The following is a 1,153,433-nucleotide window of genomic DNA, read 5'->3' as shown; positions in this document are numbered from 1 at the left end:
CTGCCTGGAGCTATGGCAGCCTTTTGGTGACAATGAGGAAACTAACTTATGGATAGATGTCAACACTGAAATTGCAGATCAGAAAAAAAAGAACTTGGGTCCCCAGTGTTATAATAAAGTATCTAAACTGAGCCTGGAGTCACTCTACATTTATACTTTATATTATATGGTCTATTACATTTTTCCCTTGCATAATTTATCTTTATTCGCAAATAATGAGCTGATTAAATCTCTAAGTAAACATGTTCATTAAACATTTTTACTACATTTTACTAGTAGTTACAAGCACAAAGGTAATGGATATTTCTTATCTCCTCATGTTTTTAACAGATTCTATCTTGATTGTGCAGATTGTTAATGGTAAACAAACCTGGAATTTATCACTTATGAGACTTGGCCAAATACAAAATGCCATCTCAGTTACATAATTAACAGTATAAAATGAAGAGTTTTATAACCATCACATTGCCCTTTGTGTAAACAAGGCCCCATATACATTGTTAGAGACTTTATATATTAAATCTGGGCTAGGGTAAATATCAATGCTATAAGGAAAGATATACTAATAGAATACTGTGTTATTAGTCCCCAACTTTACCATATTTCACCTCTACTTCCTCTAAACTATTAGAATAATTTGACATAGGGTCACATCTCCAGATTTTGTAAATGTGATTTGACAACTGAACTCTTAGGTGTCTCACTGCCACTGCTTCTAACTTCCACTTTCTAATAAGAAATATCAAAAGGCAACTCAAGCAGGACAATACTATTTTCAGAAGTCTGAACAGCAACACTTGATGTTTTCTCCCTTCTAATTAACTCTGTATGGCTTCTTGCTAACAATAGGCCAGACCCTGAAACTGGCCACAGATAAAATCTTTATTTTAAACTGTGGCTTGAGATCTAAAGAAGAAGACTGTAGAGCTTTTAGAAATCCTTGATTTTGAGCTGAGTTCAGTAAGTAGATCTCTTGTTTGAGGAGGAGGCTGGGGGCAGCCTACTTAAGGAGGAGGGAGAAATACCTGTGTATTTGTATGATTTACTGCACAGACTAACATTTCCCTCTCGAATCCACTTTTTCCTTCTTACATAGTAATAGGATTTTTGTTTAATCACAAAGCCACTCAGTGTAAAACAATGTTCCCCAACTTCCCTCACAGCGAGGCAGGATCTTGTGACTAAGTTCTGGCCAATGAAATATGAATGGTGCTACCGTGGACAATTTGCAAATCACATCCATAAAGGAAAAAATGCAGCCTCTGTTTTCCATCTTTATTCTCCCTTCTTCTGACTAGCAAAACCTATATTATACGATGAGATGGAAGTTGTTTGTTAAAGATGAAAGGGCAACAAAACAGAAGGAGCTTGAATATTGCATATTTGTAGAATTACCATGCTAGCCTGGACCAATTTCCTAAGCATTCACATGAAAGAGAAAAAATTCCGTTTTGATCAAAACACTATTACCTTTGCTCTCTACTACTGAGATGAACCAATATTCAAACTAACGTATTCACTCATCCTCATAAAGAATCAGCATTTGTCCCCTCCCCCCATATATGTATACATATATATACACACACACACATATATATAGTATTTGGTCCTTTAAATAAATAAAACTTTAATTTTATTTTTTGTTCTCTCTTGAAAGATTAATACGGTCATCTAAAAGTGACATCACTAGCAAAAAAGGAAGACTAGATATTGGGGAACAACGAGCAGTTTCTGTCATACTAGATTATTTTGGTAAATGAACAAAATGCAACTTCAGTGGCACATTGGTCTAAAATATTATTTAACAAGTTTATTTCTCAATTATCACCATCCACAGATTTTCCTCACCTGTTATTTTAAGAAAGTGTTAGCATTTGCCCAAAGTTCTCAATATAAACTTTTCTTTGCATCATGAGCCTTCCCAAAATAATCAGGTAGCTTAAAACTTGTTCCTAGAAAATCATTTTGGTTGGAAGGATGTCAATACAGATGCTCCTACATTTCTAAATTTTTAAATTAAGAAGTTTTGTGCATGTACAAAAGCTCCTTCTACAGCAAAGCACCTTAATTCTGGTTTTATAGGCATTTGGAAGGAGGGTGGTATAAGGTCATGTTGTTTTCTTCATTCTATTTTTGGTTTTTGCATTTGTTCCTATTTAGAGTTGGTGTTATGTATTTTGCGAACTTAAGTTCACCAGCACTTCAAAAATGCAAAAGCAGTGAGAATATGAAAAGTTCCAAGTAAAGAAGACTTCTGATTTGGAATGAAAATAGTAATAGTAAATTCAGTAATTTGTGAAAAAAATAATGCGTGTACATAAAGAATAGTAGGGAACATTACTTTAAGGTAAAACAGTGCTCCTGCTGCTGCTGCTAAGTCGCTTCAGTCGTATCTGACTCTGTGCAACCCCATAGACGGCAGCCCACATGGCTCCCCCATCCCTGGGATTCTCCAGGCAAGAACACTGGAGTGGGTTGCCATTTCCTCCTCCCATGCATGAAAGTGAAAAGTGAAAGGGAAGTCGCTGAGTCGTGTCCGACTCTTCACGATCCCATGGACTGCAGCCTACCAGGCTCCTCCATCCATGGGATTTTCCAGGCAAGAGTACTGGAGTGGGGTGCCATCGCCTTCTCCCAAAGTAAAACAGTAAGCCCATGCAATGTGTGGAAAGAGCTGTGGACCTTTGCAATAAGACACAATCATCAGTGATAAGAAAAATGAGTTACAAAAGGGAAACCCAGATCTGTGTCACTGGATCCACAGTCACAGACTGTGCCAGATGCTGGACTCACTGAGAGGCCATTAAAAATCCTGATGTCTACTCACCCCTCCCCAGAGGTTTTAACATAATTGGTCTGTGATGTAGCATGTGGCCTGGAGATCTAGATTTTTTTCAATCTCTCCAAGTGTGCAGCCAAGACTGAGGATCACTGAATTAAGGTAACAGCATCCTTGCCAGATGCCAGCTGTATAATGTTAATGCAGGAGGTTGGGAATTCATTCAAAACCTTAAATTTAAGATACGAGAAGGGTCTGATTATAAAAACATCTCAAGCCACAGAGGGTCAGAGTCTATTACTCCATCTATAATGGAGTAGATCCTAAGATTCTGTAACACTGGCCATGGTACCGGCAATATTCTACATCTGTGGCGAATAAAATAACCACTTGCCACATGTGACTGGAGAGAATTAGAAATGGAGCTAGTATGACTAAGGTCATTTCTGATTATAATAAATTTATAATATTACTTAGCTAATAAATAATATTTTAAAAATCAATATTATCATTAAATGTTAATAAATTAAATAGCTATAAGTGGTAAGTAGCTATCTTCCTGGATAGCACTGACTTAAGATAAAGTGAAAGAACGTCATGTTGGCACATTACCTGATTTCACAGATTTTCAATGTTGATAAAGTGGGTAGCCTACTTTAGATAAAGTTGCCATGTAAAACATGTATTTGCAAGAAATACCATGAATTTTTTTAAAGCTACAGAGAATACAGTTACATTCATACTTGCAGAAGAACTATAACCTTTAATGATCCTTTGCAAATCTTGAATCCCTGAACAAACAGACTTAAAAAGAGACTTTCAGAAGCAAAAACTGGCTGTAAATATGAATTTACATGTGGTTTTAATTTTGACAATGGTTATTAAATCAGCTACCTAATCTACAAGTAGAAAAGTATGTCAATAAGCTTCATGTCTGAAATAAGCCCACGTGAAGGCACACAGAGGTATAAAGTAAGAATCTGTGCCCATAATATAAGCAAGCATCCTTTTTTCTCTCTTTACACGAATAACTAGAATTGTGTGCTTGCTATAGACAAGACCCTGGGCTTACAGCTTCAGATGCATATTCTCACTTTATTCTCATAATCATCTAAGGAGACAGGTACTGTTAGCCACACTGAAAACATGGAGGCTCACAGGAATTTTTTTTTTTTCAAATTCATTCAATTCATGAGTGTTAAAGCTGAATGCTGTGTTGTCTTTATTAATAGTAATAATTGGCAAACCTTCTTATATTTACATAGCGGTTTTAAGAATGTTTTCCTATTGCTATTCAACATTTCAGTACAGAGAATCACTGTCTTCACAAGGTATAATCTGTGTCTATGTGAGAATGCATTTTTGCTCTGTTACTATAACTTTATATTTCTATAGCTCCCAGGGATGGGGGAGCCTGGTAGGCTGCCAACTATGGGGTTGCACAGAGTCGGACACGATTGAAGCGACTTAGCAGCAGCAGCTCTCCAACAGTAGCTTTAACAAAGCCAAATTTTAGAAGCCACAGTAACAAAGACCCATTACTATTCATGCATTAGAACAACTGATTGCTTCCAATTGTCTTCTGTAGTTTTGCCAAGGCAAGAACAAAAGTAGGATAATGACTTTCGCCCATGCCTTTTGCTTTGGAACTACTCATTAAATAAAGATAATTTAGCCAAAATACACTTCAAAAACTCTTGCTGATTTACACATTTCTTACACGGGCATTCAGCAAGTGACAATGGCACTAAGAATCTAAATTTATGGTAAAGAGATATCACAGGGTTTTGAAGTAGAGAGGGCATTTCTAACTGCTGACATTTAAGAATGGAGAGACAAAATAATGAGACTTTGGGAACATGTCTACAAACGTGACACCAATATACTGAACATCCATCTTGAGTTGCCTCCAGAAAGCTTGATGCATGAGGCCGCCATACCAGAGCCTCTGGTATGGTAACCAAATTTTGGTAACCAAAACTGACCACCTGGTTTTGTATATTTTACTCAAGATTCCACTAGAAAGATGTGGAACCAACTGAATTGTCACCAGCAAGTGAGTTCTTGCCAGGATAGTCTCCAGATACCTTGGAAATATCTCCAAAGCCTCATCCAGTAGAGCAATGTTGCCAGTTTCAATCAGGAAATGAGACAGTCCGAAGATGCACATTCCCATATTTTCCAATGCTGCCTCTACTTTTGGCTAACATAAATGTGTATATTCATACTAATATTTCAAAATCTTTTTTTAAAATTTATTTATTTTAATTAGAGGCTATTTACAATATTGTATTGGTTTTTTGATGTATGGCAAAATCAAAATCTTTTTAAAAAATATGGAGTCATCTAAAATAAAATCTAATTTCAAAATCCAATGAAAGCTGCTTATTTTATATATATATATATACATATACATATATATATACACACACACACACACACACACACACACACAAACTATATATGTTCCAGGCACTGTGCTTATTTCATCTCATTTAATCCTCTCAGTGCTATGAAAAAGACATTATTTTCTATAGCTCACCTCTGAGAAACTGAAGCTGAGGGGTAAATGACTTTCCCAAAGTAACATAACCAGTAGGGAGGCATGCCTGGTGTGCCATGCTCTCAACCATTCTCTTTATGCCTAGCTAGGAATATACGTGGAGGTGGTTAAAAGTGTTCTAGTCTTTTCTTGTCTGAAAATAGACTCCATTTTCTTTCACAGAAAACAGCTATTTTGAAAAGAACAGTGTGTGTAGTTTTATAATAGACTTCAAAGATACACTTACTTTCCCACTAGTTATCCAAAAATAATCAACAAGAAATAATTTCTTTCATTTTTTACAGCACGCTGGAGCCTTTTCTTACTTTTCCAATGTTAAATGGATTTAAAAGCATATTTATTAACTGAAGTCCATTTTTTTTACACTATGGATTGACTTCTTTCTTAATAAGAACCTAAATTGAGTCAGAGTATAAATTGCTGCATTGTTACAGACCAATGAAACAGATGGTAACCTAAGTCTAGAAGGGAAAACAAGATCATGTAAATACTAGAAGAAAACATGAGCAAAGTTTTCCAAAGTCTTGAAGCAGAGAAAGCTTCCAAATTAGATAAGTACAACACTGCACACTGATTGTACCCCTGGAGCTCTAAAAACCTTCCAAATTATGACCTCAGTTCCACAAGCCATTGAAAGTTCTGTAAATTCAACTTCTGCAAGATTAAAATCACTCTAAGAAAAGCAAATTACAAACAAACCTAATAAACATCACAGAAAGAATATACAGGAAACTCTAAAAATTAAGTAAAAAACCAAGATTCAATAGAAAAATGGACAAATAATATAAACCAAGTATTTATAGGATAAAAGAAATAAAAGTCTCTTAAAACTATGAAAGCATAATCAATCTCTGTCAGAATAAAAGAACAGCAAACTATACAATGATATAATTTTAACCTATTTAGATATGGCAAAAATCTAAAATTTATAATAAGCTCTGTTAGGTTATTTGAAAGAAAATAATTCCTCTTATACACTACTAGTAGAGTAAAAAATTATGCAATGTCTATGGAGGCCACTGGACAATGATTATTAAAATGAAAATGCATTTACTGTGTGATGCATCTATCTCTAGTTCCAATAATTTGTTTTGCAAATTAACAAGCATATGTATAATATGACAAATCTATAGGGCTAATCAGTGCAATCATTGCAAGATAATCACGATGATATGATCACTCACCTAGAGCCAGACATCCTAGAATGTGAAGTCAAGTGGGCCTTAGAAAGCATCACTATGAACAAGGCTAGCAGAGGTGATGGAATTCCAGTTGAGCTATTTCAAATCCTGAAAGATGATGCTGTGAAAGTGCTGCACTCAATATGACAGCAAATTTGGAAAACTCAGCAGTGGCCACAGGACTGGAGAAGGGCAGTTTTCATTCCAATCCCAAAGAAAGGCAATGCCAAAGAATGCTCAAACTACTGCACAATTGCACTCATCTCACATGCTAGTAAGGTAATGCTCAAAATTCTCCAAGCCAGGCTTCAGCAATACGTGAACCATGAACTTCCAGATGTTCAAACTGGTTTTAGAAAAGGCAGAGGAACCAGAGATCAAATTGCCAACATCCACTGGATCACCAAAAAAGCAAGAGAGTTCCAGGAAAACATCTATTTCTGCTATATTGACTATGCCAAAGCCTTTGACTGTGTGGATCACAATAAACTGTGGAAAATTCTGAAAAGATGGGAATACCAGACCAGCTGACTGGCCTCTTGAGAAACCTATATACAGGTCAGGAAGCAACAGTTAGAAATGGACATGGAACAACAGACTGGTTCCAAATAGGAAAAGGAGTATGTCAAGGCTGTATATTGTCACCCTGCTTATTTAACTTATATGCAGAGTACATCATGAGAAACACTGGGCTGGAAGAAGCACAAGCCAGAATCAAGACTGCCAGGAGAAATATCAATAACCTCAGATATGCAGATGACACCACCCTTATGGCAGAAAGTGAAGAGGAACTAAAAAGCCTCTTGATGAAAGCAAAAGAGGAGAGTGAAAAGGTTGGATTAAAGCTCAACATTCAGAAAACGAAGATCATGGCATCTGGTCCCATAACTTCTTGGGAAATAGATCGGGAAACAGTGTCAGACTTTGTTTTTTGGGCTTCAAAATCACTGTAGATGGTGACTGCAGCCATGAAATTAAAAGACGCTTACTCCTTGGAAGGAAAGTTATGACCAACCTAGATAGCATGTTAAAAACAGAGACATTACTTTGCCAACAAAGGCCCATCTAGTCAAGGCTATGGTTTTTCCAGTGGTCATGTATGGATGTGAGAGCTGGATTGTGAAGAAAGCTGAGTGCTGAAGAATTGATGCTTTTGAACTGTGGTGTTGGAGAAGACTCTTGAGAGTCCTTTGGACTGCAAGGAGATCCAACCAGTCCATTCTAAAGAAAATCAGTCTTGGATGTTCATTGGAAGGACTGATGCTAAAGCTGAATCTCCAATCCTTTGACCACTTCATGCGAAGAGTTGACTCATTGGAAAAGAATCTGATGCTGGGAGGGACTGGGGGCAAGAGGAGAAGGGGACGACAGAGGATGAGATGGCTGGATGGCATCACTGACTCGACGGACATGAGTTTGAGTGAACCGTGGGAGTTGGTGATGGACAGGGAGGCCTGGCGTGCTGCGATTCATGGGGTCGCAGAGAGTCGGACATGACTGAGTGACTGAACTGAACCGAACTGAATCATTGCAATATTTTTCTGTACTTGCAAAAAGCTGAGAAAGTAAAACAACAGAAAACATCTATCAGTTGTGGGAATTCATTGTTAATTCAGTCTCTCCATCATGGCTCACTCTTTGCGACCCCCTGGGCTGCGGTGTGCCAGGCTTCCCTGTCCTTCACTATCTCCTAGAGTTCGCTCAAACTCATGTCCATTGAGTCAATGAGGCCATCCAACCATCTCATCCTCTGTCACCCCCTTCTCCTCCTGCCCTCAATCTTCGCAGCAAGTGGCCAAAGTACTAGAGTGTCAGCTTCAGCATCAGTCCTTCCAAAGAATATTTAGTGCTCATATTTCAGGGAATACAGTAATACATATAATTGGTTTAAACACAACCCTACAGTTGCAAATTTTTTTTCTTGTTTTCAATTTTTCCCCCCATAATTTTACATGTCCCAAGCTTGTCCTAGAAAAGAATTAACACAGACTGGGCTATAATAACATGGAATTCTTGGAGCACATGAGACCCGGATTGAGCATGAGAACAGAACTCACATGATCCCCCTGCTCCAGAGAGAATCCAGCATAGCACAGGCACCAAGCCAGAGGAAGGGAAGAAAACGTGAGCCATGTCCAGGCAGTAATTAGTGAAGAACAGGAGTGAGGTCATGGCATTAGGAGAAGAAAGAGATGAAAGAATCATTTGAACCATATCCAGGTCCTGAGATGATGAGGAAGAAGAGAGAAAAGGTTACATCAGATAATTTTGCTGAAAAGTTTGCTTCAGCAAAAGACTGGGAGTATTTTCAGAGACCTGGGGAGATAAGAAATATCCCATGCAAAAGGTGGTAAAAAAGTAAACAAGCAAATACAACCTTCCTTCTTATACTCAACCATGACAAAACAGATTCACTGAGATGCTGCCAGACTGGACTGCCAGGCCTCATGGTTCTCTCCAGACATCTTTATAGTTGGTCTCAACACTGTGTAGGGACATACTTCAGTGATCTACAGTACCATAAATGCAAGAAACTAGTTAGTGACAATATTTACTCTCAGCAGTAAACCCCAGCATAAAACACTCACTCTTATTCCAATCATTTTGGCATTAGTCTAGACAATAGTCAAAAAATCAAAAAGATGGGGAAACAACTGGAGAGCAGTCATATTCTGGATATTGTAGTGACAGATCTGAATTAAGAATTTTGCTGCAGTTGTCTTAAAGATTACCAAACAAATTTGAAAAAAACCCACTTCAACTGTGCATAAAAGGCAGGTTGAATTTTTCAACGTGTGTACTTCCAGCTATACCCAGAACGTGAAGTTTTTGTCTCCTCTGTGGTTATTTAAAATAGTCTCGCAAGAGCTAAGACTATAATTTCTGAATATATAAAGTTTCAGGGGACCATATTTTAGCTGTAGAAATCTGATTGGCTAAATCACTTAATACATAATTTGAATCTCAATTTCTTAAGACTTTATATACATTGTGACTGCACTAGATAGGAATTAGTAAAATTGGAACTTCAAAATATAAAGGCTTTATCTGTACACACCATAAATACGAACATCTTGACTCAAATGACTATAATCAATTTGTCAATCTGTACAGAAAAAAAAATCAAACTAATTTTGTTTGTGTTTACTAGAACCTTTGTTTTAGAAAAATGATTATTTAAATTAATACTTCACTCAAGAGTATTATGTGAATACTATAGTTTTTTAAAAAATCATTGCATTTTAGAAATACTCAACTGGGATTTAATAATTTAATCTAATATTAAGCATTCATTTTATCTGATAATTAGTGTTTTCTTTGAAAGAATTCCTATTTCCAATTATTATTGTAAGATGGAGTCACAGGGTATATATGTCATTCTGCAAAAAAATACAACACATGATGATGCAGAATGTGATTTATTCTGTTTGAAATAATATCTTCTTAAGGATAAATTACAAGTAATTTTATATAGAAGTATTTTTGAGAGCCTGGTTTGGGGACTAATTATTTAAAAAAGTCTTGCCATGTTTTATAAAGTTATTTGTTACAATGCTTATGGAATTTGAATTGTAAGAAGTGAACTACATAAATCTGATTGACAATGTTATTAGATCATATGAGACCTTTCCAATGTACTGCATATGATGTCAGGATTATTAGATAGAATTTTGTAGAAAATAACCACTTAAACTTTTCCTTAAATTTAAGAAAAAGTTAAATACACACAAGATAAAGAGGATCCATTATAGGGAGACTTCAATAAAGTTCTATGCTTGAGCTTTACTAGATGTTAAGAGAATATGATGACCCAAATGCCTTGTCAACACAAACAGGCGAGTAGAACATAACTGGATTTTAATATTCTACAGTGGTTAGGGGAAGAGTTTCCCCAGGACGAGAAACCTCATAGCAAGAAGACAAACACAGAAACTCAAAACCAAATTCACTCTTTGATCCTATTTTTCACTTACAGAATTTAAGGACTTTTAGGTATTCTCTCAACTACTATAGAGATCAATCCTCAGAGACCAAAAAGACTAAAAACCAAGTAGTCAAAAATGACTAAAAATAATTCCAACTCTGTAACACATTTTATAGACAAAATCAACTCACCCTTTGGACTTCAGGCAAAGTATAACTTAACTTCCCAGCAGCACTGCAGGCTACTTGCTACAAAATTTTTAAGACTGGAAATACTGGTATGCTAATATTTCTTATCTGTGGAAAACTGCTAGCTGTTTCCTAACATCTTTCTCTCCTTCCTCCGTAATAATGACTTCAGCTGACCATACATCTGCCCAGCTAGACAGAATATTTCCAACTCACCTGGCAACTAGATAGGTGATTAAATTCATAATAAAGGCAGTGAACTTAACAGCAAACTTCTCCTCACTTTCCTAATAAACTAATGCCCTTCATTTGGGGTCATCATCTTCCATGGGTGGGCGATGACTCAGCTTCAATCACATAGATAAACATACTACCTCTGAGGGCGGGAGACATGGGGGAAGGACCATTTCCCTAACAACTCTTGAAGCAGGTCAGCTACAGCAGCTGTGTCTGGGTAATTGCATTGTATAGTATTTGAATAACTGTATTCGAGGAGCTTATTGATAGGGCAACTCAGCCTTTACCCTCAGACATACATATATCCTCATCCTGTACGGTGACATTCTCAAAGAACAATGACTTATTTACTTAGTCCAGGGCCTGACTCATACTGACATTCAAGAAATGTATACTGAATAGATGCTGAAGAATTCTAAGACTGACTACTGTTTTTTTAGTCTACCACAGCATCACACCAAAAAACTTCATCTGTTTGAGCACAGTAATCAACTTACTCCCCTCCGGGCTAAATGCCAATTCTTTTAACCTTTCTTTGAAAGACTTACTTTTCAGCACTTTAATCATTATGTCATTGTCACGCTCTTCTGGATTCTGTTCAGTTTCTCAGAATTTCTTTAAAATATAATGATTAAATATGCACATAAGCTGTACAGTGAAGGAGTTTGGAGCATGTCATCACCAAATATCCCACATGGGCATACTGACAATTTTGAGTTAAAGACACTTGAAAAATAGCAAATACAAGAACAATACTTGGATCTTCTTTCCAGGAGATGACATTTCAACATGAAAAATACTGTCTTTTTACCAGGACAGTAGTATTACTAAGGATGAGGGCTTGAGACTTAGGGAATTCTGTACAGACTTTGAGAAAATCATTCTCATATTTCTTTACATTCCCCATATACTTTATCACTTTTCCACAATTTCCTCTCTTTGTTCAAGCTAAGATAAAAGTTAGGTTCTACAATGTCTTCAGGTCTTCAATCCTTATGAAGGTTTCCATGTCATGTAAAACAATATAAATCTGTGTGCTGTTTGCCTGCTAATCTGTCTTACATCAGGCCCAGCTGAAAAACCCTAAGAAGGTTGAAGTAATCCAGGAAGAGTCTGAGTAATGCAAATTCAAATAGTAAGAGTATTCCAATCCCTCCCTGTGACATTCAGGCATATGTTAGTATATTAGTAAGAAGAGGAAGTACTTAGTAAGTAGATTAGTTGTTCACCTCAGAATCATAACAACAATTTATATTTACTTCATGATGCAAAAAAAAAAAAAAGCTCTACTGTTTCTCTAAGCTATGTATTTGCTCCTATAAATCACTGTCCTTACTATTAGTACCTACTTGATGATGTGTCTTCTCCTTTTGAATTCCACTATGTTTTTATGGAATTACATCATTTTTATTATCCACTTATACCATAGATTTTATTTTACTGGGTTCTCATAAAACCATCAAATAACTTTGGAAAGGGCTCTGTGAATTACTGTCTTAAATGTTACTGAGGTTGATCCAGAGCCACTGGTAATTATCAATATTGTGATTTTGCTGGATATCAACAAACGAATTACTTAAGGGACTGCATTCAACTCCAAATGATACAATTTGCTTTAATCAGATAGGTTTATTTCTCTCACCTAAAAATAAGCCGAGGAAGGGAATAAGGGAATCGATTGATTGGCATAGCCATTCCACATGCCAGACTTCTATTCATTTTGTTTGGTTTTGTTTTGCTTTGCCTTGCCATTCTTTGAGTGGGTCCATTACCCTAATTATTGAGAGAAAGCTACCACACACAAAGAACAGGACAAGGGGACATACGAGTGTGTCTACCCCCTTTTATTCAGGATAACAAGGTTTTCCCATGAGCCCCATCCAGTAGATGCCTGCCAGAACTTCATAATAGAGCTACCCATAGCTACATGGAAATTGCAGGAGGCAAAGATCTGAACTGGGCATATTGCTTCCTGGAACAAATTTGGGATATATTAATAAAGAAAAGGGAGAAATTAGCTATGGGTGGTGAATTTGCCATATCTTCAGAGAAGGCAATGGCACCCCACTCCAGTACTCTTGCCTGGAAAATCCCATGGATGGAGGAGCCTGGTAGGCTGTAGTCCATGGGGTCGCTAAGAGTCAAACACTACTGAGCGACTTCCCTTTCACTTTTCACTTTCATGCACTGGAGAAGGAAATGGCAACCCACTCCATGTTCTTGCCTGGAGAATCCCAGGGATGGGGGAGCCTGGTGGGCTTCCATTTATGGGGTCGCACAGAGTCCGACACGACTGAAGCAACTTAGCAGCAGCAGCAGCAGCCATATCTTATTCTGTGAGAGCCCAGATTAGAATTTCTAGGTTACGAATAAGATTTTATCAGTGAGCAGATCAATAATTATATCTTCTTTCCCATTAATAAGCATAACACTGTCCTCAGTAACCATATTCTATATAGCACATTTTAGAGCAAAATTAATGTTTGATTAATTACTTTGATATTTATGCAAGTCTGTAATTTCTGAAATTTCTGGTATGAATTCTTAAAGACTTCAATCATCCCATTTAAACAGCCTTTTAGCAATACAAGGCCCATGTGGTCAAGGAACATTGAGAAAAAATTAAAATCAAATTTTTAAGTTGTTTAGGACCTCACTTCTGAAGTCCCCACTCTGAATGTCCTCCTCCTTCCCCAATGTAGGGAAGTCGTGTGAAGATGACTGAGGTGGATTTACGTGTCTCCATAGATGTGTCTACTTAATGGATCAGGACTGTTCCTTTGGATGCGGGACACATTCAGTATGCAAGAAGCTTCAGAGGCAGGTTCCTTTTATTTGCTTTTCTGCAGGTGATTTACACAGTCATCATTCAAGCCAGAAAGATAAGTCCTCATGATGAATATTTTCTATGTTTTGGTGTGGCTGTTTACTGTTCCCAAATCTAGTGAATTAAGGATGAATTTTAACACCTGCTGCATATTTTCCATTCAGGAAAGAAAGAAAAGTGAAGTCACTCAGTCATGTCTGACTCTTTGCGACCCCATGGACTATAGCCCACCAGGCTCCTCTGTCTATGGAATTTTCCAGGCAAGAGTACTGGAGTGGATTGCCATTTCCTTCTCCAGAGGACCTTCCTGACCCAGGGATCGAACCCGGGTCTCCTGCATTGCAGGCAGACGCTTTACCATCTGAGCCACCAGGGAAGCACCAGGAAAGCACTCCATTCAGGAGCCCTTTGACAATTTAATACCCTCCTAAGTACCATCAGAAAGCAGAGAGATCACTTGGCTGACAAAGATCCATATAGTCAAACCTATGGTTTTTCCAGCAGTCATGCACAGATGTGAAAGTTGGACCACAAAGAAAGCAGAGCACTGAAGAACTGATGCTTTCGAACTGTGGTGCTGGAGAAGACTCTTGAGAGTCCCTTGGACTACAAGGAGATCAAACCAGTCAATCCTAAAGGAAATCAACCCTGAATAGTCATTGGAAGGACTGATGCTGAAGCTCCAATACTTTGGCCACCTGAGGCGAAGAGATGACTCATTGGAAAAGACCCTGATGCTGGGAAAGAGTACAGGGAACCAGAGAAAGGGACAACAGAGGATGAGATGGTTGGATGGCATCACCGACTCAATGGACATTAGTTTGAGCAAACTCTGGGAGATGGAGGATAGGGAAGCCTGGCATGCTGCAGTCAACGGGGTCACAGAGTCAGACAAAACTTAGTGACCAAACAAAAACAATAATTAACATCAGAACTTTCTGGCCATATGGCAGATAAGAGTAGGAAAATGCCCTGACTTTTAGATTAGATATGCTTGAGACTGAATTCTCTCTTTCCTATCATTGGGTGGTCCTCATCAAGTCATTTGAACTCTCAGACCCGGTATCCTTAGCTAGGAATTGGGTTCATATCTCCTTGCAAGACAGGAATTAAAATGGTCTCTTTTTGTTATTGTCAAACTGCCTACTCTACCACAATGACTCACCAGAAGTAGGATTTCACAGCAATTATTTCCAACTTCAGCAAAACTTTACTTCAAGGAACCTAGGAAAAGACATCTTTAGCATGCTTTGAATCTTTGAAAGTTGACAACCTTTAGGAATGGTACCCAAGGGCTATTATTTTTCATCCTGCTGGTGTCTAGAATTATAGATCTATATGTAAAGAGCGGCTTTTGTCATTCTGAAATTTGTATTGAATGTTTTGCTAAAAATAATACACTAAAAGTTGAAACATTGACAGCTAAAATGATATAAGCACAGCACCTACTCATCATCATTCCAAGTGAATCTCTCTGCCTCAGTGGTGTGATGCTATTTTGCCTCTTTGTTTAGCACATATTTCAGATTCTTACTGTCTCTGCAATTATTACATAAGCTGGTACACTTTGGGTGTTTACTAAGTTTAACCATTTAGATAAAGGATTGTTTTAAACTTGTGTAAGGCTTCTATTATAAAGATGGTATACTTAATTTGCATTACCTTGGGGCTATTTTTTAAAGTTTTTAATTCACTTTGTACTACAAAAAGTGTGATGCAATTACTAAAAATGAAACTCTTTCTCAGGTAGTATGGATTATATGCAGTTTGAAAAATTATCCCAGGATGCACATTAGATAGTTATTTGTTAACGAAAAACATTTTAAATAATTCAGTTCAGTTCAGCCACTCCGTCGTCTCCAACTCTTTGCAACCCCATGGACTGCAGCATGCCAGGCCTCCCTGTCCACAAACTCCCAGAGTCTTTCAAACTCATGTCCACTGATTCAGTGATGCCATTCAACCATCTCATCCTCAGTTGTCCCCTTTTCCTCCCACCTTCAATCTTTCCCAGCATCACGGTCTTTTCCAGTGAGTCAGCTCTGCACATCAGGTGGCCAAAGTATTGGAGTTTCAACTTCAATAGAAGTCCTTCCAATGAATATTCAGGACTGATTTCCTTTAGGCTGGACTGGTTGGATCTCCTTGCAGTCCAAGGGACTCTCAAGAGTCTTTACAAACACCATAGTTCAAAAGCATCAATTCTTCAGCACTCAGCTTTCTTTATAGTCCAATTCTCAAATCCATACATGACTACTGGAAAAACCATAGCCTTGACTTGATGGACCTTTGTTGACAAAGTAACGTCTCTGCTTTCTAATATGCTGTCTGGGTTAGTCATAACTTTTCTCCCAAGGAGTAAGTGTCTTTTAATTTCATGGCTGGAGTCAACATCTGCAGTGATTTTGGAGCTCAAAAAAATAAAGTTTGTCACTATTTCCACTGTTTCCCCGTCTATTTGCCATGAAGTGACAGGACGGGATGCCATGATCTTTGTTTTGTGAATGTTGAGCTTTAAGCCAACTTTTCACTCTCCTCTTTCATTTCCATCAAGAAGCTCTTTGGTTCTTCTTCACATTCTGCCATAAGGGTGGTGTCATCTGCACATCTGAGGGTATTGATATTTCTCCCGGCAAACTTGATTCCAGCTTGTGCTTCATCCAGCCCAGCATTTCTCATGATGTACTCTGCTTGTAAGTTAAATAAGCAGGGTGACAGTATACAGCCTTGATGTACTCCTTTCCCTATATGGAATCACTCTGTTGTTCCATGTCCATTTCTAACTGTTGCTTCCTGACCTGCATACAGATTTCTCAAGAGGCAGGTCAGGTGGTCTGGTATTCCCATCTCTTTCAGAACTTTCCACAGTTTACTGTGATCCACACAGGCAAAGGCTTTGACATAGTCAATAAAGCAGAAATAGATGTTCCTCTGAAACTGTCTTGCTTTTTAGATGATCCAGCAGATGTTGGCAAGTTGATGTCTGGTTCCTCTACCTTTTCTATATTTAGCTTGAACATCTGGAAGTACACAGTTCACATATTGCTGAAGCCTGGCTTGGAAGATTTTGAGCATTACTTTACTAGCGTGTGAGATGAACGCAATAGTGTGGTAGTTTGAGCATCTTTGGCATTGCCTTTCTTTGGGATTGGAATGAAAACTGACCTTTTCCAGTCCTGTGCCACTGCTGAGTTTTCCAAATTTGCTGGCATATTGAGTGCAGCACTTTCACAGCATCATCTTTCATGATTTGAAATGGCTCAACTGGAATTCCATCACCTCTACTAGCTTTGTTTATAGTGATGCTTTCTAAGGCCCACTTGACTTCACATTCCAGGATGTCTGGCTCTAGGTGAGTTATCACACCATCGTGTTTGTCTATGTCATGAAGATCTTTTTTGTACAGTTCTTCTATGCATTCTGGCCACCTCTTCGTAATATCTTCTGCTTCTGTTAGGTCCATACAATTTCTGTCCTTTATTGAGCCCATTTTTGTACAAAATGAACTCTTGGTATCTCTAATTCTCCTGAAGAGATCTCTAGTCTTTCCCATTCTATTGTTTTTCTCTATTTCGTTGCACTGATCACTGAGGAAGGCTTTCTTATCTCTCTTTGCTATTCTTTGGGACTCTGCATTCACATGGGTATATCTTTTCTTTACTCCTTTGCTTTTTGCTTCTCTTCTTTTCACAGCTATTTGTAAGGCCTCCTCAGACAGCCATTTTGCTTTTTTTGCATTTCTTTTTCTTGGGGATGGATGGTCTTATTCTTTATCTCCTGTACAATGTCACGGACCTCTGTCCGTAGTTCATTGGGCATGCTGTCTATAAGATTTGTTCCTTAAATCTATTTCTCACTTCCACTATATAATCATAAGGGATTTGATTTAGGTCATACTTGAATGGTCTAGTTTTTTCCTACTTTCTTCAATGTAAGTCTGAATTTGGCAATAAGGAGTTCATGATCTGAGCCACAGTCAGTTCCCGGTCTTGTTTTTGCTGACTGTATAGAGCTTCTTCATCTTTGGCTGCAAAGAATATAATCAATCTGATTTCAGTATTGACCATCTGGTGATATCCATGCGTAGAGTGTTCTCTCGTGTTGTTGAAGAGGGTGTTTGCTATGACCGGTGCGTTCTTGGCAAAACTCAATTAGCCTTTGCCCTGCTTCATTCCGTATTCCAAGGCCAAATTTACCCCTTACTCCAGGTGTTTCTTGACTCCCTACTTTTGCATTCCAGTCCCCTATAATGAAAAGGACATCTTTTTTGGGGTGTTAGTTCTAGAAGGTCCTGTAGGTTCTCATAGAACCCTTCAACGTCAGCTTCTTCAGCATTACTGATGGGGCATAGACTTGGATTACCATGATATTGAATGGTTTGCCTTGGAAACAAACAGAGATCATTCTGTCATTTTTGAGATTGCATCCAACTTCTGCATTTCAGACTCTTCTGTTGACTATGATGGCTACTCCATTTCTTCTAAGGGATTCTTGTCCACAGTAGTAGATATAATGGCCGCCTGAGTTAAATTCACCCATTCCAGTCCATTTTAATTTCCTGATTCCTGAAATGTTGATGTTCACTCTTGCTTTCTCCTGTTTGACCACTTCCAGTTTGCCTTTTTCATGGACCTAACATTCCAGGTTCCTATGCAATATTTGTCTTTACAGCATCAGACTTTGCTTCCATCACCAGTCACATCCATAACTGGGTGTTGTTTTTGCTTTGGCTCCATCTCTTTACTCTTTCTGGAGTTATTTCTCCACTGATCTCCAGTAGCATATTGGGCACCTACCAACCTGGGTAGTTCATCTTTCAGTGTCCTATCTTTTTGCCTTTTCATACTGTTCATGGATTTCTCAAGGCAAGAATACTGAAGTGGTTTGCCATTCCCTTCTCCAGTGGACCACATTCTGTCAGAACTCTCCACCATGACCTAAATTTCCCTCTTAACTCGTGTGCAATAATAGAGCAGCAAAGAGGGAAACGTATGACCTTTTCAGTGACATAAGAGTTACTTTAATCTCTGTTTTCAGGATAAAGGCTGCATCTTGGATATTTCCTGCCATATGGAGGAGCCATTATGGCTCACACTCAGTGCCTCACATGGCCTTTTCTCTGTGCATTGGTATCCTTGGTGTCTCTTTCTCCTTGTATAAGGACACCAGTCATATTGGATTAGGGTTCCATCCTTATGACAACATTTAACCTTAATTGTCTCTTTAAAAGACCCACCTTCAAAAACAGTCACATTGAGGGTTAGCACTTTAGCATACGAATATGAGGGTTAGGGGGAGTGGGGCAGATACACAATTTAGTCCATAACATCTGTGCTGGCTGCAGTACAGGAAGCCCTCTCTCCTCTGCAGTTTCCAACCTGTTTTTTTTTTTTTTTTTTCTGCACTGGGTCTTCCTTGCTTCATGTGGGCTTTCTCTAATTGTTGCAGCAAGCAGGAGCTAGTCTTTGTTGTAGTTCATGGGATTCTTACTGCAGTGGCTTCTGTTGTTGTGGAGCATAGGTTCTAGGCACGTGGGCTCTGATAGTTGCAATGTGCAGGCTTAGTTGCTCTGCAGCATGTGGGATTTTCCTGAGCAGAAATTGAACCCATGCCCCCTGCACTGGCAGACTCATTCTTATCCACTGTACCACCAGGGAAATGCCCAACAAAGATTTACTGGTGGCAGAACAAGAAACGTTTAGGCCTTGGGTAACTATTGATGCATGTTACACATGGGGAAGGGAAGTGAGGTATCATTTGAGCTTTTGCACATTCTATAGGAGATAAACCCTTTCTAATTAGGGTTTTAGCAGATGCTTTCATTCTGGGGAATTATAAAAACTGCTTATTTTCCATAGTAAGGAAGACTGATCACAGGACACATACATGCAGACAACAAACGCATGCTATGTGCTAGCTCTGGTGGACACATCTCTAATTAAAGCTAATTTTTCTATCACTGTTTCTTCCTTAGAATTCTCTGCAACCCCATCTGGAGATCTTCCCCATTCTCAGTCCCCTTATTTAAGCTTCATTTGCAGCTTTAGGGCAGTGGTTCTCAAACATGAATGAATCACCTGGAAGTTTTGTTAATGTACAGATTGCTGGGCCCCACCCCCAGAGATTTTTGATTCTAGAGACATGCCCATGATCTTCATGTCTAACAAGTTCCCAAGAGATTCTGATGCTGTTGTTCTGGGGATCACAGTTTAAGGATTCCATGGCTTATATCAAGAACCAAGTCTAAACTTATCTTCACACTTGTAAGTATATTTTTAATGACTATATGTTTTATGGCCTCTAAAATAAGAGCATAAATTTCAGAAGCTTGGAATTTCCTGCTTCCAGTGAAACTAGACCTATTAGCTTACTTGCCTAAATTATCCAAAGTAACAGGATATCTGAACTGACGTCAGAGATGAGCCTTAATGATGTAATATGCCATCCACATTGAATTGTTTCCCTAGGTATTTTAATCCAAGGAAGAGAAAACAGCTCCTCTGCAACCTCTTTCTCTCCTTGTAGAGTAGATTTTCTGTTTTCTCCCCCATGACACCATCCAGAACACAAATAAATACACTAAGACAACTAAACTCAGGGATCAAAAAGAGAGAAAAAACATTTCTACCAGATTTCTTATTGATTATTATCAATTCAACCTTAAACTCCAGTAAAGTTGTCAGCACTTTTTAAACCACTTATAGTCTGAAATACTGGACAAGTTTTTTAACCTCTCTGAGCTTCCATTACTTTGATGGGGTCTAGGCAGGCTGCTTCAGATTGTGCCACTTTGGAATATGGATTTCTTTGAGCTAAAGATACTCAAGGATCTACAGACTCAAAGAGCTTTTTACCTCCCCCTTAACTGCCCACAGAATTCAGCACTGTTTACAACAGCCTAGACATGGAAGCAACCTAAATGCCCATCAGCCAGAATGGGTAAAGAAGATGTGGTACATTACTGAGCCATTTAAAAGAATGGAGTAATGCCATCTGCAGCAACATGGACACACCTAGAGATTGACATACTGAGTGAAGCAAGTCAGACAGAGAAGAAGTAATATCATATGGCACTCCTTATATGTGAAATCTAAAAAGAAATGATACAGATGAACTTAGAAGACAGAGGCAGACTCACAAGCATGGAGAATGAACTTACGGTTGCTGAGGGGAAGAGACAGTTAAGGAGTTTGGGATGGACATGTGTGCGTCGAGGGCTCAGTCGCTCAGTTGATTCCAATTCTTCATGCCCCTGTGGACGGTAGCTTGCCAGGCTCCTCTGTCCATAGGATTTCCTAGGCAAGAATACTGGAGTGGGTTGCCATTTACTCCTCCAGGGGATCTCCCCAATACAGGAATCGAACCTATGCTTTCTGCATGTCCTGCAAACATTCTCATTTCCCATCTCGCTGTGAATTATCTTCCTTTCCTTTGAGGCCCTGATCCTTACCTTCTTAGCTCAGGATGGCATATAAGTCTCATTTGCCTGACCATCTGGGAGACTCTCAGGTATGGAGGGCTCCTTTATATATGAAATTAAATTTGTTTTCTCCTATAAATCAGTCTTGTGTGCTTAATCACTCAGTACTGTCCGACTGACTGTTTGCGACCCCATGGACTGTAACCTGCCAGGCTCCTCTGTCCATGGGATTTTGTAGGCAAGGATACTGGAGTGGATTGCCACTTCCTTCTCCAGTGGGTCTTCCTGACCCAGGGATCAAACTCAGGCCTCCTGCACTGCAGGCAGACTCTATAGTCTCTGAGCCTCCAAGGAAGCCCAAATCAGTCTTATGTGAATTTAATTAGATCAGTCAAATGAACTCAGAAGTGTTAAGGAAAAAATTTCCTCCCCTACACCTTCACTTATAAATTGAAATAATGGTACTCGTCTCTCGTATTTTCAGAAGAACGAAATCACTAGTGTTTCCCATCACCAAGCCACAAAATACTGCTAATGGCTCTTAATCCTCCCTTCTACCTCTGATTATCTTAATACTTCATAAAAACAAATTATGGGGCAGTGTCGTTTTGCTTTATCATATAGCACCACCGACTCAATGGACATGAATTTGAGTGAACTCCGGAGTATAGTGAAGGACAGAGAAACCTGGCAAGCTTCAGTCCATGGGGTCACAAGGAGTCAAACACGACTAAGTGACTGAACAGCAACAACTTTTATCCTGGAGAACAGTGTAATTGTAAATTCAGGACTTCTGTTGATGAAAATTCTTTAATGTTATTAGCTTTCTAAGCTGACTTTTATTCGGTCCTTATTTTTATTGATTAGATTTTAAATTAAAATTGTCACTTCATGTAAAAATCCACTCTTCCTTTGCATCTTAATCAATTCCTTTTTTCCAGATTTCATTGCTTCCCTATATTACTGTCAAGACCTTGATTGCAGGGCAGGAAATGCTTAACTCATACCAACTTATTACATGTTCCTCTTCATCTTCTCTGGGTTTATACTAAAAAATATAGTAAAGATTTCCAAGGTTTGATACAGAGAAGTAGCAATAAAACACATATTGTGAGCACTTGGTACATAATACCCACTGTTCTAAGTGTTTGCTATGCATGGCCTCCTTTAATTTTCATAACTCTTTCAGGTAGCTATTATAACTATCCCAATCATAATGTGGAAAATGAGGTACGGATAAATTAAGCTTGATAACACACAAGTCTAGGAATATGTTTCAGAGCCAGAATTTTAAGCTATCTAATTCCAAAAATCACAAGTTTAATTATTAGGCAGAGTCCTGTTGAAACGTATAATAGTGCTGGATTAGTAAAATAATTTTCAACTATTATGTAAGACAGCAGTTCCACAATTACCACATCATCGCTAAATGAGATTTTTACCCACTGCCACCAAAGAAAGCATCACATTTTTTCATCAAAATTTTGTCCATTGTTAGCCATTAGGCTCTATGCTCTACACACACAATCAAAGCATGTCTTAGAAAAAAGTCAACTTTATCAGCCACCGCATATTAAAATCTAACCTGTGCCATTAGATTTCTACTTATTAGATGGTGGCAAAGGATAACGCCATGAGAGTTTCTAGCCTTGTCCATCCTTTAAACCATTGCCATTAGAGTAATATCTCTGTCTCCCAGACATGAAAAGAAATGTGAGTAAACAATCCATCTCTTCTAAGTCAATTATTTCATGTAATGTTTGAGAAATTATATTTGTTGCTACTAAGACAAGCTAAGATCTCTTATTATTCTATGATCAGAATCTCTCAACAGCTTTTGACCTAAAATTGCTAGAAAGGAAGAAACTCACTGGTTACTGTTCATTCAGACTGCTATGATTTTTAGGAGGATGGCAGGGCCTAGCCATAAGGGATACTGATAATTACAAGGCGGGGAAAAACCACATGGATCACTAAAATCAGAAGCAAAAGAAGAGACTGCCTTTGGCAGCCAGCCCTTTTCTGTATATTCCATTTGGTTGACATTCCTCTATGATCAGTTCTTAGTTAAACCCAGTATATATATATATATTTTTAGAGAAAAAGCCAGAAGTTGCAAAAGCTGTGATTCAGGAAACAACCTCAAAGGTTTTAAGACATGCAAACAATATTCTATTGGAAGAAACTATAATCTATGGACATAAAACCTAGGATATTGATGTTAAAGAAGGGAAGGCAGAAGGGAGAATATAAATTAGAAGCAAAAACCAAAGATGCTAAAGTTGGTGATTTAGAGTTGGATGATGCATAAGAGCCAAAGAATGTTTGCAGAAGGAAACAGGCATAACTCAAAGCCAAAGCCAAAATGACGGCTTCCTCAGTTTCTAACTGGCTGCTTCTCTCTAGGACTCTGCACTGCCTGAGACAGAGTGAGGTAGAGAGGAAGGCTGCTACCAGAGCAGCGACCATCACAGATGAGTCAGGTCCCACAGTCCTCTGTGTGTCAGTTTCCCGAGGCTGCTGTAACAAATTGCCATAAACTTGTCATCATCAAACAAGACAGACACCTATTCTTTCACAGTTATGGAGGCCAGAAGTCTAAAAGCAAGGGATCAGCAGGATCAGCTTCCCTCCAGAGGCTCTAGGGAAGATGCAGCTCCTTGCCTCTTCCAGCTCCTTGTGGCATCTGGCATTCCTACACTTATGACTGCACCACTCCAGTCTCTACTGATGTGCTCACATCATCTTTTCTGCTGCCTGTCTCAAACCTCCCTCTGTCTTTCTCTGATACAGAGCCTTGTCAGTGGATTTAGGGTTCCCCTAATAATCGAGGATGATCTCATTCCAGATTCTTAATCACATCTGCCAAAGTCATTTTCTTCAAATAAGGTAACATCAAATGGGTCTAAGCATTTAATGTGGAGGCTTATCTTTTGTGGGGAAGGGGAGAGGTACATGTCTACCAACTACACCTTGAATGAATATTCCCCACAAACAGAGTCACTGAAGAGCTGAAACAGTCTGTTTTCCTATTGATAATTGTCTCTTCTTCAGATGACGATGAGCTCAGACTTCTTTTCTTATGATCAGGGGGCAAGGGTAGAGAACGGAATAGAGAGGTGCACTTTGCCCAGACGGGCCTTTTCTCCAGCTGACTTTGCTCACAGCCAGTTCCAGCTCTGTGAAAAAAATTCTAAGGATGCATACCTAATATTATTAAGATATTCCAAACAGATACTTATTCCCCACAGAAAAATTTTTTTTTTTAAAGTTTTCCATTACCAACAGCAATTTTCTTCGGACAAGTTGAAGTTTACACCAAGGCTTTACACTTTCAAGTTACCAGAGATCAATTGAGGGTCTCTGATAGTCATAAATAATCCTAGGCTTGAGTAAACAAAAAGAAAAATGTCCAACACACAGCTGGAGTGAATCATGCCCTTGAACATCTGGCTCGATGGGATATTAAAATGTTATTGTCTGTCTTTCTGCAATAGGCATATTTTATAATCACCAGGGATGTTAGAAGCTCAATTTCCCAACAATAGAAGTGAAGGACGAATTTTTGCTGACCAAACAAAGGGTTGCTTTTTTTTATTCAATACTCCTCACTTTCTTTCTTAAAGCATATGACCCAGGGCTCCAGAAGGAGTTATGAATACTAAAGAATTACAATTAGACCCACAAATTGAGTTTTCTAAAATCAAATTATAAATAATTGAACTGACTTTATAAAAGTCATCATGTTTCTTGGCAAGCTGAAAGTAGATACACAGGCATAAAAATGGCAAGATTTTAACTCCTGTAATCTTTATTACATCCAGGAAGAAGTAAAAAAAAAATCAAACAACAAAAATAAGAACAAAACAAACATCTGAGGTCCACTTGAAAAACCTATGGAATGTCTTTCATCTCGTCTTTTTCATCACCCAAATATGAAGACACTGAGACAAATAATTGGTAACAGGGAAAAAAAAAAAACAAACCAGAACCCACTTGAGTCTAGTTCCTAGTTTTGTTTTTTTTTCTTCTGCAGATGCTTTTCCTTTTTTTCTTCTGCAGATGCTTTTCCTCTCAATTCGGTATCAGCTCCACCACAGAGTGCCTTTTCTATTTCACATTCACTTCATAACCTTCATCTGTATGCCTCTTTAAAAACAAAGCTAACTCACAAAAACAATTTGCTTCACTGGAGGCGATAATACAGGGCAAGCTGATGTGGGAAATTTCCACCTCTAACACTAAGTGGTTAACAGGTGCAAAGACAGTAACAACAACCAGCTCTTTCTCTGTCTCTCTTGCTGTTTGTCTCTCTCCCCTCCCTCCGCCCTCCCTCACTGTCTCCTTCTCACCCTTTGTGATTCCTGCTCCCCTGATTCTCTGTTCCCGGCTTCCGAATGGGAACCCAGCTGTCAGCCTTGTGCTGCAACGCGAGGGGTGTCAAGGGCATTCTGCTAAGCAATGAACAGGACCATTGATCACTGTTTTTCTTCAGTGTTTATGGAGACTCTGGGCATGAGCGGTGTCTTTGCCGTGCAGAAAGCAGTGAGAGTGTTGCAAGGTTTGGCTTTTTGGAGCAACACAATAAGCTTATTAGGTTTGGAATATTCAGGAGGTTAAAATAGCTGTCTGTGTTTCATCATTATTGCCTCAGTGAAAGCATATACGTGCTTACATTCAAAAGCCTAAAGCCAGAGTCTCTGCATGGCAAAGATAGGGAAGAAAATCTTTACCCCCACACTTCTATATTGAAGCCGCGCAAGTGACAAAACAAAACACTCAGGCATAACCATTTTAGTCTGATAACTGCACACTTTAGACACAAAGAGAACAAAAGTAAAGAATACTCAAATTACCATTTGCAAAATAGCCATGAATTTTTAGCATAAGCATGAACCATGGAAGCAATACAAGTTGTTCTTTAAAAGCTTTGGATAAGCTTTTAAAGTTATGGATCTGCAATACAAACAAATTTAAACCTAAGACGACATCCCGTTGCCATGACAATATGATACACCAGCTCCCTGTCTTGATGGATCGTGGGCTTCAGGAATATGATCACACCATAGTACTATCAGGTCTCTCTGATAACAGCATGCTGCTTTTAAATCTTATTAATGTCCTATCAGACATTTGTTTTTGGTCTTAAACATAGATATAATGTCACAAATAACCTAGCATGAATAAAAAAATATTATGTATATTTCTTTCAGAGTATCTTTTTATCTGATGTTCATAGTAACTGTGAATTTGCTCACAAGATCTTTAAATTAGAGGGAGAAAGGAAATCTACTGTTCAAAAATGAGAAGCAGTGTTTGTCAGAATCACTAGCTTTTAATGTCTGCATGAAAAGAAAACTATTTACTAATCTGAAGCCTCAGAAAAACTTATTATATTCACTACACAATGGTGTCTACAAATATACTTTAAAGAAAAAACAGAGGACAGGCCCTAACTTGTCACAAACAACATGAGTCATAAAGAATGTCTTTTGAAGCACACAGCCAACAGCAAAAGAGGTTTCTTCCTGTCAAGGCTGATGGCAGCTTATCACCAGGCCTTGCGTTCTTCCCATTTCCTGAGTTTCCTTGCCTTCTCCTTGCCTTATTATTTTGGAAGTGATAAGAAATGAGACCCAAAACAGCATTACCATTCATTCATTCTCTCATAAACATTTTCAACGAGCATTTTTATTAGGAAAAACAGACCAAAAGCTCAGCCTACTGAGGAACACAAATCTGAAAAAACTAATTTTAAAGGAACCTTCTTAAAGGCTGTAATCCTGACTATAAAGGAGTTCATAAAATCACAAAGGAATGTAGTGATTTTGCACAGGAAAATTCAAGAGAGAAAGTTATGTTTGAGGTGAACATTTTCCCAGGCAATGAGGGATGAAAACGAGAAGGGCCATTTCAAGGAAAGGATGTGTACAAAGGCACAGAATTTTGGAATTCATACTCTATTCCAGAATGTTGGAATTTTGGGAAATCCTATCAGATCTGTTTAGCTGGAGTGAGGTGCATATGGGAACACAGGATGAAAAATGTTTGCGTTAATACAGAGTTTGTACTTTGTCCTGACAGGAACCCATCAAAAACCATGTGGAATTACAAACCATGTGAAAACAAGGTCCACGAAGTACTTGAGAAAACTCATCCAAACAGAGTGTGGAGTATTCGACTGGGTTGAGGTGAGACTGAAGACAGCAAAACTAACTGGCTCTAAACAATCCAAATGAGAGAGACTTGAGCAAAGATAGCATCTGTAGAGAGATCTGGGAAATACATAAGTGGTGAATTTAACAAACCCTGAACAAACCTTGGTAATCTGCTGAATATAGAAGTTAAAGATGAAATATATCTGGGATCAGTGATTGCATGAGTGCTATTACAGTTTTCCACAATGAGAAATATGATTCAGGAGACAGTCATGCCCTAGATGGATTAGTGAATTACAGAAAAATTCCAACCACTAAGGAGTGAAGAGGGCAGATCAAATACCAAAGGATACTAATATCTACACCGCAAGAGACATACAGAGGACGAGGAGACAATAGAAAGAAACCAAAAAGATAGAAATTGGTAGCCTTTTTTTAACAAAGGCATTTCAAGAAGAAAAGAGCCTGCAACTCTGAAATGTATTTAAATGATGTTTTAGTGTGATAAAGATATTTGCTAGTACTAAAGAGTATGTAATATTTTATACTTTATAGTACATCCTTGCACAATATATAAGCATCATTTGATTTCAACCATAAATCTGTACAACTAGATTAGGTATTATCATTTATGTCAGTATTTCATGGAAGAGAAACTGAGAGCTAGAGAGATTAACTCCCTCAGGGTTACACAGCTGGTAACACAAGCTGCTGAATCCATTTTCTCCACATAGTTCATTAAATAATCTAGTTATATCTGAACTGCATGGAGAGGTTTTTTTTTTCATTAAAATATTTAGAAAACTATGTCATTAGCTAAAACCAATCCACATATTCTCAATTATAGAAATTATTTAACTAACTAAACAGACAATATTTGAAGATAACTGCTTTCAGTACAACTATAAACTCATTTTTTTGGTGGAACTTAGATATGACTGTTATAGAGTTTTTTTTTTAAAAGTCTAGAACAAAGTGTCATGAACATTTTCTGTAGAAAGTATTTTTACTCAAGTCAGAGAATCAATGTAATTTTTACTTTCAAGTGAACACTACCAGCCTCAAAATGACAATAATTACCCATTACCTGCTTCAGATATACAAACAGGATATTCAATTTTAGACTCACTAAGTAATGTGGCAACCTATTAACTGAGCCAAAAAAAAATCAATAGAAAGAATAAAACTATTCCAAATAATTCCTTTAAAAACATTCAAAAATAGCACACATAAATCTCTTGCATAGATGCATAAAAGCTAAATTGTAAAATGCTTGGGAAACCTGGCCCTCAAGAAGTGACAGAAAAAATAATGAATGTGCTAGAAGAAGAACTGAAACTAAAGGCATATTTGCACAAACATCTTTCAGAACTGTGAAAGGTTGTGCAAGAGCCATAGAGAAGTCAGCAAGTGCCCTGAGATCAATCCCCAGCTCACTGTGGTCATTAAGCATGTCTCACTCCTATCAATCCTTTGCAATACAGAAAATCATTACTTTTGAAGCTTAACTAGCATTTTATGTAATTATATATATATATATATATATATATAAATTATTTGGTGATAGGAGAGGGGATACTGCTTTCCCAGTCCTCACTGAAGATGAAGAATCACTGGCTGAAGGAGGTTGATACTGGCCTAGTTTTATTAAAAGGAGAAGGAAACAAGCCAGAATGTGAATTCCTATGTTCTGACTCAAATCCTTAGGTCACCACTCTCTGCTCCCTTTAATAAATTTCTAGTTTAACACTCCCATGATAAAGCCCATGAAATGATCTTTCACTAGACAGGAGAAAGTCAAACCATATTGAGATGTCAACTGTCTCTGTTTTATTATGAAGTTACTCATCTTGTCCATAGATGGCTAATTCCTTTTCTTCTCTAAACAAAAAGTATGGTCACAAATAACCAAGTGTGTGTGTCCTAGGTTGTATTAAGCCACTAGTGTGTTACCACAGGACTCAGACACTTTGCATTTTAATTGCATGCATTGATTTCAAAACTCAGTCCCATGGCAAATCACCATAATAAACACTTCAAAAGAAGTCTCATCTCTTTATGCATAATGTGAGCATCAAATACAATGACCTTTCCCATATTTGCACATTAGTCATTTTATTTTACTAAGGGTAATGAATTCCTTTGCTTCTCGATTTGATCCTTGTTTTTGTAAAAAAATATTAATCATCTGTTTTTCAGAAGTCTTTCTTTATAAGTCAAATTTTAAAGTCTTTCTGCTATAACCAAAGATATAAACATGAAGTTCACAGATAATAACCGTGGATTCCCTAAGCCTCATAACAGTATTTCAAGTAGGCCAGTTAAAACATGCCTGCAAATAGAAAGAAAAAAAAAAAAAGTCTACTAAGGCTTTATCCCTAGGACTTTTTTAGGGAGTAAAGCAGTTCTGAAAAAGCATCATTGGGCTTCTTTAGAAAGTCACATAGATTTATGCATAGCATCATCAATGTTAGGCTTCCAGAGTGAAGCAAATATTTCAATTATTGATTTAATTAGATGTGGGCTGTGTTTGTGCAGTGTGTATGTGTTTCTGTACATATGTCTCCCAGAATCAATGAGACCTGAGCTGAAACACTGTCAATGGGTATATTGTCCAAAAAAGGAGTACAGGTTCACACATCATAATTATTACTATAATTATACTTATACTTCATGGGAAATAGATGGGGAAACAGTGTCAGACTTTATTTTGGGGGGCTCCAAAATCACTGCAGATGGTGATTGCAGCCATGAAATTAAAAGATGCTTACTCCTTGGCAAGAAAGTTATGACCAACCTAGATAGCATATTCAAAAGCAGAGTTACTTTGCCAACAAAGGTCCATCTGGTCAAGGCTATGGTTTTTCCTGTGGTCATGTATGGATGTGAGAGTTGGACCGTGAAGACAGCTGAGCACTGAAGAATTGATGCTTTTGAACTGTGGTGTTGGAGAAGACTTTTGAGAGTCCCTTGGACTGCAAGGAGATCTAACCAGTCCATTCTAAAGGAGATCTGCCCTGGGATTTCTTTGGAAGGACTGATGCTAAAGCTGAAACTCCAGTACTTTGGCCACCTCATGCGAAGAGTTGACTCATTGGAAAAGACTCTGATGCTGGGAGGGATTGGTGGCAGGAGGAGAAGGGGACAACAGAGGATGATATGGCTGGATGGCATCACTGACTCGATGGACGTGAGTCTGGTTGAACTCCGGGAGTTGGTGATGGACAGGGAGGCCTGACGTGCTGCGATTCATGGGGTCGCAAAGAGTCGGACACGACTGAGTGACTGTACTGAACTGAACAACTAGTTATTGTTAATTATGTCCCTATTCTTTCAACAATTTTAAGCACCTACTATGTGCTAGGCACTGGAAACACAAGGACAAGAGCTGGAGCCCGATCTCAGGAAGTGACATCGTAAAATATATCTACTAGCAAAATATGTCATTGTCATTATGAAACATATCTTTACATAAATATAATTTTGAGAAAAGTGACTCCACAGTGAAAAACAATTTCCCCACAAGTAAATTAAAATTTTCATCCTGAATTCTCATGATTTTAAGTGCAGGAGAGTGTTCCTACATATTTTCATCTTAGCCTGCTAAATACAGTCTTGCTCCATTAACATTTTGGTGGGAGAGGTCAATCCCTAAGGACCTATATGAGAAAAACAACTCTCAGGCAGGCTCCTAAGTGCAACATTATAGCCAATTGTTAACAGCCCAGTAGGTAAATGACATAGAAAAACATAAAGGAAAACTGCTGGACCATTTGAAGAAGTATGGAGCAAGATATGAGAGGGAGGTGGTAAGGAGGACCATAGAGTATATGAAGAAAAGAAAGAGATAACAAAAATTATTCAAAAGTAGAGAGACAGTCAAGGGATATTCCCAGCCGTGGCACCATAGTCTGTCCCATAGCTAGTCACTGGTAAGATGCCACTTGTGATGTCTCAGTGCTGTTTACACCACATTATTTATATTTAAATAAAACCTTTGTACATCTATTATTCCAAATATAGTTACCTCTAACTCATTTCATGAAAATTTTAATAAGAATAATAATTAGCATTTGTTGGGGATTCCCTGGTGGCTCAGAGGGTAAAGCAACTGCCTGCAACCAGGAGACGGGGTTTGACCCTGAGTTGGATAGATCATCTGGAGAAGGGAATGGCTACCCACTCCAGTATTCTTGCCTGGGAAATCCCATGGACAGAAGAGCATGTATTGCTTTTTGTAGGTGTAGTCAACATGTTAAATGCTTTAGGTACATTACTTATTCTTAATATGCAAAACTCTATGAGATACATACCACTATTATGCCAGTGTGGGGATAAAGAAAGCGTGTGACACAGGTTTACTTTATCATACTCCTTTCCATTTGTCCCTACTCTGCCCCCCCAAAACCTGACATATGTGCCAGAGTCTCAGGGAAGACTCAAACAATTAACTGTGTAATTCTGGGTAAGTTTTATACCTCTCTAAGGTTTAATTCTTCATTTCCAAAAGGGATATATTAAACTCAAGTATATCATATTACAGGCCTTCCCAGGTGGCACAGTGGTAAAGAATCTGCCTGCTAATGCAAGAGACGCAGGCTTGATCCCTCGGTCAGCAAGATTCCGTGGACAAGGGAATGACAACCCACTCTAGTATTTTTGCCTGGGAAATTCCATGGACAGAGGAGCCTGGAGAGCTACAGTCCACAGGTTGGCAAAGAGTTGGACACGACTGAGCATGCATATCATATTATGCTTGGGGAGGACTGAGTAAGATAATTCATATTAAAGTTTTCATTTATAATCGCAACAAAATAAACACTCAATAAGTAAAAGAATTATCAATTACCATCATTATCTATTTTAGGTAGGTGATTAGACAGCAACATAGAGCATCAAAATCTTAGAGTTCCGCTCATACTTAACTGGCAAGTCTATTATAATATACCAGAGTGGATATTGATTTTAAAGTGAAATGCTAGATTTCCATATCGGATTATGGTTTTCTGAAAAAAGGTTTTTTAAATACTGTCTAGAATATCAGCCCCAAACGAATAGCATGAGTTCAATGTAATTAGATGAAAAAACCTAAATACTGTTAATGTTTGCCATTATTGTATATCCCGAGGGTCTCCCTGCATTTCTGCACATGCTACTCATGCCCATGGGATCTGAAAAGTGGTGTAAGCAACACGAGTGTGTTATGATTCCTGTTGCAGCACAGGTGCTAAGTCAAGTCAATCGTGTCTGACTCTCTACGACCCCATGAACTGTAGCCGCCAGGCTCCTCTGTCCGTGGGATTCTCCAGGCAAGAATCCTGGAGTGGGGTGCCATGGCTTCCTCCAGGGATCTTCCTAATCCAGGGACAGAGCCAGTGTCTCTGTGTCTCCTCCACTGGCACACAGGCTCTTTACCACTACCACACCAGGGTCAGCATATAGTTATATCTCTAACGTCTACCGCGTGCGTCATAAGGGGTAGAATACTTCTGAAACAGTAGATGTTCCGCCTTGTTAGTCCCCTCTATTGCCCTCTGCTTGGCCCTGTTTCTTCCCTCATGCACTGCTCTGCCCCCCAACCCCCTTCTATGAACAGTGACTGGGCTATTCGGTGATCACTGTGGACATGGAAAGCAAGGTAAAAAAGGAGCCAGTTAGTGTTGACTTATGAACACTTAGCAGTCATGTTAAGGGGAAAAAATTTAAATATAAACAAAACACTTAAGAAAGACCATTTGAAGAGGTTCCAGAATTTGAAGTAACAAACAGAAACTGGAGGAAGGCGGAACCACGTTTGCAATGGCCATGTAGATGTGAACAAAGCATGTTCTATCAGAGATGAGAGGGGACCAGACAGGATGAAGGTCACCTCAGTGACTGCCTGCACACTCAGGCAACATGCAAGAGCATGTACCCTCCCTTCACAGGGCCTGTCTCATTACCTCGGACTGCTGTAACAAAAACACCATATACTGGATGACCAGTAAGCAAAAGAAAATAAAGAAAGAAAAGAAAAGATTTCCTCACATTTCCGAAGGCCAAGAAGTCCAAAAACAAGGAATAAACAGATTCAGCATCTGGAGAGAGCAGGTTCCTGGTTCAACAACCGGCCGTCTTCTCAGCGTGTCCTCACATGATAGAAGGTACACGGAAGCTCTCTTGAAATCTTTCTCTCTCTCTTTTTAAAAGACATTGGACCCTGGTAGCCAAGTGTGGCTTACAGAGCCCACCTCGCTCTCTTGCCGGTGGCAGGTCCTCTTCCTACACTGCCCGGAATTCGGACGGACCCCGAGGGCCTGAACGATGTCAGCTGCGGCACATGCGCAGACTGCACCCGACAAGGGCCCTAGGACATCAGGCCCAGCTGGCCTGATGGAGAGGGCGTGCTCTACGCTCTGTGCTTTTAAGGAGGTTTGAATCTTTACTGGCCACAGGACTGGAGAAGGTCAGTTTTCATTCCAATCCCAAAGAAAGGCAATGCCAAACAATGCTCAAACTACCGCACAATTGCACTCATCTCACACACTAGTAAAGTAATGCTCAAAATTCTCCAAGCTAGGCTTCAGCAATACATCAACCGTGAACTTTCACATCTTCAAGCTGGTTTTAGAAAAGGCAGAGGAACCAGAGATCAAATTGCCAACATCTGCTGGATCATCAAAAAAGCAAGAGAGTTCCAGAGGAGCATCTATTTCTGCTTTATTGACTATGCCAAAGCTTTTGACTGTGTGGATCACAATAAACTGTGGAAAATTCTTCAAGAGATGGGAATATCAGACCACCTGACCTGCCTCTTGAGAAACCTGTGTGCAGGTCAGGAAGCAACAGTTAGAACTGGACATGGAGCAACAGACTGGTTCCAAATAGGAAAAGGAGTACATCAAGGCTGTATATTGTCACCCTGCTTATTTAACTTAAATGCAGAGTATATCATGAAAAACGCAGGGCTGGAAGAAGCACAAACTGGAATCAAGATTGCCGGGAGAAATATCAATAACCTCAGATATGCAGATGACACCACCCTTATGGCAGAAAGTGAAGAAGAACTAAAGAGCCTCTTTTTTTTTTTTTTCTTTTTTTGATTTTATTTTATTTTTAAACTTTACATAATTGTATTAGTTTTTGCCAAATATCAAAATGAATCCGCCACAGGTATACATGTGTTCCCCATCCTGAACCCCCCTCCCTCCTCCCTCCCCATACCATCCCTCTGGGTCGTCCCAGTACACTAGCCCCAAGCATCCAGTATCATGCATCGAACCTGGACTGGCATCTCGTTTCATACATGATATTTTACATGTTTCAATGCCATTCTCCCAAATCTTCCCACCCTCTCCCTCTCCCATAGAGTCCATAAGACTGTTCTATACATCAGTGTCTCTTTTTGCTGTCTCGTACACAGGGTTATTGTTACCATCTTTCTAAATTCCATATATATGTGTTATTATACTGTATTGGTGTTTTTCCTCTGGCTTACTTCACTCTGTATAATAGGCTCCAGTTTCATCCACCTCATTAGAACTGATTCAAATGTTTTCTTTTTAATGGCTGAGTAATACTCCATTGTGTATATGTACCATAGCTTTCTTATCCATTCATCTGCTGATGGACATCTAGGTTGCTTCCATGTCCTGGCTATTATAAACAGTGCTGCGATGAACATTGGGGTACACGTGTCTCTTTCCCTTCTGGTTTCCTGGTACTGGCACAAAGACAGAAATATAGATCAATGGAACAAAATAGAAAGCCCAGAGATAAATCCACGCACATATGGACACCTTATCTTTGACAAAGAAGGCAAGAATATACAATGGATTAAAGACAATCTCTTTAACAAGTGGTGCTGGGAAATCTGGTCAACCACTTGTAAAAGAATGAAACTAGAACACTTTCTAACACCATATACAAAAATAAACTCAAAATGGATTAAAGATCTAAACGTAAGACCAGAAACTATAAAACTCCTAGAGGAGAACATAGGCAAAACACTCTCTGACATACATCACAGCAGGATCCTCTATGACCCACCTCCCAGAATATTGGAAATAAAAGCAAAAATAAACAAATGGGACCTAATTAACCTTAAAAGCTTCTGCACATCAAAGGAAACTATTAGCAAGGTGAAAAGACAGCCTTCAGAATGGGAGAAAATAATAGCAAATGAAGCAACTGACAAACAACTAATCTCAAAAATATACAAGCAATTCCTACAGCTCAACTCCAGAAAAATAAACGACCCAATCAAAAAATGGGCCAAAGAACTAAATAGACATTTCTCTAAAGAGCCTCTTGATGAAAGTGAAAGAGGAGAGTGAAAAAGTTGGCTTAAAGCTCAACATTCAGAAAACAAAGATCATGGCATAAGGTGCCATCACTTCATGGAAAACAGATGGGGAAACAGTGGAAATGGTGGCTGACTTTATTTTGGGGGGCTCCAAAATCACTGTAGATGGTGACTGCAGCCATGAAATTAAAAGACACTTGCTCCTTGGAATAAAAGTTATGACCAAACTAGACAGCTTATTAAAAAGCAGAAACGTTACTTTGCCAACAAAGGTCTGTCTAGTCAAAGCTATGGTTTTTCCAGTAGTCATGTATGGATGTGAGAGTCAGACTATAAAGAAAGCTGAACACTGAAGAATCTATGCTTTTGAACTGTGGTGTTGGAGAAGACTCTTGAGAGTCTCTTGGACTGCAGGGAGATCCAACCAGTCCATCCTAAAGTAAATCAGTCCTGAATATTCATTGTTGAAGCTGTAACTCCAATACTTTGGCCACCTGCTTCAAAGAACTGACTCATTTGAAAAGGCCCTGATGCTGGGAAAGATTGAAGGTGAGAGGAGAAGGGGACAACAGAGGATGAGATGGCTGGGTGGCATCACCGACTCAATGGACATAAGTTTGAGTAAACTCCAGGAGTTGTTGATGGACAGGGAGGCCTGGTGTGCTGCAGTCCATGAGGTCACAAAGAGTCAGACATGACTGAGTGACTGAAATGACATATCCGAGACCTATCAGTGTGATTCTATAACACATGTGTATTTAAATATGCATATTGAGTTGTCAATCAGTTCGGTTCAGTTGCTCAGTCATGTCCAACTCTTTGCAACCCCATGAATCGCAGCACACCAGGCCTCCTTGTCCATCACCAACACTCGGAGTTCACTCAGACTCACGTCCATCGAGTCAGTGATGCCATCCAGCCATCTCATCCTCCGTCGTCCCCTTCTCCTTCTGCCACCAATCCCTCCCAGCATCAGAGTCTTTTCCAATGAGTCAACTCTTTGCATGAGGTGGCCAAAGTACTGGAGTTTCAGCTTCAGCATCATTCCTTCCAAAGAAATCCCAGGGCTGATCTCCTTCAGAATGGACTGGTTGGATCTCCTTGCAGTCCAAGGGACTCTCAAGAGTCTTCTCCAGCACCACACTTAAAAGCATCAATTCTTTGGCCCTCAGCCTTCTTCACAGTCCAACTCTCACATCCATACATGACCACAGGAAAAACCATAGCCTTGACTAGATGGACTTTTGATGGCAACATAATGTCTCTGCTTTTCAATATGCTATCTAGGTTGGACATAACTTTCCTTCCAAGGAGTAAGTGTCTTTTAATTTCATGGCTGTAGTCACCATCTGCAGTGATTTTGAAGCCCCAAAAAATAAAGTCTAACACTGTTTCCACTGTTTCCCCATCTATTTCCCATGAAGTGATGGGACTGGATGCCATGATTTTTGTTTTCTGAATGTTGAGCTTTAAGCCAACTTTTTCACTCTCCTCTTTCACTTTCATCAAGAGGCTTTTGAGTTCCTCTTCACTTTCTGCCATAAGCGTGGTGTCATCTGCATATCTGAGGTTATTGATATTTCTCCTGGCAATCTTGATTCCAGCTTGTGTTTCTTCCAGTCCAGCGTTTCTCCTGATGTACTCTGCATATAAGTTAAATAAGCAGGGTGACAATATACAGCCTTGATGTACTCCTTTTCCTATTTGGAACCAGTCTGTTGTTCCATGTCCAGTTCTAACTGTTGCTTCCTGACCTGCATACAGATTCCTCAAAAGGCAGGTCAGGTGGTCTGGTATTCCCATCAATGTCAATAGGGCTATAAATTTATGCACTTAATTTCTAGTAAATTCCACTTAGTAAATAATATATATAATTTTTCCCTAGAAATCTGTAAATATCTATAGGCAAGAATGCTGTTTTATTCATCTTTGTATTAGCAGGGCTCTGCTCAATTCCTGAACTTAGTAAATACTTTAATCTTTTAAACGATTAAGTAGTCATTGAATTTAATTAAATGACTACATTCATTTAATGACTACTGTTTAGTAGTCATTTTAATTTCATGTATATGAAATTGACATGATCAGGAAATGTGTTTTGAACAATATTATTTGGCAGCCATGAGTAAGACAGTGTGCACAGTTCATCCAGAAGGCTACTGAAACTCCAAGGAAAAAGGCTGTAAAGACCTGAGCTAGGCTGGTCCACGGAGAACAGAGAGGGGGACACAAATGTAATCACCAAGAGGGAATTGGTCCCACTTGGCAGCAGTTTCCTAAACCAGAACTTGTGTGAAGTTAAGCCTAGAATGGTTTCTACCCTTGGTTAAGTGCTTAGGGATACAAAGTAACTACTAGCTGTCAGAGATTAAAAAGGAACCCACTCCAGCACTCTTGCCTGGAAAATCCCATGGAAGGAGGAGCCTGGTAGGCTGCAGTCCAGTTGGGTTGCTAGGAGTCGGACACGACTGAGCGACTTCACTTTCACCTTTCACTTGCATGTGTTGGAGGAGGAAATGGCAACCCACTCCAGTGTTCTTGCCTGGAGAATCCCAGGGACGGCAGGGCCTGGTGGGCTGCCGTCTATGGGGTTGTACAGAGTTGGACACGACTGAAGTGACTTAGCAGCAGCAGTAGAAAGAGCTTTAGAAGGAATATAGTTTTAGAAAGGAAAGTATTCAAACAGCTCATCCATTTAAATTGTCTGCATTTAAGTGTTCTGTCTAGCTAAAACATGAAACACATCCATCAAGACTGAAAAATACCCTTATGTTCAATATGAGATTGTTAATAGGGCTTCAAGTGCTCAACTTTAACAATAACAGTGAAAGCAATTATTATCAACTTTCAGTTAACAATCACAAGTAAATTCATATGTGAAACACTTGCTGGATTTGATATGTGTATGTATATTCATCTCAAACTGGAATTGGAACTGTTTCCAATTCCACACTTAAAAGAAACAAGTTAGTAAGTACTGTGGTGCCTGGGGTCTTTATTATCTTCAAACAGTGGTGAAATAGAATATAAAGAGAAAGAAAAAGAAGAGATTCATGTCTCCATAGTAATATCATTATAGGCATAATTTACAAGTATAACTTTTTTACATTACAAAAATATGAAGCTATATTCTTAGCATTAGAATTTTACCTATGAAAAATAACGAAAAGTTGTCCAAAGTACCTTGAATATCTACAGAATTTTTTTTTTTGTATCTCACTCTTACTTATTTTTACTTAGTATTTTTTTGAGATACATGCCTATCGAATGTTATATCTCATTTGTCTTTAAATTTTATGCATTATTTTACAAAGTATAATTTAGAAAGATGTGGTAGGAAACTACAACTTTTGACTTTTGGTGAGTTTTTTCAATTTCAGATTTGACTACTGTATTCTTTGACATAAATTCTGTGAGAAACCAATCTCTATTACAGGGAATTTCTTTTGAAGGCATGTTTGTACAACACAGTTTAATCTAATACCAATATTTATTATATATAATAGTGGATGAAAATTATTTGCATGGTTTTTAATTAAAACATTAAGAAATACTCTCAGTGCACACCAAACAGTATTAGTCACATATGCAAACAGGGTCAATCAAACTCTTATTGAAAGAAGGACCTAAAATTCTAAAATTGCAATTACAAAAAAGTAATATACTAATTATTGAAATTAAATGATAGAAATAAACCACAGAGCTCTGTTTAGAATCTTTAACAATTTGCAGGGAAACTATCTCAGAGGTAAGGGAGACCACTGATAAACTGCTGCTGCTGCTGCTGCTAAGTCGCTTCAGTTGTGTCTGACTCTGTGCAACCCCATGGACGGCAGCCCACCAGGCTCCCCTGTCCCTGGGATTCTCCAGGCAAGAACACTGGAGTGGGTTGCCATTTCCTTCTCCAACGCATGAAAGTGAAAAGTGAAAGTGAAGACACTCAGTCATGTCCAACTCTTAGCAACCCCATGGACTACAGCCCACCAAGCTCCTCCATCCATGGAAGAGTTCTGGAGTGGGGTGCCATTGCCTTCTCCTGATAAACTGCTAACTGCTAGTGCCAAAAAAAAAAAAAAAAAAAGAACGTGAATGAAAGGAATGCAACTTGACTTAGGAAAAAGAAGTTAAAATAAAAAAAAAAAAAAAGAAGAAGAAGAAAGAAAATCACTTACCTCTCACTGGGTGCCTCTTCCCAGCCATACTAGTCTCACTAGTCAAGAGGGTCCTGAGGCTGTTAACTTTCATTTCCATAGTATATGTGGTCATTTTGCCACCAAAGATCCATCTAGTCAAAGCTATGGCTTTTTCAGTAGTCACGTATAGCCTCTCAAGTTGGACAAAATAAAGCTGAGTGCTGAAGAATGGGTGCTTTTGAACTGTGGTGTTGAAGACTCTTGAGTGTCCCTTGGACAGCAAGGAGATCCAACCAGTCCATCCTAAAGGAAATCAGTCCTGAATATTCATTGGAAGGACTGATGCTGAAGCTGAAACTTCAATACTTTGGCCACCTGCTTCAAAGAACGGATTCATTTGAAAAGACCCTGATGATGGGAAAGATTGAAGTGGGAGGAGAAGGGGACAACAGAGGATGAGATGGTTGGATGGCATCACCAACTCAATGGACATGAGTTTGGGTAAACTCTGGGAGCTGGTGATGGACAGGGAGGCCTGGCGTGCTGCAGTCCATGGGGTCGCAAAGAGTCGGACGCGACTGAGTGACTGCACTGAACTGAACTGAAGCTTCCTCGTACATGTACCACAAAATCCTGTTCTAAGCAGAGTTTGGTCCTTATTCTTAGTAAACTTTATAAACATTTCATTATTGCATTCTTGAATTATTTCTAGTCTAGGAGGAATGGAAGAAGAAAGAAAGAAAGAAAAAAAAAAAAAAGAACCCAAGTGCCTGCTATGCACACAGGCCATCCTGAGGAAAATATACATGCCCACTGCTGCCTTCTGCTTGGGACAGTGGCATCCAGGACCATGGACAGTTCTGCCCTCCCCTTTGACCAAAGTTAACTGCACCTAACAGGCTCCTTCATTTTCTGACGCACTGAGCATCTTTAAGTATTCTCTGAGGGGCAGGCATCAATCTAGAATTTCTTCAGCTGAATTATATTGAACAGCTAGTGCTCACTGTCCAGTTTTCCACAAGCATGTTGTCTATGCCCCTTGACTTTACCAAAATATAGGATGGTCACCGGTCTCCTGTGACAAAAAGCCCTGCCCAGTGGGCATTCCTTGAACAAGATGGTGAATTTCCAAATGAACCAGATTCTCCTGTAACTCTAAGGCATGCAGAGAGATTCAGATAATGGTTGCAAAAACCTTGAGAAAGCACATGTTATGAAAAAAATCGGCTAGTGTGATGAATTGGAGAAGGCAATAGCAACCCACTCCAGTACTCTTGCCGGGCAAATCCCATGGACGGAGGAGCCTGGTAGGCTGCAGTCCATGGGGTCATGAAGAGTTGGACACGACTGAGTGACTTCACTTTCACTTTTCATTTTCATGCATTGAAGAAGGAAATGGCAACCCACTCCAGTGTTCTTGCCTGGAGAATCCCAGGGACGGGGGAGCCTGGTGGGCTGCCATCTCTGGGGTTGCACAGAGTCAGACATGACTGAAGCAACTTAGCAGCAGTTAGCAGCAGTGTGATGAATAGTGAAAAAGTAATCATAGACCCCAAAATATTAGAGGCAGAGAGATGGAGAGAACAGAAGAAAGTCACCCAAATCATAGAACACTAGTATACTTTGGGGGAAAAAAAAAAAAAGCCTGTTTCTGAGGAATCAGTGAGTTCCTCTGAATAATCTTCCAGCTTCCAAATGTCAAACCAGTCTCTGTAAGGCCTGCCTTAAAGGCAATTGCTGCCTTTCACAAGTTCTAGCTGCTATTTCCTCCTGCATGTTCGTATAATAAACCTCCTTTATGTATCCCTTTTCTTTGCAAACTAAAAGAATCAAACAAAAAAGGGACAAAAGGGACACCCAAGTTTCTGAGTCAGAGAGGAAACTCAACACATCATGTAAAACTTGAACATCTATATTTCTTTCCCAGCTGCCACGTACAAGCCAAGTCCTGCTGCCTGACTGCTGGGCAGGAGAGCTGACTCAGCCCCATGCCATTCTGAGGGTGACTGCTTGCACCTCCAAGGGTTTCTGTGTCCTTGGGGATGTAGAAGGATTGTGGGTATGCCCTGCTTTCTTTCTATTCAGCTCAATTTTACCATCAGGGTGATAAGTACATAATGCCATTTAAATAACCAAGGACCTACTTGAACTATTAATAAAGGACAAAGTATCATTTAAATATTCTTGTTTTGTTTTTTTTTCTTCTGAGAGGAAACTGTCTGAGAAGTTATTTTCTGACCCACAAAGTGTCCTTAAGCATCCTTGGAGGATGAGCAATCAAACTTGCAACACCTTAAGTTGCATCATCTTAAGCAGAGGCAAGTCATGAGCAACCAGTAGCCTGTGATGTCCGTTACGTAAACATTACGTAAGTTTTTGGTGGGCAAGTTTATCACTTCAAGGGTCACTGCGACCTGACTGAACACACACAGGACTCCAATGAAGTTTTATGCTTTTTTTTTTTACTCAAAGACATAAGCAATTTACCTAAGCTGTAGAGGTTTAGCAAGAGGAGGGGTGTAGGATATTACTCCACACCCTGAGCTAGACCCCACTGCCTCACTCCCTCCTTCATCCTGGATTGTCATTTGGGTGTGTTGCTTATTCTGTCTCTGCCCTTTACTTTCAAAAGATCTCTCTAACCCTCATTTTCTTCTTAGATGTTATGATACATTTCTATAGAAAATTAATCAGGTCCTACTTCCTATTGCCTTAAAATTTTTGATTTCAAGTGTTAGGTAAATATTCGCACATAATTTCTGCCATCTCTTATTGACCACTTACTGACCAAAGACGTATATTTTTGTTACCCAAATGATATTGACCAGAGATGTTTCAGTATTCACTTACATAACAAATCACCAGCAATAGGCCTTAGCTTCTGCAAAAATCCCCCAGCAAATTATATGTGAAGACAGAAACAGGCATTCATTTCTCAGTCTTGCTTTGTTCTGTAAGAGAAAGAGAGAAAGCAGTGAATGAATTCTGGTCTAGCTTTTAGGGATGAGAATTATTGACTTTAGTCCTGGCTTTCATTGGTTTTTCTTATTTTATTGTGAAGAACTCTGTTATATCCCCATGGGGAAGATACATTCCTATTAATATGATTTTAAAATAAATTTTAATTTTAGGATAGTTTTGGATGACAGAAAAATTGCAAAGATGGTACAAAGCATTTCCATATACCTCACCCTCAGTTTCCCCATTAGGAACATTAGTATGATACATTTCTTATAATTAATGAATAAATAATGATAGGTTCTTAATAACTAAACTCTCCATTTTTTTTCAGATTTCCTTAGTTGTTCCCAAACGCCTTCTTGTAGCTTCAGGGTTCCACCCAGGACACACATTATATGTAGTTAAGATGTCTCCTTAACTTCTTGATTGTCACAGTTTCTCGGACTTTCCTTATTTTTGATGGCCTGGGTAATTTTGAAGAGTACTGCCAGATTTTTTCATAACACATGCCTTCATTGAGATTTATCTGACCTTGGCTATGGGTTTTGGGGAGAAAGACCAGAGAGGTAATATTTTTTAGAGATCATTGTCATCAGAGTTCATCAAGGGTGTGTACTGTCAATACATCACTGTTGACGTTAGTCTTGATCACCTGACTGAGGTGTTGTTTGTCAGGCTTCTCTATGGTAGAATGGCTCTTTTCCCCTCTTTCCACACTGCCTCTTTGGGATGAAGTCCCTGTGTACAGCTCACACTTAGACAATGGGGAGTTATAATCCACTTCCTTCAGGACAAGATATCTACATAGATTATTCAGATTTTCCTATGTGAGAGATTTGTCTATTCCCCATTTATTTATTTATTCATTTATTTACATAAGTATGAACTCATACATATTAATTAATGATTTGGATGAAAATCCAGAACGGGCTGATCAAATTGCTCCAGCTCTGGCTACTGGGAGCTCTTTAGCTGGCTCCTGTATCATACATTCCATCTGTGGTAGTACTGCTTCTGAAATTAAAGATGCTCCAGGCTCAACTTGTATGTTTATTGACCACGTTCTAGATTTGACCATTTCTTCAAGAATCCTTGGTAACCAAGATCTAGAACCAGTGTGCTCATTATTGTGAAAGTGAAAGTGTTAGTCACCAAGTTTTGTCTGACTGTTTGCGACCCCATGGTCTGTAGCCCACCAGGCTCCTCTGTCCATGGGATTTACCAGGCAAGAATACTGGAGTGGGTTGCCATTTCCTCCTCCAGGGGATCCTCCCAACCCAAGCACTGAACCCAGGTCTCCTGCACTGCAGGCAGATTCTTTACCATCTAAGCCACCAGGTTTACCGAGATGATATTAATGTAATATTTTGACCACAAGTCTCAAGGAGTAACACATCTGGCCTAATGGTAAAAGGCCATCTGCCACCCTTGCTATGTCAGTAAAACCCACTATATCACTAAACTTTCAATCCATTAGAACTAGATTATCCACTAGAATTTATCTATTAGGACTTAGTTTATTCACTTTCAACTAGATACAATGTACAGCAAAGTACTTGATTCAGAGTAAAACCTTGGAAAATGCCTTTGTAACAACCTTTTGAGGAAAGACAAGCACAATCCCATTTACCAGTGAAGAAATAATAATACAGAGAATTATAATAACTTGTGCAAGTCACACAGATTAAAAGTACCTAGGTTAGAGTCTTCTCTTACCACAGCAAATTGCCTCTTGTTTTCTTCCTAAAATAAAAAATCTCACTAGTATCTTCATTCTTAAGGATTCCTCTTATACACCAGCCAGAGAAGCCTGGTTGGTGTAACTTTCCAGAATGTAGAGTGCCAATTGGCAACCTCAACAGAGGGCAAATGTGGGCTATTTTTGCAGATGGCAGATACCACTGATGGAGTTTAGCATTCTGCCAGTGAGCTTGTGCTGGACTTCAGTGTCCTCCTCCTCATAGCTCCAGTAGCCAATAAAGTGTTAGTAATGTCATTCTAATACGATAATTACATGGCTCTGATCAAAGCAAATAATGATTGCTGGTTCCCGTTTAAAGCGCCCATAATGAATGGAGAAGTCAGCCACAAAACATAGACCTTTTGGACCAAGTCAAAATTGCAAAATGTGTGCCACTCCCTGGATGAGGAGTTGGCAATTCAGACCACGCATTTATTTCCCTTCAATATACCGTGACTCTTTTCAACACAGAGAGTAAACAGTTCACTGTCCAAAGTCCTGAGGTTGGGAGTCCGAAGTTATCACTTCTCTAATTTTATTTACACCGCCCCCCCTTTCCCAGTCCCTGGCATAGATACAGTAGATAATCTCTGGTGATGTATTGTACCATGTCAGTAAGAGAATCTGTTCATTTATATAAAGAATGATGCAGGCTTCACCTTTCACAATCTAAACACAATACACGAGAATTTACAGAAGCCTCTACTGAGTAGAAGTTTGGAACTACTTTTCCAAACCCAAAGGCTCCCAAAGGGGGAAGAAAATATTCAGGAAATCTGAATCATATAAATCAAAGTATTAAATAAACAGATTATCTTTTTTTCTGCATTCATCTCAGATAAGGCAAAGCTGGCATTTTTTTATTGTGTAAGTTAAGATCAGGTTTTAGAAACTGGAAGAAACTTAGATGGAGTTAAGGAGGAATAATCGCTTGTCTATGGGAAAATTCTACCTGAAAAGAAATATAAATTAAACACTCAATCAACATTCTTCACATAGGTTTTTCCATGGTTCTGAGAGTGGTTGAAAAAGAAGCTGTACTTTTTATTGCTTTTAGCAAATTTTGATAGCAAGAAACTAACCATAAGAAGAGAATATTTTGAAGTTGAAGGAATTACCAAGTTTTTGTTTCTCTGATTTCGAGTTATATGTTATCTTTATATTTTAAATATTTCTTATTAGATACATCATTTGCAAATATCTTCTCCCATTCAGCAGGAGAACTTTTTGTTTTGTTGATAGTTCCCTTCACTATGAAAACGTTTTTTAAATTTGATGTAGTCCCATTTGTTTATTTTTGCTTTTATTTCCCTTGCCTGAGGAGACAGAGCCAAAAAATATTGCTGAGAGCAATGTCAAAGAGCATATTGCCTAGATTTTCTTCAAGAGTTCTTCCCTGGTGGCTCAGCAGTAAAGAATCTGCCTGCAATGTGGGAGACCCAGGTTCCATCCCTGGATCAGGAAGATCCCCTGGAGAAGGAAATGGCGACCCACTCCAGTATTCTTGCCTGGAGAATCCCATGGACAGAGGAGCCTGGTGGGCTCCAGTCCGTAGGTCACAAAGAGTTGGACACTTACACTTTCACTTTTCTGTGGTTTCAGGTCTTACATTTAAGTCCTTAGTTCAGTTTGAGTTTATTTTTGCATATGGCATAAGAAACTAGTCCAGTTTGATTCTTTTGCATTTAGCTATCCAGTTTTCCCAGCACTAACTGCCAGCATTCATTGTATCTTAGAGAAAGCAAGCGAATTTCAGAAAAGCATCTACTTCTGATTCATTGACTACACTAAACATTTGACTGTGTAGATCACAAAAAGCTGTAGAAAGTTTTAAAGAGACCACCTTACCTGTCTCCTGAGACCCTGTATGCAGGTCAAGAAGCAACAGTTAGAACCGGACATTGGAACAACAGATTGGTTCCAAATTGGGAAAAGGGGTATGACAAGGCTGTATATTGTCACCCTGCTTATTTAACTTATACTCAGAGTACATCATGCAAAATGCTGGGCTGGATGAATCACAAGCTGAAATCAAGATTGCTGGGAGTCAGTCCAGGTTCGATGCACGATACTGGATGCTTGGGGCTAGTGCACTGGGACGACCCAGAGGGATGGTATGGGGAAGGAGGAGGAAGGAGGGTTCAGGATGGGGAACACATGTATGCCTGTGGTGGATTCATTTTGATATTTGGCAAAACTAATACAATTATGTAAAGTTTAAAAATAAAATAAAATTTAAAAAAAAAAGATTGCTGGGAGAAATATCAACAACCTCAGATACGCAGATGATACCACTCTAATGGCAGAAAATGAAGAGGAACTGAAGAGCCTCTTGATGCGGGTGAAAGAGGAGAGTGAAAAAGCTGACTTAAAACTCAACATTCAAAAAAATGGTTAGGTGGTCCACTCCCATCACTGCATGGCAAATAGAAGGGGGAAAACTGGAAACAGTGACAAACTTTATTTTCTTGGGTTCCAAAATCATTGTAGACAATGACTTCAGCCATGACATTAAGATACATTTGCTCTTTGGAAGGAAAGTTATGACAAACCAGGAAAGCTATGATTTCTCTTGTGGCTCAGAAAGTAAAAAATTCACCTGCAGTGCAGGAAACCCAGGCCTGGAAGATCAGGAAGATACCCTGGAGAAGTAAATGGCACCCCACTCCAGTATTCTTGCCTGGAGCATTCCATGGACAGAGGAGCCTGGGAGGCTACAGTCCATGGGTTGCAGAGAGTCTGATACGACTGAGTCACTGACAAACCTAGACAGAGTTTAAAAAGCAGAGACATTACTTTGCTGACAAAGCTCCATATAGTCAAAGCTATGGTTTTTCCAATAGTCAAGTACGTACGTGAGAGAAGGACCATAGAGAAGGCTGAGCACCGAAGAACTGATGCTTTTGAACTGTGGTGCTGGAGAAGACTCTTGAGAGTCCCTTGGACTGCAAGGAGGTTAAACCAGTCGATCCTAAAGGAAATCATCCCTGAATATTCATTGGAATTACTGATGTTGAAGCTGAAGCTCCAGTACTTTGGCCGCTTGTGAAAAGCCGATCCTTTGGAAAAGACCCTGATGCTGGGAAAGACTGAAGCCAGGAGAAGGGGATGACAGAGGATGAGATGGCTGGATAGCATCTCTGATTCAATGGACATGAGTTTGAGCAAACTTTCTAAAATTGGTGTGTTCATATTATGTATTTCTTTCTGATGCAGTCATGGGAGACTGTGCATTTCCAGGAATTTATCCATTGAATTATACATTGAATCCATCTTGGCTATACTTCAAAATATATATTCTTTTGTAAAGTGTCAAAAATCTTGGCTGAACTCTTTTCTGCTGTTGAGTAGAAAGTGGAACTTTAGACAATAAGCTCGGATAATTAGTTGAGGAGATTTCCTAGCAAAATGTTGAAGATGTAACCTGGTTTCTCATTGCTGCTTATAGCAAATGTGAGAGCAGCAGATAAATTTTAAAAGGAACTGTTAAGCAAAAAGGAACTTTGTAATTTGGAAAAATTTCAGCCTGTTCAGATAGTATGATCTGAGACAGGGCCAAAGTCAGACTGTACAAGTTTTTTCTGGAGAGATTAGACATGCAACCCATGGATCCAATCAGTCATTTAAGCAGAACTGCTGCAAGCTTGGACAGAAAGGAGCAGAAATGAGATGAAATAAAGGCGACTGTTGGAATTCCGTGAATATATATAATAGATCCATGAATATATATAATCCTTCACAAAAAAATAAAATAACTCTAAGTGTCACTCAGAGGTCTCGTCAACAATTATGACTATCCTCCTATTTGTGGGTTGCCTACTTAAAAGTGTAGGTCTTGACTATATTACATCCCTGCCCTTCCTACCTATCTAATTGTAGTTCCTTCTTTATATTTCTAGTTACGGAAAATCTTTTCTGCTAGTCCTTAGGTCATTATCATACAGCTATTCTGTAAATAATTGTAATTATGGTGTGCTTATGGGAGGAATTGAGCTTAGGCTCCTCCTATACCAACACCTTGGCCACACAATAAATTCTTAAAAGTAGAATTGTTGTGTCAAATCTTATTTATTTTAAATTTGAATGTACAATGTCAAATTAATTAACAGGAAAACTGGATATAAGTGGTGAAAAAAAAACCCGTTTCACCATAATTTGTTAGACTGTGTGTATGTGTGTGGAAGTTGCTCAGTCATGTCCAACTCTTTGCGATCCTCTGGACCATAGCCCTCCTAGCTCCTCTGTCCATTTAATTCTCCAGGCAAGGATACTGGCGTGGGTTGCCATTCCCTCCTTCAGGGGATCTTCCCAACCCAGAGACTGAACCCAGGTCTCCTGCATTGCAGTCAGATTTTTTACTGTCTGGGCCACCAGGGAACTGTAAATTTCTCAAACTCAGGGACTGTTACTGTCCTGGATTTTACCCTATTCTCAGCATCGTAACTACATCTAGCATGCAGTCAGCACACACTAAATATTACTTGACTAAATTAATAGAGATTATGTGGGATTTAAAGAATTTAATTTGCATCTAATTACTTTTAGATTTGAAACTGAACCCCTTCTCTTCAATATACTCACTGGGAACATTTTGGCTATGAAGTAAGAACAATCCTCTCTCTTGACACTCTACATGAATTATGTACCCATTGTGCTTTGCCGTTTACCAGTTTGCATGACCTTAGGCTAATTGTTTAATATCTTAGAATTTCCAATTTTCCATCTGCAAGATGAGTATAATAAAACCTCACTCTGTCTACCTGTCAGAACTGTTGTGAGATTTAAAGGATATAATGTGAGGTAAAGGGAGTTTGTACAAAATAGAATGGTCTACAAATAAAAGAGATTAACAATTAAAGACAGGTTTAATGTTCTGGAATGCATTATACTTGACTCATATTAACCTGAAAAGATTCCTGCAAACATCCTAAAGCTCCAGGCTCAAAAGCTACCTTTTCTGGTGCTTACCTGAGGATGCCTCGTGATGGTGATTTCTTTTAAGATTGGGAAACAGCATTTTTTTTCCACGTTTATCTGTCATACTTAGTTGAACAAAGTCACTTCCCTTCTCCAAGCACGACATCTGCTATTTTCTCTTTGTAAGCACAGAAATCTAAAAGCAATAACATAAAAAAAATAAATAAATAAAACCCCTGCAGCTTAAGTATTGATTAAAAACAAGCTTGGTTCATTAAAAACACTGCTGGGATTTGAAGCACTTAGAGGTAATTTTATTTTACTTAGCATTAAAAAATACAGTGATTTATAGATCTTAGTGGCTCTGAGAAGGAGTTAGTTGTTATTTAAATAAGTTTTGGATGTAAAAAAAAGATTGTAGAGTAGAGGCCAAATAGCCCCTTATTCCATTTGGTACCTACATATGGGGAAGATAATTTTCTCCTTAAAATAATATTATGCTTCCGCAATATTTGTATAGCACTTTTCTACATAAGGATCTTTCATATAGTGTATCTATCTCTTTGTCTCATCCCGGAATTTCTTGGTCCTCCTCCAACAAAGACAAGGTCAGGAATGTGATGGAGGTGAGCTGAGTAGCCACTAGCTACTGTCTTTAGGGATTCTCCCAGAGAGGGAAAAAAATCTGTGCTCCTGTCAAAAGGAAATATGTGTTCCTATCTCAACCGACCGCATCATGCTCCTTCTTCCACTCAGGTGTCGTCTCGGTTGGAAGGAAGAATGGTGAGTCACAGGGTGACCCAGACCCTTCGCCCTCCTGGCAGGACATTCAGCTAACACCACGCTCCAGACAAAGTGAAATAAAAGCCATTGTGAACTGACATGATTTTTAGACTTGCTTAAAACTCTTTGATAATAAACTCTGTCATGGTTTTACATGCTTAGATTTTTTTTCTAAATATTTTAACACTGTTTTTCCTGAACATCTGTAATCTTCAGGATTGACACACATCCGTCACAGTGTTTGTTATATCCATGTATCACTTATGTTATTAGTGTCTTAATTTCTTTGTTTAAAGTAGATTTTTACTTAACTTTTATTTTAAAGGGAGTTTCAAAACCATCATTCTTTAAAACTATAAATATAAAATGATTATAAATAAAAATGCAACAAAACCAAAAGAGTTATAAAAATTCCACTTTATTATTATTGCATGCCCCAAAACTAGTTTTCTATCTTTTTAAAAGGGGCAGTGGTAGAAAGATGTTATGATAAATAGAGTGTCAACAGTTCTTGGTCTGAGTTGATCAGAGGATTGAGAGAGAGTTGAAAATGGAGCTATGTTCCTCATTGTTATGTAACATCATGTCCATGAACCACCTAAAAAGATCTGTCTGAAATCCAGTGATACTTAACATATCCTTTGGGAAGTACAATAGTGCTATATTTTTTTTCACGATGTATCTTTGAGCGCGTTTTACCTCCAAATCTGGTGCTCCTACTTAAGCAGATAAGGCAGATATGACAGCCATTTTTACTGTACAGACAAATATCCAAAGTGAGTTTTCCAATTTTCATCCAGATTCCTTGATATTTATTACTTAGTTGTAATCTCTGGCTATGACTGAAAAACTGAAACGGAGTCCATAGGAATAAATGGCATTTGGGGCCTATTATCCCAGAATGATCTTCAAAAAGAGCTTGGGGTGCAGAAGCAAGGTGCCAAGTTTCTCAAACTTTCATGTTCATGTACATAGTCTGCAGATGTTTTTAAAATGCAGGTCTAGGCAAGGCCTGAAATTTTATATTTCCCACAACTTTCAAAAGATGTCAGTGAATGTGTCAGAAGTGATAAGCTAATGTACTTCCATGGAGTAGCAAGTGTGTAGTTAAGGGACAGGCTGTGAATTCAAGCTTTGGAGTTTTAATGTCTACTGAATGCCAGATTCAACATTTTCAAATTATGTGAATATGGACAACTTATATAATTTCCTGCAGCCTGTCCTATCTGTTAAGTGGGATAAGAAAGAATGGGGGCTGCTCCACTGGATTGTTATGCCAAACAGATGAGTTTATACACGTAAAACACTTTGAACTATACCTGGCACTTATGAAGCCCTTAATTCACACTAGCTCTTATAACAAAGCCAAAGATGATAAGGAGGTCACATTTTCAGTATATTCTTCCTTGAATAGAAGACTGCTGCCACATGGGCCAAATTCTATTATTAGCACATCTTGGAAAACGCCTGCCATATCCCATCATATCTATGGTCACCCCTTGCTACTCTTCTTTAATAGACTCACTAAGTCTGTGTGATAAATTCTCAATCCCTTGTTTTATGACAAGGTCATAAAACGTAAGCTGGCTTGTGATAATTCCTCTAATGCTAACTTTTAGTTCTCACTCTCAGACATTCTAATCTTTTAGCCAGATCGAACAATTTCATACTAAATAGGCAATGCTTTCTCATATCTCTTTGCCTTCAAGAGATTAGAACTCTGGAAACCTAGCTTGTTTGCCCAGAGAATGTTACCTCCCAGTGGAGAACTAGAGTATCTTCTATGGAATTATACCTTTACCATCTTGGTTTTTTTGTTTGTTTTTCTTTTTTGCTATAGTACTCTTTATTATATGATTTTCTAGAATAGATATTAACTCTATGATTGTTCCATGTGTTAAATACTTGGGAGCAAAAACTACCACCAGCACCAGGTAGTAAAGTGAGAATTGTTATTTCAGCTATTTCAGCATTCATTATACTGGTTGGTGCACTAGTACTACACATGTCTTGAATTAATGAAAATTAGAAACTAAAATGATACACACATATATATGCTTATAGTATCCTCACTCATTCAGACAAATTTTCCTTCACTGGGGGATATAATAATGTTTGACTAGCCACAACTTGATACATATTAAAGGATCATGATTTTAAAGAATCTCTAAAAGGATTCAAAATTGATCCATAACATGTAATCAGTATTTCTCATATCCTTCACAAAAGAACTTTCAGTATGTAGTGTTTAAAAAATCCTGGACCCTATTCCATAATATATGTTTGTATATATATTTTATTTATTTTTTTTTTTGGTATTTTATTTTATTTTTTTTCTTTAATAGAAAATTATTTAATTAGTATACATGTGTTCCCCATCCTGAACCCTTCTCCCTCCTCCCTCCCCACACCATATTTTAAAACACAAAGATTTTACATTAATTATCATTAATTTTTTTAAAAAATTTCATTAGCTAATAATGCTTTTTAGTTCATCATTGTTTGCAAAAAATATGACTGAATTAATAAAACCTACACTATGTATCAGATTTTTATGACAGGCAATTTTTTATTTCTTTGTTTTCCAATATTTTGATATCCCAAGTTTAATTTTAAAAAACCCTTTTTCCTATTTTATGAAACTAAATGTAGTTTTATATTTCCTACAGTTTCATATTATTAACATATTGGCATTTTTTAAATCAGGAGGCATTTTTATATCTTTGATGTGATAATTATAACTCATAGTATCTTTTCAGAAAATTATGATATATAAAATTTTATTCTTTAAAATTAATGTTATCTTAAACACAATAAAATTCAGTATGTGAGGGGAAAAGTGGCTAGAAATTTATATGATCACATAGAAGGGATGCCTAGGGTATGACTGAAAGCATGATATATTGACAACACAGATCACCAATAGTGGACATTTTGATGTACATCTTCTTGTAAGGAGATATGTTACATATTATTGCTATGAGTGTCTAGGAACCACTGATTAGTCATGGAGACTGTCTCACATAAATACTCCTTGAAATCTGAAATGAAGAGGTAAAAGCACCACTTTTAATTCTGGCTATAATGAACTAGTTTGCATCAGACCAGTCCTCTCGCCAGTAACAACAGGAAAAGATGGATAATGCACATTTAAAACACCTTTTTGAAAAAATGAGAGAGCGAATAGAGCACCCAATTTATACCTAAGATCCTGATGAGAAGTGCAGAGGGACAGTCTGTCATTTAGCACATTTTCATCAGTGATGGATGAGCCACTGAGTAGGTTGAGCAGTTTCAAAAGCCTGGAAAGAAAAGAAAAACTAGAGACTATCAATGAGGAGGGAACCTGGTGAAATTCTCAGTTTTTCAGTTGGATTCTTAAATGGCTACACCAAAAATTAATGGAGAATCAGATACAGTCTTCACAGTGACAGAAAGACAATTTAATCTATGATAGGCTTCAGTGATTTTTCCAAATCTAACTCCTGCTACAGGCCAGAGGAAATCCTCAATGAAGAAACATAAGATCTTCAAAAGATCCAATTTGTATCTATAACTTTTCATATATAATTTTCAGCATGCTATCACAAATAATTTGATACAGCAATAGATTACACTGCATTTGACACATGAATTATTACAGTCAAGACTTTTAAAAGTCTACTGGAGATTCTGATCTTAGAGATATCAGACTTTGACTTTGAGATAGTTATAATTAAAATATTTAATAAAATTGGGGGGGTGGTAATATGGTTAATTTTGGCACATAACCAGGATCTCTGAAGAATTACTATGGAAACCATGGAAAACCAAGAGTAAAAGAACACAATAAATATCAAAATAATTCAGTAGGTAGAATTAACAGCAGATTAGACAAACTAAAGAGAAGTGTAGTTGGAGAGAAATAAGTTAGTAGAATATAATAAGATTTTGGATAAGAAAGCTGTAGTACATGTACACAATGGAGTATTACTCAGCCATTAAAAAGAATCCATTCTAATGAGGTGGATGAAACTGGAGCCTATTATACATAGTGAAGTAAGCCAGAAAGAAAAACACCAATATAGTATACTAATGCATATATATGGAATTTAGAAAGATGGTAATGATAACCCTGTATGTGAGACAGCAAAAGAGACACAGATGTATAGAACAGTCTTTTGGACTTTGTGGGAGAGGGTGAAGGTGGGATAATACGGGAGAATGGCACTGAAACATGTATAATATCATATATGAAATGAATCACCAGTCCAGGTTAGATGTATGATACTGGATGCTTGGGGCTGGTGCACTGGGATGACCCAGAGGGATGGTATGGGGAGGGTGGAGGGATGGGGGGTTCAGGATGGGGAACACATGTATACCTGTGGCGGATTCATGTTGATGTATGGCAAAACCAATACAATATTGTAAAGTAATTAACCTTCAATTAAAATAAATAAATTTATATTAAAAAAATAAAAAGATTAAAGTAAGGAGAGTAAAAGAAAGAAAATACAGAAAACTAGTTTATACATAAAACTACAAAATATTATTGAGAGATACTATAGAATGCAAAAAGAGTTGGAGGGATTTTCATAGATTGGAAGACTCAACAATGCAAAAATATCAATTTCCTTCAGATTTATATATAATTTCAATGAAATCAATTAAAATTCTAGACATATTTTTTCTTTTTTTTTTTTTCGTTTCATACATGACATTTCACATGTTTCAATGCCATTCTCCCAAATCTTCCCACCCTCTCTCTCTCCCACAGAGACATATTTTTTCATGACATATGACAAATTGATTTTTAAAATGAAGAGAAGATACAGAGAGGCAGGAATAGTTAGACAATTTTGAAGAAGAAAAGTAAAGAAGATACACAATGATCTTATCTGTATGTGGGTCAGGAAGTGACAGAACTGGACATGGAACAACAGACTGGTTCCAAATAGGAAAAGGAGTACGTCAAGGCTATAATATTGTCACCCTGCTTATTTAACTTATATACTGAGTACATCATGAGAAACGCTGGGCTAGATGAAGCACAAGCTGGAATCAAGACTGTTGGGAGAAATATCAATAATTTCAGATATGCAGATAACACCACCCATAAGGCAGAAAGTGAAGAGGAACTAAAAAGCCTCTTGAGAAAAGTGAAAGAGGAGAGTGAAAAAGTTGGCTTAAAAATCAACATTCAGTACACGAAGATCATGGCATCTTAGTCCCATCACTTCATGGGAAATAGATGGCGAAACAGTGGAAACAGTGACAGACTTTATTTTAGGGGGCTCCAAAATCACTGCAGATGGTGATTGCAGCCACGAAATTAAAAGACGCTTACTCCTTGGAAGAAAAATTATCACCAACCTAGACAGCATATTAAAAAGCAAAGATGTTACTTCGCCAACAGAGGTCCATCTAGTCAAGGCTATGTTTTTCCAGTGGTCATGTATGGATATGAGAATTGGACTGTGAAGAAAGCTGAGCACTGAAGAATTGATGCTTTTGAACTGTGGTGTTGGAGAAGACTCTTGAGAGTTCCTTGGATTGCAAGGAGATCCAACCAGTCCATCCTAAAGGAGATCGGTCCTGGGTGTTCATTGGAAGGACTGATGTTGAAGCTGAAACTAGCAATACTTTGGCCACCTGATGCGAAGAGCTGACTCATTTGAAAAGACCCTGATGCTGGGAAAGACTGAAGGCGGGAGGAGAAGGGGATGACAGAGGATGAGATGGATGGATGGCCTCACCAATTCAATGGACATGGGTTTGAGTAAACTCAGGGAGCTGGTGATGGACAGGGAGGCCTGGCGTGCTGCAGTCCATGGGGTCACAAAGAGTGAGACACGACTGAGTGCCTAAACCGAACTGAAATGAATGATCTTAATGTTAGTTACCATTCCAATCTTTTTTATGCAAATTTGGTCATTTTTTTCAGTAAATAGATTTTTTAAAGAATCAATATCCTCTTTACATGACCTATCTTTTTTCATCATATAATTTATCATCCATCATTCTTTAAATTTTCATGTTTTCACAGATATCATTATAAAATATAAATATATGAAATGGCTAAGTAATTTATATTAATAGTGTAACCCAACTGTAAATAAAGATTCAGAATCACATTTGTAACCACATTTTTTACTACATTTAAATTGTAATTAGATAGCATTGTTTAACAAACACTTTATATTTTTAGTTTTGCTGCTTCTTTTTGTCCATTTCTTTAATAGGTTAATAATAATTACAATAAAAACGACCTAAAAAGGTAGTCTCATATACTAGCCTAGAACTTAACCTTCTTGTGCTGTGCTTAGTTGTTAAGTCCTGCCCGACTGTGTGACCCCATGTACTGTAGCTCGCCAGGCTTTTCTGTCCATGAATTCTCCAGACAACCTGGAGTGGGTTGCCATGCCCTTCTCCAGGGGATCTTCCCAACCCAGGATCAAATCCAGGTATCCCTGCATTGCAGGTGGATTCTTTACTGTCTGAGACACCAGGGAAGCTCTAACCTCTTCTTGCTGCTGCTGCTAAGTCACTTCAGTCATGTCCGACTCTATGTGACCCCATAGATGGCAGCCTACCAGGTTCCTCTGTCCCTGGGACTCTCCAGGCAAGAACACTTGAGTGGGTTGCCATTTCCTTCTCCAACGCATGAAAGTGAAAAGTGAAAGCGAAGTCGCTCAGCCGTGTCCGACTCTTAGCAATCCCATGGACTGCAGCCCACCAGGCTCCCCAAGTCCCTGGGACTCTCCAGGCAAGAACACTGGAGTGCGTTGCCATTTCCTTCTCCAATGCATGAAAGGGAAAAGTCAAAGTGAAGTCGCTCAGCGGTGTCTGACTCTTAGCGACCCCATGGACTGCAGCCTACCAGGCTCCTCCATCCGTGGGATTTTCCAGGCAAGAGTACTGGAGTGGGGTGCCATTGCCTTCTCCGAACCTCTTCTTAGGTAGTTCTAAAACTGACCCTGAAATAAGATTCAAACAATTTTTATTTGTTGGTTTGATCAAGTATTATTTTATTGTATCCTACACACAGCACTTTTCTCATTTACTTTGTAAAATCTTTTAGTGATAATCATTTAAATTCATGATTATGTACACACTATAAAAAAGAGGTGAATTTACACAATTTTTGCTCAGGGGGATGCCATTTCATTTTTTGTGTTCATCGTTTAAACAAGCATTAAGTATATTCTACTCCTTCTTGACTCTTTATCACCACCTACCATCAAGTCACATGTTATAATTAGAATGATGACAGTAACGTCTGTGCTGTTATCTTAATAATTTAATGTTCCTTTGAACCTTTTGATAAATTATTTATTTTAGGAAATCTATTCTCATACTTCTAACATTGTTTAGTTTCTTCATTCCTGAATTATCATTGCAAATTAACACATATTTTCAAAATAAGGTATAGTAAAGTGGTAAACTGGATGCAACGAAATCACACTGAGAAAGTGGAACTAAGCAATACAACAGTAAACGAATGATCTGATCTACAGTAATTGCAGCAGAAAGATGAGCAGATACTTGAGAATCAAGTTTTTCTCTAAGTAATTGAAATAAAAATAAAAATTAGACTGGTTTACAAGGTGATAAAGAAAATAGCCTTGCAATATGACAGATTCAATAAGCAGTTATTATACTATTCTATGGAGAAGGCAATGGCACCCCACTCCAGTACTCTTGCCTGGAAAATCCCATGGAAGGAGGAGCCTGGTGGGCTGCAGTCCATGGGGTCGCTAAGTGTCAGGCACGACTGAGAGACTTCACTTTCACTTTTCACTTTCATGCATTGGAGAAGGAAATGGCAACCCACTCCAGTGTTCTTGCCTGGAGAATCCCAGGGACGGCAGAGCCTGGTGGGCTGCCTTCTATGGGGTCGCACAGAGTCAGACATGACTGAAGTGACTTAGCAGCAGCAGCAGCAGCATAGCTACTCCATCCCATTTGTTGTTGTTGTTCAGTCGCTCAGTCGTGTCCAACTCTTTGCGACCCCATGGACAGCAGCATGCCAGGCTTCCCTGTCCATCACCAACTCCCAGAGTTTTCTCATCATGCAGTCAGTGATGCCATCCAATCATCTCATTCTTTGTCACCCCCTTCTCCTCCTGCCTTCAGTCCCAGCATCAGGGTCTTTCCCAATGAGTTGGCTCTTTGCATCAGGTGGCCTAAGATTGGAGCTTCAGCTCCAGCATCAGTCCCTCCAATTAATATTGGGTTGATTTCCTTTAGGATTGACTAGTTTGATCTTCGTGCAGTCCAAGGGACTCTCAAGAGTCTTCTCCAGCATCACAATCCAAAAGCATCAATTCAGCATCAATTCAATTCAAATAATGCCATAATTACTATGTGTTGCTTATTGTAGAACAGTACACTCTATTCACACTGATACAACTATCCCATGGAATTCCTAGTATTATAAAAGAACCCACTGTCAAATCACATCTATGAAACTGGCTGACATAGTAAAGTGGGATTCTACTGATTTGCATACTGGTTGGCATGCATTAAAATGCCTTTCAAGAGGGTACACACTCAAAAGTCTTTGCCTCTTAATATTCAGGAAAATTTGGCATTGAACTGAAATGTGCTTTGGTTGTCCTACAGTTGTGAAAACTCACTGACATCCTTGTATGATTTGTCATCTGGAAGTACTCTAGTTTGAAATGCAAGATTGCAAGTACTCTGAAGTCTGTTTTTAGATGAATCCAGGTTACTACAGCTGCACGGAATATGTTCCCTTGCTCTGTTTGGTCTCTACTCAAGCTGAGTTTTGTTTTCTTTCTGTGTGTGTGTTTAAGTCTTTTATTTGATGTGAACCATTTAAAAATTCTTTTGAATTTGTTACAATATTGCTTCTTCTTTTTCTTTTCTTTAATGTTTTTTGTCCACAAGGCATGTGGAATCTTAGCTCCCTGACCAGGGATCAAACCCACAGCCTCTGCATTGGAAAGCAAATTCTTAACCAGTGGACTGTGAGGAAATCCCTCAGACTGAGCTTTGGTATGATGCTTTCCCTGAATAGACAGGGAGGGTTTGAGTATACTTTGTGGATGTGTTCTAGCTACTACTTTTTGTTGTCATTTAGTCACTAAGTAACGTTCAACTCTTTTGTGATCCCATGGAATGCAGCCCACTAAGGCTCCTCTATCTGTGGGATTTCCCAGGCAAGAATACTGGAGTGGGTTGTCATTCCTTCTCCAGGGGATCTTCCTGACCCACGGGATCTTCCTGACCCAGGGGATCTTCTCAACTTAGGGATCTCCAATGCAGGCAGATTCTTTACCACTGAGCTACCGTGATATAAAACTTATACTACTTCATAAAAGTTTGTTGCAAGATATGCTGCTGCTGCTGCTAAATCACTTCAGTTGTGTCCAACTCTGTGTAACCCCATAGGCGGCAGCCCACCAGGCTCCCCATCGCTCAGATTCTCCAGGCAAAAACACTGGAGTGGGTTGCCATTTCCTTCTCCAATCCATGAAAGTGAAAAGTGAAAGTGATGTCTCTCAGTCATGTCTGACTCTTAGCGACCGCATGGACTGCAGCCTGCCAGGCTCCTCTGTCCATGGATTTTCCAGGCAAGAGTACTGGCAAGAGTGGGGTATCATTGCCTTCTCCGGTTGGAAGATATACCTGGAGCAATAAGAGAGATGAAATACCAGGGAATCTAACAATAGTAACTGGGAGGTTTTGATGACCAAGAGTGACTTCATTTCTCTATCATTACTCTCTAATCTACCTTACTCTAACCTTAGGCATACAATATGAAATTAGTAGATCAGATATATGTAAAATTAATTCAAAATGTTTAATTTTATAGTTCAGTATAATGACTTTAAAAGCTGGGACTATAAGGCACAGGTATATCAATAAAATATATTTAAAATTCAGTAAGATACTGTTTGGGCTTCCCTGGTGGCTCAGACAATGAAGAATCCGCCTCCAGTGTGGGAGACCTGGGTTCTATCCCTGGGCTGGGAAGATCCACTGGAGAAAGGAACGGCTACCCACTCCAGTATTCCTGCCTGGAGAATTCCATAGTCAGAGGAGCATGGTGAGCTACAGTCCATGGGGTCTCAAAGAGTTGGACAGGATTGAGTGACTAGGCACACACACAAGGTACTGTTTACTTCTTGATGGCTCAGCAGTAAAGAATCCTCCTGCAGTGTAGGAGACAAAAGAGACACGGGTTCAGCCCCTGGGTGGGGAAGATCCTCTAGAGAAGGAAATGGCAACCCACTCCAGTATTCCTGCCTGGGAAATCCCATGGACAGAGGAGCCAGACGGGCTATAGTCCAGACGATCGCAAAAGAGTTGAACATGACTGAGCCACAGAGCACAGAAGATACTGTTTTATTATCTTTGGAAAGATTCTAACAGATAAAAAAGAAAGTACATAGAGCATTCAGAGCTGAATACTTTAGAAAATTCACTAGTTATATGAAACCAGTGGCATAATCACCTTGAGTAAGATTAGACTCTAATCCGAATTTTGGCTGCAATAAGACTCAAACGTTCCTTTTTGTGCTACATAACCAGTGTTCTCTGTAAATTTTGAAGTCTGTGGGCTGTAAGAAGGGTTTCATTAGAGCTGTCAAAAGAAAATTACAAAAAAAACACAAGACCCTCTGGTACTGAACATCTTCAAGTTGTATTCCTGGTTTAAATCTCTGGTCAATAAGTAATATTTGTTATCTAAGAAAGTTACCGTATAAAAACGGTCCATGTGGAGTATTACTCAGCCATTAAAAAGAATACATTTGAATCAGTTCTAATGAGGTGGATGAAACTGGAGCCTATTATACAGAGTGAAGTAAGCCAGAAGGAAAAACATCAATACAGTATACTAACGCATATATATGGAATTTAGAAAGATGGTAACGATAACCCTGTGTACAAGACAGCAAAAGAGACATTGATGTATAGAACAGTCTTATGGAATCTGTTGCAGAGGGAGAGGGTGGGAAGATTTGGGAGAATGGCATTGAAACATGTATAGTATCATGTATGAAACGAGTTGCCAGTCCAGGTTCGATGCACGATGCTGGATGCTTGGGGCTGGTGCACTGGGACGATCCAGGGGGATGGTATGGGGAGGGAGGAGGGAGGGGGGTTCAGGATGGGGAACACATGTATACCTGTGGCAGATTCATTTTGATGTTTGGCAAAACTAATACAATTTGTAAAGTTTAAAAATAAAAATAAAAAAGGTCCATGTGGAGACTCTTAAACTGTAGTGAATTTAAAGACTTATCCATAGGGAACTAAAATACATGAAGATAAAAATTTAATATTGTTAAAGTTTATAATTATAATTTTTACAATAATTCTTAGTTTTTCAAGTTGAGGAAGGAGACTACATATTAATAACAAATCATCTTATAAGTGATTGCTCACATTTGTTAGACTTCCAAACAGAATAGAAATAGTTGTAAAGTAAGCTTAAACGTTTAAGATCCAGCTTCTTTAAGATGAAATATATATTTTAAAAACTAAATTTGACCTCTGAATAATCTTTTGTGTCTGAAAAAGTCATTTTGAATCCATCAAAATTCACTCTACCAATAAGAAACTTCAAAGTTGATAAAATATTTTTTCATTACTATAATCTGCACCTTAGGTAATTTATGATAGCTATTTTCCATCACAGTGTGGGTTTTATTGTGCCTCTATAGAGAAACAAGTTTTCACAAGCAATTGATCAATCAGCATCTTCACTGGATATGGTATGACCTATGAAAACTCATAATGCTAATGAAAAAGGAAATACTTTATCAATATGAAATAAAGTTACCCAATTTGCCTTATAAGTAGATGTCAAGTATTTTCAATAGCATCTTTGTTACCATAATTAAATTTGAAATTTTATATAAAACAGACTCAAATTTTTTTATTTTACTCTTTGTTGAGTTGTATACATGAACATACTGTTCAGGATCAAATGTTTGTGAACTGCACAAGCCCAGGAAATATTTTTCATGTTGCAGTTTATACAAGCCATGGCACCTCAGATTTGCAGCTTGATCCATAGTCATGGAAACTTTTATATGGTAAAGTAAAAATGGTATATTCTTCAAGAAAAATTTAATAAAGTTACTGATTTAAATGTTATTTGCTTCATCTAGTTCGTCTGGAATGTTAATTTGCCCATGTAGCACATCTTACTTATAAGCACAATATTTTTGATCTCCCATAGTGTGCTGTTGTAGCTAGATACATTTTTCTCACAGCAAAGTGAATGTAGGATTATTTAATATTGCTTGGTAATGTTATGAAAGGCATTACAGGCATTGTAGTAATGCACATTACTCCCAAATCTTTCACCTCAATGTGCAGTCAGCCAAATTATATATTTATTAATTTTGTTAAGCTGGCCTCGTGAGTCAATAGAGTCCCTGTTAATTAAGTTTGCTGATGAAATGACTAGAAGCTTGGAGAATAGCTTTGGAATTAAAAATGAGTTTAACCAGCTGGACGGGATTTATGCATTGGATGAGGATTGTACCAGATGACCTCTATGGTCTTTTTCCACTCTGGGATTCTACAAAAAAACTGTGGAATCAATATAACAAAATATATATGAGATGAATTCAATTCAACAAAGGTTAGATGGAATCAATTCATCATACATATGTGTGTATATATATATACACACACACACGTAGTATCAAAATCAGAAATAAATGGTAAGCACAGACATGACTTTGGATTTTAATAGAGAGACAGTCAAGATAAGGCTGATTTAATAATGATACTGAGATGTCTTGCTTTCTAAAACCTTTCTATAGATCACTTTTTAGTATGAGAGACTACCTGGGTGTTCAAACCTGTGGTCTCTACATCCTGTCTAGTCAACAAAATTATAACATCTTACAGTTAATGGAACTCCTGTGGCCAAATTAAATTTTGACCAACACAATATGTGGAGAAGTGACATCAATTTCAGGTCTTCCCAATAAGTGCATATTCATGCAATCCTACTTTCTCTCTCTCTTTTTTATTTTTTTCATCTTTAATTAACTGTCATGGAATGACTTCCAGGGCATTAGTAACCAAGAAAGTGCAAGTTGGAACCTCAATGAGGTATCTCAATGAGATATCTTTATACACTGCCAGAATGGCTATGATTTTAAAATGACTTATAAAATAATAGTGGTAAGATTGTGAAAGAACAGAAATTCTTATACACTGATAATTATGGTATAAATTGAAAAAGAGTTTGATTGATGCTACTGAAACTAATCACGTGTGTGTGATTATAAATATATACTATGATCTAACAATTCTCCTATGTATTTCCCCAACAGAAATGCACACATAGCTTGACCAAACAATTACATAGGGATGCTCAAAACAACTTTATTCATAATAAAATGAAAAAAAATTTATCTACAGTAGAATGGCTAAATTATACTATTTTCATACAACGGAATATGATAGAACCAAAAATGTCTTTAGTCAAAGTGGAATTATGTAATATTGAACAAAAACACCCCAAAACAAAGACCAACATATGTAATTAAGTTTATATTAAGTTCAAACATAGGAAAACAAATTAATATGTATATAAATAAGGTATATAATAATATGTATATAAACAATTATAAAAACTAATTAATAGGTATATAAACACACATTCAGTGTATTTGCGGGGTGGTGGGGAAATACTGAATTGTAAGGGATTGATAAAAGCCTCTGTAATACAGATAATGTGGTATTTCATTTGATTTTGGTTGTAATCCCACTGGTGCATTTATTTGTAAAAATTCATGGAGCTTTACCCTAAAATTTGTTCAATGTAATTTTTTTTTTAATGTTTACAAAAAGTTATAGTCTAATGATTTTAGGTTCTGTGTGTTAGTGGCTCAGTCATGTCAGACTCTGCGGTCCTAATGTCTGTAGCCCGCAAGAATGCTGGAGAGGGTTGCCACACCTTTCTCCAGGGGAATCTTCGAAATTCGGGGATTGAACCCCGGTCTCCTGGATTGTAGGTGGATTCTTTACTGTCTGAGCCACCAGGGAAGCCCAAGAATACTGAATTGGGTAGCCTATCCTTTCCCCCAGGGAACTTCCTGACCCAGGAATCAAACTGGGGTTTCCTGCACTGCAGGCAAATGCTTTACCATCTGAGCTACTAGGGAGGCCCGATTGTAGGTTTATTATGCCAAATATACATCTGAAATATTAAAACAGTAGAAATTCTGTGCAGTTTCCTTTCTCAAAGGAGATTCAGTGATTTAAATGCAATCATGCCCAGAGGCAAGTTGGGAGATTAAATGCCCTTTCTGGGTCCCTGTCAGCCCCAGGATCCTAAGATATTTCATACAATGTGTTGTGTGTGTGTGTGTTTAAACCCTTGATCTGTTTCTCTAATACTGAGCTGTCCAGGGCTGAATTTAAGACCCTAGGGGGTTTCTCACAAGAGCAGCATAAGGAGAGAGCCTGTCACCTCCCTAACAGATAACATGATGGGAGTTGTATCCAGTGGGAAAACTCAGCGGCACTTTGTGCAGTCCTGCGTCAGTTGGATGGATAATGCAAGGTCATATACAATTTTCTCTCTGCTCTCACCTCTGGATATTTTAACATTATTTCTTCACAGGTTTTCCTTCTTGTTGTATGCTTTGCACTAGATTTATTTTTCCCCTCAGAGGTACTAAATTGACTTTCCTTTTGTCAACTTTGGAACAATTTTTTTGAACATTCTAAGTCTGTGAATACCATATGGAATGGAGAATACTAGTGATTTCAGAAATTCTGTGGAAAAAAAATAATTAGTGGATTATTTTTTCATTATGTAAACATGGAGACTAATTGATCAAATATGTTATTTTGCTTTTAAACACATATTAGTGTCATGAGGATGCAATAATCAAAGAGAGAAAGCTGTAAAAAGAGATGGGGAAAAATATGCAAAATGTACTTATCATGACTACAGAGATTTGAGGTTTCACTTATTAAATTTTCTCTTATGGTAATTATAACATTTCCTATCAATGCTACTTGTAAAACCCTTGAATGACTCAACTTCAAATATTTTTAAATTAACTAATTCACACTAAAGAGCATGGCAATGTGAATAAAATTTTAATGCTAAAATAGTGAAACTTGCAAATAAAGTTTAATACTAATTTCCTTCTAGTTTATGAAATGCAGTACATATATTTTGCTTTGGCATTGTTGAATATCCAAAAAAAAAAAAAAAAAAAAACCAATGAAGAATTAGTTAACTTCCTCTCAACGTAGACATTTTAGGAATATTTTTAGTTGGAGAATTCAGTGGGTACTAGAAGCCTAGTATTTCTGGAAGTTTCCCAAGTAAAACATTTACTCTGGAGAATAAAATCCCAGATTTGAAGATATCTACACTAATTGACACTACAGTATTTGTTCCCAGGCTTTTAAGGCTCTCCAAAGGCTGTAATTTCAGGACACTCATTCAAACTTTGTGTCACGGAATTGTTTGGGGCAACTACAGAAACAGCAGTCCACTGGCACTGTGCATCTGTGTGCACAGCGTCTCTAAATGCAGCTGATGGAATCTCAGCAGGAAACCAGAAAAGACTTTTCCAAACTCATTACATTTGCAGGTTACTCTAGTTGAAAAATTGATTTTGCCCTGGAAGGTAAAAACCTAACTTCACAATGTCATCAATCATTAGGAAAACGCAACTGAGGCCTGAATGTAAAACTTAGCTGTTCACAATTCATAGAAAATCATTATGTCATTCAAATATAACTAAAATGTCAATATAATTTGAAATAAAACTTATAGAAATGCATACAGAAAATTAGTATTAAAAATACAGTGTCAATTGCTAGATATTCTAGTCCATGGAAAATTTGTAAGAGGGTGTATAGTAATGAGGATTAGTTTTCAATCAAGGAGAACCTCCTTCTTCATAGGATTAATATCAGAGCAAAGACTCTGAAATTATGCCATCATATCAGCATGTCTAACAGACAAATGAGTAAGTTTCACTTATTCATTCATTCAGTGATTCATTTACCTTTTGTTTTAGATTTAGCTGTGTAAATTTTTCCATAAAAATACAACAGATTTTATAAACCTCATGTTTCTAAAAGTAGAGAACCCAGAAAATAGTTGTAAACACCCAAGGATTTTGTAGACCACTGATTGAAAAACGCTGGTCTGGTTGATTTAAGATAAATAATGATATCCTCTTAAAGAGTTTTGAGAATGTAGACTCTATAACCATGTCCAGAACCCTGTTGTCGCCTGCCAATCACACAGCTACTATTTACGTCAGATAAGAATTTTTCATTAATGCTTCCTGCCATATTTATAGACCTGGTGTCTTGGACATCTTAGACTTTAAACTTATACCTCACCTGTGGGAGGCAGCCTCTAAGATAGGGCCAACATCCTGCTTCCTGATATTCCTGCGCTCTAACCCTTGTGTGTGGGTTAGACTTACTTACTGACTTCTAACTAGTAAAATACAGCAAGAGTAACAAGAATTTCATTTCTGAGATTAGGCTGTAAAAAGGACAGTGGCCTCCACCTTGGGTAACTCTTCTTTTTGGTTCTTTCACTCATTTGCCCACAATGTGTTATACTATGGCAAGCTATACTATGGCGAGAACCACGAGGCAAGGGAATAAAGAAGTTCTCTGGCTGGCAAATGTTAAGGAACTAAATTCTGCCACCTGAAATGAGAAAAGTCTTTGCTAACAAGCCATCAAACAATTGACTTCTGTGGGAAACTTGATCCTATCAACAACCACACTGCTGCTGCTGCTAAGTCGCTTCAATCGTGTCCGACTCTGTGAGACCCCATAGACGGCAGCCCACCAGGCTCCCCCGTCCCTGGGATTCTCCAGGCAAGAACACTGGAGTGGGTTGCCATTTCCTTCTCCAGTATCAACAACCACACTACTGAGCTTCAAAACAAAAAATAAAAAAACCTTTGCCCACTTGAGCCTCCAGATGAGACCACAAATGACAGCTTGACTGAAACATCAGGAGAGAACTAAAAGTACAGGCACCCAACTAAGTTGAGCTCAGAAAATAAATCCAGAGGCACTGTAAGATAATAAATGTTTGCTGTTTTATGCCACAAAGGCTTGAGGCAATTCTTCACACAGCAATATATAGTGAAATTCTTTTTTATATCCATAGCAAAGTGCAATTAATGTGTTTTATTACATCTTATAATTGGCTGAATTTTAATATGCCTAGAAAACATTCATTGTTAAATTTGGGGTATGAGTATACTGGAGTTTATGACAATCTTTACCTTTGTATATTTAAAAAAACATACATAAAAGTTCTTAAAATGCTATATATCATTAGAGAGAATCCACATTTCCCCTTCCCCCTTTTTCCTCAGATGAAACATCATTTCCTCTTACATTTTCTCAAAGGAATTGTTCCTCAACTTCTTAGTTATTTTTTTCCATATATTTCAGGGCAGGGGTCTCAAACCCTTGGGATCTAATGCCTGATATGAGGTGGAACTATATATAATAATAATAGAAATAGGGTACACAATACATGTTATGTGCTTGGATTATCCTAAAACCAACCACCCCGATGGTCCCTGGAGAAATTGTCTTCCACGAAACGGATTCTCGGTGCCAGAAAAGTTGGGGACCACTGGTTTAAAGCATATCGAAATAATTAGATACATCGGCCCAAGAGCAACATAGCATCAAACAACAGCAAAAGCCTTAATAGATTTTTATTAAATGTAGGATTTGTAGGGATGATTTCTAGATCAGAAATCTATGTAGTAAGTATTAACTTTAAAATTAAGCCAGTGTTAGTGTTAGTCACTCAGTCATGTCCAACTCTTTGCAACCCAATGGACTGTAGTCCACCAGGCTTCTCTGTCCATGGAATTTCCCAGGCAAGAATACTGGCATGGGTAGCCATTCCCTTCTCCAGGGGATCTTCCCTACCCAGCGATCAAACATGGGTCTCCTGCATTTCAGGTAGATTCTTTACCATCTGAACCACCAGGAAAGACAATAATTAAGCAAACCTGAGTTTGAAACCACATAAGAACTGGTAATATTACTTACCCTCTTTTTTTTTTTTTTAATCCTTAAAACTGATTTAACAAAACTTGTCCCATTGGCCTATGATAAAGGGTCTTCATGTAATACTAGCTAACACTTGGTGACTACTTATTATGTATTAGACAATTTTCTTCTAGTATTTTTAAAATCTCATATAAACCATAAGAGAACCAATGAGATAGAGACTATTTTTTTTTCTCCTATATATCAAACAGGGAATCTGGGCAGCAAGATATTAAGTAACTGCCAAGGACAAACAGATAGTAAGTGATAAATCTTGGAATTGAACTTTTTAAGACTGTAATCACTGAGCTATTCTATAAATGAGGTAATAAGTGTTATATACCTAAAATAGCATCTAGCACAGCTTAATTTATACCAGCTTAATTTCTTTCTCTTCATCATCCTCACGCAAAGACAGACTTGAGAGAGAGTTAACTATCTGTATTTCTCAGATTTCTGCTGACATATGCTTTATTAGTAGCATCAAATCTCCATGGCTTAAAGCAACAATTTATTTCATGCTTACAGCTCTATAGATGAGCTGGAAAGCTCTATTTCAGATTTAAGATTAGGGTTGGGACCATGTATTTCTCATTCTAGTCTATCAAATACCCAGAGTGAGTGCTTATCATTTATGGGTAGAAGAATCTCCAAGAAGGATGAGAGAAACTAATTAATGTTCCTTGTGGCTTCACCTCAGAGTCCGTACATTCTCACGGAACCATCATCTCACTGCCAAAGGAAGTCAGATGGCCAATCCAAAATCAATGGGCAAGCAAGGACATTAAGATTACCAAGAATCACAACAGGGATGGGGAAGAGATAAACAATAATAAGGCATTTATGGAAATGTTATCAATTAAACACTGAATAAGTAGTTGGAATATTTATACTCTACAATTTTATCATAATTTATAAAATCACCTTAATTTGTCATACTTTAAATCTATAATTTAAAAATTGCTTCCTAGTTAATTAGTCATCCACTGCTTAATGTGTCTATTGGCACAAGCCATCTTTTTATTATTTTTTTAAACCCATCCTTTTCAAAATAAGGAAACCATGGATCTTTAGTCATTCTCTGGAAACTCTTTATTCCATAATTCCCCATTGTAACACCTAACAGTTCTAAATTACAGAAATTACTTTGGAAAATAAGTCTTTCATCACTGTACATTGAAGTGCATAATGTTCTTCAGGTACTCTGAGTGAACGCTTTCACAATTTTAGTTTGATTTACTTGGGTAGAATACGACTGATACTTATTTTAACCAACTCCCTATATCTGACTTCTTTAGAATCAGAACTTAAGGAGCATCCAAAGTCTTGGTGTTCCAATTAAACCCTATGGTTTGTTATCCCTCCTTCAATATCAAGGACACAGAATTGCCACTTTTGTCTTTATCCAGGGATATCCCTCTTAGTGTTTCTACTTTACTCATTGTTTTGTTTGTTTTACAATGAATGGTTTAAATGTCTGTACCCCTCAGTTACATTGTAAATTCCTTCAGAGAAGGGAATGAATCTTATTTATCTTGGTATCATTTGCAGTTGTTGCAGTGCTTAAAACATATTAGGTACCCAAAGGTTGGTTGGTTGGTTAGTCAATAAGTCATGTACTCCTCTTTTATGACCCCATGGACTGTAGCTCGCCAGGCTCCTCAGTCCAAGGGATTTCGAGGCAAGAATAATGGAGTGGGTTGCCATTGCCTTCTCCATGGTATCTTTCTGACTCAGGGATCAAACCCAATACATGCATATTAAATAAAGATTGACTGAGTAAAAATAAATGACATAATTTTTAAATAGCCTCCCCCTCAAAGTTATAGTTGAAAGTTCTACTTTGAAAATAACAGTTGAGTAAGAAATATCTCAATTAGTTCACTTTCTATAGAAAATACATAGCTTGAATTATTAGCAAGTAAGATGAAAAAAGACCATCATTTGTGAAACCAGCAGGCAATGCACACTGCACTCCCAATGATAAAATTAAGGAAATTCAAACATAATTAGCATGAGCCTCTACCAGCTCTAAGCTCAGAGAACAAAGGAAGGAACACTATGCAGAGTATCACATACACCAGCCATGCCCTAGGGCTCACAGCAGCATTTCTGCTTAGATGGAAAATAAAATCCGAAGAGGCATTACTGAGATGAAATTATTATTGTAGAAAAAGACCATCAAAAGTTGTCGAAGCTCCTGCCCCATCAGTTCAGTTCAGTTCAGTCTCTCAGTCATTTCCGACTCTTTGGGACCCCATGAACCGCAGCACGCCAGGCCTCTCTGTCCATCACCAACTCCCAGAGTTCACTCAGACTCATATCCATCGAGTCTGTGATGCCATCCAGCCATCTCATCCTCTGTCGTCCCCTTCTCCTCCTGCCCCCAATCCCTCCCAGCATCAGAGTCTTTTCCAATGAGTCAACTCTTCGCATGAGGTGGCCAAAGTACTGGAGTTTCAGCTTTAGCATCAGTCCTTCCAAAGAAATCCCAGGGCTGATCTCCTTCAGAATGGACTGGTTGGATCTCCTTGCAGTCCAAGGGACTCTCAAGAGTCTTCTCTGACACCACAGTTCAAAAGCATCAATTCTTCTGTGCTCAGGTTTATAGTCCAACTCTCACATCCATACATGACCACTGGAGAAACCATAGCCTTGACTAGAAGGACCTTTGTTGGCAAAGTAATGTCTCTGCTTTTTAATATGCTGTCTAGGTTGGTCATAACTTTCCCTCCAAGGAGTAAGTGTCTTTTAATTTCATGGCTGCAATCACCATCTGCAGTGATTTTTGAGCCCAGAAAAATAAAGTCATCCTCTGTTTCCACTGTTTACCCATCTATTTGCCATGAAGTTATGGGACCAGATGCCATGATCTTAGTTTTCTGAATGTTGAGCTTCAACCCAACTTTTTCACTCTCATCTTTCACCTTCATCAAGAGGCTCTTTAGTTCCTCTTCACTTTCTGCCATAAGGGTGGTGTCATTTGCATATCTGAGGTTATTGATATTTCTCCCAGCAATCTTGATTCCAGCTTGTGCTTTGTCCAGCCCAGGATTTCTCCTGATGTACTCAATATATAAGTTAAATAAGCAGGGTGACAATATACAGCCTTGACCTACTCCTTTTCCTATTTGGAACCAGTCTGTTGTTCCATGTCCAGTTCGAACTGTTACTTCCTGACCTGCATACAGGTTTCTCAAGAGGCAGGTCAGGTGGTCGGGTATTCCCATCTCTTGAAGAATTTTCCACAATTTATTGTGATCCACACAGTCAAAGGGTTTAGCATAGTCATTTTAGTGAATACCAAAATATTTCCTAGAAATTCCATTGAATGTTTACACCAATGTTTATTTCTTCAATACATGCTTACTGAGTGCCTATTTGTGCCATGTATCATCTTATATGAAAGGCAGAAATAGAGGACAGTATAGAGTCCAGGCAAGGGGATATAGAATGATATCTAACATAAGAAGAAGACATTTTAGTACACTCAGTTCTATGAGAACATTGAAGAACTTTCAACCTGGGCATGAGAATTAGGGATAGAGGAGGAAGTAATTTCTAATCTGAGAACAGTAGAATGAATGACAACCAGAAAGTGAAGAACTTTCTAGAAGAAATAAAACCTGGGCTCAATTTATTTTTTTATAAGCTATGTTGTGGAGCTTGTACTGGAGAACCTGAGAACCACTGCTATATGAACATCCTTCTTTTGGTAAAGAGCTCCCCAAAGAAGGCATACAGAGGGCTTCTCTCATGGTTCAGTGGTGAAGAATGCACCTGCCAATACAGGAGACCTGGGCTTGATCTCTGATCCAGGAAGATCCCACATGCTGAGGAACAACTAAGCTCATGTTCCACAGCCCTTGAGCCCCTGCTCTAGAGCCCAGGAGCCCCAGCTACTGATCCCAGGTGCCACAATTACTGAAGCCCATGTACCCTTGAGCCCGTGTCCCACGGCAAGAGAACCCGCCACGGTCAGAAACCCATGCACCTCAACTAGAGAGTAGCCCTCTCTCTCTGCAACCAGAGAAAAGCCTGCACAGCAGTGAAGACCCAGTACAACTAAAACTTAATAACTACTTTAAAAAATACAGCTCCAAGGATGTTCTAGAAAAGAATTTTTCTTTTTTAAAGGGAACACAGACAGACATTTCCTCTCTAAAACTCTGGGGATTTAAGATTCTACAAGGGATCAAAACTTAGTCAACCAGAGCAGACTGTGCCTGTGACATAATCCTGGCTGTATTTTGCCTTTCTTTTGTTCTATTTTCTGAGCATGGATTGTATACAGTTTCCAATATCCTCACAAAATTCCATTTCTGTGTAAGGTAGCCCAAGTTGATTGTTTTATTTACAATCAAATTCGCTGATAATTTAATTAATTCCTTATTGCCAAATTCAGACTTAAGTTGAAGAAATTAGGGCAAACCACTAGACTATTCAGGTACGACCTAAATAAAAGCTCTTATGATTATACAGTGGAAGTTAGAAATAGCTTTAAGGGAATAGATCTGAAGATAGAGTGCCTGATGAATTATGGACGGAGATTCGTGACATTGTACAGGAGACAGGGATCAATGATCCCTATGGAAAAGAAATGCAAAAAGCAAAATGGTTGTCTAGGGAGGCCTTACAAATAGCTGTGAAAAGAAGAGAAGTGAAAAGCAAAGGAGAAAAGGAAAGATATAAGCATCTGAATGCAGAGTTCCAAAGAATAGGAAGGAGAGATAAGAAAGCCTTCCTCAGTGATCAATGTAAAGAAATAGAGGAAAACAACAGAATGGGAAAGACTAGAGATCTCTTCAAGAAAATGAGAGATACCAAGGAAACATTTCAGGCAAAGATGGGCTTGATAAAGGACAGAAATGGTATGGACCTAACAGAAGCAGAAGATATTAAGAAGAGGTGGCAAGAATACACAGGAGAACTGTACAAAAAAGATCTTCATGACTGAGATAATCATGATGGTGTGATCACTCACCTAGGGCCAGACATCTTGGAATGTGAAGTCAAGTGGGCCTTAGACAGCATCACTATGAACAAAGCTAGTGGTGGTGATGGAATTAAAGTTGAGCTCTTTCAAATCCTGAAAGATGATGCTGTGTAAGTGCTGCACTCACTATGCCAGCAAATTTGGAAAACTCAGCAGTGGCCACAGGACTGGAAAAGGTCAGTTTTCATTCCAATCTCAAAGAAAGGCAATGCCAAAGAATGCTCAAACTACCGCAAATTGCACTCATCTCACACACTAGTAAAGTAATGCTCAAAATTCTCCAAGCCTGGCTTTAGCAATACGTGAACCATGAACTTCCAGATGTTCAAGCTGCTTTTAGAAAAGGCAGAGGAACCAGAGGTCAAATTGCCAACATCCGCTGAATCATGGAAAAACCAAGAGAGTTCCAGAAAAACATCTATTTCTGCTTTATTGACTATGCCAAAGCCTTTGACTGTGTGGATCACAATAAACTGTGGAAAATTCTGAAAGAGATGGGCACAACAGACCACCTGACCTGCCTCTTGAGAAACCAGTATGCAGGTCAGGAAGCAACAGTTAGAACTGGACATGGAACAACAGACTGGTTCCAAATAGGAAAAGGAGTATGTCAAGGCTGTATATTGTCACCCTGCTTATTTAACTTATATGCAGAGAACATCATGAGAAACGCTGGGCTGGAAGAAGCACAAGCTGGAATCAAGATTGCCAGGAGAAATATCAATAATCTCAGATATGCAGATGACACCACCCTCATGACAGAAAGTGAAGAGGAAAGTGAAAGAGGAGAGTGAAAAAGTTGGCCTTACGCTCAACATTCAGAAAACGAAGATCATGGCATCTGGTCCCATCACATCATGGGAAATAGATGGGGAAATTGTGTCAACTTTATTTTTGGGGGCTTCAAAATCACTGCAGATGGTGATTGCAGCTGTGAAATTAAAAGACACTTACTCCTTGGAAGGAAAGTCATGACCAAACTAGATAGCATATTCAAAAGTAGAGACATTACTTTGCCAGCAAAGGTCCATCTGGTCAAGGCTATGGTTTTTCCTGTGGTCATGTATGGATGTGAGAGTTGGACCGTGAAGACAGCTGAGCACTGAAGAATTGATGCTTTTGAACTGTGGTGTTGGAGAAGACTTTTGAGAGTCCCTTGGACTGCAAGGAGATCTAACCAGTCCATTCTAAAGGAGATCTGCCCTGGGATTTCTTTGGAAGGACTGATGCTAAAGCTGAAACTCCAGTACTTCGGCCACCTCACGCGAAGAGTTGACTCATTGGAAAAGACTCTGATGCTGGGAGGGACTGGGGGCAGGAGGAGAAGGGGACGCCAGAGGATGAGATTGCTGGGTGCCATCAATTACTCGATTCTTACAGCAGCAGTGGAACAGTTAGAATTTGAATAAGTAAAAGCCTACCTCTTTACCAACTGAGCCACCAGGGTAGCCTAAAACCCTACTTCAAAGTGGCTTAAACTGTGCAGGACTTTTGTTGGAGTTCAGAGGTAGATTGTTGATTTAATCCAGTAGCTAAGATTAACTCTCCCTGAATCATGCTCAACTCTTTCATCATATTTGGGTGCCTTTTCTTATTAGGATAATATGAATGAGGTAGAGCAGTTTGGGGCAACACGTCTGTGCTCGAAAGTGCTCAGAAGGAAGAAATGACTTCTTTTTGTAGCTGTTTCTTAAGGGAAAGAACACATTTTCCAAAAGCTCCAGAAAGCCCGTCCCCCTTTATCATGGGTTATATATCAGAGCATGTGTCTATAGGGGAGCAAAATTTGCCACCCCAAAATATCTCTTTGGAATGGTGATTATTTCCAGATGAAAACAGTCAAGCCCCAGAAGACTGAGGGAATAACTCTGACCATCTCTCTAACTGCCTAAAGGATATAGAGGCCTTAGTCCATGATGGAAATTGTCACCATAGAATCACTGTCATATAAGTTAGGTGTGTAAACACGGAGGAACCCAGCACAGTCTGCTGTTGAAAATTCTTCACTGTGTCCTGTTGTCTCTGCTTGGTCCAGCAAACATTTTTCTACCAAACATTTTGCTTTTCCATTGCCTTCTACCCCTTTGAGTTCCTAAATGACTACCTTCAACATTCCCTTTTGTCCTTAGCTGAAGATGGTATTTAAGGGAAGGATTCAACCATCTTGATGAGTTACTAAGCTTTTCTGAATCTCTCCCATAGATACATGTTATTAAACTTTTGTGTGGTTTTCTATTAATCTGTCTCACATCAGTTTAATACTTAGGCTAGCCAGAAGAACCTAGAAGACTGCTCGAAAATTTCTCCCTCCGCAATATGTCCATTCCTGAAATAATTATTGTGGCTGGGTGAGTTGCATGTGCCACAAGCTTAGACGTGAGTTTTTCTAGCAAGATTGATAAAGTATGTAATAGTAAAAAGAAAACAAAAGAAGCATACAAATAAACAGTATTTCTTACAGGGGCAATATGGTGATAGTACATTAGAGAATGATTTTTGATAAGAGAATATTATAAACCACTTTATGCCAATGTATATAAAAATATAGATGAGCAATCGTGTGTAAAGAATACATTACAGGGGCTTCCCTCGTGGTTCAGTGGGAGGGATCCAGCTGCCAGTGCAGGAGACTTGGTTTTGATTCCTTATTAGAGCAGATTCCAGGTACTGAGGAGCAACTAAGCTGGTTCACCACAACTACTAACCCTGTGCTCTAGAGCCTGGGAGCCCCAACTACTGAGCCCATATGCTGCAGTGACTGAAGCCCACAAGCCCTGGAGACCGTGTTCTGCAGCAAGAGAAGCCACTGCAATGAGAAGCCTACTCACTGAAACCAGAGAGCAGCCCCTGCTAACTGCAGCTAGATAAACCCCCACACAGCAATGAAGCCCCAGCACAGCCAAAAGTAAATTTTAAAATATACAAATAAATAAAAGAATACATTACAAAACTTGATTTAATAAGTAGAAAAGCTGAATAAATCAATAGACATTAAAATTTAATCATGTGAAAAAAAAAAACTTTGTCTAAAATTGTCATTCAATCCAGATCATTGCAGAGTCAAGTTTTACCAGACCTTAAGTATAAGTAATTTCTATATTACTAAAATATTTTAGACTTTAAAAATATATATAAAAAACAATCTTAATCATTTTGTGTATCTAATATAACATATATGGAAATTAGGCAATGGCATAAAAATTAAAGTTCATTTTTAGAGATACATGAAGAAAGTAAAAGAAAACACGGAAATCAAATTCAACCTAATAGAGTATTTAAAAATACCAAGAAATGTTTTTATTCTGGAATGCAAGATTGATACATTTTAAAAATTAGCATGCAAAAAAATTCACAAAATAGTTGTTATTTACACAGAAAATCAAGACAATCCTAGACATTTCTCAGTCTAATAAAGAGTTTAATAAATCTGTCAAATATGAAAAAAAATACTAAAATCATTAGAATTTTTAGAAACAAGCAATAGCAAATTAGAAAATTCTTATGTAAAGTGTAGACATTCGCAAAGCAAAGAAAATTATCTTAGTACCCATTAGGAGTAAGCCTAATAAAAATTGTGTGAGGCCTGCAAAGAAAAAATACAAAATATTAAAGAACACAAAAGATGAATAAGTGAGGAAATACATTATATTCCTATTTAGACAGAAAGCAAAACTTTTAACATGTCAGTATTGGCCAATTTTGTATGGTAGGCACTTGATATTTTTATGGTACTTAGTGTATCTTGTCTTTTTATTCATTTATTTATTTACTTTTCAAAACAAGGACAAATCAGTATAAGAAACTTTATATCTCCACAAAGAAAAATATATTTTACTTCATAAAAAATGGCAGAAATTTCCTACTAAGGCTACTTTAGAAGTAAAATTTGACAGAATTATTATATTCCTTGAACCAAGACAAATATGTTTAATGTGGGGTGTCTGCCTAAAAATATTTGCTGATTGAAATCAGGAAATATTAAAGTTTATTTAAAAGTATGTAAAGAGAATTGAACGGTAGAATTAAAACCTTAGATAAAAACTTCCAAAATTATTTTCTGCTCCCTTTTTTATTAAAATGATTATGTCAATGTATACTATTAAGATGAGCATATGATAAAATTGTGATAATTTTTCACTTCTTCAGAAAAAAACAAATAAGCTAATGTGATTGAAAAGTGTTTATGAAACAAAAGGGAGGTGAGTTTTCAGGAAAATAATATTTTCAAGTTTTATCAATGTATTTCTCTTAACAACCTCTGTCTTACTCATAGGGTTTCTTCTACTACACTGAATTACATATATTTTCTCTCTGAAAGCTGTAGTAACACCTTTCAGAGTCCCCATAAAACAGGATTATTTTTTCCGTGAGAATTAGTGAAGGACTTTTTTTTACATCTTATTTCCAAACATTATTAGATATTTGACACTTTGGATGATTTAAATTACTTTTGATGAGCTAGAGATACAGTTTTATCACATTTTTTGATCAAATCAAGACAAAACAAAATTGCAAACTGGTTTTAATTTCTCACCAAGACTCGATTAAACTAAAATGGGAATAATAGAGTAGATTTTCTTATTTTTTTTAAACCAAAGAATGTATCTCTGGGGGTAAAATATCAACATGTATAGGAATCTTGAATTTAGTTGTTCTCCTCACCAAAGTTGGGAGTTGAGAAGTCACCAGTGGCTAGATACAAGATATCAGATAGCTATATGACAAAGAACTACAAATCCTGAGCATATCCTGCCTAAATGTGTCCTGCTATCGTCTCAATAATCAAAATTCTACGTGTGATTAAACTTTAATTTTAAACTTTATTGTCTCTAAATGTTTTCCCAATTGATTAAAATAAGACATGAATTCTGCCTGAAAGCTAATCTCAGGATTTGTGACAACCATGCTTAGAATCCCACTCTGCTAGATTTGAAGAGAACATTCAGATCATATAGCCAAAGCTTCTTCCCAATGTATAAATGACTTCCTTACACAACAATACCAGCAAATAGGCCAGCTTCTGCTTAAGCACTGCCAAGTGCTTATAAACTTTCACAGATACCCCATATGACCTGATCAGTTCAGTTCAGTCACTCAGTCAAGTCTGATTCTCTGCAACCCCAGGGACTATAGCATGCCAGGGTTCCCTGTCCATCACCAACTCCTGGAGTTTACTCAAATCCATGTCCACTGAATTGGTGATGCTATCCAACCATCTCATCCTCTGTTGTCCCCTGCCCTCAATCTTTCTCAGAATCAGGGTCTTTTCAAATCAGTCAGTTCTTCGCATCAGGTGGCCAAAGTGTTGGAGCTTCAGCTTCAGCATCAGTCCTTCCAGTGAAAAATCAGGACTGATTTCTTTTAGGATTGACTGGTTTGATCTTCTTGCAGTTTAAGGGACTCTCAAGAGTCTTCTCCAGCACCACAGTTCAAAAGCATCAATTCTTCAGTGCTCAGCTTTCTTTATGGTCCAAATCTCACATCTATACATGACTACTAGAAAAACTATAGCTTTGACTAGACGGAACTTTGTTGGCAAAGTAATGTCTCTGCTTTTTAATATGCTGTCTAGGTTGATGACAGCTTTTCTTCCAAGGAGCAAGCTTCTTTTAATTTCATGGCTGTAGTCACCATCTTCAGCGATTTTGGAGGCCCCCCAAAAATAAAGTCTCTCACTGTTTCCATTGTTTCCCCATCTATTTGCCCTGAAGTGATGGGACCAGATGCCATGATCTTAGTTTTCTGAATGTTGACCTAATACCCAATACCAATATTGACCTTTCTCCTTATTCCCTCAAACCAGACAGTGAAGGGTCAAATAGAAACAAATCTGGACTTAGATAACAATAGACGTTATTTAAAAGAAAGACGTTATTTAAAAGAAAGACTATTGCACTAGGGAGAGTTCTTCAATCTTAGAAATCAAAATTTTTAAATCAAATTAAAAAAAAAAAAAGGTTTACTTTATAAGGAGTGGGTAAGCAATAAGTATGCAGAGTTCCAGAGAAGAGCAAAGAGAGAGAGATAAGAAGACCTTCTGAAGTGAGCAATGCAAAGAAATAGAGGAAAACAATAGAATGGTAAAGACTACAGATCTTTTCAATAAAACTGGAGATATCAAGGGAATATTTCATGTAAGGATGGGCATGATAAAAGACAGAAATGGTAAGAACCTAACAGGAACAAAAGAGATTAAGAAGAGATGTCAAAATAGTAAAGATTAATAAAATTAAAAGCCAGTTCTTTGAGAAGATACACAGAATTGACAAGCCTTTAGCCAGACTCATCAAGAAAAAAAGAGAGATGAATCAAGTCAACAAAATTAGAAATGAAAAAGGAGAGGTTACAACAGACAATGCAGAAATACAGAGGATTATAAGAGACTATTATGAACAACTATATGGCAATAAACTGGACAACCTGGAAGAAATGGACTGATTATTAGAAAAGTTCAGTCTTCCAAGACTGTACCAGGAAGAAATAGAAATTATGAACAACCCAGTTACAAGCACCGAAATTGAAGCTGTGATCAAAAATCTCCCAGAAAGCAAAAGCCCAGGACCAGATGGCTTCACAGGAAAATTCTGTCAAACATTTAGAGAATAGCTAATGCTTATCTTTCTAAAACTCTTTCAAAAAATTGCAGAGGAGGGAATATTTCCACGCTCATTCTATGAGGCCACCACCACCCTGATACCAGAACCAGACAAAAACAACACAAAAAAGAAAACTGCAGGCCAATATCACTGATGAACATAGATGCAAAAATCCTCAACAAAACTTTAGCACATTTAAGCAACACATCAAAAAGCTCATATGCCATGATCAAGTTGGGTTTATTCCAGGAATGCAAAGATTCTTCAATATATGTAAATCAGTCAATGTGATACACCATATTAACAAATTGAAAGATTAAAACCATATGATCATCTCATTCGATGCAGAAAAAGCCTTTGACAAAATTAAGCAGCCATTTACGATTAAAACTCTTCAAAAGATGGGCATAGAAGGAACCTACCTCAACATAGTAAAGGCCATATATGATAAGCCTACAGCAAACATTATTCTCAATGGAGAAAAACTGAAAGCATTCCCCCTAAGATCAGGAACAAGACAAGGGTGTCCACTTTCACCACTATTATTCAACATAGTTCTGGAAGTCTTAGCTACAGCAATTATAGAAGGAAAGGAAATAAAAGGAATCCAGATCAGAAAAGAAGAAGTAAAGCTCTCACTGTTTGTAGATGGCATGATACTGTACATATGCTAAGTCACTTCAGTCGTTTCTGACTCTGTGCAACCCCATAGACGGCAGCCCACCAGGCTCCCCCGTCCCTGGGATTCTCCAGGCAAGAACACTGGAGTGGGTTGCCGTTTCCTTCTCCAGTGCAGGAAAGTGAAAAGTGAAAGTGAAGTCGCTCAGTCGTGTCCGACCCTCAGCGACCCCATGGACTGCAGCCTACCAGGCTCCTCCGTCCATGGGATTTTCCAGGCAAGAGTACTGGAGTGGTGTTCCATTGCCTTCTCCGGATACTGTACATAGAAAACCATAAATATAGTACCAGAAAATTACTAGAGCTAATCAGTGAATTTAGCAAAGTTGCAGGACACAAAATCAATACACAGAATTCTCCAACTTGCATTTATATATACTAACAATGAAAAATCAGAAAGGGAAATTAAAGAATCAATCCCATTCACCATTGTAACAAAAAGAATTAAATATCTAGGAATAAACTTACATAAGGAGACAAAAGAACTGTACACAGAAAATTACAAGACACTGGTGAAATAAATCAAAGATGACATAAACAGATGGAGAGTTATTTCATGTTCCTGGATAGGAAGAATTAATATTGTGAAAATGACTATACTACCAAATGCAATCTACAGGGTAATGCAATCCCTATCAAATTACCAATGGCATTTTTCACAGAACTAGAACAAAAAATTTCACAATTCATATGGAAACACAAAAGACCCTGACTAGACAAAACAGTTTTGAGAAAGAATAGAGCTGGAGGAATCAACCTTCCTGACTTCAGATTATACTACAAAGTTACAGTCATCAAGACAGTATGGTACTGGCACAAAAACAGAAATACAGACCAATGGAACAAGATAGAAAGCCCAAAAATAAACTTGTGCACCTATGGGTACCTTATTGTTGACAAAGGGGGCAAGAATGAGGCAAAGATGGCCTTTTCACTAAATGGTGCTGGGAAAACTGGACAGCTACATGTAAAAGAATAAAATTAGAACATTTTATAACACCATGCACAAAGATAAATTCAAAATGGATTAAAGACCTAAATGTAAGACCAGAAACTACAGAACTCTTAGAGGAAAACATAGGCAGAACACTCAGTGACACACAGCACAGCAAGATCCTCTGTGACCCACCTCCCAGCGTAAGGGAGATAAAACCAAAAGTAAACAAGTGGGACCTAAAAAGCTTTTGCACAGCAGAGGAAACTACAAGCAAGGTGAAAAGACAACCCTCAGAATGGGAGAAGATAATAGCAAATGAAACAACTGACAAAGGATTCATTCCCAAAGTATACAAGCAGGTCATACAACTCAATACCAGAAAAACAAACAACCCAATCAAAAAGTGGCAAAGAGACCTAAACAGACATTTCTCCAAAGGAGACGTACAGATGGCTGCTGATGCTGCTGCTGCTAAGTCACATCAGTCGTATCCAACTCTGTGTGACCCCATAGATGGCAGCCCACCAGGGTCCCCCATCCCTGGGATTCTCCAGGCAAGAACACTGGAATGGGTTGCCATTTCCTTTTCCAATGCATGAAAGTGAAAAGTGAAAGTGAAGTCGCTCAGTCGTGTCCGACTCCTAACGACCCCATGGACTGCAGCGCACCAGGCTCCTCCGTCCATGGGATTTTCCAGGCAAGAGTATGAAAAGATGCTCAAAATGGCTCATTATCAGAGAAAGTAAGTAAGGTAAAGTCGCTCAGTCGTGTCCGACTCTTTGAAACCCCATGGACTGTAACCAGGCTCCTCTGTCCATGGGATTTTCCAGGCAAGAGTACTGGAGTGGGTTGCCATTTCCTTCTCCAGGGGATCGTCCCATCCCAGGGATAGAACTCAGGTTTCCAACATTGCAGACAGACGCTTTACCATCTGAGCCACCAGGGAACCCTTAATATTAGAGAAGTGCAAATCAAAACTACAATGAGATATCACCTCACAGTGGTCAGAATGGCCATCACCAAATAGTCTACAAACAATAAATGCTGGAGAGGGTGTGGAGAAAAGGGAACTCTCTTGCACTGTTGGTGGGAATGTAAATTGATACAACCACTATGGAAGATGGTATGGAGATTCCTTAAAAAACTTGGAATAAAACCACCATATGACCCAGCAATCCCACTCCTTGGCATACACCCTGAGGAAACCAAAATTGAAAAAGACACATGTATCCCACTGTTCAGTGCAGCCCTATTTACAATAGCTAGAACACGGAAGTAACCTGGATGTCCATGGACAAATGAATGAATAAAGAAGTTGTGGTACATATACACAATGGAATATTACTCAGCTATAAAAACTAGCACATTTGAGTCAGTTCTGATGAGGTGGATGAACCTAGAACCTATTATACAGAGTGAAGTGAGTCAGAAAGAGAAAGATAAATATCATATTCTAATGCATATATTCAGAATCTAGAAAAATGGTACTGAAGAATTTATTTAAAGGGCAGCAATGGAGAAACAAACATAGAGAATAGACTTACGTACATTGGGAGAGGGGAAGAGAGGGTGATATACATGGAAAGAGTAACATGGAAACTAACATCATCATATGTAAACTAGATAGCCAACAGGAATTTGCTGTATGGCTCAGGAAACTCAAACAGGTGCCCTGTATCAGTCTACAGGGGTGGGATGGGGTGGGAGATGAGAAGAAGGTTCAAAAGGGAGGGGATATATACATACATATATACATATATATATATATATATACACCTATGGCTGATTCATGTTGAGGTTTGACAGAAAACAACAAAATTCTGTAAAGTAATCATCCTTCAATTAAGAAAAAGAAAAAGAAAAAAAAAGAAGAGGCAAGAATACACAGAAGAACTATACAAAGGTCTTAATGAGCCAGATAACCAAGATGGTGGGGTCCAGTCACCTAGAGCTGAACATTCTGGAGTGTGAGATCAAGTGGTACTATAAACAAGCTAGTGGAGGTGATGGATTGCAGCTATTTAAAATCCCAAAAGATGATGCTGTTAAAGGGCTGCATTCAATATGTCAGTAAATTTAGAAAACTCACCAGTGGCACACAGGACTAAAAAAGGTAAGTTTTTATTCAATTACAAAAAAAGAGCAATGCCAAAGAATGCTCAAGCTGCTGCACAACTGTTCTCATTTCACATGCTAGCATTGTTATGCTCAAAATCCTTCAAGTTAGGCTTTAGCAGTACATGAACTGAGAACTTAAAAATGTACAAACTGGATTTAGAAAAGGTAGAGGAACCAGAGATCAAATTGTCAACATTTGTTGGATCATGAAGAAAGCAAGGGGGTTCCAGAGAAACATCTACTTCTGTTTCATTAACTACTCTAAAGCCTTTGACTGTGTGCATCATAAAAAACTGTGGAAAATTCTTAAAGAGATGGAAATACCAGACCACCTAACCTGCCTCCTGAGAAATATGTATGTGGGTAAAGAAGCAACAGAACCAGACATGGGACAAGCGACTGGTTCCAAATTGGGAAAGGAGTATATCACCCTGCTTAATTAACTTCTATGTAGAGTACATCATGTGAAACACCAGACAAATCACAAGCTGGAATCAAAATTGCCAGGAGCTATATTAACAACTTCAGACATGCAGATGATTTCCCTCTAATGGCAGAAAGCAAAAAAGAACTAAAGAACCTCTTGATGAGGGTGAAAGAGGAGAGTGAAAAAGCTGGCTTGAAATTCAACATTAAAATGACTAAGATTATGGCACCCAGTCCCATCACTTCACGGCAAAGACATGAGGGGAAAGTGGAAACAGTGACAGATTTTCCTTTTGTGGGCTCCAAAATCACTGCAGACAGTGACTTCAGCCATAAAATTAAAAGACACTTGCTCCTTGGAAGGAAAGCTATGACAAACCTAGATAGCCTATTAAAAAGAAGTACATCATTTTGCTGACCAAGGTCTGTATGTATAGTCAAAGCCGTATTTTCTCCAGTAGTCACGAATGGATGTGAGAGTTGGACCATAAAGAAGGCTGAGTGCCAAAGAATTGATGCTGTTGAACTGTGGTGCTGTAAAAGGCTCTTAAGAGTCCTTTGGACTTCAAGGAGTTCAAACAAGTCAATCCTAAAGCAAATCAATCCTGAATATTCATTGGAAGGACTGACGCGGAAGCTGAAGCTCCAATACTTGGGCCACTGATGGGAAGATTCAACTCACTAGAAAAGGCCCTGATGCTGGGAAAGACTGAAAGCAAAAGAAGAAGAGGACAGGAGAGGATAAGATGGTTAGAGAGCGTCACCAAGTCAACAGACATGAATTTGGGCATCTCCAAGAGACAGTGGAGGACAGAGGAGCCTGGCATGCTACAGTCCATGGAGTCATAAAGAATCAGACATGCCTTGGTGACCGAATGACAACAAAGCAGTAAGTAAGAGGAAGTCAGCAACAAAAAGGGAGCAAGCACTCTATGTCCTGCAAGGGTGGACAGGGTTGTCTTGTGGTCAGCCGCTTAGCGTATGCTGATAGGTGGGTGTGTTCTGCATTCTAGTGGCAGTTTGTGCTTGGAGGCAAACTGATGTTCTTGGCCTTGAGGGAAAGATATGAGCCAGATAAAGCTTGGTCAAGACAAGGCAGAAGTTTAAACTTGGGAAATTATGAGCACTTGGTGACGGGCGATGATGTGTACTTGGAGGGTGGCTATGTGGTATAGTCTGGATAATAAGATGCAAGCGGAAGTTGACTTCTGCTTTTGTCCTCCTGATAAAAAGGGAGGGACCCATTTAGCTGGCAAACATCTTTTACAGACATGTATCTAGAAATAGACCAACAATGTAAGGAGTACGAGGAAGAAAGATACAAATGCAGGATGAGAAAAGGATTCAGGTCACTATTGGAATCATTGAATCATCATAAATGTCAGGATGACCTTCTTTTGAAAAAAAAAAAAATTAAATGCTGTTACAGTATGTGAACCATGAACTTCCAGATATTCAAGCTGGATTTAGAAAAGCCAGAGGAACCAGGGATCAAATTGCCAACATCCACTGGATCATCAAAAAAGCAAGAGAGTTTGAGAAAAACATCTATTTCTACTTTATTGACTATGCCAAATCCTTTGATTGTATGGATCACAACAAACTGTAGAAAATTCTTCAAGAGATGGGAATACCAGACCACCTGACCTGTCTCCTGAGAAATCTGTATGCAGGTCAAGAAGCAACAGTTAGAACCAGACATGGAAAAACAGACTGGTTCCAAATCAAGAAAGGAGTAGGTCAAATCTGTATACTGTCACCCTGCTTATTTAACTTATATGCAGAGTACATCATGTGAAATGCCAGGCTGGATGAAGCACAAGCTGGAATCAAGATTGATGGGAGAAACAATATTGATGTGTATCAATAACCTCAGATACACAGATGACACCACCCTTAAGGCAGAAAGTGAAGAAGAACTAAAGAGTCTCTTGATGAAAGTGAAAGAGGGGAGTGAAAAAGTTGGCTTAAAGCTCAACATTCAGAAAACGAAGATCATGGTATCTGGTCCCATCACTTCATGGCAAATACATGGGGAAACAGTGGAAACAGTGACAAACTTTATTTTTTGGGCTCCAAAATCACTGCAAATGGTGATTGCAGCCATGAAATTAAAAGACACTTGCTCCTTGGAAGAAAATTTATGACCAATCTAGACAGCTTATTAAAAAGCAGAGACGTTAGTTTGCCAACAAAGGTCTGTCTAGTCAAAACTATGGTTTTTCCAGTAGTCGTGCATGTATGGATATGAAAGTTGGACTATAAAGAAAGCTGACCACCAAAGAATCAATGCTTTTGAACTGTGGTGTTAGAGAAGACTCTTGAGAGTCCCTTGTATTGCAAGGATCCAACCAGTCCATCCTAAAGGAAATCAGTCCTGAATATTCATGGGAAGGAATTATGTAGAAGCTGAAACTCCAATACTTTGGCCACCTAATGCAAAGAACTGGAAAAGACCCTGATGCTGGGAAAGATTGGAGGCAAGAGGAGAAGGGGACAACAGAGGATGAGATGGTTGGATGGCATTACTGACTCAATGGACATGAGTTTGAGTAAACTCCAGGGGTTGGTGCTGGACAGGGAGGCCTGGTGTGCTGCAGTCCATGCGGTTGCAAAAAGTTGGACATGACCGGGCAACTGAACTGAACTGAACTGAACATTAAGTTACAGCAGTCAGAGTTCTGTTATGCAGCCAAACACAATATTAACTGACATAAAAATTTTTTAATAATCTATTGTAGAAAGTTTCCAGAAATAAACATTTATTTATCACATTTTTAAGACTCCTAAAATCTCCCATTGTTTATTCGCTAAATCATGTCTGACTCTTTGCGATACCATAAACTGCGGCATATCAGGCTTCCCAGTCTTTCACTATCTCACAGAGTTTGCTCAAACTTATGTCCATTCTACTTCACTATTTTTGTTAGTTTTCACCCATATATGTCACCAATACTGTGGATTTTCAGTTACTCTTCATTGTTATTTTCAAAGATAAATAATTATTTCCTTCCTTTTCTTATTCCTATGGATCCCTAAGGATATTATCCTTATATTTTGCCTTTCACTTTAATTACTGACACATACATTTTAATATATATTTATTTACTGTTAATAAATATATAGGAAGCCAAATGTTCACTTACTGTTAGTATACATTGTTTATTCTGCATTCTGTCACTGCCTTTCACTTGCTAGATAGTCCATAAATACTTCTGAATAATTTCATGATATTTTTAATTATGAGAAATTATGAACATTGAAGGAACTTGGAAAGCTCTCATTTGGTTGTAATGGTATTTCAAAACATCACCACTGTGCTAATAGCTACATGACAAGAATTAACCAAAACTAAACATGAATATCTTTCTGAAAGTCCTTTTTAAGTTAATTGAATTATTTCAATTGCCTTAGAGAAGTCCAATATTTAAATAAATCCTGAGGTGAAACCTTTTAGAAATGTAATAAGTCTCCCTTTGTTCAACCCATAATTTATCTGCTGGGTTTTCCTATTGCCCTAGGCAGAATTTGGAAGACAAAAGCACTTGCTATAATCAGTTATGTAAGTCTTAACCAGGATGTCAGCAAATAATTTGAATAGTTGTCAGGGAGACGAAGGAGAGACAAAGCGGGGGCTCCAATAAGAAGCCGGAGCTCTTCCAATCAAGAATTCGAGTAAACAAGATGATTTTACCTGGGAGCAGCTTGATTGTACTGGCCGGCTTTGCCTAAAGTCAGGCTACCTGTGTACCACTTCACGGTCGACGCAATGCTCATCCCCTATGTAAATCTGCATCTCTCCTGACTTATTTAATAAAGATTATCCTTGTATCTATGTGGTTTTGAGTTGTTAAGATTAGTTTTTATCAGACTTTTCTTCCATGTACCTCTTGGGGTGATCAGTATGGTAGATAGAAGATATGAATCAAGGCTTGATAGTGTCCAAGATGCAATGAAACGAAATCCAGGCAATATGCCCTATCACTACCGCAGTTAAACCAATTCCCTTAGGGAAGACACACATCAAAATAAGTTTTAAATGTGTCTATAAATATACTTGTTTATTGTTTCCCTGATAGCTCAGTTGGTAAAGAATCTGCCTGCAATGCAGGAAATCCCAGTTGGATTCCTGGCTTGGGAAGATCTGCTGGAGAAGGGATAGGCTATCCACTCTGGTGTTCTTGGGCTTCCCTTGTGGCTCAGCTGGTATAGAACTTGCTTGCAAAGCCAGAGACCTGGGTTTGATCCCTGGGTTGGGATGATCCCCTGGAGAAGAGAAAGGCTACCTACTCCAGTATTATGGCCTGGAGAATTCCATGGACTTGTAAAGAGTCGGACACAAGTGAACAACTTTCACTTTCAATGAAGAAAAAGATTAATCCAAAGAAAGAAAACATTAGAATTTTTTCATAAATCAAAAAGTCATATATTTCAAGCAAAGTGAATATAAAAGGCTAGCATTTTTCCTTATAGGTATATAGGATATATAGAAAAATGTTTTATAATTAGGAATTCAATTATTTATAAGTAAATGAATGCTTCCAAATTTCATATGTCTAAAAACAACATTCATTATTACATTCTAATTCTTTTAAAACATTGTCTTGGCAACTAACTGTGCATAATTCATTTTGTTTAGTGAAGTTTCTAATCATGAAATGCAAAATCAAGCTTCATGTTAGGTACTATATGAAAGACAATATATTCTAAATGAATAAAATTTCCACTTAAATACATGAGTTTTCTATTAGTATATTATACTGCTCTTTACATAAAGTGCTTCCCTGATAGCTCAGTTGGTAAAGAATCCTCCTGCAATGCAGGAGACCCCGGTTCAAACCTGGGTTAGGAAGATTCCCTGGAGAATGTATAGGCTGCTGCTGCTGCTGCTGCTGCTGCTAAGTCGCTTCAGTTGTGTCTGACTCTGTGCGACCCCATAGACGGCAGCCCACCAGGCTCCCCCGTCCCTGGGATTCTCCAGGCAAGAACTCTGGAGTGGGTTGCCATTTCCTTCTTCAATGCATGAAAGTGAAAAGTGAAAGTGAAAGTTGCTCAGTCCAGTCTGACTCTTAGCTACCCTATAGACTGCAGCCTACCAGGCTCCTCCATCCATGGGATTTTCCAGGCAAGAGTACTGCAGTGGGTTGCCACTGCCTTCTCCGAAGGTATAGGTTACCCACTCCAGTATTCTGGCCTGGAGAATTCCATGGACTCTATTGTCCATGGGGTCAGAAAAAGCTGGACACGACTGAGAGACTTTCACTTTCACTTTTTTACATTAACACATAAAATAATTATTGATGAGTAAAATTTTAAAACATAAAAAGTATCACCAAATCCTTTAAATAAACACAAAAATGTCTGATTATAATTTGAAAGGCATTCAGTTCTAGGTACTTATAAATAATTTCCCTGTGAAAGAAGGCGTGTTTATTACAAGACTCTTACAAAGAAAGTGCTAGTTGTTTTTATAAGCAACATTCAACTGTTATATTGATTAAATTACAGTACAATTTGTTATGCATTTATAGCCAGGATTTGTTACTATAAGAACTCTGCAAATCAAGTCTATATAATGTTTATTGCCAAGGCCTGCAGATTGAATTTAGGGAAGAATAAAAGAAAAAGAATTGGAAGGCAACTGAAAAAGAAAAAAACCTGTGGTAAAACAATTGTAATAGTATGTTTAATACTAAACAAGTGAGAATTTTTTTGCCAAACCTGAAATGGTTTTGTAGATCAACTGGCAATTATTTAAGGAGAGGAAACCTTCTTGTACATTTTGATTTAGTCATTATCTCTTCAGTCCATCTCAGCTTTTATTACTTTGAAAAATCTAGAAAAATAGGCCATTTGCATTACATAATTATGTCAGTGGACTTGCAAGTTTCAGCATTGCTTTCTTTGAAATCAGAGGGCATGTCAAGACCAATCGGTTATGGTGACTAATCACCACGGTCCCTGTGCCTGGGCTGGCCGCCCTCAGCTGAAGACCTCTGCCACCTGTCATTATTATGGGCTGTCTACAGGCTGGCTGACCCCAGCTTCCCCCAGCTCCTCCACAGCCCTTTAACACTCAATGATTAATGAACTGTAAAATAACAACCAACCTTTGAGCAACTCAAGATTCCCTTCCATGAATACTGAAAGAAAATGCAAAGTTTCTTCCCTGAAGTTGTCAAGATTTTATGGGCAGACTTTCCTTTTTCATTTCTTTTTTTACCCTCTAGCTCTAGTGAATATTTTGTTGCCAATCAACGTAAGAATAAAAAAGTCAAACCACATATTCAAGACCATTTCTTGTTTTCTATAGTAACCCTAAGGTGCTGCTTATAAGTTTTCATCATTTTATTCCAAACTGTACCAACTACTATGATTCATGGTTTGCTCTTTCAGAACTTCCATCTTGGGGCTGTACTTTGGCACAAGGGACTTTGGGAAAGAGAGATAATTCAGTGGAGCAAATACAATTTGAGAGCTGAGAGCAGGCTGAAATCCCCAAGCTTACATAACCAAGTGAGGAACGTTTAATGCATGTAGCAATGTTTTTTTCTAATAACAATATTGTTTCCTCATAGAACATGCCAATACAGTACAGTGACATTACAAGCTATAGGGGAAAACCACAAGTTCAGGAAAAGAGAAAATAAAACAGAAACCTAAGGAAAGAAAGATGAGAACTGGTTTAATGCTAGCACATTGATTTCTAGACATCTCATCCAAATTGCATTTCCCAGCAAACCTCTGTTGCTTAAGAATTCAATTCCAATTGATTTAAAAGATTATCATGGATCTAGAGTACAAAAAACTAAAAGCCGACTTTAAATTTCAGTAAACTTGGATTTAGCAAATACACTGCAATTAAGTTCTTCTGTAAATGAAATAAATTTCTTCTCTTTTGCAACCATGCTTCTCATCCTTCTTTTTATTACAGAAAAATAGCAAATATGAAATAACACATAATTTCCAATTAAACCCTTTTAATTCTATTACTGATTTATAAAATTGCACTGGTCAAAAACACATTTCTCATTTTTTCTTCTGTATTATATTTTATGGCTTTTGAAACATTTAAAATTCTATGTTCTATTCTTGCTGCTTATATTTCAAGAATAAATATTTTGGTATTCTCCAAACTGAAAATCAAATTCAAAACTCTTCAAATATCTCATGAAAATTTCTTTCTCTTCCTTCCAACACACTGACTAACATACATAGTGCAGATGATGCTTCAACAACACAGGTTTGAAATGCATGGATCCACTTACCAGTGGATTTTTTTGTTGATAATACATACTACAGAATTTCATGAGAGCTTCTCTGGTGGCTCACATGGTCAATAATGGCCTATAAGACAGGAGACCGAGGTTTGATCCCTGGGTCAGCAAGATCCCCTGGAGAAAAGAATGGCAACTCACTCCAATATTCTTGCCTGGAGAGTTCTATGGACAGAGGAGCCTGGTGGGGACAGTCCATGGGGTCTCAGAGAGTCAGGCATGATTGAGCAACTAACACTCACTTCACTTCACAGTATTTCATGACCTGAGGTTGCTTGAAACTTCCACTGATATGGAAATTCGAATAGGGAGAAACCACATATTTACGTATTGTTGTTGTCTAGTCGCTAAGTCATGTCCAACTCTTTTGCAACCCCATGGACTGCAGTCCACCAGCCCCCTCTGTCTATGGAATTTCCCACTCAAGTATAATGAAGTGGGTTGCCATTTCCTTCTCCTGCACATCTTCCTGACCCAGGGATCCACCCTGTATCTCCTGCATTGGCAGGTGGGTTTTTAGCACTGAGCCATCAGGGAAGCCCAGTTCAGTTCAGTTTCTCAGTCGTGTCTGACTCTTTGCGACCCCATGAATTGCAGCACACCAGGCCTCCCTGTCCATCACCAACTCCAGTTCACTCAAATTCATGTCCATCGAGTTGGTGATGCCATCCAGCCATCTCATCCTCTGTCGTTCCCTTCTCTTCCTGCCCCCAATCCCTCCCAGCATCAGAGTCTTTTCCAATGAGTCAACTCTTCCCATGAGGTGGCCAAAGTATTGGAGTTTCAGCTTTAGCATCCTTTAGCTTTAGTTCCTTCCAAAGAACACCCAGCACTGATCTCCTTCAGGATGGACTGGTTGGATCTCCTTGCAGTCCAAGGGACTATCAAGAGTCTTCTCCAACACCACAGTTCAAAAGCATCAATTCTTTGGCACTCAGCTTTCTTCACAGTCCAACTCTCACATCCATACATGACCCCTGGAAAAACCATAGCCTTGACTAGACGGACCTCTGTTGGCAAACTAATGTCTCTGCTTTTGAATATGCTGTCTAGGTTGGTCACAACTTTCCTTCCAAAGAGTAAGCGTCTTTTAATTTCATGGCTACAATCACCATCTCCAGTGATTTTGGAGCCCCCCAAAATAAAGTCTGATACTGTTTCCACTGTTTCCCCATCTATTTCCCATGAAGTGATGGGACCAGATGCCATGATCTTAGTTTGCTGAATGTTGAGCTTTAAGCCAACTTTTTCACTCTCCTCTTTCACTTTCATCAAGAGGCTTTTTAGTTCTTCACTTTCTGCCATAAGGGTGGTGGCATCTGCATATCTGAGGTTACTGATATTTCTCCTGGCAATCTTGATTCCAGCTTGTGCTTCTTCCAGCCCAGCATTTATCATGATATACTCAGCATATAAGTTAAATAAGCAGGGTGACAGTATACAGCTTTGATGTACTCCTTTTCCTATTTGGAGCCAGTCTGTTGTTCCATGTCCAGTTCCAACTGTTGCTTCCTGACCTGCATACAGGTTTCTCAAGTGGCAGGTCAGGTGGTCTGGTATTCCCATCTCTTTCAGAATTTTCCACAGTTTATTGTGATCCACACAGTCAAAGGCTTTGGCATAGTCAATATTGTAAAGTAATTAGCCTATAATTAAAATAAATAAATTTAAATTAAAAAAATAAATAAAGAAGAAATAGATGTTTTTCTGGAACTCTCTTGCTTTTCCGATGATCCAGTGGATGTTGGCAATTTGATCTCTGGTTCCTCTGCCTTTTCTAAAAGCAGCTTGAACATCTGGAAGTTCACGGTTCACGTACTGCTAAAGCCTGGCTTGGAGAATTTTGAGCATTACTCGTGTGTGAGATGAGTGCAATTGTGTGGTAGTTTGAGCATTCTTTGGCATTGCCTTTCTTTGGGATTGGAATGAAAACTGACCTTTTCCAGTCCTGTGGCCACTGCTGAGTTTTCCAAATTTGCTGGCATATTGATGATGCACTTTCACAGCATCATCTTTCAGGATTTGAAATAGCTCAACTGGAATTCCATCACCTCCACCAGCTTTGTTTGTAGTGATGTTTCCTAAGGCCCACTTGACATCACATTCCAGGATGTCTGGCTCTAGGTGAGTGATCACGCCATCATGATTATTTGGGTCGTGAAGATCTTTTTTGTACACTCCTTCTGTGTATTCTGGCCACCTCTTCTTAATATCTTCTGCTTCTGTTAGGTCCATACCATTTCTGTCCTTTATCAAGCCCATCTTTGCATGAAATGTTCCCTTGGTATCTCTAATTTTCTTGAAGAGATCTCTAGTCTTTCCCATTCTGTTGTTTTCCTCTATTTCCTTGCACTGATCACTGAGGAAGGCTTTCTTATCTCTCTTTGCTATTCTTTGGAACTCTTCATTCAGATGCTTATATCTTTCCTTTTCTCCTATGCTTTTCACTTCTTTTCACAGCTATTTGTAAGTCCTCCCAGACAGCCATTTTGCTTTCTTGCATTTCTTTTCCATGGGGATGGCCTTGATCCCTGTCTCCCGTATAATGTCATGAACCTCATTCCATAGTTCATCAGGCACTCTGTCTATCAGATCTAGTCCCTTAAATCTATTTCTCACTTCCACTGTATAATCATAAGGGATTTGATTTAGGTCATACATGAATGGTCTAGTGGTTTTCCCCACTTTCTTCAATTTAAGTCTGAATTTGGCATTAAGGAGTTCATGATCTGAATGACAGTCAGCTCCCAGTCTTGTTTTTGCTGACTGTATAGAGCTTCTCCATCTTTGGTTTCAAAGAATACAATCAATCTGATTTTGGTGTTGACCATCTGGTAATGTCCATGTGTAGAGTCTTCTCTTTTGTGGTTGGAAGAGGGTGTTTGCTATGACCATTGTGTTCTCTTGGCAAAACTCTATTAGCCTTTGCCCTGCTTCATTCCATACTCCAAGACCAAATTTGCCTGTTACCCCAGGTGTTTTTTGACTTCCTACTTTTGCATTCCAGTCCCCTATAATGAAAAGGACATCTTTTTGGGGTGTTAGTTCTAAAAGGTCTTGAAGGTCTTCATAGGACCATTCAACCTCAGCTTCTTCAGCATTACTGGTCGAGGCATAAACTTGGATTTACTGTGATATTGAATGGTTTGCCTTGGAAACGAACAGAGATCATTCTGTCGTTTTGGAGATTGCATCCAAGTACTGCATTTTGGACTCTTTTGTTGACCATGACGGCTACTCCATTTCTTCTAAGGGATTCCTGCCCGCCTTAGTAGATATAATGGTCATCTGAGTTAAATTCACCCATTCCAGTCCATTTTAGTTCGCTGATTCCTAGAATGTGGACATTCACTCTTGCCATCTCTTGTTTGACCACTTCCAATTTGCCTTGATTCATGGACCTGACATTCCAGGTTCCTGTGCAGTATTGCTCTTTACAGCATGGGACCTTGCTTCTATCACCAGTCACATCCACAACTGGGTATTGTTTTTCCTTTGGCTCTATCCCTTCATTCTTTCTGGAGTTATTTCTCCACTGATCTCCAGTAGCATATTGGGCACCTACCAACCTGGGGAGTTCCTCTTTCAGTATCCTATCATTTTGCCTTTTCATACTGTTCATGGGGTTCTCAAGGCAAGAATCCTTAAGTGGTTTTCCATTCCCTTCTCTAATGGACCACATTCTGTCAGACCTCTCCACCATGACCTGCCCGTCTTGGGTGGCCCCACACGGCATGGCTTAGTTTCATTGAGTTAGACAAGGTTGTGGTCCGTGTGATCAGATTGACTAGTTTTCTGTGATTATGGTTTGTGTGTCTGCCCTCTGATGCCATCTCGCAACATCTACCATCTTACTTGGGTTTCTCTTACCTTGGACGTGGGGATCTCTTCAGGGCTGCTCCAGCAAAAACGTAGCCACTGCTCCTTACCTTGAACGAGGGCTATCTCCTCACAGCCGCCCCTCCTGACCTTGAATGTGGAGTAGCTCCTCTCGGCCCTCCTGTGCCCAGGCAGCCACCGCTACTTGGACGTGGGTTTGCTCCTCCCAGCCACCACCCCTGACCTTGGGCATGGGCTAGCTCCTTCTGAATGCTGCTAAGTTGCTTCAGTTGTGTCCGACTCTGTGCGACCCCATAGACGGCAGCCCATCAGGCTCCACCGTCCCTGGGATTCTCCAGGCAAGAACACTGGAGTGGGTTGCCATTTCCTACTCCAGTAGCTCCTCCTGAATGGCTGACTATAAATTATCCAAAGGTTTTCTACTATGTGAAGGGTCACGGAACTACCTCTGCATTTTTCAAGGGTTCAATGTAATAGATTATGTTATTGTAAAGATAGTAATTTTTCTGAGATGTGAATTCACATCACGACATATCAGGATAGCTCAATGTTTTGACAGAGTATAAACATTATTTGTGAGAATTTAGAACAAGCATTATTAGTTACCCAATAGATTTTAGTTAATTGTCTTCAGATATAGTGACTATATATATATATATATATATATATATATAACTACTTTGGGCATCAGAAAACATCTTTAAATTACTACTATTTATGTTTCTTAAAAAATAAGTTTTGTTAAAACAGAAAAAAAAAAAAACTTCCATTTTGTATCCTGATGAAAATATAACTTCAAATAGCTTCTATAGCTTTAGAATCACAATTTTTGTCTCTAACTCCTCAGTACAGAGGAAGCAGCAACATGAAAAACCGATAGTGATTGTGAATTGACCCATTCAGGATCAGTGCAGCTCTTTGGATACTTTAAAACGAATATTTATTATAAAATTAGGTTAAAATGCTAGGTTATTCAAAATTTTCAAATTAATATTTTCCTCAAATGAATCTGATCCTATTGTTATAGAAGCTGGGGTGATCAAAGATATGTAATACAGGCTTAAAAACTCTATTTAAAATTACTAAATTTTTCACAATTGTTTCAAGAAACAAATCACCAGAACAAAATTTTTGAAAGCTGAGACAAGTTTTTCTGTTTGTTTGTTGTTGTTTTTCCTATATTTTTATTCATTCTCTGATAGCCCTCTCAGAGGACAATGCTCTACAGCCACAGAACAGTATAGCGGAGTACCCTAGTGAATCAAGGGAATGTGGTCCCTACAGGAACCATTCTCCTTAGTGGCTATGTGGCATCAGGTTAAGAAAGCAACTCACGGGACAGCCATTGACCCACCCATCTACATCAGTTCAGTTCAGTTCAGTTGCTCAGTCGTGTCCGACTCTTTGAGACCCCATGGCATGCCAGGCCTCCCTGTCCATCACCAACTCCCAGAGGTTACTCAGATTCATGTCCATTGAGTCAGTGATGCCATCCAACCATCTCATCTTCTGTTGTCCCCTTCTCCTGTCCCCAGTCCCTCCCAGCATCAGGGTCTTTTCAAATGAGTCAGTTCTTCACATCAGGTGGCCAAAGCATTGGAGTTTCAGCATCAGTCCTTCCAATGAATACTCAGGACTGATTGTATAACGATTCTTATTTTCTTAAAGATATATTAAAGATTGATTAATTGGTACCAAAATTGGCCAAGGTTTAGGATTTACACCTCTCAGTTCTTCAAAGTGATGGCCTATTTATATATTCATTGATTCATTCACTCATCCAAAAGCTACTGATACATGTTGATTGATAGGCATTCTTCTGATTGCTGAGAATGAAATAGTGTACAGAATCAGAAATATTGCCCAACCCCAAAGAAGTTCCATCTAGTGGAAGAAAACAGAAAATATGTAAGTTGACAAAAAAAAAAAAAAGTTAATTTCATAAGTGCTCTGAATGAAATAAAAGATGCTGCTGCAATACCATGCTTTAAGTAGGAGAGAAACTAATTTTCTGAGTAGTTTAGAATAACTACTCTAGAGCGATGGGTTCCTCTGTCCATGGGGTTTTCAGGCAAGCATACTAGAGTAGGTAGCCATTTCCTTTTCCAGGGGATCTTCCCAACCCAGGGATCAAACCCAGGTCTCCTGCATTGCAGGCAGATTCTTTACCATCTGAGACACTAGGGAAGCCCAGAGTGGTATACTAGAAAGGATTTTCTAAGAAAGTGTCATTTGAGCTGTGACATGAACGGTGTGTAGGAGCTAGTCATGCAGAATTTGAAGCAGTCCATGCAGAAAAGGCCAGGGAGGAAGAAATTTTCCTCTGATTCTATTAATAGGTTCCCCTGGCTGGCCCAAGAATTAAACAACAACAACAAAAAGGGATCTTAGGAGTAGTGGTTTGGGACTTCAAAGGGAAGGAAGGCAATTGACATGGAGATGGAAAAGCAAATGTCTGGTAACCGAATGTTTGCTGGGCCAAGTAGAGACAATGGGACATAGAGAGGAATTTTAAGTAATAGACCTTGCTGGGTTCCTCCTGTTTATACACCTAGTTCATACTGTAATTATCTGTGGTGATGGCTCCCTTCCTGGAACAGGTCTTCTATCTACATTTCTTTAGGCAGCTGCTGCTGCTGCTAAGTCGCTTCAGTCATGTGCGACTCTGTGCAACCCCAGAGACGGCAGCCCACCAGGCCCCGCCGTCCCTGGGACTCTCCAGGTAAGAACACTGGAGTGGGTTGCCATTTCCTCCTCCAATGCATGAAAGTGAAAAGTGAAAGTGAAGTCGCTCATTCGTGTCCGACACTTAGCAACTAGGGTGAAGGTTAACATTTCTTCCTGAGTCTTTTGGGTCTTAAAAATAGTCAGCGTAAATTAATTCTCATGCCAGAGAGGCACATTTTGGGGTGACAAATTTTGATTTCCTAAAAGGCAAGGGGTTGAGATTGAAACAGAATTGAATAGTTCAAAAACTAAAGAATATTTAATATGGTATCATCTTTTCTTTCTTATGTGCCGCAATTTAAATATTTGCAAAGGGAATGAAACTCAGAATGTTCAGAGATTCTGAGGGAACAAGATCCTCACTTTCTTCTTTGAGGAGAGTAGACTATTTTGACATTTGAAACTGGTTTATCGAAAATGTTTGGGAAAAAAAAAAGAAAATGTTTGGGAATTCATCCAATCACTTATTTATCAACCACTATTTTGGAAGTGAGCTTTGGGCTTGGTCTTTAGCTAAGTGATCTGAGCCCAAGTTTACAGGCCACAGAATTACTATTTATTTTAAGTGGTGTTACATGTATAAGCACATGTGAAATTCACAATAAGCCTATGAAGTAGAATTAATTCCATTCAAATTTTGTCACAAAATGTTAGGAGTAGTTCTTAAATACTTGAATCAAGAATACTAAATCCAGAAATATTAAGCTTCTAAAGACCCATTTCTTTGAGTATATTTTTATTCTGTGTTCTCTATTGAATACCTGACTACTTTATTTCTCCTTCAGAATGCCTTGCATCCATCTTTTTTTTTCTAGTCCAACTATTATTCTGATTTTTAATCACCTTATGTTCACTCTTATTTTTTAATGCCTTTTCATCCTTCTCTTTCTGACAAAATCCTACTTATTCTTCCAAAGCCCAGCTTCAAGCTCTCTTTACCTTAATGTTCTTCCAATATCTGGGCCAGAAGGAAGAAGAGTTTATGTCTCTTTGACACTTAGCACTTTAGGTATCAGTTTCCCATCTACATGAGATCGTTCGAGAGCCAAGGAAGCTGAATTTTTTAGCTATGATATCTCTTAGCTCTTGGCAAACTGCCTGCCCAGAATGAACACTAATGGAGAGGGCAGACACAGGGGTGCTGGATTCAATTTTCTGCCTCACACTTTTTCTGCAAAGGGAGGAGAATGAAAACCTGGAGAGAAAAGAGGGGAGGTTCATGGGGGCCTCCCTTTCCTTCTCAAGGAGAGGTGACTTATCTAAGTGGTTAAATAGAGGAAGAACCAGAGCATGAAAATCCCTGCTCCTGTATTTCTTGCCAACAGTTTTGCTTCAAGATGCAGGCTTTCTTTTCTTTTGGAAAGCAGGTGCTGCATCTGTCAAGGGGAGATGACTATATTTCTGAGTGTATGGATTTTATTTTGAAGGAAGAATATTAGGAAGCCTGATTGGAGTTATGAATCTGAAATACAATTTCCAATTTGGTTTGTTAATAATAAAGTTGTAGTAGTATTTTGATCTCTGACTCTTCTTCTATTTTAAAAAGATAAAACAACTTAATAGGGTCTTGATGAAAGAAGGAAGGAATATACACCAAGTAGGTGTTGATAACCTATCCACTTATCTCAGTTTTCCTTTGGGGTTTATTAAGTCAGTACTCTTGTAAGACCCACAAAATAAGACAACAGTCTAAATTAGTATTTTCTGTATAAGAGTGGCATCACCTGACAGCCTAGAGAGCACCACAGTGTGGCACAGTTATGTTTTTATTATTATTATTTTATTTTCCAAATAAAAGACCCTCTCAACTTTAAAAAATAGAGGACTGTGTGCTAAATATCTTTTCAAACAACATTAATGAAAAGTTATATCAAATAAATACTTCATATACAAAAAGAGGCAAGTTTTGTGTATTACTATTTAGCCAGCTGTCCACATTTATTTCAATACAACTTTGGGTGTTAAAGACTGACATTTTTAGAAGGTAGGAACTTTAAATTCTGAAAAAAGTGAAATAATAGTAAGTAGTCCATGATTAAATAATTGTCAATAGGAAATTAATATCTAATATCCTTCCACATAAACCAGAAATGATGCATAACAAATACTTCCCCAGACTCTCATTAGGTTTATGGAAGAGCCCTTCTGTACCATACTTTAACTCATTATGGAAGGCTCACTGGATTTGGAGGAAAAAAGAAAGAAACATTTAACATCATCAAAATTAATTATTGAGGAAAACTCACATAATAATTCTCAACATCAATGCAGCTGTGAAAAATAGCTCTGCTAAGAAAGTTCCCTGCATCTTATCTATGTCTAAACAGTACGTTTCTAAAATAAACCATGAGTCACCCCAAAAAACTAGAAATGTGAATTCAGCAGCAAAGCAAAATCCAAGTGAAAATCACATTGTCTTTTTTTTTTTTTTGACAAGAAGTGACTTTCCAAACTTTTCTTCTAATTCCCCTAAAGATTTGATGTTTTCTAATAATGTTTCTTTTTTAGGGCAACCATGTTTCCCTCTGTAATAAGAACCAGACAATTTCTAGGGAAGCAATATCATTGTTAGAATACAGCAATTACCTAACAATTTCATTCTCTCTGAAAAAAATAAAATAAAAAAATCACTACATACAACACAATATCCTCTTATTTCTTGCAGGACTTTAGGTTTTAATTCATGTATTCCACTCTTTAGAACTTTTCAATTTTACCTCTCCATGAATTTGACATTTCTATTTGGGTTCACTGGAAGAGAAATAAAGCTTAAGCTATTACAGCTGGGGGAAATTCATAGTATTAGCCACCAGTACCCAGGCTCATCTATTAACAATTTCCCACAATGTCTAAGATGGAAACTCCACATCACAGAGGCTGTTCTATTGGAGCCAGGCCTCCTTTAGCTGAGATCTCACCATCTAAACACATTTTTCACAAGTTGTACAAAAAAAGAAAAAGAAAAAAAGGCCCCACTTGTTAGGTAAAAGAAGTACCAAGCTTCTCTAAATCTAAAAATAGCATAATCAAAGAAGAGGAAATTTGTTGGTGAGTTGTTAGCCACTTGCCATTGCATGAATACCACACCATACTGAAATATTACCTCTCAACCAAGAATCAGTGATTCTCCCATACATTTCTACACCATCACATGTTCCTAGTGCAAATCATTACCCGCATCTGTTAGCACCCAGCCCCTGGTGAAGTCTTGGCTTTAGAGGAAATGGATATTTTGTCAACTTTGAGTAAGACAGTGTTGCTCTAAAATTAGTCAAATTTAAATGAAATTCCTAAGGAGGAAAATTCAGAACTAAGACTCTCTCTCCAACTCATGCACCTGTACTTTACTCCACAGGATCTAGGTTTAAGTTTTCCCTTGATCCTGATCATGCAGGAGCTCAGCAGAACTCAAGAATGCACTCTGACCTGCCTCAGCCACTCTGACCCTGTTCACTCTGCTATTAATGACAGTCTTAAGGCTACTATGTTTTGGTGGTGGTTTTTGTAATCTGTCCAAAGTCTACTTAACACTATCATCACTCTTTTTTTTCTGTTCTAAACAGTGATCTACTTTTCCACAAATTGCCTTATCTATAGAAACCATCGATAAACAATGTGTAATAGGAATATAACAGTTTTCTTTGAGCCAAATAGGATGCTATCCCAGAAGACAATGTCTCAGGTAACTCTGAAGAAGTACTCAGGGCAAGTATGGTTTTCAGTACAGTTTTATACCTTGTTAGAACAAATAACATCAAACAAGTCAGGGACGCATCATTTCAAGGTTTTAAAAAACAGATCAGCATGTCCACAACAAGTCAGAGTGGCCTTGATACCTGGGAAGGTAGTCTTCTTATTTAAAGAATACTAGCATTCACATCAGAGAAGGCAATGGCACCCCACTCCAGTACTCTTGCCTGGAGAATCCCAGGGACAGGGGAGCCTGGTGGGCTGCCATCTATGGGGTCACACAGAGTCAGACATGACGGAAGTGACTTAGCAGCAGCAGCAGCAGCAGCAGCATCCACATCCCAGGAAGAGAGGTATTCACTCTTCATTTTTAACATGAATATTTTTACTTCTGGTCTATGTTCTCCTTAATCATTAAAACACATGCACAATATATATTTGACAAGCTGAAAATAGACTGTGTCAGCATCAAATTTGAGTTAGGTCATGTCTAAGCCAGAAGGTTGTTGTTGTTCAGTCGCTCAGCCTTGTCCAACTCTTTGCAACCCCATGGACTGCAGCACGCCAGGCTTCCTTGCCCTTCACCATCTCCTGGAGCTTGCTCAAACTCATGTCCATTGAGTCAGTAATACTATGATATTTTCTGGCAATTACTCATGTCAAGAATATAAGATAAGAGTATTTAGGGAAAAAATATAAGACTAAAACAGAGTAAATAAATGTGCTTTGTGAGTGGCTACTTATTCACTCCCTTGGTGTTTCCTTTCATATGGAAGAGACTCCAGTAAGGTAACATTCCTCGTCTCTGTCTCCTTACTCATTTTTCCCCAGGTATATATGGTGACTTAAAATGATTGGTGATTTTGCAATGAAAAAGTGGAGACTCCCCTTTTCTTCCTCTTTGGAGCCAGCGTGGTTTCAGGAAAAGACATTCTGCTTTGCTTTTATGTGCTCTGACCCAGAGCCAGGCTTGCCTGTGGGTGGGTTTAGATAATTCTGTGGCTCTATGTTAGACATCCCACCTTACTGCAGACATAAGCCACCATTGCATTATCAGTATTACCAATAACGTTGCTTTATTCTTTTGCCTTATATGTCAGTTCAAATCTGCAGGTAGGAAATTGATAATACCGCTTCTTAGGCTTCCCAAGCCCTGCAAGTTTGAAGAAAATATATTTTACTAAATTTGTTTATCACTAAAGAGAATAAATAATGTAAAGATCATTACTATATGTCTATATGTTTGGAACAATCAAGGGACCTGAAAGAAAACCATTCTTTTCTCATGCTTTCTTTCTGACCAGCCAGTCTGTTATATAAGAATTTTAGCATAAAAAAGCAATTATCTGAATAACCTATTCAAAGATACAATAAGACATTAGTATTTGCAGAATTTCATTTTATTAATTCCAGATCAATAATTTAATGTGAGGTAATAGCAGTCAAATGATAATTAATAGCTAAAATTCTTGGGCACTAATAATGATGATAATTCTATGGAAAACATGTTGTCTACTTAATCTTCAAAACAGCCTGACATGAGGTACTATTATTATCTCCACTTAAAAGTTAAAATTCAAGCTTAGAAAATGTGCTTGAGGACATAGAAGAACTCTTTCCCAATTCAAAACCAAGTCTATTTAACCAAAATTTCTAAATCATATTATATATTTAAATATCTCAAAATCATATTTTTTAGCATGCTCTTGCTAAACTAGAGAAATTATTTGGAAAATGAATTCAACTTAATTCAACCTGTACTTGTTGCTTGAATCTCAAAAATATGCAAATACATATTTGCATAGATACATATTAATCAAGGATACAGCACTGAAAAGTTCACAGATTTTTATTAGGAACCTATTGTCTTTAACAAAAGATTTGCCTGGAAAAGGATACGTAAGACTAGGATTCTTAAAGGTTTGAAAGAACGGAGATACCAAGAGATTGTTTTAGTGAGTAGATGTCTATCCTGAGGAACGCCATAGGAAAGTAAGAACTAACGTGTGCACACAGTCAAATTTCATAGAGAAGTGAGATGCTGATTTTACAAACAGCTCCAGCGTCACCTCAATTAACTCAAATATCTTCTGCCCTGACAATGATAACTCCATTTGTTTTTCTCTCTCTCCACATGCTCCCTTTTTTTCCTATTCAGCTCCTGGCTGCCTCATAACTTCTGCTTTCCCGAGACACCAGTTGCCTCATGGCTTTTGTAACAGATAAGCCCATCTTACATCATTGGCTTTCTGACTTGTTCAGAGTCAACCTGTCACAGGTTGATGGATTATTGTCTTCATGCTTTTGACTTCATCCTACCCTAATGTATACATACCAAGCGAATTTTGTTTGTTTCTGAACCAGACTTTCTCTGACTCATCCTGAAACCTTTCCTTTGATGTTTCATCATGCTTGATCCTAATTATTTCAAAGAAAGACAATGCCTTTGATGATACCCCTACTTGCTTTAGAGGCACATAGATTTGCTATAAGACACAGTATGGAGTTGCTTAGTTCTTTTTTCTTTTTAACTTCAGTGTCAGCCCATAAGTTTTTTGTGGTTATGTTTTTAATCATCACTGAGAGGGTTGCCAGTCAACTAGCATAACATGCATTAGGATTAACATCAGCACAATTATGCAGGTGCATATCCCTTTTATTCATTGCTGTATCATAAAATTGGGAGGTACAATTTAAGCCACCTTAATCAAAACTGTAGTTTCTTTTCTCTGTAGACATATTTCCCTCCATCACTTCTAGTAATACATTCTACCTTCCTGTTGTTGAGGAAGGGGACATTTCTCCCTCTTGAGTTATTGTGGCTGGACTAACAATAAAATTGACACGAGACAAATTAATACGAGAAAAAGAAACAAATTTTAATTTAATTAATGTCCCTCAGTAACAGATCCTAAAAAGTTGCCAAAGTAGGCAGTTTTTATGTTTTTCGAAAGAAACAATACATTTGTGAGGAATTACTAGAACAAAGAGATTTAGGTTTTGGATGCCCAATTAGTGAAGAATCTAAACAGTGTAGGTTTCAGGTAGTAAGTTAAAGCAGTAACAAGGTTTGTTTACATAGACCTCTTGGCCCCAAATTCCCTGTATGTGGCAATAAGGTTTCCTTCTACCCCCAGATTCAGGGAGTCCACCCTTCACGTGACATATCTATTTCCTATTCTCAGGAAGACAGAAAGGAGAGTCAGTGTTTCTCATGAGATGGTCATTCTTTAGTCACTTTAATTCAAAATAATCAATACACCACTGAGGCATATTTACAGTGACCTACCCTGGTCTCCAACACTGTCCACAGAGATGGATCTTAACCAGAGTGTCCTTCACCCAAGAGCACACTGAGTGACCCAGGAATGGGTTTATGACCCAAACCGAAGGAATCAGAGTCCTTTCCCAGATTTTATGGAACGAGAAATTCTTCTTTAGAAAAAATTCTCTCATGATGTAATTCCAAAGCTGTTCAGCAATTACTACTTTTACCACAAGGGAAAAGTTTGTCTACCAGGGAAGGAAATAGGACCATAGGGAGATAAACATGCAGAGACAGAGTCACAAGAGTTATGGTTATGGCCAAGCCCCAGCTTTATTCCTCAGGCCCCTAGAACTGTCCAAGTCCTGAAATTGTAACCACAGAACCAGCCCAATCTGGCCCTATCCTGTTTCTAGCAAGAATACTGGAGTGGGTTGTCGTGCCCTTCTCCAGGGGATCTTTCCAACCCAGGGATCAAACCCGTGTCTCTTATGTCTAATCTGTATTGGCAGCTGGATTCTTTACCACAAGCACCATCTGGGAAGCCCTTCTTTTTCAGAGACAACAGAGCACAATTGCAAGTCATACAGTCATGGGCAGAAGAGAACATTTTGACCTCAAATAACACCCAGAACCAAGGTTTCTCCCTTCATGGAATCAAAAGACCAGGGTGCCACTGGAACTGAGTGTCAGATCCTTTCTGAAGTGAAGGGCCTAATGTCCAAGAAGATGCAGTCCGGAAGTCTCTTAACCATACCTTACCATAAAGGGCCACGTTCCAGAGCCCTCCAATCAAAACCTGCCCACCAGCACTTCAGCATAATAATCCTCTTTCCCTGACTCATAAAATTTTGACCAAAGCCAGGTAGGGGAAACAGATTTGGGCCATGCCTCCTGCGCTGCAGTATTCCGGCCTAGAGAATTCCATGGACTGTATAGGCCATGGGGTCACAAAGAGTCGGACACGACTGAGTGACTTACACTTTCACACTTTTCTTGACTGTTGTCTCCTTGACCATTGACGTTGCATTAAAGCCCTTTCTTTTTTCAAAAGTCAGTGCCACTGTACTGGCTTCTAGGTGGTCAGTCAGTGAGTCCTTGCTCCATAGCAAAGCTGTTCCTTCATTGTGTGAGCTCCCCTAGCCCACTTCCAATAAATCTTGATTGCTTAAACTAGTTCAAGTTAGGTTACTATCACTCAAACAACAGAAAGTCATGATATAGCATTCCTCTTAAACTATCACACATTTGTGCTCCTTATTAAGGAAGATGCTGATTGTATCTTTTAAACTCTATCAAGTATGTCAGTGTGTTAGTCACGCAGTCATGTCTGACTCTCTGTGACCCCAGGGACTGCAGCCTGCCACGCTCCTCTGCCCATGGGATTCTCCAGGCAAGAGTACTGGAGTGGCTTGCCATTGCCTTCTCCAATGTGAATTTTAGTAGCAGTAGTGTAGTCGCTAAGTCACGTCCAACTCTTGCGACCCCCAGACTGTAGCCTGTCAGGTTCTCCTGTCCGTGGGGTTCTCCAGGCAAGAATACTGGAGTGGGTTGCCATTGCCTTCTCCACTATCAAGTATAAAGCATCATTTAACAGACTCCTCATCCAAAGCTACTTGAAAGTGCCTCTAGTTCCCCACAGGTAACAAAAGTGCATTCTTTATTCTGCAACTACTTTCCCCAATGTGACTTCCTGTGTGTATCAGCCTTACTGTTTTTCTCAAAGAAGCAAAAAAGATCTTTCCAAAGTCTCTTCTTTCATATTTGTCTCACTTCATTCTCACCCATTTTTGAGGATCTCTCGTATTTCTCCCTTCCTATTTTCTCTAGAATTGTAGTCCAGATTGTTATGCAAATCTATGTATCTGATGTCTATTTCCCATGTTCTTCTTCGTGTCATTTCCACAGTAATCTTTTTAAAGATTAAAAATCTTTTAAAATCCATTTTAAAATGTCATTTTGAGTACCACTGCTCAACAAATTCAGATGAAATTTATCTATAGGATAAGCTAAACTTTTCAACTTGAAATTTAAGGTTACTTTTGTACCCTATTCTAACCATTTTTATCCAAACTTTTATTGCTTTCTTTCAGAAATCCTACAATTTCCCATGTAATATTCCCTAGTCACATATATATATTTCTACCTTGGCACCATTCATTTTGTCTAGAAAGCCTTCCTTATTTCCATCTTATTCTCTAAGCGTTGTCAAGCTCAAACAATTTTCTCTTTGGAGAATGTGTTTGCCTTGAGGCTAAATAAACTAATCAAGAGAAATTGAAACTTAATGTGTGAGGGAGGAGAAAAACATGGAGATAAGTATGTAAATCAATTTACTATGGAAAACAGTAGCTATAACATTGAAAGAAGGAAGACACCGTGGATGGCACCAGGGAGTCATATGAGAAAACAGCCGAGCCTGGTACCAGTCCGTCTAACTCCAAATGCACTCAGAACCTCAAATGCAAATATGTAATGCTAAGCAGGGTCTAAGTACTGTGAATTTTAAACTTTAAGAGAAAAAGCAAAATCAGTTCATGGACTTGGTAGACTTTGGTACAAGGGGAATACCGTGTTAGAAAGGCAAATAGATCTACTAAGGAATGGAAAAGACGTGGCATAATTTTATGTCCATCTAGAAAACCAAGATTCTAAGAGGTAAAGCTTCTTAAGATCTAAAAGGTAATTTTTTATTTTAAAGACCAATCATTAACCCATGAGATTTTGCTATGGGGTTACAGAATGGGTCCTCGTCAGAAGGTTCAGCTGAGGGGTAAAATTAGGATTAGGGCCACTAAATGGGAAAAAAGAAGCTTCCTCAGAAGCAAGATTTAGTACTATATTGAGAGAATCCTTTGACTCAAAACAGAGTGACAAGTTCTGTCTTAGCTTTGCTGAAAATTAAAACTCCCAGAGAGAAGAAGAGTCAACTAAGGGAACTCACTTAGAAGCTAATTTTGACCAATGAGGAGGACTGGATGGTAAAATTAATCGGATGCAAAACTTGAAAAAGGGTATTAAAATACCATGAAAATGTTAACCCAAAGAGAGCTAGCATGACTAAGCACAATATGCTTTAAGGTAAAAAGCACAATTAGAAGAAAAAAAAAATGTTCTCTACATAATGAAAGTAATACTTAATAGAAAAATACCAAAATTTAAAATCATCTTGTATCCAAGAACACATCTCAGAACACAACTGAGGCAATTATTTGGAGAAATTAAAAAACGTACTACCAAAGTGGGACATTTTAAAAAATCACATTTTCTCTAGTAATTGGAATATTCGGCAAATAGTCTATAAGAACATAGGCGATTTGAACATATCAATTAACAAATTTGGCATGAAGACACAGGTATAGAACACTGCATGCCACGATTAAAGACTACACAATGTTTCAAATTCACAAGATAGGTTTACGTAAACATTATCAAGCATCAAATAGTAAAATGAAATAAACACCAAAGGATAGAGGTAACATGTAGAGCACATTCTTAATGATAAAGCATTGCACTTACAGACAATTTTAAAAATAAACAAACACATCTGAAAAGTTTAGAAAGCGTTTCTAAATAACTAAATCAAAAAATAATAGAAGTTAGAATAAATTTCAAATATTCAAATATGAAATTGCCACATGTTAACACATGTATACCTGTGGCAGATTCATTTTGATATATGGCAAAGTCAATACAATATTGTAAAGTTAAATAAAATAAAATTTAAAAAAAAAACTCTGTGAAACAAGCTAAAGCTTTACAAGTTTTACCTCACTACACAAGTTTTCTTGATATGAATATTCAACATGATGAACCACAAATTTTTGCTCAAATTCATTATCTGAATCAAAACTTTCTATTAAAAATCTACATTTATACACCAGGAAAAAAAAATGTTGAATTTGTACACTCCCATGGTCATAGAAAGCAATGTGTCTTCTAAGGATAGTATTTTAATCTCCTATTATTTTAAAAGATTCTGCCTAACCATTACATGTTCCCACATATTCCCTGGGCATTATAGTTTTCTTATGCTAAGCAAATGGATTCTGTTAAAATTAACTTATTATTTCACTATTTTAATATGCTAGAACATATTCTTTGTAATGTACACTTTGCAAGTATCATTTATGTCTGATTAAGAGTCATCACTGCAGAGAAGGCAATGACAACCCACTCCAGTAGTCTTGCCTGGAAAATCCCATGGACGGAGGAGCCTGGTGGGCTGCAGTCCATGGGCTTGCTATGAGTCAGGCACGACTGAGCGACTTCACTTTCACTTTTCACTTTCCTGCATTGGAGAAGGAAAGGGCAACCCACTCCAGTGTTCTTGCCTGGAGAATCCCAGGGACGGGGGAGCCTGGTGGGCTGCCGTCTATGGGGTCACACAGAGTCGGATACAACTGAAGCGACTTAGGAGCAGCAGCATCAAGAGTCATCACTGAATAGTGAAAATAGTGGAATAAATGGTTTCAGATGCTTTCTATTATAGAACAAAATAGCTTAGAATAGAATAGAATAGCTTAGAATCAAGAAAGCTTTAGTGGGACTTCCCTGGTAGTCGAGTGGTGAAGAATCCACCTGCCAGTGCAGGGGACATGGGTGCAACCCCTGTCCAGGAAGATCCCATAAGCTGTGGCAACGTAACCCATGCACCACAGCTACTGAGCTCACACATCCTAGAGCCCATGCTCTGCAACAGGAGAAGCCTGTGCACCGCAGCTGGGAAGGAGACGCCACTCACTGCAACTAGAGAAAGCCTGAACACAGCAACGAAGACCCAACACAGCCACAAATACATTTATAAATAAGATTTTGAAAAAAAGTAAGTTTTAGTGATATGTGAAGCAACTTGAGTGAGAGCTTAGGATGATCCGAGAATGCATTTGAACCATTTAAAAATGGAATATAACACACACATAACATGCAAATATGTTCTGTCCAACATATTTCCAGGTATGTATTAGATATTAATAACAAAGGATGTCTGTATTTGCAATAATTGTATGAGGACAATACAATTTTAACACAAGAGTAGATATGGAAAAACTGAAGAAAACTAATGCAAAATTTATATTCACAGGATTCACATAATAATCCTAAATAAAATATTGGCAAAGACAATGTAGCAATGTACATAAAATTTGGTTTATCTTAGACATGAAAATACTATTTAACATTTGAAAATGTAACTAACCATGCTAAAAGATGAAAGAAAAAAGAAGTATCATTACAATAGATATGGGGAAAAGATTTTTAAAAATTAAAGTTTTTTTTTTTAATCTATTTATTTTAATTAGAGGCTGATTACTTTACAATATTGTATTGGTTTTGCCATACATCAACATGAATCTGCCACAGGTGTACACGTGTTCCCAATCCTGAACCCCCCTCCCACCTCCCTCCCCATACCTTCCCTCTGGGTCATCCCAGTGCACCAGCCCCAAGCTTCCTGTATCCTGCATCGAACCTGGACTGGCGATTCATTTCTTATATGATATTATACATGTTTCAATGCCATTCTCCCAAATCATCCCACCCCCTGCCTCTCCCACAGAGTCCAAAGGACTGTTCTATACATCTGTGTGTCTCTTTTGCTGTCTCGCATACAGGGTTATCTTTACCATCTTTCTAAATTCCATATATATGCGTTAGTATACTATATTGGCGTTTTTCTTTCTGGTTTACTTCACTCTGTATAATCGGCTCCAGTTTCATCTACCTCATTAGAACTGATTCAAATATATTCTTTTTAATGGCTGAGTAATACTCCAATGTATATATGTACCACAGCTTTCTTATCCGTTCATCTGCCAATGAACATCTAGGTTGCTTCCATGTCCTGACTATTGTAAACAGTGCTACAGTGAACATTGGGGTACACGTGTCTCTTTCAATTCAGGTTTCCTTGGTGTGTATGCCCAGCAGTGGGATTGCTGGGTCGTATGGCAGTTCTATTTCCAGTTTTTTAAGGAATCTCCACACTGTTCTCCATAGTGGCTGTACTAGTTTGCATTCCCACCAACAGTGTAAGAGGGTTCCCATTTCTCCACATCCTCTCCAGCAGTTATTGCTTATAGACTTTTGGATAGCAGCCATTCTGACTGGCATGAAATGGTATCTCATTGTGGTTTTGATTTGCATTTCTCTGATAATGAGTGATGCTGACCACCTTTTCGTGTGTTTGTTAGCCATCTGTATGTCTGCTTTGGAGAAATGTCTATTTAGTTCTTTGGCCCATTTTTTGATTGGTATGGTAGTGGCACAAAGACAGAAATATAGATCAATGGAACAAAATAGAAAGCCCAGAGACAAACCCACGCACCTATGGACACCTTGTCTTTGACAAAGGAGGCAAGAATATACAATGGAGAAAAGACAATCTCTTTAACAAGTGGTGCTGGGAAAACTGATCAACCACTTGTAAAAGAATGAAACTAGAACACTTTCTAACACCATACACAAAAATAAACTCAAAATGGATTAAAGATCTAAACATAAGACCAGAAACTATAAAACTCTTAGAGGAGAACATAGGCAAAACACTCTCTGACATACATCACAGCAGGATCCTCTATGACCCACCTCCCATAATATTGGAAATAAAAGCAAAAATAAACAAATGGGACCTAATTAAAATTAAAAGCTTCTGCACAACAAAGGAAACTATAAGCAAGGTGAAAAGACAGCCTTCAGAATGGGAGAAAATAATAGCAAATGAAGCAACTGACAAACAACTAATCTCAAAAATATACAAGCAACTCCTGCAGCTCAATTCCAGAAAAATAAATGAATCAATCAAAAAATGGGCCAAAGAACTAAAGTTTTTGTAAGCTATGGTCTATTGGAAACTGTCTTAACTTGTTAGATGCTACCCGACGAGCATTACAGAAAACACTATGCTTAAGAGGAAAATGCTAGCTGAAAAATGAAATGGCAACCCACTCTAGTGTTCTGGCTTGGGAAATTCCACGGACAGAGGAGCTTGGTGGGCTACAGTCCAAAGAGTCGCAAAGAGTCAGACACAGCTGAGTGACTAAACCACCACCACCACCACCACGTTCGGTGGGGGTGGTGTCTGGCACCACGGTTCCACCTGTGGTTGTTCCCACTTTGAAGATGTTTCCACCAGCTCCTTGTTTTGTGCACTTCTGTCCTTTAAAATTAAGTGGAATTAATACTGAAGGTGTAAACACTGTAAGTATTCAGTAAACCTGTGTGTGTGTGTGTGTGTGTTTAACAAAACCTCCATTTTTTAATGGTTGATACCTCAAGAGAGTTTTGGAAACAAAATTGTTATATTTGTCATCATTATATTTAAAATACTCAGAAGTAAACTAAATTATCATGATTGCTTCTAAAAAGAGAGAGAAAAAACGTTAAACATTAGAAGTATTTTCTTCAAAGTCAGTAAGAGGATCTCACCATTACCATATAGCTCAGGTTTATTGACATTACATTTCAGGGACCTCAAGAGGGGAAAAGAAGAAATTACAGTGTTTCATCAAGTTTGGGCTTTTGAACTAAGACACCATCATATCTATAATACTCCAATAGCTTAAACCATGCCAACAGCTAGGCAGGGGGAAAGTGCAGGGGGAGATTACACAAGAGTATCAGTACAGAGAATGGGGTTCATTGGGGGTAATTTTGGGATAATCTATCACAGATCTTTCAAGTTTGTTTATATATCATATTAATACAAAAATGAGGAGGAGAACGATACTGATGATGATAATGGTGATATGAAAGATTGGAGGGAACCTCATTTAGGAATTATATGACTGCATCTGGAATACCCACACAGTGGAACAGCATATAGCTGTAAAAATTAATAAATTAGAGCTATGATTATAAACACAAATAAGTCTCACAAATATAATGTTTAGAGTGAACAAATAAAAGTCACTTGAGGACTGTATAATTGGATACTAATTATATAATTTTAAGTATTCAAATCAAGCAAAACAACATTTATATATCACTTATATGTGTATATGCATTTAGTGTAACTATTTTTTAATGAATAAAACTAAAAATTTTAGCACAGTAGTTAGTTTAGTTTTAACTATGTTTTTTAAAAAAATGGATACATTTTTCATTCACTTTTTTAATAAATGTTATACTTCCATTACATCCAAAGACTGTACTAGGTGATGGAGAAATAACAGTGGAAAGAAAGGCCTGGTCACTCTTTCATGATACTTAAAAGGAGGACTATATCATCTATGGACAGTTTTAATTTATGTTTTTCTAAATAAAAAAAAATGTATAACTAATGTTTAAAGTGGTAGCTTTTGACAAAATAGAACAAGTCTTATGAGATTAACTATATCTATTTAAGGCTAACTTCTTTTAGTTCTTTTAAGGGTTTCTGTTGTTGTTTTAAAGGCCAAGAGAAATACGCTTGATGTAGTAAATCTAGGAGTTAGCAATTCTGTGACAACATATGAGTTAACTGATATTTATCTAAAGTGGTTGTTTGGGGGAATATTGTGTAGCTTGCTTCTCCATGCTAGATCCTACTTTGATCTTTTAAGAATTTTTTGTTGTTTTGTTTGTTTCTTTCTTAATGGTTTTGGCAAAGCTATTGATGATAGGTTTATGTTTATTTTTCCAAATTAAAATTGAATAAATAGAGCTTAACAATGTACTGGTTAATATTGATATGCTAGTTGTTAATATACTAGGAAAGTGAAAAAGCTGGCTTATACAACATACAAAAAAACTGAGATCATGGCATTGGGCACCATCACTTCATGACAAATAGATGGGGAAAAAATGGAAAGTGTTTGATTTTATTTTCTTGGGCTTCAAAATCACTGCAGGCATTGATTGCAGCCACAAAATTTAAAGATGTTCACTCCTTAGAAGAAAAGCTATGACAAACCTAGACAGCATGCTAAAAAGCAGGGACATCACTTTGCCAACAAAGGTCTGTATAGACAAAGCTATGGCTTTTCTAATAGTCATGTACAGATATGAAAGTTTGACTTTAAAGAAGGCTAAGTGCCAAATAATTAATGCTTTCAAATTGTGATGCTGAAGAAGACTCTTAAGAGTCCCCTGGAGAGCAAGGAGATCAAACCAGTCAATCCTAAAGGAAATCAACCCTGAAAATTCATTGGAAGGACTGATACTGAAGCTGAAGTTCCAATACTTTGACCACCTGATGATGCAAAGAGCTGACTCATTGGAAAAGATTCTGATTGTGGGAAAGATTGAAGGCAGAACAAGAAGGGGACGACCAAGGATGAGATGGTTGGATGACATCACCAACTCAATGGACATGAGTTTTAGCAATCTCTGAGAGATTGTAAAGGACAGGGAGATCTGGCATGCTGCAGTCCGTGGGGTCACAAAGAGTTGGACATGATTTAGCAACTGAAAACAATAGTGATATATATATATATCCCTTCTCTAACCTTGATGGCTATCAATTACACTGGCTTACATGGATTATCTCAATTAGTTATGAGTTAAGTTGAAATTTATATGCCTACAAAATTATAGGTCCCAAGTCTTGAAATGATTTTCTAAAGAACAAAGCAATAGACATAATAAGCCTCTTGAGAGAATAAACAGGTGATTATTACTTCAGAATATACATTGCTGCCACCTTTCATTTTACTTGGCTTCTGGTTACAGCTTCTTGAAACACTTTTTCACAAAAGAGAAAATTCACCTTTTTAGTTACCAAAATTTAATAAAATGAAAGGATACATGCCAGAACATTTTGACAATCCATAAAACTTTAGGACACAATGGAACACTTCCAGATCAACAAAAAGTATAACACAAGTTGGGCTTATTCCATGCCAAATAAAACCTGTCATTTGTTGTCTGCCCCTCTAAGGATTAGCTCACTGGCCACTGCAGTCACTGACCTTCAACAGCCCCCTAAAGGAGTTCCGGGTGGATATCAGGTACTTTTTGCTCAGGGAAAAACTGGCAGAATGGGCCTTCAGATAGTTAAATATCTGGAGAAGATTTCATGAGTCCAAATTCCTGAATCTGCTGCTGCTGCTGCTAAGTCGCTTCAGTCGTGTCTGACTCTATGCGACCCCATAGATGGCAGCCCACCAGGCTTCCCCGACCCTGGGATTCTCCAGGCAAGAACACCAGAGTGGGTTGCCATTGCCGTCTCCAGTGCATGAAAGTGAAAAGTGAAAGTGAAGTCGCTCAGTTGTGTCCGACTCTAGCGACCCCATGGATTGCAGCCTACCAAGTTTCTCTGTCCTGAATCTACTCCTATCTAGAAAAGCACTAAAATCATTAATGGAGACACGACTCACAGCAAGCCTCTGCCAAAATGTGTGCTTGACCACATGTAAGCCCCTTCACTAAAATCAGATATAATACTGACCTTTCCCTTGCCTCTTCTGAGCAGTTCCTCAAAGCGATCTCCTCATTTTGACTCAAATAAATCTTAACTCTCAACTCTCACATTGTGCATTTTACTTTTCAGTTGACACCCAGAAATACAAGGTTAGCTTAGCATTGGGGAATCAATTAATATCATTTACCGTATTTACAGAATAGAAGGGAAAAAACTATGACCATCTCAATCAGTGTAGAAAAAACACTTGAAAATTTAATACTAATTCATGATTAAAATTTCCCACTAAGAGCAGAAGATAATCCCTTTAAATTGATAGAGTATTTAAAAAAAAAAATTAGACCTAGCATCTTGCTTAATAAGGAAAAACAAAAAATATTTTGCCCCAAGGTGGGAGTACCAGAAGACAAAAACAGCCACTTACTACTGCATTAATCTTTGTACTGAAAGTCCTAGCAAGTGCAGTAAACCAAGAAAAAAATATGTACTAGAAAGAAAAAAGTAAATTATCTTTTCCTAGAGGATATTTTTGTACTTATAGAACATCCTTAGGAATCTACAAAAAGCTACTAGAATGAATAAATTATTTTAGTAGGTAGCAGGTAAAAAATGAGTTTTTTGTTTGTATAAATCAGCAATATTTGGAAAATGAAATTTTAAAATTACCATTGACATATATACAAGCAGCCCATGCATCTCAATACCAGAAAAATAAACGACCCAATCAAAAATTGGGCCAGAGAACTAAACAGACAGTTCTCCAAAGAAGACATACAGATGGCTAACAAACACAGGTAAAGATGTGCTCAACATCACTCATTATCAGAGAAATGCAAATCAAAACCACAATGAGATACCATCTCACTCCAGTCAGAATGGCTGTTATCCAAAAGTCTGCAAACAATAAGTGCTGGAGAGGGTGTGGAGAAAAGGGAACCCTCTTACACTGTTGGTGGGAATGCAAACTAGTACAGCCACTATGGAGAACAGTGTGGAGATTCCTTAAAAAACTGGAAATAGAACTGCCACACGACCCAGCAATCCCACTGCTGGGCATACACACCAAGGAAACCAGAATTGAAAGAGAGACGTGTACCCCAATGTTCATTGCAGCACTGTTTATAATAGCCAGGACATGGAAGCAACCTAGATGTCCATTAGCAGATGAATGGATAAGAAATTTGTGGTACATATACACAATGGAATATTACTCAACTATTAAAAAGAATGCATTTGAATCAGTTGTAATGAAGTGGATGAAACTGAAGCCTATTATACAGAGTGAATTAAGTCAGAAAGAAAAACACCAATACAGTATATTGATGCATATATATGGAATTTAGAAAGATGGTGATGATGACCCTACTTGCAAGACAGCAAAAGAGACACAGATATAAAGAACAGACTTTTGGACTCTGTGGGAGAAGGTGAAGGTGGGATGAGTTGAGAGAATAGCATTGAAACATGTATATTACCATATATGAAACAGATCACCAGTCTAGGTTCAAGACATGAAACAGGGCACTCAAAGCTGGTGCACTGGGACAACCCAGAGGGATGGGATGGGGAGGGGGCATTGGGATAGGGGACACTTGTACACCTGTGGCTGATTCATGTCAATGTATGGCAAAAACCACCACAATATTGTAAAGTAATTAGCCTCCAATTAAAATAAATAAATTAAAAAAAAAACTTACAGTAAAAAAAAAAAAAATACCAATGTCAAAGCACCCAAAATATTAAATAACAAGGGGAACATTTAACAAATTATGTGAGAGGGATACACATTAATAAATACAAAGCATCAGTGACAGAACTAGAGAAGACCTAAGTAAACAGAGGGAGGGGCTTCCCTGGTGACTCAGTGATAAGGAATCTGCCTATTAAGCAAGAGACGTGGCTTCGATCCCAGGGTCAGGAAGATCCCCTGGAAAAGGAAGTGGCAACCCACTCCAGTATCCTTACCTGGAAAATCCCATGGACAGAGGAGCCTGGACTATAGTCCACAGAATTGCAAAGAGTTGAACACAACTGAAGCGACTTAGAAGATAAAGAGCCAAAAACATGTTAAAGTCTGGCCAGAATTAGAAGACTTATATTACTAATTTTCAAAACTTATTGTAGAGCTAAAGTTCTCAAGACTGAGTGGTGTTCATGTAAAGAAGATGTGTAGATGATCAACAAAGAGGTCAGAAATAGAAGGGCACAAATACTCTACTGAGGATGCAAAGTAATTCAGTGAGTCTTCTTTCAACATGTTATAAAGAAGAGCTATATATTCACAAGGAAAAAAATGACCATTAACCATAATTTCAACTTGTACACAAAAATTAACTGAAATGGGTTATAGATTAAAAAAAAAAACTATAAGATTATCAGAAGAAAACATAAAAAATATTTGCAACCTAGAAGATAAATAAATATTTCTAAGGATACAAAAGCACTTCCTACAAAGAAAACAAAGCAAAAAAAATCAACAGTCTCATGAATAACAAACTGTTAGAACTTGTACTCAAACTTACTCTGACTCCCAAAATTAAGTCTGCAATATTATACACATTTTCCCTGGTTTTTCTCTTTCTTATTCTTTTTTTCTGTTTCACATGAACTTCAGGACATGCAGAAGACAGGCTATTCTTCATTAGAATAAATAATGACAAAATATTTTTCACTTCTCAAAAAGCCTTCTGATTTCTTTGGATTTCTAGTAAAGGTTTATTTTTATTTGAGTTTCCCATAAATGCCAAACACAGAATTGTTGCCAAATATTTGTGTAAAATAAAATCAGCTTCTCATAATGAGAACTACTTACGAGAACTTACTGTCTACATTCCAAGTGCAATTCCATATGTTCTCTGGGTATTAACTCACTTAAATCCATGAGTTTAGATGTTTTTAACACCTCATTTTTACAGATGAGAAAACATGGAGTACAGAGTGGTAATTTACCCAAGCAGGTTCACAATTTAATGAGACTCCCCAACAGAATTTGAATTCAGGCATTCTAAAACCCACAGTCATACACTCAACCAACCACAGTGCACAGCGTATGTATTTTACAGCTCATTGTTCCCCACACTTAAACAAACAAAACAATAACCAGGAAGTCTTGTTAAAACACATCTTTTGGCCCACCACCAGAGACATTTTAGCTCAGGGAATTTGCATTTCTCACAAAAAAAAAAAAAGAGTTTCAGGTGGAGCTGATCCTTCTAATCTTCATTCCAAACAATAAACCATGTTTGAGGGCAGAGGTGCAGTTAAAATCATTTCACTAAAGATCTTTGCATTTCCCTGGTGGCTCAGATGGTAAAGAATCTGCCTGCAAATGCAGGAGTCCTGGGTTTGATCCCAGGGTTGGGAACATCACTGGGTGAAGGGAAAAAGCTACATCAGTCCAGTGTGGTACCTTCAGTTCATTTGCTCAGTCGTGTCTGACTCTTTGACCCCATGGGCTGCAGCACGCCAGGCTTCCCTGTCCATCACCAACTCCCGGAGATTACTCAAACTCATATCCATCAAGTCACTAATGCCATCCAACCATCTCATCCTCTGTCATCCCCTTCTCCTCCCACCTTCAATCTTTCCCAGTATCAGGGTCTTTTCCAGTGAGTCAGTTCTTCTTATCAGGTGGCCAAAGTATTGGAGTTTCAGCTTCAGTATCAGTCCTTCGAATGAATATTCAGGACTGATCTCCTTTAGGATGGACTTGTTGGATCTCCTTGCAGTCCACGGGACACTCAAGAGTGATGTTCAAAAGCATCAGTTCTTTGGCACTTAGCTTTCTTTATGGTCCAACTCTCACATCCATACATGACTACTGAAAAAACCACAGCTTTGACTAGACAGACCATTGTTGGCAAAGTAATGTCTCTTCTTTTTAATATGCTGTCTAGGTTGGTTATAACTTTTCTTCCAAGGAGTAAACGCCTTTTAATTTCATGGCTGCCGTCATTATCTGCAGTGATTTTGGAGCCCAGAAAAATAAAGTCTGTCACTGTTTCCACTGTTTCTGCATCTATTTGCCACGAAGTGATGGGACTGGACACCATGATCTTCATTTTCTGAATGTTGAGCTTTAAGCCAACTTTTTCACTCTCCTCTTTCACTTTCATCAAGAGGTTCTTTAGTTTTTTGTCACTTTCTGCCATAAGGGTGGTGTCATCTGCATATCTGAGGTTATTTATATTTCTCCTGGAAATCTTGAGTCCACCTTGTGCTTCATCCAGCCCAGCGTTTCTCATGATGTACTCTGCATATAAGTTAAATAAGCAGGGTGACAATGTACAGCCTTGACATACCCCTTTTCCTATTTGGAATCAGTCTGTTGTTCCATGTCCAGTTCGAACTGTTGCTTCCTGATCTGCATACAGGTTTCTCAGGAGGCAGGTCAGGTGGTCTTGTATTTCCATCTCTTGAAGAATTTTCTACAGTTTATTGTGATCCACACAGCCAAAGGCTTTGGCATAGTCAAAAAAGCAGAAACAGGTGTTTTTCTGGAACTCTCTTGCTTTTTCGATGAGCCAGCAGATGTTGGCAATTTGATCTCTGGTTCCTCTGCCTTTTCTAAAACCAGCTTGAACATCTGGAAGTTCATGGTTCCGTATTGCTGAAGCCTGGTTTGGAGAATTTGGGGCATTACTTTACTAGTGTGTGAGATGAGTGCAATCATGTGGTAGTTTGAACAATCTTTGGCATTGCCTTTCTTTGAGATTGGAATGAAAACTGACCTTTTCCAGTCCTGTGACTGTTCCTGAGTTTTCCAAATTTGCTGACATATTGAGTGCAGCACTTTCACAGCATCAACTTTTAGCATTTGAAGTGGCTCAATTGGAATTCCATCACCTCCACTAGTTTTGTTCAAATGTGTACATCTTTCCTTTTCCCCTTTGCCTTTAGCCTCTCTTCTTTTCTCAGCTATTTGTAAGCCCTCCTCAGCCAATAACTTTGTCTTTTTGCATTTCTATTTCTTGGGGATGTTCTTGATCACTGCCTCCTGTACAAAGTCATGAACCTCTGTGCATAGTTCTTCAGGCGCTCTCTCTTTTAACTCTAATCCTTTGAATCTATTTGTCACTTCCACTATATAATCATAAGGGATTTGATTTAGGTCATACCTGAATGGTCTAGTGAGTGGTGTAAGATGGTGGAGTAGAAGGAGGTGCGCTCATTTTCTCCTGCAAGAACTCCAAAACTACAAGTCACTGCTGAACTACCATCAACTGGAGAATGTTGGATCCCACAAACAAAAGATACCCCATGTTCATGGGCAAAGGAGACACCCCAGGAGGATGGAATAAGGGGTGAAACCATATTTGGAATCAAACCCCATACCTGCCAGAGATGCTCAGAGGGCTCAAACAAACCTTGTGCACACCAGGACCCAGAGACCCCACAGAGACTGAGCCAGAACTGTGTTTGAGTGTCTCCTGTGGCGGTACGGGTCAGCAGTGGACTGCTGCAGGGGCAGGGGCTCTGAGTGCAGTAGACATAGGTACGGCATAAGCCCTCGTAGAGGAGGTTGCCATTAACCCACTATAGAGCCACCAGAACTTACACAGGACTGGGGAAACAGACTCCTGAAGGGCACAAACAGAACCTCGTGCACCAGGACCTAGGAGCAAGGAGCAGTGACCCCACAAGAGCCTGACCCAGACTTGCCCATTAGTGTCCAGGAGTCTCTGGCAGAGGAGTGGATTGGCAGTGGCCTGCTGCAGGGTTGGGGCACTGAGTACGGCAGTGTGAGCATGGAGCTTTTGAAGGAGGTCTCTTTTATCCTCATTACTTCCACCATAGTTTGGCCTCAGATCAAACAATAGAGAGAGAACACAGCCCCCATCTTTCAACAGAAAATTGGATTCATGATTTACTGAGCATTTCCTAGCCCATTAGAACAAGACCCAGTTTCCCCCTGAGTCAGGCTCTCACATCAGGAAGCTTCTGTAAGCCTTTTATCCTTCTCCAGCAGAGGGCAGACAGAATGAAAACCACAATCACAGAAAACTAACCAATCAGATCACATGGACCACAGCCTTGTCTAACTAAAAGAAACTGTGAGCCATGTCATGTAGGGCCACTCAAGATGGATGGGTCATGGTGGAGATTTCTGACAAAATGTGGTCCACTGGAGAACGGAATGGCAAACCACTTAGGTATTCTTGCCTTGAGAACCCCATGAACAGCATGAAAAGGCAAAAAGACAGGACATCGAAAGATGAATTCCCCAGGTCAGTAGGTGCCAAATATGCTACTGGAGATCATTGAAGAAATAACTCCAGAAAGAATGAAGAGACGGAGCCAAAGCAAAAACAACACCCAGTTGCGGATGTGACTGGTAATGGAAGAAAGATCCAATGCTGTAAAGAGCAATATTGCATAGGAACCTGGAATGTTGGGTCCATGAATCAAGGTAAATTGGAAGTGGTCAAACAGGAGATGGCAAGAGTGAACATCAACATTTTAGGAATCAGTGAACTAAAATGGCCTGGAATGGGTGAATTTAACTCAGATGACCATTACATCTACTAATTTGGGCAAGAATCCCTTGTAAAAAGTGGAGCAGCCATCATAGTCAACAATAGAGTCCGAAATGCAGTATTTGGATACAGTCTCAAAAATGACAGAATGATCTCTGTTCATTTCCAAGGCAAACCATTCAACATCACAGTAATCCAAGTCTATGCAGTAGATGCTGAAGAAGCTGAAGTTGAATGGTTCTATGAAGACCTATGAGACCTTCTAGAACTAACACCCAAAAAAGATATCCTTTTCATTATAGGGGACTGGAATGCAAAAGTAGGAAGTCAAGAGACACCTGGAGTAACATGCAAATTTGGCCTTGAAATACAAAACAAAGCAGGTCAAAGTTTAACAGAGTTTTGGCAAGAGAATGCACTGGTCACAGCAAACACCCTCTTCCAACAACACAAGAGGAGACTCTATACATCTACATCACCAGACGGTCAACAGTGAAATCAGATTGATTATATTCTTTGCAGCCAAAGATGGAGAAGCTCTATACAGTCAGCAAAAACAAGACCAGGAGCTGACTGTTACTCAGATCATGAACTCCTCATTGCAAAATTCAGTCCAGTACAGTACACTGCCATCTCACTTCAAGACAGTAAGATGGAATAAACCCCTTTAAATTTTATGGTTTGATGAAAATCTTTACCCAATCAACATGGTTTAACGCTTAGAGACAACCAAAACATGGTTTATATAATAACTTAAAAAGTATTCGTTGCCTCTCAAAATGCAGAGAAAAACAGTACATAATAGGATGACGTTGCTCATGGCCATTCCACAGTGAAAAGGAAGGTAAGAAGACAATAAGCATCCACGCTTTTGAAATCTGTTGGGCTTAAGGGCTAAATTCCGTCCCCCATTAGCTTGAGATATAAACTCATGAACTAATATTTCAGTCAGGACTGAATTCAGTTCAGGAAACAAGAAGAGCATTTTATCTTAGAAGCTTCTCATGCATACTTTTGTTTCTAAAAGGGGAAGTTAATTTGGGAGAAACATGCAAATCTTAGCTCCCAGGATAGAGTGGGAGAGACTGCTCAGAACAAAAGCCTGAGCATTCCATTAAGGGAGGTTGTCAGACACAGGCTATCTGTGAAAAGACAGCTGCTTGAACTTAAGCACCAGTTAAAGATGTTACAGGCTTTAGTCACTTTTCTTTCCCAATAACATTCTACTTGTGTATTTCAAAAGTAGATCAACTGAATATTCTATATAAGGTGGCAGGGAGAAGGTATATGCTTTGGGTCCTTTAACTTAAAAAGCAAATATTGGGGGAAATAATTTTCAAATAACCTCTTTACCAAGTCTTAGCTGCATTTGTCCTAAAATGGCCAACTGTCAGACTCCCTGCTGTAAACTATACTTGAGAACTTAAAGGGTCATGCCTTAAAGATATAATTTTCTGGTATCTTTTGTCTTTTTCTTACTGTCATGTCTTGGCACATAGTAATTTCTTAGAAGTTTAAAAGTTTGTTCATTGCTATTTCCACCTTGAGGAAGAACTTCATTCAAGGCCCATATTTCCCATATTTTCAGGTACAGTGAAAAATATTTCTTGATGTTTCTCTGGTTAAAAATTAAACAAAAAATGGGGGGCTGGGAAAAGAACACACAAGCATTAATCCATGCCAGTCATACTATATTTCTAGTATGAATTATTAAAACATTGTTAGTTATTAAACCTGAGGAATAGGCTCTTGCTCTGGAAAACACAATGTAGGCATATACCAAATGCTCATAAGTTATATTAATGAATATTCATTAATACAAGTGCATATCTTATAAGAAGCCTATGGAAAAGTTCATGATAATGGTCAAAGGAACTTAGTGCAGCTTTGGACCTAGAGGCTGTCTGCCAAAGGTCTTCTTCCACTTGATAGCTTAGACAATTCAGAATGTGCCCAGATGAGTCCTTCCACAATCCACTGCCAAGCCCAGGAGGTGCTGTAACACTTCTAGGTTAAATCTGTTTTATTTGTCTTCTGTTACTGAGCATTGAAGCACTAATTGCAGAGGAGAATAAGCCTACTTAAGAAATTATTTGTGCTTACCACTATGTCTTGGAGAAGGCAATGGCACCCACTCCAGTACTCTTGCCTGGAAAATCCCATGGATAGAGGAGCCTGGTAGGCTGCAGTCCATGAGGTCGCTAAGAGTCCGACACGACTGAGCAACTTCACTTTCACTTTTCACTTTCATGCACTGGAGAAGGAAATGGCAACCCACTCCAGTGTTCTTGCCTGGAGAATCCCATGGATGGAGGAGCCTGGTAGGCTGCAGTCCATGGGGTCGCTAAGAGTCAGACACAACTGAGTGACTTCCCTTTCACTTTTCACTTTCATGCATTGGAGAAGGAAATGGCAACCCACTCCAGTGTTCTTCCCAGGGACAGAGGAGCCTAGTTGGAGGCCGTCTATGGGGTCGCACAGAGTCGGACACGACTGAAGCAACTTAGCAGCAGCAGCAGCCACTATGTCTTAATCGTCTTCAAACTGCTATACTAGAAGATGCATTTTGAATCTTTACATCTAGGACTCCAGCAAATAATGTTTTGAGGACTCCTGCAATATTCAGCACAAACTCTTACAGGGAATTCACTGAAGAGCTTTATATCCAAGTGGGAAAGGTTTTAATATGGATTTTGGAGGCCTCCCTGCTTTAAATCATGTTTAAAACATAAATAAATAAACAGCCACATTGATCTATCCAATGGGTTTCCCTGGTGGCTCAGGGGTGAAGAATCTGCCGGCAATGCAGGAGGCACGGGTTCCATCCCCGAGTCAGGAAGATCCCCTGCAGAAGGAAATGGAACACATTCCAGAATCCTTGCCTGGGAAATCTCATGGACAGAGGAGCCTGGGGTCTATAGTCCCTGGGATCACAAAGACACAGACATGACTTATCAACTAAACAACAACAACAATCTATTCAATAAATTTCAAAAACGACTTAAATGAGTACTTCTTGCGTAAGTGTCAGAGAAGAAAATCATAAGAAGTATCTAGAGGTGTTGAAGAAGCACATTTTACCTGTTAAAGACAGAAGGCTTTTCTCAGGAATCAACTATTAATCTCAGTTTTTCTAAGTTACTGTGGATAAGCTAAGGGGGAGACAGGTGGAAAAGATAAAGCAGTAGTAATCCAGCCATATTGCCTGGATTATAATCCAGTCTTTGGTTGTAATGATCAGGGAGAAAGATGCAGTATAAAGAGTTTGAGAAATGGAATAAAAGTCCGTGACTAATGTGGAAAAAGCAAAGGAAGAGAAAAGCATGACAGGAGGCTGGTAGACACTGGAGCAGGCAGAGCTTTGTCAGAGATATTGAGGATTTCAGACGATACTCTAAGACAGAGGGGATCATTGAGGGTTTTAAGCAAGGCTATGCTATTACAGCATCTACCTCTTTAAGAAAATCTCCCTCCATGCTGTATGGAAAATTGGTTGGAGGGGCAAGGGAGGAAGCAGAGACCAGGAAAGAGACTCTTCCTTAGTCCAGGGAGAAGATGATAGAACTGTGCACCAATTTAGTAGGAGTGGAAATGTACAAAAACATTTATTTGTAGAGGAAAAATAGATGGAATTGGAGAATAAGGAAGAATGAGAGTTCAAGGATAATTCCTGTATTTCTGGCTTAAGAAGCAGTGAGTCAGAGAAGTAATAACCTGGACCAAGCCTGGGGTTTATGCATTTATTCAACAAATACATATCGAATACTTGCTATATGCCAAGCACCATTCTAGGTGATTGGATCTGAAATAGAGACATGTATCTGGAATAATAATGCCTGATACTTATGACTCTTTAATGTGTCCCAAGCACTGTAAAAAGGCAAAATGGCTGTCTGAGGAGGCCGTACAAATAACTGTGAAAGAAGAGAAGTGAAAAGCAAAGGAGAAAAGGAAAGATATAAGCATCTGAATGCAGAGTTTCAAAGAATAGCAAGGAGAGATAAGAAAGCCTTCCTTAGTGATCAATGCAAAGAAATAGAGGAAAACAACAGAATGGGAAAGACTAGAGATCTCCTCAAGATAATTAGAGATACCAAGGGAACATTTCATGCAAAGATGAACTCAATAAAGGACAGAAATGATATGGACCTAACAGAAGCAGAAGATATTAAGAAGAGGTGGCCAGAATACACAGAACTGTACAAAAAAAGATCTTCATGACCCAGATAATCACTCACCTATAGCCAGACATCCTGGAATATGAAGTCAAGTGGGCCTTAGTAAGCATCACTATGAACAAAGCTAGTGGAGTTGATGGAAATCCAATTTAGCTATTTCAAATCCTAAAAGATGATGCTGTGAAAGTGCTGCAATCAATATGCCAACAAATTTGGAAAACTCAGCAGTGGCCACAGGACTGGAAAAGGTCAGTTTTCATTCCAATCCCAAAGAAAGGCAATGCCAAAGAATGCTCAAACTACCACACAATTGCACTCATCTCACGTGCTAGTAAAGTAATGCTCAAAATTCTCCAAGCCAGGCTTCAGCAATACGTGAACCAAGAACTTCCAACTGTTCAAGCTGGTTTTAGAAAAGGCAGAGGAACCAGAGATCAAATTGCCAACGTCTGCTGGATCATTGAAAAAGCAAGAGAGTTCCAGAAAAACATCTATTTCTGTTTTATTGACTATGCCAAAGCCTTTGACTGTGTGGATCACAATAAACTGGAAAATTCTTCAAGAGATGCGAATACCAGACCACCTGAACTGCCTCTTGAGAAACCTGTATGCAGGTCAGGAAGCAACAGTTAGAACTGGACATGGAAAATCAGACTGGTTCCAAACAGGAAAAGGAATACATCAAGGCTATATATTGTCACCCTGCTAATTTAACTTATATGCAGAGTACATCATGAAAAATGTAGGGCTGGAAGAAACACAAACTGGAATCAAGATTGCCGGGAGAAATATCAATAACCTCAGATATGCAGCTGACACCACCCTTATGGCAGAAAGTGAAGAACTAAAGAGCCTCTTGATGAAAGTGAAAGAGGAGAGTGAAAACGTTGGCTTAAAGCTCAACATTCAGAAAACTAAAATCATGGCATTTGGTAACATCACTTCATGGCAAATAGATGAGGAAACAGTGGAAACAGTGGCTGAATTTATTTTGGGGGGCTCCAAAATCACTGCAGATGGTGATTGCAGCCATGAAATTAAAAGACGCTTACTCCTTGGAAGAAAAGTTATGACCAACCTAGACAGCATATTAAAAGCAGAGACATTACTTTGTCAACAGAGGTCCGTTTAGTCAAGGCTATGGTTTTTCCAGTAGTCATGTATGGATGTGAGAGTTGGACCATAAAGAAAGCTGAGTGCTGAGGAATTAATGCTTTTGAACTGTGGTGTTGGAGAAGACTCTTGAGAGTCTCTTGGACTGCAAGGAGATCCAACCAGTCCATCCTAAGGGAGATCAGTCCTGGGTATTCATTGGAAGGACTGATGCTGAAGCTAAAACTCCAACACTTTGGCCACCTGATGTAAAGAGCAGATTCACTGGAAAAGACCCTGATGCGGGGAAAGATTGAGAGCAGGAGGAGAAGGGGATGACAGAGGATGAGATGGTTGGATGGCATCACTGACTCAAGACATGAGTTTGGGTGAACTCTGGGAGTTGGTTATGGACAGGGAGGCCTGATGTGCTGAGGTTCATGGGCTCGCAAAGAGTTGGACACAACTGAGCGGCTGAACTGAACTGAACTGAAGCACTGTAATAATTGATAGTGTGTGTGTGTGTGTGTGTGTGTGTGTGTGTGTGTGTGTGCATGTGCCGTTGCTCAGTTTTGTCCGACTCTTTTTGATCCCATGGACTGTAGCCCACCAGGCTCCTCTGTCCATGGGATTCTCCAGGCAGGAATACTGGAGTGGGTTGCCATTTTCTCCTCCAGGCAGTCTTCCCAACCTAGAGACTGAACCCATGTCTCCTGCATTGTCAGGTGGGTTCTTTACCACTGAGCCATCAGGGAAGCCTATATGTATTTACAAACACACACACATACACACACACACACACACATGATTATAAATTCACTTAACCCTTAATAAGTGTTATATAATAGAAACTATTTTGCAGGTGAGAAAAATGAGACATAAAAAACTTAAGAAACACGTAGTAAGTAGTAAAATCAGAACGCTACCTGAGCACTCTGGCTCCAGTGTACACACTTTAAACGCTGCACTATACCACAGAACAGAACGGACCACCACACACATACGTTTTGAGCCATTAGAAGTGGCAAACACTGTTCTGTGCTCTCCAGGTCTAGGTCAAGTAGGAAGAGTTAGTAAGTGTCACAGTTGACATATCTATGGAGACATGCTTGCATAACCTCTCAACGATAATGGAATTTCATTAGACAAATATTTAACTTTTGTAATTTCACTGTATATGATTGACACTAAAAGAGAAGGAGGAAAAACAATACCAAATTCAATAGTGTGGAAGATTTTGGCTGCTGTTTCAATCAGTAGAGATTATCCCTGGGGATAGAATGAAGCGAGAATGATGCATCTCCTGGAAACTCAGTCTCGGTTCCCAACTGCCTTCCCCAAATGTGCACCTCTCCCAGAAGACTGTGTGATTCTTGTGTTAAAACCCATGTCTCCTCTCCTCAAACACAACTACCTCATCAATTGCACATATAGAGAGACCAAGGCTGCTTACATGACCTCTATACTAAGTAATCATATGTATATCAGCACTATGACACCTCCTTAAGAGACAAGTTGCCAGATTATATTGTTGCTCCTATTTGTATGGCAGATTTTAATCTTTTTCTTGTTACTTTCTACACTTGGAAAGGTAGCATTATATGCACCCCCCACCCCGCCCCCCACCCACCGCCACATTGCATGTAACTTTCTTTCATGGTGGAAGACATGTAAATATCTTCTACTGGCATCAACTTTATGCTTGGCCATGTGACTTGCTTGGGCCAGTGGAATGTGAGCAGGAGGGAAAATTTCCTTAACTGCACAGAAACTTAAAGAGCCATCAATCAGTTTTCCCTTTGCACCTCACTATGTACAGCAAAATGAGCTACCTCAATGGCTTAGCGCATAAAGAATCTGCCTGCAACGCAAGAGACACAGGTGATATAGGTTCAATTCCTGGGTCAGGAAGATCCCCTGGAGGAGTAAATGGCAACCCACTTCAGTATTCTTGCCTGAAAAATCCCCAGGACAGAGTAGCCTGGTGGGCAACAGTCCATGGGATCGCAAAGAGTTGGACACGACTGACTAAGCACAGTCTACAGCAAGAATCGGACATCCTGAGAGGAGCATCCACGAAGGCTGGATCGCAGAATGAAGAGAGCATGTGCAGCCAACCTGCAAGTAAATCTAGCCAGTGAACACAAGAAAGAAACAAATCTTGAGTTTAAGCTGCTAAAACTTAGGGACTGTTTATTACTGCAGGGCAACATAGTCCAGGTTGATTAATACTAAAATCCATGATTACTATTGCCTGAATTGGAATATGTGAGAATTCCCCTTGAAATTCTACCTTTAGAACCTAATCAACACAAAGTACAACTCCAGGTACTCGTCAGAGTTTCTATTACCTCTCTTAACTACAGATGGTTTCAGATCTCGTGACTGAGATGACTAATGGAAGACCTATCATTTGATTACCAGCCCAGTCATCTGTACTTCCTTCCCCCTTCCTGATCTTCTGCCTAGAGAGCCAGCAGCTTTTTAAGTTTTACTGTGAAATGTTTTCTGAGGGAAAAGAAAAAGCAGCAATCTCACACACACACACACACACACACTTCTTGTCCATTTGTTCTCCCTGATCTTGATTTCATGAATATCCTGTTCTCACTTTTGTAGACAAATGCCTGGCTGCTTACCAGATTTCTTAGATTGGAAATCTGATTTATGCTTGTATTTTGCGAGGGGTAATGGATGTTTTCTTCATGAAGCCTGTGCTAATACAACACAGACACCTTCATAAACTCAAGGTTCTTACAGAAACTGCTGGGATTTGCTAAGTTTTAGTCTTAGTTGGTGTTAGACACTCAGTCATGTCTGACTCTTTGAGACCCAATGGACTGTAGCCTACTAGGCCCCTCTGTCCATGGGATTCTCCAGGCAAGATACTGGAGTGGATAGCCATTCCCTTTTCTGGGGGATCTTCCCAACCCAGGGATTGAATCTGGGTCTCCTGCACTGATTCTTTATGGTCTGAGCCACCAGGGAAGCACAACTTTTAGCTTTAACACTAACTTCAGCCTTTGTCACTAACTAAATCTCTCTTTTTCTCTCTCTCTCTCTCTCTCACACACACACACACACACACAGCAAGTCCACAGGCCACCTAACATTCAGTATTTCTAAATGTTCTCCTTTGTATATGACGTCTTGTGGTCAACTCCAGTGGAGCATGGGTGGACGAATTCAGACCGTAGCACTTGACAGAAGGTGCTGACAGAAGGTGCTGACAGACGTGCGATCAGGGTAGCCCCCAGAGAGCCTTGGTCCACACCCAGCCAACGTGAACAGCCTGAGGCATGAGAAGAGGACGACAGAGTGAAGAGACTGCGGGATTTTTTTCCTGGTGACTTATAACATACTGTAACAAGATGGCGAGTTGATGGGGCTGGGCACCAATAGTCTCCTCAGCCCTCGATTTTCCTACCACACATCAAGTCACGTGAAGAAACAGCCCAGTAGGTTTACCTAAGGAAGGAGGGAATATATCCCTAACAGTACTTGTGATTTGAAATTTAAGAACCAGTCCTAGGGAAATAATCCCAAATGAAATTTTATCATTTGACTTGAGCTCTGACAAACAGATTTTTGTTCATCACTTTTCTGGATATTGAAGGGAAAGAAAAGTGACTCTTTTCCTTAGCAATTTTCTCTGTATTTGTATGCCAATCTTGCTCATGAGCTGTTTCTTTTTTTTTTTTTTTCCCTTAAAATTTAAACACTCTTTTCCTCCTACCCAGCGGATAGAATGCCAAGTGCTATTCTCCGATCAGCTATTGATGTGGTGCCATCTGCTACCTATGAAGCACGATTTCAAGGAAAGCAATGGTGTGGCATTTCTTAGCTTAAATTGTTCCAGGCAACCCTTTCTTCCAAAGTGCTAGACACAAACCTGTTTGTTCCCTGTCTGCCACCAGAACTTGTTTATGATTTTGTATTATTTATAATTTATATTTAAATGAATTCATAAAATATAATGGAAATTTGCATTTGAGTTGATAGGTTGCATAGAAGGTTTTTAAACCATTATTTTCCTCAATAAGGAGGTTCTCATGGACATGCCAGTCAACCAAATGAGCTTTCTATAAAACATCACTCCCCATAAGTTTTCTCTTCTTATTTAAGTAATGTTAACCCCTTATAGCAAAGAGTTGACTCATTGGAAAAGACCCTGATGCTGGGAGGGATTGGGGGCAGGAGAAGAAGGGGATGACAGAGGATGAGATGGCTGGATGGCATGACTGACTCAATGGACATGAGTTTGAGTGAACTCTGGGAGTTGGTGATGGACAGGGAGGCCTGGCATGCTGTGATTCATGGGGTCTCAAAGAGTTGGACATGACTGAGCGACTGAACTGAACTGAACCCCTTATACCTTCCTTGGGTTAAAAAAAAAAAAAGAAGATGTCAGTGAAGAAAATCTACATAATTCTTCAATTTGAACTTTACCATTTATTAAACTGCTGGTCAAATAGAAGTTTGATGTAATGGTATCACAAGAATCATAATTACCCTCATTTTAAACATAGAGCAATAAATTAACTGAACATGTGCTGTTTTTTCACATGATGCAATGTTTGAATTTCTACTTTCCTACATCTATGGCTTTTTCCCTCTCTGTTTACATAACCATGTATTAAATATACGTTCTCTAATTACATATTCTTTTGTTTTCAAGAAATATAAATGTATGAAGCTAAATAAAGAAAATATGGAGTTATTTTTATCATCATGAGCATTGTAGTTTATTAGTCACTCAGAAATAAAAATCAGTGTACCACTGTATATAATTAGGACCAGGAAAAGAAAGTCAAGGATTAAGATGACTCTTTCTTTCTCTCGGGTCATAGTGTCTACCACACATATATATTGAGTAACCTCTGTGATCCAGGCACTGTCTAGGCAGCAGAAATGAGAAATTGTCTTTGCCCTCTTGACACAGTTTCTTGGAGGTCACGGGCATTAATTAATTATTTAAAATATTTTTTAAATAGTAATATTGTACAAAGAAGAAATATTAGATGCAGAAACCAGCTGATTTTGAGAGGATAGCAAAAACTTCTTAGAAGGGAAGTTGAGATTGAAATTTTAAGAAAAAACAGAAGGCAACCAAATAAGTTGATGCTATGAAGTTTCAATTAGTATAATTGTATATTATCTAAACCCATTCTCTTTATACATCTGCTTTATCCTTCTGTCTATGCAATTTATTTTGCCTATGTATAAGTTTTGCAGAGACCCAAAATATAGATGATTTCAAATCCAGTAATTACATAACCCTTAGGCTGTTACATGGAGAAGGCAATGGCACCCCACTCCAGTACTCTTGCCTGGAAAATCCCATGGACAGAGGAGCCTAGTGGGCCGCAGTCCATGGGGTCGCTAAGAGTCGGACAAGACTCAGCAACTTCACTTTCACTTTTCAGTTTCATGCATTGGAGAAGGAAATGGCAACCCACTCCAGTGTTCTTGCCTGGAGAATCCCAGGGACAGGGAAGCCTGGTGGGCTGCCATCTATGGGGTCGCACAGAGTCGGACATGACTAAAGCGACTTAGCAGCAGCAGCAGTAGGCTGTTACAGGTAGCCTACGGTCTCTGTTGTTAAACTGGGGAATCGGACTGACTTAGCCTCATCCATGGAGGGTTTAGCTAACATTTGGTGCTCCCACTGGTGGAGTCAGCCTCTGGAAGGGGAATAAAGCAGTGTCAGGTCTTGAAGTAAATGGCTGTGGCTGTGATCAGAAAGGACATGCAAGAAGGAAAGTAGAGTGTTGCGGGTAAACTAATCGCCAGCTCTAGAATACAAACACTTTTATGTGCACATGCGTATGCCCTGCCTCACGGATGTACTCTTTGCTGTTTCTCACTGCTGGTAAACAGCTGTACACACCCTAATCCAGCTTACTGTATGATGACTGTAAAGCAGGGGTCAGGAGCTGAGGAGTAGCCAGAATCAGTAGCAAATTGTTGAAAGGAATCTGACTTCCTTGGGAAAGGAATTCATGACCTTGACTTGCTGTGGTCTCTTCTCCTCTATGAATTACTATTTCTGCTTTGAAAAATTGTTGAATGCTATATGACTTGGATGTTCACAGTAAAAATTTCTCTATCAATAGTAAATTGTTGAGTCCTAGAATCAGGCCCCAGTTTGAATCCAATTACTAAAGTTACATAACGTGGCTAAACCATAGGACTCTTCATTCATAAAATTGAGATAATACCTGTGTACCGACTAAGAATTCTGGGGAATAGTATTAAATAGACTATCCAAAATACAGTGACTTAAACACATATGGGGAGAAGGCAATGGCAACCCACTCTAGTACTCTTACCTGGAAAACCCTATGGGCAGAGGAGCCTGGTAGGCTGCAGTCCATGGAGTCGCTAAGAGTTGGACACTACTGAGCTACTTCACTTTCACTTTTCACTTTCATGCATTGGAGAAGGAAATGGCAATCCACTCCAGAGTTCTTGCCTGGAGAATCCCAGGGACGGGGGAGCCTGGTGGGCTGCCGTCTATAGGGTTGCACAGAGTTGGACATGACTGAAGTGACTTAGCAGCAGCAGCAGCAAACACATATGGATTAATCTATCTCATTAAAAAGGTACAGATGCAAGAATCACAAAGCTTATGGTAGCAGGGGCTTCAGGAAGTCATTCAGAACCTAAGATCTTTCTGGCTTTTTGCTCCCCCTTGCTCAGCACAGGCTTCCTTCCTCAGGCTCCCGTAGTCCATGCTGGTTGCTGAGTCACTAGGCATCACACCTGTGTTCCAGAAAGTAAAAAAGGCAAGGTGAAGGTAGAGGGTGGGCTCAAAGGGAAGCTCCTGACAGCCTCAAATCCACACGACAGTTTTGTGCGCCTCTCACTGGACAGAACTCAGTCCCAGGGCCTTGTGAAGCTACCATGTGGGCTTGGAAAGGGAATCTTTTAGCGAACACTTTATCACTTCAGCTAAAGTTTGGGTAGAAGAGAGGAAAAGAAAAATTAGACTGGTAAGTAACCCGCAGTCTCTGCCACGATGTCCCACACAGGATTATAGACAAATTCCATGTGTTAACCCATGTTAACTTCTTAGCACAGAGTCTGATCCTCTGTCAGCACCCAGAAGCTACCATTACTACTATTAGTCAATTACTAGGGACATTGGATTCTACTATGTAAAATTCATTAAAAAGGAAATTACCTATAATTCTGGAGTATGCAGATTTCTTTATTCTATTTGGTACTGATAGAGTTTTAAGGGAAATGAGTTTTAAAAGTCATAAACAAAATGTATAGAAAAAGCAGTTCAAGCCAGTAGTTAAAAATTATACCTTGAAAAGCTTATATGTCAACAAAATTTTATTAAATTGAAGAAATCTAAATACATAGGGGAAGAAAATGGTTTCCTTGAATTCAAGAATAATTTTCATAAAAATCTGAAAAGGAAACAATAATGGACTGTGGGCTCTTTCTCATGCTTCACAGATTTTCACACAGCTCAGCGCAAGTGCTCATGTGGGTGGAGAATGAGGGGAAGCAGCCACGTTCCTGTTCTTCTCAGATGTCTCTAGTCTCTGCTAGCTTGCTTTTTTTTTTCCTGTTTTCGCCAGCTTTTCCTTTTCTCTCTCACTACATCTCCATTTCTTTTCTCCTTTTCTCTGCATTTTCCTCTAGGAATCCTGCAACTTGGCAATCTGTTTGCAGTTTGATGCAAATCGGAACCCATGTTCTTGATTCCTTTTTAGAGGCTGCATCATCCTGAATCACTGTTCCAGGTTGTCCCAATGCTAATTTTCTCTTCTCAGTGCTCTCTCATAACTAAAATGGAAACATTCTGTGAGGAGCACAGTAGCAAAATGGCTTTCAATATCCCATAGGCCAAGGTGGGGGTGCCACCTTACGGGAAGTGGGCTAGCTGCCATCAGCCTCAACTTCCCTACAACTGGTATAATAACAGTATATGTTACATACTGACTTTTGTTAAGGGTTAAACATGGTGATGTATGTAACTTAATAGCCCAATAAGAAAGGTAGAGCCAATGTTAGCTCTGATAATGACAATAATGAAACTAGATACAGAAAAGCCACAGCCACGCTTCCAGTATCTATAAAATATTATTGTTAAATAATTATCTTACTATCTTATTTTTCTAGTTGAGCTATTTCAAATCCTAAAAGATGATGCTGTTAAAGAGTTGCACTCAGTATGCCAACAAATTTGGAAAACTCAGCAGTGGCCACAGGACTGGAAAAGGTCAGTTTCCATTCCAATTCCAAAGAAAGGCAATGTCAAAGAATATTCAAACTACCGCACGATTGCACTCATCTCACACACTAGCAAAGTAATGCTCAAAATTCTCCAAGCCAATCTTTAGCAATACGTGAACCATGAACTTCCAGATGTTCAAGCTGGATTTAGAAAAGGTAGAGGAACCAGAGATCAAATTGCCAACATCCGCTGGATCATCAAAAAAGCAAGAGTTCCAGAAAAACGACTTCTGTTTTATTGACTATGCCAAAGCCTTTGACTGTGTGGATCACAACAAACCATGGAAAATTCTTAAAGAAATGTAAATACCAGACCCGTTACCTGCCTCCTGAGAAATCTGTATGCAGGTCAAGAGGCAACAGTGAGAACAGGACATGGAACAACTGACTGGTTCCAAATTGGGAAAGAAGTATGTCAAGGCTGTACACTGTCACCTTGCTAATTTAACTTATATGCAGAGGACATCATGCAAAATGCCAGGCTGGATGAAGCACAACCTGGAATCAAGATTGTAGGGAGAAATATCAATAACCTCAGATACACAAATGACACCACCCTTATTGTCAGAAAGCAAAGAACTAAAGTGTCTCTTGATGAAGGTGAAAGAGGAGAATGAAAAAGTTGGCTTAAAACTCAACATTCAGAAAACGAAGATCATAGCATCTGGTCCCATCACTTCATGGAAAATAGATGGGTAAACAATGGAAACAATGACAGACTATTTGGGGGGCTCCAAAAGGACTGCAGATGGTGACTGTAGCCATGAAATTAAAAGATGCTTGCCCCTTGGAAGAAAAGTTATAACCAACCCAGACAGCATATTAAAAAGCAGAGACATTACTTTGCTGACAAACGTCCATCTAGTCAAAGCTATAGTTTTTCCAGTAGTCATGTATGGATGTGAGAGTTGGACCATAAAGAAAGCTGAGCACCGAAAAATTGATGTTTTTGAACTGTGGTGTTGGAGAAGACTCTTGAGAGTCCCTTGGACTGCAAGGAGATCCAACAAGTCCATCCTACCTGTGGCGGATTCATTTTGATATTTGGCAAAACTAATACAATTTGTAAAGTTTAAAAATAAAATAAAATTTAAAAAAATAAAAAAAATAAAGGAGATCAGTCCTGAATATTCATTCAAAGGACAGATGCTGAAGCTGAAGCTCCAATACTTTGGCCACCTGATATGAAGAACTGACTCACTGGAAAAGACCCTGATGTTGGGACAGTTTGAAGGTGGGAGGAGAAGGGGATGACAGAGGATGAGATGGTTGGATGGCATCACCAACTCAATGGACATGAGTTTGAGCAAGTGCGGGGGGTTGGTGATGGACAGGGAAGCCTGGCGTGCTGCAGTCTGTGGGGTTATAAAGAGTCAGACATAACTAACTGACTGAACTTATCTTATTTTTATCTTCTAATTATCTCACTATCTTACTATAAGTTCTGTCCACATGGAGCAAAATAAATAAAGAAAACATCAGAAACAAATATGTCATCTTCGATTCACCTATTGGGTACCTGTTATTGCCTGATGGAATACTGCAAATTGGCCAAAGTCTGTCCTTGTGGCTACAGTCCGATAGCCACACATTTTCTGTATATGAATTACAATGTCTTAGTCTCAGCCTTCTACCATTTGGTAACTCAGAAATATATCATCTCTAAATTTTTTCTTGTATCTTAAAATTATTTATTATTCATCATTCTCCTGACAGAATAATCCAGACTTTATAAAGTACTATATACAGTATCAGTCCTCATAGATATATCTTTAGTCTAATTAGAGTGGGTTTGTTTGTTCTTTGCCTGACTATATGAAATAAATGCTCCCACTCATTCTCTTCCTTCCGAAGCACATATTATTGTTTTTCTGTCTAATAGTCCTTTTCCCAAGGCACTGACATATCTTGACAGACTTTGCCTATCTCTGTCAAAAGCATAAGTTCTTAAACTGTTTGGACGGAAGGATGTTTATGAAAATCTGATGAAAAGGATAGATGTTTTACCTGAAAAAAAATGCACACATGTTCCTATGGATTGACTATGTCCTCTCCTAACTTCATACGTTAAAATCTTAAACCCCATGGTGATGGTATTAGGAAGTGGGGCCTTTGGGAGGTGATTAGGTCATGAGGGTGGAGCCTTCATACATGAATTAGTGCCCTCATAAAAGAGACCTGAGAGAGCTCCCTAGAGTCTCCCACTACATACTGCTGAGTCACTTTAGTCATGTCTGACTCTGTGCGACCCCATAGAAGGCAGCCCACCAGGCTGCCCCGTCTCTGGGATTCTCCAGGCAAGAACACTGGAGTGGGTTGCCATTTCCTTCTCCCATGCATGAAAGTGAAAAGTGAAAGTGAAGTCGCTCAGTCCTGCTTGACCCTCAGCGACCCCATGGACTGTAGCCTTCCAGGCTCCTCTGTCCATGGGATTTTCCAGGCAAGAGTGCTGGAGTGGGGGTGCCATTGCCTTCCCCACTACATAAGGATAAAACAATAAAAGGGCCTGGAAGCAGGTCTTCACCAGACCATGCTGGAACCCTGATCTCAAGACTTCCAGCCTTCAGAATGGTAAAAACTAATATATTTTGTTTATAAGTCACAGAGTTTATGGTGTTTTATTATAACAACCCAAACAAACTAATTGCCAACTAGCTCTTCTCCCTTCCTTTTGGCCTTTTTTTTTTCTCTCTCCAGAAGGTAAGCCTTTCAAAAACTGCCTCCTCAAATCCTACATACTTTTAAATTCCTTTCTTTCATCTATGCTCTGATCTACCGGACACATTTAGTATTTCCAGCCTTCTTAAAGGCTTAATCTTTCTGGTGGCAGGTTTGAGTTAACTCTAAGCCAATTCTAGCTCTCACCTTCTCTCTCCCAGAATCATTCCAGCCTCTCTTTGCTTACTGCAAGGTCTTGCTTTCGGAAGTGCTAGAAGGCAGTGGCACCCCACTCCAGTACACTTGCCTGGAAAATCCCATGGATGGAGGAGCCTGGTAGGCTGCTGTCCATAGGGTCGCTAAGAGTCGGACATGACTGAGCCACTTCACTTTCACTTTTCACTTTCATGCATTGGAGAAGGAAACGGCAACCTACTCCAGTGTTCTTGCCTGGAGAATCCCAGGGATGGTGGAGCCTTGTGGGCTGCCATCTATGGGGTCGCACAGAGTTGGACACAACTGAAGCAACTTAGCAGCAGCAGCAGCAGATGAGAGACCTCAGGCTGGATTTTGCTTGTTCAGAATTCTGCCTTAGAATTTGTATGAGTTTTATTATTCCCTGTCTCTAAATTAGGCTGAACATATTGATTTTTCCTCCTTGTTGATCCATATTGTTTGTGGAAGAAATACTAAGAAATATGGACATAGGCAGCCACCATTGTCCTCAACTATCTGGGGTTCCTCAGAGATAATTCTGGTAGCAGTGTGAAGGATGGATTGGAAGAAAGGCTAAAAGGTGGAAAGACTCATTAGAAAGCTATTTTAATAATGTAAATAAAATATGAAGGCCATAATTAACTCTGCAGATGAAGACAATATGGTGGGTTCAGTTGATATTGGGAATTTGGTAAGTGTCAAGCAGTGAAGGAGGGAAGGGTGACCCCTATGTTTCCGGCTTAGCCATTGAGTATCATTATGGTAGGACCATCCGGAAATAAAGAAAATAGGATGAGGGCTGATTTGGGCAGATAGAAAATGCATGTAGAAGGAATTTAATGAATTCAGTTTCAGAACTAGGAATTTGGGATATCTGACATCCAGTTGGATTTTCTCACTAGGGATTTAGAAATAGAGAGCACAAAAAATACTGTAACTAAAGATAGCAATCTGGGAGTCCACAACATAAGGCTGATGGGAAAAGCTCCGTTCACATGTGGGACTTTTCAAGGAAAAGGGAGTAGAAAAGAGAAGAGGAAAGGATGTCAAGATAAAAGCGTCAGTTTGATTGATGGCGTAGGCAAAGGAAGAGACTTGGAAAAGAGAAACCAGTGACACAGGGAGAAAATAGAAGAGGCCATTTTGGAAGCTGATGGTGAAATCAACTCCTTAATGGAAGCGTTTGTCTGCCTTCTCAATATGGAACAGAAAATAAAGAAGGAAGTAAAGGTATGGACATCAGGTTGCTTTGAGGACTTAAGATCTTTTGAAGTTTTTAGGTTTAGGAGGTCATTGATAATGTATGCAAAGCATAGTTCTTAGAAGTTGGTGAGGATGAATATCAGATTACAGTGGGTTGAGGGATGAGTGAGAGGTAAAGAATTGCAGACATAAAGTATAGACCTCTTAAATCTATAGTGCCTCATCCATTTCAATAATAGCAGTAGTGAAAATATACCTAATAATACTCTCATAATATTTAGCACTCCTTATCTGTGGCACTTCTGACTATGTGTATCTTCCTTCTTTCTCCTTTTAAATGGAAAGTTCCTTTATGTAAAGAAACATATCTAAATCGTGTTTGTATTCTGCAGTAGTGAGCAACTATGATGAATTAGTAAGCATCTGTTAGCCCAATGAATGAGCCAATGAAAGACTTAAAAAGCCAAGGCTTACCTTCCACATCCTTGGCATGATACTCAGTCCCTGTTTCCAGGTGCCACTTCCTATTAGAATATTTAGCCTCCAATTTGAAACAATGCAGAGATTCTGACTCTTATTTTATGAGATTGAATATCAGTCCCTGGCAACCACAGCAGAGGAGCCATTAGGGTGTATGGAAGACTCTGACAACCAGCTGGGATCTGTAAAGGGCCATTCTCACAGGCTTCCTCCAAAGTGGGTTTCGGATCCTAATTTATTTCACCATTTATCTGTCCTTGTATAAGTAAAGAAATATTTTTCATATGTAACTACCCACAGGGACTTTTTAATTTTATTACTGCTCTCTACAGTGCTGCCCAAGCAAATATTCTTTGAGCTTGTTTTGATTACTAACACAATTTGCATTTTTTGATTTCCAAGTCCACCTCAAAGTGAGACTCCAGCGGGGACCTCCAGATCTTCTCCACATTGGCTCTGTTTTGAAAGGCTTTGATTGATATAGGTTTCAGAGAACACACCACTGAGCATGAATATGAAAGCAACAGTATGTACACAGAGAAAAGAAGAGAAAACAACCCAGAGCAAATGTGCCAGAGCTTAGTTTTTAAGGAAAAGGAACCAAAGGACAAACGTGGATCAAAATATCCAATGCATGATTTCATACACTTTTGACTGTAACCCCAGGTAGGCCTTCCAATATAGGCCAACAGTTTTTTTTTTTTTTTTTTTTTGAAAACTAAATGAAGACGTACATCAGAAAAGTTTTCTGTTACAGTGTAATCCAAATATCTGAACATATTTAATTTTTCCAGCTGGCTGTGGTGACTATATGAATATTTGCATGAAATTGGCTTGAACTCCTTAAATTCCCAATAATTACTTGGGTAGAGATGTGGTAGGCAAGCCCATGTTTCTCTGTGTCATTTCAGCTTAATTCTTACTCTCTGTCACAAGTGATATCTCCTACATGTTTGTTCTGCACCCCATTGGTCCATTGAAATCACACATATATACCTTTGTTCTCTCAAAAGCCTCCAATCCAAGGTGATGTGTATTTCAGATCTAACTTAAGAGTTTAGAGATAACGAGGAAAAAGGTAGGATTTCTTAGCTGCACAGCAGGACAAATGACTTAACATTGACAATTAGACACCTCGCTTTTTGAACTGACCTAGGGAATTTGTGGTGGCCATTTTTCCTAGTAGGATTCTAACCTTGCATGATGTCACTGTCCATCTTTCTCCTCAAACCAAGCTCACTTATCCATAGCTGCCACCAAGGTTAAGATCATTTCTGTTGCAGAAATGTTTAGCTAACTCTCTGTTTTATCACAAACCATTTGCTCATTCCCAAAGAGCCTGATCCTCATACTTATGACTGAACATGACTCTTCTCTCTCTAGGAGGAGTTCTGTGCCAGACCTCAAAATGATACAACCTTTTTCTTCCTCTACTATTTCAAACTAAAGTTTACCTGGTTGTGCTCTCTGTGACAGAAATCGTGTACATACATCATCACAGTCTCATAAAAAATAAAGATACAGAGGATATATTTTACTTCCTTTACTCTTTCCCCAAAATTACTTATCCCAATTCTCCCCATCTTGAGCTTATCTCTCTTTCAGGAGATCCAATAAAACAGTTAAAGAAGGAAAAATAGTTTTGAGAGCCTTCTCTTGCAGTACCTATCCCCCAAATTGGTTCACTATATCCAGAGTGTTTATTATGCCCCTAGGATGGGTAATTTTATGTATCAACTTGCCAAGGCCATTGATATTGGTCAAACATAATTCTGGATGTGTCTGTGAGGGTGTCTTTGAATGACATTAACACTTGAATCAGTAGATTTAGTAAAGTAAATTGCAGTACATGGAACGACTAGTTCAATTACACCAGCCACCAGAGCAACCTCACGACAGTGCTGTAATTCTTTTTAAACTTTTCTCTTTAGTCCTACCTAAATCATACGTACACATTCAAAAATGTTTCTAGTCTACATTTTCATAATTTAAAGAGCTGGCGTCCCCAGAATGTCTGTTTTCACCTAAAAGCATTAAAAATTCCTGCAATACAGTTGGGGCCCTGGAGAAAGGAAAGACTACCCACTCCAGTATTCTGGTGCGGAGAATCCCATGGACTACACAGTCCATGGGGTCGCAAAGAGTCAGACACAACTGAGTGCCTTTCACTTTCACTTTTCACAGTTGAGAATTTCTCCACTGCTTCATCTCCCTCAAGTAAGGCACCACGGACATTCTCTTTACAGCATGATCAACTCTGGGTTTCATGGCCCACTGCATTCTGTTTTCAAGCATTTGACTTACAAAGGTCCTAGGGACTGAAAAAGGGACTGGGAGAGGGAAGAAAAGGGGAGGGAAGTAGGGCTTATATGAGCCTATTTAAATAGATGTCAGCAAAGTCTCTGAGCACTGGTGGGCATCACCTGGATAAGTTCAGGCAGCAGTTTTTGATGAAAACTCCCTTGGCGTTGACAAGAAGTGCTAATGAGGCTCCCCAGAATCAGGAACACAATGACCTTGCTCAAGTGCTGCCGAGGCCCACACGCCTTGGCTAGTCTCCCTCTCTGCTTCCTGGCACAGGAGACTGAGAGCTTTCAGCAGTCTCTTGGTGCTGACTCTGATTTCTGATGCTCACTGCCAGTCTGGAAGACAAACACTGAAACTTGTCTCTTTTCTTTTGCACTGCTGCCACAACAGTCTTATTCTCCGGGCAACGTGCATACTCTGACTGATTAGGGGAAGAACTGGTTCAAGGAGGTTCACACTCAATATTCCACTGTACTACCTCACTGAATAAAACACCTACACTTCCTATTGCATATATTCCCCAGTAGCTGGGAGCAAGTAAATGACTAAATAAGTGAAACGAAGCAAATATAAAAGCAGGAGAGTTGCCACATAGGTCTGTGTAATTAAGGAGATCCTTAAAAATGGAGAGGGGATAGAAATCTGTAAAATTTATGCTCTTCAACTATTTGGTTATTTCTACCTCCTCCTCCCCAAACATATCTCTGTTCTCTATAGACAAATCCACAGATAATCTTCGATGGCTTTTGCTACAGGGTCTAACCCTCAGGATCTTTTTAAAAGAGTTTCCACTTTGTCCAGTAAATAGTAAAAAAAAAAAAAAAATCTGGTGTGAGTAGACTACAAACCACTTATCTAGTTAGTCTTACCCTCAAGTTTCCCACAGAGCTTTGGTTACCATTTGGCAGGGAGATGTGTGCCTGTTAGGGCAGATGGGATAAAGCTGCAGGGTAGTGGGGAAACAACAACAGCAGCTGGATACTGGGAGAGTAGGAGGCTTGTAAGTGGTGTGCTGGTCAATACAGATATCAACCATCACAAGAACTGCTAGCCTACAATCTGTAGTCTGGTGTCCTAAAGACTGGGTATTTTGCAGTTTCAATGTGGATATGACTCATTCAATAATAATGCAGCAACATTTTTCAATATCTACTATGGTCCCAGCCTCTGTTCCAGATATTGGAGCTCATATTTTAGCGTTTGCAGACCCATATAGAGTGACTCTAGTGTTGTGATTCTTCTATTCTGCACTAATGTGGATGAGGCCATCTTGTTATGCAAGCATTGCTCCCTAGGACTCAGCGATCCTGGATTCTACTTCATGAACTTCCATTCCAACAGGTCTATAGTTTGTTCAGGGCATAAACTCTCAGATTTCTCATATGAAAAATGTGGATGTTAGTTTGGCACCTTAACACTTAAGCCCTTGTAAATGCAAAAATGCTTTAAAATACTCAAGGGAAAATAGACTCAAATGAAAATTTATAGGTACAATCAAGAAATACAGGAAAATAATCAAGAGAATGAAAATGACATAAAGAAAGAAATTAAAAGGAATCAGATGGAAAGCAGTGGAATGGAAGACAGGCAAAGAAAGAATAACAAAAGTATGATCAGAGTCACTGGAGGGAAAAAAAACAAAACAAAACACAGTGGACCAGAGATAATATTCAATACTCTAATCTCAGAAAACTCTCCAAAAATATAAAATGAAACCCAGTTGTACACACTGAAAGAAATTAAAAAATTACCTGGACAAGTTCAGTTCAGTTCAGTTGAGTTCAGTTCAGTCGCTCAGTTGTGTCTGACCCTTTGCGACCCCATGAACCGCAGCACGCCAGGCCTCACCAACTCCCGGAGTTCATTCAGACTCACGTCCATTGAGTCAGTGATGCCATCCAGCCATCTCATCCTCTGTAATCCCCTTTTCCTCCTGCCCCCAATCCCTCCCAGCATCAGAGTCTTTTCTAATGAGTCAGCTCTTTGCACAAGGTGGCCAAAGTACTGGAATTTCAGCTTTAGCATCATTCCTTCCAAAGAAATCCCAGGGCTGATCTCCTTCAGAAAGGACTGGCTGGATCTCCTTGCAGTCCAAGGGACTCTCAAGAGTCTTCTCCAACACCACAGTTCAAAAGCATCAATTCTCCAGTGCTCAGCTGTCTTCACAGTACAACTCTCACATCCATACATGACCACTGGAAAAACCATAGCCTTGACTAGATGGGCCTTTGTTGGCCAAGTAATGTCTCTGCTTTTGAATATGCTATCTAGGTTGGTCATAACTTTCCTTCCAAGGAGTAAGCATCTTTTAATTTCATGGCTGCAGTCACCATCTGCAAGTTAAACCACATCAATCAATTCTGAGACATATCCTAGATAAAACTATTGGATTTCAAAGAGGAAGATCTTCAAGACATACAGGCAAAATGCCATATAAAGATGTCTGACTTTACAAAACACAAAAATCAAGGCAATGGCAGGACTTCCAATTCTTAAAAATTCAATGAAAGAATATATGAACCAAAGATTTTGTAACCAATCTGCCTTTCAAACACCAAGGTTGCAACAAAAGCCAATGAAAAATTTTCAATATACACTTCAGTTCTGTCACTCTGTTGTGTCAGACTCTTTATGACCCCCTGGACTGCAGCACAACAGGCTTCCCTGTCCATCACCAACTCCTGGAGCTTACTCAAATTTAAGGCTATTGAGTTGGTGATGCCATCCAAACATCTCATCCTCTGTTGTCCCCTTCTCCTCCTGCCATCAATCTTTCCCAGCATCAGGGTCTTTTCTAATGAGTCAGTTCTTCATATCAGGTGGCCAAAGTACTGGAGTTTCGGCTTCAGCATTAGTCCTTCGAATGAATATTCAGCACTGATTTCCATTAGGATGGACTGGTTGGATCTCCTTGCAGTCGAAGGGACTCTCAAGAGTCTTCTCCAATACCACAGTTCAAAAGCATCAATTCTTAGGTGCTCAGCTTTCTTTATAGTCCAACTCTCACATCCATACATGACTACTTGAAAAACAATAGCTATGACTAGACAGACCTTTGTTTGCAAAGTAATGTCTCTGCTTTTTAATATGCTGTCTAGGTTGGTTATTGTGATCCACACAATCAAAGGCTTTTGCATAGTCAATAAAGCAGAAATAGATGTTTTTCTGGAATTCTCCTGCTTTTTCGATGATCCAGCAAATGTTGGCAATTTGATCTTTGGTTCCTCTGCCTTTTCTAAAACCAGCTTGAACATCTGGAAGTTCACGGTTCACATATTGCTGAAGCCTGGCTTAGAGAATTTTGAGCATTACTTTACTAGCATGTGAGATGAGTGCAGTTGTGTGGTAGTTTGAGCATTCTTTGGTATTACTTTTCCTTGGGATTGGAATGAAAACTGAACTTTTCCAGTTCTGTGTCCACTGCTGAGTTTTCCAAATGTGCTGGCATAATGAGTACAGCACTTTCACAGCATTATCTTTTTTTTTTTTTTTAAATATTTTATTTCATTTTTTAACTTTACAATATTGTATTGGTTTTGCCATATATCAAAATGAATCCACCACAGGTATACACGTGTTCTCTATCCTGAACCCTCCTCCCTCCTCCCTCCCCATACCAACCCTCTGGGTCATCCCAGTGCACCAGCCCCAAGCATCCAGTATCATGCATCAAACCTGGACTGGCGACTCGAATCATCTTTTAGGATGCGAAATAGCTCAACTGGAACTCCATCACCTCCACTAGCTTTGTTTATATTGATGCTTCCTAAGCCCCACTTGACTTCTCATACCAGGATGTCTGGCTCTAGGTGAGTGATCACACCATCATGGTTATCTGGGACATGAAGATCTTCTTTGTATAGTTATTCTGTGTATTCTTGCCACCTCTTCTTAATATCTTCCACTTCTGTTAGGTCAATACCATTTCTGTCCTTTATTGTTACCATCCTTGCATGAAATGTTCCCTTGGTATCCCTAATTTTCTTGAAGAGATCTCATCTATCCCATTCTATTGTTTTTCTTTATTTCTTTGCATTGATCACCGAGGAAGGCTTTTGTATCCCTCCTTGCTATTCTTTGGAACTCTGTACTCAAATGAGTGTATTTGTCCTTTTCTCCTTTGCCTTTTGCATCTTTTCTTCTTTTAGCTATTTGTAAGGCCTCCTTGGACAATGATGTTGCCTTTTTGCATTTCTTTTTCTTGGGGACGGTCTTGATCATTGCTTCCTGTAAAATGTTACGAATGTCCATCCATAGTTCTAATCCCATGAATCTATTTCTCACTTCCACTGTATAATCATAATGGATTTGGTTTAGGTCATACCTGAATGGTCTAGTGGCTTTCCCTACTTTCTTCAATTTAAGTCTGAATTTGGCAATATGGAGATCATGATCTGAGCCACAGTCAGCTCCTGGTCTTATTTCTGCTGACTTCGTCTGTCTTTGGCTGCAGCTTCTCCATCTTTGGCTGCAAAAAATATAATCAATCTGATATCAATATTGACCATGTGGTGATGTCCATGTGTAGAGACTTCTCTTGTATTGTTGGAAGAGGGTGTTTGCTATGACCAGTGCATTTTCTTGCCAAAACTCTGTTAGCCTTTGACCTGTTTCGTTTTATACTCCAAGGCCAAAATTTGTCTGTTATTCCAGACATCTCTGACTTTTGCTTTCCAGTCTCCTATAATGAAAAGGACATCTTTTTTGGGGTGTTAGTTCTAGAAGGTCTCATAGGTCTTCACAGAACCATTCAACTCAGCTTCTTCAGCTTTACTGCTCAGGGCATAGACTTGGATTACCATGATATTGAATGGTTTGCCTTGGAAATGAACAAAGATCATTCTGTCGTTTTTGAGATTGCATCCAAGTACTGCATTTTGGACTCTTTTGTTGACTATGATGGCTGATCCATTTCTTCCAAGGGATTCTTGCCCACATTAGTAGATGTAGTGATCATCTGAGTTAAATTCACCCATTCCAGGCCATTTTAGTTCACTGATTCCTAAAATGTCTATTTCACTCTTGCCATCTCCTGTTGGATCACTTCCAATTTACCTTGATTCATGGACCTAACATTCCAGGTTCCTATGCAATATTGCTCTTTACAGCATTGGACCTTTCTTCCATCACCAGTCACATCCGCAACTGGGTGTTGTTTTTGCTTTGGCTCCGTCTCTTCATTCTTTCTGGAGTTATTTCTCCACTGATCTCCAGTAGCATATTGGGCACCTATTGACCTGGGGAATTCATCTTTCAGTGTCCTATCTTTTTGCCTTTTCATGCTGTTCATGGGTTTCTCAAGGCAAGAATACTGAAGTGGTTTGTCATTCCCTTCTCCAGTGGACCACATTTTGTCAGAACTCTCCACCATGACACGTCCATCTTGGGTGGCCCTGCATGGCATGGTTCATAGTTTCCTTTAGTTAGACAAGGCTGTGGTCCATGTGATCAGATTGGTTAGTTTTCTGTGATTGTGGTTTTCATTCTGTCTGCCCTGTGCTGGAGAAGGATGAAAGCCTTACAGAGATCAGATTGGTTAGTTTTCTGTGATTGTGGTTTTCATTCTGTCTGCCCTGTGCTGGAGAAGGATGAAAGGCTTACAGAAGCTTCCTGATGGGAGAGACTGACTGAGGGGAAAATGGGTCTTGTTCTGATGGGCAGGGCCATGCTCAGTAAATCATTAATACAATTTTCTGTTGATGGGTGGGGCTGTGTTCCCTCTCTGTTGTTTGATCTGAGGCCAAACTATGGTGGAGGTTATGAAGGCCTCCTTCAAAAGGCCCCATGGATACACTGTTACACTCAGTGCCCCCAACCCTGAAGCAGGCCACCCCTGACCCACGCCTCCACCGGAGACTCTTGGACATTTACCAGCAAGTCTGGATCAGGCTCTTGTGGGGTCACTGCTCCTTTTTCTTGGGTTCTGGTGCACACAGGTTCTGTTTGTGCCCTTCAAGAGTCTGTTTCCCAGTCCTGTGTAAGTTCTGGCTGCTCTATGGTGGGTTAATGGCGACCTCCTCCAAGTGGGCTTATGCCGTACCCAGGTCTGCTGCACCCAGAGCCCCTGCCCTGCAGCAGTCCCCTGCTGACCCGTACCTTCAAAGGAGACACTGAAACACAGCTCTGGCTCAGTCTCTGTGGGGTCTCTGGGTCCTGGTGTGCACAAGGTTTGTTTGAGCCCTCCAAGTGTCTCTGGCAGGTATGAGGTTTGATTCTAAATGTGATTTCACCCCTCCTACCATCTTGCTGGGGCTTCTCCTTCACCCTTGGATGTGGGTTATCTTTTTGGTAGGATCCAACGTTTTCCTATTGATGGTTATTCAGTCACGAGTTGTAATTTTGGAGTTCTCATAGGAGAAAATGGGGCTTCCCCGACAGCTCAGTTGGTAAAGAATCCACCTGCAATGCAGGAGACCCCGGTCTGATTCCTGGGTTGGGACTATCTTCTGGAGAATGGAATTAGATATCTACTCCAGAATTTTGGCCTGGAGAATTCCACAGACTGTATAGTCCACGGGGTCACAATGAGTCAGACAGGACTGAGCGACTTTCACTTTCAACATACAAGAACTTAAGAAATTCTGTATATATCCGTCCTTTTTGAGAAATATCCCAGTGTACTATTTAGCAAACTGTGGTCCAAGGTCCTGTTTGGTAAGTTACAGTCACTCACTCACAGTGCCTATGGTTACCTTCATACTATGACAGAGTTGTGACCGAAACAGTTTGTGTTCTCCTGCTCTACACAGCCCCAAGATTTTACTATCTGGTGCTTTACAGAAAAAGTTTGCTGACCTCGGCCAAGCAGAGCGCGAGCTCTATCCAACCAAATAACGATGAGGAAAACTTTGGCATAAGGACTGAATGTAAGCACTTTAAAATGTAGGAATATACATATAAGACTAAAGCAATGTCAGAGGTGAGAGTGGAATACTAATACCCAGTTGTTATATATCGTGATAAATTATAAATATTGCAGTTGAAAATGGGAAGAGAGGAGGGGAAAAGAGGGAAATATAAAAAGTTTCTTATTGCATAGGCAAAAAGTGGGTGCTAAATAAAATGAAAGTTGAAAAGCTATGTGGTAAAAGGTTAAAAAAAGAACATTCGAAAGAGTAGCATTAGACAAAACAACAGACCTTCCTGTATAGTCCCCCATTTTTTAAAGAAAAGAGCAAACTATACATGCAACTTAAAAAGAAAGAATCTCATAAGGCAACATATGTAATGAGTAAATAATATATGCCACATAGAGACCAAACATACCAGTCACAGAAATTGCTGTGAGTGGGCTTAATTCACTGTGTTAGTTAGCAGGGCTGCCGGAACAAAATACCGCAGACTAGGTGACTTAGACCACAGAAATTTACTTTCTCATTGTCCTGGAGGTTAGAAATCCAAGATGAAAGGGGCCAGGAGGTTGGTTTATTTCGACCTTTGCTTGCAGGTGGCTGCCTTCTCTCTCTATTTTCACATGTCTTTCTTCTGCACGTGCATCCCTGGTATCTTTCTTTGTGTCCCAATCTTTTCTTATGAAGACACTGTCAGATTAGCTGAGGACCCACTCTTGCAGGCACATTTTAACTTAATCTTTCCTTAAAGGCGTTATACTCATATTCATCCCCATTCTATATAATGTAGTTTAGGGCTTCAATAAGAATTTTGTGTGTGTACTAAGTCACTTCAGTTGTGTCTGACTCTTTGCAACCCCATGGACTGTAGACGGCTAGGCTCCTCTGTCTATGAGATTCATCAGGCAAAGATACTGGAGTGGGTTGCCCTTACCTCCTCCAAGGGATCTTCCTGACCCAGGGATTGAACAGGGCATCTCTTAGGTTTCCTGTAAAGGCAGGCAGGTTTTTTACCACTAGCACCACCTGGGAAGCCCTAATATGGATTTTGGAGGAACACAATTCATCCTAAAATGTTCATCTAGTAAAGAAAAAAGATTTTCTGTTTGGCTTAAAAAAATAAAACCCCATTATTGACCTCATTCAAGTATGAAAGTTGAACCAGACACATTTTTAGAAGAAATACAAACAATCCTTAAAACAAACTAATAAAAAAGCCCCACACCTGGAGGTTTTTACAAAGGAGTTTTACCAAATTTCCAAAGACCATATAGTCTTAATACTCTAAAGTTATTACAGAGCACTGAAAAGGAAGAAAGCTTCCTAATTTCCCTTATGAAACAAGATGTTAATCTAATTTAAACCAGAAACAGTACAAAGGAAGAACATTAAAGACTAATTGCACCCATAAATACTGGTAAAAAAATTTTAAACAAAATATTAGTAAGCAAAATACAGCACCATATTAAGAAAATAATGTACCATGACCAAGTAGGATTTGTTCCCAAAATGTAAGATTAGTTTAACACTAGGAGATCTATTAATATCACACACCATACTATTAAATCTAAGGGGAATATTATGATTAATTTCAAAAGTGCTGAAAATAACTTGGACAAAAATTTAACATCCATTATTGCTAAAAAAAAAAAACAAAACTCATGAAAATAAGAATTGAGACATAGATATTTTCTTAACATATGTGTGTATGTGTATACCTTACTCTTTAAACAGTTATCTTATTTAAAGGGGAGATAATTCATTACTTCATGCATTTCTACTATCCATTTTACTTGTTGATATTTTACTAGGATATTAGTAAAATTAGACAAGAGAAGTAAACAAGAGAATAAAAATAGATACAGGAGCAATATTATCTTCATTTGTAAATGGTATGATAGTATACTGGAAAATCACCAGGGAATCAATGATAAATTAACTCAAATAATCAAATAACTCAGTGAAATAACAAACTATAACATTAACATAGGAAAAACAAAAGTCTTCATATAAACATGTAATAAATGGTTAAAGGTCATAAAAGTAGAGAAAAACCCATTTAAAATCTTATTTTTAAAAAAGATAGCATACTTGGGAATATATTTGATATAAAATGTATAAAATCTCTAAGAGGAAAATGGTAAAACAACTCAAAAGTCACAAAAATAGACTTGAAATAACATTCTTTTTCTTGGATAGAAAATCTCAGCATAAAGATGTCAGGTCTCCCTCAGTTAATATATAAAATCAATATAACTCCAATAAAAATGCAAACAAGCTTTTTTTGTAGTTAGAAAAATCACTATTAAAGTTCATATGGGAAAACAAACATACAGGAATTGTACGAAAAAATGGCTAAAGAAAAATTATGAGGTAAGAACTAGCCCTAGTAGGTATTAAAACATACTGTTTAGTGTCTCTGCCAGTACAAGTATAGAGCTGGTGCCTTGAGAGATAAGATGGTTAGTGGATGAGAATAGAAAGTCCATAACTGGATGCAAGTGTACATGGAAGCTGACTATCTGACAAAGACATCATTCTAAATTCCTGGGTAAAGGTGGAGGTTTTCAAATAAATGGTGATGGGTCAACTAAGGAGTCGTTGTTGGGGGGGAGATAAAATTAAACCATATTTCACACCATAAACAAGAATAAACTCCAAATGGATTAGGAACCAAAATGGAAAAAAACCCACAAATGATAAGAGAAAACACAGATGAATTTTTTTAACTTCACAGAGAAAGGTTTTTTTAACTATGACTCAGAATTCAGAGGCAATAACAAAAAGGTAAGTTCGACAATATTTTTTAATTTTCATGAAAAAAAAATCACAATAAACAAAGTCTAAAGGGAACTAGGCTACAGTCCATGGGGTCACAAAGAGTCGGACACAACTGAGTGACTTCACTTTTTCTGTTTAAGTAACATAAGGACCTTTATCTCAGCATGTCTTCTTACTATATTGGTTATTCAGTGATTTCTTTAGCCAGAATAGTAACCTAACAAACTCATTACATTTGAGATAAATTTATGGAAAGTCATCTCTAAAAGTAAAAAAAAATACATATGGAAATAAAGTTATTTTACTAGGAACAGCATGTGCTTAGTATTTCCAGAGTATTCATGCTTTAGGGTTTTATTGACTTATAGTATGACTTCCAAGAATGCAATCTGAGCAAGGCAGGGAATAATGGCCCTCTATAAAGAAAGCTGAGCACAAAGAATTGATGCTTTTGAACTGTGGTGTTGGATAAGACTCTTGAAAGTTCCTCGGACTGCAAGAAGATCCAACCAGTCGGTTCTAAAGGAGATCAGTCCTGGGTGTTCATTGGAAGGACTGATTCTGAAGCTGAAACTCCAGTATTTTGCCCACCTGATGTGAAGAGCTGACTCATTTGAAAAGACCCCAATGCTGAGAAAGACTGAGGGCAGGAGGAGAAGGGGACAACAGAGGATGAGATGGTTGGATGGCATCACCGATTCAATGGACCTGACTTTGGGTGGACTCCAGGAGTTGGTGATCGACAGGGAGGCCTGGTGTGCTGAGGTTCATGGTGCTGCAAAGAGTCGGACACCACTGAGCAACTGAACTGAACTGATAAGTCTTCTCAAATAAGAAGAAAATGTTTAACCTCACTCATAATGAGATAATTGCAAATTAAGATAATGCTAAGATGTCATTTTTGATCTGTTAGAGACTGGAACAGTTTTAAAATACAACAGAACATTCTGTAAGTGAAACAATTGGGGAATAGACACTCTTCTACATTGCTGCTAGAAATGAAAATAGATATATAGCCCTTCTAAAATGAAATTAGCACTGCCTAACACAAGGATATAGCACATATGGCTCAGACCAACAATCATACATTTAGGAATCTACCCTCAAAATACACTTCCAATAATACAGAAATACATATGCATAAGGTCATTCATTGTAGCACTGTTTGTAATTGCTTAATATGGAAACAACCTAAATGTTCATACATAGGAAAGCGGTTGAGTAAACTCTAGCATATCTTATAGAACAGAATCCTACTCAACTGTAATAAAAGAATTAATAATAAGTTCATGACCTGATATGGAATGCTTTCAAAAACACACTGCTAAGTGAAAAAAACAAAGCACAAAACAGTATGCAAACTTTACTTAAGAAAAGGAACATAAGAAAAAACATACGTACCTGTTCATTTGTGCAAACCAAATACTGGGAGGATAAACCAGAAATGAAAACAATGAATTACCTATAAGGACTAGTGAAAGACTGTTGTGAGAAGTGGGAACACGGTAGCAGGGACAGGAGAGAATGATGTTTCTCTGCGTACATAGAGAAGCATGTACTTGTGTGTGTGTGTGTGTGTGTAGCTCTGACCCAAAGACCCATAGTAATGTTTCACATACTCAAAATAGAAAACAACAAAAAACAATAAAAGCAGCCAAAATAGGTAAGAACCCAAAATAGAATACAAACACTAACAAATGAGCATTAAATACACTACAATTGAATAGTAACCACATTCATTCATTCATTTGTGGTAGGGAAGAGAAAAATAAACTTAGATAACTGGAAAACAGTGTCTAAACCAGATACGAAGGAGCTAAGTCGCTTCAGTCATGTCTGACTCTGTGTGACCCCATGGACTGCAGCCCACCAGCCTTCTCAGTCCATGGGATTCTCCAGGCAAGAGTACTGGAGTGGGTCAACATTCCCTTTTCCAGGGGGTCTTCAGATACAGCAAGACCAAAAGACTGTACATAAATGTTGTTATCTAGCTGATAAAATCTTTCTCACAGGGGTATAAGTGAGTTCAAAACCTGTTTATATGTATACTAGATTAGAGCCAAATTGGTAAATGTATAATAGTGAGAGTCTAGTTTCTCTCTGTTGGAGTAAGATGCTCAAAAGAAGAAAAGGAAGAAAGCTAAAAATGAACACTTGTTATCAGACTGGGGTTCAATATTGCAGTGAAAATTTATGGTTCTAATACAAATATGTGGAGTGTGTGCATTCTCAGCCAAGTCAGTATGCAACTCCATGAACCGTAGCTCACCCGGCAACTCTGTCCACAGCATTTTCCAGGCAAGAATACTGGAATGGTGGTGCCGTTTCCTCTAGCAGGGAATCTTCCTGCCTCGGGTATCAAATCAGTCTCTCTTGTGTCTCTTGAAATGGCAGGCAGATTCTTTACCACTGGTACCACCTACGAAGCCTCACTCTTTCCAGTACTTTTGTGGTATTTGGAAGATAAGGCCTATGCTGTGCCACCTACACTGAGAATTTTTGATTATACATAAATATTTGTAGACAAGCCACAAATCTTATTTGGTGAAATCATTTTGGTTTGGTGAGTCTAGTCAAGCAAAGATATTGGATGGTTCCTATGTTTAATTTCCTGTTTTCTCTGATAACACATCTTTCTGTGGTGAAAGCAGAAGAACAGGATATTTATTTATCTATTTCTACTGAGCATAATTTCTACCGAGCATAGTTCACATTGCTCTCAACATGCAGTCTAGAGTTGCCTAAAATCCTTTCCTTGGATCATAACAGTACCTTGAAACCTATAATTTTCTAAGTATTGGTTTTGAATTCATGGATATTTAGCCAAATTAAAGTTGTATCTATTAAACATGATCATAATTGATTAACTTTTAGAATAACAAATTGGGGAGAGTCCTCCTTAGATTATAATTGAGATAAAAAGTTAATTATTGTAGGGGAGGAAAATTTGCCACCCCAAAATGCATCTCTCTTTGGCACATTAATTATTTTAAGCTGATTATTTTTTAAGAAATAGAAGATATGAGAAAAATTCTGAAAACCAAGTAGGAATTACCTTTTTGCAAGAAATATCTATGCTGCTAAGTCACTTCAGTCGTGTCCGACTCTGTGCGACCCCATAGATGGCAGCCCACCAGGCTCCCCTGTCCCTGGGATTCTCCAGGCAAGAACACTGGAGTGGGTTGCCATTTCCTTCTCCAATGCATGAAAGTGAAAAGTGAAAGTGAAGTCGCTCAGTCGTGTCCGACTCCTAGCGACCCCATGGACTGCAGCCTACCAGGCTCCTCCGTCCATGGGATTTGCCAGGCAAAAGTACTGGAGTGGGGTGCCATCACCTTCTCTGAAGAAATATCTACACATAAGGGCAATCTCCATCTGTAAGGGTGTCTCCCTTGCTTTATCAGAAAGAGGAAGATGACCACATGTCTAGAAATTCTTATGAATGGAGAAGTGAAGTGAAAGTCACTCAGTTGTGTTCAACTCTTTGCAACCCCATGGACTACAGAGTCCATGGAATTCTCCAGGCCAGAATACTAGACTGTGTAGCCTTTCCCTTCTCCAAGGGATCTTCCCAACCCAGGGATCGAACACAGGTCTCCTGCATTGCAGGCTGATTCTTTACCAGCTGAGCCACCAGGGAAGCCCGTGAACAGAGAAGGTAAGGACTTAAATCTGCACAACAAACTTATTCTTGTTTACTGTGTTTTCCCCACCGTCACATCCTCTCTTATCTTCAGCTGAGGATAGTATTTAAAGTGAGGGTTGTTGCCATTTGAGTGATTTTTTTTTTTTTTTTTGGTTTTCCTGGGTTTCTTCCATGTATCCATGTTACTAAACTTTGTTTGATTTTCTCCTGTTAACCTGCATCATATCAATTTAATTCTTAGACCAGCCAGAAGAATCTAGAATGTTAGAGGAAAATTTCTTCTTCCTCGACACTCTGCTCTGATTTCTCCATGAATCATTAATCAACTAATCCCTTTGTTTTTTTTTTTTTTTTTTTTTCTTGGGCTCCAATATCACTACAGATGGTGACTGCAGCCATGATATTAAAAGAAGCATGTTTCTTGGAAGAAAATCTATAACCAACATAGATGGTGTATTAAAAAGCAAAGACATCACTTAGCTGACAAAGGTCTGTATGGTCAAAGCTATGCCTTTTCTAGTAGTCATGTATGGATGTGAGAGTTGGACCATAAAGAAAGCTGAGCATCAAGGAACTGGTGCTTTTGAACTGTGATGCAGGAGAAGACTCTTGAGAGTCTCTTGGACTGCAAGAGTCAATCCTAAAGGAAATCAGTCCTGAATATTCATTGGAAGGATTGATGCTGAAGCTGAAGCTCCAGTATTTTGGCCACCTGATGCGAAGAGCCAACTCATTGGAAAAGACCCTGATGCTGGGAAAGACTGAGGGCAGGAGGAGAGGCGGGCGACAGAGAATGAGATGGTTGGATGGCATCACTGACTCGATGGACATGAGTTTGAGCAACCTACAGGAATTGGTGAAAGACAGGGAAGCCTGGTGTGCTGTAGTCCATGGGGTCACAAAGAGTCAGACATGACGAGTGACTGAACAAGACAAGACAAACCCCTTGTTTCTAGTCAGTATACAGGCTAGACCCCATCTGTTTTACAGTCATTATTGCTATTCACCAAATAAGAGAGAAATAAACTTTTGTGCTAATACTCTAAAATTTTGCAGTACTTTTGTCTAAAATGATCCACAATGTGCAAGTTGAGAGTTAAGCTTTATTGAGGGCAAAATGAGGACGGCAGCCCAGGAGACAGCAGCTCATATAGCTCTGAGAGACTGCTCCGAAGAGGCAGTGGGAGAAGCTCAATATACCAGGTTTTGGTGGAGGGGGATTCTGTGCAATCAAGCACTTACTTTACAAAAGTTTTTCTGCTAGTCATGAGGAGCTAATGTCACCATGAAGGGATTTCATGATTTTCTAAATATGAAGAGATGCAAGGATTGGGATCATGAAATCACCTGTCCCACCAGTTTCCCTGGAACACAGAGTGCCTCACTCTCCACCCTGAATTCCCCTCGGGGCTGCTGAAGGTGGGCAGCTGCAGCAGGGCAGGGTTCAATCTCTGCAGAGGCAGATGGCAAATGCCCATGTGGTTGTTGCTCAGTTGCTGGTAAAATTCTTGGCAAGTGCCAATCTGAAGTTGACAGTATTTATTACTGGAGCAAAACTTAGCCTATCTTAATTGGTACACTATTGGACCAACACGATTAAGTATGGTGAACACAATGATTTTCCATCCAGGATCTGAAGGTCTGATGGCAGAAAAGAAGACTAAAGAAACAACCACATCCTGGATGAAAGACACAATCAATCATTATTCACTCAACAAATATTTGAGCACCTACTAGGTACCACTCAGAACAGTGGAGGGCATAAGGGAGGTTGTGGCCCTGGGTTTACTGAGCCTATGTAAAGTGTTATAAAGAAGCCTACGATGGTGCTAAGGTGTGACGTGGTTATGGTGCCAAGAAAATGGGGAAATTTGAACTGGCCAGGGAACTCAAGAGAGGCTACTGGAGAAGGCGGACTTTATCCGAGATACGAGTAGTGAAAATGAATTAACAAGATAGGAAGATGTGAGGAGCATTCTGAACACAAAGTCAGCCCTTGGGAAGGCCTAGGATAGAAAAGAAGTTAAGGAGCAGGAGGAATTTAAGGTCAGTATGATTGAAATGAGTAGGACCTGTGGGGCCCTCCTGGGTAAAAAGCCTTTCTTGTCCCAGATTTCTTCTTGGCAGAATAAAGGCCGTAGCCTCCTAGACCTTCCTAAACACCAAAGAGCAGACTCAAACAGTTGTTAATGAGAGAAGGAAGGGCATGCAGAAACAAAGGAGGAGCAATCAAAAAACAAGCAGTGATAAAGCAGCATCCTGGTTCCTCCTTAGGGGATATACACAACAGTATTTTTGAGATCTTCTGCAGGAACAAAGACACTCCCCATCCAGGTGGAGGGTGGTCACTGCAGGCTAAGCACAAGATTCCTAGAGCACTGCCAAGTTACTTCATCACCAACCAACCAGAAGAAAGTCACGTACCCTGCAGACTTCACCCCAAATTTTGCCTATAAAATCTCCCAGAAAACCATCAAGGAATTCAGGGATTTTGAGCACGAGCCACCCACTCACCTTGCTTGGCCCTGCAATGAAACTCTGCTCCAAACTCTGCCATTTTGGTTTATTTGGCCTCACGACACACACCAGGCACATGAACTTATGTTTGGTAACAGATATACAACATATTTAAGGGCACAGAAGAGTTCATTCAGGGCTACCCAGGTGGCACAGTGGTAAAGAATCTGCCTGTCAATGCAGGAGACACAGGAGACGAGTGTTTGTTTGATCCCCGCGTTGGGAAGATCCCCTGGAGTAGGAAATGTCAACACACTTCAGTATTCTTGTCTGGAAAATTCCATGGACAGGGGCCTGGTGGGTACAGTCCACGGAGTTGCAAACAGCTGGACATGACTGGACATGCACACAAGTAGTACAGGAGTTCATCTGACTGATAAGCAAAGTTCAAGGTGGGGACAAATAGTTTAGGATGATTTGGGGTTAATTACCAGGAGTTAAAAGTTGTCTTATGATAATTTTATGCTGGGTAATTGTGGGGTATTGGAAGGTTGTTAAGAAGGGAGTGTGGATTCATTTTGATATTTGGCAAAACTAATACAATTATGTAAAGTTTAAAAATAAAATAAAATTTAAAAAAAAAGAAGGGAGTGACAAGAGCTTATGTTTATTCTAAAAAAATCAAATAAAATCACAGAGTGACATTTAGATAATGTATTAGAGAGGGGCTAGGGAGAGGAGTCGTCTTTTCCAAATCCATCTTGTCTACAAGCAGATAACTCAGTGCTACTGTGTCTTCTTAAGGAGAGAGAGATAAAAGGTCAATAACATGAGAAACGGGAATTCATTCTTAAAATAAACACAAACAAAACTTATTAGGAAAAAAGTGATGTGATTATAGGCTTCTAAGCCTGTATTGCATTAAAATAAAAAGTCATTTTGCTATAATAAATAAATATAATTGTAACAATGATTTGAGCTCACATGGGAGCTGAGGAACTAATTATTTTCACCTTCTAAAGTGCCTATTGCTGTTTATCAAGTTTGCAAGATAAATGCTTTAATTCATTATAGCTACAAAAATCCCCTTGCAGTAACTTCTTTATCACTGTACTTACAAAATGAATTGATTTTCTAACACTTTCTAACTTTTTTCAATTAGCACATACTCACATTTGCACTTTATTAAATTCAGCTTTCCTTCAGGTAAAGTATATTATCAACTTATCAGCCCCCAAAAGTGTGGATTCCAGAATCAATCAAAATTTGAAAATTTAATTTCCTCCCTTATGAATAGAGTCCACCTCTTTTCACCTTCTGTACAGGGCTCACTGCTTTTATTAAACCAGACTAGTAACTCTGCCCTCAGAAGGTTTAGCTGCATTCTAAGAACTGAAAAATTAAATTGCAGGTTGGTACAAAAGCTCAGTATATCATGAAGAAGATGATTGGAGAAAATTTTTTTCAAAAAGATTAAACTCTCCAGGTATGAATTTTCCTTAGTGTGAATTTGTCTCCTCTTCTTCAGAACACACATTTTAGTAAGATAATTTGTAATACTATGTGCCAATCAAGAAATAAATTTCCATGAACTTCCCTGCTGGTCCAGTGGTCAAGAATCTGCCTTTCAATGCAGGGGACAAATATTTGATCCCTGGTTGGGGAATCAAAATCCTACATGCTGTGGGGCAACTAAGCCTGGATGCCACAACTAGAGGGTCTGCATGTGGCAACCAAGACACAGCATAGCCAAAAATAAATAAATAAATGAATATAAAAAAAAGAAACAAAATTCTACCCTTTATAATGCTCAGAATATCAAGTATCTATATATATTTCTGTTCTTATTACCTTATTTAAGCACCTCCTAGAAGAGGATGAAGTGGCATTTAAGACACGGGAGGAAGAAGCAGAGGATGTAATGGGAATTTTAACTGCATCAGAGATTAGAATAGATCTAAGGTGCTCTATTATACAAATAGCTCTTAGACACCCCAAATATTAGCCTGGACAAAGAATAGCTGTCTCTTCCTAATATTTTCTCCTTCAGTACAGAGTAACTGAGATTTATGGGGTGACTGTTTTTAACCACTTCTGAGGTTTCTCAGTGAAAGCTGTCACTACCCATATGAAGTCTAACCCCTCAGCTTAAGTAAATTTTAAACAGCTTTCTTCTTAACTATTGGCTTATTATATTGCCTTTCTTAGGGCATTTACTTTATACTTTCTCTGGCACTTGGAGATGTAAATCTTCTACAAACCAGATTTTTTTTTCCCTCGGGTATCTATAGAGACTCATTCCTTTGAAATGAAATAATCAAGAAAGATGGAGCCTCACATGAAAAGACGTTCAACATCTTTACTGCTGCTGCTGCTGCTAAGTCGCTTCAGTCGTGTCTGACTCTGTGCAACCCCATAGACGGCAGCAGCCCACCAGGCTTCCCCATCCCTGGGATTCTCCAGGCAAGAACACCGGAGTGGGTTGCCATTTCCTTCTCCAAACATCTTTACTACAGCAATGCAAATCACCTCATACCAGTCAGAATGGCCATCATTAAAAAGTCTACAAATAACAAATGTTGGAGAAAGTGCGGAAAAAAGGGAATTCTCCTACACTGTTGGTGGAAATCTGACCTGGGGCAGCCACTGTGGAAAACAGTAGGAGGCTACTAGGATCCAGCAGTTCTACTCCTGGACATATGTCTGGACAAAACTATAATTTGAAAAGCTACATTTGCCCCTATTTTCATAGCAGCGCTATTTACAATAGCTAAGACATAGAAATAACCTAAATGTCCATCAACAGATGGATAAAGAAGATATGGTATATAGACACAGTGGACTACTACTGAACCATAAAAAATAATGAGATAATGCCATTTGCAGCAACATGGATGGATTAACTTAATATAATCATTATATTAAAGAATGAAGTAAAGTGTGACATAAGTGAAGTCAGAAAGAGAAAGATAAATATCATGTAATATCACTTATATGTGCAATCTAAAATGTGACACATATGAGCTCATCTACAAAATTGAAACAGACTCACTGATACAAAAAGCAGGTTTTTGGTTGCCAAGGTGGAGTGGGGGAGAGGGCTGGGTGTGGGAGGTTGGGGTTAGCAGATGCAAACTACTGTGAACAGAATGGACGAATAACAAGGTCCTACGGTACAGCACAGGGGCTATATTCAGTACCCTGTGAAAGCCATAATGGAGAAGAATAGGAAAAAGAGTGTATATATGCATATATACATATATGGAAGTTGCTCAGTTGTGTCCGACTCTTTTTTCTGACCCTATGAACTATAAAGTTCATGGAATTCTGCAGGCCAGAATATTGGAGTGGGTAGCCTTTCCCTTCTCCAGGGGATCTTCCCAACTCAGGGATCAAACCCAGGTCTCCCGCATTGCAGTGGATTCTTTACCAGCTGAGCCACCAGGGAAGCCCATATTAATGTGTGTGTGTGTGTATATATATGTATATACATATAACTGAATCACTTTGCTATACAGCACAACTTACCACAAGATTGCAAGTCAACTCTACTTTAATAACTTTTTTTAAAGAAAGGTGGAATTATTTGTTCTAGCACATATGGACACCTTATCTTTGACAAAGGAGGCAAGAATACACAATGGATTAAAGACAATCTCTTTAACAAGTGGTGCTGGGAAATCTGGTCAACCACTTGTAAAAGAATGAAACTAGACCACTTTCTAACACCATACACAAAAATAAACTCAAAATGGATTAAAGATCTAAACGTAAGACCAGAAACTATAAAACTCCTAGAGGAGAACATAGGCAAAACACTCTCTGACATACATCACAGCAGGATCCTCTATGACCCACCTCCCAGAATATTGGAAATAAAAGCAAAAATAAACAAATGGGACCTAATTAACCTTAAAAGCTTCTGCACATCAAAGGAAACTATTAGCAAGGTGAAAAGACAGCCTTCAGAATGGGAGAAAATAATAGCAAATGAAGCAACTGACAAACAACTAATCTCAAAAACATACAAGCAACTCCTACAGCTCAACTCCAGAAAAATAAACGACCCAATCAAAAAATGGGCCAAAGAACTAAATAGACATTTCTCCAAAGAAGACATACAGATGGCTAACAAACACATGAAAAGATGCTCAACATCACTCATTATCAGAGAAATGCAAATCAAAACCACTATGAGGTACCATTTCACACCAGTCAGAATGGCTGCCATCCAAAAGTCTACAAATAATAAATGCTGGAGAGGGTGTGGAGAAAAGGGAACCCTCTTACACTGTTGGTGGGAATGCAAACTAGTACAGCCACTATGGAGAACAGTGTGGAGATTCCTTAAAAAACTGGAAATAGAACTGCCTTATGATCCAGCAATCCCACTGCTGGGCATACACACTGAGGAAACCAGAAGGGAAAGAGACATGTGTACCCCAATATTCATCGCAGCACTGTTTATAATAGCCAGGACATGGAAGCAACCTAGATGTCCATCAGCAGATGAATGGATAAAGAAAGCTGTGGTACATATACACAATGGAGTATTACTCAGCCATTAAAAAGAATACATTTGAATCAGTTCTAATGAGGTGGATGAAACTGGAGCCTATTATACAGAGTGAAGTAAGCCAGAAGGAAAAACATAAATACAGTATACTAACGCATATATATGGAATTTAGAAAGATGGTAACAATAACCCGGTGTACGAAACAGCAAAAGAGACACTGATGTATAGAACAGCCTTATGGACTCTGTGGGAGAGGGAGAGCATGGGAAGATTTGGGAGAATGACAATGAAACATGTAAAATATCATGTAAGAGGTGAGTTGCCGGTCCGGGTTCGATGCACGATGCTGGATGCTTGGGGCTGGTGCACTGGGACGACCCAGAGGGATGGTATGGGGAGGGAGGAGGGAGGAGGGTTCGGGATGGGGAGCACATGTATACCTGTGGTGGATTCATTTCGATGTTTGGCAAAACTAATACAATTATGTAAAGTTTGGAAATAAAATAAAATTTTAAAAAAAATTGCCAAACATGTAAATGCAAATCCAAAAACTCTCATTGGCTTTGCAGGTGAGATAAAGGAAGTAAACATGAATATTGAACAATTCATTCAAGCCAACAGTGAATGCCTATTTTCCTTATTCAAATTAATGATTTTGTGACTACTGCATCAGACTGTGTCAGTTAATTGCATTCTGGGAAGACATTCTATTGGAATCAGTGAGTTTCAGGTATGGATAAGGTTTTTTGTTTGCCTGTTTTTTTAATTCTTCCTATTGCTACATTTTAAAATTGTGTTTAAAGATAGGTTTTTACACTTTTATACACTTTACTATAAATACTCAATTTTTAAATCCAATACAGTTTTAGCCTTAGTAATTAAACAAATAAAAAGATGCTAAAGTTTTAAAAGCCAAAAAAAGTAAAATAAAATAAAGAAAGGTGGAGTCTCAATCTCCCAGTCTCTGTGAGAGTATCAGAGCCTACCTTCATGATCAGCACCAACTAGCAACCTCAGATGGCTTAATCTCATAAATGAACCCACCAAAAGTCCTCCTATACTTACCCCCGGCTCATCGCAGTTTTATCACTTTTTGTATCAGTGAAATTTAGTTCATTATCTCTCTTCCTGTAACAGTCTTAATTCCTACTGTAATGGTCTTGAATAAAGTTGTCCTTTCCTGTAACATTAGGAAGAGTTTTACTTGGACAAGTCACATGCTGATGGCCTCCTCTGATGCAGAGGTTAAGGGCACTGTTTGAGCATAGTTTAATGGTTAATGGTAACATTGTACAGGAGACAGGGATCAAGACCATCCCCATGGAAAAGAAATGCAAAAAAGCAAAATGGCTGTCTGAGGAGGGCTTGCAAATAGCTGTGAAAAGAAGAGAAGCGAAAACCAAAGGAGAAAAGGAAAGATATAAGCATCTGAATACAGAGTTCCAAAGAAGAGCAAGGAGAGATAAGAAAGCCTTCCTCAGCGATCAGTGCAAAGAAGTAGAGGAAAACAACAGAACTGGAAAGACTAAAGATCTCTTCAAGAAAATTAGAGATACCAAGGGAACATTTCATGCAAAGATGGGCTCAATAAAGGACAGAAATGGAATGGACCTAACAGAAGAGGTAGATATTAAGAAGAGGTGGCAGGAATACACAGAAGAACTGTACAAAAAAATCTTCACAACCAAGATAATCACAATGGTGTGATCACTCACCTAGGGCCAGACATCCTGGAATATGAAGTCAAGTGAGCCTTAGGAAACATCCTTATGAACAAAGCTAGTGGAGGTGATGGAATTCCAGTTGAGCTGTTTCACATCCTCAAAGATGATGCTGTGAAAGTGCTTCACTCAGTATCCCAGAAAATTTGGAAAACTCAACAGTGGCCACAGGACTGGAAAAGGTCAGTTTTCATTCCAATCCCAAAGAACAGCAATGCCAAAGAATGCTCAAACTACCGCACAATTGGATTCATCTCACACGCTAGTAAAGTAATGCTCAAAATTCTCCAAGCCAGGCTTCAGCAATACGTGAACTGTGAACTTCCAGATGGTCAAGCTGGTTTTAGAAAAGGCAGAGGAACCAGAGATCAAATTGCCAACATCTGCTGGATCATTGAAAAAGCAAGAGAGTTCCAGAAAAACATTTATTTCTGCTTCATTGACTATGCCAAAGCTTTGTGGAAAATTCTTCAAGAGATGGGAATACCAGACCACCTGACCTTCCTCTTGAGAAACCTATATGCAGGTCAGGAAGCAAGAGTTTGAACTGGACATGGAACAACAGACTGGTTCCAAATAGGAAAAGGAGTACGTCAAGGCTGTATATTGTCACCCTGCTTATTTAACTTCTATGCAGAGTACATCATGAGAAACGCTGGGCTGGAAGAAGCACAAGCTGGAATCAAGATTGCCAGGAGAACTATCAATAACCTCAGATATGCAGATGACACCACCCTTATGGCAGAAAGTGAAGAAGAACTAAAGAGCCTCTTGATGAAAGTGAAAGTAGAGAGTGAAAAAGTTGGCTTAAAGCTCAACATTCAGAAAACTAAGATCATGGCATCTGGTCCCATCACTTCATGGGAAATAGATGGGGAAACAGTGGAAACAGTGGCAGACTTTATTTTGGGGGGCTCCAAAATCACTGGAGATGGTGATTGTAGCCATGAAATTAAAAGACGCTTACTCCTTGGAAGGAAAGTTATGACCAACCTAGATAGCATATTCAAAAGCAGAGACATTACTTTGCCAACAAAGCTCCGTCTAGTCAAGGCTATGGTTTTTCCAGTGGTCATGTATGGATGTGAGAGTTGGACTGTGAAGAAGGCTGAGCACCAAAGAATTGATGCTTTTGAACTGTGGTGCTGGAGAAGACTCTTGAGAGTCCCTTGGACTGCAAGGAGATCCAACCAGTCCATTCTGAAGAGATCAGCCCTGGGATTTCTTTGGAAGGAATGATGCTGAAGCTGAAACTCCAGTACTTTGGCCACCTCATGCGAACAGTTGACTCATTGGAAAAGACTCTGATGCTGGGAGGGATTGGGGGCAGGAGAAGGGGATGACAGAGGATGAGATGGTTGGATGGCATCACTGACTCGATGGACATAGGTCTGAGTGAACACCGGGAGTTGGTGATGGACAGGCAGGCCTGGTGTGCTGCATTTCATGGCATCGCAAAGAGTCAGACACGACTGAGTGACTGATCTGAACTGAACTGAACTGAGGAATAACAGCATTTCAAGACTGGAGGTTGTGAGTGTGTGTGTGTACGTCAGCTGGGTGAGTGAAGGCATGTCTTTCTCTTGATCTCACCATCTCATCTCAGTGCTCCAGTAGATGACTCCCTGTTCCAATCCCTCCCCCACAAGAGAAGATGAGTGAATTGTTTACTCAACAACCTTGGAATTTAAAACATCTGCTTGACTATGGGGCAGAGCAGTTTGAGAGAAAGTAAGCACTTTATGTTTATTAAATTAATCAACTGAAAAATAAATAGGTTTCAAACTTGGGCAAGGAGCATTTTGGGAGAAAAAGAATCTGCCAGCAATGCAGGAGACATGAGTTCGACCCCTGGATTCAGATGATCCCCTGGAAAAGGGAATGGCAACCCACTCCGTATTCTTGCCTGGAGAATTCCATGGACAGAGGAGACCCGCAGGCTACAGTCCATGGGGTAACAAAGAGTCGGACACGACTGAGCCACTGACACTTTCACTTCAAGATTTGGTCAGTTCAGTGCTTAAAACCTGAAGATATTAAAATTATAAATTCTGTTTAAAATATTTAAGGGGATTTAATTAACACTATTGCTCAAGGAACTGATTATCTGAGAGCTTAAACCATTAGACTTGATCAAATCAAATTTAATTAAAGAATAAGTAAGGGAGTAGAGGTGACTGTTGGTTCTCAAGTAGAATTTATTAGATGTATAAATGACAAGACAAATTTTGTGAAAAATAGCTTAAAGACCTAGGGAAAACATGATTTTTTAATTTGGAACTCTAATAAACTGATTGTCAATTAACTGCAAAATGTAGAAGTATATTCATTGCCAAAAGGCATTCTAAGAACTCACATTAACTATTAAAATACTTTACTGATATACCTAGCCTTTCAGATATTGTTTTGAAAAGCATGACCACAGATGTGAATGCCACTAAAAGGTTAATAAAAGGACTCTGAACATTAACTATGGTGACCTTCTCTGTACAAACTCTTTTGGATCGTTTATTAAAAAGCAATCAACATTCTAAAAGAAACGGCCCTTCAAAATAAATCTTCTGTAACCTAAAATATCAATAAAGATACTATTTGGTGATTTTAATTGATGTTTATTTTTGCAAGCATACTGTTAAAAAACAAGACAACAGGCGAAAAATGGAGTTGCTTATGCTAAGGCTAATGTCACCAAACTGCCAAAATGAGACTTGACTTAGAGTTTCTGTTCTCTCAGAAATGGAATCTTAAACCAGTCAATTAGGAATAACCTGATCAGCAGTAGTTAGGTAAGCTGCTGGATAGACCCCCCTGCTATTCCGTAAAGCAGGGTTCTCTAGCCACCCCACCTCCCCTGGTTCGAAACCAAGCCATACAGCAGGAGATGAGCAGCAGGCGCAACCAAAACCGTCCCCTTCCCCACCGCACACCCTATCCCGTCAAAAAATTATCTTCCGTGAAATTGGTCCCTGGTTCCAAAATGGTTGGAGGATGTCTGCCCTAAAGGTACAGGACCTTGCAGTAACCAACCTGATTTTTCTTTTGGTATAACATTCTTATTCCCACGTCCTTCTGCCTGTAAAAGTTTTTCACTTTGAGTGGCTCCTCAGAGCTCCTTTCTGTCAGATCGCATGCTGACCAATTCACAAATCATTGAACAAAAAGTAGGTCCTTAAATTGTCTTAGTTGAATTTTTTTTTAAACAATATACAATTTCAATAGATCCTTCACCCCCTAGTGACCCAATTCTACACATGGGTAGAATTTTATTTAATGTAGTTGAACTAGTCACTTAAGTCTGGGACAAAATGGAGTTGGCAATGTATGTGCCTTAAAAAGAAGGAAACATAACTTTACCTAACATAAGTTGGCCAAAGCAGGTGCCCGAAAGAGAATGAAACTTAATTTTACCTAACATAAGTTGCAGGAATTTACAGAACTTCTCAGAAGTCCACAGAGGATGCGAGCCGGTCTCCAAATGCCAGGTGTGTGTATCTCATCTCTGGATTTCCTTACTCCCCTGACTCATCTATCTGCTATCCCAATGAGGACAGAGAGCTCGAGGCAACCAATCAGCTAAAAAAGTTCCACGTGTATCCCATAAAAACTCCTCAGTCTGTGAGCAACTCAGAGCTGTTCCTGTAGCCTTGAATTTCTCAGCTTGCAGGCTGAAGCTTTTGCAATAAACTCATCTTTCTGCTTTTTTCACTCCATGTGCAGAGTTTGGCTGTTGACAATATTTTATGGTATATGAGACATCTTTGTCCTAGAAACAAGCGTGATTCAATTGTGCCTATTTAGAGCATTTCCACATAACTTTACCATTTTAAATTATTATGGAGGTAGAAGGCATTAGGTAAGTACCTGAACCTAATCCACTGTTGCTATTCTAGTTATGAGTGTTGAGACACACATACAAAATCATATTATTTTAAAAACTGAAATCAGAGTGCTAATACCTTATAAGGCACAGTCCTGGTGGCTCAGTTGGTAAAGAGACTGCCTGCAATGCGGGAGACCTGGGTTTGGTCCCTGGGTTGGGAAGATCCCCTGGAGGAGGGCATGGCAACCCGCTCCAGTATTCTGGCCTGGGGAATCCCCATGGACAGAGGCGCCTGGTGGGCTGTAGTCCATGGGGTTGCAAAGAGTTGGACACAACTGAACGACTAAGTACACACAAGATTTTATTTCACTTCATTTCTTACTGGGGTCAGGGGTCTGTAAAGAATCAGGTGTATTTGCGCTAACTCTTATAGAATTGCTAAGAACTTGAATGTGATGCACACGTATTTTATATAACTAAATGTCTGTTATCACCGATGTGAATTCGCCAGTCATAAAATTGTTCTTATGGGAAATATGACACATTTCAAGGAGCCCTGATTTATTCTTTGAGTTTCAAGAGATAATTTTGTGAGAAAATGGGAACTTCCTGCTTTCAGACCTATGAAAGCAGGCCCTGTTCCCTCTTTGAATAAACACATCACAAAGATAACATTACCATATGAATGGATGTCACCAATGAGAAGTCAGCAACACTTAATAAAAAAGCTAATTGCAAAACCTTTGAGAGGAAAAGCCTGGTGAGACTTCTCAGAATGCCAAATGAAAAATAGATGTTGGTTTAAGTGTAATTAAAGAAAGAGAAACTAAGCAAGGATGGAGAATATAGGAACCTGGGGCAGTGACAAGGCAGAGCAGAGGAGACGACGGAAGACTTTTTCTAGTGGATTTGAGGGAGGAGAGGAGGCAAAGAGGAAGCAAGAGCAGTGACACTGACATTGGTATTTACTAAAGGCAGTTTGGTTTCCCCATCAAAAACAGAAAGCAGTTCTCAAGGCCACTGTCCGGCCCAGGAGAAAAGGACCAGAGAAAACAGCGTGGCCCAAGGCCAGCCTGTTTCACCCAGCAAGGACTGACCTAGTTCTGCGAACTGTTGGAAAGGATTGCATGGACAAAGCTGTGGGAGAAATTCAGCACTTTTCATTTTTCATCCAGTTCAAATCAAAACCAGGACACAATCAACATAACAAAAGGTATGCCAATACCTTAATATAATTCTATTGCATTCATCAAAAGCCTTTCTCTCTTTAGAAGCCTATTCTCTGCAAGCAGTTAGATGTCTCACAGAGCTAATGAAATGCATTATCAAAGAAGCACTAGTATTCATGGGCATTTGCAAAAGTATAGGCGTGGCCACCTACTGGATATGCTGTGAAGTGCAAGGAGAGTTTCCCTATTGAAAAATACCTCCCTTCTGGGCTCGGTACTGTGCACAAAAAGGTACCCCCAGCTGGGTCATTCAGACTAAGGAATTGTTTCCTGTGAAGTCAGGTGAAAAGGTAAGGTTAACTGAAAGGAAAACTAGACTTCTTTTACAGGCATGATTCTCATCTCTAATAGCATTGTAGATGGTAACTTGGGGGTATCTCCCCAGCTTTTCTTCTTTGTAAAGTACTCCAATTAAAATGAGTTGGCCTGAGAGAAATATTTATCTGGGGAGATCCTGTCATTCTAATCATAGCTTGCTGGGCAACCAAGGATACATGATTCAAGCTGGGCCAGTCAGGATCTTTTACTCAAGAATTTAAACTTGGATACACAGAAATTAGGAGTTGCAAATTTAGATGAATGAACTCTCTCAGGATTTTTGCTTCTCAAATCTCAGTCATGCAGGTAGACTTTTAAAGGAGGAAAATATTTTGAAATCTTGGTAATATCATAATAATTTTTATATGACAATATTGGATAAGCATAAATGTATTTGCATGTATAGCCACCATCTCTTTACAAGGTCAAAGGTAATTATAAATACAAACAAAATTATAATAATCAATAACAGTTAAATGAAGAAGATAAATTTCATATGTAGAGAATGATGTTTTGTTTAAAGTATATCACTGACTGCTCAGCGTGTTATGTTGAAAAACTGATTTTCCCATGACTAGACTTTCAGTCAGTATGTTTGACACTATGAGCTGTTACAACATTCATCTCAAGTGCCCACTGCTTACGCAGAGACTTTGTTCTTAAATCAACAGCCTTCAGTCTTTAAAGTAGCACTGCTTGGTTGGAACTCCACTATAAATATCCAAATTCAAGGTCTTAAATCATGAACAGAAATCAGTCAGTTAGCAATATTTGGTTTTAAGATAGTTTTCCAAATGATCCAGAATGTGGGTGTGTGTTTTTTTTTTTTAATAATCATCATGCCAAATATATCAAATTTTTAAATCCAAATAAATATCATAAAATGTATCCCTATTTTCCTAAGTCTTTGCAGGTTCCAATTTGAGCCTCATTGCTCTAGAGAAGAGAGAAGGCAACAGCATCCCACTCCAGTACTCTTGCCTGGAAAATCCCATGGACAGAGGAGCCTGGTATGCTCCAGTCCATAGGGTCGCTAAGAGTCAGGCACGGCTGAGCGACTTCACTTTCACTTTTCACTTTCATGCATTGGAGAAGGAAATGGCAACCCACTCCAGTGTTCTTGCCTGGAGAATCCCAGGGACGGGGGAGCCTGGTGGGCTGCCATCTCTGGGGTCGCACAGAGTCAGACACGACTGAAGTGACTTAGCAGCAGCAGCAGCTAAGAGCAGCAGCAGCAGCTAAGAGCAGCAGCTCTAGAGAAACCTTCTCCGAGCAGCAGCTCTAGAGAAACACTAATTGAACTTTCTGCAATAATGAAAATGTTCTATATCTGTTCTATTCAATACAATAGTCCCATGTGGCTATAGGGTTACTTGAAATGTAGCTAATGTGATTGGTCAATTGAATATTAAATTTTATTTAATTTTAACTAATTCAAATTTAAGTAGTCACATCTAGCTAGCAGCTACTGTAATGGCCAGGAGAACAGTACTTTTTTTGAACCTCTGTCAAATGCTGGCTTTCCAAATATTACCAAAACAACTTCTTATATAACAAAAATTACCCACAGAATTTGGGGTCTTCCCAGGTGGCACTGGGAGAAGGCAATGGCAACCCACTCCAGTACTCTTGCCTGGAAAATCCCGTGGGAGGAGCTTCTTAGGCTGCAGTCCATGGGGTCGCTAAGAGTCGGACATGACTGAGCGGCTTCACTTTCACTTTTCACTTTCATGCATTGGAGAAGGAAATGGCAACCCACTCCAGTGTTCCTGCGTGGAGAATCCCAGAGATGGGGGAGCCTGGTGGGCTGCCGTCTGTGGGATCACACAGAGTCGGACACGACTGAAGCGACTTAGCAGCAGGTGGCACTAATGGTAGAGAACTCACTTGCCAATGCAGGGCACTTAAGAGACGAAGGTTTGATCCCTGGGTCAGGAAGATCCCCTGGAGGAGAGCACGGCAACCCACTCCAGTATTCTTGCCTGGAGAATCCCATGGACAGAGGAGCCTGGAGGGCTACAGTCCATAGGGTCGCATGGAGTCAGACATGACTGAAGTGACTTGGCACGTACCCACAGAATTTAGTAATTTAAAACAACACTCTTTCAGTTCACAGTTTCCATGGACCAGGAACTGGGGGGCAGCTTAGCTGGGTGGTTCTGGTTCAAGGCCTCATGGAGCTGTAGTTATGTTTGTGGGGACTGCAGGCATCTGGAAGCTCAGCTGGGCTGAAGATTAACTCTAAAATGGTTCACTCACAGGTTGTTGGCAGAAAGCTTTGTTTCACAGCCAATGGGCTCTTCCTAGGGCTGCTTGCTGTATTCTCACTCATGACAGCTGGGTTTCTCTGGACTATGCAGTCCAGGAGAGCAGGCTGAAGTGCTTTCTGAGATCTACTCTCTAAATCCAAATTCCTCACTTTCTCTTCAATTTATTCGTTAGAAGCAAATCACCACATTCAGTAGAAGCTCAACTGAAAGGGAAGTGGGCTCCAACTCTTGAAGGAAAAAGTATCAAAGACTCTGTATGCATAATTTAAATCCACTATAGACAACTTATTTAAAGCAATGGAACTAATAAGTGGAAAAGCCTGCATTTGAATTTGTTTGGAGAAATGGAAATATTTCCTGCAATATCAGTAAACAAGGATGTCACATGATCAGCAACTGCAGCCTTGCAATGTGAGCCTGTAGCCTGAGGAAACTGAGGGAAGAAAAGAATAACTGCCCTAGCAGCCCTCAGACTGCAGCCCCTCCCTACTCTGATTCCTGAGGAAACTAGAGAGCTGAGGTGCACATCAAAGGATGATTTCAGGGAGTCCAGACTCTGGGAGCTTCCCATATGTAAAAAAGTACCAAATTTCTTAAGTTGGAGTATCTGGTTTTCTTTAATTAACAGTAATCTTTTGATGTGCTGGACTATTCCCTCTGTTGCAAAATCCCTATATACCCTAGCTCCCCTCTTGCCTCCTCTGAGCACTCTTTCAGACCTGAGATGGTATCTCACAGGCTGCAGTCCTCATCTTGCCTCACATAAAGCACTCACGTTGTGCGTTTCTTCCCAACAGTTTCAATCTTTGCCTGGACCAGATGTTTTCATCACAGCTCTCTACTGTCTAGAGCAACCATACATTTGAACACATGATCTCTTGGGAGTACATTTAGAAACCAAATGCAAGTATCTAGCTCAATTTTTGTTGATTTCAAAGGTATTTGAAAAACTTGTTAGTTCCTGAATGCTATATTATAATTTGGCATTTTTTTTAAAGTCCTATATATAAGTCAAGTATATAGACTTATGTCTATAACTTTATGTCTATAAGTCAAATAATTAGACTTATGTTTACAAAAAAGGTACTAGAATCAATGTGGCTTTGGAATCCCAGAATCCACTGTTGTATTGAATAGCCAATTAAACTGCCCTTCCAGGGGTCTCAGAGCGATTCCAACCTCCTCTGCTGGTCCTGTGTATAGTCTCATTTCAACTGTGTCCCACATGGTTAGGCTAGGGAATTTCAGCATCAAAGAAGCACAGTACAAGTGATGTTTCCAACTTATGCCTAATCTCTCAAAGAACAAAAAAGAGGATCCGTGTACATAGTCAATAAGAATTCTTACTAAAATCCCCACTTTTTTTCTATTCTCTAATATCACAGAATACTCCCAAGTCTCGCATTCTGACAGAACTCTTTGCATCCTCTATGCCCTTCTATGCCTTGCTTTCTCCCCTTCTCCCACTCCACCTACAATATGTTGCTTTCACAAGAGCCTTTCTTTGAGTCAGTATCCCCGGAATATATTAGCTATTCTTTCCTCATTATTGTTGAAAAGTTTGGCAGTAAAGCGGCCAAGTTTGCTCCTGTCTTTTCTCTCACAGACTCAATACCACAACCCAAAGCACTAAAGATCTTAAAAGCAGAAGAGACAGCAAAACAATATAGTTATCTGCAACCTACCTTGGAGTAGGCGTAGTAACCTACCATCATGCAGTAGGCGAGACACAAGTTTATAAACGTTTTCTCTGCCAGGCTAGGCACAGCTGAGACAGCCACACTTAATGGTGATTGGAAAAACCACGCACACCCTTTCTTTTCCATTTAAATATGAAACCCTTAGCAGGAAAATAAGTTAGTAGAGAGAACAGAAGCAAAGAGATGAAGAGCTATATGGCAGTAAGCCTTGCATAAACATTAGACCTGAGGCAGAAAGAAGCAAAATAGTTTTAAAATAAAGTCTAATTAACTGAGGAAACTCAAGTGTGCCTCTCCCTGGCAACCCAGAGGAATCTAATATACATATTTAAAGGGATAAAAATTGTGTTCGTTATCTTCCCACAAGTTTTACTTGGGGTTTCTTATTTCTTTTTTTAACCTCAATGTTAGTCTCAACACGGATTGTTAGAGCAATAGTGATGGCTAATATATCCTGCACTGTTAGCATGTATCAGGAACGATGCTAAATATCCTAATACATCACCGTTATTATCTCCATTTCTACATCAAGATTTTAAGACAGAGTACCTCCTGGGTGGCTCAGTCATAAAGAATCCACCTGTCAGTGCAGGAGACACAAGAGAGATGGGCTTATCCCTGGGTTGGGAAGATCCCCTTGAGGAGAAAATGGCAACCGACTCCAGTATTCTTGCTGGAAAATTCCCTGGACAGAAAAGCCTGGCAGGGTACAGTCCATGGGGGTTACAAAGAGTTGGACATGACTGAGTGACTGAGGATGCACATACCTAAAAATAATTAACCCCCCAAGTCATACAGGTGGGAAGTGGCAGAAGTGGGATTTGAGTCTAGATACTCTGGCTCCAAAGGCTGACTTCCAGCCATGGTAGTCTTTTGTTATCCTACATGAGATTCCCTGGATGCCAAAGGATAATTTCTAAATGTCTTATCCTGACAACAAGTAGCACCTTCACTATTTAGCCAACAACCTTTAACTTCAACTCCATCACTTCAAACCTTATCACCTCCAGACTCTCCTCCCACAGTCAACCAAAGCATGCGCCAGCAGGCTCTGCACCACCTTCCTGCACTGCTGTGCTTCCTGAAACCAGAAAGCCTAACTGAGAGAGGGTAAGATCACAGAGAAACCCGCGCAGGAGAAGCATCGGGTCTCCCAACTGCCACGGTTTCAGACATCTGAATTCTGAGGCTGTAGAATCCAACTTTGATGAACAATGCGATCTTTCAGACTATATTATAAGTGTTTATTTAGACTCTCAGATGAAGAACAAGGAAAATGAAATTTAGTCCCGAGCTGTGTGAACATGGTCTGACTCTTGGATGATTTATTTTTTATGACAGATTCCATTTTCTGCTGCTGGCATGATTACACGGGAATACATTTGTCCACTGAGAGTACATTTGTGTCTTTTGCATGGGTTAACTCAGTGGTAGCATTTAATTTGTGCACTATTATTCACTTACCAGACCAAAAGACGGTGCATGCTCAGAATTACTAAGTTTATTCAAATGTTATTACAGGAATCAGTCTTGAGAGGCAAAGGGACATCAGTGCCAGCTTGAGATTCTCTCGTTATCTTCAAAGTGCAGACATCATCGAGATGAGTTTCCTGGATAAATCTAAGTTTGAAGACGTATCAGTATATACTCTGTTAGGAAGCCTGTATTGCAGTATTGTTTGCTCTGTAATGCAGTTGTTGAAAACAGTTATGTAGAGTGAAAGTGGGTGGATGTACGTGAACGGGGACTGGGGAATGCTCTTCCGAAAGAGGCTGTCCTTTGTCAAGTCTAGCCGATTATAATGATGGAATGAGGTCCAAGTTGCTGGACATTCTCATTTTGAGAGAAACCATATTTCTGGATGTCTATATGAATACCCTGATGTTTAAATGTTGGCAAGTATGTAGTAGTAATAGTTGTAATTAGTAGCAGGTAAGTAGGTAAGTAGTAAGTGGTAGGCGTAATTCTAAGTATGACCTTCCACGTCTCATCCTATCCCTTTTGAATGTAAATGGGATCTGTTAATATGACGAGGTATTTGTTCCATGACTTTCATGTTATGGGGCAAAATGTTGATTCTCTAAATTGATCTAATCAATGACATAGCATAAGAGGGGGAAAGCAGGAGAAATTGTAGATATGATAGGCATTTGCTGGCTTTGGTGCTATAATATAGAAGGCCATGACCAAGATCCAGTAAGCCTGCAGAAGCTGAGAGTGGTCCCAGCAGAGAGAAGGAATTTTAGTCCCACAACCACAAGGAACTGAATTTAGCCAATAACCTGAATGGGCTTAGATGCAAATTCTTCCTCAGATCTTTCCAGGAAGAGCTCATCTTAGTCAACACTTTCATCTTGGTCTTGTGAGACCCTGAGCAGAGAGTGCAACTGAGCCCAGTCTGACTTATGACTCACAGACTCTGAGATAATAAACAGATGTTGAAGGAGGAAACAGACAGAGCTGGACTCCATCTGAGGCCAGGCTGAGAACATTAGGCTACACGTATCGTCACCCTCCCAATGGACTCTGAACTTTGTGCCTGGTGTCTATAGAAATGGCATACCAATGGAAAACCAGACCCCCGGATAAAGGAGCCTCAAGACTTGTACTTGGACTCTCCGTTGCCTAAAAGAATATGCTAATTATCTCTGTAACAGAACAAAGTGGTAAATTCCATTATGTTTATCAGGATACGACCACAGGCCTATTGATAAATATCCACTGTTTATCAAGTCTTGTGACACATGAATCATGGATTAACTTTGATCACATCTCTCTTTCACCTTGTCTAGACTAGTTTCAAGGAATTTGGGGAGATGGGTTTGAGGTTTGCAAGTACACTTATTTAAGGTTTGAGCAAGTACACTTACTTATATAAGGTTTTCACAAAAACTGGTCGGGGTCCTTGGCTAAGAGGAGACTCTGCCTTGGGGCCACCAGTGTAATAAACTGCATCTGAGTGAGTTTGTTGCCGGGAACGCGTGGCTACAACAATGTGACTTTAGGTCACTGACTATGTGGATATTTGTTACCCAGCAACAGAAAGCTTAATACCGTAAGCAATTAAAAATTTTTAAAAGTTGTTGGTAGGTCACTTAGTACAAATCAGTCAAGGAAGTATTAGTTTGCAGCTTGGTTTTAACTAGGGCTTCCCAGGTGGCGCTGGTAGATAAGAGCCTGCCTGCCAATGCAGGAGACATAAGAGACACAGTTTTGATCCCTGGGTCCGGAAGATCCCCTTGAGGAGGGCATGGCAACCTACTTCAGCATTCTTGCCTGGACAGAAGAGCCTGGTGGGCTACACTCCATAGGGTCACGAAGAGCTGGACACGACTAAAGCAACTTGGCATGCATGCATGTTATAAATGAGGTGAATGAATTCAGATGGAAGCATTTTTCCATCTTCCAAGGTAACAGACTATTCAATGTACTTCTTATGGTCATCACTTAAAAGCATCCTTAAAAAAATGTTTTGATTTGAAATGCAAATAAAAATTATCCACATTTTAGATAATGGATGAAAGCATAAGGTGATGAAGTACATAAGTGCATTGATTTATCAGCTTTGTGGATGTTTTCTGCATTTGTTACTTTGAGATCATTGAGGTAAATCAAGAAGAAGGAAAATTTCTGTTACTTTTTTCCTAAAAACAAACTGGGAATGATTATTTTCTTAAAACACTTACTGAATGCACCACAGATGTGCTTCATTTATCCTTGATTTTGGGCATATCTTTTAAGACAAGTGGCAATAAAATTTGCATTCCCAAATGGTCTCTAGCTTGAATAGCAAACAGTACATACAGGTAAGTTCAGAAATTCCATATGAGGTAGTTTCTTTTGTGTAAACAAATTTTGGAAGATTATTCCAAGTGGGCCTGGAAATATATTTATGCTCATTTCATGTTCCCAATAATAGCATTCTTTGGCTAAAGTAGTTTTTCAATATACAAATGATTAATTAGCAAATATCTTTTCTTGCGGGCCTTACAAGACTCTACTTATCTATTCAGCATCTTTAACTGAACATCTATTATGTTTAAGGCACTATATCATGAACAGAATTCTAAGAACAAAGACAACTAAAAAGACAGGATAGCTGGCTGGCTTCAAGTTCCTTACTATCTTCCTTTTCTTATTCAATCTTTCTCTTATAGTTAGAAGTGGGCACGTATGGATGCTATTAAAGATGCTATCAATATTTCCTAACTACTGCTGTTCACCATCACACAGATAAGTAACAATTTGAAGACAGTTGGACCCATTCGATTGCAAGTGGAGAAGTTAGGGAACTTCAACATCCTCCCAAAATCTCCTCCCACTGCTTACAGCGACCCTGCCCAGGGGTGCTTACATATAAATGCTGGTGAGCTGGATCTGCACACAAGCAGATCTGAGAGCCTTCTGCCCTCCTTGGCGGATAAATGTGACAGATGCGTGTATTACCATTCACACAAGCACTCCCCATTTGGGCACGTTCAAATCCGGGGTAGAGCTTTTAAGAGCAGGTTAGAGCCCTGGGGTAAACCCGAGGGAACCCTGGCTAATCATTTTTCCTCATGAATTTTACGCACACCTTGTTCAGACTCTGACTCAGCCCCATCACCCTAAGCCTCCTTTCCAGAATGCCAGGCCATTGCCTTACCTTGGGGGGTGGGGCTGGAGAGAGAGTCCGTCAGCAGCTCTTTCCAGGTGAAATTTCTATTCCCTGTGGCCTAAGGCCAAAATGTGAGGAGAGGAGAAATGCGATCCTTTCATTAGCACTTATTATGTCTTTAAAATCAGCCATCTGCATACTCAATAGAGCCATCAGATAATGGATGTTCAATAGATAAAGCAAATGTCTTATCTTTAGGGGCTACAGATGACTTTTGACACCTGTTTAGAAATGCTAAGGCATATGTAAAACATAATAATCACAGTATCACTGTTGCTTCTTTTGGAATTTTCCAATTAGTGTCCCAGACATATTAAACAGGACATCCATTAAACTCTCCCCTATGAACAGTAAGTAGTGTTGATTCTGGTATTCCACTTTTTTTCAGTTCGGGTCCCTTGTTCTATATGAAGAGAAATACAAAGTTACTTAATACATATTTTTGTATACCTTCTAAAAATTGGTTACTGCTACTCCCTAGAGAGATTTCTACGATATTGTTAACATAATATGCTAGAAGTTACAATTGTTTGGCCACAAAATCTTGTTTTTTTCTCTTCAAATTAACATGATAACAATTTAAAATTATTTACAATAAATGGTAATGGTTTAAAATTGTTTTTTTCCTATGACATGTTCAAACTCCTATTCCATTTTTGCCTTAGTAATGTTGAGACTTGATTTGCAACTTGACCTTTCTTTGAAATTAATAGTCACAGAGTAACTGGCTTCCGGCGGTATCAATATTTGCCTGGCTGGTAAAATGTTTTCCTCTGTTTGCACATGATCCACTTTCTAGTTCTCTGGAGGTCCTGGATATTTTCTGCAAATCATTCTGTGAAAAGGAAATTTCCAGAGCATACTGCAAATCCATGGTGTCCCGCAAGGAGTCATGCAGGAATCGCTCTCATGTAGTTAATACACCAGCTGGCTCACTGGAAAACTTTCCTCTACTTCTGTTTTTTTGCTAATGGCATATAGAAATTTTGATTCCAAGTTTGCAATTTAGATAACATTAGCATCAAGTATAATTTTATTTGATAACCCATTCATTTTACTTAAACCCTAAAGTGTGTTTGGGGTATTAATCATTTCCAGTTTCTGAGTATGCCCAATTATAAGACATCCTTTTTTCAAGCTAGCTAATAAAGCTCTTGGTTGGTACTGAAAAAGCAAACAGCTAAAGGGCATACTATTTTTAAAAAAGGCTAATTACTTACTGTGTTATATTAACAAGGGGATGTCTTACAGTGTGCTCTCTATGGTCAGCCCTGTGGCTTCTGCAGATGAACTAAATTTCTAGTACCAAATCTTTAAAAAAATGTATAGTCAAGGAAATGTGAAGTTTCAGATCTTGGAAAGAAATAGTCACTGAATTTTAATATATAAGAGAAAGAAATAAAAAAGCATTAGAGAAATAACTTTATAGGTTTGGGGGTTTCTGGAAAGGCAGACAAACAATTGGAATGTTTGGTAAACAGTGAACATTGGCAAAACCAGTAGGTGGCCAGCCCCCAGGGATATTTTATACAGATCAGGACATGCACGGCTGTAACCTGTTTCTTATATCTCTTGGTTAGCATGTTTGTCCATTTTAGTGTGTTTGTTATTCTACTACCTCCAATCTTAAAAAATATTCTTTTTATATTTACATATGTCAATATTATGTTCAGGTTTGAATGGAAGTTCTGATCTAGCTCTGGGAGTCATTTTGCTACTTAAAATGTCTTTACCTGCTCATTCTTCTTCTTTTTAATCTAGAGAAGAGAATTTTTTCCTGCGGAAAAAGAATTTTTGTCTCTCTCTGAGGAGAGGTCCTTTTTTATCCAAGTGTAGGATGAGTAGACAATTTTTGTTCTGGGATTTAGAAAACATATGGAGATACGTATATGTAAAGATATAAATACATGTAAGTATATACATATAATTATTATATAATTACTCTATGTATACACACATGTGCATGCACATATGTACATATGTGTGTATATTATATGAGATGAGATGTCCAAACAAGAAAGGAACACACTGCGATCTGAGAAGGCTGGTTGCTGGCTGAGGCTAAGGTTGGGCCATCTTATTCAGGAGTGGCCACTGTCCACCTGTGTCCACTTGCAGGCTGTATAGCAATTGAGGAACTCACTTTTTAACTTTAATGTTAATTGTCTAAAATTTAACTTTAAAACTGGTACTCAGTTCATGTTAACTATGTTTGGAACAGCTTACCTAAGTGGATCTTCTTAACTAAGTTTTTGAAATCTGAGTATAGATGAAGTTCTTCTGATGAATATTTAGACTCCAAATTGAACAACACAGGGTGGATTTCAGACAGTACAGAAAAAGAGAGAAAATGCAAACTGTTAAAGATTTTATTAAAACATATTTCAGCTTCTTTTATGTTGAAACAATATTTTGATATGTTGAGATAAGAAAGCGTGTACATTATTATAATTAATTTTACCTGTTTCCTTTTACTTTTAGTAATAATGCTACTAGACAGTTTAAAATGGTATTTGAGGCTCATGTTATATTTCTAGTCGAAGGGCTGTAATTGTCTAAAGAGTATGAAGTCTCATGCATGAGCAGAGTCCAGGTCAATTTCCTTCCCATGAGAAACCACTGCTATTGGCAAAGATTCTATGAAGTGGCCAAACTGGAAGATTTTGCTCCAGCCACCATGAGCCTGACTTCAGCTGCTCATTGTGTTCACTCTTGGCCTCAGAAGTTCAACCTGTACCAGGTTTCTGGGCAGCGCTGCCCCAACACTGTCTGAGTCTCTAGCCCCTCAACTGGCCAAAGAGCCTGCCCCGTCCCTGCATGCCCCCATACCCTGTGTAAGAGCTGGCCTAGGGATGGCAAGCTTACCAGGAGAGCCATTTGCCTGGGACTAGACAGCAGGCCCTCAAAGAGATACTGATGTTAGGCACGCCATCATTCTCCCACGTTCAGAGGGTCTATAGGGAATTTGGTCCCGCTTCTTCACCTTGAATATCATCCTCTACAACCAACTTATACTCAGTTGCCTCCATTCAGAACACCAAGTCAGAACTAAACCAGACTCAGCACAATTACCAAAGATACCTACAAGCACCCAGGCATTCTTAAGCAGGCTATGACCGGACTTCTAGACTTTCTACTATGTCTTGTGAATATGGTTCTCTAGGAACTGACAGATACACATGATTTGTATCACAAATGATGTACAGAGTGACTCCATTTACTGTGGCTGCACTTCATTATTCGATGCCATCTATAGGGTATAAAAATCTAGATTAACACTAACCATGGAGTACTTAATTTTTCCTAGAAAAAAAAAGTCACAAAATGAGATTAGGATATAGATTTTCTGACTTGGAATTCAATGGTTTTAGATTATACTCCTCCTTTATAAGTGTCCCATTAAACAGGCTTAAATATGTTGGTTAAAAACTAAAGCCAATGAACTATTAAAGATGTTCACCACAGTGCTTACTCTCTCTTCTGTTTTATCTATTTGGTCAAGATCTTTCTTGTGCGAGAACTATCCCAAGGTGAAATTCACAGCACTTATCATTTCTTTGCTCAGGATTCCCATTTTGATCTTTCCAGGCTCCACCTATCTTCTAGGCTCTAGCATTAGATTTCCAACTGCTTGGTATATTTTATCTCTTCCTCTAAAAAATCCATATATTTAAATTGCACTATATAACTAAACCATCCTCAAAGGACTTGAAAAGCAGAAAGAAAAAAGAAAATCTGGTCGAAAGTACGTAGTACATTACATCTAAAGGGGGGAAAAATTCCAAGCATGAAGCAGAACTTTGTACTGGAGGACACAAACCCTCAGGTTTCTGTCCTCCTCCTGTGACCACTAAGCAGCACGCTCATTATTCATCTGTCTTTTCGGGGAGCTCCACCTGTGAAAGTGGCTCTTCTCAAATTAAATATTTTTATTTAGCATAAGCTTACATTCAGCTGCTGTCTCCATGTTCAGAAATATTTTTATTTAGTAAATATTTATTGAGCATGCACTATATTCTAGGCCCTAAAACTGAACATAAGTGAGATCACAGTGTATATATATATATGATATGTGTGCTCAGTCATGTCTGACTCTTTGCAAGCCCATGGACTGTAGCCTGCCAGGCTCCTCTGTCCATGGAATTTAATTTTCCAGGCAAGAATACTGGAGTGGGTTGCCATTTCCTCCTCCAGAGGTATATATATATATGTGTGTGTGTGTATGTGTACATAATTTGATTTTATATATAAAAGTAAATAATTCAGAGTCTTGTCTGACTTTGTCTGAGGGATCCAAAAGGCTTGTCTAAGGCATTTGAGAATATATAAGGCCCTTGGGGTAAGAGGACCCACTCCAGTAATCTTGCCTGTAGAATTCCATGGACAGGGGAGCCTGGTGGGCTATGAACCGTGGGATCGCAAAGAGTCGGACACAACTGAGCACACAGCACTGGGCTAAGAGGAAGTAAATTACAGCAAAAGAAATGCTCTTCTAAACCTGGTCTCAGACAAAATATTATTGCTTGATGAACTCCAAAATCTTCTTTGAATAAATTAGAATGGTGATAAACGTTTAGTAGTGTTCAGTATTTGCTTAATTAGTTATGGGATTAATATTTGATTTGGGAAACCCTCCACTTACCCATCCACCTGACAGTTAAGCTGGGAATCTTTAAGTATTTTGTAATCTAACCTACATTTTTAATAAATGTCTCTCTACTAGAAGAGCAACCTTTAAATTGGCCTACTAGAGGGTTGTTGTTTTTTTTTTTTTCCAAAATTATACTAAAGTGTTGACACATGCTCATAGCTAAATTGTCTGGAAAGTTGTTGTTAATGTTTCAACAATTACTTCTTGGTTCTAAAACTAGGGTAATGTAGAGAACAGAATCAAAATAGGGGTAGTGAACAAGGTAAAAAAGGAAATCAAGGGATAAGCGAAATCCAGGTTGAGCAAAGAATTGTCATTTGATATTTGAACCTTATTCCTAAAAACAAAATGCAGAAGAGATGAGGGAGGTGGGTGATCAAATTTCATACAGATCAATCTTTCTATAGTAGTGTTAGTCAATAGGAATAGAAATATCAAGTGAGTCACAAATACAAGCAGTATATTTAATTGTACAATTTGTAGTAGCCACATTAAAAAAAGAAAAATGATCAGGTGAATTTTAATACTACAGTTAATATAATCCAATATACTGAAAATATTTTCATCTCAACATGTAATCACTACAAAAATTACTCAGTTGTACACCAACTTCAACTCTATCATGCTATAATAGAACACTGGCAAACTTTAAAAATTCCAGTGATAAATAAAAGGTTCATGAATGTCTTTACAATTTTATAGAAAGGAACTTGAGAACTTTTTATTTTCCTTTAATAAGATTCTACTTCAGAGTGTACTATGTTTAAATTTATAAATATGTTTTCTAGCAGAACTCCTGGGTAACTAACAGATAATGTATACCTGATGTGCAGAAGAGAGATTACAATGATTATGTATCCAGATCATCTCCTCTGAACTAAAAAGTAATATTAATTCAGTAATGTAATATTGAGTGGACATGAGTTTGAGCAAGGTCTGGGAGTTGGTGATGGACAGGGAAGTGCGGCGTGCTGCAGTCCATGGGGTTGTAAATAGTCGGACACGACTGAATGACTGATCTGATCTGAATGCAGTATTTTAGTTATTCGTTTGTCCTACCCCCAAAGCAAAACACAATTGAAACTTTTTAAACATCTTAACTGATCAAAGACACAGATTTGGACATAGATTTATTTCTTATAAAAGTGTTTTTTCTTTTAACATGAACGTCCAAAAGTCTGAAATAAAGGTATGTGAATTTCTCCAAACTTAAAACATAACCCACTGGTACTGTTGACTCTATCAGTGTCAGAATCTCCTTTGGATACTATTAATTGGGCTTCTCATTGATCATTCTCTTAGAGAACTTAGGTACCCATGAAAATAAGAAGCAGAAACCCAACAGTTCTAACTAGTTCCTTAGGTTTGTGGCCTGAGTCTCAATGATGCCTAAGAAAGTTGCCTGGCACAGATTAGGCATGTAATAAATATTTATTGAACAATATTAATAATAATAGCTAATATATAGCACTTAAGGTGTGACAAACTTTTCTAAGTTCTTCATGATTTTAAAATATTCCATCTTCCCAAAATGCACTTGAAAGCATGTGCAAATTCACTAATTATCAGAGAAAAGCGTAACAAAAGTACAATGAGATATCATCTCACAGCAGTCAGAATGGCTATCATCCAAAAGTCTACACACAAGTAGAAGAGGCCCCAGAGCGTAACTAAAGATTCCGTGTGCTGCAACTAAGACTTGGCACAGCCAAATAAGTAAATAAAATATTTCTAAAAGTCTACACACAACAAATGCTGGCGAAGGTGTGGAGAAACTCGCCTACACTGTTGGTGGGAACATAAATTGGTACAATCACTATGAAGAACAGTGTAAGTGTGTTAGCTGCTCAGTCGTGTCCAACTCTTTGCAACCCCACGGACTGCAGCCCACCAGGCTCCTCTGTCCATGATATTTTCCAGGCAAGGATACTGGAGTGGGTTGCCATTTCTCCAGGGGATCTTCCCAACTCAGGAATCGAACCCGGGTTTCCTGCATTGCAGGCAGATCCTTATAAGGGAAGGAGATTCCTTAAGAAACTATTAAATAAACATAGTGCTATCATATGATCCAGAAATCCCATTCCTGGGCATATATCTGGATAAAATCATACACTGAAAAGACATGCACCCCAATGTTCATTGCTGCACTATTTACAGCCACCAAGACGTGGAAGGAAACTAAATATCCATTGAAAGAAGAATGGATAAAGAAGACGTGGTACATATATACAATGGAATTATTATTCAGCCATTTAAAAAGAATGAAATAATGCCATTTGCAGCAACATGAATAGACCTAAAGATTATTATACTAAGTGAAGTAGGTCAGTCAGATAAAGACAGATATCATATGACGTCATTCATATGTGGAATCTAATTTTTAAAAGATATAAATGAACGTATTTATAAAACAGAAACAGACTCACAGATTTCAAAAACAACCTTATAGTTATTAAAAAGGAAATGTTGGGAGGAGGAAATTAAGTAGTTGGCCTTAGCATACATACACTACTAGGTAGCTGGGCTTAGCATGCATACATTACTATATATAAAACAGATAACCAACAAGGACCTACTTGTATTACACAGGGAGCTCTGCTCAATATTCTGTAACAATCTATATGGTAAATAATCTGAAAAAAAAAGATCAATATATGTATATATATAACAGACTCACTTTGCTGTACACATGAAACTAACACAACACTGAAAATAAATTATACTTAACAAATTAAAATTAAAATGAAAAATAGGAAATAATCAGGTCAGGAAGCAACAGTTAGAACTGGACATGAAACAACAGACTGGTTCCAAATCAGAAAAGGAGTACGTCAAGGCTGTATATTGTCACCCTGCTTATTTACCCTATATGCAGAGTAGTACATCATGAGAAATGCTGGGCTGGAGGAAGCACAAGCTGGAATCAAGACTGCCAAGAGAAATATCAATAACCTCAGATATGCAGATGACACCACCCTTATGACAGAACCAAAGAGCCTCTTGATGAAAGTGAAAGAGGAGAGTGAAAACATGGGCTTAAAGCTCAACATTAGGAAAACAAAGATCATGGCATCTGGTCCCAACACTTCATGGCAAATAGATGGAAAAACAGTGGAAACAGTGACAGACTTTTTTTGAGGGGGGCTCTAAAGTGACTGCAGATGGTGACTGCAGCCATGAAATTAAAAGATGCTTACTCCTTGGAAGGAAAGTTATGACCAACCTAGACAGCATATTAAAAAGCAGAGACATTACTTTGCCAACAAACGTCTATCTAGTCAAAGCTATGGTTTTTCCAGTGGTCATGTATGGATGTGAGAGTTGGACTATACAGAAAGCTAAGCACAGAAGAATTGATGCTTTTGAACTGTGGTGTTGGAGAAGACTCTTGAGAGTCCCTTGGACTGCAAGGAGATCCAACTAGTCCATCCTAAAGGAGATCAGTTCTGGGTGTTCATTGGAAGGACTGATGTTGAAGCTGAAACTCCAATACTTTGGCCACCTCATGCGAAGAGCTGACTCATTTGAAAAGAACCTGATGCTGGGAAAGATTGAGGGCAGGAGGAGAAGGGGACGACAGAGGATAAGATGGTTGAATGGCATCACCAACTCAATGGACATGGGTTTGGGTGGAGTCCGGGAGTTGGTGATGGACAGGGAGGCCTGGTGTGCTGCAGTTCATGGGGTTGCAGAGTTGGACACGACTGAGCGCCTGAACTGAAACTGAAATAAATAAATAAAATATTCCATCTTTAAAGCAATCTTATGAGTAGGAACTAAAACGATCCCATTTTACAGATTGGCAAACTGGATAAAAGACATACTTTTCATAAGACTTTAATATTAACATGAATACATTTACAAATTCAATAATGAGAGTATTTGTTACACTACTGATGTTATTAATGTATTATAATGGCTGTGCTAATATAGTAGCTGGCATTTATTCCATTTCCTGAGTGCCAGGCATCATTTGAAGTACTTTACAGATCTAAATTCAATACTCCCAATAGCCCTATGAGATAGGTACTATTACCTCATGTTATAAATGAGAACACTGAGTTTTAGAAGATGCAGTCTTAAAAAAAAAATACTGTTGATCTTTGAAAACACAGTAATTGTAAGAGCTGGATATTATTCCAGTCATCCAGTTGATAGGTGAGGAAACTAGGCATAAAGAGTGTGAGTAATTGGCCAAGGTTACACAAAGAATGATACTGTTGGGACCCACACTTACACAGCCTGATACCAAAGGTGTGAGAATAATGTTCAAGTTTTATATCAAGTCAGTGTTTACCTGGATAAGATGAATTGTGGAAATTTCCAAATCTCTGAAGGTGTGAATAAAGGAAACATTTATCCATTTTTATCTATTACTGTTCTTCAACTCATTTTAACTAATATATATATATATATTTTTTTTTCTCAACAAGTGTCCTAATTTTCCTGCTTTTAGAATTAAAACCCTACTTAGAGTACCCAAGTAAGCATTCCAATTACTGGTATGAAAGACCAAGGTGCTTTGAAAAAAATTTCTCATTTTAAAGAGGGTTCCTTTTCTTTTTATAATCTCTTAAAAATAAACCATCACCAGAAGAATTCTTCTACGTTAAAAGCATCTTTAGAGCTAAAAGGTCAAAAAAAGTTAATGGAATAAAAACAAAGAAACATTTAATAAGTTGATATAATTAAGTGAATATTAATATTTTATTTTATATTAATGCTTATTTTGTAATCACTTAGGTAGACTAATAATGAGTTTTCTAAAAATATTCACTGAATAAATAACTTTCATTTAAAAAGATATACCTAGTGCCTTCAATATATTTACTCATTTAAAAGCTATGAGGTTCTTTCTATGAGGAATATAAAATTAAAAAATCACATACATCCTACTCATGGCTTATTAATAGTGCAAGCAACATTTTAAAGTTTGATACTTTTGGTGCATAATTATTCAATTCTCTCCACATATAGACACCACACCTTGTTGTCAATAAATAATTCCACTTTAATGTCAAAGTAATAATTTAGACAGATACAGGGTGCACATTTGCAAAAAAATATATGCAAGCTGGTTTACAAGCTAGAGGAACAACCAACCAATAGAAAATACATCACCCAGTTAAGTCCACTGACACCAAGTAGTTGCTGTCGGGGCTTTACAAAGACTACAAAACTTTTCAGATGATTTATTTCACTGTTTCTATTTACACGGTATGTTACATCAAAAATGTACAAAATATAAAATGTATACAGACAAACGTTTCACAAACTAGTTTAAGTTGTGAACTAGGCGGACCTACTGGGATGTATTGCAGGAATTTCTGTTTAATGATCATGTTTGGACTGTGGTTCTCAAAACGGCAGGGAAAGATTAGCAATTTTCTTAGATCACATATTGTACAAGGGCCACCAGTCACTCATCCAGCTACGTACGTCGACGTTTCACTGCAGACGTGATCCACGTTTGAGGCTTCACAGTCAGGGTGCCCTTCCTATGTGCGCACATCCAGTCCCAACTTCCCTTAGGGCGATAGCACCGTGGAGGGCCTGCAGACTGAGCGGCTCTGGCAGCTGCGCCGGTGTCTCGTGTGGTGGTTGTTCTACAGCAGCTGACCCGTGGGCCGTCACAGAGGGTAGCACCAATTGGACGTCCTGAAGTAGCAAATTTTCACACGCATGGACCAAGTCTACACCGTGGCCTAGCCCTTGGGGTGATGAATTTCAAACCTGTCCTCTGTGTGTGGTGGGAACTTCTCCAGTCACTCCCGTCAGCTCTCATATACTCTCTTGAAAGCCTGCCATGACAGATGCACTTTCAGACATTTTTACTTTTCCAAAAATGTATTGGCTTCATGGACAGTTTTGAAGCATGCTCACTCTAGCACTGATAGCTCCTGCATGGTCATCACGACTGTAAATACAGGACAAACACACCAGGTAACAACAGCATTGAGGGTCTGCATTCTGTATTTGTTTGCAACGTACAGGAAATCTCAGCAAGTGAAACATCTCTTAACACCCACAGGATAAAATACAATTTGTGTGTGTGTTTGTTTTGAGTTGTGCAAGTTTTTTAAATGATTATTTACAATACCTACCCAGTAGACTGTGCAAATCTAACCTTCTTTTACAGTATAAATGCCTTCTCATCCACAGTGACTTCACTGCTTCAGTGTTCTCGAATGCTGAATTTCTCATGTACAATAATACCCATCAAAACAACATGCTCAAAACTCATAATAATTAAAAAAAAAAAATAGGAGAGAAAAGCTGAATAGTTGTGCTCATGCTGCATATAGTGCTTCCAGCTCTGCTGGATAAAAATTCACCCTCTCCCGCCTTCTGAAACTCTTTCCCCTAGAACTGGATGGAAGATAGCCACATGGCTTAGCTTTTAAATGACAGTCAAAGAGGGTTTCTGGGTTACTTGAGTCTTTTGGAGGATAGGCAAAGCAATCTATTCTCAAGGTAAAAATACTGATCTTTCTCCTATCCATTTCTTCAAAAACAAACACAAAAATAGAGATGAGGCTACTGTGTTAACTGGTGTTATAAGTGAAGATGGTGGAAATTACCAATGGTTCAGGATTTAAACCAACTGTTAAACTGTTGTAGAAATCGGTTTAAGGCAGTGAGACAGCACCATAAGAAATGTTCCTTCTTTTCACTGACAAGGCTCAAACAAATAAAGCCCTAAAAAAGCCTGTTGTCAGTGTTGACTAATAATTGGTATAAAACTTTTTTTTTTAAAGGGAATGGGCAGGTGGTTTAAAAAGACCACAGTGGGAAAAACAACCTTATCAAACCTGTGACTCAGACACTAAAGCGTGGGTGAAGCAACATCCCGTGCTCACGGCGGTAGAGAATGATGCTGGCACTCCTCCAGCTGGCCACAGCAGTGTTTCCCTGGGGTCGCGCAATTCCATTTGTGCTTGTAGAGGCCTGGCCTCTTCGTTTTGGAACGGGGTGAGCACACAACGCAAACACTACTGGGGCTCCGCGACCAGCACCATGTGGCACAAAGGAGGCTGGACGGGTCAGGAGAGTGGCCCCTGCTCGGGGAGAACCCCTCAGAGGAAACCAAGAGAAGGAACGACAATAACAGAAAAAGAACAAAGAAAAGAAAGAAAAGGTCTGCACTGTAAACTTTTAAAGAGAAAAAACAGAAAGTCCAGTTTGGCTATCCCACACGCAATCTTCAGGTGCCCTGTCGTTAGGGTCCTTTCCAGTTGAGTATTGGAGCCTTACATCACTCCACAGAGATTAAAAAAAAAAATGCCTAGAAAGAAAAGCAAGTTACGCTTCTGTGTCAACTGAGTATCTTGGCGGTTCAGACTTAGTTCTGCTGTCTCCTTAGAGACCACAACTCTGGGTCAGGGCCCTGACAGGATGCTTTCATACTGGCAGTGGTTTAATGAAAATACCTTACTTTTCAAACATTTTTTTTTTTTTAAGCATAGTCTTCTTCCCCTAACTTTTTTTTCACCCTCTAGAGGGTAGATTCAAGAGACGAATCCAAAATGTCTTCATGATGGCTGGTGCTATCACTGTCGCAGCTTTGTGTGCCCGAGTAATTGGCTGCTTCTTGGAGTTTCATTAGCATATTCATCTGAAGAAAGAAAAAGAGACATCGATGGAGGCGATGATGCATGGAAAAAGCCAGGCCCAGAAAATACACGGCCCCGAGCCACACGGGGCACCCATCTCATCCCCTCCAAGGGAAACGGAAAACAATTTTAGACTTTGACTGGTTGCCCCGGCTCCCAGACTGCTTCTCCCACACATGACTACAACGGCAAACCATAAGGACAAAATAGGGCCTCTGGATAAGTCTTTTATTCGCGATTGTAAATGAATACAGCGCCAGCAGGGAGCGCGGAAAGGAAACTGTATCACAGCCGGACATCTGGGCTCGTGGCTGCAGAGGACGCCAAGCTGCCCAGCTTTTTGGCTGTGAGAAGCAGAAAGCGCTGAATGGCAACTGAAAGTCCTGAACGTTCCTACACGCCGACGGGCACACAGGCTTCCGCTCAGGGTCCCTGGAGAGAAGGCGGGGCTGGAGTAGAATGGAACCAGCTGCTTCATACAAGCCCCCCATCTGCTGCTTAAGCGTTGACCTCGAGGGGAGGCGACCGAATGAAGCCGACCATGAGCATTTGAAGAGGGCAAAGGGAAGAATCACCGTCAAGCTTCTGTGGCTGTTGAACACCTGGCTAAAATATGACGGATATCTCACTGAAAAGAAAAACCACCTTCTGGAACAAGAGCAGCTGTCTCAAGTTTCCCAGCCTTTTAGGACAATGGCAACGTTTGTTCTCATAAAAGGGACATGGGCAGGAAAGCAGCTGGGGAGAAAGGCAGCTAGTGTTTCCGGGTATTAGAAAATAAAAGGAGGCCACTTTGCTTGGATTTTGAGAGATCTGCAGATTCAGTGGTAGAGATGGATAAAGAAATCTTGTTCAAAAGCAAATCGTGAATAAATGATTTGACAGTTTTAGAAAGCACAGAAAAATTGGCACATCTTCGGGAGGGTATGGACTTGTTTTCTTATCAAGAGTTTCTGTTAATGGTAATAATCTTTGTATTGTTTAATGCATGCTAACTTTACTATTTATTATGTAATCAAAGATGTTCTTTTTTTCCCCCAACTTAAAATTTAGGGAAACTGATCCAATAGAAAGGCTAAATCAAAAAGGATTCCTTAGTCATATGTTAAGCTCTGCTTGCTGATACATTCAGTGTAAAATGTGTGTTCAATTAAAAAAATGTTTGTGAAATAAAGTGACACACTGGTAATTACCAGTTCCATCAAGAATGCCTTCCTGACAAAGAAGCTATAGTTATAGCATATTTTAAAGTCATTTTAATATTCTTTAGGACAATATTTTTCAACGTAAGTTTCTGTCTAATCCCCTGAATTTATTAAACAAGCTACATAAACATATAAAAGTAGCTGATGATAACCTCTTAAAACTCAGTGAGTCAAAAAGCTAAATGTCTCCATCAACATAGTGTTTCTTTCTCTCCCCCCTTCTCTGTCTCTCTTTTGAACACACACATACACTCCCACCTTCATGCACATTCATATTCCTTTGTCCTTTCTTTTGTTACTGTCTCTAAATAGCTGGCTGTATGTTCAAGCATCTGGGTGAAGATAATTTGTAAAAAACAAAAACAAAAACACTGTGTTTTGAGCACCTTTCAAGAATAGAAATGCTTTCAAGGTTATGCCTTGATCTCAAAAATGCTTTCAAGGTTATGCCTTGATCTCAAATATTTGAAATCACTTGAAAGCTGACTGTTATAAAAGTTTTACGGTATAATAATAGTATTATTAAAGTCTTATGTTTTGAAAATGGTGCCATATAGTAAATATGTTCCATTAAAATAAGTTCCAAGTCTCAGATTCATGGTAAATACATATAAAGGATTTACCGTGCCTTCTCAGAGGGTTGCTTTGTACATTCGAGTCAAAGGAGGTAGGTAAGTTTCACATCAATCAGTAATATGACTGGGTATAATCAGGGTGGATCATTATTATCTACACAAGTATTTCCTTGCACTCTTTTCCCCTGCTTCTTTCCCAGACCCATAGGCATAAACACAGTGCCTATCATTTGTAACACCCTGGTCAGGTCCTTATCATCCCTGGTATTTACACATCTGCCCGTCCTCCAGCCTCTATCCTCTTTCCTTTAACCTGCCCTCTATTCTATTACCAAGGTGATTTTTATAAACTGCAAATCTAGTAAGTCCCTTGCTCAAAAATCTTTGGTTGCTCCCCATTGTGTGGTAAAAATTTAACTTCAAGATAAACAAGGCTTCACATCACTTATCAATTGTAGACTTCTGTAGCTTTAATTCTTTCTGTCCCTTTTATTCTAATTCCACAGATTTGTGTACAGCTCCCTAAACTCATTATTTTTATTGTACTGTTTCATCATGTTTCACTTGCTGTTTTTTAAATTTTGGATCGTCTCTATCCAACCTCATTATGAAATTTTATTCATTCTTCCAGACCTAGCTCAATAATATCCTCCTCTGAGGAGCTTTATCCAACCACTTTCTCAACAGACTCAAAACTTTACCTAGAACATACTTCTATCATTATTGCACTGTAATTTATATATATAGATATCTTTCTCCATGGCTGGATTATGAGCTTCTTAATGTCAGAAATGATATTGATTTTATGATCACCAGGATTTAGCCTGGAGTACATACTTATTATTTACTAATATTTACTGAATTAACGAGTCTATTGATGATGAATACACATTATATTTTCAATACTGTGAGATGTGCCAAAAACTTACATCCTTGTTCAGAGTCAAAAATATATTACTGACACTGAGGTTTTCTCTGAGTACTTCTGATTTAGATTGGACTACAAATATGTTGTTACCTTATGTCAGTCATTATAAAAATATAGAGCAATAAATGCAGAGAGATACTTGCCAATCAGAATGTGCCTGATTCACAGATATCTAGATGAGAAGGTTTTCTCATCTAATATGTCAAACATCATAACCCCTTGTTCTTTAAGATGTTGAGTGAAGCAGAGGGTTAGGAATCAGAGATTTTTTTTTTAACTCAAGTTCTCATTCAGAATGTAGAGATTCTGATCCCTTTTCTAAAGTAGAAGATAAGAACATCTACAGTCAGGGAAAAGAGTGATTAATGGGTTTAGCTCACCAGGACTGTGTGAACTGGGAAAATTTAGGACATCCCCTAAACGTCCCATACTCTATAGTGTAACCCTGAAAACAAACCTTATAAACACCTTACCTGTATCAGGAACTGTATGAGAAACTGCAAAGGGAGAACTGGAAATTATAAAAAATTCAGAAGAAATAACCCATATTTGTACTGTAAGGCTTATTTTTTGTCTATTACATATGGATGTGAGAGTTGGACTATAAAGAAAGCTGAGAGCCAAAGAATTGATGCTTTTGAACTGTGGTGTTGGAGAAGAATCTTATAAAGCCCCTTGGACTGCAAAGAGATACAACCAGTCCATCCTAATGGAAATCAGTTCTGAATATTCATTGGAAGGACTGATGCTGAAGCTGAAACTCCAATACTTTAGTCACCTGATGCAAAGAACTGACTCATTTGAAAAGACCCTGATGCTAGGAAAGATTGTAGGTGGGAATAAAAGGGGATGACAGGATGAGATGGTTGGATGGCATCACTGACTCAATGGACATGAGTTTGAGTAAATTCTGGGAGTTGGTGATGGACAGGGAGGCCTGGGGTGCTGCAGTACTTGGGGTCGCAAAGAGTTGGACATGACTGAGCGACTGAACTGAATTGAACTGATCAGGAATTACTTAGTGTATAGTCACAGATTTGTGGAATTCAAAACAATTTCACCATCACTTTTGTTTAGTTATTTAGCTATGTATGAGCTAAAGGGCCAGACACTTGTTATAAAAATATAAGTTCAGGTCCTCAGGAAGTTTATGAAACTGAAAGTCACTTAGTCATGTCCAACTCTTTGCAAGCCCAAGAGTTGCAAGCCCCAACTCTTTCCAAGCCCTAGTCCATGGAATTCTCCAGGCCAGAATACTGGAGTGGGTAGCCTTTCCCTTCTCCCAGGAATCTTCCCAACCCAGGGATAGAACCCAGGTCTCCTGCATTACAGGCAGATTCTTTACCAGCTGAACCACCAGGGAAGCCAAGAATACTGGAGTGGGTAGACTATCTGTTCTCGAGTGGATCTTCCAGATCCAGGAATTGAAGTGGGGTTTCCTGCATTGCAGGGGGATTCTTTACCAGCTGAGCTACAAGGGAAGCCCCAAGAAGTTTATAGTTTGGATCAAATGTTCTAAATAAGAGATCCCTGGGCTCTAAGTAGATCAATGTATATTTCTTATGACTTTTTGGAACTTTTTGACATAGTATGGAAAATCTTCTGTGTGCATGCATTTTATCAGGAAAAAAGTCATGAAACTTTATCAGATGGTTCACATGTAAATTCCAAGATGTTCAAAATGGTCAACTGAAATGATGAGATGTACATGTGTTGTGGTTATTAGTGTAAGGATATTCCACAAAATATCAACTTATAATTTTATGTCTTTATGTATGGTTGGAGACGGCAATGGCACTCCACTCCAGTTTTCTTGCCTGGAAAATCCCATGGATGGAGGAGGCTGGTAGGCTGTAGTCCATGGGGTTGCTAAGAGTCGGACACGACTGAGCGACTTCACTTTCACTTTTCACTTTCATGCATTGGAGAAGGAAATGGCAACCCACTCCAATGTTCTTGCCTGGAGAATCCCAGGAATGGCTGAGCCTGTTGGGCTGCCGTCTATGGAGTTGCACAGAGTCGGACACGACTGAAGCGACTTAGCAGCAGCAGCAGCAACAGGTATGGTTACAGACTATAATTTAATCATTTCTTTAGATTCCCTGGTGGCTCAGATGGTAAAGCATCTGTCTGCAATGCGGAAGACCGGGGTTTGATCCCCAGGTCGGGAAGATCCCCTGGAGAAGGAAATGGCAACCCACTCCAGTACTCTTGCCTAGAACATTCCATGGATGGAGGAGCCTGGTGGGCTACAGTCCATGGGGTCGCAAAGAGTTGGACACAACTGAGCGACTTCACTTTTTATGTTTAAGTAACATAAGGATCTTTATCTCAGCATGTCTTCTTACTGTATTGGTTATTCAGTGATTTCTTTAGCCAGAATAGTAACCTAAAAAACACATTACATTTGAGACAAATTTATGGCAAGTCATCTCTAAAAATAAAAAAATACATATGAGAATAAAGTTATTTTACTAGGAACAGCATGTGCTTAGTATTTCCAGAATATTCGTGCTTTGGGGTTTTATTGACTTATAGTATGACTTCCAAGAATGCAATCTGAGCAAGGCAGGGAATAATAGCCCTCTATAAAGAAAGCTGAACACCAAAGAATTGGTGCTTATGAACTGTGGTGTTGGAGAAGACTCTTGAGAGTCCCTTGGACTGCAAGGAGATCCAACCAGTCCATCCTAAAGGAGATCAGTCCTGGGTGTTCTTGGAAGGACTGATGTTGAAGCTGAAACTCCAATACTTTGGCCACTTGATGCGAAGAGCTGACTCATTGGAAAAGACCCTGATGCTGGGAAAGATTGAGGACAGGAGGAGAAGGGGACAGCAGAGGATAAGATGGTTGGATGGCATCACTGACTCAATGGACATGGGTTTGGGTGGAGTCCGGGAGTTGGTGACGGGACAGGGAAGCCTGGCGTGCTGAGGTTCATGGGGTCACAAAAAGTTGGACACAACTGAGTGACTGAACTGAACTGAACTGAATTCCAAAGTCAGTTCATTCTTCTCTACTGTTGGCAATGGAGCACTAATCCTAAATTTAGTTAGACAAAATTTTACATGTAAAATGTAAAATTGATACATGTAAAATATTCTTTAGTTTTTCAAGTATAGATTATATTATTTTTTTTGTCATTTTAGAACAAAATTCAGCTTTTTCTTACATACCTAATGAATTGAGTCCTGCAATGTTTGAAGTATATTTATTTATATAATTTTCTGCTTAATAAAAGAAAAATTATGGCCTCAGAGCTCAGCCTGGTTTAAGTGTTTTTGATTATTTTGAAGTATACAAGTTTGGTCTTTTTTAAGAGTTTCACCCAATGAATGTAGGCCAAAGGTAAAAATTTGAAAACTGAGTATCAACATCAGGACAATCTCAAATATTACCCAGGAAAACGAATTAGTGTCTCTGATGCAAATGACTAAATGCTAGTGGCTGCACACTGTAGTCAAGATTAGACAGGAAGAATCAAACATCGGCTTCTTACCAGGGGATCCCCCTCTGTGTCAGCTTGTGGAATGTGCTTTGAGGTTGTAGCTTCCTTCGTGGATATACAGCCCTCATACCCAACATCTTCTGGTCGCAACTGAAGTAATGCTGGGCCTTCCTGAGGCAGAGATGCTGAGCTCCATGGGTATGTATCAAGCACCCACTTGGAGGGATCTTCCCAAGGTGCTCGTTTCCCATACATCTAAAAAGTGATCACATATTTAGCACATATAAAATAAATTCCTTGTGTGTGTGGTTTTTTTTTTTTTTTTTTTTGGCAATGCAGCTTGTAGGATCTTAGTTCCCAGAACAGGGATTGAACCCATGCCCTCAGCAGTGAAAGCCTGGAGTCTTAACCACTGGACCACCAGGGAATTCCCTACATCTCTGTTCAGTACAGAGGTGGCTACTAATTGCACATTGAGTCCCTGTGGGACTTTCAGGGGAATGAAGTGTCCATATGCTATCTCCCAGATTTTAAACTATCTGTATAGTTCACTTTAAATTTGAAGGCTAGACAAAATAAATGGGCAGCATTTGGGGGAGAGTATGAGGGATGTTTATTTTAAATACATAAAGAAATGACTACCCACATTTATCTTTGTTAGTAATTTTACAAACTAAATGAAAGCTCAACATTGAGAAAGGGAAGTTCCAGTAATAGAGAAATAAAAAGATTCATGCTAGACACTAAATACCTTTATTTACTAAAGTGTACTTTGGAAAGATGATGAATACAAGAGATTTCTTTTCTCTACTTCATTCTACTCAGATTTTCCTTGACAATAAGCATTCTTTCCCTGACAACCATTTCCATCAGATTAATTTCCTCTGTAATCTCATTGCTTCCTATTAAAACTTCTTTGAGATATTTGTTTGTAAGACCACTGAAAACTTTGTCAGAACTCCTCTGGAGGAAGAAAGTTGATAAGAAAGAGATTATAAAGCCTGGTTAAAATACAGGTAGTGGAGTAGACAGCAGATGAACACAAGTGACGTTAAAAAAATTTTAAACTGGAAGCAAAGCCAAAACCAAACGAGAAACAGCACACTAAGGAGACACAGGTTGGTGGGCTTGGGGAAAAAAAAAAAGAAAAAGTACAGACCACAAAGGCATAGAAAGAAAGGTTAAAATTAAGAGTAGAGGGTAGTAACATAGGCACACTAGTTCTTTGATGGACTTTCCTACTCTACTGAGGGCAATCCTGGTTATTAGGTGTACATTTGGTCCCAGGAGGCACCGAATACCAGTGTGAAGCGTTTCGTGTGGTTTGCTGTGCTTCAGTGAGACAAAAACAAAATGGCGGATGCTGAGTCCAGGAAAGGCCCACAGTCTGCTTGGAACTGTCTTTGAGCTTCTCCTGGAGAAGTTGCATGGGTTGTGGCAGGCTTGCCTTAAGGAAAAAAAAAGTTCAGGTCTTGATATCTACACATCTAGGGGATAACAGTCAGAGAAGGCAATGGCACCCCACTCCAGTACTCATGCCTGGAAAATCCCATGGACGGAGGAGCCTGGTAGGCTGCAGTCCATGAGGTTGCACAGAGTCAGACATGACTGAAATGACTTAGCAGCAGCAGGGGATAACAGTAGGAGTAGTAATCAGCTTTTTAAAAATAGTTCTGTTATTTTGGAGCAGAAATTGTCTCTCAGTTAAAAATCTACTTAGATTGCTATACAACTTAAACTAATTGAAGGAAAGTATATAAATCTTGGAATGGAAACATTACAAAAAGAATATGAAAATCTAGCAGAATCAATTGATGATGTCCAGAATCATCATGGACAGCAAAATTGGGGGTGACCAATAAAAAGGTAAATAGGCTCAATTCTGTATTTCAGAGTTAAGTAGATGTTATAGAACAAGAAATGAAAGAAGAGACATTTAAATATTCAGAAGGAGATGATCTGACTGCTGACATTTCAAGAAAGACAGAATCATCAGGATAAAAATCAGAATCCAGTGCATCACAGTGTTTTTTCGAACTAGAACATCTGGCAAAGAGTATTTGCCATACGGTCCCCCACCAAAGCATCAGCCTTCATTTGGGGAGAAATTATTCTATTCCTCTCAACTCAGATTTTATCTTTGCAACCATGCTTTATTTTTCCACCTTTTGTTCCAGTTCATGGTTCTTTGTTGCCATTATATCCAAGAAAATAGTTCATGACATGTGTGATTTCTCTTCTTCCTGTTCCTCCAGAAGTCACATATGGACCATCCCAAGAATATCATCTGCCAACAGACTTCCAGTCCAGCATATCCTTCAGTAGTGATAACTCTCTCCTCACCAAAAGGTTTTCCTTTTTTTCTCAAAGTGCTGTATCTGCCTCCTGCATCCTCCGTTCCCCCCAAGCCTCAGCTATTCCCTATGTTGTGATTGATCCAACTTTCACTCTAACCTACTAACAAACATCTAGAACCACAGCAGAAAACTTGAGATATTTTTATTTCTCCTCAAAAAAAATTTTTTGGAGTATCTCTCCAAATCTTTATTTAAAGGGAATTTTTATAGAATGATAAATTCTTAGGATGGTGCTTTATAAATAATGATTTGAACATTAAAAATGCTACATACTTCTAAAAAACGAGATTTAAGGATTTTTAAGGTATTACTGTTTTTGAGTTTTCAAAACCCTTCTAATTCTTCTGATGTATTAGCAAATGAATAAGAAATAAGGAAAATTTAATATATAAAGATTTGGATAATAGTTTACTAATGCTGAAATAGATCTAGAGGAACACATAATTAATTTAAATATTAATTTAAAAATCATGACCTCATGAATATTTTAAATAAAATTTCATACAAATATATGATGTTTTTGGAACAAATAATTGAAACCAAGAGACCCAACTTACTTCTGAGATAGCATAATAGTTTTAGATGAATCTTGACATGTACTAAGTTATACTTGAAAATAAAAACTTTTGGCACAGTCTTTAACTTTGTTGGAGACATTTTCTCAGGCTGGTTTGGCTCATACCATTAAAAATATGAAACTGAGTTATTTAAATCTGAGGTAAAACCAGTTGATAGCATTCTCTAGGATCATTACCTCTGTACGTTCTGAACATCCTCATAATATTCATCACGTTCACCATCCTGTTAGTTCTAAATCACTGCCATGCCTTTCTACAAGGTGAGGAAAGCATAAGGAAGTGAAAGGAAGTGAAATGAAGGAAAATAGACAACCAATTTTTTTTAGACAGTGATATAAAGACTTAACACAGAACTGCAGATGACAAAATGTGAAAAGCATGAAGTATATCTTAGTTCTGGCAGCACTTGTGATAACCAGAAATAGAGATGCCTAAAACTGAGAATAGAGAAAAGCAAAAACTGCCTAAACCTTGGCTGAGTTATTGTAAAGATGACTGGATTTTTCTGCCACAAGTTTGGTGATTATACAACGCGAATCTTAAAAAAAAATTCACACAAGGAAAAATAATCAAGACTTACAGAAAAGGGATGATATATTTTGTTGAAAAGGGGTTTTCTTATTAGGGATGTATTTTGATTTCTTAGTTAAGAGTAAATAGAAGGGGTGGTTGCAGGGCCTTGATGTAAGGTAGAGGAGGGAGGAGCAGAGATGCTGCTAAACCAACCTGTTTTGAAAAATGAAATGCCTTAGATTTAGAGCACCTGTAAAAACAGAAAGGAATTTTGCAAGGGATGTTAAAGGGTTTCAAGCAATGAAACATCCTAAAGCAGGGAATCTATTAATGTAAGCACAAACTACTTGCTACTGATTACATAAGAAGAGAATAAATGGGGAATTTCCTAGAGATCCAGTGCTCCCACTGCAGGTGGCATGGGTTTCACCCCTAGTCAGGGAAGATCTCGAATGCTGTGTGACCTAAGAAAAAAAAAGAAGAGAACAAATGACCACGGTCCATATCAACATGCCTGTTTTATAAGATGCAGAACTGTGCAATTAACTAGCTATCTAATAAGAACAGTTCATAAATACCAATGGCAATAAATTTGGCCTTCAATGTGTTCTTATTGGAATTCTTTCTCCTACATATTTATTCTCAGAAAAAAATGTATTAGAAACTATTTGTTCTTTCAAGCTACCTTTATTTTTCTGCACAAATCAGAGAAATTATTTTTTTTTTGTTTGTTTTTTTGCTTTTAAAGGATGATTTTTTTTTCTATTTCGTTTTTTAAAACAGTTAAGAAAATTGAGTACTATACCTGCAGACCTTCTCTTACTGCCTCCAGAATATAAGGTACCAAAGAATAGTTCCAGAGATCCATGAACCATACTCTAGAACCTTCTACATCCATGGGACAAGGCAGGAAAAGTCGAGGGCCTGAGAAGAAAGAAATAACAAACCATTTATGAGAATCCCTGTATTTAGCAATCTAAAGACATATTTAGACACCGTTCTGGGGGTATTAATATGCTTCTTATAGGATTCTTAGAAAATTATAATCTTGGTCAGCTTAATTATCATCAGTGTTTTACTGAAGATCCATCTTCAGGACCCTCCTTTATTTTTACACTAAAATCTTAGTCTAATACATAACATTTTAGTATTAGGAGAAACCTTAAAGGTCATAATCCAGTCAATCTGCTCCACTTTACAAATGACAAAACTATGATGGAATGAATTGTCAAATATAAAATATGTCATTATTTGCTGGAAGTGGGCCTCTGCAGTGGTCTTCTGATCCCAATTGTAGAATTGTCCTAATTCTTTCTATACTGTGCCTTTAGTGAGTATATCTTTCTGATCCACAAGGATCAGCAAGGAAAAGGGGACTTTTTTTGTGTGCAACTTAAGAAGGAATATAAAAATAAACATCTTTATGCCAACTCAAGACAAATAACTCAAACAATTGTATCTTCATGAAAATATAAAATGCCTAAATTATCTTAAAATCTCTCACAACTATAATTCATATATGCTAAAATTTGTTTTAGCATAAAAATGATACTCTAAAAAGATATGATTTATTTCACATGGCTACCTGACTTTTAGTTGTCTATATTAAACTAATATAGCTGTCTACATTAGTTGATGTTAGCAAAGTTTCATGCTTGTATGCGTGCTAAGTCTTCTCAGTCATGTCTGACTCTTTGCAACCCTAAGAACTGTAGTCTTCCAGGCTCCTCTGTCCATGGGATTTTCCAGGCAAGAATACTGGAGTGGGTTGCTATGCCCTCCTCCAGGGGATCTTCCCATCCCAGGGATTGAACCCACATCTCTTATGTCTCCTGCATGGATAGGCAGGTTCTTTACCAGTAGTGCCACCTGGGAAGCCTTAGTAAACTGTAACAGTCAGATGAAAAGACACAAAGCTTGAAGGCAAACTTTCGGAAGGAGGAAAAAAAAATGAAAACTTAAATTTTTGGAAGCTTCAAAAACATTAGCTTCAGTTGTTATTTTCTACTTCCAATCTGGCTATCTTAACCAAGTACTCTTAGTTCCTGGAAAATGGCATATTGCAATTTTGGAGCTCACCAATTGTAACATCAGAAGAACTGTGTGTTTCTAAAAAACTGTTGAGATGATGCCACGTCTTAGGAATCCAATCTATAATTTTGACTAGGTCATTATTGCGAATGTTCCTTTCAATTTCCATCTCTATCAGTTTCCTTCGAAGGTATCTGCCTAAAAAGCCTTTCACTGGCTCTGTGTGGTTTGCACATAGTACCCACCTATAAAAAGAAAAAAAAATAATCAAAACCAAAACCCAGAAATCCTTATATAAATTAAACTTAAAGTCCACAGTGGTTCTCTCTCCAATATAAAGTAATAATGTTCCTATTTCAGTTGGAGGCCATATGTTAATGATCAAAGAGATGAGACAGTCTATTAACATTAGAGCTAAACTGTATGTAACTTTTCTTTCTGAGCTAAAGAGAAGCTCATGTGCGTCACAGCAGTGAGTGGGAGTGTGCACGCTGAGCACTCTTCTGTAGGAGAATCACAAATCCTGAAATAGTAACTCTCTTCACATTTCTCACATTTAGAAGAAAAGTGTTCTACTTTAGCTGTGACATAGTGAGCAGGAAAAACATTTCTTTTTTCTTCTTTTTTAAAGAAACACTTTTGATTATAGGTCAGGGATCACAAAATGTCTGCTTGAGAAAGAGTGTCAGAAGAAGTGAGAATTATTTCCACACCCCAGGTTACCGATTCGTCAGTGTACAAATGGAAAAAAACAACCACCAAAAGCAAACAGAAAAGAGACAATACAAACAATTCCAACTTATTTTTACCTGAAATTGTGATGTAGCTCTAGATTTGGTGATGAAGAAACTCCCTGATTCATTGTTCCAATAATATATGGACTGGAGACAAAAAGAAAAGAAAATGTATATGCATTAAAGGTAAAAGATATTAATATGTTAAAATTGTCTCAGGAAACAATTTGGATAAACTTGTATTCTTCCCTTTAAAATTATGCTGTAAAGGGGTAATTTTATGACATTTGGCTGGAAAATGACAAAGATCACTGAAGTAGAAATTAAGATTTGGGGCTCAAATGTCAGCTCTGGCATCCTAGGCAAATCATTGTAATCATTTTCCCTCTCTAATCCCATGTTTACTCATATATAAAATAAAGAGATTAAGTAGAATAATCATAGGGATCTCATCCCACTCTAATATCTAATGATTCTTTTGCTTATAATCCAATTAATTAATTTTTCCTTTATTATTTCATATTTCTAGCAGAGATAACTGGGATACTTGCACCATTGAAACTAACATTTATGCAGTTGTTCTTATATGTTCTTTTTTAGAGATCATACTACAGTGAATCTTAACAATCTTTTCAGATTTTTTATACCCTACTTTAACCTTTTCTCTCATGTAAATAGTTAAACATTAGAATCACTAGGGACAAAGGTATATCTGAATGTAATAAATTTACTTCTATAGGAAGGTTGAATTTAAACTTTACTATGGACTAAAAATGAAACAGTTCTATAGCCTTGTTCTAGTTCTTAATTTCCCTGATTCAAACATTCTGTTATTGATAAGAGTCAATAATAGGGCTTCCCTTGTGGCTCAGCTGGTAAAGAATCCACCTGCAATGTGGGAGACCTGGGTTTGATCCCTGGGTTGGGAAGATTTCCTGGAGAAGGGAAAGGCTACCCACTCTAGTATTCTGGCCTGGAGAATTCCATGGACTGCATAGTCCATGGTGTCACAAAGAGTTGAACACAACTGAGCGACTTTCATATCACATCACATAGCCTCGTTCTAGTTCTTAATATTCCTGATTTAAACATTCTCTTATTGACAATAGTCTTCCAGACTTTTAGCATACGCGTGGAAGGTAATATCATCAAGTAAATACCGTTGCTATAAAAGCACCTGGGACACAGTTGTTGAATGAATAAATAGACGTTTGTAAACATGGCATAATAGTAATGAAGGCTTTTCAAATTAACAACATCCACTGCCGCTGCCGCTGCTGCTGAGTCGCTTCAGTCGTGTCCGACTCTGCGACCCCATAGACGGCAGCCCACCAGGCTCCCCCGTCCCTGGGATTCTCCAGGCAAGAACACTGGAGTGGGTTGCCGTTTCCTTCTCCAATGCGTGAAAGTGAAGTTGCTCAATAGTGTCCGACTCTTCACAACCCCATGGACTAAGCCCACCAGGCTCCATCCATGGGATTTTTCAGGCAAGAGCACTGGAGTGGGCTGCCATTGCCTTCTCCGAATGGCATCTACTATAGGTCCTAAAGGGAATAAAGGCACAAGAATGCAAGTTTGATCCCCATTTTTCATATTTCATCATTCAAAATATTTCAAACATACCATTTATTGTATTTACAGTTGAGAAAACCATTGAAGATATCACTCAAAGAGCCCACATGATGAAGATTATCGAGAATTATTACAACTGGAAGCTCTGCACCATTATTATCAGCACTGCATTGTTCAGCCAGGTTAGCTAGATATTGTTGCAATTCCTTTAAAAAATAAAGAAAACAAACACATCAATGATAAATTCATACTAATGGTAAGCAATTCATACTTTAGGAATAATGCATTTTGTCTTCCATCTGAGTTCTGTGATTAAAACTCATAGATCATTCCATTGATATAAAATCTTATTCTACAAAGCAAAAAACATATAATGTTGAAAGTGTACATTTTTAAAGCAAAGAGAAAAGCCAGTACAGAACATCTGAAGCAAATATAAAACTGTAAACACAAGGACATATTTCTCAGTTTGTTCTCTCCCTGGAAGAAAGGCAAAAAAAAAAATGAATTCTTGATATGAGCCCTTATGGTAAACCATAAATATTGAGACTCCATTCTTACTTTTGATATAATTATAAAAATGGATTTTAGCAAGCCTTATAATTTGAGGTATAGACTAAATCCAAAATGATACCCCTAAATTTCCATTTAGACTCTAAACGTCTTAATTATTTTGATGAGGTGCACCTGAAAATACAGCCCTGGGACTCAGATAAAACTGTGGTTGGTTGGTTGTTTGATTGACTTATTTATTATCTGCATGCAACTGTTGTAGTTTAAAACAAAGACAAAAGTTGTTATATTTCATTGGGTCACTTGACATTAGCATTTAGCATTTATTAAGTTTCTTGGTTATTTACAGGTATTTTTCCTTTCTAATAGCTTTTAATCTAAATATGATAACCAGTTCACTGATTGCTGTCACAGATGGGTAGGCCAGAAACATAATTAGGTTTCTTAGAATTATCCTAATCAGTAAGAGCATTTCCATAATATTTGCATATTTACAATGACATTTTCAATTTGTAAATCTTGAGCAGGGTTAAAATCAATTTCATGATGGATCTTGAAAATAATGAATAGAATTCCAAATGATAAGTATGTAGTTTTTTACTCTTTCAACACAGATTTAGCAAGTGCCTACTATGTGCCAGGTACTCTGGCATCAAGGATTTAGAGCTTACTTCTACATTCTAGGCATTATAGTTGACAAACAAAAGAGCAGGCCAACAAGTAAATCACAATGTAGTGTGATAAGTGAAATGCACAAAGCACTATAGAAAAACTAAAGAGAGATATCTAATTCAGATTTAAGGTTCAGAGAAATACGCTATGGGGGTGGGAGGTATAATTGAAGAATAAAGAGTAAAGCATAAGAGCTGGAAGATATGAGTGTGTGATGTGTTTGGAGAAATATTAGTGTTCTGCTTTTGCATAAAATGGTACACGGTAGTAGTGATCTCAATGAGAGAAAACAGAAAAGACTGAATCCATGCAGAGAAATTTGGATTTTACTATATAAACACAAACACCACTCATATGCTGTTGTTGTTTTGACAAGGGTAGAGAATTTATCAAAGAAAACATATATTTGAAGGATTTGTCATTGTTCAGTAGCTCAGTCATGTCTGACTCTTTGTGACCCCATGGACTGTAGCACACCAGGCTTCCCTGTTCTTCACCAACTCTCAGAACTTGTTCGAACTTATGTCCATAGAATTGGTGATGCCATCCAATCATCTCATCCTCTGCTGTCCCCTTCTCTTCCTGCCTTCAATCTTTCCCATCACCAGGATCTTTTCTAATGAGTCAGCTCTTGGCATCAGGTGGCCAAAGTACTGGAGCTTCAGCTTCAGCATCAATTCTTCCAATGAATATTCAGTGTTGATTTCCTTTTGGATTGACTGGTTTGATCTCCTTGCTGTCCAAGGGACTCTTAAGAATCTTCTCCAACACCACAGCTCAAAAGCATCAATTCTTCAGTGCTCAGCCTTCTTTATGGTACAACTCTCACATCCATACATGACTACTGGAAAAACCATAGCTTTGACTATATGGAACTTTGTTAGCAAAGTGATGTCTCTGCTTTTTAATATGCTATGTAGGTGGCATAGCTTTACTTGCAAGGAGCAAGTGTCTTTTAATATAGATGCTTGAAGGACAGGATGATCAATTAGAAATGGAAAAACCAATCAAGATGCTTACTGCCTTGAGTAGGTTAGGCACATACAGTATGCAGATAACTACAATTCATAGTGGAAAATAATACATTACCTCAAAAGAGTATACAACAAAGATTTTGTTCACTGCATATAAAGATTACTTGTGGCTTCTGGGAAAGACTTTCTGGTGGCAGTATTATTTGCTATTAACTTTTTATTCTAAAGATTAGGTGATATTTTGATGCTTAAAAATGGAAGAATAGCTTTCCACATAGAGACAAACAAAGGCAAAACACAAAAATATGAGCTCCATGTAGGAAAGAACCAGTAGTATATGTTTTGTGAAAGAGTTGTAAGTAAATTGGAAAGAAAAGTTTGCAACTTTGAATGATTGGTAAGACTACTGGACTTTTCCTACTGACAGTGAAGAAACATTCACTATTTTGGAGATCTGAGTAATGTAGCCAGAATCATGATTTTTAAGTGGGGTAAATATATTGTTTAACTCTATACTCTGAGCACATCATGAGAAAAGGTGGGCTGAATGAGTTACAAGCTGGAATCAACATAGGTGGGAGAAACAGCCACAACTTCAGATATGCAGATGATACCACCCTAATGGCAGAAAACAAACAGGAACTAAAGAGCCTCTTGATGAGGGTGAAGGAAGAGAGTGAAAGAGCCAGCTTAAAACTAAATACTAAGAAAAAAACTAAGATCATGGCATCCAGCCCCATTATTTCATGGCAAATAGAGGAGGAAAAGGTAGAAGTAGTGTCATATTTCCTCTTCTGTGGCTCTAAAATCACTTCGAATGGTGACTGCAGAAATGAAATCAGGTGTTTGCTTCTTGGCAGCAAAGTTATGACAAACCTAGACAGTATGTTGAAAAGCGGAGACATTACTCTGTCGACAAAGGTCCGTATGGTCAAGGCAATGGTCTTCGAAGTGGTCATGTACAGCTGTGAGAGTTGGACCGTGAAGAAGGTGGGGCAGTGAAGAATTGATGCCTCTGAACTGTGGCGCTGGAGAGTCCCCTGGACAGCAAGGAGATCAAACCATCAACCTTAAGGGGAATCAACTCTGAATATTTGTTGGAAGGACTGATGCCGAACTGAAATTCCAGTATTTTGGTCATCTGATGTGTACAGCTGACTCATTGGAAAAGTCCCTGATCCTGGGAAAGATGCGGGGGGGGGGGGGTGGCGGGCAGAAGGAGAAGAGGGCATCAGAGGATGAGATGGTTGGATGGCACCACCAGTACAAGGGACATGAACTTGGGCAAACTTCAGGAGATGGTGAGGGCAGAGAGGCCTGACCTGCTGCAGTCCATGGGGTTGCAAAGAGTCAGACACAACTGGGCAACTGAACAAGTGTATTGTAAAGGAAGAAGAGAAATCAGTCAAGAGAATACTGAAATTGCTGACGCCAAGACACACTGTGGGACTCGAGGAATAATAGAGGTATGGGAAGATTTTTGACCTAGAGCAGACAGCAATGGGGAGTCACTGCTGAATTTTAAAGTGATCAGCTTTTAATTATGAAAAGACATTCCATTTCCATGAACTGAAAGCAAAAAGAGACACACAGAGAGAATTGGAATTTAATGGAAGTTGTAAATCAAGCAGTTAGTAAGCAACTGCAGTAGCCCAGGTAAGCGATAGAGTGTTCATTTGTTTGGGAGGGTGGTGGTAGCCGAGATGGATAGAAGAAGATGCATTTGTGATACATTTTCAGAGTTGGAATTGGCATTTCTAAATATGTATATTTACTGTACTAATGGAAACATATCTGTAAGCTAACAGAAATGTCTACCATATGGAACACGGGTATGGCTAATAGTGTCCAACTGGAACCGATACAAGTTCAAACAAGGAAGTTATCTGGATGAAAACAGATGTGGAGGAGATCAGAATGTTGAGGAATATTTACATTCACTGGAAGGTGAAGGAAAAACCGTCAGTGAACGACACTAAGAAGGAGCTTACTAGAAGGTAGGAAGGAAACAGGAGAGAATTCCATAATCATGAAAATGAGAACAATTTCTAGATAGGGGGATCAATTATAGTAATCAGGTACACATAAATCAAAAGAGAGAAAAGAGGAGGGAGGAGAGGGGAGAGGAGGAAGAGGAGGAGGTGAAGCAGGGAGGTGGCTGAGGGAGGGAGGTGGAGAAGCTTGACTTGGATTTGGTAAATAAGAAATCACTGGGTGATTCTGAAAAAATACGGCTAGAAGATTCTATTACAGTTCTCTTTTTTCTTGAGACTGGTAGCAGATTCCTTTGGGAATCTAATAAAAGGTATGGACCAGTCAGAAGTAGAAATAAGCAAATACAAGTAATTCAGTCATATAACTTGAGTTTTTTTTTTTTTTTTAACCCCACTTGAAATCATTTCATGAACTTCACCCTAGCTTAACTGGGGTAAAATCTTAGATTGAAGTATTGATATATTAGCATTAGAAGTTTTAGTCCAAGATCTAATAAGGCAGAAAAATAAACAGGTATATCTACCAGATGAATATTGATAATGAGACGAATCCCATACTTTGAAAATACACACAGAACACAGAGGTTGCATAAAAACTATTGATCACTGTTTTCCCTCATTTTGACTCTAGACACACTCAAAATGAATCTGCCAAGTCCAGCTTTCTGATCTTTTCCCACCTAACATTCCAAATGGCTTCAGCTGGCCACATATTCTTTACTGAATCCATCTCCAGCCTTCTGGGCCCACTATATCAAATGTCACAAAGTGTAATTGTTTATGTGTCCTGCTTTCAATCAAAGTATTCCAGCTGGCAGCTCAAGAGAGGGCTTGAAGAATGGGAAGAGGGACAGAATGTAAAATGCAGAGACACCCAAAACATGAAAAGATTTGTTTTCATTTGATGGTTTATTGGTGGACGTTTTTGGAATCACTGAGTACTTTGTGCCTTGTCCCTTCGGAGCTATCAGAGGCACAGCATAAAGCATGTCAGCAGTTACGCAGCTCTGATTCTCAGGGAAGGCGTTTATCTCACACCTTATCCACCCTTTACTGTCGTAACCGACACTTAGCTGTCCCTCCCACAACGCTAGCCTGCCATCCCCAGTTTCCTATACCACTCTCACATACCATCAACTCCCAGAAAATAATCGCAAATTCTCTAAAAATGTGGCAAGAACTGGCCAAATTCTCAGGCCAGGACTTGGTATCCAACATTACTGATGGGTCATTCATATCTTACAACCGTAAAGAAATAATAAACATTTGTTAGTTGGATTTTGTGCTTTCTTGGCGATGAACACTATGTGACTTGTCCACGGATTTCTTCCTATAACTGTTCTCTAGCGTCATCCATTCTGTTCACTTTTGTCATGCTTTATTTATTACTTTATAATAACAAAGATTAAACTGACCTCATAATGGCACAAGTGATTTTATTCAGAAAAAGTAGAAAATAAGAGTGCTGGCTGTATTTGATCAAATTTTAAAGGCCATATAAATTGTTATTGCTTAAAAACATCCCCAAGCACTAAACATTTTTTAACTGAAATAAAAATAACAGATATAACAGTGTCTTATGGAGTGAGGCAAATTTTAGAACTAATGTAAGTTACCCTACTTTATTTTAGCATGTCAAATTATATACTGAGGAAGGATGGTCAACTTGACTCAAAATTTGACTTTAAGTGATTCTCCAACTTTATCAAAGTCCCGTTTCCTCTAATTAATCTCCTATTTTCCAACCAGTTGCTTTTTTTTTTTCTTTTTTTTTCAAAAAAGAAGTACTTCTAAAGAGTTCTTTCACATTAACATTAAGGAAAAATCAAAGAGAACACAGGGTAATTAAGATATGTCAATTCTTTTATCATTTTGGCTGAAAAGAAACAAAATATGTTAAAGCTTTTAAATAAAGCTTGCCAACATCCTCTGGATCATGGAAAAAGCAAGAGAGTTCCAGAAAAACATCTATTTCTGCTTTAATGACTATGCCAAAGCCTTTGACTGTGTGGATCACAATAAACTGTGGAAAATTCTGAAAGAGATGGGAATACCAGACCACCTGATCTGCCTCTTGACAAATTTGTATGCAGGTCAGGAAGCAGCAGTTAGAAGTGGACATGGAACAACAGACTGGTTCCAAATAGGAAAAGGAGTATGTCAAGGCTGTATATTGTCCCCCTGCTTATTTAGCTTATATGCAGAGTACATCATGAGAAACGCTGGACTGGAAGAAGCACAAGCTAGAATCAAGATTGCTGGGAGAAATATCAATAACCTCAGATATGCAGATGACACCACCTTTATGGCAGAAAGTGAAGAGGAACTAAAAAGCCTCTTGATGAAAGTGAAAGAGGAGAGTGAAAAAGTTGGCTTAAAGCTCAACATTCAGAAAATGAAGATCATGGCATCCGGTCCATCACTTCATGGGAAATAGATGGGGAAACAGTGGAAACAGTGTCAGACTTTATTTTGGGGGGCTCCAAAATCACTGCAGATGGTGACTGCAGCCATGAAATTAAAAGACGCTTACTCCTCGGAAGGAAGGTTATGACCAACCTAGATAGCATATCGAAAAGCAGAGACATTACTTTGCCAACAAAGGTCTATCTAGTCAAGGCTATGGTTTTCCTGTGGTCATGTATGGATGTGAGAGTTGGACTGTGAAGAAGGCTGAACGCCGAAGAATTGATGCTTTTGAACTGTAAGGATTGCAAGGAGATCCAACCAGTCCATTCTGAAGGAGATCAGCCCTGGGATTTCTTTGGAAGGAATGATGCTAAAGCTGATACTGCAGTACTTTGGCCACCTCATGCAAAGAGTTGACTCATTGGAAAAGACTCTGATGCTGGGAGGGATTAGGGGCAAGAGGAGAAGGGGATGACAGAGGATGAGATGGCTGGATGGCATCATTGACTCGATGGACATGAGTCTGGTTGAACTCCGGGAGTTGGTGATGGACAGGGAGGCCTGGCGTGCTGCGATTCATGGGGTTGCAAAGAGTCGGACACGACTGAGCGACTGAACTGAACTGAACTGAACTGATGAGGAGACCCAGAATTCATTGGAGGCATTAAACATGTAGGCTGAGGCAAACAAGCAACTGTGTCTTCTGCTTTTACTTAGAGAAGAGTTTAATATTCTGTCTCAGGTGCCATGTCTCTCTCTACTTAAAATGAGAATATTTGGTTCATCAACAATCTGAATAGTGCTGAATTCCAAGGACGTAGTCAGAATTCATGTGCTTTATTGAGTCAACGTGAGGAGATAATATCCTGCATTATACACAACTCTGCTCTCCTTGAAAAATACATATAAGACAATTTGAACAAAGGTCTGTGTGTGTCACAGGGGTGGGTGGTCTGTATGGGTCTGCGTGTATTTGTATAAGAAATCCTCATTGCAGCCAAGAGCTATAATTAGTAACTGTGGGAAACCCTTAGACAGTGCTTGCTATGTGCACTATTCTCTCTCTTCCCGGCTTCTATTTCTCTCTCTCTCTCTCACACACACAGAGTCACTCCTTTAGTCCTTAACACAACTTCACTATTTTCCCCATTTTATGGCTGGGAAAACTGAGGCACAAAGAAATTAAAGAATCAGCCCTAGTTTCCACAGTTGGTTGGTGTCATGAACTTAATGAACTATTCCTTTAAGGCATTTTTGTTCACTAAATTAAACATCTTTCAAGAATTTAGTGGTTTGGGGCTGCTTTGGGGAGTCGTGTTTATTTTCTAAATATTTGTAGGAGGGAGGTTACTGTGAGACTGGGTCAGTTTAGATCATTTAACCAGGTCATTTTTGAAAAAAGTCACAGTGACCCAGTGTCATCTGGGTAACCTTGAGGTATTGCTAATAACAAATGTAGTTTCCTAAGAGAGCCTCAGGCTGCACTGACTGAGAATGTAGTTAGATTAACTATCAGTAAAAGTAGCCCTGTGTTAGCGGTATGTGACGCATCAACTATTTTCTTTTTAAAATTGTTGACTGCTTGGAGTATATGAAAGTACTGGCTGCGTTTTATATCCCTCACGGCTATTTGAGAGCTGAGAGTGTTCAGGATGATAATTCTGGTATGCTAGACCTTAGTATAGACTCATCTCACACACTAGCAAAGTGATGCTCAAAATTCTCCCATCCAGGCTTCAACAGGACAGGAACCATGAACTTCCAGATGTTCAAGCTGGATTTAGAAAAGGCAGAGGAACAAGAGATCAAATTCCCAACATCCACTGGATCATCAAAAAAGCAAGAGAGTCCCAGAAAAAAACATTTACTTCTGTTTTATTGACTACGCCAAAGCCTTTGACTGTGTGGATCACAACAAACTCTGGAAAATTCTTCAAGAGATGGGAATACCAGACCACCTGACCTGCCTCCTGAGAAATGTGTATGCAGGTCAAGAAGCAACAGTTAGAAATGGACATGGAACAACAGACTGGTTCCAAATCGGGAAAAGAGTATGTCAAGGCTATATATTGTCATCCTGCTTATTTAACTTATATGCAAAGTACATCATGTGAAATGCCAGGCTGGATGAAGCACAAGCTGGAATCAAGATTGATGGAAGACATATCAATAACCTCGGATATGCAGATGACACCACCCTTAAGGCAGAAAGGGAAGAAGAACTAAAGAGCCTCTTGATGAAAGCGAAATAGGAGATTGAAAAGTCAACATTCAGAAACCTAAGATCATGGCATCCAGTCCCATCACTTCATGGCAAATACATGGGAAAACAATGGAAACAGTGACAGACTTTATATTTTGGGGCTCTAAAATCACTGCAGATGATGACTTCAGCCAGAAAAATTAAAATATGCTTGCTCCTTGGAAGAAAAGTTATGACCAACCTAGACAGCATATTAAAAAGCAGAGACATTACTTTGTCAACAAAGGTCCATCTAGTCAAAGCTATGGTTTTTCCAGTAGTCATGTATGGATGTGAGAGTTGGACCATAAAGAAAGCTGAGTGCTGAGGAATTAATGCTTTTGAACTGTGGTGTTGGAGAAGACTCTTGAGAGTCCGTTGGACAGCAAGGAGATCCAACCAGTCCATTCTAAAGGAAATCAGTCCTGAATATTCGTTGGAAGGACTGATGCTAAAGCTGAAATTCCAATACTTTGACCACCTAATGCAAATAACTGACTCACTGGAAAAGACCCTGATGCTGGGAAAGATTGAAGGCAGGAGGAGAAGGGGACGACAGAGGATGGGATGGTTGGATGGCATCACCGACTCAATGGGGACAGGGAAGCCTGGCAGTGCTGCAGTCCATGGGATTGCAAAGAATCAGACACAACTGAGCAACTGAACTGAAATGAACTGACTGAGACCTTAGGTGATGGTGAAATGGAATACTATTCAATTTCCTAAGTTTCCTACACAGAAATCTTATAGAAATATGATGTAAACAATTTTCTGCTCCCAGAATTTCTGCTTAGAATATATTAATCATACCCAAATCTCCATTATTACAATATTCCAGTTAATTCCTTATTTATTATGACCCAGACCAGATACTGACTTTTGAAAGCTCTGATTCCTCCAGGAAGAGTTCTAGCCTCTTGCTTCCATATTATTTACTTGGATCTCTTTTTGCTCTAACATTTCCTAAATGGATGTCTAAGAGAAATTAGACAATAGAGACTTTGTTCTTTTCTGCTGTCAATTCCCAATGCTTATGAAGTACTAGATAACTGAATGCCACTGAGCAGTCTTATTCAAATTCACAAATAGGATTTATTCATTCTCCAGATTCCAGCCTTAGCCAATGAGATAGATAAGTTTCCAGGCACAATATGGAAGTTTCATGTAATCTTAATGCTTAGTTGAGTAATACAATTACGGATAAATGGCAGCGGTTGTCTTAGGAGTCTGTGACTTACCTTACTAGACTTGTGATCCACATTAAAAGTGGCGATTGCATCCTCTGTTTTTTTCCTCCCAGATTTGGTTATTACATATTCAGCAAGTTTGTGTGCTAAATAAGTCTTTCCAGTACCACTAGGTCCTGAGAGTATAATTCTGTGATGCTCCATCAACAAGTTAAAGTATCTTTGGGTAATTGGTTTAGGAATCAGAGTATCAAAAACAAAACTGTCCAAACTGTTTTCTTCTACCCCTAAAGGGAGAAACAAAGGGAAGAGAATGGCTTATGGTTCTACATAAGCTAGAATTTAAAACACAGTGTCAACTGGCACCTGGGCTTTGTTAGCCGTAGGAATAACACTCCTTGCAAGAGACTTTCCTTGACATTTCTGTCTCACAAACATGTGTTGCTATTTTAAGACAGAATACATGAGAAATAAGGCAGAGTGAACACAGGAATGAAAGCAAGCCAGTTGCTTTTCCTAAGACTCTCTCCCCTGTCTACTTCATGCTACCCGCTTATGTTTCCACAGAGAAATGGAAGCATTACTATGAATGCTATCAAGAACTATTCTTCTCTTTGAAGGTGGTAATTTTGTTAAGCATAAATATAAAAATTTGTGTTCTTCTCTTTTTCCTCCTCTTTTCTCCTTCTTTGTACTTCCTTCTAGCTCTCATTATACATCCCTGCTATACCATCACTTAAGCTTTTGAAGAATATATATTGTGATATTTGGCAAGGAATTAAGGAGAGCAACAGTATCTCAACTATCTTAATCATAAAATCAAATATTGACAAATCCCTCTATTAATCCATAGTTACCTAGATATGTTCTGAACTCATCAACATATGTGAACAAGAAATTATGGAGACAAGGATACCTGAGATATTCCATTTACCTAGAAATAATCACATTATTCAAAGCAAAAGAATTTCTCATCCCTGATTCTTAACTTCCATTCTCTGTCCCCAGTGGGTATTCACTGAATATGTGCTTAGTCTCTTCACTGCGTCCAACTCTTTGTGACCCCATGGGTTGTACCCTGCCAGGCTCCTCTGTCCATGGGATTCTCCAGGAAAGATCACTTGACTGGGTAGCTATTCCCTTCTCCAAGGGATCTTCCCAACCCAGGGATCAAACTTGGGCCTCCTGCATTGCAGGCAGATTTTTTACCATCTAAGCTACCAGGGAAGCCCTTGCTGAGCATATATATTTTAAAATTGAAGGTATAGGGATGAATATATTACCTTAGACTATGCAATAAACTTTTAGAAATTTCCCCTAAATCAAAGAGGATAATGTAGAAAACCTAGAAATTTGAAATTTGACAAGTCACTTCCTTTATGAGTCCTTGAGAATCTTCAAAATTACATCTCAAAACTCAAAGACTTTAATTTACTTGATTTTTGTTTTTAGTTGGATTTTTGTGTTTTTAATATAAATATGGCTCATCTCATACCCAAAGTATTAAAGTAGTTAGCCTACTTTTCAAATATGAAAATTTGAAGTGAAACTGCAAAAAAAAAAGAAAAGAAACATTGGTAACAATGAAATTGTGGGGTTTTTTTTTCCATTTTTGTTTTTACCTTTCAGGTTCACAGTGATGACGTTATTATCACCCACAAGGTACCCACACGGCAGCAGCTCAGGCACTTCTGGGCCATGGGATCTGGTCACGTCTCCTATACAGTAGCTGGCAATGCAGTCAGAGCTCAGACCAAGGCTAGCGGAGGTATCAATTCTGAACACATACTCCTGAAATTGTATACACAAAGATGCAAAGTCAAAACAGAGGGACCACTCTTCTACCAGTGTAAAATTCACGGGGATATGAAACTAGCTATCATGAATTTTAGAACTGGGTACTACAATAACTATTAATATCACACAGCATAAAGAGAAAGCTTCCTTTAATATTTAAAATGCAGGAGAGGAAAAACAGATATGCACATGCCATTAAAGCTAAGGGAAACATCCAAAATGAAACACGTTTTAAAATTAGTATCAGGATATCTTGTACAACGTACCTTAAAGAGACGTCTAATTACACCATCTAAGACATCCCACTTGGTTTTTCCACTAACACCAATGGATCCTATCAAATATGCCTGAGACTTCTGATCCTAAGTAAGATCAAAATAAAATAAGATAAAACCCAACTGCATCTTGTTTTATTATATCTACTAAAATATTAATATTGGTGGTGATTAACACTAAAATATATATCAAACTTATGGTTTATATAATAGTAGACATACACAGTGGATTATACAAAATACCCCAGCAAACAAAACAACCAAAGTAACTAATTAACTAACAAGCAAAGTAACAGGAATAGCAACAAAACAAGAGAGAAAGAAGTTAGATGAAGTGGTATGGCCAAGGAAAACTGATTCATGACCTGTTCAGTAGAAAGGAAAGGTCCAGGAGAGAACAGCCTTCCATTTTAGTGAGCATGTACATTTCTGAAGAGAATCAGCTTGGTGGGAAGGAGATGGTGATAGAGATGCAACAGAACTATATCTTGAGTTCTAAAATGTCATCTTGACATTTTTGCAATCTAAATGTTAAGTCCAAAACTCAGTTTATTATTTTTTATTTAGATTATCTCTAAGATCGAATCCAAATTTGAAAAATAAGTTATCCATGGCAGTATGGGATTCATATATTCACAACTCAGGCTCTACTTTGAATTTATCAGAAAATTCAATATTTAGAATACTTGCCAGGAAATCCTACAGGATTACAAGGAATCCTTGAAGATTCTTGGAGAATCTTCAAAATTACATTTCAAAACTCAAAGATTTTCATTGACTTGATTTTTTTGTTTTTTGGTAGGGTTTTGGTGTTTTAAATATAAACATGGTTCATTTCATAGCAAAACTATTAAAGTGGTTAGTTTACTTTTCATATATGAAAGTCTAAAGATGAAACTACATCTACATGTAATTAAGAAAAGTGATGTTAGGTCAAGTCACTTAGCTGGCTCTGACCTACATTTCTTCATCTATAGCATTTAACTCTATAAGGGTAAATGATTATCACCACTACTTAGGTATAACCTGAAACTAATATTTGTTTTTAAAAAAAAGTTAGAAATTCATAGCAAAACCACTGTTATTTTTATACCACTGTTATAGACTGAATGTTCTTGTTCCACTCAAATTCATATATTAAACCACAACTCCCAATTGATGGTGTTTGGAAATGGAATCAGCAGGAGGTAATAAGAGTTAAATTAGGCCATGAGAGTGGGTCTGACATCACAGGATCAGTAGCTTTCTAAGTCGGAGAAGGCAATGGCACCCCACTCCAGTACTCTTGCCTGGAAAATCCCATGGACGGAGGAGCCTGGTAGGCTGCAGTCCATGGGGTCGCGAAGAGTCGGACACGACTGAGCGACTTCACTTTCACTTTCATGCATCGGAGAAGGAAATGGCAACCCGCTCCAGTGTTCTTGCCTGGAGAATCCCAGGGATGGTGGAACCTGATGGGCTGCCGTCTGTGGGGTCGCACAGAGTCGGACACGACTGAAGCGACTTAGCAGCAGCAGCAGCAGCCTTATCTAAGTAGGGGAAGTAAGAGAGAGATCTCTCTCTCCCCAAGTACACACACTGAGGAAAGGCCTGTGAGAACATAGCCAAGAAGGTGCCATTTGCAACCCAAAGAGAGAGCCCTTTTCAGGAACCAAACCAGATAGCACCTTGATCTTGGACTTAATAACCAGGAGAAAACAAATTTCCATTGTTTAAGCCATCCAATCTGCAGTATTTTGTTATGGTAACTCAAGAAGACCAAGATATCTTCTTCTTAACATTCAGAAATATTGTCTTTCAGAATTATTTTGAAAAAGAAAACTTGTTTTCTGGTGTTAATGTAACTGAGTCAAAATGGACATGCTTACAGTGCTTTTAAGCCGCTGCTTTTAAATCAGAGATCGTTCAAGCTTCACTGAGACTATTATAGTCTTTTACAAAAAGACCCACATGGGAAATTCAGGCACAGATCTGCAGCTCAAGCAGAAAGCTTATGGCATTATAATTCTTAGAATATATGCTCAATGTAAAAATTCACAATTGCTAGCTCACTTTTCAAACTTAAATACTGCAATTATCTTAAAATTCTAAAGTTCTTTGCTCTTCTGTTTGATACGAAAAAATTGGATACCTACAAATTTGTATTTTTGGCCACTGAAATACAATTTCAACTTGAAAAAAAATATTTTTTGTTTCAAGAAGAGTCTAGGATCAGGATGACACTGCCAATTTGAAGGCAATATTTGATTTCAGAAAAATTAAATATTTGCCTTTTCAGCTAGGGCCTTGCTTAAAAATGATACACAAAAGTAGTATTAATGGACATTGTTATAATGAGTCTAATAAAATATATCTATCTTTCCAGTGTCTAGAATGGCCATATAGCTTATAGTCTCCTCTTTGTGGAAAGACCATCTTGACAGTTCTAGCAACACGGTACCATACATCATAAACATCACCTGTATTTAGTTAGATAAGATGCTATGTCAAAGAAAGCCATGTGTTTCTTTTTAGGTTTTAGGAATGAGGGTGGCTGACAGCCGCTACTATTTTCAGTGAATAAACATGAAGTACGGAGACACATTTCTATCTATAGGATGAGGCCATTTCTTTTTGAGTCCCTAACTTTCATGCTTTTATAAACATATTAAGCCAATGCCAAGACAAACTCTGCTGGTGGTATATTTATCAGGAAAAATACTCATATTTCAATATATTTGACTTGTGGTCATTCACGGTAATAAAGAGCTTAAAATTAAAGAAATACCTTTGCTCGGCCGTAGCCCTTGCTTATGGAGACTATAATTTTCACACTGCGGCCATCCTTGTGTCCAGTTGCATCACCAGGATCATCCAGCAAAATATCTACCAAATTTCCAAAGAAACATACACACACATAACAGAGTCATGTTAGCTCGGATTTGTCTACTGTCATCACTTTCTCCCCCATAGTTTTACGCTTTTCAAGGGGAATATTTACCTTTTCTGCCATGCATTCTAACTTAACACAGGTGAAAAACCTCAGCTTTCAAGAAGATGGGTGGCTGTGGTTGGGTTAAAATTTTCATCTAAGACTTTACTTCTGTTTTCAAAGATCTTCACCCAAGTGTTGGGCCATCGCAATAGATGAGGAAATAAGGGGTTTTTTCCCCTATTATGCACAGGTCTGAGTAATACCTGAGTAATATTTAGTTACCATTATAACTGCAACAAATTGAAAAGCAATCTGATTTTCTATCTAGCTGAAAATATCCAAGCTCAAACCCCACGAAATTATGAATGCAAAGGTGCTGAGATTGACTGTCAACTGAAATTATTTTCAAGCATTTGGTACAAACACAGCTATATGATTACTTTTCCTTATATCTGTAATTTTAGGTAATGTTTTGAATTTCAATGATGGCATTATACTTCCCTGCAAAAATATATTAATTATTGCTCTTCTGTCCTCTTTCTGCTCACAGTTTCAAAACAAAAATGATATTTCTAGTAATCAGCTAAGAGTTACAGAAGCATGATAAAGCTAGTTAACCTTTAAACTACCAACTTTAAATGTGATTAAAGATTAATTTTTTAAATATAGTATATGAGATTAATGTTCAGTTTGGAGAATGAGTAAGGCAAACTATCCCACATATGTTTTCCTTTGAAAATGATGATATTATAGAGGCATATTTAATATGAAGATAGTGTTCTGTGGACAAAGGAAACTTAGCTATATGTTGAAGATCACATGTGCCTGGTGACAAGAGGACTCAATTGCTCACACTGTAAATTCAGAGAGACAAGGACTTTGTATCATTATATAAAAGAAACAATTTCATCAAATGGGTTCTGAAAATAAAATTGTTGTATTACTTTAATAATTGGAATATGCAATTTTGCAAAGAAAGGAGTTTAAAAAATGCCATAATACCGTAACAATGAAAAACAAATTTAGAGTTTAAGGAATATGGAGATTTTTTTGCTAGAAATTTTTAAATTGTCAAAGACAATCTCCCTTGCTGGAATTATTTTTTTTTTTACTAGATGAACATCCTCCTGGTCTCATCTTTTTGCTTATCCTGCTCAAAACTCTTCCTTAAGTGTCATTTTAATTCTCGTTCCTTTTCTCAAAATTTTAAACAGGCTAATTATTCACAACTAAATATCTTATAATTCATGACCAAATCACCTCTTTAGTACTTTGTTCAATTATTCATAATTGTTTATAAATATTCAAAAATAATTATTTAAAATAATAATTTATTAAGCATCAAAGAAATCAGGTACTGTCCTGGGCACTGGAAATGAATACCATGGTGAGAAAGATGAATTCCCTGCTCTATCATTTACTGAACTAATTATAGTAATCACATCCCCAAGTCTTGGTTTCTTCATCTATAAAATGGGTTATAAAACCATCAGCTTGGTAGAGTTATCGAGAGCATAACAGACAATGCTTTTAAAGCACTTTATCCTCAGTATTTAGTAAGTTCACCTGTTCTAACCATTACTCCTTTTCTCTGTGTGTCTATTCTAACTCCTTGTATTAACAGTTGGAGGAGAACACCGTGGCTCACTCTGGGTCTCCCCATTGGTACACCAATGGGATGATCACCGGAGCAAACAACTCTGAGGGAAAACAAACAACAGCCAATTTGAGATTAGGTTCTTTGTTTTTTTTTTTTTTTGTTTATTTATTTATTTGGAAAATAAGTTATGGTTCTCTGTCAACATATTGAAAATAGAATAAAAAGGTTTGCCATTCTGGTTCCAATCAAGTGAAATACTGACAAGAAAAATAAAGGTTTTTTCACACCTCTGTCTTCATTGGATGCATGGAACATGCACTATATTTGAGGAACTGGACCTCTGTCAATTGTCCTCTGTCTACTTCTTTTTTAATTAATCATGTACTCTACAAAGCTTTTCTGTTAAAAAGCCCCAGCATAAAAGCACTTTTAACTGTCAAGTTTGAGCCCACTAACCATGCAGAGTTCCAAAGAATAGCAAGGAGAGATAAGAAAGCCTTCCTCAGCAATCAATGGAAAGAAATAGAGGAAAGCAATAGAATGGGAAAGACTACAGATCTCTTCAAGAAAATCAGAGATACCAAGGGAACATTTCATGCAAAGACGGGCACAATAAAGGACAGAAATGGTATGGAACTAAAAGAAGCAGAAGATATTAAGAAGAGGTGGCAAGAATACACAGAACTGTACAGAAAAGATCTTCATGACCCATATAATCACGATGGTGTGATCACTCACACTGAGCTGGAGCAGACACCCTGGAATGTGAAGTCAAATGGGCCTTAGGAAGCATCACTATGAAAAAAGCTAGTGGAGGTGATGGAATTCCAGTTGAGCTATTTCAAATCTTAAACGATGATGCTGTGAAAGTGCCACACGCAATATGTCAGCAAATTTGGAAAACTCAGCAGTGGCCACAGGACTGGAAAAGGTCAGTGTTCATTCCAATCCCAAAGAAAGGCAATGCCAAAGAATGCTCAAACTACCGCACAATTGCACTCATCTCACACGCTAGTAAAGTAATGCTCAAAATTCTCCAAGCCAGGTTTCAACAGTACATGAACCGTGAACTTCCAGATGTTCAAGCTGGTTTTAGAAAAGGCAAAGGCACCAGAGATCAAATTGCGAACATCCGCTGGATCACTGAAAAAGCAAGAGAGTTTCTGAAAAACATCTATTTCTGCTTTATTGACTATGCCAAAGCCTTTGACTGTGTGGATCACAATAAACTGTGGAAAATTCTGAAGGAGATGGGAATACCAGACCACCTGACCTGCCTCCTGAGAAACCTGTATACAGGTCAGGAAGCAACAGTTAGAACTGGACATGAAACAACAGACTGGTTCCAAATAGGAAAAGGAGTACGTCAAGGCTGTATATTGTCCCCCTGCTTATTTAACTTATATGCAGAGTACATCATGAGAAACGCTGGGCTAGAAGAAGCACAAGCTGGAATCAAGATTGCCAGGAGAAATATCAATAACCTCAGATATGCAGATGACACCACCCTTATGGCAGAAAGTGACAAAGAAGCAAAGAGCTTCTTCATGAAAGTGAAAGAGGAGAGTGAAAAAGTTGGCTTAAAGCTCAACATTCAGAAAACTAAGATCATGGCGTCTGGCCCCATCACTTCATGGGAAATAGATGGGGAAACAGTGGAAACAGTGTCAGACTTTATTTTTGGGGGCTCCAAAATCACTGGAGATGGTGACTGCAGCCATGAAATTAAAAGACATTTACTCCTTGGAAGGAAAGTTATGACCAACCTAGATAGCATATTGAAAAGCAGACATATTACTTTGCCGACAAAGGTTCGTCTAGACAAGGCTATGGTTTTTCCAGTGGTCATATATGGATGTGAGAGTTGGACTGTGTGGAAAGCTGAGTGACGAAGAATCGATGCTTTTGAACTGTGGTGTTGGAGAAGACTCTTGAGAGTCCCTTGGACTGCAAGGAGATCCAACCAGTCCATTCTAAAGGAGATCAGCCCTGGGTGTTCTTTGGAAGGAATGATGCTAAAGCTGAAACTCCAGTACTTTGGCCACCTCATGTGAAGAGTTGACTCATTGGAAAAGACTGATCCTGGGAGGGATTAGGGGCAGGAGGAAAAGGGGATGACAGAGGATGAGATGGCTGGATGGCATCACTGACTCGATGGACGTGAGTTTGAGTGAACTCCGGGAGATGGTGATAGACAGGGAGGCCTGGCGTGCTGCGATTCATGGGGTCGCAAAGAGTCAGACACGACTTAGCGACTGAACTGAACCGAACTAAAATTGCCCAGGAACATGTATATTATTGGTTTTCAAGCGTCATCTAGTGGCTGTGCTTTGTAATCACCACAGGTCCTCCTGTAAATCTTTCTCAACCAAGTCTTTTATGTATACAAAAATGATTAAATGCTGTGTGTGTGCACTCAATTAAAGAAGCAGTTATACTTTATAACTGAATAGTTCATCAGATATTAAGACGTTAGGTTATATGATTCTATTTGCAACTGACTAAAATGCTACCCTTATTCTAAACTCAATACTGGAACCCAGCGTTTCCTTTTTGTCTGTTTGGTGACAGTTTAATAGAGCTGTAGCCCGGTGACAGAGGAGCACTGTATTCTCCCTGGGCTGCAAAATGCAGGATTACTAGTCAAATTTAGGAATAGTGCCTGAAACACCTGTAAATGGGCAAAACGCTATCAAAATGCACGGGGTTCTGATTATACAGTGATGAGTACAAACCATCATCAGAGAATACTACTCCTTCGTCCTATCTGTAATCCTGGAGGAAGTACTTGTCAAGCACAAACAATTGTTTTAAAAAATGATATGAAAACCGTATGTCTAAGTCGTTTCACTCTTACACAGAATGTTCTTTTAAGATGATCATGACTGAGAATGAACTTACAAGGAAAAAGGGCTATCTCTGAGAATTAGGGTGTTAACGCTTTGAAGAGGGAATGGGTGAGGGCAGTGGTGGGCAAGGGTCTCCAAATTCGAGGTGTCCTCGCTTGTGAAGTCCTAGGCATGCTGTGATTAGGCACTGTGCGCGCAAAATCACCTGACGTAACAGACTCCGCGATGTTCAGATTGTTGAGCGAGAGCCCTAAGGACTGGCGCGAGGAGGAGGAGGAGGTGCTGCTCGCGGACTCGGACGGGGGCCGAGCAGGCTTCGCCACGTTCCCCGTCTCCGCCTTCAGCCGGTCATTTTCAGCCTTCAGTATTTCAATCTCGTTCTGTTGTGAAATTGAAAAACATGGCGCTAACTTGAAGAGAAAAGGGTATCAACTCTTTTAGTAGTAGTGTTAATCAGTGGGTTTTTTTTTTTTTTTTAATGTGGTGAGATATTAAAAAACAACTATGAATTATGAAAACAAGATTTCCTTCCAAAGAAGGAAAAGTAAATCTCTTTCTCTGTCTCCCATATATACATATTCAGATATTCACAAATATAGATACACTGACCAGTGGAATTTTTTCACACTTAAAAAAAAATCTATCATATATTTGAGGAGTTTTCCAGGATGTGGTCTCACCTGAATTAAGAATAACATAATTGAAGAGGTCATTCCATTTCTCATTTTAGAATTACACACTACAACATATATAAAAACAGATAACCAACAGAGAGACCTACTATATACTCAATATTTTGTAAAAACCTATAAGGGAAAAGAATTTAAAAAGAATGTATCTATCTATCTATATTCAGGTATATATATATAACTGAATCACTGTGCTGTGCATCTGAAACTTTGTAATACAACATTATAAATCAACTATGCTTTAATAAAATAAAATTTAAAAATTTAATGCAATACTATTAATATCTCATAGAAGAAAATGCCCTTCGTAATATTCTGAATTCAGGAAGAGTTGAAAATCACAGTAAAACAAAAGTTATATAAATGAAGTGATTTAAAATTATCACTTCAGAATCCTAGCTAACGTCTGAAAAAGTTTTTGTTCCTTCGAAACAGAGCACTAAGCTCATAAAAACAACACAAGCCTTTTGATGAATATATCAGTGGTATAGGAATCTGCTTGGCAACGAGCTTTTCCTGTTTCAGTCATCTGCGGTACCAAGTGATTATTGGTTGACAATAATAAAATGAAAGTCTGAGCACAGACTGGTTCTGAATTTAGCCTTCGGATCCTTCCAAGATATACAAAAGCTTTACTTTTACAGATGGCATTCTACATCACTTTTACTTTCATATTTAGAAAGCTTGTGTTATATTTCTGTCCTTTCCTCATTTCATTTGTTTTTCAATAAAAAACAGGTAAAGGTGTTTGAAAGTCAGATTTCAAAATTATAGGAAGAAGTTACCAAAAGGTAAATCACGGGGAAGTCAAGAAGCAAGGGCTGCAGTAGTTTCTCTGAAAACTTAGCTCTCAGCCAGTTCAATCACTAGTAAAGGTGCCTTCAATGGTCCTTGAGTGCAACCAGCCAGTTTGCATTCCCATTTCCAAAGCTGGATTTTACAAAATTCTCCAACCGATATTAGGAAAGGAGTTGCGGAGATTAAATAAAAAGAGTGCATTTCCAAAAGGGATTTAAATGTGAGATTTGCTTTTACAATAACTGAGACAAGAGAATAAGCAGCATTTCAAAGCTCTCCTGTTCACTCCTTGAAGGTGCTTACAGACCAACCTGCATCCGGTTCATGGCTTCCCGGATCTGATCGAGATGATGTGCAGAGCTGAGGGCCTCCAGCCGAATATCTGTTAATTTTAATTCCTTTTCTCTGAGCTCACTCTTCAACTGCAGAATTATCTCTGCCTCAGCCTCTGTGCATTCACAGATCCTGAAGAAAGAAACAAGCACAAAATCAGCAGTTGGGGAAGCCAGAGGATTAGGAAAGGCAATGATTCTTTTAAAAGCTGAACTGCAATAATATCCAGCAGGTACAGAGATTATTTGCTGCTGGCAAAACCTAGAGAAAAGGAAAAAGAGTTTTACAAACAGAAATACATTCATAGGTTCAAAACGGAAAAGAGTAGGCCTTTGTCTCTCTCTCTTTTTTTAATCTCTATTTTTTGAAGTTTAAAAACAACCTATCTTTACTGTATAGAAACTGATACTCAAAATTCCCTTGTTGCTAATATTTGTGGGGCTGAAAGTCAGAGTATTACTATATCTCATTCAACCATTTTTTCAAGGGACTTAACCTTCTATTTGCAACATATTAAATTTGTTTAAAACAAAGTTATTATGTATCAAAATGTTGATTTCTAGTTTTATAAAATTTTGCAAAGAATAATCTTATTTTGCCATAATACTATCTCCCGGTTACCACAAAACTTCAAAATAAATATTGTAGACAATAAATCAGGGAGATTAGTTTTGGACATTTAAATAATGGATGAGTGTTATATAATCCTTCTGGTAGGCTCGGCTGATTTAGGAGGTCAGCTAATGAAACTGAAGCAAGGTTTCAACCCAAACAAGCGGGCTAGTTGGGGCTGCTTGAAGGTCACATACACGACATCCTCACTGCTGTTGTGTTGTTGTTTTGTAGACAGCTTGGGAGGAAATGTGTCAAAAAGAATTTCTGTTGTATTAATGAGTAGCTTTTCTATTTAAAATGTGAGGATTAAGTTGCTGGTCACAAAATGACCGTGCTATGTTCTTCTAAGTAAGGGAATTAAACAGAGTGTGCACGGTCTTAAGTGGTTCTATTTGTGACCTCGTGTATATCACAGCTCCGGGGAGCTGCCGTCACGGGCACACATGGACTCTGAACTGAACAGTGTACAGAACAAAGAGAATTATCAGAGCACATGTTTAACCTTCTACATGTTTTATTCTTTCTTATAACATTCTAGTGGGATACTATAAAAAATGCTATGCTAGATTATCTAACACAATTGAAGAAAAATGGATTGCAGTTTGGCTTAAGGTAACAAAATTTTACTTCCACAACAGGAGGGCAGAGGAGGTAGTCATTGTTGAAACACATGCGAGTGATTTTAGAGAAAGCAGGAGTGAACACTGCTTAGGTTAGAACTGGGATCTGAGCAGTTTTCATGCATCACACTCCATTTTACCGGGATCTATGCTTGTAGATCACAGGGCCATTTTGCCGTTTCTTTGGTGGCCAGACAAGGGGTGACCTGCATTTAATGCACAGTTAGATAGATACAAGGACAAATGCCAGTGAAAATAATAACTTAGAAAAGGGGAGAATGAGATCAAGAATCATTCACGTTCTAATGTATGGAAAACAGAAGAGAAATGAATGCTGTCTGCTATTCTAAGGAAGATCTGGAAATAACGGACACAGAGACGATGCTGCAATTCCATTCAGAACACACACGTGGGCCTGGCCTGAAGTCGTCTTCAATAGATTCTTCCTTGTGCTGCAGAGGGGGTGACTTACGCAGAGGCAGACTGGGAGGGCTTCATGGAGGCTGACCCACAGTCACCCCCGTTGTGGGGCAACTTGGGGGATGCTGGGAGGGACGAATCTGTAAGCTCTTCAATGTCCGAATGTGAGGAAGGGGGCTTGGTGGACTTTTTCTTCCCAAAGGCTTGTTTGAATGAGCTTCTCAGCTGCAAGAAAGGACAGAAATTACCTTCCTTGTCTATTTGCACTGGGGGCATCTCGCTTTGGGCCGTTAGTTTGCAAGTGCCATCCTAGCCACTGCCTGGGGTCAGTATGTATAAGCAAAGGATTAACAGCTGCAGCACGGTATCTCTAATTAAAAAAAAAAAAAAAGATACCGTGTTTTGTGTTTCTGTTTTATTTTTGTATTAATCCAGCACAGCGCAAACATGGAAGGCTTTTAAACAGTGCAGGGACAAGGGCATGGCCATCAGAGCACTCATTTAAAACGAAGTACCTTGAAGGGATCTCCTTTCAGAAGGCTCCTCTCTTCAAGGCAATTTGTTTTAAATGGCCACTTTAGCTCTACTGTCAAGTCAGGGCCTGCTGACAGTACAAACTTAAAAAGCAAAATGAAATCAAATTCACCTAACACTTCATCAATCGTGAGTTTCTATTCAAATTTTCAGTTCCCAGACTATGCAAACCAGAATTGGTACGCCCTACAGCGCTATTTGGAAAGTAGTTTTACTTCTCTTTAAAATTGAAGATTAAAATGAAAAGACACAAAGAAAAGACAAACAAGGTAATCTGTTTTTAAAAGGTATAAAAGCTTCCTGCCAAAATGAATAGCATTCATGCCAAGGGTGGGTGTTTTATAGATGCATGCCAGACTGTCCACGATTTATATTCACCTCACTTCCTCTAGAGTTCACCTTGCAGAAACATGAAAGAGTGCGCAATTACAAACCAAGGGAAGGAAGGCTGATCAGTATTTTAAAATATTACCTGCATCAACATTGTTTTTAAAACAAAAAAGATATTTCTCTCATTATTTACAGAAAGCACTCTAGTAAAATCCTTTCCTAATTTCATTTTGGATTTCATCAAGAGTTCTACTTATTTAAAATTTACTTTTCTTTCATAGCAGTCAAAAAAATCCTTTACTTCATTATTTTTTAAACATTTTGTAGTGGTAGCATCTTCCCCTCAGTTTTTCAGCAATTACTTTATATCATAAATTAGCTAACAAGGGATAGTTCTAGCTAACAAGGGGTAGTTCTGTTAAAGTACATTTTTATATTTCTCCTATGTTCTTTTGGTGAAAATATACAGAGTTGATTTCTGATACAGTGGTACTTTCACACCAGAAGCTCTGTTGATGCAAGGGGTGCAGAAGTTTGCAAGGACTCGTCTTTCTTTTTTACCAATTCTATTTTTTCTCCTCTTCTTCCATCAGCATCTTTACCACCATCACCATCATCACCACTACTAACACCACCACCATCATCACCCTCATCCTTTTCTTCTTCTTCATCTCCACCTTCACAATAAGGTCCTGCTTTGAGCCATTTATTTATAGATGCTACTCTATTTTTCTTTACAATATCCCTGTAAAGTCAGTATAATTATCCAGTTTTTACAAATGAGAAAATTTAGGCTCGCCAAAAGGTGAAGTAACTTGCCTAAGAGCCAAAAAGTAAGCATCAGAGTTGGGATTCAAATCTAAGTTCAGTTAGTCCCAACTCCAAGATGTCTGTTCTTCAGCAACAGGCTGCCCTGAGCTTTTTGATGAGTATAGAATTTGAGGGGTGAGTCACATGAATGAGACACTGTAAACTGCTGTGAATCTCTAAAGCCCAAAAGGAAAAATCCTGCCTCACTGTGCAGTAATAAGTTTGTGAATTAGATGAATGCTAATAGCTTACCCAATTTTTCTTTTTCTTCTTCTTGGAGTCGGCATCGTTACCACTGCCAATGCTGGAATGGCTTGTGGCACTGTTAATACTAGAAACGCTTTCAGAGGAATGCTGTCTTCTGATGCGGAGATCTAGCCACAGACAGAGAGAGCCACATTTACTCAAAAAGACTTGCAATCTGACCAAATAAGAATTTTAGGCTTTCTGAGAGGAAGTTCTCTAAAAATAGTCAACACAGCTTTGTATAGATCATTTCAATGCAGTTTTAGTTTTATAAGCTCAACAAAGTATCATCCTATTTGCTTTAATTAATTAGGTTACCTGTATTAAGATTCAATAGGAATCTCAGGTAAGTCTGTAGCATTGGCAGTTTAATGAATTCTGAGTTTTGTCGCCAAATTAAATGCTATGCTAGTGATTTTTACTGAATACCTAGATTAAACAGCACTTAGAAAATCATTTATCCCAATGATATATTCCATGGAGTAAATGGAAACTCATAATGGCATGAAAATTAATTGTGTCTTTTTAATATTTGTCCTTTGAATAAAGCTACTGAAGCCAGATATACCGGCTTTCCATTTCATAGAAGCATACCTTGTTAGAGCCAAAACAAACCTTGTGAGTCATCTAAGCACTTTATCTCATAGATGAGACAACCTAAATGCAAGGAAGTACCTTGACCACGGTCAAAGAGCCAAAGTCATCAAGAGAGAATCTAGGTAGACTTCATTAGTGAATTAAATAGAAATCATATTTCACTTCAGTTCTGCCGCTCAGTCATGTCCGACTCTTTGCAACCCCATGAATCGCAGCCAGCCAAGCCTCCCTGTCCATCACCAAATCCCGGAGTTCACACAAACTCACGTCCATCGAGTTGGTGATGCCATCCAGCCATCTCATCCTCTGTCGTCCCCTTCTCCTCCTGCTCCCAATCCCTCCCAGCATCAGGGTCTTTTCCATGAGTCAACTCTTCGCATGAGGTGGCCAAAGTATTGGAGTTTCAGCTTCAGCATCAGTCCTTCCAGTGAACACCCAGGACTGATCTCCTTCAGAATGGACTGGTTGGATCTCCTTTCACTCCAAGGGACTCTCAAGAGTCTTCTCCAACACCACAGTTCAAAAGCATCAATTCTTTGGCACTCAGCTTTCTTCACAGTCCAACTCTCACATCCATACATGACCACAGGAAAAACCATAGCCTTGACTAGATGGACCTTTGTTGGCAAAGTAATGTCTCTGCTTTTCAATATGCTGTCTAGGTTGGTCATGATCTTCCTTCCGAGGAGTAAGCATCTTTTAATTTCATGGCTGCAGTCACCATCTGCAGTGATTTTGGAGCCCCCCAAAATAAAGTATGACACTGTTTCCACTGTTTCTCCATCTATTTCCCATGAAGTGATGGGACCAGATGCCATGATCTTAGTTTTCTGAATGTTGAGCTTTAAGCCAACTTTTTCACTCTCCTCTTTCAATTTCATCAAGAGGCTCTTTAGTTCTTCTTCACTTTCTGCCATAAGGGTGGTGTCATCTGCATATATGAGGTTATTGATATTTCTCCTGGCAATCTTGAGTCTAGCTTGTGCTTCTTCTAGTCCAGCGTTTCTCATGATGTACTCTGCGTATAAGTTAAATAAGCAGGGTGACAATATACAGCCTTGATGTAAGTTCACGGTAAGCTCACTGGAAGTTCACGGTTCACGTATTGCTGAAGCCTGGCTTGGAGAATTTTGAGCATTCTTTACTAGCGTGTGAGATGAGTGCAATTGTGCGGTAGTTTGAGCATTCTTTGGCATTGCCTTTCTTTGGGATTGGAATGAAAACTGACCTTTTCCAGTCCTGTGGCCACTGCTGAGTTTTCCAAATTTGCTGGCATATTGAGTGCAGCACTTTCACAGCATCATCTTTTAGGATTTTAAATAGCTCAACTGGAATTCTATCACCTCCACTAACTTTGTTCATAGTGATGCTTTCTAAGGCACACTTGACCTCACATTCCAGGATGTCTGGCTCAAGGTGAGTGATCACACCATCGTGATTATCTGGGTCGTGAAGCTCTTTTTTGTACTGTTCTCCTGTGTATTCTTGCCACCTATTCTTAATATCTTCTGCTCTGTTAGGTCCATACCATTTCTGTCCTTGAATTTAACTCAGATGACAATTTTATCTACTACTGTGGGCAGGAATCCCTTAAAGAAATGGAGTAGCCATCATCGTCAACAAGAGAGTCCAAAATGCAGTACTTGGATGCAATCTCAAAAACGACAGAATGATCTCTGTTTATTTCCAAGGCAAACCATTCAATATCATGGTAATCCTAGCCTATGCCCCAACAATTAATGCTGAATAACCTGAAGTTGAATGGTTCTATGAAGACCTACAAGTCTTTTAGAACTAACACCCAAAAAAGATGTCCTTTTCATTATAGGGGACTGGAATGCAAAAGTAGGAAGTCAAGAAACACCTGGAGTAACAGGCAAATTTGGCCTTTGAGTACGGAATGAAGCAGGGCAAAGGCTAATAGAGTTCTGCCAAGAGAATGCACTAGTCATAGCAAACACCCTCTTCCAACAACACAAGAGAAGACTCTATACATGGACATCACCAGATGGTCAATAGTGAAATCAGATTGATCATATTCTTTGCAGCCAAAGATGGACAAGCTCTATATAGTCAGCAAAAACAAGACCAGGATCTGACTGTGGCTCAGACCATGACCTCCTTATTGCCAAATTCAGACTTAAATTGAATAAAGTAGGGAAACCCACTAGACCATTCAGGTATGACCTAAATCAAATCCCTTATGAATTTACAGTGGAAGTCAGAAATAGGTTTAAGTGACTAGATCTGATAGAGTGCCTGATGAACTATGGACGGAGGTTCATGACATTGTACAGGAGACAGGGATCAAGACCATCCCCATGGAAAAGAAATGCAAAAGAGCAAAATGGCTGTCTGAGGAGGCCTTAAAAATAGCTGTGAAAAGAAGAGAAGTGAAAAGCAAAGGAGAAAAGGAAAGATATAAGCATCTGAATGCAGAGTTCCAAAGAATAGTAAGGAGAGATAAGAAAGCCTTCCTCAGCGATCAGTGCAAAGAAATAGATGAAAACAACAGAATGGGAAAGACTAGAGATCTCTTCAAGAAAATGAGAGATACCAAGGGAACATTTCATGCAAAGATGGGCTCAATAAAGGACAGAAATCATATTTAAGACAGTGTAATTCTCCCATTACACCTAATCCCAGCCCATGACTTGGAAGAGTAATAGTAGTAGCAATAATAACAGGTAATATTAAAGCTAGCTTTTACTACATGCTTACTTTGCTCTGGGAGCAATCTAATTTTACTCTTAAAGCAAACCACTGAAATGAGTGTAATCACTAAAGTTTCCTTGCAGTAACACAGCTGAAAAAGAGGCTTAGATGGATCTTACTGTCTATTGTACTAACTGCCAGGTAATATGACTCGTAAAAAGCATGAACTTCTCTCTAGCTAATAAGATATTTGAAAAGGAGACTATTTGATACTAAATCATTTTTTGAAGGTAGCCACTCCATACAAGCTTATAAGATTTATTTATAATATTAAAATTGAAATTATTTCTACTCATAGTGAACAGACCAAAGAGTTAGTGAAGACACAAGAAATTTATAAAATTATTTTTAAGGTCAAATGTGCTTTTAGGCCATCTCTTACTGTTATATTTAATTGGAATCAATGCAGATTAGCCAAGCAAAAAAAATCTCAGTGGAACTTATCTGAGGTCAGAAATCACAATATAGCTTTCAAAAAGTTCCCATAGAAATAATAGTATATAATCAAAACTATTCAGCAAAGTAATTTGACAATAAAATGACCGATGGAAGTGGAACCTTAACTGGTTACTTTCAAATCGTACAATAAGTATATGTGTGGGTGGGTAATATACATATACATATCTCCATCTTTAATCTCATATACATACCTATCCATAAGTACTTTGACTTTTCCATTAAGAGAATAACCATGCTGAAAAATTTTATAGGAGGGTAAAAATATAATAGCTGTTTTTAAGAATCCCTAGAATTTGGTCTAAAAGTATATATTTTTTAATGACGAAAACATTTACAGTTTTTGCATGCGAAAAGCATTACCAGTGCCAAAACCTAAATCATGGTATTTATGTGTGTTATTTTGCATCAACAATAAAGGAGCACAGTATACCTTATCAACTAATGTGGAAATTATGTGAATAAGCAATAAAAGAACATGTGTAGGTATTTGTGTTTTAAATATCTGCTATATTTGGCTACAAGCTTTTCTGAACAAGATTAGCATTTGCTAGTTTTCTCATCATAACTGACTTTTACAAATAAAGCAGATGTATTAAGAGTTAAAGTATTTCAGAGTTTTTATTATATCCAGAATTAATAAATTATATTTGACTTCAAATAATCCCAAAATGTTTAAAGATAGGTTAAAAAGTAGTCCTTGGAAGTATTAGCTATGTTCAACTATGACCGCATTTCCAATAAGGACTGGCAAGGGTGTAATTTCAATAACATTACAGGATGAAAGGAATGCATTTTACTTTTCTCTGACAATTCTTTTCTAGAGTTAAGTATTTGAGTACATGCAGCATCACAGAGTTCAGTATAAATGGTTGACCAAATGAATACCAACAATCTGAATGAATGGAGAAGCTTATTTTAAACGATATACATTTCAGCTATATGTTTATTCATTCTCCACATTCCACTTCCCATCCATTGTGCTGTCACTGTTCTAGTTGGAGCCATCGCCATCACTTACTTGCTCTAAGAAAGAACAGCCAGCCAAGTCATCTTCAAATCTTTTTAAAGAAAAATCTTTCATGCAATCCCTATCAAGCTACCACAGGTATTTTTCAGAGAACTAGAACAAATAATTTCACAATTTGTATGGAAATACAAAAAACCTCGAATAGCCAAAGTGATCTTGAGAAAGAAGAATGGAACTGGAGGAATCAACCTGCCTGACTTCAGGCTCTACTACAAAGCCACAGTCATCAAGACAGTATGGTACTGGCACAAAGACAGAAATATAGATCAATGGAACAAAATAGAAAGCCCAGAGATAAATCCACACACCTATGGACACCTTATCTTTGACAAAGGAGGCAAGAATATGCAATGGAGAAAAGACAATCTCTTTAACAAGTGGTTCTGGGAAAACTCATCAACCACTTGTAAAAGAATGAAACTAGATCACTTTCTAACACCATACACAAAAATAAACTCAAAATGGATTAAAGATCTAAATGTAAGACCAGAAACTATAAAACTCCTAGAGGAAAACATAGGCAAAACACTCTCTGACATAAACCACAGCAGGATCCTCTATGACCCACCTCCCAGAATATTGGAAATAAAAGCAAAAATAAACAAATGGGACCTAATTAAAATTAAAAGCTTCTGCACAACAAAGGAAACTATAAGCAAGGTGAAAACACAGCCTTCAGAATGGGAGAAAATAATAGCAAACGAAGCAACTGACAAAGAATTAATCTCAAAAATGTACAAGCAAATCCTAAAGCTCAATTCCAGAAAAATAAACGACCCAATCAAAAAGTGGGCCAAAGAACTAAACAGACATTTCTCCAAAGAAGACATACAGATGGCTAACAAACACATGAAAAGATGCTCAACATCACTCATTATCAGAGAAATGCAAATCAAAACCACAATGAGGTACCATTTCACGCCAGTCAGAATGGCTGCTATCCAAAAGTCTATAAGCAATAAATGTTGGAGAGGGTGTGGAGAAAAGGGAACCCTCTTACACTGTTGGTAGGAATACAAACTAGTATAGCCACTATGGAGAACAGTGTGGAGATTCCTTTAAAAACTGGAAATAGAACTGCCTTATGACCCAGCAATCCCACTGCTGGCATACACAGCAATGAAACCAGAATTGAAAGAGACACGTGTACCCCAATGTTCATCACAGCACTGTTTACAATAGCCAGGACATGGAAGCAACCTAGATGTCCATCAGCAGACGAACGGATAAGAAAGCTGTGGTACATATACACAATGGAATATTACTTAGCTATTAAAAAGAATACATTTCAATCAGTTCTAATGAGGTGGATGAAACTGGATCCTATTATACAGAGTGAAGTAAGCCAGAAAGAAAACACCATTAAATAACACATATATATGGAATTTAGAAAGATGGTAATGATAACCCTGTATGCAAGACAGCAAAAGAGACACAGATCTATAGAACAGTCTTTTGGACGCTGTGGGAGAGGGTGGGGGTGGAATGATTTGGGAGAATGGCATTGAAACATGTATATTACCATATGTGAGATAGATTGCCAGTCCAGGTCGATGCATCATACAGGGTGCTCGGGGCTGGTGCACTGGGATGAGCCAGAGGGGTGGTACAGGGAGGGAGGTGGGAGGGGGGTTCAGGATGGGGAGCACATGTACACCCATGGTGGATTCATGTCAATGTATGGCAAAACCAATACAATATTGTAAAGTAAAAAAGTTAATAAATAAATTTAAGTAATAAATTAAAAAAAAAGAAAAATCTTACCATGACTCTCTTATTTAAGACTTCCCAGTAGAATCCAATTTGAGCAAGAATAGAAAACATTCCAACTCTTAAATACGGCCTACAGATTCCTAAGTAATCTGGTCAGTACTCATCTCTCCAAACTGGTTCAGTTTATTTTATCTTTGATCATTATCTTCTTGGGGTCAGTTCCATAAGGGCCTGGATCTCTTTTCTGTCTTAAGACCCTTATGGAATGCTTTTCTGTCAGTATTTACAATCTGTGGTACATATACACAATGGAGTATTACTCAGCCATTAAAAAGAATACATTTGAATCAGTTCTAATGAGGTGGATGAAACTGGAGCCTATTATACAGAGTGAAGTAAGCCAGAAAGAAAAACACCAATACAGTATGCTAATGCATATATATGGAATTTAGAAAGATGGTAACAATAACCCTGTGTACGAGACAGCAAAAGAGACACCGATGTATAGATCAGTCTTATGGACTCTGTGGGAGAGGGAGAGGGTGGGGAGATTTGGGAGAATAGCATTGAAACATGTATAATATCATGTATGAAACAAGTTGCCAGTCCAGGTTCGATGCACGGTACTGGATGCTTGGGGCTGGTGTACTGGGACGACCCAGAGGGAGGGTAGGGGAGGGAGAAGGGTGGAGGGTTCAGGATGGGGAACGCAGGTATACCTGTGGCGGATTCATTTCGATATTTGGCAAAACTAATACAATATTGTAAAGTTTAAAAATAAAATAAAATTAAAAAAAAAACAATTAAAAACTAAAAAAAAAAAAAAAAAATCTGCCTTGACAATTGATCCCTGGGTTTCCCATTATATATTACTATCTGGTAAAGGACTTTCTTGACTCTGTAACCAGAGTAGGTTCTCTGTACCCTTGCTCTCTATGGCACACATTCTTGTCCATTTTAGAACTTATAACTGTTTTACATGCACATTCAGCTACCCTAATCATCACAACAATTCTTTATTTCTGCTTTCCTTTATGATTAAAAGTTAAATGTTGAGAAAGACTATGTTTAGTTGGTCTACCATTATATATTCAGGGCTTTATACAGAGTATATCATATGGTAGGCGATCAGCAAGTAATTGTTGAATAAATATATTTTTATAATTCATTCCGTGTAACACTGAGTTTTAATATTAATCTGAATATCCTATATACATTCAATCCTTTATAACTATTTGTTTTTGTTAGTTTTAAACTTTATAAAACTATCATTTAATCTTTCTTGACCAATTTGTTAGTAACTGTTATCCTTTTGTTCATTTTAGTCTACCCTCTCACAAATCTGAGCAAAGGAATTCCTATTTTTCAATTCCAGTAGACATTAAGCTACCTGTTGCCTGAGATAAAATGAATCTTTCCAGAAAGTTTTACTTCAGTGTCTTGTACCACAGTAAAGAAGGGATTAAGCCTTTTTAAATCCCTTCTGGACCTATTTACAACATGAAGATTTAGAACATAAGCTGCTTTATTATAGCTCTAAGATAAGCTTTAAATATGCAGTAATTTTCCATGCTGCATATAAATTAACTCCCCCACATGGAAAGTTGCTAAATTCTTAACAGCAGTAGCCCCTAGAGAACTAGTTTTTCTTTTAATTTCAGTATATCTCACTTTATATAATTATTTTCCCAAAACTTAAATTTTGTTTTTAAAAATTTATATTAGTATTTTCTATAAAATTTGAATAAGCCCCTTTCATGTACAAGGCATCAACATGGCCAGGATTTAGTATGAAGAAAACAAACCACGCTGCTAACAACCAGGAAAGGTAGACCATAAATAAAAGAAGGCACCAAAGTGTAATGCAATTTTTTTAAGGGAACTACAGTTATTTTCAAAAACATCACAAAGGGACTTCATATAGTTTAAGAGTCAAGGAGGTACGTGAAAGTGAAGTGAAAGTCGCTCAGTTGTGTCCAACTCTTTGCAACCCCATGGACTATACAGTCCATGGAATTCTCTAGGCCAGAATACTGGAGTGGGTAGACTTTCCCTTCTCCAGAAGATCTTCCCAACCCAGGGATTGAAACCAGGTCTCCCGCATTGGAGGTGGATTCTTTACCAGCTGAGTCACCAGGGAAGCCCAGGAATACTGGAGTGGGTAGCCTATCCCTTCTCCAGTAGGTCTTCCCGACCCAGGAATCAAACCAGGGTCTCCTACACTGTAGGCAGATTCTTTACCAACTGAGCTAATAGGGAAGCCCCAAGGAGGTATGTTTAGGCTAACCCTCGCAAGATCTCAGAAAGTTTTTATGCTGAACAAACACTGTAGAAAGTGCCAAGCAGAATAAACAGAATATGTAAAGAACTTTGGAAGAACTGAAAGAAGTTCAGGATAGCTAAAGCATGAAATGACAAAATGCAAGACATAATGTCTAAAAGACTATCTAGAACATAAATGATGATCATTAAACACTTGTTGAACAAACAAAACTGGCAAAGAGAGATTATGTCATGTTACGGAGTCTGCATTTTAACTAAAGGCAATGGGATGCCTGTTAGACATACACTGTTGGGCCACTGCTCTGGTCTCAGGGTGAAGAATGGCACGAAGAGGCGAAAGTCACAGAACAGGAAAGCTCTTGAGGAGCTTGTGGCCGCAGTTCAGGGGGGAGATGAGGACTGGCGATAGGAGGATTGGAGAAATGGAAACAAGAGATGTTTAAGAGGTGGGGTCAGAACCTAGTGATTTGCTGAGTGAGGAGAGGAGGATTGCTGGTAATATGGAAAGATGGTGATGCTTTTGACTGAGAAAGCAGCATTGAAGGCATAAGCAGGTCTAAGAAGGAAGAAGACAAGTTCATATTTAGAGATGCTGAGTTTCAGGTAACAAACACACACCCAGAGATAACCAGGTAGAGTTCCCTCTTTAGCAGCTGGATTTACAGATGTGTGACTCAAGAGATGAGCCTGCCCTGGAGAGATATATTTGACAGTTGTAAACACAAAAACAATAATTATAGAAAGAGTATTAGATGGCCTTGTATAAAAATTCAGATAGGATGAAGAGAATCATAAAATGTATAAAATTATAATGGAAGAGAGCTTAGAACTGGGCTCTAAGAAACATCAATATTTAACAAATGCAATAAGCAAGTGAATCTACAAGAGAAACAGTGAAAGAAACTTTCAAAAAGCATAGAAGAATAAGAATATGCATGTAAAGAGCATCAGAAGAAGTGAATGTTTCAAGTAGGATGGAATGGACATCAGTATCAAATGCCATTTCTATGATAAATATAATAAGAATTTTAAATGTACTGGATTTAGAGTTATATAAGTCCTTATTGATGATGGAGAGAACAGTTTTGGTGGAGTAGTAGAAAGAAAACCACACTCCAGTGTCTGAAGTATGACTGGTTGTTAAAGACACTGAAGAATTCTATCAAACATTCATCTGGAAAAGGGAAGAGAGATGACAGAGCACTCAGGATTTAAGAAAGCATTTTTCAGCTGGTAAGAGTTGAGCATATTGAATGCTACTTAAAAGAGACTAAAAATAAGTAGAACTTATGTAAAGAAAAAAATGACATGACATTATCACAGAGTATTTCTTCAGTGGCAATCAAAGGTGTGGGGGTGGTGGCAAAAAAGATTATTTTATCATTAAGGTTGTCGAAGCATTGTTACTGTTTAGTTACTAGGTTGGGTCTGACTCTTTTTTGACCTCATGGACTGTAGCCTCCCAGGCTCCTATGTCCATGGAATTTCCCAGGCAAGAATTACTGGAGTGGGTTGCCATTTTCTTCTCCAAGGGATATTTCCAACCCAGGCATTGAACCTTTGTCTCCTGCATTGGCAGGTGGATTCTTTACCACTGAGCCACCTTGAAAGCCCTGCTGAAGCAAAGTAATAATTAAAAACACACCAACTTTTAGTCCATTTTCTTCCCGTCTTTAAGTTTTCTACAAAAAATATATTTCTTATTGCCCTCACACAGGAGTTTGGGTAAACTCTGGGAGTTGGTGATGGACAGGGAGGCCTGGCGTGCTGTGGTTCATGGGGTCACAAAGAGTCGGACACGACTGAGAGACTGAACTGAACCGCACAGGACAAGTTGCTCCCAATACCCACTACTTCACCATATTGATTGCTATGTTTTAATGTAAAGATCCAAATTTCCATATTTCTCCTCTGGTTTGTTTTGCTCAATGGCAGATATGAATCTATTACCTAATCTCTCTAGACCCAACTTCACCAAATCAAGAAGAGAGAAGAGTTCGACTGTAGGAGCCAATTCCTAAGGTCAGTTTGATACTGAAGGCTCCTGTTCTTAAATTCTGAGATTCTGAATAATAGCAATTATCAAAGGCAGTGTGACTGAGGAAAAGCAGCTTTGCTCTAATTAATAAAAATAGATGCCTATCAGACTGCATGAAAAAATGGCAAGATTTCTGAATATACCTTTGGGAGGGTGGTCAGGACCATTCAGTGCTCCCTGAATGGCTGCCTGGGCAGCAGAGTTCTGGGCCTTCAGCATTTCAATGGTTTCTCTTAGTTCTATCAGTTCAGACTCCTGTGAAACAAACAGAATTTAGAAGCTTTAATACTTTAGAGAGAAGAACAAACCACTTTTATTCACAGCTCCCTATCTAATGAGCTTGGTTTTATGTAGCACTACTGTCCTGGGAGATCTGGATGCTTGGCTGACCTTCTAAGCTGTATCCTACAATCTTTTACTTGTAAATGTAAGAAGCTAAATCTGATAGAGAATTTAAAAAATGTTTTGGTTACTCTCTTACAAATGTGATCTGAATAGTCTTTATTTCTCTAAAAGGGTACCCCAAACTGAGAGCTTCCAGGGTAAAGAATCCTGGAATCTTGCCAATGCAGAAGACACAGGAGATGCAGGCTCGATCCTTGGGTCAGGAAGGCCCTTGGAGGAGGAAATGATAACCTATTCTAGTATTCTTGCCTGAAGAATCCCATGGACAGAGGAGCCTGGCAGGCTACAGTCCATAGGGTTACAAAGAGTCAGACATGACTGAGCATGCACGCACCCAAAGCTGACCAATGTGACCTAAAACAAGAGAGCACATTGCTCATTTAGATACCAAACTTATTACTACTACCAAAAGTATATCATATTGCATGTACTGTTAACTGGAAACCCTGAGGTTTTGTCAAATGAGTGATTTTAGATTTTCCCATCTGTTTTGCATCTGGGAAATAGTCTTCATATTCAATAACAAAACCTGGAATTCATTCCTAAGTCACTCCTATTAAATGCCATATTATTAAATCTGCTATCATATCAAGGTCATCTTAGATTTTGGCACGTTTTAGGCAATTAAATTCCTAGTATAAAGACCTAGCTTCAGCAAGCCAAAGAAATACAGGAATTTTAAAAAACTGAATAGAAATACATGTAACATATAGTCCTTAAAATAGTCAAATTATTTAAAAAGCTTACAAATAAAAATTTTATGACACTTATTTTCTTATTGGGACTTCCCTCGTAGCTCAGCCAAGGAATCTGCCTGCAAAGTAGGAGATACAGAAGACATGGGTTCGATCCCTGGGTCAGGAAGATCCCCTGGAGAAGGAAATAGCAACCCATTCCAGTACTCTTGCCTGGAGAATCCCATGGACAGAGGAGTCTCTCAAGCTACAGTCCATGGGGTCGCAAGAGTCGGACATGACTTAGCAACTACACCACCACCACCACCACAATTTTCTTATTGAATTTAGGGTAACTTTATGTCTCAATGAAAATTCTTGTCTAAATTTCATAATCCATAGTTATTTAAATGAGTATCTTTACCAGAAATAAAGGACTCACTATTAGGAAGATTAGATAACAGTAGCAACAACAACAACCAGGAACTGGAGTGTTGTTTCAGCGAAAGCAGTGTTTCCATCAGGAGCACAAAAACACGGAGTATCCCTGGCTGTGATAGCAATCCTAAAAATTAGAATCCTGTGGACCTCTTAGGAGGAGAATTCCTCCATAATATATTTGTCATTCATCATTTCTTCCAGTATCTTTGGCAGAAAGCCAAAGAACTGCACTTGAGTCCTTCACTCAGTAGTAAGCAGTTTATCCCTACTTAATGTCTCCCAGTATGTATCAAAAAAAGCAGGGTCATGATAAGTGCCACTGAAGAAAACTGCTTCATGCATGGGAATATCCAATGGCTATTCCAGCCTTCAACACTTTTTAAAAAAAAGATGGATGGTGCTAATTGAAATGATATCCAAGTTCAGAATAGATACTCAGCACCTCATATATCTATTTTCCTTGAGTATCTGGCATATTCCTAAAGACAGGCATTAAAAAAAAAAAAAACAAAAAAAAACCTCTTATAGACTTTTAAGAGCTTATAAATCAAAGAATCTCATAATAGAAAATCGGTAGTGACCTCCTGGATTCACACCTGGATCCTCAAATATTTGACTGTAATTTCACTGGCGTTTATTTGTCATAAAGGAAAAAGAACATGTTTGTGAAAATTACCAATACTGTGACAAAAAATCTATCACAATTTGTCATATTTTTTCAGTCTCTCCAACTTCTATCTATATTTTGCCCCTTGTCCAACTAGTAATAGATTATTTTACCAAAATTTAATATGCTTCCCATTTAAAATAAATCTCCCAAGTGATAAAATATTTACTGGAAATTCATTCTGCTTTTACTAGAAATATATTCACAAAAGAACACCTATAGTGCATATTTAATGAATCACATAATTTAAGTAATTTTACAACTAGCATGGATGTTAAATTTTAATTAAACTCAGATTTTCATACTTGAATTTAAAATCAACAGTGCTAAAACATTTGCCTTTAGGTTAAAAGAGGAAAAAATGAAAATTAAATCTCATGTAAATGTCTAACAATTTAGCTTAATTTTATGGGTTGGTTCACTTATTTCATTTATTTCAAATTTTTTTCTTTTCTAGAGAAGTCTCTTCTAGAAACTATTATTTTTTTAAATTAGAATAGAATGTTCAGGTAATATTGACTTTTTCAGAAAACTGTGTTTAATGAAATAGAATGATCACATTAAAAACAACAGCTATTGGCAGGGTAGTAATCACTCAGGGTGACACAGTAAGCCAAAAGGGAGAATAACTATGTAAGAAATATTTCCATTATATATATGGGAAAATCATATCTATGAAAAAATTAGTTTAGCCAAACTCAGTACTTCCTCAGGAGAACTTTGTAAGTATAAGCAAGTACCTATAAAACGTCACATTGACTTTAAATAAACAAAATAGCTAAATTCTACACTGATAATCTGTTCAAATCTGAACTAGTTATCTCTCCATATCTTCCCAAATCCCTTTTTTCTTTCTTCTGTTAATGAGACCCACCCTCACCATAACTCCAACTAGCACATATTTTTCTCTGAGCCTTTCCACGTGATTTCTTCCTGTGCTTTGAATATCCTTCTTCACCCTTAAGGACTATGGTGAATTATCTTTATACACAATGACATGACATGAATTTTATTTTGAGGAAAAATGAAAAAGTTCCTTCTCTATATGTCCAGACCATTTAATGCATTGAGTGTAGTTAGCTGTTGAAGAGTTTATCTTTTCATCTGACTCAATCATCTGATCTCAATAAATGTTGGAATGATTTTGTTCAAATGTCTGGTCTATATTAAACAGATGTTTCTTCCCTTCAAAGAATGATGAAACAATTCAATTCTATTGCATATTTTAACAAGAGGGTGTCTCATCAAATACATGCCATATACTAAAAATATCAAAACCTTAGCATTCATTATAAAACAAAAGTCTCAATATAGCTAAATCAGTGGAATTACATCCTTTGGATGGGAACAAAGTAAGTTTATTTCTTTCTCTCTTTTTAGTATGTAAATGAATATAAATCATTTCAAAACTTCATTGAGACAGCAATTTTTTAAATAGTTTACTTCTAGGGTTCCTCTTTCCCCTTTATAATTAAATTGATTTTCACATTTTTTTAAGCTACATATTTTCTAAGATGTCATAATTCATGGAACTTGCAACGTTGCCTCTAAGTACAACTATGGTTTCTGTTTTTTTTTTTTTTGGCCATGGTAGGGAGAGAGTGAATCAGAAAAAGAATTAGAAGTGAGTTCCAGCGATATCCAACTATAAAATTCTTTGATAATCTGAAATATATTAACATACTGTTTTCATTTTAAAGGTGACTTAATAGAAGATACTTAAGTTTTGAGGATCCCTTTTAAGCCTTCAGAAAGAACCTGGAAAATGTATGTACCATCAAGAGATGAATCTGAAGTCTATTTCTCCAATTCAGCAGTTTTCTGTTCCACTCCGCTCATTAAGTGCCAAAGAGAAGACTGGGCCTAGACAATTCTGCAGAGGGTCTTGGGAATAAGATGATCAGATAGTATTTTGTTTATACTTCCAACTTTTCAAAACTGATACTTTAAAATGTGAGAACCAAACTAAAATTTTATTTACCTACAATGAGCCTTTCAAGATAATGATGCCTCAAACACAAGCTTGTCATGTAAGATTTCAGTATTCTATGACAGTTTCTTGTGTAAAAGAGGTTAGATGGAGTCAATATCTCTTCTAACTGTTTTGTACACATTTCTGAGGCAAAACAAGTTATCACAGTCAGATTTTAAATGCTTCAAAATAAAATGATCAAATATTGTGTCAGAATACTAGCCTTGCTCGGTGTTTTTCCAACCTAATTTCCTAACTACATCTGACTTCTTTCCAAATTTCTCCTGGACAGGCCTTGTTGAGAATCCCACAGCTTGGCACCAAATCTTTTCAACCAACCGGAACTTCTAGGCAAGGTTATTAAAATTTTTCCACTAAACCTGCCTTTTGCTTCCCCATATTGACGCAATTAATTCCACATTATCGAGCTATTAGAAGACATGTTAGCTATTAGACACGTTCTTTGACAATGTCCCACTTGCCATTCCCTTGTGTGTGTCTTGAAATACCATGAGGTTTTCTACCAAATGAATCTGGCCATTCCTGATTCTAAGTGAACTGAACTCATCAAACCCCAGTAGCATAGGTAACTTGAATCTATAAGTAACTTGTGGATTCAAATTATGCTGCACCCTAAAAGGCTAATGAATGCATTTTCTGAGTCTAGTGATAAATTTTTAAAAAAACATTTCTAGATATAAATATTTTAATGTGAGCTAGGAGGAATTAATGTAAAATACCCAATTCAACTAAAATTTTAGCTTTTATGTTAACCACTTCCAGAGAGTTGTTTCTGAATTTCCTATTTTAGTATTTAATTGTATATTCATCTAGCTATCCAAAAACGTAGTTTGGCAGAGGTGAGAATAAGCAAACCCTAGATATTATATTTAGCACAAAGATCAATATCTGAGCTCCAATACTCATACAAAAATACATTGCTCTGTTGTGCTCTGACCTTGTAACAAGACTAACCTACCACACCTTAATATGTGTTCTAATCAGCTCTGGCACTACATATAAAGAAGTGATTTGGGAGTCTTTTAATTATCAGTGAGTACACAGCTTTAGTAAATTTTCAAGGACAGCAAAACAGCAGTAGCTGTATAAAAATTTCATTCATAAAAATATAGATTTGCAGAATTCTTGCAATTTTGATGACCTTTATTATAGCATAAGAAAATAAAATCCTGAATAATAATTTTAGTGACTTTTTTTTTTTTTTCAATTCTGGCAAGGCTGGTACATTGCTAGTACCACTTTAGATGCAGTGAAAAGATACTGTTTCATCACAATGCTTCAGGGCATTAGATCTCAATTCTTTTAAACAATCTTGGTAGAAAAGTACTAGTCAAGGGACAAGGACCTGGAATCCAGGTAAAATTCTTGATCAAACTATGTTACCATTACAATTTGTTGAGCAGTAAGTATCAGGCAGTACCTAGAAATAATATTGCTGTCCAGGCAAACATTATTGACAATTACCTTAATTACTTCTACTTAGTAATTATGTAGAATGCATGCATGCATCCATTCAAAGTCGCTTCAGTCATGTCCGACTCTTTGTGACCCCAGGGACTATAGCCCACCAGGCTCTTCTGTCCATGGGATTCTCCAGGCACGAAGATTGGAGTGAGTTGCCATTCCCTTTTCCAGGGAATCTGCCCAAACCAGAGATGGAACCCTCATTTCTTACGTCTCCTGCACTGGCAGGCAGGTTTTCGCCACTAGCGCCCCCTGGGACGTCCACTCCTATTTATAGACTTACTCTCCTATAACATGTGAAGCTTGTCTTGTGTTCAGTCGTGTCTGACACTTTTGCAACCCTTTGGACTGCAAGCTGACAGGCTCCTCTGTCCATGGGATATTTCAGGCAAGAATGCTGGGGTGGGTAGCCATTTCCTCCTCCAGGGGATCTTCTCAACCCAGGGTTTGAACCTGTGTCTCCTGCCTTGCAGATGCATTCTCTACCCACTGAACTATCCAGGAAGCTTGATCTTTTGGCAACTACTGGAAATGCTGTTAAACTACTGGGAAATGTAGTCAAGATTTTTACCTCCATTAACTATCTTTCATCCTGTTAGTCTGGTGTCAAAAACCTTTGAATGGCTCCTTGTCTCCAAAGACCAAATTCCTTAGATATCTCTCAGGCCTTGGTTCCACATTTCCCCACACACTCCCTTCCCTTTTCCCTTCATTTCCCTCCTTGCTCTTCTCTCCCATGGTGTTCCTTCCTCTATGACTTGCATCCTTCATCTCTCCTGAGTTTATTTTTCATCCACCCAGAGCCTGACATGTGTCCGGTGTGCCACCTCATTTATAAAACTAGTGTGACCAGGCGACAGACAAGGAAAACACACTTAGGGTTACTAAAGGTGAAAGCACTGTGGGGAAAAATAGGAGTTTGGGATTACCATATACACACTATGTATACAAAACAAATAATCAATCAGGGCCTATATACAGCACAGGGAACTATACTCAGTATTCTGTAGTGACCTCCAGGGGAAAAGAATTCAGAGAAGAATAGATGTAACTTATTACATAGCTATATATAACTGAGTCACTTTGCTCTATACCTGAAACTAATAAAAGATTATAAATCAACTACACTTCAATAAAAAAATAAAAACAGAAGTAAATACATAATATTTACTTACAAACTAAACAAACCAGTATGAAAATGCAATGGTTCTCTGTGAAAACAGTCAGGGCATTATCCTGTTATATTTCTAAGTGTACCTCATAGTTTTCTGTCTCCCGAGTTATTCATTCATGTCTTTTCCTTTTTTTTAACCAGGCTACACATATATAAAAGCAGAGTTTTGACACATACATTTGGCAAGAGCATCAGTGTGACTTGGCACCTGGAAACAAGGAGGAAACTTAGAACACTATTCAAGGGAGCTATTTCTAATTAAAAATTTGATACAGTTTTCAGGATATTGATGCCATATGATTATTAAAAATCCCACACTGAAGCAGGAGTCTTGGATTTGAGTGTTAGTGTAGTTCATCTATTTGTAAACTAGGTAACAAAGCACATGTGACCATCTTGGCCTTTAGTTCTTCATGTGTTAGCATTCCACCTTGCTTCTCAGTACAGCATACTGATTCTCAGCTTTAAAGTTTTTCAGTGGTGCTTGTCTTCGTCTGAAATCATGCATGTTGAAATTATATTTTTATCACAATCTATCATGGACTAGAATTTGAACTCTATTTTATATTATAACCAGTTATTAACTAGGATGTAAGTGTGTGTGTGTGTATGTGTGTTTGTATTTCACTGCTGAATTCTCAGTAGCTAAAATAGTATCTCATACACAATCAAAGTTCAACATAACTTTGGTGAATGACTACATGGACAAAGGAACCCTGGAATTCTAGAAGAGAGTGTCAAAACCTGTGCTCTATATTATCTGTTCTTTTTTCCTCAGGTTTGTCGGATCACCAGAGAGTAATATGCCCTTTTATCTCAGCTCCCTGAAGAAATGGCTTTACTGAAATATGGCTAAATGTTATGCCCTCAGCTTTTAGAGAAATGCCTATTTGAACAGCGGTTTTGTCTTTTGTTATTTCATGACCTCAATTTAAGAAACTTTACAATAAATTTGTCCTTGAATTCAGTGTCTGTAAGTGTGTCTCTTCAATCTAAATTACGCTCTACTGGTCAGAAAATGAAAACTACACATTCTAAGAAATCTCCCTTTGTGCCTTAGCTTCTTTGAGATCAATTCAATTCAGTAAGTCACTACTTTGGAGCAGTAATTACCTAGGCTTAAGCACCTTTTACATACATTCCTCTACTGGTTTTCAATAGATTCTGTCATTGAATTGTGCTATATCATAACCCAATACATTATAAGATTCTTAAAACCACTTTGGAAAAAAAGCAAGTTATAAATCCCAGATTAATAAAGTAAACATTGTTAACAAAGTATAACGCTAATGTTAAAAAACCCAATGTTAATAAAATGAACATTGCTTTGTGGCTATATAGCTTTCAATTAAAAGAGCAATCATTCCATTTTCAGTTAAAAAATGTCAAGGGCAATTGCAGACATTATGATATATTCTAAGAAAGCTTTACAATTTTGGCAATATTACTTCAAGGATAATATGAAAACATATAATTCTTTGTAGTATAGAGATATATTGCAAAATATTTAGAAATTTTTCATAGGTATTATAAAGTAATATACATGTATATATTTCTGATTTCCATGAGAAATTTTGCCTATAAATATAAAAGAGCTGAAGGAAATATGCAGAGGCAAAATATATCAATTTTGACTTCTTAAAGATACTGACACTTAAATATTATCCAGATTTCTAGCAATATGCCTGGCACATAGCCAGCGATGAATTTGGTTTACCTTACATTTTTTTAATGGAAGAAAGAAGAAAAATGTCAAGAAAGGTAACATTTGTTGATTATTCACTGCCTGTGATACATTATAATACCTCCCTTCTTCCTCATAAGGATTTTATCGGGTAGGTATTATAATACCCGCTTTCAAAATTATAAAGTTGAGAGTTAGGAAAGGTAGATTCTACAGCTCTTGGCAGACCTCACCAAGATTTAAACAAGGCTCCTGGACTCTAACATTTATAATCGTTACCACTAAGCTGCCCTAAAAAAGGCCTTGTAATCCTGTTTGCTGAGTCCTTATATTATTTAGTGAAATTGTAAATATGTATCCTCCCAAAAGATTAAGATAAAATTTATATTTACAGTCAAAGCGGTTTGTTATCATCTGTTTTTGAACAGACTTGACAGGGATAGAGGATGTCCTCTTTCATGGGCACGATAGATTATGAAATAGGAGAATGAAAGATAAGGGCAAGCAGAATATAGTTTTATATTCATACCATGCATCTATAGGCATATTTGATTTTCTCTTTTGGTTTAACTGAACTGTTCACCTTTTTTTTTAAACTTTAAAAAAACATGATAAACTGACAAAACTCAGTAACACATGCTAGTTCTTTAAAGCCAGACCAGACTTTATAGAACTGAAGCCAAAACTGAAGCCATCCTCATGGAAAGATACAGGTACTGATTATGAAATTATCCAAAACCTAGGATTATGGATTTCTTTGAAAATTAGAGGAAAACCACGGACATCTGCTCACATTTTACACATATGTGATTTTTAAAAATATTTCTACACTACTTTAGAGACTTTTTAGACACTTATCCAAGAATTCAGATTAGGGTCACCAAATTCATGGCCAGAGCTAAGTTACTGGTCATCATATGGAAAGTGTCCAGATTGTTTCTGTCTAGTACGGACCTTTTTGATATTTCTGCCTTTGTGAACCAACTTCTCTGTTTCTTTCTTTTAAGTACTCCTTCTCCCAATCTGTAAAATCCTTAAGTTTATTTTAAAGCTGTTGCTGCCACTTAGCTTTACTTCAAAAACAGCATCCCCAGATGCCAACACATCCTTGTTATTCCCCAATTACACAGGACTGTGTCTTGTCCCATGGATACTGGAACCTAAGGCTCCTTACTTTAAAAAGACCCTAACCTCCATTTTAGGCCTTTTTCATGAGTATCTCAGACCACAATATGGTCTACAATATAGACCACGAATTTGGGAAAATTCTTGTCAGCGTACAATTCCTGTCAACAGCATTAATAATTATTCCTAGAATATTTTAACTAATCTCTTGTTTCTTAACATTAGATATTCTTTCAATAGTTCCTGTCAGAAGTAAAATAGTAGACTGCCTTTAAAGAATGTGAGTGTGTGTGTGTGTGTACGCGCACACACACTCAAAAAGGTTAATCCGAGTCATAAGTCTTTAAATTAAAATCTGAAAAGAAAAGGGATCCTCTTGTCATAGTCCCAATATACCCGAGGGTGGATCCTTTCAGTATTATTTCTAAGGAGCTGCATCTCAGGTGTTGTTTAAACATCTATGCAACTTGCTGCCTTATTTCAAGTCCCAGTGGCCATTCCTGAACATACCTTCTGTTCCGCTGTCATGGTTAGACTTTGCAGTCGGCCAGTCATATTCCCTAAACTCTTTTCAAAAGCTGCTACGAGGTGAGCCTGTGAACAAAATGAAAGGAACATATCTTAAATGTCAGAACCTTATGTGGATGGATGAAAACCCCTCACTTTACCAAAGTGCTTAATTTCAGGTATTCTTCTTCTTTAAGTACTGTGACTATCATGGCTGGCTTTCAGTGCTGACTTTCCTTTAACACAAATCTTCATCTGTTATTTCCAAACTTCAGCTTAAAAATCAGTGTTTCAGTCCTGACATGTAATGTGAGTTCAACTACTGAAAGGGAATGATATTTTGCAAATAATAACACCTTCTAACTTGCACATCATAGAGCATTTGACACCCGCCAGAAAGTTCTGAGTTGCCAAGTTTTTAGACTCAAAGCCCAAGAGGAACTCACTGCAACAGTTAATGGAAGAACGTTCCTCACATTTTATACCTGCACGATGACCTTTGAAGATATTGTTAGCTCCTCTGTTGAACTGATGCTTCCTCCAAGTGTCAGACATCTGCTGACAGCTCTAACATTATCTTTCCTTTTTTCCTACTTACAGAGAATTCAATCGAAAAGAGTTGTCTTCACCCTCCAAACTCTTTTCAATAAAAAGGGCTTTTATTTTTACTTTATTCCCTCCCACTAAGGAACTGTAGGTAGGCCAGTGAGAGATAATACTCGGTCATATTTTATTTAAGTTTTTGTGGCTCTGGGGTTTTCTTTTAAATCTCAGAGAATTATACACAGTGCAGTGTATAACCATAACTCTCACGATTAAGAGATATTTGACAATCCTATTACAGCTCTAAAATAGGCCAGTTTCTACTGACACACCATTATGCAAAGGCTTGAACCACAGAATACTAAACATGAAGACATGCTTCAACCTCTCACTGTGGCTTGATGTAGAACCACAGATATGTTGTCTCAATGTGATGGAGTTTTATTGAATCCATAAAAGATTCAAGTATAGAATATTTTACAACTTCCACCTATGATAAACTATGTATGGGGGAAATTTAGTAAACGAGAGGTAAAAGAGAAAGGAATGAGAGGGTGCAATTAAAATAAATCGCTTTGTAACCCTACCAGAACTGAAAGGCTGAGGTACCTATTATCAAATGGATCACAGGTGTTCTAAGAGTTAGGGCACCAGAAGTTTATTTCATTATGAGTAACAGCCAGAAGTTTATTCCCTTATTGGTGTTAGAAAGTGTTCTAGTTTCATACAGCTAGAATGTACAAGTTCTTTCCATTAACAGGATGATATTAATATGAAAGTATATTTGTTCTGGCTCTGAGTCTATCCTGGGATGCCTTTCTTTTTCAGACATTGTAATGTATAGAAAAATAATTTGTAGAAAATGCAATTAATCTTCAGTCCATGCGTAAAATTCTATTCTCTTTCCATCTATCTACAAACCAGAAACAGACTCACAGACATAGAAAGCACACGTGTTGCCAAGGTGAGGCGGTGGGAGGAGGGAAGAACTGGGAGTGAGGAATTCGCAGATGTAAACTATTATATATAGTTGATTATATATAGATGGATAAACAATGAGGTCCTACTGCATAGAAGATGAACTATATTCAATATCCTTTAATAAACCATAATGGAAAAATATATAAAAAAGAATGTCTACATATGTAAAACTGAGTCACTTTGCTGTACAGCAGAGATTGGCACAACACTGTAAGTCAACTGTACTTAATACAAAATTTGAAAAATAACCCAAAAACTCCAATCTATTCTTTTCCCACTCCCTTCTCCCTCTCTCCTCTTTTCTCTCTCTTTCAAACACATACACACAACCTTGAGAATGGTACTCCAAGGTGTGTTAGCAGGTTTATTTGGATAAATGATCTTTTTTTTAAAAAAAGAACAGTATCTTATACTTCAAAATGTTTCCAATGACAAGGAAAGTCATTACATCAGACTCATTACCCTCAGAAATTGGCATAAGGTTGTGTTCCACTTTCTCTTGTACTTAACCTTCACACTATGCTAAAAGTGAAAAAAAGGAACTTGTACAGCCCACTGGTTTATCACAGTGAACATTCATGCACTTGGCAGCCAAGTCAAGAAACAGGACATTTGAAGATCTGGAAATTCTCCCTTGTCCCTTTTTCATCTCTGTCCTTTCTGCCTTCCACAAAGATAACCACTATTGTGACTCGTGTGATAATTATGTTCTTGCCTCTATTTTATAGAGTTTGGCCACCTGAACCTGAATCCCTAAACACTATGTTTTAGCTTAGCCTATTTTTAAACTTTCCAAGTGGAATCAAGTGGCATGATATTTTTGGTGATGGCTTGCTTTTGCTTAACATCGTGTTTTCAGATTCACACATGTGGTGTGTTAGCAGGAGTTAGAATGTACTGTAAAGCACTGCTCTATCTGATTTAAAATTTATTTGTCTATAGTGACCATTAGAGCTGATTCCAGTTTAAACTGTTAAAAATAATTCTGCTATGACGATACAGTGGGTTACTAAATCCTAATGATAAAATTCCTTGCTTTCCTTTAAAATAGAAAAGTTTTGTTAATATTCACCAAAAGAAATGCAAGATTCTATATAACATTGAAAAGCTTCAAGTCTCTCAAATAACTGTAAGGTTTAGCTGTTGGACTATGAGTCCTTGAATGTGCCATTTTATAGAAAATTAGTTCATTTTACCATCTGAGCAATATATTGCTTATTGTAGTAGTTGTCAGTAAAGATAAAATGTTCACCATTAGAATGCCAATTTTTAATCTTTAGAACATTGCTCTTTATTATTTATATAATTAATATAAATTAATTAATTTATAATAACTTATAATTGGCTATAAAAGAATATTTTGAGTCATATTGTTCTCAATGAAAAGTATGTTAAAAGTATGTTTATTAAGTGCTGCTTTAAGTTATGTCTCCTTGGCTTAATTTATCACAATAGCTTTGTTACTTTGAATATAATACAAGGTTAAATTTCTCACCAATTAGATTAATAGAAAGGCAGTACAATAAGTAAATAAAGGAAGGAATTTCTACCAGTGATAATCTTTGTCACCTTATTGGAGAGAAAAGAGAATATAAGATCAGATTACACTATAGGAAAATATATCTTATCTGAAAAACTTTATAAAATGATGACTTTAAAAAAACTGTGGATTTTTAGGGGGACTGTTAATCATAGTTTACAGGTTCTGAGTTTTCCCTTAGAAGTTGCATAATTTTCAAGTCAGAGTAAAATTGCATTAGTGTATTAAGGGCACACAGATATGGAAACAGTGACAGACTTTATTTTCTTGGGCTCCAAAATCACTGCAGATGGTGACTGCAGCCATGAAATTAAAAGACTCTTGCTGCTTGGAAGAAAAGCTATGACCAACTTAGTATAATAAAAAGCAGAGACATTACTTTGCCAACAAAGGTCTGTATAGTAAAAGCTATGGTTTCTCCAGTGGACATGTATGGATGCGAGAGTTGGACAATAAAGAAGGCTGAGTGTCAAAGAATTGATCCTTTTGAACTGTGGTGCTGGAGAAGACTCCTGAGAGTCCCATGGACTATAAGGAGATCAAACCTTTCAATCGTAAACAAAATCAGTCCTGAATATTGAATGGAAGAACTGGTGCTGAAGCTGAAGCTCCAATATTTTGGCCACCTGATGTGAAGAACTGACTCATAGAAAAGACCCTGATGCTGGGAAAGACTGAAGGCAGGAGGAGAAGGGGACGACAGAGGATGAGATGGTTAGATAGCATCACTGACTTAATGGACATGAGTTTGAGCAAGCTCCAGGAGTTGGTGATGGACAGGGAAGCCTGGCGTGCTGCAGTCCACAGGGTTGCAAAGTGTTGGACATGACTGAGCAACTGAATTGAACTGAACTGATTAATGAATATTCCCTGCTTGTGTTAGGTAAAGTCTGTCAAGGTAATAAAATAGACAAGACTGAATATTAGTTAAGGGATAAGTTTTTAAAATATACTGTCTTTAGTTTGGGAATCACATAACATAATCTGAATACACATGTAAAGAATTGTGGTACTAAACAATAAGATGGAATACCATTGTGAAAAATGCCTGCAGTTGCATTTGTTCATTCAGAATTCAACAACATCCCATCAATAAAATAAAAAATACTCTTTACATAGATGTATATGGGGATAGATAGATAGGTAGCTAGGTATAGATGATTTTATATACATGACTCTGAAACATCATAAAGATTTCATATATCTATATATCTATATCTATATATATAATTATCCCTACAGTGTTTGTCATTGTTAATTATGTGCAAAATATTTTTTCTTAAGTGAGATGCAGAAAAACAAAAGTAACTGCCTGATTATGTAAAAATACATTTAGTATTTGCTCTTTAGAGCAAAGAAATAGGGCACAATCCTAAGCAAAATAAAACCTGAGAAATGTTTGGTTAAATGACTTACGTGCTGAAAGGCAAAGCACTTTCTTTTGTTACACATTCATTCAGCAATATCTTTGAAAGCTAGTAGTAATAACTAGCCTTTGTGCCCATTTCCAGATTATCTAAGGGCTGACATTTGTAAGAAAATACGTTAAGACACAAATAAATGCATTCCACCTGGCTTGGCTTTAAGCAGTTGTGGGCGAGAGGTCAGGGGTAACTGGCTGTCTGTCTGATATGACCATTCGTTCCTGGGGGCCATGGACTGTGGGGCTCCTGTTCAATGGTTCAATGGTACTCATTCAAAGAAAGCCAGGTGACAGTACTGGCCCACATTGCTCCTCTCCTTTCTACAGACATCCTAATGCACACACCTCTATGAAGAGGCTTCCCAGGGCTTTCTCAGCTCTGCGCAGAGACCTGCACAAATTGCTGGGTAGGCTCAGTGTACCTTCCACTGAACGTGGGTTATACTCTGTCAGGCAAATGAGATGAGATAGCCATATATATTTCTGACTTACCAGTGCCCCTTTTAACAAAGGGGAAAAAGACATTTTAGTAGAGAAGCAGATGTTTCCAATTTAAATATTAAAACACAGATTGCTGTGTGGACTCCATATAAATATAATAATGTCAGGTCCAATCATCTGATACACCAATTACAAAAACCAAAAATACCCCAAATTTAGGAAAAACATTTAAGCCCTGACAGAATTATTTATATATTAAGTAAACTGAATAGATCTTAAAATGACTACTAAATAAACAATAACAGTTAATGATATTTTCTATAGAACCAAACATTGCAACTTATATTTATACTACTACTAAGTCACTTCAGTCCTGTCCGACTCTGTGCGACCCCATAGACGGCAGCCCACCAGGCTCCCCCGTCCCTGGGATTCTCCAGGCAAGAACACTGGAGTGGGTTGCCATTTCCTTCTCCAGGGCATGAAAGTGAAAAGTGAGAGTGAAGTCGCTCAGTTGTGTCCGACCCTCAGCGACCCCATGGACTGCAGCCTACCAGGCTCCTCCATCCATGGGATTTTCCAGGCAAGAGTACTGGAGTAGGGTGCCATTGCCTTCTCCAACTTATATTTATAAACCATGGCTATTACACTTCTATACAACAATGGCCGTTATAGCGATCTCATTTAACCAAAAAGTTAAGTTTACTTGTGGTTTGAATAAAATAATAAAAGACATATCTCTAACTCCAAATAGGAAATGTACAAGAGTAAACATTTTTTGACTTATATTGAAGCAATTTTACAGAAACTTTTTTCAGTCTTATAATTAATTTTTATAAAAGTATATTAAAATATGCGTATATATATTACATACATCAACAGATGCTAACTCAGAGGCAATGAAGTAAAGCACACTCTGGATGAAATTCAAATGCAGCATTTCCTAGAACTGAGGAAAAACCAAGCGTTTTCTCAAGTAAATCCTTTGATGACTCATAATGGTGCACTGAATCTAAAGTGACATTTTAAACTAGATGCTAAAGATAATGAATTCAAGACAGTTTGTACCTTATAAATAATTCAAATTTCTGAATGTGTATAGGAGATTATATCCTTAAAAATACAAAGGGACATAAATATATAAGACTCTACCCCTAGTAATTATGAAACTATTAAATGTTTAAAATAGGATTGGCAATAAAATTATTTTATAAACATTGATGAACTCATCCACTTATACAAGTTCTTCACTACTGCAATAGCTTTAAAGTGAATTTTGATAAACTGTTTTGTAAAAGAGTAGAAGATAATGCATATCTTCATTATCTGAATCTCCTGACTTTTATCTTCTGACAGTTTCAGCAATACATTTATCTGATGGTGAAAAACTTTAACAATGCATATTACCACCAAATAATAAAAGCACTAAATGGTGAAATAAGATAGAAATGTGCAAGAAATTAAAAACTAGACATCTCTTTTAAAAATTGTGATAGATCTTTAGGTGTTTGCTCTTTTAACTTGAAATAATTATACATTCACAAGAAGTTTCAAAGAGAGTACAGAAAGGACTCCTGTACCCCTTTACCCAGCTTGCATCCATGGCTACATTGGAGAAGGAAACGGCAACCCACTCCAGTGTTCTTGCCTGGAGAATCCCAGGGATGGGGAAGCCTCGTGGGCTGCCATCTATGGGGTGGCACAGAGTCGGACACGACTGAAGTGACTTAGCAGCAGTAGCAGCAGCAGTGTAACGTCAAAGCCAGAAGTTCATTATTGGTACACATATGCACATGCACACATGTAAAGAACCACCTTTCATCACCACCAAGCTCTCCCTAGTTTTATACTCACCTCTCAGGAAGGAGGTGACCACCATTCCTAGACCCTGGCAATCAATACAATTTTGTCATTCGAGAATGTTGAACAAATGGAATTCTACAGCATGTGACTTTAAAAGTCAGACTTTTTTCACTCAGCTTAATGCACTTGAGATCCATCCAAGTTGCTGTGTGTATTAATAGCTATTGTCCATGGTATGTATGTATGTATCAGAAGTTGTTTATCCATCAACCTATTAAAACATTTCTGTTATTTCCAATTTTTTCACTATTAAACAAAATAAAGGTTCTATGTGTGGTGTTTTGTGTGGGTCTGAGGTGATCTGAGAATATTTCTAAAATGTATTATGACATAAAACTAGAATAACATACAAAATAGGATTAAGTTCCCAGCCATGTGTAAAATATACTAATACTGATAACACAGACATGGACAGGAAAGGCTGGAGATATTTGGATCATTTTTCCAAGACTAGCACTTTTTAAACAAATTTACGTATTTGCCACCACTTTCTCTAATTTTGTGTTTCTTACTTTTTTTCTTCTTTATTGACCCTTAGGGAGACAATATAGATTTTTTTTTTTCTCTAATTGCCCCCTTCTTCCATGGCCATTTTATTATCACAGATATGATGGATACCTATTTATATTCTCTCTGTATATCTCTGCTTTATGCATAAAAGAACACTTTTTTTTTAACTGTAAGAAGCTATACTCATGGATGAAGGTCATATCAATTGCCAGCTGAGGATTCATACTCCATAGTCATGAAAACAAATCAGTGACCACAGTGTGGCATGCATGACTTGAGAGAAGTGGTAGGTAGCCAATGTCTCACATGTTTTTAAAATGTTTTTAAAATGTTACCCTTTGAAACAGTGGCACTAAGTTGTCCCCCAGGACAGTCCTCCTATGTTAGAACTTGGTTCCTTCCACCGGGGTGTGTGTGTGTGTGTGTGTGTGTGAGCCTTGGCAAGTGTGCACTATATATATATGTATTCATGAGTATATAGAAGAACAATGTTTAAAGGACACAGAAGAAATCAATAACCATGAATGGAATTGGGAGCCTCAGCAGGAAAAACAAATGTATTTTCTTCTTATTAAATGCTTTTTAAATTTTTTATTTAATGCTTTATTTTATTTAATGCTTTATTTTTTATTAAATGCTTTTATTAAATGCTTATTTTAATTTCTGTTTTTCTTTTTAATACAATATACATGTACATTTGTCACTTGGTATCCATGGGAGATTAGTTTCAGGACCAAAGTCCATGAATGCTCACATATCATAGTTGGCCCTCCGCATTTGAATTACACATTCAAGAGGTCAACCAACCATGGATGGTGTAGTTGAGCTCTGAACAACATGGATTTGAACTATGTGGGTCCATTTATATACAGATAATTAATGTGTGAATCCACTTATGTGAGGAGTTTAAAATATCCATGCATAAGCGGACCTGCACAATTCAACCTGTGTTGTTCAAGGGTCAACTGCATTACTTTTTAAATGGAGATGGTATGTATATATCACTGTGTAAAAGCACAAATTCCATTTTGTATAGCAGTAATTTATTAATCCAATAACTGAGTATACAAGTCCATGCAAGAGACATTTACAAAAGAAAAGAAAACTCTGAGTAATCATTCAAGACATTTGTATCTTTACTATCCAGGGCATAGAAGCCTTCCTCATTGCAGACAAACTTCCCGCAAAGTTAAAAAAAGATAAAATCAATTCAAATACAGTGCTAAAATGAACTCCTTGTGAGGGAACGAACTTAAACACTGCAGAAGGAAATTCTCTCTTATTTAAATCATACACAATGGGCCCACACCTGCTCACTTTTGCTATGTCAAGCTTTGTTGAGATGGAAAAACTCCAGGGAGAGAGCAGAGCATGGTAAGGCAGTGAACAGGCCCAAAGCCACCCAGTGGGAGTGAGCAGATTGATGTTGAGCAAAGGTGTCAGGACACATGGCAAAACAGCAGGAGCTTCCTCACCCCTCACTGCTGCTTCGAGACCCTGTTCCTCAGGACCAGGCACAATGCCACATGTCCTCCGGGACGTCTGCATCTACTCTGAGTGCTCCCTGGCACACTGACAGATCTTCAGTAAATGGTAATATCATTGGCAGTCTTTATCACCATCATTTTTGCTATCTTTGGCTCCTTAAACTATGAGAAGGCTACCAAGGTTTTCGACAGAACTATAGCTCCTTTACAATATAGCTAAGATATCCAAATTCAGACCAACCTAATTTTGGAGAATTAATTGGATGCTTCATTAATTGTTCAATAAATTGTGCTGAAGGAGTCTGCGTGCATGAATTTTTTATCTTCCATGGTCAATCACTGTCAACCCCTCACTGTCTTGTGGCTTAAGAAAGTCTTATGTATGAGGAATGATAAAAATAAGAAATAAGAAAAGAAATGACCTTTCTAGATGTTACCAACATTCCAACCTTACAAGAGACAAAAAGCCATTTTAACCACATTCTGATTCCTCATCACCTTGGATTTAGATGTTATGATTCCATGTGCACGTCCCCTGATTTAGAGACTTAAGTCTGTATCATGTGGACATCTAATGTTTGTGAGCCTGTTACTAGAATTATCTCATTTACTATATAAATGTCTGTTTTAATATGTCAAAAAAATTAAAAGTGACTTACATTTGCTGAAAGTTGAGATGTGAGGGTGGCAACTTTTTCTTGTGATGCAACCAGCTCTCTCCGTAGTTTATGGATTTGCTGAATGTAATTAAAAAATCAAATCAATATGGTAGTAGATTTTAACTTAAAACTAAGAACTTAGTCCAAAAAAGCAAACTCTATAATTAGTTCATTCTAATACCACTGTATCAGCACCAATTTCCAAAACTTAAAGAAATGTAAAAACTGGCTGAGTAACAATTAAATGCCACTTATAAGAAGAAAGGCAAGTGCCTGTGTTCACAACTGAAGTTTGAATTGGCACATTAAAGGATGCTTTTTTGTTCATTTGCTGTTTGCTCAATGCTTATTTGCCATTGCTATTTGAATCCAGAATCAGTTCACTTTGTCTATTGGTCCTTCTATCTCTAGAAATTTATGGTAATAAAAGCTTTTCTTTTTAAAAATTAAATACACATATATATTTTCTGAGTCTTTTTCTTTTTCTATCCATTTTTGTATGTTTATTTTTATTTCCTATATTTTGATAAGTACTAATAAGCTGTAGAATATTCCCACAGTCACTGAAAGTTGGCTACAATTCAACATTTAATGATTCTATACTTGAAAATAATTTTATTGGCTGGAGTTTTCATTACTAACACTTAGAGAAGCCTTCTCAAATATTTATTATAATATCATTCATTCAGTGAGTTACTATGAGCTCCAAGCAGAATCGCTTTACAGATTATCCATAGTTTGGAAAAACAGGGGAAAAATCAGTAAAACTGTGTAAATGGCTAGATAAACCAATAACAAAAATATGCTAAAACATTTTCCTTTTTCGGTTCACTCCATACTCAAATAAATTGAACCAAAAAAAGGTGAGAGTATGTATCATTTTTAAGTTTCAGTACTTTCCACAGTTTAATCTGCATGTCTTATGATGCCATGAAAAACAGTGATTAGTAAGGTTAAAATGTTTACAAGAATCTAAGACTAAGTTTACAAGTACACTTTTGGTCTCAAGGGATTTTAATTACTTAGATGCCAAACATTCTACTCTGATGATTCTCATTTCTTCAAAAACAAGTTGCTATTGTTGTAGTTGGACTTTCAAAACACTATCTTAGTTTGAAAGAACATTCTTGGTACAGTTCATTAAGTGCTTATTTTTTCCTACTCATTAGATTTTTGTAGAGAAGAAATGGTGGTCAATATTCAAAGATTCTAAAAAAGAACAAAATTTTAAACTGGGAATAGAGGCAGGGGATATTAATATAATTTCAGCAGATGTGATTCCATTTGACTCCTGTACTTTAAAAAAAAGACACACCGAGATCCAAAGAGAATTTGGGTTCATTCAGATGATAGTGACCACAAATAGTTCTAAGAGGCATCTATTTCATTCTTAAAACAGTACAAAGTCCAAAGAACACTTCTCAAATTTCTATTCTCTATTACATGATTATGTTTCCTTTAAAATTAAGACTACAATAAACCTGAAACTAATGTAAATCATTAAAGAAAATGACCCACTATGGCTATGAATAATTAAAGTGGAGGTGGGTAACTACTAATATGGCAAATAGATGTGGTACTTGTACGCCTTAGTAGCTACACATATTATGATCAATGTAGGAAGCTTTGCCATGTCACCATATATAAATAATTTAAGTTTTTCAAAATCATATTTACTCTTTGGTCTAGCAATTATACAGATAAAATTGGCATAATTTACACTTTCTCAATATTTTTATTGAAAGTGAAGTCGCTCAGTCGTGTCCGACTCTTTGCGACCCCATGGACTAGAGCCTACCAGGCTCCTCTGTCCATGGGATTTTCCAGGCAATAGTATTGGAGTGGACTGTCATTTCCTTCTCCAGGGGAATCTTCCCGACCCAGGGATCGAACCCAGGTCTCCCTCATTATAGACAGATGCTTTGCCACCTGAGCCACCAGGGAAGTCCTAATATATATATAGAAAATAAAATATATTTTAATGTACATATTGTAAAGTAAAATAGTACAAAACTTTAGAAGACGGATAAAATAAAACTTCAAAGGGAATAGTTCCTTTGCAAAGGCTATTGCCAATGCATTTTTCTTTGCTCAGGGTAAAACCAATCAAATAGTCATTAGCACATTGTGAATAAAGGCCTAATTGAAGTCCCTCTGCTCTCCTTGGAAGGACAACTTTCAAACAAAGGGAAAGAAAAAGAATGTTCTCTCCAGGTTGCAATCTGATTCGTATGTGATTATAATGAAATACTTGTGAAGTGTGTGATTAGAATAACATACTGCATTAGCCAAGTGATTAGAAGCAGAAAAGTACTGGGACCAAATAATAGATGGACTGAGATGCTGGTAAACTGCATTGTGGGGGTCTAGGGCCTCAAATGTAATACTTGGCATAATCCTGTGATTAGTCTTACAGCAGTGGGGGAAGAGACCACATATTTATTCATGCATCAAAGATTTTTAAGTGATTACTACTAGAGACAACTTAATAGGTGCTGAGTTAAGACCCCAAGCTAGAATGTGAGAAGAGAGTTTGCTTCTAAAAACTTAAGTTTCACTTTCTTTTAAGAGAAAATATCCAAGACTGTTTATCATTGCTGGGTCACCTCTATCAGCAGTGTTGAGTCATGGGCTGTATCACAGAGCCCTCTGGCGGTAGAACTACTCATTTCATCCTAAATGCAATCGAAAATAGTCAACTAAAAATGCTGCTGGGTTCTTACCTCTGAATGAGCCTTCTCTTCAGCCTGTAAAAGATAAAAGGAAAAGGAATTTAACTGTAAATAATGAGTATTAATTTATTTCACAGTATAAAAGAATACAATAAATATACTGTGTCATTTAAAATGTTATTTTGGTCTAACGTAAGAATAATAAAATATAAGATATTAAATAAATTAATAGTAAAAGCAGGAACTGTAGAACTGCAATGATATTTATTTATATATAGACCATATTGTATTTTGAAAACATAGGTTATTTGACTGATGGATATATATTGTGTCTTAAAATCTTTAAAAGTATAGAATTAAAAGATGGTGCTACCCTAAGATGCAGACAACAAATAACACAAACAAAAGTTATAAAATTATATTTTATAAAAGGTGAGTGCAGAAAAAAGTAATAGAGGGTTTTTTTTTTTTTAATACAGATTTTAGGAAATTTGTGCTCCATGAAATCATAGAGATTTTTAGCCAAGACCTAGGAGTTGGAATTTTATTCTGTGATTTATAAATCATAAAGAATACCAAATACAACTACAGGAAAAACATTTACCTGTACTGACAGCCACAGAAAATCAGCTTATTAGTTACTATTTTGTTTACTTTTTCCTAATGATCATTCGAGAATGCAATGGCACCCCACTCCAGTATTCCTGCCTGGAAAATCCCATAGACCAAGGAGCCTGGTGGGCTGCAGTCCATGGGGTCGCTAAGAGTCGGGTACGGCTGAGCGACTTCACTTTGACTTTTCATTTTTATGCTTTGGAGAAGGAAATGGCAACCCACTCCAGTGTTCTTGCCTGGAGAATCCCAGGGACGGGGAGCCTGGTGGGCTGCCGTCTATGGGGTCGCACAGAGTTGGACACGACTGAAGCGACTTAGCAGCAGCAGCAGCAATGATCATTAAATAAGTTTATTTGGCTGCAAGTCAGCAAAACAGTAAAACACCCAGTTGTGAAGTGGTGAAAAAAGTGGTTGGCAAACACAGGCTCTACAGATGCCAGAAATAAGCACTGCTGTAGGACCTCAAGGGGTGTTTTGGCCTCAGCTGTAGAAAACTCCTAGCTCTGTTTTTCTTCTTCTCACAGGGCTGCAAAAATGCCAATGAGTTACATGTGCCATTATACTTGGGAAGCTCCCTCAACCTGAAAAAAGCTGGAGAATGCATAATATTGCTGAATATTACAAGTCTGTTCACTGCCTCGAGCAGCTCCAAGGCTGAAAAACAATCTCTTACCTCCTATCTCTCTTTTCCGGACACTTCCTGATTAACTGATGCAGAACTACCTGAACCACTTTTTAATTCTTTCATTTCTCCAGAAAACATAAAATGAATCAAAGTAAAATAACTCAGGATTTTTTTTATGCATAAGCACCTCTTTTAAACAGGGTTTTGTTCTTTTATATATTTTCTCTAGTCTTAAAAATATGTATAGTTAGTAAGATACTGGGATAGATAGTAACAAGACTGGGAGATGACTGTGGTTCAGATCATGAACTCCTTATTGCCAAATTCAGACTTAAATTGAAGAAAATAGGGAAAACCATTAGACATTCAGGTATAACTTAAATCAAATCCCTTATGATTATACAGTGGAAGTGACAAATAGATTCAAGGGATTAGATCTGATAGACCAGAGTGCCTGAAGAACTATGGATGGAGGTTTGTGGCATTCTACAGGAAGCAGGGATCAAGACCATCCCCAAGAAAAAGAAAGGCAAAAAGGCAAACAGTTGTCTGAGGGAGCCTTACAAATAGCTGTGAAAAGAAGAGAAGTGAAAAGCAAAGGAGAAAAGGAAAGATATACCCATTTGAATGCAGAGTTCCAAAGAATAACAAGGAGAGATAAGAAAGCCTTCCTCAGTGATCAGTGCAAAGAAATAGAGGAAAACAACAGAATGGGAAAGACTAGAGATGCCGTCAAGAAAATGAGAGATACCAAGGGAATATTTCATGCAAAGGTGGGCATAATAAAGGACAGAAATGGTATGGACCTAATAGAAGCAGAAGATATTAAGAAGAGGTGGCAAGAATACACAGAAGAACTATACACAAAAGATCGTCATGATCCAGATAACCATGGTGGTGTGGTCACTTACCTAGAGCCAGACCTCCTGGAATGAGAACTCAAGTGGGCCTCAGGAAGCATCACTCCAAACAAAACTAGTGAAGGTGATGGAATTCCAGTTGAGCTATTTCAAATCCTAAAAGATGATGCTGTGAAAGTGCTATACTTAATATTCCAGAAAATTTGGAAAACACAGCAGTGGCCACAGGACAGGAAAAGTCAGTTTTCATTCCAGTCCCAAGGAAAGGCAATGCCAAAGAATGCTCACACTACTGCACAATTGCACTCATCTCACACGCTTGTAAAGTAATGCTCAAAATTCTCCAAGCCAGGCTTCAACAGTACATAACCCATGAACTTCCAGATGTTCAGGCTGGATTTAGAAAAGTTAGAGGAACAAGAGATCAAATTGCCAACATCTGTTGGATCATCAAAAAAGTAAGACAGTTATGAGAAGCATCTACTTCTACTTTATTGACTATGCCAAAGCCTTTGACTGTGTGGATCACAAACAAACTGGGAAGTTTTTCAAGAGATGGGGGGAATACCAGACCACCTGACCTGCCTCCTGAGAAATCTGTATGCAGGTAAAGAAGCAACAGTTGCATCTGGACATGGAACAACAGGCTGGTTTCAAATTGGGAAAGGAGTACATCAAGGTTGTATATTGTCACACTGCTTATTTAACTTATATGCAGAGTACATCATGAGAAACACTGGGCCAGATGAAGCACAACCTGGAATCAAGATTGCCAGGAGAAAGATCAATAACCTCAGATATGCAGATGATACTACCCTTATGGCAGAAAGCAAAGAGAAACTAAAAAGCCTCTTGATGAAAGTGAGAGAGGAAAGTGAAAAAGTTGGCTTAAAACTCAACATTTAGAAAACTAAGATCATGGCATCTGGTCCCATCACTTCATGGCAAATAGATGGGGAAACATTGCAAACAGTGACATACTATTTTGGGGGGGCTCCAAAATTACTGAAGATGGTGACTGCAGCCATGAAATTAAAAGTCACTTGCTCCTTGGAAGAAAAGTTATGACCAACCTAGACAGCATATTAAAAAGCAGAGACATTACTTTGTCAACAAAGGTCCATCTAGTCAAAGCTATGGTTTTTCCAGTAGTCATGTATGGATTTGAGAGTTGGACTATAAACACAACTGAGTGCTGAAGAATTGATGCTTTTGAACTGTGTTGGAGAAGACTCTTGAGAGTCCCTTGGACTGCAAGGAGATCCAACCAGTCCATCCTAAAGGAAATCCTGAATATTCATTGGAGGGACTAATACTGAAACTGAAACTTCTGAAACACCAGATGCGAAGAACTGACTCATTGGAAAAGACCCTGATGCTAAGAAAGATTGAAGGCGAGAGGAAAAGGGGATGACAGAGGATGAGATGGTTGGATGGCATCACCGACTCAATGGACATAAGTCTGAGTAAACTCCGGGAGTTGGTAAGGGACAGGGAGGCGTGGCATGCTGCAGTCCACGGGATCACAAAGAGTAGGACACGACTGAGTGACTGAACTGAACTGAATACTTAGTAAGATAGTGGTTATATAAACAGTAGTTACCTAGTAGAATCCCAATAGCCTTTATAGCAAAACTGTTTTAAAAATAAACACTGACATAAAGCTTTAATGTTTTACATCTCAAATTTATTTTAAAGTTAAGTGAATCTTTAAGTAAAAATTCAATATTTTAAAATTATAATAATTTCAAAGTTTCATATAGTTTGATTTTTGAATCAGACATATATTGGAATTTGAAGACAATTTCATAGACAGAAAGAAAGTTGGAAGTTGTTTACCTTAACACATATGGTGTGATTAACCCTATTTGGTTTCCCTGGTATTTTGAATATTTACTGCCAGTTTATTCTGTCCAAATCCTGCTTTTAGGATTGCTAGGATTATACAGAACTGACGCTCAGTAAGTACTTTGCATGTTTAAAAGAGCATTGTATTTTATTTACAAAAATTGTCTAAAAAGAAATCCATCACATTTTTATTATTAATAAAAAACCCTGAATAAGTTACATACACTAACTACATGCATAACTATTACATATTAATTATATATATGTATATGCATACTGTATAGAATCATTTTGTTTGCTGACTTTTCATAACTTTTTCTTTAATCTTTGCTTTCTTTCATACGCTTTGGTTAGCAATACTTGGTAGCTGTTACCATAAAGTGGAAGCAATGAGCCAGATTATTAATATTATATTTCTTTTGGTGGTTTAGGTATAGATTGATGATATATGATGAAACATGATTTACTTCTCAGTGTTAAATAATGGTTTTGAAGCTGGCTCAATGTCCTCAAGGATGGTAAACAGTATAAAACATCTTGCCTAAATAAAATATATATTAGATGTTTCTTTATTCTGTAGGCCTTTCTTGGCCATTCATTCATCCTTTCAAATTTATTAATTAAAAAATATTTGCTTTATTATTAGCTGTGTGTTAGGAAATATGCTGAAGGGATCCACAAAGAACTAACACAGCCCTCACTCTTATTAAATCAATACAAAGTAGATTAAAAGTACAAAACCAGTTCAATACAATTTTTAATGTACAGCCACTCAGAAAACATCTATTGCAAAGATCAAAAATTTAAATACTTAATAGAACTAGACACATAAATAAAAAGTACCCTGGGTATTAAAACACACACACACACACACACACAGCCTTCCTAGGCTATTTCCCCCCACTTTTCATAAAGATATGGATACTACAGAGTTATTTCTTTTCTTCAAGAAATGCAAAAGCACAATAATAACTAACAATGCAAAATCAGCTTCAGTGTCAGCAAGAGAAGAATCGGTGGAGGCTGGGTCTTGTCTGAGATCACACTAACATCTTGTGTGATGAGATCACACACAACATCTTAAAGGGGTGATGCTGTAAACACTAGTGGTAAAGACTTCCTGCCTATGCCTATGGGGGAGACGTAAGAGATGTGAGTTCAATCCTTGGGTCAGGAAGATCCCCTGGAGAAGGAAATGGCAATCCATTCCTGTATCCTTGCCTGGAAAATCCCATGGACAGAAGAGTCTGGCTGGCTACAGTCCATGGAGTCGCAAAGAGTTGGACACGACTGAAACAATTTAGCATGCGTAAACCTGGAAGAATTTCATCTCCATGTTGCTAGATATTCCACTTACTTTCAAAAGGAACTTAGAAATTAGAATTTTCATGTAAAACTCCATATTTCATGGTGTTGGCTTAGAATTAAAAACAAACACACAAACCCAAAGTTTGCCAAGGGTAACAGCTTGGTGGGTCAGATTGAGTCTGTGTTTTTCAACCAGTTTGTAATCTCACTGGATCTTTCTGCTCAAAAATTCTGAAAGATGATTTACTCAGCTTTATAACAAGACACTTTTGAAAATTTCACCAAATTATAATTGGTAGAGACTTCAAAAGCTGTATGTGAAGAAAGAATCCTTTCAGTTGAATTTATTGTACTTGTAACTTGACAGGCAAATGTCATCTTTGTTAGTTTAATATAATCTGATAAATTGTGTAAATGATGGTATCAAAGATTGTTTCTATCCCTGGTTCCTAAGAACAGTGTATTTCCTAATAAAACAAAGTGTCTAACAATCTTCTAAAAAAAATTTTTTTTTCTTTTCTTTATTTTTTTGGTCATATAGCTTGGCTTGCGGGATCTTAGTCCTCCAACCAGGAACTGAACCCAGGCCCCTGGCAGTGCAAGTGTGGAGTCCTAACCACTGGATTGTCAGGGAACTCTTTAATTATTTCATGAAGGAATATCATGCACAACTGTATTACTTGCACTTGGCATAATTTCAAAAGGTGCAATTCACAAAGACTATGATATCAATGGTGCTCCCATGAAGTTTACAGTTTTTTTTGTAATTAATGGTATAGAATGACCCTCTTCTCTAATAATTGCAGAAGTCCCTTGAACAGACCGAATAGATCTGGCTGCTCTTTGCCAACTTATTTTACAGGTATAGTCCAAAGAAATTGAGCAACTTTTCTGATGTCAAAAATGTAAATCAACCGAATCTTTATCCACAATCCTTAAGGAGGCATGGAAAAAAATGATAAACTGATTCTTCACTTCCTGGTTTGAAAAACACTTTCACAGATAGCTTTTCTTTGCCAGTTAAATCTCAGTGCATTGGTAATGGAGCACTGGAGACAGAGTGACTCATCATCTGGAGTTTTCTCTTCATTATTCCACTAAAAATGCATTTATCTGAATTGTCTAAGGTTATCAGTACAAGTATATAATTTCCATCATTTCCAATAAAGCTATTTAAATTTCCTCATTTCTGAATAATATCACCTTCTCATGTTTTGATCACCTAATCCACTATTTTCACACTTAACATGAGCATCTATTTTATCACATAAACATGTGTGTATAGTCTCTTTATTTTTATCTCTTCCTACTTCATATTGTACTCTTAATGCAGTACTTCCCATTATACTTTCTAATTTACCCTTGTTATTTTGACATCTCCTGTAAACCTATAATATCCAATATAGTAGTCACAGGAACATGTGTCTATAAAATTTAAAGTTGTTTTTGTTTAGTCACTAAGTCGTGCCTGACTCTTTTGCAACCCCATGGATTGTATCCTCCCCAGTTCCTCTGTCTGTGGGATTTCCCAGGTAAGAATACTAGAGTGGGTAGCGATTTCCGCCTCCAGAGGAGCTTTCTGAACCAGGGATGGAACCCACGTCTCCTGCATTGACAGGCAGACTCTTTACCATCTGAGCCACCAGGGAAGCCCAAATTTATAGTGCGCAAAATTAAAAATTCAGTTCCTTTGTCATACCACATACACTTCAAATACTCGACAGCCACATGTGACTAGAAGTTACTATATTATCTAGTACAGGTATGGAGTATTTTTATTATCACAGAAAGGCCTATTGGACTTGTGTATACTAATTAGCCATCTGTTTTTCCTCAGCTCATGCTTTTTTTCTTCTTGAATTTTTCTCAGGCTACATGAAGGTGGTTTCTTATCCAAATACTGCTTCTGTATAATTTGAAATATGATGACAATGATGCTGCACCTTTGATCTTATAGAGAGACTTCAACTGCAAGGGTTCAATTCAGAATATACCTCCCCTCAAGCAGTGGTATTGGCCCAACAGGAGGAATACTACATCTGAACATATTTTGTTTGTTTGTTTGTTTGTTTGTTTCCAATGCATTTTAACATGTCTCACTTTTTTCTCCATTTGCCCAAAACAGTAGATTTATCTAAACACTAACAGTAATTTAATTATTCTTAGATCTATTGACAATTTTAGTCATTAAAAGGAGAAATGATAAGAAAAATATTGCCTCTGCCAATGATAGTTTGATCTTGAGGAACTTTCTAAAGCAATAAGTATATAAGAGGGCCATAATATTTGAACTAATGCAAATGAATGAAAAAATCAGTATTGCCCTTAATGCTTAATTACTTGGTGACAGCTGAGGCTTTTGAACTTTTCATGAACTTTTAATATGAATTAGGGGTTAGTCATAATGTTCAAGCCTCAATGAGATTCATCAACTAAAATATACTTAGGATGAAGGAATTTTTTTTGTAAAACATAACTCCCTGTAGGCTAATTTTTAGAAAAGCATGAAATTATAGTAACTGGGCAGAAAACTTACACTTGTAAAAACAAAATATATTTCACACACTGGAAAAATAAGTTGATATACTGGCATTTGTCTCTTAAGAAATTAAGTTTTAAAAATCACCCTCTTTAAGAAGATTTAGTTTAAAAATTCATTAAGCCTTTTAGGCTTTTACCCTTTAATACAATTTTCTCAAAAAATGAACTTAAAAAATAAAAAAAAAGAAAATGAAGAAAATGCCATAAAACAATTACCAGTCAGAGAACCAAACAAAGAAAAGTGAACAGTATGATAAAGTTATGATGGAGAATAGTACATGGTTTTAAGGGTTTTGAGTCATAAACCATCAGATTTTATGAAGTTCAGTTTTTCATCCACTCATTGATTACAAACACAAGTGTGTTATAGAAGAATTGGTAGAGTCCCTGCCTCCTTAGCGGATACGCAAGAGCTTAGAGTACACCTTTATGTCACTGTGAAACTTCTGTGTAAATGTCAACCTATTTAACAAAGATTGGCGAAGGCAAAACGTTTTTTTACAGCCAACACTTACCGTGGAGTACAGAGAAGAAGTGCTGGAGACCAGTGATAATGAAGAGCCATGAACTGAAGAAAGCAAAAAAGAACAAGAGGTAAAATAATGATTTCTGTTCAGAACCCCCAGGCCTTTACTGAAAAATGAAGAATGGGTGGTTAAGGAAATAAAAAATTACGTAAGAATCTGAGGACAAGCCTGCTGTTAATTTTTAGAGATCCAAAGGTTGAGCCATGGAAAGGTTCCATACTTGTCCCCTAAAGTACTTCCTCCATCACGTACAGAGAAGAATTGACAAATGCAAGCCCTTCTAGTATGCCAGGCACATATTGCAAACCAGAGCAAGCTCTCACACAATAATTAATCCGAAAATCAAGGACATCTTAAGTTACTATGAAAGTGTAAACTTATAAAAAAATGTATGTATTTTATTCTATTTCATTTTTTATACAACACAGGTTGATTTTCAGTATTTTTCTCCATATACGTTCAGGGAAATAAGCTATTTCAACATTTTCTGTGATGAGCTTATTATACTCATTTAAATGAAGTATGGTTTCTTCATAATTTTAGTAATAGAAAAGTACTTATTTCAAGGAGGTGTCTCTTAGAAATTAAGAGTGGAAATTTTATACTGTCTTTTGGGGAGGTGTAGAAAAATATCATCTTGATCAGTTAACAGAATGATTTATTACTTCTGCAAGTCCAAGGTGTTAAGCTCAAAGGAGGATACAATTATGCTTAATTATACTTGTAGAAAAGTTCTTCCTCTTTTCATGGGATAATATACAGTTATTTCTGCTTATTCATCCATTAAAGAAACATTAGTTGGGTACACACAATGTGACAGGCACTTGCTAGATGCTGGGACTATAACACTGAATGTCACAATTCTCAGAGCTCAAAAAGAAATAGAAATACATGTGACTAAAAACAAAATCACAATGGGGCCACATAGATACTATCGAGAGCAATGTACTGGGTACTAAGCAAGCCCCAGGGGCGCTCACACCTGGTCTGGAGAGGTCTAGGAGAGCAGGTGGGATGATAATAAAGCGATGAATTTGAGAGCTATAAGGTCAGATTATTTATCCACATAAAGGAAGGCCAGAATTTCCAAGCATATAAACAGTATTCTCTCTGCCAGGGAAACACCATGGAAAGCCATGAGCATGTTTAGTACATCATTTTTCTAGTTTTTTTTTTTTTTTTTATAAAAGGCCTATCTGTGAAGAGAGAGGTAGAACCATTTTAGAAATGCAACGACTTTACATTTCAGATTTGTTAACTTTTGTCTACATCTGCAGCTATCAGGAGGCTCTCAGGGTAGAATTCACTATCTGTCACAGTGAATTCAGTGGTTTGGTTAATATCCCAAAAGGCAGTGGCAACTGCAGTCAACTGATTTAGTAATCACCTGGTAAATAAACATACTACAACGATGACCTGAAGGTCATCAATTTTCACAGCTGCCTCAATTTTAGTCAGAAGATGCTTTAAATAAGAAGGTAGGAAGGGGAAAAATAAAGGAACAGAATTGCTCTTTACTGTGTTTTCATCCTTAGAAATTACAGACGCAGAAATCGGACGTAACAAAGTTATGAAACTTTCTCAAGTTTATACCACAAAGAGACAGATGACCAGTATGTTTCAAGATCGAGTCTTTTCTGTTATAGAAACTTACTAAGCTCAGGATAGTATAGCTGACTGCCTCTGATTTTATTCTAAGGAATTTGGACTTCGATGTTTACCTTTGTTTTATTCTTAACGAAAAGTGCTTTATAAAATGTGTGTCAAAACCAATACAATATTGTAAAGTAATTAACCTCCAATTAAAATAAATAAATTTATATAAAAAATAAAATGGGTGTCACAATTTTACTTTGTGAGCATTTAAAAACAAATTCATTAAATCAAAGAGGAAAATCTCTCAAATATTATTATCAAATTTCACATTTGGGGTTATACAGTTTAGAAAACTATATACATTGGAAAATCAATTAAGCCTCTTGAGCTTTTCAAAGAGTATTTGTTATAAAGTGCTCATGTAGAATTTTACAATGATAAAGACACTTATTAGGTCAGGTGAGAATTTTAATGTGACAGATAAAGGAAATATAACTTATAAAGCAAAATGTAGGTGTATTAGGAATTCGTAAATGAAATGATAATAAAAACTAACACCAGCGGGAGTTTCTGAGAATAAACGTTGGCAGCATGTGGTTGTTTCATATGAGGATTTTTTCTGGTTTATGTATCTTTTGTGGTTTTTAACCAACGTGTCAAATGAAACATTCACTTTGATATTTGGCAAACCAAAGCAAATAGTCTCGAAAATTGCCCAGGTTTGTGTAGGAGGACCCGAGATTTATTCTGAACTGTTCTATAGCCAAGTATTAATCTAAACTATGTCTGTCATATTTCCAAATGCATAACGAAACAGAAGGTAATACAGACTAAAATGTCTTCAAGTTTCAGGGCTCCCGAAATGGAACTAGCCTACTTGATTTACTCTTGAAGGCATCCTTTTGACATGAGTGATATGATAGCTTTCAGGTCTGAGTTAACCAGCTTCATCCTTATTTCCCCCATGCCTACCTTCTTCCATGCTGTCCCTGAATGAGCCTGAATGACTGATGGCCCGTGGCCTCTCCTCCAGAGACGTGGCGCTCCCACAAAGCTGGGAGTCGTCATAGAGATCGAAGGACGAGTCTTGGGCTGGGATGCTGTTTGAGCGCATCATGCTGGGCCCAGGAAGGTTAAACTGAGAAAGATTGGTTGGGCTCACTGGAAAACAAAGTGCACACAGCCCATTATTCCGGGGCTTGGAAGTTTGCTTCTGAAATTTTCAATAGCAGTTACAGTGGAGTCCCTCTTTTCTCTAGCACTTTCATGGGAAGCAGCATGTCAATTTCTAAAGCAATATTAAACAAAACCATCAAGTCACCTCTACTGTTTTTTCCTAGAAATGATATGGTATTTTCTGCTGCCCATTATGAAGAAAAAATTGTCTTCCTAGAGTCTGAACATTCATTTTTCAAGAAAAAGAAATCTAAATTTTCTAGGAAAACGTGTATGAAGCTTCCAACCAAAGACTTTCAGTCAGTTTGAGTTCTAAATTTTTGTCAGTTCATAATCAGAACTATCACTATTGTCAGAGTTAGGTTATAATAAAGAAAAATAAAAATGAAATATAATGTAAGGTACATGGTTATCCACAGCTCATTGTGACGTTAATCACTTAAAACTACTTTCCATTGTATCTAAGATGAGAATGTCACAGTGAGACTGTCAAAAGTCACAAACTTGTATTTCTCAAGCAATACCTTAAGTCTGTAATTTGAAACATGAATTTATTTACCCAGTGCCTACTGCCAAATAGTCCTAATAACATTCAAGTTTTTAGGCCAACTAATTGTCATTAATTTAAAGAAATATGTGGTTGACTGAATTGGAAAACAATATTGCTTTAAATTTGGAATAAAAGCAAAACAGAAAAATTAAGATATATATTTATCATAAATGCTCATAATTAAGAAATACAAGTTGTTATAGACATATGAGGAAGCAGGCAGGAGACATTTAAGATTTGAAAAGAATGGCTGAGTACTTTCAAAATCTTGGAGAATTTATGTCTTTGGCTTAGAACTGGTCTGATAAATTTTCAAAACTTGCTATTTCTTTTCTTTGACATAGGCACTACATTTCTTAATGTAATTGCTGAATCTCAGAACAATGTAAAATATGGGGCAAATATACTATGAGATAACTTTAGAAGACTATCTCTTATTTGCCAGGTACTATGCTGGAAATTTTACAGGTATTAAGGAATCTGATAGAGCTAGTTGTGAACTGAAGTAAAATAAGACCAAGAAAAGTAACTTAAGACTTAGAATTATATCTATGTGTGCATATGTGACATATAATAATGAAAGAAAGAAACTTTGGATTTGCAAAGTCCCCAATCCACTGGAAGAAGGGAAGAAAGGGTGGAAAGTAGGGGGGCAGGGGAGAAAGAAAGGAGAGAGGGAGTAGAAGTTAAAGAAAGATCTTTCAGGTACATTCCTTTAGTCAGCAGTGACAAGTCAGTGGTTGCTAAAGACAACCAACAGATACCCCAAAGGACATTCTAGACTCGAATGTGTGTGTTTAAGGTGTCTGAACGGGAGTAAATCTTACTATCTTAGGTTCACAGTATGAATTGACTTTTTGCTAAATGAATGAGGTACTGAATACATTTGCAAGTGCATCATTTTAATACATATATATATAGAGAGAGAGAGGTTAGAAACACACTTCATTCACTGACTTTGTGCAAATTCTTACAAAATGGTTGCAGATATATCCAGGTAAAGTCTCCTTATATAATTTCAAAACATAACATTTAGCTCATTCAAAATGAAATAGTAATGAGGACTAGGACAGATTTCAAAAGGAATGGTTTGGAGTGAGAAGGATGGGACAAATTGAGAGAGTAGCACTGACATATATACACTACTGCTGCTGCTGCTAAGTCGCTTCCATCGTGTCTGACTCTGTGCGACCCCATGGACTGCAGCCTACCAGGCTCCTCCGTCCATGGGATTTTCCAGGCAAGAGGACTGGAGTGGGGTGCCATTGCCTTCTCCGCATAGATACACTATCATGTGTAAAATAGCTAGCTAGGGGAAAGTTGTTGTAGAGGAGAAGGCTCAGCTCAGTGCTCTATGGTGACCTAGACGGGTGGGATGGGGGTGACTAGGAGGAAGGCTCAAGAGGGAGGGGATGCATGTACACATGTAATCAACTTACTTTGTTGTACAGCAGAAACACAGCGTTATAAAGCAGTTATACTCTGATGTTAAAAATGACATAGGGATAGTAGCTGGCTTTGGGGGAAGCATGGATTGTGGCTGGGTTGCTAGATGGGTGGAAGGGAATTTCTGAGGTGTTGAGAATGTCCCGTCTTGACCAGAATGAGAGCTGCATGCATGTTCACTTGGAAATATTCATTAAACTGTGCTTTATATTTTAAAAATAAAAGGAATATGGGTATTTAGAAGCATTTCTGACAGGTTCTCCATTGGAAATATATTCATTCTATTTAAGAATGTTCAGTTAGTTAAATCTATAGCAGGTTTGCTTTTTTGTTACCATGGTTGAATAGAAAGATCAATATAGCAAGATCTCTGGTTTCAAGGGTGACCTCTAGAGGAGGTGACTGAGAGGTAGACAAATTAACAACATAAAAGAGACAGAGAAAAGCTATGTAATAGGAGACAAAAGTATGATGGACAGAGAATTTCTGTAATGGGACACAAATTAGTACAGGGCATCTAGTGGTAGCTTTGCTTTCTACTTGCTTTAGGCAAATATTTCCATATCTACCCTTCAGTTTCTTCATAAATTAAAAAAAAAATGAAATAAATGGACTCGAAGATCCATTTAAAGCCAGGGAACATGTAAACATTTATAATAAGCAAGATATAGGTGTGACAAGATATTATGGAAAAAGAGGGCTACTGGCTTTGCCTTAAATTATATATCATACTAACATCACTGTTTTTATTAAATTATATGTCGATTAAATTATATGTGATGATCTGAGAACAGGAACTGACAGAAAGATGGAGTGGGTTTTTAAATACAGCAAGTGACTCCAGACTTTGCTGCCGTAGACATGTTAGCCAATGAGTTTATGATATTTTTCTAATAAAAGCTGTCATATGCAACCTACTTTTATTTTTTAAAATCTGGGAATATAACTATGAACTAGGTGGAGATTCAGAAAATGTTTATTTGATCATTTAAAGAACTTTAAAAGTGGAATATATCTAGATATAGGTAGTTTGTCATTGGTGGGTTTAGAGAAGCTAGAGCTGTCACAGGAACCTGCATAACAGATTCAAATTGAATCAGATGTAGGTTTCTTCCAACTGTGAGATCCTACTCTTCCTTGAGTATAGAAGAAAAGGCTTAATCCTGAATGGCTTAAGGGTGAATATGGAGAGGGAGTAGAAGGGCATTCAAGATGTAGGGAGCTTTAGGAGTAAATGCAAAGAAACTTCCCATACAAAGATATTTAAACATCACTCTATGTGAAAGTGAAAGTCACTCAATCCTGTCTGACTCTTTGCGACCCCATGGACAGTAGCCTGCCAGCCTCCTTTGTCCATGGAATTCTCCAGGCCAGAATACTGGTGTGAGTAGCCATTCCTTTCTCCAGGGATTGAAGCCAGGTCTCTCGCATTGCAGATGGATTCTTTACTGTCTGATAGTAATGCTTCTACAGGGTAACCCTTGAGGCAAGGTGAAAAAGAATCTGAGCAACTCATCACCCATGGGACTATGACAATGTCTCACTAGGTTATGGGATGCCTCACAAGGACTGTGACCAATAGTAAATAAAATTGCATCCAATAATAATCTGTTTATGTAAGTTATATTCTGTAATGCTTTCTTGGAGAGGAATGATTTCTATTATAGCTATCATGCCAGAAACCATATACAAACCAGAGCTGACTTCGGCAGTAGCTCACAGTAGTCTACTAATAATGACATAATCGTAGTGACCTTAAATTTCTAATGTTTATTTTTTATATGTGATTTTTACAGTAATATCTCCACAAATTTTATATACAATATTAATATTTTTAGTGGGTAAGAATAAAAAGCATGGTTACTGCAACTCTTAAGTGTTTGTAATAATCACTTATCTTAGTGATTATTCAAAAAAATGATCAAATTGAAAACAAGTGATTACTAAAGTAAAATGTAGAACAATGCTACCCATATTCAAGTTACAGTGTTACATTGGATATATTTTTAAAATTTAATAATAAAGTAATTTTTACTTATGATTGCATTTTAATAGTATCTGCTCTCTTGCCTAATAAATGTGAGTTCCAGTGGTCTGGAAACACAACCAAAAGTCTTCAAAAGCAATTTTCATGGTTTTGAAACTAGTTATTTTGTCTTCTCTTGTAAAATAATACAGCGTATCTGATATGAACCCACATACCCACTTATAAAATACAGGAGGCACATACAAGTGTGTGGATATGTATGGGAAGAACTTCCTTCATAAGTCCCAGTGCGTGAACACTTTGAGAGGTATGAAAGTAGAGATAGTAAGATCTATTTGAAACCTACTGCAATTCTCTGCTAGTGTAAGACATCTCTTTCTAATAAAAACGATGATGTAGCAGAGTCTACCAAGTCTGATACTCTATCTCTCGTCTCTTTGCATATGTTCATCATTCCTTACAATATAACCTAAGTATTATGAATCTATTTAATAGATGAGAAAGTTGAAGTTAAATGACTGCTAATATCAGACACAGTAAGTAGTGAGTTTTTTCCTTCTCAACAAAAAATGGGATTGATTGAATCAAAATAATAACAATGGAAAAATAATGGAGTAAGGATTCACATATTCAGATTAACATCAATTAATGAAAAGATTGACAGGAGGGAGCCGTGAGATACCCAGCAAATTCAGCAAACTAGGTGACATGGGTTTGATTTCAATATTGTGCAATATCAGATTTTGTTTCATATGTCTATGACTCTACAAAAACATTTCCATTTCATTTTTTGAAATCAAAGTTTTAAGCTTCCTGTTGCGTTTTATAAGTACAACTCAGAAGTAAAAGTTTTACCATCCTTCGCCATTATGGGACAAAGAAATCTCATCACTGTGTAGGTTCATCAGTAAAAATTTGGTGTTGGATATACATTCACTAGTATGTATAGAACGATAACCTAAATAACTGTTTTTCATTGTCATAATCTCTATAGCAAAACAGTTATAATAGAAGAGAAATAGCCTTGACTATCCCAGCAGGGGGCAAGTTTGAAAAGTCCAAATTATTAAAGAATTTGGACATTCTCCAAATGTCTATTCTCCAGAATATTGGAGATTCTCCAATAATGGACATTCTCCAGAACGTACTATTCATTCTGTTGGTCTATCATTACACAAAAAACCTCAAGTGAAAAAAATAATGTGACTATTTTATACATGACTTTATAGAAGAGACATCTATTTTTAAAAGCAATGGATCTGTTCAATGATAACTGGCATATTTAGGCTTTCATTATTTTGTCACTTTCCCTTGTGTTTTCTGTGATGTTTGTGCAAATAATTTTATATTTTGTAAAAAGTTATGCTAAACACAAAGTAATCCAGTGGTTCAAATAATCATTTCTTTTCATTGCCTTCATCCAAAAATGTTCACAGGGTATTATCTTAATAGGAATTCTCATATGCATTTTACGGAGAGTTTTAACTTTAAAATGAAGATGTGACTATGGAGTCATGGAATTATATTTTTTCTTCTTCTTAATTATTTCTATTTTCTTTTTCTTCTACAAAATGATAATTAATTTTCTTATAAGAATTAAAAAATTTAAACAGAAAAGAAGGAGGGGTTTTACTGGTTTCTAAGAGGACTCTGAGAAAACTCCTAGGTTTAAGGTCAGGTGTTCTGGCATCAGTTACTATCTCTGCCCCTTAAGATTAGTGATTTTTTTTTTTAAGTCAAAAAAATCTCTTTTTGCCTCTGGATCTTAGGATATAAAATAACAACAGTATTAACTATGTCAACTGGTTGTCATGAGAAATAAACTGTGTAATACTTGGGAATTATTTGGGGGGTTGTAAATGTACAAATAAAAGGCAATGTTAAGGTGTCTATCTCCTTTTTAAATTAGCAATCCTTGTGAACGTATCCCAGGGTTCCTGGGAGAGTAGATGGTAAAAGGAACAAGATGAAATGGATGGTTTAGAAGATTTTACCCAAGTTGGAAAAGTGATATTTTCCTGTTGCAGAAGATGACATGGCAGAAGGGGACACCAGGGGTGACTGGTTGCCAGTATCCTGCAGCCCTCCAGTAGAATGGGAGCGTAACCACTCTTTGCCTTCCTCTTGGTTGGCCTGCCGAGACGATGGGGTGTATCTGCAAAACAGCACAGCTAAGACACTTCAGCACATCTGCAAGGGCAAGGCAATATCAGGATGAGAAAACAACTGAGAGGAGCTTACTATTCAGACTGAACAACATTCGCAAACAGATTGAATTTAATTGTAATTGCTTAGTTCTTCCAGATGATTTGACACCATCTGTTTGAATCTCACAGGAAAAAAAAAATAAAGGATTTTGAAAAGAAAATTATGTTCCTGTGAGATATGTGGTTGAAAATCATAAGCAATGAGCAGACAGCCAGGTTAATTGAGAAGGGCACAAAAGCATGGTGTTTAGAAGGGCGTGAAGAGGGTGAAAACAGAAAGTAAATATGGTAGACAGTAGTTGTCCAGAGCCAAAGGAATTGGAGGGATGGTCACAATAAGACACAGGAAGCAGAACACAAAAGACAGATCTTTTTTAAAGGAAAGGGAAAACATTTATTTGGTTAAAAATGCCACTTGACACCATGTCTGGATTTTTTTTTTTTTTTAATGGAAAGAGAAATAAGCTTCCTTTATTAGAAAATAAATTTCTGGAACAAAATCTTAAAATGGAATATTTACAAACTGTTTGCTCTTGCTAAGAAACTGGAGAGAAGGAAGATAATAGATAAAGATCTAATAGGCCAGTATTCACTTTCGCCAGAGTAAGTAAATTCTTAGTTCCAAATAGCAGTCAACTTATCATGTTCATATAGTGTCATATCTCCAGTAATAGTTCATTCCATATCTTCTCATTAGATAGAAGTGTACAGTAAAAGATAGCCATGCATTAAATTTTCATTTTATATTTTTTATGAACTTAATAATTATTTTGATATTATTATGAAATACTAGCCTAACTTATGTCTGTACTGATTTGACAGATATCAGCACTTCTGAAAAACAGGAAAAAAAGCTCTTCTGAGTTTTTACCAGAAGGATTTCTTAAAAAGTATCCCTTAATTACACTATTTGTCCTCTGATGATGAAAATAACTTTTCTTTGATTCAAATTAGAGCATCCTTCAATCTTTCAACATTCATTTGGCCACATGTGCAGACTATAGGGGTCGAGGCTTTTGTAGGCATATGCCTCCAAGATACAAACATTAGGGAAACTGATTTTATTCTTCAGAAGTGAGCTCTGAATTCTACTAAAATTGCTGCCCCCCAAATAATGTCTTTTACATCACATTTAATTTACTGGGTTTCAGCCTCTACCAAAAACTTCTACCTGAGGGCCATCTCACCAACTCCTCAGGCCAGAGAAAACCTCAGGATTAAGGGTGAGTTGACCCTTGATGTCAGGTGCTTCTTTGCAAAAAAAGAAAGAAAGAGGCAGAGAGACAGCACACAACGTTTACGTAACAACAGAGAAGCAGCGACTGTGCTGAGAGAAATATATACCTTAGTCCCTTTTTGGGTAGTGTATTTCTGTCAAGCTGCATGCTGTTAAAACAAAGAAAACCCCTAAGGACATAATGTAAACAAACCTTCCAAACTATACATCCAACATCAATGACTCTGTTTGAAATCTATTACACAAAATAAGGTTTTCTTTTTTTGTAAAAACATATTTAATGCTTAACTCATTGGAAAAGGCCAACCAAAGATTTCACTGTTGTAACTCATTCAATGATAACTTAGTGACAGGTCTATTTGAAGAATGATTAAGTTATATATTAACATACTTCTCCTCTAGATTCTATTTACCTAGTGCTACGGTAGGTTTTCCTTCCCCATGCAAATGACTAGATTTCTGCTATGATTTCACATGGAAGAGAATCATAGAGGAGGAATGAGAAAGATCTCTGCCTAAGGTAAAGTGGCATGTTCCAACAGACAGAGATGTAATAAATCCCCTTTCAAGACTTATTTTTTGTATTTAAATGATCTTTAGTAAAAATAAAGGCAGATATATTCCTATTCACAGAAAAGAAGAGAAATATATAACTGCTTGAAATGTAATCCTTCTAGCGTCATTTATTTAAATACTTTAATACAATTAAACTATGCTATCTTTTCAAATTATAAATTGGAGGTTTAAAAGGCTATGAGTTTTCAACGTCTATTTTAAAGAATTCTCAATTGGTCCTAAAAAGGGAAGAAAGAATGTGTCTGGAGAAAATGAGAAGTGGCCTCCCTAAAAATAGAGGAAGAGGGTGTCAAGAATTAAGTGGGACGAGTCAAGGAATTTCTGTTATAATCTCCGGCATATGGATAACCAAATAATAAAATTAATTTGGATTTTCAGGATGATATCTGTTTCATTAAACTTCAAATGTCAAAACTGAATACACAGGATATGCACATGAGGATGATATAACATGAATGCCAACACGATGACTTGAAATTTAATCACTAAAAATCAAAGCTAAAATGTTTTCTTCTATGGGTACTCCATTAATTAGCACTGCAATAGAAAGCATCCAAAGGCATTATCTTCTTTTACTTTATGTACTGGGAATGCCCAAATAGGGTAATCGTACAATTATGTAGAGGCCAATTCTAGTGTGTATCTTGACTCTAGGTGTATTCTTAGTACATCTGTATTTTTAGTACAACAGAAAGGAATCATACTGAACAACTACACGGGTACTCTAAATATACACTACAACATGCTGAAGCACTGATAGCGTCGTAAGCTATTTTAAAGATTATCTCTTTCATATGTATGAATTTATTAAATTTTAACATCACAGAGAACAGTGAAAATAGGCATTGTTTTGCCCATGTTATTAACTGTGTAAACATTATGTGTTTGTATTGTACAGAGAATTTAATGAAAGGAAAATCAGAAAATAAGTTTACCAATAAAAGTTAAAATTTCAAGTAGAAATATCTGTTTGAACCTGGATATTAATGATTTTATAAGATAGACACTTATCACAAACGCTGAAAGGCTAAAAACTCTTACGTCTGCAGGAGCCAAGAGGGCAATGGGAATAAATGAAGTAGAAATGTTAACAGTCTGAAGAGGACAGGCAGTGTTTGTCTGAAGCCAGTAAATATGGTACAGGATTTTAAAGGCAGGGTAGCTGGATCTGACAGTAAAAAACAAGCCAGACGTTTTTAAAGTTGGCTACAACTTTAAATTTTTTAAGGTTTGGTTTGGTCACAAAAAACAAAATGTACAAAACAAATGTGAACTAATTATAGCCAACGGCTGCTCTGATCTAGAACAATTAGAGGAGAAAACTGTTATATTTTAAATAATTTGTTTATGATACTTTAATGAGAAATTTAGACCAAAATTAAAATCTATGTGAAAAGCTATTTATTTAATAGTATTAGAATAATAAATACCAATAAAGTCTTCTGAAATTATAGATCAACAGGAAAGTCATTAACTTACATACATCTCTATTGTATCTTTCTAATCACTTTGTCTAAAATATTTAGACTTTGGCACATCTATTTGGCTTCCTTAGTGTTCCCAACATTATGTGGACTATGTAATTAAGCCAGGGTCTCTGATAGGATCTAATTTTCTCTTCGAGGGATCATATAGTTCTTGGGTGTACTTTAAAGGATTAGAATGGATTGCTGGTTCTTGCAATTTTGTTCACAAGAAAAAAAAGTACAACTTCTTATATCAAAAATTATTTCAATCAAGTAATTTATTGGAAGAAACTAGTTAATGTTTATATTGTATACCATAACTATGAAGATAATTTGCTTTTTCACAGTTTAATAGTCATGAATATATCTTACTAAGAATAAAAGGTAAAAATTTCATCTCTTCAAAATTAGTTTTAAAATTTAGTTTAGAAAAATTATTTATCTATTTATACCAGAACACATCCATCCACAAAACTGGTCTATTTGAAGACTGAAAACCAAGTTTAAAAAGATTTGTTTAAAGGGAATAATTAACTGTATATTTGTCAGTGTATTTCCATAGTTAAATATATATATATATATATATATATATATACACACACACTGACTTCTGCTAGAATACAGATCAAAGTAAAATATTAACACCGCATTTATATTGCAGCTATGAAACTCAGCAATATTATCAACTAGATTTGTTTTAGAGTTACTTGGTTACAAATACTTACTTGACCACTTTCCTGTGTTTTAATGTATGAATGCCAAAGAAATGAGTTGATGGCTAAATGGTCAACTTGTGGTCATATTCATGATAAAAATAATCAGTATTTTGGAAGGTGAGTATTGTTAACAAATAACCTGTTTGCAGTGTGCTATGTTTGAGGTGATACGTCATCATCAACAATAGACTGAATAAAAGTTTGTGAAAGTTATCAGGCATTTTCAGTGACCTGTGGCACTTTCACAAATAACACAATTAAGATATACAGCCAAGGGCATTTCTGAAAACTTTAGGTGTGCCAAGAAACAAACAGCATTAAGTTCATCAGGGAAAACCAGGCAGGTTTAAGATACATTCCTGGGGAAAAGAGTCAGTACCAAAATATCTGAGAAAGGATTTTTTTAGGGAGGAGAATCCAGAGTCTTCTTGGCCAACAGAGATGCTTTATCTTAAGTATATTAGGTAAGGAATGCCTTCGTATGGTCATTTTAAGTTTAAAGGAAAACTAATTAATTGAATCAATGAGAAATATCTTGTAATGTAGTTTAAAAAGGGCCTAATAAAAATGTCACTAGAGTTGTAATTTTGTCTAAGAATTCGTATCTGACAACTGATCTTTTTTTTTTTTCCGATTCAACTAGGATTCCTAGCTATCCATTTGCTATTTTTCCAAAGAAATGCTAATAAAGCCACCTGAACATTTCACTCTGAGCATAATTGTAGAATCCATTTAGATTTGATCTTTAAATATGCTTAAATCATCCTAAGAAGCTGTGTTGTCCTGGAGCTCAAGCTAAATCACTGCTGTGTCCTTGAGAAAACATCATTCAATACATAAAAACACGCTTTGAATTTTATTTAAATTGGCTAGTGGGTGTATATGTATGCATCATACCAAGAAACTAACTAATCCATTTTTTATGGATTCTTAATGGTTTTCACCTTCTGCAAATGTGGTAGTAACACCAAATAAAAGGCCCAGTATCAACAATCCGACATCCCTTTGCAAAGTGGCACTCTCACTGAAATTTAAAAAAAAAAAAACAAAACAAAACTGAATGCAGGGTAGGGGTAGGTACAGTGTGGGAAGGAGGGAGGTGAAGACTTCAGCAAGGCCTCCAGGAGAGCTCACCTTTCTGAGAGAGTAGATCTCACACTACCAGTTCTCATGAGCAGGCTCTGCACCTCGTGAGTGCCTGTGGTCAGTCCAGACAGGGAGCCATGGTGGCTGAGGGGGAGGTCAATGGACTCAGAGCTCGTATGGAGGCTAGTCATGGACTGGTAACTTGGAGTGTCCTTGCTGCCAGCAGAGGAACTGCTCAGATTGGCAGCCCACACGAGACCACCTGATGTGAAAGAGTGAACCGATGCTGGGCTGGACGCCAACGAGTGGCTTAAGCTTATAACGTCTGCAGTGAGGTCTGAGGGTTTATTGAAGAGAGGGCTGCTGCTGCCACTGAGCCCACCAGCACTGCCCAGGCTGCCCGTACCAGACGACGGCGACTCCAGACTGCCTTGCCGCGCTAGTGTGGTACTGGGACTGGACATTACAGAGGAGGATTTCACACCCTCAGTATTAGGTGCGGAGGCAGGTTTGCCACCTGCCTTGGCACCAAACAACCTAAAAGAAAAACAAATAACAACTTCAGTTGTTCCGAGAAACTAACATCCACATTGAATACTTAGGGTTATAGTACATAGAGCCAAGCGTGCTCTGGTGGACGGGCCACCGAGCACTTCCTGTCTCTATGTTAATGAACTTGATAAGCTTGAACTTCCTAATCTCTCTCTCATATTGCCATAGGGGTAAACTGGTACTGAGCTGCCATCCCATTTATGGGGGAACGTGGGCCACACAGAAGGAAGGATAAGCCAAACATCAAAGGCCCTGGGGTCCGCAGTTAAGTGATCATGAGAGTTTTTTGCAAAATTAAGTAGTTTGCATATACTTGCTGCCTATTTATAGAACCATTATAATGAAACAACTTCTACGCATTTGGTATATAATATTAAATTATTTTTCTTTTCTTTTTTTTTTTCCTTCATGTTGTCGGCTTATTCAAAATCTAGAAGGAATGCTTAAGGCAAAGTTTAGGAGGCTGTGTTGTATGGCCGGGGGCCTAAGTGACTGTCAGAGAGGAGTTGGTTAGAAACAATATTGGATACTGTCGGCAACATGTCAGTATGTCTGCAGTTTCCCCAAGAAAGGCCAAAGGGTCAGATGTCAGTTGCCAGTGCTATTCCAATACATATTTATAATAGTGATTTGAAACGTGGTTGGTGCTAAATTAGATGTTGGAGTTTCTTCAGAAAACATTTTAGTTTTGTAAATGAAGCAAATGACATAATTGAATTTATGTAAATATGGAAATAAAGTGTGATATGAAAAATGACATAATGATCTCTAATTAAGTTGCAATGAAATCGTTATTTCCTATAGTGAAATATGATGAATAAGAGAAATTGTTTCATAGGTAATGGGCCACTGGAGGGCACTATTGGCTTTTACTTAAGCAACGGAAATATTTACTCTCACTACGAGTGATTACACTTTCCAATGAGAATCAACATTTCAAAACACCACTTCTTCAGGATTAATAAACAATCATGTATCTGAGATTACTGAAATGTAAAAGTAAATGTTTCAAGACACTCTATTTCCCAGATATCAAGGCTCTTGGTTTAGTCAGTATAATAAAAGCAAACATTAAAAACACTAAACATAATCATGTAATGGATTATAAATGGACTATAAATCATATTCTATCATTTCATAGATGAGGAAACAGACCCAGAATAATTTAACTGTATGTCCTAAATCTTTACCTGTATGTATTTTCCTGCCACTTAAAACACATCAGTATTTAAAAACGCTGATATTGGGAAGGAGAACTCCATTTACTGAATATCAAAGACAATCCCCATGCAGAAACCAAGTCCTATAGGTTATGCAAGTCATATCAATGAAAGCTGATGATGAGTTAGAAAACCTAGCACATTTCTTAGTTATAATCCTATACCAAGTATCTAAAGGTTTTCAAATTCTGTCAATCATATCATACCTTGACTTTCATTAAGATTTCAGGATATGGTGCTACATAAATTGGTCTATTGTGATCCAGTACTGTATAAGGAACACAACTTCATCTATGTTCATGATTAGCATCAGCTCATTAAGAGCCAACAAGATAATAAACACTAGAAATGGATACCAATCGTCATAAAGATCTATTTTATTATTAACTGTGTAAAGATGAAAATCTATTACAAGCTACTATTTCATCACTCCCCCTAGGTACTACCATCTGCTTTTACTCACAAATGCTCTTTGTTTTGCTGTGACAATAGTGAACCTGCAAAGTTGGAGCATTTCTCAAAATGAGCAATATTTTTCCACTAGCTATTTATAGCATCGGCTTCTGAAAACCCATTGTACTCAGAAACTGACTAAGTGTAAGTTATATACATCATACACTGAGGCTATATACATATATATAAGCATGGAGGATACACATCTTCTATAGGACAGGCTATGGGACACACAAATATCCTAAGATAAAGCATTATATGTCGTCCCAGCACCATTTTACGCTTTCTTACCTTCGAAATGTTGGTGAGGCAATGTCAGGGTACTTGGACCCTGGCTGCCTGAGCCCTTGTGTCCCACAGGCACTAGCAGATGTGGGGCTGGACTTGGGGGAACCTGACAAAGAAACGCTCTCTGAATCTGAGACTGCAACCTTTTCTTTCTCCTTGTCTGTCTGGTTGACTGTGACGGGACTCGAGCGCCCTGAGCCGATCTTCGTGGGTTCTCTCAGTTTCGAGGTGGTGGCACCAGCTGACTTGCTGCTGACATTGGAATCGATACTGCTGGTGCTGGATCTGTGGCCGCCTCGGCCGGGAATGCCACTGGTGCTGGATTTGGACGGGCGGGGCAAGCTGCGGTACTGCAGGGAGGTTTTGGTGCTAACGTGCAGCCCAACATCGTCCTGATTCTGTGACCCATCCAAGCTGGTTTTCCTCCCTGCGTTTGACTTCCCACCAATGGCAGCAGATTTGGGGATTTTACCCAGTGTGGCTGAGCCGCTTGTTATGGTGGCTCCACTGCTAGTGATCATAGCAGAGGACCCGACTCCACTTGGCTTCTTAAATCCAAAAGAGCCAGTGGCCGTTGATCTTCCAATGCCCGAGGGAGGCTTTTTCCCCTCATCTCCACTGCTCTTTCCTGCATCTGATGGAGATCTCTGTAGAGATGATCCTTTCAGGGGACTTTTTCCTTTCTCAGAAGCTTTGGCATCATCGGTTTTACCTAATGAGTGAGAAATATACACATTTATGTGCCTGCACATTGTGATTTCACAATATTTCTTTAAACAGAGTGCAAAATGTGAATACATCTGTGTGCGTGCTTAGTTGCTCAGTCGTGTCTGACTCTTTGCTACCCCATGGACTGTGGCCCACCAGGCTCCTCTGTCCATGGGATTTCCCAGGCAAGAATACTACAGTGAGTTGCTAGTTCCTACTTCAGGGGATCTTCCTGACCCAGGGGTCAAATTCACATCTGTGTCTCCTGCATTGGCAGGCAGATTCTTTACCACTGTACCACCTGGGAAGCCCAAATATATTTTTTTACTACTTAATTTCCTATTCATTATTTTGGCTCTAAATAGGCATGTATGCAATATATTCAGAAGATTAAGTACAAAGCTATAAAAATATGGCTGTTAGAGGAAAATGACTAGAGATCAAGGAGATAAAGTGAAAATGCCTATTTTGCTATGTATTATTGCCTTATAGTTTGCAATTCTCTTCCTTTATAAAGATAGCACTTAATCTCATCAAACTAAGTGCTTGAAAAAGTTCATCAGATGATTGTATTTGAAGTGTCCTGGTACATTAGTACCTCAGGTGGCACTATTTATATGAGGCACCATTTTAAAAATAGGGAGAGAGTCTTTAAAAAAAAAAAGGATGGTACATTTGCAGAAATCTTTTACTCTATTTTTTCATCAAGTCTAATTTGGAAATAATGTTTCAAATCTCCAGCCTTCCAGCCCATTAGATTAGTGTGACTTTTCTTGCCTCTTAGAAGTGAAACATAGGGGGAGAGGTAACAAAAATATTTCAAATTTTATAGAAAATCATAATGAAAGCTATCTTATGTTTTTTAATAAGTTGGCTTCTTTTATTTCCACATGACCAGAAATGACTGTGGCAAAATAAAACACTCTCCCAACTGTGATGATACCCTCTAGAGGAAGCCTGGAGTGCTGTGTTCATGTGGATGCATACGATAAGGCATGTGAAATTTAGACAGAAAAGTATTTATATGGAGAAGTATAAGTATTATATAAATATAAATAATTGTATTTTTGATATAATTATGAAACACTGCTATTAAAGACAAGAAAGATCAAATGGAAACAATTTAGCTTAACAGCGGCCAGAAGACCAGCCTACCAGGTGTCTTGAGTGCACTGGTCCCAGTTTTCTGCCTGGAAGGCGCTCCTCCTTGGGCTGACATGCCTCTTCTCCAGGAGCCTGTCTGAGAAACAGCCAGGGAGGCTTTCTGCCCCGTCTTCTCAGGGTCTTCAGGAAGCCCAGAGGAAACGCCCTTCCACTTGCCACCCCCATCCCCATGGCTGTCAAAGTCCTCCTCGGGTTTTTTCAGCTCCTCGGTGCTCTCCCAAGGCTCATCTGTTGCAGATCGTTTCTCTGAATCTGTCTTCAGCTGTGAAGAAAATAGGACAGAAGAACTTTGTGCAGAAAAATCTATCAAGTGTGAATTGGGCCCTGGAATGTCCTTTCAGATAATTAGCTTAAAAAAAAAAAAAAAGCAGCAGTGATTTGTATTTCAAAAGAACTCCAAAGATGCCTCTATTTTTATCTCTATGTTCATTTAAGTTTCATTAATTTGAGTCCTATAATTCTCACTTGCACATATTAAAGAATAGCAGAAGAAATGTGTGCAGAAAACTTCAATTAAACACTCCAGAGAGGAAGGCATTTTCTATGTCAAATCTAACAAGGAAATGTAAGACAAGATAAAACTTATTATCTAATATTCATTCTCGATTCACCATTCTCAAGAGATTCAGCGATGCATCTCAGAGGTCAATATAAAATGAATCACGAACTATCCAAAATTAGACAATTTAAATATCATTTTTGGATTCCTAAACAATTATATCAATATTATAAAGAAAGATATGCAATAGAAGGCTTTCTGGGTTAGACTGTAATCAATTGAAAAAATACATATACATACAAGCTGCCTCAGTTTAATGTAATTACTTCAGACTAAGAGGTTGTGCTATATTTTAATGCAATGTAACATAATTTGGGGAAAAATCTGGCAGAAGCACTGGAGAAAGAAAGGAGGCAATTCTTACCTGAGTGTTCTTTCGGGACGGGACAGTGATGTTGGAGTAAGAGCTGACAGAGGACGTGGTGTTCAGGTCATCAGTGCTGATGTTATCCAGGGTGTCGCTGAGACCACTGCTCACGGAACTGCTGTCATCCCAGCTAAAGACAGGCAGTGGCAATGACTAAGCACAGGATGCACAACACAAATCACCCGTATTTCCACTTAACATGTATCACGTATTGGGAAAAGAATTCTTCTTTTTTTAATCTTATGATGAAAAAAACTCACTTTTCATTTTTGGAAAATCATGCTGTTAAGAACTGAGCACAAATCTGAGAATAACCTTATCAAAGGTTTGCTAAGAATCAGTGCCTAGAGCAGATACAGGGGAAATGTTTATAAAACGAGTAAAAATAATGTTGAGAGCCAAAGAATTGATGCCTTTGAACTGTGGTGCTGGAGAAGACTCTTGAGAGTCCCTTGGACAGCAAGGATGTCAAACCAGTCAATCATAAAGGAAATCCACCCCAAATATTCACTGAAAGGACTGATGAAGCTGAAGCTTCAATACTTTGGCCACCTGATTTGAAGAATTGACTCATCGGAAAAGACCCTGATGCTGAGAAAGACTGAAGGCAGAAGGAGAAGGGGATGACAGAGAATGAGATAGTTGGATGGCATCACTGACTCAATGGACATGAGTTTGAGCAACTCCTGGAGACAGTGAAAGACATGGAAGCCAGGCATGCTGAAATCCATGAGGTTGCAACAAGTTGGACATGACTAAGCAACTGAACAACAACAAAAAATATTGCTATTAATACTGCAAAGCATCAGGAAAAAAAATAAACAAAAAACATTATACCCATAACCTTTGTTTTTCCCCGAGAAAGCAATCAGAAGTCATGTGGCATGTAAGAATCCATTCTTTGTGTTAAAAAAATAAGAAGAAACACAAGCACACAAAAACTGTGCTTTAGTCAAGGACCAGAAAATCATTGCTCACTCTTTCTCCTACCAATAACTACTTCCAATGATTTACCAAGTCTTGAAGATTGAGACTTATTTTATCATAGCATTCCTCTTGCAATATTTTAAGATTTCTGACCTGGACAACATACAATATTCTTTCATCTGGCCTTCCTGCCTTCAGTCCTTCTCAACAAACTTCACCTGGTAAACTTGGGTCAACGTTCAGAAGTTCACATCTAGCCATGTCACTCCCTAACTTAATACTCTTCAAAGACTTCTCTTTACCAAAGCTGTAGGTGACACTGTATAAAGCTCCTGCCCTTCAAGGTGCACAAAGTAATCATTTGGGGCATAAGGAAAGTATCTGAAATTCTGAATAAATCTGTTCTCAATTGAAAGAAGAATAAATAAAATAGGCTATATCAATATTCATGTGCAGACTACCATGGGAACCCTCACTCAGTCAACATGTCAGATGATGCAGAAGTCATGCAGGCTGACCAGCATCACCTGATGAGAATGGGAACTCCAGAGAGTAAAGAGGTGAACCACGGCTCTCACTTACTGGCTGGTTTTCAGTCTCCTGTGAAATACTGCTGCTCACCTGCCCTCTATTAATTGATTTGTGTAAACTGGGTACATATATCACATACAAACAAGAGTGAAGTCTCATAAAATAGACAAGTGGCTTTAAAACACCATCTGCAAGTAATCCACACAAAGAAGAGACTATGCATAGTGAAAGGGCAAGCTAACCGCAAAGGAAGGGTAAACTGGTAACTTTTCCTACTCTGCCTCGTGTACTTCCTGAGTCACACCATACATGAAAAATAATAGGGATGGCTTGACATCATAGAGCAAACTGACTAGAAATGTAATTATCAAGAAGAAAATTTGAATTTATAGAAAATATTGTTATTGATGAGCTGTCCCTAGGTGAGCTACTGACAGCATAAAACATGATGACCAAACACATTTATAAATATTATTGCCAATAATAATTATATTTTTAATCACAGCAAAAGGGCATTTGGTTCCACTGTAGGAAATACCTGCCATTTGCGGCTGCTCTAATCTTTTGATTATCTTCCCCACATCTTATTTTGATAATTGCCCACATTAGGAGTCTTAGTTTCTCAAGACAGAATGTAAGAAACTCACATTTCCAGATTTCCTTATAGACAGATATGACACATAACACAGGGCCTACACATGCACCCACAGTCACAAATGAGAAAAGTAATCTTCTGGCAAACACAGTAGTAGTCATTCGATTTTTCTCTTATAAACACTGGCAGATATCTGGTCTCTAGTTCCAGGGTTCAGAGGTTCCTGGTAGAGGAAGATGTGATGCCCTAGATCTATGGTCAGCTAAAAGCCTGCGAAGAGCCTCATTATTCAATCACCTCAATTATTCCAACAGCCTTTTTATATCACTTCATTCCTTAAATTAGATAGAGTCTGTAGTTTGAAACTAAGAACCTCTATCAATAATTCATAATTTTAAAAATAATATTTCTTCTTTCACATATCCTCTAAATTTTTTAATGTTTATAAATGCTATACAATACATATACTGGGTTTCCCAGGTGGTGCCAGTGGTAAAGAACCTACCTGCCAACGCAGGAGACATAAGAGACGCGGGTTTGATCCCTGGGTCAGGAAGATCCCCTGAAGCAGGGCATGACAGCCCACTCCAGTATCTTTGCCTGGAGAATCCCATGGACAGAAGAGCCTAGTGGGCTACGGGCCGTAGGCTCGCAAAGAGTCGGACATGACTGAAGCAATTTAGCATAGCATAATACGTATATTCTCATAGGAATGTGTGCATATAATTATAAAATTTTAAATATACACACTTGAGCAACTTGTCTATTTAAGTAGTTATTTAATTAGATTAAGCAATTACTAGTTGCTATCTAATTAAGCAACTACTTATCAGATTCCTTTAAAAAACATATGGTTTTCCAGATTATATGGCCCTAGACTACTTCTTTGGAGAAGGCAATGGCACTTCACTCCAGCACTCTTGCCTGGAAAATCCCATGGATGGATGAGCCTGGTAGGCTACAGTCCATGGGGTCGCTAAGAGTCGGGCACGACTGACCGACTTCACTTTCACTTCTCACTTTCATGCATTGGAGAAGGAAATGGCAACCCACTCCAGCGTTCTTGCCTGGAGAATCCCAGGGACGGGGGAGCCTGGTGGGCTGCCGTCTATGGGGTCACACAGAGTCGGACACGACTGAAGCGACTTAGCAGCAGCAGCAGCAGACTACTTCTTCAGCTTAAACTCTCCATCCCCTGCCTGACTGTGTGCACTCTGACTTAGAGCTGCATTCAGTTCCTATCACCATCACATTGTTCGCAACTTCTGCCTTTGACCAAGTTACCCTTTGGCCTACGTGACTACCTCATACTTGCCTTATAAAGCAATTCGAGCAACTATCTTCAGGAAAAGCTAGGTAGCTTCCTCTCTGCATTGTCATCATACTGATGCACAGACTTAGAGGACTGGATGCAGCACACTGTTTTACAAATCTACAAAAATGTGTAGAAATGGATTCTTAGCCCATGAGTTTTCTGAGCACAGAACTGTGTGATAGTTTTCTTTGAATTTCTACTATTTGGCAATTTCTACTATATGCCAATGACTGACGTAAATGTTGAATAAATTCTCATGTTTTATTCAGATTAAAAGACAGAAAATTACAAAGATAATCCTTCATACTCATATGAAATGGAGTTTTAAGAAATACTTATCACAATATATTAAGTACTCAAAGAAAATTAAACAAAAAGGAAATTTTACCTGTTTTAAAAATGAATCCTTTTAAGGTAACTATTTCTCTGGCAAGGAAGATAGAATCAATATTTCTAACCATAGCTTTCACCAATGTAAATCCTAGCATTTGCAATTCAAAGTTAAATGTAACAACTCTTAAGGAATTAAAAAAAACACTTGTGTTTTAAAGCCATTTAAAGTCTCAAATGATCACAATGGCTTTGTGGTTAAAATAATATAAAGGAGAGAATCCAAAATAAGATATCAAGTTTCAATCTTGCAACAGAAAAATTAAAAAATATATCAAATTAAGAAATATCATAGACATGAACAATCTGAATTTATCTTGGTGTAATGGAAAGAACAATGGATTTCTAAAATTAAAGTTTTTCACGTGAGCCTTTATTAGAGGCACATAGCTAGTCTTGCTATTCTGATCTCCCTATCTCACAGGGTAGCATGGGAAGAAAATGAATCATTTATATGAACCATTTTATAATATTTTATACTTTACCATCTCCTCAAACTGCTTTACCTCCAAGATTTCAAATGCTGCAGTCTCATTTTTTGATCACAATCTTCCATACTTCTAGCATTCTACAATCTACTGATTCTTAATTTTTAAGACTATTTGATAGCTACTTCCTGTGTGGGCTTCCTTGGTGGCTCAGAGGGTAAACATCTGCCCACAAAGCGGGAGACCTGAGTTCGATCCCTGGGTCAGGAAGATCCCCTGGAGAAGGAAATGGCAACCCACTCCAGTATTCTTGCCTGGAGAATCCCATGGATGGAGGAGCCTGGTATGCTACAGTCCCACGGGGTCGCAAAGAGTCGGACACGACTGAGCAACTTCACTTTCACACTTTCACTTTTCCTGTTGTCTACTTTTAATGGCCTTCTCGTGTTTTTTAAGCCACTGATCTCTTTACTGAATGATGCAGGATCCAAAGATGCTGGAACAAAAGGACTGCTAAAGTGAGAAGTACTCTATTCTAGCTCTTGCCACCATACTGGTCTTCCATACCTGTCTTGACTCTGTTAATTAAACATGTTTTCCCTATTACTACTTTGGAAAATGACAACAAAGTCAATTAATGAGAATGACTAATATAAAAATATTATTATATATTTGTATAATATGTAATAATATAGATTCAAGTTACCTAACCTCAGGTGATTTCTCAGCTGAGGTTAGATTTCTCACTTAGAAATTCTGCCTAATCCAAAAGTGATTTTCTTCAGATTCCAATGATAAAGCTTTGTTTCTCTCTTCTCTGGATCTCAAGATCTTCCTCCTAGTATTTTAGTGAAACTGCTTTCACAAAGGTCAATAAATCCATGGACTGAGTGCTTACTGTGTGTCTTACTCTTCTAAATACTTAATGCTGCTGCTAAGTCGCTTCAGTCGTGTCTGACCCTGTGCAACCCCATAGATGGCAGCCCACCAGGCTCCTCTGTCCCTGGGATTCTCCAGGCAATGACACTGGAGTGGGTTGCTATTTGCTTCTCCAAAATACTTAATATATATTATCTAATCCCCAAATGAAGCCAAAAGACAGACATTATATAGATAAAGGGGTTCAGGTAGTTTGAATGATGGAGCTGGGATGTGAACTCAGGAATTTTGCCCTAAAACTTGGTCAGCACTTCTCTCCCTTGCCTCCCATCTTCTCACCCCTTGTATCTTGAAATACATCAGTGATGAGCCTTTAGAGGCTTTTTGCAAAGTCCCCCAGTCAACAGAACCCTTTACTTTTCTCTTTGTGATTCCTTCAAATTCTTCAAAATTCAGAACTTAATCTTAAATCACCTTAGAGATTCTTTCTTGGAAATTTCTTAGTCTCTCACAACTTCAATATCACCTCCATGATGACGATACTCAAGTTTACATCTCTAATTCAGACTTCTTTCTTGATTAATTGATCAGCCTTTCCAGCCTTCCTCTGAACAGTTTCTCAAGGATGTCCTATTCACATCTCAAATGCAGTCTACCTAGATCCCATCATTTCTCTTTAAAAATTCTTCTCCCTTTCAGTTACTGCCTACCTGTTCATCCTTCTTCAAAATATTACTGCTAGTATCTCTCTTCTCTCACCTGGATTCACTATTAATCAAGTTGTTTCTTATCCTCCAAAGTCTGTCTCAGTTACAGGTGGCATGGCCCTCCCTGCATTCTGTATTACCAGTCTGTATACTCCTTCCATAAGAGCTTTTAGTAAGAATCTGCTCTTATTCATTAAATGATTAATAAATTATAGCTCCTCTCCTTTGAAGAACTCACTGTGTATTGCGAAGGGCAAACATAAACAGACCATTACAATACAAAATGGCAAGGGTTGTAATAGAGATGAATGGTAAATATGTGGCAGAACAACACCCCTACCACTCATTGGAAGAGTTCAAGCATTTCTTCCAGACAGGGATACTGCAGCATGATCAGAGGAAATAAATGTTAATCACTGTATTAAAGCATGTTTCGCTTGTTATGCCACTATTTTGGTGTTTTCCCATCTTCTTGGTCATAATCTGGATTACCTGACGTCAGAGACTGTGTGACATTTATCTTCATAATTCTAGCATATAACATCGTGTCAACCATTGAACAGATGATTAGTTGATGTTTGTTAAATAAATGAAACAGTTTTACTTTTGAAAATACTGCTTCTATCCAATAATGTTAAGTTAGACTAAATGCAATAATAAATGCAGAGTTTGAGAAAAAAAAATGTGTTCAACATATTTCTTTGCTAAGTAATCTTAAAGGAATACCTTTTGATTGATGACAACATGATTTTCCTCATCCTAAGGTTCTGTGTTTTGATTTTCATCTTTGGTTTATTAGAACCAGAATTCTCCCTAGGTAGGATGCAATTAATCTTGTTTATTATGGCATATTTATTTAAGTGAAAAACTCCATAGAAAATAGCCTTTTTTAACTGACAAAAATGTTAATTTACTCAAATAATTAGCTCCAAGTAATATGTCTCAAACTCAATATATTTTCATTATTTCATTTTTAATTTCATTAAGATGTTCTAAGAATTCCTGACTATATTTTTTTTTACAAAAGAGCAAGTCTTATCTCCTCCAAGTTACAGATCTATTGCTCTGCTATGCTTTTCTCAACAAACTAGGACAGTTAAAAAAAATACAAATCTGAGTATCTTATACACATAGTTTGCATTTACACATTGAGTTATTTCCAGTTTTAAAATACTATGAATAAAGCTGTCAAGAACATTCACATACACTCCATTTATGTGACATTCTAGAAAAGGCAAAACTACAGATATGTAGGACAAATCAGTGACTGCCAGTGGATAGGAGTATGGGAAGATCTGTGGTGTCTGTTACCTGACTTGATGCATATGTCAAAATTCTGAACTATATAAAAATATTATTGTATGTAAAGTTTTTAAAAAGTAGCTAATTAATCTGCTGGTAAATCACAATTTGGATATACACTAGATTACTAATCATTCTAAGAAGAAAGTGACTCTTTTGGCATGTCTTTAATATTTATACTTTTAAATTTTATTTATTTATTTGGCTGCTCGCTCTGGGTCTTAGTTGTAGTGTGTGGGATCTAGCTCCCTGACCAGGGACTGAACCTGGGCCCCCTGCACTGGGAGCTCAGAGTCTCAGCCACTGGACCACCAGGGAAGTCCCAATATTTATACTTTTAAAGATTAATTATTGACTATGCCAAAGCCTTTGACTGTGTGGATCACAACAAACTGTGGAACATTCTTAAAGAGATGGGAATACCAGACCACCTGACCTGCCTCTTAAGAAATCTGTATGCAAGTCAAGAAGCAACAGTTAGAAATGGACATGGAACAACAGACTGGTTCCAAAAGGGAAAGGAGTACGTCAAGGCTGTATATTGTCACCCTGCTTATTTAACTTCTATGCAGAGTACATCATGAGAAATGCTGGGCTGGATGAAGGACAAGCTTGAATCAAGATTGCCAGGAGAATATCAATAACCTCAGATATGCAGATGACACCACCCTTATGGCAGAAAGTGAAGAACTAAAGAGCCGCTTGATGAAAGTGAAAGAGGAGAGTGAAAAAGTTGGCTTAAAGCTCAACATTCAGAAAACTAAGATCATGGCATCTGGTCCCATCAGTTCATGGCAAATAGATGGGGAAACACAGGAAACAGTGGCTGACTTTATTTTGGGGGGGCTCCAAAATCAGTGCAGATGGTGACTGCAGCCATGAAATTAAAAGACGCTTGCCCTTTGGGAGAAAAGCTATGATCAACCTAGGCATATTAAAAAGCAGAGACATTACTTTGCCAGCAAAGATCTGTCTAGTCAAAGCTATGGTTCTTCCAGTAGTCATGTATGGATGCGAGAGTTGGACTTTGAAGAAAGCTGAGTGCCGAAGAATTGATGCTTTTGAACTGTGGTGTTGGAGAAGACTCTTGAGAGTCCCTTGGACTGCAAGGAGATCCAATCAGCCCATCCTAAAGGAATCAGTCCTGAATATTCATTGGAAGGACTGATGCTGAAACTCCAATACTTTGCCCACCTGATGTGATGAACTGACTCATTGGAAAAGACCCTGATGCTGGGGAAGATTGAAGGCGGGAGGATAAAGGAACAACAGAGGATGAGATGATAAGATGGCATCACTGACTCAGTGGACATGGGTTTGAGAAACTCCAGGAGTTGGTGATGACAGGGAGGCCTGGTGTGTTGCAGTTCATGGGGTTTCGAAGAGTCGGACACGACTGAGTGACTGAACTGAACTGAACTGAATTGAATAACTCAGTGAAGCTGGGGATCTATTTTATTTATTTGGCTATGCATTTGTGGCTCTGACACTTATGTTCACCCCTGGATTTATACTGAGAAGCAAATATATGTGGTATATATTCATAATCTTTTTTTAGTTTTTGCTTTTTATGTTGAAGAATTCTGAAATATTAAGTAAATAAATTTTAAAGTAATTTTACAGATATAAAACTAATTTCAGGGAAAAATGCTAGTGCTGTTGGTCAGTAATTTTTCAACACACACCTGCATGATAAGCAAATCCATCATTTTTACACATGATTTAAACAAAGTTGCTGCTGCTGCTAAGTCGCTTCAGTCATGTTTGACTCTGTGCGACCCCATAGATGGCAGCCCACCAGGCTCCCCTGTCCCTGGGATTGTCCAGGCAAGAACACTGGAGTGGGTTGCCATCCATTTCCTTCTCTAATGCATGAAAGCGAAAAGTGAAAGTGAAGTCACTCAGTCGTGTCCAACTCTTAGCGACCCCATGGACTGCAGCCTACCAGGCTCCTCCTTCCTGGGATTTTCCAGGCAAGAGTACTGGGGTGCCGTTGCCTTCTCCGGCCATTGGTAAATAACATAGATAACATAATAAAGTGTTCACTCCAGTGCTTGAGTCTGGAGACATCTCACACATACAGTCCAATACACTAGTTGCATTTAGGCTCTGCAGACACAGACAAGTGTGGAGATTCCCATTTATTCCCTGAGTGTCTATTATAAAAAGAGGATTTTTTAGTTATAAGTGAGGTGGCAAAAACAGAAAAAACGTAGAGGCTAGAAGAAAAGGGAAACATTCCATGGGTATGTCAGATGTCCAAGTTAAAAATCTCCTGAAATAGTCATACTGAGAAAAATAGGCTGCTTTCTTCCAACCTAAATATAATATATGATAAAGTACAAATATCTGATATATGAAAAATAATAATATATGATAAAGTACAAGTTTTAAGGATTTTACTATATATTTCTTAAGACAAGTAATTTCTTCATGAAAATAAAAGAGGCGTCTCTGAAGTTATCTGTAAGACAACTGGGTGAAAACTTCTGGATATGCTTTCTGTTTCTAAGGCAAAAGTAAATAAGAAAATAAAGGTACCACTTAAAACTCTATCACATTCTGGGATAGCTTTGTTTTCCACTTTCACTGTTTATGCTAATTTACATAATATACATAAAAAGATAACAGTCATCTCAAAAATATTTAGACACGATGATCTTTGCAATAATAATCTTAAAAATACTGACAATCACCTGTTGAGGCTTTGCAGTTTGGTACTAATACATTAAGTCAATGATCTTTTCCTCAAAACTAAATGTGCATAAAACCACTGAGACCTATTCCATACATTTTCTTTTTTTAAATCAGCAGCACAATGTACTACCTGCCACATTGAGCACTGCAACCACTGAAGTGTAAATTCTACATTACTTCAGGGTCATTGGAAGAAAGCAATGGCATGTATCTCAACAATGATTCATTCAGCATTTCCCCCGAAAAATATTTTATTGCCAAGAAAAAAAGAATGAGGCATTAAAAAAGATTTTATTATTGGAGAAACCTAAGTATATAATAACATCAATATACTAAACACAGTTTTATGTTTAAAGTAGTCCTTTCAACCTATAAAATGAACATGGTCTTCATTGAGTTTTTAAAAAAATGTCCTACTTTCCAAGGTATTCTGTCCTTCCACTGCTCATTAACTCTGCAGTGGAGTATAAGCAACTGGTTTATAATCCAGTTGAAATGTCATTTCCTCTATGAACACTTCTAGGATTTCCAAGGACACATTAACCCTTCCCTGTCTATATTTACTACCAGTGCGCTTCTACGGTCCTGTAATTTATCTGCTTGCAATGTAGGTACAGCCACAGGACTGTGGTTGAGGGCAAAGAGAGTGGCTTTTCTCGTAGTTTCAGTGTTCAGACTGGCATCTGGCCCATGATAGGTTCTTAATGTTTGTGGGATAAATCGTGAGTGAAAAAAAAATGTTGCCAGACACGACTGAACGACTTAGCAGCAGCAGCCCATAGCGGTAAACAAAGAATACTGCAATCATCCGGCCTCTACTGTGAGCCCTGAGGGGACTCCGGAGAGAAACGCCATGCCTTCCATCAAGCCATCAGCCACCTCAGTGACTCCCTGGCAGTGCACCCTGATGAGACTCTGGAGGGAAACACAGGATATGGATCCCAAGTAGCTGAGGTACACATTGAAGAACGGGTTCAAAGAGCCCAGCATTTTGCATTTTCTTATACACAGAAAAGCATTACATTGAGTCACTTGAGATGTCTGGTTTTTCTTTAGTAACAGTAATATTTTGATGTTCTGAATACCTGTGTTTGTTGCAGAAACTCCTGTATATCTTGGCTCCTCCCTTACTTCTTTGGAATAGTTTCTCAAAGCTACTTGACAGTCTGTATCCCAGACTGAAGTCCTCAGTTTTTTTCCGTGAAATAAAACATAATTGTGGTGGCCCAAGGACAAAAGAGCAGATAAAACCAAGGAGGGTCTTGGAATGCAGGAACAGAAAAACCAGACCCCTATCATCCTTCCCTCCCCCATGATGTAACTATTAATGGATTTCAGGTCCTCCTGAGCAGTATAACCTGCCTCCCCTCCTCCCCCATAGGGAGAAGGTATTTGCCTTACTCTTCCTGCACTCCGTATATGTGCCTCATCCAATCAGCAAATGCCTCATCCAATCGGCAAATGACCCGCAAGACCCCTATCCCACTCCTTGTACCCTGGGTATAAAAGGACCCCTGTTCAACATCGGTTTTCCCTTGAGCTGACCTGCTGTTCTAACAGTGTCTCCCACTCTAATAAGCTTTATTTCCCTCTCATTCTGTCTCATGTCTGGAAATTCTTTTCCAACCCGCGCCCAGACCATGACAATAATTTCAATGCTTAGGTTGTGCATCTTTTTCAAATGACACAATAAATCATCTAGTCTTATAGTCATATACTACAACCTTAATCTATGATTCATTTACTCATTCTAACACTTAAATATGCACATCATTATGAATTGTGGTTAAAAAAATCAATGTGATTATACGAGAGAAAAACCATTCAGAAGGATCTATTATGTCAGGTGAATAAAGAACAGCCTCTTTGAGGAGGCAGCTGTAGACAGTCATTAAGTAGATGAGGGAAGGGTAAAGGAAAGCCATCTGTGAAAGGGGTGGAGAAGACAACAACAGGGAGAGGAGAGAGCGAGTGTAAAGACCCAGAAGCAGCAAAGGTCAAGGGGCAGCAGGACCGTGCAGCCCCAAGCAAGGGGGCAAGTGTCAGTTCTGAGACTGGCAAGTAGGCAGGGCCAGGTCTTGAACGATCTTCTAGACAATGTTAGGACATTAGAGTTCCCTGGAAGTATGAAAGACATTCATCAAATAGTTCCAAGCTATGAAATGACATGAGCAGATCTAAGGTAATACTCCAGTGTTATGAGTATATTAGAGGTAAAAAGAAATAGTATTGGGAAGCTCAGTGAAGAGATTTTTGTCAGTTTTTGATGAGAGGGTTAGAAGTAAATTAAAAGAAGGCAGTTTGGGGGTTCCATGGTGCTCCAGTGGCTAAGGCTTTGTGGTTCCAATGCAGGGAACCTGGGTTTGATACCTGGTCAGGGAACTAGAACCCACATGCTGCAAACTAAGACTCAGAGCAGATAAATAAGTAAAATTTTACAAAAGGAAGGCAGTTTCAAGATATATTTGGAGGTAGAAATGACAGGATTTGCTGTTGGCTGGTGTGACACAATAAGCAATATATATTTGGTTTCTATCCCCAGTTCCTTATACAGAGCTCCTAAGAGTTTTGTAATTTTTTTAGGTGATAAGTTTGCCAGGATGACCTTCTGTTCTATTTGGTCTTGGACTTCAGTTTCTAAGGCAGAGCTCCTCAATTCCTTGGAATCTTCTGGGTGATAGGAGCATCTTTTGCCTAATAAGACAATGCTTGGTTGGCTTATTGGTCTTTTTCTTTTAAACCACAATTCAAAATTACTTGCACTTACATATTAGAATGAGTGAATGTATCGCAGATTAAGGCCTTAGTTTGTGACTATGTGAGACTAGATCATTTATTGATGTATCTCACACCTCCATTCTTTGGGAGGGAGAGGGGCTGAAGACTGAGTTAATGTATCATGCCTACATAACAAAGCCTCCATAAAAATCCATAAATTATGAGGTTCAGAGGGCTTCCAGGTGAACATACAGAGGTGCTTAGACAGTAGGTTGCCAAGAGAGAGCTTGGATGTTTCATGTCCCTGCTCTCTACCTTGCCGTATGAAACTCTTCAGTTGGTTATTCATCTAGATCCTTTGTCATATCCTTTATAATAAACCAGCAAATATAAGTAAATGTTTCCCTGAGTTCTGTGAGTCATTCTAGCAAATTATAGAGCCTGAAGAGGGTCATAGGAACCTCCAGTTTATAGCTGGTCAGTCAGAAACAGGAGGCCTGGGCTTGCAACTGGCATCTGAAGTGGGGGCAGTCTTATGGGACTGAGCCTTTAGCTTTGTGGCATCAGATGCAAATTCCAGGTAGATAGGGCCAGACCTGAGCTGAACTGAACACAGGAAACAGAGCTGGTGTCACATAATTGGTTGGTGTGGAAAAAAAGAAAACACCAAACATTTGGTGTCAGAAGTATTTAGTGAGTAAGTTATATAAAAACAGTTTTCGTTTAGTTGGAATATGGTAAGAGAGAGAGAGAGAGAGAGAGAGAGAGAGAGAAAAGACTAGATCTCTTGTAGAGTTTCTACTGGCAATAGAGGCATGAATGGATTTTTAGAAAAGAATCCATCAACAGAACATAAAGCATAATTTCATCTTAAATTTTGTTTGCACTTAGTATTGTTATTTTTATACATCAAGGGAAACTTATATGAGTTTAATATCATAGTTTAAGTGTATAACTCTTGGAAAAACTGGCAATTCACATAAACATGAAGTTAAAATTTCTCCATTTTCACTATTTTCAGTGTGTACAACACGCTATATATTTATCCATGAAATATTTATAGAGACTACCATTATTCTGTGGAGGTTTTGTATAAGGAGAGCATCAATAAACTCTATTCACTGGCCTTTTCATTCCCCTTTCTTTTTTCTAGAAAACAAATAATGAATATTTACAGTTATTCTATTATGGCATCAGATAGGGTAAGATAAACAAAAAAGCTCTTGTTCTTTATAAAAGAAAGCCCTAGGTAGATTTGATTAAATATGATGAATGATGTTAGCTTGAAATGAATCTATGTAATCAGGCAGATTTTAAGAATTAATGGTATCTGAGGCAGATAAGAAACCTCTATTTTTGTTTTTATTATTATACAGGCTGATACCATAAGAGATAAAGTAATCTTATTAAACTTATTTTGCTGAAACACATCACTGGAACAGTGCTTATTATGGTTTTGCTAGTTTATTTCAAAGCCTTCTTTAATGATTCCGTTACATAGTTGAAAAGTATATAAGTTTCTTTAAAGGTTTCCTATTAGTGATAAGCTGAGAATATAACATATAACTCACATGAAAGCTAACTGGGGGTTAAGATCCACTTGGTATCTTTTTATATCCTACATGAATTAAAAAACCAGTATGTACTCATTGTTGCAAACTCGGAAGTCCGGAAATATACAAAAGAGACAAAGCTTTCAATTTATCTGTAATCCCACTAGAAGTACCCACCAACATTTTGTGATTTCTGTCAAGTCATTTTCCGGATGTATAATATATACATATGTAAACTGACCTCATTGAGACATTGCTGATTATACCTGATGGCACGTCTGATTGTAACTTCTTCATTTGTATAACTTTATGACGATTTTTAATATCTTTAAGTTTTCTTTGATATAATTATATCAACTATTATATATTTTACCATTTCCATTTTAGGATATATGAAATACTTTATAAATTTTTTTACTATGTAACTAACACTTCAATGAATATTTGTATGTAACTATTTAGGTTATATTTACAGTTATTTTCTTAGGATAAAGTCCTAGAAAGAGAATTAGTGATTCACAAAATACAAACATTTCAAGCACTGCAGATGCAGCATAATAAGGGAAAAAGACATCATTTTATGCTCCTGCAAGCCATGAGTACCAATCTTACAAAACTCTGGATACTTTCAGGCACGTGGTTTCCTTCAGTGATTCAAAAGTTTTGAGATGTGAAATAGTTGCTTAATGTAGTCTTAATTAAGTTGATCAAATTGTAAGTGGGATTACATTTTCTATAAGTTTATTAGCTAATTTTATATCCATAAATTATCTATGTTTTTGTATATTTTTCCAACAGAGTTTAAATAACAATTAAAAAATCTAATAATGTTTTTATATATTAAAAATGTTTCAAATATTTTCTCAATCTAGTTCATGGTTTTTACTTTTATTTATTACATTTTAATGTATAGAGTTGAAAAAATCCATCTCTGATCTTTTCTCCAATTTCTCCCAGGAAATTTTGCACGTATAATTTGGTTTCTCTGCCTCTTTCTTTTTATATACTATTGTTATGGTAAAGTGAGAAACTACTTTTTTTAAAAAACAGCCAGTGAATTTCACAGACATCATTTATTGACAACTATTCCTTTCTATTTATCATTATAGTTCACTTACCAAGTCTTAATGCATGGTATTTTTAAAAATGATTATCAGATATGTTCCACTGACTTACCTGTTGATTTTTGCAGTAATACATGCTGTTCTAGTATAGTGAGGTACACAGCTGTGGATTTTTTTACACAGTGAAGACTACAACTTCAATATATATATATATATATATGTCTAGATAGATAGATACATATATATATAACTAAGAATTGAAGCCTTTAAAAAACCTTTCTCAAAATTACACCAATTAGCTATTCTTCTAAAAATTATTGTCATTTATAGCCACAAGGGCTTCCCTTGTGGCTTAGCTGGTAAAGAATCTGCCTGCAATGGGGGAGACCTGGGTTCCATCCATGGGTTGGGAAGATCCCCTGGAGAAGGGAAAGGCTACCCATTCCAGTATTCTGGCCTAGAGAATTCCATAGACTGTATAATCCATGGGGTTGCAAAGAGTCTGACACGACTGAGTGACTTTCACTTTCACTTCCATAGCTTTATTCAGTTAGTGCATGACAAGTTAACTGAATGATACCATTATCATAGATACTGAGAATACAGAAATCAATACAATATTATAAAGATACAACTTTTGATCGAATGTAGAAAATGTGCAATTTTCACTTTTGAGAATTCAGACTTTTTTTTGATAACTGAACATTTACTGCTGCTGCTAAGTCACTTCAGTTGTGTCCGACTCTGTGCGACCCCATAGATGGCAGCCCACCAGGCTCCTCTGTCCCTGGGATTCTCCAGGCAAGAATACTGGAGTAGGTTGCCATTTCCTTCTCCAATGCATGAAAGTGAAAAATGAAAGTGAAGTCGCTCAGTCGTGTCCAACTCTTAGAGACCCCATAAACTGGAGCCTACCAAGCTCCTCTGTCCATGGGACTCTCCAGGCAAGAGTACTGCAGTGGGATGCCATTGCCTTCTCCGAACATTTAGTTATAGGCATTTTACTTAATAAGCAGCAATCGCAGCCACTAATCCTCAGATAAGTGTTTCCCTTGTAGCTCAGCTGGTAAAAAATTGCCTAAAATGCAGGAGACCCTGGTTGGATTCCTGGGTCCAGAAGATCCCCTGGAGAAGGGATAGACTAGCCACTCCAGTATTCTTGGGCTTCCCTGGTGGCTCAGACAGTAAAAAGTGTGCCTGCAATGAGGGAGACCTGGGTTCAATTCCTGGGTTGGGAAGATCCCCTCGAGGAGGGCATGGCAACCCACTGCAGTATTCTTGCCTGGAGAATCCTCATGGATAGAGGAGCCTGGTAGGCTACAGTCCATGGGGTCACTAAGAGATGGACACGACTGAGTGACTAGGCACAGGACAGCAATCCTCAGCTAAACTGTCTGCTCTCTCAAAAGCCTCCTTTCCCACTCGAAATATTTTTGGCATTAGCTCTATCTTTCAGAAGAATAGAAGTCCTCAAATTACTATAATTTCAAGATTGAGTGAAGAGAAACATTATGTAGGAATAAAACAACTCAGATAAAACCCGACAACTTATCTACAGATCTATCCACAAAACAAGGTTGAAGATGGAAATCTGTTCAATGTTATCTTACTTGAAATAGCATACATTAAAGTAACAAGATCTCAATAAAGTATTTTTATTTTAAGAGAGAAATATTATTAACAATGAAGAAATATTTTTGCTCTGAAATAATATAAAATAGGTCATATAAAAACATTCCAGATTCTTGTATCTTAAAACATTCTCAAAGCTGCCTTGGTAAAGAACACCCCCTCACAAGCTACTCTAGAGAGTGAATATCTCCAGGAGGAAGCCAAACATAGTTCAGAATTAGAGAGCTGTCTGCCAGGAAATTCACATCCCAGCACTGAAGAACAACAGATGGCAGCAGTAACAATGAAAACTTGCAGCAGATCCTGGCTGGCACACTTTCAAAATGGCCATTTATATTTCCCACCACAGTCAACTGCTGTTTCCTTGTATTGCATGTATGGATATAGAAGAGAAAAAAAAAGTGCAAGAATGACACTGGAATTGCCTTCACAGGGAAATGATTAAACCGTAAAAGCAAGAATGAAGTGATGACATGAACCTTGTCAGGTGTCTGAGTCTCCTGAGACTTACCAGGCATCAACTCACGGCTGATGCTTTGTCTGAACTACCTACATCTGAAATGTTGCCGGCTGCTTCCAAACTACTCTCTCACTTTCCACACCCCAGTCTCTGTGTCTCTGAGCACGGCTTAGAAAATTCTGCTTGATTTCTGTTTTCTTCCAGAGGAAGATTTCATCTATAGATGTCTATTGCTAAACCTGGATCATAATATCTGACCAGATTCATGTTGGGTCCCACCCAGCACGAACAGATGATTCAGAAAAGGTGACACTTTCAAAGATGAGGCAGTGGTTGGTAAACAGACCATCTCTCACCTCAGACAGGCGAAGTGGAATCAGGGCACACCCCAAAAGAAAGAGATAGGGCAGAACACAAACAAGCAAGAGAGAGGTCATTGAGTCCTTGTACAGTTGAGAGCGAGTGGATTTACAGGGGTTGAAAAGGCTCAGAACATAAGCAGGAGAAAAAAAAATGCAATGCTCAGTAACAAAAAAATATTTTGAGAAATGGGTCAGTCTCTTGCTTCAAACAGAGAGCATTTATATCACTCAAGCAGAAATCAATTTCTTAGGATTGGTGAGGGTAAACAGAAGGGTCTGACAGAATGATGTAAAGATTCGGAGAAAAGATGAGAAAAGCATCTCCTTTCCAGTTGGTTTGGGATACAGGTTATAATGTCATTCTTTGGTCCTCTCAAGAGAGGAGAACTGGGTTTCATATTATAAGCTTGGAGGAAGTGAGATAATTGGTTGGGGTGTATCCTATGTGGTGCTGAGTCATGGGATTGATTACGAGAAGTGTATTTCTGTTTTCCACACAGTGGATTTAATACTGTCTTGTCTTAGCTTCAGGCATACGACAGATATATGGAAGCCTCTTCTCAGGCTGATGTGAGTTAAAATGCTAGAATCAGCAAATGAATTTTTTCTGTAGTGTTTAAACCAAATATACTGCATTTCCTATATTTCATCTGAGTTGCTTCTAGGGCTATCAATAGCCTAATGTAGTAAGTATCTTTTACAGTTCCATGGGAGCATGGCTCTGAAAGCAAAATCTCATCTGGAGTTCAGCTCCACAGTCATTCAGCTGTGCATCCTTGAATAGTATGCAACGTGTATGATCATGCATGGCCATCCTGAGTACTGTCATGGAAGCACTCGCCAAGACAAAAACCTAGATTTCTCTCTCTTACACAACCTAAATCCAACTGGTCAACAAGCTCAATTTGCTCTATATTTCCTCTGTTTGCATCTCTTCATCCCCATTGCCGCTGTCTTAAATGATCTCACTACTTCCCAGCAGACTAGTACTGCTATCTCCTAACGGTCATCTCTTCCTCTGGTCTGAGCCATTGGATCCTCCAAAAAGCCAGAACACATTACCAAGAACTCTGCATAGTACAAAGACTCTTTGAAGTCTATTCTTACTGTTTTAACCCAGTTTTCCATGGCTTCCCTATCTATAATCATGTGGAGCCATCTTGTACTTTTTCAAGTGTTCTCTCAATTGCATAAATTCATGCATTCCTTACTGTATTTTTATATGTACATTTAAATATAAAATTTTATATGTACAAAAATATTTTTATGTACATTTCCCCCAGGCTGTTATATAGCTTCGGTTCCTTCTCAGAAAACTTCTCAAACACCTGAGGCTCTCCCTCCTGTGTATACTGTGTGTATCCAATTCAAATATTTATACTCATTATAGCACTTCTCTCATCAAATTTGATATTATTTATTCTACTTATCTGTGTTTTTCATTGGCATGTGATCTGTTTAAACAGAGTTTCTGATTACATATACAATGAATTTTGTAACATGTACAAATACCATAGGTTACATTAACAATAGGTTATATAAGATTGGTAGATTTCATTCTCAGAAAGCTAAAATATTATAATCACCCAATCTCTGCTTGTCTTTTAGACAAAATCTCTGAAAAATAAAATGTAGTAAGTTGGTTAATGTTAACACATTAAAATTTAAATGTTAATACATAAAACACTGGGTTGAGTCCAGTAAGACTTCACGTAAGGTAAAAGAGGCAGATTTTGACATTCCTAAGCCAAAGTGTTTCCACTGATCTTCCTTTCTTATCACTAGTTCCTCCCTAGGTGGTGTCATTACAACATACTGCAATTTCTTCACTTTATCCCAAAATATATGAAAGAAACATGTCTCCAATGCTAGAATCACTGTGTGTCTCACTCTCTAAAGGACAAGTGGAAAGGAGAATAAGGGGACCACAAACAGAAGTCTCCCCATCTGTGCCCACTCTGGAGTCAGGGCTCTTCTAGTGGAGTGGTGAAGTAAGAACTCCAGGAACCCTTCCACTGTGTTTATAAACATATATGCTCATGTTCTTTCTCCCTTTTACCCTTACACTTTCCTTTTTTTAAATTGATTTATTTTTTATTGAAGGATAGTTGCTTCATAGAATTTTGCTGTTTTCTGCCAAACCTCAATGTGAATCAGCCATAGGTATACATATACCCCCTCCCTTTTGAACCTCCCTCCCGTGTCCCTCCCCATCCCACCCCTCTAGGTTGATACAGAGCTCCTGTTTGAGTCTCCTGAGCCATACAGCCAATTCCCATTGGCTCTCTATTTTACATATGGTAATGTACACTTTCTTTAGTAACACACACTTTCTTTAACCCTTGAGTTTGAGATGATTGAGGAAGTGTACAGGAGTCAGTTTTAGTAATTGGAATTCCTTCTTGTGGAGCCTACCTAACCTGCAAAGCCCTCTGGAACTTTTCTTTGAATAAACACCTAGCATGTGTGTGTGTGCATGCATGCTAAGTCGCTTCAGTTACGTCCGACTCTGTATGACCCTATGGACTGTAGCCTGCCAGGCTCCTCTCTCCGAGGGATTCTCTGGGCAACAGTACTGGAGTGGGTTGCCATACCCTCCTCCAGGGGACCTTCCTGATCCAGGGATCAAACCAGTGTCTTCTACGTCTCCTGCACTGGCAGGCCAGTTCTTTACAACCAGCGCCACCTGGGAAGAATAGCAATTATATCTATCATATAAAGAAATATTTTAAAATATCTTTCACATGTAAGACAATATAAATAGAGTTATATGCTTCTGATTTATAAGCTGGTAATTAAGAAAACACTAATTTTATTCTTCATCATATTCTTGAGCATTTTTTTCCAATAATAACTATAATAGAACATATTTATAATTGTGTAGCTACAAAGTATTATAATTATGACCTTAAAAGATCAAACAATCTATCATGTTCATAATGATATGACAGGGTTAATGTCATCTTCCAAGTTCAAATATGTATGTAATCCTTAATCATCTCAGTTACTGTTAATAATTTATCAGGTATAGCTTTTGATTTGGAGAATTATATTCTTCTCATTAAAATGTTGTATCATTACTTCCACTGAGTCATTTTCATTAAATATAAACAAGCCAGGGCTTCCCTGGTGGCTCAGTGGTAAAGAATCTGCCTGTCAGTGCAGGAGACACAGGTTTACCTGTGATCTGGGAAGATCCTACATGTCACAGAGCAACTAAGCCCGTATGCCACAACTACTGAGCCTGTGCCCTAGAGACCAGAGTCGCAACTCCTGGGCCTACAGTCTGCAACTACTGATGCCCGCACACCCCAGAACCTGTGCTTGGCAACAAGAGAGGCCATCTCTATGAGACATCCACACACCTCAACTAGAGGACAGGCCCTGCTGTCCACAGAGTAAAGCCCGTGCAGCAGCGAACAGCAAAAAAAAAATTATTAAAAAAATAAACAGCCCAGAACTTAACAAACTGAACATAATACTATACCTCAGGCATTTGAAAGTTGTATTTTCTAGATTGCTTTTGGGATAAAGAACAAGTCGACTTCATAACTGCCTGTTAGAAGGAAACTCCCACCTGGCTCCAGTCTTTACAAACAATCAGCTTCACAGTGTTTATAGGTGAACTCAAATAAATGGACACAGGGTGAAAGTCTAATCCTCCAATTGTATTCAAATTGGTACTTCACAATCTATCTTTAAAAATATAAATAGTAATAAAATGATTTTTTAAGACATGTTGGTAAACAATAATCGTTTGAATATGCTCTGGAATAAATATATCTATATATCTTCTAATGCAAAAGGAAAGATGGTAGGAAATAACGTTCACTGGGAAAGAAGAAGTTTGTCTGTTTTCCGGTTTAATGTGCCACTGTGTCCTGTTTCGTGTCTGTTAATCCCCAGAGTCCCTGTGCTTTGCCACACTGACACAGAGAGCTTACGGTGTCTTGTCCCTACAGCTCTTCCAGTGCTCTGCAGATCTCTATACTCCAGTGCTGTGTGTTTTATTTCCAAACAGTATTTAGATTTCTTGCATTTATTCCACCACAACTTCATATACCAAGAGATTTAAGGACACTTTCAATTTCCGAACCAAAGCTTAAAATGCCTCCTCTGTTCTTCTATTCCATTCTCGATTTATTGAGCACCTTCTAAATTCCAGGCTCCACACTACTTGCTGTTATAAAATAATGAATGAAAATTAGATTGTGTCTTCAATAAGCAGAGGATGCACAAAAATACAGATGGGTAAATATCTGTAATTGAGGACGTTTATTTCAGCTTGTTTGTAGTCAACAAAGAAAACTACAGAAGCATTATGTAAACCTACCCCTGAATTTGTTGCCACAACAGGCAGTCACAGATTTGGCCACAGAAACTTGAAAATGCTACTCAATGAATCATATTTATTGTTTAGTGAATAATTTCTATTTTTATTTATTCACTCATTCTTCAATGATTTACTAGTTGCTAACTCATGAAAATGAGGGAGACAAAATTCAGCCTCCTAGGGCTTGACCAAATGGGAATTATTGCAGGAAGCAGACATGACTTGGCAAGTTTCTCTGGGTGATTTGATCAACCAACCAAATAACTTAATCATTGTATGAAAGCCAAATACATACCTTACTCTGCCCTATGTAATAGAGAGATACAAATGTCTGTGTCTCCTTAATATGGAATTAGCCTTAGAATTTTGGTTAAGGCCCAAGTGAATACTGATGAAACAGCTGGGAAAATAATAAATACCTTCAAATAAAATGAGTCTTTTTCACAGCATTAGAAAAATAATACTATATTAAGTGTGAACACATCATTACAGATGTATTTATTTAATACATTATAATATTCTATCAATATAAGCCAAGTATTTCATATGGGGCTGACCTCTCCTTGCCTCCTTGACTCCCAATTTACACAGGTACTGATTTGAAATTTTACTTAAAATAACCTTGAACTTGAATGTGAACTTTCCATTAAGTCAAAATTCTGCAAGAATCTAGGCTATATGGAATCTGTACCCTGCATCGCTGTATTCCCACAGTTTTGTATATATTACGTTTGGATATTTGCTAGAATAATAATGAATAAATGTTGTAGGCTGAAAATATCAGAAAAATTAAACTATTATTTTCGCTCTTACTTTTATGACTGTTCTTTTTAACTTAGAGCGAGTGCTATTTTGAGAATGGACTGAGTGTGAAGTAATTTTCTATATTTTGTGTGGGCTTTAAAATGAAACTCAAAAAGGAAGAAAAGAAGGAACAAAAATAAATGTTGCCAATGAATAGATGAATTACTTGCTGGTCCTTGATTAAAACACTGCTTTCACTTAACATTTATTTTGAATAAAGTCTGTAAACTGTTGAACCCACTGACTGAGGGTCATTTCCTAAATTACTAATTTTCAACAATCTAAAAACTGTTAACATTAATCAAAGAACAATGCATTTTAGCAAAAAAGGGCCAATAACACACCTCTAAAGAACTCATCAGAATCCTCTTCTGAAACCATCTTTGTTTACAAAACTAAGGTTATTATTAAATGTTACATCTCCAAATGAACTTTTAAATGTCAAAACATCAGTAAGAATCAGTAGGTATAATTTCTATGATCTTTAACATTTCAGGCACATATCTTAAGGAAGATCTCCTTAATTAGCTAGGTTATTAATCTTTAGTGTTTCAAAAAGGGATTTTAAATTACCAGCTGTACATTTATTTTATTTTATGTCATTTTACAATACTCTAATTACTTGAGTAAAAAGCTAAACCTGTATGTCTTTGGATATGTTCACACTTACACATACACACATGTCCATGTCCACACAAAGCACAGAATTAGCTCTGACACTTTGCAAGATACCATTAACATTTTACTTTTATTGTTAGAGTTTGGAAGGGAAAGCATGGATCCCATGAAGAGGGATTTTCTCATCTTTTTAAGTTTTATTTTAGAAATCAATGGATTTTAGAAATATGAGAGCAACTATTGTAGAATCCTCTTTACCACTTCAAAGATAGATCATAAAGACTGTTGTATGTGGTGTCAACCACAGCAGTTTTTGTTTTAGAGAGAATTTTAAAATACATGTAATGGTAAATTTAAGAACCTATAAAAGCACTGTCCACGGTTACTCAGTAATGAAGTTCACAGTACACCCACAACAAAGCTCTATTTAATGTCAATGGCACCATGATCAGTGGGAAAGTATCCCAAAAAGCCCATTCATCATATACTTTCTATTATCTGTTTGGAAAGACTTAAGGCACAATTTCTATGGTGAAATCTAACAGGCATCTTCAGGCAATGTGGTTAATGTTAGTAGCAGGGGGTCTAAATTCAGACAAGCTGAAATTAGAATCTTAGATAAACTTCTTGACACTTTTGAATTTTCCATAGCTTATACATTTATTTGCAGTACTGGAACCAAAGAAGCATGGACATAGGAATATCTGCAATTTAGTTCAACTTTCAAAACTGTTTTTGGATTCACCTGAAATCAAAGTATGGTTGTCATCGTTTGATGAAGAGGATGATAGCGACATGAGAGAAGAAGAAACTTACATACAATATTAATTCTGCAAAAAGATGATAGAGTTAAATTCATAAAATCAGCAAAGAAAATCATAAAAATCAAGCAGAGCAGAAGAAAGCTTAAGCCAGAGTTTGAGAGAGAGGTCACTTTGAATTAGAAGATGTAGAAGATAGAGCAAAGGCACGAAAGGACTGAAGGTACCAGCCAGGCAGGAAACCAAGGTCAACGCTGAAGAAGAATGGAAGGTGGGGGTACATAGACACCCAGAAGCATCTGGGATCTGAAATTATTTTTTATTCGGTGAGTTAGATATAGTGGAAGAATAAGGAAGGGTTAGCAAGTAGGATAGATATATACTGGTGGCCAAAAGTACCAACTTGCATATGGTGAGGAGGCATAAGGGAACCAACTTCCTATAAAACACCGAGTCTCATCATAACCCCAAGTCCTAATTTCCACTCTTGATCCCATCACTAAGCAGTGCATTCAAACAGGATGAACATTTCAAAAGTCATTTATAATGTTAAACCTAAAAGCCATTATCCAAACTAATAAAATAACTGAAATGAAGTTTGAAAGTGAAAGTGAAGTCGCTCAGTCATGTCCGACTCTGCCACCCCATGGATGATAACCTACCAGGCTCCACTGTCCATGGGATTTTCCAGGCAAGAATACTGGAGTGGGTGCCATTTCCTTCTCCAGGGGATCTTCCCAACCCAGGGATCGAACCTGGGTCTCCTGCATTGCAGACAGACGCCAATGAAGTTTATCTCATCTTAAAAATGAGGGAGGGCTTCCCTGGTGGCTCAGATGGTAAAAATCCGCCTGCAATGTGGGAGACCTGGGTTGGATCCCTGGATTGGGAAGATCCCCTGGAGAAGGGCATGACAACCTACTCCAGTATTCTTGCCTGGAGAATCCCCATGGAGCCTGGTGGGCCACAGTCCAGGGGGTCACAAAGAGGTGGACATGACGGAGTGACTAAGCACAGCACAAAATAGAGGGAAGGAAAAAGAAAACCTCTGGAAAACCAAATGTAGTTGTCTTTGAAAAGGCTAACACTCTGAAGATTTATAGCTTCAGATCAGATCAGATCAGATCAGTCACTCAGTCGTGTCCGACTCTTTGCGACCCCATGAATTGCAGCACAGGCCTCCCTGTCCATCACCAACTCCTGGAGTTCACTCAGACTCATGTCCATCGAGTCGGTAATGCCATCCAGCCATCTCATCCTCTGTCATCCCCTTCTCCTCCTGCCCCCAATCCCTCCCAGCATCACGGTCTTTTCCAATGAGTCAACTCTTCGCATAAGGTGGCCGAAGTACTGGAGTTTCAGCTTTAGCATCATTCCTTCCAAAGAAATCCCAGGGCTGATCTCCTCCAGAATGGACTGGTTGGATCTCCTTGCAGTCCAAGGGACTCTCAAGAGTCTTCTCCAACACCACAGTTCAAAAGCATCAATTCTTTGGCGCTCAGCCTTCTTCACAGTCCAACTCTCACATCCATACATGACCACTGGAAAAACCATAGCCTTGACTAGACGAACCTTTGTTGGCAAAGTAATGTCTCTGCTTTTGAATATGCTATCTAGGTTGGTCATAACTTTCCTTCCAAGGAGTAAGCATCTTTTAATTTCATGGCTGCAGTCACCATCTGTAGTGATTTTGGAGCCTGGAAAAATAAAGTCTGACACTGTTTCCACTGTTTCCCCATCTATTTCCCATGAAGTGGTGGGACCGGATTTATAGCTTACTTTTTAACAAATCAGAAAAACCATGGTATCTACCTAACCAAGGCAAACACGTTGCTTCTTTTACTATGTGAAATAAAATGGAGTTTGTTAGGCATGTTAACATGTTTATCTCAATATTTTATTAACAATTATGGCCTCCTCTCATGGTTTAGCATTTATTTTTCTCATTTGTTTCCCCTGCATTGGCTTAATCTCTCCACTTGAATTAAACCTCACAGAAAACAAATATAAGCTTATACATAGGTGAATTCCATAAGATTTTTTGAGGGGAGGGGAGGGGAGAGAAAGTGCTGGTGGCAGAAAGTAAGTTGGTTGACTAAATCACAGATTTAAATGGCCAGACCTACCATATTTACAAAGAGAGCGCAATACACAATCATGTCTCTCATACTGATTTCAAAATATATGAATAATAGAATCCTTAATACTCTCAAAATCCAAAACACCTAATTTAAATGCCAGTAAGGGATTTGAGAGATTTGTGATGTAATTTCTTTTCTTTTTTTGGCTCCCATCTCTGTACTACAGCCTGCAGTCTTAGATTAATTCTGTAGTAATATGGAACATACAGCCATCTTCCTGCTCATGCTCTTGATTCTGGGTGAGAGATCCCATCTTCAATGTCTCTGGGGACCCCTGTAAAAGCAAGCAGTTGCTGCCTAAGACAACAAGACCTACAGGATTGAAATACTGCAAGGGAAGTAGCATTTAAGCAGAGTTCTGGGTAAGAGTATTTATTTTAGTTGCTTTTCTAAGTTTCTCTCTTGACAGGAGAACAAAAAGAGAAAGAAGCAGGATGAAGAACTTTTTATCTTCTCCTCTAGAGAGGACATCCTTAGCACTTCTTGTAAATTTATGTGACTGCATTTCAACAAAGCAGTGAAAAGTAGAAGTTGCCAAGCTAATTTAATCACTGGGTCTTCCCCCTTTGCTTGCCTAGTTTAGATAGTATTGTTGCAGTGATAATCCATTTACAAATTCTATAACAATAGTATTTTATGTTTTGTTGGAAAGGTGTTTGGAAAGAAAACACAATGTTGAATGAATTTTATATTTTATCCTGTTATATTTTGCTTATAATATGCTACCTCTGGATTTATTTTTCTTCATATGCATTACAGAACAACTATTTGATTTTAATATGTTTTATATATTACATGAATTACATAGCTGTGACAATAAAGATCAATTATAACTATCATCATAAGAAGGGCAAATGAATTACTAGCATATAAAACAATGAAACATACCCTATCATATAATATACAAATATGCATATGAAAAAAGATTGGAAAAGAAAATGGTAACACTAGTTTTGCTTAGACAAGAGGTAGGACATTTTTTTTCTAAGCAGCAAAAGCTCTCTATGATGTTATGTTGCTTTTGCAATAAAAAGATGATAGTTTATATTGATCACATTGATTTATAAGTGAATATTCAAATTAATTTTCTATTAGGAGCTCATCTGCAAAACTAGGGCAAGTAAATAAATCCTTAATTCAATAGAAAGTCTCTGTAAGACTATAAAATTAAGTAGCTGGCCATTTTAATTCTAAAATACTCTTTGCATTATATACAGGGAAAATAGTCAAAAGAGGTCAATTTTAGAGCTTGCATTTTATAAACTATTATTCCTAGAAGCAGACAAGAAGGTTGAGACCTTATACTTTATAAATCTATATGACAATTCTAGATTACTTTACCACCCACTAATAGGGCTTCCTGGGAGGTCAGCTGGTAGAGAATCTGCCTGCAATGCAGAAGTTCAGTTCAGTTCAGTCTCTCAGTCGTGTCTCACTCTTTGTGACCCCACGAACTGCAGCACACCAGGCTTCCCTGTCCATCACCAACTCCTGGAGATTGCTCAAACTCATGTCCATCGAGTCAGTGATGCCATACAACCACCTCATCCTCTGTCATCCCCTTCCCCTCCTGCCTTCAATCTTTTTCAGTATCAAAGTCGTCTCCAGTGAGTCAATTCTTCGCATAAGGTGGCCAAAGTATTGGAGCTTCAGCTTCAGCATCAGTCCTTCCAATCAATATTCAGGACTGATTTCCTTTAGAATTGACTGGTTAGAACTCCTTGCAGTCCAAGGGACTCTCAAGAGTCTTCTCCAGCACCACAGTTCAAAAGCATCAATTCTTCAGCACTCAGCTTTCTTTATAGTACAACTCTCACATCTATACATGACTACTGGAAGATCCATAGCTTTGACCAGATGGACCTTTGTCAGCAAAGTAATGTCTCTGCTTTTTAGTACTGCTGCCTGCAATGCAGAAGACCCTAGTTTAATTCCTGGGTTAGGAAGTTCCCCTGGAGAAGGGATAGGCTACCCACTCTAGTATTCTTGGACTTCCCTGGTGGCTCAGATGGTAAAGAATCTGCCTATAATGCAGGACCTGGGTTTGATCCCTAGGCTGGGAAGATCTCCTGGAGGAGGGTATGGCAATCCACTCCAATATTCTTGCCTGGAGAATCCCCATGGACAGAGGATCCTGGTGGGCCACAGTACATGGGGTCACAAAGAGTCAGACGTGACTGAGTGACTATGCACAGTACAATAAGTCTGTCAATTAATTTTTTTTAAATTTAAACAACATAACTGCATAAAACTGCAGAACTAATCCCATGCAGGTCACCTAGGTCACAACCCCATCTTCTAAACATCCATTTCTTGACTGTGCCTTGCCACTAGGCATGGGAGGGTGGGGAGGTTACAGTGATAATGTATGGATGCTTTTGGACTCTTTCTGAATGTAACAACTTCCAAACTTATCTGCCTAATGCAGGACAAAATACACATATGGATACCAATACAACCTTTAATCTGCCTTGAGCCTGTTGATTTTCAGTTAAAAGTTTGATTTCTAGAATTAGATCATACATGTCAAGGTCTGTTACAAAATCAGCTCTCATAGAAAATGTATATATTTTGGCAGCTTAGCAAAGAAATCCTCAATTTCAGTGAGATCAACAGAACCATTTTTAGAAAATCACTGCCAGACCTAAAGCTAATTTCCTTTCATTTTGCAACATCTGTAAGCCTCGTATGGGAGTCTGGGTTTTAATTAGCACTGCAGGCTAACAAATGGCTAGTGATGTTTAAAAAATAAACACCAAAAACCATTTCACAGGAAAGCCACAAGATAGTGTAAAAAAGCAATATGGGCTATAGGCTCTAGAATACATACTGTTTTACTGACAACGGTTAAGCCTTCATACGCAGTTAATTCAAAAAACAGGAAAAAAGTGTTGGCATCATAAAGGGAATCTTCTTCACCAAAGAGCATTTTTTTTTACTAGAATAAAAGATGGACAGTGAAACCATGATAACCCCAACACAGAGATACACCTCAGTGGAAATCGTATCTCAGTGGAAAGAAGTGATAGTGCAGAATGGGACGTAAAGAGAGCCTTGGCCACCAGTGGGCTACAGAAATTCTGATGCTAAAATGGGTGTATCGTTCCGGGTTTTTAACTCTAGCTGACTGTCACGAGTTGCTTCAGGTCATTCTTCAAGCTGAATGAAATAAATAGCCCTTCAGCAATGTTTCACTCCTTCAAATGTTTCTCATTACTATATAACTTCTTATTAAGCATAAAAACATAAGAAGCTGAAGGTTAATGTATCAATACCATGCAAATAGCCTCTCATAATGTCAGTGTGATAAAAATATTGGTAGCAATAGATGTACATGTTACACAGCCATACTCTTGCAAGGGGCATGAGGTGAGCATTTGGGCACAATGAATCTAAAAATTATAGTTATTAGTCAAAGTGCTGTGTACATATTACAATTGACTTTATTCTTATTTGCATTTTTCACATAATTGGCTAATAATACACATTCCAGGCATTTTTATTAGTTGCCAAAAGAAATTTTAACACATAAAATAAAAAAAAACTTATGTTTCAAGAACCAACTTCAAGAAAAGCAAAGGCAAATAAAACCAGACTTAATGTTTCATTTTTGTTATTTAGTTAGAGCATTAAGTTTAATATTTAAAACAAGCCAAGAAATGTCTGAGCATTTTGCAAAAATAATCTCATTTAAACTTCTCCACAATCCTGTAAGGTAAGTGTTATTATTACTATTTTGCAGAAAAGGAAACAGGTTTAGGGAAGTGAAATAATTTGCCCAAACTGAAAGTGTTACAAAATGCCTAAGTGGTAACTTAAACACACATCTTGGACTCCTGAGTTTATGTTTTAATTTCCATGGCATACTGTCTCTCTGATAAATTCACAAAACTCAGAACCCACTTGCTGAGTACGTCTAGGTGATTTAATAGTGGATCACCAATCCACACTTCTATCAGGATGCATGTTACTTTGAGCTGGATTTTTGTATTGGGAACCAGCTACTCTGTTTCTTAGAGTTAAATCCTTTATTTCTTTTTGCCAAAATGTAGGTGTTTCCAAATGATCTGTTCTTGGCTCTATTCAGAATCGCCAGCCCTGAACTTTTCCCCAAGTGCAGTTTTCCATTTCAATCTGCCTGTCTGACATCTGCTCCTGGATATTCAGCCTACACAAAATATGTTTCTTACTGAATTCATCTTCTTCCTTCTCAAATTTATTCTTTCTACTCAATTTTCTATTTCTGCCTACCCTTTTCACAATCACTTAAGAGGACAGAGCTAGTAGTGTGAATCACCCCTATAGAAAATGGTATTACTGTTCACAAACACCCTACTCTCATCTCTTTTTGTGGCTCATCCATGTCTAACCCACTGACTTTGACCTTGACCTGGTGATGTTTTTTGGTGAAAGGGATATCAGCAAATATGTCACATGCCACATTCTTTAAGGAGCACTGCACTCTTCTGCTGACTTTCTGCTTCTTCCTCTCTTATAATACCCAAACAGGGGCTGCCCCTTCAGCCTGGGTCTGGGAATGAGAAAACAAAGGAAAGCTAAGCAACATCAGGCAAGTTACAATTGTGGCATGTTTTGTAAATAAGGAATAAATACTTGTTATTTAAACCATTGATGTTAATAGGTTATTTCTTGTAACTCCAGCTATACATTTTTGTTTTGCTCTCACTTTGACATCAAATCCACTGCAATTGCTTTTAGTTCTACATTTGTAATGTATCTTCCATCCTTTTACTTTCATACTGCCACTATCCAAATTATGTTGATCATTACCGTTCCTTTGGTAACTGCAATTCCTCATGCCTGTCTTTTTCTCTAGTTTCTATCTAGAGGACTCTTCCTCAAGTGAAATTTGAACATCTCACTTTGAGCATCTCACTATTCAAATACAAATGATTCTCCAAGGGCAAGGAAAAGTCTCACAGAAGACTAAGTAATCCATTTATCAAATAGTGCTGACAGGTCAAGTCAGAGAGGAATGAGAAATGACCACTAAATTTAGCAACATGTATTTGATATCAATGAAAGTCACTGCTAACCCTAATAAGAAAGTCATTCATTACCTCAGGAAGAAAAGATTTGGAAGTGTACAGTCTAGAGACAATAGGAAGAGAGGAAATGGAGACAGCAAGACAATTAAAAAAAAACTTTTCAAGGGTTTTGGTGTAAAGAAAAGCAAAGAAAGAGGGAAGTGGCTCAAGGGCAATATGGACTTTGCCGAGGGGGTTTTGTCGTATTTATTTACAGTGAGAAAGAAATGTCAACATGTGTGTGTGTGCTGATAGGAATAACCAAGTGGGAACAAACAGAAAAAACTGATGATGCGGGCAGCTTAGAAGTAATGAAGCTAAACATTTGATCAGGAGATAGTGGATGGGATCCAGTACTTAACTGGAGTGTTCAGTCTTGTATCAGCAGCTGAGACAGTTCCAATAGAGTAATAGAAGATATAAACTGAGCTGTAAGAAGAGATCTACGGTGGTGACAGTTCTATCTGAATTGCTTCCATTTTCTCAGGGAAGTGGTAAGCATGCTAACTGGGAATGAGAATGGGAAGAGGAGATCAGAAGCATAGGAAAAAGAAGAGGTGTGGATTATCTGTTAAGAAAATGGAAGGATGAGTGAATAAGAGAATGTAGAATTTGGGGGGCAAAGCAGGAGTCCACTTGAGATTAGTAGTCACAAATCAGTCTGCAGGACTTTTGAAATTTTCCAGCCACATTCAGCTGGAGAGATTCAGCTGGGCAGATGAAATGTCGGATTCAACTACAGATTAAAGCTTTGTTAGTCAAGTAAGCAAAGGGACGAGTGGGCAGTGGGATAGAGGGGATTTCTATAGCCAATAAAGGTTTTGTTTTGTTTTGTTTTTAGCAATCATGGAATCTAACTTGCATGAAGGAGACTATGAGGATACAATGAAAGTATGGCATTTTGGCAAGTTTGAAATTAAGGAATAAAAGGTCTTGGTAGAATTATGTGGCTTCTCTGATGACTCAAGGGGTAAAGAATTCTGCAATGCAGGAGACATGGGTTTGATCCCTACGTTGGGCAGATCCCCTGGAGGATGAAATGAAAACCCACTCCAATATTTTTGCCTGGAAAATCCCATGGATAGCGGAGCCTGTCAGGCTATAGTTCATAGGGTTGCAAAGAGTCAGACAGGCTTAAGCAGGCATGCACACACAGCAGAATTATATTATTCTTGGAGCAGGGATACTAAAAGGAGTAAACTGAAAGAATTAGAATGATTATAAAAATATTCAAAATTGTTCCAAAGCGGAGGGCAGAAGCTCTTATTAACAACAAGTTCTAGGATGTGATGGTGGGAGAACGCGGTTCAAGACAGAACAGAAGGCAGGATCATCGCAAGGGATGGTGTCAAGGTCCTGAGAAGATAGGCTCTGGGGAAGTCCGTGTAAACACTGATACCATAATGGGTTATGACAGGAGTTACGTTAGAGGAAGTGACAAAAGCTGAGTTACCATCTTGAGTAACTGAGGGAGAGGAGCCTGAAGTTCTCGGAATGACAACACCAAGAATGGGTAGCAGGAAGTCTACTTTGATGCTAGGGAGGAGCTTCAAAATCGGATGTTGTCAGAAGGGGCGGGGCAGTGGTTAGAAGCAGGACGACTGGTCAGCTGCATCCGGGTGCAGCTGCAGGAGGTCTGTGGGTGACGCCGTGCCGGGAATCAGAAGCCTGCCGGTCGGAGGTGGCTGACTGGGAAAAGTAGATGAAGGGTGCGATTCAGCACGAGAATACTGTTAGAGGCAACTTAGCTGGAGATGGTTTTAACTTCTAAGAAGTGTGGTGAAAAGGCTTCTAATATCTGAAGGTGTGGAAGATGGAATTTGGAAAAGGAGGATTTACCAAACTCTATAGCTTTGGGGGTATAGACATGAGAGAGCAACTTTTAATTATCACATTAAATGTATGTCTTGAAAAGTCTGATGCATGTAACAACACAGTTTGTAAATCAAACTTCTTCTATATAAATGTTAACAGTAGGAGAAATACATCACACATGCTTTTGTTTAATAACAGATGAACAGAAACCACATAGAGAATGTCTAAAACAAAATACCAAAGTGTTCAACATACAACTTCTTACTCTCAAGTTAAATTTTAGCAGAAAAAAGTTAACTAACCTAAAAGACCATGTTTTCCTTGAAACCTTTTACAAAGATATTTTCAAAACATCATTAATCTGACAGAACGATGAAGGCAAGAATAATTCATCAGCTTGTATGTTTATATTGGAAAATGTGCCTATGCCAGGGAATGAGATAAATTAAAGAACACCCAGGGAAATAGTGAGTTAACATTCTTCTCCTTAGGGACTTTTGTATTTTAAAGCGAAAAAGTATCTTTGTGGTATGGTCAGCAGCTGAAACACACGGCACAGGTTACAAAACCCACGGAGCCCATGAATGTAGAGGGTTCAACACTCAGGGTGCCTGGCCCTGTGAGGGTGATGGGCAGCCCTTCTCTGGGGACTGGAAGAAAGGTGATTGTTTCCACTCGGAATGAACACGGTGGGTTTAGTTCCTCAGACAAGCCTCTCTCCCACTTCAGGATGGGTCCTATTAGATTTCCCAGGTGTATAAAAAGGTCTATGACAGGGTTTTAACAGAGAAAGAAGCAAGAGACAAGGAGAGGAAATGATTGTGGACAGCGAGCAAGAGACTGGCAGCAAGACAGCTGACGCAGATGAGAGGAGCAGCGAGGACAGAGAGCGCTTCCCCCATGCAGCTCCTGCCATTCACAGCCTATGAAGGCGGGCACTTGCCACCTTGGGGCCCTTGGCTGTGCTGAGCACCACGCTCTGCGTCTGCACCAGACCCACCATAAGCCTTGTGGAGCTGAACCAACAGGCTCATCACTTGCACCTACACATAAGGGATAATAAAAGGCATGACAGTGTCTGCTGACTCTGACCAAGAGAGAGTCTTTCAAGAAAAGAGCATTCCTGTAGTCTGAAAAATAAACCTCACTCTCTCGTAATGTATTATAGTGTTAAATAGTTTATAAGACATTAGAGATCTTCCAGGCCCAGGATTGAACCTGAGTCTCTTGCGTCTCCTGCATTGACAGGTGGATTCTTTAGCCCTAGAAACACCTGGGAAGTCTATGAGATGCTATAACAATGTAAATAAGTGAATGTTTCAAATATCCTTTGAACAAAGAAAATTTCTAGAGCTTGATAGATTTTTCTTGTAAGGGGGGAAATCAAACTCTAACTTCTCTATCTTGTATCTTATTGCCTTTCTTCTTCATACCTGCTAGCTTGCCACATAGATACAATGTCTAAAATGCACCAGGCCACATTTACAATGACTAAATGGCCTGTGGTTGACAGGACTTTGAATTAGCCTTTTTGTTATTATTGTGTGCATGTGCTCAGCTAAATAAAGTCATAAGACAAACAATTTTGAGATAATCACATGGTGCTGATCCTACCTGGGGTATGCACTTGACTTTCATAATTATTTCTGCATTGAAGACTACCCATACTATTGCATTCTGCAAAACAGAGCATCACAGTCAGGGAAAAACATTTAGAGTCCCTAGTGACCATCAGTATCCATTTGAACACTATTTTCTTACCACGAGTCCAATATCTTGGAAAAACTCCAAGGCGACAGCCAATCAAGAATTATGATCTATTTTAGATAGAAATTAAACCATAATAGGCATAAGTAAAATCTAAAAGTCATAATCAATACTGACACCCACTGTGTTAATGAGCTGCTGTCATTACAATAACAATGGAATCAGAAGGTTAAGAAAAGCATCTCTTCAAAGTGTGGTGATTAAGCCTTTAATTCAAAGAGAACATTTCTGTGGGTGAAAATTTATTTCAAAAGCATGTTGCAAGAGAGAAAACATTTAAAAGTCAATTTGAGGCTCACTCCATATATCACACAGACAACTTAATTTTACAAAAGGGTTCTTATTGATTTTTAGAAAATGAGAGGAGGCCAGCTCTCCTTCTGTGCTTGCTGGCTAAGGGGATGTGACACTCGTCTTTTCTGCTTCCCACTGGTTCTTTGTACTGTTATACTTTAACCCACACCACATGAGTACCCACTAGGCAAGAGACACTTTAAGTTAGAAAAATCTTAACTATATCCAATCTCTAAACTGGAATATCAGTCAAGAAGGCCCAGGCATGTGGATATAGTTTGAGATCTGGCAGTCAACAGAATGTGTGCATGTGTGAGAGAGAGGGGAAGGATCATGTTCATATGGTACTGAAATATAAACAAAATGCATTTGGTATGGTAAATGCACTCACTCTCCCTGCTTTGGTTGCCTCATTTGCAAAATGCAGAATACAGCACTTCGGTTATGAATACAGGTCGCGTGGCATGGCATCTCACCTATAATTAAACAATGTTAAGTCCCCTTCCACTTCTCTACTGCCATACGCAGGGAAAAGGGAGCAAATATCAATTATGCTGCATAGATGTGATAGAAACTCCATTCAGTAGACAGCCCTAATCAGTTCTCCAGTGTTCTCTTTGAAGATGTTTCTGTATGCTTCTATTCTAGAGGTATGATCAGTGTACCAGATATTAGTCATGTTCTAGGTAAGTAAAGAAGTCTTATGTTTGTTTTCTTACTTTTAAAGATGGGAATTTTTTTTTTAATTAACAATTTTTTTCTGTGATGAGAAGGAAAGAGAATTGTGCTTGGCACTGTAAAAGATTACAACTGTCCTATTAAAGCAGACTTGGGATGATGGAGCAGGAATAAGAGCTGAATATCAAACCACACATACCAAAGTATATTGCCTCTTTTTGCTGATAAAAATGTCATCAGTTCTGAGAATAATGCACAGATCCAATGGCAGCCTAATAAGATTTCAAAGAGACAGAACACCATGCTCTATTTTAAAGCATGTTTCTTTCAAAATTGATGACTATGGACTAATTTTTCCAGTTTCAGGTATGTAAGCTACAAATCTAAGCTTTTATATCTAAGAACCTCACACAGTCTTTTCATTTAAGCCTTAAAAAGGAAAAAAAAAAAACCTCTTTAGAATCCCTGTGCTAACCCATCCTTGCCCCGGCTGTTTGACTCAATGGCATCTCAGCTCTGCATGCTGTGACAACTCCAGTTACAAAAAGGTATGATACTTCTTAAGGACAAGGCACATTCACAGCTGGGGACTTCAAATGACAGTTTTATTTTAGAGTCAATGCTGCCTGCTGTTGGACACAGATGGGTATGATTTGTGTATTATTCTTGATATTTTTAGGGAATCGCAGAGTTAAGGATGTTAGCCAGAAGAATATTTGTTAGAAATATGATGAAAATTAGTAATTTTGCTTATAATTAGATTTTTCTAAATATTGCTGCCTGTTTCTTAAAATGGTAAATAGATGATTGATATGATGCCACATTTTCTTCCAGGTGTTTTGTAGGGTTGAAGTAGCAAGTCTTATAGGGTCATCTTTCCATTTTCTTGGTTTAGTTCTATTTTTCTATTATCACCCTGTAGAGTTACTAACAGAGAAGCTATGGCTTGATATTTAGAAGGACAGAAAGAATAAGATACAACTCTCATATCTGTTACTTTACCTCCTGGTAGTTATTGAGTTTGACGTCATACAAAGAGAAGGAGAATGTTATAGCTGAACAGAGTGCCACCATCTTTCTGCTGCTGCTGCTGCTGCTAAGTCGCTTCAGTCATGTCCGACTCTGTGCGACCCCATAGACGGCCTCCAACCAGGCTCCTCTGTCCCTGGGATTCTCCAGGCAAGAACACTGGAGTGGGCTGCCATTTCCTTCTCCAAGGCATGAAAGTGAAAAGTGAAAATGAAGTCACTCAGTCGTGTCCGACTCTCAGCGACCTCATGGACTGCAGCCTACCAGGCTCCTCCATCCATGGGATTTTCTAGGCAAGAGTACTGGAGTGGGGTGCCATTGCCACCATCCTTACCCAGCCCCAAATCACATGGCAGAGTCCTAAACCCCAGCATGTCAGAACGGGACCTTTTTGAAGGTATCGTCTTCCCACAGGTGATTAAGTTAAGGTGAGGTCCTTAGGGTGGGCATAATCCAATATGACTCTCTATGTGACTATAAGAGGGGCCATGTGGATACATACACACAGAGCAAGACAGCATGAAGACATAAAGAGAAGACAGCCATCTACGCAGGCAGAGAGGGACAAGAACAGGTCTTCCTCTCCCGGGCCTCAGCAGGAGCCACACCTGCAGACACCTGCATGTCCTCCTCCTGTCCTCCAGAACCATGACATTGCGTTTCCATTGTTTAAGGTGCCCACTTTGTGGGAGTCTGTTACAGCAGCCCCAGATAACTAATACAGAGAAAAATGTCAGGCCTTAAGAACAGACAGAAGAGGAATCACCAAATCATGATTATGACCCAAATCCAAGTTGTAGACCCCATGAGCTAAGAATGCTCTTTACATTTTTACATGGTTGGAAACATTTGTGGCAATTGTTTTTCTCTGTTATCTAAGCACATGAATAATTTCTTGATTTTGTTTCTTAATGTGCAAAGTCTATAATATTTACTAACTGACCCTTACCAGAAAAATTTTGCTGATCCCTGGTCTTAGATAAGAATCAAGCTGAGTTCAGTTCTGATTGTGACATTTAATAATTGGGAGTACAGTTAAATTTATTGAGCTTTCCTATTTTTATTTGCAGAGTAAGGCTTTATAATATTTTTTTTTAATTTCACAGAATTAGTATCAAGGAGTAAATCAAAAGATGAAGCATGTGAAAACCTTAAGAAATGTTGAAAGGTCTATGAACATATAGTTATGGTTTTCCCCTAGAAATATTAATATAAATTACATAAACAGCAAATATTAGAAGTCTACAGCTTTATTCAATGAATTTTCTAAACTCAGATGAGTTCTGCATTGTTTTAGATGCAATCAAGACATACTTAAAGCAGAATTTCTGATGAAAATTGTCATTAGATATCCTAGTAATATACCTCACTATTTAAGTAAGATGTACAAACTATTAGGTATAAAATCAACTACAGGGATATACCATACAAAATAAGGAATATAGCCAATATATATATAATAACTATAAATGGAATATAACCTTTAAGATTTGCAAATCACTACCCTATATGCCTATAACATATAATAACTTATATAACATTATACAGGAACTATACTTCAATTAAAAAATAAATTTGTGGTTTGAGTGTTTTGGCCAAAATATTTTTAAATGATCACCAGTTAGAGTTAAATCAATACATTTTACACCTTAAATTTACACAATGTTATATGTCAGTCTTATCTCAATTTTAAGAAAAGAAGTGAATAGTAGTATTCTGGATAATAATGACTTTCAAAGACATATCATACATAATAAACTCTTCCATAATGTCTTCAATGTTAACATTATTATCTACATTCATCCTTTTCTACCTACAGTTTTCAAACAAAGTCTCCATAAAAAAAATATTTCATTCATTCATTTAAGAAAACACTAATTGAGTACTAACAGTGTATCAGGCTCTGTGCTAGATACTGAGAATATAAAGTCAGATAAGACATGGAAAAATATTTGTGATACCATGTGGAGAGTATTATATAATATAAGGATATACAAGATGAAATGGGATTTCAGAAAAATAGATATACATAGACAAAAACTGCATTTGAAACTCGGAATAAGGGAACGAATAGGGCACAGCCCCTGTCCTAAGATACAGCATAGGCTTCTGGGGGAGACAGACACATAAAAAGAGCATTCAAAATAATGTGGTGAATTGTAAGATTGAAGTACACCCAGTACACCGAGGAGAAACACTGAGCCTATTAAGGTTTTAAGGAAAGTTCACAGAATAAATAACAACTGAAGTGAGTCTCAGAGAACAAGCAAGAATTATGAAGGAGGTATAAGGTTTGAGTTTGGAATTCCAGGTCTAAGCAAAGACATGGAACAGCTGATTCCAGCATGTGTATATGTATAAGTAAGAATTACTTTCACAAACTCCTTGGATAAGGTTTATCCCATGTGATAGAGGAGCATGCAAACATTAAAAGGCATAGTTTAAAAAATATTTAATGCTATTGGGTAGGTTCCTTATATAAGTGGGTAAAGCAAGTATCATCTATCATATGGATGCAACAGCACAAACTGTATAAGCAGAGTGATTAGCAAGTCTAAGAGGAAATGTATCAAAGCAGTATTCTTGGTTGTTTTGGGGGTTGGAGGATTATGAATTATTTTTAGAATCTTTTTTATACTTTTATTTATTCTGTAAACTTCCCTCAATAATCACAGGAAAGCTTTACAATAACAAAATAACTATTTAATTCAGAAAATAAGCACTCATTTGTAATGAAAGCACTTTCATTTGCAACTTATCTAAAAAAAACATATGGAAGCTCTCTTGATGCTTAAAAAAATCCCAGCTCACTGTGAATAACTTTAACCATTTCAAAGACAAATTAAATCAAGTAAAGAAAAGGAATATAGACAGAGCACATAGGACACTAATAAATCTGTCCACACCACTCACTCAGTGCAACTGGAAAGAGGATACAGAATTTATAGTATCAGCTGCCAGCTGGGAACCCTCAGTTTAATGATCCCAAGTTGAATGTCTCACCCTATTAGTTAGCCTATATAAAAAAAGAATTCATCCACAGCCCTTGAAGGGGAAATAAAAATAACTGTTTCATGTATAGATGCAACTCTTAAATTAAACAATTAAATTCAGTGATAACTCTGTATTGGAAAAAAATCATATAAAAGGCCCACATTGTTTTTCCCCTTATATAAGTACTCTTTTAGTTTTTTTTCCTACATATAAGATGAATCGTATTTCTTCCCTTCCATTTCTATTACCTCATGAGCCTGTTAGAAACAGATATTTCAACAGACATTAGATTTCAAGATTATGATAGATTGACATGTATAAAAAGAAGCAAGACACTGCTGAATTGTTACCAATATTAACAAACTATCAGCCTTCTAGAAGCTCTAATGCATGTGGAAATATTGTTCTGTCAGGTCTGTGTGTGTGTGTGTGTGTGTGTTTGTGTGTGTTGTTTAGTTGCGTCCGACTCTGCAACCCCATAGACTGTAGCCCACCAGGCCCCTCTGTCCATGGGATTCTCCAGGCAAGAACACTGGAGTGGGTTGCCATTTTCTTCTCCAAAAGGAACTATAGAAAGAAAAAAATGAAATAGCTCAGCCGTGTCTGACTCTTTGCGATCCCATGGACTATAGCCTACCAGGCTCTTCCATTCATGGAACTTTCCAGGCAGAAGTACTGGAGTGGGGTGCCATTTCCTTCTCCACCATCAGTTGTGTTTTTACATTTATTGGCAATCTTCAGTAGAAATAGAAAATGATTACATGTACTGAAGGAACGTACCATCACTTATAAAGTTGAAAACAAAGATCTATTCGTATTTCACAGTATGTCTAGACCAAAAAGGATGGCTAAATAATTTAAAAAATCAGATAATGTTATCCAGTCATGATAAAAACCTTATCTAAATTATTAATTTATGAATAACTATAAGAGTACAGGAACTGGATTCAAATCCAGCCACTATCATTTATTAGAAGAGAAGCGAAAGGCAAAGGAAAAAATGAAAGATACACCCATCTGAATGCAAAGTTCCAAAGAACAGCAAGGAGAGATAAGAAAGCCTTCCACAGTGAAAAATGCAAGCGAGTAGAGGAGACAACAGGATAGGAAAATAGAGATCTCCAAGAGAACTAGAGACACCAAGGGAGCGTTTCATGCAAAGATGGGCTCAATAAAGGACAGAAACGGTATGGACCTAACAGAAGCAGAAGAGATTAAAAAGAGGTGGCAAGAATACACAGAAGAACTATACAAAAAAAAAAAAAATCTTAATGACCCAGATAACCACGATGTTGTGATCACTCACCTAGAGCCAGACATTTTGGAGTGTGAAGTCAAGTGGGCCTTAGGAAACATCACTATGAGAAAAGCTCCTGGATGTGATGGAATTCCAGCTGAGCTATTTCAAATCCTAAAAGATGATGCTGTGAAAGTGCTGCATTCAATAAGCCAGCAAATTTGGAAAACTCAGTAGTGGCCATAGGACTGGAAAAGGTCAGTTTTCATTCCAATCCCAAAAGAAGGGCAATACCAAAGAATGTTCAAACATCATACAATTGCACTCATTTCACATGCTAGCAAAGTAATGCTCAAAATTCTCCAAGCCAGGCTTCAACAGTATATGAACTGAGAACTTTTAGATTTTCAAGCTGGATTTAGAAAAGCCAGAGGAACTGGAGATCAAATTTCCAGCATCCATTAGATCATACAGAAAGCAAAAGAATTCTAGAAAAACATCTACTTCTGCTTCATTGACTATGCTATAGCCTTTGACTGTGTGGATCACAACAAACTGTGGAAAATTTTTCAAGAAATAGAAATACTAGACCACTTTTCCTGCATCCTGAGAAATCTGTATGCAGGCTAAGAAGCAATACTTAGAGCAGGACATGGAACAAGGACTGGTTCCAAATTGGGAAAGAAGTACATGAAGGCTGTATATAGTCACCCTGATTATTTAACTTATACGCATATTCAACTTATATGTAGAGTGCATCATGAGAAATGCAAAGCACAAAACGGAATCAAGATTGCCAGGACAAATATCAATAACCTCAGATACGCAGATGACACCACCCTTATGGCAAAAAACTAGGAGGAACTAAAGAGCCTCTTGATGAAGGTGAAAGAGAAGAATGAAAAAGCCAGCTTAAAACTCAACTTTATAAAACAAAGATCATGGCATACAGTCCCATCATTTCATGGCAAATAGATGGGGAAACAATGGAGATAGTGATAGACTTTATTTTTGGGGCTCCAAAATCACTGCAGATGGTGACTGCAGCCATTAAAAGACACTTGCTCCTTGGAAGAAAAGCTATGACAAACCTAGACAGCATATTAAAAAGCAGAGACATTACCTCACCCATAAAGATCTGTATGGTCAAAACTATGGTTTTTCCAGTGAAGTGAAGTGATAATCGTGTCTGACTCTTTGCAACCCCACAGAATTCTCCATGCCAAAATACTTGAGTGGGTAGCCTTTCCGTTCTCCAAGATGATTTTTCCAGTAGTCATGTACAGATATGAGAATTGGACCATAAAGAAGGCTGAGCGCCAAAGAACTGATGCTTTTGAACTGTGGTGTTGGAGAAGACTCTTGAGAGTCCCTTGATAGCAAGATCAAACCAGTCAATCCTAAGGGAAACCAACTCTGCATATTCATTGGAAGGACGGATGCTGAAGCTGAAGCTCCAATGCTTTGGCCACCTGATGTGAAGAGCTGATTCATTAGAAAAGATCTGATGCTGGGAAAGATTGAAGGCATGAGGAGAAGGGGACGACAGAAGACAAGATGGTTGGATGGCATCACTGACTCAATGGATTTGAGTTTGAGCAAGCTCCAGGAGATGGTGAAGGACATGGAAGCCTAGTGTGCCACAGTCCATGGGATTGCAAGGAGTTGTGACACAACTGAGAGACTGAGTAACAACAACCATTCATTAACAAAGTGTCTATAAGCATGTGACTTGATCAAAGGACTGTCTGCCTCACTTATAATAATGACAGTATAAAAATTCCACTTCATAGGGGTGCTATAAAGATAAAATATAATAATGTACTTAAATAATATGGTATGTGGGCTATAATACTAGATCCTCAATATAGACAGATAATATATAATATGGCTATTTTACTATAATAAAGCATGTCCCCTCTTTGTCTTGAACATCATCATCACCATCTTCAAAAGATTTATTAGTAAATTGTTTCTGCAGGAGATAAGTTAAAACTACTGCAGAAGTAAGAGTATTGGGGACCATATCCTCTACTGGGAGATTAATTCTAATATAATGACAAAGGTGAGCCATGGCCAAGTTTAATATCAGGGGCAGTCTTAAAAAGGGTGGTGACATTTACAGCCACACGGTATCTGTTTTAAAATATATTAAAAGGTATGTCAATCAAAACAACTTGGGCTAGTCATGCTGTCCAAGTATCCTTTGAATCTCAGTGGCTTTTAAGGCTTGATTAAGCCAGCCAAAAAGCTCTTCTAGTGTAAGACCTTTGAGTACAGGGTCCCCCAGGATTGAGTACAGAGTTTGACAGAGAGCAGGTTCTCAATACATGTATACAGTGTGAATTAATTCTATGAGGGATATTACTTAAAAGTCTTTAAAGTTTATAAGTTTATTCACAATGAGGTCAGGTAATGCTGAGAATCACGACACAGGAGAGAAGTTAGCAGCAGTTTGTAAGCCTGCATAGATGAGCAAGGTACCAAAGGAAAGTTGAGGAGGCAAATAAAAATTTTCTACTTCTCCAGTGTTTTGCATTGGTCTCTCCCTACTTAAAGAAAGGAGGGAAAATGACAGGCCATTCAATTATAAATGAAATAATTACATTTACTTTTATCTATTTCATCACAGCCTATTAATCTTTTTTGTGTTTGTTTTTAATTACTGTGGAAAACCAGTAAGTTAATGAAGGAAATACTTAAGATATGGGAATATACCAAATCTGTGATTATGTGGGAATGAATCAACAGAGAATAGAAGGAACTGTTGAAATGTACGTAAATTAGTGACAAGCATCATGAGTCCAGACTCCGGAGACATTTGCTTGGCGGCTTAGGAGAAATCTCTGTTGCTTTTGTGAATCTTGTTTGCAGAAGCCATAAAAATACCAAAGGCCTCTGCCCCTTAGAAATGACAGCCCCTTCTGATTTTATAAGACTCTTCCATGAGTCCTTTGCAAAGGCAGTGCAGTTTTCTACACATTGATGAAAACTATGAAGGCATCCAAAATATACCACTGTGAAGAGCTTTTTCTTTCTTTTGAAGTCCCCTCATCTGCCTAAAAGAGTCTCCCCCAAAGAGAGAGAGACTGTCATCAATCTCATCCCAGGGAGCTTCACAATCAGTCAGGACTGACTCCTATCACCAGAGACAGATGGTGCTGAATAAGAGAATGCCTAAATAGACTATGTCACACAACTATCACATCTCCCATCTCCTCTTCTACAGTCCCACTGACTGTTCCTAAAACTCGTTTGTTTTCCCATAGGTATCCTTTTCCTAGTCCCCACTTCCCTATGCAGAGGTCCCATTTCCAATCCCTACTTCCCTATGCAGAGGTCTCAGTTCCAATCATCTCCCTGAGTCACATCTCTCTGTGGTCTTCTGCATACGTATGTGGGTAGGAATGAGGCTCCTGCTTTTCACTCGGTGCAATCTGCAGGCCGCCAACCACTAAACCTAAGAGGGTGGAAAAACAGATTTCTCCTTCTAGTAGGGGACTCAGTATTTGGCACTAGACTTCCCTCAATACAATAAGTTAGAATGACTGACAATCTGACAGGCATGTAATATCATGATAGTCCTTAATGCATTTTGTAAATTTGTCCATCAGTTGTGATTTTAGTTTCTGAATTATAGTATCACAAATGAAATCAGGCTCTCCTTTAATACAGTACAAAAATAATAATTTCTATTATAGATGATGCTTTTATATTTTTTATTAAAAGTCATGATTTAACAGGCAAAAATAAGGAAAAAGATGAATAAATTGTTTAGCTTATAATTGAAATAAACAATCACTGCTGTTAAGAATATAGTGTGTTAGTCGTTTCCGACTGTTTGCAACCCTGTGGTCTGTAGCCCACCAGGCTCCTCCATCCATGGGATTCTCCAGGCAAGAATACTGGAGTGGGTTGTCATTTCCTTCTCCAGGGGACATTCCCAACCCAGAGACTGAACCCAGGTCTCTCACACTGCGGGCAGACTCTTTACCATATGAGTCACCACGGAAGCCCTGCTTTTAAGAGTATAGTTTAGATGAAATGTCTTTTCCTACTGTTCACGGGGTTCTGAATATTCATTGGAAGGACTGATGCTGAAGCTGAAGCTCCAATACTTTGCCCACCTGATGCAAAGAGCCGACTCCTTGGAAAAAGACCCTGATGCTGGGAAAGACTGAGGGCAGGAGGAGAAGGGGATGACAGAGGATGAGTCGGTTAGATGGCATCACCGACTCTATGTACATGAGTCTGAGCAAGCTCCGGGAGTTGGTGATGGACAGGGAAGCCTGGCATGCTGCAGTCCATGGGGTCGCAAACAGCTGGATACAACTGTAGCGAACTTGGATGAAATGTAAGATAATCCAGAAAAGAGCTAGAAAAAGGTATGTTTGTTATTGAAATTTAAGGGATTTTGTTCATATTCAGTAAAGAGTGGTACCTAGAGCTTTGTCTTCCTCTCTTTTGAGACTCATTCTATCATCATCATGAGTTAATAGGCACCTGAATAAATCATCTACATAACTGAATTCTGACTTCTGTGATCATTCTACTTTAGTAACTTAGGTGATGACTTGTGCCTTGTGTAATATCTAGAACTTTAGCTCTCAAATGTTAAACTTCACATTATATTTAATTTTTTTCACAAACCTTCTTGCCCTAACTTCGAATCTCCATGGAATTTGACATTGGTGTCTATTCCCCTTCTCTCTGTTGCAAGAATACCAGCTAACTCAGTCTGTCCTCTGCTTTGTGTTAGAGTTGATTTCTCTGTCTCTTCAATTGCTACTCTTCCTTTATTCTCTTTTTTAAGTATGAAGGGTACATTCTCAAGGCTTGTTTTTTCATTCTACATCACAGATCCAGATGTACTCTTAGCTTGAACAATGTTGATCTGCAGAGTGTTTTAAACAAAATTAATTACAGTTACTTCCATAACAGGCCTCACAGTCTCACCTAAGTGACGCTATGACTGGGATACAGACTTTTTTTTTGTTTTGGTACTATCTTACATAAAAAACTTAAAAATGAACTCAGATGGTTTTGCCACAATTCTTTGTACCTGCTGGGCAGAGTTCTCATGACTGGCAGCATTCTCATTCTGCCTCACAGGTATCACCACTAGTGCATATCTTCAGGAAACTTAAATGGACCTAGGAAGTTTACAAGACCATATAGGAGAATGTTCATGGTCTCTTGCTTTTTATGAACTCCTATGTGATTTCCAAGATTATGTGACATTGAAAAAGTATGTGTATCTTTAATTATCTGTTGGCCTCACAGATCTGCTAAGCTAGTTACCAATACTTAAAAATTGGGAGAGTTCTCAAAAAAGTCCAGACACTTGATTTTTCTTCATGGTTTTCAAAAAAAGGAAATGTTGGGAGGGGTAAATTAGGAGTTTCAGATTAACATATATGCACCGCTATATATTAAATAGATAAGCAACAGGAAGTACTGTACAGCACAGAGAACTCTCTTCAGCATGCTGTAATAACCAATATGAGAAAAGAATCTGAAAAAGACTAGATATATGTAATATATGTATAACTGAATCACGTAGTTTTGTACCTAAAACTAACACATTAAAAACCAACTATACTCTAATATAAACTAAAAATGAAATAATAAATCAAATGGCTTGGTGATTCTCAGCCCTCCTTTCCACAGCTGTGCATTTCCACAGGCAGCACGCTGCGAGAGCTGAGGACAGATGCCTACTTGGACTTGTCATGTTACCATGTCTCTTCTGCTTCACTCTTCATGTGATGCTCCTCATCCCTGTAGGATTTGGGCTTATGATGTGCGTAATACATATACTCACTGTTTCACTCAAGCACCTATAGAATGTCTGAACCTGGGAGTTACACGGTTTTAGGGACTGTATTGTGTCCATGTCATCACCTTCCACACCAGGTTAGCATGGTGGAGTCCTCATTCTCCAGTGTTTCTGAGGTGGGGATTGCACCTTTATGGAGATAATTAAGGTTAAATAAGGTCATAAGGGAGGGTGAGTATTCCAGTTCAACTGGGGTCCCTATCAGAAGACGAACAGGCACTAAAGGTCTCTCTCACTGCAAGAGAGCACAGAGCAAAGGCCGCGTGAGGACATGGTGAGAAGGCGCCTGTGTGAGAGCCAGAAAAACGCCCTCCCAAGAGAATGAATTTTCTGAGCCTGTAATCAGGACTTTAGCTTCTGGAACTGTGGGAACACAGCCATCTATTGCCTAAGCCACCCAGTCTGTGATACTTGCTTAGGGCAGTCTGAGCAGAGCACTATATACAGGCTAAATCCAAGTTTCTCTCCAAATGATGCCCCATTTCTGCTCTTCAGTTAGTGCTCATCTTCCCTCACCTGCACTTTTACAGTTATGTCCTAAGCAGTCTACCTATGTTTGAATCACCCTCTTGAATATTTGCTGTGCAAATGTTCTTTTTAAAAGATAATGATTATAACATGTGTTCTTGCTTTAAAAAAACTAAGTAAAATAGGTAAAATAGCTTCTTATCACTGAGAGATCCAAATACTCCAGAACAGCCATCTGGATCCATTGTCTCCTGTCCACTTTTGCCCACATTCCCAAGACACTAGCAAAATCGCATTACTAATGGCTCGGACAAATACTCTCTCCTTGACAAAACTTTATTGAAGGTCCTCTGAGGTCGCTTCTTAACTCATCCCTGACCTTGGCCCCTTGCTGGGCTGCATAGTCCAGTTTTGTTACAAATCTTGCTAGGTTCTCCATGTAGAAAGAATCCTCCATCCTTGACAGATAATCATGTTCAATATCTGGTCAACTTGTCCATCCTCCACCCTCAGTACCTAAATGGCATGGCCTAGACATTAGCAAGCATCTCACTGAATGGATTTAACAACAATCCCCCTACCCTCTATCTCCTTTCAATAGGCTTTCTTCCCTAACCCTCCTCATTCTGCCTGTTGTCTATGACCCCATTTATTCTTTTTGTTTTCTGAACTGAGCCCAGTTCTGTATGGAGGTCTTCTTTCCCTTACTGCAATAGTTCCTAATGAAATCTGTTTTTACTTCTTTAGCTCCTGTCGGCTTCTGGATTTCTTTAACTCCTTAAACCAAACTCTACCATGCCTCTACACTCTCATTCCCTTATTCCCTTTGATTACTCCCAGGCTGGGCTTCCCTTGTGGCTCAGCTGGTAATTGTTGTTGTTCAGTCACCAAGTCATGTCTGACTCTTTGCAGCCCAGGGACTGTAGCACTCCAGGCCTCCCTGTCCCTCACCATCTCCTGGAGTTTGCCCAAGTTCATGTCCAGTGTTTTATTTATGGCCCCATTTAAATCATATTGCTTTTGGAAGTGTTTTCTTATACTCCCAAGTTTAAATAATTATTTTCCTTTGGTGCTTCTAAGGCACTTTATATACATATCTATTATCACTTGGTCAATTTTCCTATCATTTTATTTTTTGTTCACATTGTTCTTTCTGACCTATAAACTCAGGGTCTTTCACATTTATTATTTTATTTTACTTTTACCCAAGGTGCTATTATGATGTTAGGCCCTTAGGAAAAATTATATATTTATTAACCAAATATTATTAGTGATAGTACAGAAGCCAGTGAGGGCAGCAATAGGAATTAGTAAGTTGAAAAAATAATCATCTCCCACCCTCTCCCCAAAATTAACGTTTAAAAGCTCAATGAAACCATTAAAGTGTATGTGAATTAGGACTGACCTAATTATAACCAGAGCCAAACGGATAGTCTGCACATTCTGTTATGAATTTATTTTTTGAAGCCCTCAGAGAGCCTCCAGCATGTCTACAAGGATTTGTCCCATTCTATAATATTCTCTTAGGTTACTGAGGAAATGGAGCTGGTATTGGACAGATATAACCGCAATCTTTGAGAAACAAAATACTTAAAACACAATACAGGTGGCTGTTGGAAGCCCTCCTCTTTTGGGGCCATTTTAATCTGCTGAGAAGAGGAATTCAGCTGTTCTCTATTGTTCATCACATTTTCTTCAGAAGTTGATCAAAGGGGAGCCTGTAACCATCACTACAGCAACACAAACAATTCAAATCCACCGCCATACTAGCAGCTGGGTACTTTGTCATTATACAAGTGCATTTTTCACTGATACACCTTCCAGAAGACATGAAAAAGTAATAAAACATTGTTGATTTTTTTTTTTTGCTTTTAAACTTTCTTATCAGTGAGTTATTGCAAGTCCTAACATTTTCCAATTTACTAAAATGAACTAATCACAAATTATGTCATAATATTGTTTTTAAAACTTTAATAAAAAATAAAAATTAAACTTAAAAAATCCAGAAAAAAAAAAAAAAGCTTGACAAAGGTAGCTGGGAACCTACAAGTCAAGGAGTTAAAAGATTCAACTCCTTCACTATTATATCCCCTAAATGAGGGATTAGTCTAAATGAGCATTTCTTAAAATATTATATGAGCAAATTATTATAGAGAAAAAGGTGGGGGAATCAGTGATGAGAAAAATTTAAGGAGCAACGAATTAAATGAAGTTAAGCAGGTTTTATTTCAAACTGAAAGACTCCTCAGTACCTTTAGTCATTCTTGTCTCTCCTATTTGGAATAGATATTGGAATTAAGAAAATTTTATGAAACAATAGAAGTTAACACAAGGACTTTCACAACTTTAATATGTAAGATGATGCACTTTAAAACAATATGCCTCTTGAATCACTTTCTGAATATATGCTTTAAAAGAGCTTGAGATTTATCTACAATAGCAGAGAAATTCCTATAGTAGGATTCTCACTATAACCATATTGCTGTTTAATATATAAAAGTGGAAAAAGTTCTTTTGCATTCCTCATATTATATAATTCTTTCAAAAAACTTTTACATAATTTTCAAGATCTGAATCCAACAGAGACAGATACAACACATCATTATCTAATTTAAAAAATGATGACTGCAGCCACGAAATTAAAATATGCTGGCTCCTTGGAAGAACATTTACTCCAGCCTTCTCCGGACCTCCTTCCCAGCCACTCTAGCAAGGCCTTTGCCTCTACTCATGATCACACACTGACTGACACCCGACGGCCAGCGATAGTTTACACATTCACCAAGACCATCAGTGGGACAACCAGGGCACTGGGCATAGAATCCAGCTATGCTGAGTGGCTGCAGTCCCTGCTAGTCAGGGCCTGACACTATGTGGTCCTTTGGAGAAGGGACTGGCAAACCATTTCATTGTTCCTCCCTTGAAAACCTCAGGAAAATCTTGAAAGAAAAGTTATGACAAACCTAAGTAAAGTGAAGTCGCTCAGTCATGTCCGACTCTTTGTGATCCCATGGGCTGTAGCCTACCAGGCTCTTCTGTCCATGGGATTTTCCAGGCAATAGTCCTGGAATGGATTGCCATTTCCTTCTCCATGACAAACCTAGACTGCATATTAAAAATCAGAGACATCACTTTGCCAACAAAGGTCCATATAGTTAAAGCTATGGTTTTTCCAATAGTCATGTTCAGATGTGAGAGTTGGACCATAAAGAAGACTAAGCACTAAAGAATCAATATTTTTGGACAGTGGTGTTGGAAAGACTCTTGTGAGCCCCTTGAACAGCAAGGAGATCAAACCAGTCAATTCTAAAGGAAATCAACCCTGAATATTCATTGGAAGGACTGATGCTGAAGCTGAAGCTCCAATACTTTTGCTACCTGATGCAAAGAGCCGACTCACTGGAAAAGACTCCAACACTGGGAAAGATTGAGGGCAAGAGGAGAAGGGGATGACAGAGGATCAGATGGCTGGATGGCATTACTAACTCAATGAACTTGAGTTTGGGCAAGCTCCAGGAGATGGGGAAGGACAGGAAAGCCTGGTGTGCTGCAGTTCATGGGGTCACAAAGAGTTGAACACAACTTAGTGACTGAACAACAACAACAATAGATTTGTGTCAAAAATACAATAACGATTCATGCCATTGTTATTTTAATAGTCTCTTCCACTTGACAAAGCGCAGTTAATAAAGTAAATATTTCCAAATGTCATTGTTTTATTTTTACATGTTTATGTTCAGTGTTTAGTTTTCATAGGCCTCGCCTCTACTGGTTAATTTTAAGATAGTGGTTCACTAGTTTTAGTGTATATCCGAATCACCTGATTAAAGCTTTGATTGCTGGACCCCAAGTCAGCAAGTCTCCAATGGAGCTGATAATCTGCATTTCTAAAAAGTTCCTAAGTCATGCTGATGCTGCAGATCCAGGTACCACACTTCAAGAATAATGACTTTTGCTGGTTCTAATTTATTAGATGGAGCCCTGCATCTTTCTGTTGGTCTGAGTTTTGTCAGCCAGGCCCCAATCTGAAGGCTTAAGGGAGCAAAGAGAGCTGGTTATCTCATTTGTCTCCAAAATACTTTGCCTTTGTAATAATTCCCAGGTTCTGCTATCATAAATCTCATTCCCAAAGACCAACAGAATTTTTTCCCTTCCTTTAATGCTTTCCACTGTCAGCTAACAATATGTAGGTCATTAGTTTCAAAATGTGGCCCTTTGGATTTCTTTCCCTCTAATCACTACTTTCTATTTCCCAACATAACTCATTCCTGCTCTGATATAATATCCTTACAGTATATTCCCATTCTTACATAATATCCTTGCAGTATCTTGTCTCTTTCCCCAGCCTTATTTGTTTCTTCAACTAACTGGACCCTATCGCTAGCCTATATGAATGTATTGCTGTATTCATTCCTTTCTTCGTTCACTCCAAAAGCGTTTATTAAAAGCTCAACATATCAAAAATGTGACAAAAATGTTTTGCACTCCCGTGCTTACACTGTTGTAAGGGAGATACAAAATAAATGTGTAAACAAATAATTAGGATTGATGTGTACACTAAAGAAAATAATTTAAGATAATGGGAAAGAAAGTGACTGGAAATGAAATGTACCTTAGCTACTCTAAAAACACTTTGTTAAGAAGGTAACATTTAAACTGAAAAGGGCATTCTAGCCAGAGGAAGCATCAGTTTGGAAGCAGAAAGAGGACCATTGTGTTTGAAGTTAGAGTTGATGAGGGAAAACAGTTGAAGAATAGTTCAGGTGGGGGTCAGAGTGAATAAAATGTTTTATAAGCCTGTTGTAAGCACATGCTTCACACAGACACCTTGTATACAGCCTGGGAGACTAGCACTCACACAGGATGGTCTAGGCCAACAAGAGTTAAAGCATCAGCAGCATCTCAGTGAGCAGGAACTGAAGACTATGATCAGGATGCACTGTCCAGCCTTAGGAGTTGGCTGTATTAAAATACACGAGTTATACACAGTTCTTATTTCAGAATGTGGACGCATTAGGTCTTAACATTTTGTCTCCTTCATAAATAGCGAATTAAAGAACTACTCCAGGGATTGATGTACAGTAGTTCTGCTGCTGCTGCTGCTAAGTCACTTCAGTCATGTCCGACTTTGTGCGACCCCCATAGACGGCAGCCCAGCAGGCTCCGCCGTCCCTGGGATTCTCCAGGCAAAAATGCTGGAGTGGGTTGCCATTTCCTTCTCCAATGCATGAAAGTGAAAAGTGAAAGTGAAGTCGCTCAGTCGTGTCCGACTCCTAGCGACCCCATGGACTGCAGCCTACCAGGCTCCTCCATCCATGGGATTTTCCAGGCAAGAGTACTGGAGTGGGGTGCCTACAGTAGTTCTAGAAATAGGCAATCTCTCCTTTCTTAAGAAATCAAACATTCTGAGTGAAGAGGGGGTAAAATCAGGTCAGAGTATGTCTTACAACAACATTTCAGAAAGACAGTATTTTTAAAGAGCAGTGATTCTTATAATATTGGCAAAACAATTCCCATCAAAATAATAACTAGTATATGAAAACACACCAGCCTTTAAGCAATTTGAGATATGAAAGAGGTTAGCCTAAAGCAAAGTTTAGTTGTATGCTTTGAAGAAACCCCTTAAGAAAAGCATCAAGCTCATCTTACAACATAATTAGAATTATGTTTTAATCTTTATATCATTAGCCCCCAGGTAGAACTGAGAGTATCTGAATTGAAAGGAATTTACCATCCAGGGTTCTTTTCAGGGAAGGAGCAAAAGTCTACATTTATAATTTTGCTTTTGTAGATATTAAAATTTTCCACCATGTAACCTAAAATTTATTAAATATTCTCATCAGCAACACAATTCCTTTTAGTATATAGAATGAAAATTCTTATAAGCAAAAGCACCTTAGTTTTCAAAATGTTCAAAAATAATGATTATAGCAGGATAAAAACTTATTTGGTTTACACTGTAAATTCCTAGGATCTCACTTGTGAAACTGCTTCATGCACTCCTCACCATTGAGCACGCTGATGGCATTACCTGTCTGCATCCACGGCCACGTCGTGAAGCCCTCTCTGAATGACGTCCCTGGACGCTGTTGTGTCTGGGGCTCGGTGCAGACTCCTCGTGTACAGGTTGAGCCCTCCATCTGTCATGTAGCTGAAAGTAAGGGCCTAATTAATCAACAAAGAATTGAATGACTGCATCCGTATAATTTAACTTAATATTGTTCACAAATTTCAATATTGTAATTATGAAATATGCTCTATTATAGTTTTTCTATATAAATATCCTACTCACCAGGAAGTATTAGAAAATCTCTTGAAGTTTATTAAGAAATTAATCTTCCTTACTGCAACAAGCAACTAGCCTATTATAAAACTTTCCTTCTTTCTCTCCTTGTTATCAATATTTTGAACAGACTTAACAAAATAAAACCAAGATCATTTCATCTTATAAATACCATTTTGGAAGAACTGAAGGTCCCAGGAGTCATTTTAAAATTTGATTAATTTATTTGATAAATAAAATGTATACCACAATTGACCACTATTATAAAATAACTAAGATGTATTAAACATTTAAGATGTCACCAGAAACTGTTCTAAATGGTTTACTTGCAATAACATTATTATCCCCATGTCAGTGATAAAGAAAATAAGCACAACATGTCTAAGGATTTACACCAAGTCACTCAACCAAGTCACAGGAGTGTTGAGAATAAATCTGGAAAGTCAGCTTCAGAAACCATCATCTTAACCACCACGCACAGCTGTCTGAACCGAAGGACCACACTGCCGCTTCCTGTCTATAAGAACTACTTCTTTGCCATCACAGGACCACTGCCATCAACAGGGCTGGTAGACTTGTCATAGTCACATTGCTTCCTTGGCCATTGGGGTTAGAACAGGTGTTAATCTCCTACCCCATGTGGGGCTAATCAGATGTTTCTTTCTTGAAAACTGGGACTAAGACAGCTCATCAGTCTTTCTATGTGAAAAGTTTATGATAATGAAAACCCAGGACCTGTGGATATTTCTCTTCACTAAATGCAAAGAGGCACAGAGAAAACTGATCAGCAAAGTGGGAAGAATGACCCAGGTGCACAAAAGCACATTTGGTCACTTAGTTTCAGCTCCACAACCTCTTGGGTTCTAAGAGGTACCCTTGCTTCCTTATAATCAGGTCCTCAATTTGCTTAAACAAATTTGAGTTGATTCCACTATTTAGAACAAAAAATTAATCATGATCATATTAAATATTGCTCAAATAGTTAAAACTAGGATTATGAAATTTGCTAATCGCTCACATGATTAATAAATTCTGTCCATTTTAGTTGAAAGATCATAAAGAAATTTCTTAAATTATATCTCAATTTCTGCCTATGAAAATGGGAAGAATAAAATTTACTGAAGATAGATTTTATATAATTGAAGGAAAAATACATAAAACTCTTAAAATGAGAATCCTATAATAGCAACTTGTTATTCACAAAGTCTCTCCAACATGTTAAAAAGGAAATATATAAATTTTATACACAAACAATAAGTCATAGTGTATTATCCTTGTAAGGTACTCTACATGGTTAATTTTCTTGATAACCAAATAATTTAATCCCATCAAAATTAAAACAATGAAAAAGATTATTTTGGTTCCAAAATGTGCTGAAAACTGACATATTCTTTTAAACAGGGAATGTTTTAGACATGACAACTTATTTTGACAACTAATTCATGATTATGAGCATTAACTTCCTATATTATAACAATGATACTAAATGAGACAAAGAGTAAAGGACATTTGTCCTTTGCACTTTTTAATTTTTCAGTTGCCATATTGGGCTGTCAATGTTTTATTGTTTATTCTTACTTCCACATCATTCTCAACCAATTCTATTTTTAATTGTTTTTTTTTTAAGGTGAAATATATGGAATTCCTGATAAAGTAAAAGTGTTTAGAGATAAATAGCTTTCTCATTCACTCTCTTTTTGAAATTGTCTTAAATGTTTGAGAATGGTATAAATTTTCTCTAAGGATAACTGAGATACTTATTAAAAAAAGATCAACATTGTTGATCCTAAATTTAACTTCAGGAGGAAGAAACTCAGCCATTAAAAAGAATACATTTGAATCAGTTCTAATGAGATGGATGAAACTGGAGCCTATTATACAGAGTGAAGTAAGCCAGAAAGAAAAACATCAATACAGTATACTAACGCATATATATGGAATTTAGAAAGATGATAACAATAACCCTGTATACGAGACAGCAAAAGAGACACTGATGTATAGAACAGTCTTTTGGACTCTGTGGGAGAGGGAGAGGGTGGGAAGATTTGGGAGAATGGCATTGAAATACGTATAATATCATATATGGAACGAGTCGTCAGTCCAGGTTTGATGCACGATACTGGATGCTTGGGGCTGGTGCACTGGGACGACCCAGAGGGATGGTATGGGGAGGGAGGAGGGAGGAGGGTTCAGGATGGGGAACACATGTATGCCTGTGATGGATTCATTTCGATGTTTGGCAAAACCAATACAATAGTGCAAAGTTTAAAAATAAAATAAAATTTAAAAAAAAAACAATGTCTGTGTGTTAAGTTTTATAACTCATTGGTCTCTCCTATTCAATGGTAAATATCTAAAAGTGTTTAAGTGTTTTGTGTATAGTTTGGGGTCAATAAATATATATTGTTTGTTCAACTGAATTTGAAAGGCTTCCATACTGTAGGAAGAAACCATGACAGCAGATCTCAGCACTTCATCCACAATGGCAATGCATGTAAACCAGAAATAAGATGGATGACCACTTCTATTAGAAACATAACCTTTCAATTATTCAATGTTTACAGAAGAGTAAGTTCTATAGACAAAGGTTAAATGCCTTGAAAATTCAATTTCCAAAGAAAAAAAAATGCTTGAAAATTTCAATGAATTAAGAAAAAAAGCATTCTTTTTAAGAAGCACTTCAAAGGATACACATTTTGCACTGACCCTTGGATTTTCCAGGTACTATTAAATAGGTTTACATCAGGTATTAACTGTACCAAAAAGTCATTCATGTCTAACTCCTCTGTTTACAGTCACTGTTGCACTGGAATGCCGGCAGGGAATTTTCATAGTCGAACCATGAGTCTGCTATTTGACAATTATATACAGGGTAAAGCACAGGTAAAGCAAATTTCTGATTAAAATTTTTTGCTTGAAAATTCTTCCTTCTTTTCAGTCTTTCTAAAGGATTTAAAATTTTTTTTTAAAAATGAATTTCATAGTTCCTCTAGAAAAATTTGCTACAATCTGGGAACCATAAATGTTAGGAAATCATTTTGAAAGAAAATGTAAAATTTTTAAAAAGATCTCCTTATAATGTTATATGTAAACTTCTCAACCATAAGCTGAGCTTAACAGGTAATAGTCATAAGGAAGACTGGTATAAACAAAAAGTTGCAAAGGAAACTTGTGAAGGTTACTGACAAAAAGAAGAATCTCTAAAAATATGAAAGTCTTAAGACAACTTTAGCCATGTTGAAATTCTGTAAGCTCTAAGATGGTTCACATAAAAACCCAACAGTCTCCAAAAGCATTTCTAATTCTTCTTCCATCCCACTGCTATCTCTTTTCTTCCTTCTGTTACAGAAAAACGTGGCTTACTTTGGCATATTTTCTTTAGCTGTACGTTTTCCTAATTAATATTTCCAGGCCATACTGCTCCACCCTGCACTAGAATGAGATCTCAAACTGCTTCCTGCGCACAGATAACTTGTATTTCCCATTAGCACCTCAAATCCAGCATAAACTGCCCATATATTACCTTCACCACAAAGATAAGTCTCTTTCTGTGTATGCTAATATAGTTACAGGAAAAACACTCCATTCACCTAGTCAACGATCTAGATAGATGATTTTCTACTTGTCACTCAGCAGCCTCAACTATTATAGGATAGTCTACTCAGACCTGTGAATCAGCATCACTGTGTTTTATGTCTCAAAATCACTAAAATAGGAAGAAGTATTCAAATCTTATTTTTGTATGTGATTCAATCTCATTTTCTCAATCAACGTAAATATGTACAACTTTATCTTCACAGCAAATCCATAATTTGTTAAGCATCATAGTTAAATATATCATATTTTGGCAAGAGTATAAAAGTACACATTAAATAATAAGTAAAAAATAATATCAGTTTTCATGTACCCATAACCTGCATTCAGAAAGACAATATTTCCAATCTTCAGTGACCATACAGGCTTTTCCTAACCCTACATTTCCAAACCTCGCTTCCAGAGATATCGACTGTCCTGGATTTTGTATTAAGCATTCCTTTATTTGTCTTTATGATTTTACCACATGGACATACATTCCTAGAAATACATTGCTTAGCATCTCATGAATTTGAACTTTATATAAATTGAACCATATTATATATATTCTTCTGTGACTTGTTTCCTTCATTCAAAATTAAACTTTTGCAAATCGTCTACCTTGATGTGTATCACTGTGTTTTGCATGTTAGAGTTGTGTAGCTTCACTTTACAAAAGCACTACAGGGCTTCCCAGGTAGCGCAGTGATTAAAGAATCCACCTGCAGTGCAGGAGACTCGGGAGATGTGGGTTCAGTCCCTGGGCTGAGAAGATCCCCTGGGGTAGGAAATCACAGCCTACTCCAGTATTATCGCCTGAAAACTTCCATGGACAAAGGGACCCGGCAGGTTGCAGTCCATGGGTCACAAAGAGTCGGACACAACTGAGTACACACACATGGCTTACTTATTAACTCCTGCAGACTTTTGAGCTGTTTTAGGGTTTTTTTGATGTTACAAAAAACTCTACCATGAACATTTATATAAACATAATTCCTTGTGCTCACAAGCAAGTGTTTGTCTAAAGTCTGTATCTAGAAAACGAACCATTGGGTCATAATAGGTACATATACATATTCAAACCTTACTAGTCAGTGCCCAAGAGTTTTGAAAATATTTTCAGAATAAACTTCTTATGAATAAGAAGTTGCTTATAAAGTAAACTTGCTTATGACTAAGAATTTTCATGTTAGCTTTAATTTATAAATTCCAAATTATCAAGCAGGTTTATCATATTTTTACTTTGTTAAAGGCCATTTATGTTTTGCCTGTGAAATGTCTGTTCATGACTTTTCTGTTACAGAAAAAAAAAATCCATTTTTATATTGGATTCTATGTTTTTTCTTTTCTCATTGATATTCATCCTTTATTAGTTGCACATGTTGCATATGTTTGTGGTTTATGTGGGGTTTTTATTTTGACATTTTTATCTTGCTTATTTTTATGTGAAATCAATTATTTGGAATAAAAAGAAACTTGATCTAGATACCTTTCTAACTTCACACAGTAACTGCCTCTATTATTTTTGTGTAGTGTTTTAAAATGCGATAATTAGCTTTCTGAGATTTCTGGACTCTGTCCCCACCCCTCATTTTGATCTGGACCTTCTCTATTGTCACTTTATTGTCACATCCCATTCAGTTTGCTTCTCCTGGAAGTTTCCCCTCAGAGTGGGGCCCTGTCTGGGAAGGAAGTTGTGGCTGGATAGTTTAATGAAGTCATGGGAACAAGAAAACTCCATTCCTTCCAGATAATGACCTTCAGCCCTGACTCTCCCTGCCTGGTCATAACCCTCCCAGCTCCAGCTGCTGCCTTCAGACAGGGCCTGTGTGTATTCTAGTCAGCGTCGCTTGGCTCTTTTGGGGTTATTCTGTTCTCAGTGTGATCAGATGTCCCACTACTACCCTCTGTTTCTTTGTACATGGATGATGGTATCAGTGGTAAAGAATCTGCCTACCAGCACAGGAGACACAGGAGATGTGGGTTCAGTCCCTGAGTCGGAAAGATCCCCTGCAGTAAGAAATGACAACCTGTTCCAGGGTTCTTGCCTGGAAGATTCCATGGACAGAGAAGCCTGGTGGGCTACAGTCCCCAGGGCAGCAAAAAGTTGGACTCAACTGAGCACACAGGCAAGCTAGTATAATTCTGATTCTTTGGCTCTTGACTAATTGTCCCTCATTACTTATACCTGGGGTTTGAGATGATACCTGGTATAAGCTTTTTTAAGTAAACAATGATCATTTTTTATGGCTTAGCTATCTAGTTGTTTTGTCTGTTTCTTGTGGAGATTTGGAAAGATTCAAAACCCATGTCCCTACCAATCTTCCTAGAACTGTTTTTACACTCAATATTTCATATCAGAAACTTAATATAACAATTAGATATTTTCTATGACATGAAAACACAGGGCATCTAAAATTTGTGTTCATGTTTAACTTCCAAGGAACTCTAGTTTAGCATCTAGAACAGAGATGGCGAGCACAGATAATTTTAAGGGTTATCTCCTTGATCAAAGGTGCTAGCTAGGGAAAACTATACTAACAATGAATGATTGCTGTGAAGCTCTTTTATGTTTGTTTGTAAAAGAATAAACTTCTATGAGAGAAATATGGACAAGGAGACATGTAGACAACAGGGTCAGTATGTCAAGATGATTAAGAGTGCAGACTGGAGGCAAATTGTTTTCAAGTTCAAATTCAGCAATGCATGCATCAAGTAAGTTTGTATTTTTTTGGAATGCCAATGAATTAACTTTCTGAGTTCTACCTAAAGCTACTTAATCTATCCGTGCCTCAGGTGTTTCATCTGTAAAATGGAGACAGTAATAATACGCTTACATCTTAATATTATGGTGAGATATAAATTAGTTAATGAGTTAGGAAGCACTGCTGTTAATAAAGCTAGTGGATCTGATGGAATTCCAGTAGAACTATTCAAAACCCTTAAGGATGATGCCATCAAGGTGCTGCATTCAATATGTCAGCAAATCTGGAAGACCCAGCAGTGGCCACTGGAAAGACTGGAAAAGATTAATCCTCATCCCAATTCCCAAGAAAGGTAGTACTAAAGAATGTGCTAACCATCAGACAAGTGCACTCATCTCCTATGCTAGTAAGGTCATGTTTAAAATCTTGCATGCTAGGCCTCAGTCAGCATTATGCGAACCAAGAACTTACAGATGTCCAAGCTGGGTTTAATCCAAGGAAGAGTCAGTCATGTCCGACTCTTTGTGACCCCATGGACACCAGGCTCCTCCGTCCATGGGATTTCCTAGGCAAGAGTGCTGGAGTGGGTTGCCACTTCCTTCTCCAGGGAACTTCCCAACCCAGGGATTGGACCCAGGTCTCCCACATTGTAGACAGACGCTTTACTGTCTGAGCCACCAGGGAAGTCAAAGGAAGAGGAAACAGAGATCAAATTGCCAACATCCGCTAGATCATAGAGAAAGGTAGGGAATTCCAGAAAAACATCTACCTCTGTTTCACAGACTATGCCAAAGCCTTTGACTGTGTGGATCATAATAAACTGTGGAAAGCTTTTAAAGAGATGGAAATACCAGACCATCTTACCTGTCTCATGAGAAACATGTATGCGGGTCAAGAAGCAACAGTTAGTCTTGACCCGCATACATGTTTCTCATGAGACAGGTAAGATGGTCTGGTATTTCCATCTCTTTAAAAGCTTTCCACAGAATCTCCTTTTCATTGTCTTCTTAGGAAGTGAACACCCTGTCACAGCAACAAAAACATTTTTTAGGTATTGCTTGTTAGACTTCAAGCACTGGCTTAACTTTGAGTATGTCCTGAATATTCGGTATACATGGTCAACAAATAAAGCAAAATGTAACACGCATTCCAAATTTTGTCTGCTCTTGTTAAGGATTTAATGGCCGAACTATATGACAAATTACATGATCTTGGCATATGTTAAGTTCAAATTAATGTAAAACAAACTAACAAGAAACTATTTCTATTTAAGTCATGTTTTTTATTATAGCTAGGCCTCAATTATCCTTCAAATGCACACTTACACTGTTATCTGATTGTTTATAATAAAGAATACTGTACCTAAAAAAAAAAGAAGCAACAGTTAGAAGCCTGTATGGAACAACTGATTGGTTCAAGATCGAGAAAGGAGTACGGCAGGGCTGCCTGCTGTCACCCTGTTTGTTTAGCCTATACGCTGAGCACATCATGAGAAATGCCGGGCTGGATGAGCTAAAGCTGGAATCAAGATAGGCAGGAGAAACATCAGCAACCTCAGATATGCAGGCGATACCGCTCTAACAGCAGAAAATGAAGAGGAAATAAAGAGCCTCTTGATGAGGGTGAAGGTACAGAGTAAAAGAGCAGGCTTAAAAGTAAATATTAAACAAACTAAGCTCACGGCATTGGGCCCCATTGCTGCTACTGCTAAGTCACTTCAGTCGTGTCCGACTCTGTGCGACCCCACAGACGGCAGCCTACCAGGCTCCCCCATCACGGGGATTCTCCAGGCAAGAATGGGCCCCATCATTTCATGGCAAATAGAGGAAAAGTGGAAGTAGTGACAGATTTCCTCTTCTTGGGCTCTAAAATCACTGTGGATGGTGACTGCACCCATGAAATCAGAAGATGTTTGCTTCTGGGCAGGAAAGCTACAACAAACCCAGACAGTGTGTTGAAAAGCTGAGATATTCCTCTGCGAACAAAAGTCTATACAGTCAATGCTGGTCTTCCCAGTAGTCATGTATGGTTGTGACAGCTGGACTGTAAAGAAGGCTGAGTGCCGAAGAACTGGCAGAACACCAAAGAATTGATGCCTTCGTACTGTGGTGCTGGAGAAGACTCCTGAAAGTCCCTTCAACAGCAAGGAGATCAAACCAGTCAATGTTAAGAGAGATCAACCCTGAATATTCACTGGAAGGACTGATGTTGAAGCTCCAATATTTTGGTCATCTGATGCAAACAGCTGACTCATTGGAAAAGCCCCTGATGTTGGGAAAGACTGAGGGCAGAAGGAGAAGAAGGCATCAGAGGATGAGATGGCTGATGGCATCACCGATGCAACGCACATGAACTTGGGCAAACTTCGGGAGATGGTGAAGGACAGAGAGGCCTGGCATGCTACAGTCCATGGGATCATGGAGTTGGACACGATCAGGTGACTGAACAACATCAAAATGAGTTAATATATGTAAAATGCATAGAGTATTCAGTTCAGTTCAGTTGCTCAGTCGTGTCCGACGCTTTGCAACCCCATGAATCCCAGCACACTAGGCCTCCCTGTCCATCACCAACTCCTGGAGTTCACTCAGACTCATGTCCATCAAGTCGGTGATGCCATCCAGCCATCTCATCCTCTGTCGTCCCCTTCTCCTCCTGCCCCCAATCCTTCCCAGCATCAGAGTCTTTTCCAATGAGTCAACTCTTCGCATGAGGTGGCCAAAGTACTGGCGTTTCAGCTTTAGCATCATTCCTTCCAAAGAAATCCCAGGGCTGATCTCCTTCAGAATGGACTGCTTGGATCTCCTTGCAGTCCAAGGGACTCTCAAGAGTCTTCTCCAACACCACGGTTCAAAAGCATCAAATCTTTGGCACACAAAATAAGTGCTATGTATATGCTGACTAGCATTACCAGCTATTTGTCCATTAGACTTTCTACATTCACTAAAAATAATTCTCATATCTTGAATATGAAGTAAAGCATTATGATTAGGAATAAGTAGTTTACCGTGTACATCCTTTTAACCCAATTCAGGTAACCCTACCTTTTCCAACGTTATGCATGCTTCAGTCACTCACAAAGTTTACTACAGGAGAAATGAGGAAGGGTCAAAGGAGGAAATGGCAACCCCCTCCAGTGTTCTTACCTGAGAAACCCCATGGACAGAGGAGCCTGGTGGGCTACAGTCCATGAGGTCACCAAGAGTCGGACACGATTCATGCCTGCACGCAGGGGAGAAGCAGGATTAAAGTATCCACCTCCCTTTTAAAAATGTCATTCTCCAGAATTAAATTACTTTGTGTTTGGGCCATTTAAAGTAGAATTTTAGGTTATATTCTTGGTCTAACTATTTATCACTGTGACACCTAGAGATAACTCCAGTTTCCACCCATTTAAAATATGCAATTTCCCCTCCAATTTTCTAGAGTACTCCTTTTTTTTTTTCCTACATGGAGACTTTTTCAAAGATATTCATTATAAGTAAGAGGCCTTCCTCTGAGTAATTCCTAATTACTGGCAGATTCACATCCCCAAGTGTTTAAAGTAATTTTGAGAAGAGAAAAAAAAAGAGATAAGCCTTTGCATGCTTCAAGAAATTTTGAATTCTCAGAATGCCCATTACCTAATTTTCTCAGTTCTACCTGAAGTACATGAAAAAAAAAGAGAAAGTCCATTTCCATTTACTTCATGACATACCTTGCAGTTATATGAAGAGAAAATCCTAAATGAAACATCTTCATTCACTGCTATGCCTTTTGAGCCTTTTTCTGTCCATTTAATCACTAAAACATAGTTCTAAAAATTGGGAACAGACAGTTAACTTTGTGATTCAGTATTTCTTCATGAATTGTAGCACAGACATTTCTATGCCCTTTTTCTTAAGGAAAGTATCAGATTAACATTCCCCTGAGCATGTCTTCCTATCTCTTAGTTTCAGGCTGACACACTGGACCGCACCCTTCCGACTTCGACAGGGGCATAGCATGCTCAGAGCTGAGCGGTGAGGACGCACAGCACACCCTGGGTGCCCCACAACCCCAGCTGCCACTGAACCGGGACCAGCGGCCCCACCTCTGCCATGCTCATCACCCTCCTCTCGGGGTCAGGACTCAGTCACGCATCACATTCCAGTGTCTGCACTCCGCCACGGGAAACAGAGCGTGCATAAGGCCAAGCACATCGACATCATCAGAGGGAGCTTCCAAACAAGCTTTGGGTTGTTTTTACTTTGTTTTTTCTTCATCTTCTACTTTAGTCACTGAATATGGGTGACTTGGGTGGGCAACACAACACATGCAGACCACGAACGTGTACTTATACAGACTCATCTGTGGGAGTGTTCAAGACCTCCTTTGAAAGACCAATAGTGAACAAAACCAGAGAACAGAAGTGAGAAACAGGTTTCCAGTGAGTCAGGAAACAAGCAAGAAGGAAAAGGGATATAACTGTATTTTTAAAATTTCTCATTAGACAGTTCTGCAGAGACTAGTCAGCTCTTATCCAGGCAGCTTCCTCTTCCTTCTGGGCACGCAGCTGAACAGTGGTCCCTGGCTGCACTGACGATCAGATGCGGCCACCTCAGTTCTGCATGAGGGAATGTGCGTAGAAGTCATACCCCCACTTCTGGGCCTCGTGCATATGAAACAGTCTTACACCCTGGTTCTCTATCTGTCATCTGCCTATTGAAATCAACCTCCAGGGTGACACTGGCTATCTGCCTGGGTAATAGCCATGTTATCTATCATCCTAGTCTGAAAGAATGTGTCTTATATACACATTCCCTGACTGATGACCAGAAACGCCAGGAAGGGTTTTATGTGAAGGAGAAATTAACTTCTTTGTGTTAAGTTGCTGAGATTTTGAAATTTCTCTGCTACAGAAGTTACCTAATATAGCTCCTGAGTATGGGTATGCTGGTAAAATATATTACTATAAGCAGAACTCAAGTTTTTTAAAAAAATGCCTTCAAAACCCACTTATCTAAGAATGTATATACACACACTTACATATACATGTACATATATTACTATTCATTTATTGAATAAATGAACACATAAAAATATAAAAAAAAACTAACATGTGAATAATACATGGGCTGGTACTGTGTCCATATGTTCACCACTAAATACACAGTTCCTAGAATGTTGCTTTACACATAGGAAGAACTCAACAAATTTTTCTAATAGGTACATACGTAATTCATCTTATGATCTCTCTTCTCTATTATTTTCCCAGGATTCTTTCTTCATACCTCTCACAATTTCAACTATCTCCTATATGAGATCATACCCTATGATTATTAGGTTATTAATCATCAGGTTAATAATTTTACTGATAAAAATCTAATTGTGATGACACTGATAATTTACTGAACACTTACATTGTGAAAGACTTTGTGCTAAGGACAATTTGTGGGTTTTTCTTCATTCCTAACAATTTAATGAAGATTCTGCAATTTTGTCTTTATTACAGAGAGGAATTTGGATAAATTAAGCTCTCAAGGAGATCACAGACAGCACATGTTAGAAAGAGATTTAATTTAGACACTATGACTCCAGTGGCAACTCAACTACCTCCCACCCTAATTAACAATAACCTGTCTCCCTAATTCTAGCTCCTTACAAGCTCAAAGAAGGTGGCCACCAGGAGTGCACTGGTGGGTATCAGGATATCAAAGCAGAGCTATGAATCTGATCAAAAGTACTTTTGTACTTTTTAAGGTCTTGTCCCCATTCAAACAAGTTTTTCATGAATGAAGTCAGGAAAGGTTACTTGTATAAAGAATGTCTTCTGAGACTAGTCCTCTCAGAAGCATAAGGACAAAGAATAGGTCAAAACCCAGACTCACATGAAAAATATAGATAAAGTTAATTGGAAAGTTTTTCCTTGTATTACAGAGCCTGGGTTTTGAGGTCAGATGTATCTGAGTCCCAATGCCATTTTAGTCTTTCCTTAGCTTTAATACAATTGGGGCCAACTGTGATCAGTTTCCTTATCTGTAAAACAGGTTTAAAAATACACACCACATAAGGGTTGTTAGTGGAGGGCTGGTTAAATGACAACGTCCTTAAAGAACGTGACAAGAGTGAAGTAGGTAATAAGTTTTCCAAGTGGCAACTACAGTCATTAATAGAAGTAGTTTTAATAGACTATTCTATTTCTGCCACTGGGATCACCCTAAGATTGAACTAAATATTCCAAATTGCCAAAATACTTTTTGAGAGTTTTATATCACAATATTTTTTTTTTTGGAATGTAATAGGAAACAGAAGGAAAACAAGCTAAGATGTCAACAAAAAAGAGAATAAACAGATAGAAACTTTCAAATGTAAAAATTAGATCAGAGGTGCATAATTAAGAATACTAGAAAATATGTGTTCCTTAGAGCAGTTACAGGCAGCTTTGACAAGCCCCCCAAAAATCAAGCAGTTCAGCAAAACTCCTCCTGTCTCCTTCCCACGTCCTTCACTACAAAATCTGTGATTTAAGAAGCATGTGAAAATCACTCTGAAAAACATATGGCACATGTGTTTCTCTGAATTAACAATAGAAAAAATTAATGGATTATAATGAAAAGATTTTAGAGAAATTTTGGATATTTTACTGTTCATGAGTGATCAGAAAAGAAGCCTGAAATATCCCAAAATAATCTTAGATTTCTCACATTTTCTAACAACTTTATTAACTGTCCTTATATACTCCCTTCCTGGAGGCTTACCAGGTAGATCAGTGGTACAGAATCTGCCTGGCAATGCAGGAGACACAGTTTCAGTCCCTGGGTTAGAAAGATCCCCTGGAGAAGGGAATGTCAACCCACTTCAGTATTCTTGCCTGGGAAATCTCATGGACAGAGGAGCCTGGTGAGTTACAGTCCATGGAGTTGCAAGAGTCAGATAGGACTTAGCGACTATACAACAACAAATTCCCTTCCCATAGCTAATGCATCTCGGTAGACCACGCTCTTTACACAATTCTGTTGGAGCCCAGGGCCCAGGGCCACTTACCCACTGTTGATGTCATCAGTCCTGAGACTTTTCCCGAGGATATCACCATCGCTCATATATCCACCAACGTCGACTTCAGCAGACATGTCCAGGTCACTGCTTGCTTTCTCACTCATGTCAATCTGTGACATGTTTCCCAGTCGAGAGACAGCAGCTCGACGGAGAGGCGTAGTGTACATGAACCTTGAGGGGTCCGTGTGGATGAATCTCCCAGTACCGCTGCGAGGGTAGCCGGCCCCCAGGGACGGAGCATCTCCAGCCTGAAGTCGAGGGCATGCCTGGCCCAACCTCCAGGTCATGGGGGTGGGTCGACCTGTCAAGTTGGGTATGGTCCTGCCGTTCACTTCCGTTGTTACAGTGCTGTCAAATGTTGTCTCCAGGGTGCTGTCAAATAAAATAGAGAAATCACTAGACACTGGCTCACCTGGGGCCATGAACCCAGAGTGTATGAGCACGGGAAGGCTTATGGTTGAGAGTCATTTCTTGGAGCGATGTCTACTTTCATGGAAGTCAAATTATACATTCATTTTGAGATTTCTAAACACCTCTGTAGGTATCAAAATGTAGGAAAGGGCATTCACCACAGCTTTTTCTTTTTTGCTTTCCAAGAAAGGCCATCATTACATTTTAGGTAAAACAATGTTTCATATTCTCAACTAACCGTTAATTTAACTCACTGTAGCCTTCCTGGAACTTTTCTGGAAGTTAACGACAATTAGTTTGAAAGACTCTCTAACATCCCTCCTCAGATGCATTTTAACTACAACGTCTGCCATTGTTATTTAAGGCAGGCCTGAAAATCTATTTAGCAGTGATGGTGGTAGTTCAGTAGCTAATTCACTCTGAATGGGAAATTATATGAAGAGATGGTTAGGAGTAAAAAACATCACTGGATAGGTGTTGAGAAGTCACCAGTTGATTGTCACATAAAATTTAAGTGAGAAAAGAGTAAAGGGAAACTAAAATCCCTTCTTTATCATTATAAGAAGTTAGGCGCTTGCTGTAATTTTTTCTTTACTGGCCCCCAAACAGGCAGAACTGAAGAAGACCTGTGGCTTATCTGGGTCCCACGAAGACTAGACATCGTCTCTTCTAAATTCTGCCTCAAATCTGCTATGTTTTTAACTGTTCTCATTCTTCTTGTTTCAGGGTCTTCACCTAGGAAAGTAACACAAGAATTTGTTATTCATGTCATTTATTGTGTATATATATATATATATATATATATATGAGTTCCTTTCATCAAAACTTAAAATAATAGGTAGAAAATTCCAAATAACTATATCATCTGAAATTATATTTTTTTTGTTCTACAAACAAAATGCAAATAGAAACAAATATAATGGTAAAAATAATAATTTCAAGTGGTGATAATATAATAATATTTCTTAGGTCTGAAACTCCAGTACTTTGGCTACCTCATGCAAAGAGCTGACTCATTGGAAAAGACTCTGATGCTGGGAGGGATTGGGGGCAGGAGGAGAAGGGGACGACAGAGGATGAGATGGCTGGATGGCCTCACTGATTCTATGGACGTGAGTCTGAGTGAACTTCGGAAGTTGGTGATGGACAGGGAGGCCTGGCGTGCTGTGATTCATGGGGTCGCAAAGAGTCAGACACGACTGAGCGACTGAACTGAACTGAACTGATGAGCTTAATCGTTGCAAAATGAGAGTCACCAGCTCCATGTTTCTGAGCTTAATTTAAAAATCTGCAACTAATTATTTCCATAATCGCCTATTTCAAAGTGTGCTCAGAGTAGCTGAGATAACCTTATTATGTAGCAAGTCTACATTTGGATTTAGGGGAATAAGATGGAGGCCTTTTCTCATAAAGCAATATCTTTTCAAGTCTTTCAACAGACTAATGAACAAAGATTCAGAACTTGATTTGTAATTATTCCTCCACTTTCTACAGGGAACCAGACCACGCACATGTGACACCAAGAGTTGGAACAAAGTCCTAAGCATCTAATCTAGGAACAAGTCTACACATAAACAGCTCTGCTGGGGTGACAAATGCTGGCCTTATACAACCTTAACATATCATTCGGGGGCAGAGGGGGCATTAAGCCAGTTTGTTTATGGCCATGCAATAAAGTCCAGGCCAGTAACCTTTTCAAGCTGGTGAATCTGGAAATAAGGAGAACCTGAAAAGGGAGGAGAGAAATCATAGTCTCCATTTTGTTCAATGTAGCTCAGGAGTATGTCCAATGATCAGGAATTTTAAATAAAAAGAAAGAAGGAATTAAAAAAAAAAGAAAAAAGGTGAGAGGAAGGGGAATGAATGAACTAAGGAGACAGAAGGTATGGGAGGAGAGGGAAGAAGAAGAAGACAAAGGAGGGGATGGCAGGGAAGAGCACCGAAGAATTGATACTTTAGAACTGTGTTTTAGAAGAGTGTTGGAGAAGACTCTTGAGAGTCCCTTGGACTGCAAGGAGATCAAACCAGTCAATCCTAAAGGAAATAATCCTGACTATTCATTGGAAGGACTGATGCTGAAGTTCCAATACTTTGGCCACCTGATGTGAGGAGCCAACTAATTAGAAGAGACCCTGATGCTGGGAAAGACTGAAGGCAAAAGGAGAAGAGGGTGTCAGAGGATGAGATGGTTAAATAGCATCATGACTCAATGTACATGAGTTTGAGCAAACTCTGTAGATAGTGGAGGACAGGGAAGCCTGGTGTGCTGCAGACCATGGGGTTGCAAAGAGTCGGACACGACTGAGTGATTGAACACAACAGAAAAAAATATCATTACAGTCATAGGAAAGGCAGAGGTAAAGAAGGGGTTTTACTAAAAGTGGCAGAAAAAAAGTAATAGTGAAGGACGAGAACAAACTGGAGACACACTAAAGTTAACACTGATGTGGTGGTATATCTAACACGTCACACAGTAGAGAAGCCGATGATTCTAAGTGGTGGTAAGAGAGGAAGAGTCTTAAGAAAGTGTTTCAGAATGGGAGAAAATAATAGCAAATGAAGCAAATGACAAACAACTAATGTCAAAAATATACAAGCAACTCCTACAACTCAATTCCAGAAAAATAAATGACCCAATCAAAAAATGGACCAAAGAACTAAATAGACATTTCTCCAAAGAAGACATCCAGATGGCTAACAAACACATGAAAAGATGCTTAACATCACTCATTATTAGAGAAATGCAAATCAAAACCACTATGAGGTACCATTTCATGCCAGTCAGAATGGCTGCGATCCAAAAGTCTACGAGCAATAAATGCTGGAGAGGGTGTGGAGAAAAGGGAACCCTCTTACACTGTTGGTGGGAATGCAAACTAGTACAGCCACTATGGAGAACAGTGTGGAGATTCCTTAAAAAACTGGAAATAGAACTGCCTTATGACCCAGCAATCCCACTGCTGGGCATACCCACTGAGGAAACCAGAATTGAAAGAGACACATATACCCCAGTGTTCATCGCAGCACTGTTTATAATAGCCAGGACATGGAAGCAACCTAGATGTCCATCAGCAGATGAATGGATAAGAAAGCTATGGTACATATACACAATGGAGTATTACTCAGCCACTAAAAAGAATACATTTGAATCAGTTCTAATGAGGTGGATGAAACTGGAGCCTATTATACAGAGTGAAGTAAGCCAGAAAGAAAAACACCAATACAGTATACTAACGCATATATATGGAATTTAGAAAGATGGTAACACTAACCCTGTATACGAGACAGCAAAAGAGACACTGACGTATAGAGCAGTCTTTTGGACTCTGTGGGAGAGGGAGAGGGAGAGGATGCGATGATTTGAGAGATTGGCATTGAAATGTATAATATCATATATGAAACGAGTTGCCAGTCTAGGTTCGATGCACGATACTGGATGCTTGGGGCTGGTGCGCTGGGATGATCCAGAGGGACGGTATGGGGAGGGAGGAGGGAGGAGGGTTCAGGATGGGGAACACGTGTATACCTGTGGCGGATTCATTTTGATATATGGCAAAACCAATACAATATTGTAAAGTTAAAAAATAAAATAAAAAAAAAAAAAAAAGAAAGTGTTGAGATGACTTTTACTGGAGGGAGTAAAGAAAGAACAATATTGCCCTTGTACAAGTTTCCCAAAATATACCTTTATATGTATCCTGTCACCAAGCCCTTTCCCTCAGGGAGAACTTTCACACTGCAATCAAACTGCATTTCAATCACCTACCTGCCAATTTCTTAATATTAATAACACTGATATTTGAATTACTTTCAACATTTTCTACATAAACTTTAAGAACACTATATTTTCAGACATTCCATTTTCACTCATCATTTTTTTTTAAACACCTTTATCACATTTTAAGTTTCCTTCTTCCAATCCAGCAGGCATCTTAAGTGTTTGGATTCTTCCCACTGAATCCATTGCTTGTTTACACAGCTTCCCTCATGTTTCAAAACCATCACCTCTCTCCCTCCTTTGGTTTTTCTCCTCATGACATCCACTCATGACACTGCACCACTCATAACCATCAGACAAATGGACATTTCCTCCTAGCACTTACTGAGCAGAACATAATCGCTGCCTCATTCACATCAGGAAAGATAATAACCAAATCAAAATTTATTGCAGTAAATGTTCTCAATGACCCACAAAAGGCAAGATAAAGTTAAATGTACTTGCAAACCCCCTAAGGATGGCACGAGCTTGAAACAGCCTGTAAATTTGTATCCAAGTGATGTCTAGAGAAATAGTGGTGGGGAGAGAATGTCAACCTAAAAGGTAAAATATAAAAGCACAAATAATATGAAATATTTAGTTACAAAAGTTAGAAAAAAATGCATTTAGTGAGAAATGTATTTAGTCACAAAAATGTATTCCGTTTCATTTTTATAACCTTAAATCTAGCTATTATTCCTGAAGGAAGCCTCTTAAGTGTCAGACAAAATAGTAAAGGCTTATACACACATTTTCCAGAAGGCCATAGTCTGAAATTCACTTTGAGTTTTCAACATTAGTGTGAACTGTTTTCTCTTGGCTTGTAATATCTCTTCTCTGAGCAGGACACAGAATAACTGGCTTAGTTTGGTGCTTCTGAATCTTTACCTAACGGCAGACAGACCATTTAAACTGTGTGGTCCTGCTCTTATTTTTCAGGCTTTAATTACATGAATTGTACATGAACACTGCCAGTCCTGTTATCTTTTAGGAGGAAAACAAATTATATGTGAATGAACCTTCAGTTCAGTTCAGTTCAGTCACTCAGTCGTGTCCGATTCTTTGCGACCCCATGAATTGCAGCACGCCAGGCCTCCCTGTCCATCACCAACTCCCAGAGTTCACTGAGACTCACGTCCATCGAGTCAGTGATGCCATCCAGCCATCTCATCCTCTGTTGTCCCCTTGTCCTCCTGCCCCCAATCCCTCCCAGCATCAGAGTCTTTTCCAATGAGTCAGCTCTTAATAACCTTATTCACAGAGAATTATATCTTCTACAATAGCCATATTACAAACATTATTTTTTAGAGTTTAGCTGTCTGATTTATTTGGAGAAATCACCTTGGTTTTTGTGGATTACCCCCAACAGGGAGTTGGATACAACATTTTTCAACTCATCAGGGCAAACCAGACACATTAGGGGGCAAAAATAGCAAAATATAACTAGCAGTTTTACTAGTTATCTTTTAAATATTCTCCTATATAGTTATAACACAAACCCTAGTCTATCTGATTTATTAGAATATATAAGAATAAAGAATTGAACTCAGGGATCTCTGCCTAAAAACTAACTTGGAAGAGGCCATTTTGAGTCAGAAGCAGAACCCAGTTAAGCACCTGGCAGAAATCCTGAAATTCCTGTGTGCTATGGGCTCGGATATATTTACCAACTTAAAATGCATCATTATTTAGGGAATTGCCTTGCAATGCTTCATTATCCTGATATGATTATTCATATCAGAGCTGTTTGAATAAACTCTTCCTCTCACTTTCTCATCTGCATTTTTGAATACTGGCATCTGTTGGGGGAGAAAAAAGCCTTACGGAGAACAATCCCATAAATACAATTAGCAGATACTCTGTTTAAGAACCATATACTACACAGACACCTATGGAGAGCTGACCCTCTGACACTAATGCTCCAAGTTATTTATGCACAAAAAGGCATGTGTCATATACACACCCACCCACAGCCTGCTATAATTTAACAGAACAACCAATACACGCTGTCAGAAGACTTCACTCTGGTCGTATCTTTGAAAATACTTACATAAGAGGTACTCAGAACAAGATAAATGCTACCACTTTCGAGGTATGATTTGAATCATATCACAAATGTGATTTGATTCTACCCTTTCAGAGTATCAAGAGAAGAAAAAGGAGTCTTAATTCTTAAGACTCCTTTTCTTGCCTTTTTCTGGATGCAGTTTTTGTTTTGTTTTGTTTGTTTGTTTGTTTTTATGAGAAGCTTTCATCACAGAAATCACACAATGGTGAAGAAGTAAATCTTCAGTGTTTGATCATCTAGGGTATTGAGATTCAGAAATCACCATTCCTTCAACTGCAGAAACATTCTTCTTCTAAAGCTAAACTGACATGCAAAATGGAGCGATATTTGCCTCTGCTGTCTCTCTAAGCTTTCTTCTTCTAAAGCTGATTCACTGAGATTCCAGAAAAATCTCATAAAACCTCTTGTAACAGGAAGGTCTACAAAGAGAATAAAAGCAAACCTATATTTGGCATCAGCTGAATGAATCAGAAACAAAGAGATCACTGGTCTGGTTTAATTCTTGTGATTATAAGGGGTTCTATATGAAGGCCTTTGTGGAAATAAACACACTGATATAAAAGAGGATGTGGTCAATGGTTAAACACTTATGAGTTTTTGAAGAAGGCACCCTATGATATAAATATGTTACAGTAGAGCACTGGATTTAAAGTATCTCACTTCGCTTTCATATAGTTTACCTATTCAGGCAGGTGGCGAACTAAAGAGTTACTTCAGACTTATTCATACCTAGTTAATTGAAGATTATATCAGAAGTTACTCCTAACAACCATGTCATCAAAAAGGCCTAGTTTGTAAAGCATCATAACAGTTCACATTCATCTACATAGTGATTTGAATAGTTACAATGTACACACTCCTAAATATTTTTTGTCCAACACTTTTTAAAAAGTAGTCAAGCTGTCAGAAGAGACTTCTGCATTTCTGGAAGTCTAACTAGAACGCATGGTGCTTGTCACTGAGGTACAAAGCCATCCTTCAGACACCAGGGAGGCAGCAGGAAAAAGTTGACTGCACAAAAAAATTGAGCCACGAGCTCCATCATTCTTCATTTCAAATCTGTGGTGAGGTCACCTTGAGAGAAGTTGAACAAATAGGCCCTACTGATGACTAAGTAAAAAGCACATTTGGAGTTTTAAATCGTGAACACTTAATTATGGCTATCTAGACTCTGAGCCAATAATGCCCAGGGCAGGTGCTTGCTATTCACTTTCTCCATGTAGACTTTACAACTACTTCTCATAGTTTAGTTTGCCAAAGACAATCATTTCAAGACACAAGGAATTTAAAATTCTTTTGAGTCACGGTGGTTTTAAAAAAAAAAAAAAGTCAGTAGGAAGAACAGAAGCTCTATGGCTCATGCAAAAGGGCAGCTCCTTAAAACTCCATCCTCCTTTCAGGAGCAGACCCAACTTACCTAACAAGTCAGTGTAAAGGGCCTCTTCCAGATCGCCCAGCATCGTCAGGATGACATCTTCATCCAGATGGGCTGTGCCTTCCCGCAGGCAGCTTTCTCCCTCCTCCTCAGCCCAGCTCCGGCTGAGGCTGCCAGGCCTGGAGGACACATTTTCATCTTCAGACCGGCTGTCTTCATCGCTCTCACCTTCCAAGCCTCTTCTGGAAGTCCACTCCTCTAAGTTCTCACTGCCTGAGCGGCTGGTGGGCAGAAGGCTCCAGGCCCCAGGGAGGCTTGTGTGGTACAGGGACTGCACAGAGCGGGACGAGCACCTGGAGAGCGAGCGCCTCTCTGCATAGCTGGATTCCCTCTGGCTGGCCTTGGCGGCATTTCCAAACCAGTTGGAAATGCGCACAGCAGGGCGCCTCTCCCCCTCACTGGTGAGGGACAGACTGGTCAGAGATTTCTGCTTCTGAAGACAAGCTCTCTTTGGCCTTATTTCTTTGCTCCGAAACACAGAGAGTTCAGCCGGCCGCTGCATGGCTCTCTTTATTGGCTTCTTTTTCAGTTAGACTTCATATTGTCTTTCTGCACAGAGATGCCAACTGGCCCTTTTGCTTATAATTAACACATGCACTTCAAGAAAAGCCCAGAATCTAACATTCACGTTAGATTCTAGAGCTGTAGCACAATCAATGAGTTGCCCACAATTCAGCTTGCCATGTCATTGCCCTCATCAGCAGTACTCACAAACATTTTGCTTGGACATATCGGAAGCAGAAGAGAGTTCACCAGACACTTCTCCAGCTGCAAAGTAGCACAGGAAGCCAACCACGTTTTCCAATCTTCATCCAATCACATGTCTCAGCAGAGAGATGGGTCCACATTTCCCTCTATCGCTTCTGTATTCCCAAACGCGAGGAAGTGAAGCACAAGCACCCCAGATGTCTCTGACTGTGCTTTTTTTTTTTCCCTGTCTCTCACCAGCCCTTCACTGATCTGGGTCTGCAGCCCTTAACTCTAGAGGAACTGACACGGTGTAGCATGCACAGCCTCCTCATCAGAGCCCTGTAAGAGCAGATTAAGCACCAAAGCCAGCCCTGCACGAGCCTCTCGTGTTTGAGTATTCCACCTGCATTCGCAGATCTACGGCTCTTCCTTGCTGCTGCAGTGGATGCTGCTGGCTGCCATGGCAGCAAACATCCTGCTAAATTAAAGCAGAGGCACGGAAGCGGCTGTCCAGCCTGGCATGCCACAGGTTTCAAAGCCAAGCCTGAATGAGATGCTACACGATTAACCCTCTTCACATTTAAATCACTCTAGGCTACCCCGCCTCAGATACAGAGGCACGCGCGCGCGCGCACGCACACACACACACACACACACACACACACACTTATTCACTCTTACACATAACACACTCCACGACACTGAGAATGACAGACTAATTCTCCATAGCTGCAGGCAGCGGAAGCAGGCAGATCTGTCTTCTGAATGTTGGGATTCGTGCTACAAAAGCACAAATCAAATTCAAGAGTGTAAAGGACCTAAAAAACACTCTCCACCGGCAGGCAGATAATGGTTTAAAGGGAAAGACTTCACCTTCTCTTTTAAAGAGCAAATTCAAGGGCTTTTTATTTTGAGGATATTTAGTATTATACAATCCTACTGTACAATAAAAATCAAGATTTCTTCCTATAAAAATAGCAAAAAATAAAACCTTTAAAAGTTGTTTTTTTTTTTTTTTTAATTTTGAGAAGGGATATTTTTACTCAAAGCATATAATTGAGAGTTAATGGCTAAGTGTGTGGAAGACAGTGACGTGCCAAAAACATAAAATGTATATTATGTTTTCTGACATGGAACATTTTTCCTAGTCTATTCTATAAACCTATCACTTTGTAATCTGTGTAAGATCTTTATTTTTAATCTTTTGATAAAAAGCAGAAAACCTAAAGGGTAAGTTTCTTGTATTTATCTTGCACTGGTTACAATTGCCATCCTGAAATTCTGATTTTAGGAAGACTTTGAAAATACTTATCAAGTGTAGTAGAGACCATGTTCTACTGAGAGTTAATGAGAAGAGTATCAAGGAAAAGCCTATGAGATTGTTTCTGTCCGTAAACATTCCTCTCCAAAAGGGGGAAGCATGGAGAAACAGATTAAAATATTTGTGTCATTCAAAGTGATATAATTCCCTAGCACATAATTTTCTGAGCTAAAATGATCTAATTAATTCTGATTTTTCACCTCATATTGCTAACTTCAACTAGGTGTTGTTGTATTTGCTCGGTCATGTCAGATTCTTTTGCAACCACATGGACTGTAGCCCAGCAGGCTCCTCTGTCCATTGGATTCACCAGGTAAGAATACTGGAGTGGATTGCCATTTCCTTCCCCAGGGGATCTTCCTGACCCAGGGATCGAGCCCTTGTATCCTGCATTAGCAGGTGGATTCTTTACCACTGAACCACCAGGGAAGACCAAAGCTGGGGGTAGGGGGATGCCCGATTTTCTAACTATATAAATTATCATTACAATGTACACTGCCTACACCTTTACATAGATAACAACTTACTTTGCAAAATAATTGTTTCTTACGCTCAAGCTCAAGAGGGACCACGAGTACACAGATACATAAAAGAGAATCAGATGGAAAGAATGGCAATTATTTGTGATAAAAAATTTTGAGACTAAATGAACCTGTGAATTTTAAGTACAGATTCTCAATTCTCCACTCATCAAAAATAAATTATGTTTATATAAAATGTGCTTAAGTCTCCCCTGCTGGCTCAGTGGTAAAGAATCCACCTGCTAATGCTAGAGCCTCAGGTTTAGTCTCTGATGCTGGTAGATCCCACCTGCTGCACGCAGAGCAACTAAGCACCACAACTCTTGACTCTGTGCCTAGAGCCTGGGATTGGCAACTACTGAAGCCCGCCTGCCCCAGAGTCTGTGCTCTGCCACAAGAGGAGCCACCCAACTGGGAGCTCACACACTGAAACTAAAGAGCAGCCCTGCTGGCGGCAGCCAGAGAAAAGCCCGTGCTGCAACAAAGACCTAGCACAGCCAGAGATAAATAAATATATAAATATATCGTGTTTAAATAAAATAAGGGTACAAAGGCTAAATCACAGAAACCGAAAACTGTCCTTCTACGACATCATTTTATAAAGTGTTTTTTTTAAAGATTAGAATGCTACTCCACTTTGGAGTTTTGTTTTGCTTTGTTCTTTCTTCACTTGGAGTTATTGTGATCCAGTGAATCACTAGATTACAAGACCAGAGTAAATTTGCTAAGGTTAGAAAACATTAATTTGTTTGATAGGTATTACGCTGAAGTACACATGTAGCATCTTCTAAAGTCTTACAGATTCACCAAAAATGGAATTCTTATGCTTTAGGCATTAACAGTTGAGCATATATAAGTAAAAGCAATAATGATGCCCTCTCTTTATACAAGGAAACTTGTGTACCAGTCAGCTTAGACCAGCGGTTCTCAAACCTAAATGTTCAGAACCTCTCTGAGGGTTTATTACAACTTAGCTGGCGGTGCCCCATCCCCAGCCCTATTCATTCAGACAGTCTGAAAGGAGCTTGAGACGTTGCATGTCTAACGTATTCCTAGGTGATGTAGTAGATACTGCTGGCTCTGGAACCCCACTTTAAGAACTTATAGGCTGAGACTAGTGGTTTTCAACTGGGTCCTCCTGAGGGGACATTTAGCAGAATTAGGAGACAGTTTTGTTTGTCACAAATGGGGATGTGGTGTTTCTGACACCTTGGAGAAGAGGCCAAAGACGCTGCTACACACACTACAATGACAGGGAACCTCCTCCCACCTGACAAAGAATTATGCAGACTGCATGTCAGTGGTTCGTTCCAAGGCTGAGAAATTCTGGCTTAGATTAAGTTATACTGTATTTATAAATGATTTAGAAATGTCAGTGGCTTACAGTAACAAAGATGCACTTTTGCTCACATTAATGTCCACTCTACGTTGGCTGCAGTTCTGATCCAGGTACCCTTCATACTAAGAGCCATACTAAAAGAACAACTTCCCATAGTTGGGGAGAAGAAGGAAAAAGAGATGAGAAATACCAGATTCTGCTCAAGAATGGCTCATGTCATTTTTCCATTCATAATTACTGGTCAAACGAATCCACATGGTCCATTCTGATTCAGTGGGGCAAAACATATAATCTTCCTGTAGGAGTGAATTTAGAAAGAGGTGGCTAAGTCCACTGGATTAAGTAACGAGAAGCTGGTTATTTTGAAGACATAATCCTAATAGAGAAAAGCATTAAAAGGGCATTTGTGTTTCTTTGTTTAAAGACACTGTCAACTTGTAGTTATAGTAGTTCTTCCTCTGGGAACTATATCCTTAAGTCCTTAAGTCTACCCTGAACAACAGCTGGGAACCTAATTATTGCTTCTCTAGAGGCAGTTATCTCTTCTTGCTTTGGGAGTACATTTAAACATGGGTGTATTCATATATATTTATATTAAACTGTTTAAATGTACGTTACACAAGGTGGAAGAGGAAGCCTCAGGGCATAATAGACAAACACCCCCAATCAATGCTGAAGATGTGAATCACTCTAATTTAGCCAATACCTCACATAAAACATAGCTACTACAATGTTCTGAGAAGGAATGTTTTTGAGCTCTTTAGTAAGCATAATTATAAAGTAACTATTTAAGTAGAAGATCTAAACTGATTTAAAATGACCTGAGCTTGATCATCTTAGTTTTTATAAATGTCCAAGAAAGAGGCAAGATAAATAATCATTTACAAAGATCTTAATATGAAGTATTTCCCATTATTCAATACAAAGTCTGGAAAGTCAGAAAAAGACACATGTAACCATTAGTTTATCTCTCTGTTTAATCTAAATTCTTACTTCCTGAATCCATCCAATTATTTAATTAAGTTTTTACAAATGATATATTAGCTTTGCTGATTCTGTTTCAGTTTGGCATCTACCATCATTTTTTAGTTGAATATAAATTCTAGATAAAGGTGAAAAAGTGGATTAAATAAATGTGATACACATTGGTAGACAGCCTTATGCAAAACAAGGGACATGTGTAGATGTATGTAGTAAAAAATATCTAAAAACTTTCTAAATGATTCCACTGAAATGAAAAGTAAAGCCCACTTAGCATCTGGCAGAATCTCTTGGTACTTGATGAAAGGGATGGGTTCTGCGGCCAAATTCTTTTTGTCAATGAAATAAAGAATAAAACCCAAGCCAAGCAGTAAAATCTAAACCGCTATTTCAGCTGAACTTGTAATACTGAGAGGATGGCATGACTCCTAAAGGACAGGCTGGAAGCAAGAAGCTTACTCACTCTGTGTCACAAATTTCATGAAACGCATCACCTGACTGCAATACTTAATAGAAACATCATCATCAGATTGGGTGAGTATTACTAGTTTGCTCCTCAAGAACATGAGAAACAATAGGAAACTTGAGAGAAATACATAGAGACTTTGGAGGGATATAAGGTTTCCAAACTGTAAAAGTCTTGGGCTTTCTCTAGAAAATGCTATTTTATTGAGTGTCATGCATTTCTGACATTTATATTTACACCTCAATTTAACTACATTTCTAACTTCTGGTACCATTAATCATGAAGACACTGTTCTTATTAACTCACATGAGTTATATAGCAAGCTGAGCTTCCTAGGTAACTTAGGGAATCCCTCTAACAAGTCTGCTTTTCAAAATGAACCATTCAGGTTTGCTCCTTAACAGTATCAGAGAACTTTACAGGTCATGCCTCTCACAGGTCACGCAGTAGAGGTGCTTTTAATGTTTGTTTAAGCAGACGGGGATTTTCTTGGGTAACACAACGTAAAAGTGCAGGGAAGAAGGAAGAGCGAGTTTCTGACATGGCTTGTTCAAGAGCTCGGACATTGAGCTAATTCTCTCCTACTTCAGGTTCTGTTTTCTCTACATTTGTTTCACGGGAGGTGAAGGTAACTGCCAGCACCTCCAAGCTTTCTTTTGATTAACTTTGGATCTAGTGGAAAAACACAGGTCTCTTTCCTAACAGTCAGGTAAAGTTCTGAGACTGATTCTCACTGGTTCCAATTCAACTGACTTGGGTCACATGTCTACCCCTGAAAGAGTCACTGTGGTCAACAGAATGGGTTGTTCTGAAAGGATCTGCTTGGATAAATTTCATCTGAACCATATGAACGAAGGTTGATGAGGCTGTGGTTGGTTCCCAAAAAGAAAATCAAGGCACTGTTTTTAGAAGATATGGCAATGCGGTCAGGTAAGACTGTACCAGGACATCATGTCCACTGTGAAGCCAATGATATTTAATATACAGAGCTTCTAACTTGATTGAGCCCCTTTCTAAATAATGCAATTTTGTATATTTAAAATTATTTTCAGGCTTTTCCAAATTGTATAGCCTCTAAAAATTCACAAAATCTGATCTTATCCAGCCAAGACTAACTGCATCAGAGGAGTTCTATATTATTTACATGTATGAGGTCCCCATAGCAACATTTAGCTGTAAAGGTTCAACAATAACATGAGCATTGAAACTGTGGGTTAAGAAAATCCCAAATGTGCTCAGTTTTACAATAAGAAATAGATGAACATAGTAAGGTAAGTAATTTTTTTTCAAATTTTTTTTTTCATTGAAGTTGCTTTTTCCTGGAATATTATATACTGATTTCTTTATCCATTAGAATTCTACTGTACACATGTGATCTTCTTTTAAGCCCTAAATAAATCTTTACAGCAAAGTTAGTTGTTCCCATAAGTCTAGTAATTCAATTATTCATGGTGTTAAACTTTGTCTCTTATTCCTCTATAGGAGAACTCATGTCTTAGTCATGTTTGTTTTCCTAGTCTTTGGCATGCTTGGCATTTATAAAGTACCAGTGATGATTGTGGAATATAAACCATATCTCACAACAATCCTGTGAGTTTATTAAGCATAATTATAGTCACCTCATAAAAAAAGGGAACCAAGAAACAGTTCAAACCACTAAATAATAGCAGTGCAAAAGCCAGAATTATTTTTTTCTACTTCCTAGAACATTTACCTTCTCATATCTCACACTGTCTTTGAAGAAGTTTTCTACGGGCCAGTCTAAGGTATGGCTTAGCAATAAAATCAAGTGTTTGTGTACTTTGTGGTTTCTGTAGCAATAAGAGAAATCAGAAAGAGAAAGAAAGTGGTGGAAAGGATCGAGAAAAGTTGTTTTTTTATTATGATTGGAAAGAGAGCAGCATCCTGTGGGCTATAGAGTGATTTGGTATAGAGGGAGATATTAAAGAGGTAGAAAAGAAACTAATTCAAGTAAAAGTGGAGTAAACAGATATACAAGCTGACCATTGGAAAAGACCCTGATGCTGGGAAATATTGAAGGCAGGAGGAGAAAGAGACAACAGAGGATGAGATAGTTGGATGGCATCACTCACTCAATGGACATGAATTTGAGCAAGCTCTGGGAGATAAAACAGGGATGCCTGGCGTGCTGCAGTCCATGGGGTCACAAAGAGTTGAACACGACTTAGCAACTGGACAACAACAAATAAGTATAAATGCTGGGCATGGGTAGGTATGGTGGCAGGGGTTTGTGAATTTTTTTTTCTCTGCTTAAGTGGTATTAGAGATTTGAGAAGCAGAGAAAAGGTATAAAATTGTCATCCAAAACCTTGAGATTGTTCTTAGATGACAAAAAACAGTAAATGCACCAGAGAAATATAGAATGATTGCCAGGCAGCATTAATTACTCAGTTGAGGTTGGTGGTCATGAATGTAAAGCCAATCACATCAACATGTCATGTGTTTTTCTCCTGGTTCATTCATTGCTGGTATAGACTAGGTGGAGATTTGAATGTCACTAGGTCAGGAAGCAACAGTTTGAACTGGACATGGAACAACAGACTGGTTCCAAATAGGAAAAGGAGTACGTCAAGGCTGTATATTGTCACCCTGCTTATTTAACTTGTATGCAGAGTACATCAGGAGAAATGCTGGACTGGAAGAAACACAAGCTGGAATCAAGATTGCCAGGAGAAATCTCAATAACCTCAGATATGCAGATGACACCACCCTTATGGCAGAAAGTGAAGAGGAACTCAAAAGCCTCTTGATGAAAGTGAAAGAGGAGAGTGAAAAAGTTGGCTTAAAGCTCAACATTCAGAAAACGAAGATCATGGCATCTGGTCCTATCACTTCATGGGAAATAGATGGGGAAACAGTGGAAAGAGTGTCAGACTTTATTTTTGGGGCTCCAAAACCACTGCAGATGGTGACTGCAGCCATGAAATTAAAAGATGCTTACTCCTTGAAAGGAAAGTTATGACCAACCTAGATAGCATATTCAAAAGCAGAGACATTACTTTGCCAACAAAGGTCCGTCTAGTCAAGGCTATGGTTTTTCCTGTAGTCATGTATGGATGTGAGAGTTGGACTGTGAAGAAGGCTGAACACCGAAGAATCGATGCCTTTGAACTGTGGTGTTGGAGAAGACTCTTGAGAGTCCCTAGGACTGCAAGGAGATCCAACCAGTCCATTCTGAAGGACATCAGCCCTGGGATTTCTTTGGAAGGAATGATGCTGAAGCTGAAACTCCAGTACTTTGACCACCTCATGCAAAGAGTTGACTCATTGGAAAAGACTCTGATGCTGGGAGGGATTGGGGGCAGGAGGAGAAGGGGACGGCAGAGGATGAGATGGCTGGATGGCATCACTGACTCGACGGACGTGAGTCTCAGTGAACTCCGGGAGTTGGTGATGGACAGGGAGGCCTGGCGTGCTGGGATTCATGGGGTCACAGAGAGTCGGACATGACTGAGCAACTGAACTGAACTGAACTGAGGTCTATGTTTCATCCAATGAGTACAATGAAGTAAGAGAGGGGTAAGTGAGTAAAGAGTACTTGCAAAAGTAAAATCATATTCCATCACTATAGGAATTCATCTGATTAAGGAAGGAAGGACATGTAGAGTTTGATGAGGGTAAGTAAAAGGTAGTGGGATCAGCAATTTAGACATCTTAGAATCAGTAGTGTTGTCAGAGAATGAAAGGGAGCGCACTGAAAAGAAAGGAGGTTGTCATGAGCAAGAGTGGGCTGCATGCTAGTGGGATTATAGCTAAGGTGCAGATTCTGATGATGCCCAGATCTAGGGTATGAACAGGAGAGTAAGTAGCTCAAGGAGGGATAAGACAAGATTATCAGAAGAAACGCCAGGGTTTGCCATCTCACTGGTCTACTTCCCTATGACTATCATCCTCTCATCACTGCTCTACCAGTATTCTCCCACCTGGATTTCTCCAATTATGGCACTCCAATGATAGCTTACTGAATATAAGGGAATATCTTTCCTTCATGAAATCTCCAGTTTGCATTGACAGAAATTTCCAATATTCCACCACAGACTCACTTTAAACACATGATCATAAGAATGACACAATCAAATCAGCCTCGTTTAGGCACTTATTTTCCATTTTCTTTCTTTTATTATATTCCTATCTAAATTATAGACTCAAATCTATGATTCTACAACAATAATTATTATAAAAACTAATATTATACCTTCTAATAAATCCATCAGGCTATTGTATAATGTTAAAGTCTAGTTATATTTCACTTTCAAATATTTCATTAAAACCAGAACATTAAATGGAAATTTTTTTTAAAAATTCCAGTTTTACTGAGATACAATTGGCATATAGTACTGTATAAGTTTAAGGCGTAAAACATAATGATTTGACTTACATAAGTAGAAATATTAACTGGAAGTATGAAAAAAATGATCAAATGGTCAAAAGAATAAAGAAACTGAAGAAAGAATCAAACATGCTATTGCTTCAGAGATACTAAGTGATATACTAATTTCAGAAAAACAAGTTTCTTTGTAAAATTCACATAAAAATCTGAAGTCAAAGTGTAATAAATTCATTTTCTGCTACAGATTTGAGTTCTTGTAATTTGTAGGCATACTGATACTATTTGAAGGCATTCATGAATAAAGAAACATGTAAAACATATACATCTCCATACCACACTATGTTTAAATAATATATAGTCACAATACAGATACATATCATCAATCACCATGGGGTTACCTGGAACTATGGGAAACCAACACCTTCTCCTAGTGATTGAAAAAAATCTACAAATTGTTCAAGCAATTCCCCCCATAACATCCCCATAGCTATGCCTTGGCATTACCATTTCAGCCCTTACCCTGCACTGACCCATTTTAATTCCCACTTGAAAACTCTAAAGCCGAATACCATGGATGTTATTTCCAAAAGGAACCCTTGGGATGCTGTGCTGTCATTGTGGTCAGTATCCATGGGTGGATACTGCAATAACGGCTAATGCTTGCTGAAGTGTTTAAAGTCTGATGAAGTGAGGAAGTTTCTTAACTTCCAAATTTGTGATATGGTTAGGCTCATGAGCTTCAGAGCAGTATTTTGAGTCCTTGGAGTACTGTGATAATTAAAAAAATAAAATAAATAGTTCTTTTAGGTTTTTCCTTAGAAATAGACAAGTACTGAGCCAGAGATTTATTGAACTAACAAATATACCTCTATGTCTATGCATTCTTATACTTGGAAACAGATAAAATGTTCTTCAAGCCTCTTCCCCCTTGTTGTTGTTCAGTCGCCCAGTCATGTCCGACTCTTTGTGACCCCATGGACTGCAGCATGCCAAGCTTCCCTGTCCCTCACCATCTCCTGGAGTTTGCCCAAGTTCATGTTCATCACATCAGTGATGCCATCATCAGTGATGCCATTCAGTGATCTCATCCTCTGATTTCTGCCTTCTCCTTCTGCCCTCGATCTTTCCCAGAATCAGGGACATTTTCTCCTTAGGAGCATTGTATTGTGTTAAGAGCCTACTTAGCTCCTTGTGAATATTGAGCTGTATATAATACAATTATACCAAAAGGCTTTGCTATGTGCCTAGGCTTATCCAGATCCTAGGAAAAACAATGCACTAATGCTGAGAATCTGACAAATTGGGTCTGGAATTTGTATATGGCTTTTTTTTTTTTACATTATTTATATAAAATGAAAAAAATTTCCATAATTAGATTTTTCACAGAACACACATTTAGAGCCACTCTGCAGAAATATACAAAATAATACAGAACTGAAGATAAAGTAGGGTTGGATTGACCATGAAAATTTAACATTCCCACCTTGCGGGGAGTCAGCGGGAGGACCTCCACCCGTGGCAAAGGTCATGAGGAAGGAGGCTCGACATACTCAAAGGTGGGATCGAGCCTCAGGAGTCCCCCTGGAAATTCTCGAGCATCTACCCCCATAACCAGAGACTGCCTACTTTACTACTTTGTGCTCTCACCTACACCTCTGCCTTTACGGGGGGCTGTCCCCCACCAACTCTTTCAGAGAAGGAGTTAACTTAGAGCTCCAGTTAATAAAAACTCCTGGGCGTGACAAGAGTGTTTTAACCTACAAACTCCTCTGAAGGTTCTCTAGCCTGCCTGACAGGCTTGTCCGGCCACATGTGATTGCTCACAGCCTCCCAACCATGAGAGGCACAAGATGCTTTAAACCTTCTAAAAACAGGTTCCTTAGAAAAGTTAGAAAACCATTAGTATAAGTATAGTGGGCTGATTAGAAATTGTTTTGGTGACGGGTTTTTCATTTGTTGAGCCAATGTTTGTTGCTAAGTCTCCACATCCCCTGCCCTTACACACATTAATGAATATATGGAAGAAATAAGTATTAACCATTGATATTAATCACGTTAGACCTTAGGCTAAGTAAATTCTTTCCTTAACTAAAACCCACCACATCCTCACCCTATAGGAATGTAACTTTATCTGGTACCTTTGGAAGGTGGACTCTTTTTTAAGAATAATCAACCCTGGAGAAATAAGTGTCCTGGTTGACTGACTGCTGTCACAAGGAAAGGGTCATAAATTGTCAGCAGACCCCCTGGTCAGAAGATGATGTAACACCCCTAAGACCTCTGTATACTGTATATTTGTATGAAGCACCTGACTTTGATAAAAGTCAGGACTGCTGACCCCGCATGACTTTTGCATTACATCTCAGTGTATAAAAGTAGACCATGGAAAATAAAGAATGGGGATCAGTTTCTCGAAATACTGGTCTCCCCATGTCGCTCTCTCTCTCAAACTCTGGCTGAGTCTCCATCTGGAGCACAGAACCCACCAAGCTTACTAATTTTGCCTGGGCTTCTAAGATCCGACCGGGGAGGCCTCAGTGTCTCCTCTCCTTTGGGAGAATGGAAGGATGCCTGCAGCCTACGTAAGTGGTGAAAACTTCTTGTCTTGAAGTTTTATTGGTCTCCCGCGTAAACCAAGCTACTCAGCCTCTTTTCTCCACTGAATTTTCCTACTGAGCTATCCTCATTCTATTACTCTTTACATCTCTAATTAATATCTAATTGAAGCTATTGTATCCTGATCCTCGCCGACGCCGTCCCTGCTTTGAGCTCCCTGGATCAGCCGGGGCTGGACCTCGGCACCACCTGATCATTAATATTTTTTAAATCTGCAAATACATCCAAGGACTGCCTTATTAACAACAGAAGTTTCTCCAGATTGTCTCTGAGAGTATTCAACTTGACTGAGGGCAACAATTACTTAAAATCTCAGCCTCTGAGAGCACTACCCTTCTTTATAGAATTCTTTACAGAACAACAAAGAGATCATTCTAAGCAGAACAGTCAAATACCTAAACATCTCTGAAGCATGAAATGTACACAGTCCATATATGCCTAAGGGAAAACAGTATAGCACAAACATGACTTAATAAAAAAGACTTATGTAGAGAGATTACAAGAATTCTGAGTTTGACCTATGCATCAATCAGGTCACTTACCAGATATCTCCTCTAGGCACTGCTTAGCTGTCTTACTGTATGATAAATCCATCTTGGTAGGGCTGGTGCAGGAGTCGGCAGATGGTAAAGAAGTCCCTTCATTTTCTGGATGAGCTCTGAAATTAACCAAGAAGACAGAAATGCAAATTGCTGTCATCAGTGACTCATCAAAGTTCTCTAACACAGGAAGAAATCAATGTATTAAAAGTTTTCTATTAAGGTGAATGAGCATTTCTTTATGTCTGAGAAATTTCTTTATTTTTCACATAAAACTGAGACACACTGGTTGCAGTGAGATATTAAATCAGATTTCCTTATTTTTCACATACAACCCAAGTTGTAATGAGATGTTAAATCAGATTTCTTAGACTTTTCTAAGTTTGAAAGCTTGTAATTACCAATGTATTCTTTTTTGACAAAAGGTTTGAAAAGATTCTTTTTTTCCTTTTTGCTGTTTTAGATAAAGTCTGGCTAAATTGTGTTCTTCTGAGAATAATAAAAGCATTGAAAATAACTCAAATATTCTTTCCCTGCAAATTCTATAAAATATATCCTAAAATACAAAGTATATATAAAATAAATACTGACTTTGCTATGGGCTATAAATGTCACTATGATGTTTTCATTTCAGAAAAAAAGTCAATCAAAAAGAAATTCTCATTCTGAAAATACCCTTTTTATATTGTTTTATATTTGTCTATATATGTACATGGATATGTATTTGTGTGTGATTAATATGTAAAGATTGGGTCTAATTAAATAAAAAGCTCTCCACAGAGGGACCTCACATGTTTTGATAGTCCAGTCTTCATGCAATGTTTTAAGAGGCTCTCTCTCTCCTTGTTGCTGCTGTTGCTAAGTTGCTTCAGTCGTGTCCGACTCTGTGAGACCCCATAGATGGCCTCCTACCAGGCCCCCTCGTCCCTGGGATTTTCCAGGCAAGAACACTGGAGTGGGTTGCCATTTCCTTCTCCAATGCATGAAAGTGAAAAGTGAAGTGAAGTCACTCAGTCGTGTCCGACTCTTAGCAACCCATGGACTGCAGCCCACCAGGCTCCTCTGTCCATGGATTTTCCAGGCAAGAGTACTGGAGTGGGGTGCCATTGCCTTCTCCATCTCTCTCCTTATGCAGTTTCAAAATCTACAAATATTTGGTCAAGAATACCACATATTTAGAAAGTCCTCACCATGAAGTACAAGAGAAAGAAGGAGACAAGACAATACAGCACTGCACCCTGGACTTTGTTCTTCATAGTTACCTCATTGGTTTGGGGTCCCATTCCTACAGGGTTTGGACCATGGAAAGTAATCACTAAATATTTCTTACTTTTAAAAAAATCTAAAAAGAATATCTATATGTGAAAGAAAAATCAGTATATCTTTAATAAATTTTCACTTAATATCTCACTTTTATGTTAAATCCTGATTTTAAGAGAAAATAAAGTGTAGTCACCGATGTTAGAAATATTTTTTTTAATAAGACATGTCTAGAAAGTCTGAAAAATTCATTAGGATCTTAATAAATCATGGAAAATTAAATGCTGTGTGTATGTATACAGGAATTGATATAATAAAAGAAAGATAGAGGCATGTAAGAGTTCACAGAAAGCTGCACCTTGACCTCCAATGATTTCTAGCAGACATTCCTAATTTTCAGACGAAGTCCCAAATTACAAATACTTATTTCTCTCCTATTTTGACAGCACTTCATACTCTCACAATGTGACATTTGTACAATTATTTGATAAATGTTCATCTCCAAAGTAGAGTCCATTCTCCGTATTTGAGCTACTGTTATACCCCAATGCCTAGCCCCATGTCTAGCATATATATGAATGAGTAAACCTTATCAGTAGTGATTATAAACATAGTGTTCTTGGTGGGTAAAATATATGGAAGGAAGCATGGGATAATGATGCATGCTTTGGGTCTGGTTGGACACTAGGCTCTCTGAGCAGTTATTAACTCATGCGACCTTGCTAAGTTACTTAGTTCCTCTGAACCTCAATTTGCTTCTGTGCAAAAGTAAAGACAAATATGTTCTTCACAAAATAACTGTGCGCTCAAGAGCTATAATTACTAAAGGTCTGGAAAAGCATTCTCTTGAGGCTTGTGGGACTCTGGCCAATGTTAAAATGTGGGGAGTGTATCTGGCTCTCTGTGCTACTTACTTTCTTCTGTGGCCCCCAGGGTCTCCTAGTTCCCCTGTCTATTGCCCACGCCCATTTGCTTCCAAAGTTCATTTTCATCTATTCCTTCACTTGAGCTCTTTACTTGTGAGCCATTGCACCTCCTTGGCCTATTCTTTAGCCTTGTGTCTATGAATGTGGGGGGAAATATTCCTCTGACATTTTCTAAGGATTGTTATTACTTGCAGAAGAATTTTAAATTGATAGTATATAGTGAAATAGGAGACCCCGGGAGAGCATACTGGCTGCCTGCCAAGGAATCTCTGGGAGGAATGGGCAGTTAGGAGAACTGGCTGGGAGCCAGGGTACTCTACAGTCACACAGGTCAGAGACGCTGAGTCACGGAGAGCAGTTCTCTAAGATGGCTGTCTAATGCCCAATGCCAACTGGGTCTTCCTAGGACAAAACCTGAGCTATCTCAGGAATCAGAATACTTGTAGCCATGTTAGTTATAAAGATGCAGAGCATCTCCCGCTAGGAAACTCTCTACAGAGCAAAAGAATATACAAAATATACAAAAACTACAAAATATACAAAATAGAATGTATTTGGGGAGTAGAGTTTTTCCTTGCTGCAAATAAACACAACTTAAAAAGTACTTCTCAGTGTATGGCTATCTTCCTCAGTATATGAAACCTGGTATTAATTCCATTGGCTAAGTCCCCACCCTTAGATAAAAATATTCAAACTTCAGTCTTAGAAACCTTTGTTTTATTTTATTTTTTAATGTGACAGTGAATATTTCTGGCTGATTTGCTCTTTAACTTTTTTTTTCCCCATTTGTTGTTTTTAATTTAGGTCACAAGAGATACTTTTATTTATACCATATTTTCACATTCTTTGGTGTATGTGTCACTCTATTCCCCATCTGAGCTACCTACAATAACAATGGTAGAGTAACAGATTGATTAAGGGAAGGAACATAGATAAGTTAAACTTCAAATAATTATAAAAGACCCCAAGAAATCATTTTTGGTTTGTATTCACATGTATATGGTTCCAGACCTTCTGCTGTACATATGTTACAAGCCATCCATTTCTCCACGATTTGCACCTCATTATTTGTTAAAGTGGGGTCAGATTTTTACTCTAGTCTCTAGAGGGACAATCAATGTTAACTGGTAAAGATTTAACTTTTATACAAATGATCAAAGAAGTTTAGTTTAAACTCTGAATTCTCTCAGCATGTCCTCTATTTTTGTGCATGCTTCATTCCAGTAAAATAAAAGGCTCCAGGGATGATTCATAAAATAACTCACGAAGACTTAAGAATCAATAGCGTTCTCTAATCAAAAGGTACAGTCACAGTGGCATCATTCACTGCTTCTATGTAAATTGATATTGAACTCTCCTCATATTGACTGGGAAAAGGGAAAAAAATGAGTATCATGAGGTTCCTTCAAACTATTCAGAAGACATTATCTTGTGCAGACCATCTGACTGTGCATTTACAACATGGTCAACATTGAAACTGTAAGATAGGGCACGACGAAGACACCATTTAATTTATTTAGAGTTCTAATATTAATATGTTAGTGCTAGCATCTGTTACTAAGTCTTAGTAGGTAAAAGTAGATTTCAGCAATGATTAACATAAAATTCACTTCCCGTTTAAGTGCACTCACTGTGTGCCAAGTGCTATGCCTAGTGTTTTATCCAGGGCATATCAAACTCCACAACAATACTGTCACTCTTTTCTCAGTGTCTGGTTGCTTCCAAAATTCATATGTTGAAACCAATGTGATGATACTAGGAAGTAGAGCCTTTGGGAGGTGATAGGATCATGAGGATGGAGCCCTTCTGTATGGGATCAGTGTCATTATAAAAGAGATCTTGGAGAGGTCCCTCACCCCTTCTACCACATGAGGACAGAATGAGAAGATGGTCATCAAAAACCAGGAACCAGGCTCTCACCAGATTCCGAATCTGCTGGCACTCTGACCTTAGACTTCCCAGCCTCCAGAACTATGAGAAATAAATGTTAGTTGTTTCAGCCACCCAGACTACAGTATTCTTGTTAGAGTAGCCAGAACACTGGTAATGTAGGTGCTGTGGATAAATTAAGGGTTTTAGAGGTGTAACAGTTTGCCCTGTATAACACGCTGGTAGATACTTAAACTGTATTTAAACCTGGCATCTTATAAATATTGTTCTATGAACCACTACCCTACAATTTAACTCCATCCAAGTGTCTCTAGACACTGAGCATGTTAATGTATGTGATGTCTCCCCAGATAACAGATAGCTTAGCCACTAAGTTATTAACTAAGAGTTAATAATGTAACAGTACTTAATGGTCTAACCTTAATTTTACTCTTTACTACTTAAAATTTTTACTTTTAAGAAAAGGAAGCTATTATGCATGCCATCTAAAGGAATTCAGCAATACATCTAGATACTATCAGTGTTCAGATGTTCAATTTCACAAATAGAGGTGTTGCACATTGGTTTATATATATAAAAAAAATCTATCCATATGAACTCATCTTTATATGGATATACCAGTTACAAATGTGGACACAAGCAAAATTGGTTTGAATCAGCAACATTAATAAATGGTCCTATAGTTCCTGCTTTATAAATTCAATATAAAAGAAAAATCAAGGATCTTTCTAAAAGCAGTTATTTCCTTATTGGTGGGCGGCAGTCGGGTGACAGCCGGGCGAAGACCAGCAATCTGTTAGGATGAAGAGCAGGCCAGGGTGGATGGGACATTTGTTAGAACTGTATGTTGCGGCAGGGTGCTGTGCAAATAAGAAGTATACTGAGGACAGCGGGAGCCAGGTTTCTCAGGTAACAAAAGAAGGTGCAAGCATGGGAAGGAGAAAGCAAGACAAAACTGTGCATGCTGATTTGGAGTTGGAGGCATTGTGAATCCTCTAACAGATTCCTCACTGATATTGAGATAAATGCATATGTGTGTTAAGTATACACCTATTTATTTCACCATTTAGGAAACCTAGGAGCAGTGAGATCAGGCTCCTAAATATTATCCTTCACAAAAGAACTCAAGCCACCATAGGTAAAAGCTCAAGTTAAGGCAGTGAGAGTACATGATGAGTCTGGATCAGCTTGAGCCAAAATGAAGCAAAGTTATGAAAGAAAAATGGAGTGAGCGGAAGTCAGTGTGAAGTGCATCCCAGTAGCCTGATTTGAGAAAAATTAAAAAACACAATAAAGAGTCATTATCAACAGATTATAATCCATTGAAGACAAGAGGAGTCCATCAGTCCATAAAATTTAAAGCGAGGGAGAGGGATAGAGTATAGGAGAAGGAAAAAGAAGAGGGGAAAGACGAGAAAAATAAGAAGGGATATCATTTTCTAAAAGTTGAATGGCAAGACATACATACAGATGGAATTAGAAGTCACATGACATCAATTGGAGTAAATGATTAATTTAGGCAAGAAATCTCAATGCATGCTAAAATCCTATGGGGGAAAGTGGATCAAGGAATAGAATTTTTATAGAGTCTCCAGATATCTTCCCATAAAAATATCTGTGAAATAGAAATGGGGCAAAATAACTATAGAGTAGAAAACTAGCAAACAATATCTCAAACAAGTGATCAAATTCAACATCACTAAAAAGAGCCAGACACGACTGAGCGACTGAACTGAACTGAACTGCAAATGAGAAATATTAGTATTATTGATACCTGAAAGGAAGGAAACAGAAAAAAAAAATCCAGCATCATTTCTGTGACATTCTAGACAAAAAGTATATTTGTGGGTCTAATCATGAGAAACTATCAAACAACCCCACACTATGAAATAGTCTATAAAATGCTTGCCTTCAAGGACTTCCCTGGTAGTCCAGGGGTTGAGACTTTGTGCTCCAAATGAAAGTGGCTCCAGTCCAATCCCTGGTGGGGGAAATAAGACCTTACATGCTGTGAAGTAAAAAAAAAAAAAAAAAAAAAAACTTTTCCAAAAAAAGATGAAATATAGGAAAAAGAAACAGTAGTGGTTTGGTTGGGCAATCTGGCACTGAAGCTTGTAAGCTAAATATAGAAAGGGCAGTTTACCAAGCTTCTCTCTGAAGAAATGCCAACTCATAGCCATCTTCCACACAACAGACCCTCTTCTAGCATCGGCTCTGTTTTCCTGCTTAAAATACTGCTGTGTGAGGGAGGTTAAACTGCTACCCTCTACCCTATGCAGATATATATATATCAAATTTAGCAGAGCCAAGTTTGCATGGCAAGCTTTCAATAAGCTTTAGTTTGTGCTGATGACCAATTATGCCCAGTTCCCATAAAACCACAAGTGCAGCGTAATCTGTAATAATAGCTGCAGGGCTCACAAAAGTTTTATCTGCAAGATGGTTAAATGCTTCACATTTCAATTTTTGTAAACTCACAACCTCCTACTCAATATGCTGGTTCAACAAACAAGTTAAACTTAAAACCATATGAGTAAGCATTTTCAAAACGAAGGTTTTGCATTCTTTGCCTTTCAGAACATCGTATATTCAGGTGCCAATTTTCTGTGTCACTTTCTAGGCAAATCTGAGATCTCCAAAATCTTGTTACAACCTAAATCTTTCCCCCAAACCCCTAATGTTGTTGTTCAAGACACATTATATCAAACAAAAGGAAACCTCTAAATTCAGACCTTCTTAACCTGATTTTATAAACCAAGTATGTATAGAAGGCTTCTGCTTATATTTAATAGTTAATCAATGGGTTTAAGAAGCACATTGATTTTTCTCTCAGTTTAACAATGTTTTGCCTTATCTAAAGGTTGAGTTCATTTTTTTTTTCCTTTGTGAAATGTTCCCCCCCGATTCTCTCTCTTTGCCTTCAGATGTTTGCTCTATGTCCAAAACACTCTTTTCTTGACATTTACCACAAATGGTCAGAAAATAACAAAGAGCACATAGACCTCCTCAAACTCATAAGTTATGAATCCGGTTAATAGCTATTTTGAAATTTATTGGGTGCTGTTAAAAATACTGAGGTTTAGAGAAAATGTATAGGTCTTTCATGCCTCCTTGACTAACTTCACTATTCATGTATCTTTACAAGCACAAAACGTATAGCTGTGAAGTAATGAAAGTAAAAGAAATAGAAGAAAAAATGGCACATGGAGAGAGGGGAGACAATTCTGAAGATCCCAAGGAGCTACGGTAACAAGTTTTGAACTCCAGGCAAGGGAAACAAGTTTGAAGACTGTAACATAGAGGGTAGACACCAAGAAAGAAGAGGAACATGGAGAAGTAAGCTTTTCTTAAGTATGTTCTTACTCTTTATCTTTCTTTTCCTCTTATAATCAGTACCTCTAATTCAAGTTTAACAAAGCTGACTCTGAAAGTCAGTAAATGTCTCCTTCATCCAGCCACTGAGCCTGGTATATCCTCCCTGACCTCTCCCACTAACAATTTACTTATACAAGAAGACAAAGTACATTTTAAGATTATGCCACCCACCCATGCACTCAAGTGCTAGACTACACACTCACACAAAGTCTACAGTTTTTGACATTCAAGAGTTTCTACTATAATCAGGCTACAATCAATCTTTGTTTTCTAGGAAAACTGATCTTGCCAACAACCTACATATCTTGTGTTGATCCTGTATATTTGGCTCCTTTAGTCTTACATTTCCTTTTCTGTCCCTCTCATCTCTAAATGTCCAACTCTCACTTCTCTTTCAGAATCCAGCTTAAGTGCTACTTTCTGATTCCAACAACAAGTGGTAATTTTCCATTTTTCAAAATCTTAGTTGCCAAATCTGGTTCACTACTGTTTTTTGTGTTTTTTTTTTTTAATAACATTTCCTGCTTCATTTTGTGGTTATGTTTGAGTCAGTCTCTCTTCTACTACACTGTGGACCATAGAAAGAAAATAACATATGGGATGTGTGATGTTTCACTCTGACCCTGATGCCTTATAAAGTAAAGCTATTTAGCAGGGAGTCAGAAGTGGGGGAGATACATGAACGAATGTCCTGAAGAGTAGATACGGTTTCATTTTGTAAACATTTTAAAGTTGTTTATATTTCAACTAAACTTTACCATTTATAGGAATAAAAGACTTCTGACTTTTTCTTATTCCATTGTACATTTTTGGCAGTGTTTCTATTCTTCTATAGTGGGTGAGTCTAAGCCATGATGATGGTGTTTCACTCAATTTTTATTTGGTTCCTATTGTGGGAGGCTTGTCCTGGGCAATTATGCTATCAAATAAAAATAGACAAGACTTATTTTTCAATGAGTGTATGTTATAGTTGGAGGTGGCTGAATTCACACTTGTTAATAAGTAAACAAACAAACAAAAAAACAGTGGATGGTGATAAACTATGAACAAAACACAAGAGGACAATATAGCATACAATTCTGGCAAGAGGCATTGTGAGTATTCCTTCGGATTAGATAGCTGAAGATAGACTGTGTTAATAAGCATCATGTAAGTAGAGCTCTGATGAAAAGGAACCTGCTCTGATCCAGGAGAAAGTCCTTACATACAGAGAGAATGTCTGACAAAGTCCCCAAAGTAGGACAAGTGAGTTTGCTGAGAACAGAAGGAATGCAGGGATGCAGGGACTGTGGTTTAAGGGCTAGATAGAGGCGAGATAGAGGCCAGATTGTGCAGGAACTTGTAGGGCTTGGTAAGAAGCTTGGGTTTTACTACATGTAATGGAAAGCCAACAGACGGTTTTATGAGTTTAAATGACATAAAATGTATTCTTTTAGAAGATTAGAGTCCCTGTTGTGCGAACGATGTTACTGTAAAGAGCCAACAGGAGATGCTAGAAGACTCACTGGAAACTAGGTGAAAATTGGTGGTACCATGTCTTGGACCAAGGGAAGGAGGGTGGAAATAGAAAGAAATGTACAACTAAGGGATGTTTTAGAGAATGAGACAATAGGACTAGCTGAAAATAAGACGTGTTGGGAGGGAATGATTGAAAGAGAAAAATGAAGTATGGATTCATTCTAAATTTTCTTCCTAGTTTCCCAATGAAGTAATCATGAATTCTAACCTCTAGTTTCTAGCAGTTTTGGTTACTAGCATTTGCATATTACTTAGCAATTTGCCCGTTATTTTTTCCATCATGCTTTGATGTAAAAATGTCAAGTTTGGATGATGCCATAACATTCTTCCTTCCACCTGACAAATTCTAACTCATCTTTTAAGTCTTATCTGTTTTTTCACCTTTTCTTTAATGCATACATTGACTCCACCCTCACACAAGAGTCAGGAAAACTCTTCTACATTATTTGTTGCATACATTTCCATGGGAACAATTATTTTTTTTAAGTTCTTGATTAAATTCTTATCATTATCACCAATATACTGAACCCCCACAGAGCAGAGACGTTTTTGCTCTTTGTAACTGTTATAACACAGTATTTTCAGAATGAGTAATGAGTACATAAAAGAAGAAAAAAAAAAAAAAACCTTTGGTGATTTTCTTTTACTTAAACTATGGAAACTGGTCACTGTATCACTTAAGAATCTTCAGTAGTCACCTTACACTTAAGACAGCTTAATCCATTCATACAGGTCTAAATATTGGAAACTTCTTACAGTGAATTAAAATCTTTTTCAAGTTTCATCTTGATTTTAGTGCTATCCACACATTAAATGGATAAGGTATGCCAAACTCAGAACTACTTTTATCACACTGTAGTGATAAATGAGCTATAGGAACTTAATATAGAATATCCTTGTACTATACAGGAGTAGGTCTAATATAAAATTCATTAACTTCTAAAACTCAACATTATATTTATAGGACATTGAACATTCAATTTGCAGTAAAGACTATTATGAAGCAAATATTAAAGTCCCCAAAGGAATAATTAATAACCAGCATGACCTAGAAGTAGACTGAGAACAAGGAAACATATACATGACCCATCAATCTTCTCATTATATAAAGGTTATTTAATTTTCTTTAAATATCAAACATATGCATGTTATACATATATATATACACACATATGTGTTTTAAATTTTTTCTACTTAAAAGCAGTAAAGTATTTCCCATTATAAATGAATTTTGATGGAGATATCTGCAAATCTGCTATTGACATTTTCCCAGCCAGAATTTCCTTAGTAACAATATCTCCTATTTCTACATGTACAGAAAGAACTGTGAAGCAAAGGAGAGCACACTAGAGATTCGGGCGTATATGGGTTCAAAGGCAAACTCCTGCTAGCCCTGTGACTTAAAGGGATTATCATTATTCTGCCTTGAAATTGCTTCTTCTTCATCCCTGTAAAATGCTGTTATATCCCTTTGTCCTGGGTTTATGACACAGTTTAAATGAAAAAAAATGAATATAAATTTTGTAATAGAGACTTGCATTAAGTAAGCACTCAACAAACATCATTATAAAATAGTACATTATTACTATTATCTTATCAAATGATTAGCAACACTAGGAAAGTCTGTCAGGGATCTTCCAAGAAAATTTTGTAAATGGTGTTGGAGTAGAGTTGAAAAGACACTGGGGTCACAAAAGCCGTATGATGTGACTCTACAACTTTCACTGACCATTACAAAGCTTGAATACTGTCTACTCTAAGATGATTTATATTATCATTACTAAACTATTCTGAATTTATAAAACACTTCAAGCAATCTTTGCTTCATATGTAGAATATGATATGACATTTCTGATTCAATGGTTTTGTTTTCAATTACTTTAAATTATTGAAAATAAAACACAGAATTAATGACATTTATAAGCAATTTATTCTGAATCTGGCTCTGTGCTTAAGTCTTTACACAAGATTGTCCTAATTTAATCTTTAAAACAACCAAATGAGGTAGATATTCAACCACACTTTACAGTTTCTACAGGTTAGAAACTGAAGTCTGGGGAAGGTCATTTACAATGTGGTAGGAATTGTTCTGGGGCTTCCCTGGTGGCTCAGACGGTAAAGCGTCTGCCCGCAATGCGGGAGACCTGGGTTCGATTCCTGGGTCGGGAAGAACCCCTGGAGAAGGAAATGGCAATCCACTCCAGCAGTCTTGCCTGGAAAATCCCATGGACTGAGGAGCCTGATAGCTTGATAGAGTCAGACACGACTGAGCGACTTCACTTTCACTTTCAGGTACTGTTCTTAGCCCTGTATAAGTATCAACTCATTTAACCTTCAAATTACCTTATGAGGAAGCTTCTATTATTGCTACCTCCATTTTACAGATTATAAAAACTGAGGTCCAGCGTCTTTAAATGTATTACACAAAGTCACATGATCAATAAATGATGTCATCAAGATTTCAACCCAGGGACCCTGGCTCTTGGGGCCACTGTCTCAACAATACAAGGTGCTATTTCTGAACCATGGTAGAACACACAGACTCGACAGCCTGAAATCCTAGCTACTTGGCTATACTACCTCACGTTTATAGTCTTCATTTTAAAGAGTGCAAACAGAAACTGAAAGAGGCTGGAAAATTTGGCAAAGTCACACAGCTGATTCACACTTTAACCTCTAAAGTGTGCTGCTTCCTCTTTTAAATTAGCAAAGGCTATACTTTCAAATGGAAATCACTAAATCTGTACCCACTGGATATGTTATTGCAAACAACCCAAAACATCTGCTGCTACTTACAGAAAGAAGCTTGCTAAATTGGTGGGTATGTCCTTTCTGCTTAGATTTATACTTTCTTGTTGAAATTCATCTGTGGTGATTTGAAATGAGGGACGTTTTTTACAGAATATACTTGAGAGCCCCAAGTGTGCCGAGTGTAGCATATTTCAAACTTTATAATTTCTTCTTATATCGTTGAAATGTGGATTATGATTCTAACATCTTAACTTGTTTTTGGTCAGGTAGGGTCTCTGGAGTTAAAGGATCTGCTGACTCCCGCTGTAATGGGGGTGAGGCAGGCATGACCTAGAGCGCTCCCGCTCAGCCACCGGTCTGCAGCCCAGTGTGCCCCTCCCCCAGGCGAGTGGCCCTTAGAGCAACTGTCAGGGAGCAACCGTTAGGGATCCCGCTCACACATTGGCTGGCGCGGCAGTGGGCCCCTCCCCCCACCCCGTATAAACAGAGTCTGAATTCCGACTGAGGGAAGATGGTTTTTGAGACACTAGCCTGCCATCTTCTTGGTCTGCTACCTTTCTGATTAAAGTCATTATTCCTTGACCCAGCGACCCGTCTCTGGGTTTACTGCCCTGCCTTGCAGCCAGCAGAGTGAGCTTGGGCTCCATGACACCGTGCCATTTGAATACAACAGTTTGAAATGGATCATTGCTATAAGTCAGAAGAGCAGACTTAAATAAGGTAAGCTAAGATCTGAATTCGGTAACTAAACATTTGTTTGGATGAGTACATAAAGCCCTGGTTGGGGGTGGGGATGGGGATCACTTAAAGCACTTAGGTTTTTCAGGGAGGGAAAACAAAGCATTATAATTATTTTCTTTACTTAAAAACTCATGTATGCAATACATTTAATAAAATTTGAAACAATATAATCTTGATCATTTCCTATTTGTAGTAAATGCTACATCCTATTTTTCCTATTTTTCCAGTTGTATAGATAAACTATACAACTGCCAAAATCACAGGCATTATTCCTCTCCAGTAACCTCTTCACTGAAAAGACAGGGAATGAATATAGTGACACAGCAGTACTGACATTTCTAACTGATTAAAACTTAACCACAAAACAATAGGCAAAACATATTCTTTTTAGAGCTGTGTAGTAGGATATATATTTGAAAATATAGCATGTGCTATATATTTTAATAAATGAAAACTAAAATATAAATAAAACAAAAAGTTAATAAAGTATAAATATAATAATTACATTGATCATTATTTTTACCTAGAAACACAGGCCTAGCTGTGGAAAGTTAATACACATTTTATGTTGGGAAAACAATGCCTTATAAACAACATATAACAAACATGTACAAGGTGCCGGAATATACAATAAGCATCTTATATGCATTATGCCTGTTATTCTTCCCAACTCAGCAAGTCAGATACTATTCCTCTTTGACACTTGAAAATAACGAGATTAAGGATGTTAAATTCATTGTCCAAAGGCATATAGCTGATCAGTGGCAGACCTGGGTATCAAGTCTACATATGCCTGATTCTAGAACCTGCACCCTTAACCATTAGGGTCTACTTTCTCCCATGGGTGAAATATCCCTAAACTCTGTAAAAACAATAATTATTTTAAATGACTAATAAAATTATTTTGAATGACTAATAGTAAGAGGCCCAAGAAAAAAGTCATGGCACCTGGGTTCTATTTTGCCTTGGACAACGAGTAGGTTCACTTTCAAAGGCCTCCAGTTCTTGAGTAGAGAGGGGAAGAAAAAGGGGAGAGGGGAAGGACAAGAGGACTAGCAGACTGGATACGGGAGCTTTTCTCATAGAATTTTTCACTCTGGGCCTCTAACTTCAGAATGAACCATTGTCCACAACGACTATGTGAAATAGGACTCTGCAACCTTCCTCAGGACACTCTGAGTACACAGACCTGTCACTGTTTAAAGCTGTGGAGAAGAGAGGCCACCTTACCTATAGATGAATGGAGCCACAGTGGCGGTATTTGGGTGGCTGTGTTGCTGCTGCTGAGGGAGCTGGACAGCACCATTTCCCATGCTCTGCCCACTGCCTTGCACCACTAAACCAACAGAGGAACCCGCCAGAGAAGCATGGCTGGTTTCCCTTCCTTCCAAGGGAGCGGGGCAACTGGATGTGCTTGCTTTCTCAGTGGTTATGGGCTTAGGGAAGGACTGGGAAGGGCTTCCCTTGGTAGTCCTGAATTTTTCAGACTCTTTGCTTGCTGAGTTGCCAGGTGAAACAGTCTGCTTTGCTGTTGGCACCTTTGAGCCCGGCTTTGGGATTCCACTGGACGAGGGGATTAAGCTTTCCTTCTTGGCTGCTGTCGTCTTGCTACCCTTTGGGATTAAGCTTGCAATTTTAGAGGTCTTTTTTGGAGCCATCTCCATCATCTGATCTTTCTCGTCCTTGACCAGCTTTTCAGTACAAACTTTACTTTTGTCTCTGTTCTTTTCCTCTTTTTCCTTTGGCTGTAGCAAAGACTTTTTATTGCTGAGATTTTTGCTTCCAGCTTTTGGAGGGGCTAATTTTGGTGACACTTTGGGGCTGCTGTTTGTCGAGCCACCACTATTGAGGCCACTGTTCAAACCTTCCATTTCACCAGATTCAGAAAAGGCATCGTCTTCCTTCACGCCATCACTGGGTCCTGAACTGGCCGACTGTGGAGGGCGTAAAGCAGTCCGGGCATTGACCAGCTTGAATTTCTCAAGCATGGATTTCTGTCCTGAGGGAGCTGTTTTGACCCCTTCTGAGACAGGGGGCTTCAGTCTGTCTGCAGACGGTGTGGGAGAGGTGGTTGGGCTTCCCTGCTTCACGGTGAGCATGGTGGAGGTGGCGCTGTGCTTGGCATTCATGGACTTGCTGCGCCACGGCTTGCTGGTGCTCGGGGAAGGGATGGCTGAGGCAGGGGGCTGCCCTGCAGTTCCAGGAGGCTGCATGTTACCATTTACCCCTGAAGATGGTTGAGGTCCTTTGGAGGAATCTGGACATGGTTAAGAACAAACATTTTTAAAAGGCTGATTAGTTTTTGATCATTTATATCAAGCTACTTTTTGAGGGCTATAAGAAAATAAGGCCTATTGTCATATAAGTACTTACAGTGCACTAGTGTTAACTTATTTTCCACTCAGCAATCTCATTATGATATGAATTTTTATATAACTATTACAACACTGATGAATGCTAGATTAAAAGTCTTAACTAAACCAAAAAAAAAGATGTTATCATATAGAAGAAAAAAAATGAGTTTGGAGTTAAGATATTTCAGCATAAATTTAACTATATAGCATTTGAGAACCATATAATTCTGGTCATGTTATTTACCTGAAGTTTCATCTACCATAAATACCTCCCTCTTCCATCCTTTTTTTCTGAGAAATGGAGTGATAAAAAATTAAATTATCTACTTATGTAAAAAAGGCAACAATGATACTGTTAACATACTAGATATTGTCAAATTAATACAAAGTTGTCTTGATGAAATGTCCAAAGGAAATAGTTTACTAAAGAATCTTTTAATAATATTCCAGAATTGGAGTCTATTAAACCAATTAAATATTAATAAATATAAAATTAAAATGCTTTCACTTTTAAATATTTTATTCAAGGGTATCAAAATGCATGATAAAAACATGTAATTAAGTCAATTGGTATAGAATACTTGTCTTATCTATTTTTCAAAAGAAAAATTTACATAAAAAAGTTAATAAAGAAGTTAGAGACATGAAAAAAGGTTAAATTGCTTATTGAATTTTTGTATGAGTTAGGTTTTCTTTTTTAATAAATGTGCCTAAAATAATATAGTAGATTTGTGAAGTTTATATTAATAAAAACAACTGTATAGACAAACGTGGGCTTCACTGGTGGCTCAGCTATAAAGAATCCACCTGCAATATAGGAGATGCAGCAGGAACCGTAGGTTTGATCCCTGTGTTGGGAAGATCCCCTGGAGAAGGAATCAGCAATCCACTCCTTGCCTGGAAAATCCCATGGACATAGGAGCCTGGTAGGCTATATAGTCCGTGGGGGTCACAAGAGTCGGATATGATTTAGTGAGTAAAACAACAACAAATAGACAACTATTTTATATTGAGTTGGTACACCAACATTGACTTCTAATTCTCACTATGTTTCCTACAATTCCACATTTTAACTATAAAAATTGGTGTAATTCTGTGTTTAAAAATGCTTCACTAAAATGCAGTAGTTCACTGATAACCCAATACGCTTACATGGTATATTTAAATTTGAAAGCATAGGACAATACATTGATTTTTTTTACAGTATTTAAAGTCTGTAATCGTGTCCATTTCTAGAATATTTGTCAGGCTCCATTTGGTTCATACACAAACAGTAAGATGTTCTTATAAACAGTAGTAGTATCTGACTAATTCCAGACAAACAAATCCAAACAAGATTCAAATGTCCAATGTCTCAAATACCTTCAGTCTCTGTGAATGGATTTCAATTCTTTACTTGTATCTGTTTTAAGTATAGGTTATTCCAGATTTACTTCACTTACAGATTCCTTTCAGAAACTGTTAACATTTCATTGTAATCTGAATCATTCTCAGTAGCAGATAGAGTACACTGATTACCTACAGTTAGAAATGCCTATCAAACATTTCTTCAGAACAGCTCCTACTTATTGGTCAGGTCTCACTTTCACCTCACTTCCTCTGCAAAAAAAACCAAAACATCATTTCCACCCTCACCTCTGTTCTCCCTAGCATCAGGTCTGGGTTAGGTGATGACTCTTGCGTGCTCACTCAATCGTATTCAACTCTTTGCCACCCCATGGACTGTAGCCCGCCAAGCTCCTTTATCCATGGAATTTTCCAGGCAAGAATGGAGTCGGTTGCCATTTCTACATGAGGGGATCTTCCCGGCCCAGGTATCGAACCTCCACTTATTGAGTCTCCTGCTTTGGCAGGTGTTTTCTTTACCGCTGCATCACCTGGAAAGCCCCTACCATAGTTTTTTATTTCTTTTATTATAGCCATTATAACTTCACTGTAATTGTCTGTTTCTTCTACTACATCTATATATACAGCAAAGACCATATATTATGGTCTATATTATGCATAGTTCTATACTATGTACACAGTACCTTCTATGTGTAGGACACTAAGTATCTGACATTCATTAATTCAATCTTTCCAACAACTGCATGAAATTTTCATTATTACCCTCATTTTGCATGTGAAGAAACTGAAGCACAATGAGGTTAAATAACTTGGCCAACATTACAAAATTTGTAAGTGACATGTTTGAGAACTGAATTTAGCTTGGAGTTCTAAGTTAATTCTGTCAATGACTATGTCATAATATTTTCAAATGTATATAGTGCTAAATACAATTTTACAGTTTCTGAAAGTGATAAGGAGTAACACTGTTCCTGGACTCTGGAAACACAGAAGATAGTCAATGTCAAACTAACGCCTTGAATAGAATTGCCAAATGAACTTTATTTCTTGATTACCTAGGTTCAACTGCAAACTAAGAATATAATGAATTTTCTCAAGTTCTGTGACTTGTGTACATGCCTGTGAATTTCACAGAGTGAACTTACTATTTCAGTGATTTTTGTCAACATCTATGGCTCTATTTTGACTATCTATAGAAATATTAATCAGTGCTATTTAGTTCCTACGATCTCTGGGACATGAATCTAGGCACAACAGCTGTTAAATTTTACTGAGTAGCTATTTTGTGTAACGTCCTAGACTCCCCGAGACACAATCTGGTCAGAGGAAAGAAATTGGATTCACAAAAGATGAATGGCATATACTAAGTGTTAAATGAGTAGGATGTGGGAAAGAAAATGGAAGAGTTCAGAAGTGCACCAAGGGCTGTACAATATTAAATAAGACCAAGACAAATGAGCTAAGGGAGATACACAGACATTCATGGCAGGAGGAACATAGGATTTTTCCAGGAAACTATGTGAAAATTTATTCTATGTATTTACTTTTAAATAATATGCATATTGGGATTCAGAGTTGGAGAGAAACAAAGTACCCCCAAAATGAAAGCATAGTCTGCTGTATTATTGTTTATAGGAACATAATGGCCTCATATTGAATTTATCTTCACTTTCTTACATTGATCCCAAAAGTTATTTGCAATATTTCTTATTCTAGAATGAAAATATTATTAATGACTATTACAAACATAATAATGCCTACTAGCTACTAACATTTTATTGAAGTTTCTTTATATTTTCTCACATTAGCATTCACAACAACCTGATGAGATGAGAAGGGTTCCTATCTTTTTACCAGCTTTTTTTTTTATATATATATACAATTTTATAATTACTTTGCCTATCTTTTTCTTGGGGAAGGGCTTCTATTTCTAATACACACTTGTGTAAGCCAAGGGTTTGAGGATCTAAACAACTCATTCAATGGAATATAACTAGTTAGGAATTACTGTGTGGCTAGTATTGATCCCACATGTGTGATTCTAGTTCCCAGGTAGTGCTTGTGGTAAAGAACCCACCTGCCAATGCAGGAGATATAAGAGACATGGGTTTGATTTCTGTGTTCAGAAGACCTCCCCAGGAGAAGAGAATGGCAACCCACTCCAGTCAGACAACACTGAAGCGACTTAGTGTGTGTGATTCTAGAGCCCAAGCTCTGTTGTTGCTGTACAATGTGTAACATTCTAAGTGTGTAATGTAAGGGTCTCAGACTTCAGTGTGTGCTTCAGTCACTGGGGATCCTACTGAATACCCATCACTTGTGCTTTAGCAGATCTGCAGGAGGCCCTGAGATCCTGCATTTCTAACAAGCTTCCACGTGATGGCAATGCTGCTGGTACAGACCATGCTTTGAGTAAAAGAGTTTGAACAGATTGGGAAATCAGGGCAACTGCTGAAATTATCAGCTTTAAAGAATTGTTTATTATGATAGTGTTGAAATTAGCTAAATTCATTAAACTTTCCACACCTATGCAACATTAATATTGTTTACTCTGTGAACTTCTGGAACCTTGGCCAGTTCAACCTTCCCCCAGATGCTTGGCAGTTTGTGGTGAGGGACCACTAAAAACAAAAGAAGCCTATCAGGTTTTCCTAATGTCTTTTATTTCATCATTTTAGCACATACTTAGTGTGTATCTTCTGTTTCTGCAATCAGGTTAAGAAGTCAGGGGATTCCTCTGGTGCCTGCCTGGGAGCTTTGGTGAAGATGAGAGGAGAGGGTCAAAAAAGGACGAGTCAGGATGCTCTTTAAGCATGCTGATGTTAGCTAGACAGACTGCTATCACCGTTCAAGTAGAGGGGAAATTCAACACCATAACACTCTAAAATGAGACAGGAGGGACTCCAAATTATGACATCTGTATCCAGCCCACAGTCTCAGTCATACAACAGCTGTACAATTGTCCTCAGATGAGTTTACACAGAGAAGACACTTCTCTGAGCTCAACTCTCAGTCTGCCCCCATCTAGACACAGTCGCAATGAGGTGCTTCAGGTTTCATGAAGAGCACAATTCATAGGTCACTGTGCATCCAGGGAACATTAGAATAATGAGTGTCTCTGGGCTCCTCACAAGAAAGGCTGCAGAACAATAGCCACTGAAATGACAGCCTTTCAGCTCTGACAGAGTAGAGGCCGCCACACATTCTGCTCTCTGTTCCATTTACATCTTCGGTAGTAAGCAGCCTGGTCTCTCAGATACATTTCTGAGTGTTGTTATCTCAGCTGCTATGAATGGTTAGCTGGGTATGGGGAAAAGCACAGCTCTGTACATCTAAAGGCATTCGTGCAACAAACTTGTAGCCTGTGTTTGCAGGGGCCCCTCTCTGCCTATAACTGTTCCTTGTCTCTGATCTCCAAAGAGAAGGGTGCTTGCACTCCTGTTCTTTTCCTCCCCCTTCTCTCCACCACCACCAATTCCATTACAACCAATAACCAATTATTTACTAACGGCTTACTTTTCCCAGATACTTTGATATATGGTATCACCCTGAGAGCTCTAACGACATGCCTCATTTAAATTCATAATAACCTACAATATAATTATGATCTCTACTATTATATATGAGAAAACTGAAGCTCAGAGAAAGCAACTTGCTCCAAATCATACATATGGTAAAATTTAGAAAAGAGACTCAAAATTGGAAACCAGGCTTATGTGACTCCAACATTTGGAAGATTTTGATACTCTCCTCTTTCCATATGTCCGTGGCCCACCCAGAAATTGTGCCAGTACGGTTCTCCAGAAAGTCACGTTTGTCACAACAGTGAAGGCAATCAGATAACTCCCTGAAGTGTGGGTTCCTTCTTCCTCAACAAATTGAGGAGAATATACATGGGGAGGATATTATACAAGATACATTCAGCTAGCCATATACTATCTCCTGGGACATCCTGCTGACACCATCCTTCTGAGCTGATGTTAAAGAAGATTTTAATTCTTGCTCAAAAAACACCTAAATTCACAGAGTTAATTTTTAGTTATTTCATACTGCAAAAAATTAACTTTGATGACCTGGGAAAAATGCCAATCTGTTCTAAAATTACTACACGGAGGTAAATGTGGCAGTCACAACAGACATATGGGAAGTTTAGATAAAGACGATTCTCTGGGGAAATTTGGCAGGTTAGCTTCAGAGCTTAGAGACGTGCTGCCAACAGTGCCACTAGCCTGAGAAGCAGACCAGGGAACACCCTCAGTTATTTATCTCTTATTCCTCACTCAGTAGTATGCTGTTCAGATGCAAACAAACAAGTTTCAACTTACAAAGTAATGACAAAGCGCATGTGTACTCAGTCACTCAGTCGTGTCCGACTCTTTGCGACCCCATGGACTGTAGCCCTGCCAGGCTCCTCTGTCCATGGGATTTTTCAGGCAGGAATACTGAAGTGGGTTGCCATTTCTTCCTCCAGGAGATCTTCCCAACCCAGGGATCAAACCCACATACCTTGCATTGGCAGGTGGGTTCTTCACCAGAGTCATCTTGGAAGCCCAATGACAAAGTAAAAACCACCAAAAATAACAACAGCACCTCCATTTTTAAAGTATTCACTGTCTAGACGGCATTGTGGCCAGTGACATGCACAGTCCCTACTAAATATTCAGCATCACAGATCACTATGGAAGGGAGGAAATGATTGATCAATGTAGTCATGCTAATTAGCATGGTAAATAATTAGATTCTCATTTTATAATAATATACCAAAATACTTTGAACATTTTGAAAGTTAAAAAAAGGAGCATTCAGATTTAAATATGGCTTGTTATCAACTGGTCCTGGTTTACCTCACCACACTGTTTCCCATAAATGATAGTTTTCAAAATGCCTCAATCATCAGTTTTATGACTCAACAGAAACTTGGAATGCTGTTACAGGGATTGTAGAGGCACTGTCCATTCTCTGCGTGTATATATTGTACCGTATGTAAGGTGAGAGTGCTGCTTTGTGGACTACTGTAAGATTTAGGGAAGCTTCAGTTCACCAGCCAGATTCTTGAAACACCTAATTTATGCATAAGCATGTATATATGTGTACACCTCAATATGTGAGCATGTATACATAGAAAACAACATATTGTTTATTTAATCGTATCACTTGATCTATGCACTTAATTACTTTACCTCATAAAAATCCCCAAGATTAACCTGAAGTTATCATATCATTATAGGTTTATATAATAATTAAGGAAATAAAGCAAAAAGTCATGGCAGAATACATAAATCTCCAGTAAAGGGACATAATAAGTAAAATATATTTGCATTGCATTGAAAAAAAAAAGAGTTCATTTTTTGTCTTATAGTAATTTCAGAGTAATTTTTTAAAAATACTTAACTAGATAACTGTTTTAAAAAACCATGAGTAATACAACATTTATATTAAACCGGTAGTTTAAAAAAAAGCAATTTTGCTAAATTCTCTGTATCAAGTCTACCAAATCTATATTGAATGCAAGTGAAAGAAAACACCTCCACACCAGAAGCTACTTCATTAGAATCTAGGAAAACACAAAACAAATCTCTTTTGGAGATGTGCAAGTTCCATGTAAGAATCACATGGGAGAAATATAAAGAGACGGGAGCACGCCCTATGCTGCTGTGGCATGTTTCTTAGCAACACAGAAAAACATCTCTCTGCTAAGAAACTCTGTCAAGTAATATGTGTTCAGGGATCATAATTCAGAAAGTGAATTCCAAATAGAACCAGGAATATTTACATTCATGATAACACTAAACTGTTAAGCTGTTTTCATATTTATCATGTCAATTTTATAAAACAATTATTAAGATAAACTACTTCGGTCATAAAAAATATGTCCAAATGAACCACAGCATTTTTTCCCATAGGATCCCTGCTTTCCACTGAATAGGTATTTGATTTTTCTTTAAAGCATACATTTGTCTAGAGTAGTCTTATAGGCTCCACAAGCAAACTGCTAAATGCTAGTGTCAGAATATATTATTCATTGTCAGTTTCTGAATGGCAGGTCATCAAGGGAAGAAACTTGGACTCCCCAAAGAAATGCTTCTCTACAAACAATGCTGTCTTCATTTCACTGTTTGTTCTGTGAAATTTGTCCCTACTACATTCCATTTCAACAGAATGGTGGATGGCATTGCTTTATATTTTAACAACATTTCTATTTAGCCTTCTCTGCAAGTGATAATTAATCTATGGCCATGTTCACTGATATTTTAATGCATTTAGTGAAAGGAGCACACTATTTTTTGGTTTGTATTATTATTAAGATGATATTAGATGTATCATTTGAAGTGTGGTTTGTGATTCTCTACTGATTTTCCTTTATTAGATAAGTCACAAAATTCCAAATAAGCTATTTTTACCATCCCAAACATGTGAGAAGCTACTGTGCTTTCAAAATTATGTTTTTAAATAAGAAGTGAAATTTCTTTAATTGTGAATAAGTCTTTACTATCTATTACAAATTCTAGAGATTCCCCAATTGATTCATATAACTCATCATTTAAGACTTAAGTAGAAAGTACATTTTTCATATAGAAGCATTCAGGGAGCACATTACAGATAGCATGATTATTTTTTCTAGCAAAATATTTATTAAACATAAATGTTATACTTTCTAATAACTAAAAAGAAAAGGCAATTAGAATACTCAAGTCAGTACTTTCTGAATTCTGTCATTGTAATACTGTAATCTTTGAAAATCTTGTTTAACTTTAACCTTATTTGGACATGCCCAGGATATGTATGCAAACTAGTTGGTCACAGAGATCAACTTATTATCTGATAGAATATTTTTAGATGTTATCCTACCACAAAACATCTCCATGTCAAAAAGGTTAAATAATTCTTATCCAAAAAGATGTACCAAGGAACAGTCTAAAGGATAAATTATGAACTGTTTCATATGCGATGTTTATATTTGCTTGGTTTGCTCTATAGTTTAAGATAATATTTTGACCATATGGCTTCCCCGGTAGCACTAGTGTTAAAGAACCTGCCTGCCAATGCAGAAGACCTAAGAGACACAGGTTCAATCCCTGGATTAGGAAGATTCCTTGGAGGAAGACATGGCAACCCACTCCAGTGCTCTTGCCTAGAGAATCCCATCTCTTGCCTGGCAAAACTCCTGGTGGGCTACAGTCCAGAGGGTTGCACAGAGTTGGGCACAACTGAAATGACAGCACACACACACATTTGGCAATATAAAATAGCATGATACAATGATTAATTTAAAAATGATATTGGAAGTACTGACATGAAGTTGCATCTCCATGTTAATAGAAAATGCCACATAACATATAAAACAAATTCTCCAGGCCAGAATACGGGACTGGGTAGCCTTTCCCTTCTCCAGGGGATCTTCCCAACCTAGAGATCAAACCCAGGTCTCCCACATTGCAGGTGGATTCTTTACCAGCTGAGCCACAAGGGAAACCCAAGAATACTGGAGTGGATAGCCTATCCCTTCTCCAGTGAATCTTTCCATCCCAGGAATCGAACCAGGGTCTCCTGCATTGCAGGTGGATTCTCTACCAACTGAGCTATGAGGAAAGCCCTGTATTATATAATGCAATTTAAGCTTTATTATTGACAGTTTCAGACCATTTAATGCCTACATTTAATATATTATAAATATTTGTGAGTGTGAGATCATCCACTTTAAAGGTTTTAGAATTTTACTTTGTTGGAATTAAAAGTAATGGCTATAATTCACCAGGAAAACTTTTGCTCATGAGACCAACGTAAGGAAATCTGCTTGTGGTCAAAAATCACATAATGTATGTCATCTGTCTCCACCTTGCGGTTATTGTAAATACTGCTACTTCTTAGAGAGGCTGAATGGCTATGGAAAAATAGGAGTGTTTGGCTATCTTTGGATTTTTACTTTTAGATACCAGGAATGTAAAAAAGTATTTCACTTTTAAATGACTGAAAAGTACATTGTTATATCAAAGTGTTAGGTCATCTAAAGCATTTCTAGGTTTCTTTGCCAATGTTACTAGTCATTTCTTACAAAAATATTATGTGACTGTAGTATCATGTAGCTAAATTGGACACCTGAGCATTCCACTCAGCATATATGGTCTAAGCCTGTTTACTTTCCCTTAGAATTTCACAGGCCATTGACACTTCCTAGAAAAGTCACAAAATGAGGGAGATATTTTTGTGATAAGAAATAGTTTTTTTAATATTCTAAAATTGATTGTGGTGATGATTGCTTAACTCTGTGAATATATAAACACCATTAAACTGTACACTTTAAATAAATTGTAAAAAAAAAAAAAAAAGAAATTGTTGTCCAGGAGAAGTATAAGTCTTCAGAAATACTTCTTCTTTGTTCTCAAATCAAAGATTTTATTGTCTATTTTAAAGACAAAATCCTAACTTCCAAATACATACTATTTTCTTCTTTTTCCATTTAACTCAAGAACTGGGGATATTACACTGCTCTGTTTATAGGGGTTTAGAGACTGCCCAGTTGTGTTTTAATAGGTAAGAAATTTTCAGTAAAGTGTATAGATCACCCCTATCAATTCACCTATAGATCACCCATAGATTACCCTTGTCAATTCTGAGTAAAAGAAGTCTCATCAAATCATCCATATGAAACAATTGGAAATGTTCTAATCAGAGCCAAAAAACTTTTAAACTGCTTGAATTAGTCAAACTAAACTTGCCAGCTGTTCTACCACTAAGCATATTTGTCACTATTGAATTTCCTGTTGCATGGAGAGTTAAATACTACAAAGAGAAGTTTTATTGATCAGAAAACACTACCTCAAAATCTTGCAACATGCTCTCATCCCTCACAGGGACGCACTGCTCCCAGCAGCAGAAGTTCTTGGTTTTCTTATGGTTTAGATGTAAATTACACATCCTCTCACTTGGATGCATGATCCATAGGGATATGCATCAAGCCAGAGCCTCTTTAAATACATGCTGCGCACACTACAGAGAACTGTGTATCATATAGTTAATATATAATCTGCCTTTAACACACTTCCAACTGTATCCTTTCTTCCTTATCAGTATGTGGTTGGATATTTCTATCATATACCCTTTCAAGAAAATAAAACAAACCTGAATAATTTGTCTCTTAAAGGAAAAATTAAGGTCATAATATTTATCTGTCCTGCTGCTTCCAAAGACTAAATATCTTCCATAATTATGTCTTAAATTCTGATTGCTTCAAACTCAACTTCCCCAAACACTTAGGGCACTTAATTTAGTTAACTAAAACTAAGGATTCAAAGACATTTTATGTAGGTTTATGATTTCAGAATAAACATTCACAAAACATGAGAAGACAAAAGAAAATGTTATTTACATGCATCCAGGAGGAAATCTTTGAGAAACAGATTTTAAACACGGGGATATCACTAACTGCTTTAATATAAATGACTACATTTCCTTAAAATATTCTCCAGATCAGAAAGGTCCTGAAGAAAGCTGGATGCTTTCTTCAAGAGGATGCACTTACAAAACATAAGAAAGTCCACTGATAACATTTCCACTCCAAATGCTGTAACATTGCTTACACGCTAGATTTAGCATGTAATTTACGAGGCTCATAGGTTACACTTGTGCCTTTATGATGTAAGGGGAGAACACGTACCTTTTTCATTTCCATTTGCATAATTTGGAGGCTTGTTTTTATCAATGCTGTTAAAGCTCTGACTTCTCCTATTTAAATTGGAGGCTCCCTGGACCTTGCTGCTGCTGCCTGCAGCTGGCACCCTAGAGGGACCTGGAAGCCTGAAATAGTACAAGAAAAATTACATCATTATAGTACATTACAAAAAGATAGAGAAAAGGAGGTTCTGAGTAGGGAAGGGTTAATGGGAAAATCATAATTTATGGAGTTCAGCAAAAATTGTTGGTTTAAGTGACAAATTGCTAAATACAACATTTGAGAATCTCCAGAAAAGTCTTGTTTCATATGATTAATCTGCCTCCAAAGTATATCAATAATGCAAGACAATTAGAAATAAAGTAATTCTAACTAAAAAACTCACTCATCACATGCCTGATGAATACAACTTTGATTAAAGGGGCTGTAACAATTATATGAAAAGCAAGGGAAATAATAATATTTTATTATGTTCTCAGGATATTAAGCAGCTGCCTGCAATTATTGTTAAGTTTTTTCAATGTATGGGACATTTGTTTTTATCTTAGGTGGCTGTATCTTAAATGAACTTACACGTTAATAACAAGAAGAATAAAGTTACATAATAAACTGCAAAGAGCAAACACTGAATATCTGAGCTAGTTAATTACTCTAAAACATGGTGTGGAGACCAGGGTCATGAGTTTGTTCAGACTGGACCCACCTGTCTCACATAAAAACTTTCACTTGCTTGCCAAAAGTGAAGACCTGGACTTTACCTGGTTACCCCACAAGTGTGGCTAATAATCACACAAGCCATGTGACAAAAAAGATGCAAGTCTCATAAGAAAAAAAAAAATCTATTAGTAGAATGACAATTTAAAATGCACATACAGTGATAGTTGCTTCAGCTCCTTTTATATGAAGGACAGAGGAAATACATGTAGACTATCTTAACACTAGGGAAAGCTTGACAAGAGTTAATGTACTTAAGTTGTTTTACTTCAACTATAATTAAACATCAGTTTGGATCACTTATTTCACTGTTTAAACAGTTCCTTCCCATATTAAAATTTCAAGTATTCAGTTATTTCAAGGATGGTGCCTAAAATATGCAATTACAATATTTTATTTAGTGTATACTGCATATGTATAATAACCAGTCCACATAAAACTAGAAATTAAGAACTAGTATTCTAGACATATTTAAAACACGATATTAAGCACTGCCAGCATCTTTGCTAGCTTTTGCTGCCCCCATGTGAACGTCACTGTGTACTGCTCTAACAAATTCTATTTTAAAAGAAAAGTAACAAAAAACGTAGAACTTATAAAGGTAGCAATTTATTTTTTTTTTACTGTTATCCTTTAAAAAAGGTTTAAAGTAAAAGAATGTTTATATATGTTATACTGGTACCCAATATATTACAATTTCCCAATCATTTGCTACCATATTCAAAATTTAACTTGCCTTATTACACTACCTGACATACTATCTCCATAGATCCTTAGGAAATCAAACTCTTAAATGTATACTATAAATATTTTACAATAGTAACAGGTATAGCAAAAAGGAATGTACATCAGGAAAACACACACACCAGCCTGAAAACCGAAATGTTGATATCTTGGAATAGTTAATAGCTTCAAAATGTTGACTGTATTTTGGAGTTTAAATACATATGGCTGTTAATAGTTCCTTCAGCTATTTTGCTAATTAGAGGTTGTGTCATACACAAGATTAGAATCTTTCCCAAATGACTCCAGCATTTAACTTTTGCTCAAATGGATCTACAGGGTTTGTAAGTCTAGCACAATAACCAAGACACCAGGAATTTTGGAGACCAGTGATTGCACTATGTAGAAAGAACTCAATTAATTAATTTGGCTAAATGTCCCAATCATAATAAAAATGAGAACTAGTCCTGTAGAGTCAGGCACAGACTTAGAAAGTTCAGTCCAAACTCATATAAACAGATTTTGTTACAAAATTTGCCCTGATTGCAGTGAAACTTGCTATGTTTCTAGAAAGCAATTAAATTGCATTTTAATCATGACTGTGACCCATGGAGCCAAGTGATCTTTAGTTCTCAGAAGAACAAATTAAAACAAATTAAAAAATCCATTTGCTCTTCTCATTACCCTAATTTGACAGTCAGCCAGAGCTCTAGATCATTCATCAAAGTAATAAAAAGAGAAATGAGAATGAAGCCAAAAAAAAGAGATGTTCTATTAAATTGAAGAAGTACTTAAAATACATTTTACATTCATAAGTCTCAGAAGTAGTAATAAAAAAATGCTCACTGAACATGGAAGGTCATTGTTCTTTCCATATCCTAATTTATCTCATTTCTTCTGGTTTTTCATTAAATACCCTCTCAATTTGCCTATCCAGAATCAGTTTAATTACTATGGAAATGAGCATAAGTTAGAAAACCAAGGCAAGGGGAAAATATTTCAAGTCAAGGCACCATCAGCAGTCCTTGTGGTCAAACACTGCATAATATGATTCATTATTAGAGTAGTGACTAGTTAACCACCAGTGAGACACTCTCCCAGTGAGTGAGATGGCACAAATAACTACATGATAATCAGGGGGCAAAACACATTTGCTGTGGCCTCACTTAGCTGTACCATCATTAACGTTAAAAAAAAGATCAATTTTCACACATTTTATATACTATTGATTTTTCAAACAGTACATAATGCACCGTCATTTATTATACTACACTGACTTTAAAATACATATTTCATAAAGATGAAAAAATTTAAAGTGTTAAAAGAATGACCCAGGTTGACCTGGTGCTAATTGCCCCACAAAAATCTGCCAATGTGTCTCAGTGCTGCTTCAAAATGTGCAATAATCAATGCAAGGCCATTTCAAAAAGCAATTATAATCTTGTTTTACTTCCAGAATTTGTGACCTGGAAAGAAGAGGGTCTTCAAAGTAATTGTTTTCCTTGATTTTCTCTAAGCCTAGAACCTAGACTTTAGCCCAGTCATAGCACTATGTGTAACAAAACTAAATTAAAGGAACTCAAGATCCATTTCATAATTTAACACAACAAGCTCATCCTCAAGAAGTCATGTGGAAATCTACTTGGAAAAATTCATTACTCTAACCTTTTCATCCAGAAGTATGTCATTTTTTGAAAAAAAAAATTAGAATGATAGGACAAAATATCACTGGGCATTTACTTTATTATCACTAATAAGTAATAAATTAGAGATATTAACTGACCTAGTAGGCTTTTTTTGACTGGTTGCAATTCCACTGTGATTAGACTGAGTTGCATATCTGGCTGCCAGACTGTATGAGGAGAAACAGAGAAATTGAATTAAAGAGATTCCTTGAACATGGAAAGAAAGTACAAACTTACAAGAAAACTATGAGTTAATGAAATGCAATTGGAACATGTATAAACATGCATAAAGAATAAATTAATTAGAAAATTATGATAATGTAACATACACCATGACCATTGATTATGAACATACTATGAAATAATTAATGCTGTGTACCCCCTTAATAAGTGTGTTGTCAATGACTGTAAAATAATGGCTGTGTGACAATATTAGTGCCTTCTTAAGTAGTAGTATTCCATCTTATAAAGAACTCAACTTTTGTAAATGACAGTGAAAACTTCAGGAAAGCTAAAATTTGACTTATACCATAGCAAGATCTCTTTCTCAAAAAAAGATTCAAATAAAAAAAAGTATGAAATGAGAATCATTATTTTATGAAATCTAATTAGAAAATTTTAACCTGAATACCATTTTGAATACCAAAAGTTAAAATATCTGGTTTCTGTCTAATAAGTTATTGCTGATCTCCAGTCCTGGATACAACATTTTAAGGAAGTGATTAATAAAATCCTTTCCGGAGAAAAAGCTATGCAAAATTTGAGATTAAAATGGAGTCAGATTCTTCAAAAACAGACTGAACAACTGCTGAGGACAATTTCTGGGCATTCTTAAATTACAATTCTTAATGATTTTTTAAATCACAATCTTTGGTCAAAAATACACCAAAGAGCATCATGGAAACTGAGCTTTGAAGAACAGTGGATACTTTATAAACAAAATCAGCATCTGTGCTTCAGTTTGAACTGGTTTCTAAATTACCTAATGGCTCTGAAACTAGAGTTCTGAGGACACAGTAAGACCCAGTGGACCCAGACATTTTCACATGCGCTGTGATGGCCATGGGTTGGTGTGTGAGTAGAGAGTCACTGCTGGTGAATGGTGCCTCTACATGAAGCCAGTTGTACATGCACAGTTTTCAAGGCCTCCAAGGAGACAGGAACAACATGGGGGTGTTGGAATCAGGGTAGAAGGGTTGTGTGGAGCCCTGCTGTTCAGCCAATTGCTTTGCTGCCAAGCAGAGGATATGTAATCAAAATGGTGATTAATGGTATCCTTAAAATGGTGACATGTTTCCTAAGTAAACTCTGACTCCACAGAGGCAGCCTGTGGTGGGAGCATGTAGGTCCTTAGAACTGCCTGGCTAGAGAGGAATAAATATATACTCATATCGAGATAGCTTTTCAGAGCACTTGTTTTCAAGAGGATACCTGATATATTCTCATTTGCAGAGGGTGCATTCTGTATTCCAACAGCACTGGACAGTAACAGCTGGCCACAATGGCCAAACTACACCTCAACTACCAGAACATCAGAGGACAGTTTACAAAACAGAAACAACAGAGCGTCACAGTGGAATGGGACATTCACTCAAAATTTAAATGTAAAAGTACCTGCCGTGAAAAAAGAATCTTCTGTGAATGTGTCAACTGAGAAAAAGAGAACTACCTAAAGGTTTACCCTGATGTCTTCTATCCTGTACCTTCAAATTGAAGACAAATATTAGCAGGACAGATGCCCATAAAAAAAATGCACGTTCCCTAAGGGAGCTGAGGCCACCTCACTGATACTTTCCTCCATGATTTATAAAGTATCATAATTTCTACTATGGAAGTGGAAACCCACAGCAAAATCGAGAGAAGTTAATTGGCCAAAATCAATGTGATTTTATTGCCCATGCATGTTTTCTAATTATCAGAGAATATAGGGTTTCTTAGGTGGCTTAAAAGTAAAGAATCCACCTCCCAAAGAAGGAAACATGGGAGATGCAGGTTTGGTCCCTGGGTCAGGAAGATCCTGTGGAGGAGGAAATGGCAACCCATTCCCGTATTTTAGCCTGGGCAATCCCATGGATAGAGGAGCTGGTGGGCTACAGTCCACTGGGCCACAAAGAGTCGGACACGACTGAGCACACGCACATCAGAGAATACAAGTTGCCTATATTTGTGTACCCTACTCCCATTCTTTAAAACTTGGTTTCTGCTCTATTCTCTCCTTGCAATTGTGAAGCTGTTATTTGAAGAACACAAATAAAAATTTGATTCAGTTCTTAACATATTCTAATGTCTTTGTATTTGACCATATTGTTCCCTCTGCCTTTCTGACTCTCTTTCATAGACCGTCATTTGAAGAACACAAATAAACTCAATCGATCTGCCCACCATCATTCTTGATCATTTTCTCTTTCCTTCACCTCTTCTATTATCCATCTCTTAAAGACATGCTTTTTCATATGCTATCTTTCCTCAAGCACTTGTATGCATTCTTTCATTTGAGTCTTACATAAGATTTCAGGTAAAATCAACTAGAAAGTGAAAGTTAGTCGTTCAGTCGTGTCCGACACTTTATAACCCCCTGGAATGTAGCTCGCTAGGCTCCTCAGTCCATGGCATTCTCCAGGCAAGAATACTGGAGTGAGTAGCCATACTCTTGGGCTTTCCTGGTGGCTCAGTGGTAAAGACTCTGCCTGCAATGCAGGAGACCCAGGTTCTATCCCTGGGTCGGGAAGATCCCCTGGAGTAGGGCATGGCAATCCACTCTAGTACTCTTGCCTAGAGAATCCATGGACAGAGGAGCCTGGCAGGCCATGGGTTGCAAAAACTCAGACATGACTGAAGCAACTAAGCAGCAGCAACCATACCCTTATTCAGGGGATCTTCACCACCCGGGGATTGAGCCCTGGTTCCTGCTGGGGTTAATTAATAATCGAAGGCTAGAGTTAATGTCTGCATCATATTGCCAGTGATTAACATCAGATGAATAAAAGACACCCATTTCCATGACCAAACTCACCATTTTCTTTTTTAACTCCCAAGTTCTAATCAGATCCTTTCATTTCATGATTTCTGTTTACAAGATCACCATTTTATTTAACCCTCTGGGCTTGAAATCTCAGTAGTCAACTCTTCCGTTTTTCCTTCCTTTTAATTACTGTAGATGTGCAATCAATATCCTGACATGCTGATTCGACCTCTACAAATTTATTTGTATCTATGTTCTCCCTCAATTTTCATGTTCCCCATGCTAACTCAAGCCTCAACACTTTCCACAGAGACTCTGCTGCTGCTGCTGCTAAGTCACTTCAGTCGTGTCCGACTCTGTGTGACCCCACAGATGGAAGCCCACCAGGCTGCCCCATCCCTGGGATTCTCCAGGCAAGAACACTGGAGTGGGTTGCCATTTCCTTCTCCAATGCATGAAAGTGAAAAGTGAAAGTGAAGTCACTCAGTTGTGTCCGACTTAGCCGCCCCATGGACTGCAGCCTACCAGGCTCCTCTGTCCATGGGATTTTCCAGGCAAGAGTACTGGAGTGGGGTGCCATTGCCTTCTCTGACACAGACTCTAGTTCCCTTCATTTTTCTTAAATTTTTTTAAACCTGGCTCTGACTCCCTGTGCAGCAGAAACATTTATTTTTTTTCCCACAGTGCTTGTAATACCATTTCCCTAGTTTCATATTTACAAACTGGCTAGTAACAAAGTAGGTGAGTGGATACAGTTAAAACAATTCATTAATGAAATAGACACAAGGGACATGTAGACACAGCTATGAGGCAAGTGGTGGTAGATAAAATGAGTTAGAGCATCAGTCAACTAAGGATTTGCAGACATCTGGATGGAAGATTGTCTTCTTTTCCAGAAATGTTATCAAAGGAAATTTCTTCTAGTTAATAATTTGGATGGCAAAATGTATCAGAAACAAAAGAACAAAAACAAAAAAATATTTAGAAACTCACTGTGGGTCCTATACTAAAAAGCATCTGCTCATCTATATAATAAAGTAGAATATCAACGGAATGCTTTTTATTTCCTCTAACATGGAAGGGAAGAGGAGGAGTTTCCAGATAGCCAATTAAACAAAGGATGAAATTCATCTGGTATTCAAAACACAGAAGGATCCCAACTGCCAGAACCATCTAAAACAGCTTCAGCACAAATCTCCACGTGGAATTACAATACCCACATATTTATAAAGAAAGAATGCTTCTCAAAGTAAACAGATCCTGAATTTTGATTAGCTATTTTTATTAACCACCAGAGTCTCACTACTCAAAGTGTTGTCCATAGATGAACAGAACTGGCATGACATGGACCTTCTTAGAGGTTTCTGTGGTGGCTCATTTGGTAAAGAATCTGCCTGCAATGTGGGAGACCTGGGTTCCATCTCTGGATTGGGAAGATCCCCTGGAGAAGGGAACAGCCCACTCCAGTATTCTGGCCTGGAGAATTCCATGGACTGTATAGTCCATGGGGTCACAAAGAGTCAGATGGACTGGTCTGTTCCCAAATCAACTGACTCAGAATCTGCATTTTAACAGGATTCTTATACATAATTGGGCTTCCCAGGTGGCACTCGTGGTAAGGAACCTAACTGAATGCAGGTTCATCAATGCAGAAGACATAGCCTGTAGCCTGCCTCAGTCCATGGGAGATGGGTTCCATCCCTGGGTCAGGAAGATCCCCTGGAGGAGGGCATGGCAACCTACTCCAGTATTCTTGCCTGGGGAATCCCATGGTCAGAGGAGCCTGGTGGGTTGCAGCCCATAAGGTCGCAGAGAGCTGGACAGGGCTGCAGGAACTAAGCATGTGTCATCTCCCTTAGCTTTCTCAACACAATACTTTCTCTTGAGCTACTCCTCCTCTTCCTTCCCAGACTCAGGGTCATTCACCATACTCATCTTCTGAATTTTGTACTATAACCATGAATATTTTCAAAGCCATAATCCAAGGCATCAGCTAATCTATTCCTCCATTTTATTATATTAAATCTCCATTTCATAATCGAATCTCAATTCTAAACTCAGCCTCTTACTAAAATATTTGATTATCTCCTAGATAAGCTACCTGAATCTATCAGCTACTAATAGATTTCTCCCAGATATTCCCCAAATGTTCAAACCTCAACTCATTATTCTTCTTCCAAATCATCCTCTTTCTCTTTGCTGTTGCTCTTTAAATTTAGTGTCAAATATTTTTTTTCCATTGAACAAAGAACTTCATCTTGATCATGACCCACTCTATTCTTTCCTCTGTGTCATCCTTCTCATGGATTCTAATAATGACTCAGGTGACTTGTTATCAATCCTTGTTATCCTTGTTATCAATCCTTTTTTTAAACAGCTAGTCAAATTCATTCTTCTCAGAGTCAACAGAACTAACTTTACCAAGAAAGAATCAGATCAGATCAGATCAGTCACTCAGTCGTGTCCGACTCTTTGTGACCCCATGAAGCGCAGCACGCCAGGCCTCCCTGTCCATCACCAACTCCCAGAGTTCACTCAAACTCATGTCCATCGAGTCAGTGATGCCATCCAGCCATCTCATCCTCTACCGTCCCCTTCTCCTCCTGCCCCCAATCCCTCCCAGCATCAGAGTCTTTTCCAGTGAGTCAACTCTTCACATGAGGTGGCCAAAATATTGGAGTTTCAGCTTTAGCATCATTCCTTCCAAAGAAATCCCAGGGCTGATGTCCTTCAGAATGGACTGGTTGGATCTCCTTGCAGTCCTAGGGACTCTCAAGAGTCTTCTCCAACACCACAGTTCAAAAGCATCAATTCTTTGGCACTCAGCTTTCTTCACAGTCCAACTCTCACATCCATACATGACCACTGGAAAAACCATAGCCTTAGACGAATCTTTGTTGGCAAAGTAATGTCTCTGCTTTTGAATATGCTATCTAGGTTGGTCATAACTTTTCTTACAAGGAGTAAGGTTTTTTTTTAAATTTCATGGCTGCAATCACCATCTGCAGTGATTTTGGAGCCCAAAAAAATAAAGTCTGACACTGTTTTCACTGTTTCCCCATCTATTTCCCATTAAGTGATGGGACCAGATGCCATGACCTTCGTTTTCTGAATGTTGAGCTTTAGGCCAACTTTTTCACTCTCCTCTTTCACTTTCATCAAGAGGCTCTTGAGTTCTTCTTCACTTTCTGCCATAAGGGTGGTGTCATCTGCATATCTGAGATTATTGATATTTCTCCCGGCAATCTTGATTCCAGCTTGTGCTTCTTCCAGCCCAGCGTTTCTCATGATGTACTCTGCATGTAAGTTAAATAAGCAGGGTGACAGTATACAGCCTTGATGTACTCCTTTTCCTATTTGGAACCAGTCTGTTGTTCCATGTCCAGTTCTAACTTTTGCTTCCTGACCTGCATATAGGTTTCTCAAGAGGCAGGTCAGGTGGTCTGGTATTCCCATCTCTATAAGAATTTTTGCACAGTTTATTGTGATCCACACAGTCAAAGGCTTTGGCATAGTCAATAAAGCAGAAATAGATATTTTTCTGGAACTCTCTTCCTTTTTCCATGATCCAGCTTACTTCTATTTTAAGGTCCTACTCAAATGGCACCTCCTTGTTGAGGCATTTCTCAAGTACTGTAGAGTTAGTTTTGTCCTCCATGAGTCCCCAGGTCTTTACTCATCTCTAAGTGTCTGGTTAATATGAAAATTTATCAGGGTAAATGTCTGTCTCCTGAACAGATGGCATTATTCACCAGGACAAGGGTTATGGTATGTTCATTTCTGCATTCCCAGTTCCTACCATGGGTTTGAAGTGAAGTAAAGTGAGGTCACTCAGTCATGTCTGACTGTTTGCAACCCCATGGACTAGAGCCTACCCGACTCCTCTGTCCACAGGATTCTCCAGGCAAGAATACTGGAGTGGGTTTCCCTTTCCTTCTCCAGGGGATCTTCCCAACCCAGGTTTGAACTGAGGTCTCCCACATTGCAGGCAGACGCTTTACCTTCTGAGCCACCAGGGAAGCCCATCATTGGTTGGCATGTGTTTAATACTAAATAATTGATTGCTATTTACTGGCTGCTGCTGCTGCTGCTAAGTCGCTTCAGTCCTGTCTGACTCTGCACAACCTCAGAGACGGCAGCCCACCAAGCTACCCCGTCCCTGGGATTCTCCAGGTAAGAACACCAGAGTGGGTTGCCACTTCCTTCTCCAACGCATGAAAGTGAAGTTGCTCAGTCATGTCCGACTCTTAGCAACCCCATGGACTTTACCCTACCAGCTCCTCCGTCCAAGGAATTTTCCAGGCAAGAGTATGGGAGTAGTATTATTCAACAATGGGCTTCCCATTTAGCTCTAGTGGTAGAGAACATGCCTGCCAAATGTGGGAGAATAAGAGAAATGTGTTCAATCCCTGGATCAGGAAGATCCCCTGGAGGAGGGCATGGCAACCCATTCCAGTATCCAACAATGGTAATTATATCATCATTTTATAACCAAGTGAAGTTGTTTTAAGAATGGAGTTATCAAAATTATGCTAAAGGAGGGAAAACAACATGTCTTCACTGTGTCCTTATTAAGTGATGTTAGCCTTTATCATTTATTATTCACAATAGTCCTGCAAAGTTAATGCTCTATTCCTCACTGAAACATATGAAATTGATGCCTTTAAACATTAACTCACTTGTACAAGTTATGCATCTTATAAATGATAGTAATGAAATTTAAATGTTTATCTGTTGAATTCTATAAACTATGCTGTATTCTACTATGACATATTATTTCAAATTAAAACTGGCAATATTTTAATGCTTATTTTTCTATGAATTCATTGCCCTTTGGATTTGTGAATAACTTCTTCAGGGTGTTATCTTTTCCAGTGTCAAATACATCTGCTTTCAATAGATACTCTTCAGCATTCAGAGAATGAATATTAGATCATTTCATTCAACAGATTACTTTATGAAGAAATATGAAATAGGCAGTAAAAGAAACTTTCAGTTGTAAAGTATTTTTAGTATCCAGGCAGCTCTCCTAAAAAATCCCCCAATTAAACACTATATTTAAAAATTTTAAGCCACATTTTAGTAAGAACTAGAAAATAAGTTATACTACTTATAACTTGCCACTCTTATGTTCATTACACACATAACTAAGCAAGCAATCACAGAACTTTTAAACTTTTTCTGCTGAGTGCTATGGTAACCTCAAAATCTCTGGCCAGGATTCAAGGAACTCATATTAATTATAAGGCTTGGCATAAGTGTCAAAAACTTCCTTGATTCCGTCTTTTATACTCTCATCCAAATATAAAAAAGATTTTGAGTGGTTCAGCGCAGGACTTCTTAGAAGATTCTATTTCTGTTGTAATTATTCTAACAGTGGACTTCCATGCAGCAATAAAAATTATATAATCTTATTAGCTTTCATCTTCAAAAATCAAAATGGACCCAGATACAAAGGATATGTGCATCTTTGTAAAATCACCAAGGTATACCATCTGAACATCACACATCTATTATTTTTTATCTCCATTGGTTACTATTAAGCTTCTGAATATCTCATTTGTTGTTGTTCAGTGACTCAGTCATGTCTGACTCTGTGACCCCATGAACTGCAGCACTCCAGGCTTCTTCATCCTTCACTATCTCCTGGAGTTTGGTCAAATTCATGTCCATTGAGTTGATGATGCCATCCAATCATCTTATCCTTTGTCATCCCATCCTCCTCCCACCCTCTATCTTTCCCAGCATCAGGGTTTTTTCCAAAGAGTCAGCTTTTCACATCAGTTGGCCAAAGTAGTGGAACTTCAGCTTCAGCATCAGTCTTTCCAATGAATATTCAGGGTTGATTTCTTTTAGGATGGACTGGTCTGATCTCCTTGTAGTCCAAGGGACTCTCAGGAGTCTTCTCCACCACCACAGTCTGAGAGCGTCAATTCTTTGGTGTTCAGCCCAACATTATGGCCCAACATTCACATCCATACATGACTACTGGAAAAACCATATCTTTGACTATACAGACCTTTGTTGGCAAAGTAATATCTCTGCTTTTTAATATGTTGTCTAGGTTTGTCTTAGCTTTTCTTCCAAGGAGCAAATATCTTTTAATTTCATGGCTGCAGTCACCATCCACAGTGATTTTGGAGACAAAGAAAATAAAGTCTGTCACTCTCCATTTTTTTCCGTCTATTTGCCATGAAATAATGGGAACAGATGTCATGATATTCCTTCTTTGAATGCTGAGTTTTAAGCCAGCTTTTTCACTCTCCTCTTTCACCTTCATCAAGAAGCTCTTTAGTTCCTCTTTCCTTTCTACCATTAGGGTGGTATCATCTGCATTTCTGAGGTTATTGATATTTCTCCTGGCAATCTTAATTCCAGCTTGTGATTCATCCAGCCTGGCATTTCTCATGATGTACTCTGCATGGAAGTTGAGTAAGTAGGGTGACAATATATAGCCGTGGCATACACTTTTCTCAATCTGGAACAAGTCTGTTGTTCCATGTCTGATTCTACCTATTGCTTCTTGACACGTGTGCAGGTTTCTCAGAAGGTAGGTAAGGTGGTCTGGTATTCCCATCTCCTTATGAACTTTCCACAGTTGTTGTGATCCACACAGTCAAAGGCTTTAGCATAGTCAATGAAGCAGAAGCAGATGTTTTTCTGGAATTCTGTTGCTTGTTCTATGATCGAACAGATATTGGCAATTTGATTTCTGGTTCCTCTGCCTTGTATAAGTCTCATTGGAGATAGTTAATATTTGAATTGTCTTAATTGGTACTTAATTAGTATGATAATTAAATGCTCAGATGGGAACCTGGAGAGGCACATCAACTTACTAACAAATTGAGACTTTGTTCTGAATATAGCATAGAATACCAAAAAGTTTAAATTGTAGAATAAATAATAAATTTCCACATTAGTGAGATCCTTTTGTTCAATATGTAATGAAGAAATTGGGGGACAAAAGAGGTTGGGATATTTAGTAAGCTTGGAGCCAGACCGCATAAGAAATCACTGCTACTGCTCAGGAAAGATCTGATGAGGGCCTAAATGGAGGCAGAGGCACAGGAAATAAGAAAAAATGATTAATGAGTTAAGTTATAATCATGGACATAGGAACTGAAGGAAAAAATCTAAGACAGCTCCTGGACCTTGACTTGAGCTACGTAGTACAGTTATATAAGAGCAGAGAAAAGAGATGTAATATCCTTGATACAGTGTAAAAAGAAAAAAAAAAGAGAGAGACTCCACTTGTAACTTATGTTACTAGTCAAAGGATGAATAAATAACAGGAAATAATAGAAAGATGGATATTCACAGGTGGGTAAATCCACTTTCACGGCAGAGAGAAAGATCACTTCATGATCTTATTATAATAGCTCTCTTATAAAGCACACAAGACTTTTGGATACTGAGTGAATCAATAAAGAAGACATTGACTTCATACCCCTACGGTATTTAAAGTGGCAGATGCACATAGATATTGAGAAATTTGATTGAGTTTTGTGTTCCACTTATTCTAATAAGCATATATTGATTGATATTATCCACCAATTAATAAATCATTAAAAACACTATTATTGACCACTGACAAAGTATCAGCATTGTTGTGACCACAAAGTTCCAATATGGAAAATTTGGTTTAGGCATGCGGGGATGACCACTTCACTCACATTAGTATAACCCTAAAGACCATGCATTTTAATTCAAAACCCTTCCTAAAAACATGACTTGGTATTTAACAGAAACTGAATTGACTTCAAGCTTGGAAGGAGAAACCCAACAAAACTTAGGCAAGTGTCCAAAAAGTGACACATTCCAATATTTATTCTCTGTGAATTATTAAAATGAAATGCCAGTAGTAAAGATCTATCATAATATACTGGTTAATAGCACAGTCTCTAGAATGCTCTACCTGAATCCTAGCTCAGCTGTTCTCTGTGCCTGTGTCCTTGTGGGTTAAATAAGGATGACAATGTTACCTACCTCATGGTTTTCCTAAGGATTAAATTGTAAATCACTTAGAAAGGTGGCCAGTAGAAATAAGTGTTGGAACAGTTTAAAAGACAACTCAGTGGAATTCAGATGAATGTTTGGAAGTCCCTGGATTCACTAAGTCCCCATGTGAGGTTCTATAAATAGTCTGGTGAATTCAGTACAACATAACTTCCTATGTTCTTATAATCACCCTGCCCTCCTGTGCTTGGCATTATTCTCAACACCACATTCTTTGGTCCCACCTATCACTTTCAATGTTACTACATTCTTACTCTAAGACCAACAAGCATGGATTCCTCAGGGCAGTGCATGAGCTTTAACTCTGGCTCTCAGTCTCCTGGTTTATAATTACTTTGAGACCATGGTTTCTTGTAAGCAAATACAGTTGTCTTAATCCCCTTCAAACCTCCCTGGATACCACTCACTCTTTTTTTCCCCTAAACTCAACAATAGCAGCCCTATAGGTCTTTATAATATTATAAAAAATCATCAGAAATTGTCCCAATAGGTCATCCATGAACCACCATTCCCATCACGACATGCAGAGGGTAAGCCTTCCAGAATCTATAATTCTCAGTGCTGTATATAATCCTCAAAGTATCTCAAATACATGTTTCATAAATTTTTATTTTGTGATATGTCATTAGATGAAAATACAGTTTTGATATGTTTAATGCTATAATACATTTGCTTTAATATTCAACCACAGTTTTGTGTTAGATTTGTACTCAAAATTTCAAAACTGATTAGAAAGACAAAGATAACATGCCTCAGAAATAACAACAAAAATAATTTGCCTTTAAGAAGGTAGCTAATGGGCTCTCATAATTTAAATACTTTGCAAAACAAACAAAAGGAACAATCTCTTGTTTGCTTACTTGACCAATAAACCTTTGCTGTCTCCAGAGTTTGTTCTGAGACCTCATTTTTCTTTACAGAAATGGAAGAGCATGATCCTCTCTTTCTGAGTAATCTCTTCCATTTCTATTGTTTCAACCAACAAACCATTGCTAAGTCAATGTTCCCAGGTCCTTATAGCTGTCCCTGACCTTTCCTCTGGGCTCTAGAGCCTCATATTAGGTATCACCATCTACAAGTCCCAGTGAAATATCAAATTCATAAAGGCCAAAGCTAAACTTCCTTCTCTGCATCTCCTTCTCATGTGTTTCTACCACAGCGTTATTTTTTTTTCCTTATTAAAAGACATCACCACCAATGAGCCAGCAAAACTAGAAACATGATGATTTTTTGGTTATTTTCTTATCTCCAAACAGCCCAAATCCATTTTCCTCATCCTATCCTCATGCCTACTAGCATTAAACTGTTCAAACTCCTCTCCTCAAAGAGTATCTTTTCTCTATGTTGTCATCAAGGTCAAGTTCCCAATTTATAAATAGCATCATCTTTCCTCTGTTATAAAATTTCCAAAGCAACTCCCTTTACCTTGAAGAAAGAACAGTCAGCTCCTAGACAGAGCATCCAGAGACACATAAATTGACCTCTGCCTCGTTCTCTATCCTATCATCAAACCCTGTGACAATTTAAACCCAGAGCTATAATCAATTGCTTGGTACTCCTGTCATTAAGAAGTGGGGTCTTGGGTTCCTCAGGATTCACCGTGAGGGGTGGCAGCATCTGCTGGGTTGCAGTTTTGGGAGCCCTCATTCACATTTGGAGGCCAGAAATCGCTGAGGGCTGTGTCATTTCTTGTTTGTTGATATGGCAGGAGATGGTTTCTTTTCACACAGCAACCATACCTACCAACTATATTTACTGCAGGCAGCCTTAAAAGCCTTGTCTCTCCTGACCTTACTCTTCACCCAGGCTCTACTGTGAAATTTGGGGAGATAAAACATCAGAAAATTAGAAAAGCCAAGCACTGAGGTCCTGCTACTGGCTGTTGGCCCCACTGCTCCTGATAATGTTTGAGACATTGGTTGTCATCTAAACAACAAAGAAAACAAAAATACAAGCCCAGTTATCAGCAGACAGGATTACCACCTCACTCAGCCTTACCCATCAGAGGGGGAAAAAAGAAACTGAGCACAAATCTCACCCTATTCAAAGCTTACACAAACCACTGGACCAACCTTAGGAGGGCAGAAACCAAAAGGAAGAAAGAATTCAACGTTTAAGCCTGGGAAAAGGAAACCTCAAATACAGTAAGTTAAAAAAAATAATGAAAAGGCAGAGAAATGCTACACAAATGAAGGAACAAACTAAAAACACAGAAGTCCAAATAAATAAAGAGGAAATAGGCAAACTACATGAAAAAGAATTCAGAATAATGAGAGTAAAGACGATCAAAAACCTTGAAAACAAAATGCAGAAAATGCAAGAATCAATTAATAAAACCTAGAAGAATTAAAGAATAAACATACAGAGACAAACAACACAATTATTGAAATTAAAAACACTCGAGAAGGAATCAATAGCAGAATATCTGAAGCAGAAGAATGAATCGGTGAGCTGGAAGATAAAATTATAGAAATAACGTCTGAAGAGCAGAATAAAGTAAAAAGAATGAAAAGAACTGAGGATAGTCTCAGAGACCTCTGGAACCATATCAAACACACCAGCATTCGAATTATAGGGTTCCCAGAAGAAGAAGAGAAAAAGAAAGGGTATGAGAAAAATTTTGAAGAGATTATAATTGAAAATTTCCCCAACATGGAAAAGAAAATAGTCAATCAAGTTCAAGAGGCATAAAGAGTACCATACAGGATAAATCCAAGGAGACACACGCCAAGACACATACTAATCAAACTAACAAAGATTAAACACAAAGAATAAATATTAAGAACAGCAAGAGAGAAGCAACAAGCAGCATACAAGGGAAACCCCATAGACTAAACAGCTGATCTTTCATCGGAAATTCTGCAGGCCAGCAGGGAATGGCAGGATATATTTAAAGTACTGAAAGGGGAAAATCTACAACCAAGATTACTGTACCAGGCAAAGATATCATACAAAATTGATGGAGAAATAAAAAGCTTTTCAGACAAGCAAGTTAAGAGAATTCAGTACCACCAACTAGCTATACAACAAGTGTTAAAGGGACTTATATAGTCAAGAAATACAAGAGAAGAAAAAAGATCTACAAAATCATTCCCAAACAATTAAGAAAATGGCAAGAGGAACATATATATCAACAATTACTTTAAATGTAAACGAATTAAATGCTCCAACCAAAAGACACAGACTGACTGAATGGATATGAAAACAAGACCCATATATATGCTGTCTACAAGAAGCCCAATTCAGTCCTAAAGATACATATAGACAGAAAGTAAGAGGATGGAAAAATATATTCCATGCGAATGGGAAGCAAAGAAAGCTGGAGTAGCAATCCTCATATCAGACAAAATAAACCTTAACAAAAAGAAGATCACAAGAGATAAGGAAGGACACTACGTAATGATCATAGGATCAATCCAAGAGGAAGACATAACAATTGTAAATATCTATGAATCCAACATAGGATCAACTCAATGCATAAGACAAACACTAACAGACATAAAAGGAGAAATTGACAGTAACACAATAATAGTAAGAGACTTTAACACCCCACTCACACCCATGGACAGATCATCAAAACATAAAATTAATAAGGAAACACAAGTCTTAAATGATACATTAGATGAGATGGATCTCATTGATATCTTCAGGACATTCCATCCAAATGCAGAAGAATACACCTTCTCAATTGCAGATGGAACATTCTCCAGGATAGGCCACATCTTGGGACACAAATCTAACATCAGTAAATTTAAGAAAACTGAAATCATATCAAGAATCTTTTCTGACCACAATGCTTTGAGACTAGATATCAATTACTGGAAAAGAAAAACTGTAAAAAACACAAACACATGGGGATTAAACAATACATTTCTAAATAACAAACAGGTTATTGAAGAAATCAAAAGGGAAATAAAAAATTTTCTAGAAACAAATGACAATAAAAACATGAAAACTAAAAACCTAAGGGAAGCAGCAAAAGCAGTTCTAAAAGGGACATTTATAGCAATACAATCCCAGCTCAAGAAACAAGAAAAATGTCAAATAGACAACCTAACTTTACATCTAAAACAACTGGAAAAAGAACAAACCCCCCACAAAATTAGTAGAAGGAAAGAAATCATAAAGATCCAAGAAGAAATAAATGAAAAGGAAACAAACAAGAGTAAAGATTAATAAATCTAAAAGCTGGTTCTTTGAGAAGATAAACAAGTGGACACCTTGCTCCCGATCTAAGGGGAAATGCTTCCAGTTTTTCACAATTGAGAATAATGTTTGCTGTAGGCTTATCATATATGGCCTTTATTATGTTGAGGTAGGTTCCTTCTATGCCTATTTTTTGCAGACTTTTCATCATAAAAGGATGCTGAATTTTGTCAGAGGCTTTTTCTGCATCTATTGAGATTATCATATGGTTTTTGTCTTTCAATTTGTTAATATGGTGTATCACATTGATTGATTGTGTATATTGAAGAATCCTGGCATCCTTGGAATAGACTCAACTTGATCATGGTGTATGAGCTTTTTGATGTGTTGCTGAATTCTGTTAAAATTTTGTTGAGGTTTATTGCATCTATGTTCATCAGTGATATTGGCCTGTAGTTTTCTTTTTTTGTGTTATCTTTGTCTGGTTTTGGTATCAGGGTGATGGTGGCCTCATAGAATAAGTTTGGAAGTGTTCCTTCCTCTGAAATTTCTTATAAGAGTTTAGAAGGATAGGCATTAGCTCTTCCCAAGATGTTTGATAGAATTCTCCTGTGAAGCCATCTGGTCCTGGGCTTTTGTTTTGGGGGAGTTTTTTGATCACAGCTTGCAATTCAGTGCTTGCAATTGGGTTGTTCATAATTTCTATTTCTTCCTGGTTCTGTCTTGGAAGATTGAACTTTTCTAAGAATCTGTCCATTTCTTCCAGGTTATCCATTTTATTGCTATATAGTTGTTCATATGAATCAAATCAACAAAATTAGAAATGAAAAAGAAGAGGTTACAACAGACAATGCACAAATACAAATGATTATAAAAGACTATTATGAACAACTATATAGCAATAAAATGGATAACCTGGAAGAAATGGACAGATTCTTAGAAAAGTTCAATCTTCCAAGACAGAACCAGGAAGAAATAGAAATTATGAACAACCCAATTGCAAGCACTGAATTGCAAGCTGTGATCAAAAAACTCCCCCAAAACAAAAGCCCAGGACCAGATGGCTTCACAGGAGAATTCTATCAAACATCTTGGGAAGAGCTAATGCCTATCCTTCTAAACTCTTATAAGAAATTTCAGAGGAAGGAACACTTCCAAACTTATTCTATGAGGCCACCATCACCCTGATACCAAAACCAGACAAAGATAACACAAAAAAAGAAAACTACAGGCCAATATCACTGATGAACATAGATGCAATAAACCTCAACAAAATTTTAACAGAATTCAGCAACACATCAAAAAGCTCATACACCATGATCAAGTTGAGTCTATTCCAAGGATGCCAGGATTCTTCAATATACACAATCAATCAATGTGATACACCATATTAACAAATTGAAAGACAAAAACCATATGATAATCTCAATAGATGCAGAAAAAGCCTCTGACAAAATTCAGCATCCTTTTATGATGAAAAGTCTGCAAAAAATAGGCATAGAAGGAACCTACCTCAACATAATAAAGGCCATATATGATAAGCCTACAGCAAACATTATTCTCAATTGTGAAAAACTGGAAGCATTTCCCCTTAGATCGGGAGCAAGGTGTCCACTGTCACCACTATTATTCAACATAGTTCTGGAAGTCCTAGCTATAGCAGTCAGAGAAGAAAAAGAAATAAAAGGAATCCTGACTGGAAAAGAAGAAGTAAAGCTCTCAGTTTGCAGATGATATGATACTGCACATAGAAAATCCTAAAGGTAGTATCAGGAAATTACTAGAACTAATCAGTGAATTTAGCAAAGTTGCAGGATACAAAATCAATACACAGAAATCACTTGCATATATATATATATATATATATATATATATATATACACACTAACAATGAAAAATCAGAAAGAGAAATTAAGGAATCAATCTGATTCACCATTTAAACAAAAAGAATTAAATATCTAGGAATACACTTACCTAAAGAGACAAAAAAACTATACACAGAAAATTATAAGACATTGGTGAAAGAAATCAAAGATAACATAAACAGATGGAGAGATATTCCATGTTCCTGGGTAGGAAGAATCAATACTGTGAAAATTACTATACTACCAAATGCAATCTACAGATTCAGTGCAATCCCTATCAAATTACCAATGGCATTTTTCACAGAACTAGAACAAAAAATTTCCCTATTCATGGAAAAGCAAAAGATCCTGAATAGCCAAAGCAATCTTGAGAAAGAAGAGTGGATCTGGAAGAATCAAGCTTTCTGACTTCAGATTATACTGCAAAGCTACAGTCATCAAGACAGTATGGTACTGGCACAAAAACAGAAATATAAACCAATGGAACAAGATAGAAAACCCAGAAAAAAACCCATGCACCTATGGGTACCTTATTTTTGACAAAGGAGGCAAGAATATACAATGGGCCAAAGACAGCCTCTTCAATAAATGGTGCTGGGAAAACTGGACAGCTACATGTAAAAGAAGGAAATTAGAACACTTCCTAACACCATACACAAAGATAAACTCAATGGATTAAAGACCTAAATGTAAGACCAGAAACTATAAAACTCTTAGAGGAAAGCATAGGCAGAACACTCGATGACATAAATCAAAGCAAGATCCTCTATGACCCACCTCCTAGAATAACGGAAATAAAAACAAAAGTAAACAAGTGGGACCAGATTAAACTTAAAAGCTTTTGCACAGCAAAGGAAACTATAAGTAAGGTGAAAAGAAACCCTCAGGATGGGAGAAAATAATAGCAGATGAAACAACTGACAAAGGATTAATTTCCAAAATATACAAGCAGCTCATACAACTCAATACCAGAAAAACAATCAAAGCAAAAAACGGGAAAAAGACCCAAACAGACATTTCTCCAAAGAAGACATACAGATGGCTAATCAAACAGATGAAAAGATGCTCAACATCATTCATTATTAGAGAAATGCAAATCAAAACTACAATGAGATATCACCTCACACTGGTCAGAATGGCCATCATCAAAAAATCTACAAACAATAATTGCTGGAGAGGGTGTGGAGAAAAGGGAACCCTCTTGCACTTTTGGTGGGAATGTAAATTGATACAGCCACTATGGAAGACAGTGTGGAGATTCCTTAAAAAACTTGGAATAAAACCACCATATGACCCAGTAATCCCATTCCTAGGCACATACCCCAAGGAAGCCAAAATCGAAAAAGACACATGTATCTCATTGTTCATGGAAGCACTATTTACAATAGTTAGACCATGGAAGCAACCTAGATGTCCAATGACAGATGAATGGATAAAGAAGTTGTGGTACATATATGCAATGGAATATTTTCAGCCATAAAAAGGAATGTCTTTGAGTCAATTCTAATGAGATTGATGAACCTAGAGCCTATTATACAGAGTGAATTAAGTCAGAAAGAGAAAGATAGATGTCATATTCTAACACATAGATACGGAATCTAGAAAAATGCTTCTGAAGAGTTTATTTACAGGGCAGCAATGGAGAAACAGTCATAGAGAATATACTTATGGACATGGAGAGAGGGGAGGAGAGGGTGAGATGTATGGAAAGAGTAACATGGAAATTTACATTACCATATGTAAGATAGATAGCCAACGGGAATTTGCTGTATGGCTCCGGAAACTCAAACAGGGGCTCTGTATCAACCTGGAGGTGTGGGATGGGAAGGGAGATGGGAGGGAGGGTCAAAAGGGAGGGGATATATGTATACCTATGGCTGATTCATGTTGAGGTTTGACGAAAACAACAAAATTCTGTAAAGCAATTATCCTTCAATTAAAAAATAAATTAATTAAAAAAAGTAAAATAAATGATAAAAAAAGAAGTGTGGTCTTTGTTCCACCCACTCTCCCTTTGAAGATGGGTGGTCTTGTCACTCCTTTCGATCAGTAGGTCATCATGTTTGAAGTACAATGTCCCTGAGATGCCCATGCGGGTGAGGATATATGCTGTCACTATTGCAATTAAGCTGCTGGACAAGTGAGTGAAAAAGTCACCTTGGAAGTGATTCTTCAGTCAAAGACGTTTTGCCTCCTACCAGTCTGTGGCATGCCAGCCATTCCACCCTTTCCCGTGAAAGTCCCAGACACAGTGGAGTAGAAAGATTTTCTTGCTGCTCCCAGTCTGACTCCTAAGCTTACATTATCCATGAGTATAAGAAAATCATTATCACTTTGGGCCAAAATATTTTATATAGCAAGAGATACCTAGAACACATTTCTACTTTCACTTCCTCCTAGGCCAAAAAGTGGCAGCTTCCTGAATGTGCCATGGCATCCTTCACCAGTGCCTTTTTTTGGACTCTGGTACTCTGTTGTAGTAGTCTGCATACCTCACCAAACCATCTGTTTAAAGATCTAGGTTCTCTATTAGTTGGTGGGTGATGTGAAAGATTAAAGCATCGGCAGATCTCAGCTGCACATCTAGCATAATTCTTGGTGCATAGAGGGGGCTGAATCTTTATTTGCTGAAAGGTCACATATGAGCTTTCAAATCACCAATAAAAAAGCACATTGTGCTCTAAGGTAATATACGAAAGATCATTAGAACAGTATTGTTTTTCATTAAGCCATATGATATTTTTGGACTGTGCCCAACTGCATAGTGACTAGCTCACCAAAACATAAAAATAAGACATAAAAACAGTAATTTTTAAAATAGATGTACTTAACATAAATAACTGAATAGACTATGTTAACCAGAGCAATTTTCATATCATGTAGGTTTTTACAACTCATCTATATTAAGAAACCTTATACAAAACTATCTTAGAATCAACCATCTTTCCTCCTTTTAGTCTATATAACTTTAGGTTTGGAGTCACACAAATATTATAAGAGTGGAAATCCCTATACAAAATCCCTCTCAGTCAGACCTTTAGTATTCTATTCCCAAAGAAAGGGAAATGATGCTTAATCATAAGATCACATTTTTCTCTTAACAACACTATTCCCAAGGAGCCAAAGAGGGATACAAAGAAACAAATTTTATAACAGGAGGTGAGACATTTCTTGGGCATAAATTTTGGTGGAATTTTTTACCTCCAAATTTTACCTTTCTTTTATAAGACAGTTTTAAGTGAAGAAGATAGGAATTATTTCCTTTCAAATTTACTAAATAAGGCTTGAGAGAAATCAGGTATAAATTACCCAAGATGTACTATAATTAACACATTGCAAGAAAGTTTTAAACTAGGATTTTTATACAAAATAACACTGAAGACAATAGGGCACATTCCCTAAAATTTTTTAAGACCGAGGTAGCTTGAAATACATTTCCTTATATATCCTATGATATAAAAATATAGAAAAATATAGAAATATAAAAATATAGAAATGAAACCAGATCTTGAGAATAAATATTATTTAAACCAAATTCTTCCTTTAGTAGATATAGTTTCCCTTCTGTAGGATCATTGTGCAATGTTATAAAATGATAACTGACAAGGTAATAGCTCTAAAAAAGAAGAAAGTGTTCAGACACTTCTGCAAAATATCTTTTGTACCTTATTCAAAAATATTTAAGACATTTTGTAACAACTACTCACTTCAGAGCATTTTTTAAAATATATTGTCCCTACACATAAATTTTGCTGAGACGTCACTAAAAACAGTTATTGCCTAATCCATAAATGAGTCAGAAACTTAGCCTTCATCCACATGTGTTTCTTTTTAGCAGCTGGGTGGCTGAAATATCATCCTGATTACACATGAGACAGGTTACTGTGATAACTTATCCCATTAGTGAAATATGGTATGTAAATATCTTACAACCTCTGTCTAATCTTAAATCTCAGCTGACAGTTAATAAGGCCACCTGCATGGTCTGCTTTTGTGGGATCTCAAAACAGTAACTACAGAGAGAGATGCCTGGATAAGATATTACTGCATCAAAGTCTCATGCTTTTAGGAATGCAGGACTTCAAGATAAAGGAGAACTCAGGAAACCAGGCTCATATTTCTCTCACAATGTTACCACAAATTAGATTTTCCACACTGCTTTTACTTACATGTAGCTCAAAACACTATGCTGCTGCATGGATCTTTTCCACTTACAACTTTTAGTGTGGAGGAAAATTATATCCCAATGCATTCAGTGCTCCATTCCAAAGGTCCATTTTAATGCAACTACCTCAAAAAAACAAAAACAAAAACTGGACTCTCAATACTTCTAGATAAAACTATTTTTAAAAAATTAATTGTTTTCTGTTGGAGTATAGTGGATTTCATGTTGTCCTAGCTTTAGGGGTAGAGCAAAGTGATTCAGCCATATGTTAATATGTGTAAGTGTGTGTTAGTCATTCAGTCATGTCTGACTGTTTGTGACCCCATGGGCTGTAGCCTGTCAGGCTCCTCTTTTCATGCAATTCTCCAGGCCAGAATAGTAGAGTGGGTAGCCATTCCCTTCTCCAGGGGATCTTCCCAACCCAGGGATCGAACCTGGGTCTCCCATATTGCAGGCAGATTTACTGTCTGAGTCATCAAGGAAGCCCCTTTTATATATATAAATGAATCTGAAAACTAATGTATACATATAGGAAAGACTCTGCAAAGTAATTTTCAGATTATTTTCTATATATATTGGTTATTACTATTTTAAGCAAAAAATAAATAAAATAACAAATGTTGGCAAACTCTACCCTGAGGAGTGAAAAATCTGGATTATTTAATACTTCCGAACACTTAAAAAGAACTGTAGTAAGCACAAAATATGTTAACAAATTATTTTTAGTATACACATTCATGAAAATGACATATAAAATAATTATATAAATGTTTGAAGGTCTGTGAGAAAGTAGATTTCAAGGAGTCCTTGCAATTGAGCTCCTCTCAATTTACTGCAAAGCGAATGTAAGCATCAGTACAGTAAGTCTCACATTGTTAAGGGGTGACTGGGGTCTCAAAACACTTCTGACGGTGGACTCTGATCCAGAGTCCTTCCCGCAGTGCTGTGTTTATACATCTTTTGAGACTGAGAGGTCAACCAGAAAGATGTGGGTGCAGCGGGGTGGCATGGTGTGGGCAATGAGGGTGGCCAGAGGCAGAAGCACAGGGCATGGAATATGAAAAGGAAAACAGTGACAGTGAGCTTCGCAATGAAGAAAGACTCTTGACCCACGGCAAGACTATCTCAGCTGCAGAAACATGCAAGTCTCCCAAGTTCAGTTCTTTGCTTATTTTGTCATCCGCTGATTATAATTTGGCTTTCTCTGTATGCCTTATGACAGGAAAGTATTCAATGGTCATACTGAAATGATTCTGACAGTTGCATTTTTCCACTGTAAGACAATAAGTTGAATCTCTGATACACAGATGTTAGTGCAAAACAGATTAATACATAATCATTGCATATGGTATAAAATTGCAGATATAATTATCAACTCTACATTTGTTCAGTCACTAACTCATATCTGACTCTTTGCAACCCTATGGACTGTAGCGCACCAGGTTCCTATATCCAGGGGACTATCCACACAAGAATACTGGAATGGGTTGTCATTTCCTTCTTCACCTCTACATTACCAATGCCCTAGTCGAGAAGAGAGTGTTCCAGAAATAGCAAAGATTGAATAGAACGAAAAATTTCTAGTGTTTGGGAGACAAAGTTCATACAATACATAAACAGGATATCAAAATGTCCTGGAGTAAAATATTCAAGAAATAAATCACAAGTTAATTATTCTGAGTCATGGCTCTGTGATGATACATGAATATGTTTGGTAGTTATAACACCAAATTATGAAACATTGGTTTATATTGTTTTTATCTAGACATTTATGTCACAAAGAAAACAAGTCTTATATTCTCTAAACTAGGAGTAAGTCTAATAATTTAAAAGATATATTCTCACAGTTCCCTTGGGAAGGTAGAACATAATTGTGATGTTTTCATTTTCTCCCTGGATAAGTTCAGCTAATTGATTTTCATTTATTTAAAGAAAATAATAAAGTTATTAGAATGAAGAATTATTCTGTCAAAGAAAGTGATGCCATAACATGTTGATAAAAAATAATCAAGGTTTAAGCTCATAACATCAAAGGATATCATTACAGATAAAGGGGGCCATCAATGACCAGGAGGCCAAAACAGATTTTGGGCAACTGAAAATAAATGAAGTATTTTTGATGGAGAACACACAGCAGGGGATGCCTCATCCTACTATACACATGGAGGGGGGGTTCAGTCTGTAAGAGTGAGGGGTGCTGTCAGCCCATAAGAGAGAGGGAGGCTGGACTAGGAAACTGCAGATGAGATGAAGGAGGTACAAAAAGAGGGAGATTAATCAAATACCTATGTCAATTACTATTGCTGCTCACTCTATGACCAGACATAAACAAACCAACTAGTTGACCAAACAAGAAACAAGTTTAATTATAACAACTAAATAATTCCAGAGGAAAGATGCCAGCAAAGAGGGGTCCCTCAATTTATAATATCCCTCTAGAGTGACATTAAATGAGCTGTGGCCTGTTCTTTTACTAAAATGTATTACTCAGCCATTAAGAGTAAAATAATGCCATTTGCAGCAACATGGCATATTATAGTTTCCCATCTCTCCTGGAATAAAATCCACAGTTCTTATAATGGCAACGGGGTCATACTACCTGATCTTTCTCTGAAATATATCCTACTCTTCTTCTATGCCCTTCTTCCTGATACAGCCAAATTGGGTTATTTCCTCTTCTTGAAAAAAACAAAAAACAAAAAACAGATAGACTCCTAATTCAAGGTCTTAGCTCTTGTTCTTCTGTCTGCCTGACACTCTCTTCCATAGGATAACTGCAGAGCTAGTTCTGTTTCCCCTTTTGCTCAGTATCATCTGAGTGAGGACTTTCCCAGAAGCCTGTTGAAATGCAGAAAAACATCTTATTTCTCCTGCTCTGATTTATGCTTCTCTACCAACAGCTGCTCAATTACTAGTACATATTTATTTTTTTATTGCTTGTCTATAACTAAATATAAGCTCTAAAAGGGCAAGGATTCTTCCATTTATTTTATCCTCTACTGTATCTCCAATGTTTAGAGGAGTGCCAGGAACACCTAAGTGCTTAATAAACATTTGTTGACTGTATTAATGGGGGATTGGAGAGATGGGAGAGTGCATACATCAGGGGTTGTAGATTTGATCCCTGGTGATTCAGATGGTAAAGAATCTGCCTGCAATGCTAGAGACCTGTGTTCGATCCCTGGGTTGGGAAGATCCCCTGGAGAAGGGAATGACTACCCACTCCAGTGGGCTTCTCTGATAGCTCAGTCGCTCAGCTCTGCCTGCAATGCAGGAGATCCCGGTTCGATTTCTGGTTCGGGAAGATCCGCTAGAAAAGGGATAGGCTACCTACTCCTATATTCTTGGACTTCCCTTGTGGCTCAGCTGGTAAAGAATCTGTCTGCAATGTGGGAGACCTGGGTTTGATCCCTGGGTTGGGAAGAGCCCCTGGAGAAGGGAACAGCTACCCACTCCAGTATTCTGCCCTGGAAAATTCCATGGACTGTATAGTCCATGAGGTTGCACAGAGTGGGACCAGACTGGGCGACTTTCACTTTCACCCTCTCCAGTATTCTTGCCTGGAGAATGTATCTTGGCGTTATATTTTTCCTGTCAAAGGCAGAAGAAGATGGTGACAGAGGATGAGATGGTTGGATGGCATCACAAATTTAATGGACATGAACTTGGGCAAACTCCAGGACATGGTGAGGGACAGGGAGGCCTGGCGTACTGAAGTTCATGGGGTTGCAAAGAGTTGGTCATGACTTGGTGACTGAACAACAACAGTGTGGAGCTAAGATTTCACGTGCCATACAGTGACCAAGCTCACGTGCCGCAACTGGAAGTCTGTGTGCTGCAAGGAGAGACGCAAGTGGGACCTGAGGCAGCCACATAAATAAATAATTTTAAAAAGTGATCAAATTAATGAATAACAATTAGTGGCAGTAGCATTTTATTTATCTATAGGGGACTAATTACTAAAGGAAATACCTAAAATAATGAATGGGGTTACCTCCGTTTAGTTAGATCAGGCCTGGGAGGTCTGAGCACTGGGTCATTATTTTTAAATTGTGAGGATATATTTTGAACTACTTTTATGTAATGCATAATGGGGAACACGTGTATACCTATAATGGATTCATGTTGATGTATGGCAAAACCAATACAATATTGTAAAGTAATTAACCTCCAATTAAAATAAATAAATTTATATTAAAAAAAAGAACCAATCTTCTAGGATGAGACAGAAAGGAATGAACTGCCCTATGAAGAGAGATGAGTGCTTTAGACTTGGTAGAGTCATTATTTACATGCAAATATATCTTTCTAATGCACTTGAAGCTGAGCTAAGTAAATATTCCATTTCCTTGGAGGTGGGGGGGGAAGAAGTGTGATGGACAGAACTGATCAGAGAAAGTGAGAAAGAAAGGAAGAGTGAAGAGGTTGACTTGAGGTATTAACTTTGATCTATAATTTTATTATACATTGGTATGACCTTAAAGTGAGAGGAGGGAAGATGAAAATGGCTGGTTTGAGTGTTTATTACACACTAAGAGTTGTGTTAAGGAGGCACTTTAAATACAAATTATGTCCTGTGGTCTTCTCAATACCCTTCTGAGAAAGTTATCACCATTCCAATATTAGAGGTAGGAACACTGGTATTTGAGCAGGTTAAAATAACTTGCCTCATGCCACATCACTGGGAATTGGTAGGCAGAAGTGAAACCCATGTTTGCCTGATGCTAAAATAACCAAAACTATAGAGATGATACCCCATCATAACAGCAGAACTATGACTAGCTGTCAAGCTTTAAAAACACTGAATAAAAGCATAGAACATAAGCACTGTGTATACACACACTGTTACTATTATACCCTTTCTTGGTTTCCTCAATCAATCAATTAAAGAATAATTTCTTTCCCTTCAATTATTTTTCTCTGGGAATAAAAAAATCGTGATATTAAAAAGGAGATTCATAAATGTCTTTGTTGTTTGTTTCATTTTCTTTAAAGTTTAATTGATTCACCATCATTTTTGAAGAGCACACTATAATCCACAACATAGAGCTGAATTAAGCAACTAATTGAAGCCAGGTTCACGAGGGCTTAAATTACCAGAGCTTTCCTGTCATCTTAAATTAAACTTCCTTCTATACTTCTCAAGATTTATAACCTCAGGCTGAAAAGCTGTAAACTGCCCCAGTTTCACAGTGAATCTCCCAGAAGGAAAGGATGTTTCCTGGAAAAGGGGAAGGCAAATGTCTTTCATGGAAGAGGGTTCCAAGAGCAATGTGTGTGGCAGGGGTCACAGGAACCTTGGCAAGGGGCTGTAAAGAGAGCAGGCAAGTCACTCAAAAAGCATGTGCCCAGAGATTTTGCAATTTGACTTGTGAGTCCTGTAGGAAGGAGCAAGTTCATCTAAATAGCAACTGGACACATTCTTGACTTTCTCCTACAAAATGAAAAGCAGAAGGGACAAATGATCCTCTGTGGGGATCATAATCTCCCAAATTCCCAAAACAGCTCTTAGTTTAGTTCAGAAAGATTTGTTATCACTGCCTCTAATACTCTATCACCTATGTAATTTCTTAGCTACATTTTCACATGCATTTCGTTTCTTTCTCACATGTTTCATGAAAGACCAAAAAGGAATATAGTCAGGGATCAGTGAGGATGAGGCGAATAATTTCATGCATCCAGATAAGGTCTGATGATGGTTCCACTACATACCACTCTGAAACTATCTATAGTTCAATATCATGACCACCTGAGAATCCGAAATACATTTATCTTTAATATAGTATTTTTATAAATATACACAATTTCCATTTTAAATGACCTACCATTGCAAATTCAAATGTTAGTCTTCCTTCTTAAAATTAGAAGCAGCTATAATAGATTCATTCATTTTTACCTTAAATCACTTCAGAAATCATTACTAAGCACCTCCTGTGTATAATGGTCTTGTTTAATCCCTCGAAAAGTATTAAAACATAAAAACACTACTCTCCTCTCAGGGCTTACGATCTGGAGGGGAGGAAGTAGCAATAATAAACAATGACTATAATAAATATGTTTTAGGTTAGAGAGTGATTAGGGCTATGGAAAGGAAGGGAAAGTACAGCAACCAGGATGGGTGGGCAGTCTGTAGTGCTAACAGAGTAGTCAAGGTCACCATCAGTGAGAAGGTGACATGGGAGCAGTGAACCTGAAGGAGTGAGACATTCAGCCAAGTGATTCTCGGAGGAAGAGCACTCTTGCAAAGGAATCAGACACAGCGTGTTTCCTAAGTGGGGAGCAAGCTGAGGCTATTTGATGCCATGTCACGGCTCTGAGCGGAAGAGTGACATCTGCCAGGTGTGTTCAGTGAGTTTTAGATTCTGACCCAATGAACCCCCAGAACAACCTCATGATATTGGTGCCGTCGCCCTTTTAGCAAACGGGAACCTGAAGCACACAGAGATCAGGTAAGTTGTCCACAGTCACACAGCTAGAAAGAGGTAGAATTGGGACCCAGGTACAGGCAGATTCCAGAGGTGAGCTCCCAACAAGAAGATCTGTCCTCGAACAGGACACACACAGGCACCTGTGCCCACATCTACGCGCACAGCACACAACCACACGCACACTCAACAGGAGAGAGGAAGCTGAGAAGTCGCAAGAGGGGAGTTTGCCACCCCCGCTCTATTTCTCTTGGTTCACATTTGATTTTCTGTCTTGTATATTTTACTTGTTAATCTTTAGATCAAAATGCCTATTTGAATGAAAAATGTTCAAATGGAAACATTCAGTGTTATGCTCAAAAGAGCAAAACAAATTAGCAATTCTTAGTGAATAAAATAAATGTTGTGGAAATCTAGGCAGCCAGTTTATTTAATAAACAAAATGAACAAAACAAAAACATTCTCATGAAACAAGGTGCACTAAAATCCTTTCAGGTCTACCAAGAAAAATACAAGAACATTTTCTGGCTAAATATCTAGAATAATATAGGAACCAGTCATTTAAACCGTTCACTTGGAAAGAGCTTTGAAATCAATAGAAAATCTTCATAAATCATGATTTATGACTCACATCTCAAGCAAACAAAGAGAAATGTGTCCCTGGGGTTTTTTTTCACATTTATCACCTTGGTTCTATAGTATGGAGACTTAAACCTTTTCTATGTATACTGTCAATATAGGTTTTGAAAATGCTTAAATATGTCATCACATTTCAGTTCACATAAATTATAATCATATACTATTTCACTATATCAACCTTTAGCAATATTTAAGTAATATTTTAGCAAACTTTAAGCAATATTTCTGTCTCTGTACAACATTGTAAACTCTAATTCCTTTGGCAAATTTTACTCATTGATGAATGATTAATAAAGAAAAATTACAGTTTCACCAAAAAAAAAAAAAAAAACTGAATGTACTAAAAGGCCATGGAATGATAAGGGATATTTGTTTTTACTCAATACTGCAAATGTGCTTCTGTTCTTTAAGCTTGTCTTAGCATTTTGTGATGTGTGAAACTGTACAGGGATCAAAGTGAAAAATATGATCTATAGTGTAAGTTCTTTGAAATTCCTTAAGAATGGAGAAGGAGAAAAATAAAACATACACTTTATTATTAACTTTTGAGGGGTGATTGATAGAAACGTCTAGATTGCTTATCAAGCCCGCTGCTGCTGCTAAGTCACTTCAGTCATGTCTGACTCTGTGCAAGCCCATAGATAGCAGCCCACCAGGCTCCTCCATCCCTGGGATTCTCCAGGCAAGAACACTGGAGTGGGTTGCCATTTCCTTCTCCAATGCATGAAAGTGAAAAGTGAAAGTGAAGTCGCTCAGACATGTCCAACTCTTAGTGACCCCATTGACTGCAGCCTACCAGACTCCTCTATCCATGGGATTTTCCAGGTAAGAGTACTGGAGTGGGGTGCCATTGCCTTCTCCGTTATCAAGCCCACACAAATGGAAATAAGTATTAATATCTGAAATAGAGCATTCTCCAAAACATATAATAAATTCTGTTGAAATGAAGACTTTGAGCTCCTCTTTATCATGAACCTAACTAAGCACTACATTTAGTACAGTAAGTACTCTGATTTGTTAAATTACCAATCCAAAAAGTAATTAAATCCAATTTATCAAAAGAAAAAAATCAGGGTTCCCAGGTCGCACTCATGGTAAAGAACTCCCCTGCTATCCCAGAATTAAAGGACACTAGTGAAAAGAATGGGCTTCCCAATGCTTTTTATAACCTTTCACTGAAAAAAAAATAAGATAGCTCTCTCCAAGACGCTGTAAAATGACCATGCCTATTCTATATATAGTTCTATATTTTAAAATATTATACAGCTTCATAATATCCATGCATATCTAGCAAGAAGAGAAAAAAAACTCCCCCAAAGGGTTATAACCACTGAGGAGTCTGGGGCAAGAAACTCCAATGACAGATAGAGAAGTAGAGTGAGGAAAAGAAGTGACAAATGGTAGCTCATCTCATCTCCAGAGTCAACATTCTTTGCACAATACCATTTTAGTTCCTGTATTTTTCTAGCTACTATTCTTGCTTCTTGTCTATTCAAATGGCTTAAACCAAACTCTAAGAAATATTATTTCTGGCAGGTCTCAAAATCTAGATCTGCTTCTATCAACCATCACCCCCCAATTTAATAAGTCATATGTTTTATTCTTCTCCTCTATTCTTAAGGAAAGCCAAAGAACTTATACTATAGATCTTTTTTTTTTCACTTTGATTCCTGAACAGTTACACACAACAGCACAAAATGCCAAGACAAGTTTAAAAAAGCAGAAGCACATTTGCATTTTTGAGTAAAAACAAACATTCCCTTATCACTCCATGGCCTTTGTAGTACATCCCAAATTTTTTGGTGAAACTATAATTTTTCTTTATTAATAATTCACTAATGAGAAAAATTTGCCAAAAGAAGTAGAGTTTACATGGTTGTACAGAGACAGAAATATTGCTTAATGTGAAGCAAGGGGTGGTTGACAGATGAAAGAGGAGATTTCTGAACTGTTGAGTATCTGACAATAAGTGGGAAGTGGTTTGTGAACATATTTCGGAATTTTATATTAGTTTTTTCAGTCAGTACTAATTGCCAAAAACAAACTACAGGCAAACTGTATTATTAGGTTTTAGGTTTGGCTTCTAAGATGGAAAAAGTTAAATATTTACATATATTTGATACATGTGTATATTTTAGAAGATGGTAAAGAGTATTTTTGTATTGGACATTCTCTCTCCTTAAGAAAAACAATCATAGCTATGTATGCGATAGAACTAAAGAGCTGATAACCCGCACATTGATCAGAAACAAATAAACAATTTGCATGAAACCTGTTAATCTTGTTCAGTGATCATTTTTTGACGTGCCAATTTAGCTAGGTTTATTTAGTCCCACTCAGCACCAATCTGGGTCTTTCTGTGAAAGCCTTCTGTGGATGTGGTCTAAATCCATAGCATTTGACTTAAAGGAGATTATCCTAGATTATCGCTAGGATAGTAGGCCCAATTCACTCCTTGAAAGGTCTTAAAAGCAGGAGTGCGGCCTCCCTGAGAGATGAAATTCCACCTGTTCATAGCGGTTTTGGCTCATGCTCACAGTGTCAACCTGTCCTCTCTGTTGGGCTGCTGTTTGTCTTCACATTCGCCTTGCCAGCCACACAATCACGTGAATCAATTCTTTACAATGAATCTGTTAACTCTATTTTTTTTTTTTTAACTGATTCTGCTTCTCTGCCTGAATCATGACTGATGTAATTCCAAACTGAAAAAAGCAGTAATGAAAGAGTAAAGGATGTTGTAATGGTTTGTCAGCACTGGATCCTGGCTGTGTCTACATGTACCCACAGACTCAAGTAAGACAAACATAACCTGTGTATATAAATACACACATACAATCTCACATCAAAACAGCATGTTCCCAAACACTCAAACTCCTGTGTTTAACAGGCCTAAACTTTTTGACAGATTTAATGATTTAACCAATCAGAAACATCAACAAAAGAAAACTATACAACTGGAGACCAGGACTCCAAAAGTACATTCTAAATAAGAAGAAAGTAACTGTGACACGCAGCTTACAAGAAAGACACTTCACACATTTCGATACAAACCACGATCACCTTTAGAAAACAAACACAAATATTTCACCTAAAAAGTGACAAATGTTGGTTATCCAAGCAAAAGAGGTTTTAAATTCTATAAGATTAGTCAAATAATCGCATCACATGGATACAACTACATAAATATGGTGACCAAACTCACAAACAAAAACTTATAAAAACAAATTGCCAGCATCCCACCCTGGCTGTGTCTACATGCTCCCAAGACTCCCATCAATGTAAATTCATTTTAAACACATCCCCCGCTTCCCTCCCTTACCTGGACTGCATATCTTGCTGGGTTTTGGCCTGGCTGGCTTCTGCTTGAGGGGAGGCGTGGGTGACCCGCTGCTGAAGCTCCACCAAGGACTGGTAATACTGCTGCTGGTGGTGCTGCTGCTGCTTGTAGCGAGACAAACTGAAAAACAGCCCTAGAATGGCTTTTAAGTTTCCATTTCTTATTTCTGTATCAAGCGGAAAATATAAAAACAGTATCATATAAAATTATTTTTTTTAACAAAAGAAATTCTAGAAGCAGTTTGCAAATTGCTTCCAATAGATTCTTAATAGACTAAATCTTTGAAGACAGAAATAAAACTTGGTTTTCTCAGTCACACATTTAAGTAAGTCTGATTTTCTAAAACATGCTAACAGTTTTACTAGTTTGGAAATTTCAGAGAGAGAACAAAGGTTACTCAAGGGATGCTCTTTGCTGACCCTGAACTAAAGTTTTTCTCAAGGTAGCTTCTTCATGCCAATAGATAGGTGCTCTGTTTTGTGTTCCTCATTTGATTTATCATTCTGTTTATCTCTCAAATGGGCTTCCCAGGTGGGTCAGTGGTAAAGAATCTGCCTGCCAGTGCAAGAGATTTAGGAGACACAGGTTTGATCCCTGGGTCAGGAAGATCTCCTGGAGCAGGAAATAGCAATCCACTCCAGTATTCTTGCTTGGGACATCCCTTGGACAGAGGAGTCTGGCGGGCTACAGTTCATTGGGGTCTCAAAAGAGTCTGACATGGCTGAGCACATGCACACACACACATATTTTCCCTCACAAATGCATACAGCTGTTACCAGTGGAGGGATGCCTATGAGCTAGAGAAAGAAAGCTCAGTGGCTTGCATTATAAATACTGATGCTATATCCTGCTGCTGCTGCTGCTGCTGCTAAGTCGCTTCAGTTGTGTCTGACCCTGTGGGACCCCATAGACAGCAGCCCACCAGGCTCCTCTGTCCCTGGGATTCTCCAGGCAAGAACACTGGAGTGGGTTGCCATTTCCTTCTCTAACCCATGAGAGTGAAAAGTGAAAGTGAAGTCACTCAGTCGTGTTCGACTCTTAGTGACCCCATGGACTTTAGCCTACCAGGCTCCTCCATCCATGGGATTTTCCAGACAAGAGTACTGGAGTGGGGTGCCATTTCCTTCTCCACTGATGCTGTATGGGTGTACCTCATAATAACTGTTAGCAATATTCTAAATCACCCACCAAGCGATTTATTAAAAAACTATGTATTTGTCCTCCAAAGAGCAGATGGCACCATAGTTATCCACTTTAATGTTCCAATTCTTTTATTTTTAATTCACATTACATATTAAGAAATGATTAAGATCACTTTATGCATGGCTTTAGATGCATGCTTATTATGCATGCATAATAGTGTAAGTAGAATAAGCATAATAGAATAAGTAGAATTTCTAGTTCTAAACACATGAGGCTCCTGTGTAAGTTTTTCTAACACTGAGGAAAAAATAAAATGCACAAAGTAGGCCATAACACGAGCTAGTTTTTTTCTTCTGGAGTTATAATTTTAGAATTAGAAAAAGAGAGACCACTAAAGCTGGATATAATGCTATGCAACCTATAATCATACTTTAAATGAAACTTGCCATTGACAATAAAATATATCCTCTTGTGAGGTCAAGGTTTTATGCCTCCTTTTCAGAATTTAGAAACATTAATAAACCTACTTAAATTTCTTGCTCTCTGATGGTTTATAATGTCACACACACACTATGCAGTGGAATTTTTCATATAAAATAAGGCTGAGTTATTATAACCCCCAACCTTCCTCACAGGGGCCATAAGTATAGGCTTGATCAGTATAAAGCTACAGTGAGACAGGATAAATTTTCTTGGGTGAACCTGCAAGTATTAAGTTTCTCCTGTGAATCTTATTGAAAGATATTCTTTAAACTTGTTTTATTAGTATTCATGTTTAATAAATACAGAAAATCATTTTGACTATTCATATATTTTTAGGAGATAAATAAAAAGCAACAGGCTTATGTTAATAAAAGATGTCATGTTAAAAGGAAGAGACATAAAACCAACAAATAGTAACATTTCTCACCTACTTTTAACCTCTTAGAAAGTAAAGTATCATCCTGGACAATTTTCTCAAATATTATTCTAAGTAACAGAACCATGCATTAGGTTTGAACCTAAGTTTTGGCCTTTAAGTATATAATTTAATATTAAATATCATGACATAAACATATAAAGGATAGAAGAAATTCAAAATAAAATTTAAACAGTGCAGAAAAATTGAGAAAAGTAAATAATTCTAGTTCATGTTCATAATATTTCAGAAGTCACACAATTCCTATTTTTGCAATGGCAGTAAAACTTGTAAAATTTAGACCTATCTAGTATTTATACTATCTGTGGGAGTCGGGAAGGCTTTGCAGAGTAAATTGACTGTAGTAGAAACATTAAGTAACAAAAATTGCCAAAAGGGATTAATGTAATATAATTAAAATTCTAATTTAAAAATGCTTGTTGCTGATATAGATCTCAAAGGAACTGATATGTCATAACGTTAGCAATTGTTTTTGTTACTATTACTACTTGAAAATTTTGAAAACGTTTCCTAAAAAATATATGTTGAAGAAAAAGAAAGCAGGAAAAAAGTGATAGATTTAGTTGTCTTTTTCCTGGTTTCTGTATTTCAATGTCAGTGATGATCTTTTAAACTTTTAAAAATGTTAAGGCCTTTACATAGAACAGTTACTAATACTAATTATTTAAGAATTCCTGAGGACTTGATTAAACTTACCAAATATTTAGACTTGGACTGCTAACTTGATCAAATTATAGAATTGTTATTGATAAAACAATATTTAAGCATTAATTACACCATTTAACTGTATTTCTGTCCATCTATTACCCAGCATTATCTATCCATCCATCTACTTAATATTCTAAAAGTACTACTTAATCGTTATATCATAAAGATACTTTGTTAATATGCCCCGCTTCCATATACTCAGTAATGTAAAGAACAACTTTGACAAAATCTGGAACATAGCTACATAATGAAAGCATACGTTAACAACCACAGAACTTATGTTTCTATTATTTTGGAAACTTTACTAATTTCCTTTTCTATATTAAGGGCCTATGTACTGTCATTTGACATTTCTAGTGTTATCAAAAGTCTTTTCAAACACAGATGCCATTTGTGACAATTATGCTTTTTCTTACCTTCAGCAGACAGACCTTGAACATTTACTCCTCTGGCTGCTAGAAAACTAAGGCAGACATCAACATTTTCAATCTGCAACATGAAAAGCAGTGAAAAAGTAACTTAGAAGATTATTTTTAAGTACATAAATGAGCTAGAATGAAGCCAGAGAGAAAGATAAAGAAAGAATGAATACTTTACATTCATTTCATACTAGAGATCTTTAACTGGACTATAACTAGAATAATTTTGGCTAATTGCAGGACGAATATAAAGACTGCATTGTCTGATTTGGTACTTACAAACAATTCATAGAGGCCTGATCAAGAATGGCATTCTTACAGATTAGCAACCCACCTACTTAACATAAAACCAGGCTGGTTTTGTGCTTCACAAGTCTCTGAAGCATCCAAACAGGAGATGCTTAGAATACTAGGATGTGGGTAACTGAGATTCGAATAGTAACAGTCAGTAAGTATGCCAAAAGACAAATAAGATGGAAAAGGGGTTGATACACATGAAACAAATGAAGTATATTTTCATTCTAAATCATAGAATTCTTTTAAAAACTGTATTTACTGTTGTTGAAAAACAAAATAAAACAGGAAATTAATGTGTGATATGGTGTTATTAAGTAAAGTACAGATTTGGTTCAAATTTACCAAAATTTTATGCTAGTGTCCATTCTTTGCCAGCTTCAGCTGCATGCAACAAATTCTGGCAAATTCTCTTTTCATTTGTATTTCATTATCAATATTTTCTAATTTTCCTTGCTATGCCTTCTTAGATACATCCATCATTTAAAAGTGGACATTTAATTTTCAAATACATGAGGTTTTTAAAGGATCTTTGGTATTAATTCCTCATCTTGACAGCAATTTCTTTTAAGTGCTTTCATCTCAGCAATCACCCTCTGTGTTTTTTCAGGCTTCTGACTTTACTGAGACTTTGAATGGCTAAGTCAAAGATCTCTCTTGGTAAATGTCACATTGCACTTGAAAATATGTGGGTTATTTTCAAATATCTTTTGATATTGATTTTTAACATAATTCCACAATGATAAGAGAACAGACTCTGTATGATTTCAATACCTTTAGACCGTGAAATTTTACACCTTGTTTTATGTCCCTGGTGTGTTCCAGTGTCTCCAAGTTTATAGTCTATGGGAACGTGAATAGAACTTTGCAACCTACTCTTGTGTGAAAATTGTATAAATCTTAATTATATTAAAATGGTTCATGGTGCTTTTCAGGTCTACTATACCCTTCTACTTTTCTGTATATTCTATTAATTTTGAGAGCTTGATATTGAAATTCCAACAAAAATCTTAATTTATCCACTTAAAAATAATTTTATTATATAATGGGACTATATGACTTTGTTCTATATTTTCTAAGTGTTGTCTTATTTTCATAATTTAGAAATAAAAAGAGAAAAGCTATATTTGTATTCCCATAGTTGAGTAATTCTCTGATTAAATACAGACATCACCTTTGTAATTTAAAAGACTAATGCCACCGCTTTTAAATAGTCCATTTCAGCACAATAACCAGCGAGTGATTAACCATTTGGGGTGAGAACCAAAAAGAAACAGATTAATTTATGTTAATTCATGAGTTGATTTCAGTATTAGTCATGGCAATATGTAGCAAAGTTAAATAACTAAGACTTTTTAAAAGAGTGTAGGAAACTAGAAAGTTCCAGTTCTTTGTGAGTCATCTCCATGGGTTTTTTGGTATTCCATAAATCTTGAAATTCTAAAGTAAATAAGGTTTAAAGTTAATACTTGGCAAGGTACTGTTCTCTGTCTTATTAAATTCTCATCAAAAGCTATGTATGAGGACATACGAAGTTCTGCCAATGTCTTCTCTAGCTAAGCTTCATAGGAAGGTCAAAATGTCTTTTAAAGAAAATAAAAAGAAAAAATACATTCCAGACTTTGTCTTTATAAAATGGACAACTGTTTACATTTCTTTTTAAATGTAATTTTGTGCAAAATTAAAGCAATAATATCCAAATGAGAGGTTTTTTGCTTTAAAATGATTGCTGCCAAGGTATACACATGTGCTTTGAGGAAAAAAAAAAAAGTTTTATATTAATTCATTTCAAAATAAGTTTTACTGAAAGAATTATAGAGTTGAAGACACTAAATATTACATGACCAAGTGGACCTTCTTGTTCTACCTGTTTTACATTGAAATATTCAAAAACCCTATAGTTCTGGAACCTACTTTGAATTCTTTCCTTTCTTCACACTGCATCTTGTTATTAGAAAATGAGACAACATAAGGAAGGAAAAAATATCTTTGCCTTTGTGAGCTTTGTGAGTTTGTAATACAGCTGAAGAGAACGAAAAAAGATTCATAAATCAGCATAACACAAGGCATAGTATTCCAAAAGAGAATTATAAAGAACAGTGTGGCAGTGAAGAGAATGGATTTATCAGCTTTCACTACGGAAGAAGTATCATTTGGACACACAGGATAAGTCTGATTTTGATAAGGTTGGGCAAGCTTCAGAAGGAGGAGCAGGCATGCCCATAAGAGCTACCGAGAGCAATACAATTGCTCACAAGGACATCTGAAAACAGACCGTGCCAGCCTTTCCTCTCTGCAGTCATGCTTACAGAGTAAATCTGGCCTGGAACTGAAAAGGCTCCCAATACCCACTTGGATCCTAAAACCACTGCAATATAAAAGCTAAATAACTGTAAACCAGATAGCAGGCATAATACTTAGAAGACTTGAGTTTTCTCTGCAGACACAAGGCATCCTGGTTAGGGCATGTCTGTAGGTACTGCTGTTATGAATCATACATAGAAAATATGTAGAAGAATATAAACCAAATGTAACTTTTATTCTCTCTGGATGTAAATTCTTTTGTGACTCGTGCTATTTTAAATTAATGATTCTTACCATTTTTCAAGATAAACAAGTATTGCTAATGTCATTGTATAAATTAACTAAATTTTATTTCAACCAAAAAAATAAATAAGATGGCTCAGTTTGAGCAAACTTCTATCATATGGCAAAATACAAATGATTATATAGATTTCAGCCAAAGATTTTATTATAACTCTTTAAAATATAAACACTTAGAAAATTAAAGTAAAATGCAATAATGTTTTTGCATTGGTTAAAACTGTTAAGATGTTTGTTTTCATTCATTCACATAATGATTATTTATTCATTGAGACATGTCCAAGACCTTAAATACATATATAATCTCATAGGAGAGATTATTCCAATGTAATGCAATGAATGTTATAGAGAAACACAGACTGCTAAACAGTCTATTCATAATCAGAGGTAAGAGACTAGGAAATTTATTAGAACTAAGATTATCTATCATGGTTACAAAGATCTCTTCTTCTAAAGTTACCATCAGATCATTCACTAAGTCATGTCCGACTCTTTGCGACCCCATGAATCGCAGCACGCCAGGCCTCCCTGTCCATCACCAACTCCCGGAGTTCACCCAGACTCACGTCTATCGAGTCAGTGATGCCATCCAGCCATCGATTCCTCTGTCATCCCCTTCTCCTCTTGCCCTCAATCCCTCCCAGCATCAGAGTCCTTTCCAATAAGTCAACTCTTCGCATGAGGTGGCCAAAGTACTGGAGCTTCAGCTTTAGCATCATTCCTTCCAAAGAAATCCCAGGGCTGATCTCCTTCAGAATGGACTAGTTGGATCTCCTTGCAGTCCAAGGGACTCTCAAGAGTCTTCTCCAACACCACAGTTCAAAAGCATCAATTCTTTGGCGCTCAACCTTCTTCACAGTTCAACTCTCACATCCATACATGACCACAGGAAAAACCATAGCCTTGACTAGACGGACCTTTGTTGGCAAAGTAATGTCTCTGCTTTTGAATATGCTATCTAGGTTGGTCATAACTTTCCTTCCAAGGAGTAAATGTCTTTTAATTTCATGGCTGCAGTAACCATCTGTAGTGATTTTGGAGCCCAGAAAAATAAAGTCTGACACTGTTTCCACTGTTTCCCCATCTATTTCCCATGAAGTGATGCAACCGGATGCCATGATCTTCGTTTTCTGAATGTTGAACTTTAAGCCAACTTTTTCACTCTCCTCTTTCACTTTCATCAAGAGGCTTTTGAGTTCCTCTTCACTTTCTGCCATAAGGGTGGTGTCATCTGCATATCTGAGGTTATTGAGATTTCTCCTAGCAATCTTGATTCCAGCTTGTGTTTCTTCCAATCCAGCATTTCTCATGATGTACTCTGCATATAAGTTAAATAAGCAGGGTGACAATATACAGCCTTGACATACACCTTTTCCTATTTGGAACCAGTCTGTTGTTCCACGTCCAGTTCTAACTGTTGCTTCCTGACCTGCATACAAATTTCTCAAGAGGCAGATCAGGTGGTCTGGGATTCCCATCTCTTTCAGTATTTTCCACAGTTTATTGTGATCAACACAGTCAAAGGCTTTGGCATAGTCAATAAAGCAGAAATAGATGCTTTTCTGGAACTCTCTTGCTTTTTCCATGATCCAGCAGATGCTGGCAATTTGATCTCTGGTTCCTCTGCCTTTTCTAAAACCAGCTTGAACATCAGGAAGTTCACAGTTCACATATTGCTGAAGCCTGGCTTGGAGAATTTTGAGCATTACTTTACTAGCGTGTGAGATGAGTGCAATTGTGCGGTAGTTTGAGCATTCTTTGGCATTGCCTTTCTTTGGGATTGGAATGAAAACTGACCTTTTCCAGTCCTGTGGCCACTGCTGAGTTTTCCAAATTTGCTGGCATAGTGAGTGCAGCACTTTCACAGCATCATCTTTCAGGATTTGAAATAGCTCAACTGGAATTCTATCACCTCCACTAGCTTTGTTCATAGTGATGCTTTCTAAGGCCCACTTGACTTCACATTCCAGGATGTCTGGCTCTAGGTCAGTGATCACACCATCGTGATTATCTGGGTCACGAAGATCTTTTTTGTACACTTCTTCTGTGTATTCTTGCCATCTCTTTTTAATATCTTCTGCTTCTGTTAGGTCCATACCATTTTGTCCTTTATCGAGCCCATCTTTGCATGAAATATTCCTGTGGTATCTCTGATTTTCTTGAAGAGATCTCTAGTCTTTCCCATTCTGTTGTTTTCCTCTATTTCTTTGCATTGATCGCTGAAGAAGGCCTTCTTATCTCTTCTTGCTATTCTTTGGATTTCTGCATTCAGATGTTTATATCTTTCCTTTTCTCCTTTGCTTTTCGTTTCTCTTCATTTCACAGCTATTTGTAAGGCCTCTCCAGACAGCCATTTTGCTTTTTTGCATTTCTTTTCCATGGGGATGGTCTTGATCACTGTCTCCTGTACAATGTCACGAACTTCATTCCATAGTTCATCAGGCACTCTATCAGATCTAGGCCCTTAAATCTATTTCTCACTTCCACTGTATAATCATAAGGGATTTAATTTAGGTCATACCTGAATGGTCTAGTGGTTTTCCCTACTTTCTTCAATTTAAGTCTGAATTTGGCAATAAGGAGTTCATGATCTGAGCCACAGTCAGCTCCTGGTCTTGTTTTTGCTGACTGTATAGAGCTTCTCCATCTTTGGCCGCAAAGAATATAATTAATCTGATTTCGGTGTTGACCATCTGGTGATGTCCATGTGTAGAGACTTTTTTGTGTTGTTGGAAGAGAGTGTTTGTTATGACCAGTGCATTTTCTTGGCAAAACTCTATTAGTCTTTGCCCTGCTTCATTCTGTATTCCAAGGCCAAATTTACCAAAGTTACCAAAGTTACCATAAGTATAACATTTTTTCCAGGGGTAAGTGTTGATCAGCTAATTAAATTGAGATGCTCAAGGTTACACAGACAGAATATATCAAAACCAGAGTCTGTGTCATTAACTTGACACACACACACACACACACACACACACACATATATTTCTGCTTCAAGGGAAACCTGAACTAGTCCCTGAAAGGTTAGGAAGGGTTAACCAAATAACAGGATGTGGGGTGAAGCGAAGCCAAGGAAGGTACAGTATGTGAACTCTTGAGGGGTGAGAAACACCTTAAGTTAAAGGACTTGCAAGGAATTCAGAATAGCTAGGAATATTAAGAGTTGAACCCTACTTAAAGCTTTTCCCACAACTTCTTTGTTATCAATGTGAAAATAGACCTCTCTGGTGGCCTTCAAAAGGTTTTAAGAAACTGTGTCAGAGGAGCGTTCAGGAAGAAGGGACTCCAAGATCAAGAATCTTGAGATCTGGCAAATCTAATGGCAGAAGATGAATCCATAGAGATAAACAGGCGCTGGATGTGTAACATCTTCCACATCTTGCTAGTGGCTGGGCTTGATCTTAAGGCTCAGGACAGTAATAGTGTATTTGAAGCAAAAGAAATAAATTGTCAGTGTTGCACGGAAGATATCTTCTTTTTTTTTATGATCACACAGTATATACATAGGTTTATAGATAGAAATTAATAAACGTTTCACAAATCAATTTCTACCCATACTATCTGCCATGTGCTTTAATTTTAAAAGTCCATTTTAATGGGTTTACTTTTAATATGTCATTTGTAAAATATTAACTTCACAACAGGCTGCACTGTGAGGAACCTCATACTACATGTGAAGCACAGAAGCAGGGGACATGGGTTAGAAGCCACTTCTTTCTCCATCACTCAAAATCCCAGCACAGGAAGGGAATTCATACACATTAAGCATGTATATTATTTACTCCAAATGCAAAATCCTTATCATTTTCACTATAGAGGCTGGAAAATTTGATATTCTGATCATTCAATAAAGCCTTAGAAATGACATATTTTTATACTGCTACTGTTACTGCTAAGTCACTTCATTCATGTCTGACTCTGTGTGACCCCATAGATAGCAGCCCACCAGGCTCCACCGTCCCTGGGATTCTCCAGGCAAGAACACTGGAGTGGGTTGCCATTTCCTTCCCCAACACATGAAAGTGAAAAGTGAAAGTGAAGTCGCTCAGTTGTGTCCAACTCTTATCGACCCCATGGACTGCAGCCCACCAGACTCCTCTGTCCATGGGATATTCCAGGCAAGAGTACTGAGGTGGGGTGCCATTGCATTCTCTGTACTCTTTATAAGTTTACACAATTGAGTACACAGCAGAACCAGAATTCAAACGCATCCCCATCAGTCTTCAATGAAATAACAATTATTGCCATACTATGCTTCCTACCACTGTAACTGAGGCATTCTGAGTTAAGTCAGTTCTAGCTTTTGACTCAAGGTCTCTACATGATTAACAGACAGCTAGGTAGGATACTGGTCTGGCACAAGATGGCTGAATGTAAGGATGAAATTGTTCAGTGAGAGAGTATGGGCTTTCCTGGTGGCTCAGATTGTAAAGAATATGCCTGCAATGCAGGAGACCTAGGTTTGATTCCTGGGTTGGGAGGAAATGACAACTCACTCCCACTCCAGTATTCTTGCCTGGAGAATCCCATGGACAGAGGAGCCTGGCGGGCTACGATCCACGGGGTCTCAAAGAATCAGACCCAAATGACTGACTAACAAACAAGGACATAAAGAACATGTAAAATCTATGTGCTCCATACAGAGTCTAAGTTTATAAGGTTTAAGTGATTCCAAATTATTTCACAACTATCCAATGCTTTTTATATTCTGGTAGATGAACATATAGAATGATTGATGTGGCCACAAGCCAAGGAATGCTGGCAGTTACCAGCAGCTGGAACAAACAAGGAATAGATTCCCCCTACAGTCCCTGGAGGGAGCACAGGATTGCTGAAGGCTTGATTTTGGCTGTGGGATACTGATGTTATGTGGATCATAACAAACTGTGGAAAATTCTTAAAGAGATGGGAATACCAGACCACCTGACCTGCCTCCTGGGAAATCTGTATGCAGGTCAAGAAGCAACAGTTAGAGCTGGACATGGAACATCAGACTGGTTCCAAATCGGGAAGGGAGTATGTCAAAGCTGTATACTGTCACCCTACTTATTTAATTTATATGCAGAGTACCTCATGTGAAATGCCAGGCTAGATGAAGCACAAACTGGAATCAAGATTGCTGGGAGAAATATCAGTAACTTCAGGTATGCAGATGACACCACCCTTATGGCAGAAAGTGAAGAACTAAAGAGCCTCTTGATGAAAGTGAAAGAGGAGAGTGTAAAAGTTGGCTTAAAGTTCAACATTCAGAAAACTAAGATCATGGCATCTGGTCCCATCACTTCATGGCAAACAGATGGAGAAACAATGGAAACAGTGACAAACTTTATTTTTGGGGGTTCCAAAATCACTGCAGATGGTGACAGCAGCCATGAAATTAAAAGACTTTTGCTCCTGGAAGAAAAGCTATGACCAAATTAGACAGCATATTAAAAAGCAGAGACATTACTTTACCAACAAAGAGCCATCTAGTCAAAGCTGTGCTGTCTGCAGTAATCATGTATGGATGTGAGAGTTGGACTATAAAGAAAGCTGAGCACAAAAGAATTGATGCTTTTGAACTGTGGTGTTGGAGAAGACTGTTGAGAGTTCCTTGGACTGCAAGGAGATCCAACCAGTCAGTCCTAAAGGAAATCAGTCCTGAATATTCATTGGAAGGACTAATGCTGAAGCTGAAACTCCAATACTTTGGCCACCTGATGTGAAGAACTGACTCATTGGAAAAGACCCTGATGCTGGGAAAGATTGAAGGTGGGAGGGGAAGAGGATAACAGAGGATGAGATGGTTGGATGGCATCACCAACTCGATGGACATGAGTTTGAGTAAGCTCTGGGAGTTGGTGATGGACAGAGAAGCCTAGCATGCTGCAGTACATGGGGTTGCAAAGAGTTGGACATGGCTGAGCGACTGAACTGACTGACTGAGTACTGATTTCAGATTTCTTGCATCCAGACAAGTGAGAGATTAAAGTTCTACTGTTTGAAGCCACATTTGTGATAATTTGTTACAGCACAAGAAACTAACACAATTATCTACTTAGCAGAGCAGCAGGGCAAGGGTGAGTCTTTAGCACGTAAGGGTGAGTTGGGGTCTGTGAGCATGCAGATCTCTAGGCCTTGTCCTCTGAGGATTGATTTGCTAATCTATGGGGAGTGCAGATGAAAGATGCAGTTTAACTTGGTACCTCCTGCCACTGTGCCCTATATCCCATGCTTTGTTTTTCTATTTCAAGTTAGTTTGTGCTGTGGGATAGGGAGAGGTAGGAAATAGTAATTCTGTTTGGCTCTTCAGTTTGTTTTTGTGTTAATTTGGTCTGGGGTGAGACACATGATTAAGTACTACAGAATAATAGTTTAAAGTTTGCACTCAAATCTGAGTTTGAATCCTAGTTATGACATTTACACCCTGTAAGAATTCAAAAAAATAAATTGATAAAGTTTTTACTCTCCTGAAGCCTCAGCTAACCTATCTGTGAAATGAGAATGAAAGCAGCTCCCACACAATATATTATGTGAGGAATACAGATGTTTATGAAGAGCTTAGCTCTATACTAGGCATATGTGTGTGTGTATACATGTGTATGTATATATTTTCATACTGCTGCTGCTGCTGCTAAGTCGCTTCAGTCGTGTCCGACTCTGTGTGACCCCACAGACAGAAGCCCACCAGGCTCCCCCGTCCCTGGGATTCTCCAGGCAAGAACACTGGAGTGGGTTGCCATTTCCTTCTCCAATGCATAAAAGTGAAAGTGAAGTCGCTCGGTCGTGTCTGACTCTTAGCGACCCCACGGACTGCAGCCTACCAGGCTCCTCCGCCCATGGGATTTTCCAGGCAAGAGTACTGGAGTGGGGTGCCATTGCCTTCTCCATATTTTCATACTAGAAATGCCCATATAAACACACATATTACAGAATGTGTGTGTATAAGAGCAATTAGATAGATATATAAGGGTACTCAAATGGAAAATTTATTAGGACTTTATCAGATAAAAATTGTTTTTTGTGTAAAATTCTATATTCTGCTTTAACTGACTTGGTGTTAGAGAATGATGAACATCATTTAATATTAGTTACCTATTAAAGATGATATTAAATCTTCATTATAGGCTATAATTGCCAATAGAAAGTGTTATAAATATAAAATTATAAAATACTGCATCAGTACCTATTAACCTGAAAATATATTCTCTGGGTTTTTAGTAAGTTCTTGCTTCTCCGTTTGTTACAGAGAACAAAACAAGGAATTTTTGTTTTTTATTATGAAATTATAAAACTGTTCTAAACTTACATAATATCTATCTATATATATATTACATATAAGGGTAAAGCTACATATAATAATATTTTTCAAATGCATAATTTCACCATAAAATCTATAAATCATTATCCCATATGCCTGTATGCTCTCCCAAACTAACCAAAGCTCCTATTTCTGCTGTAGATGGAATAAACAAGTATTGTATTAAAGAAAAACACTCCTTTATGTTGCAAGTTTGGAGGGAGGGGAGAGAGGAAAAGGATCCAAACACTAAAGAAGAAGGAGGGAGAGGTGGAGGATGAAGAGGTTAAAATTTAAAGACTTGAGTTTCAGACCTTATTTTGTTAAATGCATTTATTAATAAGTTTAAAAGCAATGTGGCCTAGACTCAAATTGTTGTTTTTTTAGTCTTAAATAGACATGAGACAAAAACCGATTCTTCCACTTACTGAAAAGGGACACAAGCAGACTCAATGAGGCAAATTCTTTCGTAGGTTTGCTCTGATGGTGCAGTGAAAATGCAAGCGAAGCGTCTAGTACAGCCCTGGATACAGACGGTTGGCAGTTAGTCTACAAGTGAATCAATAAGCGATACTGGTACTGCCACACTCTCAGGTCCATCTCTAGAGCCTGATGCTTCTGCGATGCAGTTCCATAATGGGCTTCCCAGGTGGCACTAGTGGTAAAGAGCAACCTACAGTGCAGGACATGTAAGAGAAGTGGGTCTGATCCCTGGGTCAGGAAGGTCCCCTGGAGGAAGACATGGGAACCCACTCCAGTATTCTTGTCTGGAGAATCCCTTGCGCAGAGGAGCCTTGTGGGCTACAGTCCACAGGACCATAAAAAATAGGACACGGCTAAAGTGACTTAGGATGCATGCATGGGATGCAATTTCATAATATTTTTTATGTTTGAAACATGACTTATACAAATTAAAGGGCAATACAATGTTTTCAAGTGTAACCTGATACATCATGAATTTTTGTCTATGGCTATCCACACAGGTCAGTTTAATTTAACTCATATAAATTATTTAATAAAGGAGATTTGGTACATCTGCTGATTTTCAAGTAATTTATCTTATCAAATATAAACTTCTCAACTGAACATATTGAGGTCAAATGAAAAAGTTTCTCCCATTTCATTTTGTTTTTCTGCCCGACGGAAGTATTTTTACTTATAGGTTGTTAAGCTATGAATACCACAGGTCATAGTTAAAATGATCTCATATCTTAGTATATTGTTTTCCAAGCTAGGATTTTAAAATTTTCTCTTTTTTCATATTTTTTTTCACTACTGAGTATTGAAAGTGGTAATTATCTATAAATTTTAAAAAGGGAATTGAAAAAGATGGAGCAGTAGGTTCCTTTTAAAAATTAGACCATTTAAGGTGATAAAAGCTAAAGTTATGAAAGGATTGCTACAAAATATGTTTTCTAATATTAGGTGTGACTGTATTTCATGTTAACCGGGATAGTGGCTTATCACTGGGAAATATCGTACAGTATTTTAAGTCAAACTATTAGGGATAAGAACATTCTAAATATTTAAGAAAGTGGTCGATATTCAAATGTACAGCAGAAATACAAAGTACATTTGCAGTTGTTTTCTCCATACAGATATAAAGCTTAATAACTACCTGTAAAAACAGAAATAAGGTACATCCTATCTTCAAAAAGAAAGAAAAAAATTGTATGTGGATATCTGGTATCCAATTCAAAATTAGCTACTTAACTTTAATTTCCATTTGTCCTACTAATGACACAAACCAATTATAATATTGACACTTATAAGAAAAACATTTACACTATTTACTCTATATTATAGTTAATACAGAAAAGCATTCTTATATTTTTAGCATTTACTTGATTTCTGAATGGCAGACTAGGTAACGTTCATAACAGTATTGTTTTTCATTGTAAATTAGACTTAATACATCTTAGGAAATATCTTTTTTACCTTACTATGGATGCTGTTTTAAAAAGTTATAAAGATTGAAAACCCAAGTACATCTCTAAGAAGAAATACTGAACAGAAAGCATGGTCTTTGCTATTTTGTTAAATCAGTATAGCACATCAGCATTCCAACGGATTTCAGAGTTTATCAGTCTGATTTCCTCACTATAGAAATTAGTGAAGACTTTGAATATTTATGGACTTTTTTCCTGACTCCTCTAATCAGAATTAGAACTCCAGTGATCACTGTCCTTTAAACATGACACACTCTCAATGTCCCCATTTTACTTCAATTTTTTCATTCAAACTTTACATATGAGTATACTGAACAACTTCTAGAGACAAACTCAGCTTTAAAAATCATCAGGGTGGTTTATATTAATAATATAAATAAATTGGATCAATAATTTAATATAAATTTCCTAATACTTGTAGTTTATGCTTAATCTTCTGAAGTGTGAGCCTAAATAAAAATAATGAAACTGTTAAGCAAACTACAAAGTAGATATTTAGTTAATGGTTCTTTAGAGATCAGAGCTCTATTTGTAGGAAAACATTTGTCTTCATTAAGCTATCTTTTTCTAGACATTCCAGAAGATGAACAGTTTCAAAATGGCAGGGGGTCATGCGAATGGACTAACTTAGCAATATTCCACTCCTCTGAGTCATAGTGCTAGAATCCTGCAGTGTGCCATTTATAAGATTTTATTAAATCTTTAGAGCATTCCAATATTTTATCTTTTCCCTATTTGGTTAGAAACCTCATCTTATCTTACCTAAATAGATCCTTTAAAAGGGCAGCAATAACAAGCAGTGGCTGGAAGAATTAAAACTTGAAAAGGCAGCATACAGATAAAACAACAGAATAATTTTTCTATCAAGAATAGCTTCCCTGTCTGGATTCCTGTAAACTATAGAAATGGAACAAAGATGCCTGTGAAATACAGTAATTATTGTGGCAGCCACAACTCTGTAGGACATGGATTCACAGAATTAAGGGAAGACTAAAACCTATTATTTCATCTAGGAACAGAGAATTGTAAGAGGCACAAGCGTTACAAAAATCCTCATATCAGCAAGTTTCAAGCAATACAATAAGATAGGAAAGAAGGTAGAAGGTTGTGGCTAAGAAAACAATTGAGCTACTAGAGTGAGGTGAAGGGATGAGCCAGAAAACAGGAAGGACAAGCTGGGAACTGCATTTGCCAGATTCTCAGTTCTGCCCCATAATCTAATTCTTGGTTTGCAACTATTGCACATAATCAAATTTCCTAATCTCTCCATGCATTTATGAAGATTGTTAAATACCATGGTCTATTTTATTAGTGTTCTACTCTAACCAACGGAGCTAACTGGCCAAGTGCTCTAATGGGCTATTTTAAAATAAAGAAAATTTTGTTTTCCAAACAAGTTTTCCCCTATATGTCTTTCATTTTTGTCTACGAACCTTGCACTTGTGCCTCTGCATTTCAAATACATGTTGGGCATTTTTTTTCTGCTATTTTTAATCTGCTGGGCATTCTGGACATTCCTGGTATTTATAGTTGACTAATTTATTTCCTCATGTAATCTCACCAAAGTTGTGGCATGCAGCATATATTTTGAATCCTGATACCACCCACCTAGAAATTACTTAACAGGTGCCATCCATATTAGTAACTTCATCTTTGGATGAGGTTAAATATAGTATTGAATAAGCTTCTGCAAACTTAGCTCTGTTTCCTGCCCCCCGCAGGATGAATTTAGTCTTAAGCTTATTAAAGAAAGATATAGCAATAGATAACAGTTGAAACAATAAATATGAATTGGAACCTCTCAATAATCATGCTAATAAACTGCTGTAAAGATAAGTTCATATTGTCCAAATATCTGCTCTTTAGTCAATGATATTTGAAAGAATTATTGTTGAATTGTATGTTATAAAATACTATAATCAATTTTTTATATTATAGTTAATCATTACAGAATGACATGGAAAAGAGCACATTAATATTATCTAATAATCTGAAATCATTACATTTATTTGAATTTCTTTAATTTCTATGTAATCCACTAACAAATACCTCTTCATGCGATCATATTCCCTTATGACATGACATAAACGAAAATGTATTCCCATTGTTTTCCAACATTAAATCTTCCACCCAGACTTCAAATTTCCTCCTCTGCCACTTCCTTGAGGATCCGGCATGTCCCCGGAATCTCCCTCCCCTCTCCTTCCTGCTTCCTCCTTCTCTACTTCCCCCTTGCAAAAACTCCCCTCACCCTGCCTTCCTCTCAAACCATGTTTCCCCTTCAACAGGAAAATCCTAGAAAATATTAAACACTCAGTGGCTGTCTGCCCCTCTCAGCCACTCCTGAACACATGATCACTCTTACAGAAGATGTTTACTTGGAAGTCATTAATGCCTGTCTAATTACTAGAACTAAGTGTTCACCTTTGGTATACCTACCTATTTTCATGTAGCCCTGGACAGTATCCATCACATTTCCCTCATTTCACTTTTCCCTGTCCCACTAGGCTAACCCAAGTATGCACTATAGCTTAAGCTACCATAGCTACCCTAATGATTAACAATCCACGCATGTTGAGTGACCTCTCAATGACGGGCTCACTTTCTCACCACTCTTTTCACCCTCTTCTGACTCCTACACCTCTCCTCGTCACATACATGCTGGTGTACCGCAAGGTGAGAACCTCAGCTTTCTTCCTATCTGACTCACACAGATCTCCTAGAGATCTCACCCTTGTCCACTTCAATCAGTGCCTACACACAAGTACATTCTCACCAATGCCTTACTTCCGATTTGGAAACACATGCCTAATTGCCTCCAGTCACCTCCACTTCACGTTCCAATGGATACATCAAATTATATTAGCGAAAATCTGAATTTGTCATCTCCCCCCGTTCACCTTTTAACCTGTTTTCTCCCTCCATAATAACCATCTTATTTAATGGTAACTATTTACTCATTCAGGCCAAAAAATTGGGGAGTACTGCATAGTTCCTACATTTTTCATCTCCCACACCCAACTGAAAGTCAACACTTAAGGACTATACAATTCTCAGAAAGCACCTGGGGTGATCTTTTTAAATATTTACATCAGATCATAACATGGTCCAGCTTTAAAAGTTTTCTAAAGGCTCCTCAATCAATAGAGTAACACAGTGGACCTTCCTTTGCTTCCACATAATTAGGCTTCCATCTTCCCCTCTGAACACCTCTCACTGTGCTCAAACCACATGGTCTTCTGTTTCTGGAACACACCAAGCTCACTCCCTCCACATTCCTTTTGTTCTTCCCTATGTAACACTGTCGTTATTACTTATCTGAATATTTGTTTCTGATTCTCAAGTGTCCTTATATCTGGGCCTTATGAGCTCAGTTAATCTCACCCAAATATGAACATCTGGCTGTTCATCGATTTCCTGTAGATTCATACTACAAGAGAACATCTATTCATAAAGGCGTAAAATAATCCAGTAAAGGTCTCCCTTGTGGCTCAGCTGGTAAAGAATCTGCCTGCAATGTGGGGGACCTGGATTAGATTCCTGCGTTGGGAAGATCTCCTGGAGAGGGGAAAGGGTACCCACTCCAGTATTCTGGCCTAGAGAATTTCATGGACTGTATAGTCCGTGGTTTTGCAAGGAGTCAGACATGACTGAGCAACTAACTGTTAAAAAAAAAAAAAAAAGGTTATCAAGTTTAAAATTAAAAAAGAAAAAAAAACCACTTTGTAACTAGAAATAGTAGCAGACCTAGTTTTACCTTACCTTTTGTTATCAAACGTGAATGCCAACCCAAAGGCCATAAGCAATCCTTTATATATATATAAAGAATTGGACAAGTAGTTCTATGAGGAAGAACAGTGCTCACTGTTACTAATGCAGCATTGCTTGGCTGTTACACAAAAAAAGAAGCAGGCCACATCCTGTTTGGGACAGAAATATCAACTTTATAAACCTAGTCACGCTATCATAATTCTATTTCCTCTACTTTCTTATCTCGGCTAAAATCTAGAATTTTATTCATTAATAACATGTTACCAGTGCCAATTTTTAAGAATAGAGGCAAAAATGATTCGACCAAAAAAGTTACATTTGTGTCACATGTATTCTTGTGAATCACCACAGGGAAGCCATGCCAATTTCAGGTTAAAAATTCAACCACAAAAAAATAAAAATGAGGTTACAAGTCATTGTTACTCATATTTCAGTGTAATTCTGACTAAAACTTTTGGCTGGAAAAAAACACCTATTTTATAACATGCATTTCTCAGGTTTTGGTTTTTCTGTGTTCTTTTTTTTCATCAGAAGCAGAAATATCAACATAACATTGTATACTAGATGTTATATGACATTTGAGGGCTAAAGGAGCAGGAAGTAATAAAATTAAGAGAACCTTATGAGATATTTTCATATTTGTAGAATCTTAGGCACAGATGTTTCAGATGAATATCCAAGGACTGCATCTCTGTCTATAGTTATGAGCTTTGGAGGTTCGTTTATTATCTATCATGAAGCAATAGCTTGGCTATTCACTGAACTGTTATCAGAATCAAGTTGGAATGACAGCAGTGAAGATAAGAATTTTAGTATCCAACATCTCTTGATGACTGAAATAAGGAAAGTAAAACCAATAGTGTTGGGTTTGAGAAACATAATGTGATATTCAGGGACTATAGTGCTTTTATAAGAAACCTTACAAAGTTTTTAACGGGTATTAATTAATGAATGTGCCCTTTATAAAGTTAGTAGCAGTACTATTCTGCATTTCCATGTCAGTTTAGGTGGTAAAGAATGTCCACAGTTATATGTTATTATCATGTCATAATTAGGGTTTATTTTACAGATGAGAAAGCAGAAGGTCAGAGAAGTTACATGTCTTTGCCAACATCAAGGAGCTTTCACTGCAGCAGGGCCCAAAGGTATTATAATCACTTCCAGTAAAACTTCAGGAAACAACCATAATTAATTTTTATAGAGTCATCTTTGTGCCCAGAGTAATTAGATCAGGAACTTTCCCTAAAACTAAAGTGTTTTACAGAGAATCTTTCTTTATAGTGATTTTTTTTTTTACAACAGCGACAGAGAGTTCACAACATTGTAATAGGTCCTTAGAGTGCTTAAACACACACACACACCAGACATGCTAGTTAATCACTCTTTAAATTATTTTTTTTATGATTTTGGATTTCAGTTTTCTGACATTACCAATATCAGGTCAGCAGGTCAAAAAGTTTATCATTTCTTTTCATTCTTTGTATTGCTGTCAATTAAGAACTCATTATTTTTATTTTAAAGGTCTATTCTATGCTAAAAAGAGTTTTGGAAAAACCTCATCTTCTGAATTTTGGCTGTCACTCCTAATTATATCTGCTGACGTAACTTCAACTAAGGCATTTTGGCTTCAGGTTGTCCTATAAAATTAAATTGTGGTTATTTAATTAATAAAGGGGTGGGCTTCTAATCTCAGTAGTTTATCAATCTATTGTTTTATTACAAAACTCTACCCTTTACCAACTAGTAAAGATAAGAGAGGGCTGGGTGAGATACAGATCTCTAGATCAGCTACTTTCTGGAAAAAGCTATGAATCATATCCCCTAGTTAGTCCCTGCTCAGCAAAACCAGCAGCCTGCCTTTATAGAGTCATTTCCAAGAGTGCTGAAGAGTCCATATGTTTATACTGGACTTTGTTATGAGCAAAGAAAATACTATTTATATATTTTTAAAATGCACATGACAACTTTTGTTCTTCAAATCAGTTGTTCAGACAAAAAGGCTCCCCTTAAAACTGGAAATGGGATTTCCTGCCACTAGTGAAATTATTCAGACACCAGAACACAAAAAAATGTCAAGGATCTGATAAAACACCTGGAGACTGCTTTTTCAAAAGTCATACATATTCAAACATATTGATGCTATCACTTTTTCCTAAATTGCACCCAAAGAGATATACATACATGATAGAATACAATCAAATGGTTTCTTGAATAAGCAGGAACATATGCAAAAGAAATTTCTAGTCCATTTATAAATGCAGTTAACTCTGGAAGTGAAGACAGGCATTATATTTAGAATAAACATGATTCTTACCATCTGAGACTGACTCCTAGGACATCCATTGATATCTTCAACTTTTTCATTTGCTAAAGCCAAGAAATAAAATAAAAGAGAGAAAAAAAGAACGACATGCTTAAGCCATGAAGTGAAACACACACACAAGAGACTAAGAAAAAAAAAAAAAAAAACCACAAGCAAAACGCTGCTGCTACATTCACTTTGTCTCCTAAGCTGTGTACAGGACACACTTGTTAGCAGCCGCCAAGTCCATATGCAGGAATCAGGCAAAAAAAAAAAAAAAGTGACTGAGAAGGAAGTTGCCGTTAATTCCTCAGCTTGTGCCAAATGACTGCTGACATGAAACCTTTCACAATTGTCCCTGCTGGATCAGGATACAGTTTCAAGGAATCTCAGAGTGTATGAGTTGCTCCAGCTAACGAAAAGCACACATGGGAGACATATGGTTTAATGAAGCGTTCATTTCTGACAATTCAGTGTATGTAAAGATACAGCTCTAGCCATTTACAAGTATGGCCAAACTGCCTTTTTCAAACATCCGCACATAAACATTTTAATTAAATCACAGGGAGAGCTACATTAATCTCACAGACACATGGACCAAGTTTCTAAGCATTCGACTGAAATTGTATTTTACCCAAAGTAGGTGGGGGCAGAGACTTTCAAGTTTTGTTTTGTTTTTCCAGAGGGTAGGTCTTACCAATGATCTGGATGATTTCTGCGAGCAGTACTCCATCTGCAATGTCTTGCTGCAAATCCTTGATCAGCCGCTTGTGGCCCGATTTTGCTAGGTAGTGGTTGGCCCAGTCTGTGTAAATCTGTTGAACAGAGGGAGGGAAGAAGTGAGATGAGATGAGGGAAAAGAGAGGCAATAAAAATGCTCAAGACAAATGTTGGATACAGAGGGATGTTATTCTGGATCACATTCCAGCTTAAGAAGTCATAGCTCAAAAGGAAATAGTTGTAAAATAACTTTTAAGTTCACTCTTTTTCAAAACCAGGGACTAGTCACTTGTGACAGAGCAAAACTCCCTTCCTGGATGACTACTGAGGAAGCTCCTGTTCGCAAATCAGTTTCAGTTTGTACTCTCTTGCCTCTGGTTCCATCATACTGAAAATAATCCTGTCTGTCCTTGTAAAAGGGAGCCACCTGGATTGACTTACACAGGAATCTCACTATAAAAACGTGTGTTTCTCTGAGCAGACTTTATTAAATCTGTCATGTGAGATACTACATGTGATAATATTTTGGCATCATTTTATGAAATAATTGCAGATGCCTAAGCTGTTTTATTTGAATTGTCAAATCCCATTTCAGCTTCTCGTAATGTGTTTTTATAAGAGAATAGAGGAAGTTTAAAAAGCAGCTATTATATAGAAATTGTAATTAATATAGAATTGAGGTACAGATTATGAACTCTAAGCTTGGTTATCTATATAAAGAAGAAGTGTCTCTCCAATAACAGATTATGATAGAGGAAAAAATTGAAACTGTTCAAAAACTTCACAAAAATAATAAAATGTTACTAATCTTTCAAATGTTATAGGCACTTACTGATGTAATATAATCTAATTATAGGGATAAAACTTCAGTTTCATGAGAGACTCACATGGACATATTAGTACACTTACAAGGCAGACCATAACATGATGTGATAGAAGAATGAAAACTTGAAATAAGAATAGAAAAGGACAAATAACCGAGAAATATAAAAATGTGTTATGGAAGAAGCACTGGAAGTAGAACTGGAAACATAAAAGAACCTGAAGAGGGGAAGTGAAGGGAAGGGCTTTCCCCGAGAGGGTACAAGACACAGAGAGGCACAGGAGCAAAGGAATCAAGCGCACAGCTGAAAATCACGTAATTAAGGCAGGATGCCTGAAATTAGGACAAATCAGACTGGAAAGGTAAGTTGTGCCTTGTGGTCACAAGCACTGAGACCCAGGCAAACTGCAGAAAAAGAAAAAAAAATTTCTAACAAAATTAATACACGTTTTTATAAAAATAAAATAAAACAGAAGTGTAAAAACTGGACCAAAACAAGTTTCCCACAACTTGCAACCCCACCCACTTTTGAATAACTTGATATGAATAGTTCTAGAATGTTTTCTACACCCACACACTTCACCACATGACTTCATATTACACATCACACACACACACTCATGACAGAGTGCGTAACCAAATGTAGCTCAGTTTTACCTACCACTCTGCATTTTCAGGTTTTCATGAAACAATATTTTAATAATACTTCTAAAACCTTTTTACAAAAATTTATCACTATTTTTGATGTTATGTTATACATAGTATCAATCCCCCCTAACAAAAGATACTTACTGTGTTTAAAAATATTTCTATTGCTTCTAAATTTGTAAGAGACATCTTATAAATGTGTCTTGGCATATACCTATACTGGTATTTTTTACAGGACCAAAATCTAAAAATGGGGCTGCCAAGTGCTTTATAATGGATCCTAGGTATAAACATTTCAAAATATAACACAAAAGAAAATGTGTGTTTATTTTAGAAAATATAAGGTGGCATCTTAATGCATATGTACTGGTAGAATGTGTTCTGAAAGATATCAGTAATTTGAGGTATATCCTACTGTGTAAGAAAAACATATATAATGGCAACACTACATCTTCTTTCTTCACATTCATTATCTTCTTTATACTGAAGATCATTAGCGTGTAAGAAAAATCACTTGCACAACTGTCTCCTTAATTAGAAAACAAGCACAATTTCTAGATTGACATTTTTATTTGTTGATCATCTTCCTCAATTAAGATTTTATTCTACTTGTGTTATGGCAAAATTTTAATTTTATAAGATTTACACTGTTCATAATCTTAAAAAATTGAGCGCTTTCCCTTCACCTACACATCAATCAAACAATAGCATTAATCACTTGGTGTCTAGTAGAAACTTCAGTGTGAGCCAGACTTTATTTGTGCCTATGCCCGAGGCAGCGAGTTATTTATAAGGACCAGTTAACTGACTCTAAAGGATCCACAATGATGAAGAATATGAGTTCTGGACTCAAGCAGATATAGCTTGGAGGCCCAGCAGACTATTTGCTTCCCCCTGGGACCTTGAACAAATTACTTATATTTTCTAAACCTGATTCCTTATCTGCAAACTAAGGATGATATAATACTTACAGTATTATGTCAGGACTAATAAGATTGAACTTGTAAAGGACCTGTCACAGAGTCCTGAAAAAAAGGCCTACTATTATTATTTTATGGCATCTAAATGTTATTTGCTATGGTGGCTTTCCAACAAATATTTGTTGACGTTATCATTGCTCAAAGGTTAAAAAATGTAGAAGTACTGGCAGTCGAAGACTGGAGAAACCGTATTCCTTGCTTTCTTACACTCGTCACATCTCTGACTCCTGCTGTCTAATTCACTGAGGCCACAGATCTGTCCCCCATCCAAACCCTGAGGAATGTGTCCAATTTTGAGGCTGCAACGTTCTCATCCAGACCTGCAGTGAATGCCTCCATCATTACACCACCTCCAACAAAGCTCATACTGCATGGATTTTTTTTTTTTATGAAGGCATTAAATTACAGAAATTATGCTTATTTAATATTTATTCAAATATATATAAAATGGTACACGTTAAAAGTAAAAACAATAATACTTTTATTCTCCGAATGCATGCTAACAGTGCCTTATCCTCTATCCAAAGCCCTCTAGGACGTAGGTGAGAAAACAGATGGGAAGTCAGCTGGTTGGCTTCAAGACCTTGTTGAGAAAGCCTCTGAGCTCAAGAAACATTTTCTCACTTGGTCCAGGATTTCTTCTAGAGGAATCCCAAGCCCAAGTGCTTTGACTTGTCCAGCATCTCCAACATGTGAAACTTTGCTCAGACAATAACTCTGACTTAGCGGCAATCAGAAAAATATATTCAGACTAAATAAATAAACTTGAAAATTAGTTCCTGTGTATTTTACTTAGTCCTTCTAATAGACGTGTGTAGAGGATACTTGATTCAAATAAATCAGTGTTTTCCAAAGGATTATAATATAGATGATGAAATAGAAACTTCTATACATTTTAAATATTAAATATAAGCTTATAGTTTCTTATCTTTAATAAATAAAAACTTAAATTTAAAAAAGTGGAAATAGGAAGTGTGTCTTTAAGAAGACAATCTTCAAGCAAAGGACATGTGATATATAAATGCATTTGCTGCTGCTGCTGCTAAGTCGCGTCAGTCGTGTCCAACTCTGTGCAACCCCATAGATGGCGGCCCACCAGGCTCCCCCGTCCCTGGGATTCTCCAGGCAAGAACAATAGAGTGGGTTGCTATTTCCTTCTCCAATACATGAAAGTGAAAAGGGAAAGTGAAGTCGCTCAGTCGTGTCTGACTCTTCGAGACCCTATGGACTGTAGCCCACCAGGCTCCTCCATCCACGGGATTTTCCAGGCAAGAGTACTGGAGTGGGGTGCCATTGCCTTCTCCGATAAATGTGTTTAAAAATCATCAATAAACTTATTGTAATAATCTGATGAGAGAAGATACTAACAACCTTGTCAACCATCATTAAAATCTGTTGTTCAAATAAATACAGAATTTATTTGAACAGAATGGTGAAATCATGACCAGATTTTGGATCCGAGCTCCAAAGTTGCCCTTGGTTAATTTCCACTAAAATAATCACATTATTTAACCTTTAACCTCAGTTGAATGAGTAAAATGTGTGGTTACATATTTTGTAGGATTATACTACAAATTAGAGGGTAAGTTTGTGTGTGTGTGAAGAAACCGATATAATTGAAAATAACATCAAATTACTTATAAATCAATATTTTGTATTTTCTATAGCAGGATCACTGAGTATTTAAGTCATCAAGGTTCTGACCAAAACTTTAAATAGCATTTACCTTTAAGCATCTTAAGCCAACTTTCCTCAACCATTTTAACTGCAATGTTATGAATATAAATGTCATCTCATGTAGTAATTATATTTCAGTTAATTCAGAAGAATTAATGAGATTACACTTACCAAAGTGCTACTTAGAAACTCTAGCATATTTGTATGTCTAATTATTCATTCACAGTAAGTTAAAATAATAGAATTAAATGCACCATGGCATATTTTATGCTTTGTATTTATCAGCATGGCCTGTATGCAACAGCAGGTATTCTTTAAGGAACAATCTACAGGGCTGAAATTTCTGCTCTGCCATTTAATATCCATGTGGATACTGACTGAACATTTACTTTCTCTCAGTATCAGATTTTTCTCACCTATAAAATGGTAATAATAGTATTATCTACTAATGGAATTATTGTGAGGATTGAATAAATTTATACTCTTGGAACATGGCCTTTCACTTACTGAATATGTATTAAATATCAAATAGTGTGAGTAGTTCATATTTCAATATAAAATACATTTATGTTAATTGTAATTAGTTTATTAACATAAATCATCAGTATCACTGTCAAATCCTTAAATATTAGCTGTCTATCCAAATGTAGATAACCTAACTAATGAAGGAAAATTGCTGTAAGTTATAATAATCTCTTAAGTATTGATCCTATAATTTTTCTTTTACAGTGTTCTCTTCAGCAGCACATTCACTAAAATATTTCTTTTACAATGCTTGTTTTTAAATTATAAAACAATAGGGTCAGAGAGAAGGCAATATTCCTGATTTCAAACCATACCATAAAGCTATGGTCATCAAAAGAATATGATAGGGGCACAAAAACCAATAAATAGACCAATGGAACAAAACTGAAAACCCAAAAATAACCCAAGCATATACAGTCGAGTAACATTTGACAAAAGGGCTAAGAACACTCAATGGAGAAAAGGCAGTTAGTTCAGTAAATGGTGCTGAGATAATTAGATACTCACATGTGAAAGAATGAAACCACACCCATGTCTTACGCCACTTTACAAAAATTAACTCAAAATGGACTAAGCCTTGAAACCATGAAACTCCTAGAAATAAACACAGGAATCAATTCTTTGACATGGGTCTTGGGAATGAATTTTTGAATATGACATGTAAGGCTCAAAAAATAAAATTAAAAAAAGAACAAATGGGACTGTACCAAACTAAAAAGCTTTGACACAGCAAAAGAAACTATCAATAAAGCGAAAAGACTACCCATAAAATGGGAAAAATATTTGCAAACTACTCATGCGATGATGGAATTAATATCTAAAATACGTTTTTAAAAATCATAAAACACAAAAGGAAAAAATACAAATAATCCAATTAAAAATAGGCAAAAGATCTGAATAGACATTTCTCTAAAGAAAATATACAGAAGGCCAACAGGTATGAGGAAAGATGTTCAGTATCACCAATCATTAGGGAAATGCAAATTAAAACCAAAATGTGATACTACCTCATGCCTGTTAGAATGGCTGTTATCAAAAAGATGAGATAAGAAATGCCGGTGTGAATATGGAGAAAAGGCTTCCTCCTCCCTGCTTTTTTCTTTTTACTCTATGTGAGCAGATGGATGTTACTGAACCTACTGTAATAATAATTTCACAGTGTATGTAAACCAAAGGCTTCCCAGGCAGTGCTAGTGGTAAAGAACTCGCTTGCCAATGCAGGAGACGTGGGTTTCATCCTTGGGTTGGGACGATACCGTGGAGGAGCAGGAGATGGCAACCCACCCAGTATTCTTGTGTGGAGAATCCCATGGACAGAGGAGCCTGGAAGGCTAGTCCACAGAGTCACACAGAGTCGGACATGACTGTAGCTACTTAGCACACACACTGGCATATATAACCGAACTGTCAGGCTGTATGCCTTAGACTTAGAGAGTGATATATATCAATTATTTCTTAACAAAACTGCAAATGGATAAATAAATATGGCAAAACACACAAAACAAACAAAAATAGAAGATAATACATAGATATCACATTGCTTTGGTTCTGTTCCAGTAAAACAACATCACAGGTTCTACTTTGATTCTCCATGGAGTCTTAAACTTTTGCTCATAATGACTTCTTTTTAACTACTGACAACATAATGTACTGCTGTTGTGTATCAGCAATCTATTCCTGAATTTTTTAACCATAATTTCAGAATTTGATGAGTGTATTTTAAGTAACCTGACAGTTAAATAAAATTATTATGACTTTTTATTATTGCATATACTGCACATGTGTCCGTGAGAGACAATAATTTATTTATAATGAGTGCTAAATGATCAAAAGAATGTAGACAAGTAGGTTGGGAAACACAGACTCTTTAGTCAAGAATCTATTTTAATAGAAATACACTAACCTATAACCTAAAGTTCTGAATATTCATTGGAAGGACTGATGCTGAAGCTGAAACTCCAATACTTTGGTCACCTGATGTGAAGAACTGACTCCCTGGAAAAGACCCTGATGCTGGGAAAGATCAAAGGCAGGAGGAGAAGGGGACAACTGAGAGTGAGATGGTTTGATGGCATCACCGACTAAATGGATGTGAGTTTGAGTAAACTCCAGGAGTTGGTGATGGGCAGGGAAGCCTGGCACGCTGCAGTCCATGGGGTCACAAAGAGTCAGTCACAACTGAGTGACTGAACTGATAACTTAATTAGAAAATATTATAAGTGAAGTCTGATAATTTTTAAATATCAGTTGAGCCAGTTTTAACCCTGCATTTACTTATACCATTAGTGTCACCCAACATTCAAGGAGTCGTGACATTCTCATAAGCACTACTCTCCAGTGTCTTCAAATCACTGCCTTTCAGAAGGCAAATAGGCTCCTCTAAATCCACAGCAGATAGAAATCATTTTGAAACCCAAGAATTTCCATGGCAATAAGAGGCTTCTGCATTATGTAAATCAGCAAAGTACCCAGCACATAAAAGATAAGCCATAAACGGTGGACTAGGGAAGTATTTTTACCAGAAAGAGAACTGGTGCTGGCAAGACAAGTGGAAGAAAGGAAAGGTGCTAAGATGTGGCCTAATAGGCTGCTTGTCTGGGTAGAATTTCACAGTCACATGTGGACCCAAGAAGGACTCACAAAGCATAACATGCACCACAAGTCTGTGGGACAGCATCTGCTTTTTTATTTTTGCTTTTTGCCAATTCCTGAAAACAACATGGAATTGTCTAAGGGAAAGCCACTTATCCTAGAGAGTATTTGAAATCAGGACAGGAAGAATGCTGAGAACTGCCACGTGAAAGGACAAAAAGTAAGAAAGATGTGATCACAGGTTATGATCAGTCCAGTCTGACAGGCGTCATAAGTTCCACCATCACCAGGCAGCAGCACGGAGGGGCACTCATGGCCCAGAAGATGTGGCATCACAGAGCCATGGGGACAAGTAACCCTGGGCACCAGCCCTCCCCAGACCACCCTTCAGAAAGAAATGTGCACAGGGAAGGAGAAGACTCGGGAAATGACTGGGCCTTTTCTGGTAATACTGGGCTTTAAACTGGAAGTAACTTTGATTCGGGAAAAATCAATTTTCTCCTGCTGAATAGGAATAGAGACTTAAAAGCTATAATTTTATACACCTCAATATATGACTCAAAAATCTCTGAACAATAGGCAAACTTGGACAAAAGGATTAGAAAAATTACTAAGGATTTAAGATATAAAACATGCTATTTTTAGTCCGCTTGGAATTTTATCCCAGTCTGGATCTTCAGTTGTTATCACAGAACTCATAAGACCAATGATCCATGGAGGTCAATGTCATGGCTCTTGCAGACCTTCTAGAAATCTCAATGCTGAGGGCTATGAGTGAGTGTGCCTGCTCAGTCATGTCCGGCTCTTTGTGACCCCAAGGACTCTAGCCCACCATGCTTCTCTGTCAATGGGATTTTCCAGCCAAGAATATTGGAGTGGGTTGCCATTTCCCTCTCCAAAAGATCTTCCTGACCCAGGGACTGAACCCACATTTCTTGCGTCTCTACATTGGAAGGCAGATTCTTTACCACTGCACCATCTTGGAAGTCCCAAAGAGATACTATTATAAAATGAACACATGCCTCTTGATGAGAGTGAAAGTGGAAAGTGAAAAAGTTGGCGTAAAGCTCAACATTCAGAAAACAAAGATCATGGCATCCAGTCCCATCACTTCATGGGAAATAGATGGGGAAACAGTGCAAACAGTGTCAGACTTTATTTTTGGGGGCTCCAAAATCACTGCAGATGGTGACTGCAGCCATGAAATTAAAAGACGCTTACTCCTTGGAAGGAAAGTTATGACAAACCTAGATAGCATCTTCAAAAGCAGAGACATTACTTTGCCAACAAAGGTCCGTCTAGTCAAGGCTATGGTTTTTCCTGTGGTCATGTATGGATGTGAGAGTTGGACTGTGAAGAAAGCTGAGCGCCGAAGAATTGATGCTTTTGAACTGTGGTGTTGGAGAAGACTCTTGAGAGTCCCTTGGACTGCAAGGAGATCCAACCAGTCCATTCTAAAGGAGATCAGCCCTGGGTGTTCTTTGGAAGGAATGATGCTAAAGCTGAAACTCCAGCATTTTGGCCACCTCATGCGAAGAGTTGACTCATTGGAAAGGACTCTGATGCTGGGAGGGATTTGGGGGCAGGAGGAAGAGGGGATGACAGAGGATGAGATGGTTGGATGGCATCACCGACTCGATGGATGTGAGTTTGAGTGAACTCCAGGAGATGGTGATGGACAGGGAGGCTTGGTGTGCTGGGATTCATGGGGTTGCAAAGAGTCGGACACAACTGAGCGACTGAACTGAACTGAACTGAACTGAAGTGAATTTTGCTTATAGAATTAGCAAAGACTTAAACATGATAATATTTAGTGCTGGCAAGAGTGTGACAGGACATTCTTATAAAGTTCCAGATGAATGTAAGTTGACCAACTTTTCTGAAAAGCTACCTCCCAGATTCAGAAGTAGTGCCTCTCAGCATTTTTGAGGGGGAACTTCATTGCCACTGTATTTCTTTGATGAGTTAACTGTGTATTTGCCCATTTTTTCTTCGAAGAAAGCAATGGCACCCCACTCCAGTACTCTTGCCTGGAGAATCCCATGGATGGAGGAGCCTGGTAGGCTGCAGTCCATGGGGCCGCTAAGAGTCGGATACGACTGAGCGACTTCACTTTCCCTTTTCACTTTCATGCATTGGAGAAGGAATTGGCAACCCACTCCAGTATTCTTGCCTGGAGAATCCCAGGGATAGAGGAGCCTGTTGGGCTGCCGTCTATGGGGTCGCACAGAGTTGGACACCACTGACGCGACAGCAGCAGCAGCAGCAGCCATTTTTTCTTAGCGTGGTCACTTTTTTAATCACGATATGTAAGCCCTTGTATGACTAATTATTTAATTAGTTTTCCCTACTAGAGTGACTTATTTAGTTTTGTTGACCTTATGTCCAAAGTGCCTACTGTATGCCTATTCCCTGGCATACAGTAGTCACTCAGTAAAAACTTGTTGAATAAATTAGTGAGTTGAATAGCATTACTTAATAAAAAATTGTTGAAGCACTTAAAAAATGAATATTAATGAATAAACAATCCAGCAAATCAGAAGAAGGTCTTTGAAAGCAGGTGAATTCTAAAGTAAGCATAAAATAAATTCCAACAATTTCCTTTTACTGTTTTTTCTTTCTCACATCCAATCTCTAATCCAGTTCTGTTAACTCGATCTTCTTCATGCCTCTGACCCTTCAGCTCCATTGCTGATGTAATTGTTCTGGTTTAACTTCTCATCATCTCTCACACAAATTACTTTAAAAGTCCTAGGAATTGTTTCTAAGTTAGGCAGGCTATGTACTAAACTATTCTAAATACTATAGACAGGAACTGCTTTAAAGTGCAAAATTATTAAATTATTAGGTAATTTACCTTCCTACCTAAGAATTATAGGATAGCTCCCACTTGATTTGAGAAGAAAAGTTTCCTTCTAAAGCCAATTTACTCCAGTTTTTAAAAGCAACTTTGGTCAAAGAAAAATGGCAAAAAAGAAAAGATAAAAAAGAAGGCCAAAACTATGAAGGTTCTAGAAGAATGATGGAAGATTGAGGAATGCCATTCAAAAGGATGAGCTTTGACAAGCATAGAGAAGGGAAAAGCACATGCCATATATATGATGAAAGATAGTGAAACATAGTAAGAGGCAGGGGTGTATTTCATATTCTGAATTCTGAATCCATTTGTTCAGAATAATTCCATTTGTTCAGAGCATGGGGAAGAGGCATATTGAAAAGCTAGAGAAAAGATAACAGGAATCAGATAAGGGTCCTGTGCAAAGAAGGCTATGTCAGTACATTAGGTGAAAGCTTATTCTTACGTAGGACACATTAAAACTGACAGACATGACTGTATTTCTAAACTCTAGCTCTGGTACAGCTATGGAGGATCATTTGGAACAGAGAAAAACAATAAAGGGAGATTACTTAAGAGGATTTCACATGCTAGCAAGGTAATACTCAAAATCCTTCAAGCCAGGTTTCAACAGTATGTGAACTGAGAACTTCCAGATGTACAAACTGTATTTAGAAAAGGCAGAGGAACCAGAGATCAAATTGCCAACATCCCTCTGATCACAGAAAAAGCAAGGGAATTCCAGAAAAAAAAAAATATCTGCTTCATTGACTATGCTAAATCCTTTCACAGTGGGGATCACAACAAACTGTGTAAATTACATAGAGATGGGAATACCAGACCACCTTACCTACCTCCTGAGAAACGTATGCAGGTCAAGAAGCAACAGAACTGAACATGGAACAACGGACTGGTTCCAAATTGGGAAAGGAGTATGTCAAGGCTGTATATTGTTACCACGCCTATCTAACTTATATGCAGAGCATGTTATGAGAAATGCCAGGCTGGATGAAGCACAAGCTGGAATCAAGATTGCTGGGAGAAATATCAACAACCTCAGACAGGCAGATGATACCACTCTAATGGCACAAAAGGAAGAGAAACTAAAGAGCCTCTTATTGAGGGTGCAAGAGAAGAGTGAAAAAGCTGGCTTAAAACTCAACATTCATAAAACTAAAACCATAGCTTCCATTCCCATCACTACATTGCAAATAGATGGGGAGACAGTGAGAGACTTTATTTTCTTGGGCTCTAAAAGCACTGCGGACAGGGAGTGCAGGCATGAAATTCAAAGACATTTGCTCCTTGGAAGAAAAGCTATGACAAACCTAGATAGCATATTAAAAAGCAGAGACATCACTTTGCTGACAAAAGTCCATACAGTCAAAGCTATGCTTTTTCCAGTAGTCATGTACAGATGTAGAGTTGGACCATAAAGAAGGCTGAGCACCGAAGAACTGATGCTTTCAAACTGTAGGGCTGGAGAAGACTCTTGAGTGTCCCTTGGACAGCAAAGAGATCAGACCAGTCAATCCTAAAAGAAGTCAACCTTGAATATTCATTGGAAGGACTGATGCTGAAGCTGAAACTTCATTACTCTGGGCACCTGATGTGAAGAACTGACTCCTTGGAAAAGACCCTAATGCTGGAAAGATTGAGTGCGAGACAAGAAGGCGGTGACAGAGGATGAGATGGTTGGATGGCATCACCGACTCAACACACATGAGTTTGTACAAACTCAGAGAGACAGTGAAGGACAAGGGAAGCCTGGAGTGTGTGTACAGTCTAATGGGTCACAAAGAGCTGGACACGACTTAGCAACTGAACAGTAAGTTAAGATGTAAGACTCTTCTTTCTCAAAGTGAAATAAATACTTCACCACCCTGGTATTTTCTAGAAACTCTACCTTAAAATAGCAAGAGCAGAAACCAAAAACTCTAACTCCATGACTATATAATACATGAACATGGAAAGCAGATGAAAGAGTGATACATGACTTAGCAAAGAGAAGTAAAGAAACATCAAACCCACAGGATCTGCAGAGGGAGATACCAAAGCAATACAAGGAAGTTTTCCCATAGAACCCCAGAAGAGCTCAGAAAGTGTGGGCAACAGACCAAATGGAAGATGGGAGGAACCAGAGACAAGACCATACCATCCAAAGCCTGGAAATACAGACCAGAGAAATTCCAGACTGAGAGTTATGAGTCAGGCAGGAGGGTGGAAGCATAAGAATGAAAATGAGAGATAAATATTATGCATCATGAAGTTGAGACTCCAGCAACTGTCTTCCTCAGTTGGCGTTCTTTCTCCTTCAGAAATGCAGGAGTATATTTTCCTCATCCTCATTCCAGAACTGTAAAGTCTTTCTCTGACAACAGTAGTTATCTCTAAGACCAAAGACAGCAAAATTTAAGATACCCAGTGAATCAACCAGCTGGCCAGTGGGGGACCTATAATTAATCCCAGAAGACATTAAGAAATGTGTGGATGTGTGAATTCAGCTTTATAGTATCTCACACTTGGTGCACACAGAGTTGAAGCTTACAATACATTTGATAAAACTCTCTAAAATAAAATACAGACATCAGATGGGCAGATAAAAGAGTCAGAATAAAATACTGTAAAAGACAGGAGTAGACTAAAACTTCAAGGAAGTTATAATATTGGTGTCTACCACTTAGTAGACACCCAAAAGAGTCTGGGTTTCCGTCTTTTGAGCCATCTGTATGCAATCCATATAGATGATATATACATGATGTTTTCATTTTTATATCTTAAGAAAACATAAATATTTCTTAATTGTTTAAAATATCTGATTTTTTGGCTGCAAAGAGGAAAATGCTTTAATGATGATTAGTACACTTCTGGTACATGTCACATATATTACTAATAATATATTCCATGTGAAGGGATTACCAGTCTTAAATAAACATGATTAAAATTCATACACATGCTAAAATATCACTTTCCATTATTACTGCACTTAGTGTTTCAAGTTCTTGGAGAATTATTTCCTATATGAGACTACAGTACACCAAGACCACCTACTGTCTTTTATTTTGAGCATAAGCCGGATGAACCAAATCATCATCAATATTCTCAAATCTCACGCTTGCAACCCTATGGATCCCAGTGACATGTTTTTGGTATGAAGCTGTCAAATGCACCCCTTGACTAAGAAAAGTCTTAGTCTTGACTAAGACTTAGTCAAGGGGTGCATTTTACTGAATTTACTGAAACAAATTATATTGATATTTTCATTTACAACTGGGTTCATCTGCTTAACTTTATACCACAAATTATTAGCTTGGAATCGAATTACCTCTCCCTATAGGCGTACCTCCAAGATATTGTGGGTTCCATTCTAGATTACATCAGTAAAGCAAGTGTCTCAACAAAGCAGGTCAGAGGAATTTTGTTATCCAGTGCATATAAAAGCTACGTTTACACTATGCTGTAGTTTATTAAGTGCAATAGCCATTAAGTGGAAAAAATTTACATACCTTAAACTTTATTGCTAAAAATTCTATCTGAGCCTTCAGTGAGTCACAATCTTTTTCAACAATAACATTGAAAAAAAATCACTGATCACAGATTATCATAACAAATGTAGTAATAATGAAAGAGGCTAAAAGATTGCAAGAAATAACAAAATGTGACACAGAGACATGAAGTGAAAAAATACTACTGGGAAAGCTTGATGCAGGGTTGTTACACACCTACAATTTATTAAAAAAACAATTATTGGTGAAGTGCAATAAAGTGAAACAACAAAACAAGACCTGCCTCATTGATACTGGGAAAAAGAGAATCTCAGATGGGCAGGAACAGACAGAATGTAATGCAAAAGGAAAACCTGGTGACATTGTAGCCACCCGGCTCCTTTGTCCAAATCATCATTTCCCACAATCTTGTGAAGGCTCCCTGGCATCCGTTTGAAGTCATGTGTCACTGATCCATTTCAGCACTGCAAATGCACTGATTGCTTTGGCTTTTGAGTCATACTTTCTCCTTCACTTAAGGTTTTAAGTGTGACCATCATCCTGGGCAATTTCCTCATGAGTGAGTAATCATTAAACACTGCCAGAAATTAAATATATAAATAAGAAGCATCTACCAGGTACAGAAGAACTATATAAAAAAGATCTTCATGACCCAGATAACCATGATGGTGAGATCACTCACCTAGAGCCAGACATCCTGGAATGAGAAGCCAAGTAGGCCTTAGGAAGCATCACTACGAATAAAGCTAGTGGAGGTGATGGAATTCCAGTTGAGCTATTCTAAAAGATGATGCTGTGAAAGTGCTGCACTCAATATGCCAGCTAATTTGGAAAACTCAGCAGTGGCCACAAGATGGGAAAATGTCAGTTTTGATTCCAATCCCAAAGAAAGGCAATGACAAAGAATGCTCAAACTACCACACAGTTGCACGTATCTCACACAGTAGCAAAGTAATGCTCAAAATTCTTCAAGCCAGGCTTCAACAGTACATTAACTGTGAACTTCCAAATGTTCAAGCTGGATTTAGAAAAGGCAGAGGAACCAGAGGTCAAATTGCCAACATCCATTGGATCATCGAAAATGCAATGGAGTTCCAGAAAAAAATCTACTTCTGCTTTATTGACTACGCCAAACCCTTTGACCATGTGGATCACAAAAAAAATCTGTGGAAAATTCTTCACGAGATGGGAATACCAGACCACCTGATGCCTCCTGTGAAATCTGTATGCAGGTCAAAAAGCAACAGCTAGAACTGGACATGGAACAAAAGACTGGTTGGAAATTGGGAAAGGAGTATTCCAAGGCTGTATACTGTCATCCTGTTTATTTAACTTACATGCAGAGTATATCATGAGAAACGCTGGGCTGGAAGAGGCACAAGCTGGAATCAAGATTGCTGGGAGAAATATCAATAACCTCAGATATGCAGGTGACACCGTCCTCATGGCAGAAAGTGAAGAAGAACTAAAGAGTCTCTTGATGAAAGTGAAAGAGAAGAGTGAACAAGTTGGCTTAAAACTCAACATTCAGAAAACTAAGATCATGGCATCTGGTCACATCACTTCATGGCAAATAGATGGGGAAAAAATGGAAACAGTGACAGACTTTATTTTGGGGGGCTCCAAAATCACTGCAGATGGTGACTACAGCCATGAAATTAAAAGACACTTGCTCCTTGGAAGAAAACCTATGTCCAACCTAGATAGCATATTGAAAAGCAGAGACATTACTTTCCTGACAAAGGTCCGTCTAGTCAAAGCTATGGTTTTTTCCAGTAGTCATGTATGGATGTGAGAGTTGGACTATAAAGAAGCCGAGAACTGAGGAATTGATGCTTTTGAATTGTGGTGTTGGAGAAGACTTTTTGAGAGTCCCTTGGACTGCAAGGAGATCCAACCAATCCATCCTAAAGGAAATCAGTCCTGCATATACAATGGAAGGGCTGTTGCTGAAGCTGAAACTTCAATACTTTGGCCACTTGATGTGAAGAATTGACTCACTGGAAAAGTTCTTGATACTGAGAAAGATTCAAGGTGGGAGGAGAAGGGAATGACAGAGGATGAGATGGTTGGTTGGCATCACTGACTCAATGGACATGAGTTTAAGTAAGCTCTGGGAGTTGGTGATGGACAGGGAGGCCTGGCATGCTGCAGTCCATGGGGTTGCAGAGTCCGATTCGACTGAGTGACTGAACTGAACTGAACTGACTCTGTTTTAAATTCACAGTGTTTTTTTATTTAATGATCTTTTCTTCCATAGAAAATATGACATCTTGTAAGTTTTTTTTTTAAAAAAGGAGTTGGATAGTATAATCATACAGTGTAATTCTGGTACTATTTTTTTTTTCACTTAATTTCAATTGTATTTCCAGAGTTACCAGCAGCATGACTAAAAAAAAAGGGCTTTACAGTATTCTTTCTCCAAGATGTAGTATCTACTAATAATATTGTTGAGAGTAAGGCACTGTTTGTACATGTTAAATGGTTTCACTAATCAATCCTCAAAGCTCCCTAACAGGAAGATAATATTATCCCATTGCAGACATGAGGATCTTGAAACAGCTAGGTAAAGTATTTTCCCCAGGTCTCAAGAGTAAGGGTGCCAAATAATGCAGATATTCTGTCTCATAATCTGTACTCTTAGCCCACACAAAAGGAAATATCTCAGTTACGAGCTTTCCTAATTCCGGCCTCCTACAGTTATTTCCATTGCATGTGACATGCATCTCAAAATATGAGGAAAAATCTCCTTTATTTGACTGCTACAACATCTGGCATTTATAGAATGCTCTATGGGGAATCCTAACAGCTTGCAAAATTCTAATAACCCAGGTGGCAACATGAGCTAAAATCTGCATATTAGAACCAGTTAAGGGAACTTTTAGTTCCCATAGTTTTCTAGGGGAAAAAAAGCATTATACTTGAAATTCTCTTACCTTCTTTTTATCTCAGTCTAATAATTGATGCAATTTAAATTCAAGGTAAATATTAGCAACCAGCCTTCAAAGACCAAATAAAATGGCAGAAAAATATGTGTAAGAAAATCATATTAATGAAATACAAAATTAAAAGAGCATAAATCTCTATTAGTCTTAGCAAGTCACAGTTTCTAGGCTTCTGACCTGGATATTTCTCTTCATGTACCTATAATTATCAGTGAAGAATTGACTGATAGAAATATTAAACATAGCCCAGTAATTCTTGAAGTGCTATGATCCCTATGCCAACATTCTCAGGGTCATCTAGGAATTTGCTAGAAGTGAAAATTATCAGTTGTCACTGGAGAGCCACTAACTCACAACTCTGAAGGTAAAGCCTGTAATCTGTGTTTTAACAAACCCCTCAGGTGATTTTAATGTATGCTAACATTTGAGAACCACTGGCATAGAAAATGATGTACACAGATAAAAATGGTTTTATTTCTAATACTTTAAACCATGTTTTAATGTGAAGAGAATGTCATTTCTTTCTAAGTAAATTAAAAATAACAAAAGACTTATGGCTTATATGGTATTTTCCCTTAGCTCCTAAACTACTTCTGCTACCAAAACAACAATAACAACCACAAAAACCTCACAATGAGCCCAGAAAATACTGACTGTAAATGCTCTTTGCAAACCATTCAATTCTATATTAAAATTTTTGCATTTTTAGTAATAAAGGTAGGCATCTATTTCAAAGTTTTTTTCAAGATTAAAAAAAATTATTTAGAAGAAAATGAACAAGAGGTGGTTTGTATTTACTTAGACTAAAAACATAAACTTGGAAGCTGAAAGAGACACTTCCTGCTGTGCTAAAAACCTGCAATGAAAAGTAATGGACATAAAAGTGCATCACCCCAGGGTCCCTAATACAGCCTTTCAGTCACTGCTAGTCTGTAGGAGGGAAATTCCCGGGGGAAAAAAGAGACTTTTGAAAATATTTTTGTTTTGTGCCATTTTGTTTTTTGTTATTATCACATTAATTCTAAGCCAACACAGCACTATTTGGAAGATTTGGGGGCATATGCTATTTTCATAAATATGTGACAATTTTGAAACTATAATCAATTACAATAGCATATACATATATTTGTGTATATATGTGACACATGGTGCGATCTCTCATGTAGTCTGCTGTTTGCTAAGGACACTGCGATAGATTCAGTTTATATTCCAATCAGACAGAATTACTTATTGGCTTCCTGCCGGTGGTTTCTCTCCTGTGACATGCTATAGCTCCGAATCACCACGGGTAGGGGCTAGAGCCACATAACTCCAAGACCATCAGCCAGCATACAGCCACCATACAGCTTTGTCACACTGCAGAGTAACCTGCTCACATCCTGGGACAACCACACTAGTGGTCTGTTGACCCCTAAGAGAACCTCTCAAGGTTTTAGAAGCTATCACATTAACAGTCACCACAAACATCTCCAAATTTCATTAAGAAATCCTTTCATTTACCATGTACCCAACAGGTAGGTTGCTAAGGATTCAATTTAAATCCCTTACAAATTATTGCAATACATTAAGTAAAATGGAAAAAGAACACCAAATAGGCATACTGCTCATTATCTGAATTCACACTGTATTTATATACGAATGCAAGGCAGCAAATAGAAACCAAAGATTCTAATTTGGCCAATATTTCAAGTTCAAGCCTCCAAACCAAATTTTACAATCTGTTTCCTTATGAACCCATCCCAGTGACTGAAGCTGTTCCCCACGAGGTATGTGAAACATGGTCTAGGCCATTCACTCCACATGGATGGACTCTGGAAGCAAAACTTCTCACTAAGCAGGGAAGCTGATCTCAGTAGATGTTGTTTTCTAACTCCCAACCCCTCTGAGAAAAAAAATAAAAATTTTGAAGGGTTTCAGAAGTGGAGCCTGGAGTCAGAAATTCTGGGCTTGTTTCCCAGTCCCACCACTTACTACTGGATCTTGAGTTTCCTCCTCTTTAATGCGGGGATCATATCCTTATCTACCCTGCCTATCTCAGAGGATTATTGTGAGGATTAACCGTAATAGAAAACATTTGGAAAAGCAAAATATATTATCCAAAAATAAGGCATCATTATTATAAGCCATGAAACATGTTACCCATGAATTACATTTAAAAACATATTCCCCCAAAACAAACATACAACCATTTCAAAGAACTATTGTGCATGTCTATGGAGGTCAACTATGTTTTAGTTTTTAACTGCATTAATGAGACACAGAACCTAATTTATTTCCACAAAATATCCTTAACTCAATTTTTTTCTTTGTCCATATCTGATGTATTTCCTAGTCTCTTCCCAAAAAGGTCACACATCAGCTGTGTATGCTGACAATGGATGATTTTTATGCAGAGCTTACCCAAGCAAGGCTGCCCTTCCAGCTGCTCCCCGATTAGAAGTGCCCCCACTCCCACCTCTTGTCAGGGAATCTATTACCCTTTAGCTACTGTTCACCAAAATTGGTTTTGCAGCTTCCATGGATAAGATCTCTTCTAGCAAGCAGCTTCTCACACAGAAACCCCACTTCCAGCTCTCCTCTCCTTGGATTTAGGTAGAAAAATGTGGACTAGTTCTTACCAATGGGATGTGAACTGAAGTAATATTCATCTCTTCCAAGCCTGGCCTATAAAAACATCCCATACCCTGTTCTCTATCCTTTTTTATTTTTTTGGCCTTCAAGGCAGCTAGAAGCTCATATCTAGGTGGAACATGGAAGCCACATGATGAAAATGGCAGAGCTACAATTAGTATTAGTTCTTGAGAGTCCAAAACAGAATATCCTGACTCCACATCCAACAAGCAGAAAACATCTTGGATAGCAGGAGTGAGAAAGAAATGCATACCATGCTAAGCTACTGAAATTAGGTGCTTGTTAGAGACTGATGTTAATTTAAATTAAATCTCCTTGCAGTGAAAGATTCATCACAGAAGAGCTCCCATGCATCCCAGAATTTGATGATGAGGTCAACAGAGGGACACAGGAAATATTCCTATTCTATTTTCTCTTCCAGAGACCATTGCCCTGTACCCACAGTCCTTATCAGGGACTTTCTCCTCTTGATAATCTTTTCATTAATTCATGTCATACGTATCATCTGAACACTTACCACTCCATCACTAGGAATACTTATCTCTTCCTTATGAAGCTCTGAGCTTGGACCCTCAGCAATTCCATTCAACTTGTTGCTACTGGTCCTGGGGTGGGAATATGGGCAGAGATTGGTCAAACTTCCATACCTGATATCCTCAGAAGTTGGTATAACCGTTTTTTGTGCATGTGTGCTTTTTTTTTTTTTTTTAATAAATGGGCTTCCCAGGTAGTTCAGTGATAAAGAAACCTCCTGCAATGCACGAGACTCAGGTTTATTTCTGCTTCAGGAAGATCCCCTGGAGAAAGAAATGGTGAGCCACTCCAGTATTCTTGCTTGGGAAATCCCATGGACAGAGGAGTCTGTTAGGCTATAGTCCACGGGGTCACAAGAGATGGACATAACTTAGTGACTCAACAACAACAACAACAAAATTAAAAACTGAACTATTAAATACATGTAAAATCCTTATCTTGTTTACAATTTACAAATGGTTCATGTCATTTCTTCCTCACAATACTCTTTTGAGTTGAACAAAGTAGCTGTTACGGAATTCCCAGGTGGCACTAGTGGGAAAGAATCTGCCTGCCAACGCAGGAGACTTCCTTGGGTCTGGAAGATCCCCTGGAGAAAGGCATGGCAACCCACTCCAGTATTCCTGCCTGGAGAATTCCACAGACATAGGAGCCTGGTGACTATGGGCCATAGGTTCACGAGTGGGACACAACTGAAGTGTCTTAGCAGCAGCATCGGCAGGAGGTATTATAATCATGGTTCTACTTTACAGACCTATGGAAGGGGTAATACAGTTTTAGGAGGGCTGTTTGGAAAACTTACCCATCATTTATAACACTGTTTCTATGGCAATGGTGGTTCCAAATGTCAATAAAATATGTTTTTAAAAATCTGGAAGATGATCAATTTCTAAATTCATCATTGCTTCCTGTCTATTTTAGTATTGATATGTGTGTCTTGGGACATTAAATTCAATGGCTTATAAACTCTGTTTAAAAAATAAGCATTGGTTTTTAAAATTCAGAATTCTTTACTATCATAATTAGGTGGTAGAATGCTGGAATAGTAGAAAGTCTTTTTTTTTTTTTTTAATATTTCTCAAATTGGCTTTAGGTTTGCCATACACCACTGTAACATTCTGTACTTTTTTTTTCATATGCATTGTGTGCCAAGAAAATGCCACATATATTATGAAAAGGGAGAAGAATTAAATCAACAGAATTAGAAATGAAAATGGAGAAATCACAACAAAAAACATAGTAATACAAAGGATCATAAGAGACTACTATCAGCAACTATATGCCAATAAAATGGACAACTTGGAAGAAATGGACAAATTCTTAGAAAAGTATAACCTTCCAAAACTGAACCAGGAAAAAATAGAAAATCTTAACAGATCTATCACAAGCATGGAAAGCAAAACTGAAATCAGAAATCTTCCAACAAACAAAAGTCCAGGACCAGGTGGCTTCACAGGTGAATTCTACCAAAAATTTAGAGAAGAGCTAACACCTATCCTACTCAAACTCTTACAGAAAACTGCATAAGGAGTTAAACTGCCAAACCATTCTATGAAGTCACCACCACCCTAATACCAAAACCAGGTAAAGATGTCACAGAAAAAGAAAACTACAGGCTAATATCACTAATGAGCATAGATGCAAAAATCCTCAACAAAATTCTAGCAAACAGAATCCATATTAAAAAGATCATACATCATGACCAAGTGGCCTTTACCCCAGGGATGCAAGGATTCTTCAACATTTGCAAACTAATCAGTGTGATACACCGCATTAACAAATTGAAAGATAAAAACTATATGATTATCTTAATAGATTCAGAGAAAGTCTTTGACAAAATTCAACAAAACATTTATGAAAAAAAAACCCTCCAGAAAGCAGGAATAGAAGGAACATACCCCAACATAATAAAAGCCATACACAACAAACATTATTCTCAATGGTGAAAAACTGAAAGCATTTCTCCTAAAGCATGCTTTAGGGTGGCCACTCTTACCACTACTATTCAACATAGTTTTAGAAGTTTTGGCCACAGCAATCAGAAAAGGAAAAGGAATAAAAAGTATCCAGATTGGAAAAGAAGAAGTAAAACCCTCACTGTTTATAGACAACATTATCCTCTACACAGAAAACCCTAAAGACACCACCAGAAAATGACTAGAGCTAATCAATGAATATAGTAAAGTTGTAGGATAGAAAATTAACACACAGAAATCCCTTGCATTCCTATATGCGAACAATGAGAAAACAGAGAAATTAAGGAAACATTTCCATGCACCATTGCAATGAAAAGAATAAAACACTTAGGAATAAATCTACCTAAAGAAAACAAAAGACCTATATATAGAAAACTATAAAACACTGATGAAAGGAATCAAAGATGACACAAATGGAGAAATATACCATGTCCATGGATTGGAAGAATCAATATAGTGAAAATGAGTATACTACCCAAAGCAATCTATAGATTCAATGCAATCCCTATCAAGCTACCAATGGTATTTTTCAGAGAACTGGAACCAATAATTTCACAGTTTGTATGGAAATACAAAAACCCTCGAATAGCCAAAGCAACCTTGAGAAAGAAGAATGGAACTGGAGGAATCAACCTGCCTGACTTCAGACTATACTACAAAGCTACAGTCATCAAGACAGTATGGTACTGGCACAGAGACAAAAGTATAGATCAATGGAACAAAATAGAAAGCCCAGAAAAATCCATGCACCTATGGACACCTTATCTTTGACAAAGGAAGCAAGAATATACAAGGGAGAAAAGACAATCACTTTAACAAGTGGTGCTGGGAAAACTGGTCAACCACTTGTAAAAGAATGAAACTTGAACACTTTCTAACACCATATACAAAAATAAACTCAAAATGGATTAAAGATCTAAATGTAATACCAGAAATTATAAAAATTCTAGAGGAAAACATAGGCAAAACACTCTCTGACATAAATCATAGCAGGATTCTCTATGACCCACCTCCTAGAGTAATGGAAATAAAAGCAAAAATAAACAAATGGGACCTGATTAAACTTAAAAGCTTATGCACAATGAAGAAACTATAAGCAAGGTGAAAAGACATCCTGCAGAATGGGAGAAAATAAAAGCAAATGAAGCAACTGACATAGAATTAATCTCAAAAATATATAAGCAGCTCATGCAGCTCAATTCCAGAAAAATAAATGACCAAATCAAAAAATTTGGGCCAAAGAACTAAATAGACATTTCTCCAAAGAAGACATACAGATGGCTAAAAAACACATATAAAGATACTCAACATCACTCATTATCAGAGAAATGCAAATAAAAACCACAATGAGGTACCGTCTCATGCCAGTCAGAATGGCTGCTATCAAAAAGTCTACAAACAATAAATGCTGGAGAGGGTGTGGAGAAAAGGGAACTCTATTACACTGTTGCTGGGAATGCAAACTAGTACAGCTAATATGGAGAACAAGTGTGGAGATTCCTTAAAAAACTGGAAATAGAACTGCCATATGACCCAGCAATCCCTCTGCTGGGCATACACACCAAGAAAACCAGAACTGAAAGAGACACGTGTACCCCAATGTTCATTATAACACTGTTTATAATAGCAACTGTTATTAATAGCAGAGTACATGGAAGCAACCTAGATGTTCATCAGCAGATGAATGGTTAAGAAAGCTGTGGTACATATACACAATGGATTATTACTCAGCTATTAAAAAGGAATGCATTTGAATCAGTTCTAATGAGGTGGATGAAACTGGAACCTATTATACAGAGTGAAGTAAGTCAGAAAGAAAAACACCCATATAGTATACTAACACATATGTATGGAATTTAGAAAGATGGTAACGATGGCCCTGTATGTGAGATAGCAAAAGAGACGCAGATGTAAAGAAGACTTTGGACTCTGCGGGAGAAGGCGAGGGTGAGATGATTTGAGAGAATAGCATTGAAACATGTATATTACCATATGTGAAATAGATCGCCAGTCCAGGTTCAATGCATGATACAGGGCACTCAGGGCTGGTGCACTGGGATGACCCTGAGGGATAGGGTAGGGAGGGAGGAGGAAGGGAGGTTCAGGATGGGGGACACATGTACACCCATGGCTGATTCATGTCAATGTATGGCAAAACCCACTACAATATTGTAAAGTAACTAGGCTCCAATTAAAATAAATTAATTAATTTTTAAAATATTTCTCAAATTGGTTTTAGTTTTGCCATACACCCCTATAACATTCTGTACTCTTTTTTTAATATGCCTTGTGTGCCAAGAAAATGTCACATATATTATGAAATAGAGTATTTAAAAATAAGTATTAAAATGAATACCCAAGAGGTAAATTATTATTCCTAAATAAGATTCACTCACCCTAGGAAATATTAAGTAGCCATGAAAAATAGAAATAATGATGCTTGTATACCAAAATATGAAAGCATAATGTAAAAAAGTAGAATATAAGGCAATCTTTAGATGTGCCTGTAGAAAATACTGCGAGCAAATGCAAAGTATAACAGTAGTTGTAATGAGCATGACCAGACTTACAGAGTTTTCTCTATATTTAACAAAACTCTATAATATTATATTTCTTAAATAATTAAAACTGATTTCAAAGCATCACCTCACAGGTGCTATAAGAAGATTAGTAAGAGTTCTTTACGAGCACTGTTTGGCCTTTTGGGAAAAAGATGCAGTGAGACTCTGAATTCAAAACAGTTATATGAACACACATTATGATTTATCATGTCTATAGAGAGAACCACAGGTAACCAGAGGGGGTTAGGACCACGTACAGACTGAGGGACACATGCCATAGGGACAAGAGAGAGGACAAATCTGGACAAAGGTATGAGCAAAAGTTGGCATGTGGTCTGAAAGGGCGTAGCACTTTGGGGTGGTCCATTTATGTCTAGAAAGCAAGACCAACACTTGTGCAGGATGAAAACAGAAGGCAGGCACACGGTAACTGGAAAAGTCAGAAGGAACACTGATGACGAAATCTTCCCGGAAGTAGAGGAGTGTAGAAAAGAGATCTAACACATCAAGTGCTCAGACGAAAACCAGGATGTTCATAAAAACCCAGTGGCCAGAAAGGCAATTAGGAGAATTTAAATCACTAGCCCACCAAAGGGAAGAAATCTTAAAAACAAAATCCTCTCTGGTTCACAGCTCAGAGATTTTAAAACATGTGCTAAGTGGCTTCAGTCACGTAGGACTATTTGCGACGCTATGGACCAGAGCCAGCCAGGCTCCTCTGTCCATGGGATTTCCCAGGCAAGAACATTGGTGTGGGTTGCCATACCCTTCTCCAGGGAATCTTCCCAACCCAAGCATTTTACCTGAGTCTCTTACATCTCCTGAACTGGGGAGCAGGTTCTTGACCTCTAGCGTCACCCAAGAGGCCCTTTTAAAACACAGAGACAGGCAACCATCCAAAGGTAGCTATTGTGGCATCTTCAGGGAAGGGAGGTAATTGGAACTGATGGCTGAATTACAGAACGTCTTCAGGGCTGACAGAGGTGGGAGCTTTCTTTAAGCAAATGACCAGAAGCTCTTGGCCTCGAAGTTGACGGACACACAGACTCAGAGAAAGCTCTAATCTCACCTCCACAGTTCCCACTAAGTCACAAAGGATACCTGCTCCAGCACAACATTCACTCCCACGAGCTGGGCACTTCACAAGTGTTATTTCCTGTACCTTCCAAAGGATCCTATGAGATGAGCATTGTTATACTCGGCCCTTGGCATTTGCGAATGTGGAATCTGTAAATGTATGGGGGCTGAATATGCTCTGCCAGTGTATACAAGGTCATGGTGTTTGCAGAGGGTCCTGGAACCAATCCATCATGGAGATCAAAGCGTTGCTGTTCAGTCACTAAGTCATGTCCGACTCTTTGTGACCTCCATGGACTGTAGCACACCGGGCTTCCTCGTCCTTCACTATCTCCGGGAGTTTACTCATATTCATGTCCACTCAGTCAGTGATGCCATCCAACCATCTTATCCTCTGCCGCTTGCTTCTCCTCTTGCCCTCTGCGGGACAACTGTGTTAATTTTACAGAGGAGACAAGTGAGGATCAGACCAGTTTACCAGCCTGCCCAAAGTCAATAGCAAGTCACAGAACCAGACTTGAAACTGTTTCTCTCTGTCCTGTACCCATATGTTTCACTGACACCATACCATCCTCTCTGTTGGCATAAACAAACACAGAAAAAGGGTAATACTAAAAACATTCAAAATATTTGTCTTGGTACTACCTTTATATGACCATAAAACAGCTGTTTTCCTTAAGAAAATATCACTTTAACTCTACATTTTCCAGAAAATTTTTCATATTTTCATATTAGAAGGCTCATGCTAACTCCATGATAAAGAGACTTAGCTATGAGAAAGAACTTACTGTTAGACAATCTCTTCCCAAATCAGTTCCAAGGTGCAGCTATTAAGGGCTCCGTTTTGTTTTTGTTTTTTCTGTAATATATTTGGATTAACAATGCTTACCATTTGTTGATTGCTCCAAACTGTTAATTTCTCTGATGGGGTATATATGGGTAATTCTGGGGTGTAGGATTGTAAGTATATTGTTTCCACATAGCTATAATTTTTCAACACTTTGATCAATAGTAAAAGTGAAATTTGATTATCATCTCTGTGTCTCCATCAAATATTTGCAGTTGATATGAACTTAGCAGAACATTTATTAGTCTCTAAGATTTCAAATTAAAACCTGAATAAAAATTAACCTTTATAGAATTCTATATCTAGAGGACACAGGACCTCAGTTATTAGATTCACAATGACAAAAAAATAAGTACTTTATTAAAAAATAAAATCTTATCAAACTAGGTTAAATTTAAAGTTTAGCCTTTGTCAAAAAATTTGCTGAATATTTCATATAACTCTACTCATAAATTTCAGCTTCTTCACTGGCAGTTGAGTGTCCTTTTCATGTTCTTATGATGGAATAATTAGAAGTGCTTTTTTCTAACCAAAATTCTCTACTCAGAAATGCCTACAGCCTTTCCATTCTCTTTTTTGACAAGGACATAGGCAGAAAACCCAAAAATGACCTTTGAAATTTTAATACTCTACATATTTGCAAGGTAAAACAATTATCAGTGTCACTTGATTCTTTGATAATCTGTCTGTATCAAGACAAGGATAATCTCCTGCAATTCTTTAATATAAGTTTTTATGACAAATATTATTATTAATATTTGAATTTATACTAGCAAATAAAGTAGAAAAAAGTCAAATATTTGGTTACATGAGTGAGGTGTTTGAGCATCAGTACATAAGAGTAAGTTCAAATATTTGTATTTGCCTTTCAGATAGTTCTAATTTTCACAATATATATTTCTCAAAACTTTTATTTTCCACAATACCAAATTAACTATGTTTCCAGGAAAATGCTTAGAAGGAGTTATTTGTCCTGTGAGATTTATAAATAAAAAATCACTTAAGACATTTCATTTTATAGTTTGGGGGCTTTTTTATTGTCTTTTTAAAATTTATCTTTTCCATTTTCTTTATGTAAAATGTTAGCTCATTCTCAAAACGAATCCCAATTTTTTGGAAGAAAACTGTTTGGATTGGATAAAGTAACTGAAAAATTACATATAACATGAAAGTGAAAGTGAAATTGCTCAGTCTTGTCCGAGTCTTTGCGACCCCATGTATTGTAGCCTACCAGGCTCCTCCGTCCATGGGGTTTTCAAGGCAAGAGTACTGGAGTGGGTTGCCATTGATAGAGCAAAGTATTTTCTATTCGAATCTGAATTATGAATTATAGACTGCACAGTAACAGTAATGATAACAGTAAGATGTATGCATCTTTTACCATCCACTAGGCGCTGTGCTATGAGCTACACAGGTACACTTAATGTGACTGTCATGACAGTACATTAAAGACATTATTATTACTATCATTTTACAGATAAGGAAACTAAGGTTTAGAGATGCTAAGCCACTTGCCAAAGTTCACACAGATAGTAAGTGGCTGAGCAGACTCTTGGGCAAGCCAAAAAAAAAACCTTTGAAACTTTTAACATTATATTATATTTTAATGTTACATTTTAAATGCATTTGCTAAATAGTGCCTAAAATGGTAGTAAGTTCTAAACTTGCTATATTTATAGTGTCATTTCCAGAACTGAAATACAAATGATTGTTCAGTCCCCTCTAGAAAAACATTGCTCATTCCCTTCAAATTCTAACCACACGGCCCCAACAATGACAAAAGTTCACCAGACAATCAAGGCTCAATTAGGTTTCCATGAGGCTGAATAAACAGTGGCCCTTTGAGACTTAGAATTCTGTTGATCTGCTCAAACAGAAAGCAAACAACATTTAAATGCCACTGAGAACACTGCCACGCAGTTAAGCTGAACCCCAGTAGCTGAATGAACTCTGAGTTGCCATGTGAATAAGCCTGGACTATTTTGCTGGATAAGGAATAACCACGTAGGGAGAGATTCCAGTCATCCCAGTTTTATCAGATAAGGAGATTGTGGGCTATCTTGAGAAGAGCTAACCAACTCTCAGAAACAATCATCTGTCTGGTAGCTGACCACAAACATGGGTGACCCTTGAAATACAGTTAAACTGCCTGGATGAACCCAAGCCAAATTGTTGACCCACAAAGTTATGAACTAAAAAGTTGTTGTCTTAAGATACGGAGTTTGGGTGGATTTTGCAGCAAAAGCTACCAGATACATTTTCCAATAACTCAAAATAGGTTTGGATGTGTTAAAAGAATCAGTAGCTAACAACTCTGGACTAGTTGATGTAAAAGGTCCCCATAATATACACCATAAACACTCTCAGCCAAACAGTTTGTATTTGTGGATCACTGTCTAACAGAATGTAGATGTCATATGCAAGATGATAGAGTTACTAAAAGAAAACATTCCTGACCATGAAAACTTGTCCAAAGGGAAGGTAACAAAATGGTGCTAACATTTAAGAAGAGCTCTAATAATTAAAGCAAGAGAAATCCCTAGGATTGAGAAAAAAGAGGAAAAAATACCACAATTGACCATTCCATACAGAAAGTCAGAATATTGTTCTTTATGTATAAGTTCAAGTGCTAATGCTTAATTTTGGTTACTTCAATCTGGACTTTATATAGTTTGTTGGCCCTTGTGCTAGGAAAAACATTGCTGCTGACAATGTACAGGTGAATGAAAGTTTTTTCGAAATGCCATCACATGCTTTCCACGTTTAAGAAGAGATACTACAGATTAACAGGATCCATTTGGTCACTGCCTTTGGATGCAAAAATCACAGTATGAGTCAGGATCTATTCATGAAAATAGTAATCACTCTAGAGAAATTGAAGCTTATCTGGATAGCTCAGACTGTAAAAAATCTGCCTGCAATGCAGGAGACGTGGGTTCCATCCGAGTCAGGAAGATCCTCTGGAGAAGGAAATGACAACCCAATCCAGTATTCTTCCCTGAAAATCCCATGGACAGAGGAGCTTGGTGGGCTGGGGTCACAAAGAGTCAGACACAACTGAGCATGCACATATGCTCTACAGTAGTAGAACTGAAGAACTTAATTTCTGGCCACTGAATAGCCATAAAGACAAATAGTGAAGTCGCTCAGTCGTGTCCGACTCTTTGCAGCCCCATGGACTCTAGCCCACCAGACTCCTCCATCTATGGGACTTTCCAGGCAAGAGTATTGCAGTGGATTGCCATTTCCTTCTCCAGGAGATCTGCCCGACCCAGGGATGGAACACAGGTCTCCTGCATTGTAGGCAGAGGCTTTACCATCTGAGCCACCAGGGAAATAAGGAATGCTTAATACTGATCAGTCCTGGGTGTTCATTGAAAGGACTGCTGTTGAAGCTGAAACTCTAATACTTTGGCCACATGATGTGAAGAAGAGCTGACTCATTGGAAAAGACCCTGATGCTGGGAAAGATTGAAGGCAGGAGGAGAAGGGAATGACAGAGGATGAGATGGTTGGATGGCATCACCAACTCAGTGGACATGGGTTTGGGTGGACTCTGGGAGTTGCTGATGGGAGGCCTGGCATGCTGCGGTTCATGCAGTCACAAAGAGTCGGACATGACTGAGTGACTGAACTGAACTGAATCCTGATTTTAAAAGAGCAGGAAGTCATTATCACCTCTACAGCAGAGGGGAAATAGAGTGTGGTATTGCTGACCCTAGAACCTGACTTTGCTAATAAAAGCAAAAAAGTCTCATCTCTCTACAACTGGAGAGAGATGAGACCACAGAAGAGAAGACACATTCAATGCAAAAAATGCCAACCTACTACCCATAGGTGTTAAAAGATGAAAATATATTGAATACAACAGACAGAAAGATATTAGGTAGATTTTGTACTTTAGACTTTTTAAAAAACGCTGACAAAAAATCTATGGAAAACCTGCCTCGCTTGTATAACAATGCCTAATAGCTTTTCTCTGTTACTAATACAATCTTTACACCTTCTGTCCCTTTCCTGCTATGATTAACCATTCCTTCCTCTTTGCTTTGGTACATTTTAGTTGAAGGAACTGGACTCCCACAAAGTACAACCAGAAAGGAGCCTTAGTGTTTCCCTTCAAAACATTTTTCTGGATTTATTCTTTCCTCTTCCTTGAACTAAATATTGGACCAGTAGTACATAATTTCCAATGATTCCCAAATAATAAATAGTCCTTTAGGTGTGCGATTAAATAAAGTGAAAGTGTTAGTCACTCGGTCGTGTCCAGTTCTTTGCAAACCCGTGTAGCTCACCAGGCTCTTTTGTCTATGGGATTTCCCAGGCAAGAATATTTGAGTGGGTAGCCATTCCCTTCTCTAGAGGACCTTTCTCACCCAGGAATCGAATCTGGGTCTCCTGCATTACATGCAGATTCTTTACCACTGAGCCACCAGGGAAGCTGCATCGTTAAATTAAAAATTGGTGCAGTTTAAGTATCCCATACGTCCTATCCAGCTTCAGGACATTGTATCCACTGCTCTTTTGCCTTTATATCAATTAATCATTCATCCACCCAGTCATGTGTTCCCTTAACCATTTCATTCATGTCTATGCTCAAATCATCGTCTCAAACAGACCTTTCTTAAATTTTTTGATAAAATACTCTCACCAGTGCAACTCTGTCATAGCCTAACTACATATATTTTTTTCTCCAAGTACTTAATATCACCTGATACCCTATAGATTTGCCTCCCAGTTACCTCCACGCTCTCATTAGAATGTACGTTTCATGTCATTTAGCGTGGCCTTGTTCACTAATCTATCTCCTGTGGTTTAGACAAGGTCTAGCCTACAGGAAGTCCCTGATAAATATTGATAGGGTAAAATGAATGAATGAGAAATGAATGTGGCCACAGAGTATACATAGCAAACATCTTACCAATTTTACAACTTTGTCTTTATAGCTCTACGGAGAAGATAATGATCCAGTCAATTTAATTATTTCTCAAAGATAAAGTGATAATCTTCAAAGATCAGAGAAAATTTACCCTCTTGGTCTTGAGGAAATGTTATAGATATAAAATGGCAAAAAGAAAAAAAAAATAACATAAAAAGAAGACACTACTCAGTTGAATTACTTGATTCTGGCTGGAAGACCTTTTCTTCCTTTTAACATGAAGAGACCCAGTGGGAAATCCCTGGCTTGCAAATTTTGTAGATATAAAATAGCAAAAAAAAAAAAAAAATGCATAAAAAGAAGACACTGTTCAGTTGAATTACTTGATTCTGGCTGGAAGACCTTTTCTTCCTTTTAACATGAAGAGACCCAGTGGGAAATCCCTGGCTTGCCTGTCTGTTTTTGTCAAACATTCAACAGTAACTGATAATCTCTACATCTGTTATTTATTTGACAAATCTCCAGAGGGCCATACAAGTGGAAATTTCAGAAAAGCCCTAAACAAACTCCACGGCACTATGCAATGCCAGGAAGAATTTTTAGCCATTCTACAAATGTTAGGTTTAATTTAATGTACACACAGATGACTACTTACCTATGCGTTCTTTGGCATAAAGCATATAATGTGAAATTCTTTGATGTGCCCACTATTGTATTTAAAAATAAAAGTTAATTGCACATTGAAATTAAGCCTCTTGACTCAGGGAGGAGGCAAAAGTCAAAGAAAATTTGCAGCTGGTTGGGAAGTAAATCCAGGGTGGAGAAATTTTTGCAGAGCTCAGGAAGAGAGGAGAACTGTAAGGCATGAAGGATGATGTTTAGATTTTTTTATGGTGTTTTCGAGATTCTGACAGCTAGAATCAAAAAGATGCAAGATACCCCTTAAACATACATTGCATAACTAAACTAAATGATCTTCAGAAATTAATGAGCTGCATTTGGCTTGGGTTTTTAAAAGCCATTTAAATGACTTACATTGTAAAATAATACGCATGCTGCAACACACAAACTAGGCATAAAATGGAAAAACACCAGATCCTGAAACAAAGACTAAGCACCTACACGTTTCTTAACTTGGTAACAGGTTTAAGTTTATTGTTCTGAATTTTAAGTATCTGTTTTCTGAATAAAAACAGATATCTGAAAATTTCTTTTTAAAACTATTCAACATCTGTTTCAGTCTACAACAGACTAGGCAAGACTCCATGGATTGTCACTCCATATTTGTGCAAGGACAAGACAACAAAAGCAAGATATTCAGGCTTTCCCATGGGGCACGAGCTAGCCCTTTGAGGGAATATAATCTGTGCCTATGACCGTAATTTATTTTAATGGTATCCCCCAAATGAGAAGTTATTCTTCAAGTATGACTTTTAGATAAAAGCAAAATCATTTATTTTACAATTTCATGACACAGAAACATTTGTAACAAAACACTAGAGAGCACCCCTCACTAAGATATCAAAGTAGCTGCTAAACTCAGAGGCCAGCTGAAGTACAGGCAGTAGAAATCATCTTGTACCTCCTCAAACATCTTACACCTTCCCACATGACTGATGAGTGAATCAAGGATCGAAGTTTCTAATATGAACCAAAGGCATGCTCTCTTCACACGCCAGTAAGACCAATAAGGATTCATCTGCAGAAGAGATCGTTACATGATTCTCTCCTGAAGCAGCTTACAAAGCTGGCATAGCTACAAAATGTGAAAATTATGAGACACATGAACCAGCTAAACATCTGTTGTAATTTTCATTCAATTAACAGCAGAACATCTTAAAATCTTGACTTGGCTTCCTTAAAATGTCATGGCTTAGAGGTAAAGAGCGACCTCTGCACTGGAAATGATTAAGGCCCACAAAGGATTAGGAGAAAAATTAACATTCAATAAATCTGTATTGAATTCTAGACAACGTGCTAAAAAAAAAAGCTGCCTGAGAAATACAAGATCCACATCAGACTTAAAAAGAGTATGCACAACAGACACAAGAGGCACAGAACTAAGAAAATACTTGAAAAATCATCTATAAAAATGTCTGAAGCCCAGCATAAGATGAGAATTGTGCAAACATTTTAAGTAGTTATATTTAAAGATAGAACTTAAGTGAGAGAAGATAAAAAACATGCAAAATCCCAATTTGTTTTCATGAATTGAGAGTCTAATCTCCCAATAAACTACAACCTAAGTCAAATAATCATAACTAAAAAAAAAACAAAGCTAATATTATAATATAAAACTCTTTGAATTAAGCTTAGAACATGGGTAAATACTAGGTAAATGCTAGCTATGATAATTCTCATAATCTTCCCTCTTATTCAAATATGTTAATCTTCTAGTGGTTTATTGGGTGGGACATACAAGCTGCAGGGGCTCTTTAGAGGTTTCTACCCATAACCCAGTCACCACAGTGACTTGAGCTCCATTGGACACAGAGAGGCATGTGGACTTCCCTTCTGTCCCTTCCTTCAGTGTGGCTAAGTGGTTCCAAGTAAAAGTATCCATACATGTACATATGCTAAATAATTGGGCTTCCCTGGTGGTTTAGTCCGTAAAGAATCTGCCTGCAATGTGGGAGACCAGAGTTCAATCCCTAGGTTAGGAAGATCCCCTGCAGAAGGAAATGGCAACCCACTCCAGTATTCTTGCCAGGAAAATCCCATGGACAGAGGAGACTGGCGGGCTACAGTCCACAGGGTCCCAAAGAGTCAGACATGACTTAACGATTAAACCACCACCATCACATGCTAAATAATCTTGTATACCATGTATCAGGGCCAATCAAATTATTTTAAGATTTTTTTATTTCACTAGGCACATTTTTTTCACATCATAATGGAATTTTAAGTTACATTAAACAGAGTGATTCAAATATAACTGGTAATCTGGAAAAGGAAAACATGATTAAGGGTTACAGAAATAACTGAAGATAAAGGAAAATACAGTAAATAAAATTATCTAGGTACTTTAAATATACTTGAAGACTAAACTATTTCCTTATGTTCTTGAAAAAAAATACATCTTTTAAGAACTACAGAGATAATAACAATGATAATCGTGATTGTCATGATCTTTTAAGAAAGAGATTGATCCAATTTTCAAAACTGGGGGAAATATATCTTTGTGGATCACTTGATGCTGATTGATGAAAAAATTCTAGTGTCAATTTCTGAGCAATTGATAACTGAGCATTTACATAGTAAAAGATGTTTCTAGCAATCAGACTATTTACTAGGAACAAATCAATTCAAATTAACACTATATCATTTGTAATAAGGTTACCAGGCATCCTTTGGTTTGTAGGCCCATCACACTCCATGGTTACATGGTGTTTTTCCTATGAATCTGTGATTCATATGAATCACATTCATATGAATCTATGAATCCAGATTTCCCCCTTATCATAAGGACACCAGTGAGTGGAGTAAGGCCCACCCTAATCCTGTATGTGTTTATCTTAACTTGATTATATCGGTAAAGATCCCTTTTCCAAATGAAGTCACATTCACAGGTACAGTAGGTTAAGACTTTTGCAAACATTTTGGGAGGACACAATTCAATCCCCAAGAGTACTTTATTCCAGGCAATGTATATTATGTTGCCTTAGTAAATGGTTGCCATAAACTCAGTAGAGTAGACAACATTCCCTTTTAACTGATGAAAAGAAAGCTCACTAAGGTTAATTTAGTTATGAGGAAGGACACAGCAAGCAAGAAGCAGAGTCTCAAACATGGAACTGACTGATTACAAAGCCTGTGTTTCTGAAACAGGGGTAAGAACATCCTAGAGATACAAAATGTGTGACTAGTGGTATAAGAATCTTTCCGATTAACATGGTCCACCTGCCATGGAAATCAAATTTATCTGATGATGAGTGACTTAAAACATTAATTTTATTTTAAAATCAACATATTTTATAATGGAATGTTATCACATAGGCTGTTAAAAATAATTTTAGTTTCAAAACAAGTTGAGAGAACGGATTTTTGGCAAACCCTTATAAGTAAACACTCACTACATCAGTCTGTAGATGCTTTATTTTTGGAGTTAAAAATAATTAATGAAGTATTGCCAGTGTGATTGTTTGTTTTGTTTTTTTTTTAATATATAAGATGGATCATCATTTGCCAGGATGTTTCAGAAAGTCTTGGATAGGATGTGATTCTTTGAATTGAAATGGATAATAAACTAAAACATCCTTTAATCTGTTCTTATTAATATTGTAACATAAACAAAGATACAGGTTGAGTGAAAAATGTAAAACAATTCTGGTATGATAAATCAAGAGTAATAAATTTTTTGGTAGCAAAGTTGTATGCTCTCACTACTCAAAAAATTGGTTAAGTTTTATGAAAATGCCAGATTCTAATTCCATTCCCTCAAGGAAATTCTAGAATGTCCAAAGGTTAGGATAAACTCCATTTCTAATCTTCTTAAACCTTGAGGGACTTGATCAGTTTTCTCACCAAGATGCTCTTTGGTTTCTCCTCAGAAACTAAACTAAGTAGCAATGTTATTAGTTATTCTATTAATTTCTACTTAGTTCATATCAGATCAGATCAAATCAGTCGCTCAGTCATGTCTGACTCTTTGCGACCCCATGAATCGCAGCATGCCAGGACTCCCTGTCCAACACCAACTTCGGGAGTTCACTCAGACTCACGTCCATTGAGTCAGTGATGCCATCCAGCCATCTCATCCTCTGTCGTCCCCTTCTCCTCTTGCCCCTAATCCCTCCCAGCATCAGAGTCTTTTCCAATGAGTCAACTCTTCGCATGAGGTGGCCAAAGTACTGGAGTTTCAGCTTCAGCATCATTCCTTCCAAAGAAATCCCAGGGCTGATCTCCTTCAGAACGGACTGGTTGGATCTCCTTGCAGTCCAAGGGACTCTCAAGAGTCTTCTCCAACACCACAGTTCAAAAGCATCAATTCTTCTGCACTCAGCCTTCTTCACAGTCCAAATCTCACATCCATACATGACCACAGGAAAAACCATAGCCTTGACTAGATGGACCTTTGTTGGCAAAGTAATGTCTCTGCTTTTGAATATGCTGTCTAGGTTGGTCATAACTTTCCTTCCAAGGAGTAAGCGTCTTTTAATTTCATGGCTGCAGTCACCATCTGCAGTGATTTTGGAGCCCAGAAAAATAAAGTCTGACACTGTTTCCACTGTTTCCCCATCTATTTCCCATGAAGTGATGGGACTGGATGCCATGGTTTTCATTTTCTGAATGTTGAGCTTTAAGCCAACTTTTTCACTCTCCTCTTTCACTTTCATCAAGAGGCTTTTGAGTTCCTCTTCACTTTCTGCCATAAGGGTGGTGTCATCTGCATATCTGAGGTTATTGAGATTTCTGCCGGCAATCTTGATTCCAGCTTGTGTTTCTTCCAGTCCAGTGTTTCTCATGATGTGCTCTGCATATAAGTTAAATAAGCAGGGTGACAATATACAGCCTTGATGTACTCCTTTTCCTATTTGGAACCAGTCTGTTGTTCCATGTCCAGTTCTAACTGTTGCTTCCTGACCTGCATACAAATTTCTCAAGAGGCAGATCAGGTGGTCTGGGATTCCCATCTCTTTCAGAATTTTCCACAGTTTATTGTGATCCACACAGTCAAAGGCTTTGGCATAGTCAATAAAGCAGAAATAGATGTTTTTCTGGAACTCTCTTGCTTTTTCCATGATCCAGCAGATGCTGGCAATTTCATCTCTGGTTCCTCTGCCTTTTCTAAAACCAGCTTGAACATCAGGAAGTTCACAGTTCACATATTGCTGAAGCCTGGCTTGGAGAATTTTGAGCAATACTTTACTAGCGTGTGAGATGAGTGCAATTGTGTGGTAGTTTGAGCATTCTTTGGCATTGCCTTTCTTTGGGATTGGAATGAAAACGGACCTCTTCCAGTCCTGTGGCCACTGCTGAGTTTTCCAAATTTGCTGGCATAGTGAGTGCAGCACTTTCACAGCATCATCTTTCAGGATTTGGAATAGCTCAACTGGAATTTCATCACCTCCACTAGCTTTGCTCGTAGTGATGCTTTCTAAGGCCCACTTGACTTCACATTCCAGGATGTCTGGCTCTAGGTCAGTGATCACACCATCGTGATTATCTGGGTCATGAAGATCTTTTTTGTACAGTTCTTCTGCGTATTCTTGCCATCTCTTCTTAATATCTTCTGCTTCTGTTAGGTCCATACCATTCTGTCCTTTATCGAGCTCATCTTTGCATGAAATGTTCCTTTGGTATCTCTAATTTTCTTGAAGAGATCTCTAGTCTTTCCCATTCTGTTGTTTTCCTCTATTTCTTTGCATTGATCACTGAAGAAGGCTTTCTTATCTCTTCTTGCTATTCTTTGGAACTCTGCATTCAGATGTCTATATCTTTCCTTTTCTTCTTTACTTTTCACTTCTCTTCTTTTCACAGCTATTTGTAAGGCCTCCCCAGACAGCCATTTTAGTTTTTTGCATTTCTTTTCCATGGGGATGGTCTTGATCCCTGTCTCCTGTACAATGTCACAAACCTCATTCCATAGTTCATCAGGCACTCTATCTATCAGATCTAGGCCCTTAAATCTATTTCTCACTTCCACTGTATAATCATAAGGGATTTGATTTAGGTCATACCTGAATGGTCTACTTAGTTACTCTACAGCTAGTATTTGGTTGAAATGACACAATAATTCCCTAAGGTTATTCTCTCTCTTTGTCTCCCCTCAGCCTTTTCTTTCTTTCCTTCTGAATCTCTAAACACTGCTACAGGCTAATGGAAGTATAAAAAGGTGGCCATTCAATTCAGTCCCAAATACAGAAGTTTGGGGAGTTTTCCCTTGGCTCTTCTGTTGTTCAGAGTGACTTTTTGGAACTGCAGTTTCTCAAATATGAAGTTTTAATGCTTATTGTGACTAAATGCTAGCAAATTGCTGAAATTCAGAGCAAACACATTTAGACAAGAGAGAATTTTTAGATTTCTATATCTTATTAGAAGAAATGGAACAGCCCTCATAATCAACAAAAGAGTTCAAAAAAAAAAGTACTTGAATGCAGTCTCAACAGAATGATCTCTGTTCATTGAATGGTTATTCAATATCAGAGTAATCCAAGTTTATGTCCCAACCACTAATGCCAAATAAGCTGAAGTTGAAGGTTTCAGTGAAGACTTACAAGACAACTGAAATGCAAAAGTAGGAAGTCAAGAGTTACCTGGAATAACAGCCACGTTTGGCCTTGGGGAAAAAAAAAAAAGTGAAGCAGGGCAAAGACTAATAGAGTTTTGCCAAGAGAACGTACTGGTCATAGCAAACACCGTGACAGCAACACAACAGATGACTCTACACATGGGCATCACCAGATGGTCAACACAGAAATCAGATTGATTATAGTCTTTGCAGCCAAAGATGGAAAAACCCTACACAGTCAGAAAACACAAGACCAGGGATTTACTGTTGCTCAGATCATGAACCCCTTATGTCAAAATTCAGACTTAAAATTGAAGAAAGTAGGGAAAACCACTAGACCATTCAGGTATGACCTAAATCAAATCCCTTATTGTTATACCGTGGAAGTGACCAATAGATTCAGGAGATTAGATTTGATAGACAGAGTGCCTGAATAACTACGGATGAAGGTTGATAACACTGTACAAGAGGCAGTGAACAAAACCATCCCCAAGAAAAAGAAATGCAAAAAGGCAAAATGATTGTCTGAGGCCTTACAAATGGCTCAGAAAATAAGAGAAGTGAAAGGCAAAGGAGAAAAGGAAAGATATTCCCATTTGAATGCAGAGTTCCAAAGAATACCAAGGAGAGATAGGAAAGCCTTCCTCAGTGATCAATGCAAAGAAATAGAGGAAAACAATAGAATGGGAAACACAGAGATCTCTTCAAGAAAAACAGAGATGCCAAGGGAAATTTTCATGCAAAGATGGACACAATAAAGGACAGAAATGGTGTGAACCTAACAGAGGGAGAAGAGATTAAGAAGAGGTGGCAAGAATACACAGAAGCACTGTACAAAAAAGATGTTAATGACCCGGATAACCACAACAGTGTGATCACTCACCTAGAGCCAGACATCCTGGAATGTGAAGTCAACTGGGCCTTAGGAAGCTTTACTATGAACAAAGCCAGTGGAGGTGATGGAATTCCAGCTGAGCTATTTCAAATCCTAAAAGATGATGCTGTGATGTTCTGCACTCAATATGCCAGCAAATTTGGAAAACTCAGCAGTGGCCAGAGGAATGGAAAAGATCAATTTTCATTCCAATCCCAAAGAAAGGCAATGCCAAATAATATTCAAACTATCACACAATTGCACTCATTTCACATGCTAGCAAGGTAATGCTCAAAATCTTTTAAACAATGCTTCAACAGTACGAGAACTGAGAACTTTCAGATGTTCAGGCTGGATATAGAAAAGGCAGAGGAACCAGAGATCAAATTGCCAACATTTGTTGGATCATGGACAAAGTAAGGGAATTCCATAAAAACATCTACTTCTGCTTCATTGACTACACCAAAGCCTTTGACTGTGTGGATCACAACAAACTGGACAATTCCTAAAAAGATGGGAATACTACACCATCTTACCTGTCTCCTGAGAAACCTGCATGCAGGTCAAGAAGCAATAGGTAGAACCAGACATGGAACAACAGACTGGTTCCAAATTGGGGAAAGAGTACATCAAGGCTGTATCTTGTCACCCTGCATATTTAACTTATATGCAGAGAAAATCATGCGAAATGCTAGACTAGATGACGCTCAAGTTGAAATCAAGATTGCCAGGAGAAATATCAATAACCTTAGATATGCAGATGATACCACCCTAATGGCAGAAAGTGAAGAGGAACTCAAGAGCCTCTTGATGAAGGTCAAAGAGGACAGTGAAATAGCTGGCTTTAAACTCAACATTCAAAAAACAAAGATCATGGCATCCAGTCCAATCACTTCGTGGCAAATAGATGTGGGGAAATGGAAAGGGTGACACACTTTTTCTTGGGCTCCCATATCCCTGCAGATGGTGACTGCAGCCATGAAATTAAATGATACCTGCTCCTTGGCAGAAAAGCTATGACAAACCTAGTCACCTTATTTAAAAGCAGAGACATCACTTTGCTGACAAAGGTTCCTACAGTCAAACCTTCGGTTTTTCCAGTAGTCATGTATGGATGTGAGAGTTGGACCATAAAGCAAGCTGAGTGCCAAAGAACTGATGCTTTTATATTGCAGTGCTTGAGAAGAGTCCTGAGAGTCCTGAGAGTCCCTTGGACAGCAAAGAGATCAGTCAATCCTAAAGGAAATCAACCCTGAATATTCATTGGAAGGACTGATGCTGAAGCTGAAGCTCTATTACTTTTGCCACCTGATGTGAGGAGCTGATTCATTGAAAAAGACCCTGATACTGGGAAAGACTGAAGGCAGGAGGAGATGACAGAGGATGAGATGTTTGAATGGCATCACTGATCCAATAGACATGAATAGCAAACTCCAGGGATAGTGAAGCATAGGGAAGCCCGGTGTGCTGCAGTCCATGGCGTCACCAAGAGTCAGATAAGGCTAAGTGACTTAATAGTAACAACAAGAACAACCTTATTAACAATGTATCAAAGTTAAGAATACTCCAATTCTATTTATTATGAGTATAACCAAACATCTTTTGTTATAAAACATATAACCATGTTTGGTTATACTCATGCTAAATAGAATTGCAGTATTCTTAACTTTGATACATTGCTAATAAGGGCTTTTGTGGTAGTTCAGCTGATAAAGAATCTGCCTGCAATCCTGGGGACTCTGATTTGATCCCTGGGTCGGGAATTTTCCCTGGGTAAGGTATCACTCCAATATTCTTGGGTTCCCTATTGGCTCAGATGGTAGAGAATGTACCTGCACTGTGGGAGACCTGGGTTTGATTCCTGGGTTTGGAAGATCCCCTGGAGAGGGGCATGGCAACCCACTCCAGTATTCTTACCTGGAGAATCCCTATGGAAAGAGGAGCCTACAGTCCATGCTACAGTCCATGGGGTCGCAGGCTACAGTCCATGGGGTCGCAAAGAGTCAGACACGACTGAGTGACTAAGCACATAACCAAACGTAAGACATCCTCTTGAATTGAAATCCCTAAGGGGTATAGTTTAAGAATGCCTTAACAATCATTTAGTGTTATTCTGAAGAAAATTTTAAAATAAAAATAGTAGAAACACTGTACAGATGGCTCAAGAATGGAAATAGTGAAAATAGTCAAATGATAGCTTAATTATAATGATTCATCTTAGTTTCTAAAGGCATCCATACCACCAGGGCAACTGTATACTATATGCATTTGTAGATATTCAATTTTGTGTTTAAAGTAAATTGTGATACCTTTTAAAAATGTACCTTATAACCATAATTCTGATGCCAATTTAATCATTTCAATAGAATCTGTTATAAAGATTGAAGAGATCATTCCACAATACATAAACATTCATGAAGATTATTTGTATAAGAAAACCATAAAATAAAGCCTCCATTTGCATTGTGTCATATTAGATAACGGGTGGCAACTTCATGTTAGTGGCTGATTTTAAAAGGCAAAAGTATTTTGCTCCACTTATGTTCCACTGAAGAACTATTTCTATTTAGAAGAGAATGACCAAGTTGGTTTGCCTTTCCGTCCGTGCCGCCAAGCACTAGCATGTAGTACCACGATCTCTTCGTAACGTTTTTTCTCTTTTAACAGACTTTGAGTTGGCATCTCTTGTGTTCCGTCTTCTTATCGTTGCATTAGCTTAGATCCGAGTGGAACATGGTCTTTATTTGGCTGGAAATGGGCCTAAGTTGCACCACTGTTTCAAGCAATATAAAGACGAAAAATTCCTAAAAATTTCCTAAAAATTTTTCTATCAGATACTCATTCGTATTTCCCATTTTAAAGTTTCTGTTGTCTTTAAAGATCAGATAGCTGTAAAATCCTATACCTACAAATAGAATTCTGATAATAACAGAAGCTGCATTCTGTGTACCATCTACAGGCTAGGACCTATATTAGAGGCTTTATATCCAGAATCTAGTTTAATCCTCACAACAAAACTATAAGGCAAATAACATTAATCCTATTTTGCAGATAAGGAAACTGAGACTGAGAGAAATTAAGTAGCTTGAGCAGCATCAGACATCAAATGGAAGGGTCATGATCTGAATCCAGTCTGCATATTTCGACATCTGTGGTCTGTGTTCTTTTCCCTGAACTATGTATGGTTTGTTTTCATTTCCAACTTCTTTAAATACAAACTATTCAATCTATTTTCACAGGAAAGGATAAAGTGCTGCTATCACACAGAAGGAGCAATCTGATTTATAAATTACGCAAAGAAGAAAAAATATCTGAGGGTGGTATGCCGAATGCTTCTCTGAAATATTGTAAATAGTAAAGCAGTGGGAAAATCCAACTGTTACTCAAGGTATTTTAACTATATCTAAGCCACTTGCCCTGCTTATTGGACCTTTGTCAACAAAGGTCCGTCTAGTCAAAGCTTTGATTTTTCCAGTGGTCATGTATGGATGTGAGAGTTGGACTATAAAGAAAGCTGAGCACCGAAGAATTGATGCTTTTGAACTGTGGTGTTGGAGAAGACTCTTGAGAGTCCCTTGGACTGCAAGGAGATCCAACCAGTCCATCCTAAAGGAGACCAGTCCTGAATATTCATTGGAAGGACTGATGCTGAAGCTGAAACTCCAATACTTTGGCCACCTGATGTGAAGAAGACACTGATGCTGGGAATGACTGAAGGCCAGAGGAGAAGGGGACGACAGAGGGTGAAATGGTTGGATGGCATCACCGACTCAATGGACATGAGTTTGAGTAAGCTCCGGGAGTTGGTGACAGACAGGGAAGCCTGGCGTACTGCAGTCCAAGGCATCACAAAGAGTCGGACACAACTGAGTGACTGAATTGAATTGAAGCTACTCACCAAAGCAAAGTATGCATTTTTTGATGAATATTATTTTCATAAAAATAATTTTAAAAGTCTATATATTATTATAAAATAGAATTCATATGATCATCAAAAACTGTTTAGATATCAGAAGCTAGAGATTAACAAGGATATCTTTTTTTCAAGGCTTCCCAGGTGGCGCTAATGATAAAGAACCTGTCTGACTCCAATATGTAGGAGATGTAAGAAACATGGGTTTGATCCCTTGGCCGGGAAGATCCCCTGGAGAAGGTATGGCAACCTATTCCAATATTCTTTCCTGGTGGGCTGCAGTCCATAGGGTCAGAAAGAGCCAGACACGACTGAAGTGACTTAGCACTAACATTCTTTTTAAATTGTATTTTCTCCCATTTAAAAATATTGGTATCATTGTTTCTTTTTCTTCTAACAAATACATTTGTGGACACTTTGCTAAGTGATGGCCACTTGGAAACCATTTTATAGTTCTAAAATAAATAAAATACATCCAAACTTTCCAGTGAAGTATAATATATTTAGCCCATATGAAGTGATAAACAATATGTCAGCTTCAATACTTTCTAGAAGCATATGTTGTTGATTTTATACTATATTTACAATATGGTGATTTTTACATTTATGTATATTTTCCAATATGTTATTAGTAATCTACATGGAAATAAGCAATTCTGCATACAAATTTGGAATAGCCTGCTGACAAATATATATACATATAATTTGTGATTACTCCTTACAATCAAGATCTCATTATGTTTTAAAATAAGAATATAAGAAAACAAGCTAAAACCCACTGCTAACTCTAATTCTATAGTTTCTGTGTGAGAGTGGTTTGTTTCCAGCTTTCCAGAATATTATGGAAGAAAACGTGTGGTAATCACCATGGATCGTACACAGGCCAGTAACTTTATTCAGCCACTCACACAGTGAAAGAAAAGTTCCTAAACATCCACACTTATGTACAAGTGTGTGGCACATACAGTGTTATTCAGATGTGAAATCTTGCTGTCAGTTATGTTTACTGAGCTGGTTCACTTGCCCAGCATCATGCCTGCATCCAACAGATTGAACATATTAGCTCCCTTTTAGGTGTTTACAATTTTAGGTGCTGAAGTCTTAGCTATGTTAACTGAAGAATCAGGTATGATAACACCTATTGAATTGTGAGGACTCGTATGTATGTAACATGAATAAGATGAATGAATACCATTAAAAGTGTGTGGAGTAAGTCAGAAAGACAAATATTCTATATTAACACATGCATCTGGAATCTGAAACTGTGGTACACATGAAACTATTTTCAGGGCAGCAATGGAGACAGAGACACAGAGACAGACCTGGGGACACGGGCAAGAAGAGGGTGGGACGGACCGAGAAAACAGCATGGCCATATGTACATTACCATATGTAGAAGAGAGAGCTTTGGGAATTTGCTGTGTGACACAGGGAACTCAACCCAGGGCTCTGTGACAACCTAGAGGAGTGGGATGGGGGGGAGGCGGGAGGGAGGCTCAAGAGGGAGGGGACATATGTGTACCTATGGCTGATTCATGTTGATATATGGCAGAAGCCAACACAATATTGTAAAGCAATTAAGCTGAGACATGGATCTTCCCCTCTTTGCACTCCTGGCTCTCAGGTCTTCAGACCTGGACTGGAATCGACCTCATCACCCTGGCTCTTATGCCTTTGAACTACACCAGGTTTCCTGGGTCTCCAGCTTTCAGAGATCAGGTCGTCGGATTTTTCAGCCTTCATAATATTGTAAGCCAATGCCTTATAATAAATAGTAAATCTATTTATATATATATATATATATTTATATATGTAAATACTCTATTTCTCTGGATAACCCTGATAGATATCTCAAACCTAATATTTACAAAATTTAGCCACTGATCCCAACCTCACCCAAACTGGCTCCGCTTGCATTCTTCCCCATTTTACATCCCAGAAATTTTATCCTTCCAACTGGTCATTCTAAAACCTTGGTGTCATCCTTGACTATCCTCTTTCTTTCACATCCTGTGTACCATCTGTCAGCAAGTTCCGATAGTTTTATGCTAATATTTAACTATGTATATGACAAGAAGAAAACATATTCATTCAGTTTGACTAGTTTGATGATAATTGAAATGAGATAAAATGCAAATGGACTAAAGGATATCATGCTTTCCAGAGAATATGGGAGATAACATGATTCCAAAAAAGTACCAAAAGCCAGAGATTCAGTGTTGGTTCCAGTGTGTATGGCTTTAGTCAATTAGCTAATTTCCATAGTCATCGTAGTCTATAAAATGGAAATATAGGAGACACCTAACCTGTAACAGCTACTATAAGAAACAGAGTATAATTTTCAAAAGTAAAGGAAGGCCAATAAAAATAGGTACTTATAACAGAAATTATCGATAAGATGTTCCTGTATTAGGTCAGCTGAACTGTTAACCACTTGGACACAGAGCTCTAAAGAAAAAAAGGGTTGTGAGATTGGACACTGAGCTCAGTGGGTATAGAATCCACAATAACATGTGTACAAAGACTTTCTCTCTTGAGATATTTTTAGAATTACACAGTTCCCAGACCATGTTTAATCTCATGAATGACAAAGAACACAGACATATCATACATACAGACAACGCAACACACCTGCCTATCAGCGACCGGAACATACAGTATGCCAATACAAAAGAAAATCAGGACAAAATAGGAGCTGAAAATTGGCTAGTGGAGACCCCATGTACCATTCATGATGAAAGAAAGAAGAAGAAAGAACCACAGAAGCCAGATCAGTATGAAGCCCAGGACATACAGGCTTGCAATTCAAATTGCAGTTCAAAGTAACTAGAAATTGAAGTTCACAGAGGTGTAACCAAGGTGTAGCTAGGGAAAGACCACATAACTTTCAGGAAAATAAATATGAGAAAGTAGATATAAGGCAGAATAGCAAGAAAGAGCAATAAAGATTGATGTCAGAGCTCCAGGATGACAGACAGAATGCCCATAAATACTCAGATATCCCATTAAGTTAAAGCATGATGTGATGTGACGGTATGTACTAGTCATTTACTGAAACACCCTGTAATCATTTCAGAAGATTTATTTCCATGCAAGTTACAGTGAGCTGCTCTCTAGGAGAGACCAAGAATCAATGCAGATGGCCAGTGGGCATAGGAAAACGAAGGAAAAGGAAAGGATCCTAAATTCAAAGTCAGGACCGAGAGAAAAATCAACCTTTTATTTTCGATGCCTTTCTAGGCCCGAACTGGTCAAATGCTTATGAGCCTAAAAATTACATAAAAGTGTGGAAAGTGAAAGTGTTAGTCGTTCAGTTATGTCCAATTCTTTGTGGACCCATGGGCTGTAACACACCAGGCACCTCTGTCCATGGAATCCTCCAGGCAAGAATACTGGAGTGGGTAGCCACTTCCTTCTCCAGGCGGTCTTTCCGAGGCAAAGATAGAACCGAGCTCTTCTGCACTGCAGGCAGATTCTTTACCACCTGAGCACAGTCACCTGAGACTTAAATATAGATTCCTTTTCAGGAGATCTGGAGCAGAGTCTGAGAGTCTGCGTTTTTAACAAGTTCACAGGCAACGCAGGTGATGAGTCCACCCCTGCACTCTTCAATCAGTGAGGCACTGATACAGAAGCACCTTGAGAGCCTGACACGGGTCTTCTGTGGCTGTTCACAGGCCTCCTGGAGGCCACAATGCACAGCTTCGCTCTGTCTGGCCCACACAATTTTCAAGCCCACAATGAAAAAACAGGAGATTATATGCAAAGATTGGGTTTCTCAGTTCTCTTGAAATCCTAAGACAGCTGGCATCACTGCACCTGTCAACCACCAGTTGACATTAGAGCAGATTGAAAGTTACCCCTCAGGAGAGGTATTTCCCCCAATCCTTAACAGCCTCATTCACTACCAAGTAGCTCCCTGACAGTGGCAGAGACCATTTTTTCATTCATCATGAAAATTTTATGTTGAATTTGTTTGAGAGAGAGAGATTTTTCTATCCCATGTCTGTTAAAACTAAAGGTTTAAACCAGATTGTATCACGCTATATGCTATATCTATATCAATCATTTATATTATATTCCAAGCCCCCTCATGTTTTTAAGTTTGTAATACATGGTTTTATTCACCTATCTAGTTCCAGAACCTAAGACAGAGCCTGGCAAAGAAGACTATGAAATGAATTGCTAATAGAAAACAGAGACTCAGAATCAAAAGCCTGCTTTTGAAATCCTTTAGCAGTACCTGTTCTGTTACATGAGTGTTTCCACTGGTTTCCGTGTGCAGGCAGATCCATGAGCTATAACTGTACCTACCTATGGTCAACCCACAGGTTCATTCAATCTTTTAGATGAATGTTATGTTCTGACAACCTAGAGAATGGGACTACACTTATCCTGAAAAGGATCTTGCTGACTGGAATCAAGTCATACAACTTGACTAAAAATACAGTTTGAAATTTTAAACATACAACTTAAAGCGCTTACTTCATTAATTGTTTGACATTAGCACCAGTTTCTCAGTTTTGCGACAGATTTCCATTGTCCTAAAAACGGCAGTGAAAGAATCTCTTGTTTTGTTTTTACTGGAAATTGAGATCAAAGACAAACTAAATGGCTGCAACAGTTCAGAATAAAATAAAATCTCAGTTTCAGTGGTTATAAATCATAATGTATACTTTTATATGAGCTCTTTGCAAGAGAGTGGGAAATATAACTCCTCTTATCAGATATGTGTATTTTGTTTAAAAGGGAATATTTTCATAAATGTTTCCAGACAGAATTTTTTAAAAATGTGTGTGTATGTATGTATATATGTTGGTATAGGGTGGAGTGACATGGAAAGAAGGCAGATGTGAAAAAGAATCATTATTCTTACTTAGAGTAGACACTTTAATTATTTAGGAAAACATAAAACTTAATATATGTTATACAAAGCTCAGGAGTGCAATTTTGCACTTTGAAGAGCACTGCTGAGAACATTAACAACATAAAGTCAAAGCCAAGTAATAGAAAGGCAGGTTCTAATCAAAATACTTGCCTTGTGTTTGGACAGCATATTAAAAAGCAGAGACATTACTTTGCCAACAAAGGTCCGTTTAGTCAAGGCTATGGTTTTTCCAGTAGTCATATATGGATGTGAGAGTTGGACTATAAAGAAAGCTGAGCACCGAAAAATTGATGGTTTTGAACTGTGGTGTTGGAGAAGACTCTTGAGAGTCCCTTGGACTGCAAGGAGATCCAACCAGTCCATCCTAAAGGAGATCAGTCCTGGGTGTTCATTGGAGGGACTGATGCTGAAGCCGAAACTCCAATACTTCGGCCACCTGATGTGACAAACCGACTCATCTGAAAAGACCCCGATGCTGGGAAAGATTGAGGGCAGCAGGAAAAGGGGATGACAGAGGATGAGATGGTTGGATGGCATCACCGACTCAATGGACATGGGTTTGGGTAAACTCCGGGAGTTGGTGTTGGACAGGGAGGTCTGGCGTGCTGCAGTACATGGGGTCACAAAGAGTCGGATGCGACTGAACTGAATTGAACTGAATCAAAATACTTGCCTTGTATTTGGACAGCATAATCTAAGTTTTATATTCATCAGCATGTCCAAGACTCAAAAAAAGTTCCCTTACTGTTTATCACTAAAGGTTTGACCAGCAAGGCTTGACATTATACTATCCACATCCTACTATCCCCTTCTTTCCTCATTCCCACAAAACACACACACACACACACACACACACAAACACATCCCTTCTTTTCAAAATATGTTTTTAAAATCAGGTCAGTCCCAGATGAACCAGCAAGTCTCTGTTGACTTTCTGTTCCTATTACACTGTTTGCTACTGTTTGACATCCTCAGCTCCCTTCATGAGAGGCCCAGCCATGCAAGGTGGCCATTGGAGGAATCTCAGAAAATAACAGAGTTTTCAAGAAACATTGCTGTCCTTTTCTTATTCTTTTTTCTATGATAAGAACCTGTCACCTCATATCTCTTTCAAATATATCAAGAAAATAGAATACATGATGAATATCTGTCAGGGCAGAAGGAGTCAGTCAACAGGATCAAGCTTTCAAAGATGATTTGTTTGGCAAACACAGTGGTTTAAAAAGATTTTAGATTCCACGTATAAGCAATATCATAGATATCACTGTGTGTGGAATCTACAGAACTGGTACAAATGGACTAATTTACGAAACAGAAATAGAGTCAGAGATGTAGAAAAGAGACTGATGGCAACCAAGGGGAAAGCAGGGGAGAGAGAAGTTGGAATATTGGGATGGACATATATGTACTTCTATATGTAAAACAGATAAGAACTCACTGTGTAGCACAGGGAACTCTACTCAGTACTCTAATGGCCCGCATGGGGGAAAAAACTAGAAAAAGTGTATATATGCATATGTATAACTGACTCACTGCACTATACAGAAGAAAATAACAACACTGTAAATTAAGTACGTGTGTGTGTATGCTCAGTTGCTCAGTCATGTCAGACTCCTTCGACCCCATACACTGTAGTCCACCAGGCACCTCTGTCCATCGGATTTTCTAGGCAAGAATACTAGAGTGGTTTGCTATTTCCTACTCCAGGGGATCTTCCCAACTCAGGGATCGAACCTGCATTTTCTGTGTCTCCTGCATTGACAGGCAGATTCTTTACCAAACTGAGCCACCTGGGAATGCTTTAACAACAAAAAAAATTATAATAATTATAAAAAGATTTTAGCTAGTTTTTAAAACTCAGACTCTCTGAGATTTCTGGCTTCTTCTGAGAAGCGGGAAGATCTGGCAGCACTAGGTCCACACTCTGGCAAGTCAGCAGTGAGTTCTCCCTTTAATATGAAACCTGCACTTCTCTTCTTGACCTGTAGTTTTGTGTCATCAGCCCTTTCCACACATTTACTCTTCTTGTCAGGTCCCCAGAGACATTTCTTTAACTTTACAATTCCTGTACTAGACATCAGCTAGTCCTTTCTAATTCTCCTAGCTACAGTTGGTAGAGTTGGATAAAAATAAAGCGATGCCAAGGATTTTTTTTTTTTTCTGATAATCAACCCTTTTACACTGTCAGTAGGTTACTGCTTTCCAAACCCAAATTACTGAAATGTTTATATTAACATGAAATTGTTGGATGGCATCAGCGAATCAAGGGACATGAGTTTGAACAAATTCCAAGAGATGGTGAAGGACAGGCAAGCCTGGCATGCTGCAGTCCATGGCTTCACAAAAAGTCAGACACAATTAAGCAACTCAACAAGAACACAATCACTTAGAGCAAGATTTAAAGATCTATAATATGTATTTTCTCTAGCTTATATGTTGGCTTAGAAACTAGTCTGAATCTTATTTTAAAAATAGAAATCTTCCTGGGTTACATTTATAATTGTCATGCTGAGAGGGCAGTGACAACACCATGGTGTTAGTCAACTGGAAAAATATCTAGGAACGTGCTGGGCAAAATTCCAGAGTCAACAAAGCAAAGTGAAGCTGGTGTAGTTTCAGGAAGTCAGGAGGTGAGAGGGAAGCCAAAGTTCTAGGACCCAGGATATCAAATTATGCATTTGAAAGGGGAAACAGATAACTGCCAAAAATTAGAAAAGCAACAGCACTGAGGGCAAAAACCAGTTGTCTATGACATCCTGAGTGTTTTCTGCAAAAAACAGATAGCTGTTCATCTACTTTTCAGAATATATTAGTATAACTAGATGGCAACTAGGAAGGCAATATTATAATCATGATTGGAGTTTTCATTCTAATATCAACAGCTAAAAGGAAGTTTATTTGCACACGTGTGCACACACACAATGGAATATTACTCAGCCATAAAAATGAATGAAATGATGCCATTTGCAACAACATGGATGCAGAGATTATCAGAACAAGTAGATTATCAGAACAAGTAGGTCAAATCAGGCAGAGAAAGAGAAATACCATATTGATATCACTTGTATGTGCAATCTGAAAAAAATATACAAGTGAACCTATTTATAAATAGACCCACAGACACAGAAAGCAAATTTATGGTCACCAAGGGAAAGGGGAGTTAGGGATAAATTAGGAGTTTAGTATCAACAGATACATACTACTATGTATAATATAGGAGATTCACTGATGGCTCAGTGGTAAAGAATTCACCTGAAATGCAGGAGACACGGGTTCAATCACTGGGTTGGGAAGATCCCCTGGAGAAGGAAATGGCAACCCACTGCAGTATTCTGGCCTGGGAAATCTCATGGCCACAGTCATGGAGTCGTGGGCTATAGTCCACGGAGTCACAAAAGAGTCAGACATGATTTGGTGACTAAACACACACACACATACATAAAATAGATAACAAGGATCTACTGTATAGCACAGAGAATTATACTCAATATTTTGAAATAACCTATAAAGGAAAAAAAAAATCTTAAAACTGAATCACTGTGCTGTCCACCAGAAACTTGTAAATCAACTCTTCCTCAATAAAAGTAAATATATAAATAAATAACAATTTAAACAATCCTAATTACTCTTCTGAGTTTTATGCTTGAGGGAAAACTTCATATTGAACAGCAGAGAAGTTCGACTTCACAGTAAACTTCTAAGAAAATGTTTTAATTTGGTAGAAGGTGACCTCTATAAACTTTGACATTATAAGATTTGCAGCATGATGTAAGTTGTACTTGGTTATTTAGCTCCTTCCTGAGGTTCTTAAAGATAACAAATTTCTTTCAGTACTTTATGTTCCTTTGAATCCTATTTTATATTGATAAGATCTTTTATACACCATGTAAGGGAAAATGGTACAGTTAGAAATAAAGTTCTTATAACTATGTTAATATTTCTAAGCATTGTTCTTCAGAAAACTAACATCCACTGAGATATTAATAGTTATTACTCAATGGCACAGAATGATTATCATGAAACTCATCACTAAGTCACCTACCAAATAATTATCAAAGTTAGATATCTACCAAATAATCATCACCCCTCCCTTCTTTCTTTTATAATAGCTAACATACATTTATTACTGTGTACCAATTGCTGCATTCCTATTTTCTCATTATTATTCTCATTTTGAAATAAAGAAAATTAGGCTTATCAGGTTTAAATAACTTTCTCAAAATCATGTAGTTGGCCAATGATAAAGCTTAAATTAAATTCAGAGAGTCTGATTCCACAAATTGCCTCCTCTATGAACTTAGGGGAACCTTCAGTGATCATCTGATGAATAAAGAACTAATTTTCCCTGAGCAAGAAGATACAAGGAGCATTCATCAACTCACCTTTGCATTAAATGCTTCTACTCAGTGATTATAGGCTATGACATGGACTTAGAAATTTAGTAGCCTTCACTTCAATTCAGTTCAGTCTCTCAGTCGTATCTGACTCTTTGTGATCGCATGAATTGCAGCACGTCAGGCCTCCCTGTCCATCACCAGCTCCCAGAGTTAACCCAGACTCATGTCCATCAAGTCAGTGATGCCATCCAGCCATCTCATTCTTTGTTGTCCCCTTCTCCTCCTGCCCCAATCCCTCCCAGCATCAGAGTCTTTATTGTGTATTAAATATGCCATGTTTTGATGATTAAGCAATTTATGAGACCACTTTTTGCCTTTTACTTTAATGTTAGTTTGAATTATTCCTCTCTACTATCATGAGTACCTTGTTAATACAGTAATTTTAAAAAATTATAATTATAAAAGTATTCCATGGTCAAAAACATCTGAGAAATATTTGTGTAGGTCAATTCCTCTAAATACCATGAGAATGACAGAGTGGATGAACAGATTCCCAGAGGCTTCTTCTAGACTAGTTCAATTCAGTTCAGTCTCTCAGTCATGTCCTACTCTTTGCGGCCCCATGGACTGCAGCACGCCGGGCCTCCCTGTCCTTCACCAACACCCAGAGCTTATTCAAACTCATGTCCATCAAGTCGGTAATGCCATCCAACCATATCATCCTCTGTCGTCCCCTTCTCCTCCCACCTTCAATCTTTCCCAGCATCAGGGTCTTTTCTAAGTGAGTCAGTTCTTCGCATCAGGTGGCCAAAGTATTGGGTTTCAGCTTCAGCATCAGTCCTTCCAATGAACACTCAGGACTGATTTCCTTTAGGATGGACTGGTTGGATCTCCTTGCAGTCCAACAAACTCTCAGGAGTCTTCTCCAATGCCACAGTTAGAAAGCAATGATTCTTCGGCACCCAGCTTTGTTTATAGTCCAACTCTCACATCCATACATGGTTATGGGAAAAACCATAGCTTTGGACAGACTTTTGTTGCAAAGTAATGTCTCTGCTTTTTAATATGCTGTCTAGGTTGATCACAGCTTTTCTTCCAAGGAGCAAGTGTCTTTTAAGTTCATGGCTGCAGACTAGTAGATGGGGAATTAGACCTGCAAGGCTATTGGTCACAGAGAGGAGAGAAACTGATGGAATCAATAACACAGTTCCTGTGAAAGAAAATAAACAGACAAGGGAACAGCAGCACCTGGAATGAATGGTTTGTCTCTGGAAGGCGGCAGAGTGTTGCAGAAGTATATTAGACTGAAATGCAGGAGTCCAGTGACATCTCTATGGCTACTGGCTTTTGGAGTAGGGCATAAGTACTACGACTCCAATTGTTTCAGTGAAAACGGGTTTGTTAAATTCTAGATGTTTGTGATTTGCATGATACAGTGCATCATATATTAAGTCACTGAACTTAGGCAGTTTCTGTTTCAAACAATGTTATGAGCCACAAATAATACAACTGGAAATCTGTTAAAGACTTCTGGAAATAAATATAGGCATATCACAGTTTATTGTGCTTCTGTTTCATGATGCTTCACAGACACTGTATTTTTAACCGTATGAAGACGTGATGACCCTGTGTTAAGGAAACCTCTGGATGCCATTTCCCACGAGCATTTATTGGCTCACTTTTTGTCCATATGTCACATTTTCATAATTCTCACAAAATTTCAAACATCTTCACTGTCATCGTATCTGCTACGGTGATCTGTGATTGGGGATCTCTGATGTCACTACTGTAAAAAGATGATGACTCACTGAAAGCTCAGATGATGGTTAGAATTTTTAGCCATAAAGCATTTTTTAATTAAGGTAGATGATTTTTTGTTATAACACTTCACTATAATATAGTGTAAACACAACTTTTATATGTCCTGGGAAACCAAAGACTTTGTGACTTGCATTGTCACAGGATTTGCTCTGTTGCGATGGTCTACAGCTGAATCTACTATATTTCAAGTATTCTTGAAATTATTTCCTGCCTGTATCTAGCTTTGAGAGTACAAGAAATGAGATTGCATTTCCCCCAAAAGACACCATATTTACATATTTCTGCCAAGAACACAAACAAACAAGTGACAGACAAAAGTGCTATATGGAATATTTTGAGTTCAACATACTATAAAAACAATGCTTACCACATAAGCATTTACTGAATTATCATGAAAATAATATTTGGTAGTACATTTATCTTGAATCAGAGTATAGATACAGAATAACCTATCTAAATCACTGGAGAAATATACTTGATTAAGTTATTTTGTTATTTCAGTTTGTTTCACTTACCAATTTTTAAAGCAGAAATATCAAGAAAAAGTTCTAATATTTCATTAGGAACACTAAATTTACAAGGACTCTTTGTTATAAAACAGGATAATCTTGCTTAAGAGAAGAAAGGGAGGAAAATATTTGGCTAACCACAGGCTGCTCTGGAGAACTATCTTGGGTCTAAATTATTAAATCATTTATCATATTAGAATACTGGGCATGATTCCCTCCTTTTGATCCATTTTCTGAAACATTATAGGCATTTCAGATGTTGATGTGTCTGACTTGAAGCTACTTTCAGAAGAACTTGAAACGTTTCCACAGAGTTGACAGATAGCTGTTTAAGACATTTGGGGATATATTCACATTGTAGAGTATCTACTTTGTGCATAAAGTCATCTTCATACTTTAAATTCTAATAATATAGCTGTTATATTGAGATTTAGGGATATTTTCCTAAGTCAAAATAGAGCAAGCTATTTACCCTGAGTTGTTTTTTTTTTTAAATAAACATCAAAGCAAAACAGATGTTATCTAAATTAAAAAGGAGAGGTAAAAAATAGACATGTTTTTCTAATTCCAACCATGAGTAACCACATAAGAATTAGATACGAGGTAGGGCTTAAAGATATATGTATTATATTTCTTTACTTTATAATTTCTTTAAAATTAAAGAAATCATAGTATGTTGTAAACAGCAAAGTTCTCAGGAAGGTTATTCATCAAAAAATTTTACCAACAGCTAAATTTTGACTGACTATGGATTACAATTTGCATAGAACAAGAATTTATAATATGAAGGTTTATGAGACTAACATAAAATTCAAATATTAAGTTCACTAGAACATTAGTTCTTAGTTTTTTCTCTTATTCTACCCACCCGCTAAGCTTGATTTCGGTTGTGACTACCTAACTAGGCTAACACAGCTACAGGATAAGAGTGGTAGCTACCACATTCCATAAGCTGGAGTTCAAATTTATAACGGCTATTCTTTGTGTATCTAGAGAAGTTTCAAAATGCAGATAAATGGTATAACTATAGGACTTTTTCTGCATGCTTATGTGAGAACTAGAATGTGCTTCCACTCTAAAAACATGAATTGTATTTAGGAATGATATTAAGAAGAACCCAACGTTATTGGTTCATGTACATCTCTAACAACTGGGTCTCAACCATTCAACAGCCATTAACCCTAAATTGTAACTAACTGATAAACATGGACGATAAGGTCCTTTAAGTTTGATACAAACATGATTTGTTGGGTTTGGTATAATGATAATTATTACAGTGTAAAAGAGTATTTACTGAGTTATCATTGAAATAATTTATGGTAGTTAAAATAGCTGCATTTACCATGGATTGTCCAGCACTTAAGTTTTAACCCTAGATAAATCCACCTGTATTAGTCAGGGGTCTCTAGGGAAACAGAAGGTATACATCTAATGAGATTTATTAAAAGGAAGTGGCTCATGTGACACAAAGACTAAGAATCTCAAGGTGTGCAGTTGGCAAGCTGGAGACTCACAAGAGGGGACTGTGTAGTTCCAACCTGAATCCAAAGGCCTGAGAAGTAGGGGAACCTAAAGGGTGAGTTGTAGCCCAATGGCAGGAAAATACTGATTTCCTGGCTTAAGCCTTTTTGTTCGATTCAGGTCTTCAATTGATTGGACAAAACACATCCACATTAGGGAGGGTATCTTTACTCAGTCTACCAAATCAAATGTCATCTTATCCATAAACACCTGTACAATCATTCCCACAGTGACATTTGTCCAAATGTCTGGGTACTCTCTGACCCAATCAAGTTGAGACAAAAAATTAATGATCATATGACCCAAAAGGTGAGTGTTCTTTTTAAACTTCATCAAATTTTTAAGATAAAATGGAGATGTTTTATTTCTACTAGAGTTTACTGTTTATTTTAAAAATAAATTAAATCATATATGTTACTAGAACACTAAAGAAGATAATTTACAAGTTAGAGAAAATAAATTCACAATTAAAGATCACAAAAGCAGTTTAAATATCTAAATAAACCTATTGGAAAGGAAAATCACATTAACATATGATAACTCCTTTCAATATTTATTGAGTTCCTGTTAAGTTTTGCTAAATGCTAAGTAACGGCTTCCCAAGGGGCTCACCGGTAAATGATTTGCCTACAATGCAAGGAACTCAGGAGACAGGAGACGTGGGTTTGGTCCCTGTGTCGAGGAGATCCCCTGGAAGAGGAAATGGCAACCCATTCTAGTATTTTTGTCTAGAAAATCCCATGGATAGACGAGCCTGGAGGGCTACAGTCCAAAGGGTCGAGAAGAGTCCAACAGGACTAAGCCCTGATCACAAATGCTAATGGGGGCAAGTGTAATGAACAAGGTAGATATAGGCCCTGTTATCAGGGAACTTATAATCTAGTGGAGAAAACAGGTGTCACATAACCACACAAATAAATGCAAGTTTTGATAAAACTTTACTACATCCCTAAACACAGTGTATCACAGTCTTTCCCTGAAACCTGGTTCTGAAGTCACCATAGAAGACACACTTTTCTCACTTTCAAATACTGAAGTTTCCTCTAAAGTAGAGGATGCATAGTCTTAACTTTACAAATCAAATAGTCGTGTAGAAATTGAAACCAAGAAGGGATTCGAGTCCATCTCATGATGGAATGATGAACTAAATTTTCCATGGCATTTAAATTAATTGCTCTCATTACCCAGTCCCAATCACTCTCTCTCTCTCACCAACTCAGATAAATAAAATGTTCTAAATTAAATGCAGCTGTGATAGGACACCACTTAGGAGGCACATCTGTTCCTTGAGAACAGGGTGTTCTTTAAGGCAACATCAAATTTGTATTCTTAGCATCTAACATTGTGGGCTTCCCTGGTGGCTCAGATGGTAAAGCATCTGCCTGCAATGTGGGAGACCTGGGTTCAATCCCTGGGTCAGGAAGATCCCCTGGAGAAGGGAATGGCAACCCATTCCAGTATTCTTGCCTGGAGAATTTCACAGACTGAGGAGCCTGGTGGGCTATAGTCCATGGGGTCACAAAGAGTCAGACATTGTAGCTGGAACCTAATAATTGTTTATTCAATTAGCATGGAAATCCTGTCAAAATTCCATAAGCCTAGAAGAGAACTCTTCTTTCTCAAAAAGCTTGGAATACACAGTATCCTACATGAAGACAACTGACAACTCTTAACACAAAGACATTTTAAATTGATTATGGTGTCTGAAATCAAAGGGTAGAGTTATATATAAATCATGTCAAAAGGCAACATCAGAATAGAACCACAATTATATAGCCCATTTCAGCCTAGTAATTATTTATAGGGAGCTGGCTTTGTGGTAGGACTATTGTAGATATTTATTTAAGAAGGAAAGATTATTTTAAAAGTATCTCCAATTCCAGAAAGATGAAGGAAATAACATTAAATGTATCAAATGTAACGACTTTTGTTCAGCAAGCTACAACAGTTAAAAACAAGAATACCAGAAAAAATTGTAGGATGTCACGATATCTTTGAGAAAGAAGAATTCAGCAATGAGTTATCCAGGGGTGGAAGCAACAAAATGCTTAAACAATATCCAAGTCAGATTTAAGATATTTTCAAATAAAAAGACATTATACCCATTGAAAAAATATGAATAAAAAGCATGCTAACTATACTTGAGGGATTAATAATCTGTGTTAGACTAAGAGAAGGATAATATAAATCAATATAATATGAAAGTCTAAGAGACACATACATTGTAGTGATGGCAGAGGAGATACAAACGTTCAAAGGAGCTGGGGGGAAAACTAAACCACTAAACAGCAGGCTGTGTGAGCAGAAGCCATTTAGTGTTATTAGAGCAAAGACAAGAGGCTAGAAGTGAATGCAGGGAGCAGATCACGGCCGCCCTGTGCAGTACACACGTGTAAGTGGTGTGGCGGAACTGACATTTCTAGCCAACAGTTTAAAGACTGTTTGGGAGACAGACTAACTGGATTGGAACTATCCACAAGGTGCCTTTAGGAAGTACATATGAGAGATTGCAATGGTGGGAACAAGGGTAGTGATAAAAGCGATAAATGGGGAAGGGAGGAGGTTGAAGAACTAGTTAAGACATAAAACGAGCAGTATCTGGTGACTGAATTGATATCAGGAATGAAGAACAGATATTTGGCTTAGACAAAGAGATAAATGATGCCCCTTTTAACCAGGAGAGAGAACTGCCAAAAATAATGTATCATTTGCTTAAACAGAAATATTCTTAAATGGAAAGATTGAGAAGACCAGTTTAATTTAACCTAATGCAGCTCCCATTGTCAAATATGGTGAGAAAGATCATGGAACTACAGCTATGTCTCACTTTGGACTAAAATTAATCTTAAGCAACAGGAGAGTTAAAGAATGACTCAAATTGCAAGCATGTTCTTTGCTTCAGCACTGTTTTTTCAGGAACATGACCACGCCAGTGTATTTAAGAGCACATTAATGACTACTCAACTGAGAAAGTAAGGAGAGGAGACGACCAGAGAGGCGCAGACGTTTAGAATGAATGTCAGAATTCACTTCCAACTTAAGACTGGAGCATATTCTTGCCATTTCCAATTCACAAAAATACTTCTCTGGGGCAGATACACTGGTAAGAAGCAGAGGAACCTTCATACATGAGCAGCATCACTTGCATTTCTATGTAGACACTTATTACACAACAATCTAAAATGCATTTATTGAGCACATGTTCTGTACAAGGTATTGTTGTGTATTGCTATCTTTTTTCTCCCCTAAAAATAAGAGGCACATATATAGTTACAAATACACAAACAATGGTGAAAGCTGTGGCAAACTATGTAATCTCTTTAGGTTGATCATTTATACAAGTAGGTCACTGAATTCTAAGGGCTGTTCAAAATCTGTGACTCTGACATAAATTGAGGAACTGAATCACATTTCACTATAATAAAATGCTCACTCCTAGAAAAAGTTTAACATTTTAATTGCTTTCCCCCCACCGTATTTAATGATAATCTCATGTTTTCAGGAATAACAATGAGTTAATAAAACGGTTAGATTTCTTTACTTTAAAGCAAATGACACAGAATTTAATATGATATACTCTCCATGGTAGATTTATAGTCCCTGGATATAGATCTTTTCCAATAATAAAGATGAGGTTCTAGAAATGCTTCATCCATCCATCATCATAATCCTCATTATTATACTTATGATAAAACACACCTGACATTTCTGAAAAGAGTATATCTAAATAATAATTTGCCATTGTCAGTATTTGTTTCCTTTTTCTAAAGTTTTACTAAATTGACGGTGAACTGAGAATTGCAGAAATAAAGAATCAGAGCTACCATTTGGAGCTGCTTCTAGGTACCAAGCTCAAGGGCCACAGTTATAAAATGAACCAACTAGCTTTAGAAGCCAGCTCTGCCCTTTAGCTGAAAGAGCTATAAAGTTTTAAAGTCATGGTAGGTGCTGGGCCTCCCAAAGAGTTTACTTTTGGCTTTATTTCAAATCACAAGAAGATCACATGGAAAAAAAATATATTTCAGGTGGCCAAATGTAATTTGTACCTTTTGTAAAATGTATCTTTTAAAAAAATACATGGCTTGAATGTATAACCGATCTTTTCTAGGAAAGACTTCCAGATGGACCTGTGATTTTTTATTTCCCTGTGGTATACTGAAAGTTAAAAGAAAGAAATATCAAGTAACTATTGCAAAAACCTAATGCAACAGAGAGCATCTTTGAGGAAAAGAGAAAATATGTTTCTTCACCATGAAACACGCTCGTCAGTGCATCCTCTCTCTTGTACTCTCACTTAGCAAACATGCTAGAAGAAAATAGCTTTTTAACCAAAAATTATATCAAATGATTTTGCTGAGCAGCAGGAAGAGCTGTAAAAGACTAACTGCCATTTTCCATGAATGTTGATAGATGATGAAATCTGATCCTGATATGCAATTCAAGGAAGATTCCAACCCAGCTACTGCTGCTGCTGCTAAGTCACTTTAGTCGTGTCCAACTCTCTGTGACCCCATAGATGGCAGCCTACCAGGCTCCGCCGTCCCTGGGATTCTCCAGGCAAGAACACTGGAGTGGGTTGCCATTGCTTTCTCCAGTGCGTCGAAGTGAAGTCACTCAGTCGAGTCCGACTCCTAGCAACCCCATGGACTGCAGCCCACCAGGCTCCTCTATCCATGGGATTTTCCAGGGAAGAGTACTGAAGTGGGGTGCCACTGCCTTCTCCGAACCCAGCTACTAACCATCGGCAAACACGGTAATGACGTGAGATTTCACCTGACAGACAGCAGAGGCAAGTGTTAGAATAGGGCAGGGGGGAGAGAGAGTCATCTTAGAGCCAGTTCCTAAAGTCAAAAATAGCATGACAAAAAAGCCCTTTACAAACGTTAGGCTGATAGAATAAGTTCACATTTATGTGTGCTCATGTTTGAGAACCACTAAGCTAGCCTGAAGGAAAGCACAGCTATCTAGGCATTCTGCCTCAGAACAACCGTAAAATAGCAGATTATTAATTGGCAGGGGAGGTAGCGGTGGCAACAACACACTGCACAACTCCAGAGCGTGTCATTTACATGCTATGTAGATAACATCTAGCAAAGTTGGAGTGACACAGCACTAAGGCTCTTGACGGAGAAGTTACAAGAAATACTACTTGGGACTCCCCTGATGGCCCAGCAGTTAGGAACCCACCTTGCAATGCAGGGGATGCAGTTTCCATCCCTGGTTAGGGAACTAGAATCCCACGTGCCTCAGAGCAACTAGGCCCACCCGCCACAACTACAGAGCCTGTGCACCATGACTTAGAGTCAATGCAGCCGAATTAATAAATAAGATGTTCTTTAAAAGTACTACTTGCCTGCAGGGTTTATCCTATTTCTAAATACGGAACCTCTGTAAGGAAGAATTAACTGCATGCTAACAGAATTGTCCATTTTCCTGATAATGAAGGGAAGCCACATTTTACATGATGTGACTTCACTATGAGACAAGCCATTTGCCAAACAAAGAATCTGTCCCTCAGGCTTTCTTTTCCTTGAATGAGAAATACAATAAGAGGAATAGAATCATGCCACTCACTGTCTTTTTACTTAGAAATGGAGGTTCAGGCATATTTTCATGAAGAGTCATTGGGCGGCTGGAAAGGCTTAGGGCTTCTACTCACTCTTTCTTACCTAATGTAGAATCAAAACAGGCAAATTCATAGAATAATAACTACTACCATTTATTAGGCACTTAGGATTCACACATTTTTACAAATAATATTACATTACCAAGACTGCTGTAAGGCAGAGATTACGGCTGTTTATGTATTAATGAGGAAAACGAGAATGAAGAACTTAAATCTTTTATCCAAGGTCCTGATGGGTAATTAAAAGGGCCAGCATTTGAACCCACATCTGCGGGACTTCATTATGACCTGCTTTGTACCACAAAAATGATGGAAAAATGGTTGACTTAATGAGAGAAAGTGCTTTCTAAAAAGCTATAGCCAACCAACAAGTGAAACAAATTGGCTTGCAAGGCAGTGAACTCTGATGATTACACATAACAATTATGTATATCCATATGGAGTGCTTTCCACGGTAAAGTGATTATCATATACATGAACTCATTTAGCTCGTATAGTCCTATGGGTCAAACATTTTAATTCCCACTAAATAGGAATTCTGTGAACACGAATCTTGCATTACAAAGAGACATGATTTAGACAGATACTAAAACATTGCTGTCTTAAAACCCTATGGCTCTCTGAAGGTATGCAGGGGAAATTTTTGAGCCTGGGGACTTTTCAGGGTTACTTGCTTAATATAGACTGTGTTGCAACTCTCCCTTACTCACTCATAAGTAGTTCCTCTACATCCACTATATTTAGTGGCACAGAGTGACCAACCTCCCAGTGCTGCCACATTCTACTGCGAGCTGCTTCCTCCCACAAGAGCCATTAAAAACTAAGAAATGGTTGTCTGAGACAAAGTGTGTGCAGACATAGTCACAAATATGCTCAATGGGGAGCTGAATATCTACAAATTCAGGTCTCTCTCCTATAAACAGACTTCCCAGGTGGCTCACTGCATCAAGAGTCTGCCTTCAACACAAGAGATGCAGGAGACACGGGTTCAGTCTCTGGGTGGGAAAGATCCCCCTGGAGGAGGGCATGGCAACCCACACCAGTATTCTTGCCTGGAGAATCCCATGGGCAGAGGGGCCTGGGGGAGCTACAGTCCATGGGGTCGCAAAGAGTCAGACACCACTGAAGCAACTGAGCACTAAGCGCTCCTATAAACACCTTATTGAACTTTACGTGACTGATGTGACCATTAATTTTTCTCACCCATTCTCAGAAAGCAATTCAGGTCAGAGTTTGATGGCCAAAAGCTGCTTATAGAGCAAAGAGTATACATACTGTGAGAACTCTAACAACCCTTATACAATTAAAATAAAACAAATGTAACCAGAATGTCTAAGCTCCCTTTGCCAGAGACCTCTTCATCAGATCGCATTACAGTTTGTTTGTTTTTTAATGGACAGACTTTTTTAGAACAGTTTTTTAGGTTTACAGAACATTGAGAAGACCATATCAAGAGTTCCCATATACCCGGCACCAAATTTCCTCTATTATTAACATCTTATATTACTGTGGTATATTTGTTACAATCAATGAATCAATGTTAATACCTTGTTATTAACTAAACTCCCTATTTCATTCTCATTTCCTTAGTTTTTAACTAAGGTCTTTTATCCCTGTTCCAGGATCCCATTCAGTATCTATCACTTTTAGTTGGCATGTCTGCTTAGGCTCCTCTTGGCTCTGCCAGTTTCTCAGACCATGGCTACAAAACAGTAATAGAAACATTAACCAACTTCATTTCCAAATATATTATTCCAAATATATATATATATATATAAAATTTATTTTAGAATTTTGATGGAAGTAAGAACAATAATAGCACACAGAACCACTGTCACACTACTCTATGCCTTGGAAAGAGACTAAGAACCTGAATTGCTAAGTGCTTCTCCAATACGCTGTATTTTCCTCAAAAGATACAAGGACAAAGAGGAAATTATAATGGATCCCTCTAAGTATTGCCTTTTGATAGAGGAACATACAAATGGAGACAAAGAGTATTATGCAATCTACATACAGCCTAAATACATATAGTCGATAAAATACATCACTCATGTGAGCAGGGATATAATCATACTGTCAATTTAATCAAATTCCATAATCAAATAAGAACTTTTTCTCATTATTGTTGTTGCTATCTAGTCACTCGGTCACATCTGACTCTTCTGCAATCCCATTGACTGTACCCATCAGGCTCCTCTGTCCATGGTATTTTCCAGACAAGATTGCTAGAATAGGTTATCATTTCCTACTCCGGGGAGCTTCCCAGTCCAGGGATCGAACTCAAGTCTCCATGTCTCCGGCATCACAGGAGGATTCTTTTACCACTGAGCCACCAGGGAACCCTTTCTTATTATTGATTCAATTTACGCATTCATTTAATAAATACGTACTGTGGCTGCTCTATATGCTGGGTGACGTTTCAGGAAGTGAGAACACAATAGTGAATACTCCCTATTCCCACAGATCTCACATTCCAATGGGAAGATTAATTGATAACTATAATGTACTGGTAAGTGCTATCACTTACCAAGTAGAACAATCAAACAGGATAAGAAGAACCAACAAGGTGTTTTCTTGAGAAGTATAGTCAGAGAGGATCTTTTTGACAAGGTGCAATTGGAGCAGAAAGTTGTGTAAAATAAGGAAATGAGCTTTGGGTAACCTACGGGTAACAACTATTACAGAGGTCCTGAGGCTCTCATGCATGAAGTGTTTAATAGTGTAAATCAGTAATTTAAATGTTTACAGTCTGCTGGCAGCTTGAAGAAAAAGGGGGCTTTCCCAAAAATACTTCTGGAGAAAATATACATTTAAAGTGTTTCTTCTGTATAAAAAGCAACAAATGACCAAAAAAATGTCTCTTTCACCTCTATCAGTGGCAGCTAAAGTCTTGCCATGAAAAACTTTACTCTTGCCAAACAGCTAGTTATTTATAAAGTTAAAATAAATATGCATTCTTCTTATAACAAAATATAAATTTCTTGTTAATTAACTTTGGTTACTTTCCTCTATATTTTTATACATTCATCACACTGTGTGCTGTGCTTAATTGCTCAGTCGTGTCCGACTCTTTGCGACCCCATGAACTGTAGCCCGCCAGGCTCCTCTGCCCATGGGGATTCTCCAGGCAAGAATGCTGGAGCGGGTAGCCATTCCCTCCTCCAGGGGATCTTCCCAACCCAGGGATTGAACCGAGATCTTCCCCCATTGCAGGCGGATTCTTTAGCATCTGAGCCACCAGGAAGCCCACATTCATCATGGAAACTGTTAATATAAAATTGAGTAACCAAATTTATAGAGTAAGGAGAATGAAATAATCATTTATTGAGAGAGCAGCCCCTTTATGCTTAATTTATTCACTCATTATCATAACATAGTAAGGTAGGTATTACTAAACCCATTTTAGAGACCAAAAATCTAAAGTATCACAGGTTTTTGTAACTTGTTCCAGAAAGGCTTCCAACAGGTAATTATAGTATATAAACCCATTCTGAGAGATCCCAAAGCATTCACTTGGTAACTAATACAATTAATATAGGTTTAGATGTTTTTAAAAGCTACTCAACCTATTTGAAAAGATTAAAAATAATATCAACAACTAGTATTGACTAAGTTATAGAAAAATGGACAATCTTAAAACATTATTATCGAAAGAACTAACTCACAGGGTATTTAGAAAGAGAAACTTCATACAATCTGATTTAACATTCGATAATGTGATTTAAAAAAAAAAAGGTCTTAATGACCCAATAACCATGATGGTGAAACCACTCACCTAGAGCCAGACATCCTGGAGTGTGAAGTCAAGTGGGCCTTAGAAAGCATCACTATGAATAAAGCCAGTGTGATGGAATTCCAGCTGAGGTATTTCAAATTCCAAAAGATAATGCTGTTAAAGTGCTGCACTCAATGTGCCAGCAAACTTGGAAAATTCAGCAGTGGTCACAGGACTGGAAAAGGTCAGTTTTCATTCGAATCCCAAAGAAAGGCAACACCAAAGAATGTTTAAACTACCACACAATTGCACTCATTTCACATGCTAGCAAGGTAATACTCAAAATCCTCCAACTTGGGCTTCAACAGTATGTATCATGATAACTTTTAGATGTAGGAGCTGAATTCAGGAAAGGCAGAGGAATCAGAAATCAAATTGCCAACATCCATTGGATCGTAGGAAAAGCAAAGGAATTCCAGAAAAACACCTACTTCTGCCTCATTGACTGTGCTAAAACCTTTGACTGTGTGGATCACAACAAACCACGGAAAATTCTTAATGAGATGGGAATACCAGACCACCTTACCTGCCTCCTGAGAAACCTGTGTGCAGGTCAAGAAGCAACAGTTAGAACCGGAGATGGAACAAAAGACTGGTTCCAAATTGGGAAAGAAGGATAAGATTGTACACTGTCAACCTGCTTATTTAACTTACATGCAGAATATATTTTATGTTAAACACTAGAAATATATTGGTGCACAAAAGAAATCACAGTTTTGCCCCCATAAAGTTTGTGGCCTACTGGGAGATATATTTAATAAATAATTATACTAATACATGCATTATTAAAAATTGAGATAACGGCTTTGAATGGAAGGAACATGATATTAAGAGAGCATGAAGCAAAGGAAACTAATCTGTTTGGATTGGTGAGGCAGGTGGTCATGGAAGCCAGCCCTGAAGAAGTTAAGTCTGAACTAAAATCTGAAAGTGAGTAAGAGTTAACCAGGTTAAGAGCAAAGAAGAAAGTTCCAAATAGAAACAATACTTTCAAAAATTCTGAGGAGGGAAGGTCATGCCATGTTCAAAATAGCTGACATGGTCAGGACGACATATATTAAAACAAATTTTCATTTACTCAACAAATGATCATAGGCATAATATGTCAGTACCTTATGCGATTTGCTTCATAAAAAATTATCATTACCATTTTTTCAATACAATATTGTTTCTGCTGCTGCTGCTGCTAAGTTGCTTCAGTCGTGTCTGACTCTGTGCGACCCCATGGACTGCAGCCCACCAGGCTCCTCTGTCCATGGGATTTTCCAAGCCAAGAGTACTGGAGTGGGTTGCCACTGCCCTCTCTGCGATATTGTTTCTACTTGACATTTATTTTCCCAAATAGGGTACTTATTATATGACAAGAAATTTATAATTTCATGTAATCCTGTACAGCTGTGAAACTGATGCTTAGAATAGTTAGCTGATTTGCCCAAGGTCACAAGGCTAATAAGAGGAAAACCTAAGAATTGAGTCAGCCCTACTCAAAGCCCAGCTTCTTTCCACTTGACCTCATTTCCACCATATTAATTAAAACTTGCATTCTCCGTTAGTAGAGCAGAGCATTCTCAGTCTTTTTAAATCATCATTTTAAACAGTTTGGACATATCTGTAAGGGTAGGTTTTGCATAGTGATGTTTACGGCTCTCGTACAATTATTTAAATTAACCAGACTTCATGCACGAGTTAAGTTTTTTAGGAGTACCTATTTTTATTCCATAGGAACATATGCCCTGGATCTAGTTCTCCCCACGTTATAATCCAGATATCCCAGCATTCTGTTGATTCTTCTCAAGTTCTTCTGAATATTAATAGTTCTTTGAGTTACAGCCAATGACAAAGTTTGAAGATTAGAAGAAAATGACAAACTTTGGTTTATTACAGAGCCAGCAAACCTACAATGCAGAGTCTGTGCCTAAAATGAAGGAGAGTATCTGGGGTGAGCAGGCTCCACTCTCTAGTCTTCCTCAATGCTTTACCTAAATGCATGCAAACTGGAGTGGCTTCAGCAGCATACGATCTACTAGATCAGTGCAGCCCAGAAATGCAAGCTGGTCACAACAGCACCCTAGGGTTATGCTATTATCGTGAATTTTGCTTTAATTTCACTATACAACAATTTGTTGTTGCTCTTTAGTCACTGAATTGTGTTTGACTCTTTGTGACCTCATGGACTGAAGGCCACCAGGCTTCTCTGTCCTTGGGATTTCCCAGGCAAGAATACTAGATCGGGTTGCCATTTCCTCCTCCAGGAGATCTTTTCCTCCTCCAGGAGATCTTTTCCTCCCAGGGATCAAACCAGCACCTCCTGCCTTGGCAGGTGTATTCTTTATCACTGAACCACCACAGAAGCCCACACAACAATTACTAAAACTAATTAGTGTTTTGTATGTGTTAGTCACTCAGTCATGTCTGACTCTTCGCAACCGCATGGACTGTAGCCCACCAGGCTCCTCTGTCCATGGAATTCTTCAGGCAAGAATACTGGAGTGAGTTGCCATTTCCTTCTGCAGATTAGTATTTAAGCTTTTATTTTTATCTTGGGTCTACTCAACGGTTAAGTGTCACAGCTCTAGGAAGCCCTGTCTGCTATGCTTGGGAATGTTCACACTTTATTCTCATACTCTAGAATTTGCTGCATCTCTGATTCTGTTTGAAAGGACATCATGCATTCCACTCCTTTCCTCACACCCATCTATTCAGTATTTTTTTCAAAGGGCATTCGATATTCATCTTCCTGTTACCATCATGCCTAGCTAAATTTTAATTTCACTGACTGTCAATAGTAACCTTCAGGATTTTATATACTAACCTATATGTTAATAACAATGCTTACATATTTTTCAATGGACTTAAGCTCTGTATATACTTTCATCTTAGAAATGCCAAATATTCTTTTAGAAACAAAGATCAGATAAAATCAATATGTAAAAAGAAATACAACAATCAGGAGGAACAAAGAATAATTATGTATCTTGGACTTCATCCACTTTCAACTTGAATAATTGCATTTATCATGTCTAAATACTGACTTCATTTTAAACTGTTAAATTTAATGCTTGTTTTGACTGTCACATTACTAAATTTAATCCTTGCCATGTGATGTGTATCTTCTAAAGAACAAATGTATATGTTAATAATTTTATTTGGTTACACTGAAGAGGAGGTTAAATATGAACGAGATCTTTATTGGGAATGTATGTTTGTTATTTTAGCTAAAGATCAAAGCTTGATTGGATATTACAAGGATTTCTTTACTTTTACAATTATTAAATGAACTATCCAAATTATTTGCTGAGTTATTCAAGAAGAATATAGATAAAATATGTACCTTCTACACACAAAGTTAGATTTTAAATCTTAATCACACTTTTTATAACTAGCCAACAGTAAATCTGTCTCTAGGCCTTCTCAGAATTTTTCTGTGTTTAAAATTAATCTTCGTTATTGGTCTTTATGTGGGATAAAGAAAATGTTTGCTTCCTGATCCTGTGGTTGCTGGATTTTCTGGCTTTTCTGAATCAAATCAAACTGCTTCTACAATCCCACAGACCAGGAGGCCTATTCCATTTGCATGAGCCTGAAGTCACTTAGGCTAATTTATTTCTGTTTTTAAAAAACTCCCTTCCCTACAAACATCCACTTATAAAATAAATAAATCATGAGCATGTAATGTACACCATGGGAAATAAAACCAATAATATTAATTTGTGAGTGTGTGAAAGTCACTCTGTCATGTCCGACTCTTCTGGACCCCATGGACTGTAGCCCACCAGGCTCCTCTGTCGATGGAATTCTCCAGGCAAGAGTACTGAAGAGGATTGCCATGCCCTCCTCCAGGGGATCTTCCTGACCCAGGGATTAAACTTGGTTCTCCTGTACTGCGAGCAGATTCTTTACAATCCAAACCACCAGGGAAACCCTGTATTAACTTCGTATGGTGACAAATGGTTACTACTGTGGTGATCATTTCACAGTGTATACAAATGTCAAATCACTATGCTGTCTATATGAAATATAATGTATCAAATATACATCAATAAAAATAATAGATAAATAAAATTAAAAAAAAACAACTTTATTCTGCTATGCAGTAGCACTATATAAACCCTCAAAGCCATTCTAACTAAACTGTAAGCCTTTGGACTTCCCTTGTGGTTCAGTGGTTAAGAATCTGCTTGCCAGTACAGATGACACAGGTTTGATCCCTGGTCTGGGAAGATCCCTCATGCCTTGGGGCAACTAAGCTTGTGCCCCACAACTACTGAAGCCTGCGTGCCTAGAGTCCATGCTCTGCAACAAAAGACGACACCTCAATGAGAAACCCACACATGCAACTACAGAGTAGCCCCTGCTGCTGCTTGCTGCTGCTAAGTCGCTTCAGTCATGTCCGACGCTGTGCGACCCCATAGACGGCAGCCCACCAGGCTCCCCCATCCCTGGGATTCTCCAGGCAAGAACACTGGAGTGGGTTGCCATTGCCTTCTCCAATGCATGAAAGTGAAAAGTGAAAGTAAAGTTGCTCAGTCATGTCCGACTGTGTGGAACCCCATGGACTGCAGCCCACCAGGCTCCTCCGTCCATGGGATTTTCCAGGCAAGAGTACTGGAGTGGGGTGCCGTTGCCTTCTCCTGGGTAGCCCCTACTCACCTCAACTAGAGAAAGCCTGTGGGTAGCAATAAAGACCAAACATGGCCAAACATGAACAAAAATTTTTTAAAAACCCTTAAGTCTTACACTTTATTTTATACTTAAGCCTTATATTTATTGTCAATTCTCCAGTAGAATGTAGAAAGACAATATTCTAATATTCTTGTAAGTCCTATACCAATATAATATACATATTTTATCCAAGTTGACCAATCATTCAAGATCAATATAACTGTGTCAAAATCATTTTTTTTTACATTTAGATTTTACTTTATTTAATGTTAAAATCTGGTTTTAAACTATAAGCTTAAATTTTGATTAATTACTCTTCATAAAATGTTTTTGTTTAAAAAAAATACTGGAAAAATGTTATCACACATTGTTTTGGTGGACTTCCCTGGTGGCTCAGATGGTAAAGCGTCTGTCTACAATGCAGGAGACCCCCACACAGTCCTTCCAAAACATTTCCTGGAACATATGTATTTTGAGTCAAATTCTTCATCTGCATGGAACCCAATCCCTCCTTAACTCCCTGTCTCCCATTTTCATTTTCTTTTCATGTTTTCCACCTCCCATGAACAGCAAATTTTTCAAACCATACTCCAGAGCTTAATATACTGCAATGTACTTTACAGTGTGAATGATGGATAACTTTTTGAAATTTACAAGCTATTGTGTTTTATTTCAGAAGCCACTGCCAAAAGTAAAAATCACATTGTTTTGGTGGCAAGCTGACACACTCCTATAGTGTGAAGGCAATGGGAGCACCCCTAAGAGCAGTGGGTTGTCTCTTGATGCATTTTAAAGAAGTGTATACTGAGTATTACCTAGTTGGAGATCCCAAAGTTAGAGAAAAAGGGGGAAATGGGAAAGTCTGTTTTACAGTAGTCACTAAGCAAACAGATTAGGCTGACAAAGCATGCAAGCAGGATACGAGAACATTGGGTTGTTTTATATTGTGAAATAGTTGAGCTTTTGTCCATTTGTTTGTTATTAAATTCATTGTCTTAAAACTTATAAATGTGCCTAAATATTACTCATTATTTCCTTAAATTATAATACATAGACTATTTAGCAAACTAATTTTTTTTAATTACTACTATCAAGAGAAGTGATTTAATACATGTTAATGTATGAGACATTAACTAATGAGTATTTTTCCTATATCTAAAAGATATTCATAGTTCCAAAGAACCTCAAAATATCTCTTGGAAAAATTATTTCTGACAACAGAAGATTGGAAAACAAGGTCTACAATGTTTGAAAAAGGACTTGAAATATTCAGTATCCTTATGGGCATTATAAAAGTAAAGGGAAGCCTTAATCCTTTCTTGTTCAAGAGAAATGTCTCATATCAGTTTTCCCTTCCATTTCAAAGTAAAATAAGATAAAATAGGAAAACATATAGACTCATCTATGTGAACTGTAGAATTCTACATTTGAAGTGTAGAATATACTTCAGTTCAGCCATCAAAAAGGAGCTAATGTAAATAAGCATATCTTACATTTCCTCACCAACTATTCATATTTCATTTAAAGTCATCATCTATTGACAATATAAACACCTTTCTCACAGATTTTATAATAATGCATGCAATAGCCCTAAATCATCAAAATAAATCACAAATGTGCCTGATGCCACCAAGCTAATCCTGCAGAAGAGTAAACACTTTGAACCTCTGAAGGGTTTCTTTCAGTTTAGCTCACTCATTCATTCCTTCATTTATTATTTGAATAGATATTTCCTGAGCACCAATTTTGTGTAAGACTTCTCAAGACACAGAGGGATCTGGGATAAAAAAAAAATATGACAGGCAAGAGCTCTCCCCTCATGGTACATAATTCTGAAACAAATAAAGAAAAGAGAATTACAGACTGAGATACATATCAAGAGAGAAATTTTTAAAAATGGTAACATAACACCTAGTGGTTGGGTAGAGGGAATTTTAGATAGGAAAAAGGCTGCTTAGGCGGTGAGCAGACTCCACTAGAACATAGTTCTAGGGAACATCTACTTCTATTCAGATTAATCTTAAGAGTATCTAAAACCTTTGCTGTCTCAACCATCTCAAAAATCATAACCAACTGCATCAAAACTTTATAAATTCTCACTACAGAGAGTAGCTTTTGTATAGCAAGCCCCCCTACTCTGTCGTGTGTGTGTTTTAGTCACTCAGCCATCCCCATGGACTGCAGCTCACCAAGTTCCTCCATCCATGGGATTTTCCAGGCAAGAATACTGGAGTGGGTTGCCATTACCTTCTCCAGGGGATCTTCCTTTCCCAGGGATCTAACCTGGGTGTCCTGCACTGCAGGCAGATTCTTTACCCACTGAAATACCAGGGAAGCCCCCATTCTATTGCAACAAGGTAATTCTTGCAGTGGACACACACTAGTGGACATGTGATACTTTTAAAGGTAGTTAAAATAAAGATTACTTGCTACGAAAAGGATTCAAAGCCATTTCATAATGAGGTACGTCTAAACAAATTTCACTATTATTCATAGATACATTGGCAAACCACTGGGCCCTACCTCTGAAAACATGATAGACTGATAAGGAAAAGGGAAGTATAACATGGTAGAACCCAGTAAAAGACTGAAAATAGAGAAAGAAGATTAAACCAGGGGTCAATGAGGAAGGTATCACAGGATGGATGTACAAATCAGAGACGCCCTAATCGCAGTGTTTAAATGAATCTTTGTGTTGAGGTATTTTCTAAGATATATCAAAAATGTTCATCAGTCCTGTCCCCACTTTACTATCTGCCACAAGAGGCATTTTCACATTGAAATATATATGTTAGAGAATTTGGGGATGTGTTATTATTAACTTCATTGCCTATATGATTGTTTTAAATGATTTTTGTTTTCTCTTCCTGTCCTATTATTTAAAACCAACAAATAAAAAAAGCAAAAAGACACATAAGACTGAATTGTGAGAAAACTGTCTTTAGGTAAATTTTTAATCTTAGCTCTCAATTTTCTGACTTTGAAAGTTCAATACTCATTGCAGCCTTAAAACATGACTCCAGTTATAGAATTTTTCTCCCTATGTAATCAATTCAAACTTCTCCATACAAAGGGAAGATTTAAGACTAGGCATGTTGCTAATTGGCTGACTCCCACACACATTTATGCCAATGGGAAATGCAAAGAATCATGATAAAAAGAAAACTGAAGAGTTAAACATACAATGACATGAATTGATACATTTTTAAAATATCTTGCTAAGGTGATCAGTAGAGTAACTTATGCTATCATTTACTTTAAAAAATAGATAAAATAATTATGAGAACTTCAAAAAGTTGTCTACCAAATAGTGACTATAAATAAGGAAATGCAAAGTGATAAAAAATATCTGAGTGATTTGTACAAGTTTAACCAAGAGTCAGAGTATCTTCTCAACATGTCTCCTGATATGTACTAAAGAGAATTGAACTTTTATGACTTAAAGTATATATGATTCATTCTGACTCAGATAAATAAGTTAAAAGTTAACTGTCAAACAAGTATGCATTCTGGTCTACCTATCTTCAGCAGAGTTGTTATTTGTTTACACTTTGTTTCTCTAGTATTTGGACAGTTGGCACTCCCAGGCCTTACATTTTAAATATAAACCTGTTTTATTTGGTATGAGCAGTTGCAGATAATTTAACAAAGATTTTCAACATGTCAATTTCTTAAGAATATGCATACAGTTCATCTAGTCACTGGCAAAAGTTTTCATTAACAAAGAACAAAGGAGATTCAGAATGGTAACATGCAGTGTTTAAAATACGATAGCAATAAAGAAAGCTGATACTGTAGTCATGTTTTATTTTTTGTTTTTTTTTTAAGATGAGAGAAAAAAGGCTAAGGTTTCATGACCTTCTAAAATTGAGTGTGACAGTATCCTCCTTCATCCTGTCCCCATTCAAGTCTTAAAATAAATAGTTGCTTCATCCAAGAAACTTCTGCCTGATTAATATGGAAACATTAGATAAACCATCATTTAAACAAATTAATGTTTTTTTAAAAAATCACATATCACTACCAATGAAACAATACTTTCCCTCTGGGGTTTCATTTCTCCAACAAAAGGAGAATAATGATGCTGTCTTTTTAATAATTTTTGTTATGATTTGCTTGGTACACTCATTGGACCTTGCTATGAAGGATTACAGGAAGGATTATGAATTTAATACATGTTTTCACTTTTGGTTCCATCTCAAATAGAACATCAAGCCAAAGGAAACAATCTCAAATTATTCAACAGATTCTACAGGCTGGCCATCGCAGAGTCAGCATCAGTTTCAGTTATCATTCAACTTTCTGCTCACCTACCCCCAAACTCCAGAAAACTGGAAACAAGTCCATCTTGTTGACAAGCAGAATTGACTCGAGGAAGGCAAGATACCACAGTATCTTTGTCATTAACCTTCAGGTAATTAAAACGTCACACCAAATCTTCAAAACGCCCTTCAGGGACAACTGATGAACTACTCTTTTCTATATATGTAACTTGAAAGCATTTAAAAGACATTATTTTAATGATATACAAAATAAAATTAATAGACTGTTACTTTATTCAGTACTCCTACAAAGACCCATAAATAGAAACATAATTCATTTTAATGTGCATCTCACATCTGCAGAAACTGCTGAAGAGCTGCATTTGCCTGTTATTTAAAATAACAATCATAACAATATGATCCACTGGAAAAATTAGAAAACATGTCAGAAATGAGACAGCAGAAAAGTATCTCTTTGTGTGTATGAAATTTGTTCTTGACCTTTCATTGTATATTGTAAAAGCAATTTTAGACAAACACTATTTATATCAATTAATAAAAATGACCAAAATCCTACCTAATGTTTATTCACATTGATATTAGCCTGGGGAGGGAGTGACTATTTTTCTAATGGCTCAAAAAATGAATTTCATTTGTAGAATAATGGAGTTTAGACATAATATATAATAGAATCTAGACTAGTAAACATACTTCAGAAAAATTATTTAAGATCTCAGGACATTTTATTGTGTCCTCTAAGATTTCAGGAGCTTTTTCCATAATCTACTCCCTCCTCAATCCTATCAATTTAAAGTCAAATTAGCTTCCATGACATCTGGCTAAAAGGTAACAGAAACTCTTAGACATCCTATTGCTTATATAGTAAGAAAGAAAGAAAGAAAGTGAAGTCACTCAGTCATGTCTGACTCTTTGCAACCCCATGGACTGTAGCCTACCAGGCTCCTCTGTCCTTGAAATTTTTCAGGCAAGAGTACTGTAGTGGGTTGCCATTTCCTTCTCCAAGGGATCTTCCCAACACAGAGATCAAACCCGGGTCTCCCGCATTGCAGGCAGGCACTTTACCATCTGAGCCACCAGGGAAACCCTGGTTTTCCTTATATAGCAGGTTGCAAATGTCCAGGAGGCCATATTTCATGTTATTTAATGTTATTTTGGGCTTCCCTGATATCTCAGTTGGTAAAGAATCTGCCTGCAATGCAGGAGACCTCTGTTCGATTCCTGGGTCAGGAAGATCCGCTGAAGAAGAGATAGGCTACACACTCCAGTATTCTTGGGCTTCCCTTGTGGCTCAGCTGGTAAACAATCCACCTGTAATGCGGGAAACCTGGGTTTTATCCCTGGATTGGAAAGATCCCCTGGAGAAGGGAAAAGCTACGCACTCCAGTATTCTGGCCTGGAGAATTCCATGACTGTATAGTTCATGGGGTTGCAAAGAGTTGGACACATTTCACATTTCATAGTATTTCACATTATTTTATGAGGATATAGTATGAAACTGGTAGGGGAAACAACAACTGAAAGTGCCCACCATGGCCAGACACCACAGTAACCATTTTGCATGAGTTATTTTATGACAGGAAGTCCTGGTAAGGAACAAGAAAGTAATAAGCTATAACCAACTGGAAGAGTTTGGTAAAGATCAAAAGGAGATGCCACGTGTCCTCCCACCTCCCAGAATCCTCCTCTCTGGCTTCCATCTTGGCTGAGCAGTGTGCGCACCTCCAGGAAGGACCCTGAGTCAGAATGACTGCCAGAGACAACCCGGAAACCAATCCATCACCATAAACCCGAGACTGAGAGCCACACGGCAGAGCAGTCCTCCTGGGTTCCCTGACCTTCTTGCTTTCCACTGGGCCACCCCTTCACAATTAAGTCTATTGCTTTGTCAGCATGGTGTGTCTCTTCAGACAATTTATTTCCAAGTGTTAGATGAGACCCGCCCTTTCAGGCCTTGCTAGGAGTTCTCCTTCCTGAAACAAAACTGTATTTGCAACATTGAAGCATTTCTTAATGTGCTCTCCAGAGAGACATCCAAGCTGGTTTCATGAGAAAATTATTCCAGATTTCTTAGCATTGATCAGAATAAATGCTGTTAATGTAACCCATTACATATGCCTGATAATGACTGATGCTGTATGATAAAGGAAAATTGGACAAAAAGTCTTAAAACTTCTTGCTGGTCTTGGTTAATTAAGAGTGTTTCATGCAGATGACTGTATATAATCATCAATATAAAACAGGAGAGGAAAAAGAAAATGATGTCTTCTTTTTAAGCTAGGAAACATTTTAATCAAGTATGAGCCTGTACATGATGTTGCAATCACTTGCTATCTCTACTACCCAGGAGATAACCATGACTATGATATCAAACTGAAGCACACGAATGGCCACAACAAATGTCTCTATGATCAAGAAAGGAATTAATGGGATTTGAAATTAAAAGACACTTACTCCTTGGAAGGAAAGTTATGACCACCCTAGATAGCATCTTCAAAAGCAGAGACATTACTTTGCCAACAAAGGTCCATCTAGTCAAGGCTATGGTTTTTCCGGTGGTCATGTATGGATGTGAGAATTGGACTGTGAAGAAGGCTGAGCACCGAAGAATTGATGTTTTGAACTGTGGTGTTGGAGAAGACTCCTGAGAGTCCCTTGGACTGCAAGGAGATCCAACCAGTCCATTCTGAAGGAGATCAGCCCTGGGATTTCTTTGGAAGGAATGATGCTAAAGCTGAAACTCCAGTACTTTGGCCACCTCATGAGAAGAGTTGACTCATTGGAAAAGACTGTGATGCTGGGAGTGATTGGGGGGCAGGAGGAGAAGGGGACGACAGAGGATGAGATGGCTGGATGGCATCACTGACTCGATGGACGTGAGTCTCAGTGAACTCCAGGAGTTGGTGATGGACAGGGAGGCCTGGCGTGCTGCGATTCATGGGGTCGCAAAGAGCCGGACACGACTGAGCTACTGATCTGATCTGATCCTATCTGACCAAGGCTCTGCTTTTAAATGGGGGCTTCCCTGGTAGCTCATGACTCTTTGTCATTTCTTCACAAACACATAGCAAATGAATATTTTATTATACAGTTAAATAATTCAGACTAAAATAAATTATTTTTACCCATTCTGTAAAAACAGCTTTGATCCTCGAGTCCCTTTATTTCCCTTTTTACTGTCCAATTAAAACTACTTGACTAAGAATTACTAAAATGCTAAGTTAATTGCCATTTCAAATGGTATGAGACACTGCTAGCATCTGTTTCCATTCCTATATGGAATTCCACTTAAACTTGTAAACCTGACTTTAGGTATTTACATTTGCACTAATATTTTGATGGCACAAATGAACTTTATTCTATTTAAATGTTAAATACAGATGGGATTATTGCATTTTATTCAAATAAAATAACGCCAGTTTATTCCAACCTGAAAGAAATAATGCTTCATTTAATACTTGCAATTTGTGCCCTCTACCCAGAAAACATTTAACAAAAGAGAATTATTTTCTAGCAATTAGAAAAATAATTTTTTGTATACTCATGATTGCTGCTGTATACTCCTACTTTGGAAATGGCTATTTCTAATTCAAGTATAAAAAAGGATTTAACAACTATTTTTTAAATCTCAACAACATTTTAATATTCTTAGATTTTAAATAATGTGTATAATAAAAGTTTAAACAATACAAAGTGTGTATATACATATATATGTGTATGTTTACATGTATAACTTTTATATGTAATAAGTGTGTGTATATATATTTGTATAAATATGTGTGTTGTATATATATATGAATATAATTATGTGTATCCTTTTATATATAAACTATGTATATGACATATAAATGTATATAACAGTATAATGGTATATTATAGTATTATATACAACAATAAAGTAAGACCGCATCTACCCTTGATCCCTAAACGTCTGAGTTTCCTTCCCCTCCCTGGAGGCAATCACTGTTACTATTTTTTTATGTAGTATTTTGGTTCTCCTGGTGGTTCAGTGGTAAAGAACCCTCCTGCCAATGCATGAGACATGTTCGATCCCTGGTTGGGAAGATCCCCTGGAGAAGGAAATGGCAACCAACTCCAGTATTCTTCCCTGGGAAATCATATGGACTGAGGAGCCTGGTGGACTGCAGCCCACAGGGTTGCAAAAGAGTCAGACATGACTTAGTGACTAAACAACAACAATGTGTTATTGCAGAGCCGGCATGTGCATACATAAATACATATGTATGTATACATGCAAATATATTTTGTGTTTATTTGGAAGCATCCTACCCACCATGTTATGTACTCTACTTTTCCAGTTACCATATCTTCAGTCTAATTCATTATCAGTACATGTAGATCAACCACATTTTTTAAGGAACATGGAAATATTTTAAAGGTGCTTTACTTGTTAGCAGGAACTGATTCAACTCATGAAGAAATACAATTAAGCATAAAAATAGTGAAAATAGTGACAGTGTGAGCAATAGGAAAAGAGAAATGCAAGGATGATGAGGCATGTCACAGTTCAAATTCAAGGAAAAGTCATCATTTTAAATACTGTCTTGAATATCAGAAAGATACAGCAAAAAAGGTTATCAATTTAGTTTTTGCCATCACTCAAAAAATTGCTCTTTCAAAAGTCACATCCAATTTTCCTTAAGCCTGAAAAATTATTAGCTCTGTCACAGAACCTTAGCCTTGAGGGCCAAAAGACATATCTCAAGGGACTACATACTTCTCTTAGACAAAACTGAGAAATTCGAAGATTGGAGTTATATTTTAAATTGTTTCTGAAACACATTTGCAATAGTTTCCAGGGACTTATAATTTCTAAAGGTTGCAATTTGGGACTATAACTGCATTCCAAGGAATGTGTAAATTATGATAAAATATGCTAAAAGTTTCATGAACTGAAGATAAATCATAGCTCAACTGAAATTTTATTCTCTTCTGTGAAGAGGTATCTCAATGAGTTCTTTATAACTACTAGTTTTCATTCTTGGATGGGATGACTGAAACTCTTTTATTGTGAATGATACACTCTTACTCATTTAAAAATAGAGGAAGGAGCTACACTTTTTACAGTTGTAATGAAAATAAACTAGGAGAAATGCACGCCAACTTGTAATGCCAGTCAATCAACACAAAAGGTTTACGATCTTAGGCGAGGATAAAGAAGCTCACATCTCCCTCAGTAGGAACCCCTAAACAGAATCATCCAGGGTAACTAACTCCTCTGCTAAGCACTGCACATGGGGTTGTATAGTTAATAAGATTGTAAGATTTATTTGGATTGGTTTGGGTTTGGGTAGAGCAGCTATTGTTATGTGGATAAGCATGCTTATATAGCAGGATTTGCCTTTTAAATATTTTCCTGGGGTTCAGCAGGAACAACATTTTGATTTGTGAGCTTTTTGCTTTCCCTGAAGAAAAGTGGTCGGACAGAAATGAGAGTAGAGAGGCTCCCTCATTCTGGAAGCAGAATTCCCACAGTGCGAAAAACCACAACGAGATAGTGGTAATAAAATACAACTGTGAGTTCCCAATCTGTCTTCAACAAGCTGCTTTCTCACCATTTCTCCTGGTAAATCAACTGTGTATGTAAACAGCTGGAGTCTTGGATATTAACTTTTCACGTGGTGGCTGTATGCATTGTACTTTCTGAGAACCTGAGGTATTGCTGAACCTTTAGAAATCTTAATTAACAACACAGTCCTTCTGAAACATTTCCTGGAACATATGTATTTTGAGTCAAATTCTTCATCTGCATGGAACCCAATCCCTCCTTAACTCCCTGTCTCCCATTTTCATTTTCTTTTCATGTTTTCCACCTCCCATGAACAGCATATTTTTCAAGCCATACTCCAGAGCTTAAAATACTGCAATGTACTTTATAGTGTGAATGACGGATAACTTTTTGAAATATTATAAGCTATTGTGTTTTATTTCAGAAGCCACTGCCAAAAGTAAAAATCACAGGCCAGATTTCTAACTCCCTTGGAACTCTGCCACAGAAGTGACCCCTTGAAATTCTGAAACCCATGAAATAAATATGGATTGTATTTTGTCTCAAATGCAAAATGTCTTTTGGCAAAATGCACAGATAACATTTGGTACCTAATGTGAATTTTTGACTCACATCCTTACAAAGATACTTAAAAAAAAAAAGCAAAGAAAACAAAAACAAAATTCATCAACTTTGTGTCACAAAAATGTAACCAACTCCATGGCATTGTAAATACAAGTTTGTGGGGTGGATCATTTTCCATCTAGATAGTACATCTACATAATACAGATTTTTATTATCCCCAGTTCTAAGATGCGGTTTTATATCTGACCAATTTTTTTTTTGCAAGAACATTTAAATATGATTAATTCCTGTGAGGAAAAGATTATCCAAGACACACATTTTCCAAAATCTTATTTTTTTCTTGCCCTTAAAAAATCCAAGAGATGTCATATTTAACTAAAGATTTAGTTCAAAATTTAGACAAAAGAAACTGTTGGAAATCAAACCGATGATATTTTAAATTCCCCATTACAAGCATTGCTGAATATTTAAAGATAACACAATTGGTTAATTTTTTTTTTGTAGTTGCTGAATTAATGAGACTCGATTTTTTTTTCTTTTTGAAATTTTTTGTTGCAGGCATCTTATTCCATGCAATCATCACATGAAGAATAAAACAGAAATCCCACAATTATATATGATTTCAAAGAAAATTGAAACCAAAATCTTAGAGTATACAACAAGTTATTATTTTTAAAGGCTCAATTTATTCTAGGCAGAGATATATAACTCTTACAAAAATTTCATGAAGGTCATCTTATAATCTCCATTTTAGAGAGAAAGAACATGGAGCACAGAGAGGTTAAACAATATATTCAAGGTTACCCCTTTAAAAGTGGAAGGGCTAGTATTTGTATGTAAAATTGTCTTGTTCCAATTTTCATGCTTGAAATCCTCTCCAAATTTATCAGAAACATGGAGGTTCAAGTTTGCCTTAATCAGTATCTCACTGTTCAGATTATCAAAATGAATGCATTTGTTTAAAACAAAAGTTTAAGATGTATTCTATGCAAAGTCAGAAAAAAAAGAGCTTTAAATATTTGATAATGCTAAATGAAGTCTAAACATTTAGAATTTAATCATTGTTAATCTTTCACTGTTCAAAGAAAGTGTAAAAATTTTAAATCACTTAAAGATTTGTAAAAATCTTACTTTCAGAAACAATCATTTCTTATTTTCAACTCAAACAATTCAAATTTTTAAATGGTTACTTTCACAATGTCTGGGGAAATTGTTTTTTAAAAGCAATTTCCTAATATTCAAATATTTAATGTTATTTTAGAAAAGAAAGTAGATAATAGACTTTATTTTCCTGTTTTCAATTTAACATTTTAATGTCTCTGTATTTCCCTAAATTGTAAAACAATATAATAGTAAGACTTTGACTTTTATTATTTTATTTTTTATTATATCAATTCAACATTCTGTAATATTTTTTCCACTAGAAAATTTTCAGAGAAAGTTTTTCATTTATTTCTACAGTTATGAACTTTAAACACTGAGTTAAACCAACATAGTCTTAAAGTCGTCTAGATTTCCAATGAGTATCTTTATACTTTCGATAAAGACAACAAATTTGGGGTGAACCATCTGTGTGAGAACATAGCCCTTGAGGCCCAGAGAGACCTAGAGACAACTTTCAAATTTTATGAGCAATTTATCAGTATTTTCTCTCAGTTTCACCCTGCCATTATCACTTCATAAACTGGTATTTATTTTGCAGGCTCCAAAATCACCGTGGACAGTGAATGCAGCCATGAAATTAAAAGACACTTGTTTCCTGGAAGGAAAGCTATGACAAATGTAGACTTCATATTAAAAAGCAAAGGCATCATTTTGCTGACAAAGGTCCATATAGTCAAAGTTATGGTTTTTCCAGTAGTCATGTATGGATGTGAGAGTTCGACCAAAAAGAAGGCCGATCATCAAAGAATTGATGCTTTTGAATTGGAGAATACTCTTGAGAGTCCCTTTGACAGCAAGAAGATCAAATCAGTCAATCCTAAAGAAAATCAACCTTGAATATTCACTGGAAGGTCTGACACTGAAGCTGAAGCTCTAATACTTTGGCCACCTGATGCTAAGAGCTGACTCATTGGAAAAAGACCCTGATGCTGGGAAAAATTGAAGGCAAAAGAAGAGGACAGCAGAGGATGAGATGGCTAAACAGTATCACCAACTCAATGGACATGAGTGTGAGCAAACTCTGGGAGACAGTGAAGGACAGGGAAGCTTGGCGTGCTGCAGTCCATGGGTCACAAAGAGCTGGACATGACTGAGCAACTCAACAACAACAAAACTGGTATTTACATTCAGACTTAAACAGCTAAAGGTAACAAGAAAATAATAAGAATGATCTAGTAAACAGAAGCCCAAGATCTACAAGCCCAATGTGTTTCCTAAAAGAGAAGACACTGAAGGGACTTAAAAGATTTTAATGTACATCCACTGGTAAAAAGAATTATAAAGCATTCCCTTGCAATCCATGTGCCAGGATAAAATGAATTTCAGAAAAACTACACCGATGTGAATACCATAATATTTCAAAATGTATAGAGAAAAGAAATGTTAATAATAAACTTACATGGAAATAAACTTTGTAACTATTATGCAAATGTACTCCATATCAGTACTGGTTAGCATCTGCTATAAAATACATTACCGAAAATGTAGTAAATCATCTGTTTAGCTCATGATACTGTGGGTTGACAATGTGGGCTGAGCGCCGCTGAGCAGTTTTCACTTGATCTTGGCTGGTGCCCCTCAAGTAACTACACTGCACTGGTATCGGTGACTGGTATCATAGGACATTTGAGTGAGCATGGCAGTCAGTAGCTGTTGGTGAGGGACCCAAGTCATGTGCCATTCGTTATCCAGTCGCCAACCCAGGCTTATTCACCTAGGGTTCCCAAGAGCAGCAAGGGGGAAAGCTACTACACTCAGAATTCTTACACTGTCTCTTCAGCTGTATTCTATTGCTAGAAGCAAATTTCAAAGTCAACTTGGATTCAAAATGGGGATAGAGTCCTGCACTTCACTTTGATGAGAGGAGCTACAATGTCATGTAGAATTTTTAAAATAGTGATAAATAACACAGTCATTAAACAAAGACTTTATGAGAAAGTAGAAACACATGTAGTGCCCTTTAACACATGTGTTGTCATTTTAGCCATTTCTGATTCTTTGCCTGGGCCCCACCAGGCTGCTCTGTCCATGGGATTCTCCAGGCAAGAATATTGGAGTAGGTTGCCATTCTCTTCTCCAGGGGATCTTCCCAATCCAGGGCTCAAACTTGGGTGTCTTCCCTCTCCTGGATTGGCAGGTGGGTTCTTTACAAGTAGCGCCACCCGGGAAGCCCAGTGCCCTTTAGGGATAGCATGAATCTCTAAAAATAGATTCTATCAAACAACTTTCTTTCATTTCATGGCAGCATTACTTAAGTTGTCAGCCAAGGGAATAACAAAGACATAGATATCTTAATTTGAGCAGATTTTTTAGATAATGACTTCATTAATTTTTTGCAAAAATATACTGACATTCAGGCTATACAACAGAACAGTTGAATAATTTCACATGTATTTAGAAAAATACAATTAAAGAATGATGATTAACAGACCACGGTCTACCTGAATATTCCTATGAATCATAGACAACGATGTATTAACCAGCATTTCTAAGTATGCTAAGTCACTTCAGTCGTGTCTGACTCTTTGCGACCCCATGGACGGCAGCCCACCAGGCTCCCCCGTCCCTGGGATTCTCCAGGCAAGAACACTGGAGTGGGCTGCCATTTCCTTCTCCAATGCATGAAAGTGAAAGTGAAAGTGAAGTCGTGCGGTCGTGTCCGACTGTGTGCAACCCCATGGACTGCAGCCCACCAGGCTCCTCCGTCCATGGGATTTTCCAAGCAAGAGTACTGGAGTGGGGTGCCATTGCCTTCTCCGATTTCTAAGTAATAGACACTTAGATATAAAAGATTTAGATGGTGTTCCTTTATATGTAAAGATTAAGAAAAGATATTAGGAATAGCTAGCATGATTGGTAAGAAAATTAGTGTAGCTGGATTTAAATTCACGTTATTATCCAAAGATACATATAATACACATATATACACAGAGACACACAACTGGATTAAAATCATCACACAACTTTATATCCCAACCTTTTCACTTACCTTTGAAAGTGAAAGTGAAGTCGCTCAGTCGTGTCCGACTCTTTGTGACCCCATGGACTGTAGCTACCAGGCTCCTCTGTCCATGGGATTTTCCAGGCCAGAGTACTGGAGTGGGTTGCCATTTCCTTCTCCAGGGGATATTCCCAACCCAGGGGTCGAACCCGGGTCTCCTGCATTGCAAACAGACGCTTTACCGTCTGAGCCACCGGGGAAGTCTCACTTACCTTTATGTAAAGCTAAATAAAGCTAAAAAAAAGACAAGCAACTGTGGTTTATTCATAAATTAAAATGCTGAGGAGGACATTTTCATTGACAACAATCATATGAACAGATCAATGGGGTTTATTAAGATTTATTCAAATTCAAGTTCAGTATGTGCTTATAATATTAGCACTGCCAAAAATTTACTAAAGATGTTTTACCCTCAAACAACAGACACAAACAACCTTCCATTGTAAGAGTTAAGGAAACCGTAGGCTCTTCATCAGTAATGTTAGGGGAAGCACCCTGACTGAAACCGCCCACCCTGGCCAGGCACCATAGTAACCGTTTGCATGAGTTGTTTTATGACAGGAACTAATAAGCCACCACCAACCAGAAGAGTTCAGGAAAGGTCAAAAGGAGACACCATATGTCTGACCACCTCCCAGAATCCTTCTCTCTGGGTTCCATCTTGGCTGAACAAGACTTGCACCACCAGGAATGGCTCTGAGTCAGAATGATTGGCTAAGGACAACCCAGAAACTAATCTCATCACCATAAAACCAGAGAGTGTGAGCCACATGGTAGAGCTGTTCTCCTGGGTTCCCTTACCCTACTGCTCTCCAGCCGGCTGCCCTTTCCCAATAAAATCTTTTGCTTTGTCAGCACATGTGTCTCCTCGGACAATTCATTTCTGAGTGTTAGACAAGAGCCCAGTTTTGTGCCCTGGAAGGGGTCCCCCTTCCTGCAATAGTAATACACCATGGACCTATCGCTTGCTATTAATTTTAAATGTAAAGATATCATAACTAACTAGGCCATGTATAAAGAAGAATAGCCAAGATGTTAAAGAGTGTAGAATCCATGTCATATGTGGAATAGGCCTCTGCTCAGAAAGGAGAACAACAAGAAGGTTTGCTACATTAAAATGAGAGGTTTCACCATATTACTTAAGAATGAAGTTGAATTCAGAAATAACATGACACAAAACAAAATTGACGCTAATTTTTAAAAATAGATAAGATTATCTGTCTTCTGCACAATGAGCAATTCTGCACATTTTAGTATATGTGTCTATGTATGTGTATTAAAAAGTAGCTACCAAATATATTATACATATTCAATTTTATATCAAATAATGTTTCCATAAACAATTAATTATTATTGGTCTTTCATGACATATATAATAGACATTCAGGCCAGAATTAGAAAATATTCTAAATATTCTAGGAAACAAATACAGTAACTTGTGAATTTTATGATCATAATATATATTCATTATATTTATGTGGAAAGGAGTGTATTTTTGAGTGCAGATGTTTGTCCTTATTTGTCTCTATTTCTTAGTTGACATTTGGCTCCTGGTTCCTCCATCCACTGAAACAATGATATTTATAACTTCAAGAAGACAGAATTCAGCTATAACAAGGAACTCACTGCTCAATTGTATTTCAAATAGTTTTTAAGTGACAAAGTAGTTTTGAAAGTTAGGATTCACTGAATAAGAAAGTATTATCAAGATGGCAAAATTTCCTTTTACCAAGCAAATTGAAAACCTGAGCATAGAGTTCATAAGAAACACAATTCAGAGGATGCAGGAGGTATTTTCAGAGAGACCTATTGTCATGGTGAGAATTTTTAAAAGTTCAAATAGCAGGAAGGAAGCAAGGAGATTCAGAAGGGATATGTCTAAAATAAGACACCAGAAGGATCCACATAGAAGGCCATGACTCCAGACCCTGGAGAGCATTCTCAGGACTGACTGTTGGATAAGAACAGTCCCCAGCCAGGTTGTAGGTTAGAGTGAAAGCTACGAGAAATTGCATCCCACTTCCTATGTGGTAGCTGGAAGGTGGCACTAGTGGTAAAGGATCCGCCTGCCAATACAGTGATGTAAGAGACTTGGCTTTGATCCCTGTGTCCAGAAGATCCCCTGGAAGAGGCCATAACAACTCACTCCAGTATTCTTGCCTGGAGAAGCCCATAGAGAGAGGAGCTTGGAGGGTTATGGTTCATAGGGTTGCAAAGAGTTGGACACCCCTGAAGCAACTTAGCACACATGCACACAGGGCTAAAACGCAGGGTGCTCATGCTCAGTGGCTAAACTGTGCTCGGCTCTTTGCAACCCTGTGACTCCTCTGTCCATGGGATTTCCCAGGCAAGAAAACTGGAATGGGTTGCCATTTGCTCCTCCAGGGGATCTACTGGACCCAGGGATCAAACCTGTGTTTTCTGTGTCTCCTGCATTGGCAGGTGGATTCTTTACCACTGAGCCACCTGGGAAACCCTAAACACAGGTGCCTCTTGCCAAAATCCATACTGAAAATACAGGGGAAAGGGCAATAGGACACAGTTAGGCAGACAGAGTTTGAAACAGCATTCCTCATGTGCACTGAATCCAGAATATCTCCATCCAGTGAGGGTATGTGAAAGTGAGGAGAGGACCATGTCCCCAAAGAGAGCTAGCATTAGGGGAAGGCAGATGCAGGGTCCAGCAACGGTCACTAGCAGTGGGTCTTCACATAGTAGGCAAAGCCCAAGTCTCAGCAGGAAATGGCACAGCAAGCCCAGAGCTGTGTGAGGTCACCACAGCACAGAACAGTAAGGATCCAGATGGTTGCCAGCAAACCTGAGAGCCTTTTCCACTCCCCCTGCTACAACTTGAAGACACACACAGTTTCCTAAATATACTGTGTTTATCTATCAGATGATGCCATTTAATAAATGAGAAAAGGGAGAAACCTCACAGAGAAAGGAAAACAGCATGGATAAGAAGACTGACCTTCCAATTAATAAATAATTACTCTAATGAGGCATTCCTAAACAAACAAAAAAAGGTGGGGGGATCTAATTTAGGTTTCTCCCATCATCATCAATTTCCTTTTCTATCACTAGCAGCAGGAATTGATGTTTGAAAGTAATGTGAGATGTGTTACAGAAAATGCAAAATTATATTTTCTTACACACTGGAGAGTGAAAGTGAAGAGTGAAAAATTGGCTTAAAGCTCAACATTCAGAAAACGAAGATCATGGCATCCGGTCCCATCACTTCATGGGAAATAGATGGGGAAACAGTGCAAACAGTGTCAGACTTTATGTTTCTGGGCTCCAAAATCACTGCAGATGGTGACTGCAGCCATGAAATTAAAAGACGCTTACTCCTTGGAAGGAAAGTTATGACCAACCCAGATAGCATATTGAAAAGCAGAGACATTACTTTGCCAACAAAGGTCCATCTAGTCAAGGCTATGGCTTTTCCTGTGGTCATGTATGGATGTGAGAGTTGGACTGTGAAGAAGGCTGAGCACCGAAGAATTGATGCTTTTGAACTGTGGTGTTGGAGAAGACTCTTGAGAGTCCCTTGGACTGCAAGGAGATCCAACCAATCCATTCTGAAGGAGATCAGCCCTGGAATTTCTTTGGAAGGAATGATGCTAAAGCTGAAACTCCAGTACTTTGGCCACCTCATGCGAAGAGTTGACTCATTGGAAAAGACTCTGATGCTGGGAAGGATTGGAGGCAGGAGGAGAAGGGGACAACAGAGGAATCAATGGCTGGATGGCATCACTGACTCGATGGACGTGAGTCTGGGTGAACTCCGGGAGTTGGTGATGGACAGGGAGGCTTGGCGTGCTGCGATTCATGGGGTCGCAAAGAGTCAGACATGACTGACCGACTGAACTGAACTGAACTGACACATTGGAGAAAGTAATGTATCTTAAAGCCTTGTAAGTCCAACATATAAATTACAATGCACTTGGCTGAATTTACTGCACTACAATGGATGTGATTACTTACAGGACGAACCAGATCATACATCATCCTAGACAAGGAAAACTGTGTTAACATCCATAAGCCTACCCTGGTGATAGAGCATGGACATTGTTGCTAAATAGAGTGATCTCATCAATTATGTTTTAACTGACAAGGAAATCAAAGAATGCCAAGATAATGTGAAGTGTTGGGAGTTTGCTTGGAACATCTCCCATCTCCCTACTGTTCCTCCAGCACAAAGCTATGGCTGGCTTCCTATGAAACAATGAGTCTTGGATTTGACGTTAGAATCATATTCATTTTTCTCAAGCAGGATTCTTAGGGCAACCTAAATAAACGTTAACAACAACTGGGGCACTCAGGTCAAAGATTTGTATATTCACTTTTTAAGACGATATGGCTTTAAGATAGGCCATTTCAATTCACTGGGTCTTGATTTTATCAAGGTACAAAAAACAGATAACTTGTATTAGAAGACCCTCCACTATCCCTTCCACTATTCATATGATGTGTGTATGTTAGTCACTCAGTCATGTCCGACTCTTTGCAACCTCATGGGTTATAGCCTGCCAGGAACCTCTGTCCATGAAATTCTCCAGGCAAGAATACTAGAGTGGAATGCCATTCAATCTCCAGCAGAGTTTCCTGACTCAGGGATTGAACCCAGGTCTCCTGCACGAGGCACATTCTTTACTATCTGAGCCACCAGGAAAGTCCTATTCATATGGTATGTATGATGATATAGAGACTTATGAAACCACCACTGAACTGGGATAGAGTCACTCAAGATGGACTAGAACACTACACAAAAGCCAGAATTAAGAAGATTTTGATCCTCAGTCACTAAAAGAGCAGAAACATACCCAAACAGTAGAGCCAATATTTATACCCAAACAACCATGAATAGGAGAAGGCAATGGCACCCCACTCCAGTACTCTTGCCTGGAAAATCTCAGGGACAGGGAGAGCCTGGTGGGCTGCCGTCTATGGGATCGCAGAGTCAGACATGACTGAAGCCACTTAGCAGCAGCAGCAGCAGCAGCAACAATGAATACTCTACAGTAACTCTCTTTGAAACAAAACCATCACAAGGCAAATGGTAAAAACCATTACTAATTTTTTAACTCAAAAATATGTTCTAAATCTTACTGCATGCAAAATGTTATATTAGGAATCTCAGGGGATATAAACATGAATCAAATAGGACTCTTCTTAAAGTTAGAGTGTAAGTGAGAAATTTCATTTCATTCAGATTTAACTTATATGCAGAGTACATCATGAGAAACGCTGGACTGGAAGAAACACAAGCTGGAATCAAGATTGCCGGGAGAAATCTCAATAACCTCAGATATGCAGATGACACCACCCTTATGGCAGAAAGTGAAGAGGAACTCAAAAGCCTCTTGATGAAAGTGAAAGTGGAAAGTGAAAAAGTTGGCTTAAAGCTCAACATTCAGAAAAAAAAGACCATGGCATCCGGTCCCATCACTTCATGGGAAATAGATGGGGAAACAGTGGAAACAGTGTCAGACTTTATTTTTCTGGGCTCCAAAATCACTGCAGATGGTGACTGCAGCCATGAAATTAAAAGACACTTACTCCTTGGAAGGAAAGTTATGACCAACCTAGATAGCATATTCAAAAGCAGAGACATTACTTTGCCAACAAAGGTCCATCTAGTCAAGGCTATGGCTTTTCTAGTGGTCATGTATGGATGTGAGAGTTGGACTGTGAAGAAGGCTGAGCGCCGAAGAATTGATGCTTTTGAACTGTGGTGTTGGAGAAGACTCTTGAGAGTCCCTTGGACTGCAAGGAGATCCAACCAGTCCATTCTGAAGGAGATCAGCCCTGGGATTTCTTTGGAAGGAATGTTGCTAAAGCTGAAACTCCAGTACTTTGGCCACCTCATGCGAAGAGTTGATTCATTGGAAAAGACTCTGATGTTGGGAGGGATTGGGGGCAAGAGGAGAAGGGGACGACAGAGGAAGAGATGGCTGGATGGCATCACTGACTCGATGGACGTGAGTCTGAGTGAACTCCGGGAGTTGGTGATGGACAGGGAGGCCTGGCGTGCTGTGATTCATGGGTTCGCAAAGAGTTGGACACGACTGAGCGACTGATCTGATCTGATTCAATCTGAAGGGAGAACTTTGAATGAATGCCAAGATTCCCAGATGTGCTATGGAAGATTAATTGGACAACAGCATCTAGGAAGGACTAGTATCACTTTTAGAGTCACAAAAATCACAGAAAATACTGCTATTGTACAGTCATGCCTGAGAGAGTCAAAACTTACGATCTATAAACCTCAGCAAACTGGCAAACATAGCAAGTCTCTTTCTTTGGAACACATATCTAATCGAATGGCATCATGCTGAGAAGACTGATGGTTCAGTCTTTATTACAGAAATTTATCTCTATTTACCTGGGTTCTGCCCTCTGAAATAAAGAACAGCAGTAAAGTTTAAATCATCTAGTGTTCCAGAAGCATATGGCAAAAGTTGCATACATTTTGTTCAATAGATAAGATGATAGGTGCCTTTTTATCCTTTATACCACTGCCAGGATAAACTCTTCCAAGTGTTTAGTAAATTATGTGCTGTATTAAAAATGGTGTGAGCTCATTATTTATTTTTCGTACTGGAGGACAAATTTCCAATATGTCTTCAACTTGACTATTTCTAGCAGAGAAAATTTTCATTTACTTAAACTAAAATACTTGGCATACAATGCAAGGAGGGTAAGGACTTCTCACTGACTTCTCCCATTAAGTATTCTTGGGCAAACCTGAGATATACTCCACAGAATGGATTTTATATTCATTCAGCAGCCCAGCTTTGTAGCTAGTAGCAACATTCATAGGCTTTACTCAGAGCAGTCCTGTTATTTTAACATGGCTGTTTCTATTTATATAGTTACACAATCCAGTTGGTTCCTTCTTCCTCCCTGTCTGAGACACAGTTTACAGAAAGAAACCACAGTTATTACATAATTGCATTGCCAGGAAATCCAAGTGCTGTTTTCTGGTAGAGAGTATAAGACCCGCACCTTGACTTATGGCTTACTCATCTTAAATCACATCTGTTTGGGGGACTTTCTCCTGGCTCAAGTATGTCCTCTGAAGTTTTACTATATTTATTAGAATGCCATTTTTGCTATTATGACTAATTCATGTGGTGGTTTTACAGATGTCCTGTAAATGAAAGCCCACTATACAACAGGAAGTACCCATAGCCAAGTCCTTTGGAGAGTAGCAGCACATTCACCAGCGGATCCAGGTGGTAAGACATGAACAAAAGTTTTACACAACCACACATGAAAAGAAGAAAACAAAAGACAAGGCAGACATTGGGACTCGCTCTAACTCTTTCAACTCAATGGCAGCTGCTCCACTGAATGTGTTCAGACAAGTCACCACTGTGAGGGGGTGGATATAGACAGGAACTATCTTCTGGAAGGCAAAACAAACTATGAATGCAACAGAACAAACACAGGGATATGATGTTTGAGATTTTCTTATAAATCCTCAAAATATTAAATTTAATTAAAAATTTAATGACTGTTTGATCAAGGCTGCAGAAGAGAAAGGGATGTATCAGTGCGTGTGATACCCTTACTCCAAGCAGCATCTTCTCTCAAATCGCACCCAGAATGAGTTGTAGATAGTTGTCGACACCTGGCCCACTCTTGGCCTAAAAGGATTTCTTTCTTGCTGAAACCTCTGCAGTCTTACCTTTCAGTTGGATTTTATCTTCTTGCGTTTTAAATTCTCTCAGCTTGCCTCACACGCACCAGACATAAGAGCTAAACAAAATGTGTTTAGTGCCTGAGGGAATTAATTTTCTGCCTGGGATAACTAGACAAAGTGTGATGCAATTCCTCCCTGAATTTAAAATGCTGTGTTATCTTGAAGCCAATCTTCCTCATCCAATAAAAACAGGGGGTAAACGGGTGACCTTAAAAGACATTTTTCTGAAAACTAAGATTCTCACACACACACACGCACAAATGCTTCTGATAATTCTGGGTGTAGACAGATGCTCTCTTCCTCTCTGTACTTCCCCAAGTTTTTGTCAATGGGCTATTGTTAAAAGTGTGGACTTTCTCCCAGACCACATCCTGTCTGTCTTATGAAGAAAGATACTGCTGAAGTATATTGAAAAGTCCTGTTTTTCTGAGTGTGGAGAGAACACAAATTAACCTCAAGATAGTTCCAAATTCAACTCAGAACTATGGAACTTCTGTTGGAAATCACCTGATGGACGCAGGGAACTATGTTTGTTTCACTGACAACCCTGAGTCTTTCACACAAAATGAAACAACAGGGCATTCAGTATTGCCAGCACTAGAGTCGGACGCGACTGAAGCGACTTAGCAGCAGCAGCGAAATGGCGGAGGTGTGAAGGAGCAGATATAAACACCTGAACTTCAAAACAAGAGAGTCATTCTTCGAACAACTAAAACCTCTACAGAAACGACTTCTAATCTGAATAATTGGCATTCAAGAAAGGACATGGTCTGTCCAACTGAGTCTGACAACGAATCCTTAATTAAATAAGGTGATATTTTAAAATCAATAAATATAAAATACATTTTCAACTACTACCAAATTAGAATTAATAATGAGATAAAAGTGAAATAAAAGTAAAGAGAAAAATAAGAACATTGGATTCAGAATTAGGGTGACCCACCATTCCACTGTGCCCTGGACTGAGAGATTCCCCAAACAAAAACTTTCAGAGCTAAAAATCAGGACAGTTCTGCGAAAACCAATATAGTCACTCACCTATGTGGACTGAAATTTTTTTCATCTTAATGATTCCTTATAGAAGGTAAGGAGAAGGGGAGAAAACAATAAGTAAAATTTGGAATAAAAATGGTATCAGGAAAATTGTTATTTAAATTATACAGTAAGATGTCCCTATGCCCCTACAAAATTTTTCTTGCACACCAAAGAGCAGACAAAGATGTGAATCTCCTAAAGAAATATTAGCTCATGCTTTGGGCATTGATAATAACATCACTTGCTTTAACCTTCACGTATCAGCAGCTCCAAAGCTCAGATCTAAATGTGTAGATGACCTTTAGCAACTATACAAAACATCATGGAATAAATTTTATACACCAGTCTTTCCTCTAGCTTTATCTTATTCTATTGTTCTTTCCTTCTTATGATCCTATGTTTTGAAGTTATGTTGCATTTTTTTTTTCCCAAGAGAGACAGGATTTGCACTGGTGGCACTAAACGGAGGGCAATTTCTCCTACTCCAAGGGGAAACACAATGTCTGGAGACATTTTTTGATTGTCCCAACTGAAGAGAATAAACCTGTTTGAAATTTAAAGAAAAAAAAAAACATACTTCAAATGTATAATAAACACTATGATTATTGGAAACCTGAATTATCAATATAAGTGTTTCTGATATTTCTAAGTAATACCAAAGAAGATTTTAATGTTGCCCTCAATAATAAATATAAATTCCTAAAGACTCAGTTGTTGCTAGCATATTTCCCACAAAGCCCATCATGTTAAAATGAGCTTTCAAACACACACACACTTCCTTTTACATAGTAAGCATAAATAGTTGATGATGGACTAATTAATAGATACAGGAAATAGGATCCATGACACAGACACAGAAGTAGCACTTGGAGGGATTTATTTGTGAAATAGCAACCTTGTTTTAGAATACAATAGATTTAGCTTGAATCAGAGGAAAAGAGCAGAGGGAACGTATTGTTGGAGATGATAACCCTTGTGTTCAGTGGAAGAAGGCAACACACAAGTGTGGATATCAAAAAGCCAGCCAGAGGAAGGAAAAAACAGCTATAAAAAGCAGATGGTTTGATGAGAAAGGAAATGTAAAACAGAATCCAAAAAAGTATATGGGTCAAAATAATAACACAAATGATTCTGGCAAAAATATTGCTCTGCAGAAATGCAACAAATGGCCAAAAACAGAGAGGCACAGCAAGATTAAAAATGTAAGCATTCAGGGGCAATAAAGAGAAATACCTATTACCCGCATATTTTTCAGAGCCTAAAAGCTGAGCAATTTAAATTGATCCATGCTAAAGCTAAACAATAAACACTGATAAAGAGAAGTATAAACCCAAGTGGAGAGTCCCAGATGTACAATTAAATCTAAAGACCAATTAAGTCATTTAGAAATTTATGTTGCATTTGAAAAGAGGTTGTTTTATGCACTGTTCTTTGTATTTGCTCACCAAGGTCTGAAAGGACTGCAATATGAGTTGCTTCTTCCAACGCTAGTGATGGATTTGTCAATGACCCATTCATCCACGGCCACTAGGTCCACTTTGGAGCCAACGTGTAATGTGCCTACAGAGCTAGGTGGTGTCTTCAGGTCGAGAGAGCAGATACTCCCTCACACAACTATGCAGCCACGCATTGGACATCTAGAAGCCACCAAACGCCTCCTTCCTGCTCCTGACTCCTTTCCTGACTCCAGCCCGGCTCTACATTTCACTTCTAGAATTCAGATCTGATGCTCTTTTGGCCCTTCTGGCTCCCAGCTTGATGGAGAGTTTCCAAATCCAGCAAGAGGAAATGCTACAAGCTGAGCAGTAAAGCAAGTAGAAACAAGGGCACAGGATCAAGAGAGTTGCCTTCAGGATGTAAGTTTGGATCAGCTGGTTTGAACAGGAGAAACGAAAGATGGGTAGCAAAATCATCAAGCAGGAAGCAGCCTGCAGAGTGACGATACCGCTGTTATTACTGATATATGATGCATTTGTGTACACGGGCCTGGTCTATTTTTTAAAAGTGGAATTAAATACAAAGTGTTTTCTTTCTGTACATTTAGTAATTTGAATATAATTATGGTCCTCCACCCATTCAATGTTTTGCACTTAAAGACATGTCCTTATATCAAGAACTTTTGGACAATCTGGAAACCACTTCTGGGCACCTGAGAATATTTCTAATATGGCAAATTTTGGCTGATTTTGAACATCTGACTAATTAGGCAGTCATGGGCTAACTAAATTCTTGCTAATAGTTCACCAAACCATTTCCAGATGTGTGGCTAGGCTATATTTCCTGGCCTTTCCAGCACTTAGGTATCCTGCGATAGGGCTCTGGCCAACAGAACTGAGTGGAAGTGAGTTCTGTGGAATTTCTAAGCCTCTTACACAATCCTCTATGTTCTCTCTTTCACTTATGGTTAGCTAAAGGTAGGATGGTACAACCACAAGCTAAAAAAAAAAATCTGATTTCCTGAGTTACCATAAACCTGTGTCAGCAAACTCTCTATAAAGGGCCAGACAGTAAATATTTAAGGCCGTACTATATTACAACTACTCCAGTCTAGTCTCACTGCACAAAAGCAACCATTGACAACATGGAAACAATGTGATAGCTGCATCCCAATAAAACTCTACTTACTAAACTTGGGTGCCAACCCAGACTTGACCTATGTACCACAGTTTGTCAAACCCCAATATTATACAACAACCAAAAGACTGAAAAATAACCTCCTACTGTGTTAAGCCACCGAGCCGTTGAGTTTATCTGTTAGAGAATTTAGCATTACCTTAACTAACCAACGGAGAAGGCAATGGCACCCCACTCCAGTACTCTTGCCTGGAAAATCCCATGGTTGGAGGAGCCTGGTAGGCTGCAGTCCATGGGGTCGCTAAAAGTCAGACACGACTGAGCGACTTCACTTTCACTTTTCACTTTCCTGCACTGGAGAAGAAAATGGCAACCCACTCCAGTGTTCTTGCCTGGAGAATCCCAGGGATGGGGGAACCTGGTGGGCTGCCGTCTCTGGCGTCGCATAGAGTCGGACATGACTGAAGCGACTCAGCAGCAGCAGCAGCAGTAACTAACCAAATGACATTTTGATTGTTTAAAAAATTTAACACATGTCATGATGGGAACCTGTGGGAGTGACACCCCACAGGTTTTTAATTCTACAAGAGTCCTTTAAAACGTCAAAATACAGCAAAAAGAGATGGCCTACTGTTCTTCTTTCTTTGTTTGGTTTTTCTCTTTGATGGAGACTGTATCATCTTATTTTATGGGGAAGCAGGTAAATTTTTGCCACCATCTTCCCAACTCCAGGCAGACTTGTAACACTTTTTAACAGATCATTCCGTTTACTGGGAACAGTGGAAAAATCCTGCCATGCGTTCAATTAATGATCTCTCCCACAGATATTGAATTTCTCTACTGGCTCTAATGACCAGGAATCCAAAGTAAAGTGTTTCTCAGAGCACAAATGGAGCAACAGTGGGAGGACAAAGAGTTTAAAGTGAAAATTGTCAAAACTTAATTCAGCCCTCCTGCAAGAATCACAGTTTTCTATATTTTCCCATTATGTGATTGAAGCAACAAAAAGAAGAAATAATAACTGATTTTGTCTGTGGTTTATAAATTGTTATCAGAGAGAGACAGAGAGGGAGATTGAAAAGTAAGGACTTAAGGGTCATATAGACCTCGGTTGACATTCCTGCTCTATTTTGACACCTCTCTGAGCTCAGTTTCTACATATATTTAATTGTAATAATAATAAATTGGGTATAGCACCCAGCATGTGGTAGGTACTCAGAAAGTATAAATAATTATCATTAGTTTTAACTGGTACTTGCTGCCAAATTCACAAATTATCATTTCTAAATAAACTGGAAATTTTTGTTTGAATTAAAATACTTCACAGAATGTTGTGTTTTGTTGATAATTAGTATGTTAATTCAAAAAGCTATAGCTTATTTCACTAGACTTGTCCCTCTTCCATTACTCTTGAGAGGGTTATTTTAGACAAAAGTTTGCTCCATTACACACTCCTAAACTTCTGTATTTCCAAACTCTCTTTTTACTGGATATTTCCATATTTTATCCTCATCTTTCTAATATATGGACTTAATCATGTCTCTTTGATATCCTCCCCCTATCCTCTACAGAATAAGTACAAATTACTTATTGAGCATTTAATGTCACCTTCCCATTGCCTCATCTCAACTACATCTCTCTTATCCATGTTTTAGGATTGCTGAATAGTCTATAGTTTTCTAACCACAGCACAGTATTTCATACCTTGGTAGATGCTATTCTACCTAAAATGTTCCTTATTCTGTATTTATTTGGCTAAACAAATTCAGTCTTCAAAACATGGTTGAAATGTTACTTTACTCATACATGGAAATTAATCACCATTTCCTTTGTTCTGCTAATAATACTTAATATTGCTAATCTTTATACTAAAGTATTACGTATTTTAGAGTATTATAATAGGTAATAAGTTGACCACCAACTATGTATGGTGACACACAGTTTATAGGCAATAAATATCTCATTTATTCTTCAGAGCAATTTTATGTGGTTAGTTTATATTATTGTCTCCATTTTACAGATGAAGAAGCTGAGGCTTAAGTATTAATTGACTTGCCAGGGTCACTTCGTTAGTGAATATTAGAGTATTCTAAATTGACAATGGTGGTCAGCAGATGTTAAATGGTACAAACAGGATGAAAATAAGAAGTAAATGTGAGCCAAGAAAAGATGTCTTTTTAAAAGCCATTAGTAACTTCTCAGAAAACAAAAGTCAGAAATCAAGAAAAGTAAAGCAAATGTAAAGCTTGGAATAGTGGCAATAAACACAAACTACTCTTTAAAGAAATGTATCTGCAAATAATAATCATTAAATATTAAATGTTAAAATTAATGAATATACTTAACATTTACAAGATTAATAATAATAGTGGTTATTATTATTATATCGTAAAGACCTGAGCATTTTCAGAAGCTGATTCTAAAGCAGTGCTTCTTAACTGATTTTGACTTCACCTTCCCCACAGGCACATTTCACAACATCTGGAGACATTTCTGGTTGTCATAACTGGAGGATCGTACTAGCATGCAGTAGATAAAGGCCTAAATTATGCTAAATGTCCCATGATAGTAAGACTGCTCCCCTGCATCACAGAATCATCAGGTCCAAAATGTGATGAGTTTGAAAAATACTGGTCCAAAAAAATCCATTGAAGAGAAAGATTGAATAAAAAGAGAAATGTGATAACGGATAGGACAAAAATCACGAAGAAGAATAAAAGGAGTACATAATAAAACTATTACCCTTAGAAAAACTTTATCAAGAACTGCTGTCCTCGGTTCTCTTTTATTTTTTACAGATACAGAGATTGAAGTCGAGAGAGTTTAAATAACTTATCCTTTCAAAATCTATCAGAAGTTTAATTCAAATCTTTGAGCTCCTAATTTGATGTTCTTTTATCTATGCCAGCTAGTATTTTAAGTTCAAGATTGAGGGTAATTCCTGGAGACATGATAGCATAAATATCAACTATAGAGCAATTATTTTATTTACAAATTAATGACATACCTATTGATTGTATGTTTCCATAAACAATATATTAAGCACCTTCATTTTTATTACAGGAAAGAAAAAACGTCTATAGCACTGGAAAGGAAGAAGCTAAGAAGAATGCATTTAGCTAACTGGCATCAAGTATTCACTCAATAGTGACAACTGCAGAACAATTTAAAAGTTGTATGAGATTTTGAATTACATTTAATCACATATGTTTAAAACATTACATATAATTCTTTAAAGACTTTGTAAAGTACAAACTAAAATAATGAATTATGGTATTACACTGTCACATTTCTATAAATTGTTACTCAAGGGAAAGAAATGCATGCTACTGAAAATCTGAGTCTTCAGCCAGTAGAGAAAAAGTTAAACTTCAGAGATCATTACAATATTCTTTATACTATTGCTGTCACAAAGACAAAAACAATTAAAGCAACTATTAATGGCTTCACTATAAAACTTGGAGCATGAGCTATAACAAGAAAAATAAATGATCTTGTTTCTTTAAATACAAATAATTAAATGTGCAAGCACAGCAGAACTAGGCAAAGCAGGGGTAACCATCTAGAGAACAGAGGGCTGACCTATGCAGCCGTGGGCCTGGCCAGCCCTGCAAGTGGTGCCGAGTGAGCGAGCCAACAGGAGTGTCCACAGTCCTCAGCAACCAGGCATCCTTGCCATGAAGGAAACAGCTGGAGACCAGGGACCGCCCTCTACTCTACTGACATCTGCTGCTATGTATTTCTATCATGGGGTTTCTTTTATTTACCAATATTTTTGTTTCAAACAATTTGATGGAGACCATGTGTCAACTTAATTGTCTTCTGATCATTCCAAGCACTTAGTCATACCAGTGCAACTCACTAGCAATGCTGGTGGGCTGCAGTCCATGGGGTCGCTGAGCATTGGAGACGACTGGGCAACTTCACTTTCATTTTTCACTTTCATGCATTGGAGAAGGAAATGGCAACCCACTCCAGTGTTCTTGCTTGGAAAATCCCAGGGATGGGGGAGCCTGGTGGGCTGCCATCTATGGGGTCACATAGAGTCGGACACAACTGAAGTGACTTAGCAGCAGCAGCAGCAGCAGCAGCAGCAATGCTAATTAAATACTTAAACCGTACCAATACATATAGAAATTAATACAGCCAATAGCCTTTCTTCTCTTCCCCTGGCACCACAAGGAGTCCTCCTTGCTGAAATGTTGTTTACTGGTAAGAACAGCATCTTCTGAAACCACACAGTCTTAGTCTGAATCCATATTCTGCCACATTGAGATACTGGTAAGCAATTTAATCTCAGTTTCAGTTTATTCATCTGTACAATGGGGATAATAACAGAACTTATATCATAAAGCTATTGCAAGGACCGAATGGAATACTCCATGAAGTGCTCAGTCCAATAAATGGCATCTAGCAAGTCTCTGTAAGCATTAGTTAATATTAGTCCCTTTCCACTCTGATTTCTCTGAAATCTCATTGACAGTGTAATTTTGTCTCATTTTTACATAAGAAGAGACTCCTTCATTGTCTACCAAATGCCTCTATCAGCCTACATCTATAATCGGATCCCCTAAACTTTCTTTTCATTAATAGTCTGCTCAAATTATAATGGCTTTCCAACTTGGTATTCCTCTGTGAAATCCTCTCCTCAAAAGAATGCTTTTTTCTCCTCTACATGGGCATCTTATCTGCCCATTAAATTCCAACTACTTGATGATGAAGTATTTTTTGAATGTCCCAGCCAAATAGGATTTCTATCAAATGTAAAATCTGACAAAATAACTGCCCTCTTTATCAATATTATCCATATATTTTCTTGTCTATGTCACAATTTCTGTTTTTTTTTTTTTTTAGTATACAATTTAATGCTTCTGAGCGTCTTCTGTTTTCAAAGCATTAGCTTTGGGACTATAGGAACAAAATAGTAAGAAGTGATCTCTGCTTTGACTGTTCTTGCAACTAACAGGGTAAGAATATTAATCAAACCTCCACTCTATCATGTACAAGTACTTTCTTTATATCTCCACAACTGAATGTAAACTTTCCTTCCTTTTAACCTGCACAACAATTTATGTATTCTTTTCTTTTACTTTGGAAGTAAGTCTTTAAAAAAAAGGTAAAATTTGGAGAAAAAAGTATAAATAGAATATTGCAAGTATATCATGAAGAGAGAATAAAATGTAAAGGCAAAAAAAAAAAAGTCACTGCAGAGACAAATCTAGATTCAAATTCTGGATTTTGACACTGGTACTTAACTGTTTGATCCCATGCTGGTTTCCCACTCTTATCTAGGCCTCAGTTTAATCCTCTGTAAATGTGGATACAATGCCATCTTTGAAACACTGGGAGACTAAAATGAGAAATTTCCTATAAAGTACAAGATCAGTTAAGTTCTGTTCAGTCACGCAGTTGTGTCTGACTCTTTGTGGTCCCATGGACTGCAGCACACCAGGCCTCCCTGTCCATCATCAACTCTCGGAGTTTACTCAAACTCATGTCCATTGAGTTGGTGATGCCATCCAACATCTCATCTTGCCCTTCTCCTCCCTCCTTCAATCTTCCCCAACATCAGGGTCTTTTCAAATGAGTCAGTTCTTCGCATCAGGTGGTCAAAGTATTGGAGTTTCAGCTTTAGCATCAGTCCTTCCAATGAATATTCAGGACTGATTTCCTCTAGTATGGACTGGTTGGATCTCCTTGCTGTCCAGGGGACTCTCAAGAGTCTTTTCCAACACCACAGTTCAAAAGCATCAATTCTTCGGTGCTCAGCTTTCTTTATAGTCCAACTCTCAAATCCATGTATGACTACTGGAAAAACGATAGCTTTGAATATATGGACCTTTGTTGGGAAAGCAATGACTCTGCGTTTTAATATGCTGTCTAGGTTGGTCATAACTTTTTCTTCCAAGGAGCAACTGTCTTTTAATTTCATGGCTACAGTCACATATGCAGTGTTTTTGGAGCCCCACAAAATAAAGTCTGTCAGTGTTTACACTGTTTCCCCATCTATTTCCCATGAAGTGTTGGGACCAGATGCCATGATCTTATTTTTCTGAATGTTGAGTTTTAAGCCAATTTTTTCCCTCTCCTCTTTCACGTTCATCAAGAGGCTTTTTAGTTCTTCTTCACTTTCTGCCATAAGGGTGGTGTCATCTGCATATCTGAGGTTATTGATATTTCTCCCGGCAATCTTGATTCCAGTTTGTGCTTCTTCCAGCCCAGCGTTTCTCATGATGTACTCTGCATATAAGCTAAAAAAGCAGGGTGACAATATACAGCCTTGACGTACTCCTTTTCCTAATTGGAACCAGTCTGTTGTTCCATGTCCATTTCCAACTGTTGCTTCCTGACCTGCATACAGATTTCTCAAGAGGCAGGTCAGATGGTCGGGTATTCCCATCTCTTTCAGAATTTTCCACAGTTTGTTGTGATCCACACAGTCAAAGGCTTTGGCATAGTCAATAAAGCAGAAATAGATGTTTTTCTGGAACTCTCTTGCTTTTTTGATGATCCAGTGAATGTTGGCAATTTGATCTCTGGTTCCTCTGCCTTTTTGAAATCCACCTTGAACATCAGGAAGTTCACAGTTCACATACTGTTGAAGCCTGGCTTGGAGAATTTTGAGCATTACTTTACTAGCATGTGAGATGAGTGCAATTGTGCGGTAGTTTGAGCATTCTTTGGCATCGCCTTTCTTTGGAATTGGAATGAAAAACTGGCCTTTTCCACTCTTGTGGCCACTGCTGAGTTTTCCAAATTTGCTGGCATATTGAGTGCAGCACTTTCACAGCATCATCTTTTAGGATTTGAAATAGCTCAACTGGAATTCCATCACCTCCACTAGCTTTATTCAGTGATACTTCCAAAGGCCCACTGACTTCTCATTCCGGGATGTGTGGCTCTAGCTGAGTGATCACACCATTGTGATTACAAAGTACAAGGTAGATGCTCAAAAAATTATTTTCTATAATAATATTTAAAAAAACTTTAGTTTGCATATGTAATCTAAGAAAGAAGGGGTCAACAAGCCATGTGTGAAAGAAATTAAAAATGAGAATAGAAGTAATATGTAGGTGACAGATCAAGTGGAAAGGAGGCTGGGCATTTAAAAGTGAAGGCCAGTTTACAGTGGTAGATTGTCTAAGGAACTTTCACGAACAGGGATGTCTAATACTTAATCACACGCTATTTGCTGAAGCATGACAATGTATAATACTCTTCCTTAACCTTAATCTCCAGATTCTTAAGTATGATCTCCTAACCAAAGTGACTCTCTTTCTCATTTGGGTGAACACCTAGGAAGAAAAGAAAAGGAAAGCAAATCCATATGAGAAAAGACACTAGAAAGTTCAAGAAAAGTTGAAAATCAGAACAAAAGGTAGACAGAAAAAAAGTATAAATCCTTGAAATATCATGGTGGAATATGAAATTGGGACATGAAATCTGTAATTAAAGCTATTTATTTTGTAAGACCACAATGAGCTATCACCTCACACCTGTCAGAATGACAATCATCAAAATGAACACAAATAACAAATGCTGGCAAGGATATGAAGAAAAGGGAACCCTTTTACTCTGTTGGTAGGAATGTAAATTGTGGAAATCTGTATTGAGGTTTCTCAAAAAACTAAAAACAAAATTACCGTATGTTCCAGCAATTCCACTCTTGGAAAATCTCCCAAACCCACATTTATAAAGACACATGCACACCGATGTTCATAAAGCATTGTTTACAATAGCCAAGATATGGAAGCAACCTGAGGGTCCATCAATAGATGAGTGGACAATGAAAATGCAGTGTACACACACACACACACACACACACACACACACACACACTACTCCGCCATAAAAAGAGTAGAATTTTGCCATCTGCAGCAACATGGATGTACTTGGAGGTCATTATGCTAAGGAAATAAGTCAGACAAAGACAAATATCCTATGGTATGACTTGTATGTAGAATCTAAAAAGCACACTGAGCCAGTGAATAAAACAAAAAAGAAGCAGACACAGACATAGAGAATAAACTCGCGATTACCAGTGGGCCCGGGAAGGTAGAGAGTATCAGTAGGTATGGTATAGGTATGGGCTTCCCAGTGTTGCTAGGAAGAACCCACCTGTCAACGCAGGAGACATAAGAGATGCAGGTTGCATCCCTGGGTGGGGAAGATCCCCTGGAGAAGGAAATGGCAACCCACTCCAGTATTCTTGCCTGGAGAACCCCATGGACCTAGGAGCCCAGTGGGCTACAGTCCATGGGGTTGCAAAGAGTTGGACATGACTGAAAGTGACTTGGTACTTTAGTACACTTAGCACAGGTATAATACAGTAAGAAATACAAACTATTAGGTATAAGATAAGCTATAAGGATATATTGCACAACATGAGAAAAATAGTCAATATTTTATAATAATTGTAAATGGAGTATAATCTTTAAAAGTTGTAAATCACTATATTGTACACCTGTAACATATAGTATTGTATAGAAACTATACTTCAATTAAAAAAAAAGGAAAAAAAAGGACAGGGAGTCTAATTTGACTGAAAAAGGTTGGGACAAGCAAGCATGAGAAAAAGAGTAGCCAGATGGAGCTAAGATAGAAGTGACACCAATCGGAGGACTGAAATATAAGACAGGAGAAGTAACTAAAGTCTTTTTTTTTTTTTTAATCAGAATGGTAAATGTTTTGAATAGATGTGATAGAGAATCCCTGGGGAAGGGACCAATTTGGAATTATTACAATAACTGACAGAAAACTTAACAAAGGTCAAGCTTGTGCATAAAGGGATCAATGAAGATGTGTGTCAGGGGATAAATACAAGCTGCAGTACAGAAGCAAAATTTCCAATTTCTAGCAAATTATGGAACATGGAATAGCAATGTTTATTATCAGAAGTTAGACTAGGAAATCAAGATTAGATGCCTGGAATGTTGGCATGTACACTAATAAAAAACAAGAATAGGAGAAGGGAGTACTGGATTGAAGATCCGTTTCTGACACTGTCATATCCAGATTTGTTTTCTCTCACCAAACTGTGAGGCTGTTCAGTACAAGGACTGGCCAAATACTCCACATAAATGTTTCTTAATGATAGTCATCTATTGTGGGTACTATCCATGGTCTCTTTTCCTTAGAAATAGAACCCATAATTTTTAGTTGGGCACACGGTTGCTTAGAATAAACTTTACATTTTCCAGTCTCTACTACAACTAGATAAGGCCTTGGAACTACAAAATAGGCCAAATGGATGTGGAAGAATCCTTAATGAAATAGGACATGTATTTTTAATTGAGTGAAAGTCAGTTATCCACTCAAGACTGAGACATGGATGCCAAAATGGTGATGAACAAAAAAGAGACAGCTTGGATCCCTGACAATTTGGTGAAGTCCCCCTGCCAGTCATGGAGTACTTACTTCCAGATAGCCTTTAAATGAAAGAGAAAGAAACCCCTATTTGAATTCTGCTATTGTTGAGTTTTTTTTAAAACAATTTGTAGCCACATCTAATTTTCTCTAATACAGCTACCTTGATCATGTTTGCTGTTTTCTTCAGTTCAATTTTTTCAAAGGTTTATGTAAGTCTTTATTCTTTCCTAACATTTAGAAATATTCTGGAATGCTGACCAGGCATTCTTTACATTTGATTGAAAATTTTTTAATCTGATAAGTGACATGGTAAAAACATCCTTATAAATACAACATTACTTACCACAGAGTCTTATTGGAATATCAGATGTATGACTGATATGTTCACTAACCAAAGAGACCAACCAAAATTCTCTTGTGAACAGTACTTACAGTGGTCGAGTCTTAGGCCAAGATCATTTATCAAAGTACAAGTTGGACTAAACCTGCAGAGATTATAGCCACGGTCAGGGGAGAAAAGTGGTTTCTCTTCCATCTAGATCAGACAAGCCATTGTGGGCACACGGAATTTTAGAAGAGAATGACATCCATTTGCTTTTAATTATTTTCATAAAGTTAAATATTTTTTTAGTCTTTTTTGGTAGTTTACACTTCCCTACTTTCACCTTGAAATGCTTATTTTGGGCTGAGAACACTAAGCCTGAAATTAATTACTTTCTTTTAACTGATTTTTGTTGGGTAGAAGATGTTGTCCTAAAACATAAAAGGAATAATTGTAGAACTAGAAGTACTTTAAAAATCATTCATTCTAAGCCATATGTTTTACAGGCGGATGATCCAAAGAGACTCATGAACATAACTAAATCTTTCTCAGCGTAACTGTCTTTTCATTCAGTGATTCATTCATTCATGTGTTAATCCATTCAATGACTATTTAATTGTTAGGCATAAAGGGACTGAGGAGAGGAAACTGTAACAGAGAATACGGTCCTGGGCTGTATATATTTTCAGTTTAGTGGGGATAGAAATAAATTATCCAGATAATTAAAACTCAATATAGATCAAGATGTTGCAATCATTGCTACAGATAAAGAACAACAGGAGACGGAGGGACAGGAAAGGTAATTAGCAGAGACTTTATGAGGAAAGTCGCGCTTTGCTGTTCCTGAGAAGATATGAACAAGTGAGGATAGAATGGACATTTCAGACAAAAGGGTGACTTTCTTTTTAACTTGTACAGCTGATTTCTGTACAAAGACTTTTTCTTAAATTATTTTTAACATACATTTGGGTGGGAGAGTAAAATCAACTCATCCCAAAGGAGTCAGAGATGAGAGAGGTAACTTTGTAAAGCTGGACATCCTAAGTTAATGCTGCATTAAAAAGTGATGCAAGGTATAAAGGAATTCCTGCGAAGTTCACCAACTAAAGGGTCCTGTTACCCTTCAGCATCTGGAGAAAACGAGTGTAGTATGGTTTAAAACCCAAGAGCTACTGTTCACAAATGTCATAAATTAAATGACTGAAAAAGATGTCAGTAATAAGTAAAACCAGGGTTTCAATTTACAAGTGAAAACCCAGACAAATGTGCAGTATCAAGGAAAATCATATTTCCTTTTCTTCTATATTGTAATGAATTAAGCAGGCTAGGATTCACATATCCAGTTAGAAAGTGTATAAAATGCAAATGATTTAGAGAAAAGTGATGGTGTCTGTATGACTTTTCACAAATAAATCTTATTTTTACTTCATAATGTATATGAAAAATAGCTTCCCTTTACCTCATACTTGTGATCAATTATGATTTTCAGTAAGAGAGATATCTAGGATTTCACAAGGCACTTCATCAATAAGTAGTTCTGATAACACAGGCATATTCAGAGAAGTCTGTTCATCACTTTTACAACAACTGTACATAGGCCTTTTGACTATACAAACTGTTTAACTCTTTTACACCCATATTCCTCTGCTGCTCCCCAATTCACAACATGCTTTATATTCTACCTAACAGGAAATTTGCATTTCAGCTTTAAAGTCTGCAGGTAACCTTTAGTCACTAACCTTGCTGTCTTCTGTCTCCTTAGCTTTTCCTTGGAGGGGTTTCTTCTCTTCAGATTCACAGTTTGATTTGAAGGTGAGCTGACAAGAAAGCATTGAGCTCTCTAATTCAGTTAGTTCCAGAGGTCTCGAAGAAGAGCGTTGTGGCCCCGTGGTGCCAAGACTTGGTATCAGAAGAGCAGTGTGAACAGGCTTTGACCCAACAGCTGGCTGCCTTAGTTTTGAGGCAACCCCAAGTACAGGCATGGCTTCTATAAAAGTATCTTCTTGCTGCCAAAGAAAATGCTTCTAACCTCAGTCTGGTAGACTCCAACTTTAGTATTTCCAGAACAAATACTTTAAACAAAACTAGCAGTCATCGTGATTTAAAAAAACAAAACAAAACAAAAACTAATAATATAACTTGCAGGAAGAGGCAAAACTCCCCTTCATCTTCAGTTAAGTTTCTTTCTTGCTGGCTTGAATTCTCATGTTTTCATTCTCTCATATATTCATTCTCTCTCCTCTGTTCAGTGCGTCACTGCCCATGTAATATTAAATACTCCTTTGGGGAGGAAACTTTTCTTGAAGGTAACTGCTACAGAGCTCTTTCTCTAGGATTAAAGAGCTCCTAGATTTACTCTTTCTTCTCACTAGAGCAGTCTGAGTCTGAGCATTGCGAGTGAAAAAGAACAAAAGGAAAACCCTTCAGTCCAACTGTCAAAGCAGCCAAGAGATCACAATAGTAGAAGGACAGGCATTTTTCCTGACTTCAGAAATAATCAGCCTATATTCTCTTTTTAAAGAAAATTGTATTTCCCCCAGCTTTAAAAAAAAAAAAAGAAAAGAAAAAAAGAATGGACCCGATTAATGGCCAAAACAAACAGCTGTTGGAAGAACTTTTAGCCCGGAAACAATCTCAGCAATGAAGCTGTTTGTCTGATTTCCAGCTATTTTTCACTACTGACAGCCATGAACCATGGTGTTCATTCTGTTTCATCCCATGAAATCAGGTTAAATTCATGCAATTGCAGCAAAAACTGCTAGATCACTCAGCAGATCATGACTGCCTAGGTTATGAAAACATAGTAAATACAAAGAGCAAGACACCAGATATACAGTAATCATTTTAAAATTTAATAATGGTGATACTAATAATATTTAGAGCTAATACATATGGGAAATATACTACATAGTGCTTACTAGGCAAGCACTTCACACATTATCACACTTAACCAATGGGATAACTCAAGAATAGGCGCGTGTATTTTCTCCACTTCCGAGAAAGGCTAACTCAGATTCATTTAAGTAATTTGATGAAAACCATGCAGTTAAAAAGTGAAAGAGCCTATACTATTTAAAGAGTAACTTTAAAAACTGAGAAACAATTTAAAATAAAACTATTATTCAAGCTCATTAAATCTAACTTAAAATTCTAAACTTCTAAAAAGTGTCCACTGATGTTTTAAATGGCTATGAAAAATAATGCTTCTATCCATAAAATGACTTTAATTATCAGATCAAGTTTCATTTCTGGTATAAGCAGACCAGGATCTGTAATAAAAGCAAGGGGTATGTTTTTAAGAAAGCATCTGATGTAGCATACTGTCTTTAAAGTAGTTGGATTTATTTTTTTTATTTGTATAATACCTTTATTGATATATAATTCACATGTTATACAATTAATTCATTTAAAATGTAAATTCAATAACTTTTAGTCTGTTCATAGAGGTATGAAACTATTACCACAATCGATTTTAGAACATTTTCAAGATTTAGATAATGGGTCCCCAGAGAAATTCCCCCACTATTTAGCAAATCCATACTTATATGATGGTCTTGAGACTTCAATAGAAAATGTATACCTAATAACAGGAATTTATTTGATTGTATATCCCTTACGTTGAAGAATTCTGTAAGACATTCACAGATTTTGTTTTAAAAATTTATTTATGTTATAATTATCAACTATATTAAGATTTAGTAATATTCTAAGTAAAGGTCCATAGAAAAATGAATGAACATTTAGTATTCTTTCAAGAACTGGTGGCAAATATGAGAATCATAATCAGTATTGTAGAAAACATCTCTCTATAGTGAAGGAATGATTTTATTTGTCTCCTGTTTCCAAGTCTAAAATTATTATGTACTTTTAATCCAATTTAAACTTGAATTTAATCCAAGAACTAAAGTACTCTTTTTTTGTTGTTCTTTTGATATAAGCATAGAAGAAATTCACATACAAGTTAGAAACCTTGCAAACTTAAAAAGCATCCCAAGTGGGCTTTACACAATGGGATAATAAGAAACAAAGATAACACTAGTAGTCATAAAGAAATAGTTACTTTACTCTACATTTCTAGTGCAAGTCCATTACTGTACATTTATAGACCATTGAACACACTGTCTCTTCCAGAGACTATGAGAAGATACTGCAAACCAGGAGATGTTCAAGTTCCTAAATCAGGTTTTAAATTCTGTGAGAAGATACATGCACCCTGCAATCCTCGCATTGCAGACAAAACGGCATACCTAAAATAATAGTACTGGGAGGGGGAATCAGGTTCTGGGAAGGCCATTCAAAACATAAGCGACTTTGAGAGCGGATCACTAATAAAAAATAATACCAGTACTCCTCCGGAAGATAATTAGGACCACCCAGGCAAGCAGTCAAGCTCAGAGTTAAAAACAAAACAAACAAATAACATATTGAACAGAAGCACTGGAGACATTTTAATTAGAATTGGTAGGAAAAAAATCTAGTTGAAAGGCAAACTTTTGAGTCAAAGGTTTGCCACTGAAATGGGCATATGGGGCAGTACAATTGGCAAATATTTAAAAGTCACACAAGACAGGAGGCCCTGAATAAGGGACTTACTCTTTAAACTGTCTTAAAATTGAGCCAAAAGGGCACCTGTTGAGTGGACAGTATTAAAGCTGAGGACATCTTTTCCTACCCAAGACTATAATTCTAGCTTGTCTTATCCCTCGATCTAGAATGTATGACATATAAAGCTACATTATATCAACATAATTCTGTTTACCAACTGTAAGTAAGCTAATTGGTATTTCAGAAATGTGCTGGAGGAGAACACACTCTATTTCCTGATATAAGCAAATTGAAAACCAATGTTCACATGCAAAAGGTTATCTTTCATTTTGAAGTATCTTTTGCTTATTACACAGTATCATTTCACTAGGACAGAAATATAGAATTGACGATAGTCACTGCTGATAGCCTAGGAAATTACATCAACCACTAAGTACAATAAAAACAAGCTAACTTATTATAGAGAATTTACTGTGTCCCAGGTACCGTCATCCATTTCATCCTAAAAAGAACATTACCTTTGAATAGGAGACAAAGGTGCTGAGAAGTAATGAACTTAAAGTCAGAGAAAATGGGGTTTCTCAAACTGGATTCGACAAACTACCACCAGGAGTGCTCGCTAAAAATACAGATTCTCAAATTCATCCCAAATCTACTAAATAAGAATCATGAGGGAGAAGTTCATGAATTGAATTTAATAAATTGATTCTCTTATCTTACATTTTATTTATTTTTTATTTTTTTAAATCTTATTTAACTTTAGAATATTGTATTGGTTTTGCCATATATCAAAATGAATCCGCCACAGGTATACATGTGTTCCCCATCCTGAACCCTCCTCCCTCCTCCCTCCCCATACCATCCCTCTGAGTCGTCCCAGTGCACCAGCCCCAAGCATCCAGTATCGTGCATCAAACCTGGACTGGCAACTCGTTTCTTACATGATATTTTACATGTTTCAATGCCATTCTCCCAAATCATCCCACCCTCTCCCTCTCCAACAGAGTCCAAAAGACTGTTCTATATATCAGTGTCTCTTTTGCTGTCTCATATACAGGGTTATTGTTACCATCTCTCTAAATTCCATATATATGCGTTAGTATACTGTATTGGTGTTTTTCTTTCTGGCTTACTTCACTCTGTATAATAGGCTCCAATTTCATCCACCTCATTAGAACTGGTTCAAATGTATTCTTTTTAATGGCTGAGTAATACTCCATTGTGTATATGTACCATAGCTTTCTTATCCATTCATCTGTTGATGGACATCTAGGTTGCTTCCATGTCCTGGCTATTATAAACAGTGCTGTGATGAACATTGGGGTACACGTGTCTCTTTCAATTCTGGTTTCCTCAGTGTGTATGCCCAGCAGTGGGATTGCTGGATCATAAGGCAGTTCTATTTCCAGTTTTTTAAGGAATCTCCACACTGTTCTCCATAGAGGCTGCACTAGTTTGCATTCCCACCATTTTATTTGATTTGTAGCTTGACAGTTCAGGGATGGACTTTTTTTTTTTTTTTTATTTTTTTTTTTTTTACTTTTATTTTTAAACTTTACATAATTGTATTAGTTTTAAAAGGCTTGATTGCCTGTAGTCAAATTTTGCTTCTTCACTTACTAGCTGTACGAATCTGGCAGTTGCTATGACTCAGTTTCATCTTCTATAAAATGGGGGAAAAATCTGTAGTTCTTCTACAAGTTACTTGTGAGAATTTAAAAAATGAGATAAACTAAGTCATTTTTCTTATAAATCTGAGGGAAAGCAGCATACATTAAAATAGCACATTATTACATTATTCTAAGACGTCAATTCCTTTTAAAGAAAAACAAAAATGAATAAAAATGCATTTTATGTTTATCCACATAATTTTATTTCCTGTGGTATGTATTCCTTTGTGTAGATGCAAATTTCCATCTGGTATCATTTTCCTTCTCCCTGAACAACCTCAATAACACTGATTTTACTACAGGTTTGCTGGTGATTAACTGTCTCAGCTTGTTTGTCTGTAAAAGGATTTACTTCACATCCATTTTTAAAAGACATTTTTTTCTGAGTACAGAATTCTGAGTTAATTATTTTCCTTCTTTGATACTTTAAAGATGCCACTCTATAGTTCTTCATTTGCATAGTTCCTAAGGAGAAGTCTGTTGTAATTCTGATCTTTGTTCCTCCCTTATCCAGCTTTTGTTATGATTTGCTCATTTTACTCATTTTTAACAATGTGATTGTGTTATGTTTCTTCTGTGTTCTTTAGTATTTAGAGTTCTTCCAAAGCTGGAAAGTTTAGAATAGTTATTTCTTTCTTTTTTTTTTTTTTTTTGCTTCTACTATTACTTATCCTGTTAGTATGCCCATATCTTACAAATCATTTGGAAAATACAAGAACATTGAAGAAAAAAATCTAAGTATTGATACATTCATTTTTCAACTATTCAAATAGAACTTTTTTTTAGCCTGTTCTTTCCTGAGTGCACATATTTTCATTGTTCAACACAATGTAAATGTCATTTTGTATTTGCTAGTTTCTTTTTTTTTAAATTTTTTATTCCTTTATTTCTCATGTGTTCCCCATCCTGAACCCTCCTCCCTTCTCCCTCCCCATACCATCCCTCTGGGTCGTCCCAGTGCACCAGCCCCAAGCATCCAGCATCGTGCATTGAACCCGGACTGGCATCTCGTTTTATACATGACATTTCACATGTTTCAATGCCATTCTCCCAAATCTTCCCACCCTCTCCCTCTAAAAATATTTGTTGCCTCCCTCTTTCCTGCTGGGGCTCCAGGTACACACATGTTGGACCATTGGCTTTTGTACCACAGATTACAAATGCTCTCATTATTCTTCAGGTCTTTTTGTTGTTCAGTCACTCAGTCATGCCCAACTCTTTGCAACTCTATGGACTGCAGCATACCAGGCCTCCCTGTCCTTCACCAACTCCTGGAGCTTGCTCACTCATGTCCATTGAGTCGGTGATTCCATCCAACCATCTCATCCTCTGTCACCCCCTTCTCCTGCCTTCGATCCTTCCCAGCATCAGGGTCTTATCCAATGAGTCATCTCTGCATCGGATGGCCAAAGTACTGGAGCTTCAGCTTCAGCATCAGTTCTTCCAGTGAATATTCAGGGTTGATTTCCTTTAGGATGGACTGGTTTGATCTCCTTACAGTCCAAGGGACTCTCAAGCGTCTTCTCCAACACCATAGTTCAAAGGCATTAGTGCTTCTGTGCTCATCCTTTTATATCCAGCTTTCACATCCATACATGACCACTGGAAAAACCATAGACTTGACTAGACGAACTTTTTTAGGCAAAGTAATATTTCTGCTTTTTAATACGCTGTCTAGGTTGGCCATAGCTTTTCTTCCAAGGAGCAAATATTTTTTAATTTCTTGGCTACAGTCACCATCTGCAGTGATTTTGGAGCCCAATAAAATAAAGTTTCTCACTATTTTCATTGTTTCCCCATCTATTTGCCATGAAGTGATGGGACTGTATGCCATGATCTTAGTTTTCTGAATGTTGAGTTTTAAGCCAGCTTTTACACTCTCCTCTTTTACCTTAATCAAGATGGTCTTTAGCTCCTCTTCACTTTCTGCCATAAGGTCTTTTAACTGTGTTTTGTTTTTTTTTTTTTTTACAATCAGTAAACCTCTATTGCTACATTGTCAAGTTCACCAACCCTTACTTCTATAATATTTAAATATTTTGCACCTAACATTTCTTTTCTCACCATATTGATGTTCTCTTCTACCTTCTGTGTTTATGAGGAATATTTATAATAGCTGTTTAATATTCTTACACATGAATTTCATCCTTTCTGTCATTTTGGATTATGTCCTTCTTACAATTTTTTTTTTTTTCCCTTCCTGGGTATGACTCACTTATACTGCTTTTTACATGTCTGATAATTTTTTCCTGGATGGGAGATGTTTTGAATTATACATTATTGTCTGCTGGATTTCATGTCATGTATGAGTTTGTAATGGCACAATTAAGTTACTTTTGAGAACTTATCACAAGTTATTTTAAAAAAGGTACAGAGCAGCTTGTTGTCTAGAGCCAATTTAACACCACTTCTAAAGAAATACAGATACCTCATCTATTAAGTGGCCTCTCCACTCTAGCTGGGGAGATACCAAGAGTCCCTAGACTTACATGAGTTCTGCGGACTGTTTATCGAACTATGTTTCTGGACCTTTGCTTTTCTCCTTCTCGTACGAGTACAGTGCAGTCCTCTGCCAAACACTGGAGAAAACACCTCTGTACATTTCCAGTGTTCATTCTCATTTTCTCTCTCATTCATTTTCCCCTTCCTTTCTGGTATTCTTAAAAAATTTAGACCTCTAGGTTGTCTAAACTTTGATTTCAGTCTCTACAACTCAGCACAACTGCTGGACTCTACTTGGGTTCTACAGACTCTCTCTGGAATTTGGACATTGCCTCCAGGAAGTAAGGTGGCACAATAATAGAACCAGTTTTTAACTACCCTTCTCCTGGGTATCACAGATTTATGCTGCCTTTTGTCCAAAGACTGAATAATGTCATTTTTTATAACTGTCCCATTTCTAGTTGTTTAAGACAGAAGGTTAAGTCAGATCCCTATTAATCTGTAATGGTAAGAAGTAGAAATAGAGTCAGATCTTAATTTTTTTTTTCCTCCAATCCACCCTAAAAACCACTGACTGTTACTAGTTTTTCACAATACACCTCAAAACCTTTTTTGGTTTGTAAGCCTCTTTCATTTAGCTGAGTACTTCCCTTAAAGCACAGAGAAGAAATAATTTGTACTGACAACTTGCAAACTGTTTGACTGATTGCGTTAGACTGTCTGCCAGATCTAATGAGAACATTTAAATAATAAAACTAACATAAGATACAATGAGCATGAGGTTACAACTAGTCTCCAAACTTGGCTTGAAACACTTAAAACACTGAGATCTGTTTTAGAATGTCTCTTTCCAAATCCCTGTTGGCACCATTTTTTTTTGTTCTACTGATATCTGGGAAATATCTGATGTAGAAGGACGTATTAGCCATATAGTATATCTGAAGGGGCAGAAAGCCAAAATATGCCTTTATTGTGGCATTAGACAGGGAAAAAGAAGGTATACCAGCTGGCTCAAATATAAAGGCAGGTGATGAGTACAAAGGAGCCAATAATAAAACTTAATGAACATTGGGAAATGCACATGATACCCAGTAAAATGAGGAATAAGTCAGGAGAGTTGAAACTAATTATATTTGCTCTATGGCATATATTTAGCATCTTACAGGCTTCCTTACAATATACTACTGATATAGTCAATTGAGCAAATAAAATTCACCAAATTCAGAAGCCTCTTAACCACAAGGTATAATGAAAAGCAAATGTAGTAAGCTCTGAAATGGCACTGCATGTTGATACTCTCCCTTTCAGAATATCATCTTCCAGACTAAAAGACATACACATCCGGAGAAAGGACAGTTATTTTATTAAGACAAAAGTCTCTTTAACAGCTTTGCCAGATAAATTTCAGTGCTCCAATAAGACAGCAGATCTTATTCACAAAGGACATTAGTAACTTCAATAATACACTTTAAAAGACTATTTCTATTGACATATAAGTACATAAACACGCTGTGTTATGAAGGTAAAGAAAGGGAACTAAAACCCAGTCCTAACAGTTTGGTCCTGGAAAATGCAGCCAAATAATTTTAGGCATGCATGAGTACTAAGTTGCTTCAGTCATGTTCGTCTCTGCGATCCTATGGACTCCAACACATCAGACTCCTCTGATCGTAGGATTCTCCAGGCAAGAATACTGGAGTGAGTTGCTATGCCCTCTTCCAGGGCATCTTTCTGACCCAGAGACTGAACCCACGTCTATTACGTCTCCTGTACTGGCAGGTGGGTTCTTTACCACTAAAGCCACCTGGGAAGCCCAATTTTAGACATGACAATATATAAAGTCTATTTTTATAAAAGTATACAGTGGCTTGGAGAAAGAAATGGCACCCCACTCCACTGTTCTTGCCTGGAGAATCCCAGGGACAGCAGAGCCTGGTGGGCTGCCATCTATGGGGTCACACAGAGTCAGACACAACTGAAGTGACTTACAGCATACAGTGGCTCAGACAGAAAAGAATCTGCCCACAATGTGGGAGACCTGGGTTCGATCCCTAAGTCAGGAAGACCCCCAGAGAAGGGAATAGCTAATAGAGAATTTCATGGATAGAGGAGCCTGGCAGGCTACAGTCCATGGTGTAACAAAGGGTCAGACATGACTGAGTGCCTAACACACTTCTTTCACATAACCTTTTTTTTAGTACTGTCGCCACTTTTCATTATTTTCAACTATATGACATAAATAGGAGTTGTTTCAAATAAGAGATAAAGCAATAAAGCATAACTGTTTAAAACGTATCAATAAAATTGTTGTTTGCAAAGGTTGTACTCACTTCTCATGAAGAATTTGTAGGAATATCACTTGAAATATTACACATTCTCACATACTGAGTACCCAATGGCATTATATTTAACCACTGTTCTTATATCTTTCAGAATATTGTTAACTATCCCCTGCTTGGTTTCAGATACATTGAGGGTCCATCAGAATTCTTTGAGTAATTCAGAAGAATTACTTTCATTTCAGAAAAATATTTTCTAAAGTTGTCTTCCTAACTTTATTTTTATCTTTTAACCCCAAAAGTGAGTTAAATTGTTGCCTGTGATCAGGAGGAGATATGTCCCTCAGTTTTAGCAAAGGGATTTCAGACATAACCAACTTTCATCTCCATTATAGGAGACCACCCAGAAAACCCACCCAAATCCATAGCTTCGCAAAGGTGGTCTTTATCAGATCATGTAACATTGTACTAGGAACCCTGGGGATATTTCAAAACAGCTGTTGGGGGGTTGGGGGAGGAGAGGAGAAATACTGAGAGATTTAGCAAGATCACATATTATTCATCCTGCTTGAAGACATGAAAATAGGAAATGAGCAACTAGGAAGAGTGAGGATGAAAACACGTGGTCTAAGGATTACTCTCCTACTATCCCAAGTATTTTATTCAGGTGCTTGAACAGCAACATAAAATTCCATGTACATTAGGGGCATCTGTTTATCCCACTGAACACAAGCGACAATCCAGGGCTACCACCTGTAACTGTAGTGCCTTTCACACCTGGGTTGGTGCAGTGCACAATCTTCTCAGCTGTACGCAACGGCCCCATTCACAACAGCCCAGGGATAAAGTCAGACTAATAAGTGGAAAACCACGGGTTTTGTATCAGGGATATCTAACCCACTGGATTCAAAAATACATAGAAAATATACCATAAAAGATGCAAGCTTCAATATATTCTTTATCAACAAGTCTGAGGGAGCACTTTAAAGTTTTCTTTTTCTTTTTTTATCTACTTTTCACCAAAATGGTTTTCTTTATGTATAGCCTTTTACTGACATAATATTCTCCTGATCTTGACATCTGTTTCCTTTGCCAATCAGTTTTCTTACCAACATATGATATCCAAATATATATCCCCTTCACTTCCACATTATCCACATTTCAAGGATTCCTTTCTTGAAATTTCAAAATGGAAGATGATTTCTGACAGCAACAGAAACTGTTGCCTAACTCTTTCTTACATATTTTTGGTTATTGTGTTTATGAACAACACATATGTTGCCCTGAAAAATCTTCCTCTTTCCTGTTTTAATTCCTTGGACTTTGAAGATGGCTGAATAGAAGAGCATAATGTCGACCAAGTGCAACAGATCTCTAAAGATGACTTTAATTAATTTCAATTAATTTAACAGGAAATTCTTTATCATTATCAATGTAAGATATATATCAGGAGCATCTAATTCTCAAAGCAGAAAATTTAGGCTAAGGCTGAGATGTTTTGTTTTCTTCACTTTATTCCATGTACCTATTATTATCCTCCCTAAAATGCATCCACAAAAACCTTATAAGCTTTATGTGTTCGGCAAGGATGAGAACATGGAAGAAAAAAAAAAAAAAGGAAAACTAAGTTTGGTATCTAAAATACGAGCCTATTTTTCATTTTTCAACAGCTATATTTTGAAGATTTACAATCCACAAATTTAGAAGAAATGAGATTTTCAAAATTTGCTGATAGCATGCTATTTAGTAGCTGGTGATACAGTAGAATGTCATCTACTTAGAGCAAGTTTGACTCTTAGTAACCTCAGCTTAAAATCCTATTTTAGTCAACTCTTGTACTCAGTATGAGTAGCATATTTATACCATGTTTATGTTAATATTCAGTTCAGACAAAAATTAAAAAGAGGGTGAGGGGACAGGGAACCCCCCAAAATATTTATAAGATTCCCACCAGTCTCATAAAAAGTTCACAGAAACATCTACTGCTGCCATGAGTCTTGTCTTGGCCAAGTTCTATAACAGTACGAAGAAGGTTTGGAATCAATCAATTCCACCATCACTGACAGATATCGCTGCGGTCAGTGAAAATGTCTTCAATGGACTTTAAGAACATAGAGAAAATTTGCACAGCCAAAATAAAATGGAATTAAGTACCACTAGACTTGCTGAAAATGGGATGGGCTGAAATCTATCAACAATTGGCACAATACATCCTACATGGGAACTTGGAATACAGAACCAGGGATATGAACAGTTTGCTAACTTTTAAAACAATCTCACTTTTCATTACTTAAACTCTGCTTATATTAAATGCACTCATTTTCATATTCTTTATCATAAGCAAAACAAAATCTCTCACATACATTTCTGGAATTAATACAAAAACTTTCTTCTCGTAGATGCAGGCAGATGAAAGAGGAAATGTTAGAGATGAAAGGTAATTCGTTGTCTCATCTCCTCTAAACCCCATCTGATGGAGACCATCAGATGCTAACCTGAAATCTCACAATGTACTGATTATCTCCAGACTTTCCTAACAGAAGTGTTAACTTTTACACGAGGTCACTGAAAACAAAGGGTTCACATACTCTTAGTCTTGGGGACAACACTGCCAACTTTCCACACTTTTCAACTTTCCACACTTTCTGACAAAAAACAGGCAAACAAAACAAGACCAAACACTTTGAACAAATGGAAAGTTTCATAATTCGAACTGGATGGGACAGAGATTTCTCCCATAAAGCCAATTTCCTTGTTTCTTATGAAACATTAAAATTACTCATTACAAATAGATCATTTTCATAGGATAGTTTTAAAATCCATGCCCCAAAGCATATGCATTCTAGAACTTTTATTTCTGTAATTCTTTCAGCAACATCGGCATATTTGCATTTTCTATTGTACACATCCCAGACTCTCATGTAACAAAATAGTTGGGATTTCTCTAAGAAAAGCATCACGATAAATCAGTCCCATTCAATTGTATGGCTTACTTCAACTTAGCTCCATTATTAAAGTCTCATGTTTTTTAAGCTGTTTTTTGTTGTCTTTAGCAGAAGGAAATCCTTACATGTTCCCTTCCCCAAACACAGAAAGCCTTGCTTCTACATACATTTATTTCACACACCTCAGCTTCTAATTCATCTGCTTACTGTATCTTATCTAAAAAGTGTTATCTCAACATCCCAAAGATATAAAATGATAAGAGCAGGTTCCATAGTTGTAGGCATCTTCCATCTTACTAGAGACAAACCATACAAAAATATTGCCCTATTGCTGAAAGATGCTTAGAAACACATTTACCCAGTTGAATTCACCTTTGAGGGTTAAAAGAAAAATGAGAGACCAGTCGTGATTTTTTTTACCCACCAGCTTGCATCTCTCAGCTGGGTTTTAAAAGCTATTTTACAAAATAAGCATATGGAGACCATAACTGCTATAGTGTACATAAAGAAGGAAAATAATGACAATAACATGCCACGAAAACTATACTGAAGGTGAAGTGACCATTTAATTGCACATCTGGCAATGCTAAGAGCTGAAAAGGAGAAAATATTCAGGAGAGGTTACAGTTGTCTCTGCAGTAAAAAAAAAAAAAAAAGTACAGTGTGGTCTTAAGAGAATCACTGGAAGAACTTTGCAAAGCCTTCTAATCAACAGGCATTGCCATCAAGGAAACTAGTCTAAAGTAAAAAATAAATAAATAAAAATTCAAACTTTTTGTTTGTAAAAAAACAGACTCAGCAGCTTCTCCTCTTGGGTCTTTCTGCAAAGAATCTGACTTAAGCAAAGCATTTCTGGCAAAAAAAAAAAAAAAAATAGGGCTTATTATCCCTACACAGAATAATTAATAAAGACATAAAATTATTAGTAAATCTGAAAGTGGGCACAGCCATTCCAGGCCCACAATTTCAAAATAGTGAGCTCAGTTTAGATAAGCTTTAAAGTTTGGTTATCCACTTTCTTTCTGTCCAGTTTACATCTTATTGGTATATTTTCTTAGCATCAGAGGCCCTATAAGCATGCTCCCAAAATCTTATCACCAGTGTGTACATAGTAAATTGAGATTGTTGTTGTTCAGTTCCTGAGTCCTGTCTGACTCTTTTGCAACCCCATGGACTATAACCTGGCAGGCTCTTCTGTCCAGGGGATTTCCAGGCAAGGAATAGTGGAGTGGGTTGCCATTTTCATCTCCAGGGGATCTTCCAGGGATCGAACCCATGCTTTCTGCATTGGCAGGTGGATTCGCTACCACTGAGCCACCAGGGAGGCCCAAATTGGGATTAAAGGTCAATAAAAAGCCACCCAGAAGATGTAAAGAGTATAATAAATTGGGAAAGAGAATGAAAAAAAAATTGAAATCAATAGGAGCAACTGCAGTTTGACAGAAGCATGTAAAATGCCAGCTGTACAGACACATGGCCACAAAGTTCAGTTTGTCCATCAGCAAGAATTCATAGAGTTGTTAACTAATTGATGGCACTTTATTATTATCTCTGAAATGTTAGCTTTAAATGTTCACTGGAAAAGACCAAACACTCCCTCCATAGGTTATTACAGATCATAAAGATGTTTAGAAGTGAGCTGAAACATAAAGCCCTAAATCTACATTATTCATTTAAAATATTTGCTTACTGATATAAAATTTATTTTTTCTCCAATTTTGGATAGGGAGGTGAGGAGTGGCAAGTAATGAAATAAACATAAAGCTAGCTAGAACAAGATATTGTGTGTATAAGTAATATTCAAAGCCAACTAGGCACAAGGGCTTCCCTGGTGGCTCATCGGGTAAAGAATCCACCTGCAACGTGGGGGACCTTGATTCGATCCCTGGGTTGGGAAGAGCCCCTGGAGAAGGGAAGGGCTACCCACTCCAGTATTCTGGCCTGGAAAATCCCATGGACTGTATAGTCATGGGTCACAAAGAGTCAGACAGGACTGAGTGGCTTTCACGTTTACTTTCAGGCACAAGGAGTGTAGGGTCAACATTCGGGCATCATTTGAGAGGAAGGCAGATAAAAATGCATGTCACATGCTACCTGGCGGCTTCACCCATTTCTTCTAGTTGTTTGTGCTAACATTGGATAAGGAACTTTGAGGTAATCCTGGATGATAAACTCATAGGAAAGGAAGCAAAGGAAAACAAATGTCATTATCTTAGACTCAATTTGAAAATACTGACCCAGTACCAATTCTAAACAGAAAGTGAAACTAGTGGTTTTCCAGTGTGGTTTTCCAGACCTTTCAGACGTCTCTTAAGTTCTGTCTTCCAGTAAAAAATGCACCTTCTTTTCTGACAGAGCTAAAATCATTTCTTTACATATTAATCACATTAGAGGGTACTCACTAAGTCTGAAAATATAGATGAATACTTTAAACAATTCATGGATATTACACTCAAAACATCATAAAATGATAGCTTCGGTTTCCAGACTTCCTGCTTCTAGTATTTCTTAAGTCTTCCTTCTTAACGCTTTCCAATGAATACTGTGTTCATTTCTCCCAAAAATACCTTGTGATTATACACACATCTCCACTAATAAATTCTTAATAACTGTCCCATCAAGCTTCTTCCTGCCTTTGAAATTCTATCTTACACTTCCTCAATATCCCTGCTCTCATTCCCTGTCCTCTCAAATCATTCAATATATGAGGCTAGCTTGACACATAATATAATATATTTCAATTCCCCACTTTCCCTGGTGTATGGTTACATATTAAGAAGTTTCAAAATACCACAAAATATCAATAGAAAATGATCCAGTTTTCTTAGACATCAGATTATTATTTTATTGGAATATCTAAAACTGTTAGGTACCACACCCAAGTTCTCATTCTGAGAGCTCATTCTTGGCAATCTAAAAATTACAGTGTGTGGTTCAGAAAGGATGTGGAGATGAAATGCAGGCGAAAATGATTTGATGAACTATGACATCTCAGGAAGCCATGACCACACTTTATATGAGAACTAAGATGTTCTCATATAAAGTGATAATTTTATGGGACTATGGTGTAATTTTAAAAGCTACAACTTACTGGAGATGATATACATGATAATTTAAAAACCCATTCATCAGGGGGTGTATCAGGATTTTTTAAATGAATTATATTTAACCTATCTACTCATAGTAGAGATATCCTCAGTCTACTGAAATATTTAAAATGAAAGGTCAACATTTACTATGTGCTTCTGAAAAAACATATGCTGTAATTCTGATAATGAGAAAATAGTAGGTTAATAACATAGCAGCATCTTCACAGAACTAGATGTTTCAAATTTCGCCACTTGAATTTTTAAAGTTTAAATTGCATCCCTGCCTATTCTAGTATCCTGTGGATCAAGGCTGATCCTCATTTGCTTCAATATAAACAATATAAGTAACTGTCATGCCATAAATAAAAAACTCACTGAGGAAGTTATGACTAAAACTATTGTCTACAAATTATTTGCTTTTTGTATTATCTATTTATTCAGCCTAAAATTTTACTTTGAAATAACAAAGAACGTCTGACTGGTAGTGAATACGGCCAGGACTAAAATTCAAGAAACATACACCCCACTCCCTTCAATAATCGATGCTCACCACCTTGTCAATTACACTGCCATGCTCTTATGTCCTATCACTCCCCACCCCACCCTTGACAGTCTTCAAGGATCCCTGCCGTTAATAGCGTCAACATAAATTCTAGTAAAATCAGCACATCTTGCAGCACATCTTTGGGAACACGAACAAAAAATACATATATCTCTTCCTCTCCCCAAACTGTGGATTCACATTCCAAACTAACTGATTAATAGCACCAGCAACAGCCACATTCTAATCAGCATTTTGCAACCACGATCAAGCTGAAGACAGTCTTAACTTGTTTTAAACCTTGCACATCCAGTAGTTCACTGTGTTTTGCTGGTTTTTAATCACAGGTGAGTCCCTCAAATGGGCAGTTCCTGTCGTAATTAGGAGGAAAGTAGGCCTGTGCTATTGAGGGGTCCCTTTCTCACTTTACAAACTGCTTTTCCACGGTTCTTTAGTCCTTTCCATAGGATCCAGTGCTTTCCCTGTTTCTACAATTTCCTCTGCTTACCACACATCGGTTGTTTTTATTGGCACCAACCCACTCTTTCCCTTTGAACCCAATCTTCCCTCCTTACTGCTGTTTTCTTGGTATAACATTTCAAATAAAGATTTCCATTGTTTTGTGTTGCTTTATTTCTTTTTTGATTTGCATGGTGTAGAGTTTGGTGGAAGTAGAGTTCAGTGCCAGGCCATGGAAGAGAAGGCAGAATGTCTGATTTGGAGACCACATCTCCCCAAAGGTTTCTTGATAAACTTATCACAGGGCAGAAAATGGTAGGAGACATTGGCATGTTCACCTCAAATCAGTTTTTCCTCAACTGACTGCCATGAAAAGCCATGAGTCTTCTTGGGCATTGATATACTACTTTCTCTGGGAGATTGGACTTGGGAGTGGCCACCAGTCTCTAGCATGATATTCAGTCAGTGGTCCCTTAATGCACATTAGATATGCAGATGGTATCACCCTAATGGCAGAAAGTGAAGAAGAACTAAAGAGCCTCCTGATGAAGGTGAAAGAGGACAGTGAGAAAGCTGGCTTAAAACTCACCATTCAAAAAGCTAAGATCATGGTATCTTGTCTCATCATTTCATGGCAAATAGATGGGGAAAAAATGGAAACAGTGGCAGATTTTCTTTTCTTGGGCTCCAAAATCACTGTGGACAGTAACCGCAGCCATGAAATTAAAAGACACTTGCTCCTTGGAAGGAAAGCCATGACAAACCTAGGCAGCATATTAAAGCAGAGACATCACTTTGTTAACAAAAGGGCATATAGTCAAACCTATGGTTTTTCCAGTAGTCATCTATGGATGTGAGAATTGGACCAGAAAGAAGGCTGAGTGCCGAAGAACCAATGCTTTCAAACTGTGGTGTTGGAGAAGACTCTTGTGAGGCCCTTAAACTGTGAAGAGATCAAACCAGTCCACCCTAAAGGAGATTAGTCCTGGATATTCACCGGAAGAAGCGATGCTGAAGCCGAAGCTCCAATACTTTGGTCACCTGATGCAAAGAGCCAACTAATTGGAACAGACTCTGATGCTAGGAAAGATTGAGGGCAGGGGGATACAGAGGATGAAATGGTTGGATGGCATCACTGACTCAATGGCCATGAGGTTTAGCAAACTCTGGGTGATACTGAAGGATAGGGAAGCCTGACGTGCTGCAATTCATGGTGTCACAAAGAGTTGGACACGCCTAAGCGATTGAAAAACATACACCATCTGAAAAAGATAAACTCAGAATGGCTTAAAAACAAACATAAGACCTGAACATCCTAAATAACTTCATATAGTGACAATACATAGGGTGTTTATTTCATAATGTGTAAGAACATCAAAGCACTGTACTGTACACCTGGATTTCCCATGTAGCTCAGTGGTGAAAGAATTTGCCTGTCAACGCAGGAGACACAGGAGACGTCTTTCCGATCCCTGAGTCAGGAAGATGCCTTGGAGGAGGAAATGGAAACCCACTCCAGAATTCATTCTTGCCTGGAAAATCCCATGGACAGAGGAGCCTGGCAGGCTATAGTCCAAAGTGTCTGTAGAAAGGCGAATCCGACTGAACACACACACACACACACACACACACGCATGCTATACACCTGAAACTGATACAATATACTAAGTCAATTTTACTTCAGTACAAATATTCAAAGAATCAAAAAGCAAACAAATTCTAAAAAATTAAACATGCATTCATGTTCATAGCAACAATACTCGTAATAGGCAAAAGGTGGAAATAGGCCAAAGGCCCCTCAACAGATGAATGGATAAACAAACTGTGGTATATACATACAATGAAAGACTTAGCCTTTAAAAGAAGTAGTGATATGTGCTACAATGTGAAAGAATCTTGAAAACATTGTACTGAATGAAAGAAGCCAGATACAAAGATATCATACAACTCTAATTTCTATGACATATTCAGTATAGGTAAATATATAGAGGTAGAAAGCACACTGGTCGTTTCCAGGGGATGAGCAGAGGGGTAGAAATATGGAGTGACTGCTTATTGAGTATAGGGTTTCCCTTTCAGGTGATGAAGGTTTTGGAAAACTAGATAGAGTTGGTGGTTGCGCAACTGTAAGAGTATACTGCTACTGCTAAGACGCTTCAGTCGTGTCCAACTCTGTGTGACCCCATAGACGGCAGCCCACCAGGCTCCCCCGTCCCTGGGATTCTCCAGGCAAGAACACTGGAGTGGGTTGCCATTGCCTTCTCCAATGCATGAAAGTGAAAAGTGAAAGTGAAGTCACTCAGTCGTGTCCGACTCTTAGTGACCCCATGGACTGCAGCCTACCAGGCTCCTCCATCCATGGGATTCTCCAGGCAAGAGGACTGGAGTGGGCTGCCATTGCCTTCTCAATTTAGAGTGTACTAAATGCCACCAAATCGTTCACTTCAAATGGTTAATTTTGTTTCCTCATCTTATTTTATAGCATTCTCAGTCAATGTCTGTCTTCCTTCTTTCCACCTATGTCCTTCTCAGAAAGGAATTCACATGTCATTTACTTACTAATACCTTCTTTGATAATTCCAACCCCAAGTTAACTTTTATTTATCTGAGTGTTTATGTTGTCCTTCATATTCAGTCATTTGGCCATCAGCTATTCATTAAGAACCCACTCTATGTAAGGCACTGTGTTAAGTTCTGGAAAAGCTTTCACTTGAGACAAATGGGAAGAATTATGTAATCAAACTAAAGAAGGTCTAGATCAAGTCAGTAAATGTGCTTCGATAAAAAGAAACATTTCTCGAGATTATACAACCTAATAATGTGACTGAGACTTGATGATGGAGGTTGTCAGAAGAGAGAATTTAAAATATGTGCTTTATTGTATACTCTCTTAATTATTATTGACTATAATTAGCTCCCCAAATATTAGAAAACAAGACCACATTCTACATAAATTACCATGCTCTTACATGATGCCAAAAGAATGAAAGAATGAATGGCTGGTGAGTACACAGATATTCATGGACCATAGGAGTAGATGGTGAAGAACTTGTGGAAACAAGTTCATTAGTTATTTAGGTAATAACTAATAATTACTATATGAATTAACACTTTTATTCTTTTACATTTTAAAAATTCATCTACTATGCATGTTTACTTGCTATTTGAGAGACATCTTTTCAATTGAAAATATTAAAATTTTTCCCCTTAGGAAATCTAACTGCCTTAAATATTTATTATTCAGTAGTCATATCAGGGGAATGTGATATACAGCTATTTTTTAATCATTCACTGCATATTTTAACATGAGCAAGTAATTCTGAATTAAAATAAAAAAGCAATAAAACTGATTTAACATAAAACTTTTAAGTGGCAATATTTTTTTAAAAAAGGCTTCATTTGAATTTTGGACTACCTTTACTCATAATGGCTTGGCAGAAATATTTAAGTAGTGAAAAGAATTTAAAAATTTGTAAGAAACATATTTGTTGACATTATATATGAAATGGCTCAAAGTGAAGTGAAGTGAAGTGAAAGTCGCTCAGTCGTGTCTGACTCTTTGCGACCCCATGGACTCTGTATAGTCCATGGAATTCTCTAGACCAGAATACTGGAGTGGGTAGCCTTGCCCTTCTCCAGGGGATCTTCCCAACCCAGGGATCAAACCCAGGTCTCCTGCATTGCAGGCAGATTCTTTACCAGTTGAGCTACCAGGGAAGCCCATGAAATGTCTTAGTTCTATTTATTTTAATTAACTGTCCCAAAGTGTTTAATCGTGGGAAGAAAAATTTGTTTAGCCTTGTTGGTCTGCAACATTACTCTAAGTTTAAAAGTATTTTCCGATTTTAAAACAGTTACCAGTCTATAAATGGAATCACATAATATCACTTTAAAACAATTATTCACTAATAAACAGTTATTGATCGATATGGAAACACATAATGGATCTTGTACCAAAAAATATGTAAAATGACTAAGAAGTTTAGAAAACTGACTAACAGAATTTGGAATTAAACAGAAAAAGAAAAGATCCAGGCAAAACCTGGATCAATCCTGAGCAGAACTGTTTGTATAGTCAGGCATTTGAGAATCTGGTTTTAATAGATACTTGAGTTAGTATTTTTATAACAGCAAAGGTGACAAGCCAATAAAAATATTTAGCAATTCAATTTTTGCTGCACTGGAGCAACCAGGAACCCAACCAAAGGCAGATCTGATACACAGGCCACGTATATATCTGCCAAACATTAAAGCCAAATGATTTGTAATTCACCGTGGAGAAAGCCACACAACAGTGGTTTTGCTATGAATTGGAAATTAGCAATTTAACCCAATTTAAAGGACAGAGATCAAATACAAAGAATAAACGACCCACATTCACAAAGTATTTTTCTATTCTGAATTTTTTTCATAACTGAAAAAAAAAAAGGTTAGTAACTCATTCCTCAGTTCATTGGTTAAAATGCAATAGTATAGCAAGGAAGAAAGCGAGACAATGTAACACTGTCATTAAAATATCATCAAATACAGGATGTTGTATAATAAATGTACCCTTTACATTATCAAAAGGAATTTTCAAAGCTAAACAAGAAGAATGTAATGTTTAAAGTTCTTTTGGGCTTCATTAACAGAGTTTAATTGAAACTCATTTCCATTACTCTAGTATCAATTTACAGAAAACAATTATTTGAACCCTCAGGAAAAATTTTGTTTTCCTTTTGAATACCTGAGAATAATACCAAATCCATTTCTTTTATTTCCATCTTTCCTCCTTAAAAATCAGAGATAAGCTTGACTGAGCTACAAAATGTAAACCACAAAGTTAATATAATATGAAATTCATGACATACCTAACTTCTCAATCACTTAGGCCTGGTTTTCCTAGAGTCACTTATCAGGCAAGGATTAATTGTATTTGCTATAAAAAGTCAATGATGTATTTTTAGCTGATTACTATCCAGTATTCCTTTGGTGGCTCAGATGGGAAAGAATCTGCCTGCCAAGCAGGAGTCATGGGTTCAGTCCCTTGGTCAGGAAGATCCCCTGGAGAAGGGAATGGCAACCCAACCCAGTATTCTTGCCTGGGAAATCCCATGGACAGAGGAGCTTACAGGTTACGATGGGGCTGCAAAAGAGTTGAACACAACTTAGTGACTAAACAACAACAACAATCCCCTGAATATCTAGGTTAACTTGGGGAAGGAGAGAATGGGGGTGGGGTGGGGGGTGGGAGGATATATTCTTAAAATATATACCAAGCATCAAAATATACACCAAACCTTCTGAATAAGAATCATTTCTCATATTCCTCAGTTCAGTTCAGTCGCTCGGTTGTGTCCGACTCTTTGCGACCCCATGAATCTCAGTACACTAGGCCTCCCTGTCCATCACCAACTCCCAGAGTTCACTCAAACTCATGTGCATCGAGTTGGTGATGCCATCCAGCCATCTCATCCTCTGGCGTCCCCTTCTCCTCCTGCCCCCAATCCCTCCCAGCATCAGTCTTTTCCAATGAGACAACTCTTGGCATGAGGTGGACAAAGTATTAGAGTTTCAGCTTCAACATCAGTCCTTCCAATGAGCACAAACAGTTGAAGGCCAAAGGTTTCTTTTAAAAGATGGATTACCATGGTTTACCCATTTTTATATTTATATGTACAATTCTAAGATGTTCAACTTGGAGCCCCTGAGAACTAAATGACCATTCATTCATTTATCAAATACTGAGTCAGCAGCAACTATGAGCAAAGACGCTATAAAGACTAGAGACCACCTGAAACTCTCATGACATTGTTAACTGGCTATACTGCAATACAAAATAAAAAATCTAATAAAGAACAAAGAGAGGAGAGAGGCATTAGGCATGTCATCTCTCCCTCAGTAGTTTAACTGAAAAGGAAGCAAAGATAAGGATCTTTTCACTAGAAATCATTAAAGCGTTAAGATGAACATCTCTGATGGGCTAAGAGAGCTACCCGCAAAGGGCTGAGGAATGAGGAAGGTCAGACGTGAGGGGCAGCTCTTAGCTATTCCACACAAGGAACTGAAGTCTTTGGGAGCAAGCCACCACAAGTATCCCAGGTGGTCTTATCATTAAGTACAAAACCCAAGAAAGAAAAATTTAAGCTTTATATACTAAGTTTTCCACTTAGATGGAGCACACTACTTTTTTTAGAGTTTCAGCAAAATCAAATATCCCAAGGACCATTTTTATTCATCAAAGAATGAAATAATGCAAATTAAAAAATATTAATGAACCAGTACTGTAAATACACAGTTTCGAAATAGAAATTCTGAAATCATGGGAAAAACAAATATCCATCTCTTCCTCTGGATGTACGTTTGTGTTCAAGAGATACATATAAATGTCGAGGATATGAATTTTAAAAATAGGAGAAGAAATTATAATCATGTATTATAATTAATTTTTAAGATCCATTATATCTCTAAAACCACTTTTAGTTAATGGTTAGTTTTTGTTCACAATGATAGTATCTTTAATGTATGTGATGTAACGATGTAAATTACATATACAGTATTATATATATATATATATATATATATATATATATATACACATACACACACACATATTCAGTCATTTCAGTCATGTCTGACTCTTGCAACCCTATGGACTATGGCCCACCAAGCTCCTCTGTCCATAGAATTCTCCAGGAAAGAATCCTGGAGTGGGTTGCCATTTCCTCCTCCAATATACACACATATATACATACCTACAGTACACTATGGAATCATGTAAGTGGCGGAAAGGAACTAACAGTTACTGAGTAACATCTATGTGACAGCCACTCTGAAAGTAGCTTACTGAAATCCTAAGCGTTGCACTCCAAGCTAGGTTATCATATCAGCTTTTGTAGTGCAGAGCTAAGACTGTGTGATTCAATATTGTACCCATGATCAATCTGGATGGATTAGAATCTGAATTCCAAAATAGATAATGTTCTTAGATTCTAATGCCCAGGCAGGCAAAGCAAAGAAACACATGATCTTTGGTAAGAAAAGACTTTGTCATATTTTCTCCTAATCGCCTCTTAAACAAAATGACAGAATGCCCTGGGAATAATGAAAAAGTTTTAAGAAAACAACAAGGAATATCCTGGGTGAATAAAAGGATTTAAGAATAAAGAAAAGTCTAATGAATACTAACTTCTACCTTCCCTGAAAAGGAAATATGAATTTACTAGAAATGAATGAGGCTTTCTTTATCATGTGTTTTATCTCACAAAGTTGTGTCCATTAACAAGCAGATCTTAAAAACATTCCTCCGAATTAGTTCTTCACAACTCATTCTGTTATAAAGTCAGATATGTAGGTCACTTATACAGATGCCAAAATATGTTACTACTGTATTTTAAAAGCAAAGCTACATAATCGTGTCCAAATAAAATTTTGGATTGTTCATAGACAATAGTTTTGCCTACTGTACTTAAAAACAACAAAAAGAATGTTTGTTAGTAAGTTAAATATTAGATTACTAAGGATAATATCAAACTGATGACTTTAGGGGCAAATGCACTAGGTATTTTATGAGTAACCATCAAAATATCCACATTCCCTCAAAAAGAATATGAGACCCAAGAACATCAGACCACTGTACACATAATAGAACCCACTGACTTTATACCATGATAACAAGCACTTTTTCTATAAAAACAGCCAGACTCAAGTTTATGTATTTTGTAAATGTGAATACCTCGGTTTATTAGCTATGGGAGTTGAGCTCTATGTTCCATTTCTGCTTTGGGAAGAGTTTCATTTCTAAAGACCACCCACAAATACAAGCCAGTCCCTTCCTTCTTACCTTCTTCCCTTTTGGCCTTTATCAATGCTTTGCTGGCCAAATTGAATCTTTGCAGTGGCTGCCAAGTTCAAGGCCTCAAAAGCCATCTCATGACACTCATGTTGATGTTCCAGGAAAGTCCAACTCTACTATTATTAAGCTATTATTCACCCATGATTTGACATGTCTTCCACTGTTATATGTCTCAGGAAGCAAGGGCATGTCATGGTGAGACTGATGCCTTTTAACACATTATTCTACTTGTGCCGTTGATTTTTTATATCACTGATTCTGAATATTCACTGAGATAACAGTTGAGATACTGGAAGAATCAAATTATAATAGCATTATAACTAAGTACAGATAATATAAAACATCATAACTACATATATTCATTTCATATTTAAAATATATATTACAGGGACTTCTCTGGCTGTCCAGTTCGCCTTCCAGTGCAGAGGGTGTGAGCTCAATTCCTGATCTGGGGGCTAAGATCCCATATGCCTGGTGGCCAGAAAAACCAAAATATAAATCAGGAGCAATATTGAAGTAAATTCAATAAAGGTTTTAATATATACATATACATTATATATACACCAATAAAATTTGTGACACTGTAGAGTATAGTAACCAGAAGTCTGTGTTCTAACATCAGACCAACAAATGTCAATCACCTCTACCACTTACTAGTATGTAACTATGGAAGAGTTCCCTAGCCTCTGAGTATTTCGCCTTCCTATTTGATTTTTTAATAAAAAAATAATTATCTATGACAAGGCTAAAATAGGAGAATATACATAAATAATTTAATAGCATGTGCAATGTACATTAAGATCTCAAAATTAATTTTTAGGTGTTATCACCACTACAAGCATCATCACTGGGGGAGGAATAAACCTTCTTAGTATTTATCGTGAGCCATAGCAACTAAACTTTGGCTCTATCACATTCTGACTTTAAAATTATAACGAGACAATAATTCTTAATAAAGGACTGTGTTGACTAAGGTCTTTAAAATCATGTTCAGTGGTTTACCTGCTTCATTAATTAAGCTAATCAAAGCATTTAATTTTCTATAAATTAAAAGTCCAATAAAGCAAGGGAGGCTCAAAAGTTCTGTATGCAGTAGCCTGTTATAAGAAAGAGCTCCAGTGAATCATGTTGCTTGATCCCAACCCTTGTGTTATCTCTTCTCACACTGACTCCTCCCACATGTGCTCTGGCCAATGGAAAAAGAGCAAACACCATACCAACAGAGGCCTTAATGGAAACTGCACACTGGGGTGTGCCCTATCTCTTGCTCCACAGACAAGCTAGGCTGCTGAGGATGTGTGGTCCAGCTGAGAGCCAGTATCAACTGCCAGATACGTGAGCAGGGCCACGAGGGAGCAGCCAACTCACTGCAGATGCTTGAATGCAGCCAAAACACAGGGAAAAGCCATTCCAGCTCGGCAACACAATGATTTGTTAATAAACGGTGGTCTGGAGGTGTTTTGTTATGTAGCAAAAGCTAACTGATAAGAGTATTTCTCCTCCAATGAAGTAATTCTAAGTTATTCATCTGGGTGAAAATGTGTTTCATTTCATTAATTCGTTTTCATTCATTTATACCTATGTTTGGTACATAACACATTGAAAAACAAAGTCAAATCATATGTGAATCTTGCTCTCCCTTGGATCATTCATACAGACGTGGATGAACCTAGAGACTGCCGTGCCGAGTGTCACACAGAGAGAAAAATATCACGCATGAATGTATAATGTGGAATCTAGAAAAATGATATAGTTGATCTCATTTGCAAAGCACAGAGAACAAACATGCGGACACCAAGGAGGAAAGAGGTAGTGGGAGGAATAAGAAGACGAGTTGACACATGCACACTATTGACCCTATGTACACACCAGATAACTGAGGAGAACATACTGTGAAGCACAGCGAACTCTATTTCGTGCACTGTGGTGACCTGAATGAGAAGGAATTTCAAAAGGGAGCGGATATACATATGTGTAAGGCTCCTTCATTTCACTGAGCAGTAGAAACACTGGAAAGCAGCTATACTCCAAAAAAAGTAAACAAACAAAAAAGACTCTCCTCACAGCAGCAACGTGAAATCAAAGGAAAGGAAGTCCCGCTCAACAATGATCATAGCAAGTATGATATTTTATCATCATTCAAATATTATTAAAAATAAAGATAAAAAATTAATGTTGATGTATTCAAGCACACGATCTCATTTAATCACCACACAACTGATAAAAGAGGTTTCACTTCTATTCTTATCCCTTAGGGGAGAAAAGTAAAGTTCAAGATGTTAAATAATTTGCCCATTACATAGTTATTAGATGGACTATTTTCCCATAATTTCTACAGCTTTACAACTATATACTTACAAAAGTTATGCATTTCTCTATGCTTATAATTTTAAAACAATATTAAAACTAAATGTATTTATATATCACAAAAACAATGAGTTTTAAAAGGGACCACAAAGAAGAACTAAAGAGCCTCTTGATGAAAGTGAAAGAGGAAAGTGAAAAACTTGGCTTAAAACTCAACATTCAGAAAACTAAGATCATGGCATCTGGTCCCATCACTTCATGGGAAATAGATGGGGAAACAATGGAAACACTGATAGGCTTTATTTTTTTGGACTCCAAAATCACTGCAGATGGTGACTGCAGCCATGAAATTAAAAGATGCTTACTTCTTAGAAGAAAAGTTATGAACAACCTAGATAGCATATTAAAAGCAGAGACATTACTTTGCCAACAAAGGTCCATCTAGCCAAAGCTACCATTTTTCCAATAGCCATGTATGGATGTGAGAGTTGGACTATAAAGAAAGCTGAGTGCCAAAGAATTGATGCTTTTGAACTGTGATGTTGGAGAAGACTCTTGAGAGTCCCTAGGACTGCAAGGAGATCCAACCAGTTCATTCTGAAGGAGATCAGCCCTGAATATTCATTGGAAGGACTGATGCTGAAGCTGAAACTCTAATACTTTGGCCACCTGATCTGAAGAACTGACTCATTTGAAAAGACCCTGATGTTGGGGAAGATTGAAGGAGGGAGGAGAAGGGGATGACAGAGGATGAGATGGTTGGATGGCATCACCAACTCAATGGACATGAGTCTGAGTGAACTCTGGGAGTTAGTGATGGACATGGAGGCCTGGCGTGCTGTGATTCATGGGGTCGCAAAGAGTCAGACACAACTGAGTGACTGAACAGAACTGAAAGCAAATTTATTAAACATGCAGTGTGTGTTACCTACCCTGAACTTGGTTACTTCCTCATTTATCAAATGAAAGTATTTGAAAACATGATCTTTAAACTACTTTCTACTTTATACAATTTCTGCATAATCCTTCGACACAAAAAATTAAATCAGGACACATGTTACTGATTTACTTACTCTAAGTACATAATGAAGTGCATTCACAATGTAATTTTTGAATTAGTTTATAATACACAAACACATATATATTGATAACCCACAAATAGTGCTTTTAAAAGAAGGCCACACATAAATAGTAGATTATAGAAAAAAACAAGTATGTCCCAAGACCTTGATTAATACTCTTCTTAGCCTGATACTGACAGTTAATATCTGGGCAAGCTGTGCTCTATGTGCCTCGGTTTTCTAATTCGTAATTTGAGGAAAATAATGCATATTCTGTGAATATTTTGTAAATGAAATAAAAACAAGAGAAACTGTTCATGTGTGCTAGGCATTGTACACACATAATCTCCATTCTGACACACAATATGGAAAAGCACTCTTATTTTCATTTTATAGTAAAAAGAAGTTGAAACCTGAAGCAAGATCATACATATCAGATGAAAACAAACCAGTACTCAAACCTGAGTTTCTCGGGACTTGCTTCATGGTGCTCTGAAAAAGGTTAATGTTAAAAAATATATTTTTATTTAGGTAGATAGCTGGCAAGATCAGTCATCTTGACCAGTAGCTAGGTTGCAGACTGACTACAACTTGAGGACCATAAGAAGTGAAGCGATCTTTAAAACCGCATCATTTAAATAACAACAAGAAAATGGAGTACCTGAGTTTACTTACTTGCCCAAGATTTTACTTGATAGTCTGTAAGGAAGACTCGACGATAAACAGATTCCTGACTCTTCTTCATTTTAAGATGGATGCTACAACTTAACTGCTATAACATCATAAACAGAAGGCATTAAGAAATAATTGTCACTTCTCTTTCAGTCTTAGACAAAATACCACCTTCTCAATGAAACCTTCCTGATTTCAATATAGCATTACCCAGTTCTCTTTACTATACCTCTATTATTTTTTTCCTTCACAAGGTTAACTATCAGATATAATTATTTTACTTATTCCCTCACTCACTTCATTATTGCCTGTGTTTTCTCAGTGAAATTAAGTTCATAGAGGGCAAGCTCACTGGGTGTATGGATGGAGTTGGTTTGGCATCAGCAAAGCCTAAGAAAGTGTTCAGCTTCTTAGGGTGACCAGGCACAGAGAAGGCTGTGACCAGGCTGACCATGGGCAGCCTCTCTGAAGACTCTTGCACTGGAAGTACGGAATGCACCAGCTAAGAGCCAACAGACTTGAAGGGGCACAGTAATACGTCCACAAAGAGACATGCCTCCCGGAGAAGGCGATGGCGCCCCACTCCACTACTCTTGCCTGGAAAACCCCATGTATGGAGGAGCCTGGTGGGCTGCAGTCCATGGGGTCACTAAGAGTCGGACATGACTGAGCGACTTCACTTTCACTTTTCACTTTCATGCATTGGAGAAGGAAATGGCAACCCACTCCAGTGATCTTGCCTGGAGAATCCCAGGGACGGCGGAGCCTGGTGGGCTGCCGTCTATGGGGTCACACAGAGTCAGACACAACTGAAGCGACTTAGCAGCAGTAACAGCAGCAGTAACTGCTGGAAAGTGATGATTTGATGTCCAAATCCCCTACCTGTTAGTAAGGGGTTTGTTTGTTTGTTTTGTTTTAATATTTTTGTTTAGTTAGTTTTGGCTACACGACATGACTTGCGGGATCTCAGTTCCCTGACTGGGGACGTGGGCCATGGCAGTGACATGGCCATATTCTAATCACCTGGCCACCAGAGAACTCCCAGGAAGGAAGTTCTTGGAAACAGACACTAAGACAGGATTAAATGTGCTAAGGTTTTCCTATAGGAAACAGCTATGAAAGAAAATAGACAGGGAGACTTAAAAGGTTGTCAGTGCCTTCATTCAGACTGTACCAGTCTGATCCCAGGGGAGGAAAGAGGGAAGGGCAGTTGAGAGCGAAAGTGCCTCAAGGTGCTCAGCAATCAAAGGACAGCTGAGCAAGGCTGAGGGGAGTCCGTGAACCAGAGCTGACCACCAGAGGAATCCCATGCCTTTCAGCAATCAACCGACCTTAACATCTCTGTTCTGCTTAGCAGCTGGTGGAGAGCAGCCCCAGGAATCCTGTGTCAGTGGGCTGATGGATTCCAGGGCACATCAGCAGGGGTCTCGGTTCAGCGATGCTCCCTGTAGACTGTGGCCATGACCACCATGACCTGCAGCCAGTGCCTTAGCCCTACATGATATATGTGCGCCATGGCAGGTGGTATGTGAGTGGACCTTAAAAAAGGGTGAAGATTAATTTTTTTGTCAGCCTGACAAGAGACAGGTTAAAGTGACAATTGAATTGAATTATGAAACAAAGACTATTTTATTGCTTGGCACCTGCATTGGTGAACTGAGCTTTTCATTTGCTGCATGTTGGAAGATAAAGAATTCTAAACAGAGAGGAAAGCAGATGGTCCGGAGAGGAAAACAACAACAAAAAGACAATTTGGAGGAGCTGAAATAAAGCAAGTTTGGCATTAAGAATGGTACTAGCGTTAGATAATGCTGATGAAAAAATGTAAGACGCTTGGTGCTTAGGTAGATTCTGGAGGAATACATATAGATGTGGGGTCCTGCTGCATGCCTGTGGCTAGCCATGGGCTACTGATAACTTTTTGTGAGTCTTACCTCCTCTTCTCAAAATAGGAGTTATGATAGCATAAGGGAGATATGTGGACTAAATGAGACAATATCTTGAAAGCATCCATACTAAGTTTCTAAGAGCTAAGTCTGTTGCATCTCATCAGAGAGTCTGTTTCATATGCCAGGAAAATGCCCTCCTTTATCATTAGTGCCCATCCTGATGAACATCTCATAGGATGAACCGGAAGGAAGAAATGACAAAATAAAAGGAAACCCTCTTACTGTCCTATAGGCATGAAGAAAATGCCAAACTGAGGTCAAGGGTCTTGCCTTTTTCTCTTCCTCGTTTTTGCCTCCTTTGAAAGAAGATCCCAATATTCATTGCAGCACTGTTTATAATAGCCAGGACATGGAAGCAACCTAGATGTCCATCAGCAGATGAATGGATAAGCAAGCTGTGGTACATATACACAATGGAGTATTACTCAGACATTAAAAAGAATACATTTGAATCAGTTCTAATGAGGTGGATGAAACTGGAGCCTATTATACAGAGTGAAGTAAGCCAGAAGGAAAAACATCAATACAGTATACTAATGCATATATGTGGAATTTAGAAAGATGGTAACAATAACCCGGTGTACGAGACAGCAAAAGAGACACTGATGTATAGAACAGTCTTTTGGACTCTGTGGGAGAGGGAGAGGGTGGGAAGATTTGGGAGAATGACATTGAAACACGTAAAATATCATGTAAGAAACGAGATGCCAGTCCAGGTTCGATGCATGATACTGGATGCTTGGAGCTAGAGCACTGGGACGACCCAGAGGGATGGTATGGGGAGGGAGGAGGGAGGAGGGTCCAGGATGGGGAACACATGTATACCTGTGGCGGATTCATTTTGATATTTGGCAAAACTAATACAATTATATAAAGTTAAAAAAAAAAAAAAGATCCTAAATGGGTATATGGGGAGAAGGGGGTGGTGGAGAGAAATGCCTTAAAAACATAAGGCACATGGAGGAAAGCAGCAAGATAAGAAGGACTTTGCTCTGCAGAAGGTACCTGAGTGGGGTAGTCAGACACAGAGTCTCTGGTTTTCACTCCTGAATGTTCTTACATCACTGGACAGTGAGTTGAGAGTCACTCAAGTAGTAGTGAATCCTCTGAGTAGTGAATCCCATATAGGATAAATATCCAGATCTCAAACCCTACAGAGGATAATGCAGAGCCTCAAAGGCCAGAAAACCTCTAAAACAAGCAACGTCTGGTCAACTGGAGGCAAAGGTGGGCCTTGCTCAAGCCACAAAGCCAGACTGCAAATTATACCAGTAGCTGCTCCCACCCGCCAAGACCAGCACCAGGTGGGCAAGGGTAATCAACCCAGGGGTCAGAGAAAACAGAAGCTCCAGAGCCCAAGAATCTCAACTCTTTACCCACAAGATAATCAAAGTCACTTACTCCTCAATACCTTATATGCAGACCAGTCTAGGAAAGAAACCTAAAATGGGACAGAGGCCTGAACCCAAGGTTGAGTATTTTCTCCTAGGGATGCTAAGCATCACTTAAACAGCCCACTGAATATATCTACTTTACAGTTGCCAGTTGTCTCATTACTTTTTTTCTGGCAAATCAGAAGAGGTGAGCCTGTGTGAAGGCATCAGCCCAGCGCAAGACATCATGAGCTCACTGTGCATCTCAGCTCTAGTGTGAGAAACTTTGCTATCGTTTCTTTTATGGGTGTTTATATGAAAAATGACGGTAGGGGTACCAGAGACAGGCTTGTTACATGTGATGTGAGCTAGCAGGTAGTAAGGGAAGTTTCACAGAGGTAGAATCTGCAGAACAGATTTGCTGAATCTTGAAAGTATCAATACTTACCTGGCAGACACAGGACAGATGAGGGAGAGAAAGGTATTCCAGAAAGTGGGAACAGGAGGATAAAGGTAGGTGGTGGTTACCAGAAAATAGACTAAGGAAAATAAAGCAGTTCAATAAGAGTTAGAGGGTAGGGGGGCAGGAAAAACAGGGACTAATGACTAATAAGCCAAGTAATCATGTATGCATGAGGCAGCTGATGAAGCGCTGATAAGAAACTGCAAAAATTTACTGTGGGAGGAATATGATAATCAGATACACATTTTCATTCCAGGAAATCCCACTTTGGCAGAGAAATGGAAAATTTACTGGAAGGATGTGATATCAGAATGAGGAAAATAGGTGAGCTGGCATGATCCAAGCAAGAAATGATCAGAGCCTGAAACGAGGCAGTGGCAATGGAAAAGGAGCAGATGGACTAGGACATGAGTGAAGCAGAAGAGTCCCGACGTGGTTACTGGATTACTGCGGATGGGGTGCGCCTGTGCGTGCAAACTCAGCCATGTGCGACTTTGACCCCAGGTCTGACTAGTCCGCCAGGCTTCTCTGTCCACAGAATTTTCCAGGCAAGAATACTAGAGTGGGCTATCCTTTCCTTGTCCCAGGGATCTTCCCTACCCAGTGATCAGAACCACGCCTGTTGGGTCTCTTCCATTTGCAGGCGGGTCCTTCACCAGCTGGGCCCCAGAGAAGCCCATGGCTGGGGTAGGAGATAAGGACATGCTTACATGGCTTCCAGTGCTCTGGCTGGGGAAGATGAACCAGAAAGGGACACCCCACACAGGGTAAGAAGATGCAGGGGAGGGACTGAGTTTGAGGAGCCAGGAAATAGAGAAAATGATGGGCTCAGTCAGGAGGCAACATGAAGTTTTGTTGTTGTTGTTATTGTTTTAATCTACTATAAGAGTTAAATCTCAAGAAATCTCAGTTACTGTGTTTTAGGAACAGACATCCTATTACTTACCCATCCTGAGAGCAGTAGTGAGGCCTGGAATCTCTACAAATTCTACATAATAGAAGGGAGAAGAAGGAAAGGGGGGATGGGAAGGAGGAGGAGGAAGAGGAAACACCTGAGAAAGTCAGGTTTTTTTTAAAGGCTAAATGTGTTTAAGAACAGGGCATGTGTGAAATTCATTAAGTCCAAGCATACGAAAAGATTCACAGACCTTTAGAGACGAAAGACATCTTAGAGATCATGTAACCCAAGCTAGCACTTTTCGAGATGAGGCAACAGGGTAGGGAGGGGTTAAGAAATTCAGCCAAGATCACGCACAGGGGCCCATCTCGGGACTGCTCTTCTTGCCAGGCTGCTGCCTCGAGGGATCACATTCAGCACAGCTTAAACTGGAAACACTACCACAGACTCAGAACTGAATGCCTGCTGCATTTCTTTCTAACATTCAGAATTTCTAATTTTACTAGAAATCTCTCAGCATCAGTCTGAATAACTCTAATAACAGTAAGGAATTCACATATATGCATTTAATACACCTCCATAAAATCCACAGTAAAGACATTATTTGGGTCTATTGATATTCACTACAATCCCATGAGGATTAGCTACACTTTATATTAATAAATATAAACTCCAAGATACAGCAGTGTCAAATGTCTGACTCTGGGTCAGAGGATTAATAATCTGTGGAGTTAGGACTGGAACACAAGTAATCTAGCTTCAGCATTTTGAACTCTATAATATACTGTCTCTCAATCATCTCTTTTTTTGTTGTTTGCAAACTAACAGAGCTAATTACACATTGATAATACCAAAATACTTTCAAACAGGTTGCCATTTAAATATAGATCTAATCATTATCAAGATAAGTCCATGAATAATTTTAAAATATGTATATCTGTACAACTACCAAACTGTATCTGTATACTCCATAATAACTTAATGACGATCTACAAAATAGTCTTGGCTTGGTAAACCACATTTACATAAAATGAACAGTTTCCCAAAAAACCTGCTAAATAACAAAGAAGATTATTAAAAAAAAAAACTGTTTAACTTAGTTCAAGGAATCACTACTTTATGGACATTCTTATCTGTAAGACAGTGAATACATCCTAAAGGAAACAATGCCAGTAAAATATGTTGGTCACATCAGTGTTTGTACCTAAGTTACCTTCTGGGTATCTAAGCAAGTGCTGCCAGCCTTAAAGGACAGATGGGGACAGATAAGCCACACAAATAAGAATTCTGTTTCTCCATAGTTGTCTCTGGCAGCCATCACCCTTCAACCTCAGGATGACATTGTCCAATCACATGAGAGGATAAATGAAGTACTCATCAATCAACAAGTAATAAATAGTTCTTAAGCTTCAAAGGTCTTCTTTCTTGAGTGGTGAGTTATAATGGGGAACAAAAGATTGGGAATAAAAGAGCAGAGAAATGGCATAACAGAACTGAAAATAATACGTGCTGAGAGAGGAAAGGCCAAGACATCTTTCAGAAGAACAATGTGATTCTAAGACTTCAATTCCATTGCTGGTAGGATTAGGAAAGAAAGACCCTGGGAAGTCAGAGATGGTAAAAGCTGGAGGTGTGGGGACAGCAAAAAGGCAAGAGTTAAAGATGCAGGGATTTCTCCTATATAGTTCTTGCAACCGTAACCCCATGTCTCAATATCAGTTTTAACATGACCTTTTCCAAGGATCCACCTTATACACTGCCTCCATCTGAACTGCTTCAAAATGTTCAAAGAAATTATGCTTATTATTTAAACTACATGGCTGTTGATATGCTGCCCAAATGAACTAAGATTTTATTTGGCCCATTTTACAAAAAAATAGAATGATGTTTCAAACCATTCTCTTTAAATTATCCTAGTATTACAAAGACAAAAAAAGTCACTTCAGTTTTAACATATGAATAACATTAAAATGACATGTGAAGAATATTAAAATACATGGATAATAGTCACCATTTGGAAATGATAACAGGCAAACGGGTATATGATGAACAATCCAAAAATATAAAGCTTTAACTCAGGAAAACACCCAGATAAAATAGTATCAGTGTTCTCATATTTCACCATAATCAGAATTATCTTATTCTCTATCATATTCTCAAAAAAAAATAGTACCACATAACATTAGCATAACAAAATAGCCATTTTCAATTATTCTTGTGAAATGACTTAAATAGGGATTTTTTTTAAGAGGCATTTTTTTGCAAAAATCTCACTGCAATGATTTTTATTGGAAAGATTTTGTGGGCTCCCACAGCTTAGGTGAGAGAATTTGATCCCAAACCCCAAGCCAAAATTCTTATAAATCTACACTCATCAAAAAAGATCATTCAGCTCCTGCTAAGGCTTGACTTGTTTAAGGTTTAACATGACAAACCTCTCCTCATCTTAATATACACAGGCTCTGTTACTGAGGGATTTGGAAGGATGGATGACTATGCATTTCTTGGGTTTCCAAAGTATATACTGAGCAAATTGTCCCCTTGATAAAAGTCATCTTAAAGCTACTATAGGAGCCCACCATTATTCCTGATGGCATTCAGGGTAGGCTGCCCCAGAATGCCACTTTGAGATATTGATGATTTTGAATTAAAGCTACTTAAGAAACAGCCAGTACAAGAACACGCTGACCCTCCCCTGGCTCCCTGGAAGCAGATGACTGTCCCATGTCAAAGATATCCTTCCTGTACCAGGAGGAAGAGAAAGATCTCTTATCTACCTCCTCAGAGAGAGAGAATTTAGAGAGTTGAGGAGACTGTATAAACACACCTTGCTATTTCGACCCCAAATTGCTTCTCTAAGCCCAAACTTCTTTGTCGTGTCAATTCTTCACAAATGTAGTCTTTCTTTGTCTAAAGCTGCCTCTTCTGGTCACTTCTCTGAGTCTCATATTTCTATGAGCTCCCCATACCTTCAAAATTTAAATGTATGTTGTTTTTTCTTATTAATCTGCTTCATATCAATGTAATTATTAGAACAGCTAAAGGATCTACAAAGAAGGAGAATTTTCCTGTCTTACATTCCTTTCATCAGTAAGACTATGGAGAAAACAGCCCACACATATTCCAGGCCTCCCACTCCAGGAATATTGACCTGCTTACAAACGGCAGAAACGGCCACGAGGCTCTGCCCTTCTAAGCATACACACAGACCTGTTCTGTCGTCTGGAATGTCTTTTGGCTTATTTCTCCTCAATCCTTCAAGGATCAGTTCTGTTTCCATCTTCCCCTTGAATCCATACTTAAAATATCAATGTGCCATCAGTACCGGATGGGTCTTCAGAAGTTGCCCTGCCTTCTTTGTCCCTTCACCTCTTCAGTCCCCTCCCCTCTCCTCCTGCTTCTCCACCTCAGGACCTCCTAGGAACATTACTGTCTAACATGCTAACCCTTTTCAGATTAGCATCCATCTCTGTTTAGGGAATCTTCCCCATCCCCGCCACACTACACTGCACATTGTCTTAGGAAACAGTGACTACTTCTCGCTAAGAAGTCAAAGTAATATATCATCATGACCCTGTTCAGGACAGACAGAAGCCAGGCATGGACAGATTCTAGGTCAATATGAGGCTCTCTGAGGTTTTCAGTGTTGAGTAGATGATACCATAAATTGGGGAGCACTGGAGGTCAGAGTGGAGGCATGGAGACCACGTGGTCTTCACCCTGAGCTGTGCCTATAGCTTCTCTTCATTTTCCAAGTCTGAACCTCCTGCTTCTCACTGGACTCACTGAACTTGCATTATCCTAATTAATATCCATTTCACTTTCATGTGTTGGCTACTGTAGCTTGGTGCTAAGATCCTTGATGGATACATCTCCCAAAGTCAACTGTACCTAAACTGGTTCTCCCAACATATTGCTCCTCCAGCCAAACAAGAAATGGAAAATATAAGATACTAGTTCAACTAACTGCTTCACTGACCAAACTCCCTGACTCCTGCCATAGGTGAAGTTCGACTGCTGACTCTCACTGCACCTCTAACCTTGACATGCCTTTAGCAGGTAATGTTCTATTTTTGATGATGGAATATCAGTTACATTGTCCTTCCTTAGGGTGACACTGTGCTTGTTTCATGTTCCCTGCATGGCCCACCTTCTGACAGTGCTATGTGCTCCACTATCTACATTTTCAGATCCTGACTTCAATCAGAATGCAATCTGAACTCCCATTCATGATGTGTATCTTATGACAATGACAATCAAATGTTCATAGAAGGAATAAAGAACTATTACCCCCTTCTGTCTAGATGAGGGAAATACCATAATAGATTCCTCTTTGAACAACTCATAGTTGCAGGCTCCTAGAAGACTCCTGAGAGTCCCTTGGACTGCAAGGAGATCCAACCAGTCCATCCTAAAGGAGATCAGTCCTGGGTGTTCATTGGAAGGACTGATGCTGAAGCTGAAACCCAATACTTTGGCCACCTGATGCAAAGAGCTGACTCATTGGAAAGGACCCTGATCCTGGGAAAGATTGAGGGCAGGAGGAGAAGGGGATGGCAGAGGATGAGATGGTTGGATGGCATCACCGACTCAACGGACATGGGTTTGGGTAAACTTCGGGATTTGGTGATGGACAGGGAGGCAAGGTGTGCTGTGATTCATGGGGTCACAAAGAGTTGGACACGACTGAGCGACTGAACAGAACTGAACTGAACAAATCTCTCCCAGCCTTAAAACCTCAATGAATTAATTCCAGGCTTAATTTTACCAGCTTCCATCTCCTTTAGTTTCTCTTTGCTTTCTGTTACCTTATCCCGAGATTCTTCCTCTCTTCATTGACTGTTTGACTGCACATTCTTCTATGTAACTTTGGTTTCATGTTCTCTCCATGAGATCACTGGACTCCCACTCAGTCCAGCATTCTCATCCATTTGCAAGAAGCTCAATCCAGCAGGAACAGCTTCAGCTTATGGGAGAGGGATTGTTATATCTCCACTCACAATCAAGAGAATAACTGTGTTGAAATGGGATTTTCATCCTTCTTTTTAGCATGATAATAGCTACTGCTCACAGACTACTGTTATGAGTGGCAGGTACCAGCCTAAGCACTTTACCTAATAATCTTATTTGATCCTCAGAATGCCTTGAAGCAATTAGCATTATTGCTCCTCATTTATTGAGGGGAAAACTGGAGGTGAGAAGCATTATGTACTAAACAAGTTTACACAGTTTGTGGATGACAGAATAAGGATGGAAACCCAAGTTGCTCTGATCCCAAAGTTTGTGGTTTGAATCACTACACTCTAACTCCAATCTGCCCGCAACACACATGGCCATGAAAAAACTCATCAAGCCTTTCCTACCTAACTGAGAGTCTTATGATTTGCTTCTGTTTGCCTTTCCAAAATTCTCTCTCCTTTTGTCCCTCATCCCTCTCTCAGCCACATGGAATCTGAACTCCAGGCAAATCAAAATGCATATATCTACAAATAAGCTCTATGCCTTAAGCCCCAGATGGCCATCCTTTTACTAATATAGTTTCCTATAATATAAAATATTCTTACCCTTATAATCTCCATTTTCTGTCCTATTCATTCCATATGATCCAGATCAAACACGTCCTTTTCCATGAAGCCTGCCCCATCATCCCCCCACTTAAAAAAAAATGAGCCCGTCATTTTAATTCCCATAATACTTAATTTACTCTCTACATAACCCACACCACCTCAACAAGATGCTGAGTTCCTTGGAGGCTCACACTGTGATCTTCTCTTCTACTGCTTGCTCTTTGCACCACTCTCTTTCCTGGTAAGCTCAACTGTTGGACTCACTTAAGTCTTCTGCTTGATCCTATTCCCAGCCTATCTCGAAGGAATGCAATGAGGTTGCCAGACACTGATGATCAGAGGCCACCAAACCTACCCTTGCTTATCTTCCTTCACAATTTTAGGCTCCATGTGCTCCTTCTGGGTGGGTTCTCCCATTAGGCTGGAAAGGTCATGTGCTTACACTTTATAAGTACAAATGAGAAGACTGGTTGCAACAGTCCTAATAAGTAAAACATGAAGTGGGAGCTGGAATCCATAGCTCAAACTGGACTTTAATATAGCATCTTTTAAAATGACAACCTTAATACTATAAATTGAAAATAAATTATCACAATAGAGTCAATGGTGAATGAATATAAAAAAAATATGTTTCAAGGATAACTTGAAATGGGCTGCTTTACAACATAATGAGAAAAACAATTGCTAAGGAACTGATTCTTCCCGTGCTCCTTCCACTTCCACCTCACCTCCAGAGAGTCTGTAAACACAGCCCAGGACACTGCATCAGCAGATGCTCCATTCTCACACCAAGATAGAAAAGAGAACTCTGCAATAAAAAGTGGGGACAAATTAAAGTATGCTCTCGAATGTGCAAAGTGCAACTAAGTAATAAAAGTTTAGAATGAGAGCAACTTGTGACTTCTTCCTTTTTCATCTGGATACTACTTTCAGCTCCACTAGGATTTTCTTATTATCCTATTTCAAGTGGGATAGTTTCTTTGAGAAGGTACAGCTATGAAAGATGCAAAGAAATGCAGAGGATAAAAATGGTGTGAAACTGTGTGGAGAAGTTTGACTGAATTGTTTCTATGTGACTCTGTGTGAAGTAAACCCCCAATTTACAGGCTCTTTGCACAATATAGGGAATCTTTAAAATCTCTCTCGGAGAAGGCAATGGCACCCCACTCCAGTACTTTGCCTGGAAAATCCCATGGATGGAAGAGCCTGGTAGGCTGCAGTCCATGGGGTTGCTAAGAGTCAGACATGACTGAGCGACTTCACTTTCACTTTTCACTTTCACGCATTGGAGAAGGAAATGGCAACCCACTCCAGTGTTCTTGCCTGGAGAATCCCAGGGACAGGGGAGCCTGGTGGCTACCGTCTATGGGGTCACACAGAGTCAGACAAAAATCTCTCTAGGACAAGTCACATAATTATGACTGGTCAAATTCATAACGCTAAGCATTAATTCATGACGTTTTTATTTTAAATTTTATTTGAATCATGGCTTTTCCAGCTAGTGGGGTCAGAAGTATTATCTGGCACAGTGCACTTTTTATTATATTTTGAAGGAAAGAGAAGAATTTCATCAAAAAAGGAAAGAAAAAAGAGAAGAAAGGGAAAAAAAAAAATTTCTCAAGAAACCTCGGCACGCTCTTCAAGGTAAAGTAGATTTAGAGAATCAGAGCTGTATGATATGAGGACAGCACCTTCATCACCAAACTTCTCTAGCAGCAACTTGAGGACTCCTACAGATCTAAGGAAACTGTTATTAGTGAAACTGCTTTAATTTCACAAAATATGCAAATGAAGGATATAGCACATAAGACTGTTTGGGAAGCCTCCTGGTATTTACATCTCTAGGTAAAATTCTTCCATTGCATGTGTGTGGAAAATGTGACTTGATTCTAACCAATAGATGATGGTGAAGATGCTGAGATGATATTTCTAGGATTACACGGTGTTATGCACAACTTTCCTTGCTAGCCAACTTGCCCCGGGATCTCTCTCTCCCCTTTTCTACTTTGAAAAAACAAATGCCATGAATCCTATAGCCAGAGAGTTGAATGTTGGTTATAATCATGCAAGTGGAGGGAGCAGATGCTTTCAAGCTTGAGTGTCTACCAGAAAACATCACTGTGTCAACACACTGATTTCAACAGAGCATAAGCAATCCGTGACCCACAGAAACTGTGAGATAAATAAATGTGTGTTGTTTCAAGCCACCAGGTGTGTGGTAATTGTCATGCCCTACAGAAAACGCATAAAGAGCTAACATCTACAAAATATACAGAAACCAGAGCCAAAGACAAAACCTAACTTCTTAGGTTTAGAATTCTCTACGTTCGTTCTGCCTCCAAGGAAAATGAATGTAACCAAGATGCCCTTAACAGCACGCTCGGCATCACTAAGATTTAGATAAGTTTCTTCCTGACTTTTGGCCCTTGCCTTCTCTTTTCTTAGATTTCTTTCTAAAAACTTGATTTTGTAAATTCTTCCTCTCTTTGAGATATAAATCACTTCCCAGCCTCTGGCTCCTTCTACTACTAGAAAAGTCTTTCTCAGGGACCTGGGAAACATCTCTTTGAAATTTTATCATCAGTAAAGATTTAGCCTTAATTTTCCAGTCTCTGTGGAAGGTAGGAGCCTAAATTAGGTAAATTGCCATATTGCAAACACATTGACTGACCTCCCCACAGTTAGTCCTCAAACTTTTCTACTAGCTCATTACAAGTACTTAAAAATTCTACTGTTTTTTTGGTTCAGCATAATTAAAACAATCTGTTTCCTCTACTGCATAATCTTGAATAATCTCACTACAATAGTCTTGACCCCTATTGCAGCAGACATGAATAGTAAAGTCTTCTTGTCTGTTTAACTTCATCCAGTATTTGTTCAGTTCTAGAAGTTACCTCTCATACTTATTCACATAGAACTTCATGAAGTTGTGCAACACAAGATGTACATATTAGTTCTTTCCAATGAGCAGTTTAAGACTGCTGTTAATTCTCTTTTTCAGCAGTCCTGGATGATCTGAGTATATACAAGCTGCACAGAACTCAACTTCAGAATGCAGGCACCTTAGAGAGATTGCGGATTCAGTTCTGAACCATCACAATAAAGTGAATATGACAATATAATGGCTTGCACAAATATTTTGGTTTTCCAGTGCATATACAAGGCATGCTTATACCATACTGCAGTCTTTAATTGTTCAATAGCATTATGTCTAAAATAACAATGTATACACTTCAATCAAAATATACTTACTGCTAAAAACTGCTATCATCTGAGCCTTCAGGTTGTTATAATCTTTTTGCTATCATAGCACCAAAAATCACTGATTATAGATCACCATAACAAAGAAAATAATAATGAAAAAGTTTGAAATATTGTGAAAGTGAAGTCGCTCAGTCGTGTCCGACTCTGTGACCCCATGGACTATAGCCCACCAGGCTTCTCTGTCCATGGGATTTTCCAGGCAAGAATACTGCAGTGGGTTGCCATTTCCTTCTCCAGGAGATCTTCCTGACCCAGGGATTCAACCCAAGTCTCCCACATTGTAGGCAGACACTTTATTGCCTGAGCCACCAGGGATATTGTGAGAATTAGCTAAATGTTATATGGAGACATGAATGAGGAAATGCTACTGAAAAAATTGTGTCAGCAGACTTGTTCAACACAAAGTTACCATAAATTGCCAGTTTGCAAAATAAAAAAAAGGCAAAGTCTGCAAAGAGTGATAAATGAAGCACAATAAGGCATTGCCTGTATGTCCATCTTATTGGAATGGTTGGTTTTATGCCCACCGAGATATTATTTTAGTGCTGATTTCACTCAACTCATGGGTAGACACCAAACATTTAATTCATACCCTCTGGGTGAGGTTTGTTTCAGTGTGGTGAAAAAATTTCAATTCAAAACCACAAATCTCGGTGGCTTCATAACATTTATCCAAAACTGACACTTGCAGAGGAAATAAGTAATGTGACCAATTGCCACAAAAGTGTCATTACAAAGCAGTACATAAGTACAGATGCCAATAATTTATTCTCATATATACAAAGTGGCTCTGGGTAGTATTAAAAAGGCTTCTATTAAACTTACATTTGTAAAGCCTATTAATGCTTGTTTTTATTAATAATTTGAGAAAATTACAAATTTCAATCCACATTTTAACTTAGTCACGTGAGAGTCATATGAGATAGTCAATCTCCTAATCACTAAATTGATTATTTCTTTGTCCCAAAGATAATAATTGATGTCATCAAATTATATACACATTTATTAATGAAGATGGAGAACTCTGCTTGATGACACGATTTTATGCTTCACTACTATATACAATTTCCTTTCTCCAGCAAACTATTTTTTATAATTTTAAAAGGAACTTTTTTCCCATTTCATTTTAAAATACATGTTCATTAAAATAATACAGAAAATAAAACAGTGTAACGAAAAAGAAAATGATCTATAATTTTATCAGAGAGGATCACTAACACTTTTGGTATAGTATCTTCTAGTCTTTTTTAAATACATTTTAAGGGGAAAGTGTTGCAAATATACTAATGAAACACTTATGTAGTCTATTTTATCATAACAGTATATACCAAGCCTTTTTCCTATGTGGATACTAATTATTTTCAAACATACTTTTAAATGATGATATGATAGTTCAAGCATATGATTAACCATCGAATGAAATCCGAACAATTGGATTACATGGATAAGGAAATCTTCACATTCGTTTCTATTAATCACAGTTTGAATAGTGAAAAACTCTCAGCTCCTGTTTATACTTGTTCAGAGACTATATTTATCAGTGATGCGATCCCAGAAGACGACTTTGATGAGCTTAAGGATTGATGATCTTGAGACACAGGGTCAGAGAAGTGCGGTACCTTCATAAGGAGGTTATCATCATCCTACTGAACAAATGACTGACAATGAATGAGCTCTCCATAACCAATAGTTGGAGTTTGTTTCCAAGTATCTGACAACCTCTAGAAACGGAATTTAAAAAAATATGCCTATGTCTTTGTGTATTTTTCTGTAGAGGGACCAGAGCTTTCATCAGTTTCTCAAGAGGTTTATGACCTATGAAAAAGGGCTTCCCTGGTGGCTCAGAGGTTAGAGTCTGCCTGCAAGGCAGGAGACCTGGGTTTGATCCCTGGGTTAGGAAGATCCCCTGGAGGAGGGCATGGCAACCCACTCCAGTATGCTTGCCTGGAGAATCCCCATGGACAGGGTCTGGCAGGCTACAGTCCATGGGGTTGTAAAGAGTCGGACATGACTCAGTGACTTTTACTTCACTTCAGTTCTACGCTTTTGTGCATTTTTCCGTAGAAGGACTTTAGCTTTCATCAGATTCTCGAGAGGTCTATGACCCACCAAAAAGTACTTAGCTATTAAATGCAGGAAAAGTTCAATACATATCCAAAATATTATTAATCTTTTGTGTGACACATATCTACCCGTTGTCATGTCTTCTTTTTCTGTGATATTAGAACTGCCTGTTTTTGTTCACGTGTTTATAAAATGTCACCAACCTAGAATTTACCCCATCAGGTCCCCAGTCTAGTTTTCCCTGGTTGGACACGTGTGACTGATGAACTTCACATGTAACACAACAGTAAGGTTTCTTGAATGCTCCAGCAGGTTATGTCTTCCCCTATAATAATTCCTGGGCTCAGAGGGATGGGGACTACAAACCTTTCCACATCCTGAGGACAAAAGTGCGTCCCGAACTTGGGTTGTATCATCTGAGAGGACAGAATGTCCCTTTTTTAAATCACAGAAAGGAAGCAAATGGGCCAGTAGCAGTAATGTATACACACAAGTACAAACATCTGTTGACATGCCACTTCCAGCATTAGATGTAAACTTACCTCTCTTATCAAACTTCAGAAAGTGAACAATGGTCTTATTTAAAATTGCATTATACAGACCATCTAGTAATCATCAGTTCATGTCAAATGTAAATAGTTTGGTATTATTGTTTAATTATGCTTGGTAACAGTCACATCAGACTCTTAGTGATCCCATGGACTATATCTCATCAGGCTCCTCTGTTCATTGTATTCTCTAGGCAAGGATACTGGAGTGGGTAGCCATTCCTCATTCCTTTCTCCAGGGGATTTTCCAAACCCAGGTTTTGAACCCAGGTCTCCCACAATGCAGGCAGATTCTTTGCCATCTGATCCACCAAGGAAACCTCAACAAAAATAGGGACATTTGTGTTTGACCTCATAATATACTGGTATGCAATCCTATTGTGGTAAGAAAAATGTCAACCAGTACAGATTCTGTAAACTGGTTATTCATTTATTTATAATCCCACATTTTCCAAAAGTTCTAAGGTGCTCTATATAGTCATATGAACTAAAGCAAAATACAAATTTTTAAATAAATGGATGAGGAAATATATCAGAGGGAAAATAAGAATAAGAAAGATACGATAAAGTCAGGAGTGAAGTTGATAGACAAGTATACCTTGCAAGATGAAATTCACTGGTTAGAGCTTGGTCATGAATTTAAATTAACTTTGCAAGAGACAGCGCAAATTGACAAATAGACTCTTTTAGGTGAAATATCCATGTCTAAAGTCAGGAGCTCCTGGTATAGAATGAAACAAACTTACTTATTTTATTCATAAGGAAAATAACCCATTTGTTCAGAGTAGAAGCTCTGAGCTTCTAAGCTCAACTAATCCTGGTACTAAAAACAGACAGAAATTTCTCCCAAGGATCCTTATAGGATTAATCTGTGATATATAAATAAATAGAACTGCATGCTTCATAATCTTTATTTTTAACTTCCTTAATGTAGACTGTTAGATTCACAATATATTAGAATTCAGAAATATTACATTTTAACACAGATTGGAAAAATGTGGTTTGGGTATCTTAATCAGATACCAGCCTATTTTAATTGAAGGATTAAATGCATGGTTTTAAAGTGGTCATCCGGTTCCAGAAATCAACCTTCAAAACGTGTGCTTTATGGAATGAGGACTAACGTCCCTTAGATGTGCATGTAACCTCCAGGAGGCCATAGGTCACATACTTGCCTTCATTCAATTTTGTTACTTTCTTGGCTTCTCTAGTCCTTTAAGTTTGCAATTATTAGTCTAGAAGGGTAGATGATCTGCACCTCCCTTAAGGAATCTTCCATAAGTACTCCTTTTTTCATTCTACCTTTTGATAAATATTTGGGGCAGTGACGTCAAAATAATATTCTCCAAGAAATGCCTTGAATACACTATTGTACATTGCTGATTGAGCACTGATTATTCAGAAACATAAGACTAGACCAGCATCAACTTATGAAAGCTAATGAAGTCCACTCTACGTCTTCACGGAACTGGGTCAAAGGAGGGCTATGACTGGATACCTGCAGACACTTCCTGCTATGTCTTTCCCAGTATGTGAGAATATAACCATTTGAGCATCTGAGTAGAAGACGACATGCTTATTCTTTCTAGTCTCTAAAACTAGGCAGGCAACTATGCATGTTGTTCACCAGAGCATGAAAATCACACCTGGAAACTGCTATGTAATTCTCAAGAAAATTGTTTCATTCATATTAATTCAGTAATATTAATGTAGAACTGTTGTGTGAATGCAAGCATTTTTAACCCATGACCAATTTCTGATCATGTGCTTAACAGGCAAGTTAAGTACAATAAAAACAGAGTTTTTGGCAACATAATACAAAGTATAATAGTGATTAATTGCAGAATAATCATATCTAATGCCTACAGCTCCCAAGAAAGAAGAGCAGCTTGTGAATCTGCCAAATCCCACTTATTTTCTGTTAATTAACATAACAGCAGGGGTTGGCTGACATAAATACAAAAATACTGTATAGTATAATTACACAATTAAGTAGACGAATATATCAAAGTTACACATTATGTACACGGGGAAAACACCATATAAAGTTGTCAAAAAACACATTTGAGAGTTAATGTTTGATAAGTAATCTATTAAATTGCATCTCCCCGTACTCCCCAACAGCATTCTCTGTCTTTCCCGCCTTGTACTTCTTCATAGCTCTTATCACCATCTAACATTATATAGTTTACTTATGTATCTCATTTATTGTCTGACTCTTCAACTAGGTTTTAAACTCCATTGGGACAATCTATGTTTCCACTTCACAGAGCCAGAGATTATTTATTTCCAACATGTGTAAGGAAGTATGACTTACTAGCACTTTGTATTTGATAAGTAGCTACGAATTAATACACAGAATGACTTAACAGTCAATTTTATTTAAAATTATAGAACACCTTGCAACAACCAAACTAGTAGAGACATCAAATAGAATATTCCAATGGAAGATGCTATTGTTTACATTGCTTTTCTTTTGAAATCTTGGTGGTAACAGTTACAGCCTTTTTGCTGTTGTCTACAATAATTCCAATACTTTTTTTTTTTTTTAAACACTGAGGATGATCACTGGAGAAAACAACAAAAAACTGATGATTTGAGCAAAAGGAGTTCTGATAAGGTGATACAGTAAATAATCAACACTTTGGGGGAAAACAATTTCTGATTATTTATTACTGAATTATATGGCAACCAGACATATATATTCCATAATGATGTCATATCTATGACAGCAGATAGCTTTGTAGCCAATAGGAGAACTCATCTGTTTCTGCCATTTAGGATGATTAAATATTGGAATGAAAGAGTGTCAGAAACAAGCCTATTTTTTCAGCATTACAAATTTTCATGTAACATATCTGCTGTTGAAATGTCCAAATTTATCTGTTGTTCATGAAGAGTCATAATGCAAACAACTATAGAAGGCTGGAACAGCTGGTAGGAAAGATCAGAGATCTGTTTAGTTCATTAAGCTAGGTCTGGGTGCTATCGTGTAACATGCGTGTCCCACAAGCACATTTCGGCCATCAACAGTCACCCTAAACCTCAGTAAGAATTCAACACAGATTCCAACCGCTTGAACCATCAAGGATTTTCCTTTTAAAACAGTTTCTCATGTGACTGTGAGTTTACCCATTGAAATAGAAACTCAGACCGAGAACTGAAATTTAAAAGGATAGCCCCCTCCCCCCCCCAAAAAAAAACCTCAGTTCAGGTTTCAATATGAAAATTGCTAGAATCTCCTTACTGATTTTGCTCAGTGAAGTCAAAATCAGTGTTAACACAATTTATCATTAACCTGAGCAAGGATTTGATTCTGATATTTCCTTATAGAAAGACATATATTCATAAAAGGAGTGACAGGTACAGTCAAAATCAAAGATTCATGAATAAAAACACTTGCTTGGTGGTTAGTGGCTGATTTTTCCTAATTAAAAGATTTCCAACTTTATTTCTTCTATATTTTGAAATCATCTTTGTGTTTCTATCATCTGTTGCTCAGAGTACAAAACATTCAAAGTTTTTGAAAAGGCTTCACAGAATCAGTATAACTTAAGAGATTAGATATACCCAAGCTGGAATACTAGTTTTGCCCCTTGTTATTAGCAATGTCACTTGAAGCAAATGACACAACCTCTCCAAGTCTCAGAATTCTCATCTGTAAATAAAGTTAATGATATCAAATTCAGGGTTGAGGTAAGGTCTAAAGGAGATCATCATGCAAAGCCCTTAGCACAGTGTTTGGTACAACATAAAAGAATGATACTTATTATTAATACGTATTATTAGTAGGCACCAATGTTGAATATATAGTGTTAATTTTTCATACTTTATCATATCCTCAGTTCAGTTCAGTTTAGTCGCTCAGTTGTGTCCGACTCTTTGCAACCCCATGAATCACAGCATGCCAGGCCTCCCTGTCCATCACCAACTCCCAGAGTTCACTCAGACTCACCTCCATCGAGTCAGTGATGCCATCCAACCATCTCATCCTCTGTCGTCCCCTTCTCCTCCTGCCCCCAATCCCTCCCAGCATCAGAGTCTTTTTCCAATGAGTCAACTCTTTGCATGAGGTGGCCAAAATACTAGAGTTTCAGCTTTAGCATCATTCCTTCCAAAGAAATCCCAGGGCTGATCTCCTTCAGAATGAACTGGTTGGATCTCCTTGCAGTCCAAGGGACTCTCAAGAGTCTTCTCCAACACCACAGTTCAAAAGCATCAATTCTTCGGCGCTCAGCCTTCTTCACAGTCCAACTCTCACATCCATACATGACCACTGGAAAAACCATAGCCTTGACTAGACGGACCTTTGTTGGCAAAGTAATGTCTCTGCTTTTGAATATGCTATCTAGGTTGGTCATAACTTTCCTTCCAAGGAGTAAGCGTCTTTTAATTTCATGGCTGCAGTCACCATCTGCAGTGATTTTGGAGCCCAGAAACATAAAGTCTGACACTGTTTCCACTGTTTCCCCGTCTATTTCCCATGAAGTGATGGGACCAGATGCCATGATCTTTGTTTTCTGAATGTTGAGCTTTAAGCCAACTTTTTCACTCTCCACGTTCACTTTCCTCAAGAGGCTTTTGAGTTCCTCTTCACTTTCTGCCATAAGGGTGGTGTCATCTGCATATCTGAGGTTATTGAGATTTCTCCCAGCAATCTTGATTCCAGCTTGTGCTTCTTCCAGTCCAGCGTTTCTCATGATGTACTCTGCATATAAGTTAAATAAGAAGGGTGATAATATACAGCCTTGACGTACTCCTTTTCCTGTTTGGAACCAGTCTGTTGTTCCATGTCCAGTTCTAACTGTTGCTTACTGACCTGCATACAGATTTCTCAAGAGGCAGGTCAGGTGGTCTGGTATTCCCATCTCTTTCAGAATTTTCCACAGTTTATTGTGATCCACACAGTCAAAGGCTTTGGCATAGTCAATAAAGCAGAGATAGATGCTTTTCTGGAACTCTTTTGCTTTTCCATGATCCAGCAGATGTTGGCAATTTGATCTCTGGTTCCTCGGCCTTTTCTAAAACCAGCTTGAACATCAGGAAGTTCACGGTTCACATATTGCTGAAGCCTGGCTTGGAGAATTTTGAGCATTACTTTACTAGCATGTGAGATGAGTGCAATTGTGCCATGGTTTGAGCATTCTTTGGCATTGTCTTTCTTTGGGATTGGAATGAAAACTGCCCTTTTCCAGTCCTGTGGCCACTACTGAGTTTTCCAAATTGGCTGGCATATTGAGTGCAGCACTTTCACAGCATCATCTTTCAGGATTTGGAAAAGCTCAACTGGGATTCCATCACCTCCACTAGCTTTGTTCGTAGTGATGCTGTCTAAGGCCCACTTGACTTCACATTCCAGGATGTCTGGCTCTAGATGAGTGATCACACCATCGTGATTATCTGGGTCATGAAGATCTTTTTTGTACAGTTCTTCTGTGTATTCTTGCCACCTCTTCTTAATATCTTCTGCTTCTGTTAGGTCCATACCATTTCTGTCCTTTATCGAGCCCATCTTTGCATGAAATGTCCCCTGGGTATCTCTAATTTTCTTGAAGAGATCTCTAGTCTTTCCCATTCTGTTGTTCTACTCTATTTCTTTGCGTTGATCGCTGAAGAAGGCTTTCTTATCTCTTCTTGCTATTCTTGGAAACTCTGCATTCAGATGCTTATATCTTTCCTTTTCTCCTTTGCCTTTTGCTTCTCTTCTTTTCACAGCTATTTGTAAGGCCTCCCCAGACAGCCATTTTGCTTTTTTGCATTTCTTTTCCATGGGGATGGTCTTGATCCCTGTCTCCTGTACAATGTCACGAACCTCAGTCCATAGTTCATCAGGCACTCTATCTATCAGACCTAGGCCCTTAAATCTATTTCTCACTTCTACCGTATAATCATAAGGGATTTGATTTAGGTCATACCTGAATGGTCTAGTGGTTTTCCCTACTTTTTTCAATTTCAGTCTGAATTTGGCAATAAGGATTTCATGATCTGAGCCACAGTCAGCTCCTGGTCTTGTTTTGGTTGACTGTATAGAGCTTCTCCATCTTTGGCTGCAAAGAGTATAATCCATCTGATTTCGGTGTTGACCATCTGGTGATGTCCATGTGTAGAGTCTTCTCTTGTATCATATCCTGGGATAACCTAAATCCAATGCTTCATATATAAAAGCAAGGAAGAGTAGACAGGCTCCAGAAGGGGTACAGGTGTGATTGCTAGGCTATCATTAACTACTCAGATCTGAAGCTCTTGGCAACTGTTGAGGCAAGCCACCTCTAAGTTGAATTCAACCTTCTACATCTATTTCTCAAGAGCTCTTGTGTAGTTCAAGGAAGTTCATTACAGTTCAGTAGCTCAGTCACATCCAACTCTGCAATCCCATGGACTGCAGCATGCCAGACTTCCCTGTCCATCACCAACTTCCAGAGCTTGCTCAAACTCATGTCCATCAAATGGGTGATACCATCCAACCATCCCATCCTCCGTTGTCTGCTTCTCCTCCTGCCTTCAATCTTTTCCAGTATCAGGGTCTTTTACAATTCAAAATTCCTACTAAATAACATTCTCTGGTTACTTGGGAGGACAGTTTATTGACTGGCCCACTTCTTTGACATGCTCAATCAATCCCAGTGACATCCAAGTCCAAGGCTACTTCAGCAGAGACCTCACTTCATTCAGAATTGCTCCATCTCTAAGACCGCAAACTGACAATTTACTCTCCTCCTACAGGGATTTAACTTTCTCAATTATGATTTTTCCTCCCCTATAAATGTTGTCCTCAATGCCAATATTCTTTCTTATAAACTAGAGAAAGCCCATTGCTCCCAGGCTCATAATATTTTGATGACAAAGAAAATCTAGAAGTTTGGCATAAGCAACTTTCTTATGTCTTCTCTTTTCATACTCCTACTGGTATTTCTCAATAAAACATACCCAGATTCAAACTTGTCAACTTCTTTTAAAAGACAATTTCTCCTTCTTATTCATTTCTTTAATTTCATTTTTTCAAAAGAAATTTACCTGAATATCCTAGTTATTGGTCAAACATTCATTTCACTAGATGTCCTGATGAGAGGTTACTATCTTGAAACAGGAACTGACAGTTTTTAAATTAATAATATTCACTATCAGGTTGTTTGGGGAAAATCAGTATATGATACACTCAATGTCTTGTAGTCATCATTTTACGTTTTAAAAATCACTTTCTTGTTGAGACATCTAAGTTTCTATAATGGCAGTATATTTCAAACTCTGGCATCAAAGACCTTAATTATAAAAATAAACCATTTCAGTTGGGATTATTACTAAATTATTCTAATGATTCAATGTTTTCCTTTACTAATTTATAAAGTCCAATAATTCGTGTTTATTAACCCATAATCAGAATTGTCTCTTCAAACACTCCTGTTACTTTTCTTTTATGAATATACTGTTTGCTCTTTCAGTCAAGGAAATGTACAGAAAACGTCTCAGATGTTGAAGTAGTTATCTGGCTAACCATACAAAATGGGTCAACATTCCTTCTTTCAAATACAGCAAGTACTGCCCTATCAGAAAATGCTTCTGACAGATGGCATTACTACTCTGAGATGTGTGTTCTTCTGTTAGTTATTAATGACAAACTGGGCATTTTACATATGTCTGCAGTTGTATCAGAAATAAAACTTGAAAGCTTGGAAGCCATTTACTGCTAAGCCTTGTATCAAATTTAGTTTATATCAAAAACATATTTGAAAAGAATTATTTCATAAATAAGCAGCAACTATATGTAGAAGTTTAAAATACAGGTTCTGGAGTTGACTTGACTGGATTTCAATCTGGGCTTAGTTCGTTACTATATGAGTGACCTAGCAAATTATTTAACATCTCTATGCCTGTTTCCTCGACCATGAGATGGTAATGAAAATAATACCTACCTACCTCAAAGAGTTTTTTAAAGAATATTAGATATATTACTTTATGTAAAAGACTTAAAACAATGTATTGCTCACAAGAAATTTTCATTTAATGTCTGCTACTAGTATTTTCTTGAGGAAAAGGCATTGCCATTGAGGAAGAAGAGAATCACAGGTACTCACTAAGCACCCATCACATGCCACAATTGTGCTGGCTTTTTTACCCAGATCATCACATGTGGCTCTCACAACAATCCTGTAGGAAACTACACGTACCCACTATGAAGAGGTCAAAACTGAGTTCAAGAAACTCAGGTAGAGACACAAAGCTACCACACGAGAAGCCAAGATTGGAACCTATCCGTGTAACCCCCAACTTGCCACCAAACTTCCTACTAGTCATTTCATCCTTTTGCATAAAATGATTAATCGCTTAATTTTAGTGTCCTTAAATTTTTATCTGGAATACATCTTAGACAGAAGCTATACAAAGTTATCATTTTTAATCGTAAGAGGAGGCATACCTTATGTCCATCACAAAATTAACTAAAAATGGACCACAGTCATAACTGAAACACAAAACTATAAAATTCCTAGAAGACAACGTAGAAGAAAACCTAGATGACCTAGAGTATGGTGATGCATTTTTTAAGATACAACACCAAAGGCATGACTCATAAATCAATGATAAGCTGGATGTCATGAAAATCAAAGACTAGGCTGTGAAGAAAACAAACCACAGCCAGGGACTGGGGGCAGGAAGTACTGAAAAAGACACACTTGATGAATGACTGCTACCCAAAATATACAAAGAACTCTTAAAACTCAGTAATAAGAAAACCATGCAATTTTTAAAAGTGGATCAAAGTACATAAAGTAGCAGATTGGATTAAAAAACAAGAACCTACAACGTGCTGCCTAAAAGAGACTCACTTCAGGGTGAAAGACACAACTTCAAAGGGAGGGGATAGTAAAAGATTTCATGCAAATAGAAACAACAAGAAAATGAGATTAGCTATACTCATATCAGACAAAATAGACTTTAAAACAAAAGTGATAAAGAAAAAAAAAGGGGGGGGGTAGACCTTAAGAGACACTTCACTAAAGAATATATGGATGACAAATAAGCATATGAGAAGATGCTCCACAAATATGGCATCAGGGCAATGCAAATTAAAACAAGATATTACCACATACCTGTTAGAATGCCCCAAATCTGAAACACTAACACCACCAAATGTTAGGATATGGAGTAACAGAAACTCTCATGCCCTGCTGGTGCAAATACGAAATGGCACAGACACTATGAAAGACAATTTGGCAGTTTTGTAAAATGAAACAAACCAGGTGGGAGGGAGCCTCGAGAGGGAGGGGCTGTATCTTTATTTATGGCTGATTCACGTTGCTGTATGGCAGAAACCAACATAATATTGTACAGCAATTACCCTCCAATTAAATACAACTTTTGAATAAAATAAACATATTATTCCCATGCAATCACCAATCACTCTCCTTGGTATTTACCCAGAGTAGTTGAAAATTTACATCCACTCATAAACTTGCACATGGAGTTTTTGCAAAAGCTTAATTCACAATTGACAAAAGTTGGAAGCAATCAAGATGTACTTCAGCAGATTCATGGATAAACAAACTGTGGTACATTTAGACAATGGAGTATTATTCAGCATTTTAAGAAAATTAGCTATCCTGTGGTGACCTAAAGGGGAAGAAAAATATAAATAGCCTGGGATATATATATATATGTGTGTGTGTGTGTGTGTATGTGTAACTTATTTACTTTGCTGTACAGAAGAAACTAATACAAGATTGTAAAGCAACTATACTTCAATTAAAAAAAAGAAAGAAAAGAAAATGAGCTATCAAGCCATGAAAGACACGAGGGAAACTTAATCAAATATTACTAAGTGAAAGAAGCCCATCTGAGAATGGTATATATTGTATATTTCAACAATAGGACCATCTGGAAAAAGAAAAACTAGATAGAAAGACAACAGAAAGATCAGTGGTTTCATGGAATTAAAGGAAAGGGAGATGAACAGACAAAGCACAGAGGAATTTTAGGGCAATTAATATGCATGATATGATAGTTTAGCAATGAATATATGTCATTATACACTTTTTCAGACCCATTGGACATATGACATCAAGAGTCAACCCTTCAGTAAATTAAGGGCTCTGGGTGATTATGATGTTCTAATGTGGCTTCATCTTTGGTAAAAAGTGTACCATTCTGGTGAGTGATGCTAATAATGAGGGAGACTATGGGTCAGGAGCATAGAGCCAAATTCTGTGCCTGTCCCAACTCTACTGTAAACCTGAAACTTTACTAAAAATATATATTTTTTAAAAAAGCAGGAGGAGACTGAAGCTTAGAACACTTAAGGCATTTGTTCTAAGGCCATGTGGCTATCCTGTTTTTTACTTTCTTTGGTTCTGTCAATATGTTTTTTATACAGAAAACCATTCTCTTTGAATGGTAAAAACATTCTCTTGGCCATTAGCCATTTTAGACAGTGAGCTGATGAATATGTATGAGGCCATGATAACTTGGGAATGAAAGGGCCAGTCACTAACAGAAATGCTGAGCCAGGTTCTGAGATGGAGATAAAAGGAATAGCTTTGTTGGTGGATGAGAGTGGTGCCAAAAGGGGAGTTCAGTTTCACTTGGAAAGGAAATGGAGAAAGAGAAAATGGTGGTGTTGATGTGTAAAAGGAATTGACAGATTTTCCACACCTCCTTTAAAAGTAATTACCATCTCTTCTATTTCCTGTATCTTCACCATCTTCCTTCTTCTAGCTCTTCTCCCTTGTGTGATAAATGTGATCTAAGTTTTTCTATCTAGCAGCAAAAAGTAGCCTGTCTGTATAAGGCTTCAGTTTCCACTACTTTACTCTGTTCTCCTTCAACAAACATCTTTTTCTCACACTGCTTAAATTTCTCAAACTATGGCCATTTCTCCTCAACCAGTCAGCTAAAACAGATCCAGCTTGGACACTCAGAACACACTGTACGTCTCACTGGGTTTCATGTCCTTCCTTCAAAGTTCATCAGTGATTCTTTCCTCTTCCATTACATTTTTTCTCTTATTTCTATGCTACATTCTTCTCCCGGTTCTTCCTCTTCTCTCTTTCTTTGATCTTGGTATCCTCTTCCTAGCTAGTCAGTTTCATCAGAGTTCACTGTTGGCCTTCCTTCTGTTCTCAGTCTGTGTGCCCATCTTGAATTTCCTTTTCTTCCACTGGAATCAGCTCTTCCTTTCTTCCTCTGGTAACCAGTCCTTACCAGCTCTCACATGAACTCTCGGCTCCACCCATACTGCCCTTCCAATATCCTACGTTCTTTCAGAACTGCATGCCTTTGGTCACGTCACTTCTTTTATTTGCATGGCTCTTCTCTTCTTTGCTTCCTGACTTAGCTTAAAGACCATCTTAACTGAATGCCTGAAACACAGTCAGCTGCTGTTGCTTCTAGATTTTTAAAAGTTTCTGTAGCACCTATCACCTTCTTTTGTAACTAGACTTCTCCTGTAGCAGAATGTGATCTTCAAAGGCACCACTTTGAAATGTATTATTTATCTTCATAGCCCAAGTAATTGTCATGATACCTATATACTATAGACCCTTCCACAATTAGTTCTTAACAGTCTGATCAGTGAACAATCTGGAGTCATGGGTGAAGCAGCTGACACTGACATTTAGAGAAGCACAGAGCTCAGGCTAAGGTGGCTGGAAAAGAGATTTGTGGCCGAGGGTCTCAGAAAGGTCAAAGAACCTTGGAGACTAAAGAATTCAGGTCTGGCAGCAAGACTGTTGTCAGAAGTCTTCCTTCAGTTCAGGGTATGAACCTGCTAGGCATTTCCAACAAGATGTGAATAAAGAAGAATGTTTAAAATATTAGGATTTCTGGGGATTTCCACTTTCCAAACACCAGTTTGTTTAATTTAATAGCCTTCATAATGTTTTATGTTCATGAAAACTTTTAAGCAGGTTTCCTAACCTAGCATAATTGAGAACATACCATTAGGAGATTTTACAAGAGGGCATGGGGAGGACTGGCTTGCCGATGCATACCTATGCAAACACTTCCTGGATGTGGTATATTTACACACTCAGGTTACGGGAACTGGGATAGCTTCCAAAACAATGACCCAGACTTGCTTTCACAAATGTCACTTATACACTGACATGAATACGCAGAAATTTATGTACCGACTCATTCCATTTCTAAATGAGAGGTCCATTAGCTAATTCAGAGGTACAGACCTCCTGTAACATGATAAAATAGTTATAGCAGAAGAAAATGCAATAATGCCATGTGGGAGAACAAAATTTGCCACCCGAAAATGTGTCTCTTTGCATGATGATTATTTTGAGCTGAAAATAATCAAGGCCCAAGAGACTCAGGAAGACCCTGTGGCCTTTCCCCTACCTGCCTAAAAGAGTGTACATAAAGAACTTATTCCAGGAAAGGAACTAATACCATAGATAACTAGAGTATGAACTATGTGTGGCAGACCAGGAGGAATCTAGTAAAGTCTGCTTGTTGAAATTCCCCTCTGTGTCCAGTTGTCTCTGCGTGGACCAGCCAACATTTGTTTACCAAACATTTGTTTTTCCATTTCCATATGACCTGCCTTCCTCTTCTTGAAGTCCCAAGCCACAACCCCCAATATTCTCTTCTGGCTTTAGTTGAAATGGCATTTACGGTGAGGGCTTTGGCCATTTCACCTAGTTAGTCTTCCTGGGTCTCTCCCATGTATACACATTATTAAACATTTGATGGATGTTCTCCCATGATCTGTCTCATGTCAATTTAATTTCTAAGCCAGCCAGAAGAACCTAGAAGAGTAGAAGAAAATTTCTTCCTTTCCAACAGCTAACAACACTATTTTATTAGGTTTAAAAACAGTGTAAAACCAATTTAATAAAACTTTTTTTTAATCCCATGAAATGAAGAAAATTAATCTCATTCAAATCAACTAAATAGCAACTTAAATGAAGTTAAATTCTCTTTTGCAACTTGATTAAGGGGACCTTAAAACACCTCAGGATTAAATTTGTCTTTAAATCCCTAAACAGATATGAGAAGTTCATTTCTATCTTCCTTTCGAAATAACCAATGACTGGTCTCAGTAACAAAATGCCCAGGGTCCTCTGGGTGGGTCTTAAAACATATACCAAAATAACAATGATGGCCTATGTGGTAATATTTGCATTTGATGAGGGACAATTGGGGTGATTTTATTGATTTTGAGCAGGCTGTATTACTTAGGGCATGAATGCCAAGCAAATGTGTAAACAATGAAGATGCCAGTATGTACAAGTTAATTAGGAAGGACAGTGCCTGTGTGCAGATGGTCACACATATAAAAGAGCGGCATCTACAATGCTGTTATACTTCAGGAGGCATTCATCCTCTTGTGGGAATATTTGAAGAGATTGTAAAGGACAAGAAAAGATGACTCAGAACTGGGAAGAAAACTCTTTACATGATTAAACAGCTCTAATGGGCAGTACCATCTTTTACAAACAGGCAAGTGAGGACCCCATCCTGGGCCCCAGGATTCAGGGGCTCCCACATCTGAAGTGCCTTGTTTGAAATTTTCCTCTGTTTTTAAAATAATTTTATTGAGGTATAATTGATATACAAAGAAACTATACATACCTAATATACATAGCTTCATGAGCCTGGACATATGAATAAAGCTGGAAAGCCATCACCACAAAGAAATGGATACGTCTGATCCATCACTTCTGAAAGTTTCCTTCCTCTTGTGTGTGTGTGTGTGTGTGTGTGTGTGTGTGTGTGGTAAGAACACTTAAATGTGAGAGCTATCCTCTAGACAAATGTTAAGTGTGCAATACAATATTATTAACTAGAGGTTAATAACATGTTGTATAGCAAATTTCTAGAACTTACTCCTCTTGCATAACTAAACACTGAAATTGTCCTAAAAAGTCCCTCTCTTGTGCCTGGAGCTGGCCAGGGTCTACAGTGCTAGGTAGGTGTGGTACCTCAAACTCAGACCAGAACCTCACGGGCACTATTCCTCTTTCCTCCGTTTGAGGTTTTCTGCCATGCTGTATTGAGGGACCCACACCTATTTCAGGACTTAGTGACCTTGCCCTCATCCCAGGAGAGTAGCCAGGCAAGGACTCCCTCACACTGGTCAGTGCACTATTTCTTTCATAAGGTTGGGCAAGGTTAGGTCATAAGAATTGTGCACACATAACTGGTTTTGAATAGTGTTTACTTATGTTGGATGGAGAAGGCAATGGAACCCCACTCCAGTACTCTTGCCTGGAAAATCCCATGGATGGAGGAGCCTGGTCGGCTGCAGTCCATGGGGTCGCTAAGAGCAGGACATGACTGAGCGACTTCACTTTCACTTTCATGCATTGGAGAAGGAAACGGCAACCCACTTCAGTGTTCTTGCCTGGAGAATCCCAGGGACAGGGAAGCTTGGTGGGCTGCCATCAATGGGATCGCACAGAGTCAGACACGACTGAAGCGACTTAGCAGCAGCAGCATCATGTTGGATAGAGGGCAAATTCAGAATGTGGGCAACCAAAGGTCTAGGCTACTTTGAGCTCGATGGCTCATCCATCAGTTCACCCATGTTCCAACTCTGTGACACTGCTCATCCATGGCACTCAAGGGTAGCAGGGGTGGCAGCTTGCAGTCTTTACTCTGTGGGCTCCTTACCCTCTGCATCCAGGGCTGCCATCAATCCCCATATTCAGGTCCCAGGCTGAACGTTCTCTGCTGCTGCTGTTGCTAAGTCGCTTCAGTCATGTCCGACTCTGTGCGACCCCATAGACGGCAACCCACCAGGCTCCCCCATCCCTGGGATTCTCCAGGCAAGAACATTGAAGTGGGTTGCCATTTCCTTCTCCAATGTTCTCTAGTGGTGATCATATCCATCTTTTCAAAGGCCTTTTTCCCTAACACTCATGAGTCACTGTAATCAATGTCCTCTCTTACTGCCTACTGAGCTGCTTCCCCAGTCCAGTCCTAAGCTGTATGGGCAAAGAAGACGTATTCTTTGTATGAAGAGACACCTTCTCTATCAAAGTTTTCATCATCCCTACCCTAGGGATGGCCTTGTGGATAAGCCAAGGACACAGTCTACCTTAAAAATAATCACAATCTAGAAACACACTGACTATTGTCTAAGGAGTTCATGAAAAGATATAATAAAGATGGATATGTTATTTTCAGCTCACACTCTAGATAGTAAATTTAAATAGTAAATAGGAAACAAATTATGGTTCACATTTTCCTCCATATTCTGAGATGTCTTTTCATGGTTATTAGTGTTTATAACAATAACCTCTGAGGGAGCCACCACAAGTCAGTATTCAGGGAAAGAACAATGGATAATGCAGTAACGTGAATAATCCATTGAGCATTCAATAAATGGCATCATGGAAATACAGAGGCAAGATGCATATTGCTTCAATATGAATAGTTCTAAAGATGTGTGACACTAAAAGTAAAACAGTCATGCCCACAGTGAGCAACAGTCAGTTAGCCAAAAACTGCGCTTTTAAGAATAAAGATCATGGCATCTGGTCCCATCACTTCACGGGAAATAGATGGGGAAACAGTGGAAACAGTGTCAGACTTTATTTTTGGGGCTCCAAAATCACTGCAGATAGTGATTGCAGCCATGAAATTAAAAGATGCTTACTCCTTGGAAGGAAAGTTATGACCAACCTAGGTAGCATATTCAAAAGCAGAGACATTATTTTGCCAACAAAGGTCTGTCTAGTCAAGGATATGGTTTTTCCTGTGGTCATGTATGGATGTGAGAGTTGGACTGTGAAGAAAGCTGAGCGCCAAAGAATTGATGCTTTTGAACTGTGGTGTTGGAGAAGACTCTTGAGAGTCCCTTAGACTGCAATAAAATCCAACCAGTCCATTCTAAAGGAGATCAGTCCTGGGTGTTCATTGGAAGGACTGATGCTGAAGCTGAAACTCCAATACTTTGGCCATCTTATGTGAAAAGTTGACTCATTGGAAAAGATCCTGATGCTGGGAGGCATTGGGGGCAGGAGGAGAAGGGGACGACAGAGGATGAGATAGCTGGATGGCATCACTGACTCAATGAACATGAATTAGGGTAAACTCCGGGAATTGGTGATGGACAGGGAGGCCCGGCGTGCTGCAATTTATGGGATCGCAAAGAGTCAGACACGACTGAGTGACTGAACTGACTGAAGAATAAAGAATTTGAAGAAATGAGTGGGATTTTAAGGAAGGAGAGTTCTGCTGATTAAGAATTTCGTAGCAATTATCCCTGTTTATATGTGGAATAGTCATCTTTTGAACATTTTCCATGATAAGAGAGATCAAAGAACACAGATCGAATGTCAGAAAGGTCAGGAGTTGATAGCTGCAGTGCAGTAGATGGAAACAGATGATCTTTAGGGTGTTGCTGAATTATCACGGTCTTCAATCACTCCTTCTTTGGTGAGAGACACCGGAATTCCCCAAGTGGTATCAAAACAATTTTCTAAGTAATTTCAGGTTTCTGCAAGGTATAGCATAGGGTTTCTTTTTTTTTTTTAAACTTTACAATATTGTATTGGTTTTGCCAAATATTGAAATGAATCCACCACAGGTATACATGTGTTCCCCATCCTGAACCCTTCCCCCTCCTCCCTCCCCATACCATCCCTCTGGGTCGTCCCAGTGCACCAGCCCCAAGTATCCAGTATCGTGCATCGAACCTGGACTGGCAACTCATTTCATATATGATATTATACATGTTTCAATGCCATTCTCCCAAATCATCCCACCCTCTCCCTCTCCCACAGAGTCCAAAAGACTGTTCTATACATCAGTGTCTCTTTTGCTGTCTCGTATACAGGGTTATTGTAACCATCTTTCTAAATTCCATATATATGCATTATTATACTGTATTGGTGTTTTTCCTTCTGGCTTACTTCACTCTGTATAATAGGCTCCAGTTTCATCCACCTCATTAGAACTGATTCAAATGTATTCTTTTTAATGGCTGAGTAATACTCCATTGTGTATATGTACTACAGCTTTCTTATCCATTCATCTGCTGATGGACATCTAGGTTGCTTCCATGTCCTGGCTACTATAAACAGTGCTGCAATGAACATTGGGGTGCACGTGTCTCTTTCAATTCTGGTTTCCTCAGTGTGAATGCCCAGCAGTGGGATTGCTGGATCATAAGGCAGTTCTATTTCCAGTTTTTTAAGGAATCTCCACACTGTTCTCCATAGTGGCTGTACTAGTTTGCATTAAGTTGATATAACTGAGTTTAAAATGTTAATAGGTGCGTAAGCTGCCAATTTTGAAAAACATACCATTGAAACAGAATTTTAAAAAATTTCTAAGATTGTTGTTCTTCCATTGTTCTGTTAATCTGACTAAGCCTCATGACGTTGTGCAATGAATGACTGTGAGTGTTCCTACTAGAGTAAAGGGAAATCGTGCACTGAGGTTTCTAGAATCTGTGGTTTGTTCTATCTCCTTCACTCTTCTCTCCTTTGAATCACCCAGTTCCATCATAACCTTCATGCAATTCCACTATTGTGCAGGGAAAACTGTAAGCATTCTGGACAAAACATCATCATCAATCTAAGATATTTTCAAATACTCCATTTCTTCATTTGAAATATATATATATATATATATTTGATTTAGAAGTGGAATTATTACCGGTGTCACCGTATAATGTTCTCTTAACATACAACAACCTAGCAGAGATCAGTACAGTCAAAGGAAAAACAGTTGACTAGTGAGAGCACTAGGCACTGAACTAACATAATTTCCTATCAGCTTTTTTTTTAAATGGTAAGTTGTTTTGCTTATTCATATTGTTTTAAGGATCTACCTTAGGAGATGATCTATAGACATGCCTGGTATCTGCCTGCTAGATCTAGTACAGCATCAGTGTATTCTTTTTTTTTTTTAATTGAAGACAACAGAAAGAGTTTCTTCCTGTATTACTTTTATTTGTTCACTCCTTTATTTTTGACTGTGCTTGGCCTTTGTTATTCCATGAGGGCTCTAACTGTGGTGCCAGGCTTCTTATTCTGGTGGTTTCTCTTGTTGCAGGGAAGGCTTTTTTGTTGACTCCACAGGCTTAGTAGTTGTGGTGCATGGGTTCAGTTGCCCTGAGGCATGTGGGGTCTTCTCAGGTCAAACCCAGGTACTCTGCGTTGGCAGGAGAACTCCCAGCCACTAGACCACCAGGGAAGTCCCTAGAGTCAGTGTGTTCTTTGTGTCCATGGCAACCAATCACAGCAGGGGTCCCTGCACACACTGACTTTCAGCTTCTGTGCCTGGATCAACCTAGATTTAGATGATCAGTACCCCAGCAGGGCTCTCCTACAGTCCTAGGGTCAACTTCCAAGAGGCGGTGCTCCTCATATCATCTAAGGTCCTGGTTCATCTGCTGCTTTCTTGCATCACCCAACATCCATGCACAGGTAGACATTCTTCCTGATACTCCTGCTGCTGCTGCTGCTGCTAAGTCACGTCAGTCGTGTCTGACTCTGTGTGACCCCATAGACAGCAGCCCACCAGGCTCCCCCGTCCCTGGGATTCTCCAGGCAAGAACACTGGAGTTGGTTGCCATTTCCTTCGCCAATGCATGAAAGTGAAAACTGAAAGTGAAGTCACTCAGTCGTGTCTGACTCTTCGCGACCCCGTGGACTGTAGCCTACCAGGCTCCTCCGTCCATGGGATTTTCCAGGCAAGAGTACTGGAGTGGGGTGCCATTGCCTTCTCCATCCTGATACTCCTACTGCAGCTGAAAAAGACTTGGGCTACTGCCACATTTCCCCTAAAGTTTCCCTGATTCATGACCAGGCCTATGATTTTGAACTCTTCTGGGACAAGGACCCTATTGTGAAATGCATTCGGTGTTGGACACTCAGAAATCCTCTAATATATGTGAAGCACTCTAGCACTTGGCTTTGAATGAGTCCTCCATCCCCGCCCTACGCTGGTAAATACTGGCCACTTCCTGGATACCTATACTTCCTGCTGATATATACTTTCTGCTAACCTTTACTTCAATGGGTGTCAGGGGAGGACTTTTTGTAACGATATTCCTGGGGAAGCCTACAGAATCTGTTGGAGGATACCTCTTCTGGAACTGTCTAGTATCTTCCATTGCTGCTAATGCTTAGGAACCTAACCTGAAACCTGGGGTAAGATTATGGCCTCAGTCAGAGAGACAGCAATAGGAGTCTGGGTTTAGTTTTACTCTTAAAATGGTCAGAGCTTAACATTACTTAATTTTGTTTCCTAGAAATCCACTTGCCTGGAAAAACATTATCACTCAGAGCTAACTCCTAGCATACTCAGGTTCTTATATCACACTTAAGCTTGGTAAAAAATTGTGCCCCCCTAGTGACCCAACACTATGACCTTCTACCTTCGTCTCAGTCTCTCTAAGCTCCATGTTGTCCTGGGTTCATACTTCCAGGGGTTCATCCCATAAGTCGACACTGGAAAAGTTATATGATAATATTTCCCTTGCTTTGACCAAGAATTTCATCTAAAACAGAATTCATTTTCAATGCAACTTCTTCATAATGATAGCTTTGAAGTCCAACTTACTGACAGCTAGAGGAATATTAAAAACAAGGCTACGGATAGCTTTGCAAACTCTCCAACTGCTGCTAGCACAACTGTCACTAAACAATAGCCAAGATCAACAGTAAAGGCTTAGAGATGCTAAGACAGGTTAACATTTCACTTTGAAATTTGCACGTATGGCAAGAACCCCAGAATCCAAAGTAAACTTGCATGCTGTTCTGTGGTTCCCCAGAAATCCATCTGCCCACTCTGATTCCATTCAGGACAGTGGGACCAAGGCCAAGATACTTTCTCAGCATAAAAAATGATCTCCACCTGAAAGTGTAACTAAAATCCTGACAAAAGGAAAATTATTTTGGAACAAGAATCCAAAAAATTTTTCTTTTTTACGTGGCTACTCAATGACTCAAAAGATACTGCTTTCCTCATACACATGGGTATCTCCTGCCATATCTGGATTTAATGTTGTTCTAACAGAAATTCAAAACATTAAACATATTCTACCCCAGAGATCTTCTGATATTCACAATGTTCAACAGTCTAGGATATTCAAATCACCACTAGAAAGGTTCCAGCTTCCTTGGATTTATAACTGATCCTGGGGAAGAGGCACTTCTGCATTAATTATAGACAAACAGGACACTTTCAGTTCACTCTCTGGGCTTCTGTTGCAAACAGGAAACTGCAGCATAGTAAGCATACCTTCAAGCAGAAGTCATGTGACAGTGCTTTAGAACCCAGAAAGAGAGCAGTACAGGGAAGATGGACTACTTTATTAGAAAAAAAGTTGTGGATTCCTCTAGAATCAAACTGGAATATAATCCCAAAATATTTTTTAAATGAGACAGTATTCATCAGTAAACAACCTTACTTTAACTCCTGCATATTTGTTCATAGAGTGGTGGATATCCACAACAGGGTAAAATTAATATTTGTTCATTTGAACATAGTAGATAACCAAAATAATGGCATTTAATCCATTAAGAGCCCATTTCTCAACTTAACTTCAGCTATACTGGCCACCAGGAATGATTTTATTTGACCAGTTACCTAAGAGTCAGAGGAGCACATTTACAGCTTCACACTCATTTCAATTAGCACAGTGTAATTCCCTATGAAATAAATGGCTCCCTGGAAATTGAAGACCACTGGTCCTATATAAATTCCTAGATCAGTCAAAAACTAAGATCTGAGATCACAGCTCTGCCATTTTAAGCTACATGAGTTTTGGCAAATTTTGTAATGCTTCTGGGCCTCCTTTTCTTTTTAATCTATTTTCATTTCTTTGTGTAGAGCTGCTGCTGCTAGGGAGAAGGCAATGGCACCCCAATCCAGTACTCTTGCCTTGAAAATCCCATGGACAGAGGAGCCTGGTGGGCTGCAGTCCATGGGGTCGTTAAGAGGCGGACACAACTGAGCGACTTCACTTTCACTTTTCACTTTCATGCATTGGAGAAGGAAATGGCAACCCACTCCAGTGTTCTTGCCTGGAGAATCCCAGGGACAGGGGAGCCCGGTGGGCTGCCGTCTATGGGGTCGCACAGAGTTGGACACGACTGAAGCAACTTAGCAGCAGCAGCAGCAGCTGCTGCTAGATAACATTTATAAAGCAACTACTATAATCCTAGCATATAGGTGGCTCTCAATGAGTATCACTTATGATAAATACTTCTGCTGATCAAAAATGGGAATTAAAAATGAAAGTGCTTAGAATTATTAACTATGTGGAACATGTAATAGTTACTATTAAATATACATCTCAAAAGTGAATATATGATGTTTTCAAATTAGGGAGAGGAAGGGACATTTCAACATGTAATGATAGCACTACTGATGTAGCGTGGTAGACTATAATTTTGTCTAAACATTCTTGCTACTCTCTTCCCCCACAAACTAGGTCTATTGCTGCAGGGAGCCATACTTTCCATCACATCATTATCAAGCGTGGCCACGTGACTTATGGCTCATGAAACCTGAGTGAGAGAGAGATGAGACACGGGCCTCTTGAAAGCAGAAGAAGTAAGAGCCAGCATGTGGTCTCACAATCTCTTTTGTCCAATCTGCTACCGCATGGCCTAGATAAGGACTGCCCTTCAGCTTGAGTCCCACCAGGACAAAAACATGAAGGGGAGCCTCAGAAAACATTGAATATGAGCAGGGAATAAAGTTTTGACTTCATGGAGATTTCTCTTACTGCAGTGTAAACCAGAAAAGGCTACCTAATTAGATGTTAAGGGTTTGTTGGATGGACTCTAGCCTACTGGATCCTCTGTTCATGGGATTCTCCAGGCAAGAATACTGGAGAGGGTTGCCATTCCCTTCTCCAAGCGATCTTCCAAATACAGGGATCGAACCCATGTCTCCTGCATTACAGGCAGATTCTTTACCATCTGAGTCATCAGGGAGGTCCCTTTCATCTTAAAGTAGTAACTCAAATCTTAAGCTAAGAGTGAAGTTAGCAAGTTAAATGACAAAAGAATCTTTTCAGGCATGAGGTAAATTTACTAAATATATATATATATATATATATATATATATAAATGCAGTTAATACAGTTAAATAGAGTAGCTGAAATGTACCCACTAAAGACAGATGGATAGATTTGGTGGATACTGTGTATCTCAAAGACTTACAAAGTACATCTACATTTTGGTTATTAGGAGCTCTTGACTTTCAAATGAGAAAATAAGAACAACACACACACACACACACACACAAAAACCTGATAATTCAGGACATCACTTTTAAACCATTACTGAAATATTCAATCTCAAAAGAAAGTCAACCAAGAATTTTTATATAACCTCCAGCTATAAAACAGAAAGTTATGGTTATTTCTTTTTTATATGACACTCCAGACTCATAAACTGTACAGCTCCTGAAGGAGCCTGTCTTAATGATATCACAGGATGTAACAAGAGAATGGCAAAGATAATCGAGACATTTCCAAGAATGCCTTTATTCCCATGTCCAGAATAATAAATAGGACAACACACTGTGTGGAAAAATAAAAATACATGCTTCCTGGAGACAGGAGAGGAAATTGAAAGTTTAAAAATAAATCTGACAGTTAAGTAAGCATGGCATGCATAAACTACAAAAGCCATATAAGCCAACATTCTGAAAGATTATTCTATCGTATAGTTTTCTAATTTTTGTAAGGCTACTTAATTTCCATAAAATCTTGTTTTTAATAACTTTGGTAGTAAAAATAGAAGGCAAAAACGCATGAAGAGCCTACTGAACGGCAGTGGTTGGGCACGTTATATCCCATGGTCCTCACACACCCCTGTAAGGTGGGACTTTTATTACCTCTACTTTTTAAAGAAAACAAAATGAGAATGCAAAAAGGCAAGTGTAATTGGTGCCTGCTAAGCAACAGTGCTGGACTCCAAAGGTGGTACCTCTATTCCCAAGGCCATTCTAAGTTAGCACTGTAGGCTTTTTCCTGTGTTTTCCTATAATGTAAGAAGATCATTAAAGTAGTTTTACCCTTTCAGTATGTCTTAAAAAGATTTCTAATTTGTTGTTTCAACACAACTTATTATTTCAACCTATTAATGTTATTATCCAATAGTTTCTGAAAAAGATTACAGCTCCCACCAAAAAAAGGCAGATGGCTTTGCACCCCTCATATGCCCAGCCATAGCTGGTAGACATAGGTGAGCAAAGAGGTCAAAATATATGCAGAATATGTTAAATTAATATATAGATTTTATATATTAATATATATTATATAGAATATATTAATATATATAAATAGAAATATATCTATTTCTGCTTTATTGACTATGCCAAAGCCTTTGACTGTGTGGATCACAATCAACTGTGGAAAATTCTGAAAGAGATGGGAATACCAGACCACCTGATCTGCCTCTTGAGAAATTTGTATGCAGGTCAGGAAGCAACAGTTAGAACTGGACATGGAACAACAGACTGGTTCGAAATAGGAAAAGGAGTTTGTCAAGGCTGTATATTGTCACCCTGTTTATTTAACTTATATGCAGAGTACATCATGAGAAATACTGGACTGGAAGAAACACAAGCTGGAATCAAGATTGCTGGGGGAAATCTCAATAACCTCAGATATGCAGATGACACCACCCTTATGGCAGAAAGTGAAGAGGAACTCAAAAGCCTCTTGAGGAAAGTGAAAGTGGAGAGTGAAAAAGTTGGCTTAAAGCTCAACATTCAGAAAACGAAGATCATGGCATCTGGTCCTATCACTTCATGGGAAAAGATGGGGAAACAGTGGAAACAGTGTCAGACTTTATGTTTCTGGGCTCCAAAATCACTGCAGATGGTGACTGCAGCCATGAAATTAAAAGACACTTACTTCTTGGAAGGAAAGTTATGACCAACCTAGATAGCATATTCAAAAGCAGAGACATTACTTTGCCAACAAAGGTCCGTCTAGTCAAGGCTATGGTTTTTCCAGTAGTCATGTATGGATGTGAGAGTTGGACTGTGAAGAAAGCTGAGTGCCGAAGAATTGATGCTTTTGAACTGTGGTGTTGGAGAAGACTCTTGAGAGTCCCTTGGACTGCAAGGAGATCCAACCAGTCCATTCTGAAGGAGATCAGCCCTGGGATATCTTTGGAAGGAACGATGCTAAAGCTGAAACTCCAGTACTTTGGCCACCTCATGAGAAGAGTTGACTCATTGGAAAAGACTCTGATGCTGGGAGGGATTGGGGGCAGGAGGAGAAGGGGACGACAGAGGATGAGCTGGCTGGATGACATCACTGACTCGATGGATGTGATCTCAGTGAACTCCGGGAGTTGGTGATGGACAGGGAGGCCTGGCGTGCTGCAATTCATGGGGTCACAAAGAGTCGGACAGGACTGAGTTACTGATCTGATCTGATATATCACATATTAATTAACATGTGTTAATATGTGTATTTCATTTTATTTTAGAAGAGCCTTATAAGGAAAACATAAACTGGAAATTATTAATTATGATATAAGATATCTAATTCAACTTCCTAAATCATCTCTTAGGGAAAAAAAGACTGAGTAAAACAAACTTCAGGAAAAAACAGGCTTAGAAATACCAAGATGAGGTGAGGTATGCATCCGTATGAAAAGGTTTATCTGTAGTCCTACCTTCATGGCTAACTGAAAGAAAAGGGAAAATTAAACTATTAGGTTTTTGTTTTCTTTTAATTCAGGAAAGAAACTTGTAATTTAGAATATTATATTTAAATATTTTGATAAAGCATTCTATATCCATGTCAATAATTTTCACCCAACACTACCTGATTATATCTTTGAATTTAGCGCAAAATCAGGAACAAAGTCACAATATACCAAGGAACATGATTCTGGCAACACTTCTTTCCAAGGTAGAGGGAAACAAATCTCATGAGCAATTCAGGCAAAATTTCACATAAACAACTCATTCACTGGAAGCACAGCCAAAAGGAACATTAACATTTTTCTAGGATTTTCATAAAGTAGCTCTAATACTAGTTAATAATTTTGCCTTCCTCCTCTCGTAGTAGCAGCAAGGAACACGAAACCATGATTAAAAAGCTTGTTTTCTGAAGCTATCTAAGTTTTAGTATGTAAAAATTAGATGTTCAGTTAACCTCACAGTCTGGGCTTTACAGACCATGGAAGAGAAAGATAAGATAAAGTAGTTTTTTAAGAGCAATGAAGGTCACCATAATAATCCAATATCAGATCAGATCAGTCACTGAATCGTGTCCGACTCTTTGCGACCCCATGAATCGCAGCACGCCAGGCCCCCCTGTCCATCACCAACTCCCTGAGTTCACTGAGACTCACGTCCATCGAGTCAGTGATGCCATCCAGCCATCTCATCCTCTGTCGTCCCCTTCTCCTCTTGCCCCTAATCCCTCCCAGCATCAGAGTCTTTTCCAATGAGTCAACTCTTCGCATGAGGTGGCCAAAGTACTGGAGTTTCAGCTTCAGCATCATTCCTTCCAAAGAAATCCCAGGGCTGATCTCCTTAAGAATGGACTGGTTGGATCTCCTTGCAGTCCAAGGGACTCTCAAGAGTCTTCTCCAAAACTAATACAATTATGTAAAGTTAAAAAAAAAAAAAAAGAGTCTTCTCCAACACCACAGTTCAAAAGCATCAATTCTTCGGCGCTCAGCCTTCTTCACAGTCCAACTCTCACATCCATACATGGCCACAGGAAAAACCATAGCCTTGACTAGACGAACCTTTGTTGGCAAAGTAATGTCTCTGCTTTTGAATATGCTATCTAATAATCCAATATAGGGAACTGGTAATAGCCTAGCTTCCACTGGAAAGTGAAAGTGTTAGCCGATTAGTGGTGTCTGACTCTTTCTGACCCCATGGACTGTAGTCCACCAGGCTCCTGTGTCCATGGAATTGTCCAGGCAAAATACTGGAGTGGGTAGCTGATTCTTTACCATCTGAGCCACCAGGGAAGCCCAGCTTGTACTGGAGTATAGTTACATATACTGGAGTTATTCCCTTTCCACGTGAGGATAGTGGGGAACTAAGCCAACAGATAATTCAGTTAATGTGTTTGACTCTAGTTCCATGTAACTGAAAGCTTTGGTAATGCTAATCCTACGCCAAGATTCCAGTTGAGGACGTGAAGGACATGAGAGGAAATGTCCAAATAGAAGCTCTAAATGGTAAAAGCTGAGAGAAGCAGGGTGACGTGAAACGATGAGATGCCTACAACATGCTTTTGTAAAAGCTCATTCAGAAATATTTAAAATTTCAGTGATAAACCTAAAAGTATTCATTATTTCAGAAACAAACAAGTGTACTAGCCTCATTTTTTTCCATATATCAAGACTCAAAATAATGGTTAATTATGTGACACTAAAAATGACACATAATTTAATGGCACTAAAAGTGGTTGTCTGACCAATGTGAAAAAACCTGAATCTCATATTAGTGAATAGCATGTAGAATGACAAAACATCTCTCATTTAATTCTTCTTTGGATATAATTTGATGCATTATTACCTTGATAAGCACACATTCTCCTCATCTGTGATAATTTCACTGTAGACAAAAATTTTTATACAATGTTTACAACTTCCACATCGTTTCTTAAAGAGCCATGAGTTCAGTGTTGTAGAACAACAGCAACGGACCACCTCCTCTTCTCTTCCTTTCCTACTGATTTGTGCCAAAGGATAAAAAGGAATCCAACACTTCATTTTTAATGCTGTCATGATTCTCAACATGACCTTACCGGTAAGAACTGCAGAATCAGCAGTCGATGCAGACCTAGGGGTTGTCTTTAAAAAGAGAGAAGAGAGAAGCACACATGAGCGGCGTCCAAGAAGCTGTCATTAGGCCTAGTGCTGAAGCTCACTGTCGGCGACTACAAAGCTCGGCAATCGCTACTTCTCCACTCTGGCTGGGCACATACTCTTAAAAGGAGAGATTTAGAGAATATTTTAGGAGGAATCTTCACTGTGAAAATCTTGGTCATAAACTTCAGTTGAAAAATAAATTTTTTTATTAGGTGCCTACAATGTGCAAGACAGGAAGCTCATGAGAATGATAGGTAGTATTCTCCACAGCGAACGTTCTAGACACTCAATAAATATGAATAAAAGGGTTGATTTGACAGGTAAAGTTTTGTTGGAATTCTTTTACTATTTCTACATGGTTTCATTTTCTAGCCTCACATAGCTCTTACTGAAGATAGTTTGAAAACCTTCCAAAATATAGATGAACTGGGCCTATGAGACCTAAATTACTCATAAAATACAATGGAATTTTGTGGAGTTGTGGCTTCATGGTGCTGGAGCAACTTTGAGGAGATACCCCACACCCAAGGGCAAAGGAGAAGTCTCAGCAAGTTTGTAGAAGGGGTGAAATCACATTTGGAATCAAACCCCATAGCTGCCAGAGATGCTCAGATGGCTCAAACAAACCTTGTGTGCACCAGGACCCAGAGACCCCACAGAGACCCCCAGAACTGTGTCTGAGTGTCTCCTGTGGAAGTACACATCAGCAGTGGACTTCTGCAAGGGCAGGGGCTCTGGGTGCAGTAGATCTGGAAATGGCATAAGCCCTCTCAGAGGAGGTCACCATTAACCTCACCATAGAGCCAACAAAACTTACACAGGACTGGGGAAACAGACTCTTGGAGGGCACAAACAGAACCTTGTGTGCACCAGGACCCATGAGAAAGGAGCAGTGACCCCACAAGAGACTGAGCCAGACTTGCCCAGGAGTGCCCAGGTCTTTCCGGCAGAGGGGTGGGTCAGCGGTGGCCTGCTGTAGGGTTGGGGGCACTGAGTATAGCAGTGCCTGCATGGGACCTTCTGAAGGAGGTCAAGATTATCTTCACTATCTCCACCAAAGTTTGGCCTCAGGTCAAATAACAGGGAGGAAACACAGCTCCATCCATCAACAGAAATTGGATTAAAGATTTACTGACCATGGCCAAGCCCATCAGAACAAGACCAATTTCCTACTCAGTCAGTCTCTCCCATCAGGAGCTTCCATAAACCTCTTATCCTTCTCCATCATAGGGCAGATAGACTGAAAACCACAATCACAAAAAACTAACCAGTCTGATCACATGGACCACAGCCTTGTCTAACTCAATGAAAACTATGAGTCATGCCATGTAGGGCCACCCATAACAGATTGGATCATGGTGGATAGTTCTGACAAAATGTGCTCCACTGGAGAAGGGAATGGCAAGCCACTTCAGTATTCTTGCCTTGAGAACCCCATAAACAGAATGAAAAAGCAGAAAGATAGGATACTGAAAGATGAAATCCCCAGGTTGGTAGGTGCCCAATATGCTACGGGAGATCAGTGGAGAAATAATTCCAGAAAGAATGAACAGACGGAGCCAAAGCAAAAACAACACCCAGTTGCGGATGTGCCTGATGACTGGAAGTAAAGTCCAATGCTGTAAAGAGCAATATTGCATAGGAACCTGGAATGTTAGGTCAATGAATCAAGGCAAATTGGAAGGGGTCAAACAGGAGATGGCAAGAGTAAATGTCAACATTTTAGGAATCAGAAAACTAAAATGGACTAGAATGGGTGAATTTAACTCAGATGAACATTATATCTACTTTGGTGGGCAATAATCCCTTAGAAGAAATGGAGTGGCCATCACAGTCAACAAAACAGTCTGAAATGCAGTACTTGGATGCAATCTCAAAAACGACAGAATGATCTCCGTTCGTTTTCAAGGCAAGCCATTAAATATCACAGTAATCCAAATCTATGCCCCAACCAGTAATGCTGAAGAAGCTGAAGTTGAACGATTCTATGAAGACCTACAAGACCGTCTAGAACTAACACACAAAAAACATGTCCTTTTCATTATAGGGGACTGGAATGCAAAAGTAGGAAGTCAAGAAATACCTGGATAATAGGCAAATTTGACTTTGGAGTACAGAATGAAGCAGGGCAATGGCTAATAGAGTTTTGCCCAAGAATGCACTGGTCAGAGCAAACACCCTCTTCCAACAACACAAGAGAAGATTCTACATACGCACACCACTAGATGGTTGATACTGAAATCAGACTGATTATATACTTTGCAGCCAAAGATGGAGAAGTTCTATACAGTGAGTAGAAACAAGACCAGGAGCTGACTGTGGCTCATATCATGAACTCCTTTTTGCCAAATTCAGACTGAAATTGAAGAAAGTAGGGAAAACCACTAGACCATTCAGGTATGACCTAAATCAAATCCCTTACGATTATACAGTGGAAGTGAAAAATAAATTTAAGGGACTAGATCTGATAGATAGAGTGCCTGATGAACTATGGATGGAGGTTTGTGATGTTATAGAAGAGGCAGTGATCAAGACAATTGCCAAGAAAAAGAAATGCAAAAAGGAAAAATGGTTGTCTGAAGAGCCCTTACACGTAGTTGTGAAAAGAAGAGAAGTGGAAGGCAAAGGAAAAAAGGAAAGATATACCCATTTGAATGCAGAGTTTCAAAGAACAGCAAGGAGAGATAAGAAAGCCTTCCTCAGTGACCAATGCAAAGAAATAGAGGAAAACAATAGAATGGGAAAGACTAGAGATCTCTTCAAGAAAATGAGAGATACCAAGGGAACATTTCTTGCAAAGATGGGCACAAAAAGAACAGAAATAGTAGGGACCTAACAGAACAAAAGAGGTTAAGAAGAGGTGGCAAAAATACACAGAAGAACTATACAAAAGGGATCTTAATGTCCCAGAAAACCACGATGGTGTAATCACTCATGTAGAGCCAGACATCCTAGAATGTAAAGTCAAGTGGGCCTTAGGAAGCATTACTACAAACAAAGCTGGTGGAGATGATGGAATTCCAGTTGAGGTATTTCAAATCCTAAGAGATGATTCTGTGAAAGTGCTGTGCTCAATATGCCAGCAAATTGGGAAAACTCAGCAGTGGCCAAAGGACTGGAAAAGGTCAATTTTCATTCCAATTTCAAAGAAAGGCAATGCTAAAGAATGCTCAAACTACTACACAATTGCACTCCACATGCTAGCAAAGTAATGCTCAAAATTCTCTAAGCCAGGCTTCAACAGTATGTGAACTGTGAACTTCCAGATGTTCAAGCTGGATTTGGAAAAGGGAAAGGGACCAGAGATCAAATTGCCAACATCCGTTGGATCACTGAAAAAGCAAGAGTTCCAGAAAAACATCTACTTTTGCTTTATTGACTATGCCAAAGCCTTTGACTGTGTGGATCACAACAAACTGTGGAAAATTCTTTAAAAGATGGGAATACCAGACCACCTGACCTGCCTCCTGAGAATTCTGTGTGCAGGTCAAGAAGTAACAGTTAGAACTGGACATGGAACAACAGACTGGTTCCAAATCAGGAAAGGAGTAAGTCAAGGCTGTATATTGTCACCCTGCTTATTTAACTTATATGAAGAGAACATCATGAGCAATGCTGGACTGGATGAAGCACAAGCTGGAATCAAGCTTCCCAGGAGTAATATCAATCACCTCAGATATGCAGATGACATCACCCTTATGGCAAAAAGTGAAGAAGAACTAAAGAGCCTCTTGATGAAAGTGAAAGAGAGTGAAAAATGTGGCTTAAAACTCAACATTCAGAAATCTAAGATCATGGCATCCGGTCCCATCACTTCATGGTAAAGAGTGGAAACAAAGACTTTATTTTTCTGGGCTCCAAAATCACTGCAGATGGTGATTGCAGCCATGAAATTAAAAGATGCTTGCTCCTTGGAAGAAAAATTATAACCAACCTAGACAGCTAAAAGCAGAGACATTACTTTGCCAACAAAGTTCCCTCTAGTGAAAGCTATTTTTTTTTTCCAGTAGTCATGTATGGATGTGAGAGTTGGACAATAAAGAAAGCTGAGCACCAAAGAATTGATGCTTTTGAACTGTGGTGTTGGAGAAGACTCTTGAGAGTCCCTCGGACAGCAAGGAGATCCAACCAGTCCATCCTAAAGGAAATCAGTCCTTAATATTCACTGGAAGGACTGATGCTGAAGCTGAAACTCCAATACTTTGGCCACCTCATGTGAAGAGTTGACTCATTGGAAAAGACCCTGATGCTGGGAAAGATTGAAGGTGGGAGGGGAAGGCGATAACAGAGGATGAGATGGTTGGATGGCATCACCAACTCGATGGACATGAGTTTGAGTAAGCTCTAGGAGTTGGTGATGTACAGGGAAGCCTGGCATGCTGCAGTCTATGGGGTCACAAAGAGTCAGACATGACTTAGTGACTGAATTGACCTTCACGATGGAATGGTTCACATCTTAGAACTGTATTAACACCTCCAGGTCACTGCGTTACCATTCACTTCACTAGGGAAGAAGTAAAGACTATGTCACTGACTAGGTGAGTGAGAGCAGGGTGACAGTGAAGCCAGAATGCCCAAAGCTAACCCTTTTTAAAGACCTTAAACCCCATAGTCTTGGCAAAAGGAATTAACTTCTATATTCAATTTTGAGAGATGAAGAGAAGGAGGAGGAGGTGTACTCTGTGTCAATCCCTGTTCAAACTCCCTCAACTTAATCCTTCTAAGACCTCTATGAGGTTGAAACTTTTGATATCTCATTTTAGAGTTGAGAAAACAAAGACTCAGGGAGAGGAAATAACTCTTCTGGGCATATAAGTGATAGAGTCAGAATTCAAACTCAGGCCGTCTGGATCTAAATCCTATCCTGGGCTGTTTGAATGGATTGCTTTGCATTCCATTCAACTGAGACATTTTGGTGTGTCTTTATCTGCTTTTACCTATAAATTGAGAAAAATGGACTTGGCTAGGTTTTTTTTTTTTTTTAATAGCAGTCCAACCCTGAACTTATGGGCACAGGCACATTCAGGTAGCACTTCTAATTAGAACAACACGAACATCCTGTGTATGTAAGACCTTTAGAGAATGTCAAGCAAATAGTTTCCTCCCCAGATTCCAGGTCAAAATGGAGTTTGCTTCATATTTTACACCAAAGACAGGATCTGGGCCAAGTTTAAATTAAGAACAAAAGTCAAAGTAATGGTGCATCAGTTGTGGGTTTGGCAATGGCAAGAAAGATAGCCTCAAAGAAAACTCATACCTTTTATGGAAACCAAATATTGACCACAACTGGCACATAGAAAACTGCACAGACAAACAAAACTGCTGGATAAACAAATCGAAATTACATAGGAAGCTGACACCCATTCTTTACAGTGGAAAACCAAAGATAAAAATGAGTCACAAATTTTATATTCTTGGAAAGGATAAATGTTCACTCATCTGGCAACATGTTTTTAAAAAATTTCCCTGAAGATGTCTAATAGTACCAATGTTTTCTTTAATAACAAACTAAGAATAACTACAATGTGTTAACATTACAGAACAATTGACTATAAACTCAGATGAGAAAGAAAAAGAAATTGAACATTGTGTCCTGTAATAATACAAAGTGTATTCTCAGATTCCTATTACATTTTTAGATTATAAAATGAGTCTACGTATGCATGTGTCTGGGTACTGGATTTGAGGGAGAAATAGAGAGTCGTTTCCAGACTCATTTTTGAAGTAGAGAGGCATTAAAGAGTGTGACGTGTTAGTCATCCTTCTTTTCTCTTTTGTTACCTAATATCTTTACATTTTCTTTCCCCTGACCCACACCAAACTAAACTTTCATACACTTAAAAGATCCTAAAGAAATAAGAAGTTCAGTTTGTTCAAACTAAGATCTACTACATCTTTGTGAAACTCTAAAGAACATAACCCTTTAGCCCATCTCTCTGAAAATAAACAAGGAGAAATAGAAAATTCTTGCAATTAGCCATGAGACTGTAGGAACCATTGACCATATTATAAAGGCAGTCATGTAGCCAAAGGCACCTTTATTTTCAGTTCTAAGTGAAATAGTGTAAGTGAAATCGTGAAAAAAATTAAGTGAAATAGTATAAATAACTAAGGAAAATAATGTGAAAAACTATAATTCTGTTAGTGCATGAAAACCTTCAAAGGAGACAGACTCTCATTTTGTGAGTTTTGTGTTTTGCCTTTTTTATTGTACATCATTGCATTGCTTGATTTGGGAAAAAAATCCACATAGAACTATTTCTGACTTTCCCTTTTTAATGCTAACAGTTACAACGTGTGATATAATCTTTTACCACTCAACACTGTAGCACAATTAAGTCCAATTCAGTATTTAAACAGAGACCCAAGGTCTAAACAATATGATTTAATAGGTGCAGAAGCTAATCAAGGGTGATATCCCCCAGTGAAACCCTAACTTAGCTCTTACCCAGGCTTGTCTTTCTTTTTGCTCTCTCCAATTTTTAATTAATATTAAATAATCATGGTATCTTTGACATTTAAAACAGAGCAGAAGTTATTCCATTTAATCTCTACCAAACCAAAGATTCCTGTTTATTATATCTGTTTGGCAGTGGCCGCCCATGACTTTTACTTGACAGAAAATAATTCTAGCATCTTTTCTATTGGCAAGTTGAACATCTGAGGAAAACTGGTCAGCCTCCAGCTTCATTTGGACCCAGTGTGACATATTAAGCACTCTGTTAAATCATGGCTCACAGAGGGCAGCACAAGCCTCTGGATGTGGCCTGTACATCACAGGGTGCTAAGTGTCTAGCAATACTTTTAAATCTATTTCTTTTTTTGAAGTATAATTTATCTACAATGTTGCATTAGTTTCTGATGTAGAGCAAAGTGATTGAGTTATACAATATGGATAGGTAGATAGATACATTCTTTTTTATATTCTCTTCCATTATGGTTTATTTTTATAAGATATCAAATACAGTTCCGTGCTATCCTTATTTTTTGTCTATTTTCTATACAGTAGTGTTTATCTGCTAACCCCAAACTTCTAATTTATCACCCCCTCACCCCCTTCTCCCCATTGGTAACCATAAGTTTGTTTTCTACATCTGAGAGTCTGTTTCATAAATAAATTCATCTGTGTCATATTTCAGATTGCACACGTAAGTGATACCAGCTGATATTGTCTTTCTCGGACTTCACTGAGTGTGATCATCTCTAGGTCCATCCGTGTTGCTGCATCTGGCATAACTGCACTCTTTTCAATGGCTTAGTAGTATTCTGCTGTGTTTATATATGCATCTTCTTTACCCGTTCATCTATCAGCGGACACTTAACATGCTTTGGCTACTGTGATATAGCGCTTCTATGAACACGGAGGAACATGTAACTTTTTGAATGTGAGTTTTATCCAGATATATGCCCAGGAGTGGGACTGCTGCATACATGGCAACTGCGATTTTAGCTTTCTGAGGAACCTCCCTACTGTCTTCCATAGTGGCTGCAGTTTACACCACCACCAACAGTGTAGGAATCAAAAGATTCTTTTGATCTTTACTACATTTCTCTCTGACTAAGGTTTTTATTTTTAGCAGCTGCTTCATACTACTGGTTTATATTATGGTCATATGAAAATACCCAGCTTAACCTTTTTTTTTTTTTTTTTTTTGTTTTTTTTTTTTTAAATTTTATTTTTAAATTTTACATAATTGTATTAGTTTTGCCAAATATCAAAATGAATCCACCACAGGTATACATGCAGAGGAGTAGGACGGGGAGAACACTTTCTCCCCCACAAATTCATCAAAAGAGGATTTAAACGTCGAGTAAATTCCACAAAACAACTTCTGAATGCCGGCAGAGGACATCAGGCACCCAGAAAAGCAATCCAACTCTTCGAAAGGAGGTAGGAAAAAATATTAAAGACAAAAACCAGCTTAACCTTTTTAAAAAGCATCATTTGCTATCAAGCTGTGGTTCCATTATCTTAAAACTGTCCAAATTGATTTTTTAAATAAATATGTACAGTCAAACTTAACCCCATAATTTGATGATATCCATCAAGTGAAGCTATTAACCTTGTCCATTGATGTTCTCATCCATCATATGAATGCTCCCTCCTGTATTTTTATCTGCAAAAATTATATATCTTTTATGACCTCATTCAAGTTTTAATATTTATAAACACTTTTAAATGTTAAACTCAGTCTCAGGGTTGAATCCTTCATAGTCAAATCCTCAGATATCCTTGAACATAGAATTATTAGAAATGAAAAGCTTTCCCTTTTCCATTTACAATAATATTTCCTTCTCTGTTAATCTGATGCCCATCACCACAGTCTAATTAGAATCACTCTCTTTATAATTGAAGTTCATATCAAATCTTCCTTCATCATGCCTGTCATCATTAAAGAAGAACATCTCTTTTCAATAGTTCTGGGTTGGGAGAATCTATCACACTTTGTCATTGAAAGTTTACTATCAACATTGTGTGATAGTTTAACATTACATACATCTTAAAAGGCCAACTTGAATCTTACCCACCATCTTGAAAACTTACATACAAACTTTTTTGGTCAGCTAGAACAACAGAAATCTTGAATCTGACAATGAGAAAGGCAAACCACAAATGGAAGTTGAGTGATTGTAGCAACCAAATTAGGAGAAGGCAATGGCTCCCCACTCCAGTGCTCTTGCCTGGAAACTCCCATGGACGGAGGAGCCTGGTGGGCTGCAGTCCATGGGGTTGCTAAGAGTCGGACACGACTGAGGGAATTCACTTTCACTTTTCACTTTCATGCATTGGAGAAGGAAATGGCAACCCACTCCAGTGTTCTTGCCTGGAGAATCCCAGGGACGGGGGAGCCTGGTGGGCTGCTGTCTATGGGGTCGAACAGAGTCGGACACGACTGAAGCGACTTAGCAGCAGCAGCAGCAGCAGCAACCAAATTGCTCAGGAAACTTTATAGACACCACCATCATGACACTGAACAACTGATAATACAATTTTCCATCTAGAATCACAGACTGTATTTTATTGTAAAATTACTGGTAGAAAAGTGATAGCACTGGCCCTTTCAACATACTGTTCTGTGATATCAAAAGGGAACACTAATGACTATAGCTGAAATGCTCTACGTTAGAGAAGAGTTCCCTGTTGAACTGTCTCAAATCTCAAGTCCAAAGAGAGAAAAATCTCCCCGCTTGGTGCACAGGCATTCCGCAATCAAAGTCATTAAGTAACATTTTTAACAGTAACTCACGGTCCAATGATATGATATTTTATAATTATTTCCATTCTCCCAATCTTCCTTTTTCCATTTCCTTCTTCAAATAGATATTCATTTCTGGGAAGACAGACTAATTCTTTAAATTTCTATATGTTTCTCACCAGAGACTATAACAGTATTGTGCGTGTTAGTTGCTTAGTTGTGTCCAACTCTTTGCAGTCCCTGCAAAGGTTCCTCTCTCCAAGAGATGCTCCAGGCAAGAGTACTGGAGTGGGTTGTCATTTCCTTCTTCAGGAGATCTTCCTCACCCAGGAATTGAACCCAGGAACCCTGCATTGCAGGCAGAATTTTTACCATCTGAGCTATCAAAGAAGTCATATGTCTCTTTATGATATTATATCCTAAAAACAATAACAGTATTAGGTATATAATATAATGAACAGACATATACACACATATATGTATTTGTGCATATGTGGGAATATACGCACATACATACATACAGCTAGAGATACCTGTAGATAGATTTTTAAAAAGCTCTTTAACATCCAGGAGGCTAGACAGTTTATTTTTACAAGGACTGCAACACTGTTTATAATACTTCTTTATGTTGAATTCTAATGTGGGTTTCACACAAATGCTTCTGGGCAACAACCTATAGTTTACATGTAAAAGCATTTTCATATTGTGTATGGCTGTTTGCTTGCTATGATGGTAGATCTCAGTAGCTGCAATAGAGAATAGGGCCCACAAAGCCAAAAATATATACTATCCAGCCCAGTAAGAAAACATCTGTCAACATCTCATACAAACAAAACACACAACACAGAGTAGCCCTCAACTAACAGGAATAATGGCAGAAGATGGACTAGCCTGATAGATTTTCTTTTGACTGCTTTGAAGAAGGCAAAGGCAACCCACTTCAGTACCCTTGCCTGGAGAATCCCATGGATGGAGAAGCGTGGTAGGCTGCAGTCCATGGGGTCGCTAAGAGTCGGACACGACTGAGCGACTTCACTCTCATGCATTGGAGAAGGAAATGGCAACCCACTCTAGTGTTCTTGCCTGGAGAATCCCAGGAACAGAGGAGCCTGTTGGGTACCGTCTCTGGGGTCACACAGAGTCGGACACGACTGACGTGACTTAGCAGCAGCAGCTGTTGTTATCAGCTTGCCAATTGGGGAACAGGTTACCACTCTTTAGGGCTTCCCTGGTGGCTCAGATGCTAAGGACTCTGCCTACAATGCAAGAAACCCGGGTTTGATCCCAGGGTTGGGAAGATCCCCTGGAGAAGGAAATGGCAATTTCTTGCCTGGAAAATCCCCATGGACAGAGGCTACAGTCTATGGGGTCACAAAGAGTCGGACACGACTGAGCAACTTCACTTTAACTTTTCTTTACCACTCTTTACTAATGGTTCCTAGAATATGTTCCTATATTTTGACCTTAAGTATGACTGAGCAACTGAGCACACACACAGCACATTTAGCTAATCTTGTATAGATTTCTTGTATAGAAATGTATGTATGTATAGATTTCCAGTTTAAGTTTTCAGAATCAGGGCTTCTAAACCCCTGCCCATTTTCCCATTAAATTTCTTGGTATCCTATTCACTTGAGCAGTCACTGTTGTCCCACTTATCCTAGAGTTACTTTCCTTTGTCCCTCTCTGTCAAGAACTACCAGAAAAGCCCATTGTAATTGACCAAGAATACACATATTACCACACCAAGACCTCACTGATGCTCAGTAAGCCTTTGATTCCTTCCTAAAGGATTCCTTATTGCATTCTCCTCCACACTTGACCCCAAACTTTACCATCAGAACTTCTCAGGCTTTTCTTCCCCTTGCTCAATGCCCTCAACTCATTCAATGAGTATTTACTGAGCAGTGGCTCTGCTTCTGAATTTACAAAGACGACAGTCGCTGGAGATGACATCTTGCAGTCTCCTTCCTCTCCACCAGAAGATGAGGCTGACCTCTGCTGCATGCATCCTTTTTCACTGAGTTCCACTTTCCAAGCCTCCTGGACTTATCCCCAGTCTTCTCACAATTTGTTCCATCACACACTTTTGGCTACTTCATCACTGCTTTTGTTTCTCTCACTCTTCTAACTGACTCAAACATTCCCAGCTTTCACAAGAACCAATGATTACTACCTGGCTAAGTAGTCTAAACTCTTAGTAATAAAAGGAAAAGAGATAGCCTCAGTTTCATGCAGAATGAATGATGTAATACTTACTCACCACTAACAAAGTGTTGGTTTTAGATACTATCTCATTTGACAAAGTTTAATGATACTAAAATCAGCAAAAATTGCTGCAACACTAGTTTTTAACCAAAAGACAACACTTCAGCCCAGATTGTCAATTTTTTTCAATAAAAAAGGGAGTTGCTCATTGCATTTAACACGACACTGTCCAAATCAAGACAGAAATATAGTTATTGTTCACCCTTGAAATGCAAACCTTCCGTAGATAGATGGAGCTACTTAGCATCAAAGGATATTCTCATGATCTATTTTAGAAACATACTTTAAAGTTCATATCTATTAAAAAAGCCCATTATGATTTTTATTTTACATAAAAAGAGATAAAATATTTAAATAAATAAAAATACTTAAATAGTTTAACTAATAACAGTAGTTTCCTGACATACCTTCTCCTGACATATTTTTATTAATATACCATGAAAAACACTGAAAAAACTCCCACCACAGTCAAAAACTAAGTATAGTAAAGAGCCTGTCTAGAATCTTAGGAAGTGCCACGCTCCATAAACTCCATGAAATGAGACAGAGGAAAAATAACGTATCCTATATATCCTTCCACGCATTCACAAAGACCTGGACATGACTAAGCGACGGAGCACACACACATATATGCTTCCACTTATTAAACAGAAGTTCTTACACAATACACGAGGCTTCTCACTTGCTCCTGCAGCATGTTGTCTCAGCTCAAAATCAAAGTCTTATGTTTCTGATTCCTAGGGTAAATACCTAGGAGCGAATTGCTGTGTCAGATGAGAGGTATACGCTTAATTTTATAATGATGGTGTATCACTGAACATTGCCTCCAGCAAAAGCAATGTGCTGAGATAAATTATTTCCAACAGGATAGGCTACATATATATACTAACACTGTACCAGCTGAACTAAGGGTACAGCTGATATGCTGGTTAAAACTGTAACACAGATGTCAAACTAGAAAAACTCATGGGCAAAAAAGTGCAACAAGTTCAAATTATGTCAGAAGAAAATTTTTATAGCGATAGCAGAGCAGATCATAATGAAAGATTTTTAGGTATACTGGATGCATAAACCAGAAAATAAGCAATAAGAATCTCAATATATATTGAATAATATGTGGTAATTATGAAAGAAAACTTAGTGAAGCTATATATGAAGATCAAATGAAGTCACTGGATTCTTAACAAATTCAAATTAATTAATAACAGGCTTTTTACCCTCCTGCCTAAGTAGAATCATATATTTAATATTTTTTTGTACAAAGATAAACTGTCAAAAAAGCATGAAGTTAGGAAAATCAGTTATCAATGAAAAAGAAAGACATTGATTTGTTATCACAACCATCTGCAAAACTGAATTCCTATTAAAATATTGATCACTGCCTACAATTTTAATGACCAACCAGTACCTTTATATTTAGCCATATCTTTATTCATATATGAAGCAAGAGAAAGGTATCTCCAGTAACTCAAACTACCTAATTATGAAACAAACAATTTGAATGCATACTCTAGGTGTTTGAGTAATAAATCAAATTTAAGAGATACTGAATAAAGAAGTGGTGGAACAGAATACTGGCAGGGATAACAAAATCAGTTAAATAAAAGTTGTCTAATGGAGAAGGCAATGGCACCCCACTCCAGTACTCTTGCCTGGAAAATCCCATGGACAGAGGAGCCTGGTGGGCTGTAGTCCATGGGGTCGCTAAGAGTCGGACACGACTGAGAGACTTCACTCTCACTTTTCACTTTCCACTTTGATGCATTGGAGAAGGAAATGGCAATCCACTCCAGTGTTCTTGCCTGGAGAATCCCAGGGATAGAGAAGCCTAGTGGGCTGCTGTCTATGGGGTCGCACAGAGTCTGACACGACTGAAGCGACTTAGCAGCAGCAGCAACTATAGTAAATATATTAAAAAACACCCTGAAAGCGATACAAAAATTAAAAGTGCATATTTAAAGGACAGAAATATATAATGTAAAAATTAATAGCTTGTAACAACAACATAATTCCTAAACCTCAGATTATTATACATGCTAAGTCACTTCAGTATCTGACTCTTTGCAGCCCTATGGACTGTATGTAGCCCACCAGGCTCCTCTGTCCCTGAGACAGATGCTTCAGGCAAGAATATCCGGGTGGATTGCCATACCAGGGGATATTTCCTACCCAGGGATTGAATCCCCATCTCCTATAGCTCCTGCACTGCAGATGAATTCTTTACCACTGAGCCACCAGGGAAGACCTAGATTATTATAATACAATGGAAAATAATGACTAAATTAACATAGGCAAGTTAAAAAAAGTGCTAATTGTATCAAATTTTACAAAGATTTAACTTTTTTCTGTCTCTCCTTTTTTATTCTCATTTTTACTATCTTTGCCAACTAAATTTTGCTGTGGTTATTCCTAATATCAAATAATTCTTTACAACCAGTGACAAATGACATTTCAAGAAATACTTTCTCCATAAATTTATTTTTTTAATATTGGACTCTCCTACTCTGATAACATACAATCTACCTGGCAAACTTCTGTGCACTTCGGTTGGTCTGAAAGGCTACGGGTCAGAAGGCTGCTTATAAGTTCCGGTCCCTCTCTCCGAAGGAGGAATCCTCAGTTATCACATCCCTGCCATGTGGTCACCCAGGTTCTACTGAATAAGTCACAGTAAATGACAGTTAACTTCCTGGCTAACGACCTTGCATCGTGGCTGCAATAGTACTAACGGAAAATGATGCTTCTCTTCCAGGAGCCATACTTTACCTCCCAGGAATTTTCACCCATTTGTTCATCTTCTGCCTTCTTGAAGTCTACTGGCAAGACTTCTCCTTTCCACGGAGGAGTAATCATGACAGCCTACCCTCACTGGAAACCATGAAAGACCTCTTACATTCTTGCTCATCCTCTTAGAAAATGACCTTAGAAATGGATTCAGGACTCCAGATGTGGTCTTAACCACAGAATGGCATTCATCAGTCCAGTACCACAGGTGAAACACTCCCTTCACTGGAAATACGCCTTAACTAAATAAACTGAATTATTTAGCATACTGTTTTGAAATTAACTTATAAAAGAATAACTCTCCCCTCATATATCATAAATATCCCCTCTATTTTTTTTTTTTTTTTTGCAAAATCATGTTTCCTCCAACCAAAAATATGTTTTATTGAGTTCTGTAATGGCCCTTATTTTGTTACAGATCATCTTATCACTTTCTAGCTGGTTATTTTCATAGTGTTTAAGGCATTCTGGTTCCGTGTACCAGCTTTCTACATATTAGAAACATCATATTAAAGAAGAAAATGTCCATACATTCAATGAACCATTTTAAGATTTAAATTGAGCACTATATTATTAGTTTTCTTATGCTTACATGTGGATAATAATTACACAGTTTTAATAAAACCTGTAAAATCCACCAAGCATAGGAAACGAAAAACAATTAATATACAATAAGTGGTGATTATTGAAATTATCAGTTCCAATCCAAGAACTGGGAATTAAGAGGCATCTTTTTTCTCTTTACTATATGACTGAAAGAATAGATATTTTTATTAATTAATATGGTTACCATCAACCTAATTTAAAAATAAAGTCTACAACTTTCTTTTAAGGCATTGATGGCATTCTTTTAATTCACACAAATGATAGTTAAACAGATTTTGCACTTAATATTAAAATTTGATTTAAACAATTCAAATGCATAATGAAAAAGGTCACTGAGTGAATCATTATAAAACACTAGCACATTTGTCTTTTAAATTTAAATGTTTAATGCTCCCGAACCATAGCCATTCTCTACTTAGAAGAGATAATTATCCACGTGGATTTGAATTTTCCATCATCTGACATTATTCCAATTTTAATATTACTATAATTTTCTGGGATCTGTAAAGTCGAGTAGAATAGTTGAGGTTAAAATAAAATCTGTTTGCATCTCACAAACTTATTTTCATACCATTTTAAAATTTGCTGTGAAATGAATAATTATGTTTCGGGTAGATTTGCTTTAATCAGTCAGATACAATTTTCACTACTCGTCAGGAATACCCACTTTAATCAGTTTTTACAATAAAAATGTCTTATTTTGATCCAGTGTGACATTCTGGGTCAGTGTTCGATGCATGATGATTTTGATATTAAATGTAGCATCATGCTAAATGCTAGACACACACAGAAGTAACAAAAAATGTTTATAAAACCATATTCTCTGAAAAAAAGGGCACTATTTAAGTAAATATATAGGCTATACAAAGACAAAGATACATACTCTTGAAGTATGTAATGCCATTATTTTAAGAAAATACATTAGCAAGTTAAAAAACAATAGCTAACTTTTATATGCTATTTAAGATGTTCCGAGTACTATTTTAGATCACTTCCTTTAGTCCTCATAACATTTGGTCCTTTCATCCAGATCTAACTAATGAGAAAAGTGAAGTATAAAGGTCAATCTCTTGCCTAAAATCACATAGATAGTTAGTGTTGGAACCAGGCTTTAAGCCAAATCCAGTTCCAGAAGCCACAATCTTAACTGCTCTACTACTCTGCTTCTAATTACACATTTTTCCCTCAAGTAATTCATTGAGGTATGATTTACATCTAGAAAATGTATACATCTTAAGTATAGATCTCAGAAACTTTGACAAATGGTTACGTCTATGTAACCACCACCCAAATCAAATTATGTTTATGTGTGCCTGTGTGCTTATGTGTGTGTATGTGTGTGCACTTGTGCACTTTTGAGTCTGGCTTCCATTAATCATGGGCTTCCCTGGTGGCTCAGCTGGTAAAGAATCTGCCTGCAATGCAACATAGAGCTGGGTTCAATCCCTGGGTTGGGAAGATCTCCTGGAGAAGGGAATGGCTACCCACTCCAGTAGGCCTGGAGAATTCCATGGTCTGTGTAGTCCATAGGGTCACAAAGAGTCAGGACACGACTGAGCAACTTTCACTTTTTCACTTTCCATTAATTATACTTTGCTATAAATTTATTTAGAAAAGCTTATAAACTTTGTGGGAAAAGGAGGTGTCATAAGGAAGTAAAAACAAAACTAACATTTATTGAATACTCACTAAACGGCCACCTCTATACCTGATATTTTATATCTAATGCCTACTATAAGCCTTTGAACTGCCCCATAAGGAAAATACTGCAATTGTCTTCATTTTACAAATTAGAAATTGAAGCGCTAAAAAGGAGGAAGCAGTAAGACCTGGAATTTTCACTCTACTAACTGATCAGTTAAAAAGATAAAGAGATAATAAGATAGACGGATGTTAGGAAATATTTTTAAATACCAAGAAGAAAATTCCATAATTCACATTTACATTTGATTGGCCTTCAGAATCCAAGTAGATGTGGACTAGACTGCATATCTTAGGAGATTCACCATGGAACAACAGAAAGAACCTAAGGTTAAAGTAAACATCCAAGAACCTGAGGAGCAAGAACAAGTTGGATACAGGAAACATCCTTCAAGGATGCTAAAATTAAGATGGATGTGGTGGTACATCAAGGGAAGAAAACAGAGGCTATGAAGCAAGGGATAAGCTACTGAAATTTGCTGTCACCCCAAAAGAGAACTAGAAAAACACAGATAAGCATGTTTGAAAGTTTCTAGATTTCAAATTCAGTCATCAAATCAATGTGAAATACTGGAAACACTTGTATCTCTAGAAAAAGAGCGACTGTTGAATTCTTACAAGACAGAAGGTACACGAGTTGTTAAAGAGCCCCATAAATGACAATGAGTCCTTCAGAGAAATTACATACATGAAGTTATCTTTAAATCTGTGGTAGTTCTTAATATCCTGTAGTTACTATATCTATATCTATATAGATAACACTACCAGCTTTGGCCTGTTCGTTTGAGTTTTATTTATCCTAGATGGAATGCTGGCCCATCTTCCCTTTTCACTTCTCTTCAGTGTTTCTTAATCTTTGGTTTACATCAGAATCTCCTGAAGAACTTTTAAAACAGCATCAATGTCCACATCCCCTGGAAGTGTGTGTGTGTGTGTGTGTGTGTGTGTGTACACGTGCGCGCGCACACACACACACACACACACACACACGGGGTTCGGGGGGTGGTGTTTCAAAGAATACACGCTTGTTTGCTTGCTTGCTTCTCCACCGTTGTGATGCTGGGAGACAAGGCATAAGATTAGAATCCAAAGTTTGCAAATGACCTCTAGAGAATTCTACTATACCCTCCTCCTCTTTATGAAACACTATTCTATGCATTCTTTGGATGAGCTCAATCTCTCCTAAGCCTTCAAAAAACCAGTTGTATGCCAATGACTCCTAAACCTTCTTCTCCATTCTAGATCTCTCTCTCTGTTCCAAACTCACAAACCTTGCAACCAGTACATATTTCTACCTGTATATCCAAAGAAACATCAACATCAACATATCTTATGTAGAGGTTTTGCTGTTGTTCAGTTGCTAAGTCCTGTCTGACTCTTCTGTGACCCCATAGACCGGAGCCCTCTAGGCTTCTCTGTTTATGGATTTCCCAGGCAAGAATACTGGAGTGTGTTGCTATCTCCTTCCCCAGGGCATCCTCCCAAACCAGAGATCAACCCTGAGTCTCTTGCATTGTCAGGTGTGTTCTTAACCACTGAGCCCCCAGGGAGCCTATGTAGTGGTACATGAACTCATTTATTGCTCATGGCACTTCATTTTATGAAAGTCAGTGTTTGGAGTATAACAGCAGATTCAAATGGCAGATATTTCATGCACCATTACTTTAAAGTAATTGTCTTTCCAGGATAAAAATATATTTTTCTATTATAATAATGAAATAATGTCTAACAGGGCAGAAAAATTAAAGGAATATTGGAAATTTTAAAGAAAAACAATTATCACCCTGAATTGTAAGAAGGTCTTTAATCAAGCTAAGAAAAAGAATGGACCTCTGCCAGGGAGCATCTTCTGTTTACAGAAGGTTTAACACATTTTCCCTCTTATCTTTACATCATTCAAATTCACTTAACTGCTGGTGAACTCCTACTGTGAACAGTGATCTGCACTTTCTTTTATGTAAATTCATTTATTATTAACATTTTTGTACATTCTCATTGGTATTGAAATTCAAATCCTCTGTAAGAAAAAATAAAGTGTTTATATTCAAATATAAGTATCATTTTCTAGTGCTCCATTATTAATATTATAAACAATGTTCAGGATACCAATTTTCAATGTGCCTTATAAGACATTAAAAGACTAACAAGATTTGTATGGTTTCACAATTTTCTTTAAAATTTTTTTTGTCTTGTGTCAAAATGTTTGCAATTATGTGAATAATATCATGTTCTTGATATCTGTGCAGAAAAAAAGCCTATATCATTCAAGTGCACATACAGAGTGTATTCACTGATATTTGTATACAATTTACATATTACTAGCTTTTTTGGAGAGAAAATTGATTCAACTTCATCTTGTCCTTAGTAAAACGAGTTACATCTGACTGTTCATGTAAAACATCAAGGCTACCAGGGAATAAAACATACATCAGATTTTCAAAGGCAAATGAAGGAAGTAACCTTATGATTGCCTTCAATGATGATTCTGTTGTTTTTGCTTCATTGCCTTCAATGATAATTCTGTTGTTTTTGCTTCTAAATGTTTCCTTTTACTTACAGGAACTGGTCAAGGTTGTCACATTAGGCGGTCTTGCCTAGCAGAGAATATTTTTAATGGTGATTTGTTGGAGGCATGGCTTCGGGTTCTGCAGTGTCCCTGGAACTGACTGTTTAAAATCCCAGATAGGCTGACTCATCCCTTCCACTCTTAGAGGTTAAAAAAATAAAGAAGGCACATCTTACAATTTACTGCATGCAGATCTTTGAGGCCAGGTTGTAGATCATCGGCTCAGACTGCAAAATTATATCCAAATACGCAAATCAAAAAACCTCAAATTTAGTTGCTGTGACTGACTTCTATAAAAGTCATTTAGCCAAAGCTTCAAAACTCAGTTGTTGCTTATTTTTTTGTTTTGCTTGTTTGATGCTAGGTATTTTTCTCATGTATAGATAAGATATCAGTCAAATTTTCCTTAAATATTATCACATGGCTACCATACATGGTGAATCTGAGAAATTAAAGGACAGAGAGACATAGTCTGTGGTGCCAAGATAAAAAAGTACTGTGATACTGCAATTTGTAAGAATATATATTTGGCCATCTGGATGACTTGAGGATGAGTTTAGTTGCCAGTGAAGCCAAGTATATGATTAGAATGTTGGAACTTTTTGAGTCCCACTCCCTGACTTCTGAAGAGAGGAGAAGACCTAGAGGTTGAATCAACCACCAACAGCCAATGATTTAACCAATCACGTTTATATGATGAAGCCTCCAAAAGCCCCAAAGGATGAGGTTCAGCAAGCTTCTGGACTGGTGAACACTGTTGAGATGGGGGATAGTGTCCACTTGAAAAGGCATGGGAGCTCTGGGTGGGCATTGCCCATACCCTGCCCTAGTCTCTCTCCCATCTAGCTGTTCCAGACTTTTATCCTTTTATAATAAAGTAGTATTCTAGTAAGTAAAATATTTCTCTAAGTTCTATCCGCTGCTCTATCAAATTAATTAAACCCAAGAAGGATGTTATGGGAACCTCTGATTTAGACCCAGTAGCTCAGAAGGAAATGTAACAACCTGGGCATACAACTGGTATCTGAAGTAGGGGCGCAGTCTTGAAGGACTCCAACCTTACACCTGTGGAATCTGATGCTATCTCTGAGTAAACTGTGTCAGAACTGAGTTGAATTCATGGACACCCCGCTGATATCTGGGAATGGCATGTTGGAGTTCAGGGGAATCCCCTCCCACACACAATGGAAATCTAAGTATGCAATTAAGTTACTAAACATCAGAACCAATTTAAATATGCAAATGAAAAATACCACAAATACAACTGGAATTCAGAGAAAGGAAAAATGAGTGGTTCATTGAAGACAGGATAGGATACAAAAAAGTAGAGTCTATCAAGTTGACAGACTGCTAGATTTTGTCTACCAAGTTCTCACTTTCATCCTTTACAGCGTTAGCGAACAAAGATATTTCAATTGTTAGCAAGTCAAATGTCCCTTTTCTACTCTGGATGCCATCCTCCCCATTAATACATTCCCCCATGTATGCATGCTCAGTCATTCAGTCCTGCTAACTCTTTGCATACTATGGACTGTACCCCGCCAGTCTCCTCTGTCCATGGAATTTTCCAGGCAAGAATAATAGCATGGGTTGCCATTTCCTTCTCCAGGGTATTTTCCCAACCCAGGGTTCAAACCCGTGTTTCCCGCATCTCCAGCATTGCCAGACAGGGTTCTTCACCACTGTACCACCTGGGAAGCTTAATATATCCCTCCAGGGTTCCTTTTTTGCTCAGAATCTTCCAATTCATTTTTATTTTCTGAGTCTTTCCCTTGAGTCTCTCTCATCTTAAAAATAAAAAAATCTTTTGACCCTATTTTTTCCTGTTATCTCTTAACTTTGGGAAATGCCTAGTCTACAAAAATTAGATTTACTTCCTCACCTCTCTTTATTTATAAACTGAAAACAAGTTCGTAACCTGAATGCCTCAATGAATCTAATCAAAACAAGTCAATAATGGCTTGCTAAGTGCCAAAGGTTCAGTGGACTCTCAGTAAAACTAGATTACTGTTTCCTTGAAATTCTACTCGCTATTCTCAAGCTTTCATGAAACCATGATTTGTAGGTTTCCCTTAAACTTGGCTCCTCTTCAATCTCCTCTGGGGTCTTTGTTTCTAGCTACCATTTAAATGTGATTTTCCCCCAAAATTATAACCACATTCCTCTTTACCACTTAGTTTATATCTCTCAAATGATCCCAGATGATGTTTTGGAACTTTGCTATACATTCCTGTGACAGTTAAAACCATGGCCAATATGTGCAGGTGACTTATACAGGTAAAACCCAGACTGAAATACATGAGTCTCACATCCATTCATCCACTCATTCATGTCTCCTCTTTCTTTCTCTCTCACACACATATATATATACATGCATGGACACACACATACTTAACACACATACACACTTCAAAATAACCAACACTGAACATTTCCACGTAAAAGCTTTCCAGGTCACAGAGCTGATATGTTGGAAAACTGACGACACATTTTGTCTCTCCAATGCTCGTCTTCATGGTTTTTTCAGATGGGTGAATGGTGCTTCCTCCACCAAGTCTCTCAAGGCAAAATCAAAGGAACTGTATCCATTACTCCCTCTCCTGGCTTTCAATGAGTCTGTCTAACTGTACCCTTTGCCCCTCTCCCTTCTCTCACTGAGTCTGTCTAACTGTACCCTTTACCCCTCTCCTGTCTCTCATGGAGTCTAACTGTACCCTTTACCCCTCTCCCGTCTCTCACTGAGTCTGTCTAACTGTACCCTTTACCCCTCTCCCTCCTCTCACGGAGTCTGTCTAACTGTACCCTTTACCCCTCTCCCGTCTCTCACTGAGTCTGTCTAACTGTACCCTTTACCCCTCTCCCTCCTCTCACGGAGTCTGTGTAACTGTACCCTTTACCCCTCTCCCGTCTCTCACTGAGTCTGTCTAACTGTACCCTTTACCCCTCTCCCTCCTCTCACGGAGTCTGTGTAACTGTACCTTTTACCCCTCTCCCATCTCTCACGGAGTCTGTGTAACTGTACCCTTTACCCTTCTCCCGTCTCTCACTAAGTCTGTCCAACTGTACTTCCATATTGCCTGTCTTATTGGTCCTCTCTTCTCTGTGCCAACTTTTTAGCTCAATCAATGTCAGTTTCTTAAAAGTTTTCAATGCTATATCTCCTCTTCTGACTTTTCAGACAATCTTCTTCTATAATGTCAGAGGGCTCTTTCTAATACAAATGTTATTTTCTTACTTAAAGTTCTTCGATGGCTCCTTTTAACTACCAGGCTAATGCCCAAACAAAGGTCTTGAATATGACAAGAAGGTTCTTCATGAACTAGTTTCTCCAACGTCTACCCATTTTTTCCTACTAGTTCCCCACATGCCCCCTTTATATGTGCATCATGTATTCTATGTTTCGGCTCTGCTTATAACTTTCAGTTGTCCAAATCACTCTTTTTTTTCAACCTGTGCACTCGCTATTCCTATCTACAATTTAGTTACAACTGACATAGGATAATAGCTAACCAGAAAGGAAAGGAGTTGGGCTGCTCAGATTTCAATATCACCTCCTCCATTCACTTGCTTTGTGACGCTTTGCCAATTAAGTGCTGGGTCTCCTGTTTTTCTTTTTTGTAAAATAGGGTAAAAACAACTCTTACCTCATAGAGTTGTGGCAAGGATTAGGTGAGATAATCCATATGAAGCAATGAAAACAGGGCAGCAATAACCTCTCAGTAAGTGTTAGCAGTAAGCACCAAACATATATGCAAGGAGTATCTACAGGAAGTACTAAATTCTAACCCGTCTGAGAAATAGCTCACAAAACTAATCAAGCGGCTAAGATGCAGTCTTGAGGCCCTATAGTTTGGTTCCACTTACCCATGGAAGCGCCTTCAAGAAACAATGAGAAGAGCCTCCTTTCCAATCTCCCTCTGTCAGCTTATGTTCTCTTTCAGTCAAAGTCTTCTCCAGTTCAGTTAATGTTTAACTCCCTTCCTAAACTCTTTCTCATTGGTTCTTCATTTCAACACCATGACCTTTTGGGGGAATTGCTCATCAACTGATAAAAACCTACTTCACTACCCCTGCATATGGGCTGCAAAGTGGGCTATGGAATTTGGGATGGAAAAGCAGTAGGGATGCAGAATGAAGGAGAAGAATGTTAATCCTTTTCTGTGTTAACCCTAATCCTTTTCTGTGGCCTCCACGCAAACTTTACGATTTGAGGGATTTAATTTGTGGGCTCTCATTTTTTGCCTTGTTTTCAAACTTTTTTCTCTCTCCTGTTTCACTCTCTGTATTCCATGACATGACTCAAATTTCTCTCACACAGCTGCTCAATGCAGCAACCATTCCTCAAGTTTCTTCCTTCTGCCCTTCCTAGTTTAATTCTAACCACAATTGTACTACATGTGCAGACTCTTCTTCAAGTATTCCTCTTCTATTTCAGAATAATTTTATATCCAGAATGTTATGTGCAAATTTTAAGTTAAAAAAATATCTTTTTTTTTAAGTTAAAAGATACTGGAAAGAATTTGGAAAAGAACAGGTATGTCTATACATGTAACTGAATCACTTTGCTGTGCTCCTGAAACTAGCACACATTATAAGTCAACCATAGCCTAATATAAATTTTTTTAATTAAAGATTTTAATAAGAAGAGTAGTCCCCTGTGTCAACATGGAATTCAGTTTCTTAAAAAGCAATTATTTTAACTCTTTGAGTTAATTTTCTTAGAATTTATCTCAGAGGTACAAACAATATCTGTGTTATTTCCTATTATTTCAAAGTTCAAGAACCTCTTGAATTTCTACATGGAAGATGAAGATTTTCTTTTTCCTATGAGCTTACTTCCTGAAGCGCTCTTTCCGATCAAAATTTGGATAGAAGTCAATATTCAATGTTTATATTACAGTAACTAAGTAACTTTGTTTACTGCTGGGTCATGTATTGCAGCATAAAATCATTTACTTTATTATACATTTTTTTTTTTGCTTTTCTTGGAATTAAATGCCTTTTTTAAAACATGTGCATTGTTTTCTATGTTCCTGTCACTAAATTATTCTATAAATCTCTATAGTGAAGCATATAGTTAATCCATCATTTTAACTTTTTCTTTGAAAGACCTTCCCCTGGACTCTTTCCTTTTATTTCAATAGTCAGTACTGGTTGCCCTGTAGGTCTGGTATACAGACATCACCCTTGCCTTCAACTTCATTTTTCTGGGAATCACCTTTGCCTCTCTTCTGGGTTAGGTCTCCTTATTCCTGAATCTAACGCTACCTTCATTTTTTATTTAATCCATTTATCTGACGGACCATATGTGATGTAAGTGGTAAAATGTTCAATGCCATGTATTTTCTCAAATACCTTTGTTTTGTTTTTAATCCTCACATTAATCAGAGACTAGCTGAATATCAAAATGTAGATTGGCAACTGTTCTCCTTTGAGGACTTCAGGAATATTCTTTTTTTCTAGCTTCTAGCACCCATTTCTGGAGAAGGCAATGGCACTCCACACCAGTATTCTTGCCTGGAAAATCCCATGAAAGGAGGAGCCTGGTAGGCTGCAGTCCATGGGGTCGCTAAGAGTCAGACATGACTGAGTGACTTCACTTTCACTTTTCACTTTCATGCATTGGAGAAGGAAATGGCAACCCACTTCAGTGTTCTTGCCTGGAGAATCCCAGGGACGGGGGAGCCTGGTGGGCTGCCATCTATGGGGTCGCACAGAGTCAGACACGACTGAAGCGACTTAGCAGCAGCAGCAGCAGCACCCTTTCAAGAACGATTGTCTTCTTTTTTGGAAGTTACCTTCCTTTCTGAAAGCTTTTAAACAATTTTCTCTTTATTCTGACTATGCAAAATCCCATCATAATGTGCCTTTTTAAAAAATTCATTATATCATATAATTCAATGGGCACTTCAGTTTGGAAGCTCAATAATTCAATATTATTTTTGTATTATTTAATTCCTAATTTTTTCACTTGTAACTTCTCAATGGAACATGAAATGTAACTTCTCAATGGACATGGAACAACAGCCTGGTTCCAAATAGGAAAAGGAGTATGTCCAGGTTGTTTATTGTCATCCTGCTTATTTAACTTATATGCAGAGTGCATCATGAGAAACGCTAGGCTGGGTGAAGCACAAGCTGGAATCAAGATTGCCAGGAGAAATATCAATAACCTCAGATATGCAGATGACACCACCCTTATGGCAGAAAGTGAAGAGGAACTAAAGAGCCTCTTGATGAAAGTGAAAGAGGAGAGTGAAAATTTTGGCTTAAAGCTCAACATTCAGAAAACAAAGATCATGGCATCCGGTCCCATCACTTCATGGCAAATAGATGGGGAAACAGTGGAAACAGTGGTTGACTTTATTTTTGGGAGCTCCAAAATCACTGCAGATGGTGATTGCAGCCATGAAATTAAAAGATGCTTATTCCTTGGAAGGGAAGTTATAATCAACCTAGACAGCATATTCAAAAGCAGAGACATTAGTTTTCCAACAAAGGTCCATCTAGTCAAGGCTATGGTTTTTCCAGTAGTCATGTATGGATGTGAGAATTGGACTATAAAGAAAGCTGAGTGCCGAAGAGTTGATGCTTTTGAACTGTGATGTTGGAGAAGACTCTTGAGAGTCCCTTGGACTGCAAGGAGATTCAGCAAGTCCATCCTAAAGGAGATCAGTCCTGGGTGTTCATTGGAAGGACTGATATTGAAACTGAAACTCCAATACTTTGGCCACCTCATGCGAAGAGTTGACTCATTGGAAAAGATCCTGATGCTGGGAAAGATTGAGGGTAGGAGGAGAAGGGGACAACAGAGGATGAGATGGCTGGATGGCATCACTGACTCAATGGACATGGGTTTGGGTGGACTCCAGGAGTTGGTGATGGACAGGGAGGCCTGGCATGCTGCAGTTCATGGGGATGCAAAAGAGTCGGACATGACTGAGTGACTGAACTGAACTGAACTTCTCAATTCTGTCTTTCTAGATCTCGTTATCATAGGATTTTATTTTATCCACTGCATGTTCCCAGCATCTAGAATAATAGATGACATAAAGTACTGCTAATAAAATTTGACTGAAATACTATAATTAGGATATTAGCCCTCTTGGTTTAGTTTCCTGACTTTGCTTTCCTATTATGATTCTCTCATGCCCTTTTTAGCTGTTACTGTCTCCCTGATTTTAACTGTTAAATCTTATTATTTTTTAATTTCTTGGAATCACGCTTTTTCACTTCTAAAAATCTTTTCATTAACTGTTCTTTTTAAAAATCTTATCCTATTCTTCTTTCTTGTATCTTCTATTTTTTTCCTCTGAGCTTATCAATTATTGCTCTTTAACTTTTCTTTTGCTATGTGAATATAAATGTTTTCATTTCATTTGAGTTATTTTTCCTGATTTTTCCTAAGGTTCTTGTCTCACATTAAAGGAATTTCTCATAATGTCTTGTGATCCTTGGAAGTCTATGTATCAACATGAAGCAGATAAAGTAGATTAGAAGATCTTTGTGAATATTTAGAGTTTATGGGTTCATGGGTCTTATCATGGAGTGAGTGGATAGAGTCTGCTTTCAACATAGAAGCTTTCAGATGTCACTATCTACAAAGCCTTCTATTTCCTATTCCCCTTTTTTGAGAAAGACAGCTACCATTCTCTCATCAAGGGAGCTAAAAGCTTGGAGGCAGCATTCTGTTAATATAAAAGGAAGGATTTCATGGTCTATTTATACCTACATTGTCAAGTGTTTTTAGGCCTTTATTGTGTCTGAAATTATTGTATCAGATACAAAACTGTGTCTAATACTATTTCTGGTTCAATTTACTAGTGATTAAACTTTCTGCCTTATTTCTGGATTGAGGAGGAACTGTTACATGGCTCTGGAGGGAATCTGGGAGACTAAGCTTATTTAAATTTCAGCAATCATTCATCTCCCTTTTCAGTGATTCTTGTCACCTCTGATTCCTTAGCCGTTCCAGGGTCTGAGGACAAAACTCCACTTCTCATTGGCTCTTCCTTCTAAAGGTAATTACATTGCAGCTCTACTATATTCTACTGACCATTTTTCCTTTGCACTTCACTCTTGAACAAGCCATACATCTTACTCTTATCCTCTCCCATCACTTTTCCTGGAGTATTTTTTTTTTCCCTTTGCTAACATTTTAGTGAGATTTGAGAGGTAAAAATAAACACATGAACTCAATCTTCCATGTTTCAGTAGAAGAAGACTTCTCTTCCCTTTCCAATTATAAAATCAGGCTTCTAGCCTTTTTAAATTGGGGTTATAATTAACTTTGCAATGTTGCATTCATTCCTGCTGTTACATCAGAGTGAATCAGCTACATGTATACATATATTCCCTCCCTTTTCAATCTCCCTCCTGCCTGCCCCCATCTCACCCATCTAGGTCATCACAGAGCACCAAGGTGGGCTTCCTGTGTAGGCTCCCTCTGGCTATCTACTTGCTGCTAACACTGTTTTAGCCAGGATCAATAAAGACACTTTGCACTCTAAAATCAACATACTGATGATTTCCAAACCTATATATTTGAGCCAAGGCCTCTTCTCCACATGTACAAGTGTGCTCTGGACATCATTTGCAAAATTGAAGCTATTGCTGCATTAAACCATACCACTACTCAACTTACAATTCAAACTAGAGACTTGGACACTTTCTCCCTTCTCCCCATCCTTCTCCATCTAATAAAGAAACAAAATCAGCAAGCATGATTAAATTAATATGTTTTATATAACTATGTCCCCTCTCCTCGGTGCAAATGCTTTAACCCACTTTATAACAACATTTACTGGGGTTATAGAAAGTGTCCAGCTATATTCTTTCTGTCTATAGTCTTGCACTTTCCATGTCATTACAAGGGAGAACTTTACCAGAAACAAATCTACCCATGGCATTGCCTACTGAAAAGTAATAAAACACTTTTGATCATATGCGCTAATAAACGACTCAAATAACCTTAGTAATTTTTTGGTTCATATGACCAGACTTCTGAAAAGGGATGCTTGCCCCCATAGGACTGGAAAGAATCAAGTATTTGAATACCTCCCAAAGACTCACTAGGTCTCTCCTCTGCTTCTCTTGGTGTGTTAGTTTATGAATTCCACTGACTATGCCCACAAGGCTGGAGTCCTAGTCACCTGCAATCTGCAGCACACATTTTAGTGGCTTTGCTACCAGAGAAGTAGGGATTTATTCTTAATTCTGATTTTTAATCCTAAAGAAAGATTCTCATGAGGCCAGTCAGGGCTTCCTGTCTACTCTGATAGCCAATGGGAATGGAGATGATTGACAGAATGAATAGAGGAGCGTTTTCCTACAAAAGGAGGAATAAATAGAAGGATGCTGAGCAACAGCACTGCCCACTACGTAATACAGACTGTCTGGACTCAAATTCCAACACAACTTCCTAGCTGTATAACTAAGGAAAGTAACTTCTCAGTGTCTTTCCTGTCCAAAATATAAAATGAGAATAATGACACTAATTATTTCATAGACTTGTTGATTTAATAAGGATAAAATTCTTATAACAGTCTTAGCTCCATAGTCTGTAATAAACAAACATTAGTCATGTATAAATAAATCAAATTTTTCTTACCGTAACAAAGAAAACCCATTACAACCTGGCCCTTGCTTAATATTTCAGCATAATTTCTTATCCTGTTCCTCATACTCACACTCCTAGACAAAATCTCTCTCCGTGCCTCTTGGCCATGCTGGCACTAATCTCTGTCTCTGGAATGCCCTTCCCTACTTTTGTCTGCCTTTGTCCCAGGGACGGGGGAGCCTGGTGGGCTGCCGTCTGTGGGGTCACACAGAGTCGGACACAACTGAAGTGACTTAGCAGCAGCACTGCAATGTAAATTTCATCTCAATATTAAAATATTTATACTTCAACTTGGTAATGGTACTTCTAGATCATATAAAAAGTAGTCAAAGATTTATGCAACATTTTAATTGCTCCCCTTAAGACCTGAAATAGGAAGGGGTTCCCTTTCTTCCCCCCTCTTTGCTTCCATTCCATGCTTACTGTAGCTTTATATAGACTAAAGATGGCCACAGATATAGATCTAACTCAGACTGAACTCTCAGACTTTGAATAAATTATTAAACTTTCCCCTTGAAGTGTCACACTGATGATGGAAAGGCATCTTAAACTCAACCTACCCAAGCCCAAACTCAATATTCCCACTACGGCTGCTTTCTCTGCCAGTACTTGTTCTTGTAAATGGAGATAACTGTCCAGTGGTTCCTGTCACCCTGACTATTCACTTCACTATCAACCTGCACACACTTCTCAACACAACCCTCCTTTCCCAGTTTCATTCTGCCCCTTTCATTCAGGAATGTCTACAGCCAGATGGATCATTTTAAATGCAACTTCAGTGTATTCCTCCTTAGATTAAAAGTGTTCAATTTGTATGGAAATACAAAAAACCTCAAATAGCCAAATGGGTGATGTTGAGCATCTTTTCATGTGTTTGTTAGCCATCTGTATGTCTTCTTTGGAGAAATGTCTATTTAGTTCTTTGGCCCATTTTTTGATTGGGTCATTTATTTTTCTGGAGTTGAGCTGTAGGAGTTGCTTGTATATTTTTGAGATTAGTTGTTTGTCAGTTGCTTCATTTGCTATTATTTTCTCCCATTCTGAAGGCTGTCTTTTCACCTTGCTAATAGTTTCCTTTGATGTGCAGAAGCTTTTAAGGTTAATTAGGTCCCATTTGTTTATTTTTGCTTTTATTTCCAATATTCTGGGAGGTGGGTCATAGAGGATCCTGCTGTGATGTATGTCAGAGAGTGTTTTGCCTATGTTCTCCTCTAGGAGTTTTATAGTTTCTGGTCTTACGTTTAGATCTTTAATCCATTTTGAGTTTATTTTTGTGTATGGTGTTAGAAAGTGCTCTAGTTTCATTTTTTTACAAGTGGTTGACCATTTTTCCCAGCACCACTTGTTAAAGAGATTGTCTTTAATCCATTGTATATTCTTGCCTCTTTTGTCAAAGATAAGGTGTCCATATGTGCGTGGATTTATCTCTGGGCTTTCTATTTTGTTCCATTGATCTATATTTCTGTCTTTGTGCCAGTACCATACTGTCTTCATAACTGTGGCTTTGTAGTAGAGCCTGAAGTCAGGTAGGTTGATTCCTCCAGTTCCATTCTTCTTTCTCAAGATCGCTTTGGCTATTCGAGGTTTTGATGAAACTGGAGCCTATTATACAGAGTGAAGTAAGCCAGAAGGAAAAACATCAATACAGTATACTAACGCACATATATGGTATTTAGAAAGATGGTAACAATAACCCGGTGTACTAGACAGCAAAAGAGACACTGATGTATAGAACAGTCTTACGGACTCTGTGGGAGAGGGAGAGGGTGGGAAGATTTGGGAGAATGACATTGAAACACATAAAATATCATGTAAGAAACGAGATGCCAGTCCAGGATCGATGCACGATACTGGATGCTTGGGGCTAGAGCACTGGGACGACCCAGAGGGATGGTATGGGGAGGGAGGAGGGAGGAGGGTCCAGGATGGGGAACACATGTATACCTATGGCGGAAAATTTATTAAATTTATTAAAAAAAAAAAAACAAATGGGACCTAATTAAACTTAAAAGCTTCTGCACAACAAAGGAAACTATAAGCAAGGTGAAAAGACAGCCTTCAGAATGGGAGAAAATAATAGCAAATGAAGCAACAGACAAACAATTAATCTCAAAAATATACAAGCAACTCCTATAGCTCAATTCCAGAAAAATAAATGACCCAATCAAAAAATGGGCCAAAGAACTAAATAGACATTTCTCCAAAGAAGACATACAGATGGCTAACAAACACATGAAAAGATGCTCAACATCACTCATTATCAGAGAAATGCAAATCAAAACCACTATGAGGTACCATTTCATGCCAGTCAGAATGGCTGCGATCCAAAAGTCTACAAGCAATAAATGCTGGAGAGGGTGTGGAGAAAAGGGAACCCTCTTACACTGTTGGTGGGAATGCAAACTAGTACAGCCACTATGGAGAAGAGTGTGGAGATTCCTTAAAAAACTGGAAATAGAACTGCCTTATGATCCAGCAATCCCACTGCTGGGCATACACACTGAGGAAACCAGAAGGGAAAGAGACACGTGTACCCCAATGTTCATCGCAGCACTGTTTATAATAGCCAGGACATGGAAGCAACCTAGATGTCCATCAGCAGATGAATGGATAAGAAAGCTATGGTACATATACACAATTGAATATTACTCAGCCATTAAAAAGAATACATTTGAATCAGTTCTAATGAGGTGGATAAAACTGGAGCCTATTATACAGAGTGAAGTAAGCCGGAAAGAAAAACACCAATACAGTATACTAATGCATATATATGGAATTTAGAAAGATGGTAACAATAACCGTGTATATGAGACAGCAAAAGAGACACTGATGTATAGAACAGTCTTATGGATTCTGGCAGAGGGAGAGGGTGGGAAGATTTGGGAGAATGGCATCAAAACGTGTATAGTATCATGTATGAAACGAGTCGCCAGTCCAGGTTCGATGCACGATACTGGATGCTTGAGGCTGGTGCACTGGGATGACCCAGAGGGATGGAGGAGGGGGGAGGGGGAAGGGTTCAGGATGGGGAACACATGTATACCTGTGGCGGATTCATTTCAATATTTGGCAAAACCAATACAATATTGTAAAGATTAAAAATAAAATTAAAAAAAAAAGAATCATTACAATTAAAGGAAAAAAAAAATAGCTTTCCTTTGTCTTTCACACAAAACCCAACATTCTCACCCTGGCATATGAAGTCTTGTAGTATCTAGATTCAGCCCACCTCTCCATCGTTGTCTTAAACCATTCTCCTGCTCACCAAGGAGGAGATTTCTCTTACTTCTGTGTATGTGCTTAGTCACTCAGTCATGTCCAACTCTTTGCGACCCCATGGACTGTAGACCGCTAGGCTCCTTTGTCCATGAGGGTTACTGTCCAGGCAAGAATACTGGAGTGGGTTGACATACCCTCCTCCAGGGGACCTTACCACACCAGGGATCGAAGCCAGGTCTCCCACATTGCAGGTAGATTTTTTACCATCTGAGCTTCCAGAGAAGTTCAAGAATACTGCAGTGTGTAGCCTATCCCTTTTCCAGGGGATCTTCCCGACCCAGGAATCGAACTGGGGTCTCCTGAATTATAGGTGGATTCTTTACCACCTGAACTACCAGGGAAGCTCCTCTGACTTATACAGATTCCTTGAATTTTCTAAGCAACTTCCTGACCTGTGGCCTTTAATTACGCTCTTCTTTTTCCTCAAATACTTCTCCCCACTTCTCAAAGTATATAAATCCATCCATCCTTCTTGTCAGTTTTAATGTCACTTAATCAGGGAAACTGGGCCTAACTAGGAATATTCTCTCCATTTTTATGGTACCCTTGTTTTCATTTTCACACACAAGTCAGAATTTTAATTAATTAATTCTTCAGTTAATCCCTTACATTTCTTTCTTTTCCATTTTCCCGTAAATTCCCCAAAGGCAGAAGCTTTGTCTTACTTACGACTAAAGCCCCATTTCTTTGCAAAATACCTCTAACATAATTGGAACAAAATAAATATTTTTTGAATAAGTGAAATGGCCAATATGAGGTGAGTATAGTAAATTCTTTCAATGTAGTACAGGTGAAAAGACATATACTAAAAACTGCTAGTATGAGAAAATGCTACATACAAGTTACACACATACTATTTCAATTTTGTAAAAAATGCACAGAAGACAGATGTGGTAGGCAGAGAAATAACCCCGTCCCCAAAGATGTTCACATTCTAATCCTTGGAACATTTGAATATGCTGTATTACATGGGAAGGGGTCATGGAAACTGTTAATCAACTGACCTTAAAATAAAGAGAGCTGTGGATTATTTGGTCAGACCCAATGTAATCACAAGGGTCTCTTAAATGTGGAAGATGATGCAGAGGAGCCAAGTAGGATGGAAGAGGAATGTGAACAGCTCCTAGAAACTGAGAAAGGCCAGGAAAATTCTCTCCAGGGCCCCCAGAGAGAACACAGCTTTGCATCCTCAACTTTATCCCAGTAAAACCCCACTGTGGAGCTTCTGACCTCTAGAACTTTAAGATAAAATATTTTAGGATTTTAATCCATCAGTTTGCAATAATCTGTTAAAGCAGAAATAGGAGACAAATACTGTAAAAGGATATATGAGGATAGGAGAGTTGATGAGCTTTTGTTTTCAAAGTTTGCATGTTTTTCATATAAGCTCTCTGTAACTTCTCCTTTCTCTGCTTTTAGCTCAATTTTATCAGCACTGTCCTTATGACTGCCATATTTCCACTCAATCCATAAAATTAAAAAAAAAAAAGTGGAGAAATTATCTGGTTAACACATGCAAGCATTTTTTTGTCCCTAAAAGGACATTACATGAAAATGTAAATGGCAGATATTCAAAGAAATATACAGAGAAATTCCATAGTTTTTCTTGCTAAAATGATGAATGAATAAATTTTCATCAGTTACATTGACATCAGAAAAGGACTTTGGAAAATATATATATAGCTTGATGACTTTTAACACTGAAAGATAGAAAGAGCTCCCGTGATAACATGATTGTCCCTTTACTATTTTATCCTCTTTTTATACCTTTACAGTAGTAATACAGATAAGTACTGGATTTTGGAATCTGAGACGTATGCTGTAATTCCTGAATGGGAAAGAAAAGGGAAATCCTCAATGAAATTTTTTAATGTCAGCATCTTGAAATAAACTATATCAATAAAATACACATGCATACCTGATATTATACCTAGGAAACTTGGAGGACAGCAGAGTCTTTACATTTAACTAATTTACTAACAAGATTAGAAAGTGTGCTCCAGAAGTATGCATTCAACACTACCATTCTCAGCTCTATCTTATTTTGAAATGAGTGTAAATTGACTTTTGAAAGACCTGAAATTTAAATTAGGATAGATCATAAGGTTTCTTTGTATAGTTGACTTAAAAGATGATTTTTTACACAGAAGCATAAAATATTTATCTTCAATTACATGACTATTATGTTCTCAAATAAGTTGTACATTTCCCCCTGCCCCTCCAAGATCTCTTCTAGTTATCTTGATAAATAAACAGATTAAAAATGTGCTTTTGTTTTTGCACATGGCCAAAACCCTGAAATTTTGTATATCTAATATTTAAACCATATGAAAACCTGTCACTGAACAGATGAAATTATTTAGGTGGAGAAAACACCACCAAGCAAATGGAAAAAAGCTAGTGCAAAGCATTCATAGAGCTGGTTTCATTTCCCTCTAGCACCTTCTGGTGGCAAACTTGGTATATTGCTGATTTCTCTAAAATGAATAGGAAGAATTTATTGCAAACATTATTTAATGTTTGAGGTATTACTCAGTATCTTGATTATCCCTCAAAGCAGTCCAAATATATTTTTTCTGTAATTATAGTGATGTGTCCATAAAATTTCCATATCAGAAAAGATAATTTTAAGATTTCTTCCAGACCTTTGAGTTAATTTATTTTCAGGTATGGTGAATTTTTTGAAGGTTTGAACTCAAAAATAAAATTGGATAAGGCAGAATCAAAAATCAGGACTGTAGATAAATATAAAAGTACCCACATATGTGATTTCAGCTTGGATTATATATGAAAGAAGACATTTTAAGAGAAAAGTACCTTTATTTTTATTTTTTAGATTTAGAATGTGATATTATTTAGTGTCAGTAATATCCAACATTTATTGAGATCTTACATGAATGTCTGGGATAACAGTAAAGTATATTATAAATAATTTCATTTGGTTAAACAATAAGCTAATGATGTATGCGTGTGTATGCATGCTATTATCCACATTAATGGATACAGAAAAGTAATAATTCATTGACATATTTTAAAATAATGAATAGAACAACACAACAAATACTCAAATGCACTCTCATATTCAAAGAATAAATGTATGGATAAATGTACTCATTACCTAACACCATGTACATATCAAAGACCAAAATTGGGAAATTTAACACGAAAAAGTGTTAGTGGCTCTGTCATGTCCGACTCTTTGTGCCCTCATGACTGTAGCCCACAAGGCTTCTCTGTCCATGGGATTTCCCAGGCAAGAATACTGGAGTGGGTTGCCTTTCCCTCCTCCAGGGCATCTTCCGACCCAGGGACTGAACTTGTGTTTTCATTGTCTCCTGCATTGCAGGCTGATTCTTTACTGAGCTATAGGGGAAGACTTGTTATGTATATGATATGTACATGTACATGACATAGTATGTACATGATATGTACACGATGTGAATATATGTACATATCAAAGATCAAAATTGGGAATTTAACATGTAAAAGGCTCATTACTACTTTGAAAGCATTCACTGTGTAAGTTGCAGAAGTTATAAGTGAAACAATACCATGGGATACTGTTATAACAGACACATATGTACCAAATGTCAGAAGTGTCAACACAAGTCCCTAAATCTGTATGAAGACACAGAAAGGACAGATTTGGCTAGTGATCAGGATCTCCCATTAATCCTCTATTTCCATGATCATTAAACATCCAAGAATCAAAATTTGGCTTACATCTAGATTTGCTGCAAGGAGAAGATACATAAGCCTGAAGAGCCAAACTTTTCACAGTATTTATCATAACTTAAGTTTTGAAATTTATTTACATTAATCAGGCAAAGATCATCCCTGTGTTGTTCATCACTGACCTCCCAACAGCCACCGTAGTGTTGGTCACAGGGTGAGACATGCTCAATATCTGCTCAATCGTGCCACATGGCCTCTGCAGTCTGCCTGTCTCCTTAATGAACGTCTCATTACAACTCTTCACACAACACCATCCTATGGAAGCAACCTAGATGTCCATCAGCAGATGAATGGATAAGAAAGCTATGGTACATATACATAATGGAGTATTACTCAGCCTTTAAAAAGAATACATTTGAATCAGTTCTAATGAGATGGATAAAACTGGAACCTATTATACAGAGTGAAGTAAGCCAGAAAGAAAAACACCAATACAGTATACTAACACATATATATGGAATTTAGAAAGATGGTAACAATAACCCTGTGTACGAGACAGCAAAAGACACACTGATGTATAGATCAGTCTTATGGACTCTGTGGGAGAGGGAGAGGGTGGGGAGATTTGGGAGAATAGCATTGAAACATGTATAATATCATGTATGAAACGAGTCGCCAGTCCAGGTTTGATGCACGGTACTGGATGCTTGGGGCTGGTGCACTGGGACTACCCAGAGGTAGGGTAGGGGAGGGAGGAGGGAGGAGGGTTCAGGATGGGGAACGCGGGTATACCTGTGGCGGATTCATTTTGATATTTGGCAAAACTAATACAATATTGTAAAGTTTAAAAATAAAACTAAAAAAAAAAAAAACACCATCCTATGAAGCCAAAAATGTCCAATATTTTCCAACAACATTAAGTGTAACAGGTGGTGCAATTCTGCAAAAGTGAAGTGTTAATGCATACAGTCTTTATTGATAGGCACTTCAGTAAATGGCAAGGTTTGAAAAACCAGAGACCAAATTGCCAACATGCGCTGGATCATGGAAAAAGCAAGAGAATTCCAGAAAAACATCTATTTCTGCTTTATTGACTATGCCAAAGCCTTTGACTGTGTGGATCACAATAAACTGTGGAAAATTCTGAAAGAGATGGGAATACCAGACCACCTGACCTGCCTCTTGAGAAATCTGTATGCAGGTCAGGAAGCAGCAGTTAGAACTGGACATGGAACAACAGACTGGTTCCAAATAGGAAAAGGAGTACTTCAAGGCTGTATATTGTCACCCTGTTTATTTAACTTATATGCAGAGTACATCATGAGAAACGCTGGACTGGAAGAAACACAAGCTGGAATCAAGATTGCCGGGAGAAATCTCAGTAACCTCAGATATGCAGATGACACCACCCTTATGGCAGAAAGTGAAGAGGAACTAAAAAGCCTCTTGATGAAAGTGAAAGTGGAGAGTGAAAAAGTTGGCTAAAAGCTCAACATTCAGAAAACAAAGATCATGGCATCCGGTCCCATCACTTCATGGGAAATAGATGGGGAAACAGTGGAAACAGTGTCAGACTTCATCTTTCTGGGCTCCAAAATCACTGCAGATGGTGACTGCAGCCATGAAATTAAAAGACGCTTACTCCTTGGAAGGAAAGTTATAACCAACCTAGATAGCATATTCAAAAGCAGAGACATTACTTTGCCAACAAAGGTTCATCTAGTCAAGGCTATGGTTTTTCCTGTGGTCATGTATGGATGTGAGAGCTGGACTGTGAAGAAGGCTGAGCGCCGAAGAATTGATGCTTTTGAACTGTGGTGTTGGAGAAGACTCTTGAGAGTCCCTTGAACTGCAAGGAGATCCAACCAGTCCATTCTGAAGGAGATCAGCCCTGGGATTTCTTTGGAGGGAATGATGTTGAAGCTGAAACTCCAGTACTTTGGCCACCTCATGCAAAGAGTTGACTCATTGGAAAAAGACTCTGATGCTGGGAGGGATTGGGGTCAGGAGGCGAAGGGGACGACAGAGGATGAGCTGACTGGATGGCATCACTGACTCGATGGACATGAGTCTGAGTGAACTCCGGGAGTTGGTGATGGACAGGGAGGCCTGGCGTGCTGTGATTCACGGGGTTGCAGAGTCAGACACGACTGAGTGACTGGACTGAACTGAACTGAAGTGATAAATGAAAAGGGGCTGAGAAGAGATATTTTCGTAGATCACATAGTCTCCCATGAGGGCAGAGACCACACCACTGCCACTTCTGCATCCTAGTAACCTGCTCAGTGTTTGGGACACAGTAGACAGACAATCAAATATTTGTTGAGGAATGAAGAACAATCAATAAATGAAACAGCTTATATATTTCACAGAGTGAAAGTGAAAGTTGCTCAGTCGTGTCTGACTCTTTGCGACCCCATGGAATTCTCTAGGTCAGAAAACTGGAGTGGATAGCCTTTCCCTTCTCCAGGGGATCTTCCCAACCCAGGGGTCTAACCCAGGTCTCCTGCCTCGCAAGCAGATTCTTTACTAGCTGAGCCACAAAGGAAGCCCGAGAATACTGGAGTGGGTAGCTTATCCCTTCTCCAGGGGTTCTTCCCGCCCCAGGAATCAAACCGGGTCTCCTGCATTGTAGGCAGATTCTTTACCAACTGAGCTATCAGAGAAGTGCAGAGAGTTAATCACAAATCAGAAAAACACGAAGATTCTAAAAGGTAGAAAGATTATTTAGGATCATGAAAGCTTGTCACCCAAGAGCTACAGCGGTACCCCTATGTAGACTCAGAAACAGAAAGTCTGCACACACTCATTTGGACTTAGCCTCATTGAGGCTTATGCCAAATACGTATGGCAAAGAAGGAGAAAAAAGAAATCGTTTGAAAGCTGAACTTCATGAGTAAGGTCTTGGCTCGAAAATTGCTATCCTCGTAAACATTGCATGATTTCCAAGGAACATGACAAAACTTCTATCAATAATGCCACAAGTTAAATATTTGGCCTAATTTAAGAATAGTTCAGATCATTCTTTTATTTAAACCATGTTCCCAAATAAACAAAGCATAGAAACAGCCTGGACACTCTTCAAAAGACTCTAAAAGAACTCAATGACCCATATAATAACATTATTTAACAAAATTTCTCCCAGACGATAGCAGAATATCTTTCATTTTTTTCTATCAGTGCAATTTATGTGTAATTTTAATACTGCCCACTTAAAGAGTTTCATAGCCCTTCAGTAATCAAAACTTATTGTTAAGCAGCATTACTAGCATAATGCTTTGTAGAAACAAAGGTTTAAACATCAAAAAGCTGAAAGCTATCACATACCATATTAAGAACTTTTTTTTATATTACCTGGCACTTTAACATATAAATACACAACATGTACTTCGCTGGAAAGGACACAAGTATATTACTTACAGGAAGTCTTAAATGCTCTTTTTCATGAACAAAGGGTGCTTATAATTCCTATCAAATGAAGTGTCAGTCACAGCCCAGTACACAGTGTCAAAAATACTGCCAAACACAACTGAAATCATTTCCATGTCTTTCATTTTCTAGAGACATCCCACTTACAATAAAACAAGAGAATAAACAAAAAATGTGCATCATGTTGAAAGGCTTGTTTGTGGGCTCCATCACTGTTGTTTTCAATGCAAACATTTGTCCAGCAGAAAATTGAGTTGAGTTTCTGTTCCATTTAAACACAAGGAGCCCACGGTTTATGGCAACTGTTGTTGCCAAATGTGAGTAAAATTCACAATTCTTCCAAGGGTGCTATCCTTAATTTCTCGCCCTCAGAAAACCTAAGAAGTGCAGTGGTTTGCAGACCGGGTTAGGGTTGGCTCTCTGGAGTCAGAAAAGCCTCTTTTCCTTTAATTAAAAGATTTTGAGATTTTTAACCACCGCCCCCCCAACAAATCAGAAAAGTCTTGAATTGCTTTTTTTCTTGAGTAAAAGTGCCTTGTAAATTGCTACATTCTTACACAACAATTTTCTAAAATTTTGGTTGTTTATGTGCTAGTATGACTTTCAGCATTTCAGATCTTGAATGTAACATCTTAATTTCAATATAAAGGATGGTAATAGGATCACTGATTTTAAAAGATAGATGACTAAAGCTTCTCTCTTTACTCTCCATTAAATGCTTCGTATTTTTATACCCATGCTTCTTACTTATAACTAACACTAATTTAAGTATAAAATGCATACCTACACTACTGAATTATAGGATTTCACATATAAGAAATAGATATACATTCACATATGTGAGGGAATTAAAGTGAAAGTGAAAGTGAGAGTCGCTTAGTCATGTCCAACTCTTTGCAACCCCATGGACTGTCCATGGAATTCTCCAGGCCAGAATACTCTTCCCACCTCAGGGATTGAACCCAGGTCGCCCACATTGCAGGCAGATTCTTTACCAGCTGAGCTATAAGGGAAGCCCAAGAACCCTGGAATGGGTAGCCTATCCCTTCTCCAGGGGATCTTCCAGACCCAGGAATTGAACTGGGGTCTCCCACATTGCAGGTGGATTCTTTACCAACTGAGCTATCAGGGAAGCTTGTGAGGGAATAAAGACAAATATAAACAGGTAATTTTAAACATTTAATTACTCAGAATTTGCAGCAGACTCAAATATCTTCATTATGCTAGCACAGGGCCAAGCAGCTACTGTCAAAACGAACCAATTTTATGAGTAGCACATACACAAATAACTGTATTAAAAAGTGGGCAAAGAACTTGATAGATATTTCTCCAAAGAAGACATACAAACAGCCAACATGTAAATGAAAAGATGCTCAACATCACTAATCATCAAGAACATATAAATCAAAATCATTTACAATGAGTGATCACCTCATACCTGTTAGGATGGTCACTAGGGGAGAGAAAAACAGAATATAACGTTGATAAGGATATGGAGAAACTGGAACTTTTGTGCAGTGTTTATGATAATACAAAATGGTAAAATCAGTATGAAAATCAGCAGGCAGTTTCTTCAAAAAATTAAAAGTAGAACTACCATATGACCCAGTAATCCCACTTCTGTGTATTTATAAAAAAGAAAAAAAAAAAACCTGAAAGCACCTCTCAAAAAGATACTTGCATTCCCATGTTTATTACAGCATTACTCACAATAGCAGAGAAGTACAAAAATCTAAATGTTCAGTGATGGATGAACAGATAGACAATTGTACACACATATAATGGAATATCACGGGCCTCCGTGGTGGCTCAGTGGTAAAGAACCCACCTGCCAATGCAGGAGATGCGAGTGTGATCCCTAGGTAGGGAAGATCCCCTGGAAAGGAAATGCAACCCACTCCAGGATTCTTGTCTGGGAAATCCCATGGACAGAGGAGATTGACGGCTATGGTCTATGGAGTTGCAAGAATTGGATAAGTCTTAGCAACTAAACAACAACAACAATGGCATATTATGCTTCCTTTAAAAGGAAGGAAATCTCATATGCTATAATGTGTATGAACCTTTAGGACATTATTCTAAACAAAACAAGGCAGTCACAGAAGGATAAATACTGTATGATTCCCCTGTATGAGGTATCTAAAACAGTCAAATTCAAAGAAGCCAAAAATGGGATGGTGATTGACAGACTGGTGGTGGGGGCAGGAAAATGAGAAGTCGCTACGCAGTGAGTATAGAGTTTCAAGATGAGAAACTTCTAGAGTTCTGCTATACAACAATGTGCATATAGTTAATACTGAACTGTACACCTAAAAATTTGACAATAGACTCCATGTTATGTGTTTTTATTACAATAAAAAAGGATAAAAACCAGAGATATTCAATAATTCCCTATACATACACATATGCACACACTCATGCACAGACATATGTTTAATTTTCAGCAAGCTGCAAAACACAGTTGCTTTACTCTTTTTATTATAGTGCTCCCTTAGAATAAACATTACAAGCAGTTTCCTAAAAACCTTATTCCATAGGATTTCTGCCGTCAATATGAGGTGTCTAATTTCCTTCCTCATCCCATTTAATGGGGTTTGCCTCATCGCATTTAATATTATTCAAAATTTGGTGTGGTGGGAATTGTACCTCCCTTTTGACAGATAAGAAAGTTGAGGCTTATACATGGTAAGAGGGAATAAATAGCATAGTTTAGATTGAAATTAGATATGTGGAGCTCTAGTCCAGGATTCTAACAATTTTTGTCCAAGAAAAAAATTGAGAATTTAGATTTATTCACTGGTAACTTGATTTGTTACTATATGACCTTGAATGATAAATTATTTTAGTTGCTTAGATAAGATGCTTATAAATCTCTATGTCATGACTGAAAAAATGTGCAGGAAAACTAAAGGTCATAATTTCTGCTATTCCTCTAAATGTGGTTGCTCTTGAGGATATTAAAGATGTGTAAAGAAAGGAAAATTACATCATTTCCTTTTGATAAATGAATTAGATTTCTTGAATTCCAAAACTTATTTATTTATTTTTTTTCTAATTTTATTTTATTTTTAAACTTTACATAATTGTATTAGTTTTGCCAAATATCAAAATGAATCCGCCACAGGTATACATGTGTTCCCCATCCTGAACCCCCCTCCCTCCTCCCTCCCCATACCATCCCTCTGGGCCGTCCCAGTGCACCAGCCCCAAGCATCCAGCATCGTGCATCGAACCTGGACTGGCAACTCGTTTCCTACATGATATTTTACATGTTTCATTGCCATTCTCCCAAATCTTCCCACCCTCTCCCTCTCCCACAGAGTCCATAAGACTGTTCTATACATCAGTGTCTCTTTTGCTAAAAAAACAGGTTGAATTTCAAAATTTATTTAAAAAACAAGTATTACAATATTTAATTTAAACTCTTATTTAGGAAAAAACACTGATGTCCTCAAGACTTACACAGATTGGAAAGAAGCTTGAAAAATGAGACAAAATTTCATTGTTAAGAACTTGACAAACTCTAAGAGGTTCAAAGTTACAATTACAGGTTTTGTATATTGTAAATATAACATAAATATATTGTACTTGTGAAGTACAATGATTTTTCTTTTGGCTCTAAATCTTGATAATGGCCTAGGCTCTACAGACTTTTGAAAATTTGCACTGTAGGTATGACATAGCTCATATAGATATATCTAAAGTATAATTTCATAAAGACCTCAAATTCTCAAGATGTAAACAAATGTCCTCCTACAACAATGATTGAAGGCCACCATAACTCTTTTTTTTATCATTCAGCAAACTGGCACACTACACAGAGAAAATACACAAAAAGTAAAAAATGGCCAAGGCAGCAAAGCTTTGCTACTCAGCCCCTAAGTGCCTCCTTAATGAGGCACCCTGAATAGAGTAACAAAAGACACTGAAAAAAGACAGAAGACTTACTTCAGAAATGATCAATGGTTTAAAATATCTAAAACTAGTGTTTTCAGTAATGCACCCACGCTCAGTCGCTCAGTCATGACAGACTCTTTGCGTTAGGATTTAGATCCCCTGGAGAAGGGGGTAGCTACCCACTCCAGTATTCTTGCCTGGAGAATTCTATGGACGGGGGAGCCTGGCAGGCTGTAGTCCATGGGGTCGCAAAGAGTCAGACATGACTGAGTGACTAACACTTTCACTTTCACAGCTTACTTAAAATGGCAGACTCCCAAATTGTAAGGGATACTTTTTAAAGGCATATCTTTGCAAATTTCCTTCCTGATAGCACATAATGAGGTTTGAAAGTAAAATTTTTAGTTACAGAATAAAAAATTGAACTCAATAAGTTGAATCATTTATTATAAATAAAACCATAGATGTTATTGAATCTAATATATTTTAATTTTTCAGGGTTAAATGGGTAGCTGTTTAAGGTAGATACCAGTCACAGAAACCCCTAAAGAAACGAATGTTCTAGGGTGGCCCTGTGTTACTTTCTCAGTCATATCCGACTCCTTGCAACCCTATGTACTGTAACCCTCTAGTCTCCTCTGTCCACGGAATTCTCCAGGCAAGAACACTGCTGCTGCTGCTGCTAAGTCGCTTCCCTCGTGTCCGACTCTGTGTGACCCCATAGATGGCAGCCCATCAGGCTCCCTGTCCCTGGGATTCTCCAGGCAAGAACACTGGAGAGGGTTGCCACTTCCTTCTCCAACGCATGAAAGTGAAAGTGAAGTCGCTCAGTCCTGCCGGACTCTTAGCGACCCCATGGACTGCAGCCCACCAGGCTCCCCTGTCCCTGGGATTCTCCAGGCAAGAATTCTGGAGTGGGTTACCATTTCCTCCTCCAAAGCATGAAAGTGGAAAGTGAAAAGTGAAAGTGAAGTCGTGTCCGACTTGTAGCGACCCCATGGGCTGCAGCCCACCAGGCTCCTCCGTCCATGGGATCTTCCAGGCAAGAGTACTGGAGTGGGGTGCCATTGCCTTCTCCGAGTGAGAGAAATAATATAAGAATGGAATCTCACAGATAGGTGGCGCTGCACATTCAATTCTAAAAAGATCTGATGGGCTGTAGGACACAAAACTGAATAAAATCAAGAAGATCAGAAACTAGGTCTCTTAATCAGAGATTGTGCACAGGGCTCATTACAGTTCAGCATGTAGCTAGTAAACTGAAAACAATAATAAAATAACAGCCTCAGTTGATGAATTTCATAGGATAAATTTGAGTATAAGGTAGAGTTGCATTAGATCTTCTTTTCTATCCATTCATGCAGTATTATTTTGGATATCTCTTCATAGCTTCATTTCCCAAATTTCTAAGTTATACAGATTTGACATCTTTATGCCTTATATCCTCAATCTAGATTTTGAGAAGCAGAGTCTGTAGCAAACTTCTTTGGAATTTCTCCAAATGTCTGTCACAAGCCATGCATTATACATATAATAAATAATATTCCCAGAAGAAAATATGTATCTTTATGATCTCCATAAAATAGTATGATATTTTCTACCATGCAGAAAAAATATTTCCTCAATGTAATAATGTTATATTATACAAATATATAATAATAATATGCTTTGCTATGCTAATAATGTGCTTTAGTCATGTCAAACTCTTTGCAACCGCATGGACTGTAGCCCACCAGGCTCCTCTGTCCATGAGATTTTCCAGTCAAGAATACCGGAGTGGGTTGCCATTTCCTTCTCCAGGGGATCTTCCGCAGGGGCTGAAACTGTATCTCTTGGGTCTCCTGCATTGGCAGGCAGGTTCTTTATCACTAGCTCCATCTGAGAAGTCTTGTAATAGTAATAGTAACAAAAATAACAACTAAGGCTTATGGGGCACCTAATTTTGCTAGGAAATATTATTGGCCCTTTTTAGAAATGATGAGAACACATCTAGGGACTTCTCTGGCAAACCAGTGGTTAAGACCTTGCCTTCCAATGCAGGGGTATGAGTTCCATCCCTGGTCAGGAAGCTAAGATCCCACATTCTCTGTGGCCAAAAAACAAAAGCAATATTATAACAAATTCAATAGAGACTTTAAAAAATGGCCCACATCAAAAAGTCATTAAAAAACCAAAATGAACAATGAATTAATAATGAAAATGAATAATATTAATAAACAATGAATTACTTAGCTGACAGTATCCACTGAACTGGTAAATGTTAGAGCTAGGATTCAGATCCAGACTTTCCGACCATAACAACCATGCCATTACCCACAACGAGATAGTATATACATTGCTGTATTTCCATTTCTGGCTTGCACATTTCCATTATTAATCTTAGATTGGAAAGAGATAAAAAGCAAGGATGCAACAGAGGAAATAAAGACATCAAAAAGTCACATAGTAAAGATCAGAAAGGAAGATTATTAAAGGTACCTTTAAAGCATGATAAAGAGTATAAAATAGAATAAGCAGGGGTGCTTCCAATCAGCATTTTATGAGCTTCATATACTCTATATGTTGCCGAACACCATTTCTACTTTTCGGTTCACTGACTTTCACTTAAATGTGTAATTAAGAACAGGGGTCGCTGAGAGTCGGGCACGACTGAGCGACTTCACTTTCACTTTTCACTTTCATGCATTGGAGAAGGAAATGGCAACCCACTCCAGTGTTCTTGCCTGGAGAATCCCAGGGACGCGGGAGCCTGGTGGGCTGCGGTCTATGGAGTCGCACAGAGTCGGACACAACTGAAGCGACTTAGCAGCAGCAGCAGCATATTACTAAAATCAAGCTTTGGAATACTATTTTACAATGCAAAATTTACTCACTCTGTGAGTTTTAAACAGTATATAAAACTGAATATACATTATAAATCAACTTTTAAAACTATAGGAATAGATAGGTACAGATACATAGCATAGATAATTTCTGAACACAACATATTTTTGTGAGTGAAGATATTTTTATAACTGGATAGAAAACCAAATGCTTGAAGAAATCAGAAACTAATGCATACACACATCAACCTTCCTCTTTCAGATGACTCGATTACTTGCTGTTTTCTTCTATCTAAATGAATATGTGAGCACGCAGAGCTGGCAATGCATAGACATGCTGCTTAAGTCAACTGTAACCAATGGAACGGCCATTTGTGGGCCTTCATACTGCCTCAGCGGAAGAACACTAGGCCTGCACTAGCTTCCATGGTGATGCGAACCCAGGGAGCGGAAGGACAAGCAGTGTCTGACCAGAAGGCATCTGGGCCCACCGCTGCAGTGGCCATGAGCACTGGAACCATCACAAAACAGTCCAACAGGACTGAGCCACATGCCCACTTTGTTGAGAAAACCAGATACAGCTCCAGAGCGTGATTTATGAAATTTAGCTGTATATAATTGTGTTAAGTGATCTCCATCACCTCGCTTGCCTGTTTTTTAATGAGTAATTTGCATGGATGAGTTTGCTTTATTTCTATGCAAACTCTGAAACAGTGGTCGTGTGTGTGTGTGTGTGTGTGTGTGTGTGTGTGTTTAGTCGCTCAGTCATGAACAACCCTTTGTGACCCCATGGGCTGTAGCCCTCCAGGCTCCTCTGTCCATGGAATTTTTCAGGCAAGAATACTTAAGTAGGTTGCCATTTCCAGGGTATCTTTCCAACCCAAGGATGGAACCCACATCTCTTGCGTCTCCTGCAGGCGGATTCTTTACCACTGCACCATTACTTCACTATTATCAGAAAGAAGTTAATTGTTTGGCATTTTATACAAATGAAGCCTCATTTGAAAAGAAATGTCCATAGTTGGGAACTTATAACTATCAGTTATTAAGAATCCAACAGGAAAACTAAGATTGTAAGCACCTTTAGGTCACTGTAAACATATTCTGGCTAGGGCATCAGATTAATACTTTTCTTACTGGAGTCTCAATTCTAATTATCAACAGAAGTGGCCTTTCATTGGAAACACTTTTTGGACCTCAGCATTTGTTGGTCCTGAACTTATCCGAGGCCAGCATCTTCCTGCTTCCTAATATAAAGATAGGGCTTTCAGTGTATTTTACTTTAGAGGGAGCCTGGGTATGTTTAGAATGGTGCTTTCTAGGAACAATGAGTATTCTTACAAGTGGAACAAATTCACAAGGGAAAACATTATATGATAAACATAAAATGGTATCTTCCATCCACTTAAATCTTCCCTTAGTCCAGCATTCATTTTTTCTCTTGGCTTTCCTTTAGTCTCTGCTGCTTATTTTCACAAATCTCTCTCTCTCTCTCTCTCTCTCTCTCTCTCTGAAAAGGAGATTGCAGCTTAAAGGGTGTACCAAAGCTAGGCATGACAAAATGCATTATTAGAAAATAATACAAGACATCTAAACCAGAGTTTGCTTTTACCATGGTCAAATTACAGGTGGTTTAAATGACCTGGAGGTTGAAGAAGAGATGCATATAGTCTTAATTCAAAGAACTAAAAGCTTTTTAATGGAGTTATGGGTTTTGAAAAAATAAAGAGGGAGAGGGAGGGAGAGAGAAAGAGGAGGCAGAATGAGTTCACTGTAAATAGCTCTACAAGTAGACCACCAGAGAAAGGATAAAACCAAATACAGGAGGCAATGAATAAGAAAACAAGAAGATCACACTTGGGGGTAAATAACCTTAGCTCTATTTGTTGGCACAGAGGTTGAGTAGTAGAAGACTAATCAGAAAGTTTCTGAGAGCTGATTTAGTGGTTGCTTAGTGGCCACTGGGGTAGCGGTTTTTATCTACGACCGGAAATGAAGACATCTGTTACCCAAACCTAAAGATTGAAAAGACCTTAGTCCATGACCAGTGTTCAAGATGAGAGCCTAGAATTGATAAAAAGAGGACAGGAGCATCCCCAAGCAGACTGTCAAACACTGCATGACTGCATCTCACTGGATATAACCAAGTAACTACATCTGATAAACTACAAGCAATTATAGCTTCCACTCTACAATTTCCTCCCACTGTGAGAAGAAAGGTTCCAGGACTTACAGGACAGCTTCAGACCCCTGGGAGGGAAAGAGAGAGAGAAGTAACAGACAGGCATCTGGGGCTTAAAAGGATGGCTGCCTTCTTGGGCTCTCAGGGGATGGTAATAAAAAAATTATCACTAGATTCACAGCAATGGGGTTCCAGCTAAAAGCTTTCCAGTCTGTGGATACCTCCTCCCTCAGAGATCCCTTGTCCCACTGGCATCCTGGCTAATCTTCTTCAGGCAGCTTAAGAACAAGACTAACAGGACATCAGGAGTGTCTGCCCTTCGGCCTCCCTTGACACCACACTCCATGCCACAGGCAGAGGTAAGGTCCTGGATGGGATTCCTTCCAGTTTTAAGTTATAATTTCAAGATCAGTTCAAAGTTCTTGCCCCTTGACCTAGATTTTAAAAGCAAAATGAGGAGAAAAGAAAAATAGCCCAATACTCTTCCTATTTTCACTGATTTCCTTAGAGTCAGGGAAAGATGAATTTAACATCGTTACATTAATAGCAAAGACTGGGAATTTCTCATGAGACCAGTTATGTACAGACAACAAAAGTCAGGGCAGAGGCCATAGCCAAAATAAATAAATAAATAAAATATAAATGTAAAAGATAAGCAAAAAAAAAAAAAACATAACAAAACCAACCAATGAACTAACAAACAATCTTCTACGTCAGTCCAGAGGCATGGGGTTAGGTCACACTAACAAGAATGAAGAATACATGAGTCTCTGAGGCTCCCACTGATAATTCTAATGCAAAGTCACAGAGGGTCTGCAGATGACAGTGGGATTCTAAGTGAGTTTGATGTTTCAAAATGCTTTGCATTTTGAGCTTTGTTGCATACTGAGACAGTTTAATTAGCAATTATTTCCACAATGCACAATGTCTAGTGATTTCATTTCTTTGAGAAGTGCAAAGTAACACAGTATTTGACAAGGATTTTTATTCAGTTTGTTGTTTTATAAGGTCATTGGGTTGAAATGGAATCAAGAAATATCATGGTACAAAAGTTCTGATCAACAATTTGAATAACTTCAAAATTCTTAGAAACAACTTCTTAAACTATGTTTAAAGGTAGCTGCCAGAAACAGAAAAGCTGACTCAAAGAAATTTTGCCAAGTGTATTAGATTAGTTCATTTAATCCACTGCCAAGAGCTAGAACAAGGAAAACGCTCAAATCATGTCTAGAAATACAAGTAATGTGAAGTACTATCTTTCTAATATGTTACAGAATTCCACAAAAATTCAAGAGAGCCTGAACAAAGAACACACGTTCTTGTCTATGCGCATGTCAGAGACACTCTACCAGGACTTTGTTCTTGATAACTTTTCTATTAATTTGTTCATTAAACTATGGTTGTGTAATACTGACATATTTCTAAACACTTGTAAGTAATTTCCACTGGTACCTGTGGGGGGCGGGGGGAAGCAAGATAAATCACATTAACATCCATTTACCAGATGTAAAAATTGGTACAAAGAAGACAAGTGAGTTTCAACATCACAAAGAACATTGGCAGATTCAAACTTGAACTCAGTCTTCTACTTCTGCTTTTAATCCTTAAGAGTCGGTAAGCTGTAGGGCATCCAAAATATTATTTATTTGACAAGAGCTCCAAACAGGTAACAGCTGCCCAGAATCAAGTCCAGGAAAGAAACAAGTTTTAGAATCACAAACTAAGTCTATGTTAGATGTAAAATTTTTGCTTCATAATCAAGAGAGTCTGTGCAAAAGCATTTTGTTTCTGAAGTGATTTTAAGTGTTCTGGAGAGAGCTGAATCTTTATTGACTTGAAGTATGCTATAGTTGAAATACATTAGGGTATTTAAAAGAAAAAAGTAAACACTCTAACAAGAATAACCATCCTCTTATTTTTGGGGGGAGGAGGTTATAATCCATTTACTAACTATTGGCTTTCAAAATGCAGCTTTCTAAGACATATACTACTATGAAAAGTTATTATTTTTAAAAAGTACTGTTGAGGTGTATGTATCTTTTCAAATTATGGTTTTCTCCAGATACATGCCCAGGAAAGGGACTGCTGGGTCATATGGTAGTTCTATTTTAGTTTTTAAAGGAATTTGCATGCTATTCTCCATAGTGGCCATACCAATTTATATTTCCAACAACAGTGTAGGAGGGTTAATTGTAGCACTATACAAGATATAGAAGCAACCTAAATGTTCATCAACAGAGGAATGGGTAAAGAAGATGTGGTACATCCATATGATGGAATATTACTCAGCCATAAAAAGAACAAAATAATGTCATTTGTAGCAACATGAATGAACCTAGTGATTTTCATACTGAGTGAAATAAGTCAGATGCAGAAAGACAAATAACATATGATATTGCTTGTATGTGGAATCTAAAAAAAAACAAAAAGTTACAATGAACTTCTTCACAAAATAGAAGTAAAGTCATGGATGTAGAAAACCAGCTCACAGTTATCAGAGGATAAGCAGGAGAAGGGACACCTTGGGAGACTGGGATTGCCATAAACACACTACGTATGAAAGCAGGTCATCAATGAGAACCCACTGTGTAGCACCGGGAACTCGACTCAGTGTTCCTGCACAGGAAAAGAACCTAAACGAGAGAACAGGTATGCGTATATGCAGAACTGATTCACTCTGCTGTATGCTTGAAACTAACACATTATAACTCAACTGTACTCCAATTTTTTTTTTTTAAGTAATGTGAGCTGAGATTTGTCTCTGCTGATGCTCATATGAGGCCCACAGTAGAAGAGCTCAAGATTCCAGATAGTTCTTCTGGGTTGATGTGGTATATCTGGGCCTACTGAATTTGGCTCACTCTTTAACATTAACAAGTTGAACAGAGACAGATTAAAAGATCACTGGAAAATATATATGGAAGGAAAACACACATCTTTTAATTAAGCACACATTTATTGAGTGTGTACTCCATGTCGGGCACAATGCTAATTGCTAGAAATACAAAATCAACATTGAGAAGGTTGCGATTTAACAGGATGGTGTCAAACAAATGCAGCAGAAAGAGTGCTTCTATTCAAAAGTCCTTTGCCAGACTACGACAGTGGCAATACTCAATATCTCAGTTTCTAAATGATCAGGTAGGGATATAACTAACTCATCATTTTGTCGTAATTAAGAAGAAATTGCATATAAAGAATATTTTATACTTTAAAACACTATGTTTGACATACTCCCTTGCTATGCCTATCAAATATGGTACCTAAAATACTTCACTGAATTTATACTTACATTGCTCCCATCCCACTCTATTGCATGGCCCTTTAAGGTAATGGATGTTTACAAACATGATGCCTTGCAGAGCAGACACATAATAGGCAACCAGTCATTATAAATTAAAATGTACAAGAAAAGAAAGTTGAAACTACTTGGTAGTAAGAGAAAAAAGGTAGGATTCTAGCTAGTACCTTGAAAAGAGAAGAGGAACTTAGTAGTTAATTGAAAGCTGGTAAAACGTTTACCAACCTGCAAACTATCAACATGCAAAAAAAAAAAAAAAAAACACACCTTTTTCCTCAGATGTTGTAATCCTGGGTCTGTTCTATCTTTTGATTTCCAGCGTGAGAAGAGTGATCAGGGCCAGGGAAGACAATCGTAATAACTTACCACTTGGCAGGTAATAGAGGGTGAACATTAAAAGGCGAATGCCAAAGAGGTGTCAGGAATGGATGGAGGGCATAGATCAACAGGTCGAGTTTGTCTCTAAAACTTGAGGAAAGTCTCCTTATATGGAAATGAGAAAATGATCTCAAAGTCTTTGAACAACTCTTGGGAAATATAGTATGCACTTGTAGAAGTTCAATTTACTCATTAAAGTTTTAATGTGATTTTTCACCATTCATAATGGAGATCTGTTAATGTTAATTGAGTTCTCCAAAATGATTAACCAGACTTTCTGGAGTAGTTTGCACAGTGATAAGTCCACCTGAAATTTTATTAAGTTTTTATTAAATCGTATCTCTTAGCTACACAACAGGGTAATCTTCTTTGATATAAAGTATGAGTCATAAAAGTTAAAGGTTGTTCAATAATAACTTTCCTGTCTTTATAAAGGAATTGTAAAGTCTCAACTGTAGATATCATACACTGTAAGAATATCCTCTATTCTAATAGCTTTGATGGGAAAACACAATCAAAATGGATAGACACATCAAAGGCATATTCCAATTGAGGAAAGAAGTAAAGTGAAAATATGTAACTTAAAAAATAAGATGGGTATTATAAAATATCTGAAAACTCATATAAGACTAAGAAAAAATACCAAGTGTAATACAGAGATTAAAAATGTTCATTATTAATAACTGACAGTTCTACATCCTCAAACTGTGGCTAGGACATTAAGCTCCTTGAGGGCATAAACTTGGAATGTTTGCAATCAGCATTTAAAACAGTACTTATGATTTCAGTGAATCCTGCTTGAACTTAAGGGAAAAAAATGACCTAGGTGAAACCAACCAAGTACCCTATCTGGTTGGAGCTGCCAATAGCCATATTGTCTCCTTTTTTCCCATGAAACTATGTCCAAGAATGGAACCACATAGAGGAAAGTAATGGACAGATAAGTCTGTGAGTCCCTTTCTGTTTTGTAAATAAAGTTCATTTGTATCTTTTCTTTTTAGATTCCACATATAAGGGATGTCATTAGAGACTGAACTTATAGTTGCAGGGGCAGGGGAAGGCTAAGGGAAGGAATAGTTAGGGAGTTTGGATAGACATGTACACATCGCTATATTTAAAATGGATAGCCAACAGGGACTTACTATACAGTGCAAGGAACTCTGCTCAATGTTACGTGGCAGCCTGGATGGGAGCCGAGTTTGGGGGAGAATGGATACCTGTATATGTATGGCCCTTCACTGTTCCCCTGAAACTGTCACAGTGTTGTTAACCAGCTACACCCCAAAATGAAATAAAAAGTTAAAAATAAATTAATTTTAAAAGGAAAAGGAAAAATAACATTTTAAAATATAATTTTGGGAACTGGGTCTAAAGCCATTTTATAATTTTAAATTTCTGACTTTTGTTAGCCAATAAATTCCCTTTGAATTTCAAGCCAGTTTGAGCTAGTTTACGTCGTTTATTTCACTATCATGAGAGAAAGACTCCTGGTTAATACATATGCAAACGTGATAAATATACAGTCTCCTTTAAGCTAACATAGAAATAAAGTTAGTGTAATATTACAGCAACAATAAGATTTCTCCATTATCCTTTTTACTGTCTCTGGAACCTTAAAAATGACTTACATTATGCTATTAAGTTCCTAAAAAGGTATCATAAAATCTTATAAATATAAAAAATATAAACTAGATTTAAAACTCAAATATCCTAGAAAGAAGTAGTGTTATTATAGAAATTCCCAGATGAGTGGGAAATTCCTAGACACACTAAGGGTCTTTGAGCTGATAGTATAAGTCAGAGAACATACTGAAGAAGGCTGTTTGCAACATGGGAAATAAAAAAACCCCTTACACAATTTCTTTAGTTATTTAGACTTTTTTTTGGAATATACTTTTAGATTACTAAATGTCCAGTTTACTAATGTCCAGTTTGTTACAATGCAGCCCAGTTCACTTTACTTTAGCAAATATTGAGAGCTGGCTTTTTACTATTGTTACCCTTAGCTATTAATGAGTATACAAAAATCCACTGACTCATTAATAGGAGCGTTTTCCCCTGAAAAAAAAAAGCTGGTAATCCTTGCAATTTAAATGGCAGTTTTAATGGCATTACATGAATTCTTTTAAATGATTTAAGAGCAACAATTGTTGGATTATCATGGGATTTCCAGAGAATGTGTACCCAATATTATTCAGGATATCAAATAGGAATCAGAGCGGCTGGACCAAATAGCATTGGGATATGGTAGCCTTTGTTTGTGCTTCAAAGTGTGTAAGCTTTGTTAACAATACCTTGTAAACTCCAAACTGGCACTACTGCTAGTAATCCAATCTATGTGAATCACTTCTCAATTCTGCTTTACTGACTATGCCAAAGCCTTTGACTGTGTGGATCACAATGAACTGTGGAAAATTCTGAAAGAGATGGGAATCCCACACCACCTGACTCTTGATAAATCTGTATGCAGGTCAAGAAGCAACAGTTAGAACTGGACATGAAACAACAAACTGGTTCCAAATAGGAAAAGGAGTACGTCAAGGCTGTATATTGTCACCCTGCTTATTTAACTTATATGCAGAGTACATCATGAGAAACGCTGGACTGGAAGAAGCACAAGCTGGAATCAAGATTGCTAGGAGAAATATCAATAACCTCAGATACGCCGATGACACCACCCTTATGACAGAAAGTGAGGAGGAACTAAAAAGCCTCTTGATGAAAGTGAAAGAGGAGAGTGAAAAAGTTGGCTTAAAGCTTAACACTCAGAAAACGAAGATCATGGCATCTGGTCCCATCACTTCATGGGAAATAGACGGGGAACAGTGGAAACAGTGGCCGACTTTATTTTTGGGGGGCTGCAAAATCACTGCAGATGGTGACTCCAGCCATGAAATTAAAAGACACTTACTCCTTGGAAGGAAAGTTGTGACCAATCTATATAGCATATTGAAAAGCAGAGACATTACTTTGCCAACAAAGGTCCGGCTAGTCAAGGCTATGGTTTTTCCAGTGGTCATGTATGGATGCGAGAGTTGAACTGTGATGAAAGCTGAGCGCCGAAGGATTGATGCTTTTGAACTGTGGTGCTGGAGAAGACTCTTGAGAGTCCCTTGGACTGCAAGGAGATCCAACCAGTCCATTCTAAAGGAGATCAGCCCTGGGATTTCTTTGGAAGGAATGATGCTAAAGCTGAAACTCCAGTACTTTGGCCACCTCATGCAAAGAGTTGACTCATTGGAAAAGACTCTGATGCTGGGAGGGATTGGGGGCAGGAGGAGAAGGGGACGACAGAGGATGAGATGGCTGGATGGCATCACCGACTCAACGGACGTGAGTTTGAGTGAACTCCGGGAGTTGGTAATGGACAGGGAGGCCTGGCGTGCTGCGATTCATGGGGTCTCAAAGAGTCGGACATGACTGAGCAACTGAACTGCACTGAACTGATTCTTGTCTTTCATTTACATATTCCAATATAATCTTTATTTGAGACACAATATTAGGCAAAGAAACTTCCCAACCTGGTTGTGTACTAGAATCCCTGGAGAGAGCTTAATACAAATACAGAGGAATACTCAGCACTGTAGATGAACATTTGGCATCATTGCTAATGGTGATACCATGATGTACAAGGTACAGTCCCTATATTAAATGAACTTAGAGTTTAGTAAGTTAAATATATATGTGTGTGTTTATTAAAATTTGATGTAATAAAGTAATATGGGTAAGACCTTAAGTACTTTGAATTCTGACAGATCTGAGTTCTAATCCCAGATTAGTTACTTTCTAAGCCTCAATGATTTCATCTATAAATGACAATGTAATAACCAACCTCATAGGATTATATCTAATTTTTATTAGCAATCATTCAAATATGGAAACAATAGTAAGATACTGATTAATGTAGGTACTGCATTACATGAAAATTCAAAAAAGGAAAAGCTACATTTATCATTAAGGGTCATTATCATGAATGCCCAGCCATTCATATGAAGTTGTATTAATATTAACAAATTAAAATAAACAAAACACAGAAGTCACAAGACTTTTAGTTAAAAGTATGAGACAAATTTTTTATTTTTTCAAAGAATCACTTTCAGCTTCAGAATAGTACCCAAAATATTCCATCTTACATGTTTTGTGGGGACTTCCGCTCAGGAAATCACACTGTACTACTTTCTATAGAGGTGATACCAGACCCTGCCATCTAAGTTGCCACTGTGATAAGGAAGCTATTAAAGATTCAGATAAACCAAGCAGAAATAAAGGATGCCATTTACAAGGGAATGTCACCCCATAATTGAATTCTAAAGCCATAATTCCTGACAATAACTGAGTTGTTAATGGCTCTAAAAGAACGTGCTCCAGGATGGTCAAGTCGCTCCTGACCAACGTGCCACCTGCTGCCCCATCTTATGATATTTAACCATTTGGTTTTCTCTGCTCCTGCTTTATTTTTACTTCAAAACTGTAACTGCATATTTTAAGTGCTATTTTAAATGCTCTTAATTTTAAAACAAACATGAGAAGAAAGATGTTCACTCATGCGATTCTTATCAGAATAATATTACTTGCTTCCTTTTAGTAGATGCACAACAGCAGCCAACTGTCTCCTCTATTAAATTGAGGTCCTCATTTAATCTCATTCATTTTTCACTTATCAAGGCTTGACTGATTATTCACTCCATGCACTAAGTAATGTTGCAGGTGTTAGGAAAATGAAGAGTAATGGATTGATTCTACTTTAGCTTCCTGAAATGCTATTTCTTCTTTTTAATATAATTGAGATTCAATAATAATTTGCCAATATTATTTCATTTAGGATCTTTTTTCTAATAATCATATTATTAATATAAAAATAATATTAGTTTGGCTCACATCTGGGAGATTAATGTGAGGAAGATAGTGGATATAACTGACAAACTGCATGAAAGAAAACAAATTTAGAACATAATTTATTACTAAGATGTAGATGCAGTTTAAGAGTTTGGTTTTAATTTTAGCAATGTGAACTACTGAAACAAACTCAGAATATCATTCACGCTGAATAAGTGTCCCTTTTTTAATGAGAAAGGGAGGAAAGGGGGGACATTTATAAGTGAATATTACTCTAGGTATCACACACATATTTTATTACTTATTATTCAGAAGCATCCAGGATTGTAATTAAGATAACCTCCACTTTAACAAAGGCGAATAGTAATGTTCTAGAAAAGCAGATAACTTGCCTAATATCCTTCTGTTACATGACAGAGTTGAGAATGGCATGCACAGCCGTCTGGCTGCATAGCCCAGGCTCTTTCCACTCCACCATATTGCCCCATATGCAGCAGAAATGAGATAAGCATGCCTTTGACAACAGAAAGAAATTTTAAAATGTTAAGTTTCAGGAATTTAAAATGTATTTATATTGGAATGATGTTTACAAAGTATAAAACATCTTCCAAGTATTTACTGGTTTTTAATTACAGTGTTAGAAAGGGTAACTAAACATTATCCTTTGCAAGAATGGATTTTCTTATCCTTTACAAGAATGGAGGTAGTTTTCTAGACATTTGAGCAGTGCTTTTTTTGTTTCCAGCCACATATGATCCACACTAAGTCTATCTGCCTCCTTTGGAGTCTCTCATTTGTCAAAGTGACCCAAGACCTCCCTGGGGCATCACACTGAGACAGTCTGCTTCTCAAGTGGTGTCTAGACACCATCTGCATCAGAATCATTGTGAAACTGAAAATAATTCAGCCCCGCTAAATACTTGAGAAAGGGACCTGAAAATCTGCATTTTATCTAGTTCCATAAATTACTCTTATATAGGTGGCTCCTGAAGAACCTGATAGAGCTGAATGTTAATATACCCTGAAGTATGAGAACCACTTGTCTGAGGCAGAGAAAATGGCTCAATGTTAGTGATTATTCAATTTTATTTCAGAATGGCAAGTGGAAAAAAAAAAAAAAAAGGTCCGTCTAGTCAAGGCTATGGTTTTTCCAGTGGTCATGTATGGATGTGAGAGTTGGACTGTGAAGAAAGCTGAGTGCCGAAGAATTGATGCTTTTGAACTGTGGTGTTGGAGAAGACTCTTGAGAGTCCCTTGGACTGCAAGGAGATCCAACCAGTCCATCCTAAAGGAGACCAGTCCTGGGTGTTCATTGGAAGGACTGATGCTGAGGCTGAAACTCCAATGCTTTAGCCACCTCATGTGAATTGACTCATTGGAAAAGACTCTGATTCTGGGAGGGATTGGGGGCAGGAGGAGAAGGGGACGACAGAGGATGAGATGGCTGGATGGCATCATTGACTCAATGGACATGAGTCTGAGTGAACTCCGGGAGTTGGTGATGGACAGGGAGGCCTGGCGTGCTGCGATTCATGGGGTGGCAAAGAGTCAGACACAACTGAGCAACTGAACTGAACTGAAATCTAACAGCTGACATGGCAATAATTAGTCCTACTATGATTTCTGAAAATATTGAAATATTTCACTGCAACATAAAATTTGTGTAGTAAAAAATAGGTGCATTACTTAAAATGTTGACTCCCCATTTTAATTATTACCTTAAATAAAAACAGCTAAAAATGAAGTTCTCCTTTAACTATAGTCATTTGGAAATGTTACCTTTATGATAAACCCTTACCTCAGTTTATGTTCTTATTCATTCTTTACTGCATCGAAGCACGAGGACAGTGTTTCTACAATCAGCTCTCGGAGAAAAACATCTAAGTATAGTACACTGCTACAGTTACTAAGGTAACCACCATCTGCTAGTCCCTTAAAAGTTTGAGTTCACAGACATCTTAACGACGTTCCTGAAACATCCAACATAAAAGCCACTGCCTAGAGAAATTTGGGTTCCATGTATTGGTTATACATCTCAGACTAGAGAATCCGTGGCATCAATAGAGGTTGATATTTTTGGTTTACAATCTTCATTGCACTTCAAACATCAGTAGAAGACTAGCTATGTTCTAAAATGGTTCTCGAATGAGCTCATCTTGATTCATTCAGTAATTTTAGCACTGCTTTGGCTTGAACACTGGTACATAATGTTGAGCTTTCTGAGATTTTTTTTTTTCCTGGCAGCTGATGTTCAAGACATGAGAATAACATATTTTGCTTGGAAAAGCAGCATCAGTTTCAGCAGGAAATGTTATCTTCTTTTAGACTTGTTAATACTTGGAAATAGCCTGCTCAGTGTTGAGATCTTCCATATTTCTACTGATAAGGTCTTTAATAATGTTCTCAACCCTGTTTCCTCCTTAATCCTTCTGCTGTGCTGTGGTAAGCCGCTTCAGTCATTTCTGACTCTTTGTGGTCCTATGGACTGTAGCACACCAGGCTCCTCTGTTTATGAGGAGCTCCAGGCATATTGCTCCTCATGTATTGCTCCAGGCAAGAATACTGAGTGGGCTGCCATGCCCTCCTTCAGGGCATCTTCCCAATCCAGGGATTGAACTCGCATCTCCTATGTCTCCTGCATTGGGATATTCTTTATCATCAGTGTCGCCTGGGAAGCCCACTGCTGTTTCGGTCTTAAATCCTGAACTCCCCCTCTTTTATACTTCTTATTATCTTGGTTTCATCCTAGGCCCTTCCAGAGAAAGTTACAGAACTATGGAACTTCAGCCCACTGATAATTCAGAGTTTCTGATTTTAGTTGGCTTCTTATAATGTCTGAGAAGTCCTTTCATTCACCCCGTATTGCTTACAGAACACACTGTTTAGAGCGGTCAGCCAAACTCTTGCTTCTTTGTCCCCACCCCTATACATCCCAATTTCACCAAATTTCCCTTTTCTTATACTGCTTCTCCTTTTTCATTACCCATCAGTCCTTAAATTCTCTAGAATTTAATGTCCGTTAACTTCCTTCTACTGAAAATTCATTTTCCAAAATCTTGTGTTTGCAATAAACCATTTCTTGTAACAACTGTGCTTTATCTGAACACTGGTTTTTCTAATACTTCACTCTTGTTCTCTCTCAATCTGTCCCCCTCAGTTACTGACTCTTCAATGAAAATTCAACTGAATATTCATTATGAATCTATTATTATCCTGTCACTAGACTAGACCTTAGAGATGAAACAGTGAACGAGATAAGGTCCTTATCCTCAGGGAAGGAAACAATAAAAAGGTAATCAGAGTATTAAGAAAGAAATAGCAGAGACTACAGCGAGCACATACAGTAACCAAATCTAACCTATTCCAGGGGTCAGGAATGGTCTAGAGGAAGAGCCTGAATGGTCCTTAACCAAACAGCATTTGCACCATCTCTTAAGCTAATTGATAAGTGTTTCATGTAAAGTTCCATCACTTATGAAAACGTTAAGTACATTAATATTGTTTTCAACCTTGTGGACCAACAATAATTATGTGGGAGAAGTGAATGGAAAGAAAAATTTCAAGAAGAAAAAATAACTTAAAATTGAGCTTGCAACAAATATACTATTTAAATGGATATCAGTGGGTTTTCATTTGCTATGATATTTATATTTCACTGGATATAATTAAAAGTGTGATATAGCAGTTTTATGTAAAATCCATAGTTATGATATATTGAAAACCTTACCTTTATAAGATACAATGAAAAAGATGTGGACTAGCATACATTTTTTATAAAAATAATTTTGAGAGAATACTCAGTCCAACAGGTTAAAAACACTAAATGACATATTGATGTTTTTACAAGTTGTTACTATGCAATAGGGTAATCGATTCTGTCCTGATCCACAAGTAGCTTATAATCAAGAAAGGCATTACCATCTCTTAATAGAGTTCACGGAACCTACCTAATTCATATTACCATTCAGTGGTTGAGCCTACAAATCCAGGTTTTTGTTCATGATCATCCTAGCATTATGCTAGAATGATTCCATATGCTGTTCTTTTTTTTTTTTTTTTTTTTTGCTCATACTTGGCCTGTGACTGGGCAAATAAATAGTCCATTTAAAGCTCTGGCAGATATAAGCTTGATTAATTAAGTCTCTTTCATTATCTCTAGGCATTTCCTGGGTCAATTTCCCATCTCTTGATTGTCCACAGATTCAGACGTTTTAGGTGTTTTTAGATCTTGGATTCTCAGAAATGAGTTTGGGATGGCCCCAGAAGTGGAAGGATAAAGTGTACACTTTAGGACTGGTTGATAAATATGGGCTCCACAGAGCTTTCTTCCATATGTGCATGCACACACACATCCTTTCTCATATATGAGCATATGATATGTCCAAATAATGAAGAACATCCCTAAAAAAAATCAAATAGCAGACCTAAGATAATAAAATGCACCAGGCCACTTCTTTCAGCTTTTGTAACTGATCATCTGTCATAGGAAAAAAAAGAAAGAAAGAAAAAAACAAAAGGGAGAAAGAACATTGCATATCAATTGCTCATGTTCTTCCAGCCTGGAGGTATAAAATTAGAAGACTGGGTTGACCAGAGATAAGACTCAGAAAATGAAAGAAAAAACAAATTTTGTACACATATGAAGTCATACTGTATATATTAAACTTACACAATGTTATATGTCAATTATATCTCAATAAAACTGGAAAAAATAAAAATTTTAACCAGACTTGTGTGCATATGCAGGAAATTATGGATTCAGTACAAGAAGTACACTGTCCAATGGCTCATAGGATAGTGAAAATGAAAAGGTTGTTATGGAAAAGAGACCCCACTAAGAGGCAGTATTGCCTTTTAGACACGTACACACTATTAATTTTGTTTCTTTTTAATTCTCCTATAACTCTGCTTGTGTATTACAACATAAACTCTAATAAGAAGAGATCTGAGCTTTGAAAATTCATCAGAGCCTTTATGAACACCTATTTTAAGAGAGTATTTGAAATAGAGAAATAGGCAGTAAGGCGTATTAAGAGCTTGTGAAGTGAGATGGACCTGGTTAAAATACTGGCTTCTCTCCACCATGTACTTATTATCTGGGATATGTTATCTCAGCCATCTAAGCACAGTGTCACCATCTATAAATGGGGATAATAATACATGAAATTATATATACGAAGTATTCAGCACTCATGGATACTATGTGTGGACCCATCATTACTTCTGAGGCTTAAAATAGCCTTTGAAATTAAAATCCAGTAATTCAAATATTTGCGCTTGTGTTAGGAATGTGTTAACAACTGAGTTAGAGTACCTGTCACTGATGCACTGAATGAACAAAGAAAGGAAGTTTATCACCTTTAATGCAATTGGAAACAGCAGATGGCACACTTGTCAGGAAACCTGTTTCACAGAAACTAAAGAAGTGCTCAGTTACTTGACATTTTCACGGCAGGTCACACATGGCATCTAGGAAGCACAGTGGGAAGATGCATGCACATTTACATGTTGGGATTCTTCAATAACCCATTCACAAAATAGCCATTTTTCAGTTAAAGCAGAGGAAAAATAGAGGCTCTCAATAAGTACAAAGTAATACTAATTAAGAATTCCAGCTTCAGAAATCTTAAAAAATAATAATAATCATGTTGGAGAATTAACATTAACTGATTTCAGGACTTACTTTAAAGCTAAAGTAATCATAATAGTCTGGAACTGACATAAAGACTAAAAGATCAACGGAATAGAGTCCATAAATGATCCAAATGACTTTTGACAAAGGTATCAATGGAATTCAGTGGGGAAAGGAAAGTTGCTTATTTTTTTTGCTAGAGTATACAAGTGCACATACACTCACACACACACACACACACACACACACACAAGTCTAGATTACAGAAAATGCAAAAACCATACTATGAAGTAAAAATCATACTACAAAGTTCACTGAAGGAAAGATAGGCAATTATATTTGTGATATTATCCCTGTGACCAATTAGGAAAGGATTTCTAAGTAGAACAAAAAAAGAACAAACCATAAAAAATTATAATGAACTTGATTTCACTGGACTTAAAAAGTTTACTCATTGAAAGACACCATTAATAAAATGAGAAATCAAATCAAAAAATGAGAAAATATTGGCAATACATAAATCATATACTTGGATTCAGATTATCTAAACAATGCCTACAAATAAATACTAACATGATTATCAAACAAGTCAGTTTAAAAAGGGCAAAAGACTTGACACTCAGAAAACTGTACATTGGAATCATAACACATGAAAAATGTTCAGCATAACCACCAGGAAAGAGAGATGACGATATCACTTCATACTCATTAGAAGGGCTAAGTTTAAAGTGTGATAGCATTTAATGTGGAAGAGAATACAGAGCAATGGCACATGGAAATATAACATTGCTCTACATCTGTGGAAAATCATGAGGCAGTTTCTTATAAAATTATAAATACAGCTACCTCATGATCCATTAATTCTGCTCCTATGGATTTACCCAAAATAAATAAAACCATGTCTCCCAAAATACTTATATATGAATATTCATGGAAATCTTATTCATAATACCCTAAAACTGTAAACAACCCAGTCATCCATCAATAGGAAAAAGAATATAAAACTGTAACATATTCATACAATGGAGCATTATGCAGCAATAAAGAGTAAACTTCTGATGCAGGGCAAAGGGATGAATCTCAAAAACGTTATTCTTAGGAGAATCCAGACATAAAAACATACCTACTGTATAAGGGCTTCCCTTGTGGCTCAGCTGTTACAGAATCTGCCTGCAATGTGGGTTTGGGAAGATCCCCTGGGGAAGGGCAAGGCTACCCACTCCAGTATTCTGGTCTGGAGAATTCCATGGACTGTATAGTCCATGGGGTCACAAAGAGTTGGACACGGCTGAGCGGCTTTCACTCACTCATTGTATAACAAAATACTGCAGTCTTCAAAAACAAACAAAATCATTCTATGAAGCAAGAAATCAGAGGAACCATTGCCTCTGTGAGAAAGGGGGATAAACTGGAAAGATGACAATGCTGTGTATCCTGATTGAGGTTTCGGTTACATGAGTGCATACACTTATCCAAACTCTGCAAAACACACATAAGATCTGTGACTGTGACTGTTTGAAATTAATGCCAACAAAAAAGGATAAAATATCCAATTTAACAGAATACCTTGCATCAGAACCTACTGACAAAAAAAGTGATCATTTAACATGTTTCACTGCTCTTACCTTTTCTCAACTGCAAATCCCACTCACATGAAGGTATTTCAACACAGGTGAGATTCTTTTTTGAGTTAAAATTTTAAAACAGACATTTCCGTAAGAAAATACGCCTGTATCTTACTGAAAATACCAACTGTCTCCTGTCCTAACGCTTTGTGCTCTTATTTCCTAGGACTCACAGTGTCGGGAGTGTGTGTAATTTCCTGGGTTCTGTCTCACCGCAACAAAGATTTAAAATGGCGGATCAGTGTTATAGCTCAGAGTTTCATTCAGCAAAGTTTAGAGCTTAGAGTTTTATTCAGCAAACAAAGAACAGAACACCCATGAGGCATGAGGGCCTGTGACCTCAAAGGAGAGGCCTGAATCCATCCTGGCTCCCTCTTTCTACAAGCTTCATCTCCTCCCTCCTGAGCATGCCCTATGCAGTTTAGGGCTAGCCCGAAAGGGGGCGTGTTTGTTCCACAGGAAGTTCTCACTCAGGTTGGCAGTTTTTCCTTTGTTCTCTTTTCCCAGGCTTTTCCCTTTGTCCTTTAGCCACCGCCATTTTGGACTCCTATTTCCTATTCCTACCTAACAATAGGAATGTTAGATTTCCTGGGCCAGAATTCCTACTTTCTAAAGGTCTAAAGGTTTGATAGAATTGGCATCACCAACATAAATTACTGTTACCTACCTGTCTTTCAACAAAAAGACATGCAAAGTGTGTTTTTATTATTTGGGTGCTATTTTAACTAGGCTTTCAATTTCATTGTTCTAAAGGGTGACAAAGTAAGTTGAGGAACCCCTGCTTTGGCCTGAAATATTTTCAAAATTAAAAGATAATTAGGATAAAGTACTTGCCTGATAAGCTACCAAGCCATCTTGGAAATAATAGCAATAAAAAATACTATGTATATCTAGGTATGTAACAACAACTTCAAAAAAAAAATTTTTTTAAGATAAAAATCCATTGCCAGAAATCTGACAAAGAATGTGACAAAAATTCTTATAATCTTAGCCAATCTGGATAAAAAACTAAAAAGAAAAGCTATTTTAATAAATTCTTGTCTCCACTAGATGAAAAATGCCAGTCAGTACTTATCCTGCGTGTCCACATTCGATTCATCAGATTTTATTCTGTACCCTGACCCCTTCTCCTAGCATTTACTCTTATCTCCTATCTGAAGGCAAAAGGTCAAGATGCTCTTAACTTTTCATTTGGATACATATGGAGATATTCCATCTTCTGTTGTCAACCATTTTCCACTTAAGAAGAAAAGTTTCCTGAAAATCAATTAAGGGGCACCAAGAATAAAGGTACCTCTTCCTTAGCTGAATTTGGAGCTGATTGAGAAATAAGACAAAAATCAATTAAGTCCAAAATATCATCTTTCTTACTATTGAAGGAAACACTGGAGACAATGACTAAAGCGTAAGGGTTAAATAAAGCTTCTATATATTATCAAAAATAAAAACCAAGCAGTCTTATCAGCCCAATCATAACAATAATAAAAAAAAAAAAAAAAGAGAGAATTCACAACAGGAAGGAAAGAAGAAGAGGAGGCCACAAACACCCATCGTGTCAAATTCACAAATTAAGTAAATTATGTCTCCCTCTTCGCCTAGGGGAGTAGTGGGTAGAAGGTGGAAAGAAGCAGTGTTACCCCAGTAAGTACTCTCTCCCCGTGGAGGAAACAGCACTGGCGGGGATAGTAGCACATGTCTGTTTTCCACCCCACCCCTGCTGTGCCCTTCCCTAATGACATAAAAACAACTGTCCTCAAGTTTTATCTGGGTCAAACGCAAATACAGTAGCTCTAGTACCTTTAGTACCTTTCATTCTCTCTCCCTCTATCAGTAAATCTCTGCTCTCCTTATACCTCCTGGCTTCCTTGCTCCTTCAGTGAATAGTATGCAGTCTCCATTGCTAAAATCCTTTCCCTTCACCACGTGCCCTCTCGCATCTGTAACTGGTCTCCTTGCATCCGCAGTGCAGCTTCTGAGGAACAGATACGTGATGCTTGCCCTCACGCTGCCCGCTGCTTCCCCATCCGCTGTAATCTGGCCTCCCTCCCATCCATCCACTGACAGTTTGGTGCCTCACGTCAACAACTCTCTCTGAGCTACCAAAGCTACTGAGCGTATATCACTCCTGCTCCTACTGAACTTTCCACTGACACTGTTGCCATCCTTTCCTCCTCAAACATCCTCGCTGTCTTTTCAGACGGTGTCTTTTCCGGCTTCCTTCACACCTTTCAGACTGTGGGGCTCTATTTTCCCAGAGGTTCCCCCTCTGCTTCCACTGGCTGGTGCTCCTCCATGTCCCATCTCTAGCTTTCTCTTCTCACACTGTCTCCCTTTGCTCAGTGGTCTCTCTCACCACCGTTGAGTCAACTATTACTTAAAAATGGATAACTCTCAAAAATTTTTTAAATGTCCTTTGAGTCTCTCTTCTGATTCCCAGATTCAAATACTTATTTCCCATCTATAAACATGACAGGGTCTGAAAGAAATGTACCATTCTGTTTACCAATGCTCTATCTTAGTGGATGCCATCAAACTCTACCCGTGCATTTGCAACACTGAACTGCTCATCCATCTCATTATCTTCATTCAGGACCTATCACGCCTCTTCCTAATATTATCCTATGCTTCATGGTTTCCCCAGAGTCTCCATCAGGACCCTGACATTAGCAGAGGCCTCTACCATCTCTTTTTTAGATGGTTTGGATATTCGAGAGCACCACCTCAGTCATACAAACACTGTGCTCAGGACCTAAGTGAAAAAGAGCTAAATATAAAGTCCTGAATTGGGATTAAAAAGAAAGAAAAAGAGCTAGAGCTATTGAACTGCAAATTCAAATGAAGTTACCATTGAATAGTAACTGCTCAGAAGTCTCTATATAGACACAACCATATTTAAGATGCCTTTGGTCACAAGTAAAGGAATGCAAATGCAAACTTTTTATTTTTTTTAAGTTTTGGAGTTATTAAAAAGATAATGGGAGAAGGCAATGGCACCCTACTCCAGTACTGTTGCCTGGAAAATCCCATAGATGGAGCCTGGTAGGCTGCAGTCCATGGGGTCGCTAAGAGTCAGACACGACTGAGCGACTTCACTTTCCCTTTTCACTTTTATGCACCAGAAAAGGAAATGGCAACCCACTCCAGTGTTCTTGCCTGGAGAATCCCAGGGATGGGGGAGCCTGGTGGGCTGCCGTCTATGGGGTCACACAGAGTCAGACACGACTGAAACGACTTAGCAGCAGCAACAGTAGCAAAAGATAATGAGACACTAAAGAATCTCAAAGGAAGCAGGACCTCAGGAGGCTCTAGAAACAGAAGCCAGAAAGCCTTCAGGAAATCTGGGCACGCTCTCTTCAACCCTCGTCTCTTGCCTCTCTATCCTTCTGTTTACTTTCGATTTCTCTGTGACTAGATTCCTCTCCTTCTTAGGGTACCATATGGCATAAGACGGCTGAGGTACTGCTCCTGCATTTTTACAGATCTCTTAATCGAACCACATAGAGGCTGAACAGAATCAAATTATTAAAACTTCCTGAGAAAGGGGAAAGTTACTAGAACAGACATATCCATTAATGGGTTATTTAGAAAACACGGCTTTTGGTAACAAATGAAACAAATGCCAGCTAGCATCATTCAGAAGGTTGGGGAGCTTCCTTGAAGAAATAAAGAAACCCTATGTCCTTTTATTATCTCCAAAGAGAAAACAGTTAAGGCGTGATATTCATATAGTGATGATCTTGAGATACTAATAAAAACTGCTTAGTACACTCTATTTTCTGAATCAAATGCCTGCAATACTTAAGGTTCCCATAGAAATGATAATTTCCACTAAAACATGTTAAAGCAAACATTACAAATTTAAGTGCTTAAATGTCAGTTATAAGTAAAGTTCATTTACCCTTTCCCTTGGCATGCTGATTGGTTGAGGTATTCTGCTTCCAATCTTTTCTCAAATAAGGCTGATTATACATTTTTAAAATACAACATAGCTGTATAATGTCTATTGCTTCCTCCTAATCTTCCATTCCCATTTGCCCACCACCTTCATCCTTTTCTATTTATTAGAATTTATGTGTACTTTATTTATAAATCCATATCAAATATTAAGTCCTTAAAGAAGTTACATTGTCAAAATCCTAACAGCAAATCAGTGCTAATAAGGCATAATATCAGAGCCTACTACTCCTCCTTTAGAAAATTATGCAATTTAGCAATCTTGAAGTTACAAGAAACAAAATATTCCAAATTTGAATCTGTGGGAAACAACAGCAGTCTACTTGCTGTGTGGAAACTAGCCAATGACGAGAGAATAGAGGCTGGCATTGTTAAGGGAATAAGACGAGAATTTTTTAAAAATGATTTTATATCATTATTATTTTAGAATAGTGAAATTTATTTGCTACTTTAGTACATTGTTCGGGCCTGGAAAACAGTTTGGTTCCAAAGCACATTCATTTATGTATTAGTAACAGCAGCAGCAGCAGGTGCCAAGGTTTCCAGCGTGCTTGGTAACTGCCAAGCGAAGCACTAATTACTCCATTCATACACTTCATTTATCTACTCAGCAGGCCTATGCAGACACTGGTATAGCCCCATTTTACAGATAAGACAGTGACGTTCAGAGTAGTTAAGTAACTTGCCTGAGAGCTAGTAAGTAAAACCATGATTAGAAGGCAAATACCATGTGTTCCTGTCTGGCTACACAAATTGTTAGGCCCAGGACAAAACAAAAATGTGAGGACCGTCGTTCAAAAATGATTAGGGATGTTAAGAGGCCCAGAGCAGTGCACTAAGCCAAGCGTGGGCACTTCTCAGCACAACAAGAGTCTGTCCCGCCTCTGCTCCATCATATCACAAAATGTCTGCAATTCTCTCTTTTTTTAACCCACCTAAACTGTATTCTTCAAAGAATAAGTATCTGTAATGGTCAATTAGCCAATTATAAACGAAGACTCAGAATTCATACTATGGGCTGTACCTAGATACACTCAATAGTATTTGTTGAATAAATAAACCTATCTCTTGGCCTCAAACTGAACCCCTCTCTTCAATAACTCATGCTGAAAATGCCTCTGGTTAAACGTGGAGATAGGTTAAGAAAAGAAAAATGGATCATTAGGAATCCATCCGCACCACTGGTGAAACACTGCATGCTCCATTTGTGCCGGTTTGGGAGTTTTTATGACTATAAAGAAGCTTATTTTAAAATCTAATTATCATTTCTATCTAGAGTTGACATTTAAATTCTGGGGCTCTAAGGAAAGCTTAGAGAATGCACTCCTTACTTTCCCACCCCCACCCCCAATACACACCACCCTCATCCCACCCCTTAACTTTCCCTAATAAAAAGTTTACCAGCAGAAGCAAAAAAAAAAAAAAAAAGTCCTCTCTCCTCAACCTGTGCTTACTGAAGGCCAACATACTTGATACTCAAACTCTGCTTTTCAAAAGACATTAAAGGGTCAGGTTTGCAACCCACACAAGAAGAGTTCTGCAAAAATAAAAGAAAGTCCACCCCCTTTCTAGTCCTGGGGGATTGTTAGGAAGGAAAAAATAAAAATGAAAAACTAATGTAATACATCCTTGGTGGCTCTGCTGGGAGAGCACTGGAATCAGAGTATCATTTTTCTGAGAGTCCATGGGAGAATGCCATCTTGTCAGCTCTTATTTGTGAGCCAGGGAGTCAAGATATAGAGGTTAGGTAGCGGATAACCTTAGCGCTAGCATTTGGAAGCTGCTGTGGCTCAGCTGGTAAAGAATCCGCCTTATGATCCAGCAATCCCACTGCTGGGCATACACACTGAGGAAACCAGAAGGGAAAGAGACACGTGTACCCCAATGTTCATCGCAGCACTGTTTATAATAGCCAGGACATGGAAGCAACCTAGATGTCCATCAGCAGATGAATGGATAAGAAAGCTATGGTACATATACACAATGGAGTATTACTCGGCCATTAAAAAGAATTCATTTGAATCAGTTCTAATGAGGTGGATGAAACTGGAGCCTATTATACAGAGTGAAGTAAGCCAGAAGGAAAAACACCAATACAGTATACTAACGCATATGTATGGAATTTAGAAAGATGGTAACAATAACCCGGTGCACGAGACAGCAAAAGAGACACTGATGTATAGAACAGTCTTATGGACTCTGTGGGAGAGGGAGAGGGAGAGGGTGGGAAGATATGGGAGAATGGCATTGAAACATGTAAAATATCATGTAAGAAACGAGTTGCCAGTCCAGGTTCGATGCACGATACTGGATGCTTGGGGCTAGTGCACTGGGACGACCCAGAGGGATGGTATGGGGAGGGAGGAGGGAGGAGGGTTCAGGATGGGGAACACATGTATACCTGTGGCGGATTCATTTTGATATTTGGCAAAACTAATACAATTATGTAAAGTTTAAAAATAAAATTAAATTAAAAAAAAGAATCCGCCTGCAATGCAGGAGACCTGGGTTCAATCCCTAGCTTGGGAAGATTCACTGGAGAAGGGAAAGTCTACCCCCTCCAGTATTCTGGCCTGGAAAATTCAGTCTATACATGACTACACAGTCTATGGGATTGCAAAGAGTCACACAACTGAGTGGCTTTCACTTTCCCATGTCAAAGTTAATGACATGTTGAGAACCAGTGGATTAACCATTGAGCCCTCTTGGTGAGTGAGGGGCTATGAAAACTCCCAGGCCACGGAAGAAAAGGAGGATAAAAGAGAGGTTTGAATGTCTACATGACTAGCCACTGAGGATGTGTCTAGAAACACCAGCCAGGACCAAAATACAAACAGAAGATCATGCATCAATTAAGTATATCAAGTACAAAAACCTGGAGTGTACAAATAGCAGTGAGTGTACACATACACACACACACATACATGGGACAGCATGGGAGAGAGCCCCACATTCTTTCCATGACCCCAGGTCTCATGACGCACAACCTTTCCAGAATACTCACCCTCAGACACCTAGATGATATCGTAGAGAGGGAAGAAGATTGAAAGGGGACTAGTTCAAAGAGCACATTTTTGTCTAAATGACAGGTTGACATTAACCTATAAAGACCATTTAAATGTTCACGTTGGACGAATTTAAATTGTATCAGTGTGATGGTCAGTTTTATGTGTCAACTTGACTAGGCTAGAGTTCCCACTTGTTCAATCAAACACCAACCTGGGTGTTGCTGTGAAGGTACTTTGTGGATATGATTCATATGATTATAATCCATAATCAGTAACCTTTAAGTAAGGAGGACTATCCAAGATATTCTGGGTGGGCCTTTCAGTTGATAGGTCTTCAAAGCAGAACTGAAGGAAATTCTGCCTCAGACAGCAGCTTCAGCTCCAGGCAAGAGTACTAGCCCGCCCTTCTGATGCCAATGGACTTGTCTAGCTTGTTCCCACAACTGTGTGAGCCAATCGCTTACAATAAGTCTCCATACATATTTCCTCCTACTTCTGTTTCTCTGGCTGAACTCGGATTGATGTAATCAAATAAAGCCAAAATAATAATGAAATATGTAAATATTACATTTTTCTTCACTTCTTGGCTTGTGGCATGAGTAATTTAATATATGTAAGTCAGACCAGCATACCTAGAGTATTTCATGCCTACTCCCCTCTTGGCCTGAAATGCACTTCTCCTAGTCTCTATCTTCCTTCTGAAGTCTTAGTCACTCAGTCATGTCTGACTCTTTGCAACCCCCATGGACTGTAGCCCGCCAGGCTCCTCTGTCCATGGGATTTTCCAGGCAAGAATACTGGGGTGGGTTGTCATCCCCTTCTCCAGGGGATCTTCCCGACTCAGAAACTGAACCCAGGTCTCCTGCATTGCAGGCCAGTTCTTTACCATATGAGCCATTCTTTACCAGCTGAGCCACAAGGGAAGCCGATGGAGTGGGTAGCCTATCCCTTCTCCAGCGGATCTTCCTGACCCAGGAATCGAACCAGGGTCTCTGCATTGCAGGCGGATTCTTTACCAGCTGAGCCATCAGGGAAGCCCATCCTCCTTCCAAAGCTTGATCTACAAATCCACTTCCTTGAGGACTGCTTCCTTTGACCACCAGTCAGGTTCAGGTCTGCTGTTAAACATGCTCATGACACCTGTTCTTCTCTTGTAGCACATATTACAATTGAAACGAATGTCTCATTATTTGATACTCATTTGTCTTCCCCCTGAAGTGTAAGCTCTATGAAGATAGACTCAGGTTTGACTTGGCCAGCAATATATCCTCACTATCATGCACACTGTCAAGGACTTACAGCACATGCTAAACAAGTATTAACTGAGTGAATGCATGCACTTAAGTGGGTGTAACATTTAAAACACCCTGCATTTCACATTTGAATATAATCTGAAAATATCTGCTTTTGGTAGTTGATCCTTAGCAATACCTTTCAAGGAACTCTAGTTTACGATTCAGAATGTGGAATTTAGAGGTAAAAATAGCAGGAGTTATTAGCATTGCCTGTGTCAGTCAGTTTGGGCTGCTACAACAAAATCTTTCTAGGGTCTTCCTTTATAAGATCGCTAATTAAGATCCCTTAACCCTTCCATCAAGTGAGGATCCAAGAAATCTGAAACCCAGAGGAGGGTCCTTGCTTAATCACCAGGCACACTTTCCTCAGTCTTCAGCGTCTAGAACTATGAGAAATAAATTTCTACTGTTTATAAATTACCCAGCCTGTGGTATTTTGTTGTAGCAGCCCAAAGTGACCAACAGTGGTATTCAGTGGGCTGTGTACACAGGCAATGCTAATCACTCCTGCCTTTCTTACCTCTAAATTCCACACTCTGAATCCAAACAAGGGCTTCCTGATAGCTCAGTTGGTAAAGAATCTGCCTGCAACGTGGGAGACCTGGGTTTGATCCCTGGGTTGGGAAGATCCTCTGGAGAAGGGAAGGCTACCTACTCCAGTATTCTGGACTAGAGAATTCTATAGTCCCATGGACCATAGAGTCCATGGAGTCACAAAGAGTCAGACACGACTGAGCGACTTTCACTTTCGCTTCACAATCGCATTATGAGGACAGCACCCTCATGACCTAATCACCTGCCAAGCCTCCTCTCTCAATAATATCACCTTGGAGGTTAAGTTTCAACATGAATTTGGGGTAGATACATTCCGACCACAGCAATCATGAAGTTCTTTTTAGTTAATAAAATACAAATCACATGAGCTAAAAATGGCTCAAGCCAGAGCTGTGTGAAGAGGAGCTCATAAACTGGTTTGCCAATTTTACATTTATGCAGAAACAGAGATTTTATGGTTCTCCAAGACAGCTAAATGACACCACATTTTATGACATTCTTAATAGTATTTGAATCCCTTGGAAATAATGATTCATCTCATGACTTGGGATATTAATTTGGAAGTTTAAATTGGGTAATGAGAATTTAGGGAGTTGTAAATATTTTTAACAAAAACCTATGTTCATATTCTAAAGGCAAACCAAATTCTTGGTATTTTGGCACAACCTAAACATTAGACATTGATCATATTAGCAGAAAAGTAGAAATGAAATAGAACCTCCTTATAATTCTATGTTTTCTGCAGTTTAGGAAATGAAATCTTTCATGTTGAAAATCCTTCCCGTGAGAAAAGGATCCTCAACCATCTATTCACTTATTTCTTTTTAAGTGGAGAAATTGTAGAAAAGGCTAAAATCAAACAGTACAAAAACTCAGGAACAACTATTTACTTTCAAATGAATTTGATGCCACTTGTGAATCAGAGAATTACTTGGATGCATGTTCAACAAATTAGTGCATCTTTCATATTCACTAAGATAATTTCACTTGTTCAAGGGAGATCTCATGCTTGAAAGCAGACATAGGAACTTTAAAATGTATATTATGCTTTGGATATACTGCTAAGAGGGAATCTTTTTAACAGTTACATCTAGTATCCACTAGTGCTGCTCAATCAGTAAAGAATCTGCCTGCAACGCAGGAGACCTGGGTTCAATCACAGGGTCAGGAAGATCCCCTGGAGAAGGAAAATGGCAATCCAACCAGTAGTCCTGCCTGGGAAACCTCATGGACAGAGGGGCATAGTAGGCTACTGTCCATGCGGTTACAGGAGTATGACACAACCTAACAAGTAAACTACTACGTTTCCCCGGGGGCTCAGTGGTAAAGAATCTGCCTGCAATGCAGGAGCTGCAGGAGAGGCAGGTTTGATCCTGGGGTCAGGAAGATCCCCTGGAGAAGGGCATGGCTACTCATTCCAGTATTCTTGCCTGGAGAATCCCATGGACAGAGGAGCCTGGAGGGCTATGCAGTCCATGTGGTCGCAAAGGGTCAGACATGACTGAAGCGACTTAGCATGCACGCACCTACACCTTGCAATGAATCAAAAGACATTACTGTTATGGCTATTAAGCTCCATTTAATCATTCATACAGTACGCTGAGTATGAAGGTCTGGCAATGAAGTTTGATTATTAAAGACTTAAAGTTTAAATTCAAATATGTATGAACAGTGAAAACAAAAAATTATTGTCAATGGAGTTTTTAATCAAAATGAAGGACACATCATTCAACAACAACAACAAAATGATGAATAAAAAAAACTGCTATTCCCATAAGTTAATATCCCTGATTTAATGAAAACTTTTGAATTTATATAGCAAACTATACTTGATTACTACCAAATATGAGCAAACACAATAACTAATAATTTCAACAAAAGTATTAATGTGCAAATATATGAGTTATTCAAAGTGGGGGAAAAAATAAAGAACAAAGGTCAAGCACCTTTTACTTGGAAGCCATTAGTTTTTTCTTTTTTATCCTCTTCTCTTATTACCCTTCACAATAGTCAAAAAACATTAGATTCATTTTAACATTGACTAAACTAGCAAGTAGTTCCTTTCCCACAAAATTCCTTGCATTCTCCATTCACATTCTCTGCAATTGGGAATTTATTTTTAGGACTTTGACATGGGACTGATGAATTAAAAAAAAATAAAACCCTTTGACTCTGAAAATTGATTTTCAAGTTATTATTTCTGAATAATAATACACACTCTGTTTCAGATCATATAATCTTTGCTTATTAAACACATCAATATAGGATACCATGATTTTAAAATTTTTGGTTTAAGAAATTAAATATGCAATACCCAGAAATGGGTATTCTGCTTCTGAAAGAAACCTATTATTACCCATCATAATAAACAACATGTAGAAAATGTTCAACAGAAGTATAAGAAATCAAATCAAACTTACCAGAATTTCTTTCAAACAAATTTTATCCTCCTATCTGATGTGGGTATCAAAGCAAAGTTTTAAATCAAATAAAAACACTTAATCCAGATAGAATAAGTTTCAAAGAAGCACAACATACCTTTAAAGAATAGGGTTTAATTCCTCCTTAAATTCCTACAATTTAATACTTGTAGCGGAATATTTAGACTTACTTAGCACAAGTCAGTTGCTCTAAAATCTTTGAATTCATTCTCAAGATATACGAAATTAAAACTATCATTTTCTTATAGAGTATTTTTTCCTAAGAGATATTCAGGAATTCAGCTTCTATTTTAACACATATCCAATTGAACAACTTTATCCCTTTTTTAAGTACTCTAATTTTTTGTAGTCTAGACATTATAAAATTCATTCATTCACACATTACTTCTACAGGTATTTGCTCTTTGCTATACACAATGTGCTTGGTTTAACAGGAGTAGTTATTAAAATAAAAACCAAGGACCACTGTTCTACCAGTAATTTGAAAAGAAATTGTTTATGGAAGATTTGAAAGATTCAAGAGAGGCCTCTCGATAACAAACAAAACAAGCAATTGACTGGAAACACCTGGGGCTGGATTCGTCTACATGAATATACCTGAACAACTTTAATACGGAATTTTATAAAAACAGAGATTAGGAATAAAATTGCACTTAAATTATGATTAATGGCCAATAAACTAATTATATTCATAACTGTATAGGCTCCTCAAGTTTTCTTATTTGTAAAGTAAGGATAGTTAATCCTAAGCACTAGGTAAATACTGAATAATTTAATTAAAATGAAATGTGTAAAGAGTTTCAGAGGTCATGCGATGTGTTTCTTCTCTAATTTGTGTGCTGTGTGCTAAGTCACTTAAGTCGTATCCAATTCTTTGCAACCCTATGGACTGTAGCCACCAGGCTCATGGGATTCTCTAGGCAAGAATACTGGAGTGGGTTGCCATTTTCTTTGTTCAGTTCAGTTCAGTCACTCAGTCGTGTCTGACTCTGCGACCCCATGAATCGCAGCACGCCAGGCCTCCCTGTCCATCACCACCTCCCGGAGTTCACTCAGACTCACGTCCATCGAGTCAGTGATGCCATCCAGCCATCTCATCCTCTGTCGTCCCCTTCTCCTCCTGCCCCCAGTCCTTCCCAGCATTAGAGTCTTTTCCAATGAGTCAACTCTTCGCATGAGGTGGCCAAAGTACTGGAGTTTCAGCTTCAGCATCCATCCTTCCAAAGAAATCCCAGGGCTGATCTCCTTCAGAATGGACTGGTTGGATCTCCTTTTTGAGAAACTATCAAATCAACATTTCCTTGTAACTCTAGGCAAACCATGTTCACTTTCAGTGGAATGGTTACAATTAGAGGCTGAAAGTCAGACAAAGTACCAGGGAATCCCCATCTGTCCTCCAGGAACCACTGACTGAGTGATCCTAAGAAGGTTATTCCCACTCACAGCTACAGTCACTTTAACCATAAAATAGGAATGACCATGTACACTCTTTAACGTTTTAAACATTTAATGTTTAATGTGGTAATGATTTAATGTGTGTATGTCCCCCTGTCTCACCCATACACCCCCAGCCAATTAATATGCCGTGAAGGAGGAGTCTTCATGAATGGGATTAGTACTCTTTTAAAAGAGACTTCGGACAGGAGCCCTGTCCCCCCTTCCGTGCAGGACATGGCAAGAAGATGGCTGTGTATGAACCGGGAAGCTTGTATCCACCAAATACCAAAATCTGCCAGTGCCTTGAACCTGGACTCCCCAGCTTCCAGAACATGAGAAACCAATTTCTGTGCTTCAGCCGCCTAGTCTAGACATTTTTCTTAGAGCAGCCTGAACAGACTGATATAACTTGTAGGTTTTTTATGAAAATGAATGAAATGATGTCACTAAAGTTCCAAATATAAAGCCTGGCCTGTCACAAATGTTTAACAGTCAGTATTTTTATAACTTAATTTCAGAATATAAAATATTTTAAAGCTATTTCAGCTCTACATTGTTTTTGCCTTCCCCACATACTGAGCTACTTGACCAATAATGGAGACTTCCTTACAACTTTCTGAGAGAAAAGAATATCCTCATGAGGACGACCCAGAGGGAGGGTAGGGGAGGGAGGAGGGAGGTGGGTTCAGGATGGGGAACGCAGGTATACCTGTGGCGGATTCATTTCGATATTTGGCAAAACTAATACAATATTGTAAATTTTAAAAATAAAATAAAATTAAAAAAAAAAAAGAAAAACATGATGGAGAGAAAATGTTCATTTTTTTTCATAGTAACTTTTAAAACATTTGTAATCTTTACAAAGGAACCATAATATGAAATAGTGCCACAAGGCCCATAATAATTTCATCCTTAGAACTAAAAATGAAAAACAAAAAGTCAATAGGATTTCTGTGATGCTGACTAAATACAAGAAAGTATGGATTATTAATCATTTCTGATTTACACAGGAATATGAGAGTATGCCAAAGCCTTTGACTGTGTAATTACAACAAACTGGAAAATTCTTCAAAAGATGGGAATACCAGACCACCTGACCTGCCTCTTGAGAAACCTATATGCAGGTCAGGAAGCAACAGTTGGAACTGGACATGGAACAACAGACTGGTTCCAAATAGGAAAAGGAGCACGTCAGGGCTGTATACTGTCACCCTGCTTATTGAACTTCTATGCAAAGTACATCATGAGAAACAGGGCTGGAAGAAGCACAAGCTGGAATCAAGATTGCCAGGAGAAATATCAATAACCTCAGATATGCAGATGACACCACCCTTATGGCAGAAAGTGAAGAGGAACTAAAAAGCCACTTGATGAAAGTAAAAGAGGAAAGTGAAAAAGTTGGCTTAAAGCTCAACATTCAGAAAACTAAGATCATGGCATCTGGTCCCATCACTTCATGGCAAATCGATGGGGAAACAGTGGAAACAGTGTCAGACTTTATTTTTGGGGGCTCCAAAATCACTGCAGATGGTGATTGCAGCCATTCAATTAAAAGACACCTACTCCTTAGAAGGAAAGTTATGACTAACCTAGATAGCATGTTCAAAAGCAGAGACATTACTTTGCCAACAAAGGTCCGTCTAGTCAAGGCTATGGTTTTTCCAGTGGTCATGTATGGATGTGAGAGTTGGACTATGAAGAAAGCTGAGTGCCGAAGAATTGATGCTTTTGAACTGTGGTGTTGGAGAAGACTCTTCAGAGTCCCTTGGACTGCAAGGAGATCCAACCAGTCCATTCTAAAGGAGATCAGTCCCGGGTGTTCTCTGGAAGGAATGATGCTAAAGCTGAAATTCCAGTACTTTGGCCACCTCATGTGAACAGTTGACTCATTGGAAAAGACGCTAATGCTGGGAGGGATTGGGGGCAGGAGGAGAAGGGGACGACAGAGGATGAGATGGCTGGATGGCAACACCAACTCTGTGGACGTGAGTTTGAGTGAACTCCGGGAATTGGTAATGGATGGGGAGGCCTGGCATGCTGTGATTCATGGGGTCGCAAAGAGTCGGACACGACTGAGCGACTGAACTGAACTGAACTGATAAGAGTTATCGGCTTTCCTCATAGCTCAGTCGGTAAAGAATCTGCCTGCAACACAGGAGACCCAGTTTGCTTTCCTGGGTCAGGAAGATGCCCTGGAGAAGGAAATGGCAATCCACTCCAGTATCCTTGCCTAGAATATCTCATGGACAGAGGAACCAGGCGGGCTACAGTCCATGGGGGTCACAAGAGTCAGATACGACTTAGCAACTAAACCACAATCACCACCATAAGAGTTGGGTTTCTTTTAGTACTAAGAGTTACACGATGAATATCTCCTTGATTTAGCTTTAAGAGATCCAGTGACCTAAATAAACTGTATACCAAATTGTATTTGCATAAGTGCCTATATGCTTTTCTAGAGGAAAAGTCTAGGGCTTTCACAGGTTCTTTATAGATTCTCAAAAGGATCCATAAACCAAAGACAAAATGCTCCAAAACTGCCAACATACATCACAACTCTTATGCACTCCAGAGCACTGCAAACTTGTCTACAGGATCTGTCACTCAATATTTATTTTTAGTGTACAAAAACAACAGGCTATCGAGAAAAAAAAAAAAACAGGTTATCAGAGAAGACTCTACATAGATTAACAAGATTATAGCATGCTTTTTCTTTTCTTGTTTTTAATTTAAATAAAACTAAATAAGTGGAGAAGCAGTAAAGATATCACATCTTAACAGACAAGAAATTCTGAACAAAGATTTATAGAGTAATAAGTATTTTACTCTTGAAGTTCAATGGAATTTGTGACTTAGGAATTATAATAGTACTTGGAGATTATCATCTATGACTTTAGCAGGTAGATATTAAAATAATATATTTTCACTAGATCATATTTGTCATTAATAATGATACTGTCAGATTATGTATTTAATATAATTACAAGTACACATTAAAAGTCTCAAAAAGAAAAAGTATTTTAAAATATCCTCAAGCATTGTGAGGAAGCAATGGACATACATCTACTGAATATCAAACCAGCTCCTCTAGGGAAAAGAAAAATAAGATATGTTCAATAGAACTTAATTCTTCATTGAATATGACAATTATTTGGTACAGGATGGAACATTTTTCTGACATGTTTTAAGTAGGATGACCATGGATACTTAAATGTTCAGTTCTCATACTTCTGAAGTAATTTGGATTCAGAATCTAAAATAACTACTAAATATGTTATTAACTCTTCATATATGTACTTTAGCACTGGAACATACCAAAACCTGAATAAATTCATAGTTAATCAATTTTCTTGATAATGAAATTATTTCTTAGCAGTTTTCCTTCATCAAACTTTGTACCACTCTAAAGGGTTAATACTAAAAAATGAAAATACGTATATATAGAGAGATAACAGATAGGAATAGCACTTCCAACACAAAGACGCATAACTACACACATGTATGTGTGTTGGGCGAGTGTTTTCAGTCATCCAGTCCTGCCCAACTCGTTGTGACCCCATGGACTGTAGCCCTCCAGGCTCCTCTGTCCATGGGATTCTCCCTGGCAAGAACACTAGAGTGGGTTGCCATTCTCACATAAATAAATTGCCCATGAGTCCATAGCTAATAAGTGACTAAGCCAAAAATGTGAACCTAGGTAATAGAGTGCAGAGTCCTGGCTCTTGCCCTTTGCTTACAGCCGCCTCCGGGAGCAATGGCAACACACAGACAAGACAGGTAGTGATGACAGATGGATTGTTTGGGAAGCGGCAGCCACATGCAGAGATGCCAGGATGGTGAAAACCTCTTGAGCGTTTATTGATTACTGTATACTTTCCACGTAATATTAATACGTATATGCGACTGAGTGCAGTGGACATACACTCGGGCACACATGCTGCAGGCTGGACTCCACACACTCGCAAGAAATACTGCTTCCCACATAGGATAATCTTTACTTGTAGTGGAAAAAGCTAACTTTGTAGGTTGCATCTTTCTGTTTATGTTTGTTTACATTTTTCTCTGGGTCCTTAATTTCCAAACTCCATAAACCTGTCTTTGGCTTGAAACATTATGTTTTGACACAACTCACACAGTAGTCAGACTGATGTATGTTTGGCATTATATCAATTCATACGTGGGGAAAACAGGTGTTTGTGTTTTATGCAATTAAAATTCCTCACTCAAAAATTATTTAAGGAAAAAAAGATCTTCCCAGTAAAATGTGAGATGTTTAAAATGACACAGATTGCTGGTTAAAAAAAAAAAAAAACTGAAGTGAATAAAAAAGATTTGTACTCAGTGTATACTTAAACAATGCAATTTACAAAATTTAAGTGAAAATTAAATAAATGCCCTGTTGCTATAAATTGCAAATTACAAAATAAACATGATAAGGCATAAGCATTTTTCTTTCATGAAATAAAAACCTGATTGTAAGGAATGCATTCTTAATGCATTTAGTATTGATCACATATTCACCTTGAACTTTGTATCCTTTTGGAAAAAAGAAAAAAGTGAATTTTTTCACCAAAATGCTCTTGGATAAAATAACTCTTATTTTATCACCAACTTGGGTTTTGTTATCACATTGTCTGTATGACCTAGGAATGGAGTGTAAAGCACGAAACATTTGCAATGTATTTGTAACAAAATGTAAATATATAATCAAACCTATTAAAGTTTCATTTTTATGAATTCAAAGTACTTGCAAACTAAAGTTAGGAAAAGCATAATATATTGGAGAAATATATGCAAAAATCCATTCCATCATTCAATAAATATGTATCAAGTATTCATTATGTGCTAAGCATGGTTATCTACTCTCAGGTAGCATACAGACTATTTCTGGGAGACATTCAGAATGAGATACCCTTTAAAAATCAGAGTGAAGTAAGCCAGAAAGAAAAACACCAATACAGTATACTAATGCATATATATGGAATTTCAAAAGATGGTAACGATAACCCTGTATGCGAGACAGCAAAAGAGACACAGATGTATAGAACAGTCTTTTGGACTCTGTGGGAGAGGGAGAGGGTTGGATGATTTGGGAGAATGACATTGAAACATGTATAATATCATAAAAGAAATGAATCGCCAGTCTAGGTTCGATGCAGGATACGGGATGCTTGGGGCTGGTGCACTGGGATGACCCAGAGGGATGGTACAGGGAGGGAGGAGGGAGGAGGGTTCGGGATGGGGAGCACGTGTACACCCGTGGTGGATTCATGTTGATGTACGGCAAAACCAATACAATATTGTAAAGTAATTAACCTCCAATTAAAATAAATAAGTTTATATTAAAAAAATAAAATAAAACTCTCTTAAACATAAAATGTGTTCATAATAAAAATAAATAAAAATCCTAAAAACTTTTTATGAAAGAATGGTTCGTGTACTAGAATTAATAAATGTGTACATGATAAACATAGGATAGGATACAAGATATAAGATATATATAGGATACAAGATAAATATAAAAATTATTTGCATCTGATATAAATAAAATATCTGAAATACAGTTAAAACAAATTTTAACAGTAGCATTAAAAGAATAAAATAGGAATAAATTTAACATAAATCCAAGACCTGCAGACTAAAAACTATAATACATTGCTGAGAAAAACTTTAAAAGACACAAAAAAGGTAAGATATGCCACATTCTTAGATTGGAAGAATATAATTAAGAAAGTAATTCTTCAAGCTGATCTATAAATTCAACAAAATCTCAATTAAAATTCCAAATCTCATTATTATAGAAATTGATAAGCTAATCTTAAATTTTATATAGAAAAGCAAAAGACCTAGAAAAGTTAAGCAATTTTGGAAAAAAAAGCCAAAGTTGAAGGATATATATATATATATACACATACATACATACATACATACACACACACACTCTTTGATTTTAGAGGTTAATATAAAGCTACAGTAATAAAGACAGTATGTTATTTCCATAGACATAAATACCAATGGAATAAAATAAAAACTCCAGAAACATACCTTCTAATTATGTCAACTGATTTTTCATAAATGTGCCAAGGCAACACGAAGAAGAAAGAAAAACTTTTCACTAAATACCATTGGGATGATTGGATATTTATATGACAAAATAATTTTAACATCTAGCCTCACACCATTTACAAAAATAAACACAAAATGAAACAAATATTCAAATGTACAAATTAAAACTACAAACTATCCGGAAGAAACAGGAGAAGACAATAGGAAAAACAGAAGAATACCCTTGACTTGGAAGTTGGGTAAAATTTCCTTGTGTTACTCCAAAGCCATGATCCATTAAAGAAACATTTAAATTTAACTTCAGGAAAATTAGTAACCTTTCTCTTCAAAAAACCACCATTAAGTAAAAAGATAAGCCCCAGACCATGAGAAAACACATGCAACTCACTAAAAAAGGTTTTTCTCTCTACAATTATGAAATGCAAATTAAAACCACAATAAAATACCACTGTTTACACTAGAATGATTAAAATCATAAAGTCTGAAAAATCTGTTTGTTGAGGTTACGGCTAATTAGAACTCGCAATAATCTCTGGTGGGAATGTAAAACTGTGTACCCGTGTTGGATTATATTTGGCCAGGGATGGGAAAAGAATGGACAGCAGGGGCCACAGAGGAATTTTTGGTGAAGACAGACGTCTAAAATTGGACTGAGGCCGTGGTTATAAGATTACACACATTTCCTCAAATATATCAAACTGAAAACTTACAATGGTGAACTTTATTATACATAAATTATACTTTAAAAAATGAAGTACAATTTACATATTACTTTAATTTTTTATTAAAAATAAAGACAATATCTTTAGACAATTCTTGTAGAAACCTTGTGGCATAGACATGAAAAAAAAATCTAATCCCTTTGAAGGTACAGAATTGGCTCATAGAACTAAATCTTTCCGACTTTTCCCAAATTCCCAGCTTTAATAATTTAGCTTAGGATTCCACAATATTTGACTTAAATGTTATAATAAAACAAATACCATTAAAGTAGGAAAATGGGACTAACACCTACTTGCTAAAATTATTCTATTTAATAAACCACATATTTAAACTGATGGTGGTAGCTGAATAAGAACATCATTAGGTTTTGCTCCATCCACCATAAGCAATTTCTGATGTATTTTTATACATATATATATATATATATATTACGTACACATATATAATTACCATAAAGAAAAATGGCTATCTGGTATTTCTCACTTCAGGGCTATCTGAATGTCTTTCTTAATTCAGAAAACTACAATTTTTCCCAATACCCTTCCCACAGAGATACATCTGTGTGTTTGCAATTGTGAAAATAAAGACATATACATACATGTACACAGTGCTTACATGTATACTGGCTTCCCCAGTGGCTCAGTTAGTAAAGAATCTGCCTGCAATACAGGAGACCTGGGTTTGAGCCCTGGGTAGGGAAGATCCCCTGGAGAAGGAAATGGCAACCACTCCAGTATCTTGCCTGCAGAATTCCAAGGACAGAGGAGCCGGACAGGCTGCAGTCTGTGGGATCGCAAAGTGTCGGACACGACTGAGTGATTAACTTTTTTTTTAATAAAGGGATGTAATACATTTATGTATAACATATGTGTGTGTGTGTGTGTGTGTGTGAAAGCTGCTCAGTCATGTCCGACTCTTTGCGACCCCATGGACTATACAGTCCATGGAATTCTCCAGGCCAGAATACTGGAGTGGGTAGTCTTTCCCTTCTCCAGGGGGTCTTCCCAACCCAGGTATCGAACCCAGGTCTCCCGCATTGCGGGAGGATTATTCTTTACTAGCTGAGCCACAAGGGAAGCCCTTAGAAAGTTAAGCGCAGAGAAGTCTGCCCTACTGATGGATCAAATTTCAGAGGGTTTTTTTTTTTTTTTTTTAAGTATTCTAAATCCCTGTGGCTGTTAAGTAATCCACTCCAATCATCATTCATATAAGCAGCAAGAACTAATAAAAAAAAAAAAAAAGCATAGGAAAGATGCTGGTAGTAACAGACTAAGTCACCAACAAAATGGAGAAAATGTAAGAATGGATCATTCAGCGTACATTTGAAAAGACTGAGGGGTCACAGAGGAAAAGCAGTTGAAATTTTACTTCAATGTTTTTAATGTCAGTATAAATATGGTGGGGAATTCCCTTGAGTATAAATGACCAAAATTTTCTAAGGAATTGATTATATTTGCCAAGAAGTAATTATGACTACAGCTGGTCTAAAAAGTAGGAAAGTTGTATGATTAATTTAAATCAAAGGCATTTTGTGTTAAAATGTTATTAGCAGTGTAAAACATATTTGTATTTTGATGAGTCTAAAGGGCTAAGAAGCTAGTTTTAATAATAATATGAGTTCTTGGGATGAATTTACTCTAGATTTAAGAAAGTTGCTAAAAATTAATGAGAAATGGAATTTTCAATTCTCAGTACCCATTCAATAGGATCAAATCACTTGAAAACATGAAAGTTTGAAAACCGTTCCTATATCTATCTATATGTGATATGGCCATATCTATCTAAATGGCTGAAGAGTCATGTCCGACTCTTTGGCCCCCTGTAGACTGCAGCCCGCCAGGCTCCTCATATATCAGCAGCAGCATCTTTAGTTTGATTCTCAATCTTATTGCTGACCTAGTAATAGGTATTATAAAGACCATCTCTATGATCTTTATTAGCCTATTAAATAATATCAAAAGTGGGAAATGTAAGTCATTAACACTAACTAATGTTTTGGAGAAGCAAGGGGCAACTCACTCCAGTATTTTTGCCTGGGAAATCCCATGGATGAGGAGCTGGCAGGCTACAGTCCATGGTCAAAGAGGTGGATATGACTTAGCTACTAACCAGCAAACAATGTTTTCCCAAGACTGGTATCGGGCTCCAAAAACATTTTCAGATTTACTGAACCCGTAAAACAAAGCATCCTTCTACAAATCACAATTCATATAATTTTTAAATTGAAATAATAAACCACACAAAATAACTCAAGTCAAAGAAATACAGAAATATGAAACGGTTCATTGTACATGGCAAAATGTTCATCAGATTTTGCACTTAAGACAAATTCTCTCTTTTCAAATCATGATTAGATTAATTCAGCATATGTAATAACAACGCTTCTTTTCCAGCTGTATCTCTTTGAAACTCGGCATCAAGTGAAATATCTCCTGACAGCAGAGAAGTGGCGACTAGAACTGCTTCTCCTCAAATTCTTCCTTGTTCTCGCCAATGAAGAAGTGCTCAAGTTCAGTTCAGTTCAGTTCACTCACTCAGTCGTGTCTGACTCTTTGTGACCCCATGAATCGCAGCACGCCAGGCCTCCCTGTCCATTACCAACTCCCGGAGTTCACTCAAACTCACGTCCGTTGAGTCGGTGATGCCATCCAGCTATCTCATCCTCTGTCGTCCCCTTCTCCTCCTGCCCCCAGTCCCTCCCAGCATCAGAGTCTTTTCCAATGAGTCAACTCTTCGCAAGAGGTGGCCAAAGTACTGGAGTTTCAGCTTTAGCATCATTCCTTCCAAAGAAATCCCAGGGCTGATCTCCTTCAGAATGGACTGGTTGGATCTCCTTGCAGTCCAAGGGACTCTGAAGAGTCTTCTCCAACACCACAGTTCAAAAGTGTCAATTCTTCGGTGCTCAGCCTTCTTCACAGTCCAACTCTCACATCCATACATGACCACAGGAAAAACCATAGCCTTGACTAGATGGACCTTTGTTGGCAAAGTAATGTCTCTGCTTTTGAATATGCTTTCTAGGATGGTCATAACTTTCCTTCCAAGGAGTAAGTGTCTTTTAATTTCATGGCTGCAGTCACCATCTGCAGTGATTTTGGAGCCCAGAAAAATAAAGTCTGACACTGTTTGCACTGTTTCCCCATCTATTTCCCATGAAGTGATGGGACCGGATGCCATGATCTTCGTTTTCTGAATGTTGAGCTTTAAGCCAACTTTTTCACTCTCCACTTTCACTTTCCTCCAGAGGCTTTTTAGTTCCTCTTCACTTTCTGCCATAAGGGTGGTGTCATCTGCATATCTGAGGTTATTGATATTTCTCCCGGCAATCTTGATTCCAGCTTGTGCTTCTTCCAGTCCAGCGTTTCTCATGATGTACTCTGCATATAAGTTAAATAAACAGGGTGACAATATACAGCCTTGATGAACTCCTTTTGCTATTTGGAACCAGTCTGTTGCTCCATGTCCAGTTGTAACTGTTGCTTCTTTGACTTGCATATAGATTTCTCAGGAGGCAGGTCAGGTGGTCTGGTATTCCCATCTCTTGAAGAATTTTCCACAGTTTATTGTGATCCACACAGTCAAAGGCTTTGGCATAGTCAATAAAGCAGAAATAGATGTTTTTCTGGAACTCTCTTGCTTTTTCCATGATCCAGCAGATGTTGGCAACTTGATCTCTGGTTCCTCTGCCTTTTCTAAAACCAGCTTGAACATCAGGAAATTCATGGTTCACGTATTGCTTAAGCCTGGCTTGGAGAATTTTGAGCATTACTTTAATAGCATGTGAGATGAGTGCAACTGTGTGGTAGTCTGAGCATTCTTTGGCATTGCCTTTCTTTGGGATTAGAATGAAAACTGACCTTTTCCAGAAGCGCTCAAGGATCGTCTTAAATGTCAAGTTCAGGAAGACTTTCTTATTTCACCCCCTCCTCCATAGCCTAGGGTAAGTTCCCCAATTACACCTCTCAATATACCTCATACTTTCCCTTTCAGGACATTAAAAACACAGAATCATTTCAGTGTGTGCGATTGTTTGTTTAAGGAATATTTTTTTATTACTAGCTCGAAGACACATGTGATTAACAGCTTCATCAACTGCATCTTTAGAAGCCAGCACAGAGCCTGGCACCTGCTGCTGCTGCTGCTAAGTCGCTTCAGTTGTGTCCAACTCTGTGTGACCCCACAGACGAAAGCCCACCAGGCTCCCCCATCCCTGGGGTTCTCCAGGCAAGAGCACTGGAGTGGGGTGCCATTGCCTTCTCCGTCTGGCACCTGGGAACTATCTGAAAAAGGAGGGAGAAACAGAAGGCCAGCCAAAAGCCAAAAGTGGAGAAGACAAGCTTAGCAGACACAGAGAAGAGGGGATGGAGGGACATCAGGGCATCACCACTGAAATGAAACAACATAGCTCAACATATCTGATGAGAAAGATCTCTGTTTCAATGTATTCTGACTAAATGACTCATGAAAGGACCTAAACTAAAGTGAAAGAGGAACTCAACATGACCTCGGTAAAGAAAATAAGACTATTGCAAGGAGAAGCAAAAGTGAAGACTGTCATTTGAAAAGAAAGAGCTAGTAAATTATCCCTTTCCAAAGGCACACGTAAAAAAATATTTCATCATACAAAACATAGCAGAGAGCAAGTTTTAATGGCAAAATGATTTTGTATTTGCCATATTACAGAAGACTGCTCAAACTGAATCTATTATAACAAAGTCATTTTTAAGAAGATTAATCAATATAATGGTCACAATGATGTACAGATACAGTGCACATGAATTCTGCTTATACTTTAAAATTCAAATGGAAAGTTTCTTTGTATTTCTGATTTACCAACCCTTGTTTGTATCTTGACTTCACTGTGTGAATCAGAGATAATCCAAGCAGTGAGCTGCGTAATTTGATGCAAACCATATGATGTGCTAATTTATGCCTTTTAATTAAATAAGATAAATTAAAACTTGAAATGAGTGCCAACAGGACAAAAAATAATATAGCACATAGTGAATTACTATCCAGGGGTTACATGTAATGTATTATCTCCATCTCTTGTCACTAATACTCATCATAGAACTTGAAATACACAAATATCATCAGACTTTGAAACATCTAAGGTCACTAACAACCTGCATTTTATTCACTAAGTTATCCTCAGTGCCTGGTAAACTGCCTTCCATATAAGAGGTGCTCAATAAATGTTGGTTGAAAGATGGAATGAATTTTTCATTCCTGGTCTAGGTATATCTATGTTGCAGTGGTCTCTCTGCAGAACCACTGGCTTGAATAAGGTCTAATCCAAATTATATTCTGAAATTTATTTAAGAAGTTGAGAAAGGAACAACCCAGGAAAATCATCTATGGGGATAATGTATGATTACAGCTTATCATCTGAGCCTGATTCTATCTAAACCACCTCCCTAGTCTACTTTCCTAGTTCCCAAATAGCTTACTTTATGATGTGCTGAAAGAATAAGTTACATCAAAAACAATATGGGGTGTAAACAGAGGATTTCCAATGGACTCTGAAAAGGAAAATAAAAAAGACTTATCTTCTCAGTAGATACCTTAACCAATAATATCTGCCAGCAAAAAGTTCAGGAAAGTTCATAGAATACAGAGTTGAAAGAAACTTTAGCAAGCTCCATCAGCTCTACACTTCATACACAAAGCAAAACTGAGATAATTATTAGAGCAAACAGGTGCCAAAAATTTTATGACATATATTAGGGGACCTGCTGTTTGCAGATTTCTTCACAGTTTTTCTCCACAGTTGGATGAACAATAACATTCAGAAGAGAGCTCTTCCACTGACTGCCAAGCTCATAATAAAGAAGCAGAAATACTTGAATAGTCAGTTTGGCCCTGATCCAACTATTACCATTTAATAACCAGTCGGTAATATATTCTAAGACTCTGTAATTTGTGAGATATAAATACTGCTATTAAACTGATCATCTGCAATGTTCACCACCTTTGATGTTTTTGACTTAAAACACCATACATGACAAAGTCTCCAACCAAGAGCCCAATTAATTAAGTAAAATTAAGGGTGTCTGGCTGTACACGTGTGCATGTGTATGTGCTCCTGAAAGATAATAAAGATCAGGTCTCTAACTGTAGCTAAATCATAGCATAATTCAGGATCAGACCTTGTTTGATGATAAATCTCAGCAGCTTCATGGCTTTTATACTCCTCCAAAGTAATTCCTTTGAAACCAGGACTTACTTTTACCGGACAATGCTGCAAGACTCAATTATACTTTGTATATCTTTCCAAATAGGTATGATTTTTCAAACAGGGCAAAATCTCTGTTTGGGCAATGACAGAGGGTGCAACAAGAAGGAAGCGTCAGGATCTGTTTCCTTCTTTGTTGTTTCAGTATTTTTGAACAGCTGCCAGGTTTCTCCTTGGTATTGAGGGCCCGAAATGTAATGTTATTGCATTTCTCCATCTGTTTTAGGAGAAGTTGAGATGTACACTGTAAATTAAGGTACAGAAACCACATTTTTCTTTTATATGGTATAGGAATGGTAGAACTGTGCTTTTAAATCAAGCAATTTCCTGACTGGCAGGCTTTATTCTTCTGTAGTAGTAAAACATAATACAGTAGTAATTTCACTAGAAAGAGTAGTGCATCTATATTACTTCATTCCAAGCCTTAGAGAGGGTTGGCACAGTATAACAACAGTACTGGCTGTAAAATGTTAATAAATCACTTCATTTTATATCAAAAAGAACAGGATCACAAATAGCATTAATCTATCACAAGCAGCGATAGATTCTGATCATATGCCTTTCCAAGTGTTTCTGGAAAGATGGAAGGAGGGTAAAATGGAGGCAAAAAATCTCAAGTCCCAAACTTTCTCAAATTTCTGAGATGAAAGAAAAATGTCTACTCAGTTTCAGCAAAGAAAAATGTGCTACGAGTCTACAGCTGGCTGTGACACAGAGCTGTTTTAGAAGACTAATGACTTGAGCTTACTGTGATTTTAGCTGAAGCACAAACAGAAGAAAGCATAATTTGATGTGCCAGTTAAGACACGTAAAGCCTTTCTAATATACAAGGGAGCTGCTCTCCCCTGACCAAGAAATGTCACCCCCAAGTCATTCTTAATTATAATGAAGTTAAACGCTTTGTTTTTAACTCTTCATTGTATAAATATGCAATGATTTATCCATTCTTTTCTTGAAGGCATTATTTAGTTCATTTCCAATTTTTGCTGCTACAATTGTATTTCTTGCACACATAGACACATGTCTCTAAGAAATATACAGGTAGACCATCTGAAAATGGTGTTTTTGTAGGTCAAAAACAGGTAGGTGTCAGCAATTTCAGACAGTTCAACCTAATAGGAGTGGAATTGCCAGGTCATGTCAGGATTACTAGGTTTTAGCAAATTGCTCTCCAAAGTAGTTTTACAATTTATATTTTCTTTATCAGGAGTATTTTAAAGAAAGTCTTGCTTTTCTGCAGTCTTTTCTGCAAAATGATGACTCATCTCCCACTGAGGAATTGCTTTTTCCAGGGTGTTGCAAGACAAGTCTCTTTCTCTCTGCTCTGCATCTCTGTGATTAGTTTTCCAAATTCATCATCTCTTTTGTACAGTTCCCTCGGCAATTATAATCTTCTACTTCCCTGATACATTTTAATGCCATAAAACTTAGTCAAAGGAAATAAACAGAAGCACATCTAAAGAAGGGGGAAGGTACATGATACAAGACTAATCAACCAGACTTAATCTCTAAGAACTGAATCCAAGAATTAGATGATGGTCAGGAAGATTCTATACAAAAACCTTTGCCATGTGGCTTTCCAGGAGGCTCAGTGGTAAAGAATTTGCCTGCCAAAGCAGGAGACATGTGTTCCATCCCTGGGTCAGAAAGATCCCCTGGAGAAGGAAATAGCAATCCACTCCAGTATTCTTGCCTGGGAAATCCCAGGCACAGATGAGCCTGACAGGCTACAGTCCATGACGTTGCAAAAGAATCAGACATGACGTAATGACTAAACCACCACCACCACCTTTGTCATGGGACCTCTTCTCAGCTTTTTCCGTAACAGTGTACCCCCTTTGAAACTTCAGATCCATTTTCCTCCCTGTCATGTCTCTTCTAGGCCTCCAGTCAGACGTCCCTCTCTGCTGCCTGGATGCCCTAGGAGCAACAGTGCACGCGTAACGTCTCTGTGCGGGCAGCTGTCTGAATGTGGGGCATATGCAGGTGAGGCGGGGACTAACAGTAAGATCCCAGAGTATTGAGTTTTAAGGCTGACGACTGCTCCGTGCAGTCAGACAGCATGTCTTTTAGGAGGCTATTGCTCACCTCTAAAGTCTGCACCTATTAGTCCTGCTCTGTGCTTCTCAAAGTACCTGATTTCTCGGTCTGTCGCTGCATGTCGCCAGCTCTCGGTGGACTGTCTGTTCCCAAACAGACTTTCCTACTCCCTGTGGTTTCCATTCATCTTTTTATACCTGGCAGTAAGCACCCTCTTACTTAGCAGATAAATATAAAATATGTGTCACTTAATTCTTCTCCTTCAACACTGACCTCACAGTAGGAGCCAGCACATGTTCTAGCAGAGGAGTTCCAGCAATGGGCAAAGTAGACAAACCCTTGCCTTCAGACCATTTACATCCTGGTTGGGGGAGACCGCCAACAAATGTATAATGGGGCAAATCACAAAAAGTGCTACAGATAAAGTGTGCTGAATCAGGGAATGAATGAGCCATTCAGTTTCTGCTTCAGGAGTCCTCCACAGACTATACATTGCTCAAGAGTGGACAGCGGGTCTATCCTGCTCATTTCTGAGCCATTTATACTTAGACAAGTGCCTAGCACCTAGATCAGATTGTTACCTGACTAAATTAAGTAATGAAGGAATCTCAAATGTCCTTTATACACAGAAGATGAAGGTCAGTAAAAACTTGCTTATAGATCCTTGATCTGTCAGCAATCTAGACCCAAAAGGAGATGGTCTAGCTACCCCAAACTTTATTTCAATGGGCATTTTCCCCACACCTACCTCAGTGGTTCTAAATCAGGATGCAATGTGTCTATTACCAATTATTTTTCAATGTTTAAAACTTTTGCTGAATATAGATACAGTCACTCCAATGTCCTTTAAATAGAATGTGAAATATATTGAAGGGGAAAAAAAAGTGAAGCATCAGTCCAAATAGATATTCATCCTTCCTAGAGAACATTTAATGGAGAAGGCAATGGCAGCCCACTCCAGTACTCTTGCCTGGAAAACCCCATGGGCAGAGGAGCCTGGTAGGCTGCAGTCCATGGGGTTGCTAAGAGTCAGACATAACTGAATGACTTCACTTTCAATTTTCATTTTCATGCATCAGAGAAGGAAATGACAACCCACTCCAGTGTTCTTGCCTGGAGAATCCCAGGGACGGGGGAGCCTGGTGGGCTGCCGTCTATGGGGTCGCACAGAGTCGGATACGACTGAAGCGACTTAGCAGCAGCAACAGAGAACATTTAAACATTGTCACCTAAGCACATTAGAGAGCAGGTTCAAGGTAATAGTCCTACTCAAATAGAGTAACAAGGTAAGAATAAACAGCTCAGATGATATCTGTCATTTGCACCACTGTGACACAGTGGTGATGTTGCTATGAATATTATGGATTTTATTGCTGTTTGGAGAGTTTTAATCTATTCAAGTATTATGGATGAACTATTCATACATAAAAATGTCACATGTTCAAAAATAGTGTAAAAATCCTCTCTTAAATTGCTCTATTCTCCAATCAGTACTTTCAGAATATCCAGACGATACTTATCAAATAAGAGAACTATAGCTAACACAGTATGACCTATAGATTCCTGTGGAAGATTGTACACCTTCACACCAGAGACCGTGACTTCTCAGAGAAAGCAGACACCTACATTGGATGTGGCAGAAAGGCAAAGGGACGAAGCATAGAAAGAGCAGGAGGTGGCGTACACTGACAAGAAGTACAGAACATGGAATCCCAGTCTTTGAAGAGAATGAAGATGTAGAAGAGCAAACAGTTATCCTTTCTAGGGGCTGGTAAGATCCATTTGGGCTTCCCTGGTGGCTCGGATGGTAAAAATTCCACCTGCAACGTGGGAGACCTGAGTTTGGTCCCTGGGTGGGGAAGATCCCCTGGAGGAGGGCATGGCAATCCACTCCAGTACTCTTGCCTGGAGTATCCCATGGACGGAAGAGCCTGGTGGGCTACAGTCCATTGGGTCTCAAAGAGTCAGACAGGACTAAGCGACTAAGCACAGCAGAAGATACATTAAGAGAAATTCCATGATTTTATCCTTTGTTTTCTAACAAAGCAACAGAAAAAATCCCCCATTATACTCAAGACAGCAGTATAAAGACATTTGGCCATTCATAAAAATCATTCAAAGATCCTATTTTTTTTAATTAATGCATTTAATTGGGACGAGACATTAATTTCTCTCCTAAGACTTAGTTATGCCACATTTTTCAATTAATGATCAATTGCAAAAGAAATCCCTATAGACAAGAAGCATTATGTCCTCTGCTCCACTGCACAGATGAGATGACAAACGGCAGCAGAGCACACACAAAGGTTTCTTCATGATCCATCAAACAGTGTCTGTTGAGAACCTTTGACTCATTAATTAAAATGTCAATTTTAAAAATTTCTATGACAGTAGTCAAATAAGGAAATGCTATTTAAAAACATGACTCTGCCCTATCATAGCACAATTTTAAAAATAATGGAATTCTCTGAAATTACAGCTGCGTGCATCAGCTACTTTGTAGAACACAGAACATGGAAATATAGGCAATATGTTTAAAATAAAGCACTGACTGAACGACTGAAGTATTTGGATGATATGGATGAAAGGCAGCCCTGAGCACAAACTCTGGAATTAGACAGCCTAGATGAAATCTGATGGCCACATTTACTAGCTGTGTAAACATAAGCCAGTGTGTATGCTTCATTTTCTTTACTCTAAGATGGGAATAATAATGTGCCTACCTCCCATGAATATAAGGATTAAGCAAGTTAATATTTATAAAATGCTTAGGGCAATCTCTAGAACAAAGCAGCTACGATGTATCTGTAGGGTAAAAATTTTTTATCAGTATTGGAAATTGCTTCAACTCTTACCTTTAAGGACAAAAACTGTAAAAAGGCTGCAATCTTCCTGATCATGATGCTATTCCCCGCCCCTAAAATTCTAACGAATACTTAACTTTACAATTCTAAGTGCCATAAGTAAATTTTCAATCTCAGTGATGGTTTAAATATTACAAATTCTATGGCAAATTTTTTGTCACAAGCATCGGTAATCACCTTTAGTCAAACATTTATAGTGTTGATTTATTTAACATATTAAATCCATTATGCATCCCTAGATATTTATAATGGAGAAGGCAATGGCACCCCACTCCAGTACTCTTGCCTGGAAAATCCCATGGATGGAGGAGCCTGGCAGGCTGCAGTCCATGGGGTCACTAAGAGTTGGCCACGACTGAGCGACTTCACTTTCACTTTTCACTTTCATGCATTGGAGAAGGAAATGGCAACCCACTCCAATGTTCTTGCCTGGAGAATCCCAGGGACGGGGAGCCTGGTGGGCTGCCGTCTATGGGGTCGCACAGAGTCAGACATGACTGAAGCGACTTAGCAGCCACAGATATTTATAAACTAGCTGAATATTTTTAAAGTAAAATTATTTATTTCAATAAAATCATTATTTATGACGTAATGAGTAGTAGAATTAGAGGATAAGAGGATGACTTTAGAATTTAATTAAGATTTGAGTATTATATCAGCTTTACAGTAATTCTGTAACTTTGGGAAGTTTATTCAATTCTCAGAGCTTTAATTTCCCCAGGAATAATTTCCACAGGGAATATTTTAAGGAAATTTCCAAAATAGAAACAAACAAACAAACAAACCATGATGGCTACCTCAAAGTTTCACACTATGAATGTCACATTTTTCACATTAAAACATATATATTTTTGTGCTTGAGGATGCAAAAATATTGTCATCATCCATTAAAGATGATGACATTGCAAGGAAAAGAGCATCTCTCTTTTCAACATGTTTAATAACTATCTTTAATTAATTAACATTAGTTGTCATCCCAAAGCTAGATTTTCTTGCAGTTGGTCCCTTGTAGTACTGTTTATGGTATGACAGTCTTTAGAACAAAGAAATTATTGCTCATGCTGTTTCACAGAATGAAAAAAATTCTCTGTAAATGCAACAAGCGTGTGATGGCAGAAGCCCAATAAATGATCCGCTGGAGAAGGGAGAGGCTACCCACTCCAGTATTCTTGGGCTTCTCTTGTGGCTCAGCTGGTAAAGAATCTACCCACAATGCAGGGGACCTGGGTTCGATCCCTGGGTTGGGAAGATCCTCTGGAGAAGGGAAAAGCTACCCACTCCAGTATCCTGGCCTAGAGAAACCCATGGACGATTTTGTCTATGGGGTCACAAAGAGTCTGACACGACAGAGCAACTTTCACTGTTCACTGTTCAAAAGTAAAGTGAATGCATTAAACCACCAAAATAGCAGTGCATGCAATCCAACGCTGAAGAGGATGTCCTATAGATAAAAACCATGAAGCCTGAAAGTGTATCCTTAGAAAATGAGAACAGCCACTATTTACTGAGGATTTGCTCTGTGTCAGGCATCATTTAAGCTTGAAAACAACACATCTCATTTCAATCCTCTCAAAACCTCAAAGGATTCTTATAAAAACAGCCTGAATTAAAGAGAAGATTTTTCAAGGTGGCTGGAAACAAAATTAAAATACACATAAAGAAGTGAGACTTCACTTTCATGCACTGGAGAAGGAAATGGCAGCCCACTCCAGTGTTCTTCCCTGGAGAATCCCAGGGACGGGAGCCTGGTGGGCTGCCATCTATGGGGTCGCACAGAGTCAGACACGACTGAAGCGACTTAGCAGCAGCAGCAAAGTGAGAAATAGAACCAGAAAAAATATTCTGTTTACCTTATAAACAAAACTGTTAAATAGCTAGAGATGAATGTAACAGAACAGATCAGGATTTTATGAAGAAAAGATCATGATATCTTTGAATGATATAGAATAAGATCTGAACAATTAAAAACTCATTTTATAGACTGACATGGGAAAATTTATCATAAAGATGTTAGATGTCCCAAGATAAATATATACATTTGATGCAATTCCAAACAGCACTCTAATAATCATGTTTTTCAAACAGAGTAAAATGAGTATTTTTAATTTTACCTAAGTATATTCTTACTCAAAGAAAGAAGTGGCAAATGGAAATAGTTATCTTGCAAACCCCTTCACTGAAACAATGGTGTATAAATATTTTCTGACTATGAACTTCACATTTATAAGACCTCTCAGCACTTTAAAAATAGTAGCCAAATTCTAACCTCACTACTAACATAAAATGTTACTTGGGAATGTATATTGGTTTAGCTTCTCCTTTAAATTTTTTAAGTCAATTATTTAATATTTGGAAAGTGCTTTGAATCTTTTAGCCCTTTTTCTGGCCAATGCTAAGAATAATATCTAGTTTTCTTTGATAAACATCTTTATGAACGCATAAGAATTGTCAACTTTGAAGAAAAATGACTATTATAAAAAAAAAAAAAAGTTCGCTGTGCTGGGTCTCCATTGCTGCGCATGGGCTTTCTCTGGTAGCCAGGAGCAGGGGCTGCTCACCAGCTGCAGTGCTCAGGCGTCTCGCTGCAGTGGCCTCTCTTGTTGAGGAGCATGCATTCTGGAGTGAAGGCTCAGGAGCTGTGGTGCACGGACTTAGGTGCCCCTTGGCATGTGGGGTCTTCTCTGACCAGGGATCAAACCTGTGTCCCCTGCATTGGCATGTGGGCTCTTAACCACTGCACCACCAGAGAAGTCTGAAGGACGACTATTTTAATTATCATTTTAACTTCATTGTGAAAAATTTGTGATAAGGAATGGTGTAGAATAACTTCAGCAAAATACATGTTCTCTTATATTAAGTATGCATTGACTTTAACAATAAGTATTAGAAACACTTTTTAAAAGTCTAAGGACTGTAATGATGACTCATCTTAAATACGCTTCCTTCTGCTTATGGAAAAAAAACGTAATGAAACAGTTACAGATTCATAAAAGTATTAAAGTGATGATGTACACTTAAGATACTAAGGGACACAACAGTGGAACATAACTCATAGGGATATAATGAGCATACAATGAAATAATAATCATATAACATTTCATATGCTGCTGAGCATTTTTTAAAAAATCAATAAAATTCACTTTACAGCTGAATTTATTCTAACAGAAATGTTTTTCCACTTCTCTCTGAATATGAACCTCTTAGTCAAAACTGGAAATATCTATAATATAATTTTGTTTAAATTAGCATCACTATATGAAAAATAAAAGGAAACCAGTTGAAATGACAGCTGGCATTTCTGAGTACTTACTAGGCACAAGGCTAAACATTAGTAAAGATTTTAAATTAGGGGATGTGTATCTGTATATTTTTCTAAGATATTTTCAATATACAGCTATCCAAAAATACCTGTACATACTTTATTCAAAAATCAACATATATGTATGTATATCTTTTACTATATATAGAGAGAGTATCTATAGATATTTATAGGATAGGAAAAAAGGAAACCCCAAACTTGATATATTGCTTTTAAAAGACTTATCATTCCTCATAGCATATGTTATGGACTTTATTTTTTCCCCCCAATTTTATTTATTTTAATTTTTTAATTAAATTTATTTATTTTAATTGGAGGTTAATTACTTTACAATATTGTATTGGTTTTGCCATACATCTACATGAATCTGCCACGGGTGTACACGTGCTCCCCATCCTGAACCCTCCTCGCTCCTCCCTCCCCGTACCATCCCTCTGGGTCATCCCAGTGCACCAGCCCCAAGCATCTTGTGCCCTGCATTGAACCTGGACTGGCGATTCGTTTCTTATATGATATTATACATGTTTCAATGACATTCCCCCAAATCATCCCCCCCTCCCTCTCCCACAGAGTCCAAAAGACTGTTCTATACATCTGTGTCTCTTTTGCTGTCTCGCATATAGGGTTATCATTACCATCTTTTTAAATTCCATATATATGCGTTAGTATACTGTATTGGTGTTTTTCTTTCTGGCTTACTTCACTCTGTATAATAGGCTCCAGTTTCATCCACCTCATTAGAACTGATTCAAATGTATTCTTTTCAATGGCTGAGTAATACTCCATTGTGTATATGTACCACAGCTTTCTTATCCATTCATCTGCTGATGGACATCTAGGTTGCTTCCATGTCCTGGCTATTATAAACAGTGCTGCGATGAACACTGGGGTACACGTGTCTCAATTCTGGTTTCCTCAGTGTGTATGCCCAGCAGTGGGATTGCTGGGTCATAAGGCAGTTCTATTTCCAGTGTTTTAAGGAATCTCCACACTGTTCTCCATAGTGGCTGTACTAGTTTGCATTCCCACTAACAGTGTAAGAGGGTTCCCTTTTCTCCACACCCTCTCCAGCATTGGACTTTAGATTTATTTTCTTTAAAATAGCCAGAAAAGATAACAGAGGTGATATTAAATATTTGGCAGTGATATAAAAATGTATGGTAATATAAACCTATTAGCTTTTTGTTGTTGTTGTTTACAAAGAACATCAAAAGATTGCAACCTCTTTGGAAAAAGTACATCAACATCATCATTCTCATTTTAGATAATAGAGGAGAAGGCAATGGCACCCCACTCCAGTACTCTTGTCTGGAAAATCCCATGGATGGAGAAGCCTGGTAGGCTGCAGTCCATGGGGTCGCTAGGAGTCCGACACGACTGAGCAACTTCACTTTTAATTTTCACTTTCATGCACTGGAGAAGGAAATGACAACCCACTCCAGTGTTCTTGCCTGGAGAATCCCAGGGACGGGGGAGTCTGGTGGGCTGCCGTCTATGGGGTCACACAGAGTTGGACACGACTGAAGTGACTTAGCAACAGCAGCAGCAGAGGAATAATAGTTAAGCTCACCAGGTGTGTGTCTTAGTGGAATGAGTAGGACACAAATCTGATTCCCCACCTGATGTCAACAGCCCAAATCATGCAGGCAAGCACCAGGCTGATGACAACACTGCTCTGGTTGACATTCCACCCACCACCCACCAATCATTAGAAATGGAAAAGGTACTAATGATTCCTGGCTGCTTGCAATGTGTCAGGCTACACAGGTTATTTAGCCAAACAACACATTTTAGTGCTTTAGGAAAATGGACTAGGCCCCAGTGAACTATACTTTCTTTGGTGTCAGAAATGCTTAATGCTAACAATTTAATAAGGTTCCACCAAAGAAAAGAGGAAAACTAATCAAGCTTTACTCACTGTGCCTTGACGTAATCACATAAGAAGGTGATAGAGTAAGATTAAGAATCGACTCAGTATCAAGAGTACTGCTATCACTTTCACGGTGGGGCAAGCTGGTATTTCTAGCCTCAGCCTTAGCGTATTTTGGCTCCAGGATTTGCTCTCTGAATCCAGTCATTGCTCTCTCCTCTGTGGCATGCTGTTGGCCATGGGGTCTGAGACTCTACTGAAAATATCTAAGCTTTTCTCTTCAGAAAAACAAACATAATGTCACTCCTGCTTTCCAGGGATATTTTATAAATTAAAGCAACAATGACTTAATTGCTATGAAATGGCCTTTGTTTTTCTTTCTTTACCCCCATGATGGATGAGTTCCCTGGAGTAGCTACTTGCCAAATGGTACCCTAGTGTCCTGAAAGAGTTAAAGCAGCTTGTTTATTTGCATAATTTACAACCAGGGAGTAGCTGGGGACTGGGAGAATCTGGTTCAGTAGGCCATTTAGAAATTCATTAAAATTTATTCACTCTTTATGGTTTTTCTGGCTATGACCAGTAGTACCTAAAAACATCAAAAATGTGTTTCTAAAAGTAAAGTAGAAAATAAGGTAAAACCAGTATTCTTACATCTGTAACCGTAAACTCTGAAATCACCCCATTGTTTGTTTTTTTTCCTTAAATACAGAAACTTATTCATATATTCACATTAGGCAGTTAATTGAACAGAATAGAGGTTGCTATGGAAACAGTGTGGTATGCCCTAGTACTCATTGAGGAAATGAACACCACTAATTATCACCAAATGTATGATATTTCTGCTTTTGTACTCTATAGTTTTTAATGTACAATCTGTTTAATGAGCAGCAAGTTGTTCACCCAGTGTGCAGAGGGTGAATGAAGTCTAAAAATAGATGATTAAATCTTCAGGTGTGAATCTGCCAATTTATTTAAATAAAGCAATAAATATAAAAGACTTGTCTTTCTCCCATATGCTTTAATAAAAATGGGGGGGGGGTCCTTATTGGAGCCTAAAATCTTAAATATAAGCAGTTAAGAGAATAGGAAGGTGCTGCCAAGAAAAAATAAATCTGATTCTTCCCTCACTTCATTAAAATATTTCACACACCCAACACACTCAAAAAGGTATGTATTGAATTCTTACCAGGTACCAGGGAGGAATGGAGGCCTGGTCTAAAGAAACGTGGTTTTACTCTGTTACAAAGCCAACTCTATTAGGGTCCATTAACGAGTTACAGAAAGCACTAAGAACCTAGAAGAAAAGCAGGTTAAATCCAGCCCAGGAGACTGATGAAAACAGATTTTACCCAATATCCCTGAAGGATGGTGAAACTTCTGGCCCGCTGAGTTGCTCATAGCTGCCAGAAGGAATAACTTGCTCACCTGCAGACATAACCTTGAATTCCACTAGGAAGATGGTACGGACACTGAATCGGGAGACACCACAATGGAGAGCAATCTGCAGTTGATCACCTGCTCGTCACACTCCTATGTCCCCCTACACGACCACTGGTGACCGCTTCTCCTATTGGTGTTCTTTATTTCCTGTAGGTCCTTGTTGGTTATCTATTTAAATACAGCAGTGTGTACAAACTAGAAAAGAAGTGAAACTGTCACTGTTTGTAGATGACATGATACTATACACAGAAAATCCTAAAGATGCTACCAGAAAAGTAGTGGACCTTGCCAATGAACTCAGTAATGTTGCAGGATGCAAAGTTAATACACAGACATCTGTGGCATTTCTTTACACTAACAACAAAAGATCAGAAAGAGAAATAAAAGAAACAATCCCATTTACCATCACATCAAAATAATAAAATACTTAGGAAAAAACATATCTAAGGAGGCAAAAGATCTGTACTCTGAAAATTGTAAGATGCTGATGAAAGAAATCAAAGATGACACAAACAGATGGAAAAAAATATACCATGTTTTTGGATTGGGAGAATCAATATTGTTAAAATGACTAAACTACCCAAGACAAATCCCTATGTTCCAAAGTATTTGAAAGAGAATCTGGCTGCAGCTTTTTCATCTTTGACCCTGGTTAGTTGAATCCTGGAGTTTGCTGTCCAATTTCTGACTGAAATGTTTCTCTCACCTTACTTCCATCATCTCTGGTGCTAAACCTATGGGACCCTCTCCAAGAACTACTTTTGTAACCATTATTGCCATGAGCTGGCCCCAACACAGATTGCTGGATTATGCAATTATGGATATTTTAAGACTACTAAAACCTGGCAAGGAATCATCCATTACATAGGTAGCTTCTCCCATCTTCTCCCAAGCCTACTTGGCTCCTATTTTCAGCATACCAGGAATTCCCAGAACACCCAAGAAGCAGGTAACAAGCAGAATGTCATTTTAAAGAGAGGAGTGTTTTCAATATACAAAAGTTAATATGGCTTACATATATTTAACCAATAAAGCATATCAAGATAGCAAAATAGGATATTACTTCATAAACAGCTTGGAAAGATTTGTTGGTACCACAGTGAAAAGAATATTTAATGTTTTGGATTTTATTCTAGGGGAAAATTAAAGCAAATGGTATTGCAATAGTCCAAAGCAAGAGATAAAAGGAACCAGAAAAGAATCAAATTTATCCACAGCTTTGCAAATGAAATGCCCAAGCTCCAATCACAATGCATGTTAAATAATTGGCACTGGATAAACATTTGTGGATGATCCCATGCTGTCAGGTCAGCTTCAAAATGTCAAACTAAAGGCCACTTATCACAATTACACTTTAAAAGTCAAGTTATTTTGATTCATAGAGCAAACTCAGAATTTCTATTTCACTTCACTTAGCACATGAAATTTATAATTAAACATTGATCAAGCTGCAAATATTTATTGAATACTTACATCCAAGCCAGCTGGAATCCTATTACTAGACTCTAGAAGAAAGACAGTATTTATGGGCTTGTAAATAAGTCAGCCCTCATTTTTTTTTACAACTTTATTATTTCTATGCTAGGAAAAAATTGTTATTAAGTAGTATAGATATTGATCAACAGCTTATAAAACTGTGCCTTTAGGCAATTTTGAGAACTTCTTTCAATATGATAAAATTATTTTCAACTATATGAGCAATTAAGATTTACTTACTGTGTACATTCAATTCAGTACCCTCAATGTGCTTGAGACAGGGAGGCCCGGTGTGCTGTGATTCATGGGATCGCAAAGAGTCAGACAGGACTGAGCGACTGAACTGAACTGAACTGAACTGAATGTGCTTGAGAATGCCATTAAAAATTTTTTTAATTCTGGAAAATGCAGAAAACATATAGAGTCTGGATTTCTCAAAAGCAACTTGCAAACAAAAAAAACAGCAAATGTATACCATAATTATACTTTAATGACACAAATAATAATTGAAAAAGTGTTTCTCTTTTAACAATTTAAAAATAGTTTCTTTTGTTTCTTCTCTCAGGTTACAAATTTAAACATCTTGTTAGGCAAGAATAGTCTGATGTAATTTTTAACTTCTTATACATGAATTTACTGAGTTTCATTTCTTTCCATTAATTTTATGCAGAACTCGCTTTCAATTATTCATTTTGGCTTGTTCAGTTTATGGAATATTCAGGCCTTTTGTTTCTGAACCTGCCTCTTTTTAAATTCAAATCACTACATATCTGTTCTTACTAGCAATGGTATTGATAGACAATAAAAATCAATGCTTATTAAGAACTTATTATGTGCAAGCATTGCTCAGAACATTTGACATACAGTAAACCACTAAATCATCACAATAATCCTCTAAAGTAGGCAATATTCATATTTCTAATTTACACATGAGGGAAAAGAGGGTAGCTAATTGCCTTGAAGTTTCAAAGCTCCTGAGTGGGGATGTCAGTATTTAAACCCAGGCAGTCTACTTTTAGAATTCACACTTTTAACAACTACACTATTATTGATACTTCATTCCTCCAAAAGTATTTCTTATATGTATTTTTAACCTTAAGCTCTAGAGTGACTATTTACAAAACTACAGAAAATCAAAGCCAAAGGTTGGAAAAATCTCCAATCTGCAATAAGCCACTAAAATATCCCTGAGAATTAAGGATGTCTGCCATTAATACCAGAGAAGGCAATGGCACCCCACTCCAGTACTCTTGGCTGGAAAAATCCCACGGACGGAGGAACCTGGCAGGCTTCAGTCCGTGGGGTCGCTAAGAGTCAGGCATGACTGAGCGACTTCACTTTCACTTTTCAGTTTCAAGCATTGGAGAAGGAAATGGCAACCCACTCCAGTGTTCTTGCCTGGAGAATCCCAGGGACGGGGGAGCCTGGTGGGCTGCCGTCTATGGGGTCGCACAGAGTCGGACACGACTGAAGCAACTTAGCAGCAGCAACAGCAGCCATTAATACTAATGCAATATTTGAAAGGACTTAAGGAGGTTAAATCTGATAGATGATGTTGGTTTTAACTTTGCAGTAACATGTTAATTTCTCAAATGAACATCCCAAACATTGAGAGGAGTCATAAACTCTGCAGTCATTCTCGGCTCTTCTCTTTCTCTCCCAGCCTACACGCCATCCCTCAGCATATCCCACCAGCTCTGCCTTCAGCAGCCACTTCCCTATTCTGCCTTTTCGCCGGGCTCAGGTCAACCTCTGCATCCACTCTTGTCAGACTACTGAAGAAGACTGCTGAGCACACAGTGCACCTCTGGAAACACTCGTCAGATTGCGTCTCTTTTGCACTCAGGATCTTCCAGGGGCATTTAAGGCGTCTCGGAACAAAAGCCGTTCCACAGGCTAACGTGGAGCTGCCATTCCTGTGGGCCAACTGGCTGCTTCTCCAACTTGGTTTCTACAACTTTCCTCCTGTTCTCTGGTCTCCTTACAGGTGCTCAACATGACCATTATTCTCAGAGCTTTCACTGGTATCTCTGCTTAATTTCTTACATCTCGCATATTCACATGCTGACGTCACCCTTCATTCCGTTTCTACTCAAAATGCCACTTAAGACAATCTTTCCTTGGCCAGCCCCTTTAAAATAACCCTTTGTCATTTTCTGTCTACTCACCCTGTCTTCCTAGTGCTTCCTGCACTATCTGACCTTACTGATATTCTGCCTTCATTATTATTATGTAAATTCCCTTTAGACATTGCTGTAGGCTTAATTCCTAGAGCAGTGTCTGACCCACAGTGGATGCTGAAAAACATTGGCTGAAAGAAGAGGTGAATTTAGATACAATATTTCTTCTTACAATCATTTCACTAGGACAGCAGTAAATTGAATCTAGTCCTTCATCATCTTATTTTCTTTACGGAGAATGAATCATAAGCTCTTGCCCTGAGTTTCTAACGGATATTTTTATCTACAATTTTCTACTGTAAAATGCTGTTAATAATTTAAAGGTTGAAATATTTATCTTTATATTACTGATAAGAATTATCTTCCTGATCCTCTGCAAGAAAAAATTCAAGGAAAATCCTGGCATTTGAGCATTCTTTAAGACAAGAACAAAAACACAAAGATACCTCCATCTAGAGGACATGCTAGGCCTTAATAATGGTGTGCAGAAGTAAGACAGACTCCCCTGAAGTGTCTCATCCCTTACTATGCTGCCTTTTAGACAGTATCCCCCCAAACTCCCACTGACTGTGTTAGACAATTCACTAAAGGGCTGTCCTACACTTGGGATCAGAAACTCTGCTGTAAAGGTGATCTCTCATAATGTAGGATCTTTCACTCTCCAGATTCCCACCAACTCAACACCACAGACATCCCCAGGGACCTGATAACAACTAAAAAACGTTCCCAAACATTCCTCACCTCCAGTGAAGAACCTGTGATAGGCTAGAAGCCTTTCAGGTTCACTCTTATTCTGTAATATTCTCCTCCAAGTCTGACTTAATTCCTTATTGGCTTATAATCCAGTGATATTATCCTCAGACTAACCTCCTGAAGCCCATCTCTAAACAAGATGCCCCCCACAGCTCTCTGGTTGCCTAAGAGACGATGGGTAAAAAGGGCCTTTAATATCTTTAATTTTAATTAATATTTTATTTTTAGTCTTACAGTATTTTATATTCTTATAAAGGAATCAAGCAATTTTATGTAACAAAAGAATACTATGTTTTAATTGGAAAAGAACATACTTATAGTAAGACAAATGTGTTCTGGCCTCAAAGCCATCCTATACCGAGATATCTAAGCAGACACTTTGGTGAATCATTTCTTTTCCTGCCCTGATATTTGCCAAGGCACATTCCTGTCAACATAAATTGGTACCCATTACTTTCCATTGTGAGACTGTCCAACATAAAGCTGTATTACAAATATCATACACTGAAAATCACTATGTGTATATAACATTCTCCGGGTACACACACGTACGCACTCTCGTACCTTTCTAGATGACGAAAGAAACGGTACATCCGCATCTAACTCTCAGTACATTTCAGATACCAAATGCATTTTTTAAACTATATAAATTATAGATACACATTATAGATACACATGCATACATATTTAATTCAACTTTATGTTTCATAAATTCTCCACATCAAAATTCATTTAGCAAATGGAACAAAATCACTGTGATTGATAGAACACAATGTGTTGAGGCCAGGAACTAAAACACAAGGACTTTATTGCCTTTCTAAATATTTTGGAACAAGTACAACCAGCCTATGCATTGTGTTTTCTCGGTGCCTGCCTAATCATTTCTCCTCCAACTTCCGATGAAAAATTCATAAGGGTGAGCATCATGCAGAACACAATGGCCTTGATCAATGTGGTACGGTAGAGAAACGCTGAAGACTTGAAATTCAGCGCTGTGAGTCTCCTGCTTCCTCTGCTCATTTTCCTCATTTATATACGTAAATAATAATAATGGCTCGGGCAAGCGTTATGCTAGAAAGATAAGGGAGCCAAAACATTCTTGTTGAAAGAATAAGATGTTAAATTTGAACATGTCCAATAATCCCCCCCAGCATCACTGAAGCTTATACACTGTATTCACTCATATATTATTTCTCAGGTTCTAAGACATGAGTGATGTATTAATGGGCAGGAAAATGTTAACCGTGTGATTGTCGGTTGGGGTTGGGGGTTATCTTCTTTTGGTAAGACTTTCTGAGCTCAAAGGTGACATGCAACGGAGCTTTGTGGTTCAAAGAGAGAGTTCAATGATGGTTGTATTAGCTTCTAATTACTTCCTTAGGGTTTAAACAAAGTGATGGATTTTTAAAATTTATTTATTTATTTGTGGGCGCGTGGGTACTGTGCTGGGTCTTCCCTGCTGCGTAGGCTCTTCTCTAGTTGCAGTAAGCAGGGGCTACTCTCTGGCTGTGGTACAAGGTTTCTCACTGCGGTGGCTTAATTGGTTGTGGTTCCCAGGCTCTCGAGCACAGGCGCAACAGCTGTGGTCCAGGGGCTTAGTTGCTCTACGGCATGTGGAACCTTCCTGGACCAGGGATGGAACCTGAGTCTCACGCACTGGCAGGAGGGCGCCTCACCACAGAGCCGCCAGGGAAGCCGCAAAGTGATGATCTGTTTCAGAACCTACAGCATTTCATTCCTCACATGTCCTAGGTTGCTGGGCGCTTTGTTGGGTAGTGTGCCAATGACTATAGTTCCACTATGAAAATAAGGCCCAAAAGTCGTAGGAAGGCTTCCTAACTACCATCCCCTCTGGTTTCACGGTGATTGACCCATAGAATGCAGGGAGAATAGTTTTATAAATGACAAACTTGTAAATGGCAAACAATCGTTTGCTTATCACTTTCAGTACATCTCACAGACTTTCAGAATGGACTCACACACATCAAAAATCCAATCCTTCTTCAAGAATAACTTACTAAAAAATTAAAACTTGAGCCACTTGTTTCACCCCTCCATCAGTTTCTCCAAATTTCCACCACTCGTGCTGCCACACCAACGCCAGTTTCTAGCTTTTGTCATGATGTCATCTAAGTGTATCAACTCTTTGATTCAAGTGTCTTACGACTTGATTTTTGTAAGTTTTAAGCTTTTAACTGTTCATTCAATTCATTCATATAAATGCCAAAATATCTTCTTTCTGTACTCTTTCATCAGCCATTTGGCCTCTTTTTCATAAAACAAATGTTCAAAATCAGACATGTTATTCTGAAGATTGGGCGCAAGCACAGGTAAGTGGTGTGTGAATGGATTCCATTAGGAAGCCTACTTTTTTGTCTCAGCAACACCTGCCAACATCATCATGAGTAGCAAAACTGACATATTTACCAGGTGACTTCTATATGAAGTAGCATGTCATAAGAAGTTTCCATCATCTATTATCTTCAAAAAACCCATTACCAAGATTAGAAAGATGAGGTTCAGGCAGATAAGTTAGTTGCCTAGGATTTCATAGGTAGCAAAGTCAGGCACAGGAGGAGGGGAAGGCTGAATTTCAGGTATGAGACTAGCAACATCACTAGTTTTTCTAAAAATGACACTTATTTTTATGATTTGGTCTAAAAGGTAGTCTCCAAATTAAAAGCATCCTTAATTTTACAATGAACAAAATGTGTCTATTTGGGCAGTAGAAATAAACTCAGAATCATCTTTCATATCATTTTAATAAACCCTTTACCCAAAAGGTGTATAAACATTTGAAAATTTCCAAATCTGGGGTGGGTTTGCGTGTGTGTGCATGAGAGAGACAGAGAGAGAAAAAAAGAAACAGAGAGACCTTCCAAATTTGTGATCTGTCTGTCTTAAAAAACGCTTCCACTCCAAAGTCATTCTGAGGATGGAGTGCCTTCCTGTGTTTATTTTTTTTTTAATACGCATGAAGAAAAATGGTGACTTAAAAACGTGATTCACATGTGACAACTCTACTGACTCATTTTTCTTTCTCACAAGTTCCCTGTGATAGCAAAAGCATTCATTCCTTCAATAGTGCAGACACAATTAATTCCATACATCATGTGTGAGTCCGACTGACAGGACACACCATCTGCAGTGACCACGAAAGGCCTGCTTAGAAGGCTAAGTAATGCAGCCATCAGAGCTCAAGACAAGAAAACATGCTAAGATTCACAGCTACACTTTTAACACACGCATTTTCCTTACCTTACTAATAAAGAAAGTTGTCAAAGTAAGAGGAAATCATCAAAGGCAACTGGCCGGGTCAGAACAAAGGACCAGCAGAAGACTTAACCCAGCCCGATTTCTGGATCTGTCTGATGTGGTTTATGGTCTTAGTCAGCAGAAGCTTATGAAATCTAAAAAATATTATTGATGGGCACACATTCCTTTTAAACATTTCAGGAAGCTTTGTGGCTTTTGACAATATTCATAAACTTAAGTAGGGATAAAGAAGCAGCTTTATATTCTACAGAAGCATGGAAGAACGTGGCTGGCAGTGATCATTATGTTATGCCAACAGAATAAACCACTTCTTCAAAACATGGAGATGGAAAATTCTTTCATGAAGGAAATGTATTGTGTTAAAAGCAAAAGAGGATATACTAAATACTAAATTGAATACTAAAAGCATTTGATACACTACTAACCTGACTTATGAAAATATATTTTCAATGATTATTACAAGATACTCATTTTTTGAGCAAATCTCTTGAGCCATCCTTTACACTCTTAGATTTCAAAGCTACACTTTTTGGTTACACAACACAAAGCTTATCCTGACAATGAAACTAAAAGAAACATAAGCTCCTTGGATACCAGGAGCAAACTCTACCAGGCTACTGGCAATCAATTTAGACGTTGCATGCTTTCAATTCTTGATTTGTAGATGAGGGCAAAAAATATTTATTGCCTTATCATTCTTCCTCTCATCCTTACTTCACCTTCATTGAGTCATTATTAGATCAAATAGTAAATCTTACAAATACTAAGATAAAAGTAATACTCAAGGATTACAACTATTTTTTTATTAAGGGGGAGTCTCTTCAAGCTCTTTTATTAATATTATGAGATATAAATAGGTTAAAACACATTATAACAGTTATGAAGTGAATTCAGTTCAATAGTTTATCACTGCCTAACACTTCAGTTTTATGAATGTTTTCCATTTATTTCCTCCATCTTAAATTAAAAATACTAAATGACTATTGGTAAAATGAATTAAAAGAATCATTTTTAAATATAGTATCGGATGTAGATGAACAAATAAAAGGTGTATTCCATTTTGTAGGCTTCCTTGGTGGCTCAGATAGTAAAGAACCTGTCTGCAATGTTGGAGATCCAGGTTCAATCTCTCGGTGGGGAGACTCCCTGGAGAAGGGAACGGCTACCCACTCTAATACTTTTGCTTGGAGAATTTCATGGACATAAGCAAGCTATAGTCCATGGGGTTGCAAAGAGTCAGACATGACTACAACTAACACTTTCACTTTCCATTTTAAATACACACAAAGAAATGATGAGCACGTCCATTTTAAAAGTGCCCAACTATCAAGAGGTTTAAAATCATTTCAAATAAAGACTACATTTGTTAATTATTGCTCAGTATAACAAATTATCCCCTAACCTAGTGGCTTAAAACAATAAACATTATTTTTTGGTTTACGCAGGTCATGACTTTGGCGGCGGTTTAGTTGTATGGCTCCAGTCCATCTTTCATGATGTTCAGTCAATACAGTGGCAGAGTTTGCAGTCATCTGAAAGCTTGACTGTGGCTGGAGGACTCACCTCCTAGACAGCTTACTCACATAGACTTGAAGGGTCTCCTTGGTTCATCATGTATGTCTCCACAAAGCTGAGCCAAGACGGCTATGTCTTCAGGAGATGGCTGCTAGCTTTCGCCCAGGACAAGGGATCCAAAAGAGCAAGATGGAAGTTGCAATGGGTTTTATGATCTAGTCTTGGGTCTCAGTCTCTGACAGCAGCATCCTTTTACACAAGTCAGCCCTACTACAAGTGGGATGGAACCCAAGGGCATGAATACAAGGGAGTAAGGATCACTGGGGAACATTTGGAAGTTGGCTACTACAACCACCTATCTTGTAAAATGGTCAAAAATAAAGAACTGTGTGATCTACTCTAGAAGAGTCAACAGTCATTCATCCAAAACATTTCCAGTAGGTGTGATACTCAATGAGAAAAACTGTGAATTGCGTCCAAGATAAAGTCATAGAAGGTGTCCTCAGGAAACTCACAAGAATGGGCAAGATAAATGATTATTCAAGAATCATGCTATCAAAAAAAAAAAAAAGAATCATGCAAATACTAAAATGGATTCTAATACATTCTTCTTGAATTATTCAAAAAATCACTAAACCAGTGAAGAGTTAAAATAATCAGTAATTTAAGTCCATTGGCAGAAGCTTAGGATCATAAAATGTAAAAAAATAAAAATAAAGAAGACATACTGAGCTTTTCTGCAGAACATCATCCAACCTTCACAGGTAATAAGAGGTCTCTGAAAAGGAGGTGTATGACAGCATAGGGTCTACTTTAATATATGTTTGTGTTTATATTAGAAATAACAGGCTTTGAAGTCAGGAGAACCTTGTTTCCCTGCCCAGTTCTGATATTTACTGGGTCAATTTAGGCAAGCAACAATACTTCTGACAGCAGTTTCCCAATCTTGAAAATTGTCCTACCTACCCCACTGGTTATTATGTGGGTTCCAGAGACCTGTACATGTGTCAGAAACAGCACCAGGTCTTACATATATTAGGAATGGGTGTGATTTGTTTTTGAATATTATATTTGTATCACCAGGGCAGCTGACTGTTCATCAAGAATTGCCCAAGGATGATTAGATGCCTATTCTCACACAAATAGGATAGCTAACATGGAAATGAAGGACAGGAAAAAAAATCTGGTAAATAATACTTGCCTTTTGACATTATTTGTAAAGAAGCAAAAGGAAATAGGAAATAGCCAGGCTTTCCTGAGTCTGTGATAAGAAGGAATTCTAAAATTAGGTAAGATTATCATATAGCAATGATATCGTTTTCAAGGAAAATATTAGGTTTTCACTGAGAGTCAATACTTCATTAAAATGGATTAAAAATACTCCACGAAAATTCTAATAGCAAAATACACTTTTATAAGGTATAGAGAGTTGTGACCTAAGAAATACAGGTTGAAAGTAAATGTTACATATTAAAATATTTAAATAATGCATTTGTTTCTGTATCACAGATTATACATTTTTTAAAAGGTAATACTTCTGCTGGAATGCCCTACCCTCTTCTTTACCACACGTCCTTTTGGGTGACCTAGTCCTACAGGGCTCAGCTATATGAGAAAGATTTTTGAGGTTACTAGCACCCCTCCACTCAAGAGGAGGCATTGCTCTCCTGATGAGAACAGCATCCTCAGTCATAATGTTGATGTGGATAGTGGTAACATCCACCTCAACTAACATTCTTTAAGCACTTACTATGCACCAATCCAGAGAAGGCAATGGCACCCCACTCCAGTACTCTTGCCTGGAGAATCCCATGGATGGAGGAGCCTGGTAGGCTGCAGTCCATGGGGTCGCTAAGAGTCGGACACGACTGAGCGACTTTGCTTTCACTTTTCAGTTTCATGCATTGGAGAAAGAAATGGTAACCCACTCCAGTGTTCTTGCCTGGAGAATCCCAGGGACGGGGAGCCTGGTGGCTGCCGTCTATGGGGTCACACAGAGTTGGACACGACTGAAGTGACTTAGCATAGCATAGCATATGCACCAATCACTGCATTAAATGCTTTATACATGGTTTTGTTTAACCTTATGAACAAGTGCGTAAAAACAGGCAGTATTGTAACTATTATTTTGATCTGGATTCACTCCTAAAGGAAATCAATCAACCCTGAATATTCATTGGAAGGACTGATGCTGTAGATGAAACTCTAGTTCTTGGCCACCCGACGTGAAGAGCTGGCTCACTAGAAAAGACCCTGACGCTGGGAAAGACTGAAGGCAAAAGGAGAAGGGGACAAAGAATTAAATGGTTAGATAGCATCACCAACTCAATGAACGTGAATTTGAGCAAACTCTGGGAGATAGTGGAGGACAGAGCCTGGCGTGCTGCAGTCCATGGGATCGCAAAGAGTCGGACTCGACTTAGTGACTGAATAGCAACACAACTATCATTTTACATATGATGAAACTGAGGTACTCACTGGTTAAGATCACACAGCCAGAAATGCTGGAACCAGTCTTTGAACTCAGGCAGTCTGACCCTAGGACACAGCCTCTTAACTGCTGAGTGAATACCGCCTCATCTGATTTATTTTAAAATACTCACTATGTAGGACAGTGCCTGGTCCATGTAGGTGCTCAATTTCATTTTTTAAAATATAAATAAGTGATTTAAAAATATAATAGTGATAAATGGAGGAGCCTGGTAGGCTACAGTCCATGGGATTGCTAAGAGTCGGACACGACTGAGCGACTTCACTTTGACTTTTCACTTTCATGCTTTGGAGAAGGAAATGGCAACCCACTCCAGTGTTCTTGCCTGGAGAATCCCAGGGACAGGGGAACCTGGTGGGCTGCCGTCTATGGGGTCGCACAGAGTCGGACACGACTGAAGTGACTTAGCATAGTGATAAATATTTTAAATATTAATTAAAATTTTATTCTATTACGGTCAGACCGAGGACAAAAGGTTACTGGAAAATACAGAATTCTTCCCAAGTGGCTGAGTGGGAAAAGATCATCTTGTCGATGCAGGGCACACCAGAGGTGAGGGTCCAATCCCTGGGTCAGGAAGGTCCCCTGGAGTAGGAAATGGTAACCCACTGCAGTATTCTTGCCTGCAAAATTATAAGGACAGCAGAGTCTGGCGGTCTACAGTGCATGGGGTCACAAAGAATTGGAAAGTGTGCAGCTGAACACGCAAACACACAGAGCCACAATAAAGGGAGGCACTGGCATTATAAAGGCTATATGTTTAAGAGGCATCCCCATGCAGACGTCCTTTCCCTGCAGATCAGCAGTTCTCAATCAGGGGGGATTTTGCCCTCGGGGAGCGTGGGGGGGCCACTGGCTGAAGACAGTTTTGGTTGTCACAACTGAGCGGGTAGTGCTCCTGCCATCTAGTGGTTAGAAGCCAGCGATGCTGCAAAACAGCCTAACCCAGTGGAAAACCACCCCCCACAGCAAAGCCTGGCCTGGCTTCAACCCTCAGCAGCGCTATAGAGCTAGTCTTGAATGTACATTCCCTTCCAAACTCTAATATGCTGATTAATATTTAAGGAATCTCCACTAACCTCCAAATCCCATAATGTCCTAATAATATTCTAAGTAGCAGTAACAAAAAATAATAAAAGCAAACCCACAATTTCAAAGGACAAGAGAGAGAGGCCAATGCTTTGGAAAATAATGACTTCTGGGAAGATGAACACTGACGTCCAAGAATCCTAGAACATCAAAAGCAAAGGCTGACACAGTGGCTAAGGCCATGTGCTTCCACTGCAGGGGGCACAGGTTGATCCCTGGTCGGAGAACTGAGATTCTGCATGTCTCACAGCACGACAAAAATAAAAGTCTTCTAATAATAAATGCTGGAGAGGGTGTGGAGGAAAAGGAGCCCCGCTCCACGGTTGGTAGAAATGTAAATCGGTAAAGCCACTGTGGAAAACAGCATCTTGGTTCCTTAAAAAAATAAAAACAGAGTGGTCCCACTCACGGGCATATATCCAGAGAAAAATCTAATTTGAAAAAATACAAGCACCTCAATGTTCATAGCAGCACCATTTACGCCAGTCAGTACCTGGAAGCCACTTAAACGCTCATCACAAATGAATGGATGGATAAACAAGGCATGGTGGGGGCTGCGGGCTGTGGAGTGCCGGGCAGGCTGCGTGTATGTGATACTCCATGGGGGTGCCCAGCTGGGGTGCATGACCAAAGGACAACGCTGGGCTGGTCCCTGCCGACAATCTGACCCCGCAAAAGGAAGCACTCAGCAGCAAGTTGAAAGAACAAAATTTGTTGTGGATAAACCTTCTAACCTGAAGAAGAGGAGGATATATTGGGTGAGCTGAGGAAAGAATATCAAGGAATAAAAAACTCAGAGAAGAGTAAAATCAAGAAATAGCCAACTTGATTTTACATAGTAATGTGTGTGGTATTTGCTGTGCAATGAATCAGTTGATCTTCTTAATGTGGTTTTCATCACTAAAGAATAGATTGTACCAGCTAGTTTTAACAAAAAGGGAAGAAAACAGAAAAATCATTATGAAATACCCTCTGAGGAATGCTCCAAAAATGTTATTGCTACGAACTGCTGCTGCTAACCCTGGTGAACAATTCAGTGTACCAGATCGCGTCACAGGAAGAGCAGGACTGAAGGAACTACAAGCTGCCAACCCTTCCCGCATTTGGAACTTTGTTGAAATTAATGTTTCTCTAGAATTGCAAAGATTAAGAAGAACTTGAATATCCCACGTAGTTCAGCCCTTGGCTTCAGTACTGAATGACAGCAGTGGCTGCACGGCCTGATTTGCTTCCAGAGGAGTTGATTGGTTAGTGACCCAAGATGAAGCAAACCCATATCAGAGCCATGGGAAGGCAGTTCTTTCTGGAGTTGGTGCAGAGGAGCAGCTTGCAAGTTATTCTCATCATCATGTCCACTTCCAGACACACAGGTTGGAAAGACTGAATAAGGAAATTGAAATGGAACTGGGTCAAATTTCTTCTAGAAATCTTGGTCATGATGATTGAGTTATTGGTGATCATGGAAAAGAAGCAAGATTTCCCTTCCTGAATGAAAATACTGTCTCCTTTCTAAATTTCCTACCAGTCTGGGAAAAGGCAAACTTAACTTTATCTCGTGGAATCGGTGAAAAACGAATTTTGCACCTTGCAGCACTGGAACTTGGTGTAACAGATCTCTGGTCTTCTGCCAAAGCAGGCCAGGCAATTTGGATCCAGAATTGCAAAAATAGAAAAGAATAATGAAAAGCCATCTGATAAATGTGGAAGGCTCCAAGTCATCTCCTTAGAAAACCTTTCTATTGAAAATTAGATTAAAATGTAATATTTCACAGTGTAACAACATTTACTGAACGATGAATTTTTAAAAAGAATAAAATACCCTGCTGCCTTACTGTAAAAAAAAAAGGAAAGACACGGTATATATACATACAATGGAATATTAGCCATAAAAAAGAATGAAATAATGTCATTTACAGCAACATGGATGGATCCAGAGATAATCATATTAAATGAAGTCAGTCAGAAAGAGAAATCACTTATATGTGCAATCTAAAAAAAAAAAAAAAAGATACAAATGAACTTACTTGCAAAACAAACAGACCCACAGACAGAGAAAACAAACTTTTGGTAAGGAAAGAGTAAAAATGGGGAAAGGGATAAACTAGGAAGTTGGGGTTAACATATACTCTGTACTAATACATAAAACAGACAAACAAGGACCTACTGTATAATACAGGGAACTATACGCAATATCTTATTTTATAAATATGTATGTGTATGTGTGTGTGTGTAACTGAATTACTTTGCTGTACACTTGAAATTAACACACTTTAACTATACGTCAATAAAAGTTATACTAAATAAGAAATTTAACATAACAATTTTTTTTTAAAAAGGAATATATAGATAATAGGAAAATAAAAGTAAAGGTTGGTGGGAAGGAGAATTATTCACTAAATACACCTACTTGGTTCAGGCCAAGGGCTAGGCATCTAGAAACATTCCAACACCCTAGATATTTCATTCAAGAAGGGATTGTGTTCTAAAAAGACAAAGTAGCTTTGCTGGGGTCATAGGTTCAATGCAGCAGCAAGGCCCTGACACATAGGTACCTGGTCTAAAGGCCCAAGCTCCCCTTTTCCATGATCATAAACTTAACGTTAGATAGGGGTGCCCAACCAGAAGGCCAGGCAGGCCCCCTGGTACCAAACCAACAAACAGCTGCCAGGCAAGCTTGGCTTGTAGTTATATAAATGGCTTCTTGGAGAAGAACCCTGAAATCTCGAATAGACAAAAAGACAACTCCCCAGAGAAGTGACAAAAGCTCAGTGAGCTGTCATACAAAACACAGAAAACAAACGTCAGTATCATATGTGGATTTGTGCTGTGAAAAGGCCATTTATTCTCCACATACTCCTTCCAGCCTCACCCACAACCACTGAGAACAAAGTCCTCTTCTAAGACACGGGCACAAGTGTTGGAAGAACACGGGCTGCCTTGAATACCAAGACTGTCCCTCTGCTCTTCTCTACAAAGTGAGTACCAAGTAAGGGTGAAAGCAAGCAGAGCGGGAAATGAGGCTGCACACTTCACGGACAGAGGATGCCTGGGTCCCTGGAGCACCGCTTTCATGTAAAAAGGCTGTGTACCGGTCCTGGAGGCTAAAGGTTGCTACCACCACCTCCCAGACCTCTCTTTAGGACAGTGTTCCCAAGTGCTCCCAAATGGTGCACCAGTATAATCAATGCCCTTAGACAGAGAAAACACTGGTAAACAGAAATGAATGTTGTTGGGTTCCTTGGTAAACAAAAAACTTAAAACAGTACAGGATTCATGCGTGCATGAAATCCACTCACTGCCCTATTTAGAATTCTGAAAAAAAAAGTAGGCAAGTAGCTGGCCAATAAACAAATAAAATCTATTCTGCTTCCAGGGCAATATGAATCTAGAACTCAACGAGATTGCAACTGCTGCTAAAGGAGACTCCTTTCCAGTTGAAGGGGTGGCATTTTAAAAGTGAGAAGAAAGAATTTAGGTCACCAAAAATCTTTATGAAAAATTTAATTATATAAAATAATAAAGCAACATTAAAGAAAAATATTTCCTTGCTCCAAAATCTGTTAGGGTGGCTTCCAAATCCACAAGAAGCAGTGATAGGTTCAGATAAACGCACAGCTTCCCAGGTGGCACCAGTGGTAAAGAACCTGCCTGCCAACTCAGGAGACCTAAGAGATAGGGATTCAGTCCCTGGGTTGGGAAGATCCCCTGGAGCAGGGCAATGGCAACCCACTCCAGTACTCTTGCCTGGAGAATCCCATGGACAGAGGAGCCTGTTGGGCTACAGTCCATGGGGTCGCAAAGAGTCGGACACAACTGAAGTAACTTAGCACGCACGCACGTACGCTACCACCACAGAGCATCTTTTCTATTCTGCTGCTTCCTACCTGTGGCACGGGGAAATTATAGGAATCACAGAGTTATCCAACAGTGAAGCAGGTATTTAAGTTTTACTCTATAAAAACTCAAAGTTATGTATTTTCTTCAAGTGTAGATCACCATTTGAAGGTACCTTCCACATGAATGACTGAAGAGTGATTCTTCCACAACCAAGGTCAAATAAAGACTGTGTTTTCACCAAATTCACATATTTCAAATAATATTGTAATACAAAATATTTTTGCTGCAATTACAGTCCTATAAGTCTGTTCACACTATTTACTATGGGATTATGAACTCATAAGGTCTAGTCTTTTCTGGCAAATAATCTAAAATTTAGTTTTGCTAATAGTTTATTAAGAATTTAAACTAGAAATGTACAATAAAATCATAACATTAATACCATCCAAAATGTCTGAGAAGATGTTTCTAGGGTCATTATCTCCTTAGCTCATTAACAGTACTTACAGAATTAAAAAAGGCAATGAGTAGAAGCAAATATAAATGAAAACCAGCTTCCTGTATCAACAATTTAATAATGAAGAGATGCTTATGTGCTTTTGGATAGAGTACTGTTAATCTGCTTCAGGTTTTTTTTCTAAAAAAGGTACACTTGCTAAGCTGTCCTCGATTATTTATTTCTTCTATTTTTATTATAGCACTTTTGCTTCTCATTAAAGTTTGCACTTTTGAAACAAAAATCAAGGCTTTGTAAACTATAGAGAACATGATTCAATTTCTGGTGTGTGTGTGTTATACAAACAGAAAGGATACACAAAAAACTGTTAATGGTGACTGCCTCTGGGAAGGAGAACTGGTAATTCACAGAAAATGTCCTAAAGAATTTTCATTTGGAGCTTTCCCGGTGGCTCAGTGGTAAAGAATCCGCCTGTCAATGCAGGAAACATGGGTTCAATTCCTGATCCTTCAAGACCCCGCATATCATGGAGCAACTAAGCCCCAGGGCCACGACTACCGAGTCCATACCTTGGAGACAATGCTCTGTGATGAGAAACCACTGCAATGAGATGGCCGCATGCCCAACCAGAAAAGCGGCCCCTCTGGCACGAGAGAAAAGCCCTCACGGCGACAAAGACCCAGCACAGCCACAAATAAATAAATAAAATGAGTTTTAAAGAAGAATTTTCCTTTTAACATATTTTATGCAATTTTCTATGTGCACATAGTTCTTTTAAAATTGAGTTTCAACTCTTTCAAAGAGTGTAATATTTAATAGGAGAATAAACAGCTAGTATATATATTTAGCATTTCATCCTTTTGCCCAGTCTCATCAAACTCAACCAAAATTATAATTATTTTTTCCCCAGAAAAGAGAGGCATACAAATCTAGGCATTGCCACTAATATCCTCCAACTCAAAGAAAAAGCTTTCTGACAGGAGGAAAAGATAAACAAAAATGGAACATTAAAAGAAATGGAAAATTAGAAAACAAAATTGCCCTGTCAGGAGAGAGATTTCACTGGGAAGCATTGCCCTGCAGGGTGCCCTGGTTAAAGTGTTTTTATTTTCACTCTCTGATGTGGGTTATTAGGTACAAGACTAAACTGTTCTCATACTAACATTTAAAATGAAAAACTATTATTACAGTCATCAAAATTAGCAAACATGAATATTCCTGTTAAGCAGAGCTAGGGAATATTTTTTAAACAAGACTTTTCAGAATTACTTGAAAACTGGGCATCCTCCATTCTCAAGGGTTTCATTTTCACTTCCCTCTTAGTCTAGTTTCTTGTCTATTTTACTTCTAAAAGTGTACAGATCACACACATCTTGGGTCAGATACGCTTCGGCTCCTAAAATAGCCCACTTTCCAAATAAGAAGGCAGAAAAGAGGCACTTTACGTCTGAGTCCACAGAGACCGCATTCCCATTCTCAGGTCCTTCACAGAACTCGACTCTTGTAGTACTGTCTACAGGTAGGAAGCCCTACAGTTCCAAGCACAAATGAGACATTCTTTGAAATTTTCTTCTGAATCTCAATAAATGAAGCCTGACTGATTCCAGCAAGACTTTTAGGATGAGATCTCAACTACAGAAGCTACTGAGGCATCACCAGTTCCGTCCACGACCAGCACAACTCTTTCAACGTCCTTGACTGTCTCCAGTCCACAGGGATTTCTCCCACGCCACACTGCATGCTACAGAAAACATAGCCAGAATGTTCAAGGAGAAGACTGATAAGACATGACAAATGCTTAGATAAGGAGAATGAAATGGAGAATTCCCAGTTCACTCTGGAATGTGACTGGGAAAATGCTACCACCAGCCTGGATAAATCAAGACAGAGACGTAGAAAAGAGCTTTACTAGAGACAAGAGGCTAAGACCCCGGCTGCATAGCATGCTGAGCCTCAGCCATGCCAAAAGATTCATGGGGTCGCAAAGAGTCGGACACGACTGAGCGACTGAACTGAACTGAATCTTATTAGTATCTTGTTATGGCCCAACTCCACATCTAAAACAAAGCCAATGTTTTGCATATAGGCTCTAACAGTCTGCTTAAATTACATGGAAAGGATAATACTGTCTCAACTGACACTTGTGATTAATTCTAATAGTAACTTGCTTTAGAAAGTTTTTGGCAGAACGTTTGAAACTGACAATTCATAAAGACAAGGATTTCACTGCTTATGACAACAAATATGGAAACAATAATGATACTGTACCATCTCTCCTCATTTCCCTGCATCTGTTTAAGAAGGATGTTTGAATAACACTATAGCATGTCCATATCTTGACATTTTTATGAATTTTATGGAAGTAAGATAAATACAGTGACACACCCATAAAACTTCTTCCTTTATAATCTAGTTGTTTGAAAGTCATTAGAAACCTGGCATCAGAAAGCAGGAAAAATAATTTCAAGTGGTTCTATTCCCTTTGAAAGCCTTTTAACAGTCTTCTTTCTTACTGAATCTTTTTCTTTGCATGGCAATATTTAAATTTTAATCTGAGTTTCTCAAGGAAAAAAAGCTAGGCAAACACTTTCACATCGCTGTAATCCAATTACCTGTGTCCAAATTACTATGAAATAGAACATTTGAACCAATTCTCACAAGCATTTACTCAGCACCAATTATTTACTACACAACTCTCAAAATGCTGAGGTTAATTCCAGAAAAGGACAGGACAAAATTCTTGCTCTCAGGATGTTTACGCTCTATTTAGGGAGACAATATATGTGGATGAAAACAGATATTTTTTTTCCAGAAAACAGATATTTTTTCCAGAAAACAGATGTTAATTCCAGAAAAGGACAGGACAAAATTCTTGCTCTGAGGATGTTTACACTCTATTTAGGGAGACAATATATGTGGAAGAAAACAGTTAAATGATATTTCAGAGCAGTAAGGGGAGTAAGAGAAGGACGGACTAGATAATAGGATTCGTATGGGGTTGAAAGAGAAGAAAGGAGAACTGCCATGGAGGTGAATACTTGATAAACACACATCCTACAAGTTGATGACTTAAGTTTTATATGCAGCACCAACCCCACAATATTGGTTTGGCTTCCTGGCTCCCCTCCTGGCTATTCCTCCCCCATCCTTTAGACACCTTATGCCCTCGTGATGTATATTCTTTCAAAATGGAAATGCTCACACAAAATCAAGTTTGTAAGAAGTCTGAGATCCCTGGGATGGTTCTTGGCAAAACTATGCATCTGCCAAGTTTGTTTCCCTCCCTTTTCCCTTTCCAATGTGTGTTTCCCTTACCTAGTCATTCAGTCATTTCCCTAGTGTCAAAAGGAAAATACATCCCTTGCTGAAGGCTAAAACTCCTCTCAGAGTTAGGAGGGTAGGTTGGTGGAGATGGGGGTGGTAGAAGATTTCTCCTAAATTGCATCATGAATGCAAGTATACACTACAACTTTTGCTAAACTGAGTCTTAGGTTTTAGTTAATTGTGTGCTGCCGGAATCATTACTAATAGATTCAAAACACATGTTTACACACGTGTGTGCCACTGTTTTTGAACTATGATAGACTGAGATAATTCAGACTTAAAAAAACTTTTTCAATGTCCTCAGTTCACTACACTTCATTAAATACAATGCCACAAAAGTTTTGGAATTCCATTCATTAGCCGTAGTAAGTATTTTTTATAGCATCCTTGCATTCATTTGTCTCCTGACTCCAATCCTCTCTTGGCAGACTATAATCCCAGCAAAGTCAGTCTGTAGATTCTATGCCTGACCACAGTCACAGGTTTAAGAACGGCATGTGACTTACAAGAATCCAATTTCTTGGAGTGAGCTCAGGACTCTTTCCAGCAGTGTGGAACACAAATGCTATTCCCTGCCCTAAATCCGTGGAGATACACGTTGCAGCCTGAGGGAAGCATAAGGGTGATGCTTTGACCCGGAGATGGAAAGGGCCAAACAAACTGCAGAGAGATGTGATGAGAGTCTTGATTGAAGTAGACCTGAATTATTAAGTCAGATTCCTTCATTGTTCAAGGCATTTTTAGCAGGCTTTCCCTTAACCTGCAACCAAACACATAATAACTCATGAACTGAGCAAATATATATTGAGCACATGCCATGCGCTAAGTTATAGAAGTGCAGCAAAGAGACATAAATTCTTCCCTGAAGTCGCAAACATTCTAGCAGAAAATTTGAAAAAAATAAAACAACAACACAACCAAACTAATATAGTGTGATAATGAATTAAGAAGGTAAACAGAACAATACAGTGTGATAAATTAGGAAGGTAAAGAGAACAAGAGAAAGTTATGAAGAGGGGGACTTAATCCAGCACTGTTTAAAAAAAATGACTTAAAAATTAACATAAAGACTGAACTACCTCATTATCTTATACACAGTATAACAGTATCAACTAGTTAGCAGCATGGCTATTCCCTATGCATTCAATATGAAATGCCCGCGGTTGAAATGCCAAATACTAATACTCTCACCCAGCACTGAGCCCCTTGAAATCACCAAATCATTCCTGAAATAAACTGTCATTTACTGTGTGGCATGACAAAGACATTCCAGTGAATAAAATGCAAAGTATTAACTCCTAGACCACTATCAAGTAACTTATTTTACCTGAGGGGTTTTTCAGAAGGAATCTCTGAAGACCTGAATTCAACAAATTCAGTGAGGCAGTTTCAAAAAACCACAGTGGTAAAACAGTAGCTGGATGTTAAAATATACTCCTCTACCAGTAAAATGTTTCCCATGGAATCATATGCAATAAAAGATAAGAAAGAAAGTTACAGAGTATAAAGAACTGAAGGCAAATGCTGGTTATTGACACTCTTGAGAGTGAACATTGTTACTATAATCAGAGATGCAGGAAGTATGATTATGCCATGCAGTTACCTCTGATGTCTTTAATCTCAGAGGAAAAAATGAACATGTTAAGGAAGGCCCAATACAAATCACTGTGCCAAAATAAAGACTGATATCTTCACTCTTCTTACTGGGATATGTACAAATAAAACCAGACAGCGTGGTTTGGAGTTTTGTTTCCTTTACTTTTCATCACTGAGGAAGGAATATAGTAAGAGTCAACTGATTAATTGAATCTTCTAATGTAATAGGAAAGTGGGCAAGAAAATGAATGAAGTAGTGAAAGTGTTAGTCATTCAGTCGTGTCTGACTCTTTTCAACCCCTTGGATTGCAACCTGCATGGCTCTCCTGTCTGTGGAATCCTCTAGGCAAGAACACTGGAGTGGGTGTGTGTGCCAACCTGCTTCATTCGTGTCCGACTCTGTGCGACCCTATGAACTATAACCCACCAGGCTCCTCTGTCCACAGGATTCTCCAGGCAAGAACACTGGAGCAGGCTACCGTGCTCTTCTCCAGCCATTCCCTTTGAGGGTAAGTGCTATCAACTTTATTTCATAACTACCTTGTTTGCATAATTACTCCCATTTTACAAAAGAGGAAATTGAGACTCTCAAAGCTTAAATGACTTGACTGAACAAATGCTTGTAAGGTATTTTGTTAAACTTGATTCCAATTTATCTCATAATCATCTTCTTTAGAGTTGCTGTAGCTAACAGGCATTTCTATAGCATAGGAAACTGAGCTGCTTTTGAAATGATCCATCATTAATGCAGCCCCTTCTCTCTTGTTCCCTAAGTATTGAGTCCTCAGTTCATCTTTCATAATATAAGCTATCAGTCAGTCCATCAGTTCTGTTGCTCAGTTGTGTCTGACTCTTTGCAACCCCACGAATCACAGCATGCCAGGCCTCACTGTCCATCACCAACTCCCGGAGTTCACCCAAACTCATGTCCATCGAGTTGGCGATGCCATCCAGCCATCTCATCCTCTGTCGTCTCCTTCTCCTCCTGCCCCCAATCCCTCCCAGCATCAGAGTCTTTTCCAATGAGTCAACACTTCGCATGAGGTGGCCAAAGTATTGGAGTTTCAGCTTCAACATCAGTCCTTCCAATGAACACCCAGGACTGATCTCCTTTAGAATGGACTGGTTGGATCTCCTTGCAGGCCAAGGGACTCTCAAGAGTCTTCTCCAACACCACAGTTCAAAAGCATCAATTCTTCGGCTTTATTAAAAAACCAGGCTCTTAACAAATACTGAATAAAGAAGGGCAACATAAGATCAACTCATACAGCAAACAACCATTCTACAGTATCCCATTTACTTTGTGTTTTTTGTTTTTTTTTAAGCACACCATCTAAAATAGTTAAGTCTTTATTTAGAGTTTAAAGGAACAAGGTTTATTTCTATACATAGTGAAGTGTTAATACAAGAGTCCAATTTTGTGAGAAATGGTGAATAAATCCTCTTAATAAGCTATCTAAACATCCCCAAGATATTTGGAATTTTACCAACTATAAACAAAGTTTATACCTTATATACAAAGCTTAAACCCAACTAAATAAGGGCAAAAGACACAGAAATGAACCAATGACTATATCAGCACAAACTATACAGCCTAGTAGACACTCAAAAGGAAGAAAGTCTCATCAAAGAAAAAGCAATGCAATCCAATCCTCACTTTGCATCTCAGCCACATTCTAGCCAACTATTTTCCCAAAATGTGTCCCCACCCTCGAAAGCCACTTAAGAATAAATGTATGGTTCTTAGAGAATATTTATCTGGGGCTACACTTAGCAGGCATTGTAGATTCTTTACCAACGACTCTGTTCACAGTTTTATTAAGGTATCAGTATGTCTGGCTTAAGTGTTCATCTTTATGAGAATGCTAATCCTCTTCTAATTCTTGATTCATTTCCTCTCTTACTCTTCTCTTGCACCCTAGATAAAAACCTACCCACTACGCATGATGAGTGGTTTCCGACTCCACCTGGGCAATCGGTGCTGTTCTACACTCATCACGTTTGCCCTCAGTGAGCTCCTTGCCATGTCTGCAACTGCAGACATCGTGAAAGTGAAAGTGAAGTCGCTCAGTCGTGTCCGACTCTTTGCGACCCCACGGACTGTAGCCTACCAGGCTCCTCTGTCCATGGGGATTCTCCAGGCAAGAGTACTGGAGTGGGTTGCCATTATACATAGTTGATAAACCAGCTTTTCTTTTTTTTTAAATATTTACTATTTAGTTGCAGCATGTGAGATCTTGTTCCTAGCCAGGGATCAAAACGCCCCCTGCTTTGGGAGCACAGACTCTTCATCACTAGACCACCAGGGAAGTCCTGAAAAACCAGCTTTCTAATTCATAGAGAAAATATCAAACAGGGACTCTACCAATGTGTCTCCTCAAATGTAATCTCTAAAGTTATCCAATACAGAATACTTTCTTATGCCATTTGCTCCTATCTTTCTTATGAAGGATTTCCTCCATACACTAGACTTCTCGCTCCTATGCTTCAAGCAAATTCCTTAATATTGGCTACTTCTTCCGAGATTATAAACACATTTAAAACTTCCATGTAAAAGGAAGGAAGAGAGGGAGAAAATAAGGAGGAAGGAGGGCAGAAGGAAGAATATAACTCATTAGAGATCTGTCTTCCATTCAAGGTTCTATCCTGCTTCCCTTTCCCTTCATCACAATCATGTATCCAGCTTCTGCTCATCAGCAAGAAGTTTTTGAAAGCATCACAGTCTACATTTTCTGTCTTTATTTGCTCAATTTTTGTTAATGAACAGTCCAATGGGCATTACTTAGCAAGTTATGACCCTTCAGCTTCTACTAATACCAATGTACTAAAATGTCTTTTGGGCTTCCCTTGTGGCTCAGTTGGTAAAGAACCCACCTGCAATGCAGGAGACCTGGGTTTGATCCCTGGGTTGGAAGATCCCCTGGAGAAGGGAAAGGCTACCCACTCCAGTATTCTGGCCTGGAATTCTTTTGCTGAAATCACCAAAGAGTTCATTAATGTCAGTTAATATCATTAATGTTCATTCTCAGCTCACTTGATCTCTCTTCAGCACTTGCTATTTCTAAATACGCACTCTGTCGTGGCTTCCACACACCAATGAGCATGGACTGATACGCTTACAGGTGAACCTAAGGGCCACAATCCCATGAGTCAGTTCTAAAGTCTGTTGCCTTAATATCCAACATGGTTCAGCATCAGAAGGTCCAGGATGCCCATAGCTTTGTTTCTACTCTTTCCTTAAGGACAATAAGGTAGGAGATAAATGCTGTTTGTTGCAAGGAATTGAGAGATATAATATTATTCAATTGTCTGAACTGAGGGCTAAGTGTTTCAAAATTTCTTAGACTTCCCTCTTGCACTGGTCTTTGCTTTGCGTGCTTAGACTGAACAGTAGACTGTGTCTGAAGAACAGTAGTCTTCAAACAAGACTGAGGCCTTGTTTGATGGTCATTGTGACTGCGTTCAAGGAATTTGGAAATTGTTTTCTGATAGATAGGAGGCTGCAAAGTGGAATCACTTTGAAGGACATGGTGATATATGCAAGGATGTTACAGACTGCTGCTACAGGAGCAGTGGATTGGGGTACACAACTTCAAAAGAGAACCTTAATGTCAATCTTCCCCATCACTAACATTTCTGACTGCTTTCTGTTCTTCTCTCTAATCCATTCCCTCCAACGTTGCTGTCCTTTAGATTCTGCTATTAATCTTCACTATTAATGCCCTCCTCAGTCCATCTGAAACAGCAGCAAATTTCTGATGACTCAAATTTATCTCTCTCATGACCAAAATCCTTATTACAAACTACCTATCAGACAGTCTCACAGACACTTAAAATTTTAAATATCCAAAACAAAACTCATTATCTCCCCATGTCTTCCTAAATTTGTCCCACCTCCTTCATCTCAGATCTCTATTAATGTGGTCATAAAACATTCTAGAGCTGAACTACTAATTATACCTCAGAATTCACTTTCTCTCCTTTCCGTTAACAACAGAACATCCAAGTTTTAGCTGGATACATGGGCATCCAGAATAAAGACTATAATCCCCAGCCTTCATTACTATTACAAATGGCTATGTGACTAAGTGGTAGCCAGTAAAATGTGAGCAGACTTCCTGACCACGCTTCTTTCTGTCTTCTAGACTGGGAAAGAGATTTCTTCAAACATATGAATGAGGGTATCAGCCTAAGGGAAGGCAGAGCAACAAGAAAAAAATATATACCTGAATTGGTAATACCACAGATTCCCATATCATCACTAGACTGTTGTGCTTGGATGATTTCATTGAAAGAGAAATTAATTTCTGCTATTTTTTAATAACTGACAATTTTAAATTATACACATGTTAGGTATATGACTTGATGATTGGATATATGTATGTATTGTGAAATAATCACTACAGTCAAGCTAATTATCATAGCCATCACCTCACAAGTACCTTTTTCTTCTTTTTTTAACATAGTAACACTTAAGATCTATACTTTCAACAAAGTTCAAGCATAAAATCTTATTAACTATAGCTGCACTGCTGTCATAAATTCATCCTGCACAACTGAAACTTTGTACTCCTTGACCAACATCCCGCATTCCACCTGCTTACTGTATTTGTTCAACTATTCTAGACTCTGGATATAGTTGAGATAATACAGTGTTTGTTTTTCTGCATCTGGCTTATTTTATTTAGCATTATGTCTCTTAGGTTCAAACCATGTTGTCACAAATGGCAGGATTTCTTTCTTTCTTAAAGTTTACTAATATCCCATGTGAATAAATATATAAATATCACATTTCACCTATCAACTTCTGCTTTATTTAAACAAGTGTTGTTAAACTGGATTTGGTACAGAGGACAACCAGGATTCTAAATACTACACAGCATATCTCAAGCTATAAACTTCATAGGTATGTCTCATCAATATATCTCATCTCCTACCTTTACTCATTTAACAAATCTTATTTATTCTGATAAAAAAAAAGTCTCAAGTTCAAAATAGTATGGCTCTGGCACAAAAACACATAGATCACTGGAACAGAAATAAACCCACACACTTATGGTTGATTAGTCTATGACAAAGGAGGCAGGAACATACAATGGAGAAAAGACTATCTTCAATAAGTGGTGCTGAGAAAACTGGATAGCTACTTATACAACAATGAGATTAGAACATTCTTTAACAGCATATACAAAAATAAACTCAAAATGGATAAAAGACCTACATGTAAGACCAGAAACCATAAAATTCCTAGAGGAAAAGAAAACATTCTTTGACTTAAATTGAAGCAACACTTCCTGGATCTATCTTCTAAAGCAAAGGAAATAATAGCAAAAATAAACAAATGGGACCTAATAAAGTGAAAAGCAACTGCAGAGCAAAGGAAACCACTGACAAAACCAAAAGACAACGTACTGAATGGGAGAAAATATTTGCAAATGTACTGACCAATATTGGCTTAATATCCACCATATATAAACAGTGGATAAAACTCAATATCAAAAAAACCCAAACAACACAATTTTTAAAATGGGCAGAAGGACTGAATAGACATTTTCCAATGAGCAAATGAGCTTCCCTGATAGCTCAGTTGGTAAAGAATCTGCCTGCAATGCAGGAGACCCCGGTTCAATTCCTGGGTTGGGAAGATCCCCTGGAGAAGGGAAAGGTTACCCACTCCAGTTTTGCTGGGCTTCCCTCATGGCTCAGCTGGTAAAGAATCTGCCTGCAATGCGGGACACCTGGGTTTGATCCCTGGGTTGGGAGGATCCCCTGGAGAAGGGAAAGGCTACCCACTCCAGTATTCTGGCCTGGAGAATTCCATGGACTGTATAGAGTCCATGGAGTGACAAAGAGTCAGACAAGACTGAGCAACTTTCACTTCAGTGAGCAAAGGCAGATGACCAACAGGCACATGAGAAGATGCTCAAAATCATTACCATCAGGGAAATGCAAATCAAAGCCACAATGAAAGATCACCTTACACCTCGGAGAAATGGCTACCAGCAAAATGAACACAAGTAAAAAGTGTTGCATTGGTGAGGAAGTGGAAAAAAAGGAACCGTGGTACATGGTTGGTGGGAATGTAAATTGGTATCGCCATTGTGGAGAACAATATGGAGGTTTCTCAAAAAAGTAAAAATAGAACTACCAAATGGGCTCAGCGATTGCACCTGGAGATATGGATCCAAATGAACCAAAAACACTAATTCAAAAAAACATACATGTACCGCAAGGATCATAGCAGCATTATTTACAAATGCCAAGATATGGACACAACCTAATTGTCTGTCCATCAACAGTTGAATGAATAAAGAGGACACAGTATATATTCAATGGAATAATACTCTGCCATAAAAAGAACGAAATTTTTCCATTTTCAGCAACATGGAGAGACTTGGAGGGCATTATGAAATATGTAAGACAAAAAAGACAAATACTACATAATATCACTTATAGGTGGAATCTTCAAAATACAACTGGTGAATATAACAAAAAAGAAACAGACTTACAGATGTAGAGAGTAAACTAGTAGTAACCAGCTGGGAGAAAGGAGGGGGAGGGGACAATATAGGGATAGGAGAATAAGAGGCAAAATAAGCCACAAGGATATATTGTACAATGTGGGGAATACAGCCAATATTTTATAATAACTAAAGTGGAGTATAAACTGTAACAATTGTGCACTACATTGCACACCTGTAACATATAATCTTATACATCAAATATACTTAAATTTTAAAAATCTAAAAGAAAAGTTTTTAAAAATCTCCAATTTCTCTTCCCAAGTGCAGGGACACCGTTAGTTCTAGCTGCCAAAACCTTTGGCTTAGAATTTTCTAAGTCTCATATTTGATGCTTCTTTCTATTCTTCAACAGCCTACAGCACAATCTTTCTATCAAATAAACCCTCTGCTATCAGTCTTCAGCAGCAAATCTTCTGAAGGTTCCCAGTATCTACCAAATATAGTTCCAATCCCTTAGTTTTGTGTACCCAGATCTTTGAAATCTTTCTCGCTTCCTATCACCCTCACTATATACCACCTGCTCCTGTCACACAGAAGTTCCCTTTATTTCTGAAATGACCTCAGCTTTCTTAAGACCCTAGGCCTTTGTTTTTGAAGTCTCTTTGATTAAAATATCCCCTTTCCTCTCCTTGGTCATGAAAACATCTACATGAAAAAAACACTTAAGTCCCAGTATAAATGTGATATCATCAATAAAGACACTTAGAAATCTTCCCTTAGAAATCACTGTTCTGTTATCTGTGTCCTATTTATATGATTTTGCTCATATTTTTGTAACTACAATTATAAATCGTACTTTAATGTATCTATTTGCACATCTGACTCAAAGATTTCCAAAGGATAGAAATCATTTTATTATTTATCTTTGTATCTCTATCACCCTGGTATGTAAACGGTAGTAAATATTTTTTGAATGACTACACAAAAGCTCCAAAAGTTTAAGCAAATCTACAAAGATTGATTTAAGGAATGTAAGGAAGCATCCTACCTGTATTAAGATATACAATGGTGACCGTTCTCCCTTATAGTCAGCCTAGTCTCCGCCCCTATCAAGTCACTCTTTTTGGTTACAAAAAGAAAAGTATTAGTTGACATAGTAGCTTAGGAATTGTAAAGTGCATGAGACTTGAAGTCACAGTGGCTGGTTTCAAATCCTAACCCTGCCACCTACCAGTTGTACAACCCTAGGCATGCTACTTACCCTCTGGGCTTCAGTTTTCTCATCTGAAATGAGGAATTATTCTCACCTAATTCAGTGTTTGTGAGGATACTATAACTTCTATGCAGAGTACATCATGAGAAATGCTGGACTGGATGAAGCACAAGTTGGAATCAAGATTGCCGGGTGAAATATCAATAACCTCAGATATGCAGATGACACCACCCTTATGGTAGAAAGTGAAGAACTAAAGAGCCTCTTGATGAAAGTGAAAGAGGAGAGTGAAAAAATTGGCTTAAAACTCAACATTCAGAAAACTAAGATCATGGCATCCAGTCCCATAACTTCACGGCAAATAGATGGGGAAACAATGGAAACAGTGGGAGACTTTATTTTTGGGGGGTTCCAAAATCACTGCAGATGGTGACTACAGCCATGAAATTAAATGATGCTTGCCCCTTGGAAGAAAAGCTATGACCAACCTGCTGCTACTGCTGCTAAGTCGCTTCAGTCGTGTCGGACTCTGTGCGACCCCATAGACGGCAGCTCACCAGGCTCCCCCGTCCCTGCGATTCTCCAGGCAAGAACACTGGAGTGGGCTGCCATTTCCTTCTCCAATGCATGAAAGTGAAAAGTGAAAGTGAAGTCACTCAGTTGTGTCTGACTCTTAGCGACCTCATGGACTGCAGCCCACCAGGCTCCTCCGTCCATGGGATTTTCCAGGCAAGAGTACTGGAGTGGGGTGCCATTGCCTCCTAGGCAGCACATTAAAAAGTAGAGACATTACTTCCCCAACAAAAGTCCGTTTAATCAAAGCTATGATTTTTCCGGTAGTCATGTATGGACGTGAGAGGTGATTATAAAGAAAGCTGAGCACCAAAGAATTGATGCTTTTGAACTGTGGTGTTGGAGAAAACACTTGAAAGTCACTTGGACTGCAAGGAGATCCAACCAGTCCATCCTAAAGGAAATCATTCCTGAATATTCATTGGAAGGACTGATGCTGAAGCTGAAACTCTGATACTTTGGCCACCTGATGCAAAGAACTGACTCATCTGAAAAGACTCTGATGCTGGGAAATATTGAAGGCAGGAGAAGGGGACGACTGAGGATGAGATGGCTGATGGCATCGCCGACTCAACGGACATGAGTTTGAGTAAACTCCAGGAGTTTAATAACACTATTATGTTGAAAGAAATAAGAAAGCCTGAGGAACATACAGGGAAGCCTGGCGTGCTGCAGTCCATGGGGTCGCAAAGAGTCAGACCTGACTGAGTGACTGAACTGAACTGAGGATGTTATAAGTTTGGTTATATAATGAGTTGTAAAAATATAAAAAGTGTAAATGAATTGGATATGTAATGTTTCCATACACAACACTTAAAACAGCAACTGCCACACACTAAGCATTATAGAAAAGTTAGCTGTTCTTATAATTTCAAAATAAAGTGTTACAAGGAAGGCTAAGGAGAGTACTGGGAGATGCCAGTGAACAGTAGGGGTGACTCCTTGTTATCTTTTCTCATTATTATCAGGTAGGGATACATTTCTAAAACTGGCTAATTATTGTATAAATAATTAAAGTTCAAAGGTTACAGGATGCCTGAAAGAAGACTGCCACTTTAAGGCCCAGCACATGAAAAGATACCTGTAGAGAAATCTGCAAAGATACTGGAAGCCAGAGTCCACTGTCTCCTGGACTGGTCCTACACTGGACCTTTATTCCTATCCAATGGTCATCCATCACCACTTGACCTGGCATGATTCCTACTGAAACCTCAGAGACTGAGTATGAAGACTGGACAAGACTTCATGGTGGAAAGATGGGTTAGAGAGAATAGACCATCAGGAGGGCATAGGAACCAGTAAACGTAAGTGAAAAAGAGAGCTAAGATGTACTGGTCAGTAACAAATCACAGACACAGACGCAGTATACAGAATACAGAAAAAACGATGAAAGAATACATGAATGCCAAAGGTATTACTAATGCTTTCCCAATTCTGCCTAGGAACTAAACATTTAAGCGCAAACATCAAAACTCTAGTTTTGCATTCCCTGGAGTAAGCTTACACTCAATGCTGCATTACTTTGACCACATGTATTACACATTTGCTTAAGCATCAATGTTTCTAAATATATTCTGACAGCAAGTACAGCTACAAAGGAGAAGAAAATCTGTGATGTTGTGTAGCTTTTCAAAGAGCTGACAGTCTTCTTTAATAATTAAAAAGCTGCTGCACTGGCCTAATGGCAAAATATTTCTGCAAATTGACTTTCCATTCATAGTGTGAGAGGACTGGACTAAAAGCTAAATAATCGTTAATGTGCCTTCCTGCTCTGTATTTCTTGGGTTTGTGTTTAGATTCTTATGAACTAAAAACTAACCAGATTAAAAATTAACAGTCTCTCAAATGTAAACCACAGTATTTTATTAGAGAAGGAAACCTGATGTGAGTCTTCTTTTAATAACACTATTATGTTGAAAGAAATAAGAAAGCCTGAGGAACATACTTGGAGTTTGTTCATTGTCAAAGTGGACTATGACACTTGATGATAAAAAACAAATGTTTGAAAATTCTTGAATAAATATCCATCACTAAAGAAGTTAAATATTTTAATAGTTCTTTAATAGCTAATCACTACTTCCTCTGTGTTAACTCTCTACATTATTCAAGCTTCTCATTTCATTTTTTAAAATTTTTTTATTATTTTTTTTTACTTTACAATATTGTATTGGTTTCATTGATTAACCTATTAAACTCTCTTTCATTCTTTGTCTCTAAGACGCTGTCATTCACATTGCCTATTCTCAGCACTTAGTGTGCATCTGTAAGGGACTGCTCCAAGACCAGACTGTTGAACAAATCTTTAATTTGAAAGTATAAAGATATGCTAAAATATTCTGACTTACTCTAACTAAAATCTAGGAAACTGGCTGAATATGTGATTATCTGCATACTTTTTTTTTTCTCAGATTTGTTTCAATTTTACTTGATAGCTAAGAAAACTGAACCGCCAATTATATACATTTAATTAGTATCACATTTAAATTTTAGTATTGCATTTAAATACTAGTACTACTATTCAGCCTGGAAGAGGGCATGGCAACCCATTTCAGTATTCTTGCCTGGAGGAGCCCATGGACAGAGGAGCCTGGTGAGTTACAGTCCATGGGGTCTCAAACAGTCAGAGACTACTGAGTGACTAAGCACAAACAGCATTATACTGGGAGTATTACATTTAAATTTTTATTTTACTGGTATTAAAAGGGTAAAATATTTATGTTCCAATGTATTAATGAATAAATACTAAAATAGACTTGATAAAAGTCTAAAGTTTTTCAGATTCTTTTACTGTAAATAACCTATAACATAAAAGAATCTGAAAAAGAACACACATATATATATATATATATATATATATCTAAAACAGAATCACTTCACTGTACACCTGAAACATTGTAAATCAATTATACTTCAATAAAATGGGATACACACACACACACACACACACACACACATATGTATGCCATGTGTTTCGCGACCCCATGGACTGTAGCCCGCCAGGCTCCACTGTCCATGGGATTTCCTAATCAAGAATACTGGAGCAAGTTGCCATTTCCTCCTCCAGAGGATCTTCTTGACCCAGGGATCAAACCTGCATCTCCTGTGTCTCCTGCATTGCAGGTGAATTCTTAACTTGCTGAGCCACTGGAGAAGCCCCCATAAAGGCCAAACAGTGATCAAATCCAGAGTCTGTACAAATAAAACCTGTTAAGTTGATATGCTCAAATAATCAAAAACTACCATTTTCTGAGTTCTTGCCATGTATCTTGCACTCGTAAAGGTTTTAGAATACACTGCAACCGTCCCAGAATACTATTAACATTTCCCTCGAGTACAAGAAATTCAGAGAGATCAACCCATTTGTCCAGGGTCAGACATCCTGGAAAGTGATGGACCTAGGACTGCACTCAGATCTGCCCGCCCCCCAACCTTTGATCACTACTTACATGACTAAACAATGACATGCTGCTCAGAGATGGCCAGAATGGACCCGACAGTTGAATAAAACCTATGCATCCAGTAAATCTCCAATGTTCTTAAGGTAAGTTTCTTCCTACTTGAGATAAACAATTTCACAGTTCAGTGCATTACTTTCTTGTTTATTATGTATCTGCCAGACAAATGTATCTGTCATGAAGCTAATTAGAAGTATGTGAATGTGACAAGTATTCAAGTTAAACATATACATAGCAAAGTAACACTTCACATTTGTATAGGATGGTTTATATCTTCCATAAACTTTTTTGACATGATAAAAGATGTGCTGAAAATAAATATAAATGATAGAGGGATTATTTTTCGATAAGTATTTACTTAATAATCGACTAAAAGTCAGAAACTGAATAGAATATACAAACTGGTCTGATACAGTCTTACCCACACGGCAACCTCAGCCACTTGGCAAGTCTACCTCTATAGGTACAATGAATTAACTGTTGTGATTTGAGGAACACAAATAAGGAGGTCATGCCAACATATCCTACCATTCATGCTTAGCACAATTGACCATTTCCTTGGAAAACTTTTTTTTGTTAGTGTCCCAGAAGAAAATAAGCTACCACAAGATCTTTAGAATTAAATAAACAGCAAAAATATCCACATTTTACATCCTCAGGCACACTTTGTAGCTTATAGCCCACCTAGAGAAATAAGGGTGAGAAAAGAACCCACTGTGTACTTTTCATTGTTGTCCAAATCACACATTCATGAGAAAAGCAATTAAACCATTCAACATACAGATACACATGCTATGCATGTTAGATATGAAATAAGCCCAATGATTGTATTTATCATAACCAGTATTGCATTCCAATCAGTAGGCTCTTACACCACAGATAAACTTCTGCAAGCATTACACTGACAATGAATTCTTTTTTCTTCATAATTGGGTTTTCCTCACCTGGCATTTATTAAAGTAAAACTACATTTAAGGAAAATAATAGGTGATTACAAATCATATGAAGTAAAAACAATGATCCTATTGCATATTGCCTGGTTTCCATTTTGCTCCCCAGGAAGGAGGGCCTGGGAAAAGGTCTTCTAACCTTCAATCCATGTCTAAGTGTCCTGTCTCTTCCTCATTTTCCTTTATGATTCACTTGCCTATTGTCAACTATGTGTTTTATGCCCAAAGAAGCCTGATCTGGCACTTTAGTGCCCTAAAACCCAACAGCAACCTTGCTGTGCTTGGGGAGCATTCCTTCCAAGTAAATATTCAGGCTCTTCTGCCAGATGTTCAACTAACAAAATCAATTACTGCACAATATTCTGTCCAGTCTTGCCACTGGCAGACCATTATGATACACAAGGATCTTTGACAAGTCAGTGGAAACTAGTTAAAATAATTGGGCACTTTTATTTAAACACTGGAAGAAGGGCTAAGCCTTTGTTCTTCTTTTTTTCTTAGCACAGATATATGATTACAAAAGATGCTTGGGTCCTGAGTGACTGTTTTCTTCTCCATGACAGTATTTTCAGGACAGCACACTAGCTACTTCCTCCCATCACCACTTCCCCTGTGGGCAGTAGGAATGATTACATAAAATGTAATTGTAAATGTGTGAGACAGTTCCCACAATTCCTCCGCTAAAAGACATAAAAACTATTAGCAATCTTTTTTGCTGTTCCAACAGCAAAGGGCGTTAGTAAGATTTTCCTTTTAGGGTATTGTTAGTCACTGGCATTAAGTAGATCTGCTGGCTAAAAAAAAGAAGAGATAAAAATCATGTGAAATGTGTTGAAAAATTAGTAAGTGAATATTATGTGACAGAAGTCGTCCCAGCATACATGCAGTTTCATATACTCAAGACTGCAAAAAGGCAGCAGAACCAAGGAAGTTAGAGAAGAGGGGAAATACTGAGAAAAGAGCATGAAGACATCTGACAATGAAACACACTATAAACATCAGCTTTCACTTTCATCTACCCAAAATACTCATCCTCCCCCCCAAAAAAAAAATCACAAAAAATGTGACACTTTGGCTATTTAGGAGACAGCCAGGGAGAGGGAAAGGGGAAGACAAGAGGGTGAGGGCGAAGCGGGGAGAAATTGAGGGGGAGAAATTGAGAGGGAGAGAGAAGTTAAATATGTTAAAATAATATATAATTAGCTTTGTATTATTTAAAATATAAAGGATAAAAATACACACATGCACACACATCCTGCAGAGAGTTAATGAGTGTTACAGTTGGCATAACAGTTACATTCCTTTTCAACAGATTCATTATTTTTCCACTATGATCATTTCTAGGCACCCAAGGGTGATTGGGGTTTCTCTTTTCTCTGGCAGGCCCAGTCTTTTCTGCAAGCTGGCTTCTATCCTTGCTCCAGGCTACAAAAAGCAGGATTGTTTGCACGCCACAGCACTAAGCCCTTTAACTCAGAGACTCATACCATTTAGAAGCTCAGTTTTTAACCACCTCCATCTGCTGCCTAAGAAGAATTAGATCCCAGTTGTCTAGGCCACTGAGAAAGGGTATTTGTAGAATTCCTCTGGCATTTCCTCAGGCTACTGGCCTTTCCATTCAAATGTCAGCATTTTCTTTTCATTCAGTAGACTTTGCTAAACAAAAGTATGACTCTGTGAAATGGTTTGCTACAAGAAGGACGAATTCAGAATACCTAGTATATGGGCAACCTGGATAATCAACTGGCACAGGAGATCATTCAACCAAAATATTCAGAGGAATTTAGAAGAGTTTTACCGGAGAAGGCAATGGCACCCCACTCCAGTACTCTGGCCTGGAAAATCGCATGGATGGAGGAGCCTGGGAGGCTGCAGTCCATGGGTCGCTAAGAGTCAGACACGACTGAGCGACTTCACTTTCACTTTTCACTTTCATGCATTGGAGAAGGAAATGGCAACCCACTCCAGTGTTCTTGCCTGGAGAATCCCAGGGATGGGGGAGCCTGGTGGGCTGCCGTCTATGGGGTCACAGAGTTGGACATGACTGAAGCGACTTAGCAGCGGCACAAGAGTTTTACAACATAGCATATATGAACAAGTACAACATATGTAGCAGCACCAACTAATATATCAGACCAAAGTGTAGGAAGTAAGCTACAGGACATAATGGAGTTATGAAAGTGAAATGCATGAAAGTGAAAAGTGAAAGTGAAGTTGCTCAGTGTGTCCGACTTAGGAACAGCTTAGGAACTAAGCTACAGGACATAATCTGATATCGTCACTAAGGAGGGTCAGAAGATAACTCACCCCTTGAGGTTTACTCTACTGAAACAATTGGGTCGGCTTGGTAAGACTCCTGTCAGAAAGGGAAAGGACAAGCAGCTAAATTTAAGTTTCAGAATAACACCAAAGGGATCTTTATTAGAGCATAATAATTGTTGTTTAGTCACTCAGTCGTGCCCCACTCTTTGCGACCCCATGGACTGTAACCCTCCAGGCTCCTCCGTCCATGGAATTCTCCTCACAACAATACTGGAGTGGGTTGCCATTCCTTTCTGCAGGGGATCTTCCTGACACAGGGATCAAACCCACGTCTCCTGCATCTGCAGGCAGATTCCTTACCACTGAGCCACCAGGGAAGCCCATAATAATGTTTGCATGAGCTCAAAGAATGACAAAAGGCAGGCAACATACATCTACGATAGAACACTCTGAACTGATTTATTACCTCTCGGTGGCTGCTTGTAGAGCAAGAGCATCAGACAACGGGCCGCAAGCAGCATCAGCACAGGCTCGCTCTAAGTGACCCTTTAGCTGAGTGTGGACAGCACCCCAATAGCCCTCAGCCAGCGCCCAACCCCATGTTGACTTTCAATACGCTTCCTGATGACAGGCAGCAGCTGGCCCTCAATTTCCTGATCAGGAAACCTGAGAGGAAAGCCCAGTGAGCCAGGCAGGATCCCAAGCTGGTTTTGGAGCCAGACACTGTGCAAAGCATCTAGTCATTAAGAAGCCCAGTGTACCAACCTACCATTGAAACCTACTTCAGAAGCCTTGCTTCAACAGAAAAGTATATTTTACAGTTTATAAATCATCATGGAAATTCATATTCTTTACATTTTACTAAAAATCACATAGATATTCTGATCAATAATAAAGTAAATATGATACTGTACTTAGCCACACATGTACATATTTGAATATATATGTATTTATATAGAAACACATATATAAACATATTTAACACACATAGATATATAAATCCAAGCTTATATAAATAAATATGTGCATATTAATCTTATATTTAAATATGATTACCTCCTGGTACACTGATTTTTAGATACGTATATCTAGAATATATGCTTAACATTTAAGTGGTTTTGAAATCAAATGATACATCTAAATAAGACTGATCAAAGTATTATGTATAAAGTTTCCTGACCATTCAACTTATCTCTACTGGCTGATTCAAGAAATTAGTAGCACGGGCTTCCTCAGCTTCTTCCATCTGTATAGAGTTGGCATTAATGTCTGTATCTTTTCTAAATTTTCCAGAAATATCTCCAACTTTAAAGTTTGTACAAAATAATTAAATAGGTAACATCACCAGCATGTCCCCCATGCTATAAAATCTCTTACAGCAAATAATCCTAAAAACCTACAAAAGAAATCTGGTGGATAAGATCTATCCAATTAGCCATAAAAGTAAATGAAACAGACAAATATCTTTCAATGTATTTGAAATGAATTTAAGTAACATAATGTTTAAATTAATTACAACTTTCTTTTTAATAAATAAGGTTTCAAAATGACAGATTAAGAAGATATTGGCTTTGGTGAGCAGTGAATTTAGAAAAACAACTAACATATATGAGAAGGCCCCTGCCCCCCTCAATTTTCCAGTTAAATGACTATGAGCAATATTCAGAGAAATCAATTCGATAAGTCACCACTGCTTATCTGATATCATTTCCTCCTCTTCCTCTTTTCCTTGAGCCATTCTTACACAAAGAGCACTTACAATGGAACTTCCATGGCTTATCACCCTTATTATGACAAATACCTAATAAGGTGGATATTATTATGACTCCCATAATTCAGATAAATAAACTGAAGCTAAAAGAGCTATGATCACATAAAGACAAAGAGTAATCTTGGCACTCATACCCAGATCTGTAGGACTCTACAATGTTCTCTGTTAATCATTATAAAATTCTATGTCTATTCACAAATTCCACAAAAGCATCTATGTATATACTCTTGATGACCCATCTCCACGAATGAGTACATTGATGTGAATAATTAAAACTACAAGATGGGGTCTTAACTTCATTCCTCCTACTGAGGAATATGCTATCGAGTCTTCTCATCTTAATTGTGGAGGGAGGGCTTAAGCAAAAGATAGGCCAGGAGCTTAACCCATCACTAATGAGACATTCACAGCCCCAACCCCTGGCTGTCCATGTTTGCCCATCACCGACCTAAAGTGCCCAATGCAGACACAGGTACACCACCTCTTCCCGAAACTGGTACTCTGCCTTTACTTGAAGCTCTAGTATATCACCCATCTGAATAACCTCTTCAGCTCCTCCTAGGTTTTAGTTTGCTGTGCCTAGTCCTAACTTGGGTTTCCCTGGTGGCTCAAACAGTAAAGAATCCACTTGCATTGTGGGAGACCTGGGTTTAATCCCTGGTTTGGGAAGATCCCCTGGAGCAGGGTATGACAACTCACTCCAGTATCTTGCCTGGAGAGTCCCCATGGACACAGAAGCCTGGCAGGCTACAGTCCATGGGGTCACAAAGAGCTGGACATGACTGAGCGACTAAGCACACGTAGTCCTTACCTAAAACTGACTGCTTTCATCTCCTACTGATTAGTATTCATCAAGAACTATAGCACAAGTTGGAACGTGGACACCACTGTCTGAAATTGCCAAGATGACAGTGAAAGATGCTCAATGTAAGTCCTCTAGTGGGTTGTTCCTATCCTATCACTGGTCACACATAACAGTAAACCTGTATTGGCTTATAACATTAAGACAAGATTCTCTATTTTATTTTTTTTTAATTTTGTTTTATTTAACTTTACAATATCGTGTTGGTTTTGCCATATATCAAAATGAATCTGCCACAGGTATACATGTGTTCCCCATCCTGAACCCTCCTCCCTCCTCCCTCCCTATACCATCCCTCTGAGTGGTCCCAGTGCACCAGCCCCAAGCATCCAGTATCGTGCATCGAACCTGGACTGGCGACTCGTTTCATATATGATATTATACATATTTCAATGCCATTCTCCCAATCATCCCACCCTCTCCCTTAGGAATGACTGGTGTATATAAACGTATGTTTAAAAAACATGGGATGATTATAAGTTGTTAAACACTGTAATGGTCGGTCTAATTTTTAAAATCTCCCTGATGGAACTGTAGCTGTTAGTACATATGTGTCTTTGATCACAGATCTGACGCTATGACCTTGGTTATAGAGTTACACAGCCCCTCAATCTCAGATTTCTCACACTCCAAGTGAACTATGTAATCACTAAGATTTTTCTTTTTTTGGTTTTAAAATTCTGTAACTATTACATGAAACACATACTTCAGTCTACTAAGACTTAACATTCTTGGTAAATTAAGTATTCACATATCTTATTTGTATTACTATATAAATTCCATGCAAATCTTTCATTTTTAATGAATATAATGGCTTCACCATGCTTTTCTGAGGTCTGCTCAGTTTTATATTTTGTACCTAAAGTGGTCTGACATTACCTCACTGAAAATGGGATTTCACAATACCTATTTGGATCAATGCTGCCTGGAAAACAAATTTGACTAACGATGCCTTTGCTAACTAGCTAACATTTTACTTGTTTTAGCATTAATAATATTTCTAACAAGAGCTCAGAAAACATACGGCTCTGTTGATCTTATTATTTGGCAAGAAGACAATAAATATAAATGGGCACAATTACGATTTTAAATCACTTGCTAAAATGATGGAAAATATTAGGCAAGTATTTTTGTAAGAATTTTACTATTCTTTTTGACCTCAATATTTTTGCCCCAATACTAATTTGTTGGCTGACTGTATTACGATGTAAGATTCGAAATAGCATTTAGTTCCCTGTGAGATCATGGAAAGCAATTCACTTCAGTGCACTAGTGAAAATTTATGATCAAATAATTTATTATGGATAATCATTTATGATAATTCAACATTTTCCTTATATATAACACAAAGCTGATCATCTCATTCATTGTATGTTGCTTCTTAAGGTAAGGAGCTTGGGTTTTTCCAAGTAAGCAAAAAATAAGAAATATAAATAGCTCAAATATTAATTTGGTAATTGGTCTAACTGATCTTTAAGATTCTTTCAAGCACTTTATTCACTAATTTATAGCAGAAAAAGAGGTAAGTGTCCTCTTTATCATGGAACAATGATGGCCTCCCATTCCAATTTTGTGCACTTAAAAAATTAAAAATACCTTTCATGAATGCTCTTTTTCCTTCCTTTCACTGGTCAAACTCTGACTCTTGCTCCCCTACCATCCCATTATCCAGTGCATTTTAACCGGGATGACATTTCAGCAACGATGTCCAACAGAGCTTTCTGCAGTGATAAAAATGCTGTAAATGTGTCCTGTCCAATGTGGCAGCCAGTAGCCACATGTGATGACTATGCATTTAAAATGTAGCTAGAGCATCTGAAGAACTGATTTGATTTTAATTAATTTAATCATTTTAAATTGACTAGTGAATACAGTATCAAGAAGCACAGATAAAGTATTCAAATTTTTTCTAAGCTCTCATTTCTATTTTGCAATAGTTGTTCTAGTCTTACTTTCTCTTGAAAATAATCCTAAATTTTGTCAGGTGCTCTCTATGACTTTAAAAAAAAAAACTAAATAACACTTCAGTTAATCAGTATTCTATTAGAATCAAGTTCCTCTCTACAAAAAGCCTATTTTTAATTATGTTTGTAAACAAGAGTATGAGAAGTCCATTATCTCTGAGAAAAAAAAAAAAATAAAACAGCAGCATGTGCTAAAGGACCCCTAAATATTGGAAAGAATCTCATCATATAAAACTAGCACATAGAGAGTTGATTACATTTTCTTACCTAGGAAAGTGCTCTCCTAAGTACCAACAATAAAGTCTTTCTTCCAGGAAAGAATATTAATACTTTTGACCAATCAATATCATAAGACTTTACAGAAGAGAATTGATGTAAAAGGAGCTGGTGGTCAATGTAAATGACAAAATAACATTACAGTAAGCTTCTGAGATGGACATGCGTAATATTTCAGAGGTAAAGAAACCAACAAGCCTAATGTGACATCATATATTTCATAAAGCAGTATGACTCCTCAGAGGAATGTTTATTTTTTCATTATGTTTTCTCTTCCCCAGCAAGAGAGTTGCTAGAAATTATCTTAAAGTCGTTGAAATTGATTTTTGTCTAAGGTTCAAGGAAGTTTTACTAGAAGCCCACTACTCAAAAAAAGAGAGTATAATTAAGCACATTGTGTTTGACAGGAGGGGAAAAAACGGTGGCTGATATCTACGTGTAAATGCCTGTAGTGGCGAGACCCTGGAAACAGACGTGATCCAGTGCCCCTGATGCCAGCTGATACCTGGGAAGTGAATACATGTACAGACCCCAAAGTGTGGAACACTGAACACTGTGGCCTGGAGACCAGACTGGAAGAGAGAATGGAAGTCATATCACGCACGGCCCCACGGGCCATGTGAAGGAGTTCAGATTATACTCTGAATGCACTGAAAAGCCACTAAAAGGCTTTACAACGGCAAGGAATAAATCTGGAGGCATAGTGTATTGGGGAAAAAACCCACTGTTAATACCCATGGATACGCTTAGGGTCATCTCTTAGGCTGAACCCACTAATGTAGCACTTGATAATGGCTATGAAAGACATAAGTGGCAAGCGCTATAGAAATATTAAGGCCTGGTTTTTAACATTATTTTGTACATTTCTCTCAGAGCAATGTGGAAATCACTGCATCAGTTCATAATTACATAAAAAAGATTTTACACCACGAACAAGACTAAGACATTTATTACAAAATTCACATTGTTTTTAAAGTTTAACCCTAAACCCTTTCCCACTGTTAGAGATTACATATATATAAAAGGTGTTTATCTGTTATTTGCAAACATTACTATTTGCCAATACTGCTGCTGCTGCTACTAAGTCGCTTCAGTTGTGTCTGACTCTGTGCAACCCCATAGACAGCAGCCCACTAGGCTCCTCTGTCCCTGGGATTCTCTGCTAAAAGCCAGAGGCCTTTCTCACCAAGATAGCATGAGGTGAGACTCCTACCTTGCACTTAACATGGATGTTTCCTCAGGGAGTTTTTCAGGGTTTTGAAGGAGAACATCTAATTTTAATGAAAAATATAAAGTACAAAATTAACTATCAGCAGCAAAATGCAACCAGGAAAATTCATGTGGTTTCTATCACCTTTGCAAGAAGAGGTAGCCTTGAATGAGAACACTTAGATTAGTACCCTATAGCTATTAGTGTTTATGAAAACACAGACATTAGGAAAATGTGATGCTTGTACCCAGAGCACCACTGTAAAATATTATTAAAAAAAAATTTAAAAGAAAAACCCCAGAAAACAAGAAAAATATTATCAGAGTGGAAAATCAAAGGGGCCATTTATCTGGAACCCTATGCTCATCTTCATTTTGCATCAGACAAATCAAACATATGGCAAATTAGGTCCAAAGATAGGCACAAATCCATTTTATGTTTTAATATTCCCTCAAAAATGACGTGGCTGTGCCTGGAAATGGTCAGCCATATTACCTCTGGGACAGGCCCTGCGTCCCACTCATTTCCACCAGGCTGAGCATTCATTCTGAACATGAACGTGATCCAACAGAACATGCTGCCTCGTGACAGGAGGGCAAGGCGGCTCTCATACCTACATGCGCTCACATGTGTCACTGGCACAGCCGGGGGACCTGGGAGCCAAGTTTGTGGGCTATCTGGTGGCTGACGAGCCTGGCAAAACTGAGAAGCTGAGATGGAGCATGGCCCTACCAGTATGGACTGATGATTTTTCTCCATGCAGCCCATCAAATTTAAACGTGACCTGTGTTCCTTACAATGTATTTTCCAACAACTAAATGAAGCTTCCTGATGTGATTTAATGAAATCTGTCACCTTTAATAAGCTAGAGAACCTTGAATCTGGGTCCCCAAATGTGACAAGTCTAATGTGACCAAACCAGGTTGAATGCCAACAAAGAACTGCACTTTCCCAAATCTGAATTCTCATTTTTCACGTATTTCCCAACTCATTTAGGGAGTTGCTTTTGAAAAATATTTGCTCAAAGAATGTATATCATGCTCAGATTCATATGGCAGAAAAGTTGAATAGAAAATTAGAAAGGCTTCTGTAGATGTATATCCTTCAAACAGATTTTAATAAACCATGAATAAATTAAATGGCTTTAAGAAAGAAAAGAAATTATTTGACACATAATTTTCATGTACGCAGAAAACATACTAAACATAGGTAGATAAGAATTTTGAATAAAATCATAGACCACTAAGCACAAAAGACAGATGCAGCCTCGTGAATTCTCTGACCTTGGCCAAGTCCTTCACAAGAAGGGATCCAAAGAATATCTGACCTTCAGCTCCACTGAGATGCAAGGGTAGATACAAATGTGAGGAAAAGTGCTTTGTAAACCACAGGCTGCTATTCAAATATTGGTTAGAAGCCTAACCCCGTTTGTTATTCAAAAGGAAGTGGATGGAGGGATATAAATGGATGAACCCATTAGTAATGCAGTTAACACCATAAAGTGTATTACTGTTACCTACCACAGGGCACTAGAAGGCATTCTATAAATACACGAAAACACATTGAATTCAGCCAAAATACTGTGCCATTTAAATCTGTGTAAATCCACAAATAGATAATTTCCACCTTCAAACAAAATATTATGCTAATACATATATATATATAATACAACTAAAAGAAGCACTACTAGCCTGAATCAACTAATTCTATTTCTGAAACAATCACTTTTCAAAATCTAATTAGCTAATTGGAAGGTAGCAAGTAATATGCAGAGCCCTCTGAATATACTGTGGAAAATTCTTAGGCATGAACTGCATTCACTGGGCACCAAAGAACTCTTTTACCATTATGCAAAAATATTCATAAGAAATAGCTTCAAAAAAGGCAAGTTAATATTGCACGTTTTAATGTACTTTAACCACTGCACTGTCCAGTAAAATATGTGTTAAGGAGCATTTATAAAAGAGCATATTCTGCCAAATATGACAAACTGATCAAAGGACATGATTCCAAAAATGATTAATAGGGATTTTTTTTCTTTTATTGCATTAATGTTTAGAACTGACAACTCAGATTCAAACTGGAGCACAAGAATCATGCCCTTTTACGAAACATACAAATGATCAAATATACAAAACTTATTTTTAAGTCAAGGCAAAAATCGACACATGTGATGGTGTCCTAAAACTGATTTTTAAGAATGTCATTAAAAATTGTGAGTCTATTTCCCATATATATCATGTAAAAAACACTTATAGAGGATCCAAGGAGAACTGAAAAAAACTGCCTAGTTCAGCTTAATAAAACTAGTTATAGTAGTCTCCTTTAACTCCTCTAAAATCCACCAGGCTCTCCGGATCCCCAGGTTACACTGGAGAGAAGGATCAAGCTAGTGGAAGTAAGGCAGAAAAACGGATTTTACATACTGGATTGGCCAAAACGTTTGTTCATTTAAGAAATATGTTGTTCAATAAACTTCTTCGTGAAAATGAAATACGTGTCCTTTATTTTACTTAAAACCAAATGAAATTTTTGGCCAACCCGATACACTGAAAGCAAGCATCACATTTTGTTAACATATTCCCCCATGCTGTTTCATGCATATTTTCAGATATATAAAAAAGTTGAAGTAATTTTACAGTAAACACCTATACACCTAACACTAGAGTCTACAATTAACAATTTTCTATGTCTCCTTTATCATACGTCTTTGTAACACACAATTTTTACACTCTCAGCTTCACTTTGGAAGTGACAGATAAAGCATGAATTACTCGATGTACTGACAATTTTCCCTATATTCAATAATCTTTGCCTCTCTTTGAAATAAAATCCATACTAATGTTTAGAATTTAGAAAATAAAATTTTATTTAAAATGTACCATGTACCACAGCTGTGGTACATATACACAATGGAGTATTACTCAAGCCATTAAAAAGAATACATTTGAATCAGTTCTAATGAAGTGGATGAAACTGGAGCCTATTATACAGAATGAAGTAAGCCAGAAAGAAAAACACCAATACAGTATAATAATGCATATATATGGAATTTAGAAAGATGGTAACAATAACCCTGTGTACGAGACAGCAAAAGAAACACTGAAGTATAGAACAGTCTTTTGGACTCTGTGGGAGAGGGAGAGGGTGGGATGATTTGGGAGAATGGCATTGAAACATGTATAATATCATATATGAAATGAGTCACCAGTCCAGGTTCGATGCACAATACTGGATGCTTGGGGCTGGTGCACTGGGACGACCCAGAGGGATGGTATGGGGAGGGAGGTGGGAGGAGGGTTCAGGATGGGGAACACATGTATACCTGTGGCAGATTCATTTCGATATTTGGCAAAACCAATACAATATTGTAAAGTTTAAAAATAAAATAAAATTTTTTAAAATATATAAAATAAAATAAAAGTTTAAAGGAATAAAAAAATAAAATAAAATAAAATGTACCATGTATTAGAGGGCAAGTGAATATCTTTCAAACCATGTCATGGCCAGAAAGTATTTTGGTTTATCAAATTCACTATTCTAAGGGAAATAAAGACTCTGAACTTACAGACCTTCCTTCTGACCCCCTCTAGGGTTGAGCTCTAGACACACATGGTTGACCCTGATCCATATTTTAAAACAGGAAATACCCTGAGCACCACCTACACTCTCTCTTCAGGAAACAGGCAGACTGAGCCCAGCCTGTCTTAACCACTGGACCACCAGGGAAATCCCTAATAAATGACTTCTGCTGCTGCTGCTGCTGCTGCTGCTGCTGCTAAGTCGCTTCAGCCGTGTCTGACTCTGTGTGACCCCATAGACGGCAGCCCACCAGGCTCCCCCGTCCCTGGGATTCTCCAGGCAAGAACACTGGAGTGGGTTGCCATTGCCTTCTCCAATGCGTGAAAGTGAAAAGTGAAAGTGAAGTCGCTCAGTCACGCTGGACTCTTAGCGACCCCATGGACTGCAGCCTCCCAGGCTCCTCCATCCATGGGATTTTCCAGGCAAGAATGCTGGAGTGGGGTGCCATTGCCTTCTCCGAATAAATGACTTCTAATTGTGTGATTTTTCAGTGAATGGGGTAAAGGCAGGAGATGGAAAGAGGTACTAGCAGAAACTTCAGCAACTGCTTGAAACGTTCCAGTTGCAAGGGCCATCAACAGTGGGTGACAGTGGGAGGAGGCAAGAGCAGTGCTGTGAGTGGTCACCTGTCAGCTGGGAGCATACACGTCCAGGCCAGCCACAGCATACAGGTGCTGATTTATCATCTGTCTGAGTGTGCACTCAGGATGTCTGTGTGTGCACTGGGTGTGCACTTGGGTTGTGTGTGTGTGTGCATGTGTGTTCAGTCATGTCTGACTCTTTGCAACCTCGTGGGCTGTAGCCCGCCAGGCTCCTCTGTCCATGGGATGTCCCAGGCAAGAATACTGGAGTGGGTTGCCATTCCCTCCTCCAGGGGACCTTTCCGAACCAGGATCAAACCTCTATCCCTTGTGTCTCCTGCATTGACAGGTGGATTCTTTACCACTAGCACCACCGGGGAAGCCACACACTTGGGATAGCCAAGAATAAAATACATCTGAATAAAAAAAGATAGAGGAATTCGTGAAAAAAAATTAAATTCTAAGCATTTGCATGAACTTAGAGCTGAACACTAGCCCAGAACTCTCGCTATACAATGTCCTAGTTTAAGTTTCCCCAGAACAGACCAGAAAGAAAGACTCAAATGCAAGTTTTGGATTCGGCTGATGATTCCAGGAAATACTAGGAGGGAAGTCAGAATGGGAGATGAGAACCAGAAGACAGAAAATAAAGGGCATCTTATCACAACAGTAGGTAACCAGAGCTCAATTCCACTGAGGGCCTCTCAGACATGGTTTCCAGGGCAGGGCTTCTCCAATCCCCTCAGGATCTGGCACATGCTGATTCTGCAGATTTAGCCTGATATCTGGGACTTTACATTCCTTACATGCTTCCAGACTAGAAAGATGCTGCTGCTGCTCCTCAGAGCACTTTGAAGAACAAAGATGCTGATACTTAATTCTCATTCAAATTTTCAAAATTTGCATCTAAAATTGACAGAATTTCTCCTGCCAACTGCTTTCATCACCTATCATTAAATCTGCTTCATCTCCTGCAACTCTTATCCCAGGCACTGCACTGTCAGGCTTTCCCAGTCCCTTTACAAACCCAGCCTTAACCAGAAACCAACAATGATCTGAATGACCACTGAAGACAGGTCACAAAAGATTTAGCATTTGCTTAAAAACTTAGGCATTTACTTATTGCCGTGGCAAGTCACTGTGAACCTATAACTGTACCCTGCCAGGCTCCTCTGTCCTTGGGGTTCTCTAGGCAAGAATACTGTAGTGGACTGCTATACCCTTCTCTAGGGGATCTCGACAACCCGTGGATGGAATGCAGTGTCTTACATCTAACCTGGATAGGCAGGCAGTCCTTTACCACTAGCCAACCTGGGAAGCCCCAAAGGTATTTATATATACTAGGCATAAACATATATATATATATATATATATATAATCTAATGATATGTGTATAGAACTGTGAAAGAGAACGATGTATTCACACATTTCAAGTTTTCTACACTGAATATGCACACATTTTTCCCCAGATATTTTAAGGAAAAAATTAGTCTCAGTCATTCTTTCATGAAATGATAAAAGCATGATTACTCCCATGATAATACCAAGACAGAGGAAGGTATTTATGAAAAGACAGAAACTAAAACTTACTAAGTCTTGTATTTAAGTAAGCACTATCACAGATCTAATGACTGATAACCATAAAACAATTTATATATAATGCTGCCTTCAAAAGAGGGCTTCCCTGGTCATTCAGTGGTAAAGAATCGCCCTGCTGATGCAGAAGACACAGGTTTGATCCCTGATCCAGGAAGATCCCACAAGCTGCAGAGCAACTAAGTCCATGCCCCGCAACTACTGAGCCTGTGCTCCAGAGCCTGGAGACCACAACAGCTGAGCCCATGTGCAGGAACTACTGAAGCCCGTGCACCTAGAGCTCGTTTTCGGCAGTAAGAGAAGCCGCCGCAGACAGAAGCCTGCACACTGCAACTAGACAGCAGTCCCTGCTTGCCGAAACTGGAGAAAAGTCCACACAGCAACAAAGACTCAGCACAGGCAAAAATAAATAATGTTCAAAACACGTGCACATCAGTTCAGTTCAGTCGCTCAGTCGTGTCTGACTCTTTGCAACCCCAGCACACCAGGCTTCCCTGACCATCACCAACTCCTGGAGCTTACTCAAACTCATGTCCATTGTTTCGGTGATAACATCCAACCATCTTATCCTCTGTCGTCTCCTTCTTTTCTCCTGCCTTCAATCTTTTCCAGCATCAGGGTCTTCTCCAATGAGTCAGTTCTCCGCATCAGGTGGCCAAAGTATCAGAGTTTCAGCTTCAGCATCAGTCCTTCCAATGAATATTCAGGACTGATTTCCTTTAGGATGGACTGAGTGGATATCCTTGCAGCCCAAGGGATTCTCATAAGTCTTCTCCAACACCACAGTTCAAAAGCATCAATTCTTCGGCACTCAGCATTCTTTATAGTCCAACTCTCACATCCATACATGACTACTGGAAAAACCATAGCTTTGACTAGATGGACATTTGTCAGGAAAGTAATGTGTCTGCTTTTTAACATGTTGTTTAGGTTGGTCGTAGCTTTTCTTCCAAGGAACAAATGTCTTTTAATTTCATGGATGAAGTCACCTTCTGCAGTGATTTTGCAGCCCCCAAAAATAAAGTCTGACATGGTTTCCATTGTTTCCCCATCTATTTGCCGTGAAGTGATGGGACCAGATGTCATGATCTTAGTTTTATGAATGTTGAATTTTAAGCCAACATTTTCCTTCTCCTCTTTTACTTTCATCAAGAGGCTCTTTAGTTCTTCCTTGCTTTCTGCCATAAGGGTGGTGTCATTTGCATATCTGAGGTTACTGATATTTCTACTGGCAATCTTGATACCAGCTTGAGCTTCATCCAGCCCGGCATTTCACATGATGTACTCTGCACATAAGTTAAGTAAGCAGGGTGACAATATACAGCCTTGATAGATTCTTTTCCGAATTTGCAACCAGTCTACTGTTCCATGTGCAGTTCTAACTGTTGCTTCTTGACCTGCACACAGATTTCCCAGGAGGCAAGTCAGGGGGTCTGGTATTCCCATCTCTTTCAGAATTTTCCACAGTGTGTTGTGATGCACACAGTCAAAGGCTTTGGCATAGTCAATAAAGCAAAAGTAGAGGTTTATCTGGAACTCGCTGGCTTTTTGGATGATCCAGTGGATGTTGGCAATTTGAACTCTGGTGCCTCTGCCTTTTCTAAATCCAGCTTGAACATCTGGAAGTTCATATTTCACGTACTGTTGAAGCCTGGCTTAGAAAATTTTAAGTATTTGCTAGCATGTGAGATGAGTGCAATTGTGCAGTAGTTTGAGCATTTTTTGGCATTGCCTTTCTTTAGGATTGGAATGAAAACTGACCTTTTCCAGTCCTGTGGCCACTGCTGAGTTTTCCAAGTTTGCTGACATATTGAGTGCAGTACATTCACAGCATCTTTTAGGATTTGAAATAGTTCAACTGGAATTCTATCACCTCCACTAGCTTTGTTCGTAATGATGCTTCATAATGCCCACTTGACTTCACATTCCAGGATGTCTGGCTCTAGCTGAGTGATCACACCATCATGGTTACCTGGGTCATGAAGATCTTTTTTGTATAGTTTTTCTGGGTATTCTTGCCACCACTTCTTAATTTATAATTCAAATACCATATATTTAAGACTGGTCTATTTATCTATATGCAGATTATATGGTCATTATATCTTCTGACATTTTAAATTCAGCAATCAGGAAAAAGAGCATGGTTTCATTTAGAAAATAAGCAATAGTCCCAAGAAGCATGGTATACAGTGTTTACTTTTACCTATTTCCAGCTCTTTCCATTATCCCAAGTCTGTTTATAGGGCAAATGTATGTTGCCAGAAGCAAAAAGGCCAGTGGCTGTACAAACTTTCAGAAGTCCACTTGAGGAACATGAATGACATGATAAAGGAAGTTTTAAAGGAAATTCTGTGCAATTCAAATCCAAGTTCAGATTGAAAAGAAACATTTCTAGAATCACTTCTGAGCAGAAAAATAACTCACCTTATCTAATTCATCCTTAGAGAACTCCAGGTCAAATGGCTGAGAGACAGCCGTTTTTAGCATCCTTTCGTAAAAGACAGTCGGGCAGAAGAAGAAATTTGGGGCAGTCCTAACTGGCATTATAATGTGTCACAATGCCAGTACTTTTTTGTGACCCTGATATTCATATTTGTATCTACACATGTATTCCAGATTTATACAATAGCAGAAAAAGCCTCTCGATGAAGGTGAAACAGGAGAGTGAAAAAGTTGGCTTAAAGCTCAACATTCAGAAAACCAAGATCATGGCATCCGGTCCCATCACTTCACGGGAAATGGGGAAACAGTGGAAACAGTGTCAGACTTTATTTTTTGAGGCTCCAAAATCACTGCGGATGGTGATAGCAGCCATGAAATTAAAAGACACTTACTTCTTGGAAGGAAAGTTATGACCAACCTAGATAGCATGTTCAAAAGCAGAGACATTACTTTGCCAACAAAGGTCCGTCTAGTCAAGGCTATGGTTTTTCCTGTGGTCATGTATGGATGTGAGAGTTGGACTGTGAAGAAAGCTGAGTGCCAAAGAACTGATGCTTTTGAACTGTGGTGTTGGAGAAGACTCTTGAGAGTCCCCTGGACTGCAAGGAGATCCAACCAGTCCATTCTAAAGGAGATCAGCCCTGGGTGTTCTTTGGAAGGACTGATGCTAAAGCTGAAACTCCAATACTTTCACCACCTCATGCGAAGAGCTGACTCATTGGAAAAGACTCTGATGCTGGGAGGGACTGGGGGCAGGAGGAAAAGGGGGCAACAGAGGATGAGATGGCTGGATGGAATCACCGAGTGGATGCACATGAATTTGGGTGAACTCCGGGAGTTGGTTATGGACAGGGAGGCCTGGCATGCTGCGATTCATGGGGTCGCAAATAGTCGGACATGACTGAGCGACTGAACTGACTGAACTGAGTGCAAAATGGTTGCTTGATGTACATTTGTCCCTTGAACAATGCAAAGGTTAGGGGCATTAATCCTCTTGCAGTCAAAAACCCACATATAATTTTCTACTTGTCTTTTTTAGCCGAGGTTCTGAGTCTCTGGATTCAACCAACCATGGACCGTGTCCTGCAGTACATATTCACTGGGGAAAAAAGTTTGCATATAAGCAGACCCACACAGTTCAAGCCAAGTGTTAATAAAAGGTCAGCAATATTTCAAAAATTAAAATTTTGAGTAACCCATAACAGGATGACTGGTCAGTTTTGTTGAAACCCTTGATAATGCATTCATTAATTAGCTCTCATGCTTCAGAACTTGATGATTAACAAATGATGTGGCTTTGCTTCAGAAACCTCATCCTCCCGCACAGTCCTTTCAACATATATTTACACACTAACATAAAAGAAGTCAGGCAGATTTAGAAAAATAAAGCACCATGAAATGAGTCTAACCTTGAAGAATATCAAAGAATAAAGAGCTGAATCTATCCTAAGCCCCTCTTCTATGGTGATTTATCTTCATACTTTATCTTAAGAGACGACCTTTAATTAGTTTCTAACATAAAGTTTCAACTAGTCTTCAACACCTGTGAGAATAATCCCACACTTCTGTACTCCTGCATGATGCTGTTTTACCATCACTGTAAGAAAATGCAACAAAGGTAGTCTAAATTTAAAATCTCATCACACCAAATAAATAGTAAAGATTATGCTAGTTTTAAACTGATAAAGCAGTTTTACTCTATAAAGCAGTGGCAACCATAAGTGGGCAAGATTTTTCAGTAAAATTATTAGAGCAGCCTAACACAGTCATATTCAGATACATACCTGGGTCACACTTCTGCATGATGTCAACAGGAAAGAAAAAAAAAGAACACAACTAGACCATGGGCAAAGACAATGACGAAGCACTCACTGTCATTTACAGATGATGCTTCCTCTAACCCGCTACTTAAACTTGATTTTAATTCCACAGCATTACAGGGCCTGCCCTTAAAATAACAGGCTTGTTCCAGCCGACTCATTAGAAAAGACTCTGATGCTGGGAAAGATTGAAAGCAGGAGGAGAAGGGAACAACAGAGGATGAGATGGTTGGATGACATCACCGACTCAATGGAGATGAGTTTGAGTAAACTCCAGGAGATGGTGATGGACAGGGAAGCCTGGTGTGCTGTGGTCCATGTGGTCACAAAGAGCTGAATATGACTGAGTGACTGAACAACAATCAGCATATTCTTTTCTATTAATAAATACAATCATTTCTCTCATTTTCCATGATTTTCCACATCTCAGACTCATTCACTACTGAAATAACTGTCAACTCAGAAAGAAAGACATGACGTGTTGGGATTTATCTCGAGTTTTTTGCACTGCACTGTGAAGATAAGGCCGAGCGTGTAAAAGACATAATTTTAAAAGTAACAAACCGAGATGGCATCCGTCTTGGATATGTCCATAAAAGTAAGTACCTCCACATAAATGCAACAATACTGCTCATTCCTTTCTGCTTTAGAGAACAGAGAAACAAAGTAATTCCAACAGGTCACTGGACATTTATTGTATGCCACTGCCACAATTTCAGAATGTGTATCCTGCTACCTTTTTCAGCAGTACCTAGTAAATCACTGACTATGACAAACAGTTTTGTTTAATACACAAAATATTTGTAGAGCAAAAATGCAGTGTTCCAGGGCTGTCTGGTCAGCAAACTGCTACAATTAGACTGACAGTAAAATCATCCGAGCTGTGCTTTTGAGTTCAGGGTCACAAGTAATTACATAGAAGTGACATTTGTACCTATAGGGCTTACACTGTTCTGGGAGCTTTTGCAGAAATAATTCCACAAAGCAATACAATTAGTGGAAAGTAATATACCGACTTCACAGGCATCAATGAGCAAACAAGGTTCAGAAGGTAAAGTTTCCAAAAATACAGACCTCATTAGAGGCATCCAGAAGTTTTGCAATGCCATCATAACTCTGCCATCTGGGACATTTCAGAAGTTGAATGCCAAGAGGAGGATCATGTGCCAATGTTAACTGGAAGTTCTACTGATAATAATCATAGGAATCAAAAAAGACAATGGAATTCCACCTACTCCTACACTAATCCAAGGTGATTTGAAATTCTTAGATGTATTCTCAGTTCCTATAAGATCCACATTTCTGGCTTATCCATAATGAAGAGCACTTTAGTATAGGATTTGTAGACATGATAACTTTCTAACTTTCAAGTATGTTTTCCTCTGTTCAGAGTTAGTGAGATGATGAGGTATTATTTAAAAGAAGCCAAAGAATTCACACACACATACACACACACACACACACACTTTTGAACTATTAGTTTTGAATAATAGTATGTGTATGTATGTATGTATTTGCTGCTGCTGCTGCTGCTGCTGCTAAGTCGCTTCAGTCGTGTCCAACTCTGTGCAACCCCATGGACTGCAGCCTACCAGGCTCCTCCATCCATGGGATTTTCCAGGAAAGAGTACTGGAGTGGGTTGCCATTGCCTTCTCCAATGTATGTGTATATATAAGTGTGTATATATACTTGAGAACTGAGCATTATGTTTATAAGACCAACTATCTTAAAGATGTAAAAAACAGTTTTTATCTTTGTATGAAGGTACATTCTTAATTAATGAGAAAGGACCAAGCATGTGCCAGGTATACAGTAAAGTGAAAGTGAAAGTCACTCAGTCATGTCTGACTCTTTTTGAACCCATACACTACACAGTCCATGGAATTCTCTAGGCCAGAATACTGGAGTGGGTAGCCTAGCCCTTCTCCAGCAGATCTTCCCAACCCAGGAATCAAACCAGGGTCTCCTGCATTACAGACAGATTCTTTACCAACTCAACTATCAGGGAAGTCCCAGGTATATAGTAAGTACTCCACAAATGATCTCTGATATTTACCTACTCATTGCAATAAAACAGACATACTCACAAACTCTCAATACTCTAAAAGTTTCCACTTGGAAGCAGAGAATAAGTACAAATCCACACATTTTAAATTAAGAACAAAAGTTAGTGAGCTATCTAAGGTAAGAAAAAAAGCTAGTGAGCTATTTATTCATAAAACAAGAAATTGGTTGTTCAAAGCTCAAAATAAGAACCTAGACTCAAGCTAGTTCAATGCATCTTGCTTTGAATGTCTACCATGTGTCAAACTATGAAAAGTACAAATTTTTCAGTAATGCCAAAAAAAAGTTTCACCACTGGATTTTCAAGTTGTGAGTTAGAATTAATGAATTTTATTCCACATCTGTGAAACACTGCTCCTGTTTAATGAATTCATCTCAAAGGACTACAAACACTTAGAGTAATTACATGAATGATCTTATAATCTCTCCTGGCAATTGTGTGGTGTCAGAGCTGTGTCCAGAGCTTAATCTATGAAGATTTATGATGCAAAATTTCATTTTTCTCCTTGATACAAACTCACAAAACTTGTTAGAATACATATTCCTGCTGACATGTAACAGATTTCCATCTTATGTACTGATCAATCAACACCTGAGTTCCTGACTTACTCACGGCAAATGCCTGCACCAATTGGGCAGCCAATATCCTTAGAACCCTGTTTTCTGTCTTGATACTGCTTAATGAAAATGTTCATTCCTCCCACATCTCCCTGCCAACTAGAAGGTAAGGCAATAAGGATTCTCTTACAACACAACACCAAGCTGTTCTTTTATGTTGTTTTCCACAAAATCATGGATCCCCGTAATTTGTCCAAATTCTAGTACTATTCTCTATGTGCTAAACAGTCCTCTGTGAATTGGCCTGGGAAACCAAGTATCACTACAGACCATTGTTTAAAGTTCCACTCAAGAAATTTTCAAATGACTTTTAAAATACATCCCATTGCCATTCATTCCATTCTTTAGTTTGCACTCCCTTCCGTGTTTGCAAAAATCTCTTTTATTCAGGAAATGAAAGAATAACACATGCAGCAGTACTTTGTTTGCCTGCGAGAAAACCAGGGCTGCTATCAAAAATCAGAACTCTGTAGCACTACTTGCTTACCTAACCCACTTTCCATGTGTAGAGTCTTCTTTTGTGTTGTTGGAAGAGGGTGTTTGATATGACCAGTGTGTTCTCTTGGCAAAACTCTATTAGCTTTTGACCTGCTCCATTTTGTACGCCAAGGCCAAATTTGCCTGTTACTGTAGCTCTTGACTTCCTACTTTTACTTTCCAGTCCCCTATAATGAAGAGGACATCTGTTTTGGGTGTTAATTCTATAAGGTCTTGTAGGTCTTCATAGAACTGCTCAATTTTAGCTTCTTCTGCATTACTGGTCAGGGCACAGGCTTGGATTACTGTCAATATCCAATTACTTGGAATATTGAATGGTTTGCCTTGGAAAAGAACAGAGATCATTCTGTCGTTTTTGAGATTGCAACCAAGTACTGCAGTTTGGACTCTTTTGTTGACTATGATGGCTACTCCATGTCTTCTAAGGGAGTCTTGCCCACAGGAATAGATATAACGTGGAGGTAATGAAGATAATGGCGACCTCCTTCAAAAGGTCCCATGCTGCACTCAGTACATCCGACCCTGAAGCAAGCCAGTGCCGACCCACGCCTCCACCGGAGACTCCTGGACACTCACGGGTAAGTCTGGGTCAGTCTCTTGTGGTGTCACTGCTCCTTTCTCTAGGGTCCTGGCATCCACAAGCTTTTGTTTGTACCCTCCAAGAGTCTGTTTCCCCAGTTCTGTGTAGTTTGGGTGGTTCTATGATGGGGTTAATGGTGACCTCCTCCAAGAGGGCTTATGCCGTACGTAGGTCTGCAGCACCCAGAGCCCCTGCAGCAGGCCACTGCTAACCCATACATCCACAGGCGACATTCAGACACAGTCTGGCTCAGTATCTGTGGGCTGGGTGTGAATTTTGTGCCCTTCCCATGTCTGAACAGCTCAGGCGACCAGGTGCTTGGTGAACGCAGTGTCCCAGGTGGACTGTGCATCTTCATCACCTCCCTAGTCCCAGCTGCCCAGTTTCCTGGGTGCCCCGCGAGAGCACTGTCTCAGGTGGGTTGTCTGTCTCCACTGGGGAGCTGATCTCAGGTCGTGACCCTCCTGGTGGATGTCAACCATCCAGGATCCCAGGAAGACTTGGTTAGCAACTGGGAGCCTGCTCTCAGTTTGGTGGAGGAAGCCATCTCTGGGGCTAGGATTGCAGTAGCCCCTTGCCTTCTGGCTCTGGCTGTTACAAGCCTGTCTCTCTGCCTCTGGGAGCTGACTGTGACTCAGATCATGAATTTCTTATTGCCAAATTCAGACTTAAATTGAAGAAAGTAAGGAAAACCACTAGACCATTCAGGTATGACCTAAATGAAATCCCTTACGATTATACAGTAGAAGTGACAAATAGACTCAAGGGATTAGATCTGATAAAGTGTCTGAAGAACTATGGACAGAGGTTCATGACACTGTACAGGAGGCAGTGATCAAGACCATCCCCAAGAAAATGAAATACAAAAAGGCAAAATGGTTGTCTGACGAGGCCTGACAAATAGATAAGAAAAGAAGAGAAGTGAAAAGCAAGGGAGAAAAGGAAATGTATACCCATTTGAATGCAGAGTTCCAAAGAATAGCAAGGAGAGATAAGAAAGTCTTCCTCAGCCATCAATGGAAAGAAATAGAGAAAAACAATAGAATAGGAAAAACTAGAGATCTCTTCAAGAAAATTAGAGATACCAAGGGACCATTTCATGCAAAGATAAGCACATTAAAGGACAGAAATGGGGTGGACCTAACAAAAGCAGAAGTTATTAAGAAGAGGTGGCAAGAATACATGGAAGAACTGTACAAAAAAGATTTCATGACCCAGATAAACATGACGGTGTGATCACTCCCCTAAAGCCAGACATCCTGGAATGTGAAGTCAAATGGGCCTTAGGAAGCATCACTATAAACAAAGCTAGTGGAGGTGATGGAATTCCAGTTGAGCTATTTCAAATCCTGAAAGATGATGCTGTGAAAGTGCTGCACTCAATATGCCAGCAAACTTGGAAAACTCAGCAGTGGCCACAGGACTGGAAAAGGTCAGTTTTCATTTCAATCCTAAAGAAAGGCAATGCCAAAGAATGTTCAAACTACCTCACAATTGCACTCATCTCACACACTAGCAAAATAATGCTCAAAATTCTCCAAGCCAGGCTTCAGGTGCACATGAACTGTGAACTTCCAGAGGTTCGAGCTGGATTTAGAAAAGGCAGAGGCACCAGAGTTCAAATTGCCAACATCCACTTGATCATCCAAAAAGCAAGCGAGTTCCAGAGAAACCTCTACTTTTGCTTTATTGACTACGCCAAAGCCTTTCATTGTGTGGATCACAACACACTATGGAAAATTCTAAAAGAGATGGGAATACTAGACCACCTGACCTGCCTCCTGAGAAATCTGTGTGCAGGTCAAGAAGCAACATTTTGAACTGCACATGGAACAACAGACTGTTTCCAAATTGGGAAAGGAGTACGTCAAGGCTGTATATTGTCACCCTGCTTATTTAACTTATATGCAGAGTACATCATGTGAAATACTGGGCTGGATGAAGCACAAGCTGGAATCAAGATTGCTGGGAGAACTATCAATAACCTCAGTTACACAGATGACACCACCCTTATGGCAGAAAGTGAAGAAGACCTAAAGAGCTTCTTGAGGAAAGTGAAAGAGGAGAAGGAAAAAGATGGCTTAATACTCAACATTCAGAAAACTAAGAGAGATCATGGGATCTGGTCCCATCACTTCATGGCAAATAGATGGGGAAACAAAGGAAACAGTGAGAGGCTTTATTTGGGGGGGTTCCAAAATCACTGCAGATGGTGACTGCAGCCATGAAATTAAAAGACACTTGCTCCTTGGAAGAATAGCTATGACCAACCTAGACAGCATATTAAAAAGCAGATGCATTACATTACCAACAAATGTCCATCTAGTCAAAGCTATGGTTTTTCCAGTAGTGGATGTGAGAGTTGGACTGTAAAGAAAGCTGAGCACCAAAGAATTGATGCTTTTGAACTGTGGTGTTGGAGAAGACTCTTGAGAGTCCCTTGGACTACAAGGAGATCCAACCAGTCCATCCTAAAAGAAATCAGTCCTGAATATTTATTGGAAGGACTGATGCTAAAGCTGAAACTCCAATCCTTTGGCCACCTTATGCAAAGAACCGACCCACTGAAAAAGACCCTGATGCTGGGAAAGATTGAAGGTGGGAGGAGAAGGGGATGACAGAGGATGAGATGGTTGGATGGCATCACTGACAAATCAGCATGAGTTTGAGCAAGCTCCAGGAGCTGGTGATGGTCAGGGAAGCCTGGCATGCTGCAGTCCACAGAATTGCAGAGTTGTACATGACTGAGTGACTGAACTGAACTGAACTCATTTTCCTCTAGTCAGATGAAAAATAATTCAAAACCTAAAAGTTGAGACTTACGTTTTATCCGGGCAGACAACACTGAAGGCTTAAGCCCAGGACACACCCTCTCACATAGCTCTGAGTGACTGCTCCAAAGAGCTACCAGAGAAGTCAGAATATGAAGGAGTTTTTGCAACAAAGACCAGGTAGTCAGATATTGGAAAATTATCATTAATTAAAGAAAACTAAATACTGAAGTTAAGGAATTTAGTGCTTTTCTATATATGGGAAAAGGCAAGAGTCTTGGCTCACTGGAATCATTCCTTTGATATGCACCTCAGCTATCTGGGGCCAGTATCCTGTGCTTTTTCATCCTGAGTCTCCTCAGGGTACACACCATCAGGGCTTGCTGTAGTGGCCAATGGTTTGACAGCTGCAACATCCTTTGTCTATTGACATGGCCGGCAGTAGTTGTCATTCACATTCCTCACTGGTCCGATACAGTAGGTAAAATTTTATCATCAGTGTGAAGAACATTTTTAGAAATGTGGATAGAGGAAACAGATTAAATGGTTCCTTTGTAGTTAAGAAATTGAAGAGCATGCTTTAGATAGAAACTTACCTTGCCAACTTTTTCAGATTAACACCCTTACTGCTAAACAGCAAGGAAAAAAAAAAAAAAATGCTGACCATTTAAAACACAAACAGCATTCTTGGTAACACACTTATTTGTGCAGAAATTTATATCCACAATGAATTGAAAACAGATTCCAGCCATTTTGGACTTTACAATACTTAGTGTTTTCTAAGACTTACTTATACTGAAGGTAGATTCCATGAAGGACCCAAATTGGGCATAAATAATCCATCCATTTCTGCCCAAACTGCTGCAAAAAGGATCCCTTAGCCCCCATTCTAGTGGCAATGGTCACAAAATCAGAACAAATTAATAAGCTATTGACTCTTCTTGGCTTCTTCTAAATTTCTTACCTCTAAAACTGTGAAAGAGCTAGTTGCATTCTGGGAGTACAAAGTGAGTGGTAAATAATTTCCGAGACAGATGTAAAAACAAACCTTAATCGTGTCCCTGAGATCCAGCTCTAACTAAAAATCTTTCTGATTTCTCACTATTCCTTGCTTTTGTGCCTTAGCCCCTGGGTGCCCACAAGCCTCTCTGTACTAATGGATTCAATGAAAGGCACCACAAAAGAGAATGCATTTCATTAAGAGTAGGCTTCCTCTCCCGGGGACCATCCCTGACCCTTCCGCTAAGTGCTCTTTAGATGGCTCTCACAACAGTACAACAGTTTAGCAGGTAAGAGTTTCTCAAAAGGTAGAAAAATGAGGTTGAAATGCAACCCTCAGTATTCAATTCCCAGCTTCCCTCTCAGAAGCTCTCTAAGCCCACTTAAAAATATATATATATTAGCACAGTTCTTTCTTGATATTTTCCATTAGTTGCTTGGACATCACACATGAAGAGGCAAACCATAGCTCACAGTTGGCTCATGACTCTCTTTCTTGGCTAGGTGGAAATCTAAGAGGTTGATGTGCCCCGAGGACATGAAATCAGAGAATTTCAAATGCCACCCAAGCCTTCCAGCAGCAATAGCAGCAAGGTAGTTGTTCTCTTTTAGGAGAACTCTGTCTTGCTCCTTGGAGAAGGAAGTGGCAACCCACTCCAGTGTTCTTGCCTGGAGAATCCCAGGGACGGGGGAGCCTGGTGGGCTGCCGTCTATGGGGTCGCACAGAGTCGGACACAAATGAAGCGACTTAGCAGCAGCAGCAGCTGTCGTGCTCCATTACTCCAGAGATGCCCGACTCACACTTCATCTGGATCTCAGAAAACTGTTCATGAGCAGTCAGACCAGCATGTTACTATTAACAGAATCAAGTCAAGGGTGAGCAAACACAGTAGAATCCTTTACAAACCCACTGGATGGATGAATTCAGAAGCCTTTAGAAACTAAACCACTAACTGATGATGAAATCCAGGCCCAGAGCAACACTTGGCTACATGGCAGGATTAATTTTCATGAAATAGCATGTTATTTCTCAGAGCATATTCATTTTCAATTTACAGTCTTCTGTGTAAGCAAAAAAAAAAAAGTGACCAAGCAAAAGGAAATGTATCTGTATTACCTTTTTCTGATCTTCTAGCTTGTGACTCACTGGATTCTTCCCATGTCTGCTCATCTCTGAAGATAAATCCATCACATTAGGTTCTTGCCCTTCACAATAGAATATCTTCAAAAAAGCAGCAAGCTAATCCAAGATGCAATCACTAGGAAAACACTTCCCATCACGCACCATCTCTGAATTTCATCAGCTCCAAGGAATGATTAAAAAATCCATTGATTGAATGGAAAAAGTGGATTTTGTAACTGACTTCCGGGACTTTCCAAATCAACATATCGTTTTTAAATGCAGACTTCTCAAAAGCAAAATATTCATCCAGGAACTTTAACTGCAACTGCTATCTTTTTCTTTCTTCACAGTTTTCCATTTTAACCAATAATTACAGTTCCTGTAAGCCTATAATAATAAAAAAAAAAGCACACAGTTAATTCTACTAGCCCACCATTTATAGTACAATTAATGAAAAATTTTTATCTGAAATGTCAAATGTAGAAAAAAACTGTAGGCATGGATTATATTTCACATAACAGGAATGGAAATAAACGGCATTATTCTTTAACCCTAGGGCCTTTAAAATACCAATTATAATATCTGAACCAAAATAGAATATTAAAACCAGGGATTGACAGTATACTGAAGCAAAAAAAATCAATCAAGAAAACATACACATTCACCAAATGTGTATATGCTCTATGGTCCCACTCATTAATGTCAGCATTCATAGAGCTACAATTTAGAAAAGAGCCTGATAGACAGCATACAAGACTGACACTTTTCATAAACAACTTTATTTAAACTTCCAAATGAATCTATAAAATAGATATTATTATTCCATTTTACAATGAGGAGATTGAGAGGGTAAGTAAGTTTTGTAAGTCTAGTTAAATAAGTGTAACAGGACTAGAATTTCAATTCAGATTACTTTGAATCCAAAACCCATTGTTTGTCCCAGACACAGTGGTCTCAGTTCACAGTATGCATTTTATTGTCCACGAGGAAACCACAAATGAGTTCACTAAGTGCCTTGTTAGACGATGAACACACAAGGCACTCTCCTTATAATCCAGCGGTTTCCAAACCCAGCCAGAAGAGCGAATCAACTGGTAATAATCTTAATCACATGGATTCCTGGGGTCCACCCCACCCTGCCAATTCAGGAGCTACAGGGTAGTGCTCACAAACACTCTGGCTTTTCTCGTTTTTCCATCTTTTCTAAACCCTTCTGATGCAAGAAAACCACTGAGGAGTTGAAACCTCCCTCTAATGCAGAGCACTTTCCAAACTTTTTTCTGCATTTTGGAATTATTTGGGAAGCTTTAGAAACAACTGATTTTTGTGTCTCATCCCCAGAGACTGTGATTTAAGTAGTCTGAGATATGGCCTGAGTCTTGGAACCACTGCTCTAATATATAAATTCCATTTACATAATTGACCAGCCACTGCAAGAATACATCGAACAGGAGGAAACTTAGTGTCTCAGGAGGCAGCTCTTTCCAGATTGGGATAGTTCCAGGCTTTAGATTGTTCTTCCTAATTTGGAAATGAAGTCTACATTCCTGAATGTGTCTGTACATTGTAATTATTCATATCCTTGTAGTGCTCAATGTACACAAAATCTTTTAAATTTCCCTTTTCATCTGACAGTTCTTCAAGTATCACTTTAGCAGGGTTAACTATGCCTTGTGCCTGCAACCGTTCCTCACCGCCCTGGTTATTTACTTAAAAGGCTTTACTTTTGACATGACCCATAAACTGTTCTATCCAGAAATGAGCACAAGAGTCGAACATGGTATGTTCCCTTTAAGAACTCACCTCCAGGTACCACTAAACATGCCAAGCCAAGCATAAAATATATGATAAAGTAGACAGATAATGTTTGAAAAATCAGCTCCTGGACTGTTTCCTGACTAGTCATGCTTTGGCCAACCCTTGCTTGTTCTACAACTCCTCTGCTCTGCAGCATAGGTATTTTTACTATATACAATGTACAAAGTTTCTGTCCTACGTGAAGGTTACCAGCAAAGGAAACTACACAGGCAAAGACTTGGACATGGGAGAAAACGTAGCCTATCTGAGAAATTCAAAGAAATTCAATGAGAAGCCACGACATTTTTAAATAAAGAATGTAACAAAAAAATATATATATTTTTTTTAATTTTAAAAGTCCATCTAACTAAAGTATGGAAAATAGGTGGGAAAGAACAAAACTTGCGGCAGAGAAACTTTATAGGGATCGTTAGAACAATCAAAGAGACAACAGCACTCTGAACAAGTGTAGGAGCTGACAGATGGGAAAAAATGACAAGACTGAGTGCTACGGTGCACAGGCGGAGTCGAGGGAACTGGTAACTGCTTGGACACGAGAATGCATGTGTGAACATCCGTGAGCATCATCCGTGTGTGAACATCATCCTGAGAACAGATGATGATATCACTATCTAAGATAGCAAATCCCATAAGAGAAGCACTTTAGATACAGGGAAGATCACATAATTTGTAAAGCAAACCAAAGATGCTTATTGAAATCCAGAAAATGACAAGCCAATCTCATTGGCAGACATAGAAGCAAAAGTCCTAAAGGCACACGAGCAAGCTGAATCCAGTAAAGTATAAAATGAATCATACATCAATTTCAAGTTGGTATCACCCTGTGAATACAAGACTGGTTTGAGATTTAAAAATCCATCAGTATAATTCACCATATCAACAAGGAAGAAAAATGATGTGCTCATTTCTATTGGTACAGAAATATAATTTGACATAGTTAACATTGATTCATGATCAAAAAAAGCAAAAATATCTGGGCAAATGAGGACCAAAAAGGGATTTTCATAATCACCCTTTATCTGATAAAGTGTATTCATAAAATGTCTATAGCAAACACATACTTTATGGATGAAAAGCTAAAGATTTTCCATTTGCTCAGGAATAGCACATAATGCCTGCTAATGTTATGTCTACTAAATATTGTACCTAAAGTCCTAGTCATGCATTGAGAAAGGAAAATATGAGACAGGCAGAGAGACAGAGGGAAGGAGAGGGAGGAAGGAGACAGAGGCAGGTGAGTGGTATAAAGCATCAAAAAGAAGAAAATATTATTTGCAAATGTCATGATGATGCACGCAGACAACACTAAAAAATCAAGAGATAAATTACTAGAATTAATGTGTTTAGCAATTTTCCTGGATAAAAATATATAACATTCCTTTATATTCTTTATAACAGCAACAAATACTCAGAAAATGAAGCTCTAAAAATATACTATTTAATGGTGTCACAAAAATAACAAATATCTTGGAATGCATCTCATAAAAGATGACAAAAACGTTATGAGAGGGCAATAAAACACCATCAAAAATAAATATCTAAACGAAAGAAGCCTATGCCATATTAATAAATTAAGATTCAGTACTCTAGAAATGCCAGCTCATGCCTAGATTCAGTGCATTACTAATCAAAATCCCATTTTCTTTTTATAACTTTAAAAGATGTTTGTAAAATATATATGCAAATGTAAAAGATCATGAAAATCCAAGACACTCATGAAGAACAAGTTGCAACTATTTGTTTTACCAGATGTGACGACCTATTATCAACCAACAGTAAATAAAAAACTGTTTCACTGGTACAAGGGTAAACAAGTTCAACAATGGAATGCAAAAATCCAAAGGACTCATAACACATATGCAGTTCACAAAGGTGGAACTGCAAAGCCCCGGGGAAAAAGCCTTCAATAAACAGTTCTGGGTCAACTGGATATTTATAAGGAAAACAATAAAACGACCTCAACTTCACACCAGTAATCAGTTTCAGGTGGACTGTACACAAAACAATAAGGCTTATGGGAAAACACCTTCACGATCTGAGGGAAGGGAAATATTTACATAAAATATATATATAAATAAGATTATACTAAAATCAAGAAATTTATTCATTAGATTGTTGTTGCTGTTGTTCAGTCACCCAGTTGTGTCTGACTCTTTGCAACCCAATGGACTACAACACGCCAGCCCTCCCTGTCCCTCACCATCTCCCAGAGTATGCCCAAGTTCATGTTCATTGCATTGGTGATACCATCTAGCCATCTCATACTCTGACACCCTCTTCTCCTTCTGCCCTCAATCTTTCCCAGAATCAGGGACTTTTCCAATGAGTCATCTGTGCACATGAGATGACCAAAATCATCAGATTGTACAAAGAAGAAAATATAAATGCAACCCATAGAGTAGGAAAATGTAGTTACACATAAAATTACATGTAAAAACATCCAAAAATCAAGCAAAGACAGGTAACAATAAAAAAATATTTTAACAGCACTCCAAAAATAATAACAGAGATGAAGAACAGATTAGTGGTTACTATGGGTTGCACATGGACAGAGAAGGTCAGGTTGCCAAAGCATGATACAAAGAAGTCTTGCAGTAAGGAACTAATGTTGAGTCTTGAATGTAGAGGTGGTTGTTTGAAATTATACATGTGAAAAACTCCATGAAACAACACATATACATACACACATACATAAATACATATAAGTCTGGTGAAATATGAATCGATTCTGGTATCTCTGATGCCAATTTCAGGCTTTGACATTGTGCTACAGTTATGCAAGATGTTACCACTGGAGAAAAAGAGGTGGTAACTGGTTCAACCACTTCCTGCAAAGCTGAAATTATTTTTTTTTTAATTTTATAAAAAAAAGAGGATATACAAATGGTCAATAACCAATCTGTACAGTCCTTCTGATGTCTAATATGCTTCATATGAGACTTTGACTATGTCATAAATTGACTACGTCATAATTCACTACATGACTATGCCAAAGTCTTAGACTGTGTGGATCACAACAAACTGGAAAATTCTTCAAGAGATGGGAATACCAGACAACCTGACGTGCCTCCTGAGAAATCTGTATGCAGGTCAAGAAGCAACAGTTAGAACTTCACAATGGAACAACAGACTGGTTCCAAATTGGGAAAGGAGTCCATCAAGGCTGTATATTGTCACCCTGCTTATTTAACTTATATGCAGAGTACGTCATGTGAAATGCCGGGCTGGATGAAGCACAAGCTGGAATCAAGATTGCTGGGAGAACTATCAATAACCTCAGTTACACAGATGACACCACCCTTATGGCAGAAAGTGAAGAAGACCTAAAGAGCTTCTTGAGGAAAGTGAAAGAGGAGAAGGAAAAAGATGGCTTAATACTCAACATTCAGAAAACTAAGATCATGGCATCTGGTCCCATCACTTCATGGCAAATAGATGGGGAAACAAAGGAAACAGTGAGAGACTTTATTTGGGGGGGGAATTCCAAAATGACTGCAGATGGTGACTACAGCCACGAAATTAAAAGACACTTGATCTGTGGAAGAAAAGCTATGACCAACCTAAGCAGCATATTAGAAAGCAGAGATATTACTTTGCTGACAAAGGCCCGTCTAGATAAAGCTATGGTTTTTCCAGTAGTCACATACAGATGTGAGAGTTGGACCATAAAGAAGGCTGAGTGCTGAAGAACTGATGCTTTTGAACTGTGGTGTTGCAGAAGACTCTTGAGAGTCCCTTGGACTGCAAGGAGATCCAACCAGTCAGTCCTAAAGGAAATCAACCTTGAATATTCAATGGCAAGACTGATGCTGAAGCTGATACTCCAATACTTTGGCCATCTGATGCAAAGAGCTAACTCACTGGAAATAAGACCCTGATGCTTGGAAAGACTGAAGGCAAAAGTAGAAGAAGGCACCAAAGAATGAGATGGTTAGATAGCATCACTGACTCAAAGGACATGGATCTGAGCAAACTCTGTGAGTCGGGAAAGCCTGGCATGCTGCAGTCTATGTAGTCACAAAGAGTCAGACACAACTTAGCAAGTGAACAAATTTATATGAGTATAAAATAGAATTTCCAAAGTACCATTAATGCTCTAAATTATTTAAATTTACCAATGTTATCTAATTTACTTTTCATTACAGTGTTAAAAGACATTTAAAACACACAGCACTGAGTGCTTAATATGTACTCACCACCATGCAGGACAAAGGAGTCAAATTTCAAATCTAGTCCTTGTCTTTACAGAGTTTACAGTCCAGTGAGGAGTCAGATTTAACTAAAACCAAGAAGCACCAGAAAACTCTTCAGTTTAGTCTAACATCAAAACCTTGGAATACCTATGAGAAGTTTACACCAATGATAAAAGGGAATTTCAAGTGAATGGAATGAAATGAATATTAAATATATTCCCTGGTGATTCAGACAATAAAGAATCTGCCTGCAATGTGGGAGACCCAGATTAGATCCCTGGGTTGGGAATATTCCCTGGAGAAGGGAATGGAAAGCCACTCCAGTTTTCTTGCCTGGAGAATTCCATGGACAGAGGAGCCTGGCAGGCTAGAGTCTATGGGGTCACAAAGGGTCAGACACAACTAAGCAACTAACACTCAGTTCATTTTAAATGCATAAAGAATCTAACACAACTTATGCTTACTTTCATGGAATAAAAAGCATTTACAATAAAACTAACTGGCTCAAAAAGAATAGGTTATGTATATTGAAAAAATTCTCATAGGTTATTCTCTCATTACGGAGGTAATCCCAAGTATGTCATATCGATTCTCTGCTTCTCTTACTCAATATAATTTAGTGGTCGGGTATGGGAGTAAAATTCACTTTATGCATAAATATAAATAATTTCATTTTTATATAGCTTAAGAGGTTTCCATCTTGCTCAAACTTATCTAAAAGTCCCTCACACAAATGCAGGATGAAAAAGATGAAGACGAAGAGATTTTTGAAAGGGTTTTTGGGTGACTGGGATGTGTGCCACTTCCTGACCTCGCCTTCTCTCAGGGATTTTAAGGGGATCATCAGAGAGCTTCCCTGCATTTGTAGGTCCCCTGCAAGTGAGAAAACCCAGAAGCTCAGAACCTAAGTGTTGTAAGGTGGCCTGTGGCAGCAGGAGAGGGCAAGGCATCTGAGGAATAAATTGTAGTCTTCTCTGACTGTAGATCAGAGATGCATCTGTCTTGGAACAAGAACAGGAATTTGTGGTAGCAATGTTTGCCTGAATCCATATAAAATAGGAAAGGGATCCTGCTCAAAAAAGCAATTTGCCAGGATGGGTAAGGGACTCCTGCAGGAGGCGGCTATAGGGACTGCAGAAAAGAGAAGCCCAGGTAATCTGAAGTGGTCATCTCAAGGAGAGGTCATTTTCCAGATCAAAGGAGGTGAGATCAGAGGGACCCAACAGGGAAGTCCTCAAGCATCTCACATAAATAACCAAGAGTTAGTTTTCATATCCTCCAGTCCTACAGAGAATTAGGCCATTAGGTCACCAAGCCAATACTGGCCATTAAGCCAGGAGCAACCAATAAGAAATGTTCTACCGCTATACCTCCTCTCTCTTCCTCACCTCCCTTACAAAGATCGTAGTGAATGCATGTGGAGGTGAAAAAAGAAGGTTCTTTCCACATGGCTGAAGTGTGGTTAAGGAGGGGAACTGGAACCCAGTCCTGGTTTGGTGGAACAGGAAGAGCTTTGAGTAATGATGTGTTTATAAATGTATTGAAATAAATATTCTAAATTTTAAAATTGAAACTTGTTTTGTGACCTAAGTGATCATAAAGATTATATTATTTAAACGTGAACAAACACATGAAATAAGACAAGTTTCTATCCAGGGACAGAGAAATAATTCTACTCAGAAGTGTGAAGTCCAGGTTCGATGCACGATACTGGATGCTTGGGGCTGGTGCACTGGGACGACCCAGAGGGATGGTATGGGGAGGGAGGAGGGAGGAGGGTTCAGGATGGGGAACACATGTATACCTGTGGCGGATCCATTTCGATATTTGGCAAAACTAATACAATATTGTAAAGTTTAAAAATAAAATAAAATTTAAAAAAAAAAGAAGTGTGAATAAAAAGGAGAGACATTTGGAATAGAGATTTGGATTTAAGAGTCATCAGTCTAAAGAGATAACTCATAGAACTTACATAAATTGAGAAAAGCACCAAAGGCATACCTCCAGGGAAGATCAAAATTGTCTTAGGTTCTACTGCCAAAATTATCTCGAAAAATGCAAACATAATCATGACACTTAGTTAAAATTCTTCAGCAGTTCCCTAACCCCTAAAGCCAAAAGGAAAATCAAAATCAAAATTCCTTAGCATGTCATTCAACATTCTACCCTATTCCTGATCCCTTCTCAACTTTCCAGCTTCATATAGTACTGCTTCTGAGCTTATATTTTTATAAGAAATACAGAGTCCTGAGTACAATGCCTCATTCTACAGCTTGAGCTTTAACATATCCCCTAAGTGCCACACATCTACTTGACAAACTCCTACTTATCGTTAAAATGTCTCCTCAAATCCATCTCCTCTCCAAAGTCTCTACTTTCTTTATGCCCCCAACCCTGCTCCAAGCACACTGACCCCTTCTTTCCTAAGAGTGTACTGGCATTCACAGACTTCCCCCATACCATCACACTTATCTAGCTACTCAGCACCCACTGGACTGTCAGCCCTATATACTTTCTCAGATTCCCCCAAGGCCTGACACAATGCCTTCAGGCTGGTAGCCATTTATAAAGGGATTCATATGATTGTGAAGCAAGCATGTGAAATGCACGCATGCTTACATACATACATGCTCCAACCAATACAGTTGATCTTGACCAAAGGAGCTTTCAGGATCACCAACCATCACACAGTTGAAAATCCACTTTACAGTCAGCCCTCTGCATCCATGGATTCAACCATCCACAGATCATATAAAACTGGAGTACCTACTTGTTGAAAAACACTGCATATAAGTGGACCTGTGCAATTCAAACCTTTGTCATTCAAGAGTCAACTGTAATTTCCTACGAACCTAAAAAGGTTATATCAAAACTGTATTTTATCAAAAACATATAGTTGAGCCCTTTCTGAATTTATTTCAGCCATTCTCTTTTTAATTAAGGCATCGCACACATACAAAGTACAAAAATCTTAAAGGCATAGTTAATTCACTTAGTTAACCACTACCCATATGAAAATACAAAATGTTTCCAAAACTCCTTGAGACTTACTACTTTCCCCTCTCCCACAGCAGTGAGAGTGCATGTGTAAGTGCTCAGCTGTGTCCTACTCTGCAACTCCATGGGCTGCAGCCCACCAGGCTCCTCTGCCCATGGGGTTTTCCAGGTAAGAATACTGGCTTGGGTTGCTGTTTCCTCCTCCAGGGAATCTTCCAGACCCAGGGATCAAACCCGAGTCTCCTGTGTCTCTTGCACTGGCAGGTGGATTCTTTACCACTAAGCCATGTGGAAAAGCCCAAAGTGAAGCTGTGTTCACTCGGTTGGTAACCACTCTTCTGCTTCATCACCTCAGATTTGTTTTCTCTATTCTTAAAACTTCACATTAAGTGGAATCACATAGTATCTCCCTTCTATTTGTTTTCTGCAGCATTCATCTGCATCATTTTTTTGCAGCAGTAGTTCATTACTTTCTTTTGCTCTATAGAGGGGGGACTATGCTTATGCATCCCAATTCATGTACTTGCCCAAAAGAAAGCCTAAATTCATCTGAGATTTTTAACCATCCAGAACTCAATATCCTAATACAGGCTTTCCGGATGCCTTGTGTTTACAAATGAAGAAATAAAGAGGCTCACTTTATTTCACATATTTCCCCCAGGCTCTATGACCTCTATTCAAGGCAAAGAGAATGCAGAAAGAATCAACAGTCTCTGTGTCCATACTGCTGACTGAGTAATAAAACCAGATCCAGAAATCATTAAGAAATGACTGGAAGTTTCTTTTGGAATTTAAACCATTAATCTGAGGTGAAACAGCCATTGTTTACGCTTTGAATTCTGGTAATGAATTGTTAAATACAGTTGCCCTTTGAACAAAGTGGGGGTTTAAGGGAGCCCACGCCTCTGCATAGTAGAAAATCTGAGGATAGCTTCACAGGCCGCCCTCCATAGCCATGGGGCTGCATCCAGACTCAACCAACCTTGGATACTGTACTAACACCACTGCGTATTTAGTAAAATAAGTCCACAGTAAGTGGACATTCACAGTTCACACCCATGTTGCTCAAGGGCCAACTGTCATCTCTATGTAGCTCAGTCAGTATTTCTGAAGCACAAAGGAGCCAAGCCCAACTGGAAAGGGCTAAGAAGTTGCTTCGGTAGAAAATGGCTTTTAGCCAGAAGGTACACTCATCCTCCCGTCAGTGGGTCCCAGACCCATGACTCCAGTGTTCCCTGTAATAAAGGACTCGACCACTGTACAACTATTAGAAAACTACTGGAATAGCATGACTATTCCAGTAAATAAATAAAAGGAAATTACTATTCCAGGAATAGCATGACTGCTGTAAAAGGAAAAAAGTCTACAACTATTTTTGATAAATATGAATACCCATTCATGATTTAAATATAAAAAGAAAATTTTAAATAACAGAAATAAGAATAGAAAGAAGTCAAAAGCTACAGTAGAGAAGACCATATTAATGGTGAACATATAGAATATGATACCAGCAGAAGGGGCTGACAGAGAATGAAATGGTTGGACGGCATTAATGACTCAATGGACATGAGCTTGAGCAAACTCTGGGAGATAGCAAAGGATAGGGAAGCTTGGCATGCTGCAGTCCCACGGGGTCTCAAAGAGTTGGACATGACTTAGTGACTGAACAATATATACAACTAAAACAATGTAAATCATTACTAAGCATCATTTATAAATATATATAAAGTTTAAAATCATGCATGAAATGATAAGTCTCTAAAGGCAGGAATAAGATAAAAATGTCTGTCACCCATTCAATAAACCTTTATACCACAGGCACTTATCACCATGTTGAGACAAAAAATTAAAACAAAGTAATAAGAATAGAAAAGGTAGGAAAAATATCAGCATATAATATTACCAATTATATGGAAAGTTTGAGAAAATTTATCTTGAAATGATTTAGAAGAAATAAAGCTATAATTTACAATACACCAGGAAAATATATACCTTTGTATCAGGAACAACAATAAAAACAGTGAAAGAAAATATAATATTAAAACCAATTCCATTAATAAGAGACACATAGAACACAATATCCTAGAGATACAACTAGAAAAAAGTTTTTTTATAGAATGGTCTCATTTTAAATTGAAATGCATAAAGATTTTCTATATAAATAGAGAGATAACAGGTTCATGAGTAGGAGGCATGAATAGCATAGAGATGTTTTATTAATTATTAATGATTAATGATTAATTAATCATTAATAATAAACTCTGTTAATTACAGTTTCATTCTAATTATTCTGTAAGTTCAATTCAGTGCCAATCAAAATTTCAATGTATAACTTTTATGTATTAATAACTTAAAAGGATTATTAAATTCATATATAAGAAAGGAATGGGCTTCCCTGGTGGCTCAGTGGTAAAGACCATGCCTGCCAATGCCAAGAAACACAGCTTCCATCCCTGATCCAGAAAGATCCCACATGCCACAAAGCAACTATACCCATGTGTCTTAACTACTGATCCTGTGCTACAAGCCCAGAAGCTGTGACTCCGGAGCCTACGCAACTACTGAAGCCCTCACATCCTCAACCTCGGGCTCCGCAATAAGAGAAACCATGGCAGTGAGAAGCCCTTCCACCACAACCAGAGAGGAGCTCCCGCTCACCACAGCTAGAGAAAAGCCCGCGCCACAAGAAGACCTGGGGTGGTCAAAGAAAATAAAAGGAGTAAAGCATAAGGCTAGCCAAGACAATTTTGAAAAATGCACACTTTCATAAATATCAAGATTTATCTAAAACAAAGATATTTAGGTCATAGAGGTAATGGACAAAGGAAAAGATAAATAAATATCAGAATAAAATATATAGCTCAGAAATAGAAATACCACATAAAGATTATTTAATATGCAATCCAATGTGGAAAAAAATGATAATTTTAAAAGCTGAGTTTTGCATAACTGGCTTTTCACCTAGAGAAAATAAGACTAATATAAAAAGATTTTTTGACACAATACAGGAAAACTGCTAACTCTAATAAAAGAGACTGATAAAAATTGGCCTCAGCCATTTGTACAACAAAAAGCATATAACATACAAAAAGTCAGAGGCTGGGAAAATCTGTTTATAGTATACATATACATATGTGTGTGTATATATACTAAAAACAGAAATCTGGCTAAAAAAATCTACAAAGACAAAAGACCCAGTAGAAAAATGGGAAAAATCATGTGAGCAGGCAAGGCCCACAAGAGGAACCATGAATAGCCAATAAACATATGAAAAGTAGTAACTGTGAAAATACAAAGTGTTAAAAACAAACAATGTCCCACACAAAGGACTGTTAATGTTTTTTAATGTTGCCAATGGTAGTAGTTGCAAAAGACAATACTGAAATTTCATGAACTTTCAGTGCACCCTGCAATGCTTTGTTGGTACAGGCAAGCACTATTGAGTAATCTTGCAAAACTTAGTATATTAAATGCCAGCAGAGCCTCACACCCATAAGCTGAATTTCTAGGGATAAATGCATACACTAAAAGATATGTATGAGAACATTCAATATAGCATCCTTGGTACTGAGTTCTAAAAAATTAGATATATTCTAAATATACAAGTATCAGAAATATAGATAAATCAATTGTGGTAGGTATTTGTATTACCCGGTTTATAGCTTTTTAAAATGAATAATCTAAAGCGCCCATATCTCATAGACAAATCTTGAAAACATAATCATGCATCAAGAAGATGCATAAGAATAGGCTGTAATATCATTTATAGTAAGTTTTAAAATATGATGGGGAACACGTGTATACCTGTGGCGGATTCATGTTGATATATGGCAAAACCAATACAATATTGTAAAGTTAAATAATAAAATTAAAAAATAATAAAATAAAATATGTAAATAAATACCAAATACCACTAAAAAATATACAGAAATACAGTAAAAATCATAAAAACACATAAGAAATTAAAAATCTGAAATCAAGACAGCAGTTTTTTTCCTGGGGTAAGGATACAGAAAAGAGACTGAGGAGGACCGCAAAGAAAGCTATAATAATGATGCAGTACCCCATGGCTTCAAAAAATTTAGAAAGCCACATGCTAATATGTGCCAAGGCTAGATGTTGAGTACACATAAGTGTTAATTCTGTATATTATCTATGCTTATTCATTGTGCTTTTCTTAACACTTGAACTAGTTCACAATAAAAATAAGAAATATTAAAAAAAAAAGAATTTACAGAATGTAAAATTATTTGTAAGAGATAAATCAATCAATCAACCAAGAGCTTCCCTGGTGGCTCAGAGGATAAAGTGTCTACCTGCAATGCAGGAGACTCAGGTTCAATCCCTGGGTTGGGAAGATCCCCTGGGGAAGGAAATGGCAACCCACTCCAGTATTGTTGCCTGGAGAATCCCATGGACAGAGGAGCCTGGCGGGCTACAGTCCACGGGGTTGCAAAGAGTCGGACATGACTGAGCGACTTCACTTTCTGACTTCCCTGATGGCTCAGATGGTAAAGTGTCTGTCTACAAGGTGGGAGACCTGGGTTCGAGCCCTGGGTTGGGAAGATCCCCTGGAGAAAGAAATGGCAATCCACTCCAGTATTACTGCCTGGAAAATCCCATGAACAGAGGAGCCTGGTAGGCTACAGTCTATGGGGTCACAAAGAGTTAGGCACGACTGAGCAACTTCACTTCAAATCAACCAACTAACCAACTATGGGACTATAGCAAGTGATTTTCCACAGAGCTAGAACCTCTCTATAAGTGGCATTTTACAATGTACCAGGAGGAGTGGGCTCTTTTTGGTTGTCCCATGAACTGGAGACACTGCTGGCATTTACTGGGAGGGAGCGGGAATATAAACATCTTGCAGTGCAATTTGTACAGTTCAGCACAAAAAATAATTGTCCCTACATCTCGAGAGTCACTATACCAAGCAGCCTGGAACATGTCTGACTTAATCACAATATAAATTCAAGATCCTTGCCTTGAGAAGATGGTGTCTCCCTTGGGATTCTTCCTTTAATATATATATATATATATATATATATATATATATATATAAATTTTTTATTCCTAGAGCCTCCCATGTATCAGAGATTTTTGTAGGGCCAGGAAGAAAGCGGATGCTTAAGGCTCCGTCTTGCCCCTTCCCCATAAGCTGAGTTCCCAACTCATCCTCTCAGGCAAAGACATGATCTCCATCAAGTCAACCCCAGGACACCTTCATGCTCCACTGAACTAGGCTGTATACAATGAAATAGAGCCTTGGTATTATTGATTGCCCCAAAAACGCCCTTGCACACAGAAATGTATACTTTTTTTAGGTGTCACAGAGAACCTGGCAACCAGAAAGTCAACAAAGATATAATGCAAATTTTGTGGGTTTTCAGAAAATTGCAACCCAATTCTCAAAGACAAAACAAATCTTCCTCTTGTATACCACATATTCAGGGAAATTACTTTTAAAAAATACTGCCTGCATCAGGCTTCACAAACTACATTCTCGTACAATCCCATCTTTCCCACTGGTGATACACAGGAGAAATAAAAACAGCAGGGGAAAACATTATGTTCCTTGCAACATGGCTGCTCTGCTCCATTTCTGTAGAAAATGGTATGTTATTTGCTTTATCAGATAAATTGGCTCTGCAGTCCACATTTAAAGAACATACATGGGTTTCCAGCAGGAAGTTTGGACTTGATTAGTTCAAGATAAAAGGATGCAAAGAGGGTTGAATATGATTCTGAGCCAATAACCATATCTGTAATGGAGATGAAACAGTATCAAAGATTCATATTCTTAGGTACTAATGATAAGTCAAAAAAAAGCTTGCATCTTTTAGCTAAATTTGTTCATTGTCTAAAACCTCAAGGTAGTAATTCAATGCCAAGTGACAGGAAATTACGGTTTCCTGGCTGACATCAATTCGATCTTCAATAATAGTTCTGAAATGGAGTTTCTAAGCTCTGAAGAGAGAAGAAAAACACATACATGCATGATATTTCCAATAATTCAGGTCACAACCCAGACAATACAGCACACATTATGTGAAATAAAATTATGATGTGTGCTTATAAACATGCAAGGCCTTATTATGTCATTTTAATCAAACTTTTCATTTGATCAAGTCCTCACATTTAATCTGTACATGAACTTGGTTATTTACAAAATACAGGCTCCCATAAGGGAGATTTGAAACACATGGCTGTTTCTTGTTGCAAAAACAAGTAGACAATCATTTTATTGAGGTAATCATATAAGTTATACTGAAGGCTGATGAGCTAAGAAAAGTTCAAAAATCTCATTTTCTTGCTAAGAAAAGACTGTTAGCTACATAGTTTCTCCTAAGCAGAAGGGGGCTTTTTTCATCTTTTCTACTTATGCTCATTCCCCCATATTACACGTGTGTGTATACCCACACTCATACATATATGTGTGTGTGTGTGTGTGTGTGTGTGTGTGTGTGTATATATATATATATATATATATATTAGTTCAAACTTTTCTGAATGTACAGACTGCTGATTGTCAATATCTGTTCTCTGTCGATCCTCAAGGTTTTATTTACCTAAATACAGGGCCTCAAAATGAAAGGCTACATCCACCAGTTTACCTGGTCACAAAGTCCTGCCCCTTTACAATGCTATGGCCAATGGAATAAGAGCAGAAATCCTTTTCAAATAACTTCAAAAGGCCATTGCTTCTGTGGCAATTTTCTCCCTTCCCCCAATTCCCATGAGTTGGAATGCAACATTGTGCTGGTCAGAAAACTTCAGCCATGTGACGAGGACACCGTCCTATGGGCAATGTCAGGGCATTGAGACGGAAGGAACCTGAGAATCTTGGGTACCACTGGCTCATGAAGGAAGAGGAAATACATGGAGAAAACCTAAATCCAACCCACAGCATTATGGCAAACTCAGTCAAGCCCAGCTTTACCCATCAATGGGAAAATAAATGCTGGCTGTACTTTTTAAAATATATATATTGATTTAGCTAGCTGACCATGCTGAGTCTTAGTTGTGGCATGGGAGATCCTTCTGTTGTGTCTGTGAACTCTTCGTCGCAGCATGTGGGATCTAGTTCCCCGACCAGGGCTGGAACCCAGACCCCCTGCACTGGGAGCATGGAGTAAAACCCATTGGGCTACCAGGGAAGTTCCATATCTGCTGTTCTGAGCTATTGTATTTGGGGGGAAGAGAATAGGGAGAGGTTAGGCAACATTATTGAACTAATATATCATACTGAAAAGACAGAAGATGGGATGATATGTTAAAGAAAACAATTTGTACTTCACGAACTTGGAACTAGAAGTTTTAAAAAATTTTATGTGGTTTCAACTCAATCACTTGATCTTCAAAAACAGAAGGGTTAAGTACGCTATCTTTAAGGATCCCCACAACTTTGATTTTCTAAGACTTTGTAGGCTCTCTAATTTCCACCACTTCCTTAGCCAAGAGTCTTTACTAGTTTGATCAGTGGACTGCAACCTACAGATACTCTGAGTAGAGTAACATTCTCCTTGTTGAGAGATGTTTGCGGCCCTCTGTGATTTCAGATCATCCTCAGTCGTGATTTGTTGACATTTTATAGCCAAATGAGTCTACAGTTTACTTTCTCTTAATATCCAACTTTTGGACATCAGTATGACACAAATAAAGGAGCAAATTATATTATTAAATATCACAAATTCAATGTGAATTAGAGAATCAGAATTCTGGCCAGCATATAAAACTGTGGAAACTTTCTACTAGAGAGGCTAGTAATATATTTGAAGAGAGATCAAAGAAACACCAGCCTTCAGTGGAGGTCATTCTGTTTTGTAATATTTGTTAAAGGATGGGGATACCAGAAGCCCTTCAGGGAAAGTCTGTATTATTTTTGTGTCCAGTAAAAAAAAAAAAAAAAAACTGCTTTGGACATAATTTTTTTTCTTTCTTCAGCAGTTTATTTTTATGTATTACTATCCACAGGTGTATAGGAAACCAGGCCATGTGCTCACCACAGCGTTTTCTCCTCCTGTGCATAAGCAAGACCACAATTCTCAGCCACACGATTAGGAATATGTTGCTTAGTTCTCACCAAAAGCCAAAGTGAGCTGTTACTTCTGGAACTAGATGGTTAAATACAATGAGTGTGAGTCTTTCCCGTCTATGTAGCTAAGAGGGAAACAGTTGGAATTCCTGAGTTACTGTTGAGGGAGTGTCACCCAGGAGAGTGGCCCAACTCACATCAGGAAGTGATACAACTGAGAAATAAACCTGTGCCATATTAATCCACTTACATCTTAAATTTCTTAATACCACGGTTTCCCTCACCCGTACAAGATCACTGGCTCCTATCCCGACACAGCTTTGCACAGTTCTTCTTCTCTACTGGAATGATGCTATCACGCACTGAAAACCGTTTTCCTCTGTTCATCAACGAAACTTGGATAAACCTATGAAGCAGAAATAAAGAAAAACGCCCCTAATTTTTTTTCTGTTTCTATTTCTGCTGACATACACAACGCACCACTGCACAAGAGTACTCTTGGAGTGCTCAAGAAGAGTACTCAGGAAGAAGGAAGGTATGCTTTATATAGTGCTTCAGTTTCCAAATGGACTAGAGTTTTATAGAATCTTAATTTCATTATGGAAAAGTTTTTAATACTTAATTATTTAACCTGCTCATTCATGTTAGGCATTAAGAAATAAAAATGAAATGCAAAGACACGCTCTTTTATGTTTAAACAATCACAATGACTATAAATATCTGAGAAACAGGAAATATAGTCAAATGAGATATAGCCACTCTCGTACCCTTCTAACACAATGTTACTTACGAACAGTTAAGACTATCTTATTTTTATTCTTCAGGAGTAACTTATCTTAGCACAGAGTTTAAGAAATGATTATGGAAATAAGAAAGGAAACAGAAATGAAGAAAGGGAAGAAGGAAGGAAGAATGCAGTAGCCAACCAAAGAAATTTACTACTCAATTATTTTGTAAGGAGAAGGTAATGACACCCCACTCCAGTACTCTTGCCTGGAAAATCCCATGGGCAGAGGAGCCTGGTAGGCTGCAGTCCATGGGGTTGCTAAGAGTTGGACACGACTGAGTGACTTCACTTTTACTTTTCACTTCATTCATTGGAGAAGGAAATGGCAACCCACTCCAGTGTTCTTGCCTGGAGAATCCCAGGGACAGGGGAGCCTGGTGGGCTGCCGTCTATGGGGTCACACAGAGTCGGACATGACTGAAGTGACTTAGCAGTATTTTGTAAAGGATTATTCTATATTTGACTTTCTGAAATTCTGGGTCTGTACATATTATAAAGATATGTATCAAAAAAAGAACTGTTTAATAATGGGAAATATAATCTTTTAAAATATTTCAATCACCAGTGACCCATCACACTAATAATTTATATTAAGAAGTTAGAATTATATTGGACTTAATTTTTCTTTAATGTTAGTTTGAAAGGAGTTTCAGAGCAAATCAACAGTACAAATAGTACTTCAACAAGCACAAGATGCTTCAAAGCACTTCAGCTCTATGTAATTTGTTTACAAGTGATGAATCGGTTAGTTACAAATGGCTCTTATTATTCATAAAAGCAATTCAGGTATTCCTTCATTCAATTACTATGCATCAAGTACCTACTAAATGTCAAGCGTGAACTCTACTTCACTTTACAATAGCACAATAAAGTGATATCTTCTCAAATATATTCTAAAAAACAGACTTTAGAAAATGGCAAACTAATCCTGATTCCAATTATCTATTTTAGTAAAATTTTGGTAAAACTGTTATATTTAAATTTTTGTAGCATGACTTCAAATGAAAAAGGATCATAGGAAGGCATTCATTAAGAATGACAGATCTTCAGCTTCATCTCAAGGAAAGAAAAGGACAGCCTACCTGACCAGAAACCTAGCACCAGAGAGTGTATGTTAGTCATGGGGGTTACATGTGGCTTCGGAGAGGTTTTGGAATTTTTTTCTTGCTGTTGTTTAATTGCTATCATGCATTCTCAATTCCCAACATGTCTGGACACTTGCTATTATCTTAAAACTAGTCACTTCACACATTTATAATAACAACCTAATCCCTAAATATGATTACTCCAAGTACTTCATGTAAGTGGAATCACACGGCATTTGCCTTTTTGTGACTGGTTTATTTCACTTAGTATAATGTCCTCAAGGTTCATTCACGTTTTAGCATATTGCAGATTTTCCTTTCTTTTAAAGGCTGAATAATATTCTGAATAATAATATTCTGTATATTCTGAATAATATACATCACATTTTGTATTTCCATTTATGTGTTAGTGGACACTTGGATTGGTTTCAGGTTTTACCAATTGTGAATAATGCTGCCTTTTTTTTTTTTTTTTACTGTTGCATAGTATTCCACTCAATGACTATACAATAGCTGATTCAACCATTCCTTTGTATGTGGGTATTTGGGTGTTTCCACTATTCTGTAATTCTCATTGAAATTGCACTGCATAAATTTGTATAGGTATTTCCAGAGTACTGTACTTACAGGGGAGATTCCTAAAAGTGCAGCTGCGGGTCAAAAGAGAGTAGCACATGGAATACAGCCAAGTATTGTCCAATTTCCATTCAGAAAGGTTGTAGTGGGTCCATTCCTACCAGCCTATTTCTTTATGGCTTCATCAGTGGGATGTGTTACCACAGTATTTAATTTTCACTAACTTGATAGTTGAGAAAAGGCATCTCAGTACTATTTTTATTAGCATTTACCTAATTATGGGTGAACTTGAACTTTTTTTTCCTCGTGCTCAAGTCCCATTTTTATATCTTTACTTGCAAGTTTGAATTGATAGTTCATAACTTTTCCCATTTATTTTCTTGATGTTTTAGTCTTTTGTTTCTCAGCTTCTCAGAAGTCTTTGTACATTAAGGATGTATTAAGCTTTATGTTTGTGGCATATGTTGCAAATATTTACTACCTGCCGAGGTCCAGCCCCGGCTGATCCAGGGTATTAGAAGGGGAGACGGCGTCGGCAACCTATTTATTTACTTATCCATCAAAGATATAAAGAATAATAGAATGAGGATAGCTCAGTAGGAAAATTCAGTGGAGAAAAGAGGCTGAGTAGCTTGGTTTATGTGGAAGATCAATATAACCTGTGACACCAGGTTAGCTCTGACCACGGAGGCCGCAGGCGCCCTCTCGAATAGCAGAAGGTGCCCCACCTTAGACACCTTCTCGAGTAGGTCTTAGAAGCCCAGGCAAATAAATGGTTGCAGAGTATTTCCACGCTCCAGATGGAGACTCAGCTGGAAACTGAGGGGAAGAATGACATGGGGAGACCAAGCTCTGGTGAGCAACGCCCGTAGCTTTATTTTCAACAGGGGCTTTTACACCCTAAGTTACACATAGAGGATAATAGGGGATGCAAATCAGCAGTCTTTGATCCTTATCAAAAACCAGGGTTTCTATCCTGCAAATTTATCGTATACAAATGGTTTAGGTGATTCACATCATCTTCTGGCCAGAAGGCCTATTAACATTTTATGACTCTTGACAAAGCTTTATTTTCTCTAAGAGTAATTATTTTAAGGTTTGGCGCCATCTTCCGAAGGTGTTAGATAAAATTGCATTCCTATAGGGCGGATGTGTAATGGGTTTACAACAAAGGAAAGAATTTATTACCTTAAGGGTCTAAAGTTGCTAACACTAAGGCCACTACTTATATTTTTTCTATATACCAACTATATTAATTAATACATATTCAAGGATACAATACAGGGGATGTGAAAACTTGGCAACAAGCATTGGCTCATCAATGAAATCTTTTACTAGTTTTATTCTGACAGTTTCTAACTCTCTGAGAGGCTCTAAGCTATTTGAATATCTTAAGCTTCCCATGCCTCTCGAGGCTGGGAGACTGTAAACAATCGTATGCATAGCTGTAGGAGTCAGGGTAAACTTGTCAGGGGAGTTAGAGAGCTATCTGAGGGGTTTGGATTTAAACACTCCTAATTGCCCAGGAACTTTATTAATTCGAGCTGTAAGTTAACTCTTTGACAGAGAGAGCGAGATGGTGGTGGGGGACAGCCCCCAGTAAAGTCAGAGGTGAGAGCACAAAGCAATAAAGTAGGCAGACTCTGGTTTTTGGGGGATAGATGCTCGAGAATATCCAGGGGGACTCCTGAGGCTCGATCCCGCCTTTGCGTATGCCGAGCCTCCTTCCTCGTGATCGTTGTCATGAGTGGAATGCCTCACCGGCTCCAGGCAACTACCGGTTCGTAAGTTGTCTTTGATTTGCTAATGGTGTTTTATCCTATGAGCTATGCGTGTGTGATATCCAAATTATCAATTTTTTTCTTTTATTGACTGGATTTTTTTTTTAATTTTTTTTAAATTTTATTTTATTTTTAAACTTTACAATATTGTATTAGTTTTGCCAAATATCAAAATGAATCCGCCACAGGTATACCCGCGCTCCATTTTTAAACTTTACATAATTGTATTAGTTTTGCCAAATATCAAAATGAATCCATCACAGGTATACATGTGCTCCCCATCCTGAACCCTCCTCCCTCCTCCCTCCCCATACCATCCCTCTGGGTCATCCCAGTGCACTAGCCCCAAGCATCCAGTATCGTGCATTGAACCTGGACTGGCATCTCGCTTCATACATGATAAGTAGACATGTCTTTCCTTATACCAAGGTAAAGAGGAAATCACTTGTTTTCTTTCAGTGTGTGTATGACAACAATTTTTTTAAAATATTTATTTATTTGGCTGTGCCGGGTTTGAGTTATGGTGAGTGGGATCTCAGTTGCAGCATGCAGAATTCTTAGTTCCCTGACCAGGGATCAAACCCAGGCCTCCTGCATGGAGTCTTAGCCACTGAAGCACCAGGGAATTCTCAACATTTTTTTTTTTTACACAAACATATTTCTACAAATTAAATTAGTTAAGTGATATTAACTAAAAAACAACTGAAGAGGAAATTCTTAATTTCTTTAAATAGAAAAAATATTTTTGTGAAAAAGGAAAATCAAAAGTATCTATTTTAATTACTGATTAATTTTTAATAACTTCATCTTATATTTTCTATTTTGTTTGGAAGTCATTATTAAATGATTTGGGACTTGCAGAAACACCTGAGATGAAAGCACAGAAGAAATTTCAAGGAAGTTCCTCAGATCCTTTGCACACACACAACCTAGCCTCCATATACAAAAGGAAAATAAACAGCATGCATAGATGTTTTCTAATCAAAATGAGCATCTTTCAGTGTTCTGGATATACAAATGCTCCTCACTTTCATAGCTGACATGTGAGAAGCAAATACTTTGTTTTCTATAATTAAGTTCTTGTCGACAAAGAACTCAGAACTGAGTAAATAAGTTAAAAGTATAGACAAATATAAAGTAATAATTGGTAGCTATCAGAACAAAAGGATTATAACCCTCCAGGCTCCTCTGTCCATGGGATTTCCCAGGCAAGAATACTGGAGTGGGTTGCTATTTCCTTCTCCAGGGGATCTTCCTGATCCAGGTATCAAATCCGGGTCTCCTGCATTGCAGGCAGATTCTTTACTGCTGCACCACTGGGGGAGCCCCAATAATAAAAGGATGTAGAGTAAACTGCAAGAAGCAAAAGATGGTGATCAGACGAGGTTTGTATCCCCACCCTCCTCTGACAACAGATTTCCTGACCTCATCAGTGAAAAGGAGAAAATAACAACACCCTTCATATCCAAAGGATTAAACAGTATAATGTATATGAAAGCATCTACCCTGGGATATTAACAGAAATACGCAAAAAGATCAAAATATGTTGTTCAAATAAATCAGATACAGACAAGACTTGCTATTCAGGTCAGAGAAAAAAGGCTATACAAGATATGCCATAAATAGCATATCTGCAAAAATGCATAGTATTTGTACCAAATACATTATGGAATGGTTTCCTGCTCTGACTATAATTACAGCAAACTGAGTATGTTTAAACTTTCTCTATAAATTATCTTCCCTATTTATGTGCTTTTCACTGGAGCATGCCAGAACATTTATTTACACACAAGAACAAAATTAACTAAATAAATCCTTTAGTCCATTTAAATCCTTTAGTACATTTAAATAAATCCTTTTGTACATTTAAAGGTACAAAAACTACATTTCTTAGTAAGACAATTTAGCTTGTTCTTTGCTAACTGGAAATATTTCCACCCACTGTAATATCAGACAACACCCAGTCACTTTTAGAACTGCAGTCCTTCGGCTCCTGCCAAGTATAGCAGGTGATAAATTATATTCTTCAGGCCCAATAAGTATCAGAACCAGTAGCTTGGGCTCACCTACTGACTAAACCAGAAGGCACTGGTGGATTAGCATACCCAAAACTTCTGGAAGAGATCACTGGCTTTGCATGAATATGCATCATCTACTTCTTTTAATAGCAAAAATGCCAAATTTAAAATTTTGAATTAAATAGGTAAACAACAGCCTAGCTAGAGATTTTCCAGCCTCTCTTGCATCTAATGTGATCATGACTAATACCCAGCTAATGGAGCCTACAGAGAATTGAAGTGTGGTACTGCCTTAGAAGGAATGGATATATGCTCAGCTGACCTTTCCTCTTCTGATGACCTCAAGTATACATATGATGGCGACACTCTTCTTGAACCATCACATGAAAACTGCCTATTGAGAATAAAGTAACAAGATTGAATGAGCCTCAGTCCCTATGTGAAAAATTACACACTAGACCTGGTCTACCTGTAGAGCACCATGTAAGAATAAAACACACATATGAGCATCCACATGCATCCACATCCCCCCATACATATGCACACACACGCCACACACTCCAAAAACCTTTCTTACTTAAGCTACATTATGAGGGAAAATTACTTGTAATAGCAATTTTAACTGATCATCCAACCAGTCCACCCTAAAGGAGATCAGTCCTGGGTGTTCTTTGGAAGGACTGATGCTGAAGCTGAAACTCCAATACTTTGGCCACCTCATGCGAAGAGCTGACTCATTGGAAAAGACCCTGATGCTGGGAGGGATTGGGGGCAGGAGGAGAAGGGAATGACAGAGGATGAGATGGCTGGATGGCATCACCGACTGATGGACATGCGTTTGGGTAAACTCCGGGAGTTGGTGATGGACTGGGAGGCCTGGTGTGTTGGAGTTCATGGGGTTGCAAAGACTCGGACACGATTGAGCGACTGAACTGAACTGAACTGAACTCCACAGGACAACTGTTCTATTCAGTATCTGGGTCTGCTCTACTCCTACCAGGTTCCACTTCTAGAAAGTTTAGCCTTACCCCTCCTTCCCAGCTGTGCTTAGACTATAAATCTGCTGGCATGACTTGGTCTGACACTCTGCCTCATTGGGTCACCCCTGGACCACGCCGGCTGGCTGTGGCCTGGAAGCACTCAGCAATGTGCCAGACTGAGTCTGGCTGCGAGGCTCTTCTGTCCTTCACCAAAGGAACCAGTTCATCTCACTTTCTAGGTTCTTAAGATCCCATATACTTGTCCTCGTTCTCCTCCCACGGAAGCTTTTTCCTGAGGACACATTTCAAATTACACCAACAGAAGAGGATGACTACATTAAGAGAAGACTCCTGGCAGTCTTCTGTTTAATACTTACAGTTCCATCATTTGATTTTAAAATCTTTCCAGCAACTTAGGATGCCATGGCATTTTTTACTTCTTTTTACTTATTCATTTAGTTGCAGCCTGCAGGATCCTTAGCATGCAAATTGTTATTTGTGGCATGTGAGATCTAGTTCCTTGACCAGAGATTGAGGCCAGGCCCCTTGTACTGGGAGAGTGGAGTCTGAGACACTGGACCAGCAGGGTAGTACCTGGGACATAAATATTTTGATGGTGTTGTTTTTCAGTCACTAAGTTGTGTCTGACTCTGAGACCACCTCAGTCTTCCTGGTCCTTCACTATCTCCTGGAGTTTGCTCAAATTCATGTCCACTGAGTCGGTAATGCCATCTAATTATCTCACCCCTAATCTGGGTTTAGAAAGCTCTATATTTTAAAATACAGATTTATTGTGAATTATACTCTCAAGTTAGTTACTGATTTAGTTTTGCAGATGGAACTATTAAATGATATAGCCACATAACATAATTTATGATTCATGATTTTTTCCATTAATGGCTATTTTAAAAATCCATGTTGATTATAACTAAGGAGTACCTGGCACAACTAAGGAGGGATTTTTAGTTTTTAGTTTTAGTATCTTTATATTCTATCATATTTTACATTGACTTTTGCTGTAATCTTGTGTTTTTCTAATATCAGATGATACCTAAACATTTAGTAAAAGTATTAATATTTCCTCCAAATATCATTTCATAGTAGGTGTTGTGTCTACTTGCATTTTAAGTCTTCAACTCAAACTCTAAGAAACTAGGAAAAATTTTATGTTCTTTGAATTTTCAGTTGTGTTCTAATAAGTTAATTTCTGTTGAAAATTTCCACTAATTCCTGGACCCATGTAAAAATAACAATAAGTTTTTGAAACATATTGCCAAACCAAAGCAAGATCGTCTTTAAGCCAACACTTACGGTCAACAGACCTAGGGCACTTTCAAAATGAAGTTGATAGGTTGCTTCAAGTAATGTTTGATTGAACTATTCCTTAGCAATAAAGGAATCCTGTTATTTCAGAGAGATTAATTTTTAATTAAAGTCAAGTTTGAAAACATCTTTTCTGGATACTTATTTATGTATTTGGCTGCCACTTAGCCATGGCATCTAGTGATCTCTCATTTTAACTTAGTCACCATTGAAACTGCACATTCCAGGACAGGGGGGATAGAAGGAGACAGAGAGGGTAGAGAAAGGGGGGCTTAAAGCAGGAGAGACAGAGGAAGAGAAAGAAGAGAGGAAGGAAAATAAAGGGAGAAGAGAAAAGACAGCAAAGAAGGGAGAAAGGGTGATGAAACAGAGGAGAGGACAGAGAAGGGGTGAGATGAGAGCTCTCAGTTCAAGGCTCTCTGTAGCCTTGAGAATAAACCTCTGTAGCCTTGAGAATAAACCTCTCTGTAGTCTAGAGAATAAACCTAACAAGAAGTGGAAGATGTCTTAAGAGGATAGGTTAACAGTTAAATAAACGTGCACTTCTGCCATCATAGCCAGAAGAGGGATTAATTCAAACATCTCACAAATCCCTACCTTCCCAAAGAAACTCAAAGCAATTTTAAAAAGCAAGGGGTATACCTTCTACATCTTAGAAAAAACCATCTTCCAGTACCTGGTCTGAGCAAATTAAAAAGAAGTGACTTCAAGCAAATTCCTCAGTAAGTGACAGTGTCCAGTTTTCTATAAAAACAATGTTTTATTGATCCAAATATCAGAAAATAATAGTGTTCCCTTGCCAAGATAGAGGAATAAAGGGGTTTATGTCTTTATCATTCTGGCTTGCAAACTAACCCATAATATAGAAACAAACACTTTTTCCCTTGTTAAAGGAAAATCCAATGTCCAATAAAATGGACAACCTGAAAGAAATGGAAAATTCATAGAAAAGTACAACCTTCCAATACTGAACCTGGAAGAAACAGAAAATATGAACAGACCAATCACAAGCACAGAAATCAAACTGTGATAAAAAAAAAAAAATCTTCCAACAACAAAAGCTCAGAGCCAGATAGCTTCACAGGCAAATTCTGTCAAACATTTAGAAGAGAGCTAACACCTACCCCTTCTCAAACTCTTCCCAAAAACAGCAGGGGGAGGAACACTGCCAAGCGCATTCCATGAGACCACCATCACCCAGCTATCCAAACCAGACAAAGATATCACCAAAAAAAAGAAAATTACAGGCCAATATCACTGATGAACATAGATGCAAAAATCCTCAACAAAGTACTAGCAAACAGAAACCAACACATTAAAAGGATCATCAGATCAGACCAGATCAGTTGCTCAGTCATGTCTGACTCTTTGCTACCCCATGAATCGCAGCACGCCAGGCCTCCCTGTCCATCACCAACTCCCGGAGTTCACTCAGACTCACGTCCATCAAGTCAGTGATGCCATCCAGCCATCTCATCCTCTGTCGTCCCTTTCTCCTCCTGCCCCCAATCCCTCCCAGCATCAGAGTCTTTTCCAATGAGTCAACTCTTCGCATGAGGTGGCCAAAGTACTGGAGTTTCAGCACCATGAAAAACTGTTCAAGAATGCCTAGTCATGCAAAGGTAGGCTAGTCCAAGAGACCTGTGCTGCATTAACAAAAGTCTTACAGATCGGCAGCCATTTGCTTCATGAATCGAACTGAACTTTCCATAATCAATGAGATTATTTTCCATAACAGGGTCAACACTTTCCTGTAGTGTTCTGAAAATTACCGTGGATAAGGGCCAAGTACACCAAGAATGCCTCTCACATGCTTTTAGGGTATAATGCCATTCACACAAAGTTGAAGTCATGTGAACTTCTGCTAAAAGCCTAAGCTAAAAGATACCTTTAAAGTAAATAAAGGAACTATAATTAAATCTCTTTAAAGGAACTATCTTTCTAGAAGACTTACCTAGCCACCTGTACAACTCTTTGACTCATGCTACCTAAGGATCTATCCTGGAAATTCTGTTTTTATACCTTTTTTTTTTTATTGCTTGGGGTATGGAAAAAGAACTTGTACATATGAAATGGACACACACTTGGGCTTAGGTATTGACATAGAGGGGCTAGAACCAGTAGAAGCAGATGGCAATCCAACTCTCATTCCTCACTCTGAAATAAACCCTTCTGAGCTTCTGCTCTGTTTTCCCTCCATTTCTTCTTTCAGAGGAAGAGAGAGTAACAATACAAAGGGAGAGAGGAAAGAATGAGGTAGCTTCCCTATTTTTCTATTTTTTTTCTAAATATCAGCCTACAGAAAATATTTAAGCTATGTCCTTTGGACAGCAAGGAGATCAAACCAGTCAATTCTAAAGGAAGTCAACCTGGAATATTCATTGGAAGGACTGATGCTGAAGCTGAAGTTTCAATACTTTGACCATCTAATGGGAAGATCCAACTCATTGGAAAAGACCCTGATGCTGGGAAAGATTGAAGGTGAGAGGAAAAGAGGAAGACAGATGGTTGGATGGCATCAGCAACTCAATGGACACGAGTCTGAGCAAACTCCAGGAGATAATGAAGGACAGGGAAGTCCGGTGCGCTGCAGTCCATGGGGTCACAGAGTCAGACACAACTTAGCGACTGAACACAAGGGCTCTCAGGTGGCTCAGTAGTTAAAAAAAAAAAAAATTGCCTGCCAGTGCAGGAGATACAGGTTCAATTCCTGGGTCAGGAAGATCCCCTGGAGAAGGACCTGGCAACCCACTCCAATATTCTTCCCTGGGAAATCCCATGGACAAAGCTAGCCTGGCAGGCTACACTCCATCGGGTCACAGAGTCGGATATAACTTAGCAACTAAACAACAACAAATACAGCAATTAACTGTGTTTTGGAACTGAAGCCCCCTAAATGAGTTCACACGTAGCTTTACTCACTCACCAAACCTGACCATCCAACAAGTCAACAGATCTTAAATGGTGGCCCTACACAGGAGCCTCCCAGGCATTTGAGAGAACAGCCTGAGTCTACTAAGCTCAGAGTCTCTATTTTAGGGTGGTACAATTTTGCTTAAATTAAAAAACATATATATGAATATGTGTTAAGTGTATTTCTGTGAATCTGTTTTTATAGAGAAGAAGAAATAATTTTCTCTGAGCAATGGGACTAGAGACTTTTATTATTTTAGCTTACAGAAATTATCAAAAGATACAAAAATAAAGTGAACAGCACAATGAACCACTATGTACCCAAAACTTACCAGTGCCAATACAGTTTCATCTAGACCCTCACCTCTTTCTCTATCCAAAATTATTTTGAAGCAAATATCATCATGTATCATTTAATCCTGAATTCTTTTCATTAATTTTTACTGTATATATTTTCTAAATATTTTAACATGACTATTTCTTTTATACTAGAAAAAGACAATATGTTTTCTCAATAAAAATACAGAATCCAAGGCAGGACCAAGAGACTATTAAGTGCTAAATAGACACTATAAACTCGTATTAACAAAGAATAGGTATATAAGAAATACAAAGGATCATAATATGTAGTGACTTGGCATTGAAGACCTCTTATTACCATTTCCTATTTCAATTATCTTTGACTTCTTAATGTTTTCACAATTTTGGAGGATGTACAGGCCTTTAAACCGCTGGGAAACAAAACTTGAAATTAAGATGAATGCTCACAGCAAAGTCACCAATTTCCTCCTCAATACCTCAACGTACACTTTCCTTCTGCCATCTCTGCTCTGTGTTATAATGCATGTTTAACATCTATTTGTACATCCTCTGTATAATTCAAAACTATTCAAATGCTGAATGAGATAAAAACCTAGGATATTTATAATTTTAAAACCTGATGAGAATCAAGCACAAATCATTGTATACCTTCAAAATATATGTTTTATTCTAAAGTGATATTTGGAAACTAAAACATATTAAAAAGATATTATATCATGGCCCTTTAAAAATCATGTTAAATTTGAGCTCTGAAGTTGGAAGTAAGATGAACTTTTATTTAAAACTACTAGCAGACTCCAACATTGGCAACCTTGTTGGAAAATGAAAGGTGATTTGTATTAAGTAGGCTCCCAGAGAGACGCTTCATTACAAATATATCGTCGAAGAGATATGCCTTCACTCTACTTAATCCTGTCCTTCCAGCCGGGGTCAAGGTGTGTCAGGGTTCAAGCATAGAATATAGTAAACTGAGTTCTTAGAAGTGACAGGGAAGGACCAAGTGGGATACTAAGAATAAAAATGAACATACTCTCCCCAGAATGTTGTTAGCTGACAGTAAAAATCTACCCTCTAGTTGAGGCAGTTAATGTTATGCAAGCCACATACCCAGTTCATGCAGCCTTTCTAACTGTGACACCTCCCACTGAGACTGATCTCTATCTATGCAGTTCCCCTAAAGAGCACAGCAGTTTCACAGAGGAATGAATGTCTGGAAACAACCAAAGAGGCTTTCTAGCTCAATCCAAACTTAACTAAAACACTCACAGAAATCCTTCTAGGTACCATTTTTAAAGTGTATCCTCTGGATGAACCTAGAGCCTATTACACAGGGTGAAATAAGGCAGAAAGAGAAAAACAAATAGTGTATGTCAACACATATGGATGGAATCTAGAAAGATGGTACTGATGAGCCTGTTTGCAGGGCAGCAATGCAGAGACGCAGACACGGAGAACAGACTGTGGACACGGTGGGGAAAGGAGAGCGTGGAACGAATTGAGAGAGTAGCATTAAAACATATGCATTACCATATGTAAAATACAGAGCCAGTGGGAATCTGCTGTATGATGCAGGGAGATCAAACCCAGTGCTCTGTGACAACCTAGAGGGGTGGGCTGGGGTGGAAGATGGGAGGGAGGTTCAAGAGGGAGGGGACATATGCATCCTTATGAATGATTCGTGTTGATGTATGGCAGAAACCAGCACAATATTGTAAAGCAACTGTCCTTCAATTAAAAACAAATAAATTAAAAAAATAAAATTATACCCTTTGTCTTCTTATTTTAGGGCTACTAAAACAATCTAAAACTGACAACCCTCGTCCTCCTAACAAAAACCAAAAGGAATCATTGATGAAATATATAAATAACCTTCTCTGGAAAGACCTGTCTGGTCATTTGTTTTCCTGATTGTGGAAATGTAGTAGCTTGTGTCACAACCAGGCTCCCTGCTGAAGCAGACCATGAAACGAGGGTCTTACTTGCAATTCTGCTTCTGGCTGCTGCTGGCCTCACAAGCCCGGCTCCTGATCATTCCGAGGTGGATTCAATCGATCAGTCTCCAGGCACATACAACAGTCAGGGGTCAACGGCCATCATCGCAATCAACCAGAGTCAGTATGAAACGTACACTTCCTTAACACGGCAGTTGGGCAAGGGGCATTCAGCTAGTGACCCCCATCCACCTTTGATGTTACAACCCGAATTAACATCACTCACATAAAGCAATTAAGAAGGCCAGTCCTGACAGCTGTTAGGCAAAACCGCAGAGAAGCCGGAACAGTAGGTTGTGGAAACACCTGGCTTATTTTGAGCCAAACAGATTCTTAGATGGCAACATGGAGAAAAGAGAATGTATTATTTATTGAACACACATACTACAAGAGAGCAAGAGGGCAGGATGATGTCTTAAATGAAATAACGAATCAATAAAAATTCATTCCTTTCTACTTCAAATAAGAATCTCAGAGGATTGTTCCCTGATTCTGTAATAAAGAAGGTATATTGCTCTCCACTAGTATGGCAATAATAGTTCATCTCGTATACTTCTTCCTCTTTCAGGGAAAGGCAAGGGATTCTTAACATTTTAAAGTGAGCTGATTCATGTGGCTTCAGGTGGTCATGCAAACAGTATACTCATATTTCAGTTCATACAGCTCCATATTTTAATATTAATGTACATTAGTCAGATCATATTACTTCTTTGTAGATTTCATAATTCTTCAAATATAATACCCAATGTAACAAAGCCTACTTTTAAAAAGCATTATCAGCACATAAAATTTCCAACTTACCCTTACTAACAGACATAGAAGATTCAGAGAATGTATGATTGTCTGCACACATTATTTTTTTTTTAATTGCTATCTTTGATTCAAAGAATTCACAACCAACAAGTTTGTTTTGGCTAAAGATGCAGACTTCTAAAGGCAAGCTTTACTATGAACACCATGCTTTGAGGGCAGGGTTCAGTTAGCCTTTCCCCAATATGTATGGGTCCATTGACAGGAATTTTACTCTTTCCTTAGGAATAGCAAACGTTTTAAGCTCAGGTGTTCTCAGGTACATCTACAGTTCATCCGCCCTAAAAACCAACACCCAAAAGAATGATACTGTCTGCCTCCACTCACACATGGTTTCTCTCTCCTATCAGGGAAATAACTACATTTCTCTAACACAATATCCTTAAGAAGCTCACACATTTCTACTGTATTCCAGCATTATGCTTTTCATTTACTTCAGTTAAAATTTAAAACTCCCACATATACAAAACCTTATACATACGAGACACTGTGATACAAGCCTTACAAATATTAACTCAACTCATCTTCATAGAAACCCTGTAAGATAGATGATATTATTATCCCCATTTTACAGATGAGGAAATTGAGACAGAAAGCCTAGATTTTCCGAAGGTCACATGGCTGTAAAGTGGCTCAGTGGAGATTAGATTCCAGGAAGCCGACTCCACAAAAAATAATCCTAAGGCTTTCTACTAATCATGCATAATATTGATGGGATGAAACCCCCTCACTTACTTTTTTTTCAGAAATCTTAAGAGGGATAAAATGACCCTAAAATTCACTTGAAGGTTAAATATATACAGATGATTCAAAAAAATCTTAAGAAAAAATAAATGTAATGCTTTTCCCTACCAGCTGGTTAAAAGACATTAGCATTTAGTACACAAAGAGTCAATTCAAATCAGCAATGAGAAGAAATATCCAGCAAGTGGTAGACAGGAGCAACCGGCTAGTATTCAACCTGAGACAGCATTTTAAGATACCTGTAAGTATTTCATACAGTATAAATTGGTATATTAAAATACACTAACTACAAGTAAAACATGATACTTTGATGCTTTGCATTCTAGATTCTACCAAACCAAAGCAAGAGAACAATCATACATCTGAGAAAGTTTTGCACCAAAAACACAGGTAACAATTAGATAGCATCTGCTCTATACACTCAAACAACTTTTTTAAATAACTGGGCTTCCCTGGTGTTCCAGGAATCTGCCTTGTAATGAAGGGGACATCAGTAAGATCCCTGGTCCCCGAAGATCCCACATGCCACAAAGCAGGTAAGCCTGTGTGCCACAACCACTTAGTCCGTAATCTAGAGCCCAGGAACCACAACTACTGAAGCTCGTGTGCCTAGCATCCATGCTCTACAGCAAGACAAGCCACCACAATCACAAACCTGGGTCCCACAACAAAGAATAGCCCCTGCTCTCTGCAGCTAGAGAAAGCCTGGGTGTAGCAACAAAGACCCACAATTGCAAAAAAAAAAAAAAAGATAAATCTTAAAAAGGTAACCACTGATTTCTAGCCCTCACTCATACATGGGTCTCTCTTTCCTCTAGGCACATGAAGTTTTGTGGGCTAAGAGAGGGGCTAATGACTGCTTCTGGCCAGTAAGCCAGAAAAATTAAGTCACAATGTGGTAACTGATAATGTGGCCTGTCCCAAGTGGTGCTGGTAACAGTCAGGCTCCATCAGCTTTGATCACTGAGTGCCTATGTGGAATGGTGCACAGCATCACCATAAGTTATGCAGCACGAGAAGAAATATATTTGCATTTATTCTTGCAACATAGATTATTTCATACCATTTAGCACAAATACTAAGAATAAAATATACTAAGGGGGTTGCACAAAGAATCATAGATCATTTCTAAAGCCATGGTAGAATTCAAAAGAACATTACGTAATAATGTAAAAATCAAATCATAAATTATCATATTTAACAGACTTTCCAAACATGGGAAGGAAGAATACAAAAGTTGACTCCGACAAAGAGAGTTAATAATGAAATTAGATACCTGATTTTCAACTCACGGATAGCAGGTATTTTTTGGAGGAAGAGACTAAGACAAATAGAACAAATATAATAACCCAACGTATTAAAACATTAAAGCTAAATAATAACCTGATGATCAGCTGAGAACACTCAACACATACAGTTTAAAGTGAATAAACAACAGAATAATAGGACCGAATGGGATTTAAAAACATTTTAGTAAGGACACATGCAAGAAAAAAAAAAAAAAGAAATCAGGACACTTTGCTCTGAAATAATACAGTATGAAAGATAAATAAATAAAAAGGATACCAAGTATGACCCTGGAGCTCAAAATTTTAAAGTCAACCTATATACATAATGCAATTCTGTCTAACAATGAATATATAAATAAGATATGTAGAAAGGCAGAATTTAGTTTCTTTCCTCTTATTTATTTGTCAAAAATCTTTAAAGATCCTACACTGGAATCCCAGGTACTTCGTAATGAACGACAACAAAAAGGAGATCCTTTAAGGAAAAAAAAATTGATTGCAAAATGTAAGAAAGCATGAAAGATTCTGAGTGTTTGAGTATTAAATCAGACATGTTTTGCATGTAAGAGCTTGTATATGTAAGACTGTCAGTTCTGTCAACATTTATGCTCAACTAAGAAAAATGTACTGTGGTGTTGGAGAAGACTCTTGAGAGTCCCTTGGACTGCAAGGAGATCCAACCAGTCCATTCTGAAGGAGATCAGCCCTGGGATTTCTTTGGAAGGAATGATGCTAAAGCTGAAACTCCAGTACTTTGGCCACCTCATGCGAAGAGTTGAGTCATTGGAAATGGAGTCATTGGAGACTCTGATGCTGGGAGGGATTGGCGGCAGGAGGAGAAGGGGATGACAGAGGATGAGATGGCTGGACGGCATCACTGACTCGATGGATGTGAGTCTGACTGAACTCTGGGAGTTGGTGAGGGACAGGGAGGCCTGGCGTGCTGCGATTCATGGGGTCGCAAAGAGTCGGACACGACTGAGCGACTGATCTGATCTGAAGAAAAATGTAAGAAATTATCATACATTTCATTTTCTTCATGTAGTTTTTTTGATGATACAGTAACATACTTTCACAGCTGGCAAGGAACTTCAAGCTCACCATGAGCAGTAAGAAACACTTTTGTGAAACAACTCTGATTGGTTTGGATTTATTCATAGAGACCTGATTATATTTTATATCAGAAAGCTCTATGTGTTGCAGTAATCAGAAAATAATTACTGTGCAAAAACTCTTAACAACAAATATTTCATTTATTGGTATTTCATAATTCAAAACTGACATAGCTGTGCAGTATTATAAGTTTAAATGCCAAATGAAAATTAGTCATTTTTAAAGGACCAAAATCAGGAAGACTTCAAGTAAGAGTTGAAAAGATGTGTCTAAATACATTTTTTATGTTTATGGATATTAGTGGTATTGATATAAAACTTAAAATGTAAAACTTAAGAACAAAAGAGCTGATAACATCACACACACACACACGCACACACACACACACATATATATATGGAGAAGTGATATACATATATATCACTTTGTCAGGCCCAAATGTATTCATCATGTTCACGTCCTGGAGATAGTGCGGGCGTTGAAAAGGATGGAGAGGCATCATCCAATTTATGGCCATCACAGTCGCTGGCATTACAAATCACAGTTTTCTAGGTTAGACACCCTGCATCAATCCCCAAACTCCCCTCTTCCTAACCCACTGAAAAAAGTGAGTGTTAGTTACTCAGTCACGTCTGACTCTTTGTGACCCCATAGACTGTAGCCCACCAGGCTCTTCTGTCCATGGAATTCTCCTGGCAAGAATACAGGACTGGGCAGCCATTCCCTTCTCCAAGGGATCTAAATCCTAACCCACGGAAGTCCCTTAAACACAAAGCCCCACTGATTCAACCTGTGAAACACCTCTGCTGCTTCAATCCGACTTTCAGCCTCCCTCATTTCGATCAACCAACACTTCAAATTGTTGAGCTTACCTTCTGAAATCCACTATTCTCAGAGGAAATAGTCACCCCTTGCAGGTATGGATTCAAGAATGGCAATTCCTTCTTTAAATGGCATTCACTGGCTCCCTATTTGCTCCAAGATGAAGTTGCAACTCTAGAGTATATCTTACAAAGGTCCTTAAGAATCTGGCACTGGGAGTCTCTCCACCCACATCCCTGGGTATTCTGCACCGCTCCCCCCCACCAGCCAGCCCTGCTCCAAACACGACATGCTGAACTTGGGGGACACTCAACCAAGCTGTCCTTCCTTGGCTTTCTCTTTCTGGAAACTCTCTGCTACCCCTTTCTACCTTATTACTGTTAAAGATCAAACTCAACTATTACTTCCTCCAGGTGCTTGACACAGCCCTCTCGATCTTGGTTAGATCCTCTCCTAACCCAGGCTTCCATGGCTCCTGGTGTGCCTTCCTGTCACCATACTCACCACGCTGTACTCGGTACAGACTAAACATTTGTGTCCCCTACACCCCGAATTCACATTTTGAAGCCCTGATCACCAATGTGGATGGAGGTAAGACATTTGGCAGATAATCAGGTTTACCTGAGGTCATGAAAGTCGAGCCCCCATGGCGGGATTAATGCCCTTATTAAATATTTTAAGACCCAAGGGACCTCCTTGGTGGTCCAGTGGCAAAGACTCTGTGCCCCCAATGCAGGAGTCCCAGGTTCAATCCCTGATCAGAGAGCTAGATCCTACACGCCTCAGCTAACACCTGACAGAGTCAAATCAGTAAATGAAATAGCATCTGGCCCCATCCCTTCATGGCAAATAGATGGGGAAACAGTGGAAACAGTGGCCGACTTTATTCTTTTGGGCTCCAAAATCACTGTAGATGGTGACTGCAGCCATGAAATTAAAAGACACTTGCTCCTTGGAAGAAAAGTTATGACCAACCTAGATAGCATATTAAAAAGCAGAGGCATTACTTTGCCAACAAAGGTCCATCTAGTCAAGGCTATGGTTTTTCCAGCAGTCATGTATGGATGTGAGAGTTGGACTATGAAGAAAGCTGAGCGCTAAAGAATTGGTGCTTTTGAACTGTGGTGTTGGAGAAGACTCTTGAGAGTCCCTTGAACTGCAAGGAGATCCAACCAGTCCATCCTAAAGGAGATCAGTCCTGGGTGTTCATTGGTAGGACTGATGCTGAAGCTGAAACTCCAGGACTTTGGCCACCTGATGCGAAAAGCTGACTCAGTGGAAAAGACCCTGATGCTGGGAAAGACTGAAGGCAAGAGGAGAAGGGGACGACAAAGGATGAGATGGTTGGATGGCATCACCGACTCAATGGACATGAGTTTGAGTAAGCTCTGGGAGTTGGTGATGGATAGGGAGGCCTGGCGTGCTGCAGTTCATGGGGTCCCAAAGAGTTGGACACAACTGAACTTATTTGAAAACAAATATTTAAAATAAGTATTATTTAAGAAACTGAAAATTAGAAAAGAAATTAACAGACTCAAAGATTTCTCTCCCCTCCCCTCTCTAAGCACCAAGGAAAGGCCATGTGACAACATAATCAAGAAGAGGGTTTTCACCAAGAACCTGACCATGCTGGCAACCTGCTTACAGACTTGCAGGCACCAGAACAGGATTATTTGTTATTTAAGCACTCAGTCTATGATAAGTTACAGCACTCTGAACAGAGACAATATTGTATTCAACCGCATAGACATCCACTGGCACAGAGACTTACCTATCTGGATTCAACACCATATTCTCAGCACTGACATGGTCTCTGACATGGCAGTGTATAGTTAAGAGACTTACTGACAAAAGCAAGCTGATGTGACACAAATGTGACACGTTAATTATATTTCCAAATAGAACCTCAATTAAATAATAATATAAAAACTTGCTCTTTGGTGCTTTCTTTCCCTGCGATATCAGCTATTAAAGAATCCGCCTGTAATGCAGGAGACCCCGGTTCAATTCCTGCATAGGGAAGAGCCACTGGAGAAGGGAGAGGCTACCCACTACAGTATTCTTGGGCTTCCCTGGTGGCTCAGCTGGTAAAGAATCCACCTGCATTGTGGGAGACCTGGGTTTGATCCCTGGGTTGGGAAGATCCCCTGGAGAAGGGAAAGGCTTCCCTTCCCTTCCCCACCACTCCAATATTGTGGCCTGGAGAATTCCATGGACCGTATAGGCCATGGGGTCGCAAAGAGTCAGACATGACTGAGCGACTTTAACTTTTACATATTAAAAACACTTTAAAGTTTGGAGATTACAGTGTTATCCTAAGAGAGGATAAGTCTGCAAGACTGTTAAGCATGTTAAGAAAAGAAAAATAACAGAAAGGCTTTATAGAGAAGCAGTAACACTTTGCATAATTTCGATGAAAAACAGCATTCAAGATAAATGTTTTCTTAAACAAGGCACTGTAGCTTTCAATTTCTACTACATTTATTTCACCTTTGCCCATTCAGTAATAGGCAAGGTAGATCATAAACTTGATTTCAGCTCCAAAAATGAGAATTAGTCTACATCAATCATAGTGATTCTGTTTCCTCTGTCAAAAATTATTTTATGGATGGAACTGTGATCCAATTCTGGTCAATAAGCTAAGAGGTTTCAGGGAATGACTGCCAAACAGAAACAAGGAACATACAGTTCCCGTGGCCAATGTGACCGTCCAGCAACCACAGGAGAAGTGAGCGCAGCGACATGTCACTCAGGGGAAGCAAAGAGCTCAGTAACCGGGAAGAGACAGAGCTGTGTCCTAACTGAGCCAGACCTGAAACCCTTTGCCTCTCAATTTCCTCTTGAAGGAGCCAATACAATTTCTTATTAACACAGTGTGCAGCTGCTTTTTGTTAACTGCAGCCTTTCTGATAGTCACTCTCCCTAGTGCACAGTGTATTGACCTGATAAATAAGTGCGTCAAGTAGACAAAATCTTAAGTTGAAGTAAGCAGACAAAATCTTAAGTTTTCTCAAGCTGGTCCAATAACTACTTGCATCAAAATCACCTGGGGGTACAGTTTAAAAATACCCGTTTAGCGGGCCTCCCATCAGACCAACTGAACCAGATTCTCTGGAGATGTGTACGAACCCCCACTGTAAAGCAATACTCCAGGCAGACAACAAATTTTGAGACTTCACTTGATCCATATTCAGATATGCAAGTGCTTTTAACAGATCTAGGAGCTTTTGGCTTATGTAGCAAAAGCATTTCTCTTAAAATGATTATGATGTATGAATATACATGCAAAAATAATTGATATTTTAAAGAAATTATAGACTGAATAACTCTGATGAAGCAACAGTCAAGCTCCCAAAGGGGCCTTGTAAAATCACTATTCCAAAGCTATCAACATAAAGTGAAATTGGCACTCTCACCTTGGCTAACAGCTATGACAAGAGATCGCTTTATCCCTGTCAGTAGTTTAACTTGTCACTGTCAGGACTAACAGTAGCCTTGGGCGACTCTGGCAAACTTAAAATAGAAAGACTGACTACATCTAACTCATATGATTAATTTTCTCTTTTGTGTTTTTCACAACTCCATAAATAAACATAACACAATGCTAAAAGGAAAGATGAAAGTGTCTAATATGTACTAAAATTCTGCTAAGTGTGTCTGAAGTACAAGGTAATATAGAAAAGTAAATTGGTGGTGGCAGAATAGTGGAATTTCTTATTTCAACATGACTTGTTATTGCTATCATCATTTCAATATATATACATACATAAATATATATATACATTTGAGAAATAAAATGCAAGACCTACAAAGTATTCAACTAAAGTCTAAACTAAGATTTATATTATCAACTAAAATAAACTATTTTTTTAATTTCACACCCCATGCAATTTTTTATTACATAGAATATATTCACAAGATACATTTCTATAATCCTGAAATTCCCAGGCTTCTGAATAAAAACAAGATTCCTTGGTCTTTCTGTTAAACATTTATCAATATTTCTTGAGAAACTTGCAGAACACAGAATAAATAAGATTTCCTTCAAACATAATTTATTTGCACTCAATGTAAAAACATACAAACCAAGACTATCACTTGAATAACCCAGAAATTTCTTTCAGGAACACCTTTTAAACAGATAATTTGGTCTCAAAAACTGTCCACTTCAATTGGTGTAGTAGATATTCAAAGCTAGAGATGGACTGATTCCAGTATCTTATAAAAGCTGTAGCAATTCTGTCTAATTTCAATAGATTGTTCATACCACTGCTGGGAGACTATGTTTCATGAATAGGTTCACATTTCTGCATACTCAGGACTTTCTGGGTAAAAATTACCAGCAACCTGGGATTAAAAGATGACTGAATGGAAGTTAGAGATAGAGAATTTTCCCAGAGAGATCTAAGGGCTTATCTGCCTCAGAGATATTTGCTTACGTGTTAAGGGTAATAAAAATCTCTAGACCTTTCCCTCCCCTCCCCAGACAGAAATTATCTCTCCATGGAGAAAGAGGGGAAAACATGCTTGCTGCCTTATAGAAAACTCTGAGTTTCATAATTTAGGGGTTCCTCTCCCTCAGCGCAGTCTCTGCATGCACAGATGTGTCTAGTCCGCAATGCGTGGCCCCACAAGGAACTGGAACACAGCGGGATTACTGCTTCTGAGATGCTGTGTGAGTAAATGGTCTAAGCTCTGATCTGGAGGTCTCCTCCTTTGTAGTGTTTATATAGGCACACTACAATGGCTGGGGAGCTTTTGGCTTACAAGAAGCTTCTTCTCTTTTTAAAAAAAAAATTTAATTGAAGTAAAACTGATGTCCAATATTATACATTGCAATTTATACAAAATAGTGATTCACAATTTTTAAAGGTATGCTCCATTTACAGTTATTATAAAATGTTGGCAATGTGGCTTCCCTGGTGGCTTAGCTGGTAAAGCACCTGCTTGCCAATGTAAAAGACTCAAAACACACAGGTTTGATCCCTGGGTCAGGAAGATCCCCTGGAGAAGGAAATGGCAACCTGCTTCAGTATTCTTGCCTAGAAACTCCAATGGACAGAGGAAGATGGTGGACTACAGTCCATGGGGTCACAAAGAGTCAGACATGACTGAGGACGCACACGCAGTACAGGCAGTACTGGCTGTATTCCCCGTGTTGTACACTAAATCCTTGTAAGTTACTCTATACATTTATCAGTCTACCACTTAATCCCTACCCCTTACTGCCTCTCCCCTGCTCCTGTTTCTCCTGGTAACTACTAGCTTGATCTCTGTGAGTCTTTTTTGTTACATTCACTAGTGTGTTGAAATTTTTTTTAGGTTCTACCTATAAGTAGTATCATATAGCGTTGTCTTCTCTGTCTGAATTATTTACTTATCATAGTATCATCCATGGTATTGCAAATGGCAGGATTTCCTTCTTTTTTGTGGCTGAGTGGCATGCTATTGAGGGCTTCCCTGGTGGCTCAGATGGTAAAGCATCTGCCTGCAACGCCGGAAACCCTGGTTCGATCCCTGGGTCAGGAAGGTCCCATGGAGAAGGAAATGGCAACTGACTCCAGTATTTTTGCCTGGAAAATCCCATGGACAGAGGAGCCTCGTAGGCTACAGTCCATGGGGTCGCAAAGAGCTGGACATGACTGAGCGACTTCACTTTCACTTCCAGCATGCCATTGTGTTAATGTATGTGTGTGGTGTGTGTGTGTGTGTGTGTCTGTGTGTGTATGCTTATCTTGCTTCCATCTCATGGCTACTATAAACAATGCTGTTATGAACACTGGGGTGCACATATCTTTTCAAATCAGTGTTTTCATTATCTTTGGATATATACCCAGGAATGGAATGGCTGGGTCATATGGTAGTTCTATTTTTAGCTTTTTGAGAAACTTCCTTACTGTTTTTCACAGGGGCTGAACCAATTTACATTCCCATCAATAGTGTACTACGGTTCCCTTTTCTCCATATCCTTGTTACCTTTTGTTATTTGTGTTCTTTTGGATGACAGCCATTCTGATTCCAAGGGGAGGCAGGGTGGGTTCTAGGAGTAAAGATAGGAATCACAGGCAGAGAGAAAGCTTCTTCAGTAACAGACTCAACAATTTCCTACCAATGTTTTTATTTGGATTCAGGATTTTTCACCTGCACTACTGCTGTAGCCTACCTTTTCCTCCAGAGGCTTCCTCCACATTATTTCTACAATATCATCCTTAAACACATCTCGCGTCAATCGATATCTCCTCTCCTTAAAAACTGTTAACAGAAGGCAGTGAAGTACTACATTAAGAGCAAAAGCTTTGGAGTCTGAGCCTGTGTGGCTCCAAATGCAGCTATGCAGGTCACCTACTAGGTCCTCTGGTTAAGTCACTTAACCTCTTAGTTTCCTTATCTACCAATTAGGAAGAAGATAATACATGCAAATAACTTAAGCAACCCACTGCCCACAGTTAGCCCTCAATAAATGGTGGTTGTTATCACTCTTAGCACAGCTCCTCATTACCGAGAATAAAGTATGAACCACATAAAAATTCCCACTGGAGAGCATTAAAATCCGGCTCCAAATGTTCTCACTTCGACAACTCAAACTCCAGACCTGCTTCATTTATCCCCATCCTCAAGGCATGTTCTTCTTCACAACTCCAGAGCTTTAATTGTGCTCCTTCTCATCCCTAAAGGCATTTATCCTCCTTTGTCACGGAAATGACAGTTCATCCCTGATCCAGGTCATCCTCTGTCTGCTTTTGGTTGTCAGTCACTCTGTCCGCTGGGCTCCAATGCCACATCTCTATCTAAGTTCTCCAAGCACTGACTGCAATCATTATTATTCATTTAGACATTTGTTTCCCACACTAGAGAAGCTGTAAGTGTGGTGACAACCTGAATCAAGATGGAGTGGCCCATCCGCTAGGTTGCATTATATAAAATATGGAGTCATGGTAGCTGGAGGCCAAGGTGTGAGAGGGTCAAATTGCTTGAAAAAGGAGGCAAAGCAAGATAGTTTGCACCAAAAGTACCCATAGTACCGGGATCACCATGGAGCTCCAAATTAAAAAATGAATCAGAAAAATGATAAAACAATCCATATCAAAAATAGCAGTGGCATTTCTCAAAGAACTAGAACAAAATTGTTTTTTAACATGTAAGGAAACACAAAGACTCTAGATAGCTAAAACAATCTTTAAAAACAATAGAGCCTGAAGTAGCATATTCCCTGACTTTAGACCATACTACAAAGCTACAGTAATCAAAACACTGCTGCTGGCACAGAAACAGACATATAGAAAAATGGAACCAAACAGAGCCCAGAAATAAACCCACACATGAATTAATCTATTAAAAAAGATGCAAGAAGGCATAACAGACAAAAGAGTCTTTTTAATAAGTGGTGCTGGGAAAACTAGAGAGCCACATGGTAAAAAATGAAGTTAGAACATTTTTAGCACCATATAAAAAATAAACCCAAAATGGATTAAAGACCTAAATATAAGACCAGAAACAATAAAACTTATAGAAGAAAACAAACAGAACATTCTTTGACATTAATCAGAACAATATCTTTTTGGATCTGTCTCTTTAAAAGTATGAACCACAGAAAAATTCCTATTGGAGAAAGCAAAAAAAAAAAAAAGGACCTAATTAAATCGAAATGTTTTTGCAGGGCAAAGGAAATGATTAACAAAATTAAAAGACAACCTACTGAATAGGAGAAAACATTTGAAAATTATATGATCAATAAGGGGTAATATCCAAAACATTCAAATAGCTCATACATACAACTGAACATCAAAAAACAAACAACCTGACTGAAAAATGCACAAAAGATCAAAACAGACATTTTTCCAAGAAAGTCATACAGATGACCAACAGACATATGAAAAGATGCTCAACTTTGTTAGTCATTCAGTTCAGTTCAGTTCAGTCACTCAGTCCTGTCTGACTCTTTGCGACCCCATGGACTGCAGCATGCTAGGCCTCCCTGTCCATCACCAACTCCTGGAGTCCACCCAAACCCATGTCCATTGAGTCAGTGATGGCATCCAACCATCTCATCCTCTGTCATCCCCTTCTCCTCCTGCCCTCAATCTTTCCCAGCATCAGGGTCTTTTCAAATGAGTCAGCTCTTTGCATCAGGTGGCCAAAGTACTGGAGTTTCAGCTTCAGCATCAGTCCTACCAATGAACACCCAGGACTGATCTCTTTTAGGATGGACTGGTTGGATCTCCTTGCAGTCCAAGGGACTCTCAAGAGTCTTCTCCAAGATCACAGTTCAAAAGTAACAATTCTTCGGCACTCAGCTTTCTTTATAGTCCAACTCTCACATCCATACATGACTACTGGAAAAACCATAGCCTTGACTAGACAGACCTTTGTTGGCAAAGTAATGTCTCTGCTTTTCATTAGAGAACTGCAAAATCAGAACCACAATGAGGTATCACATCACACCTGCCAGAATGGCTATCATCAAAAAGAACACAAATAATAAATGTTGGTGAGGGTGTAGAGAAAGGGGAACCCTTGTACATTGTTGGTGGGAATGTATATGGGGGTAGCCACTGTGGAAAACAGTATGGAGGTTTCTCAAAAAATTAAAAATAGAACTATCACATGACTCAGAAATTCCACTCCTGGGTATATATCCAAAGAAACGAATTTAACAGATACATACACCCCAATGTTTATGGCAGCATTATTTATAATAGCTAATATGGAAGTAACCTAAATGTCGATCAACAGATAAATGGATAAAGATGTGATAGACACAGAGGTACGCACACATAATCACACAATGTAATACTACCCTTCCATAGTAAAGAATAAAATAACTCAGTTTGCAGCAATATGGATGGACATGGATGGTATTAAATCTAGCAAAGTAACAAAATGACAAATATTGTACAAAACCACATATCATATGGAATCCAAGAAGGAAAACAAACTAGTGAATATAATAAAAAAGATACAGACATATATCTCACAGATATAGAGAACTGACTAGGGTTCCTAGTGGGAAGAGGGAAGGGGGTAGGGGAATGAGAGATAAAAGCTGCGATGTAAAAATTCAACAGGCTACAAGGAGATACTGCACACAGGGAATATAATCAATATTTCTAATAACTATAAATGGAGTATAACATTCAAAAATAGTGCATCATTATGCTATATACCTGAAACATGTAATACTATAAACTAACTATAATGAAAGAAAAAGAATGCAAATTGAAAGATAAAGTTAAATTTTAAAAAAGATATCAAAACTTATAGTGTTATGTTCAATAAATACATATTAAACTCTGAAACATATTTATTATCAACACGGGACTGGAAAAGGTCAGTTTTCATTCTAATCCCAAAGAAAGGCAATGCCAAAGAATGCTCAAATTACTGCACAATTGCACTCATCACACATGCTAATAAAGTAATGTTCAAAATTCTCCAAGCCAGGCTTCAGCAATATGTGAACCGTGAACTTCCTAATGTTCAAGCTGGTTTTAGAGAAGGCAGAGAAACCAGAGATCAAATTGCCAACATCCGCTGGATCATCGAAAAAGCAAGAGAGTTCCAGAAAAACATCTATTTCTGCTTTATTGACTATGTCAAAGCCTTATGTGTGGATCACAATAAACTGTGGAAAATTCTGAAAGAGATGGGAATACCAGACCACCTGATCTGCCTCTTGAGAAATTTGTATTCAGGTCAGGAAGCAACAGTTAGAACTGGACAGGGAACAACAGACTGGTTCCAAATAGGAAAAGGAGTTTGTCAAGGCTGTATATTGTCACCCTGTTTATTTAACTTATATGCAGAGTACATCATGAGAAATGCTGGACTGGAAGAAACAAAAGCTGGAATCAAGATTACCGGGAGAAATCTCAATAAACTCAGATATGCAGATGACACCACCCTTATGGCAGAAAGTGAAGAGGAACTAAAAAGCCTCTTGATGAAAGTGAAAGTGGAGAGTGAAAAAGTTGGCTTAAAGCTCAACATTCAGAAAACAAAGATCATGGCATCCGGTCCCATCACTTCATGGGAAATAGATGGGGAAACAGTGGAAACAGTGTCAGACTTTATTTTTCTGGGCTCCAAAATCACTGCAGATGGTGACTGCAGCCATGAAATTAAAAGACGCTTACTCCTTGGAAGGAAAGTTATGACCAACCTAGATAGCATATTCAAAAGCAGAGACATTACTTTGCCAACAAAGGTCCGTCTAGTCAAGGCTATGGTTTTTCCTGTGGTCATGTGTGGATATGAGAGTTGGACTGTGAAGAAGGCTGAACGTCGAAGAATTGATGCTTTTGAACTGTGGTGTTGGAGAAGACTCTTGAGAGTCCCTTGGACTGCAAGGAGATCCAACCAGTCCATTCTGAAGGAGATCAGCCCTGGGATTTCTTTGGAAGGAATGATGCTAAAGCTGAAACTCCAGTACTTTGGCCACCTCTTGCGAAGAGTTGACTCACTGGAAAAGATCCTGATGCTGGGAGGGATTGGGGGCAGGAGGAGAAGGGGACGACAGAGGATGAGATGGCTGGATGGCATCACTGACTCGATGGACGTGAGTCTGAGTGAACTCCGGGAGTTGGTGACCGACAGGGAGGCCTGGCGTGCTGCGATTCATGGGGTTGCAAAGAGTCGGACACAACTGAGCAACTCAACTGAACTGAAGTGAACTTAAAATTACTTAGAGTAACATCTACATCCTTGTTCATGTGCAGATATATCAAAGCCTCCTTGAACAGAATATCAAGCATGGAGACTCTGCTATTGGCCAAACCCACCTTTCATGTATTCTCATTAACAAGGGCTAAAACTGTGATGTTAAAAACAAAATTAAAAGTATACTTGATATAACTTTTGTCTATGTAAAAAAATGTGGTAAGTGCCAAATCTATAAGTGAGAATCTGTTATGTATGCATTTCATAACATTTGCTATAAACTACGGAGTTGTGGACACTCCACATATATAACAAAATATCACACAGAAGGAATAGTGAACTAACACCAAGGTCTTCCTTTTAGCACTCTTACCAGATAATCTCTAAAGGATCTTATGCCTCATTATAAAGGCGAAAACATAACAATTTTCTAATATTAGTATAGGACATATCATTGGTATAGCCACAGAAAAAAGGTAAATTTTGTATCTTTGGGTACATTTACATTCTTGGTCAATGAAATTACTAAGATAAAATAGATTTTAGTCATCCTAGATTGTTGCAAAATCTTTTTATTTTTGCCAACAGAATCAGACATGTGATTATATTAAGCAATGAAATTAAGGGTTCATATTTTTCTCAAATAAGACTGCTTATATTCAACATTAGCCATTATACTTAATAGCTTTGTGTGTGTGTGTATGTGTGTGTGTGTGTGTGTTCAGTCACTAGGTCGTGTCCGACTCTGCAGTCCCATGGTCTGTCGCCCACCAGGCTCCTCTGTCCATGGGATTCTCCAGGCAAGAATACTGGAGTAGGGATCTTTCTGACCCAGGAATTCAAACCCTCATCTCCAGTGTTGGCAGGCAGATTCTTTATCGCTAGCACCACCATACAAATAAGAAGTTGCTTTCACGATTATAATATTAAAAAGTGTACTCTTTACCTTTACTAAAAAGTTACTAAATAGTAGATACATAAAATTCAAAACTACCAAATTCAACTAGCAGAAATACTGATAGAAAGCAACTAAGCACATGAAAACACACCAGTGTGCCCCCCAAACCTGTTCTACATTTATCTTAACTCATTCTTCCTACTTTGTCACTAATTCATTTACACTGCTTGCTTTAAACTCCCTTCCTAGACAACTGTATTTTATTTAATGAATACATGTGTCAAAATAATTTACTCACATCTCATTCTTCATCTTTTTTCTGTGTTGAGAATAATCTGTGTATTTTTTCCAAAAAAAATGGAAATAAGATAATAAAAAGCAAACGTGAAGAAAACAGATTTTCTTTTAGCTGAATTAAATTACAAAGCATGATGATATTAATTACTCAAGTAAAACACAACAGAACATTACTATTTTATTCCAAGCATACAATTATCTTTGAACTATTTTAAACATACAGATTAAAAACAGATTTTAACCTTTAATATCATTTAAATACCTAGAAATAATTTCTATTATGAACAAATAAACAATATAACACAATAAATGGTCTTTACTATTTTTGTTGCATTACTGTAAACAGAAAACAAGCTACCAGTTATTGGAGCTTTAAAAAGCATAGCATTAAATCACCAAATTAAGTGAATAAATGTATTCTTAATATTGAAATTAATGGCTGTGCTTTATGCAGTTTATTGTCTCTTTTGAAATGCCATCCAATTTCAATTCAGGACTTTCTCCTCTCCTCTGACCTCTAGCAATTTTGTCAGCAGAGGTGGAAACTAATGCTCTAATTCACGAATAACAAAAATGCCTCAAGTGATCTTTGCCAATTTGTCTAGCACATGGGTTGTCATTCACTAGGTGCCTAATAAATGCTCACTGACTTGAACCAATGAAATTTTTACTAAAGGATAATTTATACTCCCTTCTTTTGGTCACAGCTCCAGAAAGAGAAGGAAGGCCCAGATCTTCCGCCCTGCACCCACAGCCAGTAAAGGGTTAAAGTCACTCTGCATACCAGGAGCACACATCACTCTTGAAAATCAAGACCAAAGATGCACTCCTCTTACAAATACACAGGTACCAAGTCTTGATCCTGACTTCACTATTTTGGGTTTTTTTTGTTTTTGTTTTTTTTTTTTGATCCTTAGTTCACATGACAGTAAATTCATCCTTTTAAAGGATATGGTTAAGAGATTTTTAGAAAAATCATGGAGTTGTACAACAATCAACATGACATAATTTCAGAAAATCTTTTCACTTCAAAAAGAGACCGTATAGTCACTAACAGCCATTCCCCATTTCCTCATCCCTCCAGTCTCTGGAAACCACTAATCTACTTCCATTTCTGGGGATGTGCCTAGTCTGAACATTTCATATAAATAATCATACAATATGTGGCCATTAGTCACTGACTCCTTTCACTAAGCACGTTTTCAAGGTTTATCCGTATTGTAGTATATATCACTACTTCATTCATTTTCATTGCCACACTATCTTCTATGGCATAAATTATTACATTTTATTTACCCACTAATCAACTGATCAATTATTAGGGTTGTTCTGATTTTTTGGCTACTATAAATAATACTGCTACAAACTTATGTATACAAGTCTTCATGAGACATAGGTTTTCATTTCTCTTGGGTGTGGAGTTTTTTAGAAGAATAGCTAAACTATGTCCTTAACATGTGAAGGAACTACTAACCTGCTTGCTAAAGTGACTGCACCATTTTACAATTACAACAACAATTAAGATTCTACTGTCTCCATATCCAAACAACATCTGTTATTGTCTTTCTGATATTAGCCATTCTAGTGGGTATGAAATGGTATCTCAATGTTGTTTTAACTTGCATTTCTCTGATGACTAATAATGTTTTCAGGCACTTAACATTTGTGATATCTTCTTTAGAAAAACATACTCATATATATTTTACCTATTTTTAGTTGAATTGTCTTAACCATTGAATTATAAGAGGTCTTTACATAGTATGGATAGTAATTTCTTATCAGACAAATGAATTTCAAGTATTTTCTCCTATTCTATGGGTTATTGATTCACTTTCTTGATGGTATCCCTTTAAGAACAACAGTTTTTAATATTAATAAAGTCTAATCTTTTTCCTTTCATTGCTTAACTTTTGATGTCATACCATTTCCTAATCCAAGATCATAAAAGTTTACTCCTACATTTTCTTTAAAACAATTTTATAGTTGTAGCTCTTACTTTTATGTCTGTAATCCACTTTGAGTTAACTTTTTATATGGTATGAAGTTTACCAAATCCATTCTTTCACACGTGGTTATCTGGGTCAGGAATATCCCTCAGAGAAGGGAATGGCTACCCACTCCAGTATTCTTGCCTCTGACCAACTGCATGGACAGAGGAGCCTGGCAGGCTACAGTCCACAAGGTTGCAAAGAGGCAGACATAACTGAGTGGCTAACACTTTCACATCCAATTAGTCCAGCACTATCTGTTGAAAAGACTGTTCTTTCCCTATTGAATTATCTTGGCAAGCTTGTTGAATGCTCTGCAGCTTCTTAAAGGCAAATATTTATCTTTTAGACAGTTACAAAATTTTCTAATTGCTCTCCCATTAGATTAAAGGTTGCAGTTCATTTTTATAAGATATTTTTGTAGTTCTATCCTCAAATTCTGTTTAAACTGGTAGCAACCCAATTTTTTTTCATTCCAAAGACAGTACTTGTTTTAATATCTAAACTCTATTTTCTAGGTGTATTGTGCTAAGCATAGTATAGTATCACAGTGAGTCTATAGGACAACATTGTGAAGAAAGTTCCAGAACACATATTTATTTAGTTTTAAGCTATGGTTGTTCACTCTTTTCAGAGAAGGCAATGGCACCCCACTCCAGTACTCTTCCTTGGCAAATCCCACAGATGGAGGAGCCTGGTAGGCTGCAGTCCGTGGGGTCTAAAAGTCGGACACAGCTGAGCGACTTCACTTTCACTTTTTACTTTCATGCATTGGAGAAGGAAATGGCAACCCACTCCAGTGTTCTTGCCTGGAGAATCCCAGGGACGGGGAAGCCTGGAGGGCTGCCGTCTATGGGGTCGCACAGAGTCGGACAGGACTGACGCGACTTAGCAGCAGCAGCAGCAGTTCACACTTTTAAAGAAGAACTGTGAGCAGAAGCAGGACTAATTATGCAAAGCCAAACTGCCCTTAAATTTCCTGAAACGGCCAGTGTAGAGGAGAGCTCTTGCCTTCAAGCTGCCTGATAGACCCCTGCTTTGCTAACAACATCCAGTTTCATTTCAGGAAACAACTTTTCCTTCTCTACAGGGTATCTTGCTGGAGCAGTAAGTCAAGGTGCCACACACTCCCACTACAGACCCTCCCAAGGAAGGTCTCATCATGGGTCTTTTTCTTTTTCCATCCATATAAGGTTAAGCTGTGGGAACAACCTGAAATACAAGCTCTGAGAAATTCAAGAAAGGTAATGCAAGGACAGAGTAAGCATGAGCTCACAAATCCCAGGGAGCTGCCAGAGCAAGATGATTAAAGTGTCTCTACTCCCAAAAGCCATATTAATATTCCCGGTCCCAGTCTATCTGAAGCTTGGCTTGTATTATTCCTTTCAATAATGGAAACTATACCATAAACTTCAAATAAATTCATTTATTGGTTTAAGCCAATCATAATTCACTGATTGAAAGAAAGAACCTTAACTTATACAGTCAATTCCAAAGATATCACTAGAGATTGTAATATTGTTTTCTAATATCATTTCTCCATGAATAAAAACTGATAAGCTTTCTCAGAGAGTCTGTTTAATAGCTGGGTCAACACAAATTACACAATTACTTGACTTAACAAGCTTGTTTGAGCAGGTGGTTTCTGGAATCCTTAATGTTATAGCCTGTCTACTTGTCTTGGAAACACCATCCCACCAACTTGTACACAGCTTTGTGCATGTATATATTCCTTAGATGGTGCTGACTTAAGTTAGCCACGCTGCTTTCCGAGTACTTTTCAAGGCAATGTTAACGAATGAAAGTGAAAGTCGCTCAGTCATGTCTGACTCTTTGTGACTTCATGGACTACACAGTCCATGGAATTCCCCAGGCCAGAATATTGGAGTGGGTAGCCCTTCCCTTTTCCAGGAAGGGAATCTTCCTGAAGATTCCCTGAAGATCCAAGGGATCCTCCCAACCCAGGGATCGAACCCAGATCTCCACAATGCAGGCAGATTCTTTACCAGCTGAGCCACAAGGGAAACCCCAGAGTACTGGAGTGGGTAGCCTATCCCTTCTCCAGCATATCTTTTCAGCCCAGGAATCGAACCGGGGTCTCCTGCATTGCAGGCAGATTCTTCACCAACTGAGCTATCAGAGAATGGCGGATACCAAAAACAGGAAAAGAATTTCGGCACATATTTTTAATTTAAAGATAAGTGGTGAGTTTTAAGATTTTTTTTTCCTGCCAAAATATTATGGATAAAGGTTCAGTATGTGGCAACTTGGAAAAGTTGCATTCTGTTTTGAAGAGGTTTTAGTTAAACTAAAGAAACTTTTTCTACCCGGAGTGTTGTCTGTGTATGTCAATGCAAGTGTGTACCGATAGATCCGTGGACGTTTTACCGTAATGTGACATTCTGCCTTATGAGTAACTTATTTCTGTTTTCTTTCTGCTTCCTTGCAAATTAAATTAAGTTTTGTTGGGCTTCCCTAGCAGCTCAGCTGGTATACGATACTATTTCACCTTACTGGGCTGCCCTATGACTGTTTGTTTGCTACTTGGTCATTTTTTTTTTTTTTGCTTGTTTGTTTTCATTGTTTTGTCTTTTGCTTCTTTTGAGGAATGGTCAGGAGATAGGACCGTATATTTGTTATCCTTTTTTATACTATGTGTAAGGCACATTGAGTCCCAAGTGGCTCAGATGGTAAAGAATTCACCTGCAGTGCAGAAGACCCGGCTTTGATCCCTGGGTTAGGAAGATCCCCTGGAGAAGGAAATGGCAACCCACTCCTGTATTCTTGCCTGGAGGATCCCATGGACAGAGGAGCCGGGTGGACTAGAGTCCATGGGAGTACAAAGAATCAGACACGACTGAGCCACTAAGCACAGCACATGTGGGAACTACTACATTTACTACTGATGAGCTAAATTTCCATGATCTTGAGCTAGACAATGACCTCTCAACACCAAAGGTACTAGTACAATACAGTGACAATAGGAAAAAAAAATCAACTGGACTTCATTAAAAGTAAAGAAGTAGGAAGCCTTCAGAGGATTCCATCCTCTGGCCATTAAAATAGCCCCTGCATGTCTCATCTTTCTAGTTAAGACGTCCAACACCATGGAGCAGAGAAAAACATGCCCACATTTGCATTATGTCCTTTTCAAAATTCTGATCTATGTATTCCATGAGCATACAAATGATGACTGTTTTCTACCACTAAGCTTTGAGGGTATTTTTTTTAATTGTAACAGGAACAGATTTTGATTCCTGTAAGCAGAGTACCACTGTAACAAACCTAAAACATGTAACAATAGATACACAGAACAACAGATATGGTCCCATTCCATCCCATCCCTTACAGTCTTTTAGGACTTCCCTAGTGGTAACCCACTCCAGTGTTCTTGCCTGGAGAATCCCAGGGACGGGGAGCCTGATGGGCTGCCGTCTATGGAGTCACACAGAGTCGGACACGACTGAAGTGACTTAGCAGCAGCAGCAGTGGCTCGGACAGTAAAGAATCTGCCTGCAATGCAGGAGATGCAGGTTCAATCCCTGGGTCAGGAAGATCCCCTGGAGTAGGAAATAGCAACCCACTCCAGTATTCTTGCCTGGAGGATTCTACAGACAGAGGAGCCTGCCGGGTCACAAAGCGTCAGACACAACTGAGCAACTAACACTTTCACTTATAGTCTATTGGGAGGTGTAGAGAAGTAAATGAGCAACAGCAATGAAGAACTAAAAAGCGCCATGAAAAGATGGAATGCCCGCACTGGGATGTTAGCAAGAACACCTCTCCTCGTCTGTGGTTCTCGGGGAAGATGTCCTCCATGTAGCACCACCTAAATTGAGGACAAGAAAGCAAGAAGGCAGCATTTGAAACCAAAGGCAGATCATGCGTGAAGTCTAGGGGGGCCATGTAGCCATGCAAGATTTGAGACCATGCATTAAGCTTCAGAAAGGGAGGAAGTTAAGAAGTGAGTCTGAAGCTGAACAAAGTGGGGCGCGGGGCGGGGCGGGGGTGGCTGGCGTCAAGCCTTGGAACGCTTTTACAACATTCTAAGTAGTTTTGTTCTGACCCTAAGGGCAAGACCACTGGTGCTTTAAGCACAGAGACTGCAGGACAGCACATCCTGCTGACTAACGTGGGAAGGCCGCACTGAGAATAGTGGCAGAGAGAATGCAGAAAGCCACCACGGTCATCCGGGAGATAGTGGGCTGAATTAAGTGGTGGCTCTGGAGATGGGGAATCCTGACCACATTCTAGGATTCGTTCAACGGAGAGAAAGAGAGGGACTTCCCTGGTGGCCCAGTGGCTAAGACTCTTCCCTCCCAATACAGGGAGCCCGGCTTCGATCCCTGAGTGGGGAACTGGATACCAAAGCTTGCAGCTAAGACCAGGTACAGCCAAATAAAGTAAAATGTTTTTTAAATCCTTCTTTAATTTTTTTGGTAGCTAAAATTAAAAACAAACAAAAAGAGAAAAATACAAGTCAAGGATGAAGCCCAGGTTGTTGACTTATACAAGAGATTCAATGGTAGAACCAAAGTCTGTGAAAGGGAAATGAAAAGAAGAACAGCTGGTAGGGGAATATGGTAAATCATAATGAAGTGTTTGGCTCCTTTTAAATATAAAATGAAAAAAATTACACACATGATAAATTGACAGATTTCTCACATATAGGAATATTCCTTCTGGGGTGTTTTTAAAATAGATGCTTAAGGAAAAGAATTTAATAAGCACCAAATATTTGCACATTAAATATTAAAACATTTAGGAAATGATTTTCACTATGTCAGAAAGGGATCAAGCCTCCCTCCCCCAAATCAATAGTTGCTATTCTCAGTTTTAATATTCAGTATATAAATATTCCCATCAGAAGAAAGAAACTACCCTTTAAGAAACTGCCTCTTTAAAAAGAAAAGATACCCAGATTCAGCAATCTTATCTTTCAGAAAATGGGAAATCAATGAGAATGTTCATGCCAGGGTGTTTGGAATTACTTAACAACCCCATCACGTGGTCATTGAGCCAAATTACCTCATATCACAGCCCAGCATCCCTACACTGAGAGGCAGATTAGCTATACTCATCAACTAAAAATAAACACTTCCTTCCCGACCACAATTTGCCTCTGAACTCAGCTGGGTAAAACAACACAGTATTCATTGTGATTGACAGAGTACTTTCAGATCTAATGATAATTTTCACCAATTTTTGAACATGTTGTGTTTTCAGCATGAATTCCAAAACAATTGAATGATTCTCACATCAATATGAATTGAGGGATCTGGTGATAACAAACATCTGTACTGTTGTGCATGCAGATGATACACTGGTAGGATCAGACTTTGTTTATTTTGTAACAGAACAATGTGAATAAGGCCAAGTTCAAGAGCTTAGTCCTTTTGGGGGGAATTCAAAATTGCTTTCTTTCATTCACCCCAACATGGGCTAATGTGCTCATAAACACACACAACTGATTTCAAGGGTATCCTCATATTTAGGCCATATTATGAAAAACCCATTGACACTTCCAGAAAATCAAATTAATGTTATGCCTGGGTGACTGTGTATCAGGAGCTCCCAGATTGGCCCACACACTGTTCAGTCGGTATTATACAAAAATAATGTTCCAACACCTTGGCATTTTTCACAGTCTTACTATTAAAGCATTTACCTTAATATGTTTCCTGCCATACTTCACTATTTCCTACTCCTAATTCTGTAGACTTGTCATGTTCTTATTACGCATCTTACTCATTTTTGCATTTGGAGCTCTACCCTGACCCTGGTTGCTGACAATGAGTACTACCTCTGCAGCTACACCCCTCTGCTTCTGGTAGGATTCAGATCCGCTCACCCCTTGTCCTCCAGCCACCATGACTCCATATTTGGCATAATCCAGGCTAGCAGATGGGCCTCTCTATCCTTGTTTAGAACCCCACGGCATTTCCCTTTAAAGCTCCTCAAGCAAAGGCAGCCAAGATCCCCTTCTAAACTTTGGGGATGACTTGTCAATGGCCTTTGTAATACTGGCACTTGAATGTCTTCCAGGCGTCTTAAATGGAAAACCACATTTGGGCCCTATCTCCCATCTTCCCACCCATCTATCAGTTCCTCCTTGCTTACACCAGAAATGCTGGAAACATTCTTGGGACTCTCCTTTCCCTCACCACACACCAGGGCCTGTCTTATTTTTGTTTTTTTTTGTTGTTGTTGTTGTTGTTTTTTAATTTTATTTTATTTAACTTTACAATATTGTATTGGTTTTGCCATATATCAAAATGAATCCGCCACAGGTATACATGTGTTCCCCATCCTGAACCCTCCTCCCTCCTCCCTCCCCATACCATCCCTCTGGGTCATCCGAGTGCACCAGCCCCAAGCATCCAGTATCGTGCATCGAATCTGGACTGGCGACTCGTTTCATATATGATATTATACATATTTCAATGCCATTCTCCCAAATCATCCCACCCTCTCCCTCTCCCTCAGAGTCCAAAAGACTGTTGTATACATCAATGTCTCTTTTGCTGTCTCGTATACAGGGTTATTGTTACCATCTTTCTAAATTCCATATATATGCGTTAGTATACTGTACTGGTGTTTTTCTTTCTGGCTTACTTCACTCTGTATAATAGGCTCCAGTTTCATCCACCTCATTAGAACTGAGTCAAATGTATTCTTTTTAATGGCTGAGTAATACTCCATTGTGTATATGTACCACGGCTTTCTTATCCATTCATCTGCTGATGGACATCTAGGTTGCTTCCATGTCCTGGCTATTATAAACAGTGCTGCGATGAACATTGGGGTACACATGACCCAGTAAAAGCACTCTAATCTACTCTCCAGTTACCTGGTTGTTAGAGTAACTGATATTTTCACTTCCATAAAAAGACTTGTGACCATGGGACACTGAATGCTTGCAGTCAACACGAGGGTTGCTTCGAGCATCACCCTACACTTCTACTCCCTCCAGTTAAATGGCATCTGTGCCAGAAGTCAGTTGTATTTTTCTCCAAACTTGCTGATACCAGTATGCACTTATTACTGAAATGATATATTTCAATTAAACACTACATAGACTGGGTAATTTTGAATTTTAAAAAAGTTTGGCTTCATAAAAACTAGGTAGAATGTTTGGCAAATCTCCAAGAAAATTTTCTATATGAATTGTTTTTAAAATCCCATAATGGGCAAAACTGGGGGGGAAAAAAGAAACTAGAAAGTTTTGTGATCTCATTCTCATCCCTAATTCATAAAGCCATTTACAGATGTCTTTAAAATTCTTGCTTCATATAAGGGAACCAAAACTGGAAATTGTGGAAGATGAAACTATAGGTACAGTTCACATAAAAGTAAACCAAACAAAATCAGGTCAGAATTGCAGTTCACAAATTCACCCGCAACAAATGGTCCCAAGCTGTATCAAAAGACTGGCAATGAGTGTTTATAGTCTTTAAGTTAAAATAAAATACAGGATCGGAGTACATATTATTTAATATTTCCCTTTAATCAACTTTTCAATTAACTAACCAACTAGTTTATTCTATTGGGTAATACAAATAACAACAGTAGGTAATATTTACTTACGTGAACTCTATACCAAACATGACTACTCCCATTTTTCAGATAATGAAACTGAAGGTTAGGTCTGTATATCCTGACTCTTTCCATCATTTTGACCACTCTTATATTCTTTCAGTATCCTCTTAGCCAGTCTCTACACTTCCACCTTCCATCCTTCACCAAATTTCATTAATCAATGAATAGTAGAAAATATTTTTTAACTCATCTGTAATTATGCCATCATCTACTTAAGACCTTTCAGTGTCATTTCACTTCTGAATGGATTCAAAATCCTTACAAAGCACTTCACGACCTGGCACTGACATATTTATCCATCTTTACCTAACATGTCCATCCTTGCTCATTGCACACCAGTTACCTCGGCCTTCTTTCACTTCTCAGAATATGCCAAGGTCTTTTCCATTTCTAAGAATGTTCCCATGCTGTGTACTCTGTTAAGAGTGTTTTTTTTTGAGTTTCTCTTCATCCTTCAGACCTCAACTTGAGCTCAACTAGTCTTTGAATTCCAATTTAATTATCTCTTTTTCCTAACTCATAGCATTCAATTATTTTCATTCATAAGACGTGACAATTGAAAAATACATATTTCTTTGAAATTATTTTACTCCTGTCTTTCAGAAAGGAAAGGGCCGTATCTATTTCATTCACCTTCATGGTCCCTCCAATAATACCTTTAATTTAGAAGATAAGCTCACAAATAATGAATCAATGAAGCGATCCATCAATGTTTATATCTGAAGTAGAGAAGAGGCAATGCCAAAGAACTTTCAAATGGCCATAAAACACCTGCTACCAAAGGGTTTCCCCAAAATGGGTGAGCCACTCTACAGGGATGCTGTGAAATATCTCCAGGGATGGAGACTTCTCCACCACTTACATTAGATTCTGTTCCCATTCTAACCTTTGGGCTGCCCTCGTAGCTCAGTGGGTAAAGAATCTGCCTGCAAGGAATTTGATTCCTGGGTTGGGAAGATCCCCCGGAGAAGGAAATGGTAACCCATTCCAGTATTCTTGCCTGGAGAATGCCATGGACAGAGGAGCCTGGCAGGCTACAGTCTATGGGGTCGCAAGAGTCAGACATGACTTAGCAACTAAACCACCACCTACTCTAACCATCATTATATTTGAGATGTCTAATTCATGAATTCACAATTCTGTCACTCCTTCTCACAGATTTAGTAAACCAGGCTTCCTTGGTGGCTCAGACAGTAAAGAATCCACCTGCAATGCAGTAGACCAGGGTTCAATCCCTGGGTCTGGAAGATCCCCTGGAGAAGGGAATGGCTACCCACTCCAGTATTCTTGCCTAGAGAATTCCATGGACAGAGGAGCCTAGTGGGCTCCATGGGGTTGCAAATAGTAGGGCATAACTGAGCTAAATAATATCTATATAATGTTAGCATTTGTGCTCGAGTTCTTAAATTAGGCATATATTAAAAATATTAAACATATAGGTCATTTGATTGAATATTAGAAAACAGTGTTCCAGAAATCAAAGTAAGTCCCTAAGGCAGTCTTCAGCCCATCTACAAACACTAACATTTCCCTTATTCCATGAACTGCACTTGAGAAAATATCGTCTTCACACAAGCTCTGGTGTTATTTTAGACACAATCCCAGCAAGCATAGCTTGCAGTCAGAATTAGCAAATAAAGATAAGCTTTCTAAAAGTAGGCACATTGCCAGTGGTGAGAAATAACAGTAGACATGAGAATTCACAACAGGACAGCTGTCTGGATCCATTTAGCACATGGTCAAGAAGGCCTACATATTTTCATACATCTGAGGACAGTATTGTATCACTGAGCAGTTATAATAAAAAATGCCTAATGACGACCTTGTATTATGAAGAAAGCTGATACTATTTTCATTGCGTACTGCATTAAAAGACAAGGAAGAGAGTACCACATCACGGGGAGAAATCACCTGGAAAAAAGTGTATTTATCTAGAATATATCCTTTCCTGACAACATGCTATGAAATCAAGTTATTACCATATCGTAGAGCTTTGCATCCCATGCCTTATTAAAATAAAAATAGGCTCTATAAAGTTTCCAACTTTCCTATTATTTCTGTAAAGAAGGGGCATAACACAAATTACCAAATTAAAAGATTTAATCATTCTACTTCAGTGATTTTATAACTGTGAAGTGCTCATCTTTTGAGAACAAAGCATAGCTTACTAAGGAGCATAAGAAAAGAGTGCAGCATACAGTATTAACAGGAATTTTTCAAAGTACTAAAGCACTTTGTCTTCAAAACAGATAAGCTAGGTAGAAATAGTCTATCATTTACAAAATAATAATACAAAATGATTATATATGTACTTATATATTTAGATTTGATTGCCACTGTACATTATCTTTGGATTCTCTCAAAGAATATTCTTCACAAATTGCTAGAATAGGAACCCACAGTAAATGCAGTAAATGGAACCCTGATTGATCAAGACTCAGGTAGACTAGATCACTAGAAATTTAATTATCAATCAAAATAAAATAGAGATTATAAAACCTCAGAGACAAAAATTATAATATAAATTATGTTTCCTATGTGCCAGATACTGTTCTAAGTAAGCATATTATCAGAAGGATCTCATCCAATCCTTAGTACAAGGCTAGCAAGTAGGTACTATTATAACCCCCAGTTAAAGCTGGCAAACCTAAGGCACAAAGCAGTTTATACATTGCTTTAAAATCTCACAGCTAGGGCTTCCCTGATGGTTCAGGGGTAAAGAATCTTCCTGCCAATACTGGAGACATGGGTTCAATCCCTGAGCTGGGAAGATGCCACATGCTGCAGAGCAACTAAGCCCGTGTGCCACCACGACTGAGCCTGTGCTCTGGAGTCTGGGGAATCCACAACAACCGAGCCCTCGCGCCACAACTGCTGAAGTCCGAGGACACTACCGAGTCTCTGCTCCACACAAGAGGAGCCACCGCAAAGAGAAGCCTGCACACAACAACCAGAGGGAGGGCCGGCTCGCCACAACCAGAGGAAAGCTCGCGGAAACGGAGACCCGGCACAGCCAAATATCACGTCCTCTGAAAACCATGCATCTAGCAAACGAAGTCAGCATATGACTCCTGAAAGTCCATTTGCAGCACATACTTTTAACCGTACCAAAACACTATCAAAGAAGTCTTCAATTATGCCCATAAAAGACATGGCTTTATTTCATGTTTAGATAGATGTTAAGTTAAAGAGGAAGTTAAGTGGAAGAGACATAAAAGTGATGTAAAACAAAATTTTGGAGATTGCTTTTTTCTTCAAATATTTGTTTTACATGCAAAGAAAAGCACAAAGAGCCAATGATTTAATACAAATAGGATGCATGCAACAATCTTCAAAGAATTCTAATTCAACAACCTCAAAATACTTTTATGTTTTATAGGAAGAATGCCAGTATGTTCTTCCTCAAAATGTCTCAAGTCCCAGAAGCCTTTAGTCTATAAACAGTGTACTACTGTATAAATTAACAATATAACATGGTCATAACCAATGTTTTAGAATCAGCAGAGTCAAAAGCATACACTAGTGATATAAATGAGGATGGGAATTCATTTCTTTCAAACTGTCAGATAAATGTATGTAAAAGCACCATTGAATATAGCAGGCATAATTTGTCTAGCAACTAAAATACTGTATTTCCAGCTGAATAACTACAGCCCTCTAATAAACAGGCCATAATATTTGATACACCTTGTTAGTGCTAGAACTCTCACTAGAAGTTTGGAAAAGATTCTGAAATAGCATGTCTTTTGCTAAATAGATCCTTCAAAAGTATTTTGGGAGTTTTGTTGGCTACTTCAATTTTCTTTCCATATGTGATGCTATTTAAATATCCAATAACTCAAAATTCTCTAATGCAGACAAGAATTATTAAACTTTTCGATGATTTACAGCCTTTTATCATCTTCACTCCACTTTCCGGCCAATTCCCTTAGCGATTTCTAGTGAGAAGATACAAAAGGGAAATAAAAGGATCAAAATTTGAAGGTGCCCAAGTGTGATAATGAATCTGTTATTCTCTGCAAAGAATGCCTTTCCTCTGTCCTTGCCCATTTCAGTCTTTTGCTCTGATCTGCCATATTAAAGACCCCTTCTATTCAAGACTCCTCCTATTCCAGCACCTTCCTGGAAATGCATTTAAATAGGCCGCTCTTCTCTGAAATTGACTGTTTTGATTTGTGAGTTCCCCAAGTTTTGACAGTAAATCAGGTTCTGGGCCAGACAAACACAGAACAGAATTACCTAAGTATAATGCATTTGGAAGCTGAGCTCACAAGGCATTTGAATCATTCATTCACACAGACCCATGCTTGGTGACAAAGAGAGTCCTGAGAACCTTTGGTGACAAGCTCTCATGACTTAATGGAGAGGGAAGACTTGGAGACTGACAGCTATACAAGCAGGCTAGTCTCCACAGTGTGGATCCATCTAGAAACCTGATGCCCATTGGCTTTTTCTGATCTCCACAGATGCTATGGAGATGGAGAACAGGGAGCAGTGTTCAAAGTCACCTTCTCCCCAGTAGCAAGTGCAATTCTATTATTTTAACCAAAGGAACAAATTCTCATGAGCAAAGTAGCCTAGGGATGCTGCTGCTGCTAAGTCACTTCAGTCATGCCTGACTCTGTGAGACCCCATAGACGGCAGCCCACCAGGCTCCCCAGTCCTTGGGAGTCTCCAGGCAAGAACACTGGAGTAGGTTGCCATTTCCTTCTCCAATGCATGAAAGTGAAAAGTGAAAAGTGAAAGTGAAGTTGATCAGTCATGTCCGACTCTTAGCGACCCCAAGGACTGCAGCCTACCAGGCTCCTCCGTCCATGGGATTTTCCAGGCAAGAGTACTGGAGTGGGGTGCCATCGCCTTCTCCAGCCTACAGATGGTTGAGTAATAAATTCAAGTAAATAGGGCAACAATTCGTTCACTAAACTCATTATTTTATCATGTCATCCATCCACTTACTAACCACATGGCAGAGTGGAAACATTTACAGCTTTGAAGCTGTATATACTTGAGCTCAAACATGATACTACTGATTACTAGTTAATGACCTTGTAAAAGTTACCTGTTTGTAAGCTTCAGTTTCTCCGTCTATAGAAGAGAAGTAATAACAGATCTGTTCAGGATTGTTCTCAGGATGAGAATGACTCTTTGATTGAACATCAGTTCAGTTCAGTCACTCAGTCGTGTCTGACTCTTTGCAACCCCATGAATCACAGCACGCCAGGCCTCCCTGTCCATCACCAACTCCTGGAGTTCACTCAGACTCACGTCCATCGAGTCAGTGGTACCTTATTTTATCGTGCTTCATTTTACTGCATTTCACAGATAACTGTGTTTTTTAATAAGTTGGTTTGTGGCAGTCCTGAATCAAGCAAGTCTATTGGTGCTATTTCCAATAGAATTTGCTCACTTTGTGTCTCTGTATCCCATTTTGGTAATTCTCACAATATTTCAAACTTGTTCATTATATTGCTATGGTGATCCATGATCAGAGATCTTTGACATCACTATTGCAATTGTTTTGGGGTGTCACAAATTGTACCCACTGAAGATTGTGAACTTGATCAGTAAACACATGTCCCGACTGCTCAGTCAACCTCCCTTCACCCATCTCTCTGTCATCCTGGGCTTCTACACAACGATAGTGACATTAGGCCAATTAATAATTCTGCACTGGCCTTTCAGTGTTCCAGTGAAAAAGAAGAGCTGCAAGTCTCTCGAATTCAAAAAAAAAAAAAAAAACTAGAAATGATTAAGCTTAGTGAGGAAGGAATGTCAAAAGCTGAGACAGGCGGACAGCTACGCCTCTTGTGCCAAATAGTTAGCCAAGTTGTAAATGCAAAGGAAAGGTTCTTGAAAGAAGTTTAAAGTGCTGCTCCAGTGAACACATGAATGATAAGTGTAACAGCCTTATTGCTGATAGGCATAAAGTCTGGATAGAGGATCAAACCAGCCAGAGCATTGCCCTAAGCCAAAGCCTCCCAGAGCAAGGTCCTAACTCTCTTCAGTTTTAAGAAGGCAGAGAGAATTGAGGAAGCTGCAGAAGTTTTTCTAGCTAGCAGAGTTTGAGATGAGATTAACTTCACATTGTACTTTTAAAAACTGGATTAAATTTTTAAATTACTGATGAGATTTAAGAAAAGAAGTCACCTCTGTAACATAAAAGCTCAAAGTTAAGCAGCAACTGCTGATGTAAAAGCTGCAGCGAGTCATTCAGAAGATCTAGCTAAGTTCATTAGTGAAGGTGGTCACACCAAGAAGCAGATTTTCAATGTAGACAAAACAGCTTTCCATCAGAAGAAGACACCATCTAGAATTTTCAAAGCTAGAGAGGAGAAGTCATTGCCTGGGTTCAAAGCATCAAAGGACAGGCTGACGCTTTTGTTAGGGGCTAAGTGTCAGATTTTATTTTGGGGGGCTCCAAAATCACTGCAGATGGTGTCTGCAGCCATGAAATTAAAAGACGCTTACTCCTTGGAAGGAAAGTTATGACCAACCTAGATAGCATATTCAAAAGCAGAGACACTACTTTGCCAAAAAGGTCCATCTAGTCAAGGCTATGGTTTTTCCTGTGGTCATGTATGGATGCGAGAGTTGGACTGTGAAGAAAGCTGAGCGCCGAAGAATTGATGCTTTTGAAATGTGGTGTTGGAGAAGACTCTTGAGAGTCCCTTGGACTGCAAGGAGATACAACCAGTCCATTCTGAAGATCAGCCCTGGGATTTCTTTGGAAGGAATGATGCTGAAGCTGAAACTCCAGTACTTTGGCCACCTCACGCAAAGAGTTGACTCATTGGAAAAGACCCTGATGCTGGGAGGGATTGGGGGCAGGAGGAGAAGGGGACGACAGAGGATGAGATGGCTGGATGGCATCACTGACTCGATGGACGTGAGTCTGAGTGAACTCCGGGAGTTGGTGATGGACAGGGAGGCCTGTAGTGCTGCAATTCATGGGGTTGCAAAGAGTCGGACACGACTGAGCAACTAAACTGAACTGAATGCAGCTGGCACCCTGAAGTTGAAGCCAAAACTCACTTACCATTCCAAACATCCTAGCATAATCCTAGGATTATGCTCAATCTGCTCTGCCTGTACTCTATACACAGAACAACAATGCCTGCATGACAAAACATCTGTTAACAATGTGGTTACTACATATTTTAAGCCCAATGTTGAGACGCGCTGCTCAGAGAAAAAGATTCCTTTCAGAATATCATCAGTCATGAACAATGCACCTGATTACCCAAGAGCTATAATGGAGATGCACAATGAGGGTGATGTTGTTTTCATACTGCTAGCACAACATCCATTGTGCAGCCCGTGGCCATTACAACTTTCCAGTCTTATTATTTAAGAAATACGTTGGGGGGACTTCCTTGGCAGTCCTGTGGTTAAGGCTCTGCACTTCCACCGTAGCAGGCGTGCATTCTAGCCCTGGTCAGCCCTGCAAAACCATATGGCACGACCAAATATTTCAAAGAAAAGAAAAAAAAAAAAACAGACATTTAATATGCTATAGTTTAAAGGCTATTTAAAGGCTATAGTTGCCATAGATAGTGATTCCTCTGAAGAATGTGGGCATCCTTCTAGATGCCATTAAGGGCATTTGTGATTCATGGGAAAAGGTCAAAATATCCACATTAACAAAAGTTTAAAAGAAGTTGGATGACTCTTTTAAAGTCATCATGGATGACTCTGAGGGGCTCAAGACTTCAGTGGAGGAAATAACTGCAATATGGTAAAAAGAAAAAGAAAATTAGAACTAGAGGTGGAAACTTAAGACTGAATTGCTGTAATCTCATGATAAAACCTAAATGGATAAGGAGCTGCTTCTTATGGATAAGCAAAGAAAGTGTTCTCTAGAGATGAAATCTACCCTAAGTTGAAAGGATGACAAAGGATTTAAAATATTACATAAATCTAGCTGTTTTAACAACAGCAGGGTTTGAAAGTAGTGACTTCAATTTTCAAAGAAGTTCTACTCTGCATAAAATGTTATCAAACAGCACTGGTGCTACAGATAAATCATTCTTGAACAGAAGAGTCTATCGATGCAGCAAACCTTACTGGTTTTTTTATTTTAAAAAATTGCTAAAGCCACCCCTCCTTCACCTGGGGTGACGGTGAACCACTACCTTGATGGGTCAGTAGCCATCAAACTTAGGCAAAGCCCGCCACCAGCAAAAAGATTACAGCTTGCTGAAGGCTCAGAGATGGTCAGGATTTCTTTAATAACAAAGCATTTCTAAACTAAGTATGCACATTTTTAGACAATGCTAATGCACATTTGATAGACTAATAAAACTAGCATAAACTAAATATAAACTTATGTTCCCTTCTCTGCATTGAGCTGGAAACCAAACCCTCAATGTCTTAAGGTGTGTGGGTATACACTTATTAACTGCCTTCCACATCACAGTAACTCTGCCAAGGATGGGGATATAGCAGTGAATGAGAGAGACGTGGTTCCTGACGTCACAATATTTGTAAAATGCCTGGACGCCTTTTGTAAGTACATGGCAGGTACTCAATAAATGGTAACGGATACTGTCACTGTTATTAATATTCATAATGGCACCCCACTCCAGTACTCTTGCCTGGAAACTCCCATGGACGGAGGAGCCTGGTAGGCTACAGTCCATGGGGTCGCAAAGAGTCGGACACGACTGAGTGACTTCACTTTCACTTTTCACTTTCATGCATTGGAGAAGGAAATGGCAACCCACTCCAGTGTTCTTGACTGGAGAATCCCAGGGACGGGGAGCCTGGTGGGCTGCCGTCTATGGGGTCGCACAGAGTTGGACACGACTGAAGCGACTTAGCAGCAGCAGCAGCATTACTCTCAATTCAGCAAAATGCTGACAATACTGAGATGAGACCAAGGTACCTTCCCCTAGTAGGAACATCTATACCATTACTCTCTACAATAAAGGAAGCTTAAATGAAGGTATATTTATGAGAGAAGAAAGGGAGAAAACATCTGAGCAGATCCACTGGGACCCAACAAGCACAGACAAAACTCTGCTGTGAAAAGCAGCTTGGCCTTATGTAAGGATGCAGAAGTCTCTTCTGGTTCTGTATTTGAGCCTGGGAAAATATTTCTCAAGGACTGATTAGTGAAACTCTCTCTAGTGTTGCTTAAAAACCACTCTCCTCTGTGGCCGGATACTCATTCTGCTTCTGTAACCAGAGGATAGGGCTCCTCCTTCATTTTTAAGAATTTGTGTCTTTAGTTCAGACGACCAGGTGATCCTTCTCAGGAGAGAGAACATGTAACCCATTCTGGGTAAGGAATGTTTCTCTTCGTCCCATTTTATCTTGTCCAGAACAAGTACAAGTTTTCCTTTGGGAATCCAAAGGGTAGAGTTTTTGGGTAAAAGAAGGTCATGGACTGGCCTGAAACCATTTACTAAAATTATAGAACTAAGTAAAAATGTACAATAATCATCCATATGAACATTACAAAGGCTATTACATTGTCTCACTATACCAGCTATTACTGCTCCATTCAGATTCACAGATATGAACCATACATCCATGGAAGGGAAAAGGCATCAGTTATAATAAAGGAAGCAAATTTAAATTTCACAACACTGTGAAAGGTATTTTTATATATGCCAAAATTTCATTGAGTATTCAAAGTTCTTGCAACATTCAATAAACTGATATTTATTAAATAAACACAGTGTCAGTAATTGTCAAACTCTAGGAGGAGAAAGTCCATTTAATTTGAAATTTAGAGACGATTGGTGACAAAGACAAAACAATTTCATTAGAGAGATATCAGTAGAAATCAGAATGAAACTGGTTTAAAATTGGCAAATGAGGATGCTAAAGAGAAAATGTAATCTCTTCTTTTAAGAGATTTAGGAGAAGAATAGCAGATTTAGAGACACAGACAGACTAAGCTCTTAAGCCTCAAGACACTGTTCTGTGTTTGCCTGAAAGTGCTAGAACATGCATGCATGCGTGCATGTGTGTGTACACGCACACACACATATGGGGGCCTGCACATATGTTCATTTTAAAGCTAAGCCAGTTTATTTCCAGCTCTAGTGAAGAAGCCCATATTAAAGGAGAGGCTGAAAATTAAATCAAAAAGAGGAACTAATTGAAGGAATCAATTCTTGGAGAGGAAAGGAGGTAACGGGACCAAGAGGAATTATTAGCCTTGGATAGGAAAAGTCTTAAATCTTAAAGTCTTAAAGATAATTTTAATCTCTGGAGGAGACGAGGGGGAGGGTGGAAATACAATTCTTGATGTAGAACTTGTAAAGTATGATGGACTAAATAAAAAATACTATTTCCAAGGATAAATAGAACTCCGTAAGTGGAAAGACAAACCCATGAAAAGTACATGTACAAACACAAAATGCACACTTATTTTCCCCACACTCATGAAAGAGTTTTTAATTAGGTTGCCCTAAATATACGTTCCCTTTGATAGGAGAATTTTTCATCTTATATTAACTCTTTCACTGTCACCACCTAACTTACAGTGGAATCTTTGGTGTGTTCTGAAAACCAATTTCACTTAAGAATCATAACAGTATCATTTGAACGTTTTAATGAAAGATAAAAAAGAATCTTCCTACTGCACAGATTTACAAGGTGTATTTGTGTCTAGATAAAACGGAAAAATTAAAATGTAGCTCTTGTTTTATCATATAAAATTATGCTCTCACCTCCAAACAATAGAATACACATGGGGAAAATAGGAACTTTCCAGTCAAGAAATCTAGCAAACACTACCCAAGCTAAGTGATCAAAGTTACACCAGGAGTAAGTGATGTTGATACTCTGTACTCCTGATAGGAGGTGAGAAGGAGGGAATATGGTTTCTGTGATATTCTTTCCCAAGCCTCAAAACTCAAGTCTAATATTTAGTCAAAACTAAGTTGAAGAATTCTTTTCTTTTGTTCACATGTTAAAAATTTCTATTTTTTCTAGAATTTTTTCAATCGGGATATAATTGTTTACAATGTTGTGTTAGTTTCAGCTGTACAATGAAGTGAATCAGTCATAGGTATATATATACCCTCCCTCTTAGACCTCTCACTGACCAGTACCTCTTAAAAAGTGTCAAGGTCGTATGAAAGAAGGCTAAGTAAAACACCAACACAAGTCAGAGGAAACTAAGAAGGCATGATGATTCAGTACAATGTGATAACTTGGACTGAATCACTAAACAGAGAAAGGGACATTAGCAGAAAAACTTAAGAAGTCCAAACAAATTCTGGAACTTTGTAAATATTAATGTGCTAATATAGGTTTCCTAGTTTTGACAAATACCATAGCTAACATTAAGGGGAAATGAGTAAGAGGAGGAAAGAAACTCTCTACCATCTTCACAATTTTTCTACATTAAAAAATAACTTCCCAGAGGGATGGTATGGGGAGGGAGGAGGGAGGAGGGTTCAAAATGGGGAACACATGTATACCTGTGGCGGATTCATTTTGATATTTGGCAAAACTAATACAATTATGTAAAGTTTAAAAATAAAAATAAAATTAAAAAAAAAATTTTCCCCAGAAAAAAAAAAAAGAAAAAAATAACTTCCCAAATACAAAGTTTATTTAAAAATAAATTTATTTTCAAAAAAGAAATTAAATTAAAATCCTGGTATCTATTTCTCTGTGTGTATTAATCACTCAGTCATGTCTGACTCTTTGTGACACCATGAACTGTATGTAGCCCACCAGACTCCTCTGTTTATGGATTCTCCAGGCAAGAATACTGGAGTGGGTTGCCATTCCCTTCTCCAGGGGATCTTCCTGACCCAGGATTCAAACCTGGGTTGCCCCCGTGGCAGGCAGATTCTTTTACCATATGAGCCACCAGGAAAGCCTGGTATCTATTTCTGAATTACTTCAAATTGTAATTAAACTTCTGCAAGAGAAGCAATCATGTCCCCAGTTAAAGCATGAGAAAGGATCAAAGGTTAATTCTGAAGTGTAGTTATAAAAATCTTGAATTAAAATTAGAAACATGAAATCTACTGCCTACATTGTAAAAACTATTCTGTTTATAGTTGCTTTCCTTCTGTTCTTAAACTATTTTGGCCATTTTATTGGACTTAGTTTTAGATGTCTTTCTGAAAAAACCTTTTATATTAATCGGCTATATTCTTATGGATGTACAAACTGCTATGCTGGTTGTGTGCTTCGACATGTGAAGGCACCCAGTGCTACGAGCATAACGTGATAAGTACATATGCACACTACACTGCAAACACAAGGACTGCCACTTGGTTCATCAAAGTATTCTGCTGTTGTTATTTAGACACGAAGTTGTGTTCAATTCTTTTGTGACACTGTGGACTGTAGCCCACCAGGCAGAATTTATTTAATACTTCCACATGATCCTTAAATATATATTTCCTTTTTTAAATAGCCTTATTGAGATATAATTCATACACTCTAAAATTCATCCACTTAAAGTGTACTTGAAAGTGGGTTTTATTATATTACTAGAGTTATGCAACCATCAACATGATCTAACTTTAGAATGTTTTCATCATCTACAACAGAAACTCCAAACACATTAACAGCCCCGCCTCATTCCACACCCTACCCTTAGCCCAGACAGCCACTAATCCACTTTCTAGCTCTATAAATCTGCCTGTTTTGGACATTTCACATCAATGGAATCATGCAACAGGTGGTCCTTTGTGACTGCTTCCAATTAGCATAATGCTCTCAGGATTCATTCATCTTATAATATGTAACAGGACATCCTTCCTTTTTTATGGCCAAATAAGATTCCATTGAGTGAGTATACTATGTTCTGTTGATCCATTTATCAGCTGATAGATTTGGGGGTTCTTGCAAATTAGGAGCTATTAGGAATAGAGCTGCCATGAATATTCATTAACATACAAGTTTTTGTGTGGACATATGTTTTCTTTTTTTTTTTTACTTTATTTTATTTTTAAACTTTACATAATTGTATTAGTTTCGCCAAATATAAAAATGATGCATACCCAGAAGTGGAACTGCTGTATCAAGTGGTAACTTTATGTTCACCATTTTGAACAGTCAACTGTTTCCCAGACTGGCTGCACTATTTTATGTTCCCTTCAGCAATGCACGAGGTTTTCACTTTTTCCACATTCTCACCAACACTTGTCATTGTCTGTCTTAAAACATGTATTTTCAATACTTATAATGTCTCTTGTTCCGTTTACTCCCTGTTAAAACCGCTTGTTGTCTTCTGATCTCCTTTCCAAGGAAACACCAAGTTGCCTAACAACTCTATGAAACAACTTTTAAATGATACAAAATATACTAAAGCCATAATCCATTTTAATCCTATTATTTTCAAAGTGTTTTACTTCATTCCCCTCTGACCTCATCATTACCCTTCTTTCTTTCATTGATAATGACTTTAATTAGACTTTTCAAAATAAAAATTCCCGCTAAAGTAATTCTTACCAAAGCAATTGTGACATGCATTTATATGGGTGTTAGGAGCAAAATTATTAATTTAGCCATGTTCATAGACTTCTCTTTTTCTCTAATCAAAGATAATTATGTGATTCAGTTTCTTATTACTGCCCAGAATCCATTAATGAATCATAAAATTGTAACTGGAAGTTTTAAATAGAGGACAGAGGAGAATAGAGGGGTGAGGAAGGGTGGAGTGGAGCAGAATGGAACAGAATAAAATAGAAATGTTAGAGTCCAATACATTATTTTCTGATACTTTTCACTCATTTTATATGTTCAAGAAAGTTTGAAAGCCACAAATTTGATTATCTCTTACCACTTAAACAGGAATAACTCTTTCCTAAATTAACTGAAAAAGATAGAAAGGGGAATATTATTTATAAAAGACAGATGGTGAAAAAGGAATTTGAAGAATTAATCTGAAGAGAGAAGAGCTGTGAGTTACAAAAGGGAATTTAAAAAACTAGTGATAGCAAGCCACATATTTAGGTTATTTTTATGTCTGTTAAAGGTCAGAGCAAATAAAGAATATATTTTAAGTAATTTTGGACTATAAACTTTGCCTCTTTCATCTCATTCTGCTCGGATGTTAAGAAATGGACTTCTAGGTTATTAAGAACTACATAATATATTCATACTTACAAATATATGCTAATTTATATAAACAGGTATTTATTATGATGGGAAAAGCCTATGGAGAGGGAATTCATCTTTTAAACAGATGACAGTAGTTTACAGTTAAAAGCATAAAGTCTGGAGTCAAGCAGATTTCAGCTAATCCAACTTTTACTTCCAGTTATATATTTTGCCAGATAGACTGGGAAAATGTCTCAACCTATATAAAACTCAGTTTTCTTCAGAAAATCCATGAGTTGCTTTGAAAATCAAATAATAAAAGGCATATTAAAAGAGTACAATATCCTAGAACCCAGCACATAGTATCAGTAAATGGAAGCTATTTTTATTTAAAATTATTTTATAAGTCTTAAAAGTGTTTTAAAGCAGATAATCCAAAGATATAGTCCATTGTAATCAAGAGAAAATAAGTGGATACATTAGAATATGTTGCTCCTGTAAGCAATCAGACAAGGAACAGGATCATTCAATGATTCAGTCTTTATTACCAGTTCATGTGGGCTTCCCTGGTGGCTCAAGTGATAAAAAAAAAAAAAAAAAAATCCACCTGCAATGCAGAAGACCTGGATTTGACCCCTGGATTGGGAAGATACCCTGGAGAAGGGAAAGGCTACCCCACTCCAGAATTCTGGCCTGGAGAATTCTAGAGATTTATAGTCCAAGGGGTCACAAAGAGTCAAACATAACTGAGCAACTTTCACTCACCAGGTCATGTAACTACTATATTCATCATTTTTTTAAATTGACAAATGACAAGCAAAAAACCCAGATTGTTCTATATGTTCCAATTTCCAATAATGAAAGGCAATTGTAACTGAAATCAGCTGTATAACAGTCCACTGACAGCACAGAATGTCTGTGTGCATCAACCAGGTAAAATTATAAGACATCAAGACATATACAGGAATAGGATATTGTAAACTCAGTTATAACTTAGGCTCTTTACATAACCTTGATTAAACTACAGTCACTCTGTTGTGTCAGACTCTTTGCCATCCCATGGACTACACAGTCCACGGAATCCTCCGGGCCAGAATACTGGAGTGAGTAGCCCTTCCTTTCTCCAGGGCATCTTCCCAACCCAGGGATTGAATCCAGGTCTCCCGCATTGCAGGCAGATTCTTTACCAGCTGAGCCACAAAGGAAGCCCAAAAATACTGGAATGGGTAGCCTATCCCTTCTCCAGCAGATCTTCCTGACTCAGGAATCGAATGGAGGTCTCCTGCATTTCAGGCTGATTCTTTACCAGCTCAGCTACCAGGGAAGCCCCTTGATTAAACTACACCACAACTCTAAAAGGTAAGCAGGTTGGCATAAATGCCATTTGCTAAATGTGAAGCAATTAGGTAAAAATGGAGATGCAAAGAGCTGACCAAGAAAGTCTAGGAAATCAATGGCAAATTAAAATATTGCAGGAATTCCTTTAAACTTATGCTCCTGTTATAACGCAGCTGAAGTCCTTTCCAACCAGTTAGTTCACCTAGAAAATGTCACTATCCAAGAACCTCTAACATTTGCTTACACAAGGGAACTGCACACACATCAGAGAGGTTCTACTGTGACCTGTAATCCTCCCAAGCCTGCTGCAAAGAGGAGGCTTGAGACAGCTCTAGACCATCTAGCAAACTGCATATTCCACTAATATCTGGTTCTAATGATAAATAATTCATAGATCTGATGACCAACAGTAAATCTGCTATAAAAATACCTAGTCTGATGTCTTGACACATAGTAGGTCTTTAACAAGTAAGGCAAGACATCCAGAACAGTGAGATCTATTGTCCTAAGTAACAGCCCCTATTTAATTCTCTAAGAGAACTTTTTTCCACATTCTAAAATAAAAATTGCTTCTTTGATTATTAGAAAAAACTATAAACATTCATTGTTTGTGGACAAAGGTTTGTATTAAATATTGGAAGACATCCATTTAAAAGAGGTAATAGATAAAAGGGCCATGCACTCATAACAGGGGGAAAGGAAGAGAAGGGATAAAGGGAAACACAAAATTAAATTCATTGGATTCCACTAAAACATGTTAAGGCACCACTGTATTTCTCCAAAAAATAATGAATAAAGAGAGAAAATAAAATTTATGCTACTATTCCTATTTAAGTTGTATTTCACAGTAAATATAAGGCAAGTTGATAGAGGGAAATCTTACCTAATAAGTGCAAACAGAATGAAATAATCAGACTGCCACCATTTTCCAATATTTAATAAATAACTGATTTGTGCAATCAGTAGCCATTAATGAAGAGTAAAACCAGTAAGTGCAAAGTTGATGGGGAAGTTCAGACTGTCATCTCTCAGCATCTGGACCCAATTTAAATATTGCTCAAACAGATGGGGAAACAGTGGAAACAGTGTCAGACTTTATTTTTGGGGCTCCAAAATCACTGCAGATGGTGACTGCAGCCATGAAATTAAAAGACACTTACTCCTTGGAAGGAAAGTTATGACCAACCTAGAGAGCATGTTCAAAAGCAGAGACATTACTTTGCCAACAAAGGTCCGTCTAGTCAAGGCTATGGTTTTTCCTGTGGTTATGTATGGATGTGAGAATGTGAGAGTTGGACTGTGAAGAAAGCTGAGCACCGAAGAATTGATGCTTTTGAACTATGGTGTTGGAGAAGACTCTTGAGAGTCCCTTGGACTGCAAGGAGATCCAACCAGTCCAATTCCGAAGATCAGCCCTGGGATTTCTTTGGAAGGAATGATGCTAAAGCTGAAACTCCAGTACTTTGGCCACCTCATGCGAAGTGTTGACTCATTGGAAAAGACTCTGATGCTGGGAGGGATTGGGGGCAGGAGGAGAAGGGGACGACAGAGGATGAGATGGCTGGATGGCATCACTGACTCAATGGACATGAGTCTGGGTGAACTCCGGGAGTTGGTGATGGACAGGGAGGCCTGGCATGGGGTCGCAAAGAGTCGACATGACTGAGTGACTGAACTGAACTGAAAACTGAAACCACCAGACACTGTTTACAACTGATATGATGATACATGAAAATACACAGCAGCCCTCATGAATTGTTCTTGCAAAAACACATGTAAATCTAAGTATTTCTATCAACTCCCGTCTGCAGGGAACATGTAGAATAGGGGAATGAGCTAAATGCCTGCACAAAGGAGCAGTCAGAAAACTCTAAACTCCCAAACGTGGGACTTTCTACAGGACCACCGACTGACTGCTTCTACAAAATAACTGAATGGGAGACAGAGAAGATAGAAGAGAGGAAGACTGGGATGGGTGAGATTAAGAAGGCATGAAGGGAGAAAGGAAAGGTGGAGGAATGGAGAGAAAAGGAGGGAGGAAGGGGAGAGGGAGGGGAAGATGGAAGAAGTTGCTTCTTAGATCCCAAAAACCCAAGAGACTTCAAAGAGACTTAAAGAACACAACCACAAACAAGGTATGGATCTTGTCTAGAAGCTGATCTGAAGAAACAAATGCTTAAAACACGCACATATTTTTTAGACAAGTAAATGTGAATTTGATATGAATTGAGAATAACCGTAAGTATTGCTCATTTTCTTTGAAGTGATAATTAAATTGCATTTAGTGGTCTACTAATGATGGAGTGACAGCTTCAAGTGCTATACAGCTCTAAGCTAGCCACAGCAGATGAAGACAGGAACCTCCAAGGGAGGAACCACATTTATTTTACTCTCTGCTGTGCCTTCCACGCCTAACACGGCACCCACACAGCTCACTCAAGGCTTACTGAGTGACTGTATCTAGGATAGTCTAAGAGCACATCTCAGAATCTTGCCTGGGAACTTTAACAGGTAAAATACAGCAAATAACAGAATGCTTTTGAGAACATGCAAACTGTTTAAAGTGGCTGGAATTTTATGCACACTTGGAAGAAAAATGAAAGATGTAGCTGAAGTAGCAAGGAAGCGGCAAATCATAACTATATTTCATATGTGACACTACGAACTTCGTGTTTTACCCTCTTGGTAGAGGGCAGTCACTGAAAAGGACTGACTATACATAAATTTAGAATGAAGTTTTAAGAAGGTCACTCTGGAAGAGTTTTTCTACACCTGCACTGTTGACATTGTGGCCAGGTAATTCTTTGTTGTCTTGCTCAATGCAGAATATTTAGCTGCATCTTTAGTCCCTTCCATATAGATGCCAGTACAACCCACATGTGACAACCAATTAATATCTCCAGACACTGACAAATTTCACCTGGAGGCAGAGAGTAAAATTTCCTCCAGGGAAGAATCACTGCCCTTTAAGTTTTGTGAATCAGAAGGTGAAACTCAAGACAGGGAGATCGATCAGAAGGCTACTCTACAAAGAGTAAGAGCATGAACTAAAGCAGTAGTGTGGAGAATGGAGGGGAAAAAAATAGATTTGGGTGCCACTGGAGAGGCAAACACAGCATCCAATTATGGGTAGTGAATGAGGCTTAACAACGGGCAAAGACAATGCCCAGCTGCCTTAACTGAGCAACTGGATGGTGGGGCTAGTCATTCAAACAGGGACTAAAGATGTACCTGATCACTCTCCAGGGGTGATAAGGTGAACAACAGCAAAAACAATACCCTTCTTCTCCTGAAACTGATTTTCTAAGAGAGGTAGGCAAGGCAACAGACACAGGAATAACCTAACTTCTGAGAGTGATAATTGCTTTATAAGGGGTGATGCTTATGAAAATGTTTAAGGAATCTGAAGCTGGACGTGGAAAGATTTATCACTATCATACAGTTGGTTCTACTACACAGGCTTAGAATCGGGAGATCTGATCTCTGATGACAATTCTGCTATTACTTGGTTGTTACTTAGAAATGTTGGTCAGCCAGTTGAAGTCTCACTACCCCCAACTATGCCATAAGGATAATGAGTATTGAATAGGCTGTTATGAGTTTTAAACAAGAAAGAATATAATTTGTGTGTGCATACCTGTGTGCCCATATATGTGTGTGAGTGTATGTGTAATCTCAGTACGATGTCTGTCACGAAAAAGCACTCAATAATAACCATTATCATACAATTATTCAGTTGTGTTGGAGGAGGGAGAGGGCTGGTGTTTCATAGCTTTTCTCAGAGCCACTCAGCACTTCAGCTTTTCACGCTTTATGCCTTCAGCCAACAAGCTTTCATCACGTGCACACTCTGTGGTTGATACCATTCTAAGAGCCAGGGACCAAGCAGTGAGCAAGAGAGACAAAGTTCCCGGCTCCAGCACTAAAGCTATTCCTGGCAGCCTCATCCTTCTCAGCAGCTGGATCTTTCCACCTCATAGCCTTGTCTGGGCACCTCCTCAACTGAATATCAGCGAAATTCCCACCATGACTTTGTACCAGGCCATTTCAAGGGCAGTATGTAGCAGCTAAAAAGCTTCAGCAGGGTTGGAGGGTGTTTAGAAGATTAAGCAGCTGTTTATCCCTTGCCAATCTATGATGATATTAAGCTGAAAGTTGCTTGAGAGAATAATTGGCTTGGTTCTATAGAAAGCAAATCCAGTCAACGATGGCAGCCAAGCTGGAACCTCGCTTAAACGGCATCCTGGGTCTGTTGCACTCTAAATGATGATGCTCAGATCTCCTAAGCGGGAGCAATAGGAGGACAGCTGAGAATAGATAACAAATCAAAGCTGCAGACTTTCTTGACTCAATGGGTTCCAGGAGTTGGAGGGGTTGCTAACTGCCATCCTACACTGACTTCTGAGAGAGTGCTAGGTAAGGATCTAAGTCAATGGTTCTCAACCTTGGTCGCACTGTAGGGTCACCTGGACAAATCCTAAAAGTAGGCAGGGCTGGGCCTTACCCTCATTTAATTGGATTGGGTGGGGCCTGGGTGTTAGTGTTTTAAAAGTTCTCCAGGTGATTCTAGAGTTTGTCACCTCTTTTGAGATCCACCTGCAATGCGGGAGACCCAGGGGTTCAATCCCTGGGTTGGGAAGATCCCCTGGAGAAGGGAAAGGCTACCCACTCCAGTATTCTGGCCTGGAGAATTCCATGGACTGTATAGTCCACAAGGTCGCAAAGAGTCGGACACGACTGAGCAACTTTCACTTTCACTTTGAGAATCATCAATCAGAGCAAATAATATTCAGTGATTTCAACAGAAACATTTGCAACAAGTGGAAGGTAGAAGAAATTAAAAGAAAAACTGTAACTTATATTTTAATCCACTACTCTCTGGGTCATCCTCAAATTATCATTACTTCTTTTAATCCCAAGTCTCCAAAGAAGAATAGTGGTTATTATTGAACTAACAATCAAGTTAACAATAATTCATGTTAAACTAGTAACTATTTTTAAGAAGCTGCATTTTTATATATAGTTTAAATAAATACAAAGAAAATATGAATCCATTTTTTAATTGCTAAAAATAACTTTAGGCCTCAAAACTTATTTTCTTGATCTCTATCAAATTCCTTTCACACTTTGTTAAACTGAATGTCAGGTTCCAATTTAAAATAAAATAAGAGTTCTGTGTTGGAGGACACTTGTACCCAGAAGCAGCCAATCAAGAAGATACTGTAATCTTATAATAAATGATGAATTGATAGAATTCCTTGAAATGGAAATTTTAAAAATCAGTTATATTTTAAGTGAAACAAAAAATACAATTTCAGAGGCACTATTTTTCTGACAAAATTGCATGAAAAAATTACAAGACACTGTTCATTTCTAATTCACTCAAAAGAAGAGATAATTTTCCAGTGATTGACATTATTTGCATTATATTTCAGCAAGCAACTACTCATTGTGATATCTGATGTCAAGTGTAGGATAAGACGGCTTCATTAAGAGCAGGAGATGTTTGAATGGAGACTACTTTTTGAGGTAAATATCAATAAACCACTTCATGTTATAGCAATTACTTGTCCTACTCAACTTTAAAAAATAGATAATAAGAAGTCTCTATGATAAAATATTATAGAGCAGAATAAACTGACTGGTCACTAAACCCATAGGTGACCAAATTAAGTCAAATATTCAAATGATGACATAAAATGTGATCTTACCCACCAAGTAGCCATCAGCCCTAACAACAACTGATATCAAGGTCCAATACTATTTTGAAAGCAGTTATTGATCTTAAAATAGAATATATGAGATACAAAGGCTTTTGTCTAAGCTAGAAACAATATTCTATCCCAAGTGCTGCCAAATAGAATTAAATAATTATAATGTGTTAATATAATGCTTTCCATAGTGTTTTACTGCCTATATAATATAAAGACATTATTATCCCACTTTATAGATGAGGAAATTGAGGCTCAAAAGTGCTAAGTGACACACCCGAGGATGTTTGGTTAGAAAAGGTAGAGATGAAATACAGAGTCAAATCTTGGCTCCAAAGGTAAAGATTTTGGTGTTCTAAATTGTACTTCCGTGACTTCTAAAGAGTATTTGTAAGTGTTTTGGCAAAAAGGCCAAGAGAAGTACCTTTCTTTATTACTTCTATGGGATGGGAACATCATTCTTTCTAACTTATGGGGCCAGAAAAATGAATTTATTTTTATTTTATTTTCCAGGAGGAAAAAGTGGGCACATATGTCATAAAAATGACTGAATTTGCTAAGAAACACTATTTTTAAGTAATCCCCATTGCTCTTCAGTCATGTCTGTCCATTCAAATCAATACCACAAGGAACTAACTCTACCACAGCACTCAAAGGATCTTCCTCATCATCAAATCTCTATTTCAGCTCCTTTCTACAGTCTGCTTAGACTGAAGCTTACGATTACTCAGTAACTCCCCAAACCCCAGAATACTCACCTAAGTAATGCCCTTTATACATCATTCATGGAACAGTTTACATCAGTGGATGATAATTCCTAAACATCATTCATACTAGGAATTACCATCTACTGTTGCAAAGTACTCCAGGGCCTGGAATGAAGTAGGTACATCTTCATTGAGCTAAGTTGCTATTCTCCTCATGAAGTGCTTTTGTGTATGAGATGCCAATTCACATTTGTGTGAACATTTGACTAATCTAACCTTCCTTTATGCTAGAGACTCATGATGGCAGCTGCTGCTGCTGCTTCTAAGTCACTTCAGTCATGTCCAACTCTGTGAGACCCCTGAGATGGCAGCCCACCAGGCTCCCCCTGGGATTCTCCAGGCAAGAACACTGGAGTGGGTTGCCATTTCCTTCTCCAATGCATGAAAGTGAAAAGTGAAAGGGAAGTCGCTTAGTCATGTCCGACTCTATGCGACCCCATAGACAGCAGCCCACCAGGCTCCCCTGTCCCTGGGGTTCTCCAGGCAAGAACACTGGAGTGGGTTGCCATTTCCTTCTCCAATGCAGGAAAGTGAAAAGTGAAATTGAAGTTGCTCAGTCGTGTCCGACTCCTAGCGACCCCATGGACTGCAGCCAACCAGGCTCCTCTGTCCATGGGATTTTCCAGGCAAGAGTGCTGGAGTGGGGTGCCATTGCCTTCTCCGATGAGGGCAGCACTGTACCTTTTCCTCTATATATTTACACACCCAGAGCAGAGCATGCTGCCTCACATACAGCGGGCCCTTATCCTGTCACGAGGTCTTATATGCAGTCCTTAGAATAATGGAAGACTTTCGCGTCTACAGCAAGCACCCCAAGTGTTTACTGTCATTGTTCGTTCTGAATCAATGAATCCCTGACGACCTTGTCACTACCTGATGAAGCAGATAAGGAAGATTTTACACTCTATATTTTTACCAGATTTTTTAACTTAGAGAAATAACATAAGTTGACCAAAATTACTTGGCAAGAATCTATTTTGCAAAGCCATATCATAAAGATTAAATGAATCCAAGTAAGATCTGATTAAAAGGAAGATATATCTATCTTGGCAGTTCCTAAAATATAAATTGAATCAGAAACTCGAGACCATAAGGAGCAGATAAGCCCATTCCCATGAGTGTATCTCAGTCCTGACTGGCATCCAACTCCTTTATTCAGCGTGGCAGACTGTGTTTTTCAAAGATGGTGGCAATAATATCTCCCTTCCCACATGCTCATCTCCAATGGGACTTACCCACTCCTCAAGTCCTAAGATCACCCCTGAAGGGTCAAATCAACTCCTCTGTCCCTTGACTCTGGTATTTCCTTAGTGATATTTATTGACTCATAGAATATGGCAAAACTGAAGTCATGAGACCAAGAAAGCTAGATAAGGAATCCTACAGCTTTAATTTGGGCTTTCTGGAACCACCTAGATGGAGGCAAACAACTCACAGAATTACAGGAGGTCATTAACAAACTATCAGTAATGTGTTAGTAAGTTTGAGAATGGTTTATTACACAGCAATAGGTAATTTGAAAATTCAGGACAAACACATGAGCCCTAATGAATACGTAGGTACTGAGTTAGCTTGTACTGTGTATCCAAAATTGTCTGGGCTGAGGATGGAATTCAGAATTAGTGTAAGTATCAACTGAAAGTATCTGACAGCCCCAGGTAATCGCATCCTCATATTCTGTCCTCCAGCAACTTAATACATATGTTGCTTACTTTCATGTGACAATTCTATAAACCATCTGCACGTTAGGCCTGGAATGCTCAGCCCATCCCACCTGTTTCATTTAGCTGATCACTACTCAATCTCAGACGTATTAGTTCTCCTTTCTAACACTCATAACACCCTGTACTGTTGGGGGCCAGCGTGAGGCACTCCACCCACGGCAAAGGTTATGAGGAAGGAGGCTCGACATACGCAAAGGCGGGATCGAGCCTCAGGAGTCCCCCTGGAAATCCTCGAGCATCTACCCCCATAACCAGAGCCTGCCTACTTTACTACTTTGTGCTCTCACCTACACCTCTGACTTTATAGGGGGCTGTCCCCCACCACCTCTTTCGGAGAAGGAGTTAACTTAGAGCTCCAGTTAATAATAATTCCTGGGCGTGACAGGAGTGTTTCAACTTACAAACTCCTCTGAAGGTTCTCTAGCCTTCCTGACAGGCTTGTCAGGCCACATGTGATTGCTCACAGCCTCCCAACCGTGAGAGGCACGAGATGCTTTAAACCTTCTAAAAACAGGTTCTTTAGAGAAGTTAGAAAATTATTAGTATAAGTATAGTGGGCTGATTAGAAACTGTATTGGTGAAGGGTTTTTCATTTGTTGAGCCAATGTTTACTGCTAAGTCTCCACATCCCCTGCCCTTATACACATTAATGAATATATAGAAGAAATAAGTATTAACCTTTGATATAAATCACATTAGACCTTAGGCCAAGTAATTCTTTCCTTAACTAAAACCCACTACACCCTCACCCTATAGGAATGTAACTTTATTTGAGTGATGTCTGTTTTAAGAATCATCATCCCTGGAGAAATAAGTGTTGACTGACCACTGTCACAAGGACAGGGTCATAAATTGTCAGCAGGCCCCCTGGCCAGAAGATGATGTAACACCCCTAAGACCTCTGTATACATTTGTATGAAGCACCTGACTTTAATAAAAGTCAGGACTGCTGTCCCCGTGTGACTTTTGTATAACATCTCAGTGTATAAAAACAGACTCTGGAAAATAAAGAATGGGGATCAGTTCCTCGAAATACTGGTCTCCCCGTGTCACTCTCTCTCTCACTCTGGCTGAGTCTCCATCTTGAGCGCAGAACCCACCAAGCTTACTAATTTTGCCTGGGCTTCTAAGATCCGACCAGGGAGGCCTCAGTGTCTCCTCTCCTTCGGGAGAACAGAAGGATGCCTGCGGCCTACGTAAGTGGTGCAAGCTTCTTGTCTTGAAGTTTTATTGGTCTCCCGCGTAAACCAAGCTACTCAGCCTCTTTTCTCCACTGAATTTTCCTACTGAGCTATCCTCATTCTATTACTCTTTATATCTCTAATTAATATTTAAATAGTCGCCGACGCCGTCTCCCCTTCGAATACCCTGGGTCAGCCGGGGCTGGATCCCGGCACTGTACTTCTCTGTTGCAATATTGTTCAGAATTCTAATTAATGAATTATTTGTGTGATTATTGGAGAAGGCAATGGCAACCCACCCCAGTACTCTTGCCTGGAAAATCCCATGGACGGAGGAGCCTGGTGGGCTACAGTCCATGGGGTCCCTAGAAGTTGGACACGACTGAGCGACTTCACTTTCACTTTCATGCATTGGAGAAGGAAATGGCACCCCACTCCAGTACTCTTGCCTGGAAAATCCCATGGACGGAGGAGCCTGGTGGGCTGCAGTCCATGGGGTCCCTAGGAGTTGGACACGACTGAGTGACTTCACTTTCACTTCCATGCATTGGAGAAGGAAATGGCAACCCACTCCAGTATTCTTGCCTGGAGAATCCCAGGGACAGAGGAGCTTGGTGGGCTGCCATCGATGGGGTCGCATAGAGTCAGACACGACTGAAGCGACTTAGCAGTAGCAGCAGCATGCATCTCAAACAATGCACTCTGAGAAATAAGCCCATGTGCTTGTTCATCACTACATTCCTAAGACATTCTAACATGACACATAGTCAAAAAAAAAATGCTTTGTGTCAAATTAACGTATAGATGAGATGTTACACTGAGTGGCCTTGAGTGGGAAAAAGAGGGCTTCCCTCAAATCTGAGGCTTCCTAATCTTGTTCTTGTCAAAGATAACAACTGCAGTGTCAAAGGAGCTCTGAAAGTTCTAGCAAGATGATGGGGCTGGCTCTGGTAGGTAAGTCTTCATGCAGTAAAGTATGGCTGAGTGATGATAAATCAGGAATACAGCCAATATCATCAACTCCCAAGTGACCCCCTTACAAGCTGCCTGAAGACCTCAAATATCCAGCTCAGTAACATAAAGGGGAAAGTGCAGTCTTTGAAATCAGATGGATTGGACAGATATAGTCACAGACTAGTTCCTCAAATTACTAGTTGTGTCATATTGGGCAAGTTTCTTCTCTGAGTCTCATTTTCATAATATATAAAAAATAGAAATAATTTATTTTCATGAAATTATCATGAAAATGAAATAAAATAATGGGTGACCAATGAATGCATTCTTGACATGCAGTAACTCTAGGTTACTGAATGAGGTCAGCTCCCCCTCTTTTGGAACATGTAACCACCATTCTGTACTATTTCCTCATGAAGAACACACATCAATCCTCCATGAAAATACAAGTTAAAACATGCATAAGTGTAAGAATATAGAGCACTGCTGACTGAATGTGGCTCTACAGAACTGTAAGTCGCTTATTAAAATGAAAGAAAACATCTGTAAAGCCCCATTTAAGATGTAGGTTTACTGACATAGAACCCAGCTAGCTAGAGGCTCCCTTCTACAATATTTTCAAGACACACCACCTTTTGCCTATGCATTTTCAGACTGAACCTGGGATTATGCTTCATGTTTGAAACTGCAATTTAGAGAAGCAGTTTATATTCTAGAGGAGAAAGAAATAATACTTTATACTTCACACTGACTACACATCTGAGGAAAAAGAATAACAGCCTGTCAACGTCACAGAACCCGGAATTGACATATATACACTAAGAAGCTAAGTCATCTTCATCTTCCTTGTCTTCCTACCAGTTGGCATGATCATATGAGAAAAATGCAAATAAGGCAGATACAGGAAGTATCAGGAGAAGAAAGTGTATCCCTTTGACTGAAGCATTACTCCTTCTGGATGATCAGTTCTCCAAGCTCATCAAAATGTTGCTCTACGCTCACAGCTCTTGTCACTCAGTATCCCGTATTTTTGACTGTTTACAATGTGTAGTCACCCTAGTGTTTTAAAAAAGAATAGATCTGAAAAGTGTTACAGTAAGAATGTTTAAAACCGAGTAAGAACAGTTAACATACAAATTTCTCAAGAGAGATCAGAAACCATTTAAAGAAAAGGAAGAGAGATCCTAGAAAAATGACATAAAACCATCCTGCAATTGAAGAGTGAATTTAGCACTCAAGTAAATTTTGGGATGGATTTTATAGTTCTCTTTGTGCAAGCAAGCTCATTTGAGAGGCAGATTTTGCTGGCATTAAATCCTGGGAAGAATGCATTCTGTGGATCCTTACAGGCAAAGGAGATACTAGAAATAGGACAGAAACTATCATTTGGACATGGAGTAGCCAAACGATCTTCTTAATATGCAAGCACGCAGGCTCAGCTGCTTCAGTTGAGTCTGACTCTTTGTGACCCTATGGACCGTAGCCCTCCAGGCTCCTCTGTCCACAGGATTGTCCAGGCAAGAACACTGGAATGGGTTGCCATTTCCTCCTCCAGGGGATTCCTCCTCCTGCATTTGCTGCAGCTCCAGGGGATCTTCCCAACCCAGGGATCAAACCTACCTCTCTTACATCTCCTGCACTGCCGGTGGGCTCATTACTAGTGCCACCTGGAGCCCCATCTTCTTAATAGAGAATGGCCTAAGTATAGAGCCATTTCTTATATAACAATCCTTGATGATCCCTTAGAACATAATAGCAGATAATTTCATGAAGCTTAAATAATATGTTGCTTTCTGAAGGTACCTCCCGATGAAAATTTGGGGAAAGCAATGATATAGTCTCATTAGGTACTTTAGACCCATGGTTCCAAGATATTAGGAATTTCTAATGGGTAAAATCAGGGCGCAGGGGAGGAAAAAAACACCAGGACAGGAAGTTGGCATGTGTTATTTTTGTCAGATAAAGATAACTTTATGTCTGTCATTTCAATAACCTCAAAAAGAAAGGCTATTTTAAATGGCAAAATGATATGTTAAAGCATTAGCCCTTTAGTAAATTTTATAAAATGTGTAAGATCACCTCATACATTTTTTTTAAAGATCACCTCATACTTTTAATGTCCTTTTTTTTTTTCACTATTTGCCACCAACAGTGAAAGCTTTGCCACAGAATAGTATCAGAACACAGATATTTGGGAATTACCCCCTCAGACAATTTTCCTAAAATGAAGAGTCAGCCTCACAGGTAAGTGGTCTTTGCAGTCTCCCAGGGCCCAGGACTCAGAAGGGCCTCTCACCTGGGGGGTTAAGGCTCTGTCATTACCTTGAGCTTCTCAAAAATACAAAATGCCTACTGTTATTAGTTTGCCCTGGGCATCCCCAAGGGTTTCCCAGGTGGCTCAGTGATAAAGAAACTGTCTGCCAATGCAGGAGACACAGGTTCAATCCCTGAGTCGGGAAGATCCCCTGGAGAAGGAAATAGCAACCGACTCCAGGGTTCTTGCCTAGGAAACCCCGTAGACACATGAGTCTGGTGGGCTCCAGTCCATGGGGTCACAAAGAGTTGGATACGACTCAGTGACTGAGCACGCACGAACACATCCCCAAATTACGTAGCCAGTCGTAGCCAGTCGTGCCTAAGATATTGTGAGCATCTTGTACATTTTAAAGTAACTTACCCAGCAGTCAATTCACAATTGCATTTCAAGTGAGTGCCCGAAGGACAAACATAATACTGTTCATTGAAAGGAGAACGAAAGCCTTCAGAAACATGAGAGGAAAGTGATGAGCAGACATTGCACAGTGAAAACTGTGGCATCTAATGCCCCCCAGATCAAAGGTTATTTCAGCTCTCAACAGGTTGCAGAGATGCCTTGGGAGAAAAAGCTAACATTTTTATGAAGGAATAAAAGTCGGAATTGCTCAAGTGATAAGACCAGTACTAAGCTGAGACTGCACAGGTCTGTATTGGGGAACATGCAAAAAAATGTTGCATCAGGCCAGGGAAATGTAAATATCTTTTGTTCTCACTCTCCAGCACACAACACTACCTCTTGAAGGGCCTGCCAGAATGAATGAGCCCCAAAAGAGATACTCAAATTGTCTTCCCATCTGTGCCTCTAAGAAATGTTATTTAATCGTATCCATGTGAATTTGGACAATTTATGCCTAAAACAAGCCCCAACAGTTGACACAGTTGAAGTATAAATGTTTTTTCCTGACAACAATTAGCTTAAGTATGAAATGGCAATCCACGCCAGTATTCTTGCCTGGAGAATCCCATGGAGGGAAGAGCCTGGTAGGCTACAATCCATGGGGTCGCAAAGAGTCGGACACGACTGAGCTACTTCACTTTCACTTTCACTTTCATGATACGACTTCGGTGCAAAATCAATAGGTAATTAGGCCCAGTTGTCTGACACTTAAGAGGTGTACCAGCCCGAGCAGGGGTCTTCCTTTACATCCTTAAACCCCACTTTGCTCTGTCTAGTGGTGGTGACTAAGTGGACGTTCTAATACAATGGCTAAAAGCAGGCACTCTAGAGTAATCCTGGCCCTGCCACTTACCGATTATATAATTTCTGTCAAGTCATTTTATCTCTGTGTCTCAGGAGTGCCTACGCATTAGTTTTAAATCCAAAAAGATTGATTAGTTGGGTAGCCACTATAACTCTTACTGACTCCCACTGTACTGGGAGTGCGTCCCAACATTACCTTTGTTCCAAGGCTACAGGGAGACCCATCTGGCTGACTCAAAGCTTGCACTGTTAGCCCTGCTACAGACGCCAAATAACATACCCATATCTTTCGCCCAGTTTCTCATTCTCCAGCATCCAAACAGAAGAACACACACACTGGGGCCACTGACCCCAGACAACTCAATCCACATGCATCCACTCTGATGGAACAGGGTGTCCGTGACTGGGCCTAGGCTGACTGTTGGGTGTGTGTAGCATGTGATGGATTTCAGTTCGTATATTTATAGGTAGAGATTGCTATGCTCTTGGATTTAGGTCACGTTGTATTGAAATTACCCAGGCCTGTCTCCCACTGGAGTGCAAACTCCTGGAGGACGGGGCAGCGGCTCTTTCATGGGCTTTGTCCCACCAGCACTCATCGTGCAGCACACCTACCTCACATGGACTGCAGTTTAAACATCTAAGTGACTAGTAAGATGCTCAGCCCAAAGCAGACTCTCAGTAGCTAACAGTGCTCTTAAATCATGCCTACCTTGTCTTCTCCCCAAAGGAAGTGTCAGGCCATTAATTTTTGTGTTGAAGTATTTCACTTGATACTTAACTCTGTGAACATTGTTAGTATGTTATATGGGATTCCAAGGTGGCTCAGTGGAAAAGAATCCAACAGCAATAAAATGAACATCACAAGAAAGTGAGCCAAATTTTTCAGTTTCCCAGTGCAGAGAAAAGTCAATGTTTACACTATATGCGGGTCTTCTCTAGTAGCTCAGATGATAAAGCATCCATCCGCCTGCAATGCAGGAGACCTGGGTTTGATTCCTATGTTGGAAAGATCTCCTGGAGAAGTAACTGGCAACCCACACCAGTATTCTTGCCTGGAAAATTCCATGGACACAGGAGCCTCATGGCCTACAGTCCATGGGGTCACAAAGACTCAGACACGACTGAGCAACTAACACACACACACACACACACACACGCTATACTTAAGCAATAGCATTATGTCTAAATAAACAATGTGCATAACTGAACAATAAAGTAAATATATTTTATTGTTAAAAACTAACCATCATCTGAGCCTTTGGCAAGCTATGGTATTCTTGCTGCTGGAGGATCTTGCCTCAATGTTGATCACTGCTGACTGAGCAACGTGGTGGTTGCTAAAGGCTGGGGTGGCTATGGCAATTTCTTAAATTATTGTCTTAAGACAACAATCAAGTTTGTCATACTGATTGTTAAAGGCCAATGTAGGGTTATTAACTGGTCTAATTTCAATACTGTTGTTTCTTAGGGAGTAAGGTAGTCTGAGGAGAGGTAGAGAGACGGGGAATGGCCCATCAGGAAAGCAGTCAGAACACACAACATCGATCAATTAAGTATGCTGTCTCATATAAATGTGGTTCGTGGTACCCCGAAACAATTACAGTAACTACACTGAAGATCATTGAGCGCAGATCCCCAAAACAAATATAAAAATCATTTAAAACTTTGAAATGTTTTGAGAATTACCAAAATATGACAGAGACAGACAGTGAGCAAATGCTGTTGCAAAAACGGGACCAGTAGACTTACTTGATTCAAGGTTGCCACAAACGTTCCGTTTTTCAAAAACACAGTATCTGCGTATCTGTGAAGCCCAATAAAGCAAAAGCACAATAAAACAAGCTATTTTCTTGATAAATAACTGCTGGATGAATGAGTGAACAAGTGATTGAGGACCTTGCAATCTGTTCTATCATCTCCTATCCCATTCATTGCAGATGTGGCTAAGAATTTTAACAAGCCAGAAATTCTAAATTCAGAAAGACGAAAGCATACAGACCTGGAGGAAAGGCACGCTTAACTCTAGACTTTATGCACATTCCCACCCTTGCAGGCAAGCGCCATTTGTTTTGCAATAACTCCTTAGAGTAACCAAGCCTGAGAATTCCTCCAGGGCTTATGCAAAATTAAAAGATTCAGCTTCTAAGGTGCAGTTATAAAGGGAACTTCTGGTCTGTAACATGGAGTTAAAAATCTCTGGCACGCCATCATCTTCATTTAAAAGCTCAACTGAACAAATCTTCTATTTGATATATTTCAACTCTAGAAAATTACTATGAGTTTATGAAGTCCTAATAAATGAAGACATCACATATACATGGATAAGAATCGCAAAGGAACTATGTAAAAATATGTTAATGGTTTCTAATTCACTCAGTTTTCCATTGCTTTTCCCCCAGCTTTCAAAAAGTACCAAGTCCCTCAAAATGAAGCTTTGGTTATATAGTGCTTCTCGAACTTCAGTCAGTTCAGAATCACCCAGAGGACTGGCTGAACATACATGACGGGGACTTTCCTGGCTGCCCAGTGGTTAAGATTTTGCCTTCCAAAGCTGGGGGTGAGTTTGATCCCTGGTCCGGGGGCTAAGATCCCACGTGCCTCATAGCCAAAAAAACCAGAATATAAACAATATTCTGCAGAAGCAATATTGTAACAAAGTCAGTAAAGACTTTTAAAAAATGGTCCACATCAAAAAAAAAAAAAAAAAGTTGAAAAAAAAAAAATTTCCTGGCTGGGTTCCAGCATGTGTTTCTCATTCTGTAGATCTGGGGAGGCATCCACATTTCTACAGGTTTTAAAGGGTCCCGATGCTATTGGCCCAGGAATTACCCTTCACAAAGCGCAGGCATAAAGCAGAGGCAGTACTGAGGCTGCTCAGCACAATGGTGAAGAGCACCAGCTTAGGACCAGACATGCAGGTGAGCACTAGGATCTCCCAACCGCATTAAATTTGGCAGATTAGAAACTTTTCCATGTTTGGAGGTATTCCCACGCCCCCATTGTTGATGCTAAACTGCAGCCAGATCCCAGACATAGGACCTGTGCTTCTCTCATCAGCTGCACCCACTGAGCCATCAATTCACAGGCGAGCAACGAGTGGAAACAAGCCTTCCAGGCAGCTTCCATATTGCTGGCACTGGGGATGGTAGGCATTGGTAGGCATCCAGTTTCCTGAGACCTCAGTGGAGGCAAGGTCAAGTTCCTGATGTTCAAGAGGCATCAATACAACAAGTTCAAGTTTCTAGCATTAATGGCTGGGTGCATCAGTTTCCTCAACAGGCCAGCTAAGCAGCTTGACTTGATTCAGTGTCCCAGAAAATTAAGTCCTAAGTCCAAGTACTAACTGCTCAAATGTTCTTTGGGTCACCCAATACCCTGTAGTTAGCTCCTCCCTGCCAAATGCATTTTGAGGTTTATGTAAGAACTCAATAACATCCACATTCTATTACTGTGAACCAATAAATATCAACATGGCCTCAATTTTCTTCATTGTAAAATGAAAATACTACTAAATGGAGAGTGAGTCCAAAAAAATTTACATAGTGTGGATCAAATACATATTCTGAAAGACATTTTTAACTTCAAACACAATGTTTTGTCACAAAACTCTAATTTCATGACACTTAATAATCTTAAAAAATACAGTAATGGGTAACTTTTCACAAACAAAAGATTCCTTTAACTGATGTCAGCTAGCCAGGAAAAAAGAACTTATGTTGAAGTATTTTTTTTTTCTCTCACTTTTCCTCCTCTTAGGATTTTGGATATTTGCAAATGATATATTCAATATATCAAGATGAAAACCAATGATTAGTAAACTGTCTGGGAGAAACAGAAAACAGTATGGGAAGTGATATTTCTAACACAGAGACTTTCCCTAAGCTATGCCGATAAGAGAAACAGAGAGAAACCAAAAATGTGCTTTTCTGCTTCTTCTTTTTCCATAGCCCCAAGAAGACGTCCAGGCAAAGCTGTCACATCTAATCTTATCTTACATTCCTGTGTGCTGTTTACTAACCTCTTATTTATTTTTTTATTCAGCTGACAAGCTGACAAGCACAACTGCAGTTTCTGGTTTTGACTGCATTTTCTTTTTCCTTCCAGTCTCTTCCAATACTACAGATGCTGTTGTCAGATAACCTCCCCACCTGAATCCATGTGACTGATACCTGGCGCAAAGGAGCGGGCTGGACCATACATCCATCAACTATCTTCAGTCCCCTCCCACCTTGTCATTCAAAGGCTAAGTTCCTCAAGGCCATGGCAGTTTCCATCAAGGCCCAGGACACAGAGTTAAATTGTCACAGGCCTATATTTTAAGAACGCCGAAGCTGGGGGAGACTTTTTATACATTTTGCCACAATCACATACCAAGTGATGGCAAGTACTGGAAACAGGATCTGACCTCAGATTTCCCTGACTCAAACAGTCCCAACTATTAACCATTTTATAAGTTTTTTTTTGCAAAGCATGTGAAATAGGAATTATATTTATTCTGAATACCCCTTGAAAGCTAGGCATTAAAATTGCTTTAGAATACAGTAAATATTTACTCAAATAGTAGTCACATCAGTTCAGTCACTCAGTCATTGCCAACTCTTTGCAACCCCATGAACTGCAGCACGTCAGGCTTCCCTGTCCATCACCAACTCCCCAAAACTACTCAAACTCATGTCCATTGAGTTGGTGATGGCATCCAAACATCTCATCCTCTGCCGTCCCCTTCTCCTCCCGCCTTCAATCTTTCCCACCATCAGGGTCTTTTCCAGTGAGTCAGTTCTTCGCATCAGGTGGCCAAAGTACTGGAGTTTCAGCTTCAACATCAGTCCTTCCAATGAATATTCAGGACTTATTTCCTTTAGGATAGACTGGTTGGATCTCCCTGCACTCCAAGAGACTCTCAAGGGTCTTCTCCAACACCACAGTTGAAAAGCATCAATTCTTCGGCACTCAACTTTCTTTGAACTCCAATTCTCACATCCATACATGACTACTGGAAAAACTTTGACTAGCTTGGACTAGATGGACCTTTGTTTGCAAAGTACTATCTCTGCTTTTTAATAAGCTGCTTAGGTTGGTCATAGCTTTTCTTCCAAGGAGCAAGCATCTTTTAATTTCGTGGCTGCAGTCACCATCTGCAGTTATTTTTGAGCCCCCCAAAATTAAGTCTCTCACTGTTTCCATTGTTTCCCCATCTATTTGCCATGAAGTGATGGGACCAGATGCCATGATCTTCGTTTTCTGAATGTTGAGCTTTAAGCCAACTTTTTACCTCTCCTCTTTCACTTTCATCAAGAGGCTCTTTAGTTCTTCTTCGCTTTCTGCCATAAGGGTGGTGTCATCTGCATATTTGACGTTATTGGTATTTCTCCCAGCAAACTTGATTCCAGCTTGTGCTTTATCCAGGCCAGCATTTTGTATGATGTATTCTGCATATGTTAAATAAGCAGAGTGACAATATACAGCCTTGACATATTCCTTTCTCAATTTCAAACCAGTCTGTTGTTCCATGCCCAGTTCTAACTGTTGCTTCCTGACCTGCATACACATTTCTCAGGAGACAGGTCAGGTGGTCTGGTATTCCTGTCTCTTGAAGAACTTTCCACGGTTTGCTGTTATCCACACAGTCAAAGGCTTTGGCGTAGTCAATTAAGCAGAAGTAGATGTAGTCACAAGGCCATCTATTTGAATCCCTGCTTTGACAAGTGGCTAATATCTTAATACTGATTATTTAAAAATCCAAGTCTGAGGCAAATATTATGGGCTGAGGCTTGAATGAAAGGGGCAACTCCAAGGCAGCTATTTTGAGGAGGGATGGGAAAAAGCAGATAAGGAGGGAAAGAAAATACAGGGTGGGGTATTTATGAAGCTTACAAGAAAATAGTCAGTGGCTCAGGTATAGAGAGAGGAGGTCCTCAGAGAGGCCATGGAACCACAGCAGCTCGGGACAAGCAGGAGAGAATTTTATCTACACACTGCTTCCTGTCATATCTTCCTCATTGGTCAGAGTCAGCCTCCTGTTATGTAATCCTCTAATACTTTCTGTTTTCTTTATCCTGCCCTCTATCTCACTAAAGGGACAGAAGCCAGACCCTATGCATCTTGGGACCACACTTCCCCTGAGACAGGAAGCTGTGAGAGGACTCCCGGAGGGAGTCTTGTCAGTCTGGCCCTGGAGGTTGGCCTTGGGTGTGAACCCCTATGGTTGGACCTTGCTCCAGAAGAGCAGTTGTTAGGAGATGCAGTGGTGGCAACGGTGGTGGGGCCATCCATCAGGCAAGTTACCAAGGACGGGGGAGACACAGCTGGGTCTAGAACAGTGGGTTAGACAGAGCTGCTTTTGCTCCTTCCAAATCGAATGGTCTGTGATTCAAAATATTAACAGTGGGGTTAATGATCTGTTGAAGACTGAACAGTAAGTAGGCAGAAGTTTGAAACTTGAAACTCCCAAGAGCTCCTCTGCTATGCTTTCCACCACAGCACAGCTCTTCCTTAAAGCTCCCTAAGAATCCTCTTGAATCCTCAGAGTCCTTCAGACCACAGGGAGCAAACAAATACATAGAAGGTCCAGACAGGTACCACGAACTAGTAAACCATGCCAGTTATTAGCATATTGAACCACAAAAAAACACCTTTTTTTTTTTAAGCATTTTGTCTTTTGTCTTAAGTTTCCAATTTTAATAGAGAAGAGAATTGAGAAATATTTCGATATTTATCATATCTACCATAAGAAAACTAATACAAGTGTGATGATAAATGAAACTGACCATAGTAGGCTAGGACAAGCTCACACCATGCTATCGGAGCATCTTCCCTATTCTGTGTTCAACGACTTCACCAGGTAACCTGAAATTGGCCATGGTGGAAAATCAAATGCTACAGGTCTAGGTTTTTTCACTGTCTGCAGAGCCAAGAAAACACTGCCCAGCGTAACATTGCCCATGACCTCACTTTTAGATGGCAGAAAGTCATGGGGCCTGTAGACTAGGGAACACACACACTCCTTTAAAGATGACAGTGGGATCGACTGAGTCTTAGAAAAATATCACCACATAAGAAGGTAGGCTCAGCATGTATTCCAAGTATTCCCAGAAGTGAAACATTCAAGTATTTAAATTAAAACCTCTTTTTTTTTAATTTTATTTTAAACTTTACAATATTGTATTAGTTTTGCCAAATATCGAAATGAATCCGCCACAGGTATACCTGTGTTCCCCATCCTGAACCCTCCTCCCTCCTCCCTCCCCATACCCTCCCTCTGGGTCATCCCAGTGCACCAGCCAAAAAAATTAATTAATTAATTAAAACCTCTAATTTTTAAATGTCAGCTTACTTCCCGCCCCTCCCCCACTACCCAAACATCTCCCTAAAACAAACTGGGACATTTGGTCTCAAGTGTACAAATTCCAGTTTAAACCATGGATGACCTCGAAGGGCCGCATGCTACACATCTTCAACTAAATACACATCAATATAAAAGATCTGATTTGCATTTTTCTTTTCTCAAAAAAGTAGCAAAAGATGCTCCATGGATTTGTTCCATATCAACTATCCATTTATTTAACATAGCAGCAGCATCATTTGGTATTTATCTGGCTTCCAGAAATGCACTGACCTAACTAGGGGCCCTGTGGAACTAAAATCTTACACCTCCTCTTCTAAATTCCCGTGTTGGGCAAACTTTATCCGTATTACTTAACAGAGTTCCAGATGACTTGCAGGCTGCCTGTTTTAACATTAGCCTTTACTTGGGCAGGTTCCCAGTAGGATAACTGGTGATATATGAAGTAATTTTTTTTTAATCCTGTTTTGCTATCCAAAAATGACAACAGGATAGAAACAGAGGGAAAAACTCTTGTTTCCAAATCCTAATTTTGTTCTATTGGAAATGCCATTGGTTACCAGGATGTAGTGATATCTGAGAATCTCTTACAAAATCCACAGGTACATCTACAGGACAGATACAGGAGGGTGGCCCTAGCTTTGTGGCTGGAGCTGCAATGGGTCTAGTTTGCCACTGTGTGCAGCTTAGTTTAGCAGATTCTATGGTGAACTTTCTTTTGTTTTTTGTTTTAATTTGACCAGAATGAAAGACTGTCCTTTTTAAAAGTAAAAAGGACATGGAAGCAACCTAAATACCCATGAACAGATAAAGAGGATGTGGTACAAATATACAATGGAATATTACTCAGCTATCAAAAAGAATGAAATAATGCCATTTGCAGCAACATGCATAGACCTAGAGATTATCATACTAAGTGAAATAAAAGAGAAGGACAAATATACATCACTTATATGTGGAGTCTAAAAAAAAATGATACAAGTGAACTTATGTATAAAGCAGAAATAGACTAACAGACATAGAGAACAAATTCATAGTTACCAAAGGGGAGGGACAGAGAGTTTCAGATTAACACATGCACAATCCTATATATAAAACAGATCATCAACAAGGACACAGTACAGGGAACTCTACTCAATACTGTGTAATAATTCTGTGATTTTCCATCCGGGAAAAGAATCTGAAAAAGAACAGATAGACGTATATGTATAACTGAATCACTTAGCTGTATAGCTAAAACTAACACACACTGTAAATCAACTATACTTCAGTATAACTGCATACATTTAAGAAGTGCCGTATGAGATTTTGAAAAGGTTACTACAGAACGCCATCTTATATAACTTGTGTGTACGGGTGGGTGGTAAGTACCTGAAATCTACAATCAAGCAAATTTCCAATATTCAGCACAGTATTATTAACTATAGCCAACATGTTGCATATTATAGCTCTAAATTTATTCATCCTACATAACTGGAATTTTGTACCCTTTGGTCATTACCTCCCCATTTCCTCCACCTCCCCACCTCTGGCAACCACCATTCTACTCTCTGCTTCTATGTATTCAACTTACTTAGATTCCGTATCTGAGAACATGCAGTATCTTTAATTATGTGTCTAGCTTATTTTACTCAGTATAATGACCTCCAGGTTCATCCATGTTGTCACAAATGCGGGATTTCCTTTTTAAAGCTAAATAATATTCCAACATATTATAATGATAATGCATCTTATATACATTTATGTGTATATATAATATATATACACACATATATAGTGATATATATGTATATTGTCACAATTTCTCTATTCAATGACAAACATGGGTTTTCACATTTTGACTATTTGGTATAATGCCTCAATATAAATAGAAGTTGTCTTCGCAGGGTGCGTTAGTGCTAAACAACCTTCTTGCCAATGCAGGAGATATAAGAGATGCGAGTTTGATCCCTGGATCGGGAAGATCCCCTGGAAAAGGGCATGGCAACCCACTGCAGTATTCTTGCCTGGAGATTCCCATGGACACAGGCGACTGGCGGCTACAGTCCATAGCGTCACACGGGGTCGGCCATGACTGACGCAATGAAGCGCCCACGCACGCACACACGCAACAATGGGAGTGCAGGTGTCCCTTCAAGACACAGATTTCATGTCCTCTGGGTATATATTCGGAAGAGTTACAAAAAAGTGACTCTATCCCTAGAATTGACCTTTATGGGCAGGCTATGCCTTTAATTTCTGATTCGATTCTTTTTCTGAATTCTCTCTGCTTCCACAAACGCCTCCTGGTGGGAGGTCTTGCTGTCCGGCGTTCCATTTACATACCTGGTTCAGTGGAATTTCTCAAGAAGCACGGCTGAGGGAATCTGGAGGTCTCCCACTGCAGGGAGCTGCATGGTGTTGAGTAGAACACACAGGAAATGTGGACGCAACTGCTTGAGTAGTTGGATGTAGGGGAACCATCTCTCCAAATTCTATGCCAACCTTATAAAACTTGGTTTAGTATAAATCTCAGTTCTCTTCAATACATACTGTCTGCCAGTCCACAATGACTTTGGAGCTAATTTTCTAAATTTATATTTACCTTCACTTGCTACCCAGACGGTAGAATTTGGTAAGATCACTCAACTTTGTAATGTCAAGCAGTGTAGTTGTGTATGTATGTATGTGTACAGACACACACACAGAGTTCTGAAAAGTCTGCAAACATAGGAAAAGCTGACTTGAAAACAGTTTGTTAGTTACATTTTTAAATTGATATCCTCAGTGCATTTTACATCAACTCCTAGAAAACATTTTGGGTCAAGTGTCTCTAAGTTTAAAGCAATGGGTGCAACTGTTAATATACTACAGAGTGAGGAAAAATGTATAAATAGAAATGTAATATTACCTTTTCTAATGAACAGTTATTCAGAGCTTGAGTACAATCAATATGTTTTCTCTCATTCAGTGAAAGAAAAGAAGGATGAAGTGATCATACATTTTTTTGTCTCAATTAGAAGGAAAATGATGCTATTCAAAATTAAATATTTTCAGTTCTTTTTCTACAGTGGGACACACAAAGACAATATGCTTAAAGCACTGCAAAATGGACACAAATTCAACTGGCTTGAGTCAACAACATCCAAAATCTAGCATCACTACTATTTTTCCCTTAAGCTTGTGAGTAACCAGGCACAGACAGGAAGAAATAGGAGACAATAAATAAAGCAAATGAGCTATTTCTCAAATGCAAATATTTTGGCTCAAGTTGAAAGATTATATTGTTTATAGACACACGATACACTAAAACAGCAAAACCAATATTCTTTTAAAATATACCACATGCTGGGCAGAAAATATGTAATCTATTCAAGTATTGAGTAGAAAAATCTTTTCCCATAGCACACGACCATGTGTATGAGGAAGATTAATAAATATTACTTTGAGAAGGCTGCTGGGGAGAAAATTTCCTACTGGGAAATTTTATTATCCAGAGTAAGATACATTGATTACCAACTTTCATTAATCTTATTTATTAAGACTACTTTATATTCTACTCAGGTTCTGTTTACCAAGGAAAATGGAAGGAAGGAAATTCTCATCGCACGGACTTAGACATTACAGACAGCACAAACAGTTTCTGCATTTTGTGGTGTCGATCACCATTTAAACATTATGCACAGGACCCGGTGACAGCAGGCTCTGTGACCAGGGTGGGAAGAAGAGTTTTTCTACTGCTCTTTCAGAGGGCAGTTATTTCTGTGTACCAGTAAATCTGAACTTATTTACCTTTGTTATGATTAACAGAAACACACTTTGTTCTAAAGCTCTTAAAATTTATAGACTTTATTGGCGCACATTTTCTTTCTTGAAATACTAGCAGTAAAAACAACACAGCTTTACCATCCATCGCTGGGTATCATCAGTCAAATATGTAAATAGAGAGTAGGATTACTGATGTATTCATGTCCTATTAGGCAATTCAACAAGTCTTCGTCTCCCAGAAAATGCTGAGTCTCTGGTCGAAGACAGACTTGCAGCTGGAAGCAATGTGTAAACAAATCAAAGAAATAACCCAAATCAAATCATCTCATAGTACACCTTAAACTTATACAATGTTGTATGTCAATTATTTTGCAATAAAGCTGGAAAAAAAGAAAATGAAAGAACCCCAAAGTTAATGATGTACCACCATAAAAATTAGTGGGTATAAATGACTCCAGGAACTTCTGGATATAAGAAGCTGGGTCAATTAATGCTGAAGAGGGCTGTCACAGGTTATACGTAAGAACATTCTTGTTGGGATCTCAGAAGTGTCAAGGGCTAGAGAAGAAACATATGCTCACAGTGCAGAAGGAAAAGTGAACCAAGGTTTTGCTGAGAACCTTCAGGACGGAGTTTCAGAAGAAAGTACCAGATCCCCGATGGATTCTTTTATCAGAAGGAAGCAAACGAGTGTTTGAGGGGCAGGGAGAAGGCAAGTGCAATATTGTTAGGGCTTTTGACAGTAGCCTTCCCTTCTGCCTGCCCCAAAAGCACCACTTTCCTTTCCTGCAGGAACTGTCTCAATTCAGACTTTTCTGGCTGTACTCTATTACAATATTTTCTATAAAAATGAGAGTCCCAACTACTAACCTCCTAATGTATCAATACCCACACAGACTGTCCATCTAAGTATTGCCTTATTTCATACGTAGCTCCCCACTTCCCTTTCCAAGACATTATTTACTTCACACACACACACACACACACACACACACACGCCATACAAAGAGGAGTCAGCAGGAGAGATACTGTGATGGTATCATACTTATTAACCCCATCCCCTTAATAATTATGCCCACCTCAAAGCTAAGTTCCTCTCCATAACCCACATTCCACAAACTAATGATCCACAAGAGCTACAGGAAAGGCCCTGCCACATCGGCTCCTGGACTTCTTTGAAACCTGCAAATTCCAATGTAGCAGCACCGCCATTGTTACGTACTTCAAATCCATTCAGCCCGAGAAGATCTTAGTATTTGTACACTCCCCTGTGTGTGTGTGTGTCTGTGTAGTATAAGGGCTCACAGATGCTTGTTTTTTTTTTTTTTTTTTCTTTTTTGTAATACAAGTGCCTGACTTAAGCTTTGATTGCCCAGGCTTTCATTTCAAGGAGGCATGCACTCCAAAACTGGCTATCTTACAGAAACACACTGCCAGCCACTAGACTAGATAAAGAGCCAGGCCGTCTCCCCATAGCAGGCTCCTTTGTTTTAGACATCTTGGCTGATTTCAACAACTGATTTGGACTATTTGCTTCTTTCCTCTTACCACTCTTTACATTTCTGCTCTATGCTTTAAATTCACCAACAAAGAATGAGCCCTAGAAATCCTAGGCCCTCATCCTCCATCCCAATAAAAGCAGAACCACAGCCCCTGCAGCTTGCTCCCTCCCCAAACTGTGCATTGTAGTTTTATCAGTCTTTTAAGCAATCTATTTTTATCATATTTTTGTGTTCTAACCATCAGGAGAGCATCTCACAATCATAGTAAGAACCACAGGGGCTGGTCCAACTACAACGCTGGGTACTGATAGGATGAGACCAGCACAAAACAGCGTGTCCCTGTGTTCAATGTGATTTTCAAAGTCAGCCCCTTGAATAGGATTATAGGTGCAAATTGCTATACACTGAATGTTTGTGTCCCCCACTAATTCATATGTTGAAACCATATTCTCACTGTGATACTAGAAGGTAGCACCTTTGGGAGGTGATTAGGTGCTAAAGGAAGAGTCCTCTGCACAGGGCTAGTGTCCTGACAAGAGAGACCAGACAGGCTTCCCTGGTGGCTAAGGGCTTAAGAATCTTTCTGCCAGTGCAGGAGACACAGGTTTGATCCCTGATTCAAGAAGATCCCACGTACGGTGGAGCAACTAAGCCCCCGCCTGCACACCACAACGACTGAGCCTGTGCTCTAGAGCTTGGGAGCCCCAGCCAAGGAGCCCGCATGCCCACAACTACTGAGGCCCAACCTAGAGCCTGTGCTGCACAGCAAAAGAAGCCACTGCAATGAGGAGCCCACGTGCTGGCTACAGGCCAGCCGCACTCATGACAACTGAGAGCACCCACGCAGCAAGGGCCAGCATAGCCCAAACAAATAAAGTTATGTAAACTTTTTTTAAAAAGAGACCCAAGAGCGCTCTCTCGCCTTTTGCCACTCAGGGACACAGGGGGTGATGGCATGATTCATGAAGCAGCCACGGAATCTGCTGGAACCTTGGTCTTAGACTTCCCAGACTCCAGAACCAAGTGGAATAAAGTTCTATGGTTTCTAAACCACACAGTCTGTAGCCCAAACAGGCTAAGACACAAATACTCCTTCAAGTCCATTTCTTGTCATCACAACCGAGACGTCAGCTTCAGTTCCTCAGAGAAGACTGGGAGACCCAAGCCACACAGTGAGAACTCCATCCAAAGGTCATGATGGAGCCTGGCTTCAGGAGCACCAGCTTTGCCAGGCTGCACTGAGTACCCATTTCTTGGATTTTCTCTTTTTCATTCCATATAATTTCCCCTGTCTTCTCCATGACAATTATCTTTACTAACTACATTTTAATCCTTTCCAAATGGCTTTGTATTAGATTTGACTTTCACCTTCTGATCCACCAATGAGTTTTTCACTCTCCTCTTATCTCCTATGCTGCCTGTACATAAACCTGGACCTCACCTCACCCACCTGCTCATGTTATCCACCCTTTGAGATCTGCTTTTCATCTCTACTTGTCTGTGAGATGATCCAATTCTATTCTCCCTAAAGCCTTTGTTCTCATTTTGTTATTTTCTAGAGGGAATGTCACCTCTAATCTTATTTTCAGCTCTTCACATAACTCCTATTTTCTTTCATGATTAATTTATGTTAATACTGGGATATATTACAGTTGTCTCCAGCCAAGTCACTAGGGAGTTTGTATAATACACTGGTAATCAATTAATAATTACAAATTGCTAAAAAATGTTTTCCAGTCTCTGCATTTCAAGTGCATTTTTAAATGGAGATTTATTTAGAAAAAGGAAATAAGATTTCACCACCTGATACCTCTTATAAACAAATATGGAACACAGACTTCTTCTCATCCTAAAATACATCAAAGTGGAAATATAATTTTGATCTCTTTAAACAAGGAAAATATCTCATGGAAAACAAAATAACATAGATTTAGGGTATAGATCTCTGAACTAGAGAATTCCATGTAAATGTGAGATTGAAAAATCCTATAGTATAAGCTGCACTAGAAATAAAGCTTCCTGGATAAACTGAAGTTATTCTCACCACACTCTTTGAATAAGTAAACTTGCCAGAAATGTGTCATTGAAGAATAAGACTGTGGAGCCCCCAGACAAGTTATGTTAATTAATGTGTCATTTCCAAGTTCTGTAAATACTTCATTAAAAACCTAAAGGATTAAACAATGACTTGTAATGTTTTGATAATGAATACATTATTATAGAATCTCATAATTTAATTCATACTGTACATCCGAAACACAGATTCCTAATTAGGCATTTGCTATAATGTGTATTTGAACCAACATATTAGGCTTTTTAGCAATTTTAACTACACTTGGGATTTTCACTTCACCAACTTTTTTTTAATATGGGGGCTCTTCACATAAAGGAAATAAACACTGACAACATTTTTACTCTACTTGGGGGACAGGGTACAGATGTCATGACCCCTTGGAGAATGAAATAAAAGGCACACAATCGTACCTATGGCTGATTCTTGTTAATATATGACAGAAAACAACAAAATTCTGTAAAGAAAATATCCTTCAATTAAAAATTACAGTGGCACAAAAAGGAAAAAACGGGCACAGATTCTTCTCCCAGAGAAGTACATGAGAACATGTGCATTTACATATCATATATCTGCACAAACACAGAATTTTAACAATATTCTCGGGTCTCCTGGGCTTCCCTCATCATTCATAGCCAGAGTAAGATCCCAAGGACACAGTGCAACTTTAATAACACTAGGAATATCTTGCTAAATTTTCTAAACCCTATACATGAAAGATTACTTCTAAGATGATAAATGGCAACATACAGATGTGAGAAATGCCCTCAAATTGTGCATGCTTCTCTTTTTAGAAGACAGGAAATAATACTTTTTATTTATTTAAAAAATCCCTAACTTCACTACCCTATACAGTCACTACTGGCTACTAAGCAATGGAAATGTGACTACGAGTCTAAATCAGATTTCTAAAATTTACTACCTACACACACATGTATGTGTTTGTATACACACACATACGCACACACATATATGATGCTCACTAAATTTTCAGTTGATCATAGGATGAAATAAAATTCAATTCTACTGTTGTTCAGTTGTGTCCAACCTTTTGGGATCCCATGGACTGCAGCATGCCTGATTCCCTGTCCACTACCTCCTGGAGTTTGTCCATTGAGTCAGTGATGCCATCCAACTATCTCATCCTCTGTCATCCCCACTTCCTCCTTCCCTTAATCTTTCTCAGCATCAAGGTCTTTTCCAATGAGCCAGCTCTTCACATCAAGTGGCCCAAAGTATTGCAGCTTCAGCTTCAGCATCTGTCCTTTCAATGAATATTCAGGACTGATTTCTTTTAGGATTGACTGGTTTGATGTCCTTGCAATCCAAGGGCCTCTCCAGAGTCTTCTCCAACACCACAATTTGAAAGCATCAATTCTTCAGTGCTCAGCCTTCTTTAATTTTTTTTGAAGAATAATTGCTTTATAATTTTGTTTTCTGTCAAACCTCAACATGAATCAGCCATAGGTATACATATATCCCCTCCCTGTTGAACCTCCCTCCCATCTCCCTCCCTATCTCACCCCTCTAGGTTGATACAGAGCCCCTGTTTGAGTTTCCTAAGACATACAGAAAATTCCCATTGGCTATCTACTTTACATATGACAATGTAAGTTTCCATGTTACTCTTTCCATACATCTCACCCCCTCCTCCCCTCTCCCCATGTCTCTATGATTGTTTCTCCCTTGCTGCCCTGTAAATAAATTCTTCAGAACCATTTTTCTAGATTCTGTATATGTGCATTAGAATATGATATTTATCTTTCTCTTTCTGACTCACTTCACTCTGTATAATAGGTTCTGGATTCATCCACCTCATCAGAACTGACTCAAATGTGTTCCTTTTTATAGCTGAGTAATATTTCAGCCATATTTCAGTGTATATGTACCAACACTTCTTTATCCATTCATCTGTCAGTGGACATCTAGGTTGCTTCCATGTTCTAGCTATTGTAAATAGTGCTGCAATGAACGAAGGGATGCATGTGTCTTTTTCAACTTCGGTTTCCTCAGGGTATATACCTAGGAGTGGGATGGCTGAGTCAAATGGTGGTCTTATTCCTAGTTTTTTAAGGAATCTCCATCCTACCTGCCATAGAGGCTGTATCAACTTACTTTCCCACAGACAGTGCAAGAGGGTTCCCGTTTCTCCACACCCTCTCCAGCATTTATTGTTTGTTGACTTTTTGATGATGGCCATTCTGATCAGTATGAGGTGATATTTCACTGTGGTTTTATTTGCATTTCTCTAATAATAAGCCATGTTGAGCATCTTTTCATGTGTTTGTTAGCCATCTGTGTGTCTTTGGAGAAACATCTGTTTAGGTCTTTTCCCCACTTTTTGATTGGGTTGTTTGTTTTCATGGTATTGAGTTGTATGAGCTGCTTGTATATTTTAGAAACTAATCCTTTTTCAGTTGTTTCATTTGCTATGATTTTTCTCCCATTCTGAGGGTTGTCTTTTCACCTTGCTTATAGTTTCCTTTGTTGTGCAAAAGCTTTTAAGTTTAATCAGGTCCCACTTGTTTACTTTTGTTTTTATTTCCATTCCTTTAGGAGGTGGGTCACAGAGGATCTTGCTTTGATTCATGTCATTGAGTGTTCTGCCTATGCGTTCATCTAAGAGTTTTATAGTTTCTGGTCTTAAATTTAGGTCCTTAATCCATTTTGAGTTTATCTTTGTGTGTGGTATTAGGAAGTGTTCTAATTTCATTCTTTTACATGTAGCTGTCCAGTTTTCCCAGCACCATTTATTGAAGAGGCTGTCTTTGCCCCATTGTATATTCTTGCCTCCTTTGTCAAAAATAAGGTTCCCATAGGTGCATGGGTCTATTTTTGGGCTTTCTGTCTCGTTCCATTGGACTATATTTCTGTTTTGTGCCAGTACCATACAATACCAGACCAGCACTGTCTTGATGACTGTAGCTTTGCAGTATAATCTAAAGTCAGGAAGGTTGATTCCTCCAGCTCCATTCTTCTTTCTAATGACTGCTTTGGCTATTTGGGGTCTTTTGTGTTTCTATATGATTTGTGAAATTTTTTGTTCTAGTTCTGTGGAAAACGCCATAGGTAATTTGATAGGGATTGCATTGAATCTGTAGATTACGCTTGGTAGTATAGTCATTTTCACAATATTGATTCTTCCTACCCAAGAACATGGAATATCTCTCCATCTGTTTATGTCTTCTTTGATTTCTTTCATCAGTGTCTTATAATTTTCTGTGTATAGTTCTTTTGTCTCTTTCGGTAAGTTTATTCCTAGATATTTAATTCTTTTTGCTGCAATGGTAAATGGGATTGATTCCTTAATTTCTATGATTTTTCATTGTTAGTATATATAAATGAAAGTGATTTCTGTGTATTTATTTTGTATCCTGTAACTTTGCTAAATTCACTGATTAGCTCTAATTATTTTCTGATACTATCTTTAGGGTTTTCTTTGTACAGGATCATGTCATCTGCAAACAGCGAGAGCTTTACTTCTTCTCCAGTCTGGATTCCTTTTATTTTTTTTTTTCTTCTCTGATTGCTGTACCTAGGACTTCCAGAACTATGTTGAATAATAGTAGTGAAAGGGGATACCCTTATCTATTCCTGATCTTAGGAGGAATGCTTTCAGTTTTTCAGCATTGAGAATAATGTTTGCTGCAGGCTTATTATATATGGCCTTTATTATGTTGAGGTAGGTTCCTTCTATGCCCATTTTTTATTGAGTTTTCATCATAAATGGGTGAATTCTGTCAAAGGCTTTTTCTGCACCTACTGAGATGATCATATGGTTTTTATCTCTCAATTTGTTAATATGGTGTATTGAAGAATCTTTGCATTCCTGGAATAAATCCAGGAACTTGATCACGGTGTATGAGCTTTTTGATGTACTGCTGAATTCTGTTTGCTAAAATTTTTTTGAGGATTTTTGCATCTATGTTCATAAGTGATATTGGCCTGGAGTGTTCTTTTTTTGTGTTGCCTTTGTCTGGTTTTGGTATCAGGGTGATGGTGGCCTCACAGAATGAGGTTGGAAATGTTCCTTCCTCTGCAATTTTTTGAAAGAGTTTTAGAAGGACAGGCCTTAGCTCTTCTCTAAATATTTGATAAAATTCTCCTGTGAAGACATCTGATCCTGGGCTTTTGTTTTTTGGGGAGTTTTTGATCACAACTACAATTTCAGTGCTTATAACTGGGTTGTTCATAATTTCTATTTCTTCCTGGTTCAGTCTTGGAAGATTGAATTTTTCTAAGAATCTATCCATTTCTTCCAGGTTGTCCATTTTATTGCCATATAGTTGTTCATAATAGTCTCTTATAATCCTTTGTATTTCTGCATTGTCTGTTGTATACCTCTCCTCTTTCATTTCTAATTTTGTTAATTTGATTCTTCTTTTTTTCTTGATGAGTCTGGCTAAAGGATTGTCAATTTGGCTTATCTTCTCAAAGTACCAGCTTTTAGTTTTATTAATCTTTACTATTGTTTCTTTTATTTCTTTTTCATTTATTTCTGCTCAGATCTTTATTACTTCTTTCCTTCTTCTAATTTTGGGGTTTTTCGGTTCTTCCGTTTCCAGTTATTTTAGGTGTAAAGTTAGGCAGTCTATTCGATGTTTTTCTTATTTCTTGAAGTAGGATTGTCTTGCTCTAAACTTCCCTCTTAGAACTGCATTTGCTGCATCCCATAGGTTTTGAGTTGTGTTTTCATTATCATTTGTTTCTAGAAATTTTTTGATTTCCCTTTTGATTTCTTCAGTAACCTATTGGTTTTTTAGAAATGTATTGTTTAATCTCCATGTGTTTGTGTTTCTTACAGTTTTTGTTTTTGTTTTTTTGTTTTTTGTTTTTTTTGTAATTGATATCTAGTCTCATAGCATTGTGGTCAGAGAAGATTCTTCATACGATTTCAATTTTCTTAAGTTTACTGAGGTTTGATTTGTGGCCCAAGATGTGGTCTATCCTGGAGAATGTTCCATGTGCACTAGAGAAGGTGTATTCTTCTGCATTTTGATGGAATGTCCTGAAGATATTAATGAGATCCATCTCATCTAATGTATCATTTAAGACTTGTTTCTTTATTAATTTTCTGTTTTGATGATCTGTTCATTGGTGTGAGTAGGGTGTTAAAGTCTCCTACTACTATTGTGTTACTGTCAATTTCTCCTTTTATGTCTGTTAGTGATTGTCTTATGCATTGAGGTGCTCCTATGTTGAGTGCATAGATATTTACAATTGTTATGCCTTCCTCTTGGATTGATCCCTTGATCATTATTGCTTGTAATATTCTTTATATTAAGGTCTATTTTGTCTGATATGAGGATTGCTATTCCAGCTTTATTTTGCTTCACATTTGCATGGGATATATTTTTCCATCCTCTCACTTTCAGTCTTTATGTGTCTTGAGGTCTGAAGTGGGTTCCTTGTAGACAGCACATATATGGGTCTTATTTTTGTGTTCCTTAAGCCAGTCTGTGTCTTTTGACTGGCTCATTTAATCCTTTTACATTTAAAGTAATTATTGATAATATATGTTCCTATTGCCATGTTCTTAATTGTGGGGTTGATTTTGTAGATCGTTTTTCTTCTCTTGTACTTCTTGATTATATAAGTCCATTTAACATTTGTTGTAAAGCTGGTTTGCTGCTGCTGCTGCTAAGTCGCTTCAGTAGTGTCTGACTCTGTGTGACCCCATAGATGGCAGCCCACTAGGCTCCTCTGTCCCTGGGATTCTCCAGGCAAGAGTACTGGAGTGGGTTGCCATTGCCTGCTACAAAGCTGGTTTGGTGGTACTGAATTCTGTAAACTTTTGCTTGTCTGAAAAGCTTTTGATTTCTCCATCAATTTTGAGTGAGATCCTTGATGGGTACAGTTATTTTGGTTGTAGATTTTTTCCTTTCAGTATTTTAAATATATCCTACCACTCCCTTCTGGCCTGCAGAATTTCTGCTGAAAGATCAGCTATTAAGTGTATGGGATTTCCTTTGTATGTTACTTGTTGCTTCTCCCTTGCTGCTTTTAATATTCCTTCTTTGTGTTTAGTCTTAGTTTAATTAGTATGCGTCTTGGCCTGTTTGTCCTTCGGTTTATCCTGTGAGGAACTCTTTGTGCCTCTTGGAATTGATTGACTATTTTCCATTCCATGTTGGGGAAATTTTCAACTATAATCTCTTCAAAAAACTTCTCATACCCTTTCTTTTTCTCTTCTTCTTCTGGGACTCCTATAATTCAAACGCTGGTGCACTTGATATTGTCCCAGAGGTCTCTGAGACTACCCTCAGTTCTTTTCATTCTTTCTGCTTTATTCTTCAGATGTTATTTCCTCTATTTTATTTTTCAGCTCAGTGATTCGTTCTTCTGCTTCAGATATTCTGCTTTTGATTCCTTCTAGAGTATTTTTAATTTCAGTAATTGTGTTGTTTGTCTCTGCAAGTTTATTCTTTAATTCATCTAGGTCTCTGTTAATTGATTCTTGCACTTTCTCCATTTTGCTTTCAAGGTTTTTGATCATCTTTACTATCATTATTCTGAATTTTTTTCAGGTAGTTTGCCTATTTCCTCTTCATTTATTTGGACTTCTGTTTTGTAGTTTGTTCCTTCATTTGTGTAGTATTTATCTGCCTTTTCATTATTTTTTTTAATTTTATTGTGTTTGAGGTCTCCTTTTTCCAGGCTTCAAGGTTGAAGTCTTTCTTCCTTTTGGTTTCTGCCCTCTGAGTTTGGCTCAGTGGTTTGTGTAAGCTTCTTATAGGGTGAGATTTGTGCTAAGACTTTGTTTTTCCTCTGATGGGCAAGGCTGAGTGAGGTGGTAATCCTGTCTGCTGATGATTGGGTTTGCATTTTTGTTTGCTGTTTAGATGAGGAGTCCTGCAAAGGGTGCTAATGGTGGTTGGGTGATGCCAGGTCTTGTATTACAGTGGTTTTCTTTGTATGAGTTATCACTATTTGATACCCCTTAGGGTTAGCTATCTGGTAGTCCAGGGTCTTAAAGTCAGTGCTCCCACTCAAAAGCTGAGAACTTGATCTCGAGTTTTGAGTGGGTCTATATATTCTTTTTGGCTGGCAACGTACTCCTGTCAGCTCTCAGCTGGTGTTCTGCATGCACTTCTGTGTCTGAACATGTAATCCTGTTGTATCCATGGAGAGATATGTATTCCACGTCAACCTACTCCTCTGCTACCTTGTTCCTCCCACTCAGCCTTCTTTATGGTTCAGCTCTCATATCTGTACATGACTACTGGAAACACCATAGCTTTGACTATATGCACCTTTGTCAGCAAAGTGATTTGTGTCTGCTTTTTCATATGCTGTCTAGGTTTGTCATAGCAATTCTTCCAAGGAGCAAGCATCTTTTCATTTCATGGCTGTTGTCACCAAATGCAGTGATTTTGGAGCCCAAGAAATAAAGTCTTTCACTGTTTCCATTGTTTCCTCATCTGTTTGCATGAAGTGATGATACTGGACACCATGATCTTAGTTTTTTCAATGTTGAGTAAAAGCCAACTTTTTTCACTCTCCTCTTTCCTCTTCATCAAGAGGCTTTTTAGTTCCTCTTCACCTTCTGCCATTAGGGTGGTGTCATATGCACGCTATGATGACAATATTTCCTCTGTTTCTTTTTACTACTGAGATACAGTGACTAGAAAACTTAAAATTGTATATTCAGCTTGTGTTATATTTCTACTGGACAGGGCTGGTATAGAAAATGTAAATCAATATTTCATTATATGCCTAATCCTGCAAGAGTATTAGATTGTTATAATCTTCCACCTAGAGGCAATAATTAAACACCTGACTTATGTAGTGCATTTCTGACTCATTCATGTGAAAAATTACTATCATTCATGCCCTTCTCCCTGTTCCTCGTTACTACCAATAATCATTCTGCTCTTATCTCTGTCCCCTTCTCTTCTTTCATCACTGTCTGCTCCTGGCAGTGTTTCCCATAGGTCCTGGCCAATACTGTCCAGCACTAGAAGACTGGACCATCTCTACAATCAGGGCCATGTGGACTTTTAACATTGCTGGATTTAGAATTCTTTCATTTTGTTTCTTATTTTTTCACAGCATGACACCATTTATACTATGGCACGTTAGCCTCAGAAAAGGTGATAATTCTGAGGGTTTTCTACGTTGCTTGCCTTGAAGAAGTTTACCATTATATATGAGATAAAACATTCAATATAAAACAAAAAAATTAAATGGAAGAATGTAATCAAGTGCTGAGATGTGTGAGATGGAACATAACCACAGCTCATAAAGATTTTCTTTTTTTTTTTAGTTTTTAAGCTGATGTGTTTTTTTGTTTGTTTGTTTTTATTTTTTTTAATTTAATTTTATTTTATTTTTAAACTTTACAATATTGTACTGGTTCTGCCATATATTGAAATGAATCTGCCACAGGCATACACGTGTTCCCCATCCTGAATCCTCCTCCCTCCTCCCTCCCCATACCATCCCTCCAGGTCATCCCAGTGCACCAGCCCCAAGCATCCAGTATCGTGCATCGAACCTGGACTGGTGACTCGTTTCATATATGATATTATACATATTTCAATGCCATTCTCCCAAATCATCTCACCCTCTCCCTCTCCCACAGAGTCCAAAAGACTGTTCTATACATCAGTGTCTCATAAAGATTTTTTAAAAGGAGAAATTATTGCCTAACAAGTTTTCTATCTTAAACATTACTAACTAGGACCACAGAGTTTACAAGATTATATTTTTACATCATTCTAAAGCAAGTGACTAAAATGTGAAACCATGGGAAAATGTTTATTTAGAGGAAAACAAAAGATACTTGATTGAGTTCAACATTTTGATGATTAACAGAAACCATGATTTGAATATTATCTCAGATGTCATATACCCACATATTAAACTCAAGATTTTTTAATCACTTGAAAGCAAATGGAATGTTTACATTTGAAGAACGCAGGTTTCTGAAAACTAAAAGAAAACAATTCTGAGGAAACTCCAAAGCAGGAAACCAGTTTTAATTTGAAATTTAGAAGCCTACAAGCCAGAGCTTCTAGTACTAAGGATGAAATATTATTTTCTCACTGTTTTGTTTGGTATCTTAAAATCAGTAAACTTACATAATTTTGTCAGTGATATGTATCAATCACTAACTATGAGACTGTTTTTTTTTTTAGGTAACAATTTTTTCAACTACCTTATCTATAGTTAAATAATAGCTATATTATCTGAAGGGGACATGTCTGCCTATTACAGCAGATTTTTAATCTTGGTCAAACAAATGCATACTATGTAACAGGGCAAAGTTCACAAGCTCTCCATCTTCAACCTCCATCCTTTCCAAAAAATCCATATGTCATATTACATTCCAAATACAATTCACCTTTCAGCTTAACCTTGGCCTTTTCCCATAATTATTAAAAGGCTCGGATGATGGCAGTAATTCAGTTTGTTCTTGTTTGTGTGGCAGGAAAATCAATACTGTGGCAGCATTTCACACATCACCAGCTATCTTCACTATTTTCACGCTGAAATATCCACAAGAGTCTGAACAGGGTGTGTATCTATGTACTCAGAAGTCAAACAGTAGTTGTCAAGAGACAGATATGCATGCAAAAAAACCTGGAATGAAAGAAACAACGAAATACTCTAAATGCTGCAAGACAAAGGAATAAAAGCATAACAGAGGAAAATAAAAGTACAGGGTAAATTATTTCCAGTTTTTGACATCTATAAATGTTAGATTTGACAGCAATCACATCAATATTCTATATGTATCAGAAAATTGTTGAATAAGAAAATGTTGCTTGTTACTATACACATGGATTCTATATTTACTGCATTCTATATTTGTACTTCTGTATACTAATTCCTGTATTTTTTACTATATTAGAAACTACCTGAAATTACGTTTACTATAGTTGTTGTTCAGTCACTCAGTCGAGTCCAAGTCTTTGTGATGCTGTGGATTGTAGCATGCCAGGCTTCCCTGTCTCCCAGAGTTTGCTCAAACTCATGTCCACTGAGTCGATGATGCCATCCAACCATCTCATCCTCTGTTGCCTCCCTCTCCTCCTGCCCTCCATGTTTTGCAGTATCAGGGTCTTTTCCAGTGTTTACTGTGCTGTATGCCAAATAACTCTAGGATGAACATGTTGCAATGAATTTTCAATAGCCATACTCCATAAACATGGTTTTACATATGTGATACCTAAATAACACAGATATTCAATAACTGTTTTTAGAATGCATCAATAAATGAATACCTAAGTAGAGAATCCTTGATTTTTCATTAATTAGCATTTATTGAAAACTACTAATTAATTGAGCTCTATAGACACAGTGTACCTCCTCATTGGTTCCTTTCCCCCAGATAATGAGGCAGAAATGAGGTAGAGTAATTTCACATTACTGAAAAAGATCAGTTTTCATTCCAATCCCAAAGAGAAGAAAGGCCAAAGAATGCTCAAACTATTGCACAATTGCACTCATTTAACATGCTAGCAAAGTAATGCTCAAAATTCTCCAAGACAGGCTTCAACAGTACATGAACCATGAACTTCCAGATGTTCAAGCTGGTTTTAGAAAAGGCAGAGCAATCAGAGATCAAATTGCTAACAGCCATCAGATCATCAAAGAGCAAGAGAGTTTCAGAAAAATGTCTACTTCTGCTTTATTGACTACACAAAAGCCTTTGACTGTGTGGATCACAACAAACTGTGGAAAATTCTAAAAGAGATGGGAATACCACACCACTTGACCTGTCTCCTGAGAAATCTGCATGCAGGTCAAGAAGCAACAGTTGGAACTGTATATGGAACAACAGACTGGTTCCAAATTGGGAAAGGAGTACATCAAGGCTGTATATTGTCACCCTGCTTATTTAACTTATATGCAGAGTACATCATGAGAAATGCTGGGCTGGAAGAAGCACAAGGTGGAATCAAGATTGCTGGGAGAAATATCAATAACCTCAGATATGCAGATGACACCACCCTTACGGCAGAAGGTGAAGAACTAAAGAGCCTCTTGAAGAAAGTGAAAGAGCAGAGGGGAAAAATTGGCTTAAAATTCAACAGTCAGAAAGCTAAGATCATGGCATCTGGTCCCATAACTCCACGGCAAATAGATGGATAAACAACGGAAACAGTGAGAGACAATTTTGGGGGAACTCCAAAATCAATGCAGATGGTGACAGCCATGAAATTAAAAGACGCTTGCTCCTTGGAAGAAAAGCTATGACCAACCTAGACAGCATAATAAAAAGCAGAGACAGTACTTTTCCAACAAAGGTCTGTCTAGTCAAGGCTATGGTTTTTCCAGTAGTCATGTATGGATGTGAGAGTTGGACTATAAAGAAAGCTGAGCGCCAAAGAATTGATGCTTTTGAACTGCAGTGTTGAAGACTCTTGAGAGTCTCTTGAACTGCAAGGAGATCCAACCAGTTCATCCTGAAGGAAATCAGTCCTGAATATTCATTGGAAGGACTAATGCTGAAGCTGAAACTCCGATACTTTGGCCACTTGATGCGAAGAACTGACTCATTTGAAAAGACCCTGATGCTGGGAAAGATTGAAGGCAGGAGGAGAAGGGGACGACAGAGGATGAGATGGTTGGATGGCATCACTGACTCAATGGACATGAGATTGAGTAATTTCTTGGAGTTGGTGATAGACAGGGAAGCCTTGTGTGCTGCAGTTCTTGGGGTCACAAAGAGTCTGACATGACTGAGCAACTGAACTGAATTTCACAATACATACTCTTCAAGTCTTTATTGAATTGTTACAATATTGCTTCTGTTTTATGTTTTGGTTTTTTTGTCCAGGAGTCATGTGGGATCTTAACTCCCTGACCAACGATGGAGACCGCACCCCTCTGTACTGGAAGCTGACGTCTTAACCACTGGATGACCAGAGAAGTTCCACAATACACCCCTTAATTGAAGATCATGGGTGTGAAGTGAGGTGGAGGCTGGGAGGGTGGAAAATTCAGCAAGTCAGTTTTATAACATCTATTTCCTGCAGCAATAAGCTAGCCAGAAAATAAGATTTGGGTCTGTTGTTTTATATTTTAAAGATTTGGAAGGAAAACAAATTTAGCATGTGATACTTTCTAGATATACTGCTTCCCTAGTGTTGCAGTGGTAAAGAATCTACCTGCCAATGTAGGAACTGCAAGAGGACTGGATTCAATCCCTGGGTCAGAAGGATCTCCTGGAGAAGGAAATGGCACCCCACTCCAATATTCTTGCTTGGAAATCCCACAGACAGAGGAGCTTGGTAGGCTATAGTCCATAGGGTCACAAGAGAGTCAGACACGACTTAGCAACTAAACAATAAGATATATTGCAACCTGCACCCCCCACCTCAGAAGTCACAAAAATGGAAAGGATATAGTCAAATATCAATAGGAAACATAGATACTCCCTCAACTGAACTGTGGTCAAGCAGAATCTAAGACAAACACACACATAAAAGCACACACTTGTACACACTTATGACAGGAAGAGTCAAATTAGAAACAAATACATGTGTGGTCATGGAATAAACTTTCTCCTAATGGTAGCAGAATGTGAAGTCAAGTGGGCCTTAGAAAGCATCACTAAGAACAAAGCTAATGGAGGTGATGGAATTCCAGTTGAGCTATTTCAAATCCTGAAAGATGACGCTGTACTCAATTTGCCAGCAAATTTGGAAAACTCAGCAGTGGCCACAGGACTGGAAAAGGTCAGTTTTCATTCCAATCCCAAAGAATGCTCCAACTGCAGCACAATTGCACTCATCTCACACGCTAGTAATCTCAAAATTCTCCAAGCCAGGCTTCAGCAATACGTGAACCGTGAACTTCCAGATGTTCAAGCTGGATTTAGAAAAGGCAGAGGAACCAGAGATCAAATTGCCAACATCTGCTGGATCATGGAAAATGCAAGAGAGTTCCAGAAAAACATCTATTTCTGCTTTACTGACCATGCCAAAGCCTTTGACTATGTGGATCACAATAAACTGTGGAAAATTCTGAAAGAAATGGGAATACCAGACCACCTGATGATTTTTGAACTGTGGTGTTGGAGAAGACTCTTGAGAGTCCCTTGGACTGCAAGGAGATCCAACCAGTCCATTCTAAAGATCAGCCCTGGGTGTTCTTTGGAAAGAATGATTCAAGAGCCGAAACTCCAGTACTTTGGCCACCTCATACAAAGAGTTGACTCATTAGAAAAAACTCTGATGCTGGGAGGGATTGGAAGCAGAAGGAAAAGGGGACGACAGAGGATGAGATGGCTGGATGGCATCACTGACTCAATGGATGTGAGTTTGAGTGAACTCCGGGAGATGGTGATGGACAGGGAGGCCTGGTGTGCTGCGATTCATGGGGTCGCAAAGAGTCGGACACGACTGAGCAACTGAACTGAACTGAACTGAATGGTAGGTATGGCTCACTGAGGTATTCTGCACAATTTCACTTAATCCACTGTGATATTACATACTTAAGGATATGTCTACAAATATCCAATTGCTAAGAGAGAAGCAGTATTTCTGAAGCATATACACATCCATAAATCGACCAAGCTGAATTTCTTTTTCAAACATAGCTAAGGAAATACACAACAATCCTTTGCAAGCTTTTTTTTTTTCTTTAGATATCCAAAACAAAATCAGGCAGTTATTTCCCAAAGCTTCTGGGATTTTCTGCTGCTAGAAGAAAAGTGGACATTATGTAACACCATGGCCTCAAATAATTTCCAAGTGCTTATTCATTCAAAGAAAATGTGTTCTTGTGACCCTTGCTTTAGAAAATTAAAATGAATAATTGGAGGAATTAGTGTATAACTGAAGGCCATAGCATGTGTATTGGCAGCTTAACAACAGCTAATTTTACCTGCCATGTACACCTCACAAACTCTAATGAACATCACCATCAAATGAATTAAGAAACAATGACACAGGGCTTCCTAATAAGCTCACCAACAGCATTAAGCACTTTGCAGCATAGAAGACAAAATGCACAAGGGAATAATTTGATTATAATGAATCAATGGCTGAATTTCTGGTTGTATCCTCGCTATAGTGAAAATTTTATACAGCCTCAATTTCTTCACTTTTAATTTAGTTATCACCAGGTAAAACAGTTCACAGGGTGATGGCTCTAGCCCTTAACTGAACATTAATGAAGAATATGAATCTCTGAGAGTCTGCTTTTCTATTCCTTCATATTGTTGTAGAATACATAAGACTACCGACATGTATCATGTACCAAGCATCACACTTGTCTTTTTCCTCTTTGTGTATGTCCTCTTCCCATTTTTCCTGCTTCAGTTATTTCATTTTAAATATTATTTTCTTTTTCTGAAGAAAGAAAATACTGATCTCTAGCTCACCAAGACCAATGCTTATAGTTGAAGAGATGAACAAATTAATATTCATAATCAAGTGTAAAGAAAGCAGAAGGAATCAGGACCGTTCTCAGCTACAAGGGGGCAGCAGGTTAGAAGGAGGTGTGGCCTAGGGAATGGGCTTGGTACCCAATTCTGCCTGGGGCTGGCTTAAGTAAATTTCCTTCATGTGGCTCAAAGGCCTTCACCAAATGCCACAGTGAGAAGTAGAGCTGTGGCCTGAAGGACTTGTCAGGATCTTGCCAGGAATATAACTATAAAAAAGATTTACTGGTAATAACAATGGCAACATTCTATTAAGCTCACACACAGTATACTAGCTACATCATATTCATTAAATCAGTAAATCCTAGCTACAACCATATCAAGTAGATACTATTTTCATCCTTGTTTATAGATTGGCAAACAGCCTCAGAGAAATTAAGCAATGTGATTAAAACCACACAACTGGAAGTGGCGTGAGCAAAAAAGAGACCTCTATTTCTTTAGATGCATGAAAGATCATTAAAAACTAAAATTATGCCAATAAAATAGTAGCTGAGGAGATTTAGGAAAAGGGCTGCAGGAAGGAGAGTCCTGCATGGGACCAAGTTATTCTTTGCATATCATTCCAACAATCCCAGGATAAGAATCAGCCATTGAGGTAGATCTGGTCCTGATTCAAGCAAGAGCACTCTTCCCATTCAATACAATGAATAAAATGCATTCTCTGGCATCATATACACCCACGCTTAAGGATTTGGTAGAAAGGGTCAGAAAGTCAATTTCAGACTTCTCAAGAATGAAAACAAACTAGATGTAGTGCAATATTTCAGCAGGAATGCCAAAGAAAGAGACTTTTCTTGAATGAATGACAACAGGAGCTGTGTCTCTAAGGAGCAACACAGGCTGTGAGGCCACTCCCGGGAAAGCAGGCATGGGGCAGCACAACAACTACTACTCATGTTAACATTTATAGGGTGCTGACCACGCGCCTGGCCTCGCGCCAAGAGATTTAAATGAATTAACTCACTTAATCTTCTTAACACCTCTACAGCAGACATGGATATGAGCCCCACTTCTTAAATGAGAAAACTGAGACACAAAGTGGTTGAAAAAGGGTTTAAAACTCAGGTCACCTAGATTCTAAGTGTCTGCTCCAGATTCCAAAGACGATGCCTAAAGAGCAACCCCTCAACCAGATATAATGTTTTGATATTAGGTACTATAGGTATCGGCATAGAACACAGGACTGATCTTTAATCCAGCACCCACTGTAAACTGTATGACGAAGCCAAATCAACCTCTTCCTTTCTAGTGAGTAAATCAATTTCTATGTGTTACTGAAGGCTTCTGATGACGATGATCATCTGAATTATTCCCTGCGTCAAGAAGTACCGTGCCTGAAAGTATGCATTTCAAGCAGACAAAAAAAAAAAAAAAAGAAAGTAGAAATATTACTGCTGCTTTTGCTTTACATTTTAAGAGATCTTTCCCTTCAATTAACTCTAAAATCACTTCTTATGTACATCACCATCTATCCTTTAAAATTGCTGAGGCCAGGGCTTCTCTGATGACTTGGTGGTGAAGAACCTGCCTGGCAATGCAGAAGACTGGGTTCTGATATCTGACCTGGGAATGTCCACAAGCTGTGGAGCAACAAAGCCTGTGGTCCTCACCTACTGAGACTGTGCTCTGGAGCCGGGGAGCCATAACTCCTGAACATGCCCCAGAGCTGACGCTCCGCAACCAGAGAAACCACCGCAGTAAGAAGCACTCACACAGCTAGAGCTGTGCTTGCCGTAGCTAGAGAAAAGTTCATGTAGCAATGAAGATCCAACACAGCCAAAAAAAAAAAATTAAGGGCAAAGGCAAGAGTAAATATAAAGGAATATACACTGAACTACAGAACTAGCAAAAATAACAAAGCAGTTTTATATATATTGAAATTAAATCCAAATTAATTTTAAAGAAAAGTGCATGGGTAGTGTCATATTTGAATACCTTGAGCTGCACTTTTAACCACACCTTTGATTTTTAGAAAACTAAAATGAGTCAATCTATGTGTAGATAACACCACAGAAAGTAGAAGAAAACCAATGAAATCCCTATGACAGAGTTTAGAACTCTTATTACTCAAAGCCACAATCTGAAAAGCATAATGAAGCATTCACATTTCTCCCAGAAGGCGTTAATGGCTCCAACTTAATTAAGTTTAACATTTTTCTAACTCAGATCGCAGCTATGAATCTTGCCACTGATCCCAGCTCAATATTTTCACAGTAGTTCACTGCTAGTCAGGTTTGCACCTGCCTTCTGATTGCCTGCACCCATTTCCAAGTTGAAATCAATGAAACCTATTAGCATGTTCTCTACTCGGCACTTTAATTTTGGATAGCGATGTATTATTAATGTAATCATCCCAGCGCAACCCTAGTTCAGCACAGAAGTAAAATTGAAGGGTTCACAATAGAGAACGTTAATAAGAATGCTTATTAAATTGCACTGAAATCTAAATAATTGAATGCATATTTGATACAAATTTTAAATTGAAATGGATCACACCAAATAGAAGGCTGTGAGTGGAGAACAGAGATCCTTTATACCTTTAAAACACAAAACATGATTCTAACCATGTATTATTGCATTCATGACATATAACCAAGATAACTCATTTCTGCATCTGGAGATGACTGTTTCTTTTTTTACGTCTTTACTAGGCTTGCCACTTTCTATGAAAAAAAAAGTCCTCCTTCTCCAAGTCAGATAAAGAGAAGGCAGTATGACCAGGTGCCAGGTACTGATTTGGTAAATGTACAGACTCTAAAGAGAAAAATTAGTGAAGATGTTGATAAATTAAATGCACGGTCAAAGAAAAGGGGAATTTCAATGTAAAAGAACAATTAAAAGATGGCAATTGGTTAATTTGTTATCTAATTTTTCTCACTAACAATCTTATACGATTTGAAGACTAATATTTACTTTCCTTAGCACTTGCTTTAATAAATATTAATATGGGAACATGATTATCATAATTAAAATAAATTTATTGATTTCCAACATGCACAGGTTGTTTAAGCAAATTTACTTTCTATACTCTGCTGCAGCTAAGTCGCTTCAGTCGTGTCCAACTCTGTGAGACCCCATAGACAGCAGACCGCCAGGCTCCCCCATCCCTGGGATTCTCCAGGCAAGAACACTGGAGTGGGTTGCCATTTCCTTCTCCAATGCATGAAAGTGAGAAGTGAAAGTGAAGTCACTCAGTCGTGTCCGACTCCTAGAGACCCCATGGACTGCAGCCCACCAGGCTCCTCCGTCCTATACTCTAGGCACCTATAATCTAAAGCAGTCAACCAAAATAGACACCACAGAATAGTAGCAAGAGAGGAGTATGAAAACAATAGTTGTCACACACACAGTAGCTTATTATTTAGCCTGAGCATATCATAGAGTAAAGCCAGGGAAAGAACTTTAAGTTCTGTTATAAGAGAAAAATGCTATGAGGTCATATGGGTTCACCCAAATTCTCAGAGAGAATGCACAGGCATTTTGCTGGGTCACGGAATTTGAGAAACCCACCTATCTTCTATTCATGGGCTTCTCGAGGCAAGAATACTGAAGTGGTTTGCCATTCCCTTTGCCAGTGGACCACATTTTGTCAGAACTCTCCACCATGACCTGTCCATCTTGGTGGCCCTACATGGCATGACTCATAGTTTCACTGAGTTAGATGAGGCTGTGGTCCATGTGATCAGATTGCTTAGTTTCTCTAATTATGGTTTTCTTTCTGTCTGCCCTCTGATGGAGAAGGATAAGAGGCTTATGGAAGCCTCCTGATGGGAGAGACTGAGAGGGAAACTGGGTCTTGTTCTGATGAGGGGAGCCATGCTCAGTAAATCTTTAATTCAATTTTCTGTTGATGAGTGGGGTTGTGTTCCCTCCCTGTTACTTGACCTGAGACCAAACTAGAGTGGAGGTAATGAAGATAATGGTGACCTCCTTCAGAAGGTCCCAATCCAGACACTGCTACACTCAGTGCCCCCAACCCTGCAACAGGCCACCATCAACCCACCCCTCTACCAGAGACTCTGGACACTCACGGGCAAGTCTGGGTCAGTCTCTTGTGGGGTCACTGCTCCTTTCTCCTGGGTCCTGGTACACACAAGGTTCTGTTTGTGCCCTTCAAGAGTCTGTTTCCCCAGTCCTGTGTAAGTTCTGGTGGCTCTAGGTGGGCTTAATGGCAGCCTCCTCCAAGAGGGCTTATGCCATACCCAGTTGGCTGCACGCAGAGCCCCTGTCCCTTGGGCAGGCCACTACTGACCTGTACCTCCACAGGAGACACTCAAACACAGTTCTGGCTCATTCTCTGTGGGGCCTCTGGGTCCTGGTGTGCACAAGGTTTGTTTGAGCCCACTGAGGATCTCTGGTGGGTAAGGGGTTTAATTCTAAATACAATTTCACCCCTCCTACTGTCTTGCTGGGGCTTCTCCTTTGCCCTTGGGCATGGGGTATCTTTTTTTGGTGGGATCCAACATTCTCCATACGATTATATGGTGGAAGTGAGAAATAGATTTAAGGGACTAGATCTGATAGAGTGCCTGAAGAATGATGGACGGAGGTTCATGACACTGTACAGGAGACAGAGATCAAGACCATCCCCAAGAAAAAGAAAAGCAAAAAGGCAAAATGGTTGTCTGAGGAGGCCTTACAAATAGCTGAGAAAAGAAGAGAAGCAAAAGGCAAAGGAGAAAAGGAAAGATATATCCATTTGAATGCAGAGTTCCAAAGAATAGCAAGGAGAGATAAGAAAGCCTTCCTCAGTGACCAGTGCAAAGAAACAGAGGAAAACAACAAAATGGGAAAGACTAGAGGTCTCTTCAAGAAAATTAGGGATGCAAAGATGGGCTCAATAAAGGACAGAAATGATATGGACCTAACAGAAGCAGAAGAGATTAAGAAGAGGTGGCAAGAATACACAGAAGAACTGTACAAAAAAGATCTTCATGACCCAGATAACCATGATGGTGTGATCACTGACCTAGAGCCAGACATCCTGGAATGCGAAGTCAAGTGGGCCTTAGGAAGCATCACTATGAACAAAGCTAGTGGAGGTGATGGAATTCCACTTGAGCTATTTCAAATCCTAAAAGATGATGCTGTGAAAGTGCTGCACTCAATATGCCAGCAAATTTGAAAACCTTAGCAGTGGCCACAGGACTGGAAAAGGTCAGTTTTCATTCCAATCCCAAAGAAAGGCAATGCCAAAGAATGCCCGAAGTATTGCACAACTGCACTCATCTCACACGCTATCAAAGTAATGCTCAAAATTCTCCAAGCCAGGCTTCAACAGTACATGAACTGTGAACTTGCAGATGTTCAAGCTGGTTTTAGAAAAGGCAGAGAAACCAGAGATCAAATTGCCAACATGTGCTGGATCATCAAAAAAGCAAGAGAGTTCCAGAAAAACATCTACTTCTGCTTTATTGACTAAGCCAAAGCCTGTGACTGTGTGGTTCACAACAAACTGTGGAAAGTTCTGAAAGAGATGGGAATACCAGACCACCTGAGCTGCCCCTTGAGAAATCTGTATGCAGATCAGGAAGCAGCAGTTAGAACTGGACATGGAACAATAGACTGGTTCCAAATAGGAAAAGGAGTATGTCACAGCTGTATATTGTCACCCTGCGTATTTAACTTATATGCTGACTAATGCTGGGCTGGAAGAAGCACAAGCTGGAATCAAGATTGCCAGGAGAAATATCAGTAACTTCAGATATTCAGATGACACCACCCTTATGGCAGAGAGTGAAGAGGAACTAAAGAGCCTCTTGATGAAAGTGAAGGAGGAGAGTGAAAAAGTTGGCTTAAAACTCAACATTCAGAAACCTAAGATCATGGCATCTGGTGCCATCTCTTTATAGCAAATAGATGGGGAAACAATGGAAACAGTGACAGACTTAAATTTTTTGAGGCTCCAAAATCACTGCAGCCATGAAATAAAAAGACGCTTACTCCTTGGAAGAAAAGCTATGACCAACCTAGACAGCATAATAAAAAGCAGAGACATTACTTTGCCAACAAAGGTCCATCTAATCAAGGCTATGGCTTTCCAGTATTCATGTACAGATGTTGGACTATAAAGAAAGCTGAGCGCCAAACAATTGATGCTTTTGAACTGTGGTGCTGGAGAAGACTCTTGAGAGTCTCTTGGACTGCAAGGAAAATCCAACCAGTCCAACTTAAAGGAAATCAGTCCTGAATATTCATTGGAAAGACTGATGTTGAAGCCGAAACTCCAATACGTTGGCCACCTGATGCAAAGAACTGACTCATTTGAAAAGACCCTGATGCTGGGAAAGATTGAAGGCGGGAGGAGAAGGGGATGACAGAGGGTGAGATGGTTGGATGGCATCACTGACTCATGGACATGAATTTGAGTAAACTCTGGGAGTTGGTGATGGACAGGGAAGCCTGGCATGCTCCAGTCCATGGAGTCACAAAGAGTCAGACATGACTGAGCGACTGAACTGAACTGAACCTATCTTCTAATGGTGTTGGCAGTTTGTACCTAGGGATTAATGATCTGATACAGTAATTCACTCCACACACACACATATATATATATAAGTGCCTTATATATTAAGGCACTTGCTTTATACTAGAATGGTTACTTCTTCACTCTAAGTTATGGCAATGTCTCCTGGTAAGCCTCATGGTTTTGTTTTGTTTTGTTTCCCAAGAGTTTGCCTATATTTCCTCTTCTATATAAACCATCAGTCACCAGAGAATGTGTTTGAGGGGTTGCTAATGGGGAAAATACTTGAAAGTTACAATAATTAGGGTAAAAACTTATAAAAGTTAAAACCAGGTTAGATGCAGTGAGGACAAAAAAGGAAATACTTGAAATACGACTTTGAGATCAAATTGACTAGGACTTCTAATTGATTGCATTTGTACATGAGCAAGAACTTGAAATCAAGTATGAAATCAGGTCTATAGTTTAGGTGAATTAATAGTGAGTACCTCCAGCTGAGATAAAGAAAACAGAAAAAGTAATTGGCTAAGGAGGTGACATATTCATTCAGTCCAGAACTTCATAAGATGCTCAGGAGAATATACAGTAGGAATTTCATATTAGAAATTCCAGTGAGGTTGGTGTGAACCAGAGACAGATTGGGAAACCATCAGCATCTTTTAAAAGTGCTCTCAGAAATATAATGCAATTGGCCTATGAAGTTGAAAATTTTCTAGTAGCTCCATTTAAAAAAAAAAGGAATAAATGAAGTTATATTTTATTTTACAAATGTATCCAAAATATTTTTTCAGCATGTGGCACTAGCCCTGTTCCAAGCTAAGCAGCCATATGCTGTTAGTGGCTACTGCACTGAACACTGAGGGTAGTTGAAGACTTGAGAATGAGTGTATCACATAGAATGGATAAGCAAAATAAGAAGGAACGCCTAAGAATAGAGCCCTGGATTGCATCAGTGGAGATGATGGAAAAATAACCTACATCTGAGATGAAGAGGAACTTAAAAAAACACACAGAAACAAGGAAAAATAAGGACCAAATGAACGATGTTTTCATGGAAAAGAGATTAATAGTTAAGTACAAGAAGTCTACTTAGGCATAACTAAAAGTTAGTGATAATTTTAGCATTAGTATCAACCTGTCAGAGGTGGCCAGCAACAGAAACTGGGACAGATATAGATTTAGGGGGACTTAAAATTTAACCAGTTTTAGAATCCCCTTTAAAAGGACAAAATTATCAATACAAAATTGTGAAGGCCCCTATGGAGGTCTAGGAAAGAGTTCATACAAATAAGAGGCCCTGAAGTTTAAGCCTCAGTAGCTGCACAGAAAATTTGCCTTTAATTGGTACACAATTTCAACAGAAGGTAAGAATATGGAAACACTTTCAGACATGTTTGAAAAAACTTGAAGAGAAGAAACTGCCTAAGATTAAGGTGAAGGTTCAGACAGACTACCAAGCTATATGAAATTGAGCATGAGTTAAAGGTCAGAGGGTAGGAATGCCATAGAGGTAAAAAGGGAGCTAGAGCCGTAGCTCAGTGTCATGGAAAGGCAATCCTCGCTAAAACACCTGCAGACTGGACTCCCTCTTGCATATTGAAAACAAAAGCATTTTAAGAAGTGCTAGCTCCTCTTTCCAAACAATTCAGATCATGCAAAACGTATCTCCCAGTTTCACTAAATTTCTTTAATGTCTGATTCTTTAATAACTCATTTAAAGACTCATTAAAGAAACCATGGGCTTCCCTGGTGCTCCACTGGTTAAGAATCTGCCTGCTGATGCAGGGGACACGGGTTCAATTCCTGGTCCAGGAAAGCCCTGTATGCAGCGGGATAGCTATGGCCCTGTGCTCCACAACTTCCGAGCCTGCAAGCTGCGGCTATTAAACTCAGCCTGCCAAGAGCCTGTGCTCTGTAACAAGAGAAGCCCACACGTCCCAACTAGAGAGTAGCCCCTGCTCCCTGGAACTAGAGAAAGCCCCTGCACAGCAATGAAGGCCTAGCACAGCCAAAAATAAATAAATAAAAAGGAAAAAAAGAAACCAAAAATCTAAAATTCTGTTGGCCCTTATCCCACACTCCTCCTAGTCACTTTTGCTTTTAGTCAGTTTTCAGAGTTCACAAAAACGAGATGAAAATCTTCACTGCCCATGAAACAGTAAATACAGTCTTACATTATGTAACTCCTTGGTGATATTTATTCTTAGGATAAAGCTACATAGCATTATTGTCAAGAATGTAGAAATCTAGCCAGACATAGGCAAAATTTCTGAGTAAAGCTTTTGGTGGCTCACATGACAAGATGAATGAAAACCTAAAAATGAAGCTTCTTTGCAATTTCAAAATTAAAGCTTTCATTTAGAGTGGTCCTGAGTGGTGAGTGGCGGCTACGCGGTGCTGGAGGGGCAAGAGGCTGAGATGAGATACCCCACATCCAAGGTCAGAGAAACCCCAAAAAGAGGGTAGATGTTGAGAAAGGGCATCAGAGGCAGACAGACTGAAACCACAACCACAGAAAACCAATCTAATCACATGGAACACAGCCTTGTCTAACTTAATGAAACTGTGAGCCATGCCGTGTAAGGCCACTCAAGACGGACGAGTAATGGTGGAGAGTTCTGACAGAATGTGGTCCACTGGAGACGGAATGGCAAACCACTTCAGTATTCTTGCCTGGAGAACCCCATGAAGAGTATGAAAAGGCAAAAAGATAGGACACTGAAAGATGAACTCACCAGGTCAATAGGTACGCAATATGCTACTGGAGATCAGTAGAGAAATAACTCCAGACAGAATGAAGAAATGGTGCCAAAGCAAAAACAACACCCAGCTGTGGATGTGACTGGTGATGGAAGCAAGGTCCGATGCTGTAAAGAGCAATATTGCATAGGAAACTGGAATGTTAGGTTCATGAACCAAGGTAAATTGTAAGTGGTCAAACAGGAGATTGCAAGAGTGAACATCAACATTTTAGGAATCAGCGAACTAAAATGGACCAGAATGGGTGAATTTAACTCAGATGACCATTATATCTACTACTGTGGGCAGGAACCCCTTAGAAGAAATGGAGCAGCCATCATGGTCAACAAAAGAGTCCAAAATGCAGTACTTGGATGCAATCTCAAAAATGACAGAGTGATCTGTGTTAGTTTCCAAGGCAAACCATTCAATGTCACAGTAATCCAAGTCTATACCCTAACCAGTAATGCTGAAGAAGCTGAAGTTAAATGGTTCTATGAAGACTTACAAAACCATTTAGAATTAACACCCATAATTGATGTCCTTTTCATTATAGGGAACTGGAATGCAAAAGTAAGAAGCTAAGAAACACCTGAGGTAACAGGCAAAATTGGCCATGGAGTATAGAATGAAGCAGGGCAAAGGCTAATAGAGCTTTGCCAAGAGAACACACTGGTCATAGCAAACACCCTCTTCCAACAACACAAGAGAAGACTCTACACATGGACATCATGGTCAACACCGAAATCAGATTGATTATATTCTTTGCAGCCAAAGATGGAGAAACTCTACATAGTCAACAAAAACAAGACTGGGAACTGACTGTGGCTCAGATCATGAGCTCCTTATTGCCAAATTCAGACTTAAATTGAAGAAAGTAGGGAAAACCACTAGACCATTCAGGTATGACCTAAATCAAATCCCTTACGATTGATTATACAGTGGAAGTGAGAAATAGATTTAAGGGACTAAATCTGATAGAGTGCCTGATGAACTATGGAGGGAGGTTCATGACATTCTACAGGAAACAGAGATCAAGACCATCCCCAAAAAAGAAATGCAAAAAAGCAAAATGGCTGTCTGAGGAGGTCTTACAAAGAATTGTGAAAAGAAGAGAAGCAAAAAGCAAAGGAGAAAAGAAAGATACACCCATTTGAATGCAGAGTTCCAAAGAACAGCAAGGAGAGATAAGAAAGCCTTCCTCAGTGATCAGTGCAAAGAAATAGAGGAAAACAAGATAATGGAAAAGACTAGAGATCTCTTCAAGAAAATTAGAGATACCAAGGGAACATTTCATGCAAAGATGGGCTCAATAAAGGACAGAAATGGTATGGACCTAATAGAAGCTGAAAAGATTAAGAAGAGGTAGCAAAAATACACAGGAGAACTATACAAAAATATCTTCATGACCCAGATAATCACAATGCTGTGATTACTCACCTAGAGCCAGATATCCTGGAATGAGAAGTCAAGTGGGCCTTAGGAAGCATCACTATGAACAAAACCAGTGGAGGTGATGGAATTCTAGTTGAGTTATTTCAAACCCTAAAAGATGATGCTGTGAAAGTGCTGCACTCAGTATGCCAGCAAATTTGAAAAACTCAGCAGTGGCCACAGGAATGGAAAAGGTCAGCTTTCATTCCAATCCCAAAGTAAGGCAATGCCAAAGAATGCTTAAACTACCGCACCATTGCACTCATCTCACACGCTAGCAAAGTAATGCTCAAAATTCTCCATGCCAGGCTTCAACAGTATGTGAACAACGAACTTCCAGATGTTCAAGATGGATTTAGAAAATGCAGATCAAATTGCCAACATCTGCTGGATCATTGAAGAAGCAAGAGAGTTCCAGAAAAATATCTATTTCTGCTTTATTGACTATGCCAAAGCCTTTGACTGTGTGGATCACAATAAATTGTGGAAAATTCTGAAAGAGATGGGATTACCAGATCACCTGATCTACCTCTTGAGAAATCAGTATGCAGGTCAGGAAGCAACAGTTAGAACTGGGCGTGGAACAACAGACTGGTTCCCAAGAGGAACAGGAGTACACCAAGGCTGTATATTGTCACCCTGCTTATTTAACTTATATGCAGAGTACATCATGAGAAATGCTGGGCTGGATGAAGCACAAGCTGGAATCAAGATTGCTAGGAGAAATATAATAACCTCAGATATACAGATGACACCACCCTTATGGCAGAAAATGAAGAACTAAAAAGCCTTTTGATAAAAGTGAAATAGAGAGGGAAAAAGTTGGCTTAAAGGTCAACATTCAGAAAACAAAGAGCATGGCATCTGATCCCATCACTTCATGGCAAATAGATGGGGAAACAGTGGCTGCTTTTATTTTGGGGGGCTCCAAAATCACTGCAGATGGTGACTGCAGCCATGAAATTAAAAGACGCTTGCTCCTTGGAAGGAAAGTTATGACCAACCTAGACTGCATATTAAAAAACAGAAACAGTACTTTGTCAACAAAGGTCCGTCTAGTCAAGGGTATGGTTTTTCCAGTAGTCATGTATGGATATGAGATTTGGAGTATAAAGAAAGCTGAGTGCCGAAGATTTGATGCTTTTGAACTATGGTGTTGGAGAAGACTCTTGAGAGTCCCTTGAACTGCAAGGAGATCAAACCAGTCCATCCTAAAGGAGATCAGTGCTTAGTGTTCATTGGAAGGACTGATGTTGAAGCTGAAACTCCTATACTCTGATGACTCTGATGCGAAGAGCTGATTCATTGAAAAAGACCCTGATGTTGTGAAATACTGAAGGCAGGAAGAGAAGGGGATGACAAAGGATGAGATGGCTGGGTGGCATCACTGAGCGACTGAAGTGAACTGAACTCTGCCATATAGGACCACCTGGCTGCTTAGCGCAAAATCCCATTACCAAGATTCATTCCTGAGCTCAAACTTTCCATAATGTCTTTTGAAATTCTTTTGACACACCCCTTCCTCCAGCCTATTTTTTTACTCGCCCAAATAGCTTGTTAGATCTATATTTTCTAACAAACCATTACTATATCAAAACAGAAAAAGCAATTATCAGATTGTCCTTCAATGAACTAAGAGTAATCAACACACAGAACACACTCTACAAAGCTCCTTCAATTCAATCAGAATGGCAATACATTGCTAAGAAACTGCAGAAGTTATTCAAAGAACTCAAAATTAAAAATATTGGGTTGGCCAAAAAGTTCAGTAACATCTTACAGAAAAACCCAAATGAACTTTCTTGTTGTTGAAGCTGAAGTTCCAATACTTTGGCCACCTTATGCGAAGAGCTGACTCTTTGGAAAAGACCCTGATGCTGAGAAGAACTGAAGGCAAGAGGAGAAGGAAACGAGAGAAGGTAAGATGGTTGGATGGTATCACTGACTCAATGGATATGAGTTTGAGCAAACTCTCAGAGATGGGGAAATACAGGGAGGTCTGGTGTGCATTTTCCAGCTTCCTCACTCACTCCTTTTTAAAACATCCAGGAATTTGGTCTTTAGAATGTTTCAGCTCATTAATGAAGAGTTTCAAAAATCCCAAAAGAATAATTAATGGGATAGGATCCTTAACTATCTCATCTACATTTTTAATTTGACATTCAGTGAACAGTAGAATTACTAGAGCACCACCAGTTATGACATGCAATACCTGTGTAAGCTTAACGAAGAAAAACATATCAAAGTCAGTGCACTGGGTAAATTATAGTATTCAGTCAACAGAGAAGGCCCCACATCAAAGCAAAATTAATTCCACTATCGTGGACTTTTCAAAGTGAAATTAGAAATAAGACATAGGTAACAGTTGAAACAAAGTCAAGAAAATTGCTACAATTAAACAATGTGAATGACACTTATTCTTATCCAAAGGCCAAACACCTCTAAGAACATTTAGAAGTACAGTAATAAAAAAGGGGGAAAAAGAACATTCCTCTAATCAACTGTGCATGAACACCAACAGAAAGTGCTCTTTCTACATCTCTTTCATATTTGTTTATGGTCAATCTGTGTTTCTGGTGTTATAATGATCAAATATTTATAAGCCTTCAGTTCAGTTCAGTTGCTCGGTCGTGTCCAACTCTTAGCGACCCCATGAATCGCAGCACGCCAGGCCTCCCTGTCCATCACCAACTCCTGGAGTTCACCCAAACTCATGTCCATCGAGTCGGTGATGCTATCCAGCCATCTCATCCTCTGTCGTCCCCTTCTCCTCCTGCCCTCAATCCCTCCCAGCATCAGAGTCTTTTCCAATGAGTCAACTCTTTGCATCAGGTGGCCAAAGTATTGCCCTTTTCCAAATCCTCCAAATGGAAGTAACTCCTCCAAGGATGCTATTCCAGAAGAGGCCAGTAGGTGTGCTGTGGGGCCCTCCTCCTATCTCACCACTCAGCTGCTCTATGGTGTGGACCAGGGAGTTGTATGATTCCTATTAGTGAAGGAGGCTAACCAATTTGCATTCTTTAGTTGTTTGTTCATTCATTTTTTTTTTTAAAGATATGGTGGAAAAGTATGGAAGCTATGAAGGCTTCCCTGGTAAAAGACCTGTTTGCTGCTGCTGCGTCGCGTCAGTCATGTCCGACTCTGTGCGACCCCATAGACAGCAACCCACCAGGCTCCTCCGTCCCTGGGACTGTCCAGGCAAGAATACTGGAGTGGGTTGCCATTTCTTTCTCCAGTGCATTCACACATGCATGCCAAGTCCCTTCAGTTGTGTCCGACTCTGTGTGACCATATGGACAGCAGCCCACCAGGCTCCTCTGTCCACAGGATTCTCTAGGCAAGAATACTGGAATGGGTTACCATTTCCTTCTCCAAAAGACCTGTTTAGTAATATACAATAAAATAAGTTCTCGCAGGAAATAGGGCCCTGATGACAACAGCATTTTTCAAGACAGTATGTTGAACCCTGCTCTAAGGAATTATGGGATAACATTTAGTATGATCTCCAACCTACATTGCATGTAGACCCAGACCTTACTCCAAAACGGTTATTTTGTTCTATGAAGTAAATGGATAGAAGTCATGCTGCATGGTAGGATTCATTTTTCAAAAAAGCATTCAAATTTATTGTGACAAAATAATCTCTTGAAACACTAACCTGCCTTCCCTTGTAATTTCTTATTTTGGAGATTTGGACTGGTCCATTGAGAAGAACTGGGCGGGAGGAGGGGGGCAGGCAGGATATCCTGGGACTAGCACAGGGACCGAGGTCTGAGGGCTAGCACCTTGTTCTGCTTTAGGGAGGTAGTCGGGCCAGGAAGGGAAACCACCATGTGGGACACAGAGGGAGAAGAGGTCCTAGCTTCCAGGGCTCCTGGATTCTCAACATCACTTTCGAATCCTGACCCACAATTCTAGTATGGAGTTAAGGGAGTGAGGACCCTAAGGAAACAACTGGGATAGGAATGATGCTGTCCCTATAGTCCCCACCACGACACTGATGACATGCCACGCCTTACTGGGTTGCATATCCCTGGGACCTCTGCACAGCCACGGAGGAAGGAGAGCATATATAATTTTAAAAGAGCTTGGACTTCCCATCATGCCAGCAGGTTCTGCAAAATGGAATTCTGTTAGTTACAGAATGTGAAGTGGTGCAGCATCTTCAGCATACTTAAGTTTATGGAGCGTAATTCAGACTAGCTACCTACTTTGATATTCTACTGAGAGTCGGTCAAAATCAAATGCTTGGTATGCTAAGCCTTCTCGCCATCCTCGCTCCACCAAAGATGAGGGCATTCAATGATTTTGCAGGTCAAATGAAGGACCATTTTTCATTTTGCCTCATTACTCAAAGAAATGACAGACACTGCTAAGAGTTATATACAGCACAAACATGGCAAATGTCTCAACATTGAGATTTGAGGGATTTTTAACAGAATATATTACCTTTGGTTTATATATGTGAAGATCACAGGTAACTTCTTCCTAAAGCCCTTCAGTGAACTAAAATTGCCAGTTATAACAAATGAAAAGAAGCTTTTAGCAAATGAGACACTACCACAAGCCTCAAAAAGAGCCATATTGTGCCAACAGTTGATACATGTAAACAGAAAAATTTTGCCAGTAGACAGAATACAGAAAACACTTGCTTCATATGTCTTGAACAATAACGATTACCATTTGCACCATCCACGAAAGCTTAAGAACATGTAAAGTGTGCATGAGGGGAAAAAAAAAAGAGTTACCTTCAGAGACTCTGTCATTCAATATCACTCATAATGGAATCCCAAAACTATCATAGCACAAACTGCCAAGCATCAATAATTCTTAATTCATATAAAAGCAAAGCTCAGAAACTGTCATAATCCAGAGAAAAATATCTCTGGATCTGAAATACACAGTTAGCTATTAAGAGTTCATATCGCGTGCGTCTTACTCCCAGCTTTGCCACTTACCAGCTAGGTGACCTTTCCAAGTGTTAAGAACCTTTCAGGCGTCCCTAGTGACTCAGATGGTTAAGAATCTGCTCACAATGAGGGAGACCTGGGTTCAATGTCTGGGTTGGGAAGATCGCCTGGAGAAAGGAACGGCAACCCACTCCAGCATTCTTGCCTGGATAATCCCATGGACAGAGCAGCCTGGCAGGCTACAGTCTATGGGGTCACAGAGTCAGACAGGATCTAGCGACTGCACATACATGCACACACTATATCTATATACATATATGTGGAATACATGTATATACAGATATATATTATTATACACATTAATAGAAGCTCAAAGGCAAGCTCCCTCCTTCCAGTGATGAGATGGAGAAAGATAGACAATAAATACACAGACAGAGTGACAGTGTTCTGCTAAAACAGCTGAAGTGACAGCAAGTGATGCTTTAGTTTGCGAACTGGAAAAGAGTCTCTGAAAAGTAAATATTTGAGCTGATTTCTAAACAACAGAAAAGCACCTGCATCGAGAAGATCTGGGTCACAAGCTTCGGGGAAGAGAATATTAAGTTCAGAGGCCCTAAGGCAGAAAGGAGCCTCAGGGGCGCTGGGAAGAGTTGCTCTCCACAATGATCCTAACAGGAGAGTAGCTATCAGTAGAAACTGTTTTGTTAACATGCAGCCTGAGCCTTCGGGGAGCGGTCTCTGCTTCTCTCTACTACGTGGACAGCCACAAGTCTAGGTCAAGAATCTCCATAAATTAGCACAAGCATTCTTTATCTCAGTAGAGTGTACAAAATAGGCCATGGTATTTATTCCATCTCACAACTTTGCAACAACCTCACCTTGTCAAGAGCTGAGAACAAAGAAGCAGTTTATTTAGGGCAGCAGCAAAAGTTATACTCTCTAAGAAGAGTATGGACATCCTCCCAAATGAGAGGTGCCCTGCAGGACTGTTGATCCCCCCTTTTATCTTACTTTTAGCCCTTTGAATGGGTGGGGGTCTTTTTGATTAGGAATGGAATATTCATTGAAGGGAGGAGGGTTGAGGGGTGGCCTGGACTGCCCCAGGTTGCATCAGCTTCTGATACTGTGCATCTGTCTCCTGAAGCTACCCTACATGCACTCTTAAGAGCTGTTTTCCTTTGAATGTTCCCTTACTAGTCGAACGCTATATGCAGAAGGAAGGTTGTTCAGCGTCATCAGCAACCTGTACATTTTCATTGCGCCTCCTCCAAGGTTTTCATGGTCAGAACTTCCTGCTCAGATGCTATAAAATTTCTGTTTCAGATGCCAATTTTCCACCTGTCATGGCCTCAGTAAGTGCAACACAGGAGGTGGCTTTGCATTCTGCCTAATGCCTATCCACATGAGGAGGCTGTCCTTGGGCTGGCCTAGTCCCTCTTGCCTCAATGGGTCTGTTTCCAAGCCAACAATGGGGTGGAGTCAAGTACATTTTCCTCCATGTTGACTGTGAGAGATGGCTGTCAAGACTTCTGGGCTCAACAGCAGGAGTCAACATCGTTAAATTGTCTTCAGGCTCGTTTCTATCTAGACGTTGTTTTCAAAAAGCAAACCAAGACTAATAAAAACACATACCTTCTATTCTACCTGCCCTCTGCCCATTTCTAACCTTGGAGATTAGTTCTTACTCAAGACTACAGAGCTGAACACCAAAAGGTCCCCCTCATTAAGGAGTCACGATGAGCCACTGATAAACGCGAAAGGCGTTCTTTCTAGAGTGATTGCCTACAGGCAGAACCGTTTAAATGCACCACCTCAAAAGTCATCAGGCACTGAGGTTTTACTCCTGTATCTCACCAGAGTCTCAAAGAAAGAAATATTCTCTTCAACCAGTTATGATGTGGAATCAACTGGGGAACCTTACACACAAATTATGTAACACAGAGAAAGTCACAGTAGACCACTGTATTGCTTTTACAAAGAGAAAAGGGGCATTATATATGCTAAGAGAAGACCTTCCTTAATGTCAGTGTTTTCTTGTTGTCTTTTTCCCCACCTATAGTAGTTTACTGAAAGGATTTTGAAGGAATATTAAGCAGATTCATTTTGCCTAAGATAGGAACGGACAGAATGGCAGAAATATCACCCCACTGTTTAAGACCTTTAACCGCCCTGGGGGTTTGTTTTCTTCTGGCTATTTTACTGTTTGTCTTCCTAGTCTTTCTACCCTGGCTTTCCCAATGTAAGAGGATGACAGCCCCACTGACCGAATTCTTTTTTTTTTTTTTTTTTTTTTTAAATAGAAAGGTTCAATCTGCTGTATGGAGTCCAGTTTTCAATATCTCATCCCTTTTCTGACTGTCTCTTACTATCAGCAATCTCAGTATTATAATAGTTCAGAAGTTTCAAAAACAGCATGAGGTGTGTAAATTATTACATAAGTTAAAGAGCAGCTGCAGCATTGAAAATATCCTACTAAACAGTGAGTTAAATAGAGTTAGAGTGAGTATTAGGGAGCCTTAGATTTTGCAAACAAGTCTAGGAGAGAAAACGTAGAAATAGGAAATGATTAATTATCAGATGTCTTCTGATAAACTGGCATTTTGTTTCAAATTATCCCAATTGCATACAAAGATAACATGTTACAGTGTGGCTATAAAGAACCAGGTGAAAGGATGATTTCATAATGGCTGCTGCATGTTTGTACACAAAGCCAGTTAAATTACATCTTGAAATAACTAGATGCCATTGCGGAGATAAGAGCAGCATAAAACATGAAGAGCTTCACAAACGTAAAGTATCATTTCCTCTCCTTTTTTTAAACGACTAAAATAGAGAAACTGAAACTGACAGAGTAGTAAAATGTGGATTTTGACCGGATTCTTTCAAGTATAAAAGGTGAACTTAAAAAAAATTACCTCGTAGTCAAATATATATTTGACACAAAAGTGATCGATTGGGTCTCAGCCTTAGAACAAACACTCATGTAGAAGACTTTTAGGCACATCCTCACCTAATAGCAGTTACAACTGGAGCAAACTGGAGTCACTGCTCTAGGCATCCCTCACGGATGCCCAAATACCCAGGAATCTAGGAGTTAAGAAAGATGCTCCTTCCCCAAAATAAGCATTAAAAAAAAAAAGCAATGTCCTTTTCTGCATGGGGGAAATAGATGATTTTAGACAGGAAACAATAAACACACACACACCCATAAACATATGGGTTTAGTTCCTGTGGAACTAAAACGCCGAACTATCAAAAATAAATCAGACGTGACTCTCCTAAGAAGACTATATTTCATGAGAAATATATTTATCATATGAATTATGGCACCAGATATACGATTGTGATGGTTAATTTCAATTTGTCAATTTGACTGGGCCATAGAGTATCCAAGTATTTGATCAAACATTATTCTGGGTGTTTCTTGAATGAGATTAACATTTAAGTGGGAAGACTTTAATATTCACTATTTTTTCTCAGTTTCTTCACCTTCAAAATGGGGAAAACAATAATACCTGTAGGACATGGGTGGGAATGATAAGTGAAAGAATTAATATTTGTTAAAATTTACAAAAGTACCTGACATATAGTTGTGTTGTGCTGCATTTGCTCATATCATTAACAATACCACTGGCTGTAGTATGTCAACCAACATCCCACAGCTATTACATTATAAATCTGAATTTTGAACTCCACTCTCAAAAATGTCCAGCTCCTAACCACTCGTCTACACTGCTGCTCATCGTAAACAAGGGGGATGATGTTGTACGAAGAGTCCATCAGATGCCATATTTGCCGAAACTTCCTCCACGTGACTTGAGAATGATGAGTTATGATTAATCTTGGGGATGGTACAAACACAAGGAGCTAATTTCTAAGGTGAACAGGCCTACATTACTTAGGACCTGATCGACCAAAGACCAGTTTCCTGAATTGCAGTTGAAAGTAAACTGGCAGCTAGAGCCACGTGAGTCAAGAGTCTTGCTATAATGTGCTCCCTGCGGCTCACTCACTTAGCGCTTTATACCACCAGCGTTTGCTCTATTTGCTTAGTTTAGAAGTCAATAAAACTGCACAGAGCTGCTAAGCACACATAAAACATGAAAGTACAACAGTCAGGAAAAAAATAAATCAAAGAAAAACAGCATCACCCTTCTCTTTGGCTCCTCAGGTTCCAGCCAACATCCAGAAAGGTCCCACAGACAAAAATACGCCCTTGACATCTTACCGGGGGGTAAAAGCTTCGTGCTGATCAACAAGTCCCTGTAAGACAACCTTAGAGTCTGTTGAAACAGCTCCTAGATGTGGTCATTAAATACAGCTGAATAAAGAACTACTTGGAAACCACAGAGAGAGAAGTTACAATACTTCATCTTCTAGCCCTTTTTCAGAAGTTCCTGGCACAGATAATATGAAAGAGTATGACTTACAGGGAAATGTATTCAATCAAACAGGCCTTTAAACCTAATATCATGAATCCTTACACAAGATCACCCAGCAGGCATATTGCAGTTTTTCTGATCTAGATTTACAGCTCTCCAAAAGTGAAAAGGAGAAAACTTAAGGCCTGCAACCAACTCCTGTGCCTCTGGCTCCCAGAGCAGAAGTGCCATAATAGGGGCTAGTATTAACACTAGCACATGTCCCCAAGTGGCAGCAATATTAACATAACCTCATGACCCACATCTGTTTCCACACACATAGAAAGTGAAGTGAAAGTGAAGTCGCTCAGTCGTGTCTGACTCTTTGCGACCCCATGGACTGTAGCCTACCAGGCTCCTCCCTCCATGGGATTCTCCAGGCAAGAATACTGGAGTGGGGTGCCTTTTCCTTCTCCACACACATAACCAACCATCAAAATTTCACATATACTTTTGATAATATTCAAGATAAGCACTTGGTAAGACTCAAAGGTAATCCAGCCAATCACTACAAATAATTTCAGAGTCTTAACTGATTGCAAAGGTCAGGTACAGGAGGAGAATTTAGCTCCATTATGGCTCAGTCTAATGCTTCTACCTCTCAGTGGTTAGTAAGGAAATGTCCTACTTAAGCTGTTACTGTCCTAGTTGTTTTACATGTTCTTATGATCTGGAATGTGCAAGTTATTAAATTGCCTTGAGCCTAACAGAGTTGTAATGCATCTGATAATCCCTCAGGTTTAAAAGCAATAAGGAGGACACTCAGTCTCACTTGCTTCTTACCTTGGGGAATCTAAAACCTTCTTCATCAAATGAATTAAAAATACAGATAATAAAAAAAGACTAAAAATAGGACTTCCCTGGTGGTACAGTGGTTAAGAATCTACCTGCTAAAGCAGGGGACACATGTTCCATCCCTGGTCCAGGAAGATCCCACATACCATGGGGCACCTAAGCCCATGCACCACAACTACTGAGCCCACACTCTACAGCCTGTGGGCAGCAACTACTGAAGCCCATGTGCCCTAGAGCCTGTGTTCTGCAGAGAGAGAGGCCACAGCAATGAGAAGCCCCTGCCCTGCAGCTAGAGAGCAGCTCCCGCTCTCCACAACTAGAGAAAAGCCTGCACAGCAGTGAAGACCCAGGACAGCCATAGATAAATCAATAAAAATTGAAACAAACAAAAAAAAGAATGACTAAAAATAATGCCAAGAACTTCAGTTCAGTTCAGTCGCTCAGTCGTGTCTGACTCTTTGAGACCCCATGGGCTGCAGAATGCCAGGCCTCCCTGTTCATCACCAACTCCCAGAGTTCACTCAAACTCATGTCCATTGAGTCAGTGATGCCATCCAACCATCTCATCCTCTGTTGTCCCCTTCTCCTCCCGCCTTCAATCTTTCCCAGCATCAGGGTCTTTTCAAATGAATCAGATCTTTGCATCAGGTGGCCAAAGTATTGGAGTTTCAGCTTTAGCATCAGTCCTTCCAATGAATATTCAGGACTGATTTCCTTTAGGATGGACTGGTTGGATCTCCTGGCAGTCCAAGAAACTCTCAAGAGTCTTCTCCAACACCACAGTTCAAAAGCATCAAATCTTCGGCACTCAGCTTTCTTTATAGTCCAACTCTCACATCCATACATGACCACTGGAAAAACCGTAGCCTTGACTAGATGGACCTTTGTTGGCAAAGTACTGTCTCTGCTTTTTAATATGCTATCTAGGTTGGTCATAACTTTTCTTCCAAGGAGTAAGCATCTTTTTATTTCATGGCTGCAGTCACCATCTGCAGTGATTTTGGAGCCCCCCAAAATAAAATCTCTCACTGTTTCCACTGTTTCACCGTCTATTTGCCTTGAAGTGATGGGACTGGATGCCATGATCTTAGTTTTCCGAATGTTGACCTTTAAGCTAACTTTTTCACTCTCCTCTTTCATTTTCATCAAGAGGCTTTTTAGTTTCTCTTCACTTTCTGCCATAAGGGTGGTGTCATCTGCATATCTGAGGTTATTGATATTTCTCCTGGCAATCTTGATTCCAGTTTGTGCTTCTTCCAGCCCGGCATTTATCATGATGTACTCTGCATATAAGTTAAATAAGCAGGGTGACAATATACAGCCTTAATGTACTCCTTTTCCTATGTGGAACCAGTCTGTTGTTCCATGTCCAGTTCTAACTGCTGCTTCCTGACCTGCATACAGATTTCTCAAGAGGCAGGTCAGGTGAAATGTGCCAGGTTAAGTGTCAAGAAACTAAAACCCAAATGGATGCCAAACCGACTTGGTCAACTGACTTAGTGTAAGAATTAAGTAACCTTTACTTGGTGAAATAGAGATAATATCTGACCTCTGGAGCATGAGTCTCTTGAGAAATAACTGCTAAAAGCTTATCATACAACTAACAAGTAAGACATACCATATGCGTGCATGCTAAGTCACTTTAGTCATGTCCAACTCTAAGGCATGGATTATTATGCCCTCCTCTAGGAGATCCCCCCGACCCAGGGATCTAATCCACATCTCTTACATCTCCTGCCTTGGCAGGTGGGTTCTTTACCACTGGTGCCACCTGGGAAGCCCAAGATGTACCCATATGTACCATACTAAAAAAAGCTTTAGATTAATTAGAATCTCAAATATGAAGCTGTTTAATGCCTAAACTGGGATCTGTTTAAACCTATAGTTAAACCAAACTAGAATTTAATGAGAAATCAACAGATTTTATAATGAAATATCTCTGAAGTTCTTATAATTTCCAAGACATAAAACAGCTTCAGCAAATTAATGGTGCCTGTTTGGAGGCAGATCCCTTGTTTTCATCATCCTTCCTACTGTTCTTCCAGTTGCCAAAATAAATTTACCCACAGGCAGGACACGATCATATGAGGCAATCTGTGAAAACAAGTGTAAGGAAAATAATAACAATATTAATAAAACTAGAGTAAATGCACTGAAAAATGATACTATTTCAAGCTGCTCATGGATATTTGACAATTAGTAATGAAATCTGTGGCAAGAGAAATATAAGGAGGCCCTCATACATTTTCTAGGCACACAGAAAGATGTTGTCCAGTCTTCTAGCAATCTAGGTGGGGCTATGTGACCATTTTCTGGCTAAGAGAACAGTGATAGAAGGGAATTCCATCCCCCCAATCCAGCTGGTCAGTGAGTAGGGTGAGGGGATGCTGGCCACTGAAATTCCAATTAGAATTCCAAGGATGTTCTAGGCAGCAGCCTCCAACCTGTTTGGCACCAGAGACCAGTTTAATGGAAGACAAGTTTTCTATGGATGGGGTCAGGGGGGTGGCCCAGATGATCCAAGCACATTTCCTATGCACTTTATTTGTATTATTATCACATCACTTTCACCTCAGATCATCAGGCATTAGATCCCGGAGGCTGGGGACCCCTGATTTAGGGCACAGACAGAACCACAAGAAAGAAGGGTTCTGCATCCGTGTGTCTCCACTTGAATGAGAACCGCCCGGGACTGCCTTTTAACTTGCAGTTACCACTAATTACCTCTACTAACAGAGCTGCTCATGTTCCAACTGACTTTAAGGTTCTCAAACTCTATCAAAATGTAGAGTGTGATGTTATATACCTATAAACAAAAGCTAATATTCATTGAGGACTACATACAGACCAGGCACTTCCTAAGTGTTACCTATCCATTATGGCACAGTTCTCACGAGAATGGATTGGCCTATTATCCCCGGGAGGAAGCTGAAGCTAGGGAACACTCAGTAAACACACAAGGTCACACAGCAAGAGGTGGCAGAGCTCGGCTGAATCCAGCAGACTCTCTGCAGCGCTCTCAGGACAAATCTTCAGGGTGCCACTATTTCATACCTCCCAGGCACTGAGCCAGGTAACCGGGATACACAGACCATGTAGGGTTCCTGACTTTGAGAAGTTTTTACAGTCAAGGGGGGAAATGATTGAAAGCGAACACTGAGAGTTTCCACTACCCTAAAAAACACTCTAATAATAAATCACTTTAATAAAAATAAATAAAAGCACAAACAAAATAAAAAGAACGTCCAAGTAAATTTGGTATGGCAGTTTCCCGTTCGTTCCATTTGAACGAACATCTACAACACACGGGCATCACCCCAAGGCCTTCCTCACCCTGAATCCCTGGAGGAAGCAGCTAAGGGACAGAATCAGCTGACATTCACTTCTTTACCCTGGCTCTTAGAAGGACAACTCTATTAAGCCTTCTAAGCAGCCCAGGGTTTAGTTACAGATTATGTCACCGCTTGATTAATTGTTGCCTGACCCTTAGGTGGACTGCTGCTGATTCCAAGGAAGCCAATGTCACATTCTTTGGCCTCAAGGTGTTGTTTTCCTGAATGCTCCAAAAGTCTCTTCGGTCTCCCTTACTGACTGCTAATTACACCCTCCTTTATTTTCCTTGGTATCCTACTACTCGGTCTGATTCTGGTCAATCAAGCTACAGCCAACCACGGTGAGTGGGCCCCGATGAGTGCGAAGTGACTGCCCAAGGTCTTGATGCTAATATTCTAAACTCTTAATTCTAAATGCACTACAAAAGTCCCTCATTTCATAACATTTACTGAATCTCTGACTACCTCCCATAGATTGTGCTAGGCAGGTGCAGGGATACAAAGGTAAGTAAAAACAAATCAAATGCATTACCAGCCATCAGATAACATATGACTTAGCAGTGACCAGACATGGATGAGACTCAAGTAGATGCAGACTACAGGTATGACGAGGGCTATGAAGTGATGCCTAACACACCCAAGGTGTAAGATAAGACTCCCCGAGCAGTCCAGTAGTTAAGACTTTGCCTTCCAGTGGAAGGGTGCAGGTTCCACTCCTGATCCCACATGCCTCACACCCAAAAAACCAAAACAGAAAATAAAAGCAATATTGTAACAAATTCAATGAAGACTTTAAAAATAGTCCACAAGAGCAACAAAAAATATCTTAAAGAAAAAAAAAAGTAGAAGATATAGTATAATAGGATAACGAGCCTAGGAGAGGGTGTTACTGTTGTTCTTTAGTTGCTCAGTCAAGTCTGACTCTCTGCAGCCCCATGAACTGCAGCATGCCAGGCTTCCCTGTCCTTCATTACCTCCCAGAGCTTACTCAAACTCATGTCCATTGAGTCGGTGATGCCATCCAACAACCTTATCCTCTGTCACCCTCTTCTCCTCTTGCCCTCAATCTTTCCCATCATCAGGGTCTTTTCCAATGAGTCAGCTCTTTGCATCACGTAGCCAAAGTACTAGAGCTTCAGCATCAGTCCTTCCAGTGAATATCCAGGGTTGATTTCCTTTAGGGTTGACTGATTTGGTCTCCTTGCTGTCCAAGGGACTCTCAAGAGACTTCTCCAGCCCCATAGTTTGAAAGCATCAATTCTTTGGCACTCAGCCTTCTTTATGGTCCAAACTCTCACATCTATACATGACTACTGGAAAAACGATAGCTTTGACTAGATGGACCTTTGTCAGCAAAGTGATGTCTCTGCTTTTTAATACACTAAGTTTGTCATAGCTTTTATTACAAGGAGCAAGCGTCTCTTAATTTCATGGCTGCAGTCAGCATCTACAGTGATTCTGGAGCCAGCAACATGGAGTGGCTGAAGGACATGTACCTGCTAGTCAGGGCCTGATAAAACGTGGTCCACTGGAGAAGGGAATGGCAAACCACTACAGTATTGTTGTCTGGAGAACCCCATGAATATAATGAAAATGCAAAAGGAGAGGGCAGAGACAACAATGGGTAAGCAGAAATTAATTAGTCAGAGATTGTCAGGAAATGCACTTTATATCGAGGGCCCAGATTATACATGGGCTAAGTGGCAAGAGAGCATGGTAAACAAAAGAGGATTAAAGAATGCAAAGAGGGAGAGGAAGGCTGTGCTTGGTCACTCAGTTGCGTCCTATTTTTTGCGACCCCATGGACCACAGCCCACCGGGCTGCTCTGTTCATGGAATTTTTCACCCAAGAATACTGGAGTGGGTTGCCATTTCCTACTCCAGGGGATCTTCCCAACCCAGGGATCGAACCTTCTTCTCCTACATTGGCAGGCAGATTCTTTACCACTAGCATCACCTAGGATGCTCAAGAAGGCTAGGACAGGATAAAGTTGAAAGGTAGGCAAAGGCCAGATCAGACACACAGGCTCATAGGTTCTGCTAAGGATGAGAAGCCATAGAAGGTTTAAGGAATACTACAACTGCTTCTAGAAATACTACCACTATATCACATAGCTCTCAGAAAACGGCAAAAATCCATAATAAAAAAAAAAGAGGGTTACTTGGGTGAGCTTCCCAGAGTTATAACTGATTTGTTATTTACACACACCCTGTGGGCACTTTTCCCTACAACAGGAGCCATGTAATTAGAAAAGGTGGTGGGAAATTTATCCCTGACTTTAGCTGAAGTGATCAATGACACCACCTAGGCTCTGGAAAGCATTCAGGTCAGCCTCAGTTCACTGGCCAAGGCTATTATGGATGATAAAAATGCACTAATCTACTCATTTTGGGCCAAGGCAGAGTATATACAGTCACCAACATACATTGCTATGGCTGAATTAACGCCTTAGGTCAAGTGGAAAGCTCAATATATAAGCTTACGGAGAAAAAGCACCAGGTTTCCTAAGATTGGCCCTGATGTTTTATGGGATTTGTTCAGTTAGCTAGTTTGGGACCCTGGAGGTTGAGTTTGGCCTCATCATGCTGCTTGGAATCCTGTTGATAGGAGTCTTAATTAAATACTATGTAAGATAAACAGATTTGATACAGTTTCTGTTGGTCAGATTAATTAGCATGGCCAGTGGAGAGGCACACCCATGGGAAAATTCTTCAGAAGTCAAGACAAAATAGAAACAAAAGAAGGGTACTATTAGAGACAATTTTCTATGAGGTCCTCGCATTCACACATATCTTACCCACGCCAGTACTCTTGCCTGGAAAATCCCATGGACAGAGGAGCCTGGTAGGCTGCAGTCCATGGGGTTGCAAAGAGTCGGACACGACTGAGCAACTTCTTTCACTTTCCACTTTCATGCATTGGAGAAGGAAATGGCAAACCATTCCAGCATTCTTGCCTGGAGAATCCCAGGGACAGGGGAGCCTGGTGGGCTGCCGTCTATAGGGTCGCACAGAGTCGGACACGACTGAAGCGACTTAGCAGTAGTAGCAGTACAAGCAGAAGCACAAACAGCCTTTGTTCTGGACTATGTTTTCAAAGATGTCTGTGTAGAAAATATCTTTGGAAGACAGGAACAGTATCTCTCTCTGAAGCAAAGACCAGGTTTATTTTTACTGTCCAGTATAATAAAGACAATGACTCTGTCCAAGGCAAAGGTCAGGCAGGTTTGCTCAGAGGCCAATGTAAAAAATTCAGTTCCCCAGTCCTGGTTTTTGGCATTCCCTTTCTCTAATGTAACCCTCTCAGCATACAGACATTATCAAGCTGTCTTTGAACTGTCCATGGAAACAGGGCTAAGAAAAATAGTGCAAATGTTAATACTTCAGCCATTGCTATTGCGATGAGTAACAAAATCCTTTGTATCTGAATCAGAAGTCTTGTGGCTGTGTCTGCCAGCAAACATGAATTGCAGCAGACTAATATATTATCTTGCAAACAGAGTAAAATCTCAGACGCTCCACATTTCTCAACACTCATAATCTCAGAAGCAGACGTTTTTCAGATGAGTTCTGCCAAGTGTGGTATCCTAAACCACTTAGTATTTTAGATCAATCAAGCTATATCTCAATGATATTAGTCCAGGCATGATATAAGAGGAATTCATGCCCCTAGCATTTACCTTAAATGTTCTTGTCCTCCAGGTACTAATTTTTAATGTGCTAATTTATTCAAAGACAACTGTTTTTATTGATGAGCACTAGCATTGGAGAAGGAAATGGCACACCACTCTAGTGTTCTTGCCTGGAGAATCCCAGGGACGGGGGAGCCTGGTGGGCTGCCATCTATGGGGTTGCACAGAGTCAGACATGACTGAAGCGACTTAGCAGCAGCAGCAGCCCCATTATATATCAATTAGTACATGAGATTTCCTTAGCCAAAGGGTTCAGCATGTGGTCCAAGTTTTTTCAAGTTATGTAAATTCTAAAGCTCCTATTTTAGGGTTTAGAAAGAGTATACTTGGTACCTTTGGATGGCTTGATATAGGGTATAAGGCCTAGAATTAGGGCAGTTACTTTTCCTAAGAGAGACAGTATTCTAAAGAAAAGACAATTCTGAAAGAATTGACATGACCAAGATAATCACAGATAAATGGTGCAGGAGCTGAGATCAAACCACAGCTGAAGAACACATTGCTGGACCTTTGCTTACATAAATCAGAAAAATGCCCTTCATCAAGCCACCTTCCAGTGCATTTTCCAAAACTGGCAACTCTCAGGTTGCTGACTGATCCAGTCCACCTGGCTTTAAAACACAACTTCATAACCACTACACCATACTGGCTCCAACTTTTCCCACTGTCAGACACTCGAACAGCTATTACTTGTAGAAAACTGCAGAATCAAGAACACAGTAAGATTTTTTTTAAGACAATGAGCAGCAAATAATTACCCCAAAGTTTCTACATGGTATAGAAGAAATAGAGTCTCCTCTTGTCCAGGGCTTCTGGCATGAAAGGGATTCAAAGCTAACACACTGACAACCAACTACTCAGAGCAAAGGAAAAAACACTAAAAAAACAAGCACTGAAAGCCATCTAGAGCATTTGACAAAGGAAGGCATGAGCAGTCTCCTACCTGTTTGAAAGCGAAAGTGTTAGTTGCTCAGTCATGTCCAACTCTTTGCGACCCCATGGACTGTGGCCCGCTAGGCTCCTCTGTCCGTGGAATTCTCCAGGCAAGAATACTGGAGTGGGTTGCCATTCCCTTCTCCAGGGGATCTCCCCAACCCAGGAATCAAATTTGGGTCTCCTGCATTGAAGGCAGATTCTTTATCATCTGAGCCACCAGGAAAGCCCCAGTAAGGTTCTCAGACATCCAGAATTAGATATCAGGATTCTATAGCCAGAATTTCAGATTTCGTTTCAACTGGTAAGAGGACAGAATGTTCAAAGAATTTCAAGTAGTAGAATATTTATGCAGGATACAGCAGTAGGAAATTAATCAGGAGAAGCAGTACATAGGGATCAGATAATAAAAGGCATCATGACATTATGTGTGGGCTAATCAGTTTCATCTTTATCCTGAAAGTCAGATGTTTTAATTTGGAAGACACAGACAATAGATGTGGTCACTGAATACTCTGAGACTATAATTACAATGTGGTGTGTGTGTGTGTGTGTGTGTGTGTGTGTGTACGTGAGCAAAAACACACTGGAAAAGGATCTACACCTGTTTTTAAATTCTAAAAGTAGTCCATGAATGAAGAATGGTTATGAAATCTCTTAGGATCACCTGCAGGGAAATTTTCTTCAGGTTATGCATTGGAGAGATGAATCTGGATCAAGGACTGAATATAGATTGGGCAGACAATACACGATACTGAAGAAGGGAAATCAGGTCAGAGACTATAGGAAGTGCCCAGGCTACAAAAAATACAGACAGCACTTAAATCAGGCAGCTCAGAATTTCTATTGAGAACAACCAACAGGCAACAATATTCTTGCTATAATCATGTATACCATAATAAGTCTACAAGTATGTATACATTTTAAATCTCCAAGGATACATTTACCAAGTAGAGCATTACATGCAAGTGGATTTCTGGTAAATCTCTGGATGAATTTCATCCATCTAAATCTGAGAATGGTTTTAATTTACAACTTGATAGTGTCTTTTTCAATTTGCAGGCGATACTAAGTATTTCTGACTAGCAAAATGTCAATCATTGCTAGAATCATTGCTAGAAGATTGCACACAGCTATGTGAGAAGAAATGTGACCAAATATTCCTAGCCAAAATAATCCAAGTTATATTTGTATGACGGTGTGCTCAGTCACTTCAGTCATGCCCGACTCTCTGTGACTCCATAGACCATAGCTCACAAGGCTCCTGCGTCCATGGGATTCTCCAGGCAAGAGTACTGGAGTGGGTTGCCATTTCCTTCTCCATTTTGTATGATGGTACTTACAATGTAATCAGAGAATGATTATGCAAAAGGGAAAAATACAAGTGAAAAGATGATCAACCTTACTAAGTAATGAAAATACAAAATCTTTTATGCCTAAAGTAGCAAAAATAATAAAGTCTGATAGTAAGGAGTATTGACAAGGAAGCTGACCAATTCTTGAAAAACTTGGTAAACAGCTCTGGATGATGAAGTGTTAATACCTAGTAAAGACATATATGCCCACAGTAAGGCAGAAAAATGGCTCTCCAAAGTTGTCTAGGAGATGTTGAGGGCTTCCCTCATAGCTCAGTTGGTAAAGATTCCGCCTGCAAAGCAGGAGATCCTGGTTCAATCCCTGGGTCGGGCGATCCTCTGGAGAAGGAAATGGCAACCTACTTCAGTATTCTTGCCTGGAGAATCCCATGGACAGAGGAGCCTGTCATGCTATATAGTCCATGGGGTCGAAAGAGTAGGACACGACTTAGTGACTCAACCACCACCAAAGATGTCTAACTTTTAATCCCAGAAACCTAATGTTCACATTATATGACTAAGGGATTTTGCAGATTTGAAACGGGGTGAGGGATTATCCAAGTGGATCCAATATAATAGTAAGGGTTCTGATAAGAACAAGCAGGTAGGAAGGTCAAACAAAGCAAATATAGCAATATGTTGAATTTTGATAAAGCTGAGTGGTGACTACAAAGCTATTCATCATTCTCCCTCCTCTACTTATTGATGGCTTCAAGAGTTTCAGGTACAATATTCTACTACAATCTCCCCACTCTGGACTACCACTCCCTAAACCAGTCAAATATCCCTGGACAGGTACAGGAAAACAGAACATTGCTTTTCTGATATTTTTTAGGTCAGAAAACTAAAGAGAAGTTTCAGAAAATAGTTATAAATCCTCTATACCCAAGCACTAAAACTCACAAGAAAAGATTTCAAGGAAATACAAGTTTAGCAGGCTTTGTGAAAGGTATATGAGGTAGGTCTTATCAAATACTGAGGTTTCAGAACCCCTGAAAACCCTTAAAAATTACACAGCAATCTTTTGTTTATATGAGTTGGATCTATCAACATTTACCTGTTAAGAAATACAGACCAATGAAACAAGATAGAAAGCCCAGAAATAACCCCATACACCTATGGGTACCTTATCTTTGACAGAGCAGACAAGAATATGCAGTGGAGCAAAGATAGCCTCTTCAATAAGTGATGCTGGGAAACCTGGAAAGCTACGTGCAAAAGAATGAAATTAGAACACTTCCTAACACCATACACAAAGATAAACTCAAAATGGATTAAAGACCTAAATGTAAGACCAGAAACTACAAAACTCTTAGAGGAAAACATAGGCAGAACACTCGATGACATAAATCAAAGCAAGATCCTCTATGACCCACCTCCTAGAATAATGGAAATAAAAAACAAAAGTAAACAAGTGGGACCTGATCAAACTTAAAAGCTTTTGCACAGCAAACAAGGTGAAAAGACAACCCTCAAAATGGGAGAAAATAATAGCAAATGAAACAACTGACAAAGGATTAATTTCCAAAGTATACAAGCAGCTCATACAATTCAATACCAGGAAAACGAACGACCCAATCAAAAAATGGGAAAAAGACCTAAACTGACATTTCTCCAAAGAAGACACACAGATGGCTAACACACAGGTGAAAAGATGCTCAACATCGCTCATTATTAGAGAAATGCAAATCAAAACCACAATGAGATATCACCTCACACTGGTCAGAATGGCCCTCATCAAAAAGTCTACAAACAATAAATGCTGGAGGAGTGGAGAAAAGGGAACCCTCTTGCACTGTTTGTGGGAATGTAAATTGATACAGCCACTAGGGAAGACGGTATGGAGATTCCTTAAAAAACTAGGGATAAGACCACCATATGACCCAGCAATCCCACTCCTAGGCATATACCCTGAGGAAACCAAAACTGAAAGAGACACATGTATCCCATTGTTCACTGCAGCACTATTTACAATAACTAGGACATGGAAGCAACCTAGATGTCCACTGACAGATGAATGGATAAAGAAGTTGTGATACATATACACAATGGAATATTACTCAGCCATAAAACAGAATGCATTTGAGTCAGTTCTAATGAGGTGGATGAACCCAGAATCTATTATACAGAGTGAAGTAAGTCAGAAAGTAAAAGATAAATACTGTATACTAATGCCTATATACAGAATCTAGAAAGATGGTACTGATGAATTTATTTGCAGGGTAGCAATGGAGAAACAGAAAGAGAATAGACTTATGGCCATGGGGAGAGGGGAGGAGAGGGTGAGATGTATGGAGAGAGTAACATGGAAACTTACATTACCATATGTAAAATAGATAGCCAATGGGAATTTGCTGTATGGCTCAGGAAACTCAAACAGGGGCTCTGTATCAACCTAGAGGGGTGGGATGGGGAGGGATATGGGAGGGAGGTTCGGGAGGGATGGGATATGGGTATACCTATGGCTGATTCATGTTGATATTTGGCAGAAAACAACAAAATTCTGTAAAGCAATTATCCTTCAGTTAAAAGTAAATTAATTAAATTTTTAAAAAATCTACCTGTTATAATTAAAATTCAGTTCAGTTCAGTCACGTCCAACTCTTTGTGACCTCCATGAACTACAGCATGCCAGGCCTCCCTGTCCATCACCAGCTCCCGGAGTTTACTCAAACTCATCTCCATTGAGTTGGTGATGCCATCCAAACATTTCATCCTCCATCGTCCCCTTCTTCTCCTGCCTTCAATCTTTCCCAGCATCAGGGTCTTTTCCAAGGAGTCAGTGCTTTGCATCAGGTGGCCAAAGTATTGGAGTTTCAGCTTCAGTGTCAGTCCTTCCAATGAATATTCAGGACTTATTTCCTTTAGGATGGACTGGTTGGATCTCCCTGCTGTCCGAGGGACTCTCAAGAGTCTTCTCCAACACCACAGTTCAAAAGCATCAATTCTTCAGTGCTCAGCTTTCTTTTAGAATTAAAATTGAGAAGTGTTTAAATAATCGGTTGACCAAGAAATTCATTCAAGTTTAATTTCTTGGCCAACCCAGTATTTCCTAATGCCTTTTAAATAACAACATTGTACCCAATGCCTGTTAAAACATACATATATATCTGTTGTGAAAAATAACTATTTTAACAAAAATAATTAGAAGAGTGGCATTAATCTACTTTTTTGTTAAGCTCTTTACTATCTGGCTTAAATAAAAACAATATGGATTCTATTGAGTATACTGTTTTGGTTGAAGTATGTCAAGATGATCTGCCTCACAGAGATTTGTAGTTGAAAAGAGCTGGTACATCTTGTGGATTCCTGAAAATTGGGGGAGCCTCCAAGGGTCCCCAGGACAAACTTCAAGAACCACTGGTAAAGGGGGTATTCCTTATTTCCAAAAGCTAATGAAGAATATGACCAAAGTACAAAGATGTTATATTAAAAACCTGATATTTTAAACCATCTGGGAATATTAAAAATAATAAAATTACAGAAACCCTAACCTACAACCCTAACCCTAATTTTCCTATAGAAAACAAAAACTATAATTTCTACCCATCCCATATACTCATTTAGAAGCTTAAAAGATAAGTTTTTTGGACACAAACAAGGAAATGATTCTCGTCATTAGGTGATAAACTTGAACAAATAGTAGAATGTGACAAAAACTTCAAAGGAATCAAATAATTTTGATTGAAAGGACTTTGAAATGCTCACAGGCAATAAATTCATAATGGCCAAGAGAAGAGAGTAAAAATTTCCATTCCCATAAGTACTCCACACCCAAAAGAAGTGAAGATGTGATGAATAAGAAATATTTCTTCATGTTACCTACTACTAGTGTTTACTTATAAAAGAGAAAAATAAACCAAGAAAACGAAAGTCAGAATGTCAAATTATTTTTAATGCTATTGTAGAACTTGATGAAAATGAATTACCCGGAAATGGCAACCCACTCCAGTGTTCTTGCCTGGAGAATCCCAGGGACGGGGGAGCCTGGTGGGCTGCCGTCTATGGGGTCTCACAGAGTCGGACACGACTGAAGCGACTTAGAAGCAGCAGCAGCAGCAAGCAATAATAATTTACCACAGTAGATATATTTTAATTTAAGTGAATAGTTGGATATCTAAATAAGCTTATTTGAGTTCAGAAATCAATGAGAGTTATGAAAAACAGCAACAATAGCAGCAATCACCACCACCACCCCTTTGATACTTTGGGGATTACCACAAGCAAAAAACTGCCATCATGGAGAAGCATAAATATAAAACAGCTACAAGTTCACAGTTCATCTTCATCCTCTCAGCATACACCTCAGGGTATCCAAGCAACATAATGGGGCAAGATCCTAAGAACTCCTCTTCTTTAAGAGCCTGAGGCTCATTGCTAAAGTAACTAACCTGGAGCTCAATTGGTAAAACTCCAGAAAGGTTGGAGTGGGGACAGCAAATTTTTAAATATAGGTTGTCCCTTATTCTCAGAGAAGGCAATGGCACCCCACTCCAGTACTCTTGCCTGGAAAATCCCATGAAAGGAGGAGCCTGGTGGGCTGCAGTCCATGAGGTCGCTAAGAGTTGGACACAACTGAGCGACTTCACTTTCACTTTTCACTTTCACACATTGGAGAAGGAAATGGCAACCCACTCCAGTGTTCTTGCCTGGAGAATCCCAGGGATGGGGGAGCCTGGTAGGAGGCCGTCTATGGGGTCGCACAGAGTCAGACTCGACTGAAGCGACTTAACATCAGCAGCAGCAGCAGTCCATTATTCTGGAGATGTTTAACTCTATGTCAACATATTCACAGCTCCAATATACGCGATTCTTGCTTTAAATGTCTGTAACACTACCAGAAAATAAATGCATTCACATTTCTGCAAATTAGCAATTAAAAGTCAGCCATAGGTTTGTTTTTGAATAAGATTTCTTTAGCGTTCTAAAAATCAAGTGAAGAAATTAACCAGATGAAGTGTTAATAGGAGCTATATCCAAAATAAAAGGAAAAGCTCAAGAAAAGAATTATTTTTAGCATCACAAATTAAACAAATTAATAAATTAGCAAGGTTGCTAGATATACACAGTAAATTTTCCCATCACAATTTGTATTCAGAGTAGCTGAAGTCCAGTGCATCTTATGGGAATCCACCACAATTAGCATAATCTCCCAAGTTTCAAATTCATGTGTTGCTATCAACACTGTAAATTTAAATTCTGGAACAATGCCCAGAATTTTTTGTTAACTGAAAACCAAATGAATCCCTGAAAGAAAGAGGTCTCCTCCCTCCGTGGTTCATGCACATTTTGCTTCTCAATAGTCTTGGCAACACATTCTTGGAGACTGTATTTTTCTGGCCAAGCTCTGTGACATCAATTCTCAAAAGTGATGCGTGTTATTAGCACAATGGGTGGGCAATTTTCAAAAGTACTTTAAACAAATCACAGTTAAGTATGATCCATTTTAATTTTCAACAAATATTTGACACCTAGCATCGTGAAGATAGAAATGGCCTTAAAACCAAATGGCCTAGCATAGGAATGCAAGACCGCACCACTCAGGAAGCTGTCTTTTCCAAATGACTGAAGTCAGATTGATACAGAACTCAAAATAATCCAGATTTTAGGAAAGTAATGTGGCGATGTTCCATATGTTACACAACTCTTTCTGGGGAGTTAAGAGTATCATGCTGTCATCAAACACATTAAGAGAAAAAGTGAAAACAATATAATAGAAACAATTAAAATATTTTGAGCAAAACTTAAATGAGGGAGACAAGATTAAATAGAAAAAGTAGGAAAGTTAGAAAGAGTTAAACACTCACTGTGTAAACAACCAGATGGGCCTTTTGTTAAGATTTCATGATCCAACATATTCAACAAGCAAACAGAAAGATCAAGGTCACAAACTGGCTAGTGGGGGAGACTAAAGAGGACTAGGAGAACTCTGGGGTTTGTTTTTATTGTTTTTATTACAATTTCAGTACACAGAATGGCACTCAAAAGACGTCCACATCCTAATCTGTGAATCTGTGGAACCTGTGAATCTGTTACGTGGCAAAGGTGATTTGGAGATGTGATTAAGGTTGCAAACTTTAAAGCAGGGGCATTAGCCTGTACCATCCAGGTTAGCCAAATCATACAAGATCTTAAAGACAGAGCAATTTCTCTCACTGGTGTCAGAGAAACCTAGAGTATAAGAGGGACATGATCTGTTGCTGCTGAGGGTGGAAAGAAGAGACATATGCAAAGCAGAAAGCATGTGAAGGAATGCAACAAGGACTCTGGCAGCAAGGGCCGGCCCCTGGTCAACAGCCTGCAAGGAAAGAGTGGCCTCTGTCCCAAGACTATAAGAAACTGAACTCAGCTATGAGCCAGAATGAGTTTGGAAGTGGATCCATCCCCAGAGAAAGAGACACAGCCCACCTAACAACCTCATACCAGTCTTGTGAGATATAAGCAAAGAACCCAGCTGGGTCACACTGCACCCTGGGTTTCTGACCCACAGATGTGTGAGATAATAAAAGGATAGTGTTTTTTGTGCATGTGTGTTTACGTATTTTTTACTGAAGTATAGTCAATTTACAATGTTGCACCAAACTCTGCTATACAGCAAAATGATTGTTATACACATATATACATTCTTTTTTTATATTCTTTTCCATTATTGTTTATTGAATACAGTTCCTGAGCTATACATTAAGACCTTGTTGTTTATTATAATACTTTGGATCTACCAACCCCAAACTCCCAGTCTAGTCCTCTCCCTCCCCCCTCACTTCTCCTTGGCGACCACAAGTCTGTTCTCAATGTCTGTGGGTCTGTTCTCTTTTGTAGGTATGTTCATCTCTACCGTATTTTAGATTCCCTGAGTAAGTGATATCATGCTATTTGTCATTCTTACTTCACTTAGTATGATCATCTCTAGTTGCATAGGAAAAGATATTGTTTTAAGCCACTAAATCTATTGTAATTTGTTATGGCAGCAATAGAAAACTGAAACAGCCATCACTTTAAAACGTGACGGTGGCCAAATCCAGTTGGTGGTTGGCTAGAGGGAGAAAAGCGTTACAAGTATGGGCTAGTGAAGTTAAACAGGAAAAGGCAACCAGGAAGACTAAATCTGGCTGCAGTGAAATTTAAAGACATCAAAATATTTTTTATTTAGTATCTACTACATGCTGAAAGAAAGTACACTGAAATTTATATAAACAATTATTTGTATTGCTCATGGTCAAAGTTCTACTTTTTTATTATTTACGGTAGCACCATCAATAGGAATTTGAATACCAACAATCTTTGACACAAACTGCCTTTTAAAACTGAAAACATGGGGAGAAAATAATCTCTGAGTGAAAAGCACTGAGCACATATCACAGATAAAGCAAGCTAGTCTAAGGGCAAAGACTCATTCAAACTGACTTAATTTTAGCAAACATTCAAAAACCAATGTATCAAGCGATTATATATGAAAGGCTTATTTATGGAAGATGGAATGTTATTTAAATAAGACACTGAAAATAATTTGGACTTTAATATATAAATAAGTTATCTTGTCTCAACAGGTATGAATTGTCTGAACTTTTGTTTTCTTTTAATGTACCTTCTTTTAATTGAACTAGAGTTGACATACAATATTGGTTTCAGGTGTACAAAAGTAATTCAATATTTACATACATCGCACTCATGCTTAGTCATGTATGACTCTCTCTGACCCCGTGGACTGTAGCCCACCAGGCTCCTCTGCCCACGGAATTTTCCAGGCGAGAATACTGGAGGGGGTGCCGTTTCCTACTCAGGGGATTTTCCCAACCCAGGGATTGAACCCACGTCTCCCACATCTCATGCATTGTAGACAGATTCTTTACCCATTGAGCCACCAGGAAAGCCCTTATACATAAATAAACCATGAGGATGCAATGTACTGCAGAGAAATATGGTCAATAATACTACAATAACTTTGTATAGTGACAGGTGATTAGCAGGCCTATTGTGGTGATTGTAATGTATATAAATGTTCTTTACTCTGAATGTGCGTCTTCATTTTCACTTGATAAATGCCCAGGGGTGGAATTCCTGGACAGGTAATTCTATTTTTAATTTTTTGAGGAGCCTCCACACTGTTTGCCGTAGTGGCTGTACTAATTTGCATTTTCAGCAACAGTGCAGGAGGGTTCTCTTTTCTCCATATCCTCACCACCACTTATTTGTCTTTTTAATAATAGCCATTTTGACAGATGTGGTAATATCTCAAGGTTTTGATTTGCATTCCCCTAATGATTAGTGATGATAAGCATCTTTTCATGTACCTGTTGGCCATTTGTATGTCTTCCTTGGAAAAATGTCTATTCAGGCCCTTTGTACATTTTTTAATTAGATGGGTTTCTCGATATTAAGTTGTGTGAGTTATTTATATATTTTGAATATTAACCTCTTATAAGACATATCATTTGCAAATAGCTTTTCCCATTCAGTAGGTTGTCTTTCCATCTTCCTAATGGTTCCGCTGTGCAAAAAGCTTTTAGTTTGATACAGTTGCACTTGCTTATTTTTGTTTTTGTTGCCCTTGCCTGAGGATACAGACCAAAAATAATAATAATAGTAAGACCAGTGTCAAAGAGCTGCTTATATTTTCTTCTATGATTCTTACGATTTCAGGTCTTACATTTAAGTCTTTATTGATGTGAGAAGTGATTTGTTTTGCCAACACCATTTATTGAAGAGAGTGTCATTTCTCCACTATATAATGTTGGCTCCTTGGCTCATAAATTAATTGATCATATGAGCATGAGTTTATTTCTGGGCTATTCTGCTCCACAGAAAACAGTGGTGCCCACCAGCATACTCAGCACCAGATACAGTTCCACCAGATCCCCACCCCTCTAGCACATGCCCTAAAATCTGTCAGTGAATATCCTTGTATAATTCAGGTATTTGTCAAGCTGCTCCCTTGCCCTGGAATTCAACACCAATGAGTTTGTACACAGGCCCTTCAAGAAAGGAGTTTGCTTCCCATAGCCCTCCAGTGCTCTTAGATGTAAGCCCTGCTGGTTTCGAAGCCTCGTGCCATGAGGATCTCCTCTTCCCAGCGCAGGTCCCCAGGGCTGCAGAGCCCAGCATGGGGCTCGAACGCCTCCCTCCTCTGGGGGGAGCCTCGCTCCCACTGGACCTGTGGGCTGCAACACTGGAGCCAAGGGCTCTGACTGGACTGGGGTTGAGCCCCTCCTCCTCATCTCATCTCCGTTTTCATGTCCGTGGTTGTCTGTTCCGCTAGTCCTCAGGCTGTTCTCGGAGACAGTCATTCAATATGCACTTGTATTTTGGGTATTGCTCTAGGGAGAGAGGAGCTCTGGATCTTCCTACTCTGCCATCTTGAACCAGATACCTTCATTTAACGAATTTTACAAGACACACAGAGGACTATGTGGATACTTATTCATTATCTAATAGCTATGGATCATCTTATCATAATGTAAACCTTACCATCTTACCATACTGTAAACCATACCAGCCAGCCTATTATAAATATTTATATATTAATTATTAATATAAATAAAAAATCTCTCCTATGATTCCAGGTCTTAGAACCCAAAACCAAAGTCAGGAAGAAAAATTCATATGCGTTTGGCTAATTGCTTTTCTAACTAAGGATCCGCAAGCATAAATTAAGCAAGATGAATGTTTTATAATTGAAGTCTACACTCAAGTTCAAGGTTCAAATGCCTAACTTTTATAGAAATGAGCATAAATATTGTAATTAGCCATTTGGGGTACAACATAGCATAAAAATTTCCAAAGTTCACAGAAGTCAAAGAATCCAGTAACCAATTTTGTTACATGTTATTTAACATGAGCTGAGTGCTATATAAGCCATGTTCTATTGTTTTCTCATCAAATCTAGGATCATAAAATTCAAAAAGGAGTCTTCAGCAACATTCTGACAAATATCATCAAAGTGATTTCAGGCTTCTTGAGAATTCTGAAGACTTTTCTAAGGCTTGTTTTAAGTTCTTTTAGTTAAAGATTCCCTTACAGCAAACCTACACTTGCCAAATCAAGCTGTAGTCTTCTTCTTTTTTTTTTTTTGGCTGCACCATGTGGCTTGTGGAATCTTAGTTCCCCAAACCAGGGACTGACTCCAAGCCAAGGCAGTGAAAGCAGAGAGTCCTAACCATTGGGTCGTCAGGGAATTCCCCAAGCTGTAGTATTTTTCAAACAAATTCAAAGTAGGAATAGTCTTCTCAAAACTGGCAATGCAAAATACAAACGCCCTTCTTGAGTGTGCCAAGTAGTATATGCCTATAAATTTCTAACTAGTTACATTTGCTTTTTATCTAACCCATTAACTTAAATTTATTGAACTAGAAAATTAGAAGGTAAAAATAGACAGCAAACAAAATAAAATTTAAGACTAACCATAAATGCTGGGTGCATGTATTAAAATGTATTAGATTCAGAATACGAAAGAAATGTCATCGCCAAACTATTAAGAAAAACACTCAACCAACAACATATTTACATTCAAAGGATATTTAGTAACTACAGCTATGGATTCAGTAAGAAAGGAGTATAATTGATAAAATTCAGGAAGTACCTCATTCTAATAGCTAAATTTAGGCTCAGCCCTGTATTATCTCATGCTAATGTTTGATATTCACAATATATTTCTTCTGAATTGATGCAATAAACCAACAAAATGGTCACCCACCACATCCTATGCTTAAGTCATTTACCAACTGCATTTGTGGTTTTCTTGAGTAAAGTTCCAACCTAAAAGGTTTAAAATATCTCCCTAAGAGTCACATTCTTTTCCCTTAAAGACTAGCTAAATGCAATGAACCTAAAATGGGTTTTATTCCCCTAAAAATAAGCATTGATCCAGAGTATGAATCTGGCCACACTTGAAAGAGCGCCACAGAAAACTGAGAACATGAATAAAAGATGATGACCAAGTGTCCCCAAGCCCAGGAGGCAAAGCACATACCTCAGGACACAGACATTCTCTGCTGGAAGATTTTGAAAAGTACAAAATAAAATTTTTGCAGACTGACCTTTTTGCAGGATTGAATCAGTTTGAAGCAATCTATAAGGTTAGATATTTTCTTGGCCCTCAAGGTGGTTTACAGCGGGAGCAAACATGCGATTTTGCTTAAAGCAAGCAGTAGCCTATCCAGGTAACTGAAAACGTACAGTTTTTCCACTGGGAGAGGTCTGCATCACATTAATCATATTCTGCCCAGATAGTCAGCCCAAAGAGGTACAGCAACATACTTATCAAGCCTGGCACTGAGCCCACTATCAAATGATAACCTGATATTTACCTTCCATTTTTCGCTAGCCCACTAAAGCAACAGACACCTTACATTGTTAGTGATTGTTTTTCTCACATGAGAATGTCTGACAGAGAGATATATGGAACAGCAGCAAAAAGGAACCAGCTTTTTAGCACCTAGAACTCAATGACTCAATGAAAACTAACATTATGTAAGTGAAAAGTAAAAAGCAGGGAAAGCAATGGGAAGATGATTTCAAACGGAGCAGAAGCTAGCCGCTAAATTTCATCATGCGTAGCTCACCAATTTGAAATCTCCTGCAGGTTAGAAGTGGGGGCTGGGGCTGTGATAATTCTCTCTTGGTGAAGCTACTCAGAGTAGAGAAGAGCGGATAAATCCAAGATTCCCATGACCCTGGCAGCATTCTCATCTCATCATCGTGAGGAATGTCCCACTGATGGCTTGGAGCACACCCATCACATCAGTATAGCGTGCCCCTGCTGAAAACCGTGTCTGTGATTTATAGGCATCGGCAGACGTGTTGTGCCCTTTCAGCTCTGCTGGGCGCAACAGGAACGTCCAGACTCATTTCAGTAAAAGAAATTTGTGTTGGCTGCTCGATTCTACCTTTCTGTGAGCTGAATTCTCATTATCTCACACACCTAGCAAGGGTTTGCCTGTAAGGTTTTAAGTACCTTTCAAGACCTCCCTCTTCCCTGCAAGGAGCGCCTAAAAAGCTCGTTAGAAAGTGATTTTGTAATTTCCTGTGTGTAAAAGGTAGCAGTTTGGAGTTTTATTACTGTCAAAGAACTTGGAAAGTCACATCTATTTTATAGATTACCATCTCTGACCTACTTCCACTGGGTACAGGCTCTCCCTCCTGAAACCAAAAGAAAAAAACAGAACTCAACAGCTCCCTAATGTACATAGGATTAAGTTCTAACTCCTTGAATTGACATTTTTGACCTTCCACAATCTACTTCAGGATTTCACTGCCTCAGCACTACTCACATTTGAGACCAGAAGATTATTTATGTGGGACAGTCCTGATTTTTTAGTTTTTGGGGAGCATCCCTGTCCCTACCAACTAGATGCCAGCAATTCCTCCCCAGATGTGACAACCAAAGCCATCTCCAGACATGGCCAAGGATCAGGTCCTATTGAAAATCACTGGAATATTGTTAGGTCCTATTGAAAATCACTGTGAAAATAACACAAGCCACATTTCCAGCAGTTTTTATAACCAAGAGGCCCCCACAGAATGTTTCTAAAACAAAATTTCAGTTCTAGTTTAGAAAATTGTTAGACTTTCTCATTTTCATATTTTTCCAGAATACGCCATCTGTATCTTCTTCAAGATCCACCTTTATTTTCAATTGCCAAAATTTTTTTCTGGCTGTGTCAGTTCGAATGCTAATTTTTGAAAGGTTTCTTTATCATCAGATGATAATCACAGTCATGAAATTAAAAGACGCTTGCTCCTTGGAAGAAAAGCTATGACAAACCTAGACAGCACATTAAAAAGCAGAGACATTACTTTGCCAGCAAAGGTCCATAAGCTATACTTTTTCCAGTGGTCATGTATGGATGTGAGAGTTGGACCATAAAGAAGGCTGAGCACCGAAGAACTGATGTTTTTGAATTGTGGTGCTGGAGAAGACTCTTGAGAGTCCCTTGGATTGCAAGGAGACCAAACCAGTCAACCCTAAAGGAAATCAATCCTGAATATTCATTGGAAGGACTGATGTTGAAGCTTCTATACTTTAGAACTGATCATTAGAAAAGACCCTGATGCTGGGAAAAATGGAAGGCAGGAGAAGAAGAGGACAAGATAGTTGGACTCAAAGAACATGAGTTTGAGCAAGCTCCAGGAGATGGTGAAGGACAGGGAACCCTTGTGTGCTGCGGTCCATGGGGTTGCAGAGTCGGACACGACTGAGCAACTGAACGACAACAACATATAAGGATAACAGTATCTAGCTTTGGACCTGGTCATTGTGCAAAGCTAACATGATGTGGTACATGGAGTACTTTGACAATTGTAAAACACATGTAAAATACTATCAATAAACCATGAAATGCCTTCTGCTCTCTCTCCTTTCACAGTGGTTATTTAGTTCCTACAATGGGATTTATATTTTCACATCCCCATCAAGTCTTCAGTATATGAAGGCAAAGAAGATTCCCAGACTGAGTGTTTTCAACAATGATCAGGACAATGTAATAAATATGTTTAAGCTGTTTCATAAGTTCAACTCTTTAATCAGGGCTATTTCAAGAAAAGGTAATTTATCTTTAGATTCTATAACTTCCTACAGTGAGCAATTCTCCACATCAAAAACAGTTCCACATAGTACACAGGACTGTTTCTACTCCTCCATCATGCCCCTTTGGCCCACTGTTCAACAAAACAAGCTGGTATTTTGTTAGGAAACTTGGGACACATTCTGAGAATTTAGAAAATACCATTGATATATACTTGAAGGAAAAGGGAAAATATTCAGGACTGGAGTTAGGCAGTGAATGCTGATTCAATCTCCCCTTTCTCCCCTACTCAACAAACAGCAAATTTCCACTCTTCTTTGTAAATATTTGCCTCCTTTGGCAAAGCTATTACATTTAATAACAACCCCCAAAGTCATCGATAAGAATGACTCCAAAGCTGAACTATCTGTAGAATCTGCATCACTGTCACACGAATATCTTCATTATTTGAAGAGGGTTTCAATTTTTGGTTATAGCCAAGTCATTCAGACAGAATTTCATGAATGAGGTTGGTGATTTTGGGCAACACTGTGCTTGGAGAGGGGCTTCCCTGATAGCTCAATTGGTAAAGAATCCACCCGCAATGTGAAAGATCTGGATTTGATCCCTGGGTTGGGAAAATCCCCTGGAGAAGGGAAAGGCTACTCACTCCAGTATTCTGGCCTGGAGAATTACATGGACTATACAGTCCATGGAGCCACAAAGAGTCAGCCATGACTGAGCGACTTTCACTTTAAGAAGAAAAACTTAACTCTATAAAGTTAACTTACATGATTCAACCTCTGTAATTCCAGAACAGAAGTGACAAAAATACTTAGGTTCACAGCAACATTTATTGTTTGACCTCCCAGGGGATACTTTTGTATATTTTATTTTTAATAGTTCATTATAAAAACAGACATATTACATAAAGCTAGAGCTCACAGAGGGAAAAGCAACAGGTTATATGCATCATCTTTGAAAGAGAAATAAGCTGCCATGGAATCAATCTAATTGTATGCTGCATTATATGTATAAGTTTGATCCTGAATAAGCTATATTTTACTTTAAATGTTTATAAATATGATTATTAATGCTTTTGAAGGATTTTTTAGTAAATACTATCACAGAACACAGAATCTTTTTTTTTTTTCTAAATTGGACTATTAAAAACCTAAACCTCCATGAGTTAATTCACTCGAAATAGACAGTAACCAATGCAGATTATTGTAAATGGGAAGATTTATTTTTGAATCTTTAGCATCTCTAATGTTGAAATACATTTTTCTAAAATGAAACACACACTCTAAATATGGTGCCTCTATTTCCTGCTGGCATTTAACAATGAATCCTCATTGGTGACCCATTTAAAAAAAGACCATAATTCACAGCAAATTGTACTTCAGTATCATATTGGCAAAGGATGGAGAGCCATCTGAGTTACTGATCAAAACTGTACATAAATATACAGAGATGCTCTTGTGGTTTATAAGTTCTATCTAGGATAAGAGCCTCTTATAAAAAATTTAATATGTTTCCTAATTGATCCACTAGAAGTTTCAATTTGATGGGGAGGGGTAGAGTCAGAAATAATATCTGGTTGATTTTATTCAGCACTTTACAACTGTGGACCATGATTCAGATGTGGTTAGAAAGAAGTCTACTGAGATTTAGAGTTGGATTTTAGAGGCTATTTGATTTCTAAAGCAGCAAACTTGACAGCTAATTGATAACTTGGAATTCTAGATGAATTGTAAAGTTAGGCCAATTTCCCTGGAGTTAAAGAGAGATGCCCTTACAAACTCCAGTCCTCATAATGGGTCAGCATAAATACATTTCAAAACTATCAGGCTATGAGAACCAAGTCATTTAAGTCTGTGTAGATCTAATGAGGGAAGGTACTTATACAGCCTATGAAATCAGTTTTTAAAATATTCAACTAATGGTCTATGGATTCCAAGAAGGTACTATTTATTGCTTCAATGGTATCAAATTTACTAAAGCCAGAAGAATACTTTTCTAATACCTCAATATCAAAAATTAAGAAGATCTGATCATCTACAAGCACTTACCAAAGAAAAGAACAAGTTACTGCACTCTTTCAAAACAAAATTGTTTGAGAAAATAATTTTTAAAAAAACCTCAAACTCCCTTTACATCCAAAGATATATAATCTTAAAGTCTAAATTGGCCATACACTAGTATTATCAAGGGTCTCATCAGCCCATTAGAGACTACCTGTATTCAATATGCCAAGGAAACCTGGTGAAAATAAGGAATATTCTGTCTGTAATTCAGCCTATCTCCTCTAAACATAAAGATCATTGTCTTTTCCAGGAGGCAACTCTAAAGAAAAAGGTTTCTGTTGAAGAAAGGAATCCAAGGTCAAGGGAAATAAACCCAATACAAAAAGCCCGAATTAGTCTAAATAAAATAAGCAGTTGCATTTCCACAGAGCTTTTTGAATATCCAGTATTGTCATAGTTCAGGGAATAAAGGACTATCACTTTAAAAAGCTAACACTAATATGGCTGTTACCATGTATCAGGTTCTTCTCGACCTTGTAATTTACTTCTATTTTACTCTCTCAACAACAGGTAGGTATGATTACAACTTCAAGGTCACATGGCTTATAAACAGAAGAAACAGGACTGACCCATGCTCTTAGCCACTACCGATAACACCTCTGCTAAAACAAGCAACTATACAACCATAAGGAAAGAACAGGGTCTAATCCTTCCTAAACTAGAGAAGACCAGCCATCAAGAGGTTTACACACAAACAACAGATGCAGAAGGGAACTCGTGGGGACTTAGGAAGCAGTCCATTCTCCAGGGACTAAATCTACGGTAATAGTTATCCCTATTCTTCTGTGGAATGGGCAGAAAGTATAACTGATTATTCAAGTATTTAGTGAATGCCTACTAAGTGCCCGGTACCACTAGGGTTGTAGGGAATGAAAACAAAGTCAAAGGCATGTTATGTGCACCATGGGACATTAACAAGGTTTATTCCAAATATCTTACTACATGCAAGAAGAAACAAGGCCAGAAACAATTAAGGAATAAATTCATAGCTAATGACGTGCAAAAAATTACAGCATAAACAGTAAATACCCTTTAAAAAAATCTAGTATACTTTGGGAGAGCACTTCAAAACTGTCAATGTTTCGCTTCACCTATCTGCAATTAACAAGTTCTCACACAGCTGCACTAAGATACCAAAAAATCTACCTGAACAAATATTTGTCCATCGAAGAGAATTACAACTGTAAGAATAAATAGGAAAAGAACATTCTAAGTTTATTTTAAATATGTATTAATGTAAGATTTGAGCAAATTTAATAGTGGTTATTTTCATGGCTTTCTTGGCTTTTTCTCACCTTCTCCACCCGTAGAGTGCAGATGGGCAGTGCAAGGGATAGTAAGTGTAGTTTTAATGAGCTCCTTGCTTCTATAAGGAGTCTGTCTACAAGGAGCTGGAGGAGGTGTTGAAAATAGAACTCCTATTTTTTTTCTTCCATTATGCAGAGAACTTAGATTTTTGCTATAGAGGAACCAGAGAAAAATTATCTTCTGCCTGAAAGCATTTTACTTCCCTCATTGAATACACAAGCCAGAAAACTCCCACTCCATCTCTATTTCTATCTTATTTAACAGCACCCCATCTCTTGTCTTCCTGGGCCCAGAAAAAAGCAGACCCATGGATTCCTCCCATCCAAAATCAATGTTAAATTTAGAGTTCCTAAGCAGAGCAAACTACAGTGCATTGCTGTGGCCCAAGAGCAGAGACGGGGATACAGGAAGCCAGGGAGCTGCATAAACGTGTAATGAATACTATCAGTCCTCAGAGGGCAGAGTTCATTTGAAACCTTCTCAGTATCTTAACATCAAAAATTCAAAATTTTAAAGAAAATGCAGCCACCAACTGCATATGTACTGAGTGAAGTAGCAGACCTATTGCAACCTTTAGGCCATGAATACCATAAAAAGTGAACACCTACAAAATTTTATGATGTTTTCACTCTTTCTTTTTAGACCTACTCTTAGCTCTTAGTGATGACACCAATGTCTCCTTCGGAATGTGTGCCATGTAGAAACTTTTACATTCGCTCTTCATTTATTTACCAAAACAACTGTAGAATATTTTGCCATCAAATGTTACTTCTCAAAAGCTAGGAATGCGAGGAAAAAAATAAGACTCAATCCATTTCTATAGTTTGTATTCAGAGGACCTGTATAGGTGAGCACTCCTTGAACATGATGGATAGGAACACTTTCTTAGTCAAAAACCTTGACCTCTGAGAAGACACTCGAACTTCATCATGAAGAATTGGGGTTTTGCTAAATGCAAGCTCCTTCTCAAGGACAACTGAGATTATTTTCCCAAAGACTCTCTAGTTTTCCTAAAACCTCTCTTCAGACCTGGAACCACACACTCGACGAAAGATCTGAGGATGGAAAGGAACTCAGGTGGGCTGTGCACACCTTGATCCAACGTATCCAAACTTGAATTTTTTTTTAAACCCATATTTGACAGAAACTAACATCTCTGTAGACTGAGTTCAGTCCAGGCGTGCCTCAATTCCTAATTCCTGCTCTAAATATTAGTCCCATCTCACAGCTCCCCACCAAGGACCTCATATGTATTCCTTTTCCCCTCAGACCCTGTATTTCAAAAGAATCTGTGGCAACTTCAACCCAAATTAAAGGACAATTTAAATAGCGTACGCAATAATAATGCTAATTATTAAGGTGTTTCTCATAGAGCTTTTGGAAGATTAAAGATAATTTACAGACTCCACTGTGCATGCTCCACGCTAAGTCACATCAGTCGTGTCCAACTCTGTGAGACCCTATGGACTGTAGCCTGCCAGGCTCCTCTGTCCATGGGATTCTCTAGGCAAGAAGACTCGAGTGGGTCGCCACACCCTCCTCCAGGGAATCTTCCCAACCCAGGGAATAAACCTGCATCTCTTATGTCTCCCGCATTGGCAGGAAGGTTCTTTACCACTTCTGCCACCCGGGAAGCCCACAGTCATTAGAGAGTGGTTAAACGCAGGATCTGGGACCAGAACAATATTGATATGAATCACATTTCAGCCACAGTCATGTACTAGTCAGACAATCTTGAGCTGCTTGTGTAACTACTACATATCTCAGTTTCTTTATTTGTAAAAAGGAGAAGGGAGTGATAGCAGCACCCTCCTCACAGAACTGCTAGTTGGATCAAATGTAAGTACTTGGTACACCCAACACCTGGGCTTCCCAGATAGCTTCTCAGACAGTAAACAATCTGCCTGCATTGCAGGAGACCCGGGTTCAATCCCTGGGTCAGGAAGGTCCCCTGGAGAAGGGAATGGCTAGCCACTCCAGTAATCTGGACAGAGGGGTTGCAAAGAGATGGACATAACTGAGCGACTAACACTTTCAAATCCAACACCTGGTGATTTCCACAAGGACGGACATCCACAAAACCATTTGAACACAACTGATTGCTAAAAGTTTCTAGACTGACCACAGACAAAACACTACCTTGTTATCTTCTTTCAAAACAAGTTCCTTAACAAGAAATTGGATTAAGACATCTTCTACTGGTTTATTATAAAACAAAGTACTTCAGTGGAATAGTGTATTAACAACTGAAAAACTCTTGTGATAAAAGTTCATTTTAATTTATGATACCTAGGCTAATCAGGGTTTTGATGCAATCTGACAGATGTGTCTCCTGTTGACCCTCAGCTTTAATTCTCCATTGGCAATTTTCACTGCTGCTTCTTTATTATTTCATCATGACAACCTGTTTTCAAAGTGTTATACTATCTTAAACCATTTTTATTACTTTATGCGTCCATGTGGAAGTGCCTTGAGTATCATTCTCCTGTGATGTAACATGCACAGCTTCACTAAAATTTCACTTCTGTATCCATATCAGTTCAACAACAGTGAAACAACCTAAAATTTAAAAACTGACCAAAGGTCTTAAAGGACACCACACCGAAGAAGATATAAAAATAGCAAATAAATGTGACAAAATGCTCCACGTTACATGTCATCCAGGAAATGCAAAATAAAACAATCATGAGTGAAGATTACACACCTATCAGAGCAGCCAAAATCCAGACCCTGCTGATACCGAACGCTGGTGAAGTCGTGGAGTAACAGAAACTCACTCACTGGAGGGAAGGTAAAATGGTAACGCTTCTTTGGAAGACAGTTTTATGGGTTTTTTTGTTTGTTTGTTTTGTTTTTAACAAAATTAAACATGCCCCAACCACAAGATCCAACAATCAGGCTCTTTAGTATTTACCAAAACGAGTTGAAAATTTATGTCCACACAAAGAACAGCACACAAATGTTTACATCAGCCTTACTCATAATTGCCAAAAACTGAAAGCATCTAAGATGTCCTTCAATATGTGAACGGATAAACTCTGGCACATCCAGACAATGCTTTTTCGACAGTGCTATAAAGAAATAAACTATTAAGCCATGAAAAGACATGGAGGGAACAAAAATCATAATACTACGTGAAAGAATCCAGTCTGAATAAGCTATACATTGTGTGATTTAAACTATAAGACTTACTGGAAAAGGCAAAATGATAAAGACACTAAAAAAGATCAGTGGTTACAAGGGACTGGAGGAACAGAGGGAAGGATGACGAAGCGAAGCACAAAAGGTTTTCAGGGCAGTGAAACTGCTCTCTCTGATACCATAACAATGAATACATGTCATTATAAATCTGTCCAGACCCACACAATGTGCACCACCAAGAGTGAATCCTAATGTAAACTACAGACTAAGTGATATGATTTGTCAATGCAGGTTCATCAACTGAAATAAATTTACCAGTCTGGCAGGCAATACTGGCAATGGGAGAGACTATGGGTGTGCGGGCTCAGGAGCTACATAGGAAAACTATGTCCCTTCACCTCAATGTTGCTTTGAACGTAAAACTCCCTTATTTTTAAAAGAGGTACATATAGATTGTTTTTTTTTTTGAATGCACAGTCCTCAAGAGCACAGATACATTTTTCTACTGTAGTTCTACTGTGCCTCGTGCACTGTAAATGCTCAGGAAATACTGGTGATGAAAGGCAGTGAGACTCGATAAGAATGAGAAATGTAAATATCAAAACAAAAAAGGTAACTGTGGGTTTTCCTGGTGGCTCAGTGGTAAAGAAGCCACCTGCCAGTGCAGAAGACACGGGGTCCATCATTGATCCAGAAAGATTCCACATGCTGTGGAACAGCTAAGCCCATGCCCCACAACTGCTGGGCCTGAGTGCCGAAACGACTAAAGCCCACACACCTCGAACCAGTGTTCCACAGAGAAGCCACCTCAATAAGAAGCCTGTGCACCACGGCTAGAGAGCGGCCCACATGTAGCAAAAAAGACCTAGTACAGTCAAAAATTATTTTTTTAAAAAAGGTAGCTGTATGCAAGACAGCAAAAGAGACACAGATGTATAGAACAGTCTTTTGGACTCTGTGGGAGAGGGAAGCGGGGTATGATTTGGGAGAATGGCATTAAAACATGTATAATATCATATAAGAAACGAATTGCCAGTCCAGGTTCGATGCAGGATACAGGAAGCTTGGGGCTGGTGCACTGGGATGACCCAGAGGGATGGTATGGGGAGGCAGGTGGGAGGGGGGTTCAGGATGGGCAACATGTGTACACCCATGGCAGATGCATGTTGATGTATGGAAAAACCAATACAATATTGTAAAGTAAAAATAATAATAATAATAATTTAAAAATAAATAAATAAAAGGTAGCCGTTACATTAACATGCATTCGTGTATGTGCATACACACACATGGATATACATGCACGTATGTGCATACACACACATTTTCTATATTCATATATATTCTGTTCGACTAACATAACAAAATAGATTAATAAAGGTCCCTTTGCCTCTGATGATTCTGAGAAAAAACTGAAGATGTTAGAAGGGGGTTTTGGTGGACTGGATTTCTGTTCACCCCATATTCATTCTGTGGCAACCTCCATGATGCCCTTCCCTGCAATTCAGCCAATGAAATGTAGGCAGAAGTGATATATGCCACCTCTGGCTTTGAGAATCAGTGCACTGGATGTTAACTCCCTCTCTGCCACAAGACCAGAAATATTCTATTGCCTTACAGGCATGGAATTGACTGGAGAAAATGTGAAGCAGTGTTGCAGCTGAATCACAATAGAAATGTTTTACGAGTGAGAAACAAACTTTTATTTTGGTAAAGTGCTAAGATTTGGGGATTGTTGTGCAGCATACCCTAGTATATGCTGATACAGGTGTGCCATCAGAGCTTAAAGTTTGGAGGTTAATAAATATACATCTTTTCCATAATCCTGTCACGTGTTCCCCAACTTACATACATGTTCTAAGGCCAGAATACTGTAGCAAAGAAGTATGGCTCTCTGACTCATTCTCTGCCCTTAGGATTTTTTTTTTTAATTTACCCTTCCTAGTTTATATTAATGTTTTTTACTGGGAAGAGCAACAAAGAAAAAACAAATCACTCAAATTTTCACACCTAAAATAATGAAAGTCTCCAAACATTTAAGTCTCCTATTTTAAAAGGATAATCACAACTTAAAATGACAGGATTCATTAAATTATTCTAAGTACTTAAAATAAGCAATCACTTAACTTTTATCACATGTACACTAGAAGCAGGCCTTAACATGGAATCAGAAGACCTGAGTACGAAATTGGGTCCTGCTCTGTAGCAGCAACATTTTGAGACACAAAAATATCCTACCCACACCCTTTATTTGGAAATGACCCAAACTTACCACCCTGTGATAGTACAGTCATCTTTGTCAAAGTGAAAGATTTATCTTTACACCAAGTGACTTCAGACAGCCCCCAGTCTACAAGGTCAGGTCCAAATGAATTTTATATCCAGGTCTTCAACATGTATGAGATTACATTATAACATCTCTTATGTTAGACTGAGAGTACATTTAAAAGAAAGTTGCAATAAAATTTTTGATTAAACATGTGTGCTGTTAGTGAATTACTCGCCGAGACTGAGTCTACTGAGCTACAGAATTTATTAAAACATTCTTGCTCGGCTGTTGGGAAATTCAAATAATGTGAATAAATGCAACTCTGTGGGAATAATCAATCCGAAAAGAAATTTCAGAGGAACAATTCAAATCCTTCCTAAAGTAAACATTCTGCTCAACTCTCAGGTAAAGGAAATTACTGGTAATCAAATATTCATTGTAATAACTCTAACTGGCATGTTTATTTGAACTATGTCAAATTTTATGAGCGTATTTAAAATAAAATGTATTAAAACTCCTTAAATATTTAACAGAAATACAATCTTTTAAGTATTTGAGACCACAGTGAATTTTAGCTGAAATTGTTAATCTTGTTACCTTTACTATTTTGTTACAACTACTTGGTCCTTGTTAAGAAACTCAACATCCTTTGAAAGCACTATTTCTTTGGAAAAGTATAATGAGCTTTAAGTTTCCTGTAGTTGCTTAAAGCAAAAATCTAGAACTGATAGGAACCTACATTTAGGAAAAGAGGAAGAAGTACATTGAGCTTAAGAATACCTTTTAGGTGCTGATGGAATTTTTATTTTTCTTTTTCTGTACACAGTCTAGAGAACAAAGCTTACCAAATGATCACCATTATCATTTCTTTAACCCCACAAACATTATGCTTACTATGTACCATTCCTGTGCAAGTGGTATTTTCTTTGAAGGAAAACACTGACATTTCTCCCCAAATGAAGACATTTAGAGGATATATTCATAAAAATCTATTTTAATATACTAGATAAATTCTAAGTACTTTATGGCTCTGCTTTCTAAAGCAAAACAGGAATACTAACTGCTCACTGAACAGGAACCTCACTTTACACGGGGCTTCCCTGATGGCTCGGACAGTAAAGAATCTGCCTGCAATGCAGGTGATCCAGGTTCCATATTTGGGTTGTGAAGATCCCCTGGAGAAAGGACTGGCAACCCACTCCAGCATTCTTGCCTGGAGAATTCCAAAGACAGAGGAGCCTGGCAGGCTACAGTCCATGAGGTTGCAAAAAGTCTGAGCGACTAACACTTTCACTTCACGTTACATACAATCTTGTTCCCCAAAACCCTTTTTTTCAGGACCCAAAATGCTGTACCAATTGTCTACCATGTTTTGAATTGCTTTGCAAGAGATAGTTTTCAATACAGGACATTATTTTACTGTCTCATACCAGCTTTTTGTGGATCCAAATCTGTAGAGTTATGGGTGGCTCCATAGAGGCCATTTTTAATGAAATACTTTAATCTTACAAATATCTTAAGTTATCTCTTCCTTCTGTGTACCTGAAAATTGCTCGAGAATGTGAAAACTGCTTGGATGTCTCCTCCTGAAAGGACATTTAATATAGCAGCATCAGCATGGTGAAGTTTAATGACTAAAGTGGTGGCAATTCTAGCCTAGCTTGATATATTTCAATCTCAGGCTCATAGGGACAAATAGATAGAAAGCATTTACAGCCATTCTTCGTGCCATTTGCTATGTCTTAAAAGTTATTTAACACATAGTTTTCTCAGTTTCCTTTTCACATTAAAATGCTGAGGTCACTGGAACTTTCCCAGGAGTCAACTTAAGATAATTGAAACTGATACAGTACTGATCAAATGGAACAAATATACGAGGTCATTCAGAAGAAACAAAAATCTTGGGCTCATATTCCAAAAGTTTTAATATATCATGAAGACAAAATTCTGCATTAAATAATCAATATAAATGGCTTCCTATTTCCTTTAGACACCCCAGAAAGTTATTCTACTTGCAAATATAGCAGGCAGTTATAAAGCTCATTAGAATATTTTTAAATCAAAATAAAATTATTTGTGTCATTTTCAAGGCATCTGAAGTTCTAAAGCACTGATTATCATAATAGGGTCAATGAATCACTGATGGTCTATTGATATCCACCAAGTGGATATCAGGTTTATAAATTAGACATGTTAAACTATTCATGTTTTGAGTATATTAATGAGTGTGCTGCATATCTGAGGTTACTGATGTTTCTCCCAGCAATCTTGATTTCAGCTTGTGCTTCTTCCAGCCCAGCGTTTCTCATGATGTACTTTGCATATGAGTTAAATAAGCAGGGTGACAATATACAGCCTTGACGTACTCCTTTTTGCCAGGAGCCAGCGTGAGGAACTCCGCCCGTGGCAAAGGTCATGAGGAAGGAGGCTCAGCATACACAAAGGCGGGATCGAGCCTCAGGAGTTCCCCTGGAAATTCTCGAGCATCTACCCCCAAAACCAGAGTCTGCCTACTTTACTGCTTTGTGCTCTCACCTACATCTCTGACTTTACGGGGGGCTGTCCCCCACCACCTCTCTCAGAGAAGGAGTTAACTTAAAGCTCCAGTTAATAAAGTTCCTGGGCATGACAAGAGTGTTTTAGTTCACAAACTCCTTTGGAAGTTCTCTAGCCTGCCTGAACAGGTTCTTCTGGCCACATGTGATTGTTCACAGCCTCCCAACCGTGAGAGGCACGAGATGTTCTAAACTTTCTAAATACAGATTCCTTTGAGCAGTTAGAAGATTATTAGTATAGTATAGTGGGTTGATTAGAAATTATATTGGTGAAGGGTTTTCATTTATTGGGCCAATATCTGCTGCTAAGTTTCCATATCCCTTACCTACTGCGTCCCTGGGGGTATATTGATTAATATAATTGGTGTAAAGGAATGTAAGTAGTAGCTTTAATGTTTGTAACCTTGGACCCTTGAGTTAATTCTTCTCTTGTTATAGCCCACCACACCTTTGCCCTATAGGAATACAACTTTATCTAATGCTTTCAGAGGGTGGCGCCTGACTTTAGAATAATCACCTTTAGAGAAAAATAAGTTTTCTGAAGAAAGGCCTATTAACATCATAAAATGTTAATAGGCCTCCTGGCCAGAAGATGATGTAAATCACCTAAACTTTTGCATATGATAAGTTTGCAGGAAGAAAGCCTGGCTTCGATAAGGATCAAGGACTGCTGACCCTGCATGGCTCTACCCCTTCCCCCATTATCCTCTATGCACAACTTAAGGTATAAAAACTACTTTGGAAAACAAAGTGTGGGCCTTGCTCACAGAAGCTTGGTCTCCCCATGTCGTTCTTTCTCTCACCTTCTGGCTGAATTCCCATCTAGAGCATGGAGGCTCGCCAAGCCTACGAATTTTGCCTGGGCTTCTAAGATCTGACCGTGGAGGCCTTAGTGTCTCCTCTCCTTGGGGAGAATGGGAGGACACCTGCGGCCTACGTAGGTGGCGCAAATTCCTTGTTTTGGAATTTTATTGGTTTTCCACGTAAACCAAGTTATTCAGCCTCTTTTCTTCACTGAATTTCTTCGCTGAGCTATCCCTATTTAACCACTCTTTATATCTTTAATTCTATCGTATCCTGATCACGGATGCCGTCTCCCCTTCAAATTCCCTGGATCCACTGGGGCTGGACCCCAGTACCTTGTCCTATTTGGAACCAGTCTGTTGTTCCATGTCCAGTTCTAACTGTTGCTTCCTGACCTGCATACAGGTTTCTCAAGAGGCAGGTCAAGTGGTCTGGTACTCCCATCTCTTTCCGAATTTTCCACAGTTTATGGTGATCCACACAGTCAAAGGCTTTGGCATAGTCAATAAAGCAGAAGTAGACATTTTTCTGGAACTGTCTTGCTTTTTTGATGATCCAACGGATGCTGTCAATTTGATCTCTGATTCCTCTGCCTTTTCTAAATCCAGCTTGACCACCTGGGAGTTCACGCTTCATGTACTGCTGAAGCCTGGCTTGGAGAATTTTTTGAGCATTACTTTGATAGCGTGTGAGATGAGTGCAATTGTGCAGTAGTCTGAGCATTCTTTGGCATTGCCTTTCTTTGAGATTAGAATGAAAACTGACCTTTTCCAGGAGAAGTATCAATAACCTCAGATATGCAGATGACATCACCCTTCTGGCAAAAAGTGAAGAACCAAAGAGCCTCTTGATGAAAGTGAAAGAGGAAAGTGAAAAAGTTAGCTTAAAGCTCAACATTCAGAAACGAAGATCATGGCATCCGGTCCCATAACTTCATGGCAAATAGTTGGGGAAACAGTGGCTGACTTTATTTTTCTGGGCTCCAAAATCACTGCAGATGGTGACTGCAGCCATGAAATTAAAAGATGCTTTCTCCTTAGAAGAAAAATTATGACCAACCTAGATAGCATAGTTGGAAAAGGAAATGGCAGCCCACTCCAGTGTTCTTGCCTGGAGAATCCCAGCAATGGGGGAGCCTGGTGGGCTGCCTTCTATGTGGTCGCACAGAGTTGGACATGACTGAGGTAACTTAGCAGCAGCAGCAGCAGACAGCATATTAAAAAGCAGAGACATTACTTTGTCAACAAAGGTCCATCTAGTCAAGGCTATGGTTTTTCCAGTGGTCATGTATGGATGTGAGAGTTGGACTATAAAGAAAGCTGAGCACTGAAGAATTGATGCTTTTGAACTGTGGTGTTGGAGAAGACTCTTGAGAGTCCCTTGGATTACAAGGAGATCCAATCAGTCCATCCTAAATGAGATCAGTCCTGGGTGTTCATTAGAAGGACTGATGTTGAAGCTGAAACTCCAATATTTTGGCCACCTGATGTGAAGAACTGACTCACTGGAAAAGACCCTGATGCTGGAAAGATTGAAGCCGGGAGGAGAAGGGGACGACAGAGTATGAAATGGTTGGATGGCATCACTGACTCAATGGACATGAATCTGAGTAAACTCTGGGAGTTGGTGATGGACAGGGACGCTGGCATGCTGCAGTTCATGGTGTCACAAAGAATCAGACATGACTGAGTGACTGACCTGAAATAAACTGAACTGATGAGTGTGCTAATTAAATTATAATTGCTGCTGATGAGTGCTAAGAAAGAACAATGTCCATCACCCCACTTGTAGTAGTAAGCACCTCTCCCATCTTTGTCTTATTTCAATTACAAGAAGAAATACATGACATGACCCGCTAGTTCTTTTTCCTGGAGTACTGAGTATTGAAAACATTTTAAAAGATCAAATACCAAAGTGTATTTCAAAAAAAGCATCCTTCAATGGAAAGATAATCCTTCAGACTTGTTCTGCTAAAGGAGCAAAGCAAGTTACAGAGCAGTGACTGTGTTTCATAGAGAAGAATGAAGAGCCCTAACTTCCAGCATTCCACAGTGCAGTAAGTAGTGAAGTATGTAGAAAAGCAGGTAAGACAATAAAATGAGAGTTAATGAAGACCAGAGTTTGAACTTTCAGGAAGAGGAAGCAAAGATATTCTGCAATTAGCCTATTAGTTCTAATAAAGACACAACTGGCTTGATGCAGTGCTGTCCAATTCAACTTTCTGTGATGATGGAAAGATTCTGTTCTTTTCTATCCAGTATGTCCATGTGGCTACTGAACTTGAAATACAGTAAGTGAACCTTTAATTTTTTTAATTATTTTTAATTGTATTTTAACTCAAATAGCCACAGGGGGCTAGTGGCTAGCATGTCAGACATTGCAAGTCTAGGAAGCCTTCTCATGGAATGTAGGATAAAATGGTACAGAGAATGACTGAGAAACACAAAGCAGGTAAATAAGGAAAGAAAAGCATCAAGACCAGAGGAACCTAAGTGAGGCCAAGGAGTAGGAAAGGGGCTCCAGTACTTAAGCAGAGGAAGGAGCTAACTATGTCAAAATCAGAGTAATATTTTCATTTTCATTTTCTGCATATGTTTTCACATTTGAGCTATTTAGCTACTTCTTTACCATTCCATGGACTTCCCTGGTGGCTCAGACAGTAAAGCGTCTCTCTACAATGCAGGAGACCCGGGTTCAGTCCCTGGGTCGGGAAGATCTGCTGGAGAAGGAAATAGCAATCCACTCCAGTACTATTGCCTGGAAAATCCCATGGACAGAGGAGCCTGGTAGGCTACAGTCCATGGGGTCGAAAAGCGTCGGACACGACTGAGCAACTTCACTTGCTTGCTTGCTTACCATTCCATACCAAATGGGAGCTTAAATATTTTAGCCACATGTATGAATAAAATGGGAGCTAACCAGGTGGCACAGTGGTAAAGAATCCACCTACCAGTGCAGGAATGCAACAGACATGGGCTCAATTCCTAGGTCGGGGAGATCAGTGGACAGTGAATTGGCAACCCACTCCAGTATTCTTGCCTGGAAAATGTCACAGACAGAGGAGCATGGCAGGCTACAGTCCATGGGGTAGCAAAGAGTCAACAACTGAGCAACTTTCACTTCCACAGGCATCAGTCAATCCTGATATTAATACCAGGGAGCTTGTTGACAACAACAAGAAGACAAATCTACACTGTGGTGCCACTCTGCCCATAGGCTGGCAAAGAGTTGGACATGACTGAGCACGCACGCATACACACAAACACTCATGAATAAAATATGACAGAATACAACATGTAGCACATCTCTTATATATTGTAGGCAGTTGATAAATGTTGACTCCTTTTTCAGTATTAGAATCACTCTTTTAGATATTGTTAAAGAAAGCTACCTGAGATGAAGCCAATTGAAAATTACAATTAGGATTCTATGCAGACTAGGTAAGTAACACTTCTATCGTATTTATAGATACCCATGTGCTCCTGTTTCTATGGGTCACATAATACATTAATTAATTTGAATACTTAAAACTTGTACATAGATTAAACTCATAAATTTGGGGATATTTTTAACACATAATATGGCTTAATGGTTAAGATATTCAGCAGCATTTTAAATGGTAGATATGAGAATTAAATGCCTTATAATATTTCATAAGTCAATATATTCAGAAGGAGAGATTCTTATTAATATTAGTATGGATAAATCTGTAATTGAGCTCTGAAATTCAGATGTATAATTATGAGGGGAAAGTGTACGTTAGAGGGAAATGAAGAACTTTAACCATGAGAACACACAGAGGAGAGTCATTTTCTCTTTTCCTTTTCCATACTTTTACTAACATTTACCTGAAAGAAACAGGAAAACAAATCTTTTGAGCAGCTGCAAATAATTAAATAATTCACATTAATAATGAGTGATACGTATCAAGAGACAAACTATTCACTTCATGTCTAGAGTATCTGACAATGTTTGATCTTTGACTATTACAATATAACAATTTTAATTTGATTTTATGTTAAAGCTGCAAGATATCTTCACTTTTTCATAATGAATTGAGAGAGCATGCTTCATGTTTAGGCTTAAAAATGTTAATTACTCATTATCAAAAGTGATACTTCAAAGAAAGCAAAGGCAAGAGTCTCAGCTTTTTAGACCATGAAAGTATTGAGGGTTGTGAGGTAGAAAAAAAATGATTCACATATAGGAATTCCATAGATCTCAGAGCATCCCACAGTTTTTACAGAAGGCTCAAATCTCTCCAAGCTACAGACTACATTCATTCTAGGGTCTTTTTGTCTCTAAACTTCTTAGGCTTCCCCTGTGGCTCAGACGGTAAAGAATCCGCCTGCAAGGAGGGAGACCTGGGTCCAATCCCTGGGTCAGGAAGATCCCTTGAAGAATGGAATGGCAACCCATTCCAGTATTCTTGACTGGAGAATCCTATGGACAGAGGAGCCTGGAGGGTTACCGTCCACGGGGTCACAAAGAGTCAGACGCTACTGAACGACTAACACAGACACACAAACTTCTTAAGAGATTCTATTTTTGAGAATGTAAAAGAAAGAAAAAAACTGATAAGAGAAAGGCATGAATTCACATCTGAACAATTATACATTTTTCAAGTTGAAGTTTCATTATGGTACTCAGGTTATTTGTTCCACCTTCAATTTTTCATTCTTCATATTTCTGTATGTAAGAGTCCTTTAAATCATAAACAATTAAGAGGATAAAAAAAATTAACAATAATAACCATCTCCAATAAAGCACCCACCATATGCTAAGCACAATGTTAGATGACTTGTGTATATTTTCTCTTAAAACAACCCAGCACAGGCACGTATAGCTATTCCATTTTATGGGCAATGGAACTGCAGGGTTTACAAGGTCAAAGAGTCTGTCCACAGTCATTCAACTGGTAACCAGGAGAGCTAGAAATCAAATCAAAGTTGGCAAAAAGCTCTCACCCAAAGACCAAGGGGTCAGCCAGGCTGTGATATTGGTATAATGAAATGAATAAGGGGATGATGACACAGAGGACAGGTATTTTTTCTTCCTGGCAACACCTCTGTCCTGATGCTAATTCTTCTCCCACAAAAGCATTCTCTACAGCATACTGTAACACAACACCTCTCTAAGGTGACTGCTACAGGCATCAGTCAGGGGCTTCCCTGGTGGCCCAGATCATAAAGAATCTGCCTGTAATTCGGGAGACCCAGGTTCAATCCCTGAGTCGGGAAGATGCCCTGGAGTAGGAAATGGCAACCTGCTCTAGTATTCTTGCCTGGAGAATTCCATGGACAGAGCAGCCTGGCAGGCTACAGTCCATGGGGTCGCAAAGAGTCGGCTACGACTGAACAACTTTACTTTCACAGGCACAGTCAATCTTGGTATTAATACCAGGGAGCTTGCTGACAACAACAACAAAACAAATCTACACTATGGTGTCACTTTGTGTAAGAAATTCAAGTTCAGTTCAATTCAGTTGCTCAGTTGTGTCCAACTTTTCACAATGCCATCAAGAAGTGACGTTAAATCATATGAGACCCTGCTTTTGAAAAAGGAGCTCAATGATCATTAGTATCTCTTAAATAACTGGACAAACAATAAAAAGCCTAAAGACTTTTTTTATAACACAGAATTCTTGGAAATACATGTTTACCAGAATAATCTAGTGATGTGTTAAAATCAACATTTTTTCTTTATAAAAGCAAGCATATATGTATAAGAGTTAAAATATAAGAGCGTTAAGAGGATAAGTGATGGCATATGGTTTTTTTCTTCACAAAAACCAATGTTAATACAAAGACCCAGGCGTTATAAGAAGTCAGGATGGTCCCTGGACACCACCACTGTTCTCTGCTGCTAAGTCACTTCAGTCGTGTCTGACTCTGTGCAACGCCATAGACGGCAGCCCACTAGGCTCCTCTGTCCCTGGGATTCTCCAGGCAAGAACACTGGAGTGGGTTGCCATTTCCTTCTCCAGTGCAGGAAAGTGAAAAGTCAAAGTGAAGTCGCTCAGTTGTGTCCGACTCTTAGCAACCCCATGGACTGCAGCCTACCAGGCTCCTCCGTCCATGGGATTTTCCAGGCAAGAGTACTGGAGTGGGGTGCCATTGCCTTCTCCGACCACTGATCACAGGTGCTCACTAATCCCAGGTGCCAACATGGAGTTCACAAGCATACATCCCAACTCTCAGACAGGCTCCTTTCCCTTAATATTTCCTAAAAAGAAAATCCTTCCCACAACAGCTTTCACACTCTATTATATTTTCATTTTTCAGTTGTCTAAATAGAAGTCAGTAAGGATGCTGAAGTCAAAAACTATAGCAATCCTACCACTTAACATCTTGACATCAAAATCACAAACCGTAAAATTAAAAAATTGATGAACTGGACTTAAAGCTAAAACTTTTCCACATCAAAAGACACCAATAAGAAATTTCTAAGATGAATCAAAGACTAGCAGAAATTACCTGTAAATCATATATCTGATACAGGACTTGTCTGTGAAATACATAAAGAACTCTTAGTGAAGTAGTATAGTGATATAGTGAAGTCGCTCAGTCGTGTCCGACTCTTTGCGACCCCATGGACTGTAGCCTACCAGGCTCCTCTGTCTATAGAACTCTTACGACTAAAAGAACTCTTACGACTCAACAATATGTAGACAAATCAATTTAAAAATTGGCAAAACAATTCAATAGACATTTTATCAAAGAAGAAGAATGGCTAGTAAGCATATGATCAACATCACTATTCTTTAAAGGTGTGTGCACGATCAGTCATGTCTGACTCCTTGTGACACCATGGACTGCCAGGCTCCTCTGTCCCTGGGATTCTCCAGGCAAGAATATTGGAGTGGGGTTCCATTTCCTACTCCAGGGGATCTTCCTGACCCAGGGATCGAACCTGTGTCTCTTGCATCTCCTGCGTTGGCAGGTGGATTCTTTACTACTGTGCCACCTGGGAAGCCCATTATTCATTAGCGGGTGCAAACTAAATCTAAAATGAGATACCTGAAATCAAAGATAAGACCAAATTGGTGAGGACACAGAGAAACTGGATCATTTATACACTTCTGGAGAGAACTGGCTCAGACAGTTTGAAAAAGATATTGGCAGTTTCTTTAAAATTAAACATAAAACACACCATGCTGCTGCTGCTGCTGCTAAGTTGCTTCAGTCGTATCCGACTCTGTGTGACGCCATAGATGGCAGCCCACCAGGCCCCTCCATCCCTGGGATTCTCCAGGGAAGAACACACATCATACAACCCAGCAATTCCACTTCTGGGAATCTAAATTAAAGGGATGAAAACATGTTCACACAAAGACTTGTACACAAACGCTAACAACAATATTATTATTCATATTAGCCAAAAGAATGGAAACAATTCAAATATCCATACATAAATGAGAGTAACATATCCATACAATTGACCACCATTTAGCAATAAAATAGGAATGAACTACTGAAACAACACGGATAAACCTCAAATATTTATGCCAAGTGAAGTAAGTCAGACACAGAAAAACTGTGTATTCTATGGTAACATTTATATGAAATATCCAGAGAGTGTAAATCTATGGGAAAAAATATTAGTGAACCTAGACTGTGACTGCAAAAATGCTCAAAGGAATTTGGGGTTTGATAGAAATCCTGCAACACTGAACTGTACTATATTGTGGCGCAACTCCATAAACTGATTAATAATTACTGAATTATACACTGCAATGAGTGAATTTTAGGATATATGTAGTATACCATAAAAAGTTTTTAAAATAATAATGCCTTACATGAATATATTTCTTTTTGTAATTATCCCATTGGAAAATAAAGTTTAAATATAGAGAAACACAAAAGTTAATATGAGACATATCTTATGTCAGTTACCCAAAAATAAAGCCTATTGACGTGCTTTAAAGTAGAACTGCTATCATCCAAATATTTCAGAAGTAAAAGCAGGCAAAAATAAAGAGAAGTAACTAAGTCCATATACAGTTAGTCAACTAATCAAAATTAAGATAATTTTTAATTTTAATTTGGAATCTTTCCACTTTTCCAAGATTTAGTATTTAAAATTTAAAGATTTAGCATTTAAAATTGACAAGCCAACCAGAATTCATTTCTTCCTATAACTCACAGGTGATTCCAATTAAAGCCTATTAGAAAGTTTATTCTTTTTTACAAAGTATATGGTATCAGTTAGAATGCTGGATTCTTCCTTACAGAGAAATCCCAGTTGCAGCTCTGAGGATACTATGTACTCTCTTTGTTCCTGTTTCTTTTCTTTTATGAAAAATGAAGAGGAAAATGCCTTTTCTCCTTCATGGGGTTGTGACAGCCATCAAGTCAAATTATACTCATACCGTGTAAATCTGTAACAAAGATTTGAAAGTTGTAATAAATCAGATGTAAGATTTCCCTTCACTGGTCATAGAAATAGCCACTCAAAATTATTGAGAATGTTGTTCAAGCTAAACTACAGGAGTCAGGTGATGGTTAAGGTTTGTGATACCAGTTAAAAAGAGGCATGTTCAAGAAACTTACAGCCCAAAGGTGAAAACAAACCATTTCAATGCCATACAATCAGCTCCTTTTTTCTGTCCACCCAATATATTTATAGATTACATTAGAATATATGCTTTTTCTGGTAACAAGTTTCTATATGTGTAAATGGTTCCAGTCCTGCCAAACTAAAGCGCTACATCCCTATTTGATATTACTTAGATTGCTACCTCTGCATGAAAGCAAATCTGGAATGCTACAAGACAGTTTGGATCAGATCAGATCAGATCAGATCAGTCGGTCTGGACTGGGCAGCAAATGTATCAAGTTGCCAACAATAAGGATCTTAATTGGAAGTCCAAAGAAACAACATGCAGTCAGCTGATGACACTGCCTGGGGTAACAATGAGATAAACATACAGAACGGAAGACCTAATACTCCGAAAACAGTTTAAGTATTGGTACTGAAAATTGGGAGTTCCGATGCAAGGGAAAGGGGGCAATTCCAGTCCTCAATGGAATTTCTAATGAAAAGTTTGCTCTAAGCTTAGATGAGCAAACCAAATACATTTCCACAGCTGCTCCAATTAAGTGAGGATAACTTAAGTAAACAAAAACTTCTGCACATGCTCTCAACAAAAACAACCATGTCTTGTGGATTCACACTTAGGACGGAATAAACTGCATGGTTGTTCCTCCCAGGAGTTAAATGCATGCCACAATAGTATTATTTAATACAACCCTCAAATCTGCCTTCAGAACATTAGAGAAATGCCTGTAATCTGTAAAAATATTCCTCCCAGACACTATTGCTTGAACACCAGTCACTGATGTGCATTTCTGAAATGATGAGTTGCATTTCCAGTTATCAGACAGATATTAAGAACATCTGCTGTATGAGCTTAATGGAGGGGAAACATTTGTTGGCCACTGCAAAGAGAAGTTTATATCCATCCCAGAGCTTCCTCTGCTGTCCAATACTCTGCTTTCTCCTCGTAAGCTTAAATGAATAGAAAGTTCTTGGCTTTCTCTCTTTACAGGGAGTAGCCTCAAAGAAGATTATCACCATGAAGAATAATATCATGTGTTACATTTCTCTTTTGCTATTAATCTGAAGACTGAAAAAAATTTTAAGAAACACAGAAGTTTCAACATCCATTTCTGAAAGTGAGCCATTCTTGAGGCAGTAAAGAATATCATCAAGACCTCCAGATTTACTCTGCAATTAAAGAATACCACAGGCTGGATGATTCAACAGAGGCCCCAGAGAGGCAATGGGAGCCACAGTCTAGTGCTGTGGCTTTCCATTTCTGGAGAACATGTAACCTTTCTGACGGCTGTCTGGCTGTACAGAGTACCCACTTAGCTTTCCTATGAGTCTATACATCAGGGACATTTTCAAGCAACTCAACAAATGCTGTACCAGGCACACAGAGTTTTCTGGACACTAAGATGTTAAATGCAAAACCAACGCCAGTGAGACCCGAGCCTCTTTTTTTTTTTTTTTAATAGCAACAACATCTACGAAACTCAAAACAGACACATTTAATGAGATATTTGAGTTTGGAAGTTTGGAAAATCATCAGTCTGGGACCTGCAAGTCAGAGAATTCATGTTTAGTTCTGCACAGTTATTTGACCTGTGGTTAGAGGAAAGCATGCCATCTCTTTTTTTGTGTGTGTGGAACCACTGAGATGGACAGCTAAGCTAGCTCTATCTGTAGGTATGGAATAATGAAGATAAAAAAGATTAGGAGATGGGCTGTAGAATGAAGAAAAGAAACCACATGCAGAACAGTTCAGTGATTCTTGCTGTAACCGTGAAGGAATCTATGGGGCCTTCTTGAGACAGACCTCTACCCTATATTCTCTGCTTTAACTCCTCTCTTAAGTACCCAGATGATAGCATCTGATGCACATTTCCTCAGTTGTTTTACAGATGTGAAAACCCCTAACAAATAGAAGATATTAACTACCTGATGACCAGGAACACATAGCTCCCAGACCTACCAGAACTTAACGACTGAAAATGTTAACCTCTGTGACATCACCCTGTTATCTCACCATCTACCAACCAGAGCACCGTTCAGGGGCTTATCACAGACCCCAAAACCACCATCCCTTCCCTAGGCTTTAAAATGCTTTCCTGAAATGCATGGGGAGTTTGGGCTAGTTTTCGGCACTAACTGTCCAAGACTACTTGTATGGGGCTTTACAATCAATGTTGCACTTTCCTTCACCACAATCCAGTGTCAATAGATTGGCTTTACAAAGCACACGGGTGAGGGGACCTAAGTTTGGTTCAGTAACATCGGTAGCTTCTGTCACTGGAAACTTGTAGGAAACTGACTGCCATTGCCATATCTGGGGAGAGTAAATACGTCTAAAAGTCTCCATAACACCTCAGATTGGCCATGACTTCATGACTGGAAATGGGTTTCCAACAGGTACGGCAAATAATCAGAATAAAACTAGTCTTCTCTGCAAGAGCTAGAACCATCTCAATCCCATATCCCATTGAAAAGGGGAGCCAGGTTACTCATTTAAGTATCTCTTAGCTGATCTGTGGTTCTTAATGTTGTTAAGACCACTGCTCAGTAACCTTATTTTCCAGATTCCCTCATACTGAAGATGGGTTTATATTAACTGTTTCGACTGTAATCTGCTAATACAAATGTAGTCACTAATATTTTTCCTAATTTAGTACATGGCTTCACATTCTAACACAGACAGTAAGTAATGGGGCATTGTCTCAAAAGTACACAGGATATACACATTTTCAAGGTCCAGAATAATAGCTATGTATCACATTTTTCTAACCACACCCATATTGAGATATAAAAATTCCCCAGGTGATATCAGGCAGAGTTCAATATCAGCCATTAAGAATATTTCCTGTGTCTCAAATATGGCAATAAATAGTGTGTGTAAAAAGTAAAGCTTTTTACTTTGCTTCGTTTCAAGAGCAGGTCACTTGCTTTTTATGAATTCAAAAGTAAATCAAATTTGTTGGGTAAAACATAGAATTCAGTCCTCTAATCATAATTCTCTTGCATCTGTCATGAAAGAAATTTGTACTCTTGAGAAAGATTGACTTTATCTACATGACAGTTTTGTAAATTCTGAAAACCTTTAGTCTAACTCCCAAGGCCCATGAATTATTTTTGTACCATTAGATTACTGTAACTCTGTAATGACATTTTAAATAAGATCATATGGTTTGATGCTAAATTATTTTCCAGTGTTGTCCTAGCGAACATAATTCTTGGAGATGATTATAAAAAAGAATCCTGTGGTTGAGTAAGCTGGAAAATATTGTGACCTCTTGCTGGTTGCTCTCAAATCACAACAGCATATTCAAGGCTCTGACAAGTCTTGCAAAGAACAACTTTTTCAACTATTTAACCTAGCATTTTGTACATTTTTTAGCCCTAGAAACCTTTTCTCACATGATTACAGTCTCAAGCGCCAGTGTCCCTAAAACACTGTGCTAACTCTGATGCTGCTTTAATCTATGAGATTCTCTAAACTATTTAAGTAATTAAATAATGAATAACGATAAGAGATTATTCAGAGGTTTGTCTGCTGCTACCTGGCTTATTTGTCTGTATCCTATAACATGACTTCAGTAAACATGTTCTAAATGAATGAATAAACATCCTCCACATTTCAAGCATGAGATGGTATTACGGCTTGACTGGTTTTCTCCAGAGAAGTTATGCTTCAGTCTTAACCTCCAGGACCCAAGGACGTGACCTTATCAGGAAATGGAGTTAAATGAGGTCACTAGTGTACACCATAACTCAGTATTACTGTTGAGCTTATGAAAAAGAGATGTTTGGACAAAGAGAAAGACATGCACAGAGAGAAGACAATGTGACAACACCCACAGAAAAGACGGACACACGACTGGAACGACACCTCTCAAAGCCAGGTAACACCAAGTCTCATGGCAGACCCCAGAAGTTAAATGAAGCAAGGAAGGATTTTCCCCTGCAGCACTTTCTCTCAGACTTCTAGCCTCCAGAATTGAGACAATACACTTATGTTGTTTTAACCATCCAGTTTTGGGTACTGGGTTATGGCGGAGTCCTAGAAAACTAATACAGATGGCACATCTATAGATACTTTATTGTAATTATGTTGTTTAGTCACTAAGTCATGTCTGACTCCTTTGTGACCCTATGGACTGTAGTCCAACAGGCTCCTCTGTCCAGGGAATTTTCCAGGCAAGAACACTGGAGAGGGTTTCCATTGCCTTCTCCAGGGGATCTCCCCAACCCAGGGACTGAACCTGTGTCTCCTACTGGGAAGCCTAGATACTTTATATCTGTTCTTATACATTGACTTAGTATAATTAAGTAGTTCAGTAATAAACTATTTTCTTTAACAGCATCTTTCATAATATATTCATGGACTTGTAATGTATTTACAAGTTAAATTTTATTTTTCATTCAGCAAATCCATATCTATCAGAGAAAGCAAAAGACGCTTACTCCTTGGAAGGAAAGTTATGACCAACCTATATAGCATATTCAAAAGCAGAGACATTACTTTGCCAACAAAGGTTTGTCTAGTCAAGGCTATGGTTTTTCCTTTGGTCATGTATGGATGCGAGAGTTGGACTGTGAAGAAGGCTGAGCACCGAAGAATTGATGCTTTTGAACTGTGGTGTTGGAGAAGACTCTTGAGAATCCCTGGGACTGCAAGGAGATCCAACCAGTCCATTCTGAAGGAGATCAGCCCTGGGATTTCTTTGGAAGGAATGATACTAAAGCTGAAACTCCAGTACTTTGGCCACCTCATGCGAAGAGTTGAGTCATTGGAAAAGACTCTGATGCTGGGAGGGATTGGGGGCAGGAGGAAAAGGGGACGACAGAGGATGAGATGGCTGGATGGCATCACTGACTCAATGGACGTGAGTCTGGGTGAACTTCGGGAGTTGGTGATGGACAGGGAGGCCTGGAGTGCTGCAATTCATGGGGTCGCAAAGAGTCAGACACGACTGAGCGATTGAACCGAACTGAACTGAACTGATGCACTGACTTGGTATAATTAAGTAGGTCAGTAATAAACTATTTTCTTTAACAGCATCTTTCATAATATATTCATGGACTTGTAATGTATTTACAAGTTAAATTTTATTTTTCATTCAGCAAATCCATATCTATTGAAGAAAATCTAAAAGCCAAGAAAAATGAAGGGGGAAAAAGAAAATATTAAACAAAAATAAATCAAGGTCATATGAGCATCACTCTGAAACAGAACAACACTTCAGAGAAGTTCTCATTTCACAACATTCTCAATAATACTCTACATCTGGAAAATTTATGTTCAAGAATTATGTCTTTCCATACAGATGACCAACAAGCCTATGAAAAGATGCTCAATATCACTAATTATTAGAGAAATGCAAATCAAAACTACAATGAGATACCACCTCAGATGATCAGAATGACCATCATTAAAAAGTCCACAAATAACAAATGCTGCTGAGGGTGTGGGGAAAAGGGAACCCTCCTACACTGTTGGTGGGGAGCTAAGTTGGTGCAGCCTTTAGGAAAAACAGTATGGAGGTTCCTCAAAAAACTAAAAATAGAGTTGCCCTATGATTCAGAAATCCCACTCCTAGGCATATAGCTGGACAAAACTATAATTTGAAAAGATACACACATACCCGCCTGTTTATAGCAACACTATTCACAATAGCCAAGACCTGGAAACAACCTAAATGTCCATCTACTGATAAATGTATAAAGAAGATGTGGTGCACACACGTTCACACATACCAGGGAGTACTACCCGGCATAAAAATGAAACGATGCCATTTGAGCAACATGGCTGGATCACACCAAGTGAAGTCCACCAGAAAGAGAAAGACAAATACCATATGATGTCACTTCTATTGGAATCTAAACTATGACACAAATGAACTTCCCTATGCAACAGACGCAGAACAGAGAACAGACTGGTGGTTGCTGAGGGAGTGGAAAAGGAATGGAGTGAGAGTTTGGGGCTAGCAAACATAGACCGGTATATACAGAATGGATAAACAACAAGGGCCTACTTTATAGCACAAGGAACTATATTCAATATCCTGTGATATACCATAATGGAAAAAAGCATAAAAAATCTGTATATATGCCTAACTGAACCACTTTGCTATACAGCAGAAACTAACACAACTGTGTAAATCACGTATACTTCAATAAAAACAAGAACTATGTCTTCCTAGACGTTGCAGTAGACATTTCAGAAAATACAGCTATGCAGAATGCTGGTAGAACTGTCTTTTTTTCAATTCTAGGTCACAATCAGCCTGCTTGAAGCAAACAGGTATTACTGTAAGAGTAACACAATTATGTATTTGAAAGTAAAACTGTCCTTATGTATCTAAAGAGATATTCTATAATGTTGACTGAGCTCTTTTCACTTTCCTAATGCATACCATGAAATTCTTCACAGGAGGAACACAGGAAGAGTTGTTCAGAGCCACTAAAGGTACCTTATAGCTGATAGATCCATGGATCCACATATTCAGTAGTAAAACTGGGTCTACAATTCAGAATTAAAGAGGTCCATAAAAAAGTTCTACCTGAGTTTGGTTTCCTTTCCACGCACTCAGGTATGGTCAACAAGGGCAGCATGTTTTACTAGTCTTATTTCAGAAGTGGCGACCCCCAATCCTAGGGAAGACATCAGTGACTACGGTCCTGCTGGTTGGGGCTATTTAAGGACCATGAACATGATGGCCAGAAAGTAGACAGAGGCCACACATCTGGTAAAGCACGTGTCTATCAGGTTGAGGAACACAGAGGGCAAGTTTCTCTTACACTGTCAAGTATAAATTATACGGAAGTTCACTGTCAGAAGTTAAATGATGAATTTTTTTCCTTCAGGTAGTTCAGTAAAACCAGTTTTCAATATCTATATCCTAACACTTTCAAATTACCATTGCCAATACATATTATAGGTATTATTGTGTGAAAGTACTATATAGACATATAAACATATACAGATACACATCTTACTGTCATGAATATTATATCTCATAAAAAACTAACAACAAACTATATAATCCTTGTTCAATGTTCAAACGTCACTGGGTGGTAGTAGTAAAAAAAAAATTTTTTAATAAATACCCAAAGAATGTGTTTTTTAAAAAGCAGAGATCTAAGGAATAATTATTTGAGTGTTTCAAACGATAAACTTAGCATTTATTAGTAAGAAACAACAGTAAAGAATTATATGTCAAATGATTAATTGATTGTCTTAATATTTACTCTATATCTTTGCACTAAACCACTAGAGTGTGTCTTAATTTGTTCCACAGTGTCTGTTCCAAGGAGAATACACACACACACACACACACACACGGGCTTCCCAGGTGACACAGTAGTAAAGAACCCTCCTGCCAATGCAGGAGACACAAGAGACATGGGCTCAGTCCCTGGGTCAGGAAGATCCCCTGGAGGAGGAAATGGCAACCCACTCCAGTATTCTTGCCTGGAAAATTCCATGGACAGAGGAGATTGGCAGGCTAAAGTCCATAGGGTCGCAAAGAGCTGGACACGACTGAGCGACTGAGCACACACGCATGCGCGCGTGAGCACACACACACACACACACACACACACAAGAACACACACATGTAAGTTTCCCATTTGGACTCATGTCTGTATATCAAAGGGTTCTCCTCTAAGTAGGTGTGATCAGTCTAAACCCAAAGAGGCTGTCAATGATTGAACCATTTTAAGACAGGAACTTCTTACTTTATAAGTATTTGCAAGTCATCAGCTGCATATAGCTATTTCCTAATACACTATGGTTGGGCACAGTCTATATTCAGAACTGTTATAAAGTGAAGACAAACTGCAATACTCCAGATTCAACATCTCATTATTTATTAATCAGGGATGCATATATAGTATCTTGTCACAGCAATCCTCTGAAAATCCACTAAGGCTAATGAAATGATGGCTTAAAAGTGGCGGGTATTTAAAACCTAGCTCTGGAAACCAAATCAGCTCAGTCACTGGCATGATAATGACCTTCTAACCTTGGGCGCAAAACCCTGATTTGTAACAGTTTTCTTAAAGCCAAGAAATCTCAATCCACTTCTCTAATATCACTAAATTTGAAAATAATACAAGAAATAGGAAGTGCCAAAACACTTGGAATTTCATGCTGCTATTGGCTCCTCAGGATATTACCACTTCAGACAAAATCAGGAATGTCTGAGCACAGAGAAATCTTAGTCATCTTTGATGTTCCCTATCAGACAGGGAGATGCTCCAGACTGTCTCCTCAGCAAACATCAAGCTACATGCCCTGGAACAGTGCCAGAGAGAAACAGACATTAATGAGTTATTTTCTATTGTTACTCATTCTATGGCAGTGCCTTATAATTATGCAAAGTACTGAAGGGACAATTTGAAATCTAATCAGGATTAGGAAAAAATCCTTACATTATTGCATTTTTTCATAAGCTGCATTTGTTTTAATATCTACTTAGCTAAGCTCATTCAGAATATGCCCCTCCTATAATAAATCAATTTGCATTTATCTCATCTTTCATGTATCTTTATGCAGTGCAAAAAAAAAAAGAGTTAAAAACTGACCTCCCCCAGAAAGATTAAGTCAGACCTAATGAGTTTATACAAAACTGAGAAGAAACACCATCGAGGACTTTAAGGCAGCACTTCTATCTACGTTAAGCATTTGAATCCTTGTAAGATATTGAATTAAGTTGTTCCCAAAATCCCAATGCAGAACACTAGATTGTTTAAAATGAGATCACCGGAACAATCACTTCTAGACCAAACTTCACATGCTGAATAATCAAATTCAGAATACGCAGGCGTTTGAATTGATTTTGTAGTACGAGTCTGGCAAAACCTCAAAATGACTACACTGTAAGAAGTTGAGCTCCCACCCCTAAATTGTTTTCTGCATCCAAAATTTGAAATAGTTAGCTAAAAGGCAATACACTCCCTATTACAAATATTGATAGAAATACTTTGAAAAAGTAATGCCTGCTCATAACAAAAATTTCAGACAACACAGAAGGTAAAAAATCAAAGGCCTCTTTTCCTCCAGACCCCATTTCTACTTCTCAGGAGCGAACCACTTAATAATTTATTGCATATTCTTTAATACATTTTCTGTACAAAGAAGAGCATCCTGCAACGTTTTTTTTCCCACTTACTATGCCTTAGCTATCTTCCCAAGGATACCTAGGATAGAGATTCTTTGTAATCTCTATCGATCTCACTGCACGGATTTGCCATAATTTAATCAGTTTCTAACTTATGAGCAGTTCAGTTGTCAGCAGTTTTAAATTTTATAAAACAATGCTATCATGAGCCCCCTAGTCCATATATCCTAGGAACATATACTTAGGCTGCCAAAACACAAGAAAGATAGTACAGTTATGCACAGAGACTGTCAAACTGCCTTCTGTAAAGCCTGCCCTTATTAATGCTCTATTAGTTGTGAAAACTCCCATTTCTCCACACCCTCACTCAAAAAAAAGGGTGGATAACTCAGTTCTCTTGGCCCAACTTTATGGAAGAATCTTAAAACATGTTGTTTCATTTATTCCTCTCAACACAATCTTGCAAGTTTTGTATTATCCTCATTTTAACAGATAGGGAAACTCAGATTTAGAAAAGTTGGGTTGAGGCAAAATCAAGATTAAAACCTAGGCTGCCTAGTTCCTAGAGACAAGCTTTTTCCCATCTACTAAGTTCCCATGTGATTCAACAGACTGTGGGCTCATAACTAAAATTCAGGAACTTGCCCCACCAACTGTCTTGAGAAGTTTCACCCACCAAAGCAAGCAGTAGATGACTGAGAAGCAACAGTAACCTCAGAATAGCTATTTAGGTGTGCAGAGTCAATATTCTGATTTTATTTGCCTCACGCATAGGAGTAGAGGGACTTCCCTGGTAATCCAGTAGTTGAAAATCCTCCTTGCAGTGCAGGGGTCTGGGGTTCGAGCCCTGGTCAGGGAACTAAGATTCCACATGCTACGGAGCAACTAGACACACGTGCTCCGACTAGAGAAGACCAGTGACGCAGTTACTAGGCCGACATACTCCAGAGCTTGTGCTGTGTGGCAAGAGAAGGTGGTACTGCAAGTTGTGAAGGCACCCAGCGCCTCAATGGAGAGAAAGCCCTCGGGCTGCAGTGAAGAGCCTGTGCTCCACAACAGACCCGGCACAGCCAAAGAAATAAACTGGGAGAAGTCAGGGGAAAGAACGAAGACAGAAGAGGGAAATATTTCTCGTCCTATCAAAATCACTAACCACAACCCTTAGGAGAAAAAGGCTTCAAAGTACTTGCCCTTCACCATCCTGTGCCATGAGAAATTTTCAATACCACTCTCTCCCAATCTCTGGGTTTCCCAGGTGACTCAGTGGTTAAAAAAAAAAAAAAACCCCACCTGCCAATGCAGGAGACACAGGTTTGATCCCTGGGTCAGGAAGATCCCCTGGAGGAGGAAATGGAAACCCACTCCAGTATTCTTGCCTGGAGAATCCCAGGGACAGAGGAGCTTGGTGGGCTACAGCCCACAGGGTGACAAAGAGTCAAACATGACTGCACAAGTGGGCACACATGCTCTACCTATGACAATAAACTCTGTACGTTCATAATTACCTCAGCACCCTATGGGTGTTTTGTTTTGTTCTCCAAGGACAACAAGGTTCTACATCTCCTGGATACCAGGAATCGATAGTATTTTTTTTTTAATCAAATTGGTCTCATTACATAGAAAAGTATCATGATTTATAATCTGTTTATTTGACAAATTGTTTTCCATTTCCTAAGACTTTTCTCAGCAAATTTGGAAAAAGAATTTCTGGAATAAAGGACATATCTGATTAGTTTTCTTAAAGTGGATTTTAAGTTACAAATTCCAACAAGTGAGAAAGAGACATGGTCAGGACAGTATCACAGAAACAAAGAAACTGTAAAAACTCAAGTCTTGATTATTTATCTATTTACAGTTAATTTTTTTTTCCAGAACAATCTGAAAATAAGCATATACATACTGAAAAAGTAAGCTCTTTAAGAGTTAAATTTCTAAAAATTCTACTTAAAGAGAATCACCAGAAATTGAAAAAAAAAAAAAAAGTCAGGAATTAAAAAGAACATGGTAGCCCAAGGAAGTGCTGTTTCAAGAAAACTACCCACCCTTCAAGTTATGAGCTGGCAATGTAGCTGCTACATATCCGGCCTTCAATAAGTGTTTCCCCCCAACTATAATACTTCTATTTCATAAATATTTGCTAAACACCTACTGTGTGCCCATTCTGCACTGCCCAATATGATAGCCACTGGCCACAAGTAGCCACTGAACACTTGCAATGTGACCAGTATGAACTGAGATGTGCTGTAAGTGTAAACACACACCAAGTTTCAAAAACACAAGAAAAACACAGATTATCTTACCAACACTTCTTAGAGATACGTGGAAATGATCATTGCTTGGGATATACGAGTTAAACAAGATCTATTAAAGTTAATTTCACCTTACTTTTTATGAGTGTATCAAAAAATATGAAGTTACACATGTGGCTTGCATTCTACTTCTACTGGACAGCATGGTTCTATATTCATGTTTCCCAGTTTTCAATGTGCATCAAACTCCCCTGGGATTTTGATAAAATGTAGCTTCATGATCCATCTGGTCTGCGTGAAGACTAACATGCTGCATTCTAACAAACTCCCAGGGAATCTGAGCCCAACGGAAGTGGTCTGCAGACCTCACTTTGGGAATCAAGGCTCTTTACATTGTGCTACCCAAGTGTACCATACAGAGCAGTGCTGTTCCACAAGTATCTATCAGTCTAAAGGAGGCAGGAACAGAAGGGAAAACTGAGAATGAGCTTTGAGAGACTATTACTGTTGTTGCAAAAATCCAACTACATGGTCACTGGACTCATCATATTGAACTGGATACAGGTCAGCTGGAATGTGGGCGGACTCATGTGCTACATACCAGCTGTGTGCTCATCACCACTAGTGACCTATTATGACAGAAGAAATTGTCAAGATGCTTTGTTACTACAATAGTTTCAGAAACACTGCTCTAGAGCTTAGACCATCCAGGCTAAGGAGGGTTCACAGAATATCAGGAAGGAAATGCAAAAACATTCCTGGTTAAGCAAATTTTTAAAACTTTAGTTTAAAAAAGAGAGAAAAGAACTACAAAACAGACTCACATAACTCAAAAACAAATGCATGGTTGTATGTCCACTCAGTCGTTAAGTCATGTCTGACTCTTTTGTGACCCCATGGACTGTAGAGCACCAGGATCCTCTGTCCATGGAATTTTCCAGCAAAGAGTACTGGAGTGGGTTGACATTTCCTCCTCCAGGGGATCTTCCCAACCCAAGGATCAAACCCACATCTCCTACATTGGCAGGCAGATTCTTTACCATCTGAGTCATCTGGGAAGTCCCCAAACCTATGGTCACCAAAGGGGAAAGGTGCAGGGAGAAGGAGGATAAATTAGGAGTTTTTATTAACATATACACACTACTATACATAAACCAGATCATCAACAAGGACATTGTAGCTTAGAGAAGTCTACTCAGTATTCTGTAATAACCTATATGGGAAAAGAATCTGAAAAAGAATGGGTATATGTATATGTTCAGTTCATTCACTCAGTTGTGTCCGACTCTTTGCGACCCCATGGACTGCAGCACACCAGGTCTCCCTGTCCATCACCAATTCCTGGAGCCTACTCAAACACATGTCCATTGCATAGGTGATGCCATCCAACCATCTCATCCTCTGTCGTCCCCTTCTCCTCCTGCCTTCAATCTTTCCCAGCATCAAGGTCTTTTGCAATGAGTCAGCTCTTCACATCAGGTGGCCAAAGTATTGGAGTTGCAGCTTCAGCATCAGTCCTTCCAATGAATATTCAGGACTGATTTCTTTTAGGATTGACTAGTTTGATCTCCTTGCAGTCCAAGGGACTCTCAAGAGTCTTCTCCAACACCACGGTTCAAAAGCATCAATTCTTCAGTGCTCAGCTTTCCTTATGGTCCAACTCTCACAGCCATACATGACTACTGGAAAAACCATAGCTTTGACTAGACAGACCTTTGTCAGCAAAGTAATGTCTGCTTTTTAATATGCGGTCTAGGTTGGTCATAGGTTTTCTTCCAAGGAACAAGTGTCTTAATTTCATGGCTGCAGTCACCATCTACAGTGATTTTGGAGCCCAGGAAAATAAATTCTCTGTTTCCATTGTTTCCCCATCTATTTGCCATGAAGTGATGGAACTGGATGCTGTGATGTTAGTTTGGGGAATATTGAATATTCTCTGGCTTTTTTTAAGCCAGCTTTTTAATTCTCCCCTTTCACTTTCCTCAAAAGGCTCTTTAGTTCCTCTTCGCTTTCTGCCATAAGGGTGGTGTCATCTACACATCTGAAGTTATTGATATTTCTCCCAGAAATCTTGAGTCCAGCTTGTGCTTCATCCAGTTTGGCATTTTGCATGACATACTCTGCTTAAATAAGCAAGGTGACAATATTGGGTTATGTATGTATAACTGAATTATTTTGCTGTACACCTGAAATCAGGCTTCTCTGGTGGATCAAACAGTAAAGAATCTGCCTGTAATGAGAAAGACCTGGGTTTTATCCCTGGGTCGGGAAGATCCCCTGAAGAAGGGAATGGCCCCACTTCAGTATTCTTGCCTGGAGCATTCCATGGACAGAGGAGCCCGGCAGGCTACAGTCCCTGGGGACACAAAGAGTCGGACAGAACTGAGCGACTAACACACACACACAGACACACACACCTCAAATTAATACAACACCGTATATCAACTATTAAATTTTTTAAATTTTTAAAAAAACTTTAGATTAAACAAAGCTGAGCTGGCCTCTTTGTTGCCCAATTTCTCGTAACCTTTAACATGCTTATGTTCTTTTGTATCTCCAAGAGAACACAGCATATAATGTTACCCAACTATTTTTGTTATCAAAACCCCTCACTCTATACTACCACATCTCAAGAAATAATACTGTGTGGAATACCAGTGTATGAAGTCATTCTCTTAAACGATCTAACTGAGGTATCTTGCTTTTGCAACTATTTGAAAAAAGTACTGATTAAGTACTAATTAAAATTAACCTGTGGTATCTTCATTACCACCATCCTGAACAGTTTAAGCCATTTTAATTTGCAAAAAGTTATTTATGTTTTCTTGGTCTATTAACAGCAGAATGGTTGTTTTGGCAGTTAAATACATTACTACAAAACATAATTTAAATTAAAAAAACACAGTGACACAATACCACAGTATTTTAGAGTCTTACAGCATTCCTGTTAACAATTTTCCTAAAAGGCTAATTTGGAATCTAATTTAGATAACAGGTTTGTGATTGTAGAGTCTCTCCCTCTCACCACTAATGAAATCCATAGTGAAATACCACTGCTCCACTTCATATTCAAAGTTACTAATTAGGCTGAGTTCTCTTCTTACAAAAATACACTTTTTTACTTTGTAAGCGATTAGAGACTCTTAAGTATAAACTGCTCCTAAGTTAGAGGAGATAACCTGTATGTAGTACAATCTCTTGACACACTTCACCTTCACACCTAAAGGAAATTCAGGACAAAGGGAATGAGGCTGAAGTCTACAAAAATATTGATTATGAAAAATGGTCCTCAACAAGTTTTCTTTAACCACCACTGTCAGCGAGAATACCCTTGGTGATGAAAAGCACAACTCTGTAAAATATTCATGCTCAGTTTTCAAAGAAAAGTAACAGACTTTTTGTTTGTTCAGTAGGGAATGACTGCTAATAGTTGCACCAAGTTCACTTTGGTTACATGATGTCTAGAGGAATACTGGCTATTATTTCATGACATGTTATTTCACTAAGCATTCAACAACTACGTTTCAATAAGCATGCAGGGCTCTTAAAGGAAAAACATGTTAATTACCAACCTAGTATGCATTTGTAGAGAGATAAAATTTGGAAACAAAAGCAAAACATAATCCTCACAATTTACATTTAACATCCATTTGTACCCTAGTAAATATACTTCAAGACACTTATTTTTTCAACAAACAAGGAATCATACTCCATGCTAATCCTCACTAGTGTCATTGGTATAACATTCAGCTTCATTATGAAAGGCCACATACACAGTCATTTTAGGAAAAAATGAAATTTAAGAAATGCCTCTACTACTGAAGATCTAAATTATTCCTCCTCTGTTACTATTCTGGAGAAAGAAAAGGCACCCCACTCCAGTACTCTTGCCTGGAAAATCCCATGGACGGGGGAGCCTGGTGGGCTGCCGTCTATGGAGTCGCACGGAGTTGGACACGACTGAAGCGACTTAGCAGCAGCAGCAGCAGCAGCTGTTATTGTTCTCCTCTTTAGTCAACTCTCTGTGCACTCCCTAACAGTTTCTTTAGGACATGTTCCGGAAAGGACATGTACATTGTAACACCCTTGTGCACATCCAAACTATCCTTCAGAAAGACTAACTTCTCACAGCACAGCAAGCACAACAGAAGACTCATCTTCAGAATTTTAAGAGTCAGAAGCTATGACTCAAGAACTCCACCATCAACAAATGGCACGCATCAAGAGACTTTTAAAATCTGACCTCTCCTTCAGGAAACCAACCATATAACAATACTATGACGCAATGACTTGTCCTAGGTACACAAGAGGCCAAAAATCCCAGAGCTGAATGCAGAAGAAATAAGTGTGAAAGAAGTAAGAGAATCGAAGAATGAGTTTTATTAAGTAAAATCTAAGTTTTGTAATTCTGTGCCAATGAGAGTATAAGATAATAAATGAGTGAAAAATTACTCATTTATCTCACTCAAAGGAAGTCAAGTTCTATGTACATCTCAAGGAGGTAAAGCAGAGGTGTTCGGGAGAAGGCAAAAAGTTCCAGATTTTCTGAGACAAAGGGGTCCAAGTAACTAGACGTGGGTAAAGCTCTTAGCAAAGAACACAAGAGGATAAACCTAAGAAAAAAGTTATAAACTAGAACACAGGAAAATAAAAAGATAGTAATATCCTATCATTTAATTCTATCACAGTAAACAAAAGGTTCCAAGCCACAAGAAAGTTCAGTAAAAAGAAGATCATCAAAAATTTAAGGCATGAATTGATCGAACAGGTATTGACTGATTCACGTTGATGGACACGACAGTTCTTTGGTGCATGACATGCAGAGTCCCATCTATTTGCAAGTCTTGATTATTGGTCTCCAAGCACCTAACATCAGTCAGCTTATAGAAGAGTCAGCATTAGCTGCCCACCCGACCCCACCGACACACACACACACAACCATCCCACATACCGGATGACCCCAGCCAAAGTTACTGGGGAGCCATGACAATCTGACTTATAAGATCTCTCTACCAGACCAGACTAGGTCTTTACCCTTATTGAAAATACAACCATTAGCTGATTTGGAGGCCACCAAGGTCTAAAGGTAGGGTCTAAGAGGAAGGTGATGAGTTTAGGAACTGGGATTCAATGAAACTTTGGAGGTATTAGTTTGCTTGAACCTCAATGAAAGTCAGAAAAAAGCCGGGGTCGGGGGGGTGGAAGTGAAGTCAATCAGTCGTGTCCGACTCTTTGCAACCCCGTGGACTGTAGCTCGCCAGGCTCCTCCATCCATGGGATTTTCCAGGCAAGAACACTGGAGTGGGTTGCCATTTCCTCCTCCAAGGGGTCTTCCCAACCCAGGGATCAAACCCAGGTCTCCCACATTGCAGGCAGACTCTTTACCATCTGAGCCACCAGGGAATAGGTAAGTTTATTTTTTCATTTTTAAGCCTGATCGTCTTTTCTGCAAGCCATACCTCCTGCATGAGAGAGAATATACCCACTCCTCTGCCACACTGTCTATTGCTCCCAGAGGCTCATTCTGCCACACACCCAATTTTGTGAGGACTCTTGTGTAATGCGACATCTGTAAGAAGTACAATAGTGGCCAATTCCAAAAACTGGGCAGAAAATGGGGAGGAAAATGAAGATCAGGGAAAAAAATATCAGGAAAATAATCTGCTAATGTCTTCATTCACATAAATATTCACAATACCACAGGTTAATTAATACTTAGCTTTCATTTAAACAGTGTATAAAACTTGCATGATGTCAAATCCTTCAAGTATTTTTCAAGACCTGTAGCATATGTTTATTTTCCTTTTACTATAATTGGGCTGTTATTAAAAAAAAAAAAAAAAAGGAATCATGTCTCCATCTTGGTGAAAATTCCCAGTCCTGTGGTTTTAATCAAGGGTGAAATTGCTAATGACATCAAAATCAATGTGAGCACTGAAATTAGAAGGGGGGCCCACTTGACTGCCACCCCCACCTTAACATTTTCTTTTTAGGATAAAGAGAGGCTTCAAGCAATCTGGCCTTTTGGTTGATTTATTTAGAAATCCATGACAGCACTCCGTATTCCACATTCAGTGTTCAAATTTTCCTTCACCTCCACTCCCTTACGCACACACACACACACAAACCCTCAAAAGCTCAAATATCTTCTGACCTCATGATCCAGAAATTAGATATAAATTGGTAGGTCTGATCTAAAACGTGCCAATTTCATTTACCCCAAAACAACTGAATAACCGCAAAGAGCCTTTTCTGAACTTTCTTTTCTAAAAAAACAAATCAAAATATAGGTTTCATGGCCTTTAACAGAGATTAAATTTTGAATTTATATAGTATATGCTTTAACTGACAATTAGTGAAACAGAAAAAAATTATCGGAAAAATGTAAAAATTAAAACTAATAGTTTAGACATCTGGTTACAGGGATAGGAACAGTTACAAAGATGACTGGTTGAGGAAAGTTTCAAGGCTTACTTTAGAGACTAAGTTTCATATTGCACACTATTCTTCTAGGTCCCCGGGGGCTCAGGCGTTAAGGAGTCTGCCTGTAACATGGGAGACCCTGGTTCAATCCCTGGGTCAGGAAGATCCTCTGGAGAAGGAAATGGCAACCCATTCCAGTATTCTTGCCTGGGAAAATACAATGAATGGAGGAGCCTGGCAGGCTACCGTCCATGGGGGTCACAAAGAGTCAGACACGACTGTGACTTCACTTCACTTCTTCTAGATAATAAAAGGATTATTGTCTTTGGCTATTCTGCTACACACTCCTCTTTGCTTTCCATTATCAATTTAGATGCTAGACTGAAAATCCCCATTTCAACAGCAATCTTTTTCTCCCTATTATAAAATGAATTAATTAATGAATTCAATAACTATTTATTGAGCACCATCCTCTATGCCAGGCACCATTCTGGGAATTAGGGAAAATACAGACAAAAAGAGGCAAATAATCTCTGTCCACACACAGCTTTCATTCTTTGACTAAATCTTGACTGAAAACTCACTGTGTGTTCAGACATTGAACTAAACAGCAAATCCATTAACAGTGACGAAAACACAAGCTCGCCCTCAAGAAGTCACAATTTACTTGTTTTATTCCTGCTAACTTTATTTTTGCATTTTCCCTGTTTTTCTTTTTTTTTTACTTCTATAGAAAGTGCATCCTAGAATACTTAGGCCCAAGTTAGCCTAAAAAAATATCTTAATAGATAATAAATTATCAAGTATCAAGCATTTCCATTTATTGGTTTTTTTAAAAAGCGTTCCCTAATCTCATTATGATAAACTTCAAAGTTGTCTACAACAGAAGCAAGTGGTAATGTTGACAAATTTGACTCATTTAGAGCTGTTCATTTCTGGAGACTCACCTGAATGTTTAAACCATTTTTGTCAGTACCTCCAATTTATTTCCCACACCCATCTCCTCATCCAGGATCTACAGGCCAGACCACTTTCTCATTTCTGCTTTTCAATTAGGTGATACCTTGAGTTGAACTGCCTTCTCTACACTAAGGCCCAAAGTATATTTTCTTTAATTCCTACTTAGAAAGCACATTAAAAGATAAGCCTCAGTTAGATTACAGATTCAAAATGATTCAAAAATGAATTTAATTACGTTTTTCAAGTGTAAAAAAAAAGGGGGGTGTACTTAGCATGATGGGATGAAAGAAGAGTTCTAAGCAGAGTTTCACATAATAATGTTAGAAACATTTTGCCATATAAGTGATAATTAAGTCATTTCTGCTGTACTGTCACAGAATTTGAACATGCAAAAGGATCATGTGTACAAAGCACAAAAAATGAAAACAATTACGAAATCTGAATGCATTGTATGAGAAACAGTAAAGAAGATGAAAGCCTGCTAGTATTAGCTGGCTATTATTTTGATGTTAATATCTTAACACTTAACAATATCTGAAGAAAGAAGGGAAGATTTTTCTTTGAAATTTTGTCTAAAAGAGTATAGTAATAAAGAAGCCCGTTATTTATATACCAGCACATGGGAGAAAACTAACAATTAGTTGCAGTTTTAGAGTCAACTGGGATTTCATAATATATAATCAGTTATATAAGAAAAAATATATAGAAATACACATATACACATATGTGTGTGTTTTAATCATAAAGACCTATCTTTAGCTCATGGAACTGTGCAAATTTTATATGCTAGATCTAAACCCAGATGAAAAATTCTGACTGCAAATAGACTATCCAAGAAACCCAAACAATATGCAATCATGACACAATGATCTTAGTTTGCAGATGTGAACATGTCTTTTATTAAAAGGGTTACTCCTCAAGACGGATGCAACAACACCAATTACTCTCCATTCCTGAATCTCCACACGCACAATGAGGGGATCAGGACTTGAAACAGTGCCAGGATAAAAAAGGGAGATGACGGAGGAGAAGAAAGAGGCTTCGGATTAATGAGCTGGCATACACAGTGCGGCCTTAATGGGCAGCCCTGACAGGGTTCAATTACAGTGGAGCGCGCAGCCTCATTACTGCCAGGGGCTGTCACACAGGGCACTGGTGCAGAGGAGAATCCAGCTGACTGCAGACAAAGGGAGAGAAAAGTACATGAAAACAAAAGACAGTTACACAGCATCTTCAGGAGCAAAGATCCTACGCTCACCCGCAACTCACACATAAACACACACACACACCCACACCCCCACACCCATATGCTCCTCAGCTCCACTTACAAATCCAACACACACACAGGCACAAGATCTTTGTACTTACACACAGGGAAGTTTCTTCCAACCTGGCTGGCTCATTGCTTATCACATAGAGGGCTTTTAGATGGAAATTGAATTAAGAGCTAGTGTCAAGGAGGTTTTTACAAATGAGACCTTAAATACTATTCCTCAAAAAAAAATAAAATAAATTCCCATTAAAATTGTTACTCTTCATACTGGGCACCAGTACCTTCTTGTCTGTTGCTCCACGCTGTCTCACAAATGACGATCACCCTTTATGACATAATCTTCAATGACAAAACTATAAATGTAAAAGGAAGTAGTTTAATTCCATGAATAGTTATGTGTAAATTTTCTAGGCTATTTAAACTTCTCTTCATGTCCTGGTGTTTAAATGGAGGGGGCAATGTGCTAAATGGAAATTTGATAAGGCCTGACTAATAAAAGTTCCAACAACATGTGGGATCAAGTCTTGCCACAGAAAATCCATTTCTGAAATGCACTCCATGAATCCACTTATGAAAGACAAAAGGCTGCCTCTTCCCCTTGAAAAATCTTCTGCCTCTAAAAAAACAAGTATACATTTAACTAACTGATTTGCAAACAGGGACTTGACGTGAATATAAAAAAATGATCAAGGCACTAATAGAAAACAATGGTACAAATACTATGCACTTATTCAGAATTAGTCTGTAAATTTTAACACACAATACACACATCTATGCTTGATGTGCAGTGGAATGATAGTTACTTGAACAGTAAACTGTAAGCTGACATTCTTTTTCTCCAAGAAAAACATCTCCAGGTGAATTTTAACAACCCCTGTTTAAATAATTATTGGGTTCCTTTTCAATTATCTATGACCATTCAGAAACAAAATCAATCTTAGGGGAAACAATTCAGAAAATGCTTTAGCGTCTTTTAAAAAGAAAGAAGCAACAGAAAACTCTCAGGATTACTCTGAGGATAGTTTTCAGTCCCCTTTTCTGAACACATCATAAACACCTACAGGTGAAATGGATTTAAGCCTAGGAATACATCCCCCCAAATCAGAAGGGATGTACATAAATGCAGAGCACAGATTACTGAGTCAAATGAGGCTAAAATAGCAAAAAACATGCAAAAGGGAAATATTTCAAATGAATGGACTTTCCTATACCAACAAACCAACTCTTAAAAAAGACCAATATGCGTTTGCATTTTTTTTAAATGGCTAAAAGTAGTCATTTTTCTGCAAGGGATTCATACTAACAACTTTTCTAATACAAGTGGATGCCAAAAAGAAGGAATAGTCATAATTCTGAATAGAAAACACAGCAGAAGCAACAAAAAGATGAACATTTCACTCATCTTTGTATTTCAGCATATATTCTCACTCTATCATTTACAGATAATTGGAGCCCAAACAACATTAACTTACTTGGATAAAGCATCCTTTACCAGGCATGATTACACTCTGGTGGGAATTTCCAACTGAAGTATTAACTTAGACCAAAGGCTTCCTAACCATCCTAGTTACTCACAGTCCAGGAGCTCCTACAGTCGTACGCCACTCATGTCATCGAGACCATGAGGGCCAAGGAGGTGAGCCATCAGCCACCTGATCATAAATGGTTTGTCATCCTCCTGTATCTGGCTGGAGTGCACCCACACCATCTCCTCACTCCACCATATTCACCTCTCACCCAGATGCACCACTCTAGGCAAGTGAAGGACCTCAGTAGTTCTTTCCTTTCCAGCTACAATGTCAAGAAGTTCTACCGTGGGTACCCAACAAAATATTAATACTTATGAACAACGACGAAAACGGGCCACATAACACTCATTGCACCAAGAAGGGCCAGGTCATTGTTTTCAACGGCTCTGCACAGCACCGAGTAACCCCACAAACATGAACAAACACAAGTCACTCCGTCCTCTAAATTTATAGGTGGAGAAATTTAGGCAATCTTTACTGAGTTTGAATAGGCTATAAATACAGAAAGAGTGAGTTTGAATAGGCTATAAATACAGAAAGAGTGAAACATATCTGAAGCATCTCAATGCACAGAGTTTGGCTATTGAAAACCACTGGTTTTCCTCTCCCTACCCTTTACCGTAATGAATGCATGACTTCATTAAGTCTTAAGACCCGTAGCACTTTGTGGCTTATGTCTCATCTCGCATCTGCCAAGCTAAACCACAGAAGGGCAGGACAAGGACCGCCAGAGCTTAAGTGCTGTACAACCACTAAAAATATATTTTATATATACCTCTGATCTCAACTACATAAATGGCACAGACCAAAATACACTGCAAATATATTGCAACTCATCTCCCTCATTTCCTGCCTACGGTGCTAGTAGTTCAAAGAAAGATCTTGTCTTGGTCTTTACTACAATCTTTAAAAGCCCTATACAACTTTTACTCAGAAAATTTGTTACTAAAATATGCTTTGTTCTCTTCTGAAAATTCCAAATGCGATCACAGTAAGATTCTTTTCTTCTCATAAGTGTAAAGTTCTTCTCATAAGAAGTGTAAACCAAGCCATGATATGGTTACCAAGGAAAGAAAAAAGAAATGAAATTAGGAGGGAGTGTATATAAAGAGATACAACCTAAAAATAGTACTGCAGTATAGTATAATTGTTGTTTAGTCCCTAAGTCGTGTCCCACTCTTTTTCGACCCCATGGACTGCAGCCCTCCAAGCTCTTCTGTCCATGGGATTTCTCAGGCAAGAATACTGGAGTGGGTTATCATTCCCTTTTCCAGAGGATCTGCCTGAACCAGGGATCAAACCCATATGTCCTGAATTGGCAGGTGAATTCTATACCACTGAGCCACCAGGGAAGTATAGTATAATATGAATTAATTTAAATTTTTACTCTTTTTTATCTTTTTATATTACTATGTGCAAATTTTTAAAATTTTAAATTAAGTATTGACATGTCCCCAGTTATGAGATGGGTGACTTCTTGTTATTTCCAGTAGACAATGTACGTCTTAATGCTTCTCTTATCTCAACTTTGCAAAACCTCATGCCTTTTTTTTCTTTTTTTTTTTTCCACTAAACTTTGGGCCTGCCCATAAAAACCCACCTCACCAGCATCTGGAGAAAATCCATGCATGCGATAGTTACTCATATGACCTGGAAGACAGACACAGCTAAGCCAGACTCAGCAAACATCCCACCAATAAAATGTCTTTTCTCCTGAGGGCAAGATCTGATTGGATTTCCAATTCCATAAGGCTGAACCACCTTCAGCCAACAACATTCATTTCCCCAGACTTGACTCGGTGGGGGTCTTCCATTCTCCCCAGATATCCAAGTTTCTGATCTGTTCCAATGTTTAAAAGCTGCAAAATTCCACAGTAATCCAGTGTGTGTTCTATCCTCAACTGTAAACAAATTCATCCCATGCACACTCCATAAAACCAAATGCCAAGCTACAACTGTGGCTTTAACTGTGGAAAACACTCGATACCAACCATCTTTTCCCTCACTCCTACCCTCCCATCACTAAAAAGCAAACCCAAACTCATATATTTCCCTTTGATCCTGATTCCCTTGATTTACTTGAGCTTCCCAGGCTCCAGCTCCTTCAACTCTGTGTATTCTAAATTACATTTCAATTTCTGGCCCATTCCATCTTGGGGACTCTGTAGATCAAGTCTTCCTCCAACTTGAATATGCACCCTATTTAGTTTAGGCTGCTGAAACAAATACCATAGGCTGGAAGGCAGATAAACAGAAATGTATTTCTCATGGTTCTGAAGGCTGGGGAGCCCGGCATCCAGGAAGCTGCAGGTTCAGCATTTGGCGAGACCCTGCTTCCTAGAAGGCAGTCTCCCAGGTGTGCCCTCACCTGGCAGAAGGGGCAGGGAGCTCTCTGGGGTCTCCTTTATAAGGGCATTAATCCTAATCCTGAAAGCTCTCTCCCCATGATCCAATCATCCCTCAGAGCCTCCACCTCCAAATACGATCACACTGAGGGTTAGGTTTCAACACATGAATTTTAAGAACACAGCAGTCAGTTTACAGCTCATACGAGCCACCTCAGAGGATTGTGAAAAATGTAGATCTGGAATCAGCTGGTCCAGGGCAGTAACTCAGATTCTGCATTTCTAACAGGCTCCCAGGTCACGCCTAGGCTGCAGGTCTTGCTAATTTGAATAACACATTTCTCTTCATCCCCCTTACTTTCCTGGACCTTACCATTCCTAATTGCTAGTTATCAGTTGTTCTTCCAGTATGCATATTCCTCTTGCTAAACGTGAGGTACCCTGTCCCTTCTCACAAAATCATCAAGAATATCCTAATACAAACAGAAGGCCATGATTATGCAATATCTAGGCAGCTATTCATGGGAAAAGTCAGCTCAGATATTTGAGGTCATGAAATCCTATTTTTTTTTTAAAAAAGCACCCTAATAATCATCATCTATACTCAGGAAAATATTAAATTGCCCAAGGTTTTCCTGTAAGTTTCCAAGCTATAGAGCACTTAGACATCACACATCACCCTATAGGAAACAGCCCAGTCCTACGTTAAGTCTGCTGCTGCTTCTAACAGCTGCATAGGTTATATCTAATAAGATAATCCCATGTATGAGCAAATCACATGCCTCCCTCACAATCCTCTAAGGGCTCTTTCCATGAACATAAAAAATCAGCTCCTTTCAAAGGATTTAAGGGAGGGGAGTGTCAAACAATGTTTAACACCACAGTTAGCAGCTTAGACTGCCCTAAACCCTCTAAGCACACATAAATAAAGCTAGATTTCATTATGGGCTTGACAGCACTGTGTAGCCCTACATTTTTTATTTTATTTCAATCCCAGGAAAAAGCACAGAGGAAGAAAAGAGGTGCTTGTGGACTAAAAGAATGCATCATAAAATATCATTCTAGGAAGTAAAGAAACAAAGAAAAGGGAATGCCAGTGAGTCGAGAAATGCCCTCAACATATTTAGCACTTTCTCAAAAATATATGAAAATCTGATCTAACAGATTGCTCTCACTACATTTTAACTGAAGCCCCTCATTTGGGCCATAGTTTCAGCACTGGAAGTCTGACTACAAAAAAAAAAAATGTACATTTTCCAATAGTGATTTTTAAACCAATGTGTTCGCTTTGCCCACAACTCCTCTCCAAGAAATTATGAATCCCTAGTCACACTCTTTCATGTCTCAGGACATTAGAGACTCCTTCAGGTAAACACAGCTTATCATGGTTTGTCTCTTACCAGAGCACCTCTAATCTACTCAGAATCCAGCAGAGTCTCTAACTCCTGGACTTTGTTTTCTGAAACAACCAATTCCACAGACATCAGTTTGCTTCCAGAAGAATCCGATCAAATCACACTTCTGCAGAAAAACAGATATGAATGTTATGAACTTCAAGAATATGAGTTCATATTTATCACTCCACTGACAAGTGAAAAAAATTACTACAGACTTCAGAAATAATTGTGTCCGGCTCCAAAATCCTCATAGATAGTTAACTATTTGTCCTTTCTCTAACATATTATAGAATCTGCTATCTCCCTGGGCCATGCCTACAAATCTTCAAGTTCTTTCCCAACACAAATTTCTCCTGCTGTTTTATAGGATTTTCTTTAGTTTTGAGAAGAATGGATGACATTTACTGTCCTTCCAACTCCTCTTCATGAACTTGCAACTTGTATTTAAATCACCATATATTTATCTACATATGAAATAATTTCCAATTCTTGTTCACTTTTACTCATAGGTCCTATTTCCCAAAACATTAGTCATGTTCCAGATGTTTCCAACAAAGAATACTGGAGAAGAATTACTGTATGCAGTTTAAACATTCCCTATTTCCAACTTAGTAGAAGTAAAACTGAGTTTAATCAGAGGATACAAGATGTGTGTCTCAGGAATGGTTTCAATCACATTAAATCAGGGAGAACTATGATTTCCAAATATCAATAAATGTTCAAAATTTTTTTTTTTTTTTTTTTTTTTTTAGGTATGGTACCAATCTTTTTTTTTTTTTCTTTTTTTTTTTTTTATTCTTCCAATTTTATTTTATTTTTAAACTTTACATAATTGTATTAGTTTTGCCAAATATCAAAATGAATCTGCCACAGGTATACATGTGTTCCCCATCCCGAACCCTCCTCCCTCCTCCCTCCCCATACCATCCCTCTGGGCCGTCCCAGTGCACCAGCCCCAAGCATCCAGCATCATGCATCGAACCTGAACTGGCAACTCGTTTCCTACATGATATTTTACATGTTTCATTGCCATTCTCCCACATCTTCCCACCCTCTCCCTCTCCCACAGAGTCCATAAGACTGTTCTATACATCAGTGTCTCTTTTGCTGTCTCGTACACAGGGTTATTGTTACCATCTTTCTAAATTCCATATATATGCGTTAGTATACTGTATTTATGTTTTTCCTTCTGGCTTACTTCACTCTGTATAATAGGCTCCAGTTTCATCCACCTCATTAGAACTGATTCAAATGTATTCTTTTTAATGGCTGAGTAATACTCCATTGTGTATATGTACCACAGCTTTCTTATCCATTCATCTGCTGATGGACATCTAGGTTGCTTCCACGTCTTGGCTATTATAAACAGTGCTGCGATGAATAAATGTTCAAAATTTTGATGGCAAGTTAAAAATTTTTTAGAATTAAAAATCGCAACAGGTATACACTGCTCTGAAGAGAATAAATGCAAATGACCTGATTTTAATTGGTTCCTGTGAGTTATATTATAATATTAACTTTCTAAAGGGTTATTATCCCAAAAGGAAATTCCCACACTTCTAATCTAGAATTTGTAAGCATTTTTAATCACTGTTCTGGAAACTCTCATACTTAATATAAATAAATCATTCATGATTCCCTCTAAATACAATAAACACTGGAATTTTCTTTCTAAAAATGATAGCATTGCATTTATTTTTCTAGTAAGACGGAAGGGGGGAAAAACTGTACTGAAAGAAGTTATAAAATTGGATGTAACCCAACAACATGACAGATTAGGTAGGGTAAATCTTACACTCCCTTCATGATTCTGTTCTTGTTTTTATAAATCAAAATCAAGGATGTAAGTGCCAGTCACACACATTTCATCTGGGACCCCTCCTACTTATAACACTGCCACAATAGCAGAAGCTCACGATCACATTTTACATCACTGACAGCTTTGGAGATAATGCGAGGAAAGCGTCCAGCTCTTTCTTTAGATCTGGATTGCTTCTTTGATGTTAACAGCCATGTGTACCTAATTTTATTTTATTTTTCCTACAAAAGAGGTCAGTATGAATCAAACACTATGGCTGATGACAAATTCAGTCAGAATGTACCATTCATACATAATCATTTTTCTGGACATCATGAGGTTTTAATCTCAAACCAGTCCTGCGTTTTCTGAAGCTGGCTACCACTGCCCATTGCTACCCTTTTCCTTCTACACAGAAATACTCTCTGTTGTAAGTTACCCCCTGAATCTCCCAACTCAGAAGCCATGCCCGTTTTCTCTAGATATATGGCAAGAATGATACTGGCAGCCAGAAGCCTGAGGCCCCATGCCTGTGTCCGCTCAGGCAGCAACAACAACCAATCCATTCTCTCCCATTTCATCATCGCTATTCTCCTCTGATGCTGCAGGTCACCCGAAGAACCCATCTTGATCTTGGCAGTAGGACTAAATGGGGCATCTTATTTGGAAGAGGAAGCATGGGTGCTTACTCCTACCCTAAAACGGCTCCCTCTTTAATGCAAAGAAGAGTTTTACAAGCAATTTTGTTAACTAGATAAATTGCTTCAGAATAAATCCTATTCTTAAAAAAAAACACTAGAAATAGCAAGAAGACACACAATTAGAGACAATTTCTGCTTTGATCAATTTTAGAAATTATGGAGTCTAGTTTCTTCATGTGACAGATGTGAAGCAGAGTCCCAACGAATAAACATGACTTGACAGTCACAAAGGGAGCTGAAAGCCAGAGGTGGAATTCAATCTCTTTACCAGTTAGACATTTTACCACAAGGATAACAACTGGTTACATTAAACCGTCATTAACAACCCACTTCTAACCTTCCTGTCCGAGGCTTCTCTCTTTCGAATCTGGGCCATTTAGCAACCCAGAACTTCTTTGAAGGAGACAGAGGTTCAGCCTGAAGGTCCCACAAAAGCACACAGGTGACCCACTTGTAGGTAGGAAGACCCTCCATGAAAGTAGAGCCTGCACCAGAATTTTAACCTGTTTTGGGCCTTTTCCCATAGCCTGGAAAAGACCCAAGAATTGTATGGCCTCTAACTGAAACCTGAACCCAGAATCAATCTTTCAGAAAAACTTAAATGGGGCAGGGTGTACCAAGAATCCATCCAGAACACCAGAAAATGACTCCACAAGAACCACAGCCACTCCCACGCTGGGGTACCTTTCTCCACTTCTCCCCCTGCCTTCAGAAACTTCCTCTGCAGCTGACCCCAGATGTTTAGACATGTCCAGAGTAAAGGGTCCTGGCCATCTGTACTCCGAGCCCGTGGGTCCCTAGTATTGGGTATTGACTCCATGCTAATCACCGCGCCTCTGTGAACTGAGAAGGGCAAACTACAATTTGAAAATGGTTGCTGTTGCGTTTGTTTGTTTCCTCTTTAATAGCCCCAGCATACAGCACAATGCCTCGCATATTGTAGGCACTTAAGAATGGCTTGTTGAAGAATGACTTTTCTAATGTCATGTTCTACTGAGAGGCATTGCTTTGACTGCCTCTGTACTTGCTCTGATGACATGTTTTTAAAGATCGTCCCAGACAAATTTTGGAAATTATGAAAGAAGAAAGTGATTCCACTAAATTATTCTATGATACTTCACAACATCCAGAAAGAAAGCAAGACCTATGAAAGCTAATTAGTCCCATGAGAGCATCTTATTTTTTCATTTGTTCTTATTAGAATATAGTTTATTTACGGTACCACGTAAGTTTCAGGTGGACAGCACAGCAACTCAGTTATACACACACACAGAATAGGTCCTTGTTGTTATTTATTTTATATTACAGTAGTGGGTATACATATAAATCCCAACCTCCTAATTTATCCCTTCCCATGAAAATATGTTAAGTGAAAAATTTATTTTGAATCAAACTCAGATACCTGTAAATCCTAAGCCTGTGAACACAAATACACTCAAGCATAAAAGGAGAGGAAATACGCCCAAGGTTTCTGCCTAAACAACCCTCACAGCCTGTGGTTATTTCCCTGTTACTGACATTCCCTATAATGAAGTACAGAGAAGAAGGTCCTCCTATTGCATTTTTGGTATAAAGAGCAAGCATTCCCACTTTCTCAGCTTCTCAAGAATGTCATCTAGTAATAACAGAGTATTAGACTCAGAGGACAGCAAGCCAATAGTCTCATTTTACAGACAATAAATAAATCCTTACAGAGCTCTTCTATGCAAGCTTTCAAAAGTTCTCCGACAGTCTCTCTAATCTTCCCCCAATCTTCCTCATTAGAGTATCCTCATCTCTGCCACATAGAACATTTTTCTCCAGTTGTCTCTTCTCTTCTAAAGTTATTTAAATCTTCAGAATAAATTAACTCTTTCCCATAACCAGATCTTCAACACCACTTCTCTCCAAAGCCTCCCAGATAACTCATACAATTTTGAAATTTCACTTCCAGCCTCCATCAGCTTGGATCAATGCCCAATCAACTGTCCCACTGCTCAATGTCCTTATCCGCTGGCAGACCATAAATACGGGAAGTCCCATCAATACCAATAACAACAAAATTAGTTTAATTAGAAGAAATGATTATACTTAATAGGGGAAGACTCAAGCCACAAAATGGCAAAAAAAATGAGACAGACTCTATTTTAAAATTCTTGAAATGGATTTTGGTTGTCACTATATAGAAAGAGTAGCTGGCTGGGAGACATGACTTAATAAGTGCAAGGCAGACTCCTCTGTTTAAAAGTATCTCACCCATCTGCTGAAAATGCTTCATTTCATTGTATCAACAGAACAATTCATGAAATTTATTTAAGTTATTAATAGAAAGCTTTACTGTCAACAAAATGCAAATGCTAAGAAGAGCAATATACTGCTTCCCACGAATTATACTTGACCCTTGATCTACCTAAGGGTTAGGGGTACAGATCCTTGAAAATCCATATGTAATTTTACAATCAGGTTTTGCATTTATGGATTCAACTGATCACATGTAGTACTGTAATATGTATTTTTTTAAAACTCTGCATTTAAGTGGACCCACAGAGTTCGAACCTATGCTGGTCAAGGGTCAACTGTATTTCTGATTTCACATAAATCAGATGGATCATCTGGCTCCTCTAATAATTAGCTGAGATCCAATACCTATGGAACTCCTTATAAAGTGAGGACTGACAGTAAAATGTTTTGCATTATAGAGCATAATTAAGGAATAAGTTTGAAGTTTGGGAAAGGAAACATATGGAGATAAAAGAAAGTAGGAAGCATGACAAATGTCACTGTCTCAGAATGTTGACAAAAGCCCATCCTTCCTTCAAAAGTTGAATTTCCTTAATAAATGAGAACAAGAACACTACTTTTACATTCTGCAGATTGTTTTGGCCCTTGAGACTTTTATAATCATTGGATGCTTTTGAAATGGCAGAACGGCACTTTAGTTATTCCCTCAACCTAAGCACATGGGTATCTTCAGAGAGAAAAGGAGGAAGCTGAGAGAATGAAGGACACTGAGAAAGCAAGACATGAGAAAAGCCAGTTATTTGTTAAAAGGAGGCTTTTCTAGCACTTCACAGGCCTGCAGCAGCGGTTCTCAACCAGCGGTGATCCTGGCCCCCAGAAGACACTAGGCCCACCTGGAGACATTTTTAGTTGTCACAACTGGGAGGGAAAGAACACCCCGGCGTCTAGCGGATGGGGTCAGGGGTGATGCTCAACATCTTACAATACATAGGACAGCCCCCACAATAAAGAACCATTCAGCCCATGGACTGACCTGGAGATTATCACAGTGAGTGAGAGAAGTGAGACAGAGAAAAACAAATTTCATGTGATATCATTTATATGTAGAATCTTAACAAATGGTACAAATGAAATAATTTATAAAACAGAAACAGACATAGAAAAAAAAAACCTATGTTCCCCAAAGAGGAAACGGGAGGGGGAGGGTTAAATTAGGAGTTTAGGATTAACAAATACATACTACTATACATAAAACAGGTAAGCCATATATACACACATATAAAACAAAATGAACAATTTATATATATACATATATATACATAAACTGAATAACTTTGCTACACACCAGAAACTAACTCTATATTGTAAATCAACTATACTTCAATTTAAAATTTTTTTAATTAAAAAAAAAAGGATTATCCATCCTAGCCTAGAACACCACTCGTGCTGAGGTTGAGAAACCCTGGTCTAAACCCCTGTAAAACATGAAAAACAATTGCAGGGACAATTAAACACGAGTCTTTTTACCAGGTACAAAAGGTTCACCAGGAAAGATTTCACTTTGCTTGTGCTGATCTGCATAGCCCAGAGGCAGGCCACTGTTTTCTACAAGACTTTAACACAAATGTTGATAGTAATGTGAAAGGGTCTAGCCGCTATCCGACTGACCAAAGAATATGAGCGTGAGTCTAGCTGGCACCCAAATATGCAAAGTGATTCGGTGAGATGAAGAGTTTGGGGTTGGAGAGATACCAAAATCTTAAGCACTGCATCTGTATTTAGAGATGAAACAAAAGTAGACATTATACCCTTGGGATTTTCAGTTCATCCTACGAAACATATGGAAGTTTAAATGAATCCAGATAACGATCATGTTGAAAACAGCAACTAGCATCAGTTCAAAACTCCCTGCATGCCAAATACATGCTGGATTCTTTACAGACACAATATCGTGTGGCTATTATAAACTTTATTTTACATTTTGGAAAACTTAGGCTTTGAGAGATAAGGTAATAATTAGAAAAATGTAGGAATCAAACCTAGATATTCCTGACTCCAGAGTCTAGCTTTAACCACTGTACCATACCAACTTCCTAATGAATGAGAGTATGGATCCAAAAGAAAGAGGCAAAAAACAATGTTCCTTCATTTATCCTTCAATTATCTGAGTGCCTCCTAGGAACTAAGACTACTACAATGAAGAGGACAGACAGATGCCTTGATCTCAGACAACTAACAGAGCAGCAGGGATAGAAATCTCCAGAATGAAACTCTGGGGGTTAGCTGGAGTCTTTGATGATAAAGTCTGTAAGGACAAAGCAGAAGCAGGAGCTTTCTATTTGTTCAAGAAACTCTGACTCCCTTTAACTAGGCCCAGGGCAAAGCACAGCCTAATCATGTACGGAGGCCTCTCCTCCCTTAAAACCCAAAATTAAACTTTGCTTCCCATACAAATAGAGCTCTTTCTCCCCATCAAAGACCATTTGATGCCAAATTCCAAACTATATATATATATATATATACACACACACACATATACACATATATACATAATTTATATATTATATAATATATAATAAATATAATTTATGTGTATATAATTGTACATATTATATATGCATAATTAACACATAATTATGTATTAATATATTAATACATACATGTATTTATACATATTATAATGTGTATATAATAATTATACATGTGCATAAATTATATACATATAAATAATTTGTATATATAATTTGTCCAACAAATGTAGCTCACCAGGCTCCAGGACTGTAGCTCACCAGGCTCCTCTGTCTATGGGATTCTTCAGGCAAGAATACTGGAGTGGGTAGCCATTCCCTTCTCCAGGGGATCTTCCCGACTCAGGGATCAAACCTGGATCTCCCTCACTGCAGGCAGATTCTTTACTGCCTGAGCCACCAGGGAAGCCCATATACATATGGACTTGCCACTTTCTATCCATCCAGCTCTAGAAAAAACTAGGCTTATGGCTTCCTTAAGTATATGAAGTCCTCAGATCCCAGACTGCCAGTCACAAAGAAAATGACGAGAGGCATCAAAATACTATAAAATAATAAAAGAAGCTGCAGAAGCAGTTGTCTGATGAAACAGCTGCCTCCTGCACATGAAACCGTCTCATACATTATGAAGAACACAGGAAAGCAAGAAAATCCCCTGGATTAAGACACACAAGGCTGTTATTTCAAGGCACAGCTTTATCACTTACTGGTTGTGACCCTGGGCAAGTAAATTAACCCTCCCAGAATGCCCATTTCCTCTCCTATTAAATGAGAATAATAGCTTCCCTGTCTACCTTACAAAAATGCAATAAATAACACATACGGAAGGGCACTGTAAACAGTCAATGTTACTTATGACACAGATATCCAATTTTATCCTTCCCTAACTGTTAGAGGTGAAACATTGGTTAGAAATGCTTAGCTGCAAACATGTCGCAACACCCTCATCCGAGTGCCAGCATCACCAAGTGCCACCGGCAGAAGCATGGTCGCAGAAACGGCAGAGCCTGACGGAGGCGGTCTTTCCACGAGATGGCGCTAAAGCTTCCTCGCTTTCCGTTTTCACCTTCAGTATTTTGCTTACAGACACACCTTTCCTGGTGGCTTAGACAGTAAAGAATCCGCCTGCCAATGCAGGAGACAAGGGTTCGATCTCTGGGTGAGGAAGATCCCCTGGAGGAGGGCATGGCAACCCACTCCAGTATTCTTGCCTGGAGAACTCCTACGGGCAGAGGAGCCTGGTGGGCTACAGTCCATGAGTTGCAAAGAGTCGAACATGACTGAGTGACTAAGCTCTACAGCAACAGAAGTAAAAAGTTGATTTATTTACAGTCATGAACTTTTCAGGTTTCATACTTGAGCACATTTCTCATAGGCAGATCGCACAACATCTCCCTTCTCTCACCCCAGTATATAGGAAGGATTCTATAACCTGAAACAGGGTAAGGATCACATTTCTCTTCTCCCCATCTGGGCTACCACAAGGCAAGTTTAGCTAAGGAGAACAAAAGACTAATAATACAGTGTGGATTAAAAAGTTAGCTGACACTTATTAACACAGCACTGAAATATTCTAAATGAATGCCACACATACAGTGTGATGAAGATAACACTCATGTGGCTAAGGGCAAAGTCTTAGAATACTAGTATATCTGATTTGGAAACTATCTAAATGTCATCATCCTTCAGTGACATTTGCCCTCTTCCAGTGTAAGTTCAAGATGTCTATGACAGTGTCTGAAGGAAACGTTTTCAATTATGCAGGAGTGATCAATAGTGCGGGCTCTGGATCAAACCATCCAGAGCCCTATGTGCGTTAGACCATGTGATCTTGAACAAGTACCTGGGTGACTTTGGACAAGCCACTTAACTGTCTCACTCTCAGTCGGCTTCCGTGTAAAATGAAGACAGTAATAGTACCTACTTCCTATGGCCATTGTGGGGATGAAATGAGATAACCCAAGTCAACCTGAATGTTATACTACACATTCAGAAAATGTTAGCAGCTACTTATCACAACTGAATGAGAGAGATGCAAGGGATTAGTAACTTCCAAATAGGTAAATGATTTAAAAGAACTCCTACTCCTCCCCCCCACCTTCATAAGTAAGTAAGTAAGTAAGTGAAGTCGCTCAGTCGTGTCTGACTCTTTGCGGCCCCATGGACTGTAGCCTACCAGGCTCCTCTGTCCATGGGATTTTCCAGGCAATAGTACTGGAGTGGATTGCCATTTTCTTCTCCAGAGAATTCCCGACCCAGGGATCGAACCCGGGTCTCCCACATTGTAGACAGACGCTTTACCGTCTGAGCCACCAGGGAAGTCCTTCCACCTTCATAGGTCCACTTTAATTGCTAAGCAAAGATATAAACAGTGAGCACCTGAGGGTAAATTTTCCAAAAGCACGACATACAGACATACCTGCAGCAACATCTTAGGTGTAAGAGTGACCAGTCCACACAGAAACCAAACTACTGCAAGGGGGCACTCAGTGTAAAGCTGGGAGCACAGGCCTGAGGTCCCAGTGGCCTCACACTGATGCAGAAAAGGCCTGAAAGGAGAGGACGGAGGGCCAAGGAAAAGCTGGGGCTGCTGACAAAAAAGCAGGCCACTCAGGAGCAACCAGGTCAGAAACAGACGGCAGACCACAGGGGAAACTCCTCTGGGATTCAAGGTGGAGTACTGAAGAGAACTGACAAGAGAACCAGGAAGGTCAGGAAAGATCAGACAGACTTGCTAAAGGTTTAAAGAAGTCTTGATGACCTTACTTAATGAAAGAGGGTTAAAAAATGCTGGAGATGAAAATGGAAGCCACGGGCCGGGCCCCAGCCCCCACTATCCTGCCCTCCCCCACCAGATGTGCCTTATCACCCTCCAGTGGCACAAGACAGTCAGTTCTGCTACAGCTCAAGAATGGGTTCCAACACGATCCACTGTATCAGAAAACAATTTAAGCATAAGCAGATCCTGCATTGGCTTAGGTGCAAAGTCATCTTTGGGGAAGACCAGATGAACAAAGAGAACACAGCCGGCTGAACCAAGCCAGGTAGGCATACAAAGGACCTGGCAGACCCCATACCTGAGCATCTACCAGCTCCCTTTGCTGTACTGTGAGCCTCGCCACCAAGGCTGCTGTTACAATTTTCACTCCTATCTCAGATAACCCTCCGGGCAGCACTTTGCAATAATTCACAGGCTACAACCCTTCTTCTGACAGCAGCTTCTACAGGTAAACCTCAGATTCTTGTCAAGGAAATGTGCCACATTTGTTGTGGTATTTCTGTATTTCCTAACACTTAACTTATGTAAAACTGTGATTTCATGTTTATTAGGTTTCTATCTTTTTCCTTGAAAGTCACTTAGGAAGTTTTGAATCAGTTCAATTCAGTTCAGTCACTCAGTCGTGTGTCACTCTTTGCGACCCCATGGACTGCAGCACGCCAGGCCTCCCTGTCCATCTCCAACTCCCGGAGTTTATTCAAACTCATGTCCATTGAGTTGGTGATGCCATCCAACCATCTCATCCTCTGTCATCCCCTTCTCCTCCTGCCCTCAATCTTGCCCAGCATCAGGGTCTTTTCAAGTGAGTCAGTTCTTCGCATCAGGTAGCCAAAGTATTGGAGTTTCAGCTTCAGCATCAGTCCTTACAATGAATATTCAGGACTGGTTTCCTATAGGATGGACTTGTTGGATCTCCTTACTGTCCAAGGGACTCTCAAGAGTCTTCTCCAACACCACAGCTCAAAAGCATCAATTCTTCCACGCTCAGCTTTCTTATAGTCCAACTCTCATATCCATACATGACCACTGGAAAAACCATAGCCTTGACTAGACAGGCCTCTGTTGGCAAAGTAATGTCTCTGCTTTTGAATATGCTATCTAGGTTTGTCATAACTTTTCTTTCAAGGGGAAAGTGTCTTTTAAATTCATGGCTGAAATCACCATCTGCAGTGATTTTGGAGCCCCCCAAAATAGTCTGTCACTATTTGCACTGTTTCCCCATGTATTTGCCATGAAGTGATGGGACCAGATGCCATGATCTTCGTTTTCTGAACGTTGAGTTTTAAGCCAACTTTTTCACTCTCCTCTTTCACTTTCATCAAGAGGCTTTTGAGTTCCTCTTCACTTTCTGCCATAAGGGTGGTGTCATCTGCATATCTGAGGTTATTGATATTTCTCCCAGCAATCTTGATTCCAGCTTGTGCTTCTTCCAGCCCAGCATTTCTCATGATGTACTCTGCATATGAGTTAAATAAGCAGGGTGACAATATACAGCCTTGACGCACTCCTTTTCCTATTTGGAACCAGTGTGTTGTTCCATGTCCTGTTCTAACTGTTGCTTCCTGACCTGCATACAGATTTCTCAAGAGGCAAGTCAGGTGGTCTGGTATTCCTGTCTCTTTCCAAATTTTCCATAGTTTGTTGTGATCCACACAAAGGCTTTGGTATAGTCCATAAAGCAGAAGTAGATATTTTTCTGGAACGCTCTTGCTTTTTCGATGATCCAGCGGATGTAGGCAATTTGATCTCTAGTTCCTCTGCCTTTCCTAAAATCAGCTTGAACATTCAGGTATGACCTAAATCAAATCCCTTACGATTATACAGCTTTTGAATGCTTCGCTCTAATCCCCTTTACCCCATAAGCCAAGTGGTTTTTCATTGTGCAATTCTGCAACAGTGATTTTTAGCAATGCATATGTCACGTTTTAGCAGACCTGACTATATCCTGCAATGACCACATGATTTTGATATTTTACATAACCATGTAAAATTGTTCCCATTGGCTGGAGTGCCACCCTGCATCTGAGGTTTATGCTCACTCTTTCTAATTAAATCCTACTCTCCCTTAAAATTAAGCTCTTCCAGCAAACTTTCCATGGCTGGCCAGCCTGCCTACTTATGTGCTCTTTCTCTGAGCTCTCATGGCACTTTCCATGGGTGCTTCTATCATTACACTTGGCATGACGTACAGAAATGACACCTTTCCAGATATCTTCACCACTGATTTCAATTTCAAAAGCATGTATCCACTGTATACACTTGGGCATCTTCAACATGGCACAGCATAGGCACCTAAGAACTGTTAGCTGAGGTAAATGGAACAAAACAAAGCCACTTTTAAGTTTTACAACCCACTCGGTATCTCATAACTCAACAATATCTACACAGAATCTCAGGAAAGAAAGAAAAACTAGAGGAAACAAGGAGCATTCAAAACAAGCTGAGTGTGTTCAAAGCTGCCAGATCAATAAAAAGGGTGCAAAATTCAGGGGACTCAATAGGAAAAGTCCACACCAAGGGAGACACTGAAGAATATTACATTTATATTTTGAGGAAAAGTATCTGAAAACACTGGGGAAATGTGTTTATAAGTAAATTGTGAGCTTCGGATGTTAAGAAAGAATAAGACTAGCACATACTAGCGACCTTTTACCAAAAATCTAATAGCAGCTGCTAGAGAGTGTTTGGAGAAGGCAATGGCACCCCACTCCAGTACTCTCACCTGGAAAGTCCCATGGGTGGAGGAGCCTGGTGGGCTGCCGTCTATGGGGTCGCACAGAGTCGGACACAACTGAGCGACTTCACTTTCACTTTTCACTTTCATGCATTGGAGAAGGAAATGGCAACCCACTCCAGTGTTCTTGCCTGGAGAATCCCAGGGACGGGGGAGCCTGGTGGGCTGCCGTCTATGGGGTCGCACAGAGTCGGACACGACTGAGGTGACTTAGCAGCAGCAGCAGCAGCAGAGAGTGTTTTCCCCTAAGCGTCCTTTTATCATTTAAGTACAATTTTCCATATATGTTATGGGAAGGGCATTTCTGGAAAGGTTTATTAACTTTGAGATGAGCTATGTTTAAGCCAATTAAAGGGCACATGTCATGGTCTTCCCTGAATAGAGACTGAAGTGAGATATAATAAAAAAGTTCCTTTTCATTTAGGCAACATTTACAATGAGGCAGACTGATGATAAAGCTTTATCACAGATTATGAATCCATATATATAGCAAAGCACTCAGAGAAGAGCCTACCCTAGTGACTTTAAAGGATTTTTGTTGAGAGGAGAACAAGAGTCAAACTTCACCAAATGAAAATTACCCCTTATATTGCTTTTAAAGCTTCACATATGTAGGCTGTGCAACAATTGTCCTTGAACTTGAGATTCACTCACTGCTCTAATGCAAACAGGAATAAGACAATGTGGAAGCTGCATTAAATGCACTTCAAGCCTTTCATTTTATTACTAAATGAAAGAAAAAATTTCCTCAAACTGGTAAGAAATGAAACAGGAAGAAGCAGACAGAAAACATTTCAAAGCAACGTTATAAACAAAGGGAGAAACTCCATTCACAAAACAAAGTTCAAACAAAAAAAGAAAGCACTCCGAAGAAATAACAAGTAAATAAATAACATGAAAGAGTAAAAAAAAAAAAAAAACCCAGACTCTAATAAACAAGCTTTATTTATGAAACTTATTTAAGATGAGACACTTTAAAAAAGGCTGCCAGAGACTACCATTGGACTAGTAACCTCAAGGGTGATTTAAATTAACTTATATGATAACTAACTATGATAAAAGAATGAGATATGTCCGAGGGGACCAAAATTCTCCCTTAGATATGGATCAGGGAGGGCAGAGTAGAAAAATGTCACAATACAGTGAATACAGAAACTGCCAACATATTTCTTTTAATTTATACATGCCACACAAAGCAATCTTCAACGGCTATGCAGATCTTTAACAAAAACCCTAATCAGTTCCTACTTCTGTTATTCTCTGATGCCATATAATTCAGTGTTGTTCATTTTTAATGACTTCCAATAGCACTTCAGTACTTTTCCCACGCCAGGTACTGTTTTAAGTGCTCTATGTATATAAACCTGGGGCCTTCCCAGGTAGCACAGTGGTAAAGAATTCACCTGCCAATGCAGGAGACTCCAGAGACATGGTTCGAATCCTGGGTTGGGAGATTGCCCTGGAACAGGATATGGCAACCCACTCCAGTATTCTTACCTGGAAAAATCCCATGGACAGAAGAGCCTGGTGGGCTATAGTTCATGGGGTTGCAAAGAGAGGACATGACTGAGCACACCCATGCATGCGTGCATGAATATAAATTTATTTAATTCTTACAGAAAGTGATTATTACTGTTCCCATTTTACACGAGACACAAGATTCAGTGACTTAACAAAGTTACATAGAACCAGATTTGAACCCAAACAATCTAGATCTAAAGAGTTTAGGATTAACATACACACTGCTGTTCAGTCGCAGAGTCGTGTCTGACTCTTTGTGAACCCATGAACTGCAGCACGCCAGGCTTCCCTGTCCTTCACTATCTCCCTGAATTCGCCCAAACTCATGCCCACTGAGTCAGTGATGCCATCCAACCTTCTCATCCTCTGTCGTCCCCTTCTCCTCCTGCCCTCAATCTTTCCCAGCATCAGGGTCTTTTCCAATGAGTCAGCTCTTCACATCAGGTGGCCAACATATACACAGTTCTATATATAAAATGAGTAAGCAAGGACCTACTGTACAGCACACGGAACTATATTCAATATCTTGTAATAACCCTTAATGGAAAAGAATATAAGTGTATGTATGTATATATATATATAATATCATAACTGAATAATTTTGCTGTACACTTGAAACTAACACATCGTTAATTAACTATACTTCAATTAAAAAACCTTAAAACCTACACCACCACTGACTATAACAAACAATAAATATATTCTGTTTAAATGTATTCCCCCTCAAAAAAATTACACTCAATCTATTTGTAAAGTGATATATAAGACCAAGAGATATGGGTGGGTTTTTTTTTTTTAATGTGAATTCCTATAGTTGTGTATGTTTCAAAGGGAGAATGTGTAGCCAACGTGGCGCTTGCAGTTACTCAGCCATAACCTGGGGACTGGAGCCAAGACACTCACCCCAATTTGCTGGAAGTTGACAGAGTGTCATTCACCCAGCTGGGAAGAGAAAATACACACAGCTACCAGGACGAGCTCCAAAATGGAAAACAGTATGTTTTAAATTATCATTTCTCTAGCGACAACACTTTTTCCTCTGTTTGAAATTGCTGACAAAAGTTCCCTCTTTTGCCTCTGAGAAATTTAAATAACAATTTGTCAATAGCCAAAGAGTTAGCCAGGCCACACACAACTTCACCTTAACCACCTGCTTCCTCCAGCACTCTTTCTGGCAAACAGCTCTTGGGAAACATGGATGGAAAGACTGTTCTCAGTTGGCCCAAGGATCCAGAGAGGGAGGGGAGAAAGCCCGGGGCCCTGAATAAATGTGCCTTATGGATTTCATCACAGATTCCAAGAAGACTTCTTTGGATGCTTCATGGTGTTAAAGATGTAATGCCAGAAAGAGAAAGGACAGATTGCTTGAGTAGTAAGGTATAGAGTCATAAGGACTGACTTGGAAACCCAGGGGTGAGAGCCAAACACCCGTATCCAAAAGCACAGAAGGATTTTTTATATCCCAGATGATAAATCAATAACATCAACAGCTGAAGTGCTCACTGCCTCCCAGAAACGATTCCTGATTCACCAAGGTTACTGTGCATGCGTGCGTGCTCAGTTGCTTCAGTCGTGTCCAACTCTTTGCAACCCTATGAACTGTAGCCCACCAGGCTTCTCTGTCCACGGGATTCTCCAGGCAATAATACTGGAGTGGGTCACCATGCCCTCCTCCAGGGGATCTTCGAACTTGCGTCTGCCTTCATTCCTGCATTTCAGGCAGATTACCCACTGAGCCACCTGGGAAGCCCAAGGTTACTGTAGATGCCCTCAAAGAACCACGCATTCACTCTTATCCTGGTGCCTTTCACAGCACCGTGATTGGCAGGTGCCTGTTGACTTGGTCCCCACGTGAGGTCCATTAGCGCAGACACTGTGTCTTATCACATGTATACTCCATGTCTGTACTACACCCGGCACATAACAGACACCCGATCATTTTTTTGAATGAATGAATGATACAGGCCAAACCAGCTGTCAGATTCTAAACCCCAACTCATCTTGAGAGCCAGAGATAGCATGTCAGAATTCAGGATCACCTAAAGGCAATTTGAAACTAGAACAAATATTTCATTAAACGGGAAAAGAAAAAGGTGGGTGTTTGCCCCTTGGTGGTGCTTAGGACATAAAAGGATGCTTAGTGATAGGGAAAGATGGAAAACACTGCCAGGGAAAAAAAGGTGAAAGTTACAATGACAATTCTGACGTGTCGGTCCACATTAATGGATTAAGATCCAAAGAGAATACATATAACTGACAATCAAGTGAGATTTTGCCTCACTTTATTTCTATTTTATATTCTGCTGTGCCTATTTGCCTACAGTTATTTCATGGCCTGTTTACTTTAAAGTGAGTACCTATTTGGAAATCGTTAAAATCCAGATTTAACCGAGTTTGGGTACGTCCTAGAGAATTAGGGGGAGAGAAAAAAGCAGAAAGCTCAGGCAATGTTTTTATAGGTGAAAAATTTTATTATCTCAAATGCCCTTCCTCGAAAAACCACTTATGGTATTTTATCATTTTTAATCTGTTTTTACTTTCTAAGAGTGAAGCCAAATGTTTCTCAGAGTTCTTTGACCAATAGCAAAATGATTTCAATCATATATATTAAAGTTTTTATAGACGCAAAATGTAGAACCTTCAAAGGACAGGGAAAGAAATGAAGAAAAAAACAAAGACAAAAAAGCATTTACTTACTGCACAGCACACAACATTACTTAACATAACATACACAAAGACTTACGTTTTGCTGTCATATATCGGAGTCTGAAATAACTGCTCAAGCCACGTGAACCTATATTCATTTTAATCCTGCGAATCAAGAACTGTCATTCATAACGTAGCAGTGCTGAGAGAGCAGTCCACACACAGCACTTCCCACCATCACCAGTAACAGACACACACACGTGGAAACAGACAAGAAAAAGTAAGATGTTCCTCTAAGTCACTGGAACATTAAAAACAAGCAGAAGCAAGAGCATTTCAGAGGAATGCATTTATTACTGTAGATATGCATTAATTCAATTAGCCAGTGTTTCTTAAAGTGCAGGCATGCATGTATTGGGTTCTGGGGATATAAAATAAACACTTTCAGTGTGCATGGCTCATAATCTACTGTAGGGGGGAAATCTATGGAAAATAAATTGAATACAGCTACAACAAGCATATATGCATACATATATACATATATGTATTCCTATGGTGAGCAGATTCCTGGTTATGTCCAAGGGGTCCAGGGGGATGGAAGATAAAGGTTTCTAAAAGATTATGAAGCAACCTCCATTGCTAGGAATGGGGCCCTCTGACACACTGCTGCTGCTACTGCTGAGTCCCTTCAGTCGTGTCCGACTCTGTGCAACCCCATAGACAGCAGCCCATCAGGCTCCCCCGTCCCTGGGATTCTCCAGGCAGGAACACTGGAGTGGGCTGCCATTTCCTTCTCCAATGCATGAAAGTGAAAAGTGAAAGTGAAGTCGCTCAGTCGTGTCCAACTCTTCTTGACCCTGTGGACTGCAGCCCACCAGGCTCCTCCACCCATGGGATTTTCCAGGCGAGAGTACTGGAGTGGGGTGTCATTGCCTTCTCCATGACACACTGCTAGTGGGACAGTACTGGGTTGGCCAAAGAGCCCGTAACATCTTACAGAAAAACTCTTTGATCAACCCTACATGTTGCTAAGATGATGGTGTTATACAATTTTGAATTATGCAGCAAGTCTCTTAAAAACATTCATACCCTTTGACTTGTAATTATGTGTCTGGAAAGATAGCCGAAAGAACAATCTAAAATTAGGGAAGTGTTTATCCACAGAGATGTTAATCACAGCAATTTTATGGGAGCAAATATTTGGCAAAAAAACCATCCAATGACAGAGAGATGCCTGAATAAACGATAGTTTATTTATTCAATTAACTCATAAAATCATTGTAAGTATAATTTTAATAACACAAAACAAGTTTCTTTTGTAATAAGTGAAAAAAAGCTAGATACAAAATTGTATTTGATGTGATCACCACTAAAAACTGTATATTAAAAAGTGAGAATTGAGGACTTCCATGGTGGTCCGAAGAATTGATGCTTTTGAACTGTGGTGTTGGAGAAGACTCTTGAGAGTCCCTTGGACTGCAAGGAGATCCAACTAGTCTATTCTAAAGGAGATCAGTCCTGGGTGTTCTTTGGAAGGAATGATGCTAAAGCTGAAACTCCAGTACTTTGGCCACCTCATGCGAAGAGTTGACTCATTGGAAAAGACTCTGATGCTGGGAGGGATTGGGGGCAGGAGGAGAAGGGGACAACAGAGGATGAGATGGCTGGATGGCATCACTGACTCGATGGACGTGAGTTTGGGTGAACTCCGGGAGTTGGTGATGGACAGGGAGGCCTGGCATGCTGCAATTCATGGGGTCGCAAAGATTTGGAAACGACTGATCAACTGAACTGAACTGAACTGATGGTGGTCCAGTGGTTAAGAACCCGCCTTGCAATGCAGGGGATACAGGTTCAGTCCCTGGTCTGGGAAACGAAATCCCACATGCCATGGAGCAACTCAAGTCTACACTATAACGATTGAGCCCCAATGCTCTGGAGCCCCCAGTCCAAAACTAGAAAGCACTGTAGCAAAAAACCCTTCACAACACAATGAAGACCCTGAGTGTGGCAGTTAAGACTTCACACAGCCAAATTAAAAAAAAAGATGAGAATCGGTATACGTAAAAATGCCTGGAGTACTTAAATTTAAGTTACAGTAACACGGGTAGTTTTCCCTTAATTTTGTATTTCCCAGACTTTCTATAATGTGTATTTTATTATTGGCAAATCAAATAATAATTTTAAAAAACACTATTTTTGTTTATTTATACCACCCCAAGATGGAGAAATACTTTAACATCCTCTTCTGAAAACTCTGGACAAAACACAAAATGCAGCCACTTGAAAACTCTGAGAAATAAACAAGAGCAGGTGATTTAGGGAGGGAAGTAAAACCCTAAAGAACCAGTTCAATGGTGGTTTCTAGATTCTACCCCTCTTCTTTACATTCCTGACTTGACTCAAGGCTGAACCTGACTCCCAGAACTACACGGGAGGCACAAATGGCTACAACAACAACAGACAGAGGACTTGGGAAAGGTACTCCTGCAAACGGGAGTGTATGGAGGGCATCCGTCCTTTTTTCCTCTCCCTGCCCTGCCCAGAAACCAGCTGCAGTCCCAGCCATGCAGTTCTGCCACAGCTATGACTCAAGCATTAAGATCTAGAGAGAAAACCCATCACTTAACTCAAAGGAACTGTGCAAATGAACCCAAGTGGTCTGAAGAATGTGACGGTATCAGCATTTCTCTGTCTCCGTCTTCCCCCAAACCTCCCACTCCACTCAACCCCTATTGCTCTATTCCCTAGGGCAGCCCAAAGGGGCAGAACTATGCAACAGCACAGGGAACTAGCCTTTTTTTTCCCCAATAGAAATAGGAAAACAGACCCCTGTGAGTCAGAGAGTACTGGGGAAATCCAATGAGGAAAGATCTGGAGAAGGAGGTCCTCCAATACTGTGTATAAACCAGTGCCTTCCAACTGTGCACTTTGTGACACAGACACAAAGAAACCCAACACAAGCTTTGAGAATTAGGCTATGACCTAAACCACCACCCGCATCTGAAATGAAACCCAGAGTGAGGAAGGCATGAAGTGGACCCAAAGCAGCAGAGCCAAGGGTTGGAAAACAGGACTGACATTGGGAAAACCACCCACCGAAATGGTACAAACCTAAGTGGGCTGACTGCCTGCCGAAACGAAGAAACGCAACCAGCGTTCTCAAGGGGCCTTTAACAAGACTCAGAGTCTCAGAAAACAATATTCAAAAAGTCCAGGATACAATCCAAACTCATTCCACATACAAAACACTAGGAAATTCTGACCCATTCACAAGGAAAACAGCAAACAATAGGGACCAGTCTAAGATGATCTTAAAATTAATGAAGATTTTTTTAAAGCAATTATAACTGTGGTAAACATGAACACACTCTTGAGTTGAAAGGGAAACGTCTCCATAGAAATCAAGAAATCATAAAAACGAAAGAGTAAGTATTAAATTTTTTTCCCATTTTTATTTTGACGCAAGTGCAAAAAGTTAAAAATTTGTAAAGCACTCACACTAAAATTTTGAAATCTAAAAATTCAGCAGGTTGTCTCGCTAGCAAAACAGAGATGAAGAGGGAAAGTGTCAGTGGACCTGAAGATAAATCAACAGAAATTAACCAGTCTGAAGAAGATTGATTTTTTTTTTTTTTAAAGGAACAGAATTTCAAGGACATGTGGGACAAAACTCAAAAGGTTACACATGTGTATTACTGGATTCCTGGAAGCGGAGGAGAATGATCAGGGTGCAGAAAAAGTATATGAAGGAATAATGGTAGACAGAACCCTAAACCTGGTGGAACACTAATTTACAGATGCTTTAAGCCAAATGAACCTCAAAAAAGATAAACTCAAAATCATATCCAGACACATTGTAATCAAATGGCTGAAAGCAGTCAGAGGGAAAAAAGACATTTAACACAGGAAAGGATCCAAATGACTGTGGATTTCTCATGAGAAACCATGGAGGGCCGAAGACAGTGGAACAACACTGTTAAAGTCCTAAAGGAAAAGAATTAATCAGCCCACGTCTACAGATTCAGTGAAAATACACTTTAGGAATGAAATAAAAATTAAGACATTCTCAGACAAAAGAAAGCAAATAGAATCTGTCGCCAGCAGACTAACAATAAAAGAAATGCTTAAGGGAAGTCCGTCATGTCAAAGGGAAATACCAGGAACGAAGGGCCAAGAGAAATAATAAATAACAGGGTAAATAGATTAGTTTTCATCTCAAAGCTTTTAAAAATACGTATGATACATAAAGCAAAAACTCTAGCACTGTGTAGGTAGGAAGGATAAAGATGTGTAAAGTAGACTGCAAAAGTCAGTTCTGTACACTGTACATTTTTTAAAACCCTATGAATAAAATAGAGTCAAAAAAGCATTTCAACATACTAAAATTTCAAATCATACCAAAAAAAAAAAAAAAAAGGCAGGAAGAGATACCAGAGAAGGGAAAAAACAGAAGATAAAAACAGAAAATAATACAATGGTAGACCTAAATCCAACTATATCAGTAATTATGTTAAGTGAAAATGGTTTAAACACACACACTAAAGGATTAAGTGTGAGGAAATGCAACATTAATACCAAAGACCCAAACTATATTTTGTCTACAAAAAACTCACATTAAATATAAGGATATAGGTGAGTTAAAAGTCAAAAGAAATAAAAACATCATGCAAATTCAAATCAAAAGAAAGCTTGAGTAGCTATATTAGGCAAAGAAGGTATCAGAACCAAAAAAAGAAGGATTAAAAAGGAATGTTTCATGATGACAAAAGCATCAATTCAACAAGGAGACATTTAAAAAAAACTATTTTATTCATCTAACAACAGAATATCAAAATACATAGCAAAAGCTGACAGAACAGAAAAGAGGAAAAATATACCCACAAATACACTGGAAGACTTCAATACTTCTCAGAAACTTATGGAAAAAGTATATGGAAAAACTGATAAAAAAAGTAGAAGTAAATAATACTACCAACCAATTTGACTTGACATTTTTAATATACTCCAGCAACAGCCTATTCTTTCAAGTGAAGGTGGAACATTCATCCTGGGCCACAAAATAAACAAATTTAAAAGAAATGAAAGGCAACAAAGTATGTTTTCTGACCACAGCAGGATTAAACTAAAAACAATAACAGAAAGATAACTGGAAAATGCCCAAATATTTGGAAATTAAACAACACATTTCTAAATAATCCTCAGGTCAAAAAGGAAGTCCCCAGGGAAATTAGAATACATTTTGAATAAATAAAAATAAAATGAAATTACAATACATCGAAATCTGCTGGATTCTGCCAAAGTCCATTGAGGGCAAATGGTATCATTAAAAGCTTATATAAGAAAGTTCAAAATCATTAATATAAGATTCCATCTTGGGCTTCCGTGGTGGCTCAGACAGTAAGGAATCTGCCCGCAATGCCGGAGACCGGGGTTCAAAACCTGACACATTACATCAAAAACAAGCAGAAAAAAGTGAAACAATAAAGGCAAGAGAAAAAATTAATGAAACTGACAACAACACACACACACAAAAATAGCAGAAAAAAATATCAATGAAACAAAAAGCCAACTCTCTGAAAAGACCAATAAAATTGATTTTTATCAGATTTGATCTTTCTCATCAGATAGAGATGTAAATCTCTATGCAGATTTACAAAGAATGAAAGAAAGACACAATTACCAATAATAGGAATGAGATACTATCACTACAAACCCTACTAACATTAAGAGGATAATAAGGGACATTATGAATAGCATTTTTGACAACTTAAATATAAAACAGATAATTCCTTGAAAGACACAAAATATCAAACTGAAACAAACAGATGACCTGAATAGGCCTACAACTAATACCATAAAGTAATTATCCTCCAATTAAAATGAATAATTTTTTAAATTAAATTTACAATTAAAATCCTTCCAACAAAGACAACTCCAGGCTCAGATGGTTTCACTTAGAAATTCTACCAAATACTCAAGGAGGACACTGTATCAGTTTCACAGTAGCTCTTTCAGAAAATGGAAGAGGAAAGAATACATCCAAACTCATTTTGAGTCTCTAGCATTACACTGAGACTAAACCCAAACAGACATACAAGAAAAGTATAAATATCTTCATGAATATAGATTCAAAAATCCTCAAGAAAATACCAGCATACCCTATGTATGTATGTATACACAAACACAGCTTTCCAGGTGGCACAGTGGTTAAGAATCCACCTGCCAATGCAGGAGACGCCAGAGATGCAGCTTCAATCTCTGGGTCGGGAAGATGCCCTGGAGGAGGACACAGCAACCCACTTCAGTGTTCATGCCTGGGAAATTCCATGGACAGAAGAACCTGGCGGGCTATGGTCCATGGAGTAAGAGAGTGGGACACTATTGAGTGACTGAGCACCCACGTACACATAGCATTTGCAAACATTTATTAATTCATACATACCATATACAAACATATATTATTTCATAATTAATTGAGGTTCATTCCAATAATACAAGTCTACTTTAACATTCTAAAAATAAATGTAATTCACTCTAGTAAGAGACTAGTGAAAAATCTGATTATATTAGTAGATGCAGAAAAAAGCACATAACAAAATTCAACACCCATGCATAATTTGTTAAAAGTTATGTCAACAGCAGAAAGAGAATCTTAACCTAGTAAAGGATATCTACAAAAATATCCCTAGCTAAGTCGTTTCAGTCGTGTCCGACTCTGTGCCATCCCATAGATGGCAGCCCACCAGGCTCCCCCGTCCCTGGGATTCTCCAGGCAAGAACACTGGAGTGGGTTGCTGTTTCCTTCTCCAAAAGTATCCCCAGAGCTAACATCAAACTTGATAACAGACTGGATGCTTTCCTCTAAAATTGGGGGTAAATATAAAGCTATCAGGGATCAAGACCATTCCCATAGAAAAGAAATGCAAAAAAGCAAAATGGCTGTCTGGGAAGGCCTTACAAATAGCTATGAAAAGAAGAGAAGCGAAAAGCAAAGGAGAAAAGGAAAGATATAAGCATCTGAATGCAGAGTTCCAAAGAATAGCAAGAAGAGATAAGAAAACCTTCTTCAGCGATCAATGCAAAGAAATAGATGAAAACAAAGAATGGGAAAGACTAGAGATCTCTTCAAGAAAATCAGAGATACCAAAGGAACATTTCATGCAAAGATGAGGTCGATAAAGGACAGAAATGGTATGGACCTAATAGAAGCAGAAGATATTAAGAAGAGATGGCAAGAATACACAGAAGAACTGTACAAAAAAAGATCTTCACGACCCAGATAATCACGATGGTGTGATCACTGACCTAGAGCCAGACATCCTGGAATATGAAGTCAAGTGGGCCCTAGAAAGCATCACTACGAACAAAGCTAGTGGAGGTGATGGAATTCCAGTTGAGCTATTCCAAATCCTGAAAGATGATGCTGTGAAAGTGCTGCACTCAATATGCCAGCCAATTTGGGAAACTCAGCAGTGGCCACAGGACTGGAAAAGGGCAGTTTTCATTCCAATCCCAAAGAAAGGCAATGCCAAAGAATGCTCAAACTACCACACAATTGCACTCATCTCACACGCTAATAAAGTAATGCTCAAAATTCTCCAAGCCAGGCTTCAGCAATATGTGAACCGTGAACTTCCCGATGTTCAAGCTGGTTTTAGAAAAGGCAGAGGAACAAGAGATCAAATTGCCAACATCCACTGGATCATGGAAAAAGCAAGAGAGTTCCAGAAAAACATCTACTTCTGCTTTATTGACTATGCCAAAGCCTTTGACTGTGTGCATCACAATAAACTGTGGAAAATTCTGAAAGAGATGGGAATACCAGAACACCTGATCTGCCTCTTGAGAAATTTGTATGCACGTCAGGAAGCAACAGTTAGAACTGGACATGGAACAACAGACTGGTTCCAAACAGGAAAAGGAGTTCATCAAGGCTGTATATTGTCACCCTGTTTATTTAACTTATATGCAGAGTACATCATGAGAAACGCTGGACTGGAAGAAACACAAACTGGAATCAAGATTGCTGGGAGAAATATCAAGAACCTCAGATATGCAGATGACACCACCCTTATGGCAGAAAGTGAAGAGGAACTCAAGAGCCTCTTGATGAAAGTGAAAGTGGAGAGTGAAAAAGTTGGCTTAAAGCTCAACATTCAGAAAACGAAGATCATGGCATCCGGTCCCACCACTTCATGGGAAATAGAAGGGGAAACAGTGGAAACAGTGTCAGACTTTATTTTTCTGGGCTCCAAAATCACTGCAGATGGTGACTGCAGCCATGAAATTAAAAGACGCTTACTCCTTGGAAGGAAAGTTATGACCAACCTAGATAGCATATTCAAAAGCAGAGACATTACTTTGCCAACAAAGGTTCATCTAGTCAAGGCTATGGTTTTTCCTGTGGTCATGTATGGATGTGAGAGATGGACTGTGAAGACGGCTGAGCGCTGAAGAATTGATGCTTTTGAACTGTGGTGTTGGAGAAGACTCTTGAGAGTCCCTTGGACTGCAAGGAGATCCAACCAGTCCATTCTGAAGGAGATCAGCCCTGGGATTTCTTTGGAAGGAATGATGCTGAAGCTGAAACTCCAGTACTTTGGCCACCTCATGCGAAGAGTTGACTCATTGGAAAAGACTCTGATGCTGGGAGGGATTGGGGGCAAGAGGAGAAGGGGACGACAGAGGATGAGATGGGTGGATGGCATCACTGACTCGATGGACGTGAGTCTGAGTGAACTCCGGGAATTGGTGATGGACAGGGAGGCCTGGTGTGCTGCGATTCATGTGGTCGCAGAGAGTCAGACACAACTGAGCGACTGATCTGATCTGATAAAGCTATCTTCTCTCACCATTTCTTTTTAACATCTCTAAGTTCTAACAGGTACAATAAGATGAAAAAGGAAAAGGCAACAGATTGAAGAGAAGCAGTAAAACTGTTCTTATCTGTAGACAAGATGATTGCCTGAATTAAAAAAAAAAAATCAAGAAATACTCATAGTGAAGTCACTCAGTCGTGTCCGTCTCTGTGACCCCATGGAACTGTAGTCTGCCAGGCTCCTCTATCCATGGGATTTTCCAGGCAAGAGTACTAGAGTGGGTTATCATTTCCTTCTCCAGAGGATCTTCCTAACCCAGGGATTGAACCCAGGTCTCCCCCATTGCAGGCAGACGCTTTACCATCTGAGCCTCCAGGGAAGCCCATACTCATAAGCAGTTCCTAAAACTAGTAAATAAAGTTTACTATGACTATAGGAAACAAGTAGAAATGCAAAACTTAGTATTTCTATAAGTAACAATAAGCAATTAAGATATAAAAAATGTTTTAAACTACCATTTATAACAGCACTCTCTAAAATATTTAGATGATTAATACTTTAAAAATATCCAGTATCTGTATGCTGAAAATTTATAAAACATTGATATAAGAGAAATAAAAAATAAAGGGAGGGATACATCATGTTCATAGATTGAAAGATTCAATATTAAGATGTCAATTACCGCAAATTGATATACAGAAATTGCATTATAGAATCAATACAACTTCTTTAAAAATGCCTAGGAGGAATTTTTGTAGCAATCAAACAAGCTGATTTTAAAATTCATATGGGAAGGCAAAGGAACCAGAAAGCCAAAGCAAATTTGAAAATAAAAAAAGTTTGGGGATTTCCAGGACCTGATTCTGAGGCTTTTTTTTTTTTTATAAAGTTATGGTAATCAGCAAAGTATGGTGTTATCAAAGAATTGACACATATATCAATGGGACAGAAAGGACAGACCAGAAATAAAAGCACACAAATACAATCAATTTGAACGAGGATGTCCAGGTGATTAAATGAAGAATTTTTCCAATAACTGGTACTGGAATAATTGAACATGTATGTTGTCATTGTCATTGTTTAGTCACTAAGTTGTATCCGACTCTTTGGATACTAAGTTGTAGCCCATGGACTGCAGCCTGCCAGGCTCCTCTGTCCACAGAATTTTCCAGGCAAGAATACTGGAATGGACTGCCATTCCCTCTCCAGGGGACCTTCCTGACCCAGGGATCAAATCTGCATCTCCTGCATCGCAGGTGTATTCTTTACCACTGAGCCTGCATAGAAGCCCATAGCTGAACATATATAATGCCCCCTCCCAAAAAAAAAAAAGAAAAAAAGAACTCTTGCCATATATTCTACATCTTATACAAAAATTAACTAATAAATGTAATGCCAAAAAACATAAAACTTTTATGGGAAAACAAGGAAGAAATTTTTTTCCTAACCATGGATGAAGAAAATAGTTCTTAAATACATTAAAAGTATTAAAATACATTATATACATTAAAAGTATGACCCCAAAAAGAAATATGGATAAACTGGACTTAAAATTTAAAATATTTTGTTTTGCAAAGGCCTTTGTCAAAAGGATTAAAAGAGGGACTTCCCTAGTGGTCCAGTGGTTAAGAAGCTATGTTTCCACTGCAGGGCCACGGGTTTGATCCCTCAGCTGGGAACTAAGATCCCACCCACATGCTCTGCAGTCAAAAAAGCTGAATAAATATTTTCCAAAAAAGAGAATTAAAAGACAAGCCACAGAGTGGGGGAAAAAAATTTTTTTTCAAGTCACAAAACTGACAAAGGACTTTTTATCCAGAGTACACAAGGAACACTTAAGAATAAGAAAACACCCTTTTTTTCAATGTGTAAAACATTTGAACACAGAATTCACTGTGGAAGATAGATAGATAAGCACATGAAAAGATGCTCAACATCAGTCATTAGAAAGACATAAAACAGAACTACAATGAGATAATTACACACCTATTAGAACAGCTAAATTTAAAAAAGAGATATCAAGTGCTGACAAAGAAGGAGAGGAACAAAGACACTCATACTTTGCTAGTGGGGAGAGTTCAAAATGTTAGTCACTTTAAAACAAACAGTTTGACAGTTTCTTATAAAGTTAATTATACACTTACCATGGAATTCAACAATCCCAATCCTAGATGTTTATCCAAGAAAGATACTTAAATTCACAAAATTCACATAAAAATTTGTATGCGAATGTTTACAGCAGCCTTATTCATAACTGCCAAAACCTGGAACCAGCCCAGATGTCTCAATTGGAATATGGGTAAGCAAACTATGGTAAATCCACACAATGAATATTACTCAATAAAAAGGAAAAAACTGATACACACAGCTTAGAGAAATCTCAAAAGCAGTATGCATGCAGGCTTGCCAAGTTGCTTTAGTCGAATTCAACTTTTTGTGACACTATGGATCTTAGCCCTCCAGGCTCCCCTGTCCATGCGGTTCTCCAGGCAAGAATACTGAAATGGGTTACCGTGCCCTCCTCCAGGGGGATCTTCCCAACCCGGGGATAGAACCCAAGTCTCTTACATCACCTGCATTTGCGGGTGGGTTCTTTACCATTAGTGCCACCTGGGAAGCTCCCAGATGCACTATACTGAATGGAAGAAGCCCAACATAAAAGGCTACATATTATTCCATTTATATCACATTCTGAAAAAGGTCAAATTATAGGGAAGGAGAACAAATCAGTGGTTGTCAAGGGTCACGGGGCGGTGTTAACTACAAAGAGGCAGAGTGAGGGAATTTTTAAAAGAAAAGGAACAAGGACTTCCCTGGTGGTCCAGCGGCTAAGAAATGCAGGGGGCCAGGGTTTGATTCCTGGTCAGGGAATTAGATTTCGCATGCTGCAACTAAGACTCAGTACAGCTAAATAATACATAAATAAAAAGAAATAAAAGCTAAGGAATAATCTGAACTTTGACTGTGCTAATAGTTATACTATCCCATGCAACTTGCCATAATTCACAGAATTACTCATCAAAAAGTGAGTAAAACTGCTGAAAACTTTTCAACACACAAATGTTATTTTTGAAATTTACCTATATTCACTAAGTCTCTTGTTGCCTTTCATTCAGCTCCCAAATCTTATAAGAAAATGCAGAACTTCTGGAACCAGACAACTGTGCGTGCACATACACATCCAACAATCACAGCAGTTCCTGGTTCGCCAATTATAAGTATTTCCATTTCAACTTCTTAGAAAACAGCGCATTAAAATATATGTGATAGTATGACTAGAATCAAGAATCCTAAATATAAAATCCTGTTTAAACTTAGTCCAACTCTGCACACAGTAATGCTTATTTGTTTACCACTGGAAAAGCAAAGCCAAGATAAATAAAACACTGCAGTAAGAAGGTGAGTTTTCATCTAATAGGAAAAAGAATTTCAAGCTATTGCCTGATATTCAGAATTGAATAGCGATGATAGAGGAAAAGTCACTGCCATCAGAATTTCTATCCAAACATGCCTTACCATGGCCACTCTACTCTAAGTATTACACGAGATAACAAAACCTACAGCATTTTATCTTTTTTCTGCACACATCCATCAGCCTTTGAAATAAAAAGGACACACACAAAAACTTCAAAACACAGACTATCGCCATCAACTGACAGCATTTGACAAGGTTATTACAAAATTGAAACCTTAAATTTTTTTTTAATCTTTTATTGTGAGAAGGATCTTTCAATTAATCAAATAATTACCATCATTTCAAAAGAATGTTAATCAGCCTGGCAATGACAGGAAGTTGTAACTATGACCCTGATGACCCCAGCCAGCCACACTGGCTGCCTCTCTCCACACCAGGGGTGAACTGAGCCTTTATACACTCAGATTTCTCCAGGTATTGGGGCTGCAAAACCAGAAGCCTATTTTTTTTTAAAGATCAACATAACTATAACAACCCAGACGAAACGAAACAACTGCCCACCCTTGGGCAGCAAAGTTTATAATAAAATGTAAGAAGAGGTGAAAAGGATAAAACCTAAGATGTTGCTCTGAAGAATGAGATGACAAATAAAAACAAAGGCAGGCAAGTTAACAGAAGCAGACAGGACCCAATTCCTGGAGGAAGGGTAAGGGTTAGCACGTTAACATTTCCTTCCATATTCTAGTCTGCAGGATTCTCTTCTACACAGGCTCCCCAGGTGGATGCTGCGGGACCCCCAGGGTTCAGCTGCAGACTGAGGCTTGAGGAGAACAGTGTCTCTCTTTTTTCTCTTCCATATTTGCCTCCAGTGGTCAAGATAATAGTTCAGGGTTAAATGTATAAGTGAAGAAAGAACTCTCTAATAAGATATGAGTGCAATATCACTATTATGAATGTAATATACTCTACTGGTAAGTGTATTATACACAATGGAGTTGCATGAAAATGAATGCTGACCCTGATCTAATTAACTTTTTTGGCTTACTGTAACCTAACACTTTGATGAAAGTGAAAGAGGAGAGTGAAAAAGTTGGCTTAAAGCTCAACATTCAGAAAACTAAGATCATGGCATCTGGTCCCATCACTTCACGGGAAATAGATGGGGAAACAGTGGAAACAGTGGCTGACTTTATTTTTCTGGGGTCCAAAATCACTGCAGATGGTGATTGCAGCCATGAAATTAAAAGACGCTTACTCCTTGGAAGGAAAGTTATGACCAACCTAGATAGTATATTAAAAAGCAGAGACATTACTTTGCCAACAAAGGTCCGTCTAGTCAAGGCTATGGTTTTTCCTGTGGTCATGTATGGATGTGAGAGTTGGACTGTGAAGAAAGCTGAGTGCCGAAAGAATTGATGCTTTTGAACTGTGGTGTTGGAGAAGACTCTTGAGAGTCCCTTGGACTGCAAGGGCATCCAACCAGTCCATTCTGAAGGAGATCAGCCCTGGGATTTCTTTGGATGGAATGATGCTAAAGCTGAAACTCCAGTACTTTGGCCACCTCATGCGAAGAGTTGACTCATTGGAAAAGACTCATTGGGGGCAAGAGGAGAAGGGGACGACAGAGGATGAGATGGCTGGATGGCATCACCGACTCGATGGATGTGAGTTTGAGTGAACTCCAGGAGTTGGTGATGCACAGGGAGGCCTGGCGTGCTGCGATTCATGGGGTTGCAAACAGTCGGACACAACTGAGCAACTGAAATGAACTGAACTGAACCGAACCTAACTTTATATTATAATTGGAAGTGTCAGCAAGTAAGAATGGAGAGGAGCAGCACCCAATCCACACCAGGTCATCATCAAATGCCTCACTGAATCCTCACTACAACACAGCAAGGTAAGCATTACCATCGCTCCCCTATAGATGAGGAAAATGGTCCAGAAAGGTAAGCTTGTCAGCCCCAAATTAAAGAGTTAAGTAATACAGGTTAAGGCCTAAAATCAAACCCAAGTATGATTGCTAAAGCATGATTTCTTACCCTAATCTGCCTCCATTAGAGCTAGGGTGCAGGCTCCTCTCTTCCCTATCACCTTCTACCAATGGAAGTATACCATTCCAAGAAGTGGCTTACTTTTCCTTAGTCATCTTTATAGTAACACCAGATGGAATTCCAGAGGTCTGAACTTGCTTATACTCTTCTAGTACCAGGTACAGTGTCTAAAATGTAATTCTAAGAGGGGATGGACTGCACGGGGCTTCCTAGGTGGCATAGTGGTAAAGAACCTGCCTGCCCGTGCAGGAGATGCAAGAGACTCGGGTTCAGTCCCTGGGTTGAGAAGATCCCTGGAGTATGAAATGGCAACCCACTCCAGTATTCCTGCCTGGAAAAATTCCATAAAGGAATCTGGCAGACTACAGTCCATGGGGTTGCAAAGAGTCCAACACCACTGAGCATACACGCAATGACTACACAGTGGAAGAAAATACAAATATCCACCAATGAAACTGAGAGAAGTGTTACCATTTATTCGTGTCTTCTTTGATTTCTTCCATCAATATTAAACAGTTTTCAGTGTATGAGCCTTGCACTTCCTTGGTTAAGTTTATGCTCTAATATTTTATTCTTTTTGACATTATTTTAAATGCGATCGTTTTCTTAATTTCCTTTTTGAAGAGTTCACTGTTAGTATATAGAAAAGTAGTTAATACAATGTTATGCCAATTATATCTCAATTTTAAAAAGAAAACAGAAACTGATTTTAATATGCTGATTTTGTATCTTGCATCTTTTCTGAATTTGTTAATTAGTTCTAATAGTTTTTTGTTGAATCTTTAGGGTTTTGAACACACAAGACCATGTGATCTTTAAACAGATAATTTTACTTCTTCCTTCCCAATATGGATATCTTTTATTTCTCCCATGCTCATGAATTGGAATATTTAATATTGTTAAAATGTCCATACTACCCAAATTGCTCTACAGATTCAACACAAATCTCTATCAAAATCCCAATGGCATGTTCTTACAGAAATGGGAAAAATCTTAAAATTCATATGGAACCTTTTACAAAGAACTCCAAATAGCCAAAACAATCCTGAGAAAGAAGAACAAAGTTGAAAGCATCACATCAAATTTCAGTTACAATGACTCTTGAACAACATGGGTTTAAACTGTACAGGTCCATGAATATGAGGATTTTTTTTTCAATAATAATTATTATAGAGCTACAAAACATGCAGTCAGTTGAATCTGTGGACGTGGAACTATATGTAGTCAGAGGGTCAACTATAAATCATACCCAGAATTTGGACTGCACAGAGGTTCAGCATCCTTAACCCCTGCACTGTTCAATATTCAGGTTTATATTACAAAGCCACAGTAATTAAGACAGTATGGTGCTGGCATAAAAACAGACACACAGACTAACGGACTAGAACAGAAAGCCCAGAAATAAACCCAGGCATGTATATCACCTGCTCTTAGATAAAGGTGCCAAAAACACACAGTGAGAAAAGGACAGTCTATTCACCAAATGGTGTTGGGAAAACTGGATGTCCACAAAAAGAATGAAAAGTGGATCCTTGTATCATGCACAAAAAATAAAAAATGGATTAAATATTCAGACACAAGATCTGAAACTGTAAAATTATTTGAGAAAAACACAGGGAAAAATCTTTGACGTTGGTCAAATGCTTTCTTGGATATTACACCAAAAACACAAGCAATAAAAGCAAAGACATACATGGAACTACATCAGATTTAAAAGTTTCTGCATAGCAAAGGAAACAGTGAAAAGACAATCTGTGGAATGGGAGAAAATAGTTGCAAATCATGTATCTGTTAAGGGGTTAATATCCAAAATATATAAAGAATTCCTACAACTCAATAGCAAAAAAAAAAAAAATCCAATTTAAAATGGGCAAAGGACTTGAACAAATATTTCTCTACAGATAACATACAAATGACAAACAAGTATATGAAAAGATGTTCAGCATCACGATCATGAGGAAAATTCAAGTTTAAACCACAATGAGATATCATCTCCTATCTATTAGAATTTGGTGGCTCTTTAGTCAGTAAGTCATGTTTGCTCTTTGCTATTATAAAAAAAAAAAAGATAACAAGTGTTGGCAAGAATGCAGAGATATAGGATGCTATTGTATGCTACTGGTAGAAATGAAAAATGGTGCAACCATATGGAAAACCATATGGAGTTTCCTCAACAAGTTAAACACAGAACTACCATATGACCCAGAAATCCCACTGCTTGGTATTTATCCAAAGGAATTAAAATCAGGATCTCAAAGAGAAATCTGCCCTCCCTTGTTAAAATTTAACATCAATCATAATAACCAAGACACAGAAGCAACCCGAGTGCCCATGACAGATGAAAGGAGAAGGAAAACGTGATACACACACACACAGGAATATTACTCAGCCTTAAAGATGAAGGAAATCCTGCCATACACAACAACATGGATGAACCTGGAAGATATGCTAAGTGAAATGAGGCAGACCCAGGACAAATACTCCATGATTCCGCTTAGATGAGTTATCCCAAACAGTTAAAATCACAGAAGCAGAAAGTAGAGTGGTGGTTGCCAGGGGATAGGGGTGGGGAAATGGAGAGTTGCTATTCATGGGTATGAAACTTCAGTTACACAGATAAATAAGTTCTAGAGACCTGCTGTATAACATTATGCCTCTGGTTAACATCACTTAAAATTTGCTAAGCAGTGCACTGTTTGTGGGAATGTAAATTGATACAGCCACCATGGAAGACGGTATGGAGATTCCTTAAAAAACTAGGAATAAAACCACCATATGACTCAGCAATACCACTCCTAGGCATACACCCTGAGGAAACCAAAATCAAAAAAGACACATGTATCCCACTGTTCACTGTAGCACTATTTACAATAGCTATGGAAGCAACCTAGATGTCCATGGACAGATAAATGGATAAAGAAGTTGTGGTACATATACACAATGGAATATTACTCAGCCATAAAAAGGAATACATTTGAGTCGGTTCTAATGAGGTGGATGAACACAGAACCTATTATACAGAGCGAAGTGAGTCAGAAAGAGAAAGATAAATACCATATTCTAATGCATATATACGGAATCTAGAAAAATGGTACTGAAGAATTTATTTACAGGGCAGCAATGGAGAAACAGACATAGAGGACAGACTTATGGCCATGGGGAGAGGGGAGGAGAGGGTGAGATGTATGTAAAGAGTAACATGGAAACTTACATCACCATATGTAAAATAGATAGCCAAAGGGAATTTGCTGTATGGCTCAGGAAACTCAAACAGGGGCTCTGCATCAATCTAGAGGGTGGGATGCGGAGGGACATGAGAGGGAGGTTCAAAAGGGAAGGGATATATATATTTCTATGGCTGATTCATATTGAGGTTTGACAGAAAACAATAAAATTCCTGTAAAGCAATTATCCTTCAATAAAAAAATTAATTTAAAAACATTGCTAAGAGGATAGGTCTCAGGTTAAGTATTCCTTACCACAAGAGTAAAAAACAAAAAAGAAACAAGAAGTTATGCCTTCTTGAGCATCATGCACACAGTACAGAAAAAAAATAGAGCACAGACATGGCATCAGAGAGAATTGGGCTGAAAATTCAGCTCAGCCACTTTCTAGGCATTTAAATCTTTCTTAGGCTCAGCCCTCTTATCAGCAATGTGGGAATTCTGAGGATGGTGCTCAGGATTAAAGTATATATGCAAATATTTATCAGAGTACCTAGCAGTGAGTGAGCAGTATTAGCATCCTTCTTTGATTGACAGTGTACAATTATCCTGGACTTCTTCATGGCGTTTTTCTTTACAAAAACACTAGTGCAAGTAATTCTGAATACGAATCTAATGCAATAAGCATACTGGAAACTGAGTCTGAGCAAAGTGAACTGAGTCAGGATAGAAGTGACAGCTAACTGCTGCCTCAAAAGCACTCTTTCAGACAGAGCCCTCAGAAGCTAGCTGGTGGGCCCCAAGTCTTTCCTCTCCAGCCTGCTACTTCAACTCTAGCTCATAAATAGCACAAAGGAGCTCCCCATGTGCCAGCTGCTCAGCCTCCCACATGAGAAGGCGGCACGCACCATCCAGCTCAGACTCAGCTGTGCAGCCCTATCTCTGAGTTCCACTACATTTCAGCACCATCAGGACCCTATTACAGGCTGCCCTTCAAGTGAAAAGAGTGGTGGCAGGGAGAAATTCTTTTTTTTTGAAAACTGCTAAATATGTGCTGTGCCTCTTCCTGTGCAGCTCATGAAATACATTTATATTGATTCCACACTCATGCAGTGTACAAGAGAGGACATGCTAGGTGGCTTCCCTTCTTCCCTCCCACAGCCCTTCGCTCCTTCCTGCCTGCTAACACACTCGGGAAACCAAGGACCATGCTCAGTGCCAGCCTTCCAGGGCATGACGCCTGCCTATCACTGGACAGGAGGTTCTGAAGATGTAACGATGGCTGTGTGCTCACTAATTTAATGTTTGATTCCTCTTTTCAAAGGGCGAGAGGGAAAGGAAGAAAATTCAAATCCTTGGGAGGAATATAGAGACATGACAGCCCTATTATCCTCTTAATGAGTTTTTATCTCGCTTCCAAGGGGATTACCATAGTTACTGCCATTAACGTTTAGTAATGCCCTCCCAGACAGCTGAAAGAAAGATGTTAAAATTCAAAAATAATTATGAAAATACTAACAATTTTATAATAATAATAAATGTGGAGTTTTCCTCCCTGGCTGATGAGTTCTCAATATATGTGATTTAATAAAAGGCCAAATGAGTACATATTAAATGTGTTTGGGGGAACCACCTTCTATTATGAGTAATACAATTGAAATACCACTACTCATGACATTCATATAAGATACACTGGATACACAAATTTTGCTTTTAGGGAACATACTTACCTAAAGTTACTATAATTGTGAGAATTCACAGTTAGTTCTTATAATTAAAAAACACTACCTTTCATAATCATAATCAAATCGAATTGCTTCACAACAAATTCATCAACAATTTTACCAAGATGCTATCTATATCTAACTCTAAATGTCATGCTATAAAATTTCAAAATACAATTATGTGCATGTATTTAAAACCAGAGTTGGAAGAAAGCATTATCTTAAGATCCTTTATTCATAATAATCATAAAGAAATTATGTCAAATATAAGTATTGAATACTAAGTGATTCAATAGCTAAAAGTGACTGTAATCAGTATGGATAAAATTACATATGTCTACATGTATAGCTCAGTATGAAATGCCTCATTAGAAAAAAATGTGTATCTTCACAGTGATGAAAAAACCGGTTTTATCTTTAAAAAGAAAAACTACATGCTACTCTATTGCGCCTATCTATATTGACAAGTTCAAGCCTACATTCATAAAATGTGCCCTTAAATATGATACTATTTTCCTCCAACATGGAGTCTGAGAGCACTCCCTTTCAATCCACAAAGACAATAATATGATCATATCAAATCTATAATGTCAACAGGTTTATGATCACAAACACTTGATGAGCTGAACATTGTACCTACCCTTCAATAATGTTTGCAGTGAGACAGGGCCTGACGGTTACCATAGTGATCATGTGGCAGCTTCTGATTTATTACCTTGTTCCCCGGGACTGTGATGGCTCCTTGGCTATACCTTCAGCAGCTATTTCACATTTGAGAGCTACACTATGATAAATGTCCACTATCTGAAAGATACACTCAGCAGAAGGTAACCTTGGAGAGCAGTGCTTTAAATGCAAATTGCCAGCTTTGCCTTGCTCTTAGAATATGAAAGAATGATTCCAAAGCCATGAAAAGGGGAGACCTCTGGCCCCTGACACGTGAATTCCTCTCCTTAGGGACTGTCATTTTCAGGGATACCACCCAGTGAATAGTTAAGCAGTCTGAAACAGAAAATGAGGCAATAAATTCTGCGGAGGCTAGCCCAAGTAGCACATTGATTACAAAAGCAGGCATGCGTCTAAGCAATTAGTGAGGCATGCAGTTATGTGGCACCAAATGTTCGACGTATTTAGAAAGTTATCACTACCAGTCAATAAATTATGTCATTTCATCTCAACTAACTGACACAGCTAACGCTTTCACACGGAGACCTGAAAAGAGCATTTCAGGGAATAAATCTCCCAGCCGGGTGTCCATTTGCCAATGCTTCCTAGTTATACATGCCAAAGGATGATAAGCTCTTATTAAAAAAAAAAAAAAAAAAAAACAGGAAAAAGAACAGGTTCTATCTGATTTTTGCTTTAGGAAAACATACCATACACAATACCAGTGATTTGTTATAGGAGTTTGTCATGCACTGAGGTAGTACACAGATGTCAGCTGTTGCCACTATGCGTGTGAATTAACATCCTAGGAAGATTATGATATACATCGTTTCATTCCCTTACGTTGTTTCTGTCTGTTCTTTCATTTGACTGCACGGCAATAAAATACTGAGAGAATACAGCCTTTTAAGCTTATCTAGCTCATAAGCACCATACACTAATTTGTGTATTAGCAAGTCTGACACGGAAACCAAGTTATTGATTCTGCCATCTCAATCCCTTGCTTTGACAGAAAGGATATTGCTTTTAGGAAAAATTAGACAATCTCCACAATCGTTTATGTTCCTTTCTTAGAGCTCTGTTTGCAGAAATCCTTCTTAAAGATGAAAATACACAGAGTATTTTCACAGCATAATAGGTCAGCACAAACGGAAACTAATTTACGTTTTCTTTCGCATGACTGATAAGAAAGCCTAACCGTAGCCAGGGACGTGTTCTTCCTGACTCATAAAACCCAGAGGTGAGAAGGTATTTTCCATTTCCTGCTTTGTTGATTCATCAAATCTGTGCAATTCCTGTCTGTGCAGTACATTAATGGGTTCCCCATAAATCAAAACTGACCTAATCAAAGACTTATTTAATACTAAGTCTTATTTTGTTTTATTGGTAGAAAGAGTAGAGAGGAAGATCAAGTCAGTCAGTAGACCTCTCCATTTCAAATAACTGCAATAGACACATATATTCACAGAAGAGTTTTAAGAACTACTTTCAAATTTCAAATCCTATATCCGAGTTTAAGGGTTTGGGGCAGGGGGGATAAGCAGAAATTGATTGCCTTGGATTAGCTATTTGATTTTGTACTGGGTAAAAAAAAAAAACAAACAACAAAAAAACAACTCAGTAGATTACAGAAAGCTCTCCACCCATCCATTCTGCCCCCTTCTCAGTGCTTTTCTGGCAAATGGTTACATGTAAGCAAGCATGTGTGAATCGTGTGAATGCCAAGTCACTTTAGCTGTGTCTGACTCTTTGCAACCCTATTGACTGTAGCCTGCCAGGCTCCTCTGTCTGTGGGCCTCTCCAGGCAAGAATACCATGAAACTGATCTGTCTGTTCCCAAAGCTAGGAATTCACAGGTACCTTGTGTATAAGGCCAGTTTGGGACTAACATCTTTTTCCTGTAAATCAGATATATATAAGAGAGAGACTATACCATATTCTCTCATATTATATACCATATAATAAGGTATTAAGAAGTCATAAGGTATCAGCATCTAGAAGGAAATATTCCTTTAAAAAACTGTATCCATTTATTGGCATTAAGAAGTCCAAAACTTGTAAAGTTTTATATAAATATAAAAATCATAGCAGTTCTACTGTGAACAGCAGTAAATTAAACAAATACATAATTCACAAAACTGGCTTGACCTCCACTGCGCTAACAGTGAACTAGCGTTTCCTATAGGTTTCCTCTCTAGAACCCATAGCAATCGCCCCTACATTCCCAGAAATTCCTCGTCCAAACCCACTTCTCAGGTCCCAGTCCTCGTCAGTACTACAGCAGCCCCACCTCCGCAAGCACAGTCAGAACCCACGCTCTAAGCAACAGAACAAGGAGCACACAACTGGTCTTTACGGCGCCTCTTTAGCTCTCTTTCCCCTCTACCTCTCTAACTCCTTGACTACAGTGAGCACATGTGATTATAAGCAAAATGGAATACAAAACTACCAATCCCTTCTAGTTATCTAATTCTGAACCACTCAGATCAATGCCCATCCAGACCCAGGGCTAGAAAAGAAAGGGGGGGAGCGGGAAAGTGCTGACAGAGGTTCCCAGTCTTCAACGCCTGCTTCAGCAGCTCCTGCAAATTCAATCACTTCACTTCTCTTACCTACAGAGCCCACTAGGAGTTAACCACTGTCAGCCAGGCAAGAGTCATTCTGACCCAGAGGTCAGCAATCTTATTAAATCCCTATGCCACCATTGAGACAAAGTAATGTCCATGCTGCTCAGTGCAAGGCAAAGGGGAAAATGATTGAAGAGAGAAAGAGTTAGACAAGTCAGACGGAAAATTAAAAAAAAAAAAAAAAAGAGTTGGAACTAGATGGGAGCAAGTGGTAGAGAGAAAACCTCCAAAACTGTTCTCAGTTAGTCTGTTCCTACATTTCTTCTTAGAATTCGCCAGTCAACAAAGCATTTGGTGTAATTAAATAACCATTGCAATTGGGAAACTCCTTTAAGAGCACAAGCTTACATTTTTGTAATTGATGTCATTCTACTGTGAATACACAGCCCACACCCAGAAGGACTGGTGTAGTCATCCTTTGGCATTTTGTAGACAAGTGCTAAAATTCTGCAAGTATGAAACATATTGACATTTATTTTTATAATGGCAGTGCTCCAAAAGAGAATGAACCGTCTTTCATTTTAATGAACAAGAATTGGGCTGGAGCAAGTGCAGATGACAGAGCTTCTCATTTCTAATCTCCTTTATGTATGCTAAATACATATTAAACAATCTTTCTAGCCTTAAGTCTCAGCTATGCAATTACAGGTTTATGTCCCTTCTGTTTGTGTTTGTTCATATTTGAGGAAGAACCCATTATCACTGAGCTTGTTGTAAAGATCATAATAGCAGGCACAGAGACCTAGTGACCATTTTCAAACAAACTATAAATTGGAAAAAAGTGATGCCTGCCTCATTTATTAAGATTAAATTTTCACTTCACAATGCACAAAACTTCATTTATTTCAAGAGAAAGCCTCTTTGATTATAGCCCAAAATACAACCTGCTCTATGTTCCTGTTGTCCAAAATCTGTTTTAAAATAGCGTATAGCAAGAAAGACACATCTAACGTAAAGGAAGGAAACGGGAGGTTTCCCTGTTGGTTTAATGGTGAGGAATCTACCTGCCGATGTAAGAGACACAGGTTCAACCCCTGGTCCAGAGCCCAGGAGCCGGAACTACTGAAGCCTGTGTGCCCTAGAGCACATGCTCTGCAGCAAAGAGACGCGACCACAATGAGAAACCCATGCACCGCAATGAGAGCAGCACCCATTTGCCGCAACGGGAGAAAAAAGCCCATGCAGCAAGGAAGACCCAGCACAGCCAAATATAGGTAAATTAATAAAACTATTTTAAAAATAAAGAAATAACGATAGCAGGATAGTAAGGGGAGCGAGCTTCTCACGGCATGTGAGAAGCAGTTCTAGGCTTGGCTGGGGAAGCAGACTGAACCCAAGAAGAGCCACCTATGTGAGAGGGGTCAGACGGGTTCCTGAGGGCACCAACATCGAACTAATAATAGTGCGCAGGAGCTGAAACAAACAAATGACAACTTAAAGGAAACTTCCTATTTTAAAAAATTGGCAAAAATTGATCACCAGTCCAAGTTCTGAGCATCTGCACTTTCACTTTTCACTTTCATGCATTGGAGAAGGAAATGGCAACCCACTCCAGTGTTCTTGCCTGGAGAATCCCAGGGACGGGGGAGCCTGGTGGGCTGCCGTCTATGGGGTCGCACAGAGTCGGACACGATGGAAGTGACTTAGCAGCAGCAGCAGCAGCAGCATGTATGGTACGTGTTAGCTCTTCTGTGGCAGAGAAGCTGGACTATATATAGCTTTAAGTTCCAATCCAAACACAAGAGTGTATAAGCTCATGCAACTTGGAAATTAAAGTTGAATCAAACTGCAAACAACATAATGTATATATGGAATCTAGAAAGATGGTGTTGATGAATCTGTTTGCAGGGCAGCAGTGGAGAGGCAGACACAGAGAACAGAGTCGTGGACATGGAGGGGGGTGGGGAGGAGAGGCTGTACACATGGCGAGAGTAGCATGGAAACACATAGGCTACCATATGTAAAATACATAGCCAGCAGCAATTTTCTCAGGGAGCTCAAATTGGTGTTTGTGACAACCTAGAGGGGTGGGATGGGGTGGGAGGTTGGAGAGATGTTCAAGAGGGAAGGGACGTACGTGTACCTATGGCTGATTCATGTTGATGTATGGCAGAAACCAACACAATATTGTAAAATTATCCTTAGTTAAAAATAAAATTATATATATATATATATATATATATATACACACACACACACACACACACCCTATCTGAAGTCTTTTTCTCCCAAGAAAAGCTGAGCGTGTTAGACTTTTTCACTTTTCAATATTTATTGAGCATCTACCATGTGGTTTGGGTGAACTCCGGGAGTTGGTGATGGACAGGGAGGCCTGGCGTGCTGCGATTCATGGGGTCGCAAAGAGTCAGACACGACTGAGCAACTGAACTAAACTGAACCACGTGCTACACACTGTTCTAGGACCTGGGCATACAGAAATAAACTGACAGAAGCCACTGCCCCCTGAGCTTATATTCTAGTGACACATTCAAACAGTTCTAAAGTACCTGAACTACAAAAAACTCAAACCATTATAAACCTTCATTTATACAGAAAGACTAATGCATAAATCATGCATAAAATATGTACCCATAAATTGAAAAACAGCAAAATTCTAGGTTAATGAGTTAGTAGATTATACACAAGATGGATTAGAGAGATATATAACCAAAGACCCAAAACCTAAAGAGCTTTATTCCAAAGACAAAACACATGAACCTGTAAGGCACAGATTATATGATCAGGGAAAACTTCCTGTGAATGCTTTTCTGTTTATTATGAGCCTTCAATCAGGTACACATTGGGTGCCTAACAGTTATTAGCTCTACTATGTCCATTCATTATGCTTCCTGTGTGCAAGTTATTATGGGAGTATCTAAAAATGAAAGACATGGTCCCATGTTCAAGGGACTTAGAATGTACTAGCCAAGATTAGACAAATATACAAATACAGAAGTCATGATACAGTAACAAAAAAGAATACCATAATATAGGAAGTTTGATATAGTAGTGGATAGTACAAAACTGTTGGAAAAGTTAGAGGTAGATTCTGGAGAGCATGAATGCTAGGCTAAGGCTAAGCTGAGCAGTGTTCAAGGTAGCATCTCCGACGTCTGAATCAGAGCCCAGGGTGGAGAGTAAAAAGAACTGAGGCCAGGACCCAGCCCCTCTCTGCAACAGGCAGAGCCAGGGAATGCCAGCAGAGCGCATAGACTTTCCCCAAAGAAAGGCAGATGGGCCAAAGTGTCTGGCACCAAAGAACAAGTCCAGATATAGCAGATCCAGGCCTTTATCAGAGAGGATGAAGGCAGGCACTGCCTGGGTGCTGGAAGGCCTGGACAGAGGCTCTGACATGCTGAGATAATGCAGACACAGCTACTGATACTAGGTTCAAAGCTTGCTCACAAGAGAACCCAGTGAATGGAACCCAGACTCTGTAAAGAGCAGGACAAGAAGCATGGCTAATTTTATGCTTAGCCAATCAAGATAATTGCCTGGCTTTCTGAAATTCCCTCTGACTAAGAGATCCCCCTTAGAGACAGGGATGAGACTAAGCCTGCAAGCAAGACCTCAGGAGTCTCAGCTACAGAATTCAGAAAACTGCAGGAGGAGGAAGCCAGATGTGTCATTTCAGCTGTCCTCAAAGATCTAATACCCTGAAGGATAAAACTACTATATAATTCATATGGGACATCAGCAAATACAAGAAGATGGAATTTTCCTCCAACATCTATGTGATTCAAATTCATACAAAATTAAGAGAACAACTCCTCAGCATTTTCCTCTAAAATATGCAGCCTTAGAGAGTTACTAAAAGATGTGTGCCCTGGCCTTCTAAGAAAAATATGTGTTTATTTCATGGAGAAATTAAATAAAGAAAAAACAACCTTGAGCAAGTAACTTAACATCACTAAACCTTCTGTAAAGTGAGCATGATAACAGGATCACTGTGAGCATTAAATGAGATAGTACTGTGAGCATTAAACGAGATAGTATGGAAAGAGCTCATGTAGGTACATATTATCATAGCTTTTAATACTGTATCTCATTAAATGTTCTGTGCCATCAGTTGTATACAAGAATAAAATTAACAATATAAAATATACAATAAAAGGGAAGAAAAGAAAAAAACCATCAAGGAACCATAATACATCATTGAGTTTAAGATACATCCTGGCTTTGGAGATTTCTTTCTATAATTTTCTATATTTATGTATGGCTGGGCTGGATCTGCATTGCCCCATGGGTCTGTCTCTAGTTGCAGAGCACAGGCTCAGTAGCTGTGGTGCATGGGCTTAGTTGTCCTGTGGCATGTGGGAATCTTCCCAAATCAGGGATTGAACCTGTGTCTCCTGCGTTGGCAGGCTGATTCTTTACCACGGAGCCACCAGGGAAGCCCTCAGAGATTTTTTTAATGTGGAAAAATGTGTGTTTTAGCATTAGAGAAAAAAATGATACTAACTAAAAGTCATTAAATTAACAGCCTTCCTTTAAATACAGGACCATACCTGAAGGGAAATTATCCATGTTTATAGTGAAGATTAACTCAATCATTAACTTAATCAAAGGACAGAATTTCATCATGATGCAATGTCAATTTCAGCAGCACATCAAGTGTTAAATGGGCCTTGAAAGGAATCTTGGAGAGTAGCCTTTTTGCCAGACCCTGATTCTATACCTTCCAGATTCCCATTCCCTAAGAGACAATTACTCCCATTGTTAGAATCTGCATGTGTTTGTTTTCCCTCTCAGTTAAGAAAGTACAGCTATGCGCCACAAGCTTTTAAAGCACCAAATTGTCTTACTGGCTTCTAAATCCTAGCTCTGTGGCTGTATGATGAGTCAGTTAGTGAATGGCTCTTCAAGATACCTAAAACAACCAGCACAACCAGCTTAAGACAGCTCTGGAAATGGTAAAATGTAAAAGCAGGGCATAAAGGCAGCAAACACCTTAATTCACATTTCTCAATCCCAGTAAGTAAGGCAGAACTGAATCCCCCAAAAACGCTATGCTGAAGCCTTAACCCCCAATGTCAGGGTACTGAAATGGGGCCCTCAATAAGTAATTAGGGTTCAATGAGGGTTCATGAGGGTGAGGCCTTCATGATGGGATTAGTGGTTTTACAAGAAGAGGAAGACACCTTTCTCTCTCTCTCTCTCTCTCTCTCTCTCTCTCTCTCTCTCTCTGCAAGTGAGAACGCTGAGAGAAGGCAGCTGTCTACAAAGCTAGGAAGTCAGCCATCAGCAGGAACAGAATCTTCAGGTACCTCCAACGACTCGGAGGAAAAGCATACTTGCAGAATAAAACCCTAGACAAATAGTCAAATGTGAGTGGTGGGTTGGGGCTTTCTCCCTAATGAGAGCATAAAGGTAAACAGATGTGGTCCCACAACTAAACTGCATTTAAAACATGAGTCAGGTCATTGGATGAGGGTGTGTAAAAATTAAGATACTGTTAACAACTTGAAAATACTTCAATATTACTCTCAGGCCACCATGTAAAGTGAACACAAGATGGCCACAGTTGCTCTAATAAGTAAAATCCAAACGTAGGAAACCTGCTAGAGTGTATATTTGGAGATGGGGTTTTACAGAGGTGAAGTCCCGAGTTACCGTTACTGGGAATCTCCAAGATGTTTCTTATTGTCAACAGGGGTGATAAAAGAACTACAAGTTCTCATTTCCTGTGTGCTCACAATGCACCAGGTACCGCACATTGTGTTAAATACGTAAAACATAGCATCTCATTTAATCCTAAGTCTGTTGCTCCTCATTTCTAATATGTTCATTACCCAAGTGTCGAGGATCCAGGCATCACACTTCCGGCTACCCATTCCTCTTTTCCATTCGCTCTGCCACTACATTATCTTAGGTCCTCAAGGCCTTTAACATAAACCACTGAATGTATTTTCTCACTAAATTCCTACTCTCAAGTCTCAGCCCTCTCCCGACCAATCCCCCACTCCCCTGGAGCATTTATCCTTGGAAGACGCAAGGTCATCACTCTCTCCAGTGCCACGTGTTCTAAACCCACAGCATAGCTCAGAAAATTCCATGTGATACCATCCCTATCTGCCTTTGGACACTTGACAATCGCCCCCTGCCAACCATGCTCTCTAGAGTGCAGCCATGTAGCACTCAGAGTATATTTTCAGAGCCCTACATATGCTGTGCTGATTTACCCCTCCATACCTCCTGCAAACTCTTATAAATCCTCTGAGACTCAATTTAAACATCATCTCCTCCTCTGAAGACTTCTCTTGACATAAATCCTCCCTCTTGCAGCAACTGACACCCATCTCTAGGCTCCCACAGCGCCTGGGCCATTCTCTGGAATGGCTGTTCAGAGTGTGAGGTGCTCAACAGGAGCACCTGGATGCCCACTCAAAGGGCATACTTTGAACTCAGTGAATTTCAGGGGATGGTCCTTCTATAACTCAATTCTATCAGTGACAAACAATGCTGATCAGACTGAAAAGGCTAAACCACACTCACTAACCAATCAAAGACTTAATAATATAAAAGAGAGTCTTCAGCCCAGCAGCTGATCAGAACAAAAAAATTAAGATAAAAATAGAGCATGTGAAATGACAGTGTCAACACATTTCTTGTCTTTATGATATCTGACTTTCACTGGGCTCCAATCCTATTCATGCCCACAGCATGCCTTATTTTTATAGCTTCACTGAAGCAACACAGATGATGTCTTTCTTCCTTTATCCTGCCTTGGGAGATAATTTTCCAAAAGCCCGATCCCTATATTCCTTTTCCTTCTCATTTTAATCATCATAAAGACATACTTTTAGCATATCATGCCAGGAAATGAGTAACTATGTTAACTGCACCTAAGAAAATATGCAAAGTACTAACATTTCTGAAGCCAAGAAGGATTTTTAACACATTGTCTTCATCTGATTTTCCCTCCTAAAAATAAAAATTGAGTGACTACATACCAGGAAATGTATCTTTAGTGGGTAAATATATGTGCCTTATATATGTTCCACTTTACTCCAGCTCTTTCTAATTTCTTCCAAGAAATTATATACTCATATGAAACCAGTTATTATGTTTATTGAAAATAAACAGAGTCAGCATTTTAGCAGTCATACACACACGTGTCTATTTCTTTCCCCTGGGCTGTGTACAATTCCCCAATATTTCCACACATCTTGGGTTATTATCTGCTTATTGCCATTAAGCTCTAATTTCTATCAACAAAAGAGAAAATACTTGAAATTCTTAAGTATACATTTGGGTGCTCCATTATCAAGTTATCCTACCGTACAATTACTTTGGCTAACAATATAGACAGTGCTGGAAAAATCCATTTTTTTTTAACCAGAATGCAAATGTCAATTACATAAAAATGTCATACAATGCTACTGTAGGGGGAAAAAACTTAAAGAAAGAAAGGAAGAGAGAAGCATATTAATTCTAACAAATGGGATACGGGAAAGCTTCATCAGACAGATTAACAAGTGTCTGAAAACCATGGCATGGCATTGTCATTTGGATAATGTTAACCATGAGTAGACAACACAGTACACAAAGGCTGTTCTGAATTTAAAAAGCTACTGACTCTGCTAAATCACACACAATACACTGACCACTAGTTCTCCACGACTGTGGTCAAATAATCCCACAAGACAGCTGGGTTGGGGCTGGATCTGAGAACATCTGGTAAGTCAATAGCAGTCAATGACTTTATTCCTACATAACAAGTTACACAAATATGCTTCCTTCCAACTCTGAGATTGGAAGAAAATCACATAACCCTGGATAATATCTTGAATAAGCATGCATGAAGGCAATTATCTTAAAAATTCTATTCCTTAATATCTTAAACAATCTGCCTTAGAGAGCCAACAAGGACGAGGATCTTTCCAGCTTATCTCTTAAAAAAGGGGCTGCCATCAAGAGGAGTTTAATATCCCTTTCATAAGTATTTCTGCTTCCCTAACTTTATTAAGATTACCAATAACGAAACACAGAAATCCATTTTTAGGGACTTGGGAGATCCAAATTCTAGAGGCGGTTTTCTTAGACATGAGTTTTTTCATCATTAGAGAAAGAGAGGTATAACTAACTTATTCTAAGATTTTCTCCAATGTATACAAAGAGCTTAGAATTTATTATTCAGCACTAGACTTTCATGTTTTCATGAAATGATTAGAATAAAAATAGAGATTTTTGTGGCTGCATTATGGGTTTCCTAGAAGACTGAACTCCAGACATCCCATAAAAAAGATGATCACTACTTATCCTTGGAACTCTTCAAAGGAGATTCCATAATCTTCCATAGCAATAAGCTTACATACTTAGAGAGACAGCAACTAAACAGAATGTTGTACAAAGTGCCCAAAGTCAATGCCAAGATGGAGCCCTGGATGGCACAAATCAAAAGAAATGCCATGCTAACATCTGGGGAGGGAAACAGAGAAAATGTGTCTGCTCACAAAGAAGAATCAAAGTACAGTACTGAACCTGTCCTGTAGCTGAATCACTACAGAGACAGTTAGGAACAGAAGGCGAAATTCTGACTTTGGTTTCCTCGTCATCATTACTGCTAGAAAAGCACCATTTCCCAAACAGTGTTCTATGAGAAATTCACAGATGCTCTGCTAGAAAGGGGGCTCCCATGGCCCCCACGGCTGAGTGAAACAGTTAATTAAATAGGTTTCTCTGCCGCTGGACTCTTCAGAGCCTTGGAATGTGAATATAGATTCTGTATCTCCCAGAGAGGAATAAAGAATGCATCATTACCCAGCCTCTTCCTTCCCTGATCCCCGCTAAGGAAAACCTATTAACCCTTCCTGAATGGGAAGAACACTCTCCTACCTACTAGAATAGATGATGTCTTCCTTCTCTCAAATTCCCACCAACCCAGCTATTTCCCCATGAAAAAATTCAAATTCTACTACAGGTTACTTATCATCAAAGCAACATTGGACATAAATAGTCAGTGCATTTGTAACACTTAAGTGAAAGAAAGGAACCCTCTCTTTGATTGTACTACACACACCTTTTCCAGAGTATGTCAAATTTACTGCATAAAGAATGAGACTGAATTTAATAACATTATTTCAAGCTTCGGGGCAGGGCAGATGACATAAAAACACTACTACAATACTATGATATTCTGCTCCAAGACTTGGATTCAACCATGTACTTATTTCTCTCACGACCCCTGTCCTATTCACACATACACACAATACACACACACTATTTTACAATAAAATAGCTCAGGAACAGAAAAGCAGCAAAACAGCAGTGTGTTACTCCAACCACTTCTCTTTCTACAACCTGCAGCTTACAGGAAGATCAGACATATACAAAAAGTGATGACTTTGAAATGTGTGTCATGAAACAGAGTCATTTATCAACACGCCTGACAAGAAGAAGGTTAGAGTCCATTTCAGCTGGCCAGAATGACTGCTGTACATCACATTTGGAGGCACTAAGCCAAGACAGAATGAGTATTACCAAGTTGTTATGGTAACTAAATTGTGGCTGGTTCCATCAAACATTAGCCTTCCATCGCAGGGATCATGTTTACAATCCACCGTGAGGCAGGGTCTCTGCTCCATATGAGACAACGCTGGCACCTTTACCTACAATACTGCTACTACTGCTAAGTCGATTCAGTCATGTCTGACTCTGTGCGACCCCATAGACGGCAGCCCACCAGGCTCCCCTGTCCCTGGGATTCTCCAGGCAAGAACACTGGAGTGGGTTGCCATTTCCTTCTCCAATGCATGAAAGTGGAAAGTGAAAAGTGAAAGTGAAGTCACTCAGTCGTGTCCGACTCTTAGCGACCCCATGGACTGCAACCTACCAGGCTCCTCCGTTCATGGGATTTTCCAGGCAAGAGTACTGGAGTGGGGTGCCATTGCCTTCTCTGAAGCAGTTGTATATAGGGGATCAATTCATTGTTCATAGGGTGGGCAGAACCCTCTGCCTCCAAACATTTTTTGAGCTAGTTCTACTTTCAGCAAGCCATGCCAAAAACAAACCTCACAGGAGCAGAGTAGCAGCCACCATCCAGGAGAGTTCAGCTGCGGAGCACCGACGGCTTTCACGCACTAACTCTCAGCCCTGTGACACCTCAACCTAAGGGACAACATTCTCCACCTGCCTTCACCAATATATGAAGACCAACCAGAAAGGGAATCAAAGCAAATCAACAAAACAAAGGTCACTGTAACCACAGCCGAAAACAAAAATCTCAGAACAGAGGTCTGGGATCACCAGCACAGGCAGAACAGCATTTCAGCCTGAGGGTTTGCAGTCAGATATTCGATCTGAATACTGACCCAGCTACTGACTACCAACATGACCCAGAGAAAGCACCCTATTTTCACCTAAGCCTCTATGTACTAACAATGCAGTGACTGTCGAACTGCGTAATGGCCACAAACAGCATGGATTGTTATCCTTTGTCTGTGGCCAACTAGCTGTGTGACTTTAGACAGGTTATTTAACTTCTCCAAGCCTCAGTGCTTTCCACTGTAAAATAAGGATAACCTTACCTACCCCCAACAGCTTCCCAGATGGTATGCCATTGGTATGGCATATGGCATCCATTGGTATGCCAATGCAGGAGATGCAAGATATGTGGGTTCAGTCCCTGGGTCTGGAAGATCCCCTGGAGGAGGAAATGGAAACCCACTCCAGTATTCTTGCCTGGAGAATTCCATGGACAGAGAGCCTGGTAGGCTACAGTCCTAGGGCCTGCAAAGAACTGGACACGATTGAGCAACTAAGCACCCCTTACAGTGGCCATGAACACTGAATAAGCCCTGACTGGAACACAGTAGGAACTGAACACGTGTTACGGTTCGGATCACTGCCGTCATTCTGGTGGCAGGAGCTGACTACCTATGGTAGGCGGTACAATGCTCCCCTAAAGGTGGCCGCATCCTAATCCCTGGGACTGAGATGGAGCCAGGCCCTATGGTCCTTGCCTGCCCGCCAAGTCCTCCTGCCTTTTGTCTGCAGTAAAGCTTTAGCCAAAGAGTCAGTTCAATCAGAGCAGTGAGCAAGTGTAGAAACAAAGGAAAGCGGTCAAAAGGGACAAAATGAAATTCACTTAGTCATTAAGCAAAGTCTAGAAACTTTAGTGTCTTAAGATCTATGGATAATATTCTGAGCCATATATTGTGAACTACCTTATATACTAGATACTGAAGCCCCTAACAGGGAGCAGTTAACTGCATGACGACTAGACTGTGGCCCTGACAAAAGCCACTGCAGTTCCAAGAACTGGCCTCAAGGAAATGGCAACAAACTGACTCAGGGACTGCAGATTCACTGTACTTAAAATAATCAAGATGATGCTGGTCAGACCACTGTAAGACCAATTTCAAGATGACGGTCAGAGCTAACTGTACTACGTCTGCATGCAGCCCCCGCCCCTCACATGTGAAAGCTCTTTCACGGTTGGGGCAAGAGGTGGAGGGTGGGGGGGGAGTCAGCCTTTGAACCCAATTCCCCACCCTCACCAGCCCCAGTCGCCTCCTGGTTGCCCACATCCAGAATAAAGCAAACTTTCCTTTCCATTAACATGGTCTCCTTACTGGCTCTAGAGGGGTAAGCAGGCAGACCCCACTTTCAGTTACAGAACCTGTGGATACATACTCTACATGTCAATAGGTAGTTTGTACCTGTGATTATACAAAAGAGTCTTGAGATGGGGAGGTGAGCCTGGATTATCCAGGTACATCTGATGTAATCACAAGGGTGTTTACAAGGAAGAGGGAAGCAGAGGAGCCAGAGACGGAGATGTGAGTATTATGCAAAATGCACCACACATAATAGGCTCTGAATAAATGATGGCTGTTGAATTCTATCTGACAGATGCCAGTGACTAGAGGGACTCAATGTTTCTCAGAAACCTCAGTCATCTAGCTTGCCACTGCAGCTGATGTCTGTTACCTGTAGCAACCTGTATGCCTCCTGCCACATATCAAAGTTATAGATAGACATCATGCTCTAGCCATCCATTCTCAGATAATTGCACCTGAAATAGTCCAGATAACTAAATGAACCAGAAAGGGGGGTACCATCGACCAAGCAGCAGCTGAATTTTGAAGATGAGCAAACCTAGACAGGAATATCATTAGCCCAAGGCAATCTTGTAATTCAAAAGAGAAAAAAACCCACAGTGCTTTGAAAAGAAATAACAAAAAGGATGTCTACTCGCCTCAGGTCAGGTCTAAGACTACCGAGCCTATAAATCGGATGGCATCCATAACAAGGAACCTCCAGATGATCACTGAGAAGGGCTGACACACAAAAATTCAAGAGCCTGCTGCCCCAGTCAATAACGAGGGAAAACACAAAATCAGGAGGTTGCTCCTCTCCCGTTTCACTTAACGTCCGGTGTGGAGGGAGGGCTGCAGTCACTTTTGGCAGCATGTCTGCCGGCACATGGAGGGGCGTGTTGACTTCTTCTACCTCCTCTGCAAGGGGTATGGATTCCTGCCGCTGGGTATTGGAGACAGACACAGTGATTAGGGCGATCTTAGGAATAACACTACCAAATCACGTGTGGGAAGACGGATGGGACATCTGCAATGAAGAGACTGGAAAGGGAGAAGAATACAGCAGAGCAATGTGGGGACAGAAGGACAGGATTAACCGACTCTTCCATCTGTGAAACTCATGGGCAAATCAGGGCTTTATTTTTGTATGTGCCTTCATGTGCTCAGTCACTCAGTCATGTCTGACTCTCTGTGACCCCGTGGACTGCAGCCCGCCAGGCTCCTCTGTCCATAGAATCTTCTAGGCAAGACTACTGGAGCAGGTTGCCATTTCCTACTCCAGGGGATCTTCCCAACCCAGGGATGGAACCTGCGTCTCTGGTATCTCCTGTATTAGCAGCCGGGTTCTTTACCACTGCGCCACCTGGGAAGCTCTATGTGCCTCTATATACAGCCCTAAAAAGAGCCTTATATCTTTCATTATACGTGACCTGGGGCGGCTCTTAGCACTAGGTTCTTCTTGATGATCACAGAGAGTTAGGAAACAACCTGATCACTTTTCCAGACACACAGAATTTCTGTTTTTAAGAGCTTCATCTATATTTTTACCCTTACATTTATATCTGCAGGCTCAGGTCTTTCAAACAAGAAAACAGTAAAAAGGTTAGAAGAAATGAAATCATCCCAAGCTCCTACTCCAGATAGAAAGACAAAATATGAGTTTTTTTTTTTTTAAGGCACAAATAAAAAGATGAAGCCCCCAAGGAACATCCTGGATGAGATTGTGTCCTCCTCCTGCTAGGATGTGTTTGCCTATGATCTTCCGGATACAGAGATGTGGCATGGGATTCCAGCCCAGGGCAAGCAATGGGTGGAATACACTCATGGAATGTCAGAGTTTTCAAACTGTGCTCCAGGGATCTCCTAGGATCTTTGGTTGGGGTGTGTGTGTGGAACGGAGGGTGGGGAACTGGAACTCAGACCCAGTTTATCTGCAAACTGAACTTTCCTTTTATATTTTGGGACTCTTGAAGGAAAAAAGAAAAGAGGTTTAATAACATCTAATTTAATGCAACCATCTAATTTTACCAACAAACATGGAGAACTGGAGAGGATAACAAGTCAGCCCAGGACAGTTGGGTTGATGCCTGATGACCTGCTGTAATTTTGAATAGCAGCTCCATAATGTGACAATAAATTATGTAGTCACCCAAGCACAGTTAAGTTACAGATCTGCCTAAGGTCCCACATTCCTGTGGGGTTCAGCCAGTATCCATTGGCTCAGCAGGTAAAGAATCCCTCTACAATGCAGGAGACACAGGAGACTCAGGTTTGATCCCTGGGTCAGGAAGATCCTCTAGAGAAGTAAATGGCAACTCACTCCAGTATTCTTGCCTGGAAAATCCCATGGACAGAGGAGCCTGGTGGGCTACAGTCCAAAGGGTCACAAAGAGTTGGACATGACTGACTGACTATTGCCTAGCCTCAGCCAGTACCAGATCATGGCTCTTAGGATTATTCCTGCTACTCAGACTTAGCCTCTTATCAGAAAGAATGGTTTTTATTTGCTTTTTGTGTGTGTTTCACTGACAGGGGAAGGAATTCCATTATAACCTAATAGCACCCATAGAAAAAATATAAATGATCACTGGAACGTTTTCCTTATTTTATTCTACATTGCTTCTTTGCTTAGATATTAATCAAACACCATAGAGTCTGTTTGTATTGTCCTTCTGAAAAGTTATGTTAGACTTCTGGATTTTTTTTCAGTGGCCCAGACTTAAATTGAGGTATAAAAACCATCTGGGAATGACCCAGAGATGTGTACTAGAGGGAATTCCCACTATAGACAGGGTCCTTATTTCCAGATTTTCTATTTCACTCATTTTTTAATAATGCAAATAACATAAAAATTAGGAAGCTGAATGAAAAATCTGCATTCATTTTTCATATGAAATGTGAGATTTCAAGTGATTCTCTCGTTTCCACAGACCAGCCCCATGAACCTCAGAGCATGTATTCACTATCTTCCGTCTTCAAGCTGATCAACATTACTGTAAGTGCCTCATGGTAACTATTACAGCCGCCACCCCTGACCTGCCATGGTGGTCACTATCATTGCTTTTCAGGATGTGACCGCATCTGTTTATGGTCTTCCTTATGTTGTGCCTCCCTGAAAAAAAAAGGTATTGCCTCTTCCCTCAACCTTTAGGACCACGTCCCAATCGGGCCATTAACATCCAAACAGGAACTTTCGCTAGCTGGGGGAGAGAGACTGCTGACACTCACTCGAGATGATGCACTGCCCTACAAATGCTGACCCAGAGACATACCTCAGCACAGTCATGCTGCCTCCACACCCAGGGGGAAACACAAATGCAGAGAGAAAAGAGCAGGGGTTATGACAAGCCCCTTACAGTACATGCACTCCCAGTGCTGTATGCCCCCGTTCCCAAGCAAGGTGCTAAGCTGTTTACGTGAGAAAATATTGTCAACCCCCACTACTTGACTGATGCTCATATGAAGCTTTATTGGTGACAGAGGAAACACCATATAGTAGAAGCAGGGAACAGAGCACTGGAACAGCAACAAGAAGAGCTGAAGCACAGCTTCCAACAGTCCCAGGTCGGGAACAGCGCAGCTCTCTCGACTCTCGCAGCCTCAAAAGGTATTTATTGTATGTGAGATACGGCTTCCCACTGTAATTGAGACTGCACTGTAAGTAGAAGGATGAATAGATTATTCCACCTTGGCAACTGTATCACCTCTCAATGTCCTAGTTTAAATGCAAAGATCTGGACGCAAGCAAACCTGCACGCTTGTCTCCACTGCAGGACTCATCTGCTTGTGCAAATCTCTAGCCTCCCTGGGCACCGGCGAGGTGCCCTTTATCCTACTAACTGTGCAAAATGATGTGAGTTGGGGGCTTCTAGTGGCACCCCACTCCAGTACTCTTGCCTGGAAACTCCCATGGATGGAGGAGCCTGGTAGGCTGCAGTCCATGGGGTCACTAAGGGTCGGACACAACTGAGTGACTTTACTTTCACTTTTCACTTTCATGCATTGGAAAAGGAAATGGCAACCCACTCCAGTGTTCTTGCCTGGAGAATCCCAGGGACGGGGGAGCCTGGTGGGCTGCCGTCTATGGGGTCACACAGAGTCGGACACAACTGAAGTGACTTAGCAGCAGCAGCAGCAATATCGAAAGACATATACAACTACCCGGCTGTAAAAGACCACAGAAAGGCTGCAGGGTCTTTTCTGAGGACCAGGAAACCATCGCCATGACAAACGGATGGTGTCGCCATGACAAACGGATGGTGTCACCACACAGACAGCATGTGCTCTGGGGCTTCAGAGCCTCAGGACCCTGAAGACTTGGGGAGAAAAGGTTACTGCACAAAAGGAAACGTGGAGATTCGGGGACTCAGTAGCAGGCACGAGGAAGGAAGGCCAAAAGAATTCTCTTTTCTAAATACAATCAAACATGCCCAAATTCCTCCCCAAGTAACAAGCAACCATTTCAAAATCTGAAATGTATACAACTTTCACCTTGTCTGCATGGTTTCCTCAAAGGACTATTTGTGAGATGAGATCAGATCAGATCAGTCGCTCAGTCGTGTCCGACTCTTTGCGACTCCACGAATCGCAGCACGCCAGGCCTCCCTGTCCATCACCAACTCCCGGAGTTCACTCAGACTCACGTCCATCGAGTCAAGGGGGAAACTCTTCAGGGCTGTACACTTACAGAATTAGTCCTCCCCAGTCATTTGTTTGGCAGGAAAACCTGATCGGCTTTTATGTAATTAGGTGATTAAAAGTGGTGTTTGATTGAACCCTAGCTACACAAAGTGGTCTTGAGCTGATTGAAGGACACATTCAAACGCTTCTATTAACAGTGTTTGTGTTGAACATAATATATCTTTACTCAAGGATGGGATAAGCATTTCTATTTGAACAATTTCAACACCAATGATAATATACTTACTCATTTCAGAGGCGGGTTTTATTAGTCCCTTTCGAGAATGAAAAAAAAAAGAAAACCATGATGATACTTTAAATCAGACACTCCTAAGAAAAAAAAGTGAGTAAATTATCCACAATGATCATTTACAGTGAGAATGGAAACAAAAATTACCATACCTGATTCATTGTGATGTACAGCAGGAGGAGACTACATCATAGAACTATAATTTATCATCACTATAGACTCTGCAGAAGCCTATGTCAAAAGATGAGACACACTGACCCCAAACAGAAGCAGAACTGTTTTGCAAAAGCATGTATTTGTTCCATCCATGCCTCCCTAATAAGCAGATCAAGCTTTTTTTCCTTCAATTTTTATTACTAATTTTAAAATATGCATGCTTCCCCCAATGTTGCAGATATAATTAAAGCCCTATTATGGTTGAGAATGCCCCAGAAGTAATGAGAAAGAGCATCCCTATCCATTGCCTTAGCAACGACATGCCTTTCCTGATTAATTACAGATGCCAATTCAAAAGTCTACACTAGCTGAGCTGGGTTCTAATTCTGCTCTACCACCAAGCATTGTTCTGGATTTGAATAAACCACTGCACTTTATTCCAAATCCCAGTTTAGCTACCTGTACATTGAAGCAAATATATGTACTACATGCCTTCCAAATTTAAAACCATCATATGCTAAAGTACTTCAGAATAAAGCAAAAGGACTTCCTAGAGATTTCCATAAACAATTTGTAGAGAGGAAATGACTTACTGTATTCCATGTACTTTAAATGATACCATTTTAAACTAGTTTTTAACCAAAGTAGAAAACAGAATTTGAGCACTCTGGCGCCAGGCCTCAGGGACTCTTCTATTACCTCTTGGAGATGGTCTGATCCTGGCCATAGGCAATTTTAATTGGAGACTCAGCCCTTGGTCAAATCAATCAGGCCTTGTACAGAATAAAACGACTCTGAAGAGACAGCGAATGAATCTGGTTTAGAAGTCACATAAACTGAGCAAAAAAACAAATAAATAAAAGACAGTAGGCTGTAAGAGCATGGAGCTGCATCTCCTTCTACATAAAGTCAATCAATTAGTGGTAAATTGTTAAAACTTTACCATTTGGTTTGATCCTTTTGCAGCTTCCAAAGCCTCCCCCTGCAGCAGCTGGCTATGAACTGTGTTTCCACTAGAAACAGGCCCTGGCAGTCCAGTGCTTTCCTCCCCCTCTATTTTCTCCTCCCTCGCCCCAGCTAAGCTTTAATACCTGTGTAAAAGCAGACTCTACGCTACTTGGTGACACACACAAGAAATAAGAATCCATATAACTAGGATTCTAACCATAACCCCACTTGCCTACATGGTATTCCCATGATGCCCAAAGACACAGGCATGTTTGGAGGCTGAAATGTAAATGGGATTATTTATTTGTTGAGCATGACAGGAGGAAAAATAAAATGCAGTGCTACAGTCTTCACAATTAGAACTCAGTCAATTTATTGTCCACTGTCAGGGTGCTGAATTTCGATCTATTCTTTCAACATAAAACACACACACACACAAAGACTGAATATGAAGCATACAACAAAATCTATTACACAGAAAGCAAGGAAGACATATAATGAAGTCTTTTCCTGTCTACAAGGTCATCCTTCTAATTCATGGAATTCATTTAATCCTGAGGTCCAATTCAATGTGTCCTCCTCTACAAATAAATCCATACAGGTTCCTAACAAGAGCCCTAATAGTGGGTTCAGAATGCAATGAGAAAAGCAGCCACAATATAGACACGGGGAGATTGTTTGGGGGCACTGTAAGCACCACAAAAGAAGCCATTTTTCTAACTATCTTTTAGAGGACAATAAACTGCTTTACCCAAAAAATTAAACTCTAAGCAAAAAATGAAACTAATAACATGTGCTAGAGGTTAATTTTCAAGGGCTTGGAGCTGTAATTTACCAACCACTTCCTTCATTAGCGGCACCAACTCGTCATTAAAGACTTCTCCAGACTGTGCCTTCCATTGGAACTCGTGATTCACGTGACTGGCAGAGTAACATATATTCATCATTCGATCTATAGTAACCTCAGCATGAAGGACCAAGGCCTGACTTCATTTTGTTTTACCTGTGACAGATTTTATGAGAAGTTACAAATATTTAAAAGTCCTGCTGTTTAACCTGATGAACTAGGGACACCTCAATTTTCCCTGGAAAGTCAGTGAAATAAAAATACTCCCAGAAAAAACAAATATCATATATTAATACATATATATGGATCCTAGAAAAACGGTACTGATGAGCCTGTTTTCAGGAGAGGAATAGAGACACAGACATAGAGAATAAACTTGTACGAGTGGGAGAAGAAGGTGAGGCACACTGAGAGTAGCACGGACATATATACACTGCTGCTGCTGCTGCTGCTGCTAAGTCGCTTCAGTCGTGTCCGACTCTGTGCGACCCCATAGACGGCAGCCCACCAGGCTCCCCCGTCCCGGGGATTCTCCAGGCAAGAACACTGGAGTGGGTTGCCGTTTCCTTCTCTAATGCATGAAAGTGAAAAGTGAAAGTGAAGTCACTCAGTCGTGTCCGACTCTTCTCGATCCCATGGACTGCAGCCCACCAGACTCCTCCGTCCATGGGGTTGTCCAGGCAAGAGGACTGGAGTGGGGTGCCATTGCCTTCTCCAATATATACACTACCATGCGTAAAACAGAGCTCAGCCCAGTGCTCTGTGATGACTTCAAGAGGTGGGATGGGAGAAGAGGGAGGAGAGGGAGGGAAGCAATATATGTATACGTGTAGCTGATTCACTTGGATGTACAGCAGAAACACAACATTATAACACAATCACCTTCCAGTTAAAAAAATAAGTCACACCCCACATTAAAAAAAATTATCATGGTTATTACCTTAAAAGCTTGCTACAGTAAAAGGGAAGCAAAAACACTTTTCAAAACAGCAAAGAAAAATGTAATCATCAATTAATAAAATGCTAGGAAGTCTCAGTCCACCTTTCCATCTCATAAAAACATTTGCTTTTGTTCACTAACAGAAAGACCAACGATATATGTAATATGTCTTGGTATACAGGAGTTCAAGTGTTAGAATGCTTGTGTCTGTGAAGTGCGTTGTGCTAATACTACATACCGGAGAAGGCAATGGCACCCCACTCCAGTACTCTTGCCTGGAAAATCCCATGGACGGAGGGGCCTTGTGGGCTGCAGTCCATGGGGTCGCTAAGAGTCAGACACAACTGAGCGACTTCACTTTCACTTTTCACTTTCATGCACTGGAGAAGGAAATGGCAACCCACTCCAGTGTTCTTGCCTGGAGAATCCCAGGGATGGGGGAGCCTGGTGGGCTGCCGTCTATGGGGTCACACAGAGTCAGACACAACTGAAGCGACTTAGCAGCAGCAGCAGCAGCAATACTACATACATCAGTATATTCACCAGTTGAAGCATTAATCTGTGTCTCATTCTGAGAAAGATTTATTATGTATAAGTGGTTACTATCAGCTGAACTGTGATACCTAAGGATATGTGAGAGATTTTCAAGTGACCATTCAAACACACGTTTCTGTGGTTATCCACATTTCACTGATAATTGCTCGGCCAGGCCAGCAAAGCCATGCCAAACCCTTACATCATTTTGGTGCCCTAGCTTCCGCTCACATTTCTCTGGACCAACTGAGTCACGGCAGGGGCAGCTCTTTCAATCTCCAACATTCCCTGTGTTCTGTCGATTGCATCACATGAAGACACCATCTTTCCTGATATCCCAACACAATGCTGCTGACTGTGGGGTGGGATTTCAAAAGCCTCACCCAAATGTGGCTAATCCCAGTCAAGGCCCCACACACGCTATTTGCCACAGACTGCCTCATTTTTGCTTTCTACCACATCTCATTTTCTTTTTTTTTTTTTTACATCTCATTTTCTTAAGGACCCTTCTTCAAGCAGATAAACATGACCATCTCAGATTTCAAGACATATGTAACATTCAGCCTATGGCTTTGGGCTTTTATTATAAACTTGAAATGGCCTTCCTAGGTGGTGCAGTGGTAAAGAACCTGCCTGCCAATGCAAAAGGCTTAAGAGAGGTGGGTTCAATCCCTGGGTCAGAAAGATGATCCCCTGGAGAAGGAAATGGCAACCCACTCCAGTATTCTTGCCTGGAGAATCCCATGGACAGAGGAGCCTGGGGGGGCTACAGTCCATAGGGTCGCAAAGAGTGGGACACGACTGAAGCAACTTAGCACATAGAACAATATATGCTGCAACTGACTTTTAAGGACTCTTTCAGTTTTCACATCAAGTTCTTGCTGGACATGTAGTCTTTATTCTTAATAAAATCAAAATGCATAGTAAATGTACACTTAATTATTGTGTACTTAGTATAATAGTTGGGTTCTTTAGCAACAGTAAGTCACCAAATTCTCACATCGATTCTGCAACAGGGGTATTATCATGCCCACTAAGCAGATAAAGAAACTGAGATGCAGAGAAGCTACATAATTTGCCCACACTCACACAACCTATAAGAAGTGTCAGCATATTGTGAAGCCTCAACTCTTAGTTGACACATGGTAGGGCTTCCCTGGTGGCTTAGAGGGTAAAGCGCCCACCTGCATTGTGGGAGACCTGGGTTCAATCCCTGAGTCGGGAAGATTGCCTGGAGAAGGAAATGGCAACCTACTCCAGTACTCTTGCCTGGAAAATCCAATGGACGGAGGAACCTGGGAGGCTGCAGACCAGCGGGTCACAAAGAGTCGGACACGACTGAGCGACTTCACTTTCCTTTATTGCTTTTGCACTGAACAATTTTTTTATTAAGATACTATAATCCTGGTATCTGCTTTTGAAGGGAATTAGACATAAGGCTCCCCTGTTTAACATCCTTCCACAACTGATACTTGCAGAATAAAGTACTAACTCCTTGATCTAGAATGTATACACTTTCTCTGCCTGCCCTTCCAGCTTCATCACGATGCACCCACCCCAACACATATTTTGCTGGTGGGGACTGACTGTACTCTAACTTTTCATGTTCCCTTATGGCTTTGCACACTTTCAGAGTCACATCCCAAAACATCCTCCTCCATTGTGTCCATCTGGCAGGTTCCCACTCATCTTCCATGACTCACTTTGAGCCTCTCCTCTCTGGGCATTCATCCCTGAGGCCCCGCCAGCAGGAGGAACGGTCACCCCCACTCCTGCTCTCCCAGGCGTCCTCGTCACATGTCTAGTATGGCTATGGAAGTTTCACATTAAAACTGTTTGTTAGTCTCTCCAGCAGTGAGATCCTTAAGAACAACTATTTTCTCTGTCATCCCTTTAGCAGTACACATGTTTCAAAAAATAACCAAAGATGGCATAAGTGGCATTATTGGAGGTGAACATCACCTACATATAAGCTCGGGAATTCCAGGACCTTGTGGATGGCAAGACTGAAGAACCAGGAAGACGTTATTTACAGAAAGTCACGTCTATGTCTTAAGAGGAGTTTTAAAAATATATATATATATATATATATATATATATACACACTCAACATGGAACTCTCATTGTACAGCAACTAGACCTGTTAGCGTAGGTCCCAAGTGTGAAGGGCACGATGCTTGTAGGATGCTATGAACAGCTCAGTGTGGCTGGAGTGGAAGGTGAAGGTGGCCAGAAGCGAGAGAGGCAGAGCTAGGTCCTGGAGGCCTGTATGCAATGGTACAGATTAAATTTTGCATGAATGGTTTCCTAACCTTAATGGTTCAAATGACACTTCTTCCATCAAGCACACTGTATTCTCCCATCTGGAGGAAGCCTCCCTCCCTCCTTCATCTGCTCTTCTGCACGGACACATGTTAATCGTCCAAAGAACTAGCCACCTACTTCTTCCTTTGTACAAGGCTTACCTTACCTGCTGAGCATAAGCTCCTTAAGGGCAAAGTCTAGATCCTTTTTCAGGCCACTTACAACCCAGAACACAGCCCAAAGCCTAATACATTGTGGTGTGAAGAATAACACATTCCCTAGGTTCTGAAACTACTTCATAGTAAATTCAGTAGAGTCTATAAGCATGAAAACCAATTTATGATTATACATCACTGCTAAATTTTAAGACAGATTTCAAATAAAATTTCTCTCCGGAATTCCCAACAGTCTAGATCTTCATTTGGGCACACAACTTTGCACAACTAGCCATCTTGTTCTTGATGACACACACATGAAGTCTCAACACAGTCTCTCATCTAGGGTACGTTGTAAGGTTGTATTTGATTCACAATAACTTCCATCAGAAGCTTAGAAGAGATTTCAGATGTCTCCTACTGAAGATGTTGGGGAAGAAAAGGGTTGTGTTATGGGTAAGGGTGATGTGCTTGTGGGGACAAAGAGGAGATATAGTCTTCAGTGAGAAAAAACGTTTAAAGTCATGTATTTGGTCATAAACCACAGCTTAAAATCTACCAATTTTCTGGAAGAAAAAAGAAAAACAGTAACACAACCACACACCCACACCACCCGGCACCAGGCAAAGCAACACTCACTCTCCCAGCACATGAGCAAAGGAATCAACAGGGAAATGATGTTCCTGAAGTTTCACTTATAGACCAAGGACAGCGTAAGGTGCAAGCTAGATGTTAGCATTTTAATTTGAATCAGAGCTAGCATCATCATGCTGAAACATTTCACTGAAGGTATAACCTTCAAACGTGTATCAGACAACTACAGTCATTCCAGAATCATGGCATCTACTACAAGGACACAGCCTCACAACAAAATAAAGCAAATATTGCCTCCTGAGCGCGAATTGCTGCCTTGTATTCTAAAGTATGCTTTATACTTTGCAGGTTATTTTCTGGGAAAATTTCAAAATACATAGACTTTGCCCTGGATTCTGCTATGAGAAGGAGCAGAAGATGGACATTTCTTACTCACTTAATTAAATGGTTGAGAATGGGGGTCCGTGGATGAGCCCATGGTATGCAGCCTTTCTGTGCTGAGACGTTCATCCCAGATGCCACGTCCCTTGGAGCCACACCAACACTAGAGACTTGTAATGTAGGGGATGGATTTCTCAGAGGCAGAAGGAAGAAGCAATCCCACAGCCACACTCACAAAATCATCCTGCGGTATGTCTTCCCCTCCAACCCCTCTACAAGGAAGGAGGGACAGGAGGCAGCTGCCCAATAATGAATATCATCATCAAGGACCATGAACATTTACACAGTACTTCAGAGTTTGAGTCCCTCCATATATATTACTGTAATCTAAATCTAGGTGAACCGAGGTCCACGGGGTGAGCTGGCCAGAGCCATCATCACCCAGTGTAAGGTCCGTACAGGCAATGGACACGCATACAAAGAAATCACCAGAGGCTCAAGTATTCAGATGGTAACAACTAAAAGGCTTTCCTCCTACGAACTCTTCATCCCATGATTAATTCAAACACCGTAAAGTCATCCAGTTAAAACATCAAGACTTTCCATTTCTTTTACAGGCTCACAATTCCTAAGTGCAATTCATATTCTAAAAAGCTCTGCAAATCCAAAGGTTTCACATAACTAGACCTGAAGTAAAATAAGGCTGTAGTCATTATCTCACTGCATCCGTGTTAGTGCCGCTCAGCTGCGTCCAACTCTGCGACCCCATGGACTGTAGCCCTCCAGGCTCCTCTGTCCATGGAATCCTCCAGGCAAGAGTACTGGAGCAGGTAGCCATACCCTTCTCCAGGGGATCTCCCCAACCCAGGGATCAAACCTGGGTCTCCTGCAATGCAGGCACCGGAAGCCCGTATTAGTTTTGTACTGCTGCTGTAATAAGTTACCACTGAAGTAGTAGCTTAAAAAATTTACTGTCTTACAGTTCTGGAGTACAGAGGTGCAACAGTGGGCTCACTGAGCCAAAACCAGAGTGTCAGCAGGACGGCATTCCTGTCTGGAGGCTCGAGGTGACAGTGTTTCCTTGTGTTTGCTGACTTCCGGAGGCCACCTGGATTTCTTCACCCCAACCCCCTTCCTCCATTTCCGAAGGCAGCCAGGTAGCATCTTCTGTCTCCATCACCACAGCTCGTCCTCCCACCACAGCCGGGCAAGGTCCCCTGCTTTCAAGGACCCCTGTGATTACACGGGGCCCATCCAGCATCATGGCCTTATCTCACAGTCCTTAAACCTTAACCACAAATTTCAACTCCTCTTTGGCCATGAAAGGTGATGTATTCACGGGTTCTGGGGATTAGAACATGGACATTTTAGGAAGAGGGCATTATTCTGTCCACTATGCTCACTTATTCTGAATATTCAAGGATTTTCTTACAGAAATAGTCATATGTTACGTCTAGAGAAGCTGTCACAGGTCACACTGGGTTTGTTACATGATATATATACATATACATGCACACACACATATACTCCTGTCTTTCTAAAACATGAGAAAGTGCAAATTCTGAAATATTTCTTGCCCCTAGGCTTTCAGATAAGTGACTGTGACCCGTACTATGATGAATCTATCCAGATGGATCTCTCCCTCCTCATCAGGAACTCCTCTGTCCACCCCTGTCAAAGAAGGAATTGCTCTTCTGGTAGGTCAGACACAAAAACAATGACTGGAGTTTAATTATGAGGGAGCAGGGTCACCACACTTTAAAGACAACAAAACCAAGATCTAGTCCCTCTCTCTTTCTACTTTCTAGTTTTACGTGGTTTTTAAGTTGAAATTAGGACCCCTCTTGGGACATGATCATTTCTTTCTCTTCCTGACTTCCTTCCCAAACTATGGCTAGATCAGAGCATATCAAGACTAAATACATATATATCTGGACGCAAGCCAAGAGTACATGCTCCAAACCACTTCTTTCCAAAGAGACCTGCATCAAGGGTAATTGGCCCCAGCTCAAGCAATTAATAAAGTGGTATTCTGATTACCATTTGGCTGCTATTACCTGCATTTATCTTCCCTAGGGGCCCTGAACAGGGACAAAGGTAATTGACAGAACAGATTCAGGTATGTCTGGGATTCTAACATACTACCTAATCCCCACCTCAATTCTTAAAGCATGCAAGTAGCAAGCACAAATATCAGAAAATTTACTTAAACATTCATAAGATGCATTTCAATTCTGGCATATATATATATATAAAATCTCCCAAGTATGATACAGACATTTGCCCTATAGGGAATACACTGAACAGACACAACTAGCTAGTCAGTTAAAAAATAGGTAATGGCAGAATTTCTAATGCAACTTCCTGTGACATTATTGAGAGTTTATCTGCTGTAGGCAGAAAAGCCTTTGTGGTTATTGAGGCCATACATAGGAGACCTTCAAAAGAGTATTAGCATTCATTAACAGTGTAGAACTCAGGATAACTCTCAATTATGGTAACATAATTTAACTGGATTTGTGTTGAGTGCAGCCTAACCCTAACTTGTAAAGTCCACCATAAATAAGCAGCTAAATACTCTGAAAAAAATTTTAAATTAATTAAGCACATCCCAATTTCCTCTAGGGCAAGGACCTTGTCTTATTCATTTCTGTACCCCTGTTATCCTCATCACAGTACAGAAAGTAATTAATATATACCTAAAACTTTCTCTTAAAAATCATGCTTACTTTATAGAGTAAATTAAAGCCACATCAAGTGTGCAAAGAATATAAAACAAGCACATAAGATGAGTCACATTATCCAACAAAAACCTGCTTAGCAGAAGACATTTATGAAAACACTCCCAGACTCTATACACATCTGCCATATAGCCTTTTCACCGGAAATGAATAGTAGTTTAATTTCTACATCTTCAAAGAACAGAAAAACCAGACATGTTGCTTATCCTCAGCTCTAAAGGCAGTTCTTATCACACACTGTGCTCAAACATAAAAATATCAAGAAGAGCTAGTGACTTCATTATTTTTCTCCTGAGGCTTGTGATGCAACTAATGTGTGATGTCTTGAAAACTAATTTCTGAACATCTACTTACTGGTTTTCCTAAGCCATCTCAGGTGATGCTTGTTCAAATAGCAAACGCACATACCAAGGACCAAAAAAAATCAATTTCAATTCCCAGAGAGCATGATATTGGTACAGGTCAGTGAACACCATCACTGTTTTATACTGAGATAAACTTGGATCTGAAAACATTCTCAGAGGCAAAAGAATCCTATTAGTAACCCTACCTGACAAATTAAAAAGCAAATGTACTAAAACCTTAAGCTCCAAAGAATGAGACTAATGGCTCATTTACGAAAATAATATTCACGCCAATATAAAGGCTCAAAAATCTTACTTCTTAGTGTTCTCCAAGTGCCTAATATCCACTTGTATGTGTGTGAGTCACTCAGTCGTGTCCGACTCTTTGTGACCCCATGGACTGTAGCCCACCAGGCTCTTCTGTCCATGGAATTCTCCAGGCGAGAATACTGAAGTGGGCAGCCATTCATTCTCCAGGGGATCTTCCCGACCCAAGGATTGAACCCAGGTCTCCAATTCAGTCACCCTTTAAATGTTTATGGGATGATAATTTATGTAAATAGCATTAAACAGATCCATGAAGTAAAAAGTGACGTTATGGTCTTTTTTTGGTTTTCCAAATCATGTCATTTTGTATGTACCAAAATGTCATAGTTATACAGAATCTTTTATTCCTATTAGATTCCCTTAAACTTATGAGAAAAAAGTTTGATGTGTACAACCCAGAACTATGCTTAAGGAGGGAAGTGAAGTTGCTCAGTCATATCTGACTCTTTGCGACCCCATGGACTCTAGCCCACCAGGCTCCTCCATTCATGGAATTTTCCAGCCAAGAGTACTGGAGTGGGTTCCATTTCCTTCTACAGAGGATCTTCCTGATCCAGGGATCAAACCTGTGTATCCCACACAGCAGACAGACGCTTTACTGTCTGAGTCTAACAATATTCACAAAAGACCAGAAGTGCAGACAAATTCATGAAGAATGGCTACGTTAGGTAACACCACCAGGGCCTCACTGGGGCATATTTTATTTGAGGCACTTTAATCTTGCCTGGTTAAGAAGATAACAGAAGAAAACGTCTATGGCAATGAAAGCCAAAATTTTAAATGTATTCCTGTGTGTCTGAGGGTCAGGGGAACTCTCTGGGGGATAGCCCAAAAGTAAACTGGGGGATCTCAGGTGGCTCGGTGGTACAGAATCTGCCTGCCAGAGCAGGAAACATGGGTTCAATCCCCAGGCTGGAAAGATCCCATAGAGAAGGAAAGGCAACCCACTCCAGTATTCTTGCCAGGAAAATCCCACGGACAGAGGAGCCTGGCAGGCCATAGTCCATGGTGTCACAAAGAGCAGACACAGTTGAGCGCACACACACTCAAAGTAAACTACAATACTAGCTCAAAGTTTACCTGAGCATCAGCTAAAGCACGTCCCAGCCCTCAACCTCCAGCCCCACCCTCTTAAACAGATCCATTGCCAAATGGAAATGCTGAGATTAGGTTCAAGGTGAGCAATTAATGAAAGAAGAGACACCATGCCTTCTGCCCTCATTTAATTATGGATAATGTCCACAGAAGATTCATTCTGAGGAGTTAAAAGTTTAAAAGGAAGCTAGGATGCCAGAAATTCACTGTGCTAAATGCAGATTTAAACAGCAGTCTCACAGCTAGAATTCTACTAACTGACGCTTCTACCTATAGAACAATCATAACTATTTATACGCTAACAATCTTGAGGCAGTTTAAGGTTTTTATAGTGTTGCTGCATAACAAATTACTCCAAAATTTGGCAGTTTCAAACATTTAATAACTCATGCAGTTCCTATGGGTTATGAATTCAGAAGTTGGCTAGCTAGGTGGTTCTGGCTTGTGGTCTCTCAAAAGGATACAATCAGTATGTTACCAAGGACGGCAGTCATCTGAAGATTTTTACCAGGGCTTAAAAACACCCTCTTCCAAGGCTGATGCTCCAAGTGGTTGGTAACCCAGTGCTGGGGGTCAGCAGAAGGCCTCCCAATCTCTATGGCCAGCTTGAGTATCCTCACAACAGGGCAGCCAGCGTCTCCCAGAACGAGTCATCCAAGAGAGCAAGGCACAAGGGGCAATGTCTTTTACAACTTAGCCACACAAGTCACACACCATCACATCCGCCATATTTCACTGGTCACAGAGAAACACCCTGTAAATGTGGGAAAGTAATAAGAGAATGAATAGCAAAAGGCAAGAATCACTGGGGACCATCTTGGAAGCTGGCTTTTACTATCTTAAAATAAGCTTCCAAATGAAAGACAATGCTCAGTAGAGTTTTAGAACAGTTTATCATAGCCCAGTTTTTTTTTTTTTTAATTTTCCTTCGCCACACTGCATGTCTTGTAGGATGTTAGGTTTCCCGAAGGGAGACTGAACATGGGCCCTTGGCAGTGAAAGCAGAGAATTATCCACTGGACCACCAGGGAATTTCATCTCAAATATGGTAATATGGGATCCTACTGGATAACATCTTTGAGTGCATGCTCAGTAATGTATGACTCTTTGCGACCCCATGGATTGTAGCCTGCCAGACTCCTCTGTCCATGGGATTTTCCAGGCTAGAATACTGGAGTGGGGTGCCATTTTCTCCTCCTGGGGATCTTCCCAACCCAGGGATCGAACCACATCTCCTGCATTGGCAGGTGGATTTCTTACCACCATGCCATGTGGGAAGCCCTAACTTCTTTGAGGGAGACATTTAGTAAATGTCTATTGAACCAAACTAATCCCAACACATTGCTCATGTATCATTTTGTTCACCTGCCATTAAATTCTCAGTGTTATAACGCTATCACTTTAGTATCAATATTCCTGACAATAGTGTCAATATTATTTAAAAGCAGATATTCTGGATTCTCAAAACCAGAGGGAATCAGAATTTCCATGGTCAGAGAATCACAGAACTAGAAAGGATCTTAAGAGGTTGTTACCTAATTTGTTGCAGCGGAACGATGGGTCCTTGGAAACCCACTGTACTTGTCTTTTCTACTTTGGTTTTTAATTTTTTTTTCATTATGGAAAGTTTTGGAAAAAAAGAGGTATACTAACCCAATACATTCACTTTGCAGATGAGAACAACCTCAATATGTAAAGAAATTGACCTATTCAATGCAACTGTTTATACTGGAGCTCACAAAGGAAAAAAAGAAGGATGAAACAAACCTCTAAACAACGTTTTCTCATCAATGAGACTTCAAGCAACTTCATAATTATTCGGCAACCTTCTTTAGCAAAAGTCTGTCGCTTTATGATTAGGGTAATAAGAGGCAGGTGTGGCTTGTGAGCAAACAGCACTGAAACACTGAAGCATAATGTAAGTTTTACGTTTGTCATTTTCTAAGCTGATATAATATAGTACTACTGGAGCTAATCCTGATTTCGAGTTTCAATTTATGAATTTAAAAAAAAATTCTATGGATAATGTTGATACTGAATATAAAATAAGCTTTTCTGGAAATAAGGAGAATTAAACCCTTCCAAATAAATGTATTCTTATCACCCAGGCACCTGGTCATTATTTTCACCTTGAAATTGTCAGGAAAAGCTAAGGTGGGAAGTTGGCACGGGGTGGGGGGAGCAAGAAAAGGGCACAGCTCTTATGTGGACAAATATTATAAAGCACATTCAGACTCAGACGGAAAAAACTCAACAGAAAAAGAACAGGACTTCTGGTAATGCTGTTGTTGTCAAAATGGAACAATAATAATGAATGTGTGCTACATGTCAGAAGCAGTCCTCAATATTATTAGCAACAACCTCTTCCAGTTAGTCTTTACAAAAATCCTTCAACAATTGTTTTACAGAGAAGGAAACTAAGACTCAGATTAGGAAAGGTACGAAAAGTAACCTACATAGTAAGCGCCAGAGCTGGGATTCAAATCCCAACGCAGTCTACTCAAGAAGCCACATCTTTAAGCGCTGTGCAATACTGCCTTAAAATGCATCAATATAATCAGGTAGCCATGGTGTCTGATTCCATCTTAATAAGGTGGCCTAAGATGGAGTTCAATAACGTAAATGTTTCTTTTGATTGGGGAAAAAAACTAATGGTTTGATTTTGTGGTCCTGCTTGTAGCTGTAACACAAGCATGTAAAAGGAACCATTTCTTCCTCAACACTATGCATTCAAACCTACCAAAAGCCAAGTGAGACTGGAGATTTCAAAGGTGCTTCCAGTAGAAAAAATAATGAAAGCTGGATATGAGTTCTGCATATAAATAGCTACAAAGAAAGATTTTAAAATACAGAAACTTTTTTTCAAATCTTCTTGACTATATCTGAACTGTTCTCTATCACTTATCAAAAACACTGACTTCCAGTCTTCTCTCTAGAAAACTCTGGCCCTATGTTGCTGGTGGTGCTTCCAGACCTTGATATCTCCAGGCCCCCGTTAATCATAGAAGCACAACCAGCAATGGTCCCAACTGCCACGGCTCTTACGAAAATGCTGCACAGATTTAAAAAAAGAGGAGCCCTGTACAAACACGGTATAATGAACAAGCCGCTTTTAAATTCTCACAGGGACCAAGCTAATTTTAAAAATTATGATGTTTGGAAAAATACAGTAGTAAACAGATATAAAGACCTCAAGCTTAAAAAGAAAAAAAAAAGACCATTGAGTTACATAACCAACTTGAGTGATGCATTGAATTCAGAATCTATGTTACTGAAGTACTTGTCCTGAGACTTCATCTGGGCCAGAGAAGAAACTCCACCACCTGAGGCACATATCACATATTACTGTTGACAGTCAGACTTAGGAGGAAAAAATGAAGTCTGAGCAGAAAGCTCAGGGGATTTTTTCATACCCTGAGGTCCACTTAACCTAACAGAAAATTACTTTTTTGTTACAAAATGGAGGAGGGGAGGAGGAGATCTTAAATGGTTTAAAAAAAAAAAAAAAAGAATGTATTCCTCACTTGCATTCACATAACTAAAAAGGGTGATACCTGCTGGGATTATTCAGCATATTCAATTATAGGATTACTCACTGAGCACTGACTACCCATACCCACAGAACAGAGAGGACTGTATTTGCCTTTTCCTGAATGGAAGGAAATACTCAGCATCATTACACATATCTCAATGGTATAAGGAAACACTTCCTTTCCTGAGACAGAAGTCTTGTCTGCTGCCTCTGAGCATGTGTGTATGTGTTTTAACATCCACCACTTCTACACATGTACATTTGTATGTATGATTATGTCATATTCACATATATTTGAGAATTCAAAAAAACAGGAAAAAGATCACTATGCCCATTTTTCTTCTGGAAGAAAAACAAAGCTAAGTGACATCTGTCAACAAGGAAGCCACTCCAAGAAGCACTCTGTGATACAGTGAGAAGGGAGGATATAACCTTGGCCTCTTGGCTCCTACTTACAAACACACCTCCCCGACTCTCAACATTTTAAAGTTGACAATGCCTCTCATGTTTGATTGGGTGCTATTCTCACCCTAATTATCCTAGCTATGCACAAAGTTAGATGCACTTCTTTATAAACACTTTTAAATTTAAAAGTATAACTCACTTGTTTTCTGAGAATTTTAGAACATTCAAGTGAACGAGGAGCTAAGGGGAATTGCAAAGGGGGGAACTGCTATTCTGACTAAAGTCAAAAAGTTAACGCCAGTCCAAACCAAGGAGGCAGCACACTTTTCCTATCAAGTCCCTGAATGATGACAAAGTGTGGATATGGGTCCACACTTCAGCTTCCACCCAGGAAAACCATTTCCTGTTGCCATGGGTTACAAGGATGAGTCACTTGCAGCCCTCCAGACAACTTGAGAGATGTCTTATACCAATGTCAGAATTAACAAAATACATTCCTGGTAATTAGTAGTGCTCAGCAATACAGTCTATTAAAATATCAAAAATATCTATTAATCCCTTGAGATGAAAATGTGGACTTGAGGTAAGTAAACTTGAGGGATATTTTTCCTATTATAAAACAGATAACATTCCCAACCTTTCATTAAGTGATCCATATAAACATACAATCACAAGGAGGAGAAAACTGTTTTAGGATCAATGTACTATAAATAAGAGTAATTTATGTCTTGTCACTAACATACCTTTTAACCTCAAATCACACTGGCTTAGTCAGAACAGGCTTTATATTAAATCCTTTACACACACACACACACACACACACACACACACACACACACACACACACGCAATCACATCAAAACACTAAATGTCCAGGAGGGCAAGCCATCTCTTAAACTAAAGAACAACAACAAAAATGAACATTTTATTATACACACAATTAATTACACATGCAAGTTCCAAGCAGCGTGCTAGGATCTTGTAAATGTGTCAGGAGCAACCCACCATACCCAAAGAATGCCAAAAATCAGAAGACAGGTGCAAGCAATCACGTAGGACCATTACTCCTATCAGCATTCACTAGAAGAAAATGTTGTAGGGAAAAACATGCTTTTCAGATATCACTGGCAAGGAGATTTAAGTCTTTTGTAAATATTCATCTGAACAGCATAAATACGACCCCAGATCCGAAAAGTATCAGGTACAGATTTAAGCAGAGGAAAATCCATTTAAAACAGCTGCAGCTTCTTAATTGGCTAAAAACAAAGACACTGTGAGGTGGCGTGGCAATATTTATCTTTTCTTGGTTTCGGTATAGTTTCCATTATACCAGTTTCTCTTCTTCCCGACTGATTCTCTCCTCCAAGATCCTTTATTCTATATTAAAAGTTGAATTTAAAAACAAATGTGCAGACAAAGGAAAAGGAGGCAAGGGGGGCTCTCTAAAAACTGAGACCTTTTTCTGTATAAACTATGAACACCGCTGAAACAGTGGAGGAAAATCATTGCTGAATATTGTTTTCACCCCTGAAATATTTTGACCTCAGGAAAACTTGAGAGCATAACAAGTAGATCTTTTGAGAAACAAAGGAAATCCATATAAATCCTATTTCTGGTAAAAATTGAAGTCATCCTTTTCTCCCTTGGTTTTCACATGATACAGACATCTTAAGTTTCAAAGAAAAATAAAACCATGGTGAAAATCACTTCAACATAAACAAGGTTGAATGGGTTCTATACTACATAGGGGCTCTGTTTTCAAGTAAGTTTAACTTATACCTACTCAGTATGGTTATACACATGCTAAGAACCAAAAGCAAAAATCTCATTTTATTGGATTTTCATGTCTTCAGTACTGAAGTCTGAATCTAGCTATGTATTTTACACTAGAGTTGCTACGCCTTTTCTATTCTTTGGCAGGTCCCAATGTCCTGGCCCCCTACTTGATTTTCTTACCCAGCCTGGAGTTTCGGAAGCAAGCCTCTGAACCTTAGTTATGCTCTATCGACTCATTGTAGGGACTAAGAAGCGCAAAACTGAATGAGGTTTAAAGAGGAGATAATTAAGGTAATAGAAGTTGCATGTTCCTAATCAACTGGGAGAAGAAAACACACCTGTCTCTCGGTTCTCCTAAAATTAAATATCAAAGAGGGAAGAGTCTATCAGTCTAAGAGGGAAGTTCCTCGAGAAGAAAACTAGGGGTTTAAAAAAAAAAAAAAAAAGATTTCTTTACACCCATGGCTTATGTGGATTTAAAACATAAGCAGTCCTTACAATACACGTCCTCCTGCGAGCACTGAAGCGAGCTGCAGAACTCTGATTCTGACATACAGACGCCCAGCTCAGAACGCATTTCTGCAGAATCAAGGGAGATCAATAGACTCAGGAAACAAATATGTTGATGGATGAAGACGAGTCGGGAAACGACCAGGTTGAGGTGGCCACGCTGCAGGTTTCACCGCTCTTCCCATGTTGGAAAAACCAAAGGTTACAAACCATTCCCCTTCCTTTTAAGAGGGAAAGGAGAAAGGGAAACGAGAGGAGGGGGGGAAAGAGATAAGGAAGGAAAGATAATGGAGCCAGCGATGAGAAAAGGAAGAAAGAAATGGGAAGAGGGGGAAGAGAAAGAGAGAAACCCGGAGAGGGGCGGGGGAGTAGGAAGGGAAGCTATGATGCATGGACGCTCGCCAGCCACCCAGCCGAGCGCTCCATCGCCCCCCAAGCCTGCGTCCCTCGCTCGCCCGTCTGGAGACGCGGGGCTCCCCGGTACCGCCGCCCTAGGGCTGACAGCCCTCCCCGCGACCCCTGCACGGCGCACCCAGCGCCCAAATGCCCAAAGTAGCCCGCCGGAGCCCAGCCACCCGAGCCCGCCACTCCCTGGACCGCGCTGGCCGCCCACCCCCGCCCCTACTTCTCCCCGCGCCCCCATCACTAGTCTCAGGGAAAAAGCCAGCGAGAGAACAGAGATGGGAAAAATCAAAGAGGAGGTGGGGGGGGCGACCAAGAAAAAATTATATACATATTATACAATTATATGTAATATATATATATATATATATTTAAATAAGGTGCTCGTGGGTCCTGGGGGAGCAGCAGGGGAGGAGACCCGTGGAAGGCACCTGGGAAGGAGCACGCTGTTGCAAATACCCCGGGCTGCGTGGGGCTGGGCGATTGTCCACAAAAGGAAGTTTGGAGGGAGCGCAGCCGTTTGCCAGGGGAGAGGACGAGATCCGAGCGTTACCTGACTGAGGTCAAGCCGGCGGGCCGCGGAGATCCTCAGGTTTGCGATCCTGAGCCACTTGATCAGGTTACTATGGAAATCGTCTTAAGGAGGAGGGCGGGGGGGAAAGCCAGCAGCCAGGCACATCCTCGTCACCCGCGAAGGGAGCCGCCGGGGCCGCCGAGCGCGGACGCGGGACCGGGCGCGGCGCCTCTGCCGGCCCGGCTCGCTCTTTCTTCGCTCCTCGGCCGGGCCGCGCCTCCCCGCCCCGCGCCGCCGCCGCCGAGCAGCCCGCGGGCCGAGCGAGCCCTCCGCGGCGCGCAGCCGGGAGCGGGAGCGCGAGCGAGCCGCCGCCTGCCGGCCTGGGCGCCGGGCGGCGCTGTCTCCCGGCCGCGCAGCTGGAATTTAAAGAGACAGGCGCGGCGCGAGGTCGGGGCCGCGGCCAGCGAGAGCGGCACACCGGGCGCCCGCCGCCTGCGCCCCCGCCCAGCGGCCCGAGCCAGCCCTGCGAGAAAAGTTTTCTGCGGGGACGTCTGGGGGAGCGCCTGAAACCGGCCCCGGCCTCCTCTCCCTAATGCAGAACACAGGCTGCAAGCAGAGTGATAGGGATTTTTTTTTTTTTCCCCTCCCTGGGAGACTAGCGGGGAAATGATTTGTATGCTCAACAAGTCATGCACCTATTTTCAGCAGCGCTCGTTTCTGTCCTTGTGCAGCGACTTTTTTCAATGAAAGCACCAAGAGACAAATGGAGGGGGTCACTCCTCCTTTTATGTCAGACTCTAAGCGGAGCCGCATGGGTTTGGAAGGAAGGTGGTGGCGGGAAGATATAGCTGTCAAATATCTTGAAAAAAAAAATAATTTTTATTTTTCTCCTCCTCTCAGCTAGCGAAGCACCTCCCTTTCCCTTCCCTCCCAGCCGTGGAGAATACGCACGAAGGTAGAATCCAACCTCTGGTCCAGCATTATCCGACAAATTACATTGCTGCTGGCACCTTTTCTCTATAGCGATGGATGTGTCTATCAGAAAGAAACATCTAGTCTGGCTGGCCCTCTTCAATGCCTAGTGGAAAACCAGTTTTCATTGGGCAGTTCTCACACTGCTATTGTAAATAAGGTTCAGATTTGTGCTATTCCCAACATACAGCCCAGGTAGAAGGTGTTTATAAATTAGATGGTGTAATGCCACCATGGATGTACGAGTAGCAGAGAAATTATGATCCAATTTATTTTACTATTCTAACCACTACCCTTCACTGCTTTATATATAGTAAACAGCCATTGTGGTACAGTTCCACAATGGGGAATAAAAAGCATGGGGATAAAAAACAAGGAGACCCTCCCTGTGGTCTTGTCCAAATCAATCAAGCGGATTTCACAGAGTTACCCTTGCAAAGAGTAGCAGATACTCCATAAACAGGGATGGCACTCTATCGGGTTGGAAGAATGTATTGTCAGAAGGACTGAATCCGGTCAGTCTAGATTATCAACAGCTTGTGGGCAGGAGATATGAATCCTTCTCTTAGACCTTACACATTCTCAGAAGCCCAGCACTCAGCAAGGATGCTACATTCTAACTCGAGTCTTAAATTTCTTCCCTGTCTCTCCCTATGGACTTACCTCCAGTACTGACACCTGTTCCGTGCATCCATTATGCTCTTTTACCCTGCTTTCAGAGTGAGCCTGCAAAAAACAGTAGTCTTATCTAAATCCTCCCGTAGTTCCCCATTTCCTTCAGGGGAATAACCAAATTTTTTACTGTGGCATAGTACAGGGCTTCTCAAACTTTATCATGCATCAAAATGATAACCAGAGGCGCTTATTAAACAAAGATTTCTAGGCCCCGTATTCCTGTTCAACTTTTCCTCTTTAATGGGTTTAGGGTGGGGCAGAATAATCTGTAGTCCTGACAAGATCCCAGCTGATGCATCTGGGACTCATCCTTTTAAAACCATCTTTTATGATGTAGCCCCTGCCTGCTCCTCCTGCTTCATCCTTTACACCTACCCTGCATTTGCTAAGTTGGTCAAACTTACTGATGCCATGCTTTCTCAAACATTCGCTGGTTTCTGCCAGGAATTCCTTCCCCCACTTTCCCCACATCCCCCATCACCACATCTGATAACTTGCTCAACCAGAAAACTCAGGTCCTTCAGGATGCCTCCCTAAGCACTCGTGGGTCCCACATCTGAGTTTACACCACTCCTTGTGCTGCCAGTGCCCGCTTTTCACACCTTAGGTATAACAACTGCACGTTTGTCTGCTTCCTCACTAGACTGGCTGTGCTAAGGGCAGGGACGATAGCTTACTTATTACCTCATCCCCAAGTCCTTAGCACACTGGCCAAGATATTGCAGCTCAATAAATGTGGAGGCGGATAGGGAGAGATAAGGAGAGGAAGATGGACACCATTTTTCATTGTGATGATGGTAAAGACAAAAGACCAAGTGACATAAAGGAAGTAGTAATTCCCTGGTTGCTCAGTTGGTAAAGAATCTGCCTGCAATGCAAGAGACCTGGGTTTGATCCCTGGGTCAGGAAGATCCCCTGGAGAAGGGAATGGCAACCCAGTCCAGTATTCTTTCCTGGAGAATTCCATGGGCAGAGGACTCTGGTGACCTACTGTCTGTGGGGTCTCAAAGAGTCAGACACAATTGAGTGACTAACGCACACAATAATATTAGAAAGGCGGGGGTGGGGAGAATATTTCTGAACTTCTAGCATGTATCAGATGCTGGGATAAATACTTTGCATGTCTGCTATCATAAACAATGTTTGTATCTCCCCAAAATTTGTATGTTGAAACCTAATCTGCAGTGTGATGGTATCTGAAGATGACGACTTTGGGGAGGGCATTAGGTCATGAGGATAGTGCCTCAGAAGTGGAATTTAGTGTCTGTGTGAGATTCCAGAGAGTTCCCTCGGCCCTTTCTCCACAGGAGGACACAGTGAGAAGATGGTCATCTGTGACCTAGGAAGTTTGTCCCCACCCAGCACCAAATCTGGCTTCTTGATCTTGGACTCAGCAGCCTCCAGAACTGTGAGAAATGAACATTTGTCATTTAAACAACCTTGGATATTCTTGTTAGAGCAGGCAGATACTCTTACCTCTCCTATTCCTCAAAGCTACCCTGCAAGATAAACATTACCCGAAAGCTCAGGCGAGGAAAAGTGAGGTCACTTGCTTAACATCACACAAATGTTTGGTGGCTCTTGTGGAGCGAAGGGAGGGAGCTTATGCTTCACTGCCAGCACCACAAAGACAGCTTACCACAGGTATGATGTGTTTAATTTATATCTAAATATTCATGGGTTTTTGTTATTTTGATGAATGCCGCTTGATCTCTCACTCCCCTTCCCATCAGAAGGGACTCTGCCTCAAGGGCTGAGGCCTCAAAGGCTTTACTGATCCTCCCGTGACTCAGCGGTCCACTGAGGCGAGGGGCTTCTCTGACTGCTAGATATCATCTCTGTGAGGCCGTACTCAACCTATGTGTGGTATCCTTCATGTTATATAAATTTGTAACCAACCAACCAAACCAGACAGGTAAACATCCATTATGGTGACAGGGCCAGAGTTCTTCACTTGCCGTTCTTTCCACTATACTACATTTTTATTATAATAGAGGTAAACATTAACTAGCAAGGAAATATGTGAATATTAAAGATATGGTAGATAAAATTATTTGTGCTCCCTCTTTTATATTTAACAGAAGTGACATTTTTCAAAAAGTAGATTTTATAGACGTTTGCGATAAGGCTTCAATGAAAAGTTCAGCTAATGTGTTATAAATAAACCAACTCTCAGAGCTCATAAAACGAGTGTAAATTTGGGAACCATACAAGGACAGAATAAATTAGTACCTCTTTATAGGAATGTTCGTTTTCCATGAATGTTGTCCTTTATGTAGGATTATGCTAAAATCATGACATTCTTACAGCTAGACGGTATCTTTAGGGCAGTAGTTCACATGTTAGCTGCATAGTAAAGTCACTTCTGGAGCATTCAAATAACTCAATGCCCATGCTGCATCTGGAAGCAATTGTATCAGAACCTCCAGGATTGGTATCCAGGCATTAAGAGTGCTGAAACCCACCAGGTAATTCTAATGGACAAGCAGGATTGAGGACCACGTCTGAGACGATCTGCAGCAGACTCCAGTCGTGGCCACTCCTTAGAATCCCCTGGGAAATGTTAAAGGCCACCAAGCCCAGACCCACCTGTAGAGACTCTGATTTGGTTTAGCTGGGGCCCAGTCCTTTCTGCAGCTAAAAGCAACCCCAGGGGAGTCTAATGTTGTGCTCTGTTTGAGGATTATGGTCTTATACCAACGGTTCTCAACACAGAATCCTCAGAACAGCACCAGAGGCATCACCTGGAAACCTGCTGGACATGCAGACTCTCACTCCCACCCCAGATCTGTCGAGTCGGAAATGCTCCTGGTGGGATCCAGAATGTGGTCTTTCCACAAGTCCTCCTGGTTACTCTGATGTGCACTAAAGTGTGGGACCACTGCCTTACAACTTGGGCTTCCCTCCTGGCTCAGTGGTAAAGAACCCACCTGCCAATGCAGGAGATGTGGGTTCGATCCCTGAGCTGGGAAGATCCCCCTGGAGAAGCAACCCACTCCAGTATTCTTGCCTGGAGAATTCCAGGGATAGTGGAGCCTGACAGGCTAGATAGAGTCCATGGGGGTCACAAAGAGTTAAAGACAGTTGAGCATGCATGCACGCACCAACATACCTTACAACATGGTATTAAATGCCATCATTCTCCCTTGGAATTAAGAACTCAGCATTACCTTCAGTAAGCATCTATTGAATCCCTACCATGGTGGTTCTAACAAGTTTCCAGGTCATACTGATGTTGTAGGATCAGGGATCACAGTTTGAGAACCACTGTCCTATTATGTCCCCAGCCCTGTAACTAAGCATTAATAATCCTGAGATTTGTTTTCAAAAGGAACCTGTCCCAAAATAAAACCAATGTGTATGGCTCCATCAAGCTTATTATGATTATTCTTGTACTTATTCCCTAAGAATCAATTAAAAAAAAAGTAAGGAAGATCATGTAATACATACTTTTTAACCTACTTTGAATTACCAGATCAGAAAAAACCTTTGGCATTCAGCACTAAAAGCTATGGGCACCATGTTAATGAATGTGATTGGAAAAAGTTCCTGTACTGGATTGCAGAAAAAACCCAGGAAAAAGAAAAGAAAGAAAAGACAGTCCCTGTCTCCTCAAACCAAAGCACCAGGTCCAGGGCATAAGAAAACTGCTGGTGAAAATTTTGCCCTCTCTGGCTACACATATGAGCCGATTTGCCTTCCCAAAGAGGCTACTCTTCTTCCTGTAATTGCTTGAAGAAGAAAGAAAAACCTATTCATTCTCAAAAAGCAAAAAAAAAAAAAAAAAAACTTCTTAGTGCCTTGGTGTAAATGTAGCTGTATAAACTTGGTCCATCCTAATCCACAGCGTTAAAAGAACCCCCATTCCCACAGCCTGGGCTGCTTTCCAGGGAAAAGCATAGAAGTGCAGGTCACTGAAAGCGAGCACTGTGTCACTAATCTTTGCCTCTAGTCAGGCAGCCAAAGAAAACCCCCAACCAGAGCACTCAAAAGAAGACACCCCGGACCATGAAATCTCCTTTCATCCTTTGAGCTGCTTGAATTGATTTCAAGCTACTAACCTGGATCCTTGAGGGAGGATCTTTTGGGGATAAGCTTTTTATTTTTTTATTTTTTAATAGTATGAGACCCTGCTTCTGCTTGGCAATTGCTTTTGAAAATTTCCGAAATAGACTGCTAAACTGCATTTTCTTTCTAAGACTACTTTAGGATCAATGGCATTTCTCTGCTTTAACAGATGAGAGCTCCAGGGAGAAGATCCTGAAAGAGCTCCCAGATGCCTGCCGAAACCTCGGGTGCTGAGTTACTGACAAGAGAAAAGCCTTTCTAAGAGTGAGCTACCAGCCTGTGTTTGCCTGTGCTCTTTCAAATAGCCACATTGTTAATTACTACATCGGCCACTGAACCACTTACTCTCCAAAGGTCTTAAAGTTTGAATGAAGTTTCCTCCTATCAAGGCTGGAGGAAATAATAGTCTCCACCACACAGCAAAATGTCACCTAGATTTCTTTTTTTTAAGGCATATATACTTAAATAAGCAATGCAGCTCTGAGAAATGTAACTAAGTTGCCTAGATGAACAGCAGGAAGTGGCCTTTAGAAATATCATTTGGGAGGGAGGGAAATGTAAGGGAACAAAAAGTAAAAAGATGATGAAAAGAAAGGGCATGTAAGAATAGTTGGGAAGGCAGTTGCTGTGAATGGCAAGACAACCTTCATTGGGAGACTGTCAGTTTCAGAGAAACAGCTGGGATGTTTCATTAGGGAGTAGATCTCTTTGGGAAAAATAATAAAAAGCTACATTTTCAAATCAGAGGACTGTTAAAAATAGATTACTACCTGAATTTGAAAGTAGCTGTGAGGTTACATAAGAGAATATCCCTGTTCTTAGGAGATTTCAGCTGACGTGACACTGAAACAGCTATAAAAATAATAATAAGTGCTTATATAAGAATAAAAATGTTTCTTATTCTTATATAAGAGTATGAATGTCTTATCTTTATATAAGAATAAGAATATGATCATTTAGGAGGATGGGATTAACATATACATACTACTATATATAAAATAGATAACCAGCAAGGACCTACTGTATAGCACAGGGAATTATACTCAATATTTTATAATACCCTACAAGGGAAGAGTCTGAAAAGAAATATATATATGCATATATACATATATCTGAGTCACCATGCCATACATCTGAAATTAGCACAATATTTTAAATCAACTACAACAATACTTCGATTTTAAAAAAGTTTAAGACTTATGTTTTATATACGGAGAAAGAATACAAATGTGATGAACATTAATGAAAGGTGTATGTAGGTGAATCTAAGTAATTTGTAATAGACGTATAACTTCTCTGCAGATTTGCAACTTTTTCAAAACAAAAAGTGTAATTAAAAAAGAAGAGATTAATGAAATTTCTGCAAAGTAAGCGACTCAAAGGAACAATACAAAAAGAGTTTACAATGAGGATGCTGAAAATAGATTCTTAGTCTCTTCTAAACACCATTAGGAGATTGGCAACGTGTTCCCCCTCATAGGACTATTACTGTCATTAGAGATGAGGCAAACACATTTTAGCACATCATATCTTGCAAGTAATCAGAACGCTAGTCTGTACCATGGTGACCTTTGAATATTCTGCAAATTGATTTCCAAGCCATTCCTGTTCCTTCTTGTTTATAGCCTTGGTTACCTAGAAGACAATGAGCAAGACTGACCAGCTGTGAGGCCTGCATTTCCTGGCTCATCAGCACTCAATCACATTTCTCTCTCTCCCAGAGGCCTCATGACAACCCTTATGGTTGATCAGGAGAGCCACAGCCCCGAGAACCTTCAGTACGGTCAGATTTAAGAGCTACAAGCAGTTGAGTGAGCCCCTCAGAGGTACCCACTACAACACCAGGACCAGTAAATTTATACTTTACTGTATTCCAAACTAAGAGTAGAATTCTAAACCTTGCTTCCCAGGTGGCACTAGTGGTAAAGAACCTGCTTGCCAATGCAGGAGCTATAAGAGACCTGGGTTTGATCCCTGGGTCAGGAAGATCCTCTGAAGAAGGAAATGGCAACTCACTCCAGTTTTCTTGCCTGGAAAATCCCATGGACAAAGGAGCCTGGTGGGTTATAGTCCATAGGGTCTCAAAGAGTCAGACACAACTGAAGCAACTTAGCAGACAATGTAAAGTGAACATAACCTTTGAAACCATGATATGTCCAGATTATTCATATATTTTCCTATCATTAAATCATCTTACCTGTTGTTTCCATGAACTTTTAACCCACAAAAATGTCCTTCCATATGCTAAATCTTCATGGATGCTGACCCCAGTGACCCATGCTAAAGTTTCCTTAAAAATTCCTACAAAAAAGCAATCCCAAACCCTGAATCACACCCAGATCATTAAATAAGAAGTCAGCACCTATCTTAAGCTTTATGATTTAGAGTTCCCCAGCAGACACATATTCCTACAAATAACCAACTAAAATGGGATCAAAATAAGCCCTGTATATTCAGTTTCTTCAAAGCAACTTCCCTGTTTCTGTTAGAACAATCCTAATTTTCTAAGTGATGAGGAGGAGATAAGATTTTGATTTCCAGCATTTGGTCCACCCTGATGCATAGATTCCTTAATTTGGCGGGAGGGGGGCGGGGACAGGAAAAAATGGAAGACAAGTTAGTGTGAAAATAAAATGGAAGAGAGAGTGATTGTTTTCCTACATGCCAGAAGATATAGAGAAAAAGTTAGGAAAACTTAATCACTTCTGGCCACACACTGACAACACAAATAAAAATTCAAGATGTGTTTGGTAGGAGAACACAAGGAGAATGTTCTTTTCTTTCAGAAATAAAGAATCAGGTAAGGAAATTTCTATTTGAGTAGCTCAATATATCGGGGAAGGCAATGACACCCCACTCCAGTACTCTTGCCTGGAAAATCCCATGGACAGAGGAGCCTGGTGGGCTGCAGTCCATGGGGTCACTAAGAGTCAGACACGACTGAGCGACTTCACTTTCCCTTCTCACTTTCATGCATTGGAGAAGGAAATGGCAACCCACTCCAGTGTTCTTGCCTGGAGAATCCCAGGGACGGGGGAGCCTGGTGGGTTGCCGTCTATGGGGTCGCATAGAGTCGGACACGACTGAAGTGACTTAGCAGCAGAAGCAGCAGCAGCAGCAGCTCAATATATAGGGAGAACATTCAATTGTCCTCATCAGTAAACACAAAACCACACTTCCACAGAACACTCAGTAAAGTAAAAATAAGTCATAAACAGAAAGCTAGGATCCCCTCTTAGTTATTCATCCCTGTAGAGAGTCTACACTGAATATGTGAAGAGTTCAGACATATAGGAGAGAGAATTTTGTTCCTCGAAGCAATAGATCTTTGTAAAATTTGGCTCCCCTAAGGGAAATCCTGTGTTTTCTACGCATCCAAAGTTGCAAGTGCTAACTGGAAGTTATATGGAACAGGCGGGCAAGAGTACAGTCCTGAACTCTTACAGTAACTGGAGGCGGGTAGGTATTAGTGGAAGTTTACTCATTTATATTACATCAAGCCCGGTACTAGGAGTATACCGTTTTCTCCTACCAAGGGACTGACAAGGGCCAGTTTGGGGAGGAATTTCATTAATTTCCGTTAATGGATTATTGGTTTCTTCTAATGTTTTTAGCAAGCTGCCTTTAGAGACTAAAACACCAGTATAGGCCACTTTATTGATTTGCTTATTCCATTCACAGAATGCCCACCTAACCATAGCTGTTGGGAATTCAAACATAGAAAAGTTAACTTATTACAAATAATGTGGATAATGGATGAATAGCAGATATAAGCCTGAAGCAAAATAACTATTTAAAAATTGCTTGAAGACAGCCTTTTCCCCCATAACTTCATGCAATCCAAATCTACTTCTCACTTCATGCAATCCCCAAATACTCAAGCTACATAGTACATTTATGTTATATATATATATAGATGTATATATAATAAATAGATAAAAATGTGTTTGAACCTACACTGTAAATCTGATTTACTGCATGGAAAACTTAAAACTCAGAGTTCCTAATACATTACATGTAAGGGTTCAGTCTACATGTTTGATGAAAATGAGCTAGCATATTTCCAATTTATGTTTCATTAACATCTACTATTTAAAAGCTTCCTTCAGTTCAGTCACTCAGTCGTGTCCGACTCCTTGTGACCCCATGGAGGCATGCCATGCCTCCCTGTCCATCAACAACTGCCGGATTCTACCCAAACTCGTGTCCATTGAATCGGTGATGCCATCCAACCATCTCATCCTCTGTCGTCCCCTTCTCCTCCTGACCTCAATCTTTCCCAGAATCAGGGTCTTTTCAAATGAGTCAGCTCTTCGCAACAGGTGGCCAAAGTACTGGAGTTTCAGCTTTAGCATCAGTCCTCCCAATGAACACCCAGGGCTGATCTCCTTTAGGATGGACTGGTTGGATATCCTTGCAGTCCAATGGACTCTCAAGAGTCTTCTCCAACACCACAGTTCAAAATCATCAATTCTTCCACACTCAGCTTTCTTTATAGTCCAACTCTCACATCCATACATGACCACTGGAAAAACCATAGCCTTGACTAGACAGACCTTTCCTTATTAGCACCTAAATAGTATCAAAAGCATGGGCTTTGATTTCCTACTCTCGAAAAAGTCTTAAGCAAAATTCTCAAACCTTTCCTATTTCTTAAAAGGAATGTCTTATTTAGCTTAACAAGAACCCCAACACTGTTTATGACAAGCCAAGATACTTCATTTTGAAACCACGTTTTATTCACTGTATAACTCTTCTGTGTAAACACTTGATTCTAGTCACAGTCTGCATTTTGAGAAGCTGAAAGGATGGATAGGACCTGAATCACATGATATGGAAGGTGGAGGCGTATCTCACGTCCTGTAATAACTGTCACAGCAGAGCAGATATGAAATGCTAATGTCTGTCTCCTTGATGTTTTGCAAACTAGTGAGGTTTTCCTGGTAATTTATAAACTTGTTGAAGTCATGAGTGTTATGAAGCCTTTTTTATTTCCAGCTTAATCAGGAGCCTTACCTGAAAGGGCAACACTTACTACTTCTGTCAACAACTGTGTTTGTTCTGTATTGATACCAGTTATCATTAATCCACCTGAGAATCAAAATCTATTTACGTCTCCCCCTCTTTGCAATACACAGTATCCGGTTAGAATGACAGATGCTGCGGCTGGTGAAGATAAATGATAATTTCCTTTACATAAAAATTGCACTAATATCTTTAAAAACACCCAGATAAGAACCATTTCTTTCTTGTTAATACTGCCAAATAGGGTGTGAGTCGGAGAAGGCGATGGCACCCCACTCCAGTACTCTAGCCTGGAAAATCCCATGGATGGAGGAGCCTGGTGGGCTGCAGTCCATGGAGTCGCTAAGAGGCGGACACGACTGAGCGACTTCACTTTCACTTTTCACTTTCAGGCATCGGAGAAGGAAATGGCAACCCACTCCAGTGTTCTTGCCTGGAGAATCCCAGGGATGACGGAGCCTGGTGGGCTGCCGTCTCTGGGGTCGCACAGAGTCGGACACGACTGAAGCGACTTAGCAGGAGCAGCAGGGTGTGAGTGGAGAAATATCATCTGAATGCTAGTCATAAGAACACATGCCCAAAGATTATCTCATTAATTTAAACACTGAAGCAAAACTGAACAAAAAGCTCATAGAGAATCATGCACAGATGATGAGAAAGTATCTGGTCCTTCCAATTTATTTCCTGAACTCTGAGATCTCTAAGAAATGATGAGATTTTCATGAGGAAGTGTTAAAGTGATTGAAGACACAGATTTGTTCCATTGAAGGCAAGTGCAAACCATAGCAGAGCTTGTATTTTGAAACACACACATCCATAAAATTTACTCAGGAGCATCTGACTTCCTTTGGGAGTTTTAAGAGATGACTCAATCAATATAATCATTTGAAAGTGGAGATCCAAAATCCGTACTCAGGATTTATGATCATGTTATTACTTTTTCCCCCAAATTTTCACCGTCATTTCTACAGACTATTATATCCTGCTGTCTGTGGGAGTTTTCCAACTCTGTTTCAAAGTTCGCAAAAGAAGAGAGTTTAGAGCATGTTATTTCTATAGATTGCCTAACTTTTAAATCCTTCAAAACTTTTTAATAGGAACTCTCTGCAAGGATTGTTCTACCCATACAAGTTGATAATATCTGTATCCAACAAATCAATTGAAAACTAAGTTTGGAAGTAATTGTCAGGATTATAACCTGTTATTTTGTGACTGTGAGTTTTCCAGAACACATGTATTGTAATCAAAGCAATAAAACAATAATACATGTTTTCCCTAACCCGGTTTATAAAGTCTCATTCAGATCTATATTATCTTCAAAATAGCAAAGACCTTTACTTCCTACTTTAGCATTGTAATTTAATAATTCAAATATAGCATTTTATTCAGAATACTCAGATTTCCTCACTTTAGTGTATTTTATAATTTTACCTAAAACAATTATTTGTTGCCAAATTGTAAATTTAAATGTACCTCATGAGTTCTCACATGATAAAATGGTAAGTAGCAATCCCTTAAGAATAATTAATCAGCAAATTTAGTGTAGACCTACTAGGCATAGGACAGAGTAACCTCACTATAAGAGATTATACAAAAGCTGTAAGGAACCATTCCTGTACTAAAGAAGCTTTCCATCTACCTGGGATTACAGCTTATGAGAATGAAGCACTTAAACAGTAATATAAGAATATACATTTCAAATGAGTAATTTGTCATTAAGAACAATCAATGACAATTTTCCAGCCCTTTTTAATTTGAATGTCTGAGGAAATGGGGTTAAATTGATCTAGTGACTTTTAATGAGGCCTTACAGAGCCTTGAATACTTAATATGTGATCCAAAGGACCAGTGATAAATGCATCACTGGAAGTTGGTTACAGATACAGAATCTCAGCCCTCAACTCAGATCTGGTAATCAGAATCTTCATTTTCATTCCATTCCTTCTCAAAATCAACCATATGCCCTTTAAATTTGAGACTATTATGGAAGATGTGTCCTTGAACTGAAAGAACAAAATAGCTAAGATGATAGAGATAAACAGAATCAGTGAAGGGCCCCAAAGTTCAACTTAATTCATTTTTCTGTTTGCAGTGATCAAGTATAGAAAGTATTAGAAAACAGCTATAAGGAGAACCGGGCTTCCCAGATAGTGTTAGTGGTAAAGAATTCGACTGCCAATGCAGGAGACAAAAGAGACATGGGTTTGATTCCTGGATCAGGAAGATCCCCTGGAGGAGGGCATGGCAACCTACTCCAGTATTCTTGCCTGGAGAATCCCATGGACAGAGGAGCCTGGCGGGCTATAGTCCACAGGATCACAGAGTCGGACACGACTGAAATGACTTAGCATACATGCACATAAGGAGAACCATGACATCAATTAGGAAAACATAGCTTGAAGAAGACGTACCATGTATTATGACAATTGTCCATGCAAGTTCTTTTCTTCCATAAGGAAAAAGGGCTAAAGGTAACATTTGTACATGTACCCAAAGGAGAGAGAAGTGAATCCAGTTGGTTAGAGCTTGTGATTCATTGAGCTGTGTCTTGCTAGTGGCTCTAAATTCTGTTCCTTGAAAGCATGAATTGGGGGACTTTCGTGGTGGTCCAGTAGTCAGTAATCTGCCTTGCAATGCAGGTTTGATTCCTGGTTGGGGAACTAAGATCCCGCATCCCACATGTCACAGGGCAAGCTCGCACACCACAACTACCGAGCCTATGAGCCACAACAACTGGAGAGCCTGGGTACCACAAGGGAAGATCCCTCATGATGCAGTGAGAAGCCTGCATGCTGCAACTAAGACTCGACGAAGCCAAATAATTAAAAAAAAAAAAAAATGCATGAACTGGCCTTGCTGCCCTTTCACTAGAGAACTATCTTGTACTTCTTGTTCTTGTGGAATAAACATACCAGAGCAGAGTCTGCATATCCTACCCACAGGAGGGTTGGGAAGGTAGGGTATGGCAATGAATCTAAAAACCTGTCCTCCTCTGCTTTTCGTAAAAATGGGCAGGTGAGGCAGCCTCCTGGTCCTTATAAGGAAGCTTGTTGGTTAAGTAGATTCTTGTTGGTGAACTAGTTATCTGTTGACCAAGTAGATTCTTTTTGGGCAAATAGATTCTAAAGATGCAAAATTTTTGTCTGAGGACCAAAGTCCCAAGATCTAGATTCTTTAAGGAAAGTAAAAGGCCCTCCTCAACCCTAAGCCCCAGAATTGGAAGATTATAGAGAGGTTAACAATATACTTTTCAAAGTAGGATAACTTTTATCCTAGGTAAAAGTTAGGTAAAAAGTGAAAATTCCTTAAAACCACACCACAACAACAGATGTAAACTAAGACTCTCCTGAACAAACCTCTGTTACCCTATAAATTACAGTGTGATTGCACGTGAAACTGGTTCAGTCGCTCAGTCATGTCCGACTCTTTGCAACCCCATGAATTCCAGCATGCCAGGCCTCCCTGTCCATCACCAACTCCCGGAGTTCACTCAGACTCACGTCCATCGAGTTGGTGATGCCATCCAGCCATCTCATCCTGTCATCCCCTTTTCCTCCTGCCCCCAGTCCCTCCCACCATCAGAGTCTTTTCCAATGAGTCAACTCTTCACATGAGGTGGCCAAAGTACTGGAGTTTCAGCTTTAGCATCATTCCTTCCAAAGAACACCCAGGACTGATCTCCTTTAGAATGGACTGGTTGGATCTCCTTGCAGTCCTGGTATGCTGCTGCTGCTGCTACTGCCAAGTCACATCAGTCATGTCCAACTCTGTGAGACCCCATAGACGGCAGCCCACCAGGCTCCCCTGTCCCTGGGATTCTCCAGGCAAGAACATTGGAGTGGGTTGCCATTTCCTTCTCCAATGCATAAAAGTGAAAGTGAAGTCCCTCAGTCGAGTGGGGTGCCATTGCCTTCTCCCTGCAGTCTTTGGTATAAAATGCCCTAAAAACTCAGAATGGAGAGACTGTGAAATCTCACTCCCCCAAATACTATCTTGAGCCCCTAATTTCTTTATTAGTAGACAGGCACGTACCTTCTTCTTTAGAACCATCCCTCCATCAACCAAAACCTCCAGTGTTCACAGAGCCCCACCCACATATTCAATCAGGAAGAACGCTGTCATCTGTGCACCACTTCTTTCTGCTATGTGTTTGGCCCTGTTGAAGCTGTGTTCTGCAAAATTCCAGAGTCACTGCCAATCCACCATGGAAATAAGGACTTAAAAATCCAGATCCAGGCTCAGGCCACTGTCATTCTGCAAGGAAGCAGGAGCCCACTTCTTCAGTATAGACAAGAGCAAGGGTGTCTCTCACTTGAGCTGGCAACACTTACAGGTCTTCACTGTGAATGTTTTGGTTGACAAGATGGTTATGGACTGGTTCAGTGTCAGGCAACCACAGCTTCCCTCTCCAGGGTGTTGGACCCCTTGTCGTCTTATAGTCTGCAAACACAATGTGTTACTCTTCTGAGAAGGTAATACTCCGTGACTCAAAGATAATTTACTTTGCTATTGAGGAATTCTTATACGTTTGGAGGAAGATAAAGGTGGATGATACCTCTTATGATTCCAAAACCAAATTATGGCACCTCTATTTAGAGAGATTCTTTTTAAGTTATAAGATAAATAAGTCCTAGGGATGCAATGTTCAGCATGACGACTGTGGCTGATGTGTAATATACCACAAAGTTGTTAAGAGAGTTAATCTGAGCGTTCTTATCACGAGGAGAAAAATTATTTTCTTTTACTCTCTTTTTCTTTCTTTTCCTTTTGTTATAGCTATACAAGAAGATAAAGGTTAGCTGAAGCTGTTGTGGTAATCACTCACAACACATGTAAATCAAACCATCATACTGTATGCCTTAAACTTAGACAGTGATGCATGTCAATTTTTTCTCAGTAAAACTGGAAAACAATTTTTAAAATAACTAGAAAAGCTCTTTTAAGCTCTTTTTTAAAAAGCTTTAAAAATTTCAGAGAAAGACGGTGCGAACATTACTATTTTTATTTTCTCCTTTTTTATGTAATAAAACTACACATTTTGCAAGAAGAAATAGTGCAAAATACATTTTTAAAAAGGTAAACTCTGACAGGATATTCTGCTATGAACAGATTAATAAAATTGGAATATGTCTATTTGCCAAGTGGGTGTCATTGTGATTTAACAAGACCTGGGGGAGAAGGTATTAACGTTGGAGTTGGGGATGGAAATGTTTGAATACCAAGTAGAGCCATTTCCCAAGAAAAACTTTACTGGATTATGCTACGTGAAATAAGTCAGACAGAGAAAGACAAACAATTTATGGTATCACATGTGGAATCTAAAAACTACAGCTACTGGCTATAACAACAAAGAAGCAGACTCACAGATACATAGAGCAAACTAAGTTACCAGCTGGGAGAGGGAAGCAGGGAGGGACAGCATGGTCGCGGGAAAAAGAGGTGCAAACTATTATGTACAAAATAACTAAAAGGACATATTATACAACATAGAGAATGTAGCAAATATTTTATAATAACTGTAAATGGAGTACAGCCTTTAAACATTGTGAATCCCTGTCTGTACACCTGTAACATATATCGACTATGTTTCAGTAAAAAATAAATTTAAAAAATTTAAAGGAATAATTGACTAAAAAACCCCACTTTATTGAACCTAGAGACTGATTGGACTTTTTATTAGACCAAAAAATAAAATATGGAAAGAAAAAAATAAAGTCAAGTGTGATACAAAATTTTAAGGCTGAGTGATGAAAATGAGAAGAAGAAAATAGTACTGATAAAATGAAGAAGTAGAAGTTAAGCAAATGTAGCTGCTTTTGGAGAAGGCGATGGCATCCCACTCCAGTACTCTTGCCTGGAAAATCCCATGGGTGGAGGAGCCTGGTGGGCTGCAGTCCATGGGGTCGCTAAGAGTCGGACACGACTGAGCGACTTCATTTTCACTTTTCACTTTCATGCACTGAAGAAGGAAATGGCACCCCACTCCAGTGTTCTTGCCTGGAGAATCCCAGGGTCAGGGGAGCCTGGTGGGCTGCCATCTATGGGGTCGCACAGAGTCGGACACGACTGAAGCGACTTAGCAGCAGCAGAAGCAGCTGCTTTAAGATAAAAATGACTCATTCACATTGAGAAATATTGGTTTTGTGCTTTTTAAGAGTAGAACATTCAACTACAAATGATTATTAATGGACAATTCGAAATTTTAAAAAATAGAGCATGACCAAAAATTAGAAGTCAATGTACAAAGTTGAGTCTTTTACTTCTCAGAGGATTATAACCTCATGGATCAGCTCATTAAGGGTAAATAAAGAGTGGGGTGAAAAAGATGTGTCATCAAAGAAATCAAAGAAAATATAGGCACCACAGAGATACTGCAGATTCACCATAAAGCAAATATCACAATAAAGCAAGTCACATGAATATTTCTGTTTCCCAGTGCATATAAAGTTATGTTTACATTGTAGTCTCTTATATGTGCAAGAGTATTATTTTTAAAATGTAATGCATGATATCTTGCATTATGATATCACATGTGTTCTCAATTAAAGAACACTCTATTGCTAAAAAAAAAACTAACCATCACCTTAGCCTTCAACAAGCTGTAATCTTTTTGCAGTAGGAACATCAAAGACCACAGATGACCATAACAAATATAGTAATACTTTAAAAGCTTGAAGCAGCCCAAGAATTACCAAATTGAGGCCCAGAGACACAAAGTGGGCAATAAAAATCGCTCACTGCACAGTTGCCACAAACCTTCAAGTTGTCAGAAACAAAAATCTGGGAAGCACAGTAAAGCAAATCACAGTGAAATAAGGTATGCCCGTATGCTCAAAAAGACAGTCCTGTATTGCTGACTTGGAAATGGAAATGAATACCAGGGCAACACCGAAGTTGTAAGGAGTGATAACATGAAAAACCTAAAGAGAAATTCAATGAGATGGAAGTCCACAGTATTAAATGTCACGGAGAGATCAGAGGACACAGAGAGCCTAAAAATAAATCCTTGGACTTTATACAGAGGAAAAGGTAGAAATGTTTACGTGCCAGCTATGTACTGGGCGCTTTCACTTACAGGAGATGTTTAAGAAGAGAAGGTTTATTGTGTCCCTGGATGTTGAGACAGAGAATGGTGGCAGGGACAGAACAGAACTGGTGACTCCAGGGATGAGGAGCCTCAAGCTAGAATCTCTGGCTATCTCTACTTGCTCGCAAGCAGGGACAGAGAAACCTATAGGGAGAGAAATTGGAAGGGGTTGTGATAGAAGCTAAGCGACTGCAATGGTAAATGTTAAAAAGTGCAGTTTTATCATTATTAGCAGTAATCAGTCATTCTATATTCCCTATCAAAGAGATCATTTTGCTTAATTACACACAGAGTGAGTCTGTTTCTATATCAGCTCTCCTTGTCTTCCTGCCCTTTGCTTTTATGGGTTTTCAGTCCACTATACCCTTGAAATTTTGAGTAATCAGCCTAATTATTGACCTGATCTTACATTTATAAATTATATCAAAATATCCACCAGGGAATTGAAAACCTTCCATAAAAATCAACTAGATATTGCTCATATAGCTTATTATAATAAAAAATTTGAAAGTTTTATCTCATAGCAATGATATCCCTGCTTCTCTCAAATCATTTTGCCTCATTAGACATTGATGTATTCTAAAAATTATATAAATGTATCCGTGAAGTTGAATAACTACCAAAAAGCAATTTCATCATTTTTTGCATAACTGAACTCTTCCAAATACTAAGTGTTGTAAGGCAATATTCTAAACTGGCAGTTTTTTCCCTGTGTTCAGAGTATTACTGTCTATCTAAACCAAAAGACATGTTCCTTCTAGTCTTCATCATTCCTCTAAGCACCAGCAACCCAGTTCTCTAGAATTGAGAAGCAGTCTCAGATGCAGCAGCTGTTCCCTTGACATCCCTCAGTTAACCTCCCATGCCTAAATGTCCCTTGGGTAAGTTAAAATTTCAGTGTGATAGGATATCATTTTCTCTTACAATTAAATCCTAGACAGGCAGATACAATAGCAACTTCATCTCCTGCCAAACAGCTAGCCACTTTCGGGTGATGATTACCAAGTTACTTCCCCAGAAATAAGAAGCAGATACTGGCCAATGAATCACACATGAGTATTTCCCTATTACATATGAAAGGAGGTAAGTGGGCTGAACAGAAGAAAAGAAACTGCTATTGATTTCACTGCCACATCAAAGAGAAAGCAGAGCAAAATTCAGTCATCAACAACCACAAACCAATCTTGCCTTGGTTGGGCAATAAAACTAAAAATAACTGAAAATAATAAAATTATTTGAGCAGTGTCAATACACATACATTAAATTTAAATTCATGCTGACTTCTCTGACTTGTAAAAGGTGAAAATACAAGCGAATAATTGTAAAAGTATTTCAGAAGAAATACCCTATAGCTATTTCTTATAAGCTTATTGAAACAATCTCACGAGCTATTGATGAACATGAAACTACTTAGAAAATTATAAAGTGCTATGTAAATGTTAATCTTAGCATTCAAAAATCCAAGATAGTATTTGGTTGTTACTACTAGCCATAATTTATTGGTTGTGAAATCCACTCTAATAAATATTAAAATGTTTGAAGGTGTTAGATTGATATCCATAATGTTTATCTGTAAAATTAATTTCAGAAATCTTCTGTTTAATGCTTAAGGATAAGCAGATGTCAGTTGTGGTATATTACTATTTAGAAACTGATAAATCTAGAAATTTTCTAGGAATACAAATTTCAAGGAAAAGTTTTTCTTCTCATCATTACATAATTATTCATCAAATGTTATGCAATGTCTGAAAAGAAAAAACCCTTTGTTACAATCTCCCTGTTATGTCTTTTCTGAAGTATTAATGTCAAATAATTATAAAGTTCCTTTGTATTCTTCTTCAGCAACACAAATTATAGGCAAAGACTTCAAAATACTTTAAAGAAGTGCTTCTCAGATTTAATGTGCGTACAGATCACCTAGAGATCTTATTAAAATGCAGATCCTGACTCAGTAGGTCTGAACTGAGGCCTGAGGGCTGAGATTCAGCATTTCTAATAAGTTCCCCACTGATGTCAGCGCCGCTGGTTAAGGGCCATGCTTGAAGTCTAAAAAAACTTATCAAGGTTGGGTGCTGTATTAGTTAGGGTTCCACAGAGAATTAGAACCCTGTTATCCTATATACAGATGAGAGAGGGAGGAAGACATTGATTTATTATAAGGAATTGGTTCACTCAATTATAGGGCCTGAGAAGCCTAAGATCTTCAATTAGCAGCTGGAGACCTAGGAGAACCAATGGTTTAGATCCAGCCAGTCCGAAAAGCCTGCATACTGAGACCCAAGAGGCGGCAATGATTCAGGTCAGGTCCAAAATCAGGAAAAAGAGGGAACTGCTCCTGCCTTACTGCTTGAGCTGGTACATCAGTCTTTTTTTTTTTTTTAAATTTTATTTTTAAATTTTACAATATTGTGTATGGCAAAACCAATACAATATTGCAAATTTTAAAAATAAAATAAAATTAAAAAAAAAAAAGACTGATGTACCAGCTCAAGCAGAAAGGCAGGAGCAGTTCCCTCTTACCAGCAGGAGGGTCAGCCTCTTCATTCTATTCAAGATTTCAACTGCTGGAGGAGGGCCAAGCATGGTAGGGAAGGAAAGCTGCTATACTCATTCTACCAACCCAAAAGTTAGACATTCAAAAACACTCTCAGACACACCCAGAACGACGTCTGACCAAATATCTGAGTACCCCACAGGCCAGTCAAGTTGACGTATAAAATGAACCATCTCAAGTGCTATTGCTACTCTAATACACGTTTTTTTTTTTTTATTTCAATCAAATCTTAATAATCTAATTAAAGTAATTCCAAAGAACTTATTTGAAACACCTAACTTATTATGAGCTTGATCCATAATAAGTGGAGACAAGTAGTGTTGGTTGACTGTATAAACTACCTTTAGAGGTAATAACAATAATCCATCTTAATTAAAGAAGGCAACACTTATCTCAAAAAGTAAAGATTGGCCTATATTGCCCGTCTGTCTCAAAACTGTGTTATGCAGAGAGCTCAGCCCAGTGCTCTGGGACAACCTAGAGGGGTAGGATTTGGTGGGAGATGGGAGGGAGGTTCAAGGGGGAGGGAACATATGTGTACCTATGGCTGCTTCATACTGATGTATGGCAGAAACCAGCGCAATATTGTAAAGCAATTGTCCTTCAATAAAGAATTTTGAAAACTGTGTTATGGATAACTCTGCTGAATGTTGTGTGGCAACCTGGACAGGAGAGGAGCGTGGGGGACAATGTGTGCCTGTACAGCCATCAGCCCCTGCTGCCCACCTGAAACTATCACAGCGTTGTTAATCTGCTACATGTGTATGTACGTGCTTAGTCACCCGGTCATGTCTGACTCTGAGACCCGTGAACCGTAACCCACCAGGCTCCTCTGTCCATGGGCTTCTCCAGGCAAGAATACTGGAGTGGGTTGCCATGCCCTCCTCCAAGGGATCTTCCCAACCCAGGGATCGAACCCAGGTCTCCCGCATTGCAGGTGGATTCTTCACTGTCTGAGCCACCAGGGAAGCTATACTCCAGTATGAAAAATACTAAATTAAGTAATCCTAAACATACTAAGTTTCATAGGAAAAGGGAAGGGTTATCATAAATTGTATGCAAAAATTAAACCACCTCCTTTAAAACTTCTTAGAGTCTTTAAAAGGCTAATTACTGGCATCTGCATGCCAATAGGCAGTATATTATATATCCCCCTATATAGGCCAAAACGGAAATGTGTCATATTTCATCATCTAAAATGGCATTCTAATGTTAAGACATATCAATTTAGGTACCACTAAAGAGGAAATAATGACACAAATTTAGTATGACACAGTGTTTTGTGAGTCACCTGATTTTTTAGATACTTACGGACTGAGCTCTTGTAGATATACCTAACTTTAATCACACACCTACATATATAAAAAGGAACATATAAGTAAAGAACATCTATTACAGCATTAACAAAATGTCTTCACATTGTCTGACTCTTCTGAATCACTTTTCAACTGATTTTCACTATCATCTTTCCGTGTAATATTTCCCTCTGTGACTTCTAGAAGCACTGATGAGACTAGTGCTAGATGCACTAGTGTTTAAGTATGTTTCAATATTGTCTCTAGAATATTCTTCCAAGCCACTTATACCTATTTTGGAAGTTTTGATGTCGGCGTGTTTTGGATTAGATGTCAAAGAAAGTTTCAGAGACCTGTCAAGGATTCAAATGGTTTGCACATTGACTTAAAGGTCCAGAGGTTTTCATTTTCCAGTTTGGTACCAGGAGTAATAATTAAGTTCACCCACGTGTAGGCAAGAATGACTATACCACAACTGCTACTTGGCCAACACCATTTGTAAGGTACATCTTGAATTCAGAGATGTTAAAATTGAAAACACAGACACATTTCATCTTAAAATCAATGGAAACATCATTATTCTAAACATGTTCAACCACAGAAGAAACCCTCACTTTTTAAAGAACTGTCTCAAGGTACTAGCATTTTCTGAATCTTATTTTTTAAAAATACTGCCTTAAATGTATTCCTTCTCTACATTACATTACCCTTTGGCATAAGTTGATTTAAACAATTTATTTTTTTCTTAGTATACAACCCTTCTGAACAAAAGATTATGCCTATTGCTTCTCCTCTCTGCCCTCCCCACAGTGTCTAGGAAACCTTTCATTACACTTAAGTGAAAGTAAAAGCGTTAGCCGCTCATTCATGTCTGACTCTTTGGGCCTCCATGGACTGTAGCCTTCCAGGCTCCTCCATCCATGGAATTCTCCAAGCAAGAATATTGGAATGGGTAGCCACTTCCTTCTCCAGGGGATCTTCCTGACCTGGGAATCAAACCCAGGTCTCCTGCATTGCAAGCAGATTCTTTACCGTATGAGCCACAAGGTGGTCAACAAAAGTTCTAAGATGAAGGTCCAGGACTGTGAGCATCATGCAAGTTTTCCCAGCCTGCTTCCAAAACAATTCTAATTATGTTCTGTCTTGTGACTAAAACTTTCTTTCTAAAATATCTGTCAAAGAATTTCCTGCCTTTTAATCTGATATTAACACAGGCATACCTCACAGATGTTGAAGGTTCAGTTCCAAACCACTGAAATAAAGCAAATATCACAATAAAGTGAGCTACACAAATTTTGGTTTTCAAGTGCATATAAAAGTCATGTGTACACTATAGTCTATTGTGTAATAGTATTAACAATAAAAAAAGTATATATTTCAAAGATTCTTTATTGCTAGGAAATGTCAAAATAGTTACAATAGTGACTGATCACAGATCACCATGACAAATATAATAATTGTGAGAAAGATTAAAATGTTGCAAAGATTACTGAAATGGGACACAGAGACAGGAAGTAAGCAAATGCTGTTTGGAAATATGGCACTAATAGACTTGCTCAACCAAGCCCTCAGTTTTTAAAAAATACAGTACTTGCAAAGTATAATACAATGAGGTGAACCCGTGAGCACTTTTCCTGTGATCCACTGCTCTTCAGTGATCATTATTATCACCCTATTCTAATGGGCTGGTGTTTGCAGACACTTTGTCACTGAATAAGGATGAAAATCTGAGCTCTAAGCATAGCGCTGCCATTTGCTGATCAAGCACAGTGCTCCTCCAGTCTCCAGTTTTCTCATGAGTCCGAAAAAGACAACACTTGTCCAACTAGCTTCACAGGGCTATTTAATAATAATTAGAAAAATATAAAGCTTCCCTTATAGCAAAAACACTTTAAAGGCTACATAGCACTGTCTCTGCTTTTATTACACATTACACATATTATTTATTTATTACACATTTTATTACACATTTTTATTACACATTAAAATTCTGTGCAATATTCGATTTGGCTTCAGTTTTGTTATTCATCTGACATAAAGCATACACTCCCCAGAGAAACTTTATGAATACTTCCAGAGTATCCTTGCCACTGAAAAACATCACTAAACAGTAATAGCCATGAAATTTCCAAGAACTATTCTATTTGAGATAATAATCTTAAACATACAAAACGGAGTCTCCTGTGGCTCAGTGCATCCATTGATGGTGAACTTCCTGACGGTATTAATTAAAAGTCAAAGGTTTGCCTTTGCTTCCACTAAAGAAATATAGGGATGATAATAATGAAAGCCTCTCCATTACTATTAAAGAACGCAAAGTATAAAATTCTTTGACCAGCATTATCTCTTTGGGATTGTAAATGCTCTGGCAGGTGTTAGTGCCATCATGTTTTACAGATGAGAAAACTAAACAGCTCCAAGAGGTTTATTGCCTGGGGTAAATTGTCTAACAAATTCATGGCAGAGCTAAGGTTTTACTCTCACAATGTGAGGCTTTCTCATACGTTAGGCTTTCTCAGTCTCTGCACTATTGACATGGTGGTCCGGATAATTCTTTCTGGGGATGGGGGCCGTCCTCTATATTGCAGAATGTTTTGCAGCATCCCTGGCTCCTCCCACTAGAAGCAAGTAGCGCCCCCTCCCACCACGATGACAGCAGAGATGTTGCCAAGTGTCTTTTACCGGCAAAATCACCACCGCGTGAAAACCTGTCATACCCCATGCCAACTTCATACGTTTTCAAATAATACTCACAAGCTTAATAATATTACTATAGGTAGACAACAATGATAACGTGGAATCAGAGGGTATTTGCTTTCCTGTGTTTGCCATAACAAATGATCAAAAACTTGATGGCTTAAAATAAGAGAGTTTTCTGGAGGCCAGTAGTCAGAAATAAAGGTTTTGGTGGAACCACACTCTCTCTGAAAGCTGTAGAGAAGAATCCTTCTCAGCCTCTCCCAGCTCCTGGTGACTCCAGGTGTTCCTTGGCTTGTGGCTGTGCTGTGCTTAGTGGCTCAGTTGTGTCTGACTCTTTGTGATCCCATGAACCCCATGCGACCCTGCCATGGCTCCTCTGTCCATGGGCATTTTCCAGGCAAGAATACTGGAGTGGGTTGCCATGCTCTCCTCCAGGGGATCTTCCCAACCCAAGTCTCCTGCATTACAGGCAGATTCTTTACTGTCTGAGCCACCAGGAAAGCCCAAGAATACTAGAGTGGGTAGCCTACCCCTTTTCCAGGGGAACTTCCCAACCCAGGAAGTGAACCAGGGTCTCCTGCATTGCAGGTGGATTCTTAACCAGCTGAGCTACAGGGAAGCCCTGGCCTGTGGCTGCTGCTGCTGCTGCTTAGTCAAATCAGTAGTATCCTATTCTGTGTGATTGTGTGACCCTATGGACTGCAGCCTGCCAGGCTCCAGGCAAGAGTGCTGAGGTGGGTTGCCATGCCCTCCTCCAGGGGAGCTTGATGCCCTAGGGACTGAATCTCCTGCATTGCAGGCAGATTCTTTACCACTGTGCCAGCAGGGAAGCCGCAGCTCGTGGCTCTACCATTCCAATCTCTGCCTCCGTCTTCACATGGTCTTCTCTGTGTCTTGTCCTCTTCTGTTTTCTATAGGACTCCTGTCATTGGATTTGGAGTCCACAAGGTAATCCAGAATGGTCTCAAGATCTTTAACTCAATTACATTTGCAAAGTCCTCTTTTGCAAATAAGGTCTCATGCAAAGGTTCTGGGGGGTGTATCTTTCAGGGGGTTCCCATTCTACTCACTTCACATATTATATTTTTCTCTAAGAACTTAAAACACATTCTCAATAATCTATCATCTCATTAATTTCACAAATGCTCTAGAAAATGGAGAGACAGAAAGAGGTAAGACTTAGGGGCAAGTATGCTAAAGTCAATGAGTTACAGATTTATTAAAATAATCTTCTAATCCACTTTCAGGGCCTTCCCTACTGGATCTATCCCAGGATGGTGAGAGAAACAGTTGAATTGCATCCTGCTTTATGAATCATACAATTTGCAGCTTAGTTCCAATGGGAAATAGAAAAGCAAAAGAGAACGCAGCTGAATTTTCAGATCCTTTTCTTGGTTTTTAAAAGATTAGCTGTAAATTTCTTAAATGAACAAGATTTCTAGAACCTGATGAAAGAAAACAAACATGGAACCACATTGAATAAAACTTTTCAATCTGTAAGCATCCTTTTAATTCATCCCTGTGTATATCATGTCAATTTTTTTTAAAGTCTGTGGTTATAGAATCAGGAATAGAAATACAGAGCATTAGCTTTCATAATGCATGCTATTAATCACACTCTCATATACTGAGACTGATTCTGCAAAAAAAAAAAAAAAAAAGCAACTATGAGATCATGCTTATTTAGCAGAGCTTGGTCACAGGGTGGTCTGCTGATCTCCCTAAAACATTGCATTTCTTTCTTTGATACCTCTGCATTTTCATTCTAAGTGATGTTGACATTTTAACCAGAGTATCCAGTAAGTTATGAATCACCAGCAGACACCAAATGACTGAGTTATAGAATTACAACCATGGTTTGTATTAAAAGTCTTTTAAAATATATCATGCAAGTCCCTTGGTTTCTCTTGCAATAGTCACACTCTTTCTTCTAAAGATTAGCACGAAGATGTCCAGTCACTTACTCATTTTTTCTGACCTCCATTTATAACTGTAACTCACCAAAATTATACCCCTATTATATTCTTTGTTGCATGCCCTACAGTTTATTTGAACATTTTTTATTTATTCACAAGATTTAATTTAAAAAAAAAAACACAGAAAATGGGGGTATGGGATGCAGAGTAAATTTTCTAGCAAGCCCAGTTCTCTGTCCTAGTCCTCCTAGGCAATCAGTTTTGGTATTTTGCCAGAAATACTTTATATACACTCAATTCTCCTTTTAAAGAGAGCCTTTCTTACTAAAGCATACATGATTCTTTCTTAATGATAGAGTTCTCACATTTTTGTTTTAGACCATAGTCTCTGACAGGATTAACTCTAACCTGCCCCAAATCTTCTGAGTGGATTAAATCAAGTCTTTAGATTCTGTAGGCTGCATCTTACAACTTGGAAAAAGAAGAGTGTATATTAAAATATCTCGGTAATGAATAATCCTCAGCAAGTGCTACCCTTAATAGTATGTGTGCCATAATCAGCTCCTTCAAACTTCATCCTATGAGGGGCCCTTTAAATTTTATTCTCAGAGGGGAATAATGTTATCTTCTTAAAATCAAATTTCAATGACAAATCTATTGCTTCAAAAACAAAATATCCCTAGGTTTCTCCATTACATATTCCCAGAGATCACTAAGCCCTTACATTTACTTTGATTCTTCTTCTAAGTGTTGAAGTTATTAATGGGCTTATCTTTTAAGGAAAAAAATCTAGAGGTACATGTAAGCCAGATTTAGATTTATGCTATAGCATACACACACACACACACACACACACACACACACACACTACAACTACAGAAGCTGACATAGGCTTGAAAAAATTAGGCAAGATTTAAAGCGGGTGGAAGTTTAGCTTTAATTCAATATCCTAAACAGCATAAGAACTACAGCTACAGCTTTTCTGTGCTTTCTGCTACAGATTTATTATAAAAAGGTGCATGAGAGGGCCTAGTGAATGTTTTATAATACTGTCAAGGTGTCTGAAGCCTCAGAATTCTTTAAACCCGTGAGTGTCGAGCAGAGATGGGCCTGCGAGGTGGGTATGGTTGGAAGCTGGGCATCTTTCTGACTCCTTCCATCTGCCCTCCACCATAACACAGACATTTTCAGTCAGAACTTTCAAGAAGTAGACATCAAGACAGAATGAAACAGTTAAGAAATTTATTAGAGACCCACCTATAAGAGAAAATGGGGAAGGCAGTCAAACCTTGAGGCAGGTCTGCCAGAATGGAGAAAGAGGGGATGGAAGGGAGGGAGGAAGGCTGGATGCCGTGTCTTACTCTGCAGTAACTTCTAAGAGAAGTTTAGCAGAGCCATGAGAGGTAGGGGTGGGGAAGAATAGGAAGGACTTCAAGCCAATGTCACCTGTCAGAGGAGTCCCACATGTCCTGGGGATCCGTGCTAAATCACTTCACTGGTATCCCATTCTATGCGACCCTCTAGACTGCAGCCCACCAGGCTCCTCTGTCCAAGGGATTCTCCAGGCAAGAATACTGAAGTGGGTTGCTGTGCCCTTCTCCAGGGGATCTTCCCTACCCAAGGAGGGAATGGGCATTATGTCTCCTGCATTGGCAGGCAGATTCTTTACCACTAGTGCCATCTGGGAAGGCCTACCTTGGTATCCCAGGAGAGCTCAATCATTTGCTGAGAGCAGCCTGTGGGAGGTGTGGCCTCGGCACAAACTTGGGGATGACCTACAGAGATCCACATCTGGGGCCCTCTTTCAATTACGCTCCCTATAACTGATAATCTGAGGCGCTTATTCTCCTGGTGGACACACAACATCTCAGAGGAGACCTATCACTGCAAATATATTTTAGGCTGATCTTTAGTGCCTGGACAATTTCAGGGATAGAGGAGCCTGGTGAGCCACAGTCCATGGGGTTGCAGAGTCAAATGCTATTGAGTGACTAACACTTCACACTTACAGAGCCATCAGTTCAGTTCAGTTCAGTCGCTCAGTCGTGTCTTACTTTTTACGACCCCATGAATCGCAGCACGCCAGGCCTCCCTGTCCATCACCAACTCCCGGAGTTCACTCAAACTCATGTCCATCAAGTCGGTGATGCCATCTCATCCTCTGTCGTCCCCTTCTCTTCCTGCCCCCAATCCCTCCCAGCATCAGAGTCTTTTCCAATGAGTCAACTCTTCGCATGAGGTGGCCAAAGTATTGGAGTTTCAGCTTCAACATCAGTCCTTCCAGTGAACTCCCAGGACTGATCTCCTTTAGGATGGACTGGTTGGATCTCCTTGCAGTCCAAGGGACTCTCAAGAGTCTTCTCCAACACCACAGTTCAAAAGCATCAATTCTTCAGCGCTCAGCCTTCTTCACAGTCCAACTCTCACATCCATACATGACTACTGGAAAAACCATAGCCTTGACTAGATGGACCTTTGTTGGCAAAGTAATGTCTCTGCTTTTCAATATGCTATCTAGGTTGGTCATAACTTTCCTTCCAAGAAGTAAGCGTCTTTCAGTTTTATGGCTGCAGTCACCATCTGCAGTGATTTTGGAGACCCAAAAAATAAAGTCTGACACTGTTTCCACTGTTTCCCCATCTATTTGCCATGAAGTGATGGGACCAGATGCCATGATCTTTGTTTTCTGAGTGTTGACCTTTAAGCCAAATTTTTCACTCTCCACTTTAACTTTCATCATGAGGCTCTTTAGTTCCTCTTCACTTTCTGCCTAAGGGTGGTGTCATCTGCATATCTGAGGTTATTGATATTTCTCCTGGCAATCTTGATTCCAGCTTGTACTTCATCCAATCCAGCATTTCTCATGATGTACTCTGCATATAAGTTAAATAAGCAGGGTGACAATATACAGCCTTGACATACTCCTTTTCCAATTTGGAACCAGTCTGTTGTTCCATGTCCAGTTCTAACTTTTGCTTCCTGACCTGCATATACATTTCTCAAGAGGCAGATCAGATGGTCTGGTATTCCCATCTCTTTCAGAATTTTCCACAGTTTATTGTGATCCACACAGTCAAAGGCTTTGGCATAGTAAATGAAGCAGAAATAGATGTTTTTCTGGAAGTCTCTTGCTTTTTTGATGATCCAGAGGACGTTGGCAATTTGATGTCTGGTTCCTCTGCCTTTTCTAACACCAGCTTGAACATCTGGAAGTTCACAGTTCACGTATTGCTGAAGGCTGGCTTGGAGATTTTTGAGCATTACTTTACTAGCATGTGAGATGAGTACAATTGTGGGGTATACACTTCTTAAATTGAAAGTTTTGTTTTGAGAGTCTTAGCATGATTACCTTCGACAGAGATGTTTCTAATTCTAAACTTGCCCTTGGTCAACGAAGCAACTGACAATAAACAAGAAGGGAATGATCACTATGCTTCCTGTTTAACTCTTCTTTAACTCACCAAGTTAATCTAACTCTCCAAGTTGAATGGATCTTTAATTGGTGGATTTATTTTTATTTAGGTGAATTTTGCATACATACTTTACGTAAAATACACAGGTCTTAAGAGCAAAATCTGAAGAGATTTGATATTATGTGCACTCATGTAACCACCACTCTAGTGAATATTTAAACCACAACAGAAAGTTTCCACGTGTTACTTTCCATTCAATTCTAACCTTCCCATAAACAACCACTGTTCTACCACTAGAGATTAGTTTCAGCTCTTTTTCAAGTTCATGTAAAGAGTTATACAGTATATACTTTTTTGGTGTCTGGCATCTTCCACTTTGTGTAGTATTTTTGAAGTTTATCCATGTTGTTGCAATTGCATTCAGCTGTTCATTCTTTTGTTTTTATTGCGGAGTAGTATCCCAGTGCATGGATATTTCACAGTTTATCCATTCACCTGTTGATAGACATTTGTGTTGTTTACAATTTGAGGCTGATATAAATAAAACAGTTCTAAATATTCGAGGAGAAATTTTTGTGTGGACATATATCTTCATCTTTGGAGTCTATATGAGTTAAAAGGTAGATGTATATTTATAAGAAAAGAATTTTCCATTGTTTGTATCATTTTATTATCTGTAACTGGTGGGATTTTGAGAAATACTGGGTGATATTTTTGGCCTTCTCTCAAATCACACCACTCAACTAATTTCATTTATGTAAAAGATTAATACTGAAAGAAATAATTTATATACCTTTATTCTAGCCAAAGCATACTAATGCTCTAACACTTCGTCTTACTGATGAAATAGAGTTCAGGAACTCCCTGGCAGTCCAGTGGTTAAGAATCTGGCCTTCTCAGGTGCTGCTAGTGGTAAAGAACCCGCCTTCCAATTCAAGAGATTAAAAGAAGTGGGTTCGATCCCCAGGTCAGGAAGATCCTCTGGAGGAGGGCATGAAAACCCACCCCAGTATCCTTGCCTGGAGAAGGAGCCTGGGAGGCTACAGCCCATAGGATCACAAACAGTCAGACATGACTGAAACCACTTAGCACGCACACACACTTCCATTGCAGGGGGCACAAGTTCCATCTCTGGTTGGGGAACTAAAATCCTGCAATGCTGCATGGAGTGGCCAAAGAAGAAAAGAGTAGAGAAAAACAAGAGTTCAGGAAATATTAACGCTTGCCCAAAGTCAAATAGCTAATAAGTGTGCAATCAGGATTCAAACTCAGCTCTGCTCCTTTTACAGCAGAACTGATGGTTCTTTCCTCTAAACAAACTTTGAACACATAGCAGCCTCTTTAGCCAGAGGCCAGAGGCTCAAGGAGAAGAGATGTGAAGTGAGTAGCAATCTTTTCTCTACTTGCTACAGAAAAGAGGGTGCTGCTGCTGCTGCTGCTGCTGCTAAGTTGCTTCAGTCATGTCCGACTCTAAAGGAGGGTCAGAAACCACCAGCTCTTCCTTGTCACCCCTGCTCAGGTATATTTGTCAGTTCCCTCCCCTGTCTTAGAAACCAGAGCATTTGCAAAGAATCTTCTGTCCACCTTGTTTGTTTTTCTCTCTACCCCAATCTAACCCCGAGATTATTATTGTTATTGCCAATTAAAAGATAAGGAAACAGAGTCTCTGTTTATATAATTTATCTATACAAATTAAAGGTTGGTGTGTCTTTCTTATTCATTAGTTTTTGGCTTCTTGAAAACAGATATCATTATTGCCTTCCCTGAACATCCTCATTGCTAAGCATCCTGGAGACTCAAGGCCAGGCAGACAATGGACAGTGTAGCAGTGAATGAATAGATCACAAACAAGTTTTTTTGGCTTCAAGTTAAGAAGTCTATTCTTTAGGCAGTTTATACTAAAGCCTATCTACTTCAAATTTATAAAACCAAGAGGCTAGATGAGATAACCTCTAGGAAGGCTAGGGTTTCTTGTGTTTGCACTTAATACAAACCTTATAAGAAAGAAACCGGCATTTTTCTCTGACAGCACCTTAAAATTATCAGAGAGAGAGATCTGAGCCTTTGAATGCAGAAATGGAACCTACTGTGATCAATGAATAAAATGTCCCACTGGATGGAGTCTGTCAGAAACCAAGAGTCCATCCAAAGGTGACATTTAACGTGTGCCCCTTCTCAAACAGCACAAACAGCAGATTTCTACTCCAGGTGGGGTGACACGTTCTGGAAAAGTCAATTTCATGACAAACATAAGCATTTTATTTGCATATATGACAAGAGAATTCTAGAAAAAATATAATCAATAAATACAGAGAACATGAAAAAAACTATGAACCAAACATACAAATCAATGCTCAAAAAACAAGAAAGACTAATTATCTCTTGGAATCCCAGGTGGATCAGCAGTAAAGAATCTGCCTGCCAATGCAGGAGACATAAGAGTCACAGGTTTGATCCCTGGGTCAGGAAGACCCTCCAGAGAAGGAAATGGCAATGCACTCCAGTATCCTTGCCCGGAAAATTCCATGAAGAGAGGGTCCTCGTGGGCTGCAGTCGATGGGGTCAAAAAGAGTCAGATACAACTGAGTTTGCATACACAAACCATCTCTTGGTCATGCATAAAACTCCAGACTGTCCCTAATGGTGTCACATCCTTCCCTTTGGTCCTTTGTCAGCCTCACTGCTGTGGTGTTCCCAAGCCCTGAAGCACTAGCCACCTGCTTTGTAACAGATTAGGCATTAGATTGAAGACATTAGTTTTAGCAAGTTCTCCCTGTTATCAGCCAAGAGTCCTTCTTTAAGGCAGGAACTCTCAAAGAAACAAAACCTTCCATTGACTCAGCCAAGTAGAAGTCATATCAATCCTATTCTTCCAATCCATAATTACATTTTCAGGCCAGACATTAAGGCAACTGATAAAGGTCCCTTTCTGTTTCTGTGCAATATCGAGAAATAACTCATTATTCAATCTCTCTACCTCATTGCACATGGACCAACAGAGTTTAATCTATGGGTATAAATCATCAAGTGGCCTTAGGAAGCATGGCTATGAACAAAACTAGTGGAGGTGATGGAATTCCACTTGAGCTATTTCAAATCCTAAAAGATGATGCTGTGAAAGTGCTGCACTTAATATGCCAGCACATTTGGAAAACTCAACAGTGGCCACAGGACTGGAAAAGGGCAGTTTTCATTCCAATCCCAAAGAAAGGCAATGCCAAAGAATGCTTAAACTACTGCACAATTGCATTCATCTCACATGCTAGCAAAGTAATTCTCAAAATTCTCCAAGCCAGGCTTCAACAGTATGTGAACCATGAACTTCGAGATGTTCAAGCTGGTTTTAGAAAAGGCAGAGGAACCAGAGATCAAATTGCTAATATCCACTGGATCATCAAAAAAGCAAGAGAATTCCAGAAAAAACATCTACTTCTGCTTTATTGACTATGCCAAACCTTTGACTTTGTGGATCATAATAAACTGTGGAAAACTCTGAAAAAGATGGGAATACCAGACCACCTGACCTGCCTCCTGAGAAATCTTTATCCAGGTCAGGAAGCAACAGTTAGAACATGGACATGGAACAACAGACTGGTTCCAAATTGGGAAAGGAGTACATCAAGGCTGTATATTGTCACCTGCTTATTTAACTTATATGCAGAGTACATCATAAGAAATGCTGGCTTGGATAAAGTACAAGCTGGAGTCAAGATTACTGGGTGAAATATCAATAACCTCAGATATGCAGATGACACCACACTTATGTCAGAAAGCAAAAGACTAAAGAGCCTCATGATGAAAGTGAAAGAGGAGAGTGAAAACCAACGCTTAAAACTCAACATTCAGAAAACTAAGATCATGGCATCTGGTCCCATCACTTCATGGCAAATATATGGGGAAGCAGTGGAAACAGTGAGAGACTTTATATTTGGGGGCTCCAAAAGCACTGCAGATGATGACTGCAGGCATGAAATTAAAAGAAGCTTGCTCCTTGGAAGAAAAGTTATGAGCAACCTAGATGGTATATTAAAAAGCAGAGACATTACTTTGCCAACAAAAGTCCATCCTGTCAAAGCTATGGTTTTTCCAGTAGTCATGTACAGATGTGAGAGTTGGACTACAAAGAAAGCTGAGTGCTAAAAAAAAAAAAAAAGAAATCTGAGTGCTGAAGAATTGATGCTTTTGAACTGTGGTGTTGGAGAAGACTCTTGAGAGTCCCTTGGACTGCAAGGAGATCCAACCAGTCCATCCTAAAGGAATATTCATTGGAAGGACTGATGCTGAAGCTGAAACTCCAATATTTTGGCCTGACGCAAAAAAACTGACCCATTTGAAAAGACCTTGATGCTGGGAAAGATTAAAGGCAGGAGGAGAAGGGGACGACAGGTTGAGATGGTTGGATGACCTTACCGACTCAATAGACATGAGTTTGAATAAACTCTGGGAGTTGGTGATGGACTGGAATGCCTAGGATGTTGTAGTCCATGGGATCTCAAAAAGTCAGACACAACTGAGCAACTGAACTGAAATGATAGATCAGCATGAACATTAAGCTTCTCTGATACACTTTACATAATTTAATGGAAACTACAGCTTTCAACCCACTGGGAATGTAATATTACCATCTTCAAAGTGTTTTCACAGACACAACACTCAATCTCCCTTTGAGCTGAATGATTTTACACCCAAGCTGATATTGCAAAGACCTCAAAGGTCCCTCCTGTAAGCAATTAATACTTTTATAACAACCTGATGTATCTATGTTTGGGGGAAGTTTTCAGTATGTACAAATCATAGCTTCATTCTTTGATTCAGAATCCTGTTGTTTCTGAAAACAGAATACTCTTGCTCCTGTGCAGAGTGAAATTGACCCTATTTTTATATCTGTGGTAGCTCCTATTTGGGTACTTCAGTGTGTTTCACTGTATGTAACAACAAGAAATACTATAATTTTCTAACAAGCAGTATCTGAACTGAAAAGAATAAGCCAAAGATAAATTCTATCATTTAATGGACCCTCTACCCCCAGTTCCATTCATAATTCTGTCAATGGCTTCTAACAACTATTGGGGTGAAAAAACAACCCTGTGCCTCTACCTTGTGGTACCTTTTTATCGTGTAAGTCTTTTCCTCTCCAGGGACTCCCTCACTTCCATCTCCCCTCTCTGCCGTCTACCATACACTCCTCTTTCCAACCTCTCCAACAGTCCTCACTTCCTCCCACCTCTGGGACTTCAAACACACTCCACCCTCTACCCCTAGATGTACCCCACCTTGAAACTGCTGAGGGAAACCATCCCTTCCTTCAGATTTCAGCTCTGTGATCATATCCTTCAGCAAAGTGCTCACTCAGTTTGATCACCAGGTCTCACTTTTTTCATGTGCTTCTCCCTCATTATACTTATCAAAGTAGTCATTTGCAACCTAAATGTCCATCGACAAAGGAATGCATAAAGAAGATGTGGTATATGGAACACTGCTGCTGCTGCTGCTGCTAAGTCGCTTCAGTCGTGTCCAATTCCGTGCGACCCCATAGACGGCAGCCCACCAGGCTCCCCCGTCCCTGGGATTCTCCAGGCAAGAACACTGGAGTGGGTTGCCATTTCGTTCTCCAATGCATGAAAGTGAAAAGTGAAAGTAAAGTCGCTCATTCATGTCCGACTCTTCACGACCCCATGGACCACAGCCTACCAGGTTCCTCCATCCATGGGATTCTCCAGGCAAGAGTACTGGAGTGGGTTGCCATTGCCTTCTCCTATATGGAACACTACTCAGCCATAAAAAAGGATGAAATAATGCCATTTGTAGCAATATGGACAGACCTAGAGATTATCGTACTAAGTGAAGTAACTCAGACAAAGACAAATATCACATCACCCATATGTGGAATCTAATTTATTTTAAATGATACAAATAAACTTATTTACAAAACATAAACAGACTCAAAGATATCAAAACCAAACTTAAGGCTACCAAAGGGGAAAGGTGGTGGGGAGGGATAAATCAGGAACTGGGGATTAACATACACACTACTATATATAACAGATAACCAGCAAGGACCTACTGTACAGCATGGGGAACCCTCCTCAATATTCTGTGATAACTCATATGAGAAAAGAATCTGAAAAAGAATGAGTATGTACGTGACTGAACCACTTTGCAATACACCTGAAATTAATACAACATCATAAATCAACTGTACTCCAATAAATTAAAATAAATTTTAAAACTAATCATTTGAATGTATTTGTTTGATTCTTAGATGAATATCATCATCCCCATTCCATGAGATAAAACTGTAACTTTTTTGCAGTCATTAGTAAATTTCTGCTATGGTGTTCAATATTTAATTAAGAAACTGAATTTTTAACATAATCTACATAAACAGCATAAAACAAATTTTAGTCAGAAAACCATAAACAAGGATAATTATATTAAAATGCTTCTTTTTAGTAAAGACATTGGAGAAAAACACTAGGAAAAATCACAAATCTAATTAACAATGGTTTTAAAGAAGAAAAATTATGTGGTTTTGTTGGGGGAGAAGGACTTGTATAAAAATTGATTTGATGATTCTGTATCAGAATCCCTGGTGTTTTGTTTGGTGGTTTATATAAGAATGACTCATTCTTCCTTTAAGCAGAAAAAACTATCTCACATTCAAAAATGTCTGCAACACAATCACTGTTTCAACACTTGGACTTGAGAGAAAAAATGTATAAACTTTTGTATGAAAGATATTTCCTGGGCTTCTCTGGTGGCTCAGTGGCGAAGAATCCACCTGCCAATGCAGGAGATATAGGTTCTATTCCTGATCTGGGAAGATCCCACATGGTGCAGAGCAACTAAGCCCATGCACCGTGACTATTGAGCCTGTGCTCTAGAGCCCAGGAGTCACATCTACTGACGCTACATGCTGCAACTAATGAAGCCCTTATGCCCTGGAGCTATGCTCCACAATAAGGGAAGCCACTGCAGTGAGACGTTGAGCGCTGCTACTGGAGAGTAGTCCCCACTCACCACAACCAGAGAAAAGCTCAGACATCAACAAAGACCCAGCACAGCCAAAAATAACATAAATAAATACATACAATTGTATCTTAAGAAAGAAAGATATTTTCCTCTGATATACGTTCTTACTCAGGACCAAGAAACACCCTATTTGTAGAGCCTAAACTTCAAAGATTTAGGTAACTAAGCTGAGTTCCTTAACTCAAGTAGGTATAATCATCTAGTGAGACTGCTAAGTCACTTCAGTCATGTCTGACTCTGTGAGACCCCACAGACAGCAGCCCACCAGGCTCCCCCATCCCTGGGATTCTCCAGGCAAGAGCACTGGAGTGGACTGCCATTTCCTTCTCCGATGCATGAAAGTGAAAAATGAAAGTGAAGTCGCTCAGTTGTGTCTGACTCTTAGTGACCCCATGGACTGCAGCCTACCAGGCTCCTCCATCCATGGGATTTTCCAGGCAAGAGTACTGGAGTGGGGTGCCACTGCCTTCTCCGTCTAGTGAGACTAATAACATGAAAAACCCAAAAATCATGTTGAAAACTGAGGTTCCAAACTTTACTTGGCTTTTCACAGAAATCTTGTCTTTACATACTTTTATTTGTGTGTGAAACTGCTGAGTGTCTAAGATGTGAGTATTTTAAAGTGAGCAAAGTGATAGTAACTGACTCAGAAGTAACCATTGAAGATGCTGCATTGAAGTGAAGGGGATTCCTAAAAAGGCATGTGGAGTACAGTTGGAGTCCTGGGGCCACTACCCGTGGAAGGAAGCAAGAATTCCTTCTGTCCTACCCCCCCAACCACTATATCTGGCACATATGTTGTTCATTTTTTGTTTGTTGATTGAGTGACTGAATGAATGAAGGAACAGAGGATTTTGATAGCATCATAGCATGCATTCAAAATACAGAGTATATCCAAATAATATTATCTACTTGGGGCATCAGAACCTCACCTCAGGGAATTTAATAAAACCTGGAGAGTGCTTTAACTTTATAAAAAGTCAAGAGAGAATAAGTAAGCCTAAAAACAAATGAAAAATTTAGAACAAATTTGACCAGATTTTATAGTTAGTAATGGTAAATAGCACCTATGGATTTCTGCCAGAAGATCCTTGTTGGCAAGTCTCTATTGTATTCTGTATTTTTGTCTGAACCTTTCTTCTTGCACTTTTTAAGTTCTGCTGTTCCTCTTATGTGATTTATTAGTTAGAGTGGCTAATCATTGCAATGAACAACTCACAGATTGTAGTGGTTGAAACCAACAAAGATGTCTTTCTTTTTCAGGCTGCCGTCAAGGCAGAGTCAATGAGATGGGGCACTCCATCAATCATAGAAGGACCAGGCTCCTTCCAATTGAAGGCTCTATGTAGCGACTCAGAGAAGGCAATGACACCCCAATCCAGTACTCTTGCCTGGAAAATCCCATGGACGGAGGAGCCTGGTGGGCTGCAGTCCATGGGCTTACTAAGAGTCAGACATAAAAAAAAAAAAAAAGAGTCAGACATGACTGAGCGACTTCACTTTCACTTTTCACTTTCATGCGTTGGAGAAGGAAATGGCAACCCACTCCAGTGTTCTTGCCTGGAGAATCCCAGGGACGGGAGAGCCTGGTGGGCTGCCGTCTATGGGGTCTCACAGAGTCAGACATGACTGAAGCAACTTTAGCAGTAGCAGCAGCATGTAGCGACTAAACTTCAGAGCCTGTACTGCAGTCTCTAGATGCAGACCAGCTAATAAACAACATTTGAAGAGGATCTGCGTATTCTTATGGGAGGCATATGAACAAAGCCTGAAAATGGCACACATTCCTTTCATCTATATGCCATTGGCGGAAACTTGGTCACATACAAGAGGGCTGGGAAATTTAGAACAGCAAAATATCAAGGGAGAGAATTTGAAACAGCTAGCTAGCTACTTTCTCCCTCCATGTCCTCCATTTCTGGCCCCACGTCACCCTGTTCTGGGATATCACTTCTTTGTATTAGGATATCATTTTCAATCTCCATGTACAGACTTAATGAAAGTTGACTGGACTTAAAATTATGTATCCATTTTTTATATCTAAAGTATATTTCCTCCAACCAGCATGCTCTGTAAATGCTTGCAATGAATTATTTATTAACCCAGAAGGGCTTTTCTCTGTCTAACTCTGATAGCCTTCTGCTGTGAGTCTGCCTGATGCATATTCTTGGCTTGCAGTGAGGAAAGGGTGCTGGAAACATTCTTAGGAAAAAGGAAACTACATATGGCATTTATCTTCTATTGAGTAGAACAGCTCATTTAAAAGCAAACGCCACCCTCACAGTGGCAGAACCACACAGCATTCCTTCCCAATCGTTTTATTTCCCCATTTTATAAAAAAACTACTAATACGTAATGTTTGTTTATTTTTATCTGGGAACCTTTACTCTTCAAGCATGCATCTTCCTTCTCAGATATACTATTTCCCTAGGCTCAAAATGTACCGATAAACAGCCTCAAATCAATCTGTCTCCTGGATGAATTGTCCTCATAGCTTGAAAAGCTTCACATACATTGTATATTCAGTTCAGTAGTATGGTTAACCCAAACCCTTGCAAATTTTTTTCCCAGTCAGAGAAATGAGAAAAGAGCTGCATTTTAATTTTATTCCAGTGATAAGAAAATTAGTTATTTTGTATTAAAAACCTTAATATGGTCTGAAAATCTTAACAATTTTTTTTTATCATCTGAAATGACTTTAATGGATTTTCTCTAGTATGCAATTAATATAAATCCATTTTCGTTTTATTGAGGTCAAACTATATTCCCTTGTCTTGCTCCCCAGGAGAAGGAAATAAGGTAAAAATTAGCTCACTATGGTTATATTCATTTTATTTGCTGCATAAAGCAGAGGACTAGCAAAAGGGCAAGCTGATACCTCACAAATATCAAGCGCTTTATGTTAAGGCACAGTTCCTGTGATGTAAGGGGAAAATCAGAAAGTAAGAAAGACAATCCATAAATAAATGAATCAAGGCACCATTGAACGTAGTGGTTATTGACTTTTGAAAGCTTTTTTAAAAAAATTAGCATGTGCTTTACATATAAATTCATTAGGTATTAAGCCACCTAAAAAATTAACTTTGAGTGCTTCATTTCTCCATATCCTCTTCAACTACAAGTAGAGCTAACTACAAATATATATTTCCTTCCTATAGGTTTGATTTTTCTTAAGAGCTTTAAGCCTACCTTATCGTTTCAGTTACAAGTTAATTGAGTACTATACACAAATACATAAGGCACAATTATGCTTTACATGGTATAAATATATACATATATGACACAAATACATACACATACATGTATATTTGTGTCATATATGTATGACACAAAACATGTACATATACACATATATGTATATATATGACACACATAAATAAACCCTGCACATATATGCTGGATATTGAAGGTTGCTGTTTTTAGTCACTAAGTTGTGTCTGATTCTTTTGAGATCCCCTGAACTGTAGCCCACCAGGCTCCTCGTCCATGGGATTTCCCAGGCAAGAACACTGGAGTGGGTTGCCACTTCCTTCTGCAGGGGATCTTCCTGACCCAGGGCCCAAACCCATGTCTCCTGCTTGGCAGACAGATCCTTGACCCTGAGCCACCTGAGAAGACCCTGGTATTGAAGGTTAGCTTCTCAAGTTCCATTTTATCTTCTAATTAAACAGGCTGGAAAGCCTAAAAATAAATATCTAGGCTTCCTTGAATGTAAAATTCTTAATGTGAATCTAAAATTCTCGTTGCGATTACGATTCTTTTTAATAAAATATTTATTTCTGTATGGCTGTGTCAGGTCTCAGCTGTGGCACATGGAAGTTTTCCTTGGGCACACAGCTCCTTCTCTACTTGTGGCACACAGACTTGGGCTCCAGTTGTGGCACGTGTGCTTAACTGCCCTGCAGCACGTAGGAGCTTAGTTCCCCGACCAGGGATCAAACCCGAGTCCCCTGCTTTGGAAGGCAGATTCTTAACCACTGTGTCACCAGGGAAGTCTAACAAACAAGACCCTTCAGTGCACCTGAATGAAATATGTGAGACAAAGAGAGATGAAGGAATCAGTCTGTTCCTTTTGGGTTCTTTGTGCTCGCAGCAATGCATGGAAATGGGAGTTGCTTTCTGCAGCAATGATTCGGGGTCTGTTTAAGAGCTGTCTGGGTGTTAAGAAATGATTGGGTCAGCTTCTTCTGGCTTTGAGATCTCTGGATCTTGGCTATAGGTCCATTCCATAGATTCCTGGGTGATGAGAGGAAGTGGTCCACAGCAGCAGCTTCACTACCGACCTGCTTTAGTAAAGATGACTGATTCTTGGGATCAAAATTATGGGCTGTGTCCTTGAACTTATAGCACCATTTATAGTGTTGCAGGTGGTAACTCCAAGCAAATTATGAACTCTTCCAGAAGTCATTCCTGGAGGCCCATCTTAAAACCCTTCTTCCTCCCTTCTCATAATTTAGGAGCATAAAATTTCATGTATTCAATTCCATGATGTAACTGGATGATATTTTATGTCATTTTTCAGTGTATTCAACTGTTCTCTAATTCACTGGGCTAAATCAGTTGCATCTGGTACAACTTTATACAAATCTGCTCACATTCTCCCTCCAGATAATCTGTCCCCTCCAAAGCCCTACATCCAGTCTTCTGTCATTTTTCAAGGAATTCTAGGGACATTTTTGTTAAAAATTTTCCTGTTCTGCATCTTCCGAATTTCAGTTTCCCACTTATGGCCCCTCTCAGTCCCCACTCTGATACCACTTTTATGCTCAAGGTATTTAATGATATAGATTTTCTGTAATTTTGATGAGATGATAGTTTTTTCTTATGTATCCTGGGTAAATACAATTTTTACAAAAAAACCCTCTGGTTTAGGTTTATAGAAAAAGAACATCCATAACAACAACAAAGTAGCAATAACAAAGTCATTCAAAGTCTCCATTCCCTTGGTGGGAGACATTACCTGATTGAAAAGGTGAATCAATGATTCAGAATGAGATACAGGAAGAACTACTTTTTAAAAAATTCTGCATTTCTTGCTGTTTTTCTCTTCTCTCCTTGGAATGTCATTGGGGATTTTTCTACGAATTTCCTCCTTCCCTTCTACTCCTGGCAAGACTCACTGGGACAGAGGCTGTCAACACTGTGAGCTAAGATTTCTAACAGACACTGCTGCCTCCTGGCAATCCAGCTCATGACCAGGGAGCAGAGTTTCAAGGCTACTACACTACCTCCACAGCAGAGTGACACCAGCATCGCTGAGGAGCAGTAATGAAGTAGAAACATGTTCTGGCTACTAGAAACCTTTGTGATCCTTTTTTTCTTTTTTTTTTTTTTTAATAGTGATGCAATGTATCCCTTTCTTTGGGGGAACTGCCTCTTACTCCCTCCCTGCTGCCTGCTAACTACCACCATCAATATTCCACCATATGCTACCTACAAGGTGGTCTTAGATTCAAGCTAGGCCAGTCCTCCTCTCTCTCTTCCAGGTGTTTGCAAACTGAGAGTGTAAACACAGTGGTGTTTACACCACTGGACCTTGCTCTCCTGGACCTTGCTGCTGCGAGCAGCACCCTGAGGGTAGGCAGCAACTAGACTGAAGATACCTGGGTCCCCAGCTCCCTGCAGCTTCCACACATGCCCTGAAATAATCACCCTTAGACTCTTACATGATAATAAACATCAACTTTAATCCAGTTTAAGCCAATATAGAGAGGCCATCTGTCACAGCCAGGGAATCAATAATCTAACTATAACCAGAGGACTTCAGAGTAGAAAATGCAGATATTACAATTAACTTTATGCTTTAGAAAAGAGTCAGTTACTTCCCTGATGGTCCAGTGGTTAAGAATCCACCTTCAGGGGAAGTGGGTTCGATCCCTGTTTGGGGAAGCAAGATCCTACATGTCACAGGGCAACAAAGCCAGTGCTGCTACACCCATGGGCCACAAGAGAGACCCTGTGCAGCCAAAAATAAATGAATAAATAAAATCAATAAAAGTTTTAAAAGAGGGGGAAAAAAGGAGTCAGTGAATGATGACCTGCAAGCCAGTGTCATCCCATTTTATGTTTCTGTATGACCCATGAGCAAGATGTTTTTTATATTTTTAAATGACTGAAAAAAATCAAAATAAGAATATTTTGTGATACATGGAAATTGCATAAAATTTAACACCCATATAAACGTTATATAGGAACATAGCCATGTTCATTCATTTATGTATTGTCTATACCTGCTTTCACATTACACCAGTCTGATTGAATAGTTACAACAGAGATAACACTTATTGTCTAGCCTTCTAGACAATATTGTCTAGCCTTCTAGACAATACAGAAAGAGTTGCCAGTGCCTGCTTTAGATGATCACCTCAATGGTTGAAGCAAATTTCCTGAAGAATGAAGAGACTAGAATCAAATGAGAGCCAATGAGAAGGTTATCCAGTGGTCTAGGTAAGAGATAAAAGAGGCTCAACCAAATTAATTACCCCCAGTAGGAATAAACATAAGAGTGTATTTGAACAAACTCCAACAACAACAACAAGTGAAATTAACACAACAGAGAAGATTCATCCCAATAGAAGTATTGAGATCATAATGGAATATGTCATTTCCTGAAATTTCCATGTATATGACAAACTATTAAAATAGAAACCTTTGTCCCATTCAAAGTTGATAATTGTCAAACCTCCACTAGGGATCTACCAGAGAAGCCCAAATCCACTACCATTATCCTCTCTGAGCTTTACCGATATTTGTTTCTTTCATCATATTTAAGTCCTAACCTGACCCCCAGCAGAACTTTCTCCTGTCTGGTCTCAAGTGACAAGAATTCCAGAACATGTCTTCTTATCTCCTCACACACAATCAACAAAATAGATTCCATGCCATCTTCAGACAACTTTCTTGGTACTCTAATTCAGATTTTAAGAGAACTATTCACAGTTTCAAAATTTATACTCATTGCTATAAAGACTTGTTTGTAAAAACCTGGAACTGCATAAATATTAACTTACACCATCATGCATGTACATCCTATAAATAATAGCTAAGTCATTACATAGGTATTTTTAATAAGTCAACTGAGATCGATCTGTTAAAGTCTCATTTTAAGGCCTCCTAATCAATGAGCAGACCAAAATGAAACTCATGTAATTTCCCCCTGCCCTTGTAGCTCTGATATTTTATTTACAACAGATGTGATTTTAAACAAGAAAAAGCTGTATTTCAAATCCACCTGAGATGATGTATACACTGTTGCAGTCCATTCACCATTCGCTCATTCATTCGCTCATCCATCTAACAAATGTTTACCACATGCCTATTATGATCCAGTAGGGATGTCAGACCCTGAGATACTATAGATTGAACTTTTTTCCTTAGAGAGCATATGATTTAGTAGAGTGACCCAATCAACAGGCTGGCACGCACTCTGTGATGAGTGCTGAACTGTAAATCAGGCAATGGATACGTAGAAAAGGGCCCAGACTAGGCAGGAGGAGATAGGGGAAGGCTTCCAATTGGAAGTGATATCCAAGCAGAGGCCTACAGTGTGAGTAAAACTTATTCAAGATAAAAGGGAGGAGCAGGGAAAAGCAGTAGCATGCAGACAGACTGGGGAGAGGGAGTGTGCAATAAGCAAACGGCCCCTTCGTATCAGAGGTGCAGTCAGAGTCTACCCACGGGGTTACGGGCCACTCTTCAACTTTCTCGTCTTCACTATGGTCTGAACAGGCACTACTTTTGGAGATGTGCTCAGGACCACAGGTGTTCCCCTGCCTCCCACACCCACCCCCTCCGGATACATCACTGTTTCAGTAAGTGAAAGAAGTTCCTTGTGGCTGAAAATCAAAGACACGGGTGTGATGAGTAAAGCAATGACAAGGATGCCATGCAGAGGGACCAACAGTAGTTGGGATTTCGTTTCCTGGCCCTCCCCTGTCTTGCCACCAATCCATTTGACTGGTGAATGCTTGAAGCATCCATTCCTGCCCATTGCCTAGTCCACTCTCCCCAACTGGCCCTGACACTAGAGAACACCGTGCCAGGGCTACACATGTTGATATGTAACCAAGTGTCCATCTAATGAGCTGTCAGTTCTGACTTTTCCCTTAGAAGGGAGTACAGATAGAATGCTTTCTTTATGAGCTCATAGCTGGGCTCTGACTTCTAGGCTCTTCCAAAACAAGATGGAAAAAACATGAAAGAATTAAAATTGTTGCCTTTTTCAATCACGGGGCAGAATGAATAGGAAAGTAATAGTCTACCTAATTACATTTCCTAATCTATACCCAACTTGAAGAAAACAAAATGTGCATCATTGTTACAAACATTATTGTGTTTGACCTGTTTTTCCTCTATTATAACATTTGAATATTCTACTTCCCTTCCTCGGGTCTATGGTACAATGATCTGTATTGTCCCTGAGTGATGTTTTCCAAAACAGGTGGAGGAAAAAACATAAATTAAGAATTTCCTGACCAAAAATTTTAGAATAACAGAATGTTTACTGAAAATTGGCTCACATTTACTAGCATCCTGTCAAGTTTAAGTCAGAAAGCATCCATAGCTCAGGAAATCATACTGGTGAGTTTTTGTTGAGCTTTCTCAGCGGCCACCAATTAAATTCCATTTTCACTTGATGGTAAGTAAGCTCAGACTTCAGTGAGTTGATGTGGAAAGAAACATAGCTTCCTTCTCTTAATAGCTTGAGACAACCTAAACGTAAGCAATCAAAACAAGTGTTCATAGAACTTTCAAACGGCATCTTCACTTGGCAGTGCCTGGGCAACACACACTGGAGAGCAGATACAGACATAATTTTTCAAGAAACGAAGCACCTAACCTGTTTTCAATTACACCCCCATTGAGCCAACAGCTGAAGCCAGTGCAGGGGAGGTACTGGGTTGGCCAAAAAGCTCATTAAGGTTTTTCCGTAAGATGGGAACAAACTTTTTGGCCAACTCGATATATAGGTGTTGTCAAGTCAGTAAACAGATTTGGAGATATTTTATAACCTTGGTCACACTGTAAAAATGAGAGGTTTGTCCTCACATCTTGATATTAATATCTGAATAAATGACCTCTTCCACTTCTCTCCTGCTCACAACACCAAACACTAGGTTTGGGTCAATGTGTAGCTCCCTAAAAATAAGAAAAACACTATAAAAATACAGCAAAATAATTTATGTCTATTTTACGTAGTAATGCTGTCTCCTTATTTTCAGTTATGTATTTTATGTTATGACTTTAACTATCTGGTCATGCTACAGATGTTAATAAAGTTTCATCAATCAATGTTTTCATTGATATAGGAAATTGTGCTCCCATAACTAAACCGGTCTGGGTGAGGATTATAAATATAGGTATCAACTTTGATCTGACAAGAAAAAATGTTACAGAAGTTACAGGTATAATGTGCAAACTATACATGCATGAGGGCAAACACACACACACACCATGGTTTTTATGCTAGAATTGCAACATTTTAAAATAACATAAAATTATGCTCTGATAAAATAGCCTCTAACATCAGGAGAAATCAGGATTATAAGGCATTTTTATAAACTATTTTGAACAAATGTGTTTTCATTAATTTCAAGTAGAGTTGGCAAAACATGGCAGTTCTTTTTGGTCCACTTTATGTAATTATAATTTTATGTTATTTGTAAACAGTGCTTCTAAGATGATTAAAAATTTGTAATAAGATAAGCATTTGATTGAGGTCTTATTAGAATGTTAATTTCCTTAGCGGATATCTTTTCTGTAGACTGTAAAAAGGCCTTTTTGTCGGGGGTTTATTGTTTACAGACACTTTCACCTACATGTCCTCATTTAATCCTTAGGACAATGCTGTGAAACATTTAATTTTCCCTCCTTTATACAGATGCAAAAAAACAGAGATTCAGTAACATTAAGAAGCTAGTCGCAGACCACACACACAGAAAAAGTGACAAAGTCAATATACAAACCCATTTCTTCTTAGTCTGTAGCTTTTTCATTAATTAAACAAAGTATTAGCCCAGCTGGTAATCAAATTATCACTAATTCTTCATTAGTGGAATGAGGTAATGAGGTTTCACTTTATCATTTACAATTCAGAGATGAACTTTCAGGCCTACATAAAAATGGCATCTACTGTGATAGTAACAGATTACGCTCATGGTAATACATTACACTCATGGTTTAGGATTTACAAGGCAATTTTTATCTGGCTTTTTTTTTAGTGACGTATTTTATATCATGATTTGAAATATCTAATGGTTTTATAAGACATTTCAGGCCCTCAAAACATTTTAGGAAAACTCGATTCACTGACCTTTTCTAATGACTTCTTCCACCTCTGCCTTCGCCTTCTGTGATCATGGAAGCTGTGACTCAAAACAAGACATCCTGGTCATGGGCACAGCTTTTCAAACATTCATGTTGCCTACTCAACTATTTCTGCTATGACCCTCTAGCCTTGTCAGGCCCTGAAGTCCATCATACTGGGAAAAATACCAGCCCTGATGTACCTAACCGCCTGTGTTTTCCAGATTTCCTCTATGTAACTGAGCACCCCTGGAGAGAGTCACTCAGCAGAACCACCTGCATCACCCTAAGTTCACGGTCATTGGTTATCTTCCTCAAATGGCTCTCAGCACCACCTGGAATTCACTCTGGATAGAAACTTTCTACAATCATGCTAAGTTGCTTCAGTTGTGTCCGAGTCTGCAACCCCGTGGACTGTAGCCCACCAGGCTACTGTGTCCATGGGATTCTCCAGGCAAGGATACTGGAATGGGTTGCCATGCCCTCCTCCAGGGGGTCTTCCTGACTCAGGGATAGAACTCATGTCTCTTATTTCTCTTGCACTGGCAGGTGGGTTCTTTACCACTAGTGCCAACTGGGAAGCCCCTTCTCCATTCTTTAGTAAAATAATAGCCCTGATTTCCCCTGACCTTTGTCCTTAGATGATGACTCGCCTTTTATTCCTTTGAGAGAAAGTAAAATCTAGTGAAAGGAAACCCTTCTACCTCCCTTCATCAAATGTAAAAGGTAGATTTATCTGCACTCACTCTATTCTTTCCATCAACAAATGTTTATAAAATGCCTACCATACTCCACATATTGTTCTGAAAACCAGAGCTAAATCTGGAAACAGGAAAAAATCCTTCTGTCCCATGTAGTCACTGTAGCCCACCAGGCTCCTCTGTCCATGGGATTTTCCAGGAAAGAATACTGGAGTGGGTGCCATTCTCTTCTCCAGGGGATCTTTCTGACCCAGGGATTGAATCCGGGTGTCCTGCACTGCAGGCAGATTATTTACCATCTGAGACACCAGGTAAGTGGTTGGAATTACCTACCAGAGAATAAATAAATAATTGAAGGGAGGGAAAAGTGCAGTTGTGAAGAATGACAGGATACTGGCTTAGGCTACAACTGGGGATGGCCATCAAAGCAGGCAACATTAAGACACAGTGTTCTGACCTTCTCACATCTTCCCCTTCCCCTCCCAGGAAAGGCTGGGACACGGCACCCAGGCTGTCTCTTGGTTGCAGTGGGTACAGAGAGTCCAGACCACTTCCAGGGCGAGTGCTCCTGATTGTGACATCACATCCATCCCCTTGGCAATGGAGCTTGTCACTAGGAAGGAGGACTCAGTCAGAGAAGAGCCAACAAAATGGGTTACTGGGAGTGTCTCCTGAGTAACACTGAGTGGCAGCACCAGGGGGTTGGAGCCTTGTGAACAAGGAACCGGCTTCCCAATACTTGGGAGAGGTCAAGTCGTGAGCCTTTGGAGTGGGAGCACTGACTCCAAGAGCCTAGACTACCAGAGAACCAACCCTAGGGAGTATCAAATAGTGAGAACTCACGCAAAGGAAACCACTTGGATACAAGACCCCGCATCACCCAACTAGCACTAGCACCCTGCACAGGACGCCTCATCTAAACAACAAACAAACAAAAAACAAAACCCAATCATTAGCAGACAGGATTACCACCTCCCTCAGCCTTGCCCATCAGAGGAAAAACAACAACAACAAAAAAAAACCCATATAAATCTCACCCTATATGAAGCTTCCATAAACTACAAGACTAACCTTAGGAGGGCAGAAACCAAAAGGAAGAAGGAATTCAAACTTGAAACCTTGGAAAAGGACTCCTCAAACACAATAAGTTAAAAAAAAATAATGAAAAGGCAGAGAAATACTACACAAATGAATGAACTAGAAACACAGAAGTCCAAATAAATGAAGAAGAAATAGATAAGCTATCTGAAAAAGAATTCAGAATAATGATAGTAAAGATGATCAAAACCCTTGAAAACAAAATGGGAAAAAAGCAAGACTCAATTAACAAAGACCTAGATGAATTAAAGAATAAACACACAGAGACAAACAACACAATTATTGAAATTAAAAATACTCTAGAAGGAATCAAGAGCAGAATATCTGAAGGAGAAGAATGAATCATTGAGCTGAAAGATAAAATAGAGGAAATAACTTCTGAAGAGCAGAATAAAGTAAAAAGAATGAAAAGAACTGAGGATAGTCCCAGAGACCTCTGGGACCATATCAAATGCACCAACATTCAAATTATAGGGGTCCCTGAAGAAGAAGAGAAAAAGAAAGGGTATGAGAAATTTTTTGAAGAGATTATAGTTGAAAATTTCCCCAACATGGAAAAGAAAATAATCAATTCCAAGAGGCACAAGGAGTCCATACAGGATAAACCCCAGGAGAAACACACCAACACACATACTAATCAAACTAACAGAGACTAAACGCAAAGAAAGAATATTAAAAGCAGGAAGGGAAAAACAACAAGTAACGTACTTTATGGGGTTTCTGATCTTTCAGCAGAAACTCTGCAGGCCAGAAAGGAATGGCAGGATATATTTCAAGTACTGAAAGGGAGAAATCTACAACCAAGATTACTGTACCTGGCAAGTATCTCATTAAAAATTGACAGAGAAAGCAATTTCAGACAAACAAAAGTTTAAAGAATTCAGTACCACCAAACCAGCTTTACAAAAAATGTTAAAAGGACTTATGAAGTCAAGAAATACAAGAGAAGAAAAGGATCTGCAATATCAACCCCAAACAATTAAGAAAATGGCAATAGGAACATGCTGCTGCTAAGTCGCTTCAGTCATGTCCAGCTCTGTGTGACCCCATAGATGGCAGCCCACCAGGCTCCACTGTCCCTGGGATTCTCCAGGCAAGAACACTGGAGTGGGTTGCCATTTCCTTCTCCAGAAAATGGGAACATATATATCAATAATTACTTTAAATGTAAATGGATTAAATGCTCCAACCAAAAGACACAGACTGGCTGAATGGATACAAAAACAAGACCCATATATATGCTGTCTACAAGAAACTCACTTCAAACCTCAAGACACATATAGACTGAAAGTGACAGGATGGGAAAATATATTCCACACAAATGGGAAGCAAAGAAAGCTGGAGTAGCAATCCTCACATCAGACAAAATAGACCTTAAAATAAATAAGATTACAAAAGATAAGGAAGGACACTACATAATGATTAAGGGATCAATCCAAGAGAAAGACATAACAATTGTAAATATCTATGCACTCAACATAAGAGCACCTCAACACATAAGACAAGCACTAACAGACGTAAAAGGAGAAATTGACGGTAACACAATAATAGTGAGACTTCCATAACACCCCATTCACACCAATAGACAGATCATCAAAACAAAATTAATAAGGAAACAAGTCTTAAATGATACATTAGATGAGATGGATCTCATTGATTTCTTCAGGACATTCCATCAAAATGCAAAAGAATACATCTTCTTCTCAAGTGCACATGGAACATTCTCCAGGATAGTCCACATCTTGGGTCACAAATCAAACCTCAGTAAATTTAAGAAAATTGAAATCATATCAAGCATCTTTTCTGACCACAATACTATGAGACTAGATATCAATTACAAGGAAAAAAAAACTGTAAAAAACACAAATACATGGAGCTTAAACAATACATTTCTAAATAACCAACAGGTTAATAAATCAAAAGGGAAATCAAAACATTTCTAGAAACAAATGACAATGAAAACAGGACAACTCAAACCTATGGGATGCAGCAAAAGCAGTTCTAAGAGGGAAGTTTATAGCAATACAATCCTACCTCAAGAAACAAGAAAAACATTGAAGACACAACTTAACTTTACATGTAAAACAACTGGAAAAGGTGAACAAAAAAATCCCCAAATTAGTAAAACTAAAGAAATCAAAGATCAGAGCAGAAATAAATGAAAAAGAAATGAAAGAAAGAATAACAGTAAAGACTAATAAAACTAAAAGCTGGTTCTTTCAGAAGATAAAAAAAAAATTGGCAAGCCTTTAGCCAGACTCATCAAGGAAAAAAAAAAGAAGAATCTAATCAACAAAATTACTAAAGAAAAAGGAGAGGTTACAACAGACAATGTAGAAATACAAAGGATTATAAGAGACTCTTATGAACAACTCTATGACAATAAAATGGACCACCTGGAAGAAATGGACAACCTGGAAGACATGGACAGATTCTTAGAAAAGTTCAAGCTTCTAGGATGGAACCATAAAGAAATAGAAACTATGAACAGCCCAATTTCAAGCATGGACATTGAAGCTATGATCAAAAATCTCCCAAAAAACAAAAGCCCAGGACCAGATGGCTTCACAGGAGAATTCTATCAAACATTTAGAGAAGAGCTAATGCCTATCCTTCTAAAACTCCTTCAAAAAATTGCAGAGGAAGGAACATTTCCAAACTCATTCTACAAGGCCACCATCACCCTGAGACCAAAACCAAAGACAACACAAAAAAAGAAAGCTACAGGCCAATATCACTGATGAACATAGATGCAAAAATCCTCAACAAAATTTTAGCAAACAGAATTCAGCAACACATCAAAAAGCTCATACACCATGATCAAGTAAGGTTTATTCCAGGGATGCCAGGATTCTTCAATATATGCAAAACAATCAATGTGACACACCATATTAACAAACTGAAAGATAAAAACCATATGACCATCTCAATAGATGCAGAAAAGGCCTTTGACAAAATTCAGCACCCATTTATGATTAAAACTCTTCAAAAAATGGGCATAGAAGGAACCTACCTCAACACAGTAAAGGCCATATATGATAAGCCTGCTGCTGCTGCTAAGTCGTTTCAGTTGTGTCCAACTCTGCGATCCCATAGACAGCAGCCCACCAGGCTCCCCCATCCCTGGGATTCTCCAGGCAAGAACACTGCAGTGGGTTGCCATTTCCTTCTCCAATGCATCAAAGTGAAAAGTGAAAGTGAAGTCGTGTCCGACTCAGCGACCCCATGGACTGCAGCCTACCAGGCTCCTCTGTCCATGGGATTTTCCAGGCAAGAGTACTGGAGTGGGTTGCCATTGCCTTCCCCGGATAAGCCTGCAGCAAACATTATTCTCAAATCTGAAAAACTGAAAGCATTCCCCCTAAGATCAGGAATAGACAAGGGTATCCACTTGCACCACTATTATTCAACATAGTTCTGGAAGTCCTAGCTACAGCAACCAGAGAAGAAAAAGAAATAAAAGGAATCCAGATTGGAAAAAAGAAGTAAACCTCTCACTGTTTGCAGATGACATGATACTGTACATAGAAATCCCTAAAGATAGTATCAGAAAATTACTGGAGCTAATCAGTGAATTTAGCAAAGTTGCAGGATACAAAATCAATACACAGAATTCACTTGCATTTCTATATACTAACAATGAAAAATCAGAAAGAAAAATTAAGGAATCAATCCTATTCACCATTGCAACAAAAAGAATAAAATATCTAGGAATAAACTTACCCAAGGAGACAAAAGAACTGTACACAGAAAATTATAAGACACTGATGAAAGAAATCAAAGACAATATAAATAGATGGAGAGATTTTCCATGTTCCTGGGTAGGAAGAATCAATATTGTGAAAATGACTATACTACCAAACACAATCTACAGATTCAGTGCAATCCCTAGCAAATAACCAATGGCATTTTTCACAGAACTAAAGCAAAAAATTTCACAAATCATGTGGAAACACAGAAGATCCTGAACAGCCAAAACAGTCTTGAGAAAGAAGAATGGAGCTGGAGGAATCAACTCTCCTGACTTCAGATTATACTGCAAAGATACAGTCATCAGGACAAAATGGTACTGGCACAAAAACAGAAATATGAACAAATGGAACAAGATAGAAAGCCCAGAAATAAACCCATACCCCTATGGGTACCTTATTTTTAACAAAGGAGGCAAGAATATACAATGGGGCAAAGACAGCCTCTTCAATAAATGGTGCTGGGAAAACTGGACAGCTACATGTAAGAGAATGAAATTAGAACACTTCCTAACACCATACACAAAGATAAACTCAAAATGGATTAAAGACCTAAATGTAAGACCAGAAGCTATAAAACTCTTAGAGGAAAACAGGCAGAACACTCAGTGACATAAATCAAAGCAAGTTCCTCTATGGCCCACCTTGAAATAAAAACAAAAATAAGTGGGACCTGATTAACTTAAAACTTTTGCACAGCAAAGGAAACTATAAGCAAGGTGAAAAGACAACTCTCAGAATGGGAGAAAATAATAGCAAATGAAACAACTGACAAAGGATTAATTTCCAAAACATACAAGCAGCTCATACAACTCAATACCAGAAAAACAACCAACCCAATCAAAAATTGGGAGAAAGACCTAAAAAGACATTTCTTCAAAGAAGACATACAGATGGCTAACAAACACGTGAAATGATGCTCAGCATCACTCATTATTAGAGAAATGCAAATCCAAACTACAATGAGATATCACCTCACACCAGTCAGAATGTCCCTCATCAAAAAGTCTACAAACAATAAATGTTGGAGAGGGTGTGGGGAAAAGGGAACCCTCTCGTACTGTTGGTGGGAATATAAATTGATACAGCCACTATGGAAGATGATATGGAGATTCCTTTATAAAACTAGGAATAAAACCACCATATGACCCAGCAATCCCACTCCTAGGCATATACCCCGAGGAAACCAAAATTGAAAAAGACACACGCATCCCATTGTGCACTGCAGCACTATTTACAATAGCTAGAACGTGGGAGCCACCTAGAGGTCCGCTGACAGATGAATGGATAAAGAAGTGGCGGTACATATACACAATGGAATATTACTCGGCCGTAAAATGGAACAAATTTGAGTGAGTTCTAATGAGGTGGATGAACCTAGAACCTATTACACAGAATGAAATAAGCCAGAAAAAGAAAGATAAATATCGTAATCTAATGCATATACATGGAATCTAGAAAAATGGTACTGAAGAATACAGGGCAGCAAGGGAGAAACAGACATAGAGAATAGATTTATGGACGTGGAGAAGGGAGGAGAGGGTGAGATGTATGGAAAAAGTAACATGGAAACCTATGTAAAATAGACAACATATGTAAAACTTATGTAAATAGAAACATATGTAAAATAGATAGCCAATAGGAATTTTCTGTATGGCTCAGGAAACTCAAACAGGGGCTCTGTATCAACCTAGAAGGGTGGGATGGGAGGGAGATGGGAGGGAGGTTCAACAGGGAGGAGATATATGTATACCTATGGCTGATTTATGTTTGACAAAAAACAACAAAATTCTGTAAAGCAACTATCCTTCAATTTAAAAACAAATTTTAAAAAAAGATACAGTGTTCTGTAAGGAAGAGACATTTTAGGTACGACTCAGATGTCTAGAGTGAATCAGTCATGGAAAGATCAAGAGAGAAAGCCAGAACCACGTTCCCAAAGAGACGGGTTTATTACATGTTCAAGTAACTATGATAAAAAAGAAGCTCATGTGGCCTGAGCACAGTGAGCAAGGGAGAGGGTGGTGTGAGACAGGTTCTTGACTCATCCCTTAAACAAGGCATACTGACCTGGATGCCGTATTTCTATCTGGGCTGTTGAACCCAGCCCTCTGCTTTTCCAAGGATGCTCAGAGCTGATTTGCTAGACTACCTCTTCTGTAGTCTCTCAATCTGCTCTTTTCTATCAGCATTTAAACATGTTTATAACACACCCCCACTTTCTCCTCCAGATCCAGAGCATATTTGAACCTTGAAAAAGAGTTGTCTCGACTTTCTTGGTGGCCTAGTGGTCTAGACTCCATGCTCCCAACATAGGGGCCTGAGTTCAATCCCTGATCAGGGAACTAGATCCCACCTGCCACAACCAGGAGTTTGCCTGCCACAACTAAAAATCCCACTTGCTGCTGTGAAAACCAAAGATCCCGAGTGATGCAACTAAGACCTGGAGCAGCCAAATAAATGGATAAAAATAAATATTTAAAAAAGAGTTGTTAGTACTTATCCCTTTTCTTCCCCTCCCACTCACTCCTCAGTACTCTCTAGCATATTTCCATCTCCATCTTTAGAATAAAACAGTTTTCCTAAAGCCAAAAGTGATCTCCATTTCACTTGATCTCCCAACGACACTTAACTCTTTTGATCTTGACCTTCTCCTTGAATTTTTCCATCCCTTTCCCCAAAGACTCTAATGATGCGTGATTTTTCCTTTCACCACCTGGCAAGCAGCTCAGTCTCTATCATCTTACTGACGCATCCTCCACCTTTCCGTTATCAATGGTCAGGGTTAGCCCTAACCCTTCCTTGAGTGTGCACATACAAAATCATCTGGACATGATGAGCTCCACTGGCTGAGCTCCACTCCCAGAGTTTTAGGTTCCAGTAGCTCTGTTTGCTTTTCCAATGGATTCCCAAGTGATTTGTATACTGCTGGTCTGGGGGTTATGCTTTGGGAGCCACTGTACTAAATATGGGGCTTCCCTGTATTAAATACAGTTCCTCCAGGCTCAATTGTAGCTATCTACCCTTTTCACTTTCTACTCTTTCTATTGATGATTTCATGCACACCCCTAGCTTCAGTTATCAGCTACATATGAATGACACACAAATTTACATATGTCCTGTCTTAGATCCAGAATCAAATATCTAATTGGAGTCAAAAACTTCCACTTGCATGCATCAAAATTACTTCCAATCTCCATATATGCCCCTAAACAAATGTATAATAAACCAGTTACTTTTCCAAGGTTTTTGTCCAAGGAAATCATGCCTTTTCCATCCTATTACGGAAGTCAGAATCTCAAGGCGTCCTCAACAGCTTCCTCTCATACGCCACCCCCACATCTAAACTTGTATTAACTCCTATGTACTGTACCTCCTAAATGTGTCCCCCTGAATTGTTCATGGCCCTCCAGGTACCTCATTACCATCCTTGTCCAAACTGCCATTCTCTTTATGGCACCACTGGCTATAGCAAATCTTAACTTCTTCCAATCCATTCTCCAGTCTATCCAGAGTGACCATTTCAACAAGCTTATGTCATTCCTCTGCCTAAATTTCAACAATTTCCCATTGTTTTTTAAAATAAAAAATTCTTGGGGCCTGCATGGTCTAGTGTCTACCTATGTGTCTCCCTCTCTTTTCACATCTTGCTTCTTGCTCTCTGTCCAGCAAATATCCTGGCTCTTACATTTCTTAAAGCCCTATGCTCCTCAGGCCACAGGCTCTTTGCACATACTTTCCCTTCCAACGGGAGTTTTATTGAATTCCTCTTCTCTAGAATTTCTAGTCATCCCTCATATTCCCTCATCACCCTTTCCAGTCAAGCTCAGTGTCTTCTATTATTTGCTTTCGTAGTATCAGGTACATTTACTTCAAAGCAATTTCACTGTTTGTAAAAGCACATTTATTTATGTGACTATTTTCATTAGAATTTGTCTCCTAGTTTTAAACTTCATGAGATCAGGAACAAAGTCTGTATTTTCTCACTATGACATCCCCAGAGCCTAACCAAAGTGACAGAAAAAAGGTCCCCGATAAATATATGATGAATGAATAATTAGACTGTTTACTTTTTAAATAAGTTTACCTCTGTTTTCCTAGAGGGCTTTGTTCTGAGCCTTGGGGCTCCTTCTTTAGCATCAGAATTTCATTCCTTGCTATCAGCATCTTGGTTCCTGTTATGCAAAAGCTCCTAAGAGTGGATACCTGAAGGCAATATTTTGCTTAGACTCTCCTAGGAAACATGAGTGTGTGCACACAGGCTGTGGGTATTTACTGTTAACTGACCTCCTACTGTGTTGCTCAGAAGACGACTTGCAATTTGCTGCCCCTCTAATTTTCTTACTAATATTGTACCACGACTTCCGAATCCTCAGTGGGTTTAGAGCAGCTGTTAGGGAACATAAGAAGTCAAATTTGATTGTGCATGGAAAATTGGCCTGCATATGAGACAAATAGCTTTAGTTTCTTTACTGCATTTACCGTACTACAATTATCTGAAAACTCAGCCTCACTAGATTGCAAGAAACTGCAGCAGCTTTAATGAATGCTTTTGCCACGGTTGCCACGGTTCCTATTGACTATTGTAAACGTTTGTATGTCTCTCCAAACGTTGCCTTCTGAGAGTTGTGGGTACTTCAGAGGATCTCCACTGTGGCACCGCTTTCTTGTAGCTCATTAAATCTCGTGTCAAAATGACCCCTCTGCTCTTATTTTCCAGGTTAACATCACGGGACCCATGCTGGTTTCAGACCCCACCCCTTGTTCAGAGAATCTGTGCTTTTCTATGGTTTGGCCTTTTCATTTCTGGTGATCAATTCAAATGTCTTTTGCAACCACATTGTTCAGGTAATACATGGTGTAAGCTTATTGCATGTTCTATATTCTGAATACCATTTTAGGGTTTGCCAAGTCAAACTATCAGCTGCACATAAAAATTCAGTGTGGTTTTGGCCCCACGTTTTGAAAAAGCAAATTCCAATATTGCCTTAAGACATCGCTCTGGTCTTCCTTTTGTTTTAGGTTCTTGCTGACTTGTTTTGGAAGAATATATGAGAACAAATGCATTATTTAAATTTCCAGGTTGTCTATAGCAACCCGTTTTCAGGCTAATTAGGACCAATAGGTTGTGAAATGCCTAAAGCAAATCCATTACCACTTAACTACTCTTCTGAATCTATACTAGGCTGACTGACAGAAGATCCAGGCATCACATATTTGATGAGGGCTAATGACTTGATAATGCATTCATTGTGTCAGATGTCAGGCGAACAGTGGGGTTGTGAGAACTACAAAGAAGGAGAAGCAGTGTTTGCTCCTGTCTTCCTCCCATCTGTCCGCCTGGTAGTATGGCTAGTAGAGCAATCTCCAGTTCATGTAGGCGGTGACCACAAAGGGACCTGCAGGATCAAGGGCACCTTTGCAATGATTTCTGTTCAGACTCTAGTTATAAGGCACTTTGTTCATCCATGTAGCATGTGAGTGGGGGTGTGTGTTTCAACAGAAGCTTTGCGCTTTTCACCTCCATCCTCATCTTTGTGTGGCTAGGTAGTCATGAGCCCCAAGGGGAAGAGAGGAAGTGACTGCATTTATTCTTAGTGTTCCTAATGGTCAGGGACAGTGGTCTCATGCTGTGGGATATAGCAAGGTTGATGGCATTTAATGAATGAATAAGCCAATCTTTCAGAGCACGGGTCCCCAAACCTCCAGAATCTAATGCCTGATGATCTGAGGTGGAGCTGATGTAAAAATAATAGAAATAAAGTGCACGATAAATGTAATAGGCTTGAATCATCCCCAAATCATCCTTCCTCCCATGTCTGTGGAAAAATTTTCTTCCACAAAACAGGTCCCTGATGTGAAAGAGGTTGGGGACAGCTAGAATAGAGGAGGCCGTGCTTCTTACATGAATCCGTGACAGAATCAATTGTTATAAGAACCAAGATAGATTACATGAGAGGAGGAAGCAAAGGAGTAGAACGTCCCAGCTGCTCAAAGAGCTAAAAGTAAAGGCCTCTGCGTCTGTGCGTGCGTGCGTGTGCGTGCGAGTCTGTCTGTCTCTTTCTCTCTCTCTCACACACACATATACACACTCCTTTTCCTGTGAATTATTAGAATGTAGTTATGCCGTTCAATTTTACCATCTTTAAATGAAAAATTACAAATCAATAACAACTGACTTTTTAACAAATAGAGCAGAATTTTTACATTATGTAAACAGGTTTTGTCCTTGTAAAGAAAAGAAGCTATATGTTTATTTCAAGGATTCTGTTGGCCAGTTTTTGGGTTTTTTTGCAACTCTTATTTTAGAATGGTCTTTGGAACCCATGACATTCTTTTGAATATTGTCCATAGTAACAAAACTTCTCTCTTCAGAGTGTATCTAATTGGTGAAAATAAAAAGCATTCAGAGCCAAGTCCAATGGTTACAAGCAGATGTCCTCACTGGGTGATATAATCTGGGCTTAAAAGGGAGGTGCAGTTCTGGAGTAAACTATCCTGATTTTCCTGTGCTGGCTCTTCTGCTCATCTCCTGCCCACCCCCCAGTTCACCTATGGTAATGAGCCTACTGGTGTTCATTATTATTGAGGAGTATGACATAACTTAGCTTGAGCTCAGCAGTATTTTTCAGCCTTATGTCAATCTCAACCCTACTTCCAACTTAAAGATCTTGAATCCAGAACTCGATTCTCCTGTGGCTCTTTTAACTGGGCATTAGCCATGATTTTCCCCCTGTTTAAACTACTAATTTTCTAAGTATACTCTGAGTTAAAATTTTCTTTTGCCTTTGGATGCTGTGTGTTTGCTGACAAAGGACTCCCTACTCTACCTGGCTCGCCTGAAAACCCAAATTCTGATGTGAACCATGTGGTCCACACTGAGAATTACAGTGCTATGAACATAATTTCAAAGTAAGTGTCTCAGAGCCATTTTAACTACCAGGGATACCATTAGAATGAGTATAGAATGAGCTCAAGACCTTTCAGGATGATTACTTTTAAAATAATACTTGATTGTGTACATGCATATGTGAGTGCTCTATTTTTTTGTCAACTTTTCATTACAGAAGATTTTAAATGGTTTTGCCCAGCTTCAGCAGCCACCAACTTTGTCATCTTGTTTCATCAACCTCCTTCCAAAATTTTTCCAGAATATTTTAAAGGCAAGTCCAGATATCATATCATTTCTCCTACAATTATGTCAGTATTTACATCAAAAAAGAGATTTTTAAAAAAACAAAATCACTGTTCTATTATTAAACTCAACAAAATTACTGAAATCTTAATACTGTATACATTTTAATTCATGTTTAATTTTCCCAGTTATCTCAAAACTGTCCTTTTAGACCTGGTATTTGAATCAGGATCCAAACAATGTCTACATATCATATGTAATAGGTCTCTGGAGACTCTTTTAATATGTATATTTGCTATAAATAATAATGTATATATAATTTTATATATTACTGTTATCAACTTACTTTTCATAGCTAAATTATAAAGAGATATTTTGCTTGTGTGTGTATATATATGTATACCTCATCAGAGACTAAAGAAAGGACTCAAGTTCATTGGCTATCTAAATGGGGTGGGCATAAGAGGCAGTGGCCTTGATTTTTATCACTTCAAACTGTCTCTTCTTGGCCTTTTATTTTGATTTCATAAAAATGATAATTCATCATTTCTATAATAAATTCAGTGTTTATAGATATTGTTTACATCACTCTATCTCAAATTTTCCAATATGAGCTCTCAAAAGGAGAATTTATTTCAATGATAAATGATTCTTCATTATATTATTTTTCTACTCCTTTATTGCCACATAAATCTGTTAACTCAATATACAACATATTGTAGAATATGAATGTTTCACAAAGAGTGGTAAACATTTTCCAAGGTACTATCCAAATGATAACAATTCCCTTTAGTTTATGAAATAAAATCCTAACTCTTTACCATTAGCTTTATAAAAAAAGAGCCAGATCTAATGTATTTCTTGTATCTCCAAATTGCAGAGCCTTACTCCTGGGTCTTAATGTTAAATCCTTCTTTTTTCTTTTAGTGTGGTTTTTTTTAGAAGTATATGCAATACAAAAATGGTTCAGAAAGAAATGTATTATAAAAATATATAGTTAGGAAAATCTTAATTATAAACCATTAAAAGATAATACTCACTTAAAACTCAGTGCTCATTTAACCATGAAGTTCAGTGCATTAATGGTATACTTTGTGTCATGATCTGCAAATTCATTATTGAATCATTTTCAAACTAGTATACAAAATACACAAATGCAGCCCAGAAATAACAGGTTAACATAGTCTTGCTTCAGCTGGAACTAATTCTGTGTTCAAGTTATTCTCCTTAGGGAAAAATAAATTGAAGAATTTAATTGAGCATTTGGAATACCAAAAGAGAAAATTGATGTATTTAGGAGCAGACTGACGCAAATCACATTCCGCTGCATTAGCATCTATTTGTGCAGCAAACAGTCTCCAATCGAGTTCCTGTGCCTTAGCTTCTTAAGGTAAATATCTTCCTTTGCTTTAGAAGAGGGTTCAGTCTGACTTTGGAAAGCATTCCAATCTGGGAACTAGTATTAAAAGACCCAATTCTACACTTCGCATTCCCATGAGTATAGCTCACTGACACCAATATTAAAGTTTTATTTATGAAAATCCCCTACTCTTTTTTAAAACTGAATAAATATAGCATTGTTATCCCTACTGTCATAACTACACAAACTGTGTGTGCATGTGTGTGTGTGTGTGTACACACAGCTACATGCATGCTCACACACCCACATGCAGGAGCCCATGAACACAAATAATAAAAGCTACAACTTGGGGTGCAATATCTTATGTGCTGTGCTTAGTCACTCAGTCATGTCCAAATCTTCACAACCCCATGGACTGTAGCCCGTCAGGCCCCTCTGTCCATGGGGATTCTCCAGGCAAGAATACTGGAGTGGGTTTCCATGCCCTCCTCCAGAGAATCTTCCCAACCAAGGGATCTAACCCAGGTCTCCTGCATTGCAGGTGGACTCTTTAATGTCTGAGCCACCAGGGAAGCAATATCTTATAGGACTAGGTAATTCTCCCACAGATACACTATACTTAATATTCTACAGGTTTCTTCTCTTCAAATTATATACCAGTAAATCATTCTACTAACAATCTGTAACAGTTTCCTGGCCCCAGATCCATCCTTTGGTGGTTATGAAAGCAACTCAAGAGAGGACTACATATCAATAAATATTTAATATCTGGAATTAAAACTCCTGCCCAAGATCTGAATGACAGAAAACTATAAGGAATAACAATTTGGATGAGCTCTTTAATTACAATAAAAATTCGCTTTCTAAATATGCCTGGAAAGAATGCAATTTACTTATTTTTTCAATAAGTCCTCCTGAAAATTCTGTCCAAAAAAAATTGTGGCAGTTAATTTGGGTTTTATTGCACAAGGGAGATTGATTTTTGCCAGAATCTCAGGGTAATTCCCTTTGTAAATCTCTCCTTGCCCAAAATCCTCTAACGTGTGAACAATGATTTTCACAAGATTGCCTTGCAAGTCTGTCTTTGTAGTATAAATTTGTTAAAAGAAGGCTATACTGATAGCCTCTACAGTGTCTGCAGATAGACAATGAATTCTGCAGATTATCTAGAACAGCTGGGCAACTGTGGCTTCTCCACCTGAGACCTCAGCAGGTTACCAGGCCACGACAGCAGGAACAATCATCAACGGAGACTCAAGCTGAAGAACAGGAGGAATGAATAGCCTGTTTTCCTAAGCTGGTACCTTAATGCTTCCCAAAGGTAAACACATTTTATTTGTACAATTATTGATACATTGTTTTTAAAAATCTAGTCTAATTCACCTGCTTTCTACAATCTTTCAACTAATATTGACAAAAGAAAGCAAGCTCTGCTGTGTCCAATGCACACAGTGTTCTCGTTTATTGTTATTCACTGGGCTTTAATAGGAAATATAATATTGAAATTTAACAACTTTTTAGTATACTAAATGTTACAGAGGTCAAAAGACGTTTACAGAAGGTTATCCATATTGCTTTCAGAACACAATCAAGATAAAAGTGATTGAGAAATTTGAGATACTACTATTTAGATTGGGGGGGGCGTTGTTTTTGTTTTAGAAAATTAGTCATATTCTGCAGAAAGATGATAAAATATTAGTCCCCATACTCCACAAAATAAATGTATCTCTTTAGCCACAGGCAGGAATGACAAGACAAATGGATTCTAGTTATTTTCTACTGTGGTTTAGACAGAACATGACAATTCCCCTCCAAGTCTAAGATCTGTTTTCTGTTTGTTTAATTTCTTGAGATACCTAGAAAAGGGAAGTAAACATAGGAGGTGCTTAGAAATAACACTTGTATTTGTAATGATATTGCTTAATCAAGAGAACAGTTTCACAGAATGGCCTGAAGTCTTCACCACTCATCCAGGTTTTAACCACATGTCCCTTCTTGGGGAAGAGCAAAGAAATCAAATAAATTGCCGTTACCCTTTACCACATTTTCCACCTCCAATGTTAATCCTCTGGATGACTGGCAGTTTGCAAAGTTAGCATGGACTATCTGTTATTTCTATCAGCTATTAAAATATTTTCTTAAAGTTATCTTGGGAATAACAATGTTAGGTGTATAGTTACAAATTTTCTAACCCTATTAAGTTTAAATTGCATTAAAATATCATTCAGGAAAATGTTGACAACCCATAACCACCCATAAAAGAAAATTTTCATTGCAGGATCACGAAGCCAAGCTAACGCAGGACAAAGTGTAAAAAACAGCTTTTGCTTATATCTTTCAGTGATGCAAAATTCACAAAGGATACCTAGAATATCTAAATAAAACCGCTTTCACGCAATGAAATTTTCTTTCAGTTGGTACCACTTCTTTCTTTCTGATGACAGATGGCTAGGATTTCAGGCCTTCCTGGTGGGCTGGCACTAGCCTTATCCATCATTTTAAAAGAGACAATATTATTTTGCCTATAAAGACTCACACCAGAATATTCACAGTTCCTAAACAGGCACACCTTGTTAACACACTTCACTTTATTGAGCTTCACAGATACTCTGTTTTTTAAAATTTTTATTACATTTATTTGTCTATTTATTTACTTTTTAATTTTGGCCACACTCAGTCTGCATTGCTGAGAGTCAGCTTTCTCTAGCTGCGGTGATTTGGGGCTTCTCTTACTGCGGAGCAGTCTCTAAGAGCAGGTGGCTCAGGGAGTATGGCACATAGGCTTAGCGGCTGCAACAGCATGCGGAATCTTTCTGGACTGGGGATCAAACCCATGTTCCCTGTATTGCAAGGTGGATTCTTAACCACTGGACCACCAAGGAAGTCTGATGTTGTGTTTTTTACAAATTGAAAAAGGTTTGTGGCAAACCTGCATTGAGCAAGTCTATTGGTGCCATTTTTCAATGGAATTTGCTTACTCTGTGTCTCTGTTTGGAGAAGGAAATGCAACCCACTCTAATATTCTTGCCTGAAAAATCCCATGGACAGAGGAGCCTGGTATATTACAGTCTAAGGTGTCTCAAATAGCTGGACATGACTGAGCAACTAACCACACATGTGTCTGTTACATTTTGCTAATAATAGGAATATGTCAAACTTGTTCATTATTGTTATATTATGGCGACCTGCGATAGTGATTTTTATATTACTATTATAGTTGTTTTGGAGGCACCACAAATCACAGCAATATAAGAGAGCAGAGTTAAGCAATAAGTGTTACATGTGTTCTGACTGCTCCATCAACCCGTCATTCCCCTCTCTCTTGCTTTCTTTGGGCTTCCCTATTCCATGAGGCTCAACAATATGGAAATTAGGCCAAATGAGAAGAATTGCTTATATCTCAATCTACACCAAAAATTAGAAATGGTTAAGCTTAGTGAGGAAGGCATGTTGAAAGTCAAGATAGGCTGAAAGCTAGGCCTCTTAAGCCAGATAGACAAGCTGTGAATGCAAAGTAAACGTTCTTGAAGGAAACTACTCCAGTGAACACACAAATGATAAGAAAGATAGCCAATCATTTGCTGATATGAAGAAAGTTGTAGTGGTCTGGGTGAAAGATCAAACCAGCCATAATATTCGCTTAGCCAAAGCCTAGTCTGGAGCAAGGCGCTAACTCTGTTCAGTTCTCTGAAGGCCAAGAGAAGTGAGGATGCTGCAGAAGAGAAGCTTGAAGCTAGTTTCCTATGGTTGAGCAAAGAAAGTGGTTTCTTCAGATCGAATCTACGCCTGGTGAAAATGCTGTAAAGATTGTTGAAAGGACAACAAAAATTTAGAATATTGCATGAACAGTCGATAAACTGGCAGCAGGCTTTGACTCCAGTTTGTTTTAATGCAAGAACCATTTACTGTGCAGCTATTATTTGCAGAACACTGGACTAGACACTATGGAGCTCAAGAACTGAGCTCCACTGGGAGGAGTGCAAAGGATTTGTAGCAGATCATGTCTACCATTGGGACATTGGCAAAGCTTCTTGTAAGAGGCATCAGAAAGAATCCTGATATAGGATATGAGTGGAGGGAGCTCAGGACTGTCATCGGGATTCCATGGTTATTGCAGAGTAAGTTCTGTCATCTCCTGCCAAATGTACTGCTGATCTGGGCAGATGAGGAACTAGATGGACAAGGAGCCATGAAGCATCTTCTCTCCATCCTGGAGCTAAACCTACCAAGGATTGACTCTAGTTTGAAAAGAAGTTCTACTGTGTGTAAAATGCTGTTGGATAGCATTACATGCTACAGAGAAATCATTCGTGAAAGGAAAAGTCAACTGACATAGCAAACTTTATTGTTCTTTTATTTTAAGAAATTTCCAAAGCCCTCCCAACCTTCAGCAGCCACCAACCTGATCAGTCAGCGGCCATCAACCCTGAGACAAGACCCTCCACTGGGAAAATGATTATGACTGTCTGAAGGCTCAGACAATGGTTAAAATTTTTTAGCAATAAAGTATTTTAAATTAAGGTATGTACATTGTTTTTCAAGAAATAAAGCTGTTGCACACTTAATAGACTATAGAAGAATATAAATGTAACTTTTATGTAAAAAAAGTTGTGTGTGACTGACTTCACTGTGATATATTCTTTATTGTGGTAACCTGGAACCCAACCCACAACATCTCTGAGGTGTTCCTATATATAATATAAAAGTACATTCACAAATATATAGCTATGGACTGTTCCTATGTACATACTATAAAAGCAGTATTCTTAGAGATGTTATTTTAGGAAGTGCACAGAGCCAGTGTCTCTTGCTATTCTACCAAAATCTGTAAGGAGCTCATAAATTCTTAAATATATTAATACACTTCAACATGACAATGTGCAAAACATCTGAGGCAGACCCGGGTATTGCCTGCAGACCACATTATCAGACAGTTTACATTATCCCCTAAATATCTGAGTAAGCTTCTTAGTTCTCTGAGTCTACCTGAACGCAATATACTTTAGTTAGCTTTCCTGTTGTGGTCTTGCATGTATAGGGATGGCTTTGCTTTTAAATTCTGCATCAAAAAAACACAAAAGAAAGCTACTTAGGACAAAGGAATAGGGTGTTATATATGATGTCATATAAAGCATAATTCCCTACAAGTACTCCCCGTGACAATTGTACGTGTAGGTAATAGTGAAATTTTGAAATATTATTACAAGTCAGAACCTTGCTGAGTCTGATGAAAATAAAGTCCTTTTAATAGGTTGTTATTCTCAGCTGGTGCCTTTTCAACTAAGGCAGCGTGCTCTATTAGTTTCAAATACAAAGGCTCTGATCTCTCACTTACAATAATGCCCAACAGACCATCCTTGACACTCATTGCACCATCGTCCCACTAGACGATGAAGGCATATGAAGGCATGGGACATGACTACGGGAAACAGAAACATCTGAAACAAGTGCTGATAGTCACTCTGCTTCCAGGCTCGGGGAAAATTATTCAGGCCAATGAAGCCAGACTGGGAGATCACATCAGTGACCAAGCCCCGTGACACAACCAGAAAAGAGCAGGCAGAGGACACATCTCCATCCTCTGTGTTTCCTCTGGTTCATAAACACAAAGTTTATACCAAGCAGAATACTAAGCAGTTCCCTACCCACCATATGGATAGGTGGAGAAAAATCAGAGCGTCACTGTCCTTGTTGTCACTGCTTATACCATGGCGGTGAGAATGAGTTAGCCCACCCCATAAGCAGCTGGAAGCTGTAAATACTAAAACACAGTGTTGGATGTTGTGGACAGAGGTCAGGCCTGGACACAGTCCAAAAGATAGCTTGAAATCAAGAACCCAGGGATAATAATAAAGCAGATGAGAACTAAAACCAGTTTAACTTAATGTCAGGTGAACACAATAAATTTGGTTACTAAACTGAGTATATATAAGCGAGAGTACTTTAAAGAAAATATAGGCTATTAAAAAGTAATTTTTAATGTGTATTTTGAGTTTTAAACCCCAGATGATATAAACAGGGGAGTGAGAATAATTGCTTAGGCCCCTAAAACTTAGACACATCCTTGGCTCTACTCTTTCATTCATACACCGTATTTACTCGCCAAGCAAATCTCACAGGCCTGTCATACCTGCAAATACACCCAGACCCTGATTCATTCTCACCCTCTCCACCAAGGCACTTTCAACACACACCTGGATCACTGCAAAGGGCCCACTAACCCAACTTGCCATGTCCTTATTTTCTCCCCTTTTGCAGCTTCTTATCAACAGGGCAGTCAGTGTGATCCTTTTGAAAATATTAATGTAAGTTGGGTATTGCTTGCTTGCTAAGTCACTTCAGTTATGTTCGACTCTTTGCAACCCCACGGTCTGTAGCCTGCTGGGCTCTTCTTTCCATAGGATTCTCCAAGCAGGAATACTGGAGGGGGTTGCCATACCCTCCTCCAGGGGATCTTCCCGACCCAGGGATCAAACCCACGTCTCTTACATCTCCTGCATTGGCAGGTGGTTTCTTTACCACTGGCACCACCTGGGAAGCCCTATCACTTGCTTTTCCCACATCTTCACATTGTTGCCCATCTCAGTCAAAGTAGAATTCAAAGTGCTCCAGTGCCCCTGGGACCCTGCAAGCATTGGCCCTTGAAATGTCATCTACTCCTCGTCCCTATGCTTGCTCCACACCTTAAACATTCCAAGGACACTCCAGCCTCAGTATTCTTTGCCTAGGATGCCCCTCTTGCCTAGATGCTTCTTCCCCTCGACATCCACGCGGGCACTGAGCGTGTTTGTGAGCATCTTCACACAATCCATATGAACGACAGTCTTGAAAGTGAAGCAGTGTATTTGAGTGGTCTTACTCACTTTCTCATCTCCTTCAGCTTTTCACTCAAAAGTCCCCTTCTCAGGAACATATTCTTTGACCATCCTACTTAAAAATGCAACAGTTCTCCAGGAATTCCCATCTTCCTTCTCTGCTTTCTTTTTCTCCATAGTATTTACCACAATTTGACATTTGACATAAATTGCATTTAATGTAAAATATCATTAATTATAAAGGTTCACATTTTAAAATGATTCTACCCTCAAAGCATGGCCAATTAAATATGATATATCACCCATTGTAAGAGGCATCCTGATTTCCAAGATTTTAAATTGTGAAAAAAATGTTCTTTGACTCAATGAAAAATGGTCATTTACTTATTTATTTGTTTATTACCTATCTGTCTCCCTTAAACTCCAAAAAGGGAGAGATGTTTATCCTTATTTTTCACAACCTAAACAGTGACTAAGGAATTATGATAGATATTCATGAAGTATTTTTTAATTGAATGAAGGAAAGCAAGTAAAAGTAGCTTAAGTTCCTCATTTTACATAAGGTTAAAGGCTACACTACTAAAAGAGAAAAGCATTCATCTTGCATAGAAGGATGTCTCTGTCATAATATTCCTACATATAAAGCCCTGGTAAGCTGACTTCACAATCCAAACCTACAAAACACATGAGAAAACAAGACTCTGGGAGCAAGGGGCAACAGAAACAGCAGCAGCACAACACACAGAATTAGACTGTCAAGGTGGACCAGTGGGTAGGAATCTGCCTGCCGGTGCAGCGGACCTGGGTCTGATGTCTGGTCTAGGAAGATCTCACACGTGATGGAGCAACTAAGCCCGAGTCCCACAACTACTGAGACCCACGCTCTAGAGCCCATGCGTCACAGCAAGAGGAGTCACGGCAACGAGAAGCCCGCACACCAAGCCAGAGTGTAGTTCTTGCTCGCCACAGCTAGAGAAAGCCTGTAGCAGCAACAAAGACGCAGCACAGCCCAAAAAAGAAAAGAAGTTTACAAAGAGTTTTAAATAAAAATGAATCAGACTGTCAAGAATTTCAGATATTAGAAGGGTTGGATGGAAACTATAAAATCATTACATTCAAATTATCTGAGAAGTGAAAGATGGAAAACATAAGGATGAAACAAAAGATCATTTTCTTTTCTAACATTATGACAGACAAGATACCCTGAATGATCCACTGATTAGAATTAAAATTCCGGATACATATTATTTTTAGCGTATCACTGAACTGGTACAAAAGCAAAGAATCCGTAGGTCCTCAAAACTCATTGGAATTTGAAGTCCTAAGAGGAAAGAACACCAAAACTGGCTAATGCCCTGAGAGTTTCTGCTGCTCCTCTGGGGATCTTGCCTCAGTTTCTGCATGGGATTCTCAGGAAACTGAAGATTGAGTCCTGGGTCCTGGGTCCAAGTGAATTAGGAACCTAATAAGGGATCTGAGGTAAACTGAACTCCACAGGCTGTTTCCTCAGTGGGGCTACGAATTAGAAATAACTACATCACATAGAAGGGAGAAGGCAATGGCACCCCACTCCAGTACTCTTGCCTGGAAAATCCCATGGATGGAGGAGCCTGGTAGGTTGCAGTCCATGGGGTCGCTAAGAGTCAGACACAACTGAGTGACTTCACTTTCACTTTCCACTTTCATGCGTTGGAGAAGGAAATGGCAACCCACTCCAGTGTTCTTGCTTGGAGAATCCCGGGGATGGAGAAGCCTGGTAGGCTGCAGTCTGTGGGGTCGCAGACAGTCGGACACGACTGAAGCGACTTAGCAGCAGCAGTACATCACATAGAAAGGGAAAGCCAGGAAATTCCCCTAATTCAGATTGCATTTGGTAGAGAAGGAAAAAATCCTCTCCTAAAACTTTTTAGCCATAAACCAACAAACATGTAGCTTTTTGTTGCAAATTTATACCACTGTATAAAGTTTTTTTTTTTTCAATCCCTAAATAGAAAAACTAAAGTGATTCTGGGTTAATTTTGCCAAGTGACTGGCAAATGAAAAATGAAAATCCAAATAAAAATAAATGAAAAATCCAAATGAAATTAAAAAGCAAATGAAAATCCTCTTTGAGGAATTCAACTTGAACCTCAAAAATTCCTACAGATAAAGTTCCAGAAATAAAGCAGTCTACACAGAAATGTCATGAAATACATTCAAAGAAAAAAAAAAGGTATCATGAGTGAAAACAAGTAGAAATAACAGACATAGAAATAAACCTGCAAAGACATGAAATATTCATAGTGTCAGAATATTTTTAAAATTTATAATTAATTTATTCAAAGAATTCAAAGAGAAGCTTGAATACATGAGCAAAGAATGACCAAAGAGAACCTAACATTACTTCTAGAATTACTACGTTTAATGGTGGGAATAAATACATTTGATGATAATCAAGCAATAGATTGACAGAATGTAGCCAAAAGAGATAAAGAGATAGAAAATATGGAAGAGAAGTTCAGTTCAGTTCAGTTCAGTTGCTCAGTCATGTCCGACTCTTCGAGACCCCATGCACCGAAGCACACCAGGCCTCCCTGTCCATCACCAACTCCTGGAGTTCACTCAAATTCACGTCCATCGAGTCAGTGATGCCATCCAGCCATCTCATCCTCTGTCATCCCCTTCTCCTCCTGCCCCAATCCCTCCCAGCAGCAGAGTCTTTTCCAATGAGTCAACTCTTTGCATGAGGTGGCCAAAGTACTGGAGTTTCAGCTTTAGCATCATTCCCTCCAAAGAAATCCCAGGGCTGATCTCCTTCAGAATGGACTGGTTGGATCTCCTTGCAGTCCAAGGGACTCTCAAGAGTCTTCTCCAACACCACAGTTCAAAAGCATCAATTCTTCGGCGCTCAGCCTTCTTCACAGTCCAACTCTCACATCCATACATGACCACAGGAAAAACCATAGCCTTGACTAGATGAAACTTTGTTGGCAAAGTAATGTCTCTGCTTTTGAATATGCTATCTAGGTTGGTCATAACTTTCCTTCCAAGGAGGAAGCGTCTTTTAATTTCATGGCTGCAGTCACCATCTGTAGTGATTTTGGAGCCCAAAAAGATAAGGTCTGACACTGTTTCCACTGTTTCCCCATCTATTTCCCATGAAGTGATGGGACCAGATGCCATGATCTTTGTTTTCTGAATGTTGAGCTTTAAGCCAACCTTTTCACTCTCCACTTTCACTTTCATCAAGAGGCTTTTTAGTTCCTCTTCACTTTCTGCCATAAGGGTGGTGTCATCTGCATATCTGAGGTTATTGATATTTCTCCCAACAGTCTTGATTCCAGCTTGTGCTTCATCTAGCCCAGCGTGAAACTTATAAAGAGATGGTCAAATGGGTTTGATTAGACCATCAGAGTTCTGGAAGGTGATAATAGGAAGAATGGAGAAGAGATCTCTAGAGGGATAATTTCTTTGAATTTTCCAGAATTACTGAAGGACACTAAAATCCAGATCAAAGAAACCCAACCTACTCCAAGCAAGATTTAAAAAAAAAAAAATCCATACCTATAGAGACCACAACAGTGAAACAAGAGAACATCAAGGAGATCTTAAAATCATTCAGAGGCTAATGAGTGATGACTAATATAGAAATGGCAATTAGGCTGAATGTTCACCTGCTGAAAGTAATGGGAGGAGCCAAAAGACAGTAGAATGATATCTTCAATGTGCTGAAAAAAAAAAAAAATTAATATAGAATTTTATACCCACAGAAGCTACCTTTGAAAAACATAAATGAAATTAAGGTATTTTAGACAAAAGAGAGTTTATTACCTAAAAATCTTCACTAATGGAAATTCTAAATTTTATATATATATATATTTATCAGAGAGATGAAAAATCATATTGTTTCAGGCAAAACTACCAAGAGAATCACATATGTAATTTCATAGTTCCAAGTAGCCACATTAAGACCATTAAAAACAAACAGGTGAAATAATTCTAAAAATAGTGTATTTAAGAAAATTACTAAAAATGATCATTTTAACATGGAATCAGTATTTAAAAACAGATGAGATCATGCACATCAATTTTTTTCACCATGTCTCTGAGATCTAGTGTGTATTTTGTACCAACTCATTGAGATACCAGTGCTAACATTTAAAGTAAAACGTAGTCCTAATCAAAACAACAAATTGTGTTTAATAGACAACTATTTTGTTTCTCTAATTTAATTAAAATTAACAAAAAAAAGTTAACACTTCAGTCTCACTAACCACATTTCAAGGGCATTAGCCACACTATTGTTATTGCCTGGGGAATCCCAGGGATGGGGGAGCCTGGTGGGCTGCCGTCTATGGGGTCGCACAGAGTTGGACACGACTGATGGGACTTAGCAGCAGCAGCAGCAACAGACTATAATAAGTTGGTTGGGATGTGATTAGAGTGAAAGCACTCTAAAATCCTTACATTTCTGAGAGAGAAGTGAAATCTGTCAGATTGTTAGATTAAATATGCAAGTTAAATATATAGGATAGGGGCATATCAGAAAATACGGGAGGGTAGGGACCTCCAGGAGGCATCCCTCTCAAGAAACGCTAAAAGTTTGGTGAAACAAAACAACATTTTGGAATCAACTTTTTAGAACTCAGAAAAAATAGATGAAGACTTTTAGCAACCAAAAGCCCAGTCACCAGAGAAAGCCACTGAAACAGGGTAAGAGATCTTTGTGGTATTTTAGCCTAGTTCCACCTCTTCGCTGGCGTGGAGACATTTTTGAAGATGACAGTCTGCATTTCATCAGTGTGGGTATCTAACATCAGAGACAGCAGAAAGCAGCTTGTTCCCATGGGATTTTGTTTCTCTGTTCTGGCATAACTGGGGTTTCCCCAAAAGACTTCTGCCAGGGTCTTCCCCTTGTTTAGCCTAACTCAGACTTCTGTCACACAATGCAGTGCCTGCTGCTAAGTCACTTCAGTCACGTCTGACTCTGTGTGACCCCAGAAATGGCAGCCTACCAGGCTCCCCCATCCCTGGGATTCTCCAGGCAAGAACACTGGAGTGGGTTGCCATTTCCTTCTCCAATGCAGGAAAGTGAAAAGTGAAAGTGAAGTCGCTCAGTTGTGTCCGACTCTTTGCAACCCCATGGACTGCAGCCCACCAGGCTCCTCCATCCATGGGATTTTCCAGGCAAGAGTACTGGAGTTGGGTGCCATTGCCTTCTCCGAATGCAGTGCCTAGAGGTCCTCAAAAACAATGAAAACAAATGAACAAGTTGCTGCTGCCGCCTGGGGAACAAAAATAAAAGTTGGAGCAAAAAGAGACCTGCAGAAAGCCT

General features: G+C 38.6%; 1 protein-coding gene, 2 long non-coding RNA genes and 1 pseudogene across 9 annotated transcripts; 1 reads left to right on the top strand and 3 right to left on the bottom strand.

The window, feature by feature from the left end:
* Window positions 1–41,719: 41,719 nt before the first annotated feature.
* Window positions 41,720–53,399, bottom strand: LOC133247151 (uncharacterized). Its single transcript, XR_009736278.1, has 3 exons — window positions 53,301–53,399; window positions 49,366–49,510; window positions 41,720–42,646 (listed from the first exon to the last, which is right to left on the bottom strand). It is a non-coding gene; the product is annotated as an uncharacterized LOC133247151 (long non-coding RNA).
* Window positions 53,400–187,505: 134,106 nt separating this feature from the next.
* On the bottom strand, window positions 187,506–1,080,346 carry NAV3 (neuron navigator 3). 7 transcript variants are annotated; one of them, XM_061415605.1, is made up of 40 exons: window positions 1,080,259–1,080,346; window positions 800,938–801,330; window positions 459,714–459,831; window positions 459,029–459,081; window positions 440,812–440,884; window positions 437,608–437,791; window positions 406,169–406,237; window positions 402,934–403,073; window positions 390,808–391,834; window positions 377,120–377,235; window positions 357,659–357,767; window positions 356,610–356,993; window positions 343,075–343,194; window positions 289,655–289,787; window positions 288,723–288,993; window positions 286,863–287,571; window positions 284,395–284,883; window positions 280,610–280,651; window positions 279,053–279,213; window positions 272,872–273,060; window positions 270,292–270,344; window positions 262,031–262,054; window positions 259,308–259,385; window positions 249,864–249,947; window positions 239,870–239,981; window positions 228,901–229,022; window positions 227,887–227,907; window positions 227,027–227,199; window positions 225,298–225,451; window positions 223,705–223,879; window positions 218,904–219,001; window positions 216,128–216,223; window positions 215,687–215,855; window positions 214,116–214,351; window positions 204,125–204,279; window positions 202,577–202,648; window positions 201,816–202,012; window positions 200,542–200,660; window positions 196,340–196,543; window positions 187,506–190,133 (listed from the first exon to the last, which is right to left on the bottom strand). In XM_061415605.1, exons 2-40 carry the CDS (start codon window positions 801,007–801,009, stop codon window positions 190,014–190,016), a joined length of 6,921 nt encoding a protein of 2,306 aa, XP_061271589.1. In that variant the 5' UTR covers window positions 801,010–801,330; window positions 1,080,259–1,080,346; the 3' UTR covers window positions 187,506–190,013. The 7 variants fall into 7 exon arrangements, with proteins under 7 accessions (XP_061271589.1, XP_061271583.1, XP_061271590.1 ...); XM_061415599.1 differs by lacking the exons at window positions 800,938–801,330; window positions 1,080,259–1,080,346 and adding an exon at window positions 567,223–567,983; XM_061415600.1 differs by lacking the exons at window positions 800,938–801,330; window positions 1,080,259–1,080,346 and adding an exon at window positions 567,223–567,985 and having other exon boundaries at window positions 190,012–190,737.
* LOC133248960 (ASNSD1 upstream open reading frame protein-like) lies at window positions 752,655–752,986 on the top strand (annotated as a pseudogene).
* Window positions 1,080,347–1,125,469: 45,123 nt separating the features above from the next.
* LOC133247149 (uncharacterized) lies at window positions 1,125,470–1,128,564 on the bottom strand. Its single transcript, XR_009736277.1, has 3 exons — window positions 1,128,296–1,128,564; window positions 1,127,269–1,127,320; window positions 1,125,470–1,125,668 (listed from the first exon to the last, which is right to left on the bottom strand). It is a non-coding gene; the product is annotated as an uncharacterized LOC133247149 (long non-coding RNA).
* Between the last annotated feature and the right edge of the window lie 24,869 nt (window positions 1,128,565–1,153,433).

Source organism: Bos javanicus, chromosome 5 (genome assembly GCF_032452875.1).
Source record: "Bos javanicus breed banteng chromosome 5, ARS-OSU_banteng_1.0, whole genome shotgun sequence".
NCBI lineage: Eukaryota > Metazoa > Chordata > Mammalia > Artiodactyla > Bovidae > Bos > Bos javanicus.
This window is presented reverse-complemented; position numbering and strand designations above follow the sequence as displayed.

Bases quoted from the DNA above. Each gene is read 5' to 3' on its own strand.
- NAV3 (XM_061415599.1), bottom strand. From the start codon at position 567,465: ATGCCTGTACTTGGGGTTGCCTCAAAACTAAGGCAGCCAGCTGTTGGG. The intron at 288,994-289,654 runs GTAAGAATTGCC...TTTTCTTCACAG, and splicing joins CGTCCCGAAAGAACACTCAG to CTGAAGACAGATTCAGAGAA. The intron at 190,134-196,339 runs GTAAGAAGCCGA...TTCTTTCTTCAG, and splicing joins ACACAGAGGGGGATCCCCTG to ATGAATATGCTAATGAAACT.